General features: G+C 37.0%; 43 protein-coding genes and 4 long non-coding RNA genes across 132 annotated transcripts; 32 read left to right on the forward strand and 15 right to left on the reverse strand.

The window, feature by feature from the left end:
* Positions 1–3214: 3214 nt before the first annotated feature.
* spas (spastin) lies at positions 3215–54095 on the reverse strand. 4 transcript variants are annotated; one of them, XM_087352546.1, is made up of 9 exons: positions 53556–54094; positions 17335–17556; positions 15415–15633; positions 11495–11658; positions 10563–10751; positions 9283–9540; positions 7732–7922; positions 5909–6102; positions 3215–5349 (listed from the first exon to the last, which is right to left on the reverse strand). In XM_087352546.1, exons 1-9 carry the CDS (start codon positions 54001–54003, stop codon positions 5186–5188), a joined length of 2049 nt encoding a protein of 682 aa, XP_087208672.1. In that variant the 5' UTR covers positions 54004–54094; the 3' UTR covers positions 3215–5185. The 4 variants fall into 4 exon arrangements, with proteins under 4 accessions (XP_087208672.1, XP_087208673.1, XP_087208674.1 ...); XM_087352547.1 differs by having other exon boundaries at positions 17386–17556; positions 53556–54093; XM_087352548.1 differs by lacking the exon at positions 15415–15633 and having other exon boundaries at positions 53556–54095.
* A 518-nt stretch (positions 54096–54613) lies between these two features.
* On the forward strand, positions 54614–65282 carry LOC110840723 (maltase 1). 2 transcript variants are annotated; one of them, XM_022085949.2, is made up of 10 exons: positions 54614–54760; positions 58351–58530; positions 59192–59352; positions 59947–60072; positions 60324–60550; positions 61026–61224; positions 61738–61993; positions 62679–62874; positions 63930–64076; positions 65107–65282. In XM_022085949.2, exons 1-10 carry the CDS (start codon positions 54673–54675, stop codon positions 65201–65203), a joined length of 1677 nt encoding a protein of 558 aa, XP_021941641.2. In that variant the 5' UTR covers positions 54614–54672; the 3' UTR covers positions 65204–65282. The 2 variants fall into 2 exon arrangements, with proteins under 2 accessions (XP_021941641.2, XP_087208677.1); XM_087352551.1 differs by lacking the exon at positions 54614–54760 and adding an exon at positions 57163–57593.
* LOC110840722 (maltase 2) lies at positions 65208–72422 on the reverse strand. The gene is made up of 10 exons (XM_022085947.2): positions 71750–72422; positions 71438–71617; positions 71002–71165; positions 70656–70781; positions 69665–69894; positions 69189–69387; positions 68109–68304; positions 67346–67544; positions 66467–66616; positions 65208–65511 (listed from the first exon to the last, which is right to left on the reverse strand). Exons 1-10 carry the CDS (start codon positions 72270–72272, stop codon positions 65433–65435), a joined length of 2046 nt encoding a protein of 681 aa, XP_021941639.1. The 5' UTR covers positions 72273–72422; the 3' UTR covers positions 65208–65432.
* A 1790-nt stretch (positions 72423–74212) lies between these two features.
* On the reverse strand, positions 74213–79278 carry LOC110840727 (uncharacterized). Of its 5 annotated transcripts, none has more exons than XM_087352554.1 (6): positions 79133–79278; positions 77568–77695; positions 77027–77110; positions 76739–76927; positions 75950–75994; positions 74213–75565 (listed from the first exon to the last, which is right to left on the reverse strand). In XM_087352554.1, the coding sequence occupies exons 4-6, from the start codon at positions 76905–76907 to the stop codon at positions 74259–74261; spliced, it is 1521 nt and encodes a 506-aa protein (XP_087208680.1). In that variant the 5' UTR covers positions 76908–76927; positions 77027–77110; positions 77568–77695; positions 79133–79278; the 3' UTR covers positions 74213–74258. The 5 variants fall into 5 exon arrangements, with proteins under 5 accessions (XP_087208680.1, XP_087208679.1, XP_087208678.1 ...); XM_087352553.1 differs by lacking the exon at positions 79133–79278 and adding an exon at positions 78749–79112; XM_087352552.1 differs by lacking the exon at positions 79133–79278 and adding an exon at positions 78650–79112.
* A 1187-nt stretch (positions 79279–80465) lies between these two features.
* Positions 80466–86708, forward strand: LOC110840726 (cilia- and flagella-associated protein 36). The gene is made up of 7 exons (XM_022085952.2): positions 80466–80858; positions 81799–81866; positions 82686–82796; positions 83010–83212; positions 84205–84365; positions 84887–84954; positions 85677–86708. The coding sequence occupies exons 1-7, from the start codon at positions 80738–80740 to the stop codon at positions 85929–85931; spliced, it is 987 nt and encodes a 328-aa protein (XP_021941644.1). The 5' UTR covers positions 80466–80737; the 3' UTR covers positions 85932–86708.
* Positions 86709–88929: 2221 nt separating this feature from the next.
* Positions 88930–113337, reverse strand: flfl (serine/threonine-protein phosphatase 4 regulatory subunit 3 flfl). Of its 5 annotated transcripts, XM_087352544.1 has the most exons (18): positions 113192–113337; positions 109767–109908; positions 108838–108964; positions 108096–108292; positions 106949–107004; positions 105924–106166; positions 105234–105438; positions 104388–104481; positions 103376–103556; positions 102864–103013; positions 102617–102778; positions 101278–101470; positions 100333–100533; positions 98985–99154; positions 98384–98535; positions 97358–97542; positions 96814–96977; positions 88930–95771 (listed from the first exon to the last, which is right to left on the reverse strand). In XM_087352544.1, exons 4-18 carry the CDS (start codon positions 108235–108237, stop codon positions 95676–95678), a joined length of 2394 nt encoding a protein of 797 aa, XP_087208670.1. In that variant the 5' UTR covers positions 108238–108292; positions 108838–108964; positions 109767–109908; positions 113192–113337; the 3' UTR covers positions 88930–95675. The 5 variants fall into 5 exon arrangements, with proteins under 5 accessions (XP_087208670.1, XP_021941637.1, XP_021941635.1 ...); XM_022085945.2 differs by lacking the exon at positions 108838–108964 and having other exon boundaries at positions 97358–97527; XM_022085943.2 differs by lacking the exon at positions 108838–108964.
* Positions 113338–117888: 4551 nt separating this feature from the next.
* Positions 117889–119545, forward strand: Sgf11 (SAGA associated factor 11kDa). The gene has a single exon (XM_022085950.2). It carries the CDS (start codon positions 118118–118120, stop codon positions 119153–119155), a length of 1038 nt encoding a protein of 345 aa, XP_021941642.1. The 5' UTR covers positions 117889–118117; the 3' UTR covers positions 119156–119545.
* Positions 119546–120909: 1364 nt separating this feature from the next.
* LOC110840714 (carbonyl reductase [NADPH] 1) lies at positions 120910–128212 on the reverse strand. 3 transcript variants are annotated; one of them, XM_087352558.1, is made up of 6 exons: positions 128162–128212; positions 126520–126648; positions 125032–125163; positions 124692–124930; positions 123296–123501; positions 120910–122460 (listed from the first exon to the last, which is right to left on the reverse strand). In XM_087352558.1, the coding sequence occupies exons 1-6, from the start codon at positions 128195–128197 to the stop codon at positions 122336–122338; spliced, it is 867 nt and encodes a 288-aa protein (XP_087208684.1). In that variant the 5' UTR covers positions 128198–128212; the 3' UTR covers positions 120910–122335. The 3 variants fall into 3 exon arrangements, with proteins under 3 accessions (XP_087208684.1, XP_021941630.1, XP_087208685.1); XM_022085938.2 differs by lacking the exon at positions 128162–128212 and adding an exon at positions 127938–128155; XM_087352559.1 differs by lacking the exon at positions 125032–125163.
* Positions 128213–128284: 72 nt separating this feature from the next.
* LOC147873206 (splicing regulator SDE2) lies at positions 128285–132287 on the forward strand. The gene is made up of 6 exons (XM_087352557.1): positions 128285–128483; positions 128965–129079; positions 129719–129830; positions 130302–130471; positions 131172–131283; positions 131855–132287. The coding sequence occupies exons 1-6, from the start codon at positions 128286–128288 to the stop codon at positions 132087–132089; spliced, it is 942 nt and encodes a 313-aa protein (XP_087208683.1). The 5' UTR covers position 128285; the 3' UTR covers positions 132090–132287.
* Positions 132288–135736: 3449 nt separating this feature from the next.
* LOC110840720 (uncharacterized) lies at positions 135737–145618 on the forward strand. 2 transcript variants are annotated; one of them, XM_087352236.1, is made up of 7 exons: positions 135737–135821; positions 139483–139567; positions 140232–141578; positions 142166–142274; positions 142772–142953; positions 143405–143503; positions 144133–145618. In XM_087352236.1, exons 1-7 carry the CDS (start codon positions 135804–135806, stop codon positions 144450–144452), a joined length of 2160 nt encoding a protein of 719 aa, XP_087208362.1. In that variant the 5' UTR covers positions 135737–135803; the 3' UTR covers positions 144453–145618. The 2 variants fall into 2 exon arrangements, with proteins under 2 accessions (XP_087208362.1, XP_087208361.1); XM_087352235.1 differs by lacking the exon at positions 135737–135821 and adding an exon at positions 136241–136329.
* On the reverse strand, positions 136272–179331 carry LOC147873207 (uncharacterized). Its single transcript, XR_015536033.1, has 3 exons — positions 179200–179331; positions 145626–145718; positions 136272–136409 (listed from the first exon to the last, which is right to left on the reverse strand). It is a non-coding gene; the product is annotated as an uncharacterized LOC147873207 (long non-coding RNA).
* On the forward strand, positions 147765–165466 carry LOC110840713 (ovochymase-like). The gene is made up of 14 exons (XM_087352584.1): positions 147765–148014; positions 149679–149743; positions 150292–150444; positions 150806–150914; positions 151618–151799; positions 151878–151976; positions 152401–152718; positions 153332–153362; positions 158052–158221; positions 159546–159956; positions 161563–161668; positions 163465–163670; positions 164115–164213; positions 164765–165466. Exons 1-14 carry the CDS (start codon positions 147995–147997, stop codon positions 165085–165087), a joined length of 2292 nt encoding a protein of 763 aa, XP_087208710.1. The 5' UTR covers positions 147765–147994; the 3' UTR covers positions 165088–165466.
* Positions 167295–170707, forward strand: LOC110840716 (uncharacterized). The gene is made up of 2 exons (XR_015536035.1): positions 167295–168806; positions 169062–170707. It is a non-coding gene; the product is annotated as an uncharacterized LOC110840716 (long non-coding RNA).
* On the forward strand, positions 172529–186155 carry LOC110840719 (serine protease ea). The gene is made up of 6 exons (XM_022085940.2): positions 172529–172678; positions 179889–180269; positions 180726–180831; positions 182315–182514; positions 183185–183283; positions 184070–186155. The coding sequence occupies exons 1-6, from the start codon at positions 172621–172623 to the stop codon at positions 184402–184404; spliced, it is 1179 nt and encodes a 392-aa protein (XP_021941632.2). The 5' UTR covers positions 172529–172620; the 3' UTR covers positions 184405–186155.
* Positions 185979–193939, reverse strand: LOC110840712 (CLIP domain-containing serine protease HP8). Its single transcript, XM_022085934.2, has 6 exons — positions 193464–193939; positions 191996–192355; positions 191102–191210; positions 190331–190533; positions 189631–189738; positions 185979–188729 (listed from the first exon to the last, which is right to left on the reverse strand). The coding sequence occupies exons 1-6, from the start codon at positions 193552–193554 to the stop codon at positions 188419–188421; spliced, it is 1182 nt and encodes a 393-aa protein (XP_021941626.1). The 5' UTR covers positions 193555–193939; the 3' UTR covers positions 185979–188418.
* A 1402-nt stretch (positions 193940–195341) lies between these two features.
* On the forward strand, positions 195342–201347 carry LOC147873208 (serine protease grass-like). Of its 2 annotated transcripts, XM_087352253.1 has the most exons (7): positions 195400–195477; positions 196474–196537; positions 196664–196966; positions 197868–197967; positions 198711–198892; positions 199700–199795; positions 200049–201347. In XM_087352253.1, exons 2-7 carry the CDS (start codon positions 196489–196491, stop codon positions 200375–200377), a joined length of 1059 nt encoding a protein of 352 aa, XP_087208379.1. In that variant the 5' UTR covers positions 195400–195477; positions 196474–196488; the 3' UTR covers positions 200378–201347. The 2 variants fall into 2 exon arrangements, with proteins under 2 accessions (XP_087208380.1, XP_087208379.1); XM_087352254.1 differs by lacking the exon at positions 196474–196537 and having other exon boundaries at positions 195342–195477.
* On the reverse strand, positions 196086–209346 carry Arv1 (ACAT-related protein required for viability 1). Of its 14 annotated transcripts, none has more exons than XM_087352261.1 (6): positions 208724–209033; positions 205569–205688; positions 204427–204586; positions 203298–203531; positions 202628–202801; positions 196086–196602 (listed from the first exon to the last, which is right to left on the reverse strand). In XM_087352261.1, exons 1-5 carry the CDS (start codon positions 208871–208873, stop codon positions 202635–202637), a joined length of 831 nt encoding a protein of 276 aa, XP_087208387.1. In that variant the 5' UTR covers positions 208874–209033; the 3' UTR covers positions 196086–196602; positions 202628–202634. The 14 variants fall into 14 exon arrangements, with proteins under 14 accessions (XP_087208387.1, XP_087208388.1, XP_087208396.1 ...); XM_087352262.1 differs by lacking the exon at positions 196086–196602 and adding an exon at positions 198888–199511; XM_087352270.1 differs by lacking the exons at positions 196086–196602; positions 208724–209033 and adding exons at positions 199651–202466; positions 209267–209346.
* Positions 208998–224576, forward strand: LOC110840709 (serine/threonine-protein kinase VRK1). 4 transcript variants are annotated; one of them, XM_022085929.2, is made up of 8 exons: positions 208998–209018; positions 210154–210367; positions 210558–210616; positions 211257–211326; positions 212473–212669; positions 212990–213206; positions 213778–213957; positions 214273–224576. In XM_022085929.2, exons 2-8 carry the CDS (start codon positions 210187–210189, stop codon positions 214791–214793), a joined length of 1425 nt encoding a protein of 474 aa, XP_021941621.2. In that variant the 5' UTR covers positions 208998–209018; positions 210154–210186; the 3' UTR covers positions 214794–224576. The 4 variants fall into 4 exon arrangements, with proteins under 4 accessions (XP_021941621.2, XP_021941620.2, XP_021941618.2 ...); XM_022085928.2 differs by lacking the exon at positions 208998–209018 and adding an exon at positions 209267–209346; XM_022085926.2 differs by lacking the exon at positions 208998–209018 and adding an exon at positions 209321–209440.
* Positions 216443–408092, reverse strand: Coq6 (ubiquinone biosynthesis protein COQ6, mitochondrial). 14 transcript variants are annotated; one of them, XM_087352250.1, is made up of 16 exons: positions 407574–408092; positions 374863–374911; positions 267600–267790; positions 266977–267225; positions 255998–256105; positions 255833–255895; positions 254958–255065; positions 254247–254449; positions 253839–253954; positions 253440–253606; positions 252809–252876; positions 245399–252357; positions 242829–242905; positions 232437–238493; positions 232087–232276; positions 216443–231563 (listed from the first exon to the last, which is right to left on the reverse strand). In XM_087352250.1, exons 3-11 carry the CDS (start codon positions 267603–267605, stop codon positions 252847–252849), a joined length of 1050 nt encoding a protein of 349 aa, XP_087208376.1. In that variant the 5' UTR covers positions 267606–267790; positions 374863–374911; positions 407574–408092; the 3' UTR covers positions 216443–231563; positions 232087–232276; positions 232437–238493; positions 242829–242905; positions 245399–252357; positions 252809–252846. The 14 variants fall into 14 exon arrangements, with proteins under 14 accessions (XP_087208376.1, XP_087208366.1, XP_087208373.1 ...); XM_087352240.1 differs by lacking the exons at positions 374863–374911; positions 407574–408092 and adding an exon at positions 268584–268835 and having other exon boundaries at positions 232437–237225; positions 237550–238493; XM_087352247.1 differs by lacking the exons at positions 374863–374911; positions 407574–408092 and adding an exon at positions 268584–268835 and having other exon boundaries at positions 216443–229583; positions 230419–231563.
* On the forward strand, positions 232627–251897 carry LOC110840707 (pleckstrin homology domain-containing family D member 1). Of its 3 annotated transcripts, XM_022085922.2 has the most exons (13): positions 232627–232763; positions 233387–233573; positions 233668–233744; positions 234888–234979; positions 235801–235839; positions 236475–236527; positions 243415–243591; positions 243725–243897; positions 244559–244649; positions 245388–245574; positions 246234–246383; positions 246513–246635; positions 247739–251897. In XM_022085922.2, exons 1-13 carry the CDS (start codon positions 232651–232653, stop codon positions 247816–247818), a joined length of 1542 nt encoding a protein of 513 aa, XP_021941614.1. In that variant the 5' UTR covers positions 232627–232650; the 3' UTR covers positions 247819–251897. The 3 variants fall into 3 exon arrangements, with proteins under 3 accessions (XP_021941614.1, XP_021941616.1, XP_021941615.1); XM_022085924.2 differs by lacking the exon at positions 246513–246635; XM_022085923.2 differs by lacking the exon at positions 235801–235839.
* LOC110840706 (transient receptor potential channel pyrexia) lies at positions 256849–265798 on the forward strand. Its single transcript, XM_022085921.2, has 4 exons — positions 256849–257026; positions 260700–260842; positions 261273–261619; positions 262532–265798. The coding sequence occupies exons 2-4, from the start codon at positions 260714–260716 to the stop codon at positions 264897–264899; spliced, it is 2844 nt and encodes a 947-aa protein (XP_021941613.1). The 5' UTR covers positions 256849–257026; positions 260700–260713; the 3' UTR covers positions 264900–265798.
* LOC110840728 (protein FAM161B) lies at positions 269056–306271 on the forward strand. Of its 12 annotated transcripts, XR_015536031.1 has the most exons (8): positions 269058–270332; positions 273459–273692; positions 273822–274098; positions 274671–274828; positions 275463–275718; positions 278297–278420; positions 280159–280261; positions 283858–284241. XR_015536031.1 is itself a non-coding variant. In XM_087352229.1 (7 exons), the coding sequence occupies exons 1-7, from the start codon at positions 269128–269130 to the stop codon at positions 280182–280184; spliced, it is 2280 nt and encodes a 759-aa protein (XP_087208355.1). In that variant the 5' UTR covers positions 269058–269127; the 3' UTR covers positions 280185–280682. The 12 variants fall into 12 exon arrangements, 9 of the variants coding, with proteins under 9 accessions (XP_087208360.1, XP_087208355.1, XP_087208356.1 ...); XR_015536030.1 differs by lacking the exon at positions 283858–284241 and having other exon boundaries at positions 278297–279890; positions 280159–280683; XM_087352229.1 differs by lacking the exon at positions 283858–284241 and having other exon boundaries at positions 280159–280682.
* Positions 283123–293382, forward strand: LOC147873209 (4-vinylanisole receptor-like). Its single transcript, XM_087352585.1, has 5 exons — positions 283123–283199; positions 289103–289382; positions 291114–291376; positions 292155–292254; positions 293200–293382. The coding sequence occupies exons 1-5, from the start codon at positions 283123–283125 to the stop codon at positions 293380–293382; spliced, it is 903 nt and encodes a 300-aa protein (XP_087208711.1).
* On the forward strand, positions 316707–323778 carry LOC110840919 (4-vinylanisole receptor-like). The gene is made up of 7 exons (XM_087352501.1): positions 316707–317015; positions 317284–317563; positions 319293–319555; positions 320200–320299; positions 321246–321347; positions 322452–322610; positions 323266–323778. The coding sequence occupies exons 1-7, from the start codon at positions 316756–316758 to the stop codon at positions 323344–323346; spliced, it is 1245 nt and encodes a 414-aa protein (XP_087208627.1). The 5' UTR covers positions 316707–316755; the 3' UTR covers positions 323347–323778.
* Positions 329098–330724, forward strand: LOC110840921 (4-vinylanisole receptor). Its single transcript, XM_022086240.2, has 2 exons — positions 329098–329274; positions 330539–330724. The coding sequence occupies exons 1-2, from the start codon at positions 329191–329193 to the stop codon at positions 330722–330724; spliced, it is 270 nt and encodes an 89-aa protein (XP_021941932.2). The 5' UTR covers positions 329098–329190.
* Positions 338223–344485, forward strand: LOC110840920 (4-vinylanisole receptor). Of its 2 annotated transcripts, XM_022086238.2 has the most exons (7): positions 338223–338550; positions 339589–339871; positions 340680–340918; positions 341039–341138; positions 341511–341615; positions 342606–342761; positions 344215–344485. In XM_022086238.2, the coding sequence occupies exons 1-7, from the start codon at positions 338273–338275 to the stop codon at positions 344284–344286; spliced, it is 1233 nt and encodes a 410-aa protein (XP_021941930.2). In that variant the 5' UTR covers positions 338223–338272; the 3' UTR covers positions 344287–344485. The 2 variants fall into 2 exon arrangements, with proteins under 2 accessions (XP_021941930.2, XP_021941931.2); XM_022086239.2 differs by lacking the exon at positions 341511–341615 and having other exon boundaries at positions 338224–338550.
* Positions 346095–353043, forward strand: LOC110840922 (4-vinylanisole receptor-like). Its single transcript, XM_087352251.1, has 7 exons — positions 346095–346430; positions 347827–348109; positions 348305–348564; positions 348853–348952; positions 349820–349924; positions 350842–350997; positions 352048–353043. The coding sequence occupies exons 1-7, from the start codon at positions 346153–346155 to the stop codon at positions 352123–352125; spliced, it is 1260 nt and encodes a 419-aa protein (XP_087208377.1). The 5' UTR covers positions 346095–346152; the 3' UTR covers positions 352126–353043.
* LOC147873210 (odorant receptor 70a-like) lies at positions 355729–359718 on the forward strand. Its single transcript, XM_087352256.1, has 6 exons — positions 355729–355994; positions 356190–356449; positions 356737–356836; positions 357701–357805; positions 358229–358384; positions 359433–359718. The coding sequence occupies exons 1-6, from the start codon at positions 355773–355775 to the stop codon at positions 359508–359510; spliced, it is 921 nt and encodes a 306-aa protein (XP_087208382.1). The 5' UTR covers positions 355729–355772; the 3' UTR covers positions 359511–359718.
* Positions 363083–382191, forward strand: LOC110840475 (uncharacterized). The gene is made up of 12 exons (XM_022085538.2): positions 363083–363133; positions 363716–364051; positions 365296–365555; positions 365981–366080; positions 366675–366779; positions 377616–377905; positions 378968–379250; positions 379622–379887; positions 380339–380438; positions 380986–381090; positions 381185–381340; positions 382002–382191. Exons 1-12 carry the CDS (start codon positions 363083–363085, stop codon positions 382068–382070), a joined length of 2121 nt encoding a protein of 706 aa, XP_021941230.2. The 3' UTR covers positions 382071–382191.
* Positions 384012–389009, forward strand: LOC110840465 (4-vinylanisole receptor). The gene is made up of 6 exons (XM_022085516.2): positions 384012–384381; positions 385154–385404; positions 385944–386043; positions 386738–386842; positions 386930–387085; positions 388103–389009. The coding sequence occupies exons 1-6, from the start codon at positions 384124–384126 to the stop codon at positions 388169–388171; spliced, it is 939 nt and encodes a 312-aa protein (XP_021941208.2). The 5' UTR covers positions 384012–384123; the 3' UTR covers positions 388172–389009.
* On the forward strand, positions 389570–395862 carry LOC110840476 (4-vinylanisole receptor). The gene is made up of 7 exons (XM_022085540.2): positions 389570–389976; positions 391102–391381; positions 391960–392222; positions 392471–392570; positions 393159–393263; positions 394210–394365; positions 394575–395862. Exons 1-7 carry the CDS (start codon positions 389705–389707, stop codon positions 394635–394637), a joined length of 1239 nt encoding a protein of 412 aa, XP_021941232.1. The 5' UTR covers positions 389570–389704; the 3' UTR covers positions 394638–395862.
* Positions 397853–402297, forward strand: LOC110840478 (4-vinylanisole receptor). Its single transcript, XM_022085543.2, has 6 exons — positions 397853–398120; positions 398642–398916; positions 399063–399162; positions 399552–399656; positions 400551–400706; positions 401683–402297. Exons 1-6 carry the CDS (start codon positions 397866–397868, stop codon positions 401773–401775), a joined length of 984 nt encoding a protein of 327 aa, XP_021941235.2. The 5' UTR covers positions 397853–397865; the 3' UTR covers positions 401776–402297.
* On the reverse strand, positions 402396–405272 carry LOC110840479 (dual specificity protein phosphatase 23). Its single transcript, XM_022085544.2, has 2 exons — positions 404723–405272; positions 402396–403154 (listed from the first exon to the last, which is right to left on the reverse strand). Exons 1-2 carry the CDS (start codon positions 405008–405010, stop codon positions 402963–402965), a joined length of 480 nt encoding a protein of 159 aa, XP_021941236.1. The 5' UTR covers positions 405011–405272; the 3' UTR covers positions 402396–402962.
* Positions 408093–408530: 438 nt separating the features above from the next.
* On the forward strand, positions 408531–420797 carry LOC110840471 (kinesin-like protein KIF23). 6 transcript variants are annotated; one of them, XM_087352227.1, is made up of 15 exons: positions 408531–408675; positions 409359–409904; positions 410909–411088; positions 411608–411806; positions 411895–412033; positions 414128–414327; positions 414915–415019; positions 415536–415621; positions 416259–416389; positions 416983–417086; positions 417721–417783; positions 418342–418485; positions 418903–419082; positions 419501–419743; positions 420107–420797. In XM_087352227.1, exons 1-15 carry the CDS (start codon positions 408599–408601, stop codon positions 420287–420289), a joined length of 2580 nt encoding a protein of 859 aa, XP_087208353.1. In that variant the 5' UTR covers positions 408531–408598; the 3' UTR covers positions 420290–420797. The 6 variants fall into 6 exon arrangements, with proteins under 6 accessions (XP_087208353.1, XP_021941227.1, XP_021941226.1 ...); XM_022085531.1 differs by having other exon boundaries at positions 408532–408675; positions 417721–417825; XM_022085532.2 differs by having other exon boundaries at positions 408535–408675; positions 410924–411088; positions 417721–417825.
* A 571-nt stretch (positions 420798–421368) lies between these two features.
* Positions 421369–442106, forward strand: GluProRS (Glutamyl-prolyl-tRNA synthetase). Of its 2 annotated transcripts, none has more exons than XM_087352225.1 (27): positions 421369–421529; positions 421864–422048; positions 422638–422794; positions 423112–423364; positions 423749–423875; positions 425260–425452; positions 425817–425988; positions 426372–426605; positions 426944–427088; positions 427460–427707; positions 428874–429078; positions 429593–429705; positions 430086–430200; positions 431127–431276; positions 431598–431789; positions 432380–432997; positions 433895–434041; positions 434125–434220; positions 434737–434946; positions 435627–435779; positions 435926–436043; positions 436668–436934; positions 437196–437263; positions 438269–438442; positions 439006–439166; positions 440662–440805; positions 441628–442106. In XM_087352225.1, exons 1-27 carry the CDS (start codon positions 421487–421489, stop codon positions 441779–441781), a joined length of 4842 nt encoding a protein of 1613 aa, XP_087208351.1. In that variant the 5' UTR covers positions 421369–421486; the 3' UTR covers positions 441782–442106. The 2 variants fall into 2 exon arrangements, with proteins under 2 accessions (XP_087208351.1, XP_087208352.1); XM_087352226.1 differs by having other exon boundaries at positions 430089–430200.
* Positions 442107–444617: 2511 nt separating this feature from the next.
* Sirt2 (NAD-dependent protein deacylase sirtuin-2) lies at positions 444618–452018 on the reverse strand. The gene is made up of 8 exons (XM_022085542.2): positions 451804–452018; positions 451551–451729; positions 450616–450712; positions 449210–449442; positions 448988–449111; positions 448127–448319; positions 447466–447652; positions 444618–446894 (listed from the first exon to the last, which is right to left on the reverse strand). The coding sequence occupies exons 1-8, from the start codon at positions 451823–451825 to the stop codon at positions 446769–446771; spliced, it is 1161 nt and encodes a 386-aa protein (XP_021941234.1). The 5' UTR covers positions 451826–452018; the 3' UTR covers positions 444618–446768.
* A 227-nt stretch (positions 452019–452245) lies between these two features.
* Hph (HIF prolyl hydroxylase) lies at positions 452246–478103 on the forward strand. The gene is made up of 5 exons (XM_022085537.2): positions 452246–453273; positions 471347–471466; positions 472329–472468; positions 473433–473503; positions 474907–478103. Exons 1-5 carry the CDS (start codon positions 452329–452331, stop codon positions 474930–474932), a joined length of 1302 nt encoding a protein of 433 aa, XP_021941229.1. The 5' UTR covers positions 452246–452328; the 3' UTR covers positions 474933–478103.
* A 700-nt stretch (positions 478104–478803) lies between these two features.
* On the reverse strand, positions 478804–483683 carry PolE2 (DNA polymerase epsilon subunit 2). Its single transcript, XM_022085536.2, has 10 exons — positions 483591–483683; positions 483185–483332; positions 482907–483094; positions 481834–482068; positions 481293–481414; positions 480747–480888; positions 480209–480444; positions 479474–479657; positions 479187–479363; positions 478804–479068 (listed from the first exon to the last, which is right to left on the reverse strand). Exons 1-10 carry the CDS (start codon positions 483659–483661, stop codon positions 478982–478984), a joined length of 1590 nt encoding a protein of 529 aa, XP_021941228.1. The 5' UTR covers positions 483662–483683; the 3' UTR covers positions 478804–478981.
* Positions 483684–483756: 73 nt separating this feature from the next.
* Positions 483757–488768, forward strand: LOC110840483 (cyclin-dependent kinase 20). 5 transcript variants are annotated; one of them, XM_022085552.2, is made up of 6 exons: positions 483757–483841; positions 484511–484711; positions 485362–485550; positions 485925–486161; positions 486765–486992; positions 488216–488768. In XM_022085552.2, exons 2-6 carry the CDS (start codon positions 484526–484528, stop codon positions 488378–488380), a joined length of 1005 nt encoding a protein of 334 aa, XP_021941244.1. In that variant the 5' UTR covers positions 483757–483841; positions 484511–484525; the 3' UTR covers positions 488381–488768. The 5 variants fall into 5 exon arrangements, with proteins under 5 accessions (XP_021941244.1, XP_087208381.1, XP_021941246.1 ...); XM_087352255.1 differs by having other exon boundaries at positions 485392–485550; XM_022085554.2 differs by lacking the exon at positions 483757–483841 and adding an exon at positions 483907–483966.
* Positions 488769–490044: 1276 nt separating this feature from the next.
* Sec10 (Exocyst complex component Sec10) lies at positions 490045–507193 on the forward strand. Of its 3 annotated transcripts, none has more exons than XM_022085547.2 (17): positions 490045–490352; positions 493525–493649; positions 495231–495348; positions 496870–497067; positions 497801–497865; positions 497947–498130; positions 498902–499042; positions 499270–499346; positions 500077–500187; positions 501213–501308; positions 502001–502160; positions 503262–503494; positions 504216–504302; positions 504801–504903; positions 504995–505151; positions 505450–505610; positions 506447–507193. In XM_022085547.2, exons 1-17 carry the CDS (start codon positions 490320–490322, stop codon positions 506543–506545), a joined length of 2148 nt encoding a protein of 715 aa, XP_021941239.2. In that variant the 5' UTR covers positions 490045–490319; the 3' UTR covers positions 506546–507193. The 3 variants fall into 3 exon arrangements, with proteins under 3 accessions (XP_021941239.2, XP_021941238.2, XP_021941242.2); XM_022085546.2 differs by lacking the exon at positions 490045–490352 and adding an exon at positions 491745–492127; XM_022085550.2 differs by lacking the exon at positions 490045–490352 and having other exon boundaries at positions 495193–495348.
* A 1946-nt stretch (positions 507194–509139) lies between these two features.
* Positions 509140–512666, reverse strand: Art1 (arginine methyltransferase 1). Of its 3 annotated transcripts, none has more exons than XM_022085558.2 (4): positions 512508–512666; positions 511234–511458; positions 510585–511058; positions 509140–510347 (listed from the first exon to the last, which is right to left on the reverse strand). In XM_022085558.2, exons 1-4 carry the CDS (start codon positions 512571–512573, stop codon positions 509964–509966), a joined length of 1149 nt encoding a protein of 382 aa, XP_021941250.1. In that variant the 5' UTR covers positions 512574–512666; the 3' UTR covers positions 509140–509963. The 3 variants fall into 3 exon arrangements, with proteins under 3 accessions (XP_021941250.1, XP_021941251.1, XP_087208378.1); XM_022085559.2 differs by lacking the exon at positions 512508–512666 and adding an exon at positions 512276–512395; XM_087352252.1 differs by lacking the exon at positions 512508–512666 and adding an exon at positions 512220–512348.
* A 145-nt stretch (positions 512667–512811) lies between these two features.
* Positions 512812–547114, forward strand: LOC110840484 (AT-rich interaction domain hat-trick). 4 transcript variants are annotated; one of them, XM_022085555.2, is made up of 24 exons: positions 512813–512975; positions 514769–514842; positions 517180–517287; positions 525124–525189; positions 526890–526983; positions 527302–527470; positions 528651–528869; positions 528967–529046; positions 529625–529749; positions 530024–530161; positions 530545–530672; positions 531002–531149; positions 531914–532675; positions 533214–533419; positions 535991–536093; positions 536439–536609; positions 536914–537181; positions 537623–539835; positions 541271–541989; positions 542278–542399; positions 542950–543150; positions 544413–544589; positions 545161–545301; positions 545770–547114. In XM_022085555.2, the coding sequence occupies exons 2-24, from the start codon at positions 514810–514812 to the stop codon at positions 545802–545804; spliced, it is 6426 nt and encodes a 2141-aa protein (XP_021941247.1). In that variant the 5' UTR covers positions 512813–512975; positions 514769–514809; the 3' UTR covers positions 545805–547114. The 4 variants fall into 4 exon arrangements, with proteins under 4 accessions (XP_021941248.1, XP_021941247.1, XP_021941249.1 ...); XM_022085556.2 differs by lacking the exon at positions 536439–536609 and having other exon boundaries at positions 512812–512975; XM_022085557.2 differs by lacking the exon at positions 544413–544589.
* Positions 545342–547938, reverse strand: LOC110840487 (uncharacterized). The gene is made up of 2 exons (XR_015536034.1): positions 547815–547938; positions 545342–545479 (listed from the first exon to the last, which is right to left on the reverse strand). It is a non-coding gene; the product is annotated as an uncharacterized LOC110840487 (long non-coding RNA).
* Positions 547939–548750: 812 nt separating this feature from the next.
* puf (ubiquitinyl hydrolase 1 puf) lies at positions 548751–596524 on the forward strand. 4 transcript variants are annotated; one of them, XM_022085517.2, is made up of 51 exons: positions 548752–549128; positions 551288–551384; positions 552927–553822; positions 554372–554643; positions 555451–555669; positions 556065–556256; positions 557098–557230; positions 558352–558541; positions 558652–558875; positions 559686–559917; positions 560383–560565; positions 560650–560788; positions 560992–561183; positions 561902–562029; positions 562898–563152; positions 563681–564003; positions 564510–564711; positions 565222–565594; positions 566066–566254; positions 566910–567143; positions 570011–570140; positions 571250–571452; positions 571762–571881; positions 572347–572640; positions 572896–573007; positions 573390–573601; positions 573783–573951; positions 574701–574930; positions 575688–575891; positions 577507–577679; positions 578476–578642; positions 579478–579827; positions 581387–581733; positions 582144–582270; positions 582849–583036; positions 583523–583646; positions 584387–584548; positions 585903–586085; positions 586566–586712; positions 586882–587134; positions 587789–588054; positions 588275–588465; positions 588935–589112; positions 589672–589791; positions 590613–590729; positions 591464–591698; positions 592083–592315; positions 593186–593389; positions 593799–593936; positions 594635–594887; positions 595681–596524. In XM_022085517.2, the coding sequence occupies exons 1-51, from the start codon at positions 549086–549088 to the stop codon at positions 595956–595958; spliced, it is 10824 nt and encodes a 3607-aa protein (XP_021941209.2). In that variant the 5' UTR covers positions 548752–549085; the 3' UTR covers positions 595959–596524. The 4 variants fall into 4 exon arrangements, with proteins under 4 accessions (XP_087208953.1, XP_021941211.1, XP_021941209.2 ...); XM_022085518.2 differs by having other exon boundaries at positions 559704–559917; XM_087352827.1 differs by lacking the exons at positions 558352–558541; positions 558652–558875 and having other exon boundaries at positions 548751–549128.
* Positions 596525–599446: 2922 nt separating this feature from the next.
* On the reverse strand, positions 599447–602029 carry LOC110840467 (uncharacterized). The gene is made up of 4 exons (XM_022085520.2): positions 601917–602029; positions 600978–601590; positions 600532–600669; positions 599447–600174 (listed from the first exon to the last, which is right to left on the reverse strand). The coding sequence occupies exons 2-4, from the start codon at positions 601119–601121 to the stop codon at positions 600064–600066; spliced, it is 393 nt and encodes a 130-aa protein (XP_021941212.1). The 5' UTR covers positions 601122–601590; positions 601917–602029; the 3' UTR covers positions 599447–600063.
* A 166-nt stretch (positions 602030–602195) lies between these two features.
* Positions 602196–664169, forward strand: ERR (estrogen-related receptor). Of its 7 annotated transcripts, XM_022085523.2 has the most exons (11): positions 602212–602340; positions 612909–613008; positions 615803–615889; positions 644319–644459; positions 646410–646541; positions 653492–653618; positions 654798–655025; positions 655798–655959; positions 656501–656682; positions 657468–657640; positions 657984–664169. In XM_022085523.2, the coding sequence occupies exons 4-11, from the start codon at positions 644325–644327 to the stop codon at positions 658144–658146; spliced, it is 1302 nt and encodes a 433-aa protein (XP_021941215.1). In that variant the 5' UTR covers positions 602212–602340; positions 612909–613008; positions 615803–615889; positions 644319–644324; the 3' UTR covers positions 658147–664169. The 7 variants fall into 7 exon arrangements, with proteins under 7 accessions (XP_021941216.1, XP_021941215.1, XP_087208971.1 ...); XM_022085524.2 differs by lacking the exon at positions 612909–613008 and having other exon boundaries at positions 602196–602340; XM_087352845.1 differs by lacking the exon at positions 615803–615889.
* Positions 664170–698728: 34559 nt separating this feature from the next.
* LOC147873211 (uncharacterized) lies at positions 698729–712808 on the forward strand. Its single transcript, XR_015536142.1, has 2 exons — positions 698729–698876; positions 712540–712808. It is a non-coding gene; the product is annotated as an uncharacterized LOC147873211 (long non-coding RNA).
* The last annotated feature ends 115764 nt before the right edge of the window (positions 712809–828572 follow it).

Raw genomic sequence — 828572 nt, forward strand, 5'->3', positions numbered from 1 at the left:
TCAGTCCTGTGTCCATGTTTCTAGAATAGAATGCAGAATATTGATTCACAGTGAGCAATATAGTTCTACCCCTAAAGTGTTGTTTGGTTACCCATGAACATATACATTATAGACATCAAGTCATTACTAACCTTTGAAAACTTAAAAAATTAACCTGTACATTGTGAACGTCTTTCCAGATGTGAGTTTGTCTAAATGATATGAAGGCCCACAAAAGTTGTGCCCTAGAAATTAGAATTTTTTTTTGTAGTTAACAAAAACATGGTGTAGATTCTTAAATGTCTCAAATTGATTCAGTTACTGTGCACTACAATTCATATATCTTTAAGGGCACCATTGAGTTTATAAATACTTGATATACTAAAGCTATGCTAATATTGATGAACTCTGATACTACATCCCAGTAACCTTTTTCCCTAATTTCAGCAGTAGTTACATTTTCCTAACTAGATTTGTTGATGGTTGGAAGTGCTATGTGACTCTGAAAGAGATGTGTTACTAAATTACACAGAATCAAACATTTTCCATGTAAATATAAACTGAATAAATGGAAGAGTAAGAGGAATTAGTAGAGAAGAGTCTGTAGAATGGCTGATAAAACTTGTTTACTCAAAATTACATTTTTTCTGAATTTTACAATTATAAAACAAAGTGAACCAATGAGAGATGTCACTGGATTCTAACATTAGATTTGTGGTTCTTACAGTGGTAAAGATATCAGTGTCAGCTTTCAGAGTTGTGTGGACTAATAGGTAGGTACCAGTGTTTTGAAAGGAACGTGACTGCCTTTGAAACACCAGCATCTACCTACAAGTCCATATGGCATCACAACCCAAAAGACCAACATTGACACATTAAAACATTTTTTGAAGTAGCAGGTATGTGCACACAATTAAGTGATTCAGGTTTTGTATTTTTGGCTCCCAATGCAATGACAATACTTTATTTTCTCCCCCCAAAATTGTGATGTATGTCAGTGCAGGCAGATAAGGTAGTGTTATGTTCATTTTTTCTGTGGTTAAATTGTCCACTGGAACTGTCAGTCGATCTACATTTTTATCTGTTTACAGAAACATACACAGTTGAGTCTGAACTGTAAATGTATGAATAAAATGTAAACTAAAACTGCACCTATCCCACCTTTTCAGAGTCAGTAGAATTTCTACAATTTTGAAATAAAACATAACATATTTTACAGGCTATAAGCTATGGGAATACATTAACTGGGCAAAGAAATTTAAGTTCAGCTAGAAAATCACACATATGGATATTCAGTAATTAGCCAGGGCATATATCAGTTAAAAATACAAGTTTAGCATTGTATCAAATAAGAGTATGGAGACATCAGAAACTCCATTTTACTATGCCAGGCTGAACGTAAGACGCACTTATGTTTATTACAAAATGAAATTAACCAGATTACTGGATTAATCATGACATCTCTTCTCTTTACCTTATCAAGCTATTTTGCTTGCTTGGTGATTGAGTATCAATCTGGAAATCTGCGTCACTTCACACAGACTGGGAGCAATAACTTGCATTCAATGAGAAAAGAATAAAGGAGTAACTATGATGCCCACATTTCCTGGAAATAAGAAGGGAAAAAATTGCTTCCTACAGATGTCAAGCTGGTCTGTTCACTCTGCCCTATTGTAGAATTAGCAGTATAAAATGTTACAATTGGCAGTGATGGCTATCCTTGTAATCTTGGGGTCCCGGGTTCAATTCCCAGTGATGCTCAGATTTATAACTTGTGTTGGGCAAGGCATCACAGAGTTTTCCTCCGGGGGCTTCCCCGGTTTCTCAGTGGCATCCCAACAATTACTCCACTCACAAAGAAGAAGACAATGGCAAACCACTTCTGGATCATCTGCCAAGAATGTATATATATATATATATATATATATGAACAGGTCCCTGACAGCCTGAAGAGGATGGAAGGATCCTGTTCATAATATATGGACCTGTCGTAAGACAGAACACTAATAAAAAAAATGTACATATAAAAATTAAAATTTACAAAACAGGGACCCGCAGATGCTCAAGGCACTGAAGAACGGGTCATCTAAGTATCCCAAGCACTTAACTGGAGAGACTGAGGAAAACCACAAGAAAAGTCAGGATAGCCAGTCTTTGAATCAACATTTGAAATTGGGACCTCCCAAATATGAAGCAAAAATTGCTAACCACTTTGCTGCAATTTAATGGAAGATAAATTATATGTTTTAAGTGTTAGATGGACACAGTCTTCTGTACAGAGAAGTCAATAAATGAAATAGTATTGGTCCATAATGCCTTGTTTATGTTAGGCATTCCCAGGGGATGCCACAGAAAACTGATAATTCAACCAGCCATGCAGTGAGATACATACCTGTTAAAAGTACTGGTACTTATTCCCAAATGTTGGAAGTGGAAATAATATCTACCTTTTCCTTTTTGTTTCAAGATACCATATGAAAACACATTACTCACGAGTTTATGTGTATTTCATTCAGTCTGTGACTCCACTGTGCAAGCCGAACTGAACTGTAGTTTACTAAGAGGTAAATATATCTCATATAACAAGGGGAAGATGCTTACTTAAAAAGACAGAAGTCCATACAAACAACACAGTGAGAATGTTTAGACAACTGCCGAAGCATCCCTGTGGGCCTTTCATATGATTACTGCTCCTTCCATTCTTATTTTCATAATAGGAATTCTAACTAAAGATTAAGAGCCGGCGTAGCTCAGTCAGTATAATGACTGGCTACGGACTGGGCAACCGGGGTTCGATCCCCGACGGGGGCAGAGGATTTTTCCTCTAGCCTCTGAGTCCAGACCGGCTCTGGGGCCCACCCAGCCTCCCATCCAATGGGTACCGGGGTCCTTTCACGGGGGTAAAGCCGGCCGGGGCGTGATGCTGACCACTCACCCCCATCTAGTGCCGAGGTCAAGAATGAGTAGGAGCTATACCTCCACTCCCCCCAAGCGCCTACATGGCGTATAGTGGGACAGCTTAGCTTAACTAAAGATTAATCCACAATGTCCATAATGATGTCTAGCTTCCATGGTACAGTATTGGTGTGGTTACACAAATTCATAAAGCAGCTAAGGCAAGACAAAGGGACATGTAGAAATATCTATTTTATTTTTCTCTAATCATTACCCCTTTACTAAATGTACTGCTCAGGACAATGGTCAATGGCAGAAAGGTGGAGAGAGAAACATAATATCACAACACGTTACTGTATATATATTCTTCACATTACAAAAAAGCAAGAATATAACAAATAATGTTGAAATTCTAAGAAACTTTTTTCTTAATACCCGAGATTGTCAAGAAAGATAAAAGCTCTACATTAACAGTTATGTTAGTCTGCAGCCCTCATTAGTGAATTTTAAAGTTGGTATGAAGTGACTGAAGGAGATCTGGAGAGTTTAAAATAGCAAGGATATGACATTGAGGTATTTAAAGTAAAATGCAGACCGGACAGCAGAAGCTGATTTTTTAGTAATATGAATGCTGAAATGATTTAGAGTTTCACTCTAAATCTTCTGCCTGCACTTCATCTTAAACCTCTCATGAAGATAACAATATTATTTTTCTCTTCTGAAAATTAACATTTAGAGGCTTTAAATCCTTTTTAGAAACAGTGATATTTTTACGGCACTAATATTGACAGATTAAACAAATGTTCCCAACATAATAACCACCTCATGCTGCTGCTTGATTCTCAGTAGCTGCATTCAGAACAAATGTTAGAGAAGTGTTAACAGCAAGAGATCATTGATTGAATATCATTACTTTATAATCTAAATGTGAGCAAAACTGCTGCAATCAGCACAAGCTCTGTTAACAAATAATTATTTTATGATATTTTGAATTACTATTAATTTTGACATGTAAAGTACTATTAATTAAGGGAATATGGAGGGTAGGATGAAAAGCAATAATAGGAGAATACTTCATCTTTCTTTTGACAGGTCTCAAAGGATCCTGACAAGCTTCTATGGACTGTCACACAATATTAAAATAACATCATAGATAACAATAATTGAGATGCCTTCCATATATAGCACTGTAGTTAAAAATAAACTGTCATTACATCAACACAATCACACTGTGCAACCTTAAAAACTTACAAGACTCATATATATGCATATCTTTGAATTAGAGTTAATTGACAGGATAATGTAAATATTTATAATTCATGTTCATACCTACTTACAGTCAATGGATTGACGATTGCCAACATATGTAGGTGAAAGGAACACACACCCACCAGAACAAGGGCCCATAAAATTATCTGTTCACACGGGAAGACCTTTGTTCTCGTAAGTGCTCTTCTCTTCCCACATAGCAGCTACCCAAGCAGCAGCCAGCCTAAGTTTACACAGCATATGAAAATCTTCAATATGGTAACACTTCAACAATGGAAGGAGATAACTTATTACATAAAGCACACAAATGGTTTCCATATAAAAGTAGCAAAACAAGTTTGTAAGGCAATGGAACCGAGAGAAACAAGAGGATTTCACCACTTCAGTTCCACTGAACAGTAACAGAAAAGCAATGTCTCTTTTTCTTCGTCTCATGAGGCCTTAAAGTTGGTGTTCAACATGTACACTCTGGCATATATTGCAAAACAATGGTACAAGTTAAACATGTTGCATACCTACAATCTAAGATTGTGCTATGTATGGCTGTTTGAGCTATTCATCCACTGACTCATCACTCATATAGGGTGGCAGAACCAGCTGCACTGAGTGCAAACTAATCATATGCAAATCTCTATAAATTTAACTGCAATACAATAACAACAAAACTGACAATTCACATACGTTTAAAAGAAAAGCTCGGACTATATCACTATTAGCAGTCTGACACCAATCTGAATGTATTGCAAGTAAAACTACAAGAATTCTAATACAGTGAAACCAAGATTCCTAGATTCCTATGTTGTGAGTTCTATGAATTGCTAATACCAGGTCTCACCATTCAATGGTACGGATTCAAGATTATATATTTCAACTGCGTCACAGCCACCTCCACCAGCCGACAATCACAGAAGAGCTTTGAATTGTTGGATTATTTTGTTTAACAAACACAGCACAAAGCACTGATCCTCCTATATTATTATTTTTGTGCCACAATGACATGCAAACTGTCACTGATGATGTACCATACCACTGCACCTGGCTCCTACATACTGACATCCCCAAATTCCAAGTTCCACTTTTCATATATGGTTAAATTATGCGGAGACACACTGCGTCGGATTCTCTTGAGTGAGTCTTGAAAGTCTTGGAACTTAATGTTGCGGACACTGCTTGGATCGAGGCAGCGAACTTGTTCTGGGTTTAGTTCTGCCAATAACAAGTAGCAATTTAAAGAGGTTAAACATATAAATTCTTATACCAGGGTAAGAACATTAACATATATTTTTAATATTAATATCAATATGCAGTTTGCATCAGAAAGTGTTATGCCATCCAGTATGGAAACAGAGCATAACAAGGTTTGCTGAAAGAATAATATCATATCAAATATTTCATGTAATTAGTCTCATCTTTGATCTTGCACAAAAGTCCTTTCATAATATTGGCACAGGATGAAAAGCAGAAGTCATCTACTGGGAGCTCCCCTCTACATCAGTAGTAGGAAGGAAACCAAAACATCTCTTTTGAATTGCATCACTCTGGAAGGTTGCTGTCAACACACTCTTATATTCATTGGTGTTTAACACAAATGTATGCACATGACTTGCATTACACAGGATTCTGATATTAAATGTGAACCAGAACATTTGTCAGGACTTGTTTCTTCCTACATTTTTTCCACATCTTTTCTATGAGCTTATGGAAAGGGACCATGTCCTTTACTATAAAAGGAGCATTATATGAGCAGTTACTGAGATGTAAGTACCTCTTATTGGTCCTAGAGCTGCATCCTTGGCAAGTCCTGTGAGATCACTTCCAGAATAACCTTCTGTAACAGTGGCTAGTTTTTCCAGCTCTTCCTGAGACAAGGGACTGTTATGTCGACTCAACAGCCGCCTCAAAAGCAGAACTCGTGTTGCATGATCTGGTAGTGTCACATATATGCGCTTTGAAAATCGTCTGCAACAGTATATTGGTAACAAGCCAGTTAGCATGAAAGGTATATATTACACATTGCACTGATATATTATACCTATGGAGATATGAGAGGAGGGAAGAGAATTTTAAATAGGAACAGAAGAGTTACACTGTCTGAAAAGTTACTGACATTTCAGTTTTATTTACTACAAGGATAAACAACTATGTTATCATATCAATGTTACAACAGAAACATAATATTTACTTTCATAATACCACAAATGTACGAGGGTGAGTCAAATGAAAACCGTAAAACTGAGATAAAAATTCGAAATATCGCGCCATTGTCCTATAAGTTGGCAGACATGTTACCAATGCTATAAAGAGTATCCTATAGGTGGTAGTACAATGCAGACAAACATATCGCCATCACAGTGCCAATTTGAAAATGGCTGCTCCACTAGTTACGTGCACGAAAGAAGAACAATGTTCTGTAATTCGTTTTTTGATCAGTGAAGAATCTTGCAGAATCATCTTCGACCTGCAGTCAGATCAAAGCGACGTGGACTTTTGACTAGAGGTGTCCTTGACATGACAATGCTCGGCCCCATACTGCCCGTGCAACAGTTGCAACAATCCAAGACTTGCACTTTGAGTGTCTTCCACATCCACCATACTCACAAGACCTAGCCCCAAGTGATTACCACATGTTTGGGCCACTCAAAGAGGCGATGGGAGGAAAGAAGTTCCGTTCTGATGAAGAGGTACAGCAGGCGGTGCATGAGTGGTTGCGCAGACAACCACAAGAATTTTTTTCTAGAGGAATCCATACACTTCGTTAACGCTGGAGGGCCTGTATTGAACGAAATGTAGACTATGTAGAAAAATGATATAGTTGTGTACCGCTTTCACTCAATAAATTAAATTTAAAAAAAAAATTACGGTTTTCATTTGACTCACCCTCGTATCAATTATAATAAAATGTAAAAAAATAAAATAAAAAAATAAAATAAACTCAGACAAGGTCAAAAAGTTAAAAACTGTTGTCTAAATTTCTAAACCTAGTTCAACAATTCAGAAAATCTTTTATATGTCCAGCAATGTTACTAACATTTAAAATGGTAATGTCATACTGCAGAACTGAGACAGTGGAACCACAGTGACGTTTATGTACTGTCTCATGCTAAATGCCATCATCACAGAAAACCCCCGATCCCAGTACAATTTGATTTTTTTTATACAAGGTTTGAAAGAACAACAGTACATGTAATGAGGCTCTGCATACCAGAATAAGGAAAAGTTTTTATCCCAATACCAGTCACCTTTTACTGAAGTACTGAAGGACCTTCAAGTCAGACTGTCATCACTGCACACCTGATACTTGATTCTAACTTTATTTAAAGAAAGTAAATATTCCAGACCAAAATCCATATATTTTTGTCAAGTAATCTAAACATCCATAACACTACTTTCCCTGCAATTAAAGTGATATTTCACATTAAAATATAAATCAGAATCCTGCTCTGGAAGACTTAACCCATAGAAAGAGAATTGGATAGGAAGCTGGGTGGGCCCGGAGTCATTCTGGATGTAGTGACGAAGTGAAAAATCCTTGTCCCTGCCAGGAATTGAATGCTGGTTGTCCAAACTGAACTATTCTGGCTCACTTACCTGAGAGCTGCTTCATCTAGTTCCTGAGGGCGATTTGTTGCAGCCATGACCAGAACCCTCTCCTCAGGGTTTGATGGGAGGCCATCAAACTCTACAAGAAACTCCGTTTTGAGGCGCCGACTTGCATCATGCTCACCCTCTCGCCTCTCAGACAACAGTGAGTCTACTTCATCAATGAAGATAATGGACGGCTAGAATCAACAATCATCAAGTGTGAACTTACATGAAATATATGGGAGGATAATACTGAGATGGACTTCGAGGAAATAGGGTGTGAGGGCATGGACTAGATTCAACTGGCTCAGAAAAATGTAGACCGACAGGCTCTTATGACCATGCTAAGGAACATTTTGGTTCCATAAAAGGTAGGGAATTTCTTGTCCAGTTTCTCAAGAAGGATTCTGCTCCATGGAGTTGGTTAACTTCACATTACTGGAAATGGTAGCAGTAATGGGATCCATCAAATTTCATTGTAAGGTGTCACACAGTAGCAGGGATGCTGATGTCTTTCTCCTGCTGACCTCAGTTCACATACATCAGAAACTATGAAAATCAAGCAAGAAACAATTGGGAAGAAGTCCCTTGATATTCAGACAGAACAAATGTTTGACTGGTTTGTGTCGTTCTGTTGTGTCTTATGCTTCCAGGTGTAATTGTCGATCATCCTGGCATCAGACTGCCTGGCAAGAGTAAAGACAGGAATCCACCTTTTAAATGGGATATAGCTTTCTGCCAAACAACTGCAAAGCTAACACAGCAGACTAACAGCTTAATGTAGAATATGAATGACAACTGGGACCTGGTATACCTTATACTGACAACGTTTTGACTGCATGAAAGCATAGAAAAAATCCAAATTCAACTAAGAAAATGGCAGTGTCTTACCCTTAGACCATCAGGTCTTGTGTTAGTTAGTAGATCATTCGATGAAACTATATAAACTGAAGACTATAATTATGTTTGTTATCATGAGGAGTATGCTTGCCTCAGAGTGCTGCCCTGAAATTTAATGGAATGACTGCAGAAAATCATAAAAATCCTATTCGATACAGATGGTCAGAAGTATAAATCACGTTAGAACTGAGCTTAACTACTCAAGTGAAGATACACATGATATGCTACTTTTGTCAAACTAAACTATGCTTCCTGGGATAATTTTATAACCTGACCTGGTAGCCTGAGCTGCTTATCACAGGAGGTGAAGAAGGATTTGGTAAAATTCAATGACATATTACATAATTAATATTAATATAGAATCACTTACTGAGTTCCCTTATACAAAAGACTATGTACGCTTAACACTGAATTGTAGCTGTTATATACTTCAATTATATTTGTTATGGTTTAAGATATTAAAGAACTCGCTGAACTCTAAGAACAACAAATGTTCCAAATGGATTCCAAGGCATAAAGATACTACTTTAATCTTTTTGCAGTTATGCTAAACTACCACAAATCATGTAAAATTTTTTTGCAGATGTATTAAAAATGTTCACACTGATGTGAGGGCTGAATAAAGTGATATCTCAGGAGGTCATGTATGACTCTCACCTGCAACTCCCTGGCAACAGAGAATAGGGCCCTGACCAGCTTCTCACCCTCACCAACATACTTGGATGTCAGACTGGCAGCACTGATGCTGAAAAACGTGGCATTGCATTCAGTGGCAACAGCACGTGCGAGCAACGTCTTGCCATTACCAGGTGGTCCAAACAGCAGTAATCCTCGGGATGGAGTGCGCAGACCAGTGAACAATTCAGGGCGTAATGATGGCAAGATCACCATCTCTTGTAATGCCTGCTTGGCCACCTACAAGTAGAACATTAGTAACAATGCAAATGGTCTTTCATGACCAATTTATTTTTTATTTAATTCCTGATTTGACACAGTTCCATATCTGATTGTTACTTTGCCACTTCATGAAAGCAATTTCTACACACCTCAAAATGGGATTACCTATAGTGCAATCAACTAAGACACCAACAATTATGGACACCTTCTTAAGAATTTAAAATGTGATCAGCATACACATGATAGACAGTATGGGTTTCTGCTACACACTCATTCAACCTTCACCAGTCTAGTCAGAATTTGCCAGTGGGACAAAAAGCAGATAAATCACTGAAGTCACTACAAGGGTGAGCTTACACAGTAAGACAACATGTGTATAAGCCATAGACACATTCAATGTATGAAATCTTGAATATTAATACTGGAATTTCTTGGAGTAAAAAGTATAAGGGAGTTCCAAAGGAATGACAGTTCAATGAAAAATATTTATACCCTGAATCTAATCATTTATATCATAAAATAATGTAATATTTCCCGTGTATATTGTCTGTATGTCCACCATGAAATAACAGGCCCTTCCACATGTAATTACAGTTTGAAATGTAGTACAAAGTAAGACTTATTGGCTCTAAAAGTAAAATGTTTATTTTCACGAGGAAAATTAACAAACTGTAGAACTTGCAACAATGATTGCATTGTGTCAGATAATTCGGAAAGAATCACAGTTGACAAGCAAAAAAGAAAGTAAGTTTTAATTTGTGATAAACTCTGACACAGGACTTCCATTTTTGAAAATGTGATTTAGCATTTAAAAGTGAACATTCCATAACTTTTGAAAGATATCCCACATAAAATAATTGCAAAGAACCAAAGAAACTAAATTCTTTGGATAGAATAGTTCTGGAGAAGAAGAAAAGGAGAGAGAGAGAGAGAGAGAGAGAGAGAGAGAGAGAAGCAGTCAAATTCATATGGAGCAGAAATTGGGTGTCTTTGTGAATAACACACAGGAACAATGTGTTGGTAAGCCTGATAAGTTGTACCTCTTGTCCCGCTATGTCTTCCCACTGCACAGATGCACCTCCTTCCAGAATCTCATCCAAGATGATTTGAGCAAGTTTTGGGTCCACTCCTTTCAGAGCAGGGGATGGAGTTTTACGAGATGGTGTTCCCTTTGTGACAGAGTTGGTGCTGTTGTTGCTTGGCCTGCGCACAGGAGAACTGCTGGGCCCCTGTAAACATGTTAGAAATTTACTAACATTGCAGCAAGGTGGTTTAGCATGTAGTTCACTTATTTCCCTAAAATTCATTAAATGATGGCTCTGTACAAAGGTTTCTTGCTTTTATGAGGTTTAATGTAGCCACCAGATAACAGTAAAACATCTCCATGCTGTGTAGGATTTGAAAATTTACTTAACAAGGAATGAGAAAGAAAGAAATGTTCCAAGAAGCACAGTCAGGCTGAGGAAATCAGTCAGTTGATCAATAAATCTGTTACAAAATCAAATGGTTCATTACCATTTCAACAGCCCATCAACGGAATATTTTTAGCCAAGCTACATCCTCACCATTTTCTAAGTTAAATTTCAATAATATTCTCTCATTTCTGTCTAAGTCTATGATGTGTTGTCACTTTCCCTACAATTAGAAGTTTAAATAGAATCAGTCAGTGATAATTAGTGCAAGTATAAAAGCATCCAATAGGCTGGCTGGAACTATCTATGTCTACATCCATGCAAAAGGAAATGCTACTGACTTTGTGCAGTGAATGAGATAAAGCTAGTTTTTATCACCTGAGAGAGGGACAGCCAGCCTGTAAGCATCATACTTCTTTTTATGCAGACAATGGACAATACCCAAGAAAATACTACCATAACAATACTAGTTATACAAACATTCAGAACCATAAGATATACTTTATTATCTTCACCACATATCAATTTCTTTTCAAACAAATAATTTAATTCACTCTTACAGAAAGTTGTCTTTTGATAGTTGGAGGTGTGGAGGCTGGCTTGTTGGGTCGAGGGGAGATAATGTTGCTGTGGGAACGGCCCATGCTGCGTGGCAAGGTTTGGCTTTTGTTCATTGCTGTGCCTGCTGCCCTCTTCCCTGGAATGTTTAACTTCCGCCCAAGTGCTGCAAGATGGACAATCAAACTCTAAACAGTGTGCAAAAATAATAAAATTATGATGTCTGCCCCTCAATCAGTCCACACACTCATGCTCTACTTCTTCATTATACACTTAAAATTATCCTCCCACCTATGTCTATACCTCCAACATATCTCCTCTCTTCAGGCTTTGTATGCATTATTAAACTGTACAATGTATGCCACATGACCCATGACCCACATTCCATTCGATAATCTTAATAATACACAGTGAAGAGCACAAATTATGAAGATGGCTGTCTTTTGGGTTGTAGCACCATGTAGTCTGGTTGAAGTTTACCACCGTTTCAGAGGTCACTGTTGCCTCCATCAACACTAATGATGGAGGCAGGAAGGAGCATCGTAAATTTATACCAGACTACATGGCGCTACGACCCAGAATACATCCACCTACATACTCACTACCATAAAAACCTCATATCCCACATATTATGAAGCTTCTCACTGTGCGCATTGTTCCATCGTCCTGTTACTTCATCTCTCTCAGTCACAAGTATTCTTTGAATCTTGTTCTTGAATAACATAATTCCATATTCTCAAGAGACCAAGTTTTACACCCATACACAACAGCAAATAAAATTATAATTTTAAATATTTCAATGTTTAAACTTTAAGCAGGAGATCGGAAAACATCCCCTGTTGTAGAAAAATCCTTACTCTAAATATTTACATTTTTATAAGTCTACATACAGAGCCGGGATAGCTCAGTCAGTATAGTGGCTAGCTACAGGCTGGACGACCGGGGTTTGATCCCCGACGGGGGCAGAGGATTTTTCCTCTAGCCTCTGCGTCCAGACCGGCTCTGGGGCCCACCCAGCCTCCCCTACAATGGGTACCGGGGTACTTTCCCGGGGGTAAAGCCGGCCGGGGCGTGATGCCGACCACTCACCCCCATCTAGTGCTGAGGTCAAGGAAGAGAGGAGCTATACCTCCACTCACCCCAAACGCCTACATGGCGTATAGTGGGGCAAACTTTACTTTTTATAAGTCTACATACAGTGCAGGGATGGTCATTTATACACAACGGATGTCAACTTTGCTAGCTGGGTTTTGTTCTGAAATATATGTATATTGTTTAGTATACCCAAGGTGCTTGTACAATAAGACATAATGCAAATATAACACCCTCTAATCTCATGCCAAGTATGTCTACAATCTAGCATCACCAAAGTTGTTCATGGCCAATACAATTTCAGCAAGCAACATTAACAAAACATACTTCTCCACATGCAGCATTAAAATTTCTACAAGGAGGCTACATGTTGGATGGTTAATGATTTTCCAGTCAACTTCACTTACACACACAGCTAACAGCAACCAAAATCTAGACTTGTACTTAAATCTAACCTAACCTAACTTTTCAGTGGCATTCCCTCCACACCAAATATAAATGTTAAATCACAATAACTCAGTCACCAGAACCTCATTTGTGAAAATAGGGAGGGGGGGACCATGTGAGGTTGAGGTTAGTGCACATCTTGACCCGAAGTCAACACTATAGACTCTGACCCTCTGACCCAAGTGAAATGTTTTGAACCCACACACATCACAATATTCATATACTGTCTATCATGAATCCTCTGTAAGGTCATACACCTGATCCTAAAATTATCAGCCTGTCACAGCAGAAACATGTCTTTTGTTTCTCCAAGTGCAAAGATTATATCCATATTGCTACAGATTTTATTTTTTTATTATTTCAGCACATAATATTAGAATATTTATTTATTTATTAAGTGTTCTGTCTGATGACAGGTCCATATATGATGAACAGGATCCTTCCATCCTTTTCTCGGATTGGGACTTGCTCGTACGTATATACATTCTTGGCAGGTGATCAGAAGTATCAGAAGTAGTTTGCCATTGCCTTCTTCTGTGTGTGTGAGTGGAGTAATTGTTGGGATGCCACAGAGAAACCGGGGAAGCCCACGGAGGAAAACTCCGTGATGCCTAGACCACGGCCTTGCCCAACACAAGTTATAAATCTGAGCACCACCGGGAATTGAACCTGGGACCCCAGGCTTACAAGGCTAGTGTTCTGACCACTAGACCACCGTGGCAGTAATATTAGAATATCAAATAATTAAAATATATAGACTTACATTGGGATGACTAAATCTAAACCACTGATATGAAACAGAATCTCCTCCTCTGGCAGTGTAAGAAAATATGTATATTCATATTCTGGCCAGTTAATTTTTAATACAAACAAAATCATTTCAAGCAGCTCACAGTAAACTGATAAATAATAAATACAATGATTTAATTTTTATGAAGCAATGGGTTACTAGTTATGGTTTTCAAACTGTGTTTGGCTCAGGTTTTATAACTCAAAAGATTCAAAAATGAAGTGAATCAACACTACTGTTAAAAGCTCAAAATCTAATTTGCTACAATGTCAATGGATGTGAAAGACTAACACCATTAATTAAATGATACATGTTCATAAAAGCTTTCTGCCATAAAGTGTAAAAAGCATAAAGCAGGTAAAAATTGCAATCTTAATTGTAGATTTAAAATTTTTATAATAAATTTGTGTTAAATTGTACTGTTAGTGCTAGTTTATACTATGTTAGTGCATGTTAAATTTCAATATCCCAGCATATTATATTTCAAAGATAAATGATTCAATTTGAAAGAAACTGAAGCTAGGTACAGGCTGTTACAGGGATCTCACATGACTGCTGAAAAGGCTGCCAATGCTCTGCACTATAAAATTTGTTCATCTACAAAGCTGAGCAACTGATGTGTTATAACAGGTCTCTGCAATTCTTATTTATTTTTCCTCCATGAGTAAATGCTTCCCAAAATTCACTATTCTCACATTTTGCTGAGTTCACCCCCAAACTACATGAACTGCTTTCTGAATCCCAAATAAAGCAATTTAAGAACAAACACACATTTCCTGATTGAATGGAACACAAATATTAATCACACCAACGGATACTCCCACCCTTGACTAGCCCACACTAATCTTCATTATTCCAAGATCTGTTTCTATATTTCCACCCATCTATATCCTATTCTTACAATTAATTCCTTTCATGAGTATTCCCCACTGAAATGTGTGAATCTTTGTGCTCTATGCACAGCCCATCATGACTTCCAGACCTCCATTATGTAAGTTCCCTAAGAAGGAATAAATACTGAATTATTGAACAAAAGTAACTGCAATGTTCACTTATCATTTAAACAGAAATTGACGCATAAAATCTTACAAACCAAAGACACTTGGAAGATGGATGTATACAACAAATTATCTTAAAATTTCACAAAATTTTAAAAACTCAAAAGTTCAATATAGATGTTTGACATATTCTTGATTTTAATATTACACAAAGGCAATCACTTTATACTATAAATAAACACATTTAGTATTAATTAGATCTGTAATGCATAAGAAAAACAAGTTACTGTCCTTAAAAAAAACTGCTTCTGTTTTATCAATCCACACAATACTAAATTTTGAGAGCTAATGGATATGACAATGGTTGATGCATCTGAAGAAACTCCTTTTTCTAGTCCATGCTAGATATAGGAGGCAATATGAAAATTTAATGTCCATTTCTGATGATTTCTTAAAAAAATCTGCATAAAACATGAAATAATCACAACCAACTCCTGAAATTGTATATGTGCAGCCATTGACACAGCAATATGGAAATCCCTGCATAAGAACTAATTGTTAATAATGATAATTATATCTGAAAATGATGAAATACCTTCTGTGGGTTTCTGAATGGGAGGAGAGGGGGGTGGAAATTTGAACTCCTGCCTTTTTGGCCTGGGGCTCCCCCCACTGTTCATTAGTGTGTATTGTTTAGGTTCTGTTTTAGGAATGGTCAGGGGCTGGGGAGCTACCCTGGACTGACGAGTCTTCCCCCGAGGGGCTGAGCCCGTCTCACTCGACACTGCTAACTGGCCCAGATGCACAAGGCTGACTACAAGAAACAGAAAACAAAACAAACATAACACAATAAATGTAAATAAATTAAATGCTATGCTGTATGAACTCAAAATGAAGTTTTTACACAAGACCCACTCTAGCAACACAACTTGAACAGGGCCCAGGAATAGCTTTTAAAGGAGACAATTGTTAACGGAAGCATTCACATCTTGAAGATGATTGTCTTCTGGGTTGTTGCACCATGTAGTATGACAGAGGCAAAATGCACCTCTGAAACATCCATAAACTTCCACCACACTAAAGGGCACAACAACCCAGCAAACAGCCATTTTCATATTTGCTACTGTGAGAACCTCAAAATTCACATTTATATCCCATTAGTAATTAAAAACAAATGGAATACAGAGGACCCACTGACAAAAGCATAAACCTGAATGCAAGGATAAGACAATAAATAAGAATGGGTGTTTGCATCCACTCATGTAGCATTAAAAAGGTGATTTTCTTTAAGCATGACATCTGCCTGCAAAGGGAATAACATTAATCTCATATGCACTTTTGATATTGATATATATATATATATATCTGTACGTAAAGTGTGAGTGAGTGATTTAATGTTCTAAAGATAATTCAGAATAACTTTACATAAAAGTGGCCATGTAATTACCTTGTTAGAAAGCAACCACATGTTATACACTGTCAAACTTGCCACAGAACTACATTTGTATTTGTTTTGTACTAGAAAAAAATACAAGAACTAAATATAAATTAAATTGAATTAAATGAACATAACCAAATATAATCTGAATATGTAAAAAAACAAAAAAAATATGTCCAAATTGGAAACAAAAATATATTTCTTAATGTCATATAGATATATGCCAGTGAACAATGTAACCACATGAAACACTGAAAGAACAATAGAGTTAAAACTAACTGGCCACCAGAAAGTGAAGATATGACACAAACATAAACATTCATAGGAAAATTATGCTCAGTAGTGTTGTCTGGACTTGAATGAGAGTAAAAAAGTTACAGTTTCCAGCACAGTGGAATGAGTACAAGTTGAAATCTTTTCAATTCACTTCATATGACAAGTTCCACTCAGAGTGATCAGTGCTGGATTCTTCACTGTGACTGTCACACTTCAAATGTTTTGATGCTGCCACTAAATTCTTCAGGAGGACAACTATCATTTATGACGTTAATTATAAACTCATCAGATGTACAAGTAGGAGAAGGCAAGCAGTATGTATTTTACCTCTAAGCACTTAAACTTATTTCACATGAAGTCTTATAATACTAAAAACAAACAATAAAACTAGTGGTACCAAGAAAGAACAATTTTCCAACTTCTTCATATAAGCAATATAATTTAAAAATAAGCCTTCATGAAAATTTTAGGTAACATGGCAACCTGGTGCCCAGGACAGGCCTGGTGATGCAGCAAAATTTTGAAGTCACGCCTTAAACAACTCTCATATCGAAGAAATCTATACATACACGCACACAATGCTTATTATTACTTGACCTGACACCACACAATTCTTAATACTATGTTTAACCCAAAAGAAGCAAATTAATCATATAAGTTTAATCCTGTGAAGTGTTTCAACTTTCTTTGATGTGGGGTTTTAATTTTAAATATTACATAGTTACATTGTACTTCATGCGTCTTACCAGCACTGACCACAGTGAGTGACATAAGACAGACACCACTTAAGGGGAGGCCTACCAGGAACATGCAACGTTTCCTGCAGGAGTGTGTCGCTCGCAGGCTCTATACCTAGGAAGTCAAGGCGATCCTTAGCCATCACCAGGTTAGTCTTCATCTTGTCGTGTAGGCGCTGGGCACGTTCCCACACCTCTCCCTTCCCCCCAACACAGTCCACTGCAATCCCCTGCTCCAATTCTGATATGCCCTTCTTGTACAGTTCAATGGCCAGTTCTTTCTGACCTGCAAAGTGAGTCATTGATACATGTTTTAAGGACAACAGCCTAATAGTCTTTGTGATATTAAATCAAAGAGGAATAGAAGTGCTTGGCATGTAGTGTGCATGGGGGCCATTCAAAATGTATGGAACATTTTTATCAGAACATCTCAAGCAAAGTGACCACTTGAAAATACTTGGGAATAGATGGGAGCACAGTATGTTTCTCTCAAATGCTCTCTCCTCTTCTTCTGGGTCGTCCGATATACAATTAACAAGTTTTTAAATTGCAAAACTCTGTTTTTAATGAATTAAGAAGGAACAGCATTAAATTCCTTTTAATTAGATTATCGTCCCTGCACATAAAACTGTAATTTGCGTTTATTATGTACCACGAGAAACCGTTTGATACAAAATATATTCATTAACTTTTGGCATCAAAATAAAAGCGCCAAGATGAAAATTAAATCATAAAAATGTCAACTGGTAATTAATTCTAGGAAAGTGGTTAGTTTTACAACGATGTTGGTAGAGGTTATAGTGAAAGCTGATGGTAAACGTATCAACATATATAAGTGTTAAAATAGACAGAATGATTAGGAATGATTATGGGTTCGTAGGGAATAAGAAGGAAGCGGTCATGGCCTCTTCAGGTACTAACTACCCTAGCATTTGCCTGGAAGGACTTAAGGAATCCCGAATCAGGACTAATTTTACAAAACCAGGTACCCTTAAATACAAGCGAAGTGTTGTGTTATAGACGCCACGTGTCTCTTTTTCAACGACTTGCTCTTTGTAGCACAAAATAGCTCCTCCATTACGCGATGTTTCTTCCACTGTAAATAAGAAACTGAGCGTACAGAGTACACAGTACATTTAAATCTGAAAACACACTGCAACAAATACACTGAACTAACTTGCGTCTCAACCCTAATTCCGAGGTGAAAAGCCGTTGAGAACCACCTGTGCTATGACAACACTTAGCACAACTGCAACGGCTTCAAACCTTTGCAACGCAGGAGACAAAATATGAACGCGTGTGATTCGCCGTGATCGTGCGGCAACTTCTCTGACACGTCTGTGAGGCGTGTAGTCTAAACATAATCTGCAGGCGGTACAATCAATCATTTTTCAGAATAAGCCCTGTAGAGCAATAGATTTATTTTACATTTAAAGAGAAAAAGCAACACTGCATAATAAAATACACAAACAAAGTATTTATTTTATTAAAACAATTTGCAAATGTGATTCGGGTAATAGTAACAAGAAAACGGAACACTATATAAGGCACACAATTTTAATGTACAATGCATGAGCTTTATAAAATATTATTTTGACACTGTATCATGGTTTTGCTGAAGTCCAATGATAAGCTTCTTTATGGCCGTGAAGAAGACTGCAATTCCGTACCTCAAAGGAATTCCTTGAATAACTGCGAACGTAGATTTGATAACAACAAGAGCTAATGGAAGACTGTTAGATTACATACCACCTAAAATATATGCCTACGTCTTATCGAAAGAAAGAACGTCTGTGTTGTCTTGCCGTCTTTACTACGCAGACAGGCAAATTCAGTAAGAAATGTCAGTATCGTTCCCTGGCTTTACATTATTATGCCCGTTCAGCCCCTACAAGACCCAGCTGCAAAGCGAAGACAAAATTCCATTTGTTTCCATGGTTTCTCAATGGAACATAAGACTATGAAAAAACTTACAGAAACTGCACAAAAGCCATATTATTTACATTCCTCGGGTAGCAAATTCCCTTTCACGAATTCACGCACACAACTAAAAAAGGTGCACTCCATTATAAAAACATATTCCGCAAATTTTGCATGTCCCGTTGATCAGAATGCAGACATACATCTAGGCATCTTGTTCTGAAGCCAAACGCGCATTCGACAGACTTTCTTCAATGGTTTGAAATTACCTATTTCCTTTAACCCTTTCGATGCTCCGTAACATAAGCATCGGTTCTTCAGGTCTGGACTTGCTTCAGGTTTGAAAAGACCAGTCAGTGAAACAAACACTTGCAGTTAATTATTCGTAGCGTTTTCATATTTTAAATTGTACATTACCATGGAAATATAAGCTGTTTAAGATGTTTAAATAAAAATGAACACCGATGGTATTAATATACTTCATTTAAAAAATAAAACGTGTACCTGTTTTTGAAAATGTAAATCCAAGGAACATCGTACCTGCACTTTTAAAAAAATCTACACGCTTATAAAACTGGACAACTTTGTTCGTTGCTGAGCAACAGGCCGATCGCTGAGCGCTTAATAGGGCGTATAACCACAACAGTAACCGTCACCAAATTGCAATCCGTCAACTGATTAAAAAGTTATCACAGGACGTACACGGATGGACGACAATCTTTCTTTTGTAAAACATGGAAAGTGGATGGCATACCAAAATGAAACCTAACCTACAATCCTTACAATGTTTAAAATTATAATAAACATTGTAGGATTTGAGGTTTTCACGGCGGTGAGTCTGAAGATGACTGTCTGTTGGGTTGTTACGTCGTGTAGTCTGGTAGAAGTTTACCGACGTTTCTGAGGTCCTTGCTGCCTCCATCATCAGGGCGATGATGGTAAACTTCTACCAGTCTACACGGCGCAACAACCCAGCAGACAGCCATCTTAAGAAAGCATTCTTCTTGTGCGTATGTGTAATGTCTGTATCCTACACATCTTCTGAATCTGCTTACTGACGAAATAAAAGTCAAAATGTGTTTAATAAAAACCTCACAAAGGAGAAGTAGCAGAATTATAAAGTTAAAATATCCCAGTAACAAGGATCTTACTTCAAGCGCACGGATCACTGCCCCCGCGTGTTCGTGAGGGGGAAAAATACGTTAATTTAATTAAGCAATCGCCTGGCGTACAGGAGGGAAAGTTTCCATTCTCCAGGAAAACCCTTGTTTAAATTTCTTTATTCTTTAAGGTTCATAATTTAAAATAGTTTGGAGTACGAAGCCTGCATGTCGTTTCGGCTTTAAACTAGATTATGAGCCGGTACAAATTTCAGTCATTGCGGGAGAAAGCCACAATTAGGAAATGGATTCCCGCTGTGCATTTTCCGGCGGCACATCCCCCTTTAATCCGATTCGGCGCTCTGCATACAGAATGCACAGAAATTCAAGATCACCACCAACTCGGGATATAAAGTAGCAGGATTAACAGAACTAATTGTAAGGAAAATTTATGTAAAGGAAATTTTCAACGGCAGAAAAGAAAGTTGTCTCAATTTTGGTCTGTTCACCTTCTCACTTCCGTTAGACCTTGTTTCAATGCAGTCACTCCAACGAACCCGGTGAGATCTTAACAGTCCACCTACGAACGCAACTGTGCATACATTTCCTTCGCCTGCAAACAGCACTAGACAAACTGCCTGGTTCGTCAAGGAGCGGCTAACATTTTGTAATAGTCACTGCATTTAAAACGCAAAAGCATATGCGACTTAAAACAATCAATTTCTGCGTCAAATTCAAGGTTCTGGATGGTCCTTAAGCAGCTGTTTGACCATCAAAGAATTATCCACGTTTATGGAACATAATTTTTTACAAAAACTTTATATTAAACGATTTAATCCAGTACACAATTCTGGCATATCTTTTTGCCAAGGTCCGCTTTCATACTATTCAACTGTATGAAGCAGACGTGTTCATACCTAAATGTAATGCCTCATTTCTGATCGCATGCTACATGTCTAGCATATCTGTCATAATCATCCTAAATAAACAATTAACCAAAAATAAGATACGCAGTGCATGTAGCACGCATTCGAGATACGAACAATGCACAAAACATTTTGGTCTGAAAACACGACGGAAGAGACCACTTACAAGGCCTAGACGCAGAATAATATATTATTAAAATGTATATAAAAGAAACAGTTAAAGGATGTCAAATGGATTCGGATATGGACCATTGGTAGGCTCTGGTAAACCCGGCAATAAAAATTTGGGCTCCATAAAATGTGGGAAGAGGAATTTCTGACTATTAGAGAGATTATTAGCTTCTGAAGGACTCTGCTCCATGGAGTGCGTTATAATATTTTTATATGCAATGACTTTTGTGTGAGTTTCAGTAACCGAATTCATTAATAAGTAAGTAGAAAGTACATGCCTATACCACGAAGCTAAAACCGATCATTCAGGTTCGGAGACGTAAAGAGAATACGAACATACAAAAGCTGTTTCGGATGAAAAGTTCCTGTCTGTTTAATTGGGAGAAGCTGAATGCCTTGTGTTATACTCATACGTCATTCATGTCACGGCACTTTGTCCTTTTACAAAAAAAGACTTCGAAAATGAAACATAAAGAGAGAGTACGAATCTGCGCAGTAAAGCGAGCTTCATCGATCCGCTCCGCGGAGACAGCTTGCTGGCGTTCCGCGACACCCGACGCAGGGCAATGCGCCCACGCCCCTTCTGAGCAGTTCAGAAGAACCGAACTGCAAACGACCTGATACAATTACACAATGACAATCGTCATAATTTCTACCCCATCTAACACTGTCAGGACGATTAAATAATGAAACTCGATAGACATTGGCTACGCGTACATTATACATGGGGGAACTAAGACATAATACAAAAATAGACTGAGAAACCTGAAGGAGCACACGGGAGATATTACTAAAATTGGTTTTACAAACATAGGAGGCGAGTGTGTGAACTGGACTGATATCTCTGGATAAGGTGCAGCGTTGGCCTTTTGAGAAAGCCGTCATGAACCTTAGGGTTCCAAAGGAAAGACTTGCCTGGCCAGCCGAATACCAGAAGTTCGAGAAAGAAAGAACATTGATCGAATTGAATTAAATGCATGCATATTACATTCTGGCGGTTCCATTATCACACTCCTAACGAGTTCGTAAATCTGTTCGTCTGTTCGTTACTTGTGAGTAAAACTGAACAATCAACACCCAAACACAGAGAATTCGTTCCTAACATTTCCCGCTGCTGAGGACCCTCGATACGGTTAGTTAATTCTACGCCATAAACTCCAGAGGAAGTAAAAATACGGAACTGATACTCAACACAAACTGCAGGTACAAGGGCGCAGATAATTAACATTATTATTGCGAGCAGAAGAGCCAGCTGCTGCCGTTCTGCCAGCAGAACGCAATGACATGCAGAAAACTGCCCTGACGTAGCTTTATCCGTCGCAAATCCCACACTGACGGGCAGGGGGCGTAAAAACCGCAGTCAGTCGTGACAAGAAGCCTCTCCACTCCGAACTGTTAACACCTGATTAACACGCTACTAAGCCGGGGTAAATCGGCCTGTGAAATAACTGGCTACAGGCTGTAACTTCACAGGGTTCTTCAATGGTGCGTCAGCTCTTTCTAAGGTCTCGATTCATTGTTCTGTTCCCGTATTCGGGCAAAAAGTTTATTCTTTTGTGTCCGATAGATGTGGCTAATTCCAATCCCTGAATTATTGAAGGACTTGGATTATAACAATTAATAATGGTGAATTGGGAACAAAAAAGTAGTCCCCATATTCAATACACAACCTAGATTTTAACCATAAAAACCCAATAAAATCAGCAACTACAGCTGTGATTCAAACCCAGTACCCATGAACTGTTACAATTAAGACTAAACTGTAATATTCATATGTAACATGTTATTCTTCTGCTTGTGCATAGATCAGATCAAATGGAATAATGTTATAAACTTTCATCACATCACTTTCGGTACTGAAACAGTTCAGTATGCTAATTGCAAGTCGTGTGACGCAAGGAACATGTATTATATTTTAACTACAAACATCTTCAAGTGAAACTAAACCTATGAATGCTAGCATTAATGTATCCATATTCGATAAATAACAAGCAATCTCATTACAGCTCCCACTACTGACGGATAACGGACAGTCACATAGAGCAGGGCCTCCCTGGAGCAACTGGCAGTCAAGAAAGTCCCTGATTTTACTGAACTCAAAGCTTCATCTACGTAAACTCAAAATCACACCATCAAACTGCATACTACCTTGGTGTAACTAAATTCAATCTCAAAATCCACACATTATCTTTACAATGTTCATTTCAATATTATCATCCAATCTATGGACGTCTTCCAAGTGGTATCGTCCTTTAAGGCTTTTGGGTCAACATTTGTATGAGTTTTCAATATCGCACATGCGTGCTACGCGTTCATCTCAACATATTTCATACGGTACAGCAGAATACGACGCAGTTGAGCCACACAACTGGCTACAGGTGGTTGCGAGGACGGACACGTTGGCTGAGAGATTAACGCGCCGCCTCTGGGCGTAAGAAACAGGGTAACTAATCGAACGCCTTGCGTCAGACGACGGCTGCCTAATATGACCTTGTTCATGGAAAGTAAGAACTAGAAAAGAAAGTGTCAATGAGGCTAACAGACGCCGTGGAGAAACATTTCTCCTCACGTGTCACTGTTGACACAACACTGACCTCTGGGAAAGTCAACCATACAAATTCACACCGCAAATCGAAAAGACGTGTCCCTTATAACGGGACGATAGCAAACCTGGAATCCGAAACACGGAAGGGGATCACATACATCAAGTGGATTTAATTACTCGTTCCTCGTTTATATACGCAACATTTCAATTTGTGGTTTAACAGAAACAAGTGAACTCTCTGTTTCGTACACTTTACATTTAAAATGCTAATAGCGCATGGTCATAGAATATTTGCGTCGTCCGAGATCATTAATTAAATTACGAATAATAAACAGAAAAAAGGTTGTGTTCCGAGGCGGGGATGCAACATGCCGTAGGCCGTGTGGGCGGTCCATCAACAAGGTTCTCAGCAAGCTCCGTTACCTTTTGACAAAACTGCGACAAAAAGAGAACAAGTCTTCGCAGGAGGTTGAAACAGGAGGGCTGAGACGTACAGAAAAGAGATTCAGAATAAAAGATTTTCTTTAGCGACATCCGGCGAAGATGTAATCCGAAAGCCAGGGTGAAATTGGGGGGGTGGGGGGTGAGCGTATTTACTGAAGGGCGCACAGAAGACAGAAATCGTTAAAAGGGTGAAGTTTCTTTTTGCTGCAACTCCAAGAAAATTAATAAGAAAAGCTTCAAGAGTACGGGAAATTACCTAGTGGGTTACATCCTAAAAACTGTGTTAAAAATACGTGTCTTTGGGAATGCATTACGAATTTAAAGGCAGCGCCGTTTTCCGACCAACATTTCACGGTCCACGTGAGATGTACTATAGCAGCCTATTTATTATTTAGTGTTCTGTCTGACGACAGGTCCATATGAACAGGATCCTTCCATCCTTTTCTCGGACTGGGACCTGTTCATATACGTTCTTGGCAGATGATCCAGAAGTGGTTTGCCATTGCCTTCTTCTGTGTGTGAATAGAGTAATTGTTGGGATGCCACGGAGGAAAACTCCGTGTTGCCTAGACCACGGCCTTGCCCAACACAAGTTATAAATTCGGGCACCGCCGGGAATCGAACCCGGGACCCCAGGATTACAAGGCCAGCGTTCTAACCGCTAGCAGCCTATAGGCGCAGAAAATGAAACAAAAACAAGTTACAAATTTCATATGCTTTATGATAAGGATAACAATATGAATACTGTTAGTGGAAGTTAACTTGGCAGTGTACAGTCTTACAAAACCGAACTCCAGCTCGAAGTACACAAACCTACTTTTAAAGGGATAAGCAAAACTGATATTTCAATATTTTGACGTAAATACGTCTATATGGAAGGGTCATTCCGCAAAAAAGTGTAACGAAAAGTGACAGAAAAATGTGTAAGATCCTTATCAACAAATCGACAACAATGTGTAAATATGGACCGACAACAATGGTCAGCTTGCGTGCATTGTTATGTTACCTAGGAAACGTCATGTTTACTCGGCATTGTTGTGTTACATTACTGCCGTCAACAATCCGCTTTCGTAACAAGATGGATGACATTGAAGATTACGTTACATTACTTTACTTTACAGAGATGTAAATATAATTTAAATACAGAGACGTATTTACGTCAAATTCTCCGGAACCGTGGTTCCACTGTAACTTTTTAATAAGGCATTAAGATTTTGCGAAATCAATTTTAAGTTTAAAAATATCCAATGTTTAAGTTGGCAGCTCGTTGATATTCGGGATTAACGCGGAAGCCACCCTTCACATTTACAGCTAAATTGTGGAACAGAAAACTTCGTCGTTTCGCTTTTAAGGAAGCGATACAATATTCAAGAGCAATAATTTTAATATTATCCGCTAGTCCCACATCTCAAGTAACGGACCTGTTCCAGTGTCACTCTGACCACCACAAATCCCACAAGAACTGCCCTGAGATCGAACTCCGGTCTGTCTAACGGTTTGCGAGCTCAGTAGGAAACAGACTGCAACCCTTGCAAGCGAAGCGCCTTGCATTAATTCTCAGCCCGGCGCTTGTATTTCCATATATTATCATAACTCAATTAGCTTTGTCAAGTGTAAGGGGAAGTGGGGTTAGAAACAAGGAGGGACTGTTCCTGGAAAAGGCGGCACCTTCGGGAGACACGCTAACAAACGCGAAAGCGACGGGAAAAAGTGGTTCCCGGCTACCGAATACAACACAGTATGACAGACGGCTAAAATTCTGTTTCCTCCGGACCAATCTTTAAGCCCTCTTTCTTTTCTTTCTAACATGGAACACAGCTCTACTACTGGTTCTCATTGAAGCAGTTATGTATCTTGCACATCGCCGTGCCTTTAGGCAACCTATCTGACACACTTGTACAACGGATCAGTGTACATTATCTCTTAAGGCGTCTCTTCTTTTAATTCTATCTGATTGAAGCCGTGTTGTAAAATACGGTTTCCGCTATCGTCTGATTATTGCCTATACCATCTAACAACACACGTTTGTGGTAAATGCAGTTATTACACAACATATCAGGTATATCAGGTTGTCTTTAGGTGGATAATATCTGAAGATTCCCATTAAGACAAACGTTTAATAATTCCTGCTTTATATTTGTACAAATATTTACATTCTAATGTTCGGTAATTGTTTAATTGTACCTTAGGGATTTGTGATAAAATCAGGTACATGTCAGATCTTGATTTTAATTTTCGATGTAAGAATTCCAACTCAGGAACCAATAGTGCTTTGTCTGCATAGGAAATTCATACAGCAGTAAAGTAGACTTCTCACCTGATAATCTAATACGTCGAAATACGTAACAGACATTAGGATGGAAGCACTGTTAGAAATTATAAATTGCCAAGGCTACGGAATGAGGCGGTCGTGGGATATTTGAGGTACATTCGGAAATGTGCCTGTTGGAACTGAGGAAAACGATGGAAAACTGTCACGACAGATGGTCTCGGTGCAGAGATTCGAGCACGGTATCTTTCATAATACTAAGCAAGAATGCCAAGCTGCGAAGTTGATGTGATGCAGTTTGTAACACAGTGCCATGGACCGTCCATTAATTATTCCTGAAGTCCAGCCATTACACAACCAATTAGCATGTGAGTGCTGTAATTAATAATGCAATGGATGCAAACTACAGTTCTGCTGTCCACTTCAGGCACATTCCCTTTTGTTTCTAAGGTTGTTTAACGACATCGCTTCGACGCAGTAAGCTGAGATGGAAATACATTTAAAATTAAAAAAAAACAGGAGACGGTCGTGGCCTATTTGAAGGCACTACCGCGAAATTCGGCATAAGTCCACTACTGTTTAGTTGTTTGGAAACCTGTTAATGTATAACGCGATTATTATAATAGAGCAAAGGTCAACGGTATTTTAAGAATAACCCTGGAGAAGAATGGACACTTTTGCTAATAGGTCTCACATTGTTTCGATCGTAAAAGAATAATAACACAACGCGCAAACCTCCGGATAACAAGGAAAGTTGCTTTTAATAAGCTTCGATGTATCCTAACTGTGATATATTCGTAACACAGCACGTATCACGTTTAATATATCCGCTAAGCACAGGGAATATTACCGTTATGTACACATCTGGCTCAGAATGTAAACCATTAATTGGGGGTTTCAAAACTCCAAGCGACCCAGTAGTTCACCAGCCACTGAAGAGAACAATACCGTAAACAAATAACACTGCACGATCAGCAGTCCATTACGGAGAACAGTGAAATGCAGTTATACACATCTGTCGACAGAGACCCTTACTTGTACCATCAACCCCGTCTCTTCCTATACCATACCCATAATTAAATGAGAGGCCAAGATGGCGTGACGTTATGCAGGAGCTCCTTCAGCTCAATAAACGGGAGCTTCGCGTGTAACATAATATCAGATGCTGCTTAAACAGACAGCAATCTTTGCGTACATACTTCACAAAGACGTGCATAACGAAAACGTAAAATGCAGGTTGCATTAGAATGATTCGGATCAAAAACGTTTGTGATCTTATAACATATGGTCGATGGACAAAGTGCAATATAATAATTTAACACAGTGTATAGCGTTATCGCCAGAAATCTTCAGACTTCGATCAAAATAAAATTCGCCCAGCCTCTAGTACTAAATTTCACCCGAATCAGTTCACTCATTTCCGACATAAAACATGCGAATTGACAAACAGGACTCACCATAAACCATTCAATGTGGCATTTCTGTAACCGCCGAAGAAAGGGGCCAGTACTCTAACAACAACAAAGGTAACACCAAAGACCACGAACGAACCCCAATGAACATGGAGAGCGACTTTGGAATAATTTTTATCAACTTGTTCGGTGATCCCGATACGGGCATGATCATTTACACCGACTTATTTTTATAACGATCAAAGCGTTTAAACAGCGGACTGTTCTCTCTAAAAAAAAAAATAACCTACCAAAAACTAAATTAATAACCATTAATATTTCAGCCCGGTAATGGTGCTGTAGACTAGTTCCGCTCAGTGTCTCACTTTCAGACTGACGGATGGCAAGAATGGTTCAAAACGCGACCACTCTGTGCAGGTTCTGTCGTTTCAAACAAGCCAAAGCACTCCACCTGTTCCACACATGCTACAAGAAGGCAGTGCATTAAATATCAATCGGACATCTAATGACAGCAGCTGATAATTTACCTTCACGCCAGCTACACAAGCCCACATTAATCACCTGAACAAAACAGTCGTATACAGGAATCAGACAATGAAACTACGTAGCAGGTCCTGACAGACTGTTGTATTGCGTGGTCTCTCCTACTTATGGCGTGATAACAAAATGAAAACCCGTTGTTGATTTACGATGCATTCAAGCAAAGTAAAAAGAACACAATCTAGAGACGAGGCAAGAACCTTATAACAAGAACGCCATCTCTGAAAAGATGCCGAGATTAAATTGTTTCAACAAAAGACTTGAAAATATCACAGTGACAGCGCTGAACACAAAACTACCGAAGGACATGCCACAGAAATTATGTCTATCATCGGCAAACTTTCGTTTTAACCACCTTTAAATAATCCAACTTCCTAAAGATCGTCCTAATATCCGTTCTCCCACCTTCTTTTTCGTCTTAAGAGTGATCACTTCATGGTCGAGACTCGAATCCGATATTTCCGGGGCAGGAATCAAATGTTCTTAAAAATATTCCATCGCAGTGTTTAAATCAGGGCTGTGGAGTTCGAGTCGTGGAGTCGGAAGCAATTTTAGGTTGATTCGAAGTCGGTAAAAATATACCGACTCCGACTTCGACCTCGATATAAAATCTAAAGAACAATTTCTGTACCATGTGAGCCGCCGGCGGCCTCACTCTTAGGGAGATTCAACGATGCGTTGAGCCACATGGTGTGGGAATAATGCTTTGTAACGTTGGCTCCGGTAACTTAATACAAACTGTCTACAAATCAAACGATTTCTGCAATAATCATTACACGTAAATTTAAATATAGGTTTAAAGTCTAAAAAGTAGGCTATTGATTCACGTGGTGGTGATGAAATCTCTTATCGTGCCATTTACCATTTTAGTAGGTTTACCCTTATTAATAATACATATTGAGCGTTTGGCCGCCACGGTGGTCTAGCGGTTAGAACGCTGGCCTTGTAATCCTGGGGTCTCGGGTTCGATTCCCGGCGGTGCCCGAATTTATAACTTGTGTTGGGCAAGGCCGTGGTCTAGACAACACGGAGTTTTCCTCCGGGGGCTTCCCCGGTTTCTCCGTGGCACACCAACAATTACTCCATTCACACACAGAAGAAGGCAATGGCAAACCACTTCTGGATCATCTGCCAAGAACGTATATGAACAGGTCCCAGTCCGAGAAGAGAAAAGGATGGAAGGATGCTGTTCATATGGACCTGTCGTCAGACAGAAAACAAAACAAACAAAACAAAATTGAGCGTTTATGAAGGAGTCGGAGTCGAAGCCGGAGCGGAGTTGGAGATTTTAGTATCGACTCCACAGCCCTGGTTTAAATCCGGCTTTATAATCATGAAAGTTTGTGAGGTGGAACCATTTCAAGTAAAAACCTAAAGACGTTTCGGATAACAAATGTCTTCAAAATGCGCAGCAAGACTGTGGTTGACCGAAACGTTTTCGATCCGATTTGACGATGTGACAACGGTGTAAGCTTTCCGTTGCCAATCACTATTCCAGCGAATTCACCACCGCCTTTGTGGTATGTGACGGAAATGACTAACCTCAACTGGGGCTTCATCTATGGCACAGCATTTAGCCGGACTCTAAAGACGTCGTATTTTGTGTCACGTTCGGCCACACCTGTGGTGCTGACTGCAGCGGACAGGTCAAACTCTAGACATAATCGATCGCAGGGTTAGTTTTCCAGCTGACCCGCAGTGTCCCACGAACTGCCGGAACAATGAGGGAAAATGATCTTCAAGCTTTATCGCAAAGAGATCTATACTTTACTTCAGCACACTGTTTTGCACGATGCGTTTTTAATAAAACTGACGAAGTTAAATTTGAGCTTCATGTTTGGCCTACACGGAGAAGACCAATTACCTAAATTCGCCTAACACTTCAAATACCAAATTTAATCAGAACCCGGTAAGTACGCAAGAAGACGAAACCTGTAGACGGGCAGACCGTTCCATAATGCGTCCATTACATTCATTTTGGCACATAAAAAGTAAATTTTCGTATTGCTTTTTTTTCTGGGTGGGGGAGTACGTAAACCTGTGCGTGGAATTCAGTGTCAGTCCCTTGCCGGCAGATAAACAACTCTTGCCTCTACAATTTGTGTGAACCGTGTCAGTGAGAAGTGGGTCCACCAGGAAAGATCATTTATCCGCACCATTAACCTTCATTAATCACGCCAGCACGACGACCGGTTGCCTAACTAAAGGAAAATTTTGTGGTGGAGTAACGTATACGTTAAATTTAATTTCTCGACAGTGTATTATATTACTTTTACTTCTAAGCTTATAATGAACCATGGAAGGGGAAGGATTGGTAAAGTAACTTTTATAACTTATTTTAAAACAGTATCACAGACTGTAACATCAGCACTGAAAACGGAAACAGTATGCTTCTCCGAAACGTTGGTCTGGAGTTGGCTATGAGTCCACAAAGCATCACAACCCAGGGCAGCGTCTACAGAGCCTTCGGTTCGTTTTCTCAAACTGAACAACTTTTCTCCTCAACTGCCCAATAGGAAACGATACAGAACGTATTACTAGCGTAAAAACATCGTCTTATTTAATTACCGCTCGGCTGATGAAAACTGACAGTTTAGGAGAACAAAATAAAACGAGATAAAGAAAGGCTTGCAGAAATAACTAGAACGCGATGGCTTTCATGGGTTATTTAACGATATCGTTTCAAAACTCACAACTGAATTAGAGTGATAATTAAGAATTATGTCTGAAACACCGCCTCTGGGTAATAATAAAAATCCCCATTCAGGACAGCGGATAAGCAGGTTCCAACGCAGCGTTACCGCTGCACTGAATATATTTATACGAGGTTTTCCAACCGAAACAAATCCTCAGATTCCGGATGAAGATGGCAGTCAAGGACAGACGACAAAGGGTGGTCTTCCAGCTTGCGGTTTAGCGAATAGGTAGAATCATCTTCGTAAAAAAAACCCAAAAAGGCACAACACTTGGACGAATCTTTTATACTTCAACAAATATTAGGGAACTCAAATTAAGGAAGACGAGATGGACGAGATATGTAACACAAATGGGGAGACAATTAGGCATACTGTGATCGCCTGGATTGTGACGGTGTATGGTCCTGGTGGTTGCTAGAGTTTAGGAGAAAAGTATCACCTCTATTCAAAATGATTGTAACCACGTACAAGACCACATGGCGCCACAGCCCAGAAGACAACATCAAAAAACATGCTATGAAATGTTTCATGTTACTGCACAAATTCACTCTGGCCTGCTCGATATTAAAGGGTCAATAAATGGCCGATACTCGGCCAAGACAATTACGGAGTTTATAAACAATTTAGAGAGGCAAAGATGTCCTCTTTGCAGTCCCAAGGAACAGACAGAACTTCTTACTGCAGAGTTCTCTCCGATCAATAAGTAATACACCCGTTGCCGGTGGACAATGCTTCAGCCAACAAGGCACAGGAACTGTCAACTGATAGTGCTAAGCGGTCGTAGGAGATTTATAAAGCCATCAACAAATATTAAGCGGACTACAAATATAGTATAATTTCAGCAAGTCAGGCAATACGAAATAGTCATTAAAAATCGTACAATAAATTGGAAATTCCTTGTCAGAGAGATAAACAGTTCCTACTCACGACTATCGGTGACAGAACAAGACTTTGTTGTTGAGTTCAACATTTGAGATTAAAGGTGATGCTGAGAAGCGAGGAGCTTAGAGCGTGCTATGGGCTTAAAGGTGACAAGTGAGCGAAAATCTAATTTTCAGAGAAAGAGAAGGGTGGTGGCGGAACTGGAGGGGAGTGGGGGCGAGTCAGTTCGAGTACAGCTCGTGTGGCCTAGCCCTCTGAAATATAGATCTGTTCCACAAAACCTAGTGATTTATTACGGGCCAATTAGCGTAAAGCTATTTTTCCAGTATCACAATCCCCTGAAATCAGGTCATATAAAACAAGTTACAAAAAAGTGGAAAGGTGTATTCAGCGAAGTAAACGCACTTTCTAAATGCGTTCCTTGCGATTTCCGATAACACACTCGGCTCCATATTAATATATTGGAGATACAAATTTATGGTTTCGACGTAAATAACAGATATAACACTGAACTGAGACATGAATCATCGCGGTTAAATACGACAAACATCAAAAACTTAACCAGATTTATACTTATTCATACTAGACGCCCTGAGCGTACCCGTGAATGCCTCTGCTGCAAATCGAACTGCGGCACCCAGTGACTTGATACGAGGCTCGTCCACAAAGTAAGTTTCCCTGGGGCCGTTTACAGAAACAAAACACAATTTCATGAAAATATTTATTGCAACAGATACAGCAAGTGTCCAGCTATTTTTCAACATATTCGCCACCGGAATTGAGACATTTGTCATTCCGTGGGACCAACTTTTGAATACCTGTGTCGTAGAAGTCTGCCGCCTGGGATTGGAACCACTGTTTGACAACCATCTCCGCGCCTCTGTCATTCTCAAAACGCTGACGCTGACCGGACAGGAATTTCTTGAGGTGTAGGAAAAGATGGAAATCACTGGGAGCGAGGTCCGGGCTGTAGGGTGAATGATTAAACACCTCCCAGCTGAACTCCTGCAGGAGACTTGCTGTCCGTCGAGCCGTGTGCGGCCTAGCGTTATCACTGACCGCACTTCACAGTCGGCGGGAGCTGGAATAAGAACCTCCATCTTCAACAGCTGCAACGATGCTACTGTGAGAACGCGGGAAGTGCCGTTAGAGCATGCGCCATGCTACGTCATTGCTCTATCACGTACGCACAGTCGCTTCGCGCAATATAAGGTTTGCTAGCTGTGGGACGAGTGGGAAACTTACTTTGTGGACGCGCCTCGTACTTTCAAACGATGGTGGATCCCGGTAAATTTCTCGTTCCTGTTGAAGTCGCACGCATTCTCAGTTTGCACCCCGAAATACTTTAACTCGCCTTTCGGAAGATTCTGCAGTTGCTTTCAAGGTACAGCCAATGAAAATTCCGATTCGAACACCGATCGTCCAGCCGTAGCCAGTTACTAAACCGTCAGACCACGACCTGTCCCTAACTGGTTGAAGAGTCGGGGTGTAAATCGGATGTTAACTGCATTGTATCTGTACAAAATATCACAAAAATTCGTCTCAGAACAAAAATGATGACACAGTAAAACAAAGGTTCGTCCCCCTTATTCTATAACTCACAGGGGCTTCGCATTCTTGAGAACCCAATATAAATCTGCAGAGTAGCATCACTCACTGGTGCATGAAATATTGATTTCTTCTTCATTTGACCCTGCTCGGGTATTTTCGTTGCTGCGAATACAGCCCAGTGAACAAATCGTGTACCTCAGCCACCCCACAAAGTAGCCTATCTCTGACGTCATTCACAATGTCTAACTTTCATCCCAACTATGAAAGTCTTATTATTGACTCCCTCACTGCAGACGGCGCAGAAATTTATCCTGACTTGGACATGGCTGCGGCTTTCAGAAGCTTCGCTCAAGCCTGAGACGTTGTGACGCCTTACATTCTGATTTTTCCAGTACAGCGTCTCTTCCGCAGATGTTCAGCAAACAGGGATCGATTTAAAGCGTCTGATATTGCAAACAGCGAGAGGTTACAGCTTACAATATGGCGTCTGAGGCAGATATGTTTACAGATGAGACAGTGGCGAGTTCGAAGGCGACTATATTCTGGGATATAGTGCCGTTCACTGACGTTTCACAGGTGCTAGCTGCCTTCATCATCAGGGTGATGAGTTAATCAGATCTGCTAAATTTGTCTTGGGTATAAAATCAGTCTGTCAAAGTAGGAGAAAATAAGATGCTAATGATCAGTAAGAAGTTTCGCAAAGCTTCTTTGCCACCAGCTAATCAATAAGCGTTTGTGAAAAGCAATACCATTTGTAGTTTCTCGTTGATTTTATAGGCATATACGTAGAACGGAGGATAATATTAAAATGTAACTTTTGAAAATTAGGAATAGGGATCTGAAATGGATACAGGACCGAATGACCAGTTCTTGTGACGACTAATGAACATTTAGGTCCTACGAAATTCGAATAATGTGACTAACCTAGCGACCATCAGCTTCTCAAGGGCTCTGCTCGCTCCATGAAGGTAATTTTCTAGTTGTAAAATTACAACACGATGAACTATGTAAGATAGGGCAATGTGCAGGTTATATAGGCCTACTAATGATTCAGATGATTGTCAGAACCAGCAGATCTGCGGTGCATACTGAATTATTAGCGCGTTCTTCTCCGCCCGAGAGCTCTTACAACGGGATAAAACATTACCACTCCAGCAATATTAGTCCAAATCTGACAGGTTCAAGTTATCAGCACCAGTCTACCATGAAACTGTAGCATCCAGGCATTCGCTTAAAATCTAATAGCAATACCTGAGACTTTGGATGGCTCACACAATGCATTACCAGCCTTGCACAACAAAAGAATGCGCTTTCTCTGCCAATGCACAGGAATCCTCTTTCAAGCTTGATAAATCGTATACACTGAGGGGTGTAGGATTTATATCCCCCCTTTATAAAGTTTCCTCTACTTCACAACAGCCATCAGGCTAGTAGGAGCTGAACACAGTTGCTTTGCTGCAGAGAGCAGAGTGATTTTCTATTCCAAAGCATTAGGGATGTTTTATACAGACATCTTCGTCTCTCTCAAGTTTTGCTTATACGTGGGCCATATATGACTACACTGCAGTGTTACCACGCTCACATACAAAGCGAATACAGAGTAGCCACAGAAGTGCTTCAGGTCTTCTGCAAGGATACGCCAGATACCCTTGAATGCCATGTTCCGGCTCAATGTCAGTAAACAGTTCATAAATCAATAACTACCTTGTTTTGTTAAACATGCAACACACATAAATGGCTTTAACGTTTTCAGACTACGTCATCGGAATAAAGTCAGCTTCTGTGGGTGAGTTTTGTGACCAGTAAATTCTTACAGATACGGAACATCCAGCGACAACTTTTCTGTTGTTTATTCTTCAATTACTTGCTTACATGACAGAACATTAAAATTAATCTTACAGAAATATGATGTGGAGCAGATTGAGCTGGATCAGGCCTCTACGAGCACTGTAATGAACATTCGGGACTCATAAAAGCAAGGAATTTCTTTCTTCTCAATGAAGACCTTAAACCATGAAGTTACGTATAAGGTCTATTGTATATTTACGTTTTACAAACAAGTAGCCTATATTACTTTTTAATTTTGTGCAGAGGTTTTGCATACAACACAGCATTAAAACTTGTCAAGGGTTTAAGAGTTTAGACAGGCAGACATAGAGATACATGAAAGTGTAAAGAACTTAAACACTAGCATTTATCCTAGGACCAAATCGGTCATTACCTGTGGAAATTATCTGGTGGCGGGATGTAACAGAATCAAATAATTACGTCGCCAACTGCACAAATACAACAATACAATTTAATGTATTCGATATGGCCGGGATTAACTACTACGACAAAATTATTTGCCACCATTAAGACAACCACGGTGCCTAGTTACGCTGCTTATTCAGGGCAGCCATGGGACGACGATGAAGATCGGTGAATGGAGATTAGTGGCGATTGGTGAGACGAGTTCTGTCACGTCAGCAACATAATCAGATCAAGTGAACGGACTGGTTACGGATTCAAACTTAGGTAGATTTTTTGGAAAAACCTACGCAATGGGAAATACTCAGCACTTACGGTATCAAAATCCACGTACGTATCTCTGCGGTCGTGTGTGTGTTCGGTTTACAACAAAGTTCAATTTTGATTCACAATGAATAATTGCAGAACATTCCTTCCAGCTTTTACTCTGGAATAACCAGTCTATCTCTTTAAGAGTTTTACCTCAAAATATAGTGGGAACAAAGCACACATGATTTTAACTATCGTAGGTAACCACGTGTTTAATTTATGTGTTTGTCTTACTTCATAAATACAAATGTAAGCCCACATGAGCGAAAAGTATTTCGACATGGCTTCAGTGTTACACTCAGCCAAATATTTTGAATCCCTCCCCCTGCTGTTGCATGATGGACTTTATTACGCCGCGTAGTCATCCACAGGGGACTGCACCCCTCTACAATGATGCACGCCAATGCGAGGGAATGAACCCTATCCAACTTCGTAAATAACGGGCCCCGGACAGCATGAAAAAGCTTCTGTTTCTCGACATTTACTCGCTGTGTTCATCCTACTGATTTTGAATTCCAAGGCCCAGTCAAAAAACAGTTAAGACTCGTGCATTCACGTTTTAAACTAACAAAAATCACTTCACTTTTTGGGATCTTTTAAATCGTTATCTCCTACTAGCTTTGAAAGTTCATCCGTCGATTCCAACTGTTGGTATCAATATCAATTAATATTCGGATAGAGGATGAGCGACACATCGCAAAAGATAAAAATATCTTTCTCTCCTGTTGGCGGTTCTGCCCGACATCACAGCAACAACAAGCAAGAAACTGCACACGTAGTAAGCTGTGAATTATTTATATCGTATCGAACTGCTGTGAGACGGAGTGCCAAACCGCCCATCAAACCGACGCCGAATTTAATAACATTAAGCAGGCTGCTGTGAGCTCACAGAAACAAGTTACGATTTCCACTGCCACTGAAACTGGACTTCGTTTCACCAAACATCCTACTTTCAAGTGATTTCTATACCGAAATTTACACTGTCCGCAAGTGTATGTATGGGCCCAGTCGGAAATATATAAGCCTACTGCAATAGAAAACGTTCTGCGAAAATCTCCGTTGTATTTTCGAAACTCTGAGCCGTGATCAGCCAACTTCGGAACACGTTCTGAACCTGAACATCCGTATTCAAAGAAGTCTCATCACACTCGACATATTCGCCCTACTTCCGAATCCCGATGTAGACCGCCATACACAGGACGTACGTATACAAACTTCAGAACAAAGGAAGCAGTCATTTAAATTGCCTTGCGTATTTCACAATGGCGCATTTTATTAATTGAGATTCGTACAATTCCTGTGTTTCGAAAATCATTCTGAGAGAACACACAAACACACCAAATACTTCGGTTTGCAGAATGGGGTGCGTTTTCTAACAATAAAGGGATTCCAACTCCAGACATGATTTCGAATCCGCATTAAAACTTGCCTCTTGGAAGTTTGAACACAAGACAAAGGGCATTAAGTATAAACGCAGCTTGAATGCAATGAAAAGCAACGTATTCATTATTAAATATCCAGGTCACAGTCAACTTCGAAGAATTTAATGGCTTCTCCAGGATCAGTCACAAAGTCAGCCTTCGAATTAAAGCATTTAAAGGAAAGTAGACTAACAAGTTCTCCGCTAGAACGTGTTACCTGACCATAGTAATACAATGAACGGTCCAATAGCAAAACATTTTCTCCTCCGACCAAATCGACTTCGATGCAATTCGGTGGGGGAGGGGGGGAAAACCATCAGGCCCAGCGCAAAATATAGACCCACATTATGTCACAAGAAAAGCTGGGTAACTTCATCAGAAGCATCACGTTCAAGATAATCCCTTTGAACCTAAAATTAGTCTAAATAATATTTAAAAATTCAGTTCCTACCTCAAAGAGAACATAACGCGTGAGATTAAGGCTTTCACGGCGGTGAGGAACACGATATTGTCTTGGTAGACGGCGCCGTGTACGCAGGGCTGAAGAAGACAGTACGTTTCTCTGAATTGTATAGCTTTGCATGGAATTCTCAGGAAATTCCGAGGAAAAAAATACTTGTCCGTCTTAAAACGTTGCCGTGGCGGTAACTCGCTTGGGAAGCCGAGCCTGTACGTTTTGAATCTCAGTATACGTGGGCCTATATTACGACAACGCATTACCTTGATTAAAGTGAACTCACGAACTGTTACTCAACTACAAGGGTCAGCATATTAGATAGAACCTTGAATGTAGAAACAAGGTAAATTGAATTAAAATCAACTTTAAGGAACGTGCCGAGTGAGAAAGCATTAGCACAATCTCATTTACTGGCTTACCTGTAAATGAGAATAAACAAATGTGATGTACCGCTTTCAAGGTAACACATTTCGCCATGAATATCAAAACAGGAAAAGAACCAGATGCAAACAGATTTTGTCAAATGGCCAGCCAGTAAGTAGATTAGGCACAACTACGTACCGGATACGAGTAAACCTTTGAAATCGCAGCTCATCTAAATAATATTCTATACCTCAAAGAAAACAACGCGTATCGACTACAAAGATTAACTGGTTAATGTTTTTCAGGGAAATAATCGCTGCTTGTTCCGAGAATCATACAAGACCCACAAACACACTGTGGGCGAAATGCAGCGTTACCGACTGTTAAAGAAGCTGATACATATGAGGCTGGCAAACCGAAATGTGTATGCAGTTACCACGCTCATCGCTATGTACGTAATATCTTGATTACTGTTCTTCCATCAGCAGGAGACCAAAGTTTTACAACAAAACAGAACAGAAACAAATCAACCCATATGCGTTCCAATCAGATTTACTTAAGCAGAATGTAAGAGGGGTAACAAAATATAAAATAATTACCGAATCTCATAGGGAAGTGTTCGCAGTTCATAAACCATGCAACAATAAACAAAAGCAGCAGCCTAAGTGCGTATAACATTTTCTTTTCCAAATTTTGGACCAAATAGAAAGTTAAAGTCGATGCAGTGTAGGAACTACAATCAAGATTCTGAACATCTGTAAGGCATTCCAGTGACCGACTAACAGACTTGGCCATGGCATCTCATACATGTAGCTTAAATGTACAAATTACAAATACGCTTCACGTTCACCACTGAATGAAGGGAAAATGTACTGTGAAAATAAGAATAGTAAAGAAGGAAACAATGTGAGAAAGCCATACTAATCCACAGCAAATACCACGGCGATCGCCCTGATAACGGAGGCAGCAAGAACCTCTGTAACATCTGTATACTACCAGACAACATTTCGCAACATCCCTGAAGACAGACATCTTCGTGAATCACTGTGAGTTACATCTATTTTCATCTAAGCTGTAAACCCTCAGATTTAAAACAAAGTTGTCAGCCCCCCCAAGTTTGAATAACAAGAAATACGGGTCGCGATTTTAATTTGCGGCGACACACCGGCTAATGACGTCAGATTCTCCGTTAATTGATTGCTGTAAAGAGTAGCACCAGACACAACTCTCCCCTTTAAAACAATCCACCCGGTGTTAATGACGATCTCAAGAAGGAATTATTCCGGTTACAATGGAACAGCCTGCTGTCACATCACACCAATTTTAATTAATAACAGCTTTTCTGCTTAACGAAAATGGACGAATTTCGAACCATCGGACGTGGAAACAAAGTGTATGGGTAAAAGAGGTGAATATGCGAAGCCATGAAAGTATACTACGAGGCAAAGCTCCATGCATTGAACGTAAATGATCAGAATCACGATCCGACCGGTTTGACTCCGGGAAAGAGGCCTCGGTTCCTACTACACAGGAGGCAAAGTGGTCTACAAGACGCGGTAATAAACATAAATAACCCAATTCCACTCCCGCGATTCGAACACCAGCCACCAGCCGCCAGCCCACAGCAACTCACCACACCTCATTTACTACATTATACAACTGAATAAAGGTATTTCGCTGCAATAAAACACATGACCTTGAGTGCGCATAAGTTGAAAATGTGTTGTGCTCGCATGTCGGATGATGCAGCTGTGTGCGCGAAGCTGAAGGTCATGTCCAATCTCACAGCAATTTACCTATACAATTACCGCCCATCTGTATAAGAAAACAGCCTTCAATAAAAGCTGTGATTTCATATCACTTCCCAATACAATTAACAAACGCAACAGAAGACATACTTACTTCACTTATATGGAAATTAGAGCAAATAACATACACAAGTACTGAGTCCAGCACTCGGTACTCTATGGGTAACGATACCAATGTCTCATCCTTCCGTTTCAAAACAGGTCATTTTCAAGCATCCCGTGAAGACTGTTTGGACTCCTCTGAGCGAAAGATGGTAGCTACAAACCCAAGTCGCTTTAGAACAAACTAGAAAACAATCTGGCGAGCGGTAACTGTTACCATGAAACAGAATCTGAGAACCGACGACGCTAAAAACATTCAAAATTAGTTCTTGTAACAACATATTAAATCTCCATCAGCGCCACTCAGACTCCCCATTAAAAACGACTCATAGCGAATATACTAACGGATATTACATCGGACAACAGCTGTTACAAACTGGCTCTAAATACACAGTGCCCCATTAATCACACAGCCCTACACACTGTTTACTTCAGAAGTGTTTAACAACGCGATCCTGTGATAAGGCTACAAAAAAAACGGCCAAATATAATTAAATATTAAGTTCATTTGCATACCTAATCTCACAGATTTGTCATCGTCGCGTTAAACTTAACGGAAAAGAGTACCACACCACTCGACCGCACGGATGTATTTTATTAGCATCGGTGCCATCATAAGACCAGAAAAGTACCAGCACACAACTGATTTTCGCGCAGTCAAATTAATTTGCATAGATGAAGCTAAGGCGTTGGAGACAATAACCAATACGCATATACCAACAAAATTCAGGAATCAACTGCCTTTAGAATAAGATAATTTGGCCTACATCTCCCAAAGTGAGGTTCAAATAATTATTCATGACCTACCACCGATAGGCAAAACATGACCCACATGCTGTAAAGACAACATGTGTGCACACGCCAAAAGAATGTTATATTTGACACAAATCAAAGATGGCAATACCAGACGGTTTCTGCCATTGCACAAAGCAATGCCATTACCTTGCTGAACATCTGTTCGGTTTCCTTCTTAACAGGTTAAGGTCAAACTACACAGCGAGCAACATGTCCATTCCAGTAATCAAGACCACATGTCTCAACTCAAGAACGAATTTCCCTTACACAATTAACTGTCTAGTGTTAGGTCACACTTATACCAAAGCCCATCAACACACGCAGATCTGCTGCAATTCAATTGACTTCACTTCCATTAACTATAGAATTTCTTAACGGCCGCTTTCCAAGAATCCTGTATGCATTTCTTATATTTCCGATGCAGTCTTATCTTCTTAGCTAATATTAGTTTCTCTCAGCCTCGTGTATTTTCCTCGCCACTTTGTTTTCAATCTGCGCTCATTCCTCCGAGTAAGACACCAAGAAAACGAAAACGTCGAGGCCGCAACAGTGCAGTAGTACCAGCAGTGGCCGAGGAACTTCTTTGCGGCGAAGATCCAAGGATCGATGTCACTCAATGGGACGTATGATCTAATGTCCGTGGCGACAACGTTAACGGCATCTATTCCTTCACCCAGAACAACCCCCGAAGCGCTCTTGTCTCAAATGAAGCACATCACCGTTACAAATACATTTTAATGGTCTTTACGACAAAAACCTACTCTTGTTTCTGACAAACAAATTTATTCCACAAAGAGACCGTGAGCGACATGTAGAGTTACGAATTTAAAAACAGCTGGTGTACGTAATTGTCACAGACGTATAAAATGTTAATACATTCCTAAGTGGGAAAAAAAAAAATTGTGGAACGCAATAAGCAAAATAAATGTGCCAAGGTACTTTCGCTTTGATCTTGCCAGTAGGCACCAATTATTGCACAGAACGTGACTGACCTCTGCTTTCGGAACTAGCAGCTTATTAACAAAACTAGCTAAACCCGCCAAGATGTGTAAAATATAGATTTTGAATACTGTCTGTACAGCCTTAAAACGACAGGTCTTACTTTTCAGGGATGAACACATGTTACATGGATTTGAAAACAAAGCGCTCAAAAGAATATTTGGACCCAAGAGACACAATTAGTAGACTATTTGGAATACCACGCATAACGAGCATTTGTACAGATTGTTAGTATGGTGAAATAAAACGGTGGGGAATACTTTGGACAGCGAACAACTGGATATCCGGACAATCGAATATTAACGAGGGTATTAGGAAAATAGGCTGTGGAAAAGGGGGGTGTATAGAACTCGGCCGAAATCGCGCCCAGCAGTTCAATTAGGCTACTACAAGAGCAGTTAAATGAATCTTTGCTCATGAAATTGGAGTAGATACCAAATTAAATTACGCAATGACACGTAATTAAATACTATATGCATAATAATATACATCTCTTAAAGTACCTCTTGAAATAGACATCTTTAAATTTTAAACCAATGTTAAAATATTTAGCGGATTTTCTCAGTAGGACTGTCTCAATTAAGGGACTTACTCGAAATGGCGTACGCCTATAGTCTATCTCGGGTACTTGAGATTATCTGAACATAAGACAAATTTCCAGCGATACAAAGAAACTCGTAGGTTTTATAAAGTTATGCCTTCCATATAAAACGAAGTTTTGACTGCAAACTATAAAACACGGAATGATACCCCGAGTTCTCACTGACTACGACGGATAACTCTGATGTGCCCTACAATAATTTAACACACTGTACTCCATCCACGCTAATAGAATCGGAAAGCTAAATACAGTTAAGAACGCCTCTATTTAGGGGTTCCACAATTTAATTAACCTTATTCAATCTGTCCAATTTCCACCGGTTTCCATAAAAAGTCTGCACGCGAGTTAATTTAACACCTCATCCTCAGTTTCAATAGTGTTCATTCCCCTCCACTTCTGTTCGTCACACAAGTTGTAGCTCAAAACTTCAACACAATGGACCTTCGAGCAGCGTTGCTAGGCAACGAACTGCACTCTACCGACTGACAGATATTAATTCCAACCTTCAGAAGCATGGTCTGACCATTATTATAAAAACAACAGTTTTATATAAGAACAAATTACAAACTGAACAAAAGCATGACTAAATTAAAACAATGAATTCTGGGCTGTTACGCCCGTGCAGTGACGTATGTCGTTACCAACGTTGGTAACTATCTACAAGACTGCACTGCGGTACAATCCAGAAGACCGCAATACAAGTTTTCTAACAATATGGACGATGATATATCGAAATGCAGTAGAATTAATCTACTTAAGGTCCCTGGAGGATGGCACAGGTTGCCACTACCCTTCAAGGCTAAAGTAGAGGCAATTACGAACAAATGACAACACTTCAGTTCCGTTATTCCCATATCACGACGATCGTGGAGTAAATACAAACACGGACAAGGCATCGGATGCGAGAAGCGAAAGCCCAGTCCACAATCAACCGACGACTGTGTCACAGGAGATGAGAAATTCTGAACGGCACTTCTCACAACTAACCACCAATCACTATCCTAATGTTACCATAAAGCTCTGATTAACCGTACGCGTACCATATTACTTCGCCGATTTCCTTATTGTTTGTCCTTGTGGGGAGAAAAAAAAAAAATACAGCGCTAGTGGTACAACATGAAGTTAAAGTTAACTCCCGTTTAACAGGCATAAAATTTATTCAGTCGTAGGACAGTTAATTGAAAAACTGTTTAATCCGGGATTACATTCTTAGACTGGAGAAAACAATAAACAGATAAATGGGAATAAAAATGCAGCACAGAGTGAACAATCATCACAGGAATTTAGTAAGCTCGATAATTTATCAATTACTGATATACCATAGACGCCACTCTTTTCCCCATATTTCAGAAACCAAAAGTGCACGGAATTAAGAAAAATCAAACAACAGTAACCATAAAACCCGCATGACGTTTGCTGGTGGCTTTTTGAAATGGTACTAAATATATAGAATCGTCCTGATGATGGAGGTAGCAGCAACCTTTTGAAACGTTGGTAAACTTCTACCAGACTACACGGCGTTACAACCCAGAAAACAGACATCTAAGTACTAAATATGATATATTAATGAATAATTATTTAATCGCGTTTGGAATTCGGATATTCCCAGAAACAAAAAATAAACAGATGATTACGCTGGAAAGCCGGTTAAAGGAGAGTCCACTGCAAATACAGCTCAACATTCTGGGTGCTGGTCTGTACTTGGCCTCAACGACTTTATTGCAACCAAGATGACACCCACAACGACAAGTTCCTTTTTAAGGCCACAAAATATGAACCAGACTGTTGATGGGATATCAAGTACCCTCTCATGCAATCGCTAAATATATATCTCGTGGGCTGCAATGTTTCCATACTCGATCACAAAAGGTGACAAATCACCTGTAGACAATCGCGTACAGAGGATATTCAACATTAACAGAACTTCTCAATGGAGTTTATGCATTGCAGGGTTTCGATCGATCAGAACTAATAGCTTAAAAACCTATAATCTATGTAATTTTCTCACTAAAATTATTATTTTATACCTAGATGTTATTTCCTACTACGAATCCAGATTGCAGACAGCAGCGTGACGACGTCCGAACTGAACTAACGTCTTAGAATGCCGTGAATCATAACAGCTAAATGTTTAAATGCTGCTGTTATTTTCTGTTTTCACAAATATATTACTGATCCCATCAAATTTACGAAGACCTTGTCACTAAACACAACTTCACAAATGATCTAAAGCCGGTTTATGAGAAAACCAAGACACGTTTTCGCGTGTATAAACCTATTATTCCTAGAAAAAGAAACTAACTAACTAGATGGCTTACCGAACCCGAAGGTTCATCACCGAATTAACCAAAGCCCTCCACCGGACCCTGTCCTGGGCCAACGAAATCCAGTCTCCTTCGACTCCTATCTCTCATAGATCCCGCCTGAGATTATCCTCCCATCTACGTCTAGGTCTCCCCAGTGGTCTCTTCCCCTCAGGTTTCCCAACCAGTACCCGGTGCACACCTCTTGTCCCATCCATGAGCGCTACATAACCCGCCCATCTCATCCTTCTCGACTTAATCACCCTGACAATGTTGGGGGAGGAGTACAGATTTTTAAGCTCATCATTATGCAGTTTTCTCCACGTCCCATCGTCTTCTCTCCTAGGCCCAAATATCCTTCTCAACACCTGATTATCAAACACCTGCAATCTGTGTTCCTCCCTCTGAGTGAGAGACCATGTTTCGCACCCATACAAAACAACAGGCAAGATTATTGTTTTCTATACTTTAATTTTCAGGTTCTTAGAAATCAGGCGGGAAGACAAAATATTTTGAACTGAGAAGTAGCAAGCATTAACTTTAACTTCGCAACGTACATACTAAAGTTACTTACAAACGTCGCTGTAAGAAAAGACAGAAAATAACTTGTATGCATAAAGTGTATACTTTAGTTACTAATGACTTAAGAAAATTTATTAGGCGTGACATTGCGTCCCAGCAACACTTATCGTCTTCAAGGACTTACTTCGTTGCTATTTTGTAGTAGCCACAGAAAAACCCTCTACAACCTCTCGGTTGTATTAAAAAAGTTACGCTCAATGTGCTGGGAAACAAAGAGAGTTTATTAGTTCAGAATGTCACAGCTGCCCTCCAGTTTTCTGAGGCGGAAACTTAAAGGGAGTTACATAACTTGGGGAGGAAAGGTGTCTGCACAACGACAGCGCCATGCATCAAGCTAATCTTTTACCCTACAAACAAATAAAAATCCCTTTGTCCACTTCCCTGTTCCACTGATCATTCCTTGTTGCCTGGCAACCACATATGGAATTTTTAAACACTTCTTTCCCAAAACCGTCGACAAGTTACACAACTGAATTTAAGGGCTCTAAATAAAACTCGTTGATTGTTGAGAGAGAAAAAACAGTAAAATACAAAACGCAAAACTGAAACATGTGTTGCTTATCTTTGTACTTCGATAAATGTATATCATATCGATAAGTGCAAGTTTATGATCACGATTAGGCATATCTTGAGTGGGACGTTACGTAATAATCTTTTTTGCACAGAAGTTTCTCAAGAACTGAAAAACTTCCATTTGAGTTTCATCTGAAGTAGGAGCAACATCAGACTGCTATAAATCAAAACAAAAATTCACAGTAAAATTCTAGTGTGAATCACCAACCAATATAAAATTTCATCTGAATATACTTAACATTTCTTTGGAGACGAAACCTTCAGAAAGGGAAAGAAATTTATTTTCTATAATGCCATTTTCGGATCCATATTCACCAGACCTGTTTGATTCAGTTGGTAATGATAGTTATTAAACCTGGATAACTCCTCAGAGAGAAATATCCCCGGCTAAACTAGAAATTCCCCTACCTTTTATGGAAACCGAAGGTTATATACTATATTCACAAGAATCCGCAATTGGGTATCCTGCAGATCCAGATAAATCAAATCTAAAACTTCTTGACGATAGTGAAGAGTCAATTGAATAAAAATTTTCTTGGATATTATCCATCGTCTAGTAAATATAAAACGTAAAACGACGTTTCTGAGATGGGACTCTATCTCCGTCTTCAGGTTCCTACACAGTTGGGCCCAACTCGTCCGGAGATAGGGATTAGCTCTATCTAGTGGGTCCAACTGTGTAGGAACCTGAAGACGGAGATAGAGTCCCATCTCCGAAACGTCGTTTTACGTTTTATATTTTACTAGACGATGGATAATATCTAAGAAATTTGTATTCAGATAAATCAACTCGACATCCTCTCACCTAAATTTTGTAATGGCTCTAAACACCAGATTTCAACAAAGCCCGCTGATTCTAAACGGACGGACCGAGGCACCTGAATCCATCGTTAACGCAATAAATAAAGACAAGCAGTCACTGGCCTTATTAAGCCTACTAACCAAACGTACGGTTAAGCGACACAAAAGCTCAGTTCTAACTAAACACACAAGGATAGCCATGCTCGAAACATCCACGTTAATAAAATAGCCACCTCAGAGCCGGCAGGAGAAATTAATTGCAAACTGTCTAACTAACCCAGTATCTGTGAGATAATTTATTCTCCCGGGACAGGACTTGCATTTGATCGCGGACGGATTCTCATGAATATTCATGAACTGTTTGTCAATCTAGCTTAAATCATTGCTGATAACCATGACGTCCTCGATACTATTTTCAAATAATTCGTATCTGTTTTAGTACGACACAGGAAGGGAATTTACATTTCAGCACGTCAATTCGAAGGGTTGGGTGTGGCACGCGTTATCTGATATGCGGTAAGGTCCAATGTGAACACAATAATGAACCTTCGAGTTCCATAAAACACGAGGAATTTACTGAACTGGACGATTATTAGCTTATCAAGAATGACTGTTCCATGGAGTAATTCCATTATTCCAACAGTGCCAGGTGACGTGCATACAAATAACGAAGTTCCTCGCTAAGTAATATCCTAAATTTAACACTGATTTTATAATTTCATAATATGCAGCCATATTAAAATGATAAATCGGAACGCGTATGACACAGGAATATCACACTGACGTGGATGTCCATACAGTGCACTGTTCGCCTGCCCTTTTTTAAGCGGTAGATTCCATGTTCCACATTAGTAAATTTTTACATAATTCGAAATTTTGTGAAAGCATTTTGATCGGAAGACTGTACAGTCTACCTAAGCCAAACAACAGCAGTTTTATGTCCAGAACAGAGCAGGTCAAACACGACTAAGTTTCCGAGTTATCTGATACAGTTAAAAACTCCAAACTCACAATTACATCGCTTTGAAAAACGGAGATGACATTCAGAGGACAGCTCTGAAATCATGTACTAGCCAATCTTCGCGTCTTACCAGTTTATCTTCCTTAGTTACTAATATCGGTACATACGAGGTGCGATCGGAAAGTTTAAAGACTGCGCGTATAAAAACCCGTACACTTATCTCAGGTATTAAATTCATCCATCACCCTCGAAGTAGTTCCCCTGGGAGTGAACACAACGATCCCAGCGCCGCTGCCAAGCCTGGAAGCATCCCTGGAAATCTTTCTTTGTCAGCCTGTCAAGCACCATCTGGGATCGTTGTGTTCACTCCCAGGGGAACTACTTCGAGGGTGATGGTTGAATTTAATACCTGAGATAAGTGTACGGGTTTTTATACGCGCAGTCTGGAAACCTTCCGATCGCACCTCGTATGTGAACACAGAAATATGCTCGAGTGGGATTCGAAAACGCGACTGACTGGTCCAAAACCGACCACCCACCATGTCTAAAAACAGAAGAGCAGCGGGCCTTTTTGGGTTTGAAGCTCGAAAGTGAATGACACAAAGTACCCTGTCACGAACGAACAAACGACCATAGCCTACGTGTGTAGAACTGCATAACGTCCAAGTTAGCTGGATGTTATGTTGCCGTTACCGTTTAACCATCCATATGTTTTCGAAGACAAGAACTGAAAGAGCCCTGCCTTTAAATATTTGATCTCCCTCTAGGGGAGGGTAAAGGGAGAACCCTCACAAACCCCAATTCCGTGGTCCACCATCCGTCAGTCGAATCTGTCGCAGAGATACACAATCAACTTACTGCAAATGCGAGCTACGACGTCCATGAGGTTCATATGACAATTTTCGTTCGACCATGCAAGTATTTAATCCAGATTTCGATACGAGAAAAACGTTCAATCACTGGCACACAATTGCAATTGAAAAGAAAGCGGCACTGAACCGCAGCGGGTGAACGTAATGTCTCCTGTTTGTCATCGAGGACAAGGGATGGCCTAGGTTCATGAAGTTCCGTCGATATAATGACTACTTGTAACCCAAAATTCGTCAATACATAAAGAGCAACTCTGGACCTTACGGCACATTTATGAATGTCTTTTTACAACCGTTGCCATGGTAACGCTGTTAAGGGAGTTTGGGCTTACGAAATAGTACTTATGACATTCTTTGTTTACTACTTCAGATTTCCCGTCATCCATAACGGGCAATTTACTAGTCTGTTTTTTCAATTCTTTTTTAATTGTCTTGTCTTGCAGCAATACAGACAACCAACCGCTTGGCCTATGAAGTCCTTCCACTTGCAGCCACAAATATCTGAAGACCCAGACACAGCCCTGCAAAGAAAATTCAATTCCCTCGCTAGACGCAAAGCTCTATCTATAAAGCTGTCATGTGCAGGCCGACCCACGGCTGACGGCCTGTAACTCTCTACGAGGAAAGAAGTGAAGTTTCTAATTAAACGTATCTGCATACATTGCGGCTTAATTAACAAATCTAATTCGGGTGAAGAGAGGACCAAACAGGAACAAGCAAATCCATACTTCGGAATCAGTGAATTCTGTGAGAACTACGTGGGCTTTCGTGTCCATAGTTTGATCAAAAATCCACCCCACGTTAGTTATATGCCTCTAATGCAGTCTGCATGATAATTGTATGTCTGTAGTTTATTTAACAACGATCTCAGCAGCTCATATTATAAAACGGCGAAGACGGCCATCTACATACCCGTCGCCGTGAGAACCTGAAATCTCGCATCATTTCCACAGTGTGTAAGCCCACTTGCTCTCCACGATTATGGTCCAGCCACTATTGATTAGCCAAGGTATGACACGCAACGCGTGTGTAAACAATGTTCGACGTCAATCCTGCGTTATGGGCATTGGGTTTGGATGGGCGTGTCATCGTACTACAACCAACAACCACGAACATAGCATATTAAAATGCAGTTTCAGACAGCCGATAAAGGGTAGTCCTCTAATTTCGGGGTTGGGCGGGGTCTAACTACTTCTCAACGCAAAAAATAGCATGTTACGAATGTTACAAGGCCCTGGACTTCAAACTTTTTTTGTACGATGAACCGGTTTTGCGAAATTCGTAAAGCAATTTTTGAGACTAAATAGGATGCACAAACCTTCCCAGTGTTCGATCATTTCATGCACTTCGCGTAAGGAATGTATAAAATGGAAGCAGCTTTCGCACGCACGATCTGAACTGGGTCACGTCAGATCAATTCACGGCCTATCTCAAAGAGCAGCGGCAACACGTATAGCACAGGTAATGGCGGTTGCAATTCAGGGTTCAAACGGATGTGTCTTGCGGGTTCAAAAACTATTTGTTTCTCTGCAACGTGTTCCTCCTTTTCTGCGACGTTCCGTTCGGGAAACAGAGCGACGATACGTAAATTCTAACCCACGTCACTTTACCAAGGTGTAACCATGCAGCAAAAGCGAACATTTAGGCCTGTAAGTTACCACAAAACAAAATTTCCTTTGCCACCACGACGTTTTTCTATTTTCTTGAAAGGAATGCCCTAATAAAAGTTTCATGTTTTGACGATATAAAACTAGGAAAAAAACCTGCAATAAATGTCACCTGTGATGTGAACCACTGGAAGCATTACGTTCGTCTAAATAGCATGTAGAAATTCAGTTCAAACCTCAAAGAATACAACGCGTCTGCATTACATAGACCAACTGGTTAATGCTGTTTGCAAATATAATCGCTGTTTATTCTAAGCAAAACGCAGTTACGAAGTTAAAAGCAGATTGTAGATAAAACTACTGGCCACTGTGATTTAAAGCTGGGGATCTCAGCCTACTAAACAGCTGTCAGTAATTCAGAATACGTACCATCGAGCAATGAACATGAAACGATATGGAAGAACGCAATCATGGCACAATTCAGGATACTTCCCCGGAATGACCCTAGAGCAGAGGTTCCCAAACTTTTATACCTTGCGCCCCCCTTAAAATATTTCATAAATTTCACGCCCCCCCCCCTTTCCAGAACAAGTGCAAGCAAACAGATCTGACATAAAATTTGGCTATGAGTATACATTTTTTTATAATTTAGTATATATTATTCAATGCATTTAATTTAAAAAATCTGTAATAAAATATACGCTTCATAACTGGATTAGTGGGATGGATGCGGTTGCTTCTGTGAACATAACTTATCATACTGAGGTTGGAGTTTTGAAATGACCGCTCTAAGGTCGTTTTTCCAGGTTCATCGTAGAACGATGCTTTGTTTTGATGGCTGCCACTGCTGAACTGCCTCAATCAAGCGAAGGATGTTAGAAATGTTTCTCCATATTTCGTTAAAAAAAAGTTTTTCATACAAACAACAGGCCCCCCAGAAAACCACTCACCCCCCCAGGGGGGGCGCCTCACACTTTGGGAACCTCTGCCCTAGAGTAACCGAGGAAAACCATAAAACACCTCAGTCAAAATAGCCGGTTTCCAAGCCGAGATTTGAACCCAGAACCGAAAACTTCCTACCCATGCAATGGCTGAACACACAATTCTATATTCACGTCTCACTGCATACAAATCGCCACCCTGTAACTTATTATTAGTTTTGGAAGCATGTGGTCAAGCAGAGCGTAAGGTTGTCTGAGATTCCCCCTTCAACCAATAAACAGCAAACTGTAGCAACTTCTGTGTAATTAATCACTATGTCCTTCAACTGCTCAAATAATTATACAAAGCCCTGTACTGCAGACGAACGGCCACCCCCATTAGATGCCATGATGAACAGGAAGGGTAATTAGCAGTTTAATCATAATTTCATAGTTAACACTTCCATAGACTGCAAAACATTGCTTGGGTCATGGTTACAAACATCAGATCTTCTGACCTGGTGTAATCAAATTATTTATGATGTGTAAACAAAACCTGCCAACAACAACTCTGGTTCACCTCTGGAAACATCACCAATGACATTTTTTGTATTGCATGTTCAAAAAACAAAAATTCAGCTGTGTAATTACACTTGTGTTCATTTGGGGATGCTTCTTGATTTATTTAATGTCGATGTTTAACTTCAAAAGTTTCTGGTGTCAAATGGTACAGCCTTACATTCATTTATGGACTGCTACTTGTGTTATTTAATGACAATGTTTCAACTGTAGGAGTTACATGCATCTGATAAGGCAATTTATCAGTGATAATTAAGTATGGCACATGCAGGTTTCCAACACTCCTCCATAAGATTGCAATCAAATAATTCACTTCAGTCTCTCATTATGAACAGTCTTCAGTGTTAATATGCATCTGATTAGTTGGTGATGCAACAGGAGATACACACACAAACAAAAAATATCACCCCTTATTGTTCACTAAAAAAGTTATATATTTCCAATTATTGTTAGATCTCTGACCGGGGGGAATTACAATGTATTTGACAAATGAAAATATAAAGAAAATGTCCCTGCCGTTTCGAATTGTGTCAAGTATCTCCAAATCACTGACTCCTCATAATGAACAAGACACAAGAATAATTGTTGTTTTTGTGTTTATATTGCAGATAAAAACTCTTTTCAACTGTGTATGTCACATTTCCTCATTGGACTTACAACCATGAAATCAATACTGAACCTCAATCTTAGCATGTAAAAACAATAATTGGGTCAGTGATGAATTTGTTTTTCTGATTTAACAGACCTTATGGCTTGTATTTCCACACACAGCAAATCATTACAAACATTGGACAGACACAACACTACAACCCTCAAATCTGCTGTAAAGAAAATATCACTTCTAAGACATATGTTAAGACAGTTTTCCAGTCTCTAATAGCAAACAACCAAGCCAAAGGCAAACACAAATTTATGCTTGTAAATGTCATTCTGGGAGAATGAATACATAGTGTAAACCCATAGTACATATGATGCATTATGATATAATATTCTTGAAGGGTTTAAAAGTACTGTTACTAGCACTAGACACACATCATAAACAGCACAAAAACAAATAAATCTGAGTATGTGTGTACTTTATAATAAATATGATTTCTTTGCAGACATCCATAAACTGCACACATACATATACATACAAATAAACAAAATGACATGGATCGAAAAGTTGGTCAGGCTGACAACTGGATATGGACTAAGTCAAAAAGCACAACAGTAACAAGGGCAGACTAGTGAAGTCACTTATTGTGGCATTATGGTGATAGTACGCAGAGGACAAAACAAATTCAAAAAGACTCGAATACACATTAAACGACAATTATACGAGAAAACATTTCAGCGTTTCATAACCTCGATGGGGAAGAATTAACTGTCATTCTAGTGACTGATAAAATCCGACATCCTCCATGTAAACAGGTTAAATCGACCCAAGAAACTAACGTCGTGTAATTTAATGTCTTAATGATACACGATCACTGCAGGAAAGCAACTGTTTGTAGAATCTCAAACATAGTAAAAGACTAACTGGTTACCTTCATTTTCTTCGTCTATCTTTAGTGCCTTCGAAATGAATTCAAATGCCCTTCTGTGGTGGTGTTTCTGTTTGGCTAGTAATGGGTCGCCGGGACCTGGACCGGTAGGATGTTTCGGGTGAAGCTGTGACATATCTTGAGGATAGTCTTGAGCTTCACTTTCACTTTCCGGTATAACAATCTCTACTTTGCAAGTTGAATTTGTCTTTGGACGGTGCACTAATCTTGATGTGGACGCATATAGGTATTTGAATATCACAAACAGCTGATATAACAAAGAACGCAAAATGTCAAATAAAAATATCACTGGAAAAGAAACGAAATATAAATTCCTCTTGTGCACTGATGGAATATCCTGTTTTGTTGATCGATCCTCCGATTTTCGCGATTTATTTGGTGACTTCGACGTGCCTTTCCGCAGCATCCGTCCGCCATCACTGCACGACATGCCGTAATATGACGTCACATCACTGCCTTCATTCGTTTTTAGCGGCTTTTGGAAAGTCGCGGCTTCTTAGATTGAAAATAAAGTTCACAGCGCACACTCTGTGGCAATAATATCAAAGCAGCCGATTCTGTAGAGTATATACGATACCAGAGAAAATCAATTGCTTTAATGTAGTTTCATTAAAATTCTGAAGATAGCGCACTAGTTGGATCATCGGCTGGAAGAGCCCGAACGGTAAAGTAAAACTCTACCTCTCAAACGCATGCATGCTATGCGTTCTTGAGTGAGAGAGTGGAAATCGACTGTTTCTTTCGTTTCAGAGTCCACGAGATATCGAATGGACGAAATCAAGTAGCCCATTATCATTCACTGGTCCTAAGTTAAGAGTTTCTTCTTTGACCCGGCACTTTGCTGGTCCAGGGGTTAATGTTACTAATTTAAAACACCATTTAGAATAAAATAAATTGATGTAATTTGGCACAAGTTGCAATTGTAATTCACACAGCAGCCCTCCTTGTTTTATTAGCCTCCTGGAAATGCAAATAAGTGGCAAAGGGCCAGAAGAGTCAATGCGATCCGGAAATTGTCCCATAATGGGGGCTCTTATCTTGTTGGCGCCAGTTTGAGATATTTGACGTCACATACACTCTATTTATCAGTCTCGTGACTATGGATTGGTGGCAGACAACTGTGTTGTATCAGATCTATCCGCGATCTTTTCAAGACAGTGATGGAGACGGGACAGGGGATTTGAAAGGTATGTGTATGTTTAAAAACAGCATAGAAATGCTGAACGCCGAGACGTAGACGAACGGTAGATGTGAGAAGTTTGACATTATCTAAAAATCTTTTCTTAACTGAATACATAAAATAATATCGAATTTCCCCCCCCCCCCCCAACATTTGCCTCGGGACACAGAGAAAACTCGATAAATTTCCAATCGCCAGCCGAACCCGAGACTTCTCGAAAACAAGTAGGTGTGGTAACCACTCAAGCGAGACGCTCGATCGTTCATTAGCTCCTGAAACGATCCGCTTGTTAGTTCATACTGAATTTGTGCTGGCTCGTTGCAGAATTGGTTAAGGGAGCGGTACACTGACGACGTGCCAAATATAACTTAAAAGTGTAACAGGCTTGCTCAAACAGTGAAATGAAACATGGTTCATCACGTGTTTTTCCCCCGTGTCTCTATGTTACAAACTGCAAAGCTTGTTACGGCCATGACGGGGAAAATAACTTTACTGAGCAGAGTCCTCCCTGAGAAGCTAACAGTCGTTCAACCACGAGTAGTCAAATTCCCCATCTTTCATAAGATTAAAAGGTTCATTTCCATTTTCACAAAAGCCTGCCACTGGTCGCAATCCTCAGCTAGACAAAACCAATTCACACTCCCCATTCTATTTCTTTAAAAGTATTTTTAATGTTTTACTCCTTTCCTGCCTACGTCTTCCAAGTGATCCCTTCCCACCAGGTTGGATAACTTAATGGAATAAACAAATTGGGAAGCTGAGACGTAGAGGACTGGCAAATATTAAAATGTAACTTGCAGAAACTGGGGTACATTTCGGAAGTGTGAACTATGTTTAACCGGCTCAGGATATAATAAAACGGCGGGCTCTTGTGTTCAGATTAATAACTACAAATTCCTCCAAAACGATCCTGCACAACCACTGAATTAATCAGATGAGTAGTTTTGCCGCCCTGATGAACTTACATTGTGTCGGCAAGGGGTTTTGGTATGATACAGAATGACGTAACAGTCGCAGTTAAACCGCGCTAGATACGTCACTCTTGAAACCATTCCGTCAGCACAACACATTCTTATGCTAATCCTCCACTAATATGCAAGACAAAATTAGATAGTCCGAACCTAACATATGGATTAATAAAGCAACGTCAGTACCGGTCACCCTTCCAGTTATACGCTTGCATAGAATATGGGGGTTCGTCTCGGTCCGGAGACCAACAATACTGTCAGGCTTGATGTGGTCAATACAGGTAACCATCGAGGACTTCCCAATATAAAATTCACGATCATTCTTATAATTGATTATATATAACCTGAGCAGATGACGAAGCATTGACAAATACAGTGATACATACACAGAATGTCATTTAAAATGCATCCCAACAACAGAAGCAGGTCCATCCCCGTCTAACAGGATCTCATAAAAGTATAAGACTAACAAACATAAAACTATGATTTTTACCTTTTGTTCTGTATGGGTATAATACTTGGTCACACATCAATCGAATAACATAGATTGCGGGCGTTTGAGAACAGGGTTATAGGTTAATTTATTTTCGTGTTCTTTGTTTTATCAAGCTTTCGATCTGTGATCTCTTATTTTGTGACTTTTCTGAAGACAGTACCGTACCGTATTCTGTTTCCGAAAACAGGAAATTTTCATTTTGTAGCGAAAGTCAAACAAAGTCACACCTATGTACCATCCACGACATTCGTTCTCAGACACGAAACATTTCATCACAATGCACAGCAGCACAGAAATGCGCTGTGACGTCACATATCTCCTCAAATAGCATCGGCAATAGACGAACATGAAACCGTGCAGTTGACTTAGACGTCAGTCATGCCAGAAAAAATATATTTGTAGACTAGCAGGTCTGTCAGTATTGTAGTCTACAATGTGAGACATATACTGTATCAATCATTAGAAAATTCATTCTATGTTATCGTTCTATGAATCGGAAATCAGTTAGTAGTGACAACTTCAAGGCACAGTATCAAAATATTAGGTGTGTTAGGAACAAATCTGAAATTACAACAGTGGACACGATATTATCGATACGAAATTAACGCCAAGCTCTACCATGTAATATTAGAATTAATATATTTCATAATTTCGTTCCCCAACAGTAAAGAACTGTTTCATCAAACTGGAGCTGAAATAATGGCGGGACTACAATAAATTAAATGAACTGTTTAAGAAGCAAGAAGTCAGTCACATCTGGTATTAATTCATGGTTATAACTGCCACATGAAACAACGGCTTATTATTTTAACATCCGAGTTACGTCAGAAATACAAAATGAACACCTCAATATGATTCCTCAGCTAGCAGGACGTCTGGTAGAGTTCATTATGCTGTCTCAGTGAATATCATGATGGTACGGATTACAGGTAGGCCCAAGAGCCATTCGGGTAATCCGTAGTCGGTGGTATGTAGTTGAAAAACATCTGTCTGGCAGACCTTGGTATCTAGTTGGCCGTTGGGTGTGCTGGCTCGTCTTAATATAACCTGGTACCAGAATGAAACAAGACAGTCACGCACCATGCTTGTTGAGGGCTACGTGTCGACGGACGGACCTTACACCGGGCTCACAAAAGATCAGTTGTTGGAGTGCGCTTACTGCCCATTGTGGGTTCGAGTCCGGTGCTTACTTCTGGTGGCGTACTGGACATCATGGTTGGTTATGCTAGCAGGTGCCATCACGCTTGTTGTGGTCACCCCGAAGTGTTTAACACCGGAACCCCTCCAATGGTGGCAACTATCCCCCGCGTACCAGGTCTATCCGCTTTCTTATCAAGACGGCAGTCACCCACCTGATGGGTTCGGGGACATACTAGGTACGTTCTCTCGCCTTATTTTGTCAAGGTAAAAACTGGGCGCACTAACCGGCAACAAGAATAAAGTTGTGACTGAGCTCCACCCAATAATATGTTAACATGGACATTTTAAAAGTATGAAATAAGGACGTCAGAGGAGAATTTACTGCTTTCTTGATGATGTCAGTAGATCACGTTGTATAGCTTCGAATAACAGCATGATCAATGTATTACAAATAGTAGGAACGAAAGTGGCTGTGATCTACGTTAAGGTGCTTTCTATGCATTTTACTGGGACTAAAGAAAACTATGAAAAATAGCAGGTCTCTGGACGAGACTTATATCCCGGACTTACAGAATGTGAATAGGAATTGCTAATCATTCAACCCCTCGTTCGAGATCAGAGGAGATTTAAATGTTTAAAATGTCCCAGTTTCAATAAATTTTAAGTTTCAAATGCATGTCAAATAGCTACTTATGTACCACGGTTTTATATCACAATTAAATAAAGAGGAAATGTATTTCAATGAAACTCATATTTATGTATGCTTATAGCAAAACAGACGAAAAATATATCTTAAACTTATTGGAATTAGTAAAAGGAGAACCATGTGATGACCCCCAGAAGCAGCTAATACACAACACAAATACTACAAAAATCCAGATTACATTACTTTCCTGTTAATTACACATTACACCACAACATTCTTAAAAGAGAAGTTGTGGAGATACAGCTTAATGAGACCTATCTATCATGTTTCATGATTGCTTCAAACAGGTATTGAGTCGAGACTCGATTACATCAAGGACCTCGGTGTGGGCGCAATATGGCTGTCACCCATCTACAAATCTCCAATGAAAGACTTTGGCTATGACATTCAGGATTTCAGAGATATTGCTCCAGTGTTTGGAACAATGGATGACTTCCACTCACTGTCAAGGGCAATGAAGGAAAGAGGTAATTCATGAACTGTCAGAGGCCTACATACTGTTGCACAGGGCAGTCTACATAAAAATGAAAACATAATTTTTTAGTTATTTTTTTATTTCTACTTCATATATACGCCAGTTTTTAATATCAATGTTCACGTTTCTCATCTGCGGCTGTAATTATATCATGCACCTAATAATATTACCTAAACACCTTTTGTTATTTAAGTAGAAGTAAATTCTGTAAAATAATATGGACCTGAGAATCATGTCCAACACTGTAACTGAAAGACCAGACGAATAAATGTCAATGTCAGCGTAAAATAATATAAATAAAAAATACTTTTACAACTTAAATTACTGATGAAGGACTTCTGAGCACTTCTGGTGTGTTTAGTGTTGGCATAGGGTAGGAGAGGGAGTATTAGTGTATGAGGTGTAATTGTGTAGGGGGTCCAAACTTACACACTGTGTCTGGCCCCAAGAAACATGATTATGTTTGTGGAAATTGTAGAACAGACAGTATCAGGCTTGGAACTGTAGTAAGACTGGTTTGGAAATGCTGATGCTACATTATTTAAAATTATATGAAGATGTAAATGTATTGTACATATGTATAGCTTACTGTAGAGTATTCTTATGCATTATACTGTATCAGGTGAATTTTCATGTTATTGGTAACATTACAGGTATAAAACTTGTGCTGGATTTTGTGCCAAATCATTCCAGCAATCTCCACGAGTGGTTCCAAAAATCTGTGAAGAGAGAGGCTCCTTATACAGACTATTATGTGTGGACTGATGCCAAGGGATTTGAGCCTGAAGGCACACCAATCCCACCCAACAACTGGGTAAGTTAATAGTAAAACCCAGTCTTTTCTACACATACAAAATGTCCCAAAATATTTACATTCTCTACAGCTGTCATTAATTGTCACAACTGAATATTTTCATGAAAACTACAAGAAAGACTGAAGACCCAAGTAGACTTGAGGTGTAATCAAGTTTCCTTCCAGTATAATAATTTCTATTTATTTATAATTGTACTGAATAAACTCGGTGCCCATGTTATATGCCCAAAGACTGAAATTTCTCTATTTCCAAGCATTCAAGTCAAAACAGTATTTAACACTAAATGTGGCCTTCACAATCATTTTGATCATGAATGTCATCACAGATGTTTATACGATATAGCATTACTGAGTCTGGACTTGCTGTGTTTGAAAAGTATAATTAATTTAGCTTCATTTGGCCACTGTCCACCAACAGTAATCATGGATAAAGTTATGCAGAAATGACAAAAAGAGGCACAGGTTTATGAAAAGATGGTGTAGTAGAGGTAGGCGTACAGAGTTTTGTCTCTGGTAGAAAATATTGGGAGGTTCAAGAACTTTTTAAAACAAAGAATAAAAGTTTATGAGCCTCACAGGTCATGTGTTTTGCAGAGAAGTGTATTTGGTGGCTCTGCATGGGAGTGGAACCAGGAGCGACACCAGTTTTACCTGCACCAGTTCCTCAAAGAGCAGCCTGACCTAAACTACAGGAATCCTTGGGTCTTACAAGAAATGAAGGTAAGGCTGAGTAACAGGAAAGATTCAGTTAATACTAGTTCTGTGAGGGTAATAGACAATGTCATAACTAAAATACACATAATGACACATATAGACAACATAGAAGGGCAAAATGTTCATGTGCATGTTGTTGTTGTTTCTCGGCTGTACAACCCCTGTTGTGGGTTTTCGCCGCCTCCTTTTCAGAGGTTTCTTGGTCTTGGTCGTGAAGTAGTTCATGTGTATATAACTCAAGTTTTTTCATCCCACAGAATGTGTTGCAATTCTGGTTGGACCAGGGAGTAGATGGTTTTCGAATGGATGCAGTTGCTCATCTGTTGGAAGATGAAGAACTAAGAGATGAACCAGTGAAGGATGAAGATTCCATTGATGAATACAGTCAACTGGATCATAAATACACCTTCAATCTACCCAAAGTACTGGATATATTGCGAGAATTCAGGATTCTACTTGACAAAAACTCTGAGAATGGAACAAAGTATGTAGAAAGTCTGAACTGTGAATTCATTTGTAAGGAAGGTGAGGGACTTAATTTTGTTCATGTAATATTTCTATTAAATGCTCTGCAGTGAAATTAATTCTGTTGTTGAGAGTGGTTACATGGGTTGTGACACCGTCTTCTTAGCATAAAATCAGTAAAATCCTACAGCAGTAGCTAAACATGTTTTTAACTATACTTCAGTACCTCAGATGTAAAATTTCATAACTCATAATTGTGCAAGATTTCGAGTGTTTAAGTTTCATTCTACACCTCTATTCCAAATGGCAACTGAGACTGACATTTAGCAACAACACAATGCTGATGTCACTTATATGAGTTACTTACATACTTCTGAATATATTATAAGAATTTTACTACAAAAAGTGCCTAATTTGGAGTTATCATTTTTACATCTGAGAAAGTGATTTATAATACAGAGTACATAAAATGTATGAATTTACTCTCTCTTCAGAATTATGATCACTGAAGTGTACATGCCAGTGGAGAAGCTGATGGCTTATTATGGAAACAAATCACACCCAATTGCCCACTTTCCATTCAACTTTGAGTTGATATCAGTAAGCCAAGAGAATATCAGTGCACAAAGCATATACAGTACAATCATGTCTTGGATGGACAACCTTCCAAAAGGGGCATGGCCCAACTGGGTGGTAAGTTACATCCAATTCCAATGAGCAGTTGTGTATGGATTGGACTTTCTTACTGGATACCAACATTCTAAGACTGAAAACATAATAAGGTAGCCTGGGTATTCTTCACTTCAGCAATCAGATCCTTCCTTGTCTAAGTAAACATTACATGCATGCAATATTATGGAAATAAGCTCTGGTTTCTCTTATCCTTGTTATGTTAAATATTGCTGAACAGTGCCTGCAGTTTCACAACACCAGTGGAAACTTTTACAATCTATGGCATTCCTCTGCTAATCACGTACGTTTTTGGATTTCTGCTATTAAACTGCCTAAAAGTTTCTACAAAATATTTTACCTGTTGAGAACCACAAGTATGGTGGCAGTACTAACCTTAAAAATTGCAATAAATGAAATATACTGGATTTTACAATTTTTTAACTGATTTTCATTATTCTGAAAAGGAAGAAACCATGTTTTTGCACTTGGTTGACAGTTCTAACATTTACAGTAATTTGATTCTACTTAATACAGTCTGGGAACCATGACAACTCTCGCATGGCAACCAGATTTGGGAATGAATTGGTGGATGCTATCAACATGATCATGCTGCTCCTTCCTGGCACACCTGTCACTTATAATGGAGAGGAAATGGGTATGGAGGACACGGATGTGTCATGGGAACAAACAAAGGACACAGTAGGAATAAATGCTGGGCCAATGAAATACAAACTGTTCTCGAGAGATCCTGAGCGCACACCAATGCAATGGAATGCAGGAATGAACGCAGGTTTGTATAATCAAACTCAAAAGAATGCAAACACAGGTAAATCAGAAGCTGCCTTTCCTTCCAGCATCCAACTTAACCTCAATTATGCTAATTTTCCCATAGTCTACTCTCCTTGATAATGGATAAGGAAGTCTGAAATGGCAATAACAGTGCGCAGAGCATAAGCTGTATTACGTATAATTGCTCTGGGGAAGGGTTTCTAAATCTGTGGCCTCCTGATATGTTCTGTGCTGCCCATATACATCTGTTATATTACTGTGTCACTATTTAAGATGAGTAATATATGAAAAATTTAATAAACTGCAATGGTATTTGAATAAGTAATCCTCATGTATGCCTTGATGCCCATAAATTGCTTAAGAGTGAAAGTGGCTTCAATTCTGAAAGAGGTTTAGAACTACTGCTCTAGTGTCAAGGTAAAATGTGTGTAGACATGGGTGGGTGGGAAAATATGAAATGTGTAACATACAAAATTTTCATATTCATCTCTTCAGAAGTTGCCATTCAGAAGACTAAAAATGAGATAGGACAATATAAAAATGGCCAAGTACCATATTGAATTGATATCACAGAGTAAGTTTCCTCCACACAAATGGTGTGCCCCACTTTTTTTTTTGAAGCTGACAATCTGGTGATCTATATATTCTGTATCTGTGAACATAACTCAGTAACTTGTTATGTAAAGGATTCTCCACTGCTAATCAAACCTGGCTGCCAGTCAATCCAAACTACAAAACATTAAATGTCCAGTCTCAGCTGAATGCAAAATGGAGCCATATTAAAGTGTACAAACTACTTGCCAAGGCACGAAAAACTGAGGCCATCATGAATGGTGAGCTGGCCATTCGAGTTCTGGAGGACTGTGTGTTGGTCTATACCAGGTATGCAACACTGAAATCATTGTTAGAAATCAAGACATTGTAGACTAAGTGTGAAACATGCCATTATGACACCATCATCATTATCATATGACCACCACAGAATACAGAAATATTGTACATGGCTCACGATTCCATTATTAAATAACACAAAACTGATAGTTCACTAGTAACAATCATAGGCATTGAACATATACAAGTGAGTTTATGATGATCTATCCAAATAAAATAAACCTATATTGCACATAATGTAAGTAGTAACTTTTTCGCCTCAGGCAAGTTCTAATTTGGTGGCTAATTAACAAACACGCTGGTAGCAGAACCGACAGGTCCAACACCGACGACACCACAGCCCGCTACCAGCCATGATCCTGAGCCAACTCCATTCATTTGCCCTCAATTTAGTGGCTAATTAGCAAGATAAATATACTGTTCTTCAGATCATCCAGTACGTCTTTTATTGACAGTATTCATAAAGATATTCTTTAAACTCTCCATTTTCTTCTGTTTTTATTACTCTGGTGGTTCCCTCAGTGCAGGTAACTGCTTTCATAGTGTGATCACTGTCACTGCTTCCCTGGCAACCATTTAATGCACACAAGCAAACCGGATGTGGCTAGAGGTAACAACATAGATGTGTGACTTGCATCAGTTCACACTTTTGCCTTCTTTCTTTCTGAATGTGAATACATTCATAATAGTCTTAATAATCAATTTCACTGTGTACTTCGGTATAAAACCTAGATGAAGAACAGATGCTTTCAGTAAAGATTCAAAAGTCTTTGAGATAAGGCTATTTAAGGTCCACAAATTATATTCATGACCACAGACTTAAAATGTTGATATGCTGATACAAAGTCTAATATTTCAACTTAGTTTGCTCCTTTGACAAACGGACACTAATAATTGTTATAAACAGTGGCTTTTTTTAGCTATTAAGAATGTTTTAATTTTATCATTAAACAGTAAAGATGTTTTAACATAATCAGTGATAACATCAAATCAGAGTTCTGTGTACTAAGCTAGACTCATAAATTATAATATTCTTCTAATTTCAGGGTGAAAAAAGGCTTCCCTGGTTATATGGTGGTAGTAAACTTTGCTGTGGATACAGTGATTGTGGACTTAACAAAGCTGGACCATGTGCCAAATGAGTCTTTCATATATGTGTTCAGCACAACTTATGCACATAGTTTCACTGCAAAGTAAGTGCAAGCATTCCAGTAAAATATTTGCAAAATATTCATATGTAACCCGAACCAGTAAGCACAGCTAACAGCTTGTACTGCTACATATACTCAACACTTTTGATAATACAGACATGTAATGACATTCCAAATTTCATATGCATTCACATCTCTCAAATATATCAAAAGGAAACGCATTTTGTGCACTCACCACATTACTGTTTTAGGCACACGATGAAATACGCATTTGGTATTTCCTCCAATTATTACTTTTTTCTGCAACTATCCAGTTCCTAAATTCTCAGTTAATCTTTTAAAAGTACAGTAAAGTTGACCCCCAATACATACCTCAGAGGTGCTTGGGGGTAGAGAAGGTATACCTCCTACTCATTCTTGACCTTGGCACTAGATGCCCCAGCCACACTTTGCCCGAGGAAAGGACCCCAATACCCACCGGACAGGCGGCTGGCTGGGCCTGGTCTGGACACAGAGGCTAGAAACACTCCTTTGCCCCTGCCAGGGATCAAACCCTAGTAATCCAATCCATAGTCTGTGACTATAATGACCAAGCTCTTCAGTCTTATCATGCGTCAGTTTTATATGTACTCTCACATTTATTGGGATTCACTGAAGTGGTTGCAGTTCTTTTTCTTTATGATAAAACTGATACAATTGTAATGGATGTAAGACAGGCCGTAAAAGAAACAGCAGCTTTTAATTGGAGTTCCAAGGCTTTTGACAATGGTGTTACATTACATTAACTGTTATTTTGTACTTTGTTCAGAAGACAATGGACAACAACCAAAAGAACTTTTTGATACAAAGCAGCTTTTAACTTAAACATACACTATTCATGAAGTGTTTCTGTGCTGTAATGATTCCCACTTGACCTCCCCCAATAATGTACAAATGTTGCTGTCACTCCATGGAAATTTATATACTTGTGCCCTACAGTTATTTGGACAAATTTGTGAATGTAACAAACTCTTGCCTACAATACAAGTATCTCTTAAGAGCTGCAGAGAATGCAAGGAACAATTTGTTTCAGGAAGAGGATATCAAATTCTGAAGTCATGATGCCAGGACAGGGAGGCATGGTGCTGACATTTGTACCAGAGTTTCCAGAAGAAACCATCCCTCTGTAACAACTTGTGCAATGCTGAAACTACTTTATTTTCATATACATGACTTATTGAAGCAAAATAAAATATTGTTGGAATACAACTGGAATGTTTTGGTTTACATGAAGATATTCATCTGTCTGAAATGCATGTTAAGCCTGGAATACAATACACTAAAAATGCAAAATATCAAATTAAATATGCACATTATAAAATAAAATGACATATACCTCTTTTTTTAAAACGAGTAGTTCTATTCCACTTTAGGTACAAAGGTTGCAACCAATGCACCTCTGGCAGACAAACAAACAGAATCTCTGTTCAGTTTTGACCTAAAACAAAAGAACAGAAAATTCAATATAAAATATTAAAGTAGAAAGTAAGGCTTAGTCTGTATTCAATATATACTTTATTAATGGTAACAATTAACTGATAAAGACAATGACAGTTGAACCCAAACACTTAGGCAGACAAACCTCAGATGTCCACATTACATACCTTTTGTGGTCACATAAATATTGGTTGATAATAAAATATTCCATTAATCATCAGTGTGCACAGCTATTCTTGATGGCCACCAAAAACTATCGATACCTGCTTTCCAATGAAAGGGCTTGAACCTTTTTATGGTATAATGAATATTAAACAGTATCATCTGTCTGGTGCATAAAACATGACTAACTTTAGACTTCTGTAACTTTCTCACATTATATTCAACAGCAACATGTAGCAGGACTGTCATTTTCACACTTGCAAACAAGGAGTTTCCCCACTTAATGGTACCTGCACCTTGTCGTGGTGGTGGGGATTGAGTACCTCAGTGACCCCAAGAGCTATGCTGGCGGTAGCATAGTTACTGGTAGGGCCTCCCTAGCCAGATTGGTCGAGGGGGAGAGGTCAGACTAAGACAGGTACCCTGGTCCTCCAGGTTGGGGGTTGGTCGCAAGGCTAACAACCTTGCACCGTAAAAAGGAAGAAGTTTCGAAACCTCAATCAAAGCCTCCGACAGAAGGACCTAACAGAGAGCCGAATGGAAGAGGAGAATTGAGGAGGCCATGAACCGAATACAGACCGGAGAGCTATAGAAGAAGAAACAAGGAGTTTTAGACTGGACTCCATCACCCAACGCTGAATTTCTCTGTTCTACCTATTCTGTATTAAGAATAAACATGACTTGTGAGCACAGTGGAAGTCAAAAATATTTGCTGATAGGTTTTATCACATGGGTCACTTAAATAGGATTCCAAGGACATGCACTTTGCATATAACACAGTTCACAGTACTAACTTTGCTTTGATGCCAGTGCTGTTGAAATTGGAGCTCTTGATCAAGACATTAAGCTCCTCTGGCACATGCTTCAGCTTATTAAAACTGACTGTGACTTCCTTGTCGGCCGTGTTGAAAGCAACCAGGTACCCAGGGTTGCCACTTTTGATCCTGCAAAACAAATATGTCCTTTCATAACTCTAACTGAATTATGATTTTCCTCTAGTGATAAAAAACAACCAATTTATTACTGAAATTTGCAAATAACATGGATAATTAAATTGATATAATGCAACACGCAAGCATATTATTACCAAATCCTTGGTAGCATGAAAAGAGAAAGGCCCAAAATTATAACTCACATATACATTAAATAACAATGTTCCTACATAAAAGTTAGTGTGTAATTTTTATTTATTTTATACATTAACTTTTTGCAAGTTCACAATTTTATTTACAATTTAAAAAATTACCAGACTTAGCAGGTTTGAAGATGACAGGAGACAGATGCAAGCAGGCTTTTTGAAGTTCAGCTAACACGGCTAAATTGTTATATATTTTTACTTGATTGTTCTGAATCAGAATAAGAGTTCTGTACTTCTGTGTCTTTTCCTGCACTATTAAGATCCACATTATGAAGGCTTGGAAAGAAATTTAAGCCTTGGATGAATTCAGGACAGTAATAATGAAGGAATATCTCCACAATTACTGAAAAAAGAATTCTCTGACTGCCCTGTCATCATCACAAAGCCAACCCTTAACATACCTATGACTATCTCAAGCTTACTGTTACAAAATACCAAAATGACAGCAACAGATATGTAGGAGATTTAAAGTGATCGTTGGACAAACAGCATATCCTTTATCAGCAGCTGTGCATAACTATTGTCACAAGTGTACCTGGTGAAAGAGAACACTGTGTCATTGCCGATGACAGCAAATTCCCTTGTGCCATACATGATGGATGGTGTATTGCGAGCCTCAACAAGTTCCCTGTACACCGACAGACTGCTACCAGCAGCTGCAGTCTCTGCTTCAACATTTACAGTTTCATAGTTTTTACTGGTGTGGTAAACTGGAACAGGAACCTCACTGAAACCTGTAATTGAAAACCAAACCAAACCTCTTACCATACACATTCCAACATTCACACACACATATATATATATTTCTGGTTTAACAATGTTTGTACATTTTTCCGGTAACCAAGGTTACATTTGAATTTAACATTTTACATTCTAATTTTTCTTCTCCATTCTTGTCTGTCTGCCCACAAATCCTCTTCAATGTTTCTCTCCCTCACTGATGATTGAATTCCCTGTATCCAGGTGTTTGGAGGATGTCCTTTTTTCCTTCTTCCAGGTGGTACCCATTCCATGACCTTCTTCGGCAATCTCTCTTCTGTCATCCTTTTTGTATGTCCATACCATTCTAATTGCTTTTGTTGGATAAAATCAAGAATTGAATTTTGAACATTCATTCTATATCTAATACTTTCATTCCTTATGCTAACCTCAAATTTCAACATCACTAAATGCACGTACTTTTTTTACAATCAGACAAGCACATAAGCCCCATATTATTTAAATGTCCAATATAATTTGAACCGCAGTTTAGCTAGGCTACAGCTGCTGAGTCTCATAACTCTGTAAATTCCAGATACCTGCATTAGTGGCATTACTCCAAGACATGACACATCTCGCTGGATGTTTCACACTCCCTGAAGCATCTTCCATACCAATCTCTTCTCCATACAAAGTGATGGGTGTTCCAGGCAAAAGCATGGCTATCATGTTCAATGCATCCACATAATCGGAAGATAGACGAGAAGCAACCCGTGACGACAGAGATGTGCTAAGCTGAAAAGTTGAATGCAAGATAACACATTCAGAATGATTTGAGTAATTTGGCCGCAACACTACTTTAGACACCAAATTCACTGAGTCTAAATATTTAATTATACTGTCTTCACTGCTATATATATTACACAGCATATTATGAAATGTGAAGTTCATGGGTAAATAACAGTTTAAAATGAGCCACTCGTGGACTGTTTCAAGGCACTACCACAGCATTTATCTGGAGTGCATGAAAAACAATGTGGAGTTTATAAATAATCCTTCTTGACAAAGTAATGTTCACCCAGTCATACCCTTTTTATGGAATCAGAACATTCACTAATATTTGCAACATACCACACCCCTATCTTGAACCCAATGAATCAAATCCAATTTCCTTAACATCCATTTTAACATTATGAGAGTTTTGTTTTTCAGTCAAGTTTATCAGTTTCAATCGTGTTCTTAGAACTGAGTATGAACATATGTATAAACTCTGCACAAGGTTTCTCAGTGTTGATTTTTGAGAAAATCAAGATTCTGCATCATGATGTTCAAACTCATTACACATTAGGTCCACGTGAATTAAAGTTCTGTACCTTGTTCAGACACTACAGCACTGCCAATAAAAGAAATTGGGGGGTGGGGTGGTGGTACCTTCCCACTATTCACCATAAATACTTGTCATGATCACAATACTCTTTCCTACTAAGTGACACAGTGCGACACTATGGCCATTCTTTATGCAGACTATTTTATTTTCACTCCTTATTTTCCAATGATATTTGAACAGATAGGTCTGTAATTTACAGAGCCACGTTACCATTCAAGACAGGTGATATCTAACAAACCCACAGATTTATTTTAACCATAAAAGAAAATGTGAAAAAACTAAAGAATCTTACCTCCCAGGTTGGACGTGTATCATTAGGAAGTTTGTCAAGATATTTCTGAATTATCTTATTAAGGTCAGATGCATTAAAGCTGTTTCTCAACTGCGAAAATTCTCTATCTGCATGTAGGAGATCAACGGGGGCAATGGAAATGTTGCTGTTTTGATCCACAAGAGAGTCCACAAGTAAATTGCCCACAACAGAGAGCATCCTGCAAATCATAAATGTCACAGTTCTTAACTACCAAATACACAAGTCAAGCTGAAATACGGGTGTTCAGTAACCACAAAAATTAATTCTGAAGGAGGCTTATTAAATAAATTTCAAAACCACAGGAAATATTTAATTTGTGAATAAATGTAGATCTTCCTTTACCATTGCTTAAGTTGATACAAAGGCTGCTTGAAATTCATTCGTGTAGGTCAGTATACAACCACTGAAACAAGGAGACAACTGGATGCTAGTTCTGAATAAAATCTGAAATTCACCTTGTACCATCTGTATAATTCTGGATAACTTCCTTCCATTCTGCCAAAATCCCCAAAATTCCTGGTTGGTTCACTGTTCTTGCATGATTGTAGAAGTCATATTCATCATGAGTTGTACCAGGTGGAGCCCTAGGAACCTCATCTTGTCTACTAGAATCTTCCAGAAGATACTCAACCTTCTCCAGTTGCAAACCAGAGACACCAAGATCCATCCAGAACTTGAATATCTCCTGCAAGAGAAATAACAGAATATTAGTCACAGAGAAAAAAACCCATGAAAGAGTAAACTGAAGAGATGTCAAACAACATGCTTTATGAGGACTTACAAGGAGAGTCACATACAAATTACCAAGCTGGAATACTCAACTTGATTTAAAGTTTCAGTGCAAACGCTGTGTTCTCTCCATTATGAAAATTATACAAAGGCAAAGAGGGTGAGATTATCTACTAGATACTATACATTAATTTCCATTAATTATGAAAATATAAGCAAGAAGATGCAAGATTGTTACTTTTTGTCCTTATTTCTATTGAAATGACCAGTGGAGAATAAAATGGACTTTCCTGAACTCCTTTACTACATGCAAATAAACCATGTTTCTACTACCATTCATGCTGAAGAACTGTTAATTAGACTGACCAGCCATTGCCAAGCAACAAGTAAGTTCAAAACCAACTGACACTGCAAGGAGTCTTGTTCTAAACTGCCATCACAGATATGCTGCTTTTCATTAAAGTTTGTATGGATATTCTTCTTTTGTTGTAGTGAGCATGAACTACACCAAATATGCTAGTCTTATACAGACCTCAGAAAAGTTTTCCAGCCACCAACTTGTTATGTTGATAATGCAGGCACTACAGTCACATCTAATGGAACAGCCAAGTTTCATAAAAGCCAGGCATTGAGTTCAAAAGACATTCAAAATAAATAATATGGAAGAGACACATGGGCACAACTTCTGCTACCCACACAAAGGCTGGTGTCTGTTACCTTGAATTCTTCTATAACAAAAGAGTTTGTGAAATTGAGATCAGGTTCATCAACACTGAACTGATGCAGATAGAATGCCTTCCTCATATCACTCCATTCCCAAGCTGAACCTCCCACCACACTTTTCTGTGTAAGAGAAGAAATAAAAAAAATGTATGATCACAAGAACATGTTTGCCAGTTTGCACAATTACTTCAAGACTAACAGTCTGTACATGAATAACATCCTTCATAATTCACAATGCTCCACTGCTTGTGAGGGGCCCCCCACAAAATACAAGGATACACAACACTTGATTCTTAACTTAATTTCAACTATCAAGTCTAGCATAATATTTCTTTCATACCCAGTTGTTTGGTGGTTCTGGTTTGCCCTCTGAATCGTACTTTGGAGGACCAGAAGACCAGACGTAGTAGTCTTTGTACTGTGAGTCATTCCTTTCTGATTTGACAAACCATGGATGTTTCTTGCTTGAGTGATTTGGTACAAGGCTCAGCACCATATGAAGACCTTCAAATGCAACAAAACCAGCTCAAAAACAAAATTAAATGGAACTTAATTTTTCACTTGCAAGAAAGTCACATGCACAACCAACTATCACAGTTTCTATGAAGACTGTTTCACTGAATTATCATGGTTTAATGTTACATGAAAGATTTTATGCAAAACATACTTGGATGAGTACATGGACAAAGAAATAGCATGGTTCACTTTTCCTGGCAGTTACGGTGCCTAGGATAATAGAAGATTAGCATAGCACTAAACATGTTAACAACACTTACCCTTGCTTTTCAATGATGTAATCAATGCTTTAAACTCTGCAACAGTCCCATACCGTGGGTCCACATCCTGAAAGTCCTCAACAGCCTCATCTGATCCATCAGCAGACACTTTTAGAACTGATGAAAGTGCAACTCCCTTTACACCGAGATTCTTAATATAATCAAGTTTTGACTGAAAGCCTGAAAACAAACATTACAGTTCACTAAAACAGGGCACATAATTATATTTCACGTTTTTCTTATGCTGTCATAACTTATCAACGAAAGCAAGAAAATGTTATCAGACTACTGAAAATCAGTATTGTAGTTCACCTTTGAGATCTCCAGTTCCACCCAGAATTTCTCCGCCATCTTTGAAAGCTGGAAGAAACACCTGGTACAAGGGACTTTGTTCCCACCATTTCAAAGGAGCTGGCGCAGCACATTTAGGGGCCATAACAATAATAGCAATTGCACCTGCTAGCATTGCTGCCCAAAGTAACCAGAAAAATATGAAAAGGAACCACCTGAGTCGAACCCAGAAAGGATCATGTGCAAATTTCATCAGCTCTTCCTTGCCCATGCCAGCAAACGCAATTTTCATATTTTCAATATCAATTTTTGCATCACCATTCTGGGAATCAATGGAGATAAATTTCACTTCAGACGCATCTTTACTTGTTTTTACTACACCATCTCCAGTGACCAACTTTTCGTCAGCGCCATCATCTGGTTCACCATTTTCCTTCGAACCTCTGGACTTGTCTGGCAGGTGGTCGCCACTTTCTTTCTGTGTTAAGTGGATGTTACCATCTGTAAATTCTTTTGGATTTTCCTTACCGCCCTTCATTTCCATCTTATATCTTTTTGAACTCTTATATTCTCACACCACAAAATTAACAAGCTTCAAGCCAAATCACATCAATGCACTTTCTAAATTACCAAACGCCCTACTACCCCAACGACGTTCACAGATGATAAAGCTGCTAGAAACAAACTACGATGGTAGGAGACGCGATTCATTATGTCATCAGCAAAAGAAGGTAATTGTTTTTTTAACACGCTTCCGGTATTCATACACCAGCGGGAAACTCAAACTACAAATAATGTGATTCAAACACTGTATTCATACTTCTCACAATACGGCATAAAAATACAGGCTCGATAATCTTTAAGAATTAATGTTTTACTTAAATTATAAATTACCATATTATTTTGGTACACCTTCAATACTTTCCTAATCTGATGTTGAACTAAAAGTCACAGCATTCATATTATATGTGAAATACATACCACCTTGAAATTGTAAAAATACCACACAGGAAATAACTTTAAAAATCTTCTGCAGGCTGAAAATGTAAGAATGTTTGATTTACAGAAAGAAGCTGGAGTAAACCATTTAACATTTTACACTTTTATTTAAATGGCAAATTATCCTTAAAAGAGAATGCAAAAGACAAAATTAATCACTCATCAAATAGCTCTTGGACTCACATTATGGCTTCTTATTAGTACATGAAATGTCAGTTCTGCTGGATTAATATACCATTATATCAACACACTGAACCACATCGACCTAAGGATTTTTGACAATGCTAATGCTTGGGAGTTGTTCTGTTCACCTTACTGCACAAATGACTATTACTTCTTTCTTTCTTGTTTTAAAAGGACCACATACTAATGTTTGACACAGCTGGACAAAAACACTTTCATATCTAAAAGTAGTACCAATGTTCAGATTCATCTGTTAACACCTATCAGTGATGTTAAAATCAAGTTGCAACAAACAACAATCCACATAGTTCATCATTTTCCTTACACTATATAACTCATTTACATTATTTGTTACATTAACACAAAAAGAAAAGAAAATATTTAACAGCCACCAGCACAGAAAACTATGAGAACATTACATATGACAACCATATTTACAATGAAATCATCTCATGATTGTAACTCCTGGAAGACTCATAGCATTCAGTAGCTTTGAAAGTTTCAAATCTTATAAAATTATATTCAACCATACTGGTTCACAGAGAAACCAAATCCCCAATATCTGTCACAAAAACCATATTCAAACTGTGGAGGTTAAAACTTCAAATAACACACAGGCTGTGAACAGTACAATTTATCAGACGCTTTCCTTATTAAGTGATGAAACAGACTGTGTACTTGCTTCCAAAAGCTGAATTCAACATTAGTTTGAATACTTCAAAACATAACAAAACACAATAATACCCAAACTAAAAACTAACACATGAACAAAGACTTATATACAAAACTCGAGCACAAACACTTTCTGTTGGCTTGTTCTGTAGCTTTTCCACGAGTTCGCTTGAACATTAAAAAAACTTGTGTAAAATACACTCCAGGCAAAAAAAAGATCAGCGTAGTATAATTTTATATGCAAACTACTGATATGTTTTAGTTACTTTTCTTAATCAGATTCAAAGAACAATTTTGATGTTGTACCATAACATTTCTGGTAGAGAAACCATCTCTCACAAAGAAGTGACTGCTGGATGGAAAGTTAATACTAAAATGGATCTTAATGAAACATGTAAGATAGTGAGTGAACTGAATTCATCTGGCTCAGGACAAGTACCAGTGCTGGGCTCATGACTTCTCAAGGACTCTGCTCCATGGAGTTAGTTAAGCAGTGACTATGTTAATAAATTATAAAAAATAGTAACACAAACACTGTACTATGTACACTCTACTGCAAGCTCAATTCAAAGAAACATATTTCCAATAATTTTTTTTAATATTTGAAACTTCATAAGTTCCCCCCCCCCCCCCCCCCATTAATAGCACTGAATTACCCCTCACACAAAAGATCTAATCAATTTACAAATGACTTTTCCTGAATTTTATCATCTATTCGACACAATACCACTGTCGGATAACTCATCATGTCTTGAAGCAACTTCTTCAAGTTGTATCTCTTAGCTTTCATTGATCTTGTTCTCGGTTCTGGCCTCATGAAGTCATCATTATAAGACAAGATGTCGTTCACATCCAAATAAACTTTACCCTCAATGCTTTTAACATGGTTCTGAAACTGACTTCTAGTTAAAGTATGTGTGTAGCTGAGAGGTCTTGGATAGTCTGGTGGTTCCAAAACATCACGGAATCTACAACTCCGGATCTCTATTCCATGTGCAGAAATACAGTCACTGTAACCTACAGCCTGAGTGCAAGATCTGTCACGACTGCTGGAACCTGTTGATGGAGTACCAGTGTTAACATCCACATGCTTCATATCTCTACATTCTGTGGTAACAGCACAACATCCAGAATTACAACTGTCATCAGCATCACAACATGTACATCTGGGGACTTCAGTGCGTTCCATGTCACTGTTACATACTTCTTGGGATAATTCAATCATTTTGTGTTCTTGCATAAGCACAGCTGTAGATTCCTCCAAGCAGTGGCTTGCAAGGCTCAGGCATGATCCAGTACAATCAGTAGGGCACATTCCTTCAGAGTATATGGTCAGATCCTGTGTTTGGTAACACTTCTTTTGATATTTAGTAGTTAAATTTCCTAATGCGTTAGTCGTATCCTTCAAAACATCACCATTCAATTCCTTAATTGACTGGCTGGTCTGGTCACTAAATGACTGCAACCCCTTTTGATTGCAACATGGAGACAATTGCTCATCCAGTGAAACAAGTGATGAGCTTTCCTTAACCAAGCATGCAAGTTTGTCTGCTGGTACCCCTCTCTTCTGCGAAGGATAACTTGATTCAAAGCTACACACATCATGAAATTTCCCCTTTCTTGACATAACTCTTCTGGATAGTGTACCTCCTGATAAATGTACATGTCTGTCAACATTTTGTGGAACAGTGTGACAGTTACTGTCACCAGTACCAGAAGTCATGGAGACAGTGTTTCCACTTTGTACATCCTTCAAAGGTATCAAGTAAATCGCAGGAGACTCATTTTGTGTCACCATGCTTTTGTCACCTAATTTTAAACCTATGTCCCACTTTGATGCAGAACTTTGCAGGCTTGGTAACTCACTAGCAGAAAGACTACGTCTCAGGCAACGTACACTGGTAGAGTCAATGCTGGCTCTACTACCATCACAGTGATGCACATTAGATAGCATATCCTCCTCCCACTGCTGATGGCCTCTCCCTGGAAAAGGAAATACAAGTGTCTAAACTTCACAAATACACACGCGTGCACACACACACAGAAATATAAAAGAATTTATATATAACAAACTGTATTTTCATCCTGCATACTCATACCCTAAAACCGAGGCAGCATGTTCCTAAACGTTCACAATACAGCCCCATTCCAACATGGTGCTAGCACCCAAAAACACAAGCAATATTAGAAATTATATAGTGAATAAAACATACAAAACTGGTGATGCTCCTTGTTGTGTATTTCTTTCATTTCCCATTAGTCAATCTCTCACAAGTCCAAATATTTTTGTCACCACATTGTTTTAATATATCACCAATCAAAGTTCCTTCTCACAATAACAGACCAGGTTTAATGCTGTGTACTTACCAACACTATGGAACATGTCACTGTAACCGGCACCCATTTTAATACCTGAAATGAAAAATAAGCAATACACATATTTACAATTATTAAAAAAAACTTCTACTTCAAAGCTAATTAACACAAATTTTCACTATGTGTACACCATCTGACGCTTCTGTATAGCTTCCAATGTCAATTTTCTGATTGCTACCAAAATTTTATGTTAGCCCACTGCTAGAAATTATTCATTTCCTGCAACTTAACTTGGCAAACCTACAATAACCTTCACAACGTGAAACAACTCTTGTGCCCAAGTCTCTCTTGTTAAGCTCAAGTTGAAAATTAGCAAATATGCTGCAGAAACACCAAAAACTGTTTCTTCCCAAGCCCTATGTCCATATTTTATAAGGAAAGCAAGGCTTATGGTATCATTATTAGCACATCTGTATGCCTGTTTCACTGCATTAAATACATATGCCAAATCCTATGAAACACAGCATGAGATTATGCTACCAGAGGACACCTGACATCAACATCATCAACATGATGGCCAAGTTAACTTTTATGCATTAACAAGTTGACAAAGTAAACAAAGAGTTATGTCAAAATGTTATTCCTTCTACTTTTCACATATTAATCACATGATGGTTTTCTTTTTAAGACTAATGAAGATAAAGACTTTAGGACTTCATTATAAAATAGAAATTGCTGAAATCAATCGTGTGGGAACACCTAACAAATAATCTAAATTCAAAGCTCTTAAAACAGCTGATGGATAATGGTTCAATATCCATATTTTCTATATGTGTTTACCAACTTTTGAGCAAGGTGGAAGTACAACTTGGAAACCTAATTCTCTTGACACCCAGTAGCAGTCAGGTTCTAACAGCTTCCTGAATGTGGTCACAACTTCTCTCTTTGCTCTACTGACTTCTGGAACAAAAGTGCTTTTTGAATACTCTGGTAGATCACTTCCAGACATGCCAGGCGTGGTCTTGTATACTGCAAAGAAACATTTGCTATGAATCATCTCATGTTTGTATATGATACGAGAATTAAGATGTTTCCCATCCACTTAAAATTCATTGTACATGAATCTACCTGAAACAGTGGAATCAGCTTCTTCTTGGTGGTTGCATGATGTGGCTGCTCCACCAGCACTGCAAGATAGTAGACAACTCGGTACTGAAAAAGACATTATTATCATAAGATTACACATCAACTTTGGAACACATTGTAAGAAAATGGTCATTACAAACTCCTATATTTAACTACCCTAACAGTACTGTGAGAGTATAAATCACAAAAACTCCTTGAGGTACTGCACAGATCTATTAATTTCCTGCTTATTTCAACATTGTAGTCCTAAACTTAAAAAAAACATTATTATTTGCATTACTAAATTTCTGGGCTCTTCCCTTCATTTAGCATTCCAAACAGAATAGAAAAATTTCCAAAATGTGTCCTGTTCAGAATACCAGATGACAAAGTCCAGAAAGAGTACTGCTACATGTAATATGCCACTGTCACAAATGTTTACAACTGATTTGAATCATCATAAACTTGAGAAATAGTCACTTTTGTTAGACTCAATTTTATGTAAAAACATAACTCTGTACACCATAAAAAGCCTTCTACATACCCCAGTTATTGCTTCATTGATAACAACATCTATAATGAAGTGCCATGGTATAAACTGTGATGTCTGATGTCCAGAATGATATGTGGCTGTAAGCTGGATTCCTACTGGAGCCACAAGGAGTAGCGACTCTTAAAAAGACATGCATACTGGTATTATGACCATGATTTGTAAAATAAATTACATCCAGAATTCACGTTTAGAGATAAATATTAATCTACTCTGCCATTTAAAAATTCAAATGCTGTGACACAGAAATGGAAAATAGCCAGATGGCCAAAATGTTTGGAAGTTCAATAATCTGTAAACTAAAACCACCAGTATCTCGTGAGAACTCCAATCATCAGATCTACATCACATACAAACAATTTTGATTTGCCTAATTCCTCAGAATTCAGACTTGTGTTTTACTGATTTAACACAAACATCATAGCCTCCAACATAAAGGAAGGATAAAAGTACAGGTTCCCCTTGCCACATTACAAAGTAATTTTTTTAGTCCCACACAAATTCTCCTTATTGGCTGAGTTTGGTTAGCTCTAAAACAATCCATATAGCAATTTGCATTTTCACCTCAACAAATTCTGATCATTTGGCGATCATTGAGAACTGAAACGTCATTCTACATTGTGGACACACAATATTTTCAATTTGCTTCCCATTCTCCAAACAATGGATCAGACTTCAGCCTAATGCAACTCTCCAATCAATGTACCACCAGGTAAATATTACATTAAAATACACCACTTTCCCAGGAATTTAAAATATTAAAATTAACTAACCGCTGTTAACATTCCACAGCACTTTCGCAACCAGATGCCCAATTAAAAAAATAAGAAAAGCTACAACACACAAATTGGGGTTATAAATGTCCAGCGTTGCTAACAGCGACACAATTACAATAAGACTTAAAATAAATTCTTTCCCCGTGTACAATACCGACACGCCTTTAACTGTAAATTCAAAACACAGATTGGACGTGTCATGATGGACTATGTCTAACCACAGTTCCCTGCCATCAACACTTTGCTGAGTACTTGTAAATTTGGAAACACGGACCCGTTTTACACACATGAAAAGTTAACCTGGTCAGGACGGCGATCACGGACACCTATACACCCAGCTACAATTCCAATGTTATCTACTCAGACTTTATTTGACTTCGGCGATAAACATACACGTACATTTACGCGCCAAGTAATACGTTGCTTTATGTTCGTCTTTTATTTCATTGGCATTGCCAATCCTTGACGAAGAAAAGTGTAATTTCTGTCAGATAATGATTCTATTAAATCAGATTTGTCTTTACTAAAAACAACGTGAATTAACACTGCGCGCTATAAAAACATGGCAAAAACTGACGAAATATCCAATCTGTCAACAACATTCTGCAAACTACAATTCTTTCCCACCACCAAACACGTTCTCAATTTGGTAGCACGATTCCGGTCGCCACTGCCACCCATTAAAATTTGTCGTCGTTTACAGACATAGCTAACTATCACAGGTCACATAATGTGCAGCTACTCGATATATCTATTAGTCAGTCATAGTCAGGCATCACTTACGTGAAAAAATACCAAGTTACATTACTCTACTCGCCAAATGATTGATTGCGTAAATATCAAATGTGTTATTGCTTTAGGAAATCAGTGACAACGAATTTCTGACAGATGAAATCCCGCTAAACCAACGGTGGTTGCCAACCTACGGTCCCCGGGACCTAGGAGTCTGTGAAGGTGGTACCCGATGAACGTAAACAATTTTCAGTATGTATCTGAAAGGACTCGAACGGAATTTGTACCACTTATCCACCCGCTTTACCGAATTGGCTCAATAAATTAGAAGAGAAAAGGTGTATCCACAAATAAAACCCCTTCAGGAAGAACGAGTTATGTAAGATTCCGATTTTCGGGCATCAATACAAAGTGAAAAAAGAAATAATTATTGGAGCAACACCAGAAACTGTTCTACAAAATTAGAACAGAGTAATTCCCCGCTGAGGGTCGCTCACACAAACAGATACCACAGATGACGTATGAATTGGTTATTAGTGATATACATGCACAATATGTTATACGCAATGGAGTCATCATAAGCCATCTCACGATTCCAAGCAGCCGTCTCGTCTGTAGCTTCAATTCCATACAAAATAAAATGAAAATGCTTGCATAAATTATCTGTGTCACCAGCGAGCAATCCTCAATCACAAACTTTCCCACATCGATCTGTGTCATCTTTGGATTAATCTATCAACTTAAATCCTTAATGTCATCATCTTTTTCTTCCTCTGACATTGTTTCCATTTTATACTGGTCGATGGTCGAAAAGTCTTCAGTATTCACTTCGCCCTTTTTTGTCAGCTATTCAGGTTAAACTTCGGAAGTAAAGCAAAGGTAGCTTGCATTCTGTCTATAGATCTGAATTACATCATTTTATCTGCGTCTGAACTCTTGCTGCATAACTCTAGAACTTCACCTAGCACGATTAAAATAATAAGCTGCTTTCGCTGACGTACTAAGTAACTAGAAATTTCATGATCTATATGCAAATGTTGAATTCTGCAGTTAAAGAAAATCGTTATTAGATCTTCCTGTGTGTCTTTTTCCTTTTAGGTTTGTTTGTTGTTTTTTATATAAGTTTCTTTTTTCCGGCTTAAAAATAATCATCTCTTCTGCTCTCCAAAATAATATCAAAATATATAAAACCTTGCCTTTTTTACTGGAAGTTTAAACTGTTATTTACATTATAAAAACCGTAAACGTTCAACATTCATGCAGATATTTCCATAGAAGAACATGGCAGAAGTATCTAATGGACGCGCGGACATTTTGGATGTTTCATCAGATTATGCAATAGTGAGTCAAATTATGAACTTGTATCTGCTCAGTGCATTATTTTGCAGATTTTTCTTCCAAATAAAAGTATAAGGCAATAATACCGCAACGTCCGTAAATGTTTAAGTCATTTCATTGCAGGTTTATGGCCTATACAGAATGTATTAACCACATTTACAAGAGTCAGTTTACTGGAACTGAAGTTCTGCAAGACCTATAGACAGCGAGACCGGCAATGTTTTGAAGTTCGTTGCTATAGCAACCAGTGGGTATTCGATAGATTCCTATATTTGTGGCGTGCATGTTTGTACCGACAATAAAACAGATTGGTTTGTTATGCGATTACTAACAATGGGATCAGAAGATTGTTCCTGGGTCTTCGATTCACTGGTGGGGTTTCTGCAGGGACCAATATGGAATGCTCCAATACTAACATTCATCGAACAAAAGTCATCAGGTAGGCGACATAAAGTCATTACTTTAACGCTATAACGACTCGCCCTAGAAGTGGCCTTCGGGATAGGTACCTGATACCTAACACACTACGCTGCATTACAGCTCAAAGACCACAATCTAAGTTCACAACGCAGTGAAATCTGAAATCCAACAACATTTAGATTAACTGTTAATAGAATCTGAAGATGAAATTGACTCCAAAATGTGTCTACTAGCAGACTTTTCTATCAACAATGCTGGAGTTTAAGGTTCTACTATCAGCGTGTTAGAGAAAGCCTACCTTCCCTGTATACCATAAGTTAGATGGTTTTTCGTTCTAATTACTCAACAGTTCGGTTTCGTGGTTGGTTACAGAGGTCTGCTGTTTTCGTTTTAAAGACTGACTGTCTTTTCAGAATTTTCGCCGTATAGACTGGTAGAGTTTACAGGCGTCCCAGAGGAGGTTTCCTGTCTCCACGGCGATTTACTCACCCTCCCCTCCCCTCCACCCCCCCAAAAAAAAATCAACTTCATTCTCGCCGCCGTCAGAACCTAAAATCTTAGGAAACCCAAGAAGTTTTAAATAGACCGCGACATCTATAGGCAAATTCCCCAGTTAAGACGGTGGCCCAAATGTAGTGTTGCAGGCGTTTTGAACTACTCGTTCTTCAGCGGCAGTGTTCCCGAACTAATCTGACCATGGAATCCTTTTGGGTTCTTGAAGTACCAATGAAATCCATGCCCCTTTTGGTGCTATGCTCCACCTAATGGGACAAAAACCATGAACAGAATACTGATAAAGTAAATTGGTCTACTCTGCACAATCTTGACCCTTTAATCTAAATACAATGACTTTTATCAATGAAAATTACAAAGTATACTGGGAACATACAAATAAAATCGCTTCTTTCAAATTAAACTCATGACGGAACTGTTATGATTTTGTATTTTGCACTTTTCAGTCTTCGAACCAGGACACTCGGAACATGAAGACGAGTACAAGAAAATTTACGAAGAATACAAAGATCTGGTAAGAGAGTTTGTTTTCATGAAGCTGAAATGAAGAAAGGGGGCAGCATTAGCACAATTCCTTGTACTAAAATCAAGTTAAACTTGAATGGTGGATTCCATATTGTGAAGCATGAACAAGACTGTCTAAAGTGTAGATATTAATTAAACTACATTCCAATGCTCTTAATTCGTATCGCATTGTAGGCACGTCCAGTACCTTTTTAAGATTACGTTATAAGGTATCTAGATTAGTTTGCTGTTTATTTTTTCAGCTATGGAACACTATTTTACTGTGCCAAAAAAAAAAATCAATTGAACATGTCTGATGACAAAGTGGAACGGACAATACTGGGACATAACAGACAAAATATGGGAATTGTAAAATACACTTTTCTTCAAGGGATTTTTGTGTTGTTAAAGCAGACAGGCCACGTTGGTTCGGTCATGTAACTCAAGTAGCCGAAACAACCAATTACATGCATCTCACTCACTTGTTTCAGAAGTTTTGCCAGCAAAATGACCAAACAAACGTATCAACACCTGATACACTCGGACAAATATAGCAGGATATTTGGAAAAATATGAATGATCAGGATCGATCCCAGGACGTTTCGAAAGCTACGCTAGAACATTGAGTTCATTGGTACAGAGAGAATTAAAGTTTGTAAGAACCTTCTTACATGTATACAACCACCACTACAAAACCACTGATAATCCAAATGTCCATTTCAAATACAAATCTTCACAGAATATGTCATCATATTTAATGTCACTGTATAAATATATGTTCCTCTTCTGATAGGCACTTACATTTTATGATTTACAATTTTCATTTTAGGTGGACTCAATGCTGGGAAGTTATATGGAAGACATTGGTATTACACCAGAGCAATTTGAAAATGCATGCAGTAAGAACTCAGCAGGAGGCTTGCAAATACGCTTTCAACAAGTAGGTGCACTAATCTCACTTCCTACAGCAATTTCTTGTTAAAAATGTGTATATACATTTTTAAATTTATTTAGCTTCAGAGGGCTATATCTCATAATTGTTCTCTTCAAAACTAAATTGTTTAAAAAACACTAATCCTTTAGTCCAAGTATATTTTAAATTTTTAACACTGCATCTGTACACTTGAAACTTACAGTCATGTGCCTGTTGCAGACCCTGTTTGAACAAGTGTGGGCAGCTAATGACTATGAAATATTCAAGAGGATGATGATCCAGAAGAATGTAGAGCTTCAGCTGCAAGCACTGGAGATGATCCAGCAGCGCTATGGCATCACACCGCAGTCATTCCTGCCAACAGATGGTGATGAAAACCTGCAGACAGAGGAGGAATCCCGAATCATGGAGGAGGTTATCAAGTAAAGATTGGTTGTCATGTGTAACCTACGATTTGTGGTTTACATACAGTCTGTTTATTATATTTGTCTGTATGTTTCACTAAAATCAGTTTTGTGCTTTTATATTTACACCATCACTATGCAGTGTTAGGTTCTTACATTTTCCTGATGTTCATGCACATCTAAACACTGATGGGGAAAATTCAAAATGCCAAGAAGCCTGACAGGCTCAGGTTGCTTCAGCTCTTCTTAAATTTTACAAACTCACATGTCTCTCTAAACCTCTTCTCTCACCTGAACAGGCAGCCAGTGCACTTGTATAACAATTTGGCACTACCTATATATATGTGCAACTCTTCTATAATAAGAAAACATTTCATACAAAAGCCAAGGAGTAGAATTACAAATTATCACCTGCAAAAGTGGACATAGTGACTTGATAGAAAAGCAGTTTAAAACTGCCCTATATGCAAATTATTGGTTTAATAATTTGTGAAATTATTTTGATAGCATGAAAAATAATGTTACTTCTATAACATAACCATAAATTACATCAACAGTTCACATAAAGTGGCCTGTACTCTGAAAGGTTTGACACTCCTGTCTATACTTTTTATTCATGACAGAAACAAATAAATTTCCGTTTTTTTTGCCTTAATCATCGTTTACTGTGGCCGAAATTCAAAACAAAGGTCAACATACAAGTCAACCGTTGACAAAGCAAATCAAGAAAAGAGCAGTATAAAAATGATCAAAAAGTCACTGTATAAATGTAATAATTTATTTTACAATACAATACAATGTTATTTTGTTGTATTCAAGTGCTTATTTTGTTCATGAAATGGGTCTTCTTTACGAGATTTATTACAGCTTGCTTTTGTTTGAGAGGGTCATTAGCTTCTGAAGATTACACATTATTTTATAGTTTAAACAATTAGTACTGAATATTTGATTAAAACCCGTAATCAATTACCATTCTTGGTCATAATCTTGTCACCTTGCACGTGATACAGGCAGTCACTTGAAGAGTATGAGATAAACAAGCAGATGCTGGACAGATCTACTCTGGAGATAGAACAGAGCCTTGTGTCATCACCTGAGGAACGCCATCGTTTGGAAGCAGAGTGCAAAAGGGAGAAGGGGCTGTTGCAGACTGCACTCCAGCTCACAATTGGTACATTAAGTGTTCTGAAGCCCCAAAAACCCTGTCACAGTGTACCTGATACAATTTAAACAAAAGTCTTTAACATATTTTTTCTAAAATTATTACAAATTACTATAACAGTACTTCATGCTATTGACATCCTAGTAGGTTTTTAAAGTGTAGTGTCCCTGAATTAAAAATCTACATTGTGCACAGCCAGACTTTAACCCAATACCCTTACAAGAGAACGCAGGTAACTACCGACTATCACGTCTTCTAAGAAATTTAATATGTCCACAGCCAAAGTTGACTTTTCCAGTAACATTTTGTTTCACAAAACTGCCTCCAAGCATGTGGCAATCAAAATCAAATCATTTGCCATAACAGGAAATGACAAAATAAAGTGATGGCCAATGCACTAGATGGTTGAATTTCATACCCACCTTACCTGTCTTACCACGCAACTGAACTTTCATCTCTAGATCATGTTCACATCTTCTGGGAGTGAGAGTTTTTCCTCTGTAGGAGTAACACAAACAACCATGTTTCAGAACCGCAATTGCAGAAAGAAGAATCAGTGCCCACAAAATATGAGGATGAAATGCAGATAAAAAAACAGGTAACTTCACATCTACACATTAAGCTAAAAGTGCCCAACAAATTCATGCAGCAGTCACAGAAATTTAGTGTTATAACTTACCTGAACATCTAAAACAAAAAAGTTGAAATTTGCAACCTGCAATGAACCTGTACATGGAATTGTAATATTGACAAAGGCTGACACCGCTGTGCCCCTTTTAACTGTTACACATATGAGGTGTAAAGAAGTATGCAGGGAGCTCAAATAATGAAGATATGTTTCATGTTTATAAGTCCACAAAACTGTTAAATTCTTTAATACATTCTACGCTTTGCCAGCCTTAATTGCTCAAGTGCACATACACATATTACATCATTTGCTAGTGAAGTGTCTGTTCTGTTGTTTGGTTCTTCTTAACACAAATGGTACAAACGTTTGAAACTTTGAACAACCCTCATTGGAATACATGACAAATTCATATAAAATTGTAGTCATAAATGCTGAAAGGAAAAGACTCTTTCATGGAATTAGCATATTTGGTGCTCAGTTAAAACTTCCCCTCTGATCCAACACTTGGCTGAAATCAGATCAAGGGGCAGTATAAATTTGTAAAGTATGATGTCTCACATTTTGTAATATTACTAAACAAACAATTTTGTATAACACATCTTGTTGGTACAGTATAGTACATACAGCTCTGGAAATTCCATACTGAGGGCTTGTAATCTTGGAGTAATACACCAAGACTCTCTTTCCGGCAGGTTGATGCTGAAGATCTGATGAGAAGACAAGAATACCTGAATGCACAGCGAGACAAACTTCTAGCCCTTAAAAAGCAAGAACGAGAAAAGCAGCTCCAGGCAGTGGAAACTGGTAGCAGCAAGCAGCGTCCTAGATCTGCAAAAGCAGCACAGTTGGCACTTGCTGGTCAGCCTGAAATCAATGCACAAACCTTGCAGGTGCGGAAGGCTCTTGCAGAACGACTGAAATCTGAAGTGGTTGGAAGGAAGTTCTAGAGTCTAGAATCTAGACTGTGTATGCTCCTGTTTGAATTTTTCAAGTAGCCTATCCTTTGTATATAATTTGGAAAACAATCTATAAAATGAAAATGGCATTTATAACTTAACTAGCATATAATGTCCTTGTTCTTCTGTCCTTGCAATCATAGAGGCAAAACTAAAAATGTCTGGCCACAGCAATAAGGTTACTTAAAACTGAGATAAATCCCACTGCACAATGTGATGGCTTCAAACTTTAGAACAGAAAGTAAAGATTATATCACCACATTTCAACACAAAATCGCACATTTACAAAGTAATTGAACTGAAAAACCATGCATTTAATCTAATAAATGTGTAACCTCAGTGTTCAAACATGCTATAAAACAGCTGGCTTCTTAATCATTGCCCAAGTTCAAGACATTCTATTTACTGTACTCACACCCCTGAAGCCAATTCGTCAGAAACATGTAACTGTCACCTTCAAGTTGCCTTTCCTGTCTGTTTGTACAAATGTAGTGTATCCCAAAAGAAATATTAAAACAAAACAATCTTAATTTTGTGTATTTTAGCAGAACACTTTCAGCATTTAATAATACTGACTTTTTTAAAATAAATAAGATATACACAACATTAACAACATATATTATTGATTAATTAAAACTGGTACACTGTCAATTTGCACACATTTAAAACTATGATTGTGCTACTTATTGTCAGTTAATGCATTATTAATTTTTCACTTCATTAACATGTATGAAATAAAAAAGTGTGTGAAAGCATAAAACATCTTCATATGTCGTTTCAATTAATTAAAACTAAATATTTTAGATCCGACTCCCTTTCTTACAAACTATAAAATTATTGTATTCTTCACCACTCTCCTATAAAACATTTTTACTCTCCAACATTTAGAGATTTTTGGGTTTTAGAACTCCACTGCTGCTTGACTGGTTAGAAGACAATTTGATGAGTTGCCAGTTCATCACATTTAGTTAAAAAATGGTAATACTGGATGGTATTTTGAAGCTTAGGAAGTGGTATGATGCATGTCTTGGCCTCTTCTAGACCAACAGAAAAACTCACCATGAAAGCCAACAGTATGAAAGAAGGGAATATTTGTAGGAAATGTTTGTGTCAATTGAATACTAAGACACAGGCAGAAAATTAATGATGTCCTTCCTAAAATTAAAGAACAGAAATTATTTAATATGGTAGAGAACAGCCTACAGCTTTATACTGCCAACATATCAGAACAAAAATTATTAAAATGTAGCTGAAGGTGAAGTAGGGAAGTGTTAGGCCAATAGCCTGGTGCTCTTTTGAGAGTCAGGATGCTGCCCTGAACTTCTGTTAAAGACTGTGATGTCAATATAGGTACTGTAATCAAAGGACAGCAGTGATCCCTCCCCTCCAAAAATATAGGATACAGAGTACAATCCTCTGAAAACTTTAAAAAAATTATGTAGTATAAAAGACAGAATATGAAACTGTTTGCTCTAGTATTAAACTGAGATAATTTCACTTCAGTAATTCAATATTATTATTTGCATGAATACAACTTCATGGAAAATGTACTTATTGAAGGTTCTTTGTGCAATAGAAATATATGAACTTCAACTTGTTTAATTTCCAACCTCTCTGTTTGATGTGGAACGTCAGCTTTTTGTATGAGTATCTTGTGCGCTGTTGTATAATTCAGTCAGGATAGGGGCAAAATCTTGAATCTGGTGGCATTAGGAACATCTTAAATATAGTTACCTTTGAAATACTGTTCATCAGCAGGGATACGCTTAAGCCAGTGTTCATACAGTTGTGTGAAACCTTTATGGAAGCCACCACATCGCTACTTTCAAAAATTCAATCTTTGAAGCCACTTAAACGTCTGCTGCATTCTTAAAGTGGCAGAACTTCAAAACGGTCCTATGACAGTAGAAAGTAAAATGCAGGACTGAGGTGTCATCACCACACCACACTTCATGACATGCAACTTCATCAGCAGTTAATAATGTGCCAGCGCACTGTCATGCAGAAGGACCCAGTCTTTGACTAGCCACAGTTCAAAACACACAGGGAGATGAGTAAACAATTACTTGTAAACACATGATTTCCTCCTAGTTGCAATGTCTTCCTAAATCACATTCCTTTTCAAGAAATCTTGCTGCAACTTTTGACCCTTGGTGACAATGGTTACCTCCACATAGAGGATTGTCAATAACTTGGAACTGTACAAGAATCACATGATTAGCTCACTACTGATCAAATGGTTGCTACATTTTCTTACATGAACATTCTCGGTAAAATGTCATGGCAGACAGGATCCATCTTCAGATCTGTACTGATGATGGTATATGGTATGGCAACTACAAAACAAAACAAAAAAAATCTTTCCCTGCAAATCACAACTACCACATAGCAATGACAAGCAAACACAACCTTCTCACAATGCCCTATTTCTACGATATAGGCTTTTAGTGGAGGTCACCCAGAATAAAAATTCATCAAAATTTGTTCAGTAAATTCAGGGTTTGAAACATGCAGATGGACAAACATAACCTCCCTATTATATGAATTTACAGTTTTCTCAATCTGTAAGTACAGTAAAGCTGTCTCACTACATGCTGTGTAGATGCTTGGGGGGAGAGGAGGTATAGCTCCTACTCATTCTTCTCATTCTTAACCTTAGCACTAGATAGGGGGGAGTAGTTAGCATCACACCCTGGCTGCACTTTACCCCTGGGAAAGGACCCTGGTACCCACTGGACAGGAGGCAGGATGGACACCACAGCCGGTCTGGACACAGAGGCTAGAGGAAAAATCCTCTGCCCCTGTCTGGGATCAAACCCCAGCCTGCAATATATATAAAGAAAAAAATGTGCTCTTCTATTTCCAAAACATCATACACAGTTGGATGCAATGTGTAAGGAAAGGAACTAGGTCAGTCAGCACAACACACGCATTATATCATTAACCAAACATGCACTACATACAACAGTCAAAAAACTTACCCAGAATATAAGCCATATGGTGGATTTATATTGAAAATGCTATAATTATAACCAAGTATATGAAATGTATACTGTCTGCTCTATAATGCCACATACCAAGAAAACTATTTCGTTTAAATAAGCAACCAACTGAGGACAGTATGATGGCACATATATACTCATTCATAAAACATACAATCTTCAGCACATATGCTAATTACCTACTGATCCAAGTAAAATACATGCACACAGTTTATGTCATTACTATTAAAGTAACTGCACAAACCTAAGTACAGTACAATATAACACATTTAAACATGACTCCACAAGACAACTTAATACCTGATGTGCAAGGACATGCAACAGTTCTTCTCCCAAATTAAGAATTATTAACACCTTCACATTTAAAAGACAACCAGCTCTGAACAATCATACCTGATTCAATATGTGCAAGTATTTACATCTGAAGATTTCTGTCTTCTGGGTTATTGCGCTGTGTAGACTACACAGCGCAATAACCCAGAAGACAGAAATCTTCATATTCACCGCTGTGAGAACCTCAAGTCTTACATATTTACATCTGAATTATATTTTATGTGATTATCATAATATAACACTGAAGGACAGAACTGTCAAATATGGAATATCTGAAATAAAAATTGTCTTGTTGAGTCACAGTAGATTTTAAAACAAAGAAAATTAATGATTAACAAATGTATAAAATAGAAACAAATATACAAATGTTTTCTAACAGTAATTAAAATGATTAGTTACAGAGCCTACATAAATATTTTGTATTGAAGCATTTGGTTGTGTGTAGTACATGACAATACTTTTATTGGACAGTTCAATAAGAATATTGTCCTACATAAATATATTTCATCTTATAATTAACTACAGTGGAGGGTACATGCATTTAAATTAGTACATAACATGAGATTTGAGGGTCTCACAATGGTGAAGATGCCAATTATGGTCTTCTGGATTGTGAAAGTGTGGTCCCATACATGGTTAGCAACATTTCACGGGAACAATCACCTTGATCTTCAGGGCTGCCACTTCAACCCTGAAGATGGAGGTAATACATCCACCTAAAATGCTGGCAACTAGCTTTTAGAAAATACACCATCACAACCCAGAAAACCATGATCAAAATGGTACATAACAGTTATAAATCATAAGCAATATTTCTTTGTAATTCATGGACTACCCTTCACCAGCAACAAATAGGAACAGCATTACTGTGCCAGCACATGTTTATGTTTAAAACTTTAAAGTAAAACACAATTGATTCTCCTTCTTTTCAATGCAAGTTTCATTAGGAGACTAGGTAAATATGGAAGGAAAATATTAACCCATTGGTATCTAGCATCAAGATCTTTTCTGTGGGCAGCTGTAATTTCTATACAGTTACACCATGAACAAAGGTCATTTCCTTCTGCTACCTGCTCTAATCTTGCAATTTAAATGAATACTCGAGTCCATTCAGCAGGCCATTTGAAGTTAAATTTACTAATTTCTAACTTGTGTTCAACTCCAGGTCACCCATGCACTGTCCAGACAGAACAATTTACAACTTTCGGGGACATGTCGGCTCTGCTACCAACCTTTTATCAAGTTTACAGTTTCTGTTAGTGGTTGCGTGCTTGTAGGGAATGAACACAACAGCATTTCACCTTGAAGAATTAGCTGTGAACACACTGCTTCTAAATGATTAAGAAGCCAATAAATGTAAATGTAAATGAATTCATGTAGCACAGAAAAAAACAAATGACTGAGGGTGAATACACTACCTTATTACAATTTTATTAATATTTTAAAGTCTTAGCAGTAATTTATGTTGTTTTACATTAAATGGAAAACGATCTAAGTACTTCTTCTGTATTGTATATAATCAAAGAACTATTTCAATTCACAAGTAATATCACAGCAGTTTGCATGAGTTAGTACTCTGTACTCTATATTAAGTCCAGATAGCACACAGTTCTTGGTTACACAAAACCATGTCAGCACCAGTTAGGCTGTTCCATGTTCATGCAGTGTACAAATTTCATTCTCAGTAATTTTTTAAAGCAAGAGGCACTTAAACCACCCAGAAGGCACCGTCCCTCTGATATGTTTGAAGGTTTTAACATTTATAATCTATTATTTTAAGTTATTAAATTATGAAATGCTGCATGGATGGCCTACACACATAATGGCAACAGATCAGAAATTTGCAAATGGATCCTAAAGGAAGTTCCAATTGGTTAAAATGGATCTTGTATTTGCCTAAAGGAACTGAGGCACAATGCAAAAAAACCTCAGTCAGCTTATCTATGAGCCAACATTTGAACCTCAGACCTACCAAATACAAAGCATGACTACTAACTTCTTGATCACCATGTTTTGTTAGGTACCAGTGGATCAGTACAAGGGTTTCAAAAATGCACTTTGGACATCTTACTGAAACCTCAAAAAAAAAAAAAAAAAAATGGGTTGATACATGGCTGTTACATGAGCAAAGCTCTTTAATACATTAGAGTCCAGTGAATACACGAGGACTGAATTTTATTGGTCATTATCTTGAATAACACAAATATGGCAAGTACTGGCACAGTCTAGCCAAAAATAAATTATGACAATTAGAAGTTTTCACAACGACTAAAATATATAAAATATGCAACTTGAGATTCAAATGATATTTCATGTGCACCAGGTTCTTTTTACAAAACACATAGTTACATTAATATTATTTTTTATTCTTGAATATAACTTGGTTACAATTTACAATTAAAAATTCCTTCTTTATGACTCTACAAAACATGAAGACTATAGCAATGGCAATATGTTGTTAGAAAGATGAGCGATGAAATGGAGAGGGGCAAAACAACCGAGGTATCACGGTCTAGCTTCAGCCCCTCTGAAACAGGTACAGAGAGTTGGGGACACTGGTCAGAAATACAGATTTCCAAGGGCCACATGCTGTGGTGTGCACTATTCCCCGACTCCCTATACGTCAATGGCAATGCTCTACGACTGTAACATGTTGTCTGCGACGATTCAAAACACAAACTTGGTAAATCAGCCCACAAAGAAATTGACAGGGCAAAAACAAGAAGCTCAATAAAAACAAAATATGTCCAAATACTTTATACACCTACACAAGATACAGGAAAATAGGGGAGAGACACAAACTGCCGGCTGGCGCAATGAAAATGTACACAAGACATATATTTCAAACACCCAACTCAGTATAGTACACTGGCTCTTTCATTGGTTCTTCAATATGGATCAAATTTATTTTGTGCAAAATTCATGAGCAAGAATGCTACCCCTCCTGTTGCCTACAAGAACAGTCAATGGAGTGAATAATGTTGGCCCTCAAAATTAGTTTAGAGTAGAAAATAAAAATGGAGTGATGTTCCTGCTATTATGTAACCTCTTCAACTGCCATAACAAAATGGCATGGAACATGTCATAAAATGTATAGCTGTTCATCATAATTGCTAAAATTTATTACGTAAAACTTTAAATATGGAAACTTCAAAGCGTTTCTTACATCCTTACTCCAGCACGTAATGCACACTGGCATATTGGAATTTGTATTCTTGTCAGATTCAAAAATACTGCAATATAGACTTTAGAAGAAAATAAGATAAAACAAATCCTCAATCTATGAGGAACAGAAATACACAATGTGAAAATGAAAATTTAGGAACAAGTCAAAATACCAGACAGATACTTTTACTTTTCTATGATTATGATCTTATTAACAAAATATATAAAGACAAAACTGACTACAACCTCTACAAAAACCCATTGCCCTACATACTATCTAAAGGAGAGGAGTCTCTTCCTGGTCTGGTACTCAGGTACTGTACAATGTTTCAAGCCCCAGCATGCAACCCTGTCCCCACCACACTCACATCACTTGGCACACTGTGGATGGACCAGACATGCCACATGCAGAAGTGTCAATGTACATTTCACTTGTCACTCACAAAGTCCAGTGCTGGCATCGAGTTCTCAATACAAAACTACAGCATTAATTATGTCCCACATACCTCCACTATCACCTTTGCCTGATTTAATTTGTGTAGTAGTAGTAGCAGTAGCAGTAGTAGTAGTAGCAGTAGTAGTAGTATAGTAGTAGTAGTAGTAGTAGTAGTAGTAGTGGTGGTGGTGGTAGCAGCAGCAGTAAATTGATAGCAATGGTAGTAGAGTAGAGTAGAGTAGAGTAGTAGTAGTAGTAGTAGTAGTAAAAGTAGTAATATAACATAGTGTGGACAATCCTACAAAGATATTCACAAATTCTGCCATGGTTCATGCTGGAGGAACATTTACAATCCCACAGTATATTCACAGTTAACATTTTTAAAATACCATCCAAAATTCTGTGTAGTTATGATGCCTGAGCTTCCCTGCCTTGTATTTACACTTTAAAATTCTTACATTCTTTGTCTGATAATAGAATAAATTTGTGACACAGAAAACAACTTAGTTCCTTCAATGCATAAAGAAAATAAGCATACATACTTATAAAACAAACATATTTCTCATCTGACACAGTGGATCTAGATAAGAAGAAATTCCACATTAGCTTTAGTATTCTTTCAAATAAATGTGGTATCACTGCAGAGAAGATGTTAATGAGTTATAAGCGATACCCTCTCTCTCTCCCTCACACACACAAACAACAAATAATCCTAAGACAAACAAATCTCAAGAAAATGAAATCATTTCTGAAAAATTAATTCATAGCTATTGACTTATTTTGAGAAACAGCCAAAAGGCACTGTACATCAATCAGAATACTGCAGAGAGACAGGAATATTGGTGAAGAGAGGATATCTTGTTCATCCACAACTGTTAAAATATGATTACAAACTTCTGCTGCCTTGTTTACTGCTGTTATTTAAGTTAAGAATTAATAGGCAACACTGCACAAATAATTAGCATATTTTCTTAACATATCTTTTCCCATTGTCTGCAGCTAACATACACAAAACAAAACAAGATTACTGTGCAACGAACCATTTGCATAAACACTATCCAAGTACTGTTTTCAAATCTCAACACAGTGAAATGACCAACAACAAAATTGTACCAAGCTTTACATAGAAACATTATGATCGTATGTGTATATATTCACAATAAAGCAGTGTATTTCATCTGAATTATGAGTTCTCTCATCAAACATTTCTGTGAATGCCAACATTGTTTGTTACTGGTCTACTTAAAATTACAAGAACAGTATCCCATCTTTGAGGCAACACCATCTTATCAAGGACTTTATAATTAAGAACGAATTTCAACAAAAGGCAGACTGTATTACATAAATATGAAGAGCTGAATACTTTGTGCTAAAATGCCACCTAGTACAGATTATGTAATCTACCAGATGTTATAAATTAACTGCCTAAACAGATTCTTGACATCCACATTTAATCCCTTAACCGGTTGCTAGTAACAATCCTCTTTCAAGTGCTCAGACAACTGTACAGTACATTTAAAATTAAAATGCGTAAGACCATAACCACCTGTTATGATCCGAATAAACTAAATCAGACATAAACTGGCAGCCATGAGAAATCAATATCAAAGGACACTGGAAACTACACACAGAATACCTTTCCATGCACAGAAAGTGTCTTGTCTATAACAGTGAAGGAGTTACAACTATCTTCCATAAAAAAAACAAAAACAAAATGAATCAAGAGTATGTATTTAGTTATTTCTACAGAATGTGTTCAAAGCCAAACAAAACTTGACAAAAACAACTCTAAATAAAAATGTTGGATAAACATGAAATGTAATGAGGTCTGCTATTGCTCTTTTTCCTCTATATTATAAATAAGCAGCAAATATTATTTTGTTATTCCTCTCTGATGACATTACACAACACTCAAATGCAGAGTCCTGTTTTAATTCACAAATTCATGTAAACACTTCAAAGTAAGGTGCAGATTTGCAAACAGTACTTTTCTTCCCCATTTGCTGGAATTTTTAAAATGCCAAATCATTTCCAAACAATAATTTGTGTCACTAGTGTAAAAACTAAGCAAAATTAATTCTCTTATCAGACATTTAATTTAAGAATCAACAAATGTATACAACTTTAACTAGACATCAATTATGCCATAAGACAAAATGACACCAGACACATATAAGGGTTTGATGCCATCTGACAGGTCTGCCAATCCAAACTGAAGTGAAGTGATGGATGAGTGATATGTGTGGCAGTGCTGGACCAGGATTCGTTGGATCGATTCATTCATGGCATTGCTATGCAAACGGGAGCACATATCAACTATTCTGCTTTGATATTAACTCAACAGATGCCATGTTTAATACTTTAATCTAATTTTGAGAGGCATCTTACAAAATTTATGAAGTTGTCTTTAATGCATTCTCACAATAAATCTTCACATACACATTCACCTTAACACTGTACAGCCTGTCCATCAGGAAACACCCTTGCTGCCACAGATGGTAATGCAGTCTGTACGAGATCATACACTCAACTACGAAGCCCATGTTAATTCCTCACTTAACTGCCAAATGTCATTTGTTCATGGCAGTGAAGTTTCAATGTTTCAGACAGCTCAGTCACAAACTATGTCTACCACTTTATATGAGGAAGTGTTGCTCCCATTACTTGAGGAACGAGATGAAGAGTTGTTTCAATATCCACACACCTGGACCAGACTTGGAAATGTCCAAGTATTCACAACACACTCAGGCACAAGATCAGCAACTGGTCACTTCACTGTTTTGTGTTGCTGGGGGTGCACTATGTCAGTCTGGCACGCTTGGGGGAAGGGGACAGAACATCACTACCCTCTTCCTCTTCATCTTCATCAGAGTCTCCCTCATAGTCCACCAAAGCCTGAGGAGATACAGAAATAATTAAATTAACAGGGTCTTGCTTAAGAAACTGCTTTATTACACAAGTTACAGTAGTCAACACAAATGTCTGAAGAAGTTTCTCAAAGCTGGCTATCCTCTGGGATGTTGTCTACATACTCACTGCCATGAGAGTCTCAATCTCACACCAGTACACAACAAAGGATTATAAAATCTTGTAACCTTATTCTCAGACTCATGCTACAGGTGCTTGGTAGTGGAAAGCTTTACCAAGAACAATTCTTACGTTTGAAAGACGTGTGTTAACCAGGCATAAATCACGTGTTGTGGAAATGCATCTGGAAAGCACAAACTGGAACTTGTGATTGGTAAAACCAAAAAGCCATAATCATTAAAGAGCACTGAAGAAAACTGTACTTATGTCCAGTATTACAACCAGAAAGACAGATACATGGATGGTGGAATGTTTGAAAACTGGTTCCACAAGCATTTTGATCCAGAAGTTCAGGCTATCTTGAAGGAGAGAGGATTACCACAGAAAGCAGTGTTGCTGCTGATGATGAAATCACAAAGTCTGAAATTCTTGACATGGTATGTGCTAAGAGAAGCTCTGAATACATCAACAAAGACAACGAAAAACTGCTACAAAGTGTTCAGAGCACATTATAGCCATGGACACTGTGAATGCTAAGACGGTGGAGAGGATTAGAATGAAGGAGAACAAAGTAGCGAGTGTACCAGTCGAAGCATGGTGCTACAGTGTGCTGACACTACTATACTACACGGGTCAAAATGAATTCTAATAGTGGTATTACAACAGCCAGAAAATCTGTACTGATATGAGGAATCTAAGCAACACACAAAAACAATCAACCATTACACACTATTTCTCTAAATAAAATCAGATGAGAAAAAAAAAAAGTAAATTAATTTTTGATGATCTTGAATGCGCCAAACAAAAAATTTGATCATGTGTTTTCTAACTATTCATGTATTATATTCACCTCATTAGCCTGGTTAATCAAAGGTTTATTGAAGGTCCAAATACTCTTCTGTTCATTTACCTTTTTGAACAATGATGTTGATTTAGTGTCACCTGGTGTCGGACTCGGTGGTGATCCTACCGTTGCATTATTGCTCAAGTTGTTGTTAAGGATATTACCAGTTTTGCTGCTATTATTTATCAGCTTTGGACTATTACCATCTGGCTTTTTATCAATAATTTTCCCTGAAAGAAAAATGTTATGGATTAACCAACATCAGAATAAAAAACAAATAGAATAACATCCAAAGAAACTCAAAATGTACTGGGAGAAGACATAAACCCTGACAAATTTTGCTGCATTCCTCCAGTATCATATCAATCAATATCTGAATGTTGAAGTAAATTTCACAACAATTAATCCACTAATCCAACTTTAATAGTGCAACAGACACAAATACTTGATGTTTTAAGCCACATAAAGTTTTGCTTTTAAGTTTATCATTCACAAAAACCAGACCTACTGTGAGGTCATAACAGGAAAGCAACAATTAAAACACAAAAAGAAACCTTGCTACATAATATATTTTAGAAAATACTGTGTACAAAACTCTGAATCCACAAACCTATTGAATCTAGATCAGAATCCAGCTTTTTGCTGAGAATATCATTTGCTGCTGGAACTACTGCCTCACCATCATCAAAATCATCATCTTCATTGAACCACATTTCCTCTTCTTCTTCAAGCTGGCGTTGGTCTCTCCGATACCGACTATTCCGCAGGATGGAAGGCACGCTAGAACATATGGAACTACTGTACATTAACCTCTTCCCAACTGTAATATACCTATACATTTCATATCAAAGTATTCAGCAAGTGACAGTTCTTTCTAAAACTATCCTGCACTTATTTTAAAAAGGAAAAAAGCCACCCAGTAATGCACCACGTAGGCACACGGAACAGGTGGTACAGATCCTACTCATACTCAACCTCGGCACTAGATAGGAGTGAGCGGTCAGCATCACACCACAGCCACACTTAACCCACATACCCACTTGACAGGAGGCTGGGTGGGCCCCAGAGCCAGTCTGGACACAGAGGCTAAAAGAAAATAATTTTCCCTGCCAGGGATCGAACCCCTATCATTTTATTTTTTTATTTAGTGTTCTGTCTGACGACAGGTCCATATGAACAGGATCCTTCCATCCTTTTCTCGGACTGGGACCTGTTCATATACGTTCTTGGCAGATGACCCAGAAGTGGTTTGCCATTGCCTTCTTCTGTGTGTGAATGGAGTAATTGTTGGGATGCCACGGAGAAACCGGGGAATCCATAACCCGTATACTATCTACCAGTTCCTGTTCAGGATAAAGTTTTCACAACACCATTTATAAGCAAAGTTCTTTCTCAGAATTTCCACAAAGCAACATGAGACATTCCAGTCCCTCAACAACATTTCAGTCCAATATGTCTCATACAATCCACAAGGAACTAAACATTCATTCTGTGAATGGAAGAAAAGATATCTGTAAGATATACATATTAACCAAACCAGATTACTCTACTGCACAAACTGAAAGGAAAGAAATAGGAATATCATTCAAAATATGGGCATGAAGTCATAATGGACAGAAGACAGCAGGATACTTACCTATCTAACGCTGTTCTATCTCTATCCTTGAGTTTGTCCTGATGCTGGTCATACCTCAACTTGAGAGCTTTGAAGGTCTGAACATATTCAATGTCATCCAGAACTTTGCCAAAATTTTCAACAACATGTGAGCAAAGGGATTTGATGTCTTCCTACAACAACAATACGACTGTATAAGAGCATCATGTCTGTCCTAAATTTTCCTTTAGTTTTCATGGAACACTCACAACACAGCTACAGAAACAAAGAATTAATGGTACCACACTTGGAGGTCAGACTCAGTACGAGTACAAGATATATTACAGATTTAAATACATAAAGCATTACATAAGCCACGTAACTAGACTGAAGGCACCAGAGATGTATTCCATGTCACAACATGCCGGTAGAGTTCTTTCACAATCAAAGTATTTTTTCTGTGCTTGGTACACAAGAAACAAAACTGTGCTAAATTATTTCCATTACAATGTCTTCCAGTTAACTTACGTCTCACTCTTAGGACAGCGAAACAATGCTAATGATATTCTTGTCTGCATGTAAAAACTTCACATTTAGAATGCCAGATATAAGTTCCAAGGTACAAGATTGATCATGAACTTACCAATTTAATGAATTCAAACATCTCTAATATTGCTGAATCCAAGAGGTTATATCTGCCATTGTTTCTTACAAATGCATCAATAACTGGTGCAAACAGGTTTCCCTTTATGATATATCTGTAGTAGAATTCATCCTTCAGGGCAATTATCTTCCTCATCAACCTCAATGCACCTACAGAACATAAATACTATGAAAATAGGATACCTTACACTTACTAGGATTTGAGGTTTTCACAGTGAACAGTCAAAAGAAGGCTGTCTTCTGGGTTGTAGAGCCATGTAGTCTGGTAGACGTTTACCAACATTTCAGAGGTCCTTGCTTCCTCCATCATCAGGGCGATGAGTAAGCAATAAATTGAGAACATCAAATCTTCCATAACTATCCTCTACGCAGAGGCAACTCATCTCTGCATTCAGAAATTTGAAACCTTACAGATCACCTTACTCATCGCCATGATGATGGAGGCAGAAAGAACCTTTAAAACATTGGTAAACTACCAGACTGCATGGCTCTAAAACTCAGAAAACACAAATCTTCAAACACCTTAATAATTCTCCAATTCCAAATCTGTTTATTCTATTAAAAAGAAAAGTAAAGCTGTCCCGCTATATGCTATGTAGGAACTTGAGTGGAATAGCGTTGTAGCTCCTACTCATTCTTAACCTCAGCTCTAGATAGGGGTGAGTGGTTAGCATAAGCCCCGACTGTGCTTTACCCCTGGGATAGGACCCCGGTACCCACTGTATAGGCCCAGATCCAGTCTGGACGCAGAGGCTAGAGGAAAAACACTTTGCTCCCATAGGGAATCGAACCCCGGTCATCCAGTCCATAGTCAGTCTATTATCTAACCAAAAACATATTTTTACTACTTATGTCACTCAATGGTTGTTTCTTGAAAAAACCAGTGTCGCACAGGGACAATGTTTCCAAATGACTAATAGAGAGAATAAAGAACATGACATGAAAACTGAGTGAAAAGAGCAAAAAAAATCTGTAAGTTTCCATTAGTCTTTGCTTACATACTGTAGGACACAAAGGACCCAATTCAATATGCAAGACTTTAATACCTGAGACCGCTTAAAATACAAAGTGTATAATTTATGCTAGTTCAAAACATATTTTAATTTTACTTTCTCATTTCAGACACTAAAAAAAGTAAAATAAAAATGTGGTAGTCACCCAATGCTAACCTATGTAGAGACAAGCTAACAAGCACATCATGCTCTGGCTCCTTTGAGATGCTATGTAGCTTTTTGGGCTGTCAATATGCAACAGCTGGGTTAATCTATACAACTGTGTGGTTATATGAGGAGAAACTTTCTATTAAATTTCATTCATGTAATACTTACAAAGCACGAGGAATGTATGGGTAGACTTCATGAGTACCAAAATGCGCCTTAGCAGATCCTTGTTGAGAATACAGTTCTTGATGTGATAAGTATGATGTTCTACACAGAAGGACAGCAGCTCCAGAATGAGACCCAACAGCTGCACAGTCTGGTAATCCTCTTTAGCTGGATGATCTTCAGCAGTATTTGCTAGTAAAGGTGCTGAACCCAAGAAAAACCAACACACAATATTAGTTCTTACGTAGTTCACCCACACAGATTTCATATGTAGCAGTCACATAGCTGTTAAAATAAAACACAGACTGAAAGAAATGATAAAATGAAGTTTTCCCACAGAGATTAATTTGTGCACCCCTCTATATGGCTACTGCTAAAGCTAAGCTTTTTAAAGTGTTCATTCCTTGTAACAGTTCCCGTTCATGTGCAACAAAACTCTTTCAACTGCTGAAACACCAACAATGATGCGACCTTCAAACCTAAGTAATTTTACCTCACATTATTTCATGGAGTTTCATTATCCAATCTTCTATGAAACAATTCTTAATACATACACTGTTACTTACTCTTCGTGTAATATTTGCATTGTACCACCATGCAAGTATAAATAATGAAACATTTCTTGATGAACTGTGATATAGACTGTTCATTCTGTCAGTACCTACACTTGAACTTCATGTTATGTACATTTTATGGCAGATTTATATAATCAAAATTTAATTTGCTGCACAACTTTTAGCAGAAACTCCCAACACCAGATTTCACTGACATCCAGTCAGTATTTTCACATAAGAAAAATAAGGATGCCTTAGTGTTAAGCAAACACCGAACATAGAAGTACAAATATGAAAATGTTCTGTAAACACATATTAAGAATCTCCTCATTTTGTGACTGTACTGATATGGATGGATCCACATCCTAACTATATCAGGGACAAGTATACGTACCAATGAGAACATGTATACTGTGCTTGTAGAAGAAGTTAAGGAAGTCTGTTTTCTCAGATTTGTTGACAGAAGCCAGCATATTCTCTGGATCTAGAAGTATTCTGAGGATGCCCATTAGCTGCACAGCACCCCCCAGCTCAGGGTCATTATCACAGATCATTTGCTCAATCACCACGTTTATTAACATTTGGTCCTGTAAATGAATATGAATATATAAACCCTTCAAGGTCTTACATTCAAAACAATTCTTAACTACTAAATGGGACATGAACAACATACCTGCTTAAGCAAACTACAAACATGACACATGGTCTTTAAGATCAAAACAATTGACCATCAAAGGTATTTATGTACTAGAACTCATGCAAGAAACTTCTGCAACTCAACAATTTTACTAATCTCACTTGGTTTCAATGTTGCACTTAGGTTTTCTGAAATGCTGCAACATATCTAAAAATTCATGAACTGGCTGTTACACTGGCTAGTTTCCTTTACGTGTCCTCATAAAAGGTCCTATTTTTAGTTAGATCAGATGAATGAGTTATCATGAACAGACCAAACTTAATTCATTCTTCCAAAAGCAGACAATCATCCCAGTACCCACATGGCTGCACATGTGTGTGTGTGTGTGCATGCATACACAGTGGGTCCCAAGTCCACTATTGCCAGCATTCTGCAATGAACTTGACACATTTTATGCCACATTATGATTTTGCACCACACCTTTCCTGTTTACATGACATTCTTTGCAGTAAGAGTAACACATACCATAAATTCATAAACACATCAAAGTGTCACCCCTTTTCTCATTTTCACTGAATTAATTTGTAGCTGATATAACTGAGGATGGAAAAGAATGAACCTTACTTTTTCACCACTGGCTTTCATCTTTTTTTTGCTGTATTTTGGATTTCACATAATTAAAAAACTTAAATAACTGGTGAGGCATAAAAAATTCAACTCTTGGCATTCTTTTACAAAGATTCCAATGCAGCCTGCCAAAGATGCACAAGTTAAACCGTTCTACCAACATGTGAGAAATTGAAGGGATTATGGCAATAAAGAATTCAAGAACCCATATCTTTACATGGAATCTGACCACACAACCGAGCAAAATGATGTAGCCAATAGCATGTCAACTGCAACAGGTAAATACTGGACTTCAAGGAGATTAAAATTTCTTTCTTTAACACAATGTAGACCTTTACTCTACACAGGCACTCTGAAGCAATAACAATCATGTGTCACTAGTAATTGAAGTGGGTTATGCAAACTCTATACTAACAAATTTTATGGCACTACAGTCTTAATTTGGAAAGAACCAATACATGGAACTTACTTCATCTGTATTGCTGGTCTGTTGTAAAGTGTAGTCGCGGACGACGGACGGAGAAAACTCTACAATATAAGTGAGAATATCAATGGATGCTGTCTTTGTTTGAGCATCATCTGCTGCTAGTGTGATCTCCAAAGCCGGGAGAATTCCCAACGAAGACAGGGTCTGTAATAAATGAAAAGTAACTGTGTACATTGGTTTTCAATTATAAATTATTAATGTAAATGTAAACAAGTATAACACTGTGTACCTTATAAAAAGACTCCTTTCCTTGAGGTTGTAAGTTTTGTGAAAAATTACAGAATTCTTTAAGAAAAAGTACCAGGTCCCTGCGTTTTTGTTCATCGGTTCCGTCATCTGTTAGTTGTGCAAAAAGTTCACTGAGGAACTTTTCATCCTCCTATTAAAAGATTGAATAAATATAATTAGTAACACAATAAGGAAATGAATAATAAGATAATTTAGTAAATACATCAAGCAGCCTTCCACTTTATATTGACAATGCAAATGATAACCACAAAGTTTAGATTAATAAGCATTTTAGAATTCAAGCAAGGATACTTTATGACATCAATAGTAATATGCTTATCATACGAATGTCCATAAACTGATAAATAATTAAAGCAGCATATATCATTAGACCTTTTTTAATCATGCGAAATATGTCACACTTATTTAACTGCACATATAAACCATGAAAATAGTTAAATGGAACCACAGGAACATCTAAATACAAAATGTGAAGCAAGACTAGCAGCATACCTGTATTAATGTAACAATTTCCACTTTGTTAAAAAAGATAAAACTTGATAATGTGGACAGCATGTTGTCTTCAAAAACAGATGGGGTTGGTAATACAACATCTTGAATGTATTGTACACGGTATGTTTGATGAATTTTAGCAAGAAGCTCTGGATTAGAAATGGGTATGACCTCTTTAAACCTAAAACAGAATCAATATATTAAACAGGAAACCTATTACAGGCTCATCCACATTTTGTGTTGGTTCCACACATACAACAAAACAAATAAAGCAAAATCCACAAATTGTAAATACTCATTAAGTATACAGACACACTAACATGGAATACATAATAATTTCCCTAATACACCATTCCAGAAAATGAAGAAAAGCTCCGTGAATACAAAGCGAGAGGCAGCAATTCAGGTGTACGATATCAACTGAAATGCCACTGAAAACATGGGATCCAAGGTTTAATGGGAAGTCAAGAATGGCAGGTGAAGTGTTTTTAAAAAAATAATTAGCGCATAAAAAAGTATATCTCAATGTCTGCTGCATGTATATGAAAGAAAAAACTGTGATTTCACGTGAATTTAAGCTGTTCATCACTATGGATGGCAGGAAACTGCTGTCATACAAGTTGCCATAGAAGATATTCAAACGCAGAAAAATATGAATCATGTAATCATCCCTGGAGGGCTAACACCATCGTTTAACTGGTAGATGTTTGTGTAACAAGCATAAGCAGCTTTTGAACAAAGTGTATGTAAAGCACTCTAAATTAAGAGTTACATATGCCCATATAAAGGAAGGAATAATGTAAGGAATAGAAATGAGAATAGAAACATCTGAATGAAGCACAAAGCACTTGTCTGAAGATAAAATATGTGATTCCAACTCTGAGGGAATCTGATTCTCCATATTATCACCCACAATATGCAGAAACATCTTAGGAACAGGAAGGTAGTAATAATTATAATAAAAATAACAATTACAAAATTAACAATAATATTAATAAATTATTCTACGAACCTGGCCAGTTGTTTCAGGTACTGTCTGTGCCGTTTGGGAGCTGGAGAACTTGGGTCATACTCAAGACATCCTACCACATCAAATATTGCCTCCTCTGAAAATTTAAATGCAAAATTAAGAATAACTATAACTTATTTTTGTCTGAATCTGCTAAAGTATGTGAGCCAATTGTGGTCTTCTGGACTGTGATGCCAGGTAGACTTGGCAGCATCACAACCCAGAAGACATCATCACTACCATCAAAAACTGAAATCTTATACGTCAAAAGTATTACTGGTAAGTCACAATTACTACAAAACATGAAGGGTCAAAGATTAAGTACTTTCATTATGTAGTATTTGGAATATGTACAAAATAAATACAACAGAAATATAAGCTTCAGTAAAAGGAATCTCATAAAATACAAAACAAAATTAGAATAAAATCAAGGTTTATGTTGAATAAAATAAAATCAAATAGACTGAAATGGTTTGGACACTTTGATATGGACTGCACAAAACAATAATGAATCTGAGAACATTTACAAAACAGCCTATGGGAAGACCATGGAATCAAGTCTGCTTGAAGAGAATGGTATGAAAATATATATTCAATGGAAATATTCGACAGAAGGGAAAGTTGCGATACAAAGAAATAAACACATATTAAAAAGTAAATAATTCATAACACAAAGCAAGTTCTAATGGCTAAAGCTCTTGTGTGTAAAAATTAAATCTCCTGTTTGACATGTTACTAATACAGATTACAAATTCTCACATTAATGTCAAGTTAAATTTAAAATTGTCAATCATGAACTATATCATAATCTAGTCAACAGGATCAATACAAAATGCTAGTAGCACTCACCCCCAAACATAACTTCAAACAATGCATTTTTATTTAATAAAATGAGGTTCTTGAAAATTTCGTAGAGACAATGCAGGCCTTCTGTATTCTCCAGATCTTCACACATATGAAAAAGATTTAATAGTTTCCTTATGTAACCTTCATTTTCTATTGCAACTGCTAATTTCTCTTTCCTCATGGGTGTTGTTAGACAGCTTCCCATCAACTAGAATTAAAATAAAAACATTGTGTTGAACACATGATGGAATTCACTCGGTCAGAAGAGTTCTGACAAGTTATAAATTACATGAATCAGCAACTGAAATACTTTTAACTTGAAATATACTTTACAAACTTTCCATCACTAACAATGTATTATTTCATATCAGCTTATTCTATCTGCACATATTCCTCTAACAATGCCATGAAAATAGTCAATTCTACCATGAATACGGAATAGTTGCTGGCTTTATAACTAACTAACTCTTCTTATCCTCCCAGATGGTATGCATGGTTCCTTGAGCAGCAGATAGTTATTCAGACATCTGACAAATTTCCTGCCATCACGAAACACAGAAATTGATCACAATGTGCTCAAACCCCACCACCAGCATTTTAAATGTTAATGAAAACTAATTTGATGACCAACATTATATATATTCTTTTACAAGCAAAATCATCACAATTCACAACCAAGTTGGTAAAACAAACCTCATTAATTTCTTCGAGGCGACTAAGCTCACATGGAGGTAACTCAATAGGCGGAGCAGAGTCGGACATATCATCGAAACGCTCGTCTTCTGACTCTTCCACAATGTCTTGTGTGATGTCCACTGAGGGATCCTTCCCTTGAACTTGGCATATTTTCTCCCATATTTCATCACAACCAGCTTTTTCTTGAAAACTGAGTGCTAAATCAAAGTTATCTCCTTCTGACCAAACAATAAGCGTATCCTACAAAAAACATAAATACAATGAGTCTCTACATACGTTACAGCAAATTGCCAATTCTCTCTAAAAGTTTGAGAAAGTCAGTTTTACATCACTGTAACGTTACACAGTTCTGAAAATAATCACAGCAATGCGGGACCAAGTATGCACTGACTAGTGCAGGTCTCTATGTCAGGGTACAATGTCTCGTACATTATGATGCAGCTGGCTGCTAGTCAGATTAAAAATTGTATCTACCTCCTATGGCATTATTGAGACAGAAAACTGACAGTAAACACTCTCGTGTTGTGGACAAATTTTAAACTACCAGTTCCTCGCAAAAATCACTCATTTTCAATAAAATAAAGTCAGAATGTACAGCTGTGAGATTGTGCTCAAGTTAATGCTTATTCACATGCTTAAAGCTTACTGGGGTGTTAGCACATAAGGAACTATGGGGGTGACCTGAAATGAGATAAAATTAAAGTTCAGTTTCTTCAGTTGCTACCTTTACTAAAATAATATGTCATTGTAGTATTTATTCCTTTCTTTCTAAGTGTTATCACTTTTACATTAGATTTCATTTTCATTTAACGAGATAGACCTGTTAATCCATAACCCAGTCAGTCTCATCCAGCTAATAGGGAGTCTATTGTATATGAGTCTGTAACAATTTCATGCAAAGCTGGGTTATCAACTTCTGTGACCCTCTTTTCTGCTTTTTGTAAAGAAGTTGTAACAGCATCATCTGGGTATGAAAAACATGAGTGTGATATGAGTTCAGACAATTGCCTAAATCCATTTACCTGTTGTTTCTGATATGCTGTGTCTGGCTGAATCTTTGACTCCAACAATAATGAGCCTGAAAATACAACCATAATTAATTCACTAACATAATAAATACCAAATTTATCCAAACACCAAGTGAACCTGTGTTCTAAAACCTTTGCATGAAAAAACAAACTATGCATCATATTTGTTGATTCAATTTGTGCAGCACTAAGTGCTACATGTGAGAATGCTTTCTCAGCAACATATTTTTTTTCATTAGCAACAGATTCTTAGTGCTGTTAGGGTCAACTTTCATTATCCACATCACTTTACTTTGTATCTGCTCTCCACAGAAATAGCTTAAGCTTCATTTAAGCAACAGGATGGAAAAGCAGAATTCCACTGATACACATGAACACTGCTCATACTGTGCCTACAGCAGAGAAATGTTATTTCAAATAATGAGCAGAGCAGCCACACAGAATACCATACTAACCACCCTCCCTTTCACAAACCCCTGTTATAGGAAACCCAGATAAATGATGCAAATACAGATACTGGAAATATATAAGACAAAGTGACTGATCACTTACAGTCTGTGAGAATGAAGATTTTAAGAGACCCCAAGCAAATAAAATCATGCTGCAGCCAGAAAATTTGAAGTGAGTGAATGCTGCATACAAAACTTGAGAAAAAGAAAGACCTATTTCAACAAAGAAGAGGTCATTAACACTCCCTTCTTAAGAAAAATGTTACAAATGAATAAAATATGGCTAGTAATAGCTACAACAGACTTCAATATACAGGCCAAATAAATTTGTTGTACAAAAATCTACAAAGTACAAAAAAGTATATGGCTGATATGTTCAAATAAACTAGTCATAAAATTAATGAAGCCAAAAAAGTGGCACCAGGAAAATTTCCAACTGGGCAAATTTGTCTAAAAAATAAAACTTGTAACTCTACTGACATATGCTAGCCAATGCTCTAAAAAAAATACATGACTAATCTGTGAAGAACTCTCTTGGCTCTCTGAACGGAGGGAGGGAGGAAATGTAAGAACCTTTTATTTAAGAACATGAACTAGAAATAGTTTGCATTAACAAGGAATAAATTAAGAAAAACCTAATTCACTGAAGTAAAAATGAAACATTATTTTATGCAAACAACTAAATAACTTACCATCAGATTCTGCTCGAACTAACAGTGAGATGCCTTTTAGGCGATCCACATATGAGGAGGAAACATGTCCTGTACCTCGATCATCCCACTGCCTGTCTGCATTAAGTGCATAAAGCTTCACGCGTCTCCGTGTGTCTGTCATGGCAGAAATCAAGCTTTCACTGCTGACATGTAATCACTGTCCCAGGCAATACCATCTACAAAAAACATACACACAAGAAAATCTACTTCAGACACTGGGTACACAATAAAAAAGTACTTGTGATATTCTAAAACGTTTTTACCAGCACAAGATTATCTACTTTATGGCACACTTCTTCTACAAGTGATTCACAGCTCAGTTCTTTCCACAATAACGAAAGTGGACTGTTGACGGCAGTAATGTAACACAACAATGCCGAGTAAACAGATGACAACAATTAGTTTCCTAGGTAAAACAACAATTAGTTTCCTAGGTAAAACAACAATGCAGTTCATATAAAAGCTGACCATTGTTGTCAGTCCATATTTATGCATTGTTGTATAGATCTTACACAACTTTGTCATACATTTTCGTCACAAATCTTTGTTACGCTTTTTTGCCGAATGACCCTTCCGTATAGACGTATTTACGTCAAAAAAAATTGACAGTGGAACCACGGTTCCGGAGAATCTGACGTAAATACGTCTATACGGAAAGGAAGTTTATATACTAGCTTTAATTACAACAATATTAACAATGCTGAGGAAAAAGATGACATACCAATGCACGCAAGCTGACCATTGTTGTCGATCCATATTAACACATTGTTGATATGGATCTTACGTTTTTCCTTCACTTGTTTGCCGAATGACCCTTACGTATAGACGTATTTACGTCAAAATAAAGACTGTAACACAATAGGGCAATGGCAAACTTCTGGTGCAAAATTAAAATTCAATAAGAATAAACATTTCCATAGTTTAACCCAAAAAGAATTATGAAAAGCTTCGTAACTCGTATGCTTCATCAAATATTACTAGAGTTATCACATCAAGAAGAATGAGATAGATGTAGGCATGGGAGATAATACATAAAGTATATTTATCAGAAAACCAAGGAGAGACCACCTAAGAGACCTAGACACAAAGCGAGGATAATATCCAAATGGATCTTAAAGAATCAGGGTCAGGAAGTGGATTAGCTTTTGACAGCTCAGGATAGGGTCCACAAAGCACAAAGCAGGAGTTGTTTGTGCACAATACATTTAAAATTAACAAATTTCCACATTGTTTACTGAACAAAAAATCAACAGATCCAATCAATACAAACACCAAACAAAAACCTGGAATTCCACCTCAATGGCTATACAAACACACTTCATGGACTATTCATCGGATGGAAGCATGAAACAGTTGTTGCAATGCACATTAGTTACTCTACAGAAGAGAATGGTGGCAGTGTAACATGCCCTGTTTGGCATTCTACACTCATGAGTTGATAATGTATATAACTATACTGAATTACTGTTAACTTTTACACATATTAATCTACTTTTAGTGCAAAGGCAGCCCATATTCAAGGTTTGGCTTACTGCTCATACACTAAAAGTTTTGCAAATTTTCCTGCATCCAATACAAGCCACATTCTTTACACAACACGCACTTATAACGAAAATAAATATATAATAAAACTTTTACATAAATACGTACCTCAACACCACCAATGTATATTTATCTTGTTAAGATCAATAATGCTGATCCCCTTAAGTCGAAATTGAAACCAAAAACTTATCCATCATCACTGGAGTAGCAATCTCATTGGCGGCCAGTCATCTTTGACTCATCTCTGTGTCTATTATAAAACAACACAGCAACAAATAGATGATTAGACACAGCAAAAGAGAGGTAGATTTATAAGAAATAAGAAAATGATGACATCACTGTTGAAAACTAAAAAGTGAGAGACAAAACAAGATATGTCACCAAGTAACAAAAAGCTGAAACTCTAAAATGAAAAGACAATAAATAAAAACAGAACTTATTTCAAATCACTGAAGTTACAATGAAAATAACAGAAACTGAGAAGAAAATCACATACAAAGTAGTAAACTACTGGAGGACACAGAAAATAGCTTAATTATTTTAAAGTAGATTAATATCATAATCAGAAGGCTATGCAGGTACTATGCAAATAATTTACTTCATAATGTACAGATTTAAAGACCAAGACACAGATGGCCCTCTCTGTCTCTCAAAAGAACAATCCTGATGCTCACAAACAGGACAGGCATACACCTTCTGCCCACCACTTGACTAAAGAAAGACCAGTGTGCGTATATCAGTCTGGTGTGCATTCTCAATACATACAATTATTTAATATTCAATATTGGGCTGAGAATTATACAGACCACTGCACTAAAGTTTTGCAATACTTTTTATAAATCTGACACTCCCTCCCATAAATTAATTTTAAGCATCCTAGACAAAACACATGTTTTCAGTTGATGACACAACAGAGTTCTGCAAAAACGTACGTGTAACCTATAAATGATAGGCACGTACATATTCCTCTCCACAAATCACTTGGCATACATAAAGACAAACTCTCCACCCCTCTGTTTACAACAGGATCATTCATGGGTGAGACAAATTGTAACAAGCTCAGGGATAAGAGCCACCACTAACTCTGTAGACACATCAACAATACAACACTAACATGACCAGTTTTGCAATCCACCACTCAAAATTAACCTTAATAAAATACGCAACTTATAGCAGCAGAATCCAAGACCTGATTAAACTAGTACATTTTACGAGCATGCCCCAAAATGGATAGTTTTTTCTACGAACACAGAGAAAGGATGGCCATCAAAAACCAACATTAAAAACTAGTAAAGTGCATTGCCTGTTTTTTTAAAAAATTTCCTCAAAATAAATTGTACTGAAATTGCATACTTATTCACAATCTTATGAATATATTGATCCCAACCCCCTCCCCACTAGATTAAGAAATGTATGCAGAGTGTAACAATTCATGAATGCCTAATTATAAATATATTACAGGGCATAGATGGTGGATGAGCAAGGACCTTCAGTATACAGCATAAAAAACTTTCAACATCTCAAGAAGTATGAAGCAACATGAAGATAGGCACCTATTGGTGGTTGTGCTGTGTAGTCTGGTAGAAGTTCATCGACGTTTCAAACGTGCTAACTGCCTCCATCACTAGAGCTCAATGCCCTAAACCCTGATGGAGTCAGTTGCAAGCACCTCTGAAACATTGGTAAACTTCTACCAGACTAAACAGTGCAACAACCAAGAGACACCAATCTTCATACTTCCTGCTGTGAGAACCTGAAATCACACAATAACATATTCCTGTAACAGGCTGTATGCAGTTTAGCAAAGACAAGTCACCAGAAAGGCAACATTATCTGGAGGACAACTTCAATTTCCAGCCGCTGGAAGCTCTTTCCCCAAGGGTTAAAGAAGTGAGGATGACCACTCCCCTCCATCACGATTTTCTTGCCAAATTGTAATTTTTTGCACCTTAAAATACTGTGGTATAAGAAACCTCAGACAGCAGCATGCATTTATCTAGACATATTACCCACTTTGCATTTCTAACATCAATACTCATGATATAATGTATTTGATTCTATATGTATAAGCTAGGCATAACAGAACATAGATCAACCTGTACACATCCTATTGTTCAATGCCTGCATTCAAGTCATACAAAAACTCTACATCTAATACTATTTCTATTGCAACATTTACAATTAATACATAAAATGTGTACATATTTATAACGTATGTCAGCAAATCTATATACATGTATGAATGCTATATTGACATATGATACACAATTAATAATTAATTAAAAAGGATATCCTGGCATTTGCCTGGAGGGATAAAGGAAAACCATAAAACCTCATTCAGGCCAGGTGATATCTTTAAATGAAACACTTGTATAAACAACAAACTGCAAAAACACAACACAGCTGCATTAAGGGTCATAAGCAGTGTCAATTATCCACTATGCAATTTAATATAACACATAACATAATACTTTTGCATACAATTATCCAATTCATTCAATTCTACATGAAACAAACAACACTGCTAAACTCATTGCTTCATTATAAAAATGAATCAAAGTATTGATCATTATATTTACCAAAACTACTAAAAATTATTCCTTTCAATAAACAATTTTGTGCATATAAGATCTGAGGTCCTCAAATTGATGATGATGATGATGTTGGTCTTCTGTGTTTTAACACAATGTGCATGATGTTACAGCCAGAAAACCAACACTAATAATTTTGTGTTTTTTCTCTGAAAGATACTTAGCAATGTACATAACAGCAGCACACCAAGTTTACAAATATCTCTAATAAACAGATACAACACTGGGAGAAATAAAAATAAGACAAATTTGGTTAAACATGTTCCATGAGCTAAAAAATTAACAATGCACCCAGTCATCTTAAGCAGTCATAAAAATAGTGAATCATGCTTTATAAATAAGCATCCTCACGTATGAAACTTTGCTTATAATCTTTCTATACGAACTCTGAAACTATTTCATAGTTACTCTGTGACTACATACTGCTGAAATAACTAAATGACCTTTAAGAGGTTATCTCAATCACTGATTGCAATCTAATTATAGTATTCATAACCTAGTTTGTCTCTAACCTATCACACTACTTTACAAATGTCTTAACTGTAGGATATAGTAAACATCTAACTCCAACCACCATTGGTATTGCAGTTTGCGGAGCAGTTGGCTACTCGCAATGAATTCTGTATTTTCATTTGACTACAAATGACTTGACAGGTAATACTACAAATTAATGCCACAATTTTCAAAATTTACTAATTTACCCATGACAATCCAGCTGTAACGTCTTCTCCCATAAAAATTTGATATCACCACTAGAGAACACATAAGCATTTGCTAAGAAAATAATAGGCCTTGTCCACACCGAGGACCTACAAACACATCTTCAGTTAGCAAGTATGCGTTAAGTTTACACTCGTAAAGTTACTAACATTCATTGGTAGCATTAATAAATAAATAATATAACACACAGCAACACTTATATTCTTCTTTCTTTAAATTTACCTAATGTCTTAACAATCTGACGTTCCAGTACAATTCCACACAACATCAAGCGCCATGTTGGATTCACAACAACGCGCTACGGGGTCCACAAGAGGAGGCAAATGGAAGCCCGCGTAATATGAAATAAAATTGTTAGATCTATAACCATCCAATAATATTAATAACAAGCGAACAACAATTAATAGTGATCAGTAATGATGCATTCAGATTATATCCAGAATGTTTCGAAAAGAAATGTACCACTTGCTACATGATACTCTGTGAGAAAGTAATTGCTTCTGCTGCGATCAATAAACAGTTGACGTTGTATAAGCGTGACGTGCTAATTTACTTCTGTACAATAGCACATTGAATTCACGACTTTCCATTTACATCCGTACTCTTTGCTGTTAACCTTTCATTTCCAAAAAATGTTTCGTCCAACTTCATACGTTCAGAAGCCAAACATCATCTTGGCTATAGAGCAACGATGATTAATTATTTAATAACTTTATAAAACAAGCGCCAAATATCAACATATATTTTTTAATGTTAAACTGTTTGAACACTACTATCACTTTTTACCGAAGGGTTCTAAGTCCAGGGTTCAGCTTTCTCGACTCATTTCCGATAAATCAAGACCCGAAATCTACGAAACCTTTCCAAGGCCAAGGGCATGAAGATCGGAACGATTATCGAAGTGACGCAAGGCACAGAATGATAAGGAAATTCTGTGCGTTCCACATCTACAACATGAAGCAACGCTAGAGTTGTTTTATATCTCTCCAGATTCCGTTGGTATTCATTACTTTCTTCGCCTTCTCACCAGTCCAAAACGATATTAATGGTTAGCATCCTTATTTGGAGGTCCGCTGTTTGTAACCCTCCTGATAGACCGACATTTCAGCATGAGAGTTTTATTGTTTTTGTACAATCTACAAACTTTTACGATTCTATGTGAGAAAAAATTGCAGTGTAATATCTGCTGCCATTTGTTTAACAGTAGTAAGGCTTCCATGCTCTTGTGACTTCATGGACAAGATACGCAATATAATAAAACCTCGCTCCTCACGTTAAGGATAAGGTTACAATCCAAGCGTCTTAGCGTGAAGTCGAGAAGAGTGCGCGAACAAATGTATTCTCAACAGTGGAATTGATTGCAGTATATATGTGGTAAACCTCTGTTACCCTGTGGCCTTAAAAAATGGCCTTACCAACACATTTTCAGATAAATATAATTCTAATTCAGGATCCATATTTGTGGAGCAAAAGTGTATACTGCTTTCATTAGAAATATCGGACACGCATTTCGCGCGAGTACAATAAACATGATAGACATCACTATCAATTCGGACGTCTTCGAACTCGATTCCGCGCGAAAACTCTTGCAGTGCAGTTGTAACTTTCATCTCAATCGTATGAATGTGCCGTTGCTTAAGGACATGATTTTCATACCAGGTTTAAAAAAGATTAGTCAGTTCTTTAAACAAATATTAGGACGCAGAGATGAATGAAACCACAAATCTTTACTTCGTTTTGATTCTAGAATAAGGCTAAAAATACAAATATTTATGAGAGGTAGAAATCAAACACTGTAATTTATGAAGTAGGGTAATATAGCAGAACTCACACATATGACAGAACATTCAATAAAGTACGATTTTTATATTAAATAAGCACACATATCAAAATGTTAATAGCATTAACAGAAATATGACAGCGGCCAGAATCTATTTAAGTGTTTAAAACAGACATGGAGGGGAACAAGGTCATCAGAAGTTTTGACAACGCATAACGTATAGCGCCTGAAGTACCTGCAGCTCACGTTGTTCCTGCACATACGGGACACATCTTTATGTAGCATACCGCAGGAGATATTCTGGCCTGTAGATGTAAACTATTCGACACATTGCCTTCCCAGACCAAACATTTTGCCAGAATAACTAATGGGATGCAAGAATCATCCATAGGATCGAGGCAACAGGCGTTTCAATATTCGGTAGTATCCTTGCAGAAGCATTCGGTTACACCAAGGCAAGTGCATTTGGTGTAATCTGTGCTATATTTTGAGGGGATGTGGTCTGGGCAGGGACACGGATTCTGCTGACAAGTACAATTCTCTGAACAAATCAATGAGCGGTGCTTTGAAAGATACGGCTCGAACCAGAGGCAGGATTTTCGTAGTTATGCGAAGTCTCTGGGACAATTCATGAGACTAACTATGGAATACCGATATATTTTCCTCTTTCGTTTTTGTATTTCCCTTCTTTCTCTCTTCGCCCGTTCCATCCTTCTTATATGCCTGTGTTACGAGTTGTGATTTAGTGAATATCGAAAAGCTTAATTGTAGCTTATTTAATTGACTTTCCAGGAACATGGCTACAATACCAACATACAGAACAAGAAGACCAACTTCCACGTTGTCTTGCATTGATGATTCCTGACATTCTTCTATCACAATCTTACAAAGAGTAACACCATACCGGATAATTCGATTCTAACAGGTTTGATAGCTTAATTGTCTGGAACTGCATTGCATTTACACCTATATTCCTCCCTAACTAACCGGATTCTGGTTTTTTGTGTAATAAAACAGTGTTATTACATCAAGAACAGTGCCAGGTGTACGGAAAATGTGGATCACTTGGACCCGAAAATAAATTACAGCGGTTCATTTAAGACTCCCACTGACCTTCTCGGTACAAAAATCTTGTCTAGGGCCTCTGGCTCAATTCACTATCCCACGACTGAGCTGCGAGCTTCATAACACCCTTCTCAAAAAACATGATTTTAGTTAGTTGTTCCTCAAATCCTGCGAATATGAAGAGCTCCACTTTCTCCCTCCTCTTTCTCCCATTCCCCCCTTTAAGGCTCGACTATCGACGAACAACGTCGTGGCCAGCAATCGATATCCAAGAGAAAGGCGACAAAAACCTGAGCAGCAAGCAGCAAGCAATACCTCCCCAGCAACTGCTGACCTAAATGTGCGATTAGCTAGGTTGTCAACAGGTAGTCTACCGTTTTACGACATCTCTTCGCAAACCGGATTCTGTTTTCTCACAGATACAGTGTTTTAAATTGGTTACAATCTTGACCATAGCCCAATTCTTTTTTACAAAAGAAATGCTATAAATATGTGATTCAATCTTATATAAATAAAGTAGTTTCCACTATAAATGTTATAAAACATTATGAACAACGCAATAACTGAGAAATCATCGGAGTACTGTACAGCACAATTTATTCAACGACATGAATCTGTTCGGACATGTTCAGTGATATTCGTTGTGTCGGAAAACGTGTCACACAAGCAAATCAGTGTCTTGTCGATCCATGTGAACGTTGTAAACCGGAACGTTGCCTTTCGTAACACAGCAGACCTTCACCATTACCACAGAGTTGAAACCCAGGACTTCTAAGAGGAATCTTCCTTGTTTGCGATGGCTCGAACATACTTCGGACACTACATTCTGAGACATTAACTATATTCATGTGTCCTCAGAGTGAGAACAGAGCCATTCTGTAATGAGCGTCTGGGGTGGGGGGTTGCAGTGGCCGGGAAACGCGATCATCTTGGAAGCCACTACTGACGTTTTAAAGCGACTAACCCTGCAGTTGAAGAACACTGGTTGCTGACATATTCCTCCTAGGAGGACTGGCTCTTGGTATACAAGTAATGATATACCCACGTCCCGCCACTAAAACTGGGGCACGTGAATTCTATTGAGAGACAAAACTCAAAAACTGCCGTAGGGTGTCTGTGCTGGCAAAATGTCTGGACAACATATGTGGACACGTACAGATAACAACAGGCCAAGAACAATCCCAACAGAATATTCCAAACTTCTTCCAGACAGTTTCTTGCAGAACTAGTAGTCAGCCATTAGTGTTAAATGGCAGATCAACGCCGGCATTCTGAAACAATGAAAAATAGCTGTTCAGAATACTGTGAAGATATAACCGGCAACATTTTTATGAAGAATTTTACTACCGTTGAAGAAATTCGTTTAATAAGTTAAAGAGCAAATGAATTTGAAGCAAATAAAAACAGTTAAATAATATCGCTAGATACTTCTGGTGACTCGCTCCGAGGTTCCTATTCACAAAGTTCAGCGGCCAAAATCGCTGGATCCCATTATACGTGTAATCACCCACAAGAAAAACACGTAGAGACTGCACAATGGAATTTCATCTGTGGAGCAGGCTTATGAGGTAATGCCAACTTAACACACCAAAAACAAGGCAGGATTTCATGTTCTAGCGGCGGGAAAAATGCTGCATAACGTATGGTCTAATAGAAACTTTTATAATAAGCAAGTTTATAATTTAATTTTCGTTATGGCTATGTCCATAATCCAGACAGCTGACAAATTAGTCAATTTAGATCTTTTGGTTGTAATCTGTAGATGGTAATTAAAATTTCGGAGCAAAATATTTTCAGGGATAAAGTTATCAATAATTTGTACCTCGACCGCCATGAGAACCTCGTGCTCTGATTTAGTGCGGCTGTTAACTACAGCGTTTTCTACGGCGTGTAAACCATACCATTAAACCCACTAAACGAACCTTCAGTACTTGTTACTTGTACCTGTATGATAACTACGCACGATGAAAAAAGTGTACTTCTGTGCCTATATGTACGTATTTCAAATTTCAGCCAGCTCGACTGCGGCACAGATCATAGAAGTGGCTTGTAGTTATTTTAACTGTGGGTTTCATTTCATCTATGGTGTGTAGTTCGTGGTTATTTATGTTGGTATTAACCGAGATCAATGAGTAGTAGGATGCAGATGTGGGAGTGTCAGATATTGCCGTATGTTAGGTTTTCATTGTTTCTGTGTGTGTGTGTGTGTGTGTGGTACTGTGCTTCGTTTATAGTTGTGTGACTTTCAGGTGCTGTACAGATATGTTTTGACATGTGGTATAAGGAATTACATAATACGTAGAATGGCAACGACTGAAGAAAAGGAGATGGAACTTATAAGACAGTTTAAGCTTTATATGAGTAACCCTGAAAATGTAATATTGGCAGCAAATAGTGTGTTTGAAAAACTTGTTGATGATGTCATTCTAGGAGTTGTTTTTGAAGTTCATCATGCTGCTAAAGCTGGCTTATTTGACTTAGAAGATGGATTGCAGGAAGAAAAAACAAACTGCGAAATAGTGGATGGTACTGATGTGGATATATTTGGTCAGCAACCAATAAAAAAAGCACAAGAATGCATTTGTTATTGCCCTACATGTAAGCATAGCTTAGCTGCTTCCCGTTTTGCACCCCATCTAGCGAAATGCATGGGGATGGGTCGAAACAGTTCACGAATTGCAAGCCGCAGGATTGCAAACAACAGCAAAGAAAGTGTAGCATATAGTGGAATGATGAGTGATGATGAAGATGATGCTGACTGGACTGCGACTCCAGACCGACGGCGAAAGAAGCGAGATAGGAATGGAACACGACGTTCAAAGAATCAGAAAACAGTACGCAATGGTGACGTGACTGTTGAGAATAATGTGAGTACAGAAATCAGCTCGTCTAACATAAACTCTTCAAACATGAATTATGATGGTATGACATATGAGGAAAAGAAAACTCTTCTAATGCAAATTTGTGGTGTCATCTCAGAGCATACAAGAAGGCTGTGCACACGTTCCATGAGATGCCCTCAGCATTCAGATGATCAGCGGCGTGCTGTGAGAGCTTCCCTTCTTGGCTCCCAGATATCCGACGTTAATGCAACACCTGACATAATACAAGTTGATGTGGACACTTATGAAGAAGGTGACAGTCAGAGTATGCGAGAATCCTTAGGTCGTAGTTGGGAACAGGAACATTCAAACACATCATCACCAGCTGATTCTGCTTCTACCAGCTCCTCATCATCAAAGAAGAGAGAGAAACTTCCAAAATCCAAGAGCAAAAACTCTACTAAGGGTCACAAAAGCTCACCAAACTTCTCAAATAATCACCATTCACAAGGGGATTAATGAAAAGTCATCATAGGCCTCTCACTTTCTATGGTCTTAAATTATAACTTAGATCTGCAAATCTATGACTGCATATTATATGATGTAGATGTATGTAAGGTGATGATAATAGGATTAAATATTTTGTGGTGAAACACTGTTAAAATAAGTTTTTTATGCTAGTAAATACCATGTAGTTAGGCTGTTCATAAACAATGAACTGGGTTACTAACCCTCTTTACCGTCTTTAATAATAATATTTCTAATTCTATATTTGCTGAGAGGGTAATACATAAATTACCCTGATTAATGTTACAGGCTTACTGTTGAAATTTAATATTTATTAAATAGGTCTGAGATGAAATGTATGACAGTTTTATTGTCATAATAAAATGACATATACTGCATCAATATTTCCATTTTGATGTTCTATAAAACATTATTTACATTGGTTAAGTGACATGCAAGTCAGGATGTAGATTCAGTATATTACACACACACCCCCCCCCCCCCCCCCCCACATGTGTATGCTTGATTCAGAAAACACCTGATAATGAATGTTTCATATTTTGAAGGTTAATTAACAAGAAAGAATCTTCACAACATACATAACTAACTAGATGGCTTACCAAAACCAAAGGTTCATCACCGAATTAACAAAAGCCCTCCACCAGACCATGTCCTGGGCCAACAAAATCCAGTCTCCTTCAACTCCTATCTCCCATAGATCTCACCAGACATTATCCTCCCATCTACATCTAGGTCTCCCCAGCGGTTTCCTGCCCTCAGGCTTCCCAACCAATACCTGATGCACACTACCTGCCCCGCCCATCTCATTATTCTCCACTTAATCACCCTGACAGTACTGGGGGAGGAGTACAGATTTTTAAGTTCGTCATTATGTAGTTTTCTCCAGACCTCATCGTCTTCTCTCCTAGGCCCAAATATCCTCCTCAAACACCTGTAATCTATGTTCCTCCCGCATTGTAAGAGACCCGTACAAAACAGGCAGAATTATTGTTTTGTACATTTCAAAACATACATAACATTTTTAAAATTAAAATGACTATGACATGCTTAAATTATTTTGATGCACATTCTAGCAGTTTGATATTAAATTTGAATCTGCACATCATGACTAATAACAAAAACAAAATGCAGAACACAGACACAGAATTTCAAAGAAGTTCACTAACTTTATCAGACCAAGGCATTAAATGTATGTCCAGTATAATGCTACCTGCCCAGTGAAATTAGAACGTGTAGTTTAATTATATAGGGTGACATACTTCTCGTGTCTTTCTTCTGGTTAAGTGAAAGCTGGCATCAAAATTTTGAGTAACTTGACTTAGTGATGAATGTATTATAGGGTGTGCATTGTGGATTGGACCATCTTATAAGGTAGGTATTTCTGAAAAATGAAGAGTTATTCCATACATTTAGAAAATTATTAACCTGCACCCAGCTTAATGCTACAAATTATTCTCTGCAAATTTTAATTTGGTTTTACTACCTAAAAGCATTTGTTTTTTCTTCTTTTCTCCTAGTGGCAATTTTTCGAGAGTAAACTACCTGATGTTTGAATCATACCATATATATGGGCCAGTTTTCCTGCCACATATTAATTTCAAATTCAGTTGTAACAAATTGATGTAAAAATTATTTTATGCATAATACTGCTGAATGAATGATAGGAAAGGGTGTAAGGATATATCTATCTTTTATGAATGGAAGGAGTAAAAGACGGAATTCCCTTACATATGAAATGGCGCAAATGCATAAACCACATTTTTTAACCTTTCAGTAAAAGTAACATGCTTTACATAAACACATCTCATCTTTATAAACATTTTGTTAACCAAAGTTATGCAATCAGTGAAATGTCAGACTGAGCTGGATGACCAGGGTTCATTTCCTGACTGCAGAGCCATTATATTTTGGCCAGTTCTGAGGCCCACCCAGCTTTTCCAAATGGTGCGAAAGGCAGGTGGCAATGGCTGACCACTCCACAAATTGCCAAAGTTAAGAACATGTGGAATATTATCTCCATGTGTCCAGTAAGAATTCATGGTGCAAATAGACACAGATGCCATTTTACATTTCATCTTATTACAATTTTCTGAAATTATTGCATAACTTACATTTCCTAATTTGTTACAATACCAAACACAATTAATACCAGTACATTTGAATCACATATGGTAAGAAATGTAAAAGTACTTACATACCACAGTAACAGAAAACAATTGATATTTTTATTGACTCTATTTATAGCATTGGAGGCTGTTTATTTACTTTCAAGCCTTGTTAATCGCATAAATTTACCTTATCAGACATTTTTCATTTAATGCTATTTATTTTTTACTTTATTTCTTCTGAATGTAGCCATACAAGAAATCCATTCTCTTAGGCACAAAAGTAAATGCATTTTTATATCTAAAAAATCATCATTCTCAAGCACACTCAATTTACTCTGCCCACAAGAGAGACCCAATTTCACACACTATATGAAACAAAAGATATGTCTACTAGTATAAGAACTCAAAATATAGTAAAACCACAGTTTAAAATTCAGAATACCCATATTCTTGGATGACTATGTAGAAGTTCTTTATAAGAGGGTTATACCTGAATACTGTACTGTATCTTACAAGGACTAAACTTTTTTTCATTATATCAGAGAGTATTAGGATTTTTAACAAAGTTCTGTTAACTTCACAAGTCACATACTGATGTTATTATTAACAGTGAACTGGAATGGATTTGGGAAAATTTGGTTAAGGGCTATTTTAAGGTAAAACATACCATTCACTTGAAAAGGCTGAGGAAATGGGGGAAAAAACCAGTCATACTCCAAAGACAACAATTCAGATCAAGCACCCTATGATCAGTACCTACTACAACGTGCTAACTATGTGGAACTTAAAAGCGGAAATTTTACTGTACCATCTTTCTGAAGATAGTGAGTTCAATGTGATTACAACATTATATATATATACACACATTGTTTACTCACATTGTCATACTTTTCTTCCATTTGGTTGGTACAGTATTTCAATAGATCAGTCATTCTCAGAGTAATCACAATTAATTTCAAAAATGCTAATAAAATCCAGCAAACTACATAAGGAATATAAAGAATGGGGAAAAAAGAAAAATTAAAACAACAATATGGATGTTTGCTCCATTATGTGGCTTAATCTAGTATGGCCCAGGAGTGGGGCCTTTTACCCAATCAACAATGTCTCTGTTGCTCCATACATAGCATCCACGGGGTGATTTTACATTTATAGGAAGAAGTGCCAGATAAACTGCTGCATCTGCACCTGCAAATAAAAGTACAATATTTCACTTAATTACACACACACACACTGCATGCCTGAAATCAAATGTACATTGTAAATTGACACATAAAAAGTCTTATAATATACAGAGTTTTGGTGGTATAAGAACAGAAGAGGTTATGTCACAGGAAATATATAACTGACCAAAAAACAAAAGTGTGATGTTTCTTCTTGGCTTACTCTGAATTTGATTACAGTACTGTGGTTGATGTAGTCACCTTTTGACTTCTTTTTTTAAAAAAACATAACAACTGTTGTTGTATACTTTATGTAATTTTCCATCTGAACATGTTTTCATGACCAAGGATTAAGGTGTTTCCACCATCTCATAAATGTTCCAGGAATACAATTTTCTCCCTTTTGCTCTATTTGTATATTATTCTGTGCACTGAACCACTCACCCCACACACTTTACTTGCACTACTGTACACATGCAGCTACAACTGAAGCCAATATAAAATGTGAAAGGCATGATTTCCAAAAATAAATAGCACCTAAGTGAATTAATAAAGAACTACATCACTCAAAAATGTGCACAATCTGAAATACAGCAATCCTTAAACATAAAATTTCAATAGAAATTTAACAGAAACTACAAAGTACCAAATGTTCTTCCATAAACCAGAGATGCAACCAATAACATGTTCACAGTAACATAAAATCTACAAATCTGTTTTGAACAGAACTTTAATAATGATTATTCCTTTTACAAAATATACAGAATAAAAATCACCTTGTGCCACTAAGTTTTTAAACATATTCTTTGGGTATGTAAGAAAAAAGTTATGGTGTTGCATATTCTTGTCATTGTGATTACCTTCTTCTATGGTCAGAGGTCCCTTGTGACTTGTCATGTCAGTATCCACATATCCAGGATGAACAGCATTCACTACGAGGTCCTCCCGAGGATCAGCATCAAATGCATGTTGCTGAATAAATGTTAGAGCACTCACTGCAACTTTTGACACTGAGTATGCTGAATTAGGCCAGCCATCCTGCTGATGCTTCCCTTCTGTGGCACTTCTGCAAATACAGAGGGAAGCAGAACCACCTTACAACACTACTGGTGGCAAAAATGGTGATAGTAGCAGTAAAATATTATAATTACACCAAAGCATCAAAAACAAGTTATGCTTTGGACATGCAACAAGAATGTAATTCCTTTGGTCTGGTATTCTAAAACATGAAAATGCCTGTGGTTCGTAAAGAACCTGAAAATGGCTGGTCTGGGAACGTGACCATGGTTTGCTATAGGTACCAAAGTGATAACTTCAACACTCAAAACTCTTGCTTAAGTGAAGTAAGTTTATTACAATTTAGTTGGCAATAAATGTTATTCCAAATAGGTTTTATACAATAAAGATGAATAACAGTTCTAGTGGTAGTGGACTAGCAGAACTGTTGACATAACACAGCATCAATTCCAAGCAAAGTTAAACTGTTAAAACAACTGGTGCAAAACAATGTTCCATCCTCAGAAATTTTAACATTAAAAAAGCAACTGCACTGCTGAAATTTATCAGCATGTATTAGAAAATTCCATATTTTTCTCCCACTATTCCTACAATAATAATTAAGACATCACATAGCAGTTGGAAACACTGGCTAGTTAAACATTTCTTCATTCATCAATAATTAAACATTTTACCAGTAATCTAATTATTATTTTTTTAATTCAGGAACTGTACAAAGCAATTCTGTTTCCTCGGCAAAGAATTAAATCACAGACTTACCTTTAATGGTTATTCTTATTTTCTGACTTATTTTTTTCTCCTCTTACTTAATTCTGTTAGTTTCTTTGTACAGAAGGTGGCACTCAAGGGGAATATTCAATTAAAATAAAAGGAAAATCAGTTCAGAACATGCACATTTGCTTACAACAATGGCAGAATCACTGGACTTTTGTGATGAGGCCAATGAAGATGTTAGGCTGGAACAGCCACTAAATGCCAAGTATAAAGAAAAAAAACCTGTCCAGGATTTCTATCACACCTTGTACATTTCTGATAATATGGTTTACTGCAGGTAGAACATGTGGGTAGACAATGGGCTGCAAAACTAACCTGGACTCATAACCTGGTCTCAACTGTAACAATCTAATCTTGAGATGTGAATCCCACAAACTAAATTATAACAACTATAACTACTACTGACAAACAAAACTGGATACACTATTTTATTCACCTACTGAAATGTAAATACATTAAACTAACTCTATGAACTGCTTCATAAGGTCAGACAGTTGATCCTCTGTGAGAGTTGGGCTGGAAAGTTTCTTTTTCAGTTTCTGTCCTGGAATTCTGGCCAGATGACCAGCCGAACTTGATAAGTTGACAACCCGTGCATGGGGGTTCAACAATGGAAACAATGTGTGACAAGCATTCAACAAGGAGAAGTAATTCACATGCAGTGTGTTCTTAGCTTGCTCCCCAAATGGCTCAGTAGCAGTAACCTACAACAAATCAATGTTTCTTATTCGTTTCTTAGTTTATTTCATGATGTGTTCTATAGCTTTCTTCAGATAAATCTTGAAAGAACATGTTCTTATCTTACCTTATATGCTATAGCAGCATTATTAACCAAAACATCAATTCCACCATATTCCTTCTTCATGTAATCATAAAATGTATCCAAACTATTTTGATCAGTAATATCCAACTGGTGAAACTTGGGCTTCAGTCCTAACTATAAATGTACAGTTTTGATTAGTTAACAGCTGGGTGGTGCTAGGTGTCACGTACAAACAAAGGATGCTTCCAGATTAGAATTTAAACAAGTAATTTCATCACATACTATATTTTGTTTAATTTATACACTCTCATTTTCAGGGTAAAACTATAAATGAAGTAAATCTCCTTATACCACTTTTCCATATTACATTCTTTTGTGTTAAAGGGAACATAAATACAAAATTGTTATTGTGTTTGGTGTGATTCAGCAATAATAGTTCTATCATATGTCCTTACAGACAATGGAATGGTATGAATGGTAGTGAACCAAGGATGAGATACCATGCTGTGGCAAACAAAGAAATGTTAAGCTGGAGACTTTATATTAAAGAATTTGATTATGGACTTCATAATTGATGTCGCACCATGCTGGAAGCTCCATTATTTGTAAAAATGTGTTATAAAATGTAACTATGTAAATACAAGAGTTTAAATAAAATCTTAAAAGCTATCTTGTTATAAATAATCACTATATGGGAGGATCTTTCTACATTTTATAGAGAAAACTACAAAATTACTCAACAATAATGGGACATTCTAAAGTATCACTTAAAAAATACTTGTCAAAAAGTCAAACAGTATCTATCACCAGCCAACCAGCGTGGTTATCTCGTTTCTTACACAACTTTCAAATCCTTCAACAGATGTATCTGAGGTAAGAATAATTATAAATAATGATTTTAAAAAAATGCCAAACCAAACAACCAATCAACATTGCACTCATTTTAACATATTTTAATATTTGACATATGTAATATCAATTGTACATTTATCTACTGGATAAATGAATGATATCTGTCAAAATTTTATAATGCTGCCATGTTACCATATAAAAATACTTAACAAAAAATTTGTATTTATGATCAACCATCATGCTAAATTTCACACACAAAGCTCAGGAGGTCCATTTGTTATTGCTACAACACTGAAAGCTTCACACAAATTTTATGATGTTACCAGTATTTCCTCAGCAATTCTCCCAACTTTAGCAGTATTAAAACACTGAAAGCTGAGGGTAGCTTTCAACAGCATAATATCATCACATTCTGTCAAAATCCATTTACTGATTCAGAAGTTATTGAGAGAAATGGGATGATCACACATAAACCTATCCTTATAAAATAAGGGCAGAAGGGCAACAAAAAAGCAAATTACATTTTCTAACACACTTCCTAATAACAAAGAAATCTGAAGAACTGAGACTACCTTCTTGGTATAAAGGTTAGTATTCTATGCAACATATTAACCACAAGACATGATAAAAGCAAAGCTGGTTATTTTATTTTCTGTGTACATGAAGTACACAAGCAACCTTTTTAAGTTCTGCAACTGCTGCTTCACCTCTTCCGACATTTCTGGCTGTCAAATATACAGTTCCATTGAACTTCTCACACAACCCCTTAACAATGCCATATCCAATGCCTTTATTTCCACCAGTGACCTAGAACACAATGAAAATAAATGTGTACCTTACAAAATAACAAATGGATTCCTATATATCCCTAAACTAAAAAACAAATTCATGATCCAATAGGTCCTTACAGATTATTCTGTACACTCAAGAAATTTCACAGAGAGTGAGGTTTTTGTATTTACAAATTTAATCCCTTGCAATGACATTTAAATAAGTGTAATAAAATTTTATCAGATTTTATTTAAATGCCCTTTTAAAACTACATTTTAGTGCAATCTTGTATAATTATTTTTGCAGTATCACTGAAGCTGACTGCAAATTACTGTCATACAGCTATGTAATTTATATTAGAAACAAGTATTGTATTTGTGCTATGACATATTCTACATCCTTGGCTTAAGACTATAAAGGATCTATGGAATGCAAATTCTATTCTATTATATTCTTAAAATTCTTCCCCTCATATAATTCAATATGTTTATCTGTTGTATAGCAGTACTCCCTATCACAACTATCAGAATCAGAATCAGCAGCTAATACAAATTAGATGTTATATATGGAAACTGCCTGTGACCAAAGTCTGGTGTGAATGTTTTGAAATATCATTCAACAGAAGAGTGCATATTATGCAGGAATCAAAATTTTCAACAGTCTACCATCAAATCTCACAAGTCTTGTAAATAAGAAGGAGCAATTTAAGGTAGCATTAAAAAGATACTTAATTACACACTCCTTTTACTCTGTCAATGAATTTATGTTGTTTACAAATAAATGATAAATTTTTCTTGTGTGTAATGGGTAGATCTATTTGTAGCTTATCATTTCTCTAGGTGAATACTTTGTTTTGTATTATGTGAAATTTATATAATAGTTTGAATTGTACTTTATAATATGTATTGTATTATTATTATTATGACTTTTTCCAGATCCTATTGTCATCTGACTGTCTTATGGATCCATGGAATGTAAATAAATTATTATTATTATTATTATTACAGCAATGCAGAAAAAATACAAATATTCTAGCTGCAATGGCCCAAAACTTAACTGGATTCACAGAGTAAATGAATTGTTCGAGCTACACATGCATCTACGGGGTGAATGGGGGTGCTAGATACATATTACAATGATTAAGTGTAGTATGTCTAACAGGAAATATAACCCAAATCCCACAAGGTACAGAACCATAAGTGATAAAACTGGTTGCAAACTAGCAACAACAAACACAGGTCAATGCAGCACTGTATGAACTGCTCAGTGACATACTATATAAAATGAAACTTTGTATTCAAGCATGCTGTATAGTAAGCACTTACTATAGCAACCTTCATTGCAGAATACAGCAATTAGAAACGAAAAAATTGTAAAGAATTACTTAATGAAATACTAGGGAACAGAAACGAATTATCTGTTCCACAATGAGATCCAAAAATAAAACCGTAAATTGAATAGGATGACATGTAATCTTGAATTCAAGGTCAAAATGATCTATCTACAAAACACACACAGCACAAATTTCGCCAATACGCTCATGCCTTACAGCACCAAATTCCAACAGTGTGGCCAACGCAGCCATCAATCTCACTTATCCACTTGTCTTGATTAGAGAGCAACCCGTCGTCACAATCATAGATAATAACCTATATGATCCGTTGGTATTACCTATGGTATTGATGGTGATTTGTTTTTGTTGGTATTGTCAGTTGGATATTTGTTCTACAGAGATCTTGAAACTGTTAAGCCATTGCTATTTTATAAAAATGTTATTTGTTTCTTGTCCATTTCTAAAGGGCAAACCCCTGAGAATTGACAGTTATAGTGTGTCTGCGTATGAAATTAAGGGCAACGTACTTGCTGCTTGGGTAAGATTAATCTTTGTACATGTGTGGTGTTCTGTTATATCTCATGCAAAAATTTAACGTTTTCTAGGGTATTACCAGTAACTTTACAATACGATGCTCATTTTTAGCCAAGTCTGAATATCGGTTGCCAAGTTATTCTAGTTACTAACCCTAACGTAACTATTCTCACATGCCGAGTTTTCTAACCTGTCATTACATTTGATTTTATCTGTGGTTGCTAACACAGACGATCCAACTTATAGATTAATATAAAATACAATGGTATGGACGTGTCTTACAGTTGGATGACAGTAGCATTCTTTTTGTGTTTTAAGTGCCATTATTTCAGACACAGTACTACACACATATCTCTAATTTCTTTTTACTGCCATATTTCACTTAAAATTTGTCTGCAACAGTGTCTTTGATTGTAAGAGTTAATTTGTACCTAGAAACGTAGGTCTATACTTTTTAAATGGTTGAAACTTTCTTTTTTTCCTAGGGTTTTGATGAAAGTGACATATACTTATTATACAATGGTAAACAAGTGTCAGACAGCACTATTCTTACAAATGGTGTTGTTCATGCCATCCCACGACTTGTTGGAGGTAAAGGAGGTGAGCTATATACAAAACATCTTTTTCCTAAAATATTGCCATTTTACATGCTATAATGTCTCCACACTGTATATTAATTTTACAGGCTTTTATAGGCCAGACTTTCTGAAATATGCAATTTTCTTTCTTGTTATAAACTTTTAAGGCAAGCAGAAATGTCAAAACTTGATTCTTTATGGAATGTTTCTTTTTATCATAACAATATTAACATCCTTGAACAGCCATGGTACTTTAATGCAGCTGTTGCATTGTCTGTAGATTAGTTTAGATACAAAACATTTCTTTATAATTTTGACATTATATAAAGAAAATGTATCTATTTCAGCTGTTACTTTGCAGAAAAATGTAGATGTTTCAGTCTTTTTTGACATTGATACTCACAGATTTTCCTGAATTTGTATTTTGAATCATACTGGACAAAATCTGCAAGTACTTGAAACATTACTGTACTGCTTTCTTCACCATAAACCAATAATAATAATTGTTATCATATAACTTGGCTCACTGTAGTGAGAAGTTTCATGTTGAAGTTTGAAATATTCCAAATTCTATCTGAAATACCTGTATAAAATAGTTCTTGGCTGTTAAAATAATTGTATTCTAAGTCACCCATGACATTCTGTTATTGTTCTGCTTCAGGTTTTGGGTCTATGTTGCGTGCTATTGGAGCACAAATTGAAAAGACAACAAACAGGGAGGCATGTCGAGATCTTAGTGGCAGGAGGCTGAGAGATATCAATGAAGAGAAGAGGTGAGATATGATGGAAATGAATCTGTGATAGAATCACATTATATATATTATATTTTAACTCTTGAGCACATTGTAACATTGTATGTGATCTCTGCTCTTCATCATAGCCATCTGTAGAATAAAAATTTTGTTATTTATTATTACTGAATCATGTGGTTTAGTCACTGAAAATTATAAAGTCTTTGTACTTAAAACTGCCTTTAGATCTCCAGGTGGATATGATTTGGATGTGACGTGGCATATAGATGTTAAATTTCACTTCCATAATGTATTTAAAAACTCAATATTACACAACTTTAGCCAGAGGCCAGCTGTCATGGCTGAGATTTTTTTATCTCTCCAAGTTCATTTCCTTGATCTCTGTAGGTGACATAGCATTGTCACGTCACACACTTTGGCATCTATTTTACCAAACCAAATGCCCAGACATCAAAAATCTATATTGTATGAAGGAAGTGTTGTATCATTTAGGTTAAAGAATTGGATAGCGCAGCAAGCAGAACGAGAACAGGAGGCAAAGGAGCGTAAAAGAAGAAAGCTGGAAAGACTTCGAGAGGAACTGAAACACAACTTCCATGATCAGACTTATGAAAAAGAACGCTCCGAACTGACAGAGAAAATCAGTGATGCTGTTGAACAAGGTATGAGCTCAGATAAAATCATTACTGAAATTGACAATTTAAGCAAATGGATTAGTAGACAGCTTTCAAAACCAGAGCAGTTAAGTTGACTTTAAATTATTTAACGAACCAACAAAATATACTTTACAGTATTGAAAAGAGATAGAATCTTTGAAGTGGCAAATTTTGTATCTTTTTTACTTCTTCTTCTGTACTTGGTTTCTGCTGATAGTGGCATTTGCAATATTTAATAGAAAAAGTTATATTAGTTTAAAACACTGGAAATTCCTGTGGCTACAGGTTTTATAAATGCACTCTGAGATACACCTGACATCCTAATAATTTAAAGTGATAATTGAAACAATTAGTAAATTAATTCATTTGGAACTCTAGTTCCTGGGAAGGTAAAGTAATTCAATTTTGGGGTTGGAACACCCATCACACAAATATGACTGCTCTGAAAGACAGGATACTAGCAGATATGAGCTGCCGTTCAGCATTCCATGCTGAACGGTAGTGAACGCTTGGTGTTTTTTATATTCCCATTCTCTGGGTTTTGGTGTAGAGCGGACATTCCATCTATACACAAAAAATATCTGGGTAGGTTCTGTCAGAGTTTGAACCTGTGGATTGTGTCTTTGGAAGCCTGGTGTACTATTCCAAGAGCATCAGGATTCCAAGTTTTAAAATATTGTTTATAATAGTTCGTATTGCTATTTAGGTTTCAGGGTTGCAACAGAGAATAATAGAGGTACAGAGTGTAGCAAGAAACGAAAAGCAACAGACACTGCAATGGAAACAATAAAGAAGAAGAAGGAGAAGGGATGCTTATGGTAAGTGTGAAGAAGAGGTACTCATTTCAGAGTCCCACAGCCAGTCAGAGCTAAAACAGTTCATAATGAGGTTTCTATAATCTGATATAGTAGGGAGTTTAAACATAAGGTTTGTTTATGCATTCAAAACAGGACTTCTGTCATTGGAGACCTACCCCATCTTGTTACATTTTAACTTTCTGTCATAAGGAGCAATACTAGTGCAATTGAATGTGGGGTCTGTATGTTTTGTGTGGTGACATTTTTTATTTGAAATAAAACATTGTCCTCACAAAATATTTGATATGATTGTAGTTGATGATTTATAATGTGGCATTTGTAGTGTTGAATTACAAATGTTGTAGAGTATTTTTTTTATAAGAACATTGGTATCCATGTGAAATATTTTGTTGTGATGATGGTAACTGATACATCATTATAACTTGTATGAGAAATTTCTGTGATGGCATGTTACAAAGGCACGTGCTGTTGGTAATAGTCACTTCAAATCTTCACATTTGAAACTCCAGAATAGAGCACTACAACAGTGCATGCTTTTATATGTGATGCTACATTGGCTTTGCTGTTACAGGTTGGATGCTGATGAGGAAGGCTTAAGCCTCTCAGATGACAGTGATGATTCTGGTAGTGATATTCAGCCGGGAACTTCAGGCAATGGAAGAGAAGTTATGATAAATAATAGGGTGACTTGTGATGCTGTGGCTACTCTAGATGAATTCACTTCAAGTGAGAACTCTAAAGATGGGGAATCGAAGGATGCGACAGAGGATAGCTGTAAGATCGCAGTAGAAGCAGCAAGAAAATGATTTCCTATTACTCATACACCACATAAGTCGTGACGAACTCCATGGAGCAGAGGCCTTCTTGAAAAATTCAAGCATTTGCTGTGGTGGCTGTATTTTTCTATTTGTTGTGATAAAGAATATCTGTAAATATTTTAGTCAAGTGTATGATCTTTTAGCAAAATAAACCTGTTCTATCAATAAATATAAAACTTGCTTAAATCTTGCCTTTCTGTTGTGGTTATCAGTACATAAACTCAGTTCCTTGATCCATTAATAGTTCCATTTAAGTCTACTAAACAAAGGGCAATGCTACTGCTTTCTTCTGCAGTAATAACTCCAAAAATAACATACCAGTAACAGCATTCAGAATTGTATTTTATTTGGAAGGTACAGATTATCTAGACATGTTTTTTAAGAAAGATTGTTTCTTTGAACTTGACTTCATCTTGAGAAGTTTATGGAGAACAAAACTTCCTATTTGAACCGAACAAACAAATGTGGAATTCACAAAATGCAAAGAAAGATGCATTTTTAAAGAGTCCTCTATTCGGATTTCGTTTATTAACAAGGTAGGGAATGTATGCATAGTATAACAATTTTGGCACACTTGCCAGAATCTGACCTTTGTGAATGGCCAGGAAATTTCCCACCCAGATACTTCAGAGTGCAGAAATGTGCAGGCCCTCATGTAGGGTCTTATTATTGTCCAATTTTGGCCAAAATTGGAACTTTTCAAAAATTTAGTAAAACTCTCGCAACATAACATTTTAACTATTCCTCAGTTGTTTCAGGTGTACATAAAGACACATGGAGTGATTTTAACAGGAGTTCTGCAGGAATGTTAACATGCCTAAAATCATATTTTGTATGACAAAAAATTCACTGTGTTTCACATTGCACTCATATCAATAAAGTTCACTTTTAAGTTCATTTTTAGGTTTGGTGTATAAAACTGCCCTTATGTCTAAGCACCACACTGTGAAGATATACTTGGAGGAAAAGCTCCTATATAAATATATTTTGATCTACAGGATAAAATAAAATAAATGAATGAATAATTGCTTCCTACCCCAACCATTCTGCTGCAGTATACATGGTTATCTTATTACACCCTAAATATCCAGTGCAGTTGCTAAAGCTTCATTAAATAGTGAATGATCCTAGAATCAACATAGCCCAATATACATCTGTGACCAAATGTTTCAATTCTTAAGTCTACTCACAATTTATAAAGCTTTTGACTTGTAGGGACTGGGACATTGTAATGGCTGCAATGCTCATAATTACTATTGACCCTGTGCAAAGAGAAGCCCATAAAATTACATCTGCTGCAGGTAATAACAAACTGTAAGATTTGAGGTTTTCACAGCGGTGAGTCTGAAGATTTCTGTCTTCTGGGTTGTTGCACTGTGTGGTCTGGTGGATGTTTACCAACGTTTCAGAGGTCATACTGCCTCCGTCATCAGCGCGATTGAAAGACCTCTGTAACGTTGGTTAACATCGACCAGACTACACAGTGCAACAACCCAGAAGACAGAAATCTGCAGTCACAAACTGCATTAATAGGGTAAGTGGCTAGAGAAATGTCAAATATTTTTCTCCTACTGGTAAGTTTGCGTTTGTGACAGAGATAGTTGGTACACATATCTTGAGATTTTACACTAAAGATAGTTCAGATGCACAAGGACAATGGAAGAAGTCAGTTGCATTGTTCCAGGTAATGGCCTTGGAAGTTAACACTGCCTGCTCATCACCAAAAACTGCTTATAGATATGTCTGTCTCATCACCCCGATAATTGAGGCAGAATGCACATGTGAAATGTTGGTCAAATTCTACAAGACTACATGGTGCAATGTTCCAGAATCTTCATGGATGTCTCACATTATTTAATGTTATATAAAAATGAGGCCTACTTTTAGTATAATTCACGAAAATGCTGATATATATCCCATATGGATACAGTAACACCATTTGCCATTTTAAGCACAATAATCTTCACTGATATCTTTAATAAATACGTAAATAAGTAATAAGATTCGTATATATGTACTTTGTTGTGCTGAAAGCAACTGTCCAATGAAACTTGTGGAGTTGTAGGGCCCCTTTTCCCAGTAATAATTTATTTTTCAGTTACAGCTCATGCACGTGTGAATATTTATGCGAAATCAGGACTTTTGTAATAATGTGCAATTGCATGTGGATGCAACATGTAGAAATCACGACAGCATGAAAGTGGGATTTTGAAAGCCATCATCACACGTCCGGTAGTCTTCCTCTGAAATATTACCATTAACGAACTGCTACGATATTCTGCGGGTTCATGGTCTGAGTAGGCCTGTCTAATAATACAGTGATTCACGATTCATGTGCCAAGGACGATACTGATTACAAGAGCGTATGGAACAACTGTTTCATCACAGACAGTTCATAAGATTTCATGAAATTAGTGGCGTAGTAATGGAACATGTTATTGTACCCGGGAACATAATGTTCAAAAGTAATAATCAGTACTGAAATCTACAGTTCCATTTTGTAAGCGGTGGAGTGGAAAAATGAATTGTGTTCATATTTCGCTAACGAAAGCATTCCTTCTTTGCCTGACATACTCTTATTATAAACTGTACTAAAATAATAAAACTGCTTACGAAAAAATTAAAGACACATATTATCCTAATGTCTTAATATTTCCATTACTTAGTTGTTAGCCTTTAATCAAATTTCTATTCTGTAACTATAGTTTGAGGTAAAAAAAAGATTCAATAAATTGGTTTCGTATGTTGTATGTTCAAAATCGCGAATAACGATTGTTACTGAACCGGTTTTAGATTTAGATTCATTCCCGTCTTGGCATATTACTTCATTTTGTCACACAAAATGTTTCTGTAAATTTGAAACATTTTCAAAATAAATGCCTCACACGTATCGCAAAACGTCTGTACACGCACTTACATCTGGCATTCAATAAATCAATTATCATTTAATCATTAAAGGCCTGTTTCACAGCTAACGACATCCAAACCCTGTCACCAATTTACGCATGTGGACTGACCAATCCACCACTTTACTTTCTATCCGAAGACAACTGACTTTTAAGACGGCAAGAAGTCAGACTGAATCCCATCCAATCTGTTACATTAACAGATCCAACAGAAAAACAAAATGAAGTAAATTTTAGCTTGAGTTATCTTTTGATTATGGACAAAAATCTAATGTGATTCCTGCCACTATCTTGTTGATTTATTTGGAAGAAATCTCTGACGTTTCTGAGCACAGACACGAATACAGTGGGGACGGTCGAGCTCAGCACAGCGTTAAGATAGGCACTTTAATTACCGGCCACCAAGCTCTAGGAAGTCCACACCGATTCATTGTCCATTGTTCTGAATCTGGACATGTGATTCTTCATGTGACAAGAATGACAAAAGCGTGATAAACCTTGATATTCCGGCAGCTGAGTACGAACATAGAACAAGCACTGTCGGGAAATGCTAGAAATGCAGATAATGGCTTACGTATAATCACATACAGAAGTCTGACAAGGATATTAATACAAGTCTTTTCTCAAAAGAGACGTCACTTTTTAGAAACCATATTTGAGGTCTAAAATGGAACACAGGAGAATGACGAACGTGAAAAATATTTTCGATTTGGTAACGATACATAACCATTGTAACTTTGCACTTGAAATATTATTGGAGATGACAGTGTTATTGTGCCGTGTAGTCTCGTAGAAAATGACCGACGTTTCAAAGGTGAGTACTGCCTCCGTCCCGGTGTGAGGGCGGAACAAAGGAATTCTAATGACATCTGAGACGGGGGCTAGGCAACTGGCCTAAATGGGAAGCGTCTTTGTTTACATCTTCCAAGCAAGGACCACGAGCATAAACTTGCGTGTGGCAAAGACAGCTCGCTACAGAAATTACTTGACCGGAAACTGACGTGGAGCTAACAGGACGTAGCGGGAAAGAACAGGGCGGGAATGACCCCGAAGACAGTTTACAGGGTCAGATACCATTGCCCATTTTATGGGTGGGAAATACCCGGAGGTGGGGAACAGAGATGATTCAGTCGGATTACAAAAATATATTATCTTACCACGTACCATTCCATTGTGTGTTAAGTTCTGATCGGCCAAGTTGTGAGAATTCTTGTACGACTCCTGATTACAAAATAGACTCAGGCGATGACTTCTGACAGCCAGACATCGCCGCGCGCGCCCCAGTGTGTATGCAGCACTTAGCTGAGGGAGGCCGCTCTGAGGTAGGTCCAGTACTTGTGTAGTGCTCCGTTTAACAACGCTTTCTCAACTGCATTGGACATACAGCGTCGAACGATTGTACCTAATAAATTGAAAAGAACGCGACATGATGTTGTAGTGGCCTATTTTGTGGTGATATTCCAGCACGACGTGCAAACAGTAACGGTGAACGAAAATTGAATTTAACTGCAGATGACGTCATGCTTGATCATAATAATAAATTTTAACTTTTTTATATAACAGTACACGTTTACTGAAGTAAGTCAAAATGCATTTATGCAAATCATTTTTCACTTTTTTACTCAGGTATGATGAAAAGTCAGTTTATGCAACCTTATTCAAAAAGTATGTACGCTCTTTTGTAAAATGGTCGTTAAAACTGTCCGATCTTAATTAAAAGTGCTTCAGCAGTTTTTCGTAAAATTCTCCAATATTGAATTTAATAGAAATCAGGTCATCAATTCTCGAGATGAACACGCTCTGCGACACGCCAGCTGCGCGGGACTTCGCCATGCTTTTCCCATCACAATTCTGGTATGTGCCTGGGAAGCCATAGTAAAATCACGAACACCGCAATCAGGATAGCCGGTCTTGTGATTGAGATTTGAATATGGTCCTTCCATAATACGACGTACGAATGCAAAGCACTGCACCACCATGTTCGATCAGTGGATTTTGCTTACCGTGCGTGTGTTAAACAGCGTGGAATGATTATGGATGATGAATTGGGAAGAATTTGGAAGGAAGCGGTCGTGGCCCATTTAAAGACACTGTCCTGGATTCTGCCTGGAAGGACTGATGAAGTCTGGAAGTTCATGAGTCAGTCAGTTTTCGGAACAAAATTCGACCCTAGGACCTCCCAAATACATAGTAGGATAGTTAACCTCTGTGCCGTGACGTTCATTTAGTAGTTTTAATACAAGAAGGTTTTATGACACTTTAAAACAAAGCAGAGACAATAATGTATCTACCTGAAAAAATATATTAAAAGGATAATGGAGAGAATGAGTTTTAAATCGAAATTATGCTGCCTTGAAATAGTACACATTAAATCAATTGCGTATTATCAAATGTGATGGCCTACTTTGAAAGCAAATTATCATCGTCTTTAGTGGTACATTTGAGGAATTTCATTTCTCGGAGCTCGGCTTTAATATTAGCCCGAGTCAACAATTTCGTCACCCACATCCATGCAAACACATCTGAGGACTGTTCCAAAGTCTCGTTCGCGTTACAATTTACTTTACAATTTTCTTATCAACCACCAGTTTATCTACTGGAAGGATAAAGCTAAGTAAGAACTTTTATATGATCGTCTGCATACCAATAAACTAAGTACAATAACCAAAGTCCTACATTATTTGAAACAGCTTCTTGGCGGTTACCCGGGTTCAGTCCCAGGGGACAAGAAAGATCCGTGAGGTATTTAGGGGCACTGAAACAAGTGTTACTGAGACCTTCGGTGTCCCCCCCCCCCCCCCCCCCCGTAACTATGTCATTTTATCTGTCACCGTCCCTTAGCTCTTAACAAGCAGCATAATACTATGTCCTCAGTTCTAAATTAGGGGCATTTATGACTTGGCTAGTCTTGGAGTAAAGTTAATTTTAGTTACTGGTTTATAACGAAATCTTGACGTCGCTACGAAAAAAAAATATTTATGACACATAGATTCGATTTTCGTGATTTGATTTGATATCGATTGTCAAAACTGACAGAGTGAGACGCTTGCAGAAGGAGTTACCGCGCTGTGTGGTCTCAGCACGATGTATATGTGTTTCCTCTGAATTTTAAACCGTGAGAGGCAAAGTGCCATTCGTACTTGCGGTAAACCGCTGAGGAGCGGAGCGAGGATTCTTAATCACAAGCCGACGATTTCGAAACTCTTAAGTTACCAGGCGCCATTAGTCTTTGTCTGGCCCAATCTTGTAGTTACTATTTCGCCTTCCCACCGTAAATTGATTAATTCTTAGGCGATTTAATGACGCTCTCTCAAACTGACTATACTAGGCTAATGAGATTATAAAATGGCCATGAATGGTGAGTAGTCAAAGATTTGGAAAAATGCTGTCATTCGAATAAGAAGATGGTCAATGAACAATGACTCGGAAAGGATATGGAAGGAAGCGGATTGCCTAATTCAAGATACTATTATAAATGGATATTTGCCTAGAATAAAACTGTCGTGTTACTGACCCATGGCAGGTCGTCTCGAATGTTGCGTAAACAGAGTTGAGGCTGTGTGGTAGATGATTTGGGGGGGGGGGGGCGGAAGGGGGGAACGCACCAACCAGTTCTCATTAATGAGTTTGTTTCGTGCAGTAATGAAGGATAACGCTGTAAGAATTTAACGATTTCAAAATTACAACTAAAAAGTTAATTTTATCCGCCTTCGAGTCACGGTGATTCTCTCAGAAGAAAGCGATTTCCTAATAGGTCACGGCATACTGACTACCCTATACGTGTCCCGAATTGGACAACTAAATTTCGAACGCGTGTGTGAAGTTTCAACCATCGCTTTCCGTTAAATACAGAAAAATTCGTGACATTTAAACGATTTAGCTTATACATAGATGTCTGTGTCGTTCGTCCCTTTGTTTATTGAAAGACGTTTTATCAACGATATAAGTTACGAATTTTGAAAATATAAGATTAATTCGGAAGGCGTCCGTAAACTTCAACAATCTGCTTAACAACTTCTTGCTGGCTGGAGCGAAAACCAGATGAATTTAACCCAAACCTTCACGTTTTTCATGTTTCTTATATTTTGATATTTTCTTCCCAAATACGTCTAGATTTACCAAGCGGTTCATCGTGTGACCATTGTAACATTGCTTCGTACTGCAATTAAACTACACTTTTATGAAAGACAAACACATTCTGAAGTGGCACGTGAAAAATGGATGTTGTCTAAACAGAAAATGTACGATCTGCGTGTTCCTTTCCTGCAACTGCTGTACAGACAAACAAAAACAATAAGAATAACACCTCCGAATATGCAGCTAATCTATTGAATTTCGTTTTGTAAACAGAGGGGAATACATTTTTCTACTGAAAAGTAATATTCGAAGTAATACAGACTATCACGTTATCACGGGCAATTTTTGGGCGAATGTAATCTCAGAATGATGGACAATATTGAATTCTTTGTTTTCAGATGAAGTCCGATGGCACCATGATATGTAGTGTTGCCGTTTTGGCGTGTACAGTCATTTCTAACATTCTGGCTGTAACTAACACTGGTGAGTACCACTCTGATCTGTTAATATACAAAGTGAGGTACTTTCATTTGCAGGAGTGGTAATTTGAAAACCAAAATCTTCGCCGATGCAATCCAGTTTCTTTACAGCACAAGCACTGTGGAAATGAGGCGTCACTTTATTACCCACACTCTTTGCTTATTTCATTACACACCTCTCTCACGTTATTTAATGATGCTATCTCAACTGCACAAGATATCAAATGAGATGGAAATATGATTCTGAACAGTAAGAAGTAGAAAACACGAACAAACGAGGTTATGGTGGCGCCTATGGAGGCATCTGGAGGAGTCCGCGTTTGACTGGATTCTGTGTTCAGCTTATATATGAATTTTAAAAATGTTGTGCTTTCAATGCGATTTACAAAAACACTGCGGCAAGATATTTTCCGAGTACTTCGGTTTTCCTCTGACAATCATCACACAAAACAGACAGCAGTTCCAAAGGAATCAGTTTAATCATTCATATTCAATCTAATACGTTTACTTAAAGTAATCTGCCAACATTTGTTAACAAGAACTGAGCAGACTGCAACAACCGTGTGGAGTTAGCCGCTCCACCAAATATAAAGCGTGAGTTATGATGACTGCTACTTGTCGTGAATTTCTATAGTTAATATAAGATGTGTATATGCCTTTTCTTTTAGTGGTTCCATGGCAAAGGTCAGGTGCGGGAAATTCAAAATTTAGGACCGAAAGATGGCCGGACGTTCATGCAACACCCTTCACTTTTCAACCAGAAATTCTCTCCAGACTGGAATCAGAACCCTGCAGTTGCATTGAAGCGACGCTTTGTCCTGAGTTCCTTGAAACGTTGGCCCGTTATCCAGCACAGTCCGAGGATTTAAGACGTGTCACTTGTGGATTCAAAGGATTCTGCCCCCTTGTGTGTTGTAACCAGCTGCCCATATACCGCCACGTAGATACAAGTTACTTCCCAACATCTGGGCCTTACCCTGAGGCAAAATGCAACCATGTAACTACAGTGGAGCCACGGATAAACCTCAGTCCGACCCCTTACCACACACCAGGTGTGTATTATCACACAACAACTGCCAGGTATTTGAATTCTGCAACCAGACGCAAAACTGACGAAGAAACTGGACAACCAAATAGTAATAACGTGTTTTATCAGGACACACGATTGGGTATGCAAGATAATAGTTTTGTGACACCAAGTACTTCAGTACAAGGTACTCCAAATACTTCCACTAGACCAAATTTCATGTCCAGCATACCAGCGACTCCAGATTATTTTGTAAAGACACAAGCTGATCCAGCTTACAGTCATGAAGGCAGCCAACATTATCCAAACAACTCCCCTGAACTGTATCCGCAGTCTGGCCACCCCATATTTACACCAAATTACCCGCACAGATACGTACCTTCTGGTCACTGGGGCAGAAGAACGCCTTATGATTCATATGAAAGTGACCGACGTGGGTACAGTCCTGAAGAAAACTACTCAAGCCATAACAACGGGATGCATTCAAACCACAATCCGACTGTAACAGTCGAAGGCGGCTTTCAGCCCCAGAAAGACCCATCGCTCTATGCCACTAACGGCTATTCGAATCACCAACAGTCATATCCTGGTGTTAACCATCCACCTACTCCAAATTATGGATACGATCCCAGAAAGCATACTTTTAATCCGTCTGAACCTCACACACAACCCTCTGTTGGAGCGCATCAAGACGGGTTTGGATTCAAACCTTATCAACATAATCATTTCAATCAAGATCAACATTTTCATGAAGAGAGCCACACAGTTCTGCCTCCGAGATTTAGTCCCAGCGACACAAAAAAGACACCGCCAAGCCCTGAGATGAAGATCGTCCCAAGTGACAGTGACGCGGGTTCCGCCGGAAGACAGTGGAAACGTCGACTGTTACCAACTGATGAATGTGGCGTGTCACTAGGTGAGCGCATCGTTGGTGGAAAAAATGCAGTTCTTGGGGCATACCCTTGGATGTCCCGAATTGGATACAAACGTGAGTAAAATACCTGATTCATTTAAATGTAAGAATAAAATGAACCCGAAAACCACATTACATTTGGGTACACAGATATTCCAAACGCATTATTTACTATTTCGCGTCGTACTTTCTACCATCCGCAGTTGACTGAAAGAACAAATTTCTCCTCTTGTGCCGAATAAGTCGTCACTGATTTATTACGACCAATAATAATGACAAAACAGCTTAAGATTTCTATTGTATTTGTTATTGTGACTCACGTCCGCTGGAAAATAATCCAAACAAATGGCCCTGCTTCTCAATATTACATTCTTAAAATTGGTTTACTGGGAGGCTTATGACGGCGGGGCGAGGGGCATTAGCCTCATGCTTCCGTAACTTGTAATGAATTTGAAGACGCAGCCAGCGTGCACTATTATATCACAGAACGACACGCGACCTTGACCCGTGTCAAACGGAAGTGACTGTGTGAACATGTCGATAAGTAATACGAAGGTCACAACCTCCACGTATTACAATTAGCCCTGGATCCGCGTTAGTGTCCGCTTGGCGATAGCATCTCCACGCATGCGTCTGATATACGTGTATCCTGTTTGTGGCAGGTTCCGGCTCTGACACCTTCTTTTACCGGTGTGGAGGTTCCCTAATCAACGATCGGTACGTCATCACTGCAGCGCACTGTGTTATCAACCTTCCCGGCGGACTGCGACTGTAAGTGGGGGTCAGAGGATGTTCCCGAGAAATAGTGAGATGCTTATTCTTTGGTTATTTAACGACGCTGTTGTGTAGTTTACATGGCGTCGAATGAAATGTGGGATAATCATGAATGGTGAGTAGTTAAGACAGCTGAAAAAGTGGTCGTAGCCCACGTCAAGGTACTATGCCGGAGTTAGCAAAGGGAGCCTGAGGAAAACCACTATAAATAACGTCAGGACAGTTGGAGATGAAATAGGGTTCCTCACAGAGGTCCGGTGATCTCGTTGGCCATTCGACATGGTTCGTTTTCGAAGAAACTTTTTCGTTAACGAACTCACTCTCCAGCTTTACTGCTACACGAAACTGACTGGGAATTGAGAAAATTGCATGACAAATAGCTTTATAATTTATACTTAACTCTTATTTTAAAGATAGCTTTTACAGATGTTATAGGGAGTACAATTTGGTGATTGTACGGAGAAATAAACAGTGACGCTCTTGTGTCTCTGTAGGGCGTCTGTTCGCCTGGGAGAGTTGGACGAGAGGACAGACCCCGACTGCGACCAGTCTGAATGCGCCGATGAAGTTCAAGATTTCAGCCCTACTGTCGTAAAAGTGCATAAGGACTATGACAGACCTAAATTCAGAAACGATTTGGCCCTTATTCGCCTTGACAAACCCGTCAACATCACACGTAAGATCTATTATATTTCTAAAACGGTTGCTTGATTAATATTTAAACTGGACTACACTATAATAATTGTTCTTGGCTGCGAAAAAATTAAAGCTAAAGTCACAAAACAGATACATTTTTCTTAGAAGGTAGTCTTGCACACAATGTATATATTTATGCTGTACTTTGGGGAACTTATATTCTTTTCAGATAGTTTGTAAACTCATTTCATTAAAAGTTTTCAAAGTTACGCAAATATATATAAAACAAAAACATTTTTAAATTAAGCTTTTATAAAAAAAACAGACATTGGTTTTGATAGCTTCAAAACATTTAGTACATTTTAATGTAATTTCCGACATAAAATTAATTAAAACAGAGGCAGTAGTGAAATTATTTTAAAACAACAAAATGAAGCGACGAAATTTCACAAAATAATTAGAACTATAAAATATTTTTCTGCTTTATTTAGCATACGTCAGCCCAATATGCTTGCCGTTCGATTCTCTCAGGAACAAGACATACACCGGTCTGAGGTCTTTTGTAGCAGGATGGGGAGCTACAGACTTAGGTAACACCTGCTTTAATGCTCACCACGTAATTACTCTCCCTGCATTGATGCAATGCATGAAGCTAGCAAAACTACGAGTTCCAGCTAATGGGTTTTCTCTCTTCTTCACTCCCCATCTTTTTTTCCTGATGAAGAAAGCAGAATCCAGCTTCCGAAATTTTATAATTTTACAATTTAGACTATGGATAAGTCCAAAACAACAATTTTACACATTATAAAGCATAATAGTCAGAAACCTTCCAGACTGTGATTAATGGCCTTGTGGATCTCAGAACGTGTTTGATAATTTCTGCAAGAAGTCATCAGAAACGTATAAAAAATCAGTCCCAAAACATAAAGGGGAAGGGACCACATGGAAGGATAATGTTGAAAATTCGTCATAAAAATACGATATGAAAATCTGGACTGGAGTCGTCTGCCTCAGAAGCGAATCCTTTGGTTTGCTCTTGTGGACATGGTAATAAACCTTCCGGTTCCACAAAAGGTGAGGAAATTCCAAACTCAGCAAACATCAGACTCTGCTCCGTGGAGTTAATTTTTGGTGGCGAATGAACCTTTGGTGCAGCAATTAAAACGAGACATAATTCTGAAGATGATTAAAACCCAGTTATAGAAACTTGATTTTTCAGGAGTCGCCAGTTCGAGTCCCGTCTTGCAGTGGGCGACAGTGACTGTAGTGCCACCAGTCAGCTGCGCCAAGGTGTTCGCCGAACGGACGGGTACCCAACTTGGGCTGGGTCAAATATGCGCAGGGGGTGAGAAGGGGCGTGACTCCTGTGAAGGCGACAGCGGAGGGCCACTGATGCGAGGCGAAGACGAATTCCAGCGCTACTTTCTCTTGGGGGTAGTCTCATTTGGGGCACGGCGTTGTGGCTCCGAGAATCTGCCCGGCGTCTACACTGACATACCCGCGTACCTGGACTGGATACTTGACAACATGGAGCCGTAGTGTTGTAAACAGTAACAAATTAAAAAGTCCCGTTACGAAGACAGGACCGCTAGAACACAGATTAAGAGTTCGAATCCCGCTTGAGACCTGTCCGAAGGCCAAGGGTTAAATTAAACAAACAAACATGATATTTGCTTTTAACGTTACTATACCAGTGTTGTCAGACTGTTCTCTCGAAAAGCTGTGATTATTGAAATAAATTGCAAATGGCTTCTTGAAGCAGAGAAATTTCGGCATTTGACATTGCACCAAGGGCCATGTACTTTGTTTACAATCGGCTGGGATGATCCCAACTTTGGATTGAAACCTGATATCTCAAATGTAGAACTGAGTCCGACAAATTCAGGAAGGATTCAATTATTGTACTGGTTCAATATGAATATTGTAGTTCCAATTTAAAGAACTGTGTTGAATGTAATTGCACACGTTAAATCAACGAAAAGATTTCAAATGAGATCATTCTAATATTTATTATAACTATATTAAGTTATTTTAACTTATGGCAATACGAATATAATACGTAGTTAATCTAAGCTGAGTTAAGTGTTCTGTTTTGTGATCGTAGTTATTTATGTAATATATAAAATGTTTGAAACTTAGAAAAAAACATTACTTTGAAATGTAACACAATTGTATAACGGGGAATTGCAGGCCCTACGATTCCAAAATGTAGAAACATCCTCAAACAACCAACACTTGATTTCCTTACAGTCCTCCGACACAGTAATAAGTCACGTGTTGGATACACAACAATCACGTGGGGTTATTAGGCCACATTTGTATTTTTATATTTTATTTATTTAGTGTTCTGTCTGACGACAGGTCCATATGAACAGGATCCTTCCATCCTTTTCTCGGACTGGGACCTGTTCATATACGTTCTTGGCAGATGATCCAGAAGTGGTTTGCCATTGCCTTCTTCTGTGTGTGAATGGAGTATTTGTTGGGATGCCACGGAGAAACCGGGGAAGCCCCCGGAGGAAAACTCCGTGATGCCTAGACCACGGCCTTGCCCAACACAAGTTATAAATTCGGGCACCGCCGGGAATCGAACCCGAGACCCCAGGATTACAAGGCCAGCGTTCTAACCGCTAGACCACCGTGGCGGTACATTTGTATTACTGAAATATAATAGGCGCCAAAATAAAAACAAATCTGACAGATTCCACTCACCAGTGCGTTGCCTTTTTCCGTACTGCAGCTGACCTGCCAAGTTCTTTCTGCCTTGGATAGAGGCTCTGTTGAAGGCAGCATGAAGTACCAATCCTGAAACAAAAATTTATACACTGAAAATTAACTGGTTGTTGTTATTATTGTTGATATTATTATTATTCCCATCATCATCATCAGATTACAGATACTTATTTCGTTTATTTAACAATGCTGTCAGTAGTTCACACTAAATATCGTAAAATGTTAGGACGAATAATTGGAAAGGAATCGGCCACGGCCTCATTTAAGGTACTTTTCGGAATTTTCTTGGCGGTACTGAGGATAAACACGAAAATCCAGTCAGGATAGGCGGTCTCCCGGTAGAAAACTGAATCTGGGGCCTCATAAATTCCAAGTTCTTTCCACTTGACTGCGAAATTCAGTTCAGAAGTTTAATATGAAACTTTTAACAAGATCGTTTTGGACTATGCTTGTCACTTACTACATCTCAACTTAATAAATGATCATTATCCTTCTTGAGAAGCTGTTGTTGAGCAAGAAGTATTACAATTATGAGATGGATGTAATGTACGAAGAAGCATTCGTGACGCATTTTAAAGTGCCGTCTTGACGTAAGCTGCAGGGATTAACAGTAACTCAAAATTAACACACAACAGAGGCTCTTTACTTGGATATCCCAGAACATTAAGCAGGAATGTTAATCAGCAAAGCAAAACAAATAATAGTGTGGCTATAATTTGGGATGCATTCCGTTTCAGACATCGGGAGTCATTGCGACAGCAAATTCTTATGAAAAATGTTAATGCGATCTATTCGTGGTTCTGGTGTAACCTCATGATAAGTAACCACTTACGTTCGGTAGGTTCGTATAGTTTCTTCGAAGGCTCTATTACTACCTGGTTCCAGAGAACCAGGAAGTAACAGCAGGGCGGAAAACGAGGAACTTCGTCATTTATAATCTTCTCCCAGTATAATTCAGACGATGAAATCAAAATAGGAAAGATGGGTAAGGAATGTAGCATGGACAGGGGTATGAGAAATGCGTATAAAAGTTTAATCGAAAAACATAAAAGTAAGAGAACACTTGCGAGACGGAGACTTAAATGAGAGAAAAAAATAAGAAGTTATCGTTTGGAGTAGATTCAAGTGGCCAGTAGGTAATGTGAACCTTCAGGTCCATAAAAGGGCGAAATGGCTGACATGATGAAATTATACAATTCATAATACTATCAGTAGCATATGTACACCATGCCACTTTATTTGATATCTGTCGGTTTAAGCTCAATCAAAACTACGAGTTATCTTATGTCACGTGTCATCTCTCGGTTTATTCAAAACCAAGTGCTCTTACGTACTTTCTCATTTGAATAATTATTATAACAAAATGTACCTACTTTCCATCTGTCGGTAAGATTTGACACAATCGAGGAAAAGATCCAAACTCGATGTCCTCTCGATATGACACTTTTCTGTATTCAGCTGCCATCTTTCGGTGAAAATTTGCTAGCCTCTTTTGACCTTGTAACTGAATAGCAATGCAGTGCGCAGGAAAATACAGAATTTAAAGTGGAAGGAGGAATCCAAGAAGAAAATTTTCCCTTCCGCGAATCAATCCAAACCAACCTGCCAACTGTTGCAGATGGTCATACAAGATTTGTAATGTTCTTTCTGAGTGAGAATCAGCCGGGAACCTTCCTCGTAGGCAATTAACCTCATAAAGTGGGGACCTTCATAAGAAAACAGTCTCTCACCTAGTCAAGAAATTCTCCGCCTTTTGTGGAACTAGAATGTTCATCACTATCTACAAAAGATCTCGCCACTACAATCTACTTTTTTTCAGATCAGTTTTAATAGCAGTCCTCCATCTAAACTTAGTTCTCCCAAGTGATCTCTTCCATCTGTCTTACTTCTAACCACCAGCAAAGACCTCAAAATCTAACCATCAGGAAGCAGGTCCGCGTATCTCAAACAGGCTTTTCGCTATCAATCAGTTGCTGTTTAATGGCACTACAAAGTACTGTTTGACATTTCTCTATCAGGAAATAAAACCTCACCTCAGTAAACAGGTTTTATGACTGTGATGAATTGATTATTAGTGGTTGACGAATAAAACTGAATTCAACAAGAAAGACAGGATTTAATTACGTTTAATCAAATGTCGTGATCGAACAGTGCCGAGAGCTGACCGTGACTGCAGCAACAGACGGAAGACCGACTTGTACGTAGGTCTGTCACTTCCAGTGACTGAGTAAACACAAGCAGCAGCAGGGTAGTGCTGGGGGATCAGCAGTAAGTATGAACGAGACAGAAGCCGGTTCAGTCCCTGTGTTCAAGTGCGGGTGAAAAAGCGACGTGGTGGGTGAGCGTGGATGCATTCATGCGATCCAAGGTACGGAACCAAAGAGCAGAACTTTGTTTCGGTTTGAAATTTAATTTCTGCAGTGAGTCGACATATTTATTTCCCGTTTTCCTCTAAATCCCTCAACAGATAAACAAGATCTTAGCAGAAGACAGAAATCTTCATACTCACCGCTGTGAAAACCTCAAATCTTACAAGATCTTAGCAGTTGATGAAACACCGTTGTCCGTATTTTACGTACAACTGTGCACTGTGATTTTGATAAACCAAAAGATTTAAACGAGCTATCTTCGTTCCATAAGCATTTTCTTCGGGGTCTGTACCATACTGTAATATTCAACTGTCCTTTCTCCGTACAATCTGAAGCTTGGCATGTTGAAAATAACCAACGTTTCGGCAAACATCCTCAGGGTCGATATGTGGATGCTTTTGGAAGCCTTGTATAGGGCAGACGGTAGGTGGCGAGTTGGATTTGATGATGCTGATTGGTGGAGCGGAAGAGTGGGCTGACATCCAATTAGAGATGTTACGTCATCTCTCTTAGGTTCAGATATTCTCTTCAGGATTTTGTTTTCAAAAACAATCGATTTCCTGCCCTTATATTGCACTCACATTCATAAATTTTAATATGAATATTATTAAAACTTATCACCACAGACATAATAAACAAAATATAGAACAAGAAGCAAACATTTCAGTGTTTCTAAGTCAGACGATCAGGACACGGCACACAAAACGTCCACAATACGGCAACCATTCTCCAGAAATATTTTGCACACCACAAAATGGATCGCAAACCACAGTTTTGGAACCACACAAAAAAGCATAACGGCGCTTGTACAACCTTACTTGTTCAAATATAACATAGCTGTTGGTCTGTAGTTCTGTCATATGATTCAGCAAACTTCATATGATATGTAGTTCAGAACTGGAAACAAATCGCCGTGATTATAGGCAACACATCTTACAAAAGAGTAAGGCGTGTTGCTAAATAAGAAGGTAGCACACCTGCTTCTTATTCAGTTTGTGCTGGGTAAATATACGCCATACCGCAATACACTTAATTAAAAACTATAATAGACTTGTGATTTCCTGATTTTATGAACGTCTGAAGTTCATCACAGAGTTCAAAAATGTTTGCAACCGAAATCTGCCCTTGGCTAGCCCCCTCAAATAAGCGCAGGTGTTTCAAATAGTGTTCGTACCCGTGGTTATGCATCTATTATTTTCCCCCTGTAGGGTCCAAATTCTGCGCACTTCATTCAAATGACGGAAACAAAATTAAATTCTGAGCCAGTTGAGTTCAGTCGACATGTAGCTGAGGTAGGGAAATCGGACAAACATAGACTCGAGGCGTAGAAACCTATTGAAAAGCAAGAAATAGACGTGGGAGAAACATCAAAATGACTTTTATGGAAATAGGAAGTGAGGATGGACAGGATCGTGTCCAACGGTTACTTTTGGCTTTAGCGATATTGAATCTCCAGGTTCTACCACCAGAAAGTTAGTAACAATCGGATTGAAATTCAACTGTTGTACTACTGGTCGACTTCCTCAGAACAATAGTCTATTACTAGAGATCGTATCGTCTCACGTATAGCCATTAAATTTCTGCAGTTACAGTTAAGTCCCACCGAGCGGCTTGAATTCTTCACTGGTCGTAAATTATATTGCATTTCCCTCTTTTTCCGCAGGGCTGATGGTGCCGAAATGTTCATGAGAATATCAGTCCTCTGCTTCTTGACAAGGATACATGGCGGTAAGTACGCCATGTTTCCGTTTCTCGATCAAACAAAAATATTAATCTTAGCGATCTGCAAGTGATTTTCTCCAGGCACATAGTTCTGACATCGTTTAATCATCTTATAAATTAGGTATCGCCTCTAAAATTCCAATGTATAACAATATAGCTGTATGTTATACAAATACTGTAACTGACATTGCCCATTGTCTGATATACGACTATCGATTCTACAAACTTCCTTCGTCGAGTGGTTAGCTGTCATTACACTGAGAATTTGTTTTTAATTTTAAGATAAGTGGCGACGATTGGGATCAAACCTGTGACCTTTTTAATATAAATTTAATGTGACAATCACTGTCAGTATACAGCGTAGAATGGAAATTTTTGAACATATTTATATACACATACAGAAAAATTGATAAATATAAATTTCTCAAATATTGATAAAAATGGCTAGCTCCAACTCTTTCAAGACACGAAAGGAAAGATTTGTCAGGCATTTTCCAAAGTCGGTGTTCCTAAGAAAGAGTCTGTACTTGTAACACGTTTCGTTTTCTTTTCAGTGGTGCCCAGTCACCCGAAAGAGCCAACCCTGCACCCCCACTGGAATCTCTTCGAACACGAGAAATGTGGACTAAGCCAAGCAGATCGGATCATTGGGGGTAGGGACGCTGCACTAGGGGCCTACCCCTGGATCGCCAGAATAGGGTACACATGTAAGTTATAAGTGGGCCCTCTGCATCCACTTGGAGTAGGCAAAGTTTACCAAAGTCTCCCGTGGCAGAACCAGAGGATTCGACACGACTCATACAGGAGCACGCCACTGGACACGATCGTGAGAAAGTTTGAAGATGGCTGTCTTCTGAGTTGTAGCGCCGTGTAGTCTGGTAGAAGATGAGTCACTCATCGCACTGATGATGGAGGCAGCAAGGACCTCTCAAATGTTGGTAAACTTCTACCAGACTACACGGTAATACAATTTCCATTGTATGTATTTTAATATTACACTGGCCCTTCTACAAGCTTTTCCTCTATCAATATTCTATGCATAACACTAAAAGCAAGTCTTTTGTGCAGACAACATGTCCCAGAAGCCGGTGTTCCGATGTGGCGCTGTTCTCGTCAGCAAGCGGTACATAGTCACCGCGGCCCACTGCGTCACGAACCTCCCTAACAGAGTCCGAGTGTGAGTTCCCGAATGGTACATCAAAACATCGCTGGGACTTCAGCGACCGCAAAATTTATCTAGCCTAGTGAAATAAGTGGTCGTGACTCATTTTGAGGTGATATCCACATCATGGGTAAAACCAAACATCAGTCAATTTAGACTTTCTGGCAATACACTGAGATGTCGCTAAGAGACCTCTAGGTAATATTTCAACAAATGAGACCAACACGTCAATGTCAATAACGTTGTTCCTGCTCCTCAGCGCTACACCGCCATGACGGTCTGTGTGGAAACTAAAGTGTCACGCTTTCTTAATGTCGGTACTACATGAAGGCCAGTGGTTAATTTCACGTCCCGACCATTTCATACTCCGGAGAAAGGGCCCCTGGTACCCATTGGATAGGATGGAAGGCTGTTGGCTCTGCCGTTTAGTGATTTTCGAAATTCAGATATCCCAGGCCTCAATCAGATAAATAAGAAATGTACAATCAACATTTTCTCATAAAATTAATTTTGTCTGTTAACGCAGACTTCGTACTAGCAGTCAAATAATAATACGAAAAGATGTCGGAGGTGTTATTCTTCAATCGGGCCAACGAGCAGTTGTTCATAATATGATGCACACACCGTACGCGTCTATCGAGCTTTCACGTCGTGGAACTAACCTTCCCCACGACCACAGCAATACAGTTTCTGAAACAAAGTGATGTTTTACTTGCAGAGGCGTGATTCGACTTGGTGAACACAACACAAACACAAACCCGGACTGCGAAGATGACGTCTGTGCCGATCCCCATCAAGACTTCTTCCCAAAGGAAGTCATTGTACATAAAGATTACGGGAAACCACGGTTTAAAAACGATATTTCCCTCATCCGTTTGGACAGACAAGTTGCTTTCTCAAGTAAGGTACAGCAGGATATGGTACAACGTGTGTCCACTGCAGCGTCATGCCATTGATTTATCGTTCTTGTGCCTGCAGGTTACGTAATGCCCATCTGTATGATACACGGCGTACTGCTGACGAAGAGCTACGTAAGTGAATCCAGCGAAGTGGCTGGATGGGGAATCTACGACATAGGTACAACAGGCTAGCGCATAAATAACACTACACTCTTCATAATAATGTTATGTGCGTTTTGGAGCTGATAGTGCTCAGATGACCAATATTTTTACCTGTAGGTGATGTTTGCGAGGACAACTGACATGCAAATAACAGCTATAAAGCTGATCTGATAGAACAGTATTGTGATGATAAAAAGGTTATGTGCTTATTTGGGACCTTGCTATAAGAATCATTTGAAATGAAAATGCTCGACTATTTAGCTCTCCTCGATTGACTGATTCTTCTATTATACGATGATGATTCAGCAGCAGAGACTATGTAGAGTCGAATAACATGTGTTCAGCCCAGGTGAACGTGTACTTTAAGTAGTCAAATGCTAGAGTCGTGGTCAATTTGAAAGTGCTGTCCTAGGATAAGAACCAAGTTTCGCTGTTTTCAGATAACCCTAAGCCGAGCGTCCTCCTGCAGACGGTCAAGCTGCCCGTTGTGAAGAACGAGAAGTGCGAAGATGCCTTCAAGTTTCATGCCAAAATAGGACGAACGCAGATGTGTGTGGGGGGCGAAGTGGGGTACGACTCGTGTGGGGGGGACTCTGGGGGGCCTCTTATGAAAGTGGAGACACTAGACGGGTCCCCTCGCTATTACTTGCTGGGCGTCGTGTCGTTTGGTGCGAGGAAGTGCGGCGCCACAGCAATGCCTGGAGTGTACACTCGTATCTCGGAGTACATGAACTGGATCATGGACAACATGCAGACTTAGAATGGCCGCCATTCAGCACAGTCACAAACAGCGGTTGGAGATTTCTTTTAAATCAATATTAATTGATTTGGTGAGATTCCAGGTTCTCACAGCGGCGAGACTTCTGGGTTGCTGCGCCGCGTAGTCTGGTAGAAACTTACCGACATTTCATCGCCTTGATGGTGAGACAGCAAGCACCTCTGAAACGTCGGTAAACGTCTGCCAGACTACACGGCGTAACAGCACAGAAGACGGCCACATCCATTCATTAATTTAAAATCAGATTGGATTTTCTTCGTTCAGTATTAATATTTCGGTGATAATCAAAAATTGTATTAACTGGTCCGATAAATTCAATCTTTTAAAAAACTTAAACTTTTCGGCACTTGTCTGTCTCAATAAATATATTAAAAACAAGAGAAACTATTTATGTCCAGGAACTGTCTGCTAAACATTTGCAGATTACATTTTCCTACTATTAATATAAAACTATTATCCAATCATGTGAGAGCTATCTGTGAAGAGATCATTGCTGGAATGGTTGACTTAAGCAATGTGACTTGTACGAACTGCATCGAAATACCAGTTGTATTTATGTTTGCAATTTCAAGTATTTGTGTGTCATTTCAAAGGTATATCTGAACCAAGGCGAATGGCAGTGTGGCAAGTAACAAAGTATTCATTGCTAAGCGGCCTCGCAGACTGAATAACTACCAGCCTTTGTCGAAATATACCGTTAATTGACTCTCCATCTTGTTCTTGGTCTTACCTTTGGCCTTTTCCCGTTATGTTTCTATTTTAAAGATTGCTTTCCGTGTTGAGTTTTACATCGGACAGACATTCTTTTCCCTTAAAAATATATTCATAAATAAATTATTAATTCAGTTTGCGGAATGCTGCGTATCCTTATATCAAAGTGTCAAAATATGGCAGGACAGATTTGTTCTCACTGATAATGTCGCATACCAAAGATATACATAGAAGTAAAACCGTTTGAAACAAACACATCTATTCGTATAATGAAAAGTGTTAAATGAAACCGACGAAAAGGTTCAATAAGGCTTACTCGAATATATTATAGTGAGTTAGAACAATCAAACCGGACGTGGTTTGGGATTTCTGCCTCTGTTTCCGGAAACCGGTGGTTTTTATGAACTTCCGTTCGAGTTTTGTGGAAGTCAGACAACCTAACACGTAAGAAACGTTGTCAGAAATCTTATTTGGATGAAATAAGACGAATGTTTCGACTCCAAATTTCCTAATTATTTTGTATTTATTTCTGGGACATCACTGGAGCAAAGTTGTGTCTTCCAACAAACCCCGTCATCGAAATTATGCTTTTGGTTTCATAATATAACAGTAAATTTTGCCATCACACAATAGACGGTAATACCTATAATGCAACACGAATTTGAAAATAACAAAAATTTGGAAAATATCTATAAAATCAATTTTTTTTAAATTTTTTTAAAAAAGTGTTAACATTTTGAAAAATTCAAAACTTTCTAAAATTGGAAATCATCTCGGAATTATAAATTTTTTCCAAAATTTTTAGAATTAAGAAACTGAAAAATTCTAAAATTCTAAAAATTTTGAATAAAAAAAATTCCAAAACTGGCAACATATCTATAAAAATAAATTAAAAATTGAAAATATTTTGGAAAATTTAACATTTTCAGAATTTTGAAACTTTACAAAAATTTACAAAATTGGCTAAAGTTCTCATAAAACACCTAAACCCACAATTTAAACTTTTTTGTCACTTTACGTCGCGGTCGAGTGTTTAGCACTTGTGCATTTTAATCGGCCATTCCTGGTTGAAACCTCGACTTGGATATTTTTCGTGGTTTCCGTCAGTTCCTCCAGAAAAATTTTGGGACAGCTCTCTACATTAGACCACGACAGGTCCTTCCCACATACCTCGATATTATTTGTTCATTTATTACTATATCATCCGAGGTTGTAATAATCTGAACTACTGACAGCATTGTTAAATAAACCACAACAGGATATTTTACAACTTCATGAAAATGAATGCAAAAGCTCGATATTGTATTCTAGTATTTGTGTCTCGGAGTCCCTCTTCCTGAATTTCTGCTAGGATGAAAGTGTGGGAAAAAATGATCATAACACATACAATTAAATGTTTCACGATGCCATAACGTATATGAGGTGCGATCGGAAAGTTTCAAGACTGCGCCTATAAAAACCCGTACACTTATCTCAGGTATTAAATTCATCCATCACCCTCGAAGTAGTTCCCCTGGGAGTGAACACAACGATCCCAGCGCCGCTGCCAAGCCTGGAAGCATCCCTGGAAATCTTTCTTTGTCAGCCTGTCAAGCACCATTTGCGATTCTGCCTGAATCTCTTCTATCGTCTCAAATCTCCTTCCCTTTAGCTGAATTTTCATCTTTGGGAAGAGGAAGAAGTCACACGGAGCTTAGAAAGGAAGTTGGGGTCGGTTCTTGCAAGATCTTTGAGCTCCTGACAAACGAGAAGTCGATTCTGCTTCTGGTCCTCAGACAGGATGAGTCGCATGTGGAGTTCTTCCTTTAGAATCAGCTGACAGGTCCCATAGCCTATCCCAACAATGTCGCACAAGTCGTTGATGGTACGACGTCGATCTTCGTGAATGGCCTGCCGAATCTTCGTAACATTTTCGGGCGTTGTGCTCGAAGATGGTCGTCCAGAACGCTCGTCATCATCGACAGAGGTTCGGCCATTTTTAAAACGTGAATGCCACACAAAAGTTTGTGCACGACCCATTGCGGACTCCCCAAATGCTTGTTTTAGCATTTCATAGGTTTCCGTAGCCGTTTTGGCGAGTCTTTGGCAAAATTTGATGCACTAGCCATTCCGAAATCGCAGGAGGGTCGGTGTAATGCACTACCAAAACGCCCGTAACTAAGAAACAAATGCTAATTCGATGATGCCGGCTGGCACACTGATTCACTATGAATGTAGGCCGCACCCCCTAGCGGCAGAAGCTCGTACTACATCCGGTTCGCCCTCTATTGACACAGTCTGGAAACTTTCCGATCGCACCTCGTATTATCTTGTGACGGGCTTACCCAGCGCCCAAGGAAATCTAGCAAATTCCGAAAAGAAAAAGTTTCCAAACCTCACATAATGAGGTGACTAGGATCTCCAAGAACTGTACAACCACGAGGGGAAAGGGTTTTCAGTATCGAAACTCTATGGCACCCTTCCTTCCTTCCTTCCTTCTTCTGGTGAAGCGACCGGACCGCAACACCGACTCGTAATACTGGACTGGACTTTTGAGAGTCTTGCACTAAACGTTTCGAGGAACACGCCTTTCTAATCCGCTTTACTTCTTCTGAATCAACTACATAAACTGTTCCCTGTAATGACCAAGTGCTGCCTCAGGCACTAAAACTCTGCCAATCCGCCACCCCCCCTTCAGGTGACTCAGTGGACTGCTGATAATTACACTAATGATCATCATAAACAGGAACAAGGAAAGAACCAGAACCAGTCGCGTTAGTACGTGTGTGTCGGTAAATTTTCGATCCATAATGCTATTTCAACCAAACCAGAATATAACAGCAAACATAGAGCTTTCAAGTTCATTAACAGCTAATTTCTTTTGGTCATATCGACTGCAAAAATATTATTCTATATGAGAAATAAGACATATATTGGAAGACCGAGGAAATGCGCGTAAAACGCTAACAAGATTTATTTGATTATTGTTTCTGGATTATGGTATCATGTAGGTGTAGGCTTATATTGCCGACGTTCTTTAGATCCTTACTGTTTCTACATCTTCACTTCAGTTATTTGGATAGTCCATTACATTTATTTATTGAATTCAATAAATGATAAACGCATAGGTCCCCCTTGCCTAAAAATAATTGCATAATGAAATGTAGATGTGAATGTAAACACTCTTAACGTAAGCATTAGATTGAAGTGCATAGTTAGCCTTGCATCTGAGGAACAAACCCAAGTAAGGAGGCTGGATGGGCGCCAGAGTCGGTCAGGACACAGCGGAAACAAAGAATAGAATCCCTGCTTCTTAGCCGAATTATTAATTCTGGCAGTCCAGTCTACAATCAGTCACTTTAATTCACTGTAAAATTCATCTTCCTTTCCGAATAATACACACCACTGACGAAGGAATCAGTGTTTAGCCGTTTGCCTTGGAGTAGCGCTTGACGTCAAAAATTCAACCACTTTCGTCTTTAATAGAAGATTCGCGGAAGGAGGACGCACACCAACAAAAAATAAATGGTGTTGTTTAAGGGAAGCTGAGGGAAAGTTCCGTGAATTCTAAACATCGGCACTAAATGAAAGTTAACGGACACCATTACGCTCAGGTCGTTTTATCCCCGGAGAAACAGTCCACTCTGCGAATTTTATAAAACACTGAGTGGGGACCAGATTAAGACTGAACTCGGGGGTGGCGAAGAGGAACGTAACTACCCAGACTCATCGCCTTGATGATAGAGGCAACAAATATCTCTAAAACGCTGGCAAACTTCTACTAGATTACACGGCACAACAACCCAACAGACAGCCATATTCGTGATCACCGACGTAAGAACTCGAAATCCTACGGAGTCAGACGGACCAGCCTATTATCATAGACAGTCGCTGTACACGTTTCTGAGACGGGTCCATCTACCTACCATTCCTATAACACGCTTATCTAATATTCATTTTAATTTTATATTCTTAACTACTCGACATTTCAGGTTTGAAATCACAGATGTATAAAATTCTGCCAAACTGTTTCGTCTTTTTGTTTCCAAGTATTCAAAACGGTTAATTCATTCTTAAAGGTCTTCCTTAAGAAATTCCATGCTTTCATGGAACCCTGAGTTGACACAGCTCCGCTATGGATCATTTCAAAATATTGTCCAGTGAAGGGCTCTTCTGAATATGGTAATAAACATACGGACTCCGTAAAATGTGAACAATTTCTTAAGGAACTAAACAATTATCATCTTCTGGAAAAGAAATTAGCTTCTGCATTTATGCGTGGCTCAACCATGTGGTGTATATCCTTGAGATTCTCATACATAAAATATCTTGTTTCCACCAATCGTGTTACATGCCCTGCCAATTTAGTTCTGCTTTGTTTAATCACCCTAATAACATTTCTTCGAAAGTACAAACTGTGAATTTCCTCATCATACTTTTCTCCCTCTTATCTCTTCTTTCATTCGCCAAATATTGTCACCTTTTACCCAGAAATGAAACGCCGAAAATGTGTGGTCTGTCCTTAGAATGGGACATCAAATATGACGCCCTGTTTAAGATTTTGTTTATGTTTGAAACGCCCGCAGAGAACCGCGGAGGGCTGTGGCGTTCCCAGTAACGTAGGAATCTCCACGTTTACGCCACAACACAAACAGCAAGTAGGGATTTTCCGCCTCGGACATTCCAAGGCAGACCGGTTGGTCCACGCAAGTGTGCAGTTTATCCCAGGATGGCTCTCAGACCACAGTGCATTTTTCTCGGCTTAAGCTGCCTGCTCTCTTTCAGTGTATCACGTAAGTAGAACGTGTGTGTTACACGACTGCATTTCAGGGTACACAAGCTTCACCAACTTGTGAATGTGTCTTATCTAAAAGATTTTACAACTGAAACACAAGGATTTAAAGTGCATGAAATTCGTGTCGTGCCCTAAGAGGCTGCCTGAAAATAAGTGATGAGCAGAACATTTCGACTTAAGAGAGGTGTGAATGATATTAAGGTTGAGAATATTATATACAGAAGAATTTCATAATTTATACTCTTAAGATCATATAGGATGAAATCATGAAAAAGGTGGGAGAAACATACAGCGTTCAAGGGGGATTCGAAAATGTATATAAAATTTTGGTCTGAAATGTTGAGGAAAAGAGACCACTTGGAAGACTTGTTCATGGATTATAGTATAAAATTAAAGCTACGGTGTGTGAATTAGACTGACTGAATTGGTCTAAGACACAGACCAGCAATCTGTTCATCTGAGACTTCAGGTTTCATAAAAGTAAAGAATTCTTAACGAGCCACTTAATTATACTAATAATCTTTACAGAGATATAAACAAAGATGTGCTGTCACCAGGTTATTTTTTTTAATACTTGCATCTTATTCAAAGCTGCATCACTGTGAAAATATTCTGGACCAAACACAACTCCCATCTGGGATGAATGACCGAGAAGTCGACAGCGTTACTGTGGTGGTGGCACTGGTTTATTAGCAGCAAATCCCAGCCACTCACAACCTTCTTTCCTCATAATAATTTTAATGTTATTCTCATAACACGTCAGAACACGTAACCTTACTTAAGATACAATTTAATCTAATTATCCCACCTTCACGTACGTCTAACATTAATTAAGCACCTCATTATGTAATTTTCTTTGTTGTTCTGTTACTTTCTGTACTTTAGGTCTAAATATTTTCCTTAGCACCACGATCTCAAATATCTTAAGATGATGTTTTTCATTCATGGTGAGACCTCACGTTTCATACTCATATGTTTTAATTTTTTAAGTTTTTTACAGGTGATGAGAAGATTAACTATTCTTGATGGATGGGAGCAAGCATTTCCCATATTTAATCTGCTCTTAAGTTACAAGTGAATAACTGTATTTGTTACCGTTATTCACAAAATTTAATATCTGAAATTCACCATATTTCTAAAAGGTTTATTAGCAGTCATAATGTCATGATCGTCATTTTGTTAACATAAAAATGCTAAATTTTGTGCCACAGTTTAACTTTCTTAATGAGAGCATTTAACAAGAGGAAGTTGTAATGGAAAGTTTTGGTATGTAGATATGAATACCTTATATGAAATCTACTGACAAAGAAACATGTTTCTAGAGTATTCCTACTATGGAGGTAGCAGCACTGGAGGCTGCAGAGGCCAGTGTGTGGCAATACAAGAATGTAAAGAACTGCTGTCACTGCTGAAGCAGAAACCTCTTCAGCCTGAAACCATTGCATTCCTCAGAAAATCCCAGTGTGGATTCGATGGAAGAATTCCAAAAGTGTGCTGCCCAAACTCACCATTTTTGATACCGCGACCCATACCAGTTACAACGGGATACAGACCCCCAGTGCGGAATAATGAGCCTCAGGCCCAGAGACTGCCCTCAGGGTGGGAGTCACACCCCAACGCCCGCTTAATACCCGCTGACCAGTGTGGTGTCGACAGTAGTGAGAAAATATGGGGTGGAAACAGGACAGATATAGGGCAGTACCCATGGACAGCGCTCTTCCAGTACCAGTCATGTAAGTAAACTACATTAAGAGGATCATATCTCAGTCCTAAATTACTTAAATGTAACGGAAATTTTCTCAGAAATTATGAACTGACGACAGCTGACTTTTGAACAGTATTTACTACCATCCCATCCATATACTCGTATTTAAGTTAACACACTGAAAAAGAACTTGTCAAACTTACTATCTGATACAATTATTTTAATATTATAATATGTTAATGTTTAACTACTGTTGTACCACACCTGTTGTACCAGGACCTTCCATGCCCCCCCAAAGGTGACATCGTAACAATTGAAAGGATTTTTTAAAGGCGTTCCCAAGATCTAATAAGCATAAATGGTAGGCCAATCTAATTTTGAAGGCCAGTCCTCCATTTTTTATAAAATGAAGTAAAAATTAATTTTCTATACCTACGCGTTCATTAGAGGATAATATAAAAAGAATCCTGAAGGAATACAATGTCGGTTTGTGAACTGGATTCATCTGGCTAATGATAGGATCCAGAGGTGAGCTCTTGAGGTTTTAAGTTCCATAAAAGATTGAACTCTTTTACCATCTGAATGTCTACCAGCTTATCAGATTCATGGAGTTTCTTTCTTATGTGGTCAAGAATTTGTCCGCTTTCACGGAACGCGGATGTTCATTTTTGTGTCCACAGACACACGCAACCGGACTCTACCATAAACCACATGATACCAGTCAACATCCTGACACCCGTTTTAAGTAAGATACCTTAAGTCGCGGCCTGCCGAATAAGTTTTGTCACGTCCGACTAAATGTTCTGTACTACCAGCGTACGTTTTTATAACAATATATCACCCTGTAGAATGAAGAACTAGCTATCACCATTAAATATTTAATTTTAAAGGCATAATTATTAAATAAAAGAATTCAACAAATTTAGAAATGGAAAAATTGAATAATATGTGAACCAGTTTGGGAGAACACGTAAGAAGCATTTTTGATAAAATGTCATTAGATGCAATCATTTCACGCCGTCCAGTCGATGTCAAATTACAGCGTTGTCCTAAACTCTATAGGCGTAAAAACTCGGCATACTTATTTTAGATCCACTTTAATATGATCCTTTCATTTAACCTTAAGTAACCCAAGTAGCCTCTACGCTTGAGCTATTCTGACAAAAACTTTGCATGCCATTACCTCAGTGGAACAGAATCGTTACTGTGAAGGTGAAAGCCAATTAACAAGTGCAGATAATTCCACAAGAGAATGACAAGGCCAATTATATATCAAATTAGTTTCTTACTCCCGCTCAATGCTCAGGCTGGGTCGACTGTTCGTACCCACAGATATTCTGCATATATGCAGACCGCGGACCGTCTCATCCACCTGAGACGGCGCCATCGTGTGGTAACAAGATAACCACTTAACTAACATAGACAGAAATATCTGACGTAAACTTATTCGTATATCGTATTGGTTTAGATATATGCCTAATTATTTTGATAATCTGATGATAATTAGCATCAAATTATGAAGACCACGTCAACACATGTAACAAATAGATCGATTCGGGGTTCCCTCTGAACCTGTTAAGTATACGAAAGAGATTTTTTAAAAGTCAAAACTGTGACATTTAAATCTGTTTCAGCGACAGGACTAAAGAGGTTCTTATGTGGTGGAGCGCTCATTACGAAACGTTACATCGTCACAGCTGCGCACTGCCTGGCGAGGAACGAGCTCAACGGCAATACGTTGTGAGTAGAGGACATTTCGTATGGCATAACGGCACGGGACCCTGCAGCCAACCTAAGATTCACAAGACTAGAATAAAATAACCCCGCCCCCCAACCTCGGAAATACCTCAAACACCGTGGACAAAAACAACTATAATTATGAAGATTTCTGTCTTCTGGGTTGTTGCGCTGTGTAGTCTGGTCGATGTTAACCAACGTTTCAGAGGTCATCGCCCTGATGACGGAGGCAGTATGACCTCTGAAACGTTGGTAAACATCGACCAGACTACACAGTGCAACAACCCAGAAGACAGAAATCTTCATATTTTTAATCGCCCTGATGACGGAGACAGTATGACCTCTGAAACGTCGGTAAACATCGACCAGACTACACAGTGCAACAACCCAGAAGACAGAAATCTTCATACTCTGATGACAGAGGCAGTATGACCTCTGAAACGTTGGTAAACATCGACCAGACTACACAGCGCAATAACCCAGAAGACAGAAATCTTCATATTTTTAATCGCCCTGATGACGGAGGCAGTATGACCTCTGAAACGTTGGTTAACATCGACCAGACTACACAGCGCAACAACCCAGAAGACAGAAATCTTCATATTTTTAATCGCCCTGATGACGGAGGCAGTATGACCTCTGAAACGTTGGTTAACATCGACCAGACTACACAGCGCAACAACCCAGAAGACAGAAATCTTCATATTTTTAATCGCCCTGATGACGGAGGCAGTATGACCTCTGAAACGTTGGTTAACATCGACCAGACTACACAGCGCAACAACCCAGAAGACAGAAATCTTCATACTCACCGCTGTGAAAACCTCAAATCTTACAACTATAATTATTGTTAAAACGTCAGTCAGGCCTGGACAAGGTGTTTTCTCCACCACGTTCAAACTCAGTTTGGGGCTCGCCCAGTCTTTTATTCAATGGAAACCAGGGGGAAATGCGGTAGGAGCGTGAAGTTATATTCCCCACACGCCCTCATGATGTGGTTTGACTGTGCAGACAGAGTCGTTAAAAAAACCTTAAATAAATAAATTAATTCATGGCGTGGTACTTAATAAAGCACTGGTACAACTTTATCTTTCATTTTAAATCTTTTGCTTATAAGTAATGGGAGGAACTTTTACACCCCGCCTCTACTCCTTTTTACTTTTAAGTATAGAAAATGTAAAGCAACTCTAATAAAACAAAGACTTCTTTTTGCTTAGATATTAACAACTGAAAATGATGCTCTGTATCCCTGCAGAAAAATAGGTGTCAGGATTAATGAAGCCCCAAATGAATGAAAAATATCCACAACCAATGGCAACACTCTAGAACAGTGGTATTCAACCTGGGGTACGCGAATACATCTTAGGGGGTACGTGAAATTTTAAAAAATATATATATTATTTTATGATAAACACTGAATAATCAGTAATTTTATTTATTTAATTTATTTTAGATGTAGACTATATACTATGTATAACTTGAATTATACACCAACATCTTTGGGGGTACAAAGTTGAAGAGAAATTATACCTGGGGGTACGCGAACAAAAAAGGTTGAATACCACTGTTCTAGAATATTCCTCTAGTAGATATTCTGAAGTTGTCATGTATTATGATGTAGGCCTATGATTGATGCCTTCCGTATTACGTGCATCGAAATGATGTCTTCTATATTCAGGAATTAATGGCTTTTGCATTTACAGTTAAACTCTCCATCGTTTCTAAAGACGTCCAATGTCTATTTTACTAATCCATATACATACTCGTTATTCTGCAACCAATTATATAATTTTTTTTAGGTTGATGGTACGGCTGGGGGAGTTCGACACGGAGCAGAACCCGGACTGCGAAAAGGACCTACTCTCTGGCCAGGAGAGCTGCGCCCCGCCCCCACAGGATTTGGGGGTACAGAGGATCATCTTGAACCCAAACTACGAATCCAGGACCAACAACAAGTTCAACGACATCGGTCTCGTCAGACTGGACCGAGACGCGCAGATCAATGGCAAGTTTCGGCGGGCGTTTTAAGTCTTGTTTATCGATTACTAGAATGTTTAACGACGCTGTTTCAATTGCAGAGAATAGGTAAGATCGGATGGGACAGGTAGATAACCATGAATGTGACAGAATGATCTAGGAGTCGGAAGGAAGTGTTCACGACCTATTTCAAGATACTATCCCGGAATTTGAGTGGAGAGACAAAGAAAAGCAACGAGAAACTTCAGTGAGAGATAACCCGTAACCTGGCCGAGATTCGAATCAGCGACCTCCCAAATGCAAGTCTGGAGCTGTATCTCTACCTGCTTGGATAAACACAAAGACCCAGTCCCATTGACTGGCTGGCTCTGTGCCTTAGTGACTAAGTAACAATCGGCCTGACTGGCTGAATGATTATGTGACTGCCTAATAATCAGTATAATTCGTCTTAATTGAAATTCATGTGTTTCAGAGTTTGTGAGGCCAATCTGCCTGCCTTTCGACGACGCGGCACCTGACAAGTACCTGAATGAGGAACTGGTAGTCGCCGGGTGGGGCAGAACAGAGACGAGTAAGTAGCAAATGGAACACGTAAATTATGTACCACAAAAAACAGCATGGCGTCGATACTACAGCATCTGCATTGCTGACTCCAGTGAAGCTATAGAAATGACAGGTTACAAAGGGATTCAGTGGTTTGGTTACTCTTTGGTCCCCTTTTATTCCTCTTTAGACAGGCGTTTCGAAAATGTCTGGTTCTTTCGTTTCTTGAAATGTATTTATTTTTTCTTTCTGTTTCCTCGTTTATCTAACTTTCTCCCTTGGCCTGCTTGTTTCTTGTGGAATGTGACGCAGTGTGGACTTGCAGATGGGTACTAACGTTTCAGAGAAAGATACTTACTGCTTCCATCTTCAGGGCTCAAGATGAAGGCAGTACGTTCCTCAGAAACATCGATATTCGCCTACATGTACACATGGCTTCACAATCCAGAAGACAACCATCGACATCTTGACCACCGAGAGAATAGCACATCTTTATTTTACCTTTCTTTTCGTTGCTTCTTAACTTTCTTTCTTTCTTTCCTAACTGTCCGCATACCCCGTCTGTTTGTGTGCGCGCAGTGAAGTCCAGCAACGTGAAGCAACAGGTGTGGGTACCCGTTGTGAGCAACGAGGACTGCGGGAAAGTCTATCAGGAGAAGAGACGAAACATCGGCGACGGTCAGCTGTGCGCGGGTGGTGTCGAGGGCAAGGACTCGTGCGCCGGAGACAGCGGTGGACCACTCATGAGTACCGGAATCTGGTCTCGGGACGGCAGTGCACGCTACTTCTTGGCCGGGGTCGTGTCTTACGGACCGGATCCCTGCGGCAAGAAGGACTGGCCCGGGGTGTACACTCGCGTGTCACGCTACACCGATTGGATCCTGAACCAGCTTGCCGATTGAACGTCTTACACTCTGCTTCTATGTTTTCTTTTTACGGTGCCTGTGGGGTGGCGGTGGAGGTGATAAAAGGAAAGCCTAATTCACAATGAATCGACAGTTGAAACAACGAAATTGCGAAATCACGAATGCCAATCATCACAACCAAACATCAAATACTGTTCTAATGGTAATAAAACATTACAGGCCTACGCGTTGTTTGCTATTTCACTGATTCCCGGTTGTTCTGCATGATGAAGGGACATTAATAACCCTTTAAAGCAAAGTGGTACCTTCTTGTACCGCCTGCTGCAACAAGTATAACTGTGTGTTTAGCTCACAAATGTAGTTATGGGTTTCATATGATTCTCAGAATAAAAAACGATCATTTTTCTAAAGATAATTAACCATTTCATCTTTGTAATAGATGTAATATAATGATCTTCGAAACGTAATGTGTTTTCGTGTCTGAAGGAACTGGATTTGTCAGTATTGTTTAGATAAATTTCATGCTTCAAAAGGCTAAGAATATTTTCGATGTTGGTGGCTAATAAAGGCCAGAATTTTATCGCCACTTACCCAACATGCGTCTAAGCTTAGGATCATAGATATTATAATTTCCGAAATGGAAAAGACAGTTCAAAATTTGTCCTTACAATTTTGAAATTCTAGGATTCACCACTGAATAAGAACATTCCATCACCCTTCATCGACATTAAATATTCTCGTAATATGATAAAGCGTCGTTATGTGATCTAAAAAGTATGTATTTTTTTAAATTCTACTGCTATACTTGTAGAGTAAGAATAAGAGAGAACTAAATACATGTTTTCTTTGTTCTCCGAAACGTCGGCAAACTTCTATCAGACTACACGGAGCAACATCCCAGAAAACCTTCGTATTCGCTCTTGTGAGAACCTGAAATCTCATATTCATTTGCGTGTTCAGTTAAGCCGATCATTGGATTTGTCAAATATCGCATTTATTTAATGCCAATGTTGCTATTGTCCCCTCAGCTAAGGGAAATTCAAAACTCCTTAGAATCGTATTAGGTTCCTCCTTGATTTAAAATATTTAAGAGAATTATTTAAATTACCAAGGATTGTTGCAAGTTTCAAACATCACCGCAGACGAATAAAGGCGAATCGCCATGAGTCAGTCTTGTCAGGATCCACAAGTCATGCAGAGTTACAGAGAAACTTTTGGCGTCAAAGTCCAAATGTAACATTCCTTGTCACTAATGGATGTCGTTACTCAAAGAGCTCTCAATTATTTGTAATAGTTTGTAAATACAGCAAACTATTGGAATCAACTCCAGAATTTTCTTTCGTATATAACTATAAAAATGAGTTACCGGTACCAATTGTCAGGAGATACGCGCGTTAATCACGCTTTCGCTATCCGAGTTTTCGTATATCCGCTGCCATATTTAAAATCCTATATATTACCTGCATCGAATCTTCTCTAGGTTTAACAGGGAATGTTATGCAGACTATAATCTTTATTTTTTTTATTTGTAGTTTTCTGTCTGACGACAGGTCCATATGAACAGGATCCTTCCATCCTTTTCTCTTCTCGGACTGGGACCTGTTCATATACGTTCTTGGCAGATGATCCAGAAGTGGTTTGCCATTTCCTTCTTCTGTGTGTGAATGGAGTAATTGTTGGGATGCCACGGAGGAAAACTCCGTGTTGCCTAGACCACGGCCTTGCCCAACACAAGTTATAAATTCGGGCACCGCCGGGAATCGAACCCGAGACCCCAGGATTACAAGGCCAGCGTTCTAACATCAAATGGAGATTATTTACCGTATTACGCGTTTTAAATATAACTCAATCCCCGTGCATAACGAGAGTCACTTGTAATCCACAATAACAATTCAAATACACTTTCTATTCATCGTTTATTACCGATATGAGCTTTCGACATATACTACTTGCTAATTCAGACCTTGAAGCGATACAACTTTCTGCATCATTATGAGAAAATTGTAAGGTTAGCGGTGAGGTAACAATATTGAAATCACTCGACATGACATACGTAACACCACTACAAAAAACGGTTACGTCATAAATGGCTTCTCACATCTCTTGTATCGCCAGGAAGAAAGAAATTGGTCAGTCATTGATTCGCCCAGTCTCCTACCTCACTTTGAAGACCACAGCCGAACATATTCAATCTACAGGGTAAACTGAAGGCAAGGAATCCACACATGATGTAAGTAGTTTGCGTCAGTATTTTATAGATTTGACTAAATCTACAGGCATAAAAATCAGAAAGATGAACCCATAATTGTGTTGCTTAGTGCACGAATTTAAAATCGGTTTCACTGCATTATTCAGACTGTCAACAGACTAAACAAATCAGTCTAAATACAATCATTGAACTCGGGTTTTAATCAGTCACGGCACATTATTTTTGTGTTCTTGTTTCAAGGACCGCGATGTTGACGCCACTGTTACTGATTTCCGTGTTCCTTTTCATCCTGTGGTAACTAAACAGTGAGCCAATGAAATTTCAGTCGGTAGGTTGCAGAAAAAACCCAATGTTAACCGATCATAAGGTAACATAATGAGTCTTATTAAGGACAATACAGCGTTCTAATGGACTACACCATACGGTACTGGTAACTTTTCTCATGTGGCCAATTGATTCCGACAGATCCGATAATTTAACGATTAAATCAAAAAAAATTGAAAATTCCCGTAGTGGTTTGTCACGTAGAAAAATAAATAACTCCAAACGCTACATTTTTAAAACCGCGTTCCGATACATCTTAATATATTAATTCCAGTCACATTGTCAAATCATTTTGTAAACAACTTAAACAAATGAACAGTTCCTCTCCCCACCCCCAAGTGTACAGGCTATAAATGAATGTTAGTATCCTGTATTTATCTGAGATGCGATAGTTTATAACCTATTAACCTTTGGTATCCACCGTTAATTTGTTTCTGCAATATCGGAATGTCTCTTTGTAAATCATTAAAATTATCTGTTACTCACTGGTTTACAAACAGTAACGAATTCATTTACGGCTGGAGGTCTCCAGCTATTCAAATATATACTGAAAGGAACCTTCGGGTTATGCAAAACACAGCAAATTTCTTGACAAGGTGTACAACTATCAGCTTCTCAAGAAGGACTCAGCTCCATGGAATTATTTAACGAATCTAGTAAATAGTACCCAATAAAGAACCATAACTTAAACGTGTTAGTTCTGGAACTCCCGAGTTATTTATTTATTTCGGACATGTACAGGTACGTGAATCTGCAGTGACGTTCACGTAGAAGTACGTACCGCTTACACTGAATGCAGACAATCTGAGTTAGCCCAATGTGTACCGTAAATTACCTCTGGCCGTCTGAGGGTACTTGCATTGAAAAATGTTATATGCGTTCTGTTAGAAAACAAAAGTTCTTCTTACTGGATGGCATTGTAGTACAAATCTCAATTACACTGCACATAAAACAGTTTTCTTGTACATCAACTTGTAAGACCTTTCATTTCCATTTAACCTTGAACAGTGTTATATAAGGAAGCCAAACATAGACAGAAGTTGACTCTTCGAGCTGAAATATACGTGCAACTTTCAGACACAGGATATAATGAAGATACAACAGTCAGCTAAAATCATCTGTCCGTCTCTTCCTTTACTGATGTGTCACGAATGTGAATACGACAGACGCTAATTCACAAATTCTTCTTCAAACTAAGCACGCATGAATAGCACGCTACTGAGTAATGTAGAGCAATTTGTGTTTTATTATACGTTAATGCCATGCCGTTTTTTAAGGTGGTGTGTGTTTAAAAATACGAAACTTTTATTGGGACAATTTGTTTCGAGTAATGGAAAGTAGCATGGAAATATTTTGGTTATATCTGACATTGTCGATCACGGGTATTTAAATTCTGACACATTTAAAATGATCTGAAAATGACTGTCTTCTAAGATATTGTATAGTACAGATGAGTAAAAATGTATCGATGTTTCAGATGTGCTTACTGCCTCCATCATCACGGCTATGGCCTCCGAGAAGTAGGTCATTTCTACGAGACTACACGGCCCAACATCCCAGAAGACAGTTGCCATCATACTTGCCGCTGTGAGAACTCGAAATCTCACATTCAAAACTATTTATCAAATATTAACAGGGCTTTAAAATCAATAATAATAATAATGTGTGAAACATGTCGCACACATGGTAGGATGTGACATGCATAAAAAATTGATCGAAACCTGAAGAGTTAACTTACGCATGCTCAGACACTGATTCGAGGATAATGTTAAAACGCATCTTAAAATCATCTGGATTCATCTGGCTCAGGACAGAGACCATTGGCTGTATGTTGTGAACACAATGAATCTTCGAATTTAATGTAAGGCAGGTAGCTTCTGGACCAGTCTAACAACGCCAGCTTTTCGAGGAAGACTCTTTCTGAATGCAGATGTCCTACAGTTCTGCGTCCTGCTGCCAAGTCCACGGCACGAAACGAAGTTGGGCATCTTCCACCTCACGAAGCTATCGGGAACCTAGCGCACAAACACGGCGAGGTGCCGGCAATCCAGGTGCCACGTCTCTTTGCGATCCGCGAGGCACTCAAGAAACCGGACTTTCAGGGACGTCCGATAACCGCAGTCCACGGACTGGAGAACTAGAAACTGGGTGAGGCATCGTGCCACTTAGCCTCACAGCGAATCCAAACGACAGCAAAAAAACGTGTGAAACGTAGCTTCAATGTGACCAGATAACATATTCGAGATCAAGTCAAAGCCTATTTTACATGCTGTGCCAAAACTGTCCAAGCAATGAATGCGTTACTGGGAGTTCACGTTTGTCCATGTGTTATTTCCAAACCTGCGGAAATTATATCGATTAAACACGAAACTAGAGGCTTCCCCTAAAAGTCATAAGACTGATTAAATTTTCATTCGTTTAGATTAAGCACATATCCTTACGACATGATAGAAACGTCTGTAAAAATTACCTTCTATAAAGTTTATTTGAAAAGTTTTAGGTGTTCAGGTTCTAAAGGCGGGGAAGATGTTGATGTTGGTCTTCTGGGTTGTAACTCAGTGTGGCCTGGTAGGCAGATATAAAAGTTTCGGGCCTACTGTTCAATCTTCAGGACTAACTAAAACATTCAACTAAAACTACGCAAATGAACTAAGTACCTAACCACATATCTAACTAAACAACAAGGTAATTAACTATACAATCAATTACTTAGCTTATTAATAGTACACTAAATATTTAACTATTCACTTTATTATTTAACTAAACAATTAGCTAAGTAACCAGTTATGTAAACGAAACGTAGAAGTTAAGTACCGCTGCACTGCAGACTCATTAGATTTCTAGTTTTAAATGAGATCCACTTCGCTAATCTCCATTTGGCATTGCGTCAAGGCTGAGGTATGTAGACGCAACTCTGAACGAAATCTACCGCTTTTCCGGTGTCATAATGAATGTCATTCTGAATTGTTCCTGTTCTTCATAATTAGTTTCTTACATGTTTATTTCTATACCAGCCTCCTTTTTTATATTGGTATAGAGTATCTGTAATGTTCTTCATTGAATTCATGGCTTTGTGTAATAAACATGAAAACAAAACAACAAACATGTCTGATAACAAATGCACTCAGTCTTACTTTTATACACAGCATTAAGGAAAACAACTTTTGAAACTGGCACTGTTATAGCAATGATCGTCAGAAGGTAAGTGAATTTCCTGTTCAGGCTAAAACTTCCCTTCCCTTACGTGGTAGACCCAAACGAAGGAGGAAAGTTTATTTCTATACATGCATAAGTATAGTCATCCTCCCAAAATCATAAATTTGTTTGGCCCCTTTCCTTCCTTTATACAAAGGATCACTTAATATGCAAAAGGCTCGAGTTACGCCGTGTCTCGGTTAAAGCTTGTTCGCGGCTTTTAAACAACAGCAATTGTATTTTACCTCGGAAACGTACCGAGAGAAAAAGGGTCCTTTTCATAAAACCCACCATGGAAAGAGTTACACTTTATAAGACTTGAGGTTTTCACAGCGGTGAGTATGAATATATCCGTCTTCTGGGTTGTTGCGCTGTGTAGTCTGGTCGATGTTAACCATCGTTTCATCGCCCTGATGACGGAGGCAGTATGACCTCCGAAACGTCGGTAAACATCGACCAGACTACACAGCGCAACAACCCAGAAGACAGAAATCTTCATCGCCCTGATGACGGAGGCAGTACGACCTCTGAAACGTTGGCTAACATCTACCAGACTACACAGCGCAACAATCCAGAAGACAGAAATCTTCATACTCTGATGACGGAGGCAGTATGGCCTCTGAAACGTTGGTAAACATCGACCAGACTACACGGCGCAACAACCCAGAAGACAGAAATCTTCATAATTTTAATCGCCCTGATGACGGAGGCAGTATGACCTCCGAAACGTCGGTAAACATCGACCAGACTACACAGCGCAACAACCCAGAAGACGGAAATCTTCAGTTACACTTTAATTTCACCTCAGTAATAAACCAACATAATAAAAACACGGTATATACTGAAGATAGCTGTATTCTACATTGCAGCGCTGTGTAGTCTGGTAAGAACTTCAAATATTAATCTGTAAAAGCTTATATTATTTTAGAAATGTACCAATGTGTTTCGATCAGTCGAAATGTAACAAGCAGCCCGAAGCGATTGCAATGGTCACCAATTCAGCAGACGAACTGGACAACTGACCAGTGGGGGGAGGGGGGCATGCGTCCCTGGAAGACAAAGTCAATGGTAGACCCAAGTAAAAGATGAGGAGTGGGATTTACCTCCAATAGGTACCCTTGACACAACAGTGGTTGATTAGGGCAGTAAACAAGGCATTTCTGAAAATTATATTGTTGTGCTGATAACAATGGCCATGTTGGAATTCTGAACAAAATATTCAATATTAACATTACCAAATTTCGACAAAATACTAATGTGAGCTACAAATAGATGAGAAGTTAGGTTAGGATATGTTATCAACTCATCGACCAATCTATTGTCAGGGGGGCCCTACAAAGTGCAAAGGATTCTTGATTCATAATTAGTTCTAAATTGGAACAGACCAGACAGCGTAAGTACCAACAGTTGAAAAAGAACAACCTCACAATTAAAAACACAACCAACAACACCGTATATTATAAGAGGATGTCTTCACCCAATGTCTTAAGATATAATAAATAAAATTTTTCGAGGAGCTGATATGTAGCGCGTTTGAGAGAAATAGCGAAGGCATACAAAATGTTGGTTGCAAAAACCCTAAAGGGAGAGACCATCTGGAAGAATATTAGAACAGATCTTTACTAGGTTTTGTGAATGCGGTGGTGAACCTGGAAAGTACTGTGTCGGTACCAAGTTCGACGTTTCTCCACCAGGAGTTAGATGAGAGAGAGAGACAGAGAGAGAGAGAGAGATATCTCGCAGTAGCGCCAGCTTCCTGCGACAGATCCAACCTGCAACTCAAGAAGAGAGTTCCAGTGACTCGGACGCAGGAAAGCGCGAGAGACGTTCCAACAAGAGACATGGATATTTCTGACGTGCTACTGTTGACAACCTTGATTCTGACCTCTGCTTCAGCCCGTAAGTACACACTGAAAGCACAAATATTGTTTGTATGGCAGTATAATTAACGAGTTGGTGAAACTATGTCAGACTACAGAAACAATTGTTATTAGTTTCAAGAGTCCGTAACATGCAAGTTGTTATTCACATAACGGTTGGCTGTCTGGCCCGAGGGACAATATGAAGCTTCTAGAGTGAATTAATTTTCCTCTGTATCCAGGGACAGTTGCTGATCTATTAGACTAGCTCACCAGAAATTAATTACAAGATACTGTCATTTGTTTCTTTCGGTTCTTCTTCCCCTTTTTAGGCATCCAGACTTATTTCGAATCAGAATTAATTCTAAAATAATGAACAACTTTGATACTTATTAGGACTCATGACAGGTGATAGGTACATAGAAAGGCATTTATTAATTTATTTATTAATATTAACACAAGGCCACTTAAGACAGAACGCAAACATACACCCATGACCCGAGAGGGATTCGAATCCGATATTTCGGTGTCCAAGCGGTCCATAATCTTAGTATTTTAATCGACACAATTCAAACTGCAACTACCGTCATTTCGCTTTAAGCAGGACTGGCAAATTATTAACTATTTAACAGTAATAGATAATCATTTGTTACGAATTAACAGTTGATATTGAGCCGTGAGTAAATCGAATGTTTCTAAATCAAAATGCTGTACAGTATGGTAGATCACCGACGTTTCAGAGGTCCTTGCTTGCTCCATCATCAGGGCGATGAATCATCACTAGAAACCAGAAGACAGCCGCCTTCGTACTCAACGATGTCAGAACCTCAAATACTAACATTTCTAAATGTTTCCTCCTATTTGCTCGTATGTAGATATGAGAACTGCTGATATGTAATTAGTCTGAAACTTAATTCTTTTCAGACAATTTGTTAATTGGATGTTAGACATTGTAATTATTGTTTCATTCCACTCAAATAAGGAAATCGACAATATATTTATAATTAAGTGAGCAATCCATACACCACTTTGTCGACACGTTCCTTTAACCTCTCATTCGTTTCTCATTGCAAACGTCGATATAAATGTCAGCAGTCCTGAATCGTATTTGAAAGGGTCAGGATTCGAATATCAGTCCATAGACCGGCTACTCTGACTGAGGATTTTAATAGTTCTCCTCCAGTCCCTGTCGATAACTGCTAAGATAATAACTACCTATTCACATTTCATGATCATCTAAATATATCAGTCGACGTTACATGGCCTCTGCAGATGTAAACGTATTGTCAAATAACTAACGAATTAGTATATAAAGTCTGAAATAATAGCATGGCAACCGGAAGCATGAAATATTTTATCTTTCATCACAACAACTGACGATAAGCTGCAGCCAGCTGGATTCAGTTACAAAGTACAAATTGTACTTGCATTATTCACTTTAATTATTAAACACAAACGACATAACGATAGTTATGCACCCCCCCCCCCTTCAGAACACAATGCGACCTTTATTTCAGTATTGTCTGTCTCCATGTAAACGGTGTTCACAAATGACTCACAAACACTTAAATGAGTGAAAATTGCACAAAACGACACACAAATGTTAATATCAGAAAGTGGTGGAGAGTTCAATGCTAGAGTAGATGACGAGCTTAGCTTTCTCAGGCGAAAGAGTGGCGCGACGGAACGTCTGTGTGTGCAGATTTTCATGTTGGTTTCCTAGAAACAGTGGGGGTCAGCAGTGCTCGACTTACAGCCGGTTTTCCTTATTTTACAATAGAGAAAGTCGATTTATTATCACTTTGTCCGCGTGCGTGTACGTCTAACCCCCGAACAACTTTTGAGCTAGCCGTCGGATTTTTATGAAACATGGCTCAAATACTTTTAAATTCCTTATTATCATTATACTACTGTGGCTTCCGAGGTAGTAGCGACACTACCGTTTACGCAGTAAATAATCTCCGAAAAATATTTTTTCAGGTAACTGTTTTAGTACAATGTGAATTAACAATCGGTTAACTGCTCGGTTAATTTTTGCTAAATTGCAATGCGTTAGATGAACTCACGACAGATTAGGTTAGGTTAGGATAGGTTGGGCTATGTTAGATTAGGTTAGGTATGGTTTCGTTGGGTAGGTTAGGTTAGGTTAGGTTGTTTATTTAGTGGATTTTGTTAGGTTAAGTAAAGTTTTGAAAATTTTTCTGACGTTTTGACACTTATGGCCATAATTTTTCACGCCCTAAGAGTACGTCACGCTTGGTCAGGTTTAGTCACGCTTTCTAAATCTTCGTCAAGTTTCGACACATTTAGTGATACCCTTTGACGACGTGAACGCAGATCACGTTTAGTCACGCTATGTCACGTTTCGGCACGCTTACGTTATATTACGTACGGCTCGGTTAATTTTTGTTAGTTTGTAATTCGTTAGATGAAGTTACGACAGGTTAGGTTAGGATAGGTTGGGTTAGGTTAAGTTAGGTTTGGTTGGGTTAGGTTAGGTTGTTTGTTTAGTGGGTTTTGTTAGGTTAGGTAACGTTTTGAAAAATTTTGTGGAGTTTTGACACTTATGGCCACAATTCGTCACGCCGTTACGGTACGTCACGCTTTGTAAATATTAGTCACGTTTCGACATTTATGGTCACATCTCGTCACTCCGTTACAGTACGTCATGTCCAGTTACGCTTTGTTACGCTTCAATATGCTTGGTGAAGCTTAGACACACTTTTCAAATCTTCGTCTTATTTTATCATTTATACTGACCTCACGTCACGCCTTTATATCAGGTCACCACTAGTCACACTTTGTCACGTTTGGTCACGCATTGTATATCTGGACTATCGATTTGTCCGGTAAATGAATAGTACTGGACTGTAACAATGAACTAATTATTTTAATATAATTTATCATATTCCTACATTGTAAAGAAAATGTAGCTTTAAAATTCATTATATAAAAACGAACAAGTTGTTTTATTTAAAAAACAGTACTGAGGTAGAATTATTTTACGATGTTTCTTATGCCTGGCTTTCGACTAATAGGTACTTTTACGTAATCGATTCAAATTCAGATGAAGTAAATTTCAGAGGCTTAGACCAGCATCATTGCCAGCACCGACTAAATTATACGCAGTCATTTGTAGGAATTCACTAGTAATCATTTTAATTCATCTTCTTATAAAATGTACAACATGAAAAATTCGTTTTCCTATTTTTAAAAATAACAAACAATAAAGGTAATCATATGATTTGTTGGCAACAATAAACCCGCGTTTCTTTCATTTTTGTTATAGATCCAACTATTGGCCAGATTGTCCTCACCAATTCTCTTTCAGTTCGAATAGTGTTCATCATAGGTATGAGGTTTTATTTTTATGGGTTTGTATAATATTTTTATGTTGGTAGTGTTATGTTTGTTATGCACGAATTTGTAAAAATGTGTAATTATTATGCAAGCTTTAAATATAAAGCATTCTTGAAATCTGAGCATGAATTATAACAGTATGGGATAATGACATGCACTCGTAGAGAACGTGGTTTTGAGTCGATCAATACTTTAAATGAGTAGTCGTCGGAACGACTCTATACCATCTGCAAAGCATATTTAGTGTCGAATGGCATCAGATCACGATTAGCCTGAATATCTGAATTCTGTGGGACAGTGCCTTAAAACAGACTGCGACCATCCACTTTCAGTTCTTCATGCAGTAATTTTCAAATCCCATTCGAGAGGACACAATGTGTGCACTTGAAAAAGAATCAAGCATCGTATGACAAACGGTGAAGGAAAAGATCGCGGACTATTTCAGGGTATCCTTTAATCCGGTACCGAGATTAAGAATGCGTAAAGTTATACCTCCACTTCTACATTCGTCTGCATGGCGTAACACTTAATAAAGTACCAGGATAACATCTTTACGTTTCAATTTGGCCTGTAGGGTTTCATATAAACCACCGCTTGCGCGGAACGTATCAAACAAAGCTCAGTGTCACGTGTGAGATCTGGGATTTCCAGGGACAGAAATGCTATCTGAGTTGTATTCCCGGAAATTGAGGTGTAAGACCTTGTGCTTACGTCATACTGGTTACCGCTTCCGTTAAATATCCAAAGCCTGGCAACAAGAAATACATTCTCGCTGCACAAGGCGCGGCCTTAAGGCCCTAGTTTCCATTCGCAAATCTTTTAGCCACAAACTTCCATTACTTATGAACACTCAGCAGTGCAAGAGGTAGTTACGTGACTGCTGTATTCGATAATAATCGGGCCAAACTTCGCGGTCACGTGATTAGCACTTTCCTTCGTATTCCGGAAGTACCAGGTTCAAGTCTCGACCCTGAAACCTTATTCCAACTGAGGTTTCTCGTGATTTCCTCCAGCCCCTCCAGGAAAATTCCGGGATACCACTTTAAGAAATGCTATGGCTGCTTCCTTCCAGTTCATTAATCATCCTATCATTCGGTGCTGAAAAGGGTGAGCTATTATCAGGGTCGATTTTTAAATAACAAATAAAGCAAAGAGATAAGCAGAAGTGGAAAGGCATACTCCTAAATGTCTGGATGCGTTCTTTGTTGTTTTCAATAAGCCACTGGCCTTGATGTTTATTTGTTGCACAGCTAAGGGCACTACAGGCATTGCTATTAATTACCGTCTTGCTTTCTTTGTTCCCCTTAATGTTGGTCATTTCGAAAAACGTTTCCAACGACAGCTGTAAATGTGAGATCAATATCTAATTTACATGAATTATTTTTACAGTGGTCTTTTTTTGTTGTTGAGACATTCGATATGAGCTTCTCATGAACTACAAGTTGTATGCATCCTGAATCAAACCTAAACTAAAGTCTACATGCAACGTTTAACGTAGTCTACTTTAAGACAAGAAGTATCTTAAACTTCACAGACGAAACACATAAACGGACACATGCTCCATTTTCTGAGAAATGCAAAGAACGCCTACATGTTGAACATGAATCCAAAATTTTACTGAGGAGTGTTATAACAATTTCGATCTGTTGCATTTCATTCAGTATTGTCTAAAATATAAAAAAATATAGTACCTTATACTCAATTCTGTTTTTGGTACAGCGTTTTATCGAAAATCGCGGTGGAGTGTTGGGATATCGCATTCAGAAGCTAATCTGGTTCAATCTACGCTAACTGTTCTCGTAACTTTCTGCCAATTCCTTGTAAAAAAAATTCAAGCAGTACCGTAAATAGGTCATTACAGCTTCAAAAACCTGCAGCAAAGTTACATAATAACGCAAACGTTTGGACCTGTTTATAAAAATGCCATCGTCTTTCAGTAATCACACAGTAATAATAACAATTCTCATCAGACACAGAAGGTCACGTCACTGGAGATCAGTCGGCCATATGTTTATCAGTTCCTGCAGGTATCTTTTTACTGAAAAATTAATCCTCACAGACTATCTGAATTTCTTTTTCTCGAGGGGAAAGCCTAGAAACATCCATGAAGTGCCCAATAAATGGGTGCGTTTCGTACTTATATAATCATGAAAAACAGTTTAGTTTGGGGCCATTAGAAACTCGAAAAAATGTCGTATAAAGGAAACGCACATAGTGAAACTGTTGCCTTATTTTTGAGTCATAATTTCGATCTAAAATAGCTATAACCTACTTTAATTATCCAAAATTAATTTAACAATATAAGTAATCATTCGTGTGAAAGGAAGAGAGGTCAGAAATTGTAATACAGCGATGTATCATAATAAGAGTCTGACTGAAATCAAGTTGCCTAAAGGTGTCTATAATGCAGTCTTCTAGGACGCAGAACACTGCAACTGACGTCCATATAAATAACACCAGTTTCTCTTTTTACCTACTTAATACCGAGCACGTTTCTATAGCGGTAACGCTACAGATTTGCAAGGTGGTTCGAATTTCTGCTGAGTTACCGGCCTATCGTCCGAGTATTTCGTAGTTTCCCTCTACCTGTCCGGGTTAGTAGTGCCTTTACATGGGTCATGACAACCTCGTTTCAAATCCAAGGGTGTCCACCAAACGTTGTGGCCGAGTGGTTAGCGCTCGTCCTTCCAACTAGGTTCCTTTCCCACTCTTATGCCTGATGAATGCAGAATCTAGCTCTCGAAACGGTGTGATTTTATTAAGTCCAAAAGAACAATTTTACTCATTTTACGAACACACGTCAGGAACCTTCAAATTTCGACCACAAATAAATTACCATATGCTCGCAACATTCGGCACAGCTTACATTATCCAAAATAGCCTATTAAAATCTTCACGAGCAACAACCATCCATTGTGGACGAAAGACCAGCGTTTCGGAGAATATCTCGACCTCCACTATTCCCCTGATGATGGAGACGGAGATGGACTCATAAACGTTGGATTTTTGTTCACAACTGACACGGCTCATTGCCCGACAAAATTTGTTTGAGTTGTCGCATCAAGTCTTACATAAAAATAAAAGAATGTTTCCTAACATTATTTTGGAGCAATAAGCATACGTTTCGGTACATTCTATGTTCTGCATCCACTTACTGAACCCTTGCCCCTGCTGGTATTATGCCCAAAATGACCTACTTACCCAAACGCATGTGCATCTGAACGCAGATGGCCTACTGACTGCCGTGATGTCATCATGAAGGGCTTCGCAATCGAACTTTAATCTTTTCCATGGGTTACACTCAAGTCCGGTTTCTGGAGTGAGAAAACCTAAAACATTGACAACAGTCAGATAATTACGAAAATTCATGTGTTTGCGCTGCATGCATGTTTGGGTAAACGTATTTTGATTTGATGAAATTTGGTATTTACGTATAAATCAAAGAAATTTCCTTTAAAAATACTGAATTCTTGAAACTGGTTAATATTCTTGGCTGTTTTCCTTCATTCATTCATTCATTTAAAAAGCTTAATTAATAGACGAAGGAATATATCCAAGAATATGTATCACTTTAACAATGACACACCTTTGCCAGAAACCATTAGAGACTGCACTGTTTCTTTCTTTCTGCATGTTATTTCATCAAATAATAATTCAGTAAAACGTTTTATTCGCATGTAACTGATATACTACCATGACTCATTCTTCCTAAATTAGGTAGTGACATTTATTCCAAGCAGATATCATTATTATGCTGTCATTACCACATCGATAGCACATTCGTAACAAGCATATGTACCACAAGACTTGCATTGAAGTAGAAGTGGCTTAATATTGCACATCCTGCCCCTTATATAAGATTAACACTGTATATCATCCGCACGTTGCAGAAGACAGTAGCAGCTGTACAACACCAAACAGTGAACAAGGAGAATGCATCGACTTGAAGAAATGTCCCGATCTCTTGTCAATGCTCACCAAATTGCGTCCCTTGCCACCTGAAGTTGTCAACTTCCTACAACGTTCTCAGTGTGGGTTCAACGGCAAGAGCCCACTGGTGTGTTGCCCACTGTCAGCTACAACCACAACACCTGCACCAACAACACCGGGCCGTGAGCCCGCTGAGGAAGTGTCACCTGTGTTCAATCATCGAAACATGATGCTTCTTCCGCTCAACATCTGTGGACCGGTCTCTGAAAATAAGATCATTAATGGGAACAAGACGGCACTTTTCCAGTATCCATGGATGGCTCTCATTGCATACAACAGGGGTAATTAACATCATATAATACTGCAATTTATTTTACACTTATCGTATGAAAATATGTATAATCACATATGAACATATATGTGTGAATGTATGAACAATTTATATGCAGGGCTCTTTCTCTGGCACCACACAATGACATATCACACCAAAAACTTTTATATAAAGAACAAGAATAAGCAAATTAAAATTGTATATTAAAATGAGGAAAAAACAAACAATGACACAATAACGCCTTATTTTAAAGTAAGTTTAATTAATTTCTATCAGAATCAAAAATTATCACTTCTCTTCCTGTGTTGACATTTGGGTATTAGCACTTTGTGTGTGTTTCTGCTTTGAGCTGTTCACATCGCAAACAGATACAACTCTCAATCTCACGTCTTTTGTTGTTACTAAGGTAGATTGTAATGTTGGAGTTTCTTGTAAGTACGCAACATAAAGATGCTTCTCCTTCCAGCGGGAAGCAGCACACGAGTGTTTCACTGTGGTGGCACAGTAATCAATGAAAAGTATGTCCTGACAGCTGCTCACTGCATCACTGAATTACCAGACAGTATGAAGCTGTAAGTTTTTTATGTTCTTCACTGAACTATTAACCTATAAATCTGATATGCTTATAAGCCCAAACAACAAACATTAATGCATTTGTAAAACTGTAAAATGTATGCCACTGATTCAGACCATGACTAATTAATAATACGGCGATAAGTCTTCCCTAAACAACAGAGAGCTGCTTAGATGGCCACGAAACTTTCTACAGTTAAGAAACCAGAAGGATTATTACCAAGCCCATTTAAAAAGGCCCACTATAGGATTTCCTCAGCCAGCTAAACCCACTCAACACCCTCATACCCTGTTTTTCTAAGTTCTGTTTTAATGTTATCTTCCAATTGAACTCCTCCTTTGAGGTTTTCTGTGAATGCCATACTGCGTTCATCTCATATCCCACATTTGATCATCCTAACAATGTTGGGTTAAGAGTACAGATTACACACTCCTAACTCTGGACTTTTATCCATTAATCTACTCAAATTATGACAACCTGAAATACAGTTACAGCTAATGATCAACTCAGACAGTTTATTAAAGGGAAAACATACGAATATCGTTGACTTACTTACAATTCCATATAAAAATGAAAATACAGGGTTAAAGATCCGTTCTTACCAGAACTAGTAACATAACTATGTTGTATTGTCCAACATAACAATTATCATTTCTTAATTCTCGGAATGTAACAGACAGTATGCACAATATAATGCCTTTGCTACTTTAAAATAAACCACTCTTTATGTGGTGCACATAATTTTCACATGGAGTCATGGTGATACAATCATTAAATCTAATGTGGAGGAAATAACATTGTTAACATTTAGGTAAACGTTATTTAAACAACACCACGTATGATTCCTTCTTTAGAAGCTAATAGTTACTCAGGTGGTTGTTAAATTCTTGTCTTCCATAGCACCTGAAGGTTCATTACTGTGTTCACAAGAGCTCAGCACTGGACCCTATCTTGAGCCGGAAGGATCCAGTCCACAGCCACAAACCCTGTTCAATTTACATTTTTATATTAATATTATCCTCCCATCTATGCCTTAGACTCTAAGATTATCTATTGCTTCAAAGTTTCCTGATTAAAATACTGTGTACACTTCTCATTTCCTCTATGAACTGTCCATTCAGAATGGCTAAATGACTCTTCATAAAATGTTATATTGGGCTGCTTTACTGAAATTTTTCAATACATTGTTATGTTTAAAATTGCTAAACTTCAAAGGTCAAATTCCAACAGATGTTATGCTATGCATATATTTCCTAACTTGTTCATGCTACTGGTGGATCCTATAGACATTAAACAATGTGTACCATCAAACAGACAGATAATGGAATTCTAAAGTGTTGTCTAAGACTCCTGGATACTTATGACCATCCCTGAAATTAATTTATAGGTTCAGGAAAAATCCTTTAATTGGTTTGGGAAATATTTTGTAACAGGCTAGACAGCTTAAGGCATTTTACATTGTGTCAATGTGATGGTTTTAGAGCTGGTGTTCGGCTAGGTGAACACAACATGGATACTGACATTGACTGCACAGAAGACGAAGAAGAAGGTGAAGTGTGTGCAGAACCCCATGTGGACTTTGATATTGAAGAATCTATTGCACATCCCAATTATTCTACCTCTCATCTTCAGAATGATATAGCTCTCATCCGGATTAAAGGCATAGCCAACTTGAGATCAGGTGATTCTTGGGCGTCTTTTTTGACGATCTGCCACTCCTAACGCAGCAGAAAATAGTAAAACGCTGTCCTGAGCATAATTAACGTAGTTTATAAAGGGCTGACAGAATCAAGATGTAGATAATTTAAATAGCACAACAGATTTATAAAATGGTAGAAGAAAGGCATGGATGTTAGGAGTTAAGCGTTTCTGCATTCACATGTAACCTTTGAAATTAACTTCAAACTAAGAATGTTTTAAATGTATCTTAAAAATGTAATTATTCCTAATTAAGATTCTGTAATGCTTGTTAACAGGAGTGGTCAAGACCAAACTAATGTTCATGTGTAGAAACTTTAATTATACAATTATTGTAACTGTAAAATTTATTATCTACATAAATGATCAAGTGACTAAAGCAACTCAATTCAGTAACTTACATAATAAACTGACAATACTGACTATCTAATTCTACGCTACAGAACCTTTCTTCAGCTTGCAAAAAGTATTTTGAAATCCATGAAATATATTTATTAAAACTGTATCCTCATCACCATTTTCACAACAGCCCATTGATATGTAATAATCACATGAAAGAAATTTTTTAAAAATTATCATTCTGGCTCTCGAGTAGAAATGCTACTCAGAGATCTGCTTGTAATTCGAGAATAAATGTATGAGTTGTGTTACAGATTCTATAAAACCAATATGTCTTCCACTGGGTGCTGACCAAACCCGAAAATTGGATGGACAGAACTTGATAGTATCAGGATGGGGAGCAACAGAAAAAGGTAATTTTCTTGCAGTACATAATAACATGACATACTGGCATTCATGTTTCTCATAAAATAAAAATAAAAATCTATTAATGAAAGAAAGCTGAAATTATCATATTCTTCTTAATTTTAATGTAGGTTCAGTTAGTCATTATTTTGTAAAAAAAAAAATTGGCACTCTCCCCCGCACGCTCTTCATATCTGAGACCCAGTCTGTTAGAAGAAAGCACAGATGCTACTCAACCTCCATGTGACTAAGTTAAAAGTGTAGTACCACAACTTTAAATGTCAGACTGAAATACTGGATATGTCACCAAATTCTTATACAATAGGTGTTAAAAATTAATAATGGTGTTGGAAGTCTAATAATTAGTTTATGTGTGAAGCTACTGAAGAATTTTCATGTGTGTGATGCAAAATGGGTTAAATAATTACAGAACTATACTGTTTAAAATAATACGTTATGAACATTCTGTATTTCCAATTTACATACACCCAAATTTTGCCTTATAATACTTTGAAACTTTGATAAATAACACACAATTTCTTAATATGAAGAGAAAACTTAATTTTTTAAATAGAAGTGTGAATTTTGAATTGTCATTATTGAGTAAGACTTGAAAATAATTTTAATTCAAATTTGGTGCAAGTATATAAAGTCACTGACATTAACGAGTCTCTGTCTACTTTACACGTTTAATGAAAGTTAAATTTCCTTTTGTATGTTCTCAGTATTTATAAAAGTATACTGTCAAAGAGAAATTACAAACAAAATCTGCACCAAACATTTGCACTTTACAGGTATTTCCAGTTCTATACTACTACAAGTTGCCGTGCCTGTCATATCACAGGAGCAATGTGCTGGTATCTACGACAGCAGATCTGCTTCATATAAACGCCGTATTAGGATAACATCAAATCAGATTTGTGCTGGTGGTGTAAATGCTCAAGATTCATGTGATGGTGACAGTGGAGGACCCCTTATTTTCAAGGGTGAGGTCAAGTTAAGACCACGATTTGTTCAGTATGGAATCGTATCATTTGGACCACGATCTTGTGGCATCAAAGGATTTCCTGCTGTGTATACAAAGGTTGCATCCTATGTAGATTGGATACTAAGCAGTATGAGACCATGATGGCATTTTCTGTATATAATTAGTAGCATTCCTTATTTTTCTCACTAAAAAGCTGTTCAGATAAAGCAGAGGATTAACCATCTTGTTAAAATGCATTTCATGTATTGAAGGATTGTAAACATTTACTTCTTTAAAACATACGCAACAGTACGACCACATATTCAAATACATACCTGAATTTGTATTGGAAAGAACAAGACATTGCCAGTGATGATGTACACATGAAACTGCATGACTTTCTTCAGAAGCTGACATTGTCCACCTTCTATGGAACCGAAATGTCTGTATTTACATGAGTTTGCTGCAGGACCCTGTCCTTAGCCAGTTAAATCCACACCATCACACAGTATTACTAAAATCTACACCTAGGATTCCCAAGTGGTCTCTTCCTTTCAGGTTTCATAAATACAGTTTTGTACAAATTTCTCACATCACACATTATTAAAAGATTTCAACATTAAATAAATTGAGGAGTACATATATCCAAAGACATTATATTTGTATTAATCACTAGTTTGAAAATAGAAAATATTAATCCACTGACAAAAGATTATTTTTAGCACATTGAACGTTGAATGTTTGAATTTATTTTCATGGTACAACATTAAAAATCAATACTTGCCTACCAATTTGCATGGATTAAATGTGACAAATTATTCTATCCCAAGGGGTTAAAAATATATTGACAAGTCATTTGTATTAAGTTCTGATAAAAAGAGATTCCTTTTCTATAGAAGTTTTCATGTTAAAACTTATGGAGTTACAAATCCTGTATTTCTATAACAGCCTATTACACCAAGAATTTTCTGCTCATGTTTTAACTTACATGAAAACACAATTTTATATTTCATGTTTTCATAACAATGTTGAGCCTTGTCAGTTCTAGGGTCTGTTTGTTTTGGATATAATTTTCAATTTTTCAGAAGAAATGAATGTGATAAGTTCCTACAAAATGTAGGTTTCTCGCAAAGCATCAGAGTGCTATAACAGAATATTTCATACTGATGACAATCAGAGGGAATAACACATTGGTAGTTAATACACTATTGTTGAAAAATCAACAAATTAGTGAAGTACAGAAAAGTAAAGCAACAAAACTCACTCTGTAAACTTGAACCTAGTCAGACTCTAAGAAAAATTGATAAAGTAAAATTATCATTCTGCGTGTTGCAAATGTGCTACATATAAACCGATTTCTCTCAAGATACTACTCAACAGCATGTCACAGCTTCCACAATGTAACATGTTTAAAATTTGTCAACTGAAAATAGTAGTTCTGAGCTAAGAATACTGATGTGAAAATTATGCATTAGTGCCATTTAAGCAGTACTGTTATAATCACTTGCTTTCACATAAGATTTACAAGCAAGAAATACTGTTCAATTCAATATGGATTTGTATAATAAGTATGATTTCCATAATAGATTAATGTATGTGATTTCAGGAGTTCCATATTATTCTGTGCCATAAATTTGTTTTTAAATAAGTAGATATGTCTTTGTTAGCACATTTCAAATTCATGCTAAGGAAATATTACTGTATGATATGTAATAGGTACCCTGAAGAGGAATATGTAAACAGTGATAAGATTCTATTATTATTCAATTCAATTTGTGTACACTATGTATATAATATACAAAACATTATTTATTTGTATTGCCATTGCTTTTCTTAGAATTAATGATAATCCATCTCTCTTATATTGCTGTATTACAGTATGTATAAAATAAATAATTTTGTTACAATTTTTACTTTGGTTCTTATTTAATCTGTTCAACATCCAACTTTATGGATGAAATGAGAGGAAAAGTGTATTCTGTTTACTCCAGTGAAGTTCACATACATTCTAAATGCATCTGAAGTTTGCCGCATCTCACTGGCCTTGAGATTAATTTATTTTGTTGCAAGGCTAGTCAGTAGCACAGGTATGACACTGTACTGAGAGTAAGACAAAGATAATTTATGTTTTATTAGTATTTAGTTAAGTATACATTACAAAGGAGACTGTCCAAAACAAAAGCTGTAGATATCAATGAGATATGGCATTCATGTAATATACCAATTTCTTGTAGGATGAGTTATGTTTGAGAAAATGGATAAGTATTGTTTGAGATACATTTTGATACTGAATCAATGCAAAAAAAATTGTCTTGTACTTTTAGGTTAGACCCAGTCTATAAAATGTTACTGAAACCTACTGATTAATTTGCATGATGTTACTTGTGGGTAGACAGATGTAAAGGCAAACAAGGAAGGCATACCTCCCCGTACATTAATTTAATGCATTTCAAGAAAGGATACACAAAAATATGTATTGCTTAATGTTCAAGGAGGCTGAAGCAATGTACCAAAATAATCTTATGTCATTTGTATTGAAATTTTTTTTACACAGGCACTTTTGGAACTCAGTTCTGTGGACTGGAATCCAAGAAATGAAGGCAAAAATATGTTCTGGTTGAGGAACTTACTCCATACCCAAATTCCTGAAAGGACTGAACACGGGCATAAGTATCATCAACCTAGTTCCAGGCAGCCTGTTCTTATAAAGCTAACTGCAGTACCAAAATTCTATTTCCTGCAGGGACATGATTTAAAACATCTGACTGGCTCTGCAGCTTATTCAGTATCCTATCCATTGAAAAAGAGATTTTTATTCATTCTTCGAGCACAAGTCTTCTGAACTTCACTTTCTTTTGGTGTAAGTATTGAAAACTTTCATCTTTGCTATAAGCAAAATCAATACTAATTAAATTTCACTGAAGTCAAGGCACCATTCAAACACAGAAACTCGCCGAATCTAAACCTTTCACATGCGTTTCTCAATACTCTGTTATGTATGATTTCCAGAAGGGGCAAGAATGCGTATTTACTTAACGGCGTTCATAAAGTCGCTTGTCAGTCGATATAAGGAATAATAGCAATGCGTCATCTTCTGCCTAACACTTTAATTATTATGGAAAACATTAATCCAAACACATTTCGTACGTAAGTATGTGACTAGAGTATTTTTAAACGATTTTCATTATAACCGTGCAATTAATTGTATATATTAACAGATATCTTACGATATTACAAGAAAAACTATGGTACATTATAAAAACATTATCTAAAGTATGATCACTTCTACACAAACCTGTGTAGAAAGCAATTACGATTTTAAGATTCTTATTTGCCAGGCAATTTGTGTTAGGCAATTTTTCTCCATATCCAAGTATTATATTTCTTAGTTTATGTCCAGAGATAGTTATTCACAAGTTCGTTATGCATATATGCATCGGCTTATTGTAGTAAGGTCTAGGTAGATTTTAATGTAGGTGGGCGAGGTTCGAGCCGGCCCCGAATCTCAACCTCACGAATTTGACGTTATCGTGCATCTCAATTACAAGGCATATCAAATCAAGCGCTATGTTTTTCGTGAAATTTGACGTGGCACAACATCCATGCAAAACTTCAAGAATTTCCGTCCATCCACCCCTTGTTGCAAAATTAGATCCTAATGACGTCATTCACGCTTGCGTTGGCAACCCTGATATTAGTTTGTCTAGGTTAGGGTTGGTTAGTGGGTCACCTGCAATACGCTATTTTGCCTACGTAATACTAAGCATATTCGTTAAATGTACTGTGAATAGCACTCTTGTATGCACACTGTAATACATATATGGATGATAAGGTCATAGCATTAATCTTATCACTCACCTCCATCTAAAATCTTTGCTCAGTTTTACTACCAACTTAATCTGACCTATGTCTCCACAGCAGAACCTGTACAGTATGTTTCACAAATCATTTCACTGGTGGTAAAGAGGGAGCAAGTTAAATTGCAAATCATGCAAACTGAATAAAGTATAAAAATAACATTATTAAGGAAGAAACATTGCAATAATATCCATGTCACTAGTTTTTTGTCATTTTGTATTGAGATAATATAATACTGTGAAATATTTCATGTTTCTTTCCATCAAAACCCCTGGATCATTCTTTATACCTACAGGAACTCAGAAACTACAGCTTTCCCTAATCACGTATATGGTCCAGTATCCAGGGTATGAAGTCTTCCACGTCCGTATAGATAGACGGCATTGATGAGATACATGATCCAAAGCCAATAGACACAATACCAACTTGGTAGCAGATGTTCGTGCCGCTACTGCTTAAAATACTGGCTATGAGAGGGCCACCACTGTCCCCATTACATGCATTCATTTTGGGCTTGCCCCCTGCACATAGCTGTCCTTTGAGTACCAGTCGTCCCCGCAAGTTGTATTTGCATATCTCTGGGTCCAAATAGGGCACACGAACTTTCATTATAACATTACTCATCTGACCTAAGGAAAGAGAAGTGGACAAGATTCAGTGTACACAAAATTTATCTATAGCTTTGCTTTGTACATCCTCATAAGAAGGTGAATACTTTGCTCACACTGATTGACAAAGTTGTGTTTTTACTGACTGCTATCGGTGTTTTCTGCCAGATGATGCTGGGTCAACAACTTGGATATTTCTGAACTGGTGTTTGATGGACTTCAATAAAAAAAAGTATCACAGACGTTCTTAATTTACATAAACACGGCAGTCAACTAGAATAGCTGATTAAGAAAAGGCTAATCAATAATTTGGGGGTAACACATCATAGTTTGACATTAATTTTCAGTCCTCTTTGAGCTAAACGAGTTTTTCTTTATAATAAATAAGCACTGTTGCCAGCAATTAGTAGTGTTCTGTTGAAAGTGAAATGATTATTATTTATAGTATTTTCACACACTTCCATATTTTTAAAATAAATTTGAATTCAGAGACAGTTAAATGCAGTTCTAATTAGTGTAATTTATTCAATGAGGGCAATTTTTTGATCTAAGAGAGTGCAAGTAATAACTAATGAAGGAAATTCATAATTTAATAATTTGTAGTAGTCACAAATTGTAATCATATTAAGGTGATAAAATCAGGTTTGATGATATGGCAGGACATGAAATGTATACTCCATTTTAAATGGATATCTTGAGAGAAATGGAAGACGTATGTGTAAGTGGGAAGATAATTTTAAAATAGATCTTACAAATATATGGAGTGAGGGTGAAATAAATTGATTTGGCTGAATATAAGGTCAGTGAAGGGTTCCTGTGAACATGGTAATCGAAGTTCAGAATGCATTTTAAGACAATTTCTTGACCAGCTTCTCAACTTGGACTCTTCTTCGCAGAATTAGTCACAAAAGATCATACATACTGTGTTCTGTCATTCCCCATCCGGCAACAGTAAGATTAAGGCCAGATAAAATGCCTTTTTTTGTAGTCAGCCGGCCAGGAACTGGTAAACACACAGGACTGATGTATTCTGAAAGGAACGTATATTGCAATGGCCAGTCATAGAAGTGTAGGGTAATGCTTTCAGTCTCAACTTATCATCTAAACACGTAAAACCTCGTGTTGACCAGATTCATCTTTAACAAACATTCTGATGTGGATGTTTTAAAATACGTAGGCCTAAGGGGTTTATTATTGAATGTGTAAACAGTTATTTAAGCATTAAGTTTATTTAGCATATGCAAATAAGAAATTTTTTAAAAAATGTAAAGAGTGATTTGAAGCCCAGAAACACCTGATATCTACTTAGGTAACCTGTACAATTCTTTAATATTCTGATGGTTTGGTATATGAGTGCACATGTACATTATTCAGTTTTCTGCCGCTGATTCGCCAATTTCGGGTTTCTGTTGTAGGCCGAGCACCAGCCTATAGAAAGAACTTCATGCACGCATAAGAAGCCTAAAGCACCTATCTCTAAAAGCATAAAATAATGAAGTTTCTGAGCACAAAGCACATCTTATTCACATTCAGAATGTCTGTGGATCAAATCCCACAGCTATTCAATACTGTCCCTGTGCATACTGGGAACTGCACTCTAGTTTTTATGTTCATGTCTGTACCTGAGAGCTCCACTTTAGTCTGCAGCCTGATGAGTGCGACGTCGTTCCTGAACTTTGTTTTGTCGTTTGGGTTGAACCCAGAGTGAACCACAAGTTCAGAAGGGACATAGTCTCTAGGAGGGCCTAGGCATGGGTCATTACTGTTGTCTGGGAAGCAATCTTCTTCACTGCTCAAGTTATATCCTCCCAGCCGCAAACTAACCCTGACCAATCCCAAAAACACACACATATATAAACCATTGGCATTATTCGCTCTAAAATACAATTTTAATATAATTTATAGGAAGTCTTCATCTGTTACAAGAATAAAGTATTTTGGTCTTGGAATTCTAAAAAGTGCATCTAAAATTCTTTTTTTGTGTGCAACAAATATTTAAGCAGATAAATACCCAGTATGAAGTTTTCTGTTGTTTCTTAACACTTCAGATGCAAGAAATTAGCAGGTTTCAGGAAATTATGGTCTTTTTAACAATAAAAGTACAAAGATCACGTGAAAATAGTAACAGAAATTCTTGGTTCTTACTTTCCATTTTGTCACTGTTTCACAAATGAGTAATCAATTTGTTAATAACACAAGGCCTGAGAAGTTTAATATAACACACAATTTGAGAACAAACATACAAGAGTCTTGTCCCCTTCTTATAAATATAAATAATTATGGATTCCTTCCATTATTGTGGCATCTCTTCCTTACCCCAAATTAAGGGGACAGACATTAATTTTTACCACGTGTCTTAAGTTATAGTACAGTTTCTAATATTTCGAGCTCACAGTTTCAGTGAAGAGTTGTTGATTGCGGGTGCGATGCAGTGCGCTGCTGTCAGGACGTACGAATCCGAGATGAGAGTACCTCCACACAGATACTGCAGCTCGCCGAACACTGAAAGCATAGCGCAACTTCAGGTCAGAGGTCAGCTACTCACCGAGGTCTAGAATCCACGGACATTACGTCGGTGCGCTGATCTTAGGCATTTTAGCTTCTATCAGTTACTCTAAGAGAAAAAAGAAACAGAGCGATTGAGTACAGGTTGGACAAACGGCGTTATATTTCCAGCTAGAGCAGATTTCTCTTCGTCACCGTGTCTATATCAACTGAAGTCCACTCCGCCTCCTAGCGACCGGACCGGAAGATTTGCCACTTAGCTCGTGTCACCGTATAGAATGTGTTGATGACACCGAAAAGTCGCGGATAAGTGGTCAGTAATCGTACTCGTGCTCAAGAGGTGGCGGGTTCGAATCTCAACCTGGAGACAGACTATATTTAATGGGAATTTTCGTGGTCTTACTCAGAATTGCAGGGCTAATGCTGGGATGTCGTATAATACGCCGCGACTGCTTACTTCCACGTAATTTTACATTCTTCGTTCATAATCATGCTGCCATTTAACCAATGCAACTATAAAAGCGTTGTTGAATAACCAAAGAATAAAACCCTAACGACTAACAGTGCAGTAGCCTTTTCGAATCAAGACCGGGATAATGGTTATCCTGACTGACGTTTCTAGTGGTTTTCCTTAATCTATCTAGGTAAATTCTGAAACCCAGCAACAACGAATTTAATTCCATGACGTAGGCATATCAGTTCTAGGGGTGGGTCCAATATATGCTTATCGACTTTGACTAAATATCCACTTTGTAACATATCCTGATAGCATCTGCACTTACCTTCGTACTGAAGAGCCACCAACCAAGGGAACTCTCCGGGAAGTGCGCTCATACCGCCCACAATGCGGTCTGTGAGTCCTAAGCCACAGTTCCTGTTGATCAGGTTGAAGTTTGGGTGGCTAATAATGGAAGTGTCCGGCAGCATTTCTTTATCTCGTGGTTTGGGCGTGGGGTAAATTACAGAGTTGCTATGGCAACACACTTGAACAGTCCCACGGTTCAGACCACAAATATACTCTCTAAGTTGTATCAGCGCGAAAGGAAGTGTAGGATTCTGGTACACAGCTCGAGCGATTGGAGGACACCGTGGCAAGTCCACACATTGCAGCCCTTCCAAGAAACAGTGTCTATACCTGAGGGCTGTCACCAAAGTAACGTAAGTTACAGCAAAACCACATCTTAAAACTAGCATGCTAATAAATACCACAAATGCCCTCGAAATTGAAAGGACTCTTTCGGAAAGACTCAGGCAAGGGCGAGATTAAACTGGTAAACGAACTTATAATTTTTCCTGTTGCTTTATACAAGTGTGAAACTTGGTCTCTCACTTGAATATTATCCATCGTCTAGTAAAATATAAAACGTAAAACAACGTTTCGGAGATAGGGATTAGCTCTATCTAGTGGGCCCAACTGTGTAGGAACCTAAAGACGGAGATAGAGTCCCATCTCCGAAACGTCGTTTTACGTTTTACATTTTATATTTTACTAGACGATGGATAATATCCAAGAAATTTTTTATTCAAATGACTCTTCACCATCGTCAAGAAGTTTTAGATTTGATTGGTCTCTCACCATGACGAATAACATAAACTGAGAATGACGATGATTCTTCTGGGTTGTAGTGAAGTGTTCTCTAGTAGAAGTTAACCAACGTTTGAGAGGTCTCATCGCCATGATGATGGAGACAGCAAGGATCTTAAAACGATGGAAAACTTCAAACACACAACACGTCGCTACAAACCAGAAGACAGTCATCTTCGGACTCACCGCCGTAAAACCTCAAATCCTACACAGTTTGAGAACGAAGCTAAGGAGAATATGAAACTAAAGGCTGACAAAACGCATTATTAGTACTCTTCACCAAAAACTATTCGGTGATTAAATAAAGAAGGTTAGACTAGGCGGGACATGCAACACGCATGAGAAAGATAGCATGTATTCCCCGTGAGAAAAAGCATTTGGAAGCCAGATGTTATATTTGCTTGCATTTCGTTAAATGACGATAAATATTTCGAAGACAATTTATAAATTATATATAAAATTAAAACGTTTTGCGATGTGTCATTTCTGAGAAAGCAGAATAATTTCGGTCTGAATGTTTTGACACAGAAAGGAAGATTTACAATGAACAACAGCTGTAAGAAATAATGATTTGCGTGAAGCTGGGAACCAGCTGTTGGTACGGCCTGACGATCTCAGCGGTGAAGAATGCGATGCCGGTCTTCATCTCGTGTGCCTGTACTCACAGTCCCTGTCCTCAAAGTAGCGGCGGTATCCGAAGGCGAAAGAACCCAGCAAGCACATCAAGCGGCTAAAAGCTCTTCTCGACAATACCATTTTCACCACAGCGCTGTGCTGACGTGAATGCCGACTATTTAAACCGAACACTGCAACTTCCTTCCCCAAGTCTTTTCCTCGTGAGCGAAATGAGGCTTCCTTCAAGTCTCTTACTTCACCTCGTAGACGTCATTCATTACAAATTTCCCCCATTTGGCTCTAGTGTTGTTTCTCCCCGGCTTTTTTCTTTCTTTGGTTTCAACAAAGGGTAGTTATTAGCATTACTACTCCGTACTCAGAATGATTCGGGTTCGAATCTCTGTCGTAGATCCACAGTTCTCATTCGACTAGAAGCTGGACAACTTAGATATCCTAAAATAGGCTTTTAATTCTTTTTTTTACGACAGAGACTGAATTTCGGACTGACGATAGTTATTTACAGTTGGAGTTTACTGTCAATAAAATTACATTATGGGGAGCATCATATTTTTACCTCTTCATCAAACATTATTAAGATGACAGGATTGAGAAAGGATGAGGTGGGAGGGACATGTAGCGTGCACGGTAGATACGAAAAATGTACATAAAATTTAAATTGTAAAATTCCAAAAGATAGCGGTAGTTGAGTTAGGTTAGGCTCAGGATGGTGTCCAATGGTGACCTTATACTGTATATCCAAACACCGCAAATTTCTTGACTAGCTGAGCAATTATTAGCTTCTCAATAACTTTGATACAATGAGCTAGTACATATTAATCTTTTCTGATTGCGAAGAGCCGGGAATGAAACAGGAAGTTAAAAACCACTTACGGATTCAATCCGAGAACTTCCTATTTACAAGATGTCATAATCTTCAAACAGGAAACCAAGTAACCTGTCTCCACTTCCGATCTGAGGCCACAAAATACTGCTTCTTTATTTCTGTTAATGCTAGAGTTATAATACTCTGTAAATAACGAATTATCAGGTAAGATATGCGACCCCCGTGTAAATTTGTTATAAGAGGTCAACGTAACACTGAGAAAGTCCATACCGTTCATTATTATCTCCCTTAAGTCTTTACATCCCATCCTCCTAAGCAGATCGCCAATGCCCACAATAATATTTGGCGAAAAGAACATATCTGAAGATCATTAGGTAATTTTCTCTATCCCCCGATCACTTCCTCTCTGTCAGGTCCAGATATTCCCTTCAGCACCCTTAATGTTCTTCCATTAGAGCGACAAGGCAAGTTTCGCACCCACAGTTTATACAAATAACCGTCTGAATAATATCGGTAGCAGGAGGACAGTAGGTACTATGGCGCCGAAAAATCGGTAGAGCCTGTACCTGAATATTCATGGGGGGGGGGGCCTTATGCCCCCAGTCAGTCAAAACTGAACCATAAATTTCAAAATTCTGTCAACACCCAATTTTTATTCTTATTCGAAAACATAAAGGCAGAAACAAAAATTTAAAAGAAAATATCATAAGAAGGTGACGTAAAGTTTATCTAAAAGAATTTTGCAGTTTAAATTATTGACAACGGTTACGTGAGAGCTCTTGGTGTGTTTAGGGTTGGCACTGTACGGATTCAGGGAGTACAAGGAATGCTTAAATTCAGCCCCGGAACCGGGAAAGATCGCTACGTTAATGACTTGGGGATGTTTAGATGCCTCAGACGGATGTCTATCCTCCCGTTGTGCAAAGTGTGAGCAAAATGAGAATGTACCAAAAAGCGACAGAGATGAGAGAATTCACTCACGGAAATGTGTTGTCAAGCTGAAGGCCAAGTTCGCGAAGGTCAAGCGAATTCCAGCTAGAGTGGCCACATAAAGCAACAGTCTTGACAACACACGGCTTGCATTCAGTCAGCTCAGAAAATCCGATCGCCAACGATGCAGTATCCTTCCTATAATTAACTGTTTGCATCTCAAAACGAGCATTTCATTTGATGAGTTCCAAATGTGGTGTGAGTTCTCACGGCTTTGAAACCTGGAACAGGTAAAGAATGTTAAAAAAATTGTTTTTTAAGCCAGATATTAATTCGTACTTGTAATTCAAACTCCTGTTTTGTATAGTCTTCATATACTATTTATGATCAGTATATACTTAACTTTATATGATAGTTTCTATGTAGCATTCTCCACCTCTTCTTGAGTTTAACATAAAATATAAACATTCTATACATTCTTTGGCACACCCTACATCAATGCATATTGACCTACATAATGTATAACAGGCAAGTTTCTGCCAGCTACATTTGATTGATCTGACACAACCAAAACAGATTTGTTTATTTTTGTATATGACAGATAAATAAATAAATATTTGTGTAAAGTGCTGAAAGTATAGGTGGGTATGTGCACTGTTCTTGTTAACATGGTCTAATACACTGAGTATACACAATGAACAGTAGCAATTACAACAAACTCGACACAGCAGAGCATCCAGCTTAAGAAACTAGTAGTCTCTCGGCTACCAGGGAAATTGTCCACCTTTTTAGAAATTCAAAGGTGCATTCTGCCACTGGAACCTATCGTGAGCCAGACAAAACCAGACCACATTCTCACACCACTTTTCCAAATAATACATTGTACTATCTTCACATCTGTGTGTAAGTCTTCCTTGTAATTTATTCTATTCAATTTTGCTGACTAAAATTTTCTATGCATTTCTCATCAACAGCTGATGAATCACTCTCCTGTAGACAAGTCCTTGACGTCACGATGGACAGTGATATATTATGTGATAAAACTAACAAAAATGGTTAATATCACACATACATGGTGCAACAAACAGCACAATACAATTGTGAGGGATAACCACATGTGAACTGTTAGGTGTGCTTTGTTGTAGCAAAAATTTATTATGCAAAATGAAAATGATATATTGGTAATGCTTTAATATGAATATTTACTAATGAATGTTCATAAAATGAAGAGTTGGTGTGCTATAATTTTAATTTCTATGATCCTAAACATGTTTTCTTATTTTCAGGATTAATGATTCAAGATGGATATCACTCAATATTCACTGCTTTTTCTTATATTCTTCATATTAGGTAATGTATGTTCATTTCAGTCCAGCAGTACACAGTAGCGCAGAGCTGTAAGAAGTTAGTTTTATCTGAAAATTAAAAAGGAGAGTAACTTTACTATATTTATGCCTGGACTCTGTTTCATTTTAGTCCTGCAGACAAACTCGGCTCAAGAAGAAGACTCATCCTGTGCAAATGGATTATCATGCATGTCCCTGGCAGAATGTACAGTGCAGTTAAGAGACCGGAAGCAGACCGAAAGTAACATTCTGTTCAGGTGCAATCATGAGAAGCAGAAAGTGTGCTGTCTCTTATCACCACGAAGTAATGAAAACCCAAATATGCGCCTCTTGCCCAATGAAAACTGTGGTCACATAAGTGAATCGAGAATAACCAGTGGACATAATGCAAAATTTGGACAGTTTCCATGGATGGCTCTCCTGGGTTCTAGATGTAATGTTCATCAGAATGTACTATGTAGACTATAGGTAATCAAGCTTGTAAAAAAAGGGTATAGACAAGTACTGTAACCCATTTGCACTGCTTGCATGACATAACTACTGTGGTGACTCATATATTCAGAATATTTCAAGACCCATAAATAAGCTGACCTGGTACCTATGGTGGCTTTTTGCAGGATGTGCATTGGGTAAATATTCATTTACATAAAATTTGTTCTGAAATGTGATAGTAAACATTCTTTGCAGTGATGTATGCAATGAAGTTGTTCTGTAATACCTTGTCAAGTTCATCTACCAGCTTAGTGTCATAGCTGACTGACAGTTTCGTATGTGGTGGTGGAATCTATGTTAACATTCCTTCGGGGTTCTTAGAAGGCAGGTAATTTTTTGACCAGGTTAAATACTATCAGCTTCTCAAGAATATCTCTGCTCTGTGGAGTGTGTGAGTTAGAAAATGCAAATTTATATACCTGTTTTACACACAGAAAATTTTAAGCAATATTTACTTCAGGATAAATGCTTTAAGAACATGACATATGCACATGAATCCTTTATTGAATACAATGTTTCATTTCACCACTGCACTCAAATCCTCCTGAACAGAACTGAATCCCATGTATAAATGAATGATAATGATTATATAAAATTAAAATATATAATGAGTAATACAAATACAACGTTTCTGTCAAAGTGAATAAACTATGACTAAGTCTCACTATCTTAAAGAAGAAATGCAACTACAGTGCAGTCCTATGTCAGAAAGTAGAATGACAGACATTTAATGGGTGATGCTGTGAGAAGTAAAACAAACAGTACAACACAGCCTATTCTTAATGCTGGATGCAACATATTATTGTGTATTCTTGTTCTCATTCAATTTCTAACTGTTTCAGTGAGTAATGGAAGCCTGCTGTATATTTGTGGTGGAACCCTCATCAATGATCAGTACATACTGACAGCTGCACATTGCCTGCATCAAGCAAATGCAACTCTGTAAGGCATCAACTATTTAATTATTACCGTATATCCTTGATTTTAAGATGTACCCTTGATTTTGTAACAGGTTTTCAGGAAAAGACGCTATGTCGATTTTTAGGTGCCATCAAATGAAAGGCACACACCAATTTCAGGAATCTTAAAAATGTGAAAGTGTGACTTAAAATTGAGGAAACATGGCATTTAAAAATGTAAGCTATGTACACTTAAAGCAACCCTACACTGCCATCAAAATACACTTTTATCAAGATGATAACATCAGGGAGGACAAGATAGGCAGCGTATGTGACATAAATGTGAGAGCTGAGAAGTGTATACATTGTTTTGGTCACAAAACCTATAGGAAAGAGACCACTTAGAATACCATGGCATAAATGGGAAGGCATTATTAAAATGAATCTTAAAGAAGTAGAGCATGTGAATTAGACTGAAATAATCTGGTAAGATATCAGGTTCTCACAGAAGTAGTATGAAGTTGACTGTCTTCTGGGATGTAGTTCCATGTAGTTTAGTATAAGTACACCAGTGTTTCAGAGATGCTTACTGCTTCCATCATCAGAATGATGAGTAAGCCAGCCATACATGAGGAACTGCTTTGAGATATGAAAACTGGTCAAACAAGGTAGGACCAGGTCCAGAAAAGAAACTGTAAGAATGAACTGTGTATGCAGGAGAAAGGTAGACAACCAAAACTTTCATTTTGGAATTTTCATCAGAATTCATTGCTTGTGTTGTTTCAGAGAGAGTATTCGACTTGGTGAACACAATCTAGACACTGTGGATGACTGTGACGACTACTGCACAGACCCAGTGAAAGATTATAACGTTGAGAAAGCTATTTCTCATGAAGAATTTGATATTCACAAACTCAAGAATGATATTGGATTAGTTCGACTCAAGACTAAAGTTCCTTATTATACAGGTATACCAGCAATATGCAGTATAAATAATATAAAAATGTAATTATTAGCACAATGATGTTGAAACATGTTCACTTTCAGTATAAACATCAACACCTGCATGTGGTATTACAATTGAAGAGTCATCCTGATCACCTATACTGAACACATGCAATAAAAAATTAAATGGAAAAAAAATCCTGAAATTGTCAGACATCCCTATATTACAAGGATCTGGGGTTTGTAGCTAAAATATGAGAGACGTTACAGGTTGCACTTTTTAAGTTCTGGTAATATAAACGTAATGATAATTAGAATTTGCAGACTAGAATAAATCACTGTAGACAGTGGCAGCTACAAGCCACAATGAATTCAGTGTCATAACTGATGGTCTGCACACCACATTCATCCATGACAGAAAGTTTGTCATTGTGAGTAAAGCAAGTACTTTTTAACATTTGTATTAGTTATACTGTCACAGGCCGGCCGCAGTGACCACGCGGTCTGAGGCATGGACCTCATGCGCCAGGCCGCTGGGACCGTGGGTTCGAGTCCAACTCAAGGCATGGATGTTTGTCCGCGTATTTCTGTGTTTGTATAGGTAGAGGCCTTGCATCAGGCTGATCGCTCATCCAAGGAATCCTACCATTGTCCAAACAGATCAAAATGAATAAATAAAAAAAACCTCGGCACCTACGGGTAAAACAGGATGAGAGAAAGAAAAAATACTGTCACAGGAAGCCAGCCAGGACATCCATTAATGTTACATATAAAGACATGGTACACATTACTCACACATTTAATTTAATAAAGGTCTGTCTGTTTTGCAGACTACATCAAACCAATATGTTTACCATTCGGTATACAAGTAACAGGAGAAGAAGAGACAAAATATCATATAGCAGGATGGGGAAAAACAGATTTCTGTAAGTTCCTTAATAATTATGAGTTGTAGTTTAGTATAACATAACATGAAGATGAAAAGGCATATCTGCCTACAGCATTTTAATTTTAAGCACAAGAATAATACCTAAACAAGCTGTTCTAGACTTACTTTTGCTGGATATAAAAAATACTCATCATTTAAATTTTAAGGTGCAACATGTAAACAATAAATGCAGAGGCTGGATTTCACATGGCTGTAAAGGTGTTGATAACATTATTCTGATTACATTTCAGATGAGTCTAAAGGCAGTTCTGTTCTACAGTTTGCCACAGTGAACAGTATTCCTTTAGAGGATTGTGACTCTCGCCAGGCAGTAGAAGTTCGTCCATTGGTGGACACACAGCTCTGCGCTGCAGGAAATACTGGTGAAGATGCCTGCAAGGGAGACAGTGGAGGCCCTCTAATGGATATTATGCAACTACCAACACGTCCAACGGCCCAGATCTTCCAAGTGGGCATTATTTCATTTGGATCAATCCCTTGTGGAGCCCAAACCTCTCCTAGTGTTTACACAAGGGTGTCTGCATATCTAGGATGGATACTGGATCATATTGCAGAATAACAAATATATTTCAAGAAGTGAAGTTAGAATACTTGCAGGTTAGCTACCTAACAGTCATATTGACTGTTCAGATACACAAGATGTTACAAAAATTAATATCATACATTGGGATGTGTCACAAGATGTCTATACTGAGAAGTTATGATCTGAAAGCACTTCAACTGCATTACAGCTGCATAAAGACAAGGTTCATTTTACAAGATGTTCTCCATATGAGATTAGAATGGCACATTTGAGATGTGATACAGATGCTCAGTCTTGCAATTACTGCTGAATTCAGAGGTATATAAGTCAATTGTAATGTACAGCATAACTGCCCAATTACAGACATGAATTTTGTAGATTTTCACCAATGAAAATTACATTATAGGGGTAAATATTTGATGACTGGTGATATTTTATATTCAGAAAATTGCTGCTACTCTCCATACATTTACAAGTATCTTATGTGCTTGCAGTGTTCGATTATGTACACTGATTGTGTGTAAATGTGTTGCACACAATTCAAAAAGATTCTGTAATATGCTTTGTCTCACAAAGCAATTATTTACCCACTTCTGCGCAAACATGCAGATTGTTTATTGGAATCATTATGTAGTTGACACTTATTTCCACCAAAAGGCAAACAAAGTTTTGACAGACATATAAGTCAATGTCTGAATTTTTCAACTTTGAATCTTGTAACTGGAAATCTGATAATGACAAAATGCTTGAATCAGTGGCTGTTTCCACATAGCTTTTCTTACAACACTTACAAAGGTATAAAAATTGTACATAAATTATTTGAAATGGTTACAGCATACAGTACATGATAACATTTCCAATCTTATACTGCAGGAGCCATGAAACCAGAGGGGCATAGTAAAGTTCTAAAACTTGTCAGAAGTAAGTGTTTTGACACATGTGACACACAGAGCAGAAATTTTGTAAATGTCTACCTAAGTGATATAAAGTATACATGGCTATCAAACTGTGTAAATGTTTTCCTTCCTCTCTCCATTGTTTATTACAAGAGTATTCTATCCTGCAAGTATATCTTGTGATTCATTGCTCTACATATACACGCATATTAGCAAATCATCCCCTCTTTAAAACAACTGCCCTCTTAAATACAAAACTACTAATCTGTATCGTGGTTAATTCTTCTCAGTTGTGCATAGTATTAATGTACATGTTTCAGAATAAATAACAATTGCAGCAAACATTAATAAGAAAACCCTTGACTGATCTTTCTATGCTGTCTCTAGGTATTCAGCTCACCGAGCCGCAAGAAGCTGCCATATAGAATGTCTATTCAATAAACACTTGACATATTTCACGATAAATTTATGCCAACTACGTGTAATACAACTCCATCCTAACCGACCACTTTCCTCAAGACACCACACAATTAACACGCACGTTGTTTCAGCGGCAACAAATTTTATGTTGGCGCAGCAAACTTGCCCAAATCAAATTTACAGCAGTCTGTTCCCTTCAGGCTTCTAAACTAATACCTTGTGCACACCTCTTGCCCCATCCATGCATGCCACGTGCCCCACTCATCTCATTCTTCTTGACTTAATCGCCCTGACAATATTGGGGGAGGAGTACAAATGTTTAAGCTCATTATCATGCAGTTTTTCTCCATACCCATCCTCATCTCTCCTAGGCCCAAATTTCCTCCTCAACACCAAACACCTGTTATCTATGTTCCTATCCATTCACACTGACATATAAAAAAGACATTACATTGTAAATGGGGTGGGTGCCTAGGCAAGCCTTGCACTGCAACCATTTCTTAATCTTTTGTACAACCCAGGTCACTTAATCTACTAGCAGCCCTGCACATCCCCTGATGTACAATATCCTATGTAGTAGGATCTCACTGGAAGCTCTGAGCTACAAAGCTTTTATACTGGTAGCCATAATCAGGGCCACCTTATAGTTCCGGGTCTCACAAAGTCCTTGAAAATGGTTAATCTCATTAACTAGAGTACTGTACTCAGACCTGGGCCTTTTAAACACCCTAGTCAGGGCCTTCCTAGCCTCTGGTAGTAGTGCCGCATACCCCAGGAGCCATAAGCCTCTGGTACTACTTTGGCTCTTCCTGGGAAGAAAATATAACACACTAATGCTTAGTGAAGAATAAAATAATATTCAATTCATTGTCACCTGACATCTGTGTGTAATTTCATTGCCTTACTATCAAAATCACAGTAAGAGATTAACCAATATAGTAACCTAATATGCAAGATATAATAAAAATACCTTTGTTTTAAGAAGGCATCTGCATAGTCCAGACCTTTGAAGTTACAGCATTGCATAACAGCTGAAAATCTTCATGTAATTTCATTTTTAAAATCATGTGACACACATAAAATTTTAAAGTTAATCCAAAGAAGATTATGACTCCAGCTCCCACTTTAGATGTATTAGAAACAACTGCAAAGAACAACACCACAGTTTAACAATAATTAAAACATAAAAAGTAAACAAGTTAAACAAAATTATGTCCACTCTTATCTGCACATTTCTCTTAGTTGGTCTTCCTAATGACCATTCATCCAACATCATATATCCTATCATCATCCACCATCCATTTCATCCTTAATATTTGGCAGTATTTCTCCTTGATCTATAAAATCTCTATTGTGAAGTCTGGTTGCTGATGGTGTTCCATACATCAGTCATACACGTGAATATACCTGCGTATGAAGTGAAATTCTAGGTTCTCACATCAGCAAGTGTGAAGATGACACTGGTCAACTCATATAAGACTATGTGGTTCAATATCCCAGAAAGCTGTCATCTTCATCTATGCACTAATCCAACATAAGGCAGATGAAAGAGTAAAATTTTCTACAGCTATTACTAAAGTCTGTAAAGTAGAGTTTGTTTTCATATTAGGTATCCAATTTACAAGGACAAATGCACTCACCTGAGTATATTTTCACTTGGGAGAGAAACGTATAGCCCATTACGAATATAGAATGTGTTTCAGTACCAATTTCTCCCCATATTAAACTGGGTATCATTAGGAATTTACCACAGTTAGATAAAACAAGAGATTTCCAGAGAACAAGGTTATTGTAGTTTTGTGGTCTAGACTGAGCATGAACCTGCCATCGTAACCACGTCAAAGCATGAATAAACAACAACAGCATGGCTGACCCTGCAAAACAAGTAGTAAGAATATGACACACCTTATTGCAATCTGCCCCAATTCTTCCACATCTGTTCATATTAACTAGTTTTATCAATCTGTATACGGACTGGACGACCGGGGTTCGATTCCGGATAGGGACAAAGGATTTTTCCTCATCTGCATCCAGACCAGTTCTGGGGCCCCACCCAGCCTTCTACCCAGTGGGTACTGGGGTCCTTTCCCAGGGGTAAAGTGGCAGGGGCATGAAGCTGAACACTCACCCCCATCTAGTGCAGAGATCAAGAATGAGTAGGAGCTATACCACCTCTCCCCACAAGCATCTACATGGATAGTGGAACGGCTTCATCAATCTATATATGTCTATAACAGGATTCATGTCGCCCGGCATTTACATCATTTTCACTTGTGGTGAGCTAGTGATTCACATCTGTGAGTGTGTGGTGAAGGAAACAGTAATTCTAGAAAATGGAAACACTGCCCAAAATAAGCTGCATACAGTAACAGGTAACATTCTAAAAATAGTATAGTTACAGATACATATTTTTGTTTTAATTGTAGTGGTCTCTTCTGTAATGAACGTATTTCTTGCAGACTTTCAATAACGAACATACAATACACGAACAAAGTATAATTTTAATACAATCACCAGGCTGATCACAGTAAAGAAGTATTACACAGGCACAGATATTTAAAGTTACTGCCACCCCTGCTCTAACCCCAATATTGGTGGTGGACAAAGTGTGGCATTCTAACAGTCCGAATATATGCTGCAAAATTACTTTGAATTTGACATGATGCTATAGTCTGAGAAGGTACAATAACTTGTTTTTAATACATTCCAGAAACTTACATATAGTGCCTCACACAATCTTCCCACTTACTTCACACATATTTTCCTTACCAAAAACAGTCTGTAAACACTCGAAGTAGAAGCTTCGTTCACCTTCAAACAAGTCATAAGGAGATGTATTGTTTCCATCAGTAGATCCTACATTTCTATGTGTTGTCCATCCTGAATACGCTTCAAACAATGCCAAAACTACAGCCAGTCTCCAATGATTCTATACACAAAATTATAACACACTTCATAGCATAATGATAATACAGACTTACAGCAAAGAGACAAAGAAGGTAGAAAAGTGGGCACATGTAGTTCTTCACTGTGGTGAATAATTAACAGAACATATGTAGGTACAAAGCAGGCACAAAGGTAAAGCTCCACACATTCTAAACCTTGGTACAAGATAGAAGTGCTCAGTTTCATGCTGTAGCCACATACCAATGGTTGAGTGAACCACAGACTAATTCTAGATGTGATTGGAAAGAAAAAATCTCTGTGCCAGTTGAGTTTAGTCTGTAGCCCACTTGTTTATTGACTGAGTTTCCACTATTTTGGTTCTTAATGAATTCCAACTTTCATCCTTTGTTAACAGGGGGAATACTGGACACACACTGTGGTTCAGTTACCAGCACCTATGTTAACTTGCATAGTTATATAATTTAAAATCAGCAAATCCTGACACTAACAGATAAATTTATTTAAATCGTCTTTATACACTATATTTTAGCAGTTTAAGCAAAGCAGAGATATTTGGATTTTAGTACAGTGTGTTCTCTTGTGTTATGTGTGGCCAAGGGTAATGCTATATAGGCTGCCCCTCTTGATCATTATCTTCCTCATTACCTTATCACTGGGTATAAATGGGATGTTGCCTTAAAGGCACGTTTACATCAAAAGTAAATTTCCTTCATTTTTAGAAGTGATAGGTCAACAGACCATAACTAGGATGAAGAAAAAACAAAATATTGTTCCTTCATGTTATCAATGATTCTTAAGTTATTAACATTGTTTTAAATATGTAGGTACATAAATTAGTGACTGAGATCAGAAGATTATCATGAATTATAAGGAGGGACTGTAAAGGTGGAAGTTGCGGCCTACTTGAATGCAGTCCTAAAATTAATTTGAACTGAAGAAAACCACAAAAACCTTACTGACTGCCAACTGAGACCTAAGTTTTGTAACATATAGATGTGACTTACTTGGAATGATGAATTGTACAGAACATGTCTGTATGCCTGTTCATTCAGCAGGACAAGGTCTATCATAACAATCACAGGATCATACTCAATGTACTTATCAGCCACCTGGTGGCACTGACTCTATAAGAGACACAATTCAAATTATATTACCTTCTGAGTTCTAACTTCCTGTAACTATTGTTACCTTTAAAAATTAATGTATAAACAAAAGGAAATGTTAGGTACATAACTGCTACAGATATTTACATAAACATTTATAACTAACTAACTAACTAACTAACTAGATGGCTTACCGAACCCGAAGGTTCATCACCGAATTAACCAAAGCCCTCCACCGGACCCTGTCCTGGGCCAACAAAATCCAGTTTCCTTCAACTCCTATCTCGGATAGATCCCGCCTGAGATTATCCTCCCATCTACGTCTAGGTCTCCCCAGCGGTCTCTTCCCTTCAGGTTTCCCAACCAGTACCCGGTGCACACCTCTTGTCCCATCCATGCGCGCTACATGTCCCGCCCATCTCACTCTTCTCGACTTAATCACCCTCACAATACTGGGGGAGCAGTACAGATTTTTAAGCTCGTCATTGTGCAGTTTTCTCCACGCCCCATCGTCTTCCCTCTTAGGCCCAAATATCCTCCTCAACACCCGATTCTCAAACACCTGCAATCTGTGTTCCTCCCTCTGAGTGAGAGACCATGTTTCGCACCCATACAAAACAACAGGCAAGATTATTGTTTTGTATACTTTAATTTTCAGGTTCTTAGAAATCAGACGGGAAGACAAAATATTTTGGACTGAGAAGTAGCAAGCATTTCCGGAATTTAGTCTCCTCCTAACTTCCTCACAAGTATCATTTTGATTTGTTATTGTTGTTCCCAAATATTTGAACTTTGTAACCCTTTCAAAGGATTTATTAGCTACCCTAAGATAATTTTGCCCGCCTGTCTTCTGATGACGAGATACTAACATGTACTTAGTTTTTTCTGAATTTACTTCCAGCCCCACTTGTCTACCAGCCTCTAGTAAAACTTCTGCGTTCCTCTTTATTGTATTTATATCGTCCCCCAATAAATTAACATCATCAGCATATGCCAATAGCTGATGTGTCCCGTTCAATTGCAAACCCTCCTGCCTACCTTGGACCTTCCTGATGGCGTATTCTAGCGCAAAGTTAAAGAGCAAGGGAGACAAAGCATCTCCTTGTTTTAGACCGTTCTTGATGAGGAATGTCTCAGATACATATTTACCTACTCGAATTTTGCTGCAGGTTTCATTTAAGCACATTTTTATTAGACCCACTAGCTTCTTTGGTATACCAAATTCAATAAGAATATTATATAGCACTTCTCTCTTCACAGAGTCATAGGCTTTTTTGAAATCTATAAATAACTGATGTACAGTCCCACCGAACTCCCATTTTTTCTCTAGTATCTGACGAATGCAAAAGATCTGATCAATCGTTGATCTGTTTCGTCTGAACCCACACTGATGATCCCCAATAGTTTCATTCGCATATGGGGTTAATCTTGCCAAAAGAATGTTGGATAGAATTTTGTATGAGGTTGATAGCAGCGATATTCCTCGGTAATTACCACACTCAGTCTTGTCCCCCTTCTTATAAATAGGAATAATTATGGATTCCTTCCATTGATGTGGCATCTCTTCCTTATCCCAAATTAACTGAATAAGCTTATGGATCCTCATATGCAACCCTTTGCCACCTGCTTTAATTAATTCGGCCGGAATCTGATCAATTCCTGGAGATTTATAACTTTTCAACTTCCCAATGGCTAGTTCCACTTCATCTAAGCTAGGTTCTGGCACCAACAGTTCAGCTGTATGCATTTTAATCTGTCTAATATCACCAGTATTATGAACATTTAAGAGCTCGCTAAAGAAATTTTTCCACCTATTCACAATTTTTATTGGATCTGCAAGCAAATTGCCACTATCATCCTTTACCAAATTAGTCTGGGGTTGATATCCTTTCTTAAAGTTATTAATGCCTCTGTACAGGTCTCTGATGTTTTTTTCCTTATTATTTGTCTCAAGTTCAGCAATTTTGCCCTTCAGGTATTCCCTTTTCTTAGTCCTAAAGGTTCTACTAGCCTCACGTCTCACGTTACATAGATTATCCGCATTTGTTTTGTTTGGGTTCTGCAACCATTGAAATTTTGTTTGCTTCCTTCGATCTATTAATTTTGAACATTCTTCATCAAACCACGGTTTATTTTGCTTTCTCCTGTAGTATCCTAGTTTCTCTTTTGCTGAAATTTTGATGCAGTTTCTGACATTTTCCCACTCCCTGTTGATGTCCACACTTTCATTATCCTCATTTGTCTCTAAAATTTGAAACCTATTCGAAATTTCAACTTGATATTGTTCCTTTGCCTCTCCCTCACTTAATTTTTTCAAATCAAATCTTTCTGTGTCAAAATTTTGTTTAGTTCGTCTACTTACTGAAAGCCGCTCCCTCACTTTTGCTACCACCAGATAATGATCAGTGTCGCAATCTGCTCCTCTGAATGATCTCACATCAATTACATTTGTCTGCCTTCTCTTATCTACTAAAACATGATCTATTTGATTGTGTGTTCTGCCATCTGGGGAAGTCCAAGTGTATTTATGAACATCACGGTGTGGAAATTTTGTACTTTTTACAATTAAATCTTTTGACGTAGCGAAGGTCACTGCTCTGACGCCATTATCATTACTAAGTGCATGGAGACTCTCGCTGCCTATTGTGGGTTTGAAGACATCCTCCCTCCCAATTTTTGCATTGAAATCTCCTAGCAGAATTTTCATGTGATACTTGCCAAATGTATCAAATACTGATTCCAATTCTTCATAAAAGCTATCCTTGATATCATCCCATAAACATTTATAGCATTAGTAATGTTCAACTGAAGTAAATTCTTATACGGGGGGGGGGGGGGGGGGGTGTGAAATTAATGACAATCTTCCTTTGCTTGCTTAAGTCTTTTTATATCATGATTTAAACTTTTAATTCCAGCCGAAAGGGTACTGAATAACTGGAGGCTGCATAGTAGGCACCTTTCCGGTATTTAGTGAGGTAATATGACCGGTAAGATAACGATATGTCATAATTGTTCACGTGAACTTAACCTAACAAACCACGTGGAATTTGACATACACAGTGCACTAATTTTAAAACACTTTCACTGTATTGCTTAAAAAGCTCTTGAACTTGATTTCCACAGTTCACGCACGTGTACAAATTTGATTTTGTTGCCATCCTCAATCCTTCAAACCTGCTTATAGAAAGGCTTACATACATACGCATAGACTACACGTTGTAGCTGTTATGTTGGCCAAGGATTAATACCAACATGCTGGTTTTCGTCTGTGGTATAAATATAGTATCCGCTATGTATAATCGTCTAGCAACATTATTAGTTGCCATTAAATATCAAGTACTTGGACATAAAGTAAGAAATTATAAAAGTAGCATATGTACTGCAGTTTATAATATATATCGAGTACTTCCAAGTTCATGACAGAAATGCTTATCATTTATATACCGGCGAAGCAAATCTGCTGTCTTCGCTAAAGTAACATTCCATACAAGTTCTCCAAAATTGTTTAAGAAATCATTCACACTTGTGAAACATTTTTATACCCTAAAAGCCTTGAAAGAGTCCTTACAGAGCATCGTAAAAAAATAAATCCCACTCACGTAACAAGTTGGTACTCAGTGCCTGCGTGAATTCTAAGTTGGTGCTGCTGATCCGAAAACCGCCAATGAAAGCAAGAGAGGTAACTGAGTAAACGAATTTTAAAACAATTAAAACAAATAAGCTGGTGATTTGTGTAAAAGAGAACCACAGACGTCCAAGAGATTCATAACAATGTACGCACTAAAGAAAACAATAAGTGGTTTGTGAATTATTTGAGGTTAGAGTGTATCTTTAACTAAAGGTAAAAACACCCATTTCCAGTAGACTGGGAAGTCAATATTTACAAATGCTTGCTTTCAGAATACCGCCGTTTGATAGTAAGAAATATACAGCACCATGACGTAACCTCTCTTGGAACATTAAGTTTGATTAATTTTGTCAATTTTGGGTTTAATTTTACTTGACATAAATAGTCTTGAGCTTTCTATAAATCTCTTTGTTGGTTATTTGTGGTTTATTTAACGGCGCCTCCTGTAGCTCGTACTATATTGCATGGATTGATAAGATTATTAATTAATTAAAAAGGATATGGAAAGAAGCTATCGTAGCCCAATTTAACATTTTTGGTTGGAGGGACAGGAAAATATAAAAAAGACCTCCGAGGCATTATGAGTGCTGACCATAGACAATTAAAAACCCTTCTGCAGAAATCGTGGTGCAGATGTGCAGTTTTTTTAACCCTTTGTCCATCTGTACTATGAATTAAGGATTACCATTTTGGAGTCTTCTTGATTTTGGATGTAATAGGATTAGATGTTCAGAATTATGTTCATATACCAGGTTCAAATATCCAGTTTCTTATTCATGACCATGCAATTGTGTCTGGGATGTTTATATTTCCTATTCTCTGTTTGGATGTATGAATACACAAGTTAAATTTTCTTAGTAATTTGTTGGAGTGAACTAGCGGATTAGAAGAATGTCCCAAAAGGCAACCAAGGCTGCTGTAGTGAAGAAACCAGCAGGGAAACGAAAAGCTGCCAATGGATACAAGCTACCTGACCCAATTCCACTGGGGGAAATTATAAGGAATGTTCGTAAGAAGGAATGGCAGATTGGTCCTTCAATTGGAGCTGGAGGATTTGGAGAGATCTATGCTGGTATGATCATCACTAAATACATTTTGTCAGTTTATGAAGTGGCATCTATTGATGAACAAGATGTAAATAGGAAAATAATAATAATATTTTAACTTCAGTTGCAAGAATTTTATTTGCATCAAAATAGGGAAATAACTTCCATTAGTATTTTCCATTGTGTCTAAAATTTCCTTTCCTTTTTGTATTACAGCATCAGATGTTTCAGACTCTCCAAGAAAAAAAGGCACTTTACCTTATGTTGTAAAAATTGTAAGTAATATTATGATAAACATACTGAACTTTTATAATTTCACATAGTACAGTGCTTAAAACCCTCACTTGTACACAATTGTAATCTTATTTAACTGTCTTGTACTGCACAGCTGATTGAGGAATCTTAGGATGAAGATGGCTGTCTTCTGGGTTCTAATGCCATGTAGTCTGGTAGAAGTTTGCCATTGTTCAGATGTCCATGCTGTATCCATCATCAGGGCATTGAATTGTGATGATTGAGACTGCAGGGACCTCTGAAACATTGGTAAACTACCAGACTACATGGAGCTACAACCCAGAAGGCAGGCATCTTCATACTCACTGCCATGAGAACCTCAAATCCTATGAATTTTAGGATGACTAACAGTGACAAAATGCTTCCATCTAGCTCATATAGGGTGCTGCCATTCCACAAAAATTAGAAGAACACAAAAGAAATATTTTACTATATAGCCCAACAGTGACATAATGATTTAATAATATTGCATTTCTGCATGACCGGACCAGGATTTGTCACTGATAAGTAAATGGAGAGGAAGCAGTTGTAAGTTAATTTAAGAAGTAGCATAAAAGCTAGATGTTAAGATAATAGATATTTATTTATATTGGAATGTCATATATGTTCTCCTAATTTTAGGAACCTCATGGTAATGGTCCCTTGTTTGTGGAAATGCATTTCTATATGAAAGTTGCCAAACCTGAGCAAAGTAAGTATTTACTTTATATATCACAAATTGCCAAATTGGAAAATGTGGTAGGATTAGTGCAATGAAGAGAGGCATAATTTAATTTTACCTAACATGCAAACTCAGTATGTTGCTTACATTTTATAGGCCATACATATCTCAGAAAATGGTATGGAACAGGAATTTGTGGTGGGCAAGTCTATTCCATTATATAGGTTTTCTGCTGCCAGCCATTCTGCCAGTGTTAGAGCTCCTTGGTTTGCAACATGCCAGACTAGCCAGTGCAATGTTGTTCCTCAGTGTTTCACTAATACCCTAACATTTGGTTAGATGTATTTGTTTTATCTAATGATGCTGTTGGTAACTTATAGTCATATATAATTTAAAGAACTATCCTTGAATTACCCTGGAAGGGCTGAGGAAAACAACAAACACTTCAGCCAGGATTGCTGGCCTACTTTCATTCCCAGACCTCCTGAATATGAAATAGTATAGCTAGCTACTATATTTGATGCCACTTCAATAGAGCAGGGAAATTTTAAGTTTATGATATTTCTATTACAAGTTTTAAAATGAAGAGCTGATTTTTTTCTCTTGTAATGACATCTTCAGAGCTCTTTTAGCCATCAGGGTCCCTGACAAGCCTTCTAAGTTTCAATGGTGGTGTCACCATCACTCCTGTACTTCAGAAAGAAGACATGAAGTTGAATTTAGGAGGGAGTGCTTGTGGAAAGATACACATATATATCTACATACATATTCTTACATTTCTTTCATCCATAAGTTAGTCAGATGAAAATAGGATGTGGAATAAGTCACAAGAATGGAGAATTTTGTCGCATGATGACCCATCCTGATAGACATTAATGGAGAAGAAATCTGTTGTAAATCAAAGACATTGACCTCTTCTCCTATAAATTTCATTGAAGTGCTTTTATTCTTTACCAACAATTCTGGTTGTAAGTTCACATTGAATAACTGGAAGAAATTGATAATTATATTGCTCTTCTCCTATATAGTATTACATTCATATGAAATTACAGATGATCTCTTTCACCCTCCTCCCCCATGTTAAACAGAGACCAGATGTGTTGAAATTCTTGGACCGATGTGTTCTTGTCCGGTTCATGGATGGCAAATTCATACAATGAAATGTTACAATTTCAGTTGAAGAATGGAAGAAACTGAAAAATTTGAAGTCACTTGGTATGCCATGTTATCTTGGATCTGGCTCACATGAATATAATGGACAGAAATACCGTTTCATAGTGATGGACAGATATGGAAAGGACCTTTGGTCACTGTTTATTCAGAACAAACGAGTGTTTACAATACCAACTGTTCTGAGAGTAGGTCTGCAAATAGTGAGTATTAAGCAGCTATTCTGTATCTTAAATCCATCATCATGCTTCAACTGCAATTGCTGTGTTTTGATGTAGCATGAGAGAGCCAATGAAATTACAGATTTGTCTTCACCTAACAAAGGCTTAGCCTGGACATGACTACTTCTGGCATATAAATAGCACTCAGTGTGGGACCATCGTGTGTGATATGGTGATATTAAAGAAATACTTGTTCTTAAAGGGGCATAAAACACTCCTAAAAAGACTTGATGAATATCATTTCAATGTTTTATATTCCTTTATATCACTCTTTGATTTAATCAGAATTGTTTTCTTTCTAGATTGATGTACTACAGTATATTCACAGCAAGATGTATGTTCACGCTGATATCAAAGGAGGGAATCTTCTACTTGGACTGAAAAGGGGCACAGAGAATCAGGTTTATCTTGTTGATTTTGGACTGGCTTCTCACTATTCACAGAAGGAATACAAACCAGACCCTAAGAGAGCTCATAATGGAACCATTGAATATACCAGCAGAGATGCTCATGTTGGAGGTGACTGAATGTTCAAACATTGGCTCACTATAAGAAGAGGAAGTCACTTTTCCCTCATATAACAATGCTGAATCGTTGACCATGCATCACATCTCCTGTAATAGAACTTTTCATGCTCTCACAAAGATTCCATCGTCCATTTTAGTAAACATTCAATGTGCACCTACACCTGGACAAAAAGGGAACAAATTACAAATTCATAGAATGGTTTGGAATCTCCTTTGTAGCAGCCAACTGACAGAACTGCATGCATGCACATTCACTCACCCCTATTTGTCATATTTGCAAGCTTTCAGAAATTCACCATTATCTAATGAATATAAAAGTTTATCATCATGGTGTTTAGGCACAAGTTTGTATGAACAGATTGTGATGATGGTAATGCATATTTTATAATTTTCAATTGAAATGATTCCCTCAGCTGGAATTGAAACCTACATCCTACTAATCTTACATCTGTATTTGCAGTATGCCTTTGACTTCATTTGACCAGACAGAGTCAAATGAATCTTTATAGTAATGTAATGGAAGCCTTTTTTTATTATTGTTGTTGGTGGTGACTTTCTTTCAGTGCCCACAAGGAGAGGTGATCTAGAGATTCTGGCATACAATATGTTGCAATGGCTGGCTTCTAAACTTCCATGGGAAAACAATTTAAGTGATCCAGTGCATGTACATCAGCAGAAGACTAAATATATGGACAACATTCCAGAACTAATGAAAAAATGTTTCCCTAAGACTACTCCACCAGGTAATACATCAGAAAGCCCTTTGAACCTGATATAATTCATAATTTGCAAACGACATTAAGGTCATCAGTATTGACTTCCATATATGAAGAAAACTAATTTTATTATGTCAGTGTGTAGTTTAGTTACCAGTGTTTCAGAACAGCCAATCACCTGCATCTTCATGGTAGGTACCTTGCCAATGGAGATGATATGTTCCTTCAAAACATTTTTAATTACCGACTAGACTACACAGCATCATAACCCACACTGCTGTGAAAATCAAAACTGCCATACAATGTTTATCAATATGCTAATTAATGTTGTTGTTTTTCCAGCTGCACTGGTCAAGTATTTTGAATATGTAGCTAGCCTAACATATGATCAAGACCCAGACTACAAGTGGTGTCAAAAGCTACTGGAGACAGGTCTCAAGGATTGCAAGTGTTCTCTGGAAGGGAAGCTGGATTTCTCAGGAAAAGGTACTGTTAAGAGAGGCAGTCCAAAGAAAACAAACAGTACAGGTCCTTCCTGTGATGGTGAAACCAACATTTCTGATAATAAGCCACTTCCAAGGAGGAAAGTTAACGTAACTCAAAAACAAAATCAGGCAAAACAGCACAAAGCCGACATTTCTGATAGTAATTCCAGTGCTGAATCTGACGATGATGAAGTCTGTAACTATAAGAAGAAAGAAAAGTCAAGTAATGCAAATAAGAAAGTCAAAACTAAATCTGTTTACGGCTGGAGAGATTGTCCATCGGCAATTGCAAGTAATGTGAACAGAGCTGGAGAATACAAAAGAAAAAGTAATGACAAACAGCACATCACCAAGAAACAAAGAAAAATGAATGTTTGATAGCAGATTTTTAATGTTACATTTGCTTCCTTGGAAACAACTTTAAGACTGTAAATGCTCAGCAGGCTACCACACAGTTAAAAAGTTCATTACCGTTATTGAACATTGTGGCAGTAATAACTGCCACAAAGTGCGTATGTCCTTATGTAGTCCTGCAGTGTACCCATGAATTAAATTAATAACCACAAAACTTATAGGCTGCAAACTCAAGGCAGCATACAGCATAGGCTACCTGTTCCATAACTTTCCTACTGAGATTTTTAAGAATAAAATAATGTTTATACATATTTTTCATTTGTGCCATTCACAGAAGGCATGGTAAGTCTTTGCAAGAGAAATAATTGTCAAATGTGATGAGGCTCTTCACAGTACAAACAAGGACTTGCATAGATCCACAGCTACATACAGGCCTTAATGTGCATATTTTCAGCTGTCTAGCAGTGGTTTCAATTTCAAACAATGAACGTACCAAATATGAAAATGCTGTGTTGATAACTTTACCTTCTGTTCCTAACCATCATGATCCAAGTCATTTACTGCTCCATACAAGTTCTGCTCCATATACAAGGATTTTACAGAGGTAGTTGCATCAGTAAATTAAATTTACTACTTGTTGATCATAAGGAAGATAATAAAATCTGCTGTATTCAATTTTTCCTTTCATATTACTTTTTTTGTACATCATCTTACTTTATATTGATTATGTCTAATGTAGAAAAAAATCCCCACAATCTGAAGCATAAAACAAAACTGAAGAGAAATAAATGAGTAAATATGTCTACTTCTTGTTACTGGAATATTCTTAATCAAATTCACAAATGGCAACTCCAAGTCATTGTGTGTGTATTGTAAGCTTAGTTCATTGTTTTTATTTCTAACAATTTTCCTTAAGCAACAATGTGTGTATGTGAATATTCATAGTTCCCTTCAAAACCTTCATGTCCATGACAGCACAAGAACAAGTTTTGAAAGTAAATGTCATTTGTCCAAGGTACTCATTAAATATCTATTCAAGAATGTTGAGGTCTTAAGGCTGATGCATGGATAACATTTCCACAGCTTCTTTGTATAACCAGTGTCAGCATAATAAATGATGAAATGTGATTGGACAATTCCCATTTCTGGCTTTAAAATTCCTTCACTACCTTTCCTTCATTTTCTTTAGCATACATTTGTAAAAGAAACTATTCAATAATAATATCACTTTGTTGCAACATTGTGACAGAAGATTGCTGGCTAAAACTTTGTATATCCATTAGTTTTATTCCTCAGTAATTACTTGCCCCCATTTTACTGCACTTCATATAAATAAGCACTGTTGTGGCAATACTCATTCCAAACGACTTTTTCTCTCTCAGAATCAAACTAGGTTACCAACTGATAAAAGTACAACTCATTCACACCAAAAAAAAAAAACCTGCTTGGTACATGCCAATTTAGCAGTAATCTATTTCCAAGCCTATCGGGGATAAGATCAAACTGAATGAGCAGCTCTATACCTTTAATGGATACACCCAAGCTGCTCCCAGCATTTGGAATTGGAAAAAACCTGCCAAATAGAAATTCAAATCATCACCACTCACACAAGTGAAGTATTACTTGGTCTAAATGTTATAAAGGATTAAAATGCCAAGAAATAATTGTATAAATACAAAATATAAATGTACTTTATTGTTACACTTGCCTTTGGGAAACAATCAAATACTGATACATATTACTAGGAATTTATTTTACTTTAAAAATATATTAGAGGCAGGTCCTGCTTCAGCTAGTTTCAACAGACATGACAAACCACCAAAACTTGTTAGTCCACAATCACAAATGTTACTCAATAGGAAAAACAAATAAGGCAGCAGGACAACCAAACCTCACAATCTGTAGCTGCAGGCCTTCATTCTCTCTCCAAATTCTTCCAATTGGGACACCTTCCCTCCCTTATTCGGTTTCCCTAAACTCTATCCTTCAGTATCACTGCCTAACCCAACAGTACATAAATCAAATTTATTTTGGCCATTGAAGAATCCTATTTATGCTCTATAAATAACTTAATTTAGCTATTCATCAAATAAACCAAAAAATCAAACAAAACAAACTTAAAACTCCAGAGGTTGGGGTACATCTGTATAAACAGAAAAGGTGATATTAATTTGCTCTAAAACAGCAAAATGGAGGTCCATCCCACTTTCACAGAGCAAACTTAAAAAAATGTTAAAATGCTGACAGCACGAACACTAATGGTTCAAACAAATCATTGTATACAAAGCAGCAGGATAAATTCAACAAAACAATAGCAAAAGTATATAAACAATGACAACACTATTTAGATACATTTTATTTAATATTTTAACTGGCCTCCACATCACCCCTTATAGCCAGCCGATCCACCCACAAAAAAGAATTTTGAATACAATTTGTCACAGGTTCTAAAAAGTAAAATTGAAGACAGATTAAATTGACCCCCTAGAACAAAATACCCTCCACATTTTGTTTGCCGATTCCCTAGAAAGTATTATGAATGACCTGAAGCTTTCCCAGTGATCAAGTATAATCAATTATTCTTGTGCTACCTGCTACGTCAGGTTATCTTCATCCTCAGCCTGAAAATTCGTTCTATCATTTAAAGTTCTGTAGTAACACTTTTTTGGGAACTCAAACGATATAGTGTCAACCTACAAAGTAGTTCCAGAAGAAGTATCAATGTCAGTAAGAGCCTGATTATCCAAATATAAGGCCTTTTTCTTGGCCACCTCTTGAATGAAACCCTCACCTTCCACTTCTTGGTACATATAGGCCTGCATGAACTTTGCCATTATGCTGGAGAACACCTTATCCTATTCAGACACAGAAAGAGAAAAAATTGCATCTTCATTGATCTGCACCACAATATGAATACCAGGCTAAAATCCCTCCTCTTTTGTGCCGATCTGTTATAAATCTAACTTATTCACCAATACTCTGAAAATACTACCCTCTTTTACACTGATCCCCTGTAAATCCGTTTTATTCCATCCATTACTCAAGATGCTGGAAACCCAATCTCCTCTTCTGCTTGTTCCCAGGAAATTCCTCTTCTTTGTGCCAAAACCCCGAATACCTTTCTTCTGTGCTGACTTCTGGCAATCCATTCCTCCCCTCCGACACCCCGGACGGCCCTCCTCTTCTGCTCCGACACCCCAGACGTCCCTCCTCTTCTGCTCGAACACCCCGGACGGCACTCCTCTTCTGCTCCGACACCCCAGACGTCCCTTGTCTTCTACTCCTATACCCCGGATCTCTTCTTATGTTCCCATACCCCAGATGTCCTCCTCTTCTATGCCATCACCCCGGAAGTCCCTCCTCTTCTGCATCGATACCCTGAAATTCAACCTCTTCTGCAGTCACACCATGGAAATTCCTCTTCTGTCAATACCCTAAAATCCATTTCTTCTGCAATGACACCCTAGAACTCCATCCTCTTCTGATGCAGATCCATAGGCAATCCTGCCTCTTCCATGCTGACCCCCTTAAAATCTCATCTAGAACTTGGCCTACTTCAAAAACAGGAAACCCCTCACCTTCCATGCAAACATCCTGAAAATCACTCTTCTGTTCTGACACCCTTGAAGTCCATCCTCTTCCATGTACATCACCTGGATACCCCTTTCTTGTGTAGATCCACAGGAAATCCTTCTTCTCATGTATGTTCTATGATAACCCATCTTCTCAAGTAATCATCCTTTATACTGATCCTCTGCAGTGTTGTTCCACTAGATCTTGTCCGTTTGTTAGATATATAACTTGTTACATTCAATCTTCTGTGCGCTTGTATAAACACACCATAGCAATATCAAAATTTTAGCATGATTCTCCCCCCAGATGGTAATTTTATTATAGTAAAGCAGGTCCCCATCATATCAAACTTCTAACAAATTCTACATCCAGATGGTAATTGTAGAAAGCACGGCCTCTTTTGTAGGTCAATGCCAGTCAATTTCAGTCTAGAAGTCATAATATTCCTTGCTAGATACATAAAAAAGTTTTGTAAAGCAGATATGAACTGCTGCACAAGAAGCCAATTCTGTTACATTAGCAACACACACCTTGTACATCCTAAATCATTCATGGAAGTAAAAAATTGCTGTGAATATACTTCTGTAAACTCCAAATTATCTGGCATATGTAATAGAACATAATTAACATGCCTGCCAATCCACAATATTTAAATGCAACAAAATTTACATCAAGATTTGATCTACATTACCTAAATTTAAAGACTTCAAATAACATCAGAACTTCAGCTGCACAACCAACTTTTGAATATATTAGCTTGCTCACTTGGTAATAATCCACCAATAATAACGAGTTTGTGATTGTTTCTAATCTCTATGCATCTTGTACTGAATTATTTTAAACCTAAGTACTCTGAAAAAGTACTCTCCTTGAATTTAATTCACTTTGGTCTTATCCATTTTCATTCTTCATTGTTAAAAAACATTTTTTCTTCACATTTGAAGTCTTTCACTTCTCAATACAATATACATTTTTTGCCAAGATACATAAAATCAGATAAATATGGTCAAGACATTACAAACTACTTTGATCTTGCATACCAAACAAAATTGGCTTCAAAAACCACTAATGAGGCTATAAAACTTCACAGGCGTTCACTATGGATGAAATATGACAAAAATTAAATGCAATTTTTTCTCCTGCAGGATTTCTTCCATTTCTCACAAATTTTACAATAAAAAAGTCTCAATACTGCAATCCCATTAGATGTGCACACAGAACACATTGCACCATGTGTACTAAATACCCACTCATCTCATACACATCACTCTGGGGAGATATTCGAACAACTGTATTGTTAACAATATGAATTTCTTACTTCTTGAAATTTCTATAGTGATGGTTTTCTCCAAGATGGCATTTGTGCTTCCTAAAATTTCATCGAAACATTAAATGGTATTTCCTGGAATGTATGAAGCATCTCCATTAAAATGCACCAGTATGTATAATTTCCACGCAAAGAGACAATGTAATCCTTTAAATCAATCTGTACACCGACATTTTTAAAATTTTAAAATAGCATAATAAAATTATCTGCATGACTTCAGTTTACTTCTTGTGTCATCCGAGGTATCCCATGAATGGACTGTTGTATTTTCATACTGGTACCGTTTTCATTCAAAATTACATCTTGCTGTCTGGAGGCAAAAGCAGGTGTATCTTGTGAAATAAAATATTCTTGCATACTTCTCTTCTTCAAAAACCACGTTCCACATTATTCCTCCAAGACGATGGGATGAAGCAGATCCAACAATGGAGTGAGGAGGAGAAACATAAGACACCACACATGGTAAGAGACATGATGCTGATGCAAGAGATGGCACAAGGCGTGGAGGCGAGAGATGGTTGAGGTATGATGCAGATACAAGATGACACGATCCAAGACATGCCAGATATAATGCAGAGGCAAGTGATGATGTGAGGCAGAATGCAGTCACTGGGATGGCATGATTGATGGGGCAGACAAGCTTTTGGCAAGAAGGATGTAGACCTGTTATCTGATGGCTCAACAAACTGTGGAACTAGATTCTGATGATATGCAGGATCCAAATCACACTCTAATGGCGCGACAGGCAATCCAGACTGCACCTGAATAGCGAGACTGGTGACTAGATGTCACGATAGGGGATGCTGACCTCCATCTGGATGGCGCAATAGGGGATAAAGACCCGTACACCCAGATGGCACGATGGGCGATCCTGACTTGAATACCGAGACAGCGAGATGGGCAATCCACATCTGCATCTAGATGGCGCGATGGGCGATCCTGACCCGAATACTCAGAAGGCGAGAGACGATCCAGACCCATACACCCAGACAGCGCGATGGGCGATCCTGACCCGAATACCCAGACGGCAAGATGGGCAATCCAGAACCGCATCGAGATGGCGCGATGGGCGATCCAGACCCGAATACCCAGACGGCAAGATGGGCAATCCAGAACCGCATCGAGATGGCGCGATGGGCAATCCAGACCCGTAGCATCCGAATGGTGGGATGGGCGATGCAGAACCGCAATGCAGCCCTACACCCAATGCCGCGATAGGCAATCTGGACCCAGTCAACAGCGCGATGGGCAATTCGGACCCTCACCCATATATGGTGTGAAGCAGACCAGACACGGACAGAAAACAGACGTCCCAGCACCCAGATGGAACAATGATCCCATCCAGAGGACAATGCTGACCCCCACTGAAATGACATGCGATGATGGAGACCCCAACTGGGATGGCCTAAGGAACAACTCTATCAATGCTGGTATGATAGTGCATATCCTGACTGGGACTATGGTCCTGCTGGGATAACAGTGCCGGGCCAGGCTCATGACTCTCACTTCGATGGTGGTGCCGGGTAAAATGTAAATCCACTCCAATACGGAATGAGGGACAATTTAAGAGGTACACTTCGGGATGGAACAAAGGATAAGAGCAGGGTGATGCATGCCAGCTCACTGCAATACACACATCCCTATCTAGGACATTAGGAAAAATGTAGATCCATCAGGAAGGTACAAGGAATAAGGAACATCAAACTTCCATAGTGATGAGGTATGCTGCAGATTCCCACCTGGGTAACATGGGAGAGCAAATCGTTTGAAGGCATGCACTCGAAGTCTATATAAGGACAAAGGTACAAGCATGGGGGTGACATCAAGATGTAGACTAGGGGGACACAGCAGTCTCCACATGGACATATTACACAACACACATCTACATAAAGAAAAATAAACACAGGCAAAGTGATATTCAATTTGCTGAAAATTACTTTCAAACACAATATTCTGCAGTCATTAACACACTATGCCATGAAAGCTGGTGAATACTATACACAGAACTTCCGCCAAAAGATATTCCTGATTAAAACCTTCAACATTCACTTTACAGAATAATGGGCAGGCAATGCACCCATCACCAGTTGCACTCTGCTACAATTACAATGAAATCAGCCAAAGAAAAAATACCTTTTATGCTACACTTTCGGTTTTTCATCACAAAGCTGGTACCTGAAGCCAAGAAATTTTAAAATGGAACACTGTCAAACCAAAATTAGTTTGTCCAGTACTTCTGCAACTAAGCATCAACTGTTAATGAAACTCAACAGCATGTATTCTAAAGAAGGCATTACAAGAACCAGTCATACACAAGCCCTCGTGAAGACCAAGGCAGTGATTTCAATGTGATGGGAAGCTGCTTGCCTTACATTACACACACACACACAATGCAATTCTAATGTAGAATAACAACATGTCAAAATGACTTAGCAGTTTTCATACATAACCACCATTACAAAGTTGCAGGAAGATTGAAAGTACAATATCTTGGAAAATATGTGCAATTCAACACACACTGAATTTGTAGGATAAAACATTACATGAATATGTATTCAGACTCCATACTTCAACACAATGACAAAGGAACCTCACAAAGCTGGGAAATCTGGAAACCATGCAATAGATTTTAAAATAACTAAAGAAGTTGGAAGAGGAACTGAACTTACACTGGCACCTACCAAACTTTAAAAAGTAATGTAAAATTGTCAATAACATATTACCCATAACACCACCACAAAAAACACGCTTCAAAAGTATTAAACCTACACTTAACATAGGTGTTACATTATAAATACACACAAAAAGAACATGATGTATTCATTCATGCATTACTTCACTGCAAATGCATTTTTGAGAAGATTAATCACAATATCAGACAAGAACTTTTACATTTGCCTAAAGCATATGCAAATTCACGCAATAAAACAATAACTTTTGACAATCAGCTGTTTGCAAACAGGTTCATGCCATGACAAATCAGAAGTAGCTCCAAAACATTGCCAGCTTTCCACCATTCATAAAAGTTGCCCAATAAACAAGGCTATTCAAAACACTTGGCAACTACAGCAATATACTATTAAGCCTCCAAAATGCCAGCTTAATGCACAAGTCATCTATTCAGTTTTGTCAGAGACATTTACAGGGAGGGACTAATGCATCTATCTCATGTTTCCCCAACACAAAGCTTGTTAGCACAGCAGAAATGATTTGCTACCAAACTCATACCGAATAGCAATTTTTGCTCGCAAGACCTAAGAAGATTGATCAAACAATACACTGAACCAAAGGCTCCCCCCCAAACAAGTCACAGCAGTTGCAATGAGCATATAGAACTACAAATTTTGTGTTACATGTTAAAATCAACATTCTGTATAATCCAGGTAATTAGATGTACTTCTTTCAAACATGTGCAAAATCAGCCAATAGGAAATGACTTCCAAAAACACTGCAGTGGAATTTATTCTCCATGTGATTTAGCAATGCACACTGCAACTTGCCTCTGATCATAGTTTGAAGGAAGCCAAGAATCAAAATGTGTTTCCAAAAGATCATCACATTCCTTCTCAAGAAGACACTAAATAAGAATCATTGAAACATACCTCAAGAAGCAAAGCAATCCCTACCTTCAGCAAATGCTTTCAAGAATTTTCACACTTCAGACTTACAAATGAATGAGCATAAATCCAAATTTGTTTACCTTTCATAAACTCTTATATAACACTTCGCGTGAAGTCCAAATGATAGGGTGCTAAAACATTTTGGTAGTGTAAAGCATCATCTGAAAAAGTTGCACATGCCCATTCAATATTCTTGAACCTTCACCGAGCAAGATTAGAACCAATATTACGAACACCAATAATAGAATTAAATAGATTTATACTGTACAAATACCAAAAACTTTGGCATGCACAAGTATTAACATATTTAGATGAAAAACACCAAGCTTCCTTTCCATATTTGCCAAACGTGGATTGTTGCAACGACCAACATACAGTACATCCTGCTCATTAGGATGGTATAAAAATTATAAAAAAAACTTACAACATACCAAATATTTTATACCCAGATTTGCAGGTTCCTCAGCACATAACTGTTGCTTACATAATCAAGACGTTTTAAACATCCAAGAGCCTTTGAAAAACTTTTTCCCCTGTTTAAATATGTTACATATGCACAACATAGTAACTTGCAAACTTCAACATGCATTTTCTGGTGCACAAAATGTACCCTACACAAAAAAGATCAAAGAGGTAAAACCCAAAAATTAATAACTGCAAAATATGCAACAAATTAATAATATACTGGAATCTGGAAGTCTTGAAAAACAAGCCAAGTAAAACAATCATATAAAATAAGACGAGATGTTCATAGTCAATTCGATGCATGAATACTGGAAAACAATAAACATTTTCAATTTGATGTTCAAATAATTGGTCAACGGCTACCACTAAATATGCTTTACAATCCTGCATATTAGATCATTGCTTTACATTAATTGTTTGCCTGTCAGCTCTCAAACTGCATGGGAAGATGATAACAGCCCTAAAACTTTGTGAAGTACTCAATCAGCCACATACATTTACCACATCTGCAAAAGCAATCTTGGAATTCCAAAATCTGCACCATCAATAAGCAGGAAAAATGTGCAGCAGTTGTTCACCTTCACAATGAAGAGTGAATTCACTGCTCAATGCTTGTCAAATGAAATCAATCCCACTTCCACAGCAGTCACCAACACCACTGGAAATGTGAAGAAAAACAATCTTCCCTCAAACAAACATCATTTGCTCATTCTGACGACAGCAGTTCCTATGGATCATATGGTACCTATACATGCTACTGCAATGCTTGAATGAGAAACCTGCTCCACCTATTCATACTACTAATGGAAACGTGAAAAATTATAAACCAGTATCCTGAAAGAAGAAAACGTCTTACAATTGTCACTCCTGGATCCAGGTCCGTATTTCATTGCCAGCTGCTGCTCAGAACATATGCTTGCCCAGCGCTCTACGCGTTGCTAGCTGTGGGCAAGACAAAATCATGCTTTATACATCCCCCTACCCCAAAACTTACAAAATCCCATCTGAAGCACTTTTTAATCCAACTATGCAAATTAAATTTACCCCAATTCCCCATTACCAAGGCCAGCTTTTCAATATGCTACCGCACTGCAGAACACAAAATTTCCCATTCTCAGACGAAGAATTCCCATATAAAAAAACAAAGAGTTCAAAATGCCACTTTGGTATTTTATATACCTAAAATTTGTAAACAATCTAGCCATATCAATTGATTAACTGGAAATACACACGAATTGCTCGTTGCAAAAACGTACCCCACGAAAATATTACATATAATAAATTATACTTGTAAATACAATTTTCGTACCTTAATTGTGCAGTCAAAACCAACAGCACATGTAAGCCCATCTGCACACAAGTTTCTACATACCAACACATGGCACTGAAATCTTCCAAAACTCCAATTACTAGGTTGATTTTGAAGTTATTTCCAGATGTAGGAGAGACTACAGTGATTTCAGAACACATTTACCTTAAATGTAAAGGAACATCACCGGTAAAACTATATCAAACTCACATGTATTCCCCTCTTCTTCCATCAATCACACCTATTCAGATCTTCATTTACTGTGCAAGGCAAATACAGATCTTTGCAGATTAAACGAGTTTCATATCAGCACAATTGGTCTGCACACTCCATGTAGCCTTGTTCAAATCTGAAGTAGAAAGGAAAACAATATTTCCATTCTCCCCCCTCCCTCCCACAGATCCAAATCCCCAACAAGAAAAATCAGTTATAAATTGCATAACGCAATAAACATCCCCGGGCATGTAACCTATAAAAACATCACATACATCCTGACAATTAATGACTCATTTCCACACACAGTCCAGTGTCAACAAATTAAAATGTTTTCTAGATATTAGACTAATGGAAGATATATACACACGCTGCTGCTGCTACTAAAAACCACTTCAAAAACACCAAGTGCTTATCTGGCAGTTAATAAAATTCTTACTGTTAAGAACTCGATACTGTTTCAAAAGCAAGAATGCTTCCTTTCCACACACAAGCACGGCCAATCTGGAAACAAACGCAAGAGAAAAGAACACATCCTATTCATCTGAAACAGCATACCAGCACGATTCAGTTGAACTTCAAAACTGTACAAGATATTTAATTGTAAATGCACTACCTTCAGTTTTGCACAGCAACTTGCTACATGTGCACAGAAAACTACAGGTCACAAGAGATTCATCTTCAGATATAGTAAACTACAAATGTAATTTTGATCTTGTATCGCTTGCAGTTGCACAAAAATGATATCAGCTTGGAAATAACCAAATACAAATGAACATTAAACCAAATTAATACATTCTACCAAACCAATCATACCAAAATCTTGCGTGATGCAGCATCCATACAGCAGCAGCCCTATAGCACAATGATATGCTGGCAGCAGTCACCACGACTTGAGGCGATGCCAAGGTTCAAAATTCCCTCAAAAGAAAATCTCTTTATGGACGAAGTACCTGCATCAACAGAAAAGTGTTTCCCCTATCCAACAACCCTTATCAGCAAATGCTCACTCCAGTGATTCAAAGAATACTCTTTTCAAATGGACACCAAGATTAGTTCCCTTGTGCACAAGAGGGAAGAAGTTTCCAAGACGCTGCATTTACAGTAGGGGGGAAAAAAGTCAATGTACTCATAAGACATTAAACATATGTTTCACTTCACTGAACTCTGTTAAACTTAGCTGTCAAATATTGGAGAAAAAAAATTCCAAAAAATCAACAAGAGTAATGTGCAAAATCTCCTAGGACATCCTCTTTACCTGAACACCAGCTACTTTTGCTCAATAGTAAAAAATACCCACTTCATGTCCCAGTGTTCTGCAGCTGCATTGTAATCCTAAGACACATCCAAGCACCTTGCTCCAGATTACATTAAGGAACCCATGACGCTATGCTGCGCGACAGGCATTAATATCCATTATCCAAACAATTGCATTGCAGGCATGTTACCATGACTATGGAGTGGACCTGGTGAAAGAAAGATGAACCAAGCAACATGCTAGAATGCAGAAACAGCACAAATGTTGCTACCTCTATTCTTCAACCATTCAAACAAACTCTGCCCAAGTGAGCAAATTAGTCCGCGGACAGCAAAACAGGATTACGATTAGAACTTTGCAGCTCATACTTAGGGAATATACAAAATACTAAATAAGAAATGTATTAGAAAATGTTATACTTGTCAACCTGAATCTAACTCCATGCACAAAGTATCTGGCCTCAGAAAACAGCGCCACTTTCTGCTCCAAGTACACTTTCAGGCAAATTATAAGCGGACACTTTCTGCCTCCAACCAGGTCAGGAAAAGCTATAGAATGAAAAGCAAGCCACAAATACTTGTCCATATAAATAAGGATATCAACGTACATTTACTGCTATAAAATCAAAATTTAATAACCTTTACAATTTTTCAGAATTCACGCTGCTCTTATACTTTGATTTTACTAGCAGAGTTAGAAATACATTTCTAACCAGATGCAAACCCTTCATTAAACACCAAACCGCACATCATGCAATGGAAACTTTCCATTCACAACATATATTGTAATAATACGAAAACCTTCCCACTATTGTCCATGTACAATACAAGATACTGAGTTTCTGTACAGTGTTACCTTATTTCACTTCTTACTTACAAATCATTAAAAACTTTCCTGTTTTCATCCATTCACCTCTACAATCATAAATCAGGTCAAGTCAAGCAACTCTTTTCTCCGACGTGAGAGATGTTCAATTACTAGTATGTTAATCGCGTTCAACCCCTGCCATGATGATTATCGGCATCAACCTGAAGAAACAATGTCGAACAACTAAACTTTTGAAATCATAAAGGATAATTAAATACTTGTATGGAACTGAATTGATTTCTTACAAAAAAAAAAAGAAAAAAAAAGTATCCTCCACACATAATAAAATGATCAGTAGATAAATACATAAAGAATTTTCTTTTTTTACTTATCAGTCATGTATTGAATCCTCTACCAGACAGATTTGCATGCCATCCCTTAGCAGACTTCACAGGACTGAAAACTGAGAAAATAGTGTTCATACTCCAGAGCCAAAGAACTCTTTACTCGGCACAGCACAAAATGTTACCATAACAGGGTTACCAATCTCAAACCTGGGATTTCCTGCCTTTCAACAAGCTCTGACACTGCCAAACTCTTTACACCAGCTTTAATAACTTGCTACGATGTTCCCGCATTCATGTATCAGTTTTCCAGTTTCAAAGTTCACTGTGGTACATCTCTCCTCCATCTCCACTTTAGCAATCACGTCAGCATGGCATCACTAATATGAGACTACTAACATTGTTAGTACCATAACAGCTCATTCCAGATTTTTTCAAAAACCCTGACAAGAAATAGAAATTCCATTTTAAATCTATATTTTTTTATTGCAAAATTACTTTTCTTGCGGCCTCAGATTCAGGACATCTTGTAAGTGCAGTGAGCAACACTTATTCCTTACTTTCCTAACCAAGAGAAACTAAAATATATATTTCCACAACAATTAATAATGCTTATACTACAAAATACTAATGTTCTACTAAACCTCACTTGAAGTCAACCTTTCATTAGGTGCACAGCTTCTGATATGCAGTATAGGAAATACCCATCACAGGAAAACACTCGCAGAATTAGTCGTCATACTTTACAGGCAGGCAGGGAAAAACGCAATAACTTCTCCAAGCAGCGCTGCATGGCACCAGTTGAGCTCTACAGCACAAAACACAGCCTTCCTCTCCCCACAAACAAGACCAATTTGAAAAAGTGGGGCAGGTGCATAAGGTGTGGGGGGGTGGTACGTGTAAACAAACTGTGAACCAGGTTGAAATTAGCACGAATTCACTGTTCAAAACAGTAACTAGATGAGCACTACCTACGGTCTTGCGTAGCACCTTACAATGCAACTGTCAACCCCCTTCAGCCATACTAACTTGAGAAACATTCAAAGCAGAGGCTTTCAGATACATCATCATTTACTTTTTGAAAGAAAAAGCAAAGAAATACTTAATTAAATTTATGAGACGCTACTTATAGCAACACTAATTATATAATCGATACCACTCAACTGTCCAACTGGCAACCAGGTACTCCGCACAGTAGTTATCCCCTATTGTACTACGAAATGTTGGATGGGACCACCTCAAACCAGCGCAGACATTCACATCCTGGACGAACTCTTCATATCCATACTGACCATGGTGCCAAGGACTCTGCATAAATAACAAAAGCTCTTCTCTTGACCCACATAACCCACCCCAATCATCAATCTTCACCCGCCCTATGACAGCACTTCCAACAGTCAAAATTCTTTAAAAGTTATGCAATAAACACAATGAACAATCTCACATAAAAACCTCAATGTTTTTTTCTGTTTCACCAAGTTCAATGTACAAACTACTCTCAGCTATAAAATAAGCAATATTCAGAATTCGTGACAAAACTTGGCTATGTAGTACAACAAACATGATTGGCTACTGCATCCAAGTAATCGATATTCACGTTCATGTACAAAACATATTAATTCTATTTAAATCAGAGCAAAACAGAATACCTAGTTACAAGGCATCCTCTTGATCCAAATTTGAAAACCAAAGCTAGTGCTAAACATGACAAAAAAAATACCCCTTTTCCGATGTCCTGCAAGTGCACCACTATTAACCGCACGACAAATCCAATTTCTTGCTTGAAACTGATTGGCACCAGTGGGGACTGTACCTTGCTTGCTTGATAATGGGGTTAAAGCTCCGAACAATAGCACTGCAGCCTGTGGCACTTCCATTACCAGCATGTAAGAGTAGACCTGATAAAGACATGAACGAGGAATGCGAGAAAGATCCAACTAGTGGTCTAAAATTTAACAATCGAGTACTTATAATATCGTTAAATGTTGTTCAACAATGTACAAAGATTAAAAATTCTTCCTTTGACAAAGTTAAATCCAAACTACTACTGCTGTAGTAATGAACTTTATACAGCTTGCAACTTCAAATTGTATTAATATAAGAAAACTGATCAACCTGAAACTAGTTCCAATCAGCAGCCATCTGCCCAGAGGAAGGATGCCATCATTCTCCCACACCAACACCATGGAAACCACCTTCTCAACAACATCCTGGCAAATACTAAGCAAACACATTCTACGTCCTACCATGATGAAGCCTACAAATCCTTTGGCACATAAAAGACTTTTATCTGCACAAGCTCCCAAACATGTCTACTAGGAACCATCCTATTAAATTTCAAAGTGCCATTTCAGCTCACATTATGTGGGTACTTTTAGATACTCCTCTTACTGCCTTCAAAATGATGTCTCCACACGCACACAGGCCTTTTAAAAAAAATTATATCCAATACGCATTTCTATCCCCCCACCCAAACAATGTAATACCATAATAATCACCATGAGCATATCTGCAATACAAATAAACTGAAACTTAGCAATTACTGTTGCAGGAAAAAACCTGACCAATCCAGACTTTCAAATTCTAAAACACCACGGTTACTTTAAACCACTAGAGAATTAATACATCATTAGCAGCATTTATAATCTGGAACACAAGTAGCATCCACTATGTGGACTGCTAATCAATCAGCCCTTATCAGAACAAGAGAGTTCCAATTCAGTGCTTACTTACAAGATGTTTTCAGCGTTCTGCTTTTCATATATTCAACTACCTCTCCAAGTAAGTCAGGCCAAACTGGAGAAAATAGCAGTAAGCATGTAGAACTTGTTTCAATACTCCAATCAGAAACACTGAAGAGCAACAACTGTTAACTTGGGGACGAGAATGATGCACGATGGACACAAGTACCAGGAAACCTGAAGAAACAACGTCCAACTAAACCGTTTGCTGCAGCTTACTAATATGTATGGAACATGAATTTCATTGAATAAACAAACAAGTAAATATATTTTATACTAGAAAAATTCAAAATGAAAACATGCAGTGTAAAAATAAGGTACCCCCTGAAATGGAGTCATTTCACTTTCCCACCAGAGGCCTCCAACACACCATACCCTCAAGCACCAGCATGACGAACAAATCAGCTACACAACACACAATCCAATCAACATAGCTTCATTAATCCATTATCTCTAGCAGACCTGATGGCAATGGTATATGTGCAGGTAGCTTCTGCAACAGATTCTTGAGCACCAGTCACAGCAATGCATCAACTCCAGCAGCAGCATTAGCAGCAAACAGGTTCTGTCAAATAGGCCAATTTGCATTCCCAACAAACCCCCCCCCCTTCCACAAAATAGTAGCAAGGAAAATAGGCACATGGTTATTGTCAAAGAACATTGAACATGTAACATTTGTTATCGTTATTTTATTTCCATTTGGTTTCTACTGGCAGAACACTTTACGCATACCACATTTTGCATTTCACTGCAAACAAGTATCAAAAAGCCACTTTAAATTTGTGTACAATATACAATCCAATTATAATCTATTCACTTCAGCCTCAGCTGCTATTACAAACACCCTCGTTAACATGCAACAAAAATGTTAACTGGATTGTATACCCAAACCTATATACAATAAAAAAATGTTTCAAAACTGTTAAATATTAACAGCAAGCAGGTCTTACAAGCTTCAGAGTTGCTTACAAGCATGAATTCAATATGAATCACCTTTTGTAACTGAAATGTGGCAATCCCTAACTCTACCAATTACAAACCAAATTGATGATCCTCAGGGACAGGTCAGTCTTGTCATGGCTTGTCACCTGAGCCCGGAGTCGACAGCGGGTAGACATGCCTTCTCAAATTGGGAGACTGGAATGAAAAAATACCTGAATAATATCACAGAAACGAAATTGTACAATTTGATGCTATAGTGAACATAGTTCATCTTTGTAGAGGGATCTTCACTTCATTCAGAAGAGACATGAAGCTATTTAAACTGTTTATATCTTCACAAATCTTCTCGTCCCACTGATTGTCACTAGAAGTGGCACTGCACACGGAATTACAATCAGCTTTAGTCAGTTCCACTTTCAAACGCTGCCACCGCTGGTACCGTTGCTGCTGCTTCATCCTCAGCAGTGTCTCTGCTTTTACCAGTGCACTTGTCAGAACTGCTTCGACCCTTAGGTTTTTCCTCCTTTGTCTCTTGAAAGAGTTTTTCTTGACTCTCACCTTTGTTATCCAATCCACAAGTCCATCTGTCTGACCTTGAAGTCTATCCACGGTGCCACGTATTGCGACACCCATCCCCAACTCGTGGGAAAATATAAGAACAGATATAAAACAGCAAATACTGCTCTACACTCTATGGTTAATAATGCTGTACACACACCTGTACGGAGTCTGTAGGCTTCGATGTAACCCAGTCTGTACAGAAGACAGCAGCTGTGTGCCTAAAACGGAAATTTATTGTAATAGCAAATACACAATCTTTCTGCACACTCGACCGACGCCCAAGAACCTACGTGTCGAAGTAGTTCCTTTATATATACCTCGACTTCTACAGTTCAGTGTTCCTACGCCTAGATGAAAGAAAAAAGATCACGAGATTATTAATTATATCATTCCACATAATTAGACAAAGAACATCTAAAGCACTTACTCAGTGTTAGCACTTATAACTTCATTTTCTTAAACCATGATATGTAATTATGAATAAGTGTAAATGAAATTATTACATACACGCAAAAACTAGGTCAGCGGACGAATAATCATCTCGCAGTACGTAAATAGGCTGGGAGTTCTGACGTCATTAATGTGAAAGAGAAGGAAAATTTAACTTCCGTTACTGCAGTTCCGGTAATGGCCGCCAATATGTAAATATTTTTTGGCAAGCTTCTCAGAAATATAGGAATCAATTTACCTTGCATAAACCAGTATGATATGAATTTTCGGCATGAAAATGAGTGACAACCATGATGAATCCTTCAGTGTTTTCACCAAAGTTCAACTCAGTGGAATACTGTTCAAGAAATCTTTTGCACCACATTCAAATAAATGGTCAAAAAGGTAACAAACAATATAAGGAATTAAATATAAGAAATATACTCCCGGAAAGTAATAGTACTGTCCAGCAGCGGCAATCTATAGGTCAGCATGAAGTCTGATCATCAGTAATTGTAAGTCCAATCCAGCATACTATCCAGTTCATGCCTACATGCCTTTGCCCCTGGGATCTTCCAACATAAATATTGTATTGTTTCAACCAACGCCCTAGCAATACTAAGTGAAGAGTATAAATTATGAAGCTTTTCAATATATATTTATTTTATTTCTTCAGACCTTAGTTAATTTTTCTTTGGTTCAGATATTGATCTTAGCAGTTCCTTGCACTAGTGATATACAGTAACACTAATAAACTCACAATATTTAAAGTTTTAACATTGTGGGTAAGAGTGTCAAATATACCTTTGGTTCCAATCATGACCGGTCGATATGAAATACTCCTAACAACTGTTTCATATGTTACTATGATCTCATCTCACCAAACTGTCAAATCAGTTCAGTCAGTTTAAAGCTTCATTCATTTCTCAACTTATAATGCATTTTGAGCTCTGAAAACATTACAACAGTGGTTGTTATTCTTAAATGTAAAAAAATGTAATATTGCAACTTTGATTTCTCTCCCGTAGGTTTTTCATTGTCAAGGAAGGTTTCCTTCTGTACTACTCAGAAAGTGAGAAGAAAGTTTTTGATAAGAAAGGTTGTTTCAACATTCATCCAAAAGGTGTCATTCCAGTTGGAGGATGCATTATTCAAGCATCTACTGAATTAGGCCAGGATTATGTCATAAGAATCACAAGTGACAGCTTTGTACATGTAAGTGAATATATTATCACTGATTGCTGTTAAATATTTATGATTATAATGATTTGATTATTGTTGTCTATTAAGTAGTGATTCCATTCTGTAGGGGTCAGTGGCTCTGGGAACAGAGACACGATATGACCAAGATCGATGGATACAAGTTCTTCAAGAAGCAGCAAGAATGTAAGTTTGTGGCATCACTCCATTACTATATGCCTAATTAACTGCATGAAGCAGAGTCCTTCTTAAGAAGCTTTGTAGCAGTTTAGAACATTATATTATTTATGATGGGGAGTTGTTAGCCCTCTGGTCAATCCCCAAGTTAGAGGACCATTTCTTGTCAGCTGTCTGCAATGACTTATTCAATACATTTACAGCTATCCTCCTTCCACAACCTGAAGATGCATCATGCCATGGTGACAAGTGACTCACTTAACATTGTGCACCATTTTTTTAAAATTTTATATGTAACAAACAAGACATTCTGGGAAAAACATGTCTTGAATCTGTACAGACAGGCTGGCATGAATTATAAATTATAATCATAAAACTTGGGAAAAGACCTGTTGCTTATGTAGCAGCTGTACTCACATGATACAGCTGGGAGGAGTTAGAAGACATGCCAGTTTATAGTGGTGTGATTATAAAGAACTGGTATGGTTCACACTGTCAGTGGAATTAGGCATGATATAAACTGGACACCAAGAATACACATAGCTGCTTGAGCAGAAGTAAACCACACTGATGCTTACATGTGTGTTGGCATAAAGTCGCATCTGTGTCAGTCTTGGACAAAGTTGTATCACTATAGTAATTGTACAGTTGGTGATATGATACTGTGTGTGTTTGGATATCCATTCATTAAAACATTTCTTCACACACTGCCATACTGCAACACTTCCCCAAGCTCTTCTTGCATCTTAATTCATGTCTCTCGTCTCTAAATTTTCTCCCATTTCTGAGTATAGAAGAGACCATATTGATAAAACTGAAGATACAGAAGTTGTATTATGATTATCTTCTAATCCTCATTGTCACTGCAGAAGAAAAGTTGAAGAGTGGGTGCTTGTACCAACTGGGCAGTCCCCATAGAAACATATTCCTGCCCATATTTATTGGACTCCCTGTTTGGGTTAATGTCACAGTTGCACTCTCTGAAGAAGACTGAATGATAGAAGTAACATTGACAATTGGCTTATGGTAATGTCAGTTGTGATATTCTGGGTTGTGATTCTGTGTAGTCTTTTGTGACATTGCACCACAGTTATGATAGTGATACTGCATTTATAAGCCATAGATTGAGATGGATAATGTACTGCCTTCCAGAACGTGGGAAAACTCTCGTATGGGAGAATCCATCATCCGTGATTTAGAATCTCAAGGATTGCAACTTAACAAGGAAAAGCAGTCGTATGTTGGTAAGGATTGATATGATATATTTACAGTGCAATTTTTAGGTTGTCAGAAAATGTTAGCCACGTGGTTTAAACATTTTAAAATATTTTGAACTGCTTTACTGCATGAGGACAAGTAAGGTCTGATAATGAATTAGGTAGTTTATTAAAAATATACTGGTGATGTATTTTAATTACTGACTAAAATTTTAATTGATTTTTAATGCATTCAGAAATAAAATCAGCAAATGAGACTACATTTTATTGCTTTCTTTTGACAAATGTTTAGCTTCACAAAGTATTACTTAATTCAGAATTATCTGTATGTACCACTGATATGAATTTATTACTAGGAAACATTAATGATTCTTGTCCATCCTCATAAACAATAAATGTGCTTTATCTGGTAGCTTAATCTTTCAAGGTGAATGGGCTTATTTCTGTCTATTTTGCTACAAATACAGACAAATAAAATTTTTGATACTTCTCTTGAAATCATAATTCATAAAAATAGACACTGCACGCCTGTTCACGTTCTTTGTACTGGACTGACCAGCTACAATACAGGAATTCATACTGACAGCATGTTGAGGCTGCTACAATTGGAGAGCAGAACCTTGTTAAATTAAAAAAGAATGTTTATCATCAGCAGCAGCATGATGAAGACCACCACCATCAACATTAGGGAAAATAAACTTTTAAGGAACGAAGTAAACTATCTTCTAGAAGACAGTCCAGACAGTGTACCATAAGAAATAACAACCAATAAGACCCATAGTCTGTATTAAATGCTGGACTAGAAATAGGGCTTGTATTATTTTTAACCTTTAAAATCTTGGTTGCAGAATGCAGTAATGTGAAACTGAACTTGCAAATATGTACAGGTAAAAAATATAAACAAATTGAGTAAAAGTATGATATAAAATCTAAAAAAGAAGGGAGAGGAGGAAGAGGCAATATTTCAATAATTTGTTGAATATTCAGAGGCTCTATACCCTGAAAATATCAGGCCACTTAATTTAAATTACCTTTTTTACACTATATTTGAATATGTTAAGCTCAGCAGGGGCATACAATTCTACTATATGGTTTTAGGAAATTGGGAGGGTTCACTGTACTTCTGCAGTAACACAAATATTAAACTGTCTTAAAGATGAAGTTCACCAGAATGATTTAAAACTTCTTACAAGCCTTTTCTGAGTACTGCTTTGATAACAATAGAACTCTGCAGACTTCACCTAGTTTTATTTAAAGAAAATAAATATAAACTGCCAGAGAAGACTCAAGAATAAGGCATGTTCTTTCAGCACATTATGTATAATACAGATACAGTTAATTTTGGTGCTTCAATTTAGTTTGTCGCATTTTCCAATAATCAGTGATGAGTGTTCGTCTTAAAAAGTATTTGTGCTACTCAAAATTTCTTCAGCTACATATTTTATTTGCATGCATCTTAAATATCTCTTTCATTTGTTCTTCGTGGTCAATAATAATCAGCAAATGCTGATTCCTTTTGCAGAACAATTACATGAAGAAACCATAGCATTGCAAGATGAGATTGACAAAAATGAGGTATGCATTTCGTTGTTATTTCCGTTTCTTGGCTGTGCAGCTGCATGACTAGTGCTCTGGCAACACTGTTGGTTGCGGGCTAGTCTTTTTCCGAACATAATTGTAACTATACAGCTAACTACAGTCAAAGCAAAGCAAAATACCTGACTTATCACATGCTAACAGAAACCATGAATTGTTCTAATGGTACAAGTTATTCAATGCTGTTCACTAAATGCACCATCTCTTATCACTCCACATACACATATATTGTGGGTATTATCATTTCCTTCTCTGTGCTCTTATCTAGCTATATTTTGCTCTCAGTACAGTGGTTTCCAAATTTTGTTACTCTTACCAAATTCTTAAAAAGTTTAATTATGTGACCCCCCATTTTTTCTTTTATAAATTCTCCCTTGTCTGTTTCCAGATCCTACTGAATTGAGCTGACCCTTTCTCTGCTATCCCTTACATACTGTTTCTCTGTCAGTATAGTAACTAGGCTACAGGATCAATGATCATCCTCCCTTCCAGTGGGTACTGGGATTCTATCCTCAGGGATGAAGTGGCAAGGACTAACCATGCACCCCATCTAGTACTGAATGTGTAGAGTTATACCTCCACTCTGACATTTGTCTGCATTATGTGATGCTTAGTTAAGTACCAGATATAACTTGACCCTTACCACATCATCATCATCATCATCCTTCTGAAAGGAACTGGAACAAAATGTATAAATCAGGAAAATGCAAGATGCAGACAGAATGATTCCAAACATATCATTGTCTTCTTCTATAGAAATTCTTCTTCAAACATTACTGGTATACAAAAAATTCACAATTACATAATTTTTCTCATGAATGCCCTTGAAACATTCTATGAATCACACTGCTGTAGTATGATTACTTTTTCAGCTGCTCTAAATCAGTACTTTAAACTTTTTTGTTTTTGCTTATTACTGGTACGTTTGGGAACTAGATTTTTTCACTTTGTGACCTCTATGACTAAGCAGAAGACAATATTAGGTTAAGAGTTGAATGTACCTTTCCTTTTCCACTAATCACCACCCAGCCTCCTGTCCTGTTGGTACTGGTCATCTTTCTCTGGTAATAAAGCAGCTGCAGCGTTAAGCTGGCCACATACATCTTCTCGCCGTAGTACTTAGGCACCTTTAGTTCTGACACCTTATCTATTTTAGGCCCCACCTGCACCTCAGCCATTGCCAGTTACGAGGGATAAGACGAACGGTGTAGCTACATGGAAGACCTAGGCATAGATGGTGGATATGAAAATGAATACTAAAGGAAGTGAAGAGAATGTCTTGCCTGTCAGAATATAATTTTTTTTCTTCGAAGAACAGCTCTGTACTACTTTGTTAGTTTTGTTTTCGTGACCATTTAAACACATCAAAAAACAGATATGGTTCCTGTCCTGAAGTGATAAACATTTTCCCCACAGTTCCTGCAGTATAACTTTTGAGGTGATCTGTACTTACAGTGCCCCTTCCCTAGGTAAAGAGATACACAAAGCATGGTATAGCGTCCTTTAAAGAATGCCAGTACACACCAGCTGTCAGGAACCGGTTTGAATCCTGTTTATTGATGTATCAATACGTATAAGAAAACCGTCATTGTTTGGTGATGCTACTGCCTGGCTCTTTCTCTTTGGAAAATGTAAGCCTACTGGTCTCCCCATACACATATCCAGGAATGTGAACTTAATGTGAAAAATAGAATCTGAGAAGATGGCTGTCTTCTAGGATGTTGCACTTTGTAGTGTGGTAGTTCAGTATTTGCTACTAGACTATACGGTGAAAAATCCCAGAAGTCACCGTACGAACATCATCTCTCTATCTGAGAGTTTTGCAATGCTGAAAATGTGGATTGCGGTCTTCTGGGTTCTGATACCATGTCTTGTAGGTGGCAACCAACGTTTCGGAGGAAGCTGTCACTTCCATTGTTATTGTGGAAGCAGAAATATACGGCACCTTGATCATTAAACGTAAAGATGAATATACAATAAACACTGGGAGATCTGCATTGGGGGAGGGGGTACTGCTGTATGAAGTTGACCCACTGAGCTATTATCTAGTGCAGAGGTTATTTCGTGGAGAGAAGGTTAAGGTACAACTTAGTATTTCACCTATTGGTGTAATGGATGTGACTTTCTGATTAACCAATAATGGAGGTTCATTTCAAGTTGCTGCCATGCTTTTTTTTAACCTTGCCTATTTGTAGCTCCGCTTGTGAATTCCTAAACCACCGTTTATAAACTTTGGGGAGCCGTTATCAGATGACATGCGTATTTGAATCAGTTCCTGCTATTCCGGGTTGGAAATTGGCGTAGAGAGTTTTTTATAATGACGTTTCCAGTGCCTCCATATGCTGTACTATAGTTCTCCCCCAACGAATTCTCGAACCTGCATTATAATGCAGGTTCTTTGTAGCATGTGTTGATCATTCCCTTGGACTTTTTTGCCTATCTGAGGCTGTGCGTAGTTCTGAAAAACTATTTCAAACGCTACACGTGCAGGCTGCAGGGAGAAGCAAGCACTAACGATAGAAATCAATACCGCGCGATGTTGATCCAAGTACTGCATTGCACCATCCCTATGACGTCGGTTCTTGAAGTGTATGGGGCGTGTCCGTGGGGCGATTTTCCAAAATTTTGCAGAATTTATTATATTTGAACTGGTCATGGTGATGACTTTATTTCGTCGTCTTCCGAGTTTGGCAACGTGTCAAGGAATAAAAACATTACTGACGTTTCGGAGGATGTTGCCTCTTAATCACATCTCGTGATGTGCAAGAGCCCGCCACTTGACCCTATCCTGAGCCAGTTGAATCAAATCCGCGCTCCAAGTGAAAAGTGTTGTAGACAAAATTATATAGCATGGCAAAAGGAAATATTTATATTATGTATATTTCGTTTTATGACGAACTATTTTCAACAGTTTTGCGACAAAACTTCTTTCAAAAGAATGCCTGCACAGCTCGATCGTTCCATTCCAATTTTAGTCGCTGAAGAAATAGTGTTGTGCATCTGCTTTGAGTAGTTGAGGGGGGAAATTATGCATGGACAGCTGTTGCCCCTGGAGTATAAACATAACTTGAATGGATGGATGCTAACTAAACAGGATCTGATACGGTTCTCAGTACAAAATCTTGTTACCCGCACTGAATCATCAGCTTTATTCATAGCTCGACGCGAAATTTTCTAACACCAGAAGCTAACACATGGAAATCCTGCCTCTTTTAGTACGGGTGTACTGAGGTTTGTTATTGCCTGTACCGGATTGTACTTTGACTAACATGGTATGATTCATCACGTCACGCTCACGTTTTCTCCTACGCGTTACGCCATTTCTGACGTCAACTTCGTCCTACAATGCAATTTAGCATGACAACACAATCCTAAGATAATCATTTCGATAATGACTGGTTTGCCGAATAACGCTGACGTTTCCAGGTCATCAGATTAGAAGTACTCCTTGAATTTTCCACACACAGAGGTGACACGGCACAAAGTTGTAATGAAAAATGAGCAAATACTGAAGATTGCTGTCTTCAGGGTTGTTGCGCTGTGTAGTTTGGTAGATGTCCTCCAACGTTTCAGAGGTCATACTGCCTCCGTCATCAATCTATTTACAAACACTTTTGAAAAATAGAACAGACAATGCGTTGAATATCCGGCTGTTTATTTGTTCCGTGTCACCGTCTGCAACTAAAATATTACCTTCAATACGAGCCCAAATGGTTTCTCAGACCCAACAAGTAAATTATCCAGTTTAAAAGAACAGACGCAGTAATAATGGTGGCCACTTTACGTTGTTCGTCACGTTACGAACTATTGCGAACCTTCAGTTTCATAAAATACACTTTGTGAGAGATGCTGCATCATCATCATACACAGTAGACTGTGTAAGGGACATAGACCAGCTCAGAAAATGGAGGCAGTATGCTCATCCGAAACGTTATCTGCCTACTATATAGTCAATACGGCACTGCTACCCTGAAGCCTATAACATATTTTCACCGTCAGAATCTCCAGTCTTATGCAATACTCAGTTGGGTTTATGGAACTTGAGCGGCCTGAGTCCTTTCAAGGGAAGGACTTGCCATGGCATCTGGGAAGCTACCTCTTAAAGTATTGATCTCGCCAGTCGGGGTCTTGTTTATTGTGCAATGTTGCCAGTTTTACACACCGCGCAGAGTAAAATCACGGAATTATGCTTTCAGTATATAACCTGATGAGCCGAGATAGCTCAAGTCAGAAAATGGCTGTGGGGTGAATAACTGAGTTCGATCCCTAGCTGGGGCAACATATCCAGACCGGCTCTGGGGCGCACCCTAGAGAAGCTAATAGTTGCTAAGCCAGTCAAAAACTTGCCGGTATTTTATGGGACCCGAATATTTCTTGCTGTATTTACCAGAACCATCACTGGACACCAATGTGAGCCAAGGAAAGTTAAAACATTCTGAATTGGATGTTAGCAAGCATTCCTTTAATTGAATATACTCTTAATTATATGGTGAATATAATTTCACTTATTATTGTTCGAAAATACCTTTTATCTACATTTCTCAAAGATTTTGTAGCTATATCACGATTTAGCCATGTTATAGTGACATGACGTCTAATGGAGCTTCTGAGAATTTCTTTGTGGTACAATGTTTCGTTGCGGTGCTTTAAATAAATCGTGAGGCACAATACTGGAATGTTAAGCACCCAGCTTAAATATTTTATTATGAGCAAATCAGTGTGAAGCCCCTCGTTCAGAAATAACATTTATGGAACCGCGGAAATGTGTTAACAGAAGGTTTATTTAGAGGACCAACATAGAACGGCTGAAATCCAACACAGAACATGTACGTGCATTCTAGCTCGTAATACCTTGGGAGAAATCATTTTTGCATGCTTCTTCATTTAGTGCTTAACAGTGTTAAGATATCGTGGCGCTGTTAAATGCATATTTTCGAAGGAATTTGATTCAAATCTTCCCTTTTGTCAACAAGATGATTGGCTTCTGACATGTTTTCTTTTTACGTGTAACTTAGTAAACCGTATCTGTGAAATGAAATAGGATTTTTCCATGGTCGAAAGACTGGCAGTATAGTCTTTCGACCATGGGATTTACAAGGGCGAGACATGACGAACATCGCCAACAAACTCCAGTCCTTGAGAAATCTTGCAACTGGTTATGAAATTCCCCGCCTTTTATGGACCAAGAAGTTTCATACCGTGTTCTCAAAAGCCCGCTTCTGGTTCGCATCCTGAGCCATATTAAAACAGTCCGCACCGTATTATTTCATTCTGCAAATCCTACCAGCTACGTCTGCCTCTTCCAATTTCTTACGAGTTACCGAGTGAAAGCAATTTGGGCATTCTTTGCTTTCACACTCGTCACTGATTTCTACGAGGTTTTAACCCTTTCCTCCTTGTGTACACAGGCATAAAGTTAGTACTTTCACACCTAATATTCAAAGACCAGTGGTTATCTAGCTTGTGCAACCGCTTAAGTTTGTGGCTAATAAATAGAATGTGAGGCTCTAGGGTTAGTTTAATATCTCACCACATAACCATGTTTTGGTTGAGATACATCTATCATCATTTAACTGACTCTTTCCTATGGAATATTGGCAGGAAACAATGCATTACGACGCCAGAACCATCCTTATTTCCTGTACGGTCAACTAGCAGTTCGAAGTGGCCTAACACGTTACACATTGCCCCTTCTGACGCAGTCATGGTCAAAGAAGTTCATTCCTGAACCATTGGCCCCGTTTCAAACATGCAAAACAACAGTAGTTTTCCCCGAAGTTTCCTACCATGCTTTAACATTTCTTATGCAACCTATGGAAACTTTCTAAACAGTGTTGCCAAATGTGTGCTTAATAATATAAGCTGGGGGACTCTTTCTTCCCTGTCCTTTATGGACACCAGAACGTTTATTACAGTTTGTACCTGACCCTTTCCTGAGTCATATGAATCCACTTCACATACTCATACCTGGTCTCAATTTTAATATTACCATCTGATCTTCCGAATTATGTCTACCCTTCAGGCTTGCGGATCAACATTTTGCATGCTTTTCTCGTAAACATCCAGAGAAGAGTACGAATTATGAAGCTCCTCATTTGCAAATTGATCAGTACTGCTGTTACTTTTATGATGCCTTCTTTTGTTCCTTGTATGTCAAGTAAAAATTATGAAATGCCCAGAAGCTTAAAAAGTTTTGAAGTGTCTGGATTAAAAGGAATTCAGACTCAAACACTTATACAGCTGTATAACAGCAGGAATATGTAAGAGTTCACCTACTTACCAAGTATAAATTATAATTCCCTTTCATTGTTGCATCCTAAGCAAGTTCTGACTGCATCTACATGTACCTCCTCTTCCCTGAAACAGGTCACATAAAGTATATCTTAACCAGACAGATTAGCCAAAAGTAGACAAAATATTGTCAAAGTAAGTGGCAGATAAGCAAACCCTGAGAAAGGGTAGTCATCTGAAGTAGTTTAAAATAAATAATGTGCAGCTGAGAATATTGGCAGCCAAACTCTTTCCACAAAAATTTCCAGTCAAAATGTAGTGTGTATTTCTTCTTTCCTGTCACATATAGATCCTGTTGTCCTCAATGTGACTACCCTAAAGAAGCAGGCCTTTTATTCTGGCAGTGTTTAACAGTGCAGCATGCCAGCAAATTATTAACATAATAATTAAACCTTTCATTTTAACTCAAGTTTATTGGTCTCCCTTTTTCTGATTTGTATACTGATTGCTTTCTTTCTAGAAAGAAAAAAGCAATGCTGGCAGTACTATATGCAACATTCTATAATAGTTTCCTGACACTTCATCTCCCATTTGTCATGCCAGTTTACAATTCAAGTATACTATAATTTTTATAGGAACTTGAAAAGTTAAATATAGCTTTGGATGAAGAGAAACAACGTCTGGAGCAAGTGATTAAAGAATTTCAGAAGGAGCATGAAATTATGAAATTAGAATATGAAGAGACAATTGCAGCCGTGAAGATGGTGCAGCAAGACAAAGAGGCACTCCACAGTACAACACAGAGTCTTCTAGTAAGTACATAAACCATGATACAAAAATTTAAATGTCACACAGAAATTACTGTATTATGCTTTCCTTTATATTTGTCTTTACAGTGGTTTTCACTGTAGCATTTTATTTGTTATTCAAATATATGTTTTGTAGAATAATTTATCAGAACTTGAAGAAGAGAAGAAGAAAATCCTCCAGAATCTTCATCAGACAGAGGATCAAAACAGTCGAATGTCACATGCAACCCAGAATTTGCAAGTTCATTTACAAGGGATTGAAGAAGAGCAGAGATGCCTTTTGGATGAAAAGCAGGAAATAGAGGAGAGGTAAGGTATTGCACTTGCTTGATATTCCAGTGCGCTTTTCGTGCTTCAATCTCAAGTTGCCGTATAAATCAACTTGTACAGTAGAGGCTGTAGTCCTTCAGGGGGTGTCGCACATTTCATATCTGCATTTATATAACGAAAAATAAAAATTACTGGCATTGTCAGTTAAATAGAATTTGTAAGAAACTACTGCAGTTGTTTTCAGTTTGTAGATGTTCCAAAAAGAGACCAATGGAGTTATCTACAGATTTACTGAGGTGTCCTATTTCAATGTGGAGGATGAGTCTACCTCTATGTTGCATGGAATGGATGCCATTTTGCCACAAAGTCAAATTTGGTATTTCAATGCAAGTACTTAAAGGTACTGTCCCAAACATTTGCTTGGAGAGACTAAGGAAAACCACAAAAAACCTCAGTCAGACTCTTGTGAAAATTTGGACCAGGTACCTCAGTCACAGTATAACAGAATACTTTCTGTACATTGAAATCCATATTTTATTCTGATGATTCCGATGTGACAGATAGGCAGGTAGAATTGTTTTATAATTTGACCTGTAGGAATAATAACATTCATCCACAGTACTTTGAAATTAGTTCCTACAGACAACAAAGTTTTCTTTGTTGGAACTATGAAACTAGTGTTACATTGTTATCTTTCCAGATTTCAAGAGAATGAACTGAGAGCCAAAGTTTTAGAGGAGGAAAAGCAAATTATTTCTCAAAATTCTAACCAACTGCTGTCTTCTTTAAATGTAAGTTTCATGAACACTGTGGGGCTGTCCCACCACCAGCACCCAAAACCATATACCATTCATGCACAGTTCATTAATCAGACAGCTGTCATGTTAATGAGTCCACGAGCTCATCTTTGTTTACAGTTGAAGGCAGGTCAATGGATTTCTGGACCAAAGTTCTCAGGTTTTTTTATTTAATTTGTATAGCTTTATAGTTTAATTAATGAACAGTTTCACTACTTCAGATTATATAGTTCAGTGAAAAATGAATTTGAAAGGATGTGAAAGGAAGCAGTCATGGCCTGATTTGAGGTACTATTTAACATTTGAAGATTGCTGTCTTCTGGGTTTTTTGCGCCATGTAGTCTGGTAGATCTACCAGACTACAAGGCGCAACAACCCAGAAGACAGCAATCTTCAGACTCACCGCTGTGAAAACCTCAAATCCTACATATTCAACGTTTGCCTGGAGAGACTGAGAGAAAGCACAAAAACCTGTCAGGATTGCCAGATTTTAACTTGGGACCTCTGGAGAATGACTTGAGGATTGAGACTGATCTAATATGATAAGAATCTGTAGAAGTGAAGATTATGCACATAAATTGATATTAAACTACACAATTATCAATTTACAGCTCTTGCTAGCCTCAGTATACAGAGTGAAGGATATGAAGAAAAACAGGGATCATAACTTCTTCCCAGAAACATCTTTAAATATGTGCATTCCCACAATTAAGTTTTGTATGTGATTTGCAGGATTTACTTACACAGAAAGATCTGCCAGAAGCTGAACTACGGCTAGAAGTTTCAGCACGTCTGGATGCAGAGCGGCGTTTACGTCTTGCACAAGATTCAGTGCACCACCTAGAGGGTGCACTACAGACTGACATTAGTCCATCTGCACTGCGCACAAAAATACTTCCAGATGTAAAGAAACTGCGGAGTGAGTATAGAAGAAGTGTGAAAGGAACTCCTGATAATGTAGACAAAGATCACATGAAACATGTTAGGATACATAGTAGAAGCTTCACCATGTCTTGTCTGTCCATGTGTAATAAGAAATGCTGAACAGCCCTTCATGAAATTTGAAATTGGGGAGTGGTGACTTGTCCGTGATGACAAATCACGTGGCCAGACAGGCACCAGATACTCTGCCAATGTGAAGGTCACAGATCACACTCAAGTCTGATGTCAGTGGCAACATTAATGATGGCCAGAATTATATGTGATGAAATATTTATATAAAATTAATTAGAATATTTGAAAATAAATGTAAAAATTTCTGTATCAATATACTACAGCTATTGTCCAGGAAGAATACTATTTTGATTTCATCCAATGACATTTTTTAATACCACTTATGCCAACTATGATGTTCTGCAGCCATAAAAATTTACAGATGAGATAAGAAGATGCCACATTGAGAAAGAATAATCAGTTGTGATCCACCAGTAAATTTCAAGTCATAATGTCTGATAAAATAAAACAACCTGTTCATAGGAAGTAGGAAGCAATTTGAAGACCATTTATTTTCTTGGTAAGGTTGGGGACTAAGAATATTTTTCATTCATATTAATTTGAATTCCCTTGTTGTTTTTTCAGAATTCTTTGAACATGTTGCTGAAGAAGCACGGTTAGATGCCAATATGCCTGTAATAATGAAGAATGCTGTTTATGCCCGCAAGACATTAGCCAAAAAGGCACGAACTCAGATGCTGGAGCAGAGCAGGCAGGAAAATGCCAAGACATTGGGTAAAACTGAAAGTGACGTTTACTATTATTTGTTTGACTTTGACATGTTATTTTGCACGGTATTTCCTACATGTTAATGTTTGCATGGTGTTGTAGATAGTGTCAATGGAATGAAAAATATTGTTTTAGGTATCGATCTTGATGGTATACCTACTTCTGATGCACCTTTAAAGAGGTCTTTATCAATTATGATTTCTAAGAAAAGTTTAAAACCTCATCTTACTCGGACCAAGTCAAGTAGATCATCAAACTGTAAGTATACATACTTCATGGCTATTATGAACCACAGTATTCTTGCAGTTACCATTAATCTTTATGTTACCAGTAGACAAGGATAGCTCAGTTGGCAGAGTACTGGCTATGGGCTGAAAATCGGGAACTAATTTTTGGCAGGAGCAGACATTTTTCTCTTTATCAACACATCCAGACCATCTCTCATGCCCACCTAACCTGCTATGTAATGAATACCAGGTGACCTTTCTACATGGGTACAGTGGTTTGAACATGAACCTCACCACTCACCTCTATTAACTGCCCAGTTTATGGATGTATGGACCTTATTTCTGTTTCTCCTTCCTTCATGGATTGGTGCTTAGGCAGAGGCACAATTTTGTCTTTATCTTCATTGATGTTATTTATTATTGTATCAGATTTTTAGCAACTTATAACATTTCATTCCAACACACTCACTTATAAACCTTTTAAATTTTACACATATTAATATGTATGTTCTTAGCCATACAATGCACTTGAGTACCAACATATTTCTTTCTAATAAAAAAATACTGGTGGATTTTCAATTTTGTTAAAACATATGTCATTATTACAGTAAAACCTGCTCACAGGATCCCAAGAGACGTGAAACCGTTTGTGTTTCAGACAAGTTTCTACTGAACAAAAATTATGTAAAACATATCCTCAGTATTTATGATCAAACTGGCAAGTCAAAAATTTGCTGGGCAGTGTATGTTTACAGTTTTCTTTCCTTTTACTTTTTCCAATAGTCCAGTAAAGTATTCTGCACATATTTTTTTTGTGATGGTTGGGCTTAATTCTTTCCCATTCGTGAAAGGAATGTTTCTTCTTAGAGAAATTCTAGGAAGCACAGTACAGAAATAATATTAAAAACAGAAAACAAATATTGAAGAAAGTTCTTTTTCCTTTCAGTTTTTATTTAAAAAGTTTTAATTTATTTGAGGCAATGTAGTATAAGTGTTCTCTCTGTATTTTTCGAACCAGATAAGTTTTCATGAAGAGGGACATGATTTTGTAGTTCGGAAAGGACTGCTTGTTACTTGAAAAGAACAGTAATGAAAATGTTTATTCATAAACTTGCTTAATGTTTTTTTTTCCAGGCATATCAGTCAGTGTTCAAAACAGTGATTCTGATGAGAAATCACCAGAAAAGGAAAATGGCCTGCCTTCCTGCTCTTGAAGATGGATTAGTGACTCTAGAATAAAGGAGGAAGACATTATGCTAACTCCTTTCTTTGGCCTTGATTTGATTTCATTCACCTCAGTGCTGTCTTCAGCAGGGTTTTGTTGCATTTATATTCAAAACCTCATCTAGCCACATTCCATTTAGAGAAATGTTAGGTAACACAATTTAACAGTACTTTGAGGGGAAGTGCATTGGTATAAACAGGCAACATCAAAGTAATATATTTGTTTAAAAGAATTAAAATACAGATAATGCCAGTGCACTGAAGATGGATAAGATTGTTAAATACAGACAAATTCCAGTCTTTCACCTTGCATTGTAATGAAAGACAACACTGACTGAATCTGTATTATTTATGGCACCGGAATACTATAACACATCACAACAGTTGTTTCCTTAATATATTCTCTCTCATTTATCAAGAAATTTTAAGCCAAATTCCTCAAAGATAATCAATGTAATTAAAGTGGAACTTCAAAAATGTCAGCACAATAGAGTGTACTATGGGAATATAAAGTTGACATAAACACATTCAGACCTGGATGCAGATTCTATGAGTGAGTACATGTAACCATAATTTTAATACACCATAAAATATCAATATTAAAGAGATTTTTTAATGTTTTATGAACTGTTATCTAGTGGAACCATATTCTGACAGCTGTCTACTCACTGTGATATAAATTATAAGAAGTTATAATCCCTGACTACAGGACTGAATGCGTTACGATGATAAGCTTCATACTGCATATTCTAGCACTTAACACCGTTGTTGTGATCTCAGTATGAAAAAATGCCTTTTGAGGGGAGAAATTATGTCCTTGTTTGTACCATGTTCATGTTTTACAAGTCTGGATAATTATAAAAATGTCAATTACATGCACAGAAATTTGTTTTGAAGACTGAACTCTTCAACTTCAAAACCTGTTTTCTCAAATATTGTTTCTGCCCTTGCCAGTTTTATCATACACAGAATCTATCTGTAACATTTAATTATATTTAAAACTGTGATGTGTTTGGTAATAGATTGCATTGCACTTTGAACTGTAACACTCATATATTCTAGTACCTACTAGTAATACCCTTGGTGGCAGATTTCATTTCTGCACATGAATCTCATATGTTTAGCAAATATTTTCATAGCTCTTATTTAGGTGCTAAAACTTGCAACAGATGTTGCACAGTGTATATTGTTTCAAATTGTTATCCTAGGTATAAAATGAATATGCCATATGTGAGCAACTGACACATTCCTAACGTTGAATTCCAGTCACCTAACTGTAGATGTATAAGTTGTTAATGTGATATGCCTTAGTCTGAATATCAGGTAACCTGTTTACTGTAATCAGTATCCCAAGACTGAATGTAATTTTGTAAAGAAAAATATTTATCACAGTAAAAGTATTTATCATTGTTAATGACTGTTGTTCTGTGATGTGATAATATTTTTCTTACTATCTTTTACATTACCTGGTACTTCTGTATTGAAACACACAGGTATCTCAGAAAACATATGCAATATCCCCACCACCACCACCACCACAAAAAAAAACACCACTAGACACCAACTGATTTTCAAGTCACAGTATTTCTCAGCATGTAATGCTTCACATTCACAGAGGGGAAGAAAGATAGATATTCAGAATCTGTCCATGATTTACATTTAATTGTTTACAGAATACTTCTTCTGCCGCCCATCTGTTATGCAACAATCTTGTATATATCAATTATCCTGCAAATTCTCCATTTGGTGCCTTTTGTCTGCCAACAATACCAAAAAGACAGGCAAACATGGGGTGGTAACAACACTAATAACATCAATGTCAAGTCTTCAAAGTGAATCACTAGGTGACTGAAAGCAAGTAATGGTCTCTTAAACCAAATAATAGTAAATTAGGAATTAACATGGAAATTATAAAAAATGTGTTGGTATGATAACTATAACTGATAATCAAACTGAATTTCATTTGTGGAATTCAAAAGGCAGGATTAACACACATACTTGTAGAATGAGGCCTTGTTCTTCAGAGTCTTGACCAATGGCAAGCACATGTAAATAAATTAGCTGTGACGTTTTCACAAAGCAAGGAACCAGCATTGTAAATTCCTGAACTACATCTCTTTTTGACTGATTTTTAAGTTTGTTCAGGGTGTAACTATCTTTATTTGCAACATAGACACTTGTAAATTAGTTGGTGTTGGTGGTAATCACTGTCCATGGAAGGCTGTCAGGTGTTCTTGTTGGCAGTGTGTAGCTGGACATGTGCCAAAGCATCACTACTACTGTGTCAAATGTGCTCATTAGTACTTAAATATGGCATCAGCAGGTGATAGGTGTTTATATTATGGCTATGCCTTAAGCTAGTGCTAATCACAGAATGTGAATGTTTAAACCATCAATTGAAGTTTATCATGGTGTCTGCACTGACTAGCTGGCTGTGCATCACATTAGCAAACCATTAAACCATTAACCCCAGAGTTAAAATCTGGCTGGCAGTCCCGTAGTATGGGAGTTCATAGTTCATATTCTCTATTCACACATGATAAAGGTTAAACTGTATTGACTATACTGCAGTGTTTGATTTTGACCAAATTTGTTACAGTGAATTCTCACTAAAACTTAGCCTGTCTGTAGCAGTAAGTCCTTTCTTTCTTGCCTAATTTATACGTTCTACTCAATAATACTTGGATTTGTTGACAATATGTACAGTTTAACAGAGAAAATATTAGTTGTTGGTTTAATAATATTTTTAAGTTCTTCTACCAGTCTGTCACTTAGGGTCATCACCTAAAGTTTGTTATATTTATGCAAATTTCCAGAACTGAAAAATGATTAATTTTTAATTTGGTTATTTTATGAAGCTATATCAACTCCTGGTTATATGCAGTCTCAAATAAGATACAGCTAGATGTTTGTGAATTTGGAGGGATGTGGAAGAAGTGGTCATGATTAAGTTCTATCCTACAGAGACTGAACAAAACATTGATCAGTATAGCTAAATTCTATGAACAGAAGTTATTTTCATATAACTTTTAAATCATAAAATGTGAAATATAAATATATTTCAGTTCATGAAATAGTATTTACTTAACTGATATTTAAAGAATGGCTTCATAAGGAACTAAATGGTACTGATTTCATATTCCTATTTCTGTGACTCCCAAAGAATAATAAGATTATATAAATCATAATTTTGTATTTCATATTTACATGTATTTATTTATGATTCTAAATGTTCACAAAACAATGCAGATAACTTGCATTTGTTCTGTGATGTACACTGCTGTATCCAATATCTGGAATCTACACCAAAATACAACTTCAGTGAAATCCTAACCTCCAAATTACAATGAACATAGGAAGTCATAAAATTGCAAAGTTTCTGAGTGAATACACAGTCAAAAAAGTGAATGGCAGCAGGCTGGAGAGCTAGGGTTTGATTCTTGGAAGGGAGAGGGAATTTTGGCATAATGTGTTGACACACTAGGATGCATGTGAACACATAACATTGTATGTATATTTGGGCTGTTACAAAGGTGATCACCTTAAGTGGGACTCGGAGTGAGTTAACATAATAAGTTTGACATTTTTTAATTTGTGTTACACACAAAACTCAATCTGTTTGGCGTGACAGGAATTTCAACAACCAGTCCCCTGCTTCTCTGGCAGCACTATTACTTTCATATCATGCCAAATGAAGTTCAGGACAAACAAGCAAGTTAAAAAATGAACTGTCCTCCTCACTCCTTTTTTGTTACTGTATACAATGAACCCTAATTAAACTCCTGTAATATAAAAATTTTATATAGAAAAACAATGTACATAATTGATGCACATACACATTATTTTTGTAGTTACATTTATAGCTGAAACAGCACAAAGTCTTATAAATGCAATACAGAAGAATGTTTTAAGTTCCATGTGTTCAGAACATTTCTTGTAAGCTACATTTCAAACAAAATGTCCTACTCAAATTTTATTGTGATTTTCATGTGTGATCTATGTATACTTACTTGGCTGTGGAACATTCTGCTGGTATTACCAGGTATAATCATGTATTTTACTGTTATTATGTGACTGTTTCATTTCATTTCATTTTGAAACCTGCACCAACCATTTTAACCCCCTTTAAGTCCTTTGTCCCATGGCACATACTGAATTGTTGTCACATTGTGGATATTTAATATAACATATTTAAATTAGAAGAGAGGCTAAAGTGCTTACAAGAACAAGATTCCACAGTCATATGAAAGATGGAAGATAATAATACTGAGATGCAAGGGGATACAGCCAATATCTGTACTGCAAGGAAGTTTGGATTTGGTATCCATCCTTTCAGTGATTACGTGGGAAATCTATCTCTTGTAAGTGCTTTTTGATTTCTCAACTAACTTACATACCTTACAGGTCTCATCCTTGGGGGTGGGTTAACACATTCATATAGGAATCCTCTTGTTCCTTGTGGCACATACTTGATTTTTGGTTCAAAAATGTATGATTCCCATCCTACTGTAGCAGACAGCTTGCACAACCTGTACAAAACAATAACATGAATGCCTGCAATGTATTTATAGTAATTATTTCATCACGGAAACATGTCTCTCACACCACTTTTCCTATTATATGTCAATGGAAAACTTACTAATGCTATGATGAGATGTACTACAGAAGAAATGGTTTGAGAAATGAGAAGATGGATGAAAAAACACTCAGGCATGAGGAACAACTACTGTCTCTACTATGAGGTTGTCAATTTGGTAACTTGGGTCAAATAGCAAAAAGCAAACAGCAAAAATAACAGTTTTGTCACATTCACATGCTTTATAATGACTAATAAAAATAGAATTATGTCAAATCATCTCAACTTTCTGGCCAAAGATAAGTATGCTCTAAATAGTTCTCAAATCATATAATAATAAAAATAACATTTAAATTTCATTACTTTAATAAGATTTTGCTGACAATGAAGAATCTAGTACTTACATAACCTAACAAATGGCTTTCTTCATGACTCATTGCCTTCAACATGCAGCATGGTTCATTATCATTTTCTGAAAAAAGAAATGGTTACATCAGTTGAAATGCTATGTGAACTTACAGGTAATATTTAAAAATTCAGCCTGTCCTTCAAAGAAAGAACAACATTTCTCCATTATAACCATCAACTGGTTCATGCCTGTTTTCACTGAGAATCATATCCACAAATATGACGCAATACATATGTATTGCCCTGAACACAACTATAATAAAATCCTACCTTAAATAAAAATTAGCCACTGAGTTAATATAAAATATTTATATGGTAATAGAGTTCACTTACCATCTTTCTTCTCATTTAACTCTTGAAAGTAGAGTTTAATTTTTATACCTGACTTTCTTTAGATACATATCAATGTTGTTGCAGTAATCGTTATACTTGATGCACAAACAGAATATAAAAATTGTGGAGTCAGATACAAGAGACCATATGGAAGGACAGAAGAGAACAGAGAAAGCTCTGTCGTGACATGACTCATCCTGGCAGATGATTTTATATGAATCCATATTAAGCTTTCGAAGTTCAATGGGAATATACATTCTGGGTTGTTGATTAGGACATGTTCAACATACTTACCTTAACAGGATTAAGTATATGCGTAAGTTGAAGTCCGAAACTACGTAGAACCACAAGCGGAGTGAGTGTCGTTCCATATAATTTCTGTAAGCCATCAATTGTCAACATCATTGGCAAATTATGTCTTTGTCTCAAAGTCTCATACTTCAAAAGATGAGGCAGACTCCCTGAAAACAAAATTACATTGGGGAGAAAGTTATCAGAGCAAACATTGTAAGATTTTAAATTGTTAGCTCACTTAACCTGAACATATTGCAACACATGCAATATATACAGGTATGAGCATTATGAATGCCAAGTTTCAAAGAATGTCCATGGAAACTTTGTGTACTCTCATAGCAAGAAGAGCATCAACCATGGAATTATCCAAATTTCAAAGAACTGAACTGAGCCACCTACCAAGTAAACTGCCATTGAATACTGCTTCAGAGAGCAACTCGGAAAGGCAACGGACATCTCCAAACCCCAAGTTAACTCCTTGACCAGCCAATGGGTGAACCCTGTGGGCTGCATCTCTGAAAATATTCAAGATGACCAGTCTTAGTAAAGTAAAACTTGCTTACAATGGAATCCAATTTGAAAATTTAATAAATAAATAACTTCACAATATTCAGTTTCCATTATGAAGGTTAAAACCTGTAAAATATTTTCAAATATTAAGATGCATTTAAGAATGTTTTACTTTTGTTCTCTGATTTTAATGGAGTTATTAAATATCCCTTGTACAAACATTTGTATGGACAAGTGGCTAGTAGATTTAACTTGTACTTACAGAGTACTGGTAATCAAGACATTCTGTTCACTCACCCAACCAATGCAACTCCTTTACCGACATAGCGTGTAGCATGACCAAACCCAAGAGGGAAAGCAGCTCTACTGCCCTCTACGACACTGGATACACTTGGGTGCAGCTGTTGCACAGTACTGGACCTCTCAAACAGTGATTCAAGTAATCCATTGAATCTCTGCGTTGCTACATCAACGATCTTATCTCGAGGAAGTTTCTTCCACTGTAAATTCATTTAAAAATGTTCCACACAACCACATTTTGTCTCCACCAAATGTTGCAGCTGAGTGGTGAGCATTCCTGCTCCAAGCTTGAACCCAACATCTTTGGCTCTTCAGATAATTTTTATTCAAAATAAACATATATTGTTGTATTAGATAACAATGAGTGGAGTGAGATACTACTTTTATTTTTTTTTCAATATTAATCACACTGAAAAATGTTAAAAATAAAAGTTGGAGACCTTAATGGCATCTACATTTTATGTTATATACAAATTTTTTTGTGCAGTAAGCTGTTTGAGTTACGTGTAAAGCAGGGTTACCTTGGACCTATACAAACCAAAATTAAATTCAACTGATGACTTTTGGTGTACAGCCACCTAATACCAAATTTAATCAATATCTTTAAATGGGCTTTGAGATTAAATAACTAGGCAGAAAACTGGAATAAAACAACCTCCACTAAAACTATATTCTAAATCACACTGTGTGAGGACAGGTTTAACTTACTAACGCATCATTGAGGGAATCCACAAATCTTTCATTTGAGAAACTTAGGAGCTCCTTCGCATGCTCAATGGATGTTGACCAGACCAATGAACTCAATTCATCTGTAAGCTGACAAGAGAACAGATTTATTACTATGACTTTGGATTAACAATAAGTGTTGGTATTGTATATTTTAAGGTTCTAAAGGACTTCCTTACTGCTCCTCCTACTAGTCAATAAGTCACCAGACAAATTTTTAGATCAAGTAATGTCCGTTATCATACCACCAAAAATATTCTGTGTGGTAGTTAAAGTGACATTAAAATATTAGAATGCTGGCATGTAGGCAAAAGATTAAGGGAAATACAATTTTCTTACTGTTTTTGTTCATCACTTTGTGAATTATCCATTACTTTGTTTCAGCTGTTTTCATACACGTAAATTGCTAAGAGCTGACAACAGTAGACTCCTTCTTCACCATGCCTGTCACTTGTAACCAACTTTAACTGTAATAACACTGACAGACTCACTTATAAATCTAATAATTGTATACCAAAATTTGTAAAACTTCTTTTTGAATGGATCCATCCCAATGAGTTTAATTTTAATACTCATGTAATAATTTAATAGTATCAATTTACATACACATTACCACCTGAATATAACCTTAAGCTGAAACACTGGGTGGGCCTTGAATAATACATTTATTTATATATATTTCATTTGAGGGTCCCAATTCTGAAAGAGATTAACAGCCTTGTTTATCAACAGAATGAAAGGAAGAAAAAACCTGAATGAGTAAATAATGGAAAAGAATACTCCATTCAAACTCTGATCTAATTTGTATTTATACTGTACTTATTATGTATTCATTCCACAACCTGATGACAACTTACCGGTAAAAGGGCAACTGGCCCAGTAGGTAGGAATCGTTGCCAAGCTACCACATTCTCAGTTGGCTGAAAAACAAACATTTATTACTTAAGTTTAAACACCTCCCACAGGCACATCAATTTTATTACATTGTTCAGAGACATAACAAAACTATAATGTGTACGTACCTCAGATAATTTCAGTGTAGCTACTACTCCCATCTGGTTATAATTCCATGATAAATATTTAATTCCCATTGCCTTACGAACCTGGGAATTGGCCCCATCAGCTCCAATCTAGAAAACAAATTTTATTATCATGTAATCTATGTGCAATATGTCCAATGAAAAACACTTATACTGTTTGCGACTGTAATCTTCCAACTTGCTGGGTGAGGAAGTAGGAAAGACAGAGTCTGCCTTTAACGCTTCGGACTTCCTGCATTCCTTACAAGTCCCAAGATTACATTCGCGAACAGTGTGTGTATCTTTTTACCAATCTGTACACATTTAACCTCCAAATTCTAAGGTGTAATGAATCAATGCCAATTCAGACATATAGTACCACAAGTTTCAAGCTTCAGAGACCCATGAGAACATTTAATCGCAAATATCAGGCAAAGAGTATAAATCGAGATGCTTCTCGTTATGCAATTTTTCCATACAAGTGTTCGCCTTTTTCTGTCCATTGTTCGAGACCCGGCGACGGCAGATTCGTGTGTTCTTAGTTCCTCTAAACAATGATGTTACAGACCGACTCGGCCTCCATGAAGATTGCACGTGTGTCATTCTACATCGATACGTCATTAGCAAGACTCGAAGAATTACGCCAAGTTCTACTCTCCAAACTAAAACTTCCCAGTCAAAGGCAATACCTAGGAAAAGTGTCCCCACTCTCATGAACAGGGGTTCTTTACAGTGTTAATAGCAATCATGAAGCAACTCGCGTTTATAAAAGAGTTAGCATTTTCGGTACAATAGCAACAGAGTAGGCCCTTTGAAGTTCAGTATTACCAGCACAATCTTTACGCATAGAATTTCATCAGTAGACTGGAACGAACGCTTAATTCACTCTCGGCTTGTGTTCTGGACCGTGTTCATTTTGATAAGAGCAGATTTTGGAACGCTAAACCCAGCCAATCCTATAAATAGCGGACCCACTCCAGCAGCTGTGGCAGTTTGCTTTCAGCTCGGGTACGAGTGAGATTCTTGAAACAGGTAAGTCGGGGAGACAGGATAACATTAGCATTGATATTACAGAAACACAACACGAGTTCCAGCGATGACAGTGACAAACATCAAGTTTTCGTACCAGAACGGAATTTTCCTCAGAAGTAAACAGTTATAATTCACAACCACGTAAGTTCGCAACATACAGTTGGCACTATATATTTATTCTTGAAGGTGAATTATTTAAAACACCCTTTTCAATTGCATACGGTGTGAATCGTCGAATGATAAGTTGATTAAGAATTGCCCAAAAATTATGTGGAAGTAAGCGATCGTGGCCTTTAAAGTACTATCCTAAAGGGTTGCTTGAAGCCCGAAAAACCCTTCATCAGGGTAGCTGACCTCCGTCACGAGATTATAAACTGGGCCGTTATTGAATACAAAGCGTGATTTCCATGCTGATAAGTTCCTATTAGCCTTTAAAATGTTACATGAGAAAATATGTTCTTACAAAATTATGAACATTCAGATTAAAGTACATCAGTTTAATTGAAGTAATAACCAAAGTTTCAGAAATACTTGCTGCCTCAAACATTAGGGCGATGAGTGACAATGTACCATCGTCCTCATGATGGAGGCAAGTACCTTTGAAACGTCGGTAAATTTCTACCAGATTACATGTCGTAATAACCCAGAAGACCGCCATCTTCAGGGAGGAAAACCGGCCTCTGATCCGAAAATCGAACCTGGGGCATCCAAGAATAGTGTTAAATGGATCTTAGTGAAATAGGATTCATCTGGCTGGAGATGGGGACGACTGACGGGCTGTCGTGAATCGCGAATCGGTGCGATTATTACTCGGGCGCATGTATCAGTGGTAACTTCTTGTAAATATTTAATTAAATACAGCATTTCGCCAAATACCACAGGATTGAATTCGAGGGCGAGTTCTTTATGTGCGGAAACACAGTGGAAGGTTATACGAGTACCAACTGCAAACAGAAACACGAATACAAGACTTGCATTATTCAACTTCAAGAAATTTGCAAGCGATGCCTCCTTTTATCGCAGTGTTTCTCAGACCAGTACAGAGACAGCATTGTAAAATGCAGCATACATTATACTGCGCCCGAATATAAATCACTGCTTTAAAACTAGAAACGTCTTCCGTTCTTAATTTCCTTCTAGCAACCAAATAGTATGTGTTGAATATTGCTAGTTTGCTCGCGACCTAACTACAGACGTTTATTTCCGTTCTATGGCGGAACATTCCTGATAATTTACATGTTTGCGTCAAGTCTTTGTGCATAACGTTTAATTACGAATGTTCAATGTGGGTGTACATGATATATTATGGATTTTAATTCTACATAACTTTTGCATTGTATATAATCACGCGACATTTGGTATGGGGTTTTCACCAAAACCAGGACGTTCATGTTCGAGCTTTATGTATTCGTAAACACGGTTCACGAGTTAATTAGTTGGCAACAGACAGGCAGATGGAGATTACACCGTAGGACGCGTTAAATACATTAGCCCGTCTGTGCAAGCGCGGAGCGACGCCATAAATTAAAGACAGTGTGGGAGAAAACGGAAAAATTTCACGCTTGTTCCAACCAACCGTCTATTTCATACTACAACCGAAAATTCTGTGAAGAACTTACAGTTTTCGTGAATAAAAATTCCGATTATGTTAAATTTGCAAGACAGGACCTCGGAGTGTAACATAACGCATAAGAAAAGGTTTCGCACAAACTTGCACGTTCGTCCCTTGAACTTCCACATTCCTACCTCAAGTGGTTCCGTAGTTATCGTCGTCAAAAATAGCCGACATCTAAATATGAATTTCGCAGCTGATACGCTCTTTCACGTCAAAAAATTCAAACAAATGTCGCGTTCCTTTCCGGTATCTATTACCAAGCAAAATATCACGAGCCTTTAATAAGCGGCAGTACTGTCGCCCCCACCTCAGAAGTTAGCATGACTGATAGTTATAATCGACTAAACAGACTGAGTCCAATGACAAGCCTCTGAAAGCGGAATTTCAGAATGGAAATTATGAATAGTTTCAATTGACGTCATCAGTCGCCATCATTGGGATACAGAAAGCGCAACATCTCACAAGACAGCCATCTTCATACTCGTCCCCATCATCCTCCTTTATTGTATCATCCTAATGTTCTTAAACGCCCTCAGATTAAAACGCCATTCAGAGAGAAATTTAATAAGAATTAACAAAAAGTTATTATCCGAACTCACTCCTTGGTTTATGGCGAAGAAAAATTTTCATGGAAATTCTGAGTGCCTAAATGACTTTAAAATGCAATCGCATTCAAGTGGAGCTGCGACACTACAAGAATTTCTCCAGAAGAAGCCTGTTTGGTTTTCTTCACTCCACAGTTCACAAGTTGCGTCATTTCCTGAAACAGAGCGCTCGTGCTATTATTTTGGGAACTTTCAAACAAGGCACTTCGGCTACACGCAGTATGCAATTAAAAGCAGGCCATGAATGTGGGTGGCAGAAACCAAATATTGTTTTATCTCCACTGTGCATGGTCTTTCCTGAAAGGCGAACAGCCACTTGACAGGACAAAAAGTTCCTACGTATGAACACGTAAACTAACCGTACTCCTTTTCAAGTTGCGAAGGGTGAAACTGGACTGTTTTCTGGTTTAAATACGGAACTAATATCTTTATTGCTTAGCGTAGTTGAAAACATTCGACGACTATTTTCTGAAATATATTATAATTTACTTGTATTTGAGTAAACACAATCAAGTCCACGGCTTCACACCCTATTCCGGTAAGATCTATTTTAAAATTATCCTACGGCCAGGTTTTCCGTTCATATTTTCCGACTAAAATTTATATGCACTTCTAATTGGCCTGATACGTGTTCCGAGAATTTTATCTTCGATTTAATCGCCCTAACAATGATATAAATATGATTACCTCTGATTGTATATTAATTACTGACGAAAACGATTAAGAATCGCTACACTGGCTCTGTCAGTATAAAACATACACACACAAACAAAAACGAAAAAAATAACTACTACCTCAAATTGTCCATTCATGTGCTACAGTATTTATGCACCTTTGGGACATATGAACGTAGCCGTAAATAGCATGATAACATTAATAGAGATCCTAAAGAAACCGGGTTGGAGAATGTGAACTAGATTCATCTCGATCAAGAATCGGGGCCAGAGGCGGGCTCCTGTGAACACGATGATGGACCTTTGGGCTCCACAAACAACGGGGAATTCTTGAGTAGCTGAGCTTATCAAGGACTCCGTTCCAAGCGGTTAGTGCTGGTTATGGATTCTATTTGAAGATCTCGAAACAAACCCAATTAGTCAGAATTAACAGTCTAATAAGAACAGGCAGTTTCGCGGGTCCAAAAAGTGTATCGTTTCAATTTTCTCCTAGAGATTTCGTTCAACTGTGACAAAACCTCGCACGTCACACAACAGGAGTTCAAATGTTAAACTGCTTTACGATTTTGAAAATGAATTTGATGGAAGTGTCTGCTTTTTTACAATCGACGTGGCCTGTAACAGTCTGTTTAGCCACGATTCTCAGACACGCAGCTTCAAAGTCAATAAGTTGGCTGATGTTTGGAAAACAGGTTGTGATCATAGAAGATGGAGGAATTATCGTTCATAGATTTATTCTAGTTATCACAGGAAGCGGTCGCCGTTCTTCCTGTTTCCAGATCACCGTCCCAGAATGCATCAGCGGAGTGATGGGCCGCGTAGAAGCACATGCGTCACGACCAAGTCTCTAAACCATTTCAACTCGTCAAAGAATGGGATGGAGATGGGACGGCTAAATTACAGAGCTTCGCGTAAGCAGAAGGTACGTGACAACCACAATAACGGATTCCACTTAAACTTGTTGGGGCATAATGAGGTATCATCGGGCACACGCGGCGGCGAGACCGTCTTCTGGGGTATTGCGCAGTGTGGCGCCCACTCACAATATCCCATCAAGGACTTAAAGGATTTTCATGGAATTTCACACTGAAAAGTTCTAATAATATTTGTGTAATTTAGGTTTAAATTGGATAGAAATAAGTAACATTTTACATGAAGACTTACATGCTTTTCTGCAAGCATCCTGGGTATCAACTCCCCCCAAAACTTTTTTGGAATGAAAAATGTTTCAAGCAGAAGTTGTAGAGAACAATTTTAACACACCAAATATTTGAACTCTGTAATAGTCTATTAAAAACCTAACAGGTCTAGTCTTCTGAAACCTAAACTGGACCATTTTACTTTCTGGTCAGGAATCAAGGTTGCGGTGGGTTGATGAGGACACAGAGATAGATATGGAACAAAGCAGCATCTCTAGTGAAGAAGCGGCTGGTTCTGGTTCAGACAGCGAACTTAGAGTTGGAGCACGGCAAGCACAAGACATCTGGAATAGACAAGAAGTGGAAGATGGGCTGAAGGCCCTGCCTGGAAGCGAAGAGATTTCCACACTGTTGGAATTAGGAGAGGAGGCTGGTTTGGTGAAGCATATTAATGGACAGACTACAGGACTTCTGATGGCCTCCTGGAGAGGCAATGCTCACATGCTGACCACTCTGCTGGACTTTGGAGCATCACCCAGTGTGACAGATGCTGAAGGAAGGTACATATGGTTTTCATTCTCACACCAACAACATAATCCATCATCAGATGTACCAAACAGGTTTCATAATGGTGCTATGCATATACATAACAGGGCTGAACAATTCCTGTGACCTCACTTGCCTTAGCATCCTGCTGCTACCTAAAATTCTAACTTCATGTAACAGAATTCAGCAGTATTACTTTCTTCAGGTTACAGAAATCAAACAGTCACAGATGGTTAACAAGAGGTGGTTCTCCAGATACAGAGCTAAGAACAGAAATAAGGTGTGAGGGTGTAGACAGGATTCAACTGGTACAGTACAATACAAATCAACACAAATCTTTTATCTGCTTCCCTGATACACCTCATTTCCACGTAGTCTAGGAGAGAGTTCTTGTTAACATGCTAATAATCCTCGGATTCATAAAAGGCAAAGAATTTTTTTACTGCCTGATTCACTAACAAATTCTAAAGAAAGACTATGCTCCATGGAGTCACTTATTTTGTAAAGAAACTACTTTAGGACAATAAAACTGAGGGGTCACTACTGTAACTATCAAAAAAGAGCATTTGCTAACAGCTATTTCAATGCTCTTCAAAAAAGTCTTGTAGTTCTTACGTAAATATAATTTTTTTCAGATCATCAGATGACCAATTTAGCACTGTCCCTATAAGTTTTGGTCAACTCCTAAAATTTTAATTAACTTGTCCATCCTTTCTTCCAACTGTTTAAATTCAGTGCAATCTCCCAAACTGCCTTAACCTACATAGCTGCTTTTCACTGTATGACTGGAGAGCATCTCAGTCCAGAATATGTTTGTCAAGAATGCAACCATATACCTCTTGAATACAAAGCAAGATTGTTAATCATTATACTGTAATACTTAACTGTATACCTAACATTATCAATTAAATTTCAAATTGTTCTAGGACTTCATTACATCTAGCTTCGTGTGCCACAGATGCAGACTGTGTAAACATTCTTCTGGAACATGGAGCACCAGTACAAGTGTGGGACGCTCACCATCGAGCTACACCACTGCACTGTGCTGCTAGTGTAGGTAACATAACAAGCCTTCGTCTTCTCTTGAAAGCTGGAGCAGATATAAATGCAGGGCTAGCAGGAAGAAGTGCACTGCATTATGCAGTACAAAGCTCTGCCATTGACTGTGTTAGGGAACTGCTGAAAACTGGTGCCAATCCCAACACACCTCAGGTATACACAGAAACACCTCTCCATGTGGCAGCAGCCATGGGCTCTGCAGTATGTGTTCGTTTGCTGTTAGAGCACGGTGCAACTGTACAGGTCCAATTTGGACCCTGGAAAACAACAGCGTTACATCTTGCAGCTGAAGATGAAAATGCAGAGTGTTCAAAACTGTTGTTAGATGCTGGTGCAGAAATCAATGCACAAAACCATCGTCATCAGACACCTCTCCACATCGCAGCAATATCCCAGTCTGGTGAGACACTTGAGCTGCTGTTACAACGTGGAGCTAACCCTAATGCTGAAGATACTGATGGTCGAACACCACTGCACAGTGCCATTGTGAAGATATATCGCTCATGTGAATGTGTGCGTTTACTCCTTGATGCTGGAGCCAGTGTTAACAAACCTGATGCATTTGGATATACACCCCTGCACATTGCAGCACTCAATGAAATATCAAGCTGTGTTTATCTGCTACTGACCTATGGTGGGGATGTGACAGCAAGGACAAATGGAGGAGTGTCAGCATTGTCTTTCATTGTCCGCCGCACTCCAGATATCCTGCCAAGGATATTGTCTCAACTGGATGCTTCTATCAAACTCCATGATCATGAAATTGGAGATGTCGATTGTGAACTAAAGCTAGATTTCCACATCCTGGTGCCGAGTGTTGAGCGTGGGGAGAGTGGACTGCTACTAACATTCATAGAAGTTGGCCAACGACACATCTTGAAACATCCATTGTGTGAAATATTCCTCTTCTTGAAGTGGAAACGAATTAGAAAATTTTTCCTTTTAAGCCTTTTGTTTCATACAATCTTTGTGCTGCTCTATTCAGGCTATATGGTGGGCGTATTTCTGAGAAACTGTCCGATGGCAGAGTCAAATGAAACTCAGGATAGTGAGAACATATGTGGTATTCTCATGGTGGTGAAAGTGACAGGCTATGTACTGCTAGCTTTTGACACGTTACTGATAGCAAAAGAACTGTTTCAAATGGCTCACAGCTGGGCAGGCTATGTGACCCACTGGGAGAACTGGCTCCAGTGGCTCATCATAATCAGTGTTTTCCCATGTGTGCTGCATCATCATAGTGCTGATGATGTAAGCCAAGATGTTCTCACTTGGCAGCATCATGTAGCTGCAATCGGCATCTTCCTCACATGGATAGAGCTTATGATGATTGTAGGACGTTTCCCTATATTTGGACTCTATGTACAGATGTTCACTACAGTTGCTTTAAACTTTGCAAAGTTTCTGTTAGCCTACAGTTGCCTCCTTGTGGCTTTTAGCCTTAGTTTTGGTGTACTCTTCCCCAACTACAAATCTTTTAGAAACGTAGCCTGGGGACTCATGAAAACAGTTGTTATGATGTCAGGGGAACTGGAGTTTGAAGACATTTTCTATGCAACAGAGAGCCCTGTATTGTATCCAATTACAGCCCATCTTATATTCCTTGCATTTGTCCTTCTTGTGACAGTAATCCTGACCAATCTAATGGTAGGCCTAGCAGTAAATGACATCCAAGGGCTGCAACAATCTGCAGGCCTTGATCGTCTTGTCCGTCAGGCTGAACTCGTGGCACATCTTGAGAGTATGCTATTCTCCCGTTTACTTCGTTGTCTACCAAATAAACTGTTAACACTCTGCCATCGCAGTGCCTTGCTAACAATTTCACCATATCACCGATCACTATACATTCGTCCCAATGACCCACGTGAAAGACGTATTCCACGTGAGCTAGTTAAAAATGCATACCATTTAGTGGCCAACAGGAAAGAGAAATCAAGACACAAATTTAGATATAGCTCCACATCATCAGACACTGCAATGAGGTGTTCAGACACTGACTACATAAAAATAGTGTACCCCCATTCAAGGTACTCAGCAAAAAGTGAGACTGAATCATACGGGACCACATGTCCTATTTCCAAGCATCAGCAACATGAACCAACAACAGATCAACTGCTCATCCACATTGCTGCACTAAATGACGAACTTCAGCAGCGTGATATTGCAACAAACCAGCGTTTGAATATATTGACAGATGAGATAAAGGCCCTGAGGAAAGACCTAAAGTCAATATGATGTCATCCTCAGGGGAACATCTATTTGTTTAAATGTTCAGTGCAATGTTTTCATCATTTAAACATTCTGATTCAGAATCACAATCACACACATTTATTTTGATATGTAACCTTTTAAAACATAAAGTTCGTCTAAATAATATTTTGAAATTTAATTCCTACATCAGAGACAACACAGTATAGCTCCATTACAAAGATTGCACAGAATATACCATTTAAGGAAACAAATGGTGTTTATTCTGAGACTCTTACAAAACCCATAATTACACTCTACAGACAAAATTCAGAGTTAATGAATGTTAAGGCAAGTGATACAGTCATAATTTTCTGCATGGTAAAAGTATATGTTAATTATTATCACAGTACAATTCTCTTCAGAAATGTAAAGATTAAAACATAAAACTAAAATCATGCCTGTTGTTTTATTTGGATAAAAAATAATATGTCACTGTGAAGTAAGAGCAGAAATTGAAAGTCTCTGAGAACTATGTGCTAAAAAGAATGTTTTGAACCCAACAGATGTAAAGTAACAAGAAAGAGAGAAAATTATATAATAAAGATCTTCATTATTTATTATTTTTACTCATTATTATCAAGCTGATTGCATCAATATGCTGAGAAAAGAAACAAATAAAAACTGCATATAGAATTTGATTGAAAACCCCTATAAAAATACTGGGAGAATGAGGTTCAGATGGGGAGTTAATACTGAAACTAACCTAGAAGAATTAAGTGTGAACTGAATTCAACTGGCTGTTAGGGTATGGTTCTAACTTTTGTGATGAGTAACAACAGGTTATTTATCAAACTTCTGAGCCATCAACTGCTCAGTGTAGGCTCTGTCTCTGTAAGGGAACCAAGTGCTTGTATCAGACACGTTCATAAATTTTTAACACCTGATCCTTGTATTTTATTCTGTTTGAAGTGTCCACATAGTCCCTTCACCTTCCTAGAACTTTGCACTTTGCAAAATTAATGATTTAGCAAATAATCTTCTACCCAGATGGTACAGAACTATCAAATAGGTCACCCAAACTTCACAGCAAAAATGAAAACATATAGTTCACCAGCGTACAGTTTTCCAAAGGAAACTTTGCTATTCTGCATACCTTATTGGCCTTCATGTTATTTATTTAAATTAAAAGTGTACAGCTCCAAGGCTAATTTTCCTACAGATATCACAATGTAGAGCATTATACACTATTTTTCCTTGAATTTACTAATACTTGCTACATCAGAACTTTTTCCAAATAAAAACTGCAGATATCAGTTACATCTATATTTTATGTCATGAACCACTTTTTCATGAAAGATGTATGAGAGAATTTATAAAATTTAATTACAACTTACACATAGTACACAGAAGAGGAAATATGAAATAAGCCCTTATGCAAAAAAAAGACACCATATGTAAGAACCTGTCATGTAATTAGTGAAGAGTGTGTGAAATACCTGAAGATAGCACAAATTCATGCACAAACACAAACATAAAAGAAATATAAACCAGTGACTGTAGACGGTTAGGAACATAATAAATGGTCACAGTGACAGTTTTTAGTTCAAACCTCCAATACCAAATTTAATCAAAATGCATTCAGTAATTCTGGAGCCAGATGGATAGGTATAAATAAACTTACATTACGTATTTATTTCACGCAGTTTGTGAAAATAATACACAGAAAACAGTGTTCATGAAAAGTCACAGAGCGACATTACATCGCTAGATGTAACTCATGCAAAATACTCTGATAATCACACAGTGAGAAAACATATCTTTCATAAGTTGGTAGAAAACATGCTTAAAATGCTAAGCATCAATCAAATAACCTTAAAAACCGGAAGGTTTATGTACAAATTTAGGCAAGGGTCAATATAACTACATGACTTTTGTCTGGGAATATAGGATTCTTCTGCTCAGCCCCCCCCCCCCCCCCCCCCCCCCATAGAAACGAGTAGTTAAGTTCCTGTAAAATACAAAATTCAAGATATATTTCATATATCTGGGAGTTTCCATTCATTTTTTATACTAATGAACCTGACACTTCATTTTTTTTAGTAATAATGTAAACAACACTTACCAATAAGCTGCAGACATAAGATGGACCATTCTCTAGGTGAACTCGAACATCACAAGTTGTTCCATAGCATTGTGGAAGCTCATATCCCTTTATTTTAGATTCATGCATAACTGTAAGGTTCTCAGTCAGTTCTTTAACCTCTTTGTTGACGGCAGCTAACAACACATCATTTTCCACAATATAAGCAATGTCCTCAGCCATGTCATCATGACTGAATGTTATCATTGCATCTGAACATGCTTCCCACACCTGAAATATACAGATCAGAGAACACCTACTGCAACACATACATGACAGCGGGTCTGTAGTAGTGACACAGTTCTACATACATGCTTCAGTCTCCTATTAGTGAATGAAAGCATTTGTCTGTCAAATGCCAACAAGTTATCGCCATTCTTAGTTTTCCTTTCTCCTTTTCATGGCTTTAAAATCATTGCGAAACAAGATTACTAAGAAGGGATGTTCAGTGAGAAATTTGATAATGAAAGAGTTAATACGAGCCTCCAGTATTAAATGACATGAAAGCTCATTCAGTGAGAAGTTCTTTCATTGTCTGTACAGAGAGTGACAGCTGTGCCACAAAAGTCTGTTTCACATAAATTATGTGCATGCTTTTACTGTACCTGCATCTTCTTTACAGTTTTATATCTTGCACTTGCAATATGTTTCCATGCTCCAATCAACTCCAATAGTGACTTTGTACCACTGTTCAGAGAAGAAACACGATTACTGTACTGAGGCTTTAGGTCCTTGGCTTGCTGTGGGCTTCCTTCCAAAAGCAGAATCTTCTTGCCTGATAATCTTGGTGCTTGAGCTGGAATACCATCATTAACTTTTTAAAACCCAGGGGTAACAAAATGTACTACCACCTTTAAAAATCAGCAACTCTGAATTATGTCCAAATAATGTTATTTATAGGTTTCATACAGTTCTCAGAGTACAGAGCAATTATTTCCTTAAGAAGGACTGACCAACTGGTAATTCAGATGTGTTGCACTTTCTTTGCATTGTAGACTATATTTTTAAATAATATTTCGATGAGATTTGACTTAAACGTTTTAAATAAACAGTAAAACTACAAGATAACAAAATACATCAATATAAAACATGAAGGTGAGATTTCAGGTTCTTATGGTGGCAAGTATAACATTACTGTCTCCTTTCCTGCTGCACCATGTAGTCTGCTTTACTTTCACCAGACTAAATGGTGAAACACCCCAGAAGACAGTCACCTTAATAAATTCTTAAGCCTTCATCAAAGCTACATGTAATGTAGTCTTCTTGGATAATTGGGCTTGTTTTGATAGACTACAAAACGGATATTTTTGGGACTTAAAATTCCAGTCTGCTCCATTCAAGTATGTAAGCTCCTGTGGATAATAGTGAACTCTCCGATTCCGTAAAAGACAAGGAATTTGACCAACTGAGTGACCATTAGTTACTCTATGGCTCTGCTCCATGGATTTAGTTAAAGCACCTTCAAGGCACTGACTCTCTCTGGGAATGAAGATGTTGACGTGTTTCCTTCAAGGCTTAAACTAATTTTAGAATACAATTTAGGCAAAGCTCAATCAATAAACTGGTAAAGAAATTCCACCTGCCCTAACCTAAAGTACATGCCAACGTCGTTCCAACCATCCCTCCGCCAGCAACGACAATATCATAATGCTTGTTTTCATCGCAGAGATTTGTTGACGTAGAACCTTCCCTGAACAGATATGAAATGTTATTTGCGAAAATATTCTTTGTAACATGAATGCAAGAATAAAAGTTTAGCGACTGTTTCATCATCTTCGTCCCTCACTGAACACCTTATTAACTTGCACCTTCTTCTTTTCTCTAACCTCAAACCCAACTTCTTCCAAGGTTTACCAATATCTACATTAAATATGATCCCCAAGGATATTTCTTGGAACAAAAAATTGGCATCAACTAGTAATTATTCTTATATACCCAAAGAGCTCATTTACCTATAGCAATAAGTCATTAGCATACAATAAAACAAGAAATACGAAACCACGTAATTGCTGGTAATAAAATAAGCATTTTTAAATTGTGTACATTATGTTAATGTTGGCTCCATGCTGTTTCCATTTCCATAGCAACTGTTGCTATGACGACAACAACAGCATTTGAGTTTGTTTTTTTGCAATGACAGCAAAACATACGGTCGCTGCCTTCAACCACTCCTGCCTTCAGGTACCAGTTAATCCAGCAAACAAACTACCATTACCTACTTTTGAAAGAAAACGAGTTTCAAATTATTTCGAAAATGATCACATCAACAAGAAAGGATCAAACAAAGGTACGACGAGAAGCTTCGAATTTCTTGTTGGTGCAGACCAGCCATCATCTTCAGACTCCAGAGAAAGGATCTCAGAGACGTCTACACATCAAGATAATACAAATCTCACATTAAAAACCATGGATAAATCAACAGATGACGAATCCCTGCAATCATTTATTGCTTTCTATGAGAGTATTCCAGATTATGGAGATTTAAATCATTTATCAGATCGAGATTTCTATTTGAGACTTCAGAATTTAAAAGCAAAACAAAGAATGTACTTAAAGGATTTAAGTGAAAAAGATTTTGGTATAGTTGGATTGGTGGAAGAAAACAAACTATGTACTAGAAATAAATTGAATAAGAGAACTTCTGTACAATCTGAAACATGGCAGAGACATTACAACGACAGTTTGAATCTTCAAAGCAAAAAGTGTGTCTTGGATGACGACAAAAATACTGTTCCAAATTCTGTTGGATATCAGAGGAAGGTGAAAAAATATTCAGATTCTTCTTATAGTAGTGTGTTCTGGGATAAATTAGACAGTTATAATGACATATCTCCAACAGTCCCTGCAGTATCCTTGGAAGATACCCATAAAATTAGTAGAAGAACTAATCCAAAGTCTGCCATGGAGGTGAATAACTATGTACTGGCTACTGAAGAATCAGAAACAATTTCAGGAATTGATATGGCTTCTAGTCAAGTTCTTGACAAGGAACATAAATTTAAAGGCCCTCTACCTCAACGTACCTCATACAAGATCAAAGTGAAAAGGCCCAATGGCACAAACAAAATTAGAGATACACATACTTCTCCTGCCAATAAAATTGGAACATTGATAGACAGCTCAAATTCCACTATTGACAATTTATGGGATGGTTTCAGTTTTGATGATTATGTATCCAAGGTAGAATTATTTTCTGATTCAGACAGTGAACAAGATGATATGTTAGCTTTAGCAGTTCCACGCAGTGTACCGAATAGTCCTGCTTTAAAACACAACAAAACTGTTGCATGGCAAGAACCAAAGATTACTATTCCGAAACCATTCAACATGACTTTGCGGTAGGTCTAATATAATTTACTTTTATTTTTATTGGGAAGACTCATAACAGAAACTTGACAGGTTTTAGTGCTTAGTAAAGACATGTTTCATGTGAAGCCCTTTATTTTAAGGTAATATAAAGACTTCATAAAAAGGTAAGTTTATTTAGGTTTCCACAGTTGGCACCCATCACATCAATATCAATGGCAGTCATTCCCTCCTTTTCTCACACTCCCATTAGAGTTAAAGTTGTTACTATGCCATGAAAGTATATAAGAGATATGGAGGGTATGGTCCTTATACTCGTGAACTTCTTACTACATGGAGGTGAGTGGTCCGTCTACTTCACACCTCAGTCATTGCCCATTCAATAACTGAGTGGGTCCTAGAGTCTGTCTGGACATGGTGATGAAGAGAACAGTTCTGCTCTTGGCAGAAAATAAGTCCTCAATCATCCAATTCTCACTGATATTTATATCTTACTTCTTGTGTTTGCTTTACAAAAAATAGTACAAAAATGTTGTAATATCAGTGAAGAAGGTTTTATTGTTTGTTTGTGTGTGTGCATGTATGCATGCAAGAACACACATTCGTTTTGATTAAACACAAGGGCTTTCATTAATTGAGCTCAAACTTTAGCTCAATACTGGCACAAAACATGTCAGTATAAGTGATGAAGAAGTTCCTAGCAACTGGTTACATGACAAGTGTAATGATATTAATACTTGACAGGCCAAGACAGTTTATAAATTGATATGTTTTGGTATTTTCATTATTTCATAACATTTAATAGAAACAGAATCTGTTTCCTAAGTATTTATAGATTCTACCATTTCTGTAAATATCTGATCTGGGTAGAAAACTGTACTGTTCAAAACACTTATAGTATTCTTAGCTTCTGATATTAAATAATCAGTAGCCATACATAATTAACTTACATCATTCTTAAATAAGATTATTTGCTTTCCCTAACTGTTTCTTCACAAGATCATAGTAACATCTTGGTACTCTGATTTCATTTTCATATTTAGGGAAGAAGAGGAGAGGAACATAAACTTATTGTGGCATCAGTTATATGGTGGTGACAATTTGGATGAGTCCAAAGAAGAAGCTAAAATCATTAGGGCTCACCCAGTTCCACTTGAATCTCAGTTGCCACGCTTTGATAAAATAATGGCAGAACAAGAAACTAGGTACAGCTGTAATATAGTGCACTAGAAATCACTGATTATCTTAATCACATATTTCACATGCAAGAGAAGACAATTTATGGAAACTTATTTTAAAGTCATAAATTTTTTAAAATTTCAAAACAGAAATCAGAACTTTGAACCAAAACCCTCAGAAAACCACATAATCCAAGAAAAGAGTTCCAAGGAGCAGAAAGGATACAGGCTTATTAAAGACATTAAAAAATAATCAATTTTAATCAACAAACCATTATACAATCAAATTTGGTCTACAAAAACAATTTAAAGTACAAAAATGGAATTGGTACAAAAATACATAATGAATCCACTTGAAAGATAATTTAATTTTTTCATAATGTTTTTAAAAATTCCTAAAAATTTCATATTTAAAATAAAATGTACAGTTCTAGTCTTCACTTTTACATGTATTTTGTTTCCCACAGATAGTCAGAAAAATGGTACTTCTCACTGTCTGTAGGGAACATAATTTTATTATAAAATATCAGTGTTCAATAGTGCATTCAAGCCTGTACAAATTAAGTGGTCCACTGAGTTTCATTACTAGGAAGTCATGTAAACTGTCATTCTGTAACATGGAAAGGTATTGCCAACATATTAAAATCAATGTTAGAAACCATAATTTTGTAGCCCTGATAATACACATGACCATCATCATTGACTTTTAATTAGAGCGGAACAACCAAAATTAGTGTTTCACTGGAGAAAACATGCAGAAGCACAAATAAATACATACACTGCATGCTGGAACAGGATGGGAAATGTATTTCTAATACTTGCATGTGTACTGTTCACAGCTTGCATATACCGTTATTGTGTGCTTGTTCTAACATCATAGGCTATAAAACTGTTTAAATTCATGTCTGTTAATAATGGAGGGGCCTCATGAAATAAAACGTGTATAAACATTTATTCTTATTTGGGGGACAGATCATTGTTGTGTTTTTAGGAAATTTTCAGTTACTGCCTTTCATTTACTAAGTATTATTTCAGAGTTAATTAATTTCTGTGGAACAGCACTTTACACAGCTATGGTGCAATTTTTTTTGTTTAGTTTATGTGTTAACATGTTCATTTTATTATTATATATTTATTGTATATTTTGTTTCAGTTAAATGAACAATTAAACCAAAATCTAAAAGGATTATACTACGACATGTGATGGAATCCAACACGGAGAGCTGAATGCTGTGGACACAGTTCAGTAATTTCATATTGCAAGAATGATTACTTCAACATAATTTTCTAAATAAACGAATACTGCTTTTAATAAATTATACAAATTCACAATTTAGTTAATCCTTGTAATATAATATTAACACCAGTAGCTGTAGGTCCATTTAGGGCTTAACTGATGGGGATGGGGAGGGATATGAAATTAAATGCTAATAAATGCAAGTATATCAATCTCAGACTAAGCAGTCTCAATTTTTATCCCAGATTTTAGTTAATATTAATTTAAATATTTTTTTGATCATGGTATTTACAGTAATTCTTATCCACTTGTCATTCTTATACTGAACACATGTCAATTCTGACATCCTCAATGACATTTTGATGTGCCACTCAGTCCATTACTATTTATTAATGTCAGTTATTAACTAGTGTTAGCATATGTTATCATTGGATTAAAAGGAAGGTTTAAAATAATTCACTTAAAATGAATTAAATTCATTACAGTCATGACATAAAATGTTATGACTGATAGGATGACCTAAATGATTATAAATATAAAATTCTTGAAACATTAAAATGGCTTACAGGTTATCATATATTATTGCAATATAACACTGTAATTTACAAATTCAACAGTGCTATGTTACTTTATGGTAAATGTAGCATTCACAGTGCACATAATGCACACACACTTTAGCACATAATTCTACATGTTACTGTCATTTACTGTGCAGTGTAGAAACTTGCTATCTTTCTGTGTAGGAGGCAGCAAGTGAGGAGACAGTGCATGAATAAACTGAGAGCTCAGATGAAGCCATTTCAATTTACAAAACGTGATGAAGAAAGGAAGCTATTAAGGATGTGTCACTCATCACCAGACTTAAGAGATTTTAGTGACACATTAACAAAACCTAAACCTTTCAAGGCCAAACCAGTGCCAAAGAATTTATTCAGCAGCTATGTATATCAAAAAATGCGAGAAGATGAATACTACAGGTAAAAGTCAAAGCTTAAACTAAATGTAACTGATTGATATACTGATTCCTGAGTTTTAAGTCCTCTCAGATGCTTTAGTTATATGCCATTACCAACATCTAAAGAACTTCAATTGATTGACTGTTTCAGATCTCTAAAAAAGAAGATACGAGCTGAAGAGTTATTAAAGTCTTCCTCTTTACCCCCATCTATGGCAGCTAGGGAGAGGTTGTTCAAAGCTAAAGCACTTTCTGCTGAAGTTTATAACAGCGATTCGGACGGACTAAAGAGAAGAAAACACAAAATCCCAAACTATAAAAAAAGCCATGAACAATTACAGAAAGAGCTGGAAGACAGATGGAATGATAATATTACAACTAGCCCACAACCATTCACACTGAGGACTGCAGAGTTACACAAAAGAAAGGTAGATCAATCAATCTTTGACAGTTTAGTTTTTATGACTTGTGATATTGCCACCATTCTGAAGACAAAATCTAAGTTCAGAACAGGGTACTGATGAAAATATTTGGACCTAAGAAGTATGAAATAACAGAAGGTTATAGAAAACTGCACAGCGAGAAGCTTCATAATATGTACTTTTCACAAAAGATTAAATCAGGAAGGATATGTGAACGTGTAACATGTGGTAAGATAAAAATGCATATCAAATTTTGGTCAGTAATCTTCAAGAGCTGGGATCACTTGGAAAACCTGGCATAGATAGGAGGATAATATAACATGAATTTTAAAAGTAGGGTGTGAGAATGTGGATTGGATTGAACTTGCTCAGAATACATTCTAATTATGAATGTCTCTCAACATTGTAATAAGCCTTTGGGTGCCATAAATATTTGAAATTCTTTCACCACCTGAAAAATTTTCAACTTTCAATAAACATCCTGCAGCATGGAGACAATTACACATTTAGTAAATTTGTCTGTGATGTATTTAGTGTTGGATCCTGCTACTCATTCATTTTTCATTTATTTACTTCAGTCAGCAAAGTTTACTTCTCCAGACGAGAGCTCTGCTGTATCTCCACATGAAGTGTATCCTTATACAGATTCTAGGAGGCATGTTCGATCTCAGTCAGCCTTGGGCATTCCGCTTAATAGAAACAATTTAGCATCAGTGCTAAGGATTCAGTCTTCAAGGTATCAATAACTTATATCTATGTAAGACTTGAGGTTCTCACAGCGGTGAGTATGAAGATATCCGTCTTCTGGGTTATTGCGCTGTGTAGTCTGGTCGATGTTAACCAACGTTTCAGAGGTCATACTGCCTCCGTCATCAGGGCGATGACGGAGGCAGTATGACCTCTGAAACGTTGGTTAACATCGACCAGACTACACAGCGCAATAACCCAGAAGACGGATATCTTCAACTTATATCTATTTAATGTTTAGTATTGCCAGTTACAAACTGACATAACATTACATTTCAAAGCTAATTACAACTACAAATTAATAGTTATATTAAATGAATTATCCATTTCTATACATTAATTTCATCACTTCATATTCTGTAGCTAAAAATATAATTTGTCAGTTACTTCAAAACATGTTGAATGAGGAACACAGACACAAGGGACATGGTGTCATAAACACGACATTATAAAATGAAGAAAGTAGACTAAACACTTATTTTCTCTTGAAGTGTAATTAAGTTTAAATGTGAAGTGAAATATCACCAAACTACTACAGACACATGGTTTTCAGAATTAGTATGTATTTGTGGAAATTCTGTTTTATAGCCCATGCATGTTTGTCTCTTGTTTGTGGGGTTTAGGCAACGCATGGAACGAGAACTGGCAGTAAGACAAGAAGAGAGTAGAAAGAAGGAAGTGGAAAGATTTAAAGCACATGTTACACGTTGTAAACCAGCATGGCAAGCTCTTAACTACAGCACAGAGGAGGACCTGGCTATGCGAATTCAAGCTCGGCGTGAAGAAGAAAGAATTCGTAGAGAAGAATATCAGGAAGACATGCAACTTATGCTCAGTAGAGTCGAGAAAATACCAACACTGTTTGAGAGACAATCACAGGTAGAGTAATAGTGACTACAGCTTCATTCACAGTATTTGACACACATATTTGTTTGTTTGTTTATATTAGCAAAATCTTTTATCATCTGAATTTCCCAACCATATGTTCTGTGCACTCCTGCTTTCCCATCGTATTACATAAAAAATCCATTTGTCTCAGTAGTTTTTTACACCCTCCATCTTTTATCTGGTTGCTAGGTGACTATAACCAGTTTCTTATATTGAATAAAGTGATTTATGTCCAATGGTGTTTCACTGCTTCTCATGCTAAAGGGTGCTATTCATTTTTCAGAAGTTTACCAAGACAATTATGAGGACACTGTTTTTTTTAATTCATTGTATTTTCATAAAGTTGGACAGTAAGAATATTGCAATGGTCTGTGGCAAGGTAACGGAAGACTTCACAATCTGTGGCTGACATGTTGGCATGTATACCACAGCTTATAAATGAGATTGGTGTTTGAAGCATGTCTTGGGTAAACTGGATGTGTTGGTCCTATTTGTCATATGTGATTTCCAGTCCTTCTGCTTAATGTCTTACTAAACTAACTCCCTAACTAGGTAATGTGAGTGTGTACCAAAAGTTAATGTGATTAAATATATAAAATATTCATTAATTATTTCAATAATATGTTGCCAGTGTTGATCTTCTGGATTTTGATAATGTATGGACTCATAAATACCACTATTCCTTCAGAACAATGGTTATCTATCAACAAGTTCACATGTCATGACAATCCAGAAGAATATCAGTGTCTTTACTGCTGTGAGAACCTTAAATATCACACAAATATTATCTTATAGAAATGGTAGCAGGATAAAGCAAACAAAATAAATAAATAAAAATATTTCCAAAGTAGAGCACGTCTTTCCAGCTACTAAGCGTTTCCTACTTGGCTGAAGTTATACTTACAGGGCTCACATCTCATTCAGCTTCATAGTCTTTGCCTCATGTTTGCTTTTAAATTTTGTATAAAATTATCTTTTATATGTTAAGGAGAGGAGTATTTCCGGATAGATTAAAATATGCATTAATAAAACCATTATATAAGAATGGTGATATATATGATGTGTCTAATTATAGACCTATATCACTTTTAACATCTTTTTCAAAAATATTTGAAACTATAATGTACTCAAGAATTTTGGATCATCTCAATAAATACAATATTTTAAGTACTGAACAATATGGATTTAGGAAAGGATTAAAAACAGATAATGCAATCTATAAATTGACTACAGAGATTTTAAATGCCATGAATAACAAACAAATAGTGGGAGGCATCTTCTGTGATTTGGAAAAAGCTTTTGATTGTGTTGATCATGAAATTTTGTTATTTAAGCTTAAATTTTATGGTATCAATGGGAAAGATCACGCACTTTATGAATCTTACTTAAATAACAGATACATTAGAACAGTATTACATACTAATGACAGTAACAATACAGCCTCGGATTGGCTTAAAGTTAGATATGGAGTTCCACAAGGGTCTATATTGGGACCTTTGTTGTTTCTTTTATACATAAATGATTTACCCAGTATAATAACTAAATTTGCTACACCTATAATTTTTGCTGATGATACTAGCATCTTATTTTCTCATTCTAATACAAACGACTTTAATAAACACATTCATGCAACATTTGAAAATATAAATAGATGGTTTAGAATGAACAGATTATCACTAAACTTTAATAAGACACATTATATTAATTTTAAAATTAAGAGAAAAATGTCAGATACTGTCACAATAAGTTATAATAATAAATTCATTAATAATATCTTCTGTACTAAATTCTTGGGAATTATGATTGATGGTGCATTAACTTGGAAGAATCATATTGATCTACTTATTAAAAAATTGAGCAAGGCTTGCTATGTAATTAGAAATATGAAACCATATATGTCTATTTCAGTACTAAAGACAATTTATTATGCTTTCTTTCATTCCTTAATGAGCTATGGCATCATTTTCTGGGGAAATTCATCTAGTAGTCACACTATTTTTCTCCTTCAGAAAAAGGCAATTAGAACAATGATGGGATGTAGCAATAGAGTATCGTGTAGAAATATATTCAAAGAATTAGATATCTTACCGTTGGCATCACAATATATATTATCTTTATTATTGTTTGTATTACAAAACAAAACTCTTTTTCCATCAAACATTGACTCTCATACTATTGATACTAGACAGAGACAAAATTTGTATCTACCCCAAGCCAATTTAACTATTTATCAGAAAGGAGTTCACTATGCGGGTATAAAGATATTTAATAAATTACCCACAGAGATTAGGAATACCTCAAATAATTTTAAAAAGTTTAAGGTTGCATTAAGGCATTTCTTAATTACTCACTCATTTTACACTGTGGATGAGTACTTAATTGGATAACTATTGTAATAAAAATACTAATTATATTGTCTTGAATTTAGTACGCTGCTTGTCTAGATGTAATTTTTTAATGTATGTATTTTATGTTTTTATACTTGAGTTTGTGACGTGTTCTATATCCACTATTGGATTTTTGGAACTTGTAAATAAATAAATAAATAAAATAAATAAATATGTTTCAGAACATGATGAAGGAAATACACAAGAAATATAGAATGCCTGAAAGGAAATTAAGACAAAACATGAAGATTATGTCTGTCCCAAATACTCCAGATTTGTATGAGGAAGATGAAAGGGAAGATGATGGTGAGAATCAGAATGAAATTTCATATGATAAGAATATAAAAGTAGAATTCAAAGTGTCTGTTAGTGAAACTCCTGAGACAGTTCACTTTAAAACTGAGAATGAAGATGTTGAAGAAACTGAAGTTGTAGAAAAGGGTGAAAATGATCATGAAGTACTGAATGAGAAAGATGATGAAAAGAAGGTTCAAGAAGAAATTGAAGAATATAATGATGCTGAAGAAGATAATGATGAAGAATCTGAAAACACTGAAAGTATCCAAGAAGACATGTCACCAGGTAAAAGCACTGATGAAGATGATGAAAATGGCAATACATACACTATTGATGAATAATGAAGCAGTTTCTCAGAACAAGGTGTTGGCAGTCCAACCACCAGAATGTGGACATTACAACACAGCAAGTTGTTGAAATAGTATGTCATATATTAACTTGTATAAGTTTGCAAGTTAGTTAACAAATAGGCCTACAGCATTGATTTTATCATGAAACAGACACAACATGCAAAAGCAATGCTAACAGCCTTGCACACCGTAAAAGGAAGATGTTTCGAAACCTCAATGAAAGCCTTGGACAGAATGGACCTAACAATAGGACTGAATGGAAGAGGAGAATTGAGGAGGCCATGGACCGAATACTGACCGGAGAGCCATAGAAGAAGAAGTTTTTCTAAAACAAAAATTATAATTTCACAGCATATACGTATTGTTTCCATTTTAGACTGATGACACTGTGTTTAGGTTTGTTGGTTTGCTGGCATTTCAGAGAACCTGTTTGTCTCCATCTTCAAAGCATAGTGATTAACAGTGGATTGGAACCCTTATTTATAATTGCAGACTATGAGGTAGTTCAAAATATTATGCTGTAATTGATAGATATGTTGAAAATGAGGAATTAAACTGGAAATTATGCCCCTTTTCAGATGGAGGAAGATTCTATAGAATACTAAGATTCACTTTCTGCTAAATCAAAAGTTGTTTGATTAATGCCCATCTAACAAGACACAAATCAGTATCTTACTTAAACTACTTAGATAGTAACTTGTAGCCAGAGCTAAACACAATATACGTATATCATCATCCAGTATTTAAAAACAAAATAGCTACAAACTGCCATGAAAGTTTGGAGATATTTATTAATGAATGAGGGAATAACATGTTAAATGTAAAAATGTTGCCTTCTTATCCCTTTTGCATGTGAGTACCAGCAGCTTTGTTTCTAAAATTATATGGTACAAAGTAAATGTAATACATTTGAAAAATGTGCACAACTTGCTCCAATACTCTTTCCGCTCAGGGTTACCACAGTCACCTGAAATATTCTCTGTAAATCATGCCAACATAGGGGAATTTAACTTCTATTAACTTTCAGAATTTGCAGTGTGATATGTGAAATCTGAAGCAGAATCAAACATGGAGAAATGTTATGCATGTGTCATCACACAATTTTCTTCCACAATCGGTGTTAATATTGGTAGGTGGCACATATTTGATTGTGATTAATATGAATGTAAATGTGGTTGTTTTATAAATATTAATTCCATTTATTCCATAACAATATAAGACAATTTAGTCCTGCTACTTTAACTATGTAAAGGAATAAATATACAGTTTCATTACATATTTACTTATAATTATATAAAATCTAAAATGTTTCAAATTGTTGTATGATCTGCTTTTTCCCATGTGTGAAATGTATTCTTATAATTTAATTTTAATCTGATTTTTAAATTTCCTTTCAGGGTTATTCCAGTCCTCTTCCTTTTAGCCCCATAATTCTGTCTGCTGATTAATCCAGTGTTTTCCATCAGGGCCTGAAAAATACTGGTTGCATGCTTGCCTCAGGTAAGATGAGTTATGAGCTGGCAAACACAAACTCACAACAAACATTAACATTAACAGACACGGAATAAATTTTCGGAATTTTGAAACATGTCAATATGCTGAGTACCTTGTGAACTAATCCTGTCATGTTAACTGTGATCATATAAATGAGAGTAAAACTGGTTTAAAAGCACATGTAGAGATAAATGAGCAGATAACAGACCTTTAAAAAAGTAATGTGGCTTAAGGTTTGACATAACCCTATTGGTTGTTTTTATGTGGAGGAAAAGTTCCATCTATCCCAATGACATAAAAGTATTTAATTGGTTCACATAATTCAGCAGTTTGGAATTCACAGCCTCTATTGATGATAGAATATTTCTTAAAAAGGCTTTAGTATGGAAAGTCATATTCTTAGCTTCATGAGTAGGACTTGGCATAATTTTTTGAGCTCCACTTATCACTTGTTTAAAACACCTCCCAGGGTCGAATAGTTTAAATATATCGAGTGTCCTGCGTCTGCTGCTAGTACTGCTACTATTAAGACATGATGAACATTTCTCTAAAATGAAGCTTCGACTATCGAAACCCATTACAAGAGCAGTTTTTTATTTCTGTGACATATTTCGTCTCCCCTGGAGTGTTTGTTTTAAATAAAGATAACTGTATATCACCATTTTTGAAAACCTTCAAAACATATTTCTACTTGAGATTGCACCTTAATATAGTATGCCACTATGATTTACATATCAATCGGCAAGGTCATGTCCAAGTTGATGTCCCTCTACAATATAGCAAAACCGTCAAAATGGGCAAAAATAATTCTGTCAACCTTCGCATATTCTGACGTATATAGAAATTTTAATTCAAATACGTAACACGTTACATAATGAATAGGTTCACAGGACTTAGAAATAAAAATTAACTGAAGTCTCTGCCGACTTGTAATTATAAGCCCGCATCTTCAAACATTTAAATACCGAAGAGCTCAATTTCAATTATAAAAGAAAAGTTTCAAAACTGTGCCACTGAATTACATGTTATATTCTTAAAACTTTTCTTCGAACTTTCGATGTTTAGTCAGAACAACTTTAAGTGCGTCATAAAATTTAGCGGCGTCTCCTGTATGAAGAACGTCGATAACGAGTGGGTACAATCTTATTTGTGTGCACAGAAATATATTGCCAAAACAAACAAATATGTATACTACAGCAAAAGAGAATGATGCCGTTATTATGAATAATCGAAATCACAAGCGGTAATTATACATAATCACCAGTTATTCGTAATTAACAGTTACTCACTATTACCATAACATACGTACGTTATGTTCCATTCTTATCCTGTCAACAAGAATGAAAAACAAAAATGCGTTATATAACGCAATATCACACTATAATTCTGCATCTCCTGAACTATGTAGTGGGGAGGAAGTTCTTGGGTTCGCGTTGTACAGGACAAACATAGATCTTAATAAAATACTTTTAGTCAAATTCTGTGAAAAATCAATGCCAAATTAAACTGAAATCTGTTTTGTAGTCACGGAGATGAAATATACTTATATGAGGGAGAAAAAACTCCCAACAATTTAACACGGACGCATTCCGGACTCTAGACCAACTTTGATGTTCTAACGCTCCCGTATCGTTTTCAGCTGTTATTTACCCATAAGAACATCAGATACACTCACACATATGCGCCTCAAAAATCGTCATTGGTTTGTTAGTCTCTGTGCTTCGTATTTTGTAGGCCACGGATTCGAATCTCGGACGGGAGGTCGTTTATTCCAATAATTTTCGTAGGTTTTCGCTAGTTCTAGAGGAGAATGTCTGGATAGTATCTTGAAATAGCCGACGACCACCGCTTCCTTTCTATTTTATCATTCACAAATCAATATTCCATTCGATGTTACATAACTTCGGTCGTTATAACGTTATTAAATAAAAACAAGCCAATAATCAAACAACACACGTACATTCACTTAACGATATCAAACACGTACCACTGAATCAGTCATTAAACAAAAGGAATCAATCATGATATGCACAGAAGTACACGCTGTCGCCACGCGTAATTCTTTAAAGGCGCCGCCAGATGTAATTACAACTGTACAATGAAGACCGTTTCCTAAATAGGACTTTGGAGAAAAAATGTTGAAGAACAAACATACTTATGTTTGCCTCATCTTTTTATGAAAATAGTAGCGTTCGACTTTGACAAATTTACTTACAGATTTATCTTTTAGATAATAATTTGGAGCAAAACAACGGCAAGGAAAACAATCAATTCTTTTAACTTATTTTTTTAAAAGAGTTGAAGGCCGTCACAGCAAGCAGCACCAGATGGCAAGATTACGACAAAGTTTTGGCCTCCAGCGTGGGGTCAGATGATAAAAAGGTGATAGATTTTCCGAAATATACGTCGGTCTTTCTGCAGAACAATCCTTGTATTTATGAAACCCAAACCTAAACCCAACTTGTCACTGGAATATACATAACACGTTATATAATATATGTTGTATAATGAACGGTTTAACAGAAATGTCTCAATTACTTATAGTAGTTGATGAATCATAATTAGACGAACATATCTATTTAAACAGTCAAATTTCAAATAACTCAATTGAAATTAATTAATTAAAGTCGCTAGTGGATCATAATTAGACGAACATATCTAATTAAACAGTCAAATGTCAAATAATTCAATTGAGATTAAAAAACAAAAGTTTCAGAACTCTGACGCTGAATTACATGTTATTTCAGTTGACGTTTTCATGTCAAAACTTTGCCTCGAATTTCTGATGCTTAGTTATTAGGACGTCAAGTCTGCCCCATAAGGTAGACAACAGCGCATAAACTACGTCTTACTTGTGTAGACCCGACATGGTTTATAAAGTCAGCCCTGCTCCTGTGCACCATGTATTGAATCTGTATGGCTACATGCTTTCTTATCCTCGGAGGTGAGTGGTGAGATTCAAGCTCCGACTGCTTTTATAGACGTTTATCAAATCACTTAGTTATAATAGTGATCTTTTAAAATTACTATACGCTTCAAAACTTCTCTTTCATACGCGATAAAAATATTATTATTCGAGTTCTTTAAAAGTAAATTTCATTAAATATAGGCTTCTGATAGGTTTTTAATTTTAAGGACCAGTATTAAAACGGCTGATTTCTTCAGAGTCCTAAAATTAAAGGAAATTTTGAACATTTTCTGAATGCCACATTTTGTAACATTTGTCAACCACAGATACCAAATCTTAATCTCAGGATTTAACACTTAGGCCTATATATTTACCATTACAACGAAGTTTTGCATACGAACGTTTTTATTTCAGTTAATGCATTCAGAACTTGAATCTCATAAGCCTAAGTCTTTACCATCTGACAGACATATTTCAGACATATTTATCCTGTAAAGCATTAAAAAGTTAATAATATTTTTCCTCATTATATTTTACAGTAACAATATATGGCTTGTAGACTACGCGGCCAACAGCCCAGAAGACAGCCATCTTAAATATGTGGCTTCTTCACAAAAAGAAAGTGGAAATGTAGCATCATTATGTAAAGCGCTCAAAAATATGTTACAACAACAAGAATGTTTCTATTTAACAGCCTGTTTGTATTGTACAACGACAGAAAATTACTTCAAAGCCTCTACGTTAATGGACCGCATATCTCACGAAGACTGCACGCAGTTCCCAGGTCTCATCGGCTGGCTGTGATAAGACACGCGCCTTCTGGATGAGCTACAGGTGCCCGGAGATCACACCATTCAGCAATTTCAACAGAGAATTTACATTTGTTTAAATAAAACTTCCGTTAATCGCCCAGTCTCTAAGCCATTAAGACAGCTGTGTTCTCGGTTGTAGCGTCATGCAGTCTGGTAGAAGTTTAACCAACGTTTCAGAAGTCTTTGCTGCCTCCATCATCAGGCCCTGACGATGGCAAACTTCTACCAGACTACACGGCGCTACAACCCAGAAGCCAGTTGTCTTCAAACTATGGCAAGTTTGAGTACAAAGTACGTTTACTGTCAGATTTGGAATCATGTATTTCTCCTATAACTGGTGTTAATTTATTTCAGATACAAATCTATACTGACAAAACTATCACAATCGCATATGTATATTTCCCGGTATTTGGCTAATTATACGCCGTGTTAAAATGTTTTAAATATACGTTAGGCAAAATAGTCTTATAAAATGAGTTTTTAATTGTTTAATTTAATAAGGTTCTGAGACCCATATAAAGCAGGAGATGGGTCTATATGGACCAAAATTAATTTCGTCCGACAACTCAGATTATGGACAATGGCTCCCAAGCGACGTTATTCAACGGGACATAAATGTGTCACATGTTCGGTGGAAGTGTGCAATAAGATCAGTCAAAAGCTAGCCTTGGCTGCTTTATTGTTATTTACATAATTACTCAATTAAAAGCACAGAATACAATTCAGTGAACGACATTTAACATTTACGATACGTATGTAAATAAATAAAATTCAGTCTTAAAGGCCACTGACGACGGTGTACTACAGTTCACAAACAGATCACTTTGTTTCAGGAGCTGAATCCGTTTCCGTCTTCAGATGAAGGGTAGGCCTACTCGCAAGGGGCTTATTATATGAAGTTTACAAGTAAGAAATGTTTTCTTTATACTTTACAATACAAGTTATATTAATGTTAACTGAAACAATATAATTCTAACGTTTATTTTAGAAAAAGCTTTTTTCATACTTTTAAAATTTAAGAATATATTTAAAATACCTATCACATCTAAATAGTGTAAGTATAATCTAGTAATCGCTAATCCTAAATTTACTGTGCAAACAATAATACATTTATAGATTGATTTACTGCCACTATACGCCGTATTGCCACGGTGGTCTAGCTGTTAGAACGCTGGATTTGTAATCCTGGGGTCTCGGATTCGATTTGCGGCGGTGCCCGAATTTATAACTTGTGTTGGGCAAGGCCGTGGTCTAGGCAACTCGGAGTTTTCCTCCGGGGGATTCCCCGGTTTCTCCGTGGCATCCCAACAATTACTCCATTCACACACAGAAGAAGGCAATGGCAAACCACTTCTGGATCATCTGCCAAGAACGTATATGAACAGGTCCCAGTCCGAGAAAAGGATGGAAGGATCATCTGCCAAGAACGTATATGAACAGGTCCCAGTCCGAGAAAAGGATGGAAGGATCCTGTTCATATGGACCTGTCGTCAGACAGAACACTAAATATAAAAATAATACGCCGTATATATATTCATTCATGAATTTTTAACGAGAGAATAAGAAATTACACTTCCCACATTGGAAGCCAAGCATGTCTGTCTTAGCTTCGATCAAAGTACTTAAAACAGAAGTTTCTTTTCAAGATAAACTTGTAACGTCACGCAGACCCCTTCTTTTGTGATGACATGGTAAAAGCGTACTCAATAAAATGTCTGGAAATAAATATTCAGTTATGACAGATACTTACACGGTGCTGCGTAATAACTTAATTCAAAATCAAAATATAGAAGTCTCTTGAGAGATAAAACTGAATCGACAGTTTCACGTTCAGTCAGATTTCAACCCAGGGAAAAGAGTCCCTTGTATCCACTGTATATGACGCCGTATAGACTCCAAAGCTGGTTTGGACGCAGTATAGTGGCGAAGAAAAGAACCCATGTCTCGGCCGGGTATTGAACACATACCTTCCAGTTCTTGGCCAGTCACTTTACTGACTTTACTGATGGAATTTCAGTATTCATGACGAATGACTGGCAATGGCGTGAACGCAATATCCTCAAATGACACATTTATATATTTTTTCTTTGTTGAGCCCATGTTAACAATAATTCTGATACAGGAACATTCTTGCCTAATTTATCAGTTTTGTTTTGAAAAAGAGTCTAATAGAATCAGTATGGACAGTTGTTGGTCTAAACAAGGTGCCCGTCCTTAGTCGTTAAGTGAAATAACCTACTGCACTGTGAAACAGCGATCGAGTAGTTGGCACTCCTAGTTCGGATTCGGGAAATCCCAGATTCAGATTTGGGACCGGAGATCGGCTATTCTGAGAGTTTTCGTGTTCTTTTCTGTCTCTCCAGGAAAATTCCAGAATATTACCTTCTAATTCATAATTCATTAATGATCTGTTATTGAAAGTTCTATATTTTGAGCTACTGAACCATTCACAAATAAAATACAAATAAATAAACTAAACTACACAAATAGCTGTAAATAATTTTAGAAGCCAGAACATACCGAAATTCTAAAACAATAAAATCTTCTAGGGGCCAGCAGCCGCGTCATTTTGTTAAAATCTTCCGACGTTTTGAGGGCTGCTGGTCCGAGAAGAGTTTATTAATGACTTCCGCCGTGAAAGCTTCAGATCAAACATCAAAAAGTGTTATTCATCTTCAATGAAATACACTTAATTCCCTTGTACGATCAAAGGCACTTACACCTGTTACAAATTAGAATTCAACGCCGTAAAAATCAGTTCCTAGAAATTCAGCTTCAATTTTCGTAGTTAACTTTTCGATCCCAGGGTTGTGTCGAGTTTGTGTACACTGTGACATTTTAACCAAAACAATATATAATTCTCTACCGAACAGTAACAACTTTCAACAAAGATAATGTAACAAAATAAAGTCATAAAAGGTGAAAAAACTGGCATGAAAATCAGGCATAAAGAAATCTATTGCTAATAGTTGCCATCCACTGAAATCAACTAAAATAATCTAAATAACAGCATCAAATACCTAGAACTTAAAACCCCCTACATATTCACCTTCATAAATAATTGAGTTGCAAATTACCATTACAATTGAAATAATTGTAATTCACACAGAACCATTTCAGCATGGCATATACACAGTAACCACGAAAGTTAAGTGGTTATTATAAATACATAGTTATTTATCTTCTTCTTCTTCTTCTTAAAGTGCCTATCCGTTCCGGATGTTGGCTATCAGCATAGCAATTTGAGCTTTACTGGCTGCTACTGCCATGATTGATTGCACTAGGGATTTATAATGGAGTGGTTTCCCGTTGCCTTCTCCATCGCAGTATCACAACCGGTACAATCAATATGTGATTGTCGTCTGTGAATATCTGGTGACGGGCCTTTAGGGAAGTCATTCTTCAACAGCCTCGCCCCAGCAATGACATAGCTGCTGCCCTATGCTATCTACCGTGACCCTGGTAGAGGGACCCTTGCAGGTTGCTACCCCTCGGGTCAAGGAGAACCCGGAGTTCGCGTAGGCAGGGGCACTCACTTCCCTGAAGTAGGACTATCTCCGAAGAGAGTTCCTACCCGCTACCAAAGTTATTTATAGTCCTAGTTTATCCATTGCCTATCAATTAAACTCACTGGAGTACACGTAAGAACAAAACGACATACACAGTAAAACATAATAATATCACACAATCTTTAAATAATTATAGGGATGTTCTGTGTGGAACCAACTTAATCATCCTATTTGAAAATATTCCTTAGTAGTTCTTTCGTTATGACGTCACCATTACAATGAGTGGTGGTATTTTCAGCATTTGCATGCAAAATCCTCTGCAATTTAGATTATCCTTTATAACCATTGTTGTTGGTTTTTGCTCAATTTGAAATTTGCTACGAACTATGTGTAATTGGAGAATATTTTTATTAATATATCGTGACTAATGAGTTTATGGGACACTACACTGATAGTGTATTTGTTATTATTTAGTTCGTATCTTGGTTTATTTATATTGAAAATGTTCCAATTCCTCGCGATATGTTTTGTAAGGTTCTGACTTTCATGTTTGTATTTAACATTGATTTTATAAATAAAACTCTGAAACATGTCGTCCGTACATTAAGACGTTAACGTATACAAGAAAATAATACATTTATTGTTCCGACTTCATGTGATACCCCCGGCACTTTAAAAACTATTTCATGTGACCAGGATTCCAGAATTTTTGTACATTACCAACTCGCTAGAAGTATCTGCTTAACTTTATAGATTTATTAATTGCAGTATCGAGTTACACTCTTGTCAGTTTCGAATAATTTCATCTTTATATACACGGAAAATAGATATAGAACTTAATATGTTTAACGAAGTCCCACATCTATTAGTAAAGGGGAGAGGGAATTTAGTAATAAATAATGCATACCTGCTGGTACAAACTACCCTTTCGTCATAAAAGTTTCCAAAGGGCATTACCATTAAAATCCAACCTAAAATTACAACTTCTCAGCACCAGACGCCAGTAATGTTCATTACTTCTCAAAGAGAGGAACTTAATATTTCTATTTCTTATCCAATTATTCATATATTAACATTTACTGTGACGAGAATGGAAAACAATTCTCGATATCAGAGCCGATTTCGTTACTATCTCTACTATTTTTACGTTGGAGGCGTCCCTTTACTTAACCCGTCTGTTTCAAATCTGTACCACGCATTCAGTTTATTTTGTTACGTTTGTGCTTACACCACGCTTCTCGCCATGTTTTTGGAGATATATCACTATGTTGAGGACTTGGATCACATAATGGATGCAGCCATGTTGTTTATAATATTTTCAGGCGCAAGTTGTTTGCAACTGTATCTCAGGTAATGAAGTTACGAAATTATAGCTGTATTTATCTTAACTTTGTTTTGTCTCACGCTTTTTATGAATTCTTAACGTATTCTACTGAGCCTATGCGCATAGTCTGCTAACATTTATCCAATATGTCGAGTTGCCTTTCATTAATAATTTTATTAATTACTAATTATGTATGAAATTTGGTACCTCAAATGGAAAGTAACGTGTATCAGATATTTTATTTTGATATCACTGAAATATATCTTGACATGGCGAAATTGTACGTTGCTGCAGGTTCAGGATGAATGTCGTGATGAAGATGCTGAGGCTCACGGATGCATTCGTCTGGGAAGATTTGCCTACCAAAGATCCTGACACTGGATTGTTGGCACTGGTCGCCTGGATACCACGTATCCAGACAGCCACTACTATTGTCACGAGTTCCGCCGTCATTTTCCATATAATCCAAAGTACAGTACGCTTCACAAGTGATGATCGTCCTTTATTTTATGTTACATGGTATCCATTCGATACAAACAAAAGTCCCGTCTACGAACTGATCAACACAGTGCAGGTAAAATAGTCGGCAATCAAACGTCATTATATTCTATAGGAAGAACAGAATGCAATTTCAACAAGACGAGCAAAATACGATAAATGAAGTTTACGCAGTACGTGAATTGTTTCAGTGCTTATTTCTGTGTCTGTCTGAATGCTAAAAACAAGTTGATAAATTCAATTCATGCACATACGTGTGAACAAACATTACTGTACAGACCTATTACATAAGCAACGTGGTGTGGGGCGCAGAGGTGATTAAAAAAATGTTCACAAATTCCTGTGTTTTCGCGAATGTTCGCAGAATTGATATGCAATTTCACAAGGTAATATTAATCCCGCAAGTTATTTCTGGTTCCAAGAAACCTTCCACCATCAGAAACCAGAAAACATCTTAGAAACAATAGCAATAATAATAATAATAATAAAAATAATATAACAGCAATCACTTTCCTGCCATGTGTTTCAAGTTTCCGCGGTTTTCCATTCACATCCACTTTTGCAAACCGCGGTCTTTCGTTTTATGCATGTCTTCTTTGTGTACATACAGAAAAAATTCCGTGTCATCCGCAAGAACAGATTCAACTTTGCAGGTGACAGGGCTCATATGGTATCAGGAACCAATTTAATAGCATCCAGATTACCTTTGTGACATTGTCCTATATTTAATGTCTAATACATTTTCAGATATGTTAATACTCATTTTTGGTTGCTGCTAAGGAACAGCAGACAACTAAAACACTAACGAGGTTTGACACTGGTAGCGGTTCCCCTGAGCCCCAATTTCCCACATCACTTGGTCTTGTCAACCGCAATTTTTTTTAAGATTGCAACCTCGCTGTTGGCGAAGGATTTCTGCAATTTGGCACACGAAATCAAACACTAGCAGTCCGTGATAAATTACACCAAATGCAATATCACCAACAGGAATAATCCCTCAAACATCGGTAAATATTCAATAATTAGAATTGGAAAAAACGTAAAATAAACTGTTTTACTGCAAACATACAATATCACAAGACGGTTTGCAACTTAAAAATAAAAAAATGTTTGAGAATATCTGTCAAAAACTGGAGGGTATAAACTGTGTGTCATAACAAGGACGTGCATATAAAGCTCGAGTCATCCATCACCTGCGATCATTTTAGAACGTCCGTGTGTTTTATTACTTTTGGTTTTATCCGAATAAAGTGGTCCTCAGACAGCCAACATGGAGACACAATATAACCATGGCTCTGAGAATTCAGCCGACAGTTTACAATAGAATCACAACCAGTCTGTAACAAAGACAGTAAAATAATCCAATTACCTTTAATTCGGTTAATCGTAATTATAATTACAATTATCCATGTGTACTCGTAATAGTTTGCCGATGATGAACGCACATATACACAACTTAATGTCTGCAGTGTTTATAAGATCGAATGAGGTCCGACCATTGTGCTAGCCAATGTGTACAGCAGTCTCGTTCTGCAATGTTAACAGCGGCCGGAGCATGAAACTGACAATTCAAGTACTGTCCAGCTGCCGAATTCATACGCACATATACAGAGATAGCTTTAAGAACAGCAGCACTTTTACAAAAAATATTAATAAAATTATTACAGTTGTTTCTAACTTAAACTTTATAATGCTAACACTGCCGGTCTACGTTTCAGCACGACCATTCAATATATATTTTCACACCGATCTACTTCCATAATGTCCGCCTGTACACTTATAAATTCAGTGTGTTTTCTCTTTCTAGTGTATTGCTACTGTCCCATGGGCATGTTTCTTCTATGGTGTCCCTCCCTTTTATGGTACATCGATCTGCATCGCTTGCAGTCAGCTGGAGAAGTTGAGAGCAAGCCTGAAGAATATAAGACAGAAAAACGACGCACCAGAGAAGGACTCGAGAGCTAAGACGGACCAAGACGAGGAACGAGAAGCCCAGACCTCTCAGCAAGTGTTTCAACACATGCAGAAACAACTCAACGACTGTGTTCGTCACCACCAACTAATCATAGAGTAAATACACTTCAATGAACTATTTACATTATTTTATTTTCAAACAGGTATGTTCTACACTTGCTATGCCTCAAATCAAGATGTTAATTTAGGTCAGCCGAAAGCATTTCTTAGCTAAACTTGCCAATTTATTTTGCTATTGGAGAGTTTCACGATGTGACTGTCTTTACCTTCGGGAAAAGAGCCTGCAATAACCAATGGAAGAAGCTGTAAAGATGACTGAATCAAGGCCAGTGAACAGACCCAACAGAATAGGTTTTTACCTGTAGACAGATACAAGATCTTGCTTTTTCATTAAATTAGATCGATAAATAATGTTCAAGAAATTTGTTACTTTAACAATAAACCGTCGTCACAAACCTTGAGATTTAATCAAACATTATGTCTCCTTCTTTAGATTATATTCGTACGTCGCGAATAAGCTGGTTACATAACGAAACGAAAGGTGGTCACACCGAGCACCTGATTTATTCGCGGTTTTAAATTCGCTGCTTTTTAAACTTGAGCTTTACTTCAGTTTCAAAGCAGCATCGAAAAGACAAGTCTTTACCGGCGAGGCTACGAAATATTTGTGATTTGTCCAACCCCTACAATATTATTCTACATATACATCAATTAAATATATGGTGTGTTCCTATTAAAAAATTAGAGATCTTGTTTCCGCTATAACAAAGGCTTTAGGCCTACCATCACGTATATACTTCAGGTGTGCTACGTGATATATTTCAGGCTATTGACTCAGAATTCATTTTGACGTTTTCTTTGTCTTAATTTACAGATATATTCGTGCAATAGAGGATACATTCAACCCGCTCCTGGCCGGTTATTTTCTTATCCTAATGGGTGGCCTATGCTTTACATCATACACCGCTGTAATGGTAATTGTGCTCATACAAATACAAAATATAGAGACTGATAAGAAAATTGCAGACATTACGATTTTATCTTAACCGCGAAAGCTTTCTTCTACGTTCTAAGTGAACATTAATTTGAAAACAGTTCTCAAGAAATAGGATTTGAGACTTTCGAGGCGAGTACAATCAATAAAATGTTCTCGGGCAATCCGCCGCGTTAACTGCTTACCGTAGTAAACCGACGTTTCGGGAACTAACTCTGTCCCCATCACCAGGGTTCTGATGTGTTCCTATTTTTGCGTGTTCTTGTCAGCATGATTATTAAAATCCGAATTCCATAAAACACGGACAATTTCTAAACAATTTGAGCGCTTATAAGGTTCTCAACAACAACTCTCCTCGGTGGAATTAATTAGTTTCGTTGCTTCCGGAATTTGAAAAAAAAATACATCGTCAGTCATAAACAGCACTAATGACAAGTGCTTCAAAACGGCGAAGTTAAATAAAAAGACATGACTATTTAAATTATACAGTATACGAAATAAACATTAACTAACTTCTTGAAAAACTTACAGTGACTCCACTGGTCAAGGTATTCCCCGTCTTTTATGGAACCCGAAAGTACATTATCGAGTTCACGAGATGGCGGTCTTCTGGGCTGTTGCGCCGTGTAGTCTGCAACAACCCAGAAGACAGCCATCTTCAAACTCACCGCCGCGAAAACCTCAAATCCTACAGAGTTCACAACAGTCGGCCATTAGTGCCTGTTCTGATATCTTTTGACCTGTGCCCAGGTCTCATAAGTGGTGTTTCCCTTCAAGTATCCCAAAATGCATTTTTATGTTGATTTCTTATCTTGCCCATCGTTTCATTCTTGATTTTATCCTTTACTGTTATTTGGTGGTACGTTTTATAAACAGAACCGAGTGTAATTATAACTAAAAGACGATGCATTTCGCAATGTTCCAGAGATGGGGAAACGTGGTGCAGTTTTCTCAAACAATTGTGATTTACCTCCTCGTGTTAATAAACGTGTTTGTATTCTGCTGGTTTGGGAGCGAGCTGAGCGACCAGGAAAGTATAATTCAATTCCCCTATTACAGTGTTTACCAACAGCAAAGAGCCTATGAGCCTATGACAGGCAAACACTAATTCAACGCAATGAACAAATTAATAACAAAGATTAAACGAAAAGCAAACAATAATATCAAACAAAGTAGTATGTGTAAGACTTGAGGTTCTCACAGCGGTGAGTATGAAGATATCCGTCTTCTGGGTTGTTGCGCTGTGTAGTCTGGTCGATGTTAACCAACGTTTCAGAGGTCATACTGTCTCCGTCATCATCGCCTTGATGGCGGAGGCAGTATGACCTCTGAAACGTTGGCTAACATCTACCAGACTACACAGCGCAACAATCCAGAAGACAGAAATTTTCATACTCTGATGACGGAGGCAGTAAGACCTCTGAAACGTTGGTTAACATCGACCAGACTACACAGCGCAACAACCCAGAAGACGGATATCTTCAAAGTAGTATGTGTTAATAATTAACAAATTTCGTAACTTGTTCTTAATAAAACATGTAATACAGTCTAAGAAGCCGACAACCCAAATTCTTATTGTAAAGGTACAAATGAAACTTCACACACGTGTGTTACATCTCACTAACTTTGGTAACAGACGACACAAATGAACTAATGCATGTGTGAATTTACAAATACAGAATCGGCGAAGTGCTACAAGAACATCAACAGATTCATTACTTGAAAGTATGTAAACTTATGAACACCAAGCAACGATAAAAATACAACCCATATTCATGATAAAATTAAGGGAAGAACTTATATACACAAAATGATAGTGCCTTATCAGTTAAAAATGTCTTGTCGTGTCGACTACCCACAAGAAACATTAGAAAACACGAAACACCTAATACTGCCGTAACGTATGAGATTTGAGTTTCTAACGACAATGGAGAGATCCACGGTGGTCTGGGTTAAGGCGTCGTGTGGACTTGGAGGTGGGACCACGTTTCGGAGGAACATATAGCCTACATCTTCAGGACTGAATCGTGTTATTATTTCAATGAGAGCCACACAATGACCCAGTAATAAACACACGTGAGGAAACATTCGTTATGTGTTTATGGAACCAATGTTTGATGTGCATTGTAATGTTACAGGCTGACAGAGTGCGAGACGCGGCCTGGGACTGTGACTGGGTGGGAAGTCCGATCACATTCCAACGCTGTCTCTATTTCATCATTAATATAGCGAACAAGGAATTCATCCTAACAGCTGGTAAATTCGTTCCCGTTTCCAAGGCGACAATGATGAATGTGAGTTACAGTTTTCTTTCCTTCTTATAAAACACGCAAGGAGAACTTCTCGCCATCACTCAACAAACTCAAAAGTTATGATGTGTACTCCACAACGATCAATCAAATAATAAATGTTCATGGTGTTATTCTGGGTAGCGACGCCGTTCGGACTTGTTAGTAGGTACCAACGTTTCGGAGGAAAGTACTTCCCTGTCTCCACTATCAGGACGATGCTCGTCGCCCTGACAATTAGAAGTAGTAAGTTCACAGCTCATTCCTACGAACACAGCGTATGAAACATCATTTGTACATAAATAGTCTGTAATTAACAGTAATGAATAGTATGACAGCAGAAATTTAAAGGTGTATACATTTCCAATTATCAGAGTCATATTTTACACATGTAATTTTAACAAAATTGCAGTAAAATTGTAAATCTCGGAGTAAAAGACGCATTTTGGTGACTGTGAGTGTTCTTCAATAATATTAAACACGTGAAAATGTTTCTGCAGAAACTGAGTAAGATAAGAATATCAAATGGCATTAATAACAAAAAGTACGTCATGTAGAAAGGCAGTAGAACATTTAACAGGATACTATAATTGAACACCACTTAATCTAAATACAAGTGGAATAAGATTTCATTAATGTTTAAATGTTTATATCCCTACAGATGATACAACAATCGGTCTCCCTCTTCATGTTCTTGCTTCAAATAAAGGATGAAGAAGAAGCTCTAGAAGGACGCAGATAAATTAAATATTCGATTGTAGAAATGTATTTTCTCGTAACAGGCACAGTTCACAATTAATTACATTTCTTAGACAATGATCAACATGTAAGTTGTAGTCCTATTTGTAAAATGAGATGTAGTCCAACATTTTTCGCTTACTTCCTGTCACGAATATGATAAAGCTTATAATAGTATTCACATACGAAGCACTGGATTACAGGAAACCATTAGAAAGCAAATGACTTTCTGTATTTATTTCATATATAAACGTTATCTGCATAAACCTGTCAACTCTAAGACCATCTACTGACACCTAGCCCCTACTTCCAACACGCATTACGATCAATATCGGAGGTTTAATAAAATATCGAAATTAAATGTGGATGCAAATGAAAAATGTACACGAGCATGACGTTCCTATAGGCCTACATATTTTTATGCCATACTCAAATTGGAACTCTTAGTTCCCTCAGTTTGAATTTATTACAGTTTTTAATACACCCTTTTGTGTGTGGGCCAACAGTGCTGCAAAGGTATATATGCTACGAATATCAGATTAAAAAGCTAATTACTCCGGTGTTAATTCACTAAACTTTCAAGATTTTGTCATTTTCCCACTCACTACCTGCGTCTAACATCTTCGTTACACGATAACTATAATGACATACGCTACAGAAATCAAATTCATGCCTCTAAGATTTAAGGTTATCACGGCGGTGAATATGTCCACATAGTGATCAACTCAACATGGATCAGATGGGTCGGTTCTACAGCAGGCATAAAAAGATAAATGCATTCCAAATTGCAGTCGAAACATACAAACGGAAGAAGCCACTTATCGTTGCCATATATATCAAGGTAACAAAATACATCAATATAAAACATGAAGGTGAGATTTCAGGTTCTTATGGTGGCAAATATAACATTACTGTCTCCTTTCGTGCTGCACCATGTAGTCTGCTTTACTTTCACCAGACTAAATGGTGAAACACCCCAGAAGACAGTCACCTTAATAAATTGTTAAGCCTGCATCAAAGCTACATGTAATGTAGTCTTCTTGGATGATTGGGCTTGTTTTGATACAGACTACAAAATGGATATTTTTGGGACTTAAAATTCCAGTCTGCTCCATTCCAGTATGCAAGCTCCTGTGGATAATAGTGAACTCTCCGATTCCTTAAAAGACAAGGAATTTGACCAACTGAGTGACCATTAGTTACTCTATGGCTCTGCTCCATGGATTTAGTTAAAGCACCTAAAAGGCACTGACTCTCTCAGGGAAGAAGATGCTGACGTGTTTCCTTCAAGGCTTAAACTAATTTTAAAATACAATTTAGACAAAGCTCAATCAATAAACTGGTAAAGAAATTCCACCTGCCCTAACCTAAAGTACATGCCAACGTTGTTCCAACCATCTCTCCGCCAGCAACGACAATATCATAATGCTTTGTAAGACTTGAGATTCTCACAGCAGTGAGTATGAAGATTTCCGTCTTCTGGGTTGTTGCGCTGTGTAGTCTGGTCGATGTTAACCAACGTTTCAGAGGTCATACAGGCCCCGTCATCATCGCCCTGATGACGGAGGAAGTATGACCTCTAAAACGTTGGTAAACATCGACCAGACTACAAGACGCAACAACCCAGAAGACAGAAATCTTCATATTTTTCATCGCCCTGATGACGGAGGCAGTATGGCCTCCGAAACGTCGGTAAACATCGACCAGACTACACAGCGCAACAACCCAGACGACAGAAATCTTCATATTTTTTCTTGGAACCAAAAATTGGCATCAACTAGTAATTATTCTTATATACCCAAAGAGCTCATTTACCTATAGCAATAAGTCATTAGCATACAATAAAACAAAAAATACGAAACCACGTAATTGCTGGTAATAAAACAAGCATTTTTAAATTGTGTACATTATGTTAATGTTGGCTCCATGCTGTTTCCATTTCCATAGCAACTGTTGCTATGACGACAACAACAGCATTTGAGTTTCTTTTTGCAATGACAGCAAAACATACGGTCGCTGCCTACAACCATTCCTGTCTTCAGGTACCAGTTAATCCAGCAAACAAACTACCGTTACCTACTTTTCAAAGAAAACGAGTTTCAAATTATTTCGAAAATGATCACATCAACAAGAAAGGATCAAACAAAGGTACGACGAGAAGCTTCGAATTTCTTGTTGGTGCAGACCCGCCATCATCTTCAGACTCCAGAGAAAGGATCTCAGAGACGTCTACACATCAAAATAATACAAATCCCACATTAAAAACCATGGGTAAATCAACAGATGACGAATCTCTGCAATCATTTATTGCTTTCTATGAGAGTATTCCAGATTATGGAGATTTAAATAATTTATCAGATCGAGATTTCTATTTGAGACTTCAGAATTTAAAAGCAAAACAAAGAATGTACTTTAAGGATTTAAGTGAAAAAGATTTTGGTATAGTTGGATTGGTGGAAGAAAACAAACTATGTACTAGAAATAAATTTAATAAGAGAACTTCTGTACAATCTGAAACATGGCAGAGACATTACAATGACAGTTTGAATCTTCAAAGCAAAAAGTGTGTCTTAGATGACGACAAAAATATTGTTCCAAATTCTGTTGGATATCAGAGGAAGGTGAAAAAATATTCAGATTCTTCTTATAGTAGTTTGTTCTGGGATAAATTAGACAGTAATAATGACATATCTCCAACAGTCCCTGCAGTATCCTTGGAAGATACCCATAAAATTAGTGGAAGAACTAATCCAAAGTCTGCCATGCAGGTGAATAACTATGTGCTGGCTACTGAAGAATCAGAAACAGTTTCAGGAATTGGTATGGCTTCTAGTCAAGTTCTTGACAAGGAACATAAATTTAAAGGCCCTCTACCTCAACATACCTCATACAAGATCAAAGTGTAAAGGCCCAATGGCACAAACAAAATTAGAGATACACATACTTCTCCTGCCTATAAAACTGGAACATTGATAGACAGCTCAAATTCCACTATTGACAATTTATGGGATGGTTTCAGTTTTGATGATTATGTATCAAAGGTAGAATTATTTTCTGATTCAGACAGTGAACAAGATGATATGTTAGCTTTAGCAGTTCCACACAGTGTACCGAATAGTCCTGCTTTAAAACACAACAAAACTGTTGCATGGCAAGAACCAAAGAACCAAGTGCTTAGTAAAGACATGTTTCCTGTGAAGCCCTTTATTTTAAGGTAATATAAAGACTTCATAAAAAGGTAAGTTTATTTAGGTTTCCACAGTTGGCACCCATCACATCAATCTCAATGGAAGTCATTCCCTCCTTTTCTCACACTCCCATTAGAGTTAAAGTTGTTACTATGCCATGAAAGTATATAAGAGATATGGAGGTTATGCTCCTTATACTCGTGAACTTCTTACTACATGGAGGTGAGTGGTCCGTCTACTTCACACCTCAGTCATTGCCCATTCAATAACTGAGTGGGTCCTAGAGTCTGTCTGTCACCATGATGAAGAGAATAGTTCTGCTCTTGGCAGAAAATAGATCCTCAATCATCCAATCCTCACTATTTTACTTCTTGTGTTTGCTTTACAACAAATAGTACAAAAATGTTGTAATATCAGTGAAGAAGGTTTTATTGTTTGTTTGTGTGTGTGCATGTATGCATGCAAGAACACACATTCGTTTTGATTAAACACAAGGGCTTTCATTAATTGAGCTCAAAATTTAGCTCAGTACTGGCACAAAACATGTCAGTATAAGTGATGAAGAAGTTCCTTGCAAATGGTTATGTGACAAGTGTGATGATATTAATACTTGACAGGCCAAGACAGTTTATAAATTGATATGTTTTGGTATTTTCATTATTTCATAACATTTAATAGAAGCAGAATCTGTTTCCTAAGTATTTATAGATTCTACCATTTCTGTAAATATCTGATCTGGGTAGAAAACTGTACTGTTCAAAACACTTATAGTATTCTTAGCTCCTGATATTAAATAATCAGTGGCCATACATAATTAACTTACATCATTCTTAAATAAGATTATTTGCTTTCCCTAACTGTTTCTTCACAAGATCATAGTAACATCTTGGTACTCTGATTTCATTTTCATATTTAGGGAAGAAGAGGAGAGGAACATAAACTTATTGTGGCATCAGTTATATGGTGGTGACAATTTGGATGAGTCCAAAGAAGAAGCTAAAATCATTAGGGCTCACCCAGTTCCACTTGAATCTCAGTTGCCACGCTTTGATAAAATAAAGGCAAAACAAGGAAATAGGTACAGCTGTAATATAGTGCACTAGAAATCACTGGTTATCTTAATCACATATTTCACATGAAAGAGAAGACAATTTATGGAAACTTATTTTAAAGTCATCCATTTTTTTAAAATTTCAAAACAGAAATCAGAACTTTGAACCAAAACCCTCAGAAAACCACATAATCCAAGAAAAGAGTTCCAAGGAGCAGAAAGGATACAGGCTTATTAAAGACATTAAAAATAATCAATTTTAATCAACAAACAATTATACAATCAAATATGGTCTACAAAAACAATTTAAAGTACAAAAATGGAATTGGTACAAAAATACATAATGAATCCACTTGAAATATAATTTAATTTTTTCATAATGTTTTTAAAAATTCATAAAAATTTCATATTTAAAATAAAATGTACAGTTCTAGTCTCCACTTTTACATGTATTTTGTTTCCCACAGATAGTCAGAAAAATGGTACTTCTCACTGTCTGTAGGGAACATAATTTTATTAAAAAATATCAGTGTTCAATAGTGCATTCAAGCTTGTACAAATTAAGTGGTCCATTGAGTTTCATTATTAGGAAGTCATGTAAACTGTCATTCTGTAACATGGAAAGGTATTGCCAACATATTAAAATCACTGTTAGAAACCATAATTTTGTAGCCCTGTTAATACACATGACCATCATCATTGACTTTTAATTAGAGCGGAACTACCAAAATTAGTGTTTCACTGGAGAAAACATGCAGAAGCACAAATAAATACATACACTGCATGCTGGAACAGGATGGGAAATGTATTTCTAATACTTGCATGTGTACTGTTCACAGCTTGCATATACCGTTATTGTGTGCTTGTTCTAACATCATAGGCTATAAAACTGTTTAAATTCATGTCTGTTAATAATGGAGGGGCCTCATGAAATAAAACGTGTATAAACATTAATTCTTATTTGGGGAACAGATCATTGTTGTGTTTTTAGGAAATTTTCAGTTACTGCCTTTCATTTACCAAGTATTATTTCAGAGTTAATTAATTTCTGTGGAACAGCACTTTACACAGCTATGGTGCAATTTTTTTTTGTTTAGTTTATGTGTTAACATGTTCATTTTATTATTATATATTTATTGTATATTTTGTTTCAGTTAAATGAACAATTAAACCAAAATCTAAAAGGATTAGACTACCACATGTGATGGAATCCAACACGGAGAGCTGAATGCTGTGGACACAGTTCAGTAATTTCATATTGCAAGAATGATTACTTCAACATAATTTTCTAAATAAACGAATACTGCTTTTAATAAATTATACAAATTCACAATTTAGTTAATCCCTGTAATCTAATATTAACAGCAGAAGCTGTAGGTCCATTTAGTGCTTAACTGATGGGGATGGGGAGGGATATTAAATTTAAATGCTAATAAATGCAAGTATATCAATCTCAGACTAAGCAGTCTCAATTTTTATCCCAGATTTTAGTTAATATTAATTTAAATATTTTTTGATCATGGTATTTACAGTAATTCTTATCCACTTGTCATTCTTATACCGAACACATGTCAATTCTGACATCCTCAATGACATTTTGATGTGCCACTCAGTCCATTACTATTTATTAATGTCAATTATTAACTAGTGTTAGCATATGTTATCATTGGATTAAAAGGAAGGTTTAAAATAATTCACTTAAAACTAATTAAATTCATTACAGTCATGACATAAAATGTTATGACTGATAGGATGACCTAAATGATTATAAATATAAAATTCTTGAAACATTAAAATGGCTTACAGGTTATCATATATTATTGCAATATAACACTGTAATTTACAAATTCAACAGTGCTATGTTACTTTATGGTAAATGTAGCATTCACAGTGCACATAATGCACACACACTTTAGCACATAATTCTACATGTTACTGTCATTTACTGTGCAGTGTAGAAACTTGCTATCTTTCTGTGTAGGTGGCAGCAAGTGAGGAGACAGTGCATGAATAAACTGAGAGCTCAGATGAAGCCATTTCAATTTACAAAACGTGATGAAGAAAGAAAGCTGTTAAGGATGTGTCACTCATCACCAGACTTAAGAGATTTTAGTGACACATTAACAAAACCTAAACCTTTCAAGGCCAAACCAGTGCCAAAGAATTTATTCAGCAGCTATGTGTATCAAAAAATGCGAGAAGATGAATACTACAGGTAAAAGTCAAAGCTTAAACTAAATGTAACTGATTGATATACTGATTCCTGAGTTTTAAGTCCTCTCAGATGCTTTAGTTATATGCCATTACCAACATCTAAAGAACTTCAATTGATTGACTGTTTCAGATCTCTAAAAAAGAAGATACGAGCTGAAGAGTTATTAAAGTCTTCCTCTTTACCCCCATCTATGGCAGCTAGGGAGAGGTTGTTCAAAGCTAAAGCACTTTCTGCTGAAGTTTATAACAGCGATTCGGACGGACTAAAGAGAAGAAAACACAAAATCCCAAACTATAAAAAAAGCCATGAACAAATACAGAAAGAGCTGGAAGACAGATGGAATGATAATATTACAACTAGCCCACAACCATTCACACTGAGGACTGCAGAGTTACATAAAAGAAAGGTAGATCAATCAATCTTTGACAGTTTAGTTTTTATAACTTGTGATATTGCCACCATTCTGAAGACAAAATCTAACTTCAGAACAGGGTACTGATGAAAATATTTGGACCCAAGAAGTATGAAATAACAGAAGGATATAGAAAACTGCACAGCGAGAAGCTTCATAATATGTACTTTTCACAAAAGATTAAATCAGGAAGGATATGTGAACGTGTAACATGTGGTAAGATAAAAATGCATATCAAATTTTGGTCAGTAATCTTCAAGAGCTGGGATCGCTTAGAAAATCTGGCATAGATAGGAGGATAATATAACATGAATTTTAAAAGTAGGGTGTGAGAATGTGGAATGGATTGAACTTTCTCAGAATACATTCTAATTATGAATGTCTCTGAACATTGTAATAAGCCTTTGAGTGCCATAAATATTTGAAATTCTTTCACCACCTGAAAAATTGTCAACTTTCAATAAACATCCTGCAGCATGGAGACAATTACACATTTAGTAAATTTGTCTGTGATGTATTTAGTGTTGGATCCTGCTACTCATTCATTTTTTTACTTCAGTCAGCAAAGTTTACTTCTCCAGACGAGAGCTCTGCTGTATCTCCATATGAAGTGTATCCTTATACAGATTCTAGGAGGCATGTTCGATCTCAGTCAGCCTTGGGCATTCCGCTTAATAGAAACAATTTAGCATCAGTGCTAAGGATTCAGTCTTCAAGGTATCAATAACTTATATCTATTTAATGTCTAGTATTGCCAGTTATAAACTGACATAACATTAAATTTCAAAGCTAATTACAACTACAAATTAATAGTTATATTAAATGAATTATCCATTTCTATACATTAATTTCATCACTTCATATTCTGTAGCTAAAAATATAATTTGTCAGTTACTTCAAAACATGTTGAATGAGGAACACAGACACAAGGGACATGGTGTCATAAACACGACATTATAAAATGAAGAAAGTAGACTAAACACTTATTTTCTCTTGAAGTGTAATTAAGTTTAAATGTGAACTGAAATATCACCAAACTACTACAGACACATGGTTTTCAGAATTAGTATGTATTTATGGAAATTCTGTTTTATAGCCCATGCATGTTTGTCTCTTGTTTGTGGGGTTTAGGCAACGCATGGAACGAGAACTGGCAGTAAGACAAGAAGAGAGTAGAAAGAAGGAAGTGGAAAGATTTAAAGCACATGTTACACGTTGTAAACCAGCATGGCAAGCTCTTAACTACAGCACAGAGGAGGACCTGGCTATGCGAATTCAAGCTCGGCGTGAAGAAGAAAGAATTCGTAGAGAAGAATATCAGGAAGACATGCAACTTATGCTCAGTAGAGTCGAGAAAATACCAACACTGTTTGAGAGACAATCACAGGTAGAGTAATAGTGACTACAGCTTCATTCACAGTATTTGACACACATATTTGTTTGTTTGTTTATATTAGCACAATCTTTTATCATCTGAATTTCCCAACCATATGTTCTGTGCACTCCTGCTTTCCCATCATATTACATAAAAAATCCATTTGTCTCAGTAGTTTTTTTCACCCTCCATCTTTTATCTGGTTGCTAGGTGACTATAACCAGTTTCTTATATAGAATAAAGTGATTTATGTCCAATGGTGTTTCACTGCTTCACATGCTAAAGGGTGCTATTCATCTTTCAGAAGTTTACCAAGACAATTATGAGGACACTGTTTTTTTTTAATTCATTGTATTTTCATAAAGTTGGACAATAAGAATATTGCAATGGTCTGTGGCAAGGTAACGGCAGACTTCTCAATCTGTGGCTGACATGTTGGCATGTATACCACAGCTTATAAATGAGATTGGTGTTTGAAGCATGTCTTGGGTAAACTGGAAGTGTTGGTCCTATTTGTCATATGTGATTTCCAGTCCTTCTGCTTAATGTCTAACTAAACTAACTCCATAACTAGGAAATGTGAGTGTGTACCAAACGTTAATGTGATTAAATATATAAAATATTCATTAATTATTTCAATAATATGTTGCCAGTGTTGATCTTCTGGATTTTGATAATGTGTGGACTCATAAATACCACTATTCCTTCAGAACAATGGTTATCTATCAACAAGTTCACATGTCATGACAATCCAGAAGAATATCAGTGTCTTTACTGCTGTGAGAACCTTAAATATCACACAAATATTATCTTATAGAAATGGTAGCAGGATAAAGCAAACAAAAAAAATAAATAAAAATATTTCCAAACTAGAGCACGTCTTTCTAGCTACTAAGCGTTTCCTACTTGGCTGAAGTTATACTTACAGGGCTCACATCTCATTCAGCTTCATAGTCTTTGCCTCATGTTTGCTTTTAAATTTTGTATAAAATTATCTTTTATATGTTTCAGTACATGATGAAGGAAATACACAAGAAATATAGAATGCCTGAAAGGAAATTAAGACAAAACATGAAGATTATGTCTGTCCCAAATACTCCAGATTTGTATGAGGAAGATGAAAGGGAAGATGATGGTGAGAATCAGAATGAAATTTCATATGATAAAAATATAAAAGTAGAATTCAAAGTGTCTGTTAGTGAAACTCCTGAGACAGTTCACTTTAAAACTGAGAATGAAGATGTTGAAGAAACTGAAGTTGTAAAAAAGGATGAAAATGATCATGAAGTACTGAATGAGAAAGATGATGAAAAGAAGGTTCAAGAAGAAATTGAAGAATATAATGATGCTGAAGAAGATAATGATGAAGAATCTGAAAACACTGAAAGTATCCAAGAAGACATGTCACCAGGTAAAAGCACTGATGAAGATGATGAAAATGGCAATACATACACTATTGATGAATAATGAAGCAGTTTCTCAGAACAAGGTGTTGGCAGTCCAACCACCAGAATGTGGACATTACAACACAGCAAGTTGTTGAAATAGTATGTCATATATTAACTTGTATAAGTTTGCAAGTTAGTTAACAAATAGGCCTACAGCATTGATTTTATCATGAAACAGACACAACATGCAAAAGCAAGGCTAACAACCTTGCACACCGTAAAAGGAAGATGTTTCGAAACCTCAATGAAAGCCTTGGACAGAATGGACCTAACAATAGGACTGAATGGAAGAGGAGAATTGAGGAGGCCATGGACCGAATACTGACCGGAGAGCCATAGAAGAGGAAGTTTTTCTAAAACAAAAATTATAATTTCACAGCATATATTGTTTCAATTTTAGACTGATGACACTGTGTTTAGGTGGGTTGGTTTGCTGGCATTTCAGAGAACCTGTTTGTCTCCATCTTCAAAGCATAGTGATTAACAGTGGATTGGAACCCTTATTTATAATTGCAGACTATGAGGTAGTTCAAAATATTATGCTGTAATTGATAGATGTGTTGACAATGAGGAATTAAACTGGAAGTTATGCCCCTTTTCAGATGGAGGAAGATTCTATAGAATACTAAGATTCACCTTCTGCTAAATCAAAAGTTGTTTGATTAATGTCCATCTAACAAGACACAAATCAGTATCTTACTTAAACTACTTAGATAGTAACTTGTAGCCAGAGCTAAACACAATATACGTATATCATCATCCAGTATTTAAAAACAAAATAGCTACAAACTGCCATGAAAGTTTGGAGATATTTATTAATGAATGAGGGAATAACATGTTAAATGTAAAAATGTTGCCTACTTATCCCTTTTGCATGTGAGTACCAGCAGCTTTGTTTCTAAAATGATATGGTACAAAGTAAATGTAGTATATTTGAAAAATGTGCACAACTTGCTCCAGTACTCTTTCCGCTCAGGGTTACCACAGTCACCTGAAATATTCTCTGTAATCCATGCCAACATAGGGGAATTTAACTTCTATTAACTTTCAGAATTTGCAGTGTGATATGTGAAATCTGAAGCAGAATCAAACATGGAGAAATGTTATGCATGTGTCACCACACAATTTTCTTCCACAATCGGTGTTAATTGGTAGGTGGCACATATTTGATTGTGATTAATATGAATGTAAATGTGGTTGTTTTATAAATATTAATTCCATTTATTCCATAGCAATATAAGACAATTTAGTCCTGCTACTTTAACTATGTAAAGGAATAAATATACAGTTTCATTACATATTTACTTATAATTACATAAAATCTAAAATGTTTCAAATTGTTGTATGATCTGATTTTTCCCATGTGTGAAATGTATTCTTATAATTTAATTTTAATCTGATTTTTAAATTTCCTCTCAGGGTTATTCCAGTCCTCTTCCTTTTAGCCCCATAATTCTGTCTGCTGATTAATCCAGTGTTTTCCATCAGGGCCTGAAAAATACTGGTTGCATGCTTGCCACAGGTAAGATGGGTTATGAGCTGGCAAACACAAACTCACAACAAACATTAACATTAACAGACACGGAATAAATTTTCAGAATTTTGAAACATGTCAATATGCTGAGTACCTAGTGAACTAATCCTGTCATGTTAACTGTGATTAGATAAATGAGAGTAAAACTGATTAAAAGCACATGTAGAGATAAATGATCAGATAACAGACCTTTAAAAAAGTAATGTGGCTTAAGGTTTGACATAACCCTATTGGTTGTTTTTATGCGGAGGAAAAGTTCCATCTATCCCAATGACAGTTGCGAACGGATAATTTCGCTAAATAACCAGCTAATCCAATCAACAGATTCAGATAAAACGTTTACCATTAGTATCAATATCATAAGGAAACGGATAGCAGCAATCGGGAAAAATAAATCCGTCGGATCAGATGGCATCCCCGGGGAAATTTTAAAGTTAGGTGGGGAAGCAATGATTCCATACCTTGCGCGTCTGCTGGAGGTAACGATGAACAACAATTCTATCCCAGGGGACTGGAAGAAAGCTATAGTGGTCCCTATTTATAAAGGGGGAGATCGATCGGTAGTTGGGAACTATAGACCGGTCAGTTTAACCTCGGTGGTTTGCAAGCAAATGGAGCACGTTATAGCAGGGTATCTAAGGCAAGTCTGGGAAAGGAGTGAGTGGTTATATGAGGGTCAACATGGGTTTAGACCAGGGTACTCATGCGAAAGTCAAGTAGTCACGGTTTGTCAAGATGTTGCTGATTCATTGGACGAGGGAATCAGGACTGATGCGGTTATAATAGATTTCTCAAAGGCATTCGATTTAGTCCCACACGATAGGCTGATTACAAAAATTGCTGCAACCGGTGTGGACTTGAGGGTAGTGTTATGGGTAAAGGAATTTCTCTTAGGACGTTCGCAAAGAGTAAGAGTGGAAGGACAGCTATCTCATGAAGTCAGGGTAACGTCAGGGGTGCCGCAAGGGAGCGTATTAGGTCCCTTGCTATTCCTAGCTTATGTTAATGATATTTGGAAAAACATTGATTCAAATATACGGCTTTTCGCTGATGATTGTATAGTATACAGGAAAATAATGGATAGTAGTGACATTGATAAGTTACAGACAGATATGAATAGATTATGGGAATGGGCGGTAGAAAATGAAATGAAGATAAATCCAGGTAAAAGTAAAGCAGTCAGCTTCAATAGAGCTAGGGTGAAGGATAAGCTGAGTTACTTTTTTGGGGATCAATTAATTCCAGAGGCAAATAGCTTTAAGTACTTAGGAATACTTATTCGCAGTGATCTGAGCTGGGCAGATCATGTGAATTATACACTAATTAAAGCATGGAAGGCTCTCCATTTCGTAATGCGTATACTAAAAAAGGGAAATAACAATACGAAACGTTTAGCTTATACGTCGCTAGTGAGACCGATACTTGAATATGGAACTGTGTGTTGGGACCCTTACAGGGAAGGACAGGTAAGAGCACTAAATCGGGTGCAGAAGAGAGCGGCTAAATTTGCTAATTTCACGAACGAATCTGGTTGGGAAACATTGGCACAGCGTAGATTGATAGCCCGAATGTGCGCCCTTTTCAAAGCATACACGGGGGGCCGGGCTTGGAAAATGATAGAGGATAGATTATTAAAGCCATGCTACCTGGGCAGGGACGATCATACTCGGAAAATTAGGACTAGGAAACAAAGAACGGATGTAGGCAAATATTCCTTTGTAAATAGGACCATAAGAAGCTGGAACCAATTACCTCCAGGCGTGCTAGAGTCTTTCCCCTGTAAATTAGGCACCTTTAGAAAGAGGGTCAGAAAAGTAGTTACAAGCTAAGGGTTATTAAGTTGGGAATAAATGGTGATAAGTGAAGTGAAGTGTCTTAGTCTCCAAGTGATGAAGGGCTGTAGTTCTTTGGGATAAAATTTTCATGTACTGAGAGCGGACTTTATATTCCACTCTTAAGTATTGTGATTAATTAGTGGATGTGTGTTTTTTTATTGTGTCAGATGTTTTATTTTGAGTGTGGTATGTTGTATTGTTGTGTCTCATTGTATTGTTGTGTGAGTGCATCAGTTCATGACGTTTGTAATACATTACAGTTATTGTCTTATGTCTAGGTGGTATTAAGTTCTTTTTTTAAGTTAAGTACTTGAGGTTGGATGGTTTTGTAATTTATGAGTTGGTTGATTTTGAGTGGGATGTGTTGTTTTTGTTGTGTCCTTTTTTATTGTTTTGTTCTGTCTCTGTGTTGATGTATCTCATTGTATGTTGTGTCTTATGGTTTTTGTTGTGTCCTTTGTTTATTGTTTTGTTGTGTCTCATTGTGTTGATGTATCCCATTGTTTGTGTGTCATATTGTTTTTGTTGTGTCCTTTTGTTTATTGTTTTGTTCTGTCTCTGTGTTGATGTATCTCATTGTTTATTGTGTCTTATTGTTTTTGTTGTGTCCTTTGTTTATTGTTTTGTTGTGTCTCATTGTGTTGATGTATCCCATTGTTTGGGTGTCATATTGTTTTTGTTGTGTCCTTTTGTTTATTGTTTTGTTCTGTCTCTGTGTTGATGTATCTCATTGTTTATTGTGTCTTATTGTTTTTGTTGTGTCCTTTTGTTTATTGTTTTGTTCTGTCTCATTGTGTTGATGTATCTCATTGTTCTGTTCTGTCTCATTGTTTTGTATGTTATTGTAGGACACTGCCACCGGGTATAAACCCATTTGCAGTCAATAATAAATAATAAATAAAAAAGTATTTAATTGGTTCACATAATTCAGCAGTTTGGAATTCACAGCCTCTATTGATGAAAAAATATTTCTTAAAAAGGCTTTAGTATGGAAAGTCATATTCTTAGCTTCATGAGTAGGACTTGGCATAATTTTTCGAGCTCCACTTATCATTTGTCTAAAACACCTCCCAGTGTCGAGTAGTTTAAATATATCGAGTGTCCTGCGTCTGCTGCTAGTACTGCTACTATTAAGACATGATAAACATTTCTCTAAAATGAAGCTTCGACTATCGAAACCCATTACAAGGGCAGTTTTTTATTTCTGTGACATATTTCGTCTCCCCTGGAGTGTTTGTTTTAAATAAAGATAACTCCATATCACCATTTTTGAAAACCTTCAAAACATATTTCTACTTGAGATTGCGCCTTAATATAGTATGCCACTATGATTTCCATATCAATCGGCAAGGTCATGTCCAAGTTGATGTCCCTCTACAATATAGCAAAACCGTCAAAATGGGCAAAAATAATTCTGTCAACCTTCGCATATTCTGACGTATATAGAAATTTTAATTCAAATACGTAACACGTTACATAATGAATAGGTTCACAGGACTTAGAAATAAAAATTAACTGAAGTCTCTGCCGACTTGTAATTATAAGCCCGCATCTTCAAACATTTAAATACCGAAGAGCTCAATTTCAATTATAAAAGAAAAGTTTCAAAACTGTGCCACTGAATTACATGTTATATTCTTAAAACTTTTCTTCGATCTTTCGATGTTTAGTCAGAACAACTTTAAGTGCGTCATAAAATTTAGCGGCGTCTCCTGTATGAAGAAAGTCGATAACGAGTGGGTACAATCTTATTTGTGTGCACAGAAATATACTGCCAAAACAAACAAATATGTATACTACAGCAAAAGAGAATGATGCCGTTATTATGAATAATCAAAATCACAAGCGGCAATTACACATAATCACCAGTTATTCGTAATTAACAGTTACTCACTATTACCATAACATACGTACGTTATGTTCCATTCTTATCCTGTCAACAAGAATGAAAAACAAAAATGCGTTATAATTCAATATCACACTATAATTCTGCATCTCCTGAACTATGTAGTGGGGAGGAAGTTCTTGGGTTCGCGTTGTACAGGACAAACATAGATCTTAATAAAATACTTTTAGTCAAATTCTGTGAAAAATCAATGCCAAATTAAACTGAAATCTGTTTTGTAGTCACGGAGATGAAATATACTTATATGAGGGAGAAAAAACTCCCAACAATTTAACACGGACTAACTTTGATGTTCTAACGCTCCCGTATCGTTTTCAGCTGTTATTTACCCATAAGAACATCAGATACACTCACACATATCCGCCTAAAAAATCATCATTGGTTTGTTAGTCTCTGTGCTTCGTATTTTGTAGGCCACGGATTCGAATCTCGGACGGGAGGTCGTTTATTCCAATGATTTTCGTAGGTTTTCGCTAGTTCTAGAGGAGAATGCCTGGATAGTATCTTGAAATAGCCGACGACCACCGTTTCCTTTCTATTTTATCATTCACAAATCAATATTCCATTCGATGTTACATAACTTCGGTCGTTATAACGTTATTAAATAAAAACAAGCCAATAATCAAACAACACACGTACATTCACTTAACGATATCAAACACGTACCACTGAATCAGTCATTAAACAAAAGGAATCAATTATGATATGCACAGAAGTATACGCTGTCGCCACCCGTAACTCTTTAAAGGCGCCGCCAGATGTAATTACAACTGTACAATGAAGACCGTTTCCTAAATAGGACTTTGGAGAAAAAATGTTGAAGAACAAACATACTTATGTTTGCCTCATCTTTTTATGAAAATAGTAGCGTTGGACTTTCAAAAATTTATTTACAGACAAAGTTTTGGTCTCCAGCGTGGGGTCAGATGATAAAAAGGTGATAGATTTTCCGAAATATACGTCGGTCTTTCTGCAGAACAATCCTTGTATTTATAAAACCCAAACCTAAACCCAACTTGTCACTGAAATATACATAACACGTTATATAATATATGTTGTATAATGAACGGTTTAACAGAAATGTCTGAATTAATTAAAGTAGTTAATGAATCATAATTAGACGAACATATCTAATTAAACAGTCAAATTTCAAACAATTCAATTGAAATTATAAAACAAAAGTTTCAGAACTCTGACGCTGAATTACATGTTATTTCAGTTGACGTTTTCATGTCACAACTTTGCCTCGAATTTCTGATGCTTAGTTATTAGGACGTCAAGTCTGCCCCATAAGGTAGACAACAGCGCATAAGCTACGTCTTACTTGTGTTGGTTTATAAAGTCAGCCCTGCTCCTGTGCACCATGTATTGAATCTGTGTGGCTCCATGCTTTCTTAACCTCGGAGGTGAGTGGTGAGATTCAAGCTCCGACTGCTTTTATAGACGTTTATCAAATCACTTAGTTATAATAGTGATCTTTTAAAATTACTATACGCTTCAAAACTTCTCTTTCATATGCGATAAAAATATTATTATTCGAGTTTTTTAGAAGTAAATTTTATTAAATATAGGCTTCTGATAGGTTTTTAATTTTAAGGACCAGTATTAAAACGGCTGATTTCTTCAGAGTCCTAAAATTAAAGGAAATTTTGAACATTTTCTGAATGCCACATTTTGTAACATTTGTCAACCACAGATACCAAATCTTAATCTCAGGATTTAACACTTAGGCCTATATATTTACCATTACAACGAAGTTTTGCATACGAACGTTTTTATTTCAGTTAATGCATTCAGAACTTGAATCTCATAAGCCTAAGTCTTTACCATCTGACAGACATATTTCAGACATATTTATCCTGTAAAGCATTAAAAAGTTAATAATATTTTTCCTCATTATATTTTACAGTAACAATATATGGCTTGTAGACTACGCGGCCAACAGCCCAGAAGACAGCCATCTTAAATATGTGGCTTCTTCACAAAAAGAAAGTGGAAATGTAGCATCATTATGTAAAGCGCTCAAAAATATGTTACAACAACAAGAATGTTTCTATTTAACAGCCTGTTTGTATTGTACAACGACAGAAAATTACTTCAAAGCCTCTACGTTAATGGACCGCATATCTCACGAAGACTGCACGCAGTTCCCAGGTCTCATCGGCTGGCTGTGATAAGACACGCGCCTTCTGGATGAGCTACAGGTGCCTGGAGATCACACCATTCAGGAATTTCAACAGAGAATTTACATTTGTTTAAATAAAACTTCCGTTAATCGCCCAGTCTCTAAGCCATTAAGACAGCTGTGTTCTCGGTTGTAGCGTCATGCAGTCTGGTAGAAGTTTAACCAACGTTTCAGAAGTCTTTGCTGCCTCCATCATCAGGCCCTGACGATGGCAAACTTCTACCAGACTACACGGCGCTACAACCCAGAAGCCAGTTGTCTTCAAACTATGGCAAGTTTGAGTACAAAGTACGTTTACTGTCAGATTTGGAATCATGTATTTCTCCTATAACTGGTGTTAATTTATTTCAGATACAAATCTATACTGACAAAACTATCACAATCGCATATGTATATTTCCCGGTATTTGGCTAATTATACGCCGTGTTAAAATGTTTTAAATATACGTTAGGCAAAATAGTCTTATAAAATGAGTTTTTAATTGTTTAATTTAATAAGGTTCTGAGACCCATATAAAGCAGGAGATGGGTCTATATGGACCAAAATTAATTTCGTCCGACAACTCAGATTATGGACAATGGATCCCAAGCGACGTTATTCAACGGGACATAAATGTGTCACATGTTCGGTGGAAGTGTGCAATAAGATCAGTCAAAAGCTAGCCTTGGCTGCTTTATTGTTATTTACATAATTACTCAATTGAAAGCACAGAATACAATTTAGTGAACGACATTTAACATTTACGATACGTATGTAAATAAAGAAAATTCAGTCTTAAAGGCCACTGACGACGGTGTACTACAGTTCACAAACAGATCACTTTGTTTCAGGAGCTGAATCCGTTTCCGTCTTCAGATGAAGGGTAGGCCTACTCGCAAGGGGCTTATTATATGAAGTTTACAAGTAAGAAATGTTTTCTTTATACTTTACAATACAAGTTATATTAATGTTAACTGAAACAATATTATTTTAACCTTTATTTTAGAAAAAGCCTTTTTCATACTTTTAAAATTTAAGAATATATTTAAAATACCTATCACATCTAAATAGTGTAAGTATAATCTAGTAATCGCTGATCCTAAATTTACTGTGCAAACAATAATACATTTATAGATTGATTTACTGCCACTATACGCCGTATATATATTCATCCATGAATTTTTAACGAGAGAATAAGAAATTACACTTCCCATTGGAAGCCAAGCATGTCTGTCTTAGCTTCGGTTAAAGTACTTAAAACAGAAGTTTCTTTTCAAGATAAACCTGTAACGTCACGCAGACCCCTTCTTTTGTGATGACATGGTAAAAGCGTACTCAATAAAATGTCTGGAAATAAATATTCAGTTATGACAGATACTTACACGGTGCTGCGTAATAACTTAATTCAAAATCAAAATATAGAAGTCTCTTGAGAGATAAAACTGAATCGACAGTTTCACGTTCAGTCAGATTTCAACCCAGGGAAAAGAGTCCCTTGGATCCACTGTATATGACGCCGTATAGACTCCAAAGCTGGTTTGGACGCAGTATAGTGGCGAAGAAAAGAACCCATGTCTCGGCCGGGTATTGAACACATACCTTCCAGTTCTTGGCCAGTCACTTTACTGACTTTACTGATGGAATTTCAGTATTCATGAGGAATGACTGGCAATGGCGTGAACGCAATATCCTCAACTGACACATTTATATATTTTTTCTTTGTTGAGCCCATGTTTACATTAATTCTGATACAGGAACATTCTTGCCTAATTTATCAGTTTTGTTTTGAAAAAGAGTCTAATAGAATCAGTATGGACAGTTGTTGGTCTAAACAAGGTGCCCGTCCTTAGTCGTTAAGTGAAATAACCTACTGCACTGTGAAACAGCGATCGAGTAGTTGGCACTCCTAGTTCGGATTCGGGAAATCCCAGATTCAGATTTGGGACCGGAGATCGGCTATTCTGAGAGTTTTCGTGTTCTTTTCTGTCTCTCCAGGAAAATTCCAGAATATTACCTTTTAATTCATAATTCACTAATGATCTGTAATTGAAAGTTCTATATTTTGAGCTACTGAACCATTCACAAATAAATAAACTAAACTACACAAATAAGTGCAAATAATTTTAGAAGCCAGTGAAGAAAAAACCGAAATTCTAAAACAATTATCACAACCTGCTTTTATTTTCCTTCTTTTGAGACCAAATAGCCTCAAGGAGTGGTCTCGTATACTATTATGTGACATTTCTGACAAAAAAAAGTGCTGATAAAATCTTCTAGGGGCCAGCAGCCGCGTCATTTTGTTAAAATCTTCCGCCGTTTTGAGGGCTGCTGGTCCGAGAAGAGTTTATTAATGACGTCCGCCGTGAAAGCTTCAAATCAAACATCAAAAAGTGTTATTCATCTTCAATGAAATAAACTTAATTCCCTTGTACGATCAAAGGCACTTACACCTGTTACAAATTAGAATTCAACGCCGTAAAAATCAGTTCCTAGAACTTCAGCTTCAATTTTCGTAGTTAACTTTTCGATCCCAGGGTTGTGTCGAGTTTGTGTACACTGTGACATTTTAACCAACACAATATATAATTCTCTACCGAACAGTAACAACTTTCAACAAAGATAATGTAACAAAATAAAGTCATAAAAGGTGAAAAAAGTGGCATGAAAATCAGGCATGCAGAAATCTATTTCTAATAGTTGCCATCCACTGAAATCAACTAAAATAATCTAAATAACAGCATCAAATACCTAGAACTTAAAACCCCCTACATATTCACCTTCATAAATAATTGAGTTGCAAATTACCATTACAATTGAAATAATTGTAATTCACACAGAACCATTTCAGCATGGCATATACACAGTAACCACGAAAGTTAAGTGGTTATTATAAATACATAGTTATTTATCTTCTTCTTCTTCTTCTTAAAGTGCCTATCCGTTCCGGATGTTGGCTATCAGCATAGCAATTTGAGCTTTACTGGCTGCTACTGCCATGATTGATTGCACTAGGGATTTATAATGGAGTGGTTTCCCGTTGCCTTCTCCATCGCAGTATCACAACCGGTACAATCAATATGTGATTGTCGTCTGTGAATATCTGGTGACGGGCCTTTAGGGAAGTCATTCTTCAACAGCCTCGCCCCAGCAATGACATAGCTGCTGCCCTATGCCATCTACCGTGACCCTGGTAGAGGGACCCTTACAGGTTGCTACCCCTCGGGTCAAGGAGAACCCGGAGTTCGCGTAGGCAGGGGCACTCACTTCCCTGAAGTAGGACTATCTCCGAAGAGAGTTCCTACCCGCTACCAAAGTTATTTATAGTAATAGTTTATCCATTGCCTATCAATTAAACTCACTGGAGTATACGTAACAAGAAAACGATATACACAATAAAACATAATAATATCACACAATCTTTAAATAATTATAGGGATGTTCTGTGTGGACCCAACTTAATCATCCTATTTGAAAATATTCCTTAGTAGTTCTTTCGTTATGACGTCACTATTACAATGAGTGGTGGTTTTTTCAGCATTTGCATGCAAAATCCTCTGCAATTTAGATTATCCTTTATAACCATTGTTGTTGGTTTTTGCTCAATTTGAAATTTGCTACGAACTATGTGTAACTGGAGCATATTTTTATTAATATATCGTGGCTAATGGGTTTATGGGACACTACACTGATGGCGTATTTATTATTATTTAGTTCGTATCCTGGTTTATTTATATTGCAAATGTTCCAATTCCTCCGATATGCTTTGTAAGGTTCTGACTTTCATGTTTGTATTTAATATTCATTTTATAAATAAAACTCTTAAACATGTCGTCCGTACACTAAGACGTTAACGTATACAAGAAAATAATACATTTATTGTTCTGACTTCATGTGATACCCCCGGCACTTTAAAAACTATTTCATGTGACCAGGATTCCAGAATTTTGTGTACATTACCAACTCGCTAGAAGTATCTGCTTAACTTTATAGATTTATTAATTGCAGTATCGAGTTACACTCTTGTCAGTTTCGAATAATTTCATCTTTATATACACGGAAAATAGATATAGAACTTAATATGTTTAACGAAGTCCCACATCTATTAGTAAAGGGGAGAGGGAATTTAGTAATAAATAATGCATACCTGCTGGTACAAACTACCCTTTCGTCATAAAAGTTTCCAAAGGGCATTACCATTAAAATCCAACCTAAAATTACAACTTCTCAGCACCAGACGCCAGTAATGTTCATTACTTCTCAAAGAGAGGAACTTAATATTTCTATTCCTTATCCAATTATTCATATATTAACATTTACTGTGACGAGAATGGAAAACAATTCTCGATATCAGAGCCGATTTCGTTACTATCTCTACTATTTTTACGTTGGAGGCGTCTCTTTACTTAACCCGTCTGTTTCAAATCTGTACCACGCATTCAGTTTATTTTATTACATTTGTGCTTACACCACGCTTCTCGCCATGTTTTTGGAGATATATCACTATGTTGAGGACTTGGATCACATAATGGATGTAGCCATGTATTTTATGATATTTTCAGGTGCAAGTTATTCGCAACTGTATCTCAGGTAATGAAGTTACGGAATTATAGCTGTATTTATCTTTACTTTGTTTTGTCTCATGCTTTTTATGAATTCTTAACGTATTCTACTGAGCCTATTCGCATAGTCTGCTAACATTTATCCAATATGTCGAGTTGCCTTTCATTAATAATTTTATTAATTACAAATTATGTATGAAATTTGGTACCTCAAATGGAAAGTAACGTGTATCAGATATTTTATTTTGATATCACTGAAATATTTCTTGACATGGCGAAATTGTACGTTGCTGCAGGTTCAGGATGAATGTCGTGATGAAGATGCTGAGGCTCACGGATGCATTCGTCTGGGAAGATTTGCCTACCAAAGATCCTGACACTGGATCGTTGGCACTGGTCGCCTGGATACCACGAATCCAGACAGCCACTACTATTGTCACGAGTTCCGCCGTCATTTACCATATAATCCAAAGTGCAGTACGCTTCACAAGTGATGATCGTCCTTTCTTTTATGGGACATGGTATCCATTCGATACAAACAAAAGTCCCGTTTACGAACTGATCAACACAGTGCAGGTAAAATAGTCGGTAATCATCGTCATTATATTCTATAGTAAGAACAGAATGCAATTTCAACAAGACGAGCAAAATACGATAAATGAAGTTTACGCAGTACGTGAATTGTTTCAGTGCTTATTTCTGTGTCTGTCTGAATGCTAAAAACAAGTTGATAAATTCAATTCATGCACATAAGTGAGAACAAACATTACTGTACAGACCTATTACATAAGCAACATGGTGTGGGGTGCAGAGGTGATTAAAAATATGTTCACAAATTCCTGTGTCTTCGCGAATGTTCGCAGAATTGAAATGCAATTTCATAAGGTAATATTAATCCCGCAAGTTATTTCTGTTTCCAAGAAACCATCCACCATCAGAAACCAGAAAACATCTTAGAAACAATAGCAATAATAATAATAATTATAACAATAATATAACAGCAATCACTTTCCTGCCGTGTGTTTCAAATTTCCGCGGTTTTCCATTCACATCCACTTTTGCAAACCGCGGTCTTTCGTTTTATGCATGTCTTCTTTGTGTACATACAGAAAAAATTCCGTGTCATCCGCAAGAACAGATTCAACTTTGCAGGTGACAGGGCTCATATGGTATCAGGAACCAATTTAATAGCATCCAGATTACCTTCGTGACATTGTCCTATATTTAATGTCTAATAAATTTTCAGATATGTTAATACTCATTTTTGGTTGCTGCTAAGGAACAGCAGACAACTAAAACACTGACGAGGTTTGACACTGGTAGCGGTTCCCCTGAGCCCCAATTTCCCACATCACTTGGTCTTGTCAACCGAAATTTTTTTTAAGATTGCAACCTCGCTGTTGGCGAAGGATTTCTGCAATTTGGCACACGAAATCAAACACTAGCAGTCCGTGAAAATTACACCAAATGCAATATAACCAACAGGAAAAATCCCTCAAACATCGGAACATATTCAATAATTAGAATTGGAAAAAACGTAAAATAAACTGTTTTACTGCAAACATACAATATCACAAGACGGTTTGCAACTTAAAAATAAAATAATGTTTGAGAATATCTGTCAAAAACTGGAGGGTATAAACTGTGGGTCATAACAAGGACGTGCATATAAAGCTCGAGTCATCCATCACCTGCGATCATTTTAGAACGTCCGTGTGTTTTATTACTTTTAATTTTATCCGAATAAAGTGGAGCTCACACAGCCAACATGGAGACACAATATAACCATGGCTCTGAGAATTCAGCCGACAGTTTACAATAGAATCACAACCAGTCTGTAACAAAGACAGTAAAATAATCCAATTACCTTTAATTCGGTTAATCGTAATTATAATTACAATTATCCATGTGTACTCGTAATAGTTTGCTGATGATGAACGCACATATGCACAACTTAATGTCTGCAGTGTTTATAAGATCGAATGAGGTCCGACCATTGTGCTAGCCAATGTGTATAGCAGTCTCGTTCTGCAATGGTAACAGCGGCCGGAGCATGACACTGACAATTCAAGTACTGTCCAGCTGCCGAATTCATACGTACATATACAGAGATAGCTTTAAGAACAGCAGTACTTTTACAAAAAATATTAATAAAATTATTACAGTTGTTTCTAACTTAAACATTTTAATGCTAAAACTGCCGGTCTACGTTTCAGCACGACCATTCAATATATATTTTCACACCGATCTACTTCCATAATGTCCGCCTGTACACTTATAAATTCAGTGTGTTTTCTCTTTCTAGTTTGTTGCTACTGTCACATGGGCAAGTTTCTTCTATGGTGTCCCTCCCTTTTATGGTACATCGATCTGCATCGCTTGCAGTCAGCTGGAGAAGTTGAGAGCAAGCCTGAAGAATATAAGACAGAAAAACGACGCACCAGAGAAGGACTCGAGAGCTAAGACGGACCAAGACGAGGAACGAGAAGCCCAGACCTCTCAGCAAGTGTTTCAACACATGCAGAAACAACTCAACGACTGTGTTCGTCACCACCAACTAATCATAGAGTAAATACACTTCAATGAACTATTTACATTATTTTATTTTCAAACAGGTATGTTCTACACTTGCTATGCTACAAATCAAGATGTTAATTTAGGTCAGCCGAAAGCACTGTCATACATAGATAAACATTTCTTAGCTAAACTTGCCAATTTATTTTGCTATTGGAGAGTTTCACGATGTGACTGTCTTTACCTTCGGGAAAAGAGTCCACAATAACCAATGGAAGAAGCTGCAAAGATGACTGAATCAAGGCCAGTGAACAGACCCAACAGAATAGGTTTTTACCTGCAGACAGATACAAGATCTTGCTTTTTAATTAAATTAGATCGATAAATAATGTTCAAGAAATTTGTTACTTTAACAATAAACCGTCGTCACAAACCTTGAGATTTAATCAAACATTATGTCAAGTCTTTACCGGCGAGGCTACGAAATATTTGTGATTTGTCCAACCCCTACAATATTATTCTACATATACATCAATTAAATATATGGTGTGTTCCTATTACAAAATTAGACATCTTGTTTCCGCTATAACAAAGGCTATAGGCCTACTATCACGTATATACTTCAGGTGTGCTACGTGATATATTTCAGGCTATTGACTCAGAAATCATTTTGACGTTTTCTTTGTCTTAATTTACAGATATATTCGTGCAATAGAGGATACATTCAACCCGCTCCTGGCCGGTTATTTTCTTATCCTAATGGGTGGCCTATGCTTTACATCATACACCGCTGTAACGGTAATTGTGCTCATACAAATACAAAATATAGAGACTGATAAGAAAATTGCAGACATTACGATTTTATCTTAACCGCGAAAGCTTTCTTCTACGTTCTAAGTGAACATTAATTTGAAAACAGTTCTCAAGAAATAGGATTTGAGACTTTCGAGGCGAGTACAATCAATAAAATGTTCTCGGGCAATCTGCCGCGTTAACTGCTTACCGCAGTAAACCGACGTTTCGGGAATTAACTCTGTCCCCATTATCAGGGTTCTGATGTGTCCCTCTTTTTGCGTGTTCTTGTCAGCATGATTATTAAAATCCGAATTCCATAAAAGACGGACAATTTCTAAACAATTTGAGTGCTTATAAGGTTCTCAACAACAACTCTCCTCGGTAAAATTAATTAGTTTCGTTGCTTCCGGAATTTGAAAAAAAAAATGCATCGTCAGTCATAAACAGCACTAATGACAAGTGCTTCAAAACGGCGAAGTTAAATAAAAAGACATGACTATTTAAATTATACAGTGCACGAAGTAAACATTAACTAACTTCTTGAAAAACTTACAGTGACTCCACTGGTCAAGGTATTCCCCGTCTTTTATGGAACCCGAAAGTACATTATCGAGTTCACGAGATGGCGGTCTTCTGGGCTGTTGCGCCGTGTAGTCTGCAACAACCCAGAAGACAGCCATCTTCAAACTCACCGCCGCGAAAACCTCAAATCCTACAGAGTTCACAACAGTCGGCCATTAGTGCCTGTTCTGATATCTTTTGACCTGTGCCCAGGTCTCATAAGTGGTGTTTCCCTTCAAGTATCCCAAAATGCATTTTTATGTTGATTTCTTATCTTCCCCATCGTTTCATTCTTGATTTGATCCTTTACTGTTATCTGGTGGTACGTTTTATAAACAGAACCGAGTGTAATTATAACTAAAATACGATGCATTTCGCAATGTTCCAGAGATGGGGAAACGTGGTGCAGTTTTCTCAAACAATTGTGATTTACCTCCTCATGTTAATAAACGTGTTTGTATTCTGCTGGTTTGGGAGCGAGCTGAGCGACCAGGAAAGTATAATTCAATTCCCCTATTACAGTGTTTACCAACAGCAAAGAGCCTATGAGCCTATGACAGGCAAACACTAATTCAACGCAATGAACAAATTAATAACAAAGATTAAACGAAAAGCAAACAATAATATCAAAGTAGTATGTTTAAGACTTGAGGTTCTCACAGCGGTGAGTATGAAGATATCCGTCTTCTGGGTTGTTGCGCTGTGTAGTCTGGTCGATGTTAACCAGCGTTTCAGAGGTCATACTGTCTCCGTCATCATCGCCCTGATGACGGAGGCAGTATGACCTCTGAAACGTTGGCTAACATCTACCAGACTACACAGCGCAACAATCCAGAAGACAGAAATTTTCATACTCTGATGACGGAGGCAGTAAGACCTCTGAAACGTTGGTTAACATCGACCAGACTACACAGCGCAACAACCCAGAAGACGGATATCTTCAAAGTAGTATGTGTTAATAATTAACAAATTTCGTAACTTGTTCTTAATAAAACATGTAATACAGTCTAAGAAGCCGACAACCCAAATTCTTATTGTAAAGGTACAAATGAAACTTCACACACGTGTGTTACATCTCACTAACTTTGGTAACAGACGACACAAATGAACTAATGCATGTGTGAATTTACAAATACAGAATCGGCGAAGTGCTACAAGAACATCAACAGATTCATTACTTGAAAGTATGTAAACTTATGAACACCAAGCAACGATAAAAATACAACCCATGTTCATGATAAAATTAAGGGAAGAACTTATATACACAAAATGATAGTGCCTTATCAGTTAAAAATGTCTTGTCGTGTCGACTACCCACAAGAAACATTAGAAAACACGAAACACCTAATACTGCCGTAACGTATGAGATTTGAGTTTCTAACGACAATGGAGAGATCCACGGTGGTCTGGGTTAAGATATCGTGTGGACTTGGAGGTAGGACCACGTTTCGGAGGAACATATAGCCTCCATCCTCAGGACTGAGTCGTGTCGTTATTTCAATGAGAGCCACACAATGACCCAGTAATAAACACACGTGAGGAAACATTCGTTATGTGTTTATGGAACCAATGTTTGATGTGCATTGTAATGTTACAGGCTGACAGAGTACGAGACGCGGCCTGGGACTGTGACTGGGTGGGAAGTCCGATCACATTCCAACGCTGTCTCTATTTCATCATTAATATAGCGAACAAGGAATTCATCCTAACAGCTGGTAAATTCGTTCCCGTTTCCAAGGCGACAATGATGAATGTGAGTTACAGTTTTCTTTCCTTCTTATAAAACACGCAAGGAGAACTTCTCGCCATCACTCAACAAACTCAAAAGTTATGATGTGTACTCCACAACGATCAATCAAAGAATAAATGTTCATGGTGTTATTCTGGGTAGCGACGCCGTTCGGACTTGTTAGTAGGTACCAACGTTTCGGAGGAAAGTACTTCCCTGTCTCCACTATCAGGACGATGCTCGTCGCCCTGACAATTAGAAGTAGTAAGTTCACAGCTCATTCCTACGAACACAGCGTATGAAACATCATTTGTACATAAATAGTCTGTAATTAACAGTAATGAACAGTATGACAGCAGAAATTTAAAGGTGTATACATTTCCAATTATCAGAGTCATATTTTACACATGTAATTTTAACAAAATTGCAGTAAAATTGTAAATCTCGGAGTAAAAGACGCATTTTGGTGACTGTGAGTGTTCTTCAATAAGATTAAACACGTGAAAATGTTTCTGCAGAAACTGAGTAAGATAAGAATATCAAATGGCATTAATAACAAAAAGTACGTCATGTAGAAAGGCAGTAGAACATTTAACAGGATACTATAATTGAACACCACTTAATCTAAATACAAGTGGAATAAGATTTCATTAATGTTTAAATGTTTATATCCCTACAGATGATACAACAATCGGTCTCCCTCTTCATGTTCTTGCTTCAAATAAAGGATGAAGAAGAAGCTCTAGAAGGACGCAGATAAATTAAATATTCGATTGTAGAAATGTATTTTCTCGTAACAGGCACAGTTCACAATTAATTACATTTCTTAGACAATGATCAACATGTAAGTTGTAGTCCTATTTGTAAAATGAGATGTAGTCCAACATTTTTCGCTTACTTCCTGTCACGAATATGATAAAGCTTATAATAGTATTCACATACGAAGCACTGGATTACAGGAAACCATGAGAAAGCAAATGACTTTCTGTATTTATTTCATATATAAACGCTATCTGCATAAACCTGTCAACTGGAAGACCATCTACTGACACCTAGACCCTACTTCCAACACGCATTACGATCAATATCGGAGGTTTAATAAAATATCGAAATTAAATGTGGATGCAAATGACGTTCCTATAGGCCTACATATTTTTATGCCATACTCAAATTGGAACTCTTAGTTCCCTCAGTTTGAATTTATTACAGTTTTTAATACACCCTTTTGTGTGTGGGCCAACAGTGCTGCAAAGGGATATATGCTACGAATATCAGATTAAAAAGCTAATTACTCCGGTGTTAATTCACTAAACTTTCAAGATTTTGTTATTTTCCCACTCACTACCTGCGTCTAACATCTTCGTTACACGATAACTATAATGACATACGCTACAGAAATCAAATTCATGCCTCTAAGATTTAAGGTTCTCACGGCGGTGAATATGTCCACATAGTGATCAACTCAACATGGATCAGATGGGTCGGTTCTACAGCAGGCATAAAAAGATAAATGCATTCCAAACTGCAGTCGAAACATACAAACGGAAGAAGCCACTTGTATATCAGGGTAGTAATGAAACGGGTAAATATGTTGCAGGATGTAGATTGGATTCAACTGGCTCAGAACATGATCCACTGGCGGAATATTTCTAAGACGGCAATGAGCCTTCTGGTTCCATAAACAAGTGCAATTTAGCGATCAAATGAATGAATATCAGTTTTTAAGAACGAGTTAATGGAAATAATGTTTGCTGGAAAGGAATAAATAGGAGGAATGAGGATCTCTGGTTGTAACGGCGTATGGACTTGTAAATGGGAAGCGACGGGAGGGAGGGTAAGGGAAGAAACAAGGCCCACTTAAAAACTGAGTATACTCCAATATATGCTTGTGAAAAAGCTGTCAGGTACTGTTATGAACATTGTTTGTATACACAATCTACAAGAAGATTTGAGCCATCTGCATTTTCTCACTGAATTGGTTACAAATGGATACAGCTACAAGTAAAACTGCTTTAAACTTTCCTTATAATTGTTTTCAGTACGAACATAAATTGTTAAAATAAAAGTATTAATGTTCAAGTCTAGTCACGCAGGGACAACTAAATTAATATTTTATTATCGCCAAAGCATAATTAAAGGACACGAAGTTTCACTGATGTTTTCTATTCGTTGTTGGTTACCAAACGTGCAACAAGAGAAATTTTAACAATTTAGCGATCCCCAATTCTTCTAGGAAATGGGATTAAAATGTACTGCAATTATCTAGAAAGTTATCAAAGAGTGTCTAGTGGCAAACATCTCCGTATTACGTCATACTGCCGACAATGTGATGGGTGTGAAGAAGTGCATGTGGAAATAAATAAGACATTACTCGTTAAATATATAAAAACCAAGCTTTTAAATTGGGTGCATACTTTTCGACTTACCTTTGCTACTCAAATTTGAAAAGTGTCCATGTGAATATTTCGCGGTAAAAATAGGATTGCAAAGTCATTTACGTACACTAAAATTTATCACTATACGTGGGATTTAATGAAATATGTACTTTAAAATTACATTTAGAATTCACTGGACTTTCAATATATTCCAGTTACTTAAAATTTCCCATTGTCTATTCTGTCGTTATCAGTGAAACTAACATACAAAGGAGAAATATAAGTTATTTAAACATGTCCTTGTGCCTAAATACCACAATATGAGCACATTATGGAATAAATGTAGGTAAATGTACATATTACAGACCTATGCTAGATGGTGGTGAGTGAAAACGTTCATGCATCGGTCGCTTTACCCCCAGCGAAAGAGCCCCTGGCATCCTTTTGGACTCGGGAGTTTTCTGGACGTGGTGGAAAAATATACAAATTTGTCAGATATCAAATTCTCGCCTCCGGTACTCACACATTCACTTATACACGGCACTATTCCGTCTATTATTATTATATTTATTACCACTATAATTATCCAGCTTAGTATGAAATCTAGAACAAATAGTCGTTATATGTATTCGTGACACATGCTAAGTTTAAAGTACATGGACATAACAAACACGACCGTCATCAAAAATTCAAACATAATTTCTCCATTCATAGATTATGCCAAAAAACAAAGTAAATCGTTCAAGGTTTTCAAAATTCAAACAAAATTACATAACTCTGGCAGATAAATAAACATCGTATGTCTGTACATATTTACTTGATTTCTGAACTGCGACTGTTTAAGTTATTACATGCATCAATTACTTCGGGAAAAAAATAACTTTCTCTTAACTTCCAACTGAAACTTTTAATGGTGCATTGGTCAGAAAGAGAAGAAGGCCCGTTTTTCCTGAATATTTCAACAGCCAAGATATGGATTACAGTTCCTGAAGAAGCAGACCTACAAATCAACAGCGCAGATCACAGTACCATTCAGTGGAAACCTGGACCTCGTGTGTGAAGGACTCAAGGCTCTGTCTGTATTAACCGTTCCGTTTGCATTTTCATAAACTTACTATGTGAATGCTTACAACGAAGATGGCCGAGCATGACAAAACTACAAGACGTTTCAGCTACTTTGTAGCTGCATTCCGCGTGACGGGGATACCCCTTCTCATGGACCGCGTTTCTCCGCTGTATTGGGTGTACGCCGCTGTGGCGACCGTGTGCTGCTATGCGTCGTACTCTGCTCAAGTCGTAGATCTTTTGAAAAACACGCGAGATCTTGAGCGCACAATGGAGACTGCTCGCGTAGTCGCCGGAGCAGGGATGACTGTGTGGATATATGGTTTCCTCAGGTATTAAGTGTCTCAGGAGTTGTTCTCGGAAAGGTAGTAACCGCCTAGCTACTTAAGTAATTCCTTGCCTTTCATGTAACGCGAAGATTCACTAAAGCGTCCACAAGGTCCTACCACTGGACCCTATCATGAGAAAAGGAAATATAGTCACCCTGTATTTCTTTAAAATGTATTTTTTATTCTGTATATTGTAACCTTCAAGGCAGAAGACATAACATGAAATGGATGCAATACGTTCCACCTAAATGCTTTGAATTACCAAGATCATTAGGCATCACTATCCACAAGACTGCACCGTGAAAATATAAAATCTCATTTCAATGTTATTATCCCATCTACACCTAGGTCTCTTCCCTTCAAGCTTTCAGACTGAAATACATAAATTCGTATTCTTCCACTGTGTGGAACATGTATCGTCCGTTTCATCCTTCTTTATTTGAACACCGGTTAGAAACGCGCCTGAAAGTGTAACTAATTTGAATTAGGTGAAGTATCCAAGTGAAAAATAAATTGGATTTAAGAGAACGAAAAATTGTAATCAAAATGCAAAGTGTAATGATAATATAAAAGCCATATAAATAATTCTGAAACACGAAGTAACAGGAGGATTAAGAAAACTGCACATGTAATAATGAATTTCGAGTTTCATAAAAGGCAGGTAATGTCTTGATTGTCTGTCCGACTATCAGCATCTGAACGACTACGCTACATTTCTGCCAGATCCTGTACTACGTACTTTCTCCACCATCAGTCGCTCTGATAACGGAGCCAGTACGCATCTCTGAAACGTCAGTCATATTCTTCTTGAGACTACACAGTGTAATGCCCCAGATGGCTGTCGTCTTCATACGATTCTCCGCGAGAAGCTGAAATCTCAATGAGAACGAAGAATCTGGAAGAAAATGTGTCACTCCAACAGATTTCAGGTTCTCACAGCGATGAAGATGTCGATGTTAGTCTTTTGGGTTGAGATGTGTAGTTAGATGCCAACGTTTCAGAGAAAATACTGTCTCCATCTCTAGGACTGAATACGTAAATATGGTTCGTTTCTCCCAAATCTTGGTGTTAATCTGAAAGGCCACACAGCATTGAAACCAATACCAACATCGACATGACAACATAACAAGTTTCCGACATAACACCCTCACTGTTCCAGATTTCGCATAAATTCATTAGAACGACTGTTACACCTCGCAGAATCCTTTGTGTGGGAAGATTTGCCTACCACAGACCCTGAAACAGGTTCCATGGCAGCGGCTGGATGGATTCCACGCATAGAATCTGTCACCCGACGGTTAATCAACATTACTCTAATTTTCCACTTCAGTTACGTCATCATAAAGAGAGCGGTGTCGAGCAAACCCCAGCTTTCATACAACACCTGGTATCCTTTTGATATATCATCTACCATCGTATTCGAGCTTGTTAATATATCTCAGGTAACGTAAACATCCGAATAACTCTCTTTCATTAACATACATTATTTGTAATTTAAATATCTGTCTACAGTGTGAACAAACATTACCATAATAATTTCCATATTTAAGAATAATACACCACATCGTAAATAGTACATACGATAATCTGCTGTATTTCATAGTTCGTCAAATATGTTACCACTGTTCGAATAAAATATATAACGGATTACATCACAACACCCCATATCCCATCATAATTTACATATTATCGGCAATATCTCATTAAAAGTTTACAAACTAACCAATATAACACGAAACAGGTAAAGCGGAAAATAATTATTAGGGTACAGCATATCTCTAAAATCCTTACGAAAATCGAGTGTTGTTATCCTTAGTTGAGGAAAAAAAGTGCAATCAAATGGTTTAAAGCAGCTGAAGGATGAACAATTTTAAAAGCTTTGCAGCGACCTAAAAATACATTATTTTTGTACGCTGCTAGCACCGGTGGACCTATGCGATGGCTGAAAGTAGCATGTAATTTTCTCGACTAATATAACTGTAAATAAACTTTAACACATGTCATTACAAATAGACAAACATTTCCCGAGTTGATGTTACAGAGGCCACAGAGTTTCTCCTGTAAAAACTCAAAGAAATCTATTACAAGTCCAAATTTATCAAAATTATTTGTAGATACATAGTACACTGTATTCGTTAAAACAGTCGAGTCTTTTGCTAAGGGGCCTAAAATACACGCCAGAGACTTTCAGCTCATTATTGAATTTATCAAAATTGGCATATCTAATTGAGTGTTGTGACAGCTCTTAGCAGCTCTGATATACACCCTCATGCTCCTGGGATTCAACGGACTGTACGCCACCCTGGTCTGCATCGCCTGCAGTCAGCTGCAGAAGCTGAGAGCAAACCTTTTGGATATCAGACAGAAACAGGACACAGCAGAGCATCCGGACCCGGGTGCTGAGACTGGACATGAGGAAAGACAGAAAGTACACGCCTTCTATCACATGCAGGACCAGCTCAACGACTGTGTACGTCACCACCAGCAAATACTGAGGTGCCTGTTATTTTTACAAACTGAACAGGGACCGAAAATGTCACTGACAACATGACAGGAAATTGTGATGCACTGGTTTAACAAGCTACACAAATTAGTAATCATTTTATTGTTCCAGTTACATTCGAGCGATGGAGGAGACGTTCAGTCCGATGATGGTGGTGATATTCCTGCTAGATCTAGCCTCCTTATGTCTTGGCTCATTCTCTATAGTTACGGTGAGGAAACAAAGATTTTGCTTTTGTCTGAAAGGTATCAGTTCCGGAAAACTTCAACAATACACACAACTAGTGCAATTTATGTTGTTTCTATCCGTAGAGTTGGGGGAACTACGTCCAGATGTCTCAGGGTATCGTGACGTACGGATTATTACTGCTAGTGCTAGCTATATACTGCTGGTTCGGATACGAGCTTTCATATCAGGTAACAGTATTATACAGAATAAGATTATGCGGCAAATCATATTAACAGCGGTTATAATGCTGGCCTTGTAATACTGGGGTCTCGGGTTCGATTCCCGGCGGTGCCCGAATTTATAACTTGTGTTGGGCAAGGCCGTGGTCTAGGCAACACGGAGTTTTCCTCCGGGGGCTTCCCCGGTTTCTCCGTGGCATCCCAACAATTACTCCATTCACACACAGAAGAAGGCAATGGCAAACCACTTCTGGATCATCTGCCAAGAACGTATATGAACAGGTCCCAGTCCGAGAAAAGGATGGAAGGATCCTGTTCATATGGACCTGTCATCAGACAGAACACTAAATAAAAACTTATATTACAATAAAATACCGGGTGCTTCAATAAATTATTTATATCGAAATGTACGCCGTTGGAAAGAAATTGGTCAAAGAAATAAAATGTAACAGCGCAGATAAACTTCTGATCAAAACTGTATTAAAAAGAGTCCCGTGTGTTTCTAAACCCAAAAGTGCTACACCCTTTAAGGTGTTAGACAGTTTTAAACGTTTCTTTCACTGAGACTAACCGCAAAGTTTCGGCAAGTTTATTCCCTTGGAGGTTCTAGTTAACCCATCGTCATACTTTGACGGATATGAAACGTCCAACTGTCTGGGTGACCTTAATTACTTTATGCTTACAAAACTTCACCTGGTAACTAATTAACTGACTTCTGACTTCATACAACTTAGTCATTCTTGAGGAACTAATATTCCCTCAGCTAGTCAAAACATTTTCCTAACTTTTGCGTTTCATAAGAGGGAAATTTCTTGACTCTGTGAGTGACTGTTAGCTTCTCAAGAAGTTTTCTGTCCCATAGAGTCAGTTACTTCGATATTTTAAATGTACGAGATCAAATAGTTTCACAGTGGGTTAACATACGTTCAAATTATAAAGCCAGATACTATATCCATAAACTTTTCATATACACCAAAGTGTAGAAATTCTAATATTTCAAAAGGTGAATAACAATCTCAAAAATCTTAAGAACATGCGACGTTTGAATAGACCTTCTGGTTTTATTCAATTGTAAGATAATGCATGCATACACTTCAGCATCCACGACGATCAATATACGAGTATTTTAGTGATAATAAATTTCTGTGGTAAACGACATGTCAATAAAAGTTACAGAGGGTTCAATGGCACTTGCAACTTAACTACAACACTGAGGTTATTATTACGATATGTACTGCATTGTGTTTTTGTCAATGATGCTGTAACGTTTCAGGCGGAGAACGTGCGAGATGCGGCCTGGGGATGTGATTGGGTCGGAACGCCAGTTTCCTTCCAGAAGAGCATCAGATTAATAATATCATCAGCTAACAAGGAGTTCACCCTCACTGCTGGAAAGATTGTGCCAGTGACGATCAGCACGCTGGTTACTGTAAGTCTGCGACCTCTTAAATATACGTAATTAAGAAATTAATTGTATATCCATCATGTAGGCCCTACCCCAAACAGCCAACATTCTCGTTCAGGTATTCAGAGAAACTGAAACTCGCATTTCGGTATCACAGTCCCTTGACTCATTCATAAATCTAGATTGTGACGTTTAACGACGCAGACAAAAATCTCGTGCTTCGGTAGTGGTGTCTGACGACGTAAACATCGTTAGCCAGCTAGTCGAGGCTTACATTGGCGGCGAGGGCCTGGCTGGCTAAAGCTGGCTAACGATGCATTTTATCTGATCGGTTCTACCGTGTTCTAGTCTATGGAGTACCACTAAACCACAAATTAAGACAGAGGATTTTTTATTCTTCGTATTTAAAAGTGTTAGCTGGATTAACACGGTTAACATGGCCGCCTTGCCAACTGGGTGGTAGTAAGCAGAACACGGACTCTTCACCATACGGAACTGTGTGCTTTGTGTTTCCAGATGGTTAACCAGAGCGTGTCCTACTTCATGTTCCTGCTAGAAGTTAAGAAAAACATCGAACACAGTAAAATTAATTAGTGCAGGCTCATAAGAAGAAAACTAACCCGATATTAAACACTGGACACTAACAACAAGCACTGGAGTCTGACTAAAGAAATTCAGACATTTCAATGCTGGTAAATATACTATGTAGATCATTTTAATAGACTTAACTAGACATAAATGCAACTTAAGTTACATTTTTATTAGGTAGTTCCTACAAAAAAAAATTTGCTTAAATCGCCCTCCTCTATTGGCATAAAATTGTTCCTGAAAACCGGTGCTGGCCTACCAAAAGTAGGTAAAGTTCGAATTACGCAAACACGGGCTTTATATTGTAACATTTTGTAGCAGAACGAGTTATTGCACTACCTCTTAGTACATTTATATTTTGGTTCAGAACAATTATAATTTCCGCAAACATCAATAATTCTCGTCAGGACTACGTTTGAACTTTAAACTTCCTCAAATTAAATTGATGCTTTCTCCGAAGCAGAATTTTATTCAAATTTTAATTTCTTTACGAGTATTCAACCACGATCCAACATTTGCTAAACACGCGAGTACCTACCTGCATAAAGGCAAGTGTCCACTATATAGACTTCTGTTTCCTAGTTTGTGTGTAATTTCAAATGTTTCGCCATAATATATGGTGATAAAAATGAGGTGTGTTTTACGAGAATACTTACTTTAAAATTGACAAACATACTACGTTAGTGTTGAGTGGAGTAACAGGGAAAGAGTACAGATACCACTTGTTCCAGTAACGCAGTTTACATGAATACTGATAAAGCAGAAATACTATTTCTGTACTACATACGAACTATCATATGGATTGTATGGATTTCTCGCCTTCTTCATTTCCGGAAGTGAACACTTCGTAACTAGGCCTTCATGTTTGCAAACATGTAACCTCTTTTCTGTTCAGAAAATTTTAAAAATAGAATAATAAGAATATATAAAGAACACTCTTTTATAAGACTTGTTCTTTAATTTTCATTTAAACTAGCGACTAACAGGAATTAACAGGAATGACGACATCGTATCTTATTGTTACTTTATTACAATAAATGGTAATGTGCCCATTGACAGTCACAGAACATTTTAAACTACAAACCCATATTATCAATTACGCACATAAGTGCGAATAAATTTACTTGTTTATATATATATATATATATATATATATATACACACACTTAAACATGCATTTAATTCTCTCTATTCCACACGACACAGTTATACTTAATCTTATATTTTAACACAGCAGAATATATGAATATTTTAAAGGTATAAATGTAAAGGATTCTGAAAATATATTTACGTATCTCTCCACAGCAACAGATACTGTCACATCACCAGGTTATCTTATCATTAAGAAGTCTATAATCTGCTGTTTTTAAATAATTATCAACACATGTAACAAGGTCACTAATCTACGAGTGTAAGCTTGAGTCAATATATAAAACAGGTGTACATCAAGACAATCCTTACATTTATAATTATATCATTACAGCAAGATGAAATTAATACCCGTTATTGCTTACTTTATGAGCTGATATACACACCTGTTTACCAAATTTGTCTTATTCTTATGCCTTATAATTGTGACAACTTGCTGACATCGTCCTTACACACGTTAAATATCAATAAAATAATTTCTGTCGCATATTCTGTCAGCAGGTTCTGAAAGCCAGACCACATACACCGAAATGCACATTTCTATTTGGCCATATGGTCCAACGACTATTTCATGCGAAACCAAATTATTTAGAGCAAATTTTATTTTACAATTTAATTATATATTATAAACGAGGTCTCAGACAGAAGCTCGACGTAGTAACATAATGCCAAAGTAAGTATGCATTTAACTATCATAAACAAATAAGTTGACCAAAATTTTAAAGTTTAATTACAAGTTAATTTGCTGAATTTTAAGTATACTAACTAATATGGTGTATAATATGCGCTGAAGTCAATACCTGTTGACCAATTTTTAACCTGATCGTTTACATAACGAACCCACAACCTCTGTAACACATGTAATTTCCCACCGAATTGTAGGCTGCACGACAGTTATGTAAGTACTCGAAGACTTCCTCTAAAATTGTTGTGCGTTTAAATTAAAGGGAATAAAATATAATAAGATACAATTCAAAGCCCAAGAATCATAATAAACATCTGCACAATTAGGAAAAGTATAAATATTTTATTATAATCCAGCACTGGTAACAGAATTAAATTCTCATGTTATTCTCAAAAATATGCGCTAGTGTAATCACCAATTGGTTTAACAAACCTCGTAACTCTAAGGTTCAGTTTATAATAATAAACAAACGCTTTAAACACGAAACCACCAATTTTTCAACTTAACGTACCAACCCGAATACGTACGTCATAAACTACATACTCTGAGGTCTGAGAAAGTGTCGTCCGATGAAGATTATAAAATAACGAAAAAGACAAGTGCGAAAAAATTAATCTTATAAGATAGCAGCCTTGAAGGCAGGAACACTGTCTGGAAATGTGCAGTCTATATAACGGAAACTACTGAAATCGTAGATAAGAAAGAAATTAATTAAGTAAGTAATAAAGTAACAAAGAAAGGAAGAGATGAGATACAATGTGAGTTAATCAAAACAGAATTGTGGCATACATGCTAAAAATTGTACGAGAGATCCTTGAACGTATGGTATACACTTCAGTCCTGAAGATGAAAGCAGTATGTTCCTCTAAAACATCAGTATCTACCTACAAGTCCACATGACGTTATTACCCACCGCTGTGATAATTCCAAGTTGCAAATAGTATACAGCACTCTCTTGCATTATAATTTAATACAAGAGGAGTTCCCGTTGCATATCGGTATATGAAAACTGTAGTTGCGATACGGAAGAAATGCACTACTTTGACGTGAGGAAGATGAAAGCTGTAGTCCCAATGCTTGAGGCAGAAAGATATGTTAAAAGGAAGAACATCTGAATCAAGTCGCTAGACGGCAACATTAATGCCGCTCTTGAACGACATAAAATTAAAGATACGCTGACTCCTTCCGTCTTTTATAACAAATTAATCAAACAAGCTTGCGCGAAATTATACTCGCAGCATTAAGCTAATTAGTATAATGCGCAAATACCACCGTGAGGGCCTCCTGGCACACTATAATTACCTATCTCATGTCGCGTTCCTTACTTTTTAAAACAATCCCAGGTCTAAGTTACACACCAGCAGCTCCTTAACATACTTATATGCAGGACAAGACATTTGATAACATTCAGGAAAAACCAGCTTTCAAATCATACTTCATATTTAAACTTCACCAAGTTAAATCGATACAAAACAATTTAGTTTGAGTAGGTACATAAAGTTCTGTACCAATTAATTTAATTAAGATCTAGCATTCTGGATCATTACAAACACAAATCAAATAAAATATTCCAATACTTTATAAGAATGTTACTTTCTACTAATAATAAGTTATATTAATCTTCCTGCACTTCTACAGGGCTACTATATAATGCAGCCTACATTCTGATAATACTAATTATTTCAGACAAGAAAAGTTTAAACAATTTTTAAGTCTGTATTCGTACTGTCTGTATGAGGTTTAATGTGCGTTAGTTTGTACTACACCTAAGAATAGCGTGTAACTCACAGCAAGTATGTTTATGCGTTTATTAATTAATCTCTGACAAAACGTGAAGGTGAAGTCTGTTCGCTCTAAACCAACCCAAACTGCAGGACCAGTTCTTATCGGCCTACTTACTTGTTTAACCTCCACATCTGGAGGCTGCATCCGCACGCAACCTGAGGACGCACGATGCCATGGTACACATACATGCTAATCAAGAAGTATTTGGACGTACGAAGACTCTAGTAAGAAATTTATGATATCAGACCAAAACAGCAATACACTTGGCGATTATACATCACTCTGTAATTATCAGAATAGTGAAATGCGGGGGCTACGATGGTCTGATCACGTAGCTAAGCTTGGGGAACAAGGAAAACGTACATAATTCTATGGAGCAACTTGTTGGAAAACGGACACTTAGAAGACCTAGAAGGAGACAGGACAACATTAATATTGGTACTGGATAAAGATGATGTAAGAATGGCAGATGAATAGAAGTGTATGATTCCGGACACGGTATGAACAATCAATACAGAATTTCATAAATAACTGGCAGAGTACTCAAACGATACGCTAAAGTTCATTTAGGACCTTAAAAGCGAATCTCAGTCACAGGATATCGATGCAAAAATCGAATGGCGTTCTTCTGCCAAAAGGATGGCCGGACCCAGTTATCTTAACGGTCCCCTCTGATTGTGTAACCCCCGCCATGACGGAAACATCAATTTTCTGAAAGCGTTGTGGTTTAAGAAAGAACCTAGAGGATGGATAATGCCCATTCTCTTAAACTGTTCAGTCTGACGCTGATTACAGGTATTTAACGTATCACAAACGTGAATTTTCTTTGTAAGACGTGTGCTCTGATATTTTCGAATATTGTGACATGGCCCTAATCAAGTGACTACATCTCCAAATTATTTCTGCGTTAAGGTAATTTTAGTCTGGACCTCTTCAACATTCTACGTGTCATATTCTAGAGCAAAATAAAATCCGAATAAAGAATTTAGTGATATTCATTGAAATGGAAATCACAATTAAATCAGTAAAATATTTACCAACATGAACCTTGTTAGATGTCTTGAACTAAAATGTTAATAATACACAAGACGAGATAATGTAACCATCTTCTACTCATTTCCTAACAGTTCTCTTTATAAATAATTAATTTTTATAGTTAATTTTAGCAACATATAATGGAGAAGAATAAAAAGCAGAATATTTTTCACATCATAACCACTCCGTACAAAATTACTGGATTCTTATACTTGGAATGAAGAAGATATAATCGGTGCTTACAACAGAAGAAATACCTGTTTACGAGTGCTTCATCTGAAGGCTTTAACGACATGCAAAGAAAAATATTACATTCCTCTGTTCCCTGTTAGCTTCGTACGTAATATTTAATCTTAAATTCATAAATAAGTAAATAATATTATTAGGATTGTAAGTGATGATGTGACAATAACTAACTGTTATGTTCTCATCACAGCATGGGAAGTCATCAGGTTGCAGATGGAGGCGACAGCCTCCATTATGAAGGGCAGTTGCGAACATGTTGGAGAAGCAGTTGTAAACGATCAACAATGGGTGACCGTTCATCTTGGTGTTGGACGCTGGTACAACAACTCCTCACCATAAAACACTACACGTTACGAACCACAGAGAAGGCAAAAACTCAAATAGGAGCAGGATATCTGATTAGGTGAATACGTTTAAGTATCTTAGCTGTAATACATGATTTCGATTCTCAAATAACCTATGTGTGAAGCTCTCAGATTTTCAATAGTCTTGTAGCACCATCAAGAGATTATTATCGTAAAAAAACAAGAACAGAGACTGTGTAAGACTTGAGGTTCTCACAGCGGTGAATATGAAGATTTCTGTCTTCTGGGTTATTGCGCTGTGTAGTCTGGTCGATGTTAACCAACGTTTCAGAGGTCATACTGCCTCCGTCATCAGGGCGATGAATATTCATCGCCCTGATGACGGAGGCAGTATGACCTCTGAAACGTTGGTTAACATCGACCAGACTACACAGCGCAATAACCCAGAAGACAGAAATCTTCAAGAACAGAGACTCTTCGGAAATTCAATAAGTAATTGAGTCCATATTGCTTTATATGGCGTAATTCTGCGTAATAATTATAAAACAGCAAAAACAAATGAAAACAGCAATGATGAGATTTCTGCGACCTCTAGTAGGACGTGAATGGTCTGGGCGAAGACATACAGAAACAACTGAATATATTTTCCAAAACTGATAACCAAATTTTCAAAGAAACCATCAGGATTATGTGGAACGAACTGAGAAACGTCAATTGCAAACAAACTTCTACATTCATTCCTCGAAAGGAAAACGAGAAAGAGGAAGACCTATGAAAAGATTAAAAGACCAATTCCAGAAGAAAAATAACGGAAGTCGGAACAGACTAATACTTTTAATCCCTGAAGCTGATGATGGTGATGATGATGATGATTAGTTGAAAAGTGGGTATGGGAAATATAACATTATGTGTAATGTACTAAACAAATAATACATGACATATCTGACATGGACATAACTACGAATATCATTCGTTACCAACTTAAAAGACGCTTTAAAATTTTCGGAATATCCTAACGACAAACATATTACAATTTCTTGGCACATCAATTATACGGTACACGAGAGTTGATCACAAAAACGTAGCGGAAACCAAGAGCCCCAATTTATACCGAAGTCGCAGTCCAGCGATTAACACAATCAATTCTTATTCGAGACGACCCGGCTTTGAGACCAATTAACCTAATTACGTATTTTCGTCTTCCTAAAGTCGTTCTAGGCAAATGCTGGGATATTGTCTTAAAATAGGTCAAAACCACTTCTTCCCACACCCTCTCCATTTCATCATTCAAAATTACCCTAAATTCTATGCTACATAGGCCGTGCAGCTATAAAATAAACGTAAATTTAAAATACCAAATGTCTGCTTTTGTATGTGATATAATATAGGTTTAAATTCCGAATATTACACTTTATCCAAAATATTCTTACAAGAAAGCATCGTTATAGCGTGTTTGTGTGTGAGAGTAAAGAAGCATACTATTCACTGAATATTAAAATTATAGAGGTCATGAATTACTTAGATTATAAAGCCTCCGTACTCGTCCTACTGTTTGCATGCTTTCCCAGAATTAAAACTTCTAAGCGTATTCAGTTAAGGAACGACAAATAAGACCCTTTATTTATAAATAATTCAGTACTTGGTTCTACAATACGTTTATGATTATTGAATATCTACAGCCCATGTGTAAATCCATGCAGTAGTGGGTTGCAGTGTGTGGCTTTGAGACGTCCATACCCACATCTCTTTGTTCTTGAAATCTTATTAAATTGGGCACAGATCAGACCTGATCATTTCATTGTCTATAATATGGCAGGGCGTAATAACGTACTGATAGGAAACATTACAAAACTGCGCTTCAATTTCTTCTTGATAGTTTTTCGCACAGCTGGCATTCCAATTCTGTTCGAGAAAGTGCCGAAATTATTCCAAATTTACTGCTTCGCAGTAAATACCTGCGTTTTGATATTCTATGCTTCTAATGTTTTGGATTTGTTTACACATAAGGAAGATCTGAGATACACCATGGAAACTGTCCGAGCGGCGGCTCCAGCAAGCATAATTATATGGACATACAGCTTCCTCAGGTACATTTCAGTGTTGCTCTTTCGTCTCCACGATTCTGTTAAGAATGTCGATCCGAGTCTTAAAAACCCTGAGATTCAAATTTGATTATCATACATTACTGTCTCCATTTTAAACATTTAAAAGTTATGGACACAAATTAAGAAAACTGATAGAACAAGAGGATAAAATAAAAAGAAATTTTTGTAAGAACTGGAGTTTATAACATTTTTGTAATTAATATAGATTCTCATAAAATACAGTCCAGGAAGCAGAAACATGCGACTCTTTTACATTTCACAATTACAGCCTGTACACAGGTCTTTTAAGTAAAATATCATGATATGCAAATCGAATTCAGTGCCATGTAAATTGTTTACTGATGGCAATTGTTTGCTGTAACAAACCCATAGCTACATTCCATTATGTTGAAATATTGCAATACTATATCAGTTTGTCCATTCATGGGCATCGAGATGTTAAAAACGTCTGTATATTGCTATCCATTCAGGCGTTCTAACGGAACAAATGAAAATTGAAGTTTCATTATCGTTCACAAAACTTGATCCTGAACTCTATGCTCAGTGAAATAAACCTAGTCCACCTCCTGAAAACCTATTCCTTTAATATATATACAAATATCATTCACTCATCTGCGCCTAGGACTCCTGAAAGCATTCTTCCCGGCAGGTTTCCAACTAAAATCCTGTATTGTTTTACTTGACGTGCGTTCTATGCGCCATCCATCTGATACTCCTTGATTTTATCGCCTAAGCAATATCTTGAGAAGAAATGTGCAGTTCCTCGGTATGAAAGTTTCTCCATCATACTGTTACTCCATTTCTCTTAAGTCCAAACAAACAATAAGGTAGAGGAATTAGAAAAATATTCGACACGACTGTCTGTTCTTGTTGAGATTCCAGGGGCGTAACAGACACGTAAGCCCTTTCTAAGTGATTTAACGGATATAGAAAAATGCGTGAAAATATAATACCAATGGAGCACATTTCATAAATTTTTGTATTTGTGTTTTACTTAAGCTACAATTTCTGGTCCAACAGGTTTCGGACAAATGTTTTAGAACGGCTGATTCGCGGAACCGAGGCTTTCAACTGGGAAACACTTCCGAAGAATGATCCAGACACTGGTTCCTTGACAATGGCTGGTTGGATTTCTGTCATAAAGACAACTATCAGACGAATTACAATCTCTGCAGAGTTGTACTTGGTGGCGTACATTATAGCTTGCTCAGTGATATCCGACAAACGTATCCCACTGTTCAACGCCTGGTTTCCCTGCGACATGGCCCTTAGCCCAGCATACGAACTGATTAACATCCAGCAGGTAAATTACCATTCTTAATCTACAGTAAGATCTAAGTGACATTTTATAAATCACGACATAAAACCTATGAAAAACAATTAAATACAAAATATTATATCATAATGTTTCAGTTCTTAATGACCTTGCTTATTAACAAAACTTTCTGGATTAAATTTCGTCAACCAATTATGCTTAATGATAATATTCACACTTGCATTGCTTTCGCTCGCACATATGACGACGTCTCTCAGTTGTTTACCTCATCTTTATATACTCGCATATGAACAAATCGCGTTCATGTTCGAACAGCATCATTTATAAAAAAATGCACATCAACAAAACTAGTCGTATGGGCTACAATTACATAATCACAGATAACGAAACTAAAAACCTGTAACAAAATCACAGATTCACAGGCTTCGTGACACCCGGAGGATTATTACCGCGTTCATTTACAACCCATTAGACTCCCTTCTGAGCAAGTAGAATCGAATGTAATCCACAAACTCACGCCTAAACACAACCCTTAATCCCGACACCTTCCTCTACGCTTAATATAAAGCACCAGAATCCAATATTATCAATTTAAACAAACTCTTCACCCTAATGATGGAGGCAGCAAGCACCGGAAACGTCGATAAACTTCTACCACACTAAACGGCCCAACAACCCAGAAGACAGTCATCTACACCACACAATAAATCACAAATATTTGACTAGGTGTGATCAAGTACGCAAATTCTCCGACCAAAATTAACGTTGCATTTACGTTTTAACAACATCACTTATGTTCGTGTGTTTGTAATGTTCCTGTTTGTTATTCCTGCAGTCCATTGCTGCTACTGCTTACGTCTTCACCGTTTACCCCTTCCCGTGCTTTTTCGCTACTCTGGTCTGCATCACCGGAAGTCAACTGGAAAAGCTGAGGGCAAGACTGTTGAATATCAAACTGAAACGCGACACGGCAATGCAACAGGAATCGGGTGCTGAGACTGACCTCGAGGAAGTGTTCCGGCACATGCAGAAAGAGCTGAACGAGTGCGTACGTCAACATCAAGAGATTCTGAGGTGTGTGGAACAGGGAACTTCCTACGAAAACACGAATGATTAAAGACGCTACGTGATGTTATTTGTAATTCTACCAGGTTAATGGCAGTTGACACGTAATTGTTATATTTCTCCTCTAAGATACATTCGAGAGCTGGAGGATTCACTGAATGTCTTCATGACTGGGGTCTTCTTACTTTCGCTGATATCGATGTGTCTCTGTGCCTTCTCTATTGTTACGGTAAGTAGAACGCTTCTTGGTTTATACAATACACTAGTAAAGCCCATTTGGCTACGATGTATATTTTTGTAAGACACACAGTTCGGGAAAAACAGGGCAATTTAAATTTTCAACGTGCCTGTAGATTTTCTGTCCTAAGGGGAACGTTTTATTTACAACTGTTTTTACGACAAACCGTTTTATTTTTATTTTTTTAATTCTTCGACGAATATTCCAAATAGAAAGAATAGCTAATGTTCTTTCGTTTGTCTTTACAACAGGAACACACCTTTTTAAGTCCCCAATTCCCCAATTTCTCTCGGTATGTTGCACATGGTCTTCTTCAAATGTTCATTTTAAAGCACAAACGCAGTCTCGTTCCTCTGTCTGCAGAGCTGGGGAGACCATTTTATGATGCTCCAGGGAGTAATCGCATACTCGATGGCGCTAGTACCTTTAGTATTCTACTGCTGGTTTGGATATGAGCTTACGGCACAGGTAGGTAGACTGCTAAGCATCAACTCGTGTGATTCTGTAGCATTATTCGCAGCTCCGCTCAGAATGAGTCACTTTTACACGAAACGGACATTGCCATTAATTACGAAGTCACATATACACATTCAAAATTTATATTAATTACATTACAAAAAATACATAACATGAACTATATTAATAGTAAGACTTCACAAAGTCTTTTAAGACCCTCTGAACACACAATAAAGAAGGAACGTTCACCCTTATTTCACTACGTTCAATAATTTTATTTAATAACACCTTACGTTTTTATAAATAAACTGTTACTTAGCAGATTAATGATTTTTTCAGACAAAACGTCTAGCATTAGTACAACTAATAATTTAATTTACGCGCATTTTCGTGTTTCACCTTGTTATTTACGGTAGAATGGCATCCAAACAACAAAGAAAAATCATGAACAGATAAGGCTATACACATACATATGCCTATACTATATTATGAACTTAAACGGACGCCATCAGAATGTTTTAGAATTACGAGTAAGCCTAATTGTCTGCATTCGCCAATAAATGTCTGAAGAAAACATCACCTCAGCGTTTTTGGGACCGAACAATAAACCGTCTAGAATAGCAACCGTCCACGTTCTGTGCCACACATCCATAGACTGACCAAAGAACGCAATTAGTATTTCATATTCTGGAGGAAACATGTTCATTTTGTGCCCCAAACGCGGTATACATTGACTAAGCACAATGGTGGCTTTTCTCACTCCGTCCAAGAAAAGTGTGGGACAGTCATTTATACCGGTCACTACCGTTTCCTTCTAGTTTATTTTCACCACCATCGTTGTAAAATTATAACCTTGTCAAATTCCAGTTAAATAAAGAAATATTTTATGATCATAATTCTGAGCATATTCTCAGTGGAAAATCGTTTTTAACGCCATAAAACGTGTCCTTCCTCTTCTGCATTAAGAACTTTCGCTTGCATTCCAGCTGGTTCTTGTTTCAGACGCAGAGAATAAAAGATGCGGCCTGGGGATGTGATTGGGTCGGAACGCCAGTTTCCTTCCAGAAGAGCATCAGATTAATAATATCATCAGCTAACAAGGAGTTCACCCTCACTGCTGGAAAGATTGTGCCAGTGACCATCAGCACCATGGTTAATGTACGTTTCGATTCTAAATAACAACCAAACATTTCTTAGACTATCAGTGGAAAACCTGTTTTCAGTTTCCTTATGCACTTCACAGCAAAATACCACAGCGAACTCTTAAAAGAATATAAGGAAAAATGTTTGTGTGCGGTTTCATGTGCGTACAATTGAGCGGCTGTGTGAAATTACACAATATACATCTACAGGATATGTGGTGATAATGTTGATAATATTGCACATGTGCTCAAAGCGTTTCAAAATCATAAGTGTTCCAAACTTTTTGTGCATCTTTACTACTTGTCTTTACATTAATTTTGCCAATAAGTCTTCAGTAATAAATTATCATTATTCCAGAGCAGTTTAAAATTGTTTGCCATTCTATAGTTCAGGGGCAGAAAGATGTGAAACCATTATTCTGGATTCAAAGCCCTTTCTCATACATAAATGATACCGTAAAACTTCCATATCGTACGAAACTAAACGTGATTCAGAACAGAAAGTATTCATCATAAAGTTACGTAAAGTTAGGAAATGTATGAAACACTTCTTCATAAAAGTTCTCCGAGGAATCTGTCCGACTGGTCAGCTGCGTGATCCAATCCCCTAATTTGTGCAACTTCACTGCAATCATTGGTCTGGTGCGTGTTACATAGTAGGCCTGTTGAACCAACCACAATATATATTTTCACCTGAAGATGGTAGCACAGACACTTCTCGAAACGTAGTGTTCTCATTTTAGAATAGCGAACGATGGAAGAAGTCCAGAAAAAACAGCAATGTGGTTATGTGAACAGTATAATGCATTCATAAAAGGAAAAAAGACTTACTGAAATTTTTAATTTTATATTACTGTAACTGGAAAAAAACCCAGGAAAAATACGTCGGTTACTCCCGAACGTCCGGAACAGGTATAAATTATGTTCTTGCTTTCCGAACTTCAGAAATTACGTACGAGCTGGATAATGGGGTTTTATTAAAGTTAATGGTAGGTATTCTTCTCTTGCCCACAATACCCAGATCAGGTCTGACGTCTATCAAGTCTTGTACACGATGGGTACCGGGGGGCTCTTTCCCTGAGAGTGAATACTTACGTCAATATAATGCTAAGGTTCATAATGAGTTCACATGACCTAGAAATGGATACATATGACTGCATAGGGTGATGCTTAAATTAAGAACCTACAGCGCCAATGAGTGCAGGCCTATATACGAAGTTGGTTCAAACCTGATCTCAAATTTTGATCACCTTGTGTCAATAAATCGTCTCACCTGTTTCATATCAGACAGACAAATCTCTCGCTCCATGAAATGACTTCGCGAAAATTACACTGATTCAAGAGAATCAAATTCCAAACACCCTCCTACGTATCTCTAGTTTTTAATATAGTTATTTTCCACAGGACACAGTAGATGTTTTATTCAAATAACGAACAAGACATTAAATGTGTGTACTTTGTGATTGCAGATGGTTAATCAAAGCGTGTCGTACTTCATGTTTCTACTTGAAGTCAAGGACAGCATCGAAACTGACGAATGAATCAACACGTAGTACCTCCATGTATGTAAGGGCTCCTAGTCTTACACTAGATGGAACACGTTACTTCACAACGGTTCACTCAAACGTAACAAGAGTAGACTTTATATGTAGAAAGATATATGTAATCACACCGGACTTTATTTTAGGAACACAGAAATACACAATTCACGTTTAGCTATTAAATGCTATTACAAGCGTATGAGGTAAATATTCTTACTAATTAACAGGATATTTCGCCTTTTCTTCAACATCCTCAGATAAAATTCTATTTAATTTCATAAGCTAGCGACATTCCTCCAAACCAGATGACCTACATTATGACGACTCCTTCGCCAAACGTGTTGCAACTACGAAGAGTTTCGACAGACTACAACAAAACATAAATATGAAGCTTCCATGCGACTTCTGCATGAAAGTAGCCGTCACCAAATTGCATGCTTCATGATCACAGAACAAAACTGCAATGCTTCATCAAGTAATCGCTTGCATGGTTTAATAAACAGACACAAAATAGATACAACTGTGCTCTCTTCTTCGGGTTAAGTGAAATACCGAAGCTGGCTTCTAAAAGCTGATAGCACTACATCGGACCTAGAATTAGCAGCTCGATAAAGCTGTGTGTTGAGACAGGTGTTCGGTGTAAACATTTTATGTTCCTCGACAGGCATGTAAGACTTCGGATATGATAGAATAACATACTTAAAGTTATTAAATGATTTCTATATGACCGAAAACAATCGTCACTCAGGTGTGAGTTTAGGTTCTCACGGCGAAGGATCACCCTGAAGACAGAGGCAGTAAACTCCTCTAAAAGGCTGGTCAATATCTACCAGGCTGCACAAAACATTACCTCAGAACACAGACATTTTTCAATCGCCATTTCTGATTACATTTCGCTTACATAATTAACAACATTTCTTTACAAAAATGATTGAAAAGGGCAAATATTCAAGATGATTGCTTCGTTACCGTAAAGACAAAGCATATTAAGTAATTCACTACTTTTTTGTTTACTATTTATTTGTACATATTTGTTTACTAGCTTATGTAAAGATTCCATACATTTTAAGAAATTTCAAAACACACAGCTTGAAGGCAAATGATGCTTGAAAAGGACTAACCTTTTAGGAGTAAAATTAAAATCACACTTTCTAATTTTGATAGGGAAACCTTTTAGTAAAATACGACATACACATGACAGTGACGGACTTGAAAGATCAACGTTAATACTGACGTTAATGACATATGTTTCGGTAAAAGTAAACAGAATGAAGAGGTCCAGAAGAGGTTCAGGTGACGGAATTGGTTCTAGAAACCTTTTAACCTTCTAATATCAGAGAACAAGTAATTCGCTTGGTTAGTTACTACGTTTCATTGTCATTGGGTTACTTACGTAGTCTGTTCATTCGGCAGACAATTAAAGTACACTAATAATATATCATTATTATTTCGAGAAATTTTTATTTTTCAGTATATACGCTGGTAATATTTAAGAAAGTAAATTTTAGAACACTGCATTCTTTTAATACACCATGACTATCTATTTTCATGAAACAACAGTTTCTCACGAAATTATTAAACTCACAGAATCCAACAATTACTTAGAATATAGTATTCACTGTTCATGTCATTTTCGTGAACTTTGTGTTTAGAATTGTAACTGTTAATACTTCTCGATATGAAAAGTATTTTCTACTCTTGAATATTTCAGTAGCTGAGAAATTGATCCCTGTTTCCTAATACATAAATACCTCCTGTATCTGCCTCATCGCTGTGCAGTAGACAGCTGAGCCCACTGTGCGCCAGATGTGAAGTTCTGCGTTCGTACCTAGACGTGGATCATTTCCTGTAACCATTCCCAACAATATGGCCGAACGAAGCGTCTCAGCGACAGGACACGAAACAGAGAAGCGTTTCCAGTTCTTCTTAATCGTGTTCCGTGTATGTGGTATACCTATCCTGTTCAACAAAGTCCCTACATTGTTCAAACTGTACTCTACACTAGCCGCATTCTGCTGCTATATAACGTTTGTGGCCCTAGTTGCGGATATGTTCATGAACACTGAAGGACTAGAACACACCATGGAAACTGTTCGAGCCGTCGCCCCAGCCGGAATGATTGTATGGATCCACGTTTTCCTCAGGTAGAATTAAAATGGTCATAATCAGTATGATCATTTAATTATCGAATCTAATTAAGTTCTGAAAAACTTCCTTCCGCGCCAAGATGTCTCTTTGGTTTGTTAATCATGATGTTTGCACGTTTTTTAACTTTCAATACCGTCTTTTGAATTTATTTATTAATATGAATTCATGATTCATTTGTTAGAGGTTTACTTTCCTTGTTTTATTAGTTGCTATTTTATCCTTCGATTATCATATTCAGTTTTATCTTATCATCCTTAATCACTTGTCTTTATTATAAAATCTCAAGACAAAAATATGAATATTCATAAAATCGGTATTCCTTAAGATATATTGCTTTATAAGTAGAATTTGAGTTTCTCAAGGCGAGAGTCCAAAGATGGTTGTCTTCTAGGTTGTAGTGCTGTGTAGTCTGATAGAAGTTCACCATCATTAGAGCCTGGTGATGAAGGAATCAAGGACCTCTGAAACGTTGGTAAACTTCTACCAGACTAATAGCGGAACAACCTAGAAGACAACCATCTTAGTGCTCCATCATTTTAAAATTACAAAATATTAAAGTATTTCGTTTGCCCTTGCATTCCTCTATTAAAAACACTCGCACATTAGAAGTCTTAAGGTTTAAAAGAATGTCGATTACTGGATTGTATTAAGATAATATTCAAAATATCATAAAGTGTTTCACAAAATCAGCTATACATCGCAATAATGTATTGGCACGTATTTTCATGTTACGCTCCAATATTGTGTCGTTGCCTGCCGCTGAGAAAACTGGTTAATTTTAAATTTAACTACACATAACAAAGAACCAGAACAATGGTCGGCTTTCAACGTCGTCGTGCTTTCAAATGTTATGATTGTACTTCAGTTTCATCATGCGGTAATGCCTCACCCTAAAGTATCCGGGATTAATGCCAAGGAATTACGATGTTAAAATCTTCTAGTGTGAGGGGCAAAGTCAACCAATGACCTTGTCTGGCTGATAATGTCGTGAAATCAGTGGGGAAGAAGAAATGGGTAAAGAAATTTTGAAAACATAGTCAACATAAACGAAAGGGGGAGAAATTACACTACATTTGGAAGAAAGTTGGCTACCCTGGAATTTTCTCTAACTTTCCCACAAAGAAAGTTTTGAAGATACGAACCGAAATCAAATTCACGCATCAACGCCTGGGGTACAGACATCCAATGCCGAAAGTTTTACAAATTTGCGCGGTAATACAGAAAGAAGGACAAACAGATTATATCTTTTTATTATGCGTTCATTTCCAAATAAAGTTGAAGCCTACACCGATGTTAAACTAATATAACTTTAAGTCAACAGTGACATTCCAACAAGCCTATAGACTTTTGAAATATTATACAGATTAATAAATTGAAACGTGTTTTTTTCAGATTCCGACACGATAAAATAGGTCGACTGATAAACTTCACTGACTCCTTCAAGTGGGAAGAAATGCCGATCATAGATTCTGAAACAGGATCCCTTACAACGGCTGGATGGATTCCGCGAGTCCAGTTAATCGCAAAACGAATTATCCAGTTTGTAATAGTTTTCCACTCCAGCTATACCGCAGTTCGTATGGCAATGTTGGCGAATCGTCCACTGTCGTACAACGGCTGGTATCCATTCGATGTATCAGTGAGTCCAACGTACGAGCTGGTCAATTTCACGCAGGTAACGTTTCACTGGAAGTAACATTTCGTTTTCACGGCCACACAAGGTGTTCCAAGTGTAACTGTATTTTCAGATTGTTATAATGATAATTCTGGCGAACGTACATACCGGCTTTATAAGTAACTGGCAGAATGGAACAATATTACATTTACAACCCAGTTACATATACGCAATACGTGAGTCTCCTGTTGGCAGTTACTTGGAGCTCTCACGTACAACTGCACCATCTTCGGCTTCAGTGCATTGTACGCCACGTTCATCTGCATCGCCTGCAGTCAGCTGGAGAAGCTGAGAACGAGCCTCTTGGACATCAGACAGAACCGCGACATTTCAAAGGACTCGGGTGCTCAGACTGACCAGGAAGAAGAGGGAAAAGTCAATGCATCTGGTGAAATGTTCCAACGCATGCAGAAACAACTCAACGACTGCGTACGTCACCACCAGCAAATACTGAGGTGCATTTGGCAGAGATTATCGTATAAGAACTACGCCTACTTTCATGACTTAAAGATAATAAATCGCAAATCAAGGCACTACAACAATTTCACTTCAGTGATGGGAATACTTTCTGGGCATATTGTAGAAAAAGTAACTACCCTTTCGCAAGTTAATGGGTTTGACCAGTAGAGTAAATTTCAGCCTTTTAAGAATGACTCTGATCCTTAAAGTTCCCTAGAGATCGTCTCTACATCAGATTAAATACAAAAATTAGACCTGGGCATAATTATGTTATTTTCCGCCAGTTACATCCGAGTGCTGGAAGAAACGACAAATCCTGTTATGGCTGGAAACTTCCTCCTGAGCTTGGTGTGCATGTGTTTCGCTTCGTTTTCTATTGTTACGGTAAGTCATGATTCGCTTAAAAATCTACACTGGTTATCCATACACATGTCACTTTAACCATTCACTGTTTTGTATTAAACTAATACTTCAAACTGACTCAGGTGTAATCCAAATTTTTACGTCACCTTAATTTTAATTTAACTAACTGATAATTTTACGCCTCTAAATTACCGTCTAAACGAACAATTCGTCCCCAACAACCCAAAACATAATATTCAAACAAACTGGTTCACCATAACAGAAACATATGAGAATGTCTAAGCCCAATGTATATTGCGTAACTGGGGTATACACCACTTATTTTCGCAAGATTGTTCATCGCTGAAGGCACACATTCGAGTATGGCCCTAGTAAGACCGAAAGTTACAACGCGAACACATTAAAGTAAACGGCAGTATCATGCATATTGTTATATCCATTACACACTAGGATGCAGTCCTTGAAATTGACATTTCCACTTACTGCGATTTCTCTCAAATAAACCTTTTACGTTATCCTCAGTCTGCACACAACAAATGACTTTTCTGTGTTATTTATTTCATGTCAGTATTTTGATATGATACGTTTCGGCGATATCAGTCATTATCAGATGGAACTACTTATAACCTAATTTAATGTTTTAATAAATTTTGTTTCTTAAATGTAACAAATATTTGTCACTGTCTAGTGATATCATCAGAGTTGCCTGTTTTATAAATGCAATATAAAAAATCTACATATGAATACAGAAATATAAACATCATGCAAATCCCCTAATATCTTAATCAACATTAAATACTACGTTTAAAGTTCGTGTTTTTTGTCATAGTATCAGTGTTTTCGAGCAGTGAGTTAACATTAACAACATCGCATGTCTGTGAGCTTCAGAGCTGGGGAAACTACATCCAGATGTCCCAAGGTGTTTTATCTTTCGGTGCCGTCCTAACAGCATTATTCATCTACTCCTGGTTTGCGAACGAACTCACAGATCAGGTAATTTGTATTCTTAAATGCAAATCAAAATGCAATCAGTGGTCTTGCACCTGTTCAAAAATTTCTAATGTACTATACACGGTCCTTATCCTATTTTATTTTCTATATATAAAAATGAGTAGGCCTAATCTCTGAACTTTATAATATCAGAAACAATTAACTGGTATATTTTCGATAATTATGTGGAAATAGTTCTGGAAGGTTAAACACACAAATACAGAGATCACTCCTTTGCATTAGTTCAGTATAAATTGCCTACTGTGGTTATTACTCTTCTTGTTACGTGACCCCCTCCATTGCTAGTTTTACACATTTATTTGTTTACAAATTCCATTACTAGGTATTGAAGTAAATGTTCAGATAAAACGTATACTTTGGTAAATTTTAAAACTGGATGAAGTAATGGCACGACCTTATAAAACGAGAAATTAACTATTTATATACTTTTATAAACTGTGAGCATTTTACAATCAAATCGGCTAAAAAGGCTAGACACATACTTTGTATAGGGAAAACAATAAATGCTTACAAAAATTAGGGAGTGAGCTCCTGAGAAGCTAATAGATGTAAGAACAAGAAAGATAATGAAGGAAAATATGAGCATGTATGTTAGGGATGGAAGTTTAGTCTGTTATTAAAATAAAAAAGCAGAAAAGCCGAGAATATGGTGTATGAATCAAATAAGGATAAATGCTATAAGGAACCCATAACTGACGACCTTTAAACTATAGCAAGATGTAAAATGACAAAAAATATATTTTATGCTCGACCCTGATAACAGAATACGAGATAAAAAAAAACACTACAATAAGTAAGCAGGTTGTGTGGAAAAAGGAAGATAGAATTGGGTCAGAACGGAATCACATCTCGTTTCTGATTCTTTCTCTGATGTTGTCTCTAATGCATTAATGTTTCAGGCGGAGAGAATAAAAGATGCGGCCTATGGGTGTGATTGGGTCGGAACGCCCGTTTCCTTCCAGAAGTGCATCAGAATAATAATATCATCAGCTAACAAGAAGATCACTCTCAGCGCTGGAAAGGTTGTTCCTGTGGCCATAAGCACCATGGTCAATGTATGTCTACTGAAATAATGAATCAATGTTTAAGGAACCAACGTGTTCTGTTTTGATTTTAATTCAGTCCAGAAGCATGGATTCCTAGTCAATTTCGTTTCACGTTTTAACGGCTTCAAACTAAACTATTATACAATTTGGTGGCAATTTCTGCGCCTTCATTTTTAGCATTTTTACTTTTCTGACACAGTCATAATATATAACAGCTTGACTTTTCACACACGTCTTCGCGGTACAGACTAAATCCGTAGATATTATTTGGACGAGGTTCGGCTTCAAAGGTTTAAAATAAATAAAACACTTTCTAAATGGAAAAATTCATAATGTGGAACTCCCGATCACACAAGGTTTTGAGAGCAACTAACCCCTAGAAGGGTGAGGAACTCTGTCCTATATTCGGAAAACCAAGCGAAAGTATAATATCTGGTTGATTTTACCATATTTAAAATGAAACTACCAAATACGGTGTCTTGTGCTGAAATAAGCATTAACCTCAAACTGAGTTCGATATTCAGAAAATCACATCAAATCAAATGAAGAACCTGGTCCGACATTTTAAAATCCAGTCAAAAGAGGCTGGACTCGACGTAAATACTTACAGTGTCAACAGTTAAGCACGTCATAAAACTATTATGTGTTGTCGAAATTTGAAACAAATAAGTCATGCAAGCGACAAAAGCAATCCCGGACACAGATCGCACTAATTGCAACAGAACCTTCAAGAGCTTTATTTTACCCAGATAAAGGCCTGGAATGTGATTCCTCGCCTATTATCTGTAAATCACCAAATAGGGTCATCCATTAATTTCTCCCACGCTGATACAGCTTACTTTAAAACAAACGGTAACACAGACCCTTTCCTGTAGCAGAATTCACGAGCTCTGTTAAAATTATCGAAGCCGACATTGTAAAACTGACGCGACTGAATTATGAACTTCACTAATTCTTAAATACTGTTGAGTTATAAAAGTAGGCTCTTATTAATACTTAGCAAAAACCCCACAACACTGAAACCATCAGTTTTAAATGTTGTGCGCTCTGTGCTTGCAGATGATCAACCAGAGCTTGTCCTACTTCATGTTCCTTCTGGAAATGAAGAACATGATCGAACATAGTGAAGATAATTAGTACAGAATCACAGCAAGGAGACCAAAGTAACACTGGACACCATAAACAAGCAAAGAGTAGTCTACGTCCACGCACTTCACCAAGCTTCATACCAGTGTATTAAACCTGCATACTTATTTGCAACGTCTTGTTGGAATGCTTCGTACAAATGGATAAATCCGCATCAGTCATAAAATATAAACACGTCATGTCACATAAATGCAGACACACCAACAATCCGTACCATTGTCCTTGCCTTTCTCTCAGTCTACAGTTCAAAGCTTTGTTTCTCGTCAAACGAAAGGGAAGGTAAGGTTGTGGCTAATTAAAATAACTCACACATACAATTATTTATTTATTTACAGTTCATGTGCATTATGACGACTCCTTCGCCAAACGTGTTGCAACTACGAAGAGTTTCGACAGACTACAACAAAACATAAATATGAAGCTTCCATGCGACTTCTGCATGAAAGTAGCCGTCACCAAATTGCATGCTTCATGATCACAGAACAAAACTGCAATGCTTCATCAAGTAATCGCTTGCATGGTTTAATAAACAGACACAAAATAGATACAACTGTGCTCTCTTCTTCGGGTTAAGTGAAATACCGAAGCTGGCTTCTAAAAGCTGATAGCACTACATCGGACCTAGAATTAGCAGCTCGATAAAGCTGTGTGTTGAGACAGGTGTTCGGTGTAAACATTTTATGTTCCTCGACAGGCATATAAGACTTCGGATATGATAGAATAACATACTTAAAGTTATTAAATGATTTATATATGACCGAAAACAATCGTCACTCAGGTGTGAGTTTAGGTTCTCACGGCGAAGGATCACCCTGAAGACAGAGGCAGTAAGCTCCTCTAAAAGGCTGGTCAATATCTACCAGGCTGCACAATACATTACCTCAGAACACAGACATTTTTCAATCGCCATTTCTGATTACATTTCGCTTACACAATTAACAACATTTCTTTACAAAAATGATTGAAAAGGGCAAATATTCAAGATGATTGCTTCGTTACCGTAAAGACAAAGCATATTAAGTAATTCACTACTTTTTTGTTTACTATTTATTTGTACATATTTATTTACTAGCTTATGTAAAGATTCCATACATTTTAAGAAATTTCAAACTACACAGTTTGAGGGCAAAATGATGCTTGAAAAGGACTAACGTTTTAGGAGCAAAATTAAAATCACACTTTCTAATTTTGATAGGGAAACCTTTTAGTAAAATACGACATACACATGACAGTGACGGACTTGACAGATCAACGTTAATACCGACGTTAATGACATATGTTTCGGTAAAAGTAAACAGAATGAAGAGGTCCAGAATAAGTTCAAATGACGGAATTGGTTCTAGAAACCTTTTAACCTTCTAATATCAGAGAACAAGTAATTCGCTTGGTTAGTTACTACGTTTCATTGGCATTGGGTTACTTACGTAGTCTGTTCATTCGGCAGACAATTAAAGTACACTAATAATATATCATTATTATTTCGAGAAATTTTATTTTTCAGTATATACGCTGGTAATATTTAAGAAAGTAAATTTTAGAACACTGTATTCTTTTAATACACCATGACTGTCTACTTTCATGAAACAACAGTTTCTCACGAAATTATTAAACTCATAGAATCCAACAATTACTTAGAATATAGTATTCACTGTTCATGTCATTTTCGTGAACTTTGTGTTTAGAATTGTAACTGTTAATACTTCTCGATATGAAAAGTATTTTCTACTCTTGAATATTTCAAGAGCTGAGAAATTGATCCCTGTTTCCTAATACATAAAAAACCCCTGTATCTGCCTCAACGCTGTACAGTAGACAGCTTTGCCCACTGTGCGCCAGACGTGAAGTTCTGCGTTCGTACCTAGAGTAGGAGCATTTCCTGTAACCATTCCCAACAATATGGCCGAACGAAGCGAATCAACGACAGGACACGAAACAGAGAAGCGTTTCCAGTTCTTCTTAATCGTGTTCCGTGTATGTGGTATACCTATCCTGTTCAACAAAGTCCCTACATTGTTCAAACTGTACTCTACAGTAGCCGTATTCTGCTGCTATATAACGTATGTGGCTATGGTTGCGGATGTGTTCATGAACACTGAAGGACTAGAACGAACCATGGAAACTGTTCGAGCGGCCGTCCCAGCCGGAATGATTGTATGGATCCACGTTTTCCTCAGGTAGAATTAAAATGGTCATAATCAGTATGATCATTTAATTATCGAATCTAATTAAGTTCTGAAAAACTTCCTTCCGCGCCAAGATGTCTCTTTGGTTTGTTAATCATGATGTTTGCACGTTTTTTAACTTTCAATACCGTCTTTTGAATTTATTTATTAATATGAATTCATGATTCATTTGTTATAGGTTTACTTTCCTTGTTTTATTAGTTGCTATTTTATCCTTCGATTATCATATTCAGTTTTATATTATCATCCTTAATCACTTGTCTTTATTATAAAATCTCAAGACAAAAATATGAATATTCATAAAATCGGTATTCCTTAAGATATATTGCTTTATAAGTAGAATTTGAGTTTCTCAAGGCGAGAGTCCAAAGATGGTTGTCTTCTAGGTTGTAGTGCTGTGTAGTCTGATAGAAGTTCACCGTCATTAGAGCCTGGTGATGAAGGAATCAAGGACCTCTGAAACGTTGGTAAACTTCTACCAGACTAATAGCGGAACAACCTAGAAGACAACCATCTTAGTGCTCCATCATTTTAAAATTACAAAATATTAAAGTATTTCGTTTGCCCTTGCATTCCTCTATTAAAAACACTCGCACATTAGAAGTCTTAAGGTTTAAAAGAATGTCGATTACTGGATTGTATTAAGATAATATTCAAAATATCATAAAGTGTTTCACAAAATCAGCTATACATCGCAATAATGTATTGGCACATATTTTCATGTTACGCTCCAATTTTGTGTCGTTGCCTGCCGCTGAGAAAATTGGTTAATTTAAAATTTAACTACACATAACAAAGAACCAGAACAATGGACGGCTTTTCAACGTCGTCGTGCTTTCAAATGTTATGATTGTACTTCAGTTTCATCATGCGGTAATGCCTCACCCTAAAGTATCCGGGATTAATACCAAGGAATTGCGATGTTAAAATCTTCTAGTGTGAGGGGCACGCTCAAAGTCAACCAATGACCTTGTCTGGCTGATAATGTCGTGAAATCAGTGGGGAAGAAGAAATGGGTAAAGAAATTTTGAATACATAGTCAACATAAACGAAAGGGGGAGAAATTACACTACATGTGGAAGAACGTTGGCTACCCTGGAATTTTCTCTAACTTTCCCACAAAGAAAGTTTCGAAGATAAGAACCGAAATCAAATTCACGCATCAACGCCTGGGGTACAGACATCCAATGCCGAAAGTTTTACAAATTTGCGCGGTAATACAGAAAGAAGGGCAAACAGATTATTTCTTTTTATTACGCGTTAATTTCCAAATAAAGTTGAAGCCTTCACCGATGTTAAACTAATATAACTTTAAGTCGACAGTGAAATTTCGACCAGCCTATCGACTTTCGAAATATTATACAGATTAATAAATTGAAAGGTGGTTTTTTCAGATTCCGACACGATAAAATAGGTCGACTGATAAACTTCACTGACTCCTTCAAGTGGGAAGAAATGCCGATCATAGATTCTGAAACAGGATCCCTTACAATGGCTGGATGGATTCCGCGAGTCCACTTAATCGGAAAACGATGTATCCAGTTTATAATAGTTTTCCATTCCATCTTTACCGCAGTTCGTATGGCAGTGTTGGCGAATCGTCCACTGTCGTACAACGGCTGGTATCCATTCGATGTATCAGTGAGTCCAACGTACGAGCTGGTCAATTTCACGCAGGTAACGTTTCACTGGAAGTAACATTTCGTTTTCACGGCCACACAAAGTGTTCCAAGTGTAATTGTATTTTCAGATTGTTATAATGATAATTCTGGCGAACGTACATACCGGCTTTATAAGTAACTGGCAGAATGGAACAATATTACATTTACAACCCAGTTACATATACGCAATACGTGAGTCTCCTGTTGGCAGTTACTTGGAGCTCTCACGTACGACTGCACCATCTTCGGCTTCAGTGCATTGTACGCCACGTTCATCTGCATCGCCTGCAGTCAGCTGGAGAAGCTGAGAACGAGCCTCTTGGACATCAGACAGAACCGCGACATTTCAAAGGACTCGGGTGCTGAGACTGACCAAGAAGAAGAGGGAAAAGTCAATGCATCTGGTGAAATGTTCCAACGCATGCAGAAACAACTCAACGACTGCGTACGTCACCACCAGCAAATACTGAGGTGCATTTGGCAGAGATTATCGTATAAGAACTACGCCTACTTTCATGACTTAAAGATAATAAATCGCAAATCAAGGCACTACAACAATTTCACTTCAGTGATGGGAATACTTTCTGGGCATATTGTAAAAAAGTAACTACCCTTTCGAAAGTTAATGGGTTTGACCAGTAGAGTAAATTTCAGCCTTTTAAGAATGACTCTGATCCTTAAAGTTCCCTAGAGATCGTCTCTACATCAGATTAAATACAAAAATTAGACCTGGGCATAATTATGTTATTTTCCGCCAGTTACATCCGAGTGCTGGAAGAAACAACGAATCCTGTTATGGCTGGGAACTTCCTCCTGAGCTTGGTGAGCATGTGTTTCGCTTCGTTTTCTATTGTCACGGTAAGTCATGATTCGCTTAAAAATCTACACTGGTTATCCATACACATATCACTTTAACCATTCACTGTTTTGTATTAAACTAATACTTCAAACTGACTTAGGTGTAATCCAAATTTTTACGTCACCTTAATTTTAATTTAACTAACTGATAATTTTACTCCTCTAAATTACCGTCTAAACGAACAGTTCGTCCCCAACCCAAAACATAATATTCAAACAAACTGGTTCACCATAACAGAAACATATGAGAATGTCTAAATTCAATGTATATTGCGTAACTGGGGTATACACCACTTATTTTCGCAAGATCGTTCATCGCTGAAGTCACACATTCGACTATGACCCTAGTAAGACCGAAAGTTACAACGTGAACACATTAAAGTAAACGGCAGTATCATGCATATTGTTATATCCATTACACACTAGGATGCAGTCCTTGAAATTGACATTTCCACTTACTGCGATTTCTCTCAAATAAACCTTTTACGTTATCCTCAGTCTGCACACAACAAATGACTTTTCTGTGTTATTTATTTCATGTCAGTATTTTGATATAATACGTTTCGGCGATATCAGCCATTATCAGATGGAACTACTTATAACCTAATTTAATGTTTTAATAAATTTTGTTTCTTAAATGTAACAAATATTTGTCACAGTCTAGTGATATCATCAGAGTTGCCTTTTTTATAAATGCAATATAAAAGGTCTACATATGAATACAGAAATATAAACATCATGCAAATCCCCTAATATCTTAATCAACATTAAATACTACGTTTAAAGTTCGTGTTTTTCGTCATAGTATCAGTGTTTTCGAGCAGTGAGTTAACATTAACAACATCGCATGTCTGTGAGCTTCAGAGCTGGGGAAACTACATCCAGATGTCCCAAGGTGTTGTGTCTTACGCTTCCGTCGTAACAGTGTTAGTCATCTACTCCTGGTTTGGGAACGAACTCACAGATCAGGTAATGTGTATTCTTAAATGAAAATCAAAATTCAAGCAGTGGTCTTGCACATGTCCAAAAATTTCTAATGTACTGTACACGGTCCTTATCCTATTTTATTTTCAATATATAAAAATGAGTAGGCCTAATCTCTGAACTTTATAATATCAGAAACAATTAACTGGTATATTTTCGATAAAATATCAAATAAGGATAAATGCTATAAGGAACGCATAACTGACGATCTTTAAACTATAGCAAGATGTAAAATGACAAAAAATATATTTTATGCTCGACCCTGATAACAGAAGACGAGATAGACAAAAACACTACAATAAGTAAGCAGGTTGTGTGGAAAAAGGAAGATAGAATTGGGTCAGAACAGAATCACATCTCGTTTCTGATTCTTTCTCTGATGTTGTCTCTAATGCATTAATGTTTCAGGCGGAGAGAATAAAAGATGCGGCCTATGGGTGTGATTGGGTCGGAACGCCCGTTTCCTTCCAGAAGTGCATCAGAATAATAATATCATCAGCTAACAAGAAGATCACTCTCAGCGCTGGAAAAGTTGTTCCTGTGGCCATAAGCACCATGGTCAATGTATGTCTACTGAAATAATGAATCAATGTTTAAGGAACCAACGTGTTCTGTTTTGATTTTAATTCGGTCCAGAAGCATGGATTCCTAGTCAATTTCGTTTCACGTTTTAACGGCTTCAAACTCAACTATTATCCAATTTGGTGGCAATTTCTGCGCCTTCATTTTTAGCATTTTTACTTTTCTGACACAGTCATAATATATAACAGCTTGACTTTTCACACACGTCTTCACGGTACAGACTAAATCCGTAAATATTATTTGGACGAGGTTCGGCTTCAAAGGTTTAAAATAAATAAAACACTTTCTAAATGGAAAAATTCATAATGTGGACCTCCCGGTCACACAGAGTTTTGAGAGGAACTAACCCCTAAAAGGGTGAGGAACTCTGTCCTATATTCGGAAAACCAAGCGAAAGTATATCTGGTTGATTTTACCATATTTAAAATGAAACTACCAAATAGGGTGTCTTGTGCTGAAATAGGCATTGACCTCAAAACTGAGTTCGATATTCAGAAAATCACATCAAATCAAATGAAGAACCTGGTCCGACATTTTAATATCCAGCCAGAAGAGGCTGGTCCCGACGTAAGTACTTACAGTGTCAACAGTTAAGCACGTCAGAAAACTATTATGTGTTGTCGAAATTTGAAACAAATAAGTCATGCAAGCGACAAAAGCAATCCCGGACACAGATCGCACTAATTGCAACAGAACCTTCAAGAGCTTTATTTTCCCGAGACAAAGGCCTGGAATGTGATTCCTCGCCTATCCTCTGCAAATCACCAAATAGGGTCATCCATTAATTTCTCCCACGCTGATACAGCTTACTTTAAAACAAACGGTACCACAGACCCTTTCCTGTAGCAGAATTCACGAGCTCTGTTAAAATTATCGAAGCCGACATTGTAAAACTGACGCGAGTGAATTATGAACTTCACTAATTCTTAAATACTGTTGAGTTATAAAAGTAGGCTCTTATTAATACTTAGCAAAAACCCCACAACACTGAAACCATCAGTTTTAAATGTTGTGCGCTCTGTGCTTGCAGATGATCAACCAGAGCTTGTCCTACTTCATGTTCCTTCTGGAAATGAAGAACATGATCGAACATAGTGAAGATAATTAGTACAGAATCACAGCAAGGAGACCAAAGTAACACTGGACACCATAAACAAGCAAAGAGTAGTCTACGTTCACGCACTTCACCAAGCTTCATACCAGTGTATTAAACCTGCATATTTATTTGCAACGTCTTGTTGGAATGCTTCGTACAAATGAATAAATCCGCATCAGTCATAAAATATAAACACGTCATGTCACATAAATGCAGACACAATCTCACCAACAATCCGAACCATTGTCCTTGCCTTTCTCTCAGTCTACAGTTCAAAGCTTTGTTTCTCGTCAAACAAAAGGGAAGGTAAGGTTGTGGCTATCTCACATAACTCACACACACAATTATTTATTTATTTATTTATTTACAGTTCATGTAACTTCGATGTCAATAGCTCATAATATATGACATCGAATTATTGAATGATTAATAAGTAATGAAATGGAAACGATATGGATTGAAGAAGTCGTGGCTTAATTTAAAGCTCTATCGAGGAATTTGCCTGGAAGACCGAGAAAAACCACGAACAACCTCAGCCAGGATAGCCTGTCTCCGGGTAGAAATTTGAACCCAGCATCTACCAAATACAAAGAATGAATACTAACCACTCGATTACAACGTTTGAATAATGACTCTATGTTCGCGTTGTCACTGACAAGAATTGCACTCTTTCTAAGAACCTGGGAGTTTTGGAACGTGCGGGTGGCTATAATAGGTTCCCAGCAAAACTTGTGTGGACAGGTGACACTGAAACCATGACCTTTCATTCCGAATGACCCCTTTCTCTCAGATTTCCCTGTATATGCCTCTCGATTTAAATTGTAAATACTGAATAAAGTCATAAACAATGGAAATTATCTCCCTGCATGAAAGGCACACCCTATCGTCTACCCAAATATATAATGGAACAAGTATGAAGAAAGCAACTATTATTTACAAGAAAAAAATAACTTTAAAATTAGAAGGACAATGAATTATTAAGTTATAAGAATTTTTATTGCTATGCTTATGATCTATGGGAAAGAATCATAATCCAAAATGAAGAATTTTTGTAAGAAATTGTGAGGTCTGAAAAGGCGCGTAAACTTAAACAAATAACAGTGGCTTTGAATAACTGAAAAAAATATAGAAAAATTACAATTACTGGAAATAAAACATCCAACCTAAAAGTATTAATTTTCATATTAAATCGCATGCGTGACTTCTCACAAAGAATTGTACTTTCATAGCTTTGTCTCAAAGTTGAAATTCGCAATGCAATAAATTAATCAGATTTTAAACTTCGCAATTGTGGCCCTTAAATTCCTCTACACTAGTTTCAGCAATATCGACATGACGCCATTGCATGTCACGCAATTGTTGCGCAAGCTTAAACGATTCCGTCAGTCGCAATCTCGTTTCTCTACAGTGCGAAACTGAACCTTGATGTTAGCAGATGAACTGATAAGTTTCGATTTATATTATTTTTATTACAAGTTTCAATTTATTATATTAAAGTAATTTTAAATTTAAATAAAATTCTGACAACTTTCAATGCATTATAACTAATAACTTTAAACAGAAATTAATTTATAAATCTGAGCATAATACATGAACTGAAAACTTTAAATGTAACTTTATTTGTATTACTTTCAGTATAATATATAAGCTGACAAGTTTGAACAAAACTGATTTATGATAAATTTCAGTACAATTTATTAACTAAACACTTTCAGCATTCTTTGCCGTCAAATTTCAATACAAAATTCGGCAAGTCATAATGGCGGACAACAAGGTGTTACATAAAAATCAAGTCACAGAAAATCGCTTTCGGTTCCATCAGATCATGTTCCGTATTGCAGGATGTCCCATATTTCGAACAAAGGAGTCAAAAGTGGTCTTCATCTTGTCGTTTCTTTGTTTTTACATAAATTTTGTGGCTATACTTATGGACATTTACGTGAATATACAAGACATGGAACATGCGATGGAGAACGTGAGATTGGCTTTCCCCATTGCAAGCGGTTTATGCATTCATCAATTCATGAGGTATGGTACAAAGACTTCACCATAAACATAGAGTTACTGTAAAAAATGGCACGGAAAATTATTGTTTCATAAATAATATGAAAAATATGATCAACTGTAACTAAATTTAAAGTGTTATGAAGTTTCGCAGCAAACGTTTTATTTATTTTTCTCACTATCCAGTAATTGAAAAGAAAACAACTTGGGAGACCTGGGCGTAGATAAGATGATAATACCAAAATAGACCTCAGAGAAATAAACTGTAAGTGCAGAGACAGAATTCAAATCAGGGCCGGATTGAGACATGTTGGGGCTCAAAGAAATGACAAGCTCAATAAAAGATATCAAAATAGTTTTAATAGGTACAAGAACTTTAATAAAAGTGTATTAGTGGGCATACGAATACAAAAAAAAAGAGTGAAACGACGAACTAACAGAAAGTACTATACACGAGTGTAAGCTACATATTTCATTTTGTGTTGTAATTCGCTAGTCCTTCACACAGATACTGATGGAAAGCTGAGAAATATTAAAATTTCTCACTCAGCATTTGGGTAATATTGTGGATACGCAAAAATAATCAAAAACACAATAGCATGTGATATATTAACATATGAGAATATCACTAACTACATTATATGGCACAGAAACAATTCAAAGATAAAGTTGTGTTGTTTACGATGGGTTAGGTTGTTTCCTGGAGAATTTCTGTCGTGTTCATTGGGAGGTCGTGGGGATGTCCTTTAGAAGTGCTGGAGAATCCTCGAGAATTCCTGAATAGATCCTGGAAAAGTCCTAGAGTACTGTCGGAGAAGTCTCCAAGACGTTATGCGGAAATTATTTTGTCATGGAGAATTGCTGAAGAAATCCTGTAGAAGTCCTGTAAGGTTATTTGGAAGTCTTTATGTTGTGGTGGGTTTGATCCCATGCGGTTTGATGATTTTGGATTCGTTTAAGCTTCATTGGGATAAGTCACATTGCATTTTGTTGCGTTTTGGGTTAAGTTGGGTTAGGTTAGATTAGGTTTAGTTAGGTTAGGTAAGTTAAGGTTAGGTTAGATAAGGTTATGTTGTTTTACGATGGGTTGGGTTGTCCTGGAGAATTTCTGTCGTGTTTATCGGGAGGTCGTGGGGATGACCTGGAGAAGTGCCGGAGAATCCTGGAGAATTCCAGGAAAATTCCTGGAGAAATCCTGGAAAAGTCCTAGAGTAGTGCCGGAGAAGTCCTGGAGACGTTATGTGGTAATTTTTTTGTCATGGAGAATTACTGGAGAAATACTGGAGAAGTCCTGGAGAAATCCTGGAGTAGTCCTGGAAGGATATTTGGAAGTCCTTAGGTGGTGGTGAGTTTGATGCTATGCGGGTCGCTTGGATCCTTAGGTTAGGTTAGTTAAGGTTGCTTTGTTTGCGATGGATTAGGTTGTTTCCTGGAGAATTTGTAGCGTGTCAATGGGTGGTCATGGGGATGTCCTGGAGAAGTCCTGAGGAATTCCTGAAAACGTCCTTGAGAAAACTTGGATAAGTCCTAGAGCAGTGCCGAAGAAGTCCTGGAGGTTTGTATGCGGAATTTCTTTGGTCATGGAGAATTGCTGGAGAAATCCTGGAGAAGTGCCGGAGAAGTGCTGGAAGGTTATGTGAAAGTCGTTAAGCGGTGGTTGTTTTGTCCTATTCTGGTCGGTTATTTTGGATTCGTTTACGGTTGACTGGGATAAGTTACATTGGATTAGGTTCCGTTTTGGGTTAGGTAAGGTTAGGCTAGGTTAGGTTAGGTTTAGTTAGGTCAGGTAATGTATGGGTAGGGTCTTTATGTTGGGTTAGATAAAGAAGTGTTGTTTACGATGGGTTAGGTTGTGTCTTGGAGAATTTCTAGCGTGTTCATCGGGTGGTCGTGGAGAAGTGCTGGAAAATTGCTGGAAAAGTTCTGGAGAAATCCTGGATAGATCCTACAGTAGTTCCGGATAATTCCTGGGGAGGTTATGCGGAAGTTCTTTGGTCATAAAGAAGTGCTGGAGAAATCCTAGAGAAGTGTTGGTGAAGTCCTGGAAAGTTATGTGGAAGTTCTTAAACGGTTGTGGGTTTGATCCTATGCGTGTCGTTTGTTTTGTATTCGTTAAAACCCTTAACACTTAATACAGGTGTGCGTGGATCAGTCTTATAGGTGCCGAGAGCATGAGTCAACATTCTCTTAAAAAATAATATTTTCCGCACGAGATTCAGCAGAAAGAGCCAAACATTCTTCAGAAGTCTTTCTCTTCGTGTTTCAGGCTACGAAGAGGTGCAATAGAGCAACTGCTGCGCCTTACAGACCGATTCACTTGGAATGGGATGCTGACGCGAGATCCCGACACTGGATACTTAACACTGGCCGTCTGGATCCCTCGAATTGACACTTCAGCTCAGAAAATTTTTGCTCTTCTCGTCTTCATACACTTCATATATATTTTCTTCCGCTCCATCTCCAGCGACGAGCGTCAACTGCAGTTCAACTCTTGGTATCCCTTCGAAACGTTAGTCAGTCCACAGTACGAGCTAATAAACGCAACGCAGGTACAGTTATCCGAATAACTAAATTTATACTCATTTTTCGGTTCCATAAATAGGGCACTTCAAACGAAGCCGGCGATGAGATAATGAACAAATACATCGACGAGCAGAACAAACAAATCAAAAACAGATCGAAGATGAAATGTATAAAACACACGCAGTTTACAAATTGGAATACGTAAGTCAAATTTGGGTTTTAAAACTTTAGTAAAATTTAAACAGCGGAAATGAAATTCTTACTACGTTATTCCTCGATACTGTGAACTATTAATGTTTCAGGTCCGCCTGAACTTCCGTAGGGAAACGCGAAATATGTTACCCGACACAATATTTTGACTTTCAACTTCTTCCATTTAATAACTTTCGAAGTATCTAATCACCCAAATGGGAGAACACCTAAGAAGTCAAAGTAAATTAGCTAACAGAATATACAAAAACAGACCATGGAAACGTTTTTATGGCTGTATACAACAAAAGATTCAGACACAGAATGACGCTGAAAAAGTGGACATAAAACCATACAGACTCAGGCGAAATTTAGCAAAAGAAGACATCTCCCTGCACTGCATAGTGATAATCGAAAACTTTAATGACCATACTTAATAACAATCATAATACTTACCTGGACTTTAAGTTTATTTCGCAATTAGCTATAAAAACCTCTTCATTAGAAGAATCTGACACCACTGCCTCCACCAAGTTCACTGGCCTACTAGATGATTTAACAAGCAAATAGGTTAAAACAACCACAGCAACTGAGCCACATTTCTGCTGGTCACCGTTGGAATATAAGATACACAAATACCCAACACTGCAAAATGTTCAAGGTAATAATTCTGTACCTCGATATGAGAATGAAACACGAAAAAATATAATTACAAAACTTTGGTCTATTTTTTAACACATGCCTGTTCCCACCAATTAACTGCAGACCTATAAAGTACAAAACGTCGGCGGTCAAAATGCTCAGCACTTCACATAATTCAGGCTGTGGACTTCTTGGTTGTCTTGTAGGTGGTTCTCCTAACGTTCCGGGGGCCAACCCTGCCCCAAAGACCAGCAGACTACAACATGTAAGACTTAAGGTGGCTGTCTTCTGGGTTGTAGCGCCGTGTAGTCTGATAGAAATTTATTGATGAAGCAAGTGTCTCTGTAACATCGTAAATCTTCTACAGCCATCTTCATATTCCCCACCGCGAGAACCTCAAATCCTACTCATGTGTGATAACTGTTTCTTCGGTCAACAGTTCATCGGATCCATTATGTGCCTCTGCTCTTTCGTGGCATTCATAAGTCTGTACGCCACCCTGGTCTGCATCGCTTGCAGTCAGCTGGAGAAGCTGAGAGCGAGCCTCTTGGACATCAGACAGAACCGCGACATATCAAAGGACTCGGGTGCTGAGACTGACCAAGAGGAAATACAGGAAGTACACATCTCTCAGAAAATGTTCAATCACATGCAGAAACAGCTCAACGACTGCATACGTCACCACCAGGATATCTTGGAGTACGTTTTAGTCACATGGGAATCTCACGATGCCCTTTAATCTGTTTCGTATGTCTTAAGTGCTTTAAACATTTTAACATAAATATATTAATATACAGATTGTTATAATAAAGTTCATTATTACAACTTCCAGGTGCTTCCACTACAAAAAAAATATTTGTCTTGTGACTAGTATTTGGATCAATGTATTAATAGTTTCTCAACTGGTTCAACAGCTTCATAAATTGTCAACAAAGTGGGAAAATATCAATTTTGGCTACCTGAACTCTGACTTCACTTCTTTCTTAAGAAGTGACAGTGCAGGAAAATGTCCAAAATACCTTTTTAACTTGAATATACCGGCATGAAACAAGCAAAGTAATCTTTGGTCCACAAAAACGTCCCTGATGCAAGCAAAAGCATGCGCTTTTATTGGTTTCTTCCAGGTTCATGAGGGCTCTGGAGGCGACAATGAACCCCATGATGCTTGCCCACTTCCTGCTAATAGCGGGCGGAATGTGTTTCGCGACGTTTTCCGCAGTGACGGTACGTGGTTTTACAATGCCGAAACAGGCAGATAACTGTAAGATCTTCCCATGCGATTTAACTTTGCGAGCGATGAGAAAATCACAGAGGGTTTACATTCGAGAGCCTGAATAAAAGTAACCATTCGCAAGACCTAGGCATAAATGGAAGGCTAATATTAAAATAAGTCTTGTGGAACATTTATGGGAGGTGCAGTTAATTTATTTGACTAAGGATAGCGATCAATGGCTGGCTCATGTAAACACGGTAACGAACCTTCCTGACAGCTCAGCTTCTAAGTTATACTTAACTCAAAACCCATCTTCTAGCATTCGATGGCGAAGTTCTGCGTTGTGACTAACACATTTATCGGCAATTCGCTCGCTGCTGCTGTGAAATTCTCTAGTGATGGGTTCCACGTTGAATGGGACACTCTGTAGTCAGTTAGATAGGTTCGATCCTCGAATTTAAGGGTTGAAAATCCACTCATGCAACAGAGTACCCTTCACTATTGAGTTTACACAAGACAGTTACTACTAGAAATTATGGGCTCGGTAAGTCGGCCTACTGAAGTTGGTAAATCTACTTATATCACAACTTACACTGTTTTCGCAGAGTTCAGGACGCCTCCTGCAGCTGGCACAGATCCTGATCGTGTACATTGCCTTCGCCACCCAGCTGTATACGTACTGCTGGTTCGGAACAGAACTCACTCGCCAGGTAAGCTCTGTCAACACCAGAGTTCTTACCCCCTCATCTCCAAGGTAACAATATAGGGACAGGAGTAGGCCCTAGTAATAACTATGTTGGCCTGCTAAGGAACATCGTATGTGGCCGTGCCATAGCTCAGGCGATTAGTCGCCGGTTTGTCACCTCCGAGTCCCGGGCTCGCACCCAGGTCAGTTAATTTATGATCTGTGGTGGCGAAAATGTCAATGGGACAGGTCTTTCTCAGCGTTCTTCGGCATTTCCTGTCAAGATCATTCCACCGCTCCTCCATATGCATCCATGTATCATGTGGGCGATGGACAATGTCAGCGGCCGAAGACCTACGTTTAGATGGCAGGATAATATTAAAATGTATCTAGTAAAACAGGGTTTGTATGGATTGTATTCATGTGGTTTAGAATAGAGACCGGTGGTGGGCTCTTGTAAAAACGATAATGTACCTTTGGATTCCACAAGAGGCGGGGAATTTTTTGAGAACCTGAGCGTAATATCAGCTCCTCAGGAAATACTCCGTCCCATGGAGTTAATTAGAAATCGTCCTTCAATGGGAGTATGGTAAATACGAAGAATCATTGCAATTTTTTTAAATAAAAGATTTACACCTGTTGCAAGATCCGCGAAATACTTGCAGGCCGAGTCTTTGAGCGACGCAGCATGGCGAAGCGACTGGATCGGAACACCGGTTTCGTTTCAACGCTGCCTGATCTTCATCATAGCCACTGCCAGAAGAGATTTCGTCCTCACAGCTGGGAAATTTGTATCCGTGTCTCGCGAGACAATGCTGACAGTAAGATTTATTACCCTATAACTTTTACATTTGTAAATTCGTGCCAGTCCTTCCTACGCTTAGCTATCCTTTAGGCTCTTAATATAAAATACTAGCACATGTCCGCACTACTATCTTCTTCGAAATTCGACATGTGTTTACAGTTCATACTAATGTTTATTTCCCAAAAGCTCTATAACAGACCTGATAATTAGATGAGTATCTTTAGATATCACAGGAAAAATTATTATTACTAAACCAAATATATTCACTGGGATTCAAACCCAGAGCAGTTTCCGAGTTTGTAAACATTGTTCCTGTATTCTCTCTGCCGAAACAATTTTGTTTCCGGTCCCGTTCTTCTATCATGCTTAGTTGTCGAGCAACAGAAACCATCTTCACAGAGACTCGAACCCAGGATATTTTCGGGGTTACTGCATTATCCTTTTTGAAACAAATAACTTTGATCTTGGCACCGCTCTCCTATCATACTTACTTTCCAAACTGCAGAAACCACCCTCAAAAGGACTAGAATTCAGGATACTCTTGGAGTTCTCACCTTTCTGAAATCTTTTCCTGCTTTCAGTTAGTTCAGTTTAGTCATTTCAGGTTAGGTGACGTCAGGTTAGGTTAGGTTCATTAAGTTAAGTTAGGTTAGATCAAGTTAGGTTTGGTTGGGTTTGGGTTGAGTTGAGTTAGGTTAGGTTGAGTTGGGTTGGGTTAGGTTAGGTTTGGTTTAGTTTCAGTTGGGTTGAGTTTGTGTGATTTTGGTTTTGTTGGGTTAGGTTCTGTCTGGTGATATAATAATATAATTACAACCTCCAACACGCTTAATTACGTTTCAAACCACTTTATTTATTATGGTGACATGTTTCGGAATTAAAATATCATCTTAAGGCCAATGTCGTGTACCGCGCCAATCTGTATTAACACTTCGCTCTCTTACGTGTTTGAGATACACGCCAACAAAATCTCAGCTTGAAATCATTTAAGTGACCGCATCGTTTTGTATTTTACTTTCAATTTAAGAATTTATACTGTTATTTTATAATTCACACATATGCTCTTCCCAAAAAAGCATTACGAAATCTGGGCTTCTGAAACTTCTTTATCTCCATTTCTTACCGAAATTTCACGTTGTATTTTTACAGATAATCAACCAGACAATTTCGTACTTCATGTTCCTGCTCAATTTCAAAGACATGGACACAGATGCAGATCAGTGAGCAAACACGCAGCGTCGCATCGCATGAAAAACATTCGTATAAAACTTCCACAAATTCTAAGCTTATTTCTCAGCACAGATATGCATATTATAATACATGCTAACTAACTAACTATATGGCTTACAGAACCTGAAGATTCATCACCGAATTCACCAATGCCCTCCACTAGACAAGTTTCTCCTCCGTTATATGATCCACGTTTTATTATCACCTAAGTAAATGTTAAATCCTTTCCTACGGTTGTACGCATTGATGTGTAGTCTGTATCAGGTACAATGAGAGCAATTAAAGATTACAGTTATGTACGTATATTTTATTGGTACTCCTTCCTTGCCCTTCTACTTAACAACTGAATAGATGTAAAGGGCGCTATTACGAGTTGTTATTCTTTCAGAATACCTACGCCTCCAAGTGACACACGTGAAAGATTAGAAAGAAATACACAGTTTTGACCGGAAACCTATAGAAGACTCGTGCATAGATGACAAGATACTATTAAAGTGTACTGGTGTCTGTATAAATTGGACATAATGACATGGATTTTATTCAACTGGCTGAGGATACAGCTAAGTTGCAGGCTAGAGTAAAAACGTTAATGAATCTATAAGTCCCATAAAAACAGAAAATTTCTTGATCATCTGAGCGACTGCTAGTTTTTTCAAAAAGGAATGTTCCACGAAGTTAGGTGGAGAGGTAGTTGTAACTTCATATTTTATAAAATTGAGAGAGAAGAAACATCTGGTCCTTGGAGTTAGGTAAATACGAGCAGACACAGGCCTACATCATGGTCAATAAAATTTAACACACTTTAAAATTATTTTATAATTCTGATTCCCTTACTCTGTTGCTATTAGCATAGATGAAATAAGTCAATAACTGAATAAATGGCCTATAGATGAATTTCATACTTTATAAACATCTCATCTTATTGTCAGAGTGGTAAAATCAAGATAATGATGGAAAAATAACAAATGAATGCACAATTTTGACGCGAAACCATTTGAAAAACTGTTTGATCACAGAAAAGGGGAATAAAGCTGACCTTCGGGAAAGAGATGAAGAAACAGGCTAGTCTAGGAATGTACCCTATGTCGGTATTCGGTATTGGTGACGTTGAGCCTTTGGATTTTACTGGCAGAGTCAGTACTGGCTGGACGGAGATTTCGACGACAGAATGTTTCGGCGTCCCTCTATCCTCCTTAGTAATATTCTGATCCAACTGAATGTGTCGTATTAATTCTTTATCTGACAAGTATTAGTACCCACACTGCAATAATTGTGATACCTGTCCCAATGCACTGAAGAACTCTATAAACACACACATATGAGCATATCAATATGAAACATTTTTATCATAAACTGATCAGTTACTGCTTATAAAATGTGTGCAAATGATACTGAGTGATAATGACAGTGTCTCCTCAGCTAAATAATAAATGCTAATTGACAGCAGAAAATGGATAAAGAAACCGCTGAGTTAACATTAAGGTATAATTCAAGGAAAGTTTGGTGATCGTGAATGATGTATAAGCTCAAAGTTTCATCTAAAATTCTAACATCTTATACCAATTTTGTATAAGTTTCTCTTATTACTTACAGTGACGGACAGGAAACGTTACGCAACAGAATGGTATAGACGCTTTTCCAGAACCTAACAGTATATTTATTTCATGGCCTCAACTACATTTACACTGACCGTACCGAAGCAAGTACCTACAGCGTTAATATTGAAGGAACTTACGGAAGATATATCTTTACCTAATTAAAATTCTGTCATACTATGTACGTCACATTTATTGTCATAATTTCATTCACAAGCTACATGTCCCAACTAAAATGGAACTTTACAGAGACGGTCACATTACTGTTTCTATTTAGAGAGAGAATGAAAACAGATTCAAATCAGAAATTTCAAGAAACGAAAACACGTGTTTGCGAGTCTGCGTATAGTTAGCCCCCAGTTTAATTCTCTCTACTAACGACTAATTAATGTGTCAGCAAATATCAAGTTTCAAATAAAAACCTTAGTATACCAACTAATGCTGTAATATCACTGTACAAATCTTCACTTTCGAGTCATGTTGAACAAAATGTTAAATCAATGGCGCTTTTTTTTACAGAAATGGTATAGCAGCAAGCGTGATTGAAATCAAAGTTATCGATACTAATTCTGGTAGAAGTTTTAAGAGTAACTAAAATACCACATTCTGCGCAGTCGAGCAAACAATACGAAAATGTTAAGTGAGCGAAATTGTTTAATGAACGTCTACTAAAACCGACATCCACAGAGTCTGTCATCTAAGCGCTAACACAATTTCAAACTCACCCTGATAACGAACACGTACAGTTCAACGATTTCTTCGTGGTCATTGGCATGCGCTGGAAGTTTGGGAATTTAAGCTAGTGAGAGGAGAAAACAGCAAGGCCCGGTGTCGGCAGCGGAAGGAGCAATTGTGACCACAAAGCCATGGGGATGCTGGGAAATTTAGTACGCGGAGATTTCTTTATATTGTACCAATTTACATTTTAATGTGCTATTTACAAGATCTCCCTGCAGTTTACTTAATACATGCGGCATACGAGAAACCAATACGATTTATGCTAGCTATTACCACCCCACTAACCTATCCACACTTGAAATTTTTCGTGCACAGCGATCAAACAACAGCCCCTGAGAAATAAGTTTGTAAAAGTGGATTAGATCAAGTTCCCCGCGCAGAAAATTATTGTTGGCCTCCGTAAAATATCTGAACTGTAACCTGCTTCTTGAATCCTTTGTTGCGCAAGCATCTTGTTACAAATATAGGCCTATCCCATCCCACGGGGATCGGTTAGATTGGACAATTCCAGCTTAAAACTAGACAAAACGTTGGTTACATACCTTGTGGGTTACCTTATATTAATAATACGCTTTAGAAAAGAAACACCTGTCCGACAAAGAATACTGAAAATTACAAACATATCCGATCGACACAAATTAATAAGGTCGCTTCTTCTATGATCATACCAATGAACCCGCCCATTTTCTTTTTCAGTTCTGGTTCAATTACGATGACCAAGTTACAGTCTTAAACATGAAAATTATCTGGGAAATTTTTTTAGAGTACCTATTAAAAGTTTATATACGTTTAGCCTAACATCCGTATTCCAGATGTTGAGCAAGATATTACGTAGCGGTAACTATTTAAACCAGAAGATCCGATAGGAATGGATGCTTCTATTCTGTTGTCCACTTTTGTTCTGGAGGTACTCAGATCGAGTCTTAACCGTATTATCATCTATCATAATTAAGACATCGTAATTTTCGTCACTTTATTCGGGATAATGCCTGTAATTTTTCACTTACAATTTCAAGCATTCTTTCGTAAAAATATTGTCAATTGCTTAACGACAAAAAACCTTATACAATTCACATTAATAAAATTTTGTTCTACAAGTCAATGTTTATTGCCCGATTATTGTCACATGACTCTTTACTAACGTCTGACCTTAACGTAGCGCCAAAAAATTACGAATTAAGAATCCAGGGAAGATGAGAAGACTCTATCGTGTCCTATATAAATGCACTGTCCTGGAATTCGCATAGAGGTACAGAAAAATATCAGCAAGAACTGTCAATAACGATAACCAGTCCTACGCAGGGATTCCAACAGGAGCCTGTTAAATGTGGTTCTTAATTGTTCGGTTTATCTCAGAGCTGTCAGCCGACAGAATTCTCGCATACGGCTGGGGATTTCACTGTGACGTACATTTGAGTTAATTTAGGGATAAACTTTCTACACGGTGAACAACGCTGTCTTTTAAGATCTTGCGATATGTAGTTTGGTAGAAACTGACGGACGTTTCAGAGCTACTTACTGTTTTTACCATTAGGGCGATGAGTGTGTCACTACCCTGGTCATGAGAGGCAGTAAACACCTATGAAACGTCGTACAATTTCCAGTATATGACACTGCGCAAGATCCCTGAAGAAAAATAATTTTTATACTCGTCGCCCTGAGAATCTGAAATGTCATTGTCCAAATGCTATTCGCGAGAAGATGGTTTCTTCGAGAAACAGGGCTACAAAATATTATGAAAAGAATATGATATACTAAGAGAACTTTTATTCCTCGAATTTAAAGGCGAGCTTCCACCAATTAGCGTGTAGTTGGACTTAATGATAGGCCCTCTGGTCGTCAGGCAGATACTCGACCTAGTCTTTCAACTCTGTAACTTTGAACGTCACGGAAAGCACGTCTAACTTCTCAAGGAGACAGACGCAGGCTATTTCAATCAATACTTGTCAAGTAACTTACACTAAGTCTAAAAACTTAATTCCACATTGTGTTGGTTCCAATTAAACATATTCCATCTTGCATAAAATGAAACCATAATGGGAAGATAATGTCTGTCTCTGTCTAACCATTAGTAGCATGTTTCACATCGGAAGTACTCTCAAAGGATTTCTTTGAAAATTAAAAAATCCGCGAATAGTTAGTCAGCTCCAACAAGAAAAACCAGCGCTTTAAGCGAAATATCTTGCGCGTAGTATCGAAAGGATTAAATAAGACAATAAATCAAATAATAATTTCAGCTTATAAAAATTTCTACATTACTTTCATTAACCCCTTTTAAATAGACTACCTGTATAAAACAGAGGTACTCTCATTATCCAAGCTACGTGAATTTTATTTGGTCCACACACTTCTCCTCAGACGGTCTAAATCAAAACAATTAACAGGCCTATAGTACAGACGTATAAAGGAAGAAAAGTAACAGGTGGCTCAAACAAATGTTTGAGTGCCGCCAACAACTAGGAAGAGTGGAAGACCGGAGTTAATGGATGAAAGAATGCAGGATTCAGTATCAGAGAGAAATGAGAGACATAACAAGACAAAAGAAAAATGCATAATGATGAGCTTAACAAATATTAACGTTTATCTACTGGGCCAAATATGATGATAATCACATCAAAGAGGGTTGGATAACCAGGTCATGAGGGAGATGAGATAAACAACACAACACTTTAGTCAGAAAAACCACAAATGAAGATAATGCTTTGGTGATATACCTGCACGTGAGGGGATAATATTAAAATTAATATTTAAGACTTTCAAAATTCAAGTATGTGGAAATTATACTGACAGAAGTTATGAATGAGCGATAAAGCGGGCGAATGAGTAAGTCTGTGACAGTAAATAGCGAAATGATAAGGCCAGAATGAGTGATGTATTTCCAACATCTTGTTTTGTGGCATTCATTAGTAAGTATGTTCCCACCCATACGTTATTCCTGATGCAAAGAAGCTTATCGTGCAATTAAACATGAGCGACTAGCTTCAAATGATTATTGGCCTATGCACCATCAATATTCGACAAGCCATTTTCGTTCTCAGTATCGATGAATAATGCAGAAGCAATTTCAGAAGCAGTGAACGTCTAAGACAAAATTACTAGTCACATATTTAGCCACCGTGGGAAGTCTTACAAAATGTTAACAAAAGCTGAAATGTTACCGCTGGAAAAAAAAAACGTACTAAAAGGTAAAGCAAACTCCGAAGAATTTAAGCGCCATTTATTTGTTCTGAATCTGTAATTTCTGTGTTAATAACGGGCATTTTGTTTCAGAGTGGTAGGAAAATTATTTGAAATTAAAAGCAGGCAATAAAACTGCCTGTACTTTCGTAACCGACGTTTCAGAGGCGTTTGTTGCCTCCATTAGGGAAATCGCAGAAAGTAGCTCTGAAACGTCGGTAAACATCTACCAGACTATGCGGCGCCAAAATCCAGAAGAGTCATATTCATGCTTATCGCCGTGAGAACCTTAAATCTCACCCGACTGACTGGTCTAACTGCGGTAATTAAAACTGCACAACCAGTGTTTTAATGACAGACGCTGACAATACTGACATCTAATCTTCAAATAAAATAAAGTAGTTATTATAATTTATGATTTTAATATCAACAGTAATTAAAAATGTGGATGAAACAAACAAACGTAGAACAATTTTAGCTTAAGGGCTCAGACTACCTCTGAAATAGAACACAAATTTCAAATACGATATATATTTTAGTGGTTATAAAAGTATTTCCACACTCACCCAAAAGCAGTGGAGACGCGTGTTATGTGGTGTAGTCCAGAGTTCGCCGCTGTAAACAAATTAAGAATATCCACTCAATCATTTTGGTCACATGAATGAAACATATAAACAGACAACATACAGAAAACATATGCCCACTGCAGAACAGGTTACATATCACATGATTCTACTAATAATTTATTTCTAATGTTGCAAGTAACTGATTCAAAATGTCTCAATGTATTACGTCGACAAAATTTCCCGTTATTCTCTCGGTTTATCCATCTCTACGGATTAGCCCCAAAGCTTTATCCGATTTTATAGCCATTTCAGAATGTTCTTTGTACATCTCCGTATCCATTTTGTTTGCGCTCAATAACAAGTTTTCTGGAATATTCAGCTGCCTTTTCTGTTAAGAACGGTTAGCCGTTTTTGTCTGTAGATTGTGCTTGAGTTTACTGAACAAACATTTATTTCCTTTCATGCATCTCCGTTTCTAATTGTGTTTAATCCGTAAAGGTTTTACGTTCTCACGGCGGTGAATACGAAGATGGCTTTCTTCTGGGTTGTAGAAGTTTGCCAATGTTTCAGAGGTCCTTGCTCCCTCCCTTATCAGTGCGATATCGCCCTGATGATGGACAGCCATCTTTGTATTTAATCTTTCACTTTTTAAAAATATGATTTCCATTGTTCAAATTTCACTAATACTTTTGTTTTTGCTGATCCAAGATTCACTTCCAATAACATTTTATACCATCTAAAAATCAAACTCCCTCTCTGCAAGGCAGAACAGAATGTACGAAATAAAACAACTCATGCGCTTACACGTGAGGAAATATTTTTAATTGTATTGACACAGACGATAGGGAAATTCGATAAAAAAGTAGATGTGATCTGTAGACAAAATTATATTCTTTTTCTCTCCCGCATTAAATGTATTAATTCTTTCATCAGTAAGTAGTTTTATTACGTACCTACGTGCATTTATATGGTACGATAAGTATAAAATAAATGAGTATCAAAAGTTTCTAAAAATAATGCGTTATAATGTGAAAAACTTCGTCCAAAGTTTAACATTATAAAATATGGTATTACAATTTAGACGATGGACAAAGTCCAAAATAACAGTTCTACATAAGAACTGCGTAGGCTGCCATATTTCAAAGTTTGTGAACTTCTTCCAACTGCTTACGTAGAATTTTGGTGTTAGTTGCGCTAAAGTTTGAGACTTGAGACACATTCGGGGAGGGGGAACGATAACAGGTTTCCAGATTCATTGATAAAAGACAACCTTGCGCCCTGCTATTCCCGCCACAATGCACGATTTGTCAAAAGATCAATACAAGACTCACACTTTTTTCTCTTCGAAACTCGTGGGGTAAACCGGTCAATTGATTGTCCAAGTAGACCAAGCAACGTTCGGACTATGTCAGTAATTATTTCCTAGACAGTGATTACATAAACGCTACGTAATTTTACCACATTATTCAAAAACACGTAATTACTTCATGAGACTGACTGGCACGTGATAAACAAATCGATTGACAAACGTAAGTAACAAATAAACAGACGGGGTGGTTAACATTTCTGCTTCGTATCTGAGTGACCCCGTGCTCTAATGACGACCCGGAATCCGACGATCCTTACTGTGGATTTTCGTACTTTTCCTCGGAACTTCTATGCAAGGGATGATACTTTAAACCGGGCAATTGCCGCTTCCGTCCACACAAATTCCACTTCCTTATTCACTGAACAATCTATCATTTGACTCTATACAGTCTAAGCTACCGACAGCGTTATTAAATAAACCATTCACACACAAATAAAATACAGGCAGACTGACTGCCTGCCTGATAAGCTTCTCGTACCCACTTAAGAAGCTGGGTGAACTCTTCAGACGGTCAGATAGTCGTGTCGAAAACAATCCCAGCTTATGCCGACATCCAAACTTCACGCGTCCAGTCATTGTACTAACCTCTCATTCTTACACTGAATTAAACACACACCAAATAAAAAATCCCTAAAACTGAAATTACATTTTGTTTGCAGTGTCCTGATTAAGTGGCGAGTCATCGTATCTCTGAAACTAAAAGGAAGCACGCTTAGTATTCCAGACGAGGGAAGAGGTTAGAACTGCTGTAGGGTCGACAGTCAAGGAAATAACGAGAAGAGACGTTGTTGATGCCATAAAATAATTATGCACTGTGATAACGCACTTTCAACAAGGCCAGAGTCTTTACTGAAACTTGTCAAATGCCAGCTTTGGGCAAAAATGTTTTATTTTATTTTATTAATTTGCTAATGACCGTTGTACATACCCTTACACAATGAATCTTATTCGTAAAGTACAATGACCTTTAACTTATTAAGTTCTCTCCCTGACTGCCTTTTGTATAACATAATTTAAATGCCCAAGAAACAATATGATAGTAGAGAACGCCACTGGACGATAGACGCATAAATTGAACAACACGGAATATCTGCAACAACAAAAAATGTCACTGCCTTGGCCTGTTCACACAGAAAGAAAATAGTTTCGCAATGAATATTACGCAGGATAGCATGTAATTGCTTAATTCTACTTTCCGCTTAATTTCAAAGAAAAGGGATAATTAACTAATTATCTTTCAAATTAGACACAGTTCCTGCAAGATTATTAGAATCTACCTTCATTTTATCACGCATACCAACCAATTACGCGTAGTCCGAGTCAGAGTGCGGGGCTGGAGAAGACAGTCGGTATCCAGCTGTTGCTGTCAACTTGCTGAATGCGATTTCCTCATAGGATGAAAGGAGATTGGAATGAGAATGAGCGCAGAAACTTTGAAAAACTCTTCCGCTTTTATATTCTGTGGTTTCGTCTCATTTGCGTTCCTATAAAATCTCACAAACCGTCACACATCTACACTCTGTACTCAGTGTTACTCACGCTGAACACGTACACAGCCATCGCAGCCATTATGGCGGATGTGTTTCAGCATGCAGACGATCTGGAACGCGTCATGGAAAACTTCAGGGTAATATTTCCATCCCTGAGTATTATGTGGGTGCAGCTGTCCATGAGGTAATATTGTATACAGCCTACTGATTAGAAAACTCGATGAAAATTTAATTTACTTAAATTGCATTCTGAATGTTCTCTTCCTTTCAGATTATCCAAATAAAATGTACTTCAAGCTACTCTTCACCTACCCCTTACTATATTCTCTCACATTTAATTACCCTTGACTTTAAAACCGTAATACAATACTGAAAACATTATGTACGTAATTTGCACCAGGCACGCCATTTTTATTTACATTTTGTTAATCGTTGTAATTTTTTATTTTCATTTATTGCTAATTTTAAATTACTGTATTTTCTTTTCCACTCGATTTAATTTTGGCATCATAAATTTTAACCGTCCTTAGGACACAAGGTTGAGTGTTTGGGTTTCTGATTTTCATCAAATTCGGTAAGAAGATAATGCTGTTGGAGGTTATCTATTACAATCCACATAAAAAGCAGTTTTCCTCTGTTTTTACAGCGCATAGACTAGAACTTCAAATAAAATCCACAAGCTTGACAAAATCTATCACTATATACATATGTACCAACATTTTCCAACGAACTGTTCTGAAAAATGTTACAAAGTTGTAGTTGAGCTTCGGAAACACATCGTTAATTATTTCGTCATCTATACACAGTTATACCAATAAACATACGGGTCTCATCTTAAGAATTAGATATGCCACATTCTACGCAGTTACATGTGAATTTATACCTTCAAAATGAACGGTTTGTCAACACCTGTAAAAAGTACGAAATATATATTTATACTTGAAGATTGCTGTCTTCTGGGTTGTTGCACCGTTAGTCTGGTAGACGTTTACCGACAATTCAGAGGTTCTTGCTGCCGTCATCATCTGAGCAAGGACCTCTGAAACGTCGGTAAACTTCTATCAGACTACACGGCGCAACAACCCAGAAGACTGCAACTTTCAGACTCAGCGCCGTGAAAACCTCAAATCCTACATATTTTTACTTGCTTGCTTATAATAATTAATTAACCTGCCCAGCAAATTTGTCAACAGCCAGAAAACGTAATCATTGTTCATTTACAAAAACGTATGTCCTTATGGTTCAGATTCCAGAAAAAATCCATGGAACGGCTAATGTATCTTGCCGCAGCTTTCAAGTGGGAAGACGCACAGGCCAAAAAACCTGCTGACGACAGTTTCAAAATGACAGCCATCCTCCCAGTCATTAAACCAGCAACCCTGAGAATTTCAATATTTTTCGTCACTTTCCACACGTGTCATGTCATCCTGCGACTGGCTCTTGGAGAAGGAAGACCGCTGAGTATCAATGCTTATTACGGCGTCAATGTATCCAGCAGCCCTCTGTACGAAATGGTCAACGTCTCCCAGGTAGTTAACATACAAATTATTATATACTATAATGTGTGCGTGTTTTAAACTATATTTATATCTCCTTAAATTTATTTATATTATCCATCTATACCACCCTTGTTCATTTAACAAAAATAATGCTAGTTAAAGAATAAACATATCGGCTACTTATAGAAAAGACGATGATACACAGAATTTCCACCTGAATAATAGCAATGCATTTTGAGAATTCAGTCTGATTTTAACAATATCAAGAACATGCGTAATTCTGATTCGTTGTTACTTCAAAGTAATTACAAATTTGAACATTTTCAAAATATCGCATTTTCGTACATAATGATGATATTCTTATTCTCGTGATAAAACATGAACTCTTCACTATGCGACAGTTCTTCATGGCTGCCAACTGCTTTCCATTATTCTTCGGCTACACCGGTCTGTATGCCTTCTTGCTGACCATCGCCTGCAGTCAGCTTGAGAAACTGAGAGCTAGCATTTTAAATATCAGACAAAGAAACGACACATCAGAAGAGGACTCGGACGCTGAGAACGGCAAAGTAAAAGAAGGGGGAAAAGTTCAGACCTCTCAGCAAGTGTTCAGCCACATGCAGCAACAACTCAACGACTGCGTACGTCATCACCAAGACATACTTCGGTACGTAAATCAAGCACTCTGGTTGAAAGCGTAAGTTCCTGCGCAGTTAAAATGCAATTTCAATTGCATGAATCACAGATTTCATGCATTCCTTAAACACCCCCGGCGCAATATATTCCATTTCGTTCACTGTCAAAATTGGACAAAGTAAACTACCACTACCGTTTTACGTTGAAGGGGAAAATGCAATGTTAAATGCTGTTTTTCAGCAAATATAGAAATTCGTAGCCATCAATGAAACGCATGTTGTATTTTAGATAAGATAATGCGTTGCTTACTTATGTTGAGCGGTGTTTCATATCGAAGTGGCCTTCACAAATATGTATGCAAGATCAGCCAAGTTACTAATTTCGACTACCTTATTTATAGTCTCACAACCTAATTATTTGATAGCTTACGCAAAAATTAACTCATTCATTCATCTGTCTAATTGATTGTTTTTATCTGGCAGGTTCATGAATGCATTGGAGGAAGCCATAAGCCCTGTGCTAATGGGCCAATTTATCATAATTTTAACTGGCATGTGCTTCGCAGCATTCTCTTTTGCCATGGTACAGTATACCCTTTTAACTGTATCGGTCATGTTAAATCTTAAAAATTAATTTAGAGGCAGATACACAATACTGTATATATTACTCGATGTTTTCGTGGGTGAAAACTCTGGTATACTACTCTAAGGAAATAAGAAAGAATAAGTTATCTGAAAGGAGACAGAAGTTCAAAGTTTACATAAATCAGGTTGCTTGGCTCCCCTAGGAGCAGTGAAATGAATAGTATCTCTGGAACTACTGCATTTGGCGCGCACTGAAAGCCTCTCAAGTACCAATCGTGTTATGTATGACAAGATCGAAGCCTGCCTGAATTTATCAGAGACTTTGACCTTGGACTTCGACACATCTCGCTTCACCCCTGAATGGAGACCTTATGTTCTTCCGAGGTAGGTAAAATTCTACAAGGCGCAAGGACCCAGAAGAGTACCTTCTACACTCACATCACCGTAGAAACCAAAACCGCCTACTCTAGTTAGATTTAAAGTAAGGATTGTTATTTTTTCTGTTCCTAGTAAGAACTGTAATAAAATACGCTTTGTACCCACAGAGTTTAGGAAACGTATTGAACATGGCTCAGTCTATCCTGGAATACACCGCATTTTTGGTACAGCTTAACGCCTACTGCTGGTTTGGAAGCGAGCTGACTCAGCTGGTATGGAAACGTTTCAACACAATTTACACAAATAAAAGGAGGAGAAACAACGATTGGGACCAGCGCACAAATGACAAAAAATGAATTGTTACAGGCAGAAAGCGTGAGGGACGCGGCGTATGGGTGCGATTGGGTGGGGACTCCTGTCTCTTTTCCTAAGTGCCTAGTCTTCATCATCGCCGCCGCCAGCAAGGAGTTCACCCTCACAGCTGGGAAATTTGTTCCAGTTACCAGATCTACCATGCTCAATGTACTGATAATGTATTATCATCTTCATTCAGAGAATGCATTAAATTAGTAATCAGTGCAGGTTCCGAACTTACATTGATCTTTCCTGAGGTTTCGTTTTCTGAATTAGGTATAAATCGCTGGCAAGTTCATAAATTAGATTGTTTTCTAACACAATATTAGCAAAATTATCACTAACAAAATCGTAAAAAGAAACGTTGCTTAAACCTTTGAAGGCGAAGATTGCCTAAATAACATTTAATGACTTAGCCCGTGCAGAAAAGGAAACACAGCACTTCACCATTACAAAGTTCAATTTGTTAACGCTGGTTAATAATCGCCGTATGCACTGAAAATTATACAAAACACATATATAAAAAATTGCAGGTTTACTGAATATTAAGGCTAGTGAATTAGTACCAGACTTTAAAGAGTCAGCGGTAATCATATTTGACGAAAGACAAGGCGGAAGTAGGTGGGCCGAGAGGCAGTTCCGACATGTAGTAACAATATAGGACCCAGTACCGAACAAAATAAATCTAGTCGACAATGTCACATCCTGTTTCATTAAAATCCATGTCATTATTATCGCAATCTACACCTAGGTCTCGCAATAGGACTCTTCTCTCCAAACTTCCCGATTAATTAAATTGTTATGACTGGATGTGCGTGTATGTTCGCAGGTCATCAACCAGACATTCTCGTATTTAATGTTCCTGATGCAAGTGAAAGAGAAGAACAAACATGTATGAGATGCTGTACGACACAAAGCTGAAGAGTTTCTCTAGTTACACAATAATAATGGCATTCGTTCCATCACGTTCTGTAGAAATTTGCTGTACTCTTTAAAATACAATAAAAAGCTAGAATAAACGTTTTACATAAAATCCTTAACATCCAGTTGAACTGAGGAGAATGTATAAGGAAGTAAGAGTGATCTATTTTAAGGTAATATCCCAGCATCATCCTGGAGGGACTGACTAAAAGATCTGAGTCGGGCTAACTGACCTCCGGGCCTAGAATCGAACCCAGTTCCTCCCCGTTACGAAGCAGAGTGGGAACAACCGTGATGTTCGACAAAATGCAAATATCGCCAATATCAATTCGTAATTTGAGACTAAAGAAAAGTTTGAAGTAACTGTTCCTGCAACGAAACTTCAAGTAGGAAAATTATAGTAATTACGTTTCTAATTATACTAATTTTCATTCTTTATGTTATACGAACGTGTTAAACCGTGGCAATTACATTTCGCTTTATCACGCACACCGATAAATTCTGAGTAGTCACACCACAATTTATAACTCATTGGTTCTACAATTTCAGAATCCACTGTCTCGAATTTTACGTCAGTCGGTTATAAATCCTATCTTGTATCAGAAGAGATTGTCGGAGAGAAAAATACCACAATCCTGTTAAACAGCAGCTGTTTCTTATTACAATTAAATTGCTGAGCAATATATAACTCGCACAAAATGAATCGAAATGAGATTCAGCACGAATATAACACAAACATGGAAACACTTTTTGGCTTTTACTTTAAATGGTTTCGTCTCGCAGGTGTTCCTCTAAAATTGAACAAAAAATCGAAGTTGTACAATCTTTATTCCACAATTATGTTACTGAACGCATATTCCGTCGTCATAACAATTTCCGTGGACATGTTCCTGCACTTTGACGACTTGGAGCGCATCATGGAGAACTCCAGGGTCATAGTTCCTGCCTCAAGCTCGCTGTGGGTCCACATGTGCATCAGGTAAACAACACTGCAGATTCTGAGGTGGGAATCATATAAGTGCCGTTTAAATATTCTGACACCGAAGACTGTATAAGTAATAAGTTACTTAAAAGTTAGATTCATACCTCAAAGAAAACGTACCTCTTCTCCATTACGAAGATAAATTGATTAATATTGTCTAAGGAAATAATCGCTGTTTATTCAGAGAATCTTATAAAACCGAGAAATACATTGTCGACAAAATAAAAAGTTAATTATATTAAAGGAGGTGGTACAAAAGTTACCACTGTGCTCTAAAGGCTTTGATCTTAAGTTGTGTTGTATTCTATGCCAAAAAGAGTTTTAAAAAATATGTAAATATCATGAGATATTTTTTTAAGAATGAAAAACAAACATGTGATTGCCATTTAATCTTAAAAATAAACATTATTGTTAATCCCTAACCATAAAACGCAAACGTTTTTGGGGAAAATGTTCAAGGACTCGAACAACCTAACCTAACCCGTAATTCTTTGCTCAGCATACAAATAAGATTATTTTCTGGACAAAATCTAGATGTCTAACAAAAATTATATATGGTGACGAAGAAATCGCTCCTTGAAAATCTGTAATAAACGTTAAAACTGTCCCTGTGATAAATTAACCAACACTCCAAGGAGCGGGAGTGTCGGGGTAAAGAGAAACAATTAATAAAAATCAATAACCCTGATTTGAAATTTCGCAGTTTAAAAACAAATACAGTACACAGAATTATACCCGCCTCGGTTTTCGACAGTAGTGAAGCACTGTGAATTCAGTAAACAGTCTCAGACACTCGACTTGTAAATCATTTGATTCAGATAATGGTTTTCTTCCGGGTTGCTGCGTCTTGCAGTTTGGTTGAAGTTTATTGCGCGCGGCTTACTCATCGCCCTAACTGTCGAGGAAGCAAGCACCTCTGAAACGTCGGTAAACTTCTACCAGACTACACGTCTCAACAACCCTGAAGACGGCAGTCTTCGTACTGGTCGCCATGAGGACCTCAAGTTGCACAATGTGATTCAGATTTCAGAAGAAGGCATTGGAAAGGATGATGCACCTCGCATCAGCTTTCAAGTATGAAGACCCGCAGATCAGAACACCTGCAGACAACAGCTTCAGAATGACAGCGCTTCTCACGGCTATCAAACCAGCAAGCCTCAAAGTTCTTGCTGTCTCCTTAGGATATCACACATTTTACATTATTATCCGTCTGGTGGCCAGAGAAGACAGGCCTCTAGCTATCAATGCGTATTACGGGATTGACACATCCAACAGCCCCTTCTACGAAATTATCAATTTATCTCAGGTATCACTTTAAGGTATTTTTATTAAGTTGAAAATTATACTCTACTTACGTACGTAATTACATTTCCACTCTCTGATATTGTGTAGGTCTTTGAGGCTTTAACTGAAAATTCAAACTTACAGAATTAGCCAGAAAATATGAACTGCGTCCGGTTAAACCAAAATCCATTAAACTAGTCTTCCTTTATATTAGGCCGATACCAAAGTGTTCAGAAAAATATATACAAAATAAAGATGTAAATTCGCAATTCGGGATAAGTCTATTACTTCAGAAAAGTTTCGTGACATATATAGGTAACCTAGTATAGTACGATATCAAATCTAAAACTTCTTGACGATAGTGAAGAGTCAATTGAATAAAAATTTACTTGGATATTATCCATCGTCTAGTAAATATAAAACGTAAAACGACGTTTCGGAGATGGGACTCTATCTCCGTCTTCAGGTTCCTACACAGTTGGGCCCACTAGATAGAGCTAATCCCTATCTCCGGACAAAGTAAAAAAGAAAAGTATAGTCCTGATAGTGAAATCTGGGAGATAATGACAGGCTACAGTGCGGATACAGGCAAAACATCCGAAGCTGTTAAAAGGTCACGTCAAATTAAAAAAGTTGGTACTAGCAGTGAATTGGGGTCTGCTATCTGAGCGTTAATTACATTAGCTGTTAGGATAGGGAGTGGATCGAACTGGCTCATGACTGTGTCCAATGGTTAGTTTTAGTAGTACTACTACCACAGTTCGTTTCTTAATGACATAACAAACTGTTGGCAGTTCCTCATGACAACCGTGTGCTTCCCGCTTTTCTTCGGGTCCACCAGTCTGTACGTCTATGTGGTGACGATAGCCTGTAGTCAGCTAGAGAAGCTCAAAGCGGCCATTTTGAACATAAATCAGAAAAGGGACATGGATGCCAATTTCTACCAGGAGAAGGAAGAGAGACAAATCCAAGTTCCACAGGAAATGTTCCGTCACACACAAGAACATCTGAACGACTGCATTCGCCATCACCAGCAAATACTTGAGTATAAGCCAAATTTCCAGTAACTTAAATTCATAGAAGACGTCTTGTGGAAAGTTATAAACGCTTTCCTACTCTGAAACTAATATCTTTCTGTCGCGCAAATTGTACAAAACTCCGTCGTTAAACCTGTCTCGCAAGACCGATCTGCCCTGCACGGTAAAGTTAAATGCAAGATTTAATATATAATTCAAACACGAAAATTCGCTCATATTATGGTTAAGAGCACGATTGGGATGTATTTCAAGTTTTCTGAAACCACCACTGGTATTTCAATGTATATCTAACCAGCGTAATTTTTAGTTCAATAGACATGAGACGTGGTTGTTAATAATTCTGCACTACTGACGTGCTACGAAAGATTACACTTCTCTATTTATGAGATTTATTTGCAGCAGATTCCTATATAAAGCAACAATAAACCCCATCAAAAGGAGATTACGAATTATGTGTTCACGCTCTGCCAAGAGCGACAAACACTTCATTTTTAAAATTCATACAGTTCTAACGGCTTCTAACTATGTACCTGCTCTTATGTGACAGACTCATGAATGCATTGGAAGAGTCAGCGAGCACGATTCTTGTGTGTCATTTTCTCCTGATACTGGGTGGCACGTGCTTTGCAGCCTTCTCTTTTGTCATGGTAAGATTTCTGCTGTCTGGCAGAAACGCTAAACCTGATCATGTGCGAGATATTTCCAATGTCAATACATATTATACCAAAACAACTTCAGGGAACAACTCGTCATTCTCAGTTTGATTTATATATTTAATACACATAAACAGACAGGCTTTAAGAAACCATAAATTGCTTATACAAAATGTGGACGGCGTTTGTGTACATTTTTAGCGACTTTAGATTAGTAGAACTTGTAAATCGTCAAACATCTAGTTCTGAATTCATATTTTGATATGCATCGCACAAAAAAAAACCTTCGTATAAATATGATCATAATCCATCTGCATAAAAGTTCAATTAGTCCTATCTAAACTAATTTATCAGTGATAGTTCTCAAACGTGTAGTGAAACATGCAGCTTTTTTACAATCTGCATAAAAATATCTCCACCAAAAATACAAATATCACAGCTTTCGACGGATGGATTCAATAAACATTCTGGTTCAATAAAGAACACGATATCAAGTGGGATAAACTGAAATTCCTTTTTACGAAATATTACGCAAAAATTGTTTTACAATAAAATGGCCTTAGTGCCAAAGTGGTGGATAAATTCACGAACAAAACTCCCCTTAGGACTTCATGTTGGATATAAAGCAGGTGTGCTGGTTATTCTACGTTTATTGATTTTTTTAATAAGACGTGTTTTGTGCCCACAGAGTTTTGGTAATCCATTAAATATGGCCCAATCGATGTTGGTATACGGCTCATTTATGTTACAACTCTACGCCTACTGCTGGTTTGGGAGCGAGCTGACTCGACTGGTATATGAATGACAATTACACACAATTTCGACAAAATAAATACAAATTAAAGAACTCTAATTGTGACACAAACACAAACTGTTCCAGGCAGAAAGCGTGAGGGATGCGGCGTGGAGCTGCGACTGGGTAGGATTGCCCTTATTTATCCAACGCCCTCTCGTCTTCATCATAGCCGTCGCTAACAAGGAGTTTACCCTCACAGCTGGGAAATTCGTTCCAGTGTCCAGGACTACCATGCTCAATGTATGATTTTTAGGCATTCTCTGAATGAAGAGTGTAGGTCTAGCAAGATAATCGTGTATGTGTCAGTATGTCATCTCCGAAAAGCAGACAACAAATAACAGTGCAATTTTTAATCAGGATTACACATTTTCTGGGTCTAAGCATCGTTGTCATTAAGGCATACGTGTAGTGGAAGCGAGCAATCTTCATCACTTTCTGGTTGCTTTACCACCGGGTAAAGGGTAACAGTGCCTTAATAAACCTCAGAGACGATCTGAGCCTTGGAGAGAAGGTTAGAATTTAGGGAAAATATGTATAGCGTAAACATTCTGGCGCGTTTGCCATAATTTGACCTTTGACATGGAGATTCCGCATGTAAACCATAGCAAACAAAAATACCTCGAGATTCCAGACCAAGCGACTTCAGCGCACAGAAACGCATGCAGATCTTCAAGTAACGTGCCTGTTATTATTGTCATATTTTACGAAAAATATTAAAGTTTTCACAAATTGCATTATAACACCCCATTATCGACTTTAATAGAAATCAGTTCAGCTGCTCTCGAGTTCTTGCATGTGGGCAGACGGACAGATAGAGACAGGGCAAAGTTAATGGGCTAATATTAGCAAATTATAAAAACGAATTTTGTCATCACGTGGTCAACACTACTACTTCATATTCCGGAGGACCCGGGTTCAAACTTCGGCCCGGATACCTGCTATACTAACTGATGCTTGTCATGATTTTTCTCAGTCCCTCGAGGCAAATGCTGGAACAGTAATTGAAGTTACATTACGATTACGTCCTTTTACAATATTTGCAATTAATTACTCACTAGGCATCTCTTCAATTGACGCTGCACAGTCTGAACTACCGAAAGCGACATTCTATAAACTACATATAAATAAAATGTATTCACAAACGCGCTTGAGAAGCAGTAGGAAATCGAATCCCGGTCGTTCAGAAGGTCCACATAACCAACCACTTTTATGACTGAGGTAACATAAAGTATGATTAAGTGCTTATTTTGTCCACAGGTCATCAACCAGACTGTCTCGTACGTCATGTTTCTCATGCAAGTCAGGAACAGAGAAGAAACAGTATAAAACCGGCGCTAAATGTCGTACAGCCGAACACCGTAGACTTCTTAGTCCGCATTCTGCTTCAACAGTGTATTACAAGCAAACACCTGAAGAAAATCTAATTGTCTTGGAACACGACCCGAAGTTTCAACACCGTTCATATTCAAGCCCCAACACTGGATACGATTATAAGCCAGTTTCATTCGCCCCGCTTTCTAACCACACATTTCCCTAAGATCCGTTTGAATGCTAAACCCCAGTAGAAAATACAGCGAATGATCTAAGAGACATAAAACAACTAGGACACTTCAGCAATGCAGAATTCTGTATACATGCAATGATTAAATGTTTCCATCTCAGTAAATGTTTGTAAATGAATTAGATATATAGGTTGAGTTGCATACAAAAACCCATATATACGAATAGCGGTTTTCATATATTTGATTTTATTTTTTTTAATTTCAGAAAGAATCCGGAGTTGGAGTCCAGTCACCTCAGTAAGAGTTTAAGTTTCCCAGAAAAATAAACACACACCTGACTTCTCACAGTGATATGTCATCATGCCTTAAACACAGAAATTCCAGTAAGAAATTTTGTAGAAATATTCACAATTAAAACAACACGTCCACAGTTTGGAACTAACTATTTAGTAGCATAAGACTAAGACTCGCCACTCGATACAGTCCTGAGCCAGTTACATCCATCTCCGATTTTTCAAACTATTTCCCTAAAACAGCATCTTTATTCGTTATTTTCCCACCTTCTGTATCGCCCCAGTGGATGTTTCACAGCAGACTTAAACATTATAATTCCTTATGTATTACTTGACTCTCTACCTTAGATACATGTTCAGCCCATCTACACATGCTATGTAATGTAACATTATGTAACATAAACATGTTTAATTGAGGTTTCATTTTTATTATTAGCGAACATATTGCTGAATCCTCACTTCCCAGCAGATCGTATTTTATGAGGTTAAGTACATACACTATTTGTTTCGTCTGCATGTGATAGCTCATATAATCCCTTGGTTTGATAATCAAGAGTATTACGACGCATAAATGAGTTCTATAAGAAAAATGAAGTGTTATTTGAAAATTTAACTAGTGTTTCACATAATTACCTTTGCCCTTTCCAGGGTTAAAAGCTGTAACAGTTACAGTTTTAAATTCAATCCCTGTACAATACTTGCATGTCACTGACTTATGGACGGATGAAATAATCAACGCGAATGACCAATGAATTAATTAGCACAGAAACAAGAACGAAGTTCTTATTCTCAAGTACTAATTAGTGGAATCACATTATTCTCCAACCACTCATTGCCCCATAATGATCTTTATAGGATTCTCAGTAATTTCTTCACGTACTATATATAAACACCAGTAATGCTTCCAGATGTTTTAGGGCAGTCGAAAGCCTGGCTGGTGGTGGTAAGCAACAAAAGGGAGGAGTCTAGCTTTTTTTACAGTTCTATTAGTATAATTCTGACCGTCAACCAGCAAAACGTAATTTACGTAAAATTTACATAGGCTGAGATATAATATCTGAATAATGAATCAGAACGAAGATAAACGTGCGTACGAGTTGAAAAATCGTTTGGGATTCTACATTTTTATATTCCGACTAGCAGGCGTAGATACACAACCGCAAAGTAGCTGGAAACTGTACAACGTATACGCCTCAGTCGCATTTCTGTGTGCTTACGGGAGCAGCGTGGCTATTGCAGCAGACATGTTCCTGACAGACGACTTACAGCACATCATGGAGAACATGCGAGCGCTTCTGGGATCCATAAGTGCCTTCTGGATGCAAAACTACGTCAGGTAGCCCGACAATAAATCTACGATTTAAAATCAGTTCCATTTCATCACCTTAACAAATAAAACCAAACTCAGTTCTTAAATTAATTCTCATTTCGTGCCCGCAATAATGAACAGTAGTAATCTGTTGGCAGTAAGAGGGATAAACTGAGAGTAGTGCATAAATGAACCCAGAGAGTGGCGAGGTCGTGTCTTTTCATCTTCAAAAATTTCCTGGGGGGCGAGTTTAATTTTGTGATATTTGAGATTCTCACGGCGGCGAGTGTAAAGATGACCTCAGAGTTATTGTGCCCTGCACACTGGTAGACGTTTGCCGAAGTTTCCGAGGTGCTTGCTGCCTCCATCATCAAGGCGATAATCGCCGGACTGCACGGCCCAACTCAGAAAGAGGTCACTTTTGAGTTTAATTCTGTTTCACATCGGCCAGAACTTGTATAAAAGCAAAATCAATTATAATTAATAGCAGTAGTACAAACAAAGTGGCACATAACAAAAAATGCAGTTCTCTTTGAGATCCACAAGTTCTTTTGTAACATTTCTTTATATTTCTTTATGTGTACCTACAATTAACGAATAGGAAATAAAGAATTTCATGGTTATGTGCTCTATGCTATTTGCAATGTGATCAGTTTAAAAATAATATATTTTTGTCTAAACATCACGGCCAACGAGGCTAAGAAGAACTGCACACTGCACGTTTGAAAACGTTTAAGTCCTTCGAACTGCAGGAGCCACGTAACTCAGTAGAGTCACTAAGCTTGACGACCGGTGATCGATTCCCGGAGCCCACCCAGCCTCGTATCCAATAGGTACCAAGGGCTTATTTCCTCATGGTAAAGTGGACGGGGCGTGAAACTAACTATTCATCTCCATCCAGCAGCGAGGTTACGAATGAGTCTCGATATACCCCCACTATCCCATACGTAGTCATGAACCTACTGACCTTCACCTTATTACTCCGAAATGCACCTTTCCACGCTTGTTATTATTACTGCTGTGTTTTATACTTTTCGTGCTCACATAAAGACAGGTACTGGCAAACCTTCCAAAAATTACATAGTGTTGAAAATACGTCATTCGTTCATCCTCTATCTGTCTCCTTGATGTCAATTTCTCATCATGTTGCAGATTCCGGAAGGACGCAATACTGAAACTCATGGGCCTCACAGATTCCTTCACGTGGGACGAATCTCCCGCCAAAGATTGTCACACAGGGAAAACATCGAAAGGCTCCCTTATCCCTGTGATCAAGAATTCTGTATGGAAATTGTGCCTTTTTGTTATCGCGTTTCATGGAAGCTATTTCACCCTGCAGGTCTCTCTTGGCCGCCGAATCCTGTCCATTAACTCTTACTACCCTTTTGACTGGACCGTCAGCCCACTATATGAACTGGTAAACATCACGCAGGTAAGTAACAGGTACTGAGGTTTAAACCGAACATCTGTTTTTGGGAACGAGAATACTTACACTTCTCCCTTGTTAGCGAAACAGTTCTCTTGTCTAATTCACCACAGAAGCCACAAACAAATTAAGATATTTTTAAAGCTAAATAAAGTTTAATAAGGAAAAATAAAAAACTTGAGTCCAGAAGGACCAATTCTTTATATTGAAGGGTTCTAGTATATTTAAATGCCTATATAACTTCTAAATATACAACGTGATTATTTTACTGCATTCCCATTGGATGATTAAGTTTCAGAGGTGCTTACTGCCTCCATCATCATCGCTCTGATTATCTTTGATAATCTCAGATTTTCTGCCCCATCATGGTCGGTAGGAAATTTATTCTTCACTTAAGTCCTTCTTCAATATAGTATGGACGTGGGAAACATACATCCCAATTTAGTACTGCACTGAAATCTACAATAGAATAAATAATACGACAACGAAGTGATTAGTCAGCATACTTGAGCAGACAAATAACTAAAAAAATTCACAAGAAGATTAGTGTCTTTGTTGGAACTATTAAATATGCGTGTTTTCAGTTTGTTGCAGCTTCAGTGTACGTGTGCACAATATTTGGTTTCCTGGGTCTGTACGCCACTTTTACCTGCATCGCCTGCACTCAGCTTGAGAAGCTGAGAGCAAACATTTATAACATCAGACAGAAGCATGACACTACAGAGCAGGACTCGGGTGCAGAGACCGACCAAGAAGAAGAGGGAAAAGTATACACAACTCAGCAAATGTTCTGTCACATGCAGAAACAGCTCAACGACTGCATACGTCACCATCAGGAAATACTTAAGTTAATGTCATTCCTATTATTCATATTCATCAATCTCTTGCTTCTCAGTTCATTTGATGAAATTATGTCAATTGTAGAGATTCTTAAGTTTTGTCTAATACGAGGGAGGATAACTACATTGAAAGAATTGGGTAACAAACACATCGTAGAATTTGATGTTCATCTATTCCAGATACAAATTTATTCCAGCAAGTAACAAGTACTCTACTGAAAAAAAAATTTCTTCCTTCGCTCTTGTCCTTTTACAGATTCATGTGGGAACTAGAAAAGACAATGAACCCAATGCTAGTGGTCCAGTTCGTTATTATTCTTGCTGGTCTATGCCTCTCAGCGTTCTCATTGGTTACGGTACGTAATGTTCTTCACAACATCAGGGTAAGGTTTGAAACATCGATCAGTAACAATATGTGACATCGACTCAGTGCTGTAATAAGTCATATACGCTTGTAAGCTGCAGTGAGGAGGAGACAATGTTATTACGAGCTTTACTGATAGTTAATGCTACATTGTGCTGTAAAGATACGCCAGTCTCTGTTAGACTGTAAACTAACAAGACTAACCCTAGTACACAAGCATGAATGTGATGTCACGAAGTAAAAGACTTCACTGACAAAAAATTACCTCTACTACTCTACTTGCGAAGCTCACATTCGATCAGTTGGTAACAAAGTCCCTGTCGTTTGTGATACCCGAAGGTTTGTCACCTCGCTCACAAGAAAACGCCCTATCCTAAGCCAGTTGAAATCAGACCATATCCTCACGAACTATTTCTTTATGGGCCATTTTAATAACATCTTCCCATCTACATCTCCAAAACTGTATCTTCCCTTCTGGTTTTGCGATTAAAATTTTGTATCATTTTTTAATTTCCTCCACGCATAAAGTTTTTACTCCTATACAAGAGATTCAACTGCGATGTTCTTGTTCTGACTTCAGAATATGGGAGACGTCTTACAGATGGCCCAAGCGCTGTTAATATACTTTGGATTCATGACGGAGGTCTGCTGCATTTGCTGGTTCGGAGACGAACTGACAGAAGAGGTCATTATCATTATTACTATCAGTAGTATATTGTAATGAACACAATCATTAGCATATCATCATCATTGCCAGTAGTAATTATAAAAGTAAATAGACTTGTTAGAAAATTACAATCCAAATTGAAAAGACTGCGAAAGAATAATAACACCTTGCTCAACATAACTCAACTCTTGTTTAGAACCAATCGTAACAGTGAATACGATGACATGATTATGTGCTGACACAGGGCGGACTTACGATCCAAGGCAAAATTTTGCAATCCCATATTTCGACCTCAGAATCATTCCTGGGGACACAGTTTTCGAATGCTTGTTCGAGACACAATGTAAAGTTGAACTTCCATCTAGTGTCGATACTTATTTTCTTTCATTACTCATCTGAGCATTCACAAGGGCAGGAATGAAAAGTGGCAGTGTTCTCTGAACGTAATTCACGGCCGTTGTGTCAGAATTTGCGGATGTCAGACCTTTACTGGCGGCCTGTAAGAAACACTACGAGGCGAGGTCGTGTTGAAAAAACCTTCCTCCATAAAAACAAAGAGCACCTTTCTTGCCAAAATAATTCCGTTAAAGTCAGAAATTACAAAATCTCTTATTAATAATGTCGTTATTCGCGAATACTAACACATTAAATCTACTAAAACAAAATATTAAAACGAATCTACAACAAATGTAATAGTTATACCGTCAAAACGAGTTCTTGAATTTAGTAGCAGCATTTTATTCACCAGATGCAATGGTTGAACATCATAACTCGGTTTCAGTGCCTCGTAAAAGAAAGGGTACACCAAGTGAGACAGGACAGGCTTCGCGTTTTCAATCCTAGGTGTGACGTCTCAACAAAGATTTGCTCTGGGAACAGACAGAAAGACGCAGCACGCTTTATATGTGTATATACATATGACAGTTTTGCAGTAAGCACTGTAACATAAGTGTCAGTGTTGCAGGCAGAGAGCATAAGGGATGCCGCTTGGGGGTGTGACTGGGTAGGAACCCCAGTTACATTTCAGCGCTGTATTCTCTTCATCATCGTCGCAGCCAACAAGAAGTTCGAGCTCACTGCTGGGAAGATAGTTGGAGTGTCTAACAATACCATGGCAAACGTACGAATTTCTTTCTTTAAGAACTCGTTGCATAAAGTTGGTAAAACTAACTCATAGGAGAAAAGTCTTCCCTGTCCGTATACCAAGAACTTTTCAAGCTAATTTACTTTCACAGCGTTTTCAACAGGAAAACATGATAAGACAAACTTCCCTGATAGTATTCACGTTTATAATTCATAACAAATTCACTTGTGTCCCTTTGTTTACAGATCTTCAACCAAACACTGTCATATCTCACGTTCCTGATTCAAGCCAAGGACAACATAGACTGAAACCATGAGTCATTTATGACCTCTCAGTGACCGGATCAGTGTGATCCTGATACACTGACCTTTAGAAATGTGCACAAAATGTTCATTGTAAAACTTGTTAGAAAAGATCCATTTGGAATACCGAAGAGGTGGAAGGATAATACTAAACTGGATCTCAGAAAAACGAATTGTGGTATGAGTTTCCTTCAACTACCTTAAGATTGCATTCTACGCTGGTCTTGTCGCTAATTGCGTTGTAAAGTCCTTTTAGAATCACCCTGTATAGCTGCAGGCTTCTAATAAGTCAGTTAGTTAACCCTGAAAAATGTATATGTTCATGTCTCTTGTCCCGATATCTGTATATATTTAAAATACCTTAAACTCAGCAAACACATTTACACTCGCCGCCGTGAAAAACGGATATCTCACCAAAAGCCTGAAAAATTAATGAGTAGAAGCAACAAGTTGTTCCTTCTTTCCAGGTTTATTAATGATTTCAAATTCCTAACCGAATCACGCTTTGTATAAGCACGCGCAACTTCCATTTCCTAGCAATGAACACTACATTCTATTAGAGTCTCACAGCTTCCACTCACAGGACTGCCTGTGGGATATTTAACGTCACTGCATAAATATAAGAGCTACTTTATAATCAGTAAGCGTAGTTATTGAGATGGTACGACGGAAAGCGTCTAATGTGTGTTCTGTAATGCTTCGGCTATAATCTCATCCAGGGCAAAGACAATCCTCAGGTTTCCCGGTGAATGCCAGGATAGTGCACTGGAATAGGCCACGACCAAATCGATTCCATTCCTTTCTACTTTACAACTATCCTAACAACTCATTCGGGGGTAAAGAAAATATGAAGTTGACACAGCGTCGTTAAATAACACAAACTCTTTATGCCCTGAGATATTTCGATACATGATGCCGACTTTTATGCTGTCTTAGTCTAGGGAAAAATCAAAAGTCGTGAATTTGTAGCTGGGGGTATTACAAGCAGTGTATACATTAGTTTTTCCTTTATATTTTACAAACACGCAAACACGACTGATAATTACAAGAGACAGGGGACTTCACAGTTACGTAAGCTTAATTGTTTTCCAACTCAGTCTCAATCTCTAACTCCCAATTCCCATTTTAAAAATGTAAGACTGAAAAAGTCTGTTAGATTATGCAACACAACAAAAGTGAAACTCAAAACTGGAGATGTCAAACTTTAAATAAACAGTTGAAGCGTGCAAAAACAAATTAATTTCTAACATCTAGAAGAATTTAAAAATATATTAACCTACTCCCAAGCGTATTTGTGTCAATATGTGTTGCGGGAGAGGGGGCTCTTTGCTCCTTATTTTCACGTTGGAAGTTACTTTCTGAATCATCTTCGATAATGCCTTCAAAAAAACATTGACAGTTTTGGTTTAGTTTCATTTTAAGAGGGGAGGCTTATACTGGACCGACAATTTTCAGCGTAGAAATCAATTTCATCAAAATTCCTATAACATTTTCCGAGAAGAAGCATGCATACCTTCCCATCACACGTCCATTCTGTGCAGCCACAAGAATTAAAAAATATCAAAACCTGGATTCAAAAATGATCTTTTTTCACTGTAGTTAGTTATACATATTACATGAACAAAAAGTTTTAAAAATCTTTTCCGAAGACAAAAAGTGAACACAAACTTCGCTTCGCCATGTCACGCACACCTGTAAGTTCACCGCGATCAGTAACTAGCGCCATTAATATTGCACAAATTCGGCTATAAATTCTGCCCGTACTCGGTATTTATTTCCAATTCAGTGCCCAAAAAGTCAATCTCTGCATGAATATCATCAGCACTTGTAAGTTAATGTAAATGGACGCCATGAACAAAAAGAACGATCTTCACGGGAACGGTATTTCTGAAGAACATTTCACATTTTATTTGCTGATGTTACGAAATGTGGGCTTGTCTTTAGTTTCACGCAACAATTCCAAGATTTATACTCTCTATTCTGCATTTACGGTACTCTGTGCTTACTCGTTTTTCGCGGCAATAATTCTAGACACAATAAGAAACAAGCAGAACTTGCAATACGCAATGCAGAATGTGCATGGTTGTACTGGAATAGCATGTACATTGTGGATACACCAGTGTCTAAGGTAACGCAGTGCTCGTTAACATTTATATCCACCTTCACTAAGAAACAATTTCAGCTCTCAAATTTCTACAGAAAAATTATCTTACATATGAAATGTGTGTGTGTGTGTGTAAACACCTACCATTGTTATGTTATGGTCGATTTTACAAATAGAACTATAAGAAAAATAGCACGTGTCCTTAAGTAAATACAAATTCCAGCGCTGTAAATAAATATTAATGTTGTCGATAACTTGAAGTGCAGTCTTTCTACAAAAAACTATAACAATTAACTTAAAAAGTTAAAATTCTATCAGAAGTTATTGTATACTCTAGTACCAAATATTTTTCAAATATTACAACTAGTTTGAGCGATGAAAATTGGCGTTTCGATTAGCAAACAATACAAAAAAAATCAATTCAGTCAACTTCTAATATCACACATTACCTAAATGGCTTCGAACCGAACGACGTATGGACAACATAGCTAACTCCATGAAGCAGAGTTATTTAAAATATTACAGTTGCCCAGCCGTCAAATACTCGTCGCCTAATATGAAATCCGAAGGTTCATTTCCGCACACAAATAGACCTTATCTTGAGCCAGTTGAATCCAGTCCACTCTGCATAAGATCCCTTTTAACTGTGTCTCCTATCCACGCATAGATCTACAAATTAATCTCTTCCATTTGCGTTTACTGACTATAACTTTTTCTGCATCTCTCAACCGTCCCACCCAGCTGATCACGTCCTTCATGATTTGATGCTGACAACATATGGCGAAGAGTACACATTATTACGCTATTCATCATGAATTTTTGCCATTCTCCTATAATTGCTCTCTCTTGGGCCCAAATTTTACCCTCAACACCTTGTTCTGCAATACCATTAATCTATGTTCTGCCTCACGGTGTGAGACCAAATGTTATTCTCAAACAAAACAACAGGTAAAATTGTTTTTTTATCTTATCGTTTATGGAACAGAAAAACAAAAATTTTAATTAACTGACAGCAAACATTCCTTGAGTTTCATACTAACAACCTAAACACTGATCAAAACATTTTCTGCAAGAATTTTTAACAAAAAGTCTCGCTTTTCAGGGTACAGAAGAACAAATTTGTAAAATTGATGGTTCTAACAAGCTCTTTCACTTGGGAAGACTTGTCTGGCACCAGCGCTGACGGTAAGACATCCACTATGGCCGCCATGTTTCCTCGCATCAGGAAATTTGTAAAGCAAATGGTCATATCCATAATTGTGTTTCATGGAAGCTATGTCATCATCCGCCTTACCAGCAGTGAAAAGCGTGAATTGACGGCAAATTCGTTCTATCTCTTCGATGTATCCCGCAGCCCTGTTTATGAACTGATCCTTCTCAGCCAGGTAAGCTATATCCCTGTCTCATGCCTTAAGGACTGCATTTTGCAGGAACTAATAACTACCAATCTGAGAGATCATACACGTGATCAAGAAATGTGAACAGATGTCAACATACACGTAATAATAAGAATGTAATAAAAAAGGTTACTACATTTGTAAAGAATGCTTGAAAAACCACCGAGTCCCAAAGTTACTCCATCATCATTTACGTAAGGGCAAAATATTTCAGGGACGCCAGACAATATGGAAAGAACAGTTAAGCATGAGATGCCTCCTTTGCCGATTATTTTTAGCAACAATCAACTTCTACTTTCGGGAATGAGCCTCAAGATCAGAAAAAATCATAAAATCACCCCCCCAAAAAAAAAAAAAAAAAAAATTGGCAACCGTTCAGCTCAATTTCGTTTTACGACAGTTACGTAGCATGTGACTTCCAAATTAAAATAAAGGAACCTGTTATTAAACCACTTACCAGTTTTATAAAACCGATTTAATGTATCTGGTTCCCACTCTCTTTCCTTCAGCTCACAGGATTCGTTTTTTACGGCGTAATGTTTTTCGACTTGTGGGGGCTATACGCTACGTTCATCTGCATCGCTTGCAGTCAACTGGAGAAGCTGAGGGCAAAGCTACTGGATATCAGACAGAAAGACGACGTAGCAGAGGAGGACTCCGGTGCTGAGACTGACCAAGAGGAAGAGGAAGAGGAACAAGGACTAGTACAAACCTCTCAGAGAGTATTTCTTCACATGCAAAAACAACTGAATGACTGCATACGTCACCACCAGCAGATAATTCGGTACGCCCAACAGCAGCGTTCTTTCATATCATACTACTTACAATAGCTTTAGTGCTACTTGAACTATGAATGTGAAACAATACCACTTTTGTGCTCTTGTTGGCGGGAAAAGCGCTGAAATGTGTTCAAGTTTCGATGTTTTTCAGCTTCATGAATGCAATGGAAGACACGCTGAACCCCGTGCTGCTTGGCCTATTCTTCATCGCAATGACCAGCATCTGTTTAAGCGCCTTCTCCATCGTCATGGTATGTAACCTAAACGCTCTTTTTTTTAGTTCCATTTTTCTTTCTTTCTTTCTTTCTTCCTTCCTGAACGAGATTCGAACTCAGAATTAACTGTCCTGAAGATTGTGTGATTTTCCTTGGGTCAATGCTGGGAAAGTACTTCGAAATAGGTCACGACCACTTCATTCCATGCCCTTTTTCCATTTAAAAATACATATTACCACACGAAATCAAGGTAAAAGCGTAATTAAACAAAACATCAATAAATCCTTGTGTATCTACTTCACCTTCTCATTTGCTCTTATTCTCTTACTCACTTCTCACCTTCTCCAGCGTCCTGATTTGCACACCTGTGCGCAAAAGGTCCGAACGCCTGGTAAAGTAATGATATTGTGTTCTAAAACCCACAGAACCTGGGGGACGCCATGCCAATTATCCAATCGGCAGTTATTTGTGGCGCCATGATGTTCCTCCTGTTCGCATTCTGTCGTCTTGGTGAAGAGCTCACACATCACGTAAGCAGTTTTATGTCATACAAAGTTGTAACACAGCCATAAAGCGCTATTGTCGGCATCACAGTACGCGATGTCCGAAGAGATGCTGGCCCTCTATTGGCTATAATCCGGGGGGGGGGGGGGGGAAAGACTCCCATAAGCGTGATTCACACGATGTGTCCACGTCTCACTGTGAAAGAAACACGGTCAGCACGCAGAAACAACAGTGACTGGTAGCTGTGATGCTAACGTTCAGAATTTCGTAAATGTCACTTCTGAAACGTCGGTAAACTTCTACCAGACTACACGGCGAAACAACCCGTAAGACTCGCCGCTTTGAGAACCTGATATCTCACGTACATGAACTGAGACTTTCACCTGCCAAACCCGGGAAGTTGTAGTGAAAGTATTTAGATATGAAATTTCACCCTCCAGCCGCCTTACTCCCCGTATCCACTTGAGAATGGGTTCGTACAAGAGCTGATCTGTATGTCGTATAAAACTGAAATATCAAGGACTGCCCTTCCCGGAAATCAAACACAGCATGCGCACCCAACATCTGAATTATGAGAGACAATAAAATCACTGATAAGCCTAACACACATAATTCTTCTTTGCCTTCTGTGGAAATCGAAAATGGATCCTGTAATACGACACACGTAGTCTAACAGCAAGAACTTTAGAGGAAATACATATTTTAAGAAAGCTAGTGTTTTGTTCAATGACTGCATTAAAAATTAGTAGTATCTTTCACCAAATTTCCTTTTGGACAGTTCATAATTGAAAAATCATTGGAAAAACAAGTGTGATTTTAGGTAACTGCCATTTTAATACCAGTCTCTCTGGAAGCTGAGTTCAAATTATTGACTTTCAACCCATGTGGAGCCATTTTCTAATAAATGCAAACATTTTCAGGCAACCAGCATAGGAGACGCAGTTTGGAATAGCAACTGGGTAGGAACTCCGGTCTCTTTCCAGGGCTGCCTCATTTTAATCACTGCTACAGCCAACAAGAAGTTCTGCCTCACAGCTGGGAAATTTGTGTCTGTATCCAACAACACTATGGTCAATGTAAGAAAGTTATTTGCATCAAGAAATGTGTAAACTGAATACTTTATGTAGCAATGTGTGTGTGTCTGTCCATCCGCTTACAAATTTCATCTCTGAAAGTACTCATTTTATTTACATGAAATTTGGTATTGAGTGTTTGAAATAAAAATTTTGGCTTCAATTCAACATAATAACAAAAAAAAACATGATCATACAAACAACTGATAAAAGAAATAAAGCTGTCCCACTACATGCCAGATAGGCGCGTGGGGGGGATTCATTCTTGGCCTTGGCACTTCAGGGTGAGTGGTCAGCGTCACCCCCAACCGCGCTTTTCTCCCAGGATAGGACCTTGGTGCCCATCAGATAGGTGGCTAGGTGGGCCCCAAAGGCTAGAGGAAAAATCCTCTGCCCATCAGAAATCAGACCTCAGTCATCCAGTCCATAGTCAGTCACTATACTGAGCTACCCCGGCTCAGAAACAAACAACTGGTACATGTAACAATATATAAAACATTAAAATCTAAAACTCTTATTTTTCATATTTTCCAGCATTGTGTATGTTTTATGGAATAAAAGTAAAAATAATGTATAAAGTTGCACACCCCAACAATTTGAACTGGTGTACAACTTTCCATTCTTTTTCTTTCATGATTCTGGGCATGTGTGAAAATAAATTAGTCTTTGTGTAACAAAACTTTACCACAGACATGGACAAACTTTAAGAGAGAACCACAATCACTAGCCAATGGCAATATATGCTTCAAGGTCATTTAGGGTTACACTTTGTATACCTTAATGTCACTCATACTGGAAGCAGCAGATTAATTTTACAAGTCAGGACACAGTAATTCAATAGTTATATTCAAAGCACCAAAACATTTCACACACAATATATTCCTCCATTTTCAGAAAGGCTATTGCTATTAATAGTGCAAATGTGCAAGTTCCAAACCATCAATATCCAAATTTAACAAACAGTTCTTCATGCCCACAGATTTTCAACCAGACAATGTCATTCTTCATGTTTCTCCTCAAGATGAAAGACAGGCCTAATCTAGATCAACATCAGGAATCAACAGCAACCTAACACAGGTAACACAACAGCAGCCATTCCCAGCAAAGCAAAATTTTCACACCAAAGTGCTGAAATCCCCATCCTTTCTGGTAGAACAGCCAGCTGCCTTCAGATTATACCTAACACCTAGACGTAAACGCAAACTGAGATGAACACATCTGGGCTCCAAGCAAACGAGCTGCACAACAAATAAGACGGAAGAGGGCAAGGATTAGAGACAGGAGACTGAGATCTGCTTGAAAGAATGGGCAGTCAAGTTATTTTGGTATATACAGAAGAAATGTCTTCATAATAAAGTCTGAAAACAGCTCATATAGCAATACCATAACAAACGTGGTAAATGAATAATTTTTCCAACCAGTATTCATAACAATCCAGCTACTAAAGTAATACTGAGTTATATAATTTATAGGACAAATAAATAAGTCAAGAATGTCATTGTAATTTCTCATTAAAAGTAATGTATGTACAAACACATGTAAATGTATTTATTTCTCATTACATTACCTGTATAAAGAATATATTCAATTATAACCAGCAGCCCACTTTTTTTAGTTTCAGGGCAAAAGAGAATATGGCTAAACCTTGCTAATCTACATTTTCTGGAGGAAAGAATAGTAAAGACACAATAATTAAAAGACTAGAGAGCTTCAGCTTTCTTTATTTGATACAATGCCAAGACATAACTTAACAAGGCAATTTTCTATAACAGGTGTTTTTACTTTGTAATAATAAACAACCTTAAAACATTTCTCCTTACTCAACATTTCCAGATGCAGTCATCCTCCCACTACTAGAATCTCTACCATTTACACAGTGTCAGCAAATAAACTAAGAAACAAGAAACTAGTGACCTTTGCAGTCACTGAGCTGTTTCTGCATGTGGCAGAACATTTCTTGAGAGGTGTGTACTTCTCCATCTTCTTTGTCAGTCTTAGCACCCAAATCCTGCTCTGATGTGTCATGTTTCTGTCTGATATCCAAAGACATTTGCTTTCATGGTCTCCAGATGACTGCAGGTGATGTACGCCGATGTGGCACACAAGCCAAGAATGTATATAAAACCCTCAAAAGCATTTTCCAGGCATTTAACAAAATACAAAAGATCTGAATGATCATCTGAGGTTCTCATCAAGGCTGCATTTCCAGAACAAAACACATGAGTCATTTTTTTCAGTAATGACTAACACAGCTCGATATTATACACTCCGTAAATAGTCACAATATTTGAAAACTGCCTTTTCCTGTTGATATGTTTCTATAGAGCCTGGGCGCATCAATCGTACATTTGTAATAGCTTGTTCTGGAGAATGGTCATAGAAATGAACCAAAAAACATGCAGCCATTACTCCAGTCCTTCCTTGGCCCAAGCGGCAGTGGACACCTACAGGCTGAGAAACAATTTGTAATTAATATAATCTCACCCCAAAATACAAAACAATACAGAAATAGTCATGCACACATCTCAGTAATGCTACCAGCCCATGGTTTTACAGACATTACATTATCTTTAGTCAATACCTCTCCTGTCAGACACCCTCTCCTCATTCCCTCCTGTCTTTTGCAATAGCATATATTTTTACCACTCCTGTCCATGAGACATAAATTTATTTCTATATCCATGAACACCTGTAAAAAGTGTGTGAGCATTCAGGAATTCCAATCATGGATAAAGGTTCACGTATAATGCTTTAATTTATAATAGGAATGAGTGCTTCTGAACTGGGAAGAATCACCAATATCAGCAATTTGTCACTGATGTTTTGTTATGTCAGGATAAGTTAAGAGTTCTGTTTAAATTATTTCTTATTATGAAAAGAAACATTTGCTTACAATGTTCCTTTCATTTTTCCTGTTTCCATATGCTGGGCATAAAATGTACTGTTTAGTGCAGAGGCCAACAGGTTGAAAACTTGGGATCGATAGCACATTATAGCTATGCATAATAAACTAAAGGTTACTGAAAGAATGCACATTTAGCAAGAAATATGATGTTCCAAGTGGCAGGGGCCCAAGAAACTTGTGAAATATTGACATTGGTATGACAGATATGAATATGCAAGTATAAGTATGTTGTTATTTGTTTAAATTTAAAGTTCTGCATTCATCGTGTTATCTTTCTACAAGGATATTTCAGTAATTCTGTTCTTATAATTCACTTAAGTTTTGTGCTGTGAAATCCTTCCTCATTCCCTTACACACGTGAAGATTATGATTCTGCAACATTCATACTGACATTAGTTGTGATATCAGTACTGATATGAAACTAGATAAACACTATTTTATAAACTTAAGAGGAAAGTGGATGTCCCAAATTTTTGCCAGTTTTATAAAATATAGTAATTTAATTTCAACAACTTCCAGTGTAATCTTATATATATTCACAGCATAAGTGACAAATACATAATTAATAATTATATATATATATATCACATTGATTTGTAATCCTACTTTATTACAATAGCCTAAATATATTTAAATGCTAACACGGCTAATAAATAACATTACATGAAACATCTACTCAAATGAATTACATGTATTTTAGTTCTTAGTTTATGGAAAATATTGACATTCAAGGTTCTAAAGAACACTGTATTAACCACAGAAGCTATTTGAAAGATTCTCATGGACAGTGAATTGAAAGGGATGTGAAAGGGGTCATAAACCACCCATAGGTACTAATTACTTCGTCAAGCTAGGCATATGAAAGAAACTTCAATCAGGGAAATCAAATTCCTGACTAAGATTCGATCTAAATATATTCTAAATACAAGCTGCAATGCGTTGCAAATAAAAACATTCTCAGCTGGTTGTCATGAGGTTAGGTTATGTGTGCTTAATTCCCTTCTTACATTTCTCTATCCTGCTACAAACATGATCATTTAAAAAATCGTTCATACTTAATCAAATAACCAAATAACAGGACGTTAAACTCAAATTAAGGATAACGAACACTTACCTGCTCTTCAGTTTTACACTTTAGACACACATCTATAAACTTCTTAATCTGACTGACTGATGGAGGAGAAAGATCCTCTATAGGAATTTCGGTCCACTTTAAATCTGAAAAAGTACGGATTGGTGGTGCCGACTCTGGAGATAAAGTCACAAGATGCTTGATGCCTTCTTTCTTGAGAAAACGAATATTGAAAAGTGTCTTGGGGCATGCCATTGCGGCCAGTTCATCTTTAACAATCCATGTGAAGTTGTAGGGTGGATGCACCACCTCTTCTTCGATACCTGACATGCTGCTGATCTACACACGAATATCCACTAAAAATTCCCCTGATATCCAACCTCTTCGACACCCCTTTGCATACTGGCGATTTATACATGCCTGAACTAAATTTAAAGGGTAACATTCGACGTCCGATCAATGGTTGCATTCTGCTTTCCTTGTAGCGTCCACGTTTCCACACCACATACGTCACCTAGCAGCGTAAATGACGTGTTGGATCGTGGTTACAATGGGTGTCTATCGAAGAGTACAGGGCCAAAACTGGCTCTTGCAGTAGATGAAGTGGTCGAAAAAGACGAAGGGTGGTGGTGGACGGAAAGAGGTTTGTAATAGGAAGCTGTGGTTTTGTGATTGGTTTTAACAATCCTATTAGTAGCGAGTGTAGTGGAAATTGATCCAGGTCAATCCAGCATGCTAGAAAAACTGATATTAGAATTTATAGGACGGAAGGAAGAAATGTTGAAATTAGAAGATTCGTGGAAAAGATGCAGAAATTAGATGCAGTTGGAACTGGACGAATTGTGTTAATGGAAATGAGAGACATAGGAAGAAAAGATAGGAAGAAATAATTTGAAATTTTGTTTTGTTTGGTTGAAAAACATGGAGAAATATATGAAGATCTACAGAGAATAATGAAACACTTGATGAAGGAAAAAATGGAGGTACAAAAATTCCAGGGACACGCAGACCATGCTAAAAGATTAAGATAGGGTAAAAGCCAAAGACCCTTATTTGAGAAGTTTACGACTTTTCCAAGAAAAAATAGAAATACTAAAGATACGAGCAAATTGGTGGGTCAAAGATTTGCGTGGAAGAAGATTATTCCAGAGAAGTAAGAGAAATAATAAAAGAATTTTTCCAATGCCTAAAAGACGCAACAAATACGGGAAAAAAGCGATTTATGAAGAACGAAGGTCAGTGGTGAACGGCAGTCTGGTAGATTACCGACGTTTCAGAGGTACTTCTCTGAAACGTCGGTAAACTTCTACCAGACTACACGGTGAAACAGTCCAGAAGAAAGCCATCTTCAGACTCACTGCCGTAAAAACCTCAAATCCTACGTAGTATAATGTTAGCTGTCGACAGTCATACAGTGACAAGAAGTAGCAGTGTGCACAACCCTGATGACGAAATGAGTCCCCGACCACACGTAATGAAGATAAGCGAATTCATAGAAACAAATCCAATGACAGTATTGAAGGGATGTGGTGCAATAACTGAACGGAACCTGCAAGATCCTTTACACCATACAACAGAACGGGAGAGGAAAACAGGCAGACTGCTGGAAACGGCGGAGTCCTCCACAGGTCCCTGTCCTGGGACAGCAAAATCCAATCACAATTGTGGGTGGAAGGAAAAGATAATGCAAGTTCTGTACCAGGGAATAAACTGTACGCGTTCCCTACCACAGACATTACCGATACAGGAAATGGGACGAGCCACTAAATACTGCCGCTGGGATATTATGTTTACAGTGTGGACAGTATATACGTACTTCCTCTGATCCCCATGCCTTTTACTTCTAACGGTTCTCAGATGCACAGATTTGCCCCGACTACAGCACAATTAGTATGACAAAGGGACAAAATAAGTTTTTTTTTCAGTTCTAAAGGAAATCTAGAAAGAAGAAAAAACTTAGCTTGCCTCATCTGCGCCGTTGACAAATATTCACAAACGTCTTTATCTGTTCTATTAATGGTAACGAGAACTCCTCTGCTGCAATTTAGGTCCACTCAAAATCTGGAGAAGCATATGGATACGGATATTGGTTACAAGATTAAATTCCCAAGAAAATAGACTCGCGGCAATTATTTTAGTGATGGTGATGGACTTTCAAGTTCCTTAACATCATGGAATTGCTTTACCTTTCATCTCGGTGTTGCTGCATTCCGCTGACACCAAATGAGTGCTTTTGTTAGGGTGCATATGCTAATTACATATTCTGTTGATGCGTACGTCTACAAATAATGATGTGTATCACCGGCACAGTTGCGAGAAATCGGACATGAAAGTTATCTATAATAATCCTGTTCTGTGGCTATGTCTTGAAAATCCTTCTAGCATTCTCTGCCAATCAGAATCCCGTAATATTTAACTATGTGGTCCGTGGACTGCTGATTGGATAATCACAACACAGGCCCCCCAAGTCAAGCATGTGAAATGGTAAAGTATTTATGGTTATCGGATATATATATGTATAATATGAAGATAACAGTCTTCATATTATATATACCGAGTAACTTCTGTTGGACGTCCCTGTTCATCGGGCAACACGTCATATCATAACTGAATCTTCCCATTAACAAATATAAGCCAAATATATTGCTACCGGATTGTTCAGTACGTGTATTTAGTATGTTGGCAATTTATGGTCATAAAAATATCTTGGAAATAGAAAATTAACTTGACACAACCTCTTCCAAAATATTAAAAACATCGATGTGCTTTAAAGCAGAATAATCATCTTCTATACGATTTGCAAAAGCAAATATACTTCTAACCTAACAAGCATTACTGAAATTTTGTAAACTACTAGTTTGTGGTCCTAGTTGATACATTAAAGATGTCTTACCTCCCAAAGTAGGTTAGCAGACTGTTGTTTTATACTGTCGAAGAAATCAAGATCCACTGGCACAACACTTGCAAAGCACGTAAGCATATATAGGTTCCCGCGCTCACACGACACTGAAAGATCTTAGCTAATGAACAGGCGGCCATATTTTCAAAGCAATTAAAATTACATATAAATAACAATTCTCCCTTCCAACACACACGTGATATATGTCATAACTGTTCATCCGTGTTCACGAAGGATAAATTTTTATCACTACATTTAAACCGGCACCAACAAAGAAAAACAGGAAAGCTAGCCCTGAAACTTATATCAAATCAGAACTATCTTGGAAGTCGACTGAGCACACTGGTGTGGCGATGTTATGAATTAAATGGTGTGACGTAATCCATCTGGATACTCACTTCAGTGGATAACTGTATTCTTAGAATGGTGGCTAAACATTGTAGCTACTGGATTAAAAACGTGGCATAGAAACAAAACCACAGCAATTAGCTGGCGGTCTTCTAGGTCATTGTAGCGTGTAGCTTGGTAGAACTTTACTTCTACCAGACTACACGCCACCGTGAGATCCTCAGCCTAAATTAGTATTAATTATGACTTACTTCCAAAGTCGTTGGATATCTGTTTCAATAAACTGATCACAAATCTCAGGCTGCGAATATTGACAAACTGTGACTGAAAAACCGCAAGAGAAACGTCAGGAAACATACTTTCGCACACAAAGCTTGAAACTCGCGCCCTCTGAACACGCCATCTTTCATTGGAGTCAAATATGACCCTGAAGATTTCTGTCTTCTGGGTTGTTGCACTGTGTAGTCTGGTCGATTTTAACCAACGTTTCAGAGGTCATACTGCCTCCGTCATCAGGGCGATGAAACCCTGAAATCTTACAAATATGATCCTGTTCAATATGACCAACTTAACGGCGCAAAATTTAAAATATTCCATGAATTTTCATTCCTATTAATTGGCATTTCCTTGCGTCACATTACCAAGTGTCAGACTTCAAATTTAAGTGGTACATGACGACTGGTGTGGAAGTTCTCTCTGTAGAGTTTCGTGCAGTTTACAGTAGTTCAGGCTTTAGCATGAAACCGGCGTAAGTTGTAAAAACTCAGTATATTCCTTTGGACAGATTGAACTGTAGTTCAGGAAAAAATGCCAATGATATTTATGCAGTACGTATGAATTAGACCTACCTTCGAAATACCGTTTTAAGAAATTCATATTTTTAAAGCATAATAAAGTCTTTCTTTGCGATCAGTTCTACACCCAAATTATATGCTGGAAGAGAAAAGAGGGTTCATGTACTAAGTTTAAAAAACAAAATGCCTAGTGACTAAGCTTTTTATTTAATTGATGTTTGTACTCTCTTTACCTCATTTTGTGCAACTGAGAGAGCTGCTAATAAACCTAAGTACTGTTTAAAGAATTGTGAGCAGATCTTTGCATTAATGAATTTACCATTCTAAATTATAAAGTTCCCTGGCATTGAGTATAATTTTTGAAACTAGAATCACTGAATTATTAAATGGTGTAAGTTTTGTAATAGATGAAACTGAAGTTCTTAACTTTTAGAAGATTGAAAATGAGGTGTAATTTGGAGAGCCAGTGGCAGGCCGGAAATTTATATGTTATTGTTTATTCAACTGACAAAAAAAGATTTTTTATTTTCTAAATCCAAATAGTGAAACCAAAACATTTAGGGACTACAAGTAAAAAAATGAATGAATGTGGGTGTTTCTGAATATTCCTGACCATAAGTTTATGCTCCCTTTTTAGGCGATACAAGCTTTCATCAAAGAAAACGCCTGTAAAAGTACGACCAGGCTCAAAAGATCTTGTGAAAGTATTCTGCCGGATAAGACCACTTCATAATAATGAAGAATCCTGTGTTAAAGTGACATCACAAACAACACTTTCACTTCTCCCACCAGAGACAAGAGGTAGTCATCGTCTGGCAAATTGTAAAGAAATCCACCACACATTCAAATATGTGTTTGATGCCAAAGCCACCCAGAAGGAAGTTTTTGATCATGTGGCCTTACCATTGGTAGAGAATCTAATCCATGGCAAGAATGGCCTGCTGTTTACATATGGAGTTACTGGTAGTGGTAAAACTTTCACAATGGCTGGAGAGCCACATAATGGAGGAATAATGCCACGATGTTTAGATGTCATTTTTAATAGCATATCCAGTTATCAAGCCAAGAAGTTTATTTTTAAACCCGATAAAATGAATGACTTTGATATTCAGAGTGAGACAGATGCTGTACTAGATTGCCAGAATGAAATACACTGTGCTAGATCACTAAAAACACTGAGGAAGTAAGTAGAACAAGATCACAAAATGTAAATAGGGTACTGAGAGTCGACCATGTGAGGATAAAGGTTTTTTTTAATATGTATAAATTATAAAGTATGTGGATTTCTGTTGTTACAAAGAAGTCCATGAACAGCATGTAAGGTATGCAAAACACTGAAGATTTTATACATGCAATAACAATTGTGTTTGAGATATGTCTAGAATTAAATGACCACTAACCTTTTGCTTGTGTGATATTCTGATGTAGTTATGCTATAACCATAGTCAGTAGTTGTGCTATCAATAAAATGCTTTCTCTTGTATGTGGATACACTTCCATGCTAAAGCGTTTCAGCAGCATAGTTGTAGTGGTGTTAAGTTCTGTGATGGACATCGAGGCTTACTATCTTAGATTCATTTAGGTATATTAACAATGCTTATTCATTGCTGAAAGTTTACATTCAAGAATTCCTGTTGTCTTTATTGTGATGTAATGGTTATTTTGATTCTCTATCATTGTTGCATATATTCTGAGGTAGTGTATATAAATAATTATTGATTTTTGTGTTTTTCATTCTTGCCTTTATTATATGGCCATATTTTGTCTGGTGGCAATAGTGGTATTTATTGTTATTATTATTGTTCAGTGTATAGAATAGAGTAGAGTAGAGTTTAGTTTATTTACATTCCATAGATCCTTCTTAAGACCAAAGGATGTAGAACATGTCATTTCATACAATATACATACACTTCAGAACCTTCAACACAAGTACAAAAATGTGTTTCACATATCAATGTACATAAATTTCAGATTCTGCAATACAAGTATGAAAAATAATATTACAAATTAATATACATAAACCTCAGAATTTTAAATATAAATACAAAACTTGCTTTACATATACGTAGATTATGGATATAAAGCTTAAACATTATACATTTATTAGTTTTTGCCTGTCATAGGTTTTTTGTTGTTGATAAACACAAATAAAGGATGTGAATTTAATTGAGTCAAGTGTCTTTACAGGGTCATTTGTTTCAGGAAAGAATCAGATGTAGACTTAAGCCAGCGGATACCAGATGGCACAAAGATTGAAAGTGTTGTGGAAGATAACTCTTATGCTGTCTTTGTAACTTACGTTGAAATTTATAATAATGCTGTCTATGACCTTCTAGAAAATGTCCCTGAGGATATTATAAGATCAAGGTGAGTAATTCTTGTTGGTGGAGCTCTGTTTTATCATCAGTGTTGTGTTGACTTTGAATCATTAAGTAAAATCTTCACTTGACCATAAAGCCAGGCTTTCTCTTGTTTTCAATATTGCTGTTCTTCCGGACATCTTCAATTGTTTAAGATCTTAAAACAAGACCATATCTTTTGGTTTATTTTGTATTTAGATGGTTGTATAAAATGCACTTAGGGCTCTCTGTTCAGTTGACGGTACTGTAGACTGAACAATCCTTGCATACCAGTGGAATATTTCTGTTGCTATTTTAATTTAATCCATAATTTTTTATAAAAGTTTCTGTTCATTTACTCACAAATAGATTCATGTATTCCTCTGAAAGATTGGTTCCTTGATTTATGTATCATCACATACACTGACTCTGATGCTTTTTGAAACTGTAACTTAATGTATTTATAAAAATGTTAAAATATTCAAAACAGAATATGTGTGTTTACAAATATTTCAGCATGCTATGTGATTTGAATATTGTCTTACAGGCAGTTTCAGTCAAAGATTGTGAGAGAGGATGCAAGTCACAACATGTATGTACATTCTGTGACAGAAATAGAAGTAAAGTCAACTGAAGAAGCATTTGATGCTTTCAACAAAGGACAAAAGAGGAAAAGAATGGCTATTACTACTTTAAATTCTGAGTCTAGTCGAAGCCACTCAGTCTTCACTATCAGATTAGTGCAGGTCTGTGCTAGTTCTAGACAGTCATTAATTTATAACAAATATTCTTAAGGTTTAAGTTGCTCTGTATGAATATGTGCTTTGATTTTAGGCACCACTTGATAGTCAAGGAGAACATGTTTTTCAAGACAGGAAGGCTATGTGTATCAGTCAGCTATCCTTAGTGGACTTGGCTGGGAGTGAAAGAACAAATAGAACAAAGAATAGTGGGCAAAGGCTTCGGGAAGCAGGTAAACTTGTTTATTTGCATGTAGAATTTACATATTTGTCCAAATTTATTTTGTTCCCCTGTTTTGAAATGTTATATTGAAGAAATAATCTTTTGCACATATAATTTGTTCACATTTTATTGAACACTTTCTAAACACTTTGAAGTCTATCACTGAAGTTCTTTTTACATGTAAATTTTACAGAATCTATTGAAAAATGTACACATATTCTTTATCCCATGATCAGAGGAGTAAACAATCACCCCTACCCCCTCTTGTACTAAGAAATGAGGTCTAACACTACTAGTTGCAGAAACATGAACCTCCTTGCAAAATATTGTTAGTTGCCTGTATTAATATATTTCAACACCAAGAAACAAAACAGAAAAACATCTGTAAACAAAATAATATTTTGCTGCCTTTGAGACATTGGCATGCACTGTCACCTAGAAACATGCCATCAAAACTAATATAATCAGCAGCATGGGCCAGTGAAAAGGGCTTCATCTGTTCCAGCAAGTGACTTTTCCTCATGTTGGACAGATGTGGACAAAACATTGCAGTCAAGTGTATTTTATTAAGGAGATCCCAGGCTGATATACTGACTTTCGTTGAAGTTTTTGTGCTTTTCCTCAGTCCATCCAAGCAAATCCCAGGATATTACCTTATATTAGGTCATGATCACTTCTGTCAACATCTTTTCAAATTCATTATTCCTTGTTCATCCTTTGGTGCTGTATCTTCTAATATATTGTGAAAGTGTCTTTAGACTACAAAAGTGGATTATACAAATAATCAGTGGTGTGGGGAGATATACATCATATTGACAACTGTTTAAGGATTTAAATATATTCACATTAGCATGCATGTATATAATTGAAATAATATTCCACATAAAGCTGCATATAGATAAATTAGAACAAAACACTGAAATCCATAACCATAACACAAACCAAATGTTGGACCTCCATGTCCAGTTCTGTAGAAGGAATGTTCTCAAGAAAGGTGTAGTGAATATAGGAATAAAACTATACAATAAATTACCAAGTCAAATTAGGAAAGTGGAGAAAATGAGGACATTCAAATACGAGCTGAGGTCCTACCTATTACAACATACATTTTATTTGGTAGATGAATACATGTCATGTAAATCAGAAGAGAGTATTTGAGTAGTGCATTCTATGAATTGTATTTGTATTGTGTGGTAATATTGATATAACTTGTGAGCTATGTATTTGAAAGATGTATCCTATGTCAATGTTTTGACCAAGAATAAAATTAAGTTGAATTGAACTGAAAGTAAGTCGTAATTTATCTATTGTATATAATGGGTGGTATTGAGGAGAGTCAACGAGCAAAGAAACATTCTGCAAGCGATTACACGAAGGAAAGCTAACTGGCTGGGACATATTATGAGAAGGAATGGGTTACTGAGTGATATCATCGAAGGCCAGGTTGAAGGAAAGCGAGGACTGGGAAGAAGACTGATACAGCTAACCGACGATCTGAAACAAGGAAAGAAGATGAAGTTCCAGGAATTAAAACGAGAAGCTGAGAATAGGGAAAACTGGAGAGCTCATTTTGGGCAGAGCAATGGACCTGTCGTAAGACAGAACACTGAATAATAATAATAATAATATAATGGGTGGATTTATTTGTAACTTATCTCTACTTCATGTGCACCCTTTGTTTGTATTTTTGTGACATTTATATAATAGTATGACTTGTATTTGTATAACATGTATTGTATTATTATGACTTATTCTACATCCTATTGTCATCTGACTAACTTATGGATCCATGGAATGTAATAAAGATGTATGCATGTATGGTAAGGGACTATTGGAAGACCTAGATGTAGATGGAAGATTATATAAAAATTAATGTTAGAGAAAAAGAGTGCTAGATCATTGGATAGATTTGTTTGGCCAGTATGTGGATTAGAGGCTGGATGTTGTGAAACTAGTAATGTGCCTGTAGGATCCATAGAAGGTAAGTAAGCTAAGCAGTTATTAATTTCTCTATAGTGGCTGAGATTGGATTTATAGAGTTAGTTATTTCCTGCTTCAGTTAGTATATAGTCACTTTCTTTATGCTATCTGCCTTTACTTGTAGGGAATATCAACAATTCCTTAATGACTCTTAGAACATGCTTGGAAATTCTGAGAGAAAACCAATTGTATGGAGCCAACAAAATGGTGCCCTACAGAGATTCAAAAATGACTCTCTTGTTCAAAAATTACTTTGATGGAGAAGGTCAAGTGGAAATGATTGTGTGTTTGAATCCCAGTATTGAAGATTATGATGAAACAGTTGTAAGTAAAATTGTGATAGTTAAAGAAATTTGTGTATTGTATTATGAATTTTTCCACACTCTGTTGTCATCTGGCTAACTTATGGATCCATAGAATGTAATAAAAATGTGTCAGTCCATATTTATTCTTGAAATTGAAAGTATATGAAACAATATAAATTGTCAGCTGTCTTCCTACTATTTGAGATTTGTAGCACATCTCTGCCTCAGCATTCCTAAGGAATTCAGTCGCCAACCTCTAAATTATATCCTCTTCCATGGTGCTTGGCCTATCACAAGGGAAAGAAAGAAACATTTGGTAATTACAAAATAGTTATTTCTGCATTTGTGGGAAAAATGTTGCATTATATGAAAACTGAAATTTGTTGAATGGCAGCAGTCCATGGAGCAGAAGCTGAGAAACATTGAATTGGACAATTAAATGAAATCACTGTTTCCACTGATTTCAAACAACCATTTCAGTCACTGTGTTAAGTTATGGTACTAAACCCAGTTACAGTTTTACATATGTACATACATGTAAGCAATTCTTGGTGAATATTTCTTTAAATTACATGCTTAATTCACTCCATGACTTGTGTGTTACAGCAAGTAATGAAATTTACAGAAACTACACAAGAAGTTCAAATATCACAGCCTGCAATCAGGAAACTGGATTTTGGATTGGCTCCTGGCAGGAGGAAAGCAAGCCATGTAAGTTCTGTTGGGTGTGGTAGTGTGTGATTTGTTTACTGTCAATATTAAATCACATATAGGTACATAATGAGTAATGTGGTGTGTAATGGTAGATAAAACATATCCTTTCAGTTTTTTTCCCATTATGAACTAGAGGCATGCCATACCTTTCTTCATGCTGTAGTAATTAAATTTCGTACATTTTGTTTAATTTTGCTTTAAAAATGTTTGAATCTGAAAACTGGATTTCATTATTAGCTGGTTATCTGAATTATTTTGGATTCTGAATTATGAAGTTAGCTCTAATTGTTAATTTTTTCACTCTGGGAATATGCCAGAATTTAAATGGTTGAATCTGCATATGTCTGGGTCTGAATATAAACTGGTATCTGGTAAAAGTTAACAAAATTACATAATTTAGATTAATGTTACTGATAAACTAAACTGCAGTTTGTTTTAGTTGGTAATATTACAAGTATTTTCTAAGGATAATTGATATGTGTCCAAATAAGATATTTTGCTTCCAAACTTCAGATCTTCAAACAAGCCTTGCAGAAGATGGAAGATAATGGTCATAAGGAAACTTCAGATATTGACGTTGACATTGGCATTGTGTATAGGTGGGTTCCAAAACAAGTTTGTTAAAAGCTTTCCTGACTGCCTTGTTACAATGGCACCAGCCACTTTTATTTTTCATTTTTTGAGCTCTATAGTAGAATGGTTAATATTCTTGTGGAGTATGGTCTTCTGGATTGTGACACCATGTAATCATGTAGATAATTCCTGTATTTTGGAGGAGCATAGGTAACCATCAACAAGATTATGTTGTATCACAATACACATTTCTGCTTCTGTGAAACCTATATACAGTTAACATACTGATTACTTTGACAAACCTAGTACTGTTTTATACAACTATACTATTCAGTGTCCTCTTTCCCAGTTCTGCTTTCTAAAAGATAAAAGCAAGGACAGAATTTAAAAATATGGCAGTCAATGTGTTAAAACAATGGCAGTCAATGAGAGTAACCTGTATAATATGAGAAATGGATATTTAAACCCCTATAGGACTGCTGGTCAGATTTTAGCTCGAGAGATAATAGTTTACTGGTGATGCACAAACAGCTGGTCTGCACATAGGCCATGACAGGCAAATGATAGAGATTCTGTTACTCAAATTCCAATGTATGAGACTTACTTTAATATTTAATTTGGGAACTTCAGGCTAATTCTGTATTCCACTTGTTTCATGTGCAGTTTGTTACCTGCACTTCCTTGCTTGGAACTAACTGACCCCAGCATGGATACACTAATTAAGGACTTGGCAATGTTCCTTGAGTTACGCATGAACAGGAAAAATATTTTACTTAAAGACTGGCATCAAAAACGTAAGTACTGGATTTTACCATTGTTTATTTCATTTATATTTAATATTATTAAATGCTCTTATATTAAGTAAATTCATTATTTATTTAGTTATAGGAAAAATGATAGCAAGTAGAGCAAAATATTTTATTTGTTTATAATTTTTGACTAACTCTGTGAAGCATTGTAAGTCCTTCCATTAGTAGCTGACAGTCACTCAATAAGTTCTCCAACCTTTATAGAAGCCAAGGTTAATTACTATGTTAACACAAACTCACCATTGGACCCTTCTCATTGACAGATGATTCCAGTCCACATCTTCACATGCTGTTAAGAGCCTTATTAATATTATCCTCCCATCTGCACTGAGGTCTTCCAGTCTTCCCTTAAGATATTCTGAATTCTTTTTTACATTTATGTAACTTCTGCATTCCCCACATCTTTCATGTTTTATACTACATGACCTGTCTACCTCATTCTCTTTAATTTGCTTACCATTATATATTTTGTGGAGATTGCAAGTGATGAAGCTCTTTAATACTCAATTTTAGATATTTTGTTTGTACAGTTGTTTCATTTTATTACTTAACTGGGTTGTCATAAATTGTTTTTATAGATCAAGACTTTTATAAAAGGTTAACGGAAGTAGAGAAAGAGAAATTGTTGGCTGAACAGAAATGCAGTAGTTTGAAAACTGCTGTAGAGCAAGGAAGGAACAAGGTAAGGAATAATCATCTCATATTTAATTTGTTCTTATTCTTGTATCTTAAATGTCAATATATGGGAAGCCCTAGCCCCACGTGTGTGAACCTAAAAATCTTTTTCACTCCTCCCAGTCTCATTTGTGTTTAATTTCATCCACTTGATCCAACCCAACATTTACAGTATTGTGTGTAATAATTCTGTTGGACTTATCTTTTATAAATTATACTTTGAAGGTCTGGCTTGTATCCTTTTTCAACTCATTTTCAAATTTCTCTCTTCCTGTTTATGCTCTGTTACTAAAAGAAGTTCATATTGGCAGCCAGAAGTTTACTTTTGTTCTGTGCTTGTTTGTGAAAGTAGTGGGGATACACAGAATGAAGTAAAACCTGCTTGTATCACAGGAATGGTATGTCTCTGTAGTGTAAGGGAGCTGTAGCCAAAGCATTCAGGCAAGGGCATATTGTTATAACAGTATGGGAAGAAATAGTATTTATTTTATTAAATACTTTCTTTAATAACCTGTTAAAAATACTGTATACATGAATGTAGTTGAACATTGTGTGTTCATTTCCTATGGTGATTTCAGCAGAAAATATTCTCTGAAATGAATGCTTGCAATATGGTGTCTGTCTGTTTCTCTGCTTTTCAGATAAGTGCCCTAGAAGCAAGACTTGTTGGTTATGAATCATATGTGATGAATCTTGAGCAACAGGTAGAAGAGAAGGAAGTCACTCTTGTTACACTGAAGCAAGAAGTAAGTATACTGTAGTAAAACATATCTAAATAGAACCTATAGTGAATGGAAACCCCTCTTTACCAAAAAATGTTTCCAGTCTCAAGAATACCCATTTAAAGTTTTTCGTGATAAATGGAAATAGTTCAGAACAGTAACAGAAATTTAAAACAATTTAACACAAAGTAATCTGCTTCAACATGTATTGTTTTCCATTAATATAATTTTGTTTTGTTTGGGGTTTTCTGAAAATTAATTTAACTGGACTACTAGAAAACCAAAAGAATCATGTACTGTTGTCACTGCAGTCAGCACTCTGATTATTACTTTGTTAATATATTTGCATTATTGGCATTGTATTTCGTTTAAAGTTGAGGTGTAACGGTCCATGAATAAGTAATTCATTTAGAATTTCAAGGTCTAAATTTAGAAATTCTAATTTTTTGAATTTTTAATCTGGCAGGAATGGTTACAGAATGTGTGGCAATTAATGCATATATCACATTCTATAAACACATAATTTTGTCTTTACTTCAGCTTGAAAATCAAGAAATTCTTTTACAAGAACTTCTTGAAAAAGAACGGTTGAGAAAGGAGTACAGTGACAGAACTGAAGTTGATAAAGATAAGAATTCATTCTTTACACTGAAAAACTTGAAGGAACAAGAGTCTGTGTTAAAGGTGAGACTACACAGAATAAGACATATAATTTTAATACTGTAGATTTTGCAGACAAACATACTTCCGTATTCCTTTTCTGTCTCTTGTAAGTGCGCGTGGGTTTCTGACTGGCTGAGTAGAGCTTTGTAGAGTGGGCATTATCACATCGACAACAGTTCTTTGACCAACTTATTCTCTTGTTGAGTGTATGTGACTTACCTCCACACTCTCTACATTTATTGTATGGTGCTTAGGTAGAAAGAAAGTATTGTGTATATCAATCCTTTCCCTTTGCTATATCCTACTTACTTCAGTTTAAAATCTATATACTAAATACAGTAAGCATTATGATTTACCTTATGATGAAACCATCATCCTGTGTTATCAGTGTATTGTGAGCATCAAAAGAATTTTGTAAAATCTTTCAATTACTTCCAGACCCAAATGAGATATCAAGAGCAGAAGTTGAGGAAGGTGAAACAAATTTTGACAGAAGATAGCTGTTTGTCCACCCATGCTCCTAGGCAGTCTACAAAATCTTTGGCTATTATTTGCAAACCCCCAGTTTTAAAAACAAATATCAGCTCACATGTATTCTCATCCCAGAGCTGTAAAAGGGTATGTACAAAAGCATACAAAATGGGATATTGTATTTGTGAATACTGTAGGCAGAGAGATATTAACAAAATATAAGAATATCATTATTGTGATCCGAATAAAAAATAAATTTCGTATGTGAAATTTGCATAAGCATATGCCTATTCATTTATGTAAGAACACTGTCATGAAGTCATAAAATAGCTGTTCATTAATTTCTTATTTGGTTCATTTTATAAATTTGTCAGCATGCTTTTGGTCTTTTTGAGAACTGAGAACTGTTTCTGCATAAAAATCTAAAATGCATGTGCACATTTAGCACTTTTAAAGGCCAAACTAAGCATAAAGAAAACAGCACCATGTGACTGTAACCTGTAGTATGATATACTACTAATTAAGGTAAACATCTGTAAGAATCTGTTTTTATTTGTTACAACAGGGACCAGCTGTAAGTAATCGAAGACATAGACGATCTCAGTCAGCAGGAGATGGGACATGGTTGGAGCACAGGCCAGTTCCTGCAATTGAACTCAGTACGCTGATGCAACCGCTTATGAAACGGTATAAATCTGTTACAAAATTGACAGACGTGAAAGATATTGCCAATTCTAAAACATCAAAATACTGCCTAATGACTCAAGAACAAGATTCAAGTGGAGAACTGGAAACACACCTCTACAAGGTTACTGGCTTGATTAAAGTTGGCTGTGTATATGTATAGAACAGAGCTACATGACAAAGACATGCACAGGCATTTTACTCTTCATTTTTGTCAAAGTCAAAGCTTTATAAATATTAGGAATTCCAAGTCCATACTATGGTAAGATGTTCATATAAAGTGAAAATTCCCTGTACCAGCCACAATTGTCATAATCATTGTTATGTGCAGACTGAATCCTGCCCTGTAAATGCCTGATTTAGAAGTGAATTGCTTCACCCTTAACAAGTGGGTATAGACCAGGATCCTCACAAGACCATAACTGGATGCATTAGTAACAAAAAAGTTTACTTTGTCATTGTTTGTCAATAAGTGGTTTCTTTTCAGGCTGATGTTGTTCCTACTGTTGGAGGTGGTGCACAAGTCATCTTCAATGACGTTGAAACACTGAAGCAACAATCACCAACTACAACCCCATCTCGAAAACGAAGTGCTTCCACTAGCAAGTTAAAAGATACAGAAGCTGAATGTGCAATGTTCATGGAAGGACACAAACGAGCTAGACACTGACCTTTTGAAATCCTAATTTTATGAAGTAACATAACAGATAAACAATGACATTATTTGCATGCTTAAATTGTACTCTAGTATGAACAGGGAGACGAATGCATGTCTGGGGGGGGGGGTTATTTTCTATAATTCTTCATAATAGCTAAAGTTCTATGACTTTGTAAAAATTATAGTGTTACTTTTTGGAACATTATATAATATTATCTCATATTTTGGTATTTCACTATGCATCTTGTTCAAATTTTAATGTTATTATGTATATTATTTAGCCTGTTTGTATACTCATTGATCCTCAGGTTAATATAATCATCTATTTTTATACATGTGTTTAATAGGATTTTAAATTAAGACCTGATTAATATTGCAAGGAATAAATTATTTATTGTAATGTAATCATGTAACTGTGATTGTGTATGTGTCAATGTTAAAAGCTACATCACAGCAAGGGGAAATGTATTCCATTTTATACTTATTAATGATGATAATAATAATGATAATAAGCTGAGAATATTTCTATTGTTTTCCTCACTACTCCATGCCTTCTTCTTTATGATTTATTGTAAAATTAGTGTGTCCTTAAAATTTCAGTAGCATATCTTTAGTCACATAAAAATGAAACAGGTACATACAGCTAATTCATCCAATGAAGGGTCAGGATTTCTTTGAAACCCTAAATCATTTGATATGAAGCTTTCTTAATGTCTAAATATAATGAATTATTCTCATTCAATGTGTGTGACTGTTGCATATTGTTATAAAGCGAAAACTAAGGCATGATATGGGGCAAATATAAATTCCTTGTGAGAATTGTAGAAACATACTCATTTTCACTCTGAAGACAGAAGTACTACTCTGACGTTGATCGCATCTGTCATCGGGGATGAAAGTCTTTGAAGGTTAAGGAGTAGTTTAACCGCTTACACCCTCATAGCCGTATTTTCATATAAACGATTCACAGGTGGCGTCATATTCGGCACGGTGGTACCTTGCCCTCCAAGTGCCCTATAAGTTCTTACTTAACATTTGAGGTGTAATAATCTGTGACTTTGTATTTGGAAAAGTGGTGGCTATTCGTTGTCTTCTTCTTCTTCAACTTCACGGTTTAGACCTTTGGCCTGTTCCGTCTTCAAGGGTTATATAGTTGCGATATTATAGTGTGGTCATAAATATTCATCTACACAAAGTTTGGTAGTCAGAATGTCATTAACTGTTGTCGCAAGTTCATCAAGTCCACCAATTGGTAAGGAAAATCGGATGCACAGTGGTGTTTATCACTTGCATAACTTTAAAACTTTATGAAGTACCGTCATTCCACATGACAGAAGTTTCCCCATTTGGTGTTGTGTTCGATTATGCATAAAAGTGGGATCATTTTTCGTGTTTTGATCTTCTTAACCTGCCCACTTTAAGACAAAAGCAAAATACTGAAAGGAACTTGTTATTGTAAGCCAATCTAACCTACATGCACCACCCTTATCCTTTTTATCACTGATTAAAATTAACATATTGTTTTCTGTGTCGAATTGAGTCGGACAGTTTTTATTTGTAGGTTAATTAAAGCTGGATTCTTTCAGGTTGTTTGTTAGTTGCGAATTTTATTAAAGATACCACTCCTGTTACAATAAAATGGGGAAGCGATACTACTTTACAAGTAACAAGTGACATCTCCTTCAATACAAGTTCTACTATCAGCCGATACCTTGCTCGAATTGCAAGTTCATATGGTTTGTATGGAAGTACTGTGCTTGAGCGAACTGAGGTAAATCCTTGTTCTTTGCACTTAACATTCTTTACTTTCTTTTTACAAATTCATACTTTAGTTGAACACTACAGAAAGTGGTCCAGTACAAGCTGAAGTTACACCATCTGGAGGAGTGAATAATATTACTTTTAAACACAAGGCAACAGCTAAGCTGACATTTAAAAACAGAATTGAGGGTATTTGAAAATGGGGTACTGTGGAAAATGTGTAAGGGGGGTAGGAGAATGGAGTAAACTGCATAATGAGGAAGTTCATAACGTTTACTATTCATAAAAATTAAGATGATTGCATCAAGAAGGATGAAGTTGGTGGGACATGTAGTACACATGGAAGAGATTAGAGATGCATAAAAATGTTGGTTAGAAAACCGGAAGGGAATAAACAGTTTGGGAGACTAAGATGTATGGGGGCGGGGGGGGGGGGGGGGATAATATTAAAATAATTCCTGAAGAAATAAGGTATGGGGGTTTAGACTGGATTATCCTGACTCAGGATAAGACTCATTGGTACAGTCTTTTTGAATATACAAAAGGACAGTGATCTCTGGAGTTTGCTAATAATCATAGTTAAAAATATTGTCTTACAGATTGATCATTGGTTGACATTCAGCATTGGGCCGTTGTTGTGTGCCAAAGAATTTGAAGAAGCAGTTCTATACCTGAACAAAATTCTTGGCCCCATCACATATCTTGTTGCTAATAAACTCACTATTGCTGATTTTGCAGTTTTTGGTGCATTATATTGTAAGTACATGTAAAATTGCAAAGCACATATTTAGAATTTTATAATGACTTTGCTAAATAATTTGATGACCAGATATTTTCCAGTAAACAAACTCCTATTGTATAATGTTATGTAGTCTTATATATCTGATATTGTGCAATGACCAATTGAGATCAGAAGTTAATGGAAACATAACACAGTGGCAGTTTTCGAATGAAATATTTGTGCTGTATGAGTGTATTTATTTAAACTAATAACACAAGACTTTTTTCTTCATTGCATAAAGGGTTTGGTAGTTTTCCTCTTACTGCAGTGGTTATATTTATTTATCTAACAGGTAGTCAGCAATGGGATTCTTCAGTTGTAAATGGAAAAGCTCCAGGAAATGTAATCCGTTGGTACAATTTCATAAAATCATTAGGCCACGTCCAAGCATTTCTTACATCTCTTCCTGATGAAGCAAAGCCCAAATTGGGTATCACTGATCAGGTTGTGGGTAGAAGTGGGAGAAAGGAAGAGGGAAAGTTTATGGAACTACCAGGTGCTGAGATGGGAAAAGTGGTTGTAAGGTTTCCACCAGAAGCCAGTGGGTAAGTAAAGTGGCAAAAATTGCAGTCTTCAGTTTTGAATCTGTGAAGAGCGGTGAGTAAACAGTTAGTCGCGAGTATGATGTAATGAATTTATGAAGTTGAAAAATCAGATATTTGTATAAGATTTTAATTATGATAAGAAACACTTAGTTTATGCATAGTCATACACTGTGTAGGCTAAATGAGTGGATAATACAGTGGTAATATATAGAAGTCTCATGCAGCAGCCAGAAACTTATTAGCTGTTGCTGTCTGAAGGAAGGACATTGTATGATATTTCCTCTTTTCATGTAAATGGTTTTATGCCTAATACTAGGTTTAAATTAAGTTCATTTGCACATAAAATACTGAATGTTATGACAGTAAATTTCATGTTATATATAGTTATCTCCATATTGGACATGCAAAAGCTGCTCTTCTTAATCAGTATTATCAAGAAGCATTCAAGGGTAAGCTGATTATGAGATTTGATGACACAAACCCTGCCAAAGAAAAAGAGGATTTTGAGAAGGTCAGTAAAAGTAAATGTTATTTAAATTTTCATTTTGGATGTTAGTCACTCTTGATAATTTTATGTGATATCAGAGGAATTGTTTCAGTACTAATCTCTGTATATTCTTACCATTTCTTATTGTCTGTATAAAATCTTGTCCCCTCTTCCATTTTGTCTTGTTTTTTCATCTCTAGTCTGAAAGTAAACTATACATTTTTCCTCTTCTCATGACAGCTATTTATGAAGTGCCATGGAGATCAATAACAGGAAGGATGCATGATGTCTTTTCATTTTTAGAACACTGTTTAAGAAAATACCAGTGAAAGTATTCTTTCTCTCTTATAGTAACCATTTTATTTATTTACTTAATGTATTTATCTAGTCAATGTGTTTATATAGTTAATGAGGATACATATTCATAATTTTGTCACAAATAAACAGATTCATTATTTCAATACAATTTATTTGAAGAGAATTAATAGTCAATGAATGGGCACTTTGGTTTTTGCATAAGTGTATGGTTACCATATTCAGGGTGATTAGGCTGTAATAGTAACCATTTGGAGCAGAGACTGATTTTTGCTTGACAACAGATTGCAACATTTGTAGTTCATGTATTTCTTCATAGGTGACAGTAGCTGATGGTTGTATAGAAAGCTGTTTGTTAGATATCATGATAAAGAGAATGAATGTTGTAACATTTATACAAAATCTGCCGAATAGATTTCATCTTCAAGTTTCTTTTTACAGAATACAGAGAGATTGTCAGAAGTTCTGAGAAACATAAGAGTACAGTGGTGAAGTCTTAAATAAACCTTCTACAGCAATTATGAAATATGTTTTATATTAATGATACAAAGTCCCGCGCCGTAGCCGCGCGGTCTGAGGCATCATTCTTCGGACCGGCGATACAGAATGCGCGCTGGTTCGAGTCTCAGGGGAGAAGAAATTTTCTCATGAGTTTTCGACCAGTGTATGGGACCGGTGCCAACCCAGCATTGTGAGGAAATTGGGGAGCTACAATAAGTAGCGTAATCTGGTCAGGAAAGCTAGCAATGGCTGGGGGTTTGTCATGCTGACCACACATCATCCTATAACTGGTTGGATGATCGTTCACCTCTGCTTAGGCATGTGAACGTGAGGCCAGCAGTCAAGCTAGTCGGCTTTGGCTCTCTGGAGCTGTTACCCCACAGATTTAATTTAATTTAATTTAATTAATGATACAAATCATGCAGAATACAGACTTGATGATATTATTGGCCCACTTTTTAAATAAATTGGTGTTAACAAGTGATCTGAACTAGAAATTCAGTCTCATTTTTAGTTTACCAGATATCCTAATAGTTTGTGATACATGCTACCATGCAACCAAACTTCTAAAATCTCAAATAATATGATATAGGTGATCCTGGAGGACCTACAGTTGCTTCAGATTAAGCCTGATAGATTCACACATACGTCTGATTACTTTGATCTGCTACTAGAGTACTGTGAAAAGTTGATGAGGGAAGAGAAAACATATGTTGATGATACAGAGCCTGAACAGATGAAACAAGAGAGAGAACTGAGAGTAGAGTCAAGAAACAGATATAACTGTGAGTAACAGGAAAGTTTCTGTGTATGACAGTTTGCAAGAACTTTTATTCCAGTCTCATCCTTTTTTTAGTATAAAAATATCATGAATCTCAGTAATTTATGTTGTAAAGTAATTTATTGGACTGATTAAACAGATTTAATTTTGAGGTTTAGTAATCTATCTTGCTTCATACACATGCTAGTACATGAAAACAGTTGCTTTTTTCCGTATCTTTTCTTTTTAATCATTAATAATCAACTTTACATTTTATTCAATGCTAAATAACATTTGAAGCTGATACAGCATCATTGTATAATGTGTATCTTAATCCTGTCTTTATTTTGCAAGACAGTGAATTTTACTTTACTTTTTGTCTTGAATAGCTGTAGAGAAAAATTTCAAAATGTGGGAGGAAATGAAAAGAGGCACAGAGTATGGTCAAAAGTGTTGCGTCCGTGCAAAGATTGACATGAAATCAGCCAACGGGTGTTTACGTGATCCAACCATATACAGGTGCAAGAACGAACCACATCCGAAGACTGGTACTAGTTACAAGTAGGTCATGTGTTTCTGTTTAAGGAACTCTTAATTGTTGGAAAATATGTATGGATATAATATAACCCTTAACCATTTTTGCATATTGTATTGTGCAGGAAAAGGGTATTTAAACTCCTGAAGTATGCAGTTGCTGGCTGGATTTTAACTCAGGGGTTAATGGTTTAACAGTATGCTACTGCAACACACAACAAACTGGACCATTCATTGCCCTAGTGCACAGTTGATAATGGTTAATTGTAAAATGTTTTATGCCAACTTATGTTTAGCTACAGCAGTTAAGGATCTAAAGAATGAATTGGCCAAAATGAATTAAAAACATAACATAGAAGATGAGAGTTCAAGTGGAGCAGTCGTTAAATTTTATTTAATTTCTTTCATAGGGTATATCCTACATACGATTTCGCATGTCCAATAGTGGACAGTGTTGAAGGTGTAACACACTGCTTGAGAACTACAGAGTACCATGACAGAGATGATCAGTTCTATTGGTTCATTGATACACTTGGTTTACGAAAGCCATATATATGGGAGTATAGTCGTCTGAACATGATGAATACTGTGTTGTCAAAACGTAAGCTCACCTGGTTTGTTGAAGAGGGTCTTGTAGATGGATGGTAAGTATAATGAACATTGTTGTGCTTCGACTGACTTGCATGAGAAATAATGATCAATAAAGTGATATGTGTATTTATCCTTAAATTTATAACTAGTTTTCTGGTTTTTAGCCTATAGTAGGTTTATTATGTTACCATACTGTCTGTGTTTTACGTTTCAACTTTTTAACCAGTTGAATGATTTTTACGAAACAGGTTCTAAATGTTATATCAGTGGATGCCATCCTAACCTTGTACATTTTATTTTCCTACAATTATTAATAAGTGTTGTGTATGTATTAGGTGAGAGCAACTTAATATTTTGACCTGAAGTAATGTATGGCAATCAATCTTTCCAGGGATGACCCTCGTTTCCCAACTGTACGAGGAGTTGTACGACGTGGCATGACAATTGATGGTTTAAAGCAATTTATCATTGCTCAGGGCTCATCTCGATCTGTTGTTATGATGGAGTGGGACAAGATCTGGGCATTCAACAAGAAGGTGTGTAGTGCCTTGTGTTTTTGTTCTGTATAGACTGGATCACAAAAATACAGTTTGTTTCACTTTGTAGGCCAGTAGAAGATGTGTATCATTTTACAGAACAAGTACTGGAACATTTTAAATCATGTGAAGTGAAGTAAAAGTAAACTGTCCCACTACACACCTTGTTAGCATTTGGGGGGAGGGGATATAGCTCCTTCTCATTCTTAACCTCAGCACTAAATGGGGGTGATAAGCAGCATCATGCCCTGTGAAGTCAATCGATAAACAAAGCTACAGCAGGAAAATGTGATGATGAAGATCATGGTTACAGATGAACTTTAGGCTTGAGCTTGCATCTCATTCACGAGCATGAATGTTTGTTGTTTCAGGTGATAGACCCCGTTGCTCCCCGTTACACTGCTCTGGAAGCAGAAGTTACTGTTCCGGTACTTGTAAATGGAGCCAATCTGGAAACTCTGACTGTAGAAAAGCATCCTAAAAATTATGACATTGGCACTAAAACTGTCTGGGTTGGTCCAAGAATTCTCATAGATGGTGTTGATGCAGAAATATTGAAGGAAGGAGAAAATACTACCTTCATTAACTGGGGGAACCTATTGATCAAGAAGATTAATCGGTAAGAATTTGTCCCTTTATCTTGGTATATTTTCTTTAGATGGCACACTGCCTAGCCTGGCAGTGTATTTATATGACTACAAGACAACTTCCTGAAATCATAGGATGAGATTTCCACCCTTCAACCATGCCTGTAAGTCAGGTATTCTGTGGGTAACCTTATCACTCCTTTCTTAATAAATGTTATTGTTGTTTCCCTATGCTGTATTATTTTAATTCATATCATCACAACCTGAGGAAACCCTGATGTCCTTGGATTAACTCTTACTATCCTTAAAACTTCCATCTGAATCTTGTGTTTCTGAAAGGATTCTAAATACCTTCACATAAATGGAATTGTTTATGAATCATAGATACCATGTTGCAAGAAACAGATTGATAAACAGGTGGTAGGAACAAGTGCTTAGTATAATACACTCCAACAAATTGTGAAGTCTCAGAATTTAAATTGTTCCTCATAGATGGCAGAAGCTTTTGGTTAGGGAAAATGTGTAGCAAATAAATCCAACTAGTCTACTCAACAGCATGGAAAAGTAACCACTAATACAAAATTCAGTATACACTGTCACTTTTGTAATTTTAAATCCCTGTATATGTACTTGCTAGAAGCCTTAGGGAGTCTTGAAATAGTAGGATGATCTTTGAAGAATATGAATTAAGAAGGAAGTTTGCATAAGAATATTGTCAATTTGGCTTCTCATCTGTGGTGCCTAAATATCATCAAGAGACCCCTGCCAATGAGGATAGGTTTGGAAGGATGGTTATAAGTGGCACCCATCCTGATTGTTTCAAGTATTTTTAATGTTTTCAAAAGTGTTCCTATGAGAAATATACATACATTCCCCATAAGTTATTGGTTGCTTATAGTTGCAGTAGTTTTTACAAGCATTATTTAAGAATATCACAGCATGAAATGCATGTACACCACAGTAGTTATTGGATTACTCTTTTATTGGCAAATTTCTGTGTATGAAGTATGATAATAATCTGATGTATGTATATTTTTATTCATTATAACATGAACTATCTAGGTAAATGTTTGTTTAATTGAAATTGTGTTGTATAAACTATTAAGTTTCTAAGGAAGGCCATGCTGTAAAGTGAAAGCTTTATCAAGAATAGTTGTGTCAGGTACATATGAATTGTGGTATATTTATGTTGTTTCAGGGAGAATGGAAAAATTGTGTCAGTTGAAGCTGAACCCAACTTATCAGATAAAGACTACAAGAAGACAGTAAAATTAACTTGGTTGGCTGAGACAGACAGAGCGCCTTTTGTACCTTGTATATGTGTCTATTTTGACCATATAATTAGCAAATCTGTGCTAGGGAAAGATGAAGATTTTAAGGATTACATTGGTCATAACACAAAGGTACAGAGTTTTGTTTATTTTATTGGTCTTTTCATTACATGAATTTCATGTAATTACAAGTAATATCGTGTGTGAAACTCTTCAGATGGGGGTAGAAGGATGGTTATTTTTTGTGTACTCACCTGCATTAATACAGAATAAGAATCCAGTGTTTTGGTTTTTGTCTGTGTTTCATCATTTGGAAGTGATATAATGAGTGACACAAATTTCTCGGTGTGTATATATATATATATATATCTGCACCTCAGAGCCTAGTCTTTACTGCATAGGAAATGGCTGTCAGGGGAGCAGTGACTATATACTGATACAGCTGATTGCCGAAGACTTCATTGGATAGAAAAGGTGTGTTGTTTCTATGTTGAAACTTGCCATCCATAATGGAACAAAATAGAAAATAATGGTTGTCCTACCCCACTTCAGTTTTACAAAATGGTGGTCTTATATTTAGATTTATGTAGGGTGTACATATTAAAAGAGGTACAGCCCCGTTGAAGTCATCTTTATTTATTTTCAGACTGAAATCAGAATGCTGGGTGATGCAGAACTTTTGAACCTAAAGAAATCAGATATTATCCAGCTGCAGAGAAGGGGTTTTTTCATATGTGACAGCCCTTATAAACCACCAAGGTAAACACTTAAAGGCATCACAATGTGTCATTTAGATAGTAAACTAATCATACCTATCAGTAGAGAATAGAGACCTGCATGTGAAACAAAAATACAAATTTAAATATACCTCTGAATTTTCAGTGTTTCAATTATCTTTCAGTCTAGCCCAGTAACCATCTAAAATAATTGTATATAAAGCCTTAAAAGGTTTAAAACTCACACATTAAAACACACCACATAACCAGACTGCATACATTATCAAAAAAGTCCTGAATAATGGAGTCTAAAAAGATACCAGGATTTCCTTTGCATAAATGTGATACTAACATAATGTAAAGGTAAGGAAACATTTTTATGAAATGTGTTGACATTATGAGTTGCTAACAAGGCATTTGCAGTAGGTACACAGGACGTGAGTCACCACTTATTCTGTTCGCAATACCAGATGGTCACACCAAAGGGTCTGTGATCACTGCTCCAGCCAAGAAAACCAAAGAGATCAGCAACAAAGAAGTAAGTTATTTAATTGTTAAAATGCTTTATTTAGTATGTGGTAACATTTTATAATTTTCCCTAGACCCTCCAGCCTGATTCTTGAAAGGTTGCTCAAGCAAGAGCACTGTCAGATCTTTCATTAGTGACTGATTCTGTTAATGAATATTATTGAGTAATATGTGAACCTGTCTGTAATATTAGACTGTCATGTGGTTCAGTAAATTGTCCTCATTTACAACCTTGTAACCCTCTGTTCAATAAGAAAGGGTGACTGTGGCCATAAGTTTAGAAGAGGTTGAGAATCCCTGTTATAAGTCAATTGTTATGTGCCATATGTTTAAGGCCCAAATACATTTTGGGGTGTTGTTGCTAAGTATTAATTTGGGAGAAATATGCTCTTAATAACAATCATAAATATCCACAAAATATGCATGTTTCATTAGATAACATATCTGCAGAAAGTTCTATGGTTGTAATATATTACTAATATAATGACAATACAGGCAACTCTTGGTTTACAAACAAGTTCCGTTCCAAGACGTTTGTTATACGTTTTTGTTCGTTATGTGTATCTTGCATTCCTGAGCTTTATGATATGTATCATGTATGTTAGCAGCCATATTAAAGCATTAAACCATGTACTAAACCTCAAATGGTCTATACAATACAATATATTATAATAGGGGGAATCACCGATTTACTTTAAAATTTTACCAGAATGATTCTTCCTACATGGAGGTAGTGGGGCAATTTTATCCATTGCGTGAAGTGGACCCCTGTGATTTTAGGGATCCTCACCAGAACATTGATACCATGAGTTTAAATGTTCCCAAATTATTTCTGGATATTTCAAGAATACAGACTTTTTAGTTAGTGTTGTATTTCCATTATTGTGAACATTTGCCTAATTTCCTGACTGACAAACTGCATTGTCTGTCCTTCAGAAAGCTCAGTCAGTGAAAGGAAAACTAGCAGAGAAGTCTCCTCAAGAAGAAGTTGGACCCACCATTACAACTGAAACAAGTAGACTGAATGAACTTATTGCAGAGCAAGGTGACTTGGTCAGGAAACTGAAGAGTAAGAAGGCTTCTAAGGTACTGAATCATGTTGTTTGCGCACATGCTCAATATTTGTTTAATTAATTAAGGATCATCTGGTTGCATGTTAAGTTTTGTGGAAATGGTGATGGTGTTGCTGTATTATATTTGAATTTGTTCATAGAAATAGACAAGTGGTAATATTTCAGATCTGTAAACTCCTTTTTGGACTGAAAATTGCTTCCTGCCAGATAGCAGCCTGAACATTTTAATTGAAAACAAGAATAATTTTAGCTGTTATCACAAACCTAATTTTGTGAATGGTGCTTATACCGTGTTGGAATTAATCCACCATGCAGTCACGCTTATATTTTTCAGGATGTAATTGAAACTGAAGTTAAGAAACTTCTGACACTGAAGGCTAACTTTAAGAGTGCAACAGGCATAGAGTGGAATCCAGGAGTGTCTTTTTTATCATCTGCATCGACCCCCTCGGCTGAAGTACTTAATGCCAGAATTATCGAGCAAGGCAACAGGGTACGAGAACTCAAGGCCCAGAAAGCATCCAAGGTGACCAACAGAATTTATTGAAATCATAGTAGAATAAATCATACCATGCTGGAAATTGAACCCTGGTTACTGAGTCCATAACCTAGTTACTATACTGACAGAGCTGCCCCATCATATAAAATGCAATGTTTTGCTTCCCTGTTTTGGTTTATGAAAAATCATAAGTTGTATTAAATTTGCATATTAAGAAAAGTATTTGCCAGATTGACATCTGTGGATTAGTAGTGATACTATGCAGCAACTGGATAGTACAGTATAATATTAGGTAATGAATTGGTTGAAAGTGTTTAACAAATTTAAGCACCTGGGAACAACAGTAAGTGTAAGTCTTCAGAGGTATGATGCCATGGAGGCTTGTAAGATGGTAAACTGTATTTGGAGGACAAAAGACCATGCATTAATGGATGTCTGTATTTACCATAAAAATTATCTTAATTGCTTAGTAAATATGAAGGTAACTGATTGATAGAGGCTCTTGCTATTACTGTTATGTCTTACACCTGTGTAAACTCATTATGTGTAACCTTTGCCTTTTCCCTTATCTTAAACTCATAACATTCATCTCATAATTTATAAATTTTATGTTTTAGGAAACAATTGATTTAGAAGTCAAAGCTCTTCTTGGATTGAAAGCTGAATTCAAAAGTATAACTGGAACAGAATGGAAAGTAAGTGCCCAAGTGCAAGTTAAATCTTCTTCACCAAACATCAGGGATCAACTTCTTTCCAAGATCTCTGAGCAAGGCGATAAAATTCGGCAATTGAAATCTGAAAAAGCTGCCAAGACTGTTACTGACTCTGAAGTTAAAGTGCTGCTTTCTTTGAAATCTGAATTTAAAGCTGCTACTGGAGAAGAGTGGAAGCCAGGCTTACAACCATCTGTAGTTGGTATTGCATCAGAAGAATTCCCAGGAGAACAGCTCTTTTCGAAGATCGTTAAACAAGGGAATATAGTTAGAACAGTGAAGTCTGAAAAGGCTGCAAAAGAAATTGTAGACACTGAAGTTAAGACACTGTTGGCTCTCAAAGCAGAATATAAGATTGTGACTGGGAAAGAGTGGAAACCTGTGCCAAGCATACAAGAACCTTTGGTAGCAATGGCAGATATGGCCGGGAAGCCTGGGGACGCTGAAGTAGCCGCACTTACGCTGAAAATTGCAGATAAAGGAAATGTAGTGAGACAGTTTAAGACTAGTGGAGCAGACAAGGTTAGCACACTTTTGGTACTTTGCATACATCTCTGTTACATTATGTAAACCAGTGAACTGCAAGCAAAAGTTGATTTTCAATCTTTCTGTGATCTAACATCCCAATGTTTACATTAAAAGAAATTCACATTTTTGTTTCTGGCTGTCAGTAAAAATTTTACTTGAAATTTAATATTATTAAATGTTAGCAGTGAAACTAATATTTTGTTTCTGCTGAACACATGATTTCTCACCCATACACAGATCGAGGATAGGATGCTGAGAAGAATATTTGAACTTAATGGTGATAATTTATTCTCTTCACTGAATATTAGGATGATAAAATCAAGGAAAATTGGGCAGGTGGAACATGTAGCATGCACATGAGGAATGAGTACTTCATAAACATGTTAGTCAGAAGGGAAGTGACTACTTGGGAGATCTAAGCATTGATGGGAGGATAATTTTAGATGACTCTTTGAGAAGGTAGGGTGTGATGTGGAACAAATTCATCTGTTTTAACATGGCCCAGTGATGGACTGTTGTGAAAACATTGAATCTTTACATTCCATAAAAAGTAGGGATTTGCTGAGTAAACATCAGTTTCTTCAAAAACACTGCTGTGTTGAGTTAATTGGTTGATTGGTTACTTAGTCACAGCAAGGGGTCATCCTGTAATGCTAACATTGCCATGTGTGAAGTAGCAGACAGGGTTATGGTAGATGGTGCTGCACCATGTAATGAACTGATGCCATGTGTAAAGAAAACTACGTCATGTTTGAGTGATATTGTGTAAATGGAGAATAAGTATTGTTGGTACATCTGTTCAAATTTCTTTACAGATTACTTATCTCATGCTGTGACTTGAGAGCCCATCAGTAAATAAATAAATAAATATATTAATTGTGTATTTACTAGAATATCGTGGATGCAGAAGTAAAGCAGCTGTTGGAATTAAAGGCACAGTACAAGAAGCTGACTAGCACCGATTTCCCAGCATCAGGTGGCCAGACTTCTGGTAAGAAAGAAAAGGTGACTCCAGCCAAGAAACAATGTGAAGCAATTGTAAGTTGTTGTTATAACTGTGAATATTCTGTTCTGTGTCATAAGATAGAGCACTATATGATGTATGTGATGTGCTTCTGTAGGTTCAGAAGGATGAAAGCCAGAGTGGTTTGAAGAAGCAGACTCGTCTTGGTCTGGAGGCAAAGAAGGAAGAAAACCTATCTGATTGGTACTCGCAGGTACTGTGATCTTCATTTGTCCAAATTAATAAACTGACTGCATTGTGCAGGGTCTTCTTTAAAAAATTAATGGTTTTAGTGTTGGTCAAGAAATTCACTGGACAGTTTATTGTGATATACCACTTCATCCCTTAATGTTGTAGTTCCCTGAACATTTTAATAGTATGCTCCATCTATGCGTAGGTCACCCACGTGGGCTCTTCCCTTGAGTTTTTTCAGTTAGAATATTTTACTCTTTTCCACTGCATACATGCTGTATGTTAATACATTGTGGCTGCAAGCTGTTTCCTTGGGACTTTCTTGTTTTAGATAACATTTTACATATAATTATATCACCATATTTACACTAATATAAGCAGTGTGTTTCTTTTTTTTTAAACCTCCATAATTGGAATATTTTTTATATGTGAGGCAGTCTGTATTGTGATTGATTATAGTTTTAAACATAGATGAATAATGCTTGAAATAGAAGTAAATTGACTTTTGAATCAAGATGGAGAAGTGTTTTTATTCTAGGTATTGACCAAGGCTGAATTGATAGAATACTATGATGTAAGTGGCTGCTACATCCTGAGACCATGGTCATATGCTATTTGGGAAGCCATTAAGGACTTCATGGATCCTGAGATCAAGAAACTTGGTGTACAGAACTGCTATTTTCCACTGTTCGTGTCACGGGCGATGCTGGAGAAGGAAAAGACACATATTGCAGACTTCTCCCCAGAGGTTAATGGCACAGATTTATTAACAAAGCTGAACTACCACTGTGAGAACTTCAGACATTGCTAAACTGCTTAATATTAATAATAAATAATTACTAAAATAGTCTCTCTGGAAGTGGAACCTGAAGATCGAATATGTTAAGCAGGGTTCTCTGTCATCATGACATTGTGTGTCCTTGGGTTGTGGTCATGTTGAACAAGCAGTTACAGACGAGAGACAAGAGGTAGTCCTTATGCTTGTGCATTCACACAGGGATAACAACTGTCCACTGTAAAATGTTCAGTGTTATTAAATTTAAAATTATGTGGACCCTTTGCTTAAGTCTGTGCCCAGTAGTTGGCATTGTTACTAGTTTATTGCCAAGTTGACATCTGTAATTTTTAAGTATGGTGTATATCTTCAGATATTTAGTTCATTTAGAAATGGTGGAACAAAATCTGTAGAAGCCTTTATGTATAAATTATATATAGTGTACATTATTTTAATAACCAAACTGTATATTACATGCACAATTGTCTTGAGATGTTAGGTGAACTGATGTAACTTTTAACATATGGCATATACATCTCATTAGTCTGCTGCTTCAAGTACATAACTTTAGACATAATTTTAGATAGAAGGAAGATTCTAAGAACTGGAGGAAAACAAAGACATATCTGAAAATGTTTACCTTGGTATTGTAGGTGGCATGGGTGACCAAGTCTGGTGACACAGATCTTGCTGAGCCCATAGCTGTTCGTCCAACCAGTGAAACTGTCATGTATCCAGCATATGCCAAGTGGGTCCAGTCCTATCGTGACTTGCCCATCAAACTCAACCAGTGGAATAATGTTGTGGTAAGTATTTTTAAAATGTAATTCTGGTCCTTTTTTCATTTATCTTATTATGGTGGTCATTTTAACTATGTTAACTCAGAATGCTTGTTATTAAGAGCCCCTTGCTCTCAGTTTCTGATGTGTGTGTGGCCTGAATGGTGTTACAGAGATGGGAATTCAAGCATCCTCAACCCTTCCTCCGGACAAGAGAGTTCCTGTGGCAAGAAGGACACACAGCTCATGCGTCCTTCAAGGATGCGGAGGAGGAGGTCCATGTTATCTTAAGTAAGACTTGTAGTTCCATGCTTGTATTCCAAGTGGAAGAGTATGTAATAAACTGAAGTGCAGTAGGTGTCTCTTAATCAAAGGGGAGCTTCCGGATGTTAGAATCAGAAAGATCCAGTGAACAGTGCCCCGGAAATATTTTTCAGTGATATTTGTAATTGAGGGTCTAAAATAAAATTTGTTTAGTGAATATAATTTTGGTTTATATTGTCTGCTGTCATCAGTAGTACAGACAAAAGATTTTTCTTTATATATCATGAAAACGTGCTATATTAAAAAGGTATGAACTAAAGGTCACAGATTTTTTTATTTTTTATCTTAACTAGTTTCAAAATCTAGGATTTGAGGTTTTAATGGTGGAGAGTTCGAAGATGGCTGTTTTCTGGGTTGTAGTGCCATGTAGTCTGGTAGAAGTTTACCAGTGTTTCAGAGGTCCTTGCTGCCTCCATCATGAGAGCAATGAGTCACAGCCTGTTTTCTAACCTGTGAGGAAAATAACATAGCATAAAGAAATGTCGTAAGTGTGAATGTAAATATTAAAAAAGAAGGAACTTTTGATCGGGACATAATCTGAATTAGTTTAGTGTGCTGTGAATAAATGTATATGTATGTCTCTTTCTGCAGATTTGTATGCCGGAATTTACACAGATCTGCTGGCCATTCCAGTGATCAAAGGTCGCAAAACAGAGAAGGAGAAGTTTGCTGGTGGAGACTTTACCACAACAGTTGAAGCGTATGTGTCAGCAAGTGGAAGAGCCATCCAAGGAGCAACCTCACACCACCTAGGCCAAAATTTCTCCAGAATGTTTGAAATTATATATGAAGACCCTGAGACTCAGGAGAAAAAATATGTTTATCAGAATTCCTGGGGAATCACCACCAGAACTATTGGTATGCACCTAGGGAACATTTTCATTAACTTATTGCAAGGTGTTTAATTTACAACCAGGTGGGAAAGTATATTGCTAAGATTCGTTTTACATTTAATTTGAATATATTTATATTTCTTTCCACTCTTTTCTGCCTATTGCAAGTCCATTCCTGTCTGTTTTCCCTCTCACTTGATCACTTCACCTCATTCTAGGTCTGTAATAGATCTTGCCAACATAATAATGATTACAGTAACAAATGATGACTGTATCTGTCCCATAGGTGTGATGATCATGATTCATGCAGATAACCAAGGATTAGTACTACCTCCAAGGGTTGCATGTTTCCAGGTATGATTGTTGGGTCAATATCTTTGTGTTAGTTGTTGTTTACGAAGAACTTTTGATCAGATTAAATTTGGAATATTGTCTGTCATTCGTTTCAGAATCATTTGGCTTCCCATTTTCTGCTTCAGAACATAAAATAAAATATATGAAACTATCAGTTTACCTATTTTTTTGTATGGTCATGAGACTTGGTCTCATCCTGAGGGAAGAACATATATTAAGGGTGTTTGAGAACAGGATGCTGAAGAACATATTTGTATCAAAAGAGAGAAAGTGATAGGAAAATGGAGAACAGTTCATAATGAGTAGCTTCATAACAAAATTGTGTTCTTCATCAAATATTATTATGGTGATCATTAAGGAGACTGATGGGTGGGAGATTAGCATACATAGGGGAGATGAGAAATGTGTACAACATTTTAGTTGGAAGACTGGAAGGAAGAGACCATGTAGGAAAATTAGGCATGGATTGGAGGATAATATTGAAATTAGTCTTGAAGAAATGGATCCTAAGTTAGACTGAATTCACATTGTTTAAAATAGGTTCCTTATGAACATGATCATTGAAGGGTTTTTTAATATTTTATTTTATTTATAATAGTTAGGAAATTTCTTGACTAGCTGACTGAATTTCACTTTATCACGAAGTATCTTTTCCATGGAATTAGTTTTGGCCTATTTAATATTGCTATGTGAACTGAATTTCTTACGTGATGTCAAACAAGAGCACCACGACAGTTGCGAGTGATGGGTTGGGAAGAATGTGAATGTAGTTGTGACAGCCTGTTCTAAGGAGCTATCCCATTGCTTGTATGAAAGGGCTGTGGAAGAACCATGAAAAGCTTCTGTCAGCCCATTTCCCAGTCATAATTCAAACGAGGCACCTCTCAAATAGAAAGTGAGAGTGATAATATCTGTACCACAATTTTTGGTTAATAAGAATTCATGTAGTATTATATTCAGAAGTGACTGACTGCTTTGGTTATAGTACGATGGTTAACATTTCAGGTAGTAATTGTGCCATGTGGTATAACAGCTAGTATGAAGGAAGCTGATCGAAAAGCTCTGATTGAATCTTGTGAAGAACTGGAGAGAGCTCTGAAAGCTGCAGAGATCAGGGTCAGAGGTGATTACCGGGACAACTATTCCCCAGGGTGGAAATTCAACCATTGGGAACTAAAGGTAAGAAAACAGGTTTATGTGTATTTCAATAGTAGACATTTTCCATAAGGTTTTGCAATACCCTAGCTATTTCAGTTTTGTTTTCCCATTACATTTCCAGCCTTTCTCACAACTTATTGACACTGATGTAAGGTTTCTGAGGCAGTGTGGGGTGTGCTTGAAATGAAAATGACATTTGCTACTAATAGTAGAAATAAAGATGATGTAGCATTGCGTAAAGGTACTTACGGTTCTTATTAACAGAATTAGTCCACTATGTTTCTTGTAATTGGAGCGAAGGTGTAAATATATTGTGCAATTTCAGCAAAGCAGTCTGCAGTTGTTTGTTTGTAAAACAACAGGAAGTTGACTACAGGATCACAGCTCCACATCCAAACACTAGCATCAGAATAACCTTGGATTATTTTATATTAAAAAACTCTCTGAGAATTAGGAGTGCTTTATATTACTGCAGTTTTCTGTTTTTAAAATCAACCTCCATAGATGTAATATGCTTAATTTCCAGCTGATAAAACAGTCTATTTAATTATACCAGTAATATGTCATACAACTTTTATATATAGGGTGTACCAATCCGAATAGAGTTTGGTCCAAAAGACCTGAAGCAGAAGCAAGTAGTAGCAGTTCGCAGGGACACTGGAGAGAAGCTGACATTTCCACAAGAGACAACAGTGAATGATATTTTGCAGCTATTGGACACAATCCACAATAATATGCTGGACAAGTAAGTATGTGACTTTCTGCATGTTATATCATGCATTTCTTACTTTGTCCCTCTTGGGTTAGCTATTTCCTTTCCTTTGCTGCCACAGGCTCTAAGGCCATCCTAGCCTCCTCTGCAGTGAATACTTGAAACTGAAATAGGCAATAGTGTGAAAGAGATCACATACCTCCATCTGGATCCAAGGGCTAGAAGCTATACCTTTATACTCCCGTACACATACATTCTCTTAAGTACTTATATTTTCCTGATTACAAGTTATGCTTATTATTCCTGGTTTCAGAATGTGGATGAAATGTAAATTATCTGTTTCCTTGTGAGGTCTTTGTTCTAGTTTATGTCAGTTTGGTTTCAGTTATTTTTTCTTCTTATTTTTTTTAATCATCATCAATATAGTTATTTTCATTAAACAGAACAGTATAAAAGTTCAGAAATAGATTCTGGAAGTTTCAGTTTGCTCAGGATGACGTCCAGTGGTGGACTTTTGCAAATACAGTGACATACTTTCAGGTTCCATTGAAGCAGTAAAAGTCTTGGCTGCCAAATAATTATCAGCTTTGTATTATGGATTACTTACTTAGTATAAAAGTTTCTTTGAATCACTGTATTGTGACTGGCAATAAAGTATTTTTTGTGTTAATGTGTTACTACATTCCAACGATTTCAAGAAGGGAAGGTCCCTCACTGCATTCAGGTGTCCACACAAATGTACAGTTCAGGTGATTTGTTTTTGTGTCATGTATATAATGTATAAACTGAATCATCATGAGAAGATCATGTGAGTTCATCCATATTTCATCTTTGAATCTAATTGACAGATTTTGATGAATTTTTGTGTTAGTAGTTACACTAAAAGCTGTCAAGTAATTTTAATGTTGGTATATATTGCTTATTTGTAATACCTTCTTCACATAAAACTCATATTAATCTCTAAACTTGATATGGCACAAAATGTAGCTCTCATTAAATTTTATTTTAAACATATTTAGATCTGGTAGATATATGATACAAAACCAGCCAACTCCATGGAGCAGAGTCCTTGAGTAGCTGATAGAGTGCTCAGCTAGTAAATTCTATGAAACTTGAAGGTTTATTACATGGTTCACAACAGTTCATGACCAGTCCCTCTCATGAGCAGTAATAAACATAAAAGTATATAATTTTTAACTCTGTACATTTTAATATGTGTAGTATGACTAGCTTTACAATAGTGGAGTTATATCTTCAGTAAAGAAGCATTAAAGCCAAGGCAGAATAGGGAAGAACACATCCCCACTCTTGTATGATTTTGAGGATGAAGATAGTTCTCGAAATGTTGGTGTTTTCTTTATTAAACCACCCTACATGGCTGGTAGCTCAAGAAGAATTGATTATACATTCCTGTTCTTGTTAAATAAAGTACAAACTTTCCATTGAAACCTAAATACTCTTTAATGATAATGTACATAGGGAAGTGTTGGTATGATAGGCAATTTAAAATATCTTTCACTTTGTTCAGAGCAACGAAAGAACTGGAGTCTCATACTGTTGAATGCAAGGAGTGGTCAGACTTCTGTGCCCAGCTGGACAAGAAGAATATCATACTTGCTCCATTCTGTGGGACCATTCCATGCGAGGATTACATCAAGAAGGAAAGTGCCAGGTGAGAAGTCTGTCAGTTTCACACAACAGTTGCTCCTTGAAGCTGTATATTGTCGCTGGAGTTTCCTGTTTCCTCTATTCAGAATTGATGTTTGTGTGACACATGCACTGTAATTTTTCATGTGTTGTTTTTAACATATTTTTCTTGTGTGTACTGTCTGCCATAGTGACATTGATGACTTGAGAACTGTTTGGCTCGTTTTTATGAAACTCTGTACGGCGTCACACCAAATGCCTTCTTCTTATCCCTCCTTTATAAAGAAGTAAAATATGCCATGTCTGCCTGGCTGTTGCATCTTTCAGTTCATGAGATCTTTGTCAAATTTTGATGAAATTTTATGTGGGCGATCCTGATGTAAATTATGCAAAATGTATTTTAGTGATTGCTTTGTATTTAAATAGTTCTAGGTTCTGGACTGAATTGTGTCTTAATGTAGAATGGAAGAAATTTGGAAGCCATTGGTTGAAAGCTTTGTGCTAAAAATAGATTAATGGCGTCTAAAAAAGTTTGACACATTTGTTCATTGTAGTTTGTTCCGTTTATGATCTTATTGATTTTCCCAGATTTAGACCTCTCAGCAAGGTGGTGGATTACTTTTATGAGGTGCAAGCATCAATGAGGCAGTTTCTGTTACTGCCAGTGGCAAGAAAGATGGTCAGTGGAAAGATCTAAACCTGGACATGGCCTTGAGATCACAGGAAGAGTCCAGCATTCTTTATGTTTGCAGCAACCAGGCAGGAAAAGCGAATAATCTGCATCTACAAGAATCAAAATCAAAGTGTGCCAGGTTCCTTTGTTATATGTATTTTTTTTTCCTTGCAGGGAGGAGTCAGAACCTGGAGCACCATCAATGGGTGCTAAGAGTTTATGCATCCCTTTTGTGCAGACTACTGTTATCCAGAGCACTGACAAGTGTATCAATCCGACCTGTGCCAACAAGCCGCAGAGTTTTACACTGTTCGGGAGGAGTTACTGAATGTGGCATATTTTCTTTTAAATGTATCGCATCAAACATCATTCAATGTGACATTTGTAATCTTTTACTGAATACTAATAGATCAAATTTAATTTGTCATGTTAAGATTGTTAAAACAAGTAATTCTGCATAAGGAAATATTAGCAAGAATTATATCAGTTATGTTCATGAAAGTTTAAATTATTTCACATGATTGTTATGTTCTTGTCATCAGTTTGTATAAAAATGATCCAAGCACACTGCATAATTGCATGAGGTCTTGCATTATAAATACATTTCATATTAAATGGTGGCCCTATTCATTAAATGTGAAATTGTTTGGTGAGATGATAATCTTTCTTACTTCCATTCTGAACAAAACTTCATTAAACTTCAAAAATGAATTGGCACTTATGTTGTCAGGAACCAGCATAGAATGATACCAGTATTTCCCCAATCATAAAATGAATGATGTTCATTTAATTTGAGATCATGTTAAGGTTAATTAAATTTCAGGTAGCATAATGTAACTTGGGGCAAATGTCATTAATTTGAGTTGTCATGATAACAGTAATTTTCAGTGTGTTGAGATAAGAATAGATTATCCAAGTTACTTCAAAGTCAGTGAGGAAAAATACCAAAGTAGTCTCAGAATTACAAACCACTGGGACAAAGAGATGCTCATTACCTAAAGATGGAGAGACAAACTGTATGTGAGTCTTGAGTTTCGCTTGAGAGCAACTCGCATTTGATGTATTTATTTACAAACACATAGCGTTTCTACTGGTAATGTCTTAAAAAATACGTAGATCGTAAAATTAATAAATTCATACATTGTGAACGCCATACGCCAAAATTGTTAAACAGTTTGCCTACATATTAGGCGGACACAATGGTCCTTTGCATGTACTTTGGGGAAAATGGCGACTTGTATTCGGGGAATAGGACAGCTAAAGAGGTACAAGCCCGATATAACCATAGAATGTAATAAATGTAAACAGTATGGATCATCTATGGTATGGACTATTGCTGCTCTCTCGTGATAGTATCATAACCTTGTGGATAGTATTTCCATAGTTATTGAAAGCTGACCTCGTATGACTGTTCTAGGTACTATGATATGTGAGATTTGAGGTTCTCAGGCCCAAAGATAATACAGTGCCCACGACGGCGAGTATGTTGGTACTATCTGTGGCGGCGAGTATGAAGATGGCTGTTATTTGGAATATTGCTGTGTAGTCTGGTGAAAGCTTACAGGCATTGTAGTCGTAGCTGGCTGCTTACATCATTTCTGTATCATACTATTGACGACAACCTTCTTCCGGTTTTCTGTACAGCAAATTAGACATGAGGTAAGACAACAAGAATGACGCTGTTATATTTATTGAACATAGCAGTTATAATCTAAAGAATAAATACATTATTATGGATGCCATCGTTGGAGGCCAATGTATTTTATTCCCAACGATGGATACATTATAGGGAATATAATTCATCAGCTGCTCTATGATTTCAGCTTTCAAGGTTTAGCTTTGTCATGCCATTCATGGTGTATATATATATAGCAATAGAGGAGGCGGTGTCCAATGATTCAGATGAATGTAGCATAACTTAAGGATATTATCATCTGTTGTATAAAGAAATTGTCTCACAGTAATGTAGAATATCACTCAACCTAATGGAATAATAGCAGTGCATTGCTTTAGCATGCAAAATATGTCACTCATTTGCCTTTCTTCAGGATTCATGGACATAACTCACTCTACTGTTATCAATGTGCTATAGTGCCATCATAACACAATGGTTCTAACATTATTAAAACTTGAAAACCTGTGTGATCAAGCAGAATAAAAGTCAGACTTTGAAAGCTCTTGGGTTCAAACTAGTATATATTGCAGAATTATTAGAAAGTTTTGTCTACTCATGGAGTGGAATAAAGTGATGTACGTCACATTATCTTGACACTTGGTGTCTCAGTTGTAATGTGCACAAGAAATTGAGGTGATCACAAGCAAAGAAAAAATTATTGAATATTTAATATACAAGAAAATGATCCAGAATTGTTTCTCTGTGTGTGAAAGGTTAATGCACGATATAATTCTGTATATAATGAAGTAGTTTTATTTTTGTTACTGATTTTTCTAACCATTTGATTTTACTCTTTGCAATTGTTGTGCTTGTATACTACCTGAAATGAAAGCACCATCTCTTTCTTCTCAGTTTGATTGATGAATGTGAATTATTTGTTTTATAAATGTAACTGTATTTGAATAGAGATCTGACATTGATAAATCAAAGTAAATACACAGTCAAACACATTTCAATTACTTCAAGTATTGATGAGGTAATGTTTATATGCTTTTGCTTAAGTTAGTAGGCAGCTACATTGAGATTCATTACAAATATTTCTGCATTCTTTTTGGGTGAAACTTAGTTCAGAATTACATAAGAAATGTATGTTACTAACGCCTGTGGTTTTAATTACCTTCACAATTTGTTCTCTTTGTCTCATATTGTTAGGGTGATTAAGTTAAGGATGAATGGGTGGGATGCATACCATCCGTAAGGCAAGAAATAGATATTCACCCAAAATTTTGGTTGGAATACTGAAGGTAAAGAAGAAGCTTATTAGACTTAATCAAATGTGGAAGGATGGTGTTAAAATAGGTCTTGAAAAAATAAGTTGTGAAGATGTAGGATATATTCAACTGGTTCTCAACAGAAACAGACAATGGAATTTTGGGAATATAGTGCTAGAAATCCAAAAGTAGCAGAATAAATAAACAGCTACTGAAGGAAGATCTGTCACATGTAGTTGGACTATACATTAACCATTGCAGCTAAATAATAAAATGAACAGGATTCAACATTCATTTATTATCTTATTCAAAATACAACAAATAGATACAAAGTTTATTTAGTTTCAAACCAGGTACCCATATGACCTGTTAATCTAGCAATGTCAGCGGTAGCAAGAGATGTGAAAGTTTGCAGAGATGAAAAAAAACTGATATTTTTTATATGCGGAAGGGCACAGCTTGACATTTTGAAATTAACTTGCCAACACGTGTAGCAAATCAAGGTAACTGTAAGTTGTGGTGTAAATATGTGACATGAGCCATGAATGAACTTATAATTTGGAACACTGAATGCTGCCAAGTTGCAGGTCTACAAATTCAAACATCTATGAATGCATACTCTACAGACCACTGCAGCATCTAACTTTGTTAAATGATCACATTTCATTGCATAAATTCATTTCCTGATAAAACTCTAAAGGATATACTAGAGAGAGTAACCTTTTGCAAGACAAAACTGTCCAGATGCCCAGTTGTTCACACTGAAATTTTTCATACCTGTAAGGTGAAAAGCATACCAAATATGCCCTTCCGACCTTCTTTACGATACATTTTTGTGCTTATGCAAAGCTTGTACCACTTCAACAACATGATTTCCATAGTGATCAAGTTCATTTTATCTCTTTCCCACACACATGCATGCACATACACTATGTTTCTGCCTTATGTGTCAACGTTGCTTATTTAAAATATGGGACACAGTAAGTTAGGTAAATCATTCTGAATTGATAATTTAAACTTCAAGCTTACTAAAGATAATGAATAACATTTATTTTCTCTTTAACCAGAAAATTGAAGACCTGTTTATAATTTATAAAGACAACATTACAGCAGTCAGTCTATAATTTACAAGAAAAGGTAATTTACTGATAAATTAAATATGTTTATGTCCTATGAATTGTATGCAAATAATCTTAAAACTTTGCATACTGTGTAGTGTGTTAGAATATAAATAAGGAAACAAACAACTATTAACACTATAAAAAGTTGTCAGTGGAACCACGGTTCCGGAGAATTTGACGTAAATACGTCTATACAGAAAGGAAGTTTATATATTGGCTTTATTCTAAATATTTCCTTCATACATGCTTTACATTTGAGATAAGTTTGATTAAGACATTGTTTATTTAACTTGAATTAGTTACGCTTAAGATGGGTCTGTGGTAGCTGAATGTAATGAAATGTAATGTAAGGTAAGGTAAGGCAATGTAATGTAATGTAATGTAAGGTAATGTAATGTAAGGTAAGGAAATGTAATGAAATGTTTTATAGGTAACAACAATGCCAAGTAAACAGGTGACGTTTCCTAGGTAACAAAAATGCTGAGTAAATAGATGTTCCTTAGGTAACCATTATTGTCGATTTGTTGATAAACAGATGAAGTTTCCTAGGTAACCATTGTTACACTTTTTCCTTTCACTTTTTCATTCCACTTTTTGCCGAATGACACTGACCCTAAAATATAGACATATTTACATCAAAAAGACACTATTGCCAGACTCGTTTCAACCTCAAGAGGTCATCATCAGTGGCATCAGGGAAATCAATTCATTTAATTAAATGGCTCAAACTTGATTTAGAAAATAAATAATGAATAGGACATTTGACAAAAAGTATTTTAAGCGACACTGCACCAGATGTTGTTATTCATAGGAATAGACTCTGCACTTAGCTATTTGTCGGGTGGCCGTAGCTGTTCTGGAGTTCACAGGTACGGACGACGCAACTACAGCTTGTCGCAGACCAGCTACGGCCACCAGACAACCGGATAAATAGCTAAGTGCAGAGTCTATCCCTATGAATAACATCTGGTGCAGTGTCGCTTAAAATACTTTTTGTCGAATGTCCTATTCATTATTTATTCTCTAAATCAAGTTTGAGCCATTTAATTAAATGAATTGATTTCCCTGATGCCACTGATGATAACCTCTTGAGGTTGAAACGCATATGGCAATAGTGTCTTTTTATAGTGTTAATAGCTGTTTGTTTGCTTATTTATATTGTATGCAAATAATTATGTATTTATCTCTTCACAACTGGTTTACAGAAGGTAACACTGCATCTATGAAATTCAATATGAGAACAAAACTATGTTTAAAGCTGCTGTTTAATAGAAAGTTACAATGCATATGTTTACATATTCAGTACATTCAATGGTTTTTTGACTCTGCTCTTTTTTTCTCAGAGGGATATTTTATTTTTCTTTTGGAGGCTTCTTCTTTCTTTTCTTTGTCAATTCGTGCATGCTCTTCCTTAACAAGTGTGCTCAGCTCATCCTAATAAAAAAAAGACAAAGTTCATAATTTTACAAACATACTTCTGAAATGGTACAAACAACAGTGCAATTTAATGCAGAGCCCAACATTTTACATGGTTATTATTTATATATCTTGAAGAATTATGTTAAGTTTTACAAGTCAAACTAAAAATTAATTCACTACACTAAAGCCTTTTAAAGAATTATACCATCATCATCAAAGGAAGCCATGCATCACAAGTTCTTTCAAAATTATTTCTTGTTCTCCCAGGTCAGTGCCTGGTGCAAGGCAGGAGTTCAGTCATAGAAACAACATTTAACAAATATAGCCATACATAATATAAGTAGGTGAACAGAACAATAAGACTTCATATTGTGACTGTATGAAAATTCATTGGGTACTAAAACACTATTTACTTTCAAACCAAGAGATGGAAATTGAACTTCCATCAAAATATATTTTGTAAGTTCTGTTACAAAAACAAAATGAAAGTTAAAATTTAATAAGCAATTGTACTGAGAGGTTCAAAAAAGATAGTGTATGACAATACATCACAAATGCTAATGTACACTATTTCACAAGAACTCACCCCCCAGCCAAGTTTATCTGACAACATCTGACATCCCTCATCACAATCTCCCAGCCATGCCACATCTCGAAAGTTGTCATCCGAGTCAAAGTCCATACCACTTCCCATTCCCAACAGTGTCATCAGCCGGTCTCTCTGACCAGCTTTCTCGCGATTAATCAGCAAGCGTGGACATTCTTTTGGCACTCTGTTATAAAATACAAAATATCTAAATCAAAAATATGTGACTATAACAATGAAATTCTTTGTAATAATTCAGAAATATTACCAAAACTGCAGTCAGAAATCAAACTCAATTTAAACAGTACAGTTATAGAGACTGTTAGTGTATAATGTTTATTACTTTGTATAAAGGTAACAACAAAATGTAATGGACATAGGGCAGAGTGCCACAAAATGTGTATTCCGTACAATAAATAAAGTGTGTGTACTACTGACAGATAAAAATAAGGATTCATAAATGTCTGTAAGTAATTGCCACTTTGGATCTTGGAACAGAAAGAAAAGCTATCTAATATAATCTTATTTGCACTAAAAATGTCTATGGTAAAGATAATACAGTCAGAACCTGTACAAAATTCAATACCAACAGACACAAACCAAAGTTTATCATATGAAATTTGCCTATAAGAATTCAAAAATGTACATTATAAAAGTTTACCTGTCTATTAAAGATGCAAATGGTTGCACAGCAAGAGATGAACCTAAGATGATCAGCAAATCACACTTAGAGAAATCTTTTTCATTGCAGGAAAAGAAGCGTGTTGGTAAATTTTCTCCAAAGAAAACTATATCTGGCTTTACAACACCATTACATTTTTCACAAGTGGGAACTGAATCAGAGAATATTTGTTCTGAAAGAAAACATACACATTAACTTATAAAATACAATATATTTAAGCAAATGCATAAGTTAGAATATTTTGACCTTAGATATGTAACTCTTGACTTTAACAGTAAGTATCCAATGATTTGAAAACTGTTTTCTTCTGTTCCGTACATCAGACATATTGAACTTACCATAAAACTGTATCTCTAAAATAAACTGAATAAACCTGATGATTAATAATTTTTTAGATCAGCTTTTCTCATATAGCCACCATATACTTTTACTGCAGTTGTAGATACACACTACAGCCATAGCAATCTAAGAATAAAATTAAAATTTCTATAATACTCTGATGTTACTATACTAGGATTCGTAGTTCTTGATGTAGAGGTGTATGATATGCAAATGTAATTATCATGTGCACTAAGACAAATGATCTACGATTCAAACACACAGTATCTGTAGGTAAGAGCACAGTGAGTTCCAAATGTGCAGTAAATCCCATTCTCTTGGCCCTAGCAGTGAAATAGAAGCCTTAGAAATGCTAATGCTGACTATTAAAGCCTAGTGTAATAAAATAAAGACTTTAAAACTACTCAGCTGGGGAATAATGGAAGTAAATATGACAATGAATTATATGGCTGACAGAACTCACACTTATTTGCCTATTTCAAGAACAGTCAGTAGATCTACCTTTCATCCACTCAATTTCATATTCTTGTTTGCATTCAAGACAGTGAGATGTATGGAATGTTCCATGAGCCTCCACAATCTTCTCTGCAGGTAGGCCTGCTACTCGCTCCAGTGTGTCAATATTCTGTTTTACATAAAGGGCAATTATCAATATGGAATAACAAACTATTTGAGTAACAAATTTACTACTGTTAAAAGTTCTAGATATAAACATTTAAAAACCTGTGTATAATGACGACGTAGCAGGCCCTTCTCGTTTAAAAGTCGTATGAAATAATGGGATGTAGTTGGCTTAAAAGAACCAGGATACAGTTCCTTGGCAAGAGTGAAGAATGGTTGTGGATTACGCTGGAAAAAGCCTATCTCAAAGATTGCTTGCGGATCGGGTAATTTGTACTTCTCTAAGTTGTGGTAGAGGCCAGATCCTGGGGAACGGAAATCAGGAATACCAGCAGCTACACAATGAAAGAAAAGGCAATGTTAAAAACTATTATACTATTTTAGTATTTGAAGTAGTTCTTACTACACATACCACCTAGTTTAACATTTAGTAACTCTGCATTTTGCCCACAGTGTGTGTACATATGGGTTTCATATGATTCACAGAGCAAACAGTGATTATTTCCTTAAATAAAATTAACTAATTGATAAGTGTTGTTTTATTTGTGGTATGGACTGAATTTTTAAATATCATTCAGATGACCTTCAACTTCAGAAGTTTGAGCTTCAATAGGTGTAATGCCGGGTCTACAATTTATGAGGCTGTGGTCGTGCTTGCATTGCGTGGTCGGCCGGCGCTCTGTTGATGTGGGCGGAAGTTGTGCGCGTTCTTCCGGTGGGTGACCGGCGAATCAGTTTCAGTGCCGCTAGTAACAGTGAACTACGATATTTCTCGTCACTAATACATTAATTGTTCTTACCTTAAATCTCAAAAGATGTTCAAAGTGACTTACTTGTGCTTGCAGGCAAGCTTCACATCTCGTTAACATGTTTCGAAATACTCAACGAAGCTCTTCTTGGGAAATTGCCAAATATTTTCTTTAAGTGCTTCTGCAGTGTGCGGATTGTTTATATAAACTTTGTTCTTCAGTATGCCCCACAGGTAAAAATCGCAGGGTTTAAGTCTGGGGAACGCGGAGGCCACTGATCGATAACTTGTTCACCAAGCACTTCTCTTAATGCTAACATCGACCGATCAGCTGTGTGAGCTGTAGCAGTGTCTTGCATGAAGAAACCGTAAGTCTTTTCTTCGTCGGTCATTTCTTGGAAAAAGGGTCTAACTATTAAATTTACATAACATTCACAATTTATCTGCACACTTGAATGCCACTCTACCAAGAACCTTAATGAAGCAATGGTTACACTTTGGTGTCATTCACATCAGTCTGTTATAACAGTTCTGCAGATCGCAGTCTTCCATGGTTCTATATTTGACTGGTAACAAATTCAGGTCACTACATCCGATAATATCTTGTAAAATTACTGTATTATTATTATTTACTAATATTGAATATATGTCAAAACTGTGAAAATGCAATGGCACTATATCATTTATGGTACATAAATGAAAAATTTAATGTAGTACTGCCTCATATTCATAAAACAATATAAAACATAATTTCACTTACATGTGGATATACCAGCTCCTGCCATTGTGATTACATTTTTGCAGTTCCCATCTTGAATGTACTTTATAACACCATCAACAGATGCCTCTGTTAGCACCTGGAAGCAATTTTCGACCTAAGTATGACTATACGGAAGGGTCATTTGGCAAAAAAACATAACGTAGATGTGTAAGATCCATATCAACAATGTGTAAATATGGATCAACAAGAATGATCACATTTTATATGCGTACATTGTTATGTTACCTAAGAAGCTAATTGCTACGTCATGTTTACTCGGTATTGTTGTGTTACATTACATTCAGCTACCACAGACCCATCTTAAGAGTAACTAATTCAAGTTAAATAAGCAATGTCTTAATCAAACTATTTACTCAATTGTAAAGCATGTATAAAGGGAATATTTAGAATAAAGCTAATATATAAACTTTCTTTCATTGTATTTATTGCCTAAATATAATTTAAATACAAAGACATATTTACGTCAGATTCTCCGGAACCGTGGTTCCACTGTCAACTTTTTATTATTATTACTTTAAAAGTTAACAGTTGAGCCTATCATGACCAAGCAGTTTCAATTATTCGTTTAATTAAAATAAATATCTACAATCAGAAACAAATTGATAATGAAAGTGTGGCACTCACTTGCAGCAAATCTTGCCTATCTGTCAAGCACTACCTGTCTTAAACCTGGATGCTACTCAAGTATCCACCAAACAGCATGAAATTTGGACAGAATACCTCTGAAGGTGGGAAAAAAGAAAAAAACATTTTTTCTGAGGCCACAATCAAACCCCTATCTCTGAAATGCTAAAGATATGTATTATTACATGAAGGTTACTCTTATTTAGAGAGATCCTTGACCACTAAGCCTACGATACAGTAGATGTCAAAATGTTTCTACCCACTAATAAATAGCTTTACTACCTGTATACCTTAGCCTTTCCTTCTGATACTTCTTTCTTTTTATCCTCATAGAATCCTAACTTCTCAGCCAAATATCTTCGAATCATCTCAACTGCTCCTTCATCTTCATTGTTCCGCTGAAGCCCAGCTTTAGATGAACTGCCACTGCTCACACCACTTGCAGATTCTTCTTTTTGAGGTCCATCCCCTGCATATATTATCACTTATCATAGCGAAAAACTTCTTTTAAGTGATTATAGTACATACGTTTGAATTTCTTACCGTCTGTCACTGAAGACGCCATGAACGAAGAACGAAAATACAGCTCTTGTTTCACTTGTATTACTCTAATGTACTTCAATTTATAGTTGTGAGACCACCAGCAGCATTACAAATCATACTTGGCCTCACAGTCAGGTAGCCGAAAAATTACGGAATTAATTGGACACCATTACTTCACAACACCACAGAAGACGATCACAGACAATTACTAAGTGACTTAGTATTCTCTCTGCTATAGAACCATCGGCCGTTGTGTTGGCATTATGAAGGGAATTTGAGATAAATGTTAAGAATATATGTTGGTTAATAAGTCAAATCAGCAGACATTTATGATTATATTATATTTGCTATCTTTAAAATAATTTATCATTTATAGACTACTAATAGGTAATATCACATTGGTATTTTCTATTAATTATTTACTTGCGTCCTATCTTTGCAGATTTGATTATAGTAGTCGATTGTAAAAGGAGGTACTATAGGAACATGTCGGCGTAAAAGCAAGCAAGTAGCAATCTAAAGGAAATGAATTCGGCTGATTGTCGCGTGGCTTGTGAAGTGTGTGGTGTGACAGACAGAGTACTCGTCTGTTCTCGTTGTAAATGTGTTTATTACTGTTCGAAAGCACATCAAGCACTGCATTTTAAGAAACACAAAACATTTTGTATAAAACATCGAGTTGACAAGAAGAGAGAACGTGATTATAAATCGTCTGTAGATTCAAAAATTGTTTCAGTCATTGAATCAAAAAACGAAGGAATTGTCACAAAAAATGCAAGGAATAGCAAACGTGAACTACAAGTAAGTGACATTACTGACACTGCGGAGGTTGACAGAAGCGAAGGTGCTGTTGCTGGGAACATCAGCCCAATTACATACGAAGGTAGTTCTGAGAGTGAGATTCTTAATGCGGTAACAGAAATTTTGAGCCCTACACTCGATTTTGTTACTAGCTTGTCAGATGATTCATTGGATAAAAATATTGCACCCTTAAATGATATGCCTTCACAAGAAAGGGAAATTGTTAATGCTCCTGTGAAAACAAATGGATTTAGAGCTTTTCCAGAAATCAGTTTAGTGGATGTTAATCCTCTTCCGCCTTTCTTGCATAGACAGAATAGGGACAAACAGTTAGAGGAAGTTTGCATAAATGTTATCAGAGACATGGATACATATGGTGTTTGTGTCGTTGATAACTTTTTGGGACCTGACATGGGGATGGCAGTATTGGATGAAGTTACAAGCATGTACAACAAGGGTGTTTTCAAAGATGGACAGCTAGTAAGCAACAGAGCAAGAAATGACTTGAAAACAATTCGTGGTGATCAAATTGCATGGCTGGATGGTAAAGAAAGCTCATGCAAGAACATTGGTTTTCTGATCAGTCAAGTTGATAACATCATAGTCCGTGCCAATAATATGAGTGGTAATGGAAAAATGGGTGACTACGCTATCACCGGGAGAACAAAGGTATGTTCTGCGTGTATATAACATTATTTCAGATCATGAGTTTTGTAACGCAATCCATGTAACTTTGTTTATTAATGCCTTGTTATGTGTCTATATGAATTTGTCTTCTACTGCTCATGGATGAGAGTGTGATGTCAGATACTAGAGTCTGGCTGTTAATTTGTTAACATTTTTTATATTAGGATAGAAGCCACCATAACAATGTGGAGACCTGATTCCAGCTTATAAAGTGTCTTGGTTCTGTTGAAGAATTGCATTATTTTGGAAACATTAATGCTTGTTGTAGCTTCTGGTAAAAGACTTTCTTTATTTGAATTTTATGTCTAAATTTTGTATCCCACATATGTTCCATCTGTAGTTTGATTAGTGTGACTAGATGTTCTGTTTGTAATTGACTGCTATTTAATCAAATGTTAGGTAGACAAGTGACGTTCACTTGGGGTCACATCTGGGCTTTTGGGACAACAATGGTCACTAGAAAATTAATTCCCCACACTTTTATTTACTTTTTTTCAATCTAGTGGTATGGTTATAATTCTGTTTACTTGCAAAATGTTTTGACTTACTGCATTACTTGTGAGCTGATTTCTGTTTTTGTACAGGGGACATTGATGCTATTATTTGAGCATGCTATTGCTTCAGTATATCCAAATTTGGTGATGGGTTAATCTGTTTCACCTTAACTGACCTAAGTTTACATTATATTTGGTTTGTGTTGGTGTAGAAAGCATAAATAGATGGTAATTATAGGGATGAAAGAAATCTCAGGTGTTATGGCACCTGCAGTTTGTGTTTGGTACATAGTAATTTCTGTAGTTCTAAGTTCTCTTGTCATGCATGAAAAATTTTAAGTTTGCAGATTATAACTCTGATTCCTTTGTATAGGATGCAGGTTCAGCCAGTGGCAAAGCTTTTTGAAGTTTGCAGTTATGACGTCTTGACTGGCATACCTAGTGGCTTGAAAATGATTGCAGTCAGTATGTGTATGCGCATTACAGAGGCAGCCTCTATGATGGATTATTGTTAACACTTTATTCCAAATATGCCAAATGATGCTTTTGTATATTAATTGAGTCTTTTATCAAGGTTGAATATTATCATTTACCACCCTCTGAGATATCTTTTTCATATTGTGAAATTTCTGTGGAAACAACTACAGACTAAAGTAATACATTTCTGTTCTTTGGATATGTTTTCTTCTTGGCTCACAATTTTTGGACTTGGTACATAGAACATTTGTTGAAGTGTGATTATTATTGAATAGAATATATTTACATTTCATAGATCCATTATAAGCCAAAGTCAAGAATGTGGAACAGTCATAGCAGAAGTACAATACTTGTTTCTAATGCAAATAAAAATTACATAGTTATGACAGAAATTTACAATCAACTGAGGTATTACCACAAAAATAATTATACAAGGAACCATAACTTACTGCTGCTTACATGTATTTGTAATAGCTGAGAATTTTTGGTTGAGATAAAGTCTTATGTGGCATAGAAGGAGTGAGATAGGAGATACTCTTTTAGTGCCAGCTTAAACTTCCTTATGCTGTGATTCATACTTTTATAATGGGAAGGGGGGGGGAGATTATTGAAGAGCTTAATTCCAGAATAGTAAGCTCCTTTTTTATATTTACTGTTTGGTGTGTGAAGGTCATATCTGTATCTTATACTTATATTGTGGATATCTGAGTTTGTTTTAAACTTTTCTGTTGTCCACAACAAATGTTAAGAATGAGAACAAGAATTTGCTGGCTAGTGGAAGAATATTAGTTTTCCTACACAGTTCCCTACATGAAGCTCTCCTTTTACTGCCTGTCATTATTCTAATGATTTTCTTTTGAATTTAAAATACTTTTTTGCTGTCTGTTTCCCCAGAAAATAATTCTGTGACATGATCAAATAGAAGCAAGCAGACTAATTTTAAAGTTCCTGTTTTCATGTGCTAAGTGACAGCCCACATAGCAAAGCTTAGTTTTCTTTGTATGTTTTGTTGTATGTTAGGTTTCATACATTTTATCTTTTTTTGCTAAAGTTCAGACTGTATAAATTCTTTTTTGTTCTTAAAGTGAAATAAATTTCTGTTTTCATTGTTTGATTTAGTGGTCATGGGGTTTATTTTCTCTTCTGCATACTTTGTTAGAATCAGAATTACAGTTTATAGATCATCTAATAGGACTTTTTTGTCTTTTAAAATTACCATTGTACCCCAACAGGTAGTTTCACTCAGTGAGGAGGCACTGGGCTGGACTGTAACTTTAATGAAAAATATGTACAAAGTTTAATTTTTAACTTTCTGTTCAGTTACACTAACATGATTTCATCCTGATCAGTTAAATTTCACAAGTTTGATTTATAATCAGGTATTACAGAGAGATGAAATTGGCTTGACTGGAAGATCCTACAGGTAGCTGACCCTAAACAAAGCTGTGGGAGCATGCATTGATTATAGTGTTTACAAACGCTGAGTTTATTGCCGCTCGGAGGAAGCATTGCAAAAACATTGAGAAAGATTTTTTTAGGGGTCAGGAGGTACTGTAAAGACTTTCCATACATTGTATTCATCTTGATTAGTTTATGAAAATGTATGGCGGATAGAAGTGCCGCATACTTTGGAAACCGCTAGGCTATTTGAAAAAGAATAATCACTTCAGGAGTAGTGAACCTCACATTTGTTAGAGACATAGTTACATCCTCATTATGTGAAGTTGCTTATTTTGTAGGTGGCCAGTATCAAAATAGTATCAGCATACCAGCATATTAAGAGACTTCATATTAAAAGTGTTGTTCATCAGTTAAAAATCACCATATTCCAAAGTGGGCTGAGGTACATTGTGGTTTGTGACGGTAAAGGCCACGTTTGTGTCGCATTGCAGGTAAACTACATTTGCAGCAGTGTCAGTTCTAAAAATACATGTGTAACGAATACCCATTGCGTCATTTCTTTAATATTACATACGCAAAGCGAGAGAGAGTAACCAGTAGAGAATCACTTGTGCTTTTCTACATAATTTATGTGCCCAGGCTGTTATGATCAAGACATGGCTTTTGGCAGCTGAAGCAACTTAAATTCCGAAACATGGAAACATCGCAAGTTCGTCCTCGTTTTGCGAATCTCAGGTACGCCATAATGCAGTCATTTTATCTGACTCCAGGGTAGGGACGATAATGAATGTTCGGGTTCCATAAAAGGCGGAGAATTTCTTAACTTGTTTTACGACATTTGCTTTTGCATCGCAAGAAATTCTTGGCTGCAAGGAGTTGGTTTTATAGGCGTTCTCAAGTTGAGTACGCTGTTCCACCGAGAAAGATTCCTGTGTCAGGATCATTTCAGGCTGAGTTTACACGACCACGACGATGAACTTCGCCTGGAGTCTCTTCTCTTGGTTACCAGGGATATAAACACTGGCCGTAGTGACTGAAACCTTCCGACTTGGAACCAGTATCACTTTCCAGACGCCATTTTCGCCATCGAATCTGATGTGGCGAATATGGTGGGTGGTCCATCGTGAGTTCGCACATCACCTTCTATTAAACTAGCTCTTGAATCGACTTTCTAGTACCGACGAGATAAAGTTACCACAGTAGCAGCTATAGGCGTCTCTCACTGGCTTGTAACGAATGGAAGTCTGCAGTAAAGTCTTATTTTTCATAGTTCTATTTTTTGTGTATTTAATAACGTGAATAGAATGGATGTGGGAGGAAGCGGTCGTGGCCAAATTAAAGGTACAGGCAGTTGTATGGAGGGAATGAGTAAAACCACGAAAAACCCAAACCAGGGCAGCCGAGATGTTACCACGAAGCCTCCGAGTGCCAACCACTCTCACGTAGCGTTCGTACTCATCAGAATGTATGGTACATTATGTGTGCATATTTTAGTGTTCTTTGTTGGAAGTACACAAAATTATTGAATAATTGGTGGGGGGCGTCTGTCGACATGTCCGCACGATTTATTTCAGAAATTTCTAAACAGATTTAGATCAGATTTTGTATTTCATTGTATAAAGAACGCATTCAAATGAAAAGCCGAGTAGAATTTCTCTGTAATTGTAAAGAAGGGAAGAAATTGTGAAATACACTTGAATTTCAGGTGCGTCCGTAAGAAAGTTCCCTCCAAGTATCACTTCATAATCATGTTGTATTTAATCACTTCAAGGTTTTCGCGAAGGCGGTAAATATACATAAATAAAAACTATATTAGAAGGGCAGAAGATAATCAGTTTGTGTGTTTGATACATTGGCATGCGATATATGCAAGTGTTTTCCTCCTGAAGAAAATTGTCACGGTTTGCAGAAAGTGTTGGGATGTTCTTTACAATTATACACATATCTATCACCGTAGACGTAGTTTGTTAGATTATTTGCTTACTGCTTAGAACATTCTGCGTTTCGTATTCGTAAACAAGTGCCTGACTCCTGTTTCAAATCTGCAAGTCGGAAAACTGAATAGTGTAGTTGTAATGTGTGAAGACTACGTGAATATCTGCAGGGGTCCACACTTAATTTTTTAGGAGCGTAATTGTAGCTCTGCTTGAATTTTTAATGTGATGTTTGTAAGTTATTATTTTATTCTTGTTATCAGTCTGTTGAGTTTCGTAAAGCAGCCGAGTCCGAAATTATTGATTGTTTCTTGGTTTATTCAGTAACCATCTTTCAGCTTCACGGATCACTTAGCGTGGACTGTTCACGATGAATTGTAAAGGAGGTGGAAGGAACCTGCCGTGGCCTGTTGTATGGTACTACGCAAGTATGTGCTTGAGAGGGTCTGAGGAAAGCCGGGAAAAAACTCACGATATTCGGGTCTCCGGCCCGATAATCCACGACCTCCCGAATATGACGTGGGAGTCTTTACCATTCGACCTTGCCGTTCGGTAGTGCATAGTTTAAATGGAATACGTTCCTTGAGGCGGTTAATTAAATTTAGAGAGATGGATCAGTGGGTGATATCAAAACAGAATTAGGTGATAATGTCCAGTGGTGGAATGTAGTGGACGTTCCAAGGAACCTGCAATCTCTTGACTAGCTGAGCAACTTATAGCTTTTCAGGAATAACTCTACTTCGTGCAGATTTCTGTGGCAGTCAGGGTTTCGTTTAACATCTGCTGTTATCGAGTGCAGTGTTTCTAAACGAGATATGTTTGGCTTTTAATCGAAGGCGTTAGATTGTATTCTTATGCAACCGACTTCCAGTTTCATGCACTGGTCATTAATTGTTTTTTTAAATTAAAATATTAGGGGTACGCATGCTTCATGTTGCAAGGAGTTGGTTACGTGCCATAGTAATCACGTTATATTGGGGCTCTGTAAATAATCTCATTACACTGGTTTAGTTCAATAAACAAGGAAGTATAGTTCAAGTTTCTTTCAACTCTGATGACTTGTGTTGGCTGGGATTCCCGGCATCTGTTAGGTCAGAGGTATATATATATATTCCTACAATTATTTTTAATTGTACAGTATTGATTTTGCCCATGTGTTTTCTTTCGGCGAATAACAGTGCGCAGTATTCCAGAAGACAGTCATCTTCATACACGTCACCGGTTTATGAGTCTTCATATTTTGCATTTTACGCTCCACACCGAATACGACACTGGCAAGATACTGAACCAAATAAAAATCCGCGTATCAGTTAGGAGATTTAGAAAATATTTTTGTTAATTCTGTGATTTCACTTGGCTGTAGGTCGTAAATTTGATTCTAAACTAATATTTTAATACCATTGCAGCCCAGGTTTCTGTCATGTGGATTGTGGTCTTTTTGTTGTGAAGTCGTGTAGTTTTGTATACTGTTAACAATGTTTCGTTGCTTAAAACATTAAGCGTTATGTTTCTCATAAACAACATTGGTAATGAACTTACAACACTAACTACACTGCATCATAACCCATAAGACGACAGTTCACATTTTTTCGCCATGAACACGACTGATCGCTTTTAATATATCGGGTACTTATTTAAAGTTTTGTTGAAGAAAGCTGAGCGAAATAATATTTTAAAAATTCGGTTCATACCTCCATGATTGACTTTATTACAAAGATCAGTCGGTTAATACAGTCTCTGTTCGTTTGAGGATCAGACGAAACCTATACATTCACTGTGTCGGTGAAATGCAGAGTTATTGAACATTAAAGCAGATGGCACATATTATAGCCAACATTGTGCTTTGAAGAGGGCAGTCCTGATAGTTGCTTTTGAACGACGTAGCTCACTGAAACCTTGAAGATTCGTTATTCCAGTCTTCTTGTGCACTGCCAGAGACAACCAGAAGAAATAAGTCAATATAGAACTTGCCGGGCACGGTTTGAAATATGAAACCAGCATCGTCCTTGAACCTCTGAATGTTGAATACTAATTCGGCTAGAAGTGAGAGTTGCGAAAGTTTATCGTACTGTTTTGTTAAGCCCACTGCTTATACTCTGGAACTGGCAATGACGTACTTTTTTATTGTTTGATATATCTTCTTGTCACCTGCCACAAACTGATTGCAATGAACTCAGTATTGTTTGTAATTTTTTCTTGAATCATACTAAACGACGCACTCGAGTGTTTAGCGCTCCTTCGTATTTTGGAAAGAGAGCTGCCGTCCAAACAGGTCTTTCGTTGCTTTTTCCCAGTCCCTCCTTCCCGTGATTGGTTGGAATTCATTGTGGGGAGTTTGGGATGCAGCAATCAGTGCGTTTAACCCTTTGAAGCCGACACTCTTCCAATACATAAGAATTAAGTCCGTGCCGCAAAGAAAACACGTCACTTCTCCAGTACAAAATCTGGTTAATGCTGTTTTAGGAAATGCTGTCTATTTACACTGAGAAACATGCAAAACCCAGAATACAAAACGAGGCATTATTGATTGTTGAAGCAGATATATATATATAAAAATATATCTTTTTTATCCAAATCAGCTGGAATAGTTTTTGGTTGCCTGCTAGATTACCACAGTTCATTTCCCGGCATACCCACGTTCCATACTACTTGAAGCTGATCATTCATTCCAGCTAGCGTCGGGGTTAAGAATGAATGGTACTAATGTCAACTGCCCCATTTACGGTTTCATGGTGTGGTGCATTTCACAGGGACAGTTGATGAATGGGCTAACAGCTTTAAGTACCGTATCAGAAACGAACTATTTTGATCACGTGAAGTGGATCTCGTGCTGAATGTTGGAGGTCTGCGCGATGTCGGAAGGATGAGGTTGGCGAGTGCCGATGGTCACGTAGGCACCGTTTGCACTAGCTCTTCGCAGCCTTGACGTTTGTACTATCCACTTCAGAGACATTCGGCTTTTAGGATCCCATTATATCCACTCTGTAGTTTGCAGCTGTCATGGACCTCCCACATTTCGCCACTGACTCATTTCTGGCCACCTCATTCCAGTTCACGCCCTGAAACCTATTTCTTTAATATCTACTAGCATACTTGTTCCCTTTTCGGTCTTGGCGTGTTCTCGTCAAAATTATGTAATCAGCTACCCATTTCTGATGGCATGCTCTTTAATTTCCAGAGGAGTATTTTGCAGTTTGCATATCTGATTTCGATGTTCATTTGTTGCAGCTGCAGATTTATTGTTGCAGAGCTAATGAACAGTGCAGATATAGTAACATTGACAGTCTCTCCCGTCAAATATGGCCTATGTCTAAAACTGCGTTTCATTTTTAGACTGCTGCGCAACGACGTCGCAATGTTTGACCGTCCGCGAGTAACAACTCGTGAATCGCTGAATGGATTTTAATGAAATTTGGCATTGGATAGTTTTACTAAAATTTGTTGACACATTCCAAATTTGGTTAAAATTGGACAGCAAAGGACGGTTTACATTAAAATTTCATGCATTTGTGCGAAAGAAGGTTTCGAACAGAATTAAAGAATAACGAAACACATTTTATGCCCAGTTCACTTTATAAATCGTTAAACAAAAATGTATTTTTTGTGCTGTGTAATCCCATAGGTCAAACTTAACCGTTGTACAGATTTTGATCACAGATGATTTTGAACTGGGTAGTATGTGCCATCGTGTTCCCACGCACAACAGTACAACTGGCTGTCTTCATCAGAGCACCGCGTGCCAATTGTAAACAGTCCGCCGCACCTTGATTTTACTTTGTTTCCGTCACGTAAAAATTGGGAAGCTCCGGCAATCAGAGGTTCGGCCCCAGAGTCCCACTGCATATTTTAATATATTTTCCATCATCAGCTTGGGCATGATTACGATTTGACAAGAACCCAGGATTTTTATATCAGAATTATTTAGAAATTTTTTTTTAGCCAAGGCAGGCTCTTGTAATGAATCTTACGGTCCCATAGAAGGGAATTTCTTTACTATCTGAGCGGCTAATACTGTAAAAAAAAATAATAAAACTGTGCACAGTATAGGCACGTGGGTTTCGTGTCCTTGATATGCCTGCGCAGTAATCTAGCCAGGTTCTGCGTATTTAATTTGATGTGTATTTGAGATTGATATCGCCCCTGTTTCTCGGTAGGAAGATTGCGAACTGTGCTGACGTAAATGAAGTGTTTGCTTCGTACGTGTACTGAAGATAATGAATACAGTGCCAACATTGGGTTCTTAATGGAATTTGTGTAAGCGTTTAAGTCCACTGGTTTATGTACCTGCATTTCATATTTTCATTTCTATAGGGTGTTCGGATTACCATGTTTAAAGCACTTTACAGACCACTTGGAAGGAGGAGCATGGAGGAATTAATTAACTTTCTTTTAATAGAACTCGAAGATTCAATATCGCTAGTACTTGAGTCTACCCATGGACGCGATCTTGAGCCAGATTAGTTCAGGTCATAGCCTTACGACTGTTTCCCTAAGATCGAGTTTATTATCATGATGAATGTCGCGATGTACCTACTTTTACTCACGCTTCGTATGTGGAAATCCCGGATTCGAATCTTGGTTCGGAGATAGGTCTCTGTGAGTAGCCTATAGGCTTACACCGAAAAGTGTAAGAAGAATTTATTTTGTCCTAATTTTTCCCAGGATTGCTCCTACTTTATAGGAAGGAGACAGAACTGTACCATTTTTAAGGCACATCCTACAAAAAGTTGGCATGCATCATTGAATGTAGAGCGCTTCAAGAATATCAGTTGATATATGAATCAATTTTCGATGGAATATTTTACGAAATACCAGTATCTTCGTGCCATTACGAGGCACGTACACCAGTATTGCTGTTTCCTGTTTGAATTTTGCTCCTAGTATTTCAATGAGTATTAGAATTTTATTCATGTCACTATGCAATATTGATGTGGGTATTTGTTGCAGTTCATTTGTTTTACTGCCCTGATGACTGTATTTCAGTTCAGTTACAGGAATGTGTCTCAACCTTTCCACATGGTGACGCACTTAAAATGTAGCTCACGGAACACGCAGACTTTTAATCGCAATGTTTGCGTGTGTATTTCAACCATTACAGATTACAGAGAATTGTAACAAATTAACAGAATTTTAGGGTCGAATAATAAATAGCGAGGGTTTCGGATAAATAAAATGTTATTTTTGAAGTGATTATTTTAAGATATTGTTCGTAACAAGTATAAAGCCGTAAAATACCAGAAATAACAGGTCGATGAATTAGCAAATAGGAATGTAAAAGACGTCATTGCTGTTATCGCCTTTGTGAACTATCATTAATATGTAGAAACGGTATTACAAAATAGGGAGCTTTGTAATTTGTAGGCCTGCTTTTCACGTAATATTATTACGTGATAAGTTGCAATGGGAAGGACGAGTAATGCTGACAAAATTTTAATCTTGGAAAATTATGGTGTGAGGTCGGGGACTGCACTGTGAAAACGCATTTGAATTCCAAATGCCACGGCACATATGGTTTGAGAAACTGTTGTAGTTGGCGCTATATCGGCGAAGATTGTGAGTGAATGTGTATCAGCGTGTGTTCTCCCATGACGTGATACAGCGGTAGATAAAATCATCGTATGTGTTCTATGGAACACCTTTTTTTTAACTGGATCAACATCCACCGCTTCTATGCTCGTTCTAACGCTTTAGTGAAATTTCTGAAACCTTGATGTACTATTATGGTATAACAACATTTTTTATGCTGTATATCGAATGAAGTTTGTCAAAATATGAAATTGAAGATGGCCGTCTTCAGGGTTGTTGCGCCTTGTACCGACGTTTCAGAGGTCCTTGCAGCTTCCATCATCAGGCGATCGCCCTGATGATGGAGGCAGGAATTGAGAGAGTGTGTGGTGTGTTTTGCTACGAAGGCTGTATAATTTTTATTTTCTGTGGTTTTATTTTTGTCAGAAGGTGATGTCATACGTCGCAGAAGACATGCTTGATAGCTTATCATTTTGTGATTATGTGTGAAAATGTTTGGACTTCCAGTACCAGTTAAGTAAGATTAGACAAGCCGTTTCCAGACGGCTGTTTATGAGTAATATGCCGATTATTTGTGTAAGAGGCGAGTGTTGGTCGGTGACCAGTCTTTAGAATCACTATTTTCGGTTATTATGGTCTCATATGTCTCTGTTGACGGAGTCGAAAGACCTGTCTGAAGCAAGATTATGTTGCAGTGAAATTGAGATCGGCAGAGAAATATGAAAATTACTATACAAATTTCGGAGTAAATGACATCGGAACTTTAGAATCTGAATTGGATTCACAGATACCGTGTGCATAAACACATGTTGAATTAGGCCACAACCTCTTCCTTTCATATCCTTTTCAATTCATTATTCGTTAATAATCCTGTCTCTCGACGTTACATGACCTGGTTGGAGTTACTGAAAACGTAGTTAAATAAGCCACAAATAAATAAATTGATCGCAATCCGTTCAGTAGTTTCGGAGATCAAACGCGGACAGATAGTCGGCACGACGTCCACTGTAGCATGAACGTTTATAATGTCTCAGTGGCGTTACAAAAGAGTTCGCGAGAATAGCGAATTCACCTACGCGGTCTGAGTCGTTTCGTCACCAGACCGTACAGTTACAGAATTTCCCAAAAAGACGTATACACATTATAAAATGGTGGCCGCTTATCAGTCATTTGCTGACGATGTAAACTGTGCCACGAAGCTACGGTGGTCATATCGAATACGTGCTCTAGATTCGCTATCTCATTCATTGAACGTTTGTGTAACTTTTTGGGGCAACCTGTATTTGCGAACATTTTTTACTAAGAAAGGATGTATGTGTCGTACTTCCGTCCGTTTTGTGCGGTTTCAATTACATTAATAACTGCGATGCACATCAAAAACAAATGAAGTGCAAATTAGGTTATAGAAATGTTTGATACCGTGCATTTCAGAACATTTTTGTCTTCTATTTAACACATACGGAATAAATAATGTGCGTGTTCTTTCAAATCTATACAAAAGAACTTGTAAAATTACACACGCACGTACGCACAGATTGAACGTGTTTGAGGACAGGGTATTGAGGAGAATATTTAGATTTCAGAGGGTTGAAATAACGAGACTGTAGAAAATTACGTAATGAGGAGCTTTATAATTTTTGCAGCATTACCTAGTTAATCCTTGTAATGGAGACTTGTTGTTTTCTTTGAGGTATAAATTTAATTTTTAGAATTGTTATTCAAACGAGCTTCGATTTCAGAGGGTTAAAAGAATAATTGCAGATTAATATGTCATTATATTTTATTGTAGAACAAGCAGATAGAGTACAGTCAGCCAGGGATTGTGCAGGTAAACTACGAACTGTGCTCTACCCATGAGGAAGTGTCCTTAGTAATGCAGTTTCTAAGAAAATATTTATGTTACTGGTTAGACACACGGCAGCTCTGTGGAAATTGCATCTGGTTACAGTGATGCCTGTTAAATATGACCGAGACGTTAAACTCTAAATGACATTTATTTTACGCTAAATTTATTATATATCGCCCATTCTTTGCATTCGTTTCAACGCACAAGTAACAACCGTATAGTATATAGCATAAGAGTGTGCTATGGTGATATTAATGAGCTAGCAATTTCCCAGACTTTATTATAATGTTCTCTAAAGAGAGAGTGGCAGGACATTATTAAGCACGTAGAGGAAATGGCAGCCACGGTGGTCTAGCGGTTAGAACGCTGGCCTTGTAATCCTGGGGTCTCGGGTTCGATTCCCGGCGGTGCCCGAATTTATAACTTCTGTTGGGCAAGGCCGTGGTCTAGGCAACACGGAGTTTTCCTCCGGGGGCTTCCCAACAATTACTCCATTCACACACAGACGAAGGCAATGGCAAACCACTTCTGGATCATCTGCCAAGAACGTATATGAACAGGTCCCAGTCCGAGAAAAGGATGGAAGGATCCTGTTCATATTGACCTGTCGTCAGACAGAACACTAAATAAAAAAAATAGAGGAAATGAGAAACCGAAAAGGAAGAAACCACTTGCGATATATAGGCTTATGTGAGAAGGATAATATTAAATTGAATCTTAAATAGATTGTGAGGGTGTGGACTGGCTTCAGGTGGCTCAGAATGAGGGAATAGGTGGGATTTTGTGAACACGATAATGAACCCTTGGGGATCCATAAGAGACGGGCAATTTCTTAACGTGTTGAGCGACTCTCAGCATCCCAGAAAGGATCTTCTCTATGGAATGGCGCGGGTATATGAAATCGTTATAATTTCAGAGTCGGCCTACAGTATGCAACACCTTAATTTTAGTATATTACCATCATCATCATCATCATCATTAAATTAGTAACTATCCTGTCATTTCTTGTTCAACACTACGAACTTTTGCATCAACTTAGTGTTCCGTTCATAATCATAATTTGTAAATATTTTTGTTTTGAAGAGGATGGTGTTAGGCGTTCGGGTTGTAGCTTCGTGTGGACTTGTAAGTACATGTCAACATTTCGGAGGAACTTACTCTCTGCATCTTCAGAGGAGGAGTGCTGTATAAATGTAGGTAATTTCCTTCCAGTTTTATTACTTGTCACTCCTTCAAGAAAATATATTACAAATAGTTATGCTACATTTGTAATAATCTCTTACGTTTGGAGGTAAATGCATACGTGTTCGTGGCCAGGTAGACGACAAAATTTAACTTATGACGTCTGGTAGAGTCCCTTGACCTGACTCTCCTTTAGGTTTCTGATTGTGTGACAAATAATTTACTTTCGGCTTCTTGATCCTGCAGGTGAATTAGGCAGCTTTTGTACAGCTCTGAGCAATCTGTTAGCACTAGCGAATCATTCATGTACATTGCGTTATTTATTCTACGTTGACTCATGAGTCTGTTATGTACAGAACATAACATGCGTTGTTGAACCGCCTTAAAAAAATGGCGTACGTGCCTCCAAACAACTACGTATATTTGCTCCCGCCATATGTGCGGTTTAGACGTGGGTCGAAGACCACCTTGAGGACGTCTGATTATTGGATGATTTGATGATAGCTCCAAAAGTTACGTCATACGATCCTCACATTAGCCTTAACACTGGTAGTAAATCCGGGAGGTTTAACATCGCTGACACTAAATCTTGTGCAATTTTCATGCGCAAGATCTATCACCCGGATACTGACCATTTCCTTCGACTTGAGAAAGGTCGTGTTCAAATTTATATGACGCACATTTATATATTTGAACTTGTGTGTTTATAAGTCAGGCATCGTTGAGGGGTTTTGAGGTAAACTAACATACCATTTTCCCCTGGCACGGTATCACAATATGATTTTTCATATCTCTTCTGATATTGTGTCTAGATGGTCTGTTCACTGTTCCCTGTATTGTAGAATACAATAAAAACGGTTTCTGACATCTGGCCAATCACATCAGCCCACCAGCACTGAAAAGTTTATACAATTTATTTTGCACCCTTCATTTGTCCGTGTGTTTTTCTTGTGGGATTTTCTATGTATATCGCGATTATTTTCAGCTGCAATGTTGAGTATCAAATGATTACTTATTAAGGAATTAATAAGGGCGAGAAAATAAGTGGTTTCAACATTTCCCTGGAGGAAAAGTGGAAAACAGGGAAGATCTAAGTTTAATCGGTATCCTGACCGAGATTCGAAACGAGCACCTTCTAAGAGCGAACCACATCATCACGAAAATCATTCAGTTCGTCGTATGATTACATGCCGACAGTTTGGGGGATCCACATTTTTACGAGTGTTCGATAATTTGGTGTGGAATGTTGACGTTAGTTCCCCCTCTGGCAAATCTTTCAAAACACCCGATTGCTAGAGAATATACTGGATTTTCTTAGCATGTGAAGTGTACTGATAGTGCACATGTTTATCTTCTTCGTGCGTTGTAAACATCCGTAAATATTGTAGATGTGGTAGAACATCGTGCTGTTGGAGATTTCGCCAACTTGTGACAAACCCAAACCTCGACATGTCGTCAATATGAACTCGGACAGTGTAATATGTCGTTGACATTTTGTTTGGTGATAGTATGTATTTTGAAAATATGTGTCTCTTATTCAGGGTGTTTTTACAAAATGTAAATGAACATCTTGACTGTACGAAATATTTTGGTTTGATGATTCCTGAACTTTGTTATGTTATAAACAAATGTGCTTATAGTACGAGTGGTATTAAACCCTACGTGAGCTAATCTTTGGAACCCTGCAAGTAACCATACCAACGGAGTCATTTTATTACCTGTTTAAATAAACTAACAGATTGACTGTGACGAAGCTCTGGAAAGTTATAACGATTTTTACAGATGTTACAGTTTCCATTGCCTTTATCCAGACCGGTTTTGTATCCCAACCACCATTTGCACTGGGTTAAAGCGACCTTGGCGTGAAGCTGGCCACTCACCTCTGGTGACAGTGTGGATTGTTACCTCCACCCCCATACACATGTATGACAGTGTTTAAGGATAGGGGAAAATGTGTACAGAGCGCATGCCCCAGAATGTAATTGCAAAGCACTCTAAAGAGTTGTCATCTTTACTAATGCAGCGGATATAAGAAAGTTTCGCAAATATGTTTCTCTGTTCATTAGGGCAAGATATCTGAATACGTAATTGTAACGCCAAGCTGAGAACTGTTTCAATAATACATCGTTAACGTAAACTATTTAGAGAGCCAAACCACAAAAGAATAAGCTGGAACGTCTTTCCACACTAAGTGCGATAACTTTACACTGACAACACTGCGATAAGTGCTAATCAGTTCTTGTGGTTTCAAGAGAATCTATAATGCATTCGCAGACTCTTCGGCATGCGTTCCCTGTTAACGTTCTGTCACGTACGCTTTGAAAGTACGAATTCGACGAACAATTATACCTTGGTACTTAACAGAAAAATCCTTTGAGTACTGGCATCAGTAACGTCCAGTCAGACGCTTGTGCAGCCATAATTCTGTGTGGAGAAAATATCTGGCTGTTGTCCATGAAATTCGGCGATGACTGTCAAAAAAAGTTAGCTGATGCAATGAAAATTGGTATCTTCATCGCAAGATTACTTTTGAAAAGTGACGTCATGACATTATTATTATTATTATTATTATTATTCAGTGTTCTGTCCATATGAAGAGGATCCTTCCATCCTTTTCTCGGACTGGGACCTGTTCATATACGTTCTTGGCAGATGATCCAGAAGTGGTTTGCCATTGCCTTCTTCTGTGTGTGAATGGAGTAATTGTTGGGATGCCACGGAGAAACCGGGGAAGCCCCCGGAGGAAAACTCCGTGTTGCCTAGACCACGGCCTTGCCCAACACAAGTTATAATTTCGGGCACCCCCGGGAATCGAACCCGAGACCCCAGGATTACAAGGCCAGCGTTCTAACCGCTACACCACCGTGGCGGTCGTCATGACATATTTCAAGGTTATTATGCGGAAGCCGAAGAAATCCTCGAAAAAGTGGGTTAGGGATAGATTGGCCGCGATTCGAACGGGTGCCTTCTTACTTCTAGTGTAAGTGTTAACCACTTATTCAGAGACAGTTATTGGTCGCACTTTGAATTTTCGTTACTCGTGGTGCATTGCCAGCTACAGATTTTGTTGCTACGATAAAACACCCCCAGTTTACTGGTATGTAATGAAATATTTATTATGTGAAAGGTGGTCACCTTGTTTTGTACAGAGTTAAATAATGCAGGGTAGTTTAGGACTTGGCACTTGCCTGTGAAGTGTACTGTATCGTAGATGCATCTGAACTTCCTTTTTTTGTTTTTGCGTTGTAATAATAGCCGCTCAGGATAGCCAATCTCCGGGCCTAGTTTGGACCATATAACGTGTAAAAAATTAAGCAACGTTTGATGGCCCATTCACGTAAGACGAAGAGTTTCAGTCTTCCACATTCGATCAGCTGACAGAAAAGTTACAGCTCAGTTTTGGCAGTTGACACCTGTGTGGGTTTGTAACTAGACAGTCTCACTTTTAATAACAATCAACTGTCGTGCGTCAGGAATCATATCGCCTCGAGAATGTTAAGGTGGGTGTCAAAATGACATCAGTACCTGGAGATAATTGTTATAACTTTGGACGTAATTGAGATTTACGAACCGTTGTTGATGAGCTGGATGCGACCCTCGAAATGCGGTCATCTTTGTGTATTGGTGGGTGCCATGTGTAACATCTACCAAAAGTTTTGAAGTTATCGTTATACCCATAACAGCAGATCAACTCAATGCTGACTCGCGTTTAGGCAAGGGCGGTTCACGTCCAGGTCGGCGTCCGGTTTATTTTGTGTGGGGCCACAGGAAAGAAGTTGCTTAAAACAAGTTGCATTTCTGAACATTAGGTTAGAAATAAGATGATCAAAGCAATTTACAGTTTGCCAGCCTCAAGTACATTACATTCTTTGGACTGTCGCTGTGGCAAAAATAAAAAATTGAGATAAGATAAGGAGTGATCCTGTTCCCAGGGAGAAGACGCGCCAAGGAAGGTGATGTCTATCCTTTCTGTATTGGCCGTAGATGGCACATCTTTCCCATGAACATACCAAATTAGAAAGAAGACGATAATCCAGATTAATAGGAGGATACTATTAAAGTGGAAGAAAGAAACAGGGAATGAAGGTATGGGATGGAGTAAATTGAATCAGGGTAGTGACGAGAGTGATGATGGTCATAAATTTTTGGGTCCACAAAACCAGTCAATTTCTACATCAACTGAATAACAGTCTCCTGCTGAAGGAAGCTACTCATCTTAATTATCTATAAACTGGAACAAAACTATTTCTCAAATCCTTTTTGCAGTCAGTAGTGTGCCGGTAATAGCATGATTGTCATTTGTGGTATAGATTTAGTCTAGATCTGATTTTAATTTAGTTTCACAGGGAAAGAAATCTAAATAAATGAGGACTTTTGATATTTACTATTTTAATAGCAGTTTTAATTAGTGAAGAATTTTTTAAGAGTTGGTTTGTGTGTATAACTTAATATTATGTAATAAATGTAACACAATTTTCCTTTATATTACTAATCCTGTTCCACCAGGTCTGTAGTACATTTTATGAACAACTTTGTGGACTGCTGTGACGTCTCCAGTTTCCCTTCAGAACTGTCTTTATTGCTTTAGCCTTGTCATATATTTCTCATGTTCTTGAGTCCAAATGTCCAAATTATTTATTGGATGTCAGTAATAAAAATGGATTTGGGGCTGTTTGTGGAATGTACTGCTTTTCTGTGGACCTTCAAGTGCTTCTTGGTGCAAAACTATTTGAAATCAAGAACTGCTTTCATACAAAACACATCTTCTGTTGTGTTATTTTATATAACAGACTGTGATGAACATGTTTAAAGCTAATCTGGACTTCTTTAAAAATAAACTGTGCTGTTATTGCTTATGGCAGTCTTGTGAATGTATATTGTTGCTGACCAAAATGTAAATAAGAAAATTATCAAAATTAGTCATGCAATACAATTAGATATATATCCCCCCTCGCAAAAAAATTCTTTTGGGAAAAATTACTGTTGTCTGTTGAGAAATTAATACTAAAATTTAAAATGTGATAACTGACACTGAAAGTTATTTCCATAATTATGTCTCTGATATGTGTCATGGTGCCACAACATGAGGGTTATGCCATATACAGACACAGATATCGTGACTGCAATTGGAAGTTATCCTGTTAGGGTAATATGATATCGACATCAGTGCAAAATTTCATATTACTTTGTTGCAGGCTATGGTGGCGTGTTATCCTGGTTCCGGCTCTCATTATGTGAAGCACGTGGACAACCCAAATAGAGATGGTCGTTGTATCACGGCCATATACTACCTCAACAAAAATTGGAATGTCAGAGTAAGAGAATGCTTTAGTGTAATTAGTTCTTTCTGGGTGATCATCCATTTTGATAGAGCATAAAAATCTAACATTCCAGAGGCTGGCTGCTTCCATCAAGAGGGGTGAACTTATCTCCAGAAATGACTTCATTGAATGTTGTCACCATGAAACTTATGATTTTATAAAGCTTTCATATAATTCATTTCTATTTGCATGAATGTTGGCATTTTTCTGATGTAAAAATGAATTAATCCAACCACAGATATGCTGGAGCTTTTAAAGAAATGGGTTAACACATTCTGACTTGGAAAAATGAACATTTGCAAGTAATAATTCAGGTATTAACCAAAAGCAAGACAGGACAGGGATTTTTATCTTATTTGCATATCTTCAGAGTAAATTATGTCATTAATATAATTCTGGAAGTCATGAAATATGTGTAAGAATGCATTTGTTTGTTAGCATTTTCCTATTTGATTCAAAATTATGTTTGTTGAAGTTTTAGCAAGCACTCAAAATACATTTGTAAACTAAACACATGGCAGGTGAGTATACACAGCACATATATTTTGTTTTGAAATGTGTCTATATGTAATTTTATATTGCCTTGAATTTTAAGTAATTTCCTTTTGATGGTAGGGCGAAAGAGATCAGAATTTTTGGTCCATGTTTGTAAACTCTAATCTAAATAATACCTTTAATATACTTTGGTTACTTTCTTCCACATCCTTTCTAATTCATTATTTATTAATTATCCTATCATTTGATGCTATATAGTCTGAACTGCTGACAGCATCTTTAAATAAGCACACAAAAATAAAGAGAAATGTTTGTGAAGTTTTTACAACGGTTTACCTAGTGTATGGTGGCCATGTTACAGGAGCATGGTGGCTTGTTACGAATATTCCCTGAAGGCTGGAGTGACAAGGTCGCAGACATTGAGCCACTATTTGATCGCATTCTGTTCTTTTGGTCTGATCGAAGGAACCCACATGAAGTTCAGCCAGCACATCAGACGAGGTATGTACATATGTTCATGTTCTTCATCTAACATTTGTAAAATTACTGTGTTTTAGGAGTGCGGGTATCGTGCTGCATGCTTCAAAATATTCTGATAATTGTAAGTGTGTCACTTTTTATCATACAAGCAATGTTTAGTTGAATTTCATTTGGCATTATGGAACATACGAACTTGACGTACCTAACTGAAACCAAATGTGGGTCCATTTTAAATTATTTTACCCAACATTCATCATAAGAATTTTTGTAGTTCTGAAGGTATGTGACAAGGAGTAACCTTATCTAATGTTCTCCACAGAGTGGGAAAATTTTGTACCTAAGACTGAGCCATCCTCAAAAATCATGTATACAGTGGATTCTGGGACTAGAACGCTTTGGCCCAATTATGTGAAGTTCCACGTAAATTGTTAAAAAGGTTTGTTCTTTAAGGTCTGTCCCAAATAAACGGCTGCCCCGATTAACCGATGGCCCAATTAACCAGAATCTACTGTATTATTATTCACATGATGGATAAAGAAAATACTGCCATGATGATATAAGATGCCTATTGGGAAACAAACAAAAAATACCTGCAAGAAACTAGTTTCATGGTCATAATTAAGAATACAATCAAATTTGTTGGTATTGTTGAATTTTCTATTGTTCTAGTGTCTGTGTTGTTACATATTAAGGAGAAACTTTGCATGAATAAGACAGAAATACTCTGACAGCATAAACATCTAGATTCTGGGTGCCCATGTAATTAATAGTATAATAATTAATTGAACTGTAGCACTGTTAATGTACTTCAAGATTTGAATATTCGTGTAGTTTTTATTATAGCCTGTGAAGTTTTTTCTTTCTTTTTTGAGCAAATTTTTATTGTCAGTAGAACTGTGTTGAGAGTTAGGAATAGCCAGCGAAGTTCAGTCACTCATTCTTACTACTTATCAGGTTCAGTTTAAACTGTAATAATTGTTTTCAGGTATGCTATTACCTTGTGGTACTTTGATGCCACAGAGAGGGAGGAAGCTTGCAGGCGACACAAACAAGAATGTAAGTAACATCCGGAGTCTAAAAACTTTGTTTCTAAAAATTGAAGTTCTCATGGCAGTGGTGTCTCTGTCTTCAATGACAATAGGGTGTGGAAAAAGTCATAATAATTCCATTCAATATATTTATTAAAGTATAAAAATAATAATAATACAATACATATTATAAAGTACAATTCAAACTATTATATAAATTTCACATAATCCAAAACAAAGTATTCACCTAGAGAAATGATAAGCTACAAATAGATCTACCCATTACACACAAGAAAAATTTATCATTTATTTTTTAAACAACATAAATTCATTGACAGAGTAAAAGGAGTGTGTAATTAAGTATCTTTTCAATGCTAGTTTAAATTGTGCTTTTTTATTTACAAGACTTGTGAGATTTGATGGTAGACTGTTGAAAATTTTGATTCCTGCATAATATGCACTCTTCTGAAAGCATGAGAGGTTGGCAATTGGTTTATGAAGCTGATTTTTATTCATTGTGTTGACACTGTGTATGTGAGCATATATCCTCCTGCATATATTACGAGGATCGTCCACAAAGTAAGTTACCCTGGGGCCGTTTACAGAAACAAAACACAATTTCATGGAAATATTTATTGCAACAGATACAGCAAGTGTCCAGCTATTTTTCAACATATTCGCCACCGGAATTGAGACATTTGTCATACCGTGGGACCAACTTTTGAATACCTGTGTCGTAGAAGTCTGCCGCCTGGGATTGGAACCACTGTGTGACAACCATCTCCGCCTCTCTGTCATTCTCAAAACGCTGACGCTGACCGGACAGGAATTTCTTGAGGTGTAGGAAAAGATGGAAATCACTGAGAGCGAGGTCCGGGCTGTAGGGTGAATGATTAAACACCTCCCAGCTGAACTCCTGCAGGAGACTTGCTGTCCGTCGAGCCGTGTGCGGCCTAGCGTTATCACTGACCGCACTTCACAGTCAGCGGGAGCTGGAATAAGAACCTCCATCTTCAACAGCTGCAACGATGCTACTGTGAGAACGCGGGAAGTGCCGTTAGTGCATGCGCCATGCTACGTCATTGCTCTATCACGTACGCACAGTCGCTTCGCATAATATAAGGTTTGCTAGCTGTGGGACGAGTGGGAAACTTACTTTGTGGACGCGCCTCGTACATAATGAATATATTCCAGAAAATCAGTTGTTAGTCTTAACATTTGAATAATTGGCCTGCATGATCAGTAATTGGAAATTACAAAGCACACGCTTGTCCTATACAAGCACTGTATTTTTACTGTAAAATGTATCACTCTCTGAGGTTGAGAAACTGAATATTTTTATGAGATAAAATGTCATAGAATACTAAATTGATCACAAAGAAGCACATTTTTTAGGTGTAAAATTACAAGTTGGGAGTTTTCTTGTTTCAGGTGGCGTGAACCAGAAGTCAGACTGACCTTTGTGAAGGTCCTCCTGTACTGTACATAATTCCTGTGTATTTGTATGTATTAATGTAAATTATGATACATTCTGTATTTGTTTATTATTACAGCTTCTCAGTTTAAGCATGATTGTTGGTTAGACAGAACTTGTGATGTTATAATTGTTGCTCAGTCTGGTGCTGTTGCAGTGTGACATTTTCATCCCCAGTGAATCACAATTACCACGGTTTTCTTCTTCTTGGTGGTGAGGTTGTAAGTTATGACTGAATTTAAGCTATTATTTTGGAATACTATAAAGTAGGTGTTCCATTTGCACTGAAAATAATAACAAAATACCGTGATTTTTTTTTTAATCTGTGTATGTATTGCATTACTCATTATAATCCAGTTTTCATTAAGTCATGTGTAACATGGAATATTGCAGGAAAGCTTCTCCAGTTGTTTAATTTAATTAGTGTATGTTTTGGAGAAAATGAAAATACAGAACATTTTGTTATGTTGTTTGAAGATTTCATTTTAAAAGCTTGTGAAATATTTATTGTTGTTGACAATATACCAATATTTTGTAGCTTGTTTAAAAAAAATGTTTATTTTAAAGGTACTGATTTGTGTGAAAGCAATGAGTTATATGGTTTCAAATTATGCAGTCTGAGCTGCTCACTATACATGTTGTGGTAGGATTGAGGAGAAACATACTTCACCTTTAGTCTGCATATCACAGTGAACAAAACATCCAAACTTACAGCATCTCTAAAATTCACTCACTCATTTTCATGTAAGCCAGAATGTGTCTTTTTGGTATTTCAAACCTTTTGCTTGCCAGAGGTAACAACAGTAAAAGACCCAAGTGTTTTCTTAAACATGTGAGAAATTAAAAGAGCAGAATTTGACTTTCAATATGTTGTGTATTTGTAACAGATACTGTTATATACTTTTGCAAAACATAATGTTCTTAGATATTTTCTGCAGACAGTTTTCTTCCATTAGATTTGACCTCTCCTCCGATATTTTTGTGTGGAGTTGGGGTTGATGGAGAAAAAGTGTCCAGAAGTCTTTCATCCTAAATTTTTTCTTCTCAGCCTTTACTTTAATAAAATTAATTACTTTGATATTCATTTATTGTTTATTTAACAATTCTATCAGTAGCTCAGTATCAAATCACTTTGGTAAATCAACTTGGCCTAGATCATGTAATGTCAATGCTCTTCTAATTATGTCCATTCTTGTAATATGTCAAACGCATCTTCATCCTTATTACATTTCCTGTAAACTTCCAATTCAACTCTAGTTGCCTCATTCATTTTTTACTTTCCAGTTTTCTTATAACATGTACTGAAACTTTTGTATCAAAAGACACTTTCAAAAAAAATTATATCAGTGGGTTGACTCATGTGATTTCACATCAGCCACAAAGGTGGGATGTCTTCTGTATCTTCACTTAAGTGTTGCCCTTGAATTTATGTCCACTCTTTCCCAACTCTCTTTCCTCATGTAGTCTTTAATGTCATTTCTCCTATACTTCATATGACTAACAGACATCATAAAAGCTGTTATTGGTGAAATGTAGAGTAAAAGATCATACTCTTCAAACTCTCTCTACATTTTTGTAACTTGTGTATTTCCTGTAGTTTTACACCTACCAAGAGACTTCATGTGTTTCCCATATCATTGCATATTTTCAGCCTGTATAACATTTTTAGAAAAATGTCATATGGTGAGGGTATACAAGGTATTTGCTTCCAGACATCAAGTCAGAAAGTTATTAATGCATTTCCTTACAACAAGAACAATGCTGAACCTTGATAGGTGTAGTACAGTTCATTTATAGATGTGACCTTGATATGATGAACTTCCATTTAATAGATTCCAAAGTTTGCCCTTTCATACAAATGCTATAATATTACAGTATTACTGACAAATGATGAGTAGGTGAGGATAATAATCTTAATTGATCTTGAAACTGCAAATCGCCTTTTTGTTGACAGTGGCATCTTGTTATTTGTGCAAGAGAGGCTTAAATACTGAAATCTAGGATATATAATACACATAAGAAAATTAAATAGGAATCCAAATTTCCTTATGTTCATGTGTTGTCCTGTGCATATTGTTTGCTTGTCACTTGTTTCATGCTGCAAACATTTAATTACTGCTATAAAATGGTGGGTTTTTTTTAAGTTGGTTATAATGGTGATAATCAAGTGTATGATTGTACACTTTCTCAACCTAGCTTTCTCCATGAGGAAAATGCTTATGAAAAATTGTCTTTGAACAAGAGAAACTGAATAAAATATCTTGGTTATGCTTTATTCTTGAGACAAAAAACCCTCAAATTATGGCACATTTTGAGGCAATATATTTAGTTCCAGAAAGAAAGTAGCATAATAACAAACTGAGCCTTTATAAAGTGTCTGTATTAAGTTGACTAAACATATACACCTTAATTTTGTGTAAGTCTATATTAATTGGCATGTGCTTGCAGTTATTTACATTTATTAAATATTGTGTAATCAGTTCCCAAGTTTTGCTTTTCCTTAAGAATTTTTTACTGTAGGAGTAATTCTGAGTTTAAAAAATATACAATAAGGACTTCATCCTGCCTGTAGTGTACTAAACATATTTTGGAATGCACAATGTACAAGTTTTCCTTACATATTTTAGACCAGACACCTTTAGAACGCCCTGATCATGACAATTTCACTACAAAAAGAATTAAGTGTGACTGGTGGTTAGAGCTATTTAACTGGTGGGCTTCAGTTAATGCATTGCCATCAGGATTTGAAATAATCTTTGAAGTACTGCAGATAACTGGGTTAAGTGTAAATAATATATAAACCAGTGTCTACAGTGCTTAGAACCAACTTTATTTGAATAATTCTTTTTACTGTGTATCTTGTAACAATCTGGCACCAGTATTCACTTATATAATGTAGTGGTCCAGAATGTTGAATGCCATGGGCAAGTAGTTTTCAGCCTAATAAGTGTTTTAGTGTGAATTCATATTACACTAATTTTAAGACATACTCGGAAAATAGACTCGGCAAGTCTGAGTATTCAGAGCTATGTTCCACATGTACTTTCTAATAAATAACATCTTTCTCTCTTCTTTTTGGAATAAAGACAGTTGTTTTCCTGTTTAATTATTTCTGTCATGTAAGTTACATGTGATTAAAGTGTAGTGTAGTTCAGTGGGTGAAGATCGTTAACTTCTTTCCTCAGGTCCAGTGTATTTCATATCCTGTTATATTCTGGTGCACATTGGAAACAACGAAAGGGAAATGTTTTACTTTGTGAACCATTGTGACATTTACCTTAGAACTGGTATGCTAATATAAATTCCTAGGAACATATACAGCTGCACCATTTCTAAATAAGGAAGTTGAATTTTGCAGTACAGGTTTTCAGTCAGAAGTCTTCTGGGTTGTAGTACCATGTAGTCTGGTAGAAGTTGCTGTCTCTGTTATATTTTCCCTGATAATAGAGGCAGCAAGAACCTATGAAACATTGGTAAACTTCTACCAGACTATGTGGTGCTACAACCCAGAAGACAACCATCTTCATACTCATTCTGAGGTCTTATTGCAAAACTGTATGCATGACCTGGAAATATCTTGATTTAATAGTGTTCATTTGACCATTGTTATTCATATTTTCTCCATGACCTGAGCTTCAACATGGGCAGTGTTGCTTTCAAAACATATGCATTGTATCCTTCATAGACATTTCTGTGTCACATGATTCTCATCCTTCCTGGAATTTATGCACCCACCCATGTACATTCTTTCCATCCATCACACTCTCATGATACTACCTCTAGCATTTTATGGTAGATATTGATGGTTCTGTCACTGATCAGGTATGCCTTCCTTTTTCCAGAAACAAAACAGATTATATTGAACTGTTTCATTTTATTTACATAAAAAAGAAAATGGATTATTCTGAAGATTGTTTAATGCTTGATGCATTGCCCTTAGGGAATTATGGTATGAAAATAAATTCCTTAAGACTTCATAACGGTTGCATTGGAATAGACATCTTAACAGATACAGAAAATGAGATTTTTATGTTAGTCATTTGGAATCTGACTGTCTTCTATTCGCCGTGCAGCAGGTATATAAATTTTAAAAGAAAAGTCGTTCTTTGGGAAGGAGCCCTGTAAAAGAAAAGTACATCAGCACATAGATTCTGACTTTTATTTTATTTAACGTGTTTGAAAGTCAAACATTATGTACTAGAATTCATATCCAAAGCAGCAGCTACAGGATACTTACTGGGTTCATGACATGGCAGTCCATATAAGTGGTGGTGAATGCACTGCTTTGGTCTGCTATGACAACAAGGTCAGGAAGAGGATAAAGATGCAGTGCTCTGTCAAATGACCAATATACTGGACACACAGAAATTGGCAGTGGTGCCAGATGAGCTTGGCATAAGACTGTCTTCGCAAACTGGAAGTAAGACCTTTGTATGTAAAATCAGCAAGCAAATGGACTTCTTGTATAAGTGTTCCTTTGTACAGTTAAGTCATATATACCATGCCAGGACTTTTGATACTTACATGCTCTGGAATTTCTCCTGAAGTGGGGAAGTGGATTGTGTTGCGACACATCTTTGTAACAAGATCTTCCCTTATGACTACAATCTCTTGTGTGCAATACTGAATGCGGCAAGGATTTGAAGTAAAAATGGATGATGGAACTTTTCGCTGGAACTCTTCTGTGATTATTTTAGGTAAGGGCATCCTGTGAAGAATTGTGTATATTAAATGGCATGTAAATTACATATTCAATGACAGTTCAAGTTCAGTATGTTATATCTATATATATATATATATATGTAGTTTGGTAGAAGCCATGAGCGGCTTACACAATGCCCTGAAGATGGAGAAAACTAGCACATATGAAATATTGGTAAATTTCTACAAGATTACATGCCACAACATCCCAGAAGACAGTCATCTTGAAAGGGAAAAAAAATATGCCAGGGGTGTCCAACAGAAAGATGTTTGATTTACTCCTTGTACTGGAATTACTGGGATGAAAATAAACTGCACTGAAGTATCAGGATTGTGGATTTGAAATTTAGGTTCATTGCCAAAGAAAAAGTTTGTCTCCTGCTTATCCATATAAAAGAAGTGTATCTCGTAAGTGCCCAGAGCAGGGTCCGGTGGAGGGCTTTGGTTAATTTGGTGATGAACCTTTGGGTTCCGTAAGCCATCTAGTTAGTACCTCATAAGTATGTGCCCCATTACAGTTGTTTATTATATTATTTATAATGATGTTAGTGTATTCACCTGGGTAATATGTTGGGGGATGCAGGGTCAGAAGGTCCTGGCATGAATATGAACTTGCTTTTCTTAGCCAATTCTGAGAACTGAGCAATGAGGTCACCCAGGGCTTTAAATCTTGTTTTCAGGGTGGCTGCATGTGAGCTGCCTTGTTGTGATGATAAAAAGTTGCCCATAAACACAAAAGCAACTGGTGGACAATCAGCATAACCTGCAAAGAGTACTCGAAGCTTTTCCATTACCTGTAAGGAAATGTCACTTTCAGCATTTTCATCAAACAAGCTTACATCTATACAAATAACTTAATTCATTCACTGTGAAATTAACAGCAGAATAACCAATAAAATGTATGGTTTCCTTCAGAATCTTAAGACGACCTACCCATTGTTTCATTATGTGTGTATGTGAAAAATTTGGCAAGTTAAAGATAAAGACTACTAGATCATGTACATGTGTTGCTCTTACACAAATCCATCATAATGGTTGTCCACTGTCACTTATTCCAACTAGTCATTTTTGGTTGAAAATAAGATTGGTTACACACCTTAACACTGTCCAGCCACACATCTGCTAGAAACACCAGCACACTGTCATCATTCTCAAGTTCATATCGTGACAGTTCTGCAGAAGTTTTCAGACTAACTTTTGAAGGACCTCCAAAAGTGTTCACATTTCCAAAATATGCTCTGGAAATAAAATCAAGACACCATGGGATCAGCAAGTGATGAGACACATTAACAATGAAATAAAGTTATATAAGCATGCTGAAATGAATATAGTGCAGTGTCAATTAATATAACTCAGCTTTGTCAAGAAATGTGTCAAATAGCAAAATCAAATCAGTTTATTTTCCTTGATTAATAAATGCATGTATCCAGTGGTAGAGCATTCAGTACTGGATAGACATGCTAACATTTACCATCAATTCAAGATAAGATTTCAGACAATGACCAAATAGAAACAAGTTTATGCTATTAATATTTTTCATGCAAATACCTCTATGAACATACCCTAAGCAATTATGTTATGTGAAATGGTAAGATTCATGACATTATTAAAAGTTATGGCTGTAAATAAATATGATACATACCGACTAGTATCTGAGGGTTCTGGTGGAGGGAACCCCATACCAGAAACATAAAACAGTTTATCTTCATAACATCCTTCAGCCAGTACAAAACAATTTTCTGTGTGAAGGCCTGTGTGATATATGTGGAGGTTTAGTTAAGGATATTTAGCCTCTTTTCTTTCTGCTGAATTGAAAATGATTCAAGTGGGAATATGGTCATGAATAGAATTATGAATCTGGGAGAAGGTGGTTATTGCCAACCTGTGGGTATTATTGTGATATTTGTTTGAGCATCTTTGGAAGACCACCAGAGAAAGTCATGAATTTAAGATATTTATTTTCACATGACATCTTATAGTCACGATAAAATGGGTATGTAACACAAATGAAGAAATTTTGATATGGAATAGACAAGTTAGAATACCAAGGTGTAAACTGAGGATAGCAAGAAAAAGTATTAGCGGTTATATGAACTGTGGGACGCTGGCTGAGGATACTGTCCAGTTGTGATGGGTTTCAAGATACCACTGAGCTATCACACTCATTGTATAATAAAGGATATTGCTTCTGACAGGTCTAATTGCACAATCCCTGTAGGGTCCTCTAGATAATAGCATCCCTCACGCAGCTGTGTAAGGAGGCCTAGAACGATTGCTTCCGTCACTTTTCCTGAAGAACTCAGAAGGAATTCTATAGGTTGCAGCTTGAATTTGTGGTCAGCATCATCCGAATCTGTACCCATTATGGCTGGAGTAAACAGTTCATGTCGTTGGGTACGCTGATAGATAATAGCATACCTGATTTAAAATAAACAAACATATTCACAAACATTTCTGGTCATGTCAAGAATTATAAGTGAGGACATGATTTCACTGAAACAGGCAGATGTGACATGACAGCAGACTGACAGAAAAGCCAGAGACAAGCCCTCCAAACATTTTGTTCCTTTAGATTAAAAGCTGTTCCAACTCTCTGGACTTAAGCACTTCTGTCAGTGATTAGCGAACTTCATTTTATAAGTCATCCTGCTTTCTCAGCTGTTCTACTGTTGTATTTTTCCAATCAATATGGGTTCTTTTCACTTGCTGTTTACATAATCAACAGCATATTTATTCCTGTTGTCAGTTCTGATATTTTCAAATATAATACTTGAGAAAGTCTCCTATTTTTGTTGTTTCACCTTACCGTTCTTAACTAACAGTGGAGTAAGTTTCATTTAATATTGTTGCTGTCTCATATAACATTATAGCCTACTAAGCATTAGTGGAGCTGAGGATTAAGTGACTTTTCTGTTTATGGTCTTTTGATGCATGTTGCTGTTTGCATCCAATGTACATCAAATACTACCTACATTTCAAGTATAACTTCTGGACTGAACAAATGTTGGCCTAATTTACTTATCTGTTGTATAAGAATGGCAAACATTAAAATATAACATTACTGGCACTGTTTATTTCAATAGCTTAAATGAGAAATTTCTTATTCTGAAATAACACATACAAATGGAATTCCTAAAACATGAGCGCTCAGAATATAACATGTTTTGTCAGACATTTATCTTTCTCTTCTCTGGTAACAATTTAGTGCAGTTTTAATCATTCTAATGCAGTCACATAAAAAATTTCACTTATTTACCTGTCCCTGAAGAGGTTGGCTTTTGCTGATGGCAAGTCAAAGAGATGTGGTGTTGCAGCATGGTTACTGCCAATATCTACCTTCAAAAATTTTTTTCTCTCAGAATGATATTTAAAATAAGGCACTTCAAATGCACTAATAACATTAAAAATTGTTTCAGTTTCATCCAAGCCACTTCTAATGCAATCCTGCAAACATATAACAAAAATATAATACAAAAAGTATCACCAAGCTAAATACTATACCATACCTACTAGCAATAGAGAAAGTGACATTACCTGAATTGCTGATTCAATGTGGTGTTTCTCCACTACTGCATTTATAAGAGATTGTTTCTGGATGTGTTCTGTCAGCTTCTCAAGCCATTCATCATATTCTGATTCCTCAAGTGGCAACAGCTGATTAACCAGCAGGTTGCAAGCATCACTAAAATAAGAGTGATATAAGAAAACTGTTATTAAAAAAGTCTACCATGAAACAATAAGACACAGTGACTTGTTATCCTCCCTTCAACATCATATTTTCAAGTGCTCTCTTATCACACGCCTAAATTGTGTATGCATATTAAGAGGAAACCTCTTTAACCTATACATACCATATTTACACATTTTTCTGAAATTATTAATAGCGTAAGGACATACAACAAAGAAATTTACGGAGTGTTTTATGAAAATTAATCACAACCTTCGTAAAGAGAACCCATGGAGTTTAAAAGTTGTGGATATCCTCCTCTTCAAATACTCAGCCACTTCCATTTCCCGCGGTTTTGTACATAGATTCTTTTTTTCTTTTTTCTTTACCCCGGTTTCATGGTAGCAAACAGACAGAAAGAAAATTACCTTTATTCCCACATGCTTTCAGTGTAAGGATAGAAGTAGATATTGCTAACATAATTTATGTCAGTTTCGTTTATAAACAGGAATTCGACATAAAGTGTAAGCCTGTAGCCTATTTTACTTAATTTTCAATAGCCTTCACCATCCGGAACCTGATGTTCCATGTCGTTGTGATCAGGAACATAACATAAAACTTCAAAACCTACGTCAGGATCATTATTTTGGTAGTAGTAGTAGTAGTCATGCCGAACTATGACCATGTAATCTTGTATCCTTGGGTCTGTAATACTTATGTCTATTCCAATTGAATGTTGTGTGAAGGTTTTAGGTATTCCACATCATTTTGCTTCCAAGAATTAAGTATCGTGATTGCGTAGTTTACTTTATTGTACACAAGGTGATTATGGCCCTTCAAGCCCTCCTGCCATGAAATTTAATATTACGTACGAAGAATGGACAATAACAGATTTCCACATCAAATTTTGAAACATAAACCAATAGGAAAAAGAAACAAAGGACGCCCTTTAAAAAGATTCCTGGATGACAGGCCGGAATGGGTCACAAGGCTCAAAATTCTTGACAGCTAGATGATGATGAAAAATGCATGAAACTATACATCCACTACCTCATATATGTCTGTATGATGATGTGCTTAGTTAAACACCAAGGACAACTGTACTTTGACTTTACCTTTTTAATAGCCCAAACACAATCAAGATAAGTTATGCAAGTGGTCAGTTTTCTGATATGTTAGACTTTGTGTTGCAGATATGGTAGTCCCCTATGGATCAGTACAAGGTTGTTGGTAAAATTGGAGAAGGTGCTCATGGATTGGTTCTCAGAGGACAACACCTTGGCACTGGGCGGGAAGTTGCGCTGAAGAAAGTGCTCTTAAAAAAGCTGGAAGATGGAATACCTACTGCAGTGATCAGAGAGATAAAGGCATTACAAGAAGTCGATTGTCAATATGTAAGGATTAAAACTAACCTTGTAATTGATCTGTTTCTACCATTATATTGCTCTGTTTCATGAACACTGAACAGCAAGCAGAATTTACCACTACTTTTCTGTGATGATTCGCATGTTTTCCCTTTATAATTGACCGTTAATTACTGAGTTGGGTAGAACATTGTTAACATGTGCAACTCATATTTAGATGATAACCTAGTTCATATTCTAGCATGGACAAGCTGTTTTGACTGAGGGTTATGTTATCTTTGTCAGACCCACCAGGTATGATCCTTAAAGTAGGCCAAGATCACCTCCTCTCATTCTTATTTCATCATTTATAATCATGCTGCTGTATCTCATTCACCATAGCATAACCTCAACAGTTGATACAGCCTCACAGAGTAACTGAATAACCATTCTTAATTCTTAGTGAACAGTCAGCTTTGCTGTATTTGTTTTTCCTGTAGCAAAGGTTCCACTAGGCCAGGACATTTCAGTTGATAAAGTATAAACTGCATGACTGAGGTTTTATTTCCAACGGGATGTATACACATTATATTACTATGGTTCCTAATTTATGATCCACTGTATATCTGAGATGTATTTATTGACATGCTTTTATTGTAAATACCAGATTTCTCGGCACTGAATACACTGCTATTTTCCAGGTGGTACAGTTGTTGGATGTTTTCCCCCAGGGGCTTGGTTTTGTCCTTGTGTTTGAATTCATGCCATCAGGACTATGGGAGATGCTACGAGATGCTGAGAATCCACTCTCAATTCCTCAAGTGAAGACTTACATGATTATGCTGCTGAAAGGTGTGGCATATCTTCACGATCACTCCATTATGCACAGGGTGAGATATTCTTTTAACAAGAACTGAGATACAAAAAGAACTAGAAGGTTCTGTAGAGTGTAACATTACAGCTGTAAGCTTTAGAAGTCAGAAATAAAAAGTTGTTGTGCTTAGCAGTAGCTGTTTACTTTCAGGACACAACTTTAAGTTACCAAGATAACTGATGTTTTTAATTACTTCTGCTGTTTTAGGAAGTATTTAATTTTCATTGAACATTTTTTTAACATAATAATCTGGTATTTTTTGTTGTTGATGTGTCTGTTATCTGTATGGACTTTCAGGGCTTCCTTTCTCATATATTTCAGTTTGGTATATTTAGCAGGTTTTGTTTTTATAAAGCATGGAAAATAACAGTGACTGTTTTATTGATACAGGATTTGAAACCAGCAAATTTACTGATAAGCAAGGAAGGAGTACTGAAGATAGCAGATTTGGGTCTTGGCCGAATGTTTTGGACAGAACACAGCCGTCCATACTCTCATCAGGTAGCTACCAGATGGTATCGTGCACCAGAATTGTTATATGGAGCCCGATATTATACAGAAGCTGTTGACCTCTGGGCTGTTGGCTGCATCCTAGGGGAACTGTTGACTAATTCTCCACTGTTCCCAGTAAGCTTCATTTTATTAATGTTTGTAGGTTACCCATTATTTAATTACATTTTGTTAAACATGGGTCAGTGTCTTAGAAGTATGACAGAGTTGCAAAATATTTTACTACACATTTGTTCTGAAAACTACATGAAATAGTGACATGTGAAACATTATTCTGTCATTTTTAGTATGTGTGAGATTATTTGAAAATTAAGTTGCAAGGATTACATTTAGTTCTGAGAAGTAGGGAGGAAATACATAAAGAGGCACAAGTTTAATTTATACAGCATACTAAGTACTAATAGTGCAGTTAAAAGAAACACATTATTGTAGGTTAGGCATGTAACTTGAATAGAAGAAACAAAAAATATACAGAAGATTTTAGGAGGGAGATCTCATGAAAGAACAGTGTAGAGATGGATGAAAAATATGAGAATGAATCCTTTGAAGTAGTGTGTGATCAGGTAGCTCAGGACAGGGACTGATAGACGTTTGTATCTGATATTGAGATTCGTTTTCCAGAGATCTTAATATATTATTTAGTTTCACCAATGTTTCCCTTTCTAATTTGTAAATATTCTCATACTGTTCAGTGTTCAGCATTCTGTTTATTGTTTGCAGGGAGAAACTGACATAGAACAACTAGCAATTGTCTTAAGAACACTGGGAACACCTACTGCAGAAACATGGCCTGGAATGACAGAGTTGCCAGATTATAACAAAATTACATTTCCAGAAACACAGGGAGTTGGTTGGGATCGTATTTTTCCAGACTGTACACCCGAAGCCATAGATCTTACAAAGAAGTTTTTGATTTATAATGCTGACAGAAGGTTAAAAGCTAAACAGGTATGATAGATGTCTAACAACTTCGATTTGACTCTGGTTCTTTATAGTTAATATGTAACGCATTTATGCTCAGGTACTCTGCTGCTGGCTTACCTTTTATCCCATATATTTTTAGAACCATTAATCATTGGACTTAGAATTTGAAGTTTTCGTGATGGTAAGTCCAAGGATGGCTGGACTTCTTGTCAATAAGATGTTACAACTCAGAAGACCAACATCAATATCCTCGCCATTATGATGATCTGATATCTCACTGTTAATCATTATTGCTAAAAAATCACCATTATCACCAGTTACTTGATATCTGAAGTACTGATGATTTAAGTCACTGTTTCCATTTCATTATGTAGACCTGACTGTATTCAGGAACTGTTGTGGGCAGCTAAGTAGCCATTAACTGGGTGATGGAATGATTTGAATCATTCCAAGGTGAGAGCTTTGGTGACTGCCATAACTTGTAAATTGATGATGATTGACAAAGTGGAAGGCATTCACATCTCCCATAATTTTCTTTTCTGTTGCTCTAATTTTACAAAGCACTGAATTACTCTTCATCTTTGTATATATGTATGTTTGTTACCTTCAAGTATTGGAAAAATATATAGAGTAAACTGCTGTTATCTTTACAACTCTTCAAATTGAAAAGACGTGTTTTATATTTTAATATTTGTGTGCATTCTGAATAATAAATACGACCATAGAAGTTTATACAACATTTTTAAATAACAAATTCATTACAGAAATGTGTATAAATAAATACAAAGCAAAATAAATACATTAGGTAATGTCATCCCATGTGGCAAGCAGTGAATTAAACTACCCTTTCATTCATACTACTTTTCCCATTTCCATTCTATAGCTTTCTCTTATGAACCCTTCCTTTCTCTGTCTTTTGGGGCCATAGAGTGTGCTGGTAACCTCATAGTACCCAATGATCATGGTCACTAGTTAAAATCACTGTTACCCATATATAATGTTCTTCGGTGCTCATTATTGGAAACATCAGTATTTAGGATTTGAGGTTTTAATGGCAGTGAGTCAGAAGACAGCCATCTTCCAACATCAATGTTTAACCAAATGCATATGTGATATGATCATTTTTGCACAGAATTTCCAACTGAGTCAATCCAGAAGAGTGGTTGATGTAGTGTACCAGCTAAGCTTTATTACAAATTGTGTGTGCTGATTGCTTGGTGTATTTTACTTCTGTCTTTTGTTTCCAGGCATTGGTTCACCCTTATTTCTTCACATCACCACTGCCATGTCAGCTCTCAGGCATGCCAAAACCTTTGGATGGTCATAGACAGCAATTCAGAGCAAAAGAATATGACACAGAGAAGCCTGTGGAAGAATTGTTTAGTGATTTAAATAAATTGCTGACATCTTGAAATTCCTGTTGGAAGGTACATGGGTAGTTCACATATGGCCTGGAATTTTGATCATAGCTTTCAGTAATTGTCTCACCTGTTTCATATTAGGCAGTCATCTTGAGGTACTCTCCCTGTACTTGTACACACTTACCACACCCCTTCAGCGTGGAATCAGCTGCTGTAATTATATCCAATATGCACCACATGAGAGGTGTTTGTAATTTTTTAAATTTAACAGAGAACCAGACCTCGTGACATGACACAAATACCATAAAAGTTAAAATATGGGTCATCTGAGCTGTTAATCATAAAGTTTACATGTGGAAAGCATTGTAACTTCTAGTCACTTTTTGTATGATATTTATGTAAGACATGCAAGTGTTTGTAAATATGAAATTATTTTATATTCTTGACTCTTTCTTCACTTATCCTTACTGCTATTCTTATATTCCTTTGCATTCATATTTATTTGCCATTCAGTTTATGTTCTACAGCTCCTGTTTGTGGCCTTAAGTGGTCCCCAGACAGGCCATATGTATTGTCAAAAAAGAACTATTGCTGCCAGTGCGGGGAATCAAACAAGTTGTTCAATCCATGGTAAGCCATCTCAGGTATTTTTTGCTTTTATAGCACCATTATACTGCAGGGATGGCTACAGGAAATTGGTAGAATGATTGGTGCGGGGAAATTGAAATACCTCTTTGTGCCCACATGGACTGAATTTGCAGTCACAAGCTGACCTACAGCAATCATCATGTCAACTGCACAATATTGGAGTGAAAGATGACAAAACATTGTTTACATATGGAATATTGTTTGCTGTTTGTTTAAGGAAGCTGTTGTCTCTCTTATTTTGTGGGTGTTTGTTGGATAAGCTAGTTCAAACTGAAATTCATTGTAAAAGAAACGTTTCAAGCTGTGGACAACAATATTAATTCTTTTATTTATCTTATGGGAGTGGGTTAGTGATATTAGGGATTTAAGAACATCCAGCATTGCAGTTATATGCACTATTATTGTGTTAAATTGATGAAATAGTTATGAAATGACCTGTGATGAAATAACAGAACAGAGAACCATTTATAGTTAAATTTGCACAAGTATTATGTAACATGGGAGTAGGGCTTGAATAGACAATTTATGTTACAGTTTAAGCCAATATATCATTAACAAGTGAACATATACATTATAAATACACATGATGCCGTAAATGCTTCGGCGTGTTCAAAAATATAAAGTGAGGTTAGGTTTGGAATATTCATCAGTTACGTACTTGACATTTGGGAACATGGAAAATTAAAATTTATCTTATAGCTTCTGGTTAAAACATTTTTAACTTTAAATATATAATGCGTGAAGAGAAGTCTCCGGCGGAATTACTACAACGTTAGTAAAAAAAAATGTCGAAAGTGACGTCTTGAGCTGTATTTTCAGCCTGCATTTAGATGTATCTTATTTACTCCCACCACTCTTCAATGACAATGTGATGTAAAGATTGCTAATGTACGATTCTTCGACATTCAAGTAGTATCATAGATGCATAATTATTATTACTACAACAGAATATGAGATGGCATATGGTCCTGGCTAGCAGCTTGACCAACATTAGAATATTGGTGTATGCAAAGGGCAAAAATATGGAGAATATAGCAGTAGTACTGGAGTTGTAATGTGTGAAAATTTCTTATTTATATGACATTAATATTTTTATTTAAATACAAACAGACATTTGGCAAGTTTGGTGAATAACAGAGAGTTTGATATCGTTACTAGAATTTTTAATTGTGTCTTTAATAAAATTATATAATTGAGGTTTTCAGTTGTGTTAATTTGCGTGTAGATACGGATATGATAGTGTATTGCTTCATAACACCCAATAACATAGAAATCGTTGTTTGTAAAGTTAAAAAATACCTTTAAGTTCATACTGAGAAGACCCAAATTCAACCGCAATAAAATGATGATGCAGTATATGAAAGAGTTGGAACAGGTTAAGTAAAGTGTCTTAGATTTTACTCGTACTACAACTGTTTATAATGCATAGAAAATGATGTTGGCATTTAACATGCAGTGTAATTAATTAATTTTCTGTGAAGTTATGAATTTATTGAGTCGGTGAAGGTCATTTTTATTACTGACCATTGACTTATGACTCTTATGTGAGCATCTCAACAGTTTCTTTGGATTCCTGTGATGACATGGCAGATGATTTAATTTCTATTAAACACAATTTTGTTAATGAAACTTGATCTCTTGTTTTTCTACATGTCAAGAATTCAGTATTGAATTAACAAAAATAGTATGCAAATAGCTGACTACTACTCACAATCTAGCTTATGCTTTTTCAAATGCAGAAATTTAATTTAACTTACCCAACTTGTCACACAAGTTAAAGTTTACCCTTCTTATTACCCCTTAAAAATAGTTTGTTCTGTGCTCATAATTATTTAATGTAATCAAATGTCTTACAAAACCTGCCAGAGGACCCATTGTTTGACATAGGTCTATTGCCAGATACGTTATTGGTTCTGTGCAACAAGTACAATTGGTTTACCATTGCAAGTTAAATTAAATTTACACTGACAAATGTGAGCAGAATTGTTTTACCAGGTACAACCCTTTCTATACAAAAGTGTAGCTCAGTATTATTGTAAATGTTTTCTGTTATTTTTACTTTATTATGATTTTATATATATTGTAATATGTATTAGAATTTATTGAACAAATTGACAGGTAACATGTAAGATTTGAGGTTTTCACAGCGTTGAGTATGAAGATTTCTGTCTTCTGGGTTGTTGCTCCGCGTAGTCTGGTCGATGCTAACCAACGTTTCAGAGGCCATACTGCCTCCGTCAGGCCCTGATGACGGAGGCAGTATGACCTCTGAAACGTTGGTTAGCATCGACCAGACTACGCGGCGCATCAACCCAGAAGACAGAAATCTTGACAGGTAACATTTTAGTAATAAATAATAACAGCAATGATAAGTATAATGTTAATATTAAAAACTGCAGTTCTGCAAGAGCTTATTACAGTATACAGTAAATGTTACATAATATGGAAAATATCGGGGCAACAACAATTCAACAAAGAAACATTAGTATAGGCTGATGAGATGTCAAAACATGGTAGGACACAATTTCACTCTTATTACCACATTTTGTGAACTGTAGTTAAATATGTTGAAATGTATATCAGTTAAAAATAATATCTCAGTACAATTAGACTTATCTCATGACATACCAGACTGCTGCAGATGACTGGTTGAGAAACACTTTCAGGTTGTCAGATTAAAATGTATGTTATCCAAAATTATGACTTATCAGAGGCTAAGTAGTCTACTTGCAGTGTGGGACCATAATAAATGTAATTGTATTAAGTGATCAGTACTGATCAATTCTACAATATTTTAACCATTCCTATAGTTTTCTTGAGCATTACAGCATGTTTAAACTCCAAAAGAAATCATAAAATAGTAATCAGAATGATCCCCAGATTCAGATTTTCCGCAAGTTTAGAAGAACATGATGACTCTAGTCATGGGAAATTTAAATCATACTGGAAGATCTCACTCATCCAACATGTATTTTAATAGTGTAAATTTCCCAAATAACACTGTATAATTTTTTATATCTTAAATGTATTTTCTGCAATATGATGACCAGTTGCTTCTTCCACAACATTTCACAGTATTACTTACCAACAAATGACTGTAGTTGTATGAATACTGCGGTAGCAAGACCTGATGTTCCTTCCATTACACAGGTGAGTCAATTTCACCCTCTTCATAATCTTCCCTGTTGTCCATGTAAATGGTGTACTCTGATCTCCTTCCTGGTCTTCCAAATTGCCATTTTCCAAAAAGTTTTCTTCTCAAAATTCCATATGCAGTCCTGCAACCATGACTACATGCCTCGTCTAATACAGCCTCCAAGATTTGAGCATCCTGAAAGTACTTCAAATTCCTCATTGCATAACTTCCTAAACTGCCCAGTTACTGCCTTCTTAGGTGAACAAACAACATTTAAAACAATGTTTTTGTATATGTTCATATTTCTCAAATAAGTCTGAATTCTGTGCCAAGCAATTAATTTTTGTTTGTGTTACTTCTAGTAAGTACAAATAAAATATTGTTTTTGCAAGAAGTATGTCATTAGATAATGTCTGTATGTTTATGTACTTATGTATTTAATGATGCTGTCAGTAGCTCAGGCTGTATAGCATCTATTGATAAGATGATTAATGGATAATGAATTGGAAATGATATGGAAGGAAGTGATTGTTGCCTAATTTATGGCAATATCCTTTGCCTGGAGAGGCTGAGGGAAACCACAGAAAAACCCAGTCAGGACAACCCATCTGTTTTCTGAAATTTTACCTCAAAACACTCCACTGTTATAGTTGGTTAGATGATATCAAGCTCATGCTCTCCATATTATTGGGTTGATGCATAAGTTCGTGCCATTTTCAGCCAATCAGAGTTTTGATCTGATAAGATTTGCCTGAGGTGGCTCTCATCGTCATCTCTATGAATCTGTTTGAATTTTTTTGATTTGAATTATTGACAAAAATTTTCAGGTTAAAAACTGTGGAGTGCCACGTTGACAAAAACGAACATTTCCGACATCTTCTTCTCTAAGAGTTCGATCGAAGCTCCAAAGCTGCAGAGGCTGCCCGAAACATTTGTACTGTCTACTGATAAGACTCCAGAAACTCTGTTCATGGGTGCCGCACACTTCTCCAGCATGACAACGCCAGACCCCACGTCACAAAGCTCACCAAAGACGTCATCGAAGAGCTCGGTTGGGAGGTTCTTCCGCATCTGCCCTACTCTCAGAACCTTGCCCCATCTGATTACCACCATTTCCGCTCTCCAGAACAATCTCAACGGAATTTCCTTCCACAACGACACAGCTCTGAAATTGGCTGGATTAATTTTTTGCCGCCAAACCAGCGGATTTCTTCAAGCGTGGGATCAAAAAACTGGTCTAACTTTGGGAACAGATCGTGAACAATGAGAGAGAATACATAATTGATTTATTTGTCAAATTCGTTTGGAAAAAAATAAAAGTTTTTAAAATTCGAAAAAATGGCACGAACTGATGCACCAACTCAATAGTTGTTCTATAGCTCATATTTTTGTGTATTTGCTTTTTAAACAGGAACCATTTGATCCAGATGAATTTGTAGAACGCCTTGCTTGGAGAACAGTTGCAGATAGTAGAAATGAGGGTACTGGACATTTTGATCCTGTTCTCCTTCATGAGACATTTCTTCAGGCAATCAAGTGAGTGAGACTGATATTTGTATTTTGGCATGTGTATTGTAAGCATCTAAGTATTTGTATGTCACACTGAGGTATGATTAAACATTCTGCATGTTCATTTGGAAATGATGGTTTGTCAAAAGATAGGATAAGAGAATTTTATAAATATGAATGCAAACAATACAAGAAGTGTGCAGAAGTGAAATTACAAAATCTCTTACACTGTATACAAATACATGTATACAGTGAGCCATGTATGAGTGAATAGTCTTTTGTTTGCATGATGTGCATGAAATTGACACATGTAGGGCTATTAGCATGATTAAACTCAAGAACCACTGGATGGATTTGGATGAAATACGAGGGTGAGTCAAATGAAAACCGTAAAACTGAGATAAAAAAATTCGAAATATCGTGCCATTGTCCTATAAGTTGGCAGACATGTTACCAATGCTATAAAGAGTATCCTATAGGTGGCAATATAATGCAGACAAACATAAAGCCATCACAGTGCCAGTTTGAAGATGGCTGCTCCACTAGTTACATGCACGAAAGAAGAACAACGTTCTGTAATTCGTTTTTGATCAGTGAAGGTGTGAAACCGATTGAAGTTCATCGACGGATGAAGGTTCAGTATGGTGATGCATGCTTGTCACAGCAGCAAGTGTACGAGTGGAATAGGAAATTCAGAAATGGTGTGATGTCTGTGGCAGACGCTCCTCGCCCGGGTCAGGCGCACAGAGTTGTGACCCCTGAGTCTATTGCAGCAGACCTAGCCCTAAGTGATGACCACATGTTTGGGCCACTCAAAGAGGCGATGGAGGGAAGAAGTTCCGTTCTGATGAAGAGGTACAGCAGGCGGTGCATGAGTGGTTGCTCAGACAACCACAAGAATTTTTTTCTAGAGGAATACATACACTTCGTAAACGCTGGAGGGCCTGTATTGAACGAAATGGAGACTATGTAGAAAAATGATATAGTTGTGTACCGCTTTCATTCAATAAATTTAAATTTTTTTTACGGTTTTCATTTGACTCACCCTCGTATGATGTGAATGATGTGCTATGGGGGTCTACCGTGGAATTGTACTTTCAATTTTCCTACAGTCAGTAATACCTATATGGCAGATGAACAAACTTGTGATAGGAAGGATCATCACTGGGGCCACTTGCATTAGGATCATACAATGATATATGGTTGTAGGCTTTTAGAAAAAAAAGAATTTTGTGTAGTAAAATCTGTATAATATAGAATGACAACATGGTGTCTGCAGGAAATTAAAAAATGTTTGACTTGATCAGGATTTGATCCTATGACCCCAAGCATACAAATCCATCGTATACTATAGAACAAATGTACCTTCTGACATATTTCTGTTGATTTATAGAACTTAAAAAAAACATTAAGACCACATGATATGTGTAGTAGAAACTAAAGTAACTGATACAATCTTATATTAATAGTTTTTCTTTGAAAACTATTTCAGTTAGGAGCTTTCAGAATTTAGAATTTGCAAAGAACACATGTTTGGTGCAGATTACACCTTTCCAGTCTTGTTATACAGATATATGATTGACTGAAGGAGTTATTATTTCTCAAAAGGGACCTACAGCTTTTACAAGAACGCCAGCAAAAGAAATGTGAACGCCTGGAGATCATGTGTCGAGAAGAAGAAAATGGACATTGGCAACAGATTTCACAACTGCAAGATAGGAATAAGGTAGCATATTTGGTTATTTTGATGTCTAGAACTCTCACTATGTCTTTACTTTTCTGCTGATTTTGTTTTAAATTTGCTTTAAATATATTGAAACTGGGTTAGGTCAGTCCTTGGGCTAAATAATTAAGATTTGATTCCTGGCAGCATCAGGAATTGTTCCATTTAACACTGCTAATTCAAGGCAATAGTCATTGAATGAGTTTCAGAAGGTATTTCACTGGGGGTGAAATAGCTGAGTATGAAGGTGGTTAGTCACTTTTCATTTAGTAGTATGGTGTGTAACAGTTCTGCATGATTAGTCATGAAGAAAATCTGCATTAGCTTTGTTCATGGACAGAACAATTGTTATGGTGATACTCAGTTTTGTGTATGTTCCAGAATATATAAAGAATTTCTGTCATTGAATGTAAAAATATAATTTTGATGCCAAGTTTGTGTAGGATATGCAGAAAGAAATGTTTGTTTTGATTCTGTTATGTTTGTTTCATGAAAATAGCAGGTTGGAAACACTGTGACTGCATTTGATAATTGCTGGTCTGGAATTGTGAAATGCATGTGCAGCTGTGTTTGACCCTGATACTGTTTCCACCCTGGTTGACTGGCAGTTAATGGAACAGTTGTTACATTTGTGGTCCCAATCCTTTCTACAAATTATTACATATTGGAAAGGGAAGGGTGGAAGAAGGGGGACAGCAAAGAATGCTAGAATAGGAGAAGGGAACCAATGAACATTGACTTATATTAAGGTTCCTGCAGCCTGCTACTTGTTGGGGATTGACTGACTGAGCCGATGTGGTTGGCTTAAACATTTGGGCCTCTACCTCCACATCCCAGGCAACGTGCTTAAGCACAGGAGATACTTTATCATTATTTTATTAACCCTTTAAGCCCAATGCCAATTATATATCCCACCTACTTCAACAGTCAGTAATTCTTCATTTTGTATTTATGGGTTTAATATAATTCTGACTTTAGACAGGAATTATTTCGTTCAACAACATTAAGCAGTTGATCTTTGTAATGGTAAGTATGGTATTTTCTTTGCAGTATGGATTGCATAATTTTGTATTATTAAGCTAGCTTTGGTATTATAGTTTAATACATTAGAATTGCACTATTAAAATATTGTTACAACAGAGTCCAAAAGATGCTGAACATTTTTTGTTTCAGACAAATTTCCAATTTACACAAATGTATACTCATAGATAAAATTATCCCCCAGTACATGCTGATGTATGCATGATCCACATCACAAATCATGATAGACCACACTCTTACTGTGCAGTACACATGTTAAGTTTGTTTGCTTGTTGATAAGTAAATCAGTCTTCATGGGGACTATTTATGAAAGTAGTTGCAAGTCATGTGATGCTATATAATTTGTACTGAAGATTCTGTGAATGACTTCAAGATAATGCTTTGTGAAGTTCTGCTCCTCATATGATGCTGAAGGTGTAATCAAGTTCCAGTGATCTTTAGGTCCTACACCTCCTGCTACAGGTTTTAATAATCTTTCCTCAGGCATCTGTCAGCATGTTTCAAGAGTTGGATGAGAGAATTAATTATGTGGCAACTAAAGTAATTCACTTGGGTGATCAGCTGGAGAGTGTTAACACACCTCGCTCCAGGGCAGTTGAAGCACAGAAACTTATGAACCATTTTGCAGAATTTCTTAGTCCTGGGCCACTGCTTGCAGAAGTCTTCACTGACAAAACTCAGGTAACTCCATACTGTGATTGTGTAACTGTCATTTCATAGCTGGGTTTCTCCATAAAGAGCACTCCCTTCTAAATCATGTCTTTAGTCATGTTTTAAATGAAATCAGTATGTCTTTAACATTTGTGTTATAACTATTTGCATAAAATCATGGTATTTCTGAAAGTTGGTGAAAAAATATGTTAGTTGAAGTTCCAGTTACAATGCCCCTGTTACTTATATGAAGTAGTTTTACTTGCGCATTAAAATGTGTATATTTCATTACATTTCTAGAAATTATCTTACATGTGTAAATTAGGTTAGCAAAGTCGTTAAAGTGACTGCTGGATAATCAGCATTCAATTTCCAACAGGGACAGATTTTTTTGCTGTTATGTCCAGACCAACTCTGAGACTAATCCAGCCTTTTTTCTTGTGGGTGTCATGGTTCTTTCCTCAGTAGTAAAATGGCTGGAGTGTGAATCTAGTGCTCAGATTAAGAATGTATTGGCACAGTGCATAGGTACACAAACAACTTTACTTTTGTTATAACAAAACCGACTGTGTAAAACACAAACCAGTGTGTACACTGTAAAGCAGGAATGTGACTTTACTGAAATTTGTTCATTAAAACCAGAAGGGTTTATAACTGATAGGTTAGAAATGTTTTCTGTAAGAGAATGTGTGACATGAATATTGTATTTACTGATCTAATTATTTGTTGCATTTTGATTCTCACATTGTTGGTCTTGTTACAGATAGATGAAGCAGCTGACATTATACAAAAGTTACATTTGATTGCTCAAGAATTGCCTTCAGGAAAGTATGTGTTCATAGAAATTAGTTCATGATCATGTTGTGGATATAGTAATATGGTATATAACAGTAATTTTTCGTTATGCAGATTTGAAAAGGCCAAAAAGAAAATAGCTGCAAAGTATGATGAAATTGAGAGATCACTAATTGAGGAGTTTGTGAAAGCTCATCGCTCAGATGATAAAGGAAGGATGAAAGAAATTGCAACTATTCTTTCTCATTTCAAGGGCTATCCGCAGTGTATAGATGCATTCATTGAGCAAAGCCAAATGGTAAGAAGGTTTTCAGATCTAATTTTTTTATTATGCATCTTGTTTCACTCATGCATGCCACATATTCCACCTGTCTCATCCTCCTTGGTTCTATCATCCTAAAAATTGTTAAAATTGCCAAATTATAAAGTTCCTCATTCTATAGTTTTGTCCAGCTTTCAATTTAGATCAAATATTCTTCTCAGTGCTCTTTTCTCAAACACCCTCAATCTTTGTTCTTCCCTTAGGGTGAAAGTCCAAATTTTATACCTGTATAGAACAACAGAAGAAAATTGTAAGCATGCAATTAAAGTAAAAAAATTCCCATTCTCCTTGATTACTTACTCTAACAGTAGTATTTGGTGAAGAGTACAAACTGAAGCTCCTTATTGTGTAATTTTCTCCATCTCCCTGATAAATTGCAGGGGCTTGCAAATGGCCCTATTGTGAAGAGTATTAGATAAAACATGATATTGTTCTTGTATGTTGTCATCTCTATGAGGACCATGTGAACTGTTATACAGTAGTGCAGTAGGACTTTAGTGATATAGGACAAACTTACGTCCTGTCTCTCAGATATAAGCTTCACAAAATACTGCTGACCTTTTTAGCATTTTTTTACAGGTTTTAGTAGTCACTAATATGTCAGTAAAATATACAAGTTTTTAAGATTTAGATTATGTCCACAAACTTTATAACATACAACACTTTTGTAATTTTTAAGGAATACCATGCAGTAACATATTCATTTAGTTAACTTCTGGAATAATATGGTAGTTTTTTCTCTTGCAGGGTGCATTTACAGGAAAAGATGTCTTCCATGATGTAATTCCTTTGTGTGAAAAAAATTTTTCTGTGATGACTGAGGTGTTTAGTAATCCAGACCAAGTAATGGCAAAGTTTGTGCTTAATATTTATCACTTGAAACTGCAGGTTTGTATTTTATCCATTCTGTAAATTTGTTTATTACTATTTTGACTGGACATTCAGCATTAATCAGTTTATCTCTTTCTTTTGTTCATTGATGCTTTCTTAGCTACATTATGACTCTTAAAATTATTGCTAAATTAGAATTGTTGCAGCAGTAAATTCAGACATGACTTTTCTAGGAATATCAGTAGTTTTATTTGTTTTATTAATGATTGACCTTTACTTTCCAGAAATACATTGTGACTAGTTTGTCAGATAGAAGTGACACAGACAGATATCTCAAGAACTTATATGATTTATATTCAAGGTTAGTACCCACATTGGCTTAACTGTAAATGTAGAAGTGAGTGTGTCGTGTATGCTTTTGCCTGTGTTCCTGATTTGTTCTGTCCATCTTCTTAGTTTTGGTTTTGTATTGTCAAAATAAAATGCTGGAATAGTAAACTACTGTCTGTAGAATTCAAATTAATTTCAGTTAAACAAACTGGAAGTAGATGTTAATATGTTAAACATGGCTGACAGTATCCTCTGAGGATGTGAAAAATAAATATGTGCAATGATGGTGTGCAAAAAAGGGTGAGGAAATGATATAGCTACAAGAAGGGTACTTATAAGAGGACAGAGAAGAGTAGAAATGGTTTTTTCATATAGTGGTCCACCCTCTTGGAAACATCTATAGATGGTGATGGTGGTGAACACTTACGGGGGCAGTTCAGATTTGTTGTGGAATTTTCATTGTTTCTCTGTTGTTTCTATTGGCTGTGAACCTAACATAAATTCTGTCCTGGTGGGGATGGGACAAGTAGGCAGTGCCTCACTGCTGTGAGAACTTCAAATCTCACACACATGTACATGTACAAGAATACCTTGACAATAATGTCTGATATGAAACAAGTAAGATGAAGTATCAACACACTGTAATCAAAATTTCAGATTAAATTTGATTTTTTATATTAATTTTTAGTGAAATGTATTAGAATTAATTTCTTGTTTTATTTTACTTTTTCATTACAGACATTTATTATTTGTCCTTACAGAACAGTTAAACTCTCAAATGATCTGTCTCACTTTCAAATGGGGAATGACAATATGTACCTAAGTAAGCTGACCATGAACATCTTTCAGAAGTATCTGGACTCTTATATCAGGTAACATAGTTATAGTTCACTGTGGAGAGGTGTAGCTTTAGCTGCAGTTGTTTTGTAGGAGTAAAGAACTGCCAGAGTGGGGTGTAGATTAATTATTTTAAACTTGTGAGTTGTGAGGATGCCTTGTGTGATCACAAAGATAAAGTAAATGATTACAGTGGTACATTTTGTTTTTCAAAGTTACAAGTAAAGCCTTCCTTGCATCCAGACTGTCTGATGTTAGAAGAGACTGTTTTTAGGTTATTCTTTCTTGTGTATGAAGCCGGTTTTTATGTATATTTTTCCTCACATTGGGCTGTAATGTAGTTTCTCCAACAAATTAAATACATAATTTACTTATTTGGACAAAAGTTTTAAATTTTGCTTTATTAATATTTTGAGGGGGAGGGGGGGGGGCTTATCATTACCCTGCTCACTAAATGTAACAGCACCCCTTTGTTGTAGTAGTTCCTTATGCAGTCTGTGATTCTCTTCTTCTGACATTCAATCTTAGCGTACAAGCCTGTTCTGGCTTCAGTTGACTCTTTTTCAGAACTACCATTATCTATCTAAGTAACAGTTTAATGTTTTTGTGTGTTATGGTGATACTCAGCATGTTGCTGGAGAATAGCTAATGTTGGTTTTATATAGAGTACAAATGGAAAAGTGCTTAAAAGCAAATAACAGTAAACCATTTTGAATGTGTTTAATTGTATGAAGGTAAAAATTGTGAGAAAAATATGAGTTGGATGCAAAGTGTAACTGCTGAAGCATTTTGGAACTTCATTTTTTGTAGAGGTGACAAACCATCACTCGTCCTCCACCAAGTTTTTGTTCTAAAATTGTCTTAAAAATCAAGAAACAGACCAACAAAGATCCAGTTCTTATCAGATTTACAGTTATGGATATGATGAATATCATTGTTAATTTCATCATGGACTTGTTAGTATGGTTTTATCATTGATCGCATTGAAAGTATTTATTTTATTAGAATGGTACAGGAAATGTGTGATGCCAGATTGCAGAATTTTGACTGCTTGTTTCAGTGTGGAAACTAAATGTCTAAAAGAAAAGAGTGCTGCAGTATTACACAGATATTATGAATGCAAGAATCATCAGAAAAAACAAATTCAGACTGGAGGGTAAGTGTATTATTCTGCTTTAGTGCCCCTAATGTGCTGTGTCCTTAAATGTTTATGCAGTTTTCACAGAATTTTTCTGTTGTAGAAAAATCAACATAAGTTTATTCAGGTATCTCAGACTATGTATAAAATATAATTAATGATGTACAGAATCTTCCTTAAGCAGTTGACTGAAAAAAATTCCTAGTTCTTAACCTGCTTGAAGATTCATGTTTATGAAGGTCCACTGCTGGAACCCTGCCTTGAGCCAGTTGTGTCCAGTACACCTTAATACCCTATTTCTCCAAACCCCATTTTAATATTTTTCTCCCATCTGTGCATAGACTTCCCATAAAACCCCTATTTTGTGGGAAGCTCAAATCAAACTTTGTCACTTCTCATACAAACGGATTTCATAACATGAAATACAGATCTTATTTAAGGTCTACAACTTTTAGTTGAAACATTTTTCAGTATGTAAAATAAAATTAAAAATAATTTATGGCCCTATATATGATTTGTGATATTTATGATGTGAACCAACATTGCTACAATGGGTTTTTAAGTGCAATAAGTAAATACCAAGGTGAATAAGGTATACAGAATCACAAATAAAACTTCTTTCTTTGTGTCTGCTGTACATTTCAAGAGTCTCATCTAATCATAATGAATTCTACTTTTATTTTTCATATGCATTGAATATTTCCTTTCAGTTTCCAGGATTTGAGAAGAGACCTGCAGGCAGTGATTGGAACACGTGCAAATTTTAACATTGCTCAGATCGAAAACTATGGAGGAGAAACATTTTTATCAGAAGAAGTTGCTATTGCACTGCTTCAGGAAAGCAAACTGGCTTTTAGAAGATGTGAGCTGGTATGTACAAGATTTTACTCCATGAAAAGTAATATTTACATATTTTTGCAATTTGTTTTGTTAAGCAAGTGCATAAATTACTTTATAACAAATCTTGCAAAATTTTCCAACTCCCTGATTATTGTCAGCTACCATATCATCATTCTTGTTTAATGTTACTTAGTTTATCTAAGGTTTGAATTGATCATATCAGTTAAGCCAGAATTCTTTTTTTATTCTGAATAAGCCATAGTAAATTATATTTAATCTTATCAAATGCCATTTTGCAGCCTATAAAAGTGAAGAAAACTGGTAAATTAAATTTTCTCAGGTGGGCAAACCACTGCATGGGCTGATGTAGACATGCGAAATGAAAGTGATTTGCCTAAGAAAGAATTTTATTTATGCAGAACCAGACAAGAAAGATGGATATTGTGCTGTGTAGTCTTGTTCAAGTTGACTAACATTCCAGAGGTGCTTATTGCCTCCATCATCAAGGCAGTATGTTCTCAGATGGTGAAGGTAATAAGAACCTCTGAAATGTTGGCCAGTGTCTATGAGACTATGTGACGCATTATCCAAGATGGCTGTGACCTTCATACTCACTGCCATGAGAACCTAAACTCCCATTTAGACAAGAAATTTTGCAGATCTGTTAAGCCATTTTATTGAAAGAGTTAGATATGTAATTATTCTTTTTTGACTTTGGAGAGTTGTTTGCTGATCCAGAGTATGTCAAAAGAATGAATTAAGATATTAACAGCAGACAGAGAGGAAGGGGTGACAGGAAGAAAACTGTCTTTCTGTTTATTTTTTCATACCTTTTTATATGCTTGTGACATACATATTCCATGCTGCTGTCTTCCACTTCAGTTTTCAGCCCCTTCTTGTATACAGATCACACTTCTGGTTTGCTTCAGTGTCTGTTTTTAAGAAATAACTTTTACATTACAGGCTACATGAAGTAAGTACCCACTTCTTCTACCAGAAGACAGAGACTAATTCAGTCTGCAGAATGTTGTATATGTTCATTCAGCTTGTGGATATGTCCATAGAGAGTGATAGACATTTGTTACAAACATAACACAATTACTGATATGGTATTTTGATTTAATTTGTTAGCTCTCTCGTCAGTCTGACATGCCAGGTAATGCACTTCAGATATTTGAAATTTTACTGCACTATCTTATGGCTGAGCACCTGGATTATGCCCTTGAACTGGGATTGCAAAGTGTACCTATACCAGAGAACAAAACGCAACCTCAAATCTCCTTCTTTGATGTTCTACGACAATGTAATGCCATCATTCACTTATTGGAGAAGCAGTTCATCGATAGTCTTGTTCCATTGGTTATGTAAGTATATTCCAACTGTTTATACATAAATATAGAAAATGTTCAGTATGGTACTTCAGAAAATACCATGTGCCACAGTGACCTGCCACATAGGGTTTGTTGAGCCCTTCTGAAACAACGAATAGGCAATATATAGAGAATTATTAATCAATACATGCTAACTCTTCAACATGCTGTTATATTTGGGTTGACCACCAATTAATTTACAGTTACTTACGTCATTCCTAGTTATTGACATGAAATTAACATATGGATACCCCAATGATTCAGCAAATTGTATCATTACTTCAGAAATGGTATGTTACTTTTGCCATCAGCTTGTGCGTGTGAAACGTCAGCATTATCTGCCAATGAAAATTTGTATTGAATCTCTGTATATTTCAGTATTTATAACAATGATTTACATGTTTTTGTTTCAACTTTGCTAATTACATCTTTGTCTTCTACTTATTTTTTTATGTCCATGACCATGTCCCCCTTCCCCTTGCTCATCCGACTTACGGCTTATCCGACCTATAGTTTCCCCTATATAGGTCGACTAAACAAGGTTTCACTGTACTGTGAATAAAGCTAGATCATTAAGTTATATAAATATCACTTTATAATGTTTTGCTTAGTGTTTTAATGTTTAAAGGAAGTCAGTATGTTCATCCCAGAACTTTTTCTTTCATTAGTTAAGAAGCTGATACTGTAACAAAACCTATTTTATACAATGTTTCAGATCTACTCCAAAACATGGTGATTGTCTTCAAAAGAAAAAGTACCTTTTAGAACAGATTGAATTTAAATTAGATACTGGACTTGACAGGTAAGATTGAAGTGATTTCTTGTGAGCTTCTGTATTCAGATTATTCAACTTGAGTAATTTATTACCACTTAAAGGGATTGTAGAAACAATGACAGAAAATAACAGCAAATATTTATGTCATCTGTGAATGTTGTTAATAGCAAGTTGATGTTGACTAAGGGAAGAACGAAAAGGACACATTAGAGGGAGGGGCAGAAGAAACTGTTGGTAGAAGACACCAGATGTTTCATCCTACCAGGAAAGGGTGAAGGAATCTACTTCTCATATTGGAATGTCAAACAGAATTCTGTTTGCTACCATTAATTTGTTGGCCTTCTGCAATTTAATATTCTTGTAAAATACAGATTTGTTATTTTTACATTCACAAAGAGACAAGAAATGGGAAATGCAAAAATTATACAGTGTATCAAATCTGGTACCTGATATTTTTATCACACCTTACTTTATGGCATCAGGTGAATTATTTTCAAGAACTAAGTATAACAAATTTTCTTTTAGGTCAGTTAATGCAATTGTTGGTTGGGTGAAAATATATCTTCAAACAGAACAGAAGAAAACTGATTTCAAACCGGAAACAGATGTAGATACTCTGGCATCTCCTGTAAGTGGAAGACTTCTGTAATGGAGAATGTTTATTATCTCTTTTTTTTCTTTGTCTTGTCTTATTGGGTACTGAGTACATTTCTCTGCAGGCATGTTTGGCTGTAGTGCAGTATGTTCGAAGCATGGTGGAAAGAATCAGAGACAGCTTAGATGGTAAAAATGTTGAAGCTCTTATGATGGAGTTTGGTGCACGTTTCCATCGTGTTATTTATGAACATCTCCAGCAGTTCCAGTATAACTCAGCAGGTAAGAATAACTTTGGACACTTTAAATGGAAGTAAGGATCATTAAAAGAATAGATTGTGGAACTACTACTTTATTTTTAACAAGTTGATAAATATATGTATAGCCAAAACTTGACATTTTTTAATTATTGAAGCATGTTTGGTTTGTTTACTGTGAGTGTTTCTTTTAACAGCACTAAAATTCATGTATGAGTAAATTTGATAAACATTGTGTAATTTGTTAACTTTAAATGTCTTAGAGTAACAGTAACATATTGTTTTAACCTGCAAGATGTCTCATTTTTTTTTCTATTTTTCAGGAGCAATGTGTGTAATTTGTGATGTTAATGAATACAGAAAATGTGTGAAAGAATTCAAGGTTCCATTGGTGAACACATTATTTGATACACTTCATGCATTGTGCAATCTACTTTTAGTAAAACCTGAAAATTTGAAGCAAGTGTGTACAGGAGACCAATTGGTAAGAAAACAATGTACATTCTTTCTGATTGAAGATGTGTATACATTTGCTTTGGTATTAAGTTAACCTGTCAAGTTTTGTGAGTAGTCCATGTAATTAAATTATCTTAAATGAATTTTAGAGTCTAGTGGCGTTTTTTATTATTATTATTATTCCTCCATTCATAATCTTGTGGCCTTCTGGTCTCTGGCTGCCTAGCAACAGTGAAAATTGGACGTGTCTGTGGCATGCCATTTATTCTGATCGATAGCATGGTAATGATGACTGTTTTACATCAGCTTTCCTTATATAGGCATATAATTTCATGTTCATGTCTGTTTGTGCAATCTGCCCTCTCTCTCTCCTACCTTTCCAATTCTCCATATATTGCTTCATCTGTCTGCCTACTTACAGTATCATCATGCCTGTACTTATGTGTCTGCCTCTCCTTGTGCTGCTCTTTCATGAATCTTCATTCCTTCCTTTCTTGATTAATTTTCATCACCATAAATAGATTATGCTTCATAATTTGTACTTTTTACCAAACATTATTTGGGTGATCAAATCAAGGGTGATGTTTCGGTTAGGGAAGGGACTACTTAGGAGAGCTAGGTACAGACGGAATTATATTAAAATGGATCTTAAATGGACTGGATTCATCTACCTCAGGAGAGTCCATTGGCAGGCTCTTGCAAACATAGTAGTGAGCATTCAAGTTCCATAAAATGTAAGTCATTTCTTAACTAGCTGAGTGACTACTAGCCTGTCAAGAAAGAAAAGGAATCTGCTGTGCAGAGTTAGATAAGATGTGTGAAACATTGAACACTGCATGAAGTTTATTGTCACTCCTTTTTCAGGCTGGCTTGGACCGTTCAATCCTCTTGAATTTCATTCAGCTTAGAAGTGATTACAAAACACAGAAATTATCTGTCTCACTTAAGGGCTTAGCTACATGAAAGTGGTGACAGAACAGTACCTCAGGCCTCTTTATCTTTCATTGTGTACAAGATGGATGGAAGTTCACAAATCAGTACTTGAAGCTGTAACTATGCAACAATGGAGCAGATCTACAGATGATGTTCCTAATATCAAAGCTTTATAATTGTAAATCATAAGTTAAATGACAAGCTTAAAATGATTAATGTATTGTATAGTGTTAAGAACATATCACAAAATATTTCTTTTCATAGAAATGCCCAATGAGTATAATATTTCTGTATAAAACATTAAATAGATTACTTATATTTATGATATTTAATAATTCACTTATTTTAAAACTTATTAACATTGTTCAAAAATGTAAAATGCAAGCAGGATTGTTTTCTGTCTTTATTGATAAGATGTATATTTCTTATATTTGATCTGTTAAAAATTATACTGAAAGAAACCACAAATTTATTTTTAATTTTGAAAGATGGCATGAAATTTTTGATTTATTAAGTGGCATTTGTTATGCAGTCTTTCATGTCCAAATGTAATTTTCCATTCATAATGTTCATCAGGAAAGCCGTGAAATTATTTTCAACTGAAACTGGAATTGTTAGTTTTATCTTCTAATTCTATACAGATTAAAAGTTGTAAATATAATATTGATGAAACATGTATCTAAATGGGCATTATTCGCACAATGTGCACTTGAGCTTTATATCTGGGGGTTACAGTGCTTTAATCACACCCTTTCGACCACATCCTGAGGATTTTTGTGCCCTTTGCTTTCCATATGAATTCCAGTTTGTACATTAATAATAGCTAGAGCAAATAAATTCTCATGTATGGAGGTACAGTAAGTTATGGCAGCACCAAGAAATTAACCATAAAACCTGCCACCAAGCAAAAAATAGTATATTACCTATAGGTTATGCTAGTTTAAGGTTATGTACTGTAGTTTGGTTGGTAGCTTCTGGCAAGTTTTCAGTACTACCAGCCTCAACTCACTGTATAGGCATATTAGAATTTTACTGCTGTAACTACTATTTTGCATCCTTTGAAACTTAACATTCAAACTCCTGAAATCTGTTTGACAGTGTAACCAGACTTGCTCTGTATCCAAATTTGGATTATTATTTTCTGATTGGGTTAGAAGAATAAGCCATTTGGTGAATATACTGGGATTAACCAGTAGTATTTTCGCATGGAGGTTAAGTTGAAGGACCAAAGAGCTAGTAATCATGATAGCTGGCTAGTTTATATGATTTCTTCAGTTATTATATGATTGTGACTGACTTTGAGAAGTTAATGGCAGTCATGATTCAGCAGGACATGCTTATGTATTTGGTTAACATGTAAATTGAGTGTACAAGTAACTGTGTTAACCATTGTCCTCTCAGTGAATAAGGTGTGAAATCAATAATTTTTTCCTTCACTTTATATTTTCTTAATGTTATCTTATCTTTGGCATCATATTAACCCCATGATAATTCTCATCTCTCCTTTAGGTTTACTTTCAGTGTAGCCTGTGTTATTAAAGAGAAAAGGATCACAACCCAAAGACATGAAGTTCTGAAATGTCTTGGGGTCCTTAATGACAAATTCTAGATTGAATTGGCCAGTACTCACCATCAACATGATGAGAACAGGTGAATGTGGAGGTCATGGTTCATTAGTCCATCTGTCTATAAAATAGTGTTGGTTGGTGATCACTTGCTGTTTAGGGATTTGGAGCCATATTGGATATTTATAAAACATGAAGATTCATTATAATGTTCACAAAAAGCCATCCAGCCTACCTTTTGTCTCTACGACTCATTTTCAGTTTTATCCTTACACACCTGTCTTTTAAATGTTCTCATCTTTACAAATTTTGTTGCGTTACTTAGTGTGTGCTGTATGTTTCAAGCAACTCAGTTCCAGTGATTTAATAATACTATTAGATGAAGAGTGTAAATTATGAAGCACTTTTATTATGTATTTATATATCACAGAATACTTGCATTTACTTTCCACTTTATTTAACCATGAAATTACAATTCAGAAAAATTTCTTACCAAATCCTGGCAGAATGACATTAAATTACAACAGCAATTCAACTCACTTTTACAGGCAATAAGGAAGCAATTCACCAGTGTGTAAAACTTTTCTCCTTCTAGAATTCATGTACAAAATTATTTTTTTAAGTTTTAAATTGTAAGGCTTTCCTTGAAAAATTAAGACCAATTCCATCTTGGTAATAGTGAACTAAACATTCCGACCCGTTGCAACTATTGACATGAATGTAATCAAAGTGAGGAATATATCAGTAGTGGAATACTGTTAAATACAATTTTAGTTAGCAATACAGAAATCAGTCGTGATTTCCAACAGAAAGACTATATGAACCATCTCTTCCTTCATTTCTACTCTTCTATAATGTACTGGGTTTATATTTCCAAGAGCATCTCTACATTGTTTTAATTATGAATATATGAAGTCTCCAAATTATAAATCCATCTTAGATAGTGACAAGATGTGTGTTCAGGTACATTCAACAAAAATAGTAAGGTCAAAAATTCTACAATGATTTTAAGAAACCAAAGCAGAACAAAAACATGTTTGATAATAAATAAACTGCGGAATGGGTCTACTGATATATTGTTATAATTCCTGTAGATTTACATATTAAAACAGTTAAGTTTTCCATACAAACACAGTTCTCTCCCTCTTCACTGAAACACCCAACATACGGTATGAAATACATTCAAAACTGAATCTTTCATTCTTTAACTTTCTGTATTTTTCATCTCTTCTTACTGTGCTTGCAAACACTGGAAGAACTAAGCTGGAATTGGAAACAGAGGGCAGTTCATATTTTTTAACAATATCATTTTATATGGTTAAAGTACAGTACATGAAAAATGACTTAGTCATTATTTAATACAGATTATAATATAAGGTAAATGAAAAAATTATACTCATAATTTTCCTGAAAAAAATATCTTCATAATTCATGTTACAGTACAATAGATGGGTGGGTAAGAGCTCATGGTCTGAAGTACATAATGAAACACTGAAAATTTTCTCAAAAGCAGATAACCGTGAAACCAGTCAATAATTACATATGTGATATTTTCATCAAACACTGGAAAATGTATACATTAATCAATAACTGCCATCTATACCTTTAGATCTGTAATAAGTATACAATAATTCTGCAAAGCTTTGAATTACTATTAGGAAACAGATTAATTTAATGTGTCTTACAGAGGTAAAAGACATGTTCCATGTTTGCTAGCATTCTTCCTGAATCTCGCACTTCTACAGGCTCTCTCGACTGATACTGTGTACTGAACAGGAAAATATGCAAGGTTTTTTTCAACCAATACAAAATCCTAAATTTTTCATTTCACATGTGCTTAAAAAGGGTTTTAAAAATCAATTCCCTACTGCACACACTTACGTCTAGCGCATGCGATAAACGTTCGTTTCATGTACTTCACCAAGCTCACCCTTGAAATCTAATTCAATAGTGAAGTCCAGATCTCTATTATTACGAGCATTGGGTTTCATTGAAAAAACCCCATAGATCTCCTCATTTTTCTTCACTGTTAGATAATCATCAAAGTAAAACACAGTCTGTTTCCAGTGAGTGTACGGGGCTTCAGGTGCTGTGCTGAAACCAATTCTTTTGTGACATTTTGTAAATTCAATGTTGAAGAAGGTGACAAGTGCCTGAATGTAGTCATTACGACGTACTTGAAGATGGAATGGTGCTGTGAAATTTAGATCTTCTTTTGTTACAGTGTACAGATCAACTTCTTTCAGCAAACATGCATTTGTCACCACCTGAAAAGTTTTACAAAACAAGACTAAAATATAAGATATTTTCCTCCCACAATTTCCCTAACAAAAGCCTAAAATTTTAAAATCACATTTTTGTGTGCAAAAACTATAGAAAAATATTTCATAAATGTTAAAATGATAATGCAGATACCTTACATACAACAGCTAAATTAAAATTCAATTTCACTATATACTTCACTCATAAAATGGTTATTAACTTCATAGGTTGACTGTATATACCTGCTTTGGATCCACCACATCAACCAGGGGTTCACTGATTGCCACCCGTCTTATAGAACTCATATCAAAGCCATATACATCATCCCACCAGTTGATTTTCTCATCCTTATATTGGCGATCTTCAATTCCAGTCACAAAAAGAGTAGCTCTATCGGGAAACAGCAAACCATCAGGGCGAAGCCACTTGTCTCTGGCAAATAAGACAGTGTCTAACATTGACTCATAGAACAGGCAATAACCCATCCACTCTGAGATAATTATGTCAACACTATCCAGACCATGAGGTAACTCCACCTCCTCAACTTTTCCTTTCACAATAGTCACGACGTCACTCAGTTGGTTAGCTTCTACTATCTGTTTGGCATACTCCACAATATTGGAACATTCTATACCAATGACACGGGCTGCTCCTGCTTTAGCAGCAAACATAGACAGAATGCCTGTTCCACAGCCAATGTCCAGAACAACTTTTCCCTGTTAAGAAAACTGTATTTTAGAACATGATATTTAAACACTATGACATTTGTCTGATTACTATAAACTGACACATCACACACAATTTAGACTCTTTCCAGTAAATACTTGAAATATTTCAGCAATACTATACTGTGGAAATTTCATGATGATAGCTAATGTAAGTCATACAAACCTTGAACAAATGTTTATTGTGGTACATAGAATTCCTGTACGTGAGTGTTCGAACTTCATCTTTCAACATTTCTTCGTGTATTCCAAAATGGGCATAAGAATCAAAATAATAATCTCTTGATGTCATTTCATCAACACTGATTTCCTTTCCAACTTTGTCATTTACCATCTCCTTTATTATAGGTACAGCCTCAGAGGTTACTTCCATATTTTCCATTTTGGTTCCCTACAAATGAAACAAAATGAAAAATGTAACACAGACAAAGGAATCACAGAAACTTCAGATGAGAAATCTATTTGAGAGTCTCCAGTTTGAAGACAAAGATGGAGTTAAATGGGTACTATGAACTGAAAAAGGTTGGAACAGACTCCATACTTTTGTTCCTTAAAACCATACTGTAAACTAATGTTTTATAAAAAATTGTTTATACTTTAGTTATATGTGGCTGTATACACAGACATATATTTGCAAGTTTTTCTGTTATTCCCGTAAGGAAATCGGGGCACCAGAGTGGAGATCATTCGAACAGCCTGTATTACTTTCTTTGTTAACCACAGGTAGGGCACCCAATCTCACAGCCAAAATAGGTAACCTGTGTGTTAGTCCCTTCACGTATATAATTGGCTTTCCCGTACAAAAAATACCATGTACTTATAGTTAAAACAATTTAAAACTGCTCACAAGATGAATGGCACGACTATAGATAATACAACTGACTTAAAAGTAGCAATATTTTGCAAATTGCTTAGAACCAAACATGGGGAAACTGCAAACATTTTAGTCAGTCCATTAAACGTTTATCAATCACTCGAGAAACTAAATATTCTGCATTCAATACTGTGTATTGTTTCGTTGGCAAATTGTATTCCAAGAGCCACTATTTCGTCAAATATAGAGTAATTAACCGCGTGGATCACACGTGTGCGTGATTGTATTGAATCTGCATTTTACTTCAAAAATATATCTAAAGAACAATAATTTCGTACTTGTGAATGATATGCGTATTTCTATGTTATACTACTAAGAATAAAACTAATTTCACCTTTAGACAAATTTACGGTACTGTCAAACAAAGCACCAATATTCTCACTCCATACAACAGCCCGCGCACTAATAGCCTGCTTTCAACCAAAATGCGAGTCTACTACCCAAATATTTAGCTACTGAAGTTCGGTATTCAATGGTATGAATATGAAAAACTTATTAATTTAGATACTAGACATACAAGGCGAAAATAGCATGTGCTGTTTTCATGTTCCATTAACTTTACTTACCGGTAATATAACATCTTTTACTCCTGTGTCGTGATTTTCTATCGGTCTACCAACACTTGCCGCCATGTTTACCACCAGCAGACCACAGCAGACGGCGCAGTGTACGGCGTAAATAATTTCGCAGTGATCTTTACTGCAGTGACTCCATTATAATTGTACCTTATAGTTTAGTATTATTACTGATTGTAGTATTTATTTTTTATTAGTTATCGATGACAGTTATGTACATAATAAAATTAAATACAGCTTCTCAGGAAGACCACATGACCAGTGACCAATCAGGATAGAGAATCTCATGAGTTGTTTTTCAGTTTTTGGATTCAGCTTGCAGATGGCTGGGAAAGAGGTCATGACGGCGTGTTTATGAATTTGTTACGACTGCTCTGTTGTAAAGTGAAAATTAATTGATGTTGTGTTTTTACTGTATCACCGTCCGAGAATCAAGACATACGATAGACAGAAATGCTGGTAATGTGTTTTTTTAGAATACTATGTAGAATATAAGCATTTATCTGCAAGAACGAAACTCCTGTACGCTTACATATTATTGTGCTTTTTGCCATTCTCGCTGAATGTTATGGTATAATACATTATTAGTTATTTCGTTATCTGGCTGTATGATTACCGTGTTGTCATTCTGCACAGCATACACCAACTTCTGTGCCTTAATCAGTTCAGCTATATTGTTGTGTAGTTACGTGATTACAAATACCAATAAATGCAAGTAGTCAGGTTCAGTTTACAAGGAAGTAGGTGGAGTTGGCAAGAACAGCATGGAATTCAAATGTAGAGGAATTCAAGTAGTAATTTATTTATTTGTGATTAATTTTATGATGCTTTCAGTAGCCTAGACTGTGTTGAATGATTAATGGACAGTGAATGTGAGAGAATATGGAAGGAAGTGGTCATGGCCTAATTTAAGGTACTGTCCAGGCATATGCCTGGAAGGACTGGGGAAAACCATTAAAATCATCAGGAATCATATCTAGTCTCTGGGCCAAGATTTGAGCATGGGACCTCCCTAATATGAAGCAAAATACTGATGGTTTGACAGTGCCATTGTTTAACATACTTTAGTAGGTGATTGGAAGGAGTAGCAAATTGTCATATTTCTATGTAATAATATTATTATACATAACCTATTATGATAAACTGGAGTATGAGTGATGTACATGTACTCTTAGCATGCCTTGACTCCTCATGCTTTATGTTGTCTCCTTGTTGTTTGTCCTACTGTTGCCTTCTGTTGTTAATGAGTAGTGTTATCCTGCTATTCTTCATGCTTTTTGGACTGGACACACATGTACTTTCTTTGTTGTCTCAAATTACCATTCATTACTTTTGTTTGCTCAGTATAATTTTATTAATTTATTGAGTTGAGTTCTATAAACAAAAGACTGTCTCACTATCACTGAATTTTTCATTTTTCTGATTATATCTTACTAGTTTTCTTATTTTATATAAATGTAGATTTTTACAAATATTCTCCAAATTTTTTTAATTATACAACATTTGTACATTTTATTATTCTCTTTAAGCCACTTCATTGTTTGCAATAAACCACTTCTTCCTCAAAAAAGTTTTGCCATCTTCCTCATTTGTTACAATACAAAGAAACAGTCTCTTCCCTTCTACGTCCTTTATTTGTCCACAGCTTCTATGTACCAACTTCAAACCACTTCTGTTTCTTGTATACCTGTGCATAAAATATTAATGACGTTATGTCACTAACATCTGGTAAAGGATTGTGATATTTTATATCGTTATAAAGCTGTCCTGCTACACGCCATGTAGGTCATTTATGGGGAGTGGAGGTATAGCTCTTACTCTTTCTTGACCTTTGCACTAGATAGGTGCGAGTGGTCAGCATCATGCCCCGGCCACGTTTTACCCCGGGAAAGGACCCCAATACTGATTGGCTAGGAGGCTGGGTGGGCCCCAGAGCTGGTCTTGACACAGAGGCTAGAGGAAAATCCTTGCCCCTGTCAGGATCGAACTTAAACAGTCTTGTTAAATCTACTGATCGTCTGGAGGCATTAGAAACATGCTGTTTCTTTTATTTTATGTTTATTACATTTTATCATTTTCATGCTCAATCTTCTGAACACGTTGAACAAATTAAATTAAAACTTGAAACTTAGGTGACTTGGTTGCCAGAGCCTTGTTTGTGATGTCGGAGTGTGTATTACATGAAGGTGAGTTTGGTATTGGGGTAGAAGATTGTATATTTTGAATCTTACATTTTTATTCTTGTGTTTCAGGTTAGTGACTATCAAAAGGCACTATATGTAACAACTACTTAATGCAGCATTGGAGTAGGAAGAAGGGAATGATGGTAAGCATGTGAGATCTCATTCAAGGAGTTTGTTTTACAGATGTGAAACAAAATTATGTGTTGTTGTATAATAAAGGATATACAGGAACATCAAACAAAGACATGGCAGTTTTAAATGCCTGTATTTATAAACCATTTTCAGCTGAAGGTTGTCTGAATAATGGTTAAACATTCAGTTCCTTCCTCATTACAGAGATCAGTTGGTTCAAGCTGTGTAAGTAAATGATCACTGTTTGCTTTGAGATCCATGCAAAATCCATAAATACACTTTGTGGGTAAAATGCAGAATTATAGGATTTGAGGTTCTCGTGGCAGTGAGTCTGAAGATGGCTGTATTCAGAACGCTGAATTATATTTTGTTAAGGCAAGTGGTACGTGTAGTTACCACTGGGCTTCAAAGGGTTCATGTGCTGTACTGAAATACATTAATTTGGTGATATAGAATGTATGACTGTTGGGGGATTGTTATAAATTATTTGCCCTAGATAGACAAATCATCAAATTTTCTGGTTTATTTCGCTCAGTATTTAAGCCAGAGCATAGAGTCATCTCAAATCAACATCTGAACGATTTGGAATTGGATGGTCTTGGCCACGTACTCACTGGATTTAAATTCCTGTCATTATTTGTTATGAGGATTCCTGAAGGACTGTGTCTTCAGGCATGATCCACACATATAATTGCAGAATTGAAGGAAGAAATCGCAGCTACGCTGATAAGAGTCACCAAAGAAACATGCTGCAGTTATGACAAATTTTAATCAGTGTTTGTAAATAGTATTGAAAGCAGACAGACCATGTATTGAGTATGTATGTATGTATATGTGAATAAAATCTCCCATGTTTATTAGTGCTTTGGTATCAGAACCAGTGCTGTTAATGCAATACATTAATAAATATAAACATTTGAAACTACCACATCCTTTTTGGTGACCTTACATTTTTGTGGCTGTAAAATGACAGCCTCTGTGAAGAGAACTGCCTCACAATATTTGAGCAGTTGATTGGGTTTCTATCTCTGGAGTTTAAGTTATTCTTGATCATCCAGGCCAAAACAAAATATAGTTTAATCCCACAAGTATGGTCATTAGGAAACATGTAGAACAAGTTGAGTTAAAACTCTTAATGACATTGTACCAGCTACAGAAATTATGTAGTGCTGAACGATATGAAAGGATGCTTGTACAGAATGTGTCACTTAAAACACAGCTGAACAATAATCACATATTAAGGCATAAGGATTAAATTCAAGCTAGGCAACAAAACAGTTAAAATTATGGTCATGCCGATTTCCAGCAGTGCATCAGCTGCAACAACAGTTGCAAAAATTTGATATTGACACTGGCTCTGTCAGTTTGTACATGAAAGGGTTCATGTGCAGCAGTTTGGGTTGTGCTTTAAGTGAAACATTCTGTATATATTGGTTTACTGAGGGTGAAGCCCCAGTCATGACCTACTGTAAGGCATCCCGTCATAATTCTTGAGAAGAAACAGTGTAAGATTTGAGGTTTTCACAGCGTATGAAGATTTCTGTCTTCTGGGTTGTTGCGCTGTGTAGTCTGGTAGATGTTAACCAACGTTTCTGAGGTCACACTGCCTCAGTCATCAGGGCAATTCACCATTCATTTGTTGGTAAACATCTACCTTACTACACAGCGCAACAACCCAGAAGACAGAAATCTTGATGAAACAGTGCTTGGAACATCCAGTGCACTGCCAAGAAATAAACTGGGTGCTTCCTAAATGTAAGTTAGACATTTACGTAACTTGATCAGGTTTATGAATGAACTATAGAAGTTGAACTACATTTTTTTGTTACTCTTGAAAGCTGCTACAGTCGTTATATTGCCAGTGTTGAATGAAAGTGAACTGTGCTAAGCTGGACTATACAAAATTAAATTAACCTTCCATGCTTTGCATACTAATTTAAGTAATATATGACTTAATGTTTATTTATATTGACTGAAATGTGTGAATGACTGATCTGTGAATTGAGAAAGACGTGGAAGGCAGTGATGTATTGTCTTGACTATTTTGTGGAGGGACTGAAGGAAATGGCAAAAGACTTGGGGTAGCCAGCCTTTTGGTCTCAAATAAAACCCAGGATCTGATGAATATAAAACTACCAGTCTGCATTGTTGGTGTTCATGGATTTAGCTTTCTGCTTTCATCCTAATGGCTGAAAAAGTGAGCAAACAACTACAGGGTGGGTGGGAAGTAAGTAGGCACTAAATAATCACTTTTCATTGGAAATATAGGGGTTATAACCATTTCTCAATGCCTACTTACTTCCCACCCATCCTGTAGATAAGTATCAAAATATGTTATTTTTTTGCAGGGAGATGACCCACCTTACCTTACAGTTGGCACTGAGGTCAGTGCCAAATATAAAGGAGCGTTCTGTGAAGCCAAAGTGCGAAAGGTGGTCAGAAGCGTTAAGTGTAAGGTATGTGCAAACAGAATGTACTGATGAAAAACAGTAGAATGTGGCTGTCATCTGTGATGTTGCACCCTGGTGGTGGTGCAGTAAGCTCCTCTGAAAATCAGTTGGTGTGTACCAGAATTCATGGTGCAACATTTCTGAAGTCATTGCCAATTCTCACTGACACACAATAGAAATACAGTCTTTAAGTATTAGTGTGACCAGATTGATGCAGATCTCACAGAACCTGATTTATCAGGTTTGTTGGTTCATTGACATAGCCAGGGTATTTGTCATTCTAAACAAACCTTCAGCCTCGCCTTTTCCTTCCTCCCCAAGGCTGTTTTTTTGTCAGGAAATGTGCCGACTGGTTACATTGTCAAATTCATTACATGCACATCAACCATAATACCAAGTATTGTGGGCAGCATATTACGAAGGCAAGTGTATATAATGCTACAAGGATTTTAAAAGCTTAATCCATATTTTGTACATTCATGCATGACTCGTGGAACTTGATGAGGATAAAGTAACTTCAGCACTGCAGATGGATTACACATTTCATTCAGACATTTTAGACAAGGTTTTTAAAACTGATTTTTTCACCTAAGTAGATATGTCATTAGTGAGAACAGCACATTATGGAGTGCTGAAAATCCATATACCTTCCATACAAGGCCTGTAATGGGTTGCATCAAACATGAGAAGAGAGCAGATTCATGCATTGCTGAATGCTGTAGACATTTTTAACATTTGATATATTTTATCCGTGGTGTGAGAGCCCCCTGAGAGCCAAAGCCGACTAGCTGGCTGCTAGCCTAACGTTCAAATGCCTAAGCAGAGGTGAACGATCATCCAACCAGATATAGGGTGACATGCAGTCAGCACAACGCCCCTAGCCATGACCGGAAACATTTGATATAAACGTTGTTTTTTGTTTTCTGATTTCAGTCTAATTAATTTTTGAAATGTAGAACATCTGTCAGGAATTGGTTGCATGAATTCTTGATGACTGTTTTATTACCGCGCGTGAATAGTTGGGGGAGAAAAGCCCTGCGAATAAATGGTGGCATAGAAGACCAATAAGAAAGTGGGAGAATTACCTTAGACTTGATTTTGGGGAAATAGGCTTTGAGGATTTGGATCGAATTTAATTCTTATATTATGTCCAGTGGTGGGTTTTGGTCTTGGCAGCATTGAATTATTTGTTCAGTTATATGGGTTGTGTATTTTGAAGTCAACTCTACACTATAAATAACGATTATTGTACTTTCATTTCTTTGTATTTGCAGTTAGTATACTTTTTATTTTCTGTTGGCCTAGCACAGAAGTTCCCATTGCACTAGCTGCTTTGCCTTCCCTACCTATCTTTGGCCATCATCTGTTTGTCTTGTAGATTTATTTCATGCTGTCTTTTTGTGTTATAAATACTGCAGAATGTCAAGATTTTGTATGTAAAGGAGTGTATTTTGTTTCTAAAGGAGGTGAGATGCTGAAAGTGTAGATAAAAACTTGAAATTGTTGCTGCTGTTTACTCTGTTATCAGTGTTGCTTAATAGAGGTAGAGATAAAGAGTTAGTTTGTAGAGTTTATGTGTACCAAACCAGAATGTGTCTGTTGTAGTCCTTGAGGTCAGAAGACATGTTTGCCATGTAATGGAACAGTGGCCAAATTCATGAAATGGAAAAAGGTAGACTAGGAAGATTTTTTGAGATTCCTCACCTCCATTAGTGTTCTGTCTGTGATTTATTTGCTGTTTAACCACATCCATGCTGATATATAACACTTCATTTACTTAATGAGATTTGAAGTTCTAATGGTGACTGGTATGAAGATGGCTGCCTTCTGGGTTGTTGCACCCTGTGGTAGGCTAGTAGAAGTTTACCAACATATCGAATGTGCATGCTGCTGCAATCATTGCCCTGATGATGGAGGCAGCGAGCACCTCTGGAATGTTGGTAAACTTCTACCAGTCTGCATAGTGCAACAACCCAGAAGACAGCATCTTCTCTACATTTACTCACTTGTTTCTTTAATTAATGCTGATGGGAAACCATAAAATAGCCACATTGAAGTGTCATATGATGGAAATGTCCTTTTTTCAGGTTTATTTGGTGTTATTTACATTTAGCTTTATGTGGAGACTGTTCTGTTCACGTTTTTAGCATTGTAAATCAGACCATCTATTTAAGTGTAAGAGCTGGGTGTGTGTAGCTAAGAGAATCAGGTTGCAGAGCAAAAAGAATTCTTGGGGTGTGTGACCTTGAAAGTACAGAAACTTCCCGGAGAGGCTGCAGATATTCGGAATTGGTGGGGGTGAGTTCATCTGTAGTTCCCTGTCACCTCCATTTATAATGTTTCTGAGTTTCCATTTGAAGTCCATGAGGTACAGAATGGGTGAAAACTGGTGGTTTGTGGCACTGATTGATTCATTACAGTGCATTTTATATTGAATACTATGCATTGTTCAGAGGTAAATTTGAGATATTCTGGTGTATTCTAGCGATTAACCTACATGATTAATATTCAGAAAGACTGTTGGGTTTGCTCTTTATTGCCGACACTAATACGTATATAAAATGATAGGGAACAATCCCCTGAAGAGTGGTGGAGCCATCTCCAGAAACGTCACGCAGCACACTTGCTGTGTTTATAAACTACAACTGTTTGTCGGTCAACCTTTGTGCATCAGAAATGTGCAATCACTGGGACACTTGCCGCTGGTCACGTAGACATTGAGGCCCCGAATCCCCTTCCAGTCTTCGTTGCTTTTAATTTCATGATCACGTGTATTGTGGACACAAAATATCCGCGAGCTTCAGTCACGTCACAGAGAGAAACGAGAGCCGGTACACCGATTTTCACCAAATTTGGCGTGGGTATTTCTTGAAACCGGGAACGGTCAAAACGCCGAAAAAGTGTGCTGGATGTGAAACCCTTCGAGGGTGGTTTCTATATCGGGGAAGCTAAGCACGATAGAACGCAATAGAACGTCGCCAAAACCGGAGTTGTTTTTTCCGAAGTGGAGAATTACAGAAACAACCACCACAGCCCCGAAAAATTGTCAAGGTTTCGAGTCATGGTGAAGATGGTTTTAGTAGTTCGGAAACCAAACACCACAGAAAAACTGCGCAAAGATCGAACTTTCTACGAGATTACAGAAAGTGAGGTTAAAGACCCCCAAAATGCTCTGGGTTCGTTTGATGATGATTGGCTGTGATATTCAGGGATACGTATGGAATTGCCAGGCCCCTGATAAGCTTCGGACAGTAGACTGACAAGAAATGTAAGCATTTGTCAAATTTGCCCGCAGTATTACTGCAGGCACTCTGCTATTTTAACTATAATCAATGTTCTTACATAGAATTATTCATCATCATTGAGTTGTCTTTAAGATTGTTTTATTTAAAACATGTAAAATTTTGATCACAAACCTTTGCTTGAATGATATACTTATTGTCCGACAGCCAGCAGAGTACAACTTCTAGAGAAAGTTAACATATTGAGCCCCATATCACGTTTCATAATGTAGGTCCCTTATGCTTTTTAACACCTGGACAGATTTCAAGGACTTTGCGTGACTTACTAGAATGCTGTCCTTCCAGTATGTGGCGATAATTTAACGATTTGTGAGAAGATGCAGGTACTCCAGTTGTTGATGCCTGGTACGCCGGTGAATGTGTTGGTGGTGAACATTTATACCTACGTTTCTATACTGTAATTGGCACTTGAGCCATGAAGATGGATACCGTATTTTCCTCCGAAACTTTAGTACTTCCGGATCTACACGGTGTCGCAGCCTAGTACTCCAGTTGATTGTCATTTGTTGGCGATACAGATACATTGTTTTGAAGCTAATTTTGTTAGAAAGTAGATGGGAGAATGTTCACATTGATTTCAGATGAGTGGGATGTAATGTTGTGGGCTGGGGATAGGGTTCAGTGTCAGGCTTTTGTAAACATGGCTATGAACCCTAGGGTTCCTTAAATGCAGGGAATTTCTACTTTACAAGAGGTCCAGCGCCATGAGTTTTGTTAGACATGCTCAACTTTTACTCGCATTTTGTTAGTCACGTTATCAAAAATCAGAAATCGCATATCTTGGTCACTCTGCTGATTTTAGACATTGGAGTCGTAAAACTGTATGTAAAATGTGACTTGTGTTGCTAAATCTACAACTGAAATTGACGCCCTAGTTTCAGTTATTAATGTTGTGTGAGTTTAATGGTTGAAGACCTGTCTGTCTGAACGGGACAAGAACTCTGTCCAGATAACGCCACAGTGTACTTTTTAATACTTTGCTTGTATTATGGAGGCTCCGGTTTGAATCTCGGTCTGGACACTGTTTATTCAAGAGTTAATTCGTGTTTTCTCAAGTCGTCTTATCACGTTGGAGTTCTGGGCTGGAAAAACAAATACAGTTAGTAAAGCGTTGTAGCAAGCATACCCGGCCACATACAAGTTGTAAAAACGAAGATGACTACCTTCTGGGATGTTGCGCGGTGCAATCTCGTAAACACTGACGACGTTACAGGGGTGCTTACTGCTTGGATCATCGCCCAGACGATAAAGGCAGTAAGAACCTGAGAATTGTCGGTCAGTTTCTGTGAGATTACACGGCGCTACATCCCAGAAGACTGTCATTGATGTCTTACAGGTTGAAAAACGTTGACGCAGTGAGGCTGTAGAGTTTGGTGCGATTTTTATGTCTGCAAACGCATAATGACGACTCCACCACTACCCGTTGAGGAATCTTGCTGGTAAGAGAAAGTCTCCGTAGGTGATAGGTAGGGGTGTAACAGGCCGCTCACACTCTGGGATTAATCAATAAACAAAGCGGACGTCGACTCTGTCTCTGTGCCCTCCCAGTCTTATGCGTTTAGAGTGGACTTCATTCTGCAGATAGAAACCATGTTCATTGTTGCAGATTCGTTGGGACATGACGCTGCGTGTTATAAAGGTATGGTTACGCGACAGTTATTTGTCGTCAGATGAGAGGTGGTTCGTGTTAGTTTCTATTAATTGAAGATCTAGAAACAGTAACAACGGATGGACCAGAATTTCTACGCTCTTCTCACATTTCCTAACTTGTTTTGACGAACTTCAACGTGGACTTCGTTGAAGATTTCTCATTAGTTTCACACTACTAGCGGAATCGAAATCAGTCGTTATACAGAGACCTCTTTTCGAATCAGTTCGGAAATGTAAACTGAAGGTCAACGAGCATATTTGATCGGGAAGGAGCGGTTTGTCAGAGTTACTCTCCTGATTATTTCAATCTTTCGCCACCCACCGTAATAATTTCGTGTGTGAGTTGTTCTAAGGGGCCAGAAGGCGCTGGCATTGTACGTGTAGTACACGCTTCCGTCCCAGTTTTACTTCGTGCCATAGTTTATTGAAATGCCAGGAATAACTGCTGTCAGTCTCTGGGAACATTAGATTACTTTTATTTCTGGAACTGAAGCCAATTTGGCTGCGTTCTTCACTCGTGCCGAGTGTATTGCATTTTGGTCGTAGTGGATGTTCAGAAATCTGATATTGAATAATACTTTCAGATTTGACCGATGCACTGCTTTAAATAATTCTCTGAAGGTCTTAATTTTTCAAAGAAATTTGATGTTTTGCATCGAGTAGTACAGCTGGTGACTCCTTCAATATCATAATATATTGATTGTGCTTCGTGATTGAACCACGATCAACAGTGAGATGCACGTATTGTTGCCTGTATTCTAGGATGTCCCAGTTATGTTTTCACTAGTTGAAAACTGCGTGATCTCAGCGTAACTAGTTTGTGTCTGAATTCGCTCTTACGTAAATGCAATGCAACGTTTGCATTGATAACCGTCCATGGCTATGTCAACAACTGCTACTGTTGAAGAATGCAAACAATTTTGAGATGCTAAGTGGGAGAAAGTGGCTCTTTCATTGGCGAAATGAGAACTTACCTGCTTGGTCAGATGCTGCAATGAGAGAGGAGATGGCGTTTCATCTCTGTCTTTGGCTGATTACATTAGCCACGCGGTTTAGAGCGTATACTGCCATGGGTACATCGAACACTGGGATCGTGGATTCGAATGTTAATCAAGACTTATACAGGAATACCTCGGAGATCGGTTCCAGACTACCTCGGAGATCGGTTCCAGACCACCGCAATAAAGCGAGTCACGATTTTTTTTTTCCAGTGCATAAAAAGTTATGTTTACACTATACTGTAATCTATTAAGTGTGCAATAGCATTATGTCTAAAAAAAACAATGTTAGAACATTACGAGAATTACCAAAATGTGGCACAGACACGAAGTGAGCACATGCTGTTGGAAAAATGGCGCCGATAGACTTGGCTCGACGTAGGGTTGCCACAAACCTTCAATTTGTAAAAAAAAAAAACGCAATATCTGCGAAGCGCAACAAAACGAGGTATGCCTGTATACGGGATCAGCATGTTTTTGTGTTACCCCGTATAGGTGGAACTCCTGGATATAGACGGGTGTGCTGCATTGCGCAGGCCATTTCTCCAGCTTTCTCGGAATAGTCGGTCAGCCCTGTTTTTATTCAGAATTTATCCCGGAACAAAGATTCATTATTTGATAGGTTTCAGTGGATGGGGCCTATTGGAAAGTCTCCATAAGCAGGATAACGCCATAGTATAATGTGGACATCTCGAACTGGATTCGAAAACGCGATCACAATGTTGGAGAACCCATATGTGTAAACAGATTAAAATGTGATCTTATGTCAAAGATCGTCATCTTCGCTGAGGGGATAAAATGTTTTTCTCGTGATAGAATGAGAAAAGAGTTACGTAACATCGGAAGGAAAGTGTGTATTCACGGGTAAGAACAAAGACCGACCAGAAATGGTGACCCCACAACAGTTCCTTCCACTAGTGTCCGGGACGCAGCAATGGTTCTTGGCCGTTCCTGATTCGCTGTAGAACAGCAGTTGTTTTCCCTCTGAGCGGAACACGTGTTTATCTCACATTGCATTGAATATAATCTACAAAGTTTTTTTTTTTCGCACGTCAGAATATATTTATTTACAATATAAACAATCAAGTCCATTTCGTGATGTCAAGATTTAGCTGGTGTCACAAACCATCATTGAAAATTTACAACTGAAATTATGCACGAGAGAGTATTTGGGAAGTCTTCCGTACTGTCAAGCTAGCGATACTATGTGAAGAGAGTAGTAGTAATGTCCAGCACAAACCATTTGATCTCAGAGGCGAAATAGAATATGAAGGAATTAGCGATTTGTAAAATTATACTTTTTATGCTGTTGAGGCTTACGCTCGCTGCGAGCGTAACAACTGACTGGCAGGAGCTCGCAAAGTATACGTTTGAATCACAAAAGTTTTAGAGAGCCTTTCTGCCTCGCCCTAATAATGGAGACAGCAATGACCTCAGAAACGTTGGTAAACTTCTACCAAACTACACAGCGCTACAAAACAGAAGACAGCCATCTTCGTATTCACCGACGTGAGAACCTCAAATCTTGTTCAGTGCCGTGTTCACAGAAGCCCGCAACTGGGCTCTGTCCTGAAATAATACAAGTCCCCCGTCTTCACATCCTTCATTTTAATGCTGACCCATCTATGTACCCTTCGTCGTTTCTTGAAGTGTTCCGTCTGAAATATGTTTCACGCCTCCCCCGTACGTACTACATGTCCCAGCCATCTCATCCAGACTTGGTTAATCGCCTTAACAGTCTTAGGCGAAAGGTACAACTTAGGAAACTCTTCACCGTCTCTCTATTAACTTCTGTCTTAGGCTTAGACATTCTCATCTCTTCGTGAAAAGTAAACTTTGTCTGCAGCCACTGTGTGATATGCTTTGTATATCTGTTTGTCTCTCTCCTCCAGGTAACCTTCAAACTTGGCCTTGGCTCAGCAATCATTACGGACGACCAGATCAGAGGCACGCTCAGGGTAAGTTGGAAGTCATCTTCGCGTGGAGGATGGAATTGTCTGTCTGTTCAACTGCAGCACAGACCTTGAAGGCTGTTGTTTTTGTTTTTCCCGCTCGTGTTTTTGTTGTTCGCGTATCGGACTGTCTGTGCCGAAAAATAGAAAATTAAACACGTTTTCAAGCGCGAAGTTCTTCTTACACCCTAAAAACACCGCTACGCTCTTTAATAAAATAATATATATTTTGCATTTATATTGGGAAGTAAATGAAAACCATTATGCAGTATGTAGGCGAAATGTGGAATTATCGAACGTTAAAGAAAGTGTTTAACAGCTCTGAAAATGGAAACAGTATGTTTCTCCGAAACGTTGTACTTCATATGAGTCCACACGGCGTCACAACGCAGAGCAGCATTGACAGGTGTTGAACAGGCCTACCATTGCGCCGTAATAACTAAGTCGGTGCTAATACTGCGTATATGGAAATTTATTCAATAAAGCAAAGGTAAAAGTTGCCCCTGTACGCCATGGCGGCGAATAGGCGCGTGGAGAAGAAACCCCGGAAATTGGGGGAGGTTTAGTCAGTTTCCTTTTAAAATCACGTGGCTGACTTCTAGTGAAAGCTGTTGAACCGAAAGTTGCAGTTTAATGGCATTGTTCATGCTATGTTCGGTAAAGTATGAAGATATGCCATTACATCAGATCTCGCGCCTGAGAAGCTAGAGAGGGTGATATATCGTTTTGTTACACTAAGTCAGGAAGTTATTTTTACAAGTGTTTGCACTTCTGTGCACAAAGTTTAGTTACGTCTTGATATAAAATACAAGCATGCTAGTTGCACATTGAAGTGAGTATAGTGGCCCTCATGCTGCAACGTAACGTGGTTCTTGTAGCTCCAAAGCATGTGTGAAGGTCAGAACCATAACAGAGCTACCCTGGCACAGTGAGACGGTTTGACGCATCGTGGCCTAGTGTCAGGCATAATGCCAGTATAATAAATTGTATTACATTGATGTATTGTGGGTAATTTGACGACGCTGTATCAACTCCATTGCGTATTTTACGTAAAATTATATGATAATATTGTTACGATCTGTGTCCTTGAGAGGAATAAGGGGAGGAGGTGATCAAGGTTTGAAGGTACTAACCTTGCATTTGCCTGGCAGAACTGAAGAAAACCTGAGTAGTTTGTGTTTCTGTCGAGATTCGAACCCGGCATGTCGTGAATACAGGTTTGGAGCATTACTGCTAGAGCAGTTTTACTTTAATAAAGAGCCTAAAAAATAGGCTTATATTGTTGTCATAATAGATAAGCCATCATATCAGTTCAGTTTATTACATGGACAAAGAATGGGTATTTTCAGTAATATTGATACAGTAGTAATGACCTTTGTACTTGCTTTTGTATAATGTTTTGTGCAAACCTGTGACTAAAAGCCCATGGACACGCCCACTTGTTTTGTCCTCATAGGTCTATGGACACCAGTTAAATATTGCAGATAAAATGTTATTTTGGATACATATGTGAATGTATTGTTAAGATAATTTTGAAATATCCTATAGTTATCTCTTTCAGCTTGATAGGTCTGAACATCTTATGACAGTTGGAAAATTATCATCGATTGTTCATGACTGGAACACACTGGATATTCAGAGTAGTAGACATTTGGTATTTAATTGTGTTGAGATCTGTAGATAATTCTCTTTAACTGCTGTTGCAGGTTGGCTCTGTGTGTGAAGTGAAACATCCTGACAAGAAAGAGTTTGTTGAAGCCACCATAAACAAAATACAAGATTGTAGCCAGTACACTGTTGGTTAGTTTGTAGCTCATGTTAAACGTTCACTTTATTCTTACTTTCATTAGAAGGAACAAATGGGATTTTATATCATAATCTTGTTAAATACTTCTGAAAATAATCATGTCAGACATAGAGGCACTTTGTGTGTGTTGCCTTACAGCCACGTCTCTTCATGTATATATCTTTTCCCATACATTTTTACAGTTGTATGTTTGCTTGCTGAGCATTCATATAGTACTTAGCTATGTGAAATATTGCTGTCCTGCATGCGTATGGGCTGGAATTATAGGTGATAAGGTTATTTTTATAAAAGTTTGAATTTTTTTTCTTCAGTTTTTGATGATGGTGATATCACAACACTGAGAAGAACTGCCCTCTGTCTCAAAAGTGGTCGTCATTTTGCTGAAAGTGAGACGCTGGACCAATTGCCACTAACACACCCCGAGCACTTTGGAAATCCAGTCATAGGAGGCCGGAAAGGAAGGCGAAGCCGTCAAACACAGTACGTGACATTATGTTTATGTATTTTTTTATTTCTACTTACATGAAAACCAGTAGTCTTTCATTATAAGGAGCAGTATTATAAACAGCTTTATTCTTATTCCAAATGCTGACTTGTTACTATAAAATTTTAGTATTTAACACAATTGACCTTTCTTGTAGGTGCTGTAGAAATAATCAGCACTTTAATTGTGTAGTCAATTAAAGTTTCCAGCGCAAGTAAAATGTAAAAAGTGTGTTACTTGATTCAGAAATAAGGAAGGAAGGACTACTTTTCCTGCTGAGGGCCAAGATACAGTTTTTCATTGTTTATGGGTTTCATGTGTGAGCCCTTCCACTGTCTTGCCACATGAAGTTTGGCGCAAAATCGGTTATGTGGGGATAGAATGTCCATTAATTAATAAATTCTGTAAAGCTAGAAAGTTGTTTAAATGTATGACAAGTTTTATTCAGTTTTCTTACATGGAATGAATGCATAAAGCAGAGGTTATGTCTCTGAAACTACTAAATGGATATCATTTAATTTTGTTATTGTGGTCCACATGAAAAAGCTGATTTTGGTGTCATTGAACTGTAACCTGAACTTTACAAGACACCAGAATTGAATGTTATAACATTTCTCAAGAAACAAATATGTTGTTGGCGATACAAAGTGTAACTTTTATTTTGAGTACATTTCAGCGCATTAAACGTTTAAAGAAAATTTTTCTTACTATGTGCAAAGTGATATTTGTTCAAAGATTGCTGTCACTTGGGTTGTAATGCCATGTAGCCTAGTGAAGTTTACCAGCATCTGAGGTGTTCTTGTAGCCTTCATCATCAGGACAGTAGCTATAGGCTGCTTATCTGTATTTAGAGAGGGCACATACTAATAGCACTTATCACCTTGATAATGGAGACAGTAAGCACCTCTGAAATGTCAGTATGCTTCTAGCAGACTACACTGTGCCAAAGCCCAGAAGACAACCATGTTTGTATTCACTGCAGTAAGAGCCTCAAATCCTGTGTGATAATAAGCTATACAGTTATGTTTGCTGTAGTAGTTTTGTATTGATAGTAAATAAACATTGGGACTAATGATTGTAAAATCAGACAGAACACGTTTAGAAAATGTATGAATGTAATTAAGGTTTTTTTATCCCTCTGCATTCAATATGTGATTTTATATTTTTAATTGAAAGCGATAACAGTAGTGATGATGAAGATAGCCCAAGGAGAGGGAAGAGGAAAGAAGAAAAGGAGGCTGATATCGGGAAAGTCGTATGTGTGGAACTCGGAGACAAGAAGAAGCAGAAAGATAACTGGTTCCCAGGGTTGGTGGTGGCCCCCACGGCTCAAGATACAGTACGAATACGAGTCCGTGAAGAGTACCTTGTGCGCTCCTTTAAAGATGGACGATAGTAAGTAATGAAGTAATGTAATTTGTGAACATATAGTACACTTAAGTTAATATTTTTTTGACTCCATGTGGTTATGGTAACTGTTCTTGCATTGCAGTTTTACAGTACCAAAAAAGGAAGCCACAGAATTTACAAGAGAAATTGGGGCAAAAGTGGATAATAATACTCTAAGAACTGGTGAGTTTTTTCAGTGATAAAATATAGAAGTAGTATAATTTTTGTAATGTAACCTCTTTGTCGTTATGAGGATATCAAACTATGTTACTCGTACATAACAGATAAAGAGACTAATCAATCACATATCTAAAGTAACTATCTCACTGGTAGTAAAACTGAAGGTTCATTACTGCTAATATGAAATTTGTCATTGGACGTGATCCCAAGGTAGTTCATTCACTCTCTGTCCTCAGACAACTTCCCTGAGATCCACATTAGTATTATCATCCAATTTCCTTTAGTTTCTGTGTGGCCTTTATCGAGCGGGATCCCTTTTATATATATATAAAGTGTATTTGAATCGCCCTCAGTGCACTAGTGGTTAGTGTGCTCGCCACTGTACCCAAGGTTTGCGAGTTAAAACCCGGCCGAGGTCGATGGATTTTTAAGGATGATAAAAATCCGTAGCACAACTTCCTTTGGAATGGTAATTACTAACTGTTCTAGAAAATTGACTACTTATGAGGCAAACTTAATTTTTTTTAACCTTCCACGATTTTCCATTGCTAATTGATGTTCATTGCATTTGTTTTTTACAGCAGTGGAGAAGGCCCTTCTGTTCCTGGACAGGGATGAACTTCCACCACACTGGGATCGGGACCTTTTATTTGGAATGGATGAGAGTAGTGGCAATAGTGATAGTGATGGAGGGTTTGATTCGGATGTAAGTGTTGTTTTCTGTTTGACATGGCATAATTTAATTACCTATTTTTTATACTTAGAAATAAAGAAAGTGTCATAGTTTACATAATCAAAACTGGTGTCTCTTGCTGATCAGTATGTGCTATTTCTTATGTAAATATTGTAACTATTTTAATTGACTGTTGGCCATGAAATTATGGGGGAAATAGAGAATTATGCCACTAAATATGATCTCTTGTTATGTTATACATGGAAACGTTCTGCATTATTAATATTAATGCATTGTGAATTTTTAGAGTTCTGATGATGAACCAAGGGAAGAAAAAGATCACTTTGTAGCTCAGCTTTATAAGTTTATGGATGACAGAGGTACACCAATAAACAAGGGACCCATCATTGGCAATAAAGATGTGGATCTGTACAAACTATTTAAGGTATGTGTAGATTTGAATACACTGAAAAGTATAGATTCAGAAAATACTCTTTTATTAATTTCTAGCAAAAATTCAGTAACCAGTACCAAAAACATTATAAAAATACCTGTAAACAGAATGAAATTGCTTATTTATTTTGACAATTTTTTGAATATATATTTCTGTTGATGATTGTTCTGTTATTTACCACTAAGGTGCATCACATTGTGATTGCCAAGCAACAAAGTTTTATGTGGAGAATAAATAGTAAAAGAAACCCAAAGATTAAATTCTGTATGTTGAATGTTTAGCTCATGCCAGAAACATGTTTTCAGCATTTTTGTAAGATGTGATATTTGTAGTGTTTCAAAGATTTTTGTTTAACAGAAACTTCACATTTTCAGGTTGTTCATAAGTTGGGTGGATACAACCGAGTTACAAATCAAAATCAGTGGAAGATAATCTCCCATAAGTTAGGTTTTGGTCAAGGTAGTTCAAGCATTGTGAATCTCGTTAAACAAGCATACAAAAAGTAAGTTTTTCTGGTGTTCATGGTCTCTTCTTATTGCTAACATGTTTCCAGTTTCTGTTGTATAAAATTACACATAATGTATACCTCTTTTTTCTTATTATTAATGTAGTAACAGATTTAGTCCCTAATATTGAAGGTTTTTGGGTCCCGATGTTTTACTGTAAACCAGATTGGCTGTTGGCATTTTCATCACTTCACATATATAAGCTTCTGGACATTAGGATATTGCTGAAAGGGGTATAATTAATTTTTGCTTAAATGATCATTAACATTGTTCATTTTTCGGAAGTTGTAAAGTTATATGTGAATCCACTTTTTGTACACTTTAGGTTCCTGCATAGTTTCGAAGATTTCTATCGGAAATTGGGTTGCACGATGGTGAACCATCCTCGTGGCAACAGGTCAAGACATCGATCGGGTCGGAGTCTTATTAGGGACCGGGACCGTGCAACTCCTATTAATTCATTAAAGGATAAGGTAAGAAGAAAAGGCATTAGTGTAATAATTTTGTTAATAAAATACTTAAAGATTGTGTACCCTACAGGGTCTTTGGATTGTATTCTTCTAAGGACAACTTTGTTCATCAAAATCTATGTGCATATACATAATAAATATCTACTTCAATTTTCTAGCTTCTTTCTTCATTAAGATTAAATAGTAGTATGTCTTAATGGAGCGGTTATGTCCATCTTTGACCCAATGGCAGTAGAGGTCTGTGATTAAATTGTGTATTTATTGCCACTTTAAATGTAGACTCAAAGCATTGTTTATATATATTCACTTCATCAAAAAATGTTGGAATCTGTGAAATTGTTCTCTTGGACTTTGTCATCATGTGTATTACAAGATAATTCAGTTACAACATTGTGGAATTATTCTTCCATCTTACAATAAAAAATTGAGATAACAGAAACCTCGTCCTAGTCTGATACACACTCTGAAAAGAGCTGAAAGGATTTGAATGAAATTGGGTGTGGACATTATGCCATTGGAGGCTGCTCCAGAATCATACTGTTTAATTCCCTGGAATTGGTAATACCAGTCTGGTGGATACATAGAGATCTTTTAATTTGAGGTGAATTTTCTACTAAAGGAAAATTTAGGTAAATTTTTCTAAATAACTTTAGGCCTAGTTATGAATATTATTATATGAACTTCAAAAGGGAAATAATTTGATCACTTTGCAGATACACTGTCTCATTGTGTACTTTGAGTTTTATTTCTTTCCTTCTTTTTTTAAGGAAAAGCCTGCTACACCAGCAGCTATTGAAAAAGTTCCTGAAGTTTTGGAAAAGGATAATTCTCAGACTGATAAGAAGGATGATACAGAAAAGCGTGGTGAAACTGAGAAGAAAGAAAAGTTAGAGGAAACGCCTAAACAAAAATGTCAGAAGAAAGATAAACACAAGCAAAGGGAAGAGAAAGCTGATGTTTCAAGTAAAGAAGAGAAGAAATCTGAGAAAGTGAAAGCAAAAGACGTTAAAGATGTGAAGGGTGAGGACATGGTGATAGAGAAGTCTAAAGTGAAGGAGGAGAAGCCTAAAACAAGTGACACAATAAAAGATGAATCTGAAGAGAAGGAAGAAAGGTTACGGGTAAGAGAGTCACATAAAGATGATAAAGGGAAAGAAGTTAACTCTCGAGTGGCTCTTGAAGATGACAGTAGCAGCAGTAGTACAAGTAAGACTGAGAATAGAAGTACTGAAGAGTCATCGAGGTCACGGTTGGTTCCAAATCCGGTTACTCAGCTATCCCAAAATGAGCCATGTTCTGAAGAGAAATTGAAACAGAATGGAAATGGAAAACAGAAACCAAAGGATACTAAAGCAAAAAAAGAAGAAAAGCTCAAGACACTTGGAGAAAGGGCACGAATTAGAGAAGAGAAAAGCGAGACAAAACAGAAAGATGAAAAGGTTAAAGAAGAAAAGTCAAAAACATTATTAGAAGAAGAAAAACTGGATGAGGCAAAGAAGAAACCTGAGAAGAAAGAAGATGAGGAGAAGGTAACGATATATTTATTTGTTAAACATCATGCATGTAGTACAGAAGTTACTGGAGGAGATTGACAATTCTGAAGTATCAAAAGATAGTTCAGTGTCCATTGACAGTTTGTAACTGATTGGAGCAGGGTCCTTGAGAAACTGATTGTCATTCAGCTATTCAGTAAAGTCCCTGTCTTTTAAAGAAGTCCAAAGTTTATCACCGTTTTTAAAAGTCCCCACCAAGATAACTTGAGTAGTTTTAATCCCATCTATGCTTTTACACTGTAACATTTATAAGATCCATTTGAATATTATTCTTTCATTTGTAGTGCAGTCATAGTTTCAAAGGTCTTGGGATTAAACCCACAGTTAGTCATGTAAATCTTTGAGGTACAGATAACTGATGTATACTTACAGATCAGGTCGCTGTAATTGTATTTCTTTAGTCTCTGCTCTGATAAAAAAATTTCCAGCTGAACATTTACATTATTTTATTTTGTACATTGAATAGAAACCATTACACAGTTTTAATAGTTAGTTGTGATTTTCCTTTCCAAAGCAAACAAGATCAAAATCTAAAGAGGATTTACGTCAGAAGAAGGATACAGTAACTCCAGACCGGCGACCAAGTGAAAGTCGCACTCCTGTGAGAGAATCTGAGAAGAGGGTCCCTCCCCGCCCCAAGAAAGAAGAAGAAATGGTTCTTGCATTGAAAAAGCGTGGTCGCAAACGTAAAGATACTGATGACAAATCCAAATCAGAAGAGTAAGAATGCAGTATTAAATCATTATCATCCATAGACATTTCCACTGAAAAGGGTTGTCTTGTTACAAAGTGTCTTGTATTCTGTCCTCTCAGAAATCCTCTTGTATTTATTTCACCTCTTCCCATATTACTTTATCATACTTCACTTTGTCTGTCAGTCTTTTCCTTTGTCTCCTCAGTGGTAATTTAGCTGACATATTCATTCTTCATGTTCTCAGAGAAACCCTATTGTCATGTATAACACATGTCTATACTACTACAGTGAAACCTCGATGCATCGTTTTTGGCGGGGGTGGGAAATAAAAACGATGAATGCGGGAAAACGATAGATGCGGGAAAGCATTAAAAATTAAAAAAAAACAATGTTTCTCTTTCAAAGTTACTTCTTTTTACCAAAAAAGCCTTTAATGGACAACTGGTTTGTCGAAACTTTACGTTTTAGACCAAACAGAGCACTTTCCACGTTCAAAATGTTTTCCTCATCACGTTCACTAATATTATGCGCATAAAAGAACGACTTCACTTTTGCCAATGCTTCGGCAAAACTCGGCACAGATTCGGGCTCGCATTCGTCGTCTTCCACTTCCTCACCACTCCCTCCCCCTTCACGGACAATAACAGGAAGAATGGAAGTACTATTACTGCCGAACACGACGAAACGTAGCCGTAGAAGACACTGAACCACTGGAAACGAGATGAACCAGAAGAATGAAAAGGGCCGCCCGCCTTTCCTTTGTACTTATAATAAAAGCATTTGTGAAGAAATTCACACTGCACATGCCATCTGGCATCGCTGGAACGAAATATGAGTGCACCCTAATTAAAATCGTAAAATTTCTGACAATGAGCACCTCCATTCACTCCAACTATCACCCCTCATTCCAAAAGAATCTGTGCTGGTTGGGCGACATAACAGGCTACTGTGTATTCCAAAAACATTGTGCGTCTTTCGGAATTAAATTCTAAAAATATCGCGTAAATTTCGTTATAATTTCTCAGAAACGATCATTGCGGGAAAATTGTGGGCTGGGACTAAGATTTTTGAACGATCGATGCGATAAAACGATAGTTCGAGGAACGATAGAAGCGGGAAAATGTAACATTATTTTATATGGGATGTATTCGGGACCGAACAAAACGGACGATGCATCCGGGAAAACGATAGTTCCGGGAACGATGGATAGAGGTTTTACTGTATAACCTTAATTTCAACAATTTTTCTTTCACATCTTGGATATTACTCCATCTTATTCCTTCCTACCTGTGTCTTAACCAGTTGACATACTGTCTGAATATGTCTCCCTAAAATACCGATGTAAAATTAATATACATGCAGTATAATCACTGTAGAACAAGTACATACTAGTGAGCAAAATCATTGGTATCATCAGTTCAAGAACATTGCACATGTAGAAAATGTCATATAGAACTTCTTTTCTGGCACCTTTGCCGTATGCCACTTTTGTTCCACAAATTTCCCCTTAGATTTTATCCACTGACAAATATCAGTCATGAGATTTTCTGTTGCAGTGCAGAAACTAGTTTTTGTTTTTCCCCACCCAGGAACACCATTTATCTCAGATGATTCACACGTTGCCATCAAGTATGCCACTCTTTGATGTGATGCCAATAACTTGTCTACAAACATTAAAACAGGAGTGATGTTTCTGCTTCTTCTTCTGTAGCTTGCATGGCAATTTGACAACAGCAAACTACAGCAAGGGGGGATATTTTCTGATTATGGTGATTTTGTATAATGGAAGGAGAAAATGTAACTCTGTTTTGTTATTGTACATGATTAAATTACCTCCTGAAGCCAGTGGCTGAACCCCAAAATAACTAAAATCACAAAGGCATGGATTAGTGATACTTCACCAGCAGATGCTCTGCTTTTAATGCATATAGTGGCAAAGTCGTTTGGAAATGTTCATTTCTTCCATTGTGTATTATTTTCCTCAGCTAGTGGATGGAATTAATGTGTAACTATTCTTTTGTTGTTTACATATCTGCATAATAACCACATTTACAAATAAAAACTCATTAGTGCATGAATATATTTAAACCTTGGTGCTCTATATCTATAATTAGAGCTTAGGTTATGGAAAAAGTTCAACCATCTTTATATACTATGAGTACCTACTAGAACAATTATTTTGCTAATTTTTTTAAATTCTCTGTATATCGAGGTTGCGCTGCATTTCAGAATGGATGCCTCAGAATTATCACAAAAATACTATATATCGCATCTGTTACACTATAAGTAAATTATTTTGATTATCGTCCACTGATGATTCACTTTGTCAAAATAGCTTAATCACTCACTTTAATCTGCATAGAAGCTTTATCTCTGCTTGTAATCTGCTTAAAGTAACTAAACTAACTACATGAAGCAGAGTCAGTTATGGGAAACTGATAATATGCTCAGTACTCAAGAAATTCCCCACTTTTTAACAAACTGGAAGGATCATTACCTTGTTTAATTTGCTTAAATTTTTTTTAGTTCATGTCCACTCTGAATGTAAAATTCAAAAATTTGGAGAAATATCAATAATAGTATTTTGTTTCTTTCAGAAGTATGGGTCAGTTGGCAAGTTACATCTCAGTTGGTGTAGGAGACAAGTTGAAAGTTTACTATGGTCCAACACATGAATCCAAGGTCACATATGAGGCGAAGGTAGGTTTGAGGAACACTTCTACACAGTTACGGGCCTTGTCGATTGTTGATGCAAATGAAATGGGGATACCTGGTTGTTTGCAATTATGTGCTGGCCTGAATCACCATTTCACTCTCACCTTACCTGTGCGGCTTTGATCATTCTTAGCATTCTGTTCCTTTTTAAACTAACACTATGGTCAGATAGTAGCATGTCATGCAATTCTCCCAATGATGGCCTTTATTGAGGGAAAAACAAATTGAATTACTATAACTTGCGTATTGTCCGTGAGAGACACCATCGTGGTGTTTCTGAGAAGTTGAGGCTTAAGTTTTTTTTATTATTATTATTATTATTGGTTGTAGGTACTAGATATTGAAGAGGATGGAAACGAGAGTGCGTATCTGGTGCATTACACGGGTTGGAACACTCGCTACGACGAGTGGATCAAACGGGGGAGAATTGCTGACAATCTGAGTTGGACTCCCTCTAGAGCCAAACGCCTCAGGCACCAGCAAGCACAAGCACAGCTCAAGGTAAACAGTTTCACACTTCCGCCTTCATAACAAGCATGATCTGTAGTGTTTTATTGTTTCAGATTCATCACCACCCTCTTCCTTGTGTGTTTCTTGTCAGCACAGCACTTGTAATGTGTCTACTGTGTAGTGTAGAAGTAGTATTCTTTGTGGCTGCTTAGCATGGAGCTTTCATTGTATGTTATTCATGCCTTTGTTATTGTTTTGCATGGCTTGAATATTTTTATTTATAATGTGGTTTATTTAATAAATGTGCAACATGATATGGTCATAGTGAGGATGGCTGTGCATTGCTTTCTTGCAGGCTTCTAAACCAGTATTGGGTAAACGAGGTCGACCATCAGTTTGTGGCAGGACACCTGATGTGCCAAATGTGCAACATCAGCCACCCCGCTCTACAACACCATCCTCGGTAACATCATCCTCAAGTCGCACCAAGTCACCAGCAGCGTCAGCTTCTGCTTCTCGGTCAAGTGGTAGCAGTCGTATTACCCGTAATACCAGTGATCCCAACAGTATGGTACCAGGGCCTTTGTTCCGTAGGCGCACACGTAGAATGTCTGGACACACAGGTGCCTTGTACCTTCATCATTATTTTTGTGGAATGAACATTTTTTTAAATTAAGTTTTAGAAATTAAATTGGTCATCAATCTCATAACTTGTGTATAATTCAGAGTATTGGCTGTTGCCATATTTCAGGATGTAATTTTGAAAGGAAAGTATTTGGCAAGGTAATTATATTCAGATTAACAGAAAAAAAGATAGAACTAATATGATAGAGTAATGACCAATAAAAATTCTGCTACCAAATATCTAATTAACTTTGAAGATTGACACAGAGTTGACAGCCTGCTTTGCCTTCATTTGCCAGTTATCTTTTGTTTTATATGTTTGGAAAGGGCTGTAGTTTGGATGGTAGGATGGGGACCAATACTGTTGCATTACCATCTGTCTTCATAACCATTATTCAGGTGATGGTGAAACTTCCCTCAAATCTTATGTTTCTTTGTAGATATTTCCATGCCGTCAGAGTCCGAGAGCGAAGAGTATGAGTCTGAAGTAGAGATTGAGATAGAACCAACACAAACCAGAAGTAGAACTGAAAAGAGAAATTTCTTAGCAGAGAAAGAAGAAGCAGGTAAAGACATTTCTCCAAAAGAAGATGTGAAGAAACTAGAGAGGCCATTTAGGCGGAAAGCGGGGAAAAGAAAAGAAGAGGAAGATGATGAAGATAAGGAAAGTTCAAGAGAAGATGATAGCATAGATCTTATTCCTGATGTAGATGCACCAATTGAAGTGTTGCCAAGTTCAGAGAAGAGGCGAAGCAAACGAACAAAAAAGATGTCAGTCACTCCTATCATTGACAAGAAGCCAGGGGATGTGTCTAAATTTGAGGTCCCAGTGAAACAAGAACCTGGCACTGAAAGCGAAGAGGAACAACCAAAAGGAAGAGATTTTGATCTGAATCAGATCAGATCAGAGCTCAAAGGAATTGAAAAGGCTGTAAAGCTGTCGCAGGATGTGATGCATCGAGGAGAACAGAAATGCTCACAGGTGATCCTCGATGATAAGACGGGGCTTATAGATGTTAGGTGCAAATCAGAGGAGAAGGAGGAGGATAAGGAAGTGCAGTCTACTACTGTAGATGGAAAGGTTCCAGAAAAGACAGAAGATCCAAGTGCTGAAGATATATACGAGTTCAAGGAACCTGAACCATTTGAATTTGAAGTTCGATCAAAACGGGACACACTGTTGGATGAAAGGGCTGGTAAACTGAACAGGCGACTGAGGATCTTTGATGATGTTGTTGGGCCCAAAGAAGAAAAGTCTCTTAGAAAGAAGCTTATTAGGTCTACCGTGGCACAGAAGACTGAGGGAAAAGATGATACACCATTTGAAGGAGAAGTGAAAAAGAGGTTTAAACGTTCCATCACTAAGAAGGTAGACACTGTTGCAGAATCAAAAAGAAAGGAAATGGTACTCACAGATGAACTTAAGCTCTCTCCTGCCAAATCTTTGCCATCTGAACCAGTCACTCCACAGAAATCTCGCCCATTGTTGGCATGTGAAGAAGCTTTTGACAAATTGTGTGAATCCCCATCATTTCACGTGACCTCTAAGCCATGTGAAAACCGAGCATCTAGCCCATTGGCATCAAAAGCTATAAAGCCTCTTGAACTAGAACCCCTTAGTCTTTTCAGTGAATTGCCAGGTGAGGGGCCTGATGATGATGGTGAAGATGACAGTGAAGACCGCCTTGTTATCTCGGAAACTGATGAAACAGAAACAGAAACTGAGGAGCCCTTATTCACGTACCCTCAGCGTCATCATGAAGAACTGTTCCCCACTCTGGTGAGTTCTGAATCTAGTGTTCCTGCTCCTGAACCAACAATTGCTCCACCTAAATCTTCTCCTGAACCACCACAACTTCTTCCAATGGTAGCAGATATCTTCACAAGCTTTAGTTCAGGGAAAAATGAAGATATACCACAAAGAGAGACAGAAAACAAAGAATCAGAGAATGCAAATGAACAGTCGTCAGGTGTTCAGATGAGTGATGATGAAATGAAATTGCTCTTGAAGAGTGGAGAAGATGATGAGTATGAAGATGACCCCATCAATGCAGCAATCCAGCGAGTCATTGAACAGTCCATGACAGATGAAGAATCTGATGACATGGATATATTTGGTGGCAAAAGACCAGTTTGCAATATTGGTAGCATACAGCAAGAGTCAATGGTGGCACCTGAACTAGAGCCTCCAGCTGCTGAGGTACCAAGAAATGATTCACTACCAAAGGAGACAGGAAAGAGGAAGACAGGTAGCAGGAAGCCTGTTCTCAGCAAGGAATTTGTTGAAGATACAGATTCAGACAGTGATAGTAGTGATGAGGAGGAAAGACTTGTGATTGCAAAAATTGATAATGAGGATGACAATATGAGTAGTTCATCAAGTCAGTGCAGCCTGAAATTACATGTAAGTGAATCATCTGACTTTGAAATTAAACTTCGTTTGAGTGATAGGGATGAAGACAGTAAAACAGAAGGTGAGGAAAGTGAGAGAAAGCCGCAGGTTAGTGATACATCTCTCCATGTTACAACAGTAGTAGAGAAAGATATTGAAGACACTGGAAAAAATGATGGGCCAGCAGAAACAAGTCGCAGTGTGGATGAAGGTGAAAGTACAGCTACAGTTAAAACTGATGAAGTTACTACTAGTGTACAGGTGAGTTAACCATAACAAAGGTCTTTGTTGTTTTAAACTAATGTCATCTGTTTCATTGAAGTTACTTAGAGGCAAATTATGCATGGAAAGAACTTGAAGGGAAAAATATTATAATGAAAGGACAACTAGAATTCACATATGGATGTTCAGTTACTTCCATGGAATCTTTTCATGTGGGTCAAGCGCACATTACATGGAGCTAACCATCTATTTCCATCAGGTGTTGATTTTGAAAATGTATATTCAGAATAGCCATTAACTTGGAATCTACATTGACATTGAATAATTTCAAAAAATTTCATAATATTTCTAGGAAAAACATGAACAGAAATACAGTCATAACGTGTATAAGAGAAGAATAAATTCTAGGAGTAGTTGTTATATACTTTGAAATGTCATCTCCTCTAGTTTTCTAAACACTCAGGATGAAGAGTAAAACAGTTAGTCTAGTTTTTTTAAGTGCCTCTTAATTTCAGAAAATAACATTAATGTTAAAAAGGATAGGTAAATATTTAGAATGGTAGAATCCAAGAAACTTAGGATATAACATAATGAGACCACAATGAGGAACTTTGTGTTGTTAAGGGATTGAGTTCATGTGGTCATGTAGCTAAGATGGAGGAGACTAGGAATGCATACAGAATTTTGTTTGGGAAACATTTTGGAAATCAGTTGCTTGGAAGACTTAGGAAGAGGTGGTAGGATAATAAATATTAAGATCAATTTGAAGGTAATATTATGTGGATTAGAAATATATGGAACTGACTTAGGCATTGGTATTTGAGGTGTAGAACAACAGCATTATTGCATTTATGGTAATTAAAAATAAAAGGAATTAATTATTTATTATGAAGGGCTGACTTTTAAGAGTGTCTTTTATTGTAACAGTTAACATATCAGTGCCTCTTTCTGTGGTGACTAGTCACCTTTGTACAGATATAAAGATAATTTGTCTATGATCTAACTGAAGTTATGTGTATGAAGTGGCTGTGACTCTCAGATTCTCATCTGCCACATTGTTATTAATGATTGTTGGCTATTTAAAATATATGAGATTGGAGTGTCCTCCAGTGGCATGACATTCGTACCACATATCTTGAAGATCAGTAAACTGATCTGATAATGTAGTGGGATGACAGATAGCATGTTGATCTTGTAAGCCTGCTTTCTTTCCATAAGAAAGGGAAATGGGCTTAAAAAGTTTGAAAATTTACTGTTTTTGCCATCTCCTGCAATTCAAGGTATATGTTTGAGTCATTTCATCATTGAATATTATATCTAAGTTACCATGGAGGTATGTGAACAAAGGATGGTGTTTTTGTTAAGTGAAACGTTGCATGAAAGTGATTAATTGTAACTTGTTATGTAAATTGCTGAAGTTTCGTTTCCACATTTTTTTCCATACTAGAATGAAATTTGATGTTTCTCATTGCAGGATGTAGGACACACTGAGTTTGCGAGTGCTGTTGTGGCAGAATCTAATCCTTCACAAAGGATGGAATGTATTTCACTTCCAAATTCAAATAAAGTGTCAGAAGAAGGTGATGTTGACATTTTAGTTTCTGAACAACAAACACCAGTGGAGAAATCAGATGAAAGTGAAAAGTGTGAAGAGGAAGCAGAGAGCAATTTACGATCATTGTTATGTGAAGAGACCATTCCTGGTAGTCCAGCTCCAGCCAGTGATTCTGCACAAGCCATTGAGATATGCAATGACGAGCCAGAAGAAACTAAAACAACAGTATTAGAAATGCCATTTGCAAGTGCACCAGGCAGCAATTCCACATCAAGTTCAAATAATGGGAAGTCTTCAGCATCTGTACCCATCTTTGCTTCCCCTTCAGTTGTTGAACCTCCAGTAACCACAATCCCAGTAACAGTAGATCTGTCTGCTCCTGTCCAGATGCAAACTGTAACTACTGCTGCAGCCCCCACCGTTTCTCCTCTGTTGCCTCGACCACCTCAGGTACAGGTACAGGTGCAGGTGCAGCATCCTGCAGTTCCAGTTGCAGGCCCAGGCCCTGGGTCAGGTATTCAAGGGTCTGGTCCAGGTGTTTCCAAAAGAAATTCAAATGAAGCTGCCCCTGTAATGGATAATACTCCGCCCACTACACCTGACAGTAGCCTTTCTACGATATCAGGCTCACCCAGAGAGTAAGTTGCATATATTTTTATTTTATTTATTACATTATATTTTAATTATGTTTTGTATTTGAGGTTTTCATCATGATTTGAATATAGATGGTGGTCTTCTGAGTTGTGCTATGTGGTCTTCTAGCAGTATACATTAAGAAGACCACCATCTGTCTCTTTTCTTGTTAATTCTATATTATATGGTAAGAAAACTTTCAGGAATTGTAGAAGACAGATTAAAATAAGAAATTTATATATATTGCAGTCATGGTTATTTCCAAGTGAAAATTGCATTCTGCCTTTTTGCAGAGAGCGAGATGGAATGTCACCCACTCTGGACAATGAAAGCTCGAAGTCACATAGGGATTCATTTGAAATAGACCTTGACAGCTGTGCAGAAGGCAACAAAGTGGACCATTATAGTGAAGAAGGTGAGGTTTCGCTGAGTGATATTCGTATAGTTTTGATAAAAGAAATTGTGAAAATTCAGTCATGGTTTGTGAGCACCATGGAAGAGATATATTGAGATTTCAGGTTCTCATTACTGAGTATGAAGATGACTGTGCCATGTAGCCACATATAAATTGACTTGTGTTTCAGAGGTGCTTAATTGCTTGCTGATGATGGAGGCAGTAAGCACCTCTGGAATGTCAGTGAGTTTCTATGAGATTACATGGTTCAACATCCCAGAAGACAGTCAACTTTGAGATAGTACGGTTTTACTAATTTCCTCCCATGCTTTAGGCACACACTTTGGTATCTTTACCTTAATCATACAGTTTTCCATTAAGAGCTTATAGTTAGCCAGGCGAGATATTCTATGCTTTTAAGGAACATGAAACATATTTTGATATATAATTCATTCCCATCATATGTGGTTTGTGGTGCATTGACAAAATATTTTGACCCTTTACTGTTTATGTATGAAATGCTCCATTGTGTTCCTTTCGTTTTGTGTTGAGCACTTTTATTCTCTTCCAGACTCTCTCCTTAACATTGATGTTTCAAACTCCAGTGAGAACAGGTTACGAGGTCTTAAATTGTTGCCAAAGAAACCTTGTTCTGAACTTGACAAGGAGATGGATTCTTCACGTAAGAAACGGAGGCGTAGCAGGAAGAGGTCAGATTGTGAAAGTAACAAGAGGTCTAGACACTCATCTGGGAGATCAGTGCGGAATATTGGTAAAGATCTTCTTCATTGTTTCCATCTGATGAAAGTATAAAAAAATTTTGTTTGTTGTTTGTTAACACATACTTGGAATGTAGGTTGATGCATTCAAATATTTAACAGAATAAGGACATAAATGCAAAGATAGTAATATTGTTTAATTGAGTGTCTATTATCAGTGTTCCATTGCATGTAAGTGATTATTACAGAAGAAGAGGGTCCTGTTTTTAACCCTTTGAAACTGAAACATGTTAAAGTAATATTTAAGAATTCAGACCATACCTCAAAGAAAACGCAACACTTCACCATTACAGTATCCAAATGGTTAATGCTGTTTCAAATCAACTTAATTTCAAATGAGTGGGTGATGATATTTCTCGTTCCATCAGGACTTAACAGGTTCTGGGCTGCAGTATTTATGTTACACTTACATTTTCAGTAATGTTGTATTCACTTTAAATCTTAGCCAAATATATTAATATTCAACTGATAACTAAAAGATCTGTTGCATAAAGATTCTGGATAGCTGTCACAATAGGTAAAGCTGTCCCTATGTTTAACTAAACAATGCCTTGTAATATGTAGTAGTATTGATGATAAGATGTTCACTCTGTGCTTTGTATAATTGGACCTGTTAATTTATTGTAGAAAATATGGAAAGTATTTATCAGATATATTATTAGTAAGGTGGTTGTGTCATAACTATGGCATTCAGGTGTCAGTATTGCAGTGCTGAGACCTGGGTAATTCTTCTGTATGAGTACATTTTTATTTGTTCCAACTGGGCAGAAGTTGTCCCTTGTTACAGCATTCATACTCTGATTCCACCAACAAGCTAAGTTGGGGATGAAGTTTGGTTAGTTTCTTAGTAATGGGGTCTGACACCAGGGATTTCAAAACCGCATGGTTTACACATCAAAACTGTTTTAATGATGATGATGACTGAAAGTGACTGTATAGGCATAATGATGGTATGGGATTTTTATAAGTGTGTCCACATTTGTGGCATATAGTAGATTTTTTGGGCCCCACCAGGCCTCCTATCCACTGGGTACTCATATTTTTAAACATTTTGTAGAACTCATTCAGTTGAGGGTTGGCATATTGCAAGATCTCTACATATAATAGTACAACACAAATATTCAGACATAACATCCATTTCTTCAGAGGCATCAAACCTGTGATCCCAGAGAGTTGTTAAAAATACATCCCCTCTACTATGTGACCATTGGAATCGGTATCTTTAACATTTCTAATCATTTGATTCCATTTTCAGGAGGAGGGGGTGGTGGTGGTAGTGGTGGCGGCGGTGGTGGTGGTGGTGGGGGTAGTGATAGCGATGACACCTCTGAAAACTCCACTGCAGGTGGTTGTACTCCTTTAACTAGTTCAGAAACAGTGCTGTCCTCAAGGTCACCACGGCCTTCAAAGTACAACTTTTATGTTGAATTAGGTAAGAATATTTGCAATAGATACAACATGCTTATTTTTAAAAACTGATTGCTGGAAGTATTTTTAATATTTATATTATTAGTCTTGTCATCATCCTTTGTATTATGACTTGGTATTCCAGTTGAGAGTAAGAAATCTTTCCAATGTTTATACAAGGGGATAAAAGCATGAGAAGATTTCTGTTTGTAGGTTTGAATAAATTGTGTATATGAGCACCATCTGTTTTACATCTTCAGGTAGAAGATGAAGATAAACCTAATCCTTACTTCTAGGCACAGAAGCAGATCAGATGCAGTCTGTATATAAGGCTTGCAAACCTCAGTGAGAGGTAAACAGTAAAAAATTAATCATGGATTGCATCATCTAAAAAGAAAGTATAAGAGGAAGAACAAGTATGTAACTGAAACATTTCTTTCCCATCTTCTTTTTGCAACTACTGCCTACTGAGGTTTGCATGCCTTTCCCTGATATATACCCCATACATGTGGTATGAATTATTTGAAATGTCCTAAACATTCTGTGAAAAAAAGTGAATTAGTAGATTGCATATTGTCAGGCTGTCATTCTTATAGATCCTGAATTGGATGGCACACAGCGTATTGCCCTGCTGCAACAGAAACTTCAGGAACTAAGGAAAACATATATTAATGTGAAAGCAGAACTTGCTTGTATCGACAGGAGGAGAAAGAAATTGAGGAGAAGGGAACGTGAAGGTGAGATGCCAAAAATAATAAAGAATTGAAGACAGGAATATCAGTCTTTGTGTGTGTGTGTTATATATATCTGGAGCTTTTGACAACTCTCTACATTTTTCAAAATCCACCCCTGGGTACTGATGTGACAGGAGATCCAGTCCATGTCATGTAATACCTGTCTGGACCATGTTCACAGCTGCTGAAATTGGCAACAAAAGAAAAAATGAAAGTGGGAGTTGGTACACATTATCTTACTAATTTAGCATAAAGTTGTATTGAGTACAATTTGTATAAAGTTCCTGGTATTTTCCATGTTCACATTCCTTTAAATGATTGATTTTGTTGGGCATGATCCTAAAATTCATATGCAGCCTAGTTGTACTGATAAAAATTTTCTGTTACATGGAATTGTGAATCACTCTCTGAATTATGTTCTATATTTTAGAGTGCAATATCAAATGTAATGTATTTTCTTAACTTCTCTAGAGAGATCAACAAAACAGGAAGTGGTGTGTTCGTGATCCTAATTTTTCACATTCATCCGAGTGAGTCCATGCAGTGAGCAAGTGCAGGTGATTTCATATTACCATTACATGTGAAGGTCAAGAGATAACTGCACAAACTGTAGTTTTATATAAAAGCAAAATATTTTCATGGCAAATGTACAAATTTAATACTAGGGGTCTGATGTTTGAGTATTGCATTTTGACCATCATGAAATGGTTGAACACTTACGAAAGCAATAGGAATGCTGAATTGGAACAATCTGTATAAAGATTTTAAATGAAAGAATGTGTGAAGTTTGTGGGTTGTAAAGTGTACAGCAGAAACTTTATGTTCATTATTGACCTGGAGTGAATGAAGTTTTCAGAATTAACAGATAACATGCATAATATCAGTGTTGACAAGCAGTGAGATTTTAAAATGGCCATGAAGTAATATTTTATAAATTTCTATTTTTATGCAATGCCAGTTTTGCTTTCAGAAGTAATGGCATTTATTGATGTTTTATTTATTTCTTGTGTAGAGCTGATCAGGGACATTTATATTAGAAGAATATGAACTGTCTAATTATAAAATAACATGTGACATAGAGGTAATAAAAGTGTACAGAAAAGCAGAGAACTGTATTAATTTTTGTTTTAGATTATTGACATTTATTCAAAATTGTTTAAAAACTTTATTTTAATTTTGTTGTGAATTATCTGTGCAGTTCAGATCAATTCAGTTTCCATAAATATTTATCATCACTGTTGTCATAAGAAGCTACAAAATGTTGGCACAAATTGGTGTGATAGTTCTGCCTCTGTTGACTGATCGCATTCTGTTTCTTGTTCTTTCAGTAATAACTCTGCAGTGAATGAAGTAAATAATTTCTTTCTGTGCACAGATATTTTTATAGTTAGTGTATTAAATGCCTACTTCTCCCAAGCATGTCAGTGCTTTGGTACAGAGTTCAATTTTTAACCTTGTATTAATGTTTATAGATAATTTTAGATTTTTTTTAAAGTATCAGCACCTATTATGTATGAAAATGAAAATACTGGTGATACATTTGGCAAGAACAGAAAACAGATCTAGTTAGAATCAAATGTATGTGTTACTAGCATTTGGTATGATATTAGATCTACTTGCTTTCAAAGAACAGGTAATGAAGATTCCAATAGAAATCACCTACAAAGTAGTTAAACAGTTTTCTGCTTGGTGTATTGTCACACCAGTCTTATTTGTCGTTTTTGTCTGCATTGTAAATGACAGCTATGTAAATGTTTCCTAAAAGGTTAATATATAAATACATATATTGTTAATAAATAAAATGTATAGCAAATTATGTCACTTTGTGTTAATTGTTAACTAGATGGCTTATCAAACCTGAAGGTTCATCACCAACTTAACCAAAGCCCTCCAACGGACCCTGTCCTGGGCCAGCAAAATCCAGTCTACTTCAACTCCTATTTCCCATAGATCCCGCCTAACATTATCCTCCCATCTACATCTAGGTCTCCCCAACCAATACCTGGTGCACACCTCTTGTCCCATCCATCTCATTCTTGTTAACTTAATCACCCTGACAATACTGGGGGACAAGTATAAATTTTTAAAGTATCTTCATAATAATAATTTCTCCTTTTTTAAATTATCGTTGCCCTGTTTGATAAACTTAAGAACATCTTTTACTTCCAACAGTTTTTCACATAGTCAAAAGATGGCAGTTTAGCCTTTGTTTTATAATGCTGTGGAATATGTTTCTAAAGAATGGTTAATGGAGGCTCCATAAAATGTACAACTGGGTAAGTACTTAGAAGCAAAGACCACACTATTTTGAAAGTAAACAAAAAATAAATGTAATAATTAATATTACTTTTATTATTTACTGCTTTATTGGTTTTGGTTCACAATACGTCGCTGATCTGACGTTTGTATTCATATCGTCTTGGAATACAGAAGGCATATCTCTGAAAATCGTCATAAATTTGTACCCATATACTTGTAGGTTAACAAAGCTGCCGTCAATAGAGTGTTTTACCTGCCTCGTTAGTTTAGTCACATTCAATTGTGACAATACGTGAAGTATTCTAGTGGACCTAATGTGCAAGCACAATATTCTCGCACGTGAAGGTACAAAGAGAAAGAGAGAGGTTGGCGGCGCCGAAACCCGCGGGAGGCCGCCAACCTAAGTATAATATATTACCTTCAATTGGTACAACACGAGATCGCCTGACATAAAATCACTGATTGACACCCAAGCCTCTTCTCTATCGCGCTATGTTAGGGTACGGGAAGGTAATATGCTACGTCATTCTCATTGCTGCACGTCCATATATCAGAATTTAACCACTCAATTTATTGTACCGTTAGAGCAATATATCTAAATACCGTGAAATTTACTTCTCACAAGTATACATAAGTACGTTCTAACTTGTGTCAGGACTCAATAGAAGGTTTTTTTAACGCTAGGGGATTACTGTCGTTGTAATTTAATAGGTATTACCAACATCAAGAATATCGCGAATCATTAATAACAAAAACTCTGCAATAGCAAGAAACTAATATTGTCTTTTCTTTGCCTTAAACATTTCCGTGGTGTACAATATAGTTTAAAATAGATTTAATGGGAACCGGGATCCTTTCCCAGGGGTAAAGCGCTGACCACTCACCCCTACCTATGGTCGAGGTTAAAAATGAATAGGAGCCCTACCTCCTCTCTCTCAGAGAGGAATAGCTTTTCTTTACTTTTATTTTTAATAAAAACTATGTAATTGCAAAAAAAAGTCCCAATGCATGAGTTATTAATATTTTGGTGACTGCATATTATGCCAAAAACGCGTATGATGTGTATTGTATATGAAAGAAGTACTGATATTCAAGAATATATTTTAATCCTCTCCATCTCCCGAGTTACTTTTGTTCTCATCGTCTATCAGTTTGTATGTGTTTGTAATCTCTCCCATGAGCGCTACGTGCCCAATTCATCTCACCTCGATAACCAACTTTGTAATAGGTATTGGGGTAGTGGTTCGTCTGAGATGTTCAAAAATATTCATATCACGGGTTCATGCATAATATGCCACAGAGAAAGTTTGAGTATTGTGTTGGCCCCGTTGATCTCAGCGTTTTTCTTTGTTTGCGTGTAAAAAGTTGATGGTCTCGAAGCACAATTCAATATGGCGGGACATTGCATCTTGAAGTTATAAAGCGTTGTAGTTCAAGCAATAAAAATGCATATTCATTAAATGAGGCGTTTTTAGAGCAACGGAACTTGAGTGAAGTTATGGGCTGCAATTTATAATTTAAACAGAAGATGTGCGATGTATGCGCTGAATTCTTGGATCTGCTACAGTCGTGTAAGTAATGTGGGGAAACGATCGGCAGATGTGAAGGGGATGTTGGATATGAGCTGAAGTATTACAGGAAGTAATTTACAGACAGTAATTAAACTGAAATTGAGTACGTTCATTAGTTAATGATAACAATTTTCCGTGTCTTTCAATTATATATTTCAGAAAACATGCTATTTACTGAAAATATCAGTCCCTAACCATAAACATAACAAAATATGGTGGTCGGTATTCTGTTTTGAATTAATTGTTTGTAAAAAGTATACCTGGATTTGTTACTGACAGGACAGGGATGACATTTTTGTCAATCAAGACTACAATTAATGTGCAGCATTAGCATGGATTGCTTCTGGTTGTTGTACAATAATCACGCGTGTTCATGTAATGTTTAGAAAGTAGTTTAAAGAAGGTGAAACATTGTTATGTTACGTATTATAATATAGAGATGATATATAAATAAGGTGACATACTGGTAGACAAATTGGACAGAACTGCATGACTAATTTAATTGTTTATATTGTATCAATATTAGTGTGATTAAATAAAGGGTTCTGACAATATTATTATACAGTAAGTGTTACTAGGTGTTTGGATTTTGCCTGAAATCTCATAATGCTGAACAGCACTTAAACGACCCGTTCATCAGCTCGCGCGCGGGCCCCAGCATATCCTCCATTCCTCTCTGTCGCTCGCTAATTGTAAATTATAATTGGTTCAGTCAATGTTATATTACAATAAGTGTATTCCAAACAGGACACTAAATCTATTAGGTTTACATTGATTTGGTCTGTGGACTGAATTAGGAATAAGAAATTTTTAATAGAAAACCTATTGGTTAGGAAGATACTTACAGGGGTTATGTGAAAGTGTGATGCTAAAAGTAATTTTATTGAAGTAGGCTATAAGGACCAAATTGTACTGAACTGGCTTACAGTAGAGTACATTTACACAGTTTCATAGTAACAGTGATCATTAAAATGTCAACATATTTAAGGCAGAAGACTGAGACATTATGTTTCTTCAGAATGTTGGTATCCATCTCTGAGTCTACACAGCATTGCAATCCATAACATCATTGTTATTTATTGATATGCTGAGCAGTCAGAGCACCAAGGTTAGGATGCAACCAGTTATAGACTACCTGCTCCTTCTATGCTGTGATATGCTAGCCAGAGTACTCATACAGTAACCAATCACAAGAACCTGTATGATTCCATGGTAATTTTTAGGCACACTTTCTATGGGTGACAACTGCAGTGTTTGTTGAAACATGAGTGACAAGGATAAGGATGTATACCAGAAAGGTTAAGGTTTAATCAGATATAGTTATGAAGTAGGTTACATGCATGAAACCATTGGGGAAATGGTAAAAGATTATTATATTCAAATATGTGATGGGTCTTGTTTGTGTTCACAGTTTAACTTTTTGACATTCAAGTAGTGATTTCCATAGTCAAAACCTTAGTGTATGTGTGTGTATTACAAAAATGTATCAGTCATTTATAATTGTGCTTCTGAGCTGTGAGAGTTAGTGACAGAAAATATTGCTGGGTTTGCTAAGGGGTGAGCCTTCCCATAAAAAATTGGCACTCAATATGAAGCCAGCATAATCATATGATCTGGTGGTATTTGAAAAAAAATTGTTTTGCATGGTGACAGGTTTTAAGATGTTCCATGTATAAATATTTCATTGCATATAAGTAAAATATGCTGGAGAATTAGTAGTGAATAATATTTTAGGAGTACAAATTGTGTGGTTGCAGCTCTTCCAAGGTAACAGCTATAAATGTTTTCAAAAATTTAATTATTGTTTTTATTTAATTACCATGATAAAATGATCACCTGTGATTATTACTCCAGGAATATGCTTGCCTGCTAGCAGTTGTTGATGAATTCATGAAGACTGCCGCAGGGACAGTTTCAGCCTTTGTCTGAATTTGCAGGCTACTGGAATTTATGTTGCTAATTTATTGTGTCTGATGTGCAATGGATTGTTTTTATGACTTTACCATTGGTTCATGATATATCAGTTAATCATGTATAAAATCATGTTAATATGTCTGTATCTTATTTCTCTATTTTTTTAATGTTTGAGATTTTTATTTTCGTTTTTTATGTATACAAATTGGTTTTGAACCTTTTGTGTGATGATTGCCTTGTTACAGATGAAGAAAAGGTTTCTAAAGAATCAGATGAACGGCCAATACTTCGAAAAGATGAAGTGGAGACAGTTTTTGTGTATATCCAGTCTTGGTCTCAGAGGTAAATATTCGTAGTGTGATCTGTTTGCATACATATTGATATTGTTAAAGTTAAAGTTTTAATTTTTTTCTGTTGGTGTTAAAAGACATTTTGATAAGATTTTTTAAGGCACCATGTGGCTAAAAAGTATTCCCCCCTCTTGTGACAAATATTTTAGTTCTTTCCTGTTTAATGATGTATGCTCATGGAGTATAGAGGCTTTTGTTCATTGAAAATTAATCCTCTTATTTGGGCTCCTTGAACCCAGGGTTCCTGTATAAGTGCAGTTTATGTTTTTTGCCAAAGTAGGTTTATTGTACAAAACTGCAGTGGCTGCCTTCCTACCGTGTAAGTTAATTTGAATTAATTTCTTGGTACTGGGGCTTTAATAGTTGCTACCAGGAAAGTCCCATATGGGTGGAAGGCAAGAATATGACTGGGTGCTACTTGGTACCCATAAGATATTGTTAGCAACACCATCATCATTGCCTTAGTGCCATGCAACCCTGGACATGATGTCTCACATATTGACTTTGGTGGACCAGAGACCTGTTAACGTAGAGACATTACTCTGCTTCGCAACATGGATGCCATGGAGGTGGTTGTCTTCTGGTTTGTAGCACTATATAGTCTGGTAGAAGTTTAAACTTCACCAGACTACACAGTGTTACAACCCAAAATAAAGCCATCTTTGCACTAACTGCTGGGAGAACCTGAAATCCTGCATGGATGCCATGGTTGGGTCTTTGAGGGGTAGCTTGCGTGTCTTAGGCCTAGTGGCCTGTTGTAGTCTTATGCCATCATTTATATGATTCCCCAAAGATTATCACACATTTGGTTGGTAATGAGGAATTTGGAATGGGATTCTTAAGTTGGGTATTTGAAGAATATGGTTTTCTAGTTAGCCCTATATTTTTCTATGAATTCCATGTTCACTTGTGTATTTAATTCCTTCATTATATCTAAATTCTATTTGTAGTTCAGATTAATGTAGCCTGCTGTTTTTATGAATTAATTTCTGCTGCCATTCTCCTTTCATCTTATTTGTATATAGCTCAAGCATGGTTAAATTATACGTATTGTATGTGTGACATGAGAATAAACTTAGTTTCTAGAGCCATATTGCACCAAGAATTATGTTACTAGTGGCAAAAAACCATTTCTTTAAGTATTGTACTTTATGTCAGAGTATATAAGAACATTGGCATTTATATGTGCAATGAATTTCTTGATGAACAATTCCAGAATTTATAGCAATGCAGTAAATAAATGAGCAGCTAGGAAACACGAAGCAGAAAGAGTGAAAACATGTGATATGTGGTAGGTAAATGTTTTAATTGGAGGGAGAGAGAGAGAGAGAGAGAGAACTGCACCTACTCTGATTCAGCTAGGTTATCCAAGGTCTTCTCTTGTGGTTTACATTCAATACTGATAGGAGTTGCTGGTCAGCCATTGAGTATTCAGAAACTTCACAGATCACTTAGAAATTGTGTTCTGTGGATATAACTTAGTTTTGTACTTAATGCATCCTGTTCTGTGGTTGAGATTTTTGTTTATTTTCAGACAATGTATGTGCTGTTTTCGTGATCCAAAGAACTTTGAAAGGTTTAACTTGATAACTCAGAGTATATTGTGCCTGGCAGTATGTCAATTGAAAGAACTACGAGAGGACTTGGTTAAAGCTAAGTTATTAGTAAAAAATGAAAAAGAATTAAGTAATGAAAGTTGTGCAGACAGTAAAGGAGGTGACATTACTTCACATGTAAAGGATGTGGGAGATGATAAACCAGAGGAGTTGAAAGCTATCATTACTACAGATTGTTCTGAGAGAGGTAAATCTATAGCAGATGATGAAAAGATCAGACATACTTTTGAAAAGAGAGACAACCAAAAAGAGTGTGGTAGTAGTGACATTTCGAAAAGTGGTGCAGAAAAGGTGAATGGAAATCAGTCAGTAAATATTGATGATGTTAATGGGAAAGAGAAAGAAGATGAAGAAGATGAAGAGGAGGAGGAGGAAATATGGAGCATGCAAGAAAAAGAAAAATTATTACACTTTCTTTCTAAAGTGTTTCTTCTGAACTATCCATTGTATGTTGCTTACAAACATAGTGTTCAGTCCAAGCTAGAAGAGATTTCTCCTCAAGAGGCTGGAAACTTGAATGTCTTCTGTGATCTTCATGATCCTGAAATTCCAGTGTATCTGTTGCGTAATGTTTGTCTGTTCTGCAAGAGTGGTGGTGTGCATGCCATGACTTTCTGCTTTGAACGTCAAAGCCCAGAAACTCTTCCTGTCTCCATTGCTCATGCCATAATTGCAATTGTTTGCAACCTGAAACTGTGGCTTAACTTCCGTTCCATCATGCAGTTGTTTGTGCCACTTCGATCAAAGGTGCTAAGGTACATGTGTAACTTGGGAGATAAGGATCTCCGCACACCAGCAATCAAAACCATGGCAGGTGAGAAATGATACACAATTTTATTTTGTATATGTACTTGAATCTGGAGGTGCTTTACTGGTATTCATTTCAGAATATTTATTGGTACCTTTATTCTAATACTGTGCATCAGCATTCTTAAGGAGTTGTTTTTAAATAAACAGGTGTCCCAAAAAGATGTATACACAGTGCTGACATACGTAATTGTTGTGTGTATACATCTTTTTGGGACAGCCTGTATATCTGCACTTCATCAGACTTGTGTTTATTCAAATGTGTCTTATACTAAGAAATGCATTTTCCAGATATGTGGTATTAGAATAGCCTTACAGAACAACCCATGAAGGCCCTGAAACATTCAAAATATAACCTTCTAATAGAGTTCTTGTCCTTTGGTTTTTGCAGCTGGAATTCAGCTTGTAATTTTGGCAATTGCAATGTCTACTGAAACGGATAATTCTGATCATTTGACGTGGCTCAACCCACAAGTTGAAGTTACACATTCTTGAAAAGTGTGTATAAGTTGTACTTCAATGAAGATATTATAATGTTTTTCTCTCTGTTATTCAGATTTTATGTGGAGCGCAGTGAAAGACCCTCTTGATTCTCCATTAACATTTGATCGAGACGGTTTGGATTTAGCATTTAAATATTTCACAAGTTCAACATTGACAATGCGTTTAGCTGGAATAGCACAAATTAACAGCCATATTAACATGTTCAATGAACTCTGTAACAATGAAAGCATCATTGAAGTTGAAAATGTGGGCCAGAACTTGGCAAATTGGTTGATTGAAAATCAAATAATATCACATATATTTGGTCCAAATCTTCATGTAGAGGTATGTATTAGATTGTGAAGAGAGGTTTTGGTACATTGGTGGCAGTGATGAGTGCTAAGGAGAATATTTATTGATTTGGAAGGAAGATATAAAGAAGATTTTATTGTTTTAATCACTTTGTTTTATATTAGTGTATATGGAGGAAATAATAATCATGTAAGGTAGGTCCAACGGAAACCTACGAAAGGGTGTTATATGACAATTATGGTTCGGTATAAATTTGATTCCTTCAGAGTACTACTACTGCCTTATCTACTACCACCATAACTATTACTGCCATTACTAACATCACAACCAACGCCACCACCAATCTGTTTACACAACAACCTCACTTTTCTTCAGACCAGATTGTTTAACAGATTGCCTTTTACTACTTACTAAAATATTCACATTAATTCTTCTATAACTACTGACTCATTATCACTATCATCATGCACAGTCATTTGTATCCTATGAGAATCAGTGCTTGCAAGTAATTTCTCATTTACTTCAACATAAACATAACCAGTTCTGTAAGTCTGTAGGTTACCATCTTTGCAAGACTTTTCTTTAATTTTTAAGCCCATTCAGCAAACAAGGGATATATACTATTGACAAAATTTTTAAAAATTATAGAAATTTGTCATAGCGGGGCATTCTTTTGTCATCATTGATCCATTTTGTGTCAATTGCTATTACTTTGTTCATATATTTTAATGCATTAGAACCAAAAAGCATTATAGTGATGGTAATATTAGGTTTAGGAAATTTATGGGCTGTAATAGCTTAGTCAGTAAAGCAGCTGTGTCTATATGTTTTGTTTTCCAGGTAATCAAACAGAGTCATATAATATTAAGTTTCTTGGCAATGGAGTGTAAAATAACAAATGAACACATAGATATTATTTGGCAAGCTGCACAGCTGAAACATTGCAGTAAACAAGTCCATGATCTCCTGCCTCCTCTTATTAAGAATTTAGAAGCTGGTCCAGTACTACATTTATATAGCTTACTGTGCAAACTGGAACCAAAGGATCACACAGAACAGGTGAGATACAGAATGTAATAACTTCAAATATGTAGGATTTGAAACTTTCATGGCAACTGAATGCAATAAAATCCTCTCAGGCGATCAACTGTGTCAGAGCCGAGTTAAAAATCATTGTTTTGGAGACGCTGTGTTTCCGTTGTCAGGACCAGTGTATGAATATAGAGGCACCTGCCATGTAATTTTGCAGTTTAAAACAGTCATATGGCATCATTGAAATGGGGTATGAATCTAGTAAATTACGGCATTTGGTTGGTTCTTAAATTTTGTGCATTATTTAGCAAGTGGTGTAAAGGTATTACAGTTCAGTTTGTAATTGGGTAATGGAACAAGAAAGTTTTCAGTTAAAGTCTAAGAATTATTAGATTTATTGGCATATTGTATGACTTTTCCAGAGCTTGTATCTTGCGTCAGCACTGATCAAGTTTATATGGACCAGCGGTGGTACTTACAGCCAAATAACAAGTGAAGCTCCATTTTTGGGTCTTGGGAAGACCTCAATCATTGGCCTGAAAAAGAGACATCGTGAGATAAGCAGCAGTGAGAATAGTGTCAGTATGGAGGCTACTAATTCAGAGGATGAACAGGTAGTTGATCCACTACTAACATGTGACAGCAGTGAGATTTTTTGTATTGCCTCAGAAAATCATGAAACAGTTATGAACTTAAGTATGTGACTATAAACATTTTGTGAGGTGCTAGGAATGCATGCAGAACAACAGAGATCACTTCTGATAGGTTTGTTGGTTCTAGCAGTTTCTGTCTCTGTAGATTGTGTGTTGGAAGGAATGTCAGACTCTTGCAACTGAGAGGTTTAGGAATTAGCAGAGTTGCTAAAAGTAATTCACAGTATGCCAGGAAGTGTAAGATTATCTTCAAAACTGCAGTTATTATAGGTGTGTCATTTTATATATCTTTATCAGTCCAGTTGTATGAATGAAAGTTGCAAAAATGTGTGGAGTGTTTGAAATGGAAAGCAAAACTTAATAATTTTTATCATAGAATCACCATACTAAGCCGGGGGGGGGGGGGGGGGGGGGGGGGGGCATTCACTTGATTTGAATATTTTCAAGATGACACGACTGTTATGGTACAGTGATTAATGCTACTATTTTTATTTGTGTGATTCTGGACTCAAATCTCAATCTTGAGTGTGGGTGTCTTGACTTCGGTCTCATAAAGTTTTGAGACCCTTCAGTGTTGGAATAAAACTTTAAAATGAGGCATTGTATCCTCCAGCTTTCCTATTTTATTCATACTTTTCTACCGTTTGATGTTGTATCAGTAACATATGCAGTTGAAATAATTTTGTTAAATAAACCAACATTCAGGAATCTTTGAGAAAGAATGTGAAAATAATACTACTTACATTTAATCTGTGGATTTGTAGGTTGTTGAAGAAGAAATACTTGTTTTATTTAATCACAGGCAGATAGTTCACAGCAGAGTGATGCCCGCAAGACACCTAGTGAAGCAAGTGAGGGCCCCACACCATGCAAGCAGGCAAGGAAGCATAAGAAGCACATACATCATGGTGTGGCAGATGCTGGCAGTTCTGATGGTAAGTATAAGTTTTGCACTGATAGTACGTTGTGAGCCAAAGATTGTGGTTATTGGTTTCACCCTCAGAACTTATTCTTGTTTCATTGTTATAATAATGTTTGCTTAACTTGATCTTGTGATAACTAGTATAATAGTAAAGAATCATTATGGTGCACATTTGAGGTATAGTTCATATTTATTAGTATATGAGCATTTGTATGTTTTGTTATTTTACGTTAACTTCCATACAATTGTGCCAAGTTAGATGTGAAGCCCCAATTAAGAAACAAGGTTAAATAATGGTGTGTAACAGAGGCATGCAAAGAGACCTTGCTGCAGTGCCACTATGCCCATGCATTCTGTATGGATTGCCTTAGAATTGATCCTCAGTCTGCATGTTGAGAAATGAACATCTAATGTCTGACCTGGCTTTTCTTGTAGAAAAGTTGAGTATATTTTTAGAGCATAACACATTGATAACCTGTTCTTGGATTTAATATATCTAAATTAGGATGGAATAGTTTCTCACAGGCATTGCATTTTATATAATATAATGGCAAAGATGAAGAAATTGTAGGTGCCAGGATGAATACCTAGTTTTGTTGGAAATAAAAAGTTTAGACAAAGTTTTTAGGTAATATTTACATTATGATCTCATTTTATAGGTAGGATTTAAGGTTCTCATGGTGGTGAGTACAAAGTTGGCCATCTTCTGGATTGTAGCACCATGTAGTCTGGTTGGAACTGTTGAAGTTGACCTATATTTGATACACAGAAGGAGTTTGATTGTTATTATTCTAGGATGTATTTTATTTTTGTTTTTGAGATTAGTGGCAAAAGTCGGGTTTGAACCTGGAATCTTTTGACTTTGATTTGTGTGTTACTGTGTCATTAGGATCACCCAAGTTTAGAGTTTAGAAGGTTTAGTTTCAGTAGTTACCATTCCACTAAGTACAAATATCCATTGGTATTATGATAGTTATCTGCAGATATGAGTAAAAGATAACTTATGAAGCATTATTTATGTCTGATGTAACATATACAGTGGACAGTATTCAGCATAATTGGCAAGCACGTAGATTCTAAGGCTGTTTACCTTTACTGCACGCACTTGAGTGTGATGAAATGTAAACATTTTAGGCAGTGTTAAAATTGAGGATTTGGACATAGAAGAAGAGGAAGAGGAGGAGGAGGATGAAGAAGAAGAGGAGGAGGAAGAAGAAGAAGAAGAAGAAGAGGAGGAGGAGGAAGAAAAAGATGAGCATAGTGAAGGTGATACTAAGGAATTATCTGTTGGTGTTCCCAAATCTTCAGCACAGCACAAACAGCAGTAAGCATAACATTACTCTGAACCTGATGTTTCTGTAAAAAGTCATCTCACATCACAGTTTAATGTAAGTGCCTGTGTAAACATTAATTTTCACCTGATCTGTGTCTCAGGTTGCCTTCAAATCTGAAAGTGAATGAAAGCACAAAGTCAGTTTGTAGAAAACTTGATATTGTGCCCAATTCCAAGTGTCATGGTGGTAAACGGCAGACATGTAGTGATAATGAGGCCGATGCAGATGCTGAGAAATCTGGCACAGATGAAATTCCAGTGAAGCATAAGAAAAAAAGGAGAAAAGTGTTAAGAAAGCGGAAAAAAAGCAAGAAGTGTGTTCAGGGTATGTGACTTAATTTGTTTCAAGGTAGTACGTACAATGTTTTTCTGTGTGCAGTACTGTTTTGCCTTACTTTCTCTTGCCTTTTATCAGTACAACTGTGAGGAAAGCTATGTACTAATTTGTAATAGTAACTACAGTAAAAAAAATATTTTGATCATTTGCTCAATTCACATTCTAGTCAGTATGTATTCTTTGTAACATAATTTATGTTACTGGAAAATGTAGTTGTTATAAGATGGTATGACATGCTTTGTTTACTGATCTTCTGAATCAGCTTTAATGCAAAACAGGAGAAATAAAGAAGTGTAGTTGTTAAAAGTGGATAATGATCTCTGTCTGATTAATAAAATGCCATATTCATGATTACTGAGATTACATAATTTTTAACATTGAAATGAGTGGGCAAATTAAATGGTTACAAAAGGTTCCTCAAGTAAGTTGTTTTACATTGCAGTAAGTTGATTCATCCTGGCAACATTTTTCTGCAATGGCAGGCAGTCTATTTGGTGAGAAGAAAGTGAAAGTGAGACTAGCATAGACATAGATAAATTATATCAGTGACTCGATTAGCCATAAGGATTCTTAATAGAAAGACATGCAGACATTATTTTTAGCACACAGTTAAGTCTATACTTCAGTCCCCTTGGAGGGGGAACATAAGGGAATGGAGACTGCGGCTAAACAGTGATAACCATTGCATCGTGGTACAAAAAATAATATTTTATTTCCTCATAAATTAGGTGAGGAATTGTGCAGTGACAGTAATTGCAAGAGTAAATTCAATATGAGAGACATTTCATTTTCTTGTAGTGTGTGACTCTGTCCCAGGTAAACTGAGTCTCTGTGAGGGTGGTAAACATTGTCGAGTACGACTGGAAGAGTGCTCTGATGAGGAGGAGGAAGGTGATAGCTGCTCTGAGGAAGGTGTCACTAAAGAAGATACCAGCATACAAACTGCTGCTGGTACAGATAAAATGGCAACCAAAGATGTTAAATCCAGTACACTGGAGCCAGATCAAGAAGTTCCTAATGTTCTTGTAAGGTTAGTCTTTCATAAAAGTGGTAATTTATTTGGTATTTATAACCATTACATGTTAGAGCTGTTATATGATTTTTCTGAATAGCAAATATTCTAACAGTGGGAAGTTTTGGTATATTTATGGGTTAGGAATGCTTCAAAGCTTACTGTATTGTTTGTGTTGCTTTGTGCATTTGTCTTGTGAATAGTCTGAACTTTGTGAAGATTACTTGCATAGCATTTAAGACAAAAGCGCAGGCTTTCATTTGGTATATATATTGACCAGATTTAGCAGTTTTTCATTGAGTAAATGATTATGGAAATTTGTCTGTTTTAAATGGCATGGACTAGTAAACTGGACACAGTAATAGTGTATATTCTGGGTTGTTGCAAACTTCTCTGTGGATTTAATTTGCAAGAAGTTATTTTGTTGATCATCCTTTATTCTATATGTTTACATTAGCAAGATGTTTGACATGCCACTTTCAGGGAAGGTGGCACAGAACTCATTCAGCTCATGGATGAACAGTCTCAAGATAGTTCTCATGACTCAACTCAAGGAGGTGTGATGACTGAACTAGCAAGCTTAGTCCAAGGCTCAGAATTTCGACACAGTTCTCCACATGAGATCCATGACTGTCGCCCATATATTAGAAACTTTCAGGCACACAGGTAAAATGTAGTATTATGTAAGTTCTTTAAATGTCTTCCTCCTTTAAATCAGTCTTCTCTTGTTATTACTTTAATCCCTTGCAGGGAATTGATGGATGAAATGATGAGTGGAGAAGAAGGTAGCTATTCATCTCGAATGAGTAACAAGTCTGAGAAGAACATGGCTGATTTTGATGGAGAGGAGTCAGGTTGTGATGATGAACTGGTGCAGCTGGCTGCTCAGGTACAGTGCTGTCCTCAAGCATTTTCATTGTTTTTAAGTGAACGCTAAATGAGGCCAAGTAAAGTATATTCATGAGGGCATATGAAAATTAAAATTGCCAAAAACTTTGTATCTGTATATAATAGATTTGAGACAATTGGAAAGAAAAACAAGGTCAGTTGAATGCACTGAAAGTAAATCTTAATGATTTAATTTTTTGATAGGCTCATCTCTCACCACATTCACTTCCGCAACACTTAACAAATATGCCATTCCATTCGAGATTCCAACAGCCAAAGTTGCCTGGCCGGCCAGGAATTCATGAAGTGACTCGAATCTGCTCACAGTTCAAGATGGAGAATGTTTGTAAACCTGGAAGTACTCTCTTGTGGGACTTGTTACAGGATGACAAAATAGTGAGTATCTGAAGAGGTAATTTTGTTAGAGCTGAAGACATAATTGTTATGGACACACATTTCAGATTTGAAACTGATTGTACTCATTATGAATTTCAGTCAAGATTAAGAAAGGCTCTTGTTATTTATGGACATTATACAGCAACAGGTGTCTAGTATTGTATTCATGTGTACAGTATGTCTATCAAGAATACTGTCAATATTAATGTCCAACTCTAGAAATCTACACAAGCATGCATGATGGCTGATAGAACGACAGTAGCAACCAGCAGACTTGGCTTTTTATTTCAAGTATTTTGGTTCTGCTCAAGAAATGAGAATGATGCTGGAATTAGAACCCTGGCTTTGGATATATTCTCATACCAATAATCTGTGGCTTTGCAAGTGTTAAAGTACCTTGTGTTATTACTGTTAATACCAAACAATTATATGTACAAGGAATACGAAAAGAATCTGCAGTTCTTTGTTTGAAAACCTATATTTGGTACTTATGAAACACACTCATGCTTCAAAAGTCTTCATGCTTTTTGATGCTCTTGTTCCATGACCTCTTCCTTCTGCATCTTTTCGAAGTTGTCGTTTACTAGTCATCCAGTCATTTAGTGACATATTTTCTGATTTATTGAAAGAATAATTAAATAAGTCATAAATAAGTAAATAAATATGCTGAGCTGATAATAAGGTAAATAGGTGTACATTCTAATGTTTGTTTTTTCAGGCACAGCTGGGTGAAGGGTTGGCTTTGGAAGCTGAAAAAGCGCTATGTAATTTGTTGTGTTTTAATACTGAGAGGATAATTAGAATGAAATTTATAGAAGGCTGCCTTGAAAATTTAGCTAATAATTGGTGAGTATGCTAACCTCTTGTTTTGTCATTCTTGTAGAGAATTCACAGTCACTGTAGCAGAACTCTAAGGTTCAACACTTAATAAAATTCTGAACCTCTCATCCTAACATCCTGTTTCCATATGATTTATCTTAATGTTACCCTTCCATCTTCTTATCTTTCAGGATGTCTCTTCCATATTAGACGCATGCCCGGAGCATTGTAACTTCCTTGAGATAACTATCCTAAATGTACTAAGTAACGTAAGTTACAGAATTTCTCCTTACATGATATCCTGAATTCTACACTTAATTTTGTCCCTTTTAAGTCCTTTATTTTCCCGAATACTTTGTTTTCAGACACTTGTAGTGTGTTTATCCATCAAAGTAAGGGAAGTATAACCCCTATTATTGGATTTGTATTTCTCATAACAGAGCTACCATTTCCCCAACCGTTTTTCTTTCACTTACCACCAATATTGTTCCACTAACCACCAGTAGTTATAAAGGGTGACAGGATTTGTGATGTAAGGGACTGAGAAAATGTTTAAGTGCATTGCAGTATTTTGTTGTTTTATAAGGTTGTCAGTTGCTCAGCTTATGTAGTGTCATAAGATATAAGAATGGAGAGTACTGAGGCTGGTATAACATCTGAGATAGAGTAGCACTTGTGAGTCACTTAATAGTGTAGGATTTGAATTCATCACCCTGATGATAGAGGCAGCAAGGACCCCTGAAATATCAGTAAACATCTAGCAGACTGCATGGCGCAACAACCCAGTTTTATACATTTTGCATTAATAGCCTTTTTCATTGTCATTTACAGACATTTTCTGTAGACACTGATTTACTCAAGAGTTGACAGAAATGTCCTGTTAAATTTCTTGCAGGTCTGTTGTTGTTTCTTTAAGACTGTTACCAAAGTTATTTGCATCATTTCAACAATTTCGTGGAATGGACACACATCAGATTACAACATGGGCAGAAAGAGAGCATAATATGATGCAGTGTTTCTTCAACAATTTGAAGGTTTACACAAAGGAGGGACCAAAGAGTAATCTTTACTCTCATCAGACTGAGATACAAGTGCGACTGCAGTTTTTAACTTCTGTGTTCTCTCCTGTTGGATCACCAGAGAGTTTTCGGTAATATCAGTTTTAGCATGTTACCCAACCTTTGTATTTTTTAATTTTGTACTATTAGTAATACTGACATGGCCATTATGTTACGTGTGATGTAACATTGGCATCACTTAATGTAGGATCATGTAGTTTTGGTCGGTAATAGGGCTTTTCTTTGTGTGTGTAAAATGTAAGTCAACGTGAAGTTCCATAGAATCAACATTCAGCTTTAATTTTATGGGCAGTAATTGATGAATGAATGCTGCCAGATATGTAATCATAAGGCACCTGTATGAGATGTTTTTCTATATTAAAAATTACAAACATGATGGAACTTCTGATGTTATATCTGACATTTAACATAGTTGAAATGTATACTAGTGGAATATATGAACAGAAATTGATATCTGTATCATGTAATTATTAATTTATTGTTCAATTTTCCAGGTGTATAAGTTAGAATGCATGATTAGATGATGCAGATATTATGGATTTAGTCTTAGCATCTTGTTTTCTTATATGTCCTTTTACAATATTTGTACTTTCTTTCAGCCTTAGCATAGATCAAGTGGATACATTATGGTCATGTCTAGCTACAGATGGCCAGTGTAGTGATGAGTTATTCAGTTGGCTTCTTAACCAGGCCAAGAGTAAAGACCAGCATGCATTGGGCATGGATGCGTTGAAGCATTTGTACATGAAGAAATTGCCTTCTTTGGAACCAGAGACTATCAGCATGACAGGACTTGGATTATTCCAGCAGCTGTGTAATCTAGCACGTCTTGCTACAGCTCACCTTGATAGTCCTATCAAAGATGTGGATATTGTGGGCATGAATCACCTCTGGAGGATTGCCCTTAGAGTTAATAATACAGGTATCATTAAATGCACAAAATTTTGTTTAGGAACGTATTTTCTGGCTAAGCATTGCCTTGTCTGTGTTGTAATACAAAATATAAAGAGGACATTTTGAAAGTATAAGTGAATTACTGGAATGTAATTTCCACTTTTGTTTTATAATATGCTGAAAAAGCTGAGGTGACTATCATTGCTGTATGCAAAACTTTTTCTTGATTTCGCTGACCGAACTTTGCTCCTTATCCTATTTTGGATAAATTACGGAATAGTACAGAATTGCCTAGGACAGACACTAAATGTCTTGCCGTGGGAACATTGTTTATTGTAAGTCAGTGTTGGTCTGTGTGGTTATAACACCCCAAAGATGGAGGCAGTATGTTCCTCGAAAATGCTGGTTCCTACATACACGTCCATACAGTGTGACATCCCAGAAGACCAACACTGAAATATTTATCAATATGAGAGTCTCAAATATCATGGTGTATAATACAGTATTGAACATACATTTCTTGTCCTGTGACAGATGTGAGCATGGCAGCAATACAGTATCTGAACAGCTACTATGTGGGAAGACAATTGGATCATGAATCAGAGTTTGTTTCTCAGTGCATGGCTCATCTAGCTGCTGCTACAGCTGACCTTGCAGAGTCTGAAGAATCAAGCCTTCTCTGTATTCAGAGGGCTCTTTTATTGCTCAAAACTCACTTGGAAACATTCAGGAAAAGGTATGTGACACTAAACATTAGTCAGGTGGTAGTACTGCTCCATTTTCTGGATATCCCAGGTTGGCCCAGAGGTGGGCTGTCCTGACTGATGTTTGGCATGGTTTTTCCACCAGGCAACTGTAAGGTATTCTGTGCAAACATACTTTCCAATGTTATAGCCATTTCTTTTGATATTTTTATAATCATATTAATATATTATTTCCAATTCTTTTCTGTCTTGGCTAATAGATTTGTTACATTTTTAATCCACTATTTTCACACCTTTTCCTGGAGACACTCAGAAATTGACAGTGCCAATGATTTTTCTTGCTGTAATGAAGTTCTCATTGTAGGCTTTACTAGTTCTACTATGGTTACACTGTACTGTCTTTTTATCATTGCATTCTTGGAGTGTAATATTAGAAGGCAGGTGTTTTAAATGATATGAGACAAGTGTGTTTAGAAGTTACATGAAAAAAGACGTTTAAGGAACTAAAAGTAGATTTATTCTTTGAATTTTCTTGTTAAAAGATATGCATATCATTTGCGAAGATGGGCACTTGAAGGACAAGGAGTGGGGAGCCACGTGCAATTGATGATAGGAGAACGAGGGTGTGTGCCATTACGAGTGGTAATCCAACCTGCTGGCATGGCTGAGAAAGGAACGCTTGAGCTTCTCAGCAGTGATTATGTCGCAGACTTACGGGCAGAAGTGGCCAAATGGTGGGAAACATTGCAAGTGAAGTGTGCTGGTGAGAAGAATAACTGCGTGTCTGCAGGCAGTACTCCTGTCTTGGGATCCCTTCTTACAGAGGGACCTATTAGAATGATCACACAGGGCCAGGAACTCACAACAGAATTTGATGAGAAGATGCTGCAGGAAATGGGCTTCAAGGATCTTCAGGTTTGTAAGTTTGGTGCGGAATGTCTTTGCTGACCCTTATGTGGTAGAGCACAATAACATTAAATGTCCCCTGTTGTACATAATGTATTAAAATGCATTGTATAAAGGCAATATAAATTAAGTGGCTTGTTTGTATTCAGATGCAGTTTATTTAAATGGCATGATGGGAGGTTGAGATTCCTCCCTTGCTGTATTCATTTAATACTGGAAGAGTGGCTTAAGGTGTTATGTCATATGTGTGTATGCGATGCCATTGTTTGAGCTCCTTACTGCCTAAAGAATCAACAAAGTATACAGGACAAGTCACTATCGAAGTGCCTTCTAGGGAAAAAAATGTTGTTTCCTTGGCTGATACATGTTCCACTGTATTCTTGTGGAAGAAACATTTCAGAATCTTCTACTTCTTTTGTGGGAGGAATTATATTATGTTTATGTAGTGAATACAGAGAAGAATTTTTTGTGATTTTGCAGATGGTATTTATATCGATGGGAGCTTCTAGGCAGCATAAGAAACGTGATTCTCTAGATTCTCCCTCTGTCCTGCCACCACCTCCACGTGAAAGTTTGCCAACACTGCTTTTGCTTCAGCCTCAATATTTTGAACAGCTTTTCTGTCTGATGCAGACATTGAGTTCAATGAAAACTCCAGTGAAGGGTGGGGTAAGTTTTTTGTCAGGCACTCTAAGCACTTCATTGTTTGAAAGAAAGTAATTTGTATGATTATCTTTTGTGTTTCCAGTATGAATTTATTAATTGTCTCATTTAACACTCGTAAGATACGGGATGAAGAATCGTAAATGAAATTTTAAGTTTTCAAAGAAGAGCTGTAAACACCAGATGTCATTACAGTAATCAACAAAATTTGGAGTACTTATTTTCCAAATGCATTGCTTTTTATTTTACATATCCCATTATCCTTGATGTTTGTTCATAGCTGGTGAAAATCTTGGAATGCTGTGGTTGAAGTTTGTATCTTCATTATGTCATGAAATTTGTAATCTCTTTGTGTAAAAATACATGAAACCTACTAACAGAAATGTCTGGAACTTTTGGAAATCTGAATGAAGACCAAATCCCAAAACTCCTTGTCAGTATAGAAACCAACAAATAGAAGTTTCAGGGGATGTTCAGTTAGAAGATTAATGAAACAGTATTATTTCTTGTTACGAGAACTGGCCAAGAGCTTAATATGCAGTGATGATGATGGCATTAATACTGTTAAGTATACAGAAGAGAGGAAGAGTGATTGATCACTTGATCCCTCAAACAGTAATAGTGGCTTGCAGGTGTTATCTGTAATTTTGTATTGTTTCAGCACCAGATACCACACACCAAAGCACAGGTTTTGTCTCGACGTGTTTGGGACATTCTGACTCTTCTACCAACAAGCCCTATCTTGCTGCAAGGTTTCCAGCAACTTGAGAATTCAGAAAACATCTCACTGCAACAACTTCTTGATCCTGCTAGTCCTCAGAAGCTGATGTACTCTTTGTATATTGTGGAGTCTCTTAGCCGGCCCATTGCCTTAGTTAAGAAAAACAAGTCTTCAGTAAGTTGAGTGAAATTGGTTCTATGTTTCGTACAGTTCTATCTGTTACATCATTTCATTACTAAACCAGTAGATATAACTTTATTATAGAAAAGTGTACTCTAGTCACCAGCCATCTTGTGAGCCGTCATTGCAGGGCAAGTGGTGAAGAGGGGAATGTGCTGTGTGAGCATCAATGTACATTTAAGAAACATAATCTCTTCTCTGTTACCTCCATGATTCTAGTTACATGTAGTGCTAAGATTTAACTTTTAGAGTAATTGTAATAATTGAGGGTGAAGTGCACCAAAGGAGATACAACTGAGATGTCTGGTGACCACTGTAGAGTAAAATAGCAGTATTTAATGTTTATGTAATGAATTTGTGTACAATGTTTTAGCAGTGAAACTACAGTGAAACCTCGATGCATCGTTTTCGGCGGGGGTGGGAAATAAAAACGATGAATGCGGGAAAACGATAGATGCGGGAAAGCATTAAAAATTTAAAAAAAAACAATGTTTCTCTTTCAAAGTTACTTCTTTTTACCAAAAAAGTCTTTAATGGACAACTGGTTTGTTGAAACTTTACGTTTTAGACCAAACAGAGCACTTTCCACGTTCAAAATGTTTTCTTCGTCACGTTCACTAATATTAAGCGCATAAAAGAACGACTCCACTTTCGCCAATGCAGCGAGTGCTTCGGCAAAACTCGGCAAAGCTTCGGGCTCGCATTCGTCGTCTTCCTCTTCCTCACCGCTCCAACCCCCTTTGCGGACAATAACAGGAAGAATGGAAATACTATTACTGCCGAACTCAACGAAGACCCTGAACCGCTGGAAATGAGATGAACCAGAAGAATGAAAAGTGCCGCCAGCCTTTCCTTTGTACTTGTAATAAAAGCATTTGTGAAGAAATTCACACTGCACATGCCATCTGGCATCTCTGGAACGAAATATGAGTGCACCCTAATTAAAATCGTAAAATTTCTGACAATGCGTGCCGCCATTCTCTCCAACTATCACCCCTGCACCGCTGACCCTCATTCCAAAAGAATGTGCTGGTTACCGCTACTGTGTATTCCAAAAACATTATGCGTCTTTCGGTATTAATTTATCTCTAAACCCAGCATTTTAAATTCTCAGAAACGATCTTTGCGGGAATATTGTGGGCCGGGACTAAGATTTTTGAACGATCGATGCGATAAAACGATAGTTCGAGGAACGATAGAAGCGGGAAAATGTAACATTATTTTATATGGGATGTATTCGGGACCGAACAAAACGGACGATGCATCCGGGAAAACGATAGTTCCGGGAACGATGGATAGAGGTTTCACTGTATTAAGTTCAGTGGAGTTTACTATTTCATACAAGGGTGTTTAATATTACAAGCAGATATTGGTCCTTAATTCTGATTGAGTTTCACATGAAACTTGACAAGTGTGGCATAAACAAAGTGTAACACAGTTGTTATTAGGAGACTGGTATCACATACTACCTGTATTATAATAGAACTTGTACTTTTATATACTCAGGGGTGTACTAATTATGTGATGCTTGTTCAGATTAAACTAGTTCAGGGACTCTTCTGTGTAAAGGAGTAGAGGTGTTTAAAAATAGTTCTTATGGGCAATGAGTCATGCATCCCATTGATGCACCAGCTGATAACATACCCTTTTCATAGAACTACTTGGGCTGCTGTTGGAAGCACTGTACCACCACAGTATAGACATCTCTGTCGAACTGATTCTACCACTCTTTAGGACTCGCTTCAAGGATCCAGACTTCACCATAAATGCTCTTGTGAGAACCTTTTGAGACCTTCGTACTGCCGTCAAGAGAGTGTTCTAGCATACTCGTAAGGGGTGTCATTATGTTGCACAACAAAGTCCATCCCTGTGTCTCCAGGATGCTGGAAGGTGTACCATCCCCCATACAACCCGGGCATGTTATATGCTAATATGCTGGTTTGATGTGTTTGGCCCCCTCAGGTAAGTGATAAAAGGTCTAGATTTGGGTTGGGTGAAAATGTCTGGTCCGTTGTGGTGCAGTGGTTCCAGCAGCAGCCATGAAAGCTCTTTATGGTGCGGATCCATTGGTTGGTGTGTCAGTAAGTTGCTTGCGTCATTGTTTGTGTAGCCTCTGTTCCTTTGCCCCGAGAAATCCCCAAATTGGTTTCATTTGAATAACCCTTGTATAATACTAACATGTAAGAGTAATTATATATTACATGTTTCATTCTCTGTCACATTGAACCTGCAGAGACAGGTTCTGATAGTACTGATAAGATCTGACCCAGTCAGTGCCTAGTGGCTCAATTTTTATTGCATGCAGTTCATGTGTGTCTGATGACACAAGATTAAAAAACATCTTATTTTCACCATTGTTTGATTCTTATATTTGGCTTGCATTTCTCTGCTGTAAGTCTTTTTGTTTTTCATGAGGTGTGATAGTCTGACTAAGAAGGTCAAGAAAATCATATATCTTTTCTGTTTTTATGTGAATAGTCCTTGTATTGATTTATGCTGCTTTTTGCACCACACAGCTTTCATAAGAGGATACATTTTCTAGTCAAGAACTTTCCTGTCATTTTGTTATCACGGTGTTTGTGTTTTACTTGCCTAAAACTTATTGCAAATTATATTGAAATTGTTCTATAAGGATATACTGTTAGTGGAATCTCCAGTTTATGTATCTCAGTTCAGTATTTAATTTCTCTTGTTAAAGGCTCAGTATCTTAATCGCAGATTTTCTGCTTGTTGATCAAACTAAGTGAGTGTTTTTGTGTATATAAAAATCTGATATTGACATAACATTTTCAGAAGTGCTTGAATTTTAATTTGATACTGAGTAGGAAATTCTATTTTGCTGTGACATGACATTTTTTCAGGTGAATAACCATGGGACAGCAGATGGTCCTAACTCAGAGAGAAGTAAGGAGTCTACCTCTGCTGGAAGCTGGAGTCAAATGTTCATACAGCAGGGTGGCCTGAGACACCTATTTGATATCTTCATGTCAGGTATTTCCTAGGTTTATTATATCATGTGTACTGTTGCTGTTCTCTTAGTACATTCTGTTTTCCTTCATCATTGCATATTACCACATTACCAACAATTCATTGATTACAAATTCTCATATTTAAAGGTAATCATTACAGGAGATTTTCGTTCAATAAATAGTTCAGGGGTTTATTATTAAAGTTACATGTCAGTCATAAAATACTTTAAAGAGTTGCTGGATGTGATTTTCAATACTGGTGTGGATTTATGTGAACTACAGAAATGGGTTATTAAGGTAACTAAGTAATTGGAGCAACAGCTGCAGGAAGTCTGTTCAGTTGCCTGCATTTAATGTTTAAGTGTTCCCAAGATGAATTTTCAGATTCGACCATACAGCCCATCTGAGTCAGTGGCGCCAACATGAAAAATGATGGTTTTTAACAACTGACCTAGCTTACCTATTTCAGTATTACCATAATGACCAGCAAACCAGCCATCTTTTGCTAACAGTGGCTAATAAAACTGTTCTATGATTAATTACAAACAACATTGTGAAAAGGAAAGAATGTCTACAGAAAGATTTGGCACTTTTGTTTCTCTTTGTATATGATTTGAAAGCCAACTGAATTACAGAGATTTTGAATGAGTGTTAACACATTAAACATGTTAGAGCCAGAACTTAGAAACTTAACACATACTTAACTTAAATTTTTGCAATGACATTCCTTTAACTTCAGGTACAGTGGCATACTGCCTTGATTTATTGAATAAGATGCAATGTTTTCAGTTCCATAACTTTATCAGTAGATTATCCTTGTTTGTGAAAATGGAGTGAACCATGTAAAAGGTGGAAGGGCTTAAACAGATGACATGACAGGTTTTGGATGAAGATAATGTCTGGGTATATGGGTTAGCTGTGAATATATTGAATAAGCAGTCATTGACTACCAACATGGGGTGGCTTTTCTGTTGTGGGATAGGCAAGGAAACAGCTCCTCACCATAATGAACTTGTATTACAGAATATTAATAGGGACTCAGGGCTTCAAGAGACATTATGTCCCTTGTACCCTAGTCCTGTTAAAACAATGTTAGCAGGTTAAGTTTGTTAATGGTGAATGGTTTCACAGGTGTACTGCAGAGGTCAGGTGGTGATGGCAGTGAGTGGCAGCAGGACTGTCTGGCATGTCTGCTTAAACTGCTCTGCCAGTTAGGTGTGTCTTCAGAGGATGGAGATATTTTACATGACGTTCCTGACAATCTTCGCAACAAACGTGCCAGACGGTTTCGCAAAGGAAGCTCTGATAAACTGGTTGTATCAAAACTGAATGAGGTTTGCAAAGAAACATTTATTTCTAAATGAGAAATGTCTTAAAGTCTGTTTTAGATGACATTGCACAAGAAATGTCATCTGTATCCAGTGATGTTTGATGCCTTTAGTGTGTGCTAAAATGACTTGAACACTTCAGTAAGGTTCACAAGGAAGGTGAACCCATGTTACCCTAATGCTAAATTTTTGACAGCATTATATTCACCAATTCCAACATGGTAACACTGCAGAGATTGTAGATAGTTGAAGAGATTGTTTTTATTTGGATAACTTGAACTTATATAATGCTTTATCTCACTTTCTTTGCTTCAGGCAATGCTACAAATGATGGATGTGGACTCTGTGATGCCTCGATTAACGAGCATTCTTCATGAGGCATCTCTTCCAAGAGACCCAAATCATTACAAAACAGGGTTCTGGGGAAGAGCTCAGGTATGATATTAATTGCTAATATTATTTCTGTTATTGTCATTTATATTATACATCTTAACACATTTGTCTACAGTCTCTGTGCATATCCTAATTCATCAATATAAACTTCTGTTTGTAATTTTTTATTAAATGGCAGAGCCTGTAAAATGGTGGTGACAATTTATTATGAATTTTACAGTTGGAATCGATTCAAAGAATAAGTTTCAAAAATACTTTGTTTTGCCAAGTAAATTAATAAAATCCACAACTATTTTTATGTATGTTATTATGTAGTTTATGTGAGTGTTAATATCTTCATCTGAAAACCTTAATTTTGTATTAAAATGTCAGAAAAGCACACTTATTTTCACATAATTTCAGATGTTTCAGGGAGTGTTTCAACAAGTAATTCACCTCTAAATATGGTCTTCATTCATTTTTCAGTTCAAATAAAAAATCTTTGAATGTTTCCAATTTTATTTGCAGGTTGTGCATTATGCCATGGCACTGCTTGTATCTTGGGTACATTCAGGTGAGCAGGTCAGACAGGCCCTGTTTGCTGCTCCTCATTTTAACACTTGGCTTCAACGATTGGTGCTGGAGGATCCAGAACCTGCTGTGCGACGTGAAGTATGTACCGCCCTATATCGTCTCTGTCTTGGTTCTTCTCCCACACCAGTCCCTGCGGCCAACATCGGTCTTAATGTCACTGCACATATGCTGGGAAATCTCATGGAATACTTGGTCATTGCAGAGGGCATGAGGCCACAGAAACTAGAGGTTGGTGTTGCACAGAAAACCTATGTGTATCGAAAACACTTTTAGGTTATGTACCTGATATATCTGTTTTTTGTTAAGAATTCTGTTTGAGAAGAACTCGCTGTCACATAGTAATGAGTGTTCCATTAAAATAATGGGAAGTGAGGATTACCTGTGTATTGAAATGTAATTTAGCAATTTGTGGTGTAGGCAACTGCCAGTGTTTTTTAACTCAGAAATGCAGTACAAACATATTTTTAATGGCTGCAATTTCAGGCACTCCACCATCCTTCGGAGGATGGGAAGGAGCCATATGGTCCTGCTTGCCGAGATTATTTTTGGCTGCTTTGTCGTCTAGTGGATAGCCTTCATGATGATCTTATTAAAGGTTGTGTAACAAGTAATTTAATTATTTTATTATGTATGTTATAGTACAGTATGTAATACTGATTAATAAGAAGTGCATAGAAAATTATATTTGAAAGGTCTTAAAAGTATAGGGAGACCACTTGAGAGACTGATGGAGATGAGAGGTGTATGTTAAAATTGAAGGATCATTATGTTAGTTGAACTAACATTTCTGAAAGTAGTGACGAGAAGATAAATGTCAGAGCTGCACTGCTGTGAATTTTGAACTCACAATAAAGAGTTCACAGAAACTGGCCTGTATTTTTGCATGCTGTGCAGTGAAAGAATTGAAGAAAAGGTGCATGTAAATGTAAGACAAAATGGTATTTCTTTGTTAAGTGAAAGTCCATGTTTTCTTACAGAAAGTATTGAAGATCCTCATACCTGTGTGGTTGATGTTGATGGATTGGCAAAGAAACTAGCAGAGTCCATCTTAGCTCGAGAATACCTTGAAACTAGGCATAATACTGTAGAAGATGATGGACTCATTGGCTTATTGAACCTCATGTCTAATGTGATGAAACATAACCCACCATTTAAAACCAGTAAAGAAGGTCAAGAGTTCCTTAGCCAGGTATGTTAGTATCCCTTTGCTATATTAATACAGTAAAGAACTATTTTAATATAAAGACCCTTCATATCTGTTAACATTTTGAAATTAGAAGGACAGTTTAAAGTTTGTCATTTTTGTGGTCTTGATTTTTATTATGACAGTATCTAAAATATAAAATTTGTCTCATTTCTACTGTTTTCAGGTGTTTGACTTCTTGTTTGCATTACCAAATCCTCGAAAACGGTATGTGCCCAAGTGCAAATCACAGTTGTCACGCTCCTCAGCATATGACCTTCTTGTAGAAATGGTGAAAGGTTGCCCAGATAACTACAGACTGCTTCATGAGAGGCTTCTTGCTCAACATAAACCAGGTAAATTTATTTTGCAGGAAGTTGTAACTGATGGAGGATATCGTAGCCTTTCTCTGGTGTAATGTTTCTGTTTGTTTTTCTAGACATTGGTGGTAAGATTAAAATACACAGCACTATAATTTATTTGTAATTTTATATGGGTGTGAAATGTTGGTTCTGGCTCTGAAGGAACAGCAAGGATTGAAAATGCTAAAGAAGAGTGCTGAAGAGATTATTTGGTCCCAATTAAAAGAGGAATAGGAAAAATTAGAAAAGAAAACTTTGTAATCTGTACTTTTCGTATAGTATTGTTTGGGTGATTAGAACGAGGGTATGGTGGATGGTTTGTGTAGCAGTCATTCACTAAACTGCTGCATACAAAATTTTGGAAAATGTCTGTGAATTAGATTAAATGTTCAGGATAGGCTCCTAAGGGGGACTTTGTGATGGTAGTAATGAAGGAGCAGATTTCCAGTGACACCCTGTTTCTGTGCGTCTTTATAGTACAGGACCTTCTTCTTCACTGGTAGACAAAGTTGGACAGCATGAGTATGTTCTTGTTCATTTCAGGTTATGAACACAGAACATATGTTTATGCACACATTGTTTAAGTCTCTTTCTCACTTATGTATGTGTGTGTTGATGGAGCACAGAGCATTATGATATGCTACAGTCAGTCATGTTGGTAAATGTTTTGTGTGACTGGAAATTGAACATGCTATGTGTCGTCACACCATTGATCCCAAAAGAGTTTTTGGTAACTGTTTCAGGACCCAATTCACCATATCCGTGGGACTACTGGCCACATGAAGATGGACGCTCAGACTGTGGCTATGTGGGTCTTACCAATCTTGGTGCAACATGTTACATGGCATCTTGTATGCAGCATCTGTACATGATGCCTCAAGCTCGCACCTCAATCTTGCGAGCAAAGTGTGATAACAACAGCAAACATGAGCATACCCTTCGAGAGTTGCAGAGGATGTTTGCATATCTCCTTGTAAGTGGGCATCCTAAATTTGTCTTAGAGAATTTGTGATACATGTCTAGTATTAGTTTTCAAAGAGGAGATTTGTTTATTTGAGACAGCTCAGTTTGTGCCTTCATTTTGCATACGTTTCACATGTTTTTACACACTAAGTTCAGTAATATTTTTTCTCACTTCCTGACGTAAACCAGGCATATTATGTTACGGATGCAAAGAAAATGTTGACAGTCTTTCAGTAAGTCCCTTTAGTTTGTGATAACAATTTGCTTTAAAATTGGATCATTACATATAATTAAACACTATATGTGAAGTGCCTAGCTTCAGTGGTGCATTATTTATTACCAGGACATGGATAGTTAAACATGATTTTACTTGGCCATTATTTAGTAACAGTAATATTTGAATGCTCCGACATTTGGAGGTATTCCATGCTCTGTATAGTAGACTGTGTGGTTGCATGGGCACCATACTTTGCGTGTGATAAAATATGGCCTCAGTGAAAGTTGTGTATTTTTTTGAGATTTATTGTCACATGGTATTTCAGGACTGTGCATGGAATGTCGAGTGAAGTGATGTTCATGTTGGGTATTATGAAATTTTACCAATGTTTTCAGAAGTTATTAGGTTTGGAGAGACATGTGGACATGATACCATAGGTTTATTCTGCCATATAAAGTACATAAAGTAGGCATCAAATACTGTCCACTGCATTACGTCATATTCCTCTTTTTTATTTTGTTCTAAACTTAAATTTGTTCTGTGCATTTAGGAAAGTGAAAGGAAAGCATATAACCCAAGGAGTTTTTGCAAGGTATACACAATGGACCACCAGCCACTGAACACAGGAGAACAGAAAGATATGGCTGAATTTTTTATTGATTTAGTGTCAAAACTTGAAGAAATGACACCAGAGTTAAAGAACCTAGTCAAAACACTCTTTGGTGGTGTGATCAGTAACAATGTTGTATCTTTGGTAAGTGATCTTTGTGCTTTGTTTTAATCCAGACAGGAATTAATTTAGTATGGTAAACATGAGAGTGCCAGTACTGTTAATTCTAGGACTTGGCCACTTTAATCCATTTAATATCTCATAACTTGTATTTGTAATACAGTGAAACCTCGATGCATCGTTTTCGGCGAAGGTGGGAAATAAAAACGATGAATGCGGGAAAACGATAGATGCGGGATAGCATTAAAATTTTTTAAAAAAACAATGTTTCTCTTTCAAAGTTACTTCTTTTTACCAAAAAAGTCTTTAATGGACAACTGGTTTGTCGAAACTTTACGTTTTAGACCAAATAGAGCACTTTCCACGTTCAAAATGTTTTCCTCGTCACGTTCACTAATATTAAGCGCATAAAAGAACGACTTCACTTTCGCCAATGCAGCGTGTGCTTCGGCAAAACTCGGCACAGCTTCGGGCTCGCATTCGTCGACTTCCTCTTCCTCACCACTCCCACCCCCTTCGCGAACATTAACAGGAAGAATGGAAATACTATTACTGCCGAACTCAACGAAACGTAGCTGTAGAAGACCCTAAACCGCTGGAAACGAGATGAACCAGAAGAATGAAAAGTGCCGCCAGCCTTTCCTTTGTACTTGTAATAAAAGCATTTGTGAAGAAATTCACACTGCACATGCCATCTGGCATCGCTGGAACGAAATATGAGTGCACCCTAATTAAAATCGTAAAATTTCTGACAATGAGCACCGCTGACCCCTCATTCCAAAAGAATCTGTGCTGGTTGGGCGACATAACAGGTTATCGCTACTGTGTATTCCAAAAACATTATGCGTCTTTCGGTATTAATTTATCTCTAAACCCAGCATTTTAAATTCTCAGAAACGATCATTGCGGGAAAATTGTGGGCCGGGACTAAGATTTTTGAACGATCGATGCGATAAAACGATAGTTCGAGGAACGATAGAAGCGGGAAAATGTAACATTATTTTATATGGGATGTATTCGGGACCGAACAAAACGGACGATGCATCCGGGAAAACGATAGTTCCGGGAACGATGGATAGAGGTTTCACTATAATATCCTTTGGTCTCCTAAGTCACATTTTTTTCTGTGTCCTCAATATTACTTCCATAATCCTACAAGTCTTCAAGACAATCACAATGTCTGTTATTATGCACTATTGTTGGATCATTAAATCAAGGAGAAAGAGGTGGGCAGAATATGTAGCATGAATGGGGGAAATGAGAAATTTATATACAATTTCCTGAAAATTTTTAGTTGAAGAGTCCTAGGTGTAGATGAGATGATAATATTAATTGTATCTTTAGAGAGAGTGGTTGATTTGCCTCGGTGGGGTTCAAGGATTGGTTGGCTTTTGTGGACATATTGAACCTTCAGATTCAATAAAAGAAAGGCTAAGACTTTTTTTGGCCAGGTGAGTGACTATCAACTCTTCAAGAAGTCTGTGTTCCATGGAGTTAGTCAGTATTGTCATTTTCCTTTGGTTCTAAAAGATAAAAATTGGAATTGAAGATATTTGCTACATATAATGCTCATGCGATATGAAGTATGGTGATGTTAGAACTGCATATACCACTCACACCATTTTTCTTTTACATAAAGGACTGTGAACATGTGAGCCGGACACTGGAAGAGTTTTATACCGTTCGTTGCCAAGTAGCTGACATGCGTAACTTGTATGAATCGCTGGATGAAGTGACTGTAAAGGATACACTTGAGGGTGACAACATGTACACCTGTTCACAGTGTGGGAAGAAAGTTCGTGCAGAGAAGAGGTGAGTGATGTTTAATGTGTGTTGGTTCAGTGCCACTTTTCAGCATGAAGGGTGTTCACTAAATAACTTCAAGGTTGTTTTACGCTGATATTTGTTACTTTTATCTACAAGAGCAGGGAATAACTGTCAAAGCCTGTATTACATTTATGAAAGATGCATGCACATCAAATGAAGTTGAGTTGTTTCTTGGTTTTCCAAGAAACAACTCAACATCTTGCATCTGTAGCATACTTAAAGATCCTTATATTCATTGAACATTAATATAAAATTATTTCAGAAACAATGATCAAGAATTTTATTACCATTACCACCTTACTCACTGTTAGAACCATGACCTGTTTTTTAAGATAATCACCAAGTATATGACTGAAGGGACTGAGGAAGAACATGAAAGGCCTCAGTTATGATAATGCTCACAGGGCTGAGATTGATCCTGTAACCTCCAGAATGTGAAGCTTTAGTGTTATGCACTACACTGTGATGTTGGGTTTCTCTATTATATTGCAATGGTTTTGCGCTTTGAAACAAGTTATGACTGCTTAGCAAGCAGACCAGAGATAGAGAAGTGAACACTAACTATTTTACATATTTCTTTGTAAAGAATGTCAACAAAATAAAAAGTCTTGGCCCCTGAATTTTCCTGTATGAAAGTTTCACTCTGTTTTGGCCTCTAATAAAATATGAATGTGTGGTAGGTGAATGAATACTGTAGCATTTCAAAAGTGGTGTGTCCTGTGAGCATTGTGTTTCAGGTTTGTTGATGATAATCTGTCTTTGTTCTGTTGTTCCTTTAAAGGGCTTGCTTCAAGAAGCTACCACATATTCTGTGTTTCAACACAATGAGATATACTTTTAACATGGTCACAATGCTTAAAGAGAAAGTTAACACTCACTTCTCATTTCCGCTGAGACTGGATATGTCAGGTTATGTTGAAAAGCATCTCATGCCACAACATTATCAAGGTATGTCTTATAATGTTGTATGTACCACATTTATCCACATATTACTTGCATCAAATTTTTGCATTAGATAGTATAGATGGCTGTCTTCTGGGCTGTAGCACCATGTCTGGTAGAAGGTAAGCTTTTATCACACTACACACGCTACAGCCCAGAAGACAGCCATCTAAAATTTACATTACATCTAAATGTGATGAAGTCATCTTGGGCAATTAGCTGTGTCAATATGAAGTAAAAATCCGTCATTTCAGGGATTGAGGTAGTCTTTGAAACATCTGTTTTTATGAATGCAACTGATCTCTCAAGAAGACTCAACTGGATTAATTGGGCTGATCAATCAGTTAGTTGTGTCAACCTTTACATTAAATGCATAATTGTTGTGTGAAAAAATAGTTTTTATATGGTAAATTTATTTAAAGTTGATAACAAAATGAGCTTCAACTTTTGTAATTGGTCACTGGCCACCAAACTACATGATGTTCATCTCTCATTCTGTCTGGTCACCTGTTTTACATAGATATTGACATCATGTAAGATTTGAGGTTTTCACAGTGGTGAGTATGAAGATTTCTGTCTTCTGGGTTGTTGCGCTGTGTAGTCTGGTCGATGTTAACCAACGTTTCAGAGGTCATACTGCCTCCGTCATCAGGGCGATGATCGCCCTGATGATGGAGGCAGTACACAGACTACACAGCGCAACAACCCAGAAGACAGAAATCTTCATATTGACATCAATTTGTTTTTGTTATTTGTTTATAATTATCACTGAAAGCTTTTTGTATACTCATGGACATTGAAAGGAATGTTTGTGCAAAAGTGTTGTTTATTTTGTATACAGAGGAGAAAAGAAAGTCTCAGTTGCGTAAATCGGAACATTCAAAGGAAGTGAAAGAAACTGTGTCTACATCAAGTAATAGTGACTGTAGTAAATCTGACTTGTCAAAACTTTTGACAGAAGAAAGGGAAGACTGTGAAGATTCAGATTCTGAGGACTTTAATGAGTGTTATGAGTATGACCTAATAGGCGTAACAGTGCATACGGGTACAGCAGATGGTGGTCATTATTATAGTTTTATTCGGGACCGCACTACTTCGAATCGTGATAAGTGGTTCCTGTTCAACGATGCAGAAGTCAAACCTTTTGATCCAAATCAAATTGCAGCTGAATGCTTTGGGGGAGAAATGACGGTAAGTTCATGACATTCAGTTAGCTCTGATAGTACATTTTAATGAATACAGTGAAGTCTCATTCCTGCATGCTTCTGGTGACTAATACTAAAAAAGTACTTTTGGAACTGATCATATATTTTTCTCATTTGTAAATTTTTGTGTTTATATGTTCTTGATTCATCACATTTGTGTAATTATTATGGACTTCATGGGATATTATACATATTAATTTTCTAAATTGTACTTTGCCATGATATTTAGTCATCGGGTATTGTTAAAAATTGCCACTTTGAGAAAATTAGTAAAGTAGAGCTGTTCCACTATACTCTATTTGTATTGTAGTTTTTGTTGAGGATTCATTTGTATGTTTATTTGAGATGAAAGTTCATGTAAAATAGACTAATGAGATTTTACTGTATTCACTGAGTTCCCAGTGACACCCTGATTCACTGTGATTTTAGAACAGTGAATCTCCCAATGCACTGGTAGACAAATGTTGTTCAGCAAAAATACATTTTTGTTCTCTTCAAGTTTTGGGAACAGAGCTGTACTAGTGCCCACACTTTCACAAATTTCTTTTTTGAAATATGATTGTACTGTTGTAAAAGTAGATATTATAGTGTGCCATATAACAACATTAAACTTGAGTATCTCACCGTTAAGGAGAAATATACATAGAAGCTTTAAAAATAGGGTAGTAAAGAGAGGAAATAACAGACAACTGGAGAAACTTATGCAGTGAGTAACTTTATAATATGTGCTCTTTACAAAATATTGTGTTGATCAAGTCAACAGAAATTATGTAGTTGGAGAACAGTGGGGAAGAGACCAATTGGATGACCTAGACACAGATGGAGTAGTAATAGTAGATCTCAAATAAATATGAGTAAAGATATGGAATGGATTCATACAGCCCGAGGTGAAATTTGTTGGTGGGGTGTTGTAAAAATGATAATGAACCTTTGACCAGCTTAGTGACTGTCAGCTTCTCAGAAGGACTGTAGCCTGTGCAGTTAGTTAAAGATAATGTGAGAATTTTTAAACAGTGGTAGTTGGCTGATCTATATCTAAAATAGGATTTGTTTAAGAACTTAGATTTATTGACCAAGAAATAAGTTGCTGACAATGAGAACAAGTATATGATCTTATTAACATAATAAAAATTTGTTATTTATGTGCTTTTATTTAATGATGCTGTCAGCAGCTCAGACTATATAGTGTTGAATGATAGGATGATTAATGAACTGGAAAGGATATGGAAAGCAGTGGTCATGGCCTAATTTAAGGCAGTATCTTTGCATTTCCCTGGAGGGACCAAAGAAAACCACGAAAGACATCAGTTGGGATAGCCAGTCCCCAGGTCATGGTTTGAACAAGCTTAGTACAAATGGTAAAATAATAGCTTTTAGTATGATTGATGATAAATTAGATCCCATCACTCAGATTAAAGATTAACAGATTGTTCTTTTGTGCATTAATATTTTATGTGGCAAGAGTGCATTTTCCTAGCTTCATTTGTGTAAAACACTTTTCATTACAAAGTGAGTGCTTATCTGATGGCCAGTTGTGTTTTATAGAGTAAAACTTATGACTCGGTAACGGACAAGTTCATGGACTTCAGCTTTGAGAAGACAAACAGCGCGTACATGTTATTCTATGAATGGTGCAGCCGTGATGGAGAACAGCGAGGTGCAAAAGAGGAGACTAGTGATCCAGAATCCACCTCTCCTGCCTCAGCAATTTCCCTGGAACCTAAATCTAGCTCTGACTGTAGCCCTAGCTTGCAGCAACAGCAGCAGCAGCAGCAGCAGCAGCAGCAGAGCTGTCCAACTTTTGAACTGAGTAAGGAGCTTGAGGATTGGATCTGGCAGGACAACATGCACTTCTTAAAGGACAAGAATATCTTCGAACATACGTACTTCAAGTAAGTTGGTGTTACTTGCCAGCGTATAGCTTACAAACTCAATGTTAGTAGCACTCAGTGGCTCAAACACCATTGAAAAAGATCCTGAGCCAGTTCCATTGACCTCCCATTTTCACAACTTATTTCTGTGAGATCCATCTTAATGTTATCCCTCCATATATTTCTTGACCCTAAAGTTGTTGGTTTGTTTATGGTTTTCCCCATCAAAATTATACCCTGTCTGACCTACATGTCTTTGTAAATGCTAATTTGACTCCCCTTGAGATTTTGCAACCTGGGCAAATAATGGATTATGAAATTCACTTAAGTCAAAATATTATTATTTAATTTCAGTTTTTATTGAAATATTTTGTATGTTCAAACTGAATTGAATTTCAGAGGAATATAATATTGTTTCTCTTCATTTAAAGCTTCATGTGGCAAGTTTGTGGCTACATTCCGCAAACACTGTTGAGCCAGGGTCAGGACTTCACTGAAATTTCTGCACAGCTGTCAACATCATTCTTCATAGAGACTTTTATTCATGCCAAAGAAAAGGTAAAGTATTGTGTTCTGACACTGAAGAAGTTTGTGTAATTTTTAAAATTGTTGGAATTGGTTATCAAGGCTTGTACTCCGCTTGGGCTAGTTGATTTTGTGATTAGAATGCCACTGTAGTCATTTACATTAATGGAATTTGTTTCAGTTTAGCCAGTTTTAATTGTTATTAATACATTGGCAGTATCTTTGTAGCCATTTTCTCCTGTAGCAACCACAGAGGAAAGTAATAATGATTCAAATGTGCATATTACAGTAGTTAGAAATAATATTAATGCAATTTAAAATTTGGTGTTGTTCTGTTGTCATTTATATGGGGAACCAACTTCACAGAAGTAGCAACAACATTGTATAAAGTCACTTTTTTTTTCTTTAAGAAGTTTAAAGTTAATAAGATGTATATTGCTGATTAGCAGGGAATTTTTTCAAAGACTTTGTGACAGTGATTGAATTTTTAGTTTGGTGAGTAGAACTTTTCATAATTTTTAATCCCTGATAATGGTGGTAATGGTATATCCCAGCCATAATGAATGGTGATGTGGCAAGTTGATTTCTGTAGCTGTTACGTGATGTTTCAGCCAACAATGGTGCAGTGGGTGGAGCTGTTGACAAAACAGTTTAATGCATCACAGGCAGCTTGTGAGTGGTTCCTGGATCATATGGCACACAGTGAGTGGTGGCCAGTACAAATTCTGATCAAGTGCCCGAATCAGATGGTTCGTCAGATGTTTCAAAGACTCTGCATCCATGTTATTCAGAGGCTACGGTTAGTAATCATACTATTCTGTGATTATGTTTATTTAAAAATAAGAAAATAGACTTATGTGTTGAAGACTGAATATAGCATCAACGTATGATGCTAAATGATGCCAGTATCATGGCCAAGCATTTTTTAAATGGACAGGATCATCATAGAACAAAATAAATTAAACATCATCCTAATTTCCAGTCTTCATTTCTTGACTCTGACTGGCCAGTCCCCACAGCCTGATCCATCTATCTGTATAAACCATACGTTTCCCATCAGTTCTTACTTCACCCCTGATGACAGAGGCAGTGTTTTCCTCTAAAATGTTGGTACATAGCCAGAATATCTCATGGTGCAACAACCCAACTTCCATTTATTTATCTTTATTTAGCTTTGCTTAGAATGATGTTGCCACTGATGTGGATTTAGATGTATATTACAGGACCATTTGTTTCCTGTGTTGGAAATATTCTCTTGAGTGCCATCTGCATTTTTTCTTTGTAGGCAGAATCATGCACCACTGTACTTGAAGGCAGATTCTGATGATGAAGGACCAGAAGAATCAGATTCTAGGAAGGTTGGGACACATTCCTGTGTCACAATGTTCATCAAGATGTTGCTTTCATTGGTAAAAATGTTATTGAAATTTACTTGAATATAAGACAGTTCACCTCATACATTCATGGGAAAAACAATTTTCTCCCATTTCAATGCTGAGTCATTTATTTCCAGATCACACTATTTAATATAATTCTAAATTAAAATACATGCAACTGAAACTTGCATGTATTTTACTTTACTGGCATTGTAATCCTGGGGTCTTGGGTTCGATTCCCGGTGGTGCCCGAATTTATAACTTGTGTTGGGCAAGGCCGTGGTCTAGGCAACACGGAGTTTTCCTCCGGGGGCTTCCCCGGTTTCTCCGTGGCATCCCAACAATTACTCCATTCACACACAGAAGAAGGCAATGGCAAACCACTTCTGGATCATCTGCCAAGAACGTATATGAACAGGTCCCAGTCCGAGAAAAGGATGGAAGGATCCTGTTCATATGGACCTGTTGTCAGACAGAACACTAAATAAATAATAAATAAAACTGAAACTTACTTCTGTTTTTATACTGTTGTTATATGTTCTTTGTCCAAAGAGCATAAATGGAATGTGTGGTGAGTTGTGTGTCAATTCTGTGTTTCATCTCCAAACTATGGGATAGTTTCAATCAAATTTAGTACTGGAGTGGGTTGCCCATGCTAAAATGCCAGGCAAATGTAATTTTAGTGCACAATCCCTACTTCATAGAAAACCCCAATTGAACTTTGTCATATTCCTATTGCTTTTCAGTTTGTAATGAACTTCTTAACATTTCAGATGGAGCATGGTGCCAAGGCCCACTTGAAACACCTGACAGAATACTTTGCCTTCCTTAATGAGTTCAGTAAAATGGGTGAAGAGGAGAGCCAATTCCTTATTTCTGTCCATGCTGTATCTTCAATGGTCAACTTCTATCTAGGACAGAAAGCTCAGGACTATGTAAGTAACTTTAATATTGTGCTCATAGTAAACTGTCACATTCTACAGACCGTGAATTTCTATACAGCAATCAGAGGGAAACTACTGTCATGTAGAATTTGATAATGATGAAACAGTAATGGGTGGGTTAATGCGTTATTCCATTGGCAGAACACACATTATGTTTAGGTTAAGAGTAACTAAATGTGTCTCTTCTTTATGCTTTTCTGGGGAAAAAGAATGACCCAGTGTTCACAGTTTCTGAAAATTAATAATCATTCTTGTGTATAAATACATTTTAAAAATATGTAAGGTATTACTTCAAAAGAGGTGATATGTAACAGTGATTTTAAAGAATTTTCCACCACTTCATTCATGGATACAAGATTTGCAATCACTGTGTTTGTGAATAAAAAATGTACCATTGCCTCATTCAAATTTTTATCATCATTTCCTTGAACACAAGTTTTGTAGTGGCTACATTCATTATCATCTTCCTACCAAGGATTGGGCCCTTGGCCTGTTCCGGACAATTGCTCAAGGCAGCTTGTCTTATTAGTCTTTTTTAGTTCCTTAGAGTAGCAGGTGACAAGCCTGCTGCCTCCGAACAATTTTTACTCATTTCTTGTTTGTCTGCTAGAGCCCTCTAGTAGCAAATCAGAAGAGACATGGATGAGAAACAGCCACTGAATTTCTCATTCATGCTTGTAAGGTTCTTTTACGTGTTGTAAATCTACGACATGGGATCATCGACTATCCTTCTCCTCCGAAGGAAGTTGTGCTACGGATTTTTATCACCCTTAAAAATCCATTGACCTTGGCCAGGTTTGAACCTGCAAACCTTGGGTCCATTGGCAAGCATGCTGCCACTAGACTAATGAGGGCTACATTCATAAACAACAAAATTTTGACATTGTTGGTCTTAATGGGTTGTAATGCCTTGCAGACTTTGGTAAGTACCAACTTTTTGGAGGAACATACTTCCTTCATCTTCACAGTCCTGAAGATGATGAGCATCTCAGATCAGCACATCTTCAATTTCATGAGAACATCAAATCTCAAATTTGCTGTTACTGCATTTAGTTAGAAGTTATATTTTGATGTGGATGTTCTGAACTATATGTGCAGCTTGAATATGTAAGGAAACATTCAGGTACTGACTTCATTAACATTCCTGTGGCATGATACTAGTGCACTGTACTCTTATATAAAGTCTACTTCACAAAGCATGGCTGTTCTTTGAATATCAACAGAAAGGTGTTATCTTTAGTGGAAGATATACTAACTTAATCCATCTGTTGTCTTAAGTAGGATGTCTCTTTGTTAACATTCTTCATATATCAGCACTGATCACTGATCTGTAATGTCTTTACAGGTGGAGGTTGTAAGTGAGGAAGATGAGGAAGAAGATGTAATTCCACTGCCCACAGATAAATACAAACCTGCATCTCTAGAGAAGATGATTACTTTAGTAGCTTCGTTGGTGGAGAGGTCACGGGGCTCTGATCACCTGCTGCAGTTATCAACTCAGGACTTTAATGCAATTGCTGGAGGAAAGGCAAGTTCTGTTATGTTCTTCCGTGTAAAAATTTGTACTAGATCAGTTGTCAGGCTGATTTGATCCTGCAACCTTATGATGCGGGATCTTTCATGAAAAGTTTGTACTTCCTCATCTAGTCAAGAAGTAGCCTGCTTGTATAGAATCTGGTGGTTTATTGCCATAGTCACAAAAATCCACTTCTGGACCTTATCTTGAGATAGTTGAGTCCAGTCTACATCCTCACACTCTATGTATGTTAAGATCCATTTGAATATTATCTTGTCATCTACACATGTATACCTCTTATGTGCTTTCTTTCCTTGAGGATTTCTTATCAAATGTTTGTGGGCATTTTTCATCTCTTTGTGTGCTACATGTTCATTTCCCCCATTATTCCAAATTATTAAGGTTTTATTTTACTATTAAACTTCTTGAGGAAATATCTTAATGGATTCTTAATAAATATGTTGGTAAATATTGTTGTTATTCTTGTTACAGGGATTCCCATTTCTCTTCCAGCAGATCAAAGACTGCATCAACTTACACCAGACTAGGAACTTAATATATGCACTGTGTCGCTGGAATGAAAGGCTGGCCATCCATATTGTAGCAATGATATTTCAGGCTATTACAAAACACACAGAAGTAAGTAGATGGTGGGTTATTGCTGAATGTGTGGATTGTTTTGGTGGGTTCCTGCTTCAGATTTTCAGAGTTATGTCTTTGGCTTCAATCTGTGATCAGAATAATTTTCACACAGAGCTGGCTAAGAACTGAATGCACATTGAAATTACTTTTTTGTCTGAATTATCAGATCTGCCAGCCATTCTTCAAGCTGCTGACTCTAATCACAGAGCCTTCAAGTGGTCCATCTGGTCTTCCTTGTTTCACACAGCTGGTTCTTCAGAGGATATGGGAAGTTGCAGAATTCTGTCCTCAGAGTGCCCTTGATTGGTTGGCTGTACAGGTACCTCGCAACAAACTCGCTCACTCGTGGGTACTCCAGAGCATGGAGACATGGGTGGAACACTTCCTGTTGGGTCATAATAACCAGCGGGTGCGGTCAGGTGAGCTCTGTGCACACTTTAATCAGCCTGGCTAATTTCGTGGGTATGTCATGTTCATCGAGAATGTTTACACAATACTTTTGCCCTAACTGAATCATAATAGTGTTTCTTGAAATCCATAAATACCTGATGTACATTCCCTAATCATCACTGCTTGGCATGTCCTGACATTGCAGTCAGAGGAGGAGAAGACCTCCAAATGTGGAGGGTAGCTAGGAGTTGCAGACAGCTGACAAGATGTGGTCATTTACCTTGAAGGTTTGGTTGGAGGCTATTAACTTCTCACCATAAAAATTCAGTGTATTATAAAAGTGTTATTTGCATATCTGAAGAGAAGAGACAATTTGAGAGACCTAGTCTTAGATGGGGTGATAATATTAAAATATGTCTAGGAGAAAAATTTGTAAAGACGTTGAACTGGATTGGACAGATAGTGGGATTCGGTAAACATGGATGTGAACCTTTGAGTTTCATAAAGCAGTTGATTAATTATTGACTATTCAAGAAAGAATCTGCAACTTATAGTAACATAGCTACTTTTAATAACATTGAGATACATTTCTGGACTCACATTTATGTACACATGTTAGAAACATACCATACTTGAAAGTGTGCTTTTGATTGGTATTGCTAACATTGCTTTTTCCTTCTCAGCTGCTGCATACCTTCTGGTATCTCTTATTCCAAGCCCACACTTCAGGCAAGGATATCGGACAGCTCGCACCCTTGCCAGCCCACACAAGGAAATGTTGATTGCATCAGAAGCACAGTTAGTGCTCCATCAGGTGTACACTGTTCTGTTGCATTTGTTGAAACCAGCACGACACTATACTGACATTCAGACTCATGGTACAATGAAACTCACTGCATACTTTGCTCTCCTTACATATTGCATCATCTCTCGGACTGAGAAACTTATGGTAAGTATCCGTATTATCTGTTTGTTAGTTTGGATAGGTTTGCTCTGTACATCATTCTACTGAAAAACAAAATTAATCTTTTTCTTAATTTCGTCTTCTTTTTCCATTTTTATTTTTCTTGTCTTTTCTTTCATTTTATATACCTCTTCCTCTTGCTGTCCTCTGCTTTATTGTTATTTTCCATTATGCTGCAAATATCTTTTGTCCTTACTGATTACAGTTTGGCCAGTACTTCTTGGACCTGTGGCAGCTGTTCCATCCCAAGCTTTCTGAGCCATCGATCCCCGTCCATCATAACAAGCAAGCATTGTTGTTGTTCTGGCACCATGTGTGCATAGATTGTCCCGAAAATGTGCAGCTTATACTTCAGAATGCTCATGTCACAAAGAACATCGCATTCAACTACATACTGTGAGTGTGTTATAACAGTACAGTGTAACTACTGAGTTTTAGGACACTAGCTTTTACCACAGTTTGAATAATCTTAGAAAATTAATTTATCACCTTCTCTGTTTAATGTTGGAAAAGTAATATTTGTATCTGAACTATGTGCTGATCTGGATTTAATACTTGCTACTTGAAATAAGTATAAAATCAACATATTCTGACAGTTTTGGCTTTACAAAAGGTGAGAGTAAAGGTTAAATACAAATATCTGTACAGTATTTGGCCAGGTCTTGAACCTGAAACTTTTGACATGGGTGAACAATACCTTATTTCTAGATCACCAGATTCTTAATCATTTTGTGTTTAAAATATTTTCTAACATACTTTAATAAGCTACTTACGCGTAACCTTAAAGGAAAGAGACCACCCATAGAGTCTGTTACGTGTAGCCTTCAGAGAGACAAAACGGTAGGAAAATGTTGCTTGCTTGCAGTGCTGATCATGAAGACCAGGATGTTGTGTTATTCAACCGTGGTATGTTACCTGCATATTATGGGTTACTTCGACTCTGCTGCCTGCAGTCTCGCACGTTCACTCGACAGCTGGCTAATCACCAGAATCTGCACTGGGCATTCAAGAACATTACACCACATCCTACTCAATACAGTGCTGTAAGTTCATGTAATTCTGTACTTAGTGTTACTATTATAGAATGGTCAATCATTCATGCTCATGTTTCCATCTCATTCAGTGCTACGCAACCTCTGTACTTGAAAGAGAATTATCAGATAACCTAAGAATCAGTCAGTCAGTTTGTCATGGTAGATATGTGAAGGTTAATGTGTTAACTCATTAGCTTACTGTTAAATTGTGCCTACTTAAAATACAGATATGAAATTGATTCATATATTTTCACATGAATGCCTCAAAATTGGGTCAAAACTTCCATATAAATTTACTATGTAGGATTTGAGGTTTTGACAGCAGTGAGTCTGACGATGGCTGTCTTCTGGCAACAGCGCAGAAGATAGCCTTCTTGAATTTACTATAACTGTTCTCTAATAAGTAAATTATTTCAACATGCAGTTTAATTTTATAGCTTTAAAATTAGCTAATGTCATCTGGACAGACATGCTCTGCAGCCATCAGAATATGTGATTATAAATCACATAACTAATATATGCTGTCCCTGGCTCACATGACATTGAATTCTGCCTTTGTTGGTTTCAGGCTGTGGATGAGCTGTTTAAGCTGATCCAGCTTTTTGTCGTGAAGTTTCCAGATAGCACAGAGCAGGAGATACATGAAATAAATGCTTTTAAGAAACAGACTTTGCAACTGTATCTTCAGGTAATGTGCCACAAGACTTAAGTAGCAAATTTGTGATCTGATGGTAAGGTACTTGATAAATTTTATACTAAAGGTCTTGAGGTCAAGACTGGCCACATCCTTTGTAAATTTTTTCATATTTCTTGCTTCAGTTACCTATAGCAGAAGTAAAACTTCATGAGCGTGAGACTTTTTATAGATGCTTTTGCCTCAGTACTGGATACGTTCATATATCAGTGGTATTAGAACAACATTATTCCACTTAATGAAAAATATAAAATGGGATTTATTGCTGGCAAAAAAACAAAAACAAATGTGATGCATGGCAAAGTTGCATTTTTTCATCACTAGTCAGTTTGTTATGTGTCAGACTTTGGACTGTAAGGAGGTTAGTATGAGTGAGTTTTGTGACACATTAAACATGTATTCAACATCTCTAACACTTTATAAGTTCAACAAGTTTAAGATTAAGACTCTATAGCTAGCCTTAAGATACTTATTCACATAGCAAGAAATATTTTTGTTTTGTGCTTTATCTGTATTGCATTGTTCTTCCTGAATTCTTCATAAAGAAACTTTTCTTCCTCATCTGTTTCTCTATAGTGTGTCATTCTGAATGTGCCATATTTCCTCCAAATTTGATCTGGAGGGACCTGTAGTAACATGTCAGTTTTTCTTATCAGCTGCCATAAAATTACTTCAAATTTCTCTCTCTTTTTTTTTTTTTTTTTAATTTATTGTCTAACTGCTCAAATTGTAAAATGCTTTCACATCCTGAATGCTTTTCGCTGACTGTGTAGTAATGACAGTTTTTTAAAATATGAAACATTTGTTTGTTGCAGATTTTGGACAGTAGATCTTGCTGGGCAACGTTAATTCTAGCTTTCCGTTCTCTCATAGATCATGATGATGACAGAATGTATGTAATTTATAATGGTGGACTGCAGATGGCATTTGAGGCAAGTAATTTTTAATTATTTTATGAGCTGTGAGGAAAGCATGCACAAAACATGTAGAAACACATCATTGTCATTGTATAGCTGTATAAATGTCTTATATAAGGACAGAATAAAGGCTGAAACTGATTATTTTATGTCACAGTCAAGTGGTTGGTGCTACTGCTGTGCATTTGTGATGCCCAGGTTTGAATCTCAGCTGCACTGATATCATCCTTTCGTTTGACACTGTGCAACCTATACAGTTGAAAATGTTTTGTTAAATAAACCAAGAATCATTCATTACTAAATTTTTTTTTCAGCCATGGCTATCTTTGATTGGACCCTCATATTACCTAAATGTAGCTATTTTAAGAGTTTCTGTCTTATGATTAAGTGTATATAATAAATGCTCAATAAAGCTACCAGTAACTGACTAAACATGGGCATCAGTTGTTATCAGCAGGAACAGAAATGTTTTTTTACCATGTTTAAGCATCCTGCCCAGTGAATATCAGGACTTTTTACCCTGGGGTAAAATCAGCGATAGTGTAAAATGACTGTATCCATCTTCTGATGACATTTGGAATTCATAGAGGAGTATTTATTATCTGCTTGGCCTCGGTGAGCCTTTGAGGTATGATGCTCAGGCAAAGAGTTATTGGTATACACACCATAGTGTCCAAACACCTGGGCCTGGTGAATTTTGTAATTTGGAGGTCCCTCTGTTGTAATTATTTATTATAAATGTTTTACAGGCTTTCCACACTTTGCACGTGATGTACCATGAAGCCACTGCCTGCCATGTGTCAGGGGATCTGCTGGAACTGCTGTCCATACTGTTAGACTTGATGAAATGTCTGCGCGTGTACCGTGAAAACAAGGATGTGCGTGGCGTGTTGCTGGGTACAAAGGAGTGGGTGGAAGTTCTGCGTAAATTAGCCACTCTGCTGAACACATATAACTCATCTGAAATGCGAGCCTCATGCATCGGTAAACATTGTAGATTGTAGTTCCCATTGTATGGACCCTCTTCCTTTCATTTCACAAAACTTTCAGGTCTGGATTTTTATTTTGTTTGTGTTTATCACATACAGGAATTTCCTGTAGAGTGTCTGTAAGATTTTGAAACCTTCATCATTGTTTCACTTGCTTTAAGACTCGTGTCCTTAGCCGCTTCAGTCCATGCCACATCCTTACCACCTGTGGCATTCATTGCTCCTGCTTTGTGTTTGGAAGTTTCTCAGTCTGAATTTCAGCTGAGGAACTGACTGGTGTCACAGACTTTTTATCTTAAGGTTGGTAAGGTATGAAAAACTGCAAAGAACTCTTGCAACATTCCCAGGTTGTGATGGAAATATTTGTTTCAATCCTCAGAGGTTTTAAAGGAGATCCTGATGCTGCTACCCTCAGAAGTCATACAAGTGTTGGTGCCCTTGTTATCTCACTGCCATGCAGCATTCCAAGAAAGTCACAATGCTTTGCCAATGGGACCATACTTTCCTCGTCGAGGACACAAAATGCCTGCTCTGGGACTGAAGACTGGCACACGTCCATCAAGACCCATGGTACAGATGGCAGTTCCTCATGGTCAGCTTGAAGCTGCTAAGGTTGTAATTTTTTTATTTTACTTAGATGTTAGACATATAGCCAACTGAATGAAATTCATATTCTTTCAGCTTCAAATGTCTGTATTCTTTGCTATATAATAGACCTTTACCTGCTACTATGAAGTTAGATTCATAGAAACTAAGTATCCAATTTTAAGAATGAGTACGGTCCATAACTGCTAGAAAATTGTATTTAAAGTCAGCAAGCAAATTTATATTATTTGTGGTGGTTGAATGATCTAAGTATTGACACAAATGTTACCAGAAAAGTTTTCTGAGTTATAATGGTAGATATTCCCATGATGTTTGCAGTGTTGTATATCTCCATATACAAGGAACTTTAGAAGTATTCTTATTTGCATTTATTGCATAAATTACCAGGAAAAAGACTTGTTTTCACTTTTTGTTAACTAACATTGTCTTTGTGACACAGTCAGGCACTCTGACAGCTGTACAAAATTTTGAAGATGTAGGTTGCCATTTAAATATAGCTGGAGTTGCAGACAGGCAAGAGGTTGAGATGTTGAAAAAGTTTAATGCATTTGCCTTGGATAAGCTGGATTTCTTTGCCAGAGGTGTTGGGTTTGAGGTTAATTGAATTAGTCATTGTGCCTTCAATGTGAGAATTCTTACCATGGTTGAGAACACATATCTAATGGTACATTCCTTTTGCTGGACATCATCTTATCATTAGGAGCAAATAAAATCCTGTCCTGTGGACCCTGCCACTTCAGAAGTATAATCCGTAAGTCAAATGTAGGATGGATATGTTTTGAGTTGTAATTGAAGCATGCATAAACAGAAACATTTCTGATTGATATTCATGCTACCAACTATGCATTTTATACACAATCTTTTATTTTTCCGTAGGGTGTTGATCCTGACTATGATAAAGCACTGCTTGAGTTCTATTCACCATACCACGATTTTATTGATGTCATGTGTCGCCTCGCTATTAACAATGACTGCATGTCTGAGGCGCTCGTGAACCTGAGTGCCATGGTTGGCTTTGAGGGTGTTCCCCTTCATCTCACCTATTTCCCCAAACTGTGGCTGGATATACACCATGCTCAGGTAAAATTGTTGGTACAGTAGTAGGTGTCTGTGAACAGTATGAAATTGCATCTGCATTTGATGTGGTTTCAAAAGTTTTGATAAAATTAATGTTGATAGGTTGGTTTTTGTCGTTTAAGGAAGTAACCTTCGTTTATTCTGAAAATTACACCAATCCTATAAATACACTGTGTGCAGAATACAGAGTTATTGAATGTTACAGCAGATGGTACATATAGTTACCATAGTGTTCTAAAGGGACAGCTTTTATTTTCTTAAGGTAATTGACATACACTTTTATTTTAATGGGTGTAAAAGAAACTTGTATGTATGGTTTGGGTAAGAAACCATTATTTTGTAGTATTTAGTACAGTTTCAGTAAGTGGTCTGTTATGTGAAGGAATTCATACTGTGTTTTTGGACATTACAGCATGTGGACAGGAAGTACATAATGATGCTGACAAACAGTAATTACTTTGTTGACTATGTGGAGGCTGTGCTGTTAGATGAAAGGTCATGTCTCAACAATGGCATCATTTACAACTTCCTATCAGTGTACTTCCCAAAGGTAATCAGTTTCAGTTGCAAGTTTTTCATCCCAAACTCCACTTGGATGATTTATGTCACTTTTGTATAACACCGTATATTTTACTAGTTATTTAGTGAAATAGAGTGAGATGGATATTAGAGATGACTTCCTCTTACATCATGTCATGTTTGTAACCTTTCTGCATACTGTAGTAACAACACCTTCAGTATATAACAAGAAATATCTTTTCATTGAAATTTCTCTATTAGTTGCAGCTGACAGTTTAAAAATGGTGGTTTTCAAGGTACGGTGTAAGATTTTTAAAATCACCTAATAAATGACACACCCACTATTTGTGGGGGACAAATACAGTGTAATTCCCAAACATCAATTTTCAGCAGCTTTTGGACAGTATATAGGGCTTCTTTATTTAGAGAATTATTAACATATGTTGTTATTTCATAGGTGGGTGACAGTCTCTGCAGTTGTTAATATCTTTAAGTAACTTCTTTGTATGTTGAAAAATGATATTTCATGACAGTATGTTAGACTGGACAGCTTACTCAGCAGTGCTAAACTGGAACTACAAATTTCAGTCCTTTGACAGCTGAAAATGCACTTGTATTTTGTGTTTGAAAAAGAGATTTATTTTTGTTAAAGACATTTGAATGACATGGAATTCTGATTTGTCACAAACTCATATGTCCAGTTGTTTTCAGTAGCACATTTTTTCACAGGTAGCAGCACATGTGTTGACAGAGCAGACTTGTAATTTGATTGAGAATCTGATATCGTCTCTGTCAGATATAATGAGCCAAGTAAACGTACAGGCCACCGCATATAAGTTGAATGGTGATTTGCGAGCCTTGGCCCTTGTGTACAACTCGGACGTTCCCCTTTCACCATCAGAAGAACTTATCTCCACAATTGATGCTTTGCTAGAGAAGACAAAGCTTGCACGCAAGCAGACTGCTGAAGCGGATTTAACTGGTGAGGGATTTATGATACTTTTTAGAAAAACAGACAGGAAAATGATTAAGAATATGCATCATTCTCTAAGTTTATAATAGTAAAAAAGAGCTCATTTGAATATAGACATCTTAGGAAGGTATCTTATTAAGCATGGTTATTTGATAAATTTTACATGCACGTGGATATGAATGGAACAGACAACATGCTGTTACGTAGCATGAACATAATAATGTTATTTTCTTCGTCATCTTCCTGTACCACAGTAGTTCATAGAATTTAGTGTGTTATTGGCATTGATTTTGATTATATTTTGATGATCCAGCACATTTTTCCTTGGTAATTTGGGGATTGGTTGTCTGTTATTTATTGAGATATTCCAGTTTTTACTGCTCCTCCTTACAAACTGTTATGGTATTGTTTCTTTTTATAGACTAGCAATTTTGGTTAATGGAAGGAAATGCCTGAATCTTTTTTTACAAAGAAATTGACCTTTGCATTGCATTATGGAGTTACTCATTTAAAAACTGTTTCTTTCTGGGGTCTATGTAATAGTTTTCCAGTATGTTGGTTTTCCATTGCTCTCATCTCATTGGCTTTTATAAATTTATTGCTTTAAGGGTGGTCTTGAAATTTTTTAAAGTAACTGCCTTAGTCAGAGAATTTTGACATTATCATCATTTGAGTCCATCATGTGTGTATGTGTGTGTAAACATGCTTGTGTTTATGTAAATAAAAAATATGAAGAGGCGACTCATGAATATGTCTACAGAAGATACATTTCAGGTTAAGCATTTTGCTGTTGATTTTACAGATGAGACTCCATCAAAGAAACGTAAATTAAGCCTACAAAAAGAGGATAATGACGGCTCAAAAGTTCCGCCAACAGCATCAGCTGCATTAGGTTCAGCATCAACTTCTGCATCTTCATCATCGTCATCGTCATCCCCGTCATCATCAGCAGGTTGTTCGAAGGAAACAGAAGCAGATGAACTTTCAACTCCTGTTGAGGAGCAGGAAGACATGGATTGGCTTGAAGTCCTTGAAAAGACTGTCACAGACTTAAAGGAGTCTGTGGAGAAGAAGGGCTGAGTTGAAACTGTCATAGGTGTGTAATGGTAACTAGTCTGTCACATTCCCACACAACCATGTACCTGTGTCTTGCAGGCAAGGGACATAAGTGGGGTAGCATTTGAGACTCCAAATTGCTCCTGGACAAGGACTTATATTCATGGAATTACTCATTTCATATATACTTATTTTGTTGGTGTGTTGAAAAGTGTAAGTGGTATGTACTAATCAGATATTGGTCACTTTAAAACATAATTAGTTGTTTGAATTATTTAGATTTTCAGGCAACATTGATGTGGTGCCATTTTACAAATAGTGTCATCTGATATTAGGCTTTCAGAGCCAGTTCATTTTGGCTGTTATATTTACATCTGTGGTAACTAAACCAAATCTACCTTATTTGCAAATCCAAGGTAGCCTGATTGAATTTAATATAATTTGACATACGGTACAACAGCATGACCTGTTTGAAACTTGCTGTGTTGCGACAGTGAAATAGTCATATTTTAATGTAAACTTTCCAGGCCAGCATAATGGCCAGACTGTCCATTCCACTATCACATTAAATAAAATTATTTCTGAGTGTTCTAATGCTTTTCAAGGTTCAGCCAAATTAAATGTAACTTGCTGCATAAACATGTGATACAGTATAGTGATCCAAATTGAGAGTGCAGAATCACAAACTGGGTGTCACCATCGTCTTCTCCTTATTTACTGACAGTTTATCACTATAGTGGTGAAATCAGTATTGTGCTCCAGTTAAACTAGTCTTTGTAGCAGTGTAATGGAATGATTTTATGCCTTTTCTCCATTGCCTACATTTTTGAAACTTTAATATGCTATCTGCTCCAGTGAGACAGGATACATACGGAATATATACATAGATATAAATATATAGTTGTAATTATTTTGTTAGTGTGAGACTGAGCTATTTATAAAACTATATCACAAGTTTTTTTATTTACGAAATATAGTACACTAAGGGGGGTGGGAGGGGTGATTTGAATGTGTAGTTTTACAGTTCTGTGTGCCATTGCTGAGTCACATGACATACATTTATATGGATGAACGTTTGTTGTACAAATGCTTTTTCATTTAGTAATATAGTGAAATATATGAAAGTGCTAACCTTCATGACTGCCAGCCAGAGGAAGGGTGTGCAACTCAATAGAAACTTTCATTAGGAGAGTAATTTATGAATGAATGTATGGAAGAACAGTTCTGCACTCATTTCACACAGCATCATCATTTTTGTATATTTTGGAAATGGTGTAACTTTGTATGAAGACTTAACATTATATTTTTGGCTTCCCATTGAGTCCCAATATCAGTTTGCTTATAGTTGCATGCCACACATTTGTGTCTTAAAAGGTTCCTGCATTTTGTGGAATTCATCTGAACATTAGTGATCAAATGAGTGTATGGGTGCTGGTGTGTATGAATTAAAGTGTTATTGGACCAAAGCTTTCATATTTGTTTCACTTCGATTAGGAATAAAGATTGTAATCCATGGCTGTGGAATAAATGAGTAACAGTTAAAAATGTCATATTATAAATCCCTTTTCACTGACTCTTGTTACTATAACTGGAGGTTTGGGTCAGGTAACACTGAAGCTTGCTGCTTTGCATGATCCTTCACTAGTTCTCATATCCACAACCTACAGTAAAAATTCTGAAAAAGCACTTATTGGGTTTATCATGTCCTTGTGCCTGTACAGAAGTCTTCAGGCCTTGTGGGAGCTGTCGTAGCTAACCTTGGATTATATAAGTGTTGACACTTGTGGTGAGCTGGTTTCAGTGTGAATTGACTAAACAGTGAACTGGTACCAGTACTCAGTTACAGGCCATGAGGCAGTTGGGAATATCTTGTTACAGCTCATGGATGTGTGACTGCTATGATGTAGGTTGTCAGAGGAGTGTGAATTCCACCACTGCCTGTTGGTTTGACCTGGCTGACAGGCTCATCCATTTGGTGTCACCATCCATATTCACTACTGCACCCACTACATTTAATGGTGTAGCTAATTATTACATTTCACATCACTGTTACCCCCCAGCAACCCCTAATGTGTGTATTACCCCTCTTCCTTTCGAGTCACCCTTAGCCCCTATTGGTAGCATCATGGGGTTAACTCTACTAGAAGGAATCTTTTATGTCTGTCTGTCTTTCAGGGGTGAGGTAAGGTTAAGAATAGTCTGGAGCCCTTCAAAATAATTAATCTGACTTCTGTTTGTGTTACGAGAGGTGTGATATTACATGAACATGTTTGGTTCTATATGTCTTCCACTGTTGGCCCTAGCATTAGTTTCTGTTTTTAAGTGAAGCAAATACCCTAATTATCTCGTCTTTACCTCTCACATGGCAGAATCAGAGACAAATATCACTTACTTGAACAAAAGCAATCAGCAGCTGGACTTTGGGACCATGATCTGTCCTTGACTGATGGCAGCTTTTCACTGCAGGATTTACTTGGCAAGATTGCGGGTATGTAGGATTTGAGGTTTTCACAGCGGTAAGTCTGAAGATTGCTGTCTTCTGGGTTGTTGCGTCATGTAGTCTAGTGGAAATCTACCAGACTACACAGCAGAACAACCCAGAAGACAGCAATCTTCATTACAGGTATGGTTGGACCAAAGCCATACATAATCTGCTCTATGTGAGAATATGTAAGTTGCCCCCTGTGTCACCTTTGCTGCTGTTTTATATTTTACTCATTCTAATAAGTGATGGCTGCTGCTTGCAACATTTCTTTCCCAGCTGTATTATTGTAGTTCTTATGACTGTTGGGCTACAAGAGTGATCAGTGAATAGGCAGATCATAACTTTGTTGTCCAGGTCACTTGAGAAACTTGACCCAGAAGTTCTGATTGGCTTCCATATTTGTCTGGATTGTTGGGTTTTTGACTTTGTCCATCGTCTAATGTATAAAATTATAACATCAGATGATGGACAAGTCTAAAAACCCAACAATCCAGATTGTATTACACCATTGTGAGAAACCTTCAGAACAGATTATTTTTATATTTTGGAAAGTTGAACTCCATGGAGTAGAGACCTTGAGAGGCTGATAGTACACTCACCTAGTCAATAAATTCCCTTTCATAGAATGCAAAGGTAAATTACCATGTTCACAAGAGTCTGCAATAATATATATCAAATATTTGATACCCAAACCACTTGATTACTGATCCATCAGCAAACAAATTACACTACCATTAAAATGACTACTAAATGGGCCATGTGTCTTTGAATCCATGTTCACTGGAAGCAATATTGAGGCACATCAGAGCCAGCATTAAGCCCATGAGCTATATGCATTGGAGAATCCTCTTACAGAAGTTGGGTTGCTTCCAAGTTGCATAAATACAGATGGTGAAGTCAGGTTTCTTGACATCTATCAGTAAAAGACATTTGGTATGATTCTATTTTATATTTTATTCCTAAGTTACATGTAAATGCCTGATGGTGCTTATTAAGAAACAAAAATTACCATAAATGTATTTGGAAAAATTTACCCTTTTGTCAATAATGGGTTATCAAAATAACACCCCTGATACTCATAGCACACTTCAGTTTGTCTCTTTCATAAAGTATAATGTTCACAAAAACTGTTATCACACATCCATAAAACATCACTGCCTATCCAGGAAATCTTTGTGAAGAGTAATAAAAAACCAAGTAAACTAGGTTTTACCATATGACTCAGGAAAAATTAAACAGAAAAACAATAAAAATTATAAAATCTATTACAGAAAGCACATTTCAAATATTGTATAATAAAGTTTTGTATAGGTCTGTCATCCAGAACATGCTCCTGAAATCTTCAAACCACTAGCGCAGAAGACACATTTCTATTGACCTCCAATGTTGCACCACATAGTATGTTTGCTGTATGCCTCCATTATCCATGATAATGGAGGCAGTGTATTCTTCTGAAACACTGACAGCCAAAATACTGCATTGAACAACAACCCAGAAGATTATCAATAATCAATATTCACATTATTGTGAAAACCTCAAATAATACACATACATTTCTGTGTTTGTTTTCAAAGAATTTCAGTCTGTTTTAAGACTTGGAATACACTTTGAGCATTTTGGTCCATTGGTACCTCTGAATCCACTCTACTCGTGCGTTCTAGTGTCCATTTCATGCATGCTCTGCTCTTGTGAGGATGAACTGCAACCAGGAAGAGCACAGCTGCCATCTCTAGCTTGACTAGGATCAACTGATTTCTATAAAAGAAGAACACAAACCTTTTCTTTTCTTTTAATGCATTATCTCTCCTCTTACAAGCATAACATCATAAAATTGTATAAATGGTTGTTCATATCTGAACTATGTTATGCCATGCTACTTGTGTAACACTATAAACACCTCACGCATGTAACATTTAATCTTCTGTACATTCATAAATATAACAAAGCTATCCAATTAAACCAGAATTGTAGCTGGTGACTTCTGTTCTAGATTGACATCAATCAGTAATATTCTAATAATGTATAATAAGCAATGGTAGAGGTGTTGGCAGAGTTAAAAGCCCCACATTAAATCAACAGAGAAACCAGTGCAAATTATCCAACACTACTAACTTGTGGATTTTCTGCGGCCTTTGCTTCTGCTAAACGTTGCCTTGCCCAGGTAAACTGCTCCATTAATTCATGGTGTGCTTCCAGAAGATCAATACATGGCAAGCACACTGTTTTTGGCAGAGGATCATTAATACTGATCTGAAAATGAAAGCATAGCATTATGCTTCTCTGAATCCGTCACATTATAAAAAGGCAGGATTACTTCATTATGTGGTGCATACAGCAGAGCTTCATAAGTGATATTAAGATGTGCACAAATAACATATCATTCTACGTTTTATGTAGCTTAGTATTTAGGTATAACAAATACTTTCCGATTAAAGGGCGGAAGAGCTGAGCGGAAAAAGTTCTCGATTATAATTTGTCCTTACATAACCTACACAAAATTGTTTATTGAAATTATTAAAGCACCATTTATCAAAAAATAATGAAGGAAGAAAACAAACCGTTATTGGTAAGTATGCATTAATTTTCTCAGCTAGACGCATTCTCTCCCCTTCTTCGCCATAAATATGAATAACAAAACGATTCATCTTGGAACAAAGTCGACATATAAAGCCAGTTATCACTGCCTTGTCAGTACTCCCCATCTTCGCAATGTGTTATTTCAATATAAAATTAAATGATCTTGTATGTTACTAATACACTGTGTGTGTAAGACAAATTTGTTTTGATTACTTATAACGGGCGACAAACTTCAATTATCGCAACCCCAACCAATATACGTTCAGAACATGTTTGACGTGCACAAAATAACACGCTCCCTGCAGTTCTCAGCTGTTTCATCCAAGCCCCGATTGCTTTCACAAGTTTCTTCTTCCATCTGTTTTGTTGTTCAGTGATAAGAGCGCCCAGATCCACAATCGCAGGCAGTGACAAAGTTGAACATGAATCGGTCATTAACAAAACCACATGTTAATTGAAGTCTTCACGGGCAGTCAGCCGCGTCAGTAAAATAAAATGACGTCTTGAGAGTCGTCTTGGTCTTCATCATAAGTGATAGTACGTCTGCGGAGCCGATATTGTCTTGGTTGAAGAATTCATAAGTCGCCACGAAAGCTATAAATTATAAAAATCACACGAGTTAATGTTTTGAGAGAATTGAACTATTGCTACTAAGGCAATCAACCAGATAGATACTGTTCCCTACTAGAACCTCACAAATCCTAACCTTCTCTGTGCTTGGGCAGCATTATCGTTTGTTTCCCATCAAAGCATCAAGAGTCCTGGGCTCATGTTATTTTACTACTATTTTGACCACTGAAACCTACAGCGACTTTGAATTTGGCACCCAAGTATTGAAAGAGGCGTGTAACCACATGAGATATTTAATGTTCCTTCAGTATTTTGTAAATACAAGCACTAGTCCAAAAATAGTTAGATACCTGTCTGTTTTTCTTGGGAACAAATAAGCTCTGGTAGCTATAATTTCTAATTCTCAATATAGTTTATTCAGTGGAATGATACTTGTAGCAATCAGACATTTACTATGGTGAATTTGTAGCGAGATGTGGTTGTGGGTTTAATGGGCTGCATTTTATAATCGTTATTGGCATTCACTGAAATTCGTATTTCGACGTTCTCGTCTATCTGTGCATATGTCGGGTTATGTAACGTCAAGCTTGGGTCCATGAAATTGTGCTCCTAAAGGAACTAGATTCATATGGAATAATCTGTGCATATGGTGCTGCCATCTGGCAGAATTGTATGTGGTGTATAAAGATGACGAATATTTGTTTCGACATTTTTAAAAGTAACTTTGTTGTGGGCTGAAACTCAAATTGGAAGAAAGCATACTAGATTGAGACTGTGAGTATATTTCTTTCGATGAAATTCGAAGATTTTAATGTGTTTAGTTTGGTTACACACTTAATCCGCAACATTTTGGTAAGTACAGTTGTTCATAAAGGGGGCGGGTCCTAAATTATCTCCGGTAGCCCAAATCGATGATTTTTTTGTGCGTCATTAACATAATTGTTTATTGCTTTTACCTAAAAAAAGTCAAAAGTAAAAGTGGAAATAATTAGAACACATGCTACTTCATGTTGCGAAATTTCATATTGTAATTAGGGTTATGTTATTTGAGGTAGAGAATTTGGTTTGATTATATATGGTAATATTTGGTTTACATAAATGTGATGCTATAAACATGTAACATATGCTCCACATTAACTGGTAGATAATTCTGCTGTTGGAATTAGTATCTGCTGTTAGAGGAAAGGTTAGTCTTATATTCTGTTAGAAATATGAACCCTCTTAAAAGCAACAGTCAGTAATAAACAGAAGTTAGCATGGCTGCATGTGAGTGCATACTGTTCATGTATGGACTTTGACTTATGCTGCTCATGCTACTCGTAAGTAACTACTGATACTAAAGTAATTGTTGGCAACTCTTTCCAGGCTGTTCATTAAGTGGCTTGAGATACTTTGGTTTGTAAGGTTCTTATTGATTATTATTGTGTTATTGCTTATTGCTGTGATAGGCTGCAAGATAAGTGATGAAGATAGAATCATGAATGCTAGATTTGTTGTGCATTTGTTATTATTGGGGTTGATATCCATTTTCAGAAGCAGAAATCATTATAGTGGAACTGACTTCTGAATGATGTAATTCTGCGTAAACAGCATTTCAAGGACTTGTGTAAAAGTCTCCTTTAGACATTGATAAGTTAATTTAGTTGCTCCCTAAAATAATGAGAAAGGACACGTGTGCCAGAATATCAATTGATATATATGTGTACACTATTTACACCTGATATTCTATAATCTGTTTGTTCCTTATAATTTGATTGTGAGATATGAATGTCCCTGCTGGTATTTGCTGTAACAGTATGGAAATGAGCTGGTGTATTTTAAGCCACTTGCTTTCTTAATGAAAACTATAAGCTTATGAAATCATTCTGTGTATGTGGCACCCTTTTAACTTTTAAACTAAATGACCATTTCTATATACAAACATACACACACATATTTTTTGCAATTGGAGGACACTCAAAGACCAGCCAAGTGCCAGGTGAGAAATGAAGCCCTAATTGAATTTATTCATATTTTTTTTATGAATATGAGGTTGATATTAACAGTAGAAGGCAGTTTGCGGTTTGGTGGTAGTGAAGTTTTCTTGATGCCGTCCAGTTCATTGATTGGCACCTACAGTTAATGTTCAAGAACTGGGACATGAAGATAAAAGGTGGAGTTCTTTGCTTGATGGCACATATCAGCTGCCCTCAATATTACATTTTAGTATGTTTTATCACATCTACTGGTATTTGTGAATTCTTTGGTATGGATAAAGTACTTCATAATTTTGTAAACGGTTTATTGTGACACAGGTGTGAAACATTCTGACTTCAGTCAGTTATTTGCGAATATGACGATCGTTTATGAGTGGCAGTTGTTCTGTATTTGTAAAATTATAGCAAATCAACTAACTGTCTGAAACCTTGTCCAAGGGTGACTAATATTGTAATTATTTTGTGTTGGTAATTTTGGGTGCACATTTCCAGTTGTCCTTGTGGTTACATTTCACAAATGGTGAAGTGAAAGTAATCACCCTAGTTTCGAGATTATAAGATGCACTGGGGTTTTAGAGGACGAGTTTTTGACGAAAATATTTTATGACACAGTATAATAAGTTCTGGGAAGAATTTTTGATGCCTACTTTTTTGTAAATGCTTTAGTTTATATTGTGATCCTAACAGGAACTTTGAATTAATTGGGGGAAAAGGCTGGTAGAAGTTGTCGGGGAGTGATTTATTCATATTTAATCCTACAGCCCCTTATGTCGGTTTTTGTGTTATTTGTGTATCATTGTGCATGGTGCTGTCATCTCTCGGAGTATTATGAAATTGCATAGTGCCAGCTGGAAACGCAAGCAAACATGTTGGTTAACACGAAAATCCCTTTAATGTAGATGTTTATACAGTTTCGAGACATTTCTGTGCATCATTTAGGTTTAGTAGAGTCCTAATAATTTAAATTTGCCAGACATTATCCTCAAATTTTAGCACCATCTTCATGTTTGTAGTTAATATAGAAAACATGGTTTGTGATGCTTTGGTAGTTTAATTTAGTTGTTGGAGGAACATGTTTTTGTTACGGGGAAGAAAATAGGCACCGTACTTAGTTTGCATCGAGTATGGTATGAACTTAAACACGTGCCTGTTGGTCGCGATAAATTTCAGGCCTCTTATTGGCCACCAGCCATAGAAATTCCTATGCCAGTTGACGCCATGCCGCTGTTATAGCAGAGCAGCAAGCAGTAAGATAATGAATAAGTCAGGAAGGTGCTTGCACAGTGATACAGTTTAAATGTTTCATTTCATTCGGATAATGACTGGGGGCGTTCAGAATTTAGCGACTCTCGTTAACAACAATTGGATCATTTTGATCAGGGTTTTCTTCTTTACTGTATCGCCCTATGCATTGTCTGTTTATATTTGACACGCTCTCATGAATGACCAGTAAGGAGGTATGAGTTATTTGATGTCCCTGACCGCGGATACGTAAATTGCTGTGTGTTTGGAGGGGGGGGGGGGAGCTCAGCGATCGATAGGAAAGCGTTTACAGCCAGGTATGCTTACTTCGTGTGCTCTGCGCCAGGCATTACTCTATAACAGTGGCGGTGCATGACTTTTTTCAAAAGTGTTGGCCAAGTCCCGAGGCGGAGTATATCGCGAAAAGTTTTGACAGTTTAGTGTATACATCGTACTTCATCTTTCATGATGCACAAGTGACCATACGGCACACGCGTGCAATAAAGGTTATGCGATAAAAATCGCGAGAAATGTGATGCAGAGCTTTACGCCAGACGCCAAAAACGCAAGCAGCTGTCAACATTCCATGACTGGCTAACGTGGGAGCTTGGAATGTCATACAGTCCCTGCTCCTCGTAAGTCTGTACCCTACCATGTTTCTTCTAATTGCGCCCGCACAAACATACTGATAGTGCAAGCGTCAACTAACTGGCTGCCAACGATGCATTTTTATCTGACTGGTTTTGCTGTTTTTAGTGTATATTCCAATGCATGCAGTACCATTGAACCACGAATTTTTATTTTTCGTTTGTCGGGTTGACACGGCCAACATGAACGCTCCGCCCCGCTTTATATGGTAGCTGAATGTCTGTACCACCTGCTATGTTGAATTCGACTTGCCAGCCATAGCCTGTTTACGGGTTCCATTTGGTGTCCAGGATGATTGATATTCAACAAAGTCCTTCTTCAGAAGCTGATAGTCGAGCAGATGGTCACGAACTTCCCCCGCCTTTATTTAATATCGTGATCTGAAGAGCCGGCCACTGGGCGAGACGAATATAGTGCACATCTTCACACACTTCGTGCCGCTGAGATTCGTTTCAAAATTACTTACTCCGTTGTTCAGATTACTCTGAAGAATTATTCAAAGTTTCGAGGTACTGTTTAGCATTCCGTAACATGCTAGTCTTTTACGATGCGAGATTGTTAACCCTCCACCAATCCCCAAGCTGGGAAACCACCCCTCGTCGGCTGTCCGCCACTCATTCATTATATTTGCAGCCTAAAGATTCATCTTGCCTAGGTGACGAGGAACTCGTGTTAAATGGCTGGCACCCAGAGCAAGCAACAGACTTTCGTAAACCTAATTGAAACTGTTTTTCGTAGAAGCGTTGCAGTGTGTCTTCTTGGAGGGGAAAACACATTTTTCTGTGTTATTCAAAACTGATATAATCCCAGAAGAAATTCCTTCAAAGTGGAAGTTGCGTGTCCGTCGCATCAATCCAGTAACTCTACATAACCTCTGGTCTTATTTCATCGACCCTCTGCTCCAGACTGATAGATAACGAGATCTCGCAGTCTGAAAGTTCGGATTCGCTGTTTGATCCTCATTGACGCTTTCTGTGGTAACGACCACCAAATTATTTATCTGTTGATGTGGTATCACCTGTTGCTTGACATTCTTGTCTTTGGAAATGGAACAGCCATTTCTCCGTGTTGTAACCTTCGTGAGTGTAGTGCCCCTTGGGTTTGTAGCAAGGAGCGGCAACCGGAATTTCACTTGAGTGTCGATTGTAGACTAAGCAATTAGCAGAGCTCAGCCATCGGAACTGTTCGTCTGAAGGCAACAGTGCATAAGAGTGTGGGTGGGGCATTAGGCCCCTCCAGTCTTATCTGAAAGTGTACAGATAAATGCTTCCACCCAGTACTTCCGGTTTCATAGAAAATTTCTCTATCACCCGCCAGATCCACGGGTGTTGTCAGAGTTACTCCCTTCAGTAGTGGATGTCCACTACCATTTGGTCCATAATTGAAAATAAACATCTTCCCTCGCTTTTAGTTAGTTAAGGTAGTGTCAAGCGGTTGGTAAGGATATTACTCTGATTCATCTTTCAATGTTGCTGCTTGTGTTTTATTAATTTAAAATAGTATAGGGCTTATAATATTCCTACATACGATGTTTGGATTCAGAGAAAAATTCACTTGTAAACACGCATAGATTTCATCGATTATAAGAAAACCTAAAATAAAATAAAGTAAGAGGCATTTCCAGACATTTAGTTTCGGCACAGCGATTAAGAGCTGATTGAGCCTTGTTACCAGTTATGTATAATTAGTGTATGGAATTAAAACGTACGATGCGAGTTGACCGCGGGTGGCACGTTAGTACCAGACACCATTGCAGTCGGCCAGCTGATATGAGTCGTAAGGGGGACACACCTAGATAGCTTGGCTATCACTTTTGTCGATTCTAGTCTTCTGAAAAAGAAGGCCATGTGGATTTTTAAGTAGATGCAAACGTTTCGGGGAAATATACTGTCTCCGTCTTCAGGGCTGAAGTCCACATGACGTTACTAACCAAAAGACAAACATCCACATATTCATCGCCGTGAGAACCTCAAGTGTAGAACGTGTTATCTTTTCCATGGGAAGCAGGCCGAAAATTAATGTGTTCGAAATTAATTTAATATTTGTTCTTATAAATGCAAACTTGGGCGAGAAAATAAACATTGTTGCATCGTCTTAATAGAATGGACAGGAACAGACTTCGAAAACTCGCTCCAGAGTACAAGCAGAAACGATATAATTGAGTAGGAAGACAGTTCAGATAACTCTGAAGCAGGAACACGATCGAGTGTTCTCTGTGGAGAGCAAAATAACGTTGAAATTATAATTATAACAATAGTAATCATAAGAATCCCCTTTTGTATTCACTTTTGCCCAACGTCGCTAGACATGATAAAAAATTGAAGATATAAGAAAGGACGAGATGTTTTTGTTGTAGTCTTAGATCTAGAGAGCATCTGAAAGGTGTCTAGGCTGCGGTATGGACGGTCTAGGGGGAGAAAATTTTCTCACCGCCACCGCGTTTAGACCGACCCAGGGTCCCACTCAGCCTTCTGTCCACTGCGTTTCGAATTCCCTTATAACGTGGTGCTTATTTAAGCTCCAGCGACAGCTTTGCCTTTGGTTGCTGTATGGGGTCTATTAAACGTTATCACTGAGTCAACTCACATGCGGGCTTCAGCGCTTGGTGGTAGCTTTGTCTACCAGTACCAGGGAAGGCACCCTCGTCATTTACATTGGAGACGGAATATTCGTGCGGAGAAAATTTTTCCGTGACGAAACTTTGCATTGATGCCTTAGGGCCTTTTGTGTATGCTGACCGACAAAACGAACGTGGGTACAAATTGCGTCTTCTTCACGCTTGAAGTAACTGAATACTTTATACACCAACCCTCTGCCCAGCCTGTGTAGAACCTGGCGCCTATGACGTTGACCTCACAAATTTTTTACACACCAGTTGTATACTAACGATGATGGAGGCTACACGGCGCTACAACCCAGAAGACACCCTTCATGGAGAACGTTTTGTCAATTGATGTTTCTATACGGCGTGTTAGAACGGCTGTGCACCTGCGCAGATGGGTGCTTCTTCTTGTAGGTCCAGTCTGTTCTCCGCTCAGACAGACTGTACAGCTGTTGGAACAACCCATGTGATCGTATGTGGACTTCGCGTCCTTGGGTCATTATGTAATGCCTATTAACACCGAGTCCCTATTAAAGAGAGATGACACCATGAAAGTGAATTGCGCTTATCGAGCCGTACCTTTTGTTAGAACTGTTATCCGAGCTAACATCTTCTTGAATGTACGAATTATTATCGAACGTCGCGGTATGATGTCAGAAACTCTTGATAAGTACAGGAATTATGAGCGTTCTTGTTCAATAAAACACGAGGACTGTATTGGCCAACTGAATGAGCACCAGCTTCTTGGAAGGATTCTGATCCGTTCAGCAGATAATGATGATAACCACAATTTCCTATTAGAATTATTAACATGTGCCTCATTGAAATTGGTTGTAATAGGCTGGATTAGATTGAACTGGCTCAGAGTACATCAGATATGTGGTTAGCTTTTGTTTTATTTGTGTCGAAACTTCGGTTTCTTGTTCGATTTGCCCCTTCCCATCGCTCGGAGAAAAGAACGCCGCTTTAAAAATACAACTGCAAGTTTGTGGTGTTGACCAGGTGATCACGTGATTAAGTCAGTGGGGCTCTGCATTCTTTAAGGACGTGCCACGTGATAGAGAAAGGGCTGTTTTGAAGGATATAATGTTTTGAAAAATTATCTCTGTGGCTTGAACTTGTGACCTCTGTGTTCGATAACTTGGCAGTATGATTGGGCGGGGGGGGGGGGGGATTTCTGACAGCCAGCGTACAAAACATTCAAAGTTCGCGTAAATACATAAATTTTAAATGTTAGACAAGCAATTTTGAAAATATCTTTTGGCTCTCACTACGATTGTAAATAAAAACGAATGAAGTTCTGATGGCACTAACGTGGTGGTTAGTGAAGATGACTGTCTTCTGGGTTGTTGTGCGATGTAGTCCGGTAGACATTTACCAACGTTTCATAGGTACTTGCACTTGGTGGAGGTAGCAAGCCCTTTTCAAACGACGATAAACTTCTACGAGACTACATTGCCCAGCAACACTTACTCGCCGGCTTGAAAATTACAGATCGCACTTCTTACGGTCCGGTATGGATAACAATTGAAGTTGTCTTTTGGATTAGGTTACCTATGCTTGGTATAGATTAGGTTAGGTTCCTCTGTGAAACAGAGACCTTGGCGGTTGACCACGTCGCGTCTATCGGCGTCGATTTTGCGGTATTGTGTAGTATGCCGTCCAGAGGCTGTCTTCTTCTATGCCCCAAGTCAGCGTTTGGATACCTTATGGCGTCCCGAGGCTCGTCTTCGCTTTGTTTGGGTTGTTGTGTCGACATCGGGACGATAGTCGTCAGGTTAGGTTAGGTTGTTCCGTCCATGCGATTCAACTCGAAAACCGGCGGACGAATTTGGATGAAATTTGGTATGGACGTTATGTTATTGGGATCTATCCTAAAATCGCATTTCTTACAGTCGGTAATGGCAATATGGCGGGAGAAAGAACTTGCGAGGGGGGATGAACACTAGTGACACTTTGAATAGGGCCATACAGTGTTTTAATTTTCGGAAAATACAAAACTTTGGTTTCGTAGTTTTTTTGTTTAATGTAAAATAACAACATGGGGCTGCGGTGAAAAATATTGATTTGACCAAGTTTCGATTACACGACCCCAAGCATACGAGTCCAGTGTGTTAACTGTAACTCTGGCGCGTTTTTCTTTATTTACTGGACTTAAGGAAGAAATATGGACCAGATTATTTTTGTAGTTGGAAACCAAAGTAATCTTTGTAAGATTTGAGGTTTTCACAGCGGTGAGTATGAAGATTTCTGTCTTCTGGGTTGTTGTTGTGTAGTCTGGTCGATGTTAACCAACGTTTCAGAGGTCATGCTGCCTCCGTCATTAGGGCGATTTAAAATATGAAGATTTCTGTCTTCTGGGTTGTTGCGCTGTGTAGTCTGATCGATGTTAACCAACGTTTCAGAGGTCATGCTGCCTCCGTCATCAGGGCGATTTAAAATATGAAGATTTCTGTCTTCTGGGTTGTTGCGCTGTGTAGTCTGATCGATGTTAACCAACGTTTCAGAGGTCATGCTGCCTCCGTCATCAGGGCGATTTAAAATATGAAGATTTCTGTCTTCTGGGTTGTTGCGCTGTGTAGTCTGATCGATGTTAACCAACGTTTCAGAGGTCATACTGCCTCCGTCATCAGGGCGATGAATACCCCCTGATGACGGAGGCAGTATGACCTCTGAAACGTTGGTTAACATCGACCAGACTACACAGCGCAACAACCCAGAAGACGGAAATATTCAAAGTAATCTTTTATTAATAATTGTTATTTGAAAAGTATTTCAGCTTGGAGCCTTCATCGTTTAGAATTTTAGAAGAACCCATGTGTGTGTTCCGGTATGGATTGCACATTTTCGATCTTGTTGTTTAGGTTGATAACCGAAATACACGATTCACGTGTATCTGCAATAAATGAACACCAAGACTGACGTGAGAACTACGGAGAATGTAATTGGAAGGGAAATGTACTCCGAGCCGTGTATCTTGTGATATTTGCGGCAGCACAGACTGCAGTATGTATGCGTTTGTTTTCACAGTGGTGCTAGCTGTTTGGTGCTGAACAATGCAGGCCGCCCATTTTTTGGGGCTGGCATAGCGAGAGCGCTTTGTGCTTGCCTCGTCGTTGCAATGGTTTTATTTCGCCGTTATTGTGTCACCTGTTGGAGAGGGGCCAGTGCTTGCTTGTGAGAATCAGCAGAGCGGGCTTGACTCCAAAGTTATTTTAGAGCGAGACCTCTGATATCTGCAGTATTGTTTAACTGAGAGCAGGGGTGGGTTTTTAACTCGAGGGCCGGATGTGACAATTTCAGAGTGAACGCGATCCTCACGAGATACAAACTTTAAATCCCTGACATTTATTTGCACTGACTGTACCTTGGGCATCCTAAACATGTTAAATTGTCTTAAGAATGAAGAGTCGAATTTTTACGTTTTCCATAGCAACATCTTGATCGAATGGTTAACACTCAAATTGGGGATAACCCGGATCGACAATATTCTGAACGTTTTCATCAGTCTTTCCACATTATATGCAGTATAATCGTACTTTTTTTCAGAATGACCACAACCACTTCCTTTCACATCCTTTCCATTGTATCATTCACGGCTTACCATTGGATGATCAATTAAAAAACGTCGTTGGTTAAACCAATAGCCAGGCAAGCCGACGTTTTCTGACCCAAGACTTGTAACCCTGTATTAGTGGGTCAGGCTAGCCAAGACACAAGAAAGGTAATTGATGATTAATTTGAAGATTTGGGGCATTTAAATTGCTTGAAATTTGGCACACTTTTGAGGTACGATGTTCGTGCAAATAATATTCAAAGATCGGGATCTTGTCTCGAAGAAAACTCATGGCATCTGTGGTACGAACTTTTCTTGTTTAACTCACTGGAATGCATTGCCTGGCGTCTTGCAGATCTGATTCGATGATCATGTGTGAAGGTGAAAGTCTTCGGTGGAATTTACAAGCTTGAACTAAAGCGTACTGGGTCAGTATAGGATCCATTAGCGGTTTTTTTTTTTTGGGGGGGGGGTCTGATTTTTTAAACATGTGTTTGGTTGGGTCCCACCGTCCTGTTTTATCGTGCAGTCTGTTTATCTGAGAGTTGTGGAAAGCATGTCATCTGACCGTTTCTTGAGCCATCAGCATGCTATTACGCTTGCTAATCCCTGTTTGTTTCTTGAACCCTTCTTTAATTTCTTATTAATCTTTAATGAGTCATGATTTGTCTTTGATATGGTACAGATGTGTGTCGAAACATGTTTGAAACCTGTCCAAGACCTGTCGACCCCGAAAGTCCCCAAGGCCCTGAAATGAAAGTCGATTTTTGGTGAGTTATGTAACTGTTTGTGGGCTTTTTAAGTTAATATGAATGTGGTCCAGAAAAGGACTCTGTTCGGTGTTACAGCTTAGAATGCCCTTCGAGAGTGTAGTGCACGTCTTATCGTCGACTGCCGAATACGTTCGGAACTTCCTGGGGGATTGCCTACTATCTGACAGCCAATTATACAGATTCAGCGCGAGAACATAAAATAAATAATAACATATATGATATAAAAGAAATGTTAAATTTTAAAGGATTTTTGCTATCTGGACTTTTTCCATCGTCTTTGTTTAAAAGAAAAACCTCGACGTTTCGGAAACAAGGATCGGTATCCATCTTCAGGCGAGAGTTAAGGTCCAATGATAGAGATCAGCTGTTTCTGACGGACCCAGCTGAGTAGATACGTTCCCTCTCGCCTGAAGACGGAAACAGAGCCAGTTTCCGAAAGTCGTGGTTTTTCTTTTGGACAAAGAAGATGGAAAAAGTCGAGACACCAAATAATTTTAAAAGGAATATTGTTCCTCTCACAGCGACTGTTTTTCCATTCTTTTCAGGATCAACGTGTATTTGAGGAGTGCTCTTTTTTATTGGTTGTCTCAACTGTGAAGTTCGAATGGGGGGAGCCTGATTCCTGGTTTCTTTCTCTAGGGTGCAGTAAGTGAATCTTCCTACGTTTTTATTTCCATTTAGCAACTAAATATTTATTCTTAAAAATTACTTAATTTTGCGGAGGTCTCAGCAAAGACTTCTTAATTCTCCATATATCGACGTCGAGTGGGATTTGAACCGAAGACCCACGACTAGGACTGCACTTCCACTGATATCGGCGGGTGTCTGTATCTGCTAGGTCTAAATCAGGGTGGTCCAACTATTTTCTTCCCTCTGGCCAAGGATAGTTTTCCTGTTGGACCCAAGGGCCAAGAAACCCTTCCTGGCACTATTTTTGGAAACGAATAATTAGTTTTCGATATCTTTAACACATTCAAAGTGACAAATTGTCAAATATAAATGTTATTGAAATGTATACAAACTACTAGTTTAGACCTAGAACTGGATCCACCGATTATGGCCGCTGACCTTGTAGGGAGTGTCCAGTATGCGGACCACTCAATGAAGGAAGGAGTTTCCGTCGGTCAGTACAGTCTGTGTTAGTGCAGCAGTGTGGAAGCCTGATAATTGTTGTCTTGTGACTGTGCTGTGTTAACAACATGCCACCCGTTCGTTGCAATCTCCTTTCTGGTCGTTGATAACGCCTCAGACAGACAGACCACCGACGTCTTAATCAAAGAAGGACGAAATTAAAGCCTGGTTACTGGAAATAAACATCCCATTTTGTGACAACGTGTTGACACTTAATTACGAGGGTTTGGTTGCATGTCTCGGGCCGGATGTGGTCCGCGGGCCGCCGGTTCTACTGTGTGATCTAAATGATTTTTCTGTCGTGCTTCATTGTGTTTGCATATATCAACGATATTGAAGCCACGGTGGTCTAGAGGTTAGAACGCTGGCCTTGTTTGTAATCCTGGGGTCTCGGGTTCGATTCCCGGCGGTGCCCGAATTTATAACTTGTGTTGGGCAAGGCCGTGGTCTAGGCATCACGGAGTTTTCCTCCGGGGGCTTCCCCGGTTTCTCCGTGGCATCCCAACAAATACTCCATTCACACACAGAAGAAGGCAATGGCAAACCACTTCTGGATCATCTGCCAAGAACGTATATGAACAGGTCCCAGTCCGAGAAAAGGATGGAAGGATCCTGTTCATATGGACCTGTCGTCAGACAGAACACTAAATAAAATAAAAATATCAACGATACGGTTCACGTGCGATCAGATTCTTTGTGTATGCTCAGTAGTGAAACTGTCGACGATGAAAACTCTGCTGTTGGTATTTAAAGTGTCCTTATAGCTTAAGCGTCCAAAAGCGATCGTAACACTTGTTCCAATATGAACTTTTCGCAGCAACTTTCACAAACACTTCGCGGTGTTGACTGAATCTTCTAAGGCCTTAAACGTTGTTTGCGCTTCTAGTACTCCACGTGCAAGGGGTAGGATTTACAGCACAAAGCTTCTACCTTACGCCGTGTTGTCAAGAACGAGAATCTGGCGACCCAGACATGATGGGTGCAAACCATTGGATCCCAACCCGCTGGTCGCGTGTGATCACGCCAGGGGTGAATGTGGTTCCAGATCTGAGGAAGGTTGAGAACCTGGCGCCGGGGGGAAATATTCCCACCTAATTCAAGAAGACCGGCCGAATCATCCATTGCATCTGATGTGTAGGAAATAACTCTCCGTCATTCAGGAAGACAGAGTCATTTGACTTCGTGTAGTGTTGAGGAAATGCCACTGCTTAATTCTGGCGATGTAAGCATGGCGTCTTGAGGAAATGTGTAAGTTCGGTTAAGTTTTGTTTGATATATTTAAAGTGTCGAGAGTCAGGAATTTATTAATGCATTTGAATCGACAATATCCCCTTTGTTCAGCCAGTCAAAAAAAGAGAAAGAAATTGAAACTGCTCTTTCTAAAGAAAAAAGTTGCTCGGTTAGGCCCTGCACTCTTTGCTAGCATTTTTAAGAATTATGAAATAAAGGGATGGAAAATTCTGTCAGAGAAATAGTGTATCTAATCTTGTGTAGGTCTGCTACGAAGTAACAACGTTAGGCCTGCTGTATGCGAAGTTTAAATTTAATTGTAACCAGGGCTGTGTAGTCGGATTCGATAAAAATGTACCGACTCCGACCTCGATATAAAATCTTAAGAACACTTTCACTACAGTGTGAGCCGCCGGCAGCCTCACACTTAAGATTAACTTCACGCCTAAGTCAGGGCAATAACATTCCAAAAGCTAAGGATACTTGAGTTAGGTTGGGTTAGGGCTTTAAATTTTTCAAGGTCAATCGAAAGTCATTTTTTCAAACGTATATTTCTGCCGATCTGATGGAACCTGAATGACCATATTCATGTCAGTTTGAGGTCATGGATAGGTCGTCACCTCAAGATCACGACATGATCAGTCGAAGGTTTTGAGGAATATAGGCCTTTAAAGTTTCCAAGCTCACTTCAAGAACATTTGTTCTTATGCTTATATCTACCAAACTAATAACATGGCAGCTATTTTATCGTCAAATACTGCCTTACTTGGGTACCTGAAAAGCTAACTAACTAACTAACTAGATGGCTTACCGAATCCGAAGGTTCATCACCGAATTAACCAAAGCCCTCCACCGGACCCTGTCCTGGGCCAACAAAATCCAGTTTCCTTCATTCGTTAGGTAATTCCAGAAACACTAAAAATAAAAAAATAAAACAAAATGTCGAGCTTTTGTTGGTGTGGTGATTAATATTTGAGAAACATAACAGCTGGTTATGGTTTTTATTGGTGTTAAAATTATATACGAAAGTTCTGTAATTTCCCGCACGTCTGTGAGGAATGTATCCTTTCCTTTTCAGGGCGAGGGCCAGTGATTTCCGATATACAGAAGGGTTGCATGAAAGAGCTCTGTGGGCCTCTTGAGTGACAGACCTGGGGTAGATCACGTAAGTATCGTATGGAATAAGTGGGCGTGGCGTAAGGATCCATCAACAGAGCAAACTGCCGCCAGAGAGCTCTGGGCCGACACCATCTCTCTCTCTCTCTTTCTCTCTCTCTCTCTCTCTCTCTTTCTCTTCCCCCCCTTCCCGCGAGAAAGTGTAAAAAAACAATCCTCGTCAAGTTCAAGGCCAAGCTGAATATAGGCTCTGTGCGCAGGGGTGGGGGAGAGAGAGAGAAGGAACGAGCATGCGGGCTGTGGGACAAGGATCTAGGTTCCCAGTTCTCTTCGCTTTACGTAATGTCACGAAAATTTATAATTACCAAATCCTGCTTTTAACGAAATCCCAAAGGAACTGAACTTGTACCATTTCAGTCAGGCTTCCATTTAAAATAGGTACTTTTAGATTGGTTAAAAAAAAAAAAAAATTGCCCAGCAAGCCTGTACCCCAGGATTGAAATCAGAATAGTAAGAAATTAAAGCATTACACCTTTTCAGATTTGTTTATGCATTTCGTTGTCTTTATTTTATTTTTATTGTTTTTGCAGTTTACAATGAAAAATGCTCCGATTTAAAGGAAATGATCACGTAGAATATTACGACGAATAATTCAGTTAGTGCCCTATTTTGTTACCCTGGTACAAACTCCACCGAACAATTGGTCGTAGCATGTGTATTTTATTTTTCCGCGAGAGTGCGAGAAACTGGTGTGGACCATTATCGGATCCCACATGCTGTAAATGCTCTCTGTTGGGGATAAACATCTTTGGTATCGTCCATTTGTATGGAGAAATTAAAACCCCGGCCAGAGGCTAGCACGATGATGGTAAAACCAAGAGAGACAAATTACATCAGAAGAAGTGCCTTAGTAGGTTTACTTCGTGGAAGAGTGGAATATCTATCTCACAATCAGCCGACGGGTGTAGAAAAACTGAACGTTTCTTATCCCAGCTACCCGCCAGTCAAGTCTCTCAAGTCAAACGCATGGATAGTATCTTAAATAGGCCACTACCGCTTTTTTCCATATTCTTTCCAGTTAATTATTGATTAATCACTGTCATTCGACGCTGTATGGTCTGAGATCCTGGCAACGCGGTAATACAAACCACAGATAGAATTTGGCTTCAGACTGGAGTCTGAGAGGAGAGGCTTTATTCGAGTCACTTGTGACAATATTGAGAATGTTGTCTTACTTTGTACATGGACCGACTGATATTTGAGGTTGTCAGATCTGAAACTTGTCCACCTGTAGCTGTTCGGTTAAATTGGTTTTCGCTTTGTAATAACTCCTGATGATGGAAATATTCCCTTAGTAAAGTGCACGGCGAGACGACGTAAATGAAACGGATGGAAGATGATGCTTTAAAGGCGATGTTTGTCACCTCGGAGGTCAGATAATTACACTTTTGAGACGGAGGTGATGTCTGTCCGTCCGTACGCGTGTTTCATATCCGATACTACTCGGTGGATGCAGATGTGAAGTCTGGTAGCGCGGAAATGAAATGTTACTAAATCACTCAATGGAACAGTCCTTGTTGAGAAGCTGATAGTCGTTGAGCTACACAAGAAATTCCACGCCTTTTGGGGAAGCCGAAGGTTTACAGGCTAGAGATCCGTGGCGGGCCCTTGTGAACCAGTGTTCCACAAAGGGCGGCGGATTTCTTGGCTAGCTGAACGACTATCAGCTTCTCCAAGACTCAGCTCCGTGTAGTTTGTTATTAATTCGTGTTTTTTCTTCAGAGCAATCTGATCAGTTATTAAGTTTTAGTTCTTTGGGAATGACGATCAGATGAAAATATTCTGAAGTGAATGTTGGCAGGGGTTGAAACAACCCTTTAGAAGGGTTGAGGAACAGGTGCATGGATGAACCTAGATCCTGCGACTGTCGTGCGTGTTCGGTGGGCTGGGGAATGAATTGGCTGAACACGTGGTTTGTATTCCGGCTGTGTGGAGGCGCGGATGGGCTGGTCTGTCGCTTGCTAGAACCTCGTCTGTGGTTTTGTATCACCCGAATCAAAGGATAGTCTTCCGAGTATCTGCAGCCAGGTGTTTGTGTTGTAAGTGTCGTAAGTGTCTGTGTATATGTGTGCAGTGTTTGTGGTTAGTGTTTGTTATTCGACAGAGTATTGAAGTTATGTAAGAATTGAAACAAGAAGTCAGAATGGACATTTGGATGGAGAACGTGGTACGTAAAACTACAACGAACATACTAATTTCTGTAAAACTGTTTTGTCATTGTGCTATATATGTTTGTAATGGAAATAAGAGGCACGAGACCTTGTTTTATACATAGAGACTTTAAACCAGGGTGGCTGACCTAATACTTATCAGCCAACAATTTAATCCTTTAAAACAATCCGTTTTCTGAAGGAATGTGCTGACTAATGTCACAGTAGACTTAATTTCAGATGAGGAAAATTATCTGCAAAAAAAGGGGGAGGGAAAATAATATTTCAGATTCACAAATCGCATTTTGCTCTCTTTATAAGAAACTTTCATTTGCTGATTGAATGTTACCAGAAGGAAGATATTTCTAAATAGGGCTATTTATCGTATTTCAAATTAAAAATGGGCTTATGATGGTATCATAGTGCCCATATGTACTTTTTGTCGGTGTCTGTTTTTGTAACCGAATGACGGATTTCCATGGAATTTGGTATGAACATCACACCACTAGAGGTCACCCCAGATGTGTTCTTTTTAATTTCATACAACCCGTAGTACCAATATGGCGTCCGCTGATGTATGAGTTTTAGCCTGCGTAATGTATGCCGAAGATCCTGACATTTTGTGCTGTTACGCAGGTTATAGTAAATAACTTTTGTTCAGATATTGTTTTTGTGTACATGTAAGACAATGTCTTGGTAGGGATAACTAATTAAAGATTATAGCGAGACGTGCGAAATGTGTTAATGTAGATTGTAAATATGCTTACAAATTCTGTGTGAGACTGTTTCTTTTGACGGTGTGTCACTTTGATGTATCTGGCGGTTGAAACTTGCACTAATGGAAATTTTGGTTGGAAATGGATCACGAAATTGTATAATTATTAATTTATAGTTCATTATAGCCTACCAGAATTGATTGAAGTGTTGTGCGAAATTGCGCGTGATAGTTCTTCCCAGACATTTTAAGGGATTTGACCTGGAACTCCTAACTAATGTCGTAAAATATGCTGTTAAATTAATAATTAAGAGTGTTGTCTACTATCTGATCGAAAGTAAAGCAAGTGTTGTATTGATTCGAATGTGTCCACGCTACTGGTGGACGGTTTATCTGAAGTTACAGACTGATAAGCAAAACACAGTAAGAAATACATCTTACTTAGTAATATTCGTGAATGATTGTGTTACCAATACTGACATTTTTATTCTGAGGGTAGAAAATGTTATATATTAGACAATTTTCTTCCTAAACACGCCCAATCCATGATCAGCTTAGATCGCCAATCTTCTGCTTGAAGTCAAGTTTTGTAAATGCCTATTAATCTACCACGTAAATTATCCCAAGAAATAACTTAAAAATAATTTGTCTTGTTACATCGATGCTTACAGATACTATCGTCGTTTGCATATATGTTTCGATATCATATGCAGAATTTAAAGCTACCAGAAATTTCTAGTGTTCGTTTTAAAGCACGAAAGTTTTATTTCCACAGTTAGACGACCTTCTTCCCTGAAAGATGCCAGTTCAAATGTTACGTGACGCGGTACGTAGTCCCTGTCCTTTCATTCTACGGAACACTTCTTTCCCGTAATTGAGGCGCCAGCGTATTCTGGTCTGCATTGTCGTCATTCTTATCGTCGGTATCAGGTGAACAGGCTGACGGGGTTAGGTACTTTCGATTTCTTTTACGAGGAAGGTCCTTGTCCATCTCCCCGAAACATTCGTTGCGTCTCGTATTCTGAAAGCGAATATATGGCAGACGTAATGGGGCTGCTATTTATTTATAACAGTTACGCACTCATTACATTGAAAGGAACTATAATGGCGGTCATTTGAATGTAGTCTCCATTGTGGGCCTCTTAACAGGGGAAGAATGGGTACCGTGGCCCTGGTGTTGTAGTTTTATTAGCAGAATGTTGCGAGTTGCAGTGATATTCGGCGCTCGGGGACATCGTCTGTTTCAAAACAAAAATGAAGGTTCACTGGACAGTGACCCAAAATATGTGCAAATTAAAGGATTTATTCTTTCTTAATGTTTATTTTCTCTCTATTATGACGTTATTTCTTTCTTATTTCTTTCGTGTTTGTTTCAAATTTTAAATTATTTCCACCAGGGTTGTTTTCTTTTTATTTAATTAGTTATTTCAATTTGACCACGGCACGGAGCCCATCGTTGAGAGAGAGGGCAGGAGGGTTTGACAGCTTGCCTCCCGCTTCCTCCTGCACATTGTCACGGTTCATGGCGGTCTCTGGTTATGGCTGTTACGACGGATGTCATGAACGCCGTTTGACGACGTAACAATAACATTTTGTAAGTGCTGAATGCAAAGTGGACATCTGTCTTTTTCACGAAGATACGATCACGTTTGTTCCATGATATTTCGTGTTATAAATGTGTGAATTGTGAAAGTAAGATGCAAGCTAATTGCTAAATAAGCGGCGATACCGTAAGAGTTTTTAATAGTTTGTTCGAATTGGAGTCCGGGTGTTTTCGGACTAGGTAATACACTTATCTAGACATAACCTCAAATGTTTGTAGCAAAGCAATGATTGTACTTGTTCATATGCAAACAGTATTTCATGTGCATTTTTAAATATGCTTATAATTTATGCCTGTACTAAATTTTACATGCCTGGCTCCGTTGGTTAATTACTTTTTACCACAAAACTTCGCGCGGTTACCATGTGTTGCATTCTGAAAGAAGTCGAATCAAAAGCTGCATCTGTACAGAATTACAGCAACCTACATTGTGTCGTACCTATCTCAAAAGTTCGCACGGCCGTCATTTTAGTATTAGTTGTAGTAAGAAGTTTAAATGTGGTTACGGGGGGGGGGGGGCCTCTAGTTGCAAGATTAATGACAATTCGTTGCTTTTTCCCTGGCATTTTTAGGGATGGAGGCAGACGGGTTCTTCCCTGTTCACAATTCGTAAGAATCGTACAGTCTGATTCGACGCTTTGTAAATTCTGCTGTTGAAACAGCGTAGTTAAGTAACAAAAGAATGAATGAATCCAGCTGAAATGTAATTCAGTTCTTTTTGCTAATAATGTTTATTTGGTGCAGCAGTTATTTTAGTAAGTTGTATACCAATGTCTTATCAATATGTGTAGTTGTTGCGACCAATTTCCCACCAGGCAGCGTAGGCGAAATATTACCATTGGAGCTTGTTATCTGTTGCATTATTCATGTATATAACACAGCAAATGGAACGAATTTTCGTGAAACTAAGGTCGATATTGATTATTCCTTTAGTTTAGGGGGCCCCACATTTCATTAGCAAAGTTTGCCTCGTCAGTGATGAATGATGGTTAGGTTAGGTAATTGTTAAAATGGAATCTTCTGTCAGTGTATTTCCATGGTAAATATTTTTTTCAGTTCTTGAAAGGCCTTGTTAATTTTAAAAGTTGATAGCGTAACACATTTCTTTCATTGGTCTTGTCGTTGCTTGGAAAAAGTTAAAACTCGCGAGTCCAGGATTTGCTCGGTGATTGGTTGGTTTGATTGTTCACTGTGTGGACAGATAGTCGCGAATAATCATAATAACCCTATTATATCCTCTGCTAACCTACGTACGTAACGATCTGCCTCTTACATATACGAACCTGTCCAGTATCTGCCAGCAATCGCGCTAGCGACGTACTGAACATGCCATATACCAACGAAACTGCCTTTACTTTCGGAACACAAGCGTTTTATGTGGTGTGAAAATTTGTGACCTCTGTATCTCGCTAACATCTTTTCGTATGAATGATCCCATTAAGCAAGTCACCCAGTTTTCGTACTTTGTGCGCTGTGTTCATATTTGTTGTTTGCATTACAAATATAAATCTTCTCATACCTTGTAACTCATTTAATTGGATCGAGCATTGCAGAGTCTACAGTCTAGACCAGTGGTATTTAACCTTTTTTGTTCGCGTACCCCCAGATATAATTTCTCTTCTACTTTGTACCTCCAAAGTTGTTGGTGTATAATTCAAGTTATACATAGTATATAATCTACATCTAAAATAAATTAAATAAATTACATTACTGATTATTCAGTGTTTATCATAAAATAATTTATATATGTATATATATTTAAATTTCACGTACCCCCTAAGATGTCTTCGCTTACCCCCGGGAGTACGCGTACCCCAGGTTGATTACTACTGGTCTAGACTAGATTATTCACAAAATCGTTCCTAGATTGACAACACCTCGCTAACTATTATTTAATTTGTTTTTAAAGTAAACTGCTGTGTGTACCAACACGGTATTCAAGTGAATCCCAAATTTCGAGTCTCTTAACCTAGGTTGGATGGGTGGGTTCAGAGCCGTTCTAAGTATACTGGCGAAGGTAAAAATCCCTGCTCTTGCCGGAATGAAATCCAGTAGTCCAGCTGTCGGTTCTAGGCATACGGCAGTCAGGTACAGTCTGAGTCGTTCTAGAAAACCGTCTTGTCAGAATAGCAGTATCTGGTCCTAGATTTTAAACAGAAGCTGGCGAGAGTGCTAACCACGAGACCGTGTCGGAAGGTGGAGGCCATTGCGTAAGTGAACGCTACATTACATAATCATTCTGCTTTGCAAGGCATCCGAGTCCCAAGTGATCGACAGCTCCCACCGCGGCCCATTACCATGTAATTTGATGGTTCCTGATCCATGCGTGTTGCTGAAAACAGCCTATTGACTGACTGCATGGCGGAATCGGTGACTGAAGGAAAATCGAGAGTGGCTCGCTCACTCACTCACTCACTCAAGCACTGGTTGAATACCTGATGAAGTGAATGATTGAGTGGATGACTAAATGGTTGATTGAATGACAGGCGGCATTCATGATCGATTGTATAAATGACTAGCTGAATGGCTGATTGAATGACTGACTGAATGGTTGATTGAATGACTGACTGGATGGCTGATTGAATGACTGATTGAATGACTGGATGGCTGATTGAATGACTGAAGGACTGAATCATTTTCAGACTGACGACATTGTTCTTCCTTCAGAATCGGAGGCTAAAGGAGCATTCAGACTAATGTAAAACTACATTTTTGTGCTTTTCGAAGAATGAAAATGGAGGGGGCGATGGGGGTCTAATTTGTTTACGTGTAACGTTGGTGTTGTAATTGATCGGAAACACCAAAATTAAGTCTACCTGACAAGTTTTACTTAGACCGTCAATACTACATGTGATTCATATCCACAGAGTCTGAGTTTTAAACTTGTGGATGGGAATCTTTTTGCGTGGTACGTAATTTTTATGCAGTTTGTTAAAAGGAGCGCCGAGCATGTGTAAGCAAGTTGCATCAAATATAGAGGATGCTTGGATTCCAGCTGAGTCTGCCGGTTGGCTCCAGGCAAGAAGCAGCAATTTCGCTTTCAGTGCAGTTGGTAATTACGAGGCACTTCAGTCGGTGCCATGAAATGGTTGGGGGCTCCCCTAGTTTTGTCTTATTTCGGAGCCTTTTTTTTTGGGGGGGGGGGAGCATCTGGTCAGCTTTGCCCTTTCGGACACTTTACGCGCAGTTGCACTGTTGTGTGGGTCAGAACACTGAAGATGATTGCTGAACATTTATGCCATTGTACGGGATTTCTCGGGTAGAAACCGACGGTCTCCAGTGGTTCAACGCTTGGTTGTTGTTTCTGGATGGTGGAGATCACATGTGGTTCGTGGCAGAGCCTTTGCTGAAGGGCTGTTAGCAGCAGAGGACCAATAGTCTGCCACTGCTCGGTTAGGCGTAACTTGTCTGCCAGCGTTACTGCTCGCGTGTTATCATAACGTCTCCAATTTTGTACCAAATATCCTTGTTGATATGTTTAGAACAGATACGATTACTACCCATTGTCAGTGGACTGACCTTCTTCTGAAGCATCACCATCCTGTTTCCGTTGTAGGTCTAACACGTGGGGTTTTAGAACCTTGACATTTTAAATACCAGTATTGTAAACTTGAACGACCGAAATAGTCCCTCAGTATTTTTATGTGTAAATTTTAAAGGGCGTGGGTTTATTGAGTTTTTTTTGACTACTTTGTTACAACTGCAAAGGTTATGTAGTGTGTCGTCTTGAAAGACGAGTAAGGATAACTTTACAGAACGCTCTTGTATTCCTTTTGGAGGTAATACTTCACATTCGCCTGAGCACGCCGGAGGAAAACCTCGATTAGAATTTCTGCTCGGCCGATACTTGAATTCAGTATCTCCGGATTACAAATGTAGACTATAATTTTTCGTTGCGCCAGTTTTCAGGCGTTCATTATGCTTTATAAGAGATACTTTATCGTCATCAGATTTTGCACATTCTGCACGACGTAGACCATTTTGAAGCCTACGTCTGCAAATGTTCTTATGTCTGCATTTTGTCTGTAAAACATATGCTGTTGATACGGAGTCGTTTAATAAAACATCAGGAGGAAGGCGTGCTGTGTCGTACACCATGAGTGTCCTTCCGTCACAGTGGTATACATCCGCTGGTCCCATGCGTTATCAGAGTTTAGCTTTTAGAAAGTGCCAAACACTTTCAGCATGACGAATGATGTACTCAGATTTGTCATTTGCCTCGGAACCCTGACAAGCGACCTGTGATTCAGTTGCAGTCTGAATTACGTACATTAATTGACTGATTTTCGTGAAGGCCATTGAGAACATCATGCCATTTAGAGACCTGCCTGTTATTCAGGATGGTAGTTCGAACTTCTGAGATGGCATCGGCCTACCTTTTGTTAACGCAGTCTTTTTTGGGGAAGTTGAAAAATAATATGGCCAGTACGCAATAATTTGGCGTGACGACAGTTACTGAAGAATCTTTCAGAGTTGACATGAGGAATTTCACCCGTATGTGGTGACATTGCAATTCTGTCAGTATTACGATGAACTGTATTAAAACTAACCGGTAATATATCTGTCTATTGGAACCAAAAGTTTTGTCTCGCCAGTGACAAGTTTGAAGGACCAAATCTCGTACACGCTCCAGGCGAGAATGAGTTGGCTTCTTTAGAAGTAGTGGCGACTCATCACGAACATTCACGAGAAACGAAAATTTCCATGCCGATTAGTCATCGGAAGATTTGTTATTACGTACATTTACGTTACCGAAGTTATAGAAAGTATTCTTACGTAACTCATGAGTTGGACTCAGAATTAATGCAAAGCTAAGACCACTTTACGGTCAGTTGTATTATTATTACCAGTTTTTTATGAGTTGTCTCAGTAATGCGCAAGGCTTTTAGCGATATGGAAGGAGGATCCAAACACATGGAGCACCACTCTGCTACAAGGTCAGTGTCGCCACTGTGTCGTGGTGCATAATTAACTGCAAGGTGTCAACACCCAAGACTTCCGTTTACAAGTCACGTGTTCATCGCCGTCTGGCATATGACGTAAAACTTGTTTCCAGTTTAAAACTAAAAATGGGTGAAGGTTACTAAACAAGGAAGCCATTGTTTCGCACCAAAACAAAAATGTTTTTGTTTCCACGTTTTGTTCAATTTTGTTGCATGTTTTTGTAATTTGTAGTGCGCTGTGATTAATTCAGTGGGCGAGGCATGTAGTCCACATTGGGGCAGAGGAAATTTTGGCCTGAAAACCTACACAAAAGGGGCCTCTTGGGAGAATGGGCGTCGATGTGAGGATGGTATTAATATGAATGTTAGATGCGAAAGTTGAGATTGGGGTTCTGTGAGCAGACGGTAGTTAATCTTGTACAGCTTTGCACAACGTCTCACCATCAGCTTACTGTCCGCTTAACCCCTGCGTTATGCTGATGTTTGTGTTTTTCATGCACCCCTGCCTGACGAAAGATGACATTATCAATGTCGGTGCGAAAGCTTTGGACGGGGAAAAGAATCAGAGTCCATGGCATTCAGGCTTTTGTGAGCCGTGTCTTCATAAAAGCCGGGGAATTACTTGGATATTAAATTTGACAATAAAATATTGAATTTGTAGAATTGTACAGTAATAAAACATGATTGACTCTGCAGTGACGAAATAGGAGTGATGCTGTGTTCTCTTGTTGCAGAACGCGTTTTGAAAATAAGTTTTTATTCTAATTTTAAGCCCTGCTGTCCTGGATGTACACTTATTGCAGATTCAGATCTAGTAAGCTAATGATGCAGGTACTACGCTGCTTATAGGGACGTAAATTTTGTATCGTTGTAGTTCGTTAAATATACGCCACATCCAAAATGCGTTGAATAGTTTCGGATATGAGTCATTGAATAGACGCAGCCTCCGCATTGTGTATTCAGTGATGGACATGCCAGAACACGACAGTCTACTCCCTTTAAACTGAACTGTATCGTCCTGACATTTGTGCTCTAAGTCGAGACCCGTGGTCGGCAGTTAGGAAATGTCTCTTTCCTTCAGTGTTTCTTTTTTAGTTTCTTTCGAGAGTAGAATGAAGTTCCGTATGTTTGCAGCCTGCAGTCACATAAAGAAACCATCGTCGATGTGTGCGTCATGGACTGTCAAGCGGTGGTTTGTTGTCGGGTGAGGTTGGCTTGTTTTCAGTCGCTTTAGTCGGGAGGCACGGTACTGGAACAGACCTGCTGGGTCCTTGGCCACGAACTTGAGGACCGGTTGGACCGGTTGCACTTGGAGTCGACGTGGTGTAATTTAGTGTTCTAGTTTGAGTACCTGTGTTTGTATGATAACATGGACATTTCAGCAAGATTTGTCAGCTACCGCCACAAAAAAGCTCAGTTATATTTTTTATTTTTATTTTACGACTAAAAATACACTGATTAAATGTTACGTACTTTTTGAAGACATGTCACTTCTTGATCTTCATTGCCACACATCGAATGACCTTAGTTTTTCTTTTTCCATATCACGAAATCACACGTTCATTAGTTAGCCGCACACTAAAATAGCATTTTCCCCAAAACCCACCCCAGTAAAGTTGATTGGATTTTTACAGAAATCGTGCACATGTTCATTACCAGACATTGAGTATAGTTGATCCCACCTCATGACTGCACTTGACCGTTATGTCGATATTGTTCTGGACATTAACTTGAAGGGTATCGAGTTGGGATAGTCTCTAATGGCAATTAGTTTGTACCTAGTTTTACGAAAATAGGTCTCTTAGTGTTTGTGATATAGGAAGGCACGTAGGCTTGGAGTTTGCTGAAACAAATTAGTCACAAGCCAGGTTGGCGCAGTGAATCTTTTCGGCGGTTGATATTATGATCAGTGTAGCTGACCGTAATTAATCGAAACAATATTAATTATGAAACTAAGGACAGAAAAAAAAGGCATGGAATCCATTATTTTCTCTTTGTCTTCGGTTGCTGTTTGAATCTCTTGAGATTATCTGACGGGAGAATTTGTATCGCAAGTCTGAGGAGCCTCTGACATTTTGAAAAGTTGGAAGCCATGCCGTTAAAATGGATACCAATTTCTCTTTATCATAAGACGTTATTCGTGCCAACAGTCTCGAATGAAAGTGAATGCGAAATTACCATTAATAAACGGAAAGTAATTAATGTAGGAACTGAAAGGAAAAACGAGAATGGAAGGTAAAATTGCATGTTGAATATTGATTAGTCTATTTTGTTTTCATGTAATGATGTTCCTTGGGGCATTTCTGTCGCAAATGGGAAAGAATTAAGTCCGATCGCCGGTAGGATGTGTCCAAATACTTCAAGGGACTTTGGAGGAAGAGGGGAAAGGAATGAAAGAAGTTTGAAAATTTATAACGTGCAACTAAGTAAGAGGTGCAGTGTTTTCTGCGTGTTCCTATGCGACACGAATTTTACTTGCTGTATCAAATCATAAATACGAACACATACACGCTCTAGCCCCAGGCCTGTAGCCTGTATGCACCTCGTAATATTTACGCCTGGAAGTAAGCATCACTGTTAAACGAAAACCTGTCTCAAAGGGGAAAGTGTGCAGGTGATTTTGAAGTTAATTATAAGCAAGTTTCTCCGTAACTTATAACATTCTTGTGAATGTGGCATGTGACACGGCTCATTGAAGTAGAGTAGTGGCTGGCTTTCTTGCTTTGTTTTCCAGTTGTCTGCTATTCGAATCCTGGCCTCGACACCGCATACACAAAGATTTTCCTCACTCGCTTTAATCACTTCGGCGCCCTTTCTCATGACTTTACATTGTAAAACCTCTGGAAGTTGTTAAATAAACGAAAAACAAGTGTGATTTGAGGTTCTCGCGGCAGCGAGCATGAAGATGGTTGTGTTCTTGGGTGTAGCTCTATATACTCCGGTAGAAGTTTACCGACGTTTTAGAGGTACTAGTTGACACCATCATGAGTAAAGTAGCGCGCGACTGATGGAGGCAGCAGGTACCTCTTAAATGGCTGTAAATTTCTACCAGACTACATGGCGCTGCAGAAGACAGCCATCTTAAACGAAAAACATTTTGACAGGTTAATATTTAAGATATTTGTGTTGTTCACACGAACTGCGGTATGTAGTGGTGCCATGCAGGTTTGTTTTATTTGCCTTGAAGTGTATAAGAAGTTTTAGCTTCTAAAAAGTGCCCCCCCCCACCGGTATTTCCTTGTGGCGTGTGTCAGTATTGTTCTCACGCACGCTCTCAGGCCACAGTCACGCAGTCCCAGTTGTGTGTGAACGGCACGACGTCGTTGCTGTGCGTGTTCATGCCGTCAGACATTGTTTTTGGTTGATCTGAGGTTGCGATGTGTTGCACGCGGGGCTTGTTTCTTTCGTAATCTGGAAAGTGTCCAGGATTACAAGACACACAGCGGTATCTGCCATGGTGTATCATAGCTGTTTGAAAAAGTCAGCTGAGTTCCCCAACGCGCGATCCGTCAGAAGTTGAAAATTTTCCTGCTTTCTGGTTTCGTAAGGCCTGTCTTGTCATCGAAAATTAATTTATTACCCTGTCGGCAGTGTTGCTTTGGTTGATAGAAGGGTTTGGCGTCATATTCACGTTTGAAAAAGCTTTGTGGTATTTAATTTTTTCTTCTTCAAATTTTAGTGTTAATTTTTTAAGTGTGTTTAATTTTGATTGGAACAGTTAATTGGTAAACTTGTAGGGGGGGGGGGGCTGTTGTGCTTCTTTTACAGTATTTTCTCAGAATTTTTCTTTGAGAAATTGGAACCAGTGAGTGATGGTGAGTAGCAGGCTACTGAGGTCTCATGTTAGTGGTTGTCTCCGACGAGACACCGGGGAAGTGACATTGGTTTGTAAGAGATGATGAGATCGTATCTCCGTGAGGAACACAATTGTAGCTGTGCAATGGTCTGTAGTGTGGCTAGGGATGGACAAAATTTATATTAGGCCAAATCGGGAGAGAAATTAGAGAGCAGTGGGATTCACGTGTTCTGTAAATGACTTCTTTTGATGCCTTAGCTATCTAGTTGACCTTAATATTCATGTTTTACAGAAAAGTTAAATGAACACAAGTTGTGGACCTTAATGAGATATATGTTTTGTATCATTTACGACGACACTTTTTTTTTTAGAAAAGCTATGAAGGTCATTTTGCGCTTAATTTAAAGTAGGGGTTATGTTCAACCCGTACAAACTGAAATTATATTCACAAAAAATTATCTCAGATTTCACAAGTTCCAGTGATAGGTTATTATTCTCTTCATCAACTTTGCTCCGGGCTGAGATTTAAATCCGGGGCCTCCGGAAGACGAAGCAAGAACGGAAAATTTTTTCGGACTTCCAAGCAAGAAAGATTGATAGTGGTTAAAATTGTCTTCCCATTGTTACTGCGAGGCGTAAACATAGTCCTCTTTTAGTTCCACAACCCTGTGACGTCAGTTGGTTACATCACTTGGTTCCGCCAGATGGACGGAGATAAATAGTCTTGTTGGTGTAAATCACATGTGCTTAGCCTTGATCGTAGCCTTTTTTTTTCCCGATCTCCCACCAAGTTGTGCCAGGATTTGGCTAATGTATTTTCCTATTTCTGATAGCGTATCTGCTACACTGTGGTAGGCATCCGGGTCCCTGTGCAATTCCGTTTGACTTTGAAGCCGGAGTCCTTCTAAATATTTAAAAGTTCAGTTCCTACTGTGTCTCCATTACAAAGATCAGTTCGTTAATGCTGTTTAAGGAAATAGTCACTGTTAATTCTGATAATCATAATGAGCCCGCGGGAAAAATTCTGATTTATTGAATCTTAAATCAGGTAGTTAATATAATTGCCACTGAGTTTTAGCTCGTTGCCTGGTACTAGCAGAATCTGTATATTTATCGCCTCTAATGCCAGAGCAAGCCGTTGGATATGGTTTTGTGTGTCGATCCACCTCGCATCCTGATTTCCTGAAGACCCTTAGTGTTATCCTCCCCTCTCCATTTCCCAGGTATTTATCCGTCAGAATTCGGTGTGCATGTCTGGTCTTCTTTGTCCCAACCACGTAATCAATCCGTTATAGCCTCACAGATTTCATTTTCCTATCATTGGTTTCTATGGATGGTCTAAACCACGTCTGTGTTGAATGGTCGAGGACAATATTCAAGACGTACCTCGCCAGCTTGGTGTTTGAGTGTAGTACTAACTATACTTTACTGCAAAGAGTTGTGTGTTACGAAACTTTTTCGTATGACTCAACATTGACTATAATAATGTTGATTTGTGTGTGAACACTGCGTACCGGACTTACGCAGGGTATGAAGGACCATGTTTGTGGCAACAGCGTAAATATGCCAGTCTATTTCATTCTTTTTGAAAGGCGGGTTATCGGGATCACAGTCGGGTCACAGCGACTGTGAACAAAATACATTTATATTGGTTGACATGACCTTGAAAATTTCTAACTTCGTACGCTATGTTCCCAGTGGACACGGACGATATGTCGGATTCGAAATTGAAGGACCTAGTTAACACTGAGCCGACATTTGCAACACAGGAGTTACGGCAGTCTGATCTATAGTTATCGTGTGTAACCACCAGTTCATTGGTGATTTTTTTTGTCTGGTCGCCGATCATCTTGAACTGCAGTTTGAAGGAATTTGATGAAAATATACTGATACAGTAATTAATCTACACAGAAATTGCAATTTATAAGCTTTTAATGAAACACGTTACGGTTCGTTGGGTTTGTTGAACCGACTCTGATATTTTTGTTTTTAGCATTATCAGTTACTTTTTCAGTAGGAATATAACAGTTGAACAGAAAAGAAATCTTTGCTCGTGCTTTTTCAACTCTCTGATCGTCTACTGTTGTAAGAAAGAGACACTTGCGGGGACTTCCCCGGCTGGAGGCAACACCCCTACGTTGTGCCGAAAGTAATGGTCAGGTGGTTAGCAGCAGTCTTGCTTCACGTTCAGTAGGTACCGTGCTCGAATCTCGGCTTGGGGCCGGCTATCCCGACATAGACTCACGTGATTTTCCTAAGTCTTCAGGCACATTCCGGGAAAGAACCGCGTTCTATGCCATTGCTGCGTCCTTCCATATCCTATGCACTTCATTATTCGTTATATTGTTTTTATAATTCGACGCACAGTGGTTTGAGCAACTGACATGGACGCAAAGTAAATCACAAATAGATTTAAATAAAGAATGAAGTATATCCGTATACGTGCATGCTGTGATTTTGTGAATAGAATTGCAAGTCATGATTTTAGTCGACTTTCCTTGTGCAACGAGGAAAGTAATGGTCGTACGAGTGGCCCTTGTGCTTCCAGTATTGTGAAACACGTTGGAAGTTTTAGCAGCATCACGGATTTTAAATTCATGCGGGCTTCTGATATGGAGGCTACTCCGGATACTTTTAGTATTGCATCCTGGATGAAAAAGGAATTCGTGGATTACGCGGTTAGTCGCCGGCTTCTCACGTCGGAGATTCAAGTTGAATCCCAGGACAGACCGTCCCATTTGGGAGTAGCCAATTTCCTCGTGACTCATCTACCACGATCCACGAAGCTGTGTTACGTTTCAAACCTGTGTTCCAGAAGTGCCGGCCTTGAGGAATTTACCTTGTATGATTTTTGTTTAAATTTTCCTCAGCTTCGCTAGACATGTATGTATGATTCGGTCAAATAGGCGATGATTTCTTCCACGCGCATTTCGAATTCGGTGATCATAACAAGCCCTTTCGTTGTATCTTTTGACACCGAATCATATCTTTTGCATCGTCAAGTTACCTACGGATCTGAATACAGTATTGTGGACTGAAGAAAATATATCACGACAAACAGATTTCTGGGTTGTAGGCCTGCAACAGCATAAGGCGACGTTTGGTCATAGGATTGTCAGTCAGTCCTGTACATGCGAGTATGGGATTGTGCCCGCTGAGACTTCGCACTTCTGTTTTCCACGCGGTTCAGTCATGCAGTTCTCTTGAAGTCCTCGAGTTCCATGGCTTCCTTGACGTCGTCCATCGTCTGTTTGGTATTCCTGTACACCGGTATATACTTTTCCTCCTGCAAGTATTCGTAGCAAAGCCTCTTACATGCTGTAGTTTCAACAATCTATCCTTCCACTTCAATTCTTGTTTCTTCATTCCTGACAGCCTTTCATACTCCACAAGCTTCTTAAAGTCTAAAAGTCAATTAATAATGAATGAAGTCTTGACTTTGTTTTGTTAATCTTCCAGGTTTCTGCTGTGGTCTTATGTGCGATAGATACGTCCTTGTCACTCCATAATATAGAGTTAATTTATGTAGTAGGTTCCTGTCCCTGGTGAATTTTGTAAGTTATATCCGTACTACCATCATAACTCTCAGAAAATGTCGCTTCCAGGCATTTGTTACGTCTTAGTATACTTATTTTCTCGTTTTTCGCAACGGGGTCTTCTCTGTTTTCACCCACGACAGTATTCGGTCCCAATTTCTGTTACTATTCTATGAACTTTCTTGTCAAAACGCTAATCTCCTGTATGTTGCAACCACCAAAATCAGAAAACAGCAGTGTATACATTATTAGGTATCGTCTTTCACTTTTACTCCCATGTTCAACACTGAAACACTCGGTCGCAGACGATCTGTTTCTGAGCGGGCTTACGAGTGTCCTGTATTGAGGCTAGCCTTGGGTCATGCATCGCTGGCGTTCGTTCCCCGTTTCTGATGTGCAAATACGAAAGTACACTCTCGAATCTGCGTGTTTGTGGCTGTTAGTACACCTCACCATCCAACCTCGTTGAGTCATGTGTGAAACCTCTCCCGGGAGACATACTCTGTTCCTCATCTGTGCACCCTCCGTTCCCGCCCACTCGCGCGATTGTTCTCCGGGTTATTTACGGGAATGAGACAACCAAGCCCGACCCACGTCACGTCGCGACTCGGCACGGCACGGCAGCATGACCTTGACTGCTGCCGCCTTCGGCAATGAAGAGTCAAGTTCAAGGTCAGCAAGAAATGAAGGAGAGGCATAGACAGATCGAGAAAACGGGGTAAAAGTGGTTGGGATTTTGCACAATAAACACATTCCTGGAGGCGGCATGGCTGACAAACCTTGCTTTCGTGGTGTTTTATTTCCCCTGGTCAGGATTTCTCAGGAATTTCATGAAAGAACTTGGCAGACGCGCATGTTCCGACGAATTTAATTAACGGTCGTATCGGTTGGTGTTTTATTTGGTTATTATATCAGCGACCCTGATTTGTTCTTGTGACTCAGTTTCTTTGATGCCATGTTGAATAACATTGAAATGATTATCATTGTTATATTAATAACTGCATGAAGTAGGATCCATCTTAAGAAACTGATATTCGCTTGCCAGTCAGTACGTCCCTTGTCAAAATGGAACCCTAACCATTACTTCCGTGCTCACAAGATACTGCCACAGTACACTGTGAACCCACTCCACACTACCCTCTGTGCCAAAGAATCCGTCCAGTCCGATGTCGTTGTAGCATTTCGTAACATGTTGATGTCTTTGATGAGGGTTGTTTGCCTCATGCTTGCGTACCACCCCTTATCGTCTGTCCACGATCGCTTATTCAGTATATTATCAGCTACCCACTATGTCTGACGTGTCCGAAGGCCGTCTCCATTCGCAAAATGAGGACGTTCAGTGTTGGGTCTAGTGTTTTATTCCAACACTGATTGAGCCGTCTGGCCTCTTCCGATTTTGAATGAACTGAATCGGTTGCTACACGCCATGTCGCAACACGAGCATGCTTCTTACGGGGATAGAATTGATCTAGAAAGTGAAACTTCAACAAACATAAGGCTGTCTGCGGTACTGAAGAGCAATGCCAGAACTATCCAAATCAGTTCCTGACCTCGTCTGGACAAACGGGATTTAATCGGCTTCTAATTTGTGGTTATTGACATAGCTTCCAACATGGCGTATAGTGGGACAGCTTTTTTAACTTGTCGTCACTTAAGATTAAGTGCAAAAATGTTAAATTTGGAGCGAAGAAGGAAATAGTGGCCTACTTTACGGTACTGTCGCGGTATTTGCTAGGAAAACTGAGTAAAGCCACGAAAATCTTAGTTAAGGTTGCCGGCTTAGGATACTGAGAACTGAATTAGGGCTGACCTGTTGTTCTAGTCACTGGTCTGTCGTCACGCACTATCTTGCACGTGGTCTTCGTGTTGTGTCCATTCGTTTGTCGCATGCAGTAGTGGGACTCTGGGATATAAACGCCTCCTGTGTATATTCAGCGTTCGTCGATAAGACTTTCAGTAAAATAGTGCATTTAGCTTGTGTGCTAAGCCCAGTTCTCGCGACCTTGACCCAAACGTATCGTCACACGAAGGAAGTGGCCCTGCTCCTTTCTCATCCGGTATCTTGCAGATACTGACAGCAGGGTTAAAAAAGCGTGGCCTCAGATAACCCGTAATGGCAGGCAAGTCTTTATAATTTAATTTTTTTAAAGCTCACAATAATTCATAAGTTGCGGGTAGACGTGAAAGGTCCTGAAGTGTTTCGGTAGCGCATTTTGAAGACAGTATTCTCATATTTGCGCTTGTAACTGGCTGTTGGGTGTCTGCAGGGATGAGTAGATGCGTGTCGTAGCCATTTACCGTGATCCTGGAGCAGAAATGTGAAATGGTTGCCACTTACAATATGCCACAGAAATTTGCTATCGCCATAGATACAAATGGTTGAAATGTTAGTTTGATGGTGTCAGTCTAACCTCTACTACAGAAGAGTGTGGGCTAAGAAAGTGAGAAGTAAATAGAGAAAACTAGAAGAAAGAGACTGATGGAGAAGTATGAACAAATGAATAAAGAAGGGAAGACATAAGGGGGAAGAGGGAAAGTAAAGGAAAGAACGAAATAAGGAGAGAAGGTGATTGCCAAGGAAAGACGGAAAGGAATGGACGGAGTCAAGAAAAGAACACACCGACACATTCCAGAGGCGTTCTTTACGCCTTAGGACATTTTTGCACCAATATGATCCGAAATCGTTGTGCGACAGGGAAACTAGGATCATGCAAGTTGCCTGCCCCCGTAGGAAATACACGACAGGCAGAGAGACGTGGACCGGCGCATAAGGTGTTCTTCATTCGGCTAGAGCGTGAAGAACTTCCGAAAATAAACATTGTTCACTTTTCACGGTCGCATGATTTCTCGGAATGACAGAATAAATATTTACCATAAAATAAGACATTGTTTGATGGTGGTATTAAACGCCTCATACTCGGCTGATATCAAGAAATATGTAGTGTAAATGTTTTAGAAAGTGATACCAGAGTTAGCGTGCTTGTTTTGTTTTTGAACCGCGGCGCTGGTTGCAACAACATGGCGAACTTATAAAATGCGTTTTCACGGACCAGTTGTATGACTGGAATTGTTGGAACTGGACTCGTTCAGATGTTAGACAAAGTCGTCGTGTTTTATTTTTACAGTTCTGTACACTTGGTAATGCCTAAAACGTCGTATGGAGAAGGCGTATCCATGTGTCTGTCTATGTTTCTTGTCGAAAGCATTGTTATGTGGCTTGGTTAAAATAAATTTGGGAAGTTGACGCAAACATTCTCGGGCAAATTTAATTCTGTTTCACAACACTCCGTTGGAAGATTTCCTTCCCAGTAAGAATATAAATTAACCCACTTTTATCATGTTTCGGTGGGAGGGATGGTTAAATTTCCATGAAATCGAAAAATGAAACGTTTAAAATAATAGATACGTAGACGTTATGTCATATACGTGCCCTATTTTTTTCGACAGTGATCAGTTTTTGAAGTAGCGCGCACTATTCGTCTCTGCACCGCGTGTGAGATACCATGCCCATCCAGTCTTCATTTATTTCATTTCTCTAATGGTATTTGCGGCCGTACAATTTTCTTCTGAGCGTCTCGTTTTTGAATACTTTACATTTCACTTCGTTTGCTTTCGTGTAACTTATGGGAGAACCAGATACCCATACAAAACAAAGCGTTACATTTCTCCACGTGACCGTAATGGCAGTAGATGCTGGACATCCCTAGCGAACCCGTCTGCACATCCATTTTTTTTATCAAGGACCCTGCCTTTACATACGCCTACGTGTAGCGTATCATCAACCAGCTTCATTCATACGTATGATGTGATGCCTACTCTGTAGGCGTTTCGTTACTAGCGCTTGTAGGAGCCGCTGAATACGGGTTACAAATGGACAGGTCTGACAATCTTCGATAATATAACATTTCTGCAAGGGCAGTACTAATATAGAATTAATGTTCTGTAATGCAGATCTGTATCCAAACATGTTTATCAATCCGAGCAGTGTTTTGTGCGTGCGTTCGTGTGTGAAGGTTGTATTTGGCAGATTTTAACAGGCAAAGCATGTGTCAATAACCTTGCGACTTCAGAAGTGTTTTTGGAAGCGTTGTCTGTTAGCTTCAACGCTTCACCGAATTTGTAATACTCATTTGATATTTGTAACTTTCCTAGGTTACTTCGCTGTGAAGTTGCAAATATGCTCCTGTTTGCTTCGCCATGTCCGCGTCGTATAACAGCTCGAAAATCGCTGAACGGGTGAAAGATTTTTCTCGAGAAATTCCAGTTTTGGTTATAACGGACAACAGTGACAGGCACTTTACGGAAAGACGTGCATCTTGAGCGTTACTCACAAAGTATTTTTCGGAGCGAAGAATGTTTCGAACAAAAGTTGTAGAGAACAGTGAAACTTGATTCACACGGACGCTCAACACACTCTTTCCGTAAATTTTACGATTTTCGAGACGATTTAACAAAAGGTATTAATGTACTTTGCCGTTTGAGATGAGAACCGTTGAACTGATATTGATAATATTTTGTCATGGAAGCTCTTGTTTGTTCGCTCATCTTTTTCATGCCTTTCATGCATGAAATTGTAGCATTTAAGAATAAGAAAAGAACAAGAGTCAATAACTGAATGAACGCGTCAGAATTATTACGCCATGCGTACATTTTCTAACTTGTTTAATCAAACAAGGACTTTGTTCTATAACAGTGAAGCAATTTACTCTGACAGGAGAATCTGAACAGTCAGCATCTCTGATATTGCTCGCCTGTTGACATGACTTTGAGTAATTTTCTTCCAACTACCATCCTCTCAACAAAATGTCATTAAATCTTTTTAGTGTTATTATCCCATGTCCTCGGTATTCCCAGGGACCGTTTTGCTTAAAGGATTCCATTGCAGAATTCAATGTAGAATATGGCTGTCTTCTCGGTTGTAGTCTGGTAGAAATTTACCAACGGTCAGAGATCCTTGCTGCCTCCATCATTGGGGCGGTCCATAATCGTCATCGCTGTGATAATGGAGGCTACAAAGAACTCTGAAACGTCGGTAAACCTCTGTTAGACTATACGGCGCTACAACCCAGAAGACAGCTATCTTTGTATTCACAGCCGTGAGAACCCCAAATCCTACTACATTTCCTATCCTAGCTACACGTGTACCCCATCGTAATCTCCTTAACAGTGCTGGGCCACCTGCACAGATCACGAAGATCCTGCTCATGTACTACCGTAAATTGCTTACGTCATGTTTCCTGGGTTTATTTCGGGAAGTGAGAAATTTGGCAGGAAGGAAGGAAAAAATAAATTATTTAAGATATTATAGAAGCAGGGAGGTGATAAGAATGAATGAAAAAAGGACTGCAGGAATTAAGTGACTTTAGTGTTGGGGTGCCGAAGTTTTGGTGCTGGCTGAATGTGTACAGCCTGCCACACACGTTCACCTTGATCCTCGAAGATTCCAAGGCTACACGGAGTGAGCTACTTCCTTCCCGAGTTTTTCTGTAACCAAGAAACATGGCGCGGAAAAGCAGGTGTTCGTAACCTGGCAACTTCATTGTATCCAGAATGGTTGTGATTTTAATGAACTTATTATTGATATTAAGTGTGTAGTGTTTTTTATATTGTTTATTCGTGTTATATGAAGTAGACGGGGTAAGAAACACGTTTAGTTGACTTGTCTGCTGATAGGCTGCTTTTGTCTTAGCCAGAAAGTTGTTAATTTACATTTTTATGGAACGAGGGTCTGTCCCACTGCACCGCGGGTAATTGTGGTGCCCGTATGTAAGGCACTTTCGCTTGTTACGGAAGTACGTATCATTGAGGAAATAAGACAACTGAGAAGTTGCAATTAACCTTGAAAACTTTATATTCTTATTTTTGTAAACACATTAGCATGAGTGAGTCAGATCAGAAAACATACATACGTGCTTTAAGTCTTTAGTACTCTGACTTGTTTGGTCTAAGAATGAGGATGTAACACAGGAGAATGGAGAAAACTGCATAATATGGGGGCTCATAATTTCCACTCTGCCTAATAGAGGCTTCAGAATGTAGACGGGAATTAGCTGACTCAAGGTAGGGCCCATTAGCTGGTCTGTACGAGCCAGGTAATGAGTGTTCCGGTTCCATAGAAGGCGGGGGAATATCTGATAGGACAGGATCAGAAGTCGTACAACATAAAATTTATGAACCATTCTCCACTTCGGTTATCGCTTGTTACTAACCCAAGTATGTTCCGATCAAGTTTTTAAAGTACGTAAGCGCTGTGTAAGAACTCTTTATCGCCATATTTGCTGTTGTATCTTAGTGGGTAAGTTGACATCTGGTGTGTACGTTACCAAGGCTTCCCTTATAAACAGTGGGTCACTGGATCTTTATTCCTAGCTCCTGCGTGTTCTTTAACTTATAAACCACAATGGTAAATCGAAGTAAGAAAATAACAGTTACTAGTTTAGCCCTCACGTGGCCTACAGTTAACATTTTAATTGGCAAGTGTAAGACTGTATCAAAAATTAACAATGTTTATAAAAGTTGACAAAAACTTATGAACACTCCCTGTATTGGCTTTAGCGAACGGAATATTATTGATGCTAAGTTTTTCTGAAAGTCTAGACCAGTGGTATTCAACCTGGGGTACGCGAAATTTAAAAAATATATATATTATTTTATGATAAACACTGAATAATCTGTAATGTAATTGATTTAATTTATTTTAGATGTAGATTATATACTATGTATAACTTGAATTATACACCAACAACTTTGGGGGTACAAAGTTGAAGAGAAATTATATCTGGGGGTACGCGAACAAAAAAGGTTGAATACCAGTGGTCTAGACTGTAGAGTGTTTTGATTAAATTTTATTTTGGCGTGAAATCTATACGACTTATTGTGATGCTCTGAAAATGAATCACAATCTGCCTAATTACGCACTGAAATAGTTGCCGATGTGTTCAAAATTTATATCGAGAGGAATGTGTACCATAATTAGGGATATTGAAGGGGGCAATAAACCCAACTTCTTAAGAGAGCTATTAAAGTAGATAACATGGGAAATCGAGGAAGCTATGCTTACTTAAATACATTATTGTTCTTGGATGATCAGATTTTAATACAAGTTTCAGCGTTCAGTTTAAACTTTTGCATAGCTTTGTGAAACTATATATTCCTACTTGAAAATTTGAACAAAGGGACACAAGTTGTGGATTTCAAAGCAAGTTCCCGGTCAGAATTGAAACGGCCGTTGATGTCAATTTATTAGGAGCGACATTAGCGCCACTTCATGCAATTACCTGAGGCATTAAAAGCATTTTTTGAATGTACAGCCAAAATATGACTGCTTCACGAAATCTGTATTTACCTTTCCGTTTGACAGCTTAAGTAATGAATAAATGGGAATTTGATTTGGCGGTGGATCGTAAGCATACGTAAATTATGAACATGACGATGACATGAAGCTTTGAGATAAATTATATCTGACAGATATAGCACAGTGGAAATGTGCGCTAATGGAAACTATGCCAATGAATGGCTCATATATGGTGTTATTAATTTGTAGTTCCTATTTGTATTACCTTTTAGATTGAAACATTTTAACTAAAATAAACATCATGAGCTCTTTCCAGAACTCCTTGTTATTTAATATCCTCTTTATATTATTATAATAATAATAATATAATGTCGGCAGTGATTATAATAATAAAACTAAGCCTATATCCTGTCATCCTATCGTGCTGCATATGAATATTGCATATTAAATGATGTTTACCAGCAGTGGGGTTTAAGAAAAGCAGTATTTAGCACTGTTACGTAAAACATTATATTTACTGAGAGTAGCAGCTACCCCTGTCTAACTCGTGTTATCACAATAATTAAGCGGTCCCTTTTTTTATATCGCAAACGTTTATAGACTGACTAGCAATAAACATGGACTGAGCTGTCTGTAGCGCAGTCGGAACGTCCTTTGGAGTTGGTCCCTTCTTCTCCGCACTCTCTGCACTATAAAGTACTGTTGTTTATTACTAAACGCGTATGGAGCTTGCATGCGGTCATGGCCAAGCTAATCAGCATCTCAATGCTACTGCCAAGGTTTGTTGTGTAATAGCTACCAGCTGTATGCTTGAGACAACTTTGTGATAGCTAACAAAAGTGAAACGAAATACAGTCCTGGCTTTTAGCCTTGGCTGTTGTTAACCGAATACGCAGTGCATTCGATTCCTTTCACAGCACCATCGTTGGAATGAAGTGGCTATGACGGTTAGTCAGTAAAGTTCGTGAATTGTGTGTCACTTTTGTGGTTATCGATTATTTCTTCGCACAGACAATGCACAGCTGCCGCTGCGCAATCCCATTCTCCTACCGTAGGCCTGTTTCAGCGGCCATGACTAAAAATTTAACAGTACTTTGTATATTAATTTTGTGTGAGATATTTGTTGAATGACTACTACAGCTGCCAAGAAAATCTCGGTAAAGTTGGGAGCACTGCTGATTCTTGCTCGAAATGTCTCGGGTTCGAGAGTTGTTCCAGAGACTACCTATGTTGAGGTATACGATGTGGATAATCAGGGTGATCGCCTTGATGAGGGAGGCAGTAAAGGCCTATGAAACGTTGGTAAACTTGTACTAGACTACTCGGCGCTACAACGCAGAAGACCACCACGAGAACCTCGAATCCTACTCAGATCAGTCGTTATGGCAGAAGTCTTTTCATAGATTTTGTCAGTCCCTCCCGGCACATTATTTTTTAGTGTCTTAAAAGATACCACTGTCACTCTTTTCACGTTCTTCTTAATTCATCCTTCTTATTCGACGCTGTGTAACGTATGAAGTTGATAAAGCGTCTTTTTATTTGCTTAGGAACATATTCTTTTCGCAGAAATGTACTTTTCTTCGAGGGCGATCTTAATGAAATCTTACTGGATTTCATTCTCTGAGTTAAAATAATTTGATGTGTCGTAGTTTGCAAACTTCCCTTCGACGCCTCGAATGAAATGTGATAAAATGTATGAGATTTGAAGTTCTCACTGCGGTGAAGATGTCGGTGGTAGTCTTTTGGGCTATATAATGCCTTTGGTCTTGTAGTTAGATAACCAGCGTTTTGGAGGAAAATACTGCCTATATCTTCAGAAGAACAACATTGAAAAGACAAAAGTACCTGTGTTTATTTTGTGTGATTTGAACTTGAACCAAAATCCAAATTGTGAATAGGGGGAGAGGATGGAAGAAAACGAGGTGGAAGGTAGAGAAAGAGAGAGATATGATACATGAAAGAAGGAAAGACAAGAAAATCAATCCAGAAGCATGTGCAATTTTTGGCGTAGTTACCATGAAGTTGGTGTAGAAGTTTCGTAACAACTGGAGACCGCAGAACCACAGAGTAGTAAATCATTGTTAAAACAAGCAGAGAGTTTTAGTTTCTGTATTTGCTGGCCGTTACCTGGAAAACTTGAAAGTGCACGGTATTATTTTCGTCTTCGGATATAAAATTTATCTGAGATATTTTTAGGCTTTCTCACTGTATACTCAAAATATGTCATAAATTAAATATAGTTAGGGCTTCTTGTCAAAGTGCTGATGCACACTGCCCAATTTTTCTGAAAGGTTCTGTTTACAACACTAAATATTAATACCAAAATTCCAGATTAGAAAAAATATATGGTGTACACATTTTTTAAGCTCGTTGCAGTTTTATTGCGTATGTTTGTATGTTTTTCACGAGACGTACTACATTCTTTTAAAGAATCCTGTATTGTGCCCAGAGATCAATTACTTCGATTCAGAGTTTGACGATGTTACTGATTTCCTTCGGAATATAATGTTATAGTGTCTTATTAGGTTGTTGCCTGCTTCCCTTAGTTTCCATGTCAATGCATTATTCATAAACCGTATCCGTCGACGTTATATAACCTGCACAGTTGATAAAGCGTCATTACGAATCGATCAACAACAGTCAAGGCCCCGTCTTGATCTCTGTGGTAATGTATTGGGTGCTGGCTGAATTTGCATTAATGACGAGCATGAAGTCGACAGCCGAATGCAAGGCTACACTGAATGCTGAGATCAGGGATGAACAAACTTTTCAGTACGCTGGGGGAAAGTCCGAATTCGAAACAGCTGAAAAGTAACGTATATCTTCGGTACCCTATCATTATTAATTATAAAACCTTTTGAAGCTCGAAATCCACCTAAATAATATTTAAGAATTCAGTTACCAACTTACAAAAATAGTGAAGCTTCTTCATTACAAAGATCAGTTGTTTAGTACTCTGTTTCATGATTCTCACTGCAAACAGGGATTATATCCTTAAACAGCATTAACCAGTTGATCTTGGTAATGGTGGTGTGTTGTGCTTTCTTTGCGGTAAGGACTGAATTAATACATTTTACTTGAGCTTTGACTTAAAAGGGTTAAAGAAGGCCACTAAAACTATATTTCACTTTTTAAATTTACTGTGTAATCTGAGCAACTGAATACGCGGTTAAAGAAGACTATTTAAGTACACTGATGTTCAGGATAATTGCTTGTACTATTCTTTCACGAGGAACCCTATAACGCGCGCATTTCAAAAGGCGTCGTCTGTAATCAGACATTTGAAGAAACCAAAACTTGAATTAACTTAACGAAATATGGGAAGTGACTTTTTCCGTCATACGAGAGCGTCGTTCGCGAAAGTGAAATGTAAACTGACTGAATGCGAGCTTGGTATTTTTTAGAGGAGGTAGAAGAGGTGGTTTCCGTGAAGAGTGTATTACGTGCATCGAGCAACATGGCTGCTGGCAGTGTGAATTTAGTTTCCGGTTCATTGTGCTGCACAATTGCTCTAATGAAGTGCATTGTATGGAAGATACGGGCGACGTCTGTACACCCCTGATACTGTCCGTGAGTCTTGGTATAGGGATTTTGTCTTTTTACGGTTTATCTCGCGCCAGGATCTCTTGCAGCTGCCGTCACACGGCTAGACTCGTTTTAGTTCAGAAATCAGTCAGTGCTGCAGTGAAGCATGTGTCCGGATGATCATATTTTTAGCCTAATGAAAATAGGTTATGTCCATGTGTCTGTCTCCCCTCTTCCAGTAACTTTAGGATCAGTTTATGGATTTTCATTCTTTGTACATTTTCGTTTGCTACTGACATTAATGCCAATATGGCTGCCGCGCAAATCTGTGAGATGAAAGTGACACTAGTGCCACTTCATATAGGATCCTGAAATGTAGATCAAAAAGAATTTCTAGCTTCTTACGAGGCTCCTCTTACAGGATTGAGCTGGCCGTGGAGGTCTGTGGTTTCAGTGTCGTTAAATGTTTTGATTCTAGCACTAAGTGTGTTAGTGCCAACCAGAGACTGAATGTTTTGACCAAGTTATTACAACTTCTGCGTCATATTTTTAAGTTCAGGGTTAAAATTGTTTATGCTGACTGAGTTTTTCTGTGGTTTTCCTCAGTTCCTTCAGGCTGATTCAAGCGTAGTAGCTGAAATTTGGTTACAACTGCTTCATTTTATATCCTTTCTGATCCATCATTATTGTGTGACCAAAATAAATATAACAGTAAGTTATAACATGAAGTTTATATTGAAGCAGACATATTCATAATAGGAGAGAATAGTGTTTATGAATGAGATACCATTTATAGGCATTGAAGGGGTTTATTATCCATGTTGGTTACCGAGGTGAAAATCATTTTCTGTTGCAGGTGTCGATGATGTCCACAGACGGGACAGGTATGACCCCCACACCCCACATAAAAAAGGAAGAGGACCCTGCCAGCTTCCAAGCGTGTTCCCCATCCAATAGCAACATGTACTCCCCCACCACTACTGTCCTGCATAATGATGTAAGTACCTGCTTTTTTGTTGCACAAATTAATGTACATTGTAGATAGTATCCTTCTTTTTTTCGGTTTAACAAATGTTTATACGTTTTCCAGTACCCTTTTACGGGTCCCCGACTTTTTTTCGTTGGCTCGATCTATAGACATTCGGTAGGACTCCTTGGACGAGGGATCGGCCCGTCGCAAGGCCTCTATCTGTACACAGGACAGCACAACAGAAAAACGCGGACAGAAATCCAGGGTTTGAGTGGGATTCGAACCCGCGGCACAAGGCCCACGCCTCAGACCGCGTGGCCACTGCGGATCCCGTAAATAGTATCCTAAAAGCATAAATAGCACAATTTTCACACCACACAAGTTTTGACTGTGGAGTCAAATTGCTAATTTCAAGTTTGTGTTACGCTGAGTTTGATGTTGGTGGCTTCAAGTGGTACAGTAAATAGTAGCTCAGAGAAGTATTGCCGTAATGAGATGGTGTAACCAGGCCTCTGGTCGTCTGCCGTCTTTGTCCCTCTTCAGTCATGTGAGTGCCTTAGGCAGGCAAAATGTGCCAGCGTATTGAGAGGAGATTGTGTTTCCATCCGTGATCTCTGGAAGAATTTCTTCTCCCGTCTTTACGTTTCTGGCTTTATTGATGACTGTTTCGCTGTTGTACAGCGTGCACAATACGTGCATGATTCTACAATAGAAAAATAATTTCCCATCCTGGGTTTAAGCTGACAGTGTTGGCAAGCCTGCCCTAAAACTAGAGTTAATATTACTTTGTGAATAGGAGACACATTACTTGTTAATTATATTTCAAGGTTGTACAAATAAACTGGTTTCGTGTCATGTAAACATATTTCCTCATCTCTGCTCGTTTTCACGATGTTGATCGGAACTTCCATTGACAGCATCTTTCAAAATGTTGTTTGCATTATTATCATATATGTTAATGTTACTATTCTTCCATGTTACAGTGGGTTTCACAAGCCCAGAAGATATCACTCGTTATCTAGATTTCATTTACGTTATGACTTTTATCGTCAGGGTGGACTTATTTTACACACATGGCAGTGATTTAAAAGACGAAAGTTTGCATTTTTGTTTTACTGATGTCAGATGTCATTATATGAACATTTTGTCGGATATTACCCATTGGCTGAGGTATACCCGTATTCTAGTCGTCAAGTGATTGGTTGACATTATCCTGACAATCTGTTATATTATATTTTGCCATCCTGTTGTTCTGAGTATAACCTGTCCTGGGAAGAATACCATCTTACACACAACCAGGTAAGAACTACATAAACACAGAAGAAGGCAGTGGCAAACCACTTCTGTATCACCTGCCTAAAAACATATGAACAGGATCCTGTAAAGGAGACGGCGTAATAAAGAAGAAGGTGACAGTTGGAATTGAGCTTCGTAATTTGTACTCTTCACCGAATATTGTTAGAATGATCAACTCGTAGAGGGTTAGATGTATGGGGCATTAGCGTACCTTAGAGGAATTTAACAATGCATACGTTTTGGTCAGAAAATTTGAAGGGCAGAGATTGTGGACCGGATTCAACTGGCTTAGGATAGGGTACAGTGGCTGTTCTTAAGAAATACATCTGTGAAACTTTAAGTTCTATAAAAGGCGATGAATTTCTCTTAGAAGGACATCTGTTCTGTAGCAGCAGTAATAGCGGGAGGTTTATAGGCACATTAATTCCTAAGGCTGTTTGCTTCTACTAGTAAACACAGTTCCAGTGAGGGGTGTAGGTGATTCGGTAAGCATCTGCAAGGTACATCTGATATATAAGCCCAAAAAGGACTTGTGTTCTGCGCGTGCACACACACACACACACACACGCACATTGTGTGATTGGACTGTGTAGAGGCTTCTTCATGCTTGATGAAAGATTCTTAGAGTTAGTTAACTTATTAATGTGATTTGTAATAGAAATGAATCTCTCTCGCATGCAGATGGAGTACTGCGAGAGCCAAGATTCACGGAGATATGAAGTTTCACAGTCCAGGTCTCCAGGCAGTCCCGATCGACAATACTGTTCCTCCACCACGCAGCCGCTGGGTGACTCCATGCTCGGCCATGCAGAGGTAAGTCTGAAAGGATGGATGATAAATGATTTGATTGCCAGGTTTCAGTGGGGGAATTGGGATTGAAGTTTGAGTGTAGTGAGATTTGTGATTTGGTAATGAAGGTTTAGTAATCACATAATATTTGAAGCTTTTACAGCAACAGAATGCAGTGAACTCTTTTCTTAAGTGATCAGCTGCGTGAGAATGGAGTTAATATTTAATGTTTCGTAGACTGTCTCTCCGTCCATCATCAGAGTTGATGTGATGACGATTCTCAGAAGGCAAGGCTTCTTCTCTTGCACTACAGCCCTTGGTGGGCTCTGGCATCCTGAACAATATGTCTCCATCTCTTCCTATCTTGAGCTACCTTCTTCCGGTTGCTCATCTGCAGTTTCTGACAGTTTGCCAACTTGTAGCATTGTTTGCCATTCTCAAATTATTTGCCTTAATTCGTTGCTTAGTTCGTCGTCTTTCATACCTATTCCGAGGCCTATTATCGGGTTTCTGGACAATGAAATATTTTCTGGGGGTCAGGTCGTCAGCCTGATGCCCCAACCCCCAACCTGGAGGACCAATGGGCTGCTCTTTGTCTGGTCCCTGCCCTTCGACCTGTCTGGCTTGGGTGACCCTACCAGGAGCTTAAACTCCCACCAACATAGCTCTCAGGGTCCTAATGGGACACACAAACCTTCCTGCCACGGTAAGGCAGCAGCCCTTGATTGAAAAGCTATCACTATTAATAGTTTGCATTTCGATTAGATAATACCATTCTGTGAAACACCGAGCATGTGCAGCGTGTTTAACACCTGTTTTACAGTAGGTGTTTGTCTGAAAATTCCAGAAGTACCTCTAATTCTTCTGTACTCAGACTGCTTATATTTGTATTTGCGCGGTGAACAAAAAGCAAATAAGCCAGTAGTCACGTGCAAACAAATACTTTCATTAAATACAGAGGTTTGGTTTCTGGACTTGGACATTTTGACATTCTGTGGAGCACTTGTGACAACACCATGAGTTATTGGATCATGGTGGCCCTTATTTCACAATTGTTTGAGATTGACATAATTTTCAGTCATTGTAGGAATGCTATACGTTTCCGTTTTTGACATAGTATGAGTCTGAGAGTCCTCTCAAGTTACATGTTAATTTTTTTTTCAGATTAGTACAATGTATTTTAAGAAAAGCTAGAGCAATGAACTTGCTTTTATTCTTCTTCTTCGTCTTCTTCTTCTATGGCTCTCCGGTCCGTATTCGGTCCATGGCCTCCTCAATTCTCCTCTTCCATTTGGTCCTCTGTTAGGTCCGTCTGTCCGAGGCTTTGATCGAGGCTTCAAAACATCTTCCTTTTTACGGTGCAAAGTTGTTAGCCTTGCGACCAACCCCCATCCTGGAGGACCAGGGTACCTGTCTTAGTCTGACCTCTCCCCCTTGACCAATCTGGCTAGGGAGGCCCTACCAGTAGCTATGCTACCACCAGCTTGCTTTTATTAGTTCTGCAAAAAAAATTCCTACTTTTTTCTTAACACTGCCACAATAAATCTGATGAACTCGGAACATATACTGTCTTGGATGTAGACAAAATTCTGGTTGCTTTTAGATAAAGATCCATTCAAGATTGCTAGCTAAACTGTTTCTGTACATTCTGAAAATCTTATGGATTATGCTGCTATCTGGTGGAATGGAAGGTGCCAGGTCCGATGAAATGCAAGTGGAGGACTGAGGTAGTTATAACATTTACCATCTGAGTGTGCATAATGCGCACCTAAGGACACTGATCAGTGATTATGGAGCAATGGTGAAATGGTAACTGACAAGGAGAGACTGAAATACCTGCCACTTTGTGTCCCAGAAATCCCACATTATTTTGAACTTAATCTTCTGCAACAACAAGCTTGTATCCAACTCTGTGTACTGTGGAACAGCCACGTACTATGAGGCATCCATCTTGTGGGCTGTTACTTCTAGTCGTGCTACCTATACAGTTTTCTGTCACTGGACTATAATACGTAATACTTTATCTGTAAAATGCTAGTGATTGCAATTTATGGTATACTCATTTGGATGAAGGTTTTTAAATTTGCTTAATAATCCATTAGCGTCTTAGATTATTGAAGCTTTGCTCCCTAAATGTAATGGCTGTCATTATTGTTGTCCAGTACATTCTTGAAATGTTCTAACAGTTTTAGTTGTTTATGCTGTTGTGATGAAGTGAAGTGCGTTGATAAAGAATGGGTTTTGTTGCGTGTGTAAAATGTTTGAGTGGCAAGAATCACTATTGTGCTTCATATTGTAATGTATCATCACCCTGATGACAGAGGCAGTCTGACCTCTGAAATGTTGGTTAACATCGACCAGACTACACAGTGCAACAACCCAGAAGACAGAAATCTTCATACTCTGATGACAGAGGCAGTATGACCTCTGAAACGTTGGTAAATATCGACCAGACTACACAGCGCAACAACCCAGAAGACAGAAATCTTCATATTTTATTCGCCCTGATGACGGAGGCAGTATGACCTCTGAAACGTTGGTTAACATCGACCAGACTACACAGCGCAACAACCCAGAAGACAGAAATCTTCATACTCACCGCTGCGAGAACCTCAGATCTTACGAACAACAGTATGTTTGTAACATTGGAGAGTTGACGGTAATATGAACGGTATTGAAGACAGTAATATAATCCTTCTGAATACTGAAATTGTTGTAACTGTGGGTGTTTTAATATTTATTTTTGGGGCTAACAGAATTTTGTATCACTGGGCTGGGAACTTTGGAAGCCATTTTGTAAGTTTGCGTTGTGCTATGTCACTTTAGATGCAGGATATTTTTTGCTGATATAAGTTACTGGGAATCCTGGCCTTGATGCCATGGTAATTCACTTTGTAGTTTAAATCAATATGTCTCTGTTACTTCAAAGAGTGAGATCAATAAACTTGCAGATATATAACAAGTGAACAGGGTTAAGTAATTTATTTATCTTTAGACTGCTGAGGAAGTGCAATTTTTCTATGTTACTATTGGAAAGGACAAGGAAGACCGAGGATTACGCAGCGGAGATCTATTGAAAAGGAAGCAAGATCACAGGGGAAAAGTTGGAAGGAAATAAAGGCACTCGCCAACAACCGAGTGAGGTGGAGGAGCTTTATATCAGCCCTATGTTCCCGAGAGGAATAAAAGGAATTAACTAACTAACTATTGGAAAGGAAGCAGATCAATGTAATTTTAAGTTCTGTACTGGTATTTACATAGAGTAATGTATAGAAATCGTAAGATGAAGGACCTTGTTATATGAACTGGGAAAGTGTAATACATTATAGGGTGATTTTGTCCAACTGTCTGTCTTCACGCCATATTTCACAAAGTAAATTATGACTTTTGATGACATGCACTAAAATGAGCTGGGACACAGTTCTCATTGCAGACAGTGATATTTTTCTTCTGCACGACATCAGAACAAGATCTGATACACGTCTTTTGAAGACATGGAGCTACTTCTTGAGGGAGGGGGGGGGGGGGAGTAAATGATCTGAGTGTGAAGCTTATCACTCACTTGTACTGTAATGTAGTCTGGTAGAAGTTTACCAACGTGTGCTATCTCCATCATCAGGGTGAAACGTCGGTGGACTTCTACCAGACCACAAAGTGCTACAACCCAGAAGATGGCCGTTTTCATGCTCGCTGCCTTTAGAACCTCAGATCCTACTTATACTGAGGCAGGAACATTTTAACAAAGAAAGAACAGCAAAAACTGATAAGATGATAGAACAGGACTGAATGAGATCTCACCGTTATTATCACATGTTATGAATTATTGTTAAATGTGTAGAAACACATTTGAATTCAAAATGTCTTGGAAAAGACTTATGTTGTGGCACTCCAGTTGGCAAATGCTGCATTAAGTAGCCATAACTCAGCTGCCAACAGGGTGTAGCAAACAGGTTTCATCATAGTATTTAGTGTCTTCCATAGTTGTGTGAGACAATGATAGTTTATTTTGTTACTTCCCTTTTTCTAAATCCAGTCATTTCGTATGCACATATCTAAAATATCTTTAACTTCAGTATCAATCTTTCCTCAAACTCTCCCCATCACTTTCTGATGACCTTTCCTGTCCTTACTAGAATGTGCGTTGAAGTCGTCCAAAATAATAGCATGATGGTTCTTATCCTTTGGGAGTCCTTTCTGTACTTTATTTTGCTCCATTTGGTGGTCACTGAAACATTTACGTAAATTAGACTGGATGATTTTTTTGTTTTAGTATTATGGAAGTCTACATATTTTTTACAGCTGATTATATCGAGGGGGATGGGCAGTGTATGTAGCACACACTCTGGTACCAAGAAATATATTAATAGTTTTTCTTGTGGAATTGAAGGGAAATTACTACTATAGAAATATAATTGTATTAACAAAGTTAATGTTGGTTGGTTAGTTATGTTATATAAGCAGTGTTGTTCAGAAAAGATTAATTCTTTATAGGCCATAGTTAACTGTGTATACCACCTTTTAGGTTGGTATCTCTGCTTGTCACTTACACAGTGTATTTATGGGTTTTGGAGACATTTTCATAACTAATGAAGCATGTTTTCTTTTAGATAATTAATCACATTTTTAAGTACAATTGAGACGAGTTTTATCCTTTAAAGGGTTAAAGCTAATATTTATTACACGCAGCAAGGCCTCGAGTGATGTAAGGACTAATTTTTATAAATTGTTACAGAAGTTGAATTTTATGCATATTGGAAATTACCTTATATGCTTTATCATATTAGACATTTTGATGGTACTATGTAGATAGTAAAAATATTTTGGCTTAAGTGTGTGTCTAACATAGTGGTAGCTTGTAAATTAAATGTATGCGTGCAGTGAAAGGATTTTTTAACAGATGCAGAATAAATCGTTTAAAAATTACTTTTTGGGGTTTATATGCAAAATCATGTCTTGTAAGTCAATCTTGTATAACCCAGGAAGATCTGTGTTTCTCCAGTAGTCTTTGAAAATGTTGAAAATTCAAATTTAACTACTTATAGGTATTTTTTATGGTGAGTATGAGTGGCATGTTATGTTTGTATATAAATTAGGTTTCAAATTTAGTGTTTTAAAGACAGATCTTCTTGAACTTGTACCAGGTAATCAGCATAAGACAAAGTGGTTGGTGTCACTTACGAGCAAAGGTTGAGCTCATCTTGTTGCCAGCTGTTGTTTAATGTAAGAGTTAGTGTGGCCGGGGCAGTCGATCATTCTGCGGACATGCATAATGATGCTTGATCTCTGTTCTTCATGCGAGGGGTGTTTGATGCAGAGCCAAAGTCAGACAGCATCTGTTTCATACAATGTGCAGACTGATTTAGTGTGACACTGAGTTATATTGCAATGTGGTTGGTTTGTGTTACAGTGCTTGATCAGGGTGGACTGCGATATAAGTACTTTTCAAGATAAATTATATCATTTGAAAATAAGGGCTGTCTGTTCAGGAAGGTGGCAGTTGTACAGATTAATTTTATTTTGATACAGAATGTTAACATGCATTTGCACATTTCTGTTGTAACATAATTTTATAAAATTCACATACTTATTGTTAATAGGTCTAATAAACTTACGAGGCAAATTCATTTGTACTTATTGAAACGTAGCTAGTTTTGGTGGAATTTTGTGAGTGAAGAAATGAAAACTGATGGTATCCCAGTCTGTACAGTCATGGGAGAACTTGTGTGTTGTCTGCATCAGGTAAAGTTCTGTATAATTTCTTTACTCAGACTGAGTAAACAGTTTATGTGGAAAAGCAGTTTTTAAATTTTTTGTTGTTTTGTGCTAATTAAAATGTTTTCACAACTAAGTAATTAATTATGTTACCAACCAACTTCATGATATAGTGTTTTGCTGCATGTCGTATTCATCTTATCTTGATCAATTTGATCTACTTAATAATATTGAATGAAGAGTGTTGATGCTTCCTGAACCTGTTCCATGGATTTACCTTTCTGTTTTCAAAATATTGTGATTATATTTGTCTATATACAGATCATCCCCATATCTTTTTCCTGTAACTTACCTTCTGATGTTCTTTTGTATACAAGCTGCTGGAAATGGTTATGTATTGTTTTAAGTTATTGTGATTTGACTGTGTATTTCATGATATTTAGCTCATTTAAGTGTTATGATCCCGAGTGCATTTTGAATTGTTTATAGGAAGTCATGAAAACCATTTTTATGTTATGAAAGGACACAGTTTTTTCTGTAGAATCGTATTACTGAGCGATGTGTCTGCCCATCTGTCTTGACCCTTATTAAACTTCAGACAAATTATACACCCTGAGTTATAAATTTTTATGAAACTTAGGATGAACTCCATACCATTGCAGACCTCTTCGTCTCAGTACCTTCAACTCTCTGTCATCAGTAATACCAATATGGCGTCCATGCTAACTTATGATATGGTTAGTGTATGACTTTTATTTATCCTTTCCATGTTAATTTATGTTTAAGGAAGCATTCTTCTTCTTCTTCTTATGATGCAAGGTTGTTGGCCTTGCGACCAACCCCCAACCTGGAGGACCAGGGTACCTGTCTTAGTCTGACCTCTCCCCTTCGAATTCTTCTATTAGCATATGTTTATAATTATATGATTTATATTGTTGAAAAACCACAAATAGTTAGCTTTAAGTATTGAAAGGTTGTGAGACATATTTCTTTTTGTGATCTTAAATGCTAAATAAAATCCAGACCAGATAGAACTCTTCTGTGCATCATGGAAAAGATTACAGTATTTTCTTCGGAACAATGCAAATATTTTTTGTGATAATGAGCATTAGTACATCATTGTAACCTGACATCCTGCAAATACATTGGCTGTTGGTATGAGTGTATTGAAACCTTTTGAATGTTAAATTTCTGCTACTTTTGTGTGAAGACAAACAGTGTAAGAGAACATTGTTATTAATTGTTTGGTTTGTAATTTGCAGGAAGGGATGAAGGAGGAGGACCTCCCTCGAAGGTTGTGCCTTGTTTGCGGGGATGTTGCATCAGGCTTCCATTATGGGGTAGCTTCCTGTGAAGCATGCAAAGCATTTTTCAAGAGGACCATTCAGGGTAAAGTTGCATATTGCCGAACCTATGAAAATGTCTGTGCTGGAGTTACAGATACAATCAGTAGACGTAAAGGTCGAGATTTATCTTGGGAACTTCCTGAGACATTCTTCATTGATGAGATAAAAATATATAGGACATTTCATGGGGTGACTCTGTGTTCTGTAAATGAAAGGTTGCCTACTTTCTGATGTCCATTATATAGAATTGGTCCTTATCACCAGCCACTGGAACAGCCCAAAAGAGACTCAGAATACAAACAAGTGTTGGAACTAAAATTCAAGTTCTATATTCAAAGAATTGGTTGTTCAGATTTTTAATTAGATAATGAGTTTTAATATAGTTCTTTTAGGTTTGTGATTGTGGTCTAATATCATCTTGGCAGAACTCTCTTTGGAAGTTGTCCATTGACTGGGTAAAAATAAATACATGTGTTTTGGCAGTCTTGGATTTAGAGATACAAAATCCACAAGCTTTGTCAAGCTTCAGACATTCCATAAGTATAACCCATCTATAAATTTTAATAGCAATTATAAATATGAATGTTTTAAACATGCATGTGATTACCGATAAAGGTAGAATCTAAATATAATTATTTAACTAGCAGTAACAAACATTGGTAGTTACGAGTAAGAAACTTTGTCTTGTGATTTCTTTATTATTTTGTGCCACTTTAATGGAACATAAGAACAATTAAAATTGAAGTGTATACTGGTATGATTTGATGTGTGCCACTTTCCGTGAGGCGCTGTGTGCACTTTTAAACTCTCAGTGTAACCTTGATTTTGTCATCTTAACAGTACAAGGTATCTAAATAAGTAGAAAATTTTCTCACTGTACAAAGTGATGAATGGCCCAATTACCTCAAGTTTTTGAGGTTGAAATATTTTCTTGAACACTTTGGTTTAAAATGATTATATCAGAGAATGAGGCCATATACTCGAATGTTTAAATATTTTCAAATGACTTGTTACTTGTAGTTGTGTTATAACTGTGTCGTTAATCAGAATCACATTTCCTTAAAATGCCGGGGAAAATTCAAAACAATTTTACAGTTACCTTGTAACAAAAGATATTTGCTTGTTCTTTTATAAGCCTTATATACATAATATACACATCTGCTAACTACTCACATTGCCAGTGCCATGGTGTTTAAGAATCATGTTGGTTTGTTCTGAATAGGAAATATCGAATACACTTGTCCTGCATCAAATGATTGTGAAATTAACAAACGACGAAGAAAAGCTTGTCAGGCGTGCCGCTTCCAAAAGTGCCTGCGAATGGGCATGTTGAAGGAAGGTGTGCGGCTGGACAGGGTGAGAGGGGGTCGACAGAAATACAGACGCAATCCTGAGCTACCTTATCAAGTTCAACCCTTACCACCCATCAAACCAATCCCCACACTTGAAGGTAAGGTGTATTTGTATTTTGTGTAAAATGTGACAAATTTGTTCAGAATTTAAGAAGTCAGTAATATTTAGCTTTTGCCTGAAATTGTTCTTGTGGCTGATTTCTCCAGATATGACCTTTAAAAGTTCTGGCCTGTAGTCATTTCAGAACTGGTTACGACTTCATTTCTGAGGTGGACCACTGATGATGCGGATTCATTTTCCAGCTATGTTTCTTTATTCATAATCCGTAAGACGCAACAAAACAATTTATTTCCAGCCATAGCATAATGGGGATTTGGTGCTATAATGGTAGAGTCTCTGTAACAGAAATTTCAGATTCAATCCTAGCCACAGCCAATAACGATTTTATGCATTTACCCTTTTTTTACTGGTGACAAAAGAATAATTTTATGAAAGTGTGAAATGCCAGGTACCCACAGAACTTTGGAGCCCTCATTAACTTTGATTTAAACCTCACTTAGTACAGTGCTGCCAGCCAGACTTTATCTCCAAGGGTTAATGGTTAGATGTATGAAAAAGGTCAAGCTTCCATCATCATCATCATCTTGTCATCAGGGGTTGTGTATTCTGCTCTGAATGTGGCCACACTTCAGAAATGGAGTGTTTACCGCTGTGTTTGTCAGTTTTTTTTGGGAACAGCAGTATTTTTCAGTTGCAAGTTGTTCAAGAGCAATGGCACAGTTATGGATCTTGACACAGGAACATATCTTTTCAGTAATTTTACTTGGCTTTTTTGTCTGGTAATCATATCATTGCTCTACTGTTGACAGAGAATAAGATGCTGGAGGCACTGTCATCATGTGAACCTGAAATTCTGCTTGCCTCCCATGATTCGAGTTTGTCGGATCCAGAGTATCATATCATGAGCACTCTGAGCGAGCTGTATGACAGGGAACTGGTGCTCATCATCAGTTGGGCCAAGCAGATTCCAGGTGTGTGCAGTGTTACCAGACTGTCTCAGTTTCAATCAGTAGAGATGAAGAACTTAAGGTGAAATCTTTATTATTTTAATGTGCTGTTGTACAAAATGCATGAAGTGAACTTACATAAGAGATGTAATTTCCATTTGTCTACATGTTGTAACTTTGAAACTGCTGATTGCATTTGGATAACATTTTGTGTTGGGGATCCGCAGTAAAATGTGCTAAGTGAATTTAATTTTGGTTTTTATTGTCCAGTGCAAGAAACGTTCAGTGGTGAGCTGTCAGTGTTCATGGATCTGGATGCATAATTTCAAAGTAAATCTTGTGCTGCTGGACCAGTAAAAGTGAATGGCTAACCAGCCACTTTCTGTGGGAAATTCCAGCTGAAACTTTCCGTACTAACCCGCAGGAGATCGACTGTCATGTTGCTTGAGAACTGCTGAATAAATGCCCATAACATTTTATACTGGGGAGTTTTATTACTATAGTCAGATTGCAGACAAATTGTTTATGTGCTCTTAATGTGGGTGTTTTTTGTTTTTTTCTTCAGGATTCACTGACCTCTCTCTCAACGACCAAATGAGGCTTCTCCAGAGCACGTGGGCTGAAATTCTAACACTTACACTCACATACAGATCCTTGTCATGTACAGGAAAACTAAGGTTTGCTTCAGACTTCACATTGGATGAGAAACAGGCCCGAGAATGTGGCGCAATTGAGCTTTACCAACACGTAAGTGAAAGAGTGCCAAGAATTAGTGTTTAGATTTTATCATTAATTTCCATAGTGTTATCAGTTTTTGCCACACAGATGTTTTATCAGCACTGGACACAGAAGAAATAATATTTGGTGGGCCACAGGCTTAAAATTGATGATGATGATGATGATAGGATGAGCAGTGAAACTGGTGGAAAAAATAGGGCACTAGTTTTTAGGATTGGGGATATAAAGTGTGTCATGTAGAATGATAAATGCCTCAGCCTCCATAAAGACTGCACAAAAATAGTTATAGATCATGCAGTTCATACAGTGATGCTTTATTATCCATATTGGAAAATGAATGGATTGGCTTTTTGACTACCATTCTTCTTCCTCTTCTTCTTCTATGGCTCTCTGGTCCGTATTCGGTCCATGGCCTCCTCAATTCTCCTCTTCCATTCGGTCCTCTGTTAGGTCCGTCTGTCCGAGGCTTTGATTGAGGTCTCGAAACATCTTCCTTTTTACGGTGCAAGATTGTTAGCCTTGCGACCAACCCCCAACCTGGAGGACCAGGGTACCTGTCTTAGTCTGACCTCTCCCCCTCGACCAGTCTGGCTAGGGAGGCCCTACCAGTAACTATGCAACCGCCAGCGTAGCTCTTGGGGTCACTGAGATAATCAAGCCCCACCACCACGACAAGGTGCAGATACCATTAAGTGGGGGTTTTGACTGCCATTATATCTACTAATTTTGTATGAAAGTATCTTTATTAACAGTTTACTAGTCTGTATAATTGAGTAAGGAAAATCATGTTGCAGTGTATGCAGATAATTGAAAGGCTAGAGAGATTGAGCATCGCTAAGGAGGAGTACTACATTATGAAGGCTCTAGTTCTTGCAAATTCTGACGTGCGCATGGACGAGTTTGTATCACTCAAAAAGTTTCGGGACAGCATCCTTTCAGCACTCTCTGACTGTGTTGCAGTCATACGGTGAGTTTCATTTGTCCCTTATCGTGCAAATATTTCAATTCCCTGCACTTTCCAAGTGTCATTATTCTGGACTGCAGTGCATTGTTTAGCAGTTAAGAATGTCTTTATGTGAGATCTGAGTTTTAGATCTGTCCATGTCATCTCATTTCTCCCATTTGCAAGGACTTTTATTTTGTGATATGCCATGTGCATGTACCATCTTACTATTTCTTATGTTATTAATTAAATTTAATTCCTTTCATTGGATACGTGAAATTATTTAAAGATGTGAGAGTGTCACAGTGTGCTTACCATAGGTTAGCAGTCATAAGATCTGTTGTAAGCAAGCCGTTTATGTTTTCAGACCAAACACATCGACATACCATATGCACCATCTCCTGCTGTGCCTGCCATCTTTACGTCAAGCAGATCAGGTAATCAGACGATACTGGACGGGTATTCATCGTGAGGGCAAGGTACCCATGAACAAATTGTTTGTCGAGATGCTCGAGGCTTATTTCCGATAGGACAGGCTCACTCGGACATCAGACGAGGCTCAGTGTGGTTGGACATCAGGTCTGTATTGATCAGTATTATTGAGATGTGTCTGGATTTTGTGATATGAATCCATCCAAGTGACAGGATCTTCCAAAAGTATCTGTGGCTCACAGATGTGAATAACACTCGATGTTGAATCATGTAACTTTTGATGACTCATATTTTAAACTAAAAAGAATATATATCACATTTGTAGTACATAGTCATTGAATGCAAGAAGGTCTGATTTTAATTGAGTACACTTATTTGAGTCTGATGTGGAACAAATGATGTGTTCTAGTGATTGGCGTGTTTTATTTAAAGTAAAGTAATTTTAATTTTAAGGTGATGAACATTAGCTGATATGGAATGCAGTAACAATATAAATTAAATTTACCAACTTTTAGATCAACACGTATCACTTTGGAAGGGAATTGTTCTCTGTAAGAGGTGAGAAGTACCAGAAAGCTATATTAAAATTTTGTGTTTAATTAAATTCTTATCACATTTGTTATAATTTTCCGTATCTTTCATCACATAAATAAGATACAGAGTCAATGGATGTTTTTAATTGGTTGTTGACGTGAGTATACATGTAACCGTGTAAAGCAATCATTTTGTATCCAGTAAAATGTCTGTAGAAATTAGTGTGATTGGTTTTGACTATCTCTGTTCTTGAGAAGAAAATGTTATTGTCGGTAGCCATAGAGAATATTTGACAACAGAATAAAATACTGCCCCTCATACACATCTCAGAATACTGATCAAGCACATGCAGCTGTAGTGTTCAGTTTAAAATAATTGTAGACCAGAGGTTCTCAACCGGTAAACAATAGACTATGCACACATTTTTTGTGATGATGTGTTATTTTATATGATGAAAAAAAATTACCTGATTTCAGAAAAAGCTGTTTGATAATGCCTTAAGTAAAAGTAAAGTTTGTCCCACTATACGCCATGTAGGCGTTTGGGGTGAGTGGAGGTATAGCTCCTCTCTTCCTTGACCCTGGCACTAGATGGGGGTGAGTGGTCAGCATCACGCCCCGGCCGGCCCCCGTTGGGGATCGAACCGCGGTCGTCCAGCCCGTAGCTAGTCACTATACTGACTGAGCTATCCCGGCTCATAATGATAATGCCTTAATTATTTGGCAATAAGCAACTTTTCAGCTTAATCTTTATTGGAATAAATTATGAACAGTCCAGCGGGCCATGCGTTGCCATAGCATACCATTAAACCATTAATACCTGGTCCAAGTGGTAGTCCTATAATATGGGGATTTAAATCCTCAATTCTCTAACAGTGGAGGATGCTGAAGAATGTCGAGTCGTCTAGGATGTATCTTATTGATAAACACTTAGAGTGATGCATGTGTATCACAGTAATAAAGTCTTCTTTGGCAGTCAGCTGTGTGTGAATGGAGATAATATCCAGCATTTTGAAGACTTTCACAGCCTCCATCATAATGATGGAGGTTAAGACATTCTTTGAAATGGTGGATACTAACTCTTTACTGACATGGCTGATAAATAAATACAATGTCATATATTTCAGTAGTGACTAATTTTGTTGAGTAAAATTAATGTGTAATGTGTGAAACTGTTTTCATTAGGAAGTTAGTAAAGTTTGTAATAAATAGTTTCACTAAATTGTCTTCATTACTTAAGGTGGCAGCATGTAAGTTGATAAGAAGTGGTGGATCTTATCCCAGGTCTTTAAAGGTTGAGAACCTCTGTTTTGGACCATCATTTTGATTGGTCTACGTGTGTTGGAAGCAGTTTGTACTATTGGATGAATTGTCCATGATAATGGACTCAGGGGGGAAAAAGACTGAGTTCATGCAAGTCGAGATAGATCGGCTCTCAGCGAGGATATTTTTTGCATACAGGATTCAGTCATAAATGAACTGTTTTATCCATTTTCATTGCACTATCTGAAGGAAAGTTAAATTAGGATAAGTTGCATAAATGTATATATTTTTATACACAGGTTTAATTTTAATCTCACATGTAAACAAAATTATGACACCTGGAACATTGTATAAACTTCCTGAAAATATGTTCAGTATGAAGTTAGTGTTGAGTTTATTAAATATTTTGAATTACCTGTAATCTTAACTCGCAGAATTAATCTAATTTGATATTTACAATGTACTATGAATACTTGTGCAATTTATGTTCAACCAGAATTGAATCCTGAATGTGTCTCTCATGATTAACTCAGCTGATCTCAAAGACAAAGACAGCAGTTGGATAAGCATGTTGAATTATTAGGTGTATGGAATGTTTCATTCATGGTTGGGCTTCACTCGAATGTAAAAATATTTCCGTAGATGTCGGTGTCCCAGACAGGATAAAAGTGTTAACATTCTTATTTAAAGGTTTAGCGCCTGGAGAGAGTTCGTGGTGTCAGAAATGTCTACTTGTGGTTCTTCATGAATAAAACATTCTATATTGCTACGGAATGTTCCGAACGATATTTGACCCATATTCATAGGCAAGCCTCAGTGAAGTAGAGCCGGTACTGAGTCACCGCCACAGTGAGGCTTGGGTACAAATATGGCAGCGGAGGATTGATTGTCATTTGTTTAGGGGGTGAACATTGTTTTTTGTTGTAACCAGAAAAAGATATGGTTTATCATTGGTGTCGTAATAGGATAGTAACGAAACCTGATTCGTTTCTGTTACTGGTGTATCGAATCATCGTTTTAGAAGAGCTAGAAGAATTATTTTTTAAAATTTCTATGACTTAAAAGACTGATTGAGGATGATGTTTCAAGATAAAGGGCTTGAATGCAGCAGAGATTGAAACATATACCTCTGTTGTTTCTATAAGAAATTTAATTTCTGTTTTTAAGACTGTTTTAAGTTGTATATATTTATCTGAAGTTTTGTTTCCATATTATAATGATAAAGATGTGATAGCTTTTATTTGATTTGCAAAGTTAAGAACACTGTGTACTTGCAGTCAGTTGTTTAACTGTTTCAATGGATTCATGTGTTAATGGCCGCATGCTTTGTTTCACAAATTTGTTACATTTGTTACTACTGAAGAGTGTCTGGGCTTTTATATTTGCGTTGCCGAGTACTGAAAGGATGTTCCGTGATAGAAACAGTCTGAGATCATTGCTTATGCCAATTCTTGATGTGAAGTACTGAAATGTAATTTTTATTTTTAAAATATATTCTTAGTCACTTTTTTCAACTGCTGTGTAAATTTATTTTGAAATTTAAATTGGTTGTTACATCTGTAACATTAGCGTCACAATAAACTTATGAGGTAACGAAGCAATGACGAAGTCATACAGTTGTTTATAAATCCTCCTGGGATACAGAACATTGAAATAATTATTTTTGTCATTGTATACCATCTCAGCAGGATAACAGTATAATCTTTGCTCCATGTGGTGGATCAAAACAAAGCTGTACGTATCGTTGAGAAATCTGACGGAATTAATGTTAATTGAAGTGTTGTCGATTACGTTTGATTCTGGCAATGTCCAGTACGAACACTTCTGTGTTGATCGGAACTTTCAGACCGTGGCATTCACTTCTTAATGTGTTATTGTGAAGTGAATATGGTCATGGCAAATTTTTCCTTCGGAACTGCTGGTCTAGAGCGACAAAGAAATTTGCGACACTTTGTATATGTACAAATATTAGTGTTTGTATTAGATTTGATGTTCTCTTAGCGGTGAAATTTTGTAGTCTTCTGGGTTATGGTGATGGAGAAAGTATGTTCTTCAGAAATGTTGTTGTAATTTAACATTGCCTTATCAGACAGCAATATGAAGATGGTTATGAATAACGAGGGAGTAAATGGGAGTAATGTATTGTGAAGTACCTATTTACATGATCTAGGTGAGAGAAAAGTATATTTGACCCATTAATTCTGAGTGTAAATTATTTTGAAGGCAACAGCGTGGTATTATCTAGTTACATTTTTCCTTTGTTCATAGCTGTGGTCCTTGCGATATGTGTGCGCATATGCGTGCACATGAGAGTGCATGTGTGCATGCATGGATGGATGTGTATGTATTTCTCCCCTAAAAGTGTTAATAAATTTTATTATAATCACAACATTCAGCTGGAAGGCCGTGCTAGGAGGTCATCTACATATCATATTTTTAAATCACTACATTGAAAAACCTGAGCATGGTGACAGCAAAATTCTGAGGTGGGATAATAAAAACAATTGAGATAATGGAGCTGTCAAAATTATGCACTTTTTTAAATTTTAATAATAATATGATAGTTATGGATAATATTTTTCATTTGATTAGAAATACTGATGAACCATTTTAGTTAGGAACATGAAATTGAATGTAATGGGTAATTATAAAGATGTCTGAAAGAAAAGTTTTGTTTAAATTGGTAAGAGCATAGCTGTGTCGCAAAATCCTAGATGTTATGTTTTTTAGCATAAAAAGCAGTTTATCTAGTGTAACATATTCGTGACAAATTGTAAAATAAGCAATTGTATTTCCGGTTGAAAAATATCTCAGGAATTGGCATATGCAGTCAGAACATAAAATGTGGTCATTCAGTGCGAATTAACGTTATTCTGTAAATTAGAATATGTTAATGACTTGTAGTGTTCATAACTTTTTAACATAAAGTAATAGATAATGGCACAAGTGTAATTCCTTGTTTTTATGTGAGGTTTTAAAATGTAGAGCAATAACAAACTGTGTCATGCAAGTGAGGATGTCCGCAGGCATACAGGTACTGTATCGGTATCCAATACGACATGCCACGTCTGTGATATATCAACTTTGTGAGGAAACATTCTTCGCGTTTCTAGATCATACCACCGATTCTATAGTATTTCTAGGATATTGCTGTTATTTACTATGCTTATAGAGCCATAGTGCGTGACTTACGCATTGACAGTCTTTTAGTTTTCTTTATTGGTATTGTTTTCTGCAAGCCAATGAGCGTCAGACAGTGAACATGTTTAATTTGCTTTATAATTTCATAGAATTTCTCTCACACGTGAAGACAAGAAATTTGCCAGATATAAATACAGTACCTGATAGAGGTAACTGATAAGATGCGTGCAGTTACGTAGATCGTAGTTTAGGTTTCTGGAGCGTAATCTTTTGGTGAACTTTGTAAAAGCCATTAGGTTGGCACTTTGCTTTCAAATTCTTATTTAACGTTTTTGTTAATGGAGACCGCGTCTATGTTTTTAAGATAGATCTGGTTAGCAGTGGAAGTGGATACGTGTGAATCATATTAACGTGTATGTACCCAGAGAAAAGTTGCTATTGACATTTTACTGTTGCACGTAACTTAAAGTAATTAAGAGGTGTCAGAGTTGTACCATAAATGTTATCTCAATATTTTAGAAGAGGTTTTAAGGTAAAAATGACTGCTATGTTTATTTTTGTACATCACCCTCACTTTTTGGCAGATTTAAGGTGTGTGTGCGGATCCCTTATGTGCAAATCTGTTTCATGGTTTATTGCTACCTCTCTTATGGTTATTTCTCGATGTTTTTATATACTGCATATAAATCACTTTGCTGTGACATTGAATGTCGAAGGAAAATGTTATAATATCTTTGCTTGACGAAACTATAATTATATTTTGAATTGATGTAATCTGTGAAGTCTGTGCTTGAAAATTGTTGTGCGTTAAGGAAAGGACACTGTGGGGCTACAGCATTTTTTTTAAAAAAAAAAATTGGCCTGGTTTGCTCAACTTCCTGTGGATTTAGGCGACATTTGTACATTTTCCAGTGAAATTCAGTATTGCAGCGCTCTGGTTTACATATTTACATTTTTTTTTTTAGGAAAGTTATAAGATGCAGTTTACGTCACCTTTTATGAATATATCATATTCTGAAAATTTTGACATGAAACAGGTTTGAAACATATTCTCATATGTGTTAAAAAAAGATTTTTAGTGTTTTAGGACAGGAAACATATTGGGCTAAGCCAGTAGTCACAATTATCGTTATTAACAATATTCCATTTAGAAGCTACTATTAAAACATGTGTCAACAATTGCATTTCATCTGTTTTATTCAAGAAAGATGTTTCCTTTTTTTTACCAGAACCACATCAAATATGAAATATTCACTTCCATGTGATGTATCCTGCATTTTAATGGTAATCCAGACGTTTGGTTCCACCATTTTCCATTCACCTACTTAAATGTTAATTGAGAGTTAGTCAGTAAAGCCCCGTTCTTATGGATCCTGAAGATTTATTACTGTGTTCACAAGAACACAGTAATGGTCCCTATTCTGAGTTGGACGTTTCCAATCCACACCCTTTCATCCTATTTCCCATTTGAATATTAGCTGAGTGAACTCGTCCCTTCAAACCTACCAGTCAAAATTCTCATCTCCTCCATGCAAGACTGTCAGACTCTGTATCCAGCATCCCAAAACCCGAAAGGACCTAAAATCCTAATTCATTTCCCAGTGAAGTTTTTAGGCAGCACAATGATTGCTGGTGTCTTTCCATAAATTTGAAACAGCGATGAAAATGCCTTTAGAAGTTGGCTAATACAGAGTTAAATTGCAGGAGAAAACATGATGATGGCAACCAGATTCATGCACGTGTCTTATAAACTGTAAACACCTCGGTATGAAAGAAGATTAAGGTAAGCAAAATATTATGTCCAGCTTTTTCTAAGCAACAAACATTTAATATGAAATGCACTGGTAATGCTTTCCTCATTTGTATATGGTATGATTATTCTTTATTCTCAGATGAAGCTATTTCTGCAGTTAGTGGATCAGTGCAGTGTTCCCACTGACAGTTCTTTGTGTTTAAAATGAATAAATGGTGGTACATAATGAACAGACTGGATGGTTCACAAAACGTTTACCGTCTGTTGGGAGCTCTACCTTGAAATTACCGTCTCTAGGTATGTCGTGACGCAATTTCCGCCTCCAACGAAGACGAAGGTCACGAGTGAAGGAAGTAACGCGTGTGATACTTAAAAGTAATATGGAAAATTATGTTAGAAAAACTGTCATATAGTAGGAAAAGTATATATGACTTTGTGCGAATAATGGCGAAGTCAAATATTACGTTGGTTGTGCTGAATGTTTTGATCGGGTTGTGTCACAGTGCTTATAAATATTTCGTGCCGGTATGACTCCGTGTGGTATAACGGGGTAGTTTACTTGCTATATTACCCTTACAAGTTTGTTAGCCAGGCAATTGAAATTTCACTTATATTTTATCTGATGTGTGTTCAATATACAGAAATAGGTTCGATGACAAAGTTTTAGTGGCGTGTAAGTACGTGATGGCTCGTTTAACTATGAATAATTTCAGTTTTGACTATGTCCCTGCTAGAGATTTTGAGAATCTTGTTCATGTTCTTTTGAGAGGTCACGGTATAACTGAGATTTGAGGTTAAAATATTTAATAGACCGTGATGGTTGTCCAACGGTAGTGTCGTTCAAAACTGACAGTGCATGTTGTGTTGTGTGTGAACTTTGGTATGGGTCCACTTCGTGACGTTCGTGAAACAGTCTAGTTTGAAGATGCTGCACGGTGGCTCCATCATCAGTGGCGGGTGTATATGTAAGTAGCAATGCATTACAGTTTCAATTGACTAAAATGGAGCTGTGGTGCACACGTCTTGAGAATAGAGGAGGTCTGTATTTCCCCATCTACCGGAACGCCGATGAATAACATCCTGAAACAAGTAGAGCGGAGGATTGAAATGGAATACCATTCAAATTAAACGTATTGTTTTTAATTATATAAGAGTCCGTGGATCGGGAAAATTAACCCCGTTATAGAAATACGTAGTTATAAAGATTGTCGTCATAGAACATGGAGACAGGTTAACGGATACAGTGGTTGTGTTGGAACATTTTCTACTTTATTTGAAAGTATTAAATCACCCATGGCAGCGACTGCATGCATGCTGGTGATGACCCATTTCCAAACAGTACAACGAGCAGCTTAGGATGAAAAAAATAAGAAGCTGGCGCTGTTAATTGCAGCTGGATTGCCCCTCCTTGACAAATTCCAAGATCTTCATTTCATTTTACTTCCTTTGAAGTGTTGGCCTTCTGTCAGTCATTCAGGAAAAATGCTAACAAGAGGAAAGGAAAATAGCGAAATACACAATTTAGCAACTTAGGAACAAGGAAATAATATCCCTCGTTTCCGTCAGCAAAATTAAGTATTCACAGAAGCGAAGGGAATTTGACAAATATTGAGAAAGACACGGAAAGGAAAACGCTAAATTTAAAGCAATGGAATTTCATTAAAATAAATTAATTTTCAGATATTCTGTAGATTTATGTAGTGTTTCTGCCTGCTTTAGGGAAAGACCATCACGGACGATTATTAAGGTCATTATAGTTTGAAAGAAATATGAATTCTTGTTTTTACCGGTCCTGTTTGACATATTAAGTATGGATTCATAAGTCGTCTATATTTATAATTAATTTCATGATATTTCTCCTCATTTTCCTTCGCATGAGTTTTGGGCGTAATTCTTCCAGAAAATGTTTAGTTTCTTCACGTAGGCATACTCATTCCGACTAATCTTATGAGTTTCAATTTGAAAATAATTCGTGTCGGCAGTGTTACTAATGGTTATGGATCCTCCAATCGTTTGGAAACTAAAACGTCACTGCGAGATCGAAGAATGCTTTAATTATTATCCGTCTTAATTAGCTATAAGCCTACATCGCATCGCAAAAATGATGACGCTACGTTTGTTAATACGATAATTGTATTTTTTTTGTATGTTTACAAAGCGTATGGAAACTGTCGAGCAGGTGATGGATACAAGTGCATTTCTTTTCCGAACAGACGGGATTCTCTCAAGGACTTTCTCCACGGTGGTCAAATTATCCCTAAATAGCCAGTTCCAGATTTGCAGAATATCGAAACACTTGTTTCTATAAACTGATTCTTGGACATTTTCTTTCGGCTGCTAATTTGAAATTTGAAAATGAAAAAAAGTCTGCACGAAGTTTCGGAAGTTGGCTGTGTTTTCCAATGAACCAAAAAAATTATCGTGGCCTATTTGAGTGAACCTCAGAATCGGTAGTGAGATCTCAACCACGGACCCGGGGCGTGGATCGCCTGTGCATGTTTTTGAAATGCATAATGCATTGAGAGGTAGCAGTCCATATTGGGGAGGCTGCATTGTTCAGTTCAATAAGAAAAAGAAGAAGAAATCGTTTTGACAGGAATCGAAGGTCGGAAGGAACTCCTGCTTCCTTTTTGGCCTAAGAAATTACTTTTTTAAATCGAATTATGTTCCAAGAAAGACGAGGACGGGAGGGGGGTGGTGGTGATGTGGGGCGTCTTGAGTCCATATTTCGTCCCGTCGCAACAGCCGGTCCATCTATTCTTCGGGGTGATTCTCTCTCTTCCTGTAGCCCTGTTCCTCTCACGTGCAGAATCTGCAGTACTGAAGTGAGAACCAAGGAGGTCAAATGTAGTATTCCGGAGATACGCGGTTCGAATATCGGGCGGATTACAGGTTATCTCTCGTTTCATATTTCTAGCTTTCGTCCCTTTGCTTTGTTCTTATTAGAGCTATGAATGTCAGAGCATCCTTGACGCGATTTTCGTTTGATTTAATAACGATCACGAAGATTCGAATTGTGGTGCTGGAACACAGGGCACTGAAAGGATGCAACATTAATACCGGTTGCACGAGTACCATTTAAAACACAACGCAGCGACAGTCACGCACAAACATGACACCAGAAGAAGGTCCACCTCCTCTGTGACACTCGACTCAAGGTCACCCCGGTCGCTTTTTAAATGGGGCGTCCTGTATTTGCGAAATCGTGCCCAATATTGTTGCCATGTCAGGCCTTGCTCTTATTATAACGCGTTAATTGCATACATTTTACGCAGAACCACTTATTTTTAGTTTATTTAGTCATGCCATTAAGAATGTGGACTTATCGTACAATGACTTAGGCTAAAGGTTACAGAAACCGCGATCTTTTGTTTCTGTACATAAATTCACGTTATAACTTTTATCGTTGATTTTTATATGGGAAATTATCCAAGGTTCTTTCTGATAGGCAGTTAATCCTTCGAAATTTAATGCAATTCTTTTCGAACTCGACAAGATATATGGTTTAAATATTGCTCGCCTTTCAGTGCGTATTACGGAGCTACAAAACATTGGTTCCTTTATTTTACTTAAGAACCACGATAAATCTTTGTATCTGTCTCTCATTTCTTTCCATTTCTACTTTCATTTGTTGTATTAGGTTGGCCGCAAGATTTCTCCCTTCAGTTCTCTTCGAAAGTATGTTCGTCCTCACGTGGTTGGGTAAAACATGGCCCAAGTCTGATGATTCATCGTAGAGCCTCTTTGAGGCTATTGCATCGCAGACTCAGAGCAGGAGAATGATAGTTTGCGGACTCAATTGTAGTAATGGTGGACGAGGCTTGTCAAGTTTACAAAGCAAACAGAGTCTGGCGATAGATGCTGATATAACAGGATGTTAACTGAAAAGTCATAAATGCTATTGATTCCACTAGCGTGCTCATTGTAAGCAGAAGGAACTAATTGCAATTCGATAAACATCTTGCGTGTTATTTCGCAACAGAAGCAGAAACTAATCAGCGATTTCTGTCCTTTTTTCACACACGTGTGTGTGTGTGTGTGTGTGTGTCTCACGATTTTCAGTCCTGTGCCACGTAAATAAACCCGATAGTGAAAAAGAGAACGACAAGGAGAGAAGGATCGAAAATGACTCTTTTCATATCAGTTTTTACACTTGAACGCCTTGCTCTTGGAGTGAACAGGGTGGGGTGGGGTGGGGGGTTATACCAGGCGCCGTCAGTGTATTTTATAGTAGTAAAGGTTTGGGCTTACGACCCGACCATTCTTCAAATTCATCTTGCCCCTCGCACCCTAGAGGATAAAAGGTGTGTGCTGGTCAGTCGAATGTTTTGACCCCCTCATATTCCGAAGAAGAATAAAGACTTCAGGCAGCACTTCAAAGTTGAAGGTCCAAATTTAAAACATACCTTGTCAAGTAGGTTCACCCCTTCTATCGCGGTCTGAGGCGTCATGCTTCGGACCGGTGATACGGAATGCGCGCTGGTTCGAGTCTCGGGCGAGAAGAATGTTTCTCATGAGCTTTCGACCAGTGTATGGGACCGGTGCCAGCCCAGCATCGTGAGGAAATTGGGGAGCTACAATCCGGTCAGGAAAGCTAGCAATGGCTGGGGGTTCGTCGTGCTGACCACACATCTGGTTGGATGATCGTCCACCTCTGCTTAGGCATGTGAACGTGAGGCCAGCAGTCAAGCTAGTCGGCTTTGGCTCTCAAGGGGCTGTTACCCCACGGATTTAATTTTAATTTAATTTTACAGCAGTTTTTATGTTTAATAAGAGGGAGTGAACTGACAGGTGGGCGAGGAAAATTATGTCGACAAAATGACAGCTCTAGAGGAGACTAAATCCTATTCTTAGCGTTTATACGCCCAATGTAACTATTTCTGCGTAGAGCAGTCTCAGCATTGCGCCCTTCTGACATGACATACGTCTCGCTATTTTATGTTAGACCAAATATTTCGTATCATGCAGATATGTTAATTCTATTAGTTATACAAAGTAGGAAGATAGCCACGTCCTGTGGTTTACTTTTTGCTTCGAAATATCTTTTTTGATTCTGAACGGAAGCTGCATGACGTAAGATTCCGGATTACTGCTTTGTGCCCAGCCCATCGACACACTGGAGCAAACTGAGTGTAAAAGAAAAAGCACGGAAGCACCATATTAAATTCTTGGTGCCGACACTAAAGGAGCAGATTTTATATTAAATTACACGAAAACAGGGAGCGGCAAAGGATCCAACGCACGTGCGCAGTCCTTCCTTTGTGTTTGCAAGCGGAAATTCGCTACAAGTATTATAGTTCAAGGGTAAGGGTGAGGCACGTTTTTTCTGTACTTGCTGTGATAATGAAATATCAAGTAATGCAGATCTTGGAAGAATTGGAATGGGCAGTCTTAAACTTCAAGTACAGCGTCTCAGTATAGCCTATGCAATTAGACCCTAGCGTCGATTCTGCCCGTTCATCACGAGGTCTTATTTATTTTGTAAGTTATTAAATAAGGTCGCATTTGAAACATTTCATTGATAGTTTAATAGAAACCTTCTAATATTCGTATATCGTTTAAAGTACATGGATAGTTTTGTTAGCATGCTTCCACTGCAATGTACAGAGAGATACAGGCTGTGCCTATTTTTTGTTATTGGAAAGCCATCGACTGATATCAAGCACCAACTAAATTCATATCAGAAGGGCCAGTATGTTACACCGAAGCGCGATATTTTGTGCTTAGAACGCAAATTGTTGGTGATGTAGCGCAGTGGCATTCAACCTGGGGTACGCGAAGACATTTTAGGGGGCACGTGAAATTTAAAAAAAATTATTTTATGATAAACACTGAATAATCAGTAATGTAATTTATTTAATTTATTTTAGATGTAGATTATATACTATGTATAACTTGGATTATACACCAAAAACTTTGGGGGTACAAAGTTGAAGAGAAATTATATCTGGGGGTACGCGACAAAAAAAGGTTGAATACCACTGATGTAGCGCTCTGCTTTTGGCCTAAGAGCCACGGGGTAAAGGAAGTGAAGTCTTTCCGTGGCCTCGAAGCACGTAATTCTGTGACGGCTGCTATAATTATATAAATGTTTTGAATATTAAAATATTCCATATTGATGGTACTCGCCTGTTCTACAAATCCTGTTCCCCCCCCTTTTTTCATCCAGCATTTTTTCTGGAATGTTTGTCTCTTTAATACGTTCTTTTATTCTGGAGTGACAAGTCTTAAGCAACACTTATTACTCGGAGAATCGGGCTTTCATCCTTCCATCCATCGATAATTTATTCTTCCACCAGTCCGCCTATCCTTCCATCCTTCCACCCATCGATCAGTAGATCCATCCTCTATCAGAGGTGTAATTATCTTCGGGCTGAAGCAGATAACCTGCAGCTGAATTCCACTCCAACCTATGTTCCGTGTTGCTGGTGCAATTACCCGTGTGGATGTGCAAAAGGTTATCTCATGCGTGAGGAGTAGTGCGTCAGCCTGTGCCACGTTTGAATAGCAACCGAAGCGTTACGGTTTGCTGTGGATTTAAAATTGTCGTCGTGTCCAAAAGAAGTCAATTGCAATTAAGTTAAATTGTTGGCAGCTTTATCTCACTTTCCGGTTCCGTACCACGGGCCAGTACCAAAAGCACTGACCCGATTTAAGAATGACGGCAAATCTTCGACTCGTTTTCGGTTGCAGACATCTTTCTGAGTTCCTTTTAGCTCTTACCATACATTCACCATCGCTAATTGAAAACCATGGGCGGGTATGCAATAATAATTTGGTTAATTGTAGTCGTTTATTATTGGTGTGCTGCATCAGCAGTCAAATGGCGATTTATAAATACAGCACGAAAATCAAGAATGAAGGAACAAAAATAATAAACGCTAAGCTTTTGAATGCTGTAAGGCAGTGGTATTCGACCTTTTCTGTTCGCGTACCCCCAGATATAATTTCTCTTCAAATTTGTTGGTGTATAATTCAAGTTATACATAGTATATAATCTACATCTAAAATAAATTAAATAAATTACATTACTGATTAATCATAAAATAATACATAGTTTTTTAAATTTCACGTACACTCTAAGATGTCTTCGCGTACCCCCGGGGGTACGCGTACCCCAGGTTGAATACCACTGCTGTAAGGAATCTTTGGGTTTCATTATAGATCATATTTTGGTCACCTGAGGAACTATTAGTTGCTGAAGGAAGATGTCTGCCATGGAATTATAGTTACTATGGTGTTATAATTTATCATTCGATTTTAATCTCAGTACAGTATGTCTGATACGTGCATAGACAGGTGCTTTCTTGATTATGAAATAACAAGAATTAAAGGAGTCATAACATCCGGAAGAGATTGCTGCTTTCTTTGAAATATTGTAAGCTCTCCCCAGTTTACGTCCCTTTCTGCAGTGGGTAACGCCCTTTTCGTTTCACAAAACTGAACGATAGAAATTCTTGTAGAGGCCTGTTATATCGATATGGAAAGCAGGCAAGCCGTGCATTTGCAACCATGAAGCCGTTTTAAAGTTTGCTGCCTTCACACGAAATATATGGATATTAAACGTCAGAAGAGAGAGTCGTTTATAAGAACGCGTATTTCTCTTATTCCAGAGTTAGTGCGCCACGGTTACGTGCAGGGTTAATGCGACGGGGAACGGCATTTCACCACAATCTCTATCTAGGCTTACTGAAATATGCCCTATTTACTTTTTAAACATTCAGTCTCCTGCTCTCGCAGCTTTACCCAAGAGACAACATCAATAGCTAATGTAATTTTTAACCTTTTCCGCGTGAGTGCATACAAGACAAACGTCTACATTTTTCTGAAAGTACTGGGAATCGCTAATACTTACTTCTTCAATATTATATTTTCATTTTCTACAGAGACTTAAGCGCCAAAACTTTTGAAAACGCAGTGCTAATCAAAATGTTAAGTTCATGGGTTTGTAGTATAGTTAAATGCGATACAGCGTCTTAATGTTCTGGAACATTTATAACAAATTTTTGGGGAGGTGGAAGAGGGCCACAACAGTGAAATTAAATCTTCCACAGACCCCTCTGAACCGACAACATTCTTTTGTTACAATTATAAGGGCATAAACAATTCTACTGGAGCAGAGTCTTTTTTGAAAGGCTGAGCTGATCAATAAATACCCCCATTTCATTGAACCCGAAAGTTCATTGTCATGCACACAGGCGACCGCCACTGAACCATATCATGAGCCAGATTAATCCAGTCTGCACGTATAAAGTGCGTAATTATGAAATTTTCTCCTCACTGCTGTTACATCTCGTCTCAAACACCCGAAGGCAACATGGAATTTAAAAAAATAAAATTTAGTAAAATAGTCTCTATCAGCACCTCGGTGTACTGGCTATTTGTGTGTCCGTCCGCACGATTCATGTCTGAAACTACTTAACGACTTTTGATTTAATTTGATATCGAGAGGATGGGTCTACAGCGTTCAATGAATTTAATTTTGACACGTGTCGGTTTGTGTAACCCCTAATTCACACGAGGTTCAGATATTACAACTTTTTTTTAGAAAGGGCTTATTATATACACATTTATTGTGGTACAAAATTAGTCTTGGCTTTCATAAGCTCTGAAGCTTCTGTTTGCAACTTTTTTTTTTTAATTTGCTTAGGTATGTTGGTCGAAATGAAGTGAAAATTAATTTAACCAGACGTTGTAAATGCGTTAGTGTTCATTAGCTTTGTCAATCAATTTGTCTGAATGGAGTGCAGTGTGTGTAGTGCCGATGAGTTCCATCTCGAATAAACGACAGTCAAGGCCGACAAAATATTCAAAACAGCAAAGAAAGCATTTAGAAAAAAAAAATATTTATTCTAAACTGAGGTACATTTTTCTACGTGTGCTAATATTTGAAGACACGAAAGATGTCTAAAATTTTAGAACGCATAAAAGGACATGATTGTAAATAATACGAGTACAAATACATTTTCAAACATGAATATAACATGAAGTTTGACACTTAACCATGTGTAAAAAACAAATTCACGTGGGGAAAGGATGTAACAATGGTGAACTGAAATAACAATAGCTTTGATTTCTCTTTATCCGCCATTTTATCACATTCTCTTCCCCCTGACCCTTCCCATAAATTGTGGATAGTCAAGTGATCAGTGAGGTGGTTACTTAGGACATAAATTCTAAAACGCTGACAATTAGACTATATCCAGTAAATTTTTGATGTGAATTAAATGAAATTTTGAAAATACATCGACAATGACAATTATTCATAAATTCTAATATCTCTGTCCCCGTTTCGTTTTTTTAATATAAACAATTTCGTCTGTGTTAAATGATTCAGAAGTTAGGCCTATGTTTTTGAAACACAAAGAACTTCCCCTCTCCATTTCCCTTACCAGAATACATTCAGTTCCACTGCGTAAAACGAAACGAAGGAAATTCATTTGTTCATTATTATAACAAGAGAATGGCTTGCAATCGCTAGACAAATACAGCAACGAGCCAGCTCCTCTGCACGTGGACAGTGCAATAAATCTGAAAACAATAGTTGGCTCTGAGTGGAAGGAAGGGGCCGGGTTTTATGGCTGGGAGACTTACCCACCGCCGTTTCTTCCACCCAAGCCTAATGCCAGGCCGCTGACCCGGGTTCAGTTCCTACCGGGTTCGCTTAATGTGTTTTAAAGTCGAATTAACAGCGCTGACATTTTTGTGGCTGTTAACACATTGGAGGACAACTGAAACCAAAATGTATAATCGTTATTGAAATTCTGGTTAGTCTGGTATGTTCTGTTTTCCAGAATATTTGCGGCCTTCATTGATGCTTCAAAGACATTTTATCAACCGTGGAATTTTACGAAGTGGCGAAATATATATGTTCATTCTGTCTTGATTGGTTATTAATTATATCTCGGCCCCGAGGTCGGTTTAAATAGGACATCGCCGCTTTATCCATATATCATCCTACCATTGACACTATATAATTATTATTATTTAGTGTTCTGTCTGACGACAGGTCCATATGAACAGGATCCTTCCATCCTTTTCTCGGACTGGGACCTGTTCATATACGTTCTTGGCAGATGATCCAGAAGTGGTTTGCCATTGCCTTCTTCTGTGTGTGAATGGAGTAATTGTTGGGATGCCACGGAGGAAAACTCCGTGTTGCCTAGACCACGGCCTTGCCCAACACAAGTTATAAATTCGGGCACCGCCGGGAATCGAACCCGAGACCCCAGGATTACAAGGCCAGCGTTCTAACCGCTAGACCACCGTGGCGGTGTCCAATAATAATATAGGCAATTATTTATTAAATAAACCAAGAGCGTACGTTTATGACTCTTGAGTGTCAAAATAAGTGTTGGCACGCTTTTCCTCCCCGCGTTTACATCCGTGCGGTGTGCAATTTTAGATTTATTTGTAGTGATCATCACGTGGCCTCACGGCTCCACGCGGATAGCTTAGAACGCGTATAATGATTTAATATCCAAAAGCTGTATTTCATCTGCTGTTAAATTCCTGCTGATTCTACCTAGAAAGTTAAAATGCTCCATCTGACTACACGGACTCCAGATTTCGTTCCAACATTTTGTAGTTTTGTGTGAGCGGGGGGGGGGGGGGGGGGGGGGGGGAGGTAGGCCCATGTAGTGGGTTGGAATAGAAACCTCAGAGGCGATTTATGAGACATTACAGCAAAGCTAACGGGCAATTTTTATTAGCAATAACGAGGATTCGGACACGGGCGTTGTGGCTGTCCTGCCGCCTACATAGTTACACGGCAAAAAAAGTTTCCGCTGTGTTGGAGATGCTTCTGATTCATACATGCTACCAGCTCTGCTCGTTTATATCGTGTAGTAACAATTGGGACAATGAGATGGCAGAGGCGGTGTAATAATGGGTATCATATAACAGCAGAGGCGGTGGTCAGTTCAGAATACATGGAGCCGGAAGTTTCCAGTGTTGCCCACTACCGGGAAAAGCGATAATTAAAACAGAAAGGGGTGGCGTTGGGAACGGCACTTGCGGGGGGGGGGGGGGGGTCGGCGTGTGAGGAACATTCATCCTCGAGGGCCGCACTTCCCTTCCCTTTGTGGCAGTTGCAGTATCTTCCCTTAAGCTACTAACTTATATTATGAATTAAAAACTTACTGTAAGCTTGCTTATATATAGGTATGTAATTGAAAAAGATGAAACCGTGTCGTCATTAAAGGGCGAAATTTATCAACAGATTTGACAGAGAATAAGTGTGATTTTCAAACTGATAACTTCACGCTAGCATTAATTATTATGTGCTTTTATTGAATTCGGTTTTAATCGATGCTTCGACGAAAATTAATCGAAATAAATTAGGCTTTGTTGCAGTGCTTGCAGATTTCTAGCCAAATTAATGAAGGTAATCACATCACTGTAAATAGTGATACGTGTCGAAATCTCGGTAGTGTAAGTTGTAAGGTTGGCGATCTTGACAAATTGGAGCGTGCCTTGGACGCAGTTTGGTGCATCCTCACTGTGCATTTTGTGTATTGTTCTGTAAATATAAAGTTCCAAAGTTAATATAGTTTATTCAGTACGTCCAGGTCACAATATTTACATTCCCCCTCGTAAATTTACTTAAAATATTGAAGTTTTTAGGAACTTAATTACTTACTTCGTACAAGAGGAAGTGCTTCAGGGCCTCTGTGTTTGCACGCACACCCGGGCCTTGAAAAAAAAAGATTTAACCTCGAATAGAAAATGAGACAAACGTCTTCCTCTGACCCCCTCCCCCTCAAAACTCATAGTTCACCGTAGGGGTTATCAAACAAGCGGGCCTCATGCGGCCCGCTGATGTATTTTGTGCAGCCCGCCTAGTTAATTTTTTAAACATAGGACCACTCTTTATGATGAAAAGTAGCAACCTGATATCAGGAGACTCTCTTTGTTAATGTCGGCAGTATTTGGGAGTACCTATCGCTGTGGGCGACTCTTGAGCTTAATGATGAACGTCAAATGAAGAACTAGGACTTCGGATGTATGCGAGTCGCATAAAGAACAACTAAATTTGATATTGAAAGATTATCTGAGAAAAAGCTGTATCAGATGTCTCACAAATGACTGAATTTGACAAAAAAAAATTTGATAATATGTGAACCTGTTTGTAATAGTGTGACTAATTTGAATAGAATCCTTAATACATTGTCATGGAGTTTGAGTAAATTGGAAAAATGTGTAACCTCGCAGCTCGAGATTCGATAAGAAAATGCTTCATGACTTCCGTCAAATTGCGTGCTACCCGCAGGCTAATATCAGGAACGAAACAAGAAATTGCAGTAATTTGTGAGCGCCCAGATGTAAGGGGGGCAAAGAAACTGTGCCAGGCTTCTCGTTGGCATTCTTCCTCTCATAAGCAGGTCGAAAAAATATCCTTTATCTAGATTTCTGTCTTCTGGGTTGTTGCGCTGTGTAGTCTGGTCGATGTTTACCAACGTTTCAGAGGTCATACTGCCCCCGTCATCAGGGCGATTCATCGGAGGCAGTATGACCTCTGAAACGTTGGTAAACATCGACCAGACTACACAGCGCAACAACCCAGAAGACAGAAATCTTCATACTCATCGCCCTGATGACGGAGGCAGTATGACCTCTGAAACGTTGGTAAACATCGACCAGACTACACAGCGCAACAACCCAGAAGACAGAAATCTTCATACTCACCGCTGCGAAAACCTCAAATCTTACATCCTTTATCTATTTCATTGTACCTTAGTAATGGTATGTGATATTTTAAATGGAAATTAATAATACTGGAGAACTGTTCAATAAAACATAAATTTTACAACTTATATAAAACAGTTTCAGATAAAAAATACTTTAACAAGAACGAACTCTTTGATCGTTAAGTTTGTAGTTTATCATTTCACCACTTGGGGACATAAACGTAGATCTGAGAATAATATGAAAATCATTGTTAAGAAAATAAAATTTGATCTTTTCCTTCACATACTTTTTTATGCGGAATAATTATGTTATCTTTCGATGGTCTTTAAAGTTCTGTACTGCGTTCGTCAGTGTAAGGGATTTTCGGGCAGCGTGTCTGTTATTTTAAACTGTTTCTGTGGGCCACGCAGTTCTCAGTGCATCATTGAGTAATTAGAGTTGTGCGCATGCGTTGATAGAAGGGTTTAAAGTTCATATTGTAATTTTGTGGTGGTAATGTAAGTTTAAGGAAAGTTGGCGAAGTTCCCTATCTTCTAATGCGGCTGGATTTTGGGTTAATGATTGTAACAGTATACCTGGTCCTGGATGACTGAAGAGACTTGAAGCAAACTGAATGCGAACTTCCAGTATTATTAGTCCCATTTTAATTATTGTAAGGATTTTTTAAGGGAGGTGAAAAAATGAAAGGAGTCGGTCATGATCCATTTCAAAGCAGCATCATAGCATTTGTCTGAGGACATCGGTGCAAATCGTCTGAAGTCTTGGTCAGGATTGTCGGTAACTCGGCCGAGACTCGAACTGGTGTCTGCAGAGCGTCAACCGCTGCACGAAGTCACTGAATTCGGTGATGTTTGTTTCGTGTTGAGCCGAGGCAGTCAGCGTCTCAGACTCTGGCAGCAACAGTGGCTTGGTTTCGCAAATGAGCTGTCTACCTCAGGAGCAATTCTTGTAAGAAGTTTGTGCGATGGGGTTAGGGCTTCCAGAACTGAAAACTTGTACTTGAAGGACAAACAATAGTGTGTGAGGCTCATATTACGAGAATCCAGTCTTGGAATGCTGTAGTAAAGTATTTTAGATGTCACACGTTCCTTAAAGATGAATTGCCTGTTCTGTCGCGAGAAGCTGTTAGCACGTAGCTACAAGACTTCGCTAGAGCACGTAAGACTTATTAGATTTATATGAATGTGCTGTAGGGATAGTAGATAACATATTTATTTTATTTACGTTTTATTTAACCGAGCTTGTAGTAGCTCAGAATATGTAGCGCTGAATGTTATAGTGATTTATAAATAATGAATTGTAAAGGCCGTTGAAGACAACGATCATTGCCTGATTTAAGGCAGTATCTCGGAGTTTGCGTGGATTTACCGAGTTTTGAACTCGGGACCTTCCAATTTCCAAGCAGGTTTTTCTGAACTCTCACCTGTACCGTTCGGTGTTACGGACATTTGGGCAGATACGTCAATCTGTTTCCGGTAGAGATATAAATGAAAGTACAAAGTTAGATATTTGGAGGGAAATGCTGCTGTATAAATAGATAGAACGGTAGAAAGACGAAAAGTGAAGAAAGGAGCACCATAGATGAATAAGTAAAGGAAGCAAACTGAGAAAAGGAAAGAAAGAAAGAAAGAAAGAAAGAAAGGGTAAATGAAAGAAGGAAGACAGTAACAAAATAAAATATGATGAAATGGAAAGACACAAAGCAAGAACGAAAGCTGGGAAGAGAAAATGTATAGGAGAGAGCGAGAACAAAAAATTGGGGCAGGATAGAAGGAGAGAGAGCAAACTGTAAAGAGAACACAAAAGAATAATAAGAAGAAGTGATTCAGGCCTACTGCGAAGACTAGGCTTGTTATTGCTCGAGGATCCAAAAACCTTCAAGATATCGGAAAACACACACAGTACTTTAAAAGAAATCCAATGGTAACTTAATATTATGGTAATTTCCAGGATGTCTCATTCATACTTTTCTTCGATTCTGGAAGTCAAAGCGGAAAGCAGAGGAATTGCGCAGATATCGCGTTGTGATTCCAGCCACGTGCACTTTGCCACAGGGAGAAGACCAGGCCTCAGAATATATTTTCTTTAGCTGTAGCGCATGGGAACGGTTGAGACCGTCGTGCGGGGGCCTCATGGCCGGAATCCAAAGCAGAGCGCTGTCCCCCAGGTAGAATTCCAGCCTATGGCCCCTCAGAGGACATACAGTTCTGTGTTAGCGATATCGCGAAAACCAACAAAGCTGAATTTTGATCAGTGATCTTTCTTCTGTTAATGTCTATATAATAGATTAAGTGTTAGTTGGCGCTTGTAGCTGTGTTTGTTATTGTTAATCCTCGGAAGTATGGATAATTAACAATTTCCATGCTATGCACGAGAAATTTAACTCAAATGTGCTGGCTAGTATGGACTAAATTTATTTGACTTTAGAGATTACTTGCAGTTGTAGAAGCATGTCCCTCCATATCTTGACAGATCTGCAGGTACAGTTTGTGACATTGTGCATTCAGCGAAACACAGACTATTTGCAGGGTTCTTTATGTGAGGGATCAGCTCCTGGCAAGGTCTCCACCAACACAGGGCAGGAAAACGCGGACACACATCCATGCCACGAGCGGGATTTTAACCGACGACCTCAGAGTTCGAGCGGCCAAGACCACGACATCTTCGATAAGTAATAAAAACATCCCCATTGTTATTATAAGGGACTAAAATGATGTTGAATTTTTCCGAATTTCCTGTTTCCAAAAAAACACATTGAATTACCTCGTTTTCGTTGTCAGGGACTGTACTTACAAGGCGATAAAATATGACGCGGAATATGCACAAAAACCTTGCTCCCCTGAAAGTTATGCAGACAATGGTACTAGAACTTCAGCATCTTGCCGCTTTCATAGAGGCGAATTCGCTCTTAGCCCAATAGAAGACTATTTTGGTTTACGAGTTTGTCGAATTGTTATTGTCCCGCGTGTAATTTGCCCAACTGTGCGTCTGCACCTCCTTCCAAATTGATCAGAATTACGCGCATTTGGAAGACCCGTCTGAACCGCGACCTCGTAATTTAAAACTGAGCAAACCTTATTCAGGAATTTCCGAAGAATGTATTTTAAACCGAGAGAGTTGAGCAGACAAAGGACGTGAAACAATATCTAAATGCAAAGTTTTATAACCTGTATTTAACATAATAGAATTACATTATGGTTATTAAATTAGGAAGTATGAGATATGCGAGACATGTAAATGTGTCGGGGAAATATGAAATGCGTACATAATTTTGTTCGTCGACATTTTTTAAAGTACGGGTGCATTAATCTGGACGGTTGGGCGTCTCTGGTCCACCGTGAACCTGTCATGATTGTCACAAAAACTTTGAGTGTCATTTCAAAGAAGTTGGCGAGGAAGAGGGAACTGCAGATTTAATTGGTGCGTTCAAAGTTGCGAAATTTCTCTCAAGCAATGCGCGTGATCTTTGTTCATTCCTTCTCATTGTCCTTTAAGCTTCTACGAACAAAGTTCTGGTGGAATTGTGACGTAATTTCCGGTCTACACGCGGTTTGTGACTACCTTACCTCTTCCTTAGAACCGTTTGTAGTTCCAGAAACTAGAAGCATCTAAAGGGATTAAGTCATGGAGAAATTACAGCTGAATACAATCCCTTTTGAAGCCGATATGAATGTCTGCCCCGATTTTGATATTAATTTTCTTTAACTCGGATGCATGAGCGGCTTTGTGAAGTCGTAAATAATGGAACGGTAGTGGAGAACACTGACGGCTTCCTTAATTTGTTCAAATTGCGTGATAATGATTTTTAAAACAACATGGCTCAAGACTGGTTTCAGAATTTAAATAGAACAGTTCATGTATTTGTATGTATGCATTTCGCAATGCAACTCAACTTTAAATTAATTTTATTGGTTTTTACGGTAGGAAAGAAGAAAGATTTATCTGGTTTTGTTTCAGTTGTCTGGTTGAGGCAGAATTTTATGCTGTTTTATAAAAAAAATGTTTTTTTATTGTTCCAGTAGAATTAGAATTGTATCTAGCCGAAGGATTTGTAAGAGTGAGACAGATATTATTAATTTAGTGTCTTCCTCACAGCAACGATTTTACCCAAATTAAAACGTGTACATATTGTTAGAGAACCAAAACGTTTATCAAAGTATGATTTGAGGTTCTGACTGCGGTGAGTCCGAAGATGGCTGTCTTCTGGGTTGTAGCGCCGTGTGGGTTGGTAGAAGTTTACCAACATTCTAGAAGTCTTTGCTGCCTCCGTCATGCGGACGATCAAAGTGTTCATAAGAGTTTGCCATTGAACTCAAACTTGAGTTAGCTCAATTAAGTTCACATCCTTTCAAACTGTACCCACACGAACTTTTTAATATTATCCTCCGTTTAGAATTACAGTCTTCAACCTTGTCTCTTTTCATGAGGTTTCCCAGTCAGTTCTGATACCGGTTAGTAAGCCTGGTAGATTGATCAGAAAGATCATTTTTCCTTGTGGTAGATTACGGGATGGATCAATGTCCAGTCCACGCAGTGCAGTCCTGATAATTCAGTCCAGACCAGCAGTCCACTCAGTCCAGCGAACTAGTTAGTTGGTTTAATTTATGCGCTAAAGCTCTGAGTGTTAGAGACTTTGCGTGTATTGATTGAATTCCACGCAGTTCAATTCAAGGTTGTCTGTCTGTCCGTCCGTCTCTTGACTCTTCTGCCAACACTTGTCGTGCCTAATTATGCATACTCAGTAACTGGAGCATTTTGGTAGTAATAGCACCCTCTTAACGGGAACAGTTTGTGCTGCCGTACGATGAGAGTGTGGTTCAGCGAGAGTTTTGCCCGCATCGTTTCATACGTGGTCATTGCGCTGAAGAGCGTAAGAATTTCACCTCGGCACGCTTATACATCCAGGTGAAGTTTCTCAACCTGTTTCTCCAAAACTACAAAACGGAAGCAGACGGCAACTTTTTGATTTCAGGGCGAACGATTCAGAAGTGAATACTTTCCATGGACGCATTCATGAGCAGAAAGATCTTCAGTGGATTTATTCATGAATGAACATTTGTCATGCCCGTAGGCTATTAATAAAAGGAAATATGTTGACGACGCATTCGTGAACTAAAATATTTATCGTGTACTCATTCATGGATATGGATTTTTGTCGTCGGCGCTTTCAAGGAGAAAAACATTTAAGTCTATTATGCATGCATTTGTGTACAAACGCATTTAGTTCTAATATAGGCTATCATTTATCGTGTATGTTACACAAGGATATGCAGATATCAAATTTACAAAAAAAAAAAAAACACGAACTTTCTTAGGTTAATTAATGTTATTGTTTCACATGCAACGTTATTAAGCCTTCACTGAGATTGTGTTATTGACGTGGCATGTTTGAAAGCATAACATTCTCGCTTAGACCAAGGGAAACAATAATAAACGTGAATCACGCTAAACAGTAGGGGGCAAATTGTTTACCATTAACTATTTAAAGCCCAGTGGTAACTGTGTATACCACCTGCTTTATTAATCAGTAACCCCACATTTTTCCCTCGAAGTTTGTTTATTACTTCCTGTGATTCTCACAACAAGCAGTTGTTATTTTCTTAAACGACCAACCGCTTTTTTTATGCAGAAGAGTGGTTTTCTTTTAGGTACGGACTGAACTTTTAAACGTCATTTAGACAAGCTAAGGGTCAAATATAACTGATAACGTTTTGGTAATGACTGTGTCATCAAGACGAGATTGAATTATTTCGGCGACAAATACATTAAGATGGGTGATGGATGTTATAGAACGTCTTTAATGTAAAATGATGTTGGTAGGTGGTATGACATAAGAATCAAACTGGCCGTGTAAAGACTATGGCGTTAAGTCTTCAATGAATGCATGTTGTTTTGTTTAATCATGATCAGCAATTCAAGATAACCATAGACTAACCTATAGCATTTTGTTTGTTGTTTGTAACAAAGTTTATTGAATTAATTATTGCAGGAATTGTAATATTAGCAGCTCAAAGTCTTGGATACGATTGAATCCAGAAAAAGATAATCAGCGGTGTTTGCAAGATAAATTTAGCACCACGCCCTAAAGGCGTGTCGAAGAACAGCTTAACACATTCTTAACTTCGTGTCCAGATTATATACTCAACCTTAAACCCCGGTCACTTTACCTCCAGGGAAAAAGACTTCGGTGTCCAATGGCCCCAGGAACAGTCTGGAAGATGTTATGAGGATAATAGTCGCTGCCCAGTAGCCACTATACTGACTCTGCGACCCCGACACAATCGTGCGATTAATATCGATTCAATTATACAGAGGTCTTATTATTTTTATAGTTGCGGTGGGGCGAGACTCTAACAGACCTCTTGTCCAGCCCGCAGATGACACGTGACTGAATATGGAGTAACGGTGAAATGCTATTAACAGGGGAAAGCCGAAGGATTCGGAGAGTCACTTACGCTGCGGAATCAACTGGCAGGGCTTTAGCAGTCTGCATTTACTTCTGTTTCTGCGTACATTTGCGACAGTGGGTTTTACTCCGTTATCACCCCACTGGTCACTTCTAACGATTAACTGTCGGGGAAAATTCGAGTAATTGCTTGTCTGAGGATTTAGTTTGCTACACGTAATCCAGGTCTTTTCAGTTGCTTTTGTGTTACATGTAATAAAAGTTAAAAAAATGTTCTCCTGCTGCTGAATTTCTAGTTAGTATTCATAATGGGGGTGGTGCCAGAATGGAGTGGGGCTCTGCACTCCTGTCAATTTGAGTTCGTAAATTTAATAACTGAAATGTTTAGCTTATGAGCCGAGTTCTTGAATGTATCTCACTGGAGGAGGATTGAAATTAACAAGAAGTGTAGGCCTGCAATTTAGCATAATTTTCACGTGCTTGGTGTAATAGTGTGAACGTGACACTCTTTGCTTAACACAAGATTTTGGTAGATGCCCTTGTATGTTCTTTTCTCTCTAGGAACTTTCTAAAGCAGTAGACGGATTTTCATCTCTGTCACAGAATCATCCGTTAAATGATGTCCATAAAAAATGGTTGATTTTTTTAGAAGCAGAATTCATAATACGCTGTGGTTAAGCAGGTGGTCGTGGTTTAAAAGTTTAAAAAGTTCCCAGTTACACGTGACTTTAATTAAAGCGAACAGATGAAACCAACAGTTGTCAACTAAATTAACAAAATTGACGCAATTTGAATTATAGGAATGGTGTTTTTTCCACACGAGATGTACGTATAGGCCTAACTGATATGCCGCCATGACTCGGTAGTCCAAGCCTCTTTTGTCCCCGTGAGGCCTAGATTAGAAGCAAAGGAAGAGGCTGTAAGTGACATGTTTGTTATTATTTTGAACCTAACTTTTAAAATATGCTGAAACATGTTAAAGTTTTAAATATGAAGATACCAGTCATTGGCCATGCGATTCTGCGGTAATCGCGTCGGTTGCAATGCCAGAGTTAAACAAATGCTGGCATCTGACGTTACAAGTGCTCTTAATTGATACCAACTTTTGGTTGTGTCATTGATGGATAGACGTCATTTGGAATTTTATCATGGTGGATGAAAAATATGTTGAAGGATAATTGGGAGTGATTACGGGCAGTAGATTATTATATATTTTTAGGATCGAAGCACATTATTTATCGGGTTAAAATTTAAATCTGGTCAACTAAGGCAAATAACGGCTTCTATTAAACACGAAAGTTTAAGAATTTAATTCCCTGTGGAAATTCTTCTGCTGGAACTTGTGATCATCTGGTTGACGTAAGTTTAAAGTTCAGCTGCGGGTGAAATACGACAGATAAGCGTGCCATGTTAAACTGGTATGATGTAATTACAAGGTTTTCGACATCAGTTTGAATTTCGTGTAAGGGATTAGGAAATATACGGACTTTTCTTAGCTTACATTCCTTTCTGAACAAAGTTAGCTTTATGTATCATGTAAACTGAGCTCTAGCCAATAAAATGACGAGCTCTGGGTTCGTTGAAAGCTGCCTGAACATTTATTTTTGTTTTCGCCGTCATGTTCATACCGTCTTTGGGGCCCATCCAGTCTCCTGTTCATTGTGTACTGGAGTTTTATATTCGGAGTTAAGACAGTCGGAGAGCGTAGCTGACTCACCTTCATCTCATGTTGATGTGAACAATTTATGAATCTCACCTCCTCGCCTTTGATTGTGGTCTTCACGTTACCTTTGCAGACGTGATGGTCCTGTGACATAATCTCTCGGGCTCTGTGTTTTCCCCAGCCATAGAGGTGAACGTAAATTATGGTAGCTAGGACGCTATTGCACTGGTATTTCTAGGCTCCGCATATGAAGGAGCTGGATTGTGTACCTTTATAGTTATCGGACAGGCCATTGCAAGCTCCGTATAAGACAGCCATTTCCAGGCCCGACCCAGCAGATTAAGCGCTAGCTTGTATGCGGCTTAATCTCATATGTTTTCATGCTGGAGAATGGAAATGTCTCCCGGACACAACAGCAGAGTTAACTACCCCTTTGAGCCGGTATACCTCTACTTATCTACAGTAGCGATCAATATTGAAAGCGCTCTTCCAGGACGCACTATATTTTTTGTTATTTAGTCATAACTGCAAATGGTGTAATAGCTCGTACATTTCTGATTTACTTCACATGACTGTACCTTGTTCGAAAAGTCCCGAGTTCAAAATATCGGCTCGGAGACGTATGTAAGTGGTAGGTTGCGAGGTATAAAGAATTCCAGTCTTTATCCTCATCTTCAAGTGGTTTATTTTTAACGTATTCACAAATAAGACTTAAGATGACTGTCTTGATAGTATAACCCTTTTATATAGTGCGGACAAAATCCCGCTAACTCCATTATTATTTAAGATACGTCATGGCGGTAGCCTCTGGTTTGACGAAAATATCACTGTAAAATTGCGCACGACCGAGTCATGGCAGTATAACATAGATAAATATAAATTTATTCCATTGCATTTTATGAAATATTAACTATATTTTATATTTAAAATAATAGTTTTAGACCTTAATTATCTCGATAATTGTTTTGTACAATGAACCATTTTGAGGAAAAGCAGTGGAGTTAGATTTGAGATTCATAAAAGGTAGGGGTTGTAGGCCTAAATAGTGAGATTTCAGGTTCTCACGGCGACAAATATGAAGATGACTTGTCTTCTGGGATCTTGCGCCATGCAGTCTCTTAGAAATTTACCGGTGTTTCACTCTTTCGAAACGTAGGCCGATTTTTGTGAGAATACAATATTTCAGAAGACACTAATCTTCATAGGCCAAAGTAATTTAGCGCAACAACTTTGAATATGGTTACCAGTATCAAATTTATAAATGTCTTGAACATTGTGGAGTGGAAACTCGCGGACCGAATTAAAGACAACCTCGACTCTCACCCTCTCTCCTTTCACCGTACGTTCATTTCATGTGTGTGTTAGAGCTTCTTTAGACTTTCTGAGGAATGCCTCTGGAAAATTGCCGAACCTCTCATTTCCGGTATTTAGTAGAATTTCTTGGGCTGGGAGGGCAGTTCGTCACAGGGCTTCTACTTGCATAGGACATTACAACAAAGGAGAAAGTCGCGGACAAATATCCATACCTCGAGTGGGATTCGAACTCGCGATCCCAGTGACCACGTGGCCACTTCAGTCTGTCTGACCTCATGCTCTTCTAGAAATAACGATCAGAAATATGTGAATGTTCAGGCATCTTCAACGTCCTCGCCTTAGCGTTATCACCGTGCACTGACAGATCTTGCCCTTCTTACCTGCTCTGGAGCGAATTGCAGAAGAAAGAGCATGGTCAGACGAGGGGATTATGCACTCATGAAGATGTATCGCTCTGGTAGCCAGAGTTATATTTTATTTCACAAAAATAACATCCCCCCCAAATGCTTTGCTTGTTGGAGACATCTCGAGGGACTTCCACGGATTTGCTTGCACTATATTCTATATGACATCAAGATTTGTTCCTTTTTTTTTCGTGAGTCGTTGGCCGACTGCTCAGATTCTTTCCAGGAAACTTCTACTAAAAGGATGGGTTTCCTGCGTAAGGGTGGAAAAAATTTGTTATTTTACACTTGCGGTTTCGGATCATACGGTCTCTGGTTCGAATTCCGCTTAGGAAAAGTATGTATGTGTAATTTTTCATATACCTCTTATTAGACAGTGATCGAACTTTATGAACTCTCTTAGAAATGCTCATTTTACAAAGATTAGGACGTGAATAGTGTTGTATAAATGTAATAGTGACATTAATAATTAGATTATATTGTAACAAGGATTTGGAGTTTTCACGGCGGTGAGTCTGAAGATGGCTATTTTCTGGTTTGTTGCGCCATGTCGTCTAGTAGAAGTTTACCGATGTTTCTGAGGTCCTTGCTGCCTCCATCATCAGGGAGATGATGGAGGCAGAAAGGACCTCTGAAACGTCGATAAACTTCTACCACACTACACGGCGCAACAAACCAGAAGACAGGCATCTTCTATATTATAACAACTCTCAAGGTTTAATATTGAATGGTGAAGAAATATAGTATATCGAAATCACATTAATATTCTTCCTTCAGCGATATCGATAAAGTATGATAAAAAACGACTAATTCAGCTCTCGAAACATCTCTGTAATAAACATGTAATATTGTTTAACGTCGATTTTGTGTACGTTATCCGTAGACACAGTATAGTAAATTTATATTGTTTTAAATTTTATGTGTGATTATTTTTTTTACTTTTCATTTGATCGACGATTTTCAGTTGATATGCTCGTGGTCCTGCCAGACCAGTCGAACTCGTTCTCATATAGCTATTACTGATCGAAGCCGTTCACCGAATTTTAGCCGTGTCCTCGTTTTTCAGTCACGCGAGCGTACTAAAGTGTTATTATGTCTCACTGAGAGCGAAGCGTGGCACAAGGGGTCGGCGTTGTGATGACTCTGGGACGGATCGTATACAGTTAAATCAATCTGATGAAGGATGAACAGGTACTGACTTCCTCAGCAACCCTCACTCCACCCCTTTTCATACCCCGTCGATCCGGTTCAATCAGCATGAAAAGCCATCCATATCGTCGAGTGGTTAGGTTTCAGTGTGATATCTGAAGGGTGGAAATGAGACGAACGGGTGGGAACGAGACAGTGTATGAGGGTTAAATTTACACGGATCTGTGTGGTTTAATACTGTCAGTTACGCGTGATGTCAATAAATACAAGATTAACTGATCACTATTACGCATTTCACTTACTGAATGCGGAAGCCGGATGGAGCCAGTAGGCACCTCAGAAACGTCGGTCAGTTTCTACGACACCATACCGCTGTGAAAACCTCATCGTACGCAAAGGACATATTTGTGGAAAATATGCTTATGTTGTTTATTCGTATTTAAAAGAAATTGACTTAATATGTTTACATCGTAACATATGGGCCTAATTTATAACGTTGAAATATAACTTCTCAAGGGGATGTCTTTTTTTTAATGGTAAAAAACATGAAATAAATATTTATTTACGGGAGCAGTGTTTAAAAGCGACATAGCTCGTTTGTAACGCTGAGAGTTTTAGCTTTGTTTCTTGATAGATTGTATCGCAAATATGGTACTCAAGTGTGTATCTCGGTGAGAGTATTTCTGTCAGATTAGAGGTGTCCCAGGGTACACCAAAATGTATGAGAATAGAGTGTGAATTAAGACCAGAATAAAAAGGGGGGAAGAGAAAAGCGAAGAGACATAGGTACATGAAAACAGGGAGCTGAGACGATTATCAGCCACTTTCACGCTACGTCACGCTGAATTTGTCAGGTGACTTTTCTCTTCTTTATAGTGTGGGAGTAGGAATGAATAAGCATCGTGTCTGGAAAATGGGTTAGAATATGGGACGAGGTGCAATTTCTGTGGCGAGAAAAATAAATTGTACCGCCAGCATGGAAGGAAATGCTCTATTTCTTATTCCCTCGAGAACCGTAAAGTATTATTTACGAGTCCCAATGTTACTGACTGAGGTGGGTCAATTTGGCAGAAGAATCCACCAGACTGCAAAATCTTACCGTCGAACCGGTAGAACTCAGCACAAAACAACAACAACAATAATAATAATAATCTTAAAACTTTGGCGTGTTTAATTTTTACTGGTTTCATAAAATACTTCCGGAACTCAGAGGAAGGCTCTTAGGAAATTCTTCCTAAGACTTAGCTTATAATCTCCAATCTAAAAACCTTGTATTTAAATGTAGATATGAACCAACGTGGCTGGCGCCGATTTGAACTCAGGTCATGCATGACTGCAAACGTTCCTTTCTTTTGTTTGTTTGTTTGTTTGTTGGGCCTCTTACTTTCCCTCTGTTAGCTCCAAATAATTCCTTCAGCAGAAAAGTAAAACTGTGTTTTAATATAGACCACCTGTTTTTATAATTCGAGAAAGATTCCAAGGTGTTATGAAATTATGATACTTCTGTATTTGTAAATCACAAAAATTGCACTGATAGTCTCTTATATACAATATTTTCTTTGCCAATTGACAGTTTGTGTCAATCTCACTTGGGCCTAAACTGTATCTCTCTACACTTTATCCACCACATTAAGCCTATTTCTTACCGTTTTAATTTTAAAAGTGTTGCAGCGCTGAAGAGATTACGGTGTATAAGGTGTGACTTGGGTTACACAACATTCATTAACAAGATTTCCCACGGAAGAAATGAGCTTATGTAGCGGCATATCTGCAGTGTCTCCTTTCTTTAATGGTTCTTCCATGCACAGCAAACAGCGCCCTCTGACGGTAATGTACACAAGCATCGACACGGAAGGGAAATCACAAACTACTAAGTTTATCTTATTAAGTAACGGAAAAAGTAATTACCGGATTCCGAATTAACTCTCTAAATACTACAAACGAGATATCACGTTTAGAAGCTGTATTCTTGTTCTTTGTTAATATCTGTCACGTAAGTTTTAATGAAATGGAACTTACCACGGTGTGAGCGCTTGGTAAAACGTTGATCAGTGTGTTAGGAATGTGCCTAGTTCGTTAGTCATTCAGTTAACCAGTTATCTAGTCAGTTACAGACATTAAGGTAATTAATTAGGCAATCATCTATCCACTATAGAACGACAGTACTTTGCCTTTCAATGGACTGGGCATTTCATATCTAATTTGAATAAAAATTGATTTGAGGATGTGGATATTTCTAGACTGCAGATGGAGGATCCGTGCAGCTCAAGACCTTTATCATCACATAACATAGGGGCCACGATCATGACCCCAGAAACACTGGGACCAGGTATATCTGATTTTGGAGCTGTTTTGAATCAAGTTCGGATAGGGACAGGCAACTTCTGTTATAAATTATTTCTTCTAATTTGTTGCACACCGAAGAATATTACAATTCCGTCGAAACTGTCAGTTGAGTCGTTCCCTTAACCACAGTCATTTTGCAGTGATGCTGTTAAAGGGAACAGTTCCGTTTACGCGGTACCAATTTAAAGTTCTCAGGCGCCGGTGGGAGGCTGTTCAGTTCGTTGCACGAAGTGAACGTGTCTGGGAGGCCGTAATACTTCGACGACCAGTTTTAGACGAATTTTGGTATTGATGTGAATAGGCTTATATCGAAAAGTGTCTGGGATATTTAACTTTGTCCTAACTAGCCCAATATAAATTCTCTTTAATATAAAGATCGAATCTGTCTTCATTAACGTCTTCTGAAACGCCTTGTCACACAAAGATTGGCAGTGTCCTACCTGAGAAGCTAGTAGTAGACGATCTAATCGAGAAATTTATCACCTCGTATACCACCCGAAGTTTTACGAGAGCCAGTCAATAATACTTGTGCTGAGCCAGATTAGTGGATTCTAAATGGTTACAACCATTTCTTTAAGCTAAATTTTAATACTATACTTTCCTGCGTCTTAATCTCTCGAGTTTTTCTTTGCCTTAAAATATTATAAAAGATATTTCATAGCAGTTATTGTATTCAGTGCATGCCACATGGCTAGTCTATCGCATTCTCGTTCATCTGGTCTCTCTGGTATTGTTTGCAGCCTCTTTATTATGCAAATTTCTCCATCTTCCTATTACTTACTCCCTTTTAGGACCAAATATTCCCTTCAGGAACATACTCTCAGACACTCTCAGTCTGCGTTATTTCCTAAGAACGGGAGACAAAGTTTGACATTCATGCAAGGAATAGGGAACATTTTGTTTTGTGTAGCGGTATTATAATTTCTAGGTGTTTGGACTAAAGACGTGAAGGCAGAATATTCTGAAATGAAGTCAAGTAACTATTCTCCGAATTTAATTTGACCTTAATTTCTTCGTAAATGTTCCTTTCGTTACCAGATGTTTTAAATGTGCCATGTATTGTAAGAATTTACTATCGGTTTTGTCTTATTACTTTTCCCTGCATTCAGGTGTTGGCATACGAATAAAGGGGTTCCTCTGCGTTTATTCTAATCCACCCTCCTCCTTCGCGTGCATTAATGCTCCTGTGTTCCTCAGCATAGACCAGAAGCTGACGAGACCCATTTAATTCCAACCGCTACCGATCTCTTAATTTTCCAAATGGTACTCTAAACTAAAGTTGAAAACAATTACTCTATAGCATTTTTATAAAACGGATGTATTCTTGGATGTTGCGCATTGTAGTCTGGTAGATATTTACCGACGTTTCAGAGGCGTTTACTACATCCACTATCACGGTATTTATCTGTGTGTGTATGCATGGATATGCTTGTTTACACATTGTTCCTTTTTGTGTGATTTCTGTTTGTCTTCATTCCTTTACCGTCTTTCCTTAATTTTATCTCTTTTATATTTCTTTCTTTTCTTTTTGAATCAGTTTCCTTTTTTCATGCTGTTTAACTTCTTCATTTCATTTTTCCTGTCTCAACTCTTTTATGTTTTTATTTGTTCTGCGTTCTAGCTTTCTGTTTCTTCGTGTTTTATTTTCCTCTGTTTATTTTCACTTGTTATTTTTATGTGTGCTTATTAATTTTTATTAGGTCTGTGTTGTGGTTTCGTTCCTATCTGTTTTCTCTCTTTGTTTATCTTGCCCCATGTGCAACTCGGATAAGTGAAGTGTAACAACGAGCAGAAAGTTCTGTAGCGCCAAGTACCGCTTCAACAAGCCAAGCGTCAAATCAGCTGCTGACCTGACCAGCTCTGTTCATGATGCATAAGATAAAGCCTGTAGGATGGAGCTTTTGCTATTTTAGCAGCCAGCACACACCCGCCCACACGAAAGCTTTTACTGCATTCAAAATATTCTGTTACATCCGACTGATGTACAGTCGTGATCCTTTAAATTTGTGTGTAACTGCAGAAGTTGCTTAACGTACAATTAAGTGACGTGAAACTGATATGGAAAGTAGTTGTTGCGGCCTATTTCAAGCCACTTTCATTATTCACTTGGAAGTATTTACGTAAATTAAAAATCTTAGTCAAATATATGCATTTCTTTTCAAAGATTTGAACAAGGTACCTATGAAGAAAGTTTCAGACACGTTATCAATTGTAGTCTGTCCAGAAATTAGTATACATCAGGTAGAAGCTGTAAATTGCTGCTCTGATAAGATTGGGGTAGAGTCAACTCGAATTTAGAAACAAGACAGGCTTATTAATTCGGATAGCCTGTTTTCAGTTAAAAAAAATAGAAATTGTGTATATGTATCAATGGTTAAATTAATAGATTAACTGTATGGAGTAGAGTCCTTCTTGAGAAACTTGTCGTATGGAACTCAAGTGATCGTTACGTTATTACAAGAACCTGTCATTAAACTTTATTCTGAGCCTGGTGAGTCCGCTGACACCTTAATACCACATTTTCTTAAGATACATTTGGCCTCCCACTCTCCACTTTCCGGTTAAAATGTTTCTGGATTTTCTGTCATCTTCACCATGCATGCTACATATCTCATATCATAATCCTCTCAGCCCGGTGAAAGCGTTCTCAGTACCTGTTGGCAGGAGGTTGGGTTATCCCCAGAGCCAGGCCGGATGTGACGAGAAGAGAAAAATGATTGCCCCCAACGGGGATCGAATCCCGTTGCCAATCTCATAGTCACTTTACTGAATGAGCTATCCCGGTTTATGAATTGTGTGATATAAAAATCTAATTTTATGACGATATATAAAAAAACGTCAGGAACCGAAAGATAAAATTTATTTACACCATTCTCTACCTCCTTCGGTTAAAATGTTCCGTTCGTTTCCAACTTTTGCTGCGTTGAGGTGTTCGGCTATAAATCCTTTTGAAAGCCGGCGAAGATTGCAGATTTCCTATGAACGTTTTTATTGGGTTGCCATGTTTCATCAGCATTGGATGCTGCATTCACCTTCTCAGAAATTGCACTGTGAATTAAGGTGACACAGTCCTCCTGATATCTAAGCAACACCGCATGTCCTGTTACTTACAAATCAGCTTCCTGATGATTTGGCCTGTCATGTGACGTTGTTGATGTATATATCCTTATTCTCAAATTAATTTGTGATGGAACTGCGGTGAGATCTAAAATGTGCCTTCTATTTCGCGGTTTCATTCCGGATTTGTTGGTAGCTAAATTAGTGACTAGCGGGGCAGCGTGTCGGACGGGAGAAGGTTGTTGTACGAGTCTTGTAGGAAACGTTTGCTCCAGTCCGATGCTTATACCACTTGTTCAGAGTATTGCGTTGGATGACGCTCGTCACCAATGGCAACACCAGTAATTCACACGAAGTAAGTAAAGACAGCAATATAGCATCGAAGGGTCCCCGATTCGAATGTCGGGCTGATACAATACTTTTCTAATCCTTAGTGGCGTTCTTCGATTCATTTAGTGCGAACTCCGTGGTAATAAATTAAAGTAGGCCACTTCTCGACAACACCCTTTAAATCTTATTTCCGTTCTATTCATGAGTCTCTTCTGATTTTATTCGATGATATGTGACTTCGGTAGTTGTACAGTAACAGAATTCCAATCAGTCAATACGTATGACCTGGAACGGTTCAATCTTTGTGAGTCACCCGGTACATACTTGTTATATCATGCCGCATGAGTGCTTGCCGGGTTTCATACCCCATTAAATCAGCGGAAGTTAAACTGCTGTGATGTTGGCAACACTGCAAGCCGTTACGGGACACAAATCACGTGCTGGGAACTGCGCCGGCTGATTGGTGTCTTCACCCCGCTTCAACGCGTGATATAGAGGAGTTGAGTTTCCTCCTTACTTAATATTACATATGTAACGCCGGGTTGCCATGTTGCTGTCTACTCATCAATATTACGCCTGTGAAGCGACATGTCGACGGGTCTGCCCTGCATTCTTTTGCATGTTTTCTTTGCCAAATAGCATTTTGTTGCTACAGTGCAGGCAGGTTATCTTGGTAGCCAGATGCATGACAACGGGGAGTGGAAGGTTTCTGAACGAGTCTGGCAGGAAAGACTTACTCTTCTCTGGCCCTTGAACCACCTGCTTGTAGTATTGCACGCAGTGACACACGTCAATAACGGCTAACGCCAACAGAATTAGGTTTAACAAAGCAATTCAGGGCAAGGAGAAGACGATAATCGGGTCTGCGACGCCTGTTGTGACGTTTTCTGAACAGTTAGTAAGACGCGTGCCCGCGCGACCTTGCCGGACAGACCGAGAGGCAATGAAGGCAACTCTCAAGATAAATTGTATATATGACGAGGAATTCACTTAGGAGAACTGAGCTAGATTTGATTCATTCTTATGTTATTTAATGACGACATTTCGCCCGCACAGATAATAAATGCCGAATGAGAAGAGGTGACAATGAGTTATAAGAAAGCAAAGATTTGGAGGGAGACCGTCTTGTATAACCGTCCAAGTATAACACATTTCTCTCCAAATTCCTGCCGAAATATTGTTTGCTGACTATTTCCGCTCATTTTCATACTACTGTGGATCTTCACCCCCCCCCCCCCCCAAATTTGGATTTTAAAAGTTTTGTTGAATTTCTCCAAGAGTTTGTTACCGTCATGTTTTCTCAAAACGTCGTACTGAAATACCTACAGTTTGTAATATGACAAATGAAATTCGTGTCGTATTTACTTTGACTACGTAAGCATCGACCTTCTTTGATGAGAGGCGTATTTCTGTCGATCTGCAATTCTCATAAATGTGCATCTCCAAGAGGAACAACAAAACAAATGATTAGCTACAATGCGCTGCGCTGTGATGGTAGATAGTGACTGAGCTATCAATCTTGTTGAGTGACGGACCGAGATACTGGCCATCAAGAAACGCAGGTACCCCCACCGAGAGGGAGGTTTACTGACTACTCAGGAGGCTTCACAGTTCCACTAAATGAGCAACTCACCAACTGCTTAACCAAGAATATAACTGGCTAACTTATCAACTACGTAACTGGCTGACTTAATGACCATCTAAGTAACTGACTGGCTGGCCGACTGACTGAATATCTCTTAATCAAAGGACAACTTCTAATGGCAATTATAACGAACTAATTAACTGTGGAGCAGGGTCTATGAGAAGCTGATAGTCATTCAGGTAGTGCTGTTTATGAAACTTACCGCGTTCGAGAGAATGCGCCAGTGGACTCTAATTTGAGCCAGGTGAGAACAGTACGCAGCCTCATTCACTGTTCTGTTCGATCCATGTCGGGGCATACGTCTCAGAGGAGGTGCGTACACTTGTAACACGACTCAGTAAACAATCAGAACGAAAACTGAATGAATAACTGGCTGTGGACCAACAGAATAACAACCAGGCAACTGAATATGTGCCTGACTCTTACCTGAAGATGACTTGTCTCTCGGGATGTTGCGCAGTGCAGTCTGGTAGAAGGTTACAGATGTTTCAGAGGTGTTTACTGCTTCTACCGAAGCCACGTTGATGGGGGACAATAAACACCTCTGAAACGTCGGAGCAACATCCCAGAAGACAGTCATCTTTATAATCGCCGCCATGAGTCTTACTCGATTTTCTTACTGTTCCGGAATTTTTCTGCAAAAACTGGAAAAGTTTAATAACTTTATAATCAGCACAGTCAGTCTTAGCTGACAATTCGAATACAGTCTGGTTTATATTTTAATTAAGTGGGGAGGATGCAACTAGAGGTGTTCGGGGTCCATATTAATTCACTGTCTCTAGACTTTCCTTTAGCAACTTAAGAAAGAAACGAAAAGTCTCTGTAAATAGAGTCGATTTCGTAACTGATATTCGGATCTGAGCTCTCCGTAACAGAGGATGCAGTAGAATCCTTTTTTTGCATGAGCTCTATCAAGGGATTTGAAAGATTCAAGGCTGGAGCGGGGATATTTTATTCGAAGAGATAGTACTTTAATTGAGCATTGGGGGAACAAACTGGAATCTTAATTTCTCATAAGTTAATTGCAGATGCAGTAATTATCATGAAATATTACTCGAATTGTCTTCATAGAGCGTGCATGCACGTAGAAAAACTACTTTTCTACCTTGATTCCGTGTACGTAATAAGTACTGTAATTATATTCAAAGTCTAAAGAAATAATTCTCCCTGTGACAAGATGTATTTGCGTATACGAAAACGTTTTTGTACTCTACGAAACGTTTTGTTTTGTCTTACGAAAAAAAAGGTGTCCCTCGAGTTTACGCGGTAGCTGAATTTCTATGGAACGTAGAGTGAAACGAGAAACCGTAAATCGCTTACGTTTTTGCCCATAGCATAGATATTGAAAATGATTGAATATCAGAGCTGATATTTTTAAACGACTGTTTTAGTAATTGTGCTGTAATCAGCAAAGTTAATGAAACTGTTTGTAATAAATAAGATGCAAATCTTCGAACGACGGGTACTTTAAATATTCTGGACATTTTTACATCGTCTGTATTTAAATAAAATTTACGTTTTGGAAAATGAAGGAAAGGTGTACTGGGCATGAAATATTTCATTTTTCTGAACCATTACGTGAAACATTATTTTTTTTCGACAAACATTTAGCAAGTTACGCTCGATATGTTCGAATATGCTCATGGAGGTCTTAATATAATAACCATTATTGTTTGTCGATTTTAACAGTAACTGGAATGCGCCGACAAATTTTGTCAAAAGTACCCAATCTAAATTTTCGTGAAAATATCGATTTTCGAATTATTACGTGTGGGTAGGCGGAGAGACGGGCATAACAAAGGTAAGATTCACATTTTTGTAATATCGTTGCGAAGGCGCCCAAAATTTTTTATCTGCTTACAAAACACGTTGACTAGTATAAAATTTATGTTAGTTTCTTCCACTCTGTGTTAATCTCCTTGTCATTGAAGTGCAGTGATCATGAATCGGTAATGGTGCATCTAATTGGCGCATTATTATCAATATCATCATTATCATTACCATCAATACACAATGTTGTGGGCCCTGCTTACTCAGTGCTGCTGTGCGTGCGAGCAGTGGGCTTGTAGCGTGTTGCTCCCCCATACCCCGATCGCTGTCCTCTGACACATGGCTGGTTGCTAATGGATGCCTGGACATTTGATTCAATTGAACTGGACAGGATGTGACGTTGTTCTCACTGCTAACGTTATGGTGTAGTGGACAATGCTCGTATAGCGACGGGGTGGGGAGGATGTTACTCGTCGTACACACCGCAATGTATTCAGTACGCAAGCAGCGAACAAAATGTGCTTGTTAGTAGGACAGGAAGCTGTACTTCCTACTTGAGCTGTGATTTTGAACGTTTCATTTTTTTTAAAACTCATTTTTGCATCTCAAGAGCAAAAGGTGTCAATTCTACCGCAATCTTTCAGCAGACACTTGGAAGTAATTGTTTTTATTTCGATTCCCGGCAGGGGCTAACATTGCTATCCAGTTGGTACCAGAGACTATCTCCCCGTGTAATGTTTAATTAAGTCAGATTTTCAATATGTTTCGTATTGCAATGAATAAATGAATGCTAACTTTTACGTAAAGGAGAATATTATCAGCAAAACCAAGAATGAGAGGGATGAATTATGATAAACTTTGAACGGAGCATATGTTGGATTGTCTTGAGAAGGAAATGGGCCTAGCATTAACGTAAATATTTTAGCGATAGAAACAAAGCAGTGACGAATGCAGAACGAAATGTGGCTTTCGGAAGAAAGATGATGTAATTTTCACATTGTAACAAAAAGGAAGGAAGGAAGGAAGGAATTGTGAGAGAGGGAGACGGGAAAGATGGAAGATAAATATAAAAATTCCCGCTGACTCCGTAGCTGCCCCACTAAAATAGGAGATAGCGTGTAGAAGCGCTTACAGCTCAGGAGTCAGCAAATTTACGTTCAATGGAAATAAACGAGCAGGGATATTTTTTTTTCGGATGGTGGCAATGTGGGATAGGGAGAACAAATGCGAGAACTGGAAGGGACGTTGGGTAAGGGTTAGAGGGGTATGTATGGACTGTTTAGTCCGACCGTCATGGGAGACGTTTGGTTGGAGTCGTGTGGTATGATGGGGAGGAGCTTGAAGTTGATGGCACTACGCACGAGGTAAGAGCTGACCTATACCGCCAGATCTCGAAATGTGACATAGGTCATAAAAACAGTTGGAATATGTTTTTTAAACAAAAGTTCGCCATATTACCAACACTAAAAAATATTGGAAATTCTATTTTGATGCATTTACGTTACCTAATTTTTAACAAGGTGTCGGAATGATAATAGTTACAGAATCATATTTTAAGAAGCGGCGGGTTACCATATACATTATCGTCGCACTGAAGGGCTTTGTTTCTATCTCAGTTAAAGACCAGGCTGTTTACAGCGATGTCAGAGAAACGTAACCATAAATCTTGTTTGTGGGATGCAGGTATAGAATGGCATTACTGGTCCGAAGGGAAGTGTCTTGTTCAAGACTAACGTAGGATTGTAAGGATGTTTAATTATGTTTGTAGTTCTGGCTAAGTATCTAAATTAACAGACTGTTGCGTTCGTTGTGTGCTGATATTAGCTGTTAAACACTGTTTCATTGTTAATACTGATCCTGTTTATTGTATTTCAGTTTAGGCTAGAAACGGCCCATGTGATTGTATTACACACATATTATTACCAGCATCAGAAATATGTTATACCTCTAATTACAAGCAAAACGTTTATTTATCGTACTCATGTTTACAAATTTTATTACTGCAATGGCCTTAATCGTCTGCTGTTTTGGCAAATACCATGAGTTGTTTAGGAAATCAGATGATAGATAATAACAAACACGATTCGTAAGATTTAAGTAATTTTTATTATATATTGGCCTTTTTTTTTGGCTTTTCTGTCGTTGTGAAAGACGATGCAATAAGCCAGAAGGCAACTTCAATGTAATCTTGTAATATTTAATAACTCTGAAGAGCCACACGACGATGCATGAGCCCGAACTTCATTCCTGGGCGGAATAATCGAGCTTCAATGCACGTGTCATTCGAAAAGCAGCTCAAAGAATGAAGCGCTCCAGTTATTGGCACCTCAACTATTTGTTTATTTGTGCGAGAGTTCGCGGTTGAGAGCCTCGTATCAGAGGTCACGAACAAAGCTAGTGCCTCTTTGAAGGTTCCTGAAGATTTGCTGTAAAAGATACTTTTCTAGCCTACTTTAATCTCTTAAGGAAATAAACTTTGTGATTATCATGCTTTTTATGTGTTCTCCCTCCCTTTCATCGCCCTGATGATGGAGGCAGCAAGAACCTGGTAAACTTTTACCACACTATACGGCGCTACAACCCAGAAGACAGCCATCTTCGTGAGAACCTCATATCATTTCATCGCTGCTTGTTCATTCCGTAGTAGATTAAATTCAGCTGCATCGGAATAAGGTCCAGTGACTGGCTGTTCTGAGCTCTGTAATCAATGTTCGGGGTCCAAGAGAGGTTGTGATTTCTTGACTATGCCAGTAAGTGTTGCCTTCTCAATAATGACAGAGGAAAAGTGTGTAGCAAAAGCGAAGTTCATTTTGCATTTATTTCATTTCAGAAGAACGTGGTTAAGTTCACTGAACTGGGATTAACAATTTGTTAAAAGTAAACAAGGTGATTGCCCCAGGAGTGGGGTTTGCCTGATTACATTGAACAATTTGTTCCAGCATATGGCTTATAAAAATTGATTGATTTGAGAGTAAAATAACGTGGATTTTAAAAATCAATGCGAAGTGTAATCTAACTTAGTTTGTTATAATTAGAAGTTAAGTCCACTCTCGTTACGTACGTGCGAGAGAAATTTAATGTTGACTTTAATCACTAGACACCACAGATTTTATTTCGCCCCTGTGTGGCAAACACACACAGTAAACTAGTTTCCGATTCATTATTTCAAAACTCTAGTTACGGTATGTGATTTTTAGAGGTTCCAATTACACCCTTCTCTCCAGAAACATTTATTTTGAAGTTTAAGCCAGTGCCCTAAAGCTCAGGTACTTTAATACTGTTAGACAGTTTGATTAATTTCCCGTCAATCAGAAGGGGTGGTTTTGGTTTTGTATATACTCAAAATACAACCCCTGTGGATATGAAAGATAAAAAAGAGCATAGCTTAAATTTTACCCTTTTTTATGAGCTATTTCTCTGTCTCTACATTTTCCAACTCTACCGCCCCTCATATCAATAATCCACCCCAACCCCATTTGACAGCTGGCATAGACGGACCTATTCAATTAGAGATTCTAAACGTTCTGCGTACTATATTCGTCGGACAGAAAATTCTGTGGTGGGTGTGTAGCATGATTCCTATTTAGAGTATAACAATTTTTGATAGTGTAAAAATTGCCTAAAAACTTCTTGTGACACATATTTCTTAAATTATGAATTCGACGTAACAGAAATAAAATTATTTCTACTATCCAAGCCACGTGTAAGTCGTAAATTACGATCGGGATATTTGTAGTGTTTTGATATTTGGCTTTCGACTGTTACTGGTCAGGTTATGTCGTTACAAGTGGTTAATGGACTTATTTTAACGACAAAAGTGTTCAGCAGTATCAAATGGAATAATAATTTTTGAAGGATGAATTGGTGCCACGTAAAATAAAAGAGTTACGAAAAATCACAACACATTCCTAGAGTGTCTGAGGAAACTCACGACAAATCTCATCCAGGTTGACTGGTTGCCGGGTCTATAATCGAAGCTAACATCTCCTGAATACGAAACAAAGTAGTATCATTCTGTCGTGACGTAGGGTTCTATAACGAAACAGGAATAATAGACCAATTATTTAGAATGGAAACCAGGTCGAAAATGAAAGACCATGGTTTCATTATGTACATCGATCATCGCTGCACGAATATGCCTATCAGTGATAAGTCTGTCTTTTAAGTCCGCCCATTTTGTATCTCGCGATGTAGGGCTGTAATTACAGCGGGCGGGATTCAGTTAGCTCTGATTTACTTGTACAGAGACCGGAGACAAGGCCGAGAGATAACCTATACTTTTGTTGTGCGTGCTTCATTTATTGCCCCAGTCTAGGGGATGATACGTTTCAGATAATTTTAAGGGAGTAAGAAAATAAAGCTTTAAACAGTTACCCACATCTGAAATGCTAATGATTTCTTTGTTTATAAATATATGCTCTGGTATTTATGTTCATCGTAGGTCGGCGTAATCTCGACATTTTTTGTTATTTATTTCGTAAAATCTGCCCAGAATTTTGATTTTACAAACTGATAATTTAGTCTCTTCGCTCGGAATATTATACACAAAACAAAAGATCTGTTGATGTGTTTGAAGCAACTTTATATAACTTTGTAATGTTTTTGTTAACTTTTCAAAAAAAAAAATCCGAAACTTCTTATGCACCAAGTGACTTACCAATGGTGCAACACCCTACGATTCTGGACCGCGTGTTTAACAGATATGGTTTGATATCGAAAGATATATGGTCTCACGAAACAGGTTTGTGGGCTTCGACAAATCCACATTAGATTTTTGGAGACCGAACTACCTCAAAATAATTCTGGCCAACAAAGTCCCCAGATTTAACCTGCCAGATTTTTTCACGTGTAGCGTTTTGAAGTCTACACGAACAAGCCGAGCACCATCGACCACCCAAAGAAAAAATTCGCCAGAGATTGCAGCCTTTAATGCGGACATGTTACAAACAGTATTCGCCATTTTGGATCATCGCGCCCAGTTGTACCGGAGGCGCCCACTCTTATGTGGTGACCTGCAGTTTCACGAGGACTGAGGTACATGCCTACAATATCTGATCGGCATCGGTGCGTTTAAAGTGGTTTTATTGCTGAAGGTCTAGGGCTTGCAGTGACGGGACCACTCCATAGTTAGCGGCTAGCACACTTGTTTCATGGACAGGTGGTTCCTTATTAGAATGTTGGTCGGATGCCTGGTTATCGTGATTAACTGTTCGGCTCGAATGTAGACATAGGCTGCTTTTGCAGGTCTGTGGAGTACAGGGTATTACGAAAGGAAGATGACAAAAAGGCTGTATCAGCGATAATGTAATTTATAGTTTATTTAACGACGCTTTTCGGTAGCTCAGACTACATAGCGTCAAATGAGAGCATGATAGTAAATAATGAATTATAAAGGATATGGAAGGGAGTGGTCGTGGCCTAATTAAAGGGACTATTCCGGTATTTGTCTCGACTTAGCGATAAAGCGTCTGACATTGATACTGGAGGCAATGAACGTTTTGAAGACTGTCTCTTTCCTCCATTATCGGCCGTGATGATGTTTAATTTTATCTACTTCAAGAATGATTTTTGGAATGTACATCAAAGGAATTCTACCTTGCTCACTGAGCTGTGGCACCCACATTCTTTTTACGATGCTGTATTATCTGCTTAGGTTATATGGTCTTGGAAGAGAAATGTGAGGATTGGTATGAAGAATATTTTAAAATGGATCAGGAAGGAAGAGATCATGGAATATTTTCTGGAATGTTTATGAAGCATGAAAATAATCTTACATGCTGGGTAAGGAGGAGTTTAGAAGTTGTCGGTCTTTTCCTGTTTCAAGTTAATGCGCCAGAGTTCGTGGAACAACCAAGGAAAACTATAAAATAATATCCTGCGGGTAGCAAATCCCATACAAATATCGGAGTCGCATACTTTGCGAATAAAAGCAGAAATTCTTTTGACATTTCACCATGAACATCCTGCAAGAAGGACCTATAGCCACTCTTTATGGCTTTACTTTTATAGGCGTAACCCCCCCCCCAAAAAAAAAACAAAAAAAAAAAAACACTTCGTTTCCGGACACCGTGATGTAATTCCGGGAAAGCGTCTTAATGATTACGACAGTGATTCTAGGAATTTCTAACGCTTTTCTCGCAAAAGAGAAATGCAGTTACATGGCTATAGCCGCAGGTTTATGACCACAGTGAACTTACTAATGGCGATACGTGCTCAGTCTAATGCCACGAAGCTAATGGGCACGTTCTGGAACACAATAGAAGATTATTCGATCAGTATCGTTCATAATAAAATTTATGGTACAAGGCGATTCTAACCATTTGCTGTTATTCAGCTATGGAACTCGAAGTTTCCCTACAATGTTCATGGGAACCCGCAGTTGAAAATTTTCCTGAGCCAGTTCTGTCAATACCACATCGTTTGACTGTTCGACTAGAGTTTTGAATGTGTCAGTCATCCTCCCCATTCCTGATACGTCACTTTATCCTTGGTTTGATCTCCCTGTAATATTTGTTAAAGAGTAGAAGATGCTCGTAGCATCATGTAACTCCCTCTTTCTAAAGACAAATATTCACCCCAGCACTTTGCTCTTAAACAGTCTTGAATTTTTAATAAATATTGAACGTTATTTGTATTGACATTGCCTCATCCCAGGCGTAGTAGCTCAAAAAAGCTACTGACTGTCAGGTGAACTCTCAGACTTCGATTCCAGTCCGATACTTTGGCGTTTATGTCTTCGACATTATGTCCAACAACGAATGTACGGATATCCAGCTTCTATCCAATGCATGTCGGTACCTCTCGCCTTTAGGTCATACGAAATGCGATTCCCGGCAGCTGGATTGTAATTAGAACGGCTTAAAGACCCTTGACGTATGTGCGATAACAATACGCTGTTCATATTGACCCTGGAAATATATTTTATACATCTGGTTGAACACTGTTTTTTTTTCAGGGTTGGTTCGTTCGTTTTGAGACAGGGTGATTATTAACGATGTTTACCGAAAGATGTTGAGAGAAGCGGGTCTCATATATCTAAGTATGCCACTCATTTTGCATAGAGAAACTGAGAAATACCACAAAGACCTGGTTAGATACAAAATTACAATTTCGGTTTTTCATTTGACAGAAGTTTTGAGCTTGAAGATGCAATCAGTTTTCCTGCTTTATCCGGCGACTTTCTGCTTCCCAGTCACGTGATTGATGTTAAGCAGACGTTTGTTTGTACGATCTAATTATTCCCACTTACCTAATTATTAACATACAAATTAGCGAAAGAGGAATGCGGTTTTAGTCAGTTAATTCTGTCATGCCACTGTAGTACGTTGCATTCCTTCATACAAAACTATACACGAAGCTCACAATGCTATTCTCTCAGCTGTTAAGAACTTCTGAGCAACTAATTAGCCAAGTATGTTGAGTCCGTGAAACTGCACAAAGTTTGGAAACGTTATGTAGGAGCTCTTAGGATAAAGCAGATATCAGAATCTTATTAGTTAGTGTCTAGAATCCTCAGCAAGTAGATACACTGATGGGAACACGCAATGTGTGTCTGAGAATGTTACACAGTGTACTAAAATCTCCATGTTTCATTAATCAAGATATAATGGAGTAGAATAGTAGAACCTTACTACTAGAGAGACACCAGCATTTCGGGGGAACGTACTGACTCCATCTTCAAGGCTGAATTGCACAAGGCTTTGCAACTCATATGACCAACATTAAAATATTTTCCGCAATGTATACCTCAAATCCTGTATTTTTAATCACATCCAATTTTAGAACAGTATTTCTCGATGTTAAAATTATTTCGACCGCCATGCTGGTACTAATAATGATAAGGAATTATAAAGCATAAATCTGTATAAATGTACGTGCTTCTTTACTTCAGATGGAAAATTGCATTTAAAACACCAGGATTAAATCGGCGTGTGGATGAAAAGAGACACGTAAGGGAGAAGCCTTGGAAAATGAGGTCCCGTTTTGTCTTCTGATTTTTCAAGCCAAGTGCTTGTGGAAAGCCATTGCTCTACTGGTTTGCAAGAAAACATTTCGGCAGTGTACCTGCCCTCGTGCGTCCTTTACTGCTGTTTTTCTGGAGGCAATTTCTTTCTCTACTCCGTCTGCTGGCTTCTATCCCTCTGATGGCAACATGTTTGTGTAGGAACGTGCAGATTTCCGGGTCCAACTCCGGCAGGGGAAGGAAACTGAAATTCAATCAGTGTTGTCGTTCAGTATCTCAAGGGGTTTTGGGATGGGGGCTCGAACAAATAGTTTTTATATTATGATTAACAACAGAATTTTGTCCTTCAACTTGAATCAAAATATGTTCGGGAACAAAATGCTGAATGATTTTCATGAAATATGAGAAGGAAGAAGAACCACATAAGCAAGGCAATACTACAAACTTTGTAGAGATATGAAAGTGGGTCTCTCACTGTACGAAAGAATAGATTAAGTGGAATACGAGGTTTTGACGGTGGTGAGACAGAAGATGACCGAATGAATTAGGAAGGCAAATCTCAAGAAAACTTTCCCATATAGTATCTCATCTTTAGGTTTAGATATTTTCCTAAGCGCTTTGTTTTCACAGACTTGTAATAAGTTGGGCAAGCTACATTCTGCTTTTACAGAAAGATCCTTGTTTCAGATTAGGCCTACAAAGTATTCATCGCTTTCAGTACAAACTAAATAATATTATATCCGTGGAAGTTAGTTGTTTTTCTCAAGGAACATTTGACATTATTTGACGTCTGTCAAATGTCTACCTAGAGTGTCTCTTATAATATAAAGGAGCTGCTGTAGCTTTAATGACATTTTTAATAATTTCGTATGTTTCCCACACGATTCATCTGTGTCGCTGTTCTGCCACGGGATTCTGCAGAGGTTGACGATGTCTGCCGGATTCATTGGTGATCAGAAGAGAGTACAAAGGGTTGGGGGAGCGTTGAGGAGGGGTTTGGAGGATAATGGTCCAAGCTGTCATCGGCGTTTTTAACTAGGATTGCAGCTACCGCAGGGTCGAACGAGAAAGTAGGTAGGGAATTGAAGAGTAGAGGAATGATGCAATTTTTATATATATATAGTTTTTGTTTTTGGTTCTCGAATTATATACTTTGTGTTTGGCAAAGTTTGCCAGCTGGTTTTTAGGGGGGTGAAGCGTATAGTTCAATAACTGTCAACGCCAGGCCTATACCTCCCGGACAGAGGGGGACTTCCCTTTGGGGAACAAACAGTACCGAACACAACCACTGCTGCGACAAACAACAAAACACAAGAACACACTGGAGCGCTTTACACTTGTTTTCCTGGCAAGTGGATAAGAGGCGAAATAAAATCCCATCGTTTATTATGATCATCGAGTACAGTCACTGTAGAAAGCTGTGAACTCTGTTCAGAGTAGTGTTCAGCTTTGACAATGTTGGTATTCTTTCTTTATTTTCAAACTTTGTTTTCTCATTCTCTCATTGATTTTCTTCTCCTTTCTCTCTTTCAACTTTTGGAGATGGGATAGACCAATCAGTACAGAGACTAGGCTACTGAACGGTATAACTGGAGTTCGATTCCCGACAGAACATGCTTTCTCACTCCGCTACAACGTCTAGACCGTCTGTGGGGCCCACCCAGACACCCATACAGTAGATATCCGAGTTCTTTCTTCAGGGGTAAAGCTGCTGGGGTATGAATCTAGCCTGTCACCTCCGAGGTTAGAAATCCTTGGCGCTAAACCTCCACTCTCCCATACGTCTGCATAACGTGGTGCTTAATTAAGAACTAGGGACACCTTTGAATTTTAACTTGACTTTTCTGTCTTCATCTTCATTATGGTTTATCATACGCTGGTTTCTTCACCTTTGTTAATGGATTGTAATTGAAAGTCAATCTGCTAAAAATGTGTTAACATCAAACATTAAATAATCATTTTGTAAGTAGTATGATATAAGTCTTGTAAAGCAACTAACTAACTAACTAACTAACTGGATGGCTTACCGAACCCGAAGGTTCATCACCGAATTAACCAAAGCCCTCCACCGGACCCTGTCCTGGGCCAACAAAATCCAGTTTCCTTCAACTCCTATCTCCCATAGATCCCGCCTGAGATTATCCTCCCATCTACGTCTAGGTCTCCCCAGCGGTCTCTTCCCTTCAGGTTTCCCAACCAGTACCCGGTGCACACCTCTTGTCCCATCCATGCGCGCTACATGTCCCGCCCATCTCACTCTTCTCGACTTAATCACCCTCACAATACTGGGGGAGCAGTACAGATTTTTAAGCTTGTCATTGTGCAGTTTTCTCCACGCCCCATCGTCTTCCCTCTTAGGCCCAAATATCCTCCTCAACACCCGATTCTCAAACACCTGCAATCTGTGTTCCTCCCTCTGAGTGAGAGACCATGTTTCGCACCCATACAAAACAACAAGCAAGATTATTGTTTTGTAAAACAACATGTTTAAAAATTCATTGCGTATAATAAGTAGATCTCTTGGCTACTTATAGGAACCACTTTCAAGTTTCTATTTCAAGGAATTTACTGGAACATGAATTCATCAGAATAGGAGTAATGTCGAGGAAGCGGATGGTATCAACGAGGCTTTAGTCACATTGAATTTCGTGAATGTGTAATGAAGTGATGTCTTTGTGTGAATGGAGACGGGTGACAGTTCAAGGTTCATGAATGTGGAGTTGATTTGTGCTGCTAAGCCAAATCAATTTACAATTCACATTTCCTATCAAACCTCGTTCACGTACTCAGGTCGTATTAATCGCTCTGGTTGTATTTTCGGATGCTTCCCTCTACCTGTTGACAAAGCCCCACTGTTTTTCTCCAAAGACCTGCTTTGTGGGTTGTTATGTGTTCTTTGCATGAAATGAACGCTTATAGTGGCGATGATGTCTGTCTATCAGCACCTTTAAAATCCAGAACCGCTGGAAGAATTTTCACGAAACTTGATATGGAATTTTGCCATTGAATTTAATTTTCATTTTATACAATATACAATTACAATATGTCGAACTTCTTACGTAGGAGCGAAAGTAAGGATACTTAACATATTGTACTGAAATGGTGTTTGGTAATACAGTAAAACCTCTCTAACTTGGACACCAGCGGTTCCACGATAATGTGTCCAACTTACAGGGGTGTCCAGGATAGAGGGAAAGGGGGAAAATCATCCTTTCAAATTGTGGTGTAATAACAATGTGGTAATTGTAAAGTATTATGGAGCCCTTCACAAAAAGGAAATTATTGATAAGAAAAATCAAAAGGGTAAATTAAATTTTTACAAATTTTGTTTTCACTAAATTAAACTTGCATGGATAAGCTCAAAGGGAAGGGCACCAATACTTTACGTTTACCGACAATGCAATCAAACGATTTACTTACATAATCTTCTAACTACTGTAGGCTTGCTTGAATTAAGAATAATTTAATTATTAATTATAATAATCTTTTGAAACCCACTCTCGTGGTTGCACATTACACCCCAGCCTCAATGAAATTTTAAATGTTCAGAACGTATTCTTTTTAATTGTACTTAAGGCATTAGCTCAACATATGATGTCACTTATTTCTTGTAAAAACGTCCGTCACAAGACACTGCTTTTTTGTTTTTATCTTTGAATTTGTCCATCCTCTTTCTAATTTTCGCCGCAATCAGAATAAAGTTTCAACCATTCCTTGTTGGCTATGAGCGAAAGCATACCGTTCCAATTTCTGTTAACACTGTTTAACTCAGTTGCAAGCTCAGTACTGACAAAGTTAAAATTGTACCAGCAATACGTACTGTAGTCCAGTGAAGGGTTCAACAAAATAATTCCATTGATGTGTTCAGAGTCTCACACCTTCAAACATAAGGTAATCCGCAGGTAGAAGGCATTCATAAGTCATAAATTCAAAGCAACAAAATACTAACTGTAAATGTTTCCCATAAAAGCATTGAAGCTAAGTGCATGAACCTGTCCAACTTACAACACAAGGGGTGTTCAAGTTCCAGGATAAAGGGGTGTCCAAGATATAGAGTATTGTGGCAATGTAAAATTATAGGATATTCGCCGGTTCCAATTAAAAGTGTCCAATATAGAGGGGTGTCCAGGATATAGGGGTGTCCAACTAGAGAGGTTTTACTGTATATTAGTTGCAACTTTTCTAAAGATAAGTTTCTTTAAAATTTAAAGCGACATGTTGACCGTTTGAAAATTGACGATAATTATCGAACCCTTGGAGTTAGAAATTTGACATTTGGTTTGGAGGTAGACCATAAAGATGCCTGCAAACTGCGCGACAAACTTCAAAATTCAACATGTACAAACATGGAAACAAACTGAGATTTTTAGTTTACTTCCGACAAAAGACAAATTTAACGTAGAAAGAATGTGAAATAAGGTCTTCCGAACACGAACAGACTCTAACAATAGTAATAACATTTGTTTAACATATTTACAGCTACAAGCTATAGGATAATAAATATAAATTTGAAATGCCCATCTGCGCACAAGCTAAATTATGTACTACACTGCATTGTAGGAGACAGTGTAAAAGAGTAATGACAGCCGAGTATGTGGCTCTGGGAGTTTTACCGTTTGGAGTCACTGTTCACATTTGCCTCACCTGTCGCAGCAACAAAGGAATAAAACTTTTGATCTGGAGTGTTGTAAACCTCCCGGCTTTGAGGAAGAAGGAATCGTATCTCATTACTTGGACGTAGATATGCTTTATTCCACTGCACAAAATGTTATTTTTAATCTGGGATATGGCACCCCATTCCTTGCAGATAGGTTTCGAGCATACCCCTCTACTCGGAAACAACGCCTCTGTCCGCAACGCAAAAAATTATTTTTGACTCGTAGTATGGCAGATCTCACCGCAAGGATGTTGGAGCCACCGCATGTCCCATTACGTACGACAGACGGATGTTACTCTCCTTAATTACAAATAATTCTAACCCCGGATATGTCAATCTCTTATATATTTAAAATAGTGAACAGAAATATCGCAAACTCGTCTGCATGTTAACGACTGGAAATGCGTTGCTGTGGCAACCCGGTCAGAAGGAAATATGCTCAAGTATTTTATATTGTCTGCAACCAAATCTTTTGTACTGCCTGCTATCGACGCTTTAGGCCTTCGTAAGTGTTTTTTGACATCAGGACGACGTTGACTTTCGAGTGAGTGGTAGTGCATCTCCGTGCGTGCTACCGTAGGCTCAGAATTTCTGTTACTGGAAAGCGCTTAGAGAAGTCTGAATTACCAATACGTGCTTCTTGCTTCGAAGGTTTACTGTTGTGTACATTTGTGGTTTCAGACGATACTACAAGCCTAGTGGGATGTAAATCCTCCTCCAGGTTTGGTGATAAACTGTCGGTCAACTGACGGTAGTAAGCATTGGCTTGGCAGTGTTACATGATATTCCAGAGACTTCATCAAATGGAAGCTTACATGAAACCGTTGGACATCAAAGCGTCTATAACGGATCATATTTGTACTATATTTATTTACACACTGGATGTACAATATACACAATCGCTCTGGGTCTATCTAGTACATCAAAGAACACGTGACTGATCTTCTACTACGCAAACAGTGAGTGATATTATCTACAGGAAGCGTTAATGAAACTTGGGTTGCGAACAGAATTTGATAGAATCTAAAATTAAGTTCGGTATTTCCACCGATCACACTTTCCGCTGAGCAGCTGATCTTCTAGGCACTTTTATACAGCTTGTTAGGGATTTCCATTGTAATTCCTTATTGGGCAAAGTTCCTTTTGTTTTGTTTTATGCAGTATGTATTAACGACACTGTCAGTAGTTCAGACTATATAGCATCGTTGAATCTATGGAAAATTTCCACAAGATCCTTGAAATAACAAGTGACAGGAGATGTCTCTTCGTCAATATCTTTATGGTGAGGAAGATTTTATGTTTTCACAGCGGCGAGTATGAAGATGGCTATCTTCTGAGTTGTTGCGCTGTGTAATTTGGTAGACGTTTACTGACTGCCTTCTTCATCAGAACAGCAAACACCTCCGAAACGTCGGTAAACTTATACCACACTGCACGGTGCTACAGCCCAGAAGACAGCCATCTTCTTGTTACGGTCATTTTAAATAGGTAATGTTGCCTTATCTTAGGTTAGATTAGGTGTAGGTAGGGTTTGTTAGAGGTAAAAATATTTCATAACTTTTGTGTACAGAGTGGGGTATGAAATACGCCTTGGTGTACTGCACCCCACATGATCTCGTATGTAGGGGAAGTACATGTGCAGTTTTCTAGTTAGCGGTGTTATTAGTATTCTGTCCTCAAGTTCTTGAAGCCTTGCCAGGAACCTGAAAGGAACAATTGCGGTCAACGTTTTATTTAACCAGCGTTTATCTTTACCTGGCATATATAAGAGTAGCTTAGCCTAATGTAGAACTCCACTACTATGACTGAATCTCGCTGACACATTAAGCCACTACGATCAACCATTGCTGCTGTTGGGTGTCAGTTTTGAGTGTGTGTGTATATATATATATATATATATATATATATATATATATATATATATGTACGTAGAATAAGGGGTAACTTTATTGGAATTAGATGTAACTGATATGAGACCACTATTCGTAGTTTTATGTGCCGTTGATGTTAATCGGCTCTTTCCCCAGAGATAATAAAAACGCCGGTCGATTGTTTTCTGCCTCTTTGTCGTATTTTGTGCGGTAAAATACACAAAGGAGAACATACACGGAAAGTGTGGCCAATACGACATGAGTTTGTGTTTGTTTTCAGGCTGACTATAGCAACAAATAAACTGGGTCTTTTGTTTTCACGTGCGATGTCCGGGAGACGGAATATCTTCTGGATTCTCGGTACAACAGCTGCATTTTATTCAGCAAACTTAAGTTACAAATCAAATAAATATCTTTCATATTTTTACCAGACACAGAAATTACCTTTCACAACGCCTCCCTTCTTCGAAAACTTAATAATTTTCGCACGTTTTCTCCGTATGATATGTAACTTTAACCTTGCGTGTGTTTGACAGAAAGGTCCGGACCGGACCGCGTCTCTTCCACGTGCTGGAGCCAAGCATCTTTGTCATCTCGTCCTTCTTGGTCAGAAAAAATACGGCTGGACTTTATTAAGCAAATCGTAATATAGAATGTGGGGTGGCAAGAGAGACCAAAGGGCTCATTTCTGACTGCTGCGACCACACTTCTGAGCTGTTACTTTTACGACGCTGTATCAACTATATTGTCTGGTGATAAATGTAAAGATGATGCCGTTACAGAATAAATTATGATTTATAGTTTGCGACAATCAACTTTCTCCACTAGAATTACCATCATTATATTGTCCAAGTAAGTAATGCACTGATTTTGACATTAACTTCATATGTAAATGAGAAAAATGTAATATTGTCGCACGTAGGTATAAGCTATAGCTTGTTCGGAACGGCATGGTTCTTGACCTCGGTTTGCGCAGAATCAATCAGCCTGCGACTTCAGTTCACTCCGTCGTCCGTCTCGTGGATATCATGAATCGTGTCATTCCTGTCGTGCTCGTATATAGTGAAAGTCAATTTCACACAAAATTGTTGAAACTGGATGTAGTTTACACAGCGAGGAACTTCGTGGTTTGTTATGGCAATGGAATTTAGGAGGCTTCAGTGTTTTAAGTATGTGGCTAGGACAGGGAATCAAGAAAAGCACATGTAATTTCGGCGGAGCAACCGCTCGGAAAATAAAAACTCGGGAGACTGAGGGTGAAATTCAGATGGATGTTAGGAAAATGAATTTTAAGAGTGTTAAGCAAATGGAAATGGGTCATTTTCGTTTCGATTGTTTCATTTTAAGGAAATACCTCATACAGATACAATTTCTTACTGTCTGTAGAGGGCTGGATTACTTGCCTTCCAATTCCAGCTTAAATTCTGGCCGTTGCATTGGCTTCTCGAAATAAATGTCAGTACAAATATTTCTCCCTGAGGGCGTGACTCTTTCAGATCCTCTCATCCACTGCGACGCGAAGGCGAAGGAAAGAAAATAAGATAGAGACTTTGTGTCTGAGTGAGGAGATTGTGAATGGTATTGCTGGCCGTGAGTTGGGATTCTACGTGTGCTTACTTGTCAGAGGGACGAAGAACCTCGGTATCTCACTGAGCAGTTTTAACCTACACACAGACTGTATTTCAAATGTAAAATTTTATCCGAACAAGAATGAAGACGAATGTATTCAGTTGCAGTACAATAGCAGGGACCGAAACGTGCTTTTCGCCTACATCACTAGCTTGCGAATGGAATGAAAACAAATACATACGTATAATACTGTGTGAACCAAATATTTTACTTACAAAGGAAATGAGACAGCAAGTTACAAAGTCCTGCTGCCCGGAAATAATGTTTATAGCATGGACAGTACTGTCTGTCTAAGCGAAGAATTGACTCGAAATTAAAGCTGTGACTTCATACAAAATGCTGTCCTAAAAACACTGCATCTTACAAAAAATGGTGTCTGTTGGTCTGCATAATATTTGATGCCGTGAACGTGTTGCTTGTGTTCCGACTAACGGACTAATTTATGTATAAATTATACAAAAAGTAGAAGAATGAGACGAAACAACAGAAAAGTATTAGAGAACGGAGAATCATCAAATGCTTCTATTTCACTGCTGTGCTCATGTGCAGGTCGAGTCAATTCTTCGCTCAGACGGACAGATATTCCTATCTGGTACCCCTAACGGACTCAGAATGCACAGATTCGTCCCTACTTCTGAACGCGTACAAAAGCTTTCTTCGCTCGTTTGTACGCCTCATTGTCCTCCCATTTATTCATTGCAGAAGCAAATCTGTTGTTGTAAAGCTAATCACAAACTTGGTTGAAACTTGCCCAACTGAATATAAACTCGTATCTACTGCATCTCCATAAATCACTAGAGAAATTTGCCTGTTGCAGTCTTTAGCACAAGGACACATGAAAGCAAAATGGCGATTAGAAGCCGCAACTTTATCCATCCCTCGTAGAGCTGGCTGACAGGTTTATGGCTGTGCTGTCCCTCAGTAGACAATCTATCAGCCCCCCGGTTAAGTTAGGAAATGAAGACGAGGTCTCTCTCTTGCGTTCGGCTCTATGTGTGTTGTGTGGGATACAGATTCGTGGAAAAGGGTCATATCGAACATATCATTTTTTGAGGCGCTTGGTTTACGTAAGCAAATTGTCTTCCTGCACTCTCTCTCGTCCTTTATTTCTATATTTTTCCTTCCTCCCATACTTCCTTCCTTTCTTTAAAAAACAATCAGATAAATTTTGAAGGACTGCTGCAGCATTTGTCGGGAGAGATTAGAAAAATAGAAGAGAAACGCCTCTCTAAATAACTGGTTTTCGAAACTAGATTCAAATCAAGAATTTTCGAATAGGAAATAAGAGTGTTAACCACTGTGTTGTGTGACTTGTGGTGGTTGCATACGATTTTATGTTTTAAGCTAAATATCGAAATATAAAAATCTTGGCACGTGTTACACACGTGCAGTATGTTTGTTATTTGGTCTCCGTGATATTAAAATGCCTATTTTGCGCTGAACTGGGCGAGAAATTAGCTAGTTTAGCCATTAACCTGTTATTATAATATATGACTTGAATATGAAAGTTTATTTTAAATTCTCGAAAAATAATTCTTTCCATTCTACGCACGATATACCTCGTTCTGATTCTATGTTCACGCGTGTTTATATTTAGTAACTGTTTGAGAAGATGAGCGAAATAAATATGTCTTACTGTATCTCGGTAATTAAAGCTAATTATTTGTGGCTTTTCAGCAAAGACATTATACATTATGAAGGGAATACACTGACAGAACAATGTCTGTGTAAATATGAATCAGTTTGTGGAAGGTGAAAAAGATAATGTTAGTTTTTCCGTCTCCACAAACTAATTGTATTAACATCTACAAATGAGGCTGTATCTTTGTAATATGCTCCGCATTGTCATTTGTACAAAAGGAAGAATTGTGGCAGTAATAAAGCTAAAATGGTACTTATGTTTTTCAGACAGACTATATAACGTGAATGTTGAGGATTCTACGTGGTTCTTGTAATAATTTCGTAGCACGAAGTTAGAGAGAGCGTCTGAAAGCGATCTGTGTGGATTTATAGAACTGTACTTCCCCACTGCTGCAGGTAGCCGGCCGTACGGGCGTTTGCATTGTTCACGTGATAAAAAGTAATAGAGTGAAAGCGTTGGAGCGCGGGGGGGGGGGGGGGGGTGTTTGTTGCCCAGCAACCCCCAGACTTCAGTTGGAGACCGTCTAGGTTTTGTGGTGTTATGAAAGTGTCGACTAACCGCCCTACCAAACCCCTTTTCATATCATTATTGTACAGTTACAACTTGCAAAAAATAGACACCATAGTCTTTTAGACAGCCTGCCTCGATTGTCACACAGTTCCGAACGTCTGCTCCAGTATTGTCTTCTGACGCACTGTACAACACGTATACTAAACTAACTAACTAACTAACTAGATGGCTTACCGAACCCGAAGGTTCATCACCGAATTAACCAAAGCCCTCCACCGGACCCTGTCCTGGGCCAACAAAATCCAGTTTCCTTCAACTCCTATCTCCCATAGATCCCGCCTGAGATTATCCTCCCATCTACGTCTAGGTCTCCCCAGCGGTCTCTTCCCTTCAGGTTTCCCAACCAGTACCCGGTGCACACCTCTTGTCCCATCCATGCGCGCTACATGTCCCGCCCATCTCACCCTTCTCGACTTAATCACCCTCACAATACTGGGGGAGCAGTACAGATTTTTAAGCTCGTCATTGTGCAGTTTTCTCCACGCCCCATCGTCTTCCCTCCTAGGCCCAAATATCCTCCTCAACACCCGATTCTCAAACACCTGCAATCTGTGTTCCTCCCTCTGAGTGAGAGACCATGTTTCGCACCCATACAAAACAACAGGCAAGATTATTGTTTTGTATACTTTAATTTTCAGGTTCTTAGAAATCAGACGGGAAGACAAAATATTTTGGACTGAGAAGTAGCAAGCATTTCCGGAATTTAGTCTCCTCCTAACTTCCTCACAAGTATCATTTTGATTTGTTATTGTTGTTCCCAAATATTTGAACTTTGTAACCCTTTCAAAGGATTTATTAGCTACCCTAAGATAATTTTGCCCGCCTGTCTTCTGATGACGAGATACTAACATGTACTTAGTTTTTTCTGAATTTACTTCCAGCCCCACTTGTCTACCAGCCTCTAGTAAAACTTCTGCGTTCCTCTTTATTGTATTTATATCGTCCCCCAATAAATTAACATCATCAGCATATGCCAATAGCTGATGTGTCCCGTTCAATTGCAAACCCTCCTGCCTACCTTGGACCTTCCTGATGGCGTATTCTAGCGCAAAGTTAAAGAGCAAGGGAGACAAAGCATCTCCTTGTTTTAGACCGTTCTTGATGAGGAATGTCTCAGATACATATTTACCTACTCGAATTTTGCTGCAGGTTTCATTTAAGCACATTTTTATTAGACCCACTAGCTTCTTTGGTATACCAAATTCAATAAGAATATTATATAGCACTTCTCTCTTCACAGAGTCATAGGCTTTTTTGAAATCTATAAATAACTGATGTACAGTCCCACCGAACTCCCATTTTTTCTCTAGTATCTGACGAATGCAAAAGATCTGATCAATCGTTGATCTGTTTCGTCTGAACCCACACTGATGATCCCCAATAGTTTCATTCGCATATGGGGTTAATCTTGCCAAAAGAATGTTGGATAGAATTTTGTATGAGGTTGATAGCAGCGATATTCCTCGGTAATTACCACACTCAGTCTTGTCCCCCTTCTTATAAATAGGAATAATTATGGATTCCTTCCATTGATGTGGCATCTCTTCCTTATCCCAAATTAACTGAATAAGCTTATGGATCCTCATATGCAACCCTTTGCCACCTGCTTTAATTAATTCGGCCGGAATCTGATCAATTCCTGGAGATTTATAACTTTTCAACTTCCCAATGGCTAGTTCCACTTCATCTAAGCTAGGTTCTGGCACCAACAGTTCAGCTGTATGCATTTTAATCTGTCTAATATCACCAGTATTATGAACATTTAAGAGCTCGCTAAAGAAATTTTTCCACCTATTCACAATTTTTATTGGATCTGCAAGCAAATTGCCACTATCATCCTTTACCAAATTAGTCTGGGGTTGATATCCTTTCTTAAAGTTATTAATGCCTCTGTACAGGTCTCTGATGTTTTTTTCCTTATTATTTGTCTCAAGTTCAGCAATTTTGCCCTTCAGGTATTCCCTTTTCTTAGTCCTAAAGGTTCTACTAGCCTCACGTCTCACGTTACATAGATTATCCGCATTTGTTTTGTTTGGGTTCTGCAACCATTGAAATTTTGTTTGCTTCCTTCGATCTATTAATTTTGAACATTCTTCATCAAACCACGGTTTATTTTGCTTTCTCCTGTAGTATCCTAGTTTCTCTTTTGCTGAAATTTTGATGCAGTTTCTGACATTTTCCCACTCCCTGTTGATGTCCACACTTTCATTATCCTCATTTGTCTCTAAAATTTGAAACCTATTCGAAATTTCAACTTGATATTGTTCCTTTGCCTCTCCCTCACTTAATTTTTTCAAATCAAATCTTTCTGTGTCAAAATTTTGTTTAGTTCGTCTACTTACTGAAAGCCGCTCCCTCACTTTTGCTACCACCAGATAATGATCAGTGTCGCAATCTGCTCCTCTGAATGATCTCACATCAATTACATTTGTCTGCCTTCTCTTATCTACTAAAACATGATCTATTTGATTGTGTGTTCTGCCATCTGGGGAAGTCCAAGTGTATTTATGAACATCACGGTGTGGAAATTTTGTACTTTTTACAATTAAATCTTTTGACGTAGCGAAGGTCACTGCTCTGACGCCATTATCATTACTAAGTGCATGGAGACTCTCGCTGCCTATTGTGGGTTTGAAGACATCCTCCCTCCCAATTTTTGCATTGAAATCTCCTAGCAGAATTTTCATGTGATACTTGCCAAATGTATCAAATACTGATTCCAATTCTTCATAAAAGCTATCCTTGATATCATCGCTTTTGTCTTCAGTTGGGGCATGAACATTAAGGACAATGATGTCGCACCAACGTCCTTCCAAAATTACGTAAGACAACCTGTCACTAACAAATTCTACTCTCTTAACTGCTGCCCTAATTCTGCTATGAACAAAAAAACCCGTCCCTAGCTGATGATTGTCATTCCCCTTTCCATAGAAAAATGTAAAATTGTCCACTGGGATCGTGCCCTCCCCCTCCCATCGCACTTCCTGCACTGCCACTAAGTCTAACTTATAATTCCCTAATTCCCTACACACTGATTTCAGTGCCCCAGCCCTATAGAGGCTCCTAATGTTCCAGGTACCAAATCTCATGTCCTTTTTCAATTGCCGTGGTCGTGCCAAAGAGTCCGTCCTGATCCGAGGCTTGGTTGATTTTTTCGTAACACATATTTTTTTTTAAAGGTGAAAGGTTGTTAGCCCTACACCCAACCCCCAACCTGGAGGACCAGGGTATCACTCTTAGTCTAGCGTATCTCCTTAGACCTGTCCGGCTTGGGTGACCCTACCATGAGCCGAAGCTCAGGCCGGCATAGCCCTAAGGGTCATTTGAGCACGCAAGCCTCCTCACCCGGCAGATTGCCTTCGACAAGGTGGTGATACCTTCGAGAAGGTCAACACGTATACAACTTTGTTATATTTAGTCCACGATGTTTCTGAAATTGTAATGAACCCGGGCAACTCTGTGATTGGGGGTGACAAGTGGAAAGCTTGGTTTATATTGAGGCGACGGTTGTAACAGAGGAGTTGCGAAATTCTGAACGTCACTTGTCTCAGCTAACTACTAATTACTGTCCTGTTGGACGTGGCATGTATAGTTACACACAAACCTACAATGAGACCGTAATTTGTTTCCTTATGCTATAGGAGTGCAGAGGCGTACTGTAATTCGGAATGTGTGCGTTACTTACTATTTTACATAACTTATTGGCATTTATTTTTATTTATTTAGTGTTCTGTCTGACGACAGGTCAATATGAACAGGATCCTTCCATCCTTTTCTCGGACTGGGACCTGTTCATATACGTTCTTGGCAGATGATCCAGAAGTGGTTTGCCATTGCCTTCTTCTGTGTGTGAATGGAGTAATTGTTGGGATGCCACGGAGAAACCGGGGAAGCCCCCGGAGGAAAACTCCGTGCTGACTAGACCACGGCCTTGCCCAACACAAGTTATAAATTCGGGCACCGCCGGGAATCGAACCCGAGACTCCAGGATTACAAGGCCAGCGTTCTAACCATTTATTTCTTTCAACCGTGCATTACATTTTACATGTACATATACATAATTTTTCTTCTGTTTCGTTAAGTACTAACTTCATGGAATGGTAACGTTATTCGGAAACTGGTAGTTGGTGGCTGGATAAGGAATGTCTCTGATTTCATGTAACCCAAAGTTTTATTATCGTACTCACTGGATATTATCTTAAGCTAGCTGTAGTCTACAACAGGACAGCCCTGTTTTTGTGACATCTGTCTTAATATCATCCTTCCATTTGCATCTAGGTCTCCAAGTGAGCTCTTTCCTTCAAGTTTAACGATTACAGTTCTGTAGGTCCATCATGGAAAAAAAGAGTTTAGAATAAATTCTAGGCCTAAATTAGGAATTAATAAAATAATTTTAGTACTATGCGCCGTTCTTGAGAGGTCAATTCAAATTTACGTTGAGCTTTATGCAAATTAGTTTTAATATTAAACCGATATGAAATTCACTCAACAGTTACATTGTAGATCCCTTATATTAAACTCGATTGAGTAGTTTTGGAATTAAAGCATTGATCTATGAAAAACAGACACCGTTATGTGTCCATTTGAACCAGTCTGTGTGTTGCTGTGCAGTGTAGTTTTACAGTGATGCTTATCCATGTCGCGTATGTGTTCCCATCAAGACGGCCGCCATTATTGTAATCCCGTGACGCACGGTGTAACTGTGCTTTTACAGAATTGCTTGTCGTTCCTTTTCTCAACTGATGTCTCCCATAAACTGAAGATGGATGGGGAATGAGATAGGAAATCTCATTCATTCAGCATCTTGCCTCAGAGCTGCTGATGTTGAACTTAGTGCTCAACTTTCCGAGTATTATTCATTCGTTCTTTCTTTCTTTCTTTGTATTTCTGTTTTAATTATTTATTTATTATTATTATTATTATTCTTCCTTGTTCTTGTATTTCGTCTATATGTATTTCTTTCTTTCTCAATCTTCCTGTAATTTGCCTCTCTTTACTGATCGGAGAAAAATTACTTTATTTTTAAGAATGAAAAAAACATAAAAGTTCGTGACGATGATGAGTTATTTGAATAAAACTTTCCTTGGATATTTTCCATCGTCTATGAAATAATAAAATATAAAATGACGTTTCGGAGATGGGGCTCTATCTCCGTCTTCTGAAGACCCATCTCCGAAACGTCATTTTATATTTTATTATTTCTTAGAAAATGGAAAATATCCAAGTAAATTTGTATTCAAATGAAAAAGAACCTGATTTGCGGTTTTAAATTGAAATCATATCAGTGGCACAGAATTAACTAAATAGGTATACAAAAAGATTAATTTATGTCGATCTGTTACATGAAATATATTCTTCATTTTGGATGTTAAAATTTGTATTTTATTTAAAATTTAATCACATTTTGATCAGAATCGATGCTCGACAGGACCCAGTTCTCTTGGATTGCGTCTTGGATTCTTCTCTGTTTGTCTATAGCTAGTCGAATCTTTCTTTGTGATATGAGATGTCACACTGAAACAGTTAATTTACAAAAAAACTGGAGAAAAAATTTCATTCCGTGGAGTTATCGCAATAAGTAAATGAAAATGTTTAGCCTCTTGTATCACAAGATAACTTCCGATCAGTCATCAGCCATTCTGATAGATACGTTCGAGACGTAATAAAATAAATGTGTTGTCGTGCTCAACATCGATTCAGTTTAGAATGTGATAGAATTAAGAATAAATCTACTTTCAACATTCGAAACCGCGAATATATTTCTGTGTTTCTGTGTAATGTATCAACTGAACAAAAAATATTTTCCTTCGCATACTCAGATATGATCCACACAACGTACATGACTTTAATTTAAATCCGTAGCGCCTTTTCGTTTTTGCAGTTATATATATATATATATATATTTTAAAAAAAACGTAATTTTTTACTCCATTCGGTACTTACGTCGATATGGTATTTTTGTTCTTTAATTTTTATGTTAGTAAATTATAAGAAGTATAAAAACCAGAAAGCTGTGTGTCAGTTTGTCGAAACAGAATCACGCAAACTCATAGACAAACACTGTTCGCTGTCGAGACGCTGAGCGCTGCGTTCCTTTGCTATGAATCTCCGTACCGGCGTGCAGGAAGAGAGAGCCCGGCGCGTACAATCTCCCTACCTGTGTTTCACCAGGCTGTTCGTAATAATGAGGTAGATTAATAGCCTTGGAACTCGGCTTTCTTTTACTGAAGCAGAAATTTCTCCTCACGCACAGGAGGGAGCCGTTCTTATGTGTCGGAGGCGTGCCCCAGTTAGGGGTAATTTGTGTGTTTTAGAACAGGCATTCAATTTCTGCCTAGATACATGACACTCTGATAGTAATGTATCTTTATTGAACTTATGTGTGTGTTTATGATATATTTGGATACTAAATTTTATATGCCCAGTTCCATTGGTTCATTACTTATCATCGTCAAACTGTACATTAAGTAGTGGTTTTGCATGGCCGCCATATTGTTTTATAATAACATATAAGTTGTAAAATTTGTTCAAAAACCAATTAATACACAGAATTTGACCTCTCTGCATTAGTTTGCATTGCCATTTTAGAGATGTGCGTGACAACAACGCTGGTTTCATTGATGACATAAAGTTAGATATTATATATGTATATATATCGGTTATTTCTGATTGTTTGTTATTCAGGCCAAGTTTTGAATTGAATGAAAAGATATTACGAGGAGTGGACGCACTGACACACAAATAAGACGTTACTTATGCATGTACTAGAAGAAAAGTAATCCAAAACTCGTGTTAAAAGTGTTAACCGTGTTAGTCCGGCTAACACTTCGAAGAATGAAAAATAAGAAGCCTTCTTCAATAAAGTCTTCTCGGGCTATCAGCCGTGTTAGATGTTGATTAATCGTTGACGTTTCGAGGACCATCCCTAGAAAATGAGGACAGAGTTCGTCCTCGAAACGTCGGCGATTAATCAACATCTACCACGGCTGATAGCCCGAGAAGACTTTATTATTGAAAGTCGCCGTGAAAGCTTCACATCATATAAGAAGCCATCTGTCTTACATTCTAGCTCAGTGAAACTCCATACACAGGTATGCAAAAGAACAGATTAGATAAAATGCCTTACGTTTTCATAATGGCTAGTATTTTTAAACGAGATATTTCGTGCGTGGCTTCGGAAATGTTAAATGTATAAGTAGACTCAGTTATGGAATTATACGTGCGTAGCGATGAATGTTCGGTATTGTTGTCTGTGTAGTGGAGAACCTTTCGGCAGTCGGATGAAGATTCGAATTACCGCGAGGCTTATCCGTGTATTCGAATCGAACACAATAGAGTAATCGATCTCTTATCCATTATTATGCAGACAACGAGACCCTTGTCGTATCATTCAGCAATGGCAAGGTCTTTTCTATCAAAGCAGCGTTGGCAGTTTATTTATTGTGTGGGTGTCATATACGTCCATCCAGCGAAAATCCAATACTGAATTGCATTTACGTTATCTGCTATAAGGCTGTAAGATGTACCAGCAGCAGAGTGTTTCTAAAACAATTAGAAGGCGCGTCGTACCTTGGGTAGGCAACCTCGCTTAATAAAATTTCTCTGCTGAACGGAGTTTCTTGTACGGCAGTTGTTGGTTCCCTTGGTGTATGTGTTTAATAATTCAGTCACCAGCATTATAGTCAACATATTTGTATCTATAAATGGTTTTGTCATACACTGCCACAAGGAAGACATTCGAACATCACCTTGTAGTAGGAAAATATTGATTGGTAGCTTGGTGGTCGTAAGATTTGAGGTTTTCACAGCGGTGAGTATGAAGATTTCTGTCTTCTGGGTTGTTGCGCTGTGTAGTCTGGTCTATGTTTACCAACGTTTCGGAGGTCATACTGCCTCCGTCATCAGGGCGATTAAAAATATGAAGATTTCTGTCTTCTGGGTTGTTGCGCTGTGTAGTCTGGTCGATGTTTACCAACGTTTCAGAGGTCATACTGCCTCCGTCATCAGGGCGATTAAAATATGAAGATTTCTGTCTTCTGGGTTGTTGCGCTGTGTAGTCTGGTCGATGTTTACCAACGTTTCGGAGGTCATACTGCCTCCGTCATCAGGGCGATGAATCGCTATTTAGGAGAAGGTAAATATTTTCTTCACACCAAATATAATGGTAATATTACCATACCTTGGCGTTCTAAATTCTTGATATTGCTTGTAATCGCTATGCGACTACAATTCGATGTCTTGATCCTCTTTCACGTTAAGTGCCCATTTCGTGAAGATGAAATTGTCATCAGGGCAGAAGAGATTCTATATTTGACAGCCTATTCTTATACTCAACGCAGATTATAGAAGCTGGACAATCTTAAGATGGCTACCATGTGGCCTTACGGCCTCCTCTGTTATGTGTTATTGGATGTTATTTAACTCTCGTATATTTCCAGACAACGCATTCAAAATTAACACTTGTGTTGTAGTAGGAGGGAATGAAATTGATGGGTGTATTGAACGCCTGTCACAGGTTCGTAAGACGGATCAGCCGCTCTGTTGAGGTTCCAGAATTTATGGTGTTGGTGTTGACACATGCCCTCAGACACCACGTGGCATGTTCTTGGCATTGGGACAGGAAATTGGTGAGAAGACGTCGTTCTTAATTAGAAAAGTCACGTGCTGAATGTAAGGCCTGTGCTGTGATCCTTATTCTTTGTAACCAGAGACGTTAATGAGTATAACGTTCGAATGCGTTAGTATCTGACCCAGTTTGCTGAACCGAGATATTTCTAGGCGATACTTCCTTGGTCCTTTCTCTGTCTTGTCCCTTTCTTTTTGTTCTTTCTTTCTTTCTCTTTGTCTAAAAGAAAAGATAATGCCTATGTAAGAGAGGCCTTATATTATGCTGGAAACTATTATGATTAATTAATTTGCTCTATAAACGATTTGGACAGCAGCGAGAAGTAAAATGTAATTTGTGAGTATTGTTTACGACATTAGAATAGACGAATTTCGTTATAAATCGAAAATGAAATCAATTATGAACGCGAACTTTATCTTCATGCTCATTAACATTTGAGGTTTATATATACATGTATGAAATGTAACGTAACTTTTAATTATTTTATTTCTGGGAATTCCAAATAATGTTGTGTCAGAAAAACCCTTGTCTTAGGATTGTAATTAAATCTATACACGTTTGAATGTTAATTAAACATATGTCTATCGCCTTTCTGCATGTCTGACAGTCTGTGTAAAACCTGAAATGATATGTAATTAATATCCTGAACACTCGGTCTGAAATTATATTTGGTTTTGCGAAAGTACAGAGACGTTATATGAAACACAGGTTATAAAGATGGCTGTATTCTGGGTTGTTGCGTAGTGTCGCCTGGTAGAAGTTTACCGACGTTTCAAAGGTCCTTGCTGCCTCCATTATCAGGGCGATGAGATCGCCATGATGATGGAGGCACAGTTTGCCACCGGAACTCTATGGTCAGATTATATATATAACAACCCTGAGATGTTGGCGTCTGCAGGAAATGTATTGCAGATCTAAATAAATCTTAGGAAGCCGAAATAGCTCGGGAAATATTCAAGAGGACTGTGGCAGTCTGGGTAAAGAGATAGTAGGGAGTCCTTTCCAATTAGCAGACGGCAAACGACTGCTTGGGACTCTATTTGATCTCTTATATGGAAGTAAACCTTTAAGGTATAATCAGGCTCGATAAGATTCCTCAAAGCAAAGACGTTCATCGAAAGAATTAATTTTGGCGCTATGAACATACATTCTCGAACATGTCGAAATTTATCTCTGTAGGTAATTATGTGTCACAGGCGAGGTCAGGGAAATGTCCTAACATGGATGACGGTAGTTGCGACAGTGAAAATGAAGCAACTACAATGTCTTAGATACGAGGTTCTCATGACGATAAATATGTTGATGTTGGTCTCCTAGGTTCTAACGCCATCTGAACTTGTAGCTAGAAACCAACTTTCATCCTCAGTCCTGAAGATGGAGGCAGTAGGTTCCTCCGAAAAATTGGTATCTACCTACAGCTCTACACGGCGTAACAACCCAGAAGATTAAGATCCAGGAAACCTCTTAGTTCAAGTCTTTCACTCTGCCATCTATAGCTTCCGAGAAGCATTTCCTCACACTTCTTCATTGACTGCTTTAATGCAATTTTGGTGTCTGATTGTGACCGAGTCGTTATTTCTGTCTACGAGTGAACTGTGTTTCTCCACTGTCTAATGTCCACGGTGAAGGAAATGGTGTACGTTAATCTTCATCAGTACTTTGAGTGCTTTGCTTTTGTACAAATATAAAGTCTATCACAGCGTCATCACAGCTGTGCTCGATAGAACATTGGTCAATCGAATATTAAAAAAGTTGCAAGAATAAAAATGCAGTTTAATTATTTCAGTATAGCTTATTTTTAGAAATTTCTGCAAAAGAAACGACGATCAGTATATGAAGTTACTCTTCTTTGTACTTCGCCAGTCTTGTACTAATTACTATATACTTTATTATTGCATCATCGTCTATCGCTTTAAGTGCTTTACATGTCCATATTGCTTCTTTCGGACATCTGTGGCTCTTATTTATTTTAGATTAAGGATTGTTATGCCTTAGTTTAAAGTTACTCAAAGAAGCCACAGGGTTGATTTTGCTTGTAATGTGATACTGTAGCAAATAAACGACATTATAAATGGATGTGGGGTATGAGAAATGCCTGAAACCTGATTCGGGTACGAGGAAGAAATGGAGAAATGATAACAGAAAATTAGGAAAATACAAATAGTTGTTCATTTTAATGGTTCATGAAACACATGAAATGAGATACCAAGATCTGCTCTGAAATAATAATGACTAGCAAAATATAAGAACACCATCAATGAAGATTAAATTGTTTTTGATGCTGACTGAATGCATCTACATTATACATTTTTGAAATAATACAGTTTCAATTACAATTATAAGTTTTGCGAAGAGTAACTAAACACGGGAATTTCTTTAAGGTCATGTTTGTAGCTTTTTAAAATATATAGATTATATAGACATATCTATTCCTAATTTTATAGTCAATTTCTGTGACACTTGACTGTATGAGTGCGTCATTACTGCAATGTTTAAAAAAATGGAAATTAAGTCCTGACGGTGGCGACTGTGATAGCAAGAAATGCAACCGAGGCTGTGGTGGCGCTAATTGGTGCATTTGGCAGAAATGTGGTTTCAGTCGCCGTGAAGATTTTTTCACATTTAATTTATTTGTAAAGACATTTTGTACTTTTAATGCGATATGAAAATATAATGCTGCAAATTGTATTACTGTCCAAGGCACACAACAAAGGCTAATTCAAGTCTAAATTGTTGATGTAATTATTTACGTGCTGGATTTTATTTAAATAAGCATTTTCTGCTAATAGTTTTCCATGGTAACATACGGAAAGAATTTTATTGTTAAAAAGTCAGGGAATATTTTGCGTTAATTGTTAAGAGATGGCAGGACACATTCCTTACAATGATCGTTACACAATGAATATCGATCAGAACGGTCGATACATCTAAGCGATATATCTCATGTGTCGAATAGAAAAGGTTAAGGAATAATATCCAAATAAAATATGCTTCATATGCATATTATGCCTAAATTCATGGCGTCAGCACACAACAAAGCTCCCACATTTACCCATCTTTTGTCGCTTTGAAAGAACTTGAACAGATGAATGGGTTTAGTTAGACCCATAACGAATTTCTGTGCTTGAAACACATTGAGCATTATTAAGTTGTATTGAGAAGAACTGAAATACAAGATCAAAATCTTGCTTTATCACTTTTAGTCTTATGTTCATGAATCATATATTTTCCTGAAAGGGTTTCAGATTTACTCTCCTTAAGAACTAGGTGTTCATTAAATTTTAGATTAATAATGGATGTATGGAAAGTGGCTTTATAGCATTTCTAAGAATTATACTTTTTAATTATATATTTTCTTGATTCCAAGAAATGAAGCTTTGTATTTGTTATGAGGGAGAAGCAAACGTTAAATAGCGAGGAATTAATCTTCGCATCGCCTTTCAAGGGATGGGAATTTTCCTGTATAGGCCTATAAGTTATCTCATTCTACTAAAATGATAATTTGCTGATATGTATAGTCGCTAATTAAAGATTATTCTACAGCTTCTTTCCTGGCTTCTTTTGGAAAATATGTCTTTAATACTAATTACCGCTTTTGTATGAATCCTCTTTTAAACACTTGAAATGTTGAGGAATCTATATATTTAAAATTCTTCTATTCAAGGCACTTCAGACTGTAGGAATTAAGTGCAAAATGCCCTACATTGATGGAAATAAATGTTAGACTAGGTGTATTTCTTGTTCATAGATATAACAACCATATTAAGCGGCTAAATGATTACTTCTACTAATTAATATTGATAACTAATACTGACAAAATAAAGAGCGTGTACACCGTACCTCTAACAGTTAAATCAGCAGAAATAATTCAGACGTAGCTCCAAAATCCAGTAGGTACGCCTTTGAATACAATCAGCCAATCACAGACATTTGTTTCATATGCCAGTATGCAATTACAATGAAGGTATACGTATAGCTGTGTTTTACGTGGAACAAGTTCAACGCATTTTATGCTCAATTTTGGTGTTCATAAACACGACAATAATAACAACAGCAACAAAGATCCCCACTTCAGTGCTGCCATTTTAATACAATAATATAACTTTGGGTAACTTCGATTTTCGGGCGTGAGTCGCGTCGAATTTGGAGAATTATCCAACGTTTTGACAGACACTGTAGTTACTATCTTCAGGGTAAATGTATAGTGACCGAACGTTCATAAAAGTCCCAAGGCTTCCGTTTAAGCCCAGCCACTACAAATTCATCATAAACATGGCGACTGCAGTGTTTGTCGAAACTGATAATTTACAACATTCGACGCGGCTCACACCTGAAAGTCGAAGTTGCCTTGAACTCCATACACGAAAGTCTAATGAGAAGGGATACTTTCACTTAAATCATACAATAGTCAGAAACGAGTTAACCACGATTTCATATCGAAAAATGTTTGCCTTGATTGTGTGTGTGTGTATGAATAATCCGTTGCTAAGCAACAATAAAGCTGCCTTTGGCTCACACCCTGAGTCCCTTACTGGGAGTGCTAACATCTAACGTGCTTCAAAGTTATTCATGTGGTGTGTGGCATTGTTCAATCAGCGATTAATGAATTTGTATTTTTTTAAAATATATTCATTGGAGTATTTAATTAAATGTCATTTTGATGGCATTTTAATTAGGGAAGCTTTGTGGGAGGTTTACTTGAAATTCTGCGGTTATTTGTTTTATATATGCCACAGCTGTGGCATATGTGGCTTCAGGAGGTTGGCAAAACTGTAATGCCACCACTGGACTATTGTCCAAGGCACACATTGTCCAACAGTTTAGGGTTTTGGCTACTCGATGCTGTGGTTATGAGGTCTCGTAAAGTGACTGGCTTCGGACTGCAGGGCCGGGATTTGATTCCTGTTAGACCTGTAGCACAAAGTTCATGTACAATTTTATCAGTTTCCATCAAGCCATTCTCGAGATATGAAATGTGAACTGTGTGCAGACTGATGTAAAACTTGAGGGGGGTAGTTTGGGTGGGGTTAGGTTTAGTTGACTTGGTGTTGCGCATGAGCATAATATTATACCATCCTAATGGTGGCATGTCCATTGGAAGTATTATAATTATGTGTAGGTTTATATGCATGTTTCAACTAATTATGTAAGTTTCCTTCGCCAGTATCCCAAAGCTTTCCGCTCTACGAATTTTTCGTGGCCCGTGAGTTGGAGAAATGATTCGATAACAGTAAACTTATTATGATGTTTTACAATATAATGACAAAGGAGCCACAATCACTTATAAAACTGACTGTAGCTGTTACAGATAATTAATTATTCATATGAGGCATGCAGAATTGTACCATTCATAATTAAATTTCATCGTTCACTATGAAAATATCCAAACGCTGGCTGAGTTGAAGTTTTAAAATAATTGTGGCTTTATGAAGTGAACGACACAGTAAAAACTGGAAGAATGGGAGTCATTATAAGTGGTTACAAGTGTTCACATGATAGATGTATACCGCCTGTTTTAATAGCAAATAATGTGACATTTAACGACGACTATGGAGTTACAGGTTTACGCATTATTTTGCTTACATTAAAATAATAAAACAAAAGTTATACAGTGCAATATTATTTATTTAGATATGTACTTAATTTATTAATGTATGGTTTATTTAACAAAGCATTCAGTAGCTCAGACAATAGGCGTATATTGTTGATTGACAGGTTGATTAATGAATACTGAATTAGAAGCGATGTGGAAGGAAGTTGCTGTGGCCTAATTTAAGAAACTGTCTCTGCAGTTTAATGAAATAACTGAATAAAACCACTAAACGACTAACTCAGGATAGCCAGTCTCCGGGTCTATATTTGAACCCGGTTACGTCTCAAGTTGAGTATCAGGTAGAAATATTTTGTAAGTAGCTCGTTTCTGAGGAAACGGATGACTTTGAATTTGAGTTTAATGTGTAGTAATTTCGTTGTAATGGACGAATACAAACGATCAATATTCATATTTGCCAACTTACGAGTATAATATAAATTTCCGAAATATCAGTTTCCATTAAGATTCTCTCAGTAGTTTCGGAAATGACAGATTGGACAGAAGGACGGGCCTGAATTACGTTAGCTTTCTGCATTCTCCTCGTGCATAGGGCGCACGAAAGCGAGCAAGACCTTTAAAATTTCCAACGATGTGGGACGTATGCCACTCTCTATACATTTATACTGCGCGTACTTCATTTGGTGGGGGGGGGGGGGGACGTGAAAGTGAGAGCGGCGGCCCTTTGGGTTAAAAGTCAGTCGTCTAACTGCATCGAGCGTTCAAGTTACTACACGCTCAACTAAATTTCTAATGGTGCTTAAAATGTTCCAGTTCGTCGTTCAGCACCTGAGTCTGATTGCGCAAGGGCCCCTGCAGACAATCAGTTAATATTGTATGAGCCTTTTTCTTCTCACTGTGTTGTTACTTAAAATAGAAATGTTCAGCCTTGCTGTTAAACTGTGTACTTACCACTCACAGGTTGTATATTTTATGTGATAGTTTGCTATTTAGCACAATCACTCCACGTTTCTGAACCGCCTGAATGATAACACAATCTATACGTATTGCAAGAGACGATACGCAGTATGTATTGGTAATAAATCCATTCGAGCGGCTGATTTGGAAAAGAAATTGTAGTTGTCCGGAGGACAAGAACGACTAGAAAGTTGTTTGAAAATTAATGGCAAAGTATCTCACGGAAAGCGGGATATTTATTGAATAATGAATCTGTAAAATGTATAGAAGGTAGTAGTGGTGGTTTAATGGAATACACTCTCCAGAAAATTACCTGGAGGGACTGAGAAAAATTAACGAAAAACTTGTCAGGATTGTCCGGTGTCCGGGCCGAGTATGAACCCGGGACGTCCCGAATACAAAGCAGGAGTGTTAACCACTCCGCCATGACGTTTGGCGGAGGAAATTATTAAAATTGATCTGAAAGACAGAAGGTGTAAGGGTATGGAGTAGAATTATGTGGCTTATTTAGGGTTCAGTGGTCAGCTCTTGTGAAAATAATGAACCATCGGTTTTCGGTTCACAAATCTCAGTAATTTCTTTACCTGAGAAACACCATGTTTTATGGCATTATTATTATTATTGTTGCTGTTATGATATTAAGTTATACAAAACCAAGCGTTGTTTCTATAAGAATGTCCCTGAATTTGATTTTCCAGCACAGTTGACCGCATGATTTACAGTCGGGAAACTGTGCTGTGTTGTCTTGTCTTGGCAACCATTTTGTAGCGTGACGTTCGTCTCTATTACGTAGGGTCACCATGGCAGCGCTACGTCCAGAACGGAAATGAGAAAAGTGTCGATAGAAGTGATGACCTGCTCCGGTCACTTGCGAGTTTGCGGGGGAAGGTGGGGCAAAGACGTAATCATTAAAAAATACGATTTAGGACGAAGACATTGTGTGAGTGGCGCAGTGGCGGAGTGATACACATAACTTGAATCTATCTCGAAAAAACGGGACACTAACATTAATACATTAACTGACAATAATTAACCGGCTACAACAATATTTAAAGAAGTGAATAAATGCCCGCCTGTCTAATTGATTAATTAAAGACGGAGCTAAGTAATAATGTAATTGTCTCAGTAGTTAGCTGGTTAAATATCTGGCTGATTGACTAAATAACTTCCTCATCGAGCCGACTAGCTAAATTTGTCTTAACAAATAAAGACGTTAAACAACTGACTACTTACTGCGTTACAATGTAATTGACTAACGAGGTAACTGATTAGTAGAATTTGAGGTTCCACGGCGTTGCATATGAATATGACCGGGCTGTTGCGCCATGTAATTGATAAACTTTTAGCGGCGTTTTAGTGGAGTAAGAACCTAAAAGACAGTCATCTTCTTTCCTTCTGCTGTCGCCGTGTATTATATCTCATGCAAATATGGCTATAACTATAACAGACGCTTCATCTGTTATCACACAAAATTTCATTGTCCTAGTGGTGATTATTATTATTATCATTTAGTGTTCTGTCTGACGACAGGTCCATATGAACAGGATCCTTCCATCCTTTTCTCGGACTGGGACCTGTTCATATACGTTCTTGGCAGATGATCCAGAAGTGGTTTGCCATTGCCTTCTTCTGTGTGTGAATGGAGTAATTGTTGGGATGCCACGGAGAAACCGGGGAAGCCCCCGGAGGAAAACTCCGTGTTACCTAGACCACGGCCTTGCCCAACACAAGTTATAAATCCGGGCACCGCCGGGAATCGAACCCGAGACCTCAGGATTACAAGGCCAGCGTTCTAACCGCTAGACTCCGTGTTGCATAGACCACGGCCTTGCCCAACACAAGTTATAGATTCGGGCACCGCCGGGAATCGAACCCGAGACCTCAGGATTACAAGGCCAGCGTTCTAACCGCTAGACCAACGTGGCTTTTTAGTGGTGATTAACTGGTGATAATATCGTTCCTTCTTCAGATGGGAATGATGATGTAGGCAGCAGGAACCCCTGAAACTTCGGTAGGTTCCTCTTAGACTACACGGTGCAACAACCCAGAAGACAGTCATTTTCATATCCTGTGTGCGTTCAGCTCATTCACTCTGTAAAAGAGTACGAGGAAATACTAACATTATTGGACAGAATATGAGGAATGCCGACATACAGCAGACAGTTACGTTATTGTGTGAAATCGATACAAAATATTTCCGTCACTAGGAGCAATTTAGCCACTACAGCATGCACATATATATATATATATATATATATACACACACACAAAATCACAGAAGAGCTCCAAGATATTACGATAGAGGAATTGCATGGGAGGTTTTGATGGACTAAGTTCAGATCAGGCGCCACTTTCTTCTTCAACGATTACGATAGTGTTATTCAGTCTGTGGTCTGCGGTCCGGCAGTGGTTCGCGAGATCTCGTTACTGTTTCTTCGAGGTTGGACGGTGTTTGTTAAGGTACTTCTGAAACGTCCGTAAACCAGACTAAACTGAACTCTTCTTAAGATATTGACTATAACCGGGACAGTCTTAGTGAACTTGAATTTTATCTTTGGAGCAGATATTTCCAGTTAATGATCTACTCATTTAGAGGGGCAACGTATTATTGTTTTATATATATATATATATATATATATAAAAAACGGGCAGACGTTGTCGACTCGTGCATCATCTTGGCTGTTTCCTGCCATCAGCTGGAGATGGATAGATGTGCTTCACGCCGCCCCTAGCAAGCGTTCTGTAATTGAAATTCAAGAGACCCACTTCTCTTTCTGAAAGCATGCAACAAGAAATGTAGCTATTGGACTTGGAATCTAGTTAGAATTTCAGTTAAGACTATACACTCTGGGATCTGGTACAGTTAGTTCATATAAGATTCATAAAAATGTGCGAGCCGCTCTACGTACCACCGAACTGACCTAAGAAATAACTACACACATTTTTGAGGGTCTTTCTTGGAAGTTTGTAGCTACTAAGGTCATGAATAAATGTATTACTTTCATGGGACTGCATTTACAAGTATCCTATTTTAACCTATTATGAGGTAGTTGAGAATCCATTATACATCATGTCATTCTGTTTATATACGTATGTTTTAATAAGTAACATTTGTCTGTTAAACATCTTCATTGTCCACATTATAAAATTAGATATTTTCGGAAGCTCGATTCTGCTTTCATCTTCAGGTGAAAAGAGGGAGGGTGAAGGAGGAAAGCAGGAAGCCTATCTGTACGATCCACTGGTTGAGCTAGCCCCATAAATTAGTCTCTGCTTAGACAAATTTTGGAAAACTGGTGGAAAACAAGGAGAGGGGAATGTGTCTGAGATTATTACGGTTCGGGGAGAGTAGAGTAAAAAAGGCATATGTAACCTGACCACTGTTTCTTAAAGAAGCAAATTATTGACTGGATAAGCGAGAGACTATAAAATCCTTCGCCTTTCCGAGCTTGCGGTGAAAATTGGATTCATTATGATATTTTAACCCAGGGAACCCCTTTTAATATACTTTGTACTTTGTTATTTGTACTTTTGTATTTTAGCATCTATAGCAGCGTCAACTTACCCTACATTCCCTTACCTGTATAATATAAAGCCTCTTTTATCTGTGTCAGAAAATTCTCTTACACATAGTAAGAACCACTACTTTAAACCCTGAGGACCCCTTCACTATTACTTTACACTTTGGAGTCAGTAATAGTCGATATACTCCACCTTTCCTTCTGTGTGGCGAAAGGTAGTTCATTATACCGGACTGCCCATAAAATGCACTTTTAAGTCTGAGTTCGGTATCTGTATCTGCATATGGACACGGATATTTCTCCCTACATGTGTAAGAACCTTTACACACTTTGCTGTTTTAACCCGTGGAGTTCCTTATAACACACTATTACACCGAACTGGTGTTTGTAGCAGTGTCAACATACCCGTTCTCTCCTACAGCACACCAGATCACTTCTTCATTTATTCACTTACTCCTGTGCCACAGTAGCAGTAGTAGTGTCTTTAACTTCCAAATCGGATTCGAGACTTTTCAAAACCTCAGCAAGGTTTATTTTCCTCTCTGTCTATATTCTTTCCCCTTCTGCCTCGTTCCCCTCTGTTTTTCATGATCTCCTTCCTTCTATCACGGAAGTTCGAGAGAAAATCGAATTCTCTTTCCCCTATGCCTCACTAAGTCTATGTGCACCCTCAAGTCAACACACTAAGTCGTCCTAACTCAGGATCGGAAGGCCAGATTTGTTCCAAGCATCACGTGAAGAGCGACGAAGAATATGCGTTGTATTGACCTGAATATCGCATACGAAGTTGGGACAGACGAATGCATTCCGATACTTTATTCTAACGTCTTATATGACATGTGAATAACATTTAAAATTAGGTTCCTGCCTTTTTAAAAATACACTGCTTCTTTATTATAAACTTTGGTCTGTTAACCTCTAGGGAAACAATAATTATTTATTTTTAGAACCAAAAGAAAATAAATTTACAAAGAAATATTGCTGACATAATGCGGTAATGAAATTTAGACATTAATAATTACCCCTCTACAATTCGATGATATTTGTTGTCTGAATAATTGACAGATATTTATTTACTTTACATGAATACTGTCAATCATAACCCCAGAATTATGACTGGAACCCCGACACCCCAAAATGGAAAGGAATGTACTGCAACGTTTGGCCTTGAAGTGACAGTGGGGATTACAAGGTTAGGGCTTATGAAGACCGTTTTGGGGACAAAGTGATTGTGTCCGTTGGTTTCATTTCTCGTAGAGAGTGCAGGCTTATCAGTGACAGAGCTCTCTGTATCAGACACTGCAACTGACGGGTGCATTCCGCCATCAGTGTAATTTTATAGTCGTATCACAACAGTAAAAATGAAAAAAAGACTATATCAGTTGCATTGTGTATGTAATTAATATAACATTATGATACTAAATAATTCAAACAGAAAGTCTCTCTCCGAATATAATACATTCAAGCACGAGATATAGAAGCGGTGGAGTAGTTTTTAATCTCATCTTCAAAAAGAATTATGCGTTTTATGTTACGCTGAAAAATAAATCGAATATCAACATGAAAGCCTCCACAGCCTACGGCTCATGATGGTTAGACTTTGGGCAATGTTTTCGGAACGCAGAATATGATGATCTGTTGCTTCTCTCGCTCAAGCGATGGCCTAATTCTTCCGCGCTGATTTTGTACTCCTGCCTCAAGGATCACAATGATTAAACAACATGTAAAGGTAAAGACAATTCTGAATTAGTGACCATTGCTATTCTCATTTCTAAATTGACCAGGGACTAAAGACTAATTTTAGACATCTACAGAATCTCCCTAAACGATGTATACTTATTATAATACGAAATTTTAATCTTGCTGTCGATCTCCGTGATTTGCGTTTATGGAAGATATGAAAGGTGATCATTTTCAACACCTAAACTAGATTAGCTAATTCACTTACTAGCAATGCTGACTTATGTAACGGTTTGGTTTATTTAAATGTCTATATTTCATTCATTGAATATGTGTATACGTCTTTTTGGGACATTCTGTATACGGATATATCAGATTGACGACTGATTTTGAAAATACACCGATACTTCATGGCTCAGATGCAATTTACTATGGACACATTCAACAAACCTAACTAAAAAGCTTGAAATTAATCTAAGTAAACCCAGAGTTTGGTAGCGGCAGAGGCTCTGTGTTGCGCATTGCTCTAATACCGGTCTAGAGTTATGTGAGGCATTTCTGTATTGTTTCAGAATGCATTTTCTCCTACGTAAAACATTTCTAGGCGTCCGATATCTAGCGGCCAAAAATAGTGATAAAAGAGTAATAATATTTGAATCGCAGAATAGATTATGGGCCTCACTCTCGTAGTACACATTGGTAGAAACTCTGGAAAACAAACAAAAAAACAATGAGCGTACAGCTTTGCTAATAAATGTAGACACATATTGCGTTTCTCTCCCTCCCACCTCATACTTCACGAACCATCCAGACAATGAGAGCACTTATAATTAATGTAGAATGGAAATTTATGTACGCATTTTCTCTCTGGACCACAACAACAGTCTCTAACAATACCTTCATTGTTGTTATAAAGTAAAATGTAACCGAGGTTTGGACTCTGAAATAAAAAAAATAGCAGTGAACATGGCTAATAATACTCGTGGTTGTAGGATTTCATTTCACATGAAATAACGAGAACGTAAGCACACAAAAAACCTTTAACAGCCGATTATTTCTAAAACTATTATGACTTGTTACACAGCCAAAACTCGACAAAGAGAAAATTATCGTTCTTATTAGGGCAGAAAGGCGATATTTTCCCTCTGCAGATTCTGTAATGTTGCAAAAAGTATATTTGGCAGTGAATCTGGTTCATAGAAATGTTTGAAGTGGTCAAGACGATGTCTCTCTCTCTCTCTCTCTCTCTCTCTGTGTGTGTGTCAAAATAATAAATGTAACTTCTTTTTTGTCTGGTATAGAATTGGATAGGAATGGCTGTGCTATAATATTACAAATACATCCATTTTGTTAAGATGCCCACAAATAAATTCTACTACCTAGAGAAATGCAGATTTTCACGTTTAAAATGAAATGTTAAAATCCAAAGGATGATATTAACTAATCTTGTGTTTTTTGGGGTGGGGGTTGGGTATAGTAAATTTCCCTATCTATTATATGTGATATAGAACGCAGTTTATCAGATTATAAGGTCCCCTTTGAGCTGCAATTTTCCTATTGTCACAGGTGTTAATGTAAAGAAATGAAAAATATCGTATAGAAAAATGATAATTTTGATTTAGTGTTGCATGGACAGTAAGCATAACATAATATATATTGTATATATATATTATAAAAATATCATGTGTCCCCAAAAGCTGTGTACTCATTATAATGCGATAGCCGCTTGTCATTCAATTTCTCACCGCTGTCAGCTGTGCCACGTGACTAACGGTGGTCATTTTGAACACACACACACACCAGATTCGCTAATTCAGTAAATGCCAGTGTTGACAAATGCAATGGTTTAGTTCATTAAAATATATTTATTTCATTCACTGAATATGTGCATATCTTTTTGGAACGTTCAGTATATCTCTTTCATCACTTGTAGCATTAGAATTTTCATAAAATTAACACATCTCACGAGCAACAGAAAAATAATTCAAATGACTTAGCCCACTGTAGTTACTTATTAGACTATAACATAAATGTGATATGAAATTTTCTCTTAATGTATTTAGATTAGTCAGCTGTATGAATGCGTGATGAAGTGGGAATATATACATAGGCCTATATCGAATGACGATACCTAGAAATGCATACAAAATTTTTTATGTGGGAACGGAAACGAAACTGTTGTGCATGAAAATAAAAGTGATTTTGGCAATTGTTTTGTGAGAGTATAAAATGTTATCTCTTATTTTAAGGAAGAACACAAGTTATATTAGACACGGAAAGTTCACGTTAACCGTGTTAGCCGGACACTCATTGCCCTGATGATGGAGGCAGTATGTACGTACAGAACGTCGGCGAGCTTATATCCACGGCGCAACGTCTCTGAAGACAGCCATTTTCATAGTCCTGGATGGGCCACAGAGCCTTTCTGGACATGGTGATGAAAAATCTGAGCCCCTACCGGAAATCAAATCAATGTTATTGAAGTCTGCTGACAGATTTCTGGACTCACACGTGAGGGGAGTTTAGTTTGTTTTGCTACTCTCATTTATAGAATATATTAAGGATATGAGAATGTCTCCCTCAGTTTCCGTATTATTAGAGAAAAATTGTAATGAAAATATTTGCAGAACAAATACAGTGAAAGGAACTGGGGGTAGGAGGGCCAGAAATTTTCTTTGACTAAAAAATCTTTCACAGCGCCTGTGGCAGTTTCAGCAAATAATCATACTGTGACTAACCCAGGTTCCTTGTAAACACAGCAGAGACTTAATTAGAATCCTGTAATTAAAAAGCAAACTGCTAGGGTAGCGAACAGGGTTCATGAAACTCATGTATACTTCATTCACCACGTGTTTATGGATTGAACGTAAACATATGAAGGCATATATTTCCAACATTTGTTGTTACGCTTTCCAGAAAAGACGGGGAATGTATTGGCTAGCTGAGCGTTCTTATTAACTTATCAAAAATTTAGCTGTAATCGGTAATAATAAAATAATGATAATAACAATAATAATGTCATTGTTCTGTGTTGTAAGTAAAATCTTTACATTTGAACCAGTAATTCTGCTTTGTATGAACAAGTTATCTTTTTCTAATCCCCAGCGAAGCAAGGCTAATAGAAACTTCTTCTTATTAATTCATATCCACTTCTCAAAGAAGCCCAATTTCTATTGTGAAAAGATATACAGTCAATCAAATTTTCTAACCAAATGACGTAGTTTCAAATGTGGTTATTTGGCGAACGATTTAATGATGGAGGCAGTAAGCCAATCTGTGGATATAGATGTAGAAGGTGAAATATGTGGGCCGTTTACGGATGGAAATAATGCCGACGTAAAACTGTAGGAATTAGTTATCTTGTCGAGACATGCAGAGCGCAGTGACTGAAGCTCTGCTTGTCCGATTCGTGTATGATATTCCTTGCTCGATTTCATGAAAGTTAGAAGTTATTTTATGGATAAATGTACAATGAGCCGTTTGTAAGGAAATTAACAAGTTTGAATTCCGAGGGTTTATATTTGCCGATACGTACCATAATTAAGTTAATTACCCCCCTATACCTCGACATTAAATCAAAATCAATTTACTATTGTCAGAGAAGGAAACACGCATGTATTAGGCCTGTCATACACAACGAATTCAACGCTCTATGCCCTTAATTTATGCGCCTTACACAAAGAATCCTTAAATGTACCCAGACGAAGTGGCCTTTGATAGCATTAAATTCATGCAGAGTTTCGGCAAAGTCAGTAAATTAATTGTAATATTAATGTTTGTAGTCGAATGAAATAGACACGCAGACATGCAGCTCTTAGGGATTTGAGTAGGGAAGTGGTTCTTCTGCACGCTTCTTGAAACAGCAGACAAGGATGAGTTCTGCTGGGTGTGTATGTGTGTCCACTGCTGGTTAGGACAAGGACTGATGAATGTACATTACCTCGTAATTGGCTCGTCTTTTCTTGGAACTGCCTGGGAGGGGTCACGTCCCCATTCGTCATCTTCTGGGCACCTAGTTGCACTGAAAGTTTAATGTGACGTCAGTGAGTTTGCAGCAGGGATAAGTATCTTAGCGTTGTATACTAAGTGACAGCACTTAATAGAGAAAAGTAAAACGTTAAGAACAGGGAATTATAGAATGATGAAGTTATACGCTGTGAAGGAAATGAATGAGTGATGGACACAGTGAAGTCAAGAAATTTCCCAGCTTTCATTGAAACCGAAAGTTAGTTTGTATTCGCTAGATGCCTCACCGATCTCTATTCTGGGTCAGGTGAATCAAGGCAACATCCTCTCATCCTATTTATCGAAGATCAATTTTGATATTATTATTCCATCTATGCAGTTATATGCAGGCCTTCTAATCAAACATTTGTACGCATTTCTCATTTCCAAAAACGTACTATGTCTCATTGACCTCATCGTACCTAATTTAATCACCCTAATGAGAGTTGCGGACGAGTATAAGTTATGGAGATCCTAATGACAGCAAATATAAGGTTAAAATATGGAAAAGTAGACGGGGAAAAGATTAAGAGGAGAATAGCAATTTAGCAATACACAAGTCCGTCATTTGGTAATCTGCTGACATTCAGATACATTCATGTTATAAGCATTTGGGAGTGTTCAGAAAAGATTGGATGTCGAAGGCATTCTTCGATTAGGTAAAATGGCCGGAGCCTAAAGCTAACCTCGTATCTCTGTAGGACATATTACTGAGAATCTGCCGAGATTTATCAATTTTAGAGAGAAATTAAGAAATTAGGGCTAGAGGAAAAGGTAGCTCACTATTTTACTTGACAGCATAAAAACGAGCGACTTATTTCTGTGTCATTTTTATTATCTCTTCTTTCTTTAATTTGCAATGTACGGAAGAAAGGCTGAACTGTTCTAAACATGATTTAGAACTCCATTCTTCGAGGTCTCTAGTCCGCCGGATGTGGATATTTCGAATTCTTTGCTTCTGATTGTGGAATCGCAGGCATATGTTATTTTTCCGTTACACAATCTACAGTATCTGTCTTTCTTTGGCAAGAATTTGATTTTTCCCTTGAGAGGTAACGAGAGAAGCGAGACAGACGAATGGGCGGGGATCTCTCGTCCCTAGCCTCGTGAGTCTGAGAGTAATGCCCCAAAGTGACCCATAGGGCTTCTGCTATTGACAGCGCAGTTCAGAATAACCGACATCATCTGTATTTCTCCATGTCCTTTGCTAGTTTTCGTAGCATCTTCTTCGCTTTAACAAGTTGTGATGTCTTACATCGCAGAATATGACAACGCAGGTTTACTATAGAATTTAACAATAAATGCAATATTCAGTTTACTTTAATTGAGTTAAGAATTGAATGCGACAGGATTTTCGCAGATTCCTTTGGTTTTCCCCTCTCAATATCATTCAATCGTTGCTCCATATTCACTCACGTGTCATCTGTATGATCAGCAATGGACCCGGAAGCTGTCCAGTTCCGCAGGGACATTGTCTCAGCCTGTCGAAGCAATTATTGAATGATTAATGATTTAAGTTATGAATTGTGGTAAAAGTTTATTTTCACGCTTTGGATGTACCTCGATTTGATGGGGCTGTATGTCCCGAATGTGATCTTCGTACCTCATTGTCCTGTTGAAAATACAAATCTCTAGAAAGCTAATAAGTAATAATGCTATATGGTAGCCTGTGTGACATACTGCATATTTAACTCTTTAAAATGTCACAACTTTTTAAAATATTCAACACATTAAATAAATATTTGTTATATATCAATTGGTGTCTCTATATGATGTTTCCCCTCATTTTTAGAACTATAGGTTTTCAATAAATTAAATATTGTTATTTGTGATTTATATAAAGGCTACACAACTACGAGCGTGAATGTCTCATCTACGTCGACAGCCTTATCCATCGAGTAGTTTCTAATGAGAAACATTAAATTGAACAGACATCTTCTTAAAATGCCTTCATTTTATGAACTGTGTAAAAGGGGCCCATACAGATTCTTAGTTTGTTCCAGTTTTCAGAATAATAATATAATAAATAGGAATACGTGTATAATATTAGTTGTTTTGAACCCTTACACGGTGAAGACTTAATGTATTATACCTTTAATAGGACAGTAGTAAATACATCATTAAATGTGATATAAATAAATTAGCGTAGTGCTGTTTATGTAAAACATTTTTCTCTTGTGTCTGGATTGTTTTATTTGCTGTTGTAGCTGCGTATTTGTGGACACAATTAAAATGTTAGCTTATGCCATGTTTTGAACACGAGTTGGTTGATAGGCTGGTGTTCGTGTGGTGGTTATAATGGATCTTGTTCTTACATTCCTATAGTTACTCATCCATAAAACACATAACAAGCAGTTGTGTCTCACCCTCCCTCTGGAAATTAGGGTAAGAGGAAATACAAGCTGAACTGATCACTCAGCCATAAAGATCTAATTAACCAGCTTGGCTTGTTCCTCGGTGTCTCAAGTGGTGGATCAAAGTCCCATCTGCATACAACTTCGGGAGTATTAACATTGTAATCTGTTGTTTGCTTTTCTTATATTAATTCTCATGGAAAGGGATGCATAAAGAATTCATGGTCCGCCTCACTTGCATGTTTTGATTAAGGGTATCGTATTATGTTTTAAATCGTTCCTCTCGAGTGTTGGAACCTAACCTAACGCACTTACAGACGTTTCAGTTCTTGACATCGTCTGCGCTACTAGCACGAATACTGCCACTGCCCGGACTAGTGGCGGTAGATGAATATCTGATGAAACTGGGGAAGAAACTAAATCATAAGAAAGGTCGAGATGAGGGACAGAAGAGCGAATAGTTTATGATGAGGATCTGTAGAAGACAGAGGACTTAAGGGCAATAAAGTTAATAGGAAAAAAGGAGGGGAGAAGAGAAGTTAAATAACGAAAAGGCGTAGAATGGAAAACATGCGAATAGTGAGAGAAAGAAGAGATAATATGATCTAAGGAAGGGGAGATGTGTTGAAGGCAAACACTACGGAGAATGTATAAGGAAAGCAGAATTAGAAAAAAATGATTATGAAAAATCAAACAGTAGGAAATTAATTCAAAGGATGAGAAGGAAAGAAAATCAAGGGATGGGGAGAAAAATATGTCAGAGGAGTAGTAAAGGAAAAGTAGTCAAAGAGCAGAATGGGAAAGTCATAAAGGCGAGGAAAGAGGCCGGCCTCTCTTCTAGAAGGCAAGTAGGCCTGAATATTTCACTTATTCAATGTGGCAAGGAAGACGTATTATTCTGTGTGCCATTTTAATTCAGCCGGACTTCTCGTGTGTTCATCCAAGTGAGCGCTAACATGCTGGTGATACGGAGCTCACGCAGGCTACTTGTAAACCTTTTCCGTGGGCTGTCCTCGTGGTTTTCTCGGACGCGGAACCCTGTAGAGCAGTACCGTGGCGTTATGAAAGTTTGGGTCTGCTGGAATAATTAAGATTTTCCAACGATGGAAATGTTCAGCCTACCATAAAAGCCAACAGACCGCCACGAACTGGCGAATTTCTGAAATGTAGAAAGCAAATTAAAGATACATGGAATTGTAAGTGAAATGCTATTCTCACAGGAACAAAGATGGTTTTTTCTACTTTACATAAAAATAAAGACAACACAGTTACAATTTTATTTTATGCACGTTTGTTTATGAATATTTTTAATTAAAACACTTGCCTTATTGTAACGCCCGACACGTTGTAGGCGAACAAATAAGGTGGAGTATAAACTGACTGAGCTATCTTAGTTTTAAATTAGTGACTTGGATTTGGCAGAGATGCAGTTTGAATCACGGTTGGGACACCGATTATCCTCACCACTTGACGATCAAAAGATTACAACTGACAGGATTTGAGGTTATCACGGCTGCGAGTCTGAAGAAGGCTGTCTTCTGGGTTTTTAAGCCGTGTAGTCTGGTAGAAGTTTACGAGCGTTTCAGAGGTCCTTGCTGCCTTCATCATCAGGGTTATGAGACTAAGCCCAGAAGACAGCCGTCTTTAAAATCGTCTTCTGCTTCGTTTGGCATTTCAGCGGCATAGGGCAGAATTTTGCTTGCCGTCTTAATACTGCCTTCTCAGATGAGACAAGGACACAAATTGATGACAGTTTGTCCTCTTCTGTTATTTGCTAATGAAGCTCAGGTGGGAGTGTGACTCGAGAGACAAGTATGGCGTCTCTTTTCATTATCCACTGTATAAACATTAAGGAGATGGGCGACTGTTAGAAAACTGTTTTTCTGTTTGGTTTGTTTCTGTGCAGGAAAGGAACACACGTATTACGCGGGGACAGTCATGGCCACAGGTGTAGGCGAAGCTTGGACCATTTTCTAAAAAGCTTCAAGTCATTGTAGATTAATGCGAGAAAATAGTGACATTCGAACAAGATGCAAGCGGGGTTTTCCTCTAAACGTAGGATTGATATCCTACTGAATGTTGAAGAATTCAGTCTTCTTCACACGACATTGCTTGTTTTAGCGGCATTTAAAAGCGATATGTTGCTCATCTGATTTGAGTCCAATTTGCACGTAAACTGAAAGCCATCATTACATTATCTTGATTGTATTTCATGAGGAATGTCAGTCCAGTTCCGTCATTGAAAAACATTCTAATTCATCATACCTCGTATTGTGTGCAGTGTAAATCGATAAAACATGGAAATTCATTACGCATGTAAATGGTTTAGTAGCTTTCGTAATGGACAGTACTGTACACAGATTTCACAAAGTCCTGTTGTGAGATAAATTACGTGGTCAAACAATTGATCACTGATTACAGACAGCCAAAAAAAGAACCAAACAAAACACAGAATCGTGCAGAAAGGGCGATGCTAGTCTGTTTCTTTAGAACAGCCCCCCCCCCCCTCAAAAAAAAAGATCGGTTAGCCAATCAATCAAATAATCAATCAGTCAATCAATATTGATGCAGGAAACAGTTTTCCTTATAGATTTTTCACGGTTTCCCTCAGTCTCTCCAAGCAAATGCAGGGATAGTCGCTTAAATTAGGCTGCTAACGCTATAAGCAGTTTGTAATTGCGAAGTTCGCGAGAGGGCTAGAAAGGGTGACAGTAAGCGTAGGTACTGACATGAATATGAAATCTTGTCTTTAAGCTGTCGGCCATGGGTTGGTAAAATAATAGGGGGGGCATTCTGCTTCTCTTTCAGAAACAACGGGTTCTGGCGTACATACAAACAAGTCAGTCAGTCAGAAACCAGTCTCGTGCATTTTTCTTATTCGGGGATGTTTGTATTAAAAGGTCCAGTCGCAACGAAATAACTAACTTATAAACCGAGCCCCGACACAGATTACCTCGACAAATGTTTCGTGATATTATTCGGTTCTTCAACTGGTAAAATAATATCTTAAAATGGTCCACCGCAGTTTCCTTCCACATTGTTTATGTCATACTACGTTTCAGAGCTGAAAAGTGTATAAAATTAGATGCACCAAGAATCAATCATTCGTGAAATGTTCACTGTTTGTGAAGTACAGAAACGCGTCTACGTTGAGCTGAAATCGCATTTCCTGAATGCGAGGCTGCAAACAGTTGTGTACCTGTTTCGTGCTTAGTGGTCTGCTTATCTATCATCATCTCCTGCTGGGCTGCTGCGAACTCCCTCTGAGGCCTCTTGTTGGAGACTGTTCTCAGTCTCAAGATTAATCGCATAATAACCGGTGTTAGGTGAAAAGATATCTACCCTAATTACCTGTCATGTCAACTGAGGGAGGAGTAGATGTTAGGTCATGCCATTATCTGCTCAGCACAGACTTGATTGTAGGAGCCATGTTTAGCCTTCTTAAGTAACCCTTTAATATAGTCTGGGTGCTAACGGGTTTGCTTGCTGGTTTGTCTGAAGGAGAATTGTGATATATTAACTTGAGGTTACGTCAAACGGAATTATGTAACCCGAAATTTCATTATCACGTTCGCAATAGTCTGTCATTGGATCTTATCCTAGGGCAACTGAATAGTCAGCAACCTCACACCCTATTTTTTACATCGCTTCTAATACTATCCTCCTGTCTTCACCGAGCCACTGGCCAATTTCAGCTGTCTGTCTGAGAATTTGCGTTTGTCCTGATCCGTGTTTAGATATTTGAATTTGAGACTCTGAGCCCTTAAATAAACAATGGTGTTTGTGATCTTATTTCGGAACACATAGTAACTGAGGTCTTGAGTATGAAGATTTCTGTCTTTATCGCCCTGATGACGGAGGCATTATGACCTCTGAAACGTTGGTAAACATCGACCAGACTACACAGCGCAACAACCCAGAAGACAGAAATCTTCAGACTCATCGCCCTGATGACGGAGGCAGTATGACCTCTGAAACGTTGGTTAACATCGACCAGACTACACAGCGCAACAACCCAGAAGACGGAAATCTTCATATTTTTAATCGCCCTGATGACGGAGGCAGTATGACCTCCGAAACGTTGGTAAACATCGACCAGACTACACAGCGCAACAACCCAGAAGTCTGAAATCTTCATACTCATCGCCCTGATGACGGAGGCAGTATGACCTCTGAAACGTTGGTTAACATCGACCAGACTACACAGCGCAACAACCCAGAAGACAGAAATCTTCATACTCATCGCCCTGATGATGGAGGCAGTATGACCTCTGAAACGTTAGTAAACATCGACCAGACTACACAGCGCAACAACCCAGAAGACAGAAATCTTCATACTCACCGCTGTGAAAACCTCAAATCTTACGTCTTGAGAATGATTCAGCAACCAAATGTAGATAAGACACATTTTGTCCGAAGCGTTGTCATTGTCTTTTAATTACATTGAAAGTACGATGTTCTGAGTTCAGTAGGCAATGAACTCTTTGTTCAACCTGGCGATGTTCTTGTTTTACACCTACAATATATCACATTCTCGCCATCTGGAATCTTTGTGTTGAACTAAATGCTGTGAGCTGTTTTAAAAGCAATATGTTCTTCCTCTGCTTCAACTTGTTTTTTAAATTATGTAAATGTTCTGACAATTTTTTTTCTCGCTAATCCAAGCTAACGGGAGCACCACGGCTTACCACTTAGCCAGCCGTCAAGTGCCAGACGCTAAGCCGGCACCACCACAAAGTGTCTCGTTTATGAAATTCATGATGAATTGAAGCACTCAACGTCCAGACTACGACTCCAGTGCTATTCTCTTAGAAACGCCTGCGCTGCGGAAAGCAAGGGTGGCATGAAGAACTTACTTTTTAAATTACATTAAAATTCCATTATGGAGATTGGAATTTAATGCTGAATAAAACAACAAAAAAAGAAGGAAAGAAAGAAAGAAAAGAAAAGAAAACGTGCGAGAAACTTTATAGATAATTTCGCTGTGGCTGTGCTGTTCGCCATACACGAGACTTACGTAAGGCTGGATTACAGCTACCTGTGTGTGTTTTCCAAAAGGTTAAAGACGAGATCGACATGAATACACTGAACGCGTTTTCGATTTATTACACCCTAATTTACATAGTTTATAACTTATAAATTCTTTATTACATAACTCATAATTTTGCATCAGTTTATTTGAGGGTATCCTGCAGAATTTTCGATGATGCAGGAAAAATATACTGCAATCTGGTGGTTAATCCCAGATTTAGCGTTTGTTTGGTAAAGGTAGTTCCCTCTGGAATCAATAACAATCTTAAAGTAGCTGTCTTCTGGATTGTAGCACCATGTAGTCTGGTAGAAGTTTACCGAAGTTTCAGAGATCCTTGCTGCCTGTCAACCTGATGATGGAAACAGGAAGGGCACTTGAAACGTTGATAAAATCCTACCAGACTATACGACGCTATAACACAAAAGACGGCAAACTTTAGACTTACCGCCGTGATAACCTCAAATCCTACCTAATAACAGTCTTGTTCTTGAGATCATGTATTTTATCGATATCCTATTATTTCGAATCTCACAGTCTTTCTGTTCATTAGAGTGTTTGATTCGCCACTGAACTCAGGCAAGTACAAAGGGCTGACTCAGAACGATCACCTAAAATGAACGGAAATCTTGCTTACACAGGTTGAAGACGCCATCGTAAAGTTCGTTTGTGTTTGGTAGGAAGTATCATCAAGGCGAAGCAACACGAGTTCGGAATCACCATTAAAGGCCCGTCACTACTTTTAGTAAGGAACGAAGTAAGAAAAGTCGATTCCTTCTTGTCTGTCTGTAAGTGCATTCACTGATTGTTTTATGGCGGCTGTCAGCCGAATTTTAACCCGTGGGTGCACGATTACAGGGCGGCATACAAAGAGAATTCTAGGAGAACGTGAAGTATTTTGGACCAAAATGCATTCTTTGAACCAACAACATCTTGCTTTCAGTGTACATTTGGATATTTAATCCTCTTTTAGAAGCTAACAGTTTTCTCGTGTAGTCAAGAAAAGACTCGCATTCTGTAGAACACGAGGATTCGTTATTGTTTTCACAGAAGCTCATTAGTCCCAATCCTGAGCCAGTTGAATCCAGTTTTCACGCTCCCATTCTATTTTTTACAGCCCGTTACAATTTATCCTCATCTATGTTTAGTTTTCCTAAGTGGCGTGTTCTCTTCAGGTTTCTCAAATACGCATTTAAAGAAACTAATAAAATATTACGAATATTTTTTGACTAATGCTGTTGACACGTGAAAGGAAAGTTTCTGGGAGTGGGGAAGAAGGTCATTTAAAGGAGCGCGGTACGAGACCGATTAAGAACTGGTCTACCCATTTTGTCTTGTGAATTTCTTCTATCTTAAAGATTTTTTTCTAACTTGAAGTCCACGTTCCAAATTATTGTACACCCCTTGTATTAGATTTAGATAATTACGCCGTAGAAAAGCGGCGAAGACGTGAAAATTGAGTCGTTCACTTATTGCAGCACGGGATAATGCAGTGGGGCGCTCAGCCTGATGATTTTGATGACATTTATTGCTGCTTACGAATGGGCGTAGTAATCTACAGAACGAGAACAAGTCGTGCAAGCATCGGGGAATCCCCTGCCTCAAATAATAGGATCGTAGCCGGTTAATGAAGTCGACAATTCACTCAAACTGTTGACAAAGACTCTGCCTCTCTGCACACTTGGGCTGTGTCAGTGAGACATATAAGTTAGGAGCTGAGCTCTTAGGTTGATAATTCGATCTGAATGGTTTTAATTTTCTTGTTTGTTCCTTCCTTTACTTAATAAAACTTCATAATTTGTGTAGATTAAGAACATCGATTGAAGGTGTGATTACCAAATTTAAGAGAAGTTTAGAATTACACACACAAGGGAATAGAAAGATTAAAATAAGTAATTACGGAAAGAAAAGTAGACATACACAAATAATAAATAAAAGTCGAAGAGAGAAAAGCAAGAGAGATAGTATGAAAGAAAATAGAAGTATAAAAATTACTAAAATTGTAAAGAAAGAACAAAGGAAATAAATACATAAAGAATTAAGATTGAAACATATAAAGTAGGAGCGAAAGAAAAAGAGAAAAAATAAGAATAAGTTAACCCTTCTTTGTACTTGGAATTCCAAGAAAATCGATAGGCCTGTTAGAAGAAACATTTTCCAAAAATTGAAAATATTTGCTTTTTTGAAACTGTGTTATGATCACGAATGCCATCTTTAGAAAACTTAAATACATGCATTTTCCTAACTTTATGTCTCAGTTGCTAGGATACAGGATAATAGCTCTTAAAAGTCTCGTGGTTTCATAACATACATATCCATCTCCACAATCACACAGTCTGCCCATACAGAAATCAAAGGGTTTAAGAAGTCTTACGGAAATACACTACATATGTTCATTGTTTGTTCAGATTTGTAAAAAAGAAAGATTTCTTCTATATCTGTGCATGCCATTCATAAGTTACGAAACTGTGACATTGATTATAAAATGCTGGACAAGAATTAAAATTATATCTTTACAATTAATAATCCCTAACGACCTAAATAACGATAATCAGCACCAACTAACTCTTTTGTGGCTCGTATTATCCCTTTTTCCTTCATAGTTTTATTCCAATAAACATCTTACAATTTTTATATTTCCATTGTGATGTATAACTTCTGTTATTGGAAAGAAACCAGTAGTTGGGTTTGACTGTTAGGAGATGGCGGGATAGATGTCTTCCAATTTTCTTCACCACCGGAAAAAAAAACTGCAGACAAGAATAATTTGTGCTTTTAAGCGAGATGTGTAGTGTGTAGCACTGAGAGGTTTAAACAAAAACAAATGGAGGAAGACAAAGAAAGTGAAATGAAGGCATGTTGAAATTCTTGCCACGAATGCGCCCGCTGCACCGAGCATTTCTCTAGGGACTACAGGAGTTAAAATCACAGTGAAAGATTGAGGAAGGTTTTGCATGTACGTTCTGGGCCACCACGGCGCTTGTATGAAGAGCCCCCATGAGGTGGAGGAGGTCTCACTGTTCCCCTGTCGCTTGCGACTTCACCGCGTGAGCAAATTGCACGACTTCATCGGATTAGCTGCAGGCACACGACGAACACCACACAGCGGCTCCAGATAGCTCCCTCCCGGCTTACTTTTGTTAGGGAGCAGCTAATAGAGAATTTGTTTAAATGGCTGACACAAGACGACGCAAACATGGGAAAGGAGTTACGAAAGTCTAAGGACGTGCGGCTACTTATTGTAAAAGGGAAATGGAAAGATAGGTCAATAGTTAATTTTTACTCAATTTAGTCCAGTTTAGTTTCGATTTGAAGCTTTGGCGGCGACTAAACTGAATAAAATCTTCTTGGGCCATCAGCAGAATCAAATGGTTACACGAAGAAACCAACGTTTCGGGAACCATCGCTGCCCACATCATCAGGGTTCTGAACCTTTTGACGGTGCTGATTACCAGAGAAGATTTAATTGAATTCAATTTAGTTCCGTTTACTTCAGTTCAGTTTAGTTATTAATGTCCCACAATTACTCTCATGTCTCACAATCATTTCCAGTTTAAATTTAAAATCTTTAAAAAGCGTAGAATTCTTTGATGTACTTTGATCCTCCCAAGACCCTATTTCCTGTATTAGAAATAATAAGAGAAAATTCTCTAAAATATCACCTGGTGCGCCAAGTAAGGGGTGTAAGCCCTTTATTTTTCCTACTGCAGATCGTGCGTTACACTGCCGGGCCCACAGCAAAACCCACTTGTTAAAATCGTATTATTACTGCGACCCTCACAGCAGGCTTATCTAGAACTTCGCCTGGTTTATATACATCCCCAACTTCCACGTGTGTTTATGTGGATGTCGGTTAATTTACTGCCAGTTTCTTTCCAGGCAGCCTCACTCAGTTAATGGCTCTGATGATAACACTGACTTGCTATAGACTAGCCCGCTGTGCAGTGACCATTCTTCTCTTTTGTAGACTATTTTTTATGATCATTTGACGTTCGCTCTCTTTCTCTCTCCGTGGCTGTCATTGTCCTGTGTTATCTGGCTTTCCTCACAATCACACACTTTTGTTCCTACCCCATAGCTCTTCAACCATTCCTTAACAGACACCGTGAAGCCACTTTCATGAGTTTCCTTCACTACCTCAAAAATCACAGTAGAATTGCGTATAAACAAATTGTATTTATTTGCAGTTTATCGACTCTCTTTATATATCTCTCTTTATATAGTTAGATAACAGGTTGGTTATTGACAAATGAATTGGAAAATATATAGAAGCACGCGGTTGTGGCCTAATTTGAGGTATTGGCTCGGCATTTACCTGGAGGAAAACATAGAAAATCATGTAAGACTTGAGGTTCTCACAGCGGTGAGTATGAATATTTCCGTCTTCTGGGTTGTTGCGCTGTGTAGTCTGGTCGATGTTAACCAACGTTTCAGAGGTCATACTGCCTCCGTCATCAGGACCTGATGACGGAGGCAGTATGACCTCTGAAACGTTGGTAAACATCTACCAAACTACACAGCGCAACAACCCAGAAGACGGAAATCTTCATAGAAAATAATCTTTTAAGTAGCTTGTTTCCGGACCGAGATTTGAACCCGAAACTTTTCGATTACGAAATAGGTGTCCTAACCACTTGATCGCACTGGTCTCTCGTAAATTAACTTGTGTTAATGTAAAGTATGCATAGAAAGTTGTTACTAATTAGTATAACTTAAAGATTTTTCTATTCTCATTATCATGATGAAACATTTGAAGAAAAATACGCAAGGTAAGGTATTTTGAAAAATTTAAGTTATTTTTATTGTACGGATGAAGTTTGATGTTCTAGGCTGTCAAGATTCGTCACCGAAACGTATTGGACTTCAACACGAAACCGGGTCTTTACACTTTCATGGACCAAATCCTTCCCAGTTCGTACTTAACTTCATTTCGCTGCCTCGTGTTCTTTCTTCGCTCAGAAAACAAAGAATTTATGGGAAGGCGGGCAGATTCGAAGGCGTTGGGCTCGTTAAAGAAATGACTGGCCGCTGCAGACCTCATATCCAGTTCAGCTATGGCCCATAAACTCAGATAGGAAGCGGAAACCCAACACTGAATGACCTTCCTGAATCTGTAGCAGGGGGTACGCTGAGTCAGTTGTGTTCCAATTTACTTAAAACTGTTAGCAATGATAATGACATAACACACACACGCACAAAAGCCAGAAATAATACGTAACCACACAGCAATAAAGATTTTATGAATAAAATTATGTAAGCATTTCTCAAGTTGCCTATGCGTGCTACATGTCCCTCACAACTTCCTTGGTGTAATGAACGTAAGAACATCAAATGGAATATGCAGATCATGAAATTGCTCACCACTGAATTGTTTTCGTCGTCGAATACTTTGACAAGACAGTATTCACTTACTACACACGGAAATAAACTAATGCAAAATTGTGTTATCATTGTGGGATTTCTGGACGTCGCCCATGCGTTGAATTAGTCTTCAGGTACAGATATGCATTGCTTTGATTAAGATCTCTATGGCAGATTACAAATTTCCATTTGTTGAAAAGTTAAAACGGGTACATTTAAGAGTCAGCGGATTGCCAAAGAAATGTTTCGTCACAGAAAAAAAACCCTCGCTTAAAAAAATCGATTTCTATCGAGTTAGGCCTATCTCCTTTATAAAACGGGATGGTTGAAACTTATCTATTTTGCAACTCCATGTAAGATAATGATCCAGAATCCCAGAGCATGCCGTATCCATTCTTACAGGATTCCATTTAGCGGCAACGTTGCTTATGACGAAAATAAAATTGCATTTTTATTATAATTATGTATACGCTGCTCTAATTAGTCAAGTGCTGCACTTTGCAGACCTCACGAAATTCTTCAGGTCTTACTGAACTTGTTAGTTGCTTCCATCACACTAATTGGCAGATCAACAAGGATGTAAGTAGTTTCATTACAAGCTCTTGTTTTTTTTTCGGATGTTAATATTTTCTAAGCCCCAGCATCAAGACAATAGAATTCTGACTGTGCCTTTACTGTAGCGTGAAAATTATTTAAATTTAAATTTAAATTTAAAATTAGGTTGTTGACTTTCGAGAAAATTGCACAGCATATGTTGTGAACTTGTCAATTTTTTGTGCTCAAGGAAGTAATCCTTGTTTGTTCTGAACACTAAACGAAATGCATTGGGCACTGTGTCCAGTCATTGAACTATAAAATATGTGGTACAAATAATTCTCACTACGATGTAACGAGTTATACAGAATGACGTTGATAAGTCCGAACTCCAAGTGTATCCGAATGAGGTCACTGCTTCTAAATCGGATAGCTCTCATGTAACATAAAAATATTTAAACAAAACTGACCTTGCCAGTTTGTATAAAAACGTTAGTGTTGTGTTTCTCACTCAATAATGGTTCATCACAGGGCTTAACGCACTTAAAATTATAAGAAACAACATAATCATTATTATCATGTACTAAAAATGACCACGTTTTCGGTAAAAACATGTTTAATGTCCTGTAATTGAAAGCAGCCTCTGTCTTAGTTACTTTCATGTTACAACACACTAAATTCCTATAAAGGTTGGGGGAACATGGCTCCTAAATTAGATGCCGAGTTTACTGCAATGGAACTGTTTAATTTTTCACTGAGCAGCTTGTCTCACGCGACCTCACTACGGGCTGCAAAGACAGGGTTGCTAACGCTCACGAAACGAGAGTCCAATGGTTTAATATTATTTACAGTTGAATGGAAAATCGAAACATCCACTGGACCAAACTTCAGCAGGAGCGTTTGAAACTGAGAGTTGTCAAAATACGGCAAATACAGTGTATTCATTCACCTCATTTCGACGACTAATCGCTAAACGGATTTTTATGAAATTTGATATTGGGATATTTCACTAGAACGTGTCTATACAATCCGACTTTCCGAGTACGTTGCATGAAGAACTACATACGTGTCTGCGTATGGGAGTAGCCTGGACTCCCGATTCCCTCGGGGTAATCCCTAGATAGGCAGGCGCTAGAAACCTCCCCAGCGAAATGGCATTTCACCCCAAACAACTCTGACGTCACTGGCTTTATTCGCCAAGGTTAAAGCTCATGATTTGGCTGAACAAAGACTCCCTGAACTATTTAAGCGACTTACAGGGTAGGCAATAACAGAACACTAGAATTGTTATACGTGCGTACATTTCCTAGCTTGTTTTGTTTCTTCGTTCTTGACCAGCTGAACAGCTATCAGTGTTTTAAAGTTGAGTTGTGTTTCACTGGTTTTGGGTCATATAATAGGCGGCATAACGTTTTTAATTTGTTAAGATTATTTTTCGACGCCAGTAGCTGGTTTTTCAGGACTACCCATTAGCTGTGTAGCGAACCGCAGTGTGAAATGTAGCAGAGAGGAATAAGGCGCTATAGGACAGAGATACTGAAGTGCGGATGGAAACAGGATAATCAAGTGGCAGTGAAAGTAATTGGTAACTCACCATCTGTCGCTTCTGTTCACTTTATTGAGTTGCTTGTGGCATCTCTTTCTTCAGCCGCGTTTCCTTCCCTGACTGCGTTTAGGAGACATTGAAGAAAATTACGGCCCTTAAAAAGAGAAGGAAATGGAATGATGGGAATTATTTTTTCTCATTTCTCGTTTTTTTACCTTCAGCTTTGTGGTCATCGTTCATCTTGGCGGAGTTGTACAAAAAAGTGTTCTATCGGGATTAATAATTCTAGTTGGAGGAGATCAAATGAAGGGGCAGCATCTTGAACTGGAGTGAAGCCTGATGACATGTCTGTCATTTGTTTGGAATATGTCGAGTGAGAACGTTGTTGTTTGGCTCCGAACTTTATTTTGTATCCATTTAAAGAATAGTGGTAGTTATAAGTACCATTTGCTTTAATGCTAAGTAACTCGGAATTTTACCCACAGTTTATGTCTGTATTTCCTGGCATTCTGAGAATAAGTAGTTATTATAACCCTGAATTTCATTAACCAACTGATCTTTGTAATGGAGAAGCGACATGTTTCTTTTTAGATAGGAACTACGTCTTTAACTTTAAATTAAATTATCTTCGTGCTGCAAAAGATTAAATAATTAGTGTGGAAGAGGGGGGGGGGGGGGTCTACACCAACAAATAGTGTCACAGCTTTGTCTGAATTAATTTTAAATATAAGAAATTACCCGCTAAGAATGAGAGACAAGCCTAAAATAATACTTATAACACATTTTATAAAGTGTACGCTAATTAAGCAGCACATAAGATTAATAATTAACAAGTGAACACATGTTTTGTTGTGTTGTATAGCAGTACATGTACGTAGCAGGTAATTGCTGAATTAACTGTTACTTGTTTCAGTGCAACGTTTCCACAGAGTCTTCTGTATTATTTCTGTGGTTCAGTGGTACTTCATACATTGGAACACAGCAAAACGTGCACGGATCGTGAGTCTGAAGTAGCTGGCTAACGATCCCTAAGTGGCTGGAGGTGGTTAACGATTCATTTTGTCTGATCGGTTCTGCTATTCCAGTGCTTGTAGTACCACTGAATCACAAACGTAAGACTGAAGAAATTTAATTTTTTGTTTTGCAATGTGTTATCCGAGCTAACACGGTTAACATGCATTTGGAATCGACTAACGATATGAATTTTATATCAAGTTCCATTACCATCTATTCATTTATTCAGAAGTTGCAAGAGGAGATAGGCATTGAAACGGACACACGGACAAGACGATACCATAAACACGCGGAACTCACAGACACCTACTGAATATTCAGCTTTTTCTGATGCACTTGCATTCTTGGCTCATTTTGATAAAATTTTTTGTTAACGTAGAATGTGTTGGATGGGAACAGTCACCAGCATTTCCTCATGCAATGAACAGGTCGTATCTTGTGTTTTATTTAGTGAAACGAACTTGGCCACACACCGTTTTAAATAATTCATTAGACTCTCGGAAGAATTCATTACGCATTCATAAGAAAAAGTATAGCGCAGCTAAGAGTCTGGGTTTTAGCCAATATCTGCTAACCTATTTGCATAGTAAAGATGAACCTGATTAAACACATGAAAATGAATATTTGTCTCTGTATACACAGGATTTGAAGTTTAAAACTACGTTCAAGCATTATGAATATTTTTGAGTAAAATTAGAAAGATTCTGTTATGGATAACTTTAACCTGCTTAGTGCGTAACATTCATGACACCGAAGGTAAAGGATAAAACAAGTCGAATAACACGAACAGAATTAGAATAGGACGAAGATAGAGACGAAAAAGGGGGTGAGGTGAGTAAAATGGAAGAAGGGAAGAGAGGGGTTAAGAAAACAAAGGTTGCTGTTTTTACGCACGCCTTCATACCTATATTGCTTAGAAAATACCACCTTAAATACAGAGTTTTGACGTTGGTCTGGGTCAGAAAGGGTTAAGAAATATGAGCTCGTCGAAAAAGAAAACTCATGTTTGAAATGATTGAATTCATAATCGACTTACGAAAGTGATAATTTTGCTAAATGTCAAAAGGATTCTGACGGTTTATATCCCACAAACGTTCTGCTTGTCTTTCAGTGTAAATATTTAGGTAACTGCTTTGATAGAAGAGGCATCGGAGAAATAAGAAATGCGTATACAATTTTATTCAAGAAATGCGAAAGGAAGAGATTTGTTGGGGGACCTAGCCTTAGATAAGATGATAATAATAAAATTAATGTTAATTAAATAGGGCGTGAGAGTATAGATTCGTAGGTCTTACCAAAGCAGCTGTGCGTTTAGGAACTTCAAGTATCGCAGCTTTGAGCAGATTAGCATTGCGCTGCCTTAAACAGTGTAGCTTTTCGCATCATAACTTTGCTTTGAATAGATTTCTTTTGCGCATCTTAGAAAAGCACAACTTACATTAGGGTAGGTTAGGGTTGATCAGGTTAGGTTACTTTAATAAACCTGACTTGTAAAGTGGCGTACAGATGAGAGACGAAGCGAGCGTCATTGGAGTGCGTTCAGATACAAACAGCTTTCGACTTCCATTGTCTTCTTCTGTTCGTGAACAATCTTTTCTTCTCCTGTAGCTGTACAGATTCTATCGAGTGCTTCCCACACCCTTCTTGTAACACGGCTTGTGGGTATGGTCTTTTTGATATTTAGAAGCTGTTTAACAACAGGGTGACCATTCCACTTGGCGTGCTCAGTCCGCAACCTCTGTAACCTTAGTCGTCTCCCCTACATACATATTAATGCCCGTATCCCATCATTTGTGTGTGTTTGTGTGTACTCGTCGTCATCGATTATTCAGGACTCTTATAAATATGTATGTTATAAGCAGCGAGGCGCAGAGAGAGAAAGAACACCTCCCTTACTCCTCTCTCGAGAAGATGTAAAATTCTGTAGGGAAAGGAAAGTTGTCTTGGTAAGAGTAAATATGTCAGTAAGTGGAAGCTTCTCAACAACCAAGTCCGCACATAATCACAATATTAAAAACGGCCCCTTCAGCAGCCTGAAGAAGGTTCAAATCTTTTGAATACGTCCTTAGCACGAAATAGATAAATGAAAATAGAAGAAAGGCCGTGTTTTAAGGTCAGTTTTTCTGTCGCTCTACCAGGAACATTTAATTTTGGTTGGTTTTGGCCTAATATAAGCCCTATATCAAATCCAGCTGTATGAAATTTCTTAATAATAGCTCACCACCTTCGAATCGTCGTTCACTTTCTACGAGAATATATGACAGAACATCCCAGAAAATAGTCATTTTCAGGAAGAGTCAGTGTCTTTAAGCGAGATATCTAGTATCACATAAAGGTTTAAATTGGTGGTGATGATATTGCAGTGTTCTATAAGCCTGAGTCCTTTCCTGTTCTATGTTGTTTACCTGCGCTAACCTGCTGAAATATGTTTTCATGGATTATGCTCAGGTGCCAGTTCAGACGCTGGTCATACCCAGGATTAGTGTTGAACGTTACGTCATATTGGATCGCCTCCCTGTGTTACTTGTTGCTATTAAAGTAGGATATTCTCTTCGACAGAGCCTCCATTTATGGAATGAAATATAGGCGGCACTGTAGAATAATGTAACGTGCACAATGGCTTGGTACACTGATACCTTAATTCTATCCCAGTTTGAGGTCTTCCTATTACAATGTTGTATTCATCTGAAGATTTCTGTCTTCTGGGTTGTTGCGCTGTGTAGTCTAGTCGATGTTTACCAACGTTTCAGAGGTCATATTGCCTCCGTCATCAGGGCGATTTAAAATATGAAGATTTCTGTCTTCTGGGTTGTTGCGCTGTGTAGTCTAGTCGATGTTTACCAACGTTTCAGAGGTCATATTGCCTCCGTCATCAGGGCGATTTAAAATATGAAGATTTCTGTCTTCTGGGTTGTTGCGCTGTGTAGTCTGGTCGATGTTTACCAACGTTTCAGAGGTCATATTGCCTCCGTCATCAGGGCGATTTAAAATATGAAGATTTCTGTCTTCTGGGTTGTTGCGCTGTGTAGTCTGGTCGATGTTAACCAACGTTTCTGAGGTCATACTGCCTCCGTCATCAGGGAGATTAAAAATATGAAGATTTCTGTCTTCTGGGTTCTTGCGCTGTGTAGTCTGGTTGATGTTAACCTCAGAAACGTTGGCTAACATCGACCAGACTACACAGCGCAACAACCCAGTAGACAGAAATCTTCATACTCACCGCTGTGAAAACCTCAAATCTTAACATTGTATTCATCTCTTTTCTTTCCTATGCGTTCTACTTTACCGGGTCATCTCATCGCTTTCGATTTAAAATAAGATGTATGTTTTCAGAGATGTTGCGCCGTGTAGTTTGGTAGATATTAGCAGACGATTCAGAGGTACTTACTGTCACAGGGCGAAGATGGAGGCAGTAGGCAACTCTGAAACGTCTGTCAGCATGCACCAGACTACACGGCGCAACATTCTAGTGAATTGCTCGTCGCAGTGAAACACAACAAAATTGTAGCAAAATATCAAACTAAAATACTTGCCATAAAAGTACGTTAAAATATTTTACATTAGCATGAGTTAGAAGTGCTCTTATGAAGGCATGAGATACGCACAAAATTATGGTGGGGAAACCACAGGGGAAGATACTACTTGAGGTCCTAAGTAAAGTGAAATGGTAACATTTCAGTTTACAGTGTCACGAAGAAAAGACGTAATACTTTTAAATGATTTATTTGCTGTGTATTATGCATTAAATGAACGAATTTGGCGTTATAATCGACGTGAGAGATGGGAGTTTATTATTTATGTAGGACTTATATAATAACTGTGCATCCAGTACCATCTGGTGACGTCGACTAAAATTTCCCATCACTCTTCACCGACGTTCCCCACAACAGCTGTGATTTTATCGTTCAATTACTAATACTTACGTATGTCAATTATTGCTGTAAACTTCCTTCAGGAATGCCAATGGAAAACAATCACAGTGACTCATATCCAGTGAATGCAGTGGCCAAGTCAATCGAAGAAAATTTCGCCCAGGATATCGATTACACATGGTCCTCTCCCGGAAGTGATCATTCGCAAAATCAAAACCCTCATTCGCCGTATGTGGCATTGTTCCATCTTGTTGGAAAAATGTTTCTTCTATATTAATTCCCATAATATAGTGTGAGACTGCTTGCCGAATGCCACGCTAGGGAAACTACTTATGTGTTCCAATTTTATTTTCACTGCAATATATGAAAAACGTATTGACATTCAAACCTAATTTTTCTTTTCTTAATTACCCCATTTGTTAGATGTGTAGGGGTGTCGTAATAACTGGATTAAAATTACTCATAGTAGTGTATACTGACCTCTAGTGGGTTAAACAGAATTTTTAAGATATTATCGAGGTTTGTCATATTTTCAGTGAACTTATTATCCGCCATCTATTGTAATTTATTAGTATTAGAGTTAATCATTTGTTCATCCTCTTGGTGGCGTTGTTATATTCAAGAGAAACCTCAGTCTTCAGAAGTAAACACTGGAAAATGGCCGAAGGATTGTGAGTATAATACAAATAAATAGATAGTTAATAAGTGTGTGTGTGTCTGAATTTACAATTGCGTGTGCTACAGTGCTTCATATTTTGTGCACAACACACTATTAACCCTTTCCATGATGCGAATAAAATCATCTATTTAAAAGTTTAATAAACTTTCTTATGTATGTTTCATATGCGGTATAACAAATAATTTCGCCAATGTCACTAGCGAAGTTTTAAATAAACAATTTTTTATTTTCCAAAACGAATTACATTTATGTTTCCATGGAAGAATATATACGAAGAAAATGCGTGTTCATTGAAAGAACTAACATTAACCACTTACTGGGTGGTCGCGTATGTGTGATGGTTGAGGCATGTAACACTAATAAGGAAAGAGGGAGAAATACGATTAAATATAAGGAAAATATGTTTATTTCTCTTTCAAGGAATATGATGTGAGGGTGACATGGAAACAAATTGAACTTGTTCAGTTGTTGACAGCAAAACTTTTGAATTTCACAGGATAATGCAATTTATAAAGTTTTGAAATTAAGCGCCTGCACCAAAATATTAGTTAGTGAATTAAAGAAACGAATTAATTCCCTACTTTTAGTATGGAAATGCTTGCTCCATTAAATACTGTGCTTTATTCAACCCTGCTGAACACCACACTACGTGCGAGGATGATAAACTTACAGAAAATTAGGAATTATTTCGAACAAGTCAACATCTTTCGGTTACAATTCCTACTTTAAACTTCCCTGGTGGTCTCTATCACGACGAACTGCATATATGCATTAGCATATGGTAGTTTTAGGCTGAGTTGGTATAAAACAGGAACAATTTTCATTCATGATATTTTACGTGTATGAGAGTCCACGTCAGGTTTCAATTTCCATAATCATTAGCATTGCGCAAGCCATCAGATATAGCCAGAAAGAGGAGAATGGTGTGTTGAAACACTCTGTTGTTAATCCAATTTCCTCGAATTGTTGGGTCATAATCTTATTGTTTAAATCAGTGGTCCCCAACCTTTTTGTGCCTACGGGCACATTTGAGAGTTTATGAGATCGTGGCGGGCACTGACCAATTAACAAAGCCAAATTTTCTTTTCTCTGGACAAATAAGATATGGACACCAAATAATACACAAAACAACACGACGTTCAATGATATAAGAAACCATTCAATCAAAAATACGTACTTTTATATGTACAATTATTATTACTCAAGTGGGAAGTTACTTTGATGTTTGGCACTGCATTTCATTGGCCAGTTTTTCAAATTTGGGAGTGTAGGATGATGTTCCTGCTCGCAAACAATCGTCAAGATGGGCGACAGTAAGTAGAGATCTGTCCTTTGATTTTATAATGTTCATGGTTAAACGGCCTTTATTATTCAGTATAACCTTTTTCCGTATCAACGCGGACACCCAAAAAAAAAAGCCTTTGCCTTTGTGTTTTAGTTTCCAGTTTTGCTAATTATAAGATCTTGTGTTCCCTGCTTTTGAAGAATAAGAAGTTTCGATATCGTTTTCAGAGAAGCTCGCCATGGAAAATTTCATAACCTACTTGAATCTTGTCCACAACCTCGCACCCTATTTCTCGTTAAGACCAATTTTAATATTATCTTCCAATCTACGAATGTTTCCATAGTGGCGTATACTTCGTGCTTTTCTTACGAAAATGTTGTAAGCATATCTAAATTAGCGTATTACATGCCCTATCGCTCTTAACCTCAGTTGTTTGACGAGTTCGACAGTAAACGCACCAGTTTCTACGTTGCGTAACTTGTTATGAAATAACGAGAGTAAAAAGCTGTCATACGGCCAGCATATACGGCTTATTCACCCGAACAGGATTGTTCTTCTGTCGATAACGATTTCCTTCTGTATCTTTAAAGTAAGTAAATATGTGTTTTGTGTTCTGTTCCCTGACATCCTGCATTCCGCGAAGACGTTTTCTTGGAGCAACTTACCAGAGTTTAGTTATTGGCTACTGGCTTCTAGATGGATTAGACCAGTAATAAATCTGCCCAGTAATTCGCCCCAGTATCACGTCTTTGGATTAACACCGAGTGCAGAAGGCTATGGACTATAAGACAGGTCATCTCTACTCATATGTATAATATGCTAACGAAGTTTTAACATTAGTATATTACTAAATATATAAGACATTTACTTTAACTGTCTACATTAAGTAACTAACTAACCAACTCACTTATAATTAACTTAGCTGTGTATTAACTATGTAACTAATTTCCCAAGTAACTTTCTAACAACATGCTGCCGGGATCTTTTAAAAAAAACTGAAAGTTACTCAGCTGGCCAAGATGTTTCCTGTTTTCATGGAATTTGTTACCGTGTTAATGAAAGCCCGGCGCTAGACCGTACACTAGGAAAGCTGAATTGTGACCACAAGGTCTCGCCTTATTCTCATTCATTGATTGACACACGTGGTTTAAACATTTTAAGGTCACTCTGTGCGTTGGTGCAGTGGTATTCAACCTTTTTTGTTCGCGTACCCCCAGATATAATTTCTCTTCAACTTTGTACCCCCAAAGTTGTTGGTTTATAATTGAAGTTATACGTAGTATATAAAATCTACATTTAAAATAAATTACATTACTGATTATTCAGTTTATCATAAAATAATATATATATATATTTTTAAATTTCACGTATCCCCTAAGATGTCTTCGCGTACCTCCGGGTGTACGTGTACCCTAGGTTGAAACCACTGCGTTAGTGTAACTTAACCTGCATTCACAGCTCCATGAATACCTCATATCCTGTATAGGCGCGATGTGTTTTCGTGGATGTAGAAAAATAATTTAATTATATTACATAAGTGAGCTACATCTTTTAATAGTGCCTGTTCACAAACTCAGTGCAGTGAGATTACCCCCCTCACCCCACCGAGTCTGCCTTGTATTTAGTTTGAGCTGTTGAAGGAATGGCTAACCACTACGTCATTCACTAGAGATGAAACGCCGACCGTCATTTATCATGTGTGGTTTCAGTAACCGATAGCCTCGGACAGAGTTCCTACTCATTTCTAATTTTTTTTAGCAGTGCATAAACCACCTGCAATTGTACGCATAGGAGGTCCCTTGACTGAACACCTTCATAGAACGGCCTAGAAGGACAGAAGAATGTAGTGACTCAGGAGATTCCAGGTCCCAGTTTCGAATCTCGCCTGTTCCGACTGAGCTTCTCGGAACTTAAAATAATCCGTGCGAACTTCTCCTCATGTCCTCCAGATCTATAAATCTCCAGCTTGTGTCTGATGTTTTATAACGTGTGTGACCGATAAAGTATCTTGAAACAGAACGAAAGTAAGCAGACTTGAACTCTTCCATTCGTATGTATGTCAGTAATGACAATCGTGCCGTTCCCCTTTTGGGGTACCGTGTTGCATACGAGGTGCGATCGGAAAGTTTCAAGACTGCGCCTATAAAAACCCGTACACTTATCTTAGGTATTAAATTCATCCATCACCCTCGAAGTAGTTCCCCTGGGAGTGAACACAACGATCCCAGCGCCGCTGCCAAGCCTGGAAGCATCCCTGGAAATCTTTCTTTGTCAGCCTGTCAAGCACCATCTGCGATTCTGCCTGAATCTCTTCTATCGTCTCAAATCTCCTTCCCTTTAGCTGAATTTTCATCTTTGGGAAGAGGAAGAAGTCACACGGCGAATAAGGAGGGTGCGGGATGACGGCCATGGTGTTTGAGGCCAAAAACTGCCGAACTTTGAGGGCGGTGTGCGCTGGCTCGTTGTCATGATGCGTCGCATGTGTAGTTCTTCCTTTAGAATCAGCTTATCCATTCCCCAGGTGACATATAAATGGATGTGGAGGAGAGTTGTAATGTTATTGACAGGGGAAAACGGGAGGCATCAGAGAAAAACCTTCCTCACTGTCATTTTGTCCATTAAACATCCCTCATGGACTAAACTGGCCGCAAAACAGGGACCCCACGGACTTTGTATCAGTTAGTAATTACTTTTCAGTCATCATGCTTGTATATTTGCTTTTGTTAGTTAGTTAGTCAGTAGCCGATTAATTTGTAGTTAAATAAATCGTAGATGCAATGCACATGTGTGTACCGATTTCGTGTGTTAGTAAAATTACAGTAGAGGCAAAATTTTCCGGACAGGCAGGTGACAAAGTGGAGAATAACACTCGACTTCTGTAGCGGAATTCCGGGACCAGCAGGCACTCCTCTTGTGACTAAAGATGGAAGGAAAATATTGACGGATCGTAGAGTCAAAAAAATAGGCCGACGTCAGAAACCGCCAGAGGAGCGAAACCCTATTATCGTTCGGCGCATGAAAATCAGCACAGACTGCAGCTTAACTTCTACAGCCAAAAGGCTTGGAAGGAAGTTAGTGATACAGAAACAGGCCTGCTTTCGTTTACGCAGATCCGTGGTTTGATTCTCGTTACGGAAATGAGCTATCCTCAGATCTTTCCATAAACCGATTCAACGTGATTCTGAATAACATTTTAAAATTTGAACACACACAGGCGAATATATGTCGCTACTTAATTTTGGGACGTACAGTGGGGAAGGGGACATGGAATACAATGATGAATATCTTTGCTGGTTCCAATAACATAAAAATTTAATTGTGTTTTTCATTTCCCCATTCAATAACAGTTTTACGCGGATTCAGCTGCAGGAGAGAAAATTCAATAATTGTTTAGGCTGACGTACTAGCAATGTATTGGCGGTCAAATTAGCACTGGTAGCCTACCAATAATAACCCATCAATAGCGGAGTTAAAAAATTAATGGTATATGCCGACATTTATTTCAATTGACACTGCAGGGTGTTCAGTAAATGTCAGTACTAATTTCTGTTTGCTGTTTCGGTTTTCCGGTGTTGCCGGGTCCGCAGGCTTCTGAACGGGCGGATCTGGCCCGCGTATTCTAGTCACTGTCTCATCTCTTAAACATTATTAGTTTGTAACCAGAGGCTTTTCATTCTTTGTTTCCTTTCAGAAACTGCCCAACTCGTGTTTTTACATTTCATGTGAGACTAACCAGTTATGATTTAGCCTGGTTCCTTTTTCGTCATATGCCGAACAGACAATACTAACCATATGTGACAAATGTGGTATACGAGCAAGTGTTGATACAGACTTTAGTGACCGTCACACCTGACACTGAGTTCAGTGTACTAGAATCCTGCTTCAGTTCATTGTCAGGCTGATACCAATAGGTTAGCAGGCTAAAATAAACTGTACCCGGCGAAGTGGATCTGTAATGTTTCACATTGTATGGGCTTCAAAGGGAATAAAAGTACGCATGATTTCATTAAACCCAAGATCTGTTTGGAGGTTATTTTCCCAAGTGTGTTTCGGCGATCCATGTGGTCTCTTCCGTAAAAGTTTTACCAGCAAAATTCATTCCTGTTCCATTGTAACGTATCTAATACAACTGGGCTAAAGGCAAGTTCGTTTTATGACAGCGCCATCCATCGTATCCTCAAAATAAATCGGAGATGCGGATGGAGCTCACCTCGTTTCCCGTGCTGCAGAATATGACATGTGGACGTCAAAAGACGTCAGAGTGGTCACGTGCTGAGAAACACAGCTCCCGTGCGGCTTCTAAGTTCCAGCAGTCATCACCGGAGAACCCCCTTCTGGTACTTGTCACAGGCAGAAATCCCCGTCTATGACACTGTTGGTTCTCTTTGCCTCCCTGCGGGGCCTCCGCGTGATCGTAAACTCTTTTTGACACTCGGCTTTTCCTCGTCTTCCAAAAGTGTGCATGGCCGACCGGCAATGACGCCCTGGGAACAATAAAACTGCTTGCACAAATATATTTCTTTTTCCCCTATTTCTTTCCTGGATTTCTTATCACTTCTCCTTGAGCCATTTCTATTTCCTGTATACCTTCTGCATCTTGACTTCATGCCACCTCGTTGTATGTCCTGGTATTTTATCCTGCCACCCTTATTAAAGACACCCAGTTCTTCACGATCAGCATTTCGTTCTTGAGGTTTTATGAATTTGAATCATCTGAGTTACTAACAATATTTCGTACATCATTTGTAAGTATATTTATAAACTATCATCGTACATATTTCATGTTGCATATTCCGAGCTTCGATAGTTCGTTACTAATTACTGTCAAGGTAAAAGATTTTCGCGTGACCTCCATATTGTTGGTTTTCATTCTCAAGAAGGTATCTGAATAGAAGTTGCAATAACTATTATCGCACATAATGGCAGGATCCTGTAATTAAGGTCGCTCCCACGTCAAAATTTCGAACTGTTTTCCTACCTCTAATAGGGAATTTAAAAGTACGAGCTTGGTGTGGTCTTTAAATTGTTTACATATGTTCATACCATATATAGTGAAATTTGGTCAGTTGGTTTAAAAGCTGAAAGGGCTCAGAGGCGGCCTATTTTAATATTTTAAACCTGTTCTGAACTTGTTCTGGTGTCTTCCTGGCTGGGTGGTTGTATTTCAGCGATTATCGACTTGTTACAAGTACACAGGTAGACAAGTGAAATTAATATGCAAATTTTAAGCAGTTGCCAACGTTCCTACTGGCCGGCCTTAGGAAGGTAATTGGAAGGTGGCGATGTCTGATCACCAGTAGTGTTTGTGTTAACGCGTTAATTTAACTTCAAGTTGAATTGCGCGGATTTTGCGATTTGTTCAGCCCATATGATATCGGGCAGTAAAATATGTGTTGTGACTGTACTTCTATATTCTACTATGGACCTGCAATTTTCTTTGCCTTTGTGAAATTACGGATACATAAACGTACAAAATATGAGATAGATATCCCGGGGTCCTTCTCTTTTTGTAGTTAGCCCTTGCAGTTTTCAGAAAGAAAACTCGCTTTTCATGTATATGGTTATGATATTAAACTCGATATTATTCCAGTTTTTATTTCAACTTCACATACCTTATTTTACATGTATTCATTGCAATCTAGAGCCTTGTTTTATGATGTAATATAGCACAATGCTCGAAGGTATGAAAAGTTATAGGCCTGCAGAACAAAGAAGAATATTTGTTTCTAGGATAAATTAAATCAAAGTGAAATCGAATAAGAAAACAAAATAATTAGTAACGTCAGGGCTTGTACTCTTTACCTGTTATTTCTACTGTGATTCTAATTGAAGAAGTTTGAAATGGGCAGGGTACGTAGGACGTGTAAAATCAGAAATAAACTATTAGATATTTGAAATGGAAAATTTAGTATATGTGGGAACTTTCGTAAGGCCTAGCAGCATACGAATGGATTATTCAAGTAATTTACTGACCGAATTACACAAGATCATTCTTAAAATGCCGACAGTCACGCATCTAGTCAAGACATTTTCCGTCTTATGTAGAAACAGAAAGGTTATAAGTTACGGAATTAAATCGGAGTCATATTTCCGCTTATGCTCAGTTTTATTTAAGAATATGACAACATATCGAACAAAACTTTCCTTCTATTTTAATGCTTTCATGTGCTAAACCAATTTCAATATTCGGTTCAAGTCACGTGTTCCCCTTCAGATGCCTTTTCCTTTTAAGAAATAGAAAGTTAATCTTGAAGACGATGATGGTGGACTTTATTCGCTGTTCCGCATGGGGAGCTTTCACACAAATAGTTCCGCCTTTTGAAGTGGCCTTTCCAATTTCTGATCCGAGATTCAAGTTGCATTGCACTACCAAAATATTCCCGAAGCTGCACATTCAAATTTTTTTTGTTAGACTTGTTTATCTGTAGGGGGAAACACTGGATCTCTTTTACTACCACGAGGCTAAGGAAGTGCTCATTTGAGGCAGCTGGACGGCACTCACCCACAAGCCACTTACTTACATGGAATATGTTGCTGTACCTAGATCAGGGATGCACAACTCGAACGTGGCCAAAAACTACAATGAATCCAATGCAGTATTTCATATTTAATGAAACGACTTTATTTGAGCTAAAGAGATGATTACTATATGAACAGTGAAGTTGTCGGACGTGTTGGTAAAATGATTGTGAGTCGGTAAGGATGTGGAAGGAGGTGGCTACCCAGTTCGAATCTCCATTGGGTGATCCGTGTGAATTTCTTCCTTTATTCAGGCCAAATGGGCAGAGGTCAGGAAGACCAACGAGAAAAAAGACGAACCAACATTGAGATTGCGTGTTGGTCACAGGTCATAAGTAGAATATATTTATCTCATGGAGTAGTTCAGAAAGTCGTAAACTAAACTTACGTTTGACAAATCATGTATATATTGGATATCCGAACCTTTATACTGGTAATAAATATCTAAGTTTGTGTGCTGTATGCCCTTCCAAACTTTACTATGTTTTTGTGAGCATGAAACTTAAATGTCGTATGTTGACTTTCACAATCCATAATATTATATGGGTTACCTTTGCTCCAATCCCTGGGGATATAGCGGTTCACGAACAAACTTTCCCAATTGGGAACACCGATGTTTGAAATTTATTGCTGTGAGTCTGTGAGATCAAGCGCCTGACTGTTGTAATGCCACAGCTGGTTGGTCAGCTCGCAACTATGTGATAGTCTTTGCGTGATTTATTGGCCGCTGGTAGTTGTCGATATTGTCTCAAGTTCGTTTTCACAGTGAATTCAAATACTCTTGGATGTACATTCACGCAAAATTCATGCACTCACAAAAATAAAATCAACTCCCCGAGTGATTGCGATACTAATATAACTCATTTTGAGATTTTCGAGATAAACTATGTAAATTTTGACATTTCTAAAGCTGATCGGCATATTTTATTGCTTCAATAGATCTAATTAACTGAATTAATTGTGTACTGTTATCTGCAAGGTGTTAATAGCTTCTTAGCCGGTGGGTAACTCTTTGAATTCATGGAACCCAAATATTGTTCAAGTCGTAGCAAATTCACAATAATTTACCCTCTCATAAACCAGTCCTACCTCCATATTCCTCAAAGGCCTATACTACATGTTCCGCCCATCCAAAATCCGATGTCCTTTGCGATATTTTGTAAGATTCTGGTCTATTTTCTCAATGTATGTAAATCCCGTTTACACTTACGTAGCTGAAGGGACACTTCTAGTCGATGGTTCAATGTATTTGCAGCGAATACCTATTTTTGAAAGCCATCTCTGTGCTTAAACTGAGAAGGCGTCATATCATGCCGACAACGAAATCTCTTAACACAACCGTGTTGAACATATTTGATTGAATGCTGTTTCAGTATCAGCAGAATTTCTTGTCATTTCGTGTTCGTATTCTTAAGATTCGTCCAGACTGCTCGTTCTCAGTCTCGTGCGTCTCCATAAATGTGGACGGTTTCACGAGCCTGAGCAGGGCGATCAGCGGGAGTCATGGGATCCAGGGGTTAGGTGCAATGTCGGTAGAATAGCTGTCTGTACGCACCGGCACTGGTCACTCGAGTCTCTTCAGCGCCAGCACGAACAGCGTGGACGTGTTTGTAATGTGATGGTTATGTAGAATAACAGTGTAAAATTTAAAGACATTTCTGTATGAGCTTTCATGTTCTCGCTGCATTGTGTTATCCGTAGAAATGTTGACAAATGGAATAGGAAGAATTGAAGACTCGTGATGATGTTTTGGTGCATTGAAGATATTCACAGCTGAGGCAACTGACTGCTTTATGTGTACGCATCTGTACTCTTCTTCTACGTGATAGCAATACATGAAAACACAAAAACGTGGAGTGGAGTATAAGTAGCCCTTTTGTCTGTCATTTGTTTTTATTTCTGAGGTTTGTATGCAGAATAATGACAGCGAAGCTGCCAGCAGCTATTTCAACACTCCATCATGTTTTACACATATCACGACTTCAGTTATGTGTGATTAGCATACCTGTTTCTTATTCGGGATGTCATGGTTTCAGATCTTGGCCCTGCAATTAGCTCTCCTGATTTTCTCCAATCAAATACTGGAACAGTAGTACAGGCATATCAAATTATATCCGTAGCCTTTACAATTTATTATCCATAATTTATCCTGTATTCCGATTGCTTATGCCTGAGTTACTGACAGCTGTGATAAATGAACAAAAAATTATTAAATACGTTCAAGGATGGGAAAAGAAACTTGTACCCATTTCTTAGCTCCTCCTTTATTTAATTTTCCTTATTTATAAGGAATTATTATTGTTTGAGTAATCACTACTTGAATGTTGACATGACTACATCTGCTTGTGTTGAAAGTATCATATAATTGTAGCTATGTATCTGTTGGTTGATTTTTTGTCATATATGAGGTGCGATCGGAAAGTTTCAAGACTGTATCAATAGAGGGCGAACCGGATGTAGTACGAGCTTCTGCCGCTAGGGGGTGCGGCCTACATTCATAGTGAATCAGTGTGCCAGCCGGCATCATCGAATTAGCATTTGTTTCTTAGTTACGGGAGTTTTGGTAGTGCATTACACCGACCCTCCTGCGATCGCGGATTTTCATGAACAGACAGTGTGCATCAAATTTTGCCAAATACTCGCCAAAACGGCTACGGAAACCATGAAATGCTAAACCAAGCATTTGGGGAGTCCGCAATGGGTCGTGCACAAACTTTTGTGTGGCATTCACGTTTTAAAAATGGCCGAAACACTGTCGATGATGACGAGCGTTCTGGACGACCATCTTCGAGCACATCGCCCGGAAATGTTACAAAGATACGGCAGGTCATTTCAAAAAATCTAAAAATGCTGGAAATTGTCCAAAAACGAGATTCCCACTGTCCCTATCTACTATCTAGCGAAACCACTGCCAAGGGAACGGGCTTGGAAATATCAGCGGGGAAAGAAGACCCTGTTGAGCTTGACTCTAGTCTGGCACTGTAAGGAGACATGAGAGGTGTAGCATAAGTGGGAGGGGTGCGGGTCACCGTGCCAGCGCTCCGAAAGTGAAATACCACTACTTTCATCGTTTCTTTACTTACTCGGTTGGGCAGAGCGCGTGCGCCGCAAGCCTCACGAGGCCCGGCGTCACGGTGTTCTCGCGCCAAGCGCAAGGGCTGCGGCCGAGCCCCGAGCGAGCGCGCCCGTGGTAGTGCGGGCCGGCCCGGAAGCGGCGGCAAGGGGTTCTCGATTTTTATAAAATTTCAAAAAATGCCGAAATTTGTCGTTTTGGACGATTTTTTGACGTTTTTTGATTTTTTAAAATGTCGAAATTTGTCGTTTTGGACGATTTCCGACGTTTTTTGATTTTCTTAAAATTTCGACATTTTTTGAAATTTCTCAAAGGGGTACCCCTTTGAGAAATTTCAAAAAATGTCGAAATTTGTCGTTTTGGACGATTTCCGACGTTTTTTGATTTTTTTAAATTTCGACATTTTTTGAAATTTGTCGTTTTGGACGATTTCCGAAGTTTTTATGATTTTTTTAAAATTTCGACATTTTTTGAAATTTCTCAAAGGGTTACCCCTTTGAGAAATTTCAAAAAATGCCGAAATTTGTCGTTTTGGACGATTTTTTGAGGTTTTTTGATTTTTTAAAATGTCGAAATTTGTCGTTTTGGACAATTTCCGACGTTTTTTGATTTTTTTAAAATTTCGACATTTTTTGAAATTTCTCAAAGGGTTACCCCTTTGAGAAATTTCAAAAAATGACGAAATAGTCGTTTTGGACGATTTTTTGACGTTTTTTGATTTTTTAAAATGTCGAAATTTGTCGTTTTGGACGATTTCCGACGTTTTTTGATTTTTTTAAAATTTCGACATTTTTTGAAATTTCTCAAAGGGGTACCCCTTTGAGAAATTTCAAAAAATGTCGAAATTTGTCGTTTTGGACGATTTCCGACGTTTTTTTGATTTTTTTAAAATTTCGACATTTTTTGAAATTTCTCAAAGGGTTACCCCTTTGAGAAATTTCGAAATGTCGAAATTTGTCGTTTTGGACGATTTCCGACGTTCTTTTGATTTTCTTAAAATTTCGACATTTTTTGAAATTTCACAAAGGGTTACCCCTTTGAGAAATTTCAAAAAATGTCAAAATTTATCGTTTTGGACGTTTTTTTGACGTTTTTTGATTTTTTAAAATGTCGAAATTTGTCGTTTTGGACGATTTCCGACGTTTTTTGATTTTTTTAAAATTTCGACATTTTTTGAATTTTCTCAAAGGGGTACCCCTTTGAGTAATTTCAAAAAATGTCGAAATTTGTCGTTTTGGACGATTTCCGACGTTCTTTTGATTTTTTTAAAATTTCGACATTTTTTGAAATTTCTCAAAGGGTTACCCCTTTGAGAAATTTCAAAAAATGCCGAAATTTGTCGTTTTGGACAATTTTTTGACGTTTTTTGATTTTTTAAAATGTCGAAATTTGTCGTTTTGGACGATTTCCGACGTTTTTGATTTTTTTAAAATTTCGACATTTTTTGAATTTTCTCAAAGGGGTAACCCTTTGAGAAATTTCAAAAAATGTCGAAATTTGTCGATTTGGACGATTTCCGACGTTTTTTTGATTTTTTTAAAATTTCGACATTTTTTGAAATTTCTCAAAGGGTTACCCCTTTGAGAAATTTTGAAATGTCGAAATTTGTCGTTTTGGACGATTTCCGACGGTTTTTTTGATTTTTTTAAAATTTCGACATTTTTTGAAATTTCTCAAAGGGTTACCCCTTTGAGAAATTTCAAAAAATGCCGAAATTTGTCGTTTTGGACGATTTTTTGACGTTTTTTGATTTTTTAAAATGTCGAAATTTGTCGTTTTGGACGATTTCCGACGTTCTTTTGATTTTTTTAAAATTTCGACATTTTTTGAAATTTCTCAAAGGGGTACCCCTTTGAGAAATTTCAAAAAATGCCGAAATTTGTCGTTTTGGACGATTTTTTGACGTTTTTTGATTTTTTAAAATGTCGAAATTTGTCGTTTTGGACAATTTCCGATGTTTTTTGATTTTTTTAAAATTTCGTCATTTTTTGAAATTTCTCAAAGGGGTACCCCTCTGAGAAATTTCAAAAAATGTCGAAATTTGTCGTTTTGGACGATTTTTTGACGTTTTTTGATTTTTTAAAATGTCGAAATTTGTCGTTTTGGACGATTTCCGACGTTTTTGATTTTTTTAAAATTTCGACATTTTTTGAAATTTCTCAAAGGGGTACCCCTTTGAGAAATTTCAAAAAATGTCGAAATTTGTCGTTTTGGACGATTTCCGACGTTTTCTGATTTTTTTAAAATTTCGACATTTTTTGAATTTTCTCAAAGGGGTACCCCTTTGAGTAATTTCAAAAAAATGTCGAAATTTGTCGTTTTGGACGATTTCCGACGTTCTTTTGATTTTTTTAAAATTTCGACATTTTTTGAAATTTCTCAAAGGGTTACCCCTTTGAGAAATTTCAAAAAATGCCGAAATTTGTCGTTTTGGACAATTTTTTGACGTTTTTTGATTTTTTAAAATGTCGAAATTTGTCGTTTTGGACGATTTCCGACGTTTTTGATTTTTTTAAAATTTCGACATTTTTTGAATTTTCTCAAAGGGGTAACCCTTTGAGAAATTTCAAAAAATGTCGAAATTTGTCGATTTGGACGATTTCCGACGTTTTTTTGATTTTTTTAAAATTTCGACATTTTTTGAAATTTCTCAAAGGGTTACCCCTTTGAGAAATTTCAAAAAATGACGAAATAGTCGTTTTGGACGATTTTTTGACGTTTTTTGATTTTTTAAAATGTCGAAATTTGTCGTTTTGGACGATTTCCGACGTTTTTTGATTTTTTTAAAATTTCGACATTTTTTGAAATTTCTCAAAGGGGTACCCCTTTGAGAAATTTCAAAAAATGTAGAAATTTGTCGTTTTGGACGATTTCCGACGTTCTTTTGATTTCTTTAAAATTTCGACATTTTTTGAAATTTCTCAAAGGGGTACCCCTTTGAGAAATTTCAAAAAATGCCGAAATTTGTCGTTTTGGATGATTTTTTGACGTTTTTTGATTTTTTAAAATGTCGAAATTTGTCGTTTTGGACAATTTCCGACGTTTTTTGATTTTTTTAAAATTTCGACATTTTTTGAAATTTCTCAAAGTGTTACCCCTTTGAGAAATTTCAAAAAATGTCAAAATTTATCGTTTTGGACGTTTTTTGACGTTTTTTGATTTTTAAAAATGTCGAAATTTGTCGTTTTGGACGATTTCCGACGTTTTTTGATTTTTTTAAAATTTCGACATTTTTTGAAATTTCTCAAAGGGGTATCCCTTTGAGAAATTTCAAAAAATGTCGAAATTTGTCGTTTTGGACGATTTCCGACGTTTTTTGATTTTTTTAAAATTTCGACATTTTTTGAAATTTCTCAAAGGGGTACCCCTTTGAGAAATTTCAAAAAATGTCGAAATTTGTCGTTTTGGACGATTTCCGACATTTTTTTGATTTTTTTAAAATTTCGACATTTTTTGAAATTTCTCAAAGGGGTACCCCTTTGAGAAATTTCAAAAAATGTCGAAATTTGTCGTTTTGGACGATTTCCGACGTTTTTTGATTTTTTAAATTTCGACATTTTTTGAAATTTGTCGTTTTGGACGATTTCCGAAGTTTTTTTGATTTTTTTAAAATTTCGACATTTTTTGAAATTTCTCAAAGGGTTACCCCTTTGAGAAATTTCAAAAAATGCCGAAATTTGTCGTTTTGGACGATTTTTTGAGGTTTTTTGATTTTTTAAAATGTCGAAATTTGTCGTTTTGGACGATTTCCGACGTTTTTTGATTTTTTTAAAATTTCGACATTTTTTGAAATTTCTCAAAGGGGTACCCCTTTGAGAAATTTCAAAAAATGTCGAAATTTGTCGTTTTGGACGATTTCCGACGTTCTTTTGATTTTTTTAAAATTTCGACATTTTTTGAAATTTCTCAAATAGTTACCCCTTTGAGAAATTTCGAAATATCGAAATTTGTCGTTTTGGACGATTTCCGACGTTCTTTTGATTTTTTTAAAATTTCGACATTTTTTGAAATTTCTCAAAGGGTTACCCCTTTGAGAAATTTCAAAAAATGTCAAAATTTATCGTTTTGGACGTTTTTTTGACGTTTTTTTATTTTTTAAAATGTCGAAATTTGTCGTTTTGGACGATTTCCGCCTTTTTTTGATTTTTTTAAAATTTCGACATTTTTTGAAATTTCTCAAAGGGGTACCCCTTTGAGAAATCTCAAAAAATGTCGAAATTTGTCGTTTTGGACGATTTCCTACGTTTTTTTGATTTTTTTAAAATTTCGACATTTTTTGAAATTTCTCAAAGGGTTACCCCTTTGAGAAATTTCAAAAAATGCCGAAATTTGTCGTTTTGGACGATTTTTTGAAGTTTTTTGATTTTTTAAAATGTCGAAATTTGTCGTTTTGGACAATTTCCGACGTTTTTTGATTTTTTTAAAATTTCGTCATTTTTTGAAATTTCTCAAAGGGGTACCCCTCTGAGAAATTTCAAAAAATGTCGAAATTTGTCGTTTTGGACGATTTCCGACGTTTTTTGATTTTTTTAAAATTTCGACATTTTTTGAAATTTCTCAAAGGGTTACCCCTTTGAGAAATTTCAAAAAATGTCAAAATTTATCGTTTTGGACGTTTTTTTGACGTTTTTTGATTTTTAAAAATGTCGAAATTTGTCGTTTTGGACGATTTCCGACGTTTTTTGATTTTTTTAAAATTTCGACATTTTTTGAAATTTCTCAAAGGGGTACCCCTTTGAGAAATTTCAAAAATGTCGAAATTTGTCGTTTTGGACGATTTCCGACATTTTTTTGATTTTTTTAAAATTTCGACATTTTTTGAAATTTCTCAAAGGGTTACCCCTTTGAGAAATTTCAAAAAATGTCAAAATTTATCGTTTTGGACGTTTTTTTGACGTTTTTTGATTTTTAAAAATGTCGAAATTTGTCGTTTTGGACGATTTCCGACGTTTTTTGATTTTTTTAAAATTTCGACATTTTTTGAAATTTCTCAAAGGGGTATCCCTTTGAGAAATTTCAAAAAATGTCGAAATTTGTCGTTTTGGAAGATTTCCGACGTTTTTTGAATTTTTAAATTTCGACATTTTTTGAAATTTGTCGTTTTGGACGATTTCCGAAGTTTTTTTGATTTTTTTAAAATTTCGACATTTTTGAAATTTCTCAAAGGGTTACCCCTTTGAGAAATTTCAAAAAATGCCGAAATTTGTCGTTTTGGACGATTTTTTGAGGTTTTTTGATTTTTTAAAATGTCGAAATTTGTCGTTTTGGACAATTTCCGACGTTTTTTGATTTTTTTAAAATTTCGACATTTTTTGAAATTTCTCAAAGGGTTACCCCTTTGAGAAATTTCAAAAAATGACGAAATAGTCGTTTTGGACGATTTTTTAACGTTTTTTGATTTTTTAAAATGTCGAAATTTGTCGTTTTGGACGATTTCCGACGTTTTTTGATTTTTTTAAATTTCGACATTTTTTGAAATTTGTCGTTTTGGACGATTTCCGAAGTTTTTTTGAATTTTTTAAAATTTCGACATTTTTTGAAATTTCTCAAAGGGTTACCCCTTTGAGAAATTTCAAAAAATGCCGAAATTTGTCGTTTTGGACGATTTTTTGAGGTTTTTTGATTTTTTAAAATGTCGAAATTTGTCGTTTTGGACGATTTCCGACGTTTTTTGATTTTTTTAAAATTTCGACATTTTTTGAAATTTCTCAAAGGGGTACCCCTTTGAGAAATTTCAAAAAATGTCGAAATTTGTCGTTTTGGACGATTTCCGACGTTCTTTTGATTTTTTTAAAATTTCGACATTTTTTGAAATTTCTCAAATAGTTACCCCTTTGAGAAATTTCGAAATATCGAAATTTGTCGTTTTGGACGATTTCCGACGTTCTTTTGATTTTTTTAAAATTTCGACATTTTTTGAAATTTCTCAAAGGGTTACCCCTTTGAGAAATTTCAAAAAATGTCAAAATTTATCGTTTTGGACGTTTTTTTGACGTTTTTTTATTTTTTAAAATGTCGAAATTTGTCGTTTTGGACGAATTCCGCCTTTTTTTGATTTTTTTAAAATTTCGACATTTTTTGAAATTTCTCAAAGGGGTACCCCTTTGAGAAATCTCAAAAAATGTTGAAATTTGTCGTTTTGGACGATTTCCGACGTTTTTTTGATTTTTTTAAAATTTCGACATTTTTTGAAATTTCTCAAAGGGTTACCCCTTTGAGAAATTTCAAAAAATGCCGAAATTTGTCGTTTTGGACGATTTTTTGACGTTTTTTGATTTTTTAAAATGTCGAAATTTGTCGTTTTGGACAATTTCCGACGTTTTTTGATTTTTTTAAAATTTCGTCATTTTTTGAAATTTCTCAAAGGGGTACCCCTCTGAGAAATTTCAAAAAATGTCGAAATTTGTCGTTTTGGACGATTTCCGACGTTTTTTGATTTTTTTAAAATTTCGACATTTTTTGAAATTTCTCAAAGGGTTACCCCTTTGAGAAATTTCAAAAAATGTCAAAATTTATCGTTTTTGACGTTTTTTTGACGTTTTTTGATTTTTAAAAATGTCGAAATTTGTCGTTTTGGACGATTTCCGACGTTTTTTGATTTTTTTAAAATTTCGACATTTTTTGAAATTTCTCAAAGGGGTACCCCTTTGAGAAATTTCAAAAATGTCGAAATTTGTCGTTTTGGACGATTTCCGACATTTTTTTGATTTTTTTAAAATTTCGACATTTTTTGAAATTTCTCAAAGGGTTACCCCTTTGAGAAATTTCAAAAAATGTCAAAATTTATCGTTTTGGACGTTTTTTTGACGTTTTTTGATTTTTAAAAATGTCGAAATTTGTCGTTTTGGACGATTTCCGACGTTTTTTGATTTTTTTAAAATTTCGACATTTTTTGAAATTTCTCAAAGGGGTATCCCTTTGAGAAATTTCAAAAAATGTCGAAATTTGTCGTTTTGGACGATTTCCGACGTTTTTTGATTTTTTAAATTTCGACATTTTTTGAAATTTGTCGTTTTGGACGATTTCCGAAGTTTTTTTGATTTTTTTAAAATTTCGACATTTTTGAAATTTCTCAAAGGGTTACCCCTTTGAGAAATTTCAAAAAATGCCGAAATTTGTCGTTTTGGACGATTTTTTGAGGTTTTTTGATTTTTTAAAATGTCGAAATTTGTCGTTTTGGACAATTTCCGACGTTTTTTGATTTTTTTAAAATTTCGACATTTTTTGAAATTTCTCAAAGGGTTACCCCTTTGAGAAATTTCAAAAAATGACGAAATAGTCGTTTTGGACGATTTTTTAACGTTTTTTGATTTTTTAAAATGTCGAAATTTGTCGTTTTGGACGATTTCCGACGTTTTTTGATTTTTTTAAATTTCGACATTTTTTGAAATTTGTCGTTTTGGACGATTTCCGAAGTTTTTTTGAATTTTTTAAAATTTCGACATTTTTTGAAATTTCTCAAAGGGTTACCCCTTTGAGAAATTTCAAAAAATGCCGAAATTTGTCGTTTTGGACGATTTTTTGAAGTTTTTTGATTTTTTAAAATGTCGAAATTTGTCGTTTTGGACGATTTCCGACGTTTTTTTATTTTTTTAAAATTTCGACATTTTTTGAAATTTCTCAAAGGGGTAGCCCTTTGAGAAATTTCAAAAAATGTCGAAATTTGTCGTTTTGGACGATTTCCGACGTTTTTTTGATTTTTTTAAAATTTCGACATTTTTTGAAATTTCTCAAAGGGTTACCCCTTTGAGAAATTTCGAAATGTCGAAATTTGTCGTTTTGGATGATTTCCGACGTTCTTTTGATTTTTTAAAATTTCGACATTTTTTGAAATTTCTCAAAGGGTTACCCCTTTGAGAAATTTCAAAAAATGTCAAAATTTATCGTTTTGGACGTTTTTTTGACGTTTTTTGATTTTTTAAAATGTCGAAATTTGTCGTTTTGGACGATTTCCGACGTTTTTTTGATTTTTTTAAAATTTCGACAATTTTTGAAATTTCTCAAAGGGTTACCCCTTTGAGAAATTTCAAAAAATGCCGAAATTTGTCGTTTTGGACGATTTTTTGACGTTTTTTGATTTTTTAAAATGTCGAAATTTGTCGTTTTGGACAATTTCCGACGTTTTTTGATTTTTTTAAAATTTCATTTTTTGAAATTTCTCAAAGGGGTACCCCTCTGAGAAATTTCAAAAAATGTCGAAATTTGTCGTTTTGGATGATTTCCGACGTTTTTTTGATTTTTTTAAAATTTCGACATTTTTTGAAATTTCTCAAAGGGTTACCCCTTTGAGAAATTTCAAAAAATGTCGAAATTTGTCGTTTTGGACGATTTTTTGACGTTTTTTGATTTTTTAAAATGTCGAAATTTGTCGTTTTGGACGATTTCCGACGTTTTTGATTTTTTTAAAATTTCGACATTTTTTGAAATTTCTCAAAGGGGTACCCCTTTGAGAAATTTCAAAAAATGTCGAAATTTGTCGTTTTGGACGATTTCCGACGTTTTCTGATTTTTTTAAAATTTCGACATTTTTTGAATTTTCTCAAAGGGGTACCCCTTTGAGAAATTTCAAAAAATGTCGAAATTTGTCGTTTTGGACGATTTCCGACGTTCTTTTGATTTTTTTAAAATTTCGACATTTTTTGAAATTTCTCAAAGGGTTACCCCTTTGAGAAATTTCAAAAAATGCCGAAATTTGTCGTTTTGGACGATTTTTTGATTTTTTAAAATGTCGAAATTTGTCGTTTTGGACAATTTCCGACGTTTTTTGATTTTTTTAAATTTCGACATTTTTTGAAATTTCTCAAAGGGTTACCCCTTTGAGAAATTTCAAAAAATGACGAAATAGTCGTTTTGGACGATTTTTTGACGTTTTTTGATTTTTTAAAATGTCGAAATTTGTCGTTTTGGACGATTTCCGACGTTTTTTGATTTTTTTAAAATTTCGACATTTTTTGAAATTTCTCAAAGGGGTACCCCTTTGAGAAATTTCAAAAAATGTCGAAATTTGTCGTTTTGGACGATTTCCGACGTTTTCTGATTTTTTTAAAATTTCGACATTTTTTGAATTTTCTCAAAGGGGTACCCCTTTGAGTAATTTCAAAAAATGTCGAAATTTGTCGTTTTGGACGATTTCCGACGTTCTTTTGATTTTTTTAAAATTTCGACATTTTTTGAAATTTCTCAAAGGGTTACCCCTTTGAGAAATTTCAAAAAATGCCGAAATTTGTCGTTTTGGACAATTTTTTGACGTTTTTTGATTTTTTAAAATGTCGAAATTTGTCGTTTTGGACGATTTCCGACGTTTTTGATTTTTTTAAAATTTCGACATTTTTTGAATTTTCTCAAAGGGGTAACCCTTTGAGAAATTTCAAAAAATGTCGAAATTTGTCGATTTGGACGATTTCCGACGTTTTTTTGATTTTTTTAAAATTTCGACATTTTTTGAAATTTCTCAAAGGGTTACCCCTTTGAGAAATTTCAAAAAATGTCGAAATTTGTCGTTTTGGACGATTTCCGACGTTTTTTGATTTTTTAAAATTTCGACATTTTTTGAAATTTCTCAAAGGGTTACCCCTTTGAGAAATTTCAAAAAATGTCAAAATTTATCGTTTTTGACGTTTTTTTGACGTTTTTTGATTTTTAAAAATGTCGAAATTTGTCGTTTTGGACGATTTCCGACGTTTTTTGATTTTTTTAAAATTTCGACATTTTTTGAAATTTCTCAAAGGGGTACCCCTTTGAGAAATTTCAAAAATGTCGAAATTTGTCGTTTTGGACGATTTCCGACATTTTTTTGATTTTTTTAAAATTTCGACATTTTTTGAAATTTCTCAAAGGGTTACCCCTTTGAGAAATTTCAAAAAATGTCAAAATTTATCGTTTTGGACGTTTTTTTGACGTTTTTTGATTTTTAAAAATGTCGAAATTTGTCGTTTTGGACGATTTCCGACGTTTTTTGATTTTTTTAAAATTTCGACATTTTTTGAAATTTCTCAAAGGGGTATCCCTTTGAGAAATTTCAAAAAATGTCGAAATTTGTCGTTTTGGACGATTTCCGACGTTTTTTGATTTTTTAAATTTCGACATTTTTTGAAATTTGTCGTTTTGGACGATTTCCGAAGTTTTTTTGATTTTTTTAAAATTTCGACATTTTTGAAATTTCTCAAAGGGTTACCCCTTTGAGAAATTTCAAAAAATGCCGAAATTTGTCGTTTTGGACGATTTTTTGAGGTTTTTTGATTTTTTAAAATGTCGAAATTTGTCGTTTTGGACAATTTCCGACGTTTTTTGATTTTTTTAAAATTTCGACATTTTTTGAAATTTCTCAAAGGGTTACCCCTTTGAGAAATTTCAAAAAATGACGAAATAGTCGTTTTGGACGATTTTTTAACGTTTTTTGATTTTTTAAAATGTCGAAATTTGTCGTTTTGGACGATTTCCGACGTTTTTTGATTTTTTTAAATTTCGACATTTTTTGAAATTTGTCGTTTTGGACGATTTCCGAAGTTTTTTTGAATTTTTTAAAATTTCGACATTTTTTGAAATTTCTCAAAGGGTTACCCCTTTGAGAAATTTCAAAAAATGCCGAAATTTGTCGTTTTGGACGATTTTTTGAAGTTTTTTGATTTTTTAAAATGTCGAAATTTGTCGTTTTGGACGATTTCCGACGTTTTTTTATTTTTTTAAAATTTCGACATTTTTTGAAATTTCTCAAAGGGGTAGCCCTTTGAGAAATTTCAAAAAATGTCGAAATTTGTCGTTTTGGACGATTTCCGACGTTTTTTTGATTTTTTTAAAATTTCGACATTTTTTGAAATTTCTCAAAGGGTTACCCCTTTGAGAAATTTCGAAATGTCGAAATTTGTCGTTTTGGATGATTTCCGACGTTCTTTTGATTTTTTAAAATTTCGACATTTTTTGAAATTTCTCAAAGGGTTACCCCTTTGAGAAATTTCAAAAAATGTCAAAATTTATCGTTTTGGACGTTTTTTTGACGTTTTTTGATTTTTTAAAATGTCGAAATTTGTCGTTTTGGACGATTTCCGCCTTTTTTTGATTTTTTTAAAATTTCGACATTTTTTGAAATTTCTCAAAGGGGTACCCCTTTGAGAAATTTCAAAAAATGTCGAAATTTGTCGTTTTGGACGATTTCCGACGTTTTTTTGATTTTTTTAAAATTTCGACAATTTTTGAAATTTCTCAAAGGGTTACCCCTTTGAGAAATTTCAAAAAATGCCGAAATTTGTCGTTTTGGACGATTTTTTGACGTTTTTTGATTTTTTAAAATGTCGAAATTTGTCGTTTTGGACAATTTCCGACGTTTTTTGATTTTTTTAAAATTTCATTTTTTGAAATTTCTCAAAGGGGTACCCCTCTGAGAAATTTCAAAAAATGTCGAAATTTGTCGTTTTGGATGATTTCCGACGTTTTTTTGATTTTTTTAAAATTTCGACATTTTTTGAAATTTCTCAAAGGGTTACCCCTTTGAGAAATTTCAAAAAATGTCGAAATTTGTCGTTTTGGACGATTTTTTGACGTTTTTTGATTTTTTAAAATGTCGAAATTTGTCGTTTTGGACGATTTCCGACGTTTTTGATTTTTTTAAAATTTCGACATTTTTTGAAATTTCTCAAAGGGGTACCCCTTTGAGAAATTTCAAAAAATGTCGAAATTTGTCGTTTTGGACGATTTCCGACGTTTTCTGATTTTTTTAAAATTTCGACATTTTTTGAATTTTCTCAAAGGGGTACCCCTTTGAGAAATTTCAAAAAATGTCGAAATTTGTCGTTTTGGACGATTTCCGACGTTCTTTTGATTTTTTTAAAATTTCGACATTTTTTGAAATTTCTCAAAGGGTTACCCCTTTGAGAAATTTCAAAAAATGCCGAAATTTGTCGTTTTGGACGATTTTTTGATTTTTTAAAATGTCGAAATTTGTCGTTTTGGACAATTTCCGACGTTTTTTGATTTTTTTAAATTTCGACATTTTTTGAAATTTCTCAAAGGGTTACCCCTTTGAGAAATTTCAAAAAATGACGAAATAGTCGTTTTGGACGATTTTTTGACGTTTTTTGATTTTTTAAAATGTCGAAATTTGTCGTTTTGGACGATTTCCGACGTTTTTTGATTTTTTTAAAATTTCGACATTTTTTGAAATTTCTCAAAGGGGTACCCCTTTGAGAAATTTCAAAAAATGTCGAAATTTGTCGTTTTGGACGATTTCCGACGTTTTCTGATTTTTTTAAAATTTCGACATTTTTTGATTTTTCTCAAAGGGGTACCCCTTTGAGTAATTTCAAAAAATGTCGAAATTTGTCGTTTTGGACGATTTCCGACGTTCTTTTGATTTTTTTAAAATTTCGACATTTTTTGAAATTTCTCAAAGGGTTACCCCTTTGAGAAATTTCAAAAAATGCCGAAATTTGTCGTTTTGGACAATTTTTTGACGTTTTTTGATTTTTTAAAATGTCGAAATTTGTCGTTTTGGACGATTTCCGACGTTTTTGATTTTTTTAAAATTTCGACATTTTTTGAATTTTCTCAAAGGGGTAACCCTTTGAGAAATTTCAAAAAATGTCGAAATTTGTCGATTTGGACGATTTCCGACGTTTTTTTGATTTTTTTAAAATTTCGACATTTTTTGAAATTTCTCAAAGGGTTACCCCTTTGAGAAATTTCAAAAAATGTCGAAATTTGTCGTTTTGGACGATTTCCGACGGTTTTTTGATTTTTTTAAAATTTCGACATTTTTTGAAATTTCTCAAAGGGTTACCCCTTTGAGAAATTTTGAAATGTCGAAATTTGTCGTTTTGGACGATTTCCGACGTTTTTTTGATTTTTTTAAAATTTCGACATTTTTTGAAATTTCTCAAAGGGTTACCCCTTTGAGAAATTTCAAAAAATGCCGAAATTTGTCGTTTTGGACGATTTTTTGACGTTTTTTGATTTTTTAAAATGTCGAAATTTGTCGTTTTGGCCGATTTCCGACGTTCTTTTGATTTTTTTAAAATTTCGACATTTTTTGAAATTTCTCAAAGGGGTACCCCTTTGAGAAATTTCAAAAAATGCCGAAATTTGTCGTTTTGGACGATTTTTTGACGTTTTTTGATTTTTTAAAATGTCGAAATTTGTCGTTTTGGACAATTTCCGATGTTTTTTGATTTTTTTAAAATTTCGTCATTTTTTGAAATTTCTCAAAGGGGTACCCCTCTGAGAAATTTCAAAAAATGTCGAAATTTGTCGTTTTGGACGATTTCCGACGTTTTTTTGATTTTTTTAAAATTTCGACATTTTTTGAAATTTCTCAAAGGGTTACCCCTTTGAGAAATTTCAAAAAATGTCGAAATTTGTCGTTTTGGACGATTTTTTGACGTTTTTTGATTTTTTAAAATGTCGAAATTTGTCGTTTTGGACGATTTCCGACGTTTTTGATTTTTTTAAAATTTCGACATTTTTTGAAATTTCTCAAAGGGTTACCCCTTTGAGAAATTTCAAATAATGTCGAAATTTGTCGTTTTGGACGATTTTTTGACGTTTTTTGATTTTTTAAAATGTCGAAATTTGTCGTTTTGGACGATTTCCGACGTTTTTGATTTTTTTAAAATTTCGACATTTTTTGAAATTTCTCAAAGGGGTACCCCTTTGAGAAATTTCAAAAAATGTCGAAATTTGTCGTTTTGGACGATTTCCGACGTTTTCTGATTTTTTTAAAATTTCGACATTTTTTGAATTTTCTCAAAGGGGTACCCCTTTGAGTAATTTCAAAAAATGTCGAAATTTGTCGTTTTGGACGATTTCCGACGTTCTTTTGATTTTTTTAAAATTTCGACATTTTTTGAAATTTCTCAAAGGGTTACCCCTTTGAGAAATTTCAAAAAATGCCGAATTTTGTCGTTTTGGACAATTTTTTGACGTTTTTTGATTTTTTAAAATGTCGAAATTTGTCGTTTTGGACGATTTCCGACGTTTTTGATTTTTTTAAAATTTCGACATTTTTTGAATTTTCTCAAAGGGGTAACCCTTTGAGAAATTTCAAAAAATGTCGAAATTTGTCGATTTGGACGATTTCCGACGTTTTTTTGATTTTTTTAAAATTTCGACATTTTTTGAAATTTCTCAAAGGGTTACCCCTTTGAGAAATTTCAAAAAATGACGAAATAGTCGTTTTGGACGATTTTTTGACGTTTTTTGATTTTTTAAAATGTCGAAATTTGTCGTTTTGGACGATTTCCGACGTTTTTTGATTTTTTTAAAATTTCGACATTTTTTGAAATTTCTCAAAGGGGTACCCCTTTGAGAAATTTCAAAAAATGTAGAAATTTGTCGTTTTGGACGATTTCCGACGTTCTTTTGATTTTTTTAAAATTTCGACATTTTTTGAAATTTCTTAAAGGGGTATCCCTTTGAGAAATTTCAAAAAATGCCGAAATTTGTCGTTTTGGATGATTTTTTGACGTTTTTTGATTTTTTAAAATGTCGAAATTTGTCGTTTTGGACAATTTCCGACGTTTTTTGATTTTTTTAAAATTTCGACATATTTTGAAATTTCTCAAAGGGGTATCCCTTTGAGAAATTTCAAAAAATGTCGAAATTTGTCGTTTTGGACGATTTCCGACGTTTTTTGATTTTTTTAAAATTTCGAAATTTTTTGAAATTTCTCAAAGGGGTACCCCTTTGAGAAATTTCAAAAAATGTCGAAATTTGTCGTTTTGGACGATTTCCGATATTTTTTTGATTTTTTTAAAATTTCGACATTTTTTGAAATTTCTCAAAGGGGTACCCCTTTGAGAAATTTCAAAAAATGTCGAAATTTGTCGTTTTGGACGATTTCCGACGTTTTTTGATTTTTTAAATTTCGACATTTTTTGAAATTTGTCGTTTTGGACGATTTCCGAAGTTTTTTTGATTTTTTTAAAATTTCGGCATTTTTTGAAATTTCTCAAAGGGTTACCCCTTTGAGAAATTTCAAAAAATGCCGAAATTTGTCGTTTTGGACGATTTTTTGAGGTTTTTTGATTTTTTAAAATGTCGAAATTTGTCGTTTTGGACGATTTCCGACGTTTTTTTATTTTTTTAAAATTTCGACATTTTTTGAAATTTCTCAAAGGGGTAGCCCTTTGAGAAATTTCAAAAAATGTCGAAATTTGTCGTTTTGGACGATTTCCGACGTTTTTTTGATTTTTTTAAAATTTCGAAATTTTTTGAAATTTCTCAAATTGTTACCCCTTTGAGAAATTTCGAAATGTCGAAATTTGTCGTTTTGGACGATTTCCGACGTTCTTTTGATTTTTTTAAAATTTCGACATTTTTTGAAATTTCTCAAAGGGTTACCCCTTTGAGAAATTTCAAAAAATGTCAAAATTTATCGTTTTGGACGTTTTTTTGACGTTTTTTGATTTTTTAAAATGTCGAAATTTGTCGTTTTGGACGATTTCCGCCTTTTTTTGATTTTTTTAAAATTTCGACATTTTTTGAAATTTCTCAAAGGGGTACCCCTTTGAGAAATTTCAAAAAATGTCGAAATTTGTCGTTTTGGACGATTTCCGACGTTTTTTTGATTTTTTTAAAATTTCGACAATTTTTGAAATTTCTCAAAGGGTTACCCCTTTGAGAAATTTCAAAAAATGCCGAAATTTGTCGTTTTGGACGATTTTTTGACGTTTTTTGATTTTTTAAAATGTCGAAATTTGTCGTTTTGGACAATTTCCGACGTTTTTTGATTTTTTTAAAATTTCGTCATTTTTTGAAATTTCTCAAAGGGGTACCCCTCTGAGAAATTTCAAAAAATGTCGAAATTTGTCGTTTTGGATGATTTCCGACGTTTTTTTGATTTTTTTAAAATTTCGACATTTTTTGAAATTTCTCAAAGGGTTACCCCTTTGAGAAATTTCAAAAAATGTCGAAATTTGTCGTTTTGGAAGATTTTTTGACGTTTTTGATTTTTTAAAATGTCGAAATTTGTCGTTTTGGACGATTTCCGACGTTTTCTGATTTTTTTAAAATTTCGACATTTTTTGAATTTTCTCAAAGGGGTACCCCTTTGAGAAATTTCAAAAAATGTCGAAATTTGTCGTTTTGGACGATTTCCGACGTTCTTTTGATTTTTTTAAAATTTCGACATTTTTTGAAATTTCTCAAAGGGTTACCCCTTTTAGAAATTTCAAAAAATGCCGAAATTTGTCGTTTTGGACGATTTTTTGATTTTTTAAAATGTCGAAATTTGTCGTTTTGGACAATTTCCGACGTTTTTTGATTTTTTTAAATTTCGACATTTTTTGAAATTTCTCAAAGGGTTACCCCTTTGAGAAATTTCAAGAAATGACGAAATAGTCGTTTTGGACGATTTTTTGAGGTTTTTTGATTTTTTAAAATGTCGAAATTTGTCGTTTTGGACGATTTCCGACGTTTTTTGATTTTTTTTAAAATTTCGACATTTTTTGAAATTTCTCAAAGGGGTACCCCTTTGAGAAATTTCAAAAAATGTCGAAATTTGTCGATTTGGACGATTTCCGACGTTTTTTTGATTTTTTTAAAATTTCGACATTTTTTGAAATTTCTCAAAGGGTTACCCCTTTGAGAAATTTCAAAAAATGTCGAAATTTGTCGTTTTGGACGATTTCCGACGTTTTTTGATTTTTTTAAAATTTCGACATTTTTTGAAATTTCTCAAAGGTTACCCCTTTGAGAAATTTTGAAATGTCGAAATTTGTCGTTTTGGACGATTTCCGACGTTTTTTTGATTTTTTTAAAATTTCGACATTTTTTGAAATTTCTCAAAGGGTTACCCCTTTGAGAAATTTCAAAAAATGCCGAAATTTGTCGTTTTGGACGATTTTTTGACGTTTTTTGATTTTTTAAAATGTCGAAATTTGTCGTTTTGGACGATTTCCGACGTTCTTTTGATTTTTTTAAAATTTCGACATTTTTTGAAATTTCTCAAAGGGGTACCCCTTTGAGAAATTTCAAAAAATGCCGAAATTTGTCGTTTTGGACGATTTTTTGACGTTTTTTGATTTTTTAAAATGTCGAAATTTGTCGTTTTGGACAATTTCCGATGTTTTTTGATTTTTTTAAAATTTCGTCATTTTTTGAAATTTCTCAAAGGGGTAACCCTCTGAGAAATTTCAAAAAATGTCGAAATTTGTCGTTTTGGACGATTTCCGACGTTTTTTTGATTTTTTTAAAATTTCGACATTTTTTGAAATTTCTCAAAGGGTTACCCCTTTGAGAAATTTCAAAAAATGTCGAAATTTGTCGTTTTGGACGATTTTTTGACGTTTTTTGATTTTTTAAAATGTCGAAATTTGTCGTTTTGGACGATTTCCGACGTTTTTGATTTTTTTAAAATTTCGACATTTTTTGAAATTTCTCAAAGGGTTACCCCTTTGAGAAATTTCAAAAAATGTCGAAATTTGTCGTTTTGGACGATTTTTTGACGTTTTTTGATTTTTTAAAATGTCGAAATTTGTCGTTTTGGACGATTTCCGACGTTTTTGATTTTTTTAAAATTTCGACATTTTTTGAAATTTCTCAAAGGGGTACCCCTTTGAGAAATTTCAAAAAATGTCGAAATTTGTCGTTTTGGACGATTTCCGACGTTTTCTGATTTTTTTAAAATTTCGACATTTTTTGAATTTTCTCAAAGGGGTACCCCTTTGAGTAATTTCAAAAAATGTCGAAATTTGTCGTTTTGGACGATTTCCGACGTTCTTTTGATTTTTTTAAAATTTCGACATTTTTTGAAATTTCTCAAAGGGTTACCCCTTTGAGAAATTTCAAAAAATGCCGAAATTTGTCGTTTTGGACAATTTTTTGACGTTTTTTGATTTTTAAAATGTCGAAATTTGTCGTTTTGGACGATTTCCGACGTTTTTGATTTTTTTAAAATTTCGACATTTTTTGAATTTTCTCAAAGGGTTACCCCTTTGAGAAATTTTGAAATGTCCAAATTTGTCGTTTTGGACGATTTCCGACGTTTTTTTGATTTTTTTAAAATTTCGACATTTTTTGAAATTTCTCAAAGGGTTACCCCTTTGAGAAATTTCAAAAAATGCCGAAATTTGTCGTTTTGGACGATTTTTTGACGTTTTTTGATTTTTTAAAATGTCGAAATTTGTCGTTTTGGACGATTTCCGACGTTCTTTTGATTTTTTTAAAATTTCGACATTTTTTGAAATTTCTCAAAGGGGTACCCCTTTGAGAAATTTCAAAAAATGCCGAAATTTGTCGTTTTGGACGATTTTTTGACGTTTTTTGATTTTTTAAAATGTCGAAATTTGTCGTTTTGGACAATTTCCGATGTTTTTTGATTTTTTTAAAATTTCGTCATTTTTTGAAATTTCTCAAAGGGGTAACCCTCTGAGAAATTTCAAAAAATGTCGAAATTTGTCGTTTTGGACGATTTCCGACGTTTTTTTGATTTTTTTAAAATTTCGACATTTTTTGAAATTTCTCAAAGGGTTACCCCTTTGAGAAATTTCAAAAAATGTCGAAATTTGTCGTTTTGGACGATTTTTTGACGTTTTTTGATTTTTTAAAATGTCGAAATTTGTCGTTTTGGACGATTTCCGACGTTTTTGATTTTTTTAAAATTTCGACATTTTTTGAAATTTCTCAAAGGGTTACCCCTTTGAGAAATTTCAAAAAATGTCGAAATTTGTCGTTTTGGACGATTTTTTGACGTTTTTTGATTTTTTAAAATGTCGAAATTTGTCGTTTAGGACGATTTCCGACGTTTTTGATTTTTTTAAAATTTCGACATTTTTTGAAATTTCTCAAAGGGGTACCCCTTTGAGAAATTTCAAAAAATGTCGAAATTTGTCGTTTTGGACGATTTCCGACGTTTTCTGATTTTTTTAAAATTTCGACATTTTTTGAATTTTCTCAAAGGGGTACCCCTTTGAGTAATTTCAAAAAATGTCGAAATTTGTCGTTTTGGACGATTTCCGACGTTCTTTTGATTTTTTTAAAATTTCGACATTTTTTGAAATTTCTCAAAGGGTTACCCCTTTGAGAAATTTCAAAAAATGCCGAAATTTGTCGTTTTGGACAATTTTTTGACGTTTTTTGATTTTTAAAATGTCGAAATTTGTCGTTTTGGACGATTTCCGACGTTTTTGATTTTTTTAAAATTTCGACATTTTTTGAATTTTCTCAAAGGGGTAACCCTTTGAGAAATTTCAAAAAATGTCGAAATTTGTCGATTTGGACGATTTCCGACGTTTTTTTGATTTTTTTAAAATTTCGACATTTTTTGAAATTTCTCAAAGGGTTACCCCTTTGAGAAATTTCAAAAAATGTCGAAATTTGTCGTTTTGGACGATTTCCGACGTTTTTTTGATTTTTTTAAAATTTCGACATTTTTTGAAATTTCTCAAAGGGTTACCCCTTTGAGAAATTTTGAAATGTCGAAATTTGTCGTTTTGGACGATTTCCGACGTTTTTTTGATTTTTTTAAAATTTCGACATTTTTTGAAATTTCTCAAAGGGTTACCCCTTTGAGAAATTTCAAAAAATGCCGAAATTTGTCGTTTTGGACGATTTTTTGACGTTTTTTGATTTTTTAAAATGTCGAAATTTGTCGTTTTGGACGATTTCCGACGTTCTTTTGATTTTTTTAAAATTTCGACATTTTTTGAAATTTCTCAAAGGGGTACCCCTTTGAGAAATTTCAAAAAATGCCGAAATTTGTCGTTTTGGACGATTTTTTGACGTTTTTTGATTTTTTAAAATGTCGAAATTTGTCGTTTTGGACAATTTCCGATGTTTTTTGATTTTTTTAAAATTTCGTCATTTTTTGAAATTTCTCAAAGGGGTACCCCTCTGAGAAATTTCAAAAAATGTCGAAATTTGTCGTTTTGGACGATTTCCGACGTTTTTTTGATTTTTTTAAAATTTCGACATTTTTTGAAATTTCTCAAAGGGTTACCCCTTTGAGAAATTTCAAAAAATGTCGAAATTTGTCGTTTTGGACGATTTTTTGACGTTTTTTGATTTTTTAAAATGTCGAAATTTGTCGTTTTGGACGATTTCCGACGTTTTTGATTTTTTTAAAATTTCGACATTTTTTGAAATTTCTCAAAGGGGTACCCCTTTGAGAAATTTCAAAAAATGTCGAAATTTGTCGTTTTGGACGATTTCCGACGTTTTCTGATTTTTTTAAAATTTCGACATTTTTTGAATTTTCTCAAAGGGGTACCCCTTTGAGTAATTTCAAAAAATGTCGAAATTTGTCGTTTTGGACGATTTCCGACGTTCTTTTGATTTTTTTAAAATTTCGACATTTTTTGAAATTTCTCAAAGGGTTACCCCTTTGAGAAATTTCAAAAAATGCCGAAATTTGTCGTTTTGGACAATTTTTTGACGTTTTTTGATTTTTTAAAATGTCGAAATTTGTCGTTTTGGACGATTTCCGACGTTTTTGATTTTTTTTAAAATTTCGACATTTTTTGAATTTTCTCAAAGGGGTAACCCTTTGAGAAATTTCAAAAAATGTCGAAATTTGTCGATTTGGACGATTTCCGACGTTTTTTGATTTTTTTAAAATTTCGACATTTTTTGAAATTTCTCAAAGGGTTACCCCTTTGAGAAATTTCAAAAAATGACGAAATAGTCGTTTTGGACGATTTTTTGACGTTTTTTGATTTTTTAAAATGTCGAAATTTGTCGTTTTGGACGATTTCCGACGTTTTTTGATTTTTTTAAAATTTCGACATTTTTTGAAATTTCTCAAAGGGGTACCCCTTTGAGAAATTTCAAAAAATGTAGAAATTTGTCGTTTTGGACGATTTCCGACGTTCTTTTGATTTTTTTAAAATTTCGACATTTTTTGAAATTTCTTAAAGGGTTACCCCTTTGAGAAATTTCAAAAAATGCCGAAATTTGTCGTTTTGGATGATTTTTTGACGTTTTTTGATTTTTTAAAATGTCGAAATTTGTCGTTTTGGACAATTTCCGACGTTTTTTGATTTTTTTAAAATTTCGACATTTTTTGAAATTTCTCAAAGTGTTACCCCTTTGAGAAATTTCAAAAAATGTCAAAATTTATCGTTTTGGACGTTTTTTGACGTTTTTTGATTTTTAAAAATGTCGAAATTTGTCGTTTTGGACGATTTCCGACGTTTTTTGATTTTTTTAAAATTTCGACATTTTTTGAAATTTCTCAAAGGGGTATCCCTTTGAGAAATTTCAAAAAATGTCGAAATTTGTCGTTTTGGACGATTTCCGACGTTTTTTGATTTTTTTAAAATTTCGAAATTTTTTGAAATTTCTCAAAGGGGGACCCCTTTGAGAAATTTCAAAAAATGTCGAAATTTGTCGTTTTGGACGATTTCCGACATTTTTTTGATTTTTTTAAAATTTCGACATTTTTTGAAATTTCTCAAAAGGGTACCCCTTTGAGAAATTTCAAAAAATGTCGAAATTTGTCGTTTTGGACGATTTCCGACGTTTTTTGATTTTTTAAATTTCGACATTTTTTGAAATTTGTCGTTTTGGACGATTTCCGAAGTTTTTTTGATTTTTTTAAAATTTCGGCATTTTTTGAAATTTCTCAAAGGGTTACCCCTTTGAGAAATTTCAAAAAATGCCGAAATTTGTCGTTTTGGACGATTTTTTGAGGTTTTTTGATTTTTTAAAATGTCGAAATTTGTCGTTTTGGACAATTTCCGACGTTTTTTGATTTTTTTAAAATTTCGACATTTTTTGAAATTTCTCAAAGGGTTACCCCTTTGAGAAATTTCAAAAAATGCCGAAATTTGTCGTTTTGGACGATTTTTTGAGGTTTTTTGATTTTTTAAAATGTCGAAATTTGTCGTTTTGGACGATTTCCGACGTTTTTTTATTTTTTTAAAATTTCGACATTTTTTGAAATTTCTCAAAGGGGTAGCCCTTTGAGAAATTTCAAAAAATGTCGAAATTTGTCGTTTTGGACGATTTCCGACGTTTTTTTGATTTTTTTAAAATTTCGACATTTTTTGAAATTTCTCAAAGGGTTACCCCTTTGAGAAATTTCGAAATGTCGAAATTTGTCGTTTTGGACGATTTCCGACGTTCTTTTGATTTTTTTAAAATTTCGACATTTTTTGAAATTTCTCAAAGGGTTACCCCTTTGAGAAATTTCAAAAAATGACGAAATAGTCGTTTTGGACGATTTTTTGACGTTTTTTGATTTTTTAAAATGTCGAAATTTGTCGTTTTGGACGATTTCCGACGTTTTTTGATTTTTTTAAAATTTCGACATTTTTTGAAATTTCTCAAAGGGGTACCCCTTTGAGAAATTTCAAAAAATGTCGAAATTTGTCGTTTTGGACGATTTCCGACGTTTTCTGATTTTTTTAAAATTTCGACATTTTTTGAATTTTCTCAAAGGGGTACCCCTTTGAGTAATTTCAAAAAATGTCGAAATTTGTCGTTTTGGACGATTTCCGACGTTCTTTTGGTTTTTTTTAAAATTTCGACATTTTTTGAAATTTCTCAAAGGGTTACCCCTTTGAGAAATTTCAAAAAATGCCGAAATTTGTCGTTTTTTACAATTTTTTGACGTTTTTTGTTTTTTAAAATGTCGAAATTTGTCGTTTTGGACGATTTCCAACGTTTTTGATTTTTTTAAAATTTCGACATTTTTTGAATTTTCTCAAAGGGGTAACCCTTTGAGAAATTTCAAAAAATGTCGAAATTTGTCGATTTGGACGATTTCCGACGTTTTTTTGATTTTTTTAAAATTTCGACATTTTTTGAAATTTCTCAAAGGGTTACCCCTTTGAGAAATTTCAAAAAATGTCGAAATTTGTCGTTTTGGACGATTTCCGACGTTTTTTTGATTTTTTTAAAATTTCGACATTTTTTGAAATTTCTCAAAGGGTTACCCCTTTGAGAAATTTTGAAATGTCGAAATTTGTCGTTTTGGACGATTTCCGACGTTTTTTTGATTTTTTTAAAATTTCGACATTTTTTGAAATTTCTCAAAGGGTTACCCCTTTGAGAAATTTCAAAAAATGCCGAAATTTGTCGTTTTGGACGATTTTTTGACGTTTTTTGATTTTTTAAAATGTCGAAATTTGTCGTTTTGGCCGATTTCCGACGTTCTTTTTATTTTTTTAAAATTTCGACATTTTTTGAAATTTCTCAAAGGGGTACCCCTTTGAGAAATTTCAAAAAATGCCGAAATTTGTCGTTTTGGACGATTTTTTGACGTTTTTTGATTTTTTAAAATGTCGAAATTTGTCGTTTTGGACAATTTCCGATGTTTTTTTGATTTTTTTAAAATTTCGTCATTTTTTGAAATTTCTCAAAGGGGTACCCCTCTGAGAAATTTCAAAAAATGTCGAAATTTGTCGTTTTGGACGATTTCCGACGTTTTTTTGATTTTTTTAAAATTTCGACATTTTTTGAAATTTCTCAAATGGTTACCCCTTTGAGAAATTTCAAAAAATGTCGAAATTTGTCGTTTTGGACGATTTTTTGACGTTTTTTGATTTTTTAAAATGTCGAAATTTGTCGTTTTGGACGATTTCCGACGTTTTTGATTTTTTTAAAATTTCGACATTTTTTGAAATTTCTCAAAGGGGTACCCCTTTGAGAAATTTCAAAAAATGTCGAAATTTGTCGTTTTGGACGATTTCCGACGTTTTCTGATTTTTTTAAAATTTCGACATTTTTTGAATTTTCTCAAAGGGGTACCCCTTTGAGTAATTTCAAAAAATGTCGAAATTTGTCGTTTTGGACGATTTCCGACGTTCTTTTGATTTTTTTAAAATTTCGACATTTTTTGAAATTTCTCAAAGGGTTACCCCTTTGAGAAATTTCAAAAAATGCCGAATTTTGTCGTTTTGGACAATTTTTTGACGTTTTTTGATTTTTTAAAATGTCGAAATTTGTCGATTTGGACGATTTCCGACGTTTTTTTGATTTTTTTAAAATTTCGACATTTTTTGAAATTTCTCAAAGGGTTACCCCTTTGAGAAATTTCAAAAAATGACGAAATAGTCGATTTGGACGATTTTTTGACGTTTTTTGATTTTTTAAAATGTCGAAATTTGTCGTTTTGGACGATTTCCGACGTTTTTTGATTTTTTTAAAATTTCGACATTTTTTGAAATTTCTCAAAGGGGTACCCCTTTGAGAAATTTCAAAAAATGTAGAAATTTGTCGTTTTGGACGATTTCCGACGTTCTTTTGATTTTTTTAAAATTTCGACATTTTTTGAAATTTCTTAAAGGGGTATCCCTTTGAGAAATTTCAAAAAATGCCGAAATTTGTCGTTTTGGATGATTTCCGAAGTTTTTTTGATTTTTTTAAAATTTCGACATTTTTTGAAATTTCTCAAAGTGTTACCCCTTTGAGAAATTTCAAAAAATGTCGAAATTTGTCGTTTTGGACGATTTTTTGACGTTTTTTGATTTTTTAAAATGTCGAAATTTGTCGTTTTGGACGATTTCCGACGTTTTCTGATTTTTTTAAAATTTCGACATTTTTTGAATTTTCTCAAAGGGGTACCCCTTTGAGAAATTTCAAAAAATGTCGAAATTTGTCGTTTTGGACGATTTCCGACGTTCTTTTGATTTTTTTAAAATTTCGACATTTTTTGAAATTTCTCAAAGGGTTACCCCTTTGAGAAATTTCAAAAAATGCCGAAATTTGTCGTTTTGGACGATTTTTTGATTTTTTAAAATGTCGAAATTTGTCGTTTTGGACAATTTCCGACGTTTTTTGATTTTTTTAAATTTCGACATTTTTTGAAATTTCTCAAAGGGTTACCCCTTTGAGAAATTTCAAAAAATGACGAAATAGTCGTTTTGGACGATTTTTTGACGTTTTTTGATTTTTTAAAATGTCGAAATTTGTCGTTTTGGACGATTTCCGACGTTTTTTGATTTTTTTAAAATTTCGACATTTTTTGAAATTTCTCAAAGGGGTACCCCTTTGAGAAATTTCAAAAAATGTCGAAATTTGTCGTTTTGGACGATTTCCGACGTTTTCTGATTTTTTTAAAATTTCGACATTTTTTGAATTTTCTCAAAGGGGTACCCCTTTGAGTAATTTCAAAAAATGTCGAAATTTGTCGTTTTGGACGATTTCCGACGTTCTTTTGATTTTTTTAAAATTTCTACATTTTTTGAAATTTCTCAAAGGGTTACCCCTTTGAGAAATTTCAAAAAATGCCGAAATTTGTCGTTTTGGACAATTTTTTGACGTTTTTTGATTTTTTAAAATGTCGAAATTTGTCGTTTTGGACGATTTACGACGATTTTGATTTTTTTAAAATTTCGACATTTTTTGAATTTTCTCAAAGGGGTAACCCTTTGAGAAATTTCAAAAAATGTCGAAATTTGTCGATTTGGACGATTTCCGACGTTTTTTTGATTTTTTTAAAATTTCGACATTTTTTGAAATTTCTCAAAGGGTTACCCCTTTGAGAAATTTCAAAAAATGTCGAAATTTGTCGTTTTGGACGATTTCCGACGTTTTTTTGATTTTTTTAAAATTTCGACATTTTTTGAAATTTCTCAAAGGGTTACCCCTTTGAGAAATTTTGAAATGTCGAAATTTGTCGTTTTGGACGATTTCCGACGTTTTTTTGATTTTTTTAAAATTTCGACATTTTTTGAAATTTCTCAAAGGGTTACCCCTTTGAGAAATTTCAAAAAATGCCGAAATTTGTCGTTTTGGACGATTTTTTGACGTTTTTTGATTTTTTAAAATGTCGAAATTTGTCGTTTTGGACGATTTCCGACGTTCTTTTGATTTTTTTAAAATTTCGACATTTTTTGAAATTTCTCAAAGGGGTACCCCTTTGAGAAATTTCAAAAAATGCCGAAATTTGTCGTTTTGGACGATTTTTTGACGTTTTTTGATTTTTTAAAATGTCGAAATTTGTCGTTTTGGACAATTTCCGATGTTTTTTGATTTTTTTAAAATTTCGTCATTTTTTGAAATTTCTCAAAGGGGTATCCCTCTGAGAAATTTCAAAAAATGTCGAAATTTGTCGTTTTGGACGATTTCCGACGTTTTTTGGATTTTTTTAAAATTTCGACATTTTTTGAAATTTCTCAAAGGGTTACCCCTTTGAGAAATTTCAAAAAATGTCGAAATTTGTCGTTTTGGACGATTTTTTGACGTTTTTTGATTTTTTAAAATGTCGAAATTTGTCGTTTTGGACGATTTCCGACGTTTTTGATTTTTTTAAAATTTCGACATTTTTTGAAATTTCTCAAAGGATTACCCCTTTGAGAAATTTCAAAAAATGTCAAAATTTGTCGTTTTGGACGATTTTTTGACGTTTTTTGATTTTTTAAAATGTCGAAATTTGTCGTTTTGGACGATTTCCGACGTTTTTGATTTTTTTAAAATTTCGACATTTTTTGAAATTTCTCAAAGGGGTACCCCTTTGAGAAATTTCAAAAAATGTCGAAATTTGTCGTTTTGGACGATTTCCGACGTTTTCTGATTTTTTTAAAATTTCGACATTTTTTGAATTTTCTCAAAGGGGTACCCCTTTGAGTAATTTCAAAAAATGTCGAAATTTGTAGTTTTGGACGATTTCCGACGTTCTTTTGATTTTTTTAAAATTTCGACATTTTTTGAAATTTCTCAAAGGGTTACCCCTTTGAGAAATTTCAAAAAATGCCGAAATTTGTCGTTTTGGACAATTTTTTGACGTTTTTTGATTTTTTAAAATGTCGAAATTTGTCGTTTTGGACGATTTCCGACGTTTTTGATTTTTTTAAAATTTCGACATTTTTTGAATTTTCTCAAAGGGGTAACCCTTTGAGAAATTTCAAAAAATGTCGAAATTTGTCGATTTGGACGATTTCCGACGTTTTTTTGATTTTTTTAAAATTTCGACATTTTTTGAAATTTCTCAAAGGGTTACCCCTTTGAGAAATTTCAAAAAATGCGAAATAGTCGTTTTGGACGATTTTTTGACGTTTTTTGATTTTTTAAAATGTCGAAATTTGTCGTTTTGGACGATTTCCGACGTTTTTTGATTTTTTTAAAATTTCGACATTTTTTGAAATTTGTCGTTTTGGACGATTTTTTGACGTTTTTTGATTTTTTAAAATGTCGAAATTTGTCGTTTTGGACGATTTCCGACGTTTTTGATTTTTTTAAAATTTCGACATTTTTTGAAATTTCTCAAAGGGGTACCCCTTTGAGAAATTTCAAAAAATGTCGAAATTTGTCGTTTTGGACGATTTCCGACGTTTTCTGATTTTTTTAAAATTTCGACATTTTTTGAATTTTCTCAAAGGGGTACCCCTTTGAGTAATTTCAAAAAAATGTCGAAATTTGTCGTTTTGGACGATTTCCGACGTTCTTTTGATTTTTTTAAAATTTCGACATTTTTTGAAATTTCTCAAAGGGTTACCCCTTTGAGAAATTTCAAAAAATGCCGAAATTTGTCGTTTTGGACAATTTTTTGACGTTTTTTGATTTTTTAAAATGTCGAAATTTGTCGTTTTGGACGATTTCCGACGTTTTTGATTTTTTTAAAATTTCGACATTTTTTGAATTTTCTCAAAGGGGTAACCCTTTGAGAAATTTCAAAAAATGTCGAAATTTGTCGATTTGGACGATTTCCGACGTTTTTTTGATTTTTTTAAAATTTCGACATTTTTTGAAATTTCTCAAAGGGTTACCCCTTTGAGAAATTTCAAAAAATGACGAAATAGTCGTTTTGGACGATTTTTTGACGTTTTTTGATTTTTTAAAATGTCGAAATTTGTCGTTTTGGACGATTTCCGACGTTTTTTGATTTTTTTAAAATTTCGACATTTTTTGAAATTTCTCAAAGGGGTACCCCTTTGAGAAATTTCAAAAAATGTAGAAATTTGTCGTTTTGGACGATTTCCGACGTTCTTTTGATTTCTTTAAAATTTCGACATTTTTTGAAATTTCTCAAAGGGGTATCCCTTTGAGAAATTTCAAAAAATGTCGAAATTTGTCGTTTTGGACGATTTCCGACGTTTTTTGATTTTTTTAAAATTTCGACATTTTTTGAAATTTCTCAAAGGGGGACCCCTTTGAGAAATTTCAAAAAATGTCGAAATTTGTCGTTTTGGACGATTTCCGACATTTTTTTGATTTTTTTAAAATTTCGACATTTTTTGAAATTTCTCAAAGGGGTACCCCTTTGAGAAATTTCAAAAAATGTCGAAATTTGTCGTTTTGGACGATTTCCGACGTTTTTTGATTTTTTAAATTTCGACATTTTTTGAAATTTGTCGTTTTGGACGATTTCCGAAGTTTTTTTGATTTTTTTAAAATTTCGGCATTTTTTGAAATTTCTCAAAGGGTTACCCCTTTGAGAAATTTCAAAAAATGCCGAAATTTGTCGTTTTGGACGATTTTTTGAGGTTTTTTGATTTTTTAAAATGTCGAAATTTGTCGTTTTGGACAATTTCCGACGTTTTTTGATTTTTTTAAAATTTCGACATTTTTTGAAATTTCTCAAAGGGTTACCCCTTTGAGAAATTTCAAAAAATGCCGAAATTTGTCGTTTTGGACGATTTTTTGAGGTTTTTTGATTTTTTAAAATGTCGAAATTTGTCGTTTTGGACGATTTCCGACGTTTTTTTATTTTTTTAAAATTTCGACATTTTTTGAAATTTCTCAAAGGGGTAGCCCTTTGAGAAATTTCAAAAAATGTCGAAATTTGTCGTTTTGGACGATTTCCGACGTTTTTTTGATTTTTTTAAAATTTCGACATTTTTTGAAATTTCTCAAAGGGTTACCCCTTTGAGAAATTTCGAAATGTCGAAATTCGTCGTTTTGGACGATTTCCGACGTTCTTTTGATTTTTTTAAAATTTCGACATTTTTTGAAATTTCTCAAAGGGTTACCCCTTTGAGAAATTTCAAAAAATGTCAAAATTTATCGTTTTGGACGTTTTTTTGACGTTTTTTGATTTTTTAAAATGTCGAAATTTGTCGTTTTGGACGATTTCCGCCTTTTTTTGATTTTTTTAAAATTTCGATATTTTTTGAAATTTCTCAAAGGGGTACCCCTTTGAGAAATTTCAAAAAATGTCGAAATTTGTCGTTTTGGACGATTTCCGACGTTTTTTTGATTTTTTTAAAATTTCGACAATTTTTGAAATTTCTCAAAGGGTTACCCCTTTGAGAAATTTCAAAAAATGCCGAAATTTGTCGTTTTGGACGATTTTTTGACGTTTTTTGATTTTTTAAAATGTCGAAATTTGTCGTTTTGGACAATTTCCGACGTTTTTTGATTTTTTTAAAATTTCGTCATTTTTTGAAATTTCTCAAAGGGGTACCCCTCTGAGAAATTTCAAAAAATGTCGAAATTTGTCGTTTTGGATGATTTCCGAAGTTTTTTTGATTTTTTTAAAATTTCGACATTTTTTGAAATTTCTCAAAGTGTTACCCCTTTGAGAAATTTCAAAAAATGTCGAAATTTGTCGTTTTGGACGATTTTTTGACGTTTTTTGATTTTTTAAAATGTCGAAATTTGTCGTTTTGGACGATTTCCGACGTTTTCTGATTTTTTTAAAATTTCGACATTTTTTGAATTTTCTCAAAAAATGACGAAATAGTCGTTTTGGACGATTTTTTGACGTTTTTTGATTTTTTAAAATGTCGAAATTTGTCGTTTTGGACGATTTCCGACGTTTTTTGATTTTTTTAAAATTTCGACATTTTTTGAAATTTCTCAAAGGGGTACCCCTTTGAGAAATTTCAAAAAATTTCGAAATTTGTCGTTTTGGACGATTTCCGACGTTTTCTGATTTTTTTAAAATTTCGACATTTTTTGAATTTTCTCAAAGGGGTACCCCTTTGAGTAATTTCAAAAAATGTCGAAATTTGTCGTTTTGGACGATTTCCGACGTTCTTTTGATTTTTTTAAAATTTCTACATTTTTTGAAATTTCTCAAAGGGTTACCCCTTTGAGAAATTTCAAAAAATGCCGAAATTTGTCGTTTTGGACAATTTTTTGACGTTTTTTGATTTTTTAAAATGTCGAAATTTGTCGTTTTGGACGATTTCCGACGTTTTTGATTTTTTTAAAATTTCGACATTTTTTGAATTTTCTCAAAGGGGTAACCCTTTGAGAAATTTCAAAAAATGTCGAAATTTGTCGATTTGGACGATTTCCGACGTTTTTTTGATTTTTTTAAAATTTCGACATTTTTTGAAATTTCTCAAAGGGTTACCCCTTTGAGAAATTTCAAAAAATGTCGAAATTTGTCGTTTTGGACGATTTCCGACGTTTTTTTGATTTTTTTAAAATTTCGACATTTTTTGAAATTTCTCAAAGGGTTACCCCTTTGAGAAATTTTGAAATGTCGAAATTTGTCGTTTTGGACGATTTCCGACGTTTTTTTGATTTTTTTAAAATTTCGACATTTTTTGAAATTTCTCAAAGGGTTACCCCTTTGAGAAATTTCAAAAAATGCCGATATTTGTCGTTTTGGACGATTTTTTGACGTTTTTTGATTTTTTAAAATGTCGAAATTTGTCGTTTTGGACGATTTCCGACGTTCTTTTGATTTTTTTAAAATTTCGACATTTTTTGAAATTTCTCAAAGGGGTACCCCTTTGAGAAATTTCAAAAAATGCCGAAATTTGTCGTTTTGGACGATTTTTTGACGTTTTTTGATTTTTTAAAATGTCGAAATTTGTCGTTTTGGACAATTTCCGATGTTTTTTGATTTTTTTAAAATTTCGTCATTTTTTGAAATTTCTCAAAGGGGTAACCCTCTGAGAAATTTCAAAAAATGTCGAAATTTGTCGTTTTGGACGATTTCCGACGTTTTTTGGATTTTTTTAAAATTTCGACATTTTTTGAAATTTCTCAAAGGGTTACCCCTTTGAGAAATTTCAAAAAATGTCGAAATTTGTCGTTTTGGACGATTTTTTGACGTTTTTTGATTTTTTAAAATGTCGAAATTTGTCGTTTTGGACGATTTCCGACGTTTTTGATTTTTTTAAAATTTCGACATTTTTTGAAATTTCTCAAAGGGTTACCCCTTTGAGAAATTTCAAAAAATGTCAAAATTTGTCGTTTTGGACGATTTTTTGACGTTTTTTGATTTTTTAAAATGTCGAAATTTGTCGTTTTGGACGATTTCCGACGTTTTTGATTTTTTTAAAATTTCGACATTTTTTGAAATTTCTCAAAGGGGTACCCCTTTGAGAAATTTCAAAAAATGTCGAAATTTGTCGTTTTGGACGATTTCCGACGTTTTCTGATTTTTTTAAAATTTCGACATTTTTTGAATTTTCTCAAAGGGGTACCCCTTTGAGTAATTTCAAAAAATGTCGAAATTTGTAGTTTTGGACGATTTCCGACGTTCTTTTGATTTTTTTAAAATTTCGACATTTTTTGAAATTTCTCAAAGGGTTACCCCTTTGAGAAATTTCAAAAAATGCCGAAATTTGTCGTTTTGGACAATTTTTTGACGTTTTTTGATTTTTTAAAATGTCGAAATTTGTCGTTTTGGACGATTTCCGACGTTTTTGATTTTTTTAAAATTTCGACATTTTTTGAATTTTCTCAAAGGGGTAACCCTTTGAGAAATTTCAAAAAATGTCGAAATTTGTCGATTTGGACGATTTCCGACGTTTTTTTGATTTTTTTAAAATTTCGACATTTTTTGAAATTTCTCAAAGGGTTACCCCTTTGAGAAATTTCAAAAAATGCGAAATAGTCGTTTTGGACGATTTTTTGACGTTTTTTTGATTTTTTAAAATGTCGAAATTTGTCGTTTTGGACGATTTCCGACGTTTTTTGATTTTTTTAAAATTTCGACATTTTTTGAAATTTGTCGTTTTGGACGATTTTTTGAGGTTTTTTGATTTTTTAAAATGTCGAAATTTGTCGTTTTGGACGATTTCCGACGTTTTTGATTTTTTTAAAATTTCGACATTTTTTGAAATTTCTCAAAGGGGTACCCCTTTGAGAAATTTCAAAAAATGTCGAAATTTGTCGTTTTGGACGATTTCCGACGTTTTCTGATTTTTTTAAAATTTCGACATTTTTTGAAATTTCTCAAAGGGGTACCCCTTTGAGAAATTTCAAAAAATGCCGAAATTTGTCGTTTTGGATGATTTTTTGACGTTTTTTGATTTTTTAAAATGTCGAAATTTGTCGTTTTGGACAATTTCCGACGTTTTTTGATTTTTTTAAAATTTCGACATTTTTTGAAATTTCTCAAAGGGTTACCCCTTTGAGAAATTTCAAAAAATGTCAAAATTTATCGTTTTGGACGTTTTTTTGACGTTTTTTGATTTTTAAAAATGTCGAAATTTGTCGTTTTGGACGATTTCCGACGTTTTTTGATTTTTTAAAATTTCGACATTTTTTGAAATTTCTCAAAGGGGTATCCCTTTGAGAAATTTCAAAAAATTTCGAAATTTGTCGTTTTGGACGATTTCCGACGTTTTTGATTTTTTTAAAATTTCGACATTTTTTGAAATTTCTCAAAGGGGTACCCCTTTGAGAAATTTCAAAAAATGTCGAAATTTGTCGTTTTGGACGATTTCCGACATTTTTTTGATTTTTTTAAAATTTCGACATTTTTTGAAATTTCTCAAAGGGGTACCCCTTTGAGAAATTTCAAAAAATGTCGTTTTGGACGATTTCCGACGTTTTTTGATTTTTTAAATTTCGACATTTTTTGAAATTTGTCGTTTTGGACGATTTCCGAAGTTTTTTTGATTTTTTTAAAATTTCGGCATTTTTTGAAATTTCTCAAAGGGTTACCCCTTTGAGAAATTTCAAAAAATGCCGAAATTTGTCGTTTTGGACGATTTTTTGAGGTTTTTTGATTTTTTAAAATGTCGAAATTTGTCGTTTTGGACAATTTCCGACGTTTTTTGATTTTTTTAAAATTTCGACATTTTTTGAAATTTCTCAAAGGGTTACCCCTTTGAGAAATTTCAAAAAATGACGAAATAGTCGTTTTGGACGATTTTTTAACGTTTTTTGATTTTTTAAAATGTCGAAATTTGTCGTTTTGGACGATTTCCGACGTTTTTTGATTTTTTTAAATTTCGACATTTTTTTGAAATTTGTCGTTTTGGACGATTTCCGAAGTTTTTTTGATTTTTTTAAAATTTCGACATTTTTTGAAATTTCTCAAAGGGCTACCCCTTTGAGAAATTTCAAAAAATGCAGAAATTTGTCGTTTTGGACGATTTTTTGAGGTTTTTTGATTTTTTAAAATGTCGAAATTTGTCGTTTTGGACGATTTCCGACGTTTTTTGATTTTCAAAAAATGTCGAAATTTGTCGTTTTGGACGATTTCCGACGTTTTTTTGATTTTTTTAAAATTTCGACATTTTTTGAAATTTCTCAAATAGTTACCCCTTTGAGAAATTTCGAAATATCGAAATTTGTCGTTTTGGACGATTTCCGACGTTCTTTTGATTTTTTTAAAATTTCGACATTTTTTGAAATTTCTCAAAGGGGTACCCCTTTGAGAAATTTCAAAAAATGTCGAAATTTGTCGTTTTGGACGATTTCCGACGTTTTTTTGATTTTTTTAAAATTTCGACATTTTTTGAAATTTCTCAAAGGGTTACCCCTTTGAGAAATTTCAAAAAATGCCGAAATTTGTCGTTTTGGACGATTTTTTGACGTTTTTTGATTTTTTAAAATGTCGAAATTTGTCGTTTTGGACAATTTCCGACGTTTTTTGATTTTTTTAAAATTTCGTCATTTTTTGAAATTTCTCAAAGGGGTACCCCTCTGAGAAATTTCAAAAAATGTCGAAATTTGTCGTTTTGGACGATTTCCGACGTTTTTTTGATTTTTTTAAAATTTCGACATTTTTTGAAATTTCTCAAAGGGTTACCCCTTTGAGAAATTTCAAAAAATGTCGAAATTTGTCGTTTTGGACGATTTTTTGACGTTTTTTGATTTTTTAAAATGTCGAAATTTGTCGTTTTGGACGATTTTTTGATTTTTTAAAATGTTGAAATTTGTCGTTTTGGACAATTTCCGACGTTTTTTGATTTTTTTTAAATTTCGACATTTTTTGAAATTTCTCAAAGGGTTACCCCTTTGAGAAATTTCAAAAAATGACGAAATAGTCGTTTTGGACGATTTTTTGACGTTTTTTGATTTTTTAAAATGTCGAAATTTGTCGTTTTGGACGATTTCCGACGTTTTTTGATTTTTTTAAAATTTCGACATTTTTTGAAATTTCTCAAAGGGGTACCCCTTTGAGAAATTTCAAAAAATGTCGAAATTTGTCGTTTTGGACGATTTCCGACGTTTTTTTTTTTTAAAATTTCGACATTTTTTGAAATTTCTCAAAGGGTTACCCCTTTGAGAAATTTTGAAATGTCGAAATTTCTCGTTTTGGACGATTTCCGACGTTTTTTTGACTTTTTTAAAATTTCGACATTTTTTGAAATTTCTCAAAGGGTTACCCCTTTGAGAAATTTCAAAAAATGCCGAAATTTGTCGTTTTGGACGATTTTTTGACGTTTTTTGATTTTTTAAAATGTCGAAATTTGTCGTTTTGGACAATTTCCGATGTTTTTTGATTTTTTTAAAATTTCGTCATTTTTTGAAATTTCTCAAAGGGGTACCCCTCTGAGAAATTTCAAAAAATGTCGAAATTTGTCGTTTTGGACGATATCCGACGTTTTTTTTATTTTTTTAAAATTTCGACATTTTTTTAAATTTCTCAAAGGGTTACCCCTTTGAGAAATTTCAAAAAATGTCGAAATTTGTCGTTTTGGACGATTTTTTGACGTTTTTTGATTTTTTAAAATGTCGAAATTTGTCGTTTTGGACGATTTCCGACGTTTTTGATTTTTTTAAAATTTCGACATTTTTTGAAATTTCTCAAAGGGGTACCCCTTTGAGAAATTTCAAAAAATGTCGAAATTTGTCGTTTTGGACGATTTCCGACGTTTTCTGATTTTTTTAAAATGTCGACATTTTTTGAATTTTCTCAAAGGGGTACCCCTTTGAGAAATTTCAAAAAATGTCGAAATTTGTCGTTTTGGACGATTTCCGACGTTCTTTTGATTTTTTTAAAATTTCGACATTTTTTGAAATTTCTCAAAGGGTTACCCCTTTGAGAAATTTCAAAAAATGCCGAAATTTGTCGTTTTGGACGATTTTTTGACGTTTTTTGATTTTTTAAAATGTCGAAATTTGTCGTTTTGGACGATTTCCGACGTTCTTTTGATTTTTTTAAAATTTCGACATTTTTTGAAATTTCTCAAAGGGGTACCCCTTTGAGAAATTTCAAAAAATGCCGAAATTTGTCGTTTTGGACGATTTTTTGACGTTTTTTGATTTTTTAAAATGTCGAAATTTGTCGTTTTGGACAATTTCCGATGTTTTTTGATTTTTTTAAAATTTCGTCATTTTTTGAAATTTCTCAAAGGGGTAACCCTCTGAGAAATTTCAAAAAATGTCGAAATTTGTCGTTTTGGACGATTTCCGACGTTTTTTTGATTTTTTTAAAATTTCGACATTTTTTGAAATTTCTCAAAGGGTTAACCCTTTGAGAAATTTCAAAAAATGTCGAAATTTGTCGTTTTGGACGATTTTTTGACGTTTTTTGATTTTTTAAAATGTCGAAATTTGTCGTTTTGGACGATTTCCGACGTTTTTGATTTTTTTAAAATTTCGACATTTTTTGAAATTTCTGAAAGGGTTACCCCTTTGAGAAATTTCAAAAAATGTCGAAATTTGTCGTTTTGGACGATTTTTTGACGTTTTTTGATTTTTTAAAATGTCGAAATTTGTCGTTTTGGACGATTTCCGACGTTTTTGATTTTTTTAAAATTTCGACATTTTTTGAAATTTCTCAAAGGGGTACCCCTTTGAGAAATTTCAAAAAATGTCGAAATTTGTCGTTTTGGACGATTTCCGACGTTTTCTGATTTTTTTAAAATTTCGACATTTTTTGAATTTTCTCAAAGGGGTACCCCTTTGAGTAATTTCAAAAAATGTCGAAATTTGTCGTTTTGGACGATTTCCGACGTTCTTTTGATTTTTTTAAAATTTCGACATTTTTTGAAATTTCTCAAAGGGTTACCCCTTTGAGAAATTTCAAAAAATGCCGAAATTTGTCGTTTTGGACAATTTTTTGACGTTTTTTGATTTTTAAAATGTCGAAATTTGTCGTTTTGGACGATTTCCGACGTTTTTGATTTTTTTAAAATTTCGACATTTTTTGAATTTTCTCAAAGGGGTAACCCTTTGAGAAATTTCAAAAAATGTCGAAATTTGTCGATTTGGACGATTTCCGACGTTTTTTTGATTTTTTTAAAATTTCGACATTTTTTGAAATTTCTCAAAGGGTTACCCCTTTGAGAAATTTCAAAAAATGTCAAAATTTATCGTTTTGGACGTTTTTTTGACGTTTTTTGATTTTTTAAAATGTCGAAATTTGTCGTTTTGGACGATTTCCGACGTTTTTGATTTCTTTAAAATTTCGACATTTTTTGAAATTTCTCAAAGGGTTACCCCTTTGAGAAATTTCAAAAAATGTCGAAATTTGTCGTTTTGGACGATTTTTTGACGTTTTTTGATTTTTTAAAATGTCGAAATTTGTCGTTTTGGACGATTTCCGACGTTTTTGATTTTTTTAAAATTTCGACATTTTTTGAAATTTCTCAAAGGGGTACCCCTTTGAGAAATTTCAAAAAATGTCGAAATTTGTCGTTTTGGACGATTTCCGACGTTTTCTGATTTTTTTAAAATTTCGACATTTTTTGAATTTTCTCAAAGGGGTACCCCTTTGAGTAATTTCAAAAAATGTCGAAATTTGTCGTTTTGGACGATTTCCGACGTTCTTTTGATTTTTTTAAAATTTCGACATTTTTTGAAATTTCTCAAAGGGTTACCCCTTTGAGAAATTTCAAAAAATGCCGAAATTTGTCGTTTTGGACAATTTTTTGACGTTTTTTGATTTTTAAAATGTCGAAATTTGTCGTTTTGGACGATTTCCGACGTTTTTGATTTTTTTAAAATTTCGACATTTTTTGAATTTTCTCAAAGGGGTAACCCTTTGAGAAATTTCAAAAAATGTCGAAATTTGTCGATTTGGACGATTTCCGACGTTTTTTTGATTTTTTTAAAATTTCGACATTTTTTGAAATTTCTCAAAGGGTTACCCCTTTGAGAAATTTCAAAAAATGTCAAAATTTATCGTTTTGGACGTTTTTTTGACGTTTTTTGATTTTTTAAAATGTCGAAATTTGTCGTTTTGGACGATTTCCGACGTTTTTTTGATTTTTTTTAAAATTTCGACATTTTTTGAAATTTCTCAAAGGGTTACCCCTTTGAGAAATTTCAAAAAATGACGAAATAGTCGTTTTGGACGATTTTTTGACGTTTTTTGATTTTTTAAAATGTCGAAATTTGTCGTTTTGGACGATTTCCGACGTTTTTTGATTTTTTTAAAATTTCGACATTTTTTGAAATTTCTCAAAGGGTTACCCCTTTGAGAAATTTAAAAAAATGACGAAATAGTCGTTTTGGACGATTTTTTGACGTTTTTTGATTTTTTAAAATGCCGAAATTTGTCGTTTTGGACGATTTTTTGATTTTTTAAAATGTCGAAATTTGTCGTTTTGGACAATTTCCGACGTTTTTTGATTTTTTTAAATTTCGACATTTTTTGAAATTTCTCAAAGGGTTACCCCTTTGAGAAATTTCAAAAAATGACGAAATAGTCGTTTTGGACGATTTTTTGACATTTTGATTTTTTAAAATGTCGAAATTTGTCGTTTTGGACGATTTCCGACGTTTTTTGATTTTTTTAAAATTTCGACATTTTTTGAAATTTCTCAAAGGGGTACCCCTTTGAGAAATTTCAAAAAATGTCGAAATTTGTCGATTTGGACGATTTCCGACGTTTTTTTGATTTTTTTAAAATTTCGACATTTTTTGAAATTTCTCAAAGGGTTACCCCTTTGAGAAATTTCAAAAAATGTCGAAATTTGTCGTTTTGGACGATTTCCGACGTTTTTTTGATTTTTTTAAAATTTCGACATTTTTTGAAATTTCTCAAAGGGTTACCCCTTTGAGAAATTTTGAAATGTCGAAATTTGTCGTTTTGGACGATTTCCGACGTTTTTTTGATTTTTTTAAAATTTCGACATTTTTTGAAATTTCTCAAAGGGTTACCCCTTTGAGAAATTTCAAAAAATGTCGAAATTTGTCGTTTTGGACGATTTTTTGACGTTTTTTGATTTTTTAAAATGTCGAAATTTGTCGTTTTGGACGATTTCCGACGTTTTTGATTTTTTTAAAATTTCGACATTTTTTGAAATTTCTCAAAGGGGTACCCCTTTGAGAAATTTCAAAAAATGTCGAAATTTGTCGTTTTGGACGATTTCCGACGTTTTCTGATTTTTTTAAAATTTCGACATTTTTTGAATTTTCTCAAAGGGGTACCCCTTTGAGTAATTTCAAAAAATGTCGAAATTTGTCGTTTTGGACGATTTCCGACGTTCTTTTGATTTTTTTAAAATTTCGACATTTTTTGAAATTTCTCAAAGGGTTACCCCTTTGAGAAATTTCAAAAAATGCCGAAATTTGTCGTTTTGGACAATTTTTTGACGTTTTTTGATTTTTAAAATGTCGAAATTTGTCGTTTTGGACGATTTCCGACGTTTTTGATTTTTTTAAAATTTCGACATTTTTTGAATTTTCTCAAAGGGGTAACCCTTTGAGAAATTTCAAAAAATGTCGAAATTTGTCGATTTGGACGATTTCCGACGTTTTTTTGATTTTTTTAAAATTTCGACATTTTTTGAAATTTCTCAAAGGGTTACCCCTTTGAGAAATTTCAAAAAATGTCGAAATTTGTCGTTTTGGACCATTTCCGACGTTTTTTTGATTTTTTTAAAATTTCGACATTTTTTGAAATTTCTCAAAGGGTTACCCCTTTGAGAAATTTTGAAATGTCGAAATTTGTCGTTTTGGACGATTTCCGACGTTTTTTTGATTTTTTTAAAATTTCGATATTTTTTGAAATTTCTCAAAGGGTTACCCCTTTGAGAAATTTCAAAAAATGCCGAAATTTGTCGTTTTGGACGATTTTTTGACGTTTTTTGATTTTTTAAAATGTCGAAATTTGTCGTTTTGGACGATTTCCGACGTTCTTTTGATTTTTTTAAAATTTCGACATTTTTTGAAATTTCTCAAAGGGGTACCCCTTTGAGAATTTTCAAAAAATGCCGAAATTTGTCGTTTTGGACGATTTTTTGACGTTTTTTGATTTTTTAAAATGTCGAAATTTGTCGTTTTGGACAATTTCCGATGTTTTTTGATTTTTTTAAAATTTCGTCATTTTTTGAAATTTCTCAAAGGGATACCCCTCTGAGAAATTTCAAAAAATGTCGAAATTTGTCGTTTTGGACGATTTCCGACGTTTTTTTGATTTTTTTAAAATTTCGGCATTTTTTGAAATTTCTCAAAGGGTTACCCCTTTGAGAAATTTCAAAAAATGTCGAAATTTGTCGTTTTGGACGATTTTTTGACGTTTTTTGATTTTTTAAAATGTCGAAATTTGTCGTTTTGGACGATTTCCGACGTTTTTGATTTTTTTAAAATTTCGACATTTTTTGAAATTTCTCAGAGGGTTACCCCTTTGAGAAATTTCAAAAAATGTCGAAATTTGTCGTTTTGGACGATTTTTTGACGTTTTTTGATTTTTTAAAATGTCGAAATTTGTCGTTTTGGACGATTTCCGACGTTTTTGATTTTTTTAAAATTTCGACATTTTTTGAAATTTCTCAAAGGGGTACCCCTTTGAGAAATTTCAAAAAATGTCGAAATTTGTCGTTTTGGACGATTTCCGACGTTTTCTGATTTTTTTAAAATTTCGACATTTTTTGAATTTTCTCAAAGGGGTACCCCTTTGAGTAATTTCAAAAAATGTCGAAATTTGTCGTTTTGGACGATTTCCGACGTTCTTTTGATTTTTTTAAAATTTCGACATTTTTTGAAATTTCTCAAAGGGTTACCCCTTTGAGAAATTTCAAAAAATGCCGAAATTTGTCGTTTTGGACAATTTTTTGACGTTTTTTGATTTTTTAAAATGCCGAAATTTGTCGTTTTGGACGATTTCCGACGTTTTTGATTTTTTTAAAATTTCGACATTTTTTGAATTTTCTCAAAGGGGTAACCCTTTGAGAAATTTCAAAAAATGTCGAAATTTGTCGATTTGGACGATTTCCGACGTTTTTTTGATTTTTTTAAAATTTCGACATTTTTTGAAATTTCTCAAAGGGTTACCCCTTTGAGAAATTTCAAAAAATGACGAAATAGTCGTTTTGGACGATTTTTTGACGTTTTTTGATTTTTTAAAATGTCGAAATTTGTCGTTTTGGACGATTTCCGACGTTTTTTGATTTTTTTAAAATTTCGACATTTTTTGAAATTTCTCAAAGGGGTACCCCTTTGAGAAATTTCAAAAAATGTAGAAATTTGTCGTTTTGGACGATTTCCGACGTTCTTTTGATTTTTTTAAAATTTCGACATTTTTTGAAATTTCTTAAAGGGTTACCCCTTTGAGAAATTTCAAAAAATGCTGAAATTTGTCGTTTTGGATGATTTTTTGACGTTTTTTGATTTTTTAAAATGTCGAAATTTGTCGTTTTGGACAATTTCCGACGTTTTTTGATTTTTTTAAAATTTCGACATTTTTTGAAATTTCTCAAAGTGTTACCCCTTTGAGAAATTTCAAAAAATGTCAAAATTTATCGTTTTGGACGTTTTTTGACGTTTTTTGATTTTTAAAAATGTCGAAATTTGTCGTTTTGGACGATTTCCGACGTTTTTTGATTTTTTTAAAATTTCGACATTTTTTGAAATTTCTCAAAGGGGTATCCCTTTGAGAAATTTCAAAAAATGTCGAAATTTGTCGTTTTGGACGATTTCCGACGTTTTTTGATTTTTTTAAAATTTCGACATTTTTTGAAATTTCTCAAAGGGGTACCCCTTTGAGAAATTTCAAAAAATGTCGAAATTTGTCGTTTTGGACGATTTCCGACATTTTTTTGATTTTTTTAAAATTTCGACATTTTTTGAAATTTCTCAAAGGGGTACCCCTTTGAGAAATTTCAAAAAATGTCGAAATTTGTCGTTTTGGACGATTTCCGACGTTTTTTGATTTTTTAAATTTCGACATTTTTTGAAATTTGTCGTTTTGGACGATTTCCGAAGTTTTTTTGATTTTTTTAAAATTTCGGCATTTTTTGAAATTTCTCAAAGGGTTACCCCTTTGAGAAATTTCAAAAAATGTCGAAATTTGTCGTTTTGGACGATTTCCGACGTTTTTTGATTTTTTAAATTTCGACATTTTTTGAAATTTGTCGTTTTGGACGATTTCCGAAGTTTTTTTGATTTTTTTAAAATTTCGGCATTTTTTGAAATTTCTCAAAGGGTTACCCCTTTGAGTAATTTCAAAAAATGTCGAAATTTGTCGTTTTGGACGATTTCCGACGTTCTTTTGATTTTTTTAAAATTTCTACATTTTTTGAAATTTCTCAAAGGGTTACCCCTTTGAGAAATTTCAAAAAATGCCGAAATTTGTCGTTTTGGACAATTTTTTGACGTTTTTTGATTTTTTAAAATGTCGAAATTTGTCGTTTTGGACGATTTCCGACGTTTTTGATTTTTTTAAAATTTCGACATTTTTTGAATTTTCTCAAAGGGGTAACCCTTTGAGAAATTTCAAAAAATGTCGAAATTTGTCGATTTGGACGATTTCCGACGTTTTTTTGATTTTTTTAAAATTTCGACATTTTTTGAAATTTCTCAAAGGGTTACCCCTTTGAGAAATTTCAAAAAATGTCGAAATTTGTCGTTTTGGACGATTTCCGACGTTTTTTTGATTTTTTTAAAATTTCGACATTTTTTGAAATTTCTCAAAGGGTTACACCTTTGAGAAATTTTGAAATGTCGAAATTTGTCGTTTTGGACGATTTCCGACGTTTTTTTGATTTTTTTAAAATTTCGACATTTTTTGAAATTTCTCAAAGGGTTACCCCTTTGAGAAATTTCAAAAAATGCCGAAATTTGTCGTTTTGGACGATTTTTTGACGTTTTTTGATTTTTTAAAATGTCGAAATTTGTCGTTTTGGACAATTTCCGACGTTTTTTGATTTTTTTAAAATTTCGTCATTTTTTGAAATTTCTCAAAGGGGTAACCCTCTGAGAAATTTCAAAAAATGTCGAAATTTGTCGTTTTGGACGATTTCCGACGTTTTTTTGATTTTTTTAAAATTTCGACATTTTTTTAAATTTCTCAAAGGGTTACCCCTTTGAGAAATTTCAAAAAATGTCGAAATTTGTCGTTTTGGACGATTTTTTGACGTTTTTTGATTTTTTAAAATGTCGAAATTTGTCGTTTTGGACGATTTCCGACGTTTTTGATTTTTTTAAAATTTCGACATTTTTTGAAATTTCTCAAAGGGGTACCCCTTTGAGAAATTTCAAAAAAATGTCGAAATTTGTCGTTTTGGACGATTTCCGACGTTCTTTTGATTTTTTTAAAATTTCGACATTTTTTGAAATTTCTCAAAGGGTTACCCCTTTGAGAAATTTCAAAAAATGCCGAAATTTGTCGTTTTGGACGATTTTTTGATTTTTTAAAATGTCGAAATTTGTCGTTTTGGACAATTTCCGACGTTTTTTGATTTTTTTTAAATTTCGACATTTTTTGAAATTTCTCAAGGGGTTACCCCTTTGAGAAATTTCAAAAAATGACGAAATAGTCGTTTTGGACGATTTTTTGACGTTTTTTGATTTTTTAAAATGTCGAAATTTCTCGTTTTGGACGATTTCCGACGTTTTTTGATTTTTTTAAAATTTCGACATTTTTTGAAATTTCTCAAAGGGGTACCCCTTTGAGAAATTTCAAAAAATGTCGAAATTTGTCGTTTTGGACGATTTCCGACGTTTTTTTTATTTTTTTAAAATTTCGACATTTTTTGAAATTTCTCAAAGGGTTACCCCTTTGAGAAATTTTGAAATGTCGAAATTTCTCGTTTTGGACGATTTCCGACGTTTTTTGGATTTTTTTAAAATTTCGACATTTTTTGAAATTTCTCAAAGGGTTACCCCTTTGAGAAATTTCAAAAAATGCCGAAATTTGTCGTTTTGGACGATTTTTTGACGTTTTTTGATTTTTTAAAATGTCGAAATTTGTCGTTTTGGACAATTTCCGACGTTTTTTTATTTTTTTAAAATTTCGTCATTTTTTGAAATTTCTCAAAGGGGTACCCCTCTGAGAAATTTCAAAAAATGTCGAAATTTGTCGTTTTGGATGATTTCCGACGTTTTTTTGATTTTTTTAAAATTTCGACATTTTTTGAAATTTCTCAAAGGGTTACCCCTTTGAGAAATTTCAAAAAATGTCGAAATTTGTCGTTTTGGACGATTTTTTGACGTTTTCTGATTTTTTAAAATGTCGAAATTTGTCGTTTTGGACGATTTCCGACGTTTTTGATTTTTTTAAAATTTCGACATTTTTTGAAATTTCTCAAAGGGGTACCCCTTTGAGAAATTTCAAAAAATGTCGAAATTTGTCGTTTTGGACGATTTCCGACGTTTTCTGATTTTTTTAAAATTTCGACATTTTTTGAATTTTCTCAAAGGGGTACCCCTTTGAGAAATTTCAAAAAATGTCGAAATTTGTCGTTTTGGACGATTTCCGACTTTCTTTTGATTTTTTTAAAATTTCGACATTTTTTGAAATTTCTGAAAGGGTTACCCCTTTGAGAAATTTCAAAAAATGCCGAAATTTGTCTTATTGGACAATTTTTTGACGTTTTTTGATTTTTTAAAATGTCGAAATTTGTCGTTTTGGACGATTTCCGACGTTTTTTGATTTTTTTAAAATTTCGACATTTTTTGAATTTTCTCAAAGGGGTACCCCTTTGAGAAATTTCAAAAAATGTCGAAATTTGTCGATTTGGACGATTTCCGACGTTTTTTTGATTTTTTTAAAATTTCGACATTTTTTGAAATTTGTCGTTTTGGACGATTTTTTGACGTTTTTTGATTTTTTAAAATGTCGAAATTTGTCGTTTTGGACGATTTCCGACGTTTTTGATTTTTTTAAAATTTCGACATTTTTTGAAATTTCTCAAAGGGGTACCCCTTTGAGAAATTTCAAAAAATGTCGAAATTTGTCGTTTTGGACGATTTCCGACGTTTTCTGATTTTTTTAAAATTTCGACATTTTTTGAATTTTCTCAAAGGGGTACCCCTTTGAGAAATTTCAAAAAATGTCGAAATTTGTCGTTTTGGACGATTTCCGACGTTCTTTTGATTTTTTTAAAATTTCGACATTTTTTGAAATTTCTCAAAGGGTTACCCCTTTGAGAAATTTCAAAAAATGCCGAAATTTGTCGTTTTGGACGATTTTTTGATTTTTTAAAATGTCGAAATTTGTCGTTTTGGACAATTTCCGACGTTTTTTGATTTTTTTAAATTTCGACATTTTTTGAAATTTCTCAAAGGGTTACCCCTTTGAGAAATTTCAAAAAATGACGAAATAGTCGTTTTGGACGATTTTTTGACGTTTTTTGATTTTTTAAAATGTCGAAATTTGTCGTTTTGGACGATTTCCGACGTTTTTTGATTTTTTTAAAATTTCGACATTTTTTGAAATTTCTCAAAGGGTTACCCCTTTGAGAAATTTTGAAATGTCGAAATTTGTCGTTTTGGACGATTTCCGACGTTTTTTTGATTTTTTTAAAATTTCGACATTTTTTGAAATTTCTCAAAGTGTTACCCCTTTGAGAAATTTCAAAAAATGCCGAAATTTGTCGTTTTGGACGATTTTTTGACGTTTTTTGATTTTTTAAAATGTCGAAATTTGTCGTTTTGGACAATTTCCGATGTTTTTTGATTTTTTTAAAATTTCGTCATTTTTTGAAATTTCTCAAAGGGGTACCCCTCTGAGAAATTTCAAAAAATGTCGAAATTTGTCGTTTTGGACGATTTCCGACGTTTTTTTGATTTTTTTAAAATTTCGACATTTTTTGAAATTTCTCAAAGGGTTACCCCTTTGAGAAATTTCAAAAAATGTCGAAATTTGTCGTTTTGGACGATTTTTTGACGTTTTTTGATTTTTTAAAATGTCGAAATTTGTCGTTTTGGACGATTTCCGACGTTTTTGATTTTTTTAAAATTTCGACATTTTTTGAAATTTCTCAAAGGGGTACCCCTTTGAGAAATTTCAAAAAATGTCGAAATTTGTCGTTTTGGACGATTTCCGACGTTTTCTGATTTTTTTAAAATTTCGACATTTTTTGAATTTTTTCAAAGGAGTACCCCTTTGAGAAATTTCAAAAAATTTCGAAATTTGTCGTTTTGGACGATTTCCGACGTTCTTTTGATTTTTTTAAAATTTCGACATTTTTTGAAATTTCTCAAAGGGTTACCCCTTTGAGAAATTTCAAAAAATGCCGAAATTTGTCGTTTAGGACAATTTTTTGACGTTTTTTGATTTTTTAAAATGTCGAAATTTGTCGTTTTGGACGATTTCCGACGTTTTTTGATTTTTTTAAAATTTCGACATTTTTTGAATTCTCTCAAAGGGGTACCCCTTTGAGAAATTTCAAAAAATGTCGAAATTTGTCGATTTGGACGATTTCCGACGTTTTTTTGATTTTTTTAAAATTTCGACATTTTTTGAAATTTCTCAAAGGGTTACCCCTTTGAGAAATTTCAAAAAATGACGAAATAGTCGTTTTGGACGATTTTTTGACGTTTTTTGATTTTTTAAAATGTCGAAATTTGTCGTTTTGGACGATTTCCGACGTTTTTTGATTTTTTTAAAATTTCGACATTTTTTGAAATTTCTCAAAGGGGTACCCCTTTGAGAAATTTCAAAAAATGTAGAAATTTGTCGTTTTGGACGATATCCGACGTTCTTTTGATTTTTTTAAAATTTCGACATTTTTTGAAATTTCTCAAAGGGTTACCCCTTTGAGAAATTTCAAAAAATGCCAAAATTTGTCGTTTTGGATGATTTTTTGACGTTTTTTGATTTTTTAAAATGTCGAAATTTGTCGTTTTAGACAATTTCCGACGTTCTTTGATTTTTTTAAAATTTCGACATTTTTTGAAATTTCTCAAAGGGTTACCCCTTTGAGAAATTTCAAAAAATGTCAAAATTTATCGTTTTGGACGTTTTTTTGACGTTTTTTTATTTTTAAAAATGTCGAAATTTGTCGTTTTGGACGATTTCCGACGTTTTTTGATTTTTTTAAAATTTCGACATTTTTTGAAATTTCTCAAAGTGTTACCCCTTTGAGAAATTTCAAAAAATGCCGAAATTTGTCGTTTTGGACGATTTTTTGACGTTTTTTGATTTTTTAAAATGTCGAAATTTGTCGTTTTGGACAATTTCCGATGTTTTTTGATTTTTTTAAAATTTCGTCATTTTTTGAAATTTCTCAAAGGGGTACCCCTCTGAGAAATTTCAAAAAATGTCGAAATTTGTCGATTTGGACGATTTCCGACGTTTTTTTGATTTTTTAAAATTTCGACATTTTTTGAAATTTCTCAAAGGGTTACCCCTTTGAGAAATTTCAAAAAATTTCGAAATTTGTCGTTTTGGACGATTTCCGACGTTCTTTTGATTTTTTTAAAATTTCGGCATTTTTTGAAATTTCTCAAAGGGTTACCCCTTTGAGAAATTTCAAAAAATGCCGAAATTTGTCGTTTTGGATGATTTTTTGACGTTTTTTGATTTTTTAAAATGTCGAAATTTGTCGTTTTGGACAATTTCCGACGTTTTTTGATTTTTTTAAAATTTCGACATTTTTGGAAATTTCTCAAAGGGTTACCCCTTTGAGAAATTTCAAAAAATGACGAAATAGTCGTTTTGGACGATTTTTTGAGGTTTTTTGATTTTTTAAAATGTCGAAATTTGTCGTTTTGGACGATTTCCGACGTTTTTTGATTTTTTTAAAATTTCGACATTTTTTGAATTTTCTCAAAGGGGTACCCCTTTGAGAAATTTCAAAAAATGTCGAAATTTGTCGATTTGGACGATTTCCGACGTTTTTTTGATTTTTTTAAAATTTCGACATTTTTTGAAATTTCTCAAAGGGTTACCCCTTTGAGAAATTTCAAAAAATGACGAAATAGTCGTTTTGGACGATTTTTTGACGTTTTTTGATTTTTTAAAATGTCGAAATTTGTCGTTTTGGACGATTTCCGACGTTTTTTGATTTCTTTAAAATTTCGACATTTTTTGAAATTTCTCAAAGGGGTATCCCTTTGAGAAATTTCAAAAAATGTCGAAATTTGTCGTTTTGGACGATTTCCGACGTTCTTTTGATTTTTTTAAAATTTCGACATTTTTTGAAATTTCTCAAAGGGTTACCCCTTTGAGAAATTTCAAAAAATGCCGAAATTTGTCGTTTTGGATGATTTTTTGACGTTTTTTGATTTTTTAAAATGTCGAAATTTGTCGTTTTGGACAATTTCCGACGTTTTTTGATTTTTTTAAAATTTCGACATTTTTTGAAATTTCTCAAAGGGTTACCCCTTTGAGAAATTTCAAAAAATGTCAAAATTTATCGTTTTGGACGTTTTTTGATTTTTAAAAATGTCGAAATTTGTCGTTTTGGACGATTTCCGACGTTTTTTGATTTTTTTAAAATTTCGACATTTTTTGAAATTTCTCAAAGGGGTATCCCTTTGAGAAATTTCAAAAAATGTCGAAATTTGTCGTTTTGGACGATTTCCGACGTTTTTTGATTTCTTTAAAATTTCGACATCTTTTGAAATTTCTCAAAGGGGTACCCCTTTGAGAAATTTCAAAAAATGTCGAAATTTGTCGTTTAGGACGATTTCCGACGTTTTTTTCATTTTTTTAAAATTTCGACATTTTTTGAAATTTCTCAAAGGGGTACCGCTTTGAGAAATTTCAAAAAATGTCGAAATTTGTCGTTTTGGACGATTTCCGACGTTTTTTGATTTTTTTAAATTTCGACATTTTTTGAAATTTGTCGTTTTGGACGATTTCCGAAGTTTTTTTGATTTTTTTAAAATTTCGACATTTTTTGAAATTTCTCAAAGGGTTACCCCTTTGAGAAATTTCAAAAAATGCCGAAATTTGTCGTTTTGGACGATTTTTTGAGGTTTTTTGATTTTTTAAAATGTCGAAATTTGTCGTTTTGGACAATTTCCGACGTTTTTTGATTTTTTTAAAATTTCGACATTTTTTGAAATTTCTCAAAGGGGTACCCCTTTGAGAAATTTCAAAAAATGTCGAAATTTGTCGTTTTGGACGATTTCCGACGTTTTTTTGATTTTTTTAAAATTTCGACATTTTTTGAAATTTCTCAAAGGGTTACCCCTTTGAGAAATTTCAAAAAATGCCGAAATTTGTCGTTTAGGACGATTTTTTGACGTTTTTTGATTTTTTAAAATGTCGAAATTTGTCGTTTTGGACAATTACCGACGTTTTTTGATTTTTTTAAAATTTCGTCATTTTTTGAAATTTCTCAAAGGGGTACCCCTCTGAGAAATTTCAAAAAATGTCGAAATTTGTCGTTTTGGACGATTTCAGACGTTTTTTGATTTTTTAAAATGTCGAAATTTGTCGTTTTGGACAATTACCGACGTTTTTTGATTTTTTTAAAATTTCGACATTTTTTGAAATTTCTCAAAGGGTTACCCCTTTGAGAAATTTCAAAAAATGCCGAAATTTGTCGTTTTGGATGATTTTTTGACGTTTTCTGATTTTTTAAAATGTCGAAATTTGTCGTTTTGGACAATTTCCGACGTTTTTTGATTTTTTTAAAATTTCGACATTTTTTGAAATTTCTCAAAGGGTTACCCCTTTGAGAAATTTCAAAAAATGTCAAAATTTATCGTTTTGGACGTTTTTTTGACGTTTTTTGATTTTTAAAAATGTCGAAATTTGTCGTTTTGGACGATTTCCGACGTTTTTTGATTTTTTTAAAATTTCGACATTTTTTGAAATTTCTCAAAGGGGTATCCCTTTGAGAAATTTCAAAAAATGTCGAAATTTGTCGTTTTGGACGATTTCCGACGTTTTTTGATTTTTTTAAAATTTCGGCATATTTTGAAATTTCTCAAAGGGGTACCCCTTTGATAAATTTCAAAAAATGTCGAAATTTGTCGTTTTGGATGATTTCCGACGTTTTTTTGATTTTTTAAAATTTCGACATATTTTGAAATTTCTCAAATTGTTACCCCTTTGAGAAATTTAAAAAAATGCCGAAATTTGTCGTTTTGGACGATTTTTTGACGTTTTTTGATTTTTTAAAATGTCGAAATTTGTCGTTTTGGACGATTTCCGACGTGTTTTGATTTTTTTAAAATTTCGACATTTTTTGAAATTTCTCAAAGGGGTACCCCTTTGAGAAATTTCAAAAAATGTCGAAATTTGTCGTTTTGGACGATTTCCGACGTTTTTTGATTTTTTTAAAATTTCGACATTTTTTGAAATTTCTCAAAGGGGTACCCCTTTGAGAAATTTCAAAAAATGTCGAAATTTTAAAAAAATCAAAACACGTCGGAAATCGTCCAAAACGACAAATTTCGACATTTAAAAAATCAAAAAACGTCAAAAAATCGTCCAAAACGACAAATTTCGGCATTTTTTGAAATTTCTCAAAGGGGTAACCCTTTGAGAAATTTCAAATATGTCGAAATTTTAAAAAAATCAAAAAGACGTCGGAAATCGTCCAAAACGACAAATTTCGACATTTTTTGAAATTTCTCAAAGGGGTAACCCTTTGAGAAATTTCAAAAAATGTCGAAATTTTAAAAAAATCAAAAAACGTCGGAAATCGTCCAAAACGACAAATTTCGACATTTGAAAAAATCAAAAAACGTCAAAAAATCGTCCAAAACGACAATTGTCGACATTTTTTGAAATTTCTCATAGGGGTACCCTTTTGAGAAATTTCAAAAAATGTCGAAATTTTAAAAAATCAAAAAAACGTCGGAAATCGTCCAAAACGACAAATTTCGACGTTTTTTGAAATTTCTCAGAGGTGAACCCCTTTCAGAAATTTCAAAAAATGTCGAAATTTTAAAAAAATCAAAAAACGTCGGAAATCGTCCAAAACGACAAATTTCGACATTTTAAAAAATCAAAAAACCTCAAAAAATCGTCCAAAACGACAAATTTCGAAATTTTTTGAAATTTCTCAAAGGGGTAACCCTTTGAGAAATTTCAAAAAATGTCGAAATTTTAAAAAACTCAAAAAAACGTCGGAAATCGTCCAAAACGACAAATTTCGACATTTTTTGAAATTTCTCAGAGGGGTAACCCTTTGAGAAATTTCAAAAAATGTCGAAATTTTAAAGAAATCAAAAAACTTCGGAAATCGTCCAAAACGACAAATTTCGACATTTTAAAAAATCAAAAAACGTCAAAAAATCGTCCAAAACGACAAATTTCGACATTTTTTGAATTTTCTCAAAGGGGTACCCCTTTGAGAAATTTCAAAAAAATGTCGAAATTTGTCGTTTTGGACGACTTCCGACGTTTTTTTGATTTTTTTAAAATTTCGACATTTCTTGAAATTTCTCAAAGGGTTACCCCTTTGAGAAATTTAAAAAAATGCCGAAATTTGTCGTTTTGGACGATTTTTGTACGATTTTTGATTTTTTAAAATGTCGAAATTTGTCGTTTTGGACAATTTCCGACGTTTTTTGATTTTTTTAAAATTTCGTCATTTTTTGAAATTTCTCAAAGGGATACCCCTCTGAGAAATTTCAAAAAATGTCGAAATTTGTCGTTTTGGACGATTTCCGACGTTTTTTTGATTTTTTTAAAATTTCGACATTTTTTGAAATTTCTCAAAGGGTTACCCCTTTGAGATATTTGAAAAAATGTCGAAATTTGTCGTTTTGGACGATTTTTTGACGTTTTTTGATTTTTTAAAATGTCGAAACTTGTCGTTTTGGACGATTTCCGACGTTTTCTGATTTTTTTAAAATGTTGACATTTTTTGAATTTTCTCAAAGGGGTACCCCTTTGAGAAATTTCAAAGAATGTCGAAATTTGCCGTTTTGGACGATTTCCGAAGTTTTTTTGATTTTTTTAAAATTTCGACATTTTTTGAAATTTCTCAAAGGGTTACCCCTTTGAGAAATTTCAAAAAATGCCGAAATTTGTCGTTTTGGACGATTTTTTGACGTATTTTGATTTTTTAAAATGTCGAAATTTGTCGTTTTGGACAATTTCCGATGTTTTTTGATTTTTTTTAAATTTCGACATTTTTTGAAATTTCTCAAAGGGGTACCCCTTTGAGAAATTTCAAAAAATGTCGAAATTTGTCGATTTGGACGATTTCCGACGTTTTTTTGATTTTTTAAAATTTCGACATTTTTTGAAATTTCTCAAAGGGTTACCCCTTTGAGAAATTTCAAAAAATGCCGAAATTTGTCGTTTTGGACGATTTTTTGACGTTTTTTGATTTTTTAAAATGTCGAAATTTGTCGTTTTGGACGATTTCCGACGTTTTTTGATTTTTTTAAAATTTCGACATTTTTTGAAATTTCTCAAAGGGGTACCCCTTTGAGAAATTTAAAAAAATGTCGAAATTTGTCGTTTTGGACGATTTCCGACGTTTTGTGATTTCTTTAAAATTTCGACATTTTTTGAAATTTCTCAAAGGGTTACCCCTTTGAGAATTTTCAAAACATGTCGAAATTTGTCGTTTTGGACGATTTTTTTGACGTTTTTTGATTTCTTTAAGTGTCGAAATTTGTTGTTTTGGACAATTTCAGACGTTTTTTGATTTTTTTTTAATCTCGACATTTTTTGCAATTTCTCAAAGGGGTACCCCTTTGAGAAATTTCAAAAAATGTCGAAATTTGTCGTTTTGGACGATTTCCGACGTTTTTTTGATTTTTTTAAAATTTCGACATTTTTTGAAATTTCTCAAAGGGTTACCCCTTTGAGAAATTTCAAAAAATGTCGAAATTTGTCGTTTTGGACGATTTCCGACGTCATTTCTTTTTTGAAATTTCGACATTTTTTGAAATTTCTCAAAGGGGTACCCCTTTGAGAAATTTCAAAAAATGTCGAAATTTGTCGTTTTGGACGATTTCTGACGTTTTTTGATTTTTTTGAAATTGCGACATTTTTTGAAATTTCTGAAAGAGGTACCCCTTTGAGAAATTTCAAAAAAATGTCGAAATTTTAAGAAAATCAAAAAACGTCGGAAATCGACCAAAACGACAAATTTCGTCATTTCAAAAAATAAAAAAAACGTCAAAAAATCGTCCAAAACGACAAATTTCGACATTTTTTGAAATTTCTCAGAGGGGTAACCCTTTGAGAAATTTCAAAAATGTCGAAATTTTAAAAAAATCAAAATAACGTCGGAAATCGTCCAAAACGACAAATTTCGACATTTTTTGAAATTTCTCATAGGGGTACCCCTTTGAGAAATTTTAAAAAATGTCGAAATTTTAAAAAAATCAAAAAACGTCGGAAATCGTCCAAAACGACAAATTTCGACATTTTTTGAAATTTCTCAAAGGAGTAACCCTTTGAGAAATTTCAGAAAATGTCGAAATTTTAAAAAAATCAAAAAACGTCGGAAATCGTCCAAAACGACAAATTTCGACATTTTAAAAAATCAAAAAACGTCAAAAAATCGTCCAAAACGACAAATTTCGGCATTTTTTGAAATTTCTCAAAGGGGTAACCCTTTGAGAAATTTCAAAAAATGTCGAAATTTTAAAAAAATCAAAAAACGTCGGAAATTGTCCAAAACGACAAATTTCGACATTTTAAAAAATCAAAAAACGTCAAAAAATCGTCCAAAACGACAAATTTCGGCATTTTTTGAAATTTCTCAAAGGGGTAACCCTTTGAGAAATTTCAAAAAATGTCGAAATTTTAAAAAAATCAAAAAACGTCGGAAATCGTCCAAAACGACAAATTTCGACATTTTAAAAAATCAAAAAACGTCAAAAAATCCCTATCAGAACTAGACTCTGCCAGACCCCGACCCTGCTATTGTCTACTTCACACAGTCTCAGCCGTACACTGTCTGTGCCTCAACCGGTATCTGCTTTACACGGTGTGAATCATCAGGTCTCTGCTTGACTCGGCCTGTGCCTCACCGGGCTCTGCTTAATACGGTATGTGCATCAGCCTGTTCATGCTTGACTCTGTCTCTGCCTCACCCGAGCTCTGCTTCCCATTTTCTGTGACTCACCACGTCTTCGCCTCACTCTGTCTGTGTCACACTTGTCTCCTTGCCTTCGGTCTGTGCCTCACCCGGTCTCTGCCGAACCAGGTCTTTCCACAGACGGCCTGGCATATGTCGAGTGATACAGAGGACGTACAGAGTGCGAGTTTGGCAGACACTGCGTCCGACAGAGAAGGAGGGCGTCAGTGACCGCGACGTGAACAGACGGTCCTGGCCGACATAGTGAGGAGAAAATTTTGATAAACCTTTTTCAAATTTTTCGAAAATTTTCGAAAAATTAAAAAACGTAGGAAATCGTCCAAAAAAGCGCACAAAACCAAGAATTTTTGAAAATTTTCAACTTTTAATTTTTTCGGAATTTTTCGAAAATTCTTGGTTATGTGCGCTTTTCAGAAGATTTGCAGCGTTTTTTAATTTTTCGAAAATTTCTAGAAAATTGAAAATATTTTTGCTAAATTTAACCTGACCCTTCCCTATCAGAACTAGACTCTGCCAGACCCCGACCCTGCTATTGTCTACTTCACACAGTCTCAGCCGTACACTGTCTGTGCCTCAACCGGTATCTGCTTTACACGGTGTGAATCACCAGGTCTCTGCTTGACTCGGCCTGTGCCTCACCGGCCTCTGCTTGATACGGTATGTGCATCAGCCTGTTTATGCTTGACTCTGTCTCTGCCTCACCCGAGCTCTGCTTCCCATTTTCTGTGACTCACCACGTCTTCGCCTCACTCTGTCTGTGTCACACTTGTCTCCTTGCCTTCGGTCTGTGCCTCACCCGGTCTCTGCCGAACCAGGTCTTTCCACAGACGGCCTGGCATATGTCGAGTGATACAGAGGACGTACAGAGTGCGAGTTTGGCAGACACCGCGTCCGACAGAGAAGGAGGGCGTCAGTGACCGCGACGTGAACAGACGGTCCAGGCCGACATAGTGAGGAGAAAATTTTGATAAACTTTTTTCAAATTTATCGAAAATTTTCGAAAAATTAAAAAACGTAGGAAATCGTCCAAAAAAGCGCACAAACCAAGAATTTTTGAAAATTTTCAACTTTTAATTTTTTTCGGAATTTTTCGAAAATTCTTGGTTATGTGCGCTTTTCAGAAGATTTGCAGCGTTTTTTGATTTTTCGAAAATTTCTAGAAAATTGAAAATATTTTTTCTAAATTTAACCTGACCCTTCCCTATCAGAACTAGACTCTGCCAGACCCCGACCCTGCTATTGTCTACTTCACACAGTCTCAGCCGTACACTGTCTGTGCCTCAACCGGTATCTGCTTTACACGGTGTGAATCACCAGGTCTCTGCTTGACTCGGCCTGTGCCTCACCGGCCTCTGCTTGATACGGTATGTGCATCAGCCTGTTTATGCTTGACTCTGTCTCTGCCTCACCCGAGCTCTGCTTCCCATTTTGTGTGACTCACCACGTCTTCGCCTCACTCTGTCTGTGTCACACTTGTCTCCTTGCCTTCGGTCTGTGCCTCACCCGGTCTCTGCCGAACCAGGTCTTTCCACAGACTGCCTGGCATATGTCGAGTGATACAGAGGACGTACAGAGTGCGAGTTTGGCAGACACCGCGTCCGACAGAGAAGGAGGGCGTCAGTGACCGCGACGTGAACAGACGGTCCAGGCCGACATAGTGAGGAGAAAATTTTGATAAACTTTTTTCAAATTTTTCGAAAATTTTCGAAAAATTAAAAAACGTAGGAAATCGTCCAAAAAGCGCACAAAACCAAGAATTTTTGAAAATTTTCAATTTTTAATTTTTTCGGAATTTTTTTAAAATTCTTGGTAATGTGCGCTTTTCAGAAGATTTGCAGCGTTTTTTGATTTTTCGAAAATTTCGAGAAAATTGAAAATATTTTTTCTAAATTTGACCTGACCCTTCCCTATCAGAACTAGACTCTGCCAGACCCCGACCCTGCTATTGTCTACTTCACACAGTCTCAGCCGTACACTGTCTGTGCCTCAACCGGTATCTGCTTTACACGGTGTGAATCACCAGGTCTCTGCTTGACTCGGCCTGTGCCTCACCGGCCTCTGCTTGATACGGTATGTGCATCAGACTGTTCATGCTTGACTCTGTCTCTGCCTCACCCGAGCTCTGCTTCCCATTTTCTGTGACTCACCACGTCTTCGCCTCACTCTGTGTCACACTTGTCTCCTTGCCTTCGGTCTGTGCCTCACCCGGTCTCTGCCGAACCAGGTCTTTCCACAGACGGCCTGGCATATGTCGAGTGATACAGAGGACGTACAGAGTGCGAGTTTGGCAGACACCGCGTCCGACAGAGAAGGAGGGCGTCAGTGACCGCGACGTGAACAGACGGTCCAGGCCGACATAGTGAGGAGAAAATTTTGTTAAACTTTTTTCAAATTTTTCGAAAAATTAAAAAACGTAGGAAATCGTCCAAAAAGCGCACAAAACGAAGAATTTTTGAAAATTTTCAACTTTTAATTTTTTCGGAATTTTTCGAAAATTCTTGGTTATGTGCGCTTTTCAGAAGATTTGCAGCGTTTTTTGATTTTTCGAAAATTTCGAGAAAATTGAAAATATTTTTTCTAAATTTGACCTGACCCTTCCCTATCAGATCTAGACTCTGCCAGACCCCGACCCTGCTATTGTCTACTTCACACAGTCTCAGCCGTACACTGTCTGTGCCTCAACCGGTATCTGCTTTACACGGTGTGAATCACCAGGTCTCTGCTTGACACGGCCTGTGCCTCACCGGCCTCTGCTTGATACGGTATGTGCATCAGCCTGTTCATGCTTGACTCTGTCTCTGCCTCACCCGAGCTCTGCTTCCCATTTTCTGTGACTCACCACGTCTTCGCCTCACTCTGTATGTGTCACACTTGTCTCCTTGCCTTCGGTCTGTGCCTCACCCGGTCTCTGCCGAACCAGGTCTTTCCACAGACGGCCTGGCATATGTCGAGTGATACAGACGACGTACAGAGTGCGAGTTTGGCAGACACCGCGTCCGACAGAGAAGGAGGGCGGTAGTGACCGGGACGTGCACAGACGGTCCTGGCCGGTATAGTGAGGAGAAAATTTTGATTTTTTTTTCCAAATTTTTCGAAAAATCAAAAAACGTAGGAAACCGTTCAAAATGCGCACAAAACCAAGAATTTTTGAAAAATTCCGTTTTCAAAATTTTTGTCTAAAATTTAAAAAATTCTTATTTATCTTCGCGTTTCATGCCATTTGCAACCATTTTCTTTTTTTTTAAAATTTCGAAAAGTTTTGAAGATTTTCAAATTTTTCGAAAATTTTCGAAAAATTAAGAAACGTAGGAAATCGTCCAAAAAGCGCACAAAACCAATAATTTTTGAAAATTTTCAACTTTTAATTATTTTCAGAATTTTTCGAAAATTCTTGGTTATGTGCGCTTTTCAGAAGATTTGCAGCGTTTTTTGATTTTTCGAAAATTTTGAACTTTTTCAAATCTCCCAAGGAGATGACTGCCCGACCTGCCTTCTACATCACTCGGTTGGTGCTTGCCTCAGTGGTTAAAGTAAGCTGCCTCCGCAAATCTGAGTCTCACCGTGTCTCTGACGGACTCACGCCTTCTCTGTCGGTCCATGTCTCGGCCTTACGTGGTGTCTGCTGCACCCGTCGTGTGCAGAGTCTACACGTCAGAGATAGTGTCATACAGAGACCTGTTAGTGCAGACATCGTATCAGGCACAGACTGCGTTCGTCAGAGGCTGTACACGTGGGAGTCCGACAGAGAACGGGCCTGCCATGCATGTGGTGGAGACATTTATGAAAGGAATTTTGAAAATTTTCAAAGAAATGAAAAAATGATGGAAATTGTCCAAAAGCGCACAAAACAATTTTTTTTGAAAATTTTCACATTAAATTTTTTTCTATTTTTTTTAAAAAATTTCGTTTTGTGCGCTTTTTGGGAATTTCCCTACACTTTTCCATGTTTCGAAAAATTTGAATTTTTTT

The sequence above is a fragment of the Zootermopsis nevadensis genome, unplaced genomic scaffold (assembly GCF_977971745.1).
Source record: "Zootermopsis nevadensis isolate Lab colony 2312 unplaced genomic scaffold, Znev_1.0 Znev_ptg000021l, whole genome shotgun sequence".
In the NCBI taxonomy this organism is placed as follows: domain Eukaryota; kingdom Metazoa; phylum Arthropoda; class Insecta; order Blattodea; family Termopsidae; genus Zootermopsis; species Zootermopsis nevadensis.

Excerpts from the sequence above, each read along its gene's own strand:
- spas (XM_087352546.1), bottom strand. The coding sequence starts at position 54,003 with ATGTCGTGCAGTGATGGCGGACGGATGCTGCGGAAAGGCACGTCGAAG. Across the intron at positions 9,541-10,562 it reads AAGACATAGCGGGACAAGAG|GTGGCCAAGCAGGCATTACA; the intron begins GTACAACTTATC and ends TTCTACTTGTAG. Across the intron at positions 5,350-5,908 it reads AGCTCTAGGACCAATAAGAG|AACTAAACCCAGAACAAGTT; the intron begins GTACTTACATCT and ends TGTTATTGGCAG.
- LOC110840723 (XM_087352551.1), top strand. The coding sequence starts at position 57,299 with ATGCTTGTTGAGGGCTACGTGTCGACGGACGGACCTTACACCGGGCTC. Across the intron at positions 60,073-60,323 it reads GGGTCTTACAAGAAATGAAG|AATGTGTTGCAATTCTGGTT; the intron begins GTAAGGCTGAGT and ends TTCATCCCACAG. Across the intron at positions 61,225-61,737 it reads GGGCATGGCCCAACTGGGTG|TCTGGGAACCATGACAACTC; the intron begins GTAAGTTACATC and ends TACTTAATACAG.
- LOC110840722 (XM_022085947.2), bottom strand. The coding sequence starts at position 72,272 with ATGGAAATGAAGGGCGGTAAGGAAAATCCAAAAGAATTTACAGATGGT. Across the intron at positions 70,782-71,001 it reads CAGAACCACCAAACAACTGG|AAAAGTGTGGTGGGAGGTTC; the intron begins GTATGAAAGAAA and ends TCTCTTACACAG. Across the intron at positions 68,305-69,188 it reads ATACACGTCCAACCTGGGAG|CTTAGCACATCTCTGTCGTC; the intron begins GTAAGATTCTTT and ends TCAACTTTTCAG.
- LOC110840727 (XM_087352554.1), bottom strand. The coding sequence starts at position 76,907 with ATGTCTGGAAGTGATCTACCAGAGTATTCAAAAAGCACTTTTGTTCCA. Across the intron at positions 75,995-76,738 it reads TCCACCTTGCTCAAAAGTTG|GTATTAAAATGGGTGCCGGT; the intron begins GTAAACACATAT and ends TTTTCATTTCAG. Across the intron at positions 75,566-75,949 it reads TGACATGTTCCATAGTGTTG|GGAGAGGCCATCAGCAGTGG; the intron begins GTAAGTACACAG and ends TTCCTTTTCCAG.
- LOC110840726 (XM_022085952.2), top strand. The coding sequence starts at position 80,738 with ATGCGATTACTAACAATGGGATCAGAAGATTGTTCCTGGGTCTTCGAT. Across the intron at positions 80,859-81,798 it reads CATCGAACAAAAGTCATCAG|TCTTCGAACCAGGACACTCG; the intron begins GTAGGCGACATA and ends TGCACTTTTCAG. Across the intron at positions 84,366-84,886 it reads TGCACTCCAGCTCACAATTG|AACCGCAATTGCAGAAAGAA; the intron begins GTACATTAAGTG and ends ACCATGTTTCAG.
- flfl (XM_022085943.2), bottom strand. The coding sequence starts at position 108,237 with ATGACAGACACACGGAGACGCGTGAAGCTTTATGCACTTAATGCAGAC. Across the intron at positions 100,534-101,277 it reads CAGTATACATGTTCTCATTG|CACCTTTACTAGCAAATACT; the intron begins GTACGTATACTT and ends TCTTGGGTTCAG. Across the intron at positions 98,536-98,984 it reads TGTTTGAATTCATTAAATTG|GAAGACATCAAATCCCTTTG; the intron begins GTAAGTTCATGA and ends TTGTTGTTGTAG.
- Sgf11 (XM_022085950.2), top strand. The coding sequence starts at position 118,118 with ATGGCAACGACTGAAGAAAAGGAGATGGAACTTATAAGACAGTTTAAG.
- LOC110840714 (XM_087352558.1), bottom strand. The coding sequence starts at position 128,197 with ATGGCTGCGTTGGCCACACTGTTGGAATTTGGTGCT. Across the intron at positions 124,931-125,031 it reads ATGCTGCTATAGCATATAAG|GTTACTGCTACTGAGCCATT; the intron begins GTAAGATAAGAA and ends GATTTGTTGTAG. Across the intron at positions 122,461-123,295 it reads ACCTCTGACCATAGAAGAAG|GTGCAGATGCAGCAGTTTAT; the intron begins GTAATCACAATG and ends TTTTATTTGCAG.
- LOC147873206 (XM_087352557.1), top strand. The coding sequence starts at position 128,286 with ATGGTATTGATGGTGATTTGTTTTTGTTGGTATTGTCAGTTGGATATT. Across the intron at positions 129,080-129,718 it reads ACTTGTTGGAGGTAAAGGAG|GTTTTGGGTCTATGTTGCGT; the intron begins GTGAGCTATATA and ends GTTCTGCTTCAG. Across the intron at positions 130,472-131,171 it reads CAGTGATGCTGTTGAACAAG|GTTTCAGGGTTGCAACAGAG; the intron begins GTATGAGCTCAG and ends ATTGCTATTTAG.
- LOC110840720 (XM_087352235.1), top strand. The coding sequence starts at position 136,297 with ATGCAGCACTTAGCTGAGGGAGGCCGCTCTGAG. Across the intron at positions 136,330-139,482 it reads CTGAGGGAGGCCGCTCTGAG|ATGAAGTCCGATGGCACCAT; the intron begins GTAGGTCCAGTA and ends CTTTGTTTTCAG. Across the intron at positions 139,568-140,231 it reads TCTGGCTGTAACTAACACTG|TGGTTCCATGGCAAAGGTCA; the intron begins GTGAGTACCACT and ends CTTTTCTTTTAG.
- LOC110840713 (XM_087352584.1), top strand. The coding sequence starts at position 147,995 with ATGCATTCATGCGATCCAAG. Across the intron at positions 153,363-158,051 it reads CCAAGGCGAATGGCAGTGTG|GAATCTCCACGTTTACGCCA; the intron begins GCAAGTAACAAA and ends CCAGTAACGTAG. Across the intron at positions 163,671-164,114 it reads CCGAGACGCGCAGATCAATG|AGTTTGTGAGGCCAATCTGC; the intron begins GCAAGTTTCGGC and ends CATGTGTTTCAG.
- LOC110840719 (XM_022085940.2), top strand. The coding sequence starts at position 172,621 with ATGGATATTTCTGACGTGCTACTGTTGACAACCTTGATTCTGACCTCT. Across the intron at positions 180,832-182,314 it reads TTACCAGACAGTATGAAGCT|AGCTGGTGTTCGGCTAGGTG; the intron begins GTAAGTTTTTTA and ends TGATGGTTTTAG. Across the intron at positions 182,515-183,184 it reads CATAGCCAACTTGAGATCAG|ATTCTATAAAACCAATATGT; the intron begins GTGATTCTTGGG and ends GTTGTGTTACAG.
- LOC110840712 (XM_022085934.2), bottom strand. The coding sequence starts at position 193,554 with ATGGTATTGTCGAGAAGAGCTTTTAGCCGCTTGATGTGCTTGCTGGGT. Across the intron at positions 189,739-190,330 it reads GACTAAAGTGGAGCTCTCAG|AATACATCAGTCCTGTGTGT; the intron begins GTACAGACATGA and ends CGTTCCTTTCAG. Across the intron at positions 188,730-189,630 it reads ATGGGGAATGACAGAACACA|GTCAGATGAGTAATGTTATA; the intron begins GTATGTATGATC and ends CTCTTTCCTTAG.
- LOC147873208 (XM_087352253.1), top strand. The coding sequence starts at position 196,489 with ATGGATATCACTCAATATTCACTGCTTTTTCTTATATTCTTCATATTA. Across the intron at positions 198,893-199,699 it reads TAAAGTTCCTTATTATACAG|ACTACATCAAACCAATATGT; the intron begins GTATACCAGCAA and ends TCTGTTTTGCAG. Across the intron at positions 199,796-200,048 it reads ATGGGGAAAAACAGATTTCT|ATGAGTCTAAAGGCAGTTCT; the intron begins GTAAGTTCCTTA and ends ATTACATTTCAG.
- Arv1 (XM_087352261.1), bottom strand. The coding sequence starts at position 208,873 with ATGCGTATGTATGTAAGCCTTTCTATAAGCAGGTTTGAAGGATTGAGG. Across the intron at positions 205,689-208,723 it reads TTTTAAAATTAGTGCACTGT|AGTCAGTGCCACCAGGTGGC; the intron begins GTATGTCAAATT and ends TGTCTCTTATAG. Across the intron at positions 202,802-203,297 it reads CCAAGTGAAAATATACTCAG|TTGTTTCTAATACATCTAAA; the intron begins GTGAGTGCATTT and ends TGTTCTTTGCAG.
- LOC110840709 (XM_022085929.2), top strand. The coding sequence starts at position 210,187 with ATGTCCCAAAAGGCAACCAAGGCTGCTGTAGTGAAGAAACCAGCAGGG. Across the intron at positions 210,368-210,557 it reads ATTTGGAGAGATCTATGCTG|CATCAGATGTTTCAGACTCT; the intron begins GTATGATCATCA and ends TTTGTATTACAG. Across the intron at positions 213,958-214,272 it reads CCCTAAGACTACTCCACCAG|CTGCACTGGTCAAGTATTTT; the intron begins GTAATACATCAG and ends TTGTTTTTCCAG.
- LOC110840707 (XM_022085922.2), top strand. The coding sequence starts at position 232,651 with ATGAAAATGAGTGACAACCATGATGAATCCTTCAGTGTTTTCACCAAA. Across the intron at positions 236,528-243,414 it reads ATGAGATTGACAAAAATGAG|GAACTTGAAAAGTTAAATAT; the intron begins GTATGCATTTCG and ends TAATTTTTATAG. Across the intron at positions 246,636-247,738 it reads GTCAAGTAGATCATCAAACT|GCATATCAGTCAGTGTTCAA; the intron begins GTAAGTATACAT and ends TTTTTTTTCCAG.
- LOC110840706 (XM_022085921.2), top strand. The coding sequence starts at position 260,714 with ATGCATCAGCGGAGTGATGGGCCGCGTAGAAGCACATGCGTCACGACC. Across the intron at positions 260,843-261,272 it reads GAGCTTCGCGTAAGCAGAAG|GAATCAAGGTTGCGGTGGGT; the intron begins GTACGTGACAAC and ends CTTTCTGGTCAG. Across the intron at positions 261,620-262,531 it reads GTGACAGATGCTGAAGGAAG|GACTTCATTACATCTAGCTT; the intron begins GTACATATGGTT and ends AAATTGTTCTAG.
- Coq6 (XM_087352245.1), bottom strand. The coding sequence starts at position 268,767 with ATGATGAAACAGTCGCTAAACTTTTATTCTTGCATTCATGTTACAAAG. Across the intron at positions 267,791-268,583 it reads GACGTTGGCATGTACTTTAG|CTCAAGCACCAAGATTATCA; the intron begins GTTAGGGCAGGT and ends ATGGTATTCCAG. Across the intron at positions 253,955-254,246 it reads AAAGGAGTTGCATTGGTTGG|AGATGCAGCCCACAGGGTTC; the intron begins GTGAGTGAACAG and ends GAATATTTTCAG.
- LOC110840728 (XM_087352228.1), top strand. The coding sequence starts at position 269,128 with ATGACAGCAAAACATACGGTCGCTGCCTTCAACCACTCCTGCCTTCAG. Across the intron at positions 274,829-275,462 it reads CTAAGGATTCAGTCTTCAAG|GCAACGCATGGAACGAGAAC; the intron begins GTATCAATAACT and ends TGTGGGGTTTAG. Across the intron at positions 275,719-278,296 it reads TGTTTGAGAGACAATCACAG|AACATGATGAAGGAAATACA; the intron begins GTAGAGTAATAG and ends AATATGTTTCAG.
- LOC147873209 (XM_087352585.1), top strand. The coding sequence starts at position 283,123 with ATGGTTTATAAAGTCAGCCCTGCTCCTGTGCACCATGTATTGAATCTG. Across the intron at positions 283,200-289,102 it reads ATGCTTTCTTATCCTCGGAG|GTTCAGGATGAATGTCGTGA; the intron begins GTGAGTGGTGAG and ends ACGTTGCTGCAG. Across the intron at positions 291,377-292,154 it reads CACCACCAACTAATCATAGA|ATATATTCGTGCAATAGAGG; the intron begins GTAAATACACTT and ends CTTAATTTACAG.
- LOC110840919 (XM_087352501.1), top strand. The coding sequence starts at position 316,756 with ATGGAAAACAATTCTCGATATCAGAGCCGATTTCGTTACTATCTCTAC. Across the intron at positions 320,300-321,245 it reads CATCATACACCGCTGTAACG|AGATGGGGAAACGTGGTGCA; the intron begins GTAATTGTGCTC and ends GCAATGTTCCAG. Across the intron at positions 321,348-322,451 it reads TTGGGAGCGAGCTGAGCGAC|CAGGCTGACAGAGTACGAGA; the intron begins CAGGAAAGTATA and ends ATTGTAATGTTA.
- LOC110840921 (XM_022086240.2), top strand. The coding sequence starts at position 329,191 with ATGTCTCAGGGTATCGTGACGTACGGATTATTACTGCTAGTGCTAGCT. Across the intron at positions 329,275-330,538 it reads GATACGAGCTTTCATATCAG|GCGGAGAACGTGCGAGATGC; the intron begins GTAACAGTATTA and ends GTAACGTTTCAG.
- LOC110840920 (XM_022086238.2), top strand. The coding sequence starts at position 338,273 with ATGGCAGGGCGTAATAACGTACTGATAGGAAACATTACAAAACTGCGC. Across the intron at positions 340,919-341,038 it reads CAACATCAAGAGATTCTGAG|ATACATTCGAGAGCTGGAGG; the intron begins GTGTGTGGAACA and ends TTCTCCTCTAAG. Across the intron at positions 342,762-344,214 it reads CCATCAGCACCATGGTTAAT|ATGGTTAATCAAAGCGTGTC; the intron begins GTACGTTTCGAT and ends TTGTGATTGCAG.
- LOC110840922 (XM_087352251.1), top strand. The coding sequence starts at position 346,153 with ATGGCCGAACGAAGCGTCTCAGCGACAGGACACGAAACAGAGAAGCGT. Across the intron at positions 346,431-347,826 it reads TGGATCCACGTTTTCCTCAG|ATTCCGACACGATAAAATAG; the intron begins GTAGAATTAAAA and ends TGTTTTTTTCAG. Across the intron at positions 348,110-348,304 it reads AGCTGGTCAATTTCACGCAG|TTACTTGGAGCTCTCACGTA; the intron begins GTAACGTTTCAC and ends TCCTGTTGGCAG.
- LOC147873210 (XM_087352256.1), top strand. The coding sequence starts at position 355,773 with ATGCCGATCATAGATTCTGAAACAGGATCCCTTACAATGGCTGGATGG. Across the intron at positions 355,995-356,189 it reads AGCTGGTCAATTTCACGCAG|TTACTTGGAGCTCTCACGTA; the intron begins GTAACGTTTCAC and ends TCCTGTTGGCAG. Across the intron at positions 356,450-356,736 it reads CACCACCAGCAAATACTGAG|TTACATCCGAGTGCTGGAAG; the intron begins GTGCATTTGGCA and ends ATTTTCCGCCAG.
- LOC110840475 (XM_022085538.2), top strand. The coding sequence starts at position 363,083 with ATGGAGAATTGCTGGAGAAATCCTGGAGAAGTGCCGGAGAAGTGCTGG. Across the intron at positions 365,556-365,980 it reads CACCACCAGGATATCTTGGA|GTTCATGAGGGCTCTGGAGG; the intron begins GTACGTTTTAGT and ends GGTTTCTTCCAG. Across the intron at positions 366,780-377,615 it reads GAACAGAACTCACTCGCCAG|TTTCCTCATAGGATGAAAGG; the intron begins GTAAGCTCTGTC and ends TGCTGAATGCGA.
- LOC110840465 (XM_022085516.2), top strand. The coding sequence starts at position 384,124 with ATGATGCACCTCGCATCAGCTTTCAAGTATGAAGACCCGCAGATCAGA. Across the intron at positions 386,044-386,737 it reads CAGCCTTCTCTTTTGTCATG|AGTTTTGGTAATCCATTAAA; the intron begins GTAAGATTTCTG and ends TTGTGCCCACAG. Across the intron at positions 387,086-388,102 it reads CCAGGACTACCATGCTCAAT|GTCATCAACCAGACTGTCTC; the intron begins GTATGATTTTTA and ends TTTTGTCCACAG.
- LOC110840476 (XM_022085540.2), top strand. The coding sequence starts at position 389,705 with ATGAATCAGAACGAAGATAAACGTGCGTACGAGTTGAAAAATCGTTTG. Across the intron at positions 389,977-391,101 it reads TGGATGCAAAACTACGTCAG|ATTCCGGAAGGACGCAATAC; the intron begins GTAGCCCGACAA and ends ATCATGTTGCAG. Across the intron at positions 392,223-392,470 it reads CACCATCAGGAAATACTTAA|ATTCATGTGGGAACTAGAAA; the intron begins GTTAATGTCATT and ends GTCCTTTTACAG.
- LOC110840478 (XM_022085543.2), top strand. The coding sequence starts at position 397,866 with ATGGTTCTAACAAGCTCTTTCACTTGGGAAGACTTGTCTGGCACCAGC. Across the intron at positions 398,917-399,062 it reads CACCACCAGCAGATAATTCG|CTTCATGAATGCAATGGAAG; the intron begins GTACGCCCAACA and ends GATGTTTTTCAG. Across the intron at positions 399,657-400,550 it reads GTGAAGAGCTCACACATCAC|GCAACCAGCATAGGAGACGC; the intron begins GTAAGCAGTTTT and ends AAACATTTTCAG.
- LOC110840479 (XM_022085544.2), bottom strand. The coding sequence starts at position 405,010 with ATGTCAGGTATCGAAGAAGAGGTGGTGCATCCACCCTACAACTTCACA. Across the intron at positions 403,155-404,722 it reads AGTGTAAAACTGAAGAGCAG|CCTGTAGGTGTCCACTGCCG; the intron begins GTAAGTGTTCGT and ends ATTGTTTCTCAG.
- LOC110840471 (XM_022085531.1), top strand. The coding sequence starts at position 408,599 with ATGACGACTGGTGTGGAAGTTCTCTCTGTAGAGTTTCGTGCAGTTTAC. Across the intron at positions 417,087-417,720 it reads TAGAGCAAGGAAGGAACAAG|ATAAGTGCCCTAGAAGCAAG; the intron begins GTAAGGAATAAT and ends TCTGCTTTTCAG. Across the intron at positions 417,826-418,341 it reads TTGTTACACTGAAGCAAGAA|CTTGAAAATCAAGAAATTCT; the intron begins GTAAGTATACTG and ends TCTTTACTTCAG.
- GluProRS (XM_087352225.1), top strand. The coding sequence starts at position 421,487 with ATGTCATTAACTGTTGTCGCAAGTTCATCAAGTCCACCAATTG. Across the intron at positions 430,201-431,126 it reads AAGAGATCAGCAACAAAGAA|AAAGCTCAGTCAGTGAAAGG; the intron begins GTAAGTTATTTA and ends TCTGTCCTTCAG. Across the intron at positions 431,277-431,597 it reads AGAGTAAGAAGGCTTCTAAG|GATGTAATTGAAACTGAAGT; the intron begins GTACTGAATCAT and ends TATATTTTTCAG.
- Sirt2 (XM_022085542.2), bottom strand. The coding sequence starts at position 451,825 with ATGGCGTCTTCAGTGACAGACG. Across the intron at positions 451,730-451,803 it reads GGCGTCTTCAGTGACAGACG|GGGATGGACCTCAAAAAGAA; the intron begins GTAAGAAATTCA and ends TAATATATGCAG. Across the intron at positions 449,443-450,615 it reads AGGAGCTGGTATATCCACAT|CTGCTGGTATTCCTGATTTC; the intron begins GTAAGTGAAATT and ends TTCATTGTGTAG.
- Hph (XM_022085537.2), top strand. The coding sequence starts at position 452,329 with ATGAATTCGGCTGATTGTCGCGTGGCTTGTGAAGTGTGTGGTGTGACA. Across the intron at positions 471,467-472,328 it reads ACAAAAATTGGAATGTCAGA|GAGCATGGTGGCTTGTTACG; the intron begins GTAAGAGAATGC and ends GCCATGTTACAG. Across the intron at positions 473,504-474,906 it reads CAGGCGACACAAACAAGAAT|GTGGCGTGAACCAGAAGTCA; the intron begins GTAAGTAACATC and ends TTCTTGTTTCAG.
- PolE2 (XM_022085536.2), bottom strand. The coding sequence starts at position 483,661 with ATGGAAGTGGCTGAGTATTTGAAGAGGAGGATATCCACAACTTTTAAA. Across the intron at positions 479,658-480,208 it reads TCCCCCAACATATTACCCAG|GATGCCCTTACCTAAAATAA; the intron begins GTGAATACACTA and ends AATTCTTCACAG. Across the intron at positions 479,069-479,186 it reads ACTGCCATGTCATGAACCCA|GGCTCCTTCCCAAAGAACGA; the intron begins GTAAGTATCCTG and ends TTTCTTTTACAG.
- LOC110840483 (XM_022085552.2), top strand. The coding sequence starts at position 484,526 with ATGGATCAGTACAAGGTTGTTGGTAAAATTGGAGAAGGTGCTCATGGA. Across the intron at positions 484,712-485,361 it reads AAGAAGTCGATTGTCAATAT|GTGGTACAGTTGTTGGATGT; the intron begins GTAAGGATTAAA and ends GCTATTTTCCAG. Across the intron at positions 486,162-486,764 it reads CTAATTCTCCACTGTTCCCA|GGAGAAACTGACATAGAACA; the intron begins GTAAGCTTCATT and ends TATTGTTTGCAG.
- Sec10 (XM_022085546.2), top strand. The coding sequence starts at position 492,017 with ATGATGACCAGTTGCTTCTTCCACAACATTTCACAGTATTACTTACCA. Across the intron at positions 497,866-497,946 it reads CAAGAATTGCCTTCAGGAAA|ATTTGAAAAGGCCAAAAAGA; the intron begins GTATGTGTTCAT and ends TTCGTTATGCAG. Across the intron at positions 499,347-500,076 it reads TTATATGATTTATATTCAAG|AACAGTTAAACTCTCAAATG; the intron begins GTTAGTACCCAC and ends TTGTCCTTACAG.
- Art1 (XM_022085558.2), bottom strand. The coding sequence starts at position 512,573 with ATGGCGGCAAGTGTTGGTAGACCGATAGAAAATCACGACACAGGAGTA. Across the intron at positions 511,459-512,507 it reads TAAAAGATGTTATATTACCG|GGAACCAAAATGGAAAATAT; the intron begins GTAAGTAAAGTT and ends TTTCATTTGTAG. Across the intron at positions 511,059-511,233 it reads ACAATAAACATTTGTTCAAG|GGAAAAGTTGTTCTGGACAT; the intron begins GTTTGTATGACT and ends TTTTCTTAACAG.
- LOC110840484 (XM_022085555.2), top strand. The coding sequence starts at position 514,810 with ATGCAGCATTGGAGTAGGAAGAAGGGAATGATG. Across the intron at positions 532,676-533,213 it reads AGAAAGAAGATGAGGAGAAG|CAAACAAGATCAAAATCTAA; the intron begins GTAACGATATAT and ends TCCTTTCCAAAG. Across the intron at positions 544,590-545,160 it reads CAACTTTTATGTTGAATTAG|ATCCTGAATTGGATGGCACA; the intron begins GTAAGAATATTT and ends TCATTCTTATAG.
- puf (XM_022085517.2), top strand. The coding sequence starts at position 549,086 with ATGTGCGATGTATGCGCTGAATTCTTGGATCTGCTACAGTCGT. Across the intron at positions 556,257-557,097 it reads CTAATTCAGAGGATGAACAG|GCAGATAGTTCACAGCAGAG; the intron begins GTAGTTGATCCA and ends ATTTAATCACAG. Across the intron at positions 589,113-589,671 it reads ATCCTACTCAATACAGTGCT|GCTGTGGATGAGCTGTTTAA; the intron begins GTAAGTTCATGT and ends TGTTGGTTTCAG.
- LOC110840467 (XM_022085520.2), bottom strand. The coding sequence starts at position 601,121 with ATGGGGAGTACTGACAAGGCAGTGATAACTGGCTTTATATGTCGACTT. Across the intron at positions 600,670-600,977 it reads ATGCATACTTACCAATAACG|ATCAGTATTAATGATCCTCT; the intron begins GTTTGTTTTCTT and ends TTTCATTTTCAG. Across the intron at positions 600,175-600,531 it reads AGGCCGCAGAAAATCCACAA|AAATCAGTTGATCCTAGTCA; the intron begins GTTAGTAGTGTT and ends CTTCTTTTATAG.
- ERR (XM_022085521.2), top strand. The coding sequence starts at position 618,044 with ATGGACATTTGGATGGAGAACGTG. Across the intron at positions 618,068-644,318 it reads ACATTTGGATGGAGAACGTG|GTGTCGATGATGTCCACAGA; the intron begins GTACGTAAAACT and ends TTTCTGTTGCAG. Across the intron at positions 657,641-657,983 it reads GACTGTGTTGCAGTCATACG|ACCAAACACATCGACATACC; the intron begins GTGAGTTTCATT and ends TTATGTTTTCAG.